The sequence below is a fragment of the Balaenoptera musculus genome, chromosome 3, assembly GCF_009873245.2.
Source record: "Balaenoptera musculus isolate JJ_BM4_2016_0621 chromosome 3, mBalMus1.pri.v3, whole genome shotgun sequence".
Taxonomy (NCBI): Eukaryota; Metazoa; Chordata; class Mammalia; order Artiodactyla; family Balaenopteridae; genus Balaenoptera; species Balaenoptera musculus.
The window spans coordinates 50,420,661-51,574,093 of NC_045787.1; the positions used below are offsets into that span (position 1 = coordinate 50,420,661).

Consider the following 1,153,433-nt stretch of genomic DNA (forward strand, 5'->3'; position numbering starts at 1 on the left):
GATCCTCGTAGCAGTCCTATGGAGTTTGATATTACTGTCATGTTACCATTTTTCAGGGGAGAAAACAGAAGCTTAGAGAGACTAAGGTTAACTCATCCCAGGTCACACAGGTAGAAAGAAATAGATTTGAATGCAGATAGTTTAACTTCCACATCTATGCTTTTTACCCTTTTTGACTGATGCCATATTGCTTCCTTATGATAGGGTGGCTTCAATTGACAATAGCAGCAATGAACACTGAGATCAAAACAAAAAGGCTGTGTGATATAAAACAAACCATAAAGTTTGATTAGAACTTGTGTCATTTTTCGTCACACAGAGCTGTGTGAATCACAGGGAGCCCTCCCACTTGCAGATGGTGATTCTAGCTCTTTAAAAATCTGGACATCATATGGAGGATCCAGATGGAGGATCTTCTCCATGCCTCTATCTCCCAGTAGCAATAACTCTGTAATTCTGCAGTTTTTCTCTCTAAGGCAGCTCTGAGACTCAGAGCTTTCTCCATAGAGGCTTGGGAGAAAAGAAAGCAACCCATAAACAAAGTCCCAAACTGAAGCTGTCGGGGGCAGGTGCCCATAGCGTTGCAGTTGTGCAGACTACTCCCCAACCCCTCTTTCAGGGTACAGTGCTGGGGATCACGAGGAAAATGGGGCCATTTATTCTTCAGATCAGAGATTTTTCTGGATCATCAGGACATCCTTGGTCTTGAGGACACAAGTTCCTGACGTCCCTTCCAGGGAAGAACACAGCCCAGTAGTTACAAACTTCTCAGCTCTCAGTCACTCCAGAACATCTTCCACATATGGAGGGGGTGTCCTATACTCATCACCTGGACAGCAGTCTGGCAAACACTGGCCAAAGTGGTATACAACATCTGGATAACTGTTTCCAGATGTGATCTTCCCCTGAAAGACTTGATTAAAATTTTCACACTCAGCATCTTGAAGTAACTGACATATGCACAGAGAGTTTCTATCATTTGGACCCAGAGCTGAAGCAGCAAGCCACTCCAAAGATGAGAGCAAGGATCCTTCGTAGGATCTAAGTAGCCTAAGAAAAATGTGAGGCTGTTTCTATTGGGTCCACATTAAAGTCAAGCAAATGCAGCTGAGTCGGGAGGCAATAAAGTGGACTGAATAGAGCAAGGGCCTTGGAATCAGACAGATCTGCATCCAAACCTTGACTCCACCAATTGCCAGCAGGGATTTCAGAAAGGACTTAACCTCTCAGAGCCTCAGATTTCCCCTCTGTAAAATGGGAATGCAACAATCCTCAGAAGAGGACTGTGACACGCCTGGCACAGAGCAGGCACTCAATACATGGTTGTTTTTCTCTTTTTTATTATTAGTTAAGTCTATAAACACAATTCACTGTTATACTTATTACAAAACTGTTAGAAAAACACGTAGGACTAGAAGTTCCCTTTTCACTCTTTACATAGAACATTAACATTTTAAAAGCATAAACAATAGTAGCAGATGTTTATAATTTGTTCTTTTGAAGAGGAGCTCAAACAACGTCCCATCAAATTAAAAAAAAAAAATCCCTGAATTTGTCTTATAAACAGATTCAGACCAATCCTGACCCCTGGATTAAAATGCTGTGGTCCTTCACATCTTCTGGAGCTACATCTTGATGTTGCAGAGAAAAGGAAGTCCAACGAGACCTAAGATTAAGATTCCCCAAACCTGTGAATGGGTCAAACAAAATGATCCTCATTTAATAGGTCCAGAGAGATTAAGTGATATTTTAAGTGTTAGGCTGAAGATTTAGTCCAAATGAGTAAGCTAATTTTCTTCACTTTACAGCACTTTCCCCCTTTTATTTTGAAAATCATTATCAACATAATAATGGCTATAATTTATGGAGCATTTGTAATATTCCAGGGCAGTGACAGGCACTTTTCTTACACTATTTCCATGTAATCTTCTTTACAACACGCCTGTAAAGCAGGCATAATTATCATCCCCATTTTTGGGGTGAGGAAATTGTAGCTCAAAGAAGTTAAATAGCTTACCACAAACCATAAAGCCAAGCAGCAGCAGACCTGGAATTTGAACCCATCAGTCTAACTCCAAAGGCATCTGCCAACAGCTTTGAAACAACTTCACCTTGCAATGAGGTGAGCAAAAAACTAGTGAGAATAATTTTTCCTGCTCATCACCTGAAATTCTTATGATAGTTAACCTGTGCCATCCTTGGTTACTGTGTCTTCAACCTGGGCTCTGTCCACTATTACTCATGGCTGCTACAACTCCTTTTTTTTGTGGTCCCTATTGCCAGACAGGTGTTCAGCACAATAGCTCCCTTTTCTTTCCATCTGCTTCTCCTTGCACAGTGAAGCCCCGATCCGTCACGGGCGGCTGCTCCCCACATGTGCTTACAGCCCCACTGATGAGAAATGGCAGAAGCAGGTATTAAAGGTGGAGGTTCTGGCTTACTGCTCTGAATGTATTAAAAACCATTCCCAGACTCCACATAAAGAGTTTTACACGCACACATTGCATATGATACAAGGGAGACAGAGAAGCAGACGTGGGGATAACCACAGTGAGACAAGTAACCACAACAGAAGTCTGGAGGGATGGGCCCAAGGAAAGCTACTTTCACAGACCGGGTGATGGATCGTCTCCTCAGCAGGCAGACAGACAGCTAGAGGTACTTATTTTTATAAAAAGTTGACAGAAAGAACTCCAGACATCCAGGCCTGCTCCCTTCTCATTCCTGTGTCCAGAGCTGACTCAGCTCTCTGTTTCCCTTTGCAGAATGGTGAGTTATACCATGCACTCGTGCTAATTATCCACATCCAGCTCCTTTCTTTTCTCACACGTCGTTTAAATGTCTACTTGTCTGAGTTAGAACCTGGGTGGATGCTGAATTCCCTTCTGTAGTCCTCCCCAGTGATGAAGTTCTCAAAACTAGGGTATGGTTTGGGGGGGAAACTCTTTCAATTTAAAGGCCCTTGAGATGATTATCCAAAGAATTTGTCTCACTAGGCTCTTGAAGATGATACTCACCATTTACTGAGTACACAGTAACTGCCAGATCATTTCCACGATCTGTATCCTTTAACTCTCATAATGATCATATAAGGTCGGTATTAGCCCCACTATACAGATCAATAGCACGTGGGACATACATAATAAATGGAAGGGAAGATAAAGCTACGTGGCATACTAATTTCCTCAGTGTTTCTTTAGCATCCAAGAGGCAGAGTGATGTGGTGAAAGGAGCTGATCCTGGGCCAGGAGACCTGAATTCTTGTCTTGACATGGAAACCAACCAGCTCTCTGATCCGGGCAAAACATTTTACCTTTGTGCACCTCTGTTTATTTAATCTAAAAAAAATGGATGAATGGACTAGGCGATTTCTATATATGTGGCCCCTTCTTCATCTAACTTTCTATGACTATTGCCTATTTTCACACTGTAGTTAATATTAATAATGTCAGACTATCCACGAATAAAATCCTAGAACATAGCTAGTCCATCAGCACTGAATTGACGTCCTTTATCACCCAGCTCTGGAGAAAAGCACATCTAAGCCACATCTGGATAACAAATTAAAGTAGCCGTAACACTTTACCCTTTCCAGGCTAAGTCACCATGCCATAACTTTTAAAGACAAGTTGAAGCAGAACTTCAAACCCTGTGGCCTAATTACAGAGGCAGTTGTTTTACTACCTTGGATCTGAGAGGTTTCCTTACAAAAGATAGATACTTGGTATTGTAGTTAGTTATCTATTGCTGCCCAACAAACCACCCCCAAAACTCAGTAGTTGACAACATCTCTTTACTATTCTCTCTCATGGGTCTGAGGCTTTAAGGGCTAGCTGTGTGGTTCTCTTCTGGGGTCCCTCATATAATTTCAGCTGGATGGAGGCAGAGGCTGGAGTCTTCTAAAGGCTTCTAAAGTCCTCATTCACATGTCTGGCATGTGGGCCGAAATAACTGTGGGCTTCTTGGCCATATCTCTGTCCAAGTAGCTTTTCCATGTGGCTACCTTGGGCCTCCTCACAGCATGGCAGCCTTGGGGCAGTCAGATTTCTCATATTATGGCTGGATTTCCCCCAGAGTGAGCATTGCAGGACAGCCAGGCAGAAGCTTATGCCTTCTTATGAACTAGCCTCACATATTCTGTATTCTTTTGGCCACAGCATTCACAGATCAGACCAGATTCAAAGAAGTGGAGGCATGAATTCTACAGCTCAATGGGAGAATGGTTTGTGCATACAGGAAGGAAAGGATGGCAGTCATCTTGGGGACAAGTTAATCCACTTGGCCTATCTCAGGGCAAAATGAACTACAGTAAGTTCAGTTAGGTTCTCAACATTTGTCTCTCTCTTAACACACACACACACACACACACACACTCTTACCCAAATAGTTCCAAATGACGCTAGTTATAGTACCATGCTTGAACACCAAAGATGACTATATAAACATAAAGTGGGACTTACAGGTTGAATCCCATAAAGAAGAGTAAGTCACAGAAACCTCTCTTCCATGTCTCTCCGAGATAACATTAAGCTCTGTCATTGATGGGAAAGGGAAAGCAACTTAACTGGGGAAAATGTCTTCAGAAGAAATAGTAAGGGCATGTTAGTGATCTAGTCAAGTCCGTCAGGATGGACATTGATATCCCTATTATCTTAAGACAAATCCAGATGTTCCCTTGAGATCATCCTTAAAGGAAGGTGAACCAGCAGGATGAAGCTGCCAGACTCTACCCCAGACATCCACACAGATAAGCAGGCCTGATGTGTGGCAGTTTTGACGGGCAGGCTTAAGAACACTAAGAAACAAACTGAGGATCTGGACAATATCACTATCAGGAAAGCATATCATAAACCTCAGAATGTGACATTGTCCCAAGAAAAACAGCAACCCAGAGGCCAGCTGAAAAACTGGAGATGCTGAAGTACAAAAGCAGGTCAGATAGGAAAGCAGTGGTGAGCAAAGCCTGGCTAGTATGTTGGAACCCAATGAGGAGGGCATAAGCACTGGAATTACAGGCCCCTAAAGGGCTAAGATGATCTGTAAAAGAAAATACCGGCAGCTTCCGGGGAGGAAGAGAGACTTAGGGAGCCATCAAGGAAGCAGCACAGTGATCCTTTGGGTTATGGATGCCAGAGCAAAGCTAGAATTACTGTGGTTTGGAAGGTGACTCTGAAGGCCCCTGAAAGAAGCATTTCTTTCTCTTCATGACTCAGAGAAAGTCAGGAATGAATTCCCTAGACATGAAATTTAAGGAGGTTTCTGGCCTGTATCTGGAATATTTAGGAGTTGTCAGCCTTGCAATCTGATGGGCACTGCAAGAAGCTCTGTGAGTCTATGGGGCAGGGAGATAGAACAGAAAGTTATTTTCCTCTCTGGCTCTGCCTCCAGATGGGAATATGAGGCTTGTTCTTTAAATTGTAGAACTTTTAACACCAGAGGGCCCCAACGAGTCAATTATAACCCACCAGCCGACAGAGTGCACTAACTGGACCAATCTTCAGGTTAACAGCACTCAGTTAAACCCGCCTTGCTGGCTCTTAAAGCACTCTCCTTCAATTCTGGCAAGCATAAAAATCTGCAAGTCCTTTTAATTTATAATCTCACTTCTGGGAATTGTATACAACTAAACTATCCACAAGCACGGGAAATATATGTACATGAAGATGTTCATGGCAGCATTATTTATAAGTAGAGGAACTCAGTACTTCTCGAACTGTGATGTGCATCCCTTGGAGGTTTTCTGAAAGGGCAGATTTGGTAGGTCTGGTAGGTCTGGGTGGGGTTTTCAACTCTGCATTTCTAACAAGCTCTCAGGTGATACCCTCCTACTCACGCCACACTTTGAGTAGCAAGGGGCTTACTTTATATGTAACTTAAAAAAAAAAAATCAAACACTTACATGACTAAATAAATGGTAGGTACATATTCTCCCTGGAATACTGAAATGGATGTTAAAATGATACTGAAAACTAGCAACATGAAAAAGTGTTTATGACATAACACTAAGAGAAAAACACAGGATACAAAATCATAGACATATTAGGATTGCAATTGTAAAAAAATATATAGAAGGGACTTTCCTGGTGGCGCAGTGGTTAAGAATCCGCCTGCCAATGCAGGGGACACGGGTTCAAGCCCTGCTCCAGGAAGCTCCCACATGCCACGGAGCATCTAAGCCCACAACTCCTGAGCCTGCTCTCTAGAGCCCACGAGCCACAACTACTGAAGCCCGTGTGCCTAGAGCCTGTGCTCTGCAACAAGAGAAGCCACCGCAATGAGAAGCCTGAGCACCGCAACAAAGAGTAGACCCTGCTCGCCACAACTAGAGAAAGCCCATGTGCAGTAATGAAGACCCAATGCAGCCAAAAATAAATTTTAAAAACTGAATAAATTTATTTTGAAAATATGGAAAACACTGGAAGCAAATCCAAAATGATTAACTGAGTGGTTGTTTTAGAATGGTGAGATTATGTTTTTCCCCTGGTTTTCAAATTTTCCATTATGTTGCTGTATTACTTTCATAGTCTAAAAATGCTGGTAAACTGGGGAATATCAGGTAGAATAATCACACATCCTGTTTTGCTGGAATAGTCTCAGGTGCCTGTTGTTCCTACATAATTATTAATAGGGGTCCCTTCACTCCCAAAAGTGCTTTATGGAGTTGATAAATTCTATGGTAATATTAGATCTAGGATGTGTCTGCAGGCTACTTATGTGCTTTCTCTGTTACTCCAAAGCATTTGAAAAGCTGAACTAAAATGCCTGGAGAGAGGGGGCAGGGGAGGTGGGCAAGTCTCTGCTCTGTACATTTTTTTTAATTGATTTATTTTTTAGAGCCGTTTAGGTTCACAGCAAAATTGAGAGGAAGGTACAGAGATTTCCCGTGTACTCCCATCCCCACACACGCACAGAGCCTCCCTTATTGTCAACATGTTCCACCAAAGTGGTACATTTGTTACAACTGAACCTACACTGACGCATCAGAATCACTGAAAGACCATAGCTCACATTAGGGTTCACTCTTGGTGTACCTCCTACGGGTTTGGAGAAACGTATAATGACTGACATGTATCCAGCATTATAGTTTCATAGAGAGCAATTTAGTTTCACCATCCTAAAAATCCTTTTGCACATTTGTTATAGGTATATTTAGATTGTGATATATGGCCTCGATAGTACATATATAGAAAACACCTGACACAATCATGAAAGCTAGCACAATTCTGAACAGAGGAAGTCAGGTAAACCTTTGCTGTGCTTTTTTAAACTCTTGCTTTTTAGTTACCCCTTCCTGACCTTTTCTCCTTAGTGCATACCATGAGTCATCTCATAAGATGATGGCCTACACATCTTAGGGCAGTGATTTTTCTCCTAAGATGGTAGAGTTAATGTTTGAAAATGCTGATGATTTGATTCCTTTTTGTTGCTTTTGCTAACATGTGAAATTTTTAGAGCCAGACTTTTTCATTGCTGCCTTAAACCATATAATTTATTAGGTATTTTACTTTATACCTTATGATAAACCTGAATCAAACTCATGCTACCACTTATTAGTTAAAATTTTTAAAAAGTATTACTTAAGAGAAAAACTTCAAAACAATAATTGAATTAACTAAATACAAACCAAATTTGCCTACAGCAAATTCTAAGGCACATTCCAGTTTCACTGACTTGGAATTTCATTATACAAAATATGGTCTTTAAAAAGTGTGAGCCATCCATTGCAGCTTAGAAAACATCTTATAAATATAGCTTCTGTCATAATTATTTTATACAAATTGAATTTAACTTGCAATGTTATTTCTTTTGTCTTCTATGGGATTTATCAATTTTTTTGTTGTTCTTACAGAAATTTATATTTCACACACACACCGTGGTGTGAAACACTGTAAGTCCTAGGCCTAAAGTGTTTGTTTTCCTGAGTCCTTGTCTGCTAGTGATTAGGTAAGTGGGAGCCCAGAGAATGATGGTCTTTGTTCTTTTGTTCCCTCTGGTGTATACTCCATTTCACCTGTGTAGAGCTAAACTTACACCCCAAGGACAAATGACACTAGGTGGATGACAATAGGGGATTCTAATTTGAGAACAGCTATTCAGTATGGGTGTAAGTTCTGATTGGTGGTGCTTTTAGAAGCAAAAAAATAGGAGCCCACCGGGTGGATATTGGACTTCACCTTTTAGATCATTTTAAATAATAGTGAAAGAAAGACAGGAGAGAGAGGGAGGCAATAGTTTGCCATTCCAGGGGAATAAAGAAAAAAAGAGAAAAGAAAAAGACAACAGATAAAGCTGAAAAGCAATGGCTTCTTAAAGTATACATGAAAAAGGAAACAAAATAAGAGTGAAATTGAGTGTGAACAAACTCAAGAAAAAAAAAAAGCTTCAGAAATGCTTAGGAGACAAAGTGTTACTAAAGAAAGGAAATTCTAGCTTGTGAGACTTAACTTGAAACAAGAAGATAAAAATCCTTTATACAATCAGCAAACAAAAGCAAGGAAATATAAAGTCTCAAATCCCATGGAGAGCCTGGAAGGGAAGTCAGCAAGACAATGCAGAGCATGCAGTTGAGAGGATAAATCATTTCTTTACCTCACTCTACACAAAAAGAAGATAACAGGCCAGGGTGAGACATATTTTCCAGCAGAAGCGTAGGGAATTGTTGAAATGCTTTTCCCTTACCACAAAAAGCTAACAGAACACACAATTCCAATGAACAAGATTCTCACAGAAAGACAAAATCCATTTCTGTAGCAAACAGAGGTGATGTCCTTGAGGATGGAAGGAAAACAGGCTGTCCCCTCCGGCACCACATGAAATATTTGTCAACTCACTGATGCAGGAAGATCAATAAGGACATTAGAATTTGTTGGAGCAGCCTCTCTTGGGGGAAGACATCAGTGTTTTCTGGAGGTGCAGTCTGAGTAATAGGAAAATTAGATCATTGTAACACTGAGACCATGAGTTTCTCACCCATAACCACAATTTTGAGAGGGAAATTAAGATTGTTTAAAATAAAGAATCCAATTTACTTAAAAACATTTACTTAAATGTCTCAGCATTTACTTAAAAACAGTACACACACACACACACACACACACACACACACACACACAAAGACCCTGGATTCCAAGAAGTAGAAGTCCACCAAGGTCTTACAAACTTAAGAAAAAAAGTCTGGCATGATATTGAAGCCAAACATATATTCTCTTGGCCAAAAAGCATTTAAAGTTCATTTTTCATAATAAACACAAGTTTGGCACATATATAGAATGTTTATTTTTTTAAATGGTTGGAAAAGTAGGTAACCAAAACATACAATGTCAATGAACCATGTCCATTAATTTATCCTGGTTATGAATAATCAGATATGGAGTACATGGAAAGCAATCACGTGAGTGACAGGAGTAACTGCACAGGAGCGTTCTTGTAGTTGGGTCTTAGAACCACTAGTAATTTTTGTCTCTAACAAACTGTCCTCATTGTCCACCTGCAAAATGGACTCTGTGATGATACTGCTTTTCTCTATACTGGCTTTTTTAAAATTAAAACTTCTGTTTAAACCTATTTTTAAATGCTCTGAAAAAGGTCTAAACTTTTCTGAGAAGCAGTTTTGAAGACAACAAGAGGCTCAGTAATTCAATGCAAATTAATTTATATACAAACTTGAATTTCAATGATACAGAGAGAAGAGGAAGTGTTTTTGTTTTTGTTTTTTAATGAGTGCCTTTTCCTGAGACATGTTTCCTAGTTAGAAAAAGCCATCATGGAGCTTTCACAAGCTGTGGGGAGTCTTGCTGACATCTTGATCTTCCTCTTTTTTTCCCCCCTTGGTTTCTGACTGATTTAGAAAATTTCAACTTGTAAAGGAAAGATGCAAGAGTTGCAGATATAGGCAAATACAATTTGCACTTTCCCTATTAAAATGCAGATTTCCCTCCCACAGTTAGGGAGCCATCTAGATCATGAAAAGAAGGCCATCTCTCTGACTGGGGGGACAAGTAAATAGTTAAATCCTTTTGATGTGGATAAGCAGAAAGCTTAGAGAAGATTATTGATAGAGACTTTCCTGCTCTTTGAAGCACTGTGTGGAAATAGCTTTTTCCTTAAATCAAAATAATAAAAAATAAGGTTGGTAAAAGAGTGGTTAAAAACAACTGAAGCTTAGGGGAATATTTAATTTGCACCTAGGTGGTTATATCTCTTTAAGAATCTGTTTAGATTGTGTGAACATACATCTTATAAAAATGTCCTTTCCATATTCTTTTTTCTTTCTTTTTTTGGATACTACTATTATTGCCAAAGAAACGGCCCTTAATTTTTCTATATGACCAATGAAAACCAAAGTTAACTATTTATATTCATAATTATTTTATGAAGGCATTTTGCCCAGCAGATGTGTTTCTGGCTAGCGAGCTGTAAATTTCTTTAAACTGCATGTTTGCCTGGTGTTTAGTTCTAAACTCCAACATATTAGCCTATTTCATTAATCATAAAAACTTTCCGAAACAAGAAAAAAACTGCTGTTATTTCAAAAGAATAAAAGGTAAGAAAAGACATATAAAGCATGGTTTCCTTGTTTTTGCTAGACTACAATTAACTTGTTATGGAAAGCTTCTGTTAAATCAGGAAATCCTGTTAGAACTCAAACTTGTTGCATTCTCTGAGATGAATGTACTTCTAGTCTGCAGTGAGCCTCTTGATTCAAAAGCTATTTGGAATGAAAAACCCAGTCTAGAAAATAAACCTTATGGTTTGTTTGTACTTTTAAAAGAACTAATTTGCTAGCAGGGATTTCTTCTTAGATAAACCGCACTGACTTCTGAAATGCTGTTTTTTTGGAAGAACCTAGGGGTCATCTGTCTGTAACAATGAGGACTAGGCTGCCTCCAGGGGCTGTGCCTCCCATTCACTCTCGCCCAAACATTCCAGTCAATCGGAGCAGGGCCCATCCTCTGGCCCACAGCCTGCCTTACATATATCACACTTAATTTTGGCCGATTTCCCCTCTTCTCTTCATCTTTGCTTGTCCTTCTATCATTTTTCTAAATGAAAAGCTGTAGCATATAATATGATAAATAGGTATAAATAAAATTATCTTTCAGCTTCAAAAACTGCTTCCCAAAGGTACAGGAAAACCTTAAATTGTGAAATGTCAAAACATCACTGAGATGACCCTTTAGCAGTTAATACACACACATACACACACACTCACACACATATATAATAAAGTTAGACCCTATTCATTAGAAAGCCATTAGGAATTTACAATAATTCCACCTGGTTGAGACTAGAGTTTATCTTTTTACTCTTTAGAAATCATTTTACATGGGTATAATACCACAAAAGAGGATAGCATTAAGTTTAAATTACAATAAAGTGTTTGGACATACTGTTTAAAGCCAAATGAATATTGTTTTCCATTCAACAGAAAGCATCCAACAAGAAATCTTGGTAACCTTTTCTTAGCAGCTAATATGAGTTTACTTTTTGATTTTGAAAGCAAGAGACCCACATACCTTTTGAAAAATATCTTAAATCAGATTTTTAAAAATTTAATTCAGGATGTCTTCCCCTTTAGTAAAGCTGTTCCAGATTAGTGAGGTTTTACTATAATTAGCTATTCTATAAGCAACAGGGAATCTAAAGCCACTATATTGTATAGCACCACTGCATATTTATAGATATCATTTTTCAGATGACCTTAACTTGGAAACATAATGTTCAGAACCAAGAAATGAACAGAAACCTCTAGAGGATCAAAAACAACTGTTTAGAGGTGCTAAATCTCACAGGCTAACTCAAAAGGAAACCTCTTAACATGCTCACTTCATATCCTACTCACTTTTACTGTGCATACATTTCTAACAGGCTTGCGTATCAGTTTTTCTCATCCTTGAGAAATAAATTAAAAAATTAGAAACAAGACAATGTTTCCTGCAGCAAAAAGGACTAACTGATGGTCTTTAGATTGAGGGAGGAATAGAAAAAAGCTATAAAAGCAGAAATATTGTCTCAAAAATATTAAGTTGAAGACCATTTAATGTAGGGACAAACAGTTCACTATATTACAGTAACACTTGACAGTATGAATGAATTTCAGCGTAGTGCTGGGATTGACAATCCTTAACAGTGGCCCTGAAGTTTTAAGAAAAGATATGTCTTATTTAAGACAACAAAACAAGTGTACTATGTATCAGAATTATTCTATCCAAAATTGTTAAAATAATTTTTCTAATTTAAAGGAAGGAATCACTTAAAGGAAGAAACAGCATGTTTCTTGAAGATGCCAAAAAACGAGGCAACTCTGTAACTACGGGAATTGGAATACTCTAGAAAGCAGCTGAGTATTTGCCTCTGAGCTATAGAGTAATACCTACTGCTTTCAATTTTCCATTGGGAGGAGAGAAGGTAGCAAAGATATCCCAGCAGTGTGGCCAGTTAGGCTGTTAGATCTCTTTTTCACAGGGAGATGGAAAAAACACAGAATTTAAAGTTAAATCTGTTTGACCCCTGGTTCTGTCACCCACTAGTTTGATAGCTTTGGACAAACTACTTCTTCAAGCCTCAACTTCTATCTATAAATAGGAATACTAATACCTACCCCGGTGAGATGTTTTAAGTATACAGTGCCAGAGTCCTACCATGAGCTTAGTCACATACATTTCTTGCGTGTCTTCCAGCTCTCAGTGACCAGCTTCTGGGGAGTTATCTGAACGGGAGATATGGCGGAAGGGGTGGCTTTTGCCAACTGGTGTTAAAGAGTCGACTCAAATATAGTTGAAAGAATAGTGATACACCTCCCTACCATCACTGTGGCATTCCAGAATGTTTTTCCTCAAGTGTGATTAGAGCTTCTTTTCCTCTCCAAGATGAGTTTTAAATGAATAAAAATGTTGAAGGGTAGGAAAGCTAGGAGACAGTTGGGAGTGCAATTAGTATACACCCAACATACCTTGGGAATGACCATGAACCCTTCAATATCAAATGATCCTAATAACAGATTCATTCATTCATTCATCAATCATTCAACCAACATTTATTATGTACCTGTCATGTCCCCAGCACTGCACCAAACACTGGGTATTCAAAGACATAGTCTCTGTCCTCAGGCACATTACAGCATCATGGACAGACATATAAACAAGTGCCGTAAAGTCTTGGCACTCAAAGTGTGGCCTGTGGACCAGCAACATTGGTATCACCTGGGAGCTGGTTAGCAATTCAGCATCTCAGGCCCCAATTCAGGCCTAATGAATCAGAATCTGCATTTTAACAAGGTTACCAGGTGATCTGTATGCACATTATAACTTAAAAAGTACTGCTTTAAATGGGACCTAATTAAACTTAAAAGCTTTTGCACAGCAAAGGAAACCATAAACAAAACGAAAAGACAACCTATGGAATGGGAGAAAATATTTGCAAACAATGCGACCAACAAGGGCTTAATTTCCAAAATATATAAACAGCTCATACATCTAATGTCAAAGCAAACAACCCAATCAAAAAATGGGCAGAAGACCTAAATAAACATTTCTCCAAAGAAGACATACAGAGGTCAATAGGCACATGAAAAGATGCGCAACATCGCTAATTATTACAGAAATGCAAATCAAAACTACAATGAGGTATCACCTCACACCAGTCAGAATGGCCATCACCAAAAAGCCTACAAATAATAAATGCTGGAGAGGATGTGCAGAAAAGCGAACCCTCGTACACTGTTGGTGGGAATGTAAATTGGTGCAGCCACTAGGGCAAACAGTATGGAGGTTCCTTAAAAAAACTAAAAATAGAGTTACCATATGATCCTGCAATCCCACTCCTGGGTGTATATTTGGAAAAACTCTAATTCAAAAAGATACATGCACCCCCAATATTCACAGCAGCACTATTTACAACAGCCAAGACATGGAAGCAACCTAAGTGTCCATCAACAGATGAATGGATAAAGAAGATGTGGTATATATACACAATGGAATATTACTCAGCCATAAACAGAGAATGAAATAATGCCATTTGCAGCAACATGAATGGACCTAGAGATTATCATATTAAGTCAGAGAAAGACAAATATCATATGATATCACTTATATGTGGAATCTAAAATAATAATACAAATGAACTTATTTACAAAACAGAAATAGAAAACAAACTTATGGTTATGAAAGGGAACAGTGAGGGAGGAGGGGTAAATTAGGAGTTTGGGATTAACAGATACACACTACTATGTATGAAATAGATAACCAACAAGGACCTACTGTATAGCACAGGGAACTATATTCAATGTCTTGTAATAACCTGTAATGGGAAAGAATCTGAAAAAATATATATATATATGTATAACTGAATCACTTTGCTTACACCTGAAGCTAACACAACATTGTAAATTAACTATAGTTCAATTAAAAAATGGTTTTAAAATAAAAGTACTGCTTTATTGTGTTATGGCTGCTGGGATTGTGGGCTTTACCTGGAACAAGCTAGGGCACATGAGAGGCTGGTCATTTTGACTTTAAGTGGATCAAAAAGGGCTCTACACTAAAAATGAACTGTATTAATTTGCTAATACTGTCATAACAAAGTATTACAAACTGGGTGGTGTACACAACAGAAATTTATTTTCTCACAGTTTTGGAGGCTAGAAATCCTAGATCAAGGTGTCAGCAGCCTTGGTTCCTTCTGAGGGCTGTGAAAGAGAATCAGTTACATGCCTCCCTCCTGGCTTCTGGTAGCCTTAATCATTCCTTGGCTTGTAGATAGTGTTCTCCCTATGTCTTCACATTGTCTTTCCTCTCTGCACATCTATCTGTGTCCAAATTTACCCTTCTTATAAAGACACCAGTCATTTTGGATTAGGGCTCACTCTGTGTGACCCCATGTTCACTTGTTCATCTGCAAAAACTCTGTTTCCAAATAAGGGACTGGGGGTTAAGACTTCAACATCTTTTCAGGGGACACAATTCAATCCTTAACATGATCCTTGACCCCTCAACTGGAAAATGATTAGGTATTAGTGAAGCAAACTGAGCATTTCAGGTGATGGAACCAGAGTTAGTAAAGGCATAGGTAGGTGACGCAATCTGCTTAAGTAACCACATGCCTCTCGGTAACAATGGCTGAAGGATAAGAGCAAATAGAAGGTGAGGGAAGGAAGTAGGAAGATTTATTAGAAACTAAGTAGATCTCAAAATGCTGCAACAGAGTTGAACTTGTATTCTGTAGGCAATGGGGAACCAAAAGGAAGGTTCCAACCTTTGGTGACGTGGCCAGGTTTTCAGCTCTCTAGAAACAGGGTATAGAGTAGACTGAGTTGGCCTTTGGAGTCAAGTCACCAGTGAAGAGGCCACTACCTTGGTCTCAGTGAGAGATGAGGAGGGCCTGAGCTAGGGCAACCTCAAAGAGGATGAAGAGTGGGGGAAATGAGGGTCACAAGGAAATGGTGACAGATGCCAACCCTAGGTCTGTTGCTTAGTCTGCTTATGTGAATACCTACCTCAGGGGGAGCACATTAGCCTTGGGAGTTTGCGTTCCTTCAAGAAGAGAAAGTTTGGCCCAAAGAGAAAGCAAGACCAAGGATGCTCCTCCCCTCTACCTCCAACCCCTGGTAATCAACCTACGGACACATCAGCAGAGCTTACTGGCAATATTCAGACAAAGCTGCAGCAGCAGAAACACTCATGACTCTCCTGGGATTCAGATCAAAGAACAAAGAGGAAGAACCTGGAATGAAAGGCGGTCTCTATCTAACCAGAAACTTTAGGAATTAATTTAGAATCTTATCTTCCCAAAACTTTGGAGGTAAGCCAGCTCTTAAAGAAGGGTATTGGAAGAAAAACACCCAAGTATCAAATGGCTCAGAAGATCTGATAAACACATGTGCTCACTGAGAGTCTGCGCTGCTCTGGATGCCTTGTCGTGGCTGGGAAGTTAGAGGGAATTGTTCTAATCCTTATTCAGTCTCACTTTTTGAAAGCCCTTGGCTCTGCATCCACTTACCTGCTGAACACAAGGTATGGCGGCCTTGGACTGTGGTAAGGCCTGCCTCAAAGTGATGCAGGAAACCCCAAAACTACACATGGTTCTCACAGGTTCCCTTGAGCCAAAGCCAAAGTCCTCTCTTGAGCTGATGGACAACACAGGTGGACTTAAGGGACAAAGAGAAGTGATATGGCAGCTAGAAATGAGAAATTTCTCATTATTGCACCCTCCTAGCTTAGAAAATTTTTCTGTAAAAGGCCAGACAGTAAATATTTTAGGTTTTGTGGGCCACCGACACTCTCTATCCCATATTCCTTGCTTTTAGTGTTTTTTCTAACAATGCTTTAAAAATGTGAAAAATCATTTTTAGTTTGTGGGCTGCACAAAATCAGGCTGCAGGCCATAGTTTGCTGACCCCTGGCTTAAAGCAGATGCCACAGACAGCAACAGATACACAATCTGTTTTGCTTAATCACTTGAGACCTTTGAGTTTTTATTCTCACCTCTTTCCACCATAGAGTCTGATTAATTGGACTCTTAAAGTTAGCTGACTTGTTTGAGTGCTCTCCAAGAATTCAGGAGCGAAGCTTGTGTGGCCTGCCCTCTGATGAACAAACATACCCTGAGGTCTCAGGTCCATAGTGATTGATGTTCAGGAAGCAAATGGCCTCTTGTCTTCCACTCACTGCCATAAAGCCGTGAGCACTGTTCAGGAAAGAGAAGCCCCACTGAGAAACAGAAGGGAAGGCCTGCCTCTGACATAGCATGACTTTACCTTTTGCAAACAGCCATGGGTTATACTTCCAATTAGCTCCAACCCTCCCTGCATCCTGCACAGCGACTCTTGGGGGAGCAACTCTTGGCCAGTTCACACATGTTAGGTGTTACATTAGTAACACACATCATGGTATCAATACAAGAGTCCTGGTGTTTGCTTTCTGACTCATAGACATGGTTTCCATGGAACTACAAGCACGTATCCCCAACAATGCCCAGTCTGTTCAAGGTACAGACTATTTTAGGAGTGTCTGGTTTAAAGCAGAGTAGAATAAAAGGAAATAATCAGAGAAGGAAGAATTACAAAAACAATTTATGGATAGATCTCAGTTCCAAACCCAAATCTCTATTCCAACATCAAATAATGCAGATATTACTGTGTACTAATATTGATACAATGGAATGAACTGGAGTCAGTAGACTCTAGCATATACGCACAGATATACATCTATGGGCCTGGATGCTTGTAGTATTTTATTCCTGAAGCATTGATTTAAAAAGTTGATTTGAGCATACATAAAGATAGTTAGATATTTGCCCGGTAATTTATAGAGGAAACAGACACACATTGTGTACTTTTCATGCTGAGGAAAAACAGCAAAAACTGCTTGGGGCACTTTGTTATCTTCTTTCCTTCTCACCCCCCAACCCTGCTTAGCACCCAGTCTGCTGTGGGTTTGTAGTGAGCATCCTGCCAACAACCAAAAGGAAAAAGATGTGTCAATCATCAGAGCATCTGTGAATTTTTTTGTCATGTGAGCCCAGGCAAAGCCACACTCATCATAGGTCAGTCTGCTCCTGGGCTGTATGTGTGGGTGTTGCCCTGTGTGCCTGGGAAACCCCTCAAAGTGACCTCACAGTTGTGTTGTCCAGAAAAGTATCGTGTCAAAAATAAAGACCCACTTTTCAGTTATTGTATTGCTGGCTTGCTTTATGTCTGGAAATATTCTATTTAAATAGGGCATTTGTAGAACTTAATATAACTTGGAAAATGTTCACTACAATTGCTAAAATATCAATGTAAACCTCTTGGCTTGAGATTTAAATATATCCATGAGCTACTACTGAACTGCACAAGTTGAAAATTGTCCACAAAGAAATAAAACTGACCAATATGGTAGGAATATACAATAGTAAAAATGATGAAAAGTAAATTGCCCTTTAAATTATGCTCATTTAATAACTGAAAACATTGTACCGCACGTAAGGGATTTTACAAGGCATAGCATTTTAACTGCTGTTTCTCAACACATCTTTCTATTTGTTCTATCTCCCTCTAAAATGCCATGACCCAATGTCCTGCAACTGTTAAGAAAGGACAAATTTTGAGTTATAATGCTGGGCTCTGCCACGCACAGCTGCCTTCTTAGAATAGTACAACCCACTGCCAAAATAAATGAACAGCATCTTTTTGTGGGACTTACTGTCAGAAACGCTCTAGTCTCACGTCTGCAAGTTTGATTGCTAACAGAAGCAACCCAAGAAAAAATATGTGATGCCTGCACTCTGCTTAATGGTACCGTCTGTGCATTTGTTATTCAGACCCAGCTTTTCATAGCAACCATTGAATATGCAAAGTGAATTTAGGGATGCCAGAGTTAATTAACACCAGCTCCATTTGATGGGCAAGCTTTGTAAATAACCAGGATTCTAAATTCTCTAGACTTGAATTTGGGAGCCTGACAATTTTTATCCCTTGGAGTTAGGAATTTTGCATAAAGTATAAGTAGATGGTTTCAGGTCGTATTTACTTGCCAAAAGATGGAACACAGATTGGTAAGGATGCCTGCATACCCATAGGCTACTGAATGTAGGAGAATTTTCATTTTTAATGGCTAGCAGTAATACCTCATTTAAATTCAGAGAGATGCCCAGGCTTTCCCTCTGTGGAGAGGCAATAATCTATCTTAGATCTTGGGCAGGCTCTTCAGAAGTCCTAGGTTGTAACTTCCTTTTGTTAATTTTTCTGCCACACATTTCTTTGAGAATAACTACCACTTTGTTGTTGTCAAAGTGACCATGCAGTTGGATGCAACAGAAGAGAGTTCAGTTTCTTCCATGTTGTACGCAGTGCCCTGAAGATACTTCAGCGGCTTAGCATCTTGCCAAAGACAGATTTTCCCCATATTCTCCCCAATCTACTTACTTCACAGCTCCATGCAAATCATTCCCCCCACACATCCATCCACGTTGCCACATAAACGCCCGTCTCCTACTTGATACCTGGCACTTGAGGCTCAGCACTGAGAAGCTCACAAACCAGGCAGCTTTTGCTCTCTGAAACGACGGGAGACTCCCATGCATTTTCATTTTTCCAGAGACTGAATGTCCAGGTTGCTGCTCTTCCTCTGGCCACCTGCCTTTGGCATTTTGCTGCCCATTCATACTTCCACCAGAGCCTGGGCAAGAGATGTAAATGAAGTTAGAATTCAGGTCTGCCAATTCAGTTCCTCCTTAGATACTGCCTGGTAAAATACTTGGCCAAGAAGAAGGTTGACATGTCTAAATCCTTTTAAAATATAAATTATCTATGAGTCGCAGGCGTTTAAGTTAGGGACTAAAACAATTTTTACACCATTTGTAAATGAACAACTTACTCCAGCAAACTAGGAGGAATGTAGACAAATCAGGAGCCAAAGAAAATGAATCGAGAACCCGAACATGAGAAAGTTGAAAACTGTGTTGCTGGATCTGGAAAAGGAAAGGCTCAGTGCTGTTTCCTGATTTCCAATATGAAGGAGTCATATTGAATGACAGCTGCAGTCCCTTCCAGCTGTGACTTTCTACAGTTTTATGGCTAAGTGTAAGATTGATTATTATTTGTTCCTGTATAGAGTGGTAATTACAAGGAAAGACCTGGGCACTTAGGGCAGGGTTATTTTGTTTATCTTCTGCCAGGAAACTGCTCTTTCTGAGGTTGTGAGAGATATTCTTTTTTTTTTTTTTTTAATGAATTTATTTATTTATTTATTTATTTTTGGCTGCATTGGGTCTTCATTGCTGCGCACGGGCTTTTCTCTAGTTGCATCGAGCGGGGGCTACTCTTCATTGTGGTGCGCGGGCTTCTCATTGTGGTGGTTTCTCTTGTTGCACAGCACAGGTTCTAGGCACATGGGCTTCAGTACTTGTGGCACACAGGCTCAGCAGTTGTGGCTCGTGGGTTCTAGAGCGCAGGCTCAGTAGTTGTGGCGCACAGGCTTAGTTGCTCTGCGGTATGTGGAACCTTCCCGGACCAGGGCTCGAACCCATGTCCCCTGCATTGGCAGGCATATTCTTAACCACTGTGCCACCAGGGAAGTCCTGTGAAAGATATTCTAATAGTCACTATGAATCCACCTCCACCATGTGAGCACCTACTATATAACAGGCACTCTTATAGGAGCCAGGATACAAAGATGAATAGGACCCAGACTCTCCCGCCTAGGAGCCCAGAATCTGGTGAGGGAAACAAATGTTAAAAACCACTCTAGTGTAAAACGGTCACTGTTTGCAGATGAAATGATACTATACATACAGAATCCTAAAGATGCTACCAGAAAACTACTAGAGCTAATCAATGAATTTGGTAAAGTAGCAGGATACAAAATTAATGCACAGCAATCTCTTGCATTCCTGTACACTAATGATGAAAAATCTGAAAGAGAAATTAGGGAAACACTCCCATTTACCACTGCAACAAAAAGAATAAAATACCTAGGAATAAACCTACCTAAGGAGACAAAAGACCTATATGCAGAAAACTATGACACTGATGAAAGAAATTAAAGATGATACAAATGGATGGAGAGATATACCATGTTCTTGGGTTGGAAGAATCAACATTGTGAAAATGACGATACTACTACCCAAAGCAATCTACAGATTCAATGAAATCCCTATCAAACTACCAATGGCATTTTTCACAGAACTAGAACAAAAAATTTCACAATTTGTATGGAAACACAAAAGACCCCCGATAGCCAAAGCAATCTTGAGAAAGAAAAACGGAGCTGGAGGAATCAGGCTCCCTGCCTTCAGACTATAGTACAAAGCTACAGTAATCAAGATAGTATGGTACTGGCACAAAAACAGAAATATAGATCAATGGAACAGGATACAAAGCCCAGAGATAAACCCATGCACATACGGTCACCTTATCTTCGATAAAGGAGGCAAGACTATACAGTGGAGAACAGACAGCCTCTTCAATAAGTGGTGCTGGGAAAACTGGACAGCTACATGTAAAAGAATGAAATTAGAACATTCCCTAACACCAAACACAAAAATAAACTCAAAATGGATTAAAGAACTAAATGTAAGGCCAGATACTATAAAACTCTTAGAGGAAAACATAGGCAGAACACTCTATGACATAAATCACAGCAAGATCCTTTTTGACCCACCTCCTAGAGAAATGGAAATAAAAACAAAAATAAACAAATGGGACCTAATGAAACTTAAAAGCTTTTGCACAGCAAAGGAAACCATAAACAAGACGGAAAGACAACCCTCAGAATGGGAGAAAATATTTGCAAATGAAGCAACTGACAAAGGATTAATCTCCAAAATTTACAAGCAGCTCATGCAGCTCAGTATCAAAAAAACAAACAACCCAATCCAAAAATGGGAAGAAGACCTAAATAGACATTTCTCCAAAGAAGATACACAGATTGCCAACAAACACATGAAAGGGTGCTCAACATCACTAATCATTAGAGAAATGCAAATCAAAACTACAATGAGGTATCACCTCACACCAGTCAGAACGGCCATCATCAAAAAATCTGCAAACAGTAAATGCTGGAGAGGGTGTGGAGAAAAGGGAACCCTCTTGCACTGTTGGTGGGAATGTAAATTGATACAGCCACTATGGAGAACAGTATGGAGGTTCCTTAAAAAATTAAAAATAGAACTACCATACAACCCAGAAATCCCACTACTGGGCATATACCCTGAGAAAACCATAATTCAAAAAGAGTCATGTACCACAACGTTCATTGCAGCACTATTTACAATAGCCAGGACATGGAAGCAACCTAAGTGTCCATCGACAGATAAATGGATAAAGAAGATGTGGCACATATATACAATGGAATATTCCTCAGCCATAAAAGGAAACGAAATTGAGTTATTTGTAGTGAGGTGGATTGACCTCATACAGAGTGAAGTACAGAGTGAAGTAACATACAGAGTGAAGTAACTCAGAAAGAGAAAAACAAATACTGCATGCTAACACATATATATGGAATAAAAAAAAAAAAAAAGGTTCTGAAGAACCTAGGGGCAGAACAGGAATAAAGACACAGACATAGAGAATGGACTTGAGGACATGGGGAGGGGGAAGGGTAAGCTGGGATGAAGTGAGGGAGGGGGAAGGGTAAGCTGGGACGAAGTGAGAGAGTGGCATGGACATATATACACTACCAAATGGAAAACAGATAGCTAGTGGGAAGCAGCCGCATAGCACAGGGAGATCAGCTCCGTGCTTTGTGATCACCTAGAAGGGTGGGATAGGGAGGATGGGAGGGAGACACAAGAGGGAGGAGATATGGGGATATGTGTATACATATAGCTGATTCACTTTGTTATACAGCAGAAACTAATAGAACATTGTAAAGCAATTATACTCCAATGAAGATGTTAAAAAATAAATAAATAAACGGTTGTTTTAAGGCAAAAAAAAACAAACAAAAAACACCTTAGTAAACATAATAAGTGCTTCACTAGGGACGATGCATGAAATGTTATGAGTAGCACAAAAGAGCAAGAAATCTTGTGGGATAAGGTGAAGCAAAGAAAAGGAAGGAAGGGCATTCCTGGGAATACTGATGAGAGAGGAGTGGAAGGAACAGGAGCAGCTTGTGTGGCTAAAGTGAGGGAAGAAGGCAAGGACCGCAAAATGACTGGAGATGAAACTGGAAACAGTTTCAAGAGTTTAAAGTAGCTTATACAGCTCACTAATTAATGTGGATGTCATCTTTAAGGCAGTGGTTCTTGACTGGTGGTAAGTAGTTATCGCAAGGAGCCAAGAATCTATCGATAACCATTCACTGTCTACAGATTGAATACATCTTATGTTTCTGGATATATATTATTATTGATCAAATGTATGTTAATGCTTTATTTATTAATAACAAAATAAACTGTAAATTGTTGCTGAATTCAAAGTAGCTTTTAGGGACTTCCCTGCCGGTCCAGTGGTTAAGACCCTTCACTCCCAATGCAGGGGGCACGGGTATGATCCCTGGTCGGGGAGCTAAGATTCCACATGCTGCACGGCATGGCCAAAAAAAAAAGTAGTTTTTAGTTTATGTCATCTCTCAATTAACAGGTAATAAGAGTACAGCTATCATGGGGGCCTCCACAATGTTTTCTGACATGAAAAAGACTCCATGCAAAAAGGATTGGAACTACTATTTTTGGTAACAAAAAACAGTTACACACTTTAAATCAGGACCGTGGCATGATTGAAATCATTCACTGTAGGAATGAATGTATTTTGCAATGATCACTGTAATAGATACTCAACGTGGGACTTCCCTCGTGGTGCAGTGGTTAAGAATCCGCCTGCCAATGCAGGGGAGGGGGTTCAAGCCCTGGTCCGGGAAGATCCCACATGCCTTAGAGCAACTAAGACTGCGCGCCACAACTACTGAAGCCCACATGCCTAGAGCCCGGGCTCTACAAGAAGAAAAGCCTGCCCACCACAATGAAGAGTAGCCCCCGCTCACCACAACTAGAGAAAGCCTGCGTGCAGCAACAAAGACCCAATGCAGCCATAAATAAATAAATAAGTAATTTATAAAAAATAAAAGATACTCAAGGATGAATTTGAGTGGGGTGAAAGGAAAAGCAAGGACATTCGTTAGAAAGCTGCTCGAGTTGAACAATGAATAAGAGCTTTGACAGTGACAGGTAGAGACAGAGGAGAGAATAAACTCATGAGGTATGCAGAAAGTAGAAATAAAAGGATTTGTAGACAGATTGGATATGGAGGAGAGAGAAAAAGAAGTAAGGACCACTCCCACGTTTCAAGTTTGGACTATGAAATGGGAATGGAAATAGGACACATAGGAAATAGGATTGTTGGAGAAGACAGTAAGTTTGATTTGAGATATATTCACTCAGAGGTGCCTGAGGGACAGAGAAGTGGATTCCTTGGTGGGAGATGGGAAATGTGAGTTGGAATGCCAGGAAAGAGGCAGAGGCCACAGATAAAGGTTTGGAAATAACTAGAATAATTAGGAGAGGTAACTGAAACCTCAAGAGTGGATGACATTACTCAGAGAGAGTTGCTGACTGTAAGAAAGGAGCTTAGAAAAGAATGTTATGAAATATCAAACTTTAAGGTTGGGCAGCAGAAGAGAACTGACAAAGGTGAGAGAAGACTCAATAGGATCTGAGAGGACAGTGAGACAGAAAACTCAGGAAATGGTGGCAAAAGGCTAAATATCACAGAGGTAAATTAACAGAGAATGAAAAAGAGGGCAACAGAGGGGGCCGTTGGTGACACTTCAGGACAGGAATGGACAGAGAACCCAGAGCACAGGGCATTAAGTAATGAGTTGAGAAGGGAGAAAAAGGAGGCTAAGAGTGAAAGGAAAGGAAGGAGAGATACAGAACAGTAGACTGAGAAACAGCCAAAAAAGGAAAATTATTTCAGACCTGAGGAAACTTGAGTTTATAGGTTTTGGCCAAGGAGAAGCAGTCAAGGGAGAGGAATTATGAAGATACGGGAAAGGAAGGAGTCAACTGATGGAGCCAGTCCCAGAGGCAGTAGAAGGGTCGATCATAGTTATCCCTCCTCCCCAGGGACCTCAACACAGCTAGAAATGACTTGACCTGCTTTCTCTCTTAACACTTACACTCACCCTTCTGATCCAGAGCAAATCTACGCTCCTCTGAGAATCCTTCCCAGATTTCCTCTGCAATTCCCCTGCCCTACCCAAGCAGAGATGCACCTTGTGCATACCTTTATCATAGGCTTTATTTGTACTGTCATTATTGTTTGCTTGTCTGCTCCCCCCAATAGAATGTGAGCCCCTGAGGGCAGGGACCTTGTCATAACAATCTTCGTATCTTAATTGCTTAGCCCATTGCCTGATTTATAGGGGCAGGGAACTGCTATTGCATGTTCACTTTGGAGGGTGCTTCAGTCCTGGCAAAAACTCTGCTGCATATGTAAGATGATCTTCATCTTACAGAGGAGGAAGTTGAAATTCAGAAACTCTAAGCAACTTGCTGAAGGTCATATTATTAAAAGTAATAATAAAGTCATAGCAAATACAGATCATGTTACTCTGCCAGGCACTGCTTTGGCTGCCAAAGAAAAAAGATATAAAATTGAATTGACATGGCCCTTACAGTTTCATGCCTTTTAGCCTCAACAAGCCCCACAACTGCATCTAATCAATCCTTTTATGCTTTTCAAAGTCTCTCCTTAACACAATCCCCGCACTTTTTACCAACACGTTTTTCTTCTCGTTGAGTAGCCAGCCTCCTACCACTGCATTACTCTCAGCAAATAATTACTGAGCCAAGCTCAAATGTTACCTCTTCCCCAAGCCTGTTTGTGCTTAATTCTGCAATTACATCTCACAAGGTGCAATTAATGGTGGGATCTAGGTCACATGCTTATAGCCTATCCGTTGAGGAGCTTGAGAGAAATAGGTGTGTTTTCTACACCCTGTGATAGAAGACAGCTGGAAGGGAGAGGGAATGAGTGTTGAATAAGCTAATCTTCAGTTTCTTCCACATATGGACTGCTTTCTCCTCCAATTTAGCATATCCCAAATTAAAATAACATTTTCCCGTAAGTCAGATTTCCAATCCTCCCATTTTTTGTGACGCAATACCACACAGAATTTCTGTCCACCAAACAAAAGAAAATTTAAGTCAACTCTTTTCTCTTCATCAGCTATGTCCAATCTTTTACAAAGACTCAGTCTTTCCTTTGAGAGGAACTGTTTGTGGACACACACTTTCTGCTCCATTCCTCCTGTCCCCATCCTATCAAGGGTCTCACTACCTCAGTCTAAGATTGTTGCAATTGCCTCCCAGCCTGTGTACATGCCTCCAAGCTCAAACTCTTCCAAAACATCTTTTGTAAAGTCAGGCATCCTTCTAAAGCATGGCTTTCATGATCTCAACTTCTGGTCAGAAATGAATTATTAACACGGAGGAAAAAATGTGGTGTTTGATTAACAATTCCTAATGTGTGTGTATCTATGAACAGAGAGAAACTAAAACCAAGATTGTCAGTCAATCCATTTCTAAAACATGGGAGGACAATCTACTAATTACAAAACCTGTGGCACTGAATTGAGAAATTCTATAGAAGGTGACATATTTTTGCCACTTAAAATTGAACAAACCGTGAAAGAAGGCAAAGACATTGTTTCTTTCCCACTTCCTGCTCCCTGCCTGACATTCTGGTATGTACTTTAGAAAATCAGGCAGCTGTCACTGTACTGTGTGTGTACTGCTTTTTGAAGTAGCACAGTACATACCCCTCGCGTCCTCAAAAGTATCCTCATGAGTGTGTCCCCTTCTACATCCTTTTAGGACTGTCGCTTCCAGTCTACAACAGGGTGGGAATATAGGGAAATGGGTGTGGAGACCATGGTCCCATGATGTGGTGTGCTACAGACCAGACGGAGGCAGAGAGAACTCTGCTGTTTGTTAGTGTGGCAGAAACTTCTTGTTGTCCCCCCACACTTATTCTTCCTTCTTCTCTGGTAATAGTGTATAGCTAGATGATGGCTTCCAAGAAAAAAGCCATCATCTGCCCTTCGCCTAGGTATCCCCATGAACGAAGTTCTAACCAGTGGCATTTAAGTCAAAGATGCATGAGCCTCTTTGAGAGACAGCTGGTGCATTCTCTTTGCCCCCTTTTCTTCATCCCTTTTTCCATTCTACTGCCAGCATTCTAATGGTTGCTTTGGACCCTGAGAATGAGTACCACATCCTAGGTGCGGAGAAGCAGAAAGCTGGAAAGAACCTGGGTTGTCAAGGACTTGGTGGAACGCTACTCTCACACCAGCCGTGGACTGAGTGTCTTTGGACTCCTATGTGAGCGGGAAATACATTTCTATCTCCCGTAAGCAGCTGTAATTTTTCCTCTATTTCATACACTGAACCAAATCCTAGTTAAGACATAGTATGTGCTGGAACTTATGTTTTTTACGCACCATAGGTTCGGAGTATCAAGGAATCAGAGAGTTGGGAGAGAAGAGTATAACAATTCCGCCTTCTAGGAAACTGAAAGGATACTTTGCTGATTTCACTGGTGCTTTGAAGGATACTTTGTAACTCTGTGAAGGAGAATCTATCTACTCAAGAATATAATGAAAGGAAAAAAAAAAAGAATATAGTGAAAGGGACAAGGGAATCACCATTTTGGCCAACACAAGATCTGGATCTATCTCTGCTTGTTTCAGGATAACTAAAAAAGTGAAATAAAAGAGTCACTGGGATCTGTTCATATAAAGTTTAAAATCAGGTGAAACTAACATATGATGACACAAGTCAAGATAGTGGTTACCTTTGGGCATGGTAACTGGAAAGGGACAAGTGCTTCTCTGATACTGGCCCTGTTATCTTTCTTGATTTGGGTGGTGGTTACATGGGGGTGTTCATTCTGAGAAAATTCATGGAGCAGGCTGTTTATAATTTATGTACTTTTATGGTATGTATGCTATTAATAAAACATTTTCAAAAATGAAAATAAAACAAAGAAAATTACTGAAGAATGAGAGAAAGAGAGCATCTTGCTGAAATAGACATCTGAAAACTATTTATTAGGATAATAATAGGAATATTTGATAAAGCAACTTGGCACCATTAATAAGACAAAAGGATACATGTACTTTTATGAAACAAGAGCAGAAAACTATGAGTAGCAAACAGGCTGGGATGAAAAGGAAGCTGCTTGCAATAAATAAATAAATAAATATTTTAAATGTAATAGCAGAAGTAAATTATGCACCATAGCCTGAAAAGCACACAATTGACATTGCTGAAAAAGGAGTGAGAGACATAAAAACAGGTTTGTACTCTTTTTTTCAGTTTTGAGAAGACAAACTAGTTAGAAAAAGACCAACTTAATCCCTTACCTTGTGTCATTTGCCAAAACTCCTTTAAAGCACTAATAAAATGGACAGGTAAAAATTAATGATAGATACGAGGGCTAGAGCTTGGGATATAATCTCAAAATTAGTCATGTTCCTGAAAATGGACCCAGAACAACTATACAAAACAGACAAATATATATCAGAACAAAACTTTCCTGAACTAAAAACAACTGGGAGATTGAGATTGACATATGTACACTAATATGTATAAAATGGATAACTAATAAGAACCTGCTGTATAAAAAAATAAAATAAAATTCAAAAATTCTAAATAAATAAATAAATATGGCTATCTAGCTGTCCCCAAAATAAAAATAAAATAAAAAAAAAAAAAAAAAAAAAAAAAACCAAAAACTTAAATTTGCAGATATAAGTGTCTCATTACGTTTCAGGCAAAACCAATGAAAAAAAAAAACCAGAGCATAGACATACTGGAGCAAAATGTTTAAATGTAAAATATAAAAATATATAATCTTATATATAGGATTCAAAAATTAAAAGTTTGTTAAAAAGGAGGGACAGAGAGAGGCATGAGACCATACTCCAGGTGCGAAAAGTAGATTTATCACAGCATAAATATTCATGCTGGCCTCCATTTCTCTTCTGCTATTCTACTAAATGATAATTCAGCAAAGTTTATAGAATTTTGAGGGGGAATTTTATATTTAAATAGATGCCATCCATGAATGACAGTACAAAAAGACATTCTGTGACATGAATAGGCCTAACGCCCTTCATTCATTCAGAAAATATTATTAAGCACTCACTATAAAATGGGCACTTGAAAATAATTACTTGAAGGCATACTTCAGATGTTTGAGTGACAAAACAAAAATAACAACTCAAAAATGAGAGAAATCACTATATAAAAGGACCAGTAATAAGAACCAAGATCCTTTTAACAGTTAAGATTAAATGACAGTTGTAAAAATGATCACAAAACTATGTACAAAATAAAATTGAAAGGTTAAAAATTGAAGATTGGGCAATGATTTCTTAAGCATATGCAGACACCAAAACCAGGAATGACAATATGAATTTCAAAGTAAAGTTAAAGCAAAGGACATTAGAAAGAATAAGGAGGGTCATATTCCTTTACAAGTATCAACAATCAGGATCTGCTGTGCACTAATTAACAAAGCATCAAAATACATAGATAGAAACAATTAAAAATTACAAGAAGAAATTAATAGACATACAATTAGAGTAATCTTTTTGGTAAGTCAAGTAGACTTTAAAAATAAATGCAACAAATTCTGGAATTAAATAATTACATTAAAAATGAAACCATTAAAAAAAAATCTAGGGGAAAAATACAGGTGAAAAATTAACTGATCCAGGAATGGGTAAGTCTAAAAACAACGGAAGAAACAACAGAGGAAAGAAATGGTAGCTTTGTCTATGTAATTTTTAAATGTGTAATTCAAAAGAATAAACAAAATTAAAAGGCAAACAACATACTAGAAAAAGTTGCAAGTATGACAGACAAAAGGTAACACCCAAATATATAAAGGTCTCTTATAAATTAATATCAAAGATACTAACATTCTGTGCTAGTTCTATCCAATTGAGCTTTCTGTGATGATGAAAATGTTCTAAACCTGCACTGTCCAATATAGTAGCCACTAGCCACAAGAACAATTGAAACATGGCTAGTGCTAATGTTGAAATGATAATATTTGGGGTATATTTGGCTAAATAAATTTTATTATTAAAATAACTTTTCATTAAATTTTATTTTACCTGTTTCTTTTTACTTGTTTAATGTGGCTACTAAAAAATTTTAAAGTACATACATGTTTCACATTAGGTCTTTATTGGAAAGTGTTGTTTTAAAACAATGATTAGGAAAGCAAAGAGACAATTCACAAAAGAAGAATTACAAATGGCCAATAAACTGCGAAAAATTATTTGTACCTCACTTATAATCCAAAAAATACAAATTGAAACAAGATACTATTTTTTCTTTGAAATTGACAAAGTTAAAAAAAAAAAAAAAAACCCTCATTGTTGGCAAAGGTTCCATAAAATGGAAACTCTCATACACTGCTGATGGGAGTATAAGTGAATTCAACCTTTCTTGAAAGCTATTTGGCAATATGAATCAAGAGCCTTAAAAACACTTATACTCTTTGACCTAATGTCTCTATTTCTAGGAATTCAGCCTAAAGAAATAATTTTTAATGTAATTAAAGCTTTTATGTATAAGGATATCCATCACAGTCCTATTTCTAATAGTGAAAAATTGGAAACAATCGAAATAGACAATAATAAATTGTTAAGTATATTATGGTTTACTTTATTAATATTCTATAGCCTTAAAAACTTAAAAACATATTATCTAGTGATGAGGAAAATGTTCACAACAAACAGTGAAAAAAGCACGGCTTATTATACAGTATCTGCTGTATTTATATACATATTATGCATATAAACACTTTATTTCATAATGTTAATACCATAATTTCCTATATCACCTTTCGTAAAGTTAGGATCAAAGTTAAGTAATACTAAAAAGGTTCCAAGTGGGTATCTCTGGGTGGTGGAATTATTTTATTTTCATCTTTATACTTTCCTGGGTTTTTCCCCCCAAATATTCATGAGTATGTACTACTTTTAAAATACAAAAAGAACAATCACTTTTCTGAAAGTAGCTGATGCCACATCAGTCCCCACCCTCTCTTTCAGGTTGTAAGGTCCTCTATGAACCAGACCCCTTTTCCTTTCCAAATTTATTTCCCACTGCTGCCATTAGTCATGTCACAGTTCCCTCTGTGCCACATCTGTCTTCGCCTCCTTTTCCCTAATGTGGTCTGAATTCCCACTGAGCACAGGCAGCTCAGAACGTTCACAAACACTCTCATTTATCCCGCCTAACAATCCTGAAAGGTGGGAATTATTATCTGCAGTGTAAAGAGAGAAGGGGGAGAGGAAACAGTGTTTTTTCCACTAAACTACAATTTTCACCCACCCTTCTTACCTTCTGTACAACCGTTTTCGCCTCCATTTGCTGAGTGACATGGGGCAAGTTACTTAACTTCCATAAGGCTCAGTTTTCTGACATGGAAAATGGGGACAACAACGCTAAACTACCACGGAGCTGCTGTGAGGATTTCGGAAACTGGCTACTCAGTCCCTTTAGCACAGTGCCTGGCCCATTATTATCACCCTATTGTTACTGACCCTTTCAAGCCGGACTCCAACAAAGGTCCTCCTGCCCCGTGTCCTTCGAGCCAGTGAGACTGAGTCCAGTTCAGAAGCAGGGGAAAGCGTTCTTTGATGAGAGAACGGAGAGAACGGAGACGCCAGAGCTCCGCTCCAGAGCAAACGACCTGCCCACAGGCTGTGGGCGGGTCTCCCTTGTAGGGATCTCGTCAGAGGAGGCGGAGTTCTCGCGGGGCTGGCGCAGGTGCGCAGCTCAGGCTCCAGATCGCAGAGCCGGGTGCAGCGTCTCTGCACGAAGCCCGCTGCCACTGCTGCCATCTTGAATTGAGCGTCATGCTTGGCGCTACTGCACATGGCTGGGCCCGAGCTGAGGTGTTGGGAACAGGTGTTTCACACCACGAACTCTGGTCTTAAGACTCCGGTCTGGGAGGCCTCTGCACGTGGCCCCCTATGAACATGTGAAACCAGACTAAGCACAAAAGATTTTTAAAAGTTTAGACTTTATTACCGAGATTCTGTTTTTATTTCCCAGGAATTGTTAATGGGCTTTGCTGGTGACACTATCAGCTCAAGTCCCTCCTCACCTTCCAACTCTCTCTAGGTCCTGAGACCCATGCCTTTCTCTGCCTTTTCTACTCTTCCTTAAAATGGGACCTGGTGGTGGGGACTTCCCTGGTGGTACAGGGGACCAATGCAGGGGACACGGGTTTGAGCCCTGGTCCGGGAAGATCCCACATGCCGCGGAGCAACCAAGCCCGTGTGCCACAACTACTGAAGCCCGCGCGCCTAGAGCCCTTGCTCTGCAACAAGAGAAGCCACCGCAATGAGAAGCCGTCTCACGGCAGCAGAGTAGCCCCCACTCACCACAACTAGAGAAAGCCCGCGTGCAGCAATGAAGACCCAATGCAGCCAAAAGTAAATAAATAAATTTATTTTAAAAAAACGAACAAAGGGACCTGGTGGTTTTGTGTGTGTTAGCTGTGATTCCTCAGCTACACTACAAGCTCCCACCAGGTAGAGACAGAGCCTTTTCCTCCCTCTTCCTCTCCCACCACATCGAGCACTGTGGAATGTTCTCACATTCTAGACTTAAATATCCGATAGCTTGAAAAATATAATTTAATTGCTTGAAAAGTCAGTAGCATTGTCTCTCATGTCAACTCTTGGGCAAACTTTTTCTTAAAATTTCATGCAGGGTGAACAGCCAGCCACGTGGATTTGATAGGTGTCTCCCAGAATGTTCTTATGAGCCAGCCAAAGACTGAGGAGAGGCCCATCCGCTTTACTCAAGCAAACCTAGAGCACCTGCATATTGCCATGGGCTGGATGCATACACTGCGTTAAGTAGCAGGGCTCCCAAAGAGTACCAATTTTCTAGCTAACTACTTTACTCTCCTTCCCATCCTGAATCCAAACATCACATGCGGATTTCAGTGAGATACAGCATCTCCACAAAGAAACTCACATCAGGGATTCCTTCAGGAAAGCCAGACCTGTCCCTGGGTCAGTGCACACTCACCCCATCTCCTACAATGCCTCTGGCTGAGGACCCACTCCCTATCAGGCAGACTCGATCCACGATCAGAACGAGTCTGATATGTTGCCAGGTTTTTAACCATCCAAGAAAAAAAAAAATCTGCTTTGTTTAGTACACACCATTACTAAGGTAGGATTGATAAGAGATAGTTACTGAGATGAAAAGAGGAGTTAGTTTAGGGATAACAAAAAACTTAATTACCCAGAATATTTCATCCTCAAATAGATTCAGCAAATATTTTCTGAGCGTCTGCTTGGTGCCAGGCACAGTGCCGGACACTAGGCACACAGCAGCGTTACTGTTGCTAAAGTCCCGCATGCCCACCCTGTCTCCTTGCCACCCCCAACCCCTCACCACTCCCCACGATGACTCAGAACCCTACATTTATCCACAAGCCTGCCTCCCTTGACAGCTTGGTGAAGAGTGATGTGGACACAGAAGGAAATCATCAAATATTTGTTGAAGGAATGAATTGGAAAGGAATCCAAGTCTTTGGTTTCCCCAAGCCTTAAGCACAGGACACACAGAGTGAGAAACATTCACTGGGCCCCTGGGAGGCAGGATCCTGCCAAGCTGCTCACAGCATCACCTGGAAGTGGGGAGGACGGGATTCCTTATTGAACAAGCCGCACACACATGCACCAGGGGGCAGAGTGAGCAGCACTTCGGAGTTGACCGAGAGCCGGTGCCTTTTCAGGAGAGTTTTCCTGGAGCCATCTGAGACCTCCCAGTAGAACAACAACATATTTTCTGTGTTCCTCGGCACATTCGTGTTCTAGTCAAAGTGAGGTATCTCTGAAATACAACGTGTGATGTCCGGGTCAGGACGGGAAGGAGAGGAAGGCAGTTAGCTGGAAAGTTGCTTTTCCTTGGGAAATGTTGATAATTCATTCTACCCTGTTGGTTAGAGAGGCTGAAGGAACAGTGGCTGCTAGGAGACTGTGTAACACAATTCCACCGTCTGCAGGGCCTTCCACTCTGTGTCTGAATGCCTAGCCCCGTGAAGCGGACAGTAATCCAATAAGTGGGAGGCATTCTTAGCTTTATGTCCCGAGAAGAATGTGTAACATTTAGAGGACAGTAAACCCCAGACCCACATTGTTCCACTGCCTAGTAAGGAAGATGCTTCCTTACTAGGGAGTAGGCACCACTCAGGCACTATAAGCCTAGCATTATCAGAAAATAATGGAGAAATACAAACTGAAGGAATTCTCCTACAAATGGTATTGATTACTTCAAAAGAAAGCACTGTTTTTCCCTTTTATGGTATCTAAGATATCCATTTTTTGAAAATGTTTTCCTAGCACATTACAAATTACTTCAGAGTTGGGAAATGCTCCTTGCTAGGAAGAAGGTATGTGCTCTGAGGACTGGTCCTGACTCCTGATTGAAAATATCGTTTATTTGGGCAACTACATTCTTCAGTCAGTAAGGCCTGGGGAGTTTACTATTAATCCCAAATGTAAACCCCAGTTAGAGTTGCTGCTTACAAAAGGCGATTACTATTTAACTCTTATGTTCACAGCACATCTTGTAAATGCCTCCAGTAAATGAGAATACAGCACTTACTAGTAATGTTATCTCACATTGGATATTCCAGCTGCTGACTTAGGTGACCTAAATTACTGCCCCTTAGATCTCCACTCCCACCTCAACGGTCTCTGCTGACTGCCCCAGAAAACACCTGAGGGTTTAGCCTAAAGATAGACTTGCACCAATTTTAGAAGGGACAAAGGGAAAGACAGGAAATTGTGCCTGGTGGCCGGCATGGTGAGAGCATGCCCCCTTCCTGCTTTAAAGAGTTGCTGTCTGGACAGGAACTGAACTAGAGGAATCATAAAAACATGCTGAGGGGGCTTCCCTGGTGGCACAGTGGTTGAGAATCTGCCTGCCAATGCAGGGGACACGGGTTCGAGCCCTGGTCTGGGAAGATCCCACATGCCGCAGAGCAGCTAGGCCCGTGAGCCACAACTACTGAGCCTGCGCGTCTGGAGCCTGTGCTCCGCAACAAGAGAGGCCGCGATAGTGAGAGGCCCGCGCACCGCGCTGAAGAGTGGCCCCCACTCGCCACAACTAGAGAAAGCCCTCGCACAGAAACGAAGACCCAACACAGCCAAAAATAAATAATAAATAAATAAATAAATAAATACATGCTGAGTTAGGGTTGCCGGATTTAGCAAAACAAACAAGCAAACAAACAATATTGTATGGGACATACTTATACTAAAACGTAGTCCCTGTTTATCTGATGTTCAAATTGAACTGGGCATCCTCACAACCCTCTACTGAATGGATAACCCAGACTTGGAAGAAACAGGGGCTGTAGAAGAATGAGGCCTACAAAATCCCAAAGAGAAAGGTTCTCAAGGTTTCTAGGGCATCCTCAAGTAGCCGAAGTGGAAGTGGAGAGTCTGATACGCCTGGAGGGCAAGGGCTAGTCCATCCCATAAACCTGGTCCACCTGGCCCGCAGGGTGGAAGCAGACAGATGTCCGCCCCTTCCTCTCCCTACGGTAGCCCTTAAAGCCAAAAAAACAAACAACAACAACAACAAAAAAACCCTCTTTTTCACTGTGGTTTTTATGTGCCCTGAGTGTGGACGTGGCTGAAGCAATTAACCGAGGTGCGAGCGAAGCTTCATTAGGATTTGCAGCCCCCAGTCGGGAGGCTGGGCGGGTGCGGGCGGGACGGCGGGGCCCCGGGAGGAAGGTGACCCCCGGCCGCCATCCCCGCGGCCTCCCGGAGGCCGCTGCTGTTTATCGAGCCGCTTGAAGGAAGGGTTTGGAATTTTAAAAAAAAAAAACAACTTTCCAGTGGCAGCCCTGCAAAGTCCCGGGACTGTCAGCTCCCCCCGGGCTCCTGCACACGCGCCACGCGTGCCCTCTCTGGCTTTTAGTTTCTACTCCCGGTCCCACCGGCTGCCCCACCTGCCATCCCACCGAGCTGCTCTTCCTCTTGCAGCAGGAACGTCCATCTCGGGTTTTATTTCCTCCCGAGACGCCTGAGGAAGCCTCAGGTGGGTTTCCATGTCAACCTTCACTGAAATCCAAACATTTAACTTTCTCAAAGGCAGTTTAACCTCTGCCACCACATCCTCAGAGGGGCAGAGGATTTTTTTTTTTTTTCCCGAGGCTTAAAAACAAGAAGACTGGAGCTTTCAAAAGATTCAGCTTCTGGGGGTTTCTATTCACAGAGTGATAACACATCTTGAAACAGGATATTTATAATTTGTTTGGTTTCACATTTATCCTCCCAAAGCTAAACAGTAATGGCTGAGAGCTATGAAAACACTTAGGTAAGGACAGGGGCCAGAGCAGAGATAAAAAGGAGAGTTGGAAACAGAGAAGCAGCCTCCAAGTTGCACCTTCTTGAAGGCTCACAGCTCAGCAGGCCGAGAGCTCATGGCAGGCCTCAGCATCCTTCCATTCTGGGCACTCTTCAGCCTCCCATCTTCCAAGGTTTACTTATGCAAGCTTAGCTGCAATTTTCCACAGATCCTCAGCCTGGTCTCAGGCTACCTTCCCCAGGAAGAAGCCTCCAGGGATGGGAGCTTGGGGGAGAACAAATACAGGCTCCAAGCTCTGGTACAGGCCACCTGGAAATGAAAGATAACCTGTTGAGATAAGGGATTTACCCAGGCCAGGGTGCACTGCGGTGAGAGGGCAGAGCAGGAGCGGTGCAGCTCCACATGTCCAGCCATCAGATGATGAAACTGGGAGGTAATAAATGGGTCTAGTGAGACCACATGTGGAATACTATGTTCCTCATGGCCTCACAGGGAAGATGCACACACTGAGTTGGCCGCCATTCACAGAAGAGCAATTAGGATGATTAAGAGGCCAGAGGGAGTGACTTAGGGGAAGAGATTAAAAGAATTAAACATGTATACCTTGGCTAAGCTCAAAGCAGAGGGAATGTGGAAACTCTATAAGCATCCCCAGAACATAAACACGAGGAGAACATGGAATTGTTTCACATAGTCCCTGAGGGACGTAACTGGAACTAATAGGATGGAAGAAAAGAAAACTTAACTACCTGTTGGAGAAAGCTTCTGAATAGTCCCAGATCAACTCTGACACTCAAGAAGTGTCAGAATCACACCTAATATTCTTGAAAATAAAGTCAACAAAGGGAGGTACAACATGATAGGAGAGAAATAAGTGTATATAACAGGCCTGGTCTGACAGAGATGTTGTGAAAGGAAAAAAATAATAATAACACAAGACAATTTCTTTCAGGGCATATTCAAAATCTTTGAAGGCTCCCTACTAACTAGAATTGATTATCGGATGTTGTAGCTTGACATTCAAGGCCCTCTCCTTCGGCTCAAGCTTATCCTCCTAAAATGATCTCTCATCAATCCTCAACATAAGCATGTCTCCTTAATGTTTCTGCTGTGGTTCCTCTTTTGCTTATGAAATCCTCCAACCTGGAATTCCTCCCCCCACTCCCATTGTCCAGCTATTGAACTCTTACTCAATATTTAGGATCTACTTAAGTCCTGCTTTCTCTGACTACCCTGACCAATCACAGCGCTCCTTCTCCCTCCCTCCTAGAACTCATTTTGGCACCTATGACACACTACTTGCTGTGTCAGCTGATGTGTTCTTATCTTGTTAGAGACATCGTGAGCTTCTAAGAGACTGGGGAGTGTGTCTTCTCTCTTACCCTTTGCCACTAGCTTTTTGATCCTTCTTTGCCAGCTCTTCCCACCATTGTAAACCAGAATTCACGTAACGCTAGAATTCTCTCCTGGTTTCCTCCTCCCTACTGCTACTTGTTTTTTTCTGTCTCTCCTTCAGATGACGGAGCTCCCCAGAACTCCTCCTCAGCCACCTCTTTTCTTACTCTGCATTCTCCCTGGAAGATCACTTCCGATCCTGGGGCTGCAAGGACCCTCTCAACGCTGATGATTCCCAAATCTCTGTCCAGCTCAGCTGTTTCTTCTGAGCGCCAGGCTTCTTATTGGGCATCTCAAGTTGGAGGTTCCATGTGCTCTTCAACACTCCCCAGGTACAGATCTGAACCCACTGTCTTCTCCTTCAGACCTGCTTCTACTCTTTTCCTAAGAGAATGGCCCCAACCTCCTCCCTATCACCCCAGCTAGAAATCTAAGTGTTCTCCTTGGCTCAGTCCTGCCCCTCCTCCACAATCAATCAATCAATCTCAATCAATCACCAAGTTCAGTTAATTCTGCAGTGCCTTTGTGTCTGCCCAGGACTGCCTGTATCTCCCCTCTGCTTATGTGGTGACAGTCCTTACCTCCTTGACCACTGACGAGAGCATGTCCCTTAGACACAGTACCTCTCCCCTTGCATCCAGAGATGAGCCTAGGTGTAAGCACATAATCCAAGCCTGGCCAATAACAGCTTTTCCTGGGCCCCTACGTTCTGAATCTGTTCTGAATCAGAGAGTCCAGGACTCCTTCTTTCATCAGAAGCTGTAAAGACATGATTTCAGAGCCACCAACAGGTCACGTACCCAGGCCTGAAAGAGTGAACAGCTAACTTTCAGAGATAAGAACAAAAATAGAAGGAGATGGCAGGATTCCATCCCCCCTCCAGCTGTTCCAGAGCCAGCAGCTGCCTTGCCTTTCCATGATTTGCTTATAGGAGCCAAAAAGTTCCCCATCTTCAGCAGAGCTTCTTAGAGGTTGTTTCTGTCTCTTTGAGAGTTCTGATTAATGTAACAAATCAAATCTGCAGTGTTCTCTGCTCATTCTGTGCGTACTACCATCAGTCTCATCCAGGCCACTGAAAGCCTTCTAATTGATTTTTGCAAATAGTCTCACTCCCTTCTATGTCGTTCTCCCAGGGTAGCCACCATGACTTTTCTAGAACTCCAGCCTTATCAAAACACTCCAGATTTAAAAGGCCAAATTCCTTTCCAAGGCTTACCAGGCCCCGCTCGCCCGCGCTCCTGCCCACTTCTCTGGTCCCATCTCTTCCATTCCTGCTCGCACATGCGGTGGAGCCCAATGTGCAGTGCTCTCTCTTGATCACTTCTGGGCCTTTGTACATAGTATTCATTCTGCCTGAATTGCTTTTCTTCAACTAATTTTGACTCATCCTTAAAGTCAAAGTGTAAAATATCACTTTGTCAGAGAGACTCTGAACCCGAAACTGGGTTAGGTGTTCTGTATTTCCTTGATCACAGCACTACTCATCACAATTCTTATTATTTATTAAATGTCTTACCTTTCCACACTAGTCTATAAGGCCCTGAGAGCAAGTCCATGTCATAGCATCTCCAGAACTTAGTACAGTGGTGAACATGGTGAACTAATTATACCAGCTACCACCTCGTCATTGATGGCTTTCAAATGTGTATTTCTAGAATCTCTCCTTGGTTCCAGATGTGTATTTCCAATGACATCCCAAACTGGCCCACTTCCTGTGGTCCATATCCTCCTAGGTGCACAATCTAGAAGGCTGGGAGTCACTTTCTGACTCCTCTTTCCCTGTTCTCCAATGTCCATTCAATCAACAAAGCTTATCTGTTATCCTTTTTACTCTCTGTCTCTGCCAAGCCTGCCCAGTGGAGGTGGTAGCCTCCCAGCTGGTCTCATTGATTAACTGCCTCATTCACTTGAACCTAACCTCGCCACTAGAGCCAGAGTTATCTTCATAAAAACGCAAAGCCAATTGTGTTGCTCCTCTTCTGAAAGTTCTTATCTGATGTACCCGAGATAGAGTCCCTCTCTTTTATGATCTGGCCAAAGCTGACGTTTCTCTCTTCACTTTCAGCCCCTTCTGGACATGCATCACCCTGACTATCTCAATATTATTCCTGATACCTGTCATTTTCTTTCGTGTCTCTGTACCTTGGCATATATAGTTCCCTCTGCTTAGAATGTGCTTTCTCCTATGTCAACTTGGCCAGCTTAAGACAACCGAGATCTAGGAAGCTTGCCGTAACTTTCTTAAGCAGGTTTAGAGTAGTCTTCCTGTGTCTCCCCATGGTGGCCAATCTATGTTAATGATAATGATAATGGTAATAATGTGTCACGTACATACTGTATACTAGTTTCTCTGCTACTAACCATTAGTCTGTATGGATCATTATGTCCAATAAAGAAACTGGGAACTGAGGTAAAGAGAGGTTAAGTGACTTGCCCAAGTCTTCACACTTAATAGGTTTCCAGTGTCAGGATTCAAACCCAGGTCTCATGGCTCCAAGATCTGTGCTCAGGTTCATTATGCCATGTTGCTTTCTATACCTCTGTTATTGCACACACATGTTTCATTTTATCCCGAAATACATTATTTGGTTATATTTCTGTCTGTCCTATGAGGGGGTAGCTTAAAAGCAGGGCCCATGGCTTTTTACGTTTGATTCCTGGTGTGTGGCAGTCAGAAATGTTTGTTGAATGAATGAGTATGTCAGTGAATGTATGGTGAGAAGTGAGAATACTCTGTGGCTTATTCATCTCCAAATATGGACAAAACTGTGATGTAGGCAAATGCCCCCTCAGTTCCTGTGTCAGTGCACTCAGGTTTGCTTTCCACCCTCGAGAATGATGTGAAACTAGAGAGAACAGGTGAAGGCAAGTGAACCAAAGATTCCAGGGCAACAGTGCAGGGAAGTAAAGCATAGCTCACATGGGGCTAGTTTTCTAGGCATAATATGAAATTCATATGAAGTCAAAATTCCCCTTGACATTTCCTCAAGAAGGTGCTATGTCAGGACCCAAAGTCATCATCTGTTAGTAAGTTTAACAAAGCCAGTTTTCCCTCCACAGTTCAAATACATTACTGTTTCTTTATTGAACCTTCATAACACAGTTGATTTGCATTTTGGGGTGATATTCAGGTGTTTATGGCAAGGGTACTCCTAATAAATATCCTGCATGATAAGTTCTGTCTGAACCTGCTTCCTGGAGAAGTGGGTACCAGGAGTAGTCTGGGAGCAGAGATGGTAAGATTGGGTTTTAGAGCTGGATTACTTATAGCCCTTTTGGTGGTAGGTAGAGCACAATAGCCCCCAGTATAAGGTGGAAGTCCAACTGTTAAAAGCTCCACTATTGGTGAATTGGAATGTTATACTAGCAGAAGGAAATATATGAACTGGGACAAAGTGTCAGGCTTTTGAGGTATATGAGACAAACAGTAACTGAAAGCCAATGAAATTGAATGGATATTGCTAAGCCCCATGGACATTAGGAAAAGATAATAAAAAGCTGAAAGGAAAAACCAGGCAAGAGAAAGTGAAGTGTGAAAGCAAAGGGCCTCCCACGTGTCATATAAAAAGGCTCCCAGCTCTTGCAGGATGGCAGAGAAAACTGAGGACCAGGACTTAATCAGAAGAATAGGCAAACTCCAAAGAAGGTTGGGCTCCCAGCTGTGGCAGGTATGCTACACCAAAGTACAGGTCCTGGTTGGGAAAGAATGCGACCCTGAATTAGTTATTCTAGACAAACTCATTTCCTTTTACATGGGTTACCACATTAATAGATTAGGGAAGACAATGCAGACATATACGTATATAAAGTGTCTATTCTTATGCATTGAGTGGAGAAATACAGTGGATGTCATTCATTCAGTAAACAGTTAAGTTACACCGTGCCAGGCAGTGGGCTAATTAAAGGAGATACAAAGACAAATTGATCATGGTAGAAAGTGAATAAGAACAGAATCCAAAAATGCCATTCAGTGAATTGGTTTCTTTCTAGAGGGAGGCCCTCAGTGGCACGCCACAAATCTCAGGCATTGTTCATATCTTATGCAATATTATTACCCATGATTTTGATAAACATTAATAGACCTGTTTGTCACATTTGAGATCGACACAAAACTAAGTAAGTTTGCAAGTACAAAAGGTGTCAGAATCAAGATACAACCAAGACGGGAAGCATCAAGGAGAAATGTTTAATACAGATAAATATAAATTTTACATTAAGAATAAATACAGGATGGGGGTGACATGGCTTGATACCAGTTCATGAGGAAGAAAGCTGGCTTTGAGCTCAACGAGAGAGTGGGCTCTGAGAAGAGAATTGGACTGTTTGGAGCACAGAACGTGATCCACAGAGCACCTGGAATACTGTGTTCAGTTCTCGGAACCGCATTTTAAAAACACTGACCCACTGGAGCAGGTTTAGCAGATGGCAGTTAGGACATGAGGGGTCTGGAAATCATACCATATGAAGAGAGACCGAAGGAACAGAAACTCCGAGAAGAGAATACTGAATGGAAACACAGTGGTTATCCTCAAATATTTGAAGGCCTTTAGGTAGAAAAAAGAATGCCTTGTATTTTGCTCCAAACAACAGAATTAGGACCAATATCACTTGGGAATAGAATTCCAAAGAACCACTCTCCCACAGACCTGTCTCAGAGACTGGCTGGCATTGTCCAGACCACTTAGAAAGTAGAATGTAGGACTGGGGGGTTGGGTTTGGTCTCCTCTAAAGACTCTTTTAGACTCTAACATTCTGTGGTTCCCGTCTGTCAAAATCTGCTCTCAAACATTTCATTCAGACTCAGGCATACATGATGGATGATAAATTTGTAGCTTCCCCATTCCCTGGCTATCTAGACTTTAACAGAGTTAAAGACATGTTAAAGGGTTAATTTGCTAGCTCGTGGTGTGGGCATTTTAGCTGATAGCCGGAGTGAACACCAGAGGGTCTGGAGCCCTTTCCACTGCCTTGATTTCACACGGACAGGGCAGCATTCCCCCATGAAGCTCACATCACTTTGCTTTCCTGGCACAAGGAAAAATTCTGCAAGAATAATGTATTTGTTGTTAAATCCGCTCTTCCAGCAGAGCTGTCATTGCTTCCCAGGGAACATCTTTACATCACAAAAGCATCAGGCTCCTTTTAAAATGAATCAATGAATGAACAAAAATGTCGATGCTTTCATTTCCTTTAATCAAAAGCCATGCTTACAGTAATAAAAGACAAACCGGGGTAACTGAGTATACATGAAAGCGGGAGGAGGTACCTAGTAAAGCTCACATTATAAAAGCTCCTTTGGCTGAAAGATTTGCCTGTCTGGATACAAAATTGGCATTTCAGAGCCATATAATTTATGTAAACGGTAGCCACTGAGATATTTTATCTTGGTCACGTGCATAACCTGAAAAGAAAAAACCAGAGATCTTCCTGGAGGACAACTTCCCGCTGGAGCTTTCTAGATGATTTATCAAGAGCCTGCACATAAGGTCACTTCTTTAGGTGGCAGACACTTTAGAGATAATTATTATGACCATGAATGAGACCCTCCCGAGTCTGGGCTCAGGACCTCTCCCTGGCCTCTCTGGGCCGGCTACCGCCTCTGTAACCACCGCCGACAGCTGTCTGCACACAATCCCGCAGCACCTAGCTCGACTGGCAGTGATTAGCCTGTCCTGACGAAGCTCCTCCCCAAATGAGACTCACTGGCAGTGCTTTCCTTCAGAGACAGCCCGTGTGAGTGCTCCTGGCGCGCTGGTTTGCTGTTCTCCTAGGCGGCTGGGGAGCCCAGCCTGGGCTTAGGGCAGCCTTCTGAACAAACGTGTGGTTTGGGGGGATGTGAGGGTTGAAGGGTGTTTGTCTATACTTAGTAAAGTTCCATGCAGGAGTGAGGAAACAGTAGATGAAATGAAGGGGTTGGTAAAGAATTAGAATAAATAAAAATGAACCCCAAACAGTGAGAGCAGTGAGAGGGCCCACTTCTTTGGTCTTGAGTCACTTCAGGGAGGTTTAGGCCCTCACAGAGCTTCAGAGGACCCGCTTACGGCCAGTTTCATTTTAGTTTGCTAAGTACCTTGTGAACAAGCTGGAAAACAAAGACCATCAGCAAGCAAAGGCCCAGGGCAGCATGCGGAGCGATGTCATCCACCTAGCGCTAGATCTGAGGGAAAGCTCTGGCAAAGGCTTGAAACATACTGGGTCTAGATCTACAGGCACTGTACATGGCTGTGGACAGACAGGAGAGGGGAGCTGCTGTGTAAGCCTGAAAGGTACTAGCAAAATGATCCTGGGTATTTCTTTTTTTTTTTTTTTAATTTATTTATTTTATTTTTGGCTGCGTTAGGTCTTCGTTGCTGCGCGTGGGCTTTTCTCTAGTTGCAGAGAGCAGGGGCTACTATTCCTTGCAGTGCGCAGGCTTCTCACTGCGGTGGTTTCTCTTGCTGCGGAGCACGGGCTCTAGGCCTGCAGGCTTCAGTAGTTGTGGCACGCAGGCTCAGTAGTTGTGGTGCAGGGGCTTAGCTGCTCTGCGGCATGTAGGATCTTCCCCGACCAGGGCTCGAACCCGTGTCCCCTGTATTGGCAGGCGGATTCTTAACCACTGCGCCACCAGGGAAGCCCGATCCTGGGTATTTCTATATGACAAATTATTGGTTTTTTCTAAGGGAAGTCTGGAGGCTGTTCTTGGCAATTCTGTATTTCCAGCAACAGAGTTACCCAAACAACTGTTCTGCTAGGAAATCAAGAGATCGTGTTTATCAATTCCTTACCTAGGTCTGACAACTCTGTTTCACACCAAGGGAGGGCTTTCACAGTGCAGTTTCCAGATAGTATCTGAAAGGAGAAAAACAACAAGAGAGGAGAAATTAATTTGGGAGTAACCTGAGCCTGTCAGAAACTGATAAGATCCAAGAAACTTAAATCCCTAATGACACTGGGGGCAATTTGTAAATTCATTTACTGACTCCAGAATGGTCTCTTCTTATGGAATAAGTGTTTTTTGTTATTGCTGTTGTTGTTTTACATAAACTTCTTGACTGTTAGCAACTTGTTTCTAAATGACATTAGAGTGACCACTTTTAATTGGTAAAAAAACAATCTCTTGCATCCTGAAGGATGAGTCATTACAGGACCCAGACATCCCCTCAGTATCCAGTTTCTTCCACAAACACTTAGGTAAGAAAGTGGGTCAGAAGAGCCCATCATCCCAGTCATATTCTTTCTTGTATGTTTAATTCAACATTGTTTTGTACTTATAAGGAATTGTTACACTAATCATCTTTTTGCCAAATTGGCCATAATATAATCCACCTACCACTGACCAAGTACAGAAGAAAAATTAAACAAACGTTTTGCTGTTGTTATCCTTTTTTTCCTAGGGGCTGAGCTTCTGAAGCCAGGAGGTCACTTGGATTATGTATACAATTTTGGTAATTGCATTCCTAGATTCTACAAAATGCCACGGCACTCGCTGGAGTCCAAAATAGCTGTTGCAAACAATGACAATTACTGCCCAGACATTTTCAAACACAGCAGGTTACTGGCTGAGGCCATGATGGAAACCCTAAAAAATATATAAATATTTTGAAATGCTCTGTAAATCAAATTGATGCCCCAGACACAGAGTGGATTGTCTCGGAGCAGCTGAAGTCATTTGGAGGCTAAGAGGCTTTGTGGAAGGGTGTTGGAAAACTTTTGAGCTTGTTAATATTAAGCCCCAAAGTCATAATTAAATGATTTTTAAGTTTTCTCTCTCTCTCCAGGAACAGAGATCACAGTTCTGTCTGGTTACCCTCACCCTATAAAGGACCGTACTCTACAAAAAACAGATGACTACTCCTCAGATTTCCCCAGTGCTTCCATATGTTCAGGATTCCAGGGTCCAATGGATGCTATTGGATGGTGATTGACAACTGTTTATGGAAGGGAGATCTGGGGCCTTTGACCTGTAGTGATCTGAGAGGCCTTGAGGATAGGCAGTTGGGGTCAGAGGGGAACAGTAATGGCCAAAGCCACAAGAAATCTTCCTTAAACATTCTAACAGTTTCTGCTGCCCTGGGTCAGCCTATGGAGGTTCAGCCTGTAGAGTTGTGGTGCGTTCTGTCTGGAGTTTGGTGGGGCTAATTTTATCATGACTGATTTCCAGAGGGAAGCTTCCAAGTCTTGTCAAGTCTGGGGCTAAGGTAAGAAATCTGACACTAATATAATCCTCTCACAGCAGCAGGACAACCCACCACGAGGGCCAGTCCCATCCTGGGATATGAAAGAGCCTGCTTCAAACACTCCCATATGGTGGGCTGCCCCCGGGGAAGTGGGAAATCAGAACTTAACCCAGTGCACAGCCTTAATGAGCATTCTCTTCTTCCTCCAAGAGGAAGTCTGGACCTTGAGTGAGACTGGGGAGAGTTTCTTTTCTTAATAAATGTGTGTTATGGACAGAATGTTTGGTTTTGTCCCAAATGTGTATGTTGAAACCCTAACCCTAGTATAATGGTGTTTGGTAGTGGGGACTTTGAGAGGTATTAGGTTTAGATGAGGTCATGATGATGGGCCCCCCATGATGGGATTAATGTCATTGTAAGAAGAGAAAGAGAGGGACTTTCCTGGTGGTCCAGTGGTAAAGAATCCACCTTCCAATGCAGGGGACGCGGGTTCGATCCCTGGTCGGGGAACTAAGATCCCACATGCCACAGGGCAACTAAGCCCGCGTGCCACAAACTACAGGGCCCACGCGCCCTGGAGCCCGCATGCCACAACTAGAGAGAGAAAACCCACACGACACAACTAGAGAGAAGCCCTCATGCCACAATGAAAGATCCCGCATGCCGCAACTAACACACGGTGCAGCCAAAAATAAAATAACTAACTAAATAAATAATGTTTTAAAAGAAAGCCTAAAAAAAAAGAAGAAGAGAAAGAGACACCAGAGCTCACTCTCTGCCAATGAGCACACAGTGAGAAGAAGAGGGCCCTCAGCAGGGACTGAATCTGTCAGCAGCTTGATCTTGGACTTCTCAGCCTCCTGAACTGTGAGAAATGAATATCTGTTATTTAAGCCACTCAGTCTATGGTATTTTGTTATAGTAGCTCAAGCTGACTAAGATAGTACACTTGCCAGTTTAAGTAAATCCCTGAATTCAAGTAAGTCATTTCCTTTAAAAGCTCAAAACTATTAAAAACAAAGATCCACCTATACACAATTCTGTAAAAAAATGTTTGTCCCAGGTCCTGGGTTACAGAAAAAAACCAAAAACCAAAACTCCCCAAACCCCAGAAAGATATGGACACTGTCCTCAAGAACTTACAGGCTAGGAAGAGAGGTAGATATTAATAAAGATGAGCTGAGTAATAAATGTAAATTGTCATTCAGTATAATATTAATTCACTTACAGCATTTTGCTGCCTTTTTATTTTTTATGTGGCATGGGCTATGCATTATTTTCTGCTTGCCAGTGAATAATTTGTGAAAGAAGAATTTTACCGTTATTCAGTGATCAGGAAGCTAGAGGGATCACAGTTAGTGCAGAGGACATCTTGACTTTTCACTTCCCCCAGTGTGCCCTTTCAGCGGCTTCCAGCTCTTCTGGGGACGTGCCCCGTCGTGGTAACTGACTGCTGAGGGGCAACCTGCTTCTTATCAGGCAGCTCTTATAGATCCTGCGCAGGACTCTCTTGGTTGCTTGTAACATGAACCCAGTTGCTACAGTCTGAGTGTTTGTGTCCCCCCAAATTCATATGTTGAAATCCTAACCCCAAAGATGACAGTATTAGGGGGTGAGGTCTTTGGGAGGTGCTCAGGTCATGAGGGTGAAGCCTCACAAATGGGATTAGTGCTCTTATAAAAGGGATCCCACAGAGCTCCCTTGCCCCTTGCACCATGTGACACAGCAAGAGGCACTGGCTATGAACCAAGAAGAGGGTCCTCACCAGAATGTGAAGATGCTGACATATTGATCTTGGCCTTTCCAGTCTCCAGAACTGTGAGAAATACATCTCTGCTGTTTATAAGCCACCCAACCTGCGGTATTTTATTATAGCAGCCTGAACAGGCAAAGACATCAATGGAAAGGGAAATTCCTGATTCACGTACCAAACAATGGGTAAGGCCAAGTCACAGGATTCCATGACTGGCCCACTGTGAGGCCAAGCATAGCAGCTGCTACCAGAAGGAGTAGTGAACCCATACCAACTACTTAATATTGAGATGATATTGCCTTTTTTCTGGATGAAAAATATGCCCCTGTAGTTTCCTCCTCTGGAACAGCCTTATGACAAGTCTAATTTCTCTCCAACTTGAAAATCTTTAAAATATTTAAAGACAGGTGTAAAGACTAAGAATTCATCTCCATGCCAAATATTCTCTGGTCTAAGACCTCATTCTTTAATGTAAAGTCCCCTCATATGGCGAGTCATATGTTCATCTTCTAGTTTGTCCGTGTCTATCGCTCTTCGGTCCCCAGCATAATCTCCAATGTGGCACAATGGAGGAGGGTGAGAAGCCCTACATCACTGGAAAAGAAATGACTAGGTTTCCCCCAGCATTTGTCTAATATTTATATATATATTTGGGAACATCTTGGAAGTATTTTGAAGTGTAGATCCATCTGTCTGTAATTACCATACATAAAAGAAGACTCCATAAATATTGCCTTTCTTGTACCATGTGAATACCACGAGGTGCCAGAATATATGGACATATTCTGAAAATATACTACTTAGAGGAGATGGAGGCCCCCAGGTATAATTTCCTAAGTAACAGATCATTCAATTGTCATGATGATCAATAAGACCTATAAGCAGTTTTTTCTCACTGTCTTCCTCTCCTTTACTGAAATGCAATACAGTGGACTACACATGACTCAAGTCCTATCCTGATTTTGTAATTCAAGAACCATTCATTGAGTGGCTGTTACGTGAAGATGTTGTGCCAGATACATTTCAACATTTTCTCTAAGTGGTGGTTTGAGGAGCTACTGATTTACTGGCTGTGCACTGTCCCCATTGCTTATAGAATAACGTCTAAACTTCTTCATTTGATCGGCAAGATTCTTGAGTTCCTTATGATTATATTATATAATTATATTACAGAACTGCAAATAATAGAAATGAACTCAATCTAGTATAAGTGAGAAAAGGAGGATGTGGTATAAGGATTGAGACGTGTCTCATGGAATAGTGGGAAGGAGCTGCTTTCACAAGGGAGTGGGTGGCTGTCAGGAACTAAGGCGGCCACTCTTTCCTTGGGGCTATATGGGCTCTCACCTCTGGCTGTCTCTGTGTGTCTGCTTTTTCTCCAGAAGATGTCTGTTCCACAGAGAACAAGCTTATATGTCCTGCAGGTCCAGCCACGCCCAGAGACTGGCTGCATCTTTAAATCCCAACACCACATTTCCAGGGAAATTCCATCAGCCCTTCCACACCAAGGCCCCTATCAGCTGTAGCCAAGGAAGCAAGGACACATATTAGAAATATGGCTGTGAGACTCTCACCTGATGGATGAGAGGGGGCCCTTCTCAGAGAAGAGGGGCTGAGCAGGCACCCCAAAAGACACAATCCTTCACAGTCTGATTTCAACTCATGATTTCCACGTGCTTATTTGTTTTCATGCATTCACTCTGATCATCTCAAGCTTTTCATCTCATTAAGCACTGCATCTCCATTTTTAGTCCTGGCTTCTCAGTTCCCTCCTCTAACGTAGAGATAATCATGCTGATTCTCAGGATTTGTCAAACAATTTTCTGTAGGATTGATTCTTGGGGGCAGGTTTAGGAGACACTCTAAGCCTTTGCCAGAATCTTCAGTATCTTTGCTTGGAGTAGAGTGAACATTAGATTCTAGCAAACATGTCCAGAACAGGGAAGATGCTGGGGTATCACTGTAGCCCCTAGGTGGCAATCATCCAACAGGACCCACAGTCCACAGGAACATCCAAAGATACACTCACACTCCAAGAATTGAGGGAGGGAGTGGCAGGCCAAGCCCCACCTGTGACTGAGATGACGGCACAGAACCACCTTGAGATCTACCAGAAGCCGTGGTGGTGGTGGAATAGCCCTGGGACACCAACAACCTCAAGACCTGGCATTTTACACACAAGATGTCATTGGAGCCTCACATCAGCACATGGGGTAGGAAAGTACGAGCTGCATGTCACCCAGAGGAAACTGAAGCAGCAACATCAGACAGGTGGAAGACAGCTCTTCTGACCCCTCACCTAATGCTTTTTCTGCCCTGGTGTCCCCTTGTGCCCTCTAGTTGACCTGTGCCTGGAGGATCTTCTCAAGACAGGGCTGTCTGTGCTTCCAAGGGGGCAGCAGCTAGTTTGTGAGGCACCGGGCTTGGAGTACAATGCTGTTTTAGTATTCCAAGGAACAGACGTAAACAACTGTGTTCAGGCCATGGCAACACCATCCAAAGCCCATCTCCCTGGAGGCCTGTACCCGTCAACAACAATCCTGTCATCTTGGACAGCTGGTCCACCACGTTCAACATGCCAAGTCTCTACTGACTGGCAACTCTTGGCTTTGTATTTTATTCTTTTTGGTGGTGTCTGGTGAATTTTTTTTTTTTTAAAGAGCTAAGGTTCTTGCCTCTTTGGTTGAACTAGTTGGCTTCCATTTCATTTTTTCAGGATAACTCAGTGTATTGATTTTTCTTTTTGCTGATGATCAACTTGGCAACCATGCCTGTGGGGAAGCCATTGAGTTTTCTTGCTGTTTTAAGTTGGTTTTAGCCATTTCAGACTGTCCCAGGTTAGCTGAATGGAGGCACTTACAGGGGTTTTGCGGCCACCTGTCCATTCTGAGAGGTCTGAGCCGGACCAGCCAGGTGTGGGGTCTGTTCTTTGCCAACTGTTATCCAGTGTCTCAGATGACGAGCCGAGCACTGGCAGGGGGGGGGGGTCTGTCCTGTTTGTCACCTGTGGGGGGCCCCACATCAGGGAAGCAGAGGTGTCTGGTGTCCGTCTGCTTCCCTCCAGCAGAGGACGCCGCCCTGGGCCACATTCACTCCTGCCCTTTTGGGGAAAGGTCTCCATTTCACGTTGCCAACTGTTGCCAACTTGAATTTGAAGCCAAACTGTGTTGGGCTGTAGAACTTTTTGGATGTTTGACAGGTGACATTGTATCACAAGAACTCCCGAGAAGGAGGCGAGAGGTCTGAAAAACGCCTCCCTTGGCTGGTAGGCAGGAAACTAACTCTGGGGCTATTTGTACGATACACCGTGGAAAAGCTGACTCATGTCCTCCATGACTCAACTTCTCCTTCTCAAAATGGGGATGATTCTGTCCGTCGAAGCTTCCTGAGGCCACTGGGCAGGGGGCAGGAGCTATGTTCAAGAGTACCTGAGTCCTGTTGCATAAAAAGCTCCCTGCTCATAAACAGGCATGACTATTTATCATTTTGTTACTACTTCTCATCCAGGCCGAACTTTGACTTCTGGCGGAATCCCATTTCTCTCCTCTTGGACTGAGTGCTTGAACTCTTCAGGGAGCAGGTTTGTCCCCCACAAAAGACCTCTGGCTCATCAAATGATAGTTATTGACCAGCGTCGTGCACAGGGCACAACACTGGCAGCTTAGACTGCAAACCCTCCGAGCACAGACTGTTTCTCACTCTGTGTTCAGTACAGCAACTAGAAATTAGCAGCAATCAAGAATAAGTTGAGATCATCATCTTGGGCAATTTTCTGTCTGGCAAGTGTGTGCATCCAGGCTTCTGCCACAGGCCTTCTTAGCAAAACCCCTCTCTCATTCCCTCTGTCTGCTCCACAGCCCAGGGCACAGCAGCCTGCACTTTGTGGGCAGCAGCCGCTCTCATAACTGTACCTATTTCAGGCAGACACTGAGGGAACAGGCAAGAATTCCTGCAGTATTAGATTGGGAAAGAAAGGATCTGCCCTGGATTTAGCAACTTACACATCTCAAGTAGGAGTAGAAAAATTCTGAATATTGGAATAAAGAAGAAAACCAAGAACAACAGAGGGTTATTTATATGAGCTGAGGAAGAACATTGAGGGATGGGGGCGCAGTGAAAAACGTTCCCTCCACTCCAGGTTTGGACACCCTGTCTGTCTGAAGCAATGACCTTTCCCTTCTGATGCTCTGGCAAGAGCGCCAGGATTTTCCCATGAGCTCATAAGGATGGGCTGTTTTCATTTCTCTAGATAAATTTGGAGGAAGACAGATTTCACAATGGAATCTCAGAATAGTCACCCTCAGCTAGAACCTGGCTCACAAGATTGGGCAGCTAGGCGTGTGGCAGAAAAGAACATTCCATCTAGGGCAATGTTTTCAGGAAGCATCCCCCCTACTGGGGGAAACAAGGGGGAAGGTTACAGAGAGAAGAGCAGGTAGGGAAAGAGGATCCCTTGAGCTAACACGTCAACATTTTCTTCTTGTTCTTAGTGTGGATGTGTGCTTCCAATGTACTCAAGTGAACATCCAAAGTGGAAACCATCCAAGCAGTGCCTATTTTGGACAAGCCAATCTCACGGCAGGAAGAACAAAGAAAGAGTCAACCGCCAATGGCCAAGATACAGAGTATATCACATTTGCTCACATTCCACTGGCTAAACACAGAAAGTCATATGGCCAGGCCCAAAGTCAACGGGCAGGGAGTAGACTCTGTTCCGTAGCAGGGGCCACCTTAAGTCACAGGGCAAAGGGCAAGGATGGGGAAGTAAAGGAGCAGCTGGGAAGGACAATACATTCCACCACAGCCCTGTATCATGACCCACTTATGTAGCTAGTATATCCCTATCCTGTGGGCTTGGGATCTTTTCCCAAAATCTGCACAGTACTTTAGGAGATAGCAAGTCCTTGTAGACTTTCTTTCTTTTTTAAATGGTGGTACAATATACAAAACATAAAATTTACAACAACCATTTTAATGCACACAGTTGAGTAGCATAAGCACATTCACGTCGTTGTGCTACCATCACCATCATCCATCTCCAGAACTTTTTCAGTTTCTTCAACTAAAACTCCAACGAAATACTAACTCCTCACTCCCCTCCCCACAGCCCCTGGCAACCACCATTCTACTTTCTGTCTCTATGAAGTTGACTCCTCTAGGTACCTCATACAGTATTTGCCTTTTTGTGACTGGCTTGTTTCACTTACCATAACATCCTCAAGTCTCATCCATGTTGTAGCAGGTGTCACAATTTCCTTCCTTTTTAAGGCTGATAGTATTCCATTGTATGTATGTATCACATTTTGTTTATCTGTCGATGGACACTTAGGTCGTTTCCACCTTTTGACTGTTGTGAATAATGCCACCCATAAACATGGGTGTACAAATATCTTGAGTCTCTGCTTTCAATTCTTTCGGGTACATACCCAGACGTGAAACTGCTGGAAAATATGGTAATTCTATGCTTAATTTTTTGAGGAATGCCCATATTGTTTTTCATAGACTGTGGCCTTTCTTATCTCTGAAGTTGTGGTAAGCAGAGACTTCTGCTGCTGATGACTTTTCTCTCTTTTTGCCCGAGCCACCTATTCAGTCCCTCAGTCTGCTTCTTCCCATGTTTGAGAGTATTAGTAAGAATTTTTACGATTTTACTAATCCTAAAAGGATTAGTAAAGGTGACTGGTACTCACCTTCTTTTCTGAGTACCAGTGACGATGGGTGGGTGCAAAGTTAGACGCCGCGTCAACTGTGGACTACGCAAGACTTCCCTTCAGCTACCATTTTTCAGTACTGACAGCAGAAAATTATTCTGCCTCTCTTGTTTGCTTGTTGTTGGTTTTTTTTTTTTTTAAGTCCTTTTAAAAATCCTCTTGTTTTTTTTATTGGTTTGGGGGAAGAGGATTCTTATATTATTGTTTTTATTCTGTCATTTTATCCTGGAAATCCGTTTCTTTAGTTTTTGCTTAAAATTGTAATTTATCTTTTATACAATTTCAGTGATGGTACATGTCTCAAAAGAGACTGCAGCTCCAGGCTAAAACATTGTTTTAAAATTATCTGTGGGTTATCACATTTTCCACAGCTTGTCAAGAGAGTAAAAAGTTCATTTTAATTCGCTAACGATTCTCACTAGGAGCTGTTACAATTTCCTTTATGTAGCAGAGGAAGGCCAGTTCTGTGGGTCTGATACCTTGGCTTTCATGAATAATTCAATAAGGCATGTTAATAAAGATGAGTAATTGTTCACAAGCAATTGGGGGGTGAAATGATGGGAGATTATTCAAGCTTTTCTCAGCAGAGCTATGATATCATTTGGCCAGGATTCTTCAGGCTCCCTTGCAATGCGGGAAGATTTTGAGACTTATTACATAAATCTCTGCTCTCAACTTGGATGAAACTAAATAAAGCATTTCTTAGACTGTGGATATATGCTCAGCAGGCACTGCAGGCCTCAGCATGGGAAGCTCTAAGTGAAGAGCTCCCAAATATCAGGCTTCAGCCCCAGATGAGGCTTTCAGAGACCTGATATTGTCCCTTGGTCCCTACAAACAGCCAATCCCTGACCCTCATAGCAGAGGCAGCTTCAGTAGAGATGCAAAAAATATTGCAGATCGTCTCAGCCTCCCTGGTGCTGGAGCATGGAGTGTGGCTCAGTCCTGGCCGCTGCGTCCTGAGGGTCCATGTGCTGCAGCTTCTGGGAGACTCTTTCTCCATGATGGCGACACGCCAGCAGAAATAGCCTCTGCCCTCTGCTAGCAGCTGTCTCTTCTGCATGCACCCCTGGAACTGCCACGGCCGTCTTGTGGATAAGGGAAGCCATGGGCACATGGAGACAGGCCGAGGGGAGAGGTGGGGGGAGGCCTGGGTCCTTTAGGACCCTGTGGAACAGTGGACTTCCATCTGGAACTGGAACTGCCCTGTCTTTAGTGTTTAAGTCACTTGTTGTTTAGTTTTGTATACTTGCAGCTAAAAGCCTTCTTATTTGAAAAAAGATGTTAAATGGAAAAATAAGAACAAGGTAGTAATTTCCGCTAAAGAGAAATATATTCATGTCTTTGGGGTTAAAATGTACTTTCTCTTAGAAAGGTACTTTTATGGCAATAGTAAATGATAGATTTTTTAAAATGTCTTTGCCTGGCAAAGCAAAATGTTAGCCACTCTACATCCGTCTTCAAAGTAGTTTGAAATTTTACTGGTCCATGAAATCTGAAAGTCTGGGAACCACTGCTCCAACTTGAGAAAAACTCATTTTTGGACCAGGACTAGGAATTGGGTTTTAGCCCAGTTGCTTTCCTTTCTGGCTACTCCTTATATGAAAGACTTGTGACTCCAAGTCCTGCCCTTCACTTGGTTTCCTGCTTAGAAAGATGAAAAAGGATAGGAAAGACTAGTTCACTAAGCTTTCTTTTTTGACCAAGATATCAATAAACCATTGCTCATTCCCTCTCACTCTCTCTCTCCACACACACACACACACACACACACACACACACATGCATGTGAACACACACACACACGTACACACATGCACATACACACATTCTACAGAGATGAATTTTCTTCTTCCTATTTACCCATCACCTATATTTACCAATTATTAACATTTGCCATATTTGTTTTATTGTTCTCTGTCCCTCCCCCCATTAAAAAAATCAATTCTTTGAAAGCTATGTATTTGCAGACATCATGACACTTCCTTACAGATAACTTTTAATTACACATTTTATTCCACAGTTGAGTTTGTTACAATTAATTATTAATTACGTATGGTTACAGTTAGAAATTTTGCAATGGAGTTGCAGTTGGAGAGAAGTTTCGTTAACTAGTGTAGATTTTGACTCGCTGATTGTAAAGAAAAATATGGCTGAAATCATTTGCAGCAACAAGGCAGTTACAGGAAGGCAACACTGTCTTGTGCCACTAAGGCTGGAAGCAGCCATGGTCCAGAAGGGCCAGAGAAGGAGGATAGTTTTCTCCAGGAGTTACTTGTTTTTGGACCACTCTTCTGGGACCAACAAGCAGAGAGGGATGCTGGATGTTCCTCTTCCTAAATGTGATTTGCAACAGAGAAACAGGATAGGCACTGGTGGTGGCAGAGTTGTTTTCTCATAAATCCTGGTTTTCCACAGTCCTGCTGGGCTCGACTTGCCAGCAGATGAGTCTCTTAACCTCTCTCAGCCTCGGTTTCCTCTTCAATAAAAATCAATAATAATGATGATAAGATAATGGACAGAACGCACCTACTATACTGCCTGGAATAGAGTATACAATAGGTGCTCATTAAGTGGTATATACAATTTTTATTACTTTTTTCAAGTTTGGGGACAGTAGTTTTAAAAAGAGCAAATGCAATTTTACAATGAAAATATAAATTTTTAAAATAGTAGTGTAGTCTTTTTTAAGAGTCTTTATCTTTTAGGGACACGTTCCAAAATATTTAATGATGAAATAATTTTGCTTAAATAATCCACAGTAGAGGAGTATAGATGGAAAGAAGGCTGGTCACATGTTGATAACTGCTGTAACCTGGGTGAAGAAGGCTGGAGTAGTTAAACAAGTCTCTCTGCTCTTTGCATATGCTTGAAAATTTCCAAAATAAATAAAAACAAAATAAGCAAAGTTGATACCTTCTTGACTAAAGCAAAAAAGAAATTGAATTAAATATCTTCAGCAGTGCAGGAAACACTATTAATTTCTCAGCACCCCTTACTCTTATAAAGGATATTGCATTAAATAAGTACACAGTCACTCATTATTTTCTTCATTAGGACTTCCTGAAGGGACCCCATCTGTCTTATCAGAGCTTTTCTCCTAGGCAATTATCAGCAATTGAATTATTATGAAGTTGATGCAAAAGATACATCTGGTTAGACTACTGGAGGGGGGAGTTGTAAACATGTTTAAAGTGAAGTTTTCTTCTTGATTTGGAGTGACAATGGACTCCAACAGTGTCCCTGACCATAGCTGTCATTGTTAATTTTGAGGAACAAGGATTCCTGGCCACCTAAGAAGCCTTTTTGAAGCTGTTTAGAAAGAAAGGGTGTGAATTTAAAATGATTTGGTTCTTTCAGGGGGGAAAAAAAGTATAAAAATTGTGGATTTTAAGGCATGTTCCAGCAAAAATGTTGGGAACAAAAGTTTGGTTAGTGTCTTGATATTTACATGGGTATCTGTTGTATAAAAACCCATGGTGAAAATTCACCCTTCAAAGTTGAATGAATAAGGGAGTAACTCTCCTCTTCAGAAGGCCACTCTCGGAGTTCCTCACAGCAGTAGTCGGCCCCATAGATTTGAGTTATCTATTTACACATCATTAACAACTTCCTTGAAAACTCTAGGAAAAAGGCAGACTAAGGGAGAAGACACTCAGGGCTGGCTTGTCAGCCCCACACCCGGCCAATTCAGAATCGGGGGGTAGGCTCGTCTTGGAATTATCATTTAAGCCAATGGGAAAGGACTCAAGCTACAGGAATGGAACACACTTACAGTTGTGTAAATCGCGGCACATCCCAGCGGCGAGGAAGCAGAGCACCAGGTCTTGCACACTTGGCAGCAGCTTCGCTCGTGTTGCTGGCGGACCTTGGTTAATTAGCCCTCTGGAAGGACAGCTGTTTGCTAACCTCCAGGGTCTGAGACAGTGGTTTTGCCTCCTGTATTTAAGGGTTGACTCAATTCTGAGAGGTCACAGACATTTCTTCTCCCTAACAGATCACACGCCAGTTTAGGTGGTCCAGGTTCCAGCTAATTTTAGAATTGGAAATAGTATAACATTTAGTGAAAGCTTGTATTCTATCAGTCTTAAATTGGATTATACATCAGTGCCAATAATTTTTAGACAAAACACCAGCACTTCTGTACACAAATGAGTGAAATCCTTCAAAAAAGTCACTTACTCAAAGAATATTTGGAATTGCTCTTGTGGTATCACCTGGGGTCAATTTATAAGACACAGAAGATTTTGTAGCCAAAATGATTATATGCAAATTACTCACCAGATTTGGTTTTGGACTTTTATGAAAATCAAATCTATCTTGCCCTGGAAGATAATCTAAACAAGCAATTTTAAGACAGTCTTGAGTGATGATTTTGCTCTTAGAATGAGTACAGAGTGATCTCCGGTGATTACATGGAAGGGAACAGCACTCATTTGGAGAGTTAAGTTCTAATGTATCGATTTTAAAAGCCAGACTTAGGAGATAGCTGGTACACGCAGTTTCTGCAATTGAGATTAAATGTGGAAAGAAATAAAACAGCGGGTCCCCTCCTCCTTCCCTCCAGCAGGAGCTTCCCACATTGGTGGGGACTTGGCTCCTGAGCACAGCAGATAATAATGCCTTCCGGGCCCAGCCTACAATCAGAAAATCTTCAAAGATAAATGTGGCTCCAGGTTATTACCCTGTTTCATAATTTCAACATATACTTCCTTTTTTAAATCTCAAAATAAAATATATTTAATTTCCCAATTTTACTTGTTTCTGTTCTAAAGTTTAAAACTCTGAATCAAATTATTTTTTATTGCAATTAGTTCAGCTGTGATAACCTTTTTTTTCCTACCCATTTTAAATCAAACTCACATTTTAGCCACTTCTGTGGGTGTTTTTTCAAAATATCAAGCAATGCTTATTATTATCTAGATAATAAGTACATACTGTCTTTTTGAACTTGGGATGTCATCCTCCTTTGCCTTTGTATAGATACATAGAAAATAAAAAATCAGGAGATTTTTTTATTCTAACAATAATACACTCGACAAACAGGAACTAAATATTGATTCATTTATATCAGATTAACTTGAATGATTAAAAATAAAATACCAAAATTGATGATATTGAAGGAAGGGGAAGAGAACAGTGTGCTTTTTGCTTGCCTTTGGACCACAAAAGCAATTCCTTAGTGTATGTGAGCTTTGGTTTTCCTTCTTCCCAGCCCCTTGAGTGACCTGGCTTGGGGAGGACTTAGGACGGAGGGCAGAGGCACACGAGGTCCACCTTGCCAGGCTGTCAGGCCAATGCAGCTGCTGGCCTGGGCACAAGCGTGGGCGGCCATCTGCGGCTCTCAGCACAGCTGTTTGGTAGAGGGCCAACCAAAGCCCTGTCGCTGGGGTGGAGGCAGGTGGCCAGTTGGGCGGCCGATACATTCTGGCATGGGCTGAAAGAACACCTGGTTCCACTCTGTGGACCCACCACAGAAGGTCAAAGAATGTGCTTGCTGGCAGCTACGCCATGGCCTGAGCTTTCAAGCCCCGATGGTCCTGCTCTGACTGAAACAGAGAGAAATCCACCTTTCTTCTTCAAAACTTACCCCAAAGCCAACACGGGAATCATTCTGCTCCAGTTGCGTGGAGGCAGGTCAGCAAGGCCATCTGGCATGTCTGGAAGTGGTGTGGGGGGCTGTCAGGCAGGGACAGGCTCTGTGATTCAAAACAGGACATTTCAGGGGAGGTGAGAGCCTTCATGTTGTTTGGCTGCTGCCATTGCAGACACCGTTCATCCTCCAACGTCTTTGACCTTCCTTCTCCAACTCTTCCCACAAACTCTAACCACATCATGCTCAGAAACCACTTTTGGGGGCTTCCCTGGTGGCGCAGTGGTTGGGAGTCTGCCTGCCCATGCGGGGGACGCGGGTTCGGGCCCCGATCCGGGAGGATCCCACAGGCTGTGGAGCGGCTGGGCCCGTGCGCCACAGCTACTGAGCCCGCCTGCCGCAGCTGCTGGGGCCCGCACGCCTGGAGCCCATGCTCCGCAAGGAAGACAGTAGCCCCAGCTCGCCACAGCTGGAGAGGGCCCGGTGCCAGCAGCGAGGACCCCAACGCAGCCAAAAATAAATAAATTTTAAAAATATATATTGTTTAAAAAAAAAAAAAAAAAGAAACCACTTTTGGTCCCCACCTGTAATTTTGTCACCAGACATAGGAATTTTCATAGTGAACAGGAAACACCACCTACCAGACAGGAGCCCAAAGTTCACCCTTCCCTGTCCCCTGAGGCCCCTCCTGAGGCCTCAGGCCCACTGCTTCCCAGGAAGCAGGACCCCGCTTCCTCTGGCCTGGTGAGTCACTTTCTCTCTGGTAGAGGAGCATCCTCCCCAGCTTCCTTGTCCTAGAGGCAGACCAGGCAGCTCCCTTCCGTGTGTCAGAGAGGTGACTCTTCCTCGTTGGTCTGTGACTATTAGCAACTTAACCTCTCTGAGCCTCAGTATTGGCATCTGTAAATGGGGATTGACAGTATTGTCCTCAATAGCTTTGTTGAGAGAATATTCCATGAGAGAGCATATGCTACGTGCCTAGCACAGAACCTGGGCACAGTAGGTCCTTAGCAAATACTGCTGTGAATGAATGACCACGGCTGATGCCGCTCTCCAGACACAGAGGCCACACCTGGCCTGGACTGGCCCTAGACTGGCACTTCCTCAGGTCACCTTTGCTTGGGATTTCAGGGCCCTCATCTCATAATTACTGTTCTGTGGGCCCATACGGTAGCCTGCTATCCACAACTGCCTTTGCTGGGGGCACAGACCAGGCCCTCCAAGAATTATATCCGCCTTGGGCTGGTGGATGCCACCAACTCTTGAGCCATTGACCTGAAGAAGCACTCTGACTGCTAGGAGGCCTGGAGCTGGTGTGATAACTTACCTCTTCTTATGTGAAACCTCTCTGTAAGGTAAGGTATCCAAACCAAGATCCAAGAAGCTCAAGGCTTTCCGTGGGCTAAGGAAAGCCACTGACCAAGAGACAATATGGGCATAACCTTGGTTTCCTCCAGCCCTCAAACCACTATTCCATTTCTGGCCTCAGATATCATCTGTGGATGAAATGAGGGACAAGCAATGCTAGAAATAACCCTCTGAGAAAGAGACGGGAGAACAGACCATTTTCCTTTTAAGTTCCAGCCTGAGGTTTTGAAGCTTAAGGCACAAAACCATGTGAAGAGCTGCTCTTTTTAAAAAACATGTTAGTTTATTCCACACATTCTGATGATATGCATGAGACAGAATTGCAAAAATAGTTAATCTGTCCCTTTTTTTATTCAGAGAGTGATCTTTTTTCTGTGACCACTTATTTAGAATTTTCCAGTCCTCCTGGCCTATGACTTTTTTCTCCCTGAGTTACATTTCTCCTCCCTTCTTTTAAAAGTAATGAATCTTACCCTTGCCACACAAATTCACATATTTTTGTAACCAAGATCAATAGCCAACTTTCTTCCTAATTTACTTGAAAAAATGTCACCTGGCCTCGGGAGGTGGCAAAATCTTTTAATGGAAGGCAGACTGTCCCTGGGGTCAGAGCCCTAAGCAGGATAGTGCCCTGTAGATATTCCACCGGGAGAGAAACATTAAACCAAAAGCTTGAAAACAACTGTAGATGAAAAGATAGACTTGAGTCTGAGGAATCTAAGCTAAGGTAAGACTTGTTTCTCAGTATTTCCCCCCTCCCTGACCCCTAGGGCAGAACTACCCTTTGCAAATGCAGTGGGAGGTGTTAAAATAGTCGGTGCCAGGGTCTTCTTGTTAACTAAGGATTCATAATACTTCACCACTTTGGTTTCCTAAGATGACCTTGGGGAAGTACCCCCCCAGGACTTTCTAATCACCCTCACTTGATTTCTTCTAATTGTATACAATTGAATCTGTGGGGAGGGATATGGGGTAAGTGCATTAAAACACAACCATGTCTGGACATTGTACATCTTCTTATGTAATTGATGAAGTTGTCATTATGAAAGTACTCAAATAGCTAAGCATGCAGGAGGGACACCTTCAGATTAACTGCTGAGTTGCCTTTGCATATGATAGTATTCCCCAGTTTAGCAAAGCGGCTCAGCCTAAGAGGAAAAGTCTGGAGGCAGAAAAGTATGCTCACCAATGTTCTTCGTTCCCAGTTGAGTCTGAGTAGAAAAACCCTTCAAGTATGAATTCTTTGTTCAGCACCCTTTCCACAGTGAAATATCTTGCGTCCTCTTCTATGCTAAAGAATTTACATGGAAGGCAAAAGAAGCAGGGGGCAAAAGAGTTGTGGGCCGTGTGACTGAAGGTATGTGGCAGTGGCCAATCTGGACTTCCTTTCTGGTCTTAGAATAGCTGGCTGGTGGCATCTGGGGATATAGCCCCACCAGAAATAACTGAGGCCTTGCATTTAGATGTTACTGAAATACAAGTAGATGCAATCTCTGAGGAGGGTAATAAGAATGCAACAAGTGGGACTTCCCTGGCCGTCCAGTGGTTGAGACCTCTTGCGCTTCCACTGCAAAGGGGCTCGGGTCCGATCCCTGGTCGGGGAACTAAGATTGCGCATGCCACTCGGCACGGCCAAAAAAAAGAATGCAACAAGTTATCGCAATCCTGTACACTACCTGGAAAATTTGGATAATGTAGTGTGGTATTGCAAGGGATAGAGAGTCCTCCTATTGTGAGTTTAACACCGGCTTTTCAGGGAATAGACAACTTCCATCTGAATCATTCTTACAAGCTGAATTTTATTTTTACTAAATTATCTATGTTAAAAAAAAATCTGTGCCTGGTGTGGAATTTCACTCCATCAAGTGTTACAATGACTTTTTCATTTTCATTACAAGCAGGAGATTGAATGTAGGACACGTGTTAGGAAACATGGCAATAAATTAGAATATAATTTACAAAAGCAAAAAAAAAGTAACAGTGTACCACATTAATACTGAGTATAAAATAATAAGCAACAACTAATCGCAATAATACAAAGGTAATTTCATTCTGTATTATTAAGGATACCTATGTGACATTCACTCAAATAATAAAATTCTTAATGAAATGGACTGTTTAAGGAGTCAGTTGGGTACGCTTACCTTGCCTTTTTTGGTGGGTCTTATGCCAGTGGCGGATACTGCTCTCAGCCACGGGGTACCAGTTTCCTTGGGGTTCCCTAAGTAGCCTATATATATTTTGGAGGGCCAGCCATGGTGGCTTAGCATCTGCCGACAATCCTATTGTTATTATTTAGGAATAGAGCATCATGTAGCCACGTGGTTGACGACAGAGTAGCAGCAGTATTGTGATGTGCTGTGGAGTATGACTTTTCCTCACTCAGGTTTAAATTCAAGGCCAATTGAAAGTTTAGTCCTGTTACACATCCTGTGCTTGGTTCCTTCTAGAAAGGTAATCTGATGCTGTCCCCGGGAGTTCTCTGACCCCTGGCCTTGGTGCCGTTGCACACCCCAGAGGGACACGTCTGCCCTCCTCTTCTAGCACCAGTTGGGGTGCTGCACGGGGCTCAGGGGTATGGCCCTCACCATGTTAGCTCCCGGGTGAGGGGAAAAGTAGCCTTTAGTCAGTAATGTAAGGAATCTTTTTGAAATAAAAACATAAGCTGATATTTACGTTGGAGAAAAGCAGATCCCGATAGCAAACCTATGCCTAAAATGCCAGAGAAACCAACCATCTTTTGTTCGCTTATTTTATTTCACCAGGGCACATTAGCACCAAGTTAAGTGCTCTTTGCAAGGGGCCAAAGGAGGTCAGTGCTGGGGCCGTGCTGCTTGTGGCTGCCTGCCCTTCACTGATGGCTTGAGGTGGCACTTGGGCTATCTTCCAAGGCAGCAGAGATTGGGGTCCTGGCCACTCTTGTCTACTGTCAGTCGCTCTCTCTGGAAACTCAGGGACATGAGCTGTGGTGCTGAGAGAGAAAGCAGGCGAGGAGACTCAGATGATGGCGACTGAGCGCACAGAGCAACAAGCGTCCCGTGCTGACTGTCCACAGCAAAGCTGACACTTGGTTTTGAAGTCTGTGAGTCTCCCTTCCTGAAAAAACCTAATCAACCACTTTAGGTTATGGTGTACGTGACACACCTGACATGTTGTTTCAGAGCACAGTGATGGATTTAAGCCAGACATACTCTTTAACTGCAAGTAGTAGCTTTACAGAGTAGCTGTTTGGTTTGAGTTTGAGGCGTTGGTGTCGCAAGGTGCACGCATGTGCAGGACACAAAACACATTCATCAAGATCCTGCTGCAAGTGTTCAAGTACAAAATATTCATATAAGCAAGTACCCTCTTTTTTTTTCTCTTTTTTAAAAATCTCACTGTCAAATCTCTTGATGAGTGTGATGTGGACTGGGAAAATGTGAGCTTAGTCAGTTTAATTTAGGTGGACTTGATTCTAGAATTTGACTTGCCCAAGAAATTGGGTTTCACATTTAATTGCCATTCAGAGTATCCATAAAAAATACAAAATACTTGGTTGAGTGACTATTAAAATGATGCTTTATGATCTCTAGTCTTCATGAGTTTTTCTTCTTTGGTTATTATCCCTTGCCTACTTTAAAACTTACAGAAATAGCACATCTATGTGCAAGCACACTCATCTACCCACACACTCAAAAGCGCTCGCACACACACACACTTGTTCTCATATAAATAAATGCCCTTCTGCCATATCAAAGAAGGGACATCTGGAACCCATCGTAATTGTCAGCAAAAGGGTCTGCCTGGTTGTCACTGAGCCAGTCTATCTTTTGCATGGTATCATCTCAGCAAGCTCAACATGCATATGCAACAATCCAATAGGGCAGAAGCCGTTCTGTGGCTGGAGAGGATGTAAACACAAGTGAGTTGGGGGTGACTCAAATAAGAACTGAGGCATCCTGTGTGATGGCAGCAAAAGGCCTGGTACTTCAGTCTCTACCATACCCCAGGTCTGGCTTCTGCATGAAATTGAAATGTTTTTCTCTTAAAGTTTTAATGGAAATCTCAGCTTCACTTGCACAATGGCAAGTTAGCCACAGTCTTTTAGCAGTGAATTTATAGACTTGCACAGCTGCAGTAACTGATGCGCTGCTTTAAACTAAGTCCTTCATTGTTGTTCAGTTTAATATAGTTTATATATGGCTCACAGCAGTGTTCAGAACAGGGGGATTATTCCTAAGGAAATTAAGTGGAATGAAGAAAAATAATACAAACTTTCATTACTTTTGGTTTATAATTGCTCCTTAAATTACAGTTCAAAGCCCGTTTTAGAATTTAAATCATGGTGCTGTTGTAGTGATAAAGTATAGTAAATATTTTTAAGCTATGACTTAAGATTTCTGAATCTTCTTTACTTCCATAGTTGACCAAGTCAAAACAGCTACATTTTTAAACAGTTTTAAATACAAATGGATTCAGGGTCATGCTAAGTCCATAATAAAAATTATCTTAATGGTCCAAGGAGGTAAACAGGCTATTGGACTTACTCGAAAGAACACAAAACGTTCCACAGTAAACAAGTCTCCCTGTGTTGTTTGGATCTCTCCAATCTGGCATTCCCTCCTAATACCGTGTCCCAGCACTTTGGATCAATAAATCCCACTTCACAGAAGTTAAAATAATATTGAAATCCTGTCAGCTAGGGCTGACCAGTGGTTACGTTTTCCACAGGGTAATGCATTTGCAAGGACATCAATCCTCTTCCTCTGGGTGGCTCTCTGTGATGGATGCATTTCCACGATGAAATGACAAGGCGCTCTCTCTGGCTTTCCATGGGTCAGTGTCCTTGGCAGGTCTTACAACACATCTGTCTGAAGTATGCTCTACTGCAGAATTTGAACTTCAGCACCAGTGGGCAATAAGCCACTTTGTTCACATCTTTGCACTCTAATGAGTGAGGGCAGAAAGGGGAAAACAATTAGAGGCACATAAACAAGTACATAAACAATGAGCCTGGATGTCCAGCAAGGACCACCCCCTCCCCCCGCCCCATCCCGCCTCCTTGGGCCAGTGCACCTTGGCTTTCACATTCATGTGGTTTTTGTTTTTGTTTTCAAGCATACCCTGTCTGGTACACCCTACCAGAAATAGTCTTTTGATACATTTGAACACAAATTAAAAAAAAAATGATTGCAAGGCTTTTCTCCCAGACTTTTATAAGTATGGTGTATGCCCACTGTGTCTTGAAAGAATTACCATTTGTTGGGATAAGTGATCACTTTAGACAGCTTGGAAACATGAGTCATTTTTCTTACAGCGCTTTTATTGCTTCTTTCTCAAGGGTTATTTTATTCAGCAGTGCAAGGTTATCCAAAATCAAACATGAGTTGCATTGTTTGATACCAAAGTACACATGTCCCAGGAGAATCTCTGCATCTGTGGGGTGTGGGGATGGGCCTCGGTGAATGAAAAGGATTGCTGACAGTGGCCTAGATTCAGCAACTACACTAGACAAAGAGGAAAACTTTGAGGGGTTGGCCTCAAATGGCAGCAGTCTGTGGGTTATGGAAACATGTAGAAATGTCTTTTTTTAATTTGGAAGTGAGACATGGCCTTCTTTTTTCCTATGTGTGTTTTCTTCTCAGTGCTAGAATTGCCACAGTTGAAGTCTGCAGTTCTTGCAGCCAGAAGGTGAATAAATGATTCTTTCTCCACCTCCCCTTGAGGTTGGTTGCACAAGATGGGGCTGAGGGGCCAGTGCAGAAAAAGAGACACTGACCTTTGATTCTCAGAAACCCCCGCCACCCCCTACAACCTCACTACTGCTAATAGTGACATTCCTCTCCAGTCCTCTCTTCAATTTTATCTGGGGATTTTAAAATACTTTGTAAATCTAGTAATTACGTTTGCCTCCCAGAATCAAAGCTCCACCCTCGTTTTTCCAGGTGGTTATACTGAAGCATCCTGGGTAAACTGTTTAAGGTAATTAGAATCAGGCAGAACCCTGGGAAATGTTCAGTGTAACAGTGTTGTTGTTGCTTCCTTGTTTATCTTTCCTGGCTTCAGAAATCCACTAAAGTTCTAAGAGATCATGTACATGGTACATGAGCCATATGGTAAATATGGAAAATTAAATGCAAAGAAATGGGAAAGGTTCCAGTTCTTATTATTAAAAAGTAAGGAAACAATTTTATTGATCTCACTTTCAAGGCTCTTTTGGTGAAAGACTGAAAATTTTAAACTGTAACCCTTACTCCTCTGAAAGCATAAGCTCTGCCACCATCGAACTCCCTTACTTGAGATTTGATTTACAAAGAGAATAACAGAAATTTGAATAGAAACTTTCTACACTAAGATTTTCAATAAATTTAAGTTTTGGCTGAAAGAAGGTAGGAGAGACATTAAAAATTTCTTTAAACTTTGTAGTAAAAAAAAGAAATTGGATGATATTTGGTGAATCAAGCTTGAATTTGAGGTGAAAATATCTCCATATATTTTATTTTATTTTTTCCATATATTTTATTTTATTTTAAAATTAATTAATTAATTTAAAAAAATTTTGGCTGCATTGGGTCTTCGTTGCTGCACGCGGGCTTTCTCTAGTTGCGGCGAGCAGGGGCTACTCTTTCGTTGAGGTGCGCAGGCTTCTCATTGCAGTGGCTTCTCTTGTTGCGGAGCACGGGCTCTAGGCGCATGGGATTCAGTAGTTGTGGCGCACAGGCTCAGTATTTGTGGCTCATGGGCTCTAGAGTTCAGGCTCAGTAGTTGTGGTGCCTGGGCTTAGTTGCTCCGTGGCATGTGGGATCTTCCTGGATCAGGGTTCGAACCCATGTCTGCTGCATTGGCAGGCAGATTCTTAACCACTGTGCCACCAGGGAAGTCCCCATATATTTTAATTTGGAAATCACCTGTTATTTTTTTCCCCTCTCTGTCATGACCAGTGAAAAGTAACCAAAAAAAGTTTAGACTAAGAATATTTTTGTGGGAAAAAAAAGTTGTATCAGTGTTACCTAGAGGAATATATTGTCCAGATAATGCATTTATTAAAATGATGAGAAAAGCTAAGCATAAAGGATGAGGACAGCTGACACATATTACTCATCTTTAATTTCAAATCACCATCCTAATGGGGCAGCCCTCCAGCGGAGACTACCACCATCATGCTCTGTTAACAGGGCTTGGTGGGACTGCTTAACGTACCAAATAAACTTTGGCTTTGGTCTATTTTGCTAAAATATAAAAATGATTTAGGTGATAAATGGATAGAGGATGACTGGTTGTTTTAATAGTACAAGGAACTAAAATTAGAAGCCAGGCTGCTGGGTTTAAGCCCAGCTTTACCATTTACTAACTTTATGACTCTGAACAAATTGCTTAACTTCTCTGTGCCTAGGAGGTTAAGCATCCTTATCTGTGAATAGGGAAGACGAGTGTTCCCACTCCCACATGTAGTATGTGTATCCCATGATATCACCTGGCTCAGTGCATAGAATGGTCATTGGCTCTCAGTAAGTGTAATATACTGAATTACTATTATCATTATCACTATTAGTTATTATTACTACCTGATGACAGTAAGTTGTGCTCTGAATTTCTCCACAAGCATGCAATATTTAGATTACTACTGAGAAAATGCTGTCCTATAGACACAAGTCAGTTTGAAGACAAAACAAAGACGAATATTTCCTGAGGTACAACTTTATTGGGAGATTCGTTACTCCGTTTTTGGAAGAGTTTCTGAACCAGGAAAATTCTGAGATAAGCAAAATACAAGAAAATTCACAGATTTTTCTTTTGGATTTAGACTTTAGAATCTGATTAAATAGTAGATAATAAATAAATAAATATTATAAAATAAATAAAATAATATATATATATTTTATATATAAAATATATTATATATATATAATTTATATATAAATTTTTATATAAAAATATATTTTATATATAAAATAAATAAAATAAAATATTCATAAATTATTTCTTCCTCCAACCACCCCCTCCATCCACCCATTCAGGCTATTAAATACTCAGGGATTCAGCTCCTTAGGTAGGTGCTGGAAATGAGAAGCCTCCTTTGCATGCAGAGGCCCCAGCACAGCCCTTCGGCCAGGAGCAGTGTCCAGTCTAGGGGCCAGCTGGAGGCCAGCTGCCAGGGTGTCCCCCTCTGAACTTCCCAATACCTCTTTTAAGTTTGTTCTCAGCTAACTTGATTCCAAGTAACTTGATTGAAGGCAGGAATTCATTTGGGTCCTAGGAGCAGGATCAAGCTTAGGGAGGTAGGGACTGCTTGTGTGTGTCCCAGGACCTGAGAGCACCAGTGGTGAGGGGTGGCAGATCTGGGGGTGAATTCTGGCACTGCCTCCTCCCAGCATTTGTTTGTCCTCGGCCAAGTGACTTCACCTCTCTAAACCTCAGTTTCCTCATCTGTGACATGAAGCCCATAGGATGTTGTGAGGCTTGTATGAGGTAACACCTACAGCACATGTGTGGCCCTGGCACAGAGTGAGCACTCAGTTTATCAGCTCTTGTTACTGTTACCAATAACACATCTGAGAACAACCATCCTGTATTATTTCTCCGGGATCCCTGTCAAAATATATATAGGCTCTTCATTGGCACACATAAGCAAATTAATGAAAAGATTTTAACAGAGAGCAGGTAAATTATGATGAGATAGATAGGGAGAGATCTGAGGGAAGACCCAGGGTTGAGGACTGCCAAGAAGATAATGGGCCTTGATTAGATATTAAATGGTGACTCTTGGGCTGTAGAAGGACACAGCCTTGACGGAGTGTAGGGGGCTCCCATGAAGGAGGGGCCCTGAGGAAGGTCCCACTCTTACTTCTTGGTTTTGCTGTCTAGGGACTGCCTAGACTGGAAGAGTCAGTCTTCAGAGTGATGAAAACCTACTCACCAATGACTGGTCTTATATTCTTTCAGTCTTTTAACTCCATGAGAGATTAATCTAGTAATGATAACATTAAAAATAATTTATCAAGTGCTTCCTATGTGCCAGGCATTGCCTTAGGCAGTTTTACATATTTATATATATTTAATCGTTTTAAGTATATAAAATGTCAGCTTTACACAGATGGCAAAACTGAAGCTCAAGGAGGTTACGTATGAAACTCACTATGGGTCACACAGCTAGCTAGTCTAAGAAGTGGGACCAGAACTCAGGTTTGTCTGACTCCAAAACCACTCTATTGTGGCAGCATTCTTGGCATCTTAATGCAAAAAGGTTTCTGCCTGTCAATACTTCTTATTCTTGGCTGATACCCCTGATAATTCAATCTTTGGGGACATCCTTATCAGGAGGTTTGCTCTGCCACCTTAGAGAAGGGGTAAATATTTTTTTAAAGGGGGGGTTCTAGGTCATGAGCATTCAGAATAGCCTGAATACATTTCTTCAACTACCCCTTTTTCTCCCTAGATTTTGTAAAATTACATGAATGAAAGGTAATTTTAACACACCAAGAAGTTTTAAAGCCCCATTATTACAGAAAGCTGAGTATAATCTTAAAAATATCAGTACAAGCTTTAAATTATATTGGTGCATTCAGCCCATGTGTCACTTTTTTAGTTAGCTAGAGGAATGACCTGATAAGCCCTTGGATTGACTCACTGACATTTTGCTGATGTACGTAGTTGTGAGACCTTAATTATAAAACTTACCATTGACTAGTCTGTCTGCCTCATCCCCAAAGCCCATTTAAAATATTAAATAGCCTCTTCACTCCTACCCTTCAGCCAATACACAATACAGGTTACATTTGTGATAAAACCATTCTGGAAAAGTTGTGCATAAATTAAATCACATTTTCCCATTGAAATCAAAACAATAACAGACATGCTTTGATTGAATTTCTGAATGATCCTCAGTTGGTATTGATTTCTAGCTAATATCTAAAATATCTAAAAATTGGTTTCTCTCTACCCAAGTAATACATAATCTGCACGTAAACAATTATACTAGGAGAGCTCTTGAAAGGAATCCTTTGGTTTAGGTAGAATTTTTTGTAATAATATAATCACTTTGTAATTGATCTATTTTGAAGGTTTGATTTTTACTATCATGTTTTCTCCACACAGATACTTATATCTACTGCTTTTTAAGTAGCAGAATCTGAGCCAGCAGGGTCAAAGATTTTAAGATGAAGGAGCCCGATTTTCTCTTGTACTATCTTCATGTACCAGTTAAGTACTCTCTAGGGAGGAGAATGACAAGATACTCTTTCTACCTTTTTTCTTTGGAGTCTATCAGAAGGGTGAGAGGTCCTTACTGTGCGGTTTCTAGGAAATAGTTTGTGGACCTAACTAGCCTCTCCTTTTTTTAAATCTCCTCTCACCTCCCTGCCTGAAAATAAAGTTTCACTTTATCCAAGGCTAGAGATTTCTGGTGGGAATGACAATTTATGGACTATTCCTAAATTTTCTCAGAGAGACTTAGGGATGTATCAAGGGCTGAAAGCCAGCTCATAGGCCCTACGATGTGAACTAGACCCATGATTTAGAATCTTAAGCAACTTGCCAGGTATGCTGGAGTGGGTCTCACTGGTAATCTGGGTTCTGGTAGAGTTGAATGATAAAATTAGACAACCTGTTTCATAGGCAACACATGAATCTACTTATCATTGAAGTGCTGGTGAGTTTTTCCCCAGGTGCTTTACATTAATATTTCAAAACTCTGACCTAAAAGACATGATTTCAAAATACTCACACTGAACACAGGCTTATGAATTTAGAATGCAATTGGATTGGGATTCATTGTGACTTTGATGGCTTGACTTAATCCCCGGAGTATAAGAGCAACTGTATTTATTTCTGTAAATAAACTGTATCCATTTCAGAAAATGTTGCCAAGCCTGCCTAAATCATATCAATGGAGGAGTTGGGATACACAGGGACATAGCCTTCCATGACCAAGTTGGACCATTCAGCATCCTTCTTTGGAGAATGCATGTTCTCTGTGCCTGTAAGTTCTTTCTGAAATTCAGAGGTAGAGCACAGTAAGCAGAGAGTTATGACTCTCACCTAAGGGTCTATCCTTTGGATTACAAAAGTACAACCAGCTGTACCTCTGTCAAACTGCCCATGGAGACGCAGAGCCTGGTGAGAAGTGAGATGGTGGCAAAGGCTGTGCATGTGCATGTGTGGTGCAGGAGTTGGGGGCAGGGGATGTGAACTCAGCAGACTTTTCCTGATGAAACTGTACCTGAGTCCTTGATATTTTACATATTCAATCTGGAAAAGGATGAAATAACATGTTTTTCTTGGGAACCTGACAGTATTCACTGCAGTGGGAACAGTCCATTGACTTTTTACCCTTGAAGCAAGGTGATATCAACTATGGAACTTTATTCTGATTCCATCCTACCATGGACTAAGCCATTTCTTTCTCTCTTTGCTTTCTTGGTTTCTTCTTACCCAGTCTTATTCTCTGGATGCCACCCACAGTCAACTTGAGGTGCTTTGATCCCAGTACAAATCCAGGGTTCCCTCCAAACCAGACAGCCGGGAATGAAACCCTGAATGCTAAGGTGGATTATGACCATTTTAAAAAATGGCAACAAAAACGTCTGGTCTTCCTCACCTCCTTGAAATCAAAGTTCAAATGACCTTCACAATTCATTCCTTTCACTGATTTTAATACATCAGCAGCCACCTTAAAACCCATATTCAGTAGCTGTTTTGTTCCATGGCTCTCAGGAGATTTCTGGAGCTACTTAGGCTCTCTCAAAATCATGTACTTGAGGGAGACTGAGACCTGCCAAAGCCACCGTTAGACAACCTGGTCTGGTAAACCAATGTATACTAACCACACCTTTCCTGCTCATCTTTCCACACCATGAATCATTATTTGGCAGCAATAAATACTGGATGACAGAATGCCTTGTGCTATTGAGAAGCTGAAAAGACTCACCATATAAACTACAAGGGAACCTGAAACTGAATAAAGATGAATAAAATGGCATTTGGGATAGAAATTCAGGTGAGCTTGAGTACGTTAGTCTCAGCTGCCAGATGTACTTTAAAAAATTACTGAGTAGTATTTCAAATGCAGTGATACCCAGTGTGTCTATAAATCACTCTTAGCAGCAATGTAGTGTTACCCTCATCAGTGGCAGTCTGTTAAGATCAAGCCTATAATGGCTTCACTCTTAGCCGAAGGCTTTCAGGAATAAAAAGCTAAAGTAGATGTTAAACATGGCAAATTATATCTTCCTTCTTCCTCCTCCTAGTTCCCTCTCAATATTTACTTTTAATTTCTTGATGCTCCACTTCTGATTTTCTTTCTCTTACTGTCCTTTGCTGCCTTAACCTTCCATTTATTCAATCTCTCTCTATTGTTTATTTTTATTTTTTAAAATGTTATTCAAATTCCACTGTTTTATTATGGCTTTCAGGGACTAATGTGCTTAATTTCCATATAGATGCCTAAATTCCTCACCATGATTAATAGTATCCAGTTCCCTAAATCTGAAACTTGGGAGTCATACTGAACATTTCCACATCATATTCTCATCCCTATGTCCAATTGTTCATCAGGATCTTTTTATTCTCCTTTCCATTTTATTCTTTTTTTCCAATTCATTACCCTCTCTTTGATCCTTGCTATATCTGCCTGAGTTCAAGCCTTCATCATCTCTAGCCTGGACTCTTAGAGCAACTTTTTAACTCTTCTCCCACACAAGGCTATCTTTCCTCTGCCCCTTTATACACCGGCCAGCCTAAGTATGTCACGCCCCAATTTCCTTCACTTGTTCCCAGAACTGGTGGATAGAGTCCTAACTTCCTTCCACTGCATCCAGGACCCTCCAAACCAAGTCCCTGTCTCTTTCTTTGTAGCCTCATCTCTACTACCTGTTCATCTGCCACCCTCTGCAACCATACTGAACTATGTTTGACTCCACAGCCCCGTGACTGCACACAATCACCTTCTGCCAGCAATGCCCAGCATTTCAACATCTTCTTGGCCAACTGTTTCACACCTTCCAGTGCCCTGCTCAAGCTTTCCTTCTCCATGATGTTTCTGCTGAATAACCCCTTCCTCTGTGTACTCATGGTAGTTTCCTTCTACCCCTATTACAGTACTGCCCATATTGTGAAAATTATTTGTTTGCATGTTGCCACCCCTCCTAAACTGTGCTTCCTTTGAGGACAGGAACCTTTCCTAGTCTCAGTGGCTGGCACATGGTAGGTAAGTTTGCTAATTAAATGACTTTACGGTTGGATGACTGGAGAGAACATTTTTTAAACACCATCACCTTGCCGAACGGACAGATAGATATCTATGTGACAAATCAAGTTCAGTAAAATGTTAACGGTAAAATCTAGATGGCAGGTGTTCACTGTAAAATTCTCTCAACTTTGCTGTATGTTTGAAACTTTTTATTATTTTAATAATAAGATATCAGGAGAGGAACCATCTCCTAAACTTCAGTAGTTGAAACAATACTCAAGATTCTATCAGTGGCCCGTGTTACCCATAAAGACCCCACTGAAAGACTGTAGTTTAGATCCCAAGAGAGCTCTGTTAGTCCTACCCTGTCTTGCTTGGAGTAGAGGTGAACTAGTTTCTCAATAGCCTCCTTTCCAAGAGTCAAGGGAACCTGATTCTGGTAGAAAAAAAGGGGTCCTCTTCTACGTCCTGCATTAACCAGAACCTGCTCCTTCCCCCACAATTGGACTTTCCTCCCAAGTTCCCCTTTGTAAGAGGCACTTCCTCTCTCCCTGATCTGATTTCCAGAAGCTCTATCAGGTCACTCTCACATTACTTTCATGCAAGAGCCTCTTCTCTTTTAAAATCCATGTTATCTGCCCATTTCATATCTCTATGGATGACAAGTTATGACTTCAATCCACTGTTTCATCCTTTTTCTCAGGGTACACACTGGGTTTTTCCAACTACAGATTACAACTGGCTCATAGACCACTTAGTCTATGAAGCTTGCCTTGATCCAAAATGTTAAAGTCATCAGTCATTCCTACAAGCACTCTTAGCACTTGTGTAAACCGCTCCATATAACACATTCTACCTTGCTTTTTAAAAAAAAGAAGTATCTTCCCCGTAAGACTACGAACTTATAAGTGTTTTGAATTTTCCATAATAGACGGCAGAGGCTGGCCGCAGCAAGCATTCAATAAGTAGCTTCTGAATGAAATGAACGGATGGTTTCAGGTATTTAAATATATTCAATATATGCTATTGGGAAGCTAAAGAGAACACAAAACAAGTTACAACAGATATACTGTTTCCACTTTAATTCTAATTTTATAAAAGAGAGTGATCGTGTCTTAAACGAGTCAACAGCTTTAGGGAATAACAATTCTAAGATTAGTCAAACTTTGCAGGATTAATAATTTCCTAAAAGTTTCCTCCTTTACTGAGAAGGATAAAAATATTGTCCTAACTGCTTACTTCAGATTAATATTAATAAAAGGTGATTTGGCCAGACGGAAATGACTATGAGGTATTTCTCCAAATAATCCAAGAAATATCAGATTAACACCTATCCATTTTAAGAGAATTTCTTTAAGGCAGAAATAAGTACAGTTGCAAATGATATTCTGCCCACTATAAAAAGAGCACTACATTTTCAGCTGCAAAGCTTATGTATGATAATTACCCACTATAGAGAAGTGTTTGGAGAAATTATTAAAATGGCCTAAAATGAAGTTATGAACATAACTTCAGCATATATTATTGTGGGCATGTCAAAAAGCCAGTTCTGGGACTTCCCTGGTGGCGCAGTGGTTAAGAATTCGCCTGCCAATGCAGGGGACACGGGTTCGATTCCTGGTCCGGGAGGATCCCACATTCCGCAGAGCAACTAAGCCCGTGTGCCACAACTACTGAGCCTGCGCTCTAGAGCCCATGAGCCACAACTACTAAGCCCACGTGCCACAGCGACTAAGCCTGCGTACCACAACTACTGAAACCTGCACGCCCTAGAACCCACGTGCCGCAACTACTGAGCCCATGCCCCGCAACTACTGAAGCCTGCGCACTCGAGGGCCCGCGTGCTGCAACTACTGAAGCCTGCGTGCCTAGAGCCCATGCTCTGCAACAAGAGAAGCCAACACAACGAGAAGCCCATGTACTGCAATGAAGAGTAGCCCCCACTCGCCACAACTAGAGAAAGCCCGTGCTCAGCAACAAAGACCCAACGCAGTCAAAAATAAATAAATAAATAAATAATTAATTAATTAAAAAAAAAAAAACCCAGTCTTTCAACAACGATTAAGACTTAAACTTTTTCTTTTTAATTTAATTATTTTATTTTAATTTTGGCTGCGTTGGGTCTTCGTTGAGCGCGGGCTTTCTCTAGTTGTGGCGAGCAGGGGCTACTCTTCGTTGCGGTGTGCGGGCTTCTCGTTGCGGTGGCTTCTCTTGTTGCGGAGCATGGGCTCCAGGCACGTGGGCTTCAGTAGTTGTGGCTCACGGGCTCCAGAGCGCAGGCTCGGTAGTTGTGGCGCACGGGCATAGTTGCTCCGCGGCATGTGGGATCTTCCCGGACCAGGGCTTGAACCCGTGTCCCCTGCGTTGGCAGGCAGATTCTTAACCACTGCGCTACCAAGGAAGCCCCAAGACTTAATCTTTTGACAGTCATGCCAGAAGTGTCTGTACTTCATAATCACAAGCTCTGTTTTCATGTTAAAATTCCTGATTTTAAAGAGTGAATTACAAATAGCATATAAACGTAATTGAAAATGACACGCCCTAGGGCTCTTCCAAATCTAGGTTCAAATCCTGACTCCACTACTTCCTACTCTTGTAATGTGGGTAAGTCATTATCTCTCTCTGCGCCTTAGTTTCCTCAGCCAGTAATACCAACTCTCGAAAGGTTGTTATCACGATTATATAATACACACAGATATTTATGTATATGAGATATATAAAATGGATAATAAATATAAAGGGCCTAACATAATACCCAACATAGTTTAATATGATAGTTATATCCTCTCTTCCACCTTAACCTTTTATCTTCCAACTCTGAAAAACAGACTCCCAAACCCACATGACTGAATGCCAATAATTTACAATACATAAAGACTTGTTTGCTACAAATCTTAGAGAAAAGATATTTTTAAAATTTAGATCATTTAAAGAAAATAGTTTTGCTACAAAAAGTACTTCTGGGGCTTCCCTGGTGGCGCAGTGGTTGAGAATCTGCCTGCTAATGCAGGGGACACGGGTTCGAACCCTGGTCTGGGAAGATCCCACATGCCGCGGAGCAACTAGGCCCGTGAGCCACAATTACTGAGCCTGCGTGTCTGGAGCCTGTGCTCCGCAACAAGAGAGGCCGCAATAATGAGAGGCCCCGCGCACCGCGATGAAGAGTGGCCCCCACTTGCCACAACTAGAGAAAGCCCTCGCACAGAAACGAAGACCCAACACAGCCATAAATAAATAAAATAAATAAAATAGTGTTTAAAAAAAAAAAAAAAAAGACCTTCATTTAAAAAAAAAAAAAAAAAAAGTACTTCTGTTTGTCATAGATTTTGAGCCCTTCTCAAGAGAAGGAAAGCTAGATTTCCAGAACATCCGTTACCAAAGGGAAAAAAAGGAAATGGCACTAGAGCCAGAGATTTTGCAAATTAAAATTCTGATTTTGAATTAATATAGGGTAAGGCTTTACTTCTTTGAAAGAGTAAGTTACACAGTAAGTATACTGTGTTGAGGCTCAGATATAAGAACCAGGCCACTTGCAAAGATCCAAGTTTTCTGCATCTTGTCATGCAAGATGATTGCTCTTCCTAAAATGAAATTCCTTATGGAAACATTGAAAAATAGGATTAAAAAAAAATCCCTCAAACTGGATAGAGCTGATCAAAAGAAACAATTTCTTTTTAATAGAATAATGACCATATCATTTTCATTTGAAAAGTAGTCACAAATTATAGTCAGCATAGCTCTTTATTTTTGTTTTATTTGTTTTTTAAGCAGAGTCCGATGGCTGGGTTTCTTACATAATTAAAATTCATGGCTTCAGATGTTTGTATACTTGATCATGCTTACATTTTCATGTGAGAAGGCAGTCTGAACTTCCTGACTATGCCGTATTTGTCTCTATACTCCCCATAGTTTCTGTTATTATGCCTTGCACATAGTAGCATTCAGGAAATTTCAATGAATGCTTAACTGAATAAACAAAGTACCTTTATTTAAATAAGATATAAGAAAATTCAGGATTTGAATGGGCATCTGCTGTTAATAAAGGGATTTCCCCATATATAACAAAGAGAAATTTCAGAGTCTGAAGACTTTTGTCCTCCTATATAAACAGCTATATATAAAAACATTCTTCTATTTTTCTTCAAGGAGAAAATTAGCATTTGTAACATAAGTAGTTTCAAACATATGCTTTCATTATATGTATCACAAGCATGAATTTTAATCTTTACAACAGCAGAGGTCCGTTGTTGTAGCCAAAAAGAAATAGACGTTTTCAGTTTTAAGCTTGGTTCATTAGAAATCATCTCTATCTTTCTAGCACAAGTCAAACATAGAATGCTGAGTTGGACAGAACCTTAGAGATTATCCACTCCACTCCCTCATTGCATAGGTAAGTAAACTTAGCTCCAGAAAAGTTGACTTAATAAGGTCATGCAGTTAATGGAAGAGTCTGGAAGAAAACTTAGGTTTCCTGATTACATATCCAGTATATATGTAGCTTTCACAAATGCTCTATGCAGACACACTACAACAGTGGTTTTATGGGGCTCTTCGAACTCTGGGAATCAGTATAGGTGAATCACTAGAGACCAGAGGCCCCTTACCTTCTATACTGGAGGTACTGGGAAACTTACCTTCAGTACTGGAAATGGGGGTACTGTCACATTTGCTTTCACACTGCTGCATAGATGGAGGTCGAACAGTTTCTGGACAGTCACTCGATGCCTGTCCAGTGTAGGAAAGACATTGCACAGTCCGCATTTGCTGTCCAAGTCCACACTGAGCAGAACACTAAACCAAAAGACAGGGAGAAACAAAATACTGATCTCAACAATTTTCAGGAGGTAAAAAAGATACTATGTCATTTCAAATACCATAGATATTAGCTTTTAAAGCCCATATGTAGTTCACCTTGGAGAGATATATGATTAGGTCGTTCTATTACAGAACTGGTTTGGAAACTCAAGGATCATGTTATTGTCCTAGAAAATGGAAGCAACTTAGTTTCCAGAGACAACAGATGGAGATTTCTTGGGCTATTATTTCAACAGTTCCAAGCAGTGCTGGTGAACTTAAATAAGAGTATAATGAGAAAATATTTGTGATGAAGTAGAATAATCAGAGCTTCTAGGGCTGGGACATCACTATTGCTGCCTATTTATATATTATAGATTTGTGGGAAGACAACCTGATGGTCTATTGGAGTGCTCTTAATCTGATCAAAATATTAGTTCAGTATAACAGCAGTGACTGCTGTGGGGCCTGGTGATGGGGCCAGTTTGAAAATAAAAAAAAAAAGAGCATAAATAAGTACCTTGAGTTTTGTGAGGTATTTTCAGTCACACAAATCTGAGACAAATGTGAGAAGAGGTCTGGTGTTAGCCAATTAGCATGTCTCTCTCCCCTTTTTCATCTATTTGGGGATTCCGTTACTTTAGAATTGAAGTTACCCTCTGAGGGGCTTAGTTTCAGCTGGGACTGATCAGCTGTCCAGGCTGAAGAATAAAGCTGTGGTCTATTCTTTGGGCCTGCCGCCCAGAATACCAGAAAGCCTGTGAGATTTGGGATCAAAGGGATGAGGAGCTAATTGTGCGGAAGACAGGTGATGGTGATGTTTACAAGGTAAACAAACCGAGGCCCTGTTGGATTTATTTGCAAAAACTCTCAAAGAACTTACAGGACTTGCAAGGATATTCACAGATACTTTTAAGTTTCTAAATACAGAATGAAAAATAAATGCACCATAAAGATGTAGTAAAGCATCTTTGAAAATGTATTTTCACTGGTTAATCTCAATTTTAGGAAACGGAATTGAAAATATAGAGGAGAAGAAAAGGACTTGACAACATTTAAAAGGACAATCTCAAACTGACAACTGTAAATTTGGTGAAATTATCAACACACAAAAACTTTCAAATGCCCTTTATATAACAGTGAATTGCAACAAAGAATATATAAGAAAGGAAATTCCTAGCCGGTTTAAATAAAAATCATAAGAGCATGTCTGTACTGATTCTTTAATAGCATCATATCAATTATAAATTGTGAAACTGTCACACTTCTACAGAGAAACACTTATTGCATTCAATGCTTACTTAAGCTTATGATGAATATTCCACTTGAGCACTTTGTAAATCAAACTAAATACTGTTATACAAAAGCAAATTATTAATTATTTGTTGGACAATGCAAATGTTAATTATTTTATGATCATACTTCTTTTGTTTCCCCACAGGGCTGAGCACAGAGCAAGTATATTTATTTGCCTTAATGGAGACTGAAAATCTTTGCCCGCTCCCCAAAGAGTCTGTAGATACTGCTGCACTCTAGCAACATTGAATTTTGGCCATAATTTTGGTAACTACTTCTATGAAATGCCATTATTAATAAGTAATGGCAGGCCCAGAGCACAAACAAAATCATGCTGGTGTAGTTATATGCCACTATGATTTATTTGGGTCTCAGATATTAGAAAATGACCAGCTCAAGGTTAATTATAAAGCCACAGAAAAAGGGCATTGATTCATTAGAAATTTACTTTATGGAGCATTATTTTTTAACATAACCCAATAAATTTCCTTTTTGACATTCAAAAGAACAATACTTAATTTTCCTTCTATCCAAATATATCGATTTGCTTTTAAAGGATTTAAGGTGACCTTCAGCAAGATAACACAATTTAAAACTGAGAAAGAAGAAAGAAAAAATAGGAATTGGAACATAAAATAGAAATGAGTCCAATCAATATAAAAATACACACTAAAAGCCCTATATACCCCTTTCCCAAATTCATAGTGTCCATCAGCTAAATCCATTGAAGAATAAGTATTAATAACATTTCAAAGATTGTCAATCATATTATCAAGCTAATTAAAACCTCCACATCTTTTCTGTGAGGTTAGGAGAAGTCATTTTGCAAGTGGGAAAATTAAGACAATGGTGTTGTTAACTGATTTGGTCTTGAATTAGTTGAGGGAGTTGGCACTAGAATCCAAAGTTTTGGTAGCTTGTTCAAATCTCTGGCCATTAGACTATTTCTCTTTAATTTTAAGTTAAAATGTTAGAATCCAAGGAGCAGGTGAAAGTGGGAAGTGTGCAGGTGTGGGAGGAACATGGCTCAGTGTGTCTCTGTGTGACTGCTGCTGCCTATGCACTGTCTCACACTCACATCTCATACCTGGATCTCTATGTGTTGTGACTCATCTCTTGAGCCCCTACAATGACCCCATCAGGAACCTCAAGTCTCTCAAGGTGCTGCTTCAGCAGGAGCCCACAGTCCAACTGCCCTACCTGGCCCCAGTCTCCGGTCACCCAGCGAGGAGGAGGACAGCGGCCCAAACTGCAGCGGATGCGGACAGGCGGTTTGCTCTCCTCGGAACATTGTGCTGCTGGGAATGTTTTAGAAAGGTCACTGCTCTTGCACAGAACAATCCGATGCTTGAATCCTGGACCACATTTGGGAGTGCACTGTAAATAAAACAAATACTAATGAATAATGATAGTCTAAAGATAGAGAAGAATTTGAGGAAAGTCTTTCTCCAAGTAAATGGCTGTTTGGGTAAACAACATACATACATACTAAATTCTAGGCAAAGTCTTACAGATATGAAAATTCCTTAAGTTTTTAAATAGAAGAACTTTTATCTTTTTCCCTAAGGTCTTTAAGAGCTAAAACCAAAGTTTGCTTTTCTTAGCAGTATACTTTCTTCTTTTATTGTGTGTAGGCTTATTCCGTGATTCCTCCCTATTCTTGGCCATATTCAGTTGTGATAAGATTCTGCTAATTTTTGGAATGTGGAATCCTTGGTTTCTTACTTGCTAGGTGTAGTCTTCTGAAAAGAATTCTTATGTTACTAGTGGACCATCAGGAGTTGTCTTTGTGAAGCAAGCTAAGGTTTGATTTAGATGTGTACAGTTGTCCCTCAGTATCCGCAGGGGACTGGTTTCAGGACCTTGGAGGCCACCAGAATCCATGGATGCTCAAGTCCCTTGTATAAAATGACACAGTATTTGCATATAACCTACACATACCCTCCTGTATACGTTAGATCATCTTTAGATTACTTATAATACCTAATACAATGTAAATGCTATGTAAATAGGTGCCAGTGTACGGCAAATTCAAGTTTTACTTTTTGGAACTTCCCGTAACTTTTCTCCCAAACATTTTCAATCTTTGGTTGGTTTGAATCCATGGATGTGGAACCCAGAGATCTAGAGGGCCAACTGTATTCTTAGAGTGTGCTAGCTAAGGATACACGATCACAGGTAAAGGTTTACTGTACAGGAAATCTCTGGACATTTGCTTGTCCATCAGTTAAACATAATGAATTTGGCTGTTCTTTAGTTGGACCAGTCTGCTCTTCATACTGAGGAAAAGATCCTTCTTCCTATGTCATGAAGTCTATTACTTACCTCTTTTCCAGGTTAATTGGAGTGCTCTGTTCTAGAGCCACCTATTCAACGTGGTGCCTGACTGAAGTCCTCCAGCTTTCTCCCCTGCACATCTGAGCCCTTCCTTATAATCTGTACTTCTTCTCAGTGAAGTGAGAACCTTACCCACAATATTTTGAAGCCCTGTTTCTATACCTTTCATTCAAAAGCCATTTCCAAATTTCCTACAGGAACTACACTAGACCGGGGGAAGGGGAGACATAAGAATGAATAAGTCAGTCTGTACCTCAAGGAGCTCACAGTTTTAATGTAGGAGATAGATATGTGAACACAAGGTTAAGTAACATAAAAGAGGATGTAAGAATATATAAATTCTTGTGCCCCTAATCATCAATTTCTTATTTTATAATTATGTATTCATAAGTCTTCTCATTCCTACCAGACTATAAGCTCCTTAAAATTACTTCATTTCTGCTTCATTTTCATACACAACCTCACCCCCATCCTCAGGATCCAGCAGAGGGTTTTGAGAAAGCACTCTATAAATATATACCCTCCTTTATTTGGGAAGATGACGGTTTTGATTTACTTTTAGGTAAATCAACATGTACTAGTTGTGGGATGGGAATGTCTTCATGAACAATGTACACACCCCTGAGTGGCTCTGTCAGGGGTAATCCTTGAACCTGGTTCATGTCATAGAAAGAAAGAAAAATATTAAAATTCTTTCAGGTGTAAATCAAGGATCTCATGAACACTCTTCATCACAATGAATGTGGTAACAGAGGGCATTTCCTCCAACTTAGAAAACATTACATTAAGATGCATTTTGAAGGAGAATAACATCCAGTTCTTTCCAATATGGTTCCCAAAAAGGTTTTAGTTAGGGATTTAGAAATCAAGAGAGAAATTCCCGATCCCTGTTATTATTTTTCACAGCCAAATCAACATCCTTATTTCTAGCTGCTGCCTCACTCTACCCATATAACTCAGTCACTAGGTTCTATTAATCTAAGTCATAAATCTCTCTCACATCTGTTGATTTCTCTTTGTCTCCGCTGCCACTAACCTTACTACAGACAAACATCATTTCCTACATGTAACATTGCAATGGCTTTCTAATGGGTCTCCTGTTTCTTGCTCTTGCCTCACTCCAATCCACTCTCTAAAGCACACATCCAGTTATATTCTGCTCTGATTTTTAAAAAAAATCCTTCAGTGGTCTTCAAGATAAAACTTCAAACTCTTTAAATATGCTTACTATACACTGATAGGAAGGCTCTGCTTACCTCTTCAGATTCACCTCTCCCTACTAAACAAGGTACAGTATTCCTAGTGCCAGCCCAGCGCCAGGCACAAAGCTAATGCTGCTGCTGCTACTACTATGACTACTGCTGCTATTAATAATGATAATATTGATAGCAGCTGCCAATTAATAAACACTCTAGATAGCAAGTGCTGTGCTAAGCGCTGTAATTCACACAGTCTTCACAAAAATCCTGTGAGATGACAATTATTATTCTGTTTTTAAAATGAAGAAACAACCTAGAGTAAGTGATTGGTACAAAGTCGTGCAGTGTTTAAATGACAGACCTAACATTACCACCTACTGAGTGCATGTTAGACACTACACCACGTACTTTGCACATATTATCTCATTTAGTCCTCAAAACAACCCTGTCACTTTATATATCAAGAAACCAAGACACGCAACCCTATCTTGCAATCATGCATTCTGTAGAATGAATAAAGCCCTGATTCCAGTCTCTTGAGCTTGTCCCACTTGTGTCTGGTCCTCTTGACTTCTCACCAAGTCTCTTCCGCCGTCCACCAGTGTTAGAAGACACAGCCTTAGAGGATTTCTGTCACTCTCTTAATGCTTAATATTATTACTGATAATGATAACACCACTACCTTATATTCCATTAGAGCTTCACAGTTCACAAAATACTTTCCATACATTATTCTCATATAAGTTTTTGAGTCTTGTTACAGGAAAGCTTAAGCAACTTAATCGAGGTTAGGCAGACAGCAAGTGGTAGAGCTGGAACTAAATCCTAAGCCTTCTGATCTATACTTTAGCTCCTAGCATTGGCAGAAACAAAGTCTTGAGAATACATAAGAACTATTAATTATTATAAAAATAAATGAGATAAAGTACAAGAGGATGGAAGGGTATTTCAGACTTTAGAGACAGAGGCAGAAACACCTAGGATGTACAGGGAATTCAGTTTAGTATTTAGTATTCAGTTTTAGTATTTTGAGGCTACGATTAATTTTCTATATTGGGAAAATTTACTGAAAAAGGCACTTGTGCCATTCCCCTTCCCTCTTCGCATTTTTAAAAGCATATGTATGTATATTAAAGCCTGGGACAAAAAAATGTCTGTCTGTGTATAACTGAGTCACTTTGCTGTACAGCAGAGATTGGCACAGCATCGTTAACCAACTCCACTTCAATACAAAAATTAATTAAAGCCTAGGACATAGGTCTCTCGCTTATTCTAATATCCTTTTCCAGTAGCAAGAAGCTTCTGCTATTATTTGAAGACTGCAGTAACATCTAGCGGTCTTTCCTAAGAGCCTATGCCAAAGTCCTGCTTACAGTTCTGGGAGGCAGACAATGCAAAGACAGACAATTCATTCATCTGTGTCTGAGAAGTCCCCAGGGAATCAAAGACAAAAAAACAAATAAGATTGACGATACTAGGGAGAAGAATAAAAAGAGAAAGCAACATTGAAATTTATTAAGTGTCAAGCAGCATTCTAAGTCCTTTGCATGTCACAATCTACCTAATCTTCATGGAAACCTCACGAAGTGCTGTTTTCACACCAATTTTACTAGTGGGAAACTGAAGTACTGAGAAGTACAGATAAATTCAGATGGCAGCTCTGAAAAAGATAATGCTCTGAAAGATAAATGTACAAAGACACAAACCCTCTGTGGGACAATGTGAAGTTATACGCAAAGCTTAACATATGACATCTTCTATTGAGGCAAGAAATAATTAAGAAAATTATAGCCCAAGCTCCACTAAATAAGTCACAGATATTCTATCCTATAGCACTGGAAGTAGAGATAATCAACTGGATTCTCAAAATAGTGAATGACTGAAAACTACATTCGGATTCAATGAATATACCAGCCCTGAGCCCTGCAGATCTAGCCACAAATATTACATGTCTATAGCCGGAATCTCAACTCTGGTCTCTGCAAATATTGCACTTCTAGAGGGTGACTGTAAAATTAAATGTTTAAAAATTGCTTGTAAAAAATAGTAAAGGCACAGGGATGCCACTTAGACCAACTTCGTTTTAAGTAGAACTCTATCCTGCAAATTCTTCTGACCTTATGTCAGAGGTGTTCAAGCAGAGACATCCCTCAGCTTGTTCTTATTTTTGCTTCTTCCCTCTGCTTTATTTAGCTTACATTTCATCTTTGCCTCTCTAGCCTTCTGATAAATAAATATGTTTATCTACCTGACAGCCTCAGTTTTATTTAACTACCTAAAAAAATACGAAATCCTAGAAAAGCAAGATGTAACCACAATTATGTATATGATTAATAGGCATTAAATTAATCATAAATGATTCAGAGCATGTTTCAGAGATAATCATTAGTCTATATCCATGTAAAGGGTATTATTTTTTGCACACTTTTTGAGTATGCAGTAAAATTCATTAGAAATAATTAGAAATTGAATATTTAGTAATAAAATGTCTTTTTTTAGACTAAAGTCTAGTTATAAATATCAAAATCCATTCAATTCCTTCTTGTAATAAACCATTAGGTAGCTGGGTGGAAGATAATTCAGTGGAAAATGATTCTTTAGTAAAATTACTTCTCTCACTATTTCTCCTCATTGCAGATAAATATCTTTTTTTCTTCTTTTATTCATATAATCAGAATCTTACAATTATTTAAAATCTGACCAGACCATTTGTTTTTTGTTCTCATCTCAGTGGGATACAGGAGGTGATTTTTATGAGAGATACATTTATACTTCAGTTCAACATTCTATGATTAAGAAGCAAAAACATATTTTGCAGAAAAAACATTTGAAACCACACCAGGGAAAATAATTTGGCTCTCACTTGTAAAGGATAGAAACATTAACATTTGGGGGTTAGACTGAATTCTCTCTGGAGAGGTGGGCTTAATTTACTTAGTTATGGCATCAGAGTAGAACCTAGGAGTAAACAAGGTGACAGCACAAGTATCTACTAAAACAAAGAACAGTGCCTCCGTAGGAAGACTCCCCCCACCCCATCCTTCTTAAGTAATGCTACCTAAATGTACATCCCATCAAGTCAATTGAGTATGATGCCAGTCATCTATTTGTCCAAGAATAAGTACAAAAAACAGAACTTTTTCAATGGGTACTCTGTGGGAGTCAAAAGAAACCATTCCTATACATCAAAAGAATGGCTAAGGATTGCTGGAGCCCATTCACAGTACACAGCAACACTTTAAGAGTCACATGCCAAGAGAGGGCAAAAACAGACAGCCATTTAAGTCCAACATAGCATGGGAGATCCCAGGAGTGAGGCTAAATTGTAGGAAATGGGAAAGCCATGGCTTCATTAGTTTCACAAAAGACTGCAGAAGAGCCATTTTCCACCAAGGTAATTTGGCTTAAATTTTTTTTTTTTTTTTTTTTTTTTGCCATAAGCACTGGGTGGGTTTCACTGATGGGGAAAATGAAAACGGTTCTTGGCTTTGCAACAATGGAAATTTTACATTAGAGCGGCCGGCAAAGAAAAGAAAAAGGTCAGAGGGTACATTCCTCTTACTGCAACATGTTTTCACCAGTTGAACCTCACTCTTGTGATTAGCAGAGCTCAGACAGCTGATATTTGGAATTGGGAAGGGGGCAGAAAGAGGAGGGAAGTTTTCATGGGCGTGTGAAAAAGATATTGTGTGAAATATCTTTGCAAAAGTTAAGTGAAAGAGGTTGAACACTGCCTGCTCTTCTGCTGGGACCTCCTCTTTTCATTAGTGGGAGATGTTACATTCCTCTGAGAAGAACAGGTTCCTTGTTCTCACTTTGTTCTCCATGGCTACTCAGACATTTTTTTTCACTTAATGCTATTTACTTTTACTTATTTTTAACTTATCTAGAGAAGAGGTAGGTTTTATGGTAAAGGGAAATGGAAGCGTGAGAGTGCACCCTCTCCTTTGGAAAATAAACAGGAGAGACTGAATGGGGACAAAAATCATCTCTTTCCTCCTGAACAAAGGATGAAGATAATGGTATAGATGATGTTCAGCTAGGATCTTTGAGACGGCAATGGCAGGATTTCCTGACTCATGCTTACCCCAGAATAGTTTTCCTGTGTTGTCTGTGGAGAGACAACAGGCACTATTTTTTGGTTTTCTTGGAAGTGATAGTCCCAACATGTGTACTCTATGCCCCCAGTTCCACTTCTCTCCCCTAAGCTTTGACTCAGCTATCTTAAAGAAGACAGCAGAAATGTGATTAAAAGTCCCCTTAACTTAAACATATTTCTCCAGGCAGCTTCCAGGAGTACCTAACAGCCTCGCAAAGCCATTTGAGCAAGCCACTTCTAAGACTGGGTAGATGAGAAGCAAAATGCTAAAAGTAGGGTAACTACAACCTGTATGAAGTTGAGTTAGGAAGAAAATCTTAAAATGGTATTTGGAATGGAAACATACAGTAATATACATAATCTATTCCTTAAGGTGATTATATTTGGTGTTTTATGTTAAAAATATAATGATACAGAAAAATGTAGGTCCAGAGACCAATGTGAAGTGAGTCTGCACATGAGAAGATTTTGGCCTTTTAGTGATCAGCAGAAGTTTTTTCTAGTTTCTGTTTTTGAACTTGTTGAGTTTTCTCCACTTTTTGTAGAAAGATGATATAGTATAAAGTTCTGTATTCAAGCCTTCTTGTTACCTATCACTACTTTATTCAATTTTATCTTCCATTTATTCTTTAAAACAAATCCTTTTCTCCCACTCTACTTTCACCACATGATCTTTGTGTTTCTGTTCAGTTGTTTCTCTTATCAGGAATACTTCTCCAGTTTCTTGTTCTCTTCCCTACTTCAAATCTTACACTCCTACAACATTCAGTTCAACCCCCATCAACTAAAAAGCCTTCTGAGCTTACTCCAGGCTATTCTGACCTTCTCAGCTCTGAATTTCTGTATCACTTATACATTTATACCTCACAATCCACCATTTTGTTAAACACTGTCTTATGTTATTCTCTAGCTGCTTCATGGATATTTCTTATTTTCCCAAGTTCATGAGATTCTTCTGAATTCTCCATAGCTCCTATCCCAGTGTGGTTATAAAGCACCCAGTTATACTTACTGACTTGGCCTGAAACCCTAAAAATGTTGCAGCCAATTATCAGGTCTCCCATTAGGATTTTCCAATAACAACGTTGCCATTATTATTAAAGACTATTTATGAACTTCTATAAGGGTCTTGGGCACTGACTTGCAAGTAAAATAACTACTAACATGTGTACAATTCTGTAAAATGTCTCTTCTTTATCACTGGATTTTATCTTCCAAATGAATGTAGGAGTTAATCCACCCACTGTTAGGGAACAGAAGAGTTCATACTGTTTTCCATAACCACTGAATAATACCGAGAATATCTCTACATTTGATTGAAACACAAATAAAAGTCAGGTAGGCAGAATGTAATTACTGAAGCTGGACTATGGCCAGGAAACTTGGAAGAACACTCCCAACTTCTGCCAAAGATTCCACAGATAACCACAACCGGTCAGAATCTCCATTTCCATGTACCATCTTAAACACAGGTCTCTCTTTTAGCTCTGTGCCTCTAGCAAAATAAGGCCACTCAAGCAGTAAGATTCACAGGGAGAAAAGTTACATCCAGAGGTTCCTAAAGAACAATGTTTAATTTTTTTTGTTGTTTATTTTTTGACAAACTTATGAGGTCTACAGGAAATACCTAAAGCAAGTACCACAATGTTTCCAGCAGGAAATGCATCCTGTTTTGCTAACTTAGAAAAATGACCTTTAGTTATATAGCCAGATACTCATTCTTTCTAACATTAACCAACACTACAGAAGGATTCAGTTCTTCTTTAGGAAATGTAGAGAATGGTACCGTGTGTATATGTATATGTCTCATGCAAGATGAAGAGTCAAGAATTAACTCTACCTCTTACCTCATTTTTCATAAGACCATTTTTCTGAGGCCTCGGGATTATATAAGACTTTTTATATATACATGTATGCCAGAAAAACATTATCTTAGTCAGATCTTCCTCAATGATCATATAAGTGGAGGTAATGATAAAATCTGAATTTGACTTTTTGATATGTTATAACCCTCAACTCGATGTTTCTTCCCCAGAAGCAATTAAAATATATATAGATATATAACATGTGATGATAAATTAAACTCATATGTAAGAGTTATATGGTTAGGCTGGAACATTACTTGGAAAAAAAGATATAATACATCACTAATTCTGAGCCTATAATGCTGTTCAAGAATAACAACGAAGAAGAAAACCCACTTATAATATTCTCTCAAATTCACTTCAGGCTTGTTTTTTAATTAAATTGATGACTAGTTTCTCATTGATTTTCCTTACTCCAAAAACCTTTACTTCCTGGCAAGCAGCAAAAAAAATATAACATGGCCAAATTCAGAGTTATGCAGCCCTTACTTGTTGAGTTCTAAGGTGCTCACATGCTCAGCTGTCCTTAATATTAAATGCTTTGGTATTGATAGCTAAGACATCTCAAAACATACAGCCTCAGATTTCCTTACTTCTGACCAGTCCAAAGCCACCCACTGTGGTGGACATGACTGGTTGTTGCAGGGCTCTTTTTCAATAGGCCGGTGTGTTAAACAACCACTGTAGTCCAGTGTCTCCTCCTCAGAAGGTCCAATCTTCCTGATGCAGAGCACTGCCCTTGTGCGCATCCCACCGTCACAAGTCTTGCTACATTCCAACCAGTCCCCAATGAACCACCTGCAACAAGAAGTGGAAGAAACACAGAAAAGCATTCCCTCAGTGCAGCCAGAGATTTCAGCAGAGTGAAGGCATTTTCTCAGTGGACTACCTCCTCTTCTCAGAAGAGCTAACATTTCAGTGTCAGCTGATGTGACAAATGACAAATGGAAGAACTGCTAAGGAAAAGATAACCCACTGTCGGCTGCCTTCTAGAGCACAGTGCATGGGCTTTGGAGCAGGCAGAACCCAGGTTCAAACAAGCAATGCATTATGTGTTTTTAAACTTCTTTTTGTCCTTTTTTATTAATTTCTAAAACGAGGATAACAATATCAATCATGAGATTGTCCTGATGATTAAGCAAGGTAACATATGAAGCTCCAAGCCATGTGCTGGTAAATGGTAACAACTGGTTCCTCATCGGAGGGATGGAATCCTGATTTGTTGCATTTGCCAGTTTTTGTGGTATAAATACTTCACTATGGCTAATTTCAGCCTATCACCTTGACATACTGAACATGAACAAGAGAAGATATGCTAGTAATAGGGTCTCAGGAGCTTCTAACAGTGTCTAACACACAACAAACAAGAAACAGTAGCCATTTTTATTATTACATTGAGGCAGGTTCTCCCTCAATTGAGGACTTTGTGATAAAACCACACTACAGGAGCTAGGGATTTGTTTTCTGATTCCCAGAAATGGATGTCACGCTCTGCATAAGACAGACGTCTTTATTGTCCTTACAGGGGAAGAGATGGCCCAGGTATCCATCCAGAAGACTTGGGAGTCCTAAAAACTCTGCGGTAAGAGCAGAGCCCTGAGCCAGCTCTGTGAAAACATGGAGATCCTTTGCTTTGACCCCTTTACTCTTAAAAACAGCTTCTACACAGCTAATGTGGGAAGAAACAGAAGTGTCTTAATAAATGAACATATCTCATATTTGTAGGTATACCACTCCTAAAGTCATCAATGAACTTTCATATATACAATTTCAGGGGTGTGTGTGTGTGTAGTATTTCTGCAGGACTCACTCTTTTGGGCACATTAATTGGTCCAAGGGTATGAATCATGATCCCAATCAGAGCAAAAGGGACGCTTTCCTTTCTGGTCAGAAAGGTGTATAAAGATATAAGAGCTGATGATGGCCATGTCCCCTGTCAAGTGGAATTAGCTGATCTGAAAGAATGCAGAGGAGCTAGAGAGTCCTGCAGGTATCTGAGTGCTTGATTCCAGCCATTCCTGAAGCTAGGTCCACTCTTATGCTTCCCTCAGCTTTGTTATATAAACCAATAAATCCTCTTAAGCGCAGAAGCTAGCCAAAGTTGAAGTTGTGTTATTTCCAACCAGAGTCCTGACTGATATATTATTGTATTTAATGTAATGAATATATGCTGAATGCCTACTATGCTCAAAGCACTGTACTTTGTTTTATAGAAGAAAGTAAGACCCAATGTTAGGAAAACAGTTCTCCAAAATCATGAAAAGTGCAATGATGGAGGTAGGACTAGATCCCCCATCAATTGATATCCACTGGATTTCATTTATAACACTGCCAAATAATAGATCTAGATCACAAGCATGAGGTCAGAAGACATTTTCTTCCATCTGTGCTTATAAATCACACATATATCCTAAATGGATATGCTCATGCTCTTAGTAGAAGAGTAACCAGAGGGAAGAGTATTAAAGTTTAAGAATAAATTTCACCTCTTTTCATGAACTTAGCTCATGTGTGCCAGTTTTGTATGTGGAAGATAATACCTTAGTGAAGTCAGAGTACTAGTATCCTAAATTTGAGCCTACACTCAGCCAAATAAGCCACAATGGCCTTTGTTTATTATTATTTTTATTATCTTTACTTACAGAGGGAAACCAGCATTTAGAAATATCATAATTAACCAGTTTGTCAAACTTAAAAATATATTTTGTCAAAAGTTTTAAAATTTTCAACATAAGACTTATTTATAGAATGACAGTTTAATCCTGAATTTAAAAAATCTGATATTAACATTTTTTTTCTAAGTCATTTTCCGAGGAGATTTAAAGTGATTTTCATATTCTTTCCGTTTCATTTTCCGCAGATGAACAGGATCCTAAGTTGTTAGTACCATTTTTGGTAAAGAGGAAAATGTGTATTGAGAATAATCACTTGCATGCCAGCCATAGTGAAACTCTGATTCAATTCGCAGCAGTGATTTCATCACCAAGATTAGGGGATAAAACAGCAATGTGTATAACTCAGCCACAAAAAGTTCAGTCATACCATCTCCAGCCATGATCTCATTAGGTCTCATAATGTAAGAGGGATGGAGGCCTTCAAATTAAACACAGGTGCCCAGAGTAACAGCAGTGATTCAGGAGGTGTTGCTGTTTTTTTTGGTGCATGAGGCCAGGGCCACCTCCGCCTTTTTATTCTTCGTCCTCTCTTTTATTGCCAACCATCTTTTAACCTAGATGTATCACTCTAGCATTTAACTCAGAATGTATGAAAGTAAAAATATTAACTACGCTTCCAATTTTCCTTCTGACTTTAACTCTGATTTCAGGTTTCACATTCAGTCCCTGTTGCGTCTTCATTGCTCACCAAATCATCCCTTCCCATGCCTCTCTAAAGGATTAAATCACCATCCAGTTATTTAAATAGTTTTGCAATTTTACCACTGCATCTATTAGTCCCAGTTTCACCACTCTCCTGTCCAGTGAAAGACAGACTGCTTCCTTCACCTTCATTCTCCATGTATTTGACCCTCTGATGACATTCTCCCTATTTCTCTTTTTTCATCCTCTAGTTTCAGTGGTAAAATATGAGCACGAAAATTCTCTCTGAGACTATCAATTGCTGAATTATTATAATCTGAATAATACTGGGGCTATTTCTTTCTGAGCTGAAGACCCAGTGATAAAATTGTCTTCATCCTCACCAGGGTGAAGAAGGTATACAGTTAGTGGGATTCATGTTTGAGTGTCTGAAATGAGTGGCTTGATGCAGCCTGTGTGTAATCTGATCTGCATTATCTGTACCTTAAGAGGACAAACAATAATATTGGGGGAAGAGAATGAGATGATGGGAGTTGACTTATATGATTTCTATGATTCTTCCCAGGTCTTACATTTTGGAGTTTTATAGAGGACTCTGATGATCTTTTTCTAAACTTAAAATAACAGATTATAGTTGTCCATGGGGTGAGGTGCAATGACTCAAAATAAAAAGATACTATTAAAGAAAACCTAGCCCCTGGGTAAAAATCTCTCTCCAGTCTGACCACCCTTTGGCCCTTTTGCTTATAACTCTTACTGTACTTAACATATTTTGCCTTGTACTATAGATATTTTTATATGTATTTGCCCAATTAGATTGTCCTTAGGAAAAGGAACCATTTCCTAAGGCACAGTGCCTTCCATATCGCAGTTGCTTAAAAAAATGTCTTTTAATTCTTGGTCACAGTATTATCACAATGTACTGTACTCCATTGTTTTTACCTTTCTGATTTTTGCAAATTTAAAAATCACAGTAACATACAGGAATTATATTCAATATCCAAAGACTCTTCACATGAGGTCATATATACAAATATTCTTGCTATTAAAAGACAGCATGGTCAAAACTGAACTCTTGGCCTTTCTCTTTGGATTCCAACTCAACATTACTTCCTTTTCTTACAGTGGGGCACTAGCTTCCTATCAGTCATGCTCTTTAACATCAACTCCTCCCTTTTCCTTTTCCTAACTATTTCTGCCTATGTCATGAATCCTACCATCTTCATTCAATGCCTCTAGAATTCTTGTTTTTTTCCTATCCCTAGTCACCTCACCATCTTGACTACTATTCTTTTTCTCATGAAAGAGTTGCTGTTCTGACCACATTACTTTTTCCCAGCAAGGCTTCCTCTGGCCTTTCAAGGTCCTCCAAATAAACACTATTATTGTTATTTCTTTACCAATGCCTCTTTTGTCTATTCTTCCTAGTCCCCTGTATTTTCTTTATGCAGAACAAGGATAAACCTTACTGCCCTCTATTTTTCCATACTCTACTTATAAAGTCTCCAATATGACTAAAGGACATTTAAAATATTTCATTAGATAATTTCTGATTAAAAAATACCATTTAGGATTTTAAATTAATGGTATTGGGAAAACAATAATATTTGAAAATAAATATAGATCCTTTCCTCAAAGCAGGCAAATATATTTCAGATAGAGTTTACCTTAAAAAAAAACTTTGAAAGTATAATCATAAAGTGGGTAAGGCCTTCATAACATTATACCAATGAAAGAAATAAAAGTTTGACAGTTTTCCTACATAGTATTTAAAAAATTTTATAAGTAAAAATAGATCATAACACCATAAGTAATATGGGAAATATATAACAAACTAGGAAAAAATATGTCTAAAATAGTTAATATTCTTAATACATTGAGTTCATACAAATCAATAACAAAATGATAAACACTTCAATAGAAAAATGGGTCAGGCCATGAAGAGGAAAAGCAAAAAAGAAGTAATACAAATGGCCACTGAACATAATTTTTAAGTGTTCAGCTTCACCAGCAATTCTACCACAAAAAATAAAATAGCAATTAGATATCAAGTGTTTTTCTTCCCTATAAAATAGTTAAAGATTGTTTTTAAAATAATACCCGGTGTTGTTCAGTTCAGGAAAATGACAGTCATATACGTACTGTTGGTGGGAATATACATTCATACATTCTTTCTAGAGAGCAATTTGACAGTGTGTCTCAAAGAGTAAAATATAATTCCATTTGAACCAGAAATTTTATTCCTATTCATTTAGCATAAGGGCATAATTATAGAGAGCAAAATTTTAGTAGCAAAAATGGTTAATGCTGTGGAATAGAAAGGGATCAAAAGCTAGGACCCAGACAAAATTGTTCAACAGTGGGAAATCAATTTAAATAAATAATGACATATCTACTAAATGTTGTAGATGATGTTTAATGTTCAGAACAACATAATGTTCAATATGTTGAGAACTGCCTACAAAGCATCATGAATAATATAATTCCATTTTTTATATACATGTGCCTATGTAGACATAGAAAAAGATGAAATATATAGATCAAAATATTAACAGTGGTCTTACAAGTATTGTGGTTTTTTAGTTTCTTCTTTCTACTTATCTGCATTTAAAAAATTTTATGCTTTAATATGTATGACAAAAACCAAATATGATATCACATTGTCATCTGAAAAACCTTCTCTCTTCCACACTCATTTAAAGTCTTCCTGAATTCAGTAGTTTTTCAGTGAGCCTTATCTCTATAATACCAATGTCTACTGGGAATCTTATTACATATGACAACCATTCTGAATAATTAAGATTTCCTTTTTCATCGTCTGAATTAAAGGAATAAAGAAGAAATTAAAAAGGAACTAAGAAAAACTGGACTGATAAAAGAGAAATATTTTAAATATGTATCATTAGCTCTTTCCAACAAAGAAAACTGTCTGTCTAAATTTTCTATCTTTTTCAAATTCCATTTTCTTACCTCCAAACAACAAAAAAAAGTTAAGAAGTAACTTTTTATTTCCGAACTGCAAAAGGAAGGGAAATATGAAACAATTTTAATTGCGTAGGTTAATTCCAATACGTCAATTATCCTTAAAATGTTAAAAAAAAAAACTCCCATGTAATATCCAAGCACATGATATATGGAATGAAATGACCAACCACTGAAATCTCAAAGGATGTTTGAATAGCATTTGAACTTAAACAAATAAAAAAGCTGAGGCCAAAATAGAACAGGTGTGACCAGGCCCACTCAGATGCCTTAAATGGCTGGTCATGACAAACATAATACTTAAAGTACTGGGTGTCGGGGAATTAACTTACTGGGTTGAGGCTCACAATTATATGAAAATATGCTTAAGTTATTGGAAACGTCAAAAAATATCTTGTGGTTTTTGAGCATCACTTTGTTTTATATAGCTTTTCAGTTTCTCTTGAGATAAATTTATAAAAATAATTAGCAGAAGAAAGGAAAATAAAAAAACAATTAAATATCTTGTCTTTGTAATACATATCATAGGTTGTATTTCTATACTTTCTCATGTCTGGCTTTTAAGGAGTTAGTTACATGGTGATCACAGTTGAAAAAGAAGAGACATGAAATTTTAAAAGTCTTAGAATAAAAACTTCTATCACCCTAGATTCTGTGTTCCTTATTTGGTAGCCACTGCCCTAAACCTTTTCAAGAGACTAGGAGTGAGTATTTCCCTTTAAGATTAAAACATTCAGGCAGACACTGACTTTGGATATTGAAAGTTCAAAGGCATTATTATTTTGGAACAAATATCAAGAAATGCATCTTGCTTTAACCATATTAGGGACCTGCATTCTTTATCCATTGTAAGTCCCAGATTTTTGTGACTCCACTTTTAGAAAAAGGATTACTTCATTATAGAGCTTTCCTCTCCAGTTCTAGGGAGCTTGGAATACATAATCTCATTTGCTTACTCTCGTTTTCTTTATCAATTTCATGTTGGGATAATTAGCTAATCTGGGGGATAATGGTTACTCTGATTTCTCAAACAAGAATGAAATGCCATTCACACATATTTTGTCTTGCCATTGTCAATCAGGCAAAATCCTTACAAAGATCAGTATTTTCAGGATTAACTCAGCATCTCTGTCCTTTTTCACATAATTATTGCCTTTTGCTCAAACAAGAAAACTTTCTGTTCCTACAGATTATACAGTGTGGCCCACTGATAGCAGGTCTCATATTTTTAAGTTTAAATTTTTTAAAAGTCATCATTAAGATGGATGGGCTCTCTTCTTGTGCCTCCCTTTACAGTGAGTTGTAATTGCTACATTAATCAACAGAAAGGGACTAAAATACACCTCTAGGCCTGTACTCTACACTCAGAAGACAGGATGCCTTAGGATGACAGAACTTAAAACTGGGTCAGCAAATTAAAGCACTGATACTCCACTACAGAATATTTCTAAACCATTTAAAAAGTCTTTAAGCCTTTAGGATAAATATCTGGAAAAGATAGGACTGCACGCCAATCTACTATATTTTACTGGATCTAAGATACCATTATTTTAGGTACCATTAAAGAAAAATAATGCCGATTATTATTGTAAGATACCATCAATTGCAAAATGAATCTAATTTCAGAGATGTTAAAATGCAAATGATATGTGCTTTAGAATTAATGAAATATGACAATTGCCAGCACACTATGCCAGGATCAACCTATTGAAGTTCCTGCTTTAAAGGGGTTAATTACTAAGTCCTGTGGATAAACAGGAATCAAAATTCCACCCTCTGTGATGTTTTACCCCCTTTTCTCAGCCTAATTTATTTATATCGTATGAATGTATGTTTCCAAATAAGAATATCTCATGTTTTTCTCTTTGCACTTGAAGAAAATAATTCTCACTTCTTTCTCTTACTTACTCTGGTGGGCAGGGCTCAGTGTTGCAGGTTCTTTGATTTTCAGGTGGCTTACTATCAGGGTCACAGTAATTGTTCTGGACAATGGAGTTGTCGTCCAACCTTTTACAGACCACCTCCTGTCTTTGGACACCTTGAGAAAAGGAGGACATCATTAATTGAAGAGTAGTTTACCTTCCAGTAAGTTAGGTATGCATAGCTTTCCTCTGTGGGGAATCAACCTCACTGGATCGCTGCTGTCTTATCTGTTCCAGAAACACTTGACTGCTCCTCTAAAAAGGAGAGAAGACCTGGTCATTATATTGCAAATTTAGGCAAAATTATTGTTCTCATATTTAGAAACATAACTGTTTTCAAGTTCAGAAAAGAAACTATTGGTAATTTTAAACAATTAGTATTCCCATTTGTATATTCTTCTTCATGCTTTCCTTTAAAAAAAGAAACTTTATTTTCCCAAAATATCATCAGATAAAATGTATGAATATACATTTCAGTGCAAAACAATGGTCGTATATCTATGTAAAAACAAAACATTAGGGACAAATTTACTTTTTAATATTTTGTAGGACAAATCCAATCAATTTAGTCTTTGTTAGGAACACGTAACATTCACACATTTCATTTTTTCCCCTTGCATTTACAGATTTATTTCTCTGAAAGCCCACAAAGTCTAGAATTTAAAGACTGCAGTGAGCCTCTTTGGACTGCAACCCATCAGTAATCTGTTTGCTTTGATAGAGTCGGCCCTTGTTGATTACACCACTGGCAAACAGATATACACATATTCCATCAAATATTAACTTACAAAATACTTATCTCATTCTTAAAAATTGGTCTATGTAGCCTGTTTGCCACAGCTAAAAATATTCTCATAAAATTTGTAAAATTCTAAATATATGTTTATTATTTATTGGCAAAGATATCCACCACACCTTGCTCACATTTCACAAAATACGAAGACACACACAAACACACTCTTATCTGTAAACATGCCTGGTGAATAGACTTTATGCAGATTCATTTTCTCTTCAGTGTGGAGGAATCAAAAGAAGCAAAGATAGGTGTATCAAGGTCTCAGAGAAAAGTCAATCTACAAGACAATGTTAAATGTTCCAGATCCTATAGAGGTAGCAGCTTACTCCCAGAATTGAAAATAAAAGCACAAACTAAGCTATCCCCCTACTCACCCACCCCATCTCTATAACCCGGTAGGCTAAATTACCTAGAACCAGTTATAAAAGCAGCATTAGCAGTATCCAAGCAACTACAGCTTCATACCTACCTAGCCCCACACAAACCTTCAGTTTTTCTTTTTTTTTTCTCAGTTGCTTTTAGTAGTGCCCTAAAGAAAAGAGCTTGACCCCAAATTAGGGAAATCAATGTGAAACAGGACCATTCAGTGAAGGAAACTGTCACCTAAAGAGCTACGCACCAAATGCTTCCCCAAGGTCCTTTAAACATCCTGGGACATCTGCAGGTGGGAGTACCTCAGTCATCATGTTTTGCACACTTCTAACTAAGCACTTTGAATTTAAAGATAGGGAAATCTCTTTCCTTGATGGAGAAAACCATTAAGTCCCATAGCCTCCATGATGGTGGTGAGCAGATGAAGGTATATTTTATTACTTGCAGTGACCCAAGGCTCTTACTGATCAAGTTTTTTGGTTTTCCTAAATTTAGGGGTTTAAAATATAGCCAAACAACTTACTTGCAAAATGTCTCAGAGTATGTGCTGTATTCATTCCATCCCAACCCCTTGAATAGGCCAAATATCTCAGTTTATGCGACAACAGTTTGGAATTTTTTAACTATTAAACTTTAGATTTTTGAGGGAAGAATGATTCACATCAGGCATAGCTTTGACCCATTCACAGATGTTCCACAGTATTCACCACATATCTCCTCATTGTGTCATTCCAGTGGGCAGATAACTAAGTCCATGTGATTCACCTGGACAAAAATCTCTATTATTAGTCATAGGATTCAACACCCACTGCCACAGTGGCTCAGAATAGCCATCTACCTGGGTTCAATACTTGCTCCTATCAGGAGGAGCAGGGGACTGTTTTTATAGGTTAGCATGGTTATTTTTTTAAATAACCATTCAAATATGATTATACTTGGAGGGGGGAGACTCAAAACATCCACTTACACAAAGGATTTACAACTTCAGCCAACTTTTATAAATACATTTAATAACTAAAAAAATATGATTAAACTTGCAATAAGGAAGTTGGCATTCAAGCTAGTATCTCGGTTGTTCTTCAGAAAAGGATAAACTTTTTATTTTTATTTTATTATTCTGAGGGAGGATAAACATTTCCAACACTACAAAATGGAACTGATATTGTTTTATATCAGTGGCAGAAACATCAATTTAGTTTCTACAGGTTAAGATAAAATTCTACTTCCTTTAAAAATCTTAGAAATGTTGTTTGGTTATAATGACATTAGTTTTTAAAAGTAGCCTTTAATATAAAAGCAAGGCCTCTGAATCACAGATGAGGTATTAGTTATTAGAGGTAAGATTTACATTTGATTTTAAGATAAATTCTAGCCATGTATGATCTTGAAAAAATTCAGCTACATAACATTTATTGTTAAAAATTTGGAAAATACACAAAACCAGAAAGAACAAAATAAAAATTATCCACAATCTCATATCTTTGCTCTGGACCTTTATTTTTAAGGCTATTTTGTTCTTTGGTGGGATCCAGTAATTAATTTAAAATTACATAGTACACAAACTAAAAATGCCAGCTAAATATGGTTGGCATCCATTCATTCATTCATCCATTCATTCATTCATTCAATAGAGAATAATTACTGAATACAAGGCACTGTACTTCTTATGAGATATTGAGCTAAGTGCTGAGAATTACAAATTGACTTAATTTTGTCATGCCTCTCAGACTTCTTAAAAACTAGAATTTAGGATATTTGGGGGTACATTTCACCTTCATAATTCCAGAATGCTATTTTTTATGAAGTGAAAATTAAAGTCCTTGAATAAGCAGCTGAAATAACTGTATTTTACAAAGATGCATTTTCCTTGCATTCATCTTTTATTAATTTTCTTCTAAAATGTCATATTAGACAGTGTGGTATTTCACACTCGAGAACTGACTATACTAGTAATCTATTCCAAACCTTCCTAAAATGCTGAACTATCTCCCTTCAATAGCACAAATCTCCTTCCAACTTTTACCCCCACACTTGGCAGGTTTACAGAATTTTTTTTTTTTTTCTTTTTAAATCAGCAGCAACAGAATAACTCTCTAAACCAATGCACCTAATTGGATGGATTTTTCAACACATACTTTTGGATTAAGGAAAATGCAGCTTTTAGCTTTAGAAAATACAGATCAACTGGAAATAATCTAAACCAAGTCAACAAGAGAAATGATTGAGTTTTGCATCTTTTTATATGATCAACCCTCTTGTACATAGCTTCTTTTAAAGTAATCTGTAAAACATTGCTAAGAAGTTGATTTAAACCCTTTCAGGAATAATTACATCCAGTTACACAAAACCACTATGCTTTCAAATCTAAAGATGTATGGTTTATAACCCAAAACATAAAATGTCCGTATAACCAGTCAGTATATGCCTAATCAAAAACAAAATTCTGGTGGCTTAGTACCCATATCCCCTGGAGATATGCAGGTGTTCTGCAGAATTTAATTGGTCAAACTTAAAATTGCACTGATTATATTTTATTCTTAAACACCTGAAGTTACTGGCATGCAAATTCTATAACCAATTCTGTTTTTAAACGCAATTCCTCTTCCATGCTTAAAAAAAACCCAAAAACTTTAATGGTTTCATATTACAAAACTTAAGTACAAAGATGCCATTACCAATATATATTTACTTTAAACTCTCTAAAATGGGTGTATCCTATTTAGAGTCTTTTAATTTGCTTACCATTTTGGTTCTTTGATACCAAAGATGGTTTTTTTTTTTTAATCTATTTTATTTTATTTATTTATTTTTGGCTGCCTTGGGTCTTCGTTGCTGCACGCGGGCTTTCTCTAGTTGTGGCGAGTGGGGGCTACTCTTCGTTGCAGTGCGTGGGCTTCTCATTGCGGTAGCTTCTCTTGCTGTGGAGCACGGGCTCCAGGCGCGCGGGTTTCAGTAGTTGTGGCTCACGGGCTTTGTTGCTCCGCGGCATGTGGGATCTTCCCAGACCAGGGCTCAAACCCGTGTCCCCTGAAGTGGCAGGCGGATTCTTAACCACTGCGCCACCAGGGAAGCCCCCAAAGATGGTTCTTAACACGGAAATGTAACTCTTATTTTTAGCCTGGAAGTTTAAATTTGTCAGATCTTATATTTAATTTCTGCTAATAGTTAAAAGTTACAGATGATCTCCTTGCCTATCAAAGGTTCTGTTGTCCAGTGGGAGGGAGGAGTACCCAACTTGAATCACTGCTCAAGCTACACGTGAAGAAATGGCATTTAGTATTTTGAAGTAGCATATACCATAGGAAAATGAGCAAGAAGTCCACCAAGCTGCACGTGAGTCCTTCATCTGTTGTGCTTACTCTAGGAAATGGTGATGGTTCAAGAATATAGGGTCTTTTGCTCAGCAGCTGCAGAGCCAATCCTGAGTGAAGACTTTAGAGACCATTCCTCCTCTTCATTTCTTGCCTCCTTTTCAGTCCCTCTTCTACTCTTCTTATAAGCTGCTCAGTGTTCTCATGTCCCATCTCTCTTCTTTCAGATAATTAAATCATTTAATAAGTTCATGTGTAACAATATTTAGCAATTTATTGCTTTTCTCAGGGTAGTTCATCATTTTAAAAGTAGAGAGAGGGCACTTAATGCACAGAAATTACCACTTGAATCTCATTTGAAAGAGTGATATGTATTAAACCAAGAAGGATGTGGGAGAGGTTAAGGGCAAGAGAAAGATCTTCTAGGTCTTCTCAAATCTACTCATAAGAACCAGCATTTCAGTCCTAGACGACTCAATTGGTAAGTGAGCAGTCTATAACTACATGTAGGTCAGTAAGGGAAAGAAAGAAAGGAAAAGTGTAACTTTGGGATTGATGGGCTTAATCAACATCTAGATAATTTAACCTAGTGGCAAAGCACATCCTATCTACACAAGAAACAGTTTTCTGAAGAATAGGGGGGAAAAAGTTAATAAGTCAGAGCTTACAGTACAAATGTGGTTGGTGGCTAAGGCAACAATTTGCTTAACCACAGCCTCCAAAGTAGCTAGCAACCAAGACAACACTATATAACCACAGTATACAGAGCATATGGCCAACAACATTAATTTAATCTAAATCTTCAGTGCAGATAGCATCCAGAGAGCAACAAGTGCCAGGAAAAAAATGTCTCTCTGCTCTGCCTTTCATGGCTGGAATCTGGCTGCTGTGCTGTGTGATTATTGGCCAGACATAAGCATTTGTAGGGCAGAGCAAAGCCCATCTGCCTTGGATCTAACAGCTGGCATCAGGGTACCAATCAGCTCCACCCATTTGCTTCCTTCTTCTCAAGAGCCTCCTGCTAGTTTTTATCTCCCAAAGGTTTTCTTTCTCTGCCTTTCCAGTGTCTTCCCTTCTGTCTTAAGCAAAATTAAATGTCCCAAGGAAGCAGGATTAAGAAAAGGAAAATGCAGCTCTAAAAATATTTTTCTAGAGCAGCTCTGTTTAGTGATGGTAAAGTAGGGTGGCGCATGCATATACTGCATTTATTTGAAATCACTCTATCCCTGGAGAGAATTCTGACTACTCATTATAAATTAACAGTAATCTCTTCCATGGAAAGGTCTAACTTAACTCATTGAATTCCTACTAAGTCTAAGCCATGGGTTTTCATTATCATAAGGGGGAAAATGAGTGAGACAGACTTGACCTCAATGAGATTACATTAATAATGAAGGGAGGGGATAAGGCAAGTACCATTATAATTATATTATGGAACCTACCTTATCTAATATAACAATGCACTTTCAGATGTAATATTTTTAATTTTACAGTTCCTTCATTTTGTTATATTGCTGTCTGATTTCTCTTTCCTTGATCTTCATGGATCTTAAGAACTCTTCTCATAGCCAAATGTCTATGATGTAATTCCCTTTCACTTTATCTTGTTACGATATTTTTTTCTCACTCTGACTTCTGCCATGTTTAGTAACTACCTCTTTTTGAGTTCTAGGCAGTTTAGGTAAATGACCTAAGGCAAGTTTTCATTCTCCTTTGTAAAATGAGACCAAAAAATTAGATGATTTCTAATGTTCCTTTCAGATCCAAAATTCTGTGAAAGTTGTCTTTTCTTTTTTCCTCCACAATTCAATTGTTCATTTTTCCCCCCTTCTAGGTCTGCTTTTCCCCTGTACTTTACAGAATAATAAGTCTGGAAAACAGGCATTTGTTAGATTCCATTTGGTTCTGCATCGTGTTTCAGTGTCTCATTTCTTAGCAGCGTGAGGTACGTATCAAAGGGGTTAGACATGTCAAGAGGCAGAACACTAACTAGAAATAGGACTTTGTAGAGACAAGTTTCCTAATATAAAGAATTAACTCATATTATACTAAAAAGGAATTTCCATGAACTTTAGTAGGAGCTTATTTGTTTTGGGTATTTCATTAAACATTTTAGAGGAATGATGCTGGAGTACAAGGAGGTCTTGAGTTTCTTCCACACATTGTGATGGATTTATTACCAATAAAGAAGCTTTTCTTTAATTATATATAGAATCCTTTTCTTGGAACCAAAGAGTAAATATTTCAGATTTGAATTATAACAAGGACACAATCATAAACAAGCTGTATAGTTTTAAACTAAAATCTTAATTTTGTTTAGATAAAAAATGGGAATAATAATATCATAATATCCTATAAAATCTGAGTGATAATGCTTATCATTATAAGAAGTTTTATTTTTTCCAAAAGTATTTTATGCATAATACCTTGTAAAGATGCATAGTGTTATGATTGTCAAAAATGAGATTTGGGACAAAATTTCAGTGAAGTGAAACATGACCTGTGACACATAGACCATAAATACAATAGGAATGCACTTAAACTTTGGTTTCAGCCTTACCCAAGTTTTTCAGTGAGTAAGATGTATCCAGGCCCTATTCATGTTAGAGAAGAATATAATCTCTAAAGCAACAGAAATGAAATGGAAGAGGAAGGAAAACAGCATTAGGAGGAATGTTTTAGGTTAGCACAGATTTCTTGCCCTCAGTTATAAATCTTAACATTAGAGAAAATGCAAGCCACAATATGCAAGGGTAAACAGTAAAAAATGTCAGGGTATCAAACTAAACTTTCATATGTAAATTTTTTACAAGAAGTTAGAAAGCTTAAATTATATTGAAAATACACAGGAGAATTCAAAGAATTTTTTAAAAAGTGTATTCTATAGGGGAAACTACATACTTAAGGAAAAAGATAAATAGAAATAATTATTAGAGACAAATGAAAGAAAAAACATATTAACTTCCAAACCATGAACCAGCCAAGAGCATGAGTTTACCTAGAGGAGTAGCCCTCTCAAGGGCATGTTACATGAGAACTGAGCCAGGTGCAATTGATGGCTACAGAGCATAGGCTTTTGGGAGCTGTGATGTTCACAGGTGTCCTGCTCTGATGCCTGGTACAACTAATCCCATATGTTAAAGGGTACTCTTCCTTCTCAACAATGAAAATGAACTGAAAGAAGGGGATGATGGGAGAGAGTGAATAGGGGAATGCCACAGTCAATGCAATGACAGACTATTGTCTAGTCTTACAAATATTTTATTTTTCAAAGACCAAAGAGAAAATTACGGAATAATGAACAAAGCTGATGCAAATCTTTATTCCTTGTAAACTCAAGTCACGTTTTACAAGGGACTTGTATCATTAAAAATATCACAGTGATCTGTTTTATGTCTAAGTTTGGTATATAGAGGAACCAAATGTAAAAGGACCCTCATAGTTTCAAACAATAGTATAACTTCACACAGAAAATATCTTTTATAGGGAATTTTTCTTAAACACTAATTATATAACTGTATTTCTTCAAAGGGAAAGAAATGACAATGACTAAAGGGCTTTTAATCATTCAAACTCAAATTTCCATCTGGTATCTTTTACTTAACTCTGAAAGTAAATTTTGGATGGTAATTCCTAAATCAAAGTGAAGCAAACAGTTATAAGATTTGACTTATTAATGTCTTTCACACTTAATTTCAATCAAGTCTATTTTGAAACTTGAAAAACAATTGAATTTTGTTTTCCTCTGTTCCATTTTGGGACCCCCTCCACTTTGAGTTTCTTTCCAAGTTAAGTGAATATGTCCTTTATAAGCTGCAATACGTGTTAATGGTCAGTTGACCATTATCAGTGGTGTTAAATATGTTAGCCATGTTAGAATTAGCAAAGAAATTAAAAGGACATCTGTGAATATGTAAAGCATTTGCCTTTGTTTTATCTGGTACTTTGAGAGCTATTCTCTTTCAGTCAGATACTAGTACTGGCAAAAAGACTGCATTATATTTTTCTAATAATTACTTTTTAAAATTGTTATTTTAGAATGGACTTAACCGTACTTTTAAGTGCACAATTATAGTTCTGTTGTATCATTCTTGAAAACAATAAAATATGTAACATTAACATAAAGTGCTTCCATAGAAACAGTGTAGAAATATCCAGCTTTCTAAAGGGGCCAGGTAATCTGCATGATAGATTCATTAAAATAATTTGAAAAGTCTATTATTAATAAGTGGAATAGTGTGGATTATTACATAAACTTGTTAGGTAGTAAACTGCAAGGGAGAATTTGCTATCAGGGGCTCTTTTAAATATATAGTTTCTTTTTCTTTTCTCTCTTTTTTCTTTCTCTTTAATCACCCACTAACCTGAAACTGAACTAACAGAGACAGAGGAAGGAAGCATATTCAGGAGGGCACATCAGAAGAAATACTTAATACAGATATGAAGGAGAAATTTACATATTACTCAAAACCTCTAGTTTCTTAATGGAAGTGCAGAAGAGTCTCCATTTTTAAACTCTGAACATTACCAGGACGCTGAATAAGCAGTTTATATGCATTTTTTTCCTCTTACGAAATGAAGTTCACCATCTACTGAAAGGAAGTTAGGTGACTAATTTTTATCCAACTTTACGGACACTCGTTTGAAATCAAGAGTTCTCAAACTTTCCTGGTTCACAGTACTCTTAGTGTCCCAGTACTTTTTTCACAGCCCTCCCAGGCAGAAAAAAAAAAAAAAAAATCTGAGTTTCACTTATTAAGTAGTTAGGTCCAAACAACTCAATAGTAATAATTTGTGTGGTGTATGACCGTGTCACTGTGTTTCCATTGAAAACGTACAATATTCTGCAGTGCCTCTTGTGAGTCTGCTGTAGTGTCCTGGGGTACTATGGGGCGGTATGAAAAATATGGCCCTAAATCAGGAAAATATAAAATAGTACTTGGAAACTATGTAAAGCATCTTAAAAATCTTAGAGTAGAAACCAGTTTCAATATGTATAAGAATCCAGGTGAGCCAGGTGAAACCACAAAAAGTAAAATAAAAAGAATTTGCCCTAGTTAAAAAGAGGAAAAACATAGAAAATCTTTTTAAAATTTATATGCTATACACACACACACACACACACACACACACACACACACACACACCCCACACTAGGCTTAAGATGCCATCCAGGGAAGAAAAAGAATAACAAATAAAACAAGCATCTATATAAAATTTGAGCGTCAAACACACAATAAAAATTAATTAGGCTATGTAAATGTAAAAGAAAAAGTAATGATAACATTCTAAATGGTCAAAGACAGTTGATCAGAAACATTCCTGAAACACTCCATTGTATAAGTAAGAAAAATCTGTGCTCTTTGATCTTCAAACAAAATCAAAATTGCCTCTAAAAATAAACCTGTCTCCCCCTCCCAGTCCTCCATCTAAGCATAGCTTTAGCTTATCTTTTTTTTTCCCCTGAGCTGCTAAGCAATGAATGTTTAGCAGAGAGATGCCTTTGTCAGCAGAAACCTGACCAAATTGGTATGCAATTTTTTGTACTTCAACACAAAGAGAAAGAAAAGCCTAGAAAAAACAATTTGAAGATTGTTCAAAAAACAATCAGAAGTGTCAGTAGAACTGATTGCAGGACAAAGACTGTATATTTACAGTATAAATGTAAAACTAATACATGAAAATACATATGTATTTCTGACCTTTCTTTGCACAACTAAAGGATCCTTAAGGTTTCTTTCCTAACAGAACAGGTACAACAGTACAGCATCAACTCTCAGTTAATTGGTTTTGGAAGTTTTGCTTTAAAGCCTAAGGGTTGTATTAAATAAGAGGAGGAGTTGCGGGGGGGCGGGGAGTCGGGTGGGGGTGGAAGGGGAATGGTTTGAATAGTGGGAAATGAGAGCACATCCAGAAAGATAGGGGAGGAAATTATCATGAATACTGCTGCATTTTGCAAAAATTCATTCCCTAACAAAAACAACAATTTCCTAAAACAATAAAAGGCCTTCTCTGATTACAACTATAAGTCACAAAGAGAAAAAAAGTTTGTTATCAGTTTTCACAAATGTTGAGTTAAAACAGGGGCCTCATATTCTGACTTGTGAGTCTAAATTAAAGTTGGTTAAGTACATAACCACTTATTCATTTTAGCTCCCTAAGTACCACAGAAACTTGAAATGAGAAGAAAGAATTTTGGAAAATCTGTTTAGCACAATTGCACTTGATCTTAGCCAAAAGGCCAAGAAATGATATTTAGCACAATTTCAGTCAGTTTTGAAAGCATTAATTAGCTGCTTATAAATGATCCATCAGGTAAAGAAGAAAGCATGTAAATAAACTAAACTACAAAAAAGCTTTCTAAAGGCATGTCCAAGGCCAATGGTCACACTGAACAAAATTATGAAATTAATTGGTATTCTACCACTTTTTTCATTCCCTTCTCTGATGTCCCTAGCTACTTTCCCACCCCAGATGCTTATACCTAAATCCCATTAACCTTTGCATTCAACTAGTAGCCAACTAATAACAGAGATGTGAGTTAGTAATGCTCCCAGAGGTATTTGCATCTGAATGTAAATTATTTGAATACTAAATAAACCTTCAATTAGCCTCAAAGGCAGTACTTCTCAACCTTGGCTACACATTAGAATTACCTAGGGACCTTTTAAAAATCTGATGCCCAGGCCATACCCCCAAGCAATTAAATCGGAATCTCTGGGGGCGGGCCCAAGCGTCAAAATTGTTTAAAGTTCCCCAGGTGATTCCAATGTGCAGCCAAAACTGAGAATCATTGCTTTAGGGAAAGCATTTGAAAAAATGAAATTTCAAGCTAGTAAGGGAGAAATTCTTGAGTGGGGAATATATCATGTTGCTCTATTGATGATGTCAACTGATGAAAAAGCTCTCTTCAAGGTAAAGGACCATTTTTATTACAAGAGAAAATGCTACATTAAAAAAAAAAATCACTAGACTTCTAAGTCTTGATTTCAGTGTTACTTCACTTGAGTATTATCTGTAAAACAGGAATAACAACAGCAGTGCCTATCTCATGGTGCTACTGAGAATGAGCAAATGAAACAGGGCACCAAAAGATGTTTCATAAACTGTAAAGTTTTATTTGTCATTACATAGCTGAGCTAGAACCATTTATCATTAACAACACTAGGTGTAATGTGATTATAACTGTAATATGGATTATTACCTAAAGGATATGTCACTTTGTTTTAATAGACATTTATTTTATGAAATCTAAGTATCTAGCCCAATGTTTCTTGAAGTATGGTTGCTGAACCAGTATCACCAGCATCACTTGGAAATTTGTTAGAAATGCAAATTCTTGGAGTCTGCCCCAGACCTACCGAATCAGAAACTGGAGGCAGAACGTAGCAATCTTGTTTGAACAAGCCCTCCAGGTGATTCTGATGCACACTACAACTTGAAAACCACACATCTAGCCAAACATCACTAAAAAGAGAGTATATATAACTAAAATCAAAAGATGAATATACATTATTTTTTCAGTCTTTAAAAGTCACAGTGCAAAGGCATATCGGCATAAATTACTACTTAAAAAAACTCCTAAAGCTTTGTATTTTAAAATAGTACAGTTCTCACTACCTAGCCAAGCTTTATCAATCAACACATTAATCACGAATACAATAGTAGTATATAAATTTAGGAGTCAGATTAATTACAGAGTATAGAAACAAAACTCTAGTGGGAGTAACAATGGTTCAGAAAATAGTCAAGTTTTAATTCTCTCAAAGGAAAAGTCATAACTGTATCTTAAAAATCACATTTATCCTGAAGACAACACTCCACAGCATCTCAATGTTCTTATTCAGGCTACGGAAGTGTGTCAGCACTGACTCAGAGAAAAGACCATTTCTTGGACTGAATCACTAGCAGTGCTTCCTGCAGTCTTAGATTTGTCACTGGGTCTGCTAAGCAACAGAAAAACAATCTCAAAACTTCTTATCTTAAAAGATCTCGTAAGAGAAAATATCAACATTGCTCCCAAACTCAAAGTCCAAAGGTCGTGAGAACATTGAACAGTCTTGTGAGACTGCGATAGAAAGTTCTTTGAGATCTTTCTTGTTCCCTCTTTTTCCATTTTAAAAAGTTCTGGCAGTCTCAAGATACCTAGCACCACTTTGGAAAGATGAGAGTGGAGTATCCCAATTAAGAACACACGTTAGTATTCATCCTTAGTTTCTGAGTGAAAACTGAGAAGAAGTGACTTTTTCCTGAAAGATTCCCTAACTACAGATGAAGTTCCATTTACCATTACTGAGCAGATGACTCTGGCTCTCTCTTTGATCAAGATTCCTGAGTCCTAAGGGATTTTCCTTTCCTCAATCCTAAACCTCCTGTATTTAAAGAACCTGGGGTTAGAAGTGGGGGTATGTGTAGGAAGAATAACTCCAATAATTGATATCTGTACTCTATATTCTAGGAAATATTTCCAACCTATTCAAAGTAAACAAAAGAATACAATCAAAATTATACTATCTTTCCCTGGCAATTGCTTTGCCCCACCTTACAAGAAAAATAACAATTCTAAACTCTCATTTCCCACACTGGAAAGAATAACACAAATATATAATTGCCAAAATAATTAATTCCTTTTGTTCATTCACTTATCTGTAAGCATTTATTGAGTTCCTAGTATGTTCCAGACATTGTTTTAGATACAAAATGAGTCTAGAAAGATGCATAGACTCCAGTGATGAGGACATGGATTCTATGTGTCTAGAGTGCTGTTTCGGTTTCTCTGTTAACCAAGACCAGTCGTACTCAAACTTAAGCAAGCATCAGAATCACTTGGAAAACTTGTTAAAACATAGATTTTGGGGCCCCACAAAGAGAGACTCTATTCAGTAGGTCTGAGATGGGGCCCCAAAATTTGCATTCTAATAAATTCACAGGTGACATTGATGCTGCTGGTTCGGGGACCACACTTTGAGAACCACTTACCAAGAAATGCAGCTCATCACACTATGCCTGCTGATTTTCAAACACTGTACATCTCTCTTCCAAACAAGGCAATGGCCTTATAAAGGCTTTTCACTCACAATTGAGCAGAATTACAGTTCCCAGAACCACCTCAAATATCTAGGATTGGTAGCTCCAGAAGAGAAGAAAGAAGTATAAAAAATAAAGAGAAAATTCTCTTTCCAGGGGCTTTGCTCCCTCCTTGTTTTTCTTTTGTTTTATGCCCCATCACAAGAAATCACTCTTCTATTATGATTTCTCAATACAAGTGTTATGGAAAAGAATAACACACATTCAGATTTTTCATACTTCCTTACTTTAATAAAATCATAGTTTTTCTTCTAAATTCAGTTCTCTTGGCCTTCTCCCCCACCCCTTTTTTGTTGCACTATCTCCTTTCTGAACAAAAGAATAGAGTTAGAAGGAACATTGAGAATTCACTTAATCCCTCCTTGGCCTCAGACAAGACTGTATCTAAACCATCCCCAAATATAGCAATTTTCAGTACAAAGATGAACAGGCACTAAGAACCTCCCATTCAACATTCTGTCACATACTTGAAGATACTATCATAATATACTTTCCCTCAGCCTTCTCTTCTCCAAGCTAATCAACCTCGACATTTAGACTACTTCATTAGATTTCCTGAACTTTAAATTATTTTGACTCTTCTTTAATAAGTTTATCCCACCTTACCTCAGGGCCTGAATTATGTATTTACTGTTATCATGAAGACTTCTTTTTGGTATGTGAAAAGGGGAAAGTTAATTTATAGATTAAATAAAAAGGAATTTAATTGGAACAAAGAAATATATATATATGTATATATATATATATAAATGCCACTATAATATAATATAATGGCATTCACTTGAACAATTAATTTCAAATATCCTTTATTTTGTTAAAAGAAATAGTAAAGCCCTATAGTTTTTAAAACTTTATAAATCACCAGCCATTTCATACATAGAACGGATGGGAATTAGAGATCTTTTTAAATATGCCACAGATTACACATAACCATGTTTCATGACACTTCACACAGGAGGAAAACATTATTATTGTTCATTTGCTTTTTTTTGCATAGTGTTTACTACTTAAGTTGGAGTTGGAGATTATCCATGATTTAATTTTGTATGAGTCTAAAATTACTGAATGTATTATTGTGATTATTCACTTCTGTGAAAATAATTTCTCTGATTCAAGCTTTGAGAATCAGAAGTGTTTAGAGAGTCAGTGAGTACAGGACAAGATAGGATGAAGTCCATGTAAATCATGTGTTTCTGAGAGGTTCAGAAAGGAAAAATAGGTCATATATTGGAATATGGGGTAAAATGGGATGATTCACTTTAGTTCCATCTCTCCCATTCTAAATATCACTATTCAAAATTGAATCTTTGCTTTCGGAATGGTGAGGTGCTCTAGTCCAGCACAGGCCTGAGGGATAGGTTTTGTCTCCTTGCCTATTGGGACCAAGGTGTACGGTGGAGGCGATGCATTTAGTCTCCAGAGAGAAGGAAGATGCTGCTTGCACAGCACTTCTACTCACCAGTCCATGCAGCAGCAAGGGTGTTGGCTTTGAAGGAAGCCAACTGTCCTGCTCTCCCAGCCAGAGGTAAAGAATTGCATTGGTGGCCACTAGAGGGAGGAGGATTAGGAATAGAGTAAATTGTGGGGAAAAGGCACCCATGAAAAACGCACATGGGACAACCAACACATCACCAACCACCGCCTAGCAGCTACCTCTCTGAGGGACTATCATGGGGTCTGCAAACACCATTAACCCAGAGACCCAGACACCAGTAATTATTGTAGTATCCCAGTATATAGCCCCTTAACTTGGATGGCTGCAGAAGGGAGTTTGAATAGGATTGTGGGAAACATACAAGCACACAAACACAAACACACAAGCACACAGACATACATTCTCATCCCCCATTACAAGACGTTACATCTGTGCCGTCTGATTCTTGCTCATTTTCTTATTTAAAACTCTTGATGTTCTTTACCAAGAATGTGTTCACGAAAAGCAAACAGCCCACCTTCAAGATAGTCTTGGGAGAAGCACCAGCAGAGACACTCATTGTGCCAAGATGTATTTTACCAACAAATCTGTACAAATTACATGAGGTTAAAAACAAACGGAATATAATATAATTAAAGCAAAGTTTCTTTTGCTAAATTACAGCTTGAAGCAAACCTGCAAGAAATATTTCCAATTAGCTTCTTTAGCAAACACAAAGCATAGCTCAGAATGTTTTGCTTTCCATCCTGCCCTCTGGGTGGGCTGCCTAGTGGGTGTCTTACCTCCAGCACAAGTAGCTGAGCATTCTGACCAAGGCTGATGATTCCATGTAAAGCCAACTTCATTGTCTCCACTGCCCGTCCGGGTGATGGGAACGTTGAATTTATACCTAATTCCCAAATTCTGTTCCTGAAGCAGAACCTGACATTGAAAACAACTGGTGAAGATAATTAAAATACAATGAGCCTTTATTCAGATATTTATTATTTCTTTTGAAGAAGAAAATGTCACAATGTAAGTCTTAAGGGAAATTTAAGACAACTTTTAGAACACATGCAGTTATATTGAATTTTCTACTTCTGTTTTCATGGGTAATTTGGAGCCATTTCTCTCAGTTGCCTTATTTGGTTATAAAAATATTATTCAAGCAGGCATTGAAAAGACCAGTCATATGGAAAGAGCACTATGGTCTTAACTTTACACAGACTTTTACACCATTGGGCATACCATTTTACCTTTATTTACTTTAATTTCACCACTTTAATTTCAGATGATAAAGCCTGCCCCTTCCTACTTCACAGGGCAGATTACAAAGATTAGAAATGAAGCGGCAAAGGCATATTTACCATGACAATGAGATTTTCTGAGGTGGGACCTAAAGCTTCTAAGGATTCTGGTTCATCGGTTGGCCTCTTATAGTGAAAAGCTGTCCCAGCAACATCAAACTTCCTAGGCCAGTCAATAGTCCAGGCACCATTAATATAGTAATCATCCCCTTCAGATTTTAAAGCTAAAAAAAAAAAAAAAAAAAAAAAAAATCACTGTCTACCTAAAAATGTGAAACTTCATTTACCACAATGTCACTCATTAATAATTGCACTGACGTGTACAATGAATATCTATTTCCACTTAGAGATGGGAATCTTTTTTTTTTTTTTACAGACAACACCAACAATTTATTTTTTGTTACTCAGATATACATTGTGAAGTGATTTCTAATGAGGTGCCAGGAATTCTACCACAGAAACAGAAATATTTGGTAATCTCCAGCCACTGATGGTAGAAATTCAGTAAGTACATTCTTTCTCATAGATAATGATGCTATATAATTTGGTAAAGTAGAAGTACTGTGATTCACCTGCCAGTGAATTAGTGTCTCAGAAAATACCAAAAAATGCAGATGATTCAAAGTCAATAAAAATTTTCCCACAAGAAAACATCAGACTCAGACAACTTTGTACAGAGTAGTTCTACCACACATTCAAGGAAAAAATAATTTCAGTTTTTCACAAAACTCTTCCAAGAGGATAGAGAAAGAGAATACGTCCAATCTCATTTTATGAGTCCAGCATTTTCATGTTCAAACCTGGCCAGTCAAATAAATCAAAATTATGCAACAACAGCACTCTTGAACAAACATGCAAAATGTAAGTAATTAAATAAAATATTAGCAATTGGCATAAAGTAATATAGAAGTTAATACATCAGAAGTAAGGTAAGCTTATCCTAGGATTGCAATGCTGGTTTAATAATAGAAAATCAATTAATATACTTTTTCATATTATTAAAGGAAGAAAGGCAGATGATTACCTTAATAGATGCAGAAAAAGCATTTTAAAAGTTCAATATTCATATATGATTTAAAAGAAATTTTAGTAAACTAGGAAAGCATGAACTTCATTAATTTTATAAAAGGCAAACAAGAACACTCAAACAAAAATGTATAGTAAACATCAAACCTAAAGATGTAATGTTGAAGGCATTTTCTTTAAGATCAGGAAAAAGTTAAGGATGCCTGTTACCATCACTTCTATTCAACCATTGACTGTGGGATCTAGCTAGTAGTGTAACAGAGTAGGAAAAAAAGAAATAAAGGCAATAAGGAAGGAAAAGAAGAGCCAAAAGACTCATTTTTTTTTTTTTTGCAGATGATATAATTTTCATCTTAATGTAAAAAATCTAAAAGAAATTATAGAAAAATAAGACATTTAATGAGGAAGTTTGGCAAGTTTTGATATAAAAATCAATATATGAAAGTCAGTTGTATTACTACATCAGGAAGAGCAGTTATAAAGCAGTTTTGAATGAGGACATTCTCAGTGGCAACGTAAAATATAAAAATACTTAGGAATAATTCTATCAAAAGGCAGGCAAACTCTTAGTGGAGTAAATTATGAAATTTTAATAAAAATCATCAAGGATGATCTAAACAAGTGGAGAGAAATAACCTGTTCTTGTAAAGACTCAGTTTTGCCTGTATTAAGCTATAGATTTAGTGACTTTCAATAAAAATTCCCAAATGGTTGTGGAGAGCACTGTGGTGCTGCAGGGCCTGGTAGCATTTATCAGCAGGAGGTGGAAGCAGGGAGAAGAGGAAGGGATCAAAAGTTCACAGAAGTGGACATTCAAAAGTGGATATAGTATATAAGGCAAAAATCCTATCAGCTGACCATATTCTACACAAGGGCCTGAAAGACCTTCCATTTATTAGAACAATATTGTGCTGGGGCTTCCTTGGTAGCACAGTGGTCAAGAATCTGCCTGCCAATGCAAGGGACACAGGCCCGAGCCCCAGCCCGGGAAGATCCCACATGCCGCGGAGCAACTAAGCCCGTGTGCCACAACTGCTGAGCCTGCGCTCCAGATATGTATCTAATAACATATTATAGCAATCTAATAGCATATTAGAATTGGCCCCGCACCGCAATGAAGAGTAGCCCCTGCTCACCGCAACTAGAGAAAGCCAGCGCACAGCAAAGAACACCCAACACAGCCAAAAATAAATAAATAAATAAATTAATTAATTAATTAATTAAAAAAAAAAAAGAATGTGCTGGTGAGACAGGCACCAGCATCACTGAGATGCTCTTCTCTTTAAGCTTGGAACTGTCATTACAGAACTGGGCTCACAGACAGCAATAGGGATGATCCCAACATACTAGAGGCCAGGAGGCATGGCATAACCATTAGAATGGAGGTGGGCACAGTTATCACAAACAGTAACAAATTAGCATGGCAGTCAGGAGCAGTCATGGAGATATTTAACAGAATACAGTCTTCCAAGGGGCCCAAGAGATGGGCACTTTTCTGATCCAGACCCACTGAGCTTAAGCAGAGGCTGGGTGACTAGGAGATAGGATCCTACAACATCACAACACCACAGCACTCAGTGGTAATTTTTCCCCAGCAGGGAAAGGGAAAATCCAAATATATTGAGGACTGTTGGGCACAGGGACTGAGTTGACCTGAAGTGGCAAATGGTGCCCCTTGTTTAGGATAAGGGCACGTAGAAGTAAAGTAATAAAAGGAATTTTGAACCAGGTCTAGCTCACAGAGTGTCCACTGAGTCCATGAATCCTGTCAGTGGTCATTTCTCTCAGACGTGAATTTAAAATGGAAACAGTATACTTGGTAGCTGGCATAACCTTCACGTTTATCTCTTGATCTGTAAAATAACACCTATCCCAGTGGGGAAGACCAGGTTGAAGTCTCTGAAACTTCTCTCCTTCCCCCAGCTAAAACAGTAAACTACAAACAATATTGCATCTTGGAGTGGGGGCGGTGGGAGTGTGGATTGCCAGAGGTGAATGCTACCCATAAGGTCTTAAAGTGTGCAGTGGTGGTGGTCTCTACCATATACCTATTTACTTCACTTGTGTGGCCCCTATAGAAACTAGATAGATCTTTTTGGATGATAGTAGTCTGTTGCAAACTCAACCAAGGGTACTGTTGCTGTGCTGGATGTAGAGATGGGATTCTTGACCATTTTCTTAAGCACAAATTAAAATAGTAATTTTCCATGTGAATGTCAAGAAGATATTAAGTATTTATAATGTTATTGATAGAAAGGAATGAAAGGCTTATCTATAGGAAAAAAAATGTGGAACTACCAAGGGAAATTATGACTAAAGGAATAACTGGGGATGGAGGTGGGGTTAGGGAGCAGATTTTCCTGTCCAAATATTAAAACGGTAATTATACAAATATGGGGTGGGAACAACCTGTGTTATGGCACACAGATGGACAGAACAATACAAAAAAATGGACAGTTAAGATATAAACAAAAGTATATATGGGAATTAATATATAACAAAGGAAGCATCCTAAATTAGTAAAGGAAAGATAACAAGAAATGGAACTAAGACAAAAGACTAGCTTTTTGGCCAAAAAAAAAAAAAAAGTGCTGAATTTGTCTCATTCTTTATATAAGAATAGATACCACAACTCCATTCCTAGGTATATATCCAAAAGAAGTGAAAATAGGTACTCAAACAAATGTATGTACATACATGTTCATAGTAGCACTCACTATTCCCAATAGCCAAAGGTAGAAAGAACCACATGTCCATCAATGGATGACTGGATAAACAAATTGGGGTATATACAATACAATGGAATAACATTCAGCCATAAAAAAGAATGAAGATACATGCTTCAATGAGGATGAGACTAAAAAAAAATTACACTGAGTGGAAGAGGCTAGACATAAAAGGTCACATATTTTATGCATCTATTCATAAGAAATATCTAGAAAAGGTAAATCTATAGGGACAAACAGCAGATTGGTGGTTGCCAGGGGCTAGGGAATGGGAAGTAACTGCTTAATGGACACCGGGTTCCTTTTGGGGTGATGAAAATATTTTGGAATGTACTAAATACCAGTACGCTGTTCACTTTAAAAATGTTTGAATTCTATGTTATTTGAATCTTACCTCAATAAAAACAAAGTTTAAAAACAAGAGAGAAAAGAATAAATGCCAGATGGGTAAATATTTAAACGTAAACATAGTTAAATCATAAAGTGGTAGGAGAAAATGTAAGAGTACTTTTTAAAAAATAATATTGGGGTATTGAAAAGCTTTTCTAAGCCTGACCAAAACCTCAGAAAGTATAAAGAAAAAGATTAGTAGATATGCATGCATAATTTTTTAAACCTCTATAGGAAAAAACATATAAAAAAGTTTAAAAATATGTGATAGAAAAAGGGTTATTAGCACTACTATACAAAAACTTCTATAAATAAATGAGTGATAATTTTGATAATGATTATCATGCTTTGACAGTGACAAACACGTCAGTTTAATTTTTTTGTTAGTATGCTAGCTTCTTCAAAAACTTTATCAGGCCAGATAAACAAGCAGGCCCAAAGGACTAAAAGGGTCAGGATGCAGAGAGTCTCTGACTGTCTGGACCTCTGCCACTTGTCCTTAAGAGTATAGACCATTTTCATTCCCCCCACCCCCATCTGCCTGGCAAATATATCTGTACTTTCTTGACTTCACATATGTTATAAAATTCATCTGATTGTCAAAAATAAATCTAATTAATCTTTTGAGATAAGAACATGTTAACCAAATTTAAGGATTATTTAGTCTTAAATTTGTCTTGTATTTAAAATTTTTTATTTTCAACTCTCACAGTAATAGTCTGTCTCATTTGAAACATCAAAATTACTTGGTTATATAAGGACATCTGAGCCTGTATCACATGAAACAGTAAAAACAAAAATAAAAACAAAACCTCTAGCAGCTTTGAATTCTCCTTCAATTTAAGCTCTCACTTTCCATTTTCCCATCTACTCACTTAAGGAATCCTAACTCACCTTTGCTGGTACCATAACGTAGTTCAGAAAAACACCAAACATTTAAGAAGGACTGAATAAGAATTTGCTAAGGGAGGAGGATGTGGCATTATGGACAAAGAATTATCAAAGGGAAAACATCTGATGTCTTATTTTTGTTTTGATTCTTGCTGATGCAGAAGAGAATATAAAATTATGGTGTAAAAATAAAGGAGTCTTCCTAAATAAAGGAAGGAGGAGCCTGATGATACTGGTATTCTACCTAAAGATGTATTCTAGATATAGTCTTTTTTTTTTTTTAATGAATTTTTTTTTTTTAATTTTAATTTTATTTATTTACTTATTATTTACTTACGGCTGTGTTGGGTCTTCGTTTCTTTGCGAGGGCTTTCTCTAGTTGTGGCAAGTGGGGGCCACTCTTCATCGCGGTGCACGGGCCTCTCATTATCGCAGCCTCTCTTGTTGCGGAGCACAGGCTCCAGACGCGCAGGCTCAGTAACTGTGGCTCACGGGCCTAGTTGCTCCACGGCATGTGGGATTTTCCCAGACCAGGGCTCGAACCCGTGTCCCCTGCATTGGCAGGCAGACTCTCAACCACTGCGCCACCAGGGAAGCCCTAGATATAGTCTTATTTTTAAAAGATTTAAGGAAAAAGAGGTGGTATTTTAAGGGGAATAAGAACTCAACCAGATTTCATAAGGGTCTCTGCAGAGTCTAAATCTGTCTCAAGGGATCAAACATCAAATAAACAGAATTTCCACTTCTTTACAGAGGAAATAACTGGGATTGGACTTGCCCTCCAATTATAAATAACTAGAAAACTCACAAAATATATGAATCAGCTGTTTTTAGACATTGGCCAGGACTGTGCAGGACTGTGACACAGGCAAAAAGGAACACAAGGTGAGCCATATAATCTCCCTAGCTTCCTGCCTGGAGGCACTTTCTGTCAGTGTAGACCATGAGAACCCAAGCAGAGGATGGTGGTCTCACTGAGTTAAGGAGACAGAGATCAGAAACTGGGAAGGCTAAGATAACTGGAATTTGCAGAACCAGAGAATTAGAGTAAAAGGAGGGAATCTGCTGCTGAATAGTAATCCATGTATGCATAGGATAAAATTCCATGAAGCCAGGCCAAAAAAAAACACCAAAAAACAAACAAACAGAAACAAAAACAAAAAACTAGATAACCACAAGCAGAAAAATTTCTAGAGAAAGAATTCAGAGAGTTTCAACCACTAGGGCATTCAGCAGAGAATCATGCCTTTTTAGTAGGGCTGAGCAATTCTAGAATTAAGGCTACTCTGGACTCACCTAAACAAAACTCAAATACAAGCCTCAAAGATATCAAGCTCATCAACAAGTTAGTTAACACTCTTTAAAGGAAAAAACAACAACAACAAAATCCAGACTCTCAATAAAAAAATATTCACAATGTACAACATCCAATGAAAAACTACTACAACTGGCAAGAAAGGGGAAGACGTGGTACAAACCATGAAGAAAACCAAGTAAAAGCAACAGACTCAGAAATGACAGAAATTATGGAATTAGCAGAAAATAACTCTCAAACAACTATTATAAATATACTCAAGGATTTTAAAGGAAAACAAATATAATGAGAAAAAACTGGAAGATATATACAGATGGACGCTCAGATCTACACAAAGAAAGTATGCCAGATACAATAAATATGTAGGTAAATAGAAAATAATTTTTCTTATTTTTAAATTTTTAAAAAAGATAACTGACTCTTTAAAACAAAAATAATAACAATGTATTGTAGGGTTTATGACATATGAAAAAGTAAAATGTGTTTTTAAAAATTAGCACAAAACATGGAAGACAATGGAAATAAACTGTTATAAGCATCTTGCATTATACATAAACGGTATAATATTATTTGAAGGTATATTGTGATAAATTAAAGATGCGTTTTATAAACTCTAGAGCAACCACTAATTAAATAGAACAAAGAAGTATAGCTAATAAGCCATTAGTAGAGCCCAAATGGAATACTATAAAACACTTGATAAACCTAAAAGAAGACATAAAAGGAGAATAAAGGGAAAAATACATGGAACAAATAGAAAAATAGCACAATGGTAGACTTAAACCCAATGATTTTAATAATTACATTAAATATAAATGATCCAGACATGGAGCTGAGAAACTATGGCCCACCACCTGTTTTGTAAATACAGTTTATTGTAACACAGTCATACCCATTTATTTATGTATTATCTGTATCTGCTTTCACACTACAATAGTAGAACTGAATAGCTGAGATAGAAACTTCATGTCCTGTAAAGCTGAAAATATTTACCATCTGTCCCTTTACAGAAAAAGTTTGGCAAGCCCCCCATTTAGAGACTGTAATTGAAAAAGCAAAGATGGTTAGATACAACAAGAAATCAGAGTCAAACTACATGTTGTCTAAAAGAAACATATTTAAAGTTCAGAAACACCTACATGTGAAAAGTGGATGGATGGAAAAGAATTTACTATGCAAGCACTAATCAGAAGAAATCTGGGTGGCTAGATTAGTATCAGTCAAAATAGACGAGGGTCAAAGAATATCATCAGAAATAAAGAGGAACGGGGCTTCCCTGGTGGTGCAGTGGTTGAGAATCCACCTGCCAATACAGGGGACACGGGTTCGAGCCCTGGTCTGGGAAAATCCCACATGCCGCAGAGCAACTGGGCCCGTGAGCCACAATTACTGAGCCTGTGCGTCTGGAGCCTGTGCTCCGCAACAAGAGAGGCCACGATAGTGAGAGGTCCACGCACCGCGATGAAGAGTGGCCCCCGCTCGCTGCAACTAGAGAAAGCCCTGGCACAGAAACGAAGACCCAACACAGCCAAAAAAAAAAAAAAAAAAACAAAAAAAACCAAAGAAATAAAGAGGAACATATGATAATTATAAAATGCTCAATACATCAAGAAAATCTAACAATCTTAAATGTCTATACACCTAATAACAAACTCTGAAAATAAATGAAGCAAAACCTTACAACTAATGGGAGAAATAAACAAATCCACAATTCTAGTTGGAGATTTCAACATGATTCTTTCAATATTTGCTGAAACAAGGAGGCAGAAAATAAATAAAAATGTAGAAGACTTGAACAAAACTATCAACCAATTTAATCTAATTGATATATATGGAATACTAAACCCAATACTACCATAATATACATTCTTCTCAAGTGTACATGGAACATTCATTAAGAGAGACCATATTCTGGGCTGTAAAAACAAACCTCAACAAAAGAACTAAAATCACACAAAGTACCTTATCTGTCCATAATGGAATTAAGAAAATCCCCCAAATATTTGGAAATTGAATAATACCTTCTAAGTCATATGGTAAATAAAATATTTTAAATTGAGTGTTGGAAAAAAACAATATCAAATATATGGGATGAAGTTAAAGCAATGCTTAGAGGGAAATTTATAGTGCAAAATGCCTATTTTAGATTAGAAAAAAGATTTTTAAGATCAATAATCTAAGTTTCTATCTTGAGAAGCTAGAAAAATAACAAATTAAACACAAAGTGAATAGCAAAAAGGAAAAAATAAAGAGAAGAGTGGGAATTGATGTACTGGAAAATGGAGAAATAATAGAAAAGTCATTTAAACCAAAAGGTTGTTCTTTGAAATGATCAATAAAGTTAATAAACACCCCCCTAGAACAATCAAGAAAAATAAGATATAAATCACCAATGTGAGGAATGAGAGAAGAGCCATCACTACAGATCCTACAGGCATTCAAACAGAATAAGGGAATATTATGCACAAAATTATGCCAATGAATTCAACAACTTTATACCTATTACAGAAACTGAATTTTTCATTAAAACTTCCCACAAAGAAAACTCCAGCCCAGATGGCTTCACAGTTGAATTCTATCAAACATTAAGAAATAATACCAATTTTACCCAGACTTTTTCAGAAAATAGAGAAGAAAGGAATATTTCCCAACCAACTTTATGAGGACAGGTTTATCCTAATATAAAAACCAACAAAGATGTTATAAGAAAAGACTACAGACCAATATCCCACATGAACATAGATGCAAACAAATATTCTTAACAGAATATTAGTAAATCAATTGTAGCAATATATAGGAAGGATAATAAATTTATGACAAAGTGATTTTTATCCCAAGAATGCTAGATTGATTTAACATTTGAAAACCAATCAAAGCATTTACTATATTAACAGGAAACGGAGGGAAAAAAATAACACTTGATCATGCAGTAAACCTCAAAACCTATTCATGAAGAAAACTCTCAAAATTAGAAACAGAAGGGAACTTCCTCAACCTGATAAAGGGCATCTACATAAATCTTCTAGCTAACATTATATTTAGTGGTTTAAAAAAAACCCAAAAAAACCCAAAAAACTGAATTCTTTGCCTTTAAGATAAGTAACAATGAAAAGATGTCCAGTCTCCTCACTTTTGTTCAACATTGTACTGAAGGTCCTGATCACTATTATAAGGCAAGAAAAAAGATATAAAAGACATAAATATTGGAAAGATAGAAGTAAAACTGCCTTTGTTGAAGGATGACATGATAATCTATGTTGAAAATCCAAAGAAATGTACAAAGCAACTATTAGAACTAATATATGAGTATAACCAGGTCACAGGACATGAGGTCAATACAAAAACAAATCAATTTCTGTATAACAACTGACAATTCAAATATGAGATTAAAATATCAATATCATTTACAATAACATCAAAAAGCATGAAATATTTAGTGATAGATTTTTAAAAAATCTATATGTGCAAGATATGTACATTGAAAAATAAGCATTACTGAACAAATGTAAAGACTTAAATAAATATACAGGTAAGTCTTTTCACGTATTGGAAGACAATATTTTTAAGATGTCAATTCTCCCCAAATTGATCTATAGATTCCAAATAATCTCTTTTTGTAGAAATTGACAAGCTGATTCTAAAATGTATATAGAAATGTAACGGACCTAGAAAGGCAAAAATAATTTTGAGAAAGAGGAACAAATTTGAGGAACTAATGCTTCCTCTTTTCAAGACCTAATGGAAATCTCTATTAATCAACACAGTGTGGTTTTGGTTTAAGGACAGACATACGGAACAATGGCAGGGAACAGAAATGGATCCATACATTCATGTGCAATTGATCTCTAACACAAATGTCAAGGTAATTCAATGGGGGAAATAACATTCTTGAACAAAGGGTGCTATAGTAATTGAATATCCATGTGAAAATAACTGAATTTCAATCCTTACTTTATACCTTACATAAAAACTCAAAATGGACCATATATCTAAATGTAAAAGCTAAACCCATAATTTCTTTAAGACACATTGAAGACAATCTTTGCACCCTTGGGGTAGGCAAAATTTCTAAGATAGGATGTGAAAGCACAAGCCATAAAAAAATTAATACATTAGATTTCATCAGAATTAAAAGACCATTAAGAATAGAAATAAACAAGCCACAGATTAGAAGAAAATATTCATAAAACATATATTTGAACAAGACATAACTAGAATATATAAAGAACTCATAACTTTATAAAAAGAAAAAATGTAAAAATAGGCAAAATATTTGTTTAGATATTTTACAAAAAAAATATCTACATGGGTAGAGTTAAAAAGACTGACAATACCAAGTACTGACAGGATGTAGAGCAACTGGAACTCTTTTACATTACTGGTGGAAATATAAATGATACAATCACTTTGGAAAACAGTTAATTTAATTAATTTCTTATAAAGTTAAACATGTACTTATCATATGACCCAGTGATTTCACTCCTAGGCTTTTTATCCAGGAGAAACGAAAACATATGCCTACACAAAACTTGTCTATGAATGTTCAAAGAAGCTTTATTCATAATATTCGAAGACTGACAATGACCCAAATATCCATCAACAAGTGAGTGGATAAATAAATTATGGTATATCCAAACAATGGAATACTATTTGGCAATAAAAAGGAATGAACTGGGCTTCCCTGGTGGCGCAGTGGTTGAGAATCTGCCTGCTAATGCAGGGGACACGGGTTCGAGCCCTGGTCTGGGAAGATCCCACATGCCGCGGAGCAACTAGGCCCGTGAGCCACAACTACTGAGCCTGCGCGTCTGGAGCCTGTGCTCCGCAACAAGAGAGGCCGCGACAGTGAGAGGCCCGCGCACCGCGATGAAGAGTGGCCCCCGCTCACCGCAACTAGAGAAAGCCCTAGCACAGAAACGAAGACCCAACATAGCAAGCAATCAATCAATAAATAAATCTTAAAAAAAAAAAAAAAAAAAAGGAATGAACTTCAGATACACTCAACAATATAGATGAATCTCAAAAACATTGTTATGAATGAAAAAAAAGCCAGATATAAGAGTACATACTAGATGATCCTATTTATGTGAAATTCCAGAATAAATAAAAGTAAAATAATAATATGTCAGAAAAGAGATCAATGTTTTCTGAGGCTAAGGCTAGGGGGACTTGACTGCAAAGGGTAATGAGAGAATGTTTTGGAGTCACAGAAATGTTCTACATCTTGGTTGTGGTATTTATATGGATATCTATATCTATATATATAGAGAGATAGATACAGATAAAATTGTAAATACTTTTTGAACTATACACTTATAATGGATGCATTTTATTATATGTAAATTATACCTCACTAAAAATTGATTTAAAAAAATCAACTATGGGACTTCCCTGGTAGCACAGGGGACATGGGTTCGATCCCTGGTCTGGGAAGATCCCACATGCTGCAGAGCAACTAAGCCCATGCACCACAACTACTGAGCCTGCGCTTTAGAGCCCGTGAGCCACAACTACTGAAGCCCACGCACCACGACTACTGAAGCCCAAGCGCTCTAGGGCCCGCGTGCCGCAACTACTGAGCCTGCGCACTGCAACTACTGAAGTCCGTGCGCCTAGAGCCCGTGCTCTGCAACGAGAAGCCACCTCAATGAGAAGCCCGCGTACCACAACGAAGAATAGCCCCCGCTCGCTGCAACTAGAGAAAGCCTGTGCACAGCAATAAAGACCCAACGCAGCCAAAAATTAAAGAAAAAAAAAAAAATCAACTAACCCAGTGAAGAGTAAGCTATAAAATACTAATTTTTTTGTTTAGTTCTTTCATGTGGAACTTCTTCCTTTTTAACATGAAAGTGTTCTACCTCAAAGCAGTATGTCTTTTCCTTCATGATACTGCAGTGCTTTTCCTCGTTAATTTTTTCAAATCTAGCAAAATATGCTACTTACCAATATAGTTCTTTGACATGGCAACTTCTCTGACTTCAATGTGAACAGAGCCTCTTGGTATCTGCACTACTTCCATGTAGCCTGGAACACAGAAGACAGCCAGTAATAAGCAGCATCTGGAGCTTTCGTCAGAAAATGAGTGTTTAGTAAGCATTCAGTAATAACAGTTTCCTTATTCTTCCATGCTTTCTTTTGCACTTTATAAATTGTGAATAACGAGCAAATTCCCCTTTGGGTTCATGAATACATCTAAGAGTATTTTTCTTTTCCTCTAAAATTATCTCAAGATATCTTTAAAGTCTCAAGATATATAATATTGGTTCTTTTTTTTTTTTTTTCCCCTCAACACATGGCCCCCACTTCAAGGCTCTGCGGGAATTCCCATCTTAAAGAAACGTGGCTAAATGAAGTCAAGTAGAAATGGAATAATATTTCCTTAAAATATCTAACCTGAAGCCACATTTAATATTTAAAGGACTGAAAGCAATTTGGGGAAAAACCATTGTCTGCCTGAATAAAGAAATTTTTAAAATAAGGGGGGAAATCAAATATTTTGGCTATTCCAAGTACACCAGAGGTGTGAGGAAGAGTTCTTTCTACACACTCACCTCCTCTGGGCAACGAATCATTGAAGAACCCTTCAATGGCATCACATGTGCTTCCATCCCCTCCACAGACTCGACATCTATCTTCCCTAGCATCGGATCCCAAAATATTATCACAACCTACATGCTGAAAACGGAGAAGAATAATCAGTGTGTCAAAAAGAGGAGGAACTCTTGGACCCACTAACCAAATGAATATAACTTATTTATTTATGTGTTTTTCCAGTACAGGAAATCTAAACAGGAAATACTTTCCTCTTTCCACTTTTACCTTCATTCCCTAAGTAATTCTAGCTAACACTTCTCAACACATAAGTTTAAAGAAAAAAATTCTGATTCCCCAGGAATGTACACCTATATTTCTAGCTTAGACTTCTTCTTCATTTATAGATACCAGGCTCCAATTCTTAAAATATTGTAATTTGTTGGCAATGGGCTCTTACTTATACCCTCAATTAAGAAATGCAAGAACTAAGAAAAAATGGCATATGGTCCTACACAACAAGGGTTATAACAACAAGAGTCTTGACTGAGCATTATGGTTTGCCCTTTTTGAACCATTGGCTCTTTTGGATATCCAATTGTTAGTGTTAGTGTCAAGGATTAGTTGTGGAATTCATGCCTGAGGAAATCTCTAAAAATGAATACCTGTTTCCATTAGCTGAATAAAATTACCATAAAGAAAAAGGAGATGTAAACATGAAATTTTATTGTAGAAGCTGAAATTCTACCTTTCAATTTTGTATTTAATCATAGAAATGTGGCCTTCATATATTTTTGGCATATTTTGGCACTTAAATTTGTAATTTGACTTTTAGCCATTGATACCAGGCATGCAATGTCTGAATATAACCTGTGCCTGGGTCTTGGTTATCTGAAAAACATTTTTATACCGTCCCAGAAATAACTTTTTCTTCAAGTAAATACACACACACACACACACACACACACACACAGAGTGCAACATCAGATACATTTGGAGACAAGTTAACCAGAAGGACAGAAACTTGCAGGAAATTATGAGACTAATTAAAATAGACAGTGTTTTTTATCTCATCTTTCTCAGTTTCTGGCATTTAGTTTTATGCTTCTCTTTAAGGTCAAACAAAAGCAGACAAGGAAAAATGTTAAGAAAACAGTGGTTTTTGTGGCTAATTTCTTATGATAAGATTCATACACAGGTCTAGGAAAATACCATGGATTTGCTCCTGCAATTCCCAACTGGTCTGGTTAATTCTCTGAAGTAAATGAATTAATAAGGTAAGAGTAATTCTATAGCGAAAACCATTATAAATGCTTAAAAAGAAGACAAAATGGGAAAAGCATAGCTGTTTTACACTTTGAGGAAATATTTTGCTATGAAATATATCAAATAATCTTTCATTGAGAACACACAGTAGACATATGAATGAGCTGAATCCTCATTCCCCCTCTTTGCTATCATCTTGTTTGTAAACAGAACAGAAGAATAATGGAAATTAAATTCCAAAATATTTTCATAGCTCTAGCAATCCCTATAAACATAACTAGAACACCAGAATAAATCACACTTGCATGGTGCTTGAATGTGAATGGATAATTCTACCTTTAACTATGTATATTTCCTTACTGAAAATTAAATTAAAATGCAGCTCTCTTTATTAAAAATTAGCATAGTATTAATTAGGAGCTACTATCTGAGAAAAAAAGGACAAAAGTCTCAAAAACCCCAACAAAAAGCAATGAAATTCATAATCTGAGCAACCTTGCATTCTCCATTGATACAGATATCCAGTGAATCTGCATTGCACTGAGTCCCATCAATCACCGCAGGGGCACGTTCAGTGTAGAAATTGTAACCTTCAGCCAAGCAGTTTAACGCACAAGGTTTTACCCCACCTGGACAAATATAGTAGAAGAGAAATAAATGGAGTGGTTCTCCTAAGGAACAGTGATTCAGTATCATCCACAGCATATTTACGATTGATAACAGACCATCACTCTCTGACTATATACCTAGATGTGTAGATTTCTTTTCTTCTTTGCTAAAATTTCATGTTTCCTTTCATTGCTTGTGCAACTTGAAGGAGGACCTGCTGAGTAATCTTAAGGTTTTAAAATTTCAGGTATTTCCCATATATATTTTCAATATATTTTAGGTCAAAAGGGATCACAGTGGAGGTAACTGAATGTTGAAAAAAATGGATGAAATAAAAGCAATTTTTAAAAACTAAAAAAATAAAGTTTAGGAAGTCCTTGAGAATGACCTTGTACGACAAATAGGAATTTATGCAAATTATATCACTTGTTACCGAATATGATACAAAAACTGCTACTTCAAGCAGAGATATGGTAATTATAAAATAAAAGTAAACTTAGACCTGCTTTAAACATATCATATTCCATGAAAGTGGCTCTAGCATGGAGATAAATTCTTATGAGATTAGCAAGTCAAAGATAAAATTAATTATAGCATTAAATTTGAAAAATTCTTATGAGATTAATAAATCAAAGATAAATATTGGGTTGGCCAAAAAGTTCGTTTGGGTTTTTCCGTAAGATGGCCAACCCAATATTACATAGCATCAAACTTTTTTTTTTTTTTAAAGATTGATTGATTGATTGATTGATTGATTGCTATGTTGGGTCTTCGTTTCTGTGCTAGGGCTTTCTCTAGCTGCGGCAAGTGGGGACCACTCTTCATCGCGGTGCGCGGGCCTCTCACTATCGTGGCCTCTCTTGTTGCGGAGCACAGGCTCCAGACGCGCAGGCTCAGCAGTTGTGGTTCACGGGCCCAGTTGCTCCACAGCATGTGGGATCCTCCCAGACCAGGGGTCGAACCCATGTCCCCTGCATTAGCAGGCAGATTCTCAACCACTGCGCCACCAGGGAAGCCCCCCAAACTTTTTTTAGTTTAAATAAATTGAATAAAAACTTAAAGAAATGAACTTGAATAATTTTTTAAAAATCTAATTTTATATTGTGAATAAATGCATATAGTAACTTGAGAATTTTCATTTTGTAACTTCAAATTTGTATTTCAATAGCTGTGTGTATATTTCAAGGTTGACGTGAAAAATAGGTATAAATAGTAGCAATTTAAAAAAAACAAGCAAGTACATATCATAACTTCTCAGTATATTGGAAAAGTAGCAATCAATATGGATTTATTTTATTCAAAACTGAACATAAAAAAGCTATTTATAAAAATGTAATTATTGATTAAAATTAGGACTTAAAAATACTTTCTGTTGAACCTTTGTTTCATGATGTTTAAAACACTTTGGCCTTATTATAATGATCTGATAAAATTTCCTTGAAATAAAAAAGACTACCTCTAAAAAAGAAAATTAGACAGAAAGATGAAATGACATGCCTAGGTCTCAGTGAAGGTAGAAACCAGGTTTCTATGGGGTGAAGTAAAAGAGAAGCCAACTGAGTGATGGAGACAATGATAAATTATAGAGAGAACAATTGATTAAAGTAGATCACTGTTACAGTTGACTTTTGTCATGTAAGAAGATGGCCCAATATTGTCAGACATTGTTTTTTCAAAAGAAGATGGAAACCTAGATTTTAAAAATATAAACTCTTATTGGCAACTCATATAAAGTTTTCAAAAATACTGTGGAGGCTAAAACATGTATATAAGTAAAAACGGTTCCTGAACTGCCAGTTTACAACCTCTGGCTGAAGTCCGTGTTTTCTTCCATTTTCAATGTCTACAGGCTATAGAACTTCTGTATAACATAATGTTATTATTAGGCTTAGGTTAATGATACATTTTGCTGTACTGAGCACAGAAATAACAAGTAATAAATAAAATAATTTCTTCCTGAACTGATAATCAAGGTATTATATTTATTTTTATAAGATTCTCATGAATAAAATTGCTCTAAATTTCCACAGATCTAACTGGGATTTTTTTTTTCATTACTACCCAGTGTAGTTCTTTCTCCATTTTTTATTGTAATGCTTTGGAATTTAATGCAGCTTTTTATGCATCAGACTATAAAAAGAGAACATGAGTCTTTTATTTACACAATTTTAGTATTAATTATGTAAGGTAGTATTTGATAGGCAGAACACATAAATGCTCTGGTTGTATTCCTTAGCTCACTACACTGTGTGATAATAATACAAATATATTTATTCTTCCTTTATTGCTGAAGATGTGTTCAGCTTCCTCTGCTACAATAAGTTTTCAGAAGAGGTAATGTTATTATTTCAAGAAGGGATTTAAGATGATTCTCTGAATGGAAGGTCACATTACCAATTACCTTCAGTTAAAGATTATTATGAATTTAGGGTTAATTTACAAAGCACACAATTATCTAGATGCTAATTATTAAATCTGTGAACTATTTCAGAGACTTACTTCTACAGTAAGACAAAACAAACCCAAATGTATATGCACCTAATAAAAGCGATTCAAAATACATGAAGCAAAAACCTACACCCACACACAAAAAGCAAAGCCATAAAACAGTTGAAGATTTTAACACACTTCTCTCAGGAACTGATTAAAAAACCAGAGCAGAAAAAAATCAGAAAGAATATAAAAGATCTGAACAATACTATCACCCAGATTGACCTTATTATCATATAGAACACTATATCCAACAACTGGAGAAAACACATCCTTTTCAAGTATACATAGAACATTCATCAACCTGGACAATAAGCTGTATCATAAAACAAATTTCAACTATTTAAAAAATTTAAATCATACAGAGTATTCTCTGATCATAATGTAATTAAATGATAAATCAATAACAAAAAATCTGGAAAAAATCAACTATTTAGAAACAAAAATAACGCAGTTCTAAATAACCCATGGGTCAAAGAAGAAATCACAATGTAAATAAGAAAATATTTTGAACTGAAGCAAATAAAAATACATCAAATGTTAGGAATGCAGAACAGCAAAATAAACCCCTCTCCCCAAATAATAATAAGAGCAAAAAATTACTTAGAAAAAAAGTACTAAAGCCAAAAGTTGATTCTTTGAAAAGAGTAATAAAATTGATAAACTTCAAGCAAGAATGATCAAGAAAAAGAGAGAAGATACATATTATCAATAGCAGAAATGGAAGACTGTATACCACTACAGATCCTATAGATACTAAACAGGATAATAAGAGAATGTTATGATCAATTATCTGCAAATAAATTGGACAACATGGAAGTAGCAAATTTCTTGAAGACACAAATTCAAAAACTGACATAAGAATAAAAAAATCTGAATAGCTCTTTATCTATTAAAGGAGTTGAGTTTGTAATAAAAAAATTCTTTTCACAAGAAAATACCGAGCCTAGATGATTTTATTAGTAAAACCTATTCTAAGGAAGACGTATTATCAACCCTACAAACTCTTTCAAGATAAATAAGGATTCTATTTCTGGAAGCCAGAGTAACTCTGATACCAAAACTTATCAAAAACACGACAAGAAAAAAATTTACAAATCAATATTCCTTATGAAGATAGATGTAAACATCCTTAATCAAATATTAGCAATTAAGCCCAATAACAAGATAATAAATAAAAAGATAATAAATCATTATCACATGGGGTTTATCCTGGGAGTAAAATGTCAGTTTGGCATTATAAAATCTATCAACTAAGTCACTATATTAACAGAATAAAGAAGAAAAACACATATAATTAATACATGCACAAATTGTACTAAAGGCCAAGTCAGTGAATTAAGGTAAGAAAATAAAATAAAAAGGTACAAAAATTGAAAAAAATAATCTCTATTTCCAGATAACATGACTATTTACCAAGAATATTCTAAACAATCTACAAAGCAACTATTAGAACTAGTAAGGGAATTTAGAAGGGTCACAGAATACAAAGTTAATATATAAAAATCAATTGAAACAACTGAAAATAAAAAATTGTAAACTTTTATTTACAATAGTGTCAAAACCATAAATTACTCAGGAATAGATTTAACAGAAGATGTGCATGACCTTACACCTAAAACTATAAAGCATAGCTGAGAGAAATTAAGGAAAACATGGAGAGATATACCATGTTCATAAATTGGAAAATTCAATATTGTTAGTATATCAGTTTTTCCTCAATTGATATAAAGATTCAACATGACAACAATCATAAGCCCAACATGTTCTTCTGTAACCATTAACAACTGATTCTAAAATTTATGTGGAAATGCAAAGCACTTAGAATATACAAAGGACTCTTAAAAAAAAGATCAAAGTAGGAGGAGCTTATACTACCCATGTCCAAGACTCTACAGTTAAAGTAATCAAGTCAGTGTCGTACCAGCATAGGATTGACAAATAGATCAATGAAACAAAACAGAGTCTATAAATACACTAAAAATACATACCATACCCCCAAATTATTTTTAGACTGCAGATCTAAATATAAAGATCAAAACCATAGGCTTTTAGAAGAAAATATCTTCCTGAGTTAAGGTAGGCAAAGATTTCTAAGACAGGACATAGAACACAATGACCATAAAATATTAAAAAACTGAAAAATTAGAATTCATCAAAATTAAAATCTTATACTCATCCAAAACACCATTTAAAAAATAAAGAAAAACAAAGAAAGTAAAGAAAGCCATAGGCTGTGAGAAAATACTTGTAAAACCTATCTGATAAATGAACCACTTGAGAATAAATAACCAATTTAAAAATAGGCAAAGGCAAGAGGCACATGAAAAGCTGCTCAACATCACTAATTATTAGAAAACTGAAAATCAAAACTACAATGAGGTATCACCTCACACCAGTTAGAATGGGCATCAGCAGAAAATCTACAAACAACAAATGCTGGACAGGGTGTGAGAAAAGGGAACCCTCTTGCACTGTTGGTGGGAATGTAAATTGATACGGCCACTATGGAGAACAGTATGGAGGCTCCTTAAAAAACTAAAAATAGAATTACCATATGACCCAGCAATCCCACTACTGGGCATATACCCTGAGAAAACCATAATTCAAAAAGACACATGCACCCCAATGTTCATTGCAGCACTATTTACAATAGCCAGGTCATGGAAGCAACCAAAATGCTCATCGACAGACGAATGGATAAAGAAGATGTGGTACATATATACAGTGGAATATTACTCAGCCATAAAAAGGAACGAAATTGGGTCATTTGTAGAGACGTGGGTGGACCTAGAGACTGTCATACAGAATGAAGTAAGTCAGAAAGAGAAAAACAAATATCGGATATTAATGCATATATGTGGAATCTAGAAAAATGGTACAGATGAACCGGTTTGCAGGGCAGAAATAGAGACACAGATGTAGAGAACAAACGTATGGACACCAAGGGGGGAAAACGGCAGGGGGGTGGGGGTGGTGGTGTGATGAATTGGGCGATTGGGATTGACATGTATACACTGATGTGTATAAAATGGATGGCTAATAAGAACCTGCTGTATAAAAAATAAATAAATAAAATTCCAAAAAAATAGGTAAAAGATTTGAACAAACATTTTATAAAAGAAGATATATAAATGCTCAATAAGCACATGAAAACGTGCTCAACATATTCAATGATCAGAAAATGCAAATTAAAACTTCATTGAGACAACATTATACACCCACCAGAAGAAGACTGAAAACACGAAATGTTGACAAGGATGGGGAGCAAACAGAACTCTTATACACTGTTGATGGGAGTGTGACTGGTACAATCGCTTTGGAAAAACATCTGGCAGTTTCTTTTAAAACTAAACTCACAGCTACCCTATTGCCCGGCAATTCCACCCCTAAGTATTTACCCAAGAGAAATGAAAACATATGCCGACAAAAAGACATACACAAATGTTCATAGCCGCTTATTCATAACAGCTGAAAACTAGAAACAATCCAGGTTTCCATCAATAGCAGAATGGATAAACAAACTGGTTAGTACAATGGAATACTGCTCAGCAATAAAAAAGAATGAACTAATTACATTTGCAAGGACATGGATGGATCTCAAAAACATTAGGCTTAGAGAAGCCTTGCATAAAAGAGTAATTATGCCATGATTTCCTTTACATGAAGCTCCGTAACAGAAAAAACTAATTGATGGTAAGGAAAAAAAGTCAGAACTGGTTGCCTCTTGGAAGTAGGTAGAGGCAGCTACTAAATGGGAGGAAGTGAGGACTAGGAGAATTTTGGAGGTAATGGTAATGTTCTATAACTCAGTAAGGTTTTACAGGTGTATGCATTTGTCAAAACTCTGGGAAAGTACAGTTAAGTTTTGTGCATTTCATTGTACATAATCTTCCCTGAAAAGAAAAAAGAAAATAAATATTGAACTGTGGTTAAACTTATACAAGTTGAAGCATCTAGAGGAAAGTATACTGATGACTACAATTTACTTTGAAATGCACCTGAAAAATAGAATAAATTAATGAATGGATAGAGAGATGACTAGACATGTAATAAAGACAGTATATTAAAAATATCAATGATAGAATCTTGGTGGTGGGTATACAGTTGTCACTGCAAAATTGTTTTAATATTGCTCTATGTTGGAAAGTTTTCAAAGTAAGATGTTGGGGGAATTCCCTGGTGGTCTAGTGGTTAGGACTTGGTGCTTCCACTGCTGGGGCCTGGGTTCAATACCTGGTTGAGGAACTAAGATCCCGAGAGCCGTGTGGCATGGCCAAGAAAAAAAACAAAAAACTAACTAAGATATTGGAAAAACAATAAATAAAAGTTTTTTTAAGAGTACATTCTATTTTCCTAAGAGAAAATTTTAACAAAATTTAGTTTGTATTTTGGGAGCGTAAGAAAACTTCTTGTGCTTACAGAGCAATTAGTGTCTGATACTTGTCTAAAATAAAGAGCAAAAAATGTTTCGCTAAAAAAGAACAATAATCATCTATGGAAAGATCCTTGGTCTGTGACCAAGAAAGACACAAATTTTCCTGGCCTCTTTTGAGTTGATTTATATCGTTATAATTTGTTTTTAGGGTGATAATTCCACATATTCAATAATTGTAAATTATTATAATATAATGTCTATACACCCCAAGGAAGTCTCAAGAACTCAGAAATATTATTTGGATTTACGTCATTTCTAGGAACTTTGTACCTTGTTAAATAGAATTGGGTTTTAAAAAATGATTTCTGATCATTTGTACTAACATATTAACTTTATTACAGGGAAACTAAAACACGAGACCTTTATAGTACTAGAAGCACTTTCCTGTGATTTGCAAACACTAGTTTTTACTAGTATGTATATGAATGTACAGGCATGTTTGTATATATTTATAAATTCCTTTATATTTGCAAAGCTCTCAAGCATGATGAAAACTCTGCCAGGTTATACATTACCTCCAGTATAGGGTTTCCAGTTATAATACTTTCCACGGAAAGGCATATTGTCAAAGTCTGCACACTGTTTCTCTCGAAAATCTCGGGCCCCCAAAGGACATGGCTAAAATAAAATAAAATCATAAATAGTATGATTGTTGAAAAATACCAAAACCAAGGGACAATGTCCCTAAAATTAAAAGTGCCTGAACTCCATCACATTAGCTCACTCCCTTATTCTCTGGCTATAATTCTGGCATTTGCTTTACTGTTTTACAACCAGTATTCTGATTGAAGTGTCTGAATTGTAATCTTAGCCACAGAAGAAATAACTGAAGTGACTTAAACAAAGTTAAGTGTTAAACAGTTTCCATACAACTTTACACTCAGATGCATGTCATAGTCCACTTGGCAATCAATCCATCAGGTATCTCCTTATAAACAGACATAAAAACTAGATGAAGAAAGTAAAACACAAAATCCTTTTCGGTAACAGTATTTGAGGTCCAGTTGCCACAGCTACTCCCAGCTCTTTATTTTAAGAAATCAAGAGGCAGGTTTGTAACATAACATTCAGCACTATTAATTGTGGTTTGGATCCCAACTATTATAGCTGTTTACTGTCTAGCCCTGACAAAAACCATATTTTAAGATGTGGAATGAACTGGGCAAAATGCTGGGCCTCAAGTCTAAACACCTTTAAATTCAAGGAATTCGGACTTATTAAGATTTACATTTAATCTATTAACATCACAGAAAATAAAATACTAAAGTTTCAAAACATGTACATGTGTTGGGTGGTGGAGCAGAGAAGGATGTTGAGAGGGTGAAGAGAGGATTATTTGTTTTTAAAAGTTTGGAATGCTTCTTCTACCTAAGTTTTTTAGAGAAGAAAATCTTGCCAATATAGTTAGGTCTGGATTCCAAATACCACAGGGCCATCCTAAATTTAATCTTAAAGTTCACAAAGAATTAAAAGTATAACTTCTCATAGTGTTTGAGGAAATATGACCTAATTTGACTTATCTTTTAGAGTTCTGGAGCAGTAGCACTTAAAAAGCAAAGTACTGCTTTTGAAACATGGGTGGGGAAAACATTTCCCTTAAATATGACAGAACAAAATAAGTCATTAGATAAAAGTCTCAATTGTGAATAAATGGCGAGTATGTTACATTCTCAGAGATCATTTTGAGGACATTTTACTACCCTCCCTTAGATCTCTACATTTACTTTATACAGTTTCCTGAGATCAGTACATTGCAAATGGTCCCTTGAAGCATGTGCAAAATAGACCACAAGGTGCAAATATGTGCATGGTCATCATTACTTCCTATATACTGTGGTTAAAATTTCTACCATATCAAGTCCAAAGCCTCATGTTCTGAAAATAGTGACAGCAGGTCTACATTCTGTTATGAGCCTTGCATTTTAAAATATTTTCTGCAAATTAAAATATGAGACTACAATGCTAAACCTAATGGTTCTGTCTGTCGAATTATCCTTCTTATTTGCCTTTTAAAAAAATGAAAAATAACTATTTACCATAGGTTACATACCGCATGACACTGGAAGGATATGCTTCCAGGGTCTTTTGTTTCATGGTATGCTAATCTTTGGAATAAAGAAATGCTTCCCTTTACAAGCCATTTTCAGGGAATCCCAGAAAACGACCAAGGTTGTCAGTGGCTTTGCCATGTAGCAAGACTAGCTAGTTTTTAAGCAAATATCGTCAATTTAATAAAACACAGGTAATTTGAAATCTAGCCACAAGCTTTCACACAATACTTAAGTATTTGTAAAGCACCAACCACCTAAAACTTCACCCAAGCATGACTGTCAATCTATTTGGAGTAACAAGATAAAAATGGAAAAGCTACAGCCCTATCTCAGCCAATAAGTATATGACAGCACATTATAGATTGTCTACAGGTGCTGTATATAGGTGAAAGATCAATGCGTCATGTGATTAGTTAGGGAAATATTTGTTGAGGAAAAAAATCTTGAGTATATTATAAGAATTATAATAAAGTGTCATACATACTTATTCTTTATAATATTATAAAGTATTATAGGAATTGAGCTGGTTAAGAAAGAAAAAAGACTTCTATTAAAAATGAAGCCAAGTAAAGCCACGGGGACAGGAAAGAAAAGGTCATATTTTGGGAATAGTTGGACAACAGCTATCCTGGATGAAAGAAAGGAACTGTATAGAAGCATAAGAGATAACACTTCATAGATAAGAACCGGTTAAAAAAAAAAAAAGCCCTGAATTAATAAACTAAGGCATCTCGAGGGCCACTCACTTAAAACAAGACCAAACAGGGACTTCCCTGGTGCTCCAGTGGTTAAGAATCCACCTTCCAGGGCTTGCCTGGTGGCGCAGTGGTTGAGAGTCTGCCTGCCAATGCAGGGGACACGGGTTCGAGCCCTGGTCTGGGAAGATCCCACATGCCGCGGAGCAACTGGGCCCGTGAGCCACAATTACTGAGCCTGCGCGTCTGGAGCCTGTGCTCCGCAACAAGAGAGGCCACGATAGTGAGAGGCCCGCGCACCGCGATGAAGAGTGGCCCCCGCTTGCCGCAACTAGAGAAAGCCCTCGCACAGAAACGAAGACCCAACACAGCCATAAATAAATAAATTTAAAAAAAAATGCAAACCTTTAAAAAAAAAAAAAAAAAAAAAAAAAAAAAAAAAAAGAATCCACCTTCCAATGCAGGGGACGCAGGTTCGATCCCTGGTTGGGGAACCAAGATTCCACATGCTGCAGGGCAACTAAGCCTGTGCACTGCAACTACTGAGACCGAGTGCCACAACTAGAGAGAAGCCCCACGTGCTGCAACGAAGAGCCCGCCTGCTGCAATGAAAGATCCCGCATGCCGCAACTAAGAACCGACGCAGCCATAAATAAATAATAAATAAATAAATAAAAATAAAGTCTCTCTTCAAAACAAAAACAAAAACAAACAAAAATCCTATTCTTGACTATCTTGTAATTATTATCCTAGATAGAAGAGAAGTAAAAGGTCCAAAAGGAGGATATTACTGTTTAATGACAAACTTGGATAAACATTTCATAAGATTTCTGATCTATTCTTTTCCTGTGATAACCACTCCCAGGTTCAGCATAATAAAAATATTAACAATAAGAACACCTACTTACCTTTTTCCAAGCATTTAGTAAGTACCTATTTCATGTCACACTGTTCAGAGGTCTCTAGACCTGTATCTATTTAAGCTCTCTCAACACTCTCATAAGGTAGTTATGATTAACAATTCCATTTTATAACTGAGTAAATTGTGTCCAGGAAGGCTGCTTAGTAATAGTTTCAAGGTGCAAAGACACTTCCTGCATCTGAGTGGGGGCCTCCTCTGGACTCTCTAAATGCTACAATAGGTTTTTAAGTTCTTAAGATGTACGAAAACCTAATAGGAGTAACTTGGGTTCTAGACCTAGCCTTGTCTTTACCAGCTATAAGTTTATCTGCTCCAAACTACTTTTTTCTTATTTACAAAATGAGAGGGCTGAAAGTAAGAATTTTGGAGTAAGACAGACCTGGATTCAATTCTAACTTATGTATTTAATTCATAGCCCTCAGCAATGTACTTAATTTTCCAAGCCTCATCTATAAACTGGAGATAACACTAGTATTCACTCAGTAGGTGAGGATTCATGTAAACTGTTTAGCTCTGTACCTGGTACTGGTAGCACTCAATAACCATTAGCAGTTGTGTGGTCTTTGGTCTAGGCATCCATAGACTCATTCCTCACCATTCTCTTGCTCTGCTCTTTATTTCGGGGGAACAAATCTGCAGGCTCCATTTCCTAGGCCTCTGTGTCAGCTGACTTCTGGTTGAGTTCAGGCAATGGAAGGCACTAGTGGGAGAAGCCAGGGTATTTCTCTCATTTCCTCTCTACCTCAAGCAGCATCTTAGGCAGAAGCAGAATATTTTTGTGGCTCCAACATCAGACAACAGCCACCCCCACCCCCAATTGTATGGTTCCAGATTCTGCTGTGTGATTTCAGCCTCTAGGATTTAATAAAACTACCTCCTTCCTATGTTTTTCTGGTAGGAGTGGTGGTATCTTTCTGCTGACGCTGATCTATGGGCTTGTCAGCCTCTTCCATTATCCACGTAACTAATTCTTTGCATTAGATTCCCTCTGTTTAAATATTTAGAGTGGTTTATATTATTATGGTTGGATCTTACAGATAAAATAGTTGATGATGATGATGATGATGATGAAGAAGGAGGAGAAGGAGGAGGAAATGGTAGTAGTGGTAGTGGTACTCGGGAGACTGAATAGAGATATGTTTCCTTGTGTTACATTTTGCAATTTATTGGTTAAGGGCAGAGGCTGGCAAATTTTTTCTGTCAAGGGCCACACAGTAAATATGTTAGATTTTGTGGGCCATATAACCTCTGTTACAACTACTCAACTGTGATATTATAGTGTGAAAGAAGCCATAAACATTATGTAAATGACAGTCAGGGCTGTGTTCCACTAAAATCTTATTTACAGAAAGAGGCGATGGGCCTAATTTGACCCAGAAGGTGCAATTTGCCAACCCCTTATTTCGGGTGTTAACATATAGATACATCTGTCTGGCAGCATTTTGCAGAAGAACCAAGCTCAATTATTAATTTTTGAGTCAATACAGAATCACACACTTTTAAGAATTGATGTCAGAATATAATGTAATTTGCACAAAACTCTTAAATTTCCTGTACAGTTACCCCCAAAGTGGTCATACAATCTGCATAATCTACAGAAAGATAGATCACATACTTTTCAGACAGCTGCAATTATCATCTGGTTCTTTCTTTCAGCCAAAATCTGTCTTCCTTCCCATAACCCAGTGGTCTTGTGCCTTTCTTCTGGACCCACAGTGAACAAATCTAATCCCTTATTGAAAGGTATCTAGACCTTGATGGCTTTCCTATGGGGACATAATAACTTGTCATCAGTACTCTTAAAACCAGGCACCAAGAACTGGCCTTAAGTGTCTGTTTTATATTCAGCAAATATATATAAAAAGCTTTTATATATAACATATGATCTAGGCTCTGGAGAATAAACCAATCAGATTAGGTCCCTGTTTTCCTGGAGCTCACTGTAGTTGGAGATGAGAAAGAAGAAAAATAAAGCAGGGTACTAAGGTGGCGGGGTGGGCTGGGCGTGGGTGAGGGAGTTGTTTTAAATGGTAGAGCAAGAGAAATTCTCTCTGATAAGGTGGCACTTGAGCAGAGTTGAAAGAAATTGAGGAAGTGACTTACGTATAAACCTGTGAAAAGAGTGTTCCAGGAAACATTAAATGCAAAAGCCCTGAGGCAGGAGCGTTTTGGATGTTCACAGAAAAACATGGAAAATGGAAGGTGCTGTAATTGGAAACTGTAGTAGACTTGGGGACTTGATCCCATGCCTTTCTGTTTCTAGCATATATCAGCTAGTGTTCTGTTCTCTTGATTTAAATGTTTCCTTCAGTGAATGCTCTGAATCTGTGTTGATTAGAAATAAGCTCAGTAGGAGCTGTGTATTCCGGCTGCAAAGAATGAGAGAGATCAAAGAAAACAGTAATTTCTTAAGGAAAAATTACATAAAGTATATTTTTGTTTTGTTTAAGAATAGTGGAGAGTTTAGGGAGTAATGCTTTTTAAGTTACTTAAGTATAATAAATGTTGACACTATGCAGAAACCGCAACAGAAAACAGTAGTCATAAGCAACAAATTTTTTATGTGAAGCCTGACGGGTTTTCAGCCTCCTAGTGTTAATACTTATCAAGCATCCTCTTCTTCTAAAAAGTAACCAGCAGGGCCCCACATAGATCCAGAAAGCAACACTGCAGGTCTCAGTATCTTTTGATCTTAGTATTTTCAAAGATACAAAAAGTTAATATTAGTATCTTTTTTCACTGCTTTTTTTTTTTTAGAGAAATATGTAAGTTAGCACATTCTATATAGACTATCTTATGCTTCCAGTTATACTGATAGATTAAAAGAATCTCCTTTGACTATGCTTTTTATTGGTAGATAAATCTAAAAAAAAAAAAAATTCCTTGGGGCATAAAAGTTGCTGCAGAAAGAAATCTGAGCTTCTGCTGACCAACTGTCTAGGAGCATTTCTGTTACTAGAGTTGTAATCTGGATTTTATCCCAAAGAATAGGTGACCTTGGAAAGTCCCGGAATCTCTTTGTGCCTTCTTTTTTTCATTTGCAAAATACACCCCAAATACCCTTACCTTCAAGAGCAATACATCCCAAAATGTTTTCCAAATGAGGAAAATTCTGCAAATACTGTATTATGTCTTATGGGTAATAAAGAGTGAGAAGCAAGCCGAGAATGAAACTCTTTCCCCCCTTTTCCTTTCCTCTTTTCTTCCTAAAAAAAGATGCATAGGCTGGGAAGATACCAGCATTCCTACAGGCTGGGAAGATGCCAGGATTCCTACAGCCTCAGGGAACACAGCAAATTGAGCAAAACTGGCATTTTGTTCTTCTACTCCCTTTCTCTCTCTTTCCCACCTTCTGCTTCTTCTTCCTTTCTTACTTTCATGCCAGATGCGCTTGTGCTTCTTCACTATTACACTAGACCAAACTTCTACACTCCCCAAATTTAATGTTCTTTTTCTTCAGGATAGCAACATACTCTTAGTCAATTATACCCTGTTAGTTGAAGGAGCATAAGTGGAGGCTGGATTTCAACCTTTGCTTTGCTTAGCAAGTCATGCACTTGACCTGAGACTGTGAAGAAGGGACATATTTCTGCTTGTTCACCCAGACAGGAGTGATACACATAAAGATGCCACATGGGCTAACAAAAGCCTTGCTTCCACACCCTCTTTTACAAGTTGCAAACAAAACTCCTGATTTCCTAATTATCAGGTACTAATTAGCTCATTAAAGTAATTCACAAGGGCATTTCCAAGGTTAAATTTAGTGTTCAATGCATGTGGTGAATCATTTCAACCCCAGTTTTGAGGCAAACTTCTCATATTTTCTCCCCCAAATAGTTTCTGCTTTTGGGGGAGTAATTTTACTGTACCTTTACTTTTGAAGAAAAAGAAAACAAAAGCCTGATAAACCTACATTGTCTAGACAAACTTAAATCTAGCTGTCATGTTTGATACCATAATCTTGTATGCAAGTTTTCAAAATTAAAGCTATTTCTATATGCCTTGTATGGCCTAAATTTAATTTAAATGTCATCTATCCATAGCATGACCCTTTCCCCTAAGCCTGTAAAAATGTTAAGAAACAAACCTTTACTTTGTGATTTTTTAAATGTTGCTTTAAAGAACAAAATAAATAAGCAAGCTCTATTCTGTGCTTAAAAGCGAATCTTTATTTCTCACAACAAGATGCAATCTATAAAATTCATACTAAAGATTAATGAACTGCTCCTGCTATTTTTTGCCATTGTATATATATATATATATATATACATATATCTATACATATATACATACACACACATATATATACATATATATGAAAGTATACTTTTATAAGTATATTGAAGTATATGAGAATAATGTGGTTGATACATATATGTTTTCTAATTATAACTTGGGACACAGTTATAACACTTAGTTAATGGATCAACTCTGTACCTTGGCATCACTTACCCCACACCTTTCCCTGGGGGCAAGGTCTGTAGTTTCATAATGTCCTCAGCTATCTGGTTCTGTTGCAGGGTAAGGTTAGACTGGAAGTAAGACAATGTCAAAGGTGACCAAACTCTTTCAGAGCTTACTTTGCCACACCCACCGCCCAAAGGCTCCATCTGTTCTAAGAGTGCTAGAGCAGCACTCAGGAATTCTATGCCTTACTGAATCCCTTCCAAGACACTAGCTTGTTGCTGAGCTTCAGTTCCTCATTTTAAAATATTAAAAAACAAAACAAAACAAAACCCTGTCCTTCCCTTTATAAAAGTGATTTGAAGATTTGATTAGGTTATATAAAAAGTACTTTGTAATCTATAAAACATAAGTGTATACAGTAATAGCTACACTGTAGTAAATACAGATTAAGTACCAGGAATAGCACTAGATGTTTTAAAGTGTTACTTCTTTTAATTCTCAAACAACCCTGCAAGTTTGATATAATTATACTCTTTATATAGGAGTTCTCTGAAGTTTAGTGAAGTTAGATATCTTGTCAAGGTAAAACAGAAACAATCTTGTTAGAGTCAGAATTAAATTTAAGTCAGTTTGAATCCAAAGTCCATACTTTTTTCACTACAGTACTACTTCCGAATATAGGCTATACTTTTCCTGTGTACCACAACCAAGGCAATGACACCATTTAATGACCTTACGCAATGAAGAAGAAAAAAACTGCAGAACAGCATGCGCCTCTAGCAAAGCTGACTGAAAAAATGTGCCTGTACTACATAACCTATGCTTAAATTTTAGAACAGACCACAGATAACCTGGAAAATCCTTCATCTCCATAACTTTTTATAGTTTTGATGAATAAAATAAAGGAGGAAATGAGATGCTTAAGATGCAAGAATAATATGACTTCACCTCAGCCAAGGTGGAGCTTAGGCTTTTCACCAGAAGTTCTATCCTAGTCACATTATCAAGCAGACATGCAAATCACAAATAAAATGGAATAGGAAAAACACAAGGATTTTCTGGAAAATAGCCAAGCAACACCAGGACATTCTTTTTAGAAATGTAGAAGAGTCCTTTGCACAGTAGCTAATATTTCTTCTTTAGGCTTTGATATAAAATTTGGTTTATAACCTCAATATAACAATATTTTTACTCTTGACAAATATCAAGTTTTCAAGTATTTATAACACTGACCTATAAATTCTGCTACTTAAAATACTTATACTATGTACACCAACTTTTACCCTCTGAGTACATTTTGCATGATAGTTTCAGTCACTGCAGTGAAAAATTGCTCAGGAAAGCAGAAATGCCTGCTTAATAGTCAATATTCTTTTGTGTCAATAAAAGGGAGATTCCATATACATAATAAAGTATTTTTTGAGCAGCTCTTGAGCAAACAGTTTTTAGAAGATTGAGCATAGATCTGGGGTCTTTATTTCTCATAATGGCACTACCTGATAATCATGCTAGTTCCTACATTTGCTCATTTATAAAAACTGTCAGGACCTTACATTTATCTTTAAGTCCTAAGAGGGGAACTGTGTCCTCAAACAATGAACCCTCAGCATCATGACTTCCATAAATCTCTGCTCTCCAAACCCAAGTTCCCTAAGACCATATCTATTAGATTAGTTTATGATCCCAAATATTCTATTGAAGTTCCTGGTTTAATGGTGAGAGCAAACTTCATCCAAATATCCTATGTCTTTAGTAGATGCTCCTGGTTTCTCAGTAGCTTCCAGGCAAAAAGCATATTCATTTGTTCCTGCCACAGCTGCTGTCTTTACCTGGTATTCTGTCCTAGAGACCATGATGTTAATGTCAAAGAAAGAATCTTTTTCTAGATGGTTTTGAAGGCTCTTGAGGGTGACCAATGGTGATGTAGGGAACAAACTGCACATCCAATACATCCTGATGCAGATAACCAGCCTCAGAGTCTATTGTGTGAATACCTTTGGCCTCTAGGCTGGTTATGTTGCTGTTGAGAGTGGTCAGGCCAATTTTACAGCTGGCTATACTTTTCTGTTTTATTTTAAAATCTTAAAGATTCTCTCTTTATAAGTTGCCTCTTCTATTTCTGTGGATCGCTTTCTTTGAAACTGGGGTAAGTAGGACAGGACTTAATGGGAACACTGTTGTCTTTGCACTGGAGAGCTCTTCTCTTCTTACCATTCCTGTACCCTTCAAATGTCTGTGGTAGGAATTACACTGGCATTAGGGAGAAAGTGTGGCTATCTTGTTTTTGTGCTTGCCACTTTTTAAGACTGGCCTGCATTGGTTCTAGGTCCAATTTCTCCTCAAACCTAAGCAGAGAGAACGCTGTCAGCCTTGTATGTTTCAATCTGATTCACTAGTGTAGGGATCCACATAGGAGAAGTATCAAAGCTTCAAAATAATGAAGTGTTCCTTTGTGGATATATCTCCTTTTGTCAAAGCTATCAGACATTATGAATCTTAGAACTGATAGTGTTTGCTTCTTTACTCAGGTTACTAGGAAACTCAGAGCAAAATCTATGGCCCACTTTTAGTGAGTGAAAGGACCTTGTGGTACATATTTAAGGTACTGATCCCAGCCTTATATTATTTGTCCTTTTCTTCTGATTTTCTAATTTATTCTATTCTGTTGTGATTTTAATGAAGCTAATTCAATTCTAATAAGAGAGTTATAAATAATAATTATACTTATTATTATATGTAAAAACGTAAGAACTAAGCTGTAATCTATAGTACCAGCTGGTCAATCACAGAGAAGATAGGGTCAAAACTGCTATACTATACGGCAAACTGATAGGTTGTTTGGAATGGGTCGCAAGATCTTAAAAGAAATGCAAGTAGGATGTATCAAATATATGTTAATCAGGCTTATATCTCCTAGATTTCCTATTTTCTATTATAACATGCTTAAGTTAGAAAGCAGAGAGCAAGCCTCAAAGATTCATGACATTAGATAAGGAACGCTGGTGCTCTTACTCTTTGATTGCCTAACATAATCTCATTCTGGACACTGATTTGAAAATTCTTCTAGGATCATTTGAATTTATCCATTGTTTTATCCCTATTTAAGTCTCCAGAAAAGCTCTTGGATCACAAATGACAAAGCAACAATGCCTATGAATTGTTTTCTAGGTCTTGACTGTCAAACTGATTCTAACTAATTGGAAAGTTTTCTCTCACATCTTATTTACAGGGTCACTCAATATGATGTGTAAAGTATTAAATTAAATAAAACATGCACTAAGGCAGGAGGCTGATCTGATAAAAGACAAGTATACTATCTTGAGTCCCTTAAATTAGGGTAGTTCACACAGACACCCAGGCATTATAGAAAAAAAGAAAAAGAACATTTAAAACATTATACATTATAGAGACAAGAGGCCAATGTACAAAGAACAGGCAGAAACACACAATAACACACACAGAAATGACAGAGCATGTGGCCAAAGTGAACAAAAAGAAGAGTGTGAGGTGAAGGGTCATCATGTACAGTACAATTTTCATCAGCTGTTCAGCTGTATAAAGTCAAAACGAAGTTTGACTTCAGCTGCTGTATTTCTTAGCGGCACAAAATAACTGAGTCACTTATGAGCTAATTTGTGTTGCAGAAACAAGGCTTTAACAAAACAGATTATAACACAACTTTAGAGCATAGTTTTTCTAGATTTATATTGAACAAATGGAAATTAAAAATATCTTACCAAGTCAACTCACCACTGAGGAGAACTCTCAGTATGGAAAGAAAATATGGTTAAAATAATAGGTCTGGTATGTAGTAAGTGCTCAATAAATGTTAGCAGCAGCTACTACCATCGCTACTACTACTACTGGTACTACTACTAGTACTAGTCCTACTACTACCGTTACTACTTTTGTTGCTGCTACTTCTACTAGTAAAGATGGAAACTAAAAGAGCTCTGATGCAGACATCTGTGGCATACTCAATATCTATCACTCCCTACTTTCTTGCTAACAGAATTCTGATTTTTGCTCAGGAATCTACCTCTCAGAGAAAATGACTCTAACCCCATTTTAGGGGCATATCTGGATTAGTCAAAACCAATTATGGTAATACCATTCCTTTTGCCCATGACTGGGTTAAGGGTGGGCATTCGGCCTCCTGGCCAATAAAACATGAAGGAAGTCTGCTGAGGTAGCAGGGGAGAAGCTTCGGGAAAAACTTTTCATATACTTAAGACACACTGTAGCACTTGATCTCTTCTCTGAATATTGTCAGGGTAAGAGTACCTTAGTTGCTCTGATGTTTCCTTTATGATGCTTTTGAGTTTGCCTTCAAAAAATATGACCTTAGGGCATTTCCCTTACTATCTGGTCAGCTCTTTGCTGATTTTAAAATGTTAAAAAAAAATCTTATTCAGCAATCTAAAAAATTTTTCTGTCAGAATAATCTATCATTACCAAAAATAGAAATTTCACGTTTGTTTCTAAAATGAACTAAGATTGATTTGACTTGTTTTGAGAATTTTATACATAATATTTACAGTCTTCTTTTTATACTGTTAAATTTTTTTAAATTGAAGTATACGTGATTTACAATGTTTCAGGTGTACAGCAAAGTGATTCAGTTATATATATATATTATATATATTCTTTTTCAGATTCTTTTTCACTATTGGTTATTATAAGATATTGAATATAGTCCCCTGTGCTTCAAAACAGAAACAGATCCAAAGACATAGAAAACAAACTTATGGTTAGCAAAAGGGGAAGGGGGAGGGATAAATTAGGGATTTGGGATTAACAGATACAATCTTCTTCATAACAGTTATTTTTCTACTGCACAGCTAGACTAGCTTTGTGCTGCCCAGTACAGTTGTCACTAGCCGCATGTCGCTATTCAAATTTAAATTAGTTAAACTTAAAAATTCTGTTCTTCTGTTGCACTAGGCGCATTTCAAGTACTCAAAAACTAATTTGACTACTGGCTACCAGGTTGGACGGTGCACAGATAGAATATTTCCATCATTGAGGAACGTTCTCTTGGACAGTGCTGGGCTAGATTACGTGTTTTGAAAGTTTAAATTTTCATGTATTAGATTACATTTTAAAAGGTTCCAGTTTATACAACTTATGTTCAGACAGCTTTATTAACTTGGATAGCATGAAAATAAATTTTGGTGTGGTAACTGAATTGTCTCAAATTTTGAACTAGTAGAGACAAGATTAATGAAGAAAACATAATTATTTGTATATTCATGATACATATATGTTAAATATATCTCCTTAACATTTGCAAAAAGCTGAAACAGAAGACAAAGATAGTAATAGAAACGTCAATCTACCAATAACAAACTCCACAATCTGAGCATCTAAAACATAGTTCATGGGTAAAATGCAACAAGCCTGGCATGTGTGTCTGGCATGTTTTTTTTCCTTTTTCTGTTACCTATCATACATTATTCATATTGTATAGCTCCTGTGTTATTAGACCCAAAATGTGTGCCCACCCCTACAACTACATAACAGAAATAGATGGGAATTGAGAGGTGGGTTTACCTTTCTCACTCCTACCTAACACAGTCTAATACGCAGTAGGTACTCCATTCTTCTTCCCTTGCATAAAACCTCTGTTTTCCGAGATTCATGTTATTCATCCAAATCACTATTTAGTTTCATCACTGCTTTCTCCTAACCTTATGATGGTCATTTCCCATCATTTGTTAAAGAGCTTGATACCTGCTTCACAGTCTCACTACACACTCCAAGTCCTAATAACATCCTGAGTGAATCCAACATCCACACGGAAGACTCCCCAAACTCCCTAGCCTTAACATTCCTAGAACTCCTTCACCTCCACTCAAGGTTAGGCATGCACTCCCATGGCCACACTCCAGATTTGTTCCCACTGAGAACAGTCTCACTTCTCATATCTTAAATTCAAATACATTCCACTCTCTGATTCCCTCACCTGCTCTCTCTCTCACCCTGTTTTTCCTACAACACTGGTTCTTTAATTTTTATGTATTTTTCAAAGTTACATCCTTAATTTTCTCCCCGTTAGCCTTCTTTAGACTCCACTGTCATTCCCTAGTATAGAGTGCATGGCTCAGCATGTCATTCTCACCAGTATCCTTAAATTCTTCTTGATTTGTTTACTGTTCTGTTGTAATCTCATCTTTCCCTAACCCATTTTTATCTAAAGCATAAATCTGAGGCTAAATCTTTTAACCTACCCACCTGGCACTTAATTTTCTTTGTGCCTAGAATGCTTTCATTGTCATTTCCTTCTTTTCTGGTCAGCTACAATTTGCCCTTTCAGATCTTTAGCTTCCCTTGGGAAGAAATCCTTAAATCCCTAATTAGGCTATGTGACAATTCCACATGCTTTTATAGCATTCCATACTTACTCTATCATATCATATCATATATCATATCATATCATATCATATCATATCATATCATATCACTTATCACCCTGCATTGTGATTTTCTGCGACTTCCCAAGAAATTATAAAATCCTTGAGGGCAGAGCCTCTCTCACTCTATCACAGTCTGATAAAGAGTAAGCACTCAATTATTTGTTGAGTGAATGAATAAATAATGCTGGAAACAATATAATCATTGTAATTGAAGCTACATGTAATGAATTCAAGATGTAAATTTAATAGAATTAAATACGATAAATAAGCTATAGAGTGTGTTAGAGGTAGTATGAGGGAAATAGAGCAGGGTAAGGAAGACTAGGAATCCCAGGGTTGTAGGGAGTAGGGAGGGTTGCAACTTTAAATACAGTATTCAAGCCAGGCCTCATTGAGAAGATGACAGCTGAGTAAAGGTGAGGTAAGGGAGTTAGTGATGTAGATATTTGGGTTGGAAGAGTATACAAGGCAAAGGGAACAGCCAATGCAAAAGCCCTATGTTGGGAGCATGCCTGGCATGTACAAGGAGGGAGGCCCGTGTGGCTGGAGCAGAGTGACTAAGGAGGAAAATAATAAAAGATGAGTTCAGAGAAGTAATAGAAGGCCAGATTGTGAAGGCCTTGCAGGCCTTTGTAAGAACTTTGGATTTAAGTAAAACAGGGAGCCATTGAAAGGTCTTGGGTAAAGGATGTACTGAAACTGAATCACTCTGCCTCTTACACTGAGGACTGTAGGGAGCACGAGTAGTATCTGGAAATCCACTGAAAAAGCTCCTTAGAGTAATCCAGTGAAAGGGTGGTAGGTAGCAGTAGAGGCAGTGAGAAGAAGTCAGATCCATGATATATTTTGAAGGCAAAGCCAATGGGATTTTCTGAGGGACTGGATGTAGTCTGTGAGACAGAGAAAGGAATCAAGAATGACTCAAGGGTTTTTGGCTTGAGCCAGATGAAGTTGACATATGAGATGGGAAAAACTGCTGGAAGAATATGTTTGTGGAAGTGTTTTGGAGACAGCATTTGGACATGTTAAATAGTACATGTCTGTTAAAAGTCTAATAAATGGTAAGATATGAGTCTGAAATCCATGGAAGAAGTCTGGGATGAAAATATAAATTTGGGGTCAAATAACATATGAATGGTATCATAAGCAATGAAGCTGAATGAGATCACCAAAGACATGAGTATTGGTATGGCAGAGAAAAAGACCAAGGGGGTAAGTCCTGGGTACTCTAACATTAAGAAGTCAGAGAAAAGAATAGGAACCAGCAAAGGAGAATGAGAAAGAATAAGTAGCAATATAGAAGGACAACCAAAAAGCTATAGTGTCATGGAAGCCTGGTAAAGATCAAGTAAAATAAACACTCAGAACTGATTATTGGATTTAGCAACATGGAAGACATCTTTGACTTGACAGGAACATTTTCAGTAGAATGTTGGAGGCAAAAACTTTATATGAGCAATTTTAGGGAAAAATGAGAAGAGGAATTAGATATGGTAAGTATTTTTGGTTTTGTTTTTCTCAAAATAGGAGAAATAACAGCATGTTTGTATGGTTATGGAAAAACCCAGAAGAGAAGATGTTGAAAAAATCATCCACATGTTTATGAATAAACAAGTATTAGGATAGGCATAGGGTTGGAGAGCGTAAGAGTGAGGAATAGTGTGGGAGTGTGGGTAATAGTCTGATGATATGAAATTAAAAGCTGTGGTTTTTAGATAGGAGGAAGGAAAAATTATCTGGGAGGAGTAATAAGATATAAAGAAGATAGTCAGTTCACTTCCAGGCCCAGTCTTTCAAGAGCTAAGGGAGAAAATACATGTCCTTAACTTTAGAGGCCTGCAGAGGAAGTAGTATCTTCAGAGGAGAGCCAGTTTCCATTAGAACAAGAAGGTGAAGGGAAGAAAAATTCAGAGATGTCAGGATGTAAGGGATTTTGCTGATGATGGACCACGAGTTTCTGAGGGCACAGAAGAGTTTCAGTGGTTGGGCAGGGATAGGACACAGAAGAAGGGATATGCAGAGATTTATGGAATTGGATGGCAAGAGATGAGGAGTGACATGGAAGTCTGGGACTTCTTGCAGTGGCAAACATAAAATGGAATACAAGCCATAATAAGATTAATCCTTGTTTCTTGAACTCAAGAAAGATAACAGTGGCAAAGCTGTGAGTGTTGGGGGGCCAGGGAAGTTCAGGGGGTGTGTCTCTCTCTCTTGATTCCTACTGGGGGAGAGTGTATTTGCTTCTAGTGCTGGAGCTTCCTCTTGACTCTTAAAGGAATTGATGGACCTGAGGCTGGTTCCATTCAGTTTCAAAAATTCATGTGACCCTCACGCACATGGATTTCTGATCAAATAGCTCACAATTTAAAAAATTTCCCTGCTCTAGGGGAAATGTAAGCTAATTTTTCATAGCAGAGTTTGGTTTTACTTACATCTGTATTGCAGGAGCGATACCGTTTCCTTTCCCCAAGGCAATATTTTCCACCTCCTGAAGGTCTGCAAACACATTTTGTTTAACATGTGAATATAATATATCTAACCACATAAACAGCATATATATTGCTTGATGAAAACATATTAATATTTACTTTAAGAAAATAAAAAATTTGACATTTTATTAGTTATTAAAATAATCATGCTGGTGATAGTTAGCAATAATGATTACAGTTGTTGAACAAAAGATTAAGGCAATCTACTATGAGTAACTTTATAAGGCTCTTAATTGTGATGATATACATTCTTAAGAAAATGCAATTAAATCAATGTATTTTCTAATTATCATAGTAAACAGGTATTCAGCTCAACACAGTTTAAAAATCATTTATAATGAAAAGCCATTTGAATCATATTCAACAAAACACATAATCTGATACTATATGTTCACCAAGTAGAAAATGGAAAGTTTGTGTTTTTTTCCAGACTGGAAATAAGGAAAGGACACAAAATAACTCCCTGGAAATAGCTTCAGTTCAAAGTTTTTAATTCAGAAATAAATTTCTATCTCAATTCAAATATTACATGAAGTTTAAAAAACTTCAGTTTCAAAAAATTAAATCTAAATCTAAGATAGGCTTACATTATATAGATACTTTATATTACATTCAAATTAGGATATTAAACACGTGTTATATATAAATTAATTTTTGGAGTATTTAACATTAGAGAAAGTCATATGATATTATTTGGACATGCAAATTTTGAATGGAAAAAACTAACTTGTTCTTTTAAAAGAGGTCCAAGTCATTCTCTTAAGTATTTGGGTATATTATTTATTATCACAGGGTTTTATACTTTTGATTATTAAATTACAGTAGCCTGCAGTTGAACTTAGGTTAACTATTCTGCACTTGTTTTAAAAAGATCAAGTCTCAATTATAATTTTGGCCCACAGGTATCAATGAGAAAATTAAAGTTACACTTTGAATATATTTTGAATGCTAGTGAATGCTGACTTTAAGCAAGGGAAGGAAATGGCCCAGCTTGAACCAGCTGGGAGAAATGGGTTGGTCAGACAAAAACAAGGTAGTGGGGACGGTGGTGGCAATGCTGTTTTATGAGTGGGTGACAGTGAGCTCTGTTTAGCAGGATGGTAATAATAGAAAGTGGGAGAATGAAAACACAGAACTAATACAAAGGGAAACAATTTCAAGCTAAAAAGAATAAAAGAGAAGAAAAGAGACATTTAGAGAGAGGAACCAAAGACAGGTATCCTGAGTTAAAATGAGAAAAAATAAAAAATAAAAATAGACCATCTTCTACCCCAGCAGGGGGAAAAAAGCAGAAGTGATATTATAACACCATTCTGCACCAAATAATTGTCAGGAAAGAAGGTCCTCAACCTGAGCTCTAGACAGAAATGGGAGCACTCGACAAGAAGCAGCTAAGGAGCAGTTTAGTCTCCAGGAGGACACGCAAGACCAACTAAAGGAATCATCCACCTGCAAAGGGCACTGGTGGAAGGGAGAAGCAATACAGCTAGCAAGAAATACTGATGGGGCTGGCTTTATGCCAGGGGGACTCCGGCTGGAGAAAAAGAGTGGTGGGAGAGGAGCAGTCTGACCTGCATAAAACAATCGTGAGGAGAAAAGTGGATGCAGCTCCGGAAGGTGATTAATGGGGGCATGTGAATGGAAACTATTTTAACACATGGGCAGTATTCTTTTCATTGTGATTTGTGATGCGAATCAAGGCATTTCAACCCTCAAAGTGCTCTCATTGGTCCTTTTAATACTAATGTAGCAGTAATAATTTTATGTGACATGTGAAAAGACCTTATGTTTCCTGGGAATAATGGTAATGTAGCTAAGACAAGACCTGGATTCATCCATAATTCAGTAGTTTTTGGAGGAGGAAATCTATCTGATTATTACTAGAGTAAAAGTCTGGCTATACCTGGGATAAGATACACAATGCTTTTCTTTTTTCTTTTTCTTTTATTTTTAGTTACATAGTAAGGTGAAAAGAAGAAAAAGAAAGTCTGTCTAACAAGACTCCTCCACTTTCCTGTGCCTATTGCTTGTTCTGAAGACAAGCACTTGGCTCTCTAGTGAAACGTTTTTACAGATAACATGTGAAACCACAGCTTTGAATCATTTCCAACTGTGTCTTTTTGTTGGCTCCGGCTTACTTTAGCTACTTACGCTGGACTGTCACAGTGTCTTAGGGATGAGGAGACGCCTCCCCCGCAGGTCCTGCTGCACTCTCCCCATAGTGACCAGGGACCCCAGCCCCCATCTATGCTCTGGGGCCAAGTGCCAAAAGGAACACAATCTCCCTGATAACACCACTGCAAGATTTCACAGAAAACACAGAATTAGCTTTTAGGCAGATAGAGCTATCAGGATAGAAATAAATACATAAGGGTCAGGCATTAGCATTCTCCCAATAGATAACAGACTGAGAGTTCTTTAACTGTGTTTAGACATTGGTAAAGGTGCATGTGATTTGCAAATTATCTTTAGCTAGGCAATGATTTATAAATCTCTAACAAGTACCAGGAGTCTAAAAAACTTGACTTTACTTCTTTTTTCCTTATTTCTTCTCCTCCAGACTTTTAGTGTTTCTCATTATAGAGACCTCAAAAGTCTTTTTTAGATATTTTAGTATTAAAACATTTTTTTCTTTATATTCCACTATTATTAGACTCATGGAATGATAACGCAATATGGAAAGTTCCCCAGTAAGGAATTTTTATGATGGTAATTGCTTTTTCTTTAAAAAAAAAAAAAGGCCGGTTGAGGCTACAATAGTAAAAGAATGTGTTGTGGCATTTCATCTACATGACTGCTGCAGACATAATAAAAGTAATGCCAAGACACTAGGGACAGGGTACAAAAAAACCCTTATATACAGTGACTAGCCATGTGTATAGTCCCTGCATGAACATGTGTACTGGAATTCTTCTCAGCTTTACTCTCTGCAATAAACCACACATACTGCACATAAGTAGAAAGCCAGGAATAATTTATCGAGATGCAGACATCACATAATCAGCTCATAACTCTAACATGATAAATCTTATTTGCAGAATTGGTAAAAATGATTTTTTTTTAAACCAAGCATTAGGCTAGGCTTTTATTGGTGCATTTTTCTGAGTTATCAAAATTTGATGAACCATACTGATGCTATGAAAGTCATTTGTTTATACGAATAACAATAGGGAACATTATTAGAGTTGAGTAACTGTCAGCAATGTTAGATTGTTAAATAAAAATTCAACCATTATATTAAAATGTAAAGGGATTATGACATGTGATGCTTTGAAAGTAATCAGTTTATTATATTAATTCTGTATATCCAGAATTCTTTCACTTTCACCATTTGTACTACTACCACTCTAGACCAAACTAGCAAATAGAACAGCTTGTTACCTGGTCCCCCTGCCTCACTTTCTTCTACCTATAATCAATCTATTCTCCAGTGAGCTATCAGAGAGCTCTTTTAAAAACATATTATGGCATTATGTCACTTTTTTGCTTAAAAGACTGTGGTGGTTTCCTCCTTCCCTTAACTCTGGTCAATGGTGGCCTTTGTGACCTAGCCTCTGCCTCCTTCTCCAGCCTTATTCTCTTTCTGGTACAGAATGCTCCAGACACACTGGCCTTATTTCTTTTCCTCCATACACTAAACCTGTTCTCTCCTCAGGGCATTTGCGTTTGTTGGTCCTCCTGGGAATACTCTTCAGATTCCTTATATTGTCTTCTCATCGTTTGGACTCAGGTCAGGTGTCACTCAGTCAGAGAGGTCTTTCCTTGATCACTCTTATTCTGAAGTGGTTGTACTTCACTACCCCTTCCACCCTCCCCTCCCCCTACTCCAGGATGTATAGAGATTACATCCTCCTGTTTTAGTCCCCTCTTACACCTACTTTAAATCACCCTATTTATTTCTCAGATTACTTCCTCATTATTTTTATTGTCTCCTCTCCTTAGTACGTAAAAGCCTTGAGAGCCAAATGTGGCTATTCAAATTTAAATTAATTAAAATTAAAAATTCAGTTCCTTAGACCCACTAGCTACATTTCTAGGGCTCCCATAGCCACATGTGGCTAGCGGCTATGATTTTGGACAGAGCAGATATAGAATATTTCTATCATCACAGAATGTTCTAATTGGAAATGCTGAATGTCTAGAACAGTGCCTAGTATGTAGTAGATATGCAACAAAACTTTATTGAATGAATGAATACATTAAATTATAGAATCCTGTGTCCTGTTTTGGTTACTACATTTCAGGAAGGAACTGGAGACACTGGAGGGTAAAGAAAGTCATATTCATCTTTGCTTCCCTGGTAGCTGGCATTCAGCGAATATTACAGCAGTTGTAACAACATAAAGGACTTCTTAAGAAAAGTGCTAAGCAATTAGGCAAGAGGAAGTCAAAATTTGGTTGGCTATAAGACCAAACATTCTGACCCTAAATCTTATAAATATTAAAGTAGGACATTAAAAAAGATTACGAGTTTTGGGCAACAAAAATTACCATGAAGTAAAAGAAAATCATCTGTCCAAAATGATGAAGCAGAGGTAGTTGGCTGAACTGATAATACAATACGAACTCTGGGAGCAGGGCTGCTAATAATGTACATGTGAGAGGGAGAATGTTCCAGCTGCCAGCTTAAGATTTACCTAACTGATCTTGAAGACCAACCGTGTGCATAATGATATACCAATTGCGTTAGATTTTCGTCTATATAAAAGTCACAACAGTGGACCAAATAATCTCCAGTTTTACATTTTTGTTATTACAAGTAGCTATGTGTAAGAATATTTATGCCTGCACCTATGAGAGTAACTGAGCAATGTAGTATTAACCAGCAATTACTGTTTTTTCCTGTGGTTTCAATTAATGACACTTAATACTAAAAAATTCCAAATCTTAAAATTTGCCTATTTTCTTCAAGTTGGAAACTTAGTATTACTGATTTCAAATAACAATAAAATTTGATTTTACATTTATTTTATATAATCACAGAGCTGCACTTAAAGCTCAAAGAGCCTTTAGAATTCATGTGGTCTAAGCACTTCATTTTTTCACATTAGGAAACCAGAACCTGAAGGAGGTTGACTTGCCCAAGGTCACTTACTGGCAGAAAAGGATTAGCTGTCCAAATACGCACAAAAAAACAGTGGAAAAAAAAATCGATTGGATGTGTAGGATTACATATTTGAAGACATTAAAGAATACATTAGCATATTTTACTGAACTGTTTTTACTACATAAAATACAAAATAACACTAGAGATTTTTTAAAAAACCCACTTAGCTGCAAGTATACAACCACATGTTATTTCATACCTCCTTGAGTATTCTTATAATTAGCAGAGGAAAAAAATCCCACTTTTTGTATTTTTCAGGGGACGAAATTGTGAAGGCCACAAAAACACTGAAAGTTGTAGATTCTAAAGTATTTAATAATATTGTTTTACATGTGTCCTAGATGCACACAAAATGTAGCACAGGGAAAGAGTCACATAAATTCTCTTGTTTTCCTTTTAAAACTTATTCTGAAGGTAAAAGATAAATACAAATATTCAGTTTGTAAAATGTTCCTCAGTTCTTACCATTACTTAATATCTACACAGCAGCAGTATTCTATAAGTGGTTTGCTAAAACCTTTTACTGCATAAATTTATGCTATTGATTATATCTATTCCATAGAGTTATAATAGACAATTATATCAGGAAGTTAAATAACATAGATTAATGGGTAAAGAATGAAGAATTCATAATAATAATATAAGTATCAGTCATTTAGCAGTTGACAAGAGACTAGTGTCTAGTTTAACAACTAATTAACAACTCAGTCTATGTGGGGATGACTTCAGTCTGTGGGTATCCTGTGTTACAAACTTGAGCTCTCATTCTAGCAATATCTTTCTTTGGTCCAGAGCAAGTCATTTGTTTCTTTTCTTTAGTTTCCCTGACTACAAAATGGGGACTAACTTTAGTTTTTGATTATAATATGATTTGGATTAGGATGACTATAGAAATTAGTTCTATACAGACATACCCTCAAAGAAGTTAAAAATCTATCAAACGACTTGTTTAATTTTGTTCTCTAGCAAAATGTTCTTTTGTGCTTTCCCCTCACCTTGTGTTTATAGGAAAGGATCTCCTTGGAATTTTTGCTAATTCTCCTTCTGGTAGTATTAAGTATTTTGATGTAGTACATGATTTTAACAGAAGAAACTTATTTAACTTAATAAGTTTTTTAAGAAACCTATAGGGAACTTCAAGTGAATCAAGTTATTTGAGCTAATTTTCTAGATGACTATATTAACTAATACATACTAAGATTTTAATGTAAGTCATAATTAATATAATTGGATTACACCAAATAAAGTAGATTCAAGTTTACAAATCCTACAAGCACATTAAAGGTGAGAATTTTGAGTTTTGTATTTCCTATTTTTATCCTTTTTTTTTTTTTTTTTTAAACTAAAGGTGCTAAAACTGTAAAAGCTCTATTTCCATAGGCATAGAATTTTACTTCATGTCTTAAACTAGAAGAGTTCAATATTCAGATGGAAGCTAGTTTTTAATCTTTATTCCCAAGGGTTATATCCAATCTAGTGATTTTGGACTATTCTAAATATCAGTCATATTACTATAGCCTAAATTATCCAGATAAATTGGATAAATCTGGCTTTCTTTTTGCTAATTCAGGTGTGTTTAACCAGATTCAGAAAGGTGAAAGAAGTGAAACTATCACATTCAAAAATAAAATCTCATATTGCTCATTCTTGTTTTTCACATTCCTTCTAAATAAAAGAAATATGTCTTTAAAACTATCTAGAAAGATGATATATCTAGTGAAACACTTATTTTCTTAAGAAACACGTATTCATCATTAAACAACATCTCTTTCTGTTAGGCCACTGAATTTCACGATCTCCATCAGGGAATTGTCTTAAGCAAGATATATTATAAATCAAAAAATCTAACTTTGAAAATTTGTCAGAATTCTACAAAGGAAAATTTCAAAATGAGTATATATACAGTATTTTAAAATAATTTTTTTAAAACTAGATATATTTTAGGATGTGATTATGGTAGATCTTGTACCACAGCCAGCACTGGGTCTAGCCAGCATCTGGAATAAGATATCTCTAAGGAAATCCTAAGATTTTAAAGGAAGTGATATTGGTGATTCAATATACAACATTCTTCCTAAATCAGAAAAGCTGAGAGTTGGAGCACAGTGCTATTAAAAGCCTTATCTTTCTGCTCTGCAGGTGCGGGAATGCTAAATTTTATTTCAGCCTAAATTCTAAATCAGAACTTGTCATCCCATACTATTTAAATTTCTAGAGCAACTGGAAGAGTCATTCTTTCTTCACTTCTTGCGTTTATAGTTTGGGACTCAGTCAAAACATATTACATTCTACTTTAAGTGAATTAAGATCTAAGGCTGCAAATGTCCTATTATATATCCAGTGCTTTAGAAGGGCATGTAATAATCCTATTCTAATCCAGCCCTGTGTTTCCCATGCAAAAATATTAGGAATCAATGTCATGTATATGTAAGCCCAAATGCTGGGTTATGTCTCTAATTGGGGCTTGTAGAATCATTAAATCAATCTCTTGGCAATAAACCAAGTATTTGAAACCTTCTTTGTGGTCACCATCAGAGCTTGCAAGGACTGGGTTTTGATTATCCTTAATATCCTGTTCAGTAATAATGCCAACACTGCTATCAGAGTTTTTATAGTGTAGATCTTTGTTTACCATTTCATCAAATATGGCATCCCTCCGATTTCTGTCCAAAGGGCTATTGTTGATGCCACGTCTAAGAAAAGTTCTTTTGGCTGAAAGTTACATTGATTGATTTGTAGAAGCGTGACCCATGGACACACAGTACCAGCGCACTGTCTGGGCTCATCAAATTTCCTCCTTTGGTTAATGCTACTGTCCCTGAGCACATCCATTCAGACCATATGGTTCTTATTCAGTCCTTGAATGGCTTATTCAGGCAAACATCCAATGGCTGTAATAGCGATGTCAGACCCCCCAGGACTCACGCAAAGATCAGTTTTTAATTTTTTGGCCATATTTCTTACTCCATCTGCTAAATGTGCATGGAACAGTTCCCATACTTACATGGAACATTTGTGGAACTGCGCCCCCGGGCAAAGATCCCATATCTTTTGCAGCCAGAGTTTGACGAGATCATTGTGGATCCAGTCCTCTGGATATGTCTATGCTATCACTTGAGCCATATTTCTCCCCTCCCCCCAACCTTTTAAAAAAAGATTTATTCAAAAAGCTATGAGCAGCTTTGGTTTTATCCTGCTGGCTAGACAGGATGTAGGTTCTTTCTTGTTCCTTCTGATGAGAGTAGTTTTGAAATTCAGAGTTAAGATCAGAGGTCGTGGATATACCATTCATGCTTCTGAGACACACAAACTCATGCTTATGGTCTGTTATGCTCATTACTGCCAGTTAAAACAGTCTGGCAAAGAATTTTCTGCCCACCATCATCTAAGGCTGGCACATAATAATGAAAAGTAATGATGATGCTCTAGTAATATAAATTAACACCTTCCCTCTGAGGAAGGCAACAAAAAGCTCACTGAGATATTATCTCATTCCATCCTCACAATATCTCTATGAAATATGTAGAAATAGATTTTCTCTCATTTTAAAGTGGAGATTCATTATTTTGCCAATTTTAACACTATCATATATTCTTAGCTCAGTGTTCTGTCTGGGTGCCTTTTTTATTGTGATTCCAGAGGTAACAAACTGTTACAGGTAAACAAATGAAAAATACACTTAGTAATAAAGGGTAAAACATATTGTAAACCCATCTCAGGCTCAGTGACTCACTATTCCTGTGACAATGAAAATCTGCTTTTTATTCTACACAATTTCCCATCTGAAAGTAAAGTATAATCAGAGGCAGTATAGAGGGGTAAAGTTTTCCTCTTTGGAATCAGAAAGACTCAGGCTGGAATCTCAGCTCTATTATTAAATTGTTATGTAATCCTAGGCTTTCAAGTCTCACTTTCTTCATCTGTAAAATGGAGTTAAAACAGTACCCACCTTATAGAATTTTTGTCAGTAGTAAACCGAACAAATATGCGCCTGGCATAGTGTAAGTATAAAACTATTCAATATCATGGGACTTCACTGGTGGCACAGTGGTTAAGAGTCTGCCTGCCAATGCAGGGGACACGGTTTCGAGCCCTGGTCTAGGAAGATCCTACATTCCGCGGAGCAAATAAGCCCGTGTGCCACAACTACTGAGCCTGCGCTCTAGAGCCCACAAGCCACAACTACTGAGCCTGTGCGCCACAACTACAGAAGCCCACGTGCCTAGAGCCCATGCTCCGCAACAAGAGAAGCCACTGCAGTGAGAAGTCCACGCACCGCAACGAAGAGTATCCCCAGCTCGCCCAACTACAGAAAGCCTGTGCGCAGCAACGAAGACCCAATGCAGCCAAAAATAAATAAATAAAATAAATAAATTTAATAAAAAATAAAACTATTCATTATATTATCATCATTATTACTGATAATGTCAACTATTTATAGATGGAAAGAACACAGACTAGCCACACAAAGTTGACCAGACCAACTGAAAATTTCACTTTAATTTTGTCATTAAGTGTTTGCATGACTGTTTTGGTTTGAGTCAAAATTCTGGGCTCTTGTTTAATATCCAAATAGGTATAGCCTTAAGAGGAAAATCCGCATTTGTCAATAGTAAACATGCTTCTCTCTTAAGGAAAAAAGCAACAACAACGAAGATTCATGAATAGATAACACGGCATATGCAGTTAGTTAAAAAATAAGTTAAAAATAATGAAGTGCTCAGCTCACGTGAATAGTTCTTTGTATTCTTTTTCCCTTAAAAATGTAAGTTGATCTAGTTCTTTAAAAGCCTTTTTATAAATTCAAAGTTAATGATAGGGATATTTTGAGTGTCTTCTCCTAGTACTCTGTCCTTTTTCTTTCTAGGAGTCTGCATGTGTATTTGTTATTTTCATTTATTCATTCATTTAAAAACCTCCTAGTGCTATACCTAAAGCTGTCTACAGACCTTCCATGCCTCTGGAAGAATGGCTAAGATTTGTTTCGTAGATTAATTTGAGATGATGAAATCCAATGTATTGCCTTTACGAAACTACACTCTAATGTTGTGAATATTAATGACCTCTTGGTATACAAACTTTGCTACGCTTCCAAGTTCTTAAATAGATTTTCATGGAGCCCAAGATGCTGTGCCAAGGTACTCTGGAAGCTGACAAGATTCTAAGGACAGGGTAAGGAGGCAGCCAAGGGGTTCTTTTAACCTGAGCTTTTCCATTTTTTTCAAATGTATATCTCAGGACTATGTAGAATGCATTTGAATAAAGGGTTTAAGGATCAAAAAGTTGACAACCATTAGCCTAGATTAAGAAAGTGAATCTTTAGAAATGATATACATTTCTGCCCCATTTTATTCACTTTCTCTTGTCTGTGCTTATTCTTATTTATGCTTAGAAGTAATTATATTTCCCTTCTATTCGCTTATCTAAATTTAAATTCGATACTGTTAGCTTTGATATTATTTTGAGCATTTTCTAAGCAGCCTTCAAAATTGTAATTGGCATGTAAATATCATCTCTGTCAAATATACGCACATAAGCTGTAAGATATGACATTCCAGAGTCCTGCCATTAAGCACAAATGATAAGATATTAAATATGTGTTTACCATAAAGATGACTGAGTTGAGTTCTGTGTTCTCAGATAGCCACTACTTGTTGTTTACCTATTTAGAGTGATTATATAGTTTATACAATGCTTTCAGGAGAGCTCTAGGTTTAAAAGAATGAGTTCTTTGTGCATTGGGTTAAACAATAAAGTAAAATAAAAAGGTCCATCAGGCCTAGTAATAGTATTATTACAGGCAAATAGAAACAGTGGCCGACTGGTATACATCACAATAATAATAATCAATCAGTGGCAAATAAAGAACCAGATTCTCACTGTGACTTTCCCCTTACAGTTGTGTATTTCTTCTAAGTACAGATTGATGTAAATTGCTACTTGTAAAAAAAAAAAAAAAAAAAAATTGCTACTTGTCGTTGACAAGAATTGTTGGTTCCAAAATAAACCCAGATTGTTGTTTCAAGAATGCAGTTCCTAATATTTTCTATTATATCCATGAAAAAAAGCAAGGAATTTTTGGTAGTGTGTGAAGGTCTCTGTATTTTTATTGGCTACTTACAAAAGTTTCAAAAAAAGATCCTTAATCTTTAAAAAATGACCCTATCAATTCATACATTTAGCATAATTTACCAACATTTCCAAACTCAGCATGGAAAAGCCATCAACATGGCACTAGGTCATGGGTCCTGAATGAAGCCGTCAGCAAGGATTAATAAACTGTGACAGCTGCCCAAAAGCTTTCATTCTTTTTATTTAAACGTCAGATTGCAAGCTGAATTCAGTGTAATCTTTTTTGAAACTAGCCCAACTAACATGGAAGAAGTCAGAACTGAGAACAGATGACAGTGTCGTTATTGTTGTAAATTCAGGCCATAGCAATAAATTTTAGAATCCACATATATAGCAATTCCTAAAGAATTTCAGGAATACCCTAAAATATTCTTATCTGTTTGAACAATTCTTAATAATTATAGTTTTTGAAAACTAGGCTGATGAAACTGAAAATTATTTAGCAACAATTTCTATGCTCAATAAATTAACTATTCTTCTACTACTAGATCTTTCTCTCACATTGCAATTTAAAAGTGACTCATTAGACCATAGTTATAAAATCTATTTTAGGATCACATAATTTTCTTGGATACTGTCAGAAAAAAAACAGACATATGACTAAACAGACTCTATTAAATAAGATTGTTGTTGAACGTTTTTGTGCAAATGTAACTCAAACGTATACATATAGAAAGGTGAAACTGACCCAGAAAATGCTCATTATACTTTCCTAAACAATGCATATTTGCAGATATCAAGATAATTCATTAGGCTAGGAATTTATTATTTTCTCAAGCACATTTTAATTAGTATGCATGATTTCCTAGTGGCTGAATATCAACACCAGAAATTTATCAGTTTAGTCTACATGTTAAATAGCTAATGAATCATTTGAGCTTACCCCCTTTTCAATATTCCCAGTTTGACAGAGTGTTCCCTCAGCTGCGGGAATACTGTTGGTGACACAGCGGTTGCTTTTGCTGAGACACCAGAGCTCTCTACACACTTCCTAGGAAAGAAGGCAAAAGCAAGTTGATCAGAAGTAGAGACTAAAATCATGTCCACTATTCCATAAAAATACCCATAGTATATAAGCAATACTAAGCATCACTCATCTCTTGCTGGTGTTGAAGCATCAGAGATGAGGATTTTGGAGGTGGTCCCTCTGGAAGGTAGGTTACTCATTTCACAAAATCATTTTAATATTTGTCTTTATAATTCTTATTTCAGTGGATAAAGTATATCTTAGTTTTTAATACTGATTAGAATCTTTTTAAAATAATGTGCAGAAATTTCATTAACAGAGAAGAGTAGTGAGAAAGAATGAATATGTAGAAAGGAAATATATGTTTATTACTCCCCAAAACATACAATAGCACAAACTTTCCAATTACTAATAGAGTGGCCAAGTAGGTGATTTCCTAGTCCTACTGAAATATTCAAATAAAGTGTATTTTTTAAAAAGAGAGAAAGAGAGAGACTATGGGAATGGACAGAAAGTCCATTATAAAATTATAATTATATAATATATAATATATATATATGTTATAAAATTCATAAATGCCTAAAGAACAATCTAGCAATGTTATTTGCAGTTCATCAATGTAGCCCACTTTCATGAAAGGGAAATTTGGTTTTGAACAAATGCTGCTATCTATGTGCCATTTCCATAACTGATATATTTCAGATGTTATTTGGTGCTGTCTTGTCTTCTTTATTATGATTTCTCATTATCCCACCTCACCATGGGAGAACTACACTTATTGTAATGTTGGCAATATAAAATACCTCATTTTGTTCACACTTATATTAATCTATCAGATTTTAAAATAAGCTGTCCAACATATCCCAACGTAAAGTCTTTGAACAGCCAAAACACAGATTGCTTTGAAGAAAATACTCAAATTTTTCAGTTTATTGTTATATATGATCGTCGACTAGCATCATTACTGATATTAAAGGTTTTTAATTTAAAATGGAACCATTAAGTAAAAAATATATATTTGCAATAAAAAATATATTAATCTTGAATGTAAAGATACATTTATAGGGGCTTCCCTGGTGGCGCAGTGGTTGAGAATCTGCCTGCCAATGCAGGGGACACGGGTTCGAGCCCTGGTCTGGGAAGATCCCACGTGCCGCGGAGCAACTGGGCCCGTGAGCCACAATTACTGAGCCTGCGCGTCTGGGCCTGTGCTCCGCAACAAGAGAGGCCGCGATAGTGAGAGGCGTGGCGCGCGCACCGCGATGAAGAGTGGCCCCCGCTTGCCACAACTAGAGAAAGCCCTCGCACAGAAACGAAGACCCAACACAGCCATAAATAAATAAATAAATAAATTTAAAAAAAAAAAGATACATTTATATATAACATTCAATTCTATTGCTATTATTCCCCAACTGCTCTTTTCTTCTCAAAACATAATTGTAAGAACTTATGTCACATATCACAAGAAAAAAGTCTATAACTGTGTATCGTGATAGATATTAACTAGATTTATTGTTGTGACCATTTTGCAATATATACAAATACTGAATCATTATGTTGCACAACTGAAACTAACATGTTATTTGTCAATTATATCTTAATTAAAAATTTTTAAAAAGAACTTATGTCACATAAACACAATTCAGAAATACAGCGGTAACATTGAATTCACTGGTTAACCATTACTACAAATGGAGATGCCTCACAGGGTATAGCAAAAAGAAAGAACCTTTATGGGCCCCTCTTTAGGGTGCTCCACTCCACCAGGCAGAGAAAGAGACATAAAATTTATACTAGACTTTTAAAATACTTTTCAAAATTTATATATTATATCTAATTTATTCATCTACTTTAAATTCCATGTGGAGAACTACTGAGCTAGAAGAAAGTTAAAACATCAGAAAAGAAAAACATGTGCTGTGGATCATAATATAAAGATAAAACTTTCCTGTTCTTACAATCCAAGGTACTACAAATTCTACTTTCTTTCAAAGCTTCAGTTTCTGTTTAAAGAGAATGTTATTTATACTACTTTATTCTTCCTTTTCTATAGGAGATGGTTTCTTACTATATGTCCCTAAATATATTCTCTTAGTTTATTTTAAAAGCAGTAGGATTACCATTTTAAGCTCTTAAAATATTATCCCATGTGTCAAAAATATTCATATTCAAAGAGAAATATGTTCACAAAAACAGAGACGCACTGCTAGGACAATGTATTAGGAAATTGCTAACAAAATTATCCATAATCCTGGACCATCCTCTTGATATTTTATGATTACTTTAGACAGAAGTAAAAGAAGCCTAAAGTTTCTTTAGACAGAACCATGCAATGAAAATTCTATCATTGAAAAGGACAATGTTCATAGAACCTATTAGGAAAACATACTATTTAGTCAAGTTATAGAAACTCTATTTTCCAAAAATGCCTTGAAAATCTCTACCCAAAATGGCAAGTGCTCAAGATACTCTTTCCAAAACTTTAATCTCAAGATTCACAATACAGTCCTCTGATAAAGCCCTCTTATCCTTCAGGGAATGACACATTTTGAAAGTTTGATTCTTGCTTTTGAAAGATTTTATTATGTTAGTGGGCTCTCGGGGATCTGAATTCTGCTAGGGCATTAACTTCTCACAGATTGTTGTTTAAAGTATGGGACTAGAAATCTAAGGATGGGAAACACTCTCAAGATGTTAAGTTAGTCTTGGAGAAGACTCTGAAGAGTTTTCAAATAGATCTCTCATTCAGAATATTAACTTGGTTAAGAAAGATTTTGATACCCCAATTAAGAATCCCAAGATAAAAAATATTCTCTTGGAAGACAAAAAACAATAAAATTTTATTTCTTACCGAGAGAGCAAGATGTACACTTCCTGAAAGAATCTGAGAACAATTTCATACTTTCAGAAATACCCTTCTTTCTCTAAACTGCTAGATCCTAGACCATGGTTGATCAAACCATCATGCTGTACACCATAAACTTATATAGTGATCTATGTCAATTATTTCTCAATAAAACTGGGGAAAAAAGGTTTAAAAAAGCTGGGGGCTATACAGATTTCAGTTCAATGTACAGAAAATCTTCCAAAAGTCAGACCTGAACAATCATAAAATAAAACTGAAATTTCCCATCACTGGAGATACTCCAGCATACACTAAATAACCTCTTAGCAGCAATGTTGTCGGCAGGAAAAAAAGAAAGAAACTAACATTTTTTCAGGGTATACTGTTAACTACTGTGCTAGGCATCTTTGTATCTCATTTAAGCATCATGACAATCTTCTTATCTTAGAAAGCATGAGAAACTTAGGTTCAGAAAGACTTAGCAATTTGCTTCAATCCTAACTACATCTGGATTTGAATCAGCTGTCTGATATCAATGCCCAAAATATCTCCACACAATTAAGCTACTTTTCAGTTTCTTTTAAATGTATCAAACTTGAATAAAGTCATTGGCCAATTAAGGCTGATTAGTAAAGGTTTACTTGTATTTTAATATAATACAAAAAACTCACTAAATGTTTGTAATATCCTCCTACCCTTTACCCGTATTTTAAAGGACGATATCTCAAATTAAGACTATTATGTACTAATTCATAATATATCCATTCAATATATGAGCTTAGGCACCAACTTATACATTATTATTATTGGAACTTCTAAATGTAACATCATCACTTACGGATACTGTTAACATACTCCTCAAAAGTGTTCCATGGTCTTCCAAAAGACAGGACATTTAAAACATTCCTGCTTATTTAAAATTTTAATATCAACTCCCAGATTTCTATTCTATTTGATTTTTCAAATGAATGACACGGTTTGCAAACATTAATAACAAAGAAAATATTAGCAAGTATAAATCATAATTAAAAATATATAGAGAGGGTTTTAAAGTAATTACCTAATGAAGAATAATTTACCTGATATTCAGAAAATAACTTTGTAAAGAACTGAACTCGGGCTCCTTTGATCAGAATAGAATAATTGATTATTTTACAGTCAAAGACCCTTTCAGTACAATAAAGGAAATTAGGATTATCTTTTATAATGTTTCCATTCTTTTCAAGTAACTATAGCTATTAAATGATGCTAAAAATGTGAAGAAAAGCCCTTTGATTTACCTGGGAAAATTAAAATTTGCAGTTTACATAAGGGGGAAAGGGATATCATAAAAGCGCAAAACCATTTCGCAACTATTGTATCATTAAGAAAGTAAAACAGTATATGAAAAGAAAATGGCATTTTTATTGCTAGATGGTTTTTGTTTTTTAATTTTTTAAACAACTGTAAAGATCAATAAAGATATACACACAAATTTTCTGCCCTTGGGAAACCCTAAAGCCTAGGCCATCTTGGGTCCTTGCTTCTGGATATGAAATATTCTCTTTGTCCTCATTATCCTATTGGTAATATCTCTCCACAGCTGTTTGGAATAAAGGATCATGATGACCCAGGGGGAGAGCAGAGCACTGAAGAAGTCAAGAAGGAGCATCAGTGATTAGAAAGGTTACTTATCATTGTATCACACAAAGGAAAATTGAAAACCAACATATGGTGACCCTGTGGCCTGGCTCCAGGTATTTAGTAGTCACTTGAAGAAAGAAAATAATGCACCCTTATTTCAGCTTTAAATAGGTTAATCCTGTTATGTGGATAATTTAAGTGCAAGAGATCCTAAAAAAGGCAAAAAAAAAAAAAAAAAAAAGATTATATCTATATATGTTTTTTGTCATATATGTATTTTATATATACATTAAATACACACACATATATACATATATAAACAAAAAACTAATCTAGAAATGCAGATTAAACAATTAATTATCAGTTTGAAGGGGTTAAAAATTATTAACTTGTTTTAAAAAAATACTTCTAAGAAGCAAACCCAGAGTAAAAACTACTGATCTCTAAGAACACAAATGATTATGAACCTATGATTTTGGCTTGAAATTCAAGGAAAAATAAAAATTACGTCAACTTCTTGTCAAGTATATGCCTGATATATATGTTTGGACTCCAAAAGAATATTGAGGTGTTAAAACAATTCCATACCTTTTATTCCCTAAGCCCACATCAAACCATATTGTAGAATATTTATGCCAACTTAAAATCCTCAAGGAAAGTGATTCTACAATCTCCCTCAGTACAAAATTTCAATATTTAATAACTTGAAATTCTTCCTACTACCTAATCTACAACCTTCCAGCTGTAAAAATTAAGGCGACTGTGTTGTTTTATGCTCTTGGTGGGGAAGGAGAACAATTTGTTACCAGGAATCAAACTATAATAAATGTTCCAAAGCCTGAAAGTGATTTTGAAGCCAACATTTAGCTTTCTTTTTCACAGGCTATTCAAACTCAATTTCTTTAAACTTCCCTTATATGTACTTCTAAGTATTTCACTATTATCCTCTCCCAAGTTATCTGCATCTCTTAAGAAAAAAATTAGGTAGGTAGTCAATAGTACCCTAAAAAGACTAATAAAATATTTTTATTGGAATGATTCTCAATGAGAAAGCAAAAATTACTTGAATCTTAGCTGATAGTGATAAAATAATAAACAAAAGGGAGTAAGCATGAAAACATTAAAAACTGAGTCTAAGAGACAAAAGAGGTCTGTCTTGAGTATACTCCACAGGGATAATACCCTGATTAGAGAACTCAAATATCTTATCTTTAGCAGGTTACCCTTACTCCAAAGAGCTATACTTCAGGCAGACACAGCTTGATGGCATGCTTATTAAACTAACATGTTATTATTAATATTAATTAACATGTTAAATAAAAATAATTTATACTCTCTCTGGGAGGGAGTGAGGGAGAGGGAGAGACGGAGGGAGAGGGAGAAAAAAAAATTTATACTATCCTGTATTTTAATTCTATGCTTACCAAACAACTTTTGATAATAAATTTGTCTACTGGGTAGACTTCCTTAGGTAATAAAATGTTCAGATTTCGGTACAGTTGACTGAATATAAACAGAGGCTATATTTCTTACTATAAATTAATAAATCCAATTTTATATATAAACATATATATTCCCTTGATCTTTCATGTCTAATATTAGATCCTAAAAATCTCTCATAACTTAAAGTATGGAACAAATATAGTACACTTAGCCATTTATAGATTATTCTATCATTAATCACTTAATTGAGGCATGTAGAAGCAAAACATTAAAAAGTTTAATGATCTGTAAGTAAAATAGAGCACTTGCCACAAACACATTTCCCCTGGAAAGATTCAAAATGAATGAGAAGTCTTAAAGTTTCCAAAGCAATGTCATATTTTCTTTTTGTATGTTCTGTTTCCACCACAATACACTGGGATTCTGCAATATTAAAGTCAAAATTATGGAGCCCACATACTTCTGTACATAAACACCTCCATTCATTTCATAAAATTATGGAGCAGCACCCTCCCATAAAATAAGAGTGAATCTGCAATTCCCTAGAAAAACAAGGGCATTGCTATAAGGGAGTATTATCAGTGGCAGAGTTGCTTTAGTACTCTGTGTAGGGTGTTTTTGGAGGGGAAGAGAAAAGGGAAGGGAAGAGGACATAGATCACTTTACAAAAGTCATCAATTTTCCAATATGATTTTCCCAGATTACAAAATCATATTTGTTTCCTAAGATAATGTGTCTTTGAAATTCCGTGATTCTCTGCACATCAATAAGTTCTCTTGGTTTCATTCATTAAAAATCTTTCAGTAGTTTTCCTTTGCTCTTAAAAACCTAGAATTCTTAACATGGCCTATAAGTCTGATTTGGATCCTACTCTTTTCTTGCCTCAGGTATATGATGCTTGCTTTGAGAGCTTCGGCCTCATTGGTCTTCTCTCAGCTCTTCAAATACACAGCCTCATGGTCTTCACAAAGGTCCTCTCCTCTCTCTCTCTCTCTCTCTTTTTTAACATCTTTATTGGAGTATAATTGCTTTACAATGTTGTGTTAGTTTCTGCTGTATAACAAAGTGAATCAGCTATATGTATACATATATCCCCATATCCCCTCCCTCTTGCATCTCCCTCCCCCGCTCCCTATCCCTCCCCACTAGGTGGTCACGGAGCTGATCTCCCTGTGCTATGCGGCTGCTTCCCACTAGCTAGCTATTTTACATTTGGTAGTGTATATATGTCAGTGCTACTCTCTCACTTCATCCCAGCTTACCCTTCCCCCTCACTGTGTCCTCAAGTCCATTCTCTACGTCTGTGCCTTTAGTCCTGCCCTACCCCTAGGTTCATCAGAACCTTTTTTTTTTTTTGGATTCCATTTATATGTGTTAGCATACAGTATTTGTTTTTCTCTTTCTGACTTACTTCACTCTGTATGACAGACTCTAGGTCCATCCACCTCACTACAAATAACTCAATTTCGTTTCTGTTCATGGCTGAGGAATATTCCATTGTATATATATGTGTCACATCGTCTTTATCCATTCATCTGTCAATGGACACTTAGGTTGCTTCCATGTCCTGGCTATTGTAAATAGTGCTGCAATGAACATTGTGGTACATGTCTCTTTTTGAATTATGGTTTTCTCAGAGTATATGCCCAGTAGTGGGATTGCTGGGTCATATGGTAGTTCTATTTTTAGTTTTTTGAGGAAGCTCCATATTGTTCTCCATAGTGGCTGTATCAACTTACTCCTCTCTCTCTTTACCAGATAATTCTTCTCACTCATTTATTCACCAAATATTTTCTGAGCTCCTATTACGAGGCAGGCATTGTGCTACTCACTTTATAAATAGCCATGAATAAATAGGCAGGCAGTAAGCAAGATGAACAAGTAAAATACAAAGTATGTTAGAAAGTAACAAATGGTAAGGAGAAAAATAAAGCAAGGAAAAATGACAAGAATTGAGTGTGTCTGTGTACGTGTGTGCATGTGTGCATGCATGCATGCGCAATTTTAGATAAGGTTGTTAGGGAAGGCCTTGCCTAGAAGATCACATTTAACTAATTAACAAGCAACCAAATAAGCAAAATGATTATGGATTGTAATAAGTGCTATGAAGGAAATAAAAAGCATAATTTCCTTTATGCTTTAACTGGGAGCATAAATGTAAGTAACTGGGAGAAGCGTTTGCATATAGATGGATCAGACAGAAAATCTGTCTGAAGAGAAACTGCATGTGAGCTGAGATTGAAGGATGAGAATGAGTCAAAATGTGACCCTTAGAGTATCTTAACATGGTCCCCAAAGTACAGATGGCTCAGATTCTCCTAAAGCACTATTAGCATATCAGCTATATAGGATGGTATCATGGATGACACAGATATTCATAGAGGAAAGGGAAACATGTATAGAATATCTGCCATGTGCCAGGTAAATGAAAAGTACTTTGCATGCTTGTCATACTCTTTAACTTTCTAAAGGTTTCAAGAACAAGTTAGCTGCTGTTCGCTGTAAAAAGTTGTTGCTGAGTAAAATCTGCTGGTGGTCAATGAACATTTAGGTTGCTTCCATGGCTTAGCTATTGTGAATAATGTTGCAATAAATATGAGAATACACACTCAAAGATCCTGATTTCAATTCCTCTGGATATACACCCAGGAGTAGGATTCCTAGATAATATGGTAGTTCTTATTTTAATTTTTTGAGAAAGCTCCATATTGTTTTCCACAGTGGCTGCACAAATTTACATTCCCACCAACAGTGTATAAGAATTCTCTTTTCTCCACATTCTTGTGAACACTAGTTATCTTTTTTTTAATAATAACCATCCTAACAGGTGTAAGGTGATATCTCATTGCAGTTTTGATTTGCATTTTCCTGATGATTAGTGATGTTTAGCAACTTTTCATATACCTGTTCGTCATTTGTATATCTTTTTTTGAGAAATGTCTATTCAGTTCCTTTGCCCATTTTTAAATTGGATTACTTGCTTTTTTGCTAAAACTGTAGGAGTTCCTTATACATTTTGGACATTAACCTGTTAGCAGGTATATGGTTCGCAAATAATTTCTCCAAATTCCATAAACTGCTTCTTCGTATTGTTGACTGTGCCTTTGCTGTGCAGAGCATTTTATTCTGATGTAGTACCACTTGTCTATATCTACTTTTGTTGCCTGTGCTTTTCATATCAAGAAATCACTGCCAAGACCAAAATCAAGAAGATTTTCCCCTATATTTTCTTCTAGTAGTTTTATAGTTTCGGGTCTTACATTTGTCTTTAATCCACTTTGAGTTAATTTTTGCATCTGTTGTAAGATAAGGGTCCAGTTTTATTCTTCTGAATGTGGCTGTTCAGTTTTTCCAAAGCCATTTATTGAAGTGACTATCCTTTTTCCATTGTGTATTCTTGGCACCCTAATTGAAAATCAGTTGATCGTATATGCATAGGTTCATTTTTGGGTCTCTATTCTGTTCCACTGGTAAATTGCCAAATGTATATTAATGAACCTACTCACAAGGAATTCAGGCAAGATTTTTCATAACTACAGATGTAGTCATTGATAATCTCCACAATGACCACATGACGGAGATGGAAAGCTGACCACTGCTCCAGTTCTGGGTCATTCTGCAGATCATTGTTTAAAATCTTCCCTGACATCATTAGAGACCTGCTAGTTGAAAGAGGGATCATTTCATGATGCTTCAACATCAAATGTATCTCCTCACTAAAAGGCTACAGTGCTTTTCTAAACCTCCAGTGCTTGTGTTTAGCATTCATCTCAGGATACTACACTCAGATAGCCATCTAAATCAGGGCTGGTTTGTTTTTCCCTCCAGCTACCATCTGAAGCATGACTTGTTTACCTGTCTGGATTCTCACCTTCAAAGCCACTATTATTTTCTAAAGTAGCATTTAGAATCATTTAAAACCTTAGGGATAATCCAGATAAAACACGTGTGTTTTGGGGGTGTGTGTGTGTGTGCTGTCAATTGTGTAAACCCAATTTTTCAGGCACAAGCTTAAGAGGTGTAAGTGGTTGTAAAGAATCTGTTACAACCCAAGAAACTTTGTTAGTAATATATAGCAGTAAATGTAGATTAACATTTTCACTTGCTAACAAAGAAATGAGAGACCATAGATGAGAATAATCTAACAGAAAATCTGTAATCACATTTGATCATGAATTTCAACCTACTAAGCTACAAGTATATACAAAGACTGTGATTAAAGTTTGACTGACTTTTTCTGAGGGAAAAAACAACCCAAGGGAAAAAAGAAACTAAAACCATACAGAAACAAGAAACAAGTACAGACTCTTCACAGAGAGACAAGAAATGCCAAAGTTTTACTCAAGGCTCTAGATCTTTAGATAGTTGCACACAATCTTTGAATCTAGTGCACAAAATGTGCTGCCAAAGCCTACTAGGAATAATAATATACTTGTCACTCAAGGGATATTTTAAAAAATCACTTTCCTTTGTACTGTACCCAAGAAGAATAATTGGTACAGTACAACGCATATATTGTTTAGTCTTAACTACCTTAAAACTTAATTCCTTTTATTGTTATTATTTTTAAAAAGGGATTTTAAATACACTATTTGTGTAAAAGTTGGAACTAAGCCTTAAACTTGCTTTTTAAATATTTTTTGAATATTTTTTGACAAACAACTCTTCATTTAAAAATCCTATTCTTTCACTCAACATGCTTTTATTGTGTATCTACTATGAACATCTTCCAATATTAGACACTGAAATCTTTCTCTATGAGACTTAAAAAAGAATTTTTTTTTTCACATTTTTTGAGATAGACACTGAGACTTTTTTAGGCAAACAAGAAGAGTCAATCATTCTACCTCCATTTTTTTCCATAGCAATTTTCCTTGTTTCTCTATTTGGGTTAATGTCATCTTGTCCGTACTCAGTTATCGTGTTAGAATGTGGGCAGTGGATAAAGTAACTTGAAATGACTCAATACTAAAAGTATAAGTTAAAATAAAGGCTCCTAGCCAAAGTAAAAATGCCCTTAACCCAATTATTAGAGTACCAGAAAAGGTGGGGAGTCAGGGAGGTTTCAAAATCATAATATTTCAAAGACAAACAAAAGTTGGTATTGTAAACTCAGAACTTAAAAAAGGAATACATTAGAAAATTTTAAAATTCTGCCCACAACCCTTACAAGACATTTGAAACTTGTCTAATTAAGGATTACTCAAACATTTAGAAATAGATATTATACAAATTATATCAGAAAAAGAGCAGTGTTAAAGGCCATATTTGTGTTAATACTGTTACCAGAGGTAAACTACATTCATCAAAATTCCATCTTAACAACTGTGTCATGAAAAACACATATAAATGACTAAACATAAGGATTAAGACTTCTTACCCCATATTTACATTGGCGGGATGTTGCTCCATACTGGAAACGGCATTGTTCATCAGCATCATACACCTGACCTGGGGCCACAGCTGGATAAAGAAAGTCACGCTTGGGAGGCTCATTATCAAGGCAAGTACCACGGCCTGAACTGTTCAACATAAAGGATCAAAGGAAATTAGGTACACTGTGGACTATTTCAATCACAGTTATGAAACCATGTGTTGAGCTCTTTGTTTTAATAATTGATGCATGAAAAACAATATATTCTACAAATAAATAATCATATGGCAAAATAGTATATCTTTACTACAACTTGAATAAGAGCTCCAATAGTTTTTTCCAGCACCAAGACACAATACAAGCATCTCACAAAACAATCTAAAAATGTCATGTTGGCCTTTAAACACTGATTTAAACTAATTTCTGAAGGAATCAAAACAATTTCATACTGCTCTAAGCTTCTTGTTTGTTTTCAGTGGAAATATAACCACATCTGGTAGTAGAATCAAAAACATAAAATGTGGAAAAAAAACTGTGGTTGTGATCCTTAAAGACCTAATCTATATACTTCCACCTTGGGCAGAACAAGAGATGCTGTGGTAAGACATGTCCAAAGCTTCTTGAAATATTTCAATAACAAATGGGCTGAATGACAGATGAGGCCAAGATCCAAAGTTGTCCTCTCAAGTATATTAGAAATGTTTAGTCTCTCAAAAATTTCATATTTCATCTAGGATCATCAGAGTTGGAAAAGAGAATGTTCTCCTCTCTCTATAATTTCTGCTTTTCAAAGTATGCTTGCACTCAAACATAATATTTTAATTCAGTGGAACAAATAACATAAAGATCGCCAAAAGCCAGAGAGAATATCTTAGTTTAAACAGCTTTATACTTTGCTAAATATAATTGTTCATTTTTATTTAGTCAGTGTGCATAAAATAGGACAGATGCTTTTTTACTTTCATTTCATATGTGAGTAAGTTAGAATTTTTAAAGAATTCCTATGCCAACATTTAAAAATTTTTTCCAACATTCCTGTCAATTGTGCCAGCACTTGTGTTTTTTTTTCCAAATCTTTTCCATCCACTTTGCCAAAGGAAAATAATTTCACAAGTAGAAGTTCCTCAACTATTATTTAGGACAGTACAAATTTTCATTTATAGGTAAGTAAGAAAGAACCATGCATAATAATGTTTCATAGTCACTTAAAATTTTATCATATTCTTAAAATGCGAAAGCAAATTTGTTATATAAAAATGTATATTTGCACAGTAGCAAATACCTTTAAAAAACTGAACCATACTATGCATAAGGTGATAGATTCAAAGACCCAAAGGATAGAAAATTATCTTCTTTATGCCCTTTTTCTTTCATTTACGCTCCTCTTGATAAATTTTTTAAACAATAAAAATATTTAAATGGAATATTAAATGTGGTACTGAATAGATGTATGTTATTATTGGCTATTATAATCATTTCATTTGTCACTGCTCTAGGTGTCTAACTAATAGAGAACAACTTTTTTTTTTTTTGAGAACAACTTTTTTTCACCCAACTATCCAGATTTCATGACAGAATGCTTTTTATTTTCTGTTTTTTGTACTTTTAGAAATTGTCATGTACCTCAGCAAGAAAAACTATTTCTAAGTGAATTTTAAAAATAGTAAGTTCTTTTTATTTTATTATGCAAAATATATGGGTATGCAAATTTTAGGCAAATGTAATTCTACTAGTAAATTCAAAATTTATATTAAGATTAGTGATAAAGTGGTCAATGCGAAAAGTATAATGGAAGAAGAATTTATGAGATAATTGTATTAGTAGTTTAATTTCCTAATTTTCCTCCTAAAATATTAGTTTCATCTCTATCTACAACAAAACTATAAAAGTCTATCTGAAAGGAGCTAAATATGTAATAAAAATAAAATATCAAGCTAAGTTCTATATAAATCAACGGGAAAATTTTAAGCACTGAAGTACTTAAGTACAGGATCCTACGGATAAAAATATTTGCCAATAGCATAACAAAGAAAGTATAAGATATATTCACCTAAGTGGCACCAACTCAAAATCCATTAAAAATTATTGTACATAATTACTTTTATTACTACAGAAAATTACCCTAAAAACTTAGAGGAAGAAGTATGTGGACCCCCCAAAATAGTTTAGGATAACCTGAGAATCCTGAGGAAAAAATAACCTGAGGAAAAAATTCTTTCCTGATAGCAAACTGAGAATTGGCTTAACCCAGGAGGAAGCAAGAATAATTGCTTCATTTAAAGTTCTTGTTCCCAGGTATTAATGGTCTTCAAATCACAGTTCACGTTCTGTAAAAAAATAACAAGTTAGATGACCATTGCAGGAGCCTCCAGACGACGAAGTAATGGCATGCACTGTGGTCACCTGTGGGAAAATTCTTCTGAGAAAGTCTATCCCAAAAGTGACTTGTGTTTCAATTCTTTGGAAGTAACTATTGCTTTGTATTAATGTGGTCTACTTAAATATCTAGATGTCTCGTTCTCTCTTCCAGTATATTTTTGCAGAAGAACAAAACACCATATGAAATACAATAAGTGAAAAATTATATAGATCTTTAAATAATGAACATGTATTTAGGAATATGGCATCAACAAAGACCTTTTAAAATGGGTTTGGCTATATTTGTACAGAATATCAATGCTTGCAAGTCAAGTGTCTTACCTACTAGTATTGGCTCCAGGATAGCAAGTGTGGGATACGTGCAAGGTTGATTTAAACTGTTTGTACATTTTGGGTAGAAAATGTACTACATATTTTCCTTCTAGTAACCATAAACATTACATACAGTAAAACCTTGATTAAAGTATTTGGGGGGTGAGATAGTTTTCATACTTTAATCATTAACTGAGGGTTAAGCTATGAAAATATTTTTTTTTGCATAATGTTACTATAACTTGTGTGCCACTTTCCTGCTACTTTCAAGTAAGTTAAATCTATAGACCACAATTATTAATTAACTCTTAGAAGATAATAATTTTGGATATGTTCATGCCTTTGTACCATCAATTATCATTATGAAATATCACAGATATAGGTATGGAAGGTAGAGGACATGAATCTGAGAGATGTATATATAACCCTAGGAGTGCTTTTCTTTGTTTTTTTTCCTTAGAAAATTTCCCAGTTTTCAACCCCAATCATACTCCTCTTTGTCTCCCCAAGAATTAACGAGTATTCTGATTTTTAAAATAATAATTTCTTTGGTTTTCTCAGTAATTATTCATATCCCAATTATTCATCTGCCTGCTCTTGGATTCTATATAAAAGGAGTCATACTGTAGGTTTTCTTTTGTGACTTTATTCTTTTGCTCAATATTATGAATGTGAGACACATCCATGTTGATGTGTGTAACTGTAAGCTGCTCATTTATATTGTTCTTTGATATTCCATTTAAGACTATGCCACAGTTATTTATCCATTCTTCTATTAATAAACATTTAAGTTATTTCTAATTTCTGGAAATTGCAAATTATGCTGATATAAACATTTTTGTATAGTCTTCTGGTACCAATGCTTTTCTTAAAAATATTAGATATGAGTTATTTTCTTATATTTTGTAATTGTCTCCTTTTAACAAAAAGAAGTTCTGAGTAATTTTTATTTAATCTAGGGTTCTAGTTAATCAATATACAATTCTTATGATACTGAGCCTAGGGTTATTTATGCTACTATTTTCAAATTAATAGTGGTAATATTATATATAAATCATCTTGAATTTTCTCATAAAATGCCACTTTTAAGTATAGCTGGTTTGTGCTCTGGTGTCATATGTGAATTTTTTCACTTAGAAAACATAAACCTCACTCATTAATAAATGAAATGAAGAACACTGTAGTTTCCATATATGAGATGTTATTACAACTTACTGTTGTTAAGCATAGAGCATAAGCATGTCCTGAGCAAAACTGTATACATAAAAAGTGGAACTATGATTAATTCCCTAGCAGCATATATTTCACAACTAAAAGCCCAATCCTGATTAATATCTACAGCACTATAGGTAATTATTGAATTAATACACTCTACTTTTGTTTATGCTTCTAAGACAAGGCAAAAAAATGTCTATTAGTTTGAGAACATGCTTTTCCCTTGATTATGAAATTAGTAAATCAAAGTATGTTTACATTTCCAGAATCCTTGCAGTATGATAGCAAAGTCATGTTTTATGTATTCTACTTCTAATTAGAGAAGTCTTATTCACATAGTTCAAAAATTAGCCTTAAAAATAGGTACATGAGCCAGAGTTGAGTCTTCAATTAAAATTTACAGATCCTTATGTAAAATACGGTCTGTTGGCTTTGTTTCCAGAACACATGAAGACATACTCCTAATTGAAATTTTAGATTTATTTTTCACTTAAACAATTATACTATAAAGGACAGGCCTTCAGTCTACAACACAGTGGGTCAATCTAAGAAATAAATCTTTCTATATAACCCTGTACATATCTTAACAGTTTCTTAACAACAACAACAAAAAGTTAACAGATAATACCATCTCCTACTTTTTCCCACAAAATTGTGCTAATATACCTAAATTAAGCAAAAATGAATTAGGTTAACTCATCTATGGCAAGTCAAGTGTCTTACCTACTACATTCTCATAAACTGCTCTATCAATCTTCACATAACTAACAATATTATTACCTTCTAAAATGAGTTACTCTAAGTCAGACCTTTCTTTCTTGCCCTCTATATGACTAGGATGCTTGAATACAACTGAACTTGAGGCTTCCAATATACAAACACTATACTAGTAATGTTTACTAAGTTATGCTCTTTTTCTCCATATGTAGTTATGACTTATCAAAGATATTTATGGGTTAGAGTGAAGTCCCAAAATGTGTCAGATAAATGGAAGGAGAAATCTGTTTTGCTAAGCTGTTTTGGTGTTCCACATAAAAAAGAGGTCCCAACTATAAAATTTGTTTTCTCTCTAATAAATTATTGATAGCGACTTTCAAAGGTAATTGCTATAGAGGAATTGTAAGCACCTTGCTTGTCCTGTTCATCTTATATCACTTCTCTTGCAGCTCTACTTTTCTTCCTAGTTCATCTTCAACCATAATGTTGCTTCTCTTTTTTTTCAGCTTCCATCCTTTCTGTGAAAATGGCTAGTCTGTATTTAATTTGGAACTGTAGGAAATTTTGCTATGGATCTCTGACAGTTCAAACAATATAACAGACTTTAATTTAAATAGAGCAAGAGTTGCTTCACAGAGGCCCCAGGATTTTTGAAGACTATATGAAATTACTCTGTACTACCACTGAGTGGTGGAAAATGTATGAAAAACTGGCCTAAATTACTTCTGGCTGCCTTCCACTGCCTGGTAAATTAGCCCACAGACATCAATGAGTGTGAGCCATAACACCAGGTTCATCTTCTCTAGTTTCTAAATAAATAAATAAATAAATAAATAAGTAAATAAATAAGTCCCGCAGGCAGATAGGAAGGACACTACCTGCAAAGCCGTCGTCGAAAACATCAGAAGCTGGCATAACACGTCCATTTTAACGGTAATGGGTTCTTTATTATTTAATCAGGACGGCTTCTGGGCGATTCATGAACCACTTATTGAATCACCGAGTTTAAGAAATCTGAAAAAAAATATTGGGAGTTGGTAAACACCATCTCCTGACTGATCAATAGCACCTAGTGTTTCAGAATGACACGAGAGACTTTTTACTCTATTGGCATTTAAAGGCCATGAAACTGTTTTCAGTTGAACATAGTGAATAGTGAATCTCTATAAATCATAGAAAGCTCATTGTTAAAATCCACCATCATCTTTGGCCTATACAGTCACTAAGTAGAGAAAAGTATGCATTCTGTTGGCTGGGCTGCAGTTCCTAAACAATTCATCTTTCAGGATTTCTTTTTCTTGAGAAGAGAAACTAAAATAAAATGTTATGACTCTTTTTGAGCCAACTATAAAACATAAATGTAATCTCAATCCCTGATCAAAATATCACTGTATTTTTAAAAATATCACACATAGCTGTTAAAGCAATTAAGTCCACTGCATTAATAAAGAGGAAAAAAGAAATTCAAGAAAGTTACTATTATGTCTTTGTGCTCCAGTGAACTGACCTTTTTAAAGGGCCTTGTGTTTAAAAAACTTTATTGCTTGGTCAGATTACAATCAGAGTTGTTCAGTTTACTATTAAAGAGGGAAAAAAAAAGCACCAACTTTCCCCAAAATCTCTACCCATTGTCTTTCACATCTATCTTTTACTAATGGCTTTAACTTTGTGAGCATTCCCATGAGGATGCACAACTGAAATATTTTTATAAAATACAGGATAATTAAACCCATTACAGCCCTGTCAACACTAATCATGCTTACACATAGAAAATGCAAAGAGGCAATAAGGCTTACATAATGCTTTTTGGATTAATTCTTTCAATTAATTCAATGGAACACTTTATTGCAACTAGTAATAATTTTACATCTCTGACAAAACCAGTGGTGATTTCTTGACGGTATTTTATCAGCAATTTAGGGATTCCCTTTTGGAGTTTAAAGGCCTTCATAGAGCTTTAACTAGGCAGGGTCTGGCAAGAGATCAAAACCGGTCCTTGTATTTAGTATACAGAGATTGTCCTAGCAAATGGGCTGTGCAATAGAAACAGGATAGAGGAGAGAGAAATGGTACTTGGAAAAAAAAAAAAAAAAAAGCAAGCGGAGGAAAGCCTTCAAAAATGCACAGGAATACTGAGCATGCATACAGTTTGTCTTTCTGGTGGTAGACACTAAGATTCCATTATAAAAACATGAGCCAAGTCAAGGGAGAAATTCCAGACTGGCTTGATTTCTGGGGAGAGTAGATCTTCAACAATGTTTAATATTTAGGTTATATGATCTCGCTAAAAACATCTCAGAAAATGATATTGCTAGTGCTTTCTGTTAATAACTACCAAAAGATGTCAAACAAATTCTCTGTGGTCTATCTTTACAGCCATTTACCCAGTTTTGGCACAAGGCAAGTACAGTGTTATAATTTATCTATTACTAACATTAAAAATTGTTAGGTTATAGTATGGCTATTCAGAAGAGCTACCTTCTAAAATAAATTTCCAATTCCTTCAATTTCATCATCACATTAATTAATTCAAAAGAGCCCATTTTAAACATTTATCTTTTGATCTTTGAGTAAAGCATTGTGCTAGGTAATTGAAAATCTCTTGTTTGGGGCTTTTAAAAATATGTAACTATAAGTTTTAAGAATATAATCTGGCTATTAGCAGATATGAACCAAAATTTTAATGAATAATGTTGCCCTACATAACCTATCTGAATTTCTAAAACTTTACACTATAATCATGTTAAGGTGAACTTTGAACAAAGACAATTTTTAAAAAGAATTTTTGTTGCTTGCCTGTACTTTATGTATGACTCACTTTTTCACAAAGTATTTAATCTCTCCTTCTCAGAAAAAAATGGCACAAAATAGTTGAAGGTAATGATAGAGCAATAGTGCTTAAAACCTCGATATTATTTAAAAAAATAATATACCACTTAATGAACGTCTATTAAGTGTTTTATATACATTACAGTGTTATACATAATTATTTACATGACAACCTGATGATGTGTGTATTACTACCTAAACTCACTCAACAAATGAGGTCACTGAATATTAGGAAGGTTAAGTAATATGTCCAAGGTCACACTGTTAGGAAGTTAGACCTAAGTCTATCAGTTTCCAAAGTCTAATCCTGGAGCCCTATGCAGATGACATGTGGAAAAACATCTGCTTTCCTAAATATAGTTAGTTATACCTGAGCTAATTTATATTCTTCATATTTAAATAACTAGACTCTTGGAATATATGTTAAAGGACCAGCAAAGAAGTTCTCAAACTGTAGAAAAGATGAGTCACTATAATAAATTTTCAAAGACAAATTTTCATTTTCTCATTTTCATTTCCTGGGCGTTGGTTTTTTGTTGTTGTTGTTTGTTACTATTAGATACTTTGGCATTCCTATAGAACTTAGTTTTTTTACCAACAAAATGAAATATGTAATCACTGAATTAAAGCTTGGCTTATGCGCTATTAAATTATATAAATCTAAATTCTTTCTGATATTGCTTCTCATTTATTTAACATTTCTATCACTCACATCATCAACCCCTTTTACAGCCTCGTTTCAGTTCCCCTAATCTGTTCAGTTTGTGTTCTGTTTGAGTATGCAGGAGAAAATTTGCCACAATGATATAGTAAAGTATTTTGGGAACAGCCTGAAATATGGGAACACTGGGCCCTATAAAAGTTACTCATTATGCAAAGTTTGAAGCACTACATATTAGGCTTCTATCAATGGCTTACTTCTGGAGCAATTCATCATCATTCTCCAGAGATTACTTACTCTAGAAAGCTGGTGATATAGTCTCGACTGCAGGCAGACCAGGAAAAGGGATTGGTATTTGCAGTAATGTGAGCTGCCATAAGTTTTGCTGCTTCATGACCTTTCGTCCCACAAGAATTTCCAATTCCATCATGGTTCATACCAAAACTGTTTTAACAAGGAAGAAACATAAGAAACATAAAAGAAAAAAATAAGAAAAAATAAAACAAACAAACCCTCAATACATCCTTTATTTCCTTATTTGATCATTTATTAGCCTTATCAACATATGGCTTCCATCAAGATAGACCAGATCCTCTAAGGAAATATAGAATTGATGTTAAAGAGATTAAGGAATAATTCAATGATACAATATATTTCTAAATCTCTTTAAATTTATCATATACTCTCAAATGTTATTTCATATGATACAGTCTCTTCTTGAACAGAGAGGGGATATATATTAATTCTAACTTTATAAATGAGAAAAAGTGAGATTTACTAAAGGTAATTAACCTATTAAAGATCACACAGTTAATAAGTGTTGAAATTGTTAGTAGAACCTACCTCTAACATGCTAGAGTTCAAGCTACCTCACTTGCTGAATCCAAAAGGGAATTATGAAAAGATAGTTATGATCCAGAGTTCTAGGTTATAGGCCAAACATAAAAGTCCTTTTTCTTATTAATATGGATAAAGGAGAATTAAATACATTATGTAATTTATGTTTGTGTGTGTATGTGTCTTCAAAACACCTTTTGAAAAATCCTGATACATTTAAGGATTATGAATATAGCCTTTTCTTTACCATGGCCTCCCTGATTTTTTAAAGCTTTTCTTTGTCATTTTTTCCTGTGTCCTGTAGCCATGCTTAGTGTTATCAATGTGATTTAAAAATATATCTCAATGATAAATCATAAAATTTTTCTGTAAAGGATCTATCCACTGCATATGAATAAATTTAAGCCTTTCAGCACAAGTAGCCAGAAGTTTAGGTGAAAATCACTAAAAAAATCCTTATTGTGTCCACTGTGACATTCTAATAAATGCACCATGATATGTGTTCAAGGGAATAAGTAATTTGTGTGACATGAGTATAATACAGATAAGAATAGTTGCTGGAGAAAAATTAGGAGAGATAGTTGAGAACAGATAATGACAAGATAATAAATGAAAGTAAATATCAATACTTTTGGCAGTGTACAGACTTTGAAGATTTGTCAGAAGGAGCAACTGAAGATTTCTGAGTAGGAAAATGTGGAATTGACCTGTATTTTAGACAGATCATTATAGTAATTCTGTGGTGGAAACAATAGAGTGGAAAGAGAATAGAGCCAGGGAGCGCAGAGAGAAGATGATAACCAATTAAGAAATGATGTAGGTCTGAACTAGGGCATGGCATAGAGAAGTGGGATTAGATTTGAGACATGTTCAGGAAGGTGAATTAACTGGCCTTCATAAATACAATATAAAAGAGCTATAATAAAGACATATAATATGTCCGTGTATGGCGGGAGGAGGGAGGAGGAACTAATAATTCAGGTATAGGGACTAACATAAGCAAAGGAAGAGAATCATATGAGAGCCCTTCCAAATAACCAAATAACCTTCCAAGAACATCAATACTTAGTCTTCTTGTGTTTGACATCAACACACTCAAGTCAACCTCTTCTAGGAACATAATGGTGGAATTTACTGTTTGTTGAATTAGACATATATTCTGTGAAAACAATCAGCTATAGATTTACATTAAAAATTCCTTACTATAAATTTATAATTCAATAAACTTAATACTCTACATTTCTCTCAAAGGTTGATGCTACGATGTGATTACACTATGATTCTTTTCAAATGATGATACTGATAGCTGAAAAAATATTATTTCCTTTTAGCAGTAGTCTCATACAAATCTCTGAGTAATATTAAGATAGTTGTAGGCAGGCACAGATAGCTTTCAGAAAATCACTTTTGAGATTCCCAACTTCCTTACTTACTCTTTTCTAAAAAAAAAGTAAAGCTTCTTTTGAAATCATATTTCTCCCACGTTATAAAAGTAAGACTTATCTTTCAGTCATCCATAATTTTACAATAGTTCATTGCCTTTGGCTATAAAAAAATGGGTGTCAGGGAAAGAGACAATTGGAAACATTTAGGGTCAGCACTGAGAAAAAGAATGACTTTATTGATTGAATAACATACGTAGTTTCTTGTTTTCAACAAGTTTATAGGAAGATATAATCAAATTAACAGCTGACGGGTTGTTAAAAAATTTGATGATAGATCACCATGGTTACGTTTTGACAAAGAATTCAAAAGGAGCTCAAAGAACAGAGTGATATTTCTATAATAAATTCCTTTCATCTTATCTATTTACTTATGTGATCCAATTTTCTCAACATTCACATCTATAGAAACAAAATAAAGAAACTGAATTGGTGCTGAAATCCTGCCTCATTCTAGCAGTAATGAAGTAACGGCAGTAACTGAAAATATACATTTAAAGATACATCTTCTAACAGAAACTTTATTTTTATATTTAATTATTAAAATTCATAATATGTATATATTCTTCTAATCAATTATTAACTAATAGTTGTAATGTAATGAACATATAATTCAGAAAAAAAATTTTTATGATCACAGGAAATTTAAAAAATGTAATTACAACTTAAATTGTTTTGTTACAGAGATATTTGATATAATTAAAAATACTTTTAAGCATAAAAACATATTTTAAAAGTATATTAAGAAATATTAAAATATATATTAGGGTTGATATTCTGGGAGGGAAAGGAAGAGCAGACATATTGAGTTAAAGGAGGGAAAAAAGATGCAAATTTTGGCTATAAAATAAGAAGCTGTTAAGTGTATTTTTTTAATAATCTTTTTAAGAAATATTTATTTATTTATTAATTTGGCTGCACAGGGTCTTAGCTGCAGCACGTGAGATCCTCGTTGCCGCATGTGGAATCTAGTTCCATGACCAGGGATCGAACCTGGGCCCCCTGTATTGGGAGCACAGAGTCTTACCCACTGGACCACCAGGGAAGTCCCCTGTTAGTGTATTTTTAAAATGCATAATGATGGTTACCAAATTGCTATGGCATTTAGATTCAATCAGGTATATTTAAAGGAGGTGTTTATTTTTTACATACTAATTTTTGCAGTACTCTAGAAATTCTATCCTTTGCAATTAGTCAGACAAAAAATTTTGGACATCAACTGAAAAATAAACAATAGGGTACATAGTTTTTAAAACTTCAGAAGTATAGGGAGGAGATATGGGGATATATGTATATGTATAGTTGATTCACTTTGTTATACAGCAGAAACTAACACACCATTGTAAAGCACTTATACTCCAATAAAGATGTTAAAAAAAATTCAGAAGTATATAAGGGAAACGATTTAAAAACTAATGAACTCAAGTATTAAATTCTAGTTCTACTTACAATCCTTACAGTTTAAGTGTCAGATGCAGATAGCTGTCTTAAGGATTTCAGTTTCAGGTGTCTAAGAGAATGTATACTTTTGCAGCTTATATTTAAAACATAAGACAACCCAGAAATGACCTGACCAATGTCAACTAGTTCACTGACAGTGACACAAAGTGAAATGGGAGTTTACAACTGCCGTTCATGACATCAGCTTCAAAAGATTCCTCTAATACACTGACCAAGCTGGAGAAAGAGAGAGAGTGTGTGTGTGTGTGTGCGTGTGTGCGTGTGTGTGTGTGTGTGTGTGTGTATGTATATATATATACACATATATATTACAGATAAGCTCCTTCCTGAGGAAACTCTATCAGCGATGAGTTTGTCAAAAGACATGAAACTTACTAGTGATTAGAGAAAATAAACGAGTCTACTTTAAACCATCATACTGGCAAAAATTAGAATGCTACCTAGGACTAAGTGTTGACAGTGGTGTAGAGAAACTGGGATCTTAGCACACAACAGTTATAGTGTGGTCAGGCAGCAGTTCCAGAGAGCAATTCAGCAGTATTTGGTCATATTAAATAGAGGAAACATTATGACCCAGCAATCCTGTTCTTGGAGAGACATCCCAGAAATATTCCCAAAGGGAACATGTATGAGGATGTTCATGACAGAGTTATTTATGATAGCAAGGAGTTGAAGACAATCTAGGTATTCATCACTGGGGAATGGATAAATAAACTTTGGCAGATGCATATTATGGAATACTAAGCAGAAGTTGGAAGCAACAAACAAGATAGATGTCTACACATAAATATAGGTAGATCTTAAAAACACTGAAAAAATTGAGAAAAGGAACAAGGTCTATAGCACTATATCATACATGCAAACAAAAATTACATATATCTTATCAAATAACAAAGAAAGGCCAAGGAATTGTTCCAGATTAAAGACTTTAGAGACATTACCAAATGCAACAGAAACTGGATTGGAGGGGGAAAAAGTTATAAAAATATTGCTGGGACAAGTGAGGAAATTTGAATAGGACTATATATCAGATAATAGTAGTGTATCAATGTTAAACTTTCTAATGTGATAATTATACTCTTATGTAAGAGATTATCTTTTCTTCTCAGGAAACAGATGCTGAAATAGTTAGGGATAGGGGACATGTCTACAACTTCTTCTCAAATAGTACAGAAAAAAATACATGTACATATACAAAAAGAGAGAAAGAAATGTTGCAAAATATTAACAATTTTTAAATCTGACTCAGGGACACATAGGAAATCTTTCTACTGTACCAAATTTTCCATAAGTTTGAAAACATTTCAAACTTAAAAAGTTAAAAAATAGGGCTTCCCTGGTGGCGCAGTGGTTGAGAATCTGCCTGCTAATGCAGGGGACACGAGTTCGAGCCCTGGTCTGGGAAGATCCCACATGCCGCGGAGCAGCTGGGCCCGTGAGCCACAATTACTGAGCCTGCGTGTCTGGAGCCTGTGCTCCACAACAAGAGAGGCCGCGATAGTGAGAGGCCCGCGCACAGCGATGAAGAGTGGCTCCCACTTGCCACAACTAGAGAAAGCCCTCGCACAGAAACGAAGACCCAACATAGCCATAAATTAAAAATAAATAAATAAATAAATAAAAAAAATTAAAAAAAAAAAAAAAAAAAAAAAAAAAAAAAAAAAGTTAAAAAATAAACACAGACATATATAAAACAACCTGCAATATTCTGCAAGGATACATATGAATTCAAATATAGATATCAAATTTATTAAAGGAGTTATCTATGGGAGGGAAGAAATGGGAATGGAAAATAGGAATATAGAAATATACACACATATATGAAACAAAAAGGGGCCTTGCTGGGACTGATAATGATGTTGTGCCAAGAAATAAGGATAGATAGATAGATAGAAAATAAACTCAACTCTCTGCTCTTGAGTTAAAAAATAATAATTAAAAAAAAAAAAAAAAGAACAAAAGAGAGTTTGGTGAACCTGGCGCCCACCCCAGTGAGTGAATAGTGATAACAAGAGAATACTTCCATGGTTGGTTTTATGTGTTTAATAAAATTAATCACTTAATTTTAATCAAATTAATAGATTAGGCAATGATTCTCATTTGTGGAGGGTTAGAGAAAGAGAGAAAATCGGGAGAGAAAGTCTTCCTTAGGCCTCTTGTGATTCCCCCACATTCTGCTGAGTATGCCAAGTCTGCAAGGCCTGCTCTTAACCCAGGCCATTCCTCAGGACAACTTTAGGAAATGAGGTAACATCTCCCCCTGGACAAAGCACGTTTACTTACTACTTGCTATAAAAGTATTAGATTTCCCAAGCTCGGTGTTTCTCAGTTTTGATGCAAACCCACTACATGTGTGGCATTCACCTGGGCCATACTGTGTTGCCCATTTGGGATTTGGGGCCAAAAGGAACCAAAATAAATATGCTGATGCTTATACTGCTTGCTGTGCTGAAGTCTCTGATCCAGGAATCTCATGTCTTTTGCTAGCATCCATGCAACGGTAATAAGCTAACTTATTAGCTTATAAATAAGGTAAAATCAAACCTCAAACTCAATGAGAGAGAAGTTTGTAGTTGATTAGGATAACATACCCAATTATGGAAAGCTAAGTAATCCTGAAACTAAAGTACTTCAAAATTAGTCTTAATTTTTCAGAAAATGAAGCCCCAAATCTATTAAAACAAAGTAAGTTATTTCCCAGGAAATAAATTATATGTTGAAGATTTTCAACTAAATCTCCCAGGGGAAACAAATGAAAGATCAGAAATTCCCTTTCTCATATCTTAGTACTTCTGATCTATTTCAAAAGTTTAAAGGACACTCTTATTTCTACATTGTGAGTAAAAAGTTTTCCCTTTTCCTCTAAGATATCACCCAAAAGCAATAAGAAAAATAAGAAAAAAGAAACACAAACTTTACATTTAATGAAAAGTAGGAAACTTCTAAAACCATAAACCACCATATCATAATGTATGTGGGAGGATGACTGAATACAGAAAAATCAGAGGAATGTGGAAAGACACACAGAGGGGACAACAAGAAGTGATCTAAGCTAAAACGAGTAGAGCATGTTCTCCAAAGTTAAGTGCAACAATCTGAGGGACAAAACCAACAATACTTTCTCAAAAGCAATTGGTGTAAGGGTGCAAACTGTTGGAATATACACCCTTGTTCTAGCTGTCAGAGGAAGAGTAGATGGGGCTAACTGGGGAGTCATAAAAACCATATTTGTAGGAATCAGTCTGTCAGTGAGGAAAGGTGAAAGAGAGATTCTACCTTGCCAGCAGTTGTTAAAGAAATACACGGTTAAAGAACTTGAATCATACAATACTGTATATCAGTAATAAATTCCTGCTGAGAAAGTAGCTCTGGTGCCTACCCAACATAAACCTTCTACAAGTAGTTCATCCAGAAAAATCAAACTCATTCAAAGATGTGTGATTCAAAAGGAACAAGAAGTATGTCTAGAATATATTAAATAATTTTTTTAAAAAAGAACAGGAAAATACAAACAGAAGATGAGGGACACTTGGCAGAAAAAAATATTGCTACAGGAAAGATAAAAATTGGACACATATGAACTCAAACTTAACAAAGCCATCATTTCATAAAAATAAGAATTTAACGCAGAGATACAAGCAATCAGGGAAGATACGGCAAGATGAGAGATGAAAGCATGAACTGTCAGAGGAAATAAATGTGGGGGGGGGTTTGAATAAAACCATCACAGGAAAAAGACCATGATGAGTTAGCAAAAAAAAAAAAAAAAAGGCAACTGCTGAAAACATTCCTCATAGAAGTAAAAAGAGCAAGCAAAATAAAATTGTACAAAGAGTTTAAAAGGATCAAAGTAAAGGAATCCAATATATATATCACTGTTGTCCCCAAAGAGAAGAATCAAAATAATAAACAGAAAGAAAAGTGACTTAAAAATACAAGAAAAATTTCAAGAAACAAAAATGGCTAAAATCTCATCAAATGTGAACTATTCTACTAGGAAAAACTGACACAGGTGAATCCACACTGAGTCACATCCTAGTAAACTTACTGGACATCAAAAATAAAATATATTTTGGGCAATCAGGGCAAAAGAACAAATTACCTGTAATAGTAAAACAATCAGATTAACTTCAGATTTCTCCATGGTGACATTTAACACCAGCACACAATACAGCAGTGCCTAGGAAAAATCTTGCATCCAGCCAAACTGAGTATAAAATCATTTTGAACAAGAACTCAAGAAATAGAGATCTTATGAATCATTCTAACAAAAATTGCTTCAAGATAAACTTCAGCTTTGTTTAAAAATAATGTAAAAGTTTGATGGTTTATTGACTCTATGTGACTCTATTTGAGTTTCATAGCAGGCAATGCATACAACACAAGTGAAACTGGTCACCAGTCAGATTAACTCCCTTGTCATACTTCTTAATTATATTTTCTTGTTTTGTTTTTCTGAGGTTAATTTATTCTCTTATGTTCATAATATATGATATTTTATATCATACATACTTAAGAGAGAATAAAACATATATTTACATTTTAAAGAATAATTATAAAGCAAACATCCATGTTATCTCTTACCAAATTTAAGAAGTACAACATTTTCAGAATAATAAAAGCTTGTCTCCTGTATTCACCTTAACAGTTATATTCTTCTTCCTCCCCTGAGAGAGAACTATCTTGACTTCTGTGGTTATCATTCCCTATGCATCTCTAAACAAAATATGTTAACTCTGCCTGGTTTTGAAATCTATAAAAGTGGAATCACACTGTATATATTCTTTTAAAACTTGCTTCTTTTATTCAACAATTTTTTAGAAAGCATCATCTCTGCTGAGCCGTCTAGCTATATACATCACTCATTTTCACTGCTATATAGATTTCCTTTATAAATACACCATTTAATTATCCATTCTATGATGAAGGATTTGCTGTGGTTCCTGATATGGGGCTACTATGGATAATGTTGCTATGAGCATTCTTAAACATAATTCCTGGTCATATATGTAAGAGTATCTCTAAAACAGCTTCTTAAACTTTTGGTGTCCTTTACATTCTTAAAAATATTGAAGACCCCAAAGATCTTTTGTTTATGAGGGTGTATGTGGTGATATTTATCATAATAAAAATTAAAACTGAGAAACTTTTAAAATAGTTATTAATTCATTTTAAGTAATAATAAACCCAATACATGCTAACATAAATAACCATTTTAATTTAAAAAATCTTCCCAAACAAAAGAATGTCAGTGAGAATAATAGCATTGTTTAATTACATTTTTGCTAATCTCTTTAATGTCTGGCTTACTAGAAGATAGCTGGATTCTCATATCTCCTTCGTCATTCAGTCTATTGTGGTATTTTGTTTTGGTTGAAGTATATGATGAAAATCTGGCCTCACACTAATGTATAGTTAGAAAAGGGAAGAGTATTTTCGTCAGCCCTTTCAGATAATGATAGATTTTTTTGATTCTACAAGAAAACTTGACAACTAGTAATTTCTTAAAGGTTAGTTGCAATGTGGATTCTGAATCCATTATCAGTGATCTCTTTGTATCCTGTTTCATCAATATCACCAATCTCATTGGAAAAGTCTTTAAGCATTAGGAAGCTGTCAAGCTCATATTGACAGCTGGAACTTATCCTAAATTTGAATTTTTGCTCAAAAGCTCAAATTTTATCATTGGCAATAAATAATGTTGGTTGTTTTCCTTGAACAATAAGCTCATTTGTTCATTTTTCAAGTGAATTTCTGCCAACAACTCATAGCTTCTCATTTGTTCTTTTAAAAAAAAATTGTGTTCCAGGGAAAAAGCAGCTATTTCATCTGAGATATGGAGCAAAACGTGCTTTACATACTTCCCATTTTGTGATACAGATGATTTGATAAAAGACATGTACTTAAGGGTCATGATTTAATAAAATTAATAATTCTTTTGCTTCATCAAAGACATTCTTAAGTGAAACTGGCATGATGGTGACAAATACAATGACTATTAGTATGGTTGCCTTGATTCATGCTAAAGTGCCAGTACATACCCATCACTGTTTTTGCGCAGAGTAAACAACACAGTTTAAAAAAAAAAAAAGACAAATTAAGTCTTAGTATTACTATGAAGGTAGTTTTAATCTGAAAGTGCTTTGGGAATCCCAGGGACTATGGACCACAATATGAGAACCACTGCTCTGGGATATTTGTAGAAAATAAATTCTTGGGTCATAGTTAGATAAAATTTCAACTTTGCTAGATAATACCAAACAGCTTTTCAAAGTGGTTGCACCAATTTGCATTCTCACCTATAGTGTATAAGAATTCCAGTTGTACCACATCTTCACCAATATTTGGTATTTTCAGACTTAAATTCGTGCTAATCATGGTGGATATAACTTACATTTTCCTGATTATTAATCAGATTGAACATCTTTTGACATATATGTTTATCAAGCATTTGGATTTCTTCCTTTGTAAAATGTTCAAGTACTTTGTATATTTAATTTGTAGGAGTTCCTTACATCAGCTGCATGTCATTTGCAAACATCTTTTCCTACACTGTGTCCTATCTTTTCATTTTATGGTGTTTTTCAATTAAGTTTTTAATTTTAATGTAGTTAATTTGGTCAATCATACACTTAATGGTTAGTATTCTTTATGTCTTACTTCTATTGTATGTTCTAAAACCTGTAATGGTTTGAATTCTACATGTCGGTATTGTTGGATCCTATGGTAAGAATATATTTAGCTTTGTAAGAAAATGCCAAACTGTCTTCCCAAGTGACTGTTAATAATACATCTTAAGCTTATGTATGGCTTGACACAGGGATCTATTTATACTAGTTACTTCACTAAGCAGAAAGTTTTTTTTTATATTTTGTTTTATTCACAGTACTTAACATCTGATCAGAGTTTAATAATTGGAGATGAACACTTAGAGGGTTAGTGAAGTGAACGAAAAATCTATCAGCTGAGATTTAACTTGGATAAACTGAGGAGACTCACAAGGTTAAAATGCAGATCTAATAAACATTCTCTTATAAAGCATGGAATCCATAGAATCTGACGCTCCATATTCATTACAATGAACTTAATTTTTTTCTGCACTTGTTCTTGAAATTACCATAACTAGAGTTATATAACTCACAAGTACAGGAAGGCTCAACTCTGCTCATGGGTTCTGGGACTAACTTTGTTCACCATTAGGGAGAATATACAGAGACTGAAGCCAATAGCTTTGTGGAACAGCAATAAATATGGCATGTTGTTGGTCCAGTTCAGTTCTAGTTTTTGAGGTAATTGTAGTTGTTGGGCTCTGGTCCTACTTCTTGTGAAAAAGACACTACCTTGCACATAAATCTTTAGTAACTGAATTCCTTGATTATTTCATCTACTCCTGAGACTCTGAGACCTTGACCAGCATTCCACTTCTCTTTGATCAGGGATTCCATTGGGCTTAGCGGTATTAAAGTTCTGGGTATGTGGCCCAGGTTCCCTTATGCTTCACCCTCTGGGATACACACTTACAGCTATCTACAGGACTTCCCTGATATTGACAATTTCCTGACTGAATTTTTATCTAAACACTGCTGGCAGACTAAACTAGCAAAGTTCTCACAAAGTGAATTGGATATGATGTGCTTAATTAATTAGTTAACATAATTTACTTTAAATAGATCCTGTTGATTATATAGCAGGAGGTATTGGGAACTAGACCAATTTAGAAAGTAAAAGCTTATGACTATGGCATAGGAACACATAGTTGCTTTATTAGAGTGTTATTTTACTCATGGTTTTGTGGGCTTTTGTTAAGAACTATTTTTTTTTTCTTAATTTTTTTTTTTAATTTTTATTTATTTATTTATTTATTTATTTATGGCTGTGTTGGGTCTTCGTTTCTGTGCGAGGGCTTTCTCTAGTTGTAGCAAGTGGGGGCCACTCTTCATCGCGGCACGCGGGCCTCTCACTATCGCGGCCTCTCTTGTTGGCGGAGCACAGGCTCCAGACGCGCAGGCTCAGTAACTGTGGCACACGGGCCCAGTCGCTCCGCGGCATGTGGGATCTTCCCAGACCAGGGCTCGAACCCGTGTCCCCTGCACCGGCAGGCAGACTCTCAACCACTGCGCCACCAGGGAAGCCCTGTTAAGAACTATTGATGCTTATGCATTGTGCTGCTCTAGGCAAAAATATAAGGTCAAGGAAAAGGGACAGAGAAGACAGTGGCTGTGGAGTGTGGTTAAAAAGAAAAAGATGATGCAATTAGGTTTGTCAGGTTTGATCAAAACCCTTAGCAGTTTAATTTCTGTAGGAAAAATTGTAAAGCAGTGAGTTTGAAACTCTGGTTGCTAATCAATTTTTTCATATGTAAACATTTAAAAACATAATTTTAAATAACATAGGATCTTAAGAATTACAACTATACCATTAGAGGGGGGAAAAAGGCACTCTATTCATTTGGCCTGATTTCTTCACCTGCCCTATCCAGCAGGGTTTCTCTTCTCTGGGGCACAGTCCTACCTGGATGGTCCCTCTCACTAAAGTGCAACCTAGGTTCTTGACTTCACCCCATATGAGAACAGGTGTTCATTCAGTGCATGGAGAAACACTCAGGAATCATACAAAGCACCTGTTAACCTATCAACGCCATTTTAATAAAAAGGTTAATTAAAATCCTATCATATATTTTTTATGAAAACTGACATTAAGATTGCAAAACTAATATAGGAAAGTAAAGGGTCAGAAAAAAACCAAGAGGATTTTGAAGAAGGAGGGGAGAACTTCAATATCTGTTATAAAACTATGGTAATTAAAGCAACATGATCTTGGCACAGGGAACCTTTGAAAATAACAATAAAAGCTCCAAAACAAAAATGGAACAATACTAACATTTGTTAAATCTGATTGGTGTGCTCATGGATGCCTGTTGTAACACATGCGCACATGCATACAAGCATACATACACAAACACAGAATATTTCAAAGTAAAATATTTTAAAAGAAAATATATAGTGAATTACATGTACCTGAACATATAAAGAATACTTTGTTCTAAAATTTAGCAATTAAATTTTCCTTTCAGACCAATTATACAAGATAGCTGACTTGCCTTTGTAAATTGACTTAGTTCTAAAGTTTTAAAGCTAATTTTGGGGACCTTGAAACATTTTACTCTAGAAATAATAATATAAATTATTTTTCTATGTCCAGGGTAGCCTACGCAAGCCTATTTAACCTATTTTACAGGCTAAAACTGTGCCTCTGAAATGAAAAATAGTATATGACAACACTGTTGGAACTAACAATTAAACAAAGTGGAATACATTTTAATTTTTTTTCTGTAGAATTAATAGTACTCAAAGAAAAGCAGGTTTACTAAAGGAAAAGATAAGTGAAAGTTACTGAAGAAGTACTAAAAGGTACTTGTAAGTATTATCAAAAAGTTCTGTAGGTAAATGGTTCTGACTCTTTTATGTCTGAATCTTAAAATTTGTGTTTTTCTTATTCTCCTTCATAAAGATATACCACGAACACTACATAACCCCAACCTAGCAGTTTTGCTTTTCGTTTTGGCTCAGAGGTACAAACTTCCAGTTCCAAAATAAATGAGTTATGGGTATGAAATGTACACTGTGGGGAACATAGTCAATAACTTTGTAATATCTTTGTATGGTGACATATGGTAATGACTTATTGTGGTGGTCATTTTGAAATGTGTAACAATACCAAATCACTGTGTTGTGTAACAGGAACTAACATAGTGTTGTAGGTCAGTTACACTTCAAAAACAAACAAACTCATAGAAAAAGAGATCAGATTTGTGATTACCAGAGGAAGCGGGTAGGGGGAGGGGGAACTGGATGATGGTGGTCAAAAGGTACAAATTTCCAGTTACAAATAAGTACTAGGGATGTAACTACATGATAAATATAATTAACACTGTCATGTGTTACATATGAAAGTTGCTAAGAGAGTAAATCCTAAGAGTTCTTATCACAAATTTTTTTCCTATTTCTTTAATTTTGTATCTATATAAAATGATGGATGTTTACTAAACTTACTGTGATAATCATTTCATGATGTATGTAAGTTTAATCATTATGCTGTACATCTTAAACTTACACAGTGTTATATTCAATTATATCTCAATAAAACTGGAAGAAAAAAGAATACAAAAAAAGAAGTGAGTTAGAAGATGTTCTTGAAGCAGTTGATCAAGAGTTGGAAAACTGACCAAGAGTAGGAAAAGAGAAAGTGAATAAAAAGACATCTTCCTTCAGGAGAGGAGCCTTTATCTTCATTATCACTGTATACACAATACATTCTATATTAGGTAAATATAGCAGGTGCTCAGTGAATCTCTGGAATCAATTAAATTGTACATCATTGACAGAATACCTACTGATCAACTGTAAATCATGAGACATAATTTGGTAAGTATCATACATGTATACCTCTCTTGATAGTAAATAATGTACTAAAAGTATGTAGTATCATATAAAAAGTAATAAGAGGAGGAGAGGAGAGGTTTGGGGTCAAAATAAATGGCATCACCAGTCAGAGACAAGGTGGTGGCTATATAGAGACTGAGAGATTATGCACTAAAGGTTATTCGTTAAGTTAAGCTTCTATAACTCAGGGAGAGTCTATCATATATATTAATCTATTGTTACACACGCTTTTCTCGAATACTTTTTTTAGTAAAGTACATAGTTTTCTATGAAACTGATACTTTTTCATTTGAAACTATATGTAACAAAACAAAATTTCCTTTTATACGAAGGTAGATAGATAGATAGATATGGAGAGATATATAAGGAGAGAATTTAAGTTTTGTATTTTTTAGGATATATAAGAGGCAGCTCATTTGTGATTATATTTTACATCCTTTCACCATATATTATATGACCACTTAAGATTTCAAAAGTAATACAATGTATATTGTATCACAAAATAACAGCTTACTCTTGATTTTGGTACACTATTATTACTGGTTCTTTTGGAAGATTTGTAAAAATGAAAAAGAGTAAACATAGACTACTGAGTATAAATTTAATATGCATTTAGTCTGGATTTCTTTTAAAAATCAAAATAGATGTTTTCAAACCTAACAAAATCTGTACAGCTAAGGAAAATCTTAAAATGCTTAATTGAATTTTTGTGTCTAAGCAATCAATTTTACCATGTTGCTAATATATTATCATTATTCTTGTTAGATAACTATGGTACTTTAAACCCTGCCTTTCATTTTGTTAAATAATCACTAGTACATAGAACATGTACTTTTAAATTCTCCACTAAAAGAAAAAATCAGTAGATGATCAATCAGTTCTTCAAAAAGATAACACATTTACAATTACAGAAAAGAAGAACAGTTTCCTTATGTTTTTTAATATGATTAAATTTGTCTTCAAAAAGTGATGAGATAATTATAGTCTAAATTGTGACAACTATAAAATCTCAAAACTAAGCCTTCTCATTGTAGCAGAAAAATACAAAGGAAGAAAAGGGACATCTTTCTTTACAATTATTTTCCACTTATAATCTCTTTGATCTGTTCTTATTCATAACTGATCTTGGCTATGAATCACTTGTTATAAAAAAGCAAAGACGAAATTTAAGGGATGTATTCAGAAACTTCTATACCCACATCTGGCAAACATTTTTTAGATTTAACAGTTACCCACTAGGATAGTTATTACAATTTGTTCATGTGTTTTCTAAAACAGAGTTTGGAATTTCACTTCTACTTCTGGGCTTTATATACAATTTACTAAACTAAGCGAACTCAAGATTCTGAACTTATTTAGGAAGATATTTAACGAGGGGGGTGCCTAACGGAATCTAGGACCTAGACTCTTTCCATATGTGTAGAAAGCAATGTTCACATTTAGTATAAACATTTCTGACTTGAAAGTTAGGTTTCCAAAGCCAATGAAATCACTGTAATACATTTACATCTTTTCTACTACTACTTTACACTTTTTTCCTTTCATCTAACTGTAAAGATGCCAGGAACCAGAGGAAACAAGCTATTTGAGATATACTAAGATTTTGGGTGCGGTGTATAGGTGTATGTGCATTTGTGTGTGCGTGTGTGTGCGTGTGTGTGTGTGTGTGTAGGGAAAAGGTAGGGAAGATAGGGAAATCATGGCAAAGATAGGGAAGGTAGCTGGAACAAGGAAACCTTTGTTATTATAATCTTCCTTGTACTATGAGCAGGATGTAAATGAATTAGTTTATGGCAGCTGAAATTCATATCAACCAATTAGTACAATGGTGTCTGCCTACAAATTCACTTCTGTTTTTCCAGCAAAATGAAGGGAATGCCTTATCAAAGTTCCTAAAGTTGATAGTGACTAAATTTTACTTCAGTAGGTTTATTATTTCTATAACACACATACATACACCTACTCTGTTCTGTAATTCCAGACACTTAATTCAGTAATTACCTGACTGGTTTAATCTATTTTTTGTCATTACTGCATGTCATGGCAAAGACTTAATCACTGAAATAATTTAATTGTTAGACTTTATTATAAGAACTTTTCTAAAAAACATCTTTATGTTATTATCATTGTTTTAGCTACTATGGGAGTATGTCTGCATATGTGACAGCCTATATATGAAAATGTATATTGTATATATAACATATACATATGTGTGTGTGTGTGTATGTATGTGTGTGTGGACAAATAGGTAACATAATTTTGGCATCTTCCTGGCCCTGACAGTAATGGAGTAGCATTTTAATAATAATAGCAATATGTTCTAATTTAAAATATATAAAAATTTTATAGTAGATTCATAAAATCTAGTATAAATAGGAAAAAATAGGAAAATAATACCATGCATGGTATTTTTATTACTAGTTTGGGTAAGTAACAATGGCACTGTACAGCTCTAAAGCTGAATCAACTGACAGAGTAAAATGTTTGTCATGTTCCATAGACTAAAAATGTTTCCATACAAGAAAAAAATAAGTTCATTTGCTTTTTCCAAAGGGTAAAAAACCTTAAAAGAACCACAACATTCATTTTAGAGTTAGACCTTACAATACAAACATTCTTCATTCATTCATTCATCCATTAACAATTATTGACAGAATGCCTATTACCTCACATTAAAGGTCTATTTACCTCAGTCCCCATTCCCCAATACATCATGTCTGGCTTTAAATAAAAAATGGCAAGACATGCTGAAATACAGTTAAAAGGGACCAAGCAAGCATTAAAACTAGGCTGAGATATTATGCAAATTTTGGAATTAACAGAGAGGGAATTGAAAATAATTATAATTAATATGTTAAGGGCTCTAATGGAAAAAGTAGACAATATAGAAGAAAAGATAGGTAATATAGGCAGAAAAATGAAAACTAAGAATCAAAAGGAAATACTAGAAATCAAAAACAGTATAACAGAAATGTAGAATACCTTTGATGATCTCATTAGTAGACTGGACTCACTGAGGAAAGAAACAGTGAGCTTGATGACAGTTCAATAGAACCTTTCCAAATTGAAACGCAGAGAGAAAAAAGAGTGAAAAAGAACCCCCACACACAACAAAACAGAATAAAACATCCATGAACTCTGGAACAATATCTGAAGTATAACATATATGTAATGTGAATACCGGAGATAGAATAAAGAAAGAATGGAGCAGAATAAATGTTTGAAGTAATGGCCACGCATTTTCCAAAATTAACAACAGACACCAACCACAGACCCAGGAAGTTCAGAGAATACCAAACAGGATAAATACCCAAAAAAATCTATACCTATGCACATTGACTCAAACTACAGAGGACAAAAGACACAAAGAAAATCTTAATAGAAACCAGAGAAAAAAACAAAACAAAACAAAACAAAAAAACCTTACTTCCAGAGGAACAAGGATAGGAATAACAGCAATTTCTGATCAGACACCATGCAAATTCTGAATCCAGTAAAATTATTCTTCAAAAGCTCTGAAGGATAAATGAATACTTTCTCAAACAAACAAAAACTGAGGAAGGTTATTATCAGCAGACCTGTACTGAAAGAAATTTTAAAAGAAGTTCTTCAGGGAAAAGGAAAATTATATAGGTCAGAAACTTGGATCTACATAAATAAAGGAAAGGCATCAGAAAAGGAATAAATAAAGCAAAAATAAAATCTATTTTTCTTATTCTGAAAAATACAAAAGGTAACTGTTTCCTAAAAGTAATAATAATAGTAACAATATATTGGTGATTATAGTAAACGGTTAAATGGAATGAAGTACAGCACTGTCATAAGAGATTGGAATGAGGAATTGAAAGTATGCTGCTATAACGTACCTGCACTACACATGAGGGAGGATACTGTTATTTGAAGGGGGACTTAGATTAGTTATAACATATATAAAAATTTATAAATATATATAAACATATATTTATCTATGTATATATATTATTAAATATATTTTATATTAAAATTTTATGCTAAAACTCAAGAGAAACAATTAAAAATTTTTAAAAGAAGCATAATTGATAAGCTATGTGAAGAGATAAAATGGAATCATATAAAATGTTCAGTTAAAACCAGAGAAAGGAGAAAAAGAGAAGGAAAACAAACACAGTGCAACAAAGAGGAAAGTTACAAAAATGGTAGATATTAATTCAACTATATCAATAATCAATTTAAATATAAATGGTCTAAATACATCAATTAAAAGACAGCAATTACCAGAGTGAATAGAAATATAAGAGCCAACTGTATGTTGAACATAAGAAATTCATTATAAATATAATGACCCAGCTAAGTTAAAAGTAAGGGATGGATAGAAAATGATATACCATGCTAACATGAATCAAAAGAAAGCTGGGGTAGCTGTATTAATTTTAGACAAAGCACACTTCAGAAAAGGGAAAATTCTCAGGATAAAGAATGATATTACATAATAATATAGAGGTCAATTCTCCAAGGAGACAATTAGAGTGTAGGCATTTAACAATAGTATCAAAACATTTGAGTCCAAAACTGATAGAAAAGCATGGGGCAATACACAAATCCACCATTATAATTGGAGACCTCCACACCCCTTTTTCAATAATTGATAGATCAAGCAGGAAAAAAAAAAATCAGTAAGGATATAGTTGACCTGAACAGCACTATCAATCAACTTGATCCAAATGACATTTACAGAACACTGCATACAAAAACTGCAGAATACACATTCTTCTCAAGCTTACATAGATTATTCACCAAGATAGACCACACTATAGGTCATAAAAGACATCTTAACAGATTTAAAAGAATAGGAATCATACAAAATATGTTCTTCAACCACAATGGAATTAAACTAGAAATGAATAACATAAAGATAGTTGGAAAACCTCAAAATATTTGGAGATTAAAGAACACCTGTAAATAATGCATGTCCCAAAGAAGATGTTTCAAGAGAAATTTTAAAAGTATTTTGAACTAAATGACAATGAAAATACAGCTTATCAAAATTTGTGGGATGCAGCAAAAGCAGTGCTTAGAAAGAAGTCTATAGCATTAAATGTATACATTAAAAAAGAAGACATAAAATCAAACATCTAAGCTTCCACCTTAGGAAACCAGAGAAAGACCAATTTAAGCCTAAAACAAGAAGAAGAGAAATAATAAAAATGAGAGCAGAAATCAAAGAAATTAAAACAGAAAAAAAATAGAGAAACCAAAGCTGATTCTTTGAAAAGATCAATAAAATTGATAAATCTCTAGCCAAGATAACCAACTAAAACAGAGAGACGACACAGATTACCAGTATCAGAAATATGGGTTATCACTACTGATCCCTTAGACATAGAAAAACAATAATAAAGAAATAATATGAACAACTCTAAGTCAGCAAATTTGATGACTTAACTGAAATGGACCAATTCCTTAAAAGACACAAACTACCAAAACTCACACAGTTTATAAAGAAATTAAATAATTATTAACCTTCCAAATTAGAAAATACCAGGCCCAGATGATTTCACAGGTGAATTGTGTTAAACATTTAAGGAAGATACTGTACCAATTCTCCACAATATTTTCTAGAAAATGGAAGCAGAGGAAACACTTCCTAACTCTTTCTGGGAAGCCAGCATTATACAAGAAAGGAAAATAAAGACCAATATCTCTCATGCAACAATCCTCAACAAAATATTAGCAAATCAAATCCAACAATGTATTGGGTTGGTCAAAAAGTTCAGGTTTTTCCATTAACATGTTATAGACGAAAAACCCGAATGAACTTTTTGGCCAACCCAACACAAAAAGAACTATACATTATGACCATGTGGGATTTATTTCAGGTATTCAAGGCTGGTTAAACATTCAAAAATCAACCAATGTATTCCATCACATCAACAGGGTAAAGATGAAAAACAGCATATAATCCAAAAATTGATGCATAAAAACCATTTGACAAAAATCCAACTCCCATTTGTACTAAAACTCTCAGCAAGCAAGGAATAGAAGGCAACTTGCTTAACTTGATTAATAATATCTAGAAAAAATCCCTACAGTTATACTTAATGGTGAGAAACTAGACACTTTCACCCTAAGATTGAGAACTTTCAAGGAAAGTATGTCTTCTCACCCTTCTTATTCAACATCATACTGGAAATCTTAGCTAGTGCAGTAAGACAAAAATGAATGAATGAATTTTTAAAAAGATACAGAGATTGGGAAGAAAGAAATAAAATTGTCTTTGTTCACAGATGACACAATTTTCTCTATAGGAAATTCCAAAGAGACGAAAACAAACAAACAAAACCTCATGGAATGACTCAAAGTATAGCAAGGTCACAGAAAGTGAAGTAATATACAAAAGACAACTGCTTCTCAATATACTAGCAAAGAACAGTTGGAACTTCAAGTTTAAAACACAATACTGGTTACAATAGCTACAAAAAATTAAATACTTAGCTACATATCTACAATATGCACAAGATTCATATACAGAAAACTACACAATTCTAAAGAAACAAGTGAAAGATCTAAATACATGAAGAGATATTCTGTGTCAATGGATTAGAAGACTCAATATTGTTGATATTGAGTATTGATATTGAATACTGAAGATGTCAGTTCTTCCCAGCTTGATCTCTAGATTAAATAAAATCCTAATAAAAATCTCAGCAAGCTATTTTGCAGATATTGAAAAATGGATTCTAAAGTTTGTATGCAAAGACAAAAGACCCAGAACAGCCAACACACTATTGAAGAAGAAAATGAAATTGGAAAACTCACACTAGCAATTTCAATACTTAACTATAAAGCTACCATAATCAGGATGGTGTGGTACTGGCAAAAGAACAGACACATAGAACAATGGAACAGAGTAGAGAACCCAGAAATAGACACACAAATATAGTGAACTGATCTTTGATAGAACAGACAATTTTGTACTTACTCAAATTATGAAAAAATAGGATTTACTATAAAAGTTCTCTTCAGAACATGAAACCAAAATTAATGACATGTTGTCTATCCCTTCTGTTAACCTCTACACATTCCACTTCTCTTAGGCTTTTAATAAGATATGCTAAAACTGTATTATATTTCATTGATCAAAGATTTCCAATGTAAGACTACTGACTTTAGAATTATGTACATAATGCTAAGCTTAGAAATAATTTTTATTTATAAAGGATAAAAAATATATCACAATGACTAGATTCATGATATTTCAAACCTCACAACTGAAATATTTTACTCTATGTTGGCAATACATCATTTTACCAAAGTTATGAAATATTTTCTAATTTACATAAGGTATATGTCTGTATAACTGCAACAGAATAACAGAGAAAATAGGATATCCATTAAGGAAATCACTATTCCTTGATTCTTGGAGTAGAGGAAGAATTTTGTCAACTGGAGGATAAATTTTAATTGTCTTCAATAAGAGAAGGGTTTTAAAAAATAATTCAAAAAAATTTGAATCTCAAAAATCTTAAGAACCTTAAACCTTGATTAAGAACCTCTTCACTCTGCCAAAAGACAGAATTTTTCTATTGGTTTCCATATAACATATTAAGGTTAGAAAAATATAGCAATATTCTTTCCTAAAACTGATCTACTGACATTATTCAACATACTACGAAACAGGAACCAAAAAACAAGAAATAATATTATACAGGCATTAATGTTCAGGTTCTCATTAAACTTGATTTTGAAAAGATCAAGGTTAAGAAATATATTCATCGGTCTAAGAGCCTAGACAAACCACAATATAAAAACTGGATAAAACAGCACATGCAGGACTTCCCTGGTGGCGCAGTGGTTAAGAATCCGCCTGCCAATGCAGGGGACACGGGTTCGAGCCCTGGTCCGGGAAGATCCCACATGCCGCGGAGTAACTAAGCCCGTGTGCCACAACTACTGAGCCTGCACTCTAGAACCCGCGAGCCACAATTACTGAGCCCTCGTGCCACAGCTACTGAAGCCCGCACGCCTAGAGCCCATGATCCGCAAAAAGAGAAACCACCTCAATGAGAAGCCCGCGCACCGCAACGAAGAGGAGCCCCCGATCGCCGCAACTAGAGGAAGACCCCGCGTGCAGCAACGAAGACCCAATGCAGAAAAATTAATTAATTAAAAAAAAAAACAGCACATACAAACAAAAAAACCTCTTAGCCAATTTAATGTATTTAGAAACATAAATTCAGAAATCCTAAGTAGAATACTAGCCAATTGAATATAGCAACATCCCCCCCCCCCAAAAAAAATACTATTCCTGATCAGGCAAAGATTACCTTAAGAATGTAAGGATAGGGCTTCCCTGGTGGCACAGTGGATAAGAATCTGCCTACCAATGCAGGGGGCACAGGTTCAATCCCTGGTCTGGGAAGATCCCACATGCCGTGGAGCAACTAAGCCTGTGCACCACAACTACTGAGCCTGTGCTCTAGAGCCCGCGAGCCGCAACTACTGAAGCCCACGCGCCTACAGCCCGTGCTCTGCAACAAGAGAAGCCACAGCAATGAGAAGCCCGCGCCTCGCAACAAAGAGTAGCCCCCACTCGCCGCAACTAGAGAAAGCCCACGGGCAGCAACGAAGACCCAACGCAGCCAAAAATAATTAAAAAAAAAAAAAAGAATGTAAGGATAGTTCAACATTAAGAAATCTATTATTTATATCACTATATATCAACAAATATGTATTAATTACAATATATAATAACTCCATAATTTATCACAATTTCTCATTTTGCAGCTATGGAAAACAAGACACAGAATAACCTGCTCAAGGTCATAAAGCTGGTAAGCAGCAGATCACAGATTTGAATTCAGGCAGTTTTATCTCAGCAGATACCAAAAAAAAAAAACAAGATAAAATTCAATACTCATTAGTAATTTACATAAAAATAAGTTGAAAAAATAGAAATAAGATTTAATCATGTCTAATGATAAAACATTAGAATTATATCTATTAAAATCAAGACTGAGACTGAGATACCCTCTATTACTAATTATATCTAAGATTTTATTGGCTACCCTAGCCAAAACAAGATAGATAAATAAATAAATCTAGAGGTACAAATATTGGAAAGAAAGAGCCAAAACATGAATTATTTGGAGAAATTACAATTGACTGCAGAGAAAGTTCAAAAGACTCACTGTTAAAGCTAATAAAAATGTTTAAGTGGCCAGATATAAGATCAACATTAAGGAAAATTAATGACTTTTCTGGATTCAACAATAATGAATTAGAAAATATAATGAAAAAGGATCCTGTTTACAAGTTAGCAATAACAAAAAATCCTAGAAATTTTTTAAAAAGGAATAAGACCTTATGAAGAAATAACAAATCTAAACCAATGGATATAATAAACACCTTAATAAATGGAGAGAAATACAGTCATCCCTCAGTACCCACAGGGAACTGGTTCCAGGATCCACTCACAGATACCAAAATCCATGAATGCTCTCATGGAGCAGTCCATGAGATGAATGCTCATGAATATATGCCCCTTATATTAAATGGCATAGTATTCACACATAACCTATGTACATCTTCCCATATATTTGAAATCATCTCTGGATTATTTATAAAACCTAATACAATGTAAATGTTATGTAAATAGTTGCCACCGTGCAGCAAATTCAAATTTTGCTTTTTGGAACTTTCTGGATTTATTTTCCCAAATATTTTCCATCTGTACTTGGTGGAATCCAAAGATGTGGAACCCATGGATACAGAGGGCTGACTGTATTATGTTCCTTTTTATAAATTCAATGAACTACCATCAAAATTCCTATACACATTTTTATGGAAACTTAAAAATATTTCTCATGTTTATTTGGGAAAGAAATGTACAAAAATGGTGAAAAAATTCTTGAAAATGCAAAACAGTGTCAAATATAAGGAAGCTACAGTAACTAAAACAGAAGAGACAAACACGGATTTCAAATACAAGTTGTCAAATACATTATGAAACTGCAGTGATTAAAATGGAATAGACAAATACATAAAAGGTACAAAATGGAGTTCATAACAGGCTCATGGATATAAAGAAATACAACATTAAATTTAAAAAGCAAAGCATATAGGAAGATATCATTTTTATAAAAAAACACATTTATATGTGTGAATGTACAGATTAGAAATCTATGTGTCAAATGTGACAGTCTGAGGAAGATGGCATTGTAGGAGAAAGGGGTAAATGGCAATTTTTGCTTTTCATTAGGTATAAAAATTATCATACATGTATGACCTATAAAACTACATACATAAATATATATTACATACTTATAGAGTAATTACAAGAATTAACATATTATATATTTAGTGCTTAATACAAATATCAGACGAAATTGAAACAACATATTACAATATTAGTGCTAAGATTAAAAAGTAATATTGTAGGGCTTTCCCCCACTTCAGACATTGCATAACCTACCAGTCCACTCCAAGCATAACTAGGCATACCCTCAATCACTGTGTTCAAAATTTGATTTTAATTTAGATACTTCTAAATCTATTAGACCTAACATTTAAATTACAGACATTTCTCATGCTTGATGAAACACAAAAGGGAATATTGCTGTAAAAATTTTTAAATTCAATATTTACTTTATCAATTCCCCATGTTTAAAAAATGATTTTACATATTATATTACTTTAATTTAACATATGTTTCAGATTTTTTTATATAAGCTCAGAATTCAATATCCACAGTAGCAACAAAAGGTAAGTACGACATTAATTCAAAAGATACAGAGATTTAATTGTCAAGTTGTACCCCTTTTGGATTTAGTATTCAAAGGCCTATGGTTCCACAGATAAAAACTGAGTATATAGTAGAAACTGGGAATGCAAAAATAAGTAATGATCCTTACTCTCAAGGAGAGAGGAGTTAAAAGAGCAGAGGGCTCCTAACTATCCTGTATTTATATTTTCATGCTGAATCACCTCTTAATATAATAATTTCATAAGTCTACTACTGTGAAAAAAACTAAATATAATTTATCTGTCCTAAAATTGTATCTTTTAAGATTTAGAGTTCTTAATTCAACTATCATGTCTAAATACTTACTAACTTTACCATCTTGCTTCAATAAGCTTTATTATGTGCACATTTCCTTACTGATAGTTATTCTATAATAACAGTTATAAAAAACAGCAGTTGGGACATATGGCAATTCTTAAACTTTAAATTATTACTAGGTTTAATGTATGCAGATCTGAGCCCTCTGCTCTTTTTAATTTATGCCAGTTCTCTGGGGCTCTACTATTATGAATAACTGCTAAATTTATACATTCGGCCCACATCTTTCTTAATAATTTTAGCCTTGTAATTGTCTTCTGTACATTTCCACTTAGATGTTCTACAGGCATCTCAGCCTAAACCTATAAAAAACTGAACTCATTACTCCTTTACTTAAACAGGTTCCACCTTTATTTCAGTGGGTGGTACTGATGAGTCTACAGTCTCACTCACTAAGGTAGAAAGATGAGAGTAATACTCAGATGTCCCTCTCTCATCACTCACACTTAACCAAGTATCAAACCTTGCTAATTTTATCTCTTCAATAGGTCTTTAATCCATCCAAATGCCACTACCCAAGTTGCAGCCCTCATTATCTATAATGTATACAGCAGAAAGGTTTTGGAGCCATCCTAGAGCCAGAGAGCTTGCCTTCAACCCTGGCTTAACCACTTAATCTCTCTGTGTCTCAGTTAATTCACCTGTATAATGGGTAAAATATGTATTATTGTGTGTACTCACTGTGTTTAACACACTTCTAGAACAACTGCAATCCTCCCCACCCCCCAAATAATATTTGTAGTATTAACTTGGACAAATGCAACAGCATGGTTTCCTATGTGAAAGTCATATCCCATACAGCTTCCAGAGTGACCTATCTAAAATAAAAATCTTATCACGCTATTTCTGTTCAGAATTACTCAGTGACTTTCCACTGTTCTAAGACATAACATGCAAGCTTGTTATTATATACATAAGGCAATCTATCATCTACTTTTTGTCCACCTCACCAGTTTCATTTCACAAGTTCTTGGTTAGGCATTTCAACACCCAGCATCATTAAACTCCATATAGTTATCATGATGCATCATATTCTTTGATATTTCAGGTGCCATGGCTCAAAAACAAAAAAAACAAAAAACCTGCCAATGGAGAATTTTAATCCAATGTAAATATCCTTCAAAAGTGAAGGTAAAATTTTAAAATTTCAGACAAATAAAAGGTAAGAGAATAACTTGCCAGGAAAATTGCATTATGAGAAATACTAATGGAAGTTTTTCAGGTATAAGGAACATAATAGATGAAAATGTGGATCTATTTACATCAAGGAATGAAAAAAGTACCTGAAATGGTAATGTGTGTGTACTTATAAAATATACTGTTTCTTATTTTTAAATTTCGGTAAGAGATGATTGACCATCTAAAGCAAAAATAATAACAAGGTCTTATAGGATTTACAATATATAAAGAAGTAGAAATCTATGACGACAATAAACAAAGGATGAGAGGGAGGAAAAGGAAATACAGTATCTTATAGGTAAATTGCAGAAATTTTATTTAAAAATAAACTGTGATAAAGATCCAAATTGTAAACTATAGAGCAACCACTAAAAAATAAATAAATAAACCAAGGAGGTATAGCTAATAATGCAATAATAAAGATTAAATAACACATTTAAAAAATATTTAGTTAATTAATAGAGAAAAAGTGCAACAAAAATAGATAGGAAAAACTAGAAAACAAGCAACAAGATTAATGACCAAAACCCAGCTATATCAAAAATTACATTAAATGTAAGTGGACAAAACAATATAGTTAAAAGATAGAAACTGTCAGACTGGATTTAAAAGAGCAAAACCCAAATATAAGTTGCCCAAAAGAAGTCCACTTTAAATACAAAGACATAGGGGGACTTCATTGGTGGTCCAGTGGTCAAGAATCCACCTGCCAATGCAGGGACATGGGTTCGATCCCTGGTCAGGGAACTAAGATTCCACATGCTGTGTGGCAACTAAGCCCATGTGCCCCAACTACTGAGCTCGCGTGCCTCAACTAGAGAGCCTGTGTGCCATAAACTACAGAGCCCACGCACTCTGGAACCCGTGCGCCACAACTACAGAGCCCACGCACCCTGGAGCCTGTGCACCACAACTAGAGAAGAGAAAACCTGCATGCCACAACTAGAGAAAAGCCTGCATGCCACAACGAAAGTTTCCGCATGCCTCAACGAAAATCCTAAGTGCTGCAACTAAGACCCAATGCAGCCAAAAAGAAATGAATTAATTAAAAATAAATAAACAAATATTTTAAAACACACACATTAAAAGAAGGCATAGGTAAGTTCATAGTAAAAGGATTTAAATATATACATACATATATATATTCCATGTAAACTGTATTAATGAGACAAAATAGATTTCAGAACAAGTAATACTACTAAGGATTAAAAAGGGGTATTTCATAATGTTAAAGGGTTGATTCATCAAGAAGACATAATAATCCTAAATGTGAATACACTTAATTAGAGAACTTCAAAATATATGACATGAAACTGACAAAAATGAAAGAAGAAACAGACAAACCGACATATACATTTGGAGATTTCAACACTTCTCTATTAGTAATTGATAGATCAGCTGTAAAGAAAAGTTGTAATACTATAGAACACTTGAACAATTAAGAAAATCAATGAAATCAAAATCTGTTTTTCTTTTAAGAAAACAGTAGAATTAATAAACCTTTAGCTGTATTGATCAAGAAAAAAAGGATAAGAGACATGAGCAAGATGGCAAAATAAGTAATTCCCAACTTGGTTCCCTTCACAGAGAGAGCAGCTAGCAAATATCAGTAGATAAGATGCCTTTGTGAAGAACCCAGAACCCAGGGATGAGTTAGAAGCACCCACTTGAACCAAAACAAAACACAAAACAAAACAAGAAAAAAAAAAAAAAAAAAAAAAAAAAAAAAAGAAAAACCACATTAGAAAAGTAATAGGGGGACTTCCCTGGTGGCACAATGGTTAAGAATCTGCCTGCCAATGCAGGGGACACGGGTTTGATCCCTGGTCCAGGAAGATCCCACATGCCGCATAGCAACTAAGTCCATGTGCCACAACTACTGAGCCTGCGCTCTACAGCCCATGAGCCACAACTATTGAGCCCACATGCCACAACTGCTGAAGCCCGCGTGCCTAGAGCCCATGCTCTGCAACAAGAGAAGCCACTGCAAGGAGAAGCCTGAGCACCACATCGAAGAGTAGCCCCCGCTCGCCGCAACCAGAGAAAGCCCACGTGCAGCAGTGAAGACCCAACGCAGCCAAAAATAAAATACATAAATGTATAAAAAAAAAAAAGAAAAGAAAAGAAAAGAAAGGTAATAGGAACAGTTTCACTTTGACTGCATTGTCCCTCTCCCAGGGCAGCATATCACTGCACCAAGTGGATCTCCCTGGGCCTACAGTTACGCTAGTGGAAAAAGGAGATCTCAAGGTGGCCATCCAGTTTCCCCAGCATTCCAGGACACATACCAGGAGAACCACTTAGATACTGCCTAATGGGCATCACTTTGGGAATCAGATAAAGATGGGAAAAGGGAGCATGAGGCTCACAGCAATGTACACTTTGCATTCTTGCTAATGGTGGCACCTGAGCAGAGATCCCAGTGGTTCTGCTCATCTGCAGAGTTGAATTGGTGTTCGTTTCTGGCTGGGCAACTTGCTTGGCAGTCTTTCCAGGTCTGTGTCCCTTGCTATTGACCTCTCTCAGCCATGGACCCATTCTAGAGCCCCACACAGGAAAACAAGTCACTAGTCCTGCCCAATTGCTGACCAGAGCCTCCATCCCTACTCAACCAGGAAGCCTGGCCAGCGATGCCAGGTAGCTATGCAGCATATCTGATATTCAGCCATGACAAAGAAGCATATCAGTAGCCCAACACAACTGCTGCAAAAGGCTGGAAGAGGAGATAGTTTCCTCAAACGCATAGACACCAGTGCAAAGATACAAAGATCACAGAGAATCAGGTAAACATTCAGGATCAAAGGAGACTAATAAGCTCCAGTGACTAACCCCAAAGAAATACAGATCTATGAACTATCTGAAAAAGAATTAGAATAACTCTCTTAAAGAAATTCAGTGAACTGTAAGAAAACAAAGATAGATAACTCTAAAAAAGAGACCATTAAAAAAAACACACACACACACAGAAATGCTGCAGCTGAAGAATACAATGACTGAACTGAAGAATTTAGTAGCGAGCTTCAACAACGGACTTGACGAACAGAAGAAAAAAATCAGTGAACTGGAAGAAAAGTCAACTGAAGTTATCCCATCAGAGAAGCAAACAAAAAAGAATGAAAAACAGGGAAGACAGCCTATGTGAATTATGCTATATCATTAAGAGAAACTATCTATGCATTATTAGAGAAAGAGAAGGGAGAAGAATGGGGCAGAAAGCTTATTTATAGAAAGCAGCAAGGGAAAAAAATTACTCACATACAAAGGAACCCCCCCATACTCCATCAGCAGACTTCTCAGCAGAAACTTTGCAACCAGGAGAGAATGAGCTATATTTAAAGTGTTAGAAGAAAAAAACTGTCAACCAAGAACACCTAACAAAGGACAACTGGCAAATTTGTCCTTTAGAAATGAAGGAGAGATAAAGACTTTCTCAGATCAAAAAAGCTGAGGGAGTTCATCACCACTACACCTGCCTTACAAGAAATGCTGAAAGAAGTTCTTCAAGTTGAAATGAAAGGATGCTAATAAGTAATGCAAAAACACAAGAACATATAAAACGTACTGGTAAAGGCAAGTATATTGTCAAATTCAAAATATTCCAATATTGTAATACAGTAATGTGTTAATCACTTAACTCTAGCATAAAGGTTAAGAACACATAAAATATAATTATAAAAATCTATAGCTACAATAATTTGCTAATCAATCACAATATAAAAGATGTAAATTGTGATGTCTAAAATATAAAATATGGGGAGGAATAAAAAGGTAGAATTTTTTATGCACTCAAAGTTAAGCTGTCATCAGCTTACAATAAAATGTTATATCTATAATATGTTTTATGTAAGGCTCATGGTTACCACAAAGCAAAAACCTACAGGAGATATACAAAGATAAAGAGAAGGGAATCAAAGCATACCACCACAGAAAATCATCATTCACAAAGGAAGATGGCAAGAAAGGAAAAAAGAAACAAAAGAATTACAAAACAGCCAAAAAAACAATTAATAAGATGGCATTATTAAGTCCTTACCTATCAATAATTACTTCAAATGTAAATGGCTTAAATTCTCCAATCAAAAGACACAGAGTGGCTAAATGGATAAAAAAAAAAAAAAGACAACTATATCCTGCCTACAAGAGACTTAACTCAGCCTTAAAGGAAACAAATAGGCTCAAAATGAAAGGGTGGAAAAAGATATTTGATGCAAATGTAAACCAAAATAGAACAGGAGTAGCTACACTTATAACAGGCAAAACAGACTTTAACTCAAAAACTAATATAAGATGAAGTAGGTCAAATATTATAATAAAGGGGTCAATTCATCAAGAGAATATAACAACTGTAAAGATTTTATGCACCTAACATAACGAGTACCTAAATATATAAAGCAAATTAAAAAAAGAAATTAATAAAATAATAATTAATGGGGACTACAATATCCTCACTTTCAATAATGGATAGATCACTCAAAAAAATCAAGAAACATTGGACTTGAATCACACTTTAGTTTATATGGTCTTAAAAGACATATACAGATCATTCCATCCAACAGTAACAGAATACGCATTCTTCTCAAGGTTACACAGAACATTCTCCAGGATAGATCACATAATAGGTCACAATACAAGTCTTAACAAATTTAAGAAGATTGAGATAATTTCCAGTCTCTTTTCTGACCACAATAGTATAGAACTAAAGTCAACAACATGATAAAGCAAGGAAATTCACAAATACATAGAAATTACACAACATACTGCTGGCCAAAGAAGAAACCAAAAGAATAATCAAAACTATCTTGAGACAAATGTAAATGGAAACACAATATACCAAAACTTAAGGGATGCTGCAAAAGCAACTTTGAGAGGGAATTTTATAGCAATAAATGCCTACATTAAAAAATTCAAATAAATAGGCATCTAAATAAGAAAGGAAGAAGTAAAATTGTCCCTCTTTGCAGACATTATGATCTTGTATACAGAAAAACCTAAAGATGCCACATAAAAATTTTTAGAATAAATGAATTCAATAAAGTACAGGACACAAAATCAAAATGCAAAAATCAGTTGTGTTTCTGTATACTAACAATGAATAAGCTGAAAAACAAAAAAACAAAGAAAACAATCTCATTTACAATAGCATAAAAAATATTAAGGAATAAATTTAGCCAAGGACAGGAAAGATCCCTACACTGAAAGCTATAAGACATTTATAAAAGACACAAATAAATGAAAAGATAGTCCATGTAAATGGACAGGGTGAGTTAACACTGTTAAAATGTTCATACTACCTAAACCATCTAGTATAGATTGAATGCAATTCATATCAAAATTTCAATGACATTTTTTACAGAAATAGAAGAACAATCCTAAAATTTGTATGGAACTACAAAACACCCCAAATAGCCTAAGCAATCTTGAGAAAGAACAAAGCTGGAGGCATGACTATTCCTGATTTCAAACTATACTACAAAGCTACAGTAATCAAAACAGTATGGTATTCGCATAAAAACAGACACATAGACCCAATAGAACAGAATGGGGAGTCCATAAAAAAAAAACCCCACACATATATTGTCAATTAATATTTGAAAAGGGAGTCAAGCATAGTCAATGAGAAAAGGATAGTCTCTTCAATAAATGATGTTGGGAAAACTGGACATTACCATGCAAAAAAAAAAAAAAAGAAAGAAAGAAATTGGACCCCCCCTATCTTACACAACTCACAAGAATTAACTTAAAATAGATTAATGACTTAAATGTAAACCCAGAAACTATAAAACTTCTAGAAGAAAACATAGGGGAAAAGCTCCTTGACAGTGCCTTGGCAATGAGCTTTTGGATATGAAATCAAAAGCATAAGCAACAAAAGCAAGAATAAACAAAGTTGGACTACATCAAACTAAAAAGCTGCTACACAGCAAAAGGAGCAATCAACAAAACAAAAAGGCAACCTATGGAATGGAAGAAAATATTTGCAAACCACACAACTGATGAGGGGTTAAAATCCAAAATATAAAGGAACTCATACAACTCAATAGCCAAAACAAACAAACAATCTGATTTTAAAATGGGCAAAGGACCTGAGGAGACATTATTCTAAAGAAGACATATAGATGACCAACAAGTACTTGAAAAGGTGCTCACATCACTAATCATCTAGTAAATGAAAATCAAAACCACAATGAGATATAATCTTATACCTGTTAGAATGGCTAATAAGAGACTTCAAGTGCTGGCAAAGATGTGGAGAAAAGGGAACTATTGTGCACTGTTGGTGGGAAGGTAAATTGGTACAGTCACTATGGAAAATAGTATAAAGGTTTCTCAAAAAAATTAAAAATAGAACTACCATATGATCCAGCAATCCTACTTCTGCTTATATAGCCAAAGGAAATAAAATTTCTATTTCAAATAGATATCTACACCCCCATGTTCACTGCAGCATTACTCACAGTAGCCAAGAAAACACCCTAAGTACCTACCAGTGGATGAATGGCTAAAGGAAATGTGATACACATACACCCACACACATAGTGGAATATTATTCAATCATAAAAAAGAAGGAAATTCTGCCATTTCCTTCTGTACAGCAAAAGAAACAATCAACAAAATGAAAAGGCAAACTAGGGAATGGAAGAAAATATTTGCAACATGGATGAACCTTGGGGGCATTATGGTAAGTGAAATAGGTCAGATAAAGACAAATATTGTATGATCTCACTTATATGTGGAATCTAAAAGCTGAACTCATAGACAGTAGATTGGTGGTTGTCAGGGGATCGGGGTCTGGAGGAAATGGGAAGATGTTGTTCAAAGTGTACAAACTTCCAGTTGTAAGATGAATAAGTTCTAGGGGGGGCTCAGTAAAGCATGGTGACTATAGTTAATAATACTGTATTGTATACTTGAAAGTTGCTCAGAGAATGAATCTTAAATGTTCTCACCACACACACAAAAAAAGGTAATTATATGATGGGCTGGATCTATTAACTAACCTTATCATGGTAATCATTTCGCAATATATACGTGTATCAAATCATCACGTTGTACCTCTTAAACTTATACAATGTTATATGTCAATTATATCTCAATAAAGCTGGAAAAAAAGGAGAAAACACAAATTACAAATATCAGGAATGAATGATGGAACATCATTATTTATATTATAGACATTAAAAAAGACAGTAAGAGAATATTAAGAATAACTATATAACAAAATTGACAATTTAGCTGAAATAGTCTAATACTTTGAAAGACATAATTAACCAAAAAAAGACTCAAAAGATTTAGATATGGTATCCTATATCTAATTTAAAAATTAAATTATTAATAATATTCTCACAAAGAAAATTCCAGGCTCAGATGGTTTCATTGGTGAAGTCTATCAAACACTTAAGGACGAAATAATATCAACCTTATGTATACAAACTCTTCCAGAAAATAGAACACTTCCTAATTCGATTTATAAGACTAACTTTATTCTGATACCAAAACTAGTCAAAGACATTAAAAGAAAACTACAAACCAACAAACTTTTTTTAAACAAATTGGGCTGAAATACTTGGATCTTCATATGAGGAAAAAAGGGAACTTCCACCCTTACCTCACACCATACAAAAAAAGTTAACTCAAAATGAATTATAGATCTTAATATAAAAGCTAAAAGTATAAAATTTAGACAAAAATATAGAAGAAAATCTTCACAATCTTGAAGTAGGCAAAGATTTCTTAGGACACAAAAACACAAACCATAAAGGAAAAATTATAAATTAGACTTCATCAAAATTTTTAAATTCTGCTTTTCAGAAGACCTCATTAAAAAATGAATGGCAAGCAAAAGACTTGGAGAAAATATTCACATTATGTATACATGATAAAGACTTTTATCCAGAATATATTGAGAACTCTTACAGCTCAATAAGAAGGAAACACCTAATTTTTTTTTTAAATGGGAAAAGGATTTGAATAGACATTTAAGAAGATAATGAATAACAAGCACAAGAAAAGATGTTCACCATCACTAACATCATTATTTATCAGAAAATAATCAACTAATTAAAGACACAATGAGATACCACTAAAACACATAATAATGGCTAAATCAAAAAGATTTATAATAATAAATATTGGCAAGGATCTGCAGTAACTGGAACTCTCATAGATTGCTAGTGGGACTGCAAAATGGTATACAGCCACTTTGAATTAGAGTTTTCTTGTTTATTATAAAGTGAAACTAACATATACCATACTACCAGCAGCACTACCCAAGAGAAATAAAAGCATGTCCAGACAAATTCTTGTACATGGTTGTTCATACCAGATCTATTTATAATAGCTCCAAACTAGAAACAATCTAAAATGTGATGTGTGCTATTATGATACGGAATACTCCTTAGGGAAAAAAAGAACTATTGATACACACAACAACAACATGACTGAACCTCAAAACCACTGTGCTGGGGGAAGGAAGCTAGACACAAAAGAATACCCACGATATGAGTCCATTTAAATGAAACTATAGAAAAGATGAGTTTAATCTATAAAGATAAAAAGTAGATCTGTGGTTGTCTGGGGCCAAGGAAAGGGGGAGGAGTGTGGAGACTGACTGTAAAAGGGAACAAAGGGACTTTTTCAGGCAATGTAAATGTTGGTAGCTTGATTGTGGTGGTGGGTACATGGTTATACACATTTGTCAAAATTTCTCAAACTGTACACAAAATGGGCGCATATTTATTGTATATAAATTATAACTAAATATTTTAAAACTTATTCATGGGAAAGCAAACACTTCCAGAAAATAGAACACTTAACTCATTTTATGACTAACACTTTTTCAATACCAAAACTAGACAAAGGCATTAAAGTGCCAACTACCTTGGTGTATGTTTATTATTAGCCTTCTATCAAGAAAACACAGCACTTGTACACACTGCTATTTTTAAAATGGATAACCAACAAGGACCTACTATATAGCACAGGGAACTCTGCTCAATATTGTATAACAACCTAAATGGGAAAAGAATTTGAAAAAGAATAGCTATATGTGTATGTATAACTGAATCACTTTTCTGTACACCTGAAACTATCACAACATTGTTAATCAACTATACTCCAATATAAAATAAAAAGTAAAAAAAAAATTTAAAAAGTCTCCATATATTGTACGCCCACAAAAAAAAAAAAGAAAAGAAAAGAAAAGAAAAAGAAAACAGCACTGATCAAGCATTTAAAGATACTGAGGTATTTGCAGCAGGAGAGGGGAAGTTTGGATAAAGAAAACAGTAATAATAGCTTCCTAACACAGTAACCTAATTTACAATTTTATCCTGAAGTCTTGCCACATTTCTCCTTCTTTAAAAACTTCATCTCCTAACCAATCTTCTATAAAAAATATCTCTCTACTGGTAAGACCAAACATTGAAAATGATTTCTAAAAGCAAGACTGATAAACCCCTGCAGCTTTCAATACAACTTCTGACAATTCTTTCAAAATTAGAGTAACAGTTCACTCAATCACTATTAATTAATAAATGAGTTAAGTCAAATCTAAAAGTTTTATGATGATAGGACCTGTTCACTTATTGTGAAAAAAAGTCAGACATATATAATAGTAGAGAGAGCATCATAATGAACTCCCATCCACATGTCATCAACATTATAAAATTCAAAATGTTATTATTCTTGCTTTATCTTTCTCTTTTTATCTCCTTTCTTTAACAAGCAAATCTCAGATGTCCTGACACTTCAGTCACATATACTTCAATATGCATCTCTAAAAAATATGAATTTTTAAAAAAGATTTCTTTTTAAGATTACTTATTTTTGTACAGTATGAATATATTAGCTAGCTTTCTCAATAGACTACATATCTGGTTGAATTCTTGCCACCTGTCTTCAACATCATAATTTTTTTCAACTTCTGAAAACTATGGCAACTACATTATTAATAAAAAAGTCTTTCAAAGAATATTCTTTTCTATAAGATTTCATTAAGTGTTGATAGCTTATAGCCTTCATTAAAACTAGACATGTCATTTAAATATAGCATAAAGCTCAGTTTTTCATTTGACAAGGAAACTAATTTCTTGTTTGGATAAGGGAGTGAACAGAAATAAAAAGTGGTCACTAAGGCCTAGCCAAAGAAAAGAAGTTATCCACTGCTGTTTAAAATTGATATAATATCCCTACATAAGTATACAATGGGTGCAAAACCATATTCTACACAACCTAAAGATTGGTAGAAAGTATTCGCATTCTAGTGACTCAGTAGAGGCACTTCTCACTAATTCATGGTCGAATATTTTTCACTGTAATTAATCTGGAGATATCATCACATCACTTAACATTCATTCTACTAAATGATAAAAATTACAAAAACCTTTGTTTTATACTCTATAGAGTATAGAGCACATTATACTCTATTTGAAAAGTATACCTGATATATTTACCATGACTATTATTTTGTTTCAGGAAGAATAGAGAGCACTATATTTTAATGATGACATGAGTTGTACTAGAGTTGACTTGATAAATTCCTTAATGCTAAACCCTAAGATTTTAAAAGTAAGTAAAAGGATTTTCATCCATGAATAAGACACTGTGTTAAACATACCCTACCTAGTTGTCTGAGGACAAAGGGATAGGGGGATAGTGACATAGGAATCAACATGGAAAGAAAGTTAATTTTTAGGGTTTCAAAGAACATTTTTGAATTGAAGCGTTTCTTCTGGCTTTCAATATAAAGCATTTTGTGAATTCCCCCCCCCATTTTTAACACTCACATCATCAAAAAAGAATTAGCTATGAAATAAAGTTACACCAAGGCACATAAATTTTAAGAGGTATATTCTACTTCTCTTCTACATTTCTTCTACATAAGGTACAAACCATTCATCTTAGGAAGAATTAAAAGGAATTATCCATAAGGTCAACAAAAAAATCTAGGAAGCCTCAGAGTAGCTCAGTTAGAATCTTAATAAAAGATAAAAAGAGAGATAAACCCTCACCTTGCCTGTTTAAGTACATATAAGAATGGGACTTATAATGCATACATTGACATTGACTAACTCATGGCTGCATGAGGTAATACTGCTCTCATACACACATTATTTATCCACTACATGTTACTTGTCCTAACCTTTCAATTTAATTGAATCTAACAGAACCTATTAAATTCAGCCTGGTTGCATAAGATTATGACAGTAATTAATGAGTCAGATTTTTAAGTGAGTTGAAGATAAACCGCCTGGTTAAGAAGGCTTTTCCCTTTTGTTCCCCCGCTGTTTATTGAAATGGAAACTAGAATACCAATATTCTTAGGATACCACTAAAAGTGCAATACTGACTTTTCCCTGTGTCTGAATTAAGTCAGGTTTGAAACTTGTTGGTTACTTGAATTCACACATAAATCAATACCAATTTGGTAAAATTTAAATTGCAATTTTCAAAATAATGCAACAGACTGACCCAATTTTACTCTCCCCTTTGGGAAAAAAAAAAAAAGCTGAACTACAGATTTATCTCAGGAATGACCTCTGAGGCAAGTCATATAATAAACATTCATTTTATTTGTTCTTTTTTCCCCCCATCCATTTTTCTACCAAAAAAAGCAGACTGTAAAATTTAAATCATAGAAACATCAGAAGTTCTTACAAATAGGCTGCTTGTTTTAGTTTAAAATGTTTGACTATCCTTTTAAAGTTTTCAAACTTCTCTCCCTCCACATAAGCAAGCTTTTACGTTTACTATTGCCTGTCTATTTGAAATAAAGTAAGGGTTTTATCGCTATTGGGTGGTGGGTTGGGGGAGGGGGAAGTCATAGGATAGTTTTTGGCACAGATTTATTTAAAACAAATATTAAAAACTCCAGATCCTCCTGAAAAGTAGTGAGGATGATATCTCACTACTCTTGCAATATCAGGGTTTTTTTTTTTCCACTGACACACAAGTGCACCTGAAAATACAAGTTGCATAGCAGTGATTACACAAACCTAGAAAAGGCATGCTCACAGCTGTTATGAAGAGTGAAAACTCAAAGTACACGTTACGGTAATGGTGTCAATGATGATTTTTAAATATATATGTATTGTCACTTGAGAAAAAGAAAGATCATTTAAACAATTTGACTGTGAGAAACTCGGTGTTGAGTGGACCACGTTAAAGCTAAATTGTTTCAAATGTACATAACAAAACTTAAGTGTGGTGCATTCACCACTCTGAGGACACTAGTCATTGAATCAGAAAGATTATTTAACAAGTCTCCAGTTCTTAAGATGATTTATCCCAATACCTTAAATGATAACATTCTCTATTGAAATCAGACAAAAAGGCAGTAAAATATGGTTGAGCACGGGCGTTCCACACAGTAGTTATGAGTTGCTCAAAAGAGTGGAGTTCTAAAATTTATTTTGATTTTCTTAAACTCACTCACTTGTGACCAATCTCATGTGCAATGGTAAAAGCTGAACCCAGGCCAATGTCTTCATTAATGCTGCAGCTCCTTTCAGGCTCACACATTCCAGCCACAGAGGCCAAGCCTGAATAAACAGAAGGAGACACAAAGGGTCAAGCCAAGGTGTTTCAGTCTTAAAAAGCCCATACTTATAAATGCCTGGATTCTTTTTAATAACCTCCATGCACAGAAGGAGCAGTTGGCAAAAGGTTAACTTTCTAGTCATTTGCAAAATCACTGGGGGGAGTTTCACTTTGCCGGCTAGACATTAATATTTTTTGAACTGCAGTCAGTGCTGGAAAATGTCTAGACTAGGGGTTAGATTTATAAATTTTACTTCTGGTAACTTGGGACCACCTAGTAACTTGAGCCAGAAGAGGGAATTCAAGAAAGCATTTCTATTTTAACATTCTTCAGGCTGTAGAAAGCAAAATATATCCACATTATTTTTCTAAAGAGATCTGTTTAAGTTTAGTGGGTTCATAAAAATATACAAGCAACTTTTTAGTTACCAAAAAAAGGGAATCCCAAATGGTTTTTAAAAATGACATTTTTATAAAAACAAAAATGAATGATTCAAAACAGAAAAAGAACTGTTAAAGATGGGAGGTTTTTGCATTTTTTTAATCTTCTGAAATTAGTCCTGCAAGTGATGCAACAATTTCTATAAGTATTTTAATGGGCGGAAAGTCATTCACACATTCAGCGTGGTTCTCCCCTCTCTCATCCCCCTTAAATGCATTAGTTTTAGTAATAAAGCAAAAACTATGGTGTTAATTCACTGATTCTAGTGAAATGTTATATTATTCAAGGTATTCTTCCCTTGGGAATTTTAGTATGTAAAAGTTTTAATATTTATTTCCAAATGAATATCATGCTCTGTGATTAGTTCAAAACTTTAAAATAGTGCTGAGAAAAAAGAATTTTTGTGTGAAAGATATAATGTCATGTGTTATAAGGAAACAGATGCCAAGTCATACTTAACACACATATGTACTAAAGTTATTTAGAAGAAATTGAAGGAAAAGTAGGAAAAATATTTTATATGATAGTAGTCTACTATCAACACCCAGGTATTAATAATTACTTTCCCACCAAAAGTGATTTCAATCCAATTCAATTAATATTTATCAAATGCAATAAACAATGTTCTGCGCTAGGTACAAAGTCCAGTTGCACTAATTTGGAACAGTAAAAGCTATTCAATTCATATTCTTACTGACAAGAAAGCTCTAGAAATTGTGTATTTTTGTATGTTCTAATATGAAATATCAACATTAATAACCACATTGGAAAAGAGCTGAGGTTAGTGTTGGATTTGCTGATAGACTGTTTGCTTTTCCTACTGATTTATGTTGCAAGGGGGGCAGGAGTTGGGGAGGAGGTGATTTTTGCCTCACAGAGTTAATAATAGTGATACCTTTGTTCTGCCCTTCCATTCACTTAGAGGTCTTGGGACTTGAAGAAGAGGAAGTAAAGAGGGACTAGTTGAGGCAGGATGACTTAATTTTTTTTGGTTAATCAAAAATATTTAATGAATATTACTTCCAAATTCCACTGAGAGATAAAGAGACAGAGAGAGGGAAAATACGAAAAAGTTTGCAGAACTTTATCTGCCTTTAAGCTATTGGGTTCAACATTGTCCATGATATGGGAAAAACAAAGCCACTCTATTTGAATATTGTTTCTGTTTCGAGCTTTATGAAATTTGGTTTAAAAAATTGCTAATATTTATTGTTAAATTAACATTACTTATATTTCCTGAAATCTGTTATGTCATTATCTTTTTGTTGTTGTTGTTTTTCTTCTTTGGTATGTGCCATATGGCCCTATTTTTAATTGAGAATTCCAGATGACTCCCCAAGGTGTATTTGTAAGCACAGATTTACTTATGCATCTGATATAAAATTGTTAGCTCTACTAAAAGAACAACCTAAGAAAAAACATATCTGAGAAATAACTATTTGTTGAAAGTATAAGGTAAATCTTAACTAAAATAAAAGAATAATTTAGATGCTAATGTATTTTTCACAACTTCCCACCATTTTTTCTATTTCTGTAAAATTGAAGCTGTCAGAGTTCTTATGTGTGATTGTGTTAATAGGGGTTTGATTACTATTCGGGTCATTTAGATTTCCTCAGTTTGATGGCCACAGTTTGCACCCTGAAATCTACTTAGCCAGGTTACAACTGGTCACCAGCAGTACTAAGCAAGAAAATATCCAAGAATCAGCATGAAAACCAATATGAAAGTTACCAGAAAGACCACTCAAAAAGAAAAAACCTGATCAACTGTGCCGATAATATATTTTCCACATATTAAAATCAACACATGTATAAACAACACAATTCATTCAGTTTTCAGTATAAGAAATAGTATAAAAATAAGTTATAAAGGTTTATAATTTGAAAAATAATTTATATTAGGATTGAAAATATACTGACATGTACCCAAGTATTAAAATATTGATTCTGGAAATTAATAAACTATCCCAAAGTATTAGGCAGTGTTATTATTCATGTCCCAATGAAGAACATATCTCACTATAAATAAACTACCTTCAAAAAGCAGAATAGAATATGTATAGATACATACATATGCATATAGCTATACATATATATTTCCTCAAAATAAACACACTAGAGAATACAAGCTAGAGCTTGTAGCCTCTTTGAAACTTGGTGAATATTATACCTAAAACTGATTAAGCACTTAGTAAATGCTTATGGAGTGTGTACAATACAGGGAATAAGTTAAACAGTATAATTTCTACATTAAATAAAACCAGTTCATTTCTATAGTAAACGCCTTTATATTTCCTTAAATGACTTAAAAAATATCCTTGCAGCATAAGGGCAGATATTACTCCTACATCATAGATAAGGAAATTGAGGAACAAAGAGCTAAATAAACTGTAAAAGGTAATGCACTGAAACTGCCAAAGCCAGTTGTTGGTTTTCAGCTCAGGTTCCCTTCCTTTGGATAATTGTTGGTCTTGTTAACCTAAAACACTGTGAAGAAAATCTTTTTGATGTGAGCTCTCTCAGCAAAGAGTTCTTTCTCTGTGTTATGATTTTAACCAGCAAACTTCTCCACCATAATACTTGTCATCGGCAAATTGGGATTTCTCCTTTTGCTGTAAATCCTGAGGGAAATGAGGAAGGAGAAGCCTGGGAAGGCAGGTAAAATCATCAAGAGAAATTTTAATTTTTGAAGAGATGTTTCACTGACCTCTCCAGGAAGTAGGGTAACACCTTTTCTCCCACCTCTACTTTAAATTTGATCATCCCCAAATTCTCATGAGGCACATAGGAACAGAATTCATAACTATTCCTTTACAGATAAGAAAAGTGAGACTTGTCAGAGAATCTAGAGAATTCACCTTCAGTTGCTTAACTTCTGAGTCTGTAAAAAGCCTCTATGACTAAAAAAAACCCACCATATAAAAGCCTCCTGCTTTTACTTAAAATAATTCTAGTTGCTTAAAATTTAGTCTACTTGAAAGCTACCATTTTCCCCCATTTGTATTTGCAGTTAACTTTTAACCACTACAAAGTTATGCTCTGCAACAAAATGATTTTTTAATTTCTAGAGTACTATAGAATTGCTTTAAAAAAAAAAAAGTGATATTTGGGAAGCACAAGAAAGATAATTCTGTCCTCTCTCTCCACCTCTGGCTGTAATATTTTATAAAATTGGTTTTATTCTGTTCAGGTAATAAAATGTTCCAATAATATCTTTATTTATGAGGATATAATCTTTCCACAAAATTGGACCAAAAGAAGTACTGTTCTTAATGCCTCTTCATGAAGTATCCCCTAAGTTTTTTTTCCCTTTCCTTCCTAGACTGAGATTAAAGCTGGTTGCTTTAATTTGCTCTCAAACTCCTTAGTATTTTTGGAAAATACATTACAGAGATGGATTATACGAAAATGAGTGGTAACTTTTGATTTATTATTACTGTTTGATGATTTTGAATCACCTCCTAAGCTGTTTTTAATCATCATTCTACTTGTTTCCTAGTAAGTGACATAAACACAAAGGTCAGGTTTACCAGTTTATAGGCATAATTTCAGATGTGGCAGAAAAAAAAATTACCAAATTAATAATAATGGAAAGTAAAGCCATTGGACCAAAAAGACAATCTGAACTATCCTCCCTTTATAAAAAACTTACCCAGTGTTCCACAGGGCTTATTTTTATAAGTGCAGATATCATATCTATAGAGGAGAAAAAAGAGAAATGAAATTTGTAATCTGATCAAATTTGTAAAATATTTTTGTATATTCATCACATTTCTTTCATGGAGCTCTGGTTGTCAGACCACAATCAGCGCAATTATGAGCAGCCAGCTGGAGTGTCGGCATTTTCAGCACTCTGGGGGACAAGCCAGCTGCACTACGCTCACAGCCTCTGGCTGCAAGCCAATGGGACACCTGCCAGTAAGAAAGAAAGGTTAAAGTGGATTTTTGTAATTGCAAGTTCCATAAAACCATCTACCATACTGTTTTGAAGCTAGAATAGCTTGTCTGCAGATTGCTACTGCTTCTACAAAAAGCAAATGGGTGGCTTTTTATTCCCAATATCTTTTGGACCTGCTGGAATATTTTTTTATTATAGCCACAGACTATATTTTATACTTCTGAGCTATAAGCAATATTTGGAGTTCCCTTAACTCTAACACAGGTTCTTGTTTAAAAATAAACTAGGGGACTTCCCTGGTGGCACAGTGGTTAAGAACCCACCTGACAATGCAGGGGACACAGGTTCAAACCCTGGTCCAGGAAGATCCCACATGCCACGGAGCAACAAAGCCAGTGCACCACAACTACCGCTCCTGTGCTCTAGAGCCCGTGAGCCACAACTACTGAAGCCCGCACGCCTAGAGCCCATGCTCCACAACAAGAGAGGCCACTGCAATGAGAAGCCCGCGCACCGCAACGAAGAGTAGCCCCCGCTCACCGTTACTAGAGAAAGCCTGTGCGCAGCAACGAAGACCCAACGCAGCCCAAAATAAAATATAAATAAATTAATTAATTTTTAAAAATAAGAATAAACTAGGGCAATACAGCAATGGGAATAAAATTGATATCACATAGTTTTCCTAGTTGTATATCAGCAATTTAGTGTGGTTAAAACACAAATATTTTACAAACAGCTAAATAAATAGCTCAATAGAAAGCTTTCCTAATGATGGTCAGATACTTATTCTAATACTGTACTATATTATAACTCAATACAAAAGATGGAATCCATAATGCTGCATATTTAAAAATATATTACATTTAGAATGCTAAATCAGTATTGATGTGGACATTTATTTTTAGTATTTTTATAATATCTTTGTAAACTAATCTCTAAAATCAAAAGTATTCAAAGTTCTAAAGTGAGAATAAAAAATAAAGTTAAAAAGACTGAACGTTTTTATTTGCCTACAATTTATGCGACAAATGAAAAGATTTTCAGGAAAAAAATAAAATTTCACCAACTAAATGAAAATCCAGGTTGTAAGTTTTTTTTTTAAATTGTATATAAATAATGGTTAGTCCGTAGTACTAGAGGAAGGCGTTAATAATTAATCCCATTCTTGTTTATCAGATCGAAACTTATTTTCAAGAAACAAATATACCAGCATACCACTGATTATTCTCATTAAAATCCCTAGAGATTCCCTTTGCCTATTTTTGAATTTCAAAATCTTCATCTTGTTCACTTTACATTTGAGAAAAGGGATTTCTTCTCCTCTTGCATACCATTCTCTTCTGACCATTCACATATTCATCTCCTCTCTTCTCTTGTAATTGGAAACCACAGGATTGCAGTATCTGGTACACTCTTGAATATAAGATAGAGAGAGGGTACTTGGTGTACTTACCAAAGCACCAGAAAGTATATTCTGGGTGTCATAACCAATTTATCTTGTGATTATATGTGTAATGCCTATGACATTACATAGACAGAACCCATACCAGCAGTCTTCAACAAAATGCAAAAAAAGGCTTCTCATGGGTAATGCAGATATAAATGTTTAAACGAAGCCTATTTCCAAATCCTCAATTTCCATATGTACCCTTTCCTAAAATTGATTTGCCTGAGGATGCATCTGCAAGTCACCAGTATTCTGTCCCTCTTTCGAGTCTCACAATCATCCTGTTTCTACTTTACAAAAAAGAAAGCATACTTCTCACCCATCCCAAACCTTGCTATGGTGCCTTGTTCCCCACCCACCCCTGTGGGTAAAAGTCTTCAGCGCATTAATGCAAAGGGATAATTCAAGAGTGCATTGGGGGAAAACCAAGATGGTGGATGAGTAGGAGGACGTGGAGTTCATCTCTCTCCACAAATGCATCAAGAATACATCTACAGATGGAACAATTCTCACAGAACACTGGCTGGACACTAGCAGAAGACCTTGGACACTGGAAAGGACAAGAAAGATCCCCGCACAACTGCGTAGGATGAAAGAAAGAAGGGAAAAAGAAGAGGAGAGGCAGCGGAACGGGATCTGTACCCCTGGGGTTGGGGGGGGGGAAGCTAAAGCAGAGGGGAGGTTCCCGCATCTGGGGAAATCCCCTCACTGACGGGGAAATCAGCTGGGACAGAAGGGGAGCATCTGAGGCTGCTGGAGGAGGATGAAACGGCTTGTCTGTGGCAGATAGGACAGAGTGAGAACTACACAGATGGTCCGTGCCACAGCCCTGGGCGCCCCAGACTGGGACGTGTGTCTGCTGGTGCACACGGGGGGCGGGGGGAGGCGCTGAGAGCTGGAACATGCGGACTGAAGAGCAAACCTGGGAGCAAAACTGCTGTTGGCCGCCGAGGAGACAGCCTGAGAGGACGGGAGGGAGGAAATCACAACCAGGAATGCTTGTGGAGGAAACCCAGACTGCCATAGAAGCAAAGTGCCACTGTTGAGTGATGTGCAGGGGGTGGAGCCGCCATTGCAGCCTCTCTCTCCCCACGCGCCGGCCAGCTGTCCCGCCAGGCACCAGGAAAAGCCCCCAACAGGGCTGGCCTTCTCATGCCTGCCACCAGGAGCTACAAAAAGCCCCCACCAGAGCTGACCTTCTCGCGCCGGCCGCCAGGCACTAGGAAACGCTCACCCTAGGGCCAGATCTCTTGTGCTTGTGGCCACCGGCTTTCCCGTGCATCTGTCGCCACCGGGGCCCCCGTGACCCAGGAAGTCGTGCCACCTCTGCGCCCTGTCCTCACCGGGGCAGACCCAAATGCTCCAGGGCAGCCTTTGGAGCAGACTTCTGTGGGTGGCCCACATACAGAGGTGGGGCTAAAACCACAGTTGAGCCCCAGGCGCAGAGCAACTAAGGAAGAGGAACAAATGAAGCACCGGACAAAGGATTAATCTCCAAAATATACAAACAGCTCATGCAGCTCAATATCAAAAAAACAAACAACCCAGTCAAAAAATGGGCAGAAGACCTAAACAGACATTTTTCCAAGGAAGACACACAGATGGCCAAGAGGCACATAAAAAGATGCTCAACATCACTAATTATTAGAGAAATGTAAATCAAAACTACAATAGATATCACCTCACACCGGTGAGAATGGCCATCATCACAAAAACCACAAACAATAAATGCTGGAGAGGGTGTGGAGAAAAGGGAACCCTCTTGCACTGTTGGTGGGAATGTAAATTGATACAGCCACTATGGAGAACAGTATGGAGGTTCCTCAAAAAACTAAAAATAGAACTACCATATGACCCAGCAATCCCACTACTGGGCATATACCCAGAGAAAACCCTAATTCAAAAAGACACATGCACCCCAATGTTCACTGCAGCACTATTTACAATAGCCAGGACATGGAAGCAAGCTAAGTGTCCATTGACAGATGAATGGATAAAGAAGATGTGGCACATATATACAATGGAATACTACTCAGCCATAAAAAGGAACAAATTGGGTCATTTGTAGAGACGTGGATGGACCTAGAGACTGTCATACAGAATAAAGTAAGTCAGAAAGAGAAAAACATCGTATATTAATGCATATATGTGGAATCTGAAAAAATTGGTATAGGCCATCTTATTTACAAAGCAGAAATAGAGACACAAACGTAGAGAACAAACGTATGGATACCAAGGGGGAAAGAGGGGTGTGTGATGAATTGGGAGACTGGGATTGACATATATATATACTATTGATACTATGTATAAAATAGATAACTAATGAGAACCTACTGTATAGCACAGGGAACTCTACTCAATGCTCTGTGGTGACCTAAATGGGAAGGAAATCCAAAAAAGAGGGGATACCTGTATACGTATAGCTGATTCACTTTGCTGTACAATAGAAACTAACACAACATTGTAAAGCAACTATATTCCAATAAAAATTAAAAAAAAAAAAAAAGAATGCATTGATCCTGGAGGATAATCCTTTATGAGCAAAGCAAGAAAAATTGAAGGGGATGACACTTGTTTCATCCTGGGAAGACCTGGGGTCTGTCAGTCTGATTGTTTATAAATCAATCTATATACCTATCTCACATTTAGAATTCAGAAGTGAGATGGTTGTCATGGAGTGTATTAACAGGTTGATTTGACCTAAAAAATGAAGTCAGGCTTGTTATTGACTGATAGTAAGTCTGACTTAGCTAAGTAGTTTGGGAACAAGGAATGATTTAGCCAGTCAGATTTTATGCAGACATTTTTCATGACTGAATGAAACAGGCAGCTCCAAAGTTTTGACAAAATTTATTTAAAGCATATACACAATATATAAAATGTTTTTAGCTATAGTCTCTGTAGCTACTTAAACTTGTGATAAAAAGTATTTTATTTTACTTATTTTTTTCTTTTCAACTCACTGCTTTTATTTATTCATTAATATCTTTATTGGAGTATAATTGTTTTACAATGTTGTGTTAGTTCCTGCTGTACAACAAAGTGAATCAGCTATATGTATACATATATCCCCATATCCCCTCCCTCTTGAGCCTCCCTCCCATCCTCCTTATCCCACCCCTCTAGGTCATCACAAAGCGTCAAGCTGATCTCCCTGTGCTATGCAGCAGTTTCCCACTAGCCACACATTTTACATTTGGTAGTGTATGTATGTCAATGCTACTCTCTCACTTTGTCCCAGCTTCCCCTCCCCCCCCCCCCCACCCCGTGACCTCAAGTCCGTTCTCTAGGCCTGCGTCTTTATTCCTGCCCTGCCACTAGTTTCATCAGTACCGTTGATAAAAAGTATTTTAGATATCAGCTTTAATATATACAAAGTGGTACATCATTTTAAAAAATTATTTTAGGAGGCAAATTAAGCAAAAAATTTGAAAAGCACAGATAAATACAACTTATATTTCCACCTCAAAGCAGTCCTTCCTCATCTCCTTTCCGTGTTCTCATTTTGCCTACACCCTTTATATTATACTCATGATGAATATTATTTCATTCTGTCATGACTGCAACAATACCTACACAAAGGCTAAAGCCACCAACAAATAATACAAGCTAAAGCATCTTAGACTAGGATAATTCTATTTGCATTTTCTTCAGCCTTCTCCAATCCTCTAATATACCTATAGAATTCTCCATAAGCCATTCTATAGGGAAAAGATGGGATTTCCTAGTGGCTTCTTCATTCAATTCACACTCTATCCTTCTCTATTCTATATTCACAGAGAGCAGTTATGATCTATGCTTCACCTTTAATACCAAGTACTAAAGAGCAACATTTTTACATTCATTCTTTCTTATACGGATGTACTGAGCACTTATCACATGCCCAGGTATAGTGCCATATACTAGAACCTAAAGATGAATCAGTAAGTTGTAGTCTATTTGGGAAAAGACACATAAGCAGATAAGTTACAAAATAATGTGAGAAGATGATTAAATAAAATAATGTAAAAAAAGTTAAACTTAATACAACAGAGCCAATACTTATTAGCTATTATAATTATTGTCACAGTCAAGTTATATACAAAATACTATGGAAATACAGATGAAGGAATGGTTCTACAATAGAAAACTAGGAAACAGATTCATATATAACATAACATCTGAAACAGATTTTAAAGACGTAGCCAGATAAAATAAAAAAGGAAAGGGTATGGCATAAATGGGGAACTATGAAAAGTTCAGAGAGGCTGAAACATTGAACATATAGGGTAAAATAGCAGAATACAAACTTGGAGAGTTGGTGTGGGAAGGAGGGCTATTAACTACCTTGAATGCCAAACCAGATTTGTTTTTTCCTACAGGCAAAAGAAAATTAGAAAATAAATTTGCATAGTAGGAAAGTTTTTTTTTTTAAAGTATGTTTATATGAATGTGTATACAGATTAAGTTTGTACACAGATAAAAGTCTGGGAGCTTAACGGTGGGTAGCTGAGAAGGAGGTGGGAGAGTAGGGAGAATATAATGATTTCTACTCTATTATATAAATTTCTATATAGCTAATGTTTAATCAGAAAGCATTTCAGCTATGCTGGCCTCTGATGATCAACACAAGAGATAGTTTATAGATAGTCTAATTAAGTTTTAATAAATGTTGAAAATGTGTTTTTCATTGAAGAAAAAAATTAATGGTGTTCCAGATCTGTAGATTTGCAAAAGATTTCAGAAGCACTCTACTGCTCTTCATGAACACTTACAAGAATTCAGCAAACATTGTAGGCTATACACTTAGGTAAAGCTTCTGAGACTTGTGTGTCCGCTCATTGGTTTGGAGGATCATGGTGCCAACTGACAACTATAAGGGTAACAGAATTCTGTCCCTAAAATATGTTCATGCACACATTGAGTGCATTTTTTCACGCAAAGTATTGTCAGAGCACTGAAATAACAACTGAAATGTCATCCAACTTATAAAATAAGGAGTATGAACTATTTTGTGCCTCCTTGTTTATTTAATAAATATTTGTATGTTTAATGAAATTTGATCTAAAACTCCCCTTCATTACAATAGATAACAACACTCACTCACCAAACCCTCAGAGTATGCCTGATCATATTCACTTAGGTCAATTTGAAACAATAAAAATTCCTGATTGATGGAAGGAAGAGGTGATACAGTAATAAGAAAAATATTTACATGTAGCTATATCTATCATGATACATACTTCTAAAAGACTAGATTGAATTTCCACTTCAACACAGAATTGATTAACACAAATATTTTTCCATTCCTTGATTGTGTGTGCTTGTTAACAACATTGTGTTATCTGTACATAACAAAATGTTCAGCCTAAGTGCAAAGTAATCATTTGAGACATTTTTTAAAAATTAAAAATTGCTTTAATTCCATTACTTCCATACTTTTATAAACTTAGTCTTTCACATTTTACCTTTTTAAATGTGTTTTTTATGTTATTTCATGTTCCATCCGTTTTCTCATAACTATTTTTCCTTCTTTTTCATGCATATATTTCTGAATCTTTCCTTTCCTACAAATATCGTCTTTGCCCCATATTTCTACAGATGATAAGAATCTTGGTGAGTTATCTAATTCAAGCTATGCTATGCTTAAACCAGAACTTCTCAAATTAGGCCAAGGATGAACCAGCTTATTTCAGCTTCTATATATATCCCTCAGTCTTCTCACATCTAACCTCTAAACATCATTTTTCCACATTATGCTATGATAATCCTCACAAACTTCACACTGCACCCCTTTCTTGTGATTTTCTCATTTTTACCTCACATCAAATTCACTCTATACTCTATCAACTCTTCTCTGCCATACTGTGGTTTTGCCTTATTTTCCTCCAAACCTGAGCCACTTCGGGAAAAACTGCAAAGAAAAAAAGTGCAAGGAATCTTGCTTTAACCCAAAGATATAAACTGTGTGCTTTTAGGATTTACCTTGCTGCCACATAAATTGAAGAAAGAAGAGACCGAGGAAAAGGAGTTTCCCATTACCCACTCTCAGCACCCTTTAAACAAATCGTCTCTACTAAATCTTGACCAACCCAGATGTGGCAGGAGCACCAAAACTTGGGCCTTTGGTCTAAACTACAGGCTAGGCTAAGAAGTACATTGGCATCCTAAGTAGTGAGAGAAAAGCTGAAATATCATTAGAAGAGGTTCTCTGGATTCTGAAAAACAGCACTTTATCACTGTGGTACTTTTTTCTTTGTTTTCTTTTCATGAAAGAATAATAAAGGGCTCAATCAAGGCAGGTGAAAAAGAGCTAAGAAACGTGATCATGGGGATTCTATCAGGGTTCCTTTTGGGTGAGTAGATGAATGCATACATTGTCATTTCCTTACCCTAAATTCATATGGTTGAATTCTGAGCAAGATCAAAACCAGAGTTGGCTAAATATCTGTTACTATAACATTGGTATACTTTTCTGCTGTGGATACTTTCAGCTACTGAATCTCCTAATCACTTTGGCTAGGCATGGCTATCAGAAGAAACTGACCAAAACACATGATGCAGCTCCATTTTAAGGTCTGCAAAATATAGCACTACCTTACAATGATGAAATACCTAGATGGGTTCTTCAAACCTTTTCCAAAAACTACATTCCATTCTTATGTAAGAGAAATGATCATTGCAAAGAAGCATTCCTTTCAAAGATTTACTTTTGAAAATGGAATGAATTAAAATCTAAACTTTGAGTCTCATTTGTTTAACACTGAGTCACAGACTAGCTTCCAAACAGAACGTCCTATGTACTGTGCTGTCTCATTTTGTTCTCTTAGATGTGGTGGTGAAAGCCAAGTGATAGTGACACAGCACTCTTCAGCTTTCTTTACATGTACTGATATGAAACACGACCTCAGTTCTAAAGACAATTGTAATAAAATAATGAGGAGAAAAATTATTTTAACCCAATATGTGTGAGAATGTACACCACTTTTTATGATAAATGAAAAAGATTATAAGACCACCTGCCTTAGTTTGGGCTGCTATAACAGAATGTCATAGACTGGGTGGCTTAAATGACAGATATTTATTTCTCATAGTTTTGGAGGCTGGGAATTCCAACATCAAGGTGGCCTCAGATTCACTGTCTGGTGAGAGCCCACTTCCTAGCTTGTACACAGCTGGCTTTTCCTTGTGTGTGCACATGGCCTTTGATTGGTGCTTGCTCATGAAGAGAGAGAAAGCTCTGGTGTCTTTTCCTTTTCTTATAAGGGCACTAATCGCATCATGAGGACTCTACCCTCATGACCTCAACTAAATCTAATTACTTCACAAAGGCCTCACTCCCAAATACCATCACACTGGGGACTAGGACTTCAACACTGGAATTGGGGGGGTGGAGGGGACAAATATTCAGTCCATAACATTTTACTTCTACCCCCCAGATTCACATACAAATTCATGTCCTTCTCACGTACAAAATACATTCATTCTATCCCAACAGCCTCAAAAGTCTTAATTCATTCCAGTATCAACTCTAAAGTCCAGAGTCTTACCTAAATATCATCTAAATCAGATATGGGTGAGACTCTAGGTATAACTCATCCTGAGGCGAAATTCCTTTTCAGTTGTGAACTTTTGAAACCAGAAAAGTTATGTGTTTCCAAATGGAGCATTAGGCATAGAATAAATGTTCCCATTCCAAAAGGGAGAAATCAGAAGGAAGAAAGGGGTGATGGGTCCCAAGTAAGTCCAAAACCTAGCAAGGCAAATGCCATTAGATCTTAAGGCTTGAGAATAATCCTCTTTGGTATGACGTTCTCCCCTCCAGAACCACTGGGGTGGTGGCATCACCCCATGGCTTTATGAGGTGGCCTCACCCCTTCAGCTTGGCAGAGGCTGCCCACCTGGCTTCACCCACTCTGCTTCTATGAGGGTCCTCCCATGCAGCTCTGCAGGGCAATGGCCCTGCCCTTTGAAACCAGGGTAGAAATAGTCTTGCCTCCCAGGCTGCACAGTCTGGGCCTGTGGTGGGAGTAGTAGCCCTGCGGATCTCTGAATTGTCTTTGGGGTCCTTCTTCCCTTTTCTTAAAGGATAACGCATGTTCACATCCTTCCTTCATTACATCCTATTTTCTCTGTTTCCTTTTGTCCCAGCTGGCAGTGTTTTCCCTGGTATAATCCCATCTCTATTCCTGACTGTTTAGATGGCTGATTAGGTGTGTAGTTCATATCCACACTACTCTCCCTATTAAATGGTCAGTCAGCCACACATTTAGTGTTCTCTTTTGAACACGCTTCCTCACTTTTTGCAATTTGGATAGGATGAGGATTTTCCAAATCTTGAACTGCCAGTTCCTTTTTTGCTCAATAATTCCTTCTTCATGTCTCTCTTCTTGCATTTTGCTATAAGCGGTCAGGAGGAACCAAGGCCTTCCTTCAATGCTTTGCTTAGAAATCTCCTCAGCTAAATATCCAATTTCATCACTCACAAACAAGTTCTACCTTCCACAAAATACTAGAACACAAACATAATTTGGCCAAGTTTTTTGCCACTTTATGACAAGGTTCAACAAGGTTCACCTTTTCTCCATTGTCCAATAACCCTCATTTCTGACAGAGATATCGCCAAAATGGTCTTTCTATCTGTATTTTTATCAACATTCTGCTCATGATTATTTGTGTATTCTCTAAGAACATGGAAGCTTTCTCTACAACTCTCCTCTTTTCTTTCTGAGCTCTCACCAGAATCGTCTTTAAAAGTCCCTTCACAGCAATCTTAGGTTCTTCTAGCAGGCATCTCAAAACTTTTTCAGTCTCTACTCACTATCCAGTTTCAAACCTTCCACATTTCTAAGTATTTGTTACAGGAGTACCCCACTTCTCAGTACCAATAGCTGAATTAGTCAGCTTGGGCTGCTATAACAAAATACCATAGACTGGGTGGCTTAATCAACAAATATTTATTTCTCATGTTTCTGGAGCTACGAAGTCCAAGATCAAGGTGCTGGCAGATCCTTTGTCTGGTGAAGGCCCTCTTGCTGACTTGCAGACAGCTACCTGTTTGCTGTATCCTCACATGGCAGAGAGAGAGGGGGGTCTGGTCTTGTTGTCTTCTTATAGGGGCACCAATTCCATCATGGGGGCTCTACCCTCAAAACCTCATCTAAATCTACTTCCTGAAGGTCTTAACCTCCTAATGCTATAACACTGGGGGTTAAGATTATAACATATGCATTTTAGGCGACCACATTCAGTCCACAACACTACTTTAAACAGTGAATTTGATTCAGTTTATGAACTTCACAAGTTACATTTTTTATAATACTCATCTTTTTATCCAAATGACATTAATTATCTTGGAAAAGTTACTTGCTGATATTTTTGAACCCTTAAAACCCAAGACCACCCATATGTATATTATCTGATGAGGTAACATATTTATATTATTATGTGACTATCTTATACAATACTTCTCAAAGATATGTCAGGGTTATTTGCTTAATAAATATTAGGTGTATTTAGCTACTAATTCTTATCTTATGTCAGAGGCTACCAGTGTTTCTGCTCATGGAATGAGTTAAAGATTTACCATTAGATTGTAAAACATAGCCCGCCCTAGCTATTCACATGATAATATGAATTTTCCATTCATTCTACTAGGGTTTTTCTATTGGGAAGCACAGAGATAGTTAGCAAAGAATGCCTTTGCCCTTGCAAAACTGTCCCAAGCCATTGCAAAATGTTGATCTATCTGACAAGACTGAAATGTTCGTATCTAAGTTATAAAAGCCTACCAACACAGGATTTTCATTCCTTGACAATCATCAGTAGCCTCAATTCAACAGATTATCATTTTTGTCCTCTGGGGCTATCCTCAATAGTATTTCAATCCTTTTCCATCTCCTGGTTAACTGATTAACTTTCTCCTTGATTGTTTTGTCACTAAATCATGATATATTCTTTACAATGAATAAATTGTTTCTATATTTCTACACATTCACAAAAATGGGATATTACGTTGTTTGCATCCTGTCTTTTAGCTAACAATATATTTTGAGCATCTTTCTATGTCAGTAAAGAAATATGCACATCATTTTAATGACTTTGTCAAATTCTGCTGTAACAAAATTTAAACAATGCCCTATTGTTGAAAACCTAAATGGTTTCCACTGATATAAACTTAATCACAATGAACATCACTATAATTTTGCACATTTATCTGATAATCTTTTCATATTAAAATCCTAGAAGAGAAACATATTTAAGGATTATCATTCATATTGTAATGATCTCACCCTTGCCCACTTCAATAACCTTATGTCCACCTCTCTCCTCTCTCTGCAATCTCAAGTCGTATTTACCTTCTTTTGGTTTCCTGAACATACCATATTTCCTTCCATTTCATGAACTTTGACCTTGCGCTTACCTCTATCTGAAACACTTTTCTACCAACCCTACTCTCTTTGCTAGGTTACTCCTACTAATCTTTCAGATTCCTAGTCAATGCACTTCCTCAAGGAAGTCTTCCGTGACTAGATGAGGTTCCCCTAATCAATACTTGTCGAACTCCCTAAATTTTTCCTTCATAGCTCTTATCAGACTGGTACTTTCATGTATGTGTCTTTCCCACTAGACTGCAAATTCTTTGAGATTAGGGACTGGGCTGTTTTGCTCACTACTGTATCCCAGCACCCAGCACAATGCCTGGAGCACAATAGGTATTTAGTGTTTATAGAATTAATGCCCTCTAGAAAAGTTATATCAATTTATGCTTCCACAATCCTATTTCCTGATACCCTTGTCACCAGTTAATGAGAAGAAAGTTATTTTAAGGTATTGAAACAAAGTTAAATAATGAAGTTCTTGTGTGTTTGTCAGGGAAGCAGAATTTTTTTAAAGGTACATTTAATATAGCATTGTCTTGGTAAGTAGATAATGGAATAAGTTTGATTCATTAAAAATTTATCTACTAAAAGATTCTCTCATATTAATAAATTTAAAAACGAAACCACTTTTTCAACAAATATTTACTGAGAGCTTACCATGTGTTGGGATAAGGAAAAACATGGACAGGACTAACTTACTCTTCATCTGAAGATGCTTAGAAACTTTTCTAAGATCAGTAAAGGTTTAATCAGGCATCATTAGAAAGAGAAAATCTTTTCACTCTTTTACACCACTGGAGTACAATTTATTGGACTCAACTTTATTCATTTTAGTTATTTTTGTGCCCTCTTTTTCCTTTGTTCTTTCACAAGAACTGGATAACCTTTTCTCAGCGTAGCTGTATTCATCCTTTGAGATCCAACTCTACTTATAACACCCTAATTTATATCCTTAAGTATCTCTTGTTGAGGTGAATGCAAATATCTTTTATCCAACTCTACCTTATATGTAGCTTATTATTCCTAAAGCATAACTCTGCTCATGCCATTCTCCCACTCAAAAATTCAACTCTCTCCAAAAATCTAAACACTATAGCTTGGAGTTCAAGAACCCTCAAAAATCTCAATTTACCTTTCTAGAATTATCTTTTACTTCTCCCTATATATGTCTTTTATTCTAGCTAAATTTGACTGGTGGTGCAGTGGTTAAGAATCTGCCTGCCAATTCAGGGGACACGGGTTCGATCCCTGGTCTGGGAAGATCCCACATGTCACACAGCAACTAAGCCCATGAGCCACAACTATTGAGCCTGTGCTCTAGAGCCCGTGAGCCACAACTACTGAGCCCATGCACCACAATTACTGAAACTTGTGTGCCCTAGAGCCCACGTGCCACAATTACTGGGCCCACGCGCCACAACTACTGGGCCCACGCGCCACAACTACTGAAGCCCGCGTGCCTAGAGCCCATGCTGTGCAACAAGAGAAGCCACCACAATGAGAAGCCTGCGTACCACAACAAAGAGTAGCCCCCGCTTGCCGCAACTACAGAAAGCCCGCACGCAGCAATGAAGACCCAACGCAGCCAAAAAAAAAAAATTGACTAGATACTCACCACTGTCTAAAAAGGCCCTCATCTTTCTCACGTCCCACACTTTGATCATGCAATATCCTCCTCCATTTATACTGTGAAATTCTAGACATTCTTTAGGCTCAGTTCCAATATCTTATCCTTCATTATGCCTGAAGTGACCTATTCCTTCTCTAATTATTACAGCATTCTGTGTTTCACAGTGTTGTTTTATACCACAGTTTCTTATATAAACTTCCTTTTCCTCCCAGATACTCTCATCAGTATTTAGGGGATATAATAAAATCTGCCCCCCCAAAAAAAGAGAGAGAGAAAGAAAACAAAATATAATGACTATGAGAGTTTGATGGGTTTCTTATCCTTGGGATATTTATATTTCTCATTGTAAAATTACTAAATGGTCCTCAGATTATGATTAAGCTTTTCATGTGGTTTAGCAACAAAGAAGAAAAGTGCTGATTATGTTAACTTGTACAGTTTAGTCCACTGTCAGGCCTATTTGTCACTGTAAATTAATAATGAATGGGGCATTTTTATTCCATACAGATCAGTTTCAAAAGTTTGGTTAATTGTATATCTTTAAAAGTGGATTTGAAGGCTAACAAAAATCAGATTTTTAAATCTCCAAGGTTAAGGGCCAGGTTCTAGAGTATAATAAATTCACCTAATTAATAAATGCTACCCTGAGTTATATATTTTCTTCTTTAGGGAGTAAATAAGAATCTCAATATTCCCTCACAGCTGTAGGAACAAACACATCATGTACTTTCAATGTTAAAATATTTTCAACCATCACAGCACCTAGAACAAAAATGGATAAGATTGTTGAATAAAAAAAAGGTTCGTTTTCTAAAAAAATAAAATAATTAATAGGTTGCTCTTTGGTTAGAAAACAAATTACCTGCCTATAAAAAAATACAGCTTCGTTTAGTACTAAAAATTAATTTTGACATCACATAGGATGGAAATGCTTTATAAACAATGTAAAATTGATCAGTCCATTTTATATTATTTATAATATAAGGACAGTTTATACAAATAACTTTACACACTTACTACATACAAATTTTTTTTCTTTCTAAGTTTTTACTATAGCATCCTTTTAGTTTTACAGAACATGGTAGACCACAAGAGCTCTTTGCCTTAAAATAAAGTACATAGCTTATTTTGTCTTTTTCCTCAAAAACCTCAAAACCAAAGAAGCTACTTAAAGCAAAAAAGGAAAAACATAATATACATGTAAAGCACTGCTCAATAGGGAGAAGAATTTTTCTATTGTTAGTATATGGGTCTTTTAAATCTAGCCACAAGCAACCAATAGTCTAGTTCTGTTTGTCAGTACTTTAGTAGTTGATTTGAAAAGATAAATAATTTTTATTTGTGGTCAGTAAACTATTTAACAACATTGATTTTGAAAGTCTGACTGTGTTTCCAAAATGCATATGAACAGGCTACTCTTAGAAAAAAACCACAGCATCTTAACATTTGTAAATATGTATATAAAATAGAAATATAACTTAAAACTTCAACATAATCATTTCTGTCTTTTATTGATATTCACCATCAAACCAATGAACAGTTGTCGTTTGTATTCTAAAATATGGTCTAGTTAAAGAAAGTGGGGAAAGAGGTCATATTGACTATCCTTCTGATTTAATGGAACATCATACTACACTGTCTTATTAACAGAATTGATTATAACTTGAATTACATTACCTCTATCAAGTCAACTAAACATATTTTCCATAAGGACTGATCATAAGTCAGAATTAACTGTTAATTTTCCTCAGTCAGAAAAAGAGAATGAAAAAAATGCAGGTTTACTTAATGAGCTACTACGATCATAAATGCCTCAAATGCCCTTTGAGCAGTCTGATGTAATCACTTAGGATCCACAGTGTTGCAAAAGATTTCACATGTCCCATAGTCACTTATTTTAACATTCTATGTGTAAAAATTTCCTCATATCTAACTAAATCCTTCATGACACAGGTTAAATTGATTTCTTCTTGTTTGACCTTCAGTGAAGATTGAGACCATCTGTTCTCCATCCTTTACACATAAATACCTCTAAGTCTTCTCTGGAATAATAATAATCCCTGCTACTTTAAAATTTTTCTTTTAGGTTTCTTTGTCAACCCTTTAATCATCTTTGTGGTCCTCCTCTGAACTTCCTCCAAGTTCTCCATGTCCATCTTTAGTGGTAGAGCCCAGAACTAGAAACAATGCTCTCAAAAGGGTCTGACCAGTGGCAAGTACAATGGGAAAATAATCTCAAGTTTCCCACATTCTTGATTTTTATTTATATGACCTTACATTGTGTTTGCTTTAACCACAACACTACATTGTTAACCCATAATAATCTTATTATTCCTTTATTACTGAGGGGCCTTCCAACTTTACTTAAATATAGTCAGTTACTTACCCTCTGGAGTTTATGATATTCTTCCTCTCTAATCATATTGCTTCATATCTGTACCCTAACATATTTCATTATCCTAGTTTCTAATCAATATTCCAATTTGCTGAATTATTTTAGTCTAACACCACTTTCTACTCTGATATAGTAAGGTATTGATGTCTCTTGCCATATTTCTCTCCAATTCCAATTTGTAATAATTTATTAAGAATATTAGAATAAGTGATCATTACATGTCTATAAGAGGGGATTAAGTGTTCTGAAAAAAAAATTGAATGCCAGCATTTATCCTCTGAAAAAGTATGATTATGGAGACCCTGTTAAACTTGCTCCATCACCTTCAGGCACTAGCCCAGCACTGTCTGTCTCAGGGGCTAGAGGGTAGAAGATATGAAAAACCAAAATGCTTTCATAATTTCAAAAGGTCTCAAAGAGCTAGATTAAAATTTTCCCAATATACTGACCAGTTTCTTTTGTAGAAAACAATAAAAAGCTTGCAGAATCACAATACATTATAACCATTTGGGTTACCATGCTCTACTAGGCAGGCCTTCCATTCTGTCATTAACTGAATAAGATTTGTTTGAATACGTTTACTGATAAATACCAAAAAAAATACTTTCATAATGACCTTATTACATGTTGAGCTATTTCAGATAAAATACCAAGAAAATTGAATTGACCTGGTTTCCACTGGGTAGGAACTTATTAAGATGGAAGTATATATAGCCAGATAAGATCCATCAAGTCACCTATTGCTATCACACAGACATGAATTATATATTAAACACTGTTAGATTGACTCTTGTATCATTATAAATTATACCTTTTTATCTGTAGTTAAAAAAAAAAAAAGAGTAAAGGTACTTAAGAGATGAAAGACAAAGATCAGTACATAAATGCCATGGAAAAGAAAAGTAATCATGGTGTTCTATGTTCCATCTGAACAAAGCTGTTCCCGACAAACTTTTATTAAAAATATCAAGTGAGCACAAATACTGTCCTCTACAAAGTGCAAAAGCAAAAGATGTTTCTAACTTTTATAGTTATAAATAAGAAACAAAGGTTAATTCATTGTTTAAAATTAAAATGGTAACCAGGACTTCCCTGGTGGTCCAGTGGTTAAAGACTTTGCCTTCCAATGCAGGGGGTGCGGGTTTGATCCCTGGTCAGGGAGCTAAGATCCCACATGCCTCGTGGCCAAAAAACCAAAACATAAAACAGAAGCAATATTATAACAAATTCAATAAAGACTTTAAAAATGGTCCACATCGAAAAAATACTATTTAAAAAAAAATTTAAATGGTAACCAAAAGAAGAATTAAAAATGATTAACTATATTAGGAAGATGGGCATAAAGTCAGTGGTTTAAATCAGTGAAATTGTTATCCATAAGAGAAATAAATAAAAGAGAATGTATAAAATTGACAAATCAAAAAACTGTCATAAAAATCATATTACTTATAGACAGAGCACTAACTCTCAGATGTAACAGCTGGAAAGGAATGGGGCGAGACTATTGCTTATTACCATAATAATACATTATTTTGGTGTTAAAATTTTTCATTGCTTTATAAAAACTTAATCACAAATTCCAAATTTCATATCAGTAAAAACTGCATAATTTAGAAATAACAATAACTCTTTTTTAAAGATTATGAAGCAATTAAGAATATTCTACTTTCTATAGATTCCCACTTAATTGAATTCACAAAACAGCCACTGAAAGGTGATATTTATAGAATTATAATGTAACTAATAGCAAGCTAGGAACTGCCTCGCAATTTATTCTGAATATTCAACAAGGTTTCCTTGGAGGGTGCCAAACTAAAAAATTATTAGCCCTAATGTAGTTAAGATAAATGAAGTGTCATGAAACATTTTGTGGCAAGTATGAAGGCCTGTTTGGCTGGTAAATTTTTTCTATCTGCCAATTTAAAGAATCCATAACCTTTCTTCCAAAACCACTATCCTTTTAGTCTCGTGAGCACTGTAAAAGTAGTCAACTTTTTTTTTAGAAGAGGTATAAATCAAATTTGAAATCCCTAGAGTGCTCTTGCTGTTTTTTGGCCAAATCTAGTATATTGTCTAGTTTTTTCCTCTTGTTCTTTGCCCCTTACATTGCTTCCAAGACTAAAAATTTTTCTGAGCAAAAGTCCTAATGGCCACTCTTGTGGATTCATCATAACCCAAAGGTGTGTCGCAATGCAACGTGGTAATGTTCTGTCACAAAACCATTATACTGACGTGAACATCAACATGAATATTTCATGAAAATGAATCACTGGGTAAATATCAATAGTTAAAAGATGTAATGACAGGATATGTTAAAACTGTACAAGGACAAGGCAATAATCCAAGATGGGACCGATTTTGGGACACAAAGAGCAAAATTCTAGAATGCAGAATGACCCTCAAAATACCAAAATAGTTGGAAAATTTATCTTCACCCAAAGTTTCAACTTCCATTATGAACTTAATGCCTGTGCTATATAGGACATGATTCTACTCTCACCAAGGAATCGTTATGGCAAAAGGGAAATTGAACTGTGACACCCACATTTGGCATCACTGAACCAAGAAAAGAAGTTTGACCAATGTAAAGATAGTACTTTACTCTTTGAAATCAAATGACTTCTCTAAATTCATCTTTAGCCTGTCATGTCACTTAGTCACTTAGGTTTCAAAATAGTGACCACTTGAGAGATAAAACACAAAGCCACCTTGGATAAATAGAATCGGGATTACTCTACCCATGGGAAATGAGTAAGTTAGGAAATCAAACACCCTCTCTCATGCATGGCCAAGATGCTATTTTAATAAAATTATCAGCTTCATTTAAATTAATTTTTTTGGAGTTTGTGTTAGTATCATAATAGGTCTAGGAACATGTTTAATGATACTAATAATACATACTCTTCATGTATGAGATTATTTCAGAAAATATGTCTGGAATAATAATTGCTGTCATAACATTAAACTATGTATTTTAATTCGGTTTCTTTATTTTTTTAAATGCTTCCTTCCATCCCCTAATTTCATCATTGCATTCCTCACTCCTAGCTCAAACATAAACACACACATTCATACAATAAAGTGATGCTAAGAAACCATTCATGTTAGTATGAGATTTTATTTTAGTACCAGGGCTCCTACTTTTAGTAGACATATTTTTAGCATACATTTAAGTGATTAAAAATGTATACCTTTACAGATTTTGTCAATATATTTCATACATCCAATTTTGCAAGCTTCATAGGCAGAAAAGTACAAGGAATCACAAAAAATTAAAGGCACAGATATTTTTTAATAATAATCCACTGAAATCATCTCATTTACAAATATTTTTTATCTTGAAAATAAAACATTTTTGTGGGTCTCTTTCTAACTAGTTGTTCTCAAAAGAAAGAGCTCTCTGATCTAGGCAAATAGGAGAACTAAATCCTGTTGTGGTGTGGTGTGTTCTGGTGTGTCATTGAACCTGTCTACAATTATGTCAGATGAGGAGTGCTATTCTTTCCCTCGTTTATCTCAAACGCATATTCCATAAGAATGGAAGGCATGCAATATGAAAGGAAGAGCCAAACAACAGGACCCCACCTCCCAGGATCCAGAGAGTAGCTGGCTAGCCCCAAAGAGCCATGCTTTTCAGTTCTTGTCTTAGGGAAAATATTTTGCACTTTTTCCTGTTTAGAATTTAATATCTTTTGTTTATGTATATTTTCATCCCTGCCAAGGATCGCCTCTGTGTATGTCTCTTCAAATTAATCCAAGCCAATGACACCATACTAATATTTATCACTTTGCTCAAACTCTATTTCGCTGGGAAGTTGGAATTTATTAGGGATGTTAAGTTCCAACCAAATATTGATGCAGCTGCTCCCTGAAGTTTTAAGGGTATGTTAAAATTGTGTGCTTTGGAGAATGAACAATGAAGGTGTTCAGTCTTCTACTTCTGCTTTCCTTCCATATCTCAACTCATCTTTATTTTACGTTTAAATGAAGATATCACACATTTTTCAGGAGTGATAAGATTAATAATGAAATAGCCTCTAGTGCAGACTGGAAGGCACTAACTGGATTTGGCATGGAGTTTGTTGTGGAGTGTGGTAGGGGTGAAGGCAAAGAAGAATGCCAAATAGTAAAAGAAAATTTAACAGAATTTACTGCACTCAAAACTATGTATAGGGCTTCCCTGGTGGTGCAGTGGTTGAGAGTCTGCCTGCTAATGCAGGGGACACGGGTTCGGGCCCTGGTCTGGGAGGATCCCATGTGCCGCGGAACAACTAGGCCAGTGAGCCACAATTACTGAGCCTGCGCGTCTGGAGCCTGTGCTCCACAACAAGAGAGGCCACGATAGTGAAGAGGCCCGCGCACCACGATGAAGAGTGGCCTCCGCTCGCCGCAACTAGAGAAAGCCCTCGCACAGAAACGAAGACCCAACACAGCCAAGAATAAATATTAAAAAAAAAAAAAACTATGTATAAAACTACTCCATGACCTACACATTTACAGTCAATTAATCTATGACAAAGGAGGCAAGAATATCCAATGGAGAAAGACAGTCTCTTCCATAAGTGGTGCCAGAAAACTGGACAGCTACATGTAAAAGAATGAAATTAGAACATTCGCTAACACCATATACAAAAATAAACTCAAAATGGATTAAAGACCTAAATATTAGACTGGAAACCATAAAACTCCTAGAGAGAAACACAGGCAGGACACTATTTGACATAAATCATTGCAATATCTTTTTGATCTGTCTCCCAAAGCAAAGGAAATAAAAGCAAAAATAAACAAATGGGACCTAATTAAACTTAAAAGCTTTTGCACAGCAAAGGAAACCATTGACAAAATGAAAGACAACCTACTGAATGGGAGAAAATATTTACAAATGATATGACTGATAAGGGGTTAATATCCAAAATATATAAACAGCTTATGCAACTCAACATTAAAAAATGAACAACCCAATCAAAAAATGGGCAGAAGACCTGAATACACATTTTTCCAAAGAGGAAATGGAGATGGCCAGCAAGCACATGAAAAGATGCTCAACATCACTAATCATCAGGGAAATGCAAACCAAAACCATAATGAGATATCACCTCACACCTGTCAGAATGGCTATTGTCAAAAAGAACACAAATAATAAATGTTGGTGAGTATGTGGAGAAAAGGGAATCCTCATACACTGTTGGTGGGAATGTAAATTGGTACAGCCTCTGTAGAAAACTGTATGGAGGTTTCTCACAAAACTAAAAACAGAGCTACCATATGATCCAGCAATTCCACTCCTGGATATATATCCCCCCCAAAAAAACACCAAAAACACTAATTAGAAAAGATATATGTACCCCAATGTTCATACCAGCATTATTTACAATAGCCAAGATATGAAAGTAACCTAAGTGTCCATCAACAGATGAATGGATAAAGAAGATGTGCTATATGTGTGTGTGTGTGTGTATATACAAATCACACACATAAATACATACCCACATATATAAACACACACACACACACACACACACACACACACACACAATGGAATACTACTCAGCCATAAAAAAGAATTAAATTTTGCCATTTGCAACAACATGGAAGGATGTGGAGGGTATTATGCTAAATGAAAAAAGCCAGGCAGAGAAAGACAAATACTGCATGGTATCACTTATATGTGGAATCTAAAAAATACAACAAACTAGTGAATATCACAAAAAAATGAAGCAGACTCACAGATATAGAGAACTAGTGGTTACCAGTGGGGAGATGGAAGTGGGGAGGGGCAGTGTAGGGGTAGGGGATTAATAAGTACAAACTATTATGTATAAAATAAGGTACAAGGATATATATTGTACAACACACATAGTAGAGACTATATTTTATAACAACTATAAATGGAATATAACCTTTAAAAATTGTAAATCACTATATTATACACATGTAACTTATATAATATTGTACATCAACTATACTTAAATTTTAAAAAGGCTTGAAACAAACAAACAAACAAAACTACTCCATGTGTTGTAGTTACATGAGAAGCATTTAGATAAGATGACTTTGAAATGAATGAAATTGTAAATTTTAAGGCAATATTGTATCTGTAATTCAAAACCATTTTACTTATTTCATTCACACATTGAGAAATTACCATTACAAAGCAAATAGTCCTTTGACCCAGAGACTTCAGAAAAGATAGTGAATGATAAGAGAGTTCAGAAGAGAAAGAGAGAAAAAAAGAAAAAAAGAAGAGAAAGAGAGTATAACCTCAAAACAACTCCAAATTTATCTATTTCATGTATAGAAGTTGCTAAAATACAACCTTAATGCTGTACCTCTTTTATAAAATGTTTCATATTTTTTAATAGTTTACCATGCTGGTCTAATACCCCTTTAAAATGAACTTTTGGAAGGTAGTGATCATATCTTCTCTCTACCATGTAAGCTCTTCCAAGAACTTAGTGAAATCTGTGGATCTTCAAAAATGATTTGCAAATAAAGATTATAATGTATTTAATCAAATAGAGTAGCATCAACCTATTTTGGGACCATTTAGAAGTGATTCAGCAGGCCCATGAATACAAATCCCAGAGTGAAAAAGGGGAAACTGGCCTTAGAAACAAAAACTACAGACTAGAGAAAAAAAATTTCAGTAAGAACAAGGTGGCTTAGAATAGTTTATACAAACATGAAATGAGTTTTGTTTGGATTCTAAATCTGCAGTGAATTTACAAGACACCCTTGCTCCAAAATTCCTCTTTATAAGATGTACAATTATATTGAATGTCTCAGTATTCCAAAGGCACTCAAATAGCCACCACTACCATCTACCTTAAAAAAAATTGTTTTAAATATATACATAAATTTGGTACTCGAAGCTCAGTACCAATACCACTTCATAGAACCAGGCACCTCAGTTTCAACCTACAACTCCCAAATTGTTTCCGTTTCTACAACACTGCAACTAACAATCTTGCCAGACTGTACAAAACCATCCAGTGGTTTTGTCTGATGTGGAAAAAAGTCCATGAGGGACTAGGAGGTGCCACCAAATTCATGCCAGGATAAAGATCTAAGTTGGTTGGGCTAGAAATTGGTGCCTTAACCCAATACATCACCTTATTTCCATTTCTATCTTTTTGAGCAAAAATTATTTTTACCATGGTAATTTTGTATTTATCACTCAAAAAACCTGCTTTGTATGAACTAATGGTGGTGTACCTGAAGGAATCATTCTGGTAGATTTTTGAAAGAGTTCATTTTCATTTTCTCATACTGGCTCCCTCAACTTCACAGTATCTGGCCAGGAGAGCCAGACGAAATATTCCACACGAACAGAAATGTACTTAATGAATGTAATAAACTAACTAATCAAAATTAATAAAAATAACTTCACTTTGTTGTTTTTTTTTAAACCAGAGAGAATTCTGTCAATGAATATTATTTGTCCTCCAAAAAAAATTATACAAGGCTAACTACTTTTCTGAGACTGTTTCCTAAAAAATCAAATCATAAATCTAGAAAAGTAAACACTACTCAAATCATATTCTATAGACATTTATTGTATTGATTCAACAATAGGAAATAGAGCTTGAAGAGCATCCCACGTTTCAGATGAAAGTTAACATAATACCAGGAATTAGTGGACTCAATTCTTCCAATCACATAGTTTATTTCTCTCTTGCTAACCTTTTATTGACTTCATTAGAGATTTCTGCCTCCAGTTGGGGAAGAGACAAACAAAGGCCAGTCTACAATTTTCACTCCAGGAAATAAGTCATTCATAAATGTGATTTTAAAACCAAAGGGAACTATCCTGTTTCAGTAGAGAACTTTTTAAAAAAGGAATCTTTTAAATATCACTGAATAAAAATAATTTGTTTCCAAAAATATGGCATCAAAGAATGTAGAAGGAATATATAACAAACCCCAGTTTATCCAAAATCCAAAAGGTAAGATGAAAACAACTAGCATTTTCCCATGGTATGTATAATATCTAGAATTCATAAAGATATACCCAAGACAATGCAGGAGCCTATCAGGATTTCTGATCCATCATGTATTAAATTATATTCAAAATAAGTTTCATATTAAGTATTTATTGTAGCCTAGCTCCATGAATATATACTAATCCATGGATAAAATATTGTAGTTCTCATATTAGTAAAATACCTAATACCCCATCTTTTTGAAGAAAAAAATAGAGACTACTATAGCATATTACTGATGTAATTTCAACTTAAGCTGCTTCAAATGCTGGTTTCCCTGTGTTCCTACTTTTAAGTCAATATGATAAGATACCAAGATGGTAATCTATGGCCAACAAGGTTGTAACAAGAGCTTCAACCTCTTTTACTGTAGTAAAATTACATATCGCTTATGCCTAGACTGCAAATAATGCTATTTTGGCCAATTTTAAAGTTAGCAGTAGCAAAGCAAAAGAAAATTTTAGCATTAACATGAATTTTTAAAATCATTAACTTTTCCCTCTAAAATGATACTTTGTGAAATAAGATACAAAGTTTATTGTTAATTCATTTCAGACCAATATTTATTCTTCTCTTTGGCATCTTGAAAATTCATTTAAGCTTATTTTACTATTATTGACTCCGTTCATCAACTCTAAAAGGGGGTTATACATTACCCACTAAATGCAAATAATTTTTGGAAGCATTGCTTAGTGGACTTTTATGCTGTGTAACATATTCAATTAAAGGTAAGAGACTTTTAAATAATCTTTAGGGAGAACCACCTGCCAAACCACACAACACTGATGGTAAGAAAATTATCTTTGGGATTTATAATTTCAAATCAAAACAAATCATCAACTATTCAAAAAGAGTGATTTTATGTGTCCAATAGAAATAATAACATCATGAAAAGCTTATAGCTAATTATTAATCATTTTAAAATCATCCCAGGATATTTCAAGTTGATCTAAGCCATAATTTAAATTTCTCAGAGCCAACTGAGAGCTACCTTCACAATCTATTTTGAATTTAGAAAAACTTAAGTGCAAAAATCTCATGAATATATGGTAAGGAGTCTGGTGTTCTGAACTCCTGTCACCTTGCCAAACAGTTCACCATCTAAAAAGTCAACCTCTCTGTGTTTGGAAGGGGCATAAATATCCTCAATTTGACTGTAGGACATGGTTTTCTCTCTTCAAATATTGATGTGAAAGTCTTTTGGCAAAGTACAAGGACTATTTTTCCTTGGAGAAACTACAGCTGTGAGAGTTGACCTCAGTCTTTTAAGACCAAAGGATTCTGTCTGGGAAAATGACTTACTGATTATCAAAGTTAGCAGAATAAAAGACCTCAGTCTTCAGAGCTTCTTCACCGAATAACTATTCTCTTTTAGTATTCCTAATACATAATGGAGTACTGCCATGTTGCACAACTTGAGAGGATAACATTCATAGAGAAGACAATATGAGTATGCCCCCTGGAGTTTCAAAATTCAGCCCAAGTATCACCATCATCATGAAAGCTTTCTTGCTTCCTTGCTAAGTTCCTGATCATGGAATCTGGTTTATTTTGATATAATCTACTTACCATAGATATGCTGCCCAGATCAGACCACCTTACCACTTTATAGTTCTTGGCAGCCTCAAAAAGATCTGCATCTCTTATCCTACAACACCTATTCCTACCTTTTTAAAAAAGGTTTTGCTTGTTCAAGGCAGAGATAGAGAGAAATTCTGTTTAAATCAAAACAACTGATCATCCATGGGAAATAGTACAATGTGGTAGAAGGACCACTAGAGTGAGATCTACCATTTTATTAATCATATGCCGCAGATCACCCATCTGTAGATAAGGGACAGTAACCGACTTAACCATTCCATGTAATTATTATGATAATCACCAAAAAATATGCCAAAGTACTCTGTAAGTTGAAACATAGTATGCAAACATTATTTTGTAAATAGGGAAAATTTTAATGGAAAAGTCTTCTCATGTGGTATATACATATAACAGACTATTATTCAGCCATTAAAAAAGAATGAAATAATGCCATTTGCAGCAACACGGATGGACCTAGAGATTATCATACTAAGTGAAGTAAGTCAGACAGAGAAAGACAAATATCATATGATATCACTTATATGTAGAATCTATAAAAATGATACAAATGAACTTATTTACAAAACAGAAATAGACTCACAGACATAGGAAACAAACTTATGGTTACCAAAGGGGAAAGGGGTAAGGGAGGGATAAATTGGGTATTTGGGATTAACAGATACACACTAGTATATATAAAATAGGTAAACAACAAGCACCCATTGCATAGCACAGGAAACCATATTCAGTATCTGGTAATAACCTATAATGAAAAAGAATCTGAAAAAGAATATGTATATGTATGTATATATGTGTGTGTTTGTGTATATGTATACAATCTATATGTAACTGAATCACTTTGCTGTACACCTGAAACACTGTAAATCAACTATACTTTAATTTAAAAAATAACAAAATAAAAAAAGTTTTCTCAATATTATTTGAACATAGCAATGTTAATAAATTATTTGGAACAGAATTTGTTCTAAGCACTGTATTTAGGGTCTCTTTTTTTAGATGGGTCATTTTTATGTAAAATTAGCTTAAACCTGAATTAAAGAAGCAAGCAATGTCACTCTTTCTACAAGGTAGAATAAAGATTACTAGATTATAACATGCAACAGTGTCTTTGCGTGCTAACTGCTTTACTTACATACAGACTTTTTAGCACTTTAGAGATTTACTACATCTATAGTTTCAGGGAATGAACATTCCTATATAAGCAAATGCTAGCAGATAAATTTCTGGTTCTGTTTTTGGACTTTACAGTCATCACATGAAACCAAAAACATCTCTTTTGATGCCATAGGCACAAAGTCATCAACTAAACTGAAAAAACAAAAATCCATTTGTTCCAGGTTTAAACCAGACCATTTCATCAGATTTCAGGTAACAAAAATGTTTTCAGTGCTTCCAAAACGAACCTGAAAAAAAGGAACTAACTTCATAAATGCAATCTCCTAGGGAACAAAGGGGTACAAAACCTTCAGTGCTACATAAAGGTAGAAGTGAGAATTATTGTTCAGAGAACCCTACGTCAATTAGTTCAAATTGTTTGCTAATGGTAATGGTAAAAAGTTTGGCAGGCCTAAAAAAAGTAGCATCTCTATAACTTCCATTCTGATTGTGTCTTCAAATAGCCAAAGAGAAAGGAGAAAGAGTGAGAGAAGAAGAAGAAAATACTTAATGTAGAAACTCTACCAAAATCTACCAAACTTATTTGAATCCAACCAAGATCAGGAGTACATGAAGCAAGAAGTTACTCACAATGTCCCAGGCAGCTGAGTAAAATGATGCTTCAATCATTACTGATTTTTTTGACCTTGTGGATTTACACTCCAAAAAGTATAACCTTACTATTTAAGATGTGTGAGACTCTCCTATAACTAGTATGCTTGTGATAAAAATCCATGTTCCTAAAGCTATTACTTTACTGATCCCATAGTCTCACAAACTGGTCATAGATTTAAAGTCCAGATTATTCTAACTATTAAATCAGTAAAATCTAAATTCAATCCACCTGATTGCTGTTCTTGTAATCAATACAAGCTCCAGATATCCCCCACCCCTCTACCCCCTGCCATGTTCAGTAGTAGAGCTGCTATGTTCTATAAATACTGCTGCTTCTGGATTACTTTCAGGGAAAGCCCAAAAGAAAATAAATTATAGCAGTCTATCCAAGAGGCAAGGAAGGCACAGATAACAACCAAGACAGATTCTCTCCTTTCTAAGCTTCCATTCCAAGAAAAAGAATGGGAAGGAAGGGGGGATTCTTTTAATATAGGCCAGTTAATTTATGAGCCAGGACAAGAAAATGGAGAATTATGCATGACATCAGAATTCTTCAAAATATTACAGAGATAATTATGGAGATGCACTAAAATGAATATTCCCATGAATAAACTAAATTTAAAACTAAAAAAACTGAAAGGCAATTCACTATTCTTATTTAGTATTCAACATATGCAGAATGATATTACAAATGTGATTCAACAGAATTAACTTAACATTTGTGGAGGCAGGGGAGACTAAGGTGAAGCTTCCATATTAATCTTTAAAAAAAAAACCCTCTTTATTAGAATAAGTCACTCTTTAATAGTTTAACTCCAGAGCCTTAAGTAAGAACACATATCAGTAAGATTGGCACAACATTGTAAATCAACTCTACTTCAATAAAAAATGGAAAAAAAAAAAGAACACATATCAATAGATCTTGCACTTACCATGGGTAATATTCCTAAAAACCGTAACGTAAAACTAAAATTTGTAAGTTAAATCTGATTTTCCCATGGTTACAATGTTAAATTAGATTAAAAGAATTTATTCTGCAACTGCTGTCAGCCCTCAGCTGTCAGTCCTCTCCAGGAATTATTCTCAGTTCTATAAATCACTTTGCCCAAGATTACACCACCACTTGGGGGCAGCTTGCATCAAATGCCTGATCAATGTAAGGGTACAAAGACCCATCCTCCTTACTTCAACCTAGATCAGCTCTGAACAGCCTCCCCGTAGGTATGGCTGAGACCTCTGTTCTGATTGCAGCACAGCCCTATTTTTCCTTCAGCCCAATCCTGCTTCCTTCCCTTTCCCCATGGGTGTAAATCCCAAAAGTTCTCACTAACAACATCCAGCATATTAATCCTGCTTCCTGGGGAACCAACCTGCAACTATTGTAGATAAATCAAATAGGATTACTTATATAAATCAAACAAGACTACATATATAACTAATCACATAAAATTCTATTTATGATCATACTATATCATATGCTACTGTACAAAATTCTTTTTCTTAATTCAGGCTTTATTTCTATTTTTTAAAAAAGCAATAACAAGGGTGTGGAGTAAGGGGATCCTGAGCTCACCTCCTCCCACAGACACACCAAAACTACAACTACATACAAGACTGCTATCTCTGAGAACAAACTAAGACTAACAGAACAGATTTTCCACAATTAATGATATAAAGAAATGGTCACATCAGGACAACTAGGAAGGGTACAGACACTGTCTAGTTAGAACCCACACTCCTAGTGCAGCAACCCACAAGGAGGAGGGATATCACAACTACAGAGATCGCCCCTGAGGAGTGAGGGGTCTGAGCTCCACATGAGGCTCCCCAGCCTGGGGGACCTGCATAAGGAAGAGGAGCCCTCATATATCTGGGTTTGAAACCAGTGGGGCTTACATCCAGGAAAGCCAGAGAGCTGTGGGAAATGGAAAGTCAACTCTTGAAGGGATCATGCACAAACTCACTTGCTCTAAGTTCCAGCGCAGAGGCAGTAGCTTGAAAAGCACCTGGGTCATAAAAGAAGGAAACTCATTGACTAATTTTAGGACATGTGCCAGAGAGGCAGGGATCTGGTGGAACTCTGTGGATGAAAGTGCTGGTAGGTACCAATTTTATTTTTTTTACTCTTCTTTCTCCTACCTGGTCCTGCAATGGCAGGCATCATTTCTGTCACTCACTATCAACCTAGCTAACACTGTTAACATTAGCTAATGCCCCACCTCAGCATTCCATTAAGGACCAGCCCTGCCCAAACCACCACCCCCAGTACCTCCAAAGTTGCCCCTGCCTCATCCCACCTGGTAGGCCAACTCGGCCAGCACTGGTGCCCCTCCAAAGTGGTGCCCAAACCACCATACCCTGTGGGCATCCCTGGCCAGCAATGGCACCCCTCCAAAGTGACTCCCACTCCAAGGGGCCAGCCACAACGACCAGCCTGCCCACAGCAGTCACAGCCCAATTACAACAGGAGGAGCTCACAGCTCACACAGGGGATACCCCTGGAGGACCTGGCTCTGGTGACCATGGCAGATTGTGATACTGGGCCCCATAGGACATCCACTACATAAAGTCACTCTTTCAAGACTGGGAGATGTAGCTGATATACCTATAACACATAGAAAAACAGAGTTAGGCAAAATGAGGAGACAAAGGAATACTTTTCAAACAAAAGAACAAGATAAAACCTCAGAAAAAGAACTAAATGAAATGAAGATAAGCAATTAACCGGATAAAGAGTTCAAAGAAATAGTCATAAAGATGTTCAACAAACTTGGATGAAAAATGGATGAACTCAGTGAGAACTTCAAAATATAAAAAATAAATAATCAGAACTGAAGAATACAATAAGTGAATTGAAAAATAAACCAGAGGGAATCAACAGTAGATTAGAGGATGCAGAAAAATCTGATCAGCGATCCAAAAAACTGAGTAGTGAATATCACCCAATGGGAATAGCAAAAAGAAAAAAAAGTTTTTAATGAAGGTAATTTAAGGGACCTCTTGGATAACATTGAGCATACTAACATTTGTACTATAGAGGTCCCAGAAGTAGAAGGGAGAAAAAAAAGGATAGAAATCCTACCTGAAAAAATAATGGCTGGAAACTTCCCTAACCTATTAAAGGAAACAGACATCCAAGTCCAGGAAGTATAGACAGCACAAACAAGATGAACTCAAAAGACTCACACCAAGACACATTATAATTAAAATGTCAAAAGTTAAAGATAGAGAATCTTAAAAGCATCAGAGGGCTTTCCTGGTGGCACAGTGGTTGAGAATCTGCCTGCCAATGCAGGGAACATGGGTTCGAGCCCTGGCCTGGGAAGATCCCCCATGCCGCGGAGCAACTGGGCCCGTGAGCCACAATTGCTGAGCCTGTGCGTCTGGAGCCTGTGCTCCGCAACAAGAGAGGCCACAATGGTGGGAGGCCCGCGCACCGCGATGAAGAGTGGCCCCTGCTTGCAACAACTAGAGAAAGCCCTCGCACAGAAACGAAGACCCAACACAGCCATAAATAAATAAATAATAAAATAAAATAAAATAAAATAAAAGCATCAGAAAAACAAAACAAAACAAGACAAAACTAGTTACATACAAGGGAACCCTGTAAGAATATCAACTGATTTTTCAGCAGAAACTTTACAGGCTAGAAAGGACTGGAAATATATATTCAAAGTACTAAAAGGAAAAAACTTAGAATAAAGAATACTCTACCCAGCAAGGAGAAATAAAGAGTTTCCAGACAAACAAAAGAGTTCATCATCACTAAGCCAGCCATACAAGAAAGTTAAAGGGACTTCTTTAAATGGAAAAGAAAAGGCCATAACTAGAAACAAGAAAATTATGAAAGAAAAAAATTTCACTGGTAAAGGCAAACATATAGTAAAGGTAGAGGATCAACAACCTATAGTATGAAGCTTAAAAGGCAAAAGTATCTATATCTAAAATAATTACTTAAGTGATACACAAAATAAAAGATGTAAAATATGATGTCCAAAACATAAAATGTTGGGGAGGATTAAAAAAGTAGTGCTTTTAGAATGCACACGAACTTAAGCAACTGTCAACTTCAAACCAAAAACCTACGCAGATACACAAAAAAACTTAAGAGAAAGGAATACAAACTTAACACTAAAGAAAGGCATCAAATCACAAGGGAAGAGAACAAAAGGAGAAAGGAACAAAGAACTACAAAAACAACCAGAAAACAATTAACAAAATGGCAATAAGTGCGTACCTGTCAAAAATACTTTAAATATAAATGGACTAAATGCTCCAATCAAAAGATATAGTGTGGTCGAAGGGAGAAAAAAAACCAAGACCCATATATACGGTGCCTACAAGAGACTCACTTCAGATCTAAAGAGACACACAGACTCAAAGTGAAGGGATGGCAAAAGACATGCCATGCAAATGGAAACAAAAAGAAAGTTGGGGTAGCAATGTAAATATCAGACAAAATAGACTTTAAAACAAAGACTGTAAAGAGAGACAAAGAAGAGCATTGCATAATGATAAAGGGATCAATCCAACAAGAAAATATAACACTTGTAAATATCTATGAACCCAACATGGAGCACAAAAATACATAAAGCAAATATTAACAGACATAAGGGGAGATATCAACACTAATACAATAGTATAGTAGTAGGGGACTTTAACACCTCACCTACATCAATGGATAGATCATCCAGACAGAAAATTAATCATGGAAACATAGGCCTTAAATCAGGGGTCCCCAACTCCTGGGCCACAGACCGGTACGAGTCCTTGACCTGTTAGGAACTGGGCTACACAGCAGGAGGTGAGTGGTGGGCAAGTGAGTGAAGCTTCATCTGCCACTCTCCATCACTCCCCATCACTCCCCATCGCTCGCATTACCACCTGAACCATCCCACACCCACCCGGTCTGTGGAAAAATTGTCTTCCATGAAACCGGTCCCTGGTGCCAAAAAGGTTGGGGACTGTTGCCGTAAATGACATGTTATATCAGACTAACTTAATAGATATATAAAGAACATTCCACCCCAAAACAGCAGAATACAAATTGCTTTCAAGGACATGGAACATTCTCCAGGATAGATCACACGTTAGTCCACAAAACAAGTCTCAATAAATTTAAGAAGACAGATCCCACCCACCAGTGGGCCAACACCAACTCCAGGACTCCCAAGGGCCCTGCAGCCAGAGTCCCTGGAGCCTGACTCCACCCACCTGTAAGCCAGCATTAGTCCCAGGACCAGCCTCCCCCACCTGTGGGAAGGCACCCTCAGGATGTTCTAGGCCATGGCTCTGCCCACCAGCAGGTTGACACCAACTCCAGATTCCCAGGGCTTGGCAGTCAGAGACCCTGGGACCTGGCTGTGCCTACCAGGGAGCCAGCCCACCAGCAGCCAGTTAGGAGACATATTTAGAGGGTATTAGGCTAAGTGAAATAAGGCACATATAGAAAGGCAAATACTTTATGATCTCACCTATATGTGCAATTTAAAAAACAAACAAAACAAAAACACACTCATATACACAGAGCACAAACAGGTGGTTGCCAGTGGAAGGGGATGTGAAATCAGTGAAAGCGATTAAGGGGTACAGACTTAAAATAATTAAGAATGTAATGTACAACACTGAAAGGAAAGATTTAATAAAGATAAGTCTTCAGGTCACTTAACTTTTTAGAGTTGGTCACAGTATGTCTGTTTTGCCTCTTCATTCTAATTTCACATTTCCCTGTAGCAAATATGGTCATCAGAAATCAGTTTGTCTATGTTTAAGAGGAGAAACTCCTTCTGCTTATTTAAGCTATCATTTCACCTGTAACAAGATTTCTTTTGGATCCTTTTATTATTCAAAGCATATCTGCTTTCAGAATGCAAAGACCAACTCAATTGGCCTGAAATTTACTAGTCTTAAATGGTTTATCACTAGTTGCTTTATGGTGTCACTCAATACCCATTTCAATGTCTCTTTCTCTTGCATTCCTCTACTGCAGAGATTAGAAAACAAATACTTTCAGGCATGTAACAAAATTCTAGACAATGAGATGCAGGCAGAAGTCCCTGGTGAGAACTTCGCTTCTTTGTAGGGAGTGAGAGGAAGCCTCACAAAAATGAGGGTTTTTATTTTTCTTCCTGCCTGGAAAGTAAATGTAAGGCTCAGAAATGCAGCAGCCATGTTGAGTTTGAAGCCCCAAGAAAGAAAATAAAAGCCACATGCTAAGTACAGCAGAGTGAAAATATAAAAGGAGCCACTATACCTGCCCTTGGACTGTCTACCTCCACATTTCTTATTACATAAGAAAAATAATGACTTAAACCAGTAAAGGATTTACTTACTTTTAGCTTTCCATTACATCCATTATTTAATAACAACAAGATTCATATTTGTGCTAAGAGAAACAAACTTCTTTTAACATTAAATTATATAAAGAATTTCTCACCAAGTTTTCACATAGGGACACTGTATAACATTTTCTTTGGATGTCTCCCTGAGTTAGACTATGTGTTAAGAGTGGTCTAGGATTGAACCGTATTTACCAACTCTAGGCATAATAATGAATGAAAGGAAGAATGAAGAGGCTGGAGGGAGGGAAGGAAACTGAGATAGGGGTAAATTGAAAGGAGACACACAGCTATAATCTGGGTCTCTGAAAGCTGAATTACTTAGTTTAGTAATCTAATTTGATATAAAATAAGGGCTATCCTAGAAGGATGAATGTTTAACATGTCCTTTGGGATAACCCTTTCTAAAACTGCAAGAGTGGTGTTACTAAGAAATGTCATTTGTGCAGGAGTTCTGTGCTAACAAAACAAAAATCTATATTATAGATATGCAGTGATAAACTGCAGATACTCTTAAAGGAAAAGACAGAATTCCCCCGTAGGAAACAATTTTGTATCTGCTCAAATTAAGTTAATTTAATATTGTATTTCCAGAATGTTGTTTTATTTGAATAGTCTGTTTCCATAAGGAAGCCAATAACAGTTTGATTTTCTATCTTTATTTTGTTTGTCCTAAGTAAACAATCAAATATCCATTTAAGCAGTAAGAGGGGACTTTTACTTATAAAAAGAATACTACTTTCATCAGTGAAAGCACATTAATTTCATAATATGAATTGACCTTAAACTATAAAATAATTAAAGCACTGGATTAAGAAATAAACTATGTTCCACATCTGAAAATCCATTCTAATTATGCCAAAAAATACATAAATGGAATAAATTTTTATTTTATAGCACGTGTGTTATAGTCTTACATAGAAGTGGCTAAAGCAGGGGAGACCATGAACATTATTATTCTAAACTAAATCATAGGTTGAACCATATGAAGTTCTCTATTTGACCTACAAAAATGGCAGTTTCATATGGTTCAAACTAAGAAGCACAGAAATTCAGAAAGACAAACTATCTTTTTTTCTTGGCTAAGCATTCAAATCTTCCTATGTTCTTAGCTGGGGAGCTATTAATCACTGTTATGCTTTATTTAAAAAAATAAAATAAACACTAAAATCTGAATAAAGTTAATGTGAACTATGATTACAGCCAACTCAGATTTTATAGAAAACAACTAATACATCAAAAAAATTTAAGTCCCCACTTAAATAGCTTTATAACATCTTATTAAGAGTGAATATTAAAATATTCTGGCATTTTATTTAATCAAATTATTATAACTGAATAAGGATATTAAGTACTATAAATTAGGTATATTATTAACAAGAATACAAATATGAGCTATCTTGCTTGCCTTTCAGCATAAATTTTCCACATAGGCATATATTCTCTTGCTGTGATTAATTCTGTAACAAGATAACAATTCTATAAATCATCTGAACCAGCAAAAGTGTACAGTCACTCAGATTTCACAGTTGATAATAGAACTGAGGGAAATAAAGACCTCCCTTTACCAGTATGTTCAAAGGGAGAGTTTTGCATGGAAACCAAATGGACAGACAGTGTATACTCTCTGGAAAAGGAACTTATGTTCAATGAGCGTCAAAGTCTATATTTTCACTAAAAAAAAAAGAATAAAAAGCTGTGGCCTAGGCACTGGGAGTTCCAAAAGAAACAGATGTTCACATGCACTTAAAACAGTTTTACTTTCCAAATTACATCAAATATTTGGTAGCCTAATTGACCAATCTCCAAAACTTAACAGTCAGAATAAAACAAAGGGCATTCCTGCCTGGAAGACACATGTGTGTGTGTGTGTGTGTGTGTGTGTGTGTGTATGGAAGACATATGTGTGTGTGTATATATACACATATATATGTGTGTGTGTATGTATGTATGTGTATGTGTGTATATATATATATATATATATATATATATATATATGTCAGAAACCAAGCCAGAAGAGCAGATTAAGGGAAAAGGGAACAGTGACTAAAATTAAATACAACCTGGATATCATTTCAATCATTTTCTACTTTCTCTGACAACTGATATTCTTGAAAATGTAGGTAATGGGATTTTAGATTGCCAAACAAGCTGGAAAGACTTATAATTATCTTTACTCCCTAAAAGCATATGCAGAGCACACACTCCAATGACCTATCCCTGCACAATCCAACAAGATTATTTGGCCCACATTAAAATCCCATTTAAGAATGATGATGATAAGAGAATAAAATACTAGTAAATGCACAGATATTTTAAAAAGTTAACAAACTGTTCTTTCTATTTTGACTCCATATACTTATTTGTGTCTTGTTTTCGTAAATTTTTCCCAGGGAGGAAGCTGGGGGAAGGGAATAGTTAAAAAGAAGAATCAAAGAATAGCACCAGCATCTGTATTAGTTTCCTGTGGCTGCCATACCAGAGTACTACAAACTCAGTGGCTTAAGAGAACAGAAATTTATTGCCTCACATTTCCAGAGGGTAGTTCGAAATCAAGTTGTCAGCAGAGCCATGTTCCCTCTGAAACCTGTAGGGGAGAATCACTCTTTGCCTTTTCGAGCTTCTGGTATTTGCTTGTAATCCTTGGGATTCCTTGTCTTGTACATGCATCACTCCAATATCTGACTCCGTCATCACATGGCCGTTTTCTCCCTGTGTGTCTCTGTCTCTGTGTCTCTTCTTCTCTTCTTATAAGGACACCAGGCACGTTGGATTAAGGACCCATGCTATTCCAGTAAGACTTCATCTTAAGTAATGACATCTGCAGTGACCCCATTTCCAAATAAGGTCACTGGGGTACTGGGGGTTAGGACTTCAACATGTCTTTTCTAGGGGGATACAATCCAACCCATATAGCATCTGACAAATGGATATTTCAAATTAGATGTCTCGTTATCCCATCATATAAAATGCATTATTTCCTCCTACAAATTTTTCTATGCTATCATTATGCTCCCAGATCTCTTGAATAATCTTTAACTTATTCTTCTCATCTCCCAATATTCAATCAACCACCAATTCTATTAATCTTTCTTTCAATATGGCAATAACTTAAAAAAGTTTAATCCATTGAGTCTGATTTGTTCCAACAGTCTCTGAATTGGCCTCCCTACTTTCAAGGTCTCCCCATTCAAGCAATCCATTTAAAATATACTGTTTTCTTCACTTCTCACCAACATGTGAATCCTCTTTAAAAACTCCATTAATATATATCAAGTGCTTAGCAGAGGACCGGTTCACAGTATTATTTAGTAAAAAAAAACAAAACAAAACTATTATTATCATTTTATTATTATATTTATTGTTCACATTTTTATTATCCCTTATATTATTATTTATATTGTATGAGTCATCCTTTCTATATAAAGATCAACAATTTCTCAAAACTAATTCTGATTCCCAATAAATTTTTTAAATTTAATTAATTAATTAATTTTTGGCTATGTTGGGTCTTCGTTGCTGTGCGCGGGCTTTCTCTAGTTGCGGCGAGTGGGGCCTCCTCTTTTTTGCGGTGCGCGGGCTTCTCATTGCAGTGGCTTCTCTCGTTGCGGAGAACGGGCTCTAGGCGCACGGGCTTCAGTAGTTGTGGCACGTGGTCTCAGTAGTTGTGGCTTGCGGGCTCTAGAGCGCAGGCTCAGTAGTTGTGGCGCACGGGCTTAGTTGCTCCGTGGTATGTGGGATCTTCCCAGACCAGGGCTCGAACCCGTGACCCCTGCATTGGCAGGCAGATTCTTAACCACTGCGCCACCAGGGAAGTCTCCCCAGAAAACTTTAACAGCATCGGGATAGAAGGATGCTTCTTCTTCCTATTTGCTATGACATGACATTGTATCCAATTACTGAGTATTTTACAAAGAAAGGGGTAAATACATCCAATTTTATAATACCCGAGAAGAAGCAGCTGTAGGAATTAAAAAATTACCAAAAGGAATAGTATAGTATGAGAAATATCTCAGAGTATAAGCACTGCCCAAATGAAAGGTTCAATGTGGTCATTACAATTTACCACTACTCATTTTGGCTGAGCATGGAGGACTAAGAATTATGGGGCAGTGATGACCTCTATGGTCAGAGAAAAGAGAAGCTGTTTATGGCAACCAGATTTTAGTTTATTTTATCAGAACCCCTCCAGCCTGATATTTGAATATTTTCACAATATAGGCTCTGTAATTTACTAATTAAGCTATATTCTACCAGGGTTGTGAGTACTCTACAAAAAATTGTATCAATGGCTTCTCGCCTACATCTTTAGATGTTTTTCTTCTAATTGAATTTTAACCCATATATTATTACATTATGCCTGGCATTGAAAATATCTCACTTTTTTCTTTTTTTAAAAAAAGTTCCTTGTTCAGGTTAGGTAATGAGTATATCTACTCTATTTTTGTATATATTTGAAATTTTACATTTAAACATCCTCCATTACTTGATATTTAAGTTGCATCCAATATTCCTCTATTATAAATAATACGGTGACGAATATCTTTGTTACACAAATCTTTAATGACGTATTTGTTTATGTTCTTAAAAGGGATTCCTAGAAATGCACTTGATGGATCTAAAGACACATAAATGTTAATGCTATTAATTCATATTGACAAAATGCCTTTCAGTAATGTTATACCAATTTATACTACCAAACACAGGGGATATGAGGGCTTATGACACAATACCTTAATAAGCATTGCTATTAGCTTCTTTAATCAACATCTTAACAAGCGCTGACTATTAACTTTTAGGTCCTGATGCATACAAAATGATTATTGAGAAACAAAGATGATTTCACTGGGTTTGTGAAGGAAGAACAATAATGCAAGCTGGTTTCTATGTGAGTCATTTGGAAATTGTACAATTTTAAAATTATCTCATGTTGGCCTTCTATGGTACCTGAAGTTGCTTCAGCAGAGTCATTCTTTGGTTCAAAACATGGGGCAGTATGTATGATAATTGACATTTATTGATCTCAGCATAGGTGATCTATTTATTTTTTTAAAATTATCAGTGCTAAGAAACAAAACCTATGCTATTAGTCTGAATTTTAGTGTGAAAGATAGAAAACTAGTTATATACGTATGTAATTACCCTTAACTGTAAAAAATATGTTCATGTTCACTTCATCTAAAGCATATTCAAAATAAGATAAAATGTACCTCATAGATTAGCTAATTCCTTCATTCCTTAGTCATTAAACTATTATGAATAGGTGTTCAATAACACATTTTTCAAACTTTATAATTCTATCTCCAGCACAGGACTAGAATTTTATACTTTATATATGGTGACAGTGTGCCTTTTAAATCAAAAGTTTAAAAATGTCTGACAGGTTGACAGTAAGGTCACTGTAAACTTCAGATTCATGGTTAAGTCAAGCCAGCCTGATACCTGAGTGATGGAACAAGGCACTGGACTGCATGAACAAATTCCTTACTCTCCAAGCACATAATCATCAGCAGTTTTATAGTACTGACATCTATGATCTCAGAAGGTGATAAAGAAGGAGGCCATCAATAAGTCGTTTGCTGTGCATCTCATGTGGATTAAACTCATGGGTTACCCTGAAAATTTCCATAGTGAGGTTTGTTGGTAAATCTTCTGGCCAAAAAAAAGTGTGATTACCATATGCTACCATATACAAAAGACTATTCAGTGAATTGAAACAATAAATACTTATGTAAGGTATGAGACCAAAGAAGAAAATAAATGGTAGAAGTTGTACAATAAATGTTGTAAGACTGTTACAGTAAGTATAACATGCAATCCAACACTTGTCACTCCTCCACTACCATCCTTCTGTAGTTCACTGCATCTAGGGTTCCCCTAAATCTACTTTCTACGGTGTGATTTGAAGCAAGTTACTTAATTTCTCTAAACCTCAATCAACTCATCTGTAAAATGGTAAAAAATAATCTCAACCTAGGGTTGTTATAAGGATTAAATCTAATAATGCAGTGTCTCCCATCCTGGTAGTGTACAAACTCCTCCTGGTCATGGATATACTGATACTTTTTTTTTAGTTTTAGGTTTACATTTTGATGACAATCTTTTTTAAAATAATGAACACAAGTATGATAAAAAAAATAAGCATATAAAGTGAATGAACACCTTAAAGTACTGCTGTGTTGTGTCAGCGCTGCTTTGGCATTTGTGTTCTGGATCACATTGTCCCCCAAAAGTACTACTTTAATTGTCATAGCTTAATGAGAAACTGGCAGAGGAATACTTCCATAAAAAATGATTTTGTGCCAGGTTAAGGCCAAATGAGGTCACAATGCTATATAAATGAAGGTTTTTGAATAGAAGTTTGAATAGAGAAAGATGGTGGGAGAATTATCATCACACAGTGGTGTAGGCATGCTGAACTCAGAGAAATGTGTCATATTCACTTTGAGAGGCAATTTATTTTCAACAGTAGTTTTTGGGGACTTCCCTGGTGGTGCAGTGGTTAAGAATCGCCCGCCAATGCAGGGGACATGGGTTCGAGCCCTGGTCCGGGAAGATCCCATATGCCACGGAGCAACTAAGCCTGTGAGCCACAACTACTGAGCCTGTGTGCCACAACTGCTGAAGCTCACGTGCCTAGAGCCCATGCTCTGCAACAAAGACAAGCCACAGTGAGAAGCCCACGCACTGCAATGAAGAGTAGCCCCCGCTTGCTGCAACTAGAGAAAGCCCTCGCACAGCAACAAAGATCCAATGTAGCCAAAAATAAATAAATGAATAAATTTTTTAAAAAAATACTTTTTGCCTTGAAGGTGACATAACTTTTATTGGTTTCATACTTTTCTTGTTATTAAATTTATAATTCGTTTTGGCTTTATGATTCTATAAGAGTTATAAGCATAAGAAACTTATACTTTGTTTTATATTTGTACATTTACATTTAAATAACAATGATAATAAAAATATTTTAATTTAATACTGGAGTATCTGAGACAATATTTTTTTCTTTAAAATAAGTCTGTACTTTTCTTTTTCTTCAAGTAGGATAATGTATACATGGTGCTTAGCCCAAGATAGCTCTTAGTAAAATTTAGTACCCATCCCTTCCCCTGTGCATATTTATTATTATATAGGTATCTGGCATTTGGCTAGGTGTGTTTGTTTCTCCCAGTTTATGGTAATAGTTGGGGTATGGAGAAGGGGTGGTCTGATGGGCATGATTTGATTTCCATTTTCAGGCATTATACAGCAGAAATTAAATAATGGGTATATATTGACAGATTTAGTACTCACTTTTGTGGTCATTAGAGTGGGAAAAAAAAGAAGTCACATTTAACAGCCATTCTTGGAATTTTATCATTAGAAATGTATGTCTCTGGTTTAATGAAGAGAACAGGATGTAAGGTATTCAAGAGAACTCTCAAAGCCTAGAATCATACAGTTTCTTAGAAGCAGAAGTGATTATAATTAGGGCCTAACAGGTTACATCATAATTCTAGTCCTTCCTAACAATCCTGAAAGTAGAAATAGAAAGTCATTGAAAACAAACTAGTTTTATTCATTTAATTATAACCTCTTTCCATAAAGAATTTGATACAAGCATATTAAGATTAACAAAGCCACAAATATGACAAATTTCATCACAGACCAGTTCTAATGCAGTGAGAGATAACACCTGGTGTTGTGACTTGCTTAGTCAAGCATTTTAAAACTGTTTCAGGGACTTGCCTGGTGGTACGGTAGATAAGACTCCACGCTCCCAATGCAGGGGATCTGGGTTCGATCCCTGGTCGGGGAACTAGATCCCACATGCATGCTGCAACTAAGGAGGCCGCGTGCCACAACTAAGGAGCCCGTGAGCCGCAACTAAGAAGCCCACCTGCTACAACTAAGACCTGGTGCAACCAAATAAATAATAAATTTTAAAAAAAAACAAAAAAAAAACTGTTTCAATTGGTCAGGAACTTTCATCCCTGGGTCAAAGAGAAGAGGAGAAAATAAGTAAGGAAGGTATTGATAGAGTAGGCTGCCAGAGATTTCAGTAAACTGGTGAAAATCAGGGTAGATTAGAAAATTAATGAATCTAATTACAGGGCTGCAGAACAGAAGCAAAGGGAGCTTTCAAAGCAAGATATAAACAAAGGAATGGTTAATACAGTAGCACAGGCTGGCAACTATTCTCACAAGTAACAATAAATTCATAGTCATTCAGGTCATTGAAAATAAGATATATTGTTTCCTCTCTAATTCTGCAATTCTAAAAGAAAGGATAATATCACTAGTTTGGGTCCCTTTTTCTTGCTTACACATCTGAATACCTCAAAATAATAGAAACAAGTCAGGACATTATCAACAAGCTCTTTGTTATTTTTCCTTTATCTTTACTACAATAACCTTTTCTCACAGCTTTGATTATACCAGTTGCCAAAATCACAGAGAGAAAGAATCATAGACAGCAGAAGAAATTTCATCATGTTGTTCACTTTAATGCCTTCATCAAATAATCTCTTTCATGTCTTTATGAGATATAGTTTTAAATGTCTCAAAGTAATGGATCCTCTACTAGCTTAATAAATAATGAAATTATGCCTTGAGAGGTTTTTGGTTTTGCCTTATTTTTTTTAAATTCTAACATCAGCTAGGTGTTTTCAGTCCCCCCCCACCAAACAAACTTATAAACAAAACAAAACCTTATTTGAAAATCTCAAAATTTATACAATGTTGCAAAAACAAAAATAGCACAAAGAACACATATACACAGACTCACTTATTGTTAACCTTTTACCCTATTTGCTGTATTATTTGCACCATGCTCTCTACACACATACACAAATTTTTTTTTTGAACCATTTGATAGTAAGTTATTGATACATACACCATGGTCCTTTACCCCTAATATTTCAGTGTGTATTTCCTAAGAAATCCACTCAGGGATATTCTGCTGTATAACCAGAAAGATTATCAACTATATACATTTACATTGATAAGAATACTTTTATCTAATATTCTAATTTTGTCAGTTGACTTAATAATGCCCTTTACAGTATTTTTTCTCCTCCAGTACCAGAAAGAGTTTAGGGTCAGGTATTATATTTAGTTGTCATGTCTCTTCAATCTCTTTTAATGTGAACATTTCCACAGTCTTTGTCTTTTATGACATTGACAGTTTTAAAGGACATAGTCCTCCCTCCTTTCTTTAAATAAAACATTCCTCATTTTGCATTTGTCTGATATGATTAGGATGAAGTCAGGCATTCTTGACCAGAATATCACATCTGGAGACATACCGGGTCTATTTGTCCTTCATTTATTTTGTAAATTTTAATCACCTGGTCAAGCTGTTGCCTGATTTCTCCACACATAATTACTGGGATTTTTTTCTGCTTGCAACTTAATAAGTAGAATGACACTTGAAATCAATCAAATATCCTGCTCCTCATCAAAATTTCCCCCTAGATTTAGCATCCATACATGATCCTTCCCTGATCTACTCTTTATCATGATGATATTCCAACTCAGACCTCCTCTATATTTACAGTCAGCCCTCAGCATTCTATTATAAGCAAGAGCCTTTCTTTATTTATGAACCCATCAGTTACTAGTTTTTCAATGGTTTATAACTTACTACTGTACTTAATTATTTTGGTGCTCAATTGGTCCCACATTGGCCAATGTGAACCCCTTCAATAGGGCTCTTGGGTTCTTGTTAGACGGCACCATCATTTTTTGAACACTGACCCTAACCTACTCCCAAAATCATCCATTCAGTTTCTAAAACAATGGAGAAGCCAACGTTATAAAACTGCCTGGTGATTTCACATTTTAAAGCTCTCCAATGTTTTAAAAGTTTAAATGTCTCAATTATCAAGTAAATTTACAGCCATCTAAAACATGATAATCATGAAATTTTAAAAATATTACATTTTATATTTCTTTCTAACTTACCTAGAATCTCAGGATATGAGTGGTATACTCTAAATATTTGCCAACTCTGACAAATTTTATCAACATTTCAAAATGACAATACTTTACTTTTATTTTCCCTGATGAAAACTGATTTTCAAAATGTGCTCACATATCTATCATTTCATAGCTGTTCATTTAAAGGCAATCTTGAAAATTAATTCAAACATCAAAGTCAAAAAAGTATTTAACAAACTATCATTTCTCCAGAGGACAAATAGGTAGTACAATAAAAAGAATGTCTGTTTCATTACTCTCTTGGCTTAAAACGTTACATTTATTGAACACACGGACAGTTGATAATTTGTAAAATTGCTTAAAGTTTGTAGGAAAAGTCATTACAAACTCCTTTTAGTATCTCTGATGAATATAGAAGCAAAAATTCTCAACAAAATATTAGCAAAGAAAAAAACCCAGCACATGAAAAGGATCATACACAAGATCAAATAGAATTCATTCCTGAAATACAAAGATGGCTTAACATACACAAATCAATAAATGTGATACATCACATTAATAAAATGAAAGATAAAAATCATATGATCATCTCAGTAGATGAAGAAAAAACATTTGACAAAATGTAACATTCTTTCATTATAAAAACTCTCAACAAAGTGGGTATAGAAGGAACATACCTCAGCATAGTAAAGGCCCATATGACAAATATGATAAGCCCATAGTTATATTATACTCAATGACGAAAGGTTGAAAATTTTCCCTCTAAAATCAGGAACAAGACAAGGGTGGTCTCTCCATTCCTGCCACTCCTATTCAACATAGTACTAGAAGTCCTAGCCAGACCAATAAGGCAAGAAAAAGATAAAAGGCATCCAAATCAGAAAAGAAAAAGTAAAACTGTCTCTGTGTGCAGATGGCATGATCTTGTCTATAGAAAATCTAAAGGCTCCACCAAAAAATGGTTAGAACCAATAAATGAATTCAATAAAGTGCAGGATACAAAATCAACACACAAAAAATCAGTTGCATTTCTGTACACTAATAATGAATCATTTTTTCTGAAAAAAGAAATAATCTCATTTACAATAGCACCGAAACAAAACAAAACAAAACAAAACGAAAAAAAAACTTTGGGATAAATTTAGCCAAGGAGAAAGATCCATATGCTAAAAACTGTACGGCATTTATGAAATAAATTGAAGACACAAATAAATGAAAATAAATCCCATATTCATGGATTAGAAGAGTTAAATTTGTTAAAATAACCCATGTATATACAGTCAACTAATATTTGACAAGGGAGCCAAGAAATTCATGTGGAAAGAATAGTTTCTTCAATAAATGGTGCTGTTCCCATACAAAAGAATGAAATTAGACCCCTACCTTACACCATTCACAAAAATTAACTTAAAATAGAATAGAGATATAATAAAGATAAAATAGAATAAAGATGTAAACATAAAACCTTAAACTGTAAAACATAAGGGAAAAGCTCCTTGACATTGGTCTTGGCAATAATCTTTTGAATATGACACCAAAAGCATAAGCAAAAAAAGTGAAACAGCCAAGTGGGACAACAAACTAAAAAGCTTCAGCATAGCAAAAGAACAATCAATAAAATGAAAAGGCAACCTACAGAATGGGAAAAATATTTGTAAACTATATATCTGATAAGGGATAATATCCAAAATATATAAGGAACTTATACAACTCAATAGCAGAAAACAAATAATTTGATTAAATAATGGGCAAAGGACTTGAATAAACATTTTTACAAAGAAGACATAAAAATGGCCAACAGACACATGAAAAGATGCTCAATATCACTAAATATCAGGGAAATACAAATAAAAACCACAATGAGTTATCACCTCACACCTGTCAGAATAGCTATTATCAAAAAGACAAGAGATAGCAAGTGCTGGCAAGGATATAGACAAAAGGACACCACTGTACACTTTTGATGGTGGTGTAAATTGGCACAGCCACTGTGGAAAACACTACAGAAAACAGGTCCCACAAAAAACTAAAAAAAGAACTACAATCCTACTTCTGGGTATATTTCCAAAGGAAGTAAAATCACTGTTGCAGAGAGACATCTGCACCCCAATGTTTGCTGCAGCATTATTTATAACAGCCAAGACATGGGTGAGTGATGAACGGATAAAGAAAATGTTGTATATACCCAATGGAATATTATTCAGCCATAAAAAGAAGGCAATCCTGCCATTTCTGACAACCTAGATGAACACTGAGGACATTATGGTAAGTAAAATAAATCACGCAGAGAAAGACAAACTATACGATCTCATTTATATGTGGAGTCTAAACAAAACCTAATTCATGGAAGTAGAGTGCAGATCAGTGGTTGTCAGGGAGTAGCAGAGATTTAAGTAGGAAAATGGGGGGGAAATGAAGGTGGTCAAAGAGTACAAATCTCCAGTTATAAGATGAATCAGTTCTGAGATCTAATGTTCAATATGATGACTATAGTTAACAAAACTGTATTGTAAACTTGAAAGTTGCTAAGAAAGTAGATCTTGAAAATTCTCTCCACAAAAAGAAAGACAAAAATGTAGCTATGTGAGGTGATGGAGTTGTTAGCTAACTTAATTGTGGTAATCATTTTATAATATATATATACTGTATCAAATTGTCACATTGTACACCCTAAACTTACACAATGTTATATGTCAATTACATCACAAAAAATTTGGGGGAAAAAAAGAAACAGAATAGAGCAGGTATGAGCTTAATTTAGTATGGGTAAATTACCCAATTAATCTCTGAATTAATAGAAGGGGGTTTCAAAACCAGAAATGGGCTAATAACTTATGTTCTTTAATCCTGAATAACTGTCACTACCTATGGGCACTAGCCAACTAGTGCTAGTCAACTCCCTGAAAATATAGATTATTTTATCAAATTCAACAAATGTTTATCAAGCACCTACAGTAATGATAAATCAGCAACAAATTTTACTTATAAAGAGATGGCAATATATTCTGAAGATGACATGCATATAACTATAACATAGTGTAAACTGATAAATTTGATCAGAAAAGTGTACAAAAAGTGCCATATGAAATAAGAATAAACATCCTCACTACCTGTCATAGCACAAATTATTCTCCCAAGAAGAGTTTCTGGAGTTTTAATGCAAGTCAATGGCAATACATACGTTTAATATGTGCTTTCCAAACTAATATTTAATAGCACACTTTTGGTAAGTAAGTATGACTCCAGATAAAATTGAGGTTTTTTTTTCATTAGATGTGTCAAATAAACTTTCCAAAGATTATCTGAAGATGAGGCTGATTTTAGATTTAAGAGCATATAAAAAGAGTAGTCCTATTACTTTTAGTTAGCTTTTGTTTCTTCCTTATTCATATATAGCAGGAAATTTGGGTAGTTACAAAAGAAAAATGAAAGTAAGTCATTCCATATTGTGGCCCTAGAGAGGTCAGGATATCAGGGGGCAAGAGCTATATATGAAATGACAAGATCAACCATCATTCATGTGGCAGATTATTTTTTCCAAAGATGGTCATAATAACGTCTCCCATGCACCTGTGATTTTGACATTTCTCTCAAGAGGTGAGATCTATGGTTCTTCCTCTTGAACCTTGGCAAGTTTGGATTCTTTTGTGAGCAGGTTGGCTGCCCCTAAGGCCAGCATGCTGTGAGAAAGCCCCAACTAGATCAAATGGAGAAACCACATGAAGAGACAAAGATGCCCAGTCAGTCCCTAGCTGCATTGGCCCCCTTTACCAACTCTGGCCACAGCTAACTGCAACTGCATTAGAGAACAAGCCAGCACTGCCCAACTGAGTGCTTCTCGAATTCTGACCCAGAGATCTGTGAGCAATAAGAAAAGTAACTGTTGTTTTAAGCCACTGAGTTTTGGGGTGATTTGTTATGCAGCATAACATGTTAGCATTCCAGACAGTCAATAGTGAATAATACCATGGACTGGTTTGAAAAGGAATGTCAGGTAAAGAATTAAAGGTATGAAAGTCATGCTGAATGTTTATTGTAATTCTCATTCAAGTGTCCACAGGGCTCTCAGTTTTCTTCAAAGTTCATTCAATAATATTGATCTAAATAAACTCCAAAGCAAAAAACATCATGAAGCATAAGTGGTAAAGCTAACTTTGGCCTACTAGAAAGAGTTAGCAGCAGCATTAAGTAGAGTTATGATTCCAATAATTGGGTCTATCTCCAAACTTCCAGAGTCTTAGCTTCTGACTTACCTATTCTAATATACTAATATTATATATACTTCGTAAACAATGATTTACAAAGTGCTTTCATGTACCTGATTTCATTTGATCTTATAAATAATCCTGTGAAGTAGCAGGGCCTTACAGAGAGAAAACTGAGACTCAGAAAAGTTACAAAAATTGCTCAGGATTGAAGAGCTGGGGGAAAAATGTTGTTAATCCATACAAGTAGAAGACTAGGGCTTCCCTGGTGGCGCAGTGGTTGAGAATCTGCCTGCCAATGCAGGGGACACGGGTTCGAGCCCTGGTCTGGGAAGATCCCACATGCCGCAGAGCAGCTAGGCCCGTGAGCCACAATTACTGAGCCTGCGCGTCTGGAGCCTGTGCTCCGCAACAAGAGAAGCCGTGATAGTGAGAGGCCTGCGCATCGCGATGAAGAGTGGCCCCCACTTGCCGCAACTGGAGAAAGCCCTCGCACAGAAACGAAGACCCAGCACAGCCATATATAAATAAATAAATAAAAATAAATAATTAAAAAAAAAAAAAGAAGACTAGACTTGCTAGCCTGATCTGGGATCCAAGACCTACATATGTGCATGGAGCACACATGATATGTTAGACTCTAATTGTCACTGACCATATGGTGTATGCTAGAAGTGTGCCACTCGCCAAAGAATGAAGACTCAGGTGCATATTAAATATTATGCTCTTAAGTGTTATACTCTTTTGCTTTAAAAATACCCTCCTCTGAAAAACTTGCGTTTTTATTATTCTATGGATAATCACTAAATGCTATTCCAAGGAACAGTCTCAGAAGCCTTGTGATATTTTAAATGTTAAACAAAGTAGGTGCTATTTCAAAGTCCAAGGGTTTGATTTAATGAATGCCAAGCATCTCAAATCCACAGAAAATTTTTTTAACACAACATTGCTGGACATCCTCCAAAAAGGAAAATTAACATATAGACCAAATGGAATTCTCATAGAGTTCCAGGTACTGCTTATCAGGATAGAAGAGGTTTGTTGCTATTGTTTTTGTTGTTCAGTGTACCCAAACATTGAATATTTATAGAAAAAACAAGGTTTTTAAATTCTTTGCCCTGTTCTTTGCCACTAACCACCCCTCCCTAACCATTGGAATAGTTCCATCTCCTTTTAACAACTTCCCATTAAACCTCATGAACCATATCCTGTACTTAATGGGCTGTTAATATTTTAAAGCTTCTGTAGTTCTACTGTAAATCCTGGTCCCTTTTGCAACATTGAAAAGATATACCAAAAAAATTCTTCCAACTGATGGTCTGAAGAAACCACACGACTTACACTTTGACAGATAAACAATAAGTTGTAGTATTACAACAGACACATTTCACTGGCTTCAAGCCACATACTTGTGACGTTAGCCCGCCATAAGCCACAATGCACTTGCTTAATCACTAGAATGGCACTTCAGTGCCTAAAAAATAAGCAAATAAATACAATTAAGGTAATATGCCAAGAGAATTTAAACTGATTATTTTCCTCTAGAAAATTTACAGAGACAAAAGACAATAAGGTAAACTAGCTATCTCAAGAAAATAAACTAGAACTCTAAAAACCTTTTGTCCCTCCCTCCTTTTTTGGGAAAGTTAATAAACAGTCCAGATGATGTCATTTCTAGTTTCTGCCCCCCTGCTTTTATGTATGTATGTATACAACCATTTTAATAATTCTTGCCAAGAACTGGAATGAGATAACAGTCTTTATCTAAGTACGAAAAAGAAACATTATGATAAAATTTACAGGGCTTAATATGTCTTGATCATGAGATAAGAAAGAAAACTACACTGCTATCTGTTTGGAACAGACCTTTCCTATCTATGGTCACCCAGTTTCTCCCCTGGTCACTCTTCACCTAACCCACCTGGGTTGGTACTGTGAACCTCTCCCCTGCTTCTATTTTCAGCTCTCCAACTTGCTCTTCAACAATCAGAGATTTCACAGCATAAAGCTGTGAATTTTATATAAAGATATATAAATAGAATATATATCTATTGGAATATCATTCTACCTTAAATCCTAACTGGTGCTTTGTTTTTAATGTTCCACAATCACTCCTGACATTTAACTTCAGTTTTATTTTTGTTTTATTGTTTAACTCCTGACAGTTTTCTTCTAATTTTTCTTCTGTTAGGTCCATTCAAGATCTATGGTATTTTCTTCTTGAATACTATATATAGTCATATATGAATTATACATATATTGATTATATAGATATTAAATATAAATATGTGTAAATTATGCTACTTATGTTACCACAAATTTCAAGAGGGTTCAGTATTTTCCTGTACACTTAATGACCACTTTGAGTGGTCAAAAGACCCCTCTGATTCCATAAGGTCATACATACTTTTTTATTTCATAATGTCTAAATATTTCAATTAGATTTCACTTCCTTGAATTAGCATCTGAATAAAATTCTTTTTTTCCCCTAGTTCCTTGGCAATACAATGAAAAATTGGGCAAGGCAACTTCTAAGAGCCCTTCTAATACTAAACTCCTGTAAAGAGATGTCTTAAATAATGGAGGTAGTACTTCCGAACGGAAAAAAAAAACACCAAAAAAACAAAAACTGAGGCCGATGAATGTCCTGTACCTTCAAAGTCGCAGCTTCATTGTGGACTATGACGTTCTTACAAGCTCAGGTTCTTACAAGCTTTTCAGTAATGTTGCCAGCACTTTGCCTGTGTGGTGAATTGCAAGATGAAGAAGGATTTCTAGAAGTATCAAACTGTGAGGCCATGGATAACCTAGGAGAAGCACTCATTTAATATAATGGCATAATTTATAAGAACTCGTTTTGCTCCTTATGAGATCTTCATTAAAATGCTCTCCACTGATTAAAAACTTTCAAGTCAGTTTCAAAGGTATTTCAAACATATCAAATTTTTAACTTCTCTCCACCATAATCCCAGCCTTGACCAATTAATTTGTTAGACAACTTCTAATATACTTAAGAAGAATAGAATAATATCTTTTTTTCATAGGATAATTTCAATCTCTTTCAGCTCGTCTCACAGGAACTTTCTTTTCTCCCTATGGAAGGACTACTTAACAGCAATTTGCTTAAAATCTCCTATATTCATAAAAAGTAAAAGAATAAAAATACATGCTATTTTGCTGATTTCTTAAAGGTACCACGTCTGTGCATTACAGCAGAGTTAAAGTAATCAGGAACCATAAACACATATTCCATCCTCTGCGAAAATAGAAAATAATTGCTCAGCACCCCACACTCAAAAATCACTTGGGTACTTAAAAATGATTAACTAAACCAATTCGTATTCTAGTCTTCTCTAAGACAACCTCACTTCTTCATCTTTCTTCCGCTTTTAGAACAAATATTTTTTATATAAGAATTCATTGTCTAGATCCTTATATCTTACACTTCTCTGTAATCATTACAATATCTAACAAAATGATCTGTACAGAGAAGATATCACCTTTCCAGATCACTCCTCCTCTCCACCTCTTTCTTCCTTTTCCATTTTTCCCTTCCTCTTTCCCTTTCTCTGCCTCCACTCTCACTTGTCATAACTTCCAATGATTTCAATACCAATTTAAATCACCCTAATACCCTGGCTTCTCATTTATTCGACATTCTTATTTTCAGTAGTCTTGTCCTCTCACCTAATCTCATGGTCATATACCAGACCTTGTCATTACTAATTTCAAGCATTCCACTCTCTGACCACTATCTTGTGTCTTCCCAGATTCTTACCACTTTTCACTGTTCCTCACCACCTTTGTGTACTTACTTCCTTCTTAACAGGCTTAGACACCAAGGTCAGGCATTATCATCACCCTCTTGCATCTACCCTTCACGCCCCTTTCCCTTTTCTCCCTCCAGTGTACCCACTTGCAAAAACCCCAATCCTAGGGAAATCCAAATCTCCACCTATCCTACACTGACACCCAACCAGATGAATGTGACTGAAGAAAAAAACATGACCATGTTGACTGATTGTACTTTTAAATTCAAGAAGTAACCTCAAGTAAGCCCTTAGCAATTCACAACAATACTACAACATTTCACTCTATTTTCATCAATGATTATTTCATACTTTTCTCTCCTCAGATCTTCAGTAACTCTTCTTCTTCCTCCTTATTTGCTCTCAGTTGATTGTTTCCTATTTCACTGAGAAAATAGAAACAACCAGAAGAAAACATTCAGATGTTCCCACACCAAACCTTACTAACTATATTCCGATGCACATACTCTGCCTTCCCTCATATTACAGTGAATAAATTCAAGAGACTCCCATCCAAGGACTCTATCTCATATTGAGTACTGGATCCTATCCCTTTAAACCTCCTCAAGGGCACTGTTACTGCAGATTTCCCCTCACTCTCCTATAATACCAATTTTTACCTGTCTTTGATTATTCTCACTATCATACAATACATGTAATATTTCTCCATCCTATAAAGCAAAGAGAAAAATAAAAATCTCCATGGACTCCATGATCCTTCCCATTATTGCCTGAATTCTGTTCTCTGATTATAGCAAAACTCATTGAAAAAAACTTTTGTATATTCCCTGTCTCCACTTCTTTCCCTTTCATTTTTTTTTCCCCATGAGCCCATTTCAATCAGGCTTTCATTTTACTCTTCCATTGAAACCACTCCTTCCAAGATCAACAATAGCCTCCATCTTTCCTAATCTAATGGTGATTTCTAGGGCCTCATTTTATTCATACAGGAACATTTGATATAGCTGACCATGCTCTCCTCCTTGAAACACTCTCTTCACTTGTCTTCCAGAACACCACACTCTCTTGGTCCTCCTTCTACCTCACTGGTTGCTTTTTCTCAGTTTCCTTTCTTGATTTTTTTCTTCTTCTCTTTGACCGCTAAACATTAAAGTAATCCAGACTCAATCTTTGGACCACTTCTTTTCTCTACATGTGCTTACTTCCTGAATGACCTAATCCAACTCAACAAGTTTAAATGCAATTTATATACTCAAGTCTCTCAAATGTTTAACTACAGTCCTATTTTGCCTACTAAAATCCAGACCTATGTATCTTGACATTTCCTCTTGGCTATATAGTAAGCATCTTAAAATTAGCAAGACAAGGAACTCTTGATCTTTCTCTACAAACCTGTTCCTCAAGCCTGTTTCCCCATCTCTTGTAAAAAAGCGACTCCATAGGTTAAGTTTATATGCAGAAAACTGTAAGACACTGGTGAAAGAAATTAGAGATGATACAAACAGATGGAGAGATATACCATGTTCTTGGATTGGAAGAATCAACATTGTGAAAATGACTACACTACCCAAAGCAATCTACAGATTCAGTGCAATCCCTATCAAACTACCAGTGGCATTTTTCATAGAACGAGAGCAAAAAATTTCAGAATTTGTATAGAAACACGAAAAACCCTGAATAACCAAAGCAATCCTGAGAAAGAAAAATGGAGCTGGAGGAATCAGGCTCCCTCACTTCAGACTATACTACAAAGCTACAGTAATCAAGACAGTATGGTACTGGCAGAAAAACAGAAATATAGATCAATGGAACAGGATAGAAAGCCCAGACATAAACTCATGCACATATGGTCACCTTATCTTTGATAAAGGAGGCAAGAATATACAACGGAGAAAAGACAGCCTCTTCAATAAGTGGTGCTGGGAAAACTGGGCAGCTACATGTAAAAGAATTAAATTAGTACTCTTCCTAACACCATACACAAAAATAAACTCAAAATGGATTAAAGACCTAAATGTAAGGCCAGACACTATAAAACTCTTAGAGGAAAACATAGGCAGAACACTCTATGACATAAATCACAGCAAGATCCTTTTTGACACACCTCCTAGAGAAATGGAAATAAAAACAAAAATAAACAAATGGGACCTAATGAAACTTAAAAGCTTTTGCACAGCAAAGGAAACCATAAACAAGATGAAAAGCCAACCCTCAAAATGGGAGAAAATATTTGCAAATGAAGAAACTGACAAAGGATTAATTTCCAAAATATACAAGCAGCTCATGCAGCTCAATATCAAAAAAACAAACAACTCAATCTAAAAATGGGCAGAAGACCTAAACAGACATTTCTCCAAAGAAGATATACAGATTGCCAACAAACACATGAAAGGATGCTCAACATCACTAATCATTAGAGAAATGTAAATCAAAACTACAATGAGGTATCACCTTACACCGGTCAGAATGGCCATCATCAAAAAATCTACAAACAATAAATGCTGGAGAGGGTGTGGAGAAAAAGAACCCTCTTGCACTGTTGGTGGGAATGTAAATTGATACAGCCACTATGGAGAACAGTATGGAGGTTCCTTAAAAAACTAAAAATAGAACTACCATATGACCCAGCAATCCAACTACTGGGCAAATACCCTGAGAAAACCGTAATTCAAAAAGAGTCATGTACCACAATGTTCATTGCAGAACTATTTACAATAGCCAGAACATGGAAGCAACCTAAGTGTCCATCGACAGATGAATGGCTAAAGAAGATGTGGCACATATATACAACGGAATATTACTCAGCCATAAAAAGAAACGAAATTGAGTTATTTGTAGTGAGGTGGATGGACCTAGAGTCTGTCATACAGAGTGAAGTAAGTCAGAAAGAAAACAAATACCGTATGCTAATACATATATATGGAATCTAAAAAAAAAAAAAGGTTCTGATGAACCTAGGGGAAGGACAGAAATAAAGATGCAGACGTAGAGAATCGACTTGAGGGCATGGGGAGGGGGAAGAGTAAGCTGGGACGAAGTGAGAGAGTGGCACTGACATTTATACACTACCAAATGTAAAATAGATAGCTAGTGGGAAGCAGCTGCATAGCACAGGGAGATCAGCTTGGTGCTTTGTGATCACCTAGAGGGGTAGGATAGGGACGGTGGGAGGATATGGGGATATATATACACATATAGCTGATTCACTTTGTTATACAGCAGAAACTAACACAACGTTGTAAAGCAATTATACTCCAATAAACATGTTTAAAAAAAGCAACTTCATTCAACCAGTTAGTCAGTCTAAAACTTTGGAGCTTTCATTTACTCCTCTCTTTCTCTGATGTCCCTAGCCCCTATTCAATACACTGGCAAAAATCTATTAACTCTGCCTTCTAAGCATATATTTAGAATGTGACTCCACTGCCACGATACTGGTTCAACCTCCTATCAAGTCTGACTGGAAATGCTCAATAACTTTTAACTGGTAACTTGGCTTTCACCCTTGCTCTTTTTACAGCATGTTATCCACCTAGAAGTCAAAATGATTTTGCAGTGCCTTTCTCTCTCACTCAGTAAAATACTATCTTTACCATGGTCTCCAAGTTCATATAAGATCTAGTCCATGAACATCTCTGATCTTACTTTCTACCTCTCTCCCCATCCCTATCATTTACTCAGCTCCTGCCACACTGGTCCCTTGGTTTTCCCTTGAATATGTTTAGCTTGCTCCTGCCTCAAGGCCTTTATTCTCCCTGTATCATTTGACCAGACGCTTTTCTCCTAATGTCTATGAGTATCCACCTGACTTACTCTATCACTTCAACTGAGTCTCTAAAATTAAATTTCCCCTTACAAGAAGCCTCCTGACCACACTATATAAAACAGTGATTCCCACACACATACATAAACACATAATGGACTTTCAAGATTCTAATATCTTCATGCATTTATTACTAGCTAACTTATTCTGTATTCATTTATCTTGCTTTTCATCTGTGTCCCGAACTTAAATGCAAGCTCTCCCAAAGACAGCAGGAATTTTGTTTGTTCACTGTTGTACTTCAGCTCTTAGAATGCATGGTACATAAGGGCTCGATAAAAATAAATTCATGAATATTACACATTATCCCAATTTAAAATCACTGCTTAAAAGTCTTCATCCAAGTTGTCCATTATATCCAGATGTGATATATCAAAAATTCTAATAAGCTTTCACATTTTAGTATTGATATTAATTAATCAATGAATTAAGAAAATATATTTGACTCAGTTTTTTAATATAAGCACTGTAGGTTACTTAAAGGCTTTGGCCTCTATGAAAATCACATACTCTAAGAAGAGAAAACATAGTATTTATAATTTCAGAAAATTATTTTCAACTCCATTTGGTTAATTTATCATATTCTTTCCTAAAAACATACTTATGCTCCCAGGCAATACTGGGAGCAAGGGAAGAGTGAGACAGGGCATCAGAAAGAGAAGCTGGGAGTCCCAGTGACAAACTTGGACATGTCACAAGTGCTCAAGTCCCAGACATTGTTGGTAACCAACTTAGAAATATGTCTGTGTACCATGAAAAATAACATTTAATCTTATATAAATTATTATTACATACAAATTCAATCATGTTACACTTAACAGTTTATATTGAGCAATGCATAACTCATTAAGTTGAATAAATTACAGATACAAATTAGAGTTAATAATAGTCGTTAGCATTCTTTTTTTCTTATGCTGTAGACTGAAGGTTTGTGTCCTCCCCAAAATTCATATGTTGAAGCCCTAAGTCCCAATTTGATGGTACTTGGAGGCTGGGCCTTAAGAAGGTAATTAGATTTAGGTAGGCAAAATCATAAGATAAATATAGTGCATCTTCCTGCTGATCCAATTTTATTCAAAGATAGGGGTACATTGGGGAAAAGAGAAAAACAATTTAAATGTTAACTGAAATTATTTATTATTAAAATAAACATGGATATATTATGGAGTAACAGGTGCACAGAAGCCTTGAAAGAAATTATGCATTTGTTGAAGGTTGTCACAAGCTAAAATCTAGATTCTCCTGTAGAGAAGAATACTATGCCCTTAAGGGTGGGGAAGTAGGGAATTAGAGCTGCCCTACAATGAATTCCATTTGTAAGTCTCCTACAAGTCAATTAATCTCACTAGGGTGCTAAATATTAATAATAGCTATCATTTATTGAGTGTTAATTTGTACCAGGCATTGTTCTAAAATACTTACAAGAATTATTTAATCTTCATAATCACTCTATGAGGTAGGTCATTATTATAATCCCTATTTTATAGGTGAGGAACATTAAGTACAAAGAAGTGATTTGTCCAAGGACACACAGGAAAAGCAAGGGACATCTTTAATGCAACAAATGATTACAATGTGGTATATTCTGGGAGAATATACATTTTCAAAAGTCAAAACAGGAATATCAAATGCTAAAAGCCTTTAAGAACCAAGAAATTAAATTGTAATAGTAGAACGACAAACATGAATTCAGAGCCTCACTTATTAACAGTTAGTTCTTGGAAGAGTGAATTACGATTGTAAAGTCATGTATAACTACTTTTTTTGTGCAAGCACACATACACATATTACTTGACCATACACACATAATTTTATAGTGTAAAACAATGTCCTATAAATATTTTAAGGAAATAATCTTATTACTCTTACCTTGACAGTATGTTGTAAACTATTTACATGTTATACATTCATAGCACACATCACCAATATGCCTACACAAATAAACTTGGAGAAGATGTATATATAATTTATATACATCTGCTTTAGCAATAAAGATATAGATGATTCATATTGAGATATATGATAGTTATCATACATGAAAAGCAAAAAGAAAAGATTATTTATGCAAAGTACATATTTGATACCAAATAACAAAATTAATTAAATAAAACTAAATTAATAATGTAATTGAAAAGCAACAATTAATTTATTGAAAACCATTCAAAATAACACTAATAAAGTGTTTTTCTGAAAATCCAACTACTTGCAGCTAGAAACTGTTTAATGTTAGTTTACAAGTCCCCAATTATGTATATCTCAGTACTTTCTACTATGTTGCTTAATTTTATGAATATCAAGTTTTCACAAACCTTTATAACTTGCTTAAGAGTTTGCTAATAAATAGCCCTAAACTACACATTAAAAATCAAAGTTCATAGAACTATATTTACTTCTCTGTAGCATCAAAGGAAGAACCTGTAGTTTTGATCAATCTGTAGCCTCTCAAAATGACCTTATAAAACCTAGCAACAGGCCTCCATATCTTCTTAAAGAATCACGGGCTACAACTATAGGCAGGCCCAGTGGGACATCCTCTCAGATGACAATGGTTTCTCTAAAGGAACTCGGCGGTAAGCCTATATTTTCCTAAGTCTCTTTCCACTTTCAAGAAAGTGAATAAATGAAAACTTGGCATGATACCTATGCAAGATTGCAAACCTTAGCATAAGTTGTCAGTCATAGTTTTCCCAGGCAATTTCCTTCAGTAGGGCAATGTTATTACTCAGGTTTTCCAGAAACATGTCCAATAATAAGCACTGCAGGGAAATTTTTTTAAGCAAACTTGTTTCATCATTATCTATAAATGACCATTTGTAAAAGAAGATTAATATTTAAAATTAGACAAAATATAAGCAATATTATTAATCATTCCTAATTAGCCAGTTAAATTATAAAATGAAAGATCCCTTTCCATCCCCAAAGAATGTGTTCATCTAATGTCTTCCATATTTAATCCCAGAAAAAACTGCATTTGTAACTTGATTCCATAAGTAAAAAGTCATTTTACAATAAGGTATAACCCTTTTCTTACACATTAAAGCAATACGATTAATAAAGACCAACTAAACACACACTCTATAAGTTCAGTGGTCATTGAAGACTGCTATTCTACTAGTGTTTTAGATTAATCTTATTCCTTCTCTAAACAATTATAATTTCCTTTTGCCTCCTCTATAGTCTGTTATATACTTCAATTAACAGATATATATTTATCAATACTAAATGCTAAACTATGAAAAACAAATCAAACTATGAACTTGCCCTAAGGGAGGGAATGCTAATAGATTTTCATAAATAGCTATAATATTAGATACAAAGTGACAAAGGTATTGTAAGAAGAACATAGATAAAGCCATATGAGAGACGTGATTATTTTTGGTTTCTTGGGGGGATAAAGGAAACAAATTTTAACAGGATTTCTAAGCATTTGAACAAGCCATAAAGGACAGATAGAATTTGGAGATGATTCAGAAGGGGAGAAGACTAGTTCTAGTGCAGGAACACTTCCAAAAAAAGGCAAAAAGTATGAAAATGTGTTTTGTAGACATGAAGGACAAGAAGTGTACTTTGCCCTTACCTCTGATCATACAAAAATGAACTCAAAATGGATCAAAGATTTAAGTGTAAGAGCTAAAAAATTTTAGAAGAAAATTTTTAGAAATTTTAGAAGAAAACATAAGATTAAATCTCTGTGACCTTGTATTCAGCTTTGGTTTCTTAGATATGACACCAAAAGCACAAGAACCAAAGAAAAAATAATTCAGAGTTCATTAAAATTTCAAACTTTTGGGCTTCAAAAAACACTAACAAAAAAGTGAAAAGACAATCCAGAGAATGGGGAAAAAAATATCGGTGCATCATATATTTGATAAGAGTCTAGTATTTAGAATATATAAAAAACTATTATAAATCAACAATAAAGAATTTTACCATCTGACTCTACTCTATCTTTCTAACTTTATCCCCCACTTTTTTGTTTATTTTTTAAACTGAGATAGAATCAATATGCCATAAAATTCACATTTTAAAAGTGTACAATTCTGTTATTTTAGTATATTCACAAAGTGGTACAACCACCACCAATATCTAATTCCAGAACATTTTTATCACCATAGCAAAAGAAATCCTGTACCCATTAGCAGTCACTCTCTACTTCTTCCCAGGCCTAAGCAACACCTAATCTATATCCTGTTTCTATATTTTTCTTATTCTGGACATTTCATATAAATGGAACCATATAATATAGATACAGCCTATTTGTTTCCTTTCACATAGTATGCTTTCAATGTTCATCGATACTGTAGCATGAAACATATCTTCATTCCTTTTTATGACTGAATAGTATAACAATGAATGGATACAGTACACTTTAGTGCAATTTAGCCACTATCATTCCTAAAATATCATTACTTTATTATTAAGTGATAAATAAACTTTAAAAAGGAAAGGCAAATTTACTAATGGGTTCAATTAGATTCAAGATTAATCTATTTTCTATTTTACATAGGGAACTGAATATATGAAAAAAATGAAAGTGAATGTAAGATGTTAAAAACAGAAAAATGAAATTAAGTATTTTAAAAGCCAGGAAAAAGAGTAGGCAGACTTAAGGAAAAAGAGAACTTCTAAAAAAGAGGAAAAAAATGTATAATTTTAAACAAAAAATCTGGGACTTCCCTGGTGGTGCAGTGGTTAAGATCTGCCTGCCAATGCAGGGGACACGGGTTCGAACCCTGGTCCAGGAAGATCCCACATGCCATGGAGCAACTAAGCCTGTGTACCACAACTACTGAGCCTGAGCTCTAGAGCCCACTAGCCACAACTACTGAGCCCACATGCCACAACTACTGAGCCCACATGCCACAACTACTGAAGCCCACGCACATAGAGCCCGTGCTCCGCAACAGGAGAAGCCACCACAATGAGAAGCCCATGTACCACAACGAAGAGTAGCCCCTGCTCTCTGCAACTACAGAAAGCCCATGCACAGCAACGAAGACCCAATGCAGCCAAAAATAAATAAATAAATTTATTTAAAAATAAAAATAAAAAATCTGTGAATGAGTTAAACAGAAGATTAATCACAGCTGAAGTGAGAATTAGGAACTTGTTGTTATGAAAAAATTACCCAGACTGCAGCACAAAGACACAAGTAGATGAAAATTACGGGGAAAAAAAAAAGATTAAAAGAACAGAAGATTAAATGATAAGGTTAAACATACATCTAAAGAGACCCAGGAGGAAATAAAGTTAAAAAAAACCTATATTTGTAAATCTAATACCTGATAAACTTGCAGCAGTGATGAAATATACAAATCCACAGATACAAAAGGTACATTCTATATTAACCAAGATAAATACCTAGAAATATATTCCTTAAGAGAAATTCAGAAGGGCAAAGATACAGAGAAGAAACTGACAGTTAAAAAGATTGATCACACATGCAATGGTAATCACACTAACCTCACACATCTTATCAGCAACAGTAGGAACCAAAAGAGAATAAAATATTATTTTCAAAATGTTGAGAGAAAGTAACCATCAACCTAACTAACTATTGTGAACCCAGCAAAACTATCTTTCAAAGTCTAGGGCAAAATAAGACATTTCCAGATCAAAGACAGAGAAAGTTTACTACAGACTTTCTCTAAAGAAACTTCTAAAAATGCACTTCAGGAAACAGGAAAATAATCCCTAATATGCAAGGCAGTATAGTGAAGAAAGGAACTGGTACATATGTAAATAAGTAAAAACAATAGTTATCTATATAAAAATTGCAATGATGATGATGGGGAGAGTAGTGATGGTGGCATGGTGGTGGTGGTGTCTAGTTTGTGGAATTAAAAAGAAATTAGAAATAATAATACAGAACAATATCATAGAAGTCAAGAGGAGTGGTCATACTTAGATGTTTTAATGTTTTGATTTGTTCAGCAAAAAACGATACTGATTAGCTTTACTGTGTTAAGTATGCTTGATAAAATTTCAAGAGTAACCATTAAAAGCATAAAAATGAAATATATAACTTCCATACAAATAGAGGAGAGGGGGGAAATACAAAATAAAAAGAAATAAGCAAACAACTCAATCAATACACTGTGGTGATGGTTGCACAACTCTGTGAATATACTAAAAACCATTGAATTGTATACTTTAAAAGGGTGAACTGTATGGTCTGTGGATAGTATCTAATAAAATTGTTACCAAAAAAAACTCAATCCAAAAGAAATAAGACAACTATGTTTTGGTTTCTTCTATAAATGCACTGATTTCTAAAACTGTGACTGATTACTGTAAGTGGCAAACGTAACTGGTTTACAAAAAGCACAAAAACAGCAGTGGTAGAAAAGAGAGCTTACTGACAGGAAAATGTATATTTGGTATACAAAAAAACCAAAGTTTAAAGTAAGAGTAGACAGATAACCAAATACACTAAATGCAGGTATAAATCAAAATGCCAGTATGACTCAGAACAATATTTGAAAAAAAATTTTTTTGTCTTAATTTAAGCTATACTTCTAGAAAAAAAAAAAGGATAAGTTTTGAAAACGAGAAAACATAACTAATCAAAATTCTAATCACAATTAAGTTATATAAGAATTTTTATTACAAACTTCTCTTGTTTTAAGAAATTATTTATGAAAAAGGAGATGTAATATAACAAGTATACTTAAGAAGCTCAAAAATCATGACTTGAAAGTCATTTTAATCATTGCCTCTATTCCCACTAGAAAGGTTCACTAAGCACACACTGAGAAAGTGTTATTATTTTTAGTCACCTTTCATTTAATAAATATTCAGACCCATGAATATAATCATTATTCGTCTACAAACTCTATGAAAAAGTAAAAGTACTTACATGCCAAGAGAAAGAAAGCCAGAGCAGAGATATAGGGCTTCAAGTAGTACTTGGCCTGAGAAGCACTGAAATGACTCAGTAGTTTACATGCTGCACCCAAGTTGGGTAGATAATATACTTGCTTTTTTCTGGAAACTATTAACTTATTTTACATATTTGAGTTTTCCTGAGGACCCTGTTACACAACAAAGTACCTTGCTACCTGGTAATCCTGATGACTTCCTAGAGAGTTTACCTGGCAGAAGTCCAAAGGGATGCTCAGTCTATATTGAATTGACAGTTGTACAAAAAGTAGGAAATCAAAGCTTTCTTTCTAACTAGACTAAGGATCACAACCAAAATACTTAAGAAAAAAATTGAGAAAGTGAAGAATTGCCATGGGAAGGAACAGGGTTAATGGGAAATAAAAATAAATTTACTGTATACATTATATTATTTACGATCATACTACTGAAGGATTAATCATAACTAACCAACCCTAAGTAACAAGACAAAATTAAAATTAAATCACTAAATTGGGGCTATTTTAAAAGAAAGTCAATAAAATGGAAGGCTAGTAATACATTTGACATTGAAAAAATACACAGTAATTCTATTTGAATAATCAACATTTTATAAACAAAATTAGAAACTGTTATTACATACTATGTATTCCAATCATGTCTGATTTTATAGGTAGTATTTTAAGAAAGTAGGTATTTTAACAACTGTTTACTGAACAATTAAGGTGTTACCATGGTACCTTCCATGAAGTCACAAAACTACACTTAATAATTTATCTTGAATTTTACAAATTTTGTCAATTCCACATACATCATTATCAATATACGTTGATATGATATTAACTATCATATGATAGCTAACTTCAGCTATCATTATCAACATTAGTCCTATATTTCTGAATGATTTAAATAAATTATCTTTGCTAAAAGGAAATGGAAAATTAAAAATTAACCACCTTTGAAAAGACTGAGACAAGAGGCTGAAAACTGGGATTGGTTCGAAAATCTGTATGCAAAAGATTAGGTATTTCTACAAGTCTAGAAAATCGCCCTCCTTCACATCCCTAACCTCCAGTTTTGTTCTCTGCAGAAATGAAACTAGAGAGGCTCAGTTTCAAGGATATCTTACCCAGTGGCAGGCAAAGGTTAAAGCCCAAGGCTGAAAAAACTGAGAGTGTGCTTACATGGAACCTTTCCACTCCGTCCCCCATCTTGATTTCAGAACACTTGCAATTAGGCAGGAAACTGTTAGGTTATTTTCTGGAGAAACGGAATGGTCTCACAGAAAAGACCCATAGACACTGACACTTTTGCTCCCACGAAAAAATCAAACCACTTGAAATCACCCTAAGGGAAACCCTCCTCAACAAGCCCTACCCAATGTAAATATGGTTCCCAATTAGCATTTTTTCAATATGAACAGACAGCCAAGGGTGCTCAAAGAAAGAGAAAGCAAAAATAAACAGGGGAAAAAGAGTGACTGTGCTTGCACTTGTAGCAAATATTCTCATACAAACTAAACTCTTTACCACCTATTTTACTTACTAGTGTTTATTATTTTCATGTGCTGTTTCCTTTGCCTAAAACACATGCCCTTGTCATGTCCTCCTCCAGTAGGCTAACTCCTCATCCTTCAGAACTTTTAAATCCAGTCACCTTATTAAAGAGACTTTTCTACTACCTTACATAGTTTATCTCTATACATATCACATACATTTCTTTGTTTACTTATTCATAATCTATTTCTCTCTGTAGAGTGAAAGCTAAGGGCTCAGACTTTTATCTTAGTCATTGTGATCCCAACAATTTATACACAGTAAGCACTCAATAAATGTTGAATATATGTTAATAAGTGTTGTTGAATGTCTCAGTGAATGAATAAATGCAGCTTTATGATGTTCTTGGAAGAGATAACAATTTCTTTACATCTCAGGATTATTTTTAAATCGCTTACCTATTTCTTTTTTCCAGTCTTTCCACTGCAGCCCTATAGAGCCTTATATAAATCTCTTAGTCTTTGCTTTCTCAATTACCCTTTATCAATAGTAAAATGTAGAAACAGTTTATTTTATGAAGGAACTTCTGAAGTTACTATATCATTTCAAGCGTATCTTTCAGGCACTTAAACCCATTTTGAAACTTAAACCTAGAACTCCAGAGAAATGGACTGGTTGGCCGGATCCCCTAAATACATCATATACCTTTGCAAGAACTATAATTCATCTTCTTCCCTCTTAATAGTGTTTTGAAGTGTGTAGGTTCTGCTAACATAGCTCACAACATATGTAAACTATTAGGAACCAGGAACAAAGATATGGGAGATTAGCAAACAAAAAATATCAATTCAAAGCAAGGAAACAGAGGAAATGCTTGAAAATTCTGTGAGAGCTGAACTTAATATATATTAAATTCCCAGGGTCAAGTTATTAATTTCTCGATATTAGTTTCCAAATTGGAACCTCTTTTGCTTTTTATGACAGGAAAAAATACTGTTATTGCCATTCAGGGACAACTTGAAATAAGAAAAGCTGCAGAAAGAGCAGGTTTAAAGGAAAGATTGGGAATTTGGTTTAGGACATGTGAAGTTTGAGATGCATGGAGATGTAAATTAGGCAACTCGATACACAAATACAGAGTTTAGGGGAGGGGTCTGGGCTGAAGATGTATATTTAAATATAAATTGTGCTTAACGGAATCTAAAAAAAAAAAAGAAAAAAATGGTTCTGATGAACCTAGGGGCAGGACAGGAATAAAGATGCAGACATAGAGAATGGACTTGAGGACACCGGGAGGGGGAAGGGTAAGCTGGGACGAAGTGAAAGAGTGGCATGGACATATATACACTACCAAATGTAAAATAGATAGCTAGTGGGAAGCAGCCGCATAGCACAGGGAGATCAGCTCGGAGCTTTGTGACCACCTAGAGGGGTGGATAGGGAGGGTGGGAGGGAGACGCAAGAGGGAGGAGATATGGGGATATACGTACATGTATAGCTGATTCACTATGTTATAAAGCAGAAATTAACACACCATTGTAAAGCAATTATACTCCAATAAAGATGTTAAAAAAAAACCTGTATAGATGTACCTAACCATATAGATGTTACTTAAAATCATGAAAATAAATGAGATCACTAAAAGTAAATGTAAGCTGAGAAGAGATTGTGAGAGAAATCAGTAAAAGACACAAACACTACTTTTTTCTTATTCTAGAATGATGTTTCAGAATTATTTCTATCAACATTTCTTTAACATTGGCTTATTATTAAGGTGCTGAGAATTTATGAAATGAGAAAGATATCATTTACAGGGATGCTGATTTTTGATAAATTTGGGGGGAGTGGGGTAAGAAAGATAAAGCCAATTTAGTAAATATTGTCCCAAAAGAATCCAGTGTGAAAATTTAACCAAAAGAAGAGGAAGAACTCATCATAAATGTTTCCAAGTGGAGTTTTCCCCCCTTCTTTAAGCCCCAAATCTCCTTTTTCTCTTTCTCCTTTACCCTTTTACCTCACTCATCAAGAAGTCCTCATCTTCCAATACAAGAACTCAAAGATTTTTGGCTGGCATTCAATTCTTTGGGATAAGAAAAAAAAGGAAAGTGAAATGCTAATTCAAATGGTTCTAAAAAGCCTTTCTGAACGGGAGAGAAAAGAGGCACTGAATTTTTTCTACCCATTGTTCACTGCTTTGCATATATTAGCACTTAATCACACACACACACACACACACACACACACACACACACACACACACACACACACAAAATCATCTATCCTCTACACCCCTTCCAGGGACATTTTTTGAATTTGTTCATGTCACTTTTCTGCTTAAATTTCTCCAATACCATCCACTATGTAAATAAAATAAAAGCTAAATTTTTTTTACTATTTTTGTTGATTCTCTAAAAATAAAAGAAATAATGCTTTATGCATTATTCTGTAGCTTTGTTGCCTTGCTTTATTTTATGTCATGAAGAATTTTCCATGTCCATATTCTCCGGATTAGCATTGCATAGTATGGACATACTTGTACCTGTGTACAAAGAGAATTCCATTGTTTTTAATAATTAAAAAATAAACAGGACTTCCCTGGTGGCACAGTGATTAAGAATCCGCCTACCAATGCAGGAGACAACGGGTTTGAGCCCTGGTCTGGGAAGATCCCAGATGCCGGGGAGCAACTAAGCCCGTGTGCCACAACTGCTGAGCCCGTGTGCCACAACTACTGAAGCCCACGTGCCTACAGCCCATGCTCCACAACAAGAGAAGCCACCACAATGAGAAGCCCGAGCACCACAACGAAGAGTAGCCCCTGCTCACCGCAACTAGGGAAGGCCCCTGAGCAGCAACAAAGACCCAACGCAGCCAAAAAATTAAAAAATAAAATTAATTGGGGCTTCCCTGGTGGCGCAGTGGTTGAGAGTCTGCCTGCCAATGCAGGGGACACGGGTTCGAGCCCTGGTCTGGGAAGATCCCACATGCCGCGGAGCAACTGGGCCCGTGAGCCACAATTACTGAGCCTGCGCGTCTGGAGCCTGTGCTCCGCAACAAGAGAGGCCGCGATAGTGAGAAGGCCCGCGCACCATGATGAAGAGTGGCCCCCGCTTGCCACACTAGAGAAAGCCCTCGCACAGAAATGAAGAAAGCCCTCTCACAGAAACGAAGACCCAACACAGCCAAAAATAAATAAATAAATTTATAAAAATAAAATAAAATAAAATAAAATTAATTAATTAAAAAACAAAAGAAATCAATTTAAATACTCATAAATAAGGCAAATATATACACAGCAGCATGACATATTATCAATTCAATAAACATAGCTTGAATGAATGAATCAGTGAATGAATTTCTACCTTCCCAACCTTACCTACATTTTCTACCATAAAAATACTGTGCTTTAGTTACCCAAATGAACTTTTAGTTTCCCCAATTTTCTCTCTCACATTCTATATCATTGCACATGCAGTGCTTCCTTCTTGAACAAGCACCTATTATTTATCCAAATTCCTATTAACCTTTCAGGTCCCTGAAGAAATATTATACTTTCATGTAAAATTAGGTACTGCTTCTATGATTCCACTATACTTTGTCTTCTCAAAACCTGCTTGTACCTAACATACAGTTAATAATATCTCCAAATTATTACTGTGCCTCCCTACCAGGTACCTATTTAAAAGGATAATAAGAAGCCATCATGAACAACTTTGTCAATACATTCTACAATTTAGATGAAATACATTCTTGAAAGACTCAAACTACCAAAGCACACTGAATAAGATAACCTTAATAGCCCTATATCTCCTAAACACCATGAATTGGTAGTTAAAAATCACCCCATAAAGAAAATTCCAGGTCCAGATAGCTTCATTTGTGAATTCTATAAAACATTTATAGTGAAGTAATACCAATTCTACAAGAGTTTTTCCAGAAGACTGAAAAGGAGAAAATATTCTCTAACTCATTCTGTGAGGTCAACATTACCTCCCTAATACCAAAACCAGACAAAGACATTATTAAAAAAAAAAAAACTACTGAACAATAGCCTTCATACATATAGATGCAAAAAACTATAAACAAAATTTTGGCAAATCATATCTAATGATATATTAAAAGAATGATACATCATGACCAAATTGGGTTTATCTCAGAAATTAAAAGTTGATATAACATCCTAAACCAATCAATGCAATTCACTGTATTAAACTAAAAAACGAAAAACCATATATATGATCATCTCAATAGATGCAGAAAAAGCATTTGACAAAATCCAACATCCATTCTTGATAAAAATTCTCAGCAAACTAGGTATAGAAGGGAACTTTGTCAGCCTGATAAAGGGCATTTACAAAAACCCTAGAGCTAGCATCACATTTAATGATGAAAGATGGAATGCTTTCTCACTAAGATCAGGAACAAGACACTGATGTCTGCTATTGCCACCTTATTCCACATTGTACTAGAGGGTCTAGCAGTGAAATAAGGCAAGAAAGAAATGTCTTTTATGATTAAAAGGAAGAAGTAAACTATCTTTAATCTCAAAAAACATGATTATCTTTGTAGAAAATACCATTGGAATCTTTAAAAAACTACTTAAAGTAGTAAATAAACTTAGCACAGTTATACAAAATCAACTGCATTTTTATATACTCGTGATGAACAATTAATAAGTTAATTTTTTAAAGTACCATTTACAATAACATCAAAAGAGGACAAGAGGTGTGAAAACACTGAAAACCACAAAAATTGCTGAGAAATTAAAAAAGACCTAAACAAATGGAGAGATATACCTTGGCTGTAGGTAGGAAGAATTCTCATTGTTAAGATGTCAATTCACGAGGTCCAGCCCAAACCCAAGAGGAGGGGATTACACAAAGTCCTGAACATCAGGAGGCAGAGATCATCGGGGGCCATCTTAGAAGACTGCCTGCCATGGGTACCAATATTAGTAAAGTATCTCTGCATTAATTTTTGTTGAACCCCCTTATAATTCTCTAAAAGGACTCTGGAGCCAGACTACCTGGTTTAAATTCTGGGTCTTCTAATTAATGTGTGATCTTGCCAAACATTTAACTTCTTCATGCCTCAGTTTCCTCATCTATAAAATAGAGATAATAATAGAACCTATCTCATGCAGTTATTGTGAGGTTTAAATGATTAAATATAGTTCTGAAAAGCACCAAGTATTTGGCACATAATAAACAACTGCACAAATACATCCATAAAAACAACATCCTTCTTTGATTTAACTACTTAATGATGCCCATTACAAAAAAAGAACAGTTTTAGCTAAGATGTGTACAAATATAATTTACTAAATTGCATGTTATTTAGTCAACCTTAGGCATTGAAGGAAAAGTTATCTTCTTATTTGCATTTTTAAATCAAAGTTTAACAAGCAAACATATGTAATGTCTGGGATGACCATAATCCTGTTTTATGGTCCTCGTTTGTGCCTATTATCTAGGCAAAACTGCCAATGGTACCCTCTTTCACTCTTAAAGTGTCCCAGACTGCACAAAAATTAAGGTCACTGAAGTGTGTCATAATCCTAGATTGGAATGGAAACTGAATCTAGATAAACACATTTGCGTAAGGAGCAAACAAACCAGGGATGAAGAAAGAAAGAAAGAAAGAAAAACCTGAAAAAGGAGGAAGAAAGGTATAGGCAGTGGGGATAGGTAAGAATGGTAGAGCCAGAGTGGCAAGAGAATAATAAATGCTTCAAAATGTCCAAATACCAAAACCAATACAACCACAACCCAAACTCAAGATTCCCCTGCTGCCTGTAAACCCAGCATATTCTTAAAAGCTTAGTAATACTTCATAAAAAATTTAACTGGCATTTCCTTAAGGATTAAAAAAAATCCATAAATGAATACCAAATAAATATTAAGGTACCACATTTAATTTCCTTTTCCTCTGTTTGTAATATATAATCATGAAGTCAATATATAACTCTGAAATATTCTTTAAAATTTTTTTTAAAACTTGTTTAAATCCACATATTACAGGCCAAGTTTTAGCAAGAAACGATTTTTATAGCTACTTTTAATTTCCCACCTGAAAACATTAGTTGACTTTGGAAATTCTAATCCCTTTAAAATCCAGCAGCATCAAAGCAAATACTCATGATCCCGTAAGAGGATAAATATGTTCATTTTAATTAAAGACTAAATTATGTCTGTCACTCGGTGTGCAATTTTTGCATCTGTACTTTGAGTTGCATTTGTATGTCCTATGCATTTCATTAATGAAAAATTGAAAAGAAAGTATATTTTTTGAAGAATAGCCTATTAACAGAGACACCCTTAAAAGATCTATATCTTGAATTTTCAAGATTTTTGGCTAATAAGAGGAAAGACATCCTCGTATGTTCTACAACATGGATGAATCTTGAAAACACTATGCAAAGTAAAAGAAGCCAGTCACAGAAGACTGTATATTGTATGATTCCATTCATACAAAAAGTCTAAAATAAGCAAAGCTATAGAGACAAAAAGTAGATTACAGAATTTAAGTTCTGTTTTATCTTCTTAAATTCTGTTTCTAGAGTATCAAATACAAACTATTAATCATTTCTTGACCTAATTATAGAGTGTCATAGTCCATTATTTTAAAAGAGTTAATAAATGTCAAGTTGATTTAGATGAGCACTAATAATTGTCAGATAATCCTAATAGATCTAGACTATAGAAACAAGCAATGTAAGTTACTACTACTGATATTTTAACTAAAAACATCACAAAAATGGAAGATCAGTTTCAATAAAGCACCATTATTCAATAAAGCATCATATGGTCATATTTGGACAAATGTATACATTATAGCACTAACTCTGGTATTCAGAACTAAAATGTCAGGTATAGTTGATACACTATAGAGAAGTAACCATTGTTTCTAAAGTGTATCACTTTAGGGCTTCCCTGGTGGTGGAGTGGTTAAGAATCCGCCTGCAAATGCAGGGGACACGGGTTCAAGCCCTGGGCCAGGAAGATCCCACATGCCGTGGAGCAACTAAGCCCATGTGCCACAACTACTGAGCCTATGCTCTAGAGCCCGCGAGCCACAACTACTAAAGCCCACGTGCCACAACTACTGAAGCCTGCGCGCCTAGAGCCCGTGCTCCGCAACGAGAGAAGCTACCGCAGTGAGAAGCCTGCACACCGCAACGAAGAGTAGCCCCCGCTCACCGCAACTAGAGAAAGCCGGCACGCAGCAACGAAGACCCAATGCAGCCAAAATAAATAAATAAATTTATTTTTTTAAAAGTATATCACTTTAGAAAGTGACATGAAACTGCTCTATGATGTGGCAAAAATGTTAAGATTTAATAAAGCTAGGAGAATGATGTCAGCAAGGTGGTGAAGTAGAAGATATCAACCTTCATCACCCAACAGAAACAAAAATTAGATAGCAATCCACAAATGAAAGTAGCCCTGGGAGGGCTCAACAGTACAATTAAGAACCTACAGCAACATAGTAGGGCAAAAAATGGAGAATAACTGCATAGAAAGGATCACTGGGGAGATCAGCTTAGTGGAGATGTCTAAAGGCAACTAGGAACAAAGAGGAAGGGTGGGAACTATCAGCCACAAGCCTCAAGAGCCTTGACAACAGCTGTGGACTCGCCAAAGCTTTCACAGTGGAAGACACCGTAATGCTGGTTTTCACAAGCCCCAGCAGCCTGCTCCAGAGGATACCAGCAGTTTTTACCACAAAGGTGGCCAAAAGCTATTGCTGCCACAGACTCTGGGGAAGGAGATGTCACTGTGTCCACCCCAAGAAGGAGCTGCTGTTGTGCTGGCCTAGGAAAAGAACTTCCAGCACTCCCCAACCCTGAGCACATCCCAGACTCCAGAGTCATAGCTGCTCCACCTGTTCCCACACTCCAGAGCCCCAATCTAGGGCCACTCTGTGGCATCCATGCTCCAGACTCCACCCCTGTCTCTGTTCCACACACTTCAAGCTAGCCAGCGCCTGGACCCAAGTGCCATTGTTGCTCTCTATGTGCTCATGCTTCAGACTCCGTCTTCACGGCCACTTCACACATACCTGCAACTCATACATCATTGCTGCTGTGGTACAGCCAGCACACCAACCCGAGAGCTGCTGTCACTCTGCAAGCACTAGCACTCCAGTCCCCAGGTCCATGACTGCTCCACAGGTGCCCACACATCAGACACCAGCACTGGTGTAAGCTCTTCCAAGCCGGACCCAGCACCAAGAGAAATCCCCTGCACCATGACCTATGTGAGAAAAAGAGATCAGATGGTCTCCAGCAGCCTTTGCTGCTGCTGCAGACAAAAGCAGCCTTAGCTGTTGGGGACCCTGCAGTCTTCATCAATGCTAACCTCAGCTGATGAAGCTGCATGAAGACTACACTGCTGGGCCTTCTCCAGAGCTAGAAATGCTTCAGCTTTAAGGATACATATAGACTGAAAGTGAAGGGATGGAAAAACATATAAAAGATATTTCATGCAAATGGAAACCAGAATAGAAAAGGGGTAGCTAAACTCATATCAGACAAAATAGACTTTAAGTCAAAAGCTGAAAAAGAGATGAAGAAGGTCATGATATAATGATAAAGGGATCAATTCATCAAGAGTATATAACAATTATAAATATATATGTACTCCAAAATCAGAGCACCTTAACATATAAAGCAAATACCGGAAGATCAGAAGGCAGAAATAGGCAGCAATACAATAACAGTAGGGAACTTCAATACCTCACTTTCAACAATGGACATACAGATCACTCAGACAGAAAATCAATAAGAAAATGTTGGACTTGAACTATATTTTGGACCAAACAGACATAACAGACTTGTACAGAACACTGCATGCAACAGAAGCAGAATACACATTCTTCTCCAGCACATCAGGAACATTCTCCAGGATAGATCATATAATAGGTCACAAAACAAGTGTCAACAAATTTGAGATTAAAATCATGAACACAATGGTATGAAACTAGAAATAGGAACAACAGGAAAAAAGCAGGAAATACATGGAAATTTAAAAATACGCACCGCTGAACAAACAATGTACCAAAGAAGAAATCAAAAGAATAGTCAAAAACTATCTTGACACAAACAAAAATGGGAAAACAATGTACCAAAACTTATGGGATACAGCAAAAGCGTATCTATGAGGGAAGTTTACAGCAATAAATGAGTACATTAGAAAAAGGAAATATCTCAGACAAACAACATAACTTTACAACTTACAGAAAATAGAAAAAGAAGAACAAACTAAGCCCAAAGTTAGTAGAAGGAAGGAAATAACAAAGGTCAGAACAGAAATAAATGAAATAGAGGTTAGAAAACCAATAGAAAAGATCAAGAAAACTAAGAGCTGGTTTTCTGAAAAAAAATAAACAAAATTGACAAACCTTTAGCTAAACTAAGAAAAAAGAGAGAAGACTCAAATAAGTAAAATGAGTAATGAAAGAGGAGACATTAAAACTGATACCACATAAATACAAAGGATCATAAGAGGCTACAGCCAACAATTATACACCAACAAATTGGATAACCTAGAAGAAATGGATAAACTATTAGAAACATACAACCTATCAACTGAATCATGAAGAAATAAAAAAAACACATAGACTTATGATGAGTAAGGAGATTAAATCAGTAATCAAAAATCTCCCAACAAAGAAAGTCCAGTACTAGATGGTTTCACTGGTGACGTCTACAGAACATTTAAAGAGGAATAATACCAATCCTTCTTAAACTCTTCCCAAATATTGAAGAGAAATGAACATTTCCAAAGTCATTTTAAGAGGCCAGCATTACTCCGATACCAAAGCCAAATAAGGATACTACAAGAAACAAAATTACAGGCCAATATCCCTGGTGAACATAGATGAAAAAGTTCTAAACAAAATACCAGCAAACCAAATGCAGCAGGTTTGAAAGGATCATACACAATGAAGTAGGATTCATCCCTAGGATGCAAGGATGGTTCTACATTCACAAATCAAAAAATGTGATACACCACATGAACAGAATAAAGGATAAAAATCATATGATCATCTCAATAGCTGCAGAAAAAGTATTTGACAAAACTCAACAGCTGTTCATAATAAAAACTCTCAACAAATTAGGAATAGATGGAATACACCTCAACAAAACAAAGGCCATATATGACGAGCCCACAGCTAACATTATACTCAATGTTAAAAGTCTAAAAACGTTCCCTCTAAGATTAGGAATAAGACAAGGATGCCCACTCTTTCCACTTTTATTCAATGTAGTACTGGAAGTCCTAGCCAGAGCAATTAGGCAAGAAAAGGAAAAAAATGTATCCAAATTAGAAAGGAAGAAGTAAAATTCTCTGTTTGCGGATGACATAATCTTATATACAAAAAAACATAACAACCCTACCAAAAAACTGTTAGAACTAATAAATGAATTTACTAAAGTTGTAGCATACAAAATCAACATGCAAAAATCAGCTGCATTTTGATACACTAACAATGAACTATCTAATAGCAATCCCATTTACAATAGCATCAAAAACAATTAAATACTTAGGAATAAATTTAACCAAGGAGGTGAAAGATCTATACTGGAAACTATAAGATACTGATGAAAGAAATTGAAGACAAAACACCTAAATGGAAAGGTACTGCTTGTTCTTGGACTAGAAGAATTAATGTTGTTAAAATATCCATACTACCCAAAGCAATCTACAGATGCAGTGAAATTCCTATTAAAATTCCAATGACATTTTTCACAGAAATAGAAAAAAAATCCTAAAATTCATATGGAACCACAAAAGATCTCAAATAGACAAAGCAATCTTGAGAAAGAAGAACAGAGCTGGTGTCATCACACATCCTGGTGTCAAACTATATTATAAAGCTAAAGTAATCAAAATACTATGGTACTGGCATAAAGTCAGATACATAAACCAGTGGAACAGAATCAGCAGCCCAAAAATAAACCCATGCATATATGACCAACTAATCTTTGACAAGGGCATCAAGAACATACAGTGGGGGGAAAGGATAGTCTCTGAAATAGATGATGTTGGGAAAACTGGATATCCATATGCCAAAAAAATGAAATCAGACCCCTATCTTACACAACTCACAAAAATAAACTCAAATTGATTAAAAACTTAAATATAGGACCTGAAACTAAAACGCCTAGAACAAAGCATAGATGAAAACCTCCTTGACATTGGTCTAAGCAATGATTTTTTAAATATGACACCAAAAGCACAGACAACAAAACAAATATAAACAAGTGGGACTACATCAAACTGAAAAGCTCCTGCATGGTATAGGAAACAATCAACAAAATGAAAAGGCAGTATAAGGAATGGGAGAAAATATGTGCAAACCATATATTTGATAAGGGATTAATACCTAAAATATATAAAAATTATACAACCCAAGAACAACAACAAAAAATTCCAATTTAAAAATGGGCAAGGGATTTAAACAGACGTTTTTCCAGAGGTAACAAAAATGGCCAACAGGCACATGAAAAGGTGTTCAGCATCACCAGTCATCAGGGAAATGCAAATCAAAACCACAATGAGATATCACCTCAAACCTATTAGGATGTCTATTATCAAAAAGATAAGAGATGACAAATGTATTGATTATATGAAGAAAAGGGAACCCTTGTACACTGTTGGTGGGAATGTAAATTGGTACAGCCATTATGGAAGACAGTATAGAGGTTCCCTAAAAATTTTAAATAGAACTATTATATGACCCAGCAATCCCACTTCTGGGTATATACCCAAAGGAAGTGAATTTAGTAAATTAGTATCTTGAAGAGGTATCTGTACTCCACATTCACTGCAGCATTATTCACAATAGCCAAGATATGGAGACAACCCAAGTGACCATTAACAGATGAATAGATAAAGAAAAGGTGAAATACATACACACACACACACACACACGCACACACACACACACACACACACTGGAATATTAGTCAGTCATAAAAAAGAAAGAAATCTTGTCATCTGTGACAATGTGTATGAACCTGGAGGGCATTTTGCTATGTGAAACAAGCCAGACAGAGAAAGACAAATACTGTTTGATCTCAGTTATATGTAGACTCTTTAAAAAAAAAAAAAGCTGAACTCATAGAAACCAAGGATAGAATGGGAGTTGCCCAGAGTTGGGGGGGTGGGGGGTAGAGTAAATGGGGAGATATTAGTCAAAGGGCACAAACTTTTAGCTATAAAATGAATAAATTTTGAGGATCTAAGGTACAGCATGGTGACTACACATAATGCTATAGGTATACTTGAAATTTGTTAAGAGAGTAGATCTTAAGCATTCTCATCCAAAAAAAGAAAAAAAAAAAAAGATAACTATGAGATGGATATGTTAATTAACTTGATTACAGCTATCAGCTCACAATGTATATGTACATCAAATCATCACACTGTACATTTTAAATATACACAATTTTGTTTGTCAGTTATACCCCAGGGGTTTTTTTTGGTTTTAATTTTAATTTTTTTGTCTGCACCTCACGGCTTGTGGGATCTTAGTTCCCTGACCAGGGACTGAACCCGGGCCCTCACAGTGAAAGCACAGAGTCCTAACCACTGGACCACCAGCGAATTCTCAGCCTCAGTTTTTTAAAAAAAGGTTAGAAAAAGCTAGCTGATATAGAACAGATTTCACTATATATTATATATACATATATACTTACACATAAAAATAAACATAAATGTATATAAAAATTTAAAAATATATGTATATATTAATCATTTTTAATATGCTCTTTGGTGTTAATTCAATACTTTTGATACCAGATAAAACAACAAAATTTTATTTTTAAATTTTCTTTATTTTCTTTCTGTCTAGTTATGGTGATCTGATATCTTTGTACAGCAGTTTGTTTTAAAATTATATCAATAAAATAAAACAATAAAATATCATTTGCTAAGAGGAGATAACATTTTGAGTTTTTATACTTTTTTCCAAAAGTAACTATGATTACCTAAGTAACTAGGTTCCAAATGGTTTTCTGCTTAAAACATTTAAATCCCTAGGACAAAATTTGGCCTAGTAAAGATAAACATATCCATCAATTTTTCTCTGGAATTCTTGATAAACACAGTATATATTCTCCCTAGTGAGCTGACATTTCGAGCAAACATAAATCATGATCTTACCTCTAAATGGTGGAGTCACAACCCTGAACATGTTAATAAGTGAGTTACATGAAGCAATTTTCAAAGTTAATATAAAATTATCTATGGAATTCTCATAATTATTTTTACTAAAAGTAGCACTGTGATTTAAACATATGTTCAATTTCACAAATCAAAAATATATAAGGGAGAGTCAAGAACTGGTAAAACCCCCAACCAATAAAAACTTAAATATTAGAGATAATACTCAGATAGTCATCTCATTTAGATAAGTCACTCGGTGGCCCTAATAATTCAAAGATAATTGTAGACTTTTAAGTAAGCTAAAAGTTAATTTGAGACTTCAATAACAATTCAAAAAGGCATTCTATACTGTCCCAAAGGGCATTTTTCTAACCTCCATTACATAACTAATCTAAAATGATATGAGGTATGAATTTTTTGTAGTACTGTTCTTTAAATCCTGAGATAATTTCTAGTGCTATCTGAACACCAGGAGAAAAGTTTCAAAAGAAAATTTTGTGTTCAAATCTCAGACATCAAACAGGCACTCAAAGTAGCTTACAGAAGCAAAGAGCTCTGCAGAGGATCAGAAAAATATCCGGGCCAATTCAGAGTAACAAGTCAGACAGTTGAATGCTGTAGCCAGTACAAAGAAAGGGTGGCTAACTGCCCAGATGTATTTCCCTACTCAAATACTTATAAATGTGCACTCTTAGTGTAACTCCTGTCATTTGATGCAAAAGTTAAAAATCCGGGAATTCCCTGGTAGTCCAGTGGTTAGGACTTGGCACTTTCACTGCAGGGGGGCCTGGGTTCAACCCCTGGTCAGGGAACTAAGATCCCGCAAACTGCGCAGCATGGTGCAGTGCAGCCAAATAAATAAATAAATTGGTTTAAAAAAAAAAAGTTAAAAATCCAATGCAGATACAATAATAAAAAAATGAAGCATCAAAAGCCCACTGGGCATTGCCTTTTTTGCGGAGAGGTAGAGTTTTATAAATATAAGTACAGATGCCAATGCAAATATCTGTGATCATTCTGTTAAACATATATAACAGATATTTTCCTCTAGTAATTTCATTGAAACTAATCATATCATATATATTTTTACACAAAAGTTTCTATATTTGCACAATTCCTAGTATATTTTTAACTCCTCAAATATATTTGGAAACCATTCCAGACCACAAGACCTGAGGAATTGCAGAATTTATCAGACTGACATGTCAACACATATGAATATAGAACCTTAAAATGTTGGTTTTATTCAGCAGGCATATCATAATCAAAGTTTTTTAGTTTACAATGTGAGGTAGATGAAGTCAATTAAAATAAGTGTAACTGTAAAAAAATACATGAACTCAGAAACTTTAACTCTACAACTCAGTTAACAGGAACATTTTTCAAAATGCTAAATTCACATTATCTTACTGGGTCTCAAGATTCTGATCCTGTATACTTTATACTCCCCCTCCACAGAGTCTAATGTGGAGTCAGTCAATGGGCACACCACAGATGACGCATATGTTAAATACTGCCGTGCAAATTAAAAGAAATAATCCACTTAGCCAAGATAGAATAATGCTCCCATTTTGCTTATCTGTTTATTTGTTATTACTTGTTTTCATTTTTAAATACTAATAAGAGATCAAAAGACAAGCATCTTTAAATGATTTAAGCATGGTTCTAACCAACCATGATTAGAGTATTAAAAAGTTAAGACAGACAGCAAAGTATAATCAAAGAAGACAGGATCACCAGGGCTTGAGCCCTGCTCTTTCACTTAAATATTTTGAACTGGTCTCCTCATTTCTTACATGGGAAAAATAATAAGAATATCTACTTCACAGAATTTTTGTTGGAGAGTAAGGAGAAAATGGATCTGAATACAGTTTTATAAAAAAGGAAAGAAATATATGAATTCATTGGGTTATCATCAAGTAATAATTTTGCCTGAGAGAAAAGCTATTCAACATATAGTATAGTAAATATGCTTCTTTATATCTCTTAATTAAAATATTTTAAATTAAATAAACATTCATCTAAGTAAACTGAGTAACCACCGATGTCCTCCTCCCTTTTAACAATTTGGAGGTAAGACTAATTAATATATTTTATAACCAAGAGTGATGACCCATTTTTATGTTTAAAACAGATTTTTCTCATACTTTTCAATCTTCATTTTAGCATGTATTTTGTTTAACAAAACATATATGTGCTTCCAGTTAAAATTTATGAATAGACCTTAGTAGAAGAAAAGATATATATTAAATTTCTAAGTCAACGCTAAATCTTTTCTCTTATTTGGTTCATTTAATGCAAACACAACAATACTGCAGTATATTCTTTCTCAGTGGTGAATAATAAATTACCATTTTGCTTTCTCTATACTCATTACCTGAATGAGGCTTTAGATAGGACCAAATATAGTTACAATATCAAACACAATAATCAAAGGTAAAATACTTGCAACAAACCATACCTAGTAATAAGAACTGCATTATCGTGGTGGGCAATCCCATTTTCTGGAATGGTGTTTCCATCACTTTGGTGGGAGAGAATGGATTTCTGCCATTTACAGAAGCTATCGAGGGACTTGTCTGCATGGTGGTTTATCTCCAAGTTTGGCTGCAATACAACATGCATACCAGAAATGTTCCAAACAAATTACTAAGGTCAGTTGTTAAAACTTTTGAAGGCTAAAGTGGGACTATAATTAGAAGTAGTGGTTTCTAGGAATAACCTCTTGCCAATTTTTATCTCTGTAATATTTGACCTAGAATTAACTTAGTGTATTATTGAACAGACATTCTTTCCAGTTCCAGCTTTAATGATAATGTGAATATATGTGATTATCAGCCTACAAAACCAACCAAAACCACTGTTATAAGGTCTGCCATGCAAATGCTCATCTTTATGCTGAAACATATAGCTAACACACATACATATAGCTTTAACATGACATAAGAGGTATATTCTTGTAAACTCTTTCAAATTTGCTTAAAATATTAAATGCTTAGAGCTGAAAGTCATAGTCAACTAGAACTTTCTAAGAGGAACAATAATAAAATATATTATTCTTTAATACATAATTCTACAGTCTGTCTGTTAAGAGCTTTAGATTTATAAACTAACTCATTCTTACCTGATCTTCTGTGAGAACAATTAAACGGGCCACTATAATATTCACAACGTTTCCTAGGCTGGAATCACGGTAAAGTTTGGCAACCTGACCTCCAGAAAATAAGAAAAGACACAAAGTCAGACAAAAATCATAAGGTGATTGTTTGATTTTATCTTTAAAGCGGTAAAACAATTTTTCATCCATTTAACCACTGCTTATATAAAAAGATTCTTTTATCCCATATCACTTAGAACTCTACCCTCAAGATGCCTTGGTAAAAGATCTGTTATACAAGTCTACTTCAAGAAAAATTGTCTCCTAAAGGTGAATTACAACATAGTAATTAATTAAGAGGGTGAGCTGATCTAAATGAACAATAAGGTCACCTTTAAATTTATTTTCTATGGAACTGAAAAAGTAATAGATCGATTCTTTCTAACTTTTGATGAGTTAATTCTCAAAATCATTATTTCACAATAAAAATCCATGACCTTAGTCAAAAACCATAACAAACTATTAAGTTAAAAATTATATAGAGGGATCAAACTTACAATATTCATCACACTCAAAATGTAATGTTCAATGTCTTTGCGGCCATGGTAGCCCACCATCATTTTGTCTGCCACTACTAATGTCTCCACAAACCGCTCAATGCTTACTGATCTCTTCTGTCTCTGGTGGATATGTATGCCATTAATTGGTAGTGAAGAAGGAAAAGCAGATGTGTCATTCAACCACCAAGGTTTGCCACTTCTTAGGAGGTCTACAATAAAAACAATTATCTAGTTCACATAGGTTCACTAATTAAACGTATTTATTCATGGAGTTTTCATGTAGACATACTTCTCATAAATTCTCTAACACACTAAGATTTTTCAAAGTGAGGGAAGGGGATGAGGAAATGCAGTAGTGAAAAAATTAAACTTCAAATTTTTCAAAATAATCATATTACCTGAAAAAATTAATAACATTCAACTGCTCATGAAAACAAAACAAAATAAATCTAATAGTTTACTTTAAAAAAGGAATCTTCAAATAATCATTTCATATTTTTCCAGTGAGTGATTATGTCATAATACTTTTAAATTTAGAATATGTACTTTAAAAGAATCATTTAGAGTTGTTTAAAAAGCAACTAAAGCATTGACTTTCTAAACAGCCTAAGACAGTTCTGATGAAGAATATTAATGTTGCAAAAATCTATTCCTAAAATGCTTTTTGAGCATTTATTTTAAAGTAAGATGCTTTTATTAAACTATCTTAATAGAGCAATTCTATACTGCTCTAGAAATCTCAAATCTAAAAGGCTGTGAATTATCTTTTCCATTTAATTTTGTATTCTACAACTATTTATCCTGACAAAGTACCCAAAGTATTCCTTTTCCGAAACCTAGAGGTCAATGGCATTAGACTGAGAGTTGAAAGACAATGATTCCGACATGACTCATTTTAAACCACATTTCAGTGTGGATTGCAGCTTTATCCTTTGATTTCTAGATATTTGGTCCTTCAGCACAGAGGAAACTTTTAGTACTATGGCATTTGTAAACACTTGCCTCATTTATATTCATCTTCATTTAATAAACTTGAGCAAGTACAGGTCCTCTGTATACCTCACTTTCATATCCTTATATTGAACAGGAAATCTTTCTAACCGCCACTTACTGAAAAATTTAGTGACGAAAAGTTAAGAGTAATCTATATAATCTACTTGACAGAAAGTGGCACTATACTGTTTTTCTTCAGCCTTTCCCTTTTAAAAATTACTTTGAGAGAAGTTATAAATTTTAAGAAATAAGAGATGGAAAGACCACAAGAAGCATCAGTCAAATACTTTTGAAACTCATATAAATTAAAAGAATGTCTTTATTCCTAAAGGTCAAGAGAGGCAGAAATATACTACTTCTTAATTCAATAGCATATCCCCAAGACAGCCAGTGAGTATTCCCCTATGACCATTGTGGCAGACAGACTCTTAAGGTGGCTCCCATAACCTCCTGTGTCCTCATCTCCTCCCTTGAGTATGAGCCGGACCTGTGACTTGCTTCCAACCAACAGAAGACAGGAAAGATAATGGGATGTACATGATTACATGTATATGACTACATACCTATGTTACATAATATTGTAGCATCTTACTAAAGTCATTCCCTTGCTGACTTAGAGGAAGGAAACAACCAAGTTGGTGAATTGTACATTCCTAGGCACTGCAGGTGGCCTCTGGCAAACAACCAGCCAGAAACTAAAGTTTTCAGTCCTGTGACAGCAAGGAACTGAATGCTGCCAACAACCATGGGCGTGAGGAAGTGAATTCTTCCCCTGTAAAGACTCTGGATAAGAACCCAGCCCTGGCTGAGGTTAAATAAATAACCTATACATACACAGATTCCTGGTCCACAGAAAATGTGAGATAATAAAAGTGTATTGCTTAAGCCATTGGGTGTGTGGTAATATCATTATGAGACAGCCAAATCTTTTCTGCATTAACATTACTCCAATTTCTCTTGCTCAGTTTTCTGTGATCATGAAACCACTCATGTATTCAAATCATGCCTAGTCTTCTCCTTCCTCTGGCTGGACAGCTTAAATGTCTAAATACAGGATAGAATTTCCATTATTTTGATAATTTTCACTCTCATTCAATTTCTCCTTATTTTATTTAAAGTATTGTATAAAGAATTAGACCATGATTGGGCAACATAAACACTTAGCAATAGTGTTTCTCATTTGATAGGATTTAGTATAAGGTAGCTGCTGTTATCATCATATTCACAATTTTCAACTTTTTAGCTTTTTAATTGTTAGTTTGCTTGGCTATTGCTCCATCAGAAATATATATATACAGTGTCTTTGATGGACATTCATAAATGAAAAGATATAATCCTTATACTCAAAAGATTTGTAGTCTGATAAATATATGTAATATACACACATGCATACTGAATGAATAAAATCTAAAAAGATAACATCTTTAGTTTCATTCTAAAGATTAAAATCTTTCCCACATGATTAGATCATTACAAAACAATATCTACATTTTATAATTGTCAACTGACTGCTTAACGTTAAGTTTAATGATCTGTAATGAATATCTCTTTTAGTCTAAAATAAAATACACAACTGACTTGTTTTATTTTGTTTCAAAATAGAGATTAGTAGTTCAAATGATACTCATTACATGTGCTTTGCTCAGTTTAATTTTGGATTGAGTACTGAATGTTAAAGAAAACATTCCTCCACAAACATATGCAATAAAGAACTTTTCCCCCAAAGCCAAGTACATAGATCTCTGTCATCTGAAATATAATTTTGAGTTTTTGATCAATCTCAAAATATTTTTAATATATACAGCCATGCAAAATTATCTCACTGATCTGGTTTATTTTTCTTTCTTTTTTTAAATATTTATTTATTTATTTGGCTGCATCGGGTCTTAGTTGCGACATGCGGGATCTTCGTTGCAGCATGAGGGATCTTTTGCTGCGGCCTGCAGGCTCTAGAGCGCACAGCCTCAGTAGTTGCGGCGCGAGGACTTAGTTGCCCCGTGGCATGTGGGACCTTAGTTCCCGGACCACGGATCGAACCTGCATCCCCTGCATTGGAAGGCGGATTCTTAACCACTGGACAACCAGGGAAGTCCCTGATCTGGTTTATTTTTCATTACTCACTTACTACTTCTTGACGGTTGGCCATGTATTTACATGTTTGTTTAAAAGCTTATTTAGTTAACTGTCTCTCTTCACTAGAATATAAGATCCCTTGGAGTAAGGACTTTTCCTGCTTTATTTGTTACTGCATCCCAGCACTGAGAATAGTCTTGCATGTGCATGCTAAATTAATATTTATTTAATAAATACATAAGTAGATAATGCAGGTATAAAGACAAAATAATATCTATATGAAGAGACTATAAGAACATTCAGTTATCTCTGGGTGGTAAAAGAGCAACTTTCATCTTCTTTTTTATTTTTCTTTTTATCCTGTATTTTCTAAAATTTCTACAAAGAACAGATATTACTTTCATAAAAAATTTTTAATCAATAGCTTAAATCTAATTAGAATGGGAAAATTCATATTTGAATATGAGATAAAAATACCCACTGTCAAGAGGGTTTTCATATCTTATATTCTGATATAAACTTGAGTTCCTGATTAACAGATTAACTGGCAATGTATGCCTATAAATGCACATCTCACTTGAACGACACTGTTGAGCTAGTATCACAATTAAGGTAGTTCTTAACCAGACATTTCTCAAACTTATTAAACCTAAAGTGATTTTTTCCCCAATAACATCTAGTGACATTCCCATGGAATTTAGGGAGCTACTACTATAATTCCACTATTGGGAAGCCAGTGAAGGTGTGTAAGCCAGAATTAGGAGATAGACTTGACTAAAGACAGAAAAGGACAAACCTGGAGATAGGAAGACTAGATAGAAAGTCATTACAGTGGTCTATGATGGCAATAAAAGTAGATTTGGAGAACGGCCTGATTCATGCCTAAACCATTGAAAAATAAGACTCTGCCTGGTAAATACCAGTTAGTAATGAAATAGGCACTTCAAAAGAGGATAACCTGAATCTCAAACAGTTAAGAGATACCTTTCAGAACATGATGAAATCTTTAAATATTTTTGCAAAAGGTGATCTTTAAACATCATGTTGTGGAAAAAATGGTGGGAAAATTATATAACAATAAACAGCTAAATATTTGAATCCTAGTTTTTAAAAAATTTATATAAAGTTGTACTTATAGCCTAAATTTTGTTAAATATAAGAGAAACTATTTACATAATGTTTAGCTTCTTTATTCATTTCAAAGACAAATCAAACCTTTTTTCATTATTTACCATGATACTGTATTTCATAGCTCAACTAGATTCACTTTAAGTGACCTTTTTCTAGTACCAATTATTCTTGACCAACAAGAACCTCCCATAATTAAAAGCCTCAGAGATTACTCAAGAAGAGAGTATGGAGAATGAGAACAGTCAGCTGAGGAGAGAACTTCAAAGAACACTTGTACTTGAAGCAGAAGTAAAAGAGCCTATAAGGATACAGAGAAGAAACAAGAGGGTGATGCATTCACTAAATCACAAGGCAACCCATTCCATTTTTACAAATCTACCTGTTGAACCCATTCTATTTTTTATTAAATTTACTTGTTGGTGAACTCTTCTCTGTATTGAGCTGAAATCTCCTTCTGAAATATTCTGCTCCTAGTTTCAGCTACTAGAACTACATGGAATAAATCTACTCCTTTTTTTTTTTTTTTTTAATATAGTGGCTCTTTAAATGCTAGAAAAAGTCATCCCAATAATAATGATAGCTACCATTGTACTGAGTAACTAATGTGCGCTGAAAGGAGTACTCAGAGAGGTTGGGTAATTTGTCCACAAGTATGCCAAAGCCCATGTTCTTTCTACTATGCTATGCTATATCCTCTATTTCTCTAAGCTTTCTAATCTTTAGACTAAACAGCCTCCTAACCCCCTACCCTAGTCTTTCTCGTCTCTAAATCAGTCTCCATATGGTTGCCAGAGTAATCTTTTTAAAACCCAAATCTGATCATGTGATTTCTACTGCATAAAACCTTTCAGTGGGATTCCAGTATACTGAAGATAAACTCCTCGACACGGTTTACAAGCCCTTTGTGATTTGGCCACTTTTTATCTCTCCAGTTTCACCTCTCACAACCACTCCCCACCAACCACTATGAATCTCACCCCTTCTCTAATATCCAGTTATATGAACTGTCAGTTCCTGGAATGTGACATTCTCTCTTTTGTTTCAGAACCTTTGTAAAGGCTATTCCCTTTATATGGAACACTCTACCCATTACTCCCTTAGCTTAAATGTCACTTCCTCCCTGAAGCCTTCTTTGACCACTAAAGGCTAGGTTTGTTGTCCCTATTTTGTATTTCTATAGTACTCCAACTTACACTATCTTTGAATACTACCTTTAAGACTCTTCAAGTCTCATTCAAATGTTTAGATTCCTACCACTAGCATAAAAATATCAGGCAAACCAAACAGCACAGAGTACTATGGAACACCTGTGCATGAAAGCTGTAACTATTACCTGGATAAAATAAGGTTTCCCCTTCAAAGAAAAAACTATCAAATTTTACACAGGTTTGTATTTTACGGACTTCTTAAGAACTTCCAAAATTGACTTAAAACTATCAATAGGTGACATCTTTTAAGAGGACTCTGGACATTATCATTCTAATTACTCAAATTCCTATTTACTTTTATTATTAATCTTACCTTATGTGCCAGAAGAAACTGGCAATACAAGACTATACTTTCTAAAAGCCCCACACTCACCCGAAACCCCACAATGAGAGTGATCATATAGATGCCGTTGTTGAAGGGTAGACTTTTTGTAAATAACATGAGGATGGCCATTTTCATAACTAAAATGTTTGGAGTCCTCTGTGGTATTCTTTAATGGTTCAATAAAATATTCTTCATCTTCTGTAGCAATAACACCATGCTAAAAGAAAAGGAAACAAAGAATTTACCAAGAAGAATCATTTTAAATATTAATTAGTAGTATTACCAGGAGTCAAAAATAAACTGATACCTCTCCAAAAAGGAGGTTAAAACACATGTTAATAGAAATTTAGTGAATTATCTATACTCAGCAAAACATTATATAAATTTTCCTATTCTTTAAAAAGGATGTTTAAATACCTTTACATGCTATGCCCTGTACTAAGCATAACACATACATTATTTCCCCTAATCTTCCCAATAACGATGTGAGGTAGCAGAGACCTCTGTATGTTCACTAAGACTTATTTCCTTTCCAAATTGTGCACACAACTTAACTGACTCCTATGTGTTTAGGTATAGCTTTGTAATTGAGTTTTGGCCAATAGAAAATAGGCAGAGCATATACCACTTTCAGGCCCAACCCCCGAGAACCTCTCCAGTGGAATTCTCTACTCTCTCTGAGAAAAGACCTAGGAAAGGTGGAAGCCAAAAGAGAAAGAACATGGGTCCCTGACTGACCTCATGGAAAGCTGTCCAATCTAGACACACATAAGGGAGAAATAAACTATTGTGATAAACTACTCCCATTTAAAGTTCTATGTTACACCAGTATATATGTCCTTAATTCATATATGTCCCATACATCCCCATTTTGCAGATGAAGTAATAGGTTCAGAGGTTAAGCACCTGCCCAGTATTATATAGAGGTAAGTGAAGGCACTGGTATTCCCACAAAGCTCTGCTCTTATTTACAGTATTATATTGCCTTACATCTATTTACTTAGCCAAGTCCTACTTAGCTCAGTCATAGCTCCTCTTTAAAACTTTTTTCAGTCCAACGGCAGTAGCTTCAGCCTCCTCTGATCTCCAACAGAGCTTATTATTGGTATCATTTATTTTTAATTAATTCTATTCTGTTTTGCTGCATCTCAAGTCTTGAATCTGTATTTAAATTTGGTATAACTTTCCAACTGCATGTTTTATTTTCCCAACCATACTATTTGCTCTCTTAAAGAAAGGGTTTCTTGGTATCAGTTACACCCATAGAAAATGTCTCATATGTAGTATATACAGCAAATAAAATTTGCTGATTAAAGGAAATGAGATAGTAAGTTATGTACATCAGAAATAAGAACTTCCATCCTTGTCTAATAGTGTTTTCCTAAGAATGGCACATGTGAGGACTGTTCTTAACCCAACTAATTTACCCTGTAACACTGGATAAAACATAAACTCTCTGAGCGTATTTCCTCAGCTGGAAAAATGAAAGGGTTGGTGTAAATTAGTGGTTTTAAAACAGCACTCTAGGGAGCCCTAAGGGTTCCATGGAAGTGCCCTTAGGGGACTGCCCCAGACAACAAAGGTAGACCTACAGGGCTTGGATTCCTGGGATTAGGAATCAGCTGTGCTTTTATTAATCTATATATTAAGTTTCCACATAACATTTCATTTGAGAAAAGAATTTTGCCGATTTAAAAAGAAAAAAAAAAGCTAAAAACCTCTGGTCCAGATAATCTGTAAGATCCCTTTGAATCTAAACCTCTATGATTCTGTTTAGGGAAATTCATGCTAAGTACCACATGCTTGGAAAGAAAAATAAGACATAATCAGAGCTGCTCTAACTTACAGATGAAGTTGGCAGCCACCTACATGAAATGAGCTAAACAATGCAAAAAACAAAAAAGCAGACCTAGTCACTTCACATTATTTTCACCACTGTTTGCTTTACTTTAAGGATATTAGTCCCTAAATTAAATGCAAATACTGACAGGAATAATATAATACGCCAGTAACAAACTCTAATACCTGATCATGAATTACTTTACCATCAAGATTAACAAAGTAATAGCAAACTGAGCAAGGCTCCTGAAGAAAAGAGGACGCATGCAGAAGAGAGGGCTTGTATAAGAAGTTTTGATAAGTGTCTAGAGTACTGCCCAGAAAGGGCAGAGCACTAAAGTCATGTGATGCTGGATTGTGGGCAGAAGATGTCAAAAGGTCCTCAGCAAAAAACTCAGGTTGCTGGAGAAAAATAGAGTCAGAAACTTGGTAAGTAAATAAAATCTCTAATTTCAAGAACGGAAAGGCCTTGGAAGAAAATCCAGAGTTAGGTACTCTGTAAAATGTTTACACTCATTATCTCATTTAATCTTAATAGCTCTATGAAGTAAGTACTACTATCAGGTCTACTTGGCAGATGAGAAACCTATACTGAGCAAAGCTAAGTAACAAATTCACTCAACTATCTTTGGAGATTGGACTCTTAGCCACTATCATTCCCTTATCCTCTGAGGGTTGCTTCTTCTTTTTCTTTTAAAATTAATTAATTAATTTTGGCTGTGCTCGGTCTTCACTGCAGCATGCAGGCTCTCTAGTTGCGGCACGTGGGCTTAGTTGCGGTATGTGGGATCTTAGCTCCCCGACCAGGGATCGAACCCAGGCCCCCTGCATTGGGAGCACAGAGTCTTAACCACTGGACCACCAGGGAAGTCCCCTGAGGAGTGCTTCTAACTTTGTCTATTCATTCACCAAGTATGTTTTGAGTGCCTATCACACTATCACACGGCAGGTACTGTTCTAGGTGGTGGGAATACAAAAGTGAAAAAAACAAAGTTCTGGCTCTATCATGGGGCTTACATTTTGGTGGGAAGAGGTAGAAAAAAGTCATTCATTCATTATATAAATAAATAATCAATCAGGTAGTAAGAAATGTCAAGAAGAAAAATAAAGCAGTAAGAGGACAGAAAGTAATCAGAGGACAGAGAGAATTATATAAACTATTTAGGATGGTCAGGAACATCCTCTATAATAAGGTGATATTTGAACAGAAACTTGAATAAAGTGAAGGAGCATGCCAAACAGATATCTTGGGAAAGAGCAGATCAGACAGTGGGAATGGCAAATGCAGAGGCAACAGGGTAGGAGCATGCATGCAGTATTTGAGAAACAGCAAGGAGCTACTGTGGCTAAAGGGAGGGAAGAGTAAAATGACTATGAGATTAGAAAGGTGCTGGAGGCCAGATGATAGAGGACCTGAGTTAGGTGGGAGTCCCAGAAATCTGTGCATGCCTAGCAAGAGCCCTACTCCTACTTCCCTCAGCATCCCCACTCACCTCTACGCTGTTGGCCTCAGGACCATCAGGATTAATCTCATCATGCCCCCTTTCCTTGTCATGCCAGTCCCTCCAAAATGCCCAAGATCCATCCCCTGGATTCTACTCCCCATATGGTTAGTACATCATGTTTTCTGATCCCATCTTCTACTTCCCCCTTCACCATTTAAAACACTTCTACTGTGCCCTCTCAAACTCAAGGTCGATTATATACAAAATCTCCTATACACTCAGCCTCATCTGTGAATGTTCACTTCATCTTGCTCAAACAAAAACCTGAATCGCCCTAGATAACATTCTTTCTTCCCTGTAATCTTCTGGAATGGTGGCTACTTTCTCTCCTACATACCTCCTATTGGACCTGGAGGTAGGGTTAAGGGTTCTTGTACTCATTGCCATTTCTAAACAATTATCCCTCTCTCCTCCAAAAAAAGAAAAAATCTTACCACCTTCAAATCCCATACCATCACCTTCTCCCTCTGCTAGCTGTAGTTATCTACTGACCCAAAGTCACTTTCCTCATTCCTCAAAGATCTTAGCTTCTGGGTCACTGTCACCCTCTGCAATACCACTCCTGAATAATTGTTGACTTCAGTATCTTCTTATATCATTTGTTCTTAAAATTTGTGTGTGTGCACATGCCCTGAATCCCTCTGAAGGTCTAGGGGTGAAGCCTGGGGATCACTTCTCAGAATAATATCTTAAATGCAAAAGAAATATATAGGATTATAAATAAAGCCAATTGTAATGAAATACAGTTATCAAAATATTTTAAAAATGTAATATAGTAATACATATGCCTTTTTGTAACACTTTAAATAAGAAGCTTTGCAATAGATCTAATAACTACTATAATTTCACAATAGTGATTAACATAAATAATATTTTAAGGGACCTGCAAAAACTGTAACACGATATGAAAATATCATTTCTATCAAGACAAAGTTACAGGTACTGCTATTACTTTACTGGCTTGTTACCTATATTGTTAACTGAAGGAAATGTTAAATTTCACTTAAGAATTAGTAAAGATAAAGATGAAATTTTCCCCATTCCAGTTAACAAACCCCCTGAATTCTATCCATAGACCCCAGCTTAAGAACTACTTACATAGATGGTCTCTTCAATCCCTGTCCTCTCACTTCCTTGGCTTCCTCTCCTTTGACTATCTTGTCCATCTTATCTTAGACTAGTCTTGCTTTAAATTCATCATCGTAATCTCAACTGTGTCCTTGACGCTTCATGGCAATTATACTATGTTTCTCTAGTTCATTCAGTATCCTGCTCTCTGGGATAAATATTTCATACTTTCTCCTCTCTACTTAATCCCCTAACACCTCATCTTTCCATCTTCCATTCCAACAGAAAACAGCACACAACCTCCTGCAAACTTCTACAACCACAAATACCAACCTACCTGCATCTCATGTCCATATATTCTATATTATTTCCTGTTATTATGGATGAACTGTCCATTCTCCTAGATAAGAACAATTATTCGATTTATGTAGATGATTTCATTCCTTCTCGCCTATCAAACAATTCACTCCAGAAATTTCTCTTCTCTTTACACAACCATTCTCATTTTTATAAAACAAAATGATAAAGACTCCCACTTCTGCCTGCAGCAACTGATCATTTCTTGCTTTTCCTAAAGTCCTCAAAATAATTGTCTATATATTCTTTACTCTTCTCCCATTCCTTCTTAAACCTACTCGCATCAGGCTTTTGCCTCTTTTCCAAACCCCACTATGACTTCACCAAAACTGCTTTTGCCAAGGTCATCAATAACTTCTTCACTGTTAAATTCAATGATTGGTTTTCAGTCAGACTCTTATTTTGACTCAGCAGCATTTTTCCCTTGAAATACTTCCTTCTCTTAGCTTCTAGGATATTTGCCTGGTTTCCCTTCAACCTTCTTACTCCACTGTCCTTTGCTGTCCCCTCCACATCTTTCCGACCTCCCTAACCCCTTGAAGCACCCAAAGGCTCAGTCCTTAGACCTCTTATTTATTCTACATATACTCTCCCTTAAGCAATTTCATATAATCTCCTGGCTTTAAATGTCATTTATATTTATATAGATGACTCCCAAAATAACTTCATAACTCACATCTCTCTCCTGAACTCCAGGCTTGCATACCCCGCATCCTATACAATATCTCAAGTTTAACATGTCTAACTGAAGTTATGATATATACCACCCCCAAACCTACTCCTCCTACAACTTTTCCATCTCAGTTAATGTCTGAGTCTTTCTCATCTCATGTGATGGCTGCTATTTTCTTCTAGTTGCTCAGGCCCCAAGCTTGGAATCATCATTGAGTCTATCCTAACTGTGTCCTCTAAAACCTAACAACTGGCCCCCAAGTTTTCTTTCTAACCTCACCTTCCATTACTCTTCCTCTCTCTCACTTAGCTCTAGCCATGGTAGTCTTCTTGCTGTTCCTCAAACACTCTCATATCAGACCTCTGTACATGAAGATTTCCACCTGGAAATCTTATCCCTCAGATGTCAGTATTCCTTTCCTCATTCCTTTTAAGGTCTTTACTCAATATTTTTTCTACATTAGAACTTATCAGTATCCAACATATTATGATTTTTATTTATTTATCTTATTGTGTATCTCTTCCACTAGAATGCAAGCTATACGATAACAGGGATTCTTGTTTTGTTCACTGTTGTCCTCCTAGCACCTGGAACAGTGCCTGTTACATGGTAGGTACTTATAAGCACTTGGTGAATGGATGAATTAATAATGGAAAAAGTAGAGAAGCAACTATGAACGTAACTAAATGAACAGAAAGTCTAATGGGGTCATTGGTCTTTTTTAACTAGGTTTATAGTCTTTAGTATCTTAGAGAGATAGAAGAAAATCATTTTTCATCAAATAAGAACAAAATATGAAGAAAGAAACAATGCAGGAAAGATCTGTTGAAAATTAGAAATATGACTGCTATAATTTTTAAATCAATTAAAGAAAAAGAAAGCAAAAGTGGGAAAAGCTCATAGAACTCAGAACAGAAAAAAAAAAAGGGGAAAAGAGAGATAAGAGAAGCAGAAAACCAATTACAGAATGGGGTGGTGAGGGACAAGGAGATAAAATCACTAAGGAAATATTTTTTTAAATTTCTCTAAGTTGAAGGAGGGTCTTTAAATTGAAATCACCCATCAAATACAAAATAGGGGTCAGGAAAGAAGACCCACAGCTTACCACATTATTTATAAAATTCTTGAAACAGGAAGGATAAGGAGAAAAGCATATCATTTTGAAAAAAAAAAGTTTTTTTAAAGAAGAGGAAAAGAACAAGAAGCAGACTTCTATCTGCCACCCAAAATGTATCAATGCCAATTTTTTTTAGCTCTTTAAATCTTTTCCTAAGATATAAAACCATAGAGATAAATTTGATACCCCATATTTCCCTTTTCCAATTCTACCATCCATGGTTCTGAAGGAAAACTATATTTAAACCTAGAATTCTATATCCAACTAAATTATTAACCAAACATGAGGGTAACATAAAGTCACTTTCAAATAGGCAAGGACTCAGAAATTTTACTTCTCAGGCACCTTTTCTGAGGTAATTACTTGAAGATGTTCTCCAACAAAACCAGGATGTAAACTCAGAAAGAAGAAGATGTGGAACTAACCTAGGAAAAAAGAAATCCCAAGATGAGAGAAGTGTAATAGCTCAAGAAATTAATTAACCCATACACTCCAAGAAAAATGCCTCCAAAGAAGAATGGAATATATTCCAAGCAATAGGTATAAGGACTAAGGAACTGGATGAAACTGATCAGTTGGTAAAGAAATCATATTTTTTTTTCTCAATAAGACAAAATAAAAGTAACTAGAAACTCCAGAAAAACAAAACCTAAATAAGAAAGCCATGGTTCAAATATAAAGCAAACTAAAAAGTAACATTATTTTAAACAACTGATAGATTATAATGTTAGGAATTTTTTCCTTTGAGTGGTGCAAGTATTGTAAAACTGAAACTATGGGTAAGGAAGTATGATTAGAAAACACTAATGATCTCTATATTGAAAACTATTTTACATAGAACAATTAAAAACAGAATTGGTTAAAAGGGGCCTTAGAAAAGTGGGATTTTAGAAAAACTTGTTTACATATTCCATTTGATTAAAAATGTAACATGATATAAAATAAGAATGAAGGTGAGGGTTACTAAAACTGGTGGGTAAAAGTGAGATGAAGAATAGGATATTTACATAGTATCTGCTCACAAAGTATCTGCTCACAAATTCCTTATTAGTTGCCAAGGGGAAATAGTAACTTTAGTGGACAAACCTGGCAGACCACACCTAGATCGAGCAACATTGTAAAGCAACTATACTCCAATAAAAATTAACAACAACAACAAAAAAAGTGAGTCAACATGGACCATGCAGTTTCAATAGGAAGCAAAGTAAAACAGGTGTTAACGAATAGAAATAAGAGAGAATAAGACACACAGAAGGTCTCAATGAGGATAAAAAATAGATGAATGACACTCCACTATCCCCCTAAGTATAGAAAAGTTTCCATTTACAAACTTCTTCTCACTTTTCCCTCATCAACATCTTTCACCATTTCATCAGTAGTCATATATCAGCAATTCTCAACTGTTTCCAGAATTAAATTCTCTTCTAAATTTCAGAGCTATATTTCCCAAAAGCCAACTAGACATCTTTAACCTTTATTTCTTCAGATTCTTCACATTTACTATATCAGAATCACTTTCTTCATCTTCCTTTCTAATCCAACATTCCACTACCATTCCCTTTCTCTGCTAGTAAATTCATATACAGTCTCATCAAAAAGAGAAACCTCAATCAACTCCAATTACCTTCTCTCCTTCATCCCACACCCAGTTCAATGATATTTCAATTTTAAAAAGTATTATTAAATATCTACTATGTACTATATGCCAGCGAAGAAAAATTAATGACACAAATCCTATAAATTTTCTCACCAAAATGTGGTGCAAATTCTTTGTATCTTCTCCATTCCCAGTGCCATAGTCTTGCTATAGGCCTTCATTATCTCCTACATGATCTAACTCATCTTCATATTTCCAATTGCTCCTCTTCCCTCAAATCTCACAATGGAATTAGTTTTTTTCCCCTAAATCTCAAATCTGCTCATTTCATCACCCTGTTAAAATTATCAGTGGCATAATTAATGTTAATGCCAAATTTAAAGAGCTTGGTCAATGACTAGGAACAGTATTTTTCTATTGTACTTAACAGCAAATGTCATTTTAACACGTAAGAAGTTTTAAAACAGATTTATTTTGGATAATTTATCTTTATTCAAAAAGATAAATCTCTTTTGTATATAAAGCTTAACACTGCTTATAGAGAAAGAAGCTAGTGAGGAATGTGTTCAATGTGTCTATTTTATAGGAATTAAACCCAAATATTAAAATCCAAGTAATCATTTTGACTTATTAATAGTTAAAGAAAATAGATAATCTGAGCAAATTCTTATATATACCTATAGTAAAAATTTTTCTCCACTGGGTGGTTCTTAAAACTCCTTCTAAATTTAGAACTATTTAAACCCAACTCTAATTATGTAGTTGTTTATACTGAAGTAAAAATGAGGATATGGACATGATAGAGTAAGGAAGAAAAACAGCTTCTGAAAATGTGAGTTGAGCATCAAAATGTGTGTAATCTTTTAAACAGATAAAGCTTTAATGAAACATCTATACTAGCCTGAACAGGATAAAAGCAGTAAAGGAAGTGTGAACTAGAGGAAGTAGAAGTAGAAGAACATGCTTTGTTCTACAACCATTACTATGTGCCACCTTGAACTATGTATTTACCTTTAGACTAGAATGGACTCAAATGCCCAGGCTAGAACCTATACTCTTGAAATCCAATTTCTAAGTAAAATAAGATTTATTATCAATTTTCAGATAAATATAGGGAAAATTATTTCATAAAGAGACATTGATATAAAAGATTTTCCTTCAAGAACTTATAAACATAAGTAGGTCATAAGTAATTTTAAGCTATGTTGATTACCAGAGAAAGATAGTATAGAAAGAGACCTAAGGAGGCAATCTATGTCATGGTTTCCTGCCATAATATATATATACATACATACAATACCCTTAAGCTCCTCATAATGATTGAGTTTTTTTTATGCATTAAGGATATCTTATTTGAACAGAAAAATGTAACTCTAAAAGAAAACGTGAGGTTTCATTCATTCTTCTACTAATAATATAGGGCTTTAAAAATTGTTCTTACTTTGAAAAGTCAATGCAAACGTTATGAAAAAGATTATCAAAAGCAAAGGCAGCAGAAATAACAAAAAATTTTAGAATGTTACCTTCCCTAGATAAGCTGTATATATATATATATATATATATATATATATATATATATATATATATACACACACACACACACACATATATATGTATATATTTTATTAATCTGAAGAAAGACATTTATATTGTGAATTTATCTCCCCATCAGAAATTTAAAATTATAACATCTACTTACCAACCCAACACAGTTGCTTAAAGCCACTTTAGTTGTACTACGTTGATCTTGCAAGTATCCTGTGTAATGACAGTTGTCTAAAAAATCATGTTTCCACTGGGGTCCATCTCTCCCCCAATATTCTACTGTAAAATGTTTGGACACAAAATCTGTGTTGAGAGTCAAGTTTAGGTGAAAGTGCTTGCCATAGGCTGAAAGTTTAAAAAATAACTTAGATACTGCCTGTTGTGGATCGAAAGGGTCCATACTCCGTCTTCTCCTGGAGTGCTTATCATTCTTCACAGTAAAGCTGAGAAAAGCTCCATTTTGATCAACCCTTATTGGAATAGTTAGCTGGTAGTGTTCTAGATAAGTCAGGAATTCCTCTTTGTAATCACAAGGCAGAGAATCCAGAAAAAACACATGGAAGAAAAGAAAATTTAACAGAACAAAGAAGTAGCAGTATAAACAACAACTATATTGCTTAAAACTATGCATCATTATATGTGAGGTATGGACAAAAAATGTTATAGTAAACAAAAATGAAAGAGTAGAAGTTTAAAAATCTCAAAATGAATTAAGTTCCAAATATTCCATTCCTTAAAAAAAATTCTAAAATTATTTTGAAAGGCTATTTTTCTTTTTTAAATCTAATTTTAAAGACATGAATTCTAAAAGCTAAATTCTACAGTAAATACGAATATTTTATATTGAAACAAAAAACAGTGAAAAGTACACATATGTAAAAGAACAGAATTTCATTCAGATAAAATATGTTTATGAAAGTTATCCAGAAGAGTTTATATAGAATCTCTACAGTCTTGTAGAATTTTTTTTTTTTTTTTAATTATCAGTCACAATGTAAAATACAGCAGCCACTTTGGAAAACGGTCTGGCAGTTCCTCAAAAAGTTAAACACGGAACTACCACCTGACCCAGCAATTCCACTCTTAGGTATTTTTACAAGAGAAATGACAACGTACATCGACACAAAAACTTGTACATGAACGTTCATAGCAGCATTATTCATAATAGCCAAAAGGGGTAAATAACCCAAATGTCCATCAACTGATGAATGAATGAATGAATGAATAATACGTGGTATATTCATACAACAGATTATTCTACAACAGAAAGGAATGCAGTACTGATACATGGTATGACATGAATGTCTTCATAATCAAAGTTCATTATCTAATACTATAAAAACACTATGCTAAGTGAAAGGAACCAGTCACATATTATTCCATTTATATAAGTATACAGAATAGGCAAATCTCTGCGGGGAGAAATAGGTTAGAGGTTGCCTAGGGCTGGGGGTAAGTTGGTTTGGAGGGAACTGGGGAGTGACTGTTAATGATTTCAGAGTTTCTTTTTTGGGTAATGAAAATGTTCTAAAATTGATTGTGATGATAGTTGTACAACTCTGTGAATATACCATAAATCACTGAATTGTATACTTTAAATGGGTGATTACACGGTATGTATACTATATCAAAATAAAGTTGTTTAAAAATTATCAGATTGACAAAAAATTCAGAGGACTATTAAATATATTTTCCTCACTTAGGTGTACTAAATATTACCAATCTACCTTCTTAACCACATCTTCCTTTAGCTAAGTTTATCACTAAGGCAGAACCAAATGTCTTCAAATTGCTTCACTGTCTACACATGAAGTTCATCCACAAATATAAACTCCCATGAAACCATGACCAAATGGAAAAAAACTGAAAAATAATATTTATTTCACTTCTCATAAATAAGAGTTCATACTAAATGCTATGGCTTTGTTGATCTACTTTGAGAGCCACATTTTGTACATATGGACTTCTAATATATCAATCTATAATAGCCTTGAAAATCTGGCTCATCAGCACCAAAAAAATGAACTATACATTCATGGGAGGAGAATCCAATATGCTTTCAATAATTCCATAAGAATTGGACTGGTCCATGGAAAACAAAATGACCTTCACCCCTGGGACCTCTGTTAAGATCTTTTCTATGATATGAAGTTCAATTTTATGGATTAAAATTATAGGGACCTATGGGTTAGAATTTGAAAAGTTGAACTTCTTATAACTCTTACTCTTTTATCCAGCTTCCAGTCCTTATATCAGAATTCTTAAGTTTGGAAACATATTTTTCCACTAAGGGTCCATATTAGAAGGATCTTATATCAGAATTTGTCTGCTTTCTTGCTCTTTTACAAGAAAAACCTTTGGATTCCTTTTGAACATGACCTTGCCTGTAAATCCTGGCAATGAGTAACCCTATTAAAGTTTAGAATTCAGAAGAAGAGGCCTAGGTTTATCATCTTCTAAGAAAGACCAGTCAACTCTAAAATGCACTGGATATTAAATCCTAGCAGGACAAGTTAAACAGACTCTTTTAGAGTCATTAACATTTATGAAACTAGCACTGAATTGACACAGTAGGCCTCTGCTCCTACCAGTATACATCCCAAAGAAAACGTTCATCCAAGCTAAATATTCAGAATCTTTTCTTGTAAGATTAATAGCAACTTTTTTTGTCAGTTTCAAAAGCAGGAATCCTACCTTGAGAACTGTATGAAAGCCTGTGGTCACTATGAAATTCCGATGAAGCCATGACGAGGCTCAAAATCCAGGTCAACGCCTTCCACAAAATTTCCATAATTTAGAAAACTGGATGATTTTTTAGAGGGCTACCTATGTGCTAGAGAGTCAATACCATGCCAAAATCGAAGCATAACAATTTTATTTCTTTAATACTTCTTGCAGATTAGTTATTAGATGTTCCACTGTTTAACGGGTATTTTTTTCCAACATCCCGTACTTTCTTCTGTATCTGGATTCATTTTCTCAGTCCAAAATGAAAAAGATAATGATGGTAAAATTTTCATAAGCAGAGCATTAGGCTGATTAGTCACTAAAGTATGGCCATTTTTTAACCTAGAAAAAAAAAAATTTAAGTTAACTGAAAAATATTCTGAATGGACAGATCTATATTGCTGAATGCTTGCCAAAGGACATATACTACAAAATAACATAATTAAATCAAACCATTGTTGTCCTTTATAGTTTAAATAAACATTCACAAGACTAAATACCAAATTAGAAACCTAAATGGTTAGCAGGATAATGCCAAAGCTACTTAATAATCAAAGAAGGAACCTGAAGAGGATTATAAAAATTCTTTTTAAAACTTTGAAGATAACAATGTATGGGTATAGTGACTAACCTTTTGATAAAATAAAAACTAGGCTGACTTTACAAAGTTCATTTTGTGAAAGTGATAAACAGTATGTGATTGCATTCCTTAACATGCTTTTCAGTACACTGCTGTCCAGAGATTGATTTGTTGCTTTATGAGGCACCTATCTTTTTTTTCTTACAGAGTAGATCTACAAATACACAGTGGCATTAAGCAGCTGTCTGTGAAAACTCAGTCAGTAGCATAAACTAAACTTCTGAAAAGTTGAACCATATTTACTGTAACCCTTGACTTTATCTGGAAGTCTTTTATGACTCATAAAGCAACACATATGAGACAATTTAAACTATCTAGAATGTAACTGTAAAGAAAAGTAGTTCATTTTCTGAAAAGAATTTTTAAAAATTCAATTCAGGTATCACAACAGATTTCATGTCCTATCTCACGTACTTTTCTTTCGACTTACAACTTCAGAGTCCGTGAATTCACATTTTATACAGAACACTGACATACTTTGCTACCTAATTTCCCAGCACATAGCACTGTAGAATAAGAAAATAACAAAGGGACTAGAAACTAGCTCAGTAAAAGCACAAAAGTGACAAAAAAAGAGGAAAAACTACAAAGTAGTTTTAGAAGCCCAAGCAATACAGTTCGAGGTAGAGACAAATAGCCCTTATGTAGCTTAATAGTTCATATTGTGTATTACGACTGTGTTACAGCTGAATATCTGATATTCAAAATACTATGCCTGAGTCAGGAATAAAAGGTTAAATTACTTTTAATAATGTAATTTATTGTTATGACAGCGAAGTACACAAAAGATACTAGATTTTCATCCCAAAACCCTAATACATGGGATTATCATATAATAAATCCTTACATATTTGTTGATTGAAAAAAATGGATGAGTAAATGAATGAATTAATTAATAGTGATTAAAATAAAGTCAATTTAGGGATATTAAAGGATATTTAAGATTAACTGTAAAATTAACTTTTTTGGAATACTTCATTCCCTATAGTGCTAGAAATACTGTTATTACAACATATAAAACAACCACAACCATTTAAAGTTCCTTACATCTGTGTCTACAAGTTATTAAACTGCTAAACCTTGGAAAAACTAATTTATTAATCAACAACTGTTGTCTTACAATGTTTTAAAAATGATGTTATAACAACATGGGGATAAGAAAAGATTAAGACACAATCCTTGCCCTTTAGAAGCTCATAATCTAAGGAACAAAGAAAAAACTCAAGACAGACTGACATATGCCATAATAAAGTTATAAAAGGTATTAGAGAAGATCAGATGAGGGAGATGACTTCTGAGTCTGATGGGTGAAGGAAAGTTTATGAAAAAAAGTAACATTTCAGATAGGCTCTGGAAGATGAACAGAATTTCACAAGTCAAATTTCTGGGGGCAGTCATTACAAATTAAAGAAACAGAGTCTACAAAGTCTAGATGGAAAGAAAAAAATGGAAAATATTATTAGTAATAATAGTAAGTTTGGTTCCTATGCAGAAGACTAACAGGTAATAATATCTAGAAAGGTAGTTTAAGGTCAGGTCCAAAAATAAAGAGAACTTTAAATATATGTTACTTCTTTTAATATTCACAGCAATCTTGTAAAGTAGGTATTATTGCCCCTGTGTCAGGAAGATGGCCACAATGATCCTTCCTCCTAAAATCCATGCCCTTCTGTAACCCCCTTCCTTTGAGTAATTTGATCCTAACTAATATAATACCTCAAAGGTGAGGGGATGGCACTTCTATGATTAGATTACAAAAGATTCTGACTTCATCTTAACAGTAGACTCCCTTGTCGGGCTTTGATGAAACAAGCTGCCATATGGAGAGGCTCACATGGCAAGGAACTGAGAGCAGCCTTCAGATAACCACTGGCTAGGAAATGAGGCCCTCAATGCAATAGCTTGCAAGAAACTAAATCCTGAATATGTGAGCTTAGAAGCATATGCCTCCCCAATCAAGTGTTCTGTGGTGACCTTAGTCCTTGCCAACACCTTGACTGCAGCCTCGTGAGAGACTCTGAAGCACAAGATAGAGCTAAGCCATGCCCAGACTCCTGAACCACAGAAACTGTTAGTTAATAAATGTGTGTTGTTTTAAGCCACTAAGTTTATGGTGATATTTTTTGCACCAATTGATAACTAATACAGCTGCCAATTTACAGGTAAAGAAGTTGAAGCTCATAGTGGCCACATAGCTCGAAAACAGCAGAGCCCAGAGTCATACATAAGACTACCTGACTCTAAAGTCTAAATTCTTTCTATTATATCACGCTTCCATGTTTTTTTTTTCACGCTTCCATTTTAAGTCACTCTAACTTAAATATACAATAGCAGTTGCATACAACCAGTATCAAAATAGATATTCATAAATGATATGTTAATTAACATGAACTTTTAAGCAACTTGATACACAATAACTGTTTCATCTCAAAATTTCTTCTACAATGATTTAGGCAAAACAACAGGCACTATATGTCCTTTCTCAGGCAAAAATCTATAAAGAGATTAAATCACACCGTCATTCAATAACAGCACAGTTGACCCTTGAACAACATGTGAGCCAGGGGTACTGACCTTCTGCAAAAATCTGAATATTACCTACAGTTGGCCCTCTACACACATGGTTTCTCCATAATAGATTCAACCAATCAAGGATAGTGTATTACTGTAGTATTATTATTGAAAAAAATCCTTGTATATGTGGACTTGCAGTTCAAACCAGTGTTGTTCAAGGGTCAACGGTAAAGAAAACAATCCAGTTATCTTGATTCCCAACCTACTTATGTACAGTCTCCAGCTCCTTAACAGTTGCTTCATGAACATTTACTCTTCATTTTTTTTTTCAGATCACTTGAGTGTTTTGCATAAAAATGTCTGACATTAAGTGAGTCCCTCATATACTTTAATCTTCCTTTAAAGAGGAATATATAATTAACACATTCGAGTTAATTTCTAGTAGTGGTGACAGATTTGTACTGAATCACATTCATCCTTTTTTCCTATTTTCCTGGGCTCTGAAACTGACAAACTTACAATATAATTACCTGGGTTTAGGGAACAACTCTTTTATTCCCCTTGAGAAATTTCCTGCTCTTCACAGTTTTTTAACCTCCACTCTTACCATTACTAGCACTGTCCTATAAATGCCCAAGTTAAGTAAGCCAGTAGCCTTGAAGGAAAAGGTAGTATGTAACTACCTGGTCAAAAGTACACTAACACTTGATTTAAGGACCTGCAGTAAAAAGAGCACTGATGCATAATAGAAAGGGCAGGAGCTTTGAAGTTAAACAAACCAGAGCTACAGTCTTGGTTCCACCACTAGCTACAGTATCTGGCACATGGGCACTCAATAAATTTAAGTTTCTTTCTCCTTTCCCACTCCTTCCTTCCTTCCCCACATTTTTCAAGCCTCCAATGCCAGTGAGGAAACTTAACAATAAGTAAATGAGTGGGCTCAAGTTCAACTAAAATCAACAACAACTACCTGTCTAACCACTCTTAGTTACCTACACAATAAAAATGAACGGGTGAACCTACTTTCTGATACCTACTGAAGAAGTTAATCTGGATATCATAAACAAATATGTATAGGTACTAATGTATCCAGATATAGTTTCCAAAATTCAGATTGATATTAAAATAGTACATAATTACCCAGAAATCATAATGCATTAACTCCTTACATTGTACAGCAGAAGCATTAAGTTGTGGAAAGCACAAAGGTTTTGAGTCCTGTCTTGACTACAGGTTACTTAACTTTTATAGATGAGATGTTTCCTAGATTACACATGATGTAAAGTGTTCACATACTTCATTTTAATGGTTAAATAAATATTAGTCCCCTTCTCCTTGTTATCTGACTCATCACTTTTCAAAGGCCTTCCTTCAAAAATAGTTTCAAGTTCCTCCTTCCCTTAAATGTGGAATGGTTGGATATGATGATGGAATCAATCAACCAGATTGTATTGTCTTTTAGAGCAAACAGTAAAGAATTTAAGTCATGGTAACTGGGCTTACAACTATTTTAAATTTGAAAACAGAATCAAAACTTCCATTTTACATTTATTTCACATAGGTGTTTTTCCCTAAGACAAATGCACCAACCAGTAGAGTTAAGGGATCATTTAACAGCTTCCATGGATCAAAGCTACACTAAGTAGAAATAAGATCAGACAACTTGCACTTTAGTGATTCCCTCAGTAGTCTACCCTGGTTGAAGGGTACATAACTTGTCTTTTTCCTCTATCATCTTTACTTCCCACTCAAATGATCTAGGAGTAGCCAAGTAACAATTTCCTTTCATGAACTATCATTATGGAGCTAAAGAACATGTATAACACCCTTCTCGACTTCTTTCATTCATCTTAACTCTGGATATTTCTTTTAAAGCCGATTTCGTCTTCACAGAGGAAGCAACAATACTATGCTTCCTTCAGGTACTCAATTTTTATATGTGAAAATTAACTTTTCATCTCATTTTCCATTTATTCACTCAACAAATATTTATTGTCACCTACCATACGCCAAGGCTTGAAGTACAAAAGTTTCCAGATCAGTTATAAATTTTGCGAGATTGGTTTCCAAGGAAAGGTGCAGTTAAAGAGACTTAAAACTTACTAACAAGAAAAGCAAATAAGCCAAAAGCAAAAATACAAAATATTATTCTACAAAAATCAAGGCCCAAATTACATATAGTCCCAAACTGTTTTTTTCCAGATGGCAAGTTAAATATATGTTATCCGTATTATAACTTCTCTCCTGAAAAACAGAAACACCTTTTTCTCTTGACGTTAGCTCAAAATGTTGATAATCAACTATGCCCTTTGGTAGAACCAAGAGAGCCGTCCACTTCTTCCACCTTTTACTCTTCCCCCACCAAATGTTCCAAAGAATGTGATACTAACTCTCTTAATATGTTAACTCTCTTTATTCTCTCACGGAAGTCACACACAGGGTAAGATTTGGCATAGAGGCCCATCCACTAGTAGTAACTAATGGTTGCCAAGGCAATGAAGAGGAAGTGGTAAGAGTAGACAAGAGTAGGAATTAATCTTACACGTATTGGCCCAGTCATGAAAAATATTAAAGTATTTCAGGTCTTGAGGGTAGAGGTTTTTGCCCTTGAGAATCACAAAAATATTAATACCACAATACAGATTTCATTTGCCGCCATTTGTGAGAAATGAATGAAGTTGATTTGTTTGAAATCAACTTATTTGCCTCTATAGCTATTCCTTAAAAGCCCAAAACACCAATGATCACATATAAACACTAAATTAATATAAACCAGAACTGCAGCTACCACTTTGGTGAAACACAGGAAAACAATTATCTCTAAAATTAATTTTCTCAATTTCCTTTCCACTACACCAGTTTTATGTTACCTTTCTTTCCCTGTCATGAATTTTGAGAGCTATCATTCACACATCTAAGTTTCAGTCTAATCAACATAAGCTAAAAAAGGAAAGGAAAAAAAAATTTGTCCAAGAAATTTGAACCTAAAGGAATATGTTGGAAATCACACTCCAGTGTGTTTTTAAAAGTTCCAAGCAATAGTTCAGTTTCCCCTTTCCTCCCTCGTTCTGCACACCCTCGCCCACCCACCCCCATCCCACTTCACCCAGACAGAGGGTAACAGTCTGAGCTGCCCTGGTTGAGTTGATCCTAAAGTTAACATTCAGCAGCCCATTTCCAGACAGCAGCGCTAAATCTATTTGGATAAAACGCGTGTGACCCAGACAGTTGGCATTTGGCCCAAACGCGTTGCACCGGCAGCTCAAATAAAAACAAGAGTAAGAAACTCACTCTCTTGTTCCCTCTCAGTGCGCTTTCTCACTCTCTTGCTCTCTTTGCCTCCAGTACAACAAGGAAAGAAATTACCAAAGACAGGAATTGTAGTACACATTATCTGAAGGCAGCTTTCCAATAAACCCTCCAGCACAAACCCCTCCCCAATCTCTGAACTTTGATCCCATATACCATATATACAGACATACCCGATATTCAAGGCTCCGGAGGGTTATGAGTCTAGCACGTCCCAAGTGGCCAAAAGTAAATCAAAAACACACATTTCCATCTCTTTGATTAGCCTATTAAGAGCTTAACATATCTAGAGCATCGGGACTATAGCTAGCACATTAATTCTGCCCTCTGAGCCCAGGCATAAAATATGCACTTGTCTGACTACTTAAGACACTGACTTGAAACTATAAAATGCAGAAGGTTTTTCTTTAAGAAAACTGAAAATCAGATTAAAATACACATCATTATTACTTTCCCGATTACTACTTGGTGATTAAAGACCACAAAAATCATCATCAAGTCATACTTCACAAAACATGTCTATTTGTATAATAAACGTATATTTTTTTGCATCATAAAATATTTGCAAGACCCAGAATTCTCCAACCCCCGACTAGTCTGGAGTTAAAAGATTTCTATCTGTAAAATGAGTTCAGTCAAGCTCACTCATTGCCATTAAAAAAAAAAAAAAAAAAAAGAAAAAAAAAGAAAAAAAAAACCACACAGAAAAAAGTTTCCTACGCGTTATTCGGAAGACAAGCAAAGCACAAGTTTTAATTTAAAAAAAAAAAAAAAAAAGGTTTCATTGAATATTGTGAAGTCTTCCTTACCGTTTTCATCTTCAAATTCTGATAAAAAGTAAGTTTCAAACAATAGAGATTGCACTGGACGACTCACGTACTCCCTCTCCTCTTTTTTTTTTTCTGCCCCCCTTTGCAAAGCCACAGCAGTGAGTTAGTTATTCTGCAGCCAGAATAAAACCCTATAGTCTGGCTAACCCGGGTTTTAGAGAACGGACTTTCCGATTTGGCAGAAAAAGAGATGCCTTCAATACATCCAGGCTATCATCCTGAGATGCTGCCTTTGCAAACCCCCTTTCTCTCCCGTACCCCCTCCCTCCAAAAAAAAAGGGGGGGGGAAGAAAAAAAAGAAAGGAAGGAAGGGAAAAAAAAGACTTATTGGGGGTGGAAGTGGTGCCCTCTCTTCCTGGACAGCTTAGTGCCTTTGCTATGCAAATAACATGTGAAGAGCATCAAAAGGTATCAGGAGAAAAGAAGACAAGAGGAGCAGGAAGGGCAGCAAAGTTTTGTTGAAGTAGCCCTAGATCTCACTACCGGCCCCCAGCCAACTTGAATTGCAGCAGTAGAAAATTTTGGCAGCTTTTCCTCGGAGGCAGAGCACACTGACGTCAGTCTGCAGATGTGCCGGGCTGCGTCGGGTGCGCATGTGTCCTGGGTCGTCACGTGGAGGGGGAGGGGAGGTAGAGGTACAATCGGGGTAACCAACTACCAGCCATTCAGAAGGGTTTAGACAATGTCAACTTTTCCACCCTGTGAATGAGAGAAATTCTGGCCCTTCTAACCTCAATCCCCTTCCCCACTCCGCCTCTTTTCCTCCTCCTCCTCTAACCTCTTTTAGAAATTCTAGCCTGGTTTGTGATTAGTTGTTTCTTGGAAGAGGGAAGGGGGAGGGAGGATGAATGGCTTTAGATGAACTAATGTCACTGTTAAGATCTGTAGTGCCCGTCTCCGTGTATTATTTTTAAAGTCCACGCAACAGTAATGTTAAAAGTTGCACATAAACTGTGTCTTTGAGGAAACTATAGTAAACTCAATCAGTGTCAGATTTCAAGACTCGGTAGCTACATGTGCACAAAATGCCTTTTTTTGTTTGTTTGTTTGTTTTCTAATATACCTCAACAAGTAAAATTGCCACCAAAAGGGAAAGTAGACTAAAATAAACTAAGACCAGCATACTTTCCATCTGATTACTGACTTCAGGTTATGCGGGGCTTTAGAAGAAAAAAAAAAAAAGTAGAAGGAGAAGTGGGGGAGGAGGGGGGGCGGGGGAAGAGAGAGAAGCTTGCATTATTTCCAGATGAGGGTGAGACTGGATGGTGTTTTAAAGTGCAACCGGGGAAAGCTACAAGTGGAGTGTATTTTTTTTTTTAATACAGTATATTGAATGAAATTTCAATGACTGCCCAAATGAAAATAAATCCTAACTCAGACCCCAAGGGTGGGGGGTGGGGCAGGAACCCTGCTACTATCTCAAGATAAACAAACAAAACCTCAAAACTGGTTTTTCAAGCTTCCCAATCCAACCCCCTCCCCCCCAGCTCCATACACACCAGCTGCCAGTCCATACTTTAAGGATAAAACACGGCTACTACGTAGCACTTTCACTTTCATTTGCTGGGAGAAAGCTACTAGCATTAAACTGTGGGGAAATGCCCAAATATGTTTTCCATGTCCTAAGCAAGCAAACAAAGTCTGGCACACAAATCGGAAACAGGAAAAAATGTGAAAATAGCTCAGGACAAATGTTGCCTTTCAGCGGTGTAATCTGCTGCATCATTTATCTGCCTCTACGGTTGAGAGTAGGGTAGGGAGAGGTTTAAGAGTTTCCGAGGGGGGCGCGGGGGGGAGGGGCTCGGAATTGACGCCTTGAAATTCCAGCAGTTAAAGCCAAGTCAATTTCCGATGGCCAGAACCAGAAAGGGGAATTGGACCGGAGGGAAGGGGACAGGGAGGAGGACCTTTCTGAATACCAGCTCTTAAGTTTCAAGCTTCTGTTAACATTATTGCTCATTTGATTTTTTTTTTTCTTCCTACACCGGAGGTAGTAGGTGTAATTCTTCTGGTGAATACATGAATAGTTGGCTAAAAGAAGGCATGAATCAGACTGAGAACATCCAAGAATACAGTTATTTCCATTCTTCTTTGAGGACTGAAAGGGGAAAGCATCTGTCCACAGTCAATAGTCCTCACCTTGACCTTAATCTGTAGTATCTAGCTCAATTCCATTTAAAATGTAGAAATATGACCTGTGGTTGGAATTGACAGTTTTAAATAAAGGTGATTCACATGGAGAGATATGGATATAGATATATAGATATAGATATTTGCATTAAAATACACAAGATGGCTAATCTCATAGCAATAATTGTAAATACTAAAAATAAGGGTGGGCACAGAGCTGGTTTGATGCTAATCAAACCACCCTTTAAATGGTTGTTGAAACTTACCCTTAATTTTTCAAAAACTGGTAGTAGATAGACACAACCAGCAGAGAAAACTAAAATTAAAGTGTGAGTAGTAATCATCTGTATAAGCTGACTGAAAAGTTTTTACTCTCAACTAAGACAAACTACCTTAGGAAGTAGCAGCATTGTAAAGGAAAGGAGCTTATTCAATGAGAAGTGGACTTTGGCTAATTACTTATTCAGAGAGTGCCATCCTGCGTCTAAACAGAGTAATGAAAAATTTCCAAGAGATTCCTTTTCTCCAAATGACTAAATCAAAAAAACTATGATATGAGTAAGGGTGAAAAATTATCAGCATGAGAAATGATGAATTCTCAATTTAACTTTGTATGTGTGCACATGTGTGTGTGTGAGTGTACATTTTAACTGCATTACAGAAAATTCAAACACATTCAAAAGTAGAAAAATAGTACAATGAATCCCAATGTATCCATTATCCAGTTTCAATAAGTGTCAAACCAGGCCAGCTTTTCCCCGTTACTTGTTCCACCCCACTGGATTACCTTAAAGCCAATGTCAGATAACATTTTGTTGCATCCATTAAATATTTACCTGTATTTCTAAAATATAAGGACTAAAAAAATAACCACTACTATACCACTATGACTCTTAAAACAATAATAATTCCTTAATTTTGTCAAATATTAGATTTCCTCAATTGCAAATAAAGGCTTAAAAAAACTATTTTTATTGGAATCAGTATCTATGCATTGCATTAGGTTGATCTACCTCTTATGTCTTTAAAAACTTTTTATTGAAGTAGAATATTCATAAAGAAAAGTACATAAATATATAACTTGATGAAAAGTGTTGTGTAATGAATTTTCACAAACAGAACCTGCCCATGTATCCGTCTAACTCAATCTATTGGTTCCTCCTCGTTTTTTATCTTGCAGTACAAATGCTATATTAATATCTTGCCATCCTAATATTATATACAGCACTTCCGTTAGCATGGAAGTGTTTTAGTGCACTACACAGGCATTATTTCTTAGTTGAATTATATGAAACAAATTTAAATCAAACCCTGAATGAATTTAAGTTGCAATAGAAATTCTTTGAAAAAATTTTCCTCCAGCTTTCCTTCTCATTCTCTGTTTAATTAAGAAATGAAGGGGGAGTGGGGGTGGGGGAGGGATGGACTGGGAGTTTGGGGTTTGGCAGATGCAAACTATTACATATAGAATGCATAAACAACCTGGTCCTACTGTATAGCACAGGGAACTACATTCAACATCCTTTGATAAATTGTAATGGAAAAGAATAGAAAAAGAGTGTATATAATTAAAGCACTCACCTCTCAGTGGGAGACACCTTGGCTTAAAAAAAAATTGAAAATAAATTTAAAAATTTAAAAATTAAAAAAAGAAATGAAGATTATGGGAAAAGTGGAGGTGATAGCAAACCCCCTACCTAAAAAAAGCTTTGCTATCAGTCTTTAGAAATCGAGTTAAATATAAATGAATGGGCCCTTTCAGGAAATCAAAGATGGAATAAATGGAAATATGGGAGAGGAAGGAACTTGTATATATGTATGCCTGCATGCATGTGTGTATTTATTTCAGAGACTGAAAAACAGAAAGGCAGAAGAGACTGAGAGTCAAAGAATAGGGACTGAGGACATTTTACAGGTAAGAATAAACTTCTACCTTACAATTTTTAATATATTAGCATGCACATTAAATTTAATTTTTTTTTTAGTTAAAAACCAAGGCATGTCTTAAAATTAGACTGTTCTCTTGTATTTTCAGAAAAAAATGAGATGAAGAATTCTGATTCTATGCTTGTTTGAAATTATTAAATTGGAGCAGGTGACTATCTCTAAAGATGATGAGTTTTGAATTTACCTCCCAGACATTAAAACCAGATTCAATACACAAAATATTTTATTCTTTCAATGAGACTAGATGTGAATTTGATATAGTTAAAATAAATATTTTCTAATCTTTTGAAAGACTATTATAGGGTTTCTATAGTAATGTGCAAAGGCTCAAAGCATAAAGGAAAAGATTGATAAGTTTAAATTTATTAAATGAAAATTTTAAAAACATTAAAAAGTGAAAATATAAGCCAGAAAGTGGGAGAAAAATTTGTAACACATATAACTGAATCATAATAAATATCAAGAATATTGAAGGAACTCTCACAAATCTATAAGGGACAGCCCGAAAAAAATAAAAAATAAGAAAATGGCATAAACAGGAGAGTTGCAGGAGAAAAAACCTAATGACGAATAAATGAGAATGAAATGTTCAATCTTGATAGCAATCACAGAAATGGAAATGTTTCTCTTTCATCAGAGTGGCAAAAATGTTAAAATTTGATAATATCAACTGTTTTGGAGGACTGGGCAAACGGAACATCTAGTATATTGTTTTTTGGTTTTTTTCCTTTCTTTTTTTCTTTTTTATTTATTTATTTATTTTAATTTTTATTTTATACTGGAGTATAGTTGTTTAACAATGTTGTGTTAGTTTCAGGTGTATAGCAAAGTGATTCAGTCATACATATACATGTATCTATTCTTTTTCCAAGTTCTTTTCCCATTTAGGTTAGTACAGAATATTGAGCAGAGTTCCCTATGCTATACAGTAGGTCCTTGTTGGTTATCTATTTTAAATATAGCAGTGTGTATATGTTAATCCCAAACTCCCAATCTATCCCTCCTCCCCACCCTTCCTCCCTGGTAACTGTAAGTTCATCCTCTAAGTCTGTGAGTCCGTTTCTGTTTCGTAAATAAGTTCATTTGTATCATTTTTTTAAAGATTCTGCATATAAGTGATATCATATGATATTTGTCTTTCTCTGTCTGACTTACTTCACTTAGTATGATTATCTCCAGGTCCATCCATGTTGCTGCAAATAGCATTATTTCATTCTTTTTAATGGTTGAGTAATATTCCATTGTATATATATATACCACATCTTCTTTATCCATTCATCTGTCGATGGACATTTAGGTTGTTTCCATGTCTTGGCTATTGAAAACAGTGCTGCAACGAACATTGGGGGTGCATGTATCCTTTTGAATTATAGTTTTCTTCATATATATGCCCAGGAGTGGGATTGCAGGATCATATGGTAGCTCTGTTTTTAGTTTTTTAAGGAACCTCCATACTGTTCTCCATAGTGGCTGCACCAATTTACATTCCCACCAACAGTGTAGGAGGGTTCCCTTTTTTTGACACTCTCTCCAGCATTTATTGTTTCTAGACTTTTTGATGATGGCCATTCTGACTGGTGTGAGGTGATATCTAATATAGCGTTGATGGAAGTGCAAATTAAGTGCAAACACCACAAAGAACAAATTTGGCATTATCTAATACAGAGGAAGATATGCATCTTTGACCCAGCTATTTCATTTTTAAATATATAACCTTACAAGATTCTTGCACATGAAAATCCCCATTAATAATTAAGGCAACACTATGTGTAGCAGTGAATAAATGGAAACAACCTAAATGATTATCAATAGGGGACAAAAAACAGCTGTGATCTATTTCTACAACGGAGTATTATTTGGCAGTTAAATGATGAACAAAATCCACACATGTCAACATGGGTAAATTATATAACATTAATTTGAAATGCTGCAGTAGGATACATTATGATTCAAACTGGGATAGGCTGTATATATATGATAATTTATATAAAGTTTTAATTATAAATATTTTTAACACCAAATATATATCTCAAACTTACCAAAGTATGCAGAGGAAGAACATATGGTATCTTGATCATAGTTACCTGGCAGAGAAAGAGAAGAGGATGCAATTAAGGAGGAGCACAAAGGGAGAATCAACTAAATCTATAAAATTTTGTTTGAAAAACAAAACAACCTGAATTATTATCATAAAATGGTAACACCTGTTAGTGCTTCCCTGGTGGCTCAGTGGTTGGGAATCCTCCTGCCAATGCAGGAGACACGGTTTTGAGCCCTCGTCTGGGGGGATCCCGCATGCCACAGAGCAACTAAGCCTGTGTGCCACAACTGCTGAGCCTGTGCTCTAGAGCCTGCAAGCCACAACTACTGAGCCTGCGTGCCACAACTACTGAAGCCTACACTCCTAAATCCCGTGCTCTGCAACAAGAGAAGCCACTGCAATGAGAAGCATTGATACGAAGAGTAGCCCCCGCTTGCCACAACTAGAGAAAGCGCACGCGCAGCAATGAAGACCCAATGCAGCCAAAAATGAATGAAGAAAGAAAGGAAGGAAGGAAGGGAGGGAGGGAGGGAGGGAGGGAGAGAGAGAGAGAGAGAGAGAGAGAGAGAGAGAGAGAGAGGGAGAGAGAGGGAGGGAGGGAGGGAGAGAGAGAGAGGGGGAGAGAGAGAGAGAGAGAGAGAGAGGGAGAGAGAGAAAGAAAGAAAGAAAGAAAGAAAGAAAAAAAGAAAGAAAGAAAGAAAGAAAGAAAGAAAGAAAGAAAGAAAGAAAGAAAGAAAGAAAGAAAGAAAGAGGATATCACTGAGCTAACAGCAAAGACGATATGCCAATAGCCATTGCCTACTCTTTAGCATTGTGTGAAGGGCAAAGAAGTATAAAAATAAAAGGCAAGGTTCCTTCCCCCAGTAAAGTTAACTGCAATACTGCAGTTACTGCAAACTGCAATAAGTTACATAATTTAGTGACATATATTGTAAGTACTATGGGCTTCAAATAATAGAGAACTCAGTGAAGTCTAAATAATGATTTTTCGGACATCCATGTTGAGAAATCTTGTGGTCAATTTTGTAGTGCTTACTTGATCTCCCAACAACATTCAATTCAGTTGATCACTCCCAACCTCTGGAAATCCTAATGCCCAATGTGATGGTAGTAGGAGCTAGGGCTTTTGGGAGGTGCTTAGGTCATGAGGGTAAAACCCTCATAAAAGGGATGAGTGTTCTTATAAAACAGATCATACAGAGATCCCTCAGCCCTTCCACCATATGAGGACATAGCAAGAAGTCACTGGCTGTGAGCCAGGAAGAAGGCCCTCACCTGACCATGCTGGCATCTTGATCTCAGACTTCCACCCTCCAGAACGGTGAGAAATAAATGTCTTGTTTATAAGTTACCCAATTTGTGGTGTTTTCTTAAGGCAGCCAGAACGAACTAAGAAGCTCTTTCTCCTTGCTTTTAAAAACATTTTCAAGATACTCATTCTAAAAAAAAAAAAAAAAGATATTTATTCACTACTATGAAGTGTCTCTTAAATCTTTTTACCAATGTAATTTTTAATTGGGATGAATGTCTTCTATTTGTTGATTTTGGGGCACTCTTTATATATCTCAGATTAGAGTTCTTTGTTGGTTATAGATACTGTAAACAATTTCTCCCATTTTATGGGTTGCCTTCCAACTCTCTCTCAAGGTGTTTTCCTTTTTTATAGACAGAAATTCCGAATTTTAATATAACCTATTTCAATTCTTGTTCTTTTATGTTTAGAGCTCTTTATATTCTCTTAAAGAAATTTTTTGTCTACTTGCTATACATTTTTTTCTTACAAAAAAGCAAAAGTCATTGGTTTCTTTATAGTATGCAATGGTCCTGAAGCAAAAACAACCCTTTGCTCTGCTGCCATTAACAGTAAGAACGCATATCATGCTCCACAGTCAAAACAAACACTTTATACCCTAAGATAAGCCAAAATTAAGAGGGAAATCCTATCTCATCTCCAAAAAATCTTGAATATTTCCCCCAAATTAACTTCCTACCAAATTTTTATTCCTTACTTCCGCAATACTGATGCCTAAAGATACATGCATATGATGATGTAAAAAAATTGCTATTTTTTCCCACTATGAACAGGCTAATACAAACTTGGTAACCCTTTAGGGATTTTTCCTTTAAACATAGGTTGTATTTTTTAATTTAAATAGCCAGATATTCTGAAGTATGATATCTTTGCAACATCTTTTCCAGAAACACTTTTTCTTTCTAAATGTCTTCCTTTCATAACTGACATTAAATAAATTGACATGTTCATGACTGTTTATGCCCCACCATCCTCCTAGATTAACTTTTCTTCTTATTGAAGTATGTCTGCTAACAGTTCTTTCAGGGAGAGTATGTTGTGGGAAAGGTTTTTAGTTTTTACTTGTCAGAAAATTTATTTTGTCTTCATTCTTGAATAATAGTTTAGCTGGTTACAGAATTTTAGGTTGATGGTCTTTCTTTTCCCTCAGCACCAACATTTATTTTTGCAGGTGAACAATATAATTGCTATTTCTGTCTTGGTAAACTATCTTTTCTCTTTAGTATCTTTGAAAATTCTTTCTTCTTGATATTTTACAGCTTCACTAAACCGTTTGATGGTGTGGTTTATCCTACACAGTGTTCAGTGTGCATGTTTTTCTGAGGCTTTCGGTTGCTCTGCAGAAAAATTTTCAGCTATTATCTATTCAAATACTGCTTATCTATCATTCCTGCTATTCTTTTCATCAGGAACTTCTATGTTGGTGAAGTGCCTCAATTTGTTCTCTATCTCTTTTGTCCGCTCTTCATAATTTTTTTCTCTTTATTTTTCTGGATGAATTCTTCAAATAATCTTTCAATTCATTAATTCAGCCTTTATCCAGTCAAGAGTTTATCCTACTTGTAGAATTTGTATTTAAATTATTATATTTAATCAGATATGGGATTTATAATTAATTCCTTTTCATAACCAACTGTTGTTTCATTTGTTCCTATTTTTGTGTTACAATGACTAGCCCTTTTTAAATGGAAGAAATTTATTTCTCTCAATAGATGCAGAGAAAGCTTTCGACAAAATTCAACACCATTTATGATAAAAGCCCTGCAGAAAGTAGGCATAGAGGGAACTTTCCTCAACATAATAAAGGCCATATATGACAAACCCACAGCCAACATTGTCCTCAATGGTGAAAAACTGAAACCATTTCCACTAAGATCAGGAACAAGACAAGGTTGCCCACTCTCACCACTATTATTCAACATAGTTTTGGAAGTGTTAGCCACAGCAATCAGAGAAGACAAAGAAATAAAAGGAATCCAAATCGGAAAAGAAGAAGTAAAGCTGTCACTATTTGCAGATGACATGATACTATACATAGAAAATCCTAAAGATGCCACCAGAAAACTCCTAGAGCTAATCAATGAATTTGGTAAAGTAGCAGGATACAAAATTAATGCACAGAAATCTCTTGCATTTCTATACACTAATGACAAAAAATCTGAAAGTGAAATTAAGAAAACACTCCCATTTACCACTGCAACAAAAAGAATAAAATATCTAGGAATAAACCTACCTAAGGAGACAAAAAGACCTGTATGCAGAAAATTATAAGACACTGATGAAAGAAATTAAAGATGATACAAATAGATGGAGAGATATACCATGTTCCTGGATTGGAAGAATCAACATTGTGAAAATGACTCTACTACCCAAAGCAATCTACAGATTCAATGCAATCCCTATCAAACTACCACTGGCATTTTTCACAGAACTAGAACAAAAAAGTTCACAATTTGTATGGAAACACAAAAGACCCCGAATAGCCAAAGCAATCTTGAGAACGAGGAATGGAGCTGGGGGAATCAGGCTCCCTGACTTCAGACTATATTACAAAGCTTCAGTAATCAAGACAGTTTGGTACTGGCACAAAAACAGAAATATAGATCAATGGAACAGGATAGAAAGCCCAGACATAAACCCACACACATATGGTCACCTTATCTTTGATAAAGGAGGCAAGCATATACAGTGGAGAAAAGACAGCCTCTTCAATAAGTGGTGCTGGGAAAATTGGACAGGTACATGTAAAAGTATGAAATTAGAACACTCCCTGACACCATGCACAAAAATAAACTCAAAATGGATTAAAGACCTAAGTGTAAGGGCAGACACTATCAAACTCTTAGAGGAAAACATAGGCAGAACACTCTATGACATACATCACAGCAAGATTCTTTTTGACCCAGCTCCCAGAGAAATGGAAATAAGAACACAAATAAACAAATGGGACCTAATGAAACTTAAAAGCTTTTGCACAGCAAAGGAAACCATAAACAAGACCAAAAGACAACCATCAGAATGGGAGAAAATATTTGCAAATGAAGCAACTGACAAAGGATTAATCTCCAAGATTTACAAGCAGCTCATGCAGCTCAATAACAAAAAAACGAACAACCCAATCCAAAAATGGGCAGAAGACCTAAATAGACATTTCTCCAAAGAAGATATACAGATGGCCTACAGACACATGAAAGAATGCTCAACATCATTAATCATTAGAGAAATGCAAATCAAAACTACAATGAGATATCATCTCACACCGGTCAGAATGGCCATCATCAAAAAATCTAGAAACAATAAATGCTGGAGAGGATGTGGAGGAAAGGGAACACTCTTGCACTGTTGGTGGGAATGTAAATTGATACAGCCACTATGGAGAACAGTATGGAGGTTCCTTAAAAAACTACAAATAGAACTACCATACGACCCAGCAATCCCAATACTGGGCATATACCCTGAGAAAACCATAGGTCAAAAAGAGTCATGTACCAAAATGTTCATTGCAGCTCTATTTACAATAGCCAGGACATGGAAGCAACCTAAATGTCCATCGACAGATGAATGGATAAAGAAGATGTGGCACATATATACAATGGAATATTACTCAGCCATAAGAAGAAATGAAATGGAGGTATTTGTAATGAGGTGGATGGAGTTAGAGTCTGTCATACAGAGTGAAGTAAGTCAGAAAGAGAAAAACAAATACAGTATGCTAACACATATATACGGAATCTAAGGGAAAAAAAAAAAAAAAAAGGCCATGAAGAACCTAGTGGCAAGACGGAATAAAGACATAGACCTACTAGAGAATGGCCTTGAGGATATGGGGAGGGGGTGGGGTGAGATGTGACAGGGTAAGAGAGTGTCATGGACATATATACACTACCAAATGTAAAATAGATAGCTAGTGGGAAGCAGCCGCATAGCACAGGGAGATCAGCTCGGTGCTTTGTGACCACCTAGAGGGGTGGGATGGGGAGGGTGGGAGGGAGGGAGAGGCAAGAGGGAAGAGAAATGGGAACATATTGTATATGTATAACTGATTCACTTTGTTATAAAGCAGAAGCTAACACACCATTGTAAGGCAATTATACTTCAATAAAGATGTTTAAAAAAAAAAAAAAGAAATTTATTTCTTCCAGCAACCTCAAAATACACATTTTAAAGTCTTTGTCAGACTGTTCCATAAAATTAATTTCAGCGAGAGTGAAAGTTCCATTTAATGGTTTGGTGGAATGTTGCTAGCAGATAGAATGTCTTCAGTTTCAAGAAACATGAAAAACCTGTCTCAGTTGATTAAACCAGAAGGAAAATTTATTATCTTGTAAATCATGCTCCCCAGTATGGCAGCTCTAGGGTCAATTAATTCCCCAGTTCAATAACATTATGATTTGTTCTTTTTTGAGATTCTGCCATACTAAATATGCCAGATTTGTCCATGGCAGCTCTCCTAATGATTACAGAATGGCTAAAGAGTTACAGATGTTTCATGCAGACCCAATAACATTCACCAGAACAAGAGAAGCCATCTCTTGCTGAGAATTTTTTTAATCAGTAAGAAAAATCTTTCCCAAAATTCCTTAGTTCCCATATACCCCCTTTCCCCTTGCCTATAGTTTCCACTATCATTAACATCTTGTATTTGTGTTACACTTGTTACAACTGATGAACTAATACTGATACATTATTATTAACTAAAGTCCATAGTTTACATTAAGATTCATTCTTTGTATTGTATAGTTCTATGGATTTTTACAAATGCATAATGTTATGTATCCACCATTACAGTATCATAAAGAATAGTTTCACTGCCCGAAAAATCCCCTGTACTCCACCTATTCATCCCACCCTTCCCTGCCCTCCCCCCTACAAATCCTCCAAAACCACAACCTCTGGCAACCACTGAGTTTTTAACTGCCTCCATACTTTTGTCTTTTCCAGAATATCATACAGCTGGAATCATATAGTGTGTAGCCTTTTCAGATTGGCTTCTTTCACTTAGGAATATGTATTAATGTTTCCTCTGTTTTTTCATGGCATGATAGCTCATTTCTTTTCATGTCTGAATAAACCATTGTATGGATGTCCCATGATTTGTCCATTCACTTATTGAAGAACATCTGGGTTGCTTCCAATTTTTGGCAATTATGAAAAAGGCTGCTATACACATTGGTGTGCAGGATTTTGTGTGAACATAAGTTTTCAACTCATTTGGGTAAATACCAAGAAGCACAATTTGTGGGTTGTATAGTAAGAGTATGCTTAGAATATACTTTTTTTCCAAAGTGACTGTATCATTTTGCATTCCCACCAGCAATCAATGAGAGTTCCTGTTGCTCCACATTCTTCTCAGCATTTGATGTTGTTAATGTTGTGAGTTTTGGTCATTTTGATAGGTGTGTAGTGGCATCTCACTGTTGTTTAATTTGCATTTCCCTGATGACACACAATGTGGAGATCTTTTCACCTGCTTATTTGCCATCTGTTTATCTTGTTTGGTGAGGTGTCAGTGTAGACATTTTGCCCTCTTTTTAATTGGGATGTTTGTTGTCTCATTGTTGAGTTTTAAGAGTTCTTTGTATATTTTGGTGAGTTCTGTGTTATCTTTTTCAGATATGTGTTTTGCAAACATTTTCTCCCAATCTGTGGCTTATTTTTTTCATTCTACCAGTGTCTTTAACAGAGCATAATGTTTTAATTTTAATAAAATCCAACTTATCAATTTTTTCTTTCATGGATTGTGCTTTTGGTGTTTTATCTAAAAAGTCTTCACCAAACTCAAGGTCAGACTAGATTTTCTCTTATGTTATTTTCTAGAAGTTTTATAGTTGTGCATTTTACATTTAGGTCTATGATCCATTTTTAGTTAATTTTTGTTAAAGGTATAATATCAGTATTATCAGTGACCAGTTTCTCTTTTTTTCCAAGTGCATGTACAGTTGTTCTACCACCATTTGTTGAAAAAGACTAAGATTTCTCCATTGGGTTGCTTGCCTTTCCTCTTTGTCAAAGATCAGCTGACCATATTTGTATGGGTCTACTTCTGAGCTCTCTATTCTGTTCCAGTGATCTATTGTCTGATTTTTCACCAGTTTCACAGTATCGGTTACTATAGCTTTATAGTGAGTCTTAAGGTTGCTGTCAGTCCTTCCACTTTGTTCTTCTTCAATATTATGGCAGCTATTCTGGGTCTTTTGTCCTTCCATATAAATTTAGAATCAATTTGTTGATTTCCATAAAGTAACTTGCTGGGATTTTGATTGGGATTACATTAGACCTATAAATCAATTTGGAAAAGAATTGAGACTTTTAACAATATGGAGTTTCACTACCCATAAACATGGAATATGTTTCCATTTATTAAGATCTTCTTTGATTTCTTTTATAACTTTGGTAGGTTTCCTCATATAAGTCTTGTACATATTTTTGATGTTAATGTAATAATGTTTCGAATTTCAGGTATATAGGTAACAAATGACTTTACTATGCTAACTTTGTATCCTGCAACCTTGCTATAATTGGTCTTTAGTTCCAAGAGATTTTTTGTTGGTTCTTGGGATGTTTTTTTGTCTCGCTGCATTAGGTGGAACTTCCAGTACAATGCTGACTAGCACTGGTAAGAGGAGACATTCTTGCCTTGTTCCTGATCTTAGAGAGAAAGCATCTAGTTTCCCACAATTAAGTATGTTAGCTCTAAGTTTTCTGAATTTTTTTTTTTTAAAGAATAAGTAATAATGCATCAGATTGTAGATGTTCTTTATCAAGCTAAGGAAGTTCCTTTCTATTCCTAGCTTGCTGAGAGTTTTCATCATGAATGTGTTATCTCATTTTGTCATATAGCTTTTTTGTAATCTATTGGTATGGTCGTATGATTTTTCTGTTTTAGTCTGATGATATGATGGATTTCATTAATTGATCTTTGAATGCTGAACCAGTTTTGGATATTTGGAATAAATACCACTTGGCTGTTATGCATAATTTTTTGTACTATATTGTTGAATTTGATTATTTTGTTGAGGATGTTTGTACCTATGTTCATGAAAGGTATCTGTTTGTAGTTTTCCTTTCTTGCAATGTCTTTGTCCGGTTTTGGTATTAGGGTAATGTAATGTTTTTGTCTGGTTTTGGTATTAGGATAATGCTGGCCTCATAGAATGAATTAGCTTCTATTTTTTGGAACACAGAATTGTCATCATTTTCTTCTCAAATTCACCAGTGAAACCATTGGGCCTGATGTCTTCTGTTTTGAAAGCTTATTAATTATTGATTCGATTTCTTTAATATATAGGCTTATGCAAGTAGCTATTTTTCCGTGTGTGAGTTTTAGTAGATTGTGTCTTTCACAGAATTGGTCCATTTCATCTAAGTTATAACATTTGTGGGCACAGAGTTATTCAAAATATTCTTTTTTTTTAAAATTTATTGTATTTATTTATTTTTGGCTGCATTGCTGTGCATGGGCTTTCTCTAGTTGTGGCGAGCGGGGGCTACTCTTCATTGCGGTGCGCGGGCTTCTCATTGCAGTGGCTTCTCCTGTTGCGGAGCACGGGGTCTAGGTGCGCGGGCTTCAGTAGTTGTGGCACATGGGCTTAGCTGCTCCGTGGCATGTGGGATCTTCCCAGGCCAGGGATCGAACCCGTGTCCCCTGCATTGGCAGGCAGATTCTTAACCACTGCACCACCAGGGAAGCCCCCAAAATATTCTTTTATTACCCTCAATGTTCCTGGGATCTGTAGTGATGGCCCCCACATATAGGTTCTCAGAACTTGAAACATTTTCTCCAGCATACTCAAAACCACAAAAAAAAAAACCTTCAAGGGCTGTAAGCTTAGATGGAGTACAAATCAAGACTAATTCTGCTATAATTTACTTTGTCTATAATTGAGATGAAAAGTGGGCAAAAAATCATGCTATGTTAGAAGGCTGGGTTAACAAATTAAAAAGTAGGATGCAATCATCACAGTTTTCTTTAAAACTTTACACAAGATGCTACAGTAAAAAGATCCAAACCAATAGATGTATGTGAAATCAAGACTTGCCAAATAAATCATCAAGTTGTTTACTGCCTTTATCTATTTCTTTCTGTAATTTGCAACACAGAGAAGTTCACAGACAACAGTATTATCTGCTCTTGTCAGATAGAATTATTGTCAGACTTATACTGCTAGCACCATTTTTCCTTTCTCCAGTAACTTTGAGGAATAATAGGTTGCTCAATCCTTTGACTCCCAACTAGAGTATTCTAGGAAGGTACTTTTGTATGTCATCTTCCCATAAAAGAACTTACACATTTTCTAAAATATAACAGTATTTGTATTTTCTATAAAAGGAACATGGTATACTTGGAATAGTTTTTGCCTACTTTAAAAAAGATGAAGTATTTAAGGTAAACAAGAAACTTGGATACTATAATGCAGTAGAAAGCATTTTCAAAAATAAAAGTATACACTAAGTCGTCTTAGAAAACTAATGATACAAAAAGTATTTGGAATTCTCTAGTTTAGTTTATATGTAGTTCTATAATATCATCATTTATCTACCTATGAAAAAGTCTATTTAGTTTATTAAAATATCATGCCACATCCCCAAAAAAGCTAGAGAGTTTTAAATGAGAATTTTATTTACAGAAAAGTCACAGAGGATTAACGAAATTTCATGAACACAGTATTGTTAGTAATAATTAACAGAATCAAGAATGATTTAATATATATTATCACTTGTAATATAATACACATTAAAATATAGTTTTCATGCTACCTTTATCCATTAGTTTTTTTAACATTCCAATTTTTAACAAATCTAGAAATATGGCAGTATACATGGAACAGATTTACTAAATACTTTTAAATTATGCTTCCTTCTACATTAAGATACTAAGTCAATTTTTAAACCTCCTGCAAATTAAATGGTCTTTCCATTACAATTTGTAAATTTAAAGGATGTAAGCACCAAATGGAAATCAAAATGCATAAAAGAAACTGTCATAAATTTTAAAAGAAAAATATTACATTATCAATATCATAAATTAACAACGAATTTTCCAAAGAATATCGCAGAAGTAAGGTATATTTAAAGTTTTGTAATGATTAAGTCTAGGATATTTTTCACTTGCATTCTTGTCCACCCAGCTGAGAATACCAAAGCAATGACTGACTGCGAAAGGACCATTTTTAAATGAATAGTGGATGGCAGCATGAGTCATTTTAAGCACAAAAGGAAGATGGACTATGTGCTTTGATTTGCAAATAATGTTCCTTATCCAAGTAATTCTCAGTGTTTCCATTATCCTTGAATGAAAAGATTCTTTAAGTACTGTGTGAAAAAAAGACCATCTTTTTACTGATGGAAGGCTTCTAATCTTATTCGGGTTGGATCTTCTGGATGTCTCAAGGCAATTCCATTACGCAGAAGCAGCTCAATATAAGGTGGCCAAAAAGAATCACTAATTTTGACATAAGGGTCATGTGGAACATCAAATAATCTATTTAAAAGAATCTAGAAAAAAAATCATTCAAAATATACCTTACTTGGAAAAAAACTGATACAGCTATAATAAAACATTAATGAAGTTTCTTACCAAAGAATGTTAATGTCTTTTCTCTTTGAGTAATTGTTTATATCATAATTTCTATGTATTAACTTAAATAGTTGATTTTCTTTTTTAAAAAAACAAATAGTAGTGAATGGAAATAGCTTTAAAATGAATCTTTGCACCTTAACTTTTAAAATTCCTAAAAACTAATTAAAAGGCACTTACAATTCTCCCACTTCTCTTAGGATTAATAATTTGTTTATGTTACAAGATTGGTTATAGCCATATCTTACAAATAAAAATAAAAAACTTAAATACTCACAAAGTTCAAAAACAGCATACATGTCTTAATATTTGGGGGAAAGAGAAATCACCAATGCTACTCTTCCCCAAAAAAACACCTATTCATCTGATAAATCTTTGAAACAACAATTCTATCATCATTATTTCCTTCAAATTATCTTAAACATCGTTGATTTCTTCACTAAGGATATTGAGGGGTTACAACCACAAATTGGGACGTTTTGAGTATCTGCAGTAAATTATATAAGACTAACATTTCCCGAACTACATTCCATGGAATTGGTCTCCCTAAGGATGCTCTTAGTATGGAGAAACAGGGTTCTATGGTTATATAAGCTGGAGAAAGACTGCCAATGTGCACTCAGAATTACCTGTATATCCCAGATCCACTGGCATTAAAAAGTTTTTTTAAGAAACACACATTTAAAATTCTTTAAACACTAATGTTCTATGAAACATACTGAAAAATGCTAAATATGTTTCAATTATTACTCTACCTCCTCAGCTCCCACACAGTGCCTTCACAAATTACAAAACCAGAATCCAGAAGGGTTAAAAGACTCCTCAAGGGGCACATAATTAGTAACAGATCATGGATTAGACTCCATATCTCTGAATTGCCAAGCCAAAGCTTTAATTTAAATATATTATATTAAGAAACACAGAAAAGGAAAAATACAATTTATACAAATATAAAGTGCCATAGAAATAAAATTAAAACTATAAAGCTCTCATCTCAATCACATTTCATAATAATATCAACATTTCAATTCTTTTTTTTTTTTTAATCTCAATTCTTGAAATAATTTCATCTGTCATTAACTTTAGCTATTTCTTTTTTTTTTTTTAGGTGCAACATGTGGCTTGTGGGATCTCAGTTCCTCAACCAGGGATTGAATGTGGGCTGTGGCAGTGAAAGCTCGGAATCATAACCACCAGGCCACCAGGGAACTCCCTAACTTTAGCTACTTCAGAACCACATCCTGGAGAAAAAAGCTCTTGGCCTCATTTCTTTTAGGTATGATAAAAAAATAATTAAATATTATTCCCATTTTAGAGCAACTGCTTATTTTAATATAATTTAAAATTTTACCTTTCATTTCTAACTTCAATTATATTAATCAAAATTCTAGTAGATGCCAGAAATAATTAAATGCTAAAAATTCTACTTTAACATGAACATGTATATTGGTTTATTCTTCACTGAACTGCAGTTTAAATTCTGTTTACATTTATTACTGATAATACAAGCCTTGGAGACAAAAATAGTTTCTAAATCTAAGTTTTACATGGTATCCCATAGTGCACTATTCAAAAATTACACATGTATTTCCCAGTTAACAACTGTCAATATTTGCCACATATACAACTTTTATTAAAAAAAAGTCAAGTCATCCACGAGAAACAGTAGTTTCGGTATAAACTGGAGTAAATAGGAATATGTTAAAAGATTCAAGTCACAATCTAAACAATAATTGTATTTTGCTTTTCAAAGTAATAATATTCTATATTAAGATATCCTGAGGCACCAAAACCATTTAGCTAGATAAATAGAGACTTTAGCATCCAATGCATAAAATTACAATGTGAAACAAGTTTTCTGAAATCACTTTATTCTAAACTTACCAATGACTTTAAAAAGCCACATTAATTGTTAAATAGCTCTTCACAGACTACCTTCCTCTCCACCCAATCTGCAATAGGTCATCATATCAAGATTTAAGTATTTAATATAGTCGGTAATTTGGCTGAAGTTCAAAAACTTCTTTTTTTAAAAGGTCAAAGATATTTGTAAAAAAAATAAAAAGCAAATGTCAGGCAGAAAAAGGTGTAATGAGTCCTTACATTATGAAAAAAGAAGCTGATGTTATTTAAGGAAAATCTGTGAATGAAGTTCTGCAACTTTGTGGAAAGAATCCTTAAACTCAATTGTATATTTTAGATAGAATACAGACTGGCCAACTAAAGATTACATCAATGTAACAGCATAGGCTTTCACTGTGTAGATACTAAACAACATCATAAAAATTTTCTTAAAGTAATAATCGGGAACACGATTAAGAGTAAGACTTTAGTTTCATCTTCTTCTAAAAAATAATATTCTTTCTTACTACATAGAAAATAGAAACTAGTTTTATACTAAGATAAATTAATATATATAATAAAGTTTGGTGTATACATTAAGAACTAAAGCAGCATTTTTTTCTTTTTCAAGCCTATGTATAATTGTTCACAAGTCACTAATGAAGAGATATCTTCAAGACAAAACAACTACACAAAACACTTACCTCTAACATTTCATGCAGTGTTATCAGCTGTGCAGTTGATTCTTGAATGTTTTTCTTTGAGAGAAGTGTGAATAACAAAGAATTAACATTTCAGTTCTAATGGCAGAATATTACACTGTATTTATTACAAAATTTCAAAAATTAATATTCCTCAATTGCAGCAGTACAAGATATACTAAAACCAAACATTTATAATGAGATGATTTAAAAAGAGTTCTGAAAGAAAACAACCTGCTGTACTAAACAGTAAGGTTCATAAAAATAGTTGAAACAACCTCTAAGACAGGGAAATCTTTTGCAATTACTAGAAGATACAATTCAGAGTATCCACCTATCTATCTATCTATCTATCTATCTATCTATCTATCTATAAATATATAATGGATAAATTATATCACACATATTATATATATTCACATAAATGAAAATCTAATGTTTGAACCTTCCCAATCAAAATATCCCAAACAAATGACATTCCAGACTGTATTGATACAGCTTCGGGACAGGAAACTTGCTTCCCAGGGAGGTTTGTTCATCTTTCTATAGTTCTTGACAGTTCCTAATATTAACTCAACTCACTAGTTCTTTTTTTCTTGGAATGACAGAGAATAAATCTCATTCCATTGTATATAGCTAAGATATGTCTCCTTCGTTCTTCAATGTTTTAAACTCAAGAAAGATATTCTAAGTACCTCCACTAAATATCATCCTATTTTATTTGGACCGTCCTATTTTATCTTGGCCAGTTAAAAAATACAGTTCTAATTCTGTCATCCAACAAATTTACTATCTAGTCCTCTCTCAATTTCATATCATTTGTAAACTTTGATGACTATGTCCTCTACCTCTTTATCCAAATTACTGTTAAAAATGTTCCATAGGATAAAGTTCTAAGGGAAATCTTCTAGGATAATACTAAATCTAATCAGCAGCTTTTGAGTTCAGACATTCAACTAACTACAAGGTCTCCTACTATTGTGACATCTAGTACTTTCCTGACAATAGTCAAAGATTAGCATGGAGTCCTCCTAAGGTTTTATAGAAATACAAATATATTAAAGAAATAAGCAGCAAGGCACAGATTAAAATATAAAGGTTTCAGACAATCAAAGAAAATGCAGGAGAAAAATATAATGAAAGAAAACAAAGAAAAAAATGTTTCAACATAAGGATATGATAAACAATGTAAAATATTATAAAATAAAATTGCCATGAAATGCAATGTGACCTAAATCTGCCCCTGGAAACAATACATCATCTTCAAAGCAAAACTGATATTGAATGATCAACATTGTGACATATCCCTGTTAAGTTACTGAAGTTCAGAGATAAAGAATCCTTCAGGCAAATAGTCAGAAGGAGCAAGACATCTACAGGCTGGCCTCAGACTTCTCCACAGTACATTCAATCTGAGAAGAATGGAGAAACCCCTTACCAAGTCTTGTGACTTTTAAAATCTCTGCCTAAGATAAGCCTTTAAGTATACAGCAAAGTATGTTCAGCATTTAAGAATTCAAAAAATAAAACACCCAGGAATTCTTCTTGAACAAATTACTTGTCAAACAAACCCATCATATCAAACAATGGATTAAACTTAAAAACTCAAAAATGAATGGTAAAAGATGATGAGGATTGAATCCAACATAATGTACAATAAAGACTAAATGTATACATGAATGATGGTATCAGAACAGAATATAAATGCAATGAAACTACCAAAGTTAAAATAAATAACACAATTTATTTATTTTAAATAAAACTCTGATGGCACCTTGATCTTGGACTTTTGGCCTCCAAAACTATGACAAAATAAATTTATTTTGTTTAAGCCACCTGTTCTTTGGTATTTTGTTATGGCAGCTTGAGCCCACTGATACATCCATTATTATTGCTTGACAGAGAGAGAGAGAGAGAGAGGGAGAGAGAAAGTAACCTATCAGTTTGTAATATGTATCAACAGTTCATATACTTCATTTAAAAAAAGTGAGCTTATCCAATATGACTTAAACTCATGGTGGCTTCTGGTAATCAATGCTTTTGTTTAGGAATGTCTCAAACCTCTGGTTCTATTAGTGGAGAACCTTAATAGGTTAAAAAAAAAAAAGTTGAAAAAAAGAGAGACTGGAATCAGAAAATAAATCATTGAGTTATTTTAAGATTATGATCATTCAGAGGTAAGGGATCATGAATTTACTGAAATCGTTAACAGAAGGCCGTCAACAATTTCAGAAATGACTAAGGGGCATAAATAACAATGGATAGAATGGGAGAAATTGTCCATAACAAATGTAAAGCCTACTGATAATTACAAAGAAGACAGGGAAGAATAAATAAACACAGATTATAAGAAAACAAAACTTTTTTCTCCTTTTCCTAGTATGCTCACAGTCATTCAAGAAATATGAACTCAGAAGGTACTACAATAGGTATGCAAGACAGTACAGACACAAAGATGAATTAAACAAACCAAGGAGCTCACAGAGCGTGGTGGGTCAACAGAGAAAGAGACATAAATGATTACTACAAAATCATGTAATAAATGCTAATAAAACGACACCAAAACTTCATTCAATGCATCACACAAAAGATGATGTTTGAGTTGCTTTAAGAAAGAATTTACTATTTTCACCAGATAGGAACTGTTTTGTAACCAGAGGGAATAGAATGTATAAGGCACAAAAAAGTGACAGGTCATTGCATACCTGCTGGAACTGTAGTACTATGGTTGAATGGACTCATGCAAGAGATGGATAAAGAATGGCTGAAAAGGAGGCTAAAGAGATAGACAAAGTCCAGAATATAAATTCATTCCTCTAAGGAGTTTATAGACTTCATCCCAGAGGGAGGCATCAAAAGTTTTATGTTGAAAAATGATTAAAATATGTATATTTTAAAATACATGATTAAATAAATTGTTAAATATGTATATTTTTAGAAAGATTGTTCTGGTCCCAGTTTCAATGCCTATTCCACTTCCACAAGTTCTATTTATTTATACCTATACTATTTTTAAAAAAGGAATTAAAGTGCTTGTTCCCAACCTTCTGTCACTCAATGAAATATTTATTTGCTTTTGTGAAAAAGGTTTATTCCATCATAACTATTATTAAAATAGTCAATAACTTACCTTAACTACAGGTATCTTCTGATTTTAAAAGTTACATATGTTTATCATAGAAAATTTGAAAAACAATGAAAACGAAAACAAAAACAAATCTTACCTACAATCTTAGCCCCAGGCATAAGCACTATTACATTCTTTGGTACAAATTAGACTCACACAATTTAATCATCTGTGTTTTATCTAACAATCAATAATTTGTGAGATTTCATAAGCTCCTTTGATAGTGTTTAATACATTATTTTTAAAAGCTGCATTTTTCCATCAATATGAATACAATGTAAAAAAATGTATTTAATCTTATTTTATTAAATAACTAGGTTGCTTCTAATTTTTCATTAAGTATTATAATGTGACGATGGAATATTTCTGTGCATGTACCTATTTGTGTATGTCTTTGAAGTGTATATTAAACGTAAAAATTTATCAGAAAATTTACCTTTGAACCTCTCTAAAACAATTTCATATGTGAATATCTACATGAATGTCTTCTCTAAAACTTACCTTTTTCTTTTTAACATTTCTATCAGGCAGAGGAAAATGGTCTTCTAGAAACTCACCCAAGGTAACCAAGAGTTTCTCCTTATATTCTTTTATATCACGCATTTTCGTTTTCAGCTCATTAAAGAGTCTAAAAGATTTTTTTTTAAATTTAAGAGAATTAATTTGCTGATAAAATACTTAAGTATATATAACTGGTTACTCATAAAATTAATCAAAAACTTTGTTCAAACTTCATTGCTCAAAATAACTAGCTTTATGAGATAAATAGTCTCTATTTAACATGTAGGAAAACTAAAAGTCAAATTATTCATAAAAGATTAGGTAACTTAACAATTGGCAAAAGTCAGGGTAAGACTCACAATTTCTGGTAAAATTTACCTTCTTTTCATCTATGTATTTCATGTAACATAAAAAAGGAAATAATTTCTGCTATTATGAAAACCTAGAACACAAAATCAATAATACCTTGATTCAGAAAATGTCACAACCTGCTGTTTCAAATCATTGTGTAGTACATTAAGAGATTCCAATATCTGTTGCTGTTCATCCAACCATTTTTGCTCCCTTTAAACATGGAAAAACAAAACAGTATTCAAATAAAACATTAATGCCAATTCAATATATATCAATGATTAATAGTAATTATAAATATACCTTTCTAAGTCTTCCTTTAACTTTTCATTCTTTGACTGAATAGTAGATAGTGCCAATTCAAGATCATGTGTCAATTTTTGGAACTAGAACAAAATAATTAAAATTAATTGGTTAGTCTTTACTCCTGTAAATAGTGATAATTCTGAATGAGTGAAATTTACATACTAGGGTATATATTCAGAAATCAACAGCAAAAAAAAGCCTAGCAAAAAATCTTTGAAAGGGAAATTATACAGCAGGTACTAAGTTCTTTGTAATATTTCATTGTTAAATTTAAAAATATAAGGGGTTTTGAGCAATAATTTTTAATTTCATACTGAAAGGCAATTTAATGGTGAATTTTCAGTAACCAGGCAGATTAGGTCTCTTTTCTAAGGAGACTATACAAAACAGACACAAATGAATATCACTCATTCAACAAATATTTATTGATCAGTTGTTGACCACCAGGCATTGATGAAGGAGTCAGGGATGCAAAGATGAACAGAACAAAGAGGCAAATCCAAACAAAGAAACAAACTTGTAACTCCAGAGAGGGATAAATACCATAAAGTAAAAATAGGTCAAAACGAGAGTATAGAAATGAGGAGCAGGGATGGCTCTTTTAGGTAGGTAGTATGACATGGAAAGACCTTTCTCATCAGGTTAACTAACAGTTTAGCAACAGAGAAAGACAGCAAAAGATAAGCCATGTCACCATCTAGCAAAAGAATGTTCTAGGCAAAGGGAATTTTAAGTACAAAGGCCCTGAGGCAGAAGTATGAGGTATCTGAGGAACATATAAGAAGACTGTGTGGCTACAGGGGATTACAATAAACTAAACTTTTTCTAGTATCCTTTTGTTTCTAGAACACATTAGCTAGTGTTCCATTCTCCTGATATTAAGGGTATCCATTAGCTTCTTATAAATCTAAATCAGTAATAATATAAAATTGTATATTATAAACCTTAGAGCAACCATGAAAAAAAAAGAAGAGATATACCTAATAAGCTAATAATGTAAATAAAATGCATTTATTTTGAAAAATACACAATTAATCCAGGAAAGTGGGAAGAGAGGAGAATAGGAACAGAGAAAATGTAGGACAAATACGAAAGAAAAATCAAGTATGTACATTTTAATGCAACCATAATGATATTACATTAAATATGATCCAATAATGGAATTAAGTTAATAAGTTATTTGTAGTGAGGTGGATACACCTAGAGTCTGTCATACAGAGTGAAGTAAGTCAGAAAGAGAAAAACTAATACTGTACGCTAACGCATATATATAGAATCTAGAAAAATGATGAACCTAGTGGCAGGGCAGGAATAAAGATGCAGACATCGAGAACGGGCTTGAGGACACAGAAGGGAAGGGGAGGCTGGGATGTAGTGAGAGAGTAGCACTGACATACATACACTACCAAATGTAAAATGGATGGCTGGTGGGAAGCTGCTGCATAGCACGGGGAGATCAGCTTGGTGCTCTGTGACCACCTAGAGGGGTGGGATAGAGAGGGTGGAAGGGAGGCTCAAGAGGGAGGGGATATGGGGATATGTGTGTGCATACAGATGATTCACTTTGTTGTAAGGCAGAAACTAACAAACACAACATTGTGAAGCAATTATACTCCAATAAAGATGTATGAAAAAAAAAAAAGAGCTAGGTAACTTGCCTGAGGTTTCACAAATAAAAAGTGTCAGAGCCCATACTTAAAAAAAAAGAAATAGTTCAGTATATAAATTGCAATTCACTATAATAACTGCACCAATAAAACTTTTAAAAAGTTCAAAAAAAATAATCAACCATAGAAATGTACCTGGAAAAATGTGCAAATATTTGGATACTAAAAACACACTTCTAAATAATTCATGGGCCAAAGATGCAATCAGCAGGAAAATAAGAAATTACTATGAACTGTCTGAAAATGAAAAGATTAAATTTTCTGTAATAAAGCAAAAGAAGTACTCAGATGAAAATTTACACCACTAAAAACCTGTATTAGAAAAAAGAAAGCTCTCAAATTAATGACCTCAGCTTCCACCACAAGAAACTAGAAAAAGAGCAAATAAAACCAAAAGTAAGCTGAAGAAAAAATAATGGTAAAAATTTTAAATCAATGAAATAGAAAAACAAAAAGAAAAACAGGGAAAAATCAATGAAACCCAAAGCTAATTCTTTGAGAAGATCAATAAAATTACCCAGACTAATTAAAGGAGAAAAAAAGGACACAAATTACCAACATCAGGAATAAGAGAGGGAGCGTTGCTACAAACATTAAAATAGTAATGGGGAAATGCTATGAACAATTTTCTGTCAATAAATTTGACAAACTAGATGAGACAAACTCTTTGAAAGTCACAAACTACCAAGGTTCATTCAGAGAAAGATAACCTGACTAGCCATAAAGAAACTGAATATTTAGTTTAACATTTTCCCACCAAAAAAATTCTAACCTCAGACGACTTCACCTATAAATTCTAAGAAACATTTAACGAATAAATAATACTGATTCTATACAAGCTCTTTTGAAGAAAGAATACTTCTGAAATCATTCTATGAGCTTGGTATTACCCTGATACCAAAGCCTGAAAAAGATGTCACCAAAAAAGGAAACCACACACCAATATCTCTCAAAAACATAGACACAGGGCTTCCCTGGTGGCGCAGTGGTTGAGAATCTGCCTGCCAATGCAGGGGACACAGGTTCGAGCCCTGGTCTGGGAAGATCCCACGTGCCGCGGAGCAGCTGGGCCCGTGAGCCACAATTACTGAGCCTGCGCGTCTGGAGCCTGTGCTCCGCAACACGAGAGGCCGCGATAGTGAGAGGCCCATGCACCGCGATGAAGAGTGGCCCCCGCTTGCCACAACTAGAGAAAGCCCTCGCACAGAAACGAAGACCCAACACAGCCATAAATAAATAAATAAATACTTAAAAAAAATATAGACACAAAAATCTTAATAAAATTTTAGCAAATTAAATCCATCAATAAATAAAAAAGATTAATACATTATAGCAATGTGGGGTTTATCTTAGGAATCAAGTTAAACAGTTGAAATCAGTGAATTTAGAAATAAGTGACAAAATTCAATATTAATTCATGATTTGAAAAATTCTTCATAAATTCTAATAAAAGGTAATTTTCTCAACTTTATTAATGGCATCTATGAAAAACCTACTGCTAACATCGCACTTAATGGTCAAAGAGTGAATGCTATCCACTAAGATCAGGAACAAGGCAAAAATGTCCGTTCTCCCCACTTTTATTCAATACATTACTAAATATTCTAGGACAGTACAATAAGCCAAGAAAAAGAAATAAAAAGCATCCAGATGGAAAGAAATAAGTAAAACTGCCTTTGATCTCAGATGACGTGACTAGCTATGTAGAAAATCTTACAGAGGACTTCCTTGGTGTTCCAGTGGTGTAGACTCTGTGCTCCCAGTGCAGGGGTCCTGGATTTGATCCCTGGTCAGGGAACTAGATCCCACATGCATACTGCAACTAAGAGTTTGCCTGCCACAACTAAAGACCCCATGCAGCCAAATAAATTTAAAAATTAATAAATAAATAAATTAATTAAATATAAAAGAAAATTCTACATAATCTACAAAAAAGCTACTAGAATAAAGGGGTTTATCATGTTCACTAGATACAAGATCGACATATAAATATTAATTGTATTTGAATGTACCAGCAATAAATAATTGGAAATTGAAATTTTAAAAAAGAATACCATTTTAATAGCACCAAAAATATGAAATACTAAAGGGATGAATCTGACAAACATATACAAGACCTGCACACATCTTTTTTCTTTCTTTTTTTTTTGCCCGCACCTTGTGGCACGCAGGATCTTAGTTCCCCGACCAGGGATTGAACCTGTGCCCACTGCAGTGGAAGCGCAGAGTCTTAACCACTGGACTGACAGGGAAGTCCCTCAAGACCTGCACACTTCTATCACAATTTATAAAGTCTTTTTTTGAATCATGAATTAATATGGAATTTTGTCACTTATTCTTTCTGAATTTATTGAAATGATAAAATGCTTTTTTTTCTTTTTTAGTCTGTTGATATAGTGAATTACAAAACATTGGTGAGATAAATTTTTTAAATAACAAATAAATGGAGCCCTAAATAAATGCAGAGACCATATAGTGCTCATGGGTCTGGACTGAGACTCAATATGTCTCTTCTCCTCAATTTGAACTATAGATTCAGGGCAATCTCAGTCAAAATTCCAGTAAGCTTCTTTATGGGATAGAATGACAAGCCAACTCTAATTTATATGAAAATATGAAACAATTTTGGTAAAAAACAAAGTTAGAGAACTCATACTACTTAATTTCAAGACATTACAAAGCTTCACTAAACAAACCAACACAGTATTGGCCTAAAGACAGAAATACAGAACAAAGGAAAAGATATATCCACCACATAGGATGGAGAACAAATGGAGAGTCTAGAAATAGATCCACACATATATGATCAATTAATTTTCAACATATATGCAAAGGAAATTCAAAAGAAAAAGATAGTTTTTTCAACAATTTATGTTAGAATAATTAGTATCTACATAAAAAAAAGAACCTTTATCAATAACTCATTCCACATGCAAACGTTATTCTAAAATGGATCATAGATCTAAATGTGAAACCTAAAATATTAAAATTTCTAAAAAAAAAAAAAAAAAGGCAAGAAAGTCTTTGTGACCTTAAGTTGGACAAGTATTTCTTATATTTGAGCACAAACCTTAAAACAGGGGTCCCCAATCCCCGGGCTGTGGACAGGAACTGCACAGCAGGAGGTGAGCGGTGGGTGAGCAAGCAAAGCTTCCTTCTTTGCCACTCTCCATCGCTCCCCAATGCTCACATTACCATCCCACCCCCAACCCCGGTCTGTGGAAAAATTGTCTTCCACGAAACTGGTCCCTGGTGCCAAAAAGGTTGGGGACTGCTGCCTTAAAATAAAACTTGATAAAATAGAGTTAATCAAATTAGGAAGATATTATTTTATTAAATTCTCTTTGTTCCCTGAATTGCCTCTATTTTCTTAAGAGTCATCTTCATCGATTGTTTTGGGTTTCCGCCTTTCCATTTGGAGGCATTTCACAAATGTCAATGATCATCGGCTGGCCATTCAACATTTTCTTTTAATTGAAGTATAGTTGACATACAATACCGTATGTTACAGATGTAAAATATAGTGATTCACAATTTTTAAAGATTATATTCCATTTATAATTATTATAAAATATCGGCTACATTCCCTATGTTGTACAATATATCCTTATAGCTTCCCCCCAACTGCCCCCCACCGCATCGCACTGCATGCAGGATCCTAGTTCCCCAATCAGGGATCAAACCCACATCCCTCTGCAGTGGAAGTGCAGAGTCTTAACCACAGGACTGCCAGGGAAGTCCCCTTATAGCTTATTTTATACATAACAGTTTGTACCTCATAATCCCCTACCCCTATATTGCCCTTCCCCTTTCCCTCTCCCCACTGATAACTGCTAGTTTGTTGTCTATATCTCTGAGTCTGTTTCTTTTTTGTTATATTCACTAGTTTTTTGTATATTTTTTATTTAGTTTTATTTTTAAAGGTTATACTTCATTTATAGTTATTATAAAATATTGACCATATTCCCTCTGTTGTATAATATATCCTTGTAGATTATTTTGTACCTAATAGTTTGTATCTCTTAATTCCCTACCCCTATATTGCCCCTCCCCGCTGCCCTTTCTCCACTGGTAACCACTAGTTTGTTCTCTGTATCTGTGAGTCTGCTTTTTTGTGATATTCACTAGTTTGTTGTATATTTTTAGATCCCACATATAAGTGATATCATACAGTATTTGTCTTTCTCTGCCAGACTTCTTTCACTTAGCATAATGCTCTTCAAGTCCATCCACGTTGCTGTAAACAGCAAAACTGCATTCTTTTTTATGCTTCAGTAGTATTCCATTACATATATACACCACATCTTCCTTATCCATTCATGTGTTGATGGACACTTAGGTTGCTTCCATATCTTGGCAACTGTAAATAATGCTACTATGAACAATGAGGTGCATGTATCTTTTTGAATTAGTGGTTTTTTTTTTTTGATATATACCCAGCAGAGGGATTTATGGGTAATATGGCAGTTCTATTTTTAGTTTTTTGAGAAAACTCCATACTGTTTTCCACAGAGGCTGCACCAATTTACATTCCCAACAGTGTATGAGGGTTCCCTTTTCTCCACATCCTCACCAACACTTGTTATTTGTGTTCTTTTTGACAACAGTCATTCTGACAGGTGTGAGGTGTTACCTCATTGTGGTTTTGACTTGCATTTCCCTGATGATTAGCGATACTGAGACTCTTTTCACGTGCCTATTGGTCATCTGAATGTCCCCTTTGGAAAAATGTCTATTCAGGACTTCTGCCCAGTTTTTAATTGGCTTGTTTTTGTTTTGTTTTGTTTTGTGGGGGCCACACCACATGGCATGCAGGATCTTAGTTCCTTAACCAGAGATTGAACACATGCCCCCTGCAGTGGAAGCATGGAGTCTTAACCACTGGACTGCCAGGAAAGTCCCAGCTTGTTTGTTTTTTGATGTTGAGTTGTGAGTCGTTTATATATGTTGGATATTAACCCCTTATCAGTCATAGCATTTGCAAATGTTTTCTCCCATTCAGTATGTTGTCTTTTCATTTTGTTGATGGTTCCTTTGCTGTGCAAAAGCTTTTAAGTTTAATAAGGTCCCATTTGTATATTTTTGTTTTTACTTCCTTTGTTTGAGAAGACAAATCTAAAAAAATATTGCTATGATTTATGTCAAAGAGTGTTCTGCCTAAGTTTTCTCCTAGGGAATTTATGGTTTCTGGTCTTACACTTATGTCTTTAATCCATCTTTAGTTTTTGTATATGGTGTTAGCGAATGTTCTAATTTCCTTCTTTTACATGTAGCTGTCCAGTTTTCCCAGCACCACTTATTGAAGAGACTGTCTTTTCTCCATTGTAAATTCTTGCCTCCTTTGCTGTAGATTAATTGACCGTAAGTGTGTGGGTTTATTTCTGGGCTCTCTATTCTGTTCTATTGAGTTATGTGTCTGTTTTTGTGCCAGGACCAGACTGTTTTGATTACTGTAGCTTTGCTGCATAGTCTGAAGTCAGGGAGCATGATTCCTCCAGCTCCATTCTTTCTCAAGATTGTTTTGGCTATTGGGGGTCTTTTGTGTTTCCATACAAATTTTAAGATTTTTTTTGTTCTAGTTCTGTGAAAAATGCCATTGGTATTTTGATAGGGATTGCACTAAATCTGTAGATTGCCTTGGGAAGTTATGGCCATTTTAACAATATTAATTCTTCCAATCTAAGAACATGGTATATCTTTTTCATCTGTTTGTGTCACCTTCAATTACTTTCATCAGTGTCTTACAGTTTTCTGATTACAGGTCTTTTACCTCCTTAGGTGGCTTTATTCCTAGGTTTCTTTTTGATGCAATGGTAAATGGAATTGTTTCCTTAATTTCTCTTTCTGGTAGTTCATTGTTAGTGTATAGAAATGCAACATATTTCTGTATATTAATTTTGTATCCTGAAACTTAACCAAATTCGTTGATGAATTCTAGCAGTTTTCTGGTAGTGTCTTTAGGATTTTCTATGTATAGAATCATGTCATCTGAAAACAGTGACAGTTTTACTTCTTCCTTTCTAATTTGGATTCCTTCTATTTCTTTTTCTTGTCTGATGGCTGTGGCTAGGACCTCCAACACTATGTTGAATAAAAGTTGGTATTCTCATTTAAAGCTCAAAAACAAACTTTGTTTATAAATGGCTTTTTGATGGATGGCCATCCTGCTTTTCACTGGGAATCCCCATATATTAATACTTATAGACCTTTTTTCTCAGGCCATTTAGATTTTCCAGAGATTATTTTATCTCCAGTCTGAAGCTACTTTTATACCATACTGTAGGACCCCTGGAGATAGATCAAGGGAAGAAGCTGGTACTTCACCACACAGTATAAAAATGTTAACTTGAACTTTCTGACTTTTGACCTCACACCACCCCTACTAAACACCCAACTTGGTGTGCTGAGTCCAAAGCCTCAATAGTTTAATGTCTCCACACCATATACCTCCAGTTTTTAGGTGTGTGGGTAAAAGTTAGCCTCTTGATTGCAAAAGAGAGAGGGAGAAGGTCTAGTAGTCTGTTCTTACTTTAAAAAAATCTCCTTGTTTTTAGCTCCACACTTGAACCCTGAATTTTGAAGTACGAGGTTCCTTCAAATTCAAAGCCTTTCTCTTAAGTTCTGTAGGGCAGATAATCTCTCTCGTCGTTACTTCTGTCTCTTGGAACACAGATACTTATCTATTTCCATGCTCTACAACCTTGTTTAAAATTCTTCTTTGCCTCTATCTTCTCTCCTATACTTTGATCTAATAAACTGACACTTTAAAAAATCTTTATTGACATTTATGTTAAGTGTTGAGGACAGATATACATGTATGATCATTTAGCTATGTTTAACCTTTTTGCTGTTATTATGAAGAGTTTAATCAACTAAAAATTAAGTACAAGAGTAAGTTTTACATATTTAATTCAAAATTCAAATCATCTAAAATATCCTGTTCAATAAAACATAATTAATACAGTTTTAAAGTGGTTTCATCTTACTCGTTATGGCATGAGCTTATCCAAAACACTTCTAGTTATAAGTTATTTTGGATTACTATAAATTCAGTAACTTACCTCTTCTTTTCCTAATGTTACCAGAACTTCTTCATTCAGTGGAATCACTACAGGAACAAAACAAATCAAAATTATACATATGCTTAGTTAACTCTCAAAAATCAAGAATTTGATTTCGTGGTTTCTGAGATACCCCTTTCCCTTTCCATTTATATATTACAGAACTTTTTATGAGATGTGTACAGTTTTTATGAAATTTTTAAATTTAACATCCTTATATAGCCAACTTATATATCATTTTAGACAAATGTGATATTTATGCATTTTATTTTCAGTGTCTTTTTCTTTTCTCATTTTATTTTCCCAATCCATCAAAAACAAAATTAATAATCTACAGTGTGTTCCTTAAATATTTGTGTGGTTACATGATTCTATGCATACATATATACATATTTGTACATATACATGCAAGTGTTATTAATTTTGTTATTGCTGGTTTTACAAGAATGAGATAATATCATACACATTATTCTTATTTTCACCCAAAAAAAACCCCATGGAAATCCTGTATATTCATCTGGTGTAAGTCTAATTCATAATTTTAAATCACTGCATAATATTCCGCAGGGTAAATACACCAAATGTGTTCAGGGATTTCACTACTGATTAAGCATTGACTTTGTGTCTAGTTTTTAGCCTCAAAAAACAACGACACAGGAAGCATTCTTTTATTTATGTCTTTATATATTGGTGCTCTCATTCCTGTGGGATAGATTCTCAGAAAGTGAATTTCATAGAAGGAAATGTGTATTTTGAATTTTAAAACAGGATGCTAGATTCTTTTTTTTAATTTTTCTAGAAGCAATGAACAAAAAACAGCAAAAGATACTATAAACTCTTCTAAAATTTTTGCCAGTCTAATGAGTATAAACTAATATTCCTTAATTAATTTACATAGCAAAATCAAATCCCTTATGCTTAGAAAAGTTCAACTCATACTAAGAAAAGTTTATCTTTCTTAATAAAGTGCTATTTAAATTTCTCAAATGATATGCTACTGAAAACTTTCTAAGCTATTTGCCATTCTAGAGGGTTTTCTAATAGAAAAGAGCTATGTACTTCATAGGCCCTGTATTAGAACTAATTATAGGTAGCCCTAGGATGGCTATACAATGAAAAGGATTCTAAAAACATAAAGTTCAAAAATCTCCCTCTTGGTGAGTGTGGCCAAAAGTAGCACTTCAATGTTAAAACAATCATTTCAACCGATACAATATGACAGGCTCTAAGAATATAAAGATTTTAATAATCTTTCCAGTGTGGCAGTGTATGGGATTTGCAACCTTAAGCAAGGTGGGTATTTGACCAACAGGTCAGTGTGTTCAGTGCTGGCAGTACAAGGTCTGTATGTAAAAGATTATGAAAATAAGAAAAATAAAAATTTTAAATTCCTTGACATATAGCATCAAAAAGAATAAATACTCAAGAACAAATTTAATTTAGAAGGCAAAGAACTTATATGCTGAAAACTACAAAATGTTGCTGAAAGAAATGAAAGACACACCAATGAAAAGAAAAAAAATCCTGTGTTCAAGGACTGTTAAGACTTAATGTTATTAAGATGTCAATAACACCCAAAGCAATCTACAGATTCAATGTAATCTCTATCAAAATCCCAATGATGTTTTTGTAGAAATAGAAAAATCCATCCTAAAATTCACATGGAATCTCAAGGGACTGCAAATAGCCAAAACAATCTTGAAAAAGAAGAACAAATTTGGAAGTCTCACACTTCCTAATTTCAAAACTTACTACAAAGCTACAATAATCAAAACAGTGTGCTACTGGCATAGAGACAGAGACATAGACCAATAGAATAGAGAGCCCAGAAATAAAAATCCTCACTGTAGGGACTTCCCTGGTGGTCCAGTGGTAAAGAATCTGCCTTACAGTGCAGGGGATGCAGGTTCGAGCCCTGGTCCAGGAAGATCCCACATGCCGCGGGGCAACTAAGCCAGCAGGCCACAACTACTGAGCTAGAGCGCCTCAACGAGAGGGCCCACGTGCCTCAAACTACAGAGCCCACACACTCTGGAGCCCGCATGCCACAACTACAGAGCCCATGTGCCCTGGAGCCCGCGTGCCACAACTAGAGAGAGAAAACCCATAGGCCACAACTAGAGAGAAGCCCGCACACCGCAACAAAGACGCAACACAGACAAAAAAATAAATTAAATAAATAAATATTTTAAAAAATCCTCACTGTATGATCAATTGATTTTTTTTGAATTTTTGAATTTTATTTATTTATTTTACAGCAGTTTCTTATTAGTTATCCATTTTATACATATTAGTGTATATATGTCAATCCCAATCTCCCAACTCATCACACTCCCCCCCCTGCCTCCCCCCCCCACCATCAATTGATTTTTGACAATGGTGTCAGGACAGTTCAATGGGGGAGAGAACAGTTTTCTCAACAAATGGTGCTGGGAAAACTAGATAATACACATGCAAAAGAATGAAGCTGGACTTTCAACTTTTCATTAAGTTTGAAAATTTCTAAAATTAATAAAAAAAATTCTTGATCAAGAGGTAAAAAGTCTATTTTAACAAACTAGTGGATTGGTGATAAAGGGCTAAAGTAAATCTGTGGCAGTAGGGCTCAATATTTAACGACCAGCTATATGTAAAATGGGAAAATCTAGAAGAATCTAAAAGGACTCTTAAATTTGTAGCTGATCAAATAGATTCCATTCAATGTGTCAGGGAATGGCAATCAGTTCATGAATCTGAGGCATCTGTAGAATAATTTGGAAAAGAAGTCTAGAAGGTAGAAAGATATGTAAGTGTGATGTTACAGAGAAGTCTGGTTTGGATATACAGACTTGAAAGTTGTTGTGGAAATTGTGTGTCCTCTCCCTAACCCCCTACCCTCTCCCACCCCACCCAAAATCAGATTTTGACGCCCTAATCTCCAGTACCTCAAAATGTGACTATATTGGGGCTGGATCTTTAAAGAGGTAATTAAGTTAAAACAAGGTCATCAGGTTGGGCCTTACTCCATTATGAATGGCATTCTTGTACAATTAGAACACAGACAGGTAACCATGTGAAGATACAGAAAGATGATAATCTATTAGCCAAGGAGAGAGGCCTCAGAAGAAACCAACCCTGCCAACACCTTGATCTTGGACTTCTAGCCTCCAGAACTGTGAAGGAAAAAAAAATCTGTTGTTTAAGCAACTCAGTCATGCTACTTTGTTATGGCAGCACTAGCAAACTAATATAGAAGTCATTAATACAGATATAACCCATAAAAACAGGAGCAGAAAATATAATGTTGAAATAGCATATAGAGTAAGAAGCAAAAATCGCTGAACACAGTCAACTGGAGAACACCAACATTTTAATAGCAGAGTATGAGCAGTCTTTGAGATGCCCAATATAATGCTAGAGGAGGCAATAAGATAAACAGTTGAATGCAAATTAAAATCAAAATTGTATATACATACCTATCTGATGTACTGAAATTTAAAAAACTACAAGGTGAGGACTTCGCTCGTGGTGCAGTGGTTAAGAATACTCCTGCCAATGCAGGGGACACGGGTTCGAGCTCTGGTCCAGGAAGATCCCACATGCCGCGGAGCAACTAAGCCCGTGCGCCACAACTACTGAGCCTGTGTGCTGCAACTACTGAAGCCTGTGCACCTAGAGCCCGAGCTCGGCAAAAAGAGAAGCCACCGCAATGAAAAGCCAGCACACTGCAACGAAGAGTAGCCCCCACTCGCCGCAACTAGAGAAAGCTCATGCGCAGCAACGAAGACCCAACGCAGCCAAAAAAAAAAAAAAAAGACTACTAGGTGGTAGTGAAGACACAAAACAATGGTGGACATTGGCATGAATATAGTAGTTTAAAACAAGAATGCAGATAAAATTGGGAAGAGAATGAGGAGAAAAGAATCCTAATAACTGGGATAGAGAATGGAGAGTAAACTAAGAAGGGATGGGGGGGCACCTAAAAGAAAGAGGACAGAGGGGCAGGAGAAAGCAGAAGGGAGACGTAAATGAAAAAAGAGGGTACAATCCATATATAAGACCAAATACAGACATATATACCACATAAAGGAATGTAGGCTTTAATAATAGAAAAATATCTCCTAGTTGGGTATTATAACTACAGATTTTTAAGGCTTTTTTTTTTTAATTTATTTGGCTGCAGCGGGTATTAGTTGTGGCATGCGGGATCTTCATAGCAGGATGCAGGATCTTTAGATGAGGCATTCAGGATCTTTAGTTGCAGCATGCGGGATCTAGTTCCCTGACTAGAGATTGAACCTGGGACCCCTGCATTGGGAGTGTGGCGTCTTGACCGCTGGACCAGCAGGGAAGTCCCCTTTAAGCCATTTTCTATTGCTCAACCAAAGGCAAAAATATAGTTGGCCTCAGTTGGACAAGTCAAAAGGCAACATAAAATCTATGTGGCCCTTATGTAAGTAAGTATCTAAAATAATTTCTCTCTTCCACTAGGTAAGTTTCATTCATTAAGAAACAATTTACAGTTTCTACTGAGCACATAAAACAGTGTCTATGAGGATACAGTGATGGCTGTAATAAAATCTCCATAATCAAGATTACTATATTCTAATGTGAGACAGATATGTTCATCTATAATAATAATGAAGTATGAAATAATGTGTGTAAAAAAAGAAAAATAAGGTGACTTCCTAATAGCAATGGAAATTAGGCAATTTCAAGAGGGTAAATGGACCTTGAATTCTTCTTGTGATCATTAAATTAATTCACCATTAATTTGTTTACAAAAATATAAGCCTAAAAATAAGAATCTTACTTTCAGGAGTTTCTTTCTGCCATTGACTGAGTTCAGCAGTCAAACATTTCACTTGCATAATTAATAATGACAGCTATTAAAAAAAAAAGAACAAGAGAATAAAACAAAGTCATTTCTTGTGGAATATTCATATTTATTCATAGACGAAAGTGTAGACAGTCTTAATACTTTAACACAAGTTCCTAACATAAATGGTTAACATAATAGCAATCTAAACTATAAAAAAATTATCACTCCTAACAGAATTTTCCTTTAAATGGCTTATAAATTGCCATTACACCAGCAATACAGTATTAAAAATGATCAATTCTAATTTCTCCATTCAACCTAAAAAAACCTAAGTACATTAAGTTTATTCCCTAAATTAATATTCTTTTAAAAAAAGAATGTTATTTCTTGCCAACATTTTTTAAACAAATTTGCTTTAAATATGCTTTTTTTTTCCTTTCTATGCACTTTCAGAAAAATTGCAAGTATGTTTAGCTGAGCAGTTAAAAATAAGTTTAAATATCAATACTTATATAAAGACAATTATAAAATGAGACTGGTTCCACAAATCACATATAAAAACCAGTTTTACTACACAATAGTTTGTAAACTGTGTACCCCTTTAGCCAAAAATAAATTAGGATAAATGTTTCTAATATTAGGTGATTCCAATCATTGTAAATTTGATAATTATAAATCTGTGATAAATCTCTTGCCTGATTAGACCATAAAATTAAAACTTACGCATGCTTAAATTTCAGAACATTTTTTATCTCCTCTATATAATTTTTATACATAGACAAACAGATCAAAAATTCACACTTCAAAAATGCAATAGGTATTCCTGTAATATTTATACTAAAAGGACACCAAGTACTCTTTTTTAACAAATTTTTATGATGCAGAGCGGGGAGCTCAAAGACCCTGCTCTGGATCATAACGCTGGCTGTTGAACAGTCAGAGAAGAAAATCCTAGTCTCTTTGAAAGATTTATATAATTATATAAAAATGCATTTACAGGTATTAAAATTTTTACCAAAAAAGAGTTTAACATTATTTTCTTAGAGATAATTAAATAAGAATGTAAAAAAGTTTTTTGTGAACTATAAAGTGATTTATAAATGTTAATTATTATTATTATTACTACTAGAAAAGGATAACAAATACTTAAAAAGTACTATTTAAACTAGGCAAAACTATCATAATGATAAGGTGTCTATATCACTTTTCCTGAACATATTAGATTGAAATATATAAAATTACTGATACTTATCTTTGAACCTATTAAAAAACTGTAATTTAACCTCATACTATACTGACGAAACTCAGCTCTTACCTTTTAAAGCCCAGCTAAAGCAAACACCCAAATTATTTCTGATACTTATATAAAATTAAACCCTTTCTGAAAAACAAAATAACAGTAGTATTTCTAAAGTGATTTAAACACACATATTTGAGAAATCCTGCCATTTTCTCATTTAAATATCTAACTTCTTGCTTTGGAAAATGGATTGAGTTTTAATATTGAAGTTTGGAAGTTAACAGATATGCCAAAAAGAGTTAACAAAGCAAGCCTGAAATTATGCTTAAAGGCCTGCTTGGAAGGTTGGCCCTTGGCTGGCATCTGGCTTCAGAAGGTTCCCACCAACCTAACTCACAAGAGTGGCTCTCTGTGCCTAAAGTGTGAGAAAATACAATTTATGCTAAACACCTGCTTTCCTCCTGAGAGTCTGGTATTTTGATAACTGCTAGGCAAGGGGTGCCTATGTGACTACCCCCCACAAAAAACTTTGGGCTCTGAGTCTCTAATGAGGTTCCCTGGTAGATAACATTTCACACTCATTGTCACAACTCATTGGGGTAATTAAGCACGTCTTGTGTGACTCCACTGGGAAAGGCTCCTGAAAGCTTGTGCCTGGTTTCCTCTGAACTTCAACCCATGTTTCTTTTCCCTTTGCTGATTTTACTCCGTATCATTTCAGTGCAATAAATCCCGGCCATGAGTATGACTATGAGTACTGTGAGTGTTCCTAGAGAATCATCAAACCTGGGAGGAATATTAGGGATCTCTAACAAAATAGGAAAAGACATTTTGTGGATTCTTTAGATAATGTTATTTTTGACTATCTCAGGATACTGATTATCTACAACTACATAAGCACTTTCCTCAAAACCAAGTGTTTGGCTTACTGCCTGAAAATCATTCAGGAAACTTACAGGCTTCATCCCTAGTGACTCTGATTCAGTAGGTCTCAATTTCTACAACATAAGGACCACATTTCCCAAGGAAACCAGATAATTATTTATTTATTGTACAATATTTTTCCAAATAAAATATTCAGTTTTACCCTGTACAAAAGAACACTATTTATTTATTGATGGATAAAAAGCTTTTTATAAAAGATGGCTTAATTTTTTATCACCAATTTTTAAAGATCTGGTGTAATAGGCACTTCCAAAAGTGACAAATTAGTTTTTTCCTCTTTCTCTCTCATTCTCATTTATTACTGAGTATCATTATGCTCATAGATTTTTATATTTTCACATCATTATAATCAGTTGAAGCCATTATTTCTTTTAATGCTCACATGATACTAAATTTGGACAGCCAAGTGCCTTCAATTGGTTCCGATGTCTTCTGACATGCTCCCACTAGTTTTGGAGAACTTTCATTGGAATTATTTGTATATTTAAATCTGTTCTTAGAATTTTTATCACTAAAACATTTTTAACTTTTTTTATGGTCAAATGTATCTAAGTTTTCTTTTACTGTGTCTAAATTTCTATTATCAGCCAAGACATTTTCCCCTGGTCTCTAACTAGATTGCACAAATAGTCTCCAGCTTTTCTTGTAAGATTTTCATAGCAATTCATCCAGAATTTATGTTTATATAATGAAAGATAGAAGTCCAATTTTATTTTCTCCCAGATGGATATACAGTTGTACCACTATCATTTATTAACTAATTCATCCCTTTCCCAAAGATTGGAACTATCATCTTTGTCATATTTTAAATTCTTAATCTGTTGCACTGAACCACTGGTGTATCTCTAAACCAATTCCATAGGTCTTTGCATTTTGAAATGAATATTTTAATCCTTTTATTAAGCTTAGGGTAAAATCAGTTAAGATTCCACACAGACAGTAAAATAACTGTGGCTACTGCACCTAACACAAAGTAGGACAGTCTTTGTTCTAATTTTTAACACGGTATCATAATAGCAGACAATGAGCAATTCACTCAAAGTTGAATGTATGTGTAGTTGTTAAAAGATAAATAATAAAGAATATATTTATAACAGATTATTCAAAAAGTTTTTAGAATACTCCTCTTAAATCAGAAAGAGTAGAAAATTTTCCAAATCATTAAGCATACAGGTTTAACAAAGCTATTATACTTGGCATAAATATAGATGACACACATCTTATCTAAAACAATAAATTCCACTTACCTACTTTTCGGAAAAACAAAAAGAATCATACCTGAGCATTTGAATCAGTGAGTGTCTCAGTTCCAACAAGCGATAATTTGTTCTGACACTTGATTTAAAAAGTAAAGAAAAGCAAGTCACACACTATACACCACAAACAATTCCTTTTCCTTGTCCTTTTATACCAATGTAATATTCCTCTAAAACAATATACAAATATCTGATATACGAGAAGAGTTTGTTTAAATTCTTTACTTCCTAAGCAAGAGGATCAGGAAGGCAGCCAAATAGGACCCAACGTGAACACATCAAAAGTACAAGTGGATGCTTAACTCAACACAGAATGAAAAGATGAGCATAAGAAAAACAAAAACAAAAATTAATAGCTAGGGTGAATTAGAAACTAGATAATGGAAAAATGGGAAATAAAAGAACAAGGTGGCAAACACTACAGAAAGATAACAAAAGAGGTAAGAAGATAGTTAAGATCATAAGAAAATAAAGCCATCAGGAGACATTGCTACTATGCCATTAAAAAAAAAAAATCCATAATTGTTAATAGTGATTATATCTGAGTAAAAATATGGGCAATTTAAATTTTATTTGTGCTTATTTCAAGGTGCAGTATTTTCCCATCAAAAAAAATTTTCAGTTTTTTTAATTCAAATTTCTATATTGAAAAAATTTCAAAAGCAATACAAATTATCTTGAAAATACAGTAACGATACAGAGTAGCAAGGATATATGTTAAAAAAAAAATTTTTTTTAAAAGAAACAACCCCCACTAACCTGCCTTAATCTGAAACCTTACTGGGAAGAATAGGATGTAAAAAAACGTCTGTGGCCTATATTATACATTACACTATTTTAAGTAAAACAAATTTTTACCAGCATACTATAGTGCACCAGAAGTGATTCTACCCCAGTAACTCAGAAAATGTACATATACTTCAAACACAACATTTTCTAAATTAATTCATATTTTCACTCAAACTCCATAAGTATGTGTTCTCCCCCTTTATATTCTCTATCTTGGGAAATAACCTCACCAACCACTCAATAGCCCAAACCAGGAACCTGAAAATATGTGTAATTCCCCCTCCCCATTTCACAACAATTAACCTCCAGGTCCTTTTGGTCCAAACTTCTTAGCATCTCTTGAATCCATTTTTCTATTTGCAATGACAAGACTTAGGCTTCAGTACTTCTTACAGGACTACTACTAGAGACTCCTAAATATTCTTTCTTTGTATAGTCTCACTCTTCTGCATTCCATCTTCTTCAAAACCACCAGTTATTTTCTCAATCAAGATATCTCATCAGGTCACTTCATGTTTATAATCCTTTTATTCTACTTAGAGTTCTCTAAACTCTCCCAACATTTAAATATTTTGTTCTTTCTGCTTTGTATACCTCTTCCACTTTCACAGGCTAACTCCTATTTATTCTTTAGAAATGAATTCAGTTATTTCCTCTTTAAGAAAGCTATCTTTGGCCCCTTCAGTCTAGGCTTAGTACTCCTCCTAAGTATAGTCTTTGAACTTTACCACCACACTTCTAATATAATTTGTTATTGCCTCCATTAGATGATAATCTCCTTCAGGGTAGGGACTGCCATAATTTTTTCTCTTTCTACAGCTCACCTAGTATAAAGTTTCTTAAATGAATGCTTATAGGTCTAAAAAATATATAACTATTTATCATATAATGGCTTTCAGAATCCAGCATAATTATTTCTTTCCTAAGTCTATTATTGAAATGGAATTCAATCTTATAGTAAGTAATTGGGATATCACTTTTATGTCTTGATACTTACTTCTTCCATATCTTTCCACATTTCTTCACATTTTTTAATAAGTTCTTCTTCAGCATCTGTAACATCTTCCACATCTGTAGTACTATCTGGATCTAGATGTTGCTGATTCACTGACATGTGCCTTGTGATTTTCTTAGCCTTGTAAGAAAAACTAAAGTAAAAAATATTCATTTAATAATATTTGTTGAATACCCATTACCTGTCAGATACTCACCTAGGAGCTAATGATGTAACAGTGAAGAAAATAGGCAAAAATTCCTCCAACCATGGAGCTTACATTCTAGGTGAGGAAAACAGAATAAACTAAAAAGATTAAAACAAATATAAAGAAGCTATAAATAAAAAGATTTTAAAAATATAGTGTTGCATATCAAATAATTTGTAAGTACAATGAAGAAAAGCAAGACAAGGAAGAAACACAGGGAGTGCTCAGACAGAGGCAATGTAATTTTACATAAGGTGGTCATATAAGGTCAATGAGAGGTTGACAACTTAGCAAAAACATGAAGGAGAGAAGGAAGTAAGACATGTGGATATTTAGGGAAAGAGGCTCCAGGCAGAGGGAAATGTAAGTACAAAGGCCTTGGGGAAGGAACATGACTGCTGTGTCCTAAAGCAGTAAAGTAGCCACTGTGATTAGAGCAGAGTAAGGCAGAGAATACAAGATGAAGTCAGAGAGATAATAAGGATGAGATCATGTGGGCTTTGCAAGTCATTTTAACGACATAGGCTGGGATGTTAAGTGATTAGAGGGTTTTGAACAGAGGGATGACATGATTTGAATTGTATTTTAACATTATAACTCTGGATAACTACAGCCAGTAAGGAGAGAAGTAGGAAAACCAGTTAGAAAGTTACTGCAATGATCCAAGTAAGATGGGGACCAGGATAATATTGAGAGAGTACAAAATGTCCAATTCTAAATATATTTCCAAGATAGAGCCAAAAGGATTTCCTAACAGTCTGTTTATAGAGTGTCAAAGAAAGAGATGAATCAATTATTATTTTAAAAGTTTGGGCCTAAGCAATTGGAAAGATGGAGTTGCCAGTTACTGAGATGGGGAAGATGATAGAAGAAACAGATTCAGCAAGGCATGAGGTGATGCTAATTAAGAATCCAGTTCAGGATGTGCTAAATTTAAGGTGTCTATTAGTGGAGCTGCTATTTAGGCAACTGGATATACATGTTTGCAGTTCATGGGAAAGTTTCGAGCTAGAATTTGAGAGTCATCCCCACACAGATATTTAAAGCCATGAGGCTAGGTGAGATCAGAAAAGGAAGAGTGTACAGATAGAAATGAGAAGAGTTCCAGACCTGGAGAGACTGAAGAGATGAGGAAATAGTCTGAGAAGGAGTGACCTAAATAGTCTGAGAAGGAGTGACGCGTAAGGTAAAAGGAAAAAAAGAGTATGATATCCTGAAATCCAAGATCAGTGCTCAAGGAAGGAGTGATGAACTATCAACTACTAGTGATAGGTCAAATAAGATAAAAACAGAGAATTGACAATTTACTTGGCAATATGGATAAGGGACTGTATTTTCCAAAAATAGTCAGCAATATTTCAGGTTGTCACTCCCCAACTAGAGGCAGAGCCTCTTTACCCTCCACCTTGAACCTGAGTATGACTTTCTCACTACTTATATGAATAGAATACAATGAAAGTGATGTCACATGACTTCCAAGACTAAGTCATAAAAGGCTTACATCTGTCTCTCTCTCAGAATACTCACACTTGCAACCCAGCCATCCTATAAGGAAGCCCAAACTAGCACAAATAAAGGGACCACTTGGAGAAGCCCACACTGAAAGGAACTGCGGTTCCCAGCCAAAAGCTAGCATCAACCATCAGACACACGTGTGAACAAATTTTCTGATGATTCAGCCCCCAGGCTTTGAGTCTTCTAGATATGAACCCAGACATTGTGGAGCAGAGACAAGCTGTCCCTCCTATGTCCTGTCTGAACTCCTGATGCAAGAATCACTGAACACAATAAATGGTTGTTTTACATCTCTGTTAATGAATGCAAGTCTGTGTGCCCGACACACAGTGAGGCCAAACAATACCAAAACGTCAGAGTTTGGAGCAGAGAAAGGTTTATTGTGGGGCCATGCAAGGAGACTGGTGGCTTATCCTTAAAAACCCGGAACTCCCTGAAAAGTTTCAGGAAAGCCCTTTTATAGGAAAGGTGAGGGATGGGCGTGGTTAGTTGTTGCAAACTTCTTCAAGTCAGGTCCTTTGTTCTTGAGGTCAGGTCACAATGTTCCCGTAAACCTCCAACAAAACAAACGTTATTCTCTGTTCTGACAAGAGAGGGCAAGGTCCCAAGGCTCAACTTTCACCCTCCGAGGTCCAGGCCCTGGCTAAGAGAAGGGGGTTATCCTGCCCCCTGTGTGGGGGCGTGTATCCTGTGAATCCTGCCCAGGAGCAGGCCAGTTATCCTGCCCAGGAGCGTCCATCCTGCACCCAGTCTGGGCCCTCCTGCCAGTGCCCAGGCCTGGCTGAAAAGACAGATCTCAGCTGGCGGCGCCCTCAGGGCCAGGTTCCCAGACCCTGCCCAGCCATCATCACTGAGGGAGCAAGGCGCCCAGTACCCAACCTGCCCTCAGGCTCCTCAGGATATCCAAATCAGGTTCCTCGGACCGTGACCCATGGAGACTGCCACCACCATTAGGTCGAGGAGGTAGGGATAGGGCAGAGGTTCACTGCTGCTTCAAGGCCTGGGCCCGGCCAGTGGGTGGCCAGGGCGAGGGCTCTGGAGCTCAATGGGACACAGCCCTTAGCCTGTCCCTGGGCCCCCCAGCTCACCCACCAGCCTGAGGCCCGAGGGTCTGGGGAGAAGCCCACAGTCCTCCTCGCACTGTACTCTCTGCCGTGAGGACCACTGCAAGACTGACCATTGCTGGAGCAGGACCTCTAACCGCCATGCTAAGAGTCGTGCCCCAATGGCTGCACGCCCACCCCACTCCTATTACATAAGTTTTGGAGTAACTTGTCACACAATTTCATTAAAGTAAATAACAAAAATGGAGGTCATTGTTAACCTTCATAACAGTAGATTCAGGAGAATGGTGGAAGTGAAAGCCTCACTGAAGTAGACTCAAGAGAGACTAGAAGGCAAAAAGAATTGGACATATCCAGTACATAAAACATTTTCAAGAATTTTTTTCTCTAAAGGGAAGGAGAAGAAGTGAGGGTACCAGCTGTAGTGAGATATGGGGTGGAGTTTTTTCTTTTCTTTTTTTAAGTTAGGAGGAAATACAGCATCTTTATATGATACAGTAAGAGAAGCAAACATTGCTGATGTTTGAAGAGAAAAGAAGAGGAAAGAGAAGAATTAGATCTAATACACGAGTAGAGGGGTTGGCTTAAGATAGATATACATACAGTTCATCCATTTCAATGGGAAGGTAGGCAGAATATTAGGGGCACAGATACAGACAGGTAGGTGAATAAATGTGTTGGTAGGAGCTTGTGCAAGTTCTACTTGGATTGCTTCTCTTTTATTAATGAAATGGTAACTAAAGTCATCAGCTATAAATGAAGATGGGGAAAAAGCATTGGAGATTTAAGAACAAAAAAAATGTATAAAATAGATATATAAGAGAGTGGAAGAGGGTAAAATAGTAGGATTACTAGATAACATTAAACGCCCACTTGAGATTAGTAGTCATGAATTTAAAGTGAAAGTAGAACATGGTTGTGTGTTTTCCTCTATAGTTTAACAGCATAGGTGAAGACAGAGACAAAGTGAAAGAATGACAAAGTCTCTCAGGTATGACCAGAGGAGTGAGTAGCTAAGATGGAGAATATAACCACTGGAGAAAAGGAGGTCAAGAAAAAGAGAGGCCAGGTTATTTGAAAGATCATCTATATGGATATTAAAATCACCAAGAATTATGACAGTATTGCTGGAGAGGGTGACAGTATTACAACGGTATTGCAGGAGAGGAGCTAAAAATCTTCAAGGAATGAAGGAGCCTGACATAATCCTGCTAGATAACTGCTGCAAGGAGAAATGATTGGTGGTACAGTCTGATGGCATAAGATTCAATGTTGGGTAACTTTAAGGAGGTGGACAGAGCAATAAAAAACAATGAGGATGTCTATCCCACAACACCAAATGCAAACCAGAATAACCCACCCCCCAAAAATACTTCTTTCACATGAAACTTAAATTTTATATTGCTTAATCTATGACTTATCAACAGAGAGTTTTTAAAAACGTAAATAGATATGTCATAGATTGGAGGACTCCATATTGTAAAGATGTAAATTCCTCCCAAGTTGATCTATTCAATCTTATTTCAAAATTCTAAGTTTTTGTGGCACTTGACAAACTAATTCTAATTCATATGGACGTGCAAATGACCAAAAACAGCCAAGACCCTCATAAAGATTAAGATGGGAAGACTTGCCTTACCACATGTTAAACTTATTTAAAAACTATACTAATTATGATAGTGTTCAATCAGCACATAGATAGGCAATTGAACAATGAAAGACAATACAAAGCCTTTCTAGAGTCATACATTTACAGACCTATGATATATACTGCTTTTTTTTTTTCAGGTATATTTTGGCCCATACACACCTCCCTCATTCTTTTTAACAAACGCATAGTATTTGTGGGGAAAAATAAGCCTAGATATACGTCTCAATCTTTATACTACTCCTCCATCCCTCAAAAAATCCAAACCATAAAAAAAGAACAGGGAGAAAACATTTTTTAGATCTTGGATTAGGAAAGGCCTTTCTAGACAAAACTAAGTAAAATCACTGTATAAAATTTTTAAAATTCCGAATGGACAAAGATATCATTAAAAAGTTAAAATTTAAAACCCAAAAACTTAAGAAAGAAATTTGTAATATACTTGGCACTCAAGACCTAATTTCCTTAATGAATAATGAATGCCCACAAATTAATAAGAAAAAACCAACAACCAATCATAAAAGAAAAAAAAAAAACTAAAAAAGTGATCACTATAAAGTCAGGCTATTAATTATTGGGTTGGCCAAAAAGTTCCTTTGGTTTTTAAGTAAAAACAAAAGACACATTTTTCCCTTTTACCAAGAACTTTATTGAACAACATATTCACCCTTTTGTTCCACTACCCTCTGCCATTTTTCAGGCAACTTCATAATTCCATCTTCCCAAAACTTTTTACCTTTTTGAGCAAAGAACTGTTCCAGGTGCCTTTACAGTCTTCCAGGGAATTGAAATTTTTCCCATTAAGAGAATTTTGTAAAGACCGAAATAAATGGAAATCTGAAGGTGCAACGTCTGGTGAATATGGCAGATGAATCTCAACTTTCCAGCCAAGCTGTAACAGTTTTTGCCTGGTCATCAAAGAAACATACGGTCTTGTGTTATCCTGATGGAAGGTTATGCATTTTCTGTTGACTAATTCCGGACACTTTTTGTCGAGTGCTGCTTTCAGTTGGTCTAATTGGGAGCAGTACTTGCTGGAATTAATTGTTTGGTTTTCTGGAAGGAGCTCATAATAGAGGACTCCCTTCCAATCCCACCAAATACACAACATCACCTTCTCTGGATGAAGATCAGCCTTTGGTGTGGTTGGTGGTGGTTCATTTAACTTGCCCCACCATCTCTTCCGTTACACATTTTGTACAGTATCCACTTTTCATCACCTGTCACAATTTGTTTTAAAAACAGAACGTTTTCATTATGTTTAAGTAGGGAATCGCATGGGGAAATACGGTCAAGAAGGTTTTTTTCGCTTAACTTATGTGGAACCCAAACATCAAAGCAATTAACATAACCAAGCTGGTGCAAATTATTTTCAATGCTTGATTTGGATATTTTGAGTAGGTCATCTGTCTCCTGCGTGGTATGACGTTGATTGTTCTCAATGTCTCAATTTGATTGCTATCAACTTCAACTGGTCTACCCGACTGTGAAACATCGTCCAGCGAGAAATCTCCAGCATGAAACTTTACAAACCACTTTGGACATGTTCGATCAGTCACAGCACCTTCTCCATACACTGCACAAATCTTTTTCTGTGTTTCAGTTGCGTTTTTACCTTTCTTGAAATAATAAAGCATGATATGCAAAAATGTTGCTTTTTTTCTTCCATCTTCAATATTAAAATAGCTACACAAAAATTCACCAATTTTGTTAAGTTTTTTTTTAAATGCACGCAGATATGACAGCTGTCACAATACAATCTAACAAAATTGTTTCAAATGAAGTTAAAGACAACTAAGCGTTAGTAGGGCCATCGTAGCGAAAAAACCTAACAAATCTTTTGGCCAACCCAATACTTTTGGAGGGAGGGAGAGAGGAGGTAAAAGGAGATGGGGACCTCTGATTGGGATGGGTCAAATGGAGAGACTTCCAAAGTGATTTTCAAAATTTTATTTCTTAATGTGCATGGTGATAAAGGTGTTCGTCTTATAACAATTTATAAACTTTATATTTATTTTGTGTGGGGTTTTTCACATCTGTATTGTATTTGCAATAAAAAGGCAAACAATAAAAACAATCTAATAGAAATGAGTAAAGAACACAAATGGGGAATTAAAAAAAAACGGAATTACCTTTTGAATATAGAAAAATGCACTTATCCTTACTCATAAGTCATAAAAATGCAAATTAAACAAAAGTTATTTTTCATTCAGACTAGCAATAATGGAAAAATTAATAAAAAACAATATTGGCTGGGGAGGGTGGGAGGGAGGGAGATGCAAGAGGGAAGAGAAATGGGAACATATTGTATATGTATAACTGATTCACTTTGTTATAAAGCAGAAGCTAACACACTATTGTAAGGCAATTATACTTCAATAAAGATGTTTAAAAAAAAAAAAAAAAACAATATTGGCAAGAGTGTAGAACAAAAGGCATGCACTGTTTGTAGACCAATCCCTTTGTAGGATAATTAGCAATATCCATCAAAATTTTAAATGCATTTATCTTTTGACCCAGAAATTCTACTCCTAGGAATAATCCTACAGATAGATACATTTGCATAAGTCTACACAGGTATGCTTGCTGCAACATTATCTATAAAAAAACTTTATGGGAGTGAACTCTTCAATCAGACTGTCTTGGTTTAAATTCTGGCTTCAATACTTACAAGCTGTATGACCTTGGACAAGTCACTTAAACTATCTGTGCCTTGGTTTCCTTATCTGTAAAATGAAGATAATATGACTTACTCTATAGGATTGTTATGACAATTAAATGAGTTAATATACGTAAAGCTCTTAGAACTGTGCCTAGCATATAAAGAACTATATCAGTATTGGCTATTAACATTAATATTAATGTTAATAGCCAATACTGAATGTCAACTAGTAGAAAGCTGGTTAAGTAACTTATGCCATATCCAAAACTGTTTACACTAAACATCTTCCTTGCTACACACAAAAGATATAGTTAAGTTCACAAAGCCATAAGCAGTCATTAACAATTTTTGACTTCTTTGCTTAAAAATATTCTAACATTATATAAATATTTGTTTTAAATATACCTTAATTTAGAAATTAAGTGCAAATTGAACTTTCCCTGCTTTTAGAATACTAACCAATAAAATACATTATCAGTATGCAAAATGTGAAAGTCTGTGTGTGTGTGTATGTGTATATAGATATTCAACAAGTTAGCTGAATGTGCAGCTCAGTGTAGCATTAGAATACAAATAAATAAAATCGCTTAAGGGTTTAAATTTATCCTTTCCCCACAATTTGTACCCTTAAATCTACCTTTCTGTAAAGAGAACAAGTCAATCTTTTGAGATCCCCAGTTGGTACTACAATTTCGAATCATTTACTAAAGAACAATAGTGCTATATTTAGGGATACTATGGCATACAAACTTAAAAGATCTAACACCAAGACCTAATACTAATTAAAGAACCTCATACTATCATTGGAAAAAGAGTAATATACATGAAATCAAGTAACAGAAAGTACCCATGTAATTCTAACCTGTATTCATTTATCCAACACATTATCTTAATGTGTGCCCTTTGTCAGACACTATGGCTCTAGCTGTGTAGGTGAAAAAGTCTCTGTCCTCATGGAGCATACATTTTCACTGAAGAGAGACAATATAAACAAATGGACAACTAAATACCTGATACGATTTCAGGTAGTTAGAAGTGCTATGATGTGGTAAATTATACAACAAAGACTGCAAGTGCTTTCAGAATTCACAATAGAGAAGATCAAAGAAATCTACCTGTAAGAACGAATGGCTTAGTACAGTGCTCAGTACACAGTACTAACTCCCTAGAATGATAATGATTATGACAAGCTGTAAAGGTGAAGGCTAGATTTGCTGTGGAGATGCTCTCAAGGCATTAGAAACAAGATTGGAGGCAAGTATGAGCATGTAAAATTTGTGAGACACAAAAGAAACTGGTCTGATTAGAGCAGAAGACAGAGAAGAAATGAGACTTGCAAGGTAGGACATGTCAAATAATGGGAACCTTTAAAATTTAAGGAAAAAAAAAAAACCTTTAAGAAGTATTTCCTATGGGCAGTTACTTCCCTGTATCTGGGATCCACCTCAAAGCAAAAGTAAAGAAGAGACTTATCTGGTTTGAAATAGGCAACCAGAAGGCTTTCAGTAGGCTTTTGGAAGCAGTGTTTTATGGAGGGCATTTGACAAGTTACATTTATTGGATAAAAAGGAAGAGATTAAGATTGTAACTTTTACACATAGATCAACAAAACAGAATAAAGAGCCCTGAAATAAACCCACACATATATGGTCAAATAATTTATGACAAATGAGCCAAGAATACATGATGGGAAAAGGACAGTCTTCTCAATAAATGGTGTTGGGAAAACTGGACAGAATGAAACTGGATCACTATCTTACACCATACACAAAAATTAACTCCAAATGGTTAAAAGACTTGAATGTAAGACTTAAAACCACAAGACTCCTAGAAGAAAACATAAGTGGTAAGCTCCTTGACATCGGTCTTGGTAATGATTTTGGGGGTTTGGCAAGAAAAGCAAAAATAAACAAGTAGGACTGTATCAAACTATAAAGCCTCTGCACAGCAAAGGAAACTATTAAGAAAATGAAAAGGCAACCTACTGAATGTGAGAAAATATTTGCAAATGATATATCTGATAGGAGGTTACTACCCAAATGCATAAAGAACTCATACAACTCAATACCAAAAAGCAATCTTATTTAAAAATGAAAAGATCTAAACAGACATTGTTGCAAAGAAGACATACAGATGGCCAACAGTTATGTGAAAAGGTACTCAACACCATCAAGTAAATGCAAATCAAAACCACAATGAGATATCACTTCATACCTGTTAGAACGGCAATTATCAAAAAGATAAGAAAAAACAAGTGTTGGCCAGGATGTGGAAAAAAAGGGATCCCCTGTTCACTGCTAGTGAAAATGTAAATTGTGTGGCCACTATGGGAAATTAATGAAGATTCTTCAAAAAGGTAAAAATAGAACTACCATATGATCCAGCAATTCCACTTCTGGGTGTTTAGCCAAAGAAAACAAAAACACTAATTCAAAAAGAAACATGCAGTCCCATGTTCATTGCAGCATTATTTACAATAGCCAAGATATGGAAACAACCTAAGCGTCCATCAACTGATGAATAAAGAAAATGTAATATAGACAGATAACAAATGGATAGGTAAATTTTATCCAGCCATAAAAAGGAATGAAATCTTGTCACTTGCAACAATATGGATGGACCTTGGAGGTGTTATGCTAGGTGAAATAATTAAGACAGAGAAAGACATACCACATGATCTCACTTACATGGGGAACCTAAAAATAATAATAAAAACAAAAAAGCCAAGCTCACAGATACAGAGAACAGATTGGTGGTGGTTGCCGAAGATGGCAGGGGTGGGGGCGAAGGGGTGAAGAGGGTTGAAAGGTACAAACGTAAAAGAAGTAAGTCACGGGAATATAGAGTACAGCATGGTGACTACGGTTAATAATAATGTATTGCAGGGCTTCCCTGGTGGCGCAGTGGTTGAGAATCTGCCTGCTAGTGCAGGGGACACGGGTTCGTGCCCTGGTCTGGGAAGATCCCACATGCCGTGGAGCAACTGGGCCCGTGAGCCGCAACTACTGAGCCTGCGCGTCTGGAGCCTGTGCTCCGCAACGGGAGAGGCCGCGATAGTGAGAGGCCCGCGCACCGCGATGAAGAGTGGCCCCCGCTCGCCACAACTAGAGAAAGCCCTCGCACAGAAACGAAGACCTAACACAGCCATAAATAAATAAAAATAAATTTTTAAAAAATTATTTAAAAAAATACTGAAAAGGAAAAACATGTATTGCATAATTGCAAGTTGATAAGAGAGGAGACTTAAAAATTTCTCACCACGGGGGAAAAAAACAATTCTGTAACTATGTATAGTAATGGATGTTAACCAGACTAACTGTGGTGATCGTTTCGCAATACATACAAATATTGAATCATTATGCTGTACACCTAAAACTAACATAACATATGCCAATTATACCTCAATTTTTTTTAATGGTAAATTTTGTGTTTTGACCACAATAAAAAAAAATTTTTTTTTTTTTAAGAAGAGAGCTTAAGTCCAGAAGGCCATTAAGAGATGGAAAACTAGACCAGAATGAAGGCAGAAGGGTGAATGGTCCTGCCTGGGCCACTTAGGTTACCAGCCGTGACTGGTTTTCTGCCCCGTCCCTCCCCACCCCCTACGCCCCACGCCCCACAGTAACAAGCGCTCACTACCTTCTTCAGAGACTGTGTGAAAGAAACAAGAAGCTCAGGAAAAAAGACATGTTTGGAGCACCTGAAGGGAAGCCCGCAAGTTAACCAATTCTTTCAATTCCCCACCCCTGTGTCTTTCTGTCCTAACAGGTGGGATTCTAGAGTCGGAAAAGAACGGGACTCAAGGCCTGGCTGGACGTTAGATATTCAGTTCCTCGGAGGTAAGGGTCCCACCACTGGGGCTGCAGCTCCATATCCTGGGAGTTGCCAATCCCGGGGCAAGTTTCAACCGTTATGGCGCTCTCCCCGGCGCATCGCTTACCACCAAGCAGAGCCCCGGACTTCAGGTCGTGTCAGCCTACGGGAGACGCGGCTCTACGGCCGAGGACCCGCGCGCGCTGATTGCTGATTGGTTCTGCTCCCAGCCAATCCCGGAACTTGCTCGGCCGCTGACAAACAGGCCGCGCCGCTGCTTCGGGATTGGTAGCAGGGCTGTGGGTGTCGCGCCTTTTCTGACGATTCGGACAACATGGCGGCCGAAGGTGGCAGCGAGTCACAGCTGAGAAGGAGAAGGCGCCGGGACCCGGAGGAACCTGAAAAAACGGAACTCGGCGAGGGAGAGCTGGTAGTGGCTGTGGCCCAAGAGAACGAAGAAGAAAATGAAGAGCGCTGGGTTGGGCCCTTACCTGTAGAGGCAACGCTGGTCAAGAAGAGGAAAGGTAGCTACAGAGATAGGCACAGGGCAGGTTGGAATGCTGTGTCCCCCGAGTAGGAGAGTTCAAGCCAGACCCCAAAACGGAGGACTTGTGCCCTTGGAACAGAGGGTCGTCTTCTCACTTCTGGCCGTTCTTTACTCCCGAAATAGTTATTTGATTTGAGTAAAGCGTCTTTTTGATAATATCTAACACAATTAATCTCTGATTTGTTACAATAGATGCCAAAGCTAATTTATGCCGGTACTTACGTGTTTGGCGCCTCTCGTTTAATCCGTACAGCAGACGTATGAGGTTGGAATTTTTAACCCCGTTTAGCAGATGTGGATAAGAATACTGGTTCTGTTTAAGGTTGTCAGTTCAAGAGTGGTGTAGCGTGTTGGGCCGCCGGGGCAGACGGTGCCTATTTAGAGTGGTAAAGAATAGGTAAAGGTAATTTCAATCCTGACTCTTCCACTGATGAGTTTTCTGACATAGTTACATAAGTTTCCTGGATCACAAACCTTTCATCTAAAAACCAAGGTCTGTGGTTTTCAAACCATACTCGTGAGATACCATGGCCTGAAGCATTTTGCCACTAACGTGGATTAGTGACAAAATTTTATCAACTAAAAAGGGTGGTCCAAAAAAGGGCGGGGGGGCAGTGGTGAAAGGGACATATTAAATTTTCTTATTTTTCAAGTTCTTTGAAATGTTTTCCTTAAACGTGTAAGACCATTAAAATGTGATCTTTCTGAAAGTTCAAATCTTTATTACTCTCCCTACTTAAAAATTTTAAGTGATTTCTCATTATTTTCAAAACAAAGTCCAAACTCCCTAACATAGCATACAAGGTCCTTCTTGATATGATTTCTCCTTACCTCCCTCAGCACATTTCCATTACTTCCCTCTACCAAACCCTTGTAGTTCCTTCTTACTCTGTGCTCCAGCCATACTAAAACACTTGAGAATTGGGCATGCCCTTTTTCTCCTGTGAATGCCTGTGTGGCTGTCATGGTGTCTCTACCTGGAATAATTTCCCTCACCCATTTCACTTAACCTACTATTGTTCAACCTTTAGCACTCAGCTCAGCTATCACCGTCTCTGGGAAACCTGTGACTTCTCCAGTCTGGGCTAGGTTTCTAAAGCACATTGATCATAAATCTGAGGTATGTTTATCACACTGAATTTATAGGTAGCCTTCAAATTTTATGTATCCGAATTTTGAAGAAGCTACTTTTTTGAACATTGTACATTAACACCCTTAAAGTGCATTACCTTTTTTTTTTACTACTAAGTCTGTCTGTTAAGTGTTTCCATAGCAATTGTTTCCTCATTACACTTGCTACATTTTTAATTGTATATTTATTCATGTGATTGTCTGATTAATGTTTCTCTTCACTGTTAAGACTGTAAACATATAAGTGCAAAGAACATGCCTGTTTTGCTCCAGTGCTTGGTACAGTGCTTTGCATATAGCAGATACTCAATAAGTATTGAATGATTGAATATTATAATGTTTATGCTTGTAATTATTTTCTTGCACTAGATTTCATGTCCTTTTTTTGTGTAAATGAGTGGAGGGAATGGAAAAATCCAAAAATATCAAAATGCTGATATTAGCATTAGGAGACAAAAAGCTTATAAACTTGATACAGTTGAGACAATTAGATGTTTATTCTATTTAAGCCAGTCAGTAGTGTATTCAGTTTGAAGAAAAAGTTGAAATTTAAAAACGTCTGAAATGTTAGAAAAATACCATTGAAGATTTTATCTAAAAGGACAGGGGTTTAAAACTTTCTAGAAATGGAACCATCCCCTTTAACATGTTCTTTGGACATTGGACTTTTGTACACATTTTCAGAAAGACACTATAAATGATGATATGGCATTACGTTTAATTAAACTGATGGTTTCTCAAGGACAGGAACTATGTGTTAATTCTTCTTTATGTCCATGTCTTTTGGAACCTAGTTTGTTTTCAATAAATATCTGTTCAACAAGTGAACTAACAAACAACAAAAGGAATATGCATCAGATAGGATTAAATTTAGCTGCATATTACAGAAAAATTCAATATGACAGTAACATTAAAAAGATAAAAGTCCTAAAGTAGACAATCTAGGATTGGTGTGGAGGCTCCAAAGGGACCTAGGTTCTTTCCAACGTCCTGCCCAAACGTCACTAGGGTATGGACCTCATCTTTGTCCTTAGTGTTTGTTAGAATTAACAGTGCTTATCTCCCAGTTCCCAGCTGTAGGACTGAATAAGGGAAGAAGGGCACAACTCTTCAAGGAGACTTCTTGACTGTTACACGACACTTTCACTTTTATCTCATTGGCATTTGGTCACACCTAATTGCAGAGATGGTGAGAAAGATCTTGTGGCTGGATGTCAATATTCCCATATAAAAACAGGGGTTCTGTTACTAAAAATGAAGGGAAAAGTAATTTGTTGGATACAACTTTGAGTCTGCTATATAGTAGTTACGAAAAACCATGAAACAGTCATGCTTAATTTAGGAACTTTTTATAGGCGTGTTTGGCCATCATGGATTGTTTTGTTGGTTACAAGTATAATGGCATTTTTTACTAGTAAAATTTTTCATAGCTCATATAATGAAATATTTCCTCAGATTACCACTCTTAAAAATGTTTTTCCCTTGGGAAAGGTTTGAGAAGCACTCAACTGGATATTCTCTAGGATTTTCTCAGCTCCAAAAATCTAAGCATTTATCTTGTTTACCTGTTTCAAACCTGGTATCAGTGACTTCAAAGAGGATCATTGCCTTCAAGATAAACTGAGACATTCTAGATTGTCACTGGCCTCTTATTACTTATTTAAATGAGCACTAATAATTGGATCTACATGGTTAGAAATATGGTTGTGATATTTTCATGAAACTTTAAGATTTTTGGTTTTTAATGGAACCTTTATATTAAGCCAGAACCACTCAATTCTTAAGTTCTGGGAACAGTTAAACGTCTATACAGTACTTGAGAACCTGTTATGACCGACTAAATAATGGTGCTATTCAGTACTGTGAAATAATAAGTTACAACTGACATAACTGACACTGGATTTTTTTTTTCATTATACGTGAATTGAGAGAAATTAAAATCGAGAAGAAAATACAAAATAGCATTCCAGTTGTTAAAAAATATTTTTCTTTACTTTTTTTCCTTAGTTCTAGAGTTTGAAAGAGTCTATCTTGATAATCTCCCCAGTGCATCCATGTATGAGCGCAGTTACATGCATAGAGATGTTATCACCCATGTGGTGTGCACCAAGTAAGTCTATCACATCTTAATTTTTTTCTGAGAAGTTTATCCTTTTTTAAAATGCTTCAATTTTGAGATGGATTTGTAGAAGTAGCTTTATGATATTAAGGATTTCTATTTCATTCCATAGGTTTTGTAATAGTTTATGTTAAATAAAGACCTACATGGTCTTTCCTATATCATACAAGGAATGCATTCTCTAAGACAAAATTCCCTGGTTTGTGTACATGTCTTTTGGAGATAAATGCCAAAAGGGGATGGTCCAGGTAGTGTCTGAGCTTCCATGAAGAAGAGTCTATTAGATAAGATGGAAGTAATTGGTAGCTGGCCTCTTCAGTACTAATGGGGAAAATGATGAGATCTAAGACATTCTGGAAATGTCACAGGACCTTCAAAATAGCTGAATAGGGATTTGTAGAAGGATAATAATAATAATAGTAATATTCTGCTCTTTGTTGAGTGCATATTATGTCCAGGTACAGTGCCAAGGCTTTTTCATAAATTATTTCATTTATCTTAACAATCTTATAAGGTAGTATCATCTACATTTTACAGATAAGGAAGCAGATTTAGAGGGGTTAAATGGCAGATGAGGCTGGAGGAAAAAGGCAAGGACTAAACCCCAGAGGGTTTTCTATTTCTTATATGGAATTTGAACCTGATTGGGAGAGTAACACCATATATATATATGCATATATATATATATATATATATATATATATATTTAAGATCACTCTGGCTGTGGTGAGATGAATGGATTCAAATAGAGCAAGAATGGATACAGAGAGAGCAGTTAGGAGGCTAATACAGAAACCTAGATGAGATATGATAGTGGCTGGGATGATATTGGCAGTGAGCATGGAAAGAAGAAGATGAGTTGTTGCTCTTTGGATCAGTCTATTCTTGATCTCTTGGAGACAGTTAAAGATTTAAATTAAATATCTTTATATTTCATTTATGGGATAATTTTAACCAAATATTAACTCTTTTTTCCTAGTCCAAAGTTGTCAGTGTATAAAGCAGCATATAGGACTAGCATTCTATCACTCCAAGTTTCTTTGTTTAACCTAAGTCAGCAGGGTGTAATAGAAAGATTTTTGAAGATTTTATAGAAACCTAGATTTTGAAGTTAGGCAGACCCAGTATTGAATGCTGCTCTCCAGCTATGGACCTGTGGCAAATACATTTAACATTTTAAAAGTATTTCCTAATTTTTAAAAAGGTGGTAAAAAATATTCACCCTAATAGAGTTGCTGTAAAGGTAGTTGTAGCTAAGATAATGTATGTAGAGTACTTGACATTTACTAGGTTTCAACAAATGGTTTCTATTTTTATATACCTGACAGAGGAGGCTATACTGTACAAGATTTTGATACTTAAACAACCAAAATACCTTGGATAGTATCTGAAACAAACTTACATTGAATTTTGCTGTATATGTAAGTAGTATGTTGGAATTTAATTATTTATCAACTTCTGAAAGATAGTACATTTTCCCTGTGAGAAGACTGACTATAGGGTAATTTTAGCATTAAAGGACCCTAAGATCTAGTGGTTCCTGGTGAGAGTTTTCTTTTCTTTTTCTTTTTCTTTTTTTTTTTTAATGTCAAGTTCTAGCTCAATTCTGATCCTAGCTCTTGGATTTAAAATTAGTGCAGCGGAAGCTGTTATGATATCCAAAAAAGAGCATCAAATTTTGCAATGTTCTGTCTACGCTAATATAGTGATATAGTGGTCTGCATAAAGGAAGGTTTTTTTTTTTTTAACCTGTTATTTAAGAGTCCAAGATTCTCAGTGAATGATTGCTTTGGGAGTACTAAGTGATTCATAGATCTGTTTTAGAAATTAACTTCTACAATTTTATATATGCAGGACAGACTTTATTATTACTGCCAGTCATGATGGACATGTTAAATTCTGGAAAAAAGTAGAAGAGGGGATTGAATTTGTTAAACATTTTCGCAGTCACCTAGGTAAGAATTTCACTTTTTTTTTTTCTTTTGGCTCTCTTTTAAACTGTACTGATTAAAGTTTCTTTTAAAATATTTTTTCTTTCAATTATGTCCATTTCATTGGTGTTTACTAGAATGTTTTAATTTGATTTATTTAAATAGGAGTTATTGAGAGTATTGCAATTAGCTCTGAGGGAGCATTGTTCTGTTCCGTGGGTGATGATAAAGCAATGAAGGTGTTTGATGTAGTGAACTTTGACATGATCAATATGCTGAAGCTTGGGTGAGTCTTTTTTAAAGTATATATTTTTTTAACTTAGCGGAAGAATTCTTGAACTAAACTTCCCTGTTCCATAGGTATTTCTAAACAGAATATATTACCATTCCATTAAAAAATGTGACTTTTGATTTTACTTGGGAAAATTAAATATTATGAATCCTTGTTACAATGCTGTTCGGGAGCTCCTGCTGTGTTTTTTGTCATTAATTACAGCAGAAATGTCCCAACAGCGCCACAACAAGGATTCATTTTATCCATTTGACACTACTTAATAAATTAATGAGTATCCATCATGTCTAATTTACTGGTGCATAGAATTAACTTCCTTGTTATGCTTATTTCAGTAATATGGCATTGTGTTTGTATAAGGCTTATGCACATTTTTGGAGTTGTTGGTTATTTTAACTTTGAAGTATACTGACATCCAAACTATGCGTTTAGACTGTACAGTAATAAGATTAAACAAAAGACCATATCCTGGGTAGCTTAAGCAACAGAAATTTATTTTCTCACAGTTTCGGAGGCTGGAAAGTCCAAAATCAAGGTTCCAGCAGGGTGTGGTTTCTGGTGAGGACTCTCTTCCAGGTTTCACACTTTGTCCTCATTAGAGACGGGAAAGAGTGGGGAATATTTTACTCTTCCACTTCTTAGAAGGCCACAGGCCTGTGGGATTAGGGCCTCACCTTTATGACCTCATTTAACCTTAATTACCTCTTTAAAACCCTTTCTCCAGATACAGTCACTTTGGAGATGTGGGCTTCACCGTATGAATTGGAGGAGTACGGGGTTGGAACTACACAATTCAGTATGTAGCAGGAATTCTTTGGAATTTCCTTCAAAATCAGTTTATGAGACACTGAAGGAAATCAGTCTCATTATTTGTGGTCAGAACTTATTTTTTGACTACAAATAGAAATACCTATTGATCATGTGTCTTATTCCCCAGCTTTGTTTCCCTCAGACTTTAGCTATTTTAAAAAATCAAATCTATTCATAAATGTTGAACATTTGCCCCCTTTGAGGATATTGAAAGAGCACCAGGCATATCTTGTTTTATTGTGCTTCACAGATACTGTGGGGTTTTGGGCAAATAGAAGTTTGTGGCAACCCTGCATGAACAAGTCTATACTCACCATTTTCCCAGCAGCATTTGCTCAGTTTGTGTCATTATTTCACATTTTGGAAATTCTCATAATATTTCAACTTTTTCATTATTTTTGTATTTGTTACGGTGGTCAGTGATCTCTGATGTTACTATTACAAAAAGATTATGACTTGCTGAAGGCTCAGATGACAATTAGCATTTTTTTTAGCAATAAAATATATATTTTTGAACTTTTGAATTTTATTTATTTTTTTATACAGCAGGTTCTTATTAGTTATCCATTTTATACATATTAGTGTATATATGTGACTCCCAATCTCCCAATTCATCACACCACCCCCCTCTCCCGACCCCCCTTCCACTTTCCCCCCTTGGTGTCCATACGTTTGTTCTCTACATCTGTGTCTCAATTTCTGCCCTGCAAACCGGTTCATCTGTACCATTTTTCTAGGTTCCACATATATGTGTTAATATACGATATTTGTTTTTCTCTTTCTGTCTTACTTCACTCTGTATGACAGTCTCTAGATCCATCCACATCTCTACAAATGACCCAATTTCGTTCCTTTTTATGGCTGAGTAATATTCCGTTGTATATATGTACCACATCTTCTTTATCCATTCATCTGTTGATGGACACTTAGGTTGCTTCCATGACCTAGCTGTTGTAAACAGTGCTTCAGTGAACATTGGGGTGCATGTGTCTTTTTGAATTATGGTTTTCTCTGGGTATATGCCCAGTAGTGGGATTGCTGGGTAATATGGTAATTCTTTTTTAGTTTTTGAAGGCACCTCCATACTGTTCTCCATAGTGGCTGTATCAATTTATATTCCCACCAACGGTGCAAGAGGGTTCCCTTTTCTCCACACCCTCTCCAGCATTTGTTTGTAGATTTTCTGATGATGCCCATTCTAACTGGTGTGAGGTGATACCTCATTGTCATTTTGATTTGCATTTCTCTAATAATTAGTGACGTTGAGCAGCTTTTCATGTGCTTCTTGGCCATCTGTATGTCTTCTTTGGAGAAATGTCTATTTAGGTCTTCTGCCCATTTTTGGATTGGGTTGTTTGCTTTTTTAATATTGAGCTGCATGAGCTGTTTATATATTTTGGAGATTAATCCTTTGTCCGTTGATTCACTTGCAAATATTTTCTCCCATTCTGAGGGTTGCCTTTTCGCCTTGTTTGTAGTTTCCTTTGCTGTGCAAAAGCTTTTAAATTTCATTAGGTCCCATTTGTTTATTTTTGTTTTTATTTCCATTTCTCTAGGAGGTGGATCAAAAAAGGTCTTGCTGTGATTTATGTCAAAGAGTTCTTCCTATATTTTCCTCTAAGAGTTTTATAGTGTCCAGTTTTACATTTAGGTCTCTAATCCATTTTGAGTTTATTTTTGTGTATGGTGCTAGGGAGTGTTCTAATTTCATTCCTTTACATGTAGCTGTCCGGTTTTCCCAGCACCACTTATTGAAGAGACTGTCTTTTCTCCATTGTATATCCTTGCCTACTTTGTCATAGATTAGTTGACCATAGGTGCATGGGTTTATCTCTGGGCTTTCTATCCTTTTCCATTGATCTATATTTCTGTTTTTGTGCCAGTACGATACTATCTTGATTACTGTAGCTTTGTAGTATAGTCTGAAGTCCGGGAGTCTGACTCCTACAGCTCCGTTTTGTTCCCTCAAGACTGCTCTGGCTATTTGGGGTCTTTTGTGTCTCCATACAAATTTTAAGATTTTTTGTTCTAGTTCTGTAAAAAATGCCATTGGTAATTTGATAGGGATTGCATTGAATCTGTAGATTGCTTTGGGTAGTATAATCATTTTCACAATATTGATACTTCCAATCCAAGGATATGGTATATCTCTCCATCTGTTGGTATCATCTTTAATTTCTTTCATCAGTGTCTTATAGTTTTCTGCATACAGGTCTTTTGTCTCCCTAGCTAGGTTTATTCCTAGGTATTTTATTCTTTTTTTTTAAAGAATAAATGGTAAATGGGAGTGTTTCCTTAACTTCTCCTTCAGATTTTTCATCATTGGTGTATAGGAATGCAAGAGACTTCTGTGCATTAATTTTGTATCCTGCAACTTTACCAAATTCATTGATTAGCTCTAGTAGTTTTCTGCTGGCATCTTTAGGATTCTCTATGTATAGTATGTCATCTGCAAACAGTGACAGTTTTAATTCTTCTTTTCCAATTTGTATTCCTTTTATTCCTTTTTCTTCTCTGATTGCCATGGCTAGGACTTCCAAAACTGTGTTGAATAATAGTGGCGAGAGTGGACATCCTTGTCTTGTTCCTGATCTTAGAGGAAATGCTTTCAGTTTTTCACCATTGAGAATGATGTTTGCTGTGGGTTTGTCGTATAGGGCCTTTATTATGTTGAGGTAGGTTCCCTGTATGCCCACTTTCTGGAGAGTTTTTATCATAAATGGGTGTTGAATTTTGTCAAAAGCTTTTTCTGCATCTATTGAGATGATCATATGGTTTTTATTCTTCAATTTGTTAATATGGTGTATCACATTGATTGATTTGCATATATTAAAGAATCCTTGCATCCCTGGGGTAAATCCCACTTGATCATGGTGTAGGACCCTTTTAATGTGTTGTTAGATTGTGTTTGCTAGTATTTTGTTGAGGATTTTTGCATCTGTATTCATCAGTGATATTGGTCTGTAATTTTCTTTTTTTGTAGTATCTTTGTCTGGTTTTGGTATTAGGGTGATGGTGGCCTCTTAGAGTGAGTTTGGGAGCGTTCCTTCCTCACAGTTTTTTGGAAGAGTTTGAGAAGGATGGGTGTTAGCTCATCTCTCAATGTTTGATAGAATTCACCTGTGAATCCATCTGGTCCTGGACTTTTGTTTGTTGGAAGATTTTTAATCACAGTCTCAATTTCATTACTTGTGATTGGTCTGTTGATATTTTCTATTTCTTCCTGGTTCAGTCTTGAAAGGTTATGCTTTCCTAAGAATTTGTCCATTCCTTCCAGGTTGTCCATTTTATTGGCATAGAGTTGCTTGTAGTAGTCTCTTAGGATGCTTTGTATTTCTGCGGTGTCTGTTGTAACTTCTCCTTTGTCTTTTCTAATTTTATTGATTTGAGTCCTCTCTTTTCTTGATGAGTCTGGCTAATGGCTTATCAATTTTGTTTATCTTCTCAAAGAACCAGATTTTAGTTTTATTGATCTTTTCTATTGTTTTGTTTCTATTTCATTTATTTCTGCTCTGATCTTTATGATTTCTTTCCTTCTACTAACTTTGGGTTTTGTTTGTTCTTCTTTCTCTAGTTTCTTTAGGTGTAAGGTTAGATTGTTTATTTGAGATTTTTCTTGTTCCTTGAGGTAGGCTTGTATTGCTATAAACTTCCCTCTTAGAACTGCTTTTGCTGCATCCCATAGGTTTTGGATTGTTGTGTTTTTGTTGTCATTTGTCTCTAGGTATTTTTTGATTTCCTCTTTGATTTCTTTAGTGATCTCCTGGATATTTCATAGCATATTGTTTACCCTCCACGCATTTGTGTTTTTTATGTTTTTTCCCTGTAATTGATTTCTAATCTCATAGTGTTGTGATCAGAAAAGATGCTTGATATGATTTCAATTTTCTTAAATTTACTGAGGCTTGATTTGTGACCCAAGATGTGATCTCTCCTGGAGAATATTCCTTGCGCAATTGAGAAGAAAGTGTAATCTGCTGTTTTTGGATGGAATGTCCTATAAATTAAATCTGTCTGGTCTACTGTGTCATTTAAAGCTTGTGTTTCCGTATTAATTTTCTGTTTGGATGATCTGTCCACTGGTGTGAGGTGTTAAAGTCCCCCACTAGTATTGTGTTACTGTCGATTTCCTCTTTTATAGCTGTTAGCAGTTGCCTTATGCATTGAGGTGCTCCTATGTTGGGTGCATATATATTTATAATTGTGATATCTTCTTCTTGGATTGATCCCTTTATCGTTATGTAGTGTCCTTCCTTGTCTCTTGTAACAATCATTATTTTTAAAGTCTATTTTATCTGACATGAGTATTGCTACTCCAGCTTTCTTTTGATTTCCATTTGCATGGAATATCTTTTTTCATCCCCTCACTTTCAGTCTGTATGTGTCCCTAGGTCCAAAGTGGGTCTCTTGTCGACAGCATATATATGGGTCTTGTTTTTGTATCCATTCAGCGAGCCTGTGTCTTTTGGTTGGAGCATTTAATCCATTCACGTTTAAGGTAATTATCGATATGTATGTTCCTATTCTCGTTTTCTTAATTGTTATGGGTTTGTTTTTGTAGGTCCTTGTCTTCTCTTGTGTTTCCCGCTTAGAGAAGTTCCTTTAGCATTTGTTGTAGAGCTGGTTTGGTGGTGCTGAATTCTCTTAGCTTTTGATTTCTCTGTCGAATCTGAATGAGATCCTTGCCGGGTAGAGTAATCTTGGTTGTAGGTTCTTCTCTTTCATCACTTTAAATATGTCATGCCACTCCCTTCTGGCTTGTAGAGTTTCTGCTGAGAAATCAGCTGTTAACATTATGGGAACTCCCTTGTATGTTATTTGTCGTTTTTCCCTTGTTGTGTTCAATAATTTTTCTTTGTCTTTAATTTTTGCCAATTTGATTACTGTGTGTCTCGGCATGTTTCTCCTTGGGTTTATCCTGCCTGGCACTCTCTGCACTTCCTGGATTTGGGTGGCTATTTCCTTTCCCATGTTAGGGAAGTTTTCGACTATAATGTCTTCAAATATTTTCTCGGGTCCTTTCTCTCTCTCTTCTCATTCTGGGACCCCTATAATGCGAATGTTGTTATGTTTAATGTTGTCCCAGAGGTCTCTCAGGCTGTCTTCATTTGTTTTCATTCTTTTTTTCTTTAATCTGTTCCGCAGTAGTGAATTCCACCATTCTGTCTTCCAGGTCACTTATCCGTTCTTCTGCCTCAGTTATTCTGCTATTGATTCCTTCTAGTGTATTTTTCATTTCTGTTATTGTATTGTTCATCTCTGTTTATTTGTTCTTTAATTCTTCTAGGTCTTTGTTAAACATTTCTTGCACCTTCTCGATCTTTGCTTCCATTCTTTTTCTGAGGTCCTGGATCATCTTCACTATCATTATTCTGAATTCTTTTTCTGGAAGGTTGCCTATCTCCACTTTGTTTAGTTGTTTTTCTGTGGTTTTATCTTGTTCCTTCATCTGGTACACAGCCCTCTGCCTTTTCATCTTGTCTATCTTTCTGTGAATGTGGTTTTTGTTCAACAGGCTGCAGGATTGTAGTTCTTCTTGCTTCTGCTGTCTGCCCTCTGGTGGATGAGGCTATCAAAGAGGCTTGTGCAAGTTTCCTGATGGGAGGGACTGGCGGTGGGTAGAGCTGGCTGTTGCTGTGGTGGGCAGAGGTCAGCAAAACTTTAATCCACTTTTTCTGTGGATGAGTGGGGCTGGGTTCCCTCCCTGTTGGTTGTTTGGCCTGAGGCGACCCAACACTGGAGCCTACCCGGCTCTGGTGGGGCTAATGGCAGACTCTGGGAGGGCTCACGCCAAGGAATACTTCCCAGAACTTCTGCTGCCAGTATCCTTGTCCTCACGGTGAGACACAGCCATCCCCCACCTCTGCAGGACACCCTCCAACACTAGTAGGTAGGTTTGGTTCAGTCTCCTCTGGGGTCACTGCTCCTTCCCCTGGGTCCCGATGCGCACACTACTTTGTGTGTGCCCTCCAAGAGTGGAGTCTGTTTACCCCAGTCCTGTCGAAGTCCTGCAATCACATCCTGCTAGCCTTCAAAGTCTGATTCTCCAGGAATTCCTCCTCCTGTTACTGGATCCCCAGGTTGGGAAGCGTGACGTGGGGCTCAGAACCTTCACTCCAGCGGGTGGACTTCTGTGGTATATGTGTACTCCAGTTTGTGAGTCACCCACCCAGCAGTTATGGGATTTGATTTTATTGTGATTGCGCCCCTCCTACCGTCTCATTGTGGCTTCTCCTTTGTCTTTGGATGTGGGGTATCTTTTTTGATGCGTTCCAGTGTCTTCCTGTCATTGATTGTTCAGCAGTTAGTTGTGATTCTGGTGCTCTCGCAAGAGGGAGTCAATAAAATATTTTTTAATTAAGGTACGTATAGCCATATATTTATATATATTTATATTTTTAGACATAGTGCGATTGCGCACTTAATAGACTACAGGTAGTGTAAACATAAACTTTTATATGCCCTGGGAAACCAAAAAATCCATGTGACTTGCTTTATTGCAGTGGTCTGGAACCAAACCTGCAATATCTCCAAGGTATGCCTATAGTTTTTAAGCTTTGATAGAAATTCTAAGAGTCCCTAAAAGGTTTTGAACATTACCTCAATCATTGGAATAACTGTGTAACTTCTCAGACTGACTATTTTGAAGGAGACAACACACAATTGAATATATAAGTTTTGTATGTTGATTAAATCTGTCCAGTTCTTTTACACTTTATCAGGTAGCATGTTCAAAGCTCATAGTTGTAAGATCAAGCAACTGATAATGAGAGTGTAATATCAGAATGTTTTTCTGTTGAGCATAGTCATGACTAAAATATTTGTATGTTAAATATTTCAAGAATGGATTTGTGAAGTATACTGTTACATGCTAACCTTTAAAAGTAAGTTATACATAGATGGAGACATAGACAAAGATCCAAAAAACAATGCCCTGGAGTATTTTAAGGCCCACGTCTGTTCAGGTTTCCTTGTAAATGATCTGCTGTATGCAGTTCTCTTCCTGTGGTTTGATAAATCCTCAGAAGTTATTATCATTGCATTGATGAAGTCAGAAAGAGAAAAATCAGTAGGTATTCTTATTCTTCCCCATTCTGTACCTCTGTCTGCTACTTCTGAGCAAAGAATCCAAAACAAGTAAATCACTGGCCAGGACATTTTTTGGTGATGAGAATGAGGAAGGATGCTTACTTCTTGTATTGACCTCTTTTTTTCCCCCTCAATTCTTTACTATTTTAGCTATTTTCCTGGACAGTGTGAGTGGATCTATTGCCCAGGGGATGCCATATCTTCAGTTGCTGCTTCTGAGAAGAGTACAGGAAAAATTTTCATTTATGATGGTCGAGGAGATAACCAGCCGCTACATATTTTTGACAAACTCCATATATCACCTCTTACTCAGATACGGCTAAACCCAGTTTACAAAGCAATAGTGTCTTCTGACAAATCTGGAATGATTGAATACTGGACCGGTCCTCTTCATGAATATAAATTCCCCAAAAATGTGAACTGGGAATATAAAACTGACACAGATTTATATGAATTTGCCAAGTGCAAGGCTTATCCAACCAGCATATGTTTTTCACCTGATGGGAAGAAAATAGCTACTATTGGTTCTGATAGAAAAGTTAGAATTTTCAGATTTTTAACTGGAAAACTCATGAGAGTCTTTGATGAATCACTAAGTGTAAGTGCCATATAAATTTAATCAGATTTTACTTTTGTGAAAATGTCTTTATTTTGTGCTATTTCTTAAAAGATTTTTTTTTCTGGATATGGACATTTAGATTGATGATCATTTTCTCTTAGCACATTAAAGATATTATTCAGCTGTCTGCTGTCTTGCATTGTTGCTCTTCAAAACTCCCTTCTTTAGGTTTATGATATGATAAATTCTGAGCCAGTTTTCTTATACTTATGTGTCTTTTTTTTCAGTTTTGTTTTGTTTGCAAGCTCCTTCTTTTGAGATCCTCAAAACCCATGCTAGGCCCCCTTCTCTTCTCACTCTACACTCCTGTCTGTCTGTATGACTACTTCCAAATTTATTTTTCCAGCTTTCTATTATATCCTTTTATTTTATTTATTTATTTTTGCTGTCTTCGTGAATGGCACAAATATCCTTCTGCTTGCACAAGCCAGAACCTGAGTCATCTTTACCTGTTTTTCCTTACCACTCTATTTAATTCATCATGAGTCCTGTTAATTTTACTTTCTACATATACTTTACATACATTTCTTGGAGCACAGCTGTCACTACCCTAGCTCATGATCTTTTGCCTGGCCTATTGCCTGGACTACTCCCTGCATCTATTCTGGCTTCCTCCTAATCTGTTATTCATGCTACACCCAAAGGAATCTTTTCAAAGCACATATCTGATCTTGTCATACTTTGAATCTCTTAGTGACTACCTGTTGTTCTTAGGATCAAGACCAAATCGTGGCCTGCCATATTGTGCCTTCAACCTACCTCTACTACCTCTTACTCTAGCCAGTCAGACCTTCTTTCAGTTCTTGACTATGTCTTCCACCACAGGGCCTTTGCATATGCTGTCCCTCATGTGTGGAGTGACCCCTCTCCCCGTTCTCCCATTACCTATTGAACTCATCCTTCAAATCTTGAAGAGTCATTTTCCCTGGTAATTTTCCACTGTTCTTACAGTCTCAGACAACTTTTTTTTTTTTAATGTGGTTGTTGTATCACTGTTTATTTTCTTTTAGAATATTTGGTCTTATTATATGATTAATGTGTATCAACCCCCAGTAAACTAAACTGTGTGTGATTTATGGTCCTGTATCTGTTTTGCTTATGATTGTATTTCCAGCATTAAGAACAATACTTGACACATAATTACGGCTAACAAGAATTTATTGGGACTTCCCTGGCAGTCCAGTGGTTAAGTCACCACGCTTCCACTGCAGGCGGCATGGGTTCGATCCCTGGTTGGGGAACTAAGATCCTGCATGCTGTGCAGCATGGCCAATGAAAAAAAAAAAAAAAAAAAAGAATTTATTAGAGCATGTAGTTGTAGAATAAGAGTTTTTATCCATGCTAAGGTAATTGCTTTTTGTGGATATTTGAGTCTCATCACGTGTTTCCATCATGTGGTTCTCTAACTGCTAATGGTATGTTGAATCCTCTGAAAGGCTGTGGGTTGAACCTTTGTAGTGATAATGTTTACTGTATGACGGTGTCAATTATACAGTCTTGGTAGTCACCAGTTTACATTAGATGCCCTGAATTAAGTGCTTCAAAAATGTTATCACCCTTATTAGTGATACTCTTGTTTGGTGGCAAGTAGTAACACGTTGGGTTGATCATCTGCCTGAAGGAATATGAATCCAGACAAAAGGGAAGATTTTTTTGCTAATCAAATCATCCTCATAACTCATTTTCTTTTTTTTTTTTAAATGGAAAGATCACATTCTTTTTTTTTTTTTTTTCCTTTAAATTTATTTATTTATTTATTTATTTTTGGCTGTGTTGGGTCTTCGTTTCTGTGCGAGGGCTTTCTCTAGTTGCAGCAAGCAGGGGCCACTCTTCATCGCAGTGCGCGGGCCTCTCACTGTCGCGGCCTCTCTTGTTGCGGAGCACAGGCTCCAGACGCGCAGGCTCAGTAGTTGTGGCTCACGGGCCTAGTTGCTCCGCGGCATGTGGGATCTTCCCAGACCAGGGCTTGAACCCGTGTCGCCTGCATTGGCAGGCAGATTCTCAACCACTGCGCCACCAGGGAAGCCCACTCATTTTCTTATTGGAAGAATATAGCTTTCCATTATGCTTTTAGGAGAAGGAGAAACCTTTCCTTTTGATATTTTCTTCTTTAATGGTGGCTGGTAACTACATATTGGTTTCAACTTAAATATAATTTTAAAACTCTTTACAACTTGCGGCTCTTCCCAGATTCCTTAAGAAAAGAAATACTTAAAATCTATTCTCCAGATATAAATCTCTTAACACATATACTCTGAGATGTTCAATCCACTATTTCTTCACTGTTGTCTTTAACATATGTTGAAATTATAGGACTAAGGTAATACGAGAAGGTCAGTAGCAAAGTGTATGACAGAAGTTGAAATTCAGAATGAGAGAGTTTGCAAAAAAAAAAAAAAAGGCAAATGCCAATTAAATTATTTACAATGCTAATGACTGGTTAATGACTAGAATCTCACAGTCCCATGTTAAGGGAGGGAGCTTCTAACTAGTTAGAGTCCTGGTTTAATAGACAAATTTAATTAGATGGTATGAAGTTGTATCTTTTGGTATTTTATTAATCAGGAGCACTGCATATGGCCATGCAGTTGTGTATTACAGAGGTCCAGCTATTAAAGCTAGAATACTGTAAAAAAAAAGATACTGATGTTCTTAAAAGGTTGGATTAAATGTATTAAATACATATATGTGGGCAGATGGCCATGTACAGACTTTAAGTCTTGAAAATGAATCTTCTCTCTAGCAAAAATAATCAAGGGTCCCACACTACAAAAATGTAGTCTGGCATCTAGGCTATTTCTGGCAAATGAGTAAAGCAATATATCAGTCTCAGAGACTGGAGACAAGAAACCCTAATGACCAAGCTTTTTAGCTATTCTTTAAGAACTTGGCCTCATGTTGTTCCCTAACACATACCTTCTTTACATTTTTGGAGTTATGTATGTTGTTCTTTCCATATCTAGAAAAACTGGGTATTTCGTTAATGCAAGCATAAAAAAAAGTAGATGGGACATAAGCCTGACTTCTTTTCATGTGCAATAGAGAGCTACTTTTGATTTCTGCAGTTTGATGCCCTAAATATCTAGAAAACTGTAAAGATCACATCTTTGGGGAGGCTGGTAGTGTGATAGTACATAGTAATTGAGATGTGACCTCCATCTTGAAAGCTGTGTATTAAATATCTAAAGAAAAGTAAACCAAATGTCCAAAATAAAGGGCACTCATAAAAATATTCATCTATCCTAAACCACATTTACCTAATGATAATTAACTGTAATGGTGCTCCAAAATAACTTGAAACATTTTCTGAACTATGAAATTGTTATAAATTAGTGAAATCATAAAAGAGTTCATTCATTCAACAAAAATTGAGTGCTTGTTATATGGCAGGCCCATGATCCTTGTACAAGGACCTCACAGTCCGTAGCTGCACTGTCCAGTTTAATAGCCACTAACCACATATGGCTGTTGAACACTTGGTATGCGGCTGGTCCAAACTGAGCTGGACTGAGTATAAAATACACACTGGACTTCAAAGACTTAATATAAGAAAAAAGAATATATCTCAATTTTTAAATATTGCTTAATGTTTTAATCTTTATTTTGCTTTTTTATATTTTTTATGTTACTTAAATTTAAATCTTTTGATAATATTTTAGATATATTGGGTTGAATAAAACATTAAGATTAATTTTATCTGTTTATTTTTACTTTAATGTAGCTACTAAAAAATTTTAAATTATGTATGTGGTTTGCATTATATTTCTATTGGAAAGTGTTAGTCTGTGGCTTATAAAATGCAGCAGATATATTGTTTCTGCAGAGAAAGCAGTAGTTATATTTACTCTTTTATTTTTTTTCATTAGAAGAACTAGTATAAATACTATTTTTTATGATTGAACTTACTAATGTCTTTTGATTTCCTGCTTCAAGTGTTTAGAATACTCCTTAAGAAGATATGTAAGTACATAAACTGTTAGTGGCTCTTAATGTATACTCTGCTTTTATTTAAATTCTCTTTCCCTTTATCATGTAACATTTTTTGTTAATAAATGGTTTGTTTCCTAGATGTTTACTGAACTGCAGCAGATGAGGCAACAGCTACCAGACATGGAATTTGGCCGACGCATGGCTGTAGAACGTGAATTGGAGAAGGTGGATGCAGTAAGATTAATTAATATAGTTTTTGATGAAACTGGACACTTTGTGCTATATGGAACAATGCTGGGCATTAAAGTTATAAATGTAGAAACAAACCGGTAAGCTTTAATATAATTTATGCTTTTTAAAAATGTACTTTTAAGGGACCATTTCCTCCTTTTGGGAAACAATGGGAGTTTTGTTTGTTCTAAGACAAGTGGAATAGTCCCAAATGTCTAAACTTAACCAAATGTTTTGACTGGATTTTTCTGTGGTCTTTTGGTTGTTTATAATCTTATGTAAAAAGTTTCCACTCATGTTTGTAAAAGAAATCGAAGGAAGATATGCATAGTTTCAATTTTTTTTTTTTAACAAGTTTCAGTCTGTCTTTTGCTTATTGATTTAAATTAGCCTGGTTCATGTTAAATGTTGCCAAATATTTTAACCACAGAATTCAGCATTACATCCTGCTAGACATAAAATCAGAAGTTAAAATGTATGAAACCACAGTAAGCCTTTTGTGCAAACAGTCCATTTGGTCTTAGAACAAAATTGCTCTAATCAGATACTATCACAGAATGTAAATGAAAATAACTTAAAGTATATTTAAAGGAAAAAAATCTTGTGCTATACATTCTCACATATAAACAAATTTATATTGTAGTTCTTGGCAATACAAAATCTTTGAAGACTTGCAGAAAGATTAAAATGACAGGGATAGGTTAAACCTGTATGACTGAATGATTGTTATTGTTTTAATCTGAAAATTATAGATAGCTACCAATTTAAAATAACTTTTTGGGGGGAGAAGGAGAGGTAGAGAAACACTTTTTAAAAACCTTTCACTAGTTATTTTGTACAAAGATAAAGGATATAGTTGATTCCTAGCTTTTATCTGTAAAGTTGTTATAATTGGAGTTAATCCTGATAATTTTGTTAAATAAAATATTGTTGTATTTTCCAGGTGTGTGCGGATCTTAGGCAAGCAAGAAAATATTAGAGTGATGCAGTTGGCGTTGTTCCAGGGAATAGCCAAAAAACATCGTGCTGCAACTACTATAGAAATGAAAGCTTCTGAAAACCCTGTTCTTCAGAATATTCAAGCTGACCCAACAATAGTCTGTACATCTTTCAAAAAGAATAGATTTTATATGGTATGTGAAAGTACTAGGAGATAGACTTTAATGTTTCTTCCAGTTTAGTTGGAGTTTTATTTTTTTAGCTTGTGCTTTCAACTGAAGAAAATGTTGGCAATAATAGCAGACTTTCTAAACAACCAGAATACTATCTTATAACATTAATATTGTAGAATTTTTAACTAGGGTTTGATTTTAAGTATTTACTGTTTTACATCCTGTTTTGAACGTTTTTCAACCTGGCTTCTACAACTATTTGTGTTGTCTAAGATGATAGTAAGTGGCTATGGTAATGATTGCATCCAAAATAGTTTTTGCTGTGGAGTTTTTAAAATTCTTGTTTTAGTATTTTTCACCTTTTACTCTTGAACATAACCTGCACACCTCCTTCTCTACATACATATCTTTTTTTACCTTTTGATTCCATTGTAATGATGCTACCTTGGAATTGTACATTCCTGAGGGATTTTTTTTTTTCTGGAGAACTAAAAGTACTTTGCAGTGTTAACTAAGATTGGGCTTAAAATCAGACTACTAAGCTATCTAGGAGTAGCACTGTTCTAATTGTTCAGTCAAACAGAAAAATCTGAAGTGTAGAGACTTCTGTGCTTGCAATCTATCCTTCACAGTCAGAGACTTTCTAAGACCCAAATGTGATTATTTCTCTGCCTAAAATCCTTTAATAACTCCCCAGCTATCTATATTAGCTGCCCTCCTAGTTTATCTTTCTTCATTTTTATTTTTTTGTTTGTTTTTTTTTTGTTCTTTTTTTAAAGTCATAGGTCTTTTTTTTTTTAATTTTATTTATTTATTTATGGCTGTGTTGGGTCTTCGTTTCTGTGCGAGGGCTTTCTCTAGTTGTGGCAAGTAGGGGCCACTCTTCATCGCGGTGCGCGGGCCTCTATCGCGGCCTCTCATTGCGGAGCACAGGCTCCAGACGCGCAGGCTCAGTAATTGTGGCTCACGGGCCTAGTTGCTCCGCAGCATGTGGGATCTTCCCAGACCAGGGCTCGAACCCGTGTCCCCTGCATTGCCAGGCAGATTCTCAACCACTGCGCCACCAGGGAAGACCTTCCTTCATTTTTAGTTCATTTGCTATACTGACCATACTGAACTTGATCCCATTTACAAGACTTGAGTGTTCTTTTTACTTGTAGGTGTTTGCACAGGTTATTCCTTCTACCAGCCACACACCTCTCCCTAGTTCCTACTCATACTTCAGGTCTCAGCTTGGAAGCCTTCTCTTGACATTAAGTCTGGATTAGGTGTGCCTGCTTGTGTTACGTGTCACACTTTTGGAATAATTTGCTGATTTTTGGTGGTGGGGGGTTGTCTCTGACACTATCCTCTCTTCCTCAAGATAATATAAAATCCGTAATTACAGGGCACTATGTTTTCTTCACATACCAAACTCCACAGTTTTGTAAAGTATCTGGCCCATTATAGTATACTCATTCGTTCATCTGACACATTAGAAGCAGCTGTGATGCTATGAAGGTTACCAGCATTTGGTAAATGTAGGATAGCAGTTTATCTCCTCCAACCAAGCTTTTAGCCTAAAATGGGTATATTCTTTTAAGATGAGAATTTTGCATATAACTTTCAAAGTCATTGTTAAAGATTTCTTAATAAATGTTAAAGGAAAATAATTTTTCTTGTTTTTACCTGTAATTTAACTGTTTTGAAGGTAAAAATAAATCATAAAAGATAATTCTTGATATACACTAAAAACACATATACTAATTTTCCATCCACTTTATTTAAAAACTTTAACAAATTTTCTTTCTTTATCTTTCCTCAGAGTTTATGCTTATGTTGATTAAACCACACATGTTCCTTGGAAACTTTGAAGAAATAGAAAAACAAAATGTTAAGTCACTCACTGTGTATTTATACTGCTAACATTTTCATGAATTTTTTTTATTAGATGTACATATTCTTAAGCAAAACTAAAATGCTATACATATACACAAATTTCGTATCCCTTTTTCAAATCCACTATCATGAAATAAAAGTAAAATTTTACAGAATTTGAACTTTAATAGTTCCACGTGTGAACTAAATCAAGATAACTTTTAAAATTCACATAATAGTACAACAGACATGCCATTCCTTTGATAACTGGAGAGTAATATGTTAAGGCAGTAACATCCTAGCTTAGTTGTTCCTTTATTTGGAATTGATCCAAGTAGATCAAGGAATGACAGGCAAGACAGGGCCTGGGCACTAGCTTTACCTTCCTGGAACTTAGTTGACATTCAGTAGAACTTTCTTGGGGGAAAAGATTTCTGCTTACTGAGAGTGAAATAAAAGAAACAGGCCTTGAGAAGTCCAGAATTTCAACAACTGAAAGATTTTTCTCAATTCTCCATAGACCCCGAGGATCCTGAGATTTCTACAACTTCACTCAAAATGTAATCCTTTCTTCCAAGCTTCAGGGTTTAGATAGATCAGATGGGCTCTGACAAAAAAAAAAAAAGATCACGATCCATTACTGATTCATCTTTGAATCCTCATTCTACCAGCACAAGGTCCTACTCACAGAAATAACAATTATTAATATGTATATAGTGCCTTCTATATGTTAGGCATTGTTTTCTAAGTACTTTACATCCCTTCATTTAATCTTCATATCAGGTGCCATTTTGAGGTAGTTTTTATTATTATCCCCATTTATGAATGAGGAAATGAAAGTAATCAATTTACTTCCCCAAAGTCACATAACTAGTTAAGTGGCAGAGCTGGAATTACTCAGGCAATCTAAATAGTGAAAAGTAAGCAATAGATTGCAGGTTAGGTAGGACATAGTAGAAGGCAGAAGCAGAGAGCTACCTCAAATAAAACTGCATCTTGTTAAATGGGTACCCATAAAAATTTCCACCAAAAAAGAAATTAAATTCCATTTGAAATCATACATCTTCGTCATATGAATTTTCATATTAGACAAGTGTAGAAATAATTTAGCTGCCTTACACATCCTATGATAGGAAGTGATTCCTGAAATAAGCATTTATTCTGATGTGAATTCTTAGTTTCCTCAAATACTTCATTAGAAATGAAATTTTCTTGTTCATAAATTTTAACCAGATGAAAAATTTAATTCATTTACTCACTTTTTATTTTCCTCCTTGAGTTTACTAAACGAGAACCAGAAGATACAAAAAGTGCGGATTCTGACCGAGATGTTTTTAATGAGAAACCTTCTAAAGAAGAAGTCATGGCAGCTACTCAAGCTGAGGGACCTAAACGAGTGTCAGATAGTGCCATCATCCACACGAGCATGGGAGACATTCACATCAAACTTTTTCCTGTTGAGTATGTACTGTTTTTGTTGTCGTAAATAAACACCAGTGTAAATGTGTATATTTGAAGAAACTATGCAACTTAAAATTCTTGTCATTTTGACTTAAGGAACTTAGAAGAATTGAAATGTTAGATAGAGCATCTTTCCTGAGCTTTCTGATAACTGTTAAGCTAGGAAATGGGAAAATTTTATAAATATATACACATACTTCAATATACATACTTCACAGGTTTATTATTATAAGGACAGAATATCGTAGCTATGACAGTGCTGCATGTAACTGTAAAGTGATAAACAAATACATATTACCACTACCATCAACTATACACATTCCAACTATAGGTTTTGTGGGTCACTTGTTATAATTGGCTTTCCTCTCAAAGCACATCTTTAAGGGGAGGATAATTATTTTTCCTTCCTGATGTTTGAAAAGTTTGCAGAATGAACATACAATACTATATATAATACAGTATGGCTGGCTATTGTTGATCCAAAAGATGACATCTTTTACAATGCCTTGACTTAAAAGTACTTAGTTATTTTGGATATGAATGTTTTATGTCCAGTGTTTTACCATATCATGGCATTGAACAAAAAACTAGGCAGTTTTAGACTCCTGGACCATCTCATTTTAAGCATTCAGAACCCATGCATCCATTAAGCCTATTCCCTGATGTGCTTGGTACAGATTCTCCTGATTGTCTCTGCCATTCCCAGCTTTAGGAGCTATTACATGATAAAGTACTGTATTAAATCATCTCATGAGATTAGTTAATATTATTTAGAAAGTGTACCTGAATGTGTGATTGTCATTTAAAGTTTATTAAATTTAGTAGCTGTCATATCAGTGAATTAGTCATTGGTCAGGAAATATCACCATACTATATCATTTTTTTAATAAGAAAATTACCTTTCCCAGGAACTTAACCCACTATATGCAGTGGGTTAAGGTGCTATGGTTGTTTTTTTTTAAACTGCTCAATGACTTTGGAATCTAAATACTGTCAAACTCAAATATAATAAGCAGTCATGATCTAAAGATAGTATATTAAACTATAAGAATAGGCTACTGCTTATATGCCCTGTCAACTCTTGCTTATCCTGAGATCAGAAGAAATTACGAAAAAAAGACTGTCCTGAAACTGTCAGAAGATTCTGAAAACACCATTAGGAAGCTGAACTACAAAGACAACTGTCCTAAGGTGCTCCAATTAATTTTCATATTTTTAATATATGTCTTACTAGGTGCCCTAAGACAGTGGAAAACTTCTGTGTTCACAGCAGAAATGGTTATTATAATGGACATACATTTCATCGCATAATTAAGGTCAGTTATGCAAATTTTATGTGATTTAAGGAATAGTATGTTATTCCGTAACAAGAGGTTTAAAACCTAAGGAATATTGTTCTCTCACACTTAGCAGTTTATTAGGAATAGGAAAAATGGACTATGGAAGTCAAAAGAAGAATGGATGGTCATGAATCAGATCTAGAATCAAGGATAAGAATAATAGCATGGTTACCTTTTTAGAAACACTGCAGCAATTAAAGCAGTTAAAGCAAAGGGTCAGATAATGAATAAAGGATCTTGCTGAGATAAGACCAACAGCCAAGGTAATCAGTTCCTAGTGGCTAGATAAGGTCTGGATCTAGAAGATAAGATTAAATAATAGCAGAGCCATGTTACCACTTTATCTGTGAAAACTACCATTAATACCTGATGAGCAGAATGAACTCAGCCCAGGATTTTGTTGAGCAGCATTCCATAAAATGGATGGAGCAGTGATGTAGTTCTTAATTACTGGCAGGCCAGAAATGGCAGGAGAGGACTTCCCAGGTGGCACAGTGGTTAAGAATCTGCCTGCCAATGCAGCGGACATGGGTTCAAGCCCTGGTCCGGGAAGATCCCACATGCCGTGGAGCAACTAAGCCCGTGTGCCACAACTACTGAGCCTGCACTCTAGAGCCCACGAGCCACAACTACTGAGCCCGAGTGCCACAACTACTGAAGCCCGCGTGTCTAGAGCCTGTGCTCCACAACAAGAGAAGCCACCCAGTGAAAAGCCCGCAAACTGCAACGAAGAGTAGCCCCCGCTCACCGCAACTAGAGAAAAAGCCTGGGTGCGGCAACAAAGACCCAAGGCAGCCAAAAATAAAAATAAATAAATTTAAAGAAAAACTTTAAAAAGAAAGAAAGAAATGGCAGGAGAAATGCCAGAAGGAAAAATCAGATTTCAGGGTTCTGAAGGAATTAGTGAAGTGACTCACCAGAAAATCCAGAGTGTTCAGGGAAAGGGAAGAGAGAAGAGCGGGGCAATTATGTTAAGACCTAACACATTATGTAAGATCCTAAAACTTATCTAAATTATTAATTGGCTTTAGATTATTGAGCAAGATAGTACCTATCTATAAATGGAAAGACCTTTACATTTTTGTTTCAATCATTGAAATAAGGTAGCAGTTAAGCAATGGAAATATATCATCCAAATTAAAGTATAACTAAGAGTTTAATAAAATCACTTTATAGAATGACTGTTAATAAAGTTAAGATTTTATTGACTACAAAGCACTCTTGACAAACGTAAGACTCCAAAGCATACATATATGTAACACGTGTAATGTGATTTTATCTACTTTCTGTTAAGGGCTTCATGATTCAGACAGGAGATCCAACAGGTACTGGTATGGGAGGAGAAAGCATATGGGGAGGAGAATTTGAAGATGAATTTCATTCAACATTACGACATGACAGACCATATACACTCAGCATGGCCAATGCTGGCTCAAATACTAATGGATCCCAGTTTTTCATAACAGTAGTACCAACGGTAAGTAGAACAGCATTGTCTATAAGCCAAAGATTCATAGGTTTTGATCTAAGAGAGTGAATTTAGTAGAAAAGAGAGCTTTATTATTCTCTACATTATTTATATATGCCAGGATATAAAAATGAAAACAATTTAGAGAAGAAAACGTAAAATTACCTAACAAATCAGATTTTACTTTGTAAAACAGTACTTTTGTAATTCAGGACACTACAGTTTAAGTCAACTTTGCCACTATTAATTGGACAATCCAAAAATTATTTTACCTCTGGACTTGTTTCCTCATCTTTAGAATGAGACGATTAGAGTGTAAGAATTCCCAATTTTAAGACATTTTTTTCCACATTTTTATGTCTCTGAAATCAGAATGCAGCCCTTAATCAATGACATTGTAGATTTGATGAAATACAGTGTAAGAATATCTAGCTCTATTCCTATGCAGTTCCACAAAATTATAAAAATTATACATTTTATTTTTTAGAATTAGGCACCGAGCAGTAAAGGAAAAATACTTATAACTATTGTCTGCCAGGCACATGAACTCATGTAATATTCACAATACTTCTACTATCACTATACCCAATTTTAAAAAACAGATGAGGAAACAGTGAGACCTGATTAACTTGACAAACGTCAAGTAAGTAGCAGAGCCAGAGTTTGAGCTCCTCTCTCTCTGATGCCAAAGCACATGCTGCCTAAACTATTCCAAACTGCCTCTTGTGCAGGGTAAGATTCCTGCAGAAAACTTTTAAAGCCTTAGCCATAACTCTAAGCCATGCAAAGGACTTACCTTCAGCAAACATCTTCAAGTGCTGTTTGGTCTGAAAGATGCAGATATTTAATTAAACATTAGATTATGCTTTTATATTTTTTAATATAACATGGAAATTACTCTTAAAAGCTGCTAAGTGAAAGTACATCTTTTTATATTTTTAAATGAAGCTGAAGTTTAAATTCTCTTTAATTTGCTCACCCAGAGGGTGTGATTTAAGAATTTGGAGTTCACCAAGATTTTCTATTTGTCCTCCAACATAGCCTTGGCTTGATAATAAGCACACAGTGTTTGGACGAGTGACTAAAGGAATGGAAGTTGTACAGAGGATCTCCAACGTCAAAGTCAATCCCAAAACAGATAAGCCCTATGAGGATGTCAGCATCATAAATATTACTGTCAAGTAAAATAAAATTTGTCTCATTGTCTTTATAAATAAATATACACATATATTAAACACAGGATTATTTTACATAAGGAAGCTCTTAAGATTTATATTTTTCATTAAAGGCCATTTTTTAAAAACTCTGCCTTTGAGTTTTCTTGCAGTATTTCTCATCCTAAGAGGTGATAAACTGAAATGGACCAAAACTCAGGCAAATAGCACTCCTTATACATAATTTCTCATGAGACTTAAAACCATATTAAACAATGAGAATGGTATGCATTTGTTCCTCAGCTTTTTAAAAATATGCCAGATAATCTGCCCTCAAATGTTTCTTTAGATCCAATAAGAAAGGGTCAGCATGTGACAGTGATATACCATTTCCTTTTACAAGGTTTGTGTTACATGCCAAATAGTTTTGTCCTTTGATCACTGTTAAGTAGTTAAGTAGTGGTAAGTAAAACTTCAATAAATAAATAGGAAGTGCCTTTGGTCAAAAGTGTTTTAATTCCTTAATAATTAGGAAATATTCTTCAAATATAAAAATCAGAATAAATGAACACCTGAGTCCTTGGTTTTATATACTGATTCATTTACTATTTTCACATCATTTTTCTAATGTAGCTAAACAGTTTTTGTCTTCGGTTTATATAGTATATCTTTTCTTACCTTACTAAATATACCATCAAGAAAGTATATATTGCGTAAAAATGTTAATATCTATCTAACAATGGAGAGATTAGTAGAAATTGGAGCAATAAAACAATATGAGTCCAAGTCTTAATTCATTTCTTCTTCACTTACCCTCATAAATTACTTCAGAATCACTGCTTCTACTTTCCAAACAGACTCTTAAGAACTTATAGGAGGAACATGTTCAGCAGACGTGTTTAGGGAATTCACATTCTTATGCTTTATATCTAAGCTTACATTTTTCCTTCTACTGATCAGCAGGATTATTTCCTTTACCCATTTTTGTACCATAAACTGTGATGGAAGAACATGCCAAACTGTGCTAACTTTAAATTAATATTGTGTCCTCCTTTTAAAAAGAACTAAATTTTGGACAGAAAATGACTCTTCACTATGACATTTACCTTTTCTCCCTAATAATTTTAGGTGTTCAGACTTATCTACCTATCAATTCATTCGTAAAAGCTTAATCCTAAATTTTTGGTAATACTGCCACCAAGTGGTGGTAGTGATGCCTCATTCTTCCCAAAATAAAATTATTTTGCTTTGAGTGAAAATCATATTTGATTAATGAATTTTTCCATTCCATGTCACAAATTTAACATAATCAGTAGACCTAAAAACCTACACTGGGGCTTCCCTGGTGGCGCAGTGGTTGAGAATCTGCCTGCCAATGCAGGGGACACGGGTTCGTGCCCTGGTCTGGGAAGATCCCACATGCCGCGGAGCAACTAGGTCCGTGAGCCACAACTACTGAGCCTGCGCGTCTAGAGCCTGTGCTCCTCAACAAGAGAGGCCGCGATAGTGAGAGGCCCGCGCACCGCGATGAAGAGTGGCCCCCGCTTGCCGCAACTAGAGAAAGCCCTCGCACAGAAACGAAGACCCAACACAGCCATAAATAAATAAATAAATAAAATTACAAAAAAAAAAAAAAACAAAAAACTTTAAAAAAAAAAAAAAAAAAAAAAACCTACACTGCCAGATGTCTTTTTTAAAGCATGTTTTAAATTATTAGCAAGATACCATCTGATACTTATTCATTAGTCCTTTTCATTCATTATTCTTTTAGGGAAAAGTACAGCTATCTTCTTCCTTATTACCACTTTGCAAATTGAGAAGTATCTCAGTGTCACATAAAGTGTTTTAGCAACATTAGCTCATAGGATATAGCTAAGTTTTCCAAGCCTTTTTCTAAAAACAGTTATTTAAAATGCTATGTTCCTGTATGAAACAAGGTTAAATTTTAAATTTAAAAAGCAATAATTTCACTTTGTTCAATGCAAAATTTTAGCTCTCCTTTAAAAACACTAAAGTTATAATACTTAAATGTGACAAACTGCAAATACGGAATGGCGGAATGGTATTTCTAAATTTTTAATAAAGTATATCTCAAATTTGTCATACAAGTCAATCCCTATCCCATTTTGTTTTCTCTTAACCACAGCACAAATACAACTTTAATTGGTTACCAGCAATACTACTATATAGATGGTTCAAGAAACAGAATTTTTAGAATAATGATAGGACTTCTTTAAAATGATTTTAATACTTTATTGCTGTCTATACTGATCATATGTGTAATGCAAGTAACGGCTTCTGGTAATTATAAAGCATTCCAGAATTACAGACCAAGACTATACACTTGAAAAACCTGCTTTACATAAACCATACAATAATATTTAGGCTTGATACAGAAATTCAGTGACAGGAGGCAAATCCAAAGAGACCGTATTTAAAACCTCTCTCTGAAGTTTGACATTTCCCAGAGGGAACTAGCAAGCACAATCTTAACTAATAATTAGTGAAAGAATACAACCACAAATAGTAATAAGAGCCTGAGAAAAGTATTTCTTAAAAAAATAGTAACAAACAGTACTATCACGTATGTTATAATCAAGTCTAAACGCAATTTTTAAATTGTTTCAGAAATATGCTAGGAACGTGAATTTAAAAGTTAAGCAAAATTGGTAAAATAAACTTAATTTACAAGGAAAATGCAAGTTTACATGTTAGTGTTAGACTTTTTTTTTTCCAATTACCTAGTAGAGAAAATAGTTCAAGGGCTCACAGGCAAATGTAACACCTTTTTTATTTTTCACAATTATTGCAATCAGTCAAATGTTAATTTAATTCAGAAGTATTAACTTATATGCACAAACTACACTTGTAACAGCATGACCTTTTACTTGAAAAATAAAGGATGTAATATTACTTATTTACACACTGCCCATAATACTGACGGACTTTTTTTTAATGCTTTGTTTTCTAAAAGTTTTGTTGTTTTTAAACAAAAGTACATTTGAAGAGACTGAACCAAAACAGTGCCACCCAGGAGTCACATCTTATCATCAGACATCAATGTCCTCATAGCGTTTCAAATAATAAGATTTAGGATTTAACCTCATCCTAAAGTATAAAGAGCATTTAAAAAGAAAAACAAAAACCATAAAATTCAATCTAGGTATGTTTAAGTATAAATCGTACTGCCATAATAAGGGAGTTTCCTTACAAAATGAAAAACAGTAAAGAGCACAAACTTTTTAAACTTCTACTCACAACACTGCATAATAAATGTGACGTAAACTTTTTGAACATTTCTTTTCCTTAGACATGTTGTTTCTCAAACAGCTTTTCAAGGCCTTGTCATGAAAAGCCTTGATCACATTTTATTGTTAACATAAATACACTTATTTTGGGAAAACATTTTAAAGTAATTGTAATAAGCATTTTCTACTGCATAAATAACCTCTCTTGTGGTAGAGGTAGTTTTCTACTTATATCTCTACCTTTTATGTAAAACCAACCCTGGTTTCTGTGGGTAACTTACTACATTTTACCTATAGTCATTCTCACTGAAGATGCAATATTATTTTTAAAAGACACAATGCTAAGTACTGTAAATATACTGAAAAACAGAAGGACGAATTTAGAGCTCTGACCTGGGAAATAATACATTCAGGTTCAGCCCTGCAAACGGGTCTTTCAGAAGTGAAGATCAACTAGAATATAACTGACTTTCACAGTTTTATTATTAATTGTTCTTCAGTGTAGTACTAATCCGACATCAGGCCTAGTTAGATTACATTTCATTCTAACTCACTGGGTTTTCTACAAAAGGCTTTAGGAGAGCTTTAATAAAACACTATAAAATATTAATTTTCTGTAGCTTATAGTTCTTAGCATTAAAGGTGTTCTGTTATACTGAATGTTAAAGTAATCCTACTACCCAGAGATGCAGTTTGAATTGTATTTCATTAAGTCACTGCCAGTTTTGCTACTAAATACTGCCAAAATCCAGTGAAAAGCCAAGTTGAAGAAGCCATGCTTCACTTGCTTCATACAGAGGTTCCATTAGGCACTCAGCTGGCTATCCTTTTTCCTTTGAAAGAATAAACCTTCACCTACTCTTTGTGACTACTTCTTTCCCAATATATGGGTCACATATAATCTGAAAAACTTAAATAACAAATGTATGTTGAAAAAAAATGTATACCCAGTAAGTCCCTATTTAATCCAATTTAATCTGGTCCATCAGATATTTAAATTTTACTACAGTTTTTTAAGAGCAATATTGTACTGAATTCCCAAACTAAAATTCCTTTTATATATACATCGTAAATTAACTACCTTTGAGATGTATAATTTCTTACATCATATTATGTGCAAAATAACTCTTAACCACAAAACTTTAAACAACTGCTGCATTTAAAATCAGGCAACATCCAATACTCCAGCAGCCACAAGTTGCCGTGAGAGCCAGTCCAACCCTTCATACAGTCCCATACCACTTCGAGCATCACAGCCCTGAATATACCAGCTTCGGCCACAGCACAATTTATGGAGACTAAGAAGTTCAGTGATTTCTTCTACTGACAGAGCTCCAGCAACATCCTGAAAGATATACACACATCAGAATTTTAATCAGTCCATCAAAATTATCGTATTTGTAATTATTGTTATTTATTTACAGTTCTGTTGGTACCATTCTAACAGAAGCCTATACTAAAGTTAAAACCTAAATTCAACTTTCAGTAATTATTTTGAGATTAATGAGAAAAAATTTGAGTTTTGGTTATAATATAGTCTGTAAGAAGTCTTGCAATGAAATCAGTAAAGGCTGTGCCCCCTGAATGAAAAAACTGCCCAGGTCATTATAAGGCATCAATTAAAAAAAATTAATACATGTACATTGTAAGAAATGGCTTTTACATAGGGTTTATATAGTAAAGAGTTTATTAAACTCTCCATGGAATTCCCTGGTGGTCCAGTGGTTAGGACTCAGCACTCTCGCTCCCAGGGGCCTGGGTTCAATCCCTGGTCAGGACACTAAGATCCTGTAAACCACGTGGCGCGGCCAAAAAAAAAAAAAAACACACACAAAAACCTCTCCAAATACCTCTGAATACCCCTTCGTCCCAGAAGCAACTATCAGTAAAATAAAAAAATTTTAAAAAAGCTCTCCAAATACCCTTGAATACCCCTTCTTCCCAGAAGCAATCATCAGTAACAGTTTCTTTCATATTTTTCAGAAAACTTCCACGCACACTCACGCAAATAAACAGGAACATACTCTCTTTTTTTGTTTTTTACTTAACACATATCTTGAAAATAAAGATATCTTTCCATTATCAGGACAAGCATATTTTCCATATTATTTTTAACATCTGTATTGCATTCCACTGTAGATGCAACATAATTTTCTTAACCAGTCCTATACTGAATATTTAGATTGAAGATGTGTGCTTATGTGCTACTACATATGCATACACATTCATATAAACATATGTATTTTTACATACATACATTTACAAAATTATCTCTAAGATAACCTTAGGATATATGTCTGCAGAATACATTACTAGAGATAGAATTACAGGGTTAAAAGGGTATATGCACCTAAAACTTTGACAAAGTACTGCCATATTGCCCTCCAAGAAAATGTCTCCGTTTACTAACCACACCAGCAGTGTATGCAAGTCTGAGGATCAGCAAGCATTTTCATCTTTAACAATATGATAGGTGGAAAATGGTATTTCACTCTGTCTTATTTGCATATCTTTAATCATAAATAAAGTGAAGTATATCAGCTCTTAATAGTTTGCTTTTTTTTTTTTATTAAGGGGAAATTCCCTGTCCATCCTACTCTTCCTTCTTATGACATCTAAGCCCCCCTATTGCACTAAAGAAAAGCATTCTCATCCTCCCAGAAGCTTAGTCCCAAAATCTAAGAATCTTCAGCTACTCCCCGTCCTTCATCCTCCCCGTTCGGTCACCAAATTCTAACTATTCTATGTCCATAAAGTTTCTTCAGTCTGCTTCTACACTTCCATTCCTTTAATTCAGGATCTTGTTAACTGTCACTTGAATTACTGCAGCAATTTACTGCATCTGCCTGTCTCTACTCCCTTGCCCCTGATTAATTCTACATCCTACCCCCAAAATTACAATCCTAAAACACTAATATGATCTTATCACCAACTTTTAATGGTTCTCCTTTACTCATAGACTATAACCTAAATTTCTCAGCCTGGCCCTGTCAGGCCTTTATCACACAACCTCATCTGTTACTCTAGGATTTCTTCATCCTCTACCTACCCCTCACATACAGATCTCCTTGATGCTCCCTAAAAATACTTTTTCCTGCCTGCAGTGTTCTTTCCTTCACATATTAACTCAAAGTCTTATCCATAATTTCAACTCTTATAGTTTCAATTCAAATCCTACTTTTTACACATCTTACAAAATACCACCTTTAGAACTACTCTCCAATTTTCCTTAACACTTTGTTAATATTACTGAAGTCACTTACCAATTTTCTTTGTATTAAAAATATACACTTAACATGCTTACCTAAATACATAGGAGCTTCTAGTGAGCATCAACTACTTTATTTCCTTCTGTATACTCCAAGGTACCAAGTACAGCACCTTCCATATAGATTGTACTCAAAGTACAGAGCAGAAATTTTGTATCTACTGAATTATTTCCCTTGAAATCTTAACAACTACTTATAATGTGGAATGCTAAAATAAATATTCTGAAATAAAAATGTGTTACCTGTTTGTTAGCAAAAATCAGGAGCAAAGCATCTCGGAGTTCTTTTTCTGTTAACAACTTTGCAAGTTCACTGTGTGCTTCACTAACTCTGTCTCTATGACTGCTATCAACAACAAATACAACAGCTACCAAAAAAAGAGAAAAATACTCATTTAGTCACTTGTTAAATTTCAGTAAATGGACTAAATATTTTAATGTTCTCATTAATATATTATGGTTAGTCTACCATCATTATTTTCACAGAAAGGCTGCTTATTATAGGAACACCTAGCAATAATTAATGATATAATCTCAAACAGTTCACCTAACTTTTCAGCTGTTGTTTCCCCATCTGTAACAGGATTTACAATGCTTGCCTACCAAACACAGATTGTTGTGCATATCGTTTAATATTTTTCTCTTAATGAATGAAAATGTAGCTCTTATGATCTACCTACTGATGTTATCTCTTTGATTACTACTTGCTTTACCAAAAGATAGTGTTTTAAAAATAAATAAATCACCATCTTTATCTCTCCAAAGTATTCTCTCTAAGTGCCTGGCACAGCACTTTCCACAGACTGTACTCGAAATACACAGCAGAAACTTCATAAATATCTACTGAATTAATTCTCTTTTGAAATCTTTCCAGCTACCTTATGGTAGCTAAACATCCCAGACTTTCAACCATTCCTCATGTTCAAAATTCCATTTTGTCCCCTAAATCACTGTCTCATACTAAACTTAATATCAAGAATCCCAAAGTAAAAATTATCTAGTCTTTCTTCTAGGTGGAAAATAGGATGACATACGGAACAGGTAGCATGAACATAATAAGCTTTATGTTGGGGTACAAGAGGCAAAGTGTAGAATGGGGCCCAAGTGTGAATAAATGCTAAGTGGAATATATGTGATATAACACAGTTTGGTCAAAAGCAAACCACTGTAGTTTCTTCTGCAGATAACAGCTAATTGTGAATAGAAATGAAGAAGTGGCGCTATTGAGAGATTATAATGGGATAACTGTTGAGTTGAATTTAATTGAATAGAGCAAGAGAACTATATGCCACAAATTCTACCCTATAACACAATATTGCCAGTGATCATAATCATATGAACACTAATAATATACTTTAACTGTTAAGAGCAGCAAGAGGAAAGTACCCTTAATTACCTACATACATAAGATAAATTTGGTCTTTATGCTAAATTATGGTTTTTCATGAAATAAACCAGAGTACATAACCCAGTCTATCCACCTTAATTTTCTTAATAATGTGGAGCTTGCTAACAATATTTAAAGGTATAGTCACGTTTTTAAACAATGCTAAAATATCAGTTTTATTAGCTAAATCAATGAATTGAAAACTGAACTGGCATCCTAAAAATTTGAAAAATTAAGATGTAATTTTTACATTCTTACCTTGGGTATTGAGGTAATAATGTTTCCACAATGGTCTTAATTTATGTTTTCCACCTACATCCCAAATGGTGAACTTTAGATTTTTATATTCTACAGTTTCCACATTAAAACCTGTTTTTAAAAAAACTTACTTTAATACTGAACTTACATTTACACACCAAACACAGGCAACCCTGTTTATAACTGTGACTTACAAACTATCTGCATACAGCACTATCTACTGCTCCCCAACCAACTCCACTCGTGATAAACATGCATGGGGAAATGTATACCTTTAACCAGGGTTAGCCCTCTAATCCACCAGAGTCCTTAAGACCTTGACACCCAAGTACCAGATCTGCATCACTACCCTAATCCTCAGCCAGGGTCATCAATCCTTTATTCCTTCCACTGTCCCACCAGTATTCTGTTCCTTCTTGCTATCCTCCCCATCCACATTTCAATCCCACAGCCACTGAATCTTGCATTTCTTCTCTGAAATGCTGGTGTCTTAGAGCCAATCTCCACACCAGATTGACATAAAATAAGTCCCAAAGAACTCAGCTGTAAGCTAGGGTTTGTCTGTAAAATGTCCATTAAGGTAAAAGCAATACTCATACTTACCAATTGTTGGAATAGGCTGCATGAACTCATCCTGTTTTAATTTAAACAAAATAGTAGTTTTTCCAGCACCATCTAATCCTAACGTAACAACTCGAATTTCCATTTTGGGTCCAATGTGAACTCTATTGTCCTATAATTTTTTAAAAAATTAATCTTTTAATTTTGATATGGAGTTAAAAGTATTAGTACTTACACTTTTATTTATAAAATACCTTTGTTAATTATTGTGTCTCCTACTCATTCCTTAATCCATTAAAATCAAAGTTATAGTCCCCTATTAAAATACCCTTATTCTGATCTTTAGAAAGAGGAAATCAATCCTCATTGCTTTGCTAAATCTTAGCTTAGTAAAACTTACTACTTACTTTGTTTTTATATAAGTTAAAAAAAATACACATACCCACTTATTTCTCCCAGATTTTCTAACTCAACTGAATCTTCTTTAAATAAGATTTTTCATTCTGTGTTAAATATATTAATTAAAAATGAAAAGTGATACTCACTTCCCATAAATATCCACTGTTAACAATTTCACATATATCCTGCAAGATATCTTCCTAGGCAGACATTGGTTGACATACACAAAGCAGATATACTTAAAAAAAAAAAAATACACACTGCAACTACTTTTTACACTCAATAGTACATTATGGAATCCTTTCATTTCAAAACATATAGACCTACCTTTTTCTTTTAATTGCTTTATTATATTCCATGTACCACAATTTAACCAATCACCAACTGAGAGATATTAGGTCATCCCTGATTTTTTGATATTACAAATAATGCTGCAGTGAACATACTTGTATATATTGCTAGCTGCATGACCTCTCTGCCTGACTTCTCCCATCTGTAAAATGGGGATTAAAAATTGTACCAAACTTACATAGGATTTTTGACAGGATTAGTTTTTTTACAAGACATGTAATTTGAACTAATGGAGTTAGAGGAGGAAAAAGAAAAAAGAATGAAGAAAAGTGAAAAGACCCTAAGAGACATATGGGAATGGGAGTCCCAGAAGGAGGATGCAGAAATAAAGGGGCAAAGAGATCTTACTTGAAGATACAATGGCTGAAAACTTCCCAATCTGAAGAAAGAAATGGACATAAAAATTCTAGAAGCTCAATTCCAACTCGGATAAGTCCAAAGAGACCCACACTGAGACACATTATAATCCAACTGTCAAAAGTCAAAAACAGGATAAAGCAGCAAGAGAAAAGTGACTCATCACATAAATTTGATTAACAAATTTCTCAGCAGAAACACTGCAGGCCAGAAAGAGTGGGACGATACATTCAAAGTCCTGAAAGAAAAAAACTGTCAACCAAGAATGCTATATATGGCAAAACTGCCCTTCAGAAACGAAGGGAAAATCAAGACTTTCCCAGAAAAACAAAATCTGAGGGAGTCATTACCACTAGACCTGCTCTATAAGAAATGCTAAAGGAGTCCTTCAAGTTGAAATGAAAGGACGCTAGACAGCAACATGAAGCCATATGAAAATCTAAAATGGTTACAATAACTACATGGACAAATAGTAACCTGTATTATAATTTGGGTGCATAAATTTAATTCTTCATAGAATTGATATAACAAATAAATGAAAAAACACTATAAGCCTGTGCTAATAGGTGTACAATAAAGATGTAATTTGTGACATCAATGACATAAAGTACAGGGGGATGGAGCTGTGAAAGAATAGAGTTTTTGTATGCAATTGAAGTTAAACTGCTATCAGTTTAAAATAGAATGGTATAACTAAGATGTTTTATGTAATTGCAATGGTAACCACACACAAAAAAAATCCACAGAATATATACCAAAGGAAAAGAGAAGGGAATCAAATATGACACTATAAAAAAATCAATAAAACACAAAAGAAGGCAATGAAAGAGGAAAGGTGAAACAAAAAAAACCTATCAAGTTATGCAGAAAACAATGAACAAAATGACAACAGTATTTACCTATCAATAATTACTTTAAATAGACTTAACTCTCCACTCAAAAGACACAGTTTGACTAAATGCGTGAAAAACCAAGATCCAAAAATATGCTATCTACAAGAGACTCACTTCATAGCTAAGGAAATACATAGTCTGAAAGTGAAAGGACGGAAAGAGATGCAAATCTTTGAGATGCAAATCATACCCAAAAGAGAGCAGGGGTGGCTATCCTAATATCAGACAAAATAGATTTTAAGTCAGAAACTGCTATAAGAGACAAAGAATTTCATCATATAATGATAAAAGGGCAAATAAAGAAAGAATATATAACAATTATAAATACTTGGATTATAAATAAATGAATTAAAGCCCTAAACATAAGAACCAAAGCTATAAAACTCCTAGAAGAAAACACAGAAGAAAGGCTCCATAACATTGGATTTGGCAATGATTTCCTGGATATGACATCAAAAGCACAGTCAACAAGAGCAAAAATAAACAAATGGGACTAGATCAACCTTAAAAACTTTTGTGAATAAAAGGACACAATCAATAGAGTGAAGAAGCAAACTACAGAATGGGAGAAGATACTTGCAAATCATGTATCTGGTAATAGATTCACATCCAGAATATAAAAAGAACTCCTACAACTCAACAACAAAAAAATCAAATAACTCAATAGAAAAACAGGCAAAGGACTTGTACAAAATTCTCCAAAGAACTGGCCAAGAGGCATATGAAAAAGATACTCAATGTCACTATCATCAGAGAAATGCAAATCAAAACCACAATGAGATATCACCTTACACCAATTAGGATGGCTACTAGTGTAAGCCATCCTGTTTTACTATCAAAAAAAAAAAACCCCAGAACAAACAGAAACTAACAAGTGTTGGTGAAAATGTGGAGAAATTGGAACCCTCGTGCACTTTTGGTGGGATTTATATAATATGATGCAACCACTATGGAAAACAGTATAGCATTTCCTCAGAAAATTAAAAACAGAACTACCATATGATCCAGTAGTCCCACTTCTGGGAATTTATCCAAAAGAATTGAAAGCAAAGTCTCAAAGAGATATCTGTGCACCCATGTTCATAGCAGCACTATTCACAATAGCCAAGAGGTGAAGTAACCGAAATATCCATAGATAGATGAATGGATACACAAAATGTGGTATATACAAACAATGGAATATTATTTAGACAAAATAGAAGGAAATTCTGTCACATGCTACAACATGGGTGAACTTTAAGGACATAATGCTAAGTGAAATAAGCCAGTCACAAAAAGACAAATACTATATGATTCCACTTGTGTGATAAATTTAGAGTAGTCAAATACAAAGAAATAGAAAGTAGGGCTTCCCTGGTGGCGCAGTGGTTGGGAATCTGCCTGCCAATGCAGGGGACACGGGTTCGAGCCCTGGTCTGGGAGGATCCCACATACCGCGGAGCAACTAAGCCCGTGAGCGACAGCTGCTGAGCCTGCGCGTCTGGAGCCTGTGCTCCGCAACGGGAGAGGCCGCGGCGGGGAGGGGCCCGCGCACCGCGATGAAGAGTGGCCCCTGCTCTCCGCAACTGGAGAAAGCCCTCGCACAGAAACGAAGACCCAACACAGCCAAAAATAAATAATAAATAAATAATAAAAATTAAAAAAAAAAAAAAAAAGAAATAGAAAGTAGAATGGTGGCTACCAGGAGCTAGTGAGAAGGGGGGGGATAGGGGAGTCATTGTTTATAAGGTATAGTTTCAGTTTTTCAAGATGAAAAATTTCTGGAAATGTTTCACACAATGTGAACACACTTAACAATACTGAACTAAACACTTAAAAAATGGTTAAGATGGTAAATTTTATATTATGTGTTTTTCACCATAATAAAAAAATGTACATTCTCACAATAAAGTACCTTGCAGCTGTAAAAGGGAACAGAAAATGTCACTATATACTGCTATGGACTGACCTCCAGGATGTACACTTCAGTGAAAAGTACAAGGTGGAGAAGTGCATACAGTATTCTACCTTTAAATATGGGGAGTGTGCATGCAAATATATTTCTCTATTTTTTTTAAATGATGAATAAAACTAAGAAAAATTCTTAATGGTTTTCTATGGAGAAGGGAAGAAAAGGGTGGCAGGGTCAGGAATATAAGTTAGACTTCTCTGAATGAACCTTGCTTTGTAGATTTGATTCTGGACCATGTGAATGTTTCACATAATTATAAAACAAGATTAAAAAAGTTTTAAAAGGCACTCCCTAGGACTTCCCTGGTGGCGCAGTGGTTAGGAATCCTCCTGCCAATTCAGGGGACACGGGTTCGAGCCCTGGTCCGGGAAGATCCCACATGCCGCGGAGCAACTAAGCCCGGGCACCACAACTACTGAGCCTGCGCTCTAGAGCCCGCGAGCCACAACTACTGAAGCCCACGCGCCTAGGGCCCGTGCTCCGAAACAAGATAAGCCACTTCAGTGAAAAGCCCGCGCACCACAACAAAGAGTAGCCCCGCTCGCCGCAACTAGAAAAAGCCTGCGCACAGTAACCAAGATCCAACGCAGCCAAAAATAAATAAATTAAATTAATAAATTTAAAAAAAAAAGCCACTCCCTAAAAATAGAGAGCAAAATGGAATACACGTACCTTTTTAAATTAGGGGGAATCCACTTGAAAAGAGACCAAAACATATCAACCAAATGCCAAATACACACCTTGCTGGATTTTGTCTCAAACCTAAAAAAATTTTTTTTAACAATCTGGGAAATCTGAATACTAACTGGATAATGGATGATATTAGAGATTTATTATTCAATTTTTTAGGTGTGGTAACGGTATTCTGGTTGTGTTTTGAAAAAGAGAACAGAACCCGTGTTTTAGAAACATGAAAATATTACATAGATGAAATGATATATTAGGATGAAATATGTTGGGATTTGTTTCAAAATAACCTGGGAGACTATAGGTAGAAAGAGACTGGGGGAAAGGGTAGATGAAATAAAAAGTTTTTAATTGTTCAAGTAGGTGATGATACAGGGAGACTCATTACACCACCTTCTATTTTCCACTGATACAGTCATTTTTTTTTTCCCTAATTCTGTGGTTCATTAATTTCTTAGTTGTCTCTTAGCTGATTATCATGGAATGTAAAACAATTATGATTTGTTCAAAAACACACCTAAAAACGAAGTATAGAATATATTACCTTTGTAAAAGTGACAGGGATGCTGGCATCCAACTGAATGTGATCTGCAACCTCTGTAAACTGCTGCTGCTGCTTTTGCAATGTTTCCAGTAACCTTGTAATTTCTTGTTTTGCCAAGACAACTCTACAATCATCCTAGAAAAGAGAAGACGGTATTTCTTATAAACTTTTTAAAGAAACAATGAAAAAAGATATATCACTAAAACTCAAGAAAAGCTCATTTAACATTACAGTATTGAAAGTTAACTTATATATAAATTTGACTAAGTTAACAATAATCAGGCATTAATAAATAATTTAAGAGCCCATCAATAGAAGAGTAGATAAATAAAGTATGGTATATTCACAAATGCAATACAACCAAAATGAATGGTTGAATGAACTACAGGTTCATTCAGGTAAGAATGAACTACAATTACATGTGATGATATGAATTTCACAAACATACAGTAAGGGAAGAAATGACATGAAGAGTTTGTACTGCATGATTCCCACTTTTATTAATTACTAAAACAGGCCAAAACAAGGTATATATTAGAAATCAGGATAGTGGTTTATCCTTAGGAGGAAAGGCACGTAGTTACTAGAAGAGAGTCTGAGGGGCTTCTGGGGTTGGTAATGTTCTGTTACTTGATCTGGATGCTCGTTACACAGTAATGTCCAGACTGAAAATTCAGCCAGCTGAACACTTATGCACATATTTCTGTATATATATATTGTACTCCTATAAAAAGTTTTTAAAATAATTTAAGATATACATGTATTGGTTTAAAAAAAAAAAAAAAAAGACTAAAGGTCAAACTGCAATGTCTCCCTCTCACTTTAGATTCCCAGGCCCTCTCCTCAAAGTTAAGCACTTTTCAGTTTCTCAATTATTATTCCAGAGATATTCTATACATATACCAATGTATTCTTCATCAGACAGAGATCTCCCAACAATATTTAACCTCCATGAGAGAAGCGGTGTTGTCAGTTTTTGCTCACAGTTGCATATTCATATTAGGTGATAGCAATTTGGTTGTTCCAATTGCCAGAACAAAAACTTTGAGTCATTCTTGCCTTCTCCTCCCTTATTCCCACATATAATTTGTCAACAAATCCTACTGGATATCCAAAATTTGGGTACTTCTAGCCCCCACTATCCAAGCCACTATTCTCTCTCACTTGGAATTCTACAACAGTCTTCTAACCATTGAGCTCCTTCCTTCCATCTTTGCCCTCCTTCAATCTGTTTTTTACACATCAGCCAGATCCTTTTAAGTAAGATCAAATCATTCTTGTGCTCAAAACCCCACAATGGTTTCCCCAATTCAATCAGAAAAAACTGAAGTCCTTCCAATGGCCCACAAGGCCCTCCTTACATATAATTCCCTATTACCTCTAATTTCAGCTCCTATTACTCTCTCCATCGCTTACTCTATTCCAGCCACAGTGCCCTCTTTTGCTGTTCCTCAAATACACCAGGCATGGGTTTTTGCTCTAACCATTTCCTCAGCCGAAATCTTCTTCATTAAGGTGTGAGCTAGTTCCCTTCACCTTCTTCCCCTTTGAGTCTTTGCTCAAATCTCACCTTCTCTCAGTGATGCTTACCCTATTTAAAAATACAATCTGCTGTACCCTCATACTTTTTTCTTTTCCCTTAGCTCTGATCACTTTTTAACATACTATATAATTTACTTATTAGATATGGTTATAGCTTATTGTCTGCCTTCTCCTTGCTAGGATGCTAATTCCACAAGATTATGGCTTTTTGCTTGCTTTGTTTACTGACATATTCCATGTACCTAGAATATACATGGCACATAGTAGGCACACAACAAATATTTGCCTAATAAACAAATCCTAACCATTCAGTATTATGCCTTGAACTTAGATGATGCATCAATTTTTTCTGGAGGGGAGGGATGATTTTGTTCTCAAAATTGGTAATATATATGTGATGTTCCATCCATTCCTCTGTTCAGTTATCTCTGTGGCAGGAACTTTTAAGAATATTGATTGAGATTAGGGTTCTGTGTCCATAAATCAGAACAAAACTAATAGGTCCATATGAAGAATGAATCTAAGACGGCAATTTCATCTGCATTAACATAGTGAGATAATACCATGTCATTAACAATTATCAGTCACTTTGACAAAATGCTTCAGAAACTCTAAAATACTTCCAAATACTTCTAAATATTTCAGTAACTATGAGCTTTCTTTTTAATAAGATAAATATAAAAATACTTCGAAGTATTCACTTAAGTATGATTTAGGACATGATCCATTTGTAATTTTGCTGTGTAGCTTGAGCTGAACAAGTATTTATTAAGCTCTTTGTATCTCTAAATTCTTTGTATCTGGATAGGTACATCCAGAAGGACAAATGTGCATATTGTATCATTAGGTTCAAATCAGGAGATAAAAACCACAACAGTCATATGAATAGAAAAAATTAATATGAAGAACTGTTAACTAGGTGTAGTTATTAAGTAGGCAACTGAAAGGGTGAAAAGAACTCTGAGGTATCTTGGAGGAAACAACTGTAGGAAATGGCTACCACCCTCAGGGCTGGGAGAATAAAGGCGAGACGCTAGAATTATTAAAACTTAAAAACTTATAGGAGGGATCCCATGGAGCTGAAATTCAGATCTCTAAGGAAAGTGGTCTCATAGTATGAGCAGTGTCATTCACAGGAACCCCAAGCAAATGGGAACGCACAGGAAACCGCCTCCACCTTTCAGCTTCCTTCTACTGTCCCCTACTGGCAGAGCCTAAAATCGCATGGAGGCAGCTGGCAGAGCTGGTATGTGGTTTGCAGAGTTCCAGTATCAGCATCACAAAGCAGAGGATAGAATAGGACTGGAGCTCAAAGACAACTTAATAAATGGCATAAACATCAATTATTACAATTCAATGTGATAAGGACTAAAGGACTCTAGACTGATGTGGTTACAGCCTGGCCACATTCATTTAAGTCTAATCAGATATTTAAGAGAAAAAGCTCTACAACAGTAAAAAGTTTAGCTCTATGATGATTTGATATCAACACAGTCATTAGCAATATATCAAAAGATGAGAGTGACTGAAGCTTATCAGGAATTCCTAGGGCAATAATTAGCCTTAAATTGCACATCATGAAGGCAGATCCGAAATAGTAATGAGTAAGACTGGCATTTTTGTTAGAATAACCTTAAATCTATTTTAAAAGCACATTGTCTGCAAACTGGGTAACAAATTGCTTATGATACCTCAACCATGAAAAAACACGGGTTTTCTGTGACATCAAAGTTAAGAACCAATAAATTAGAGCAGAGATAGGGAGTACATGCTAGAGAGGCACCCCACCTCCACCACCAAAAACAAAAACAAAAAAGAGCAAGGAAGGGTAAGTAGCTTCAAAGAACAGCAAACATTTGAAGAAGGATTTCCAATATCAGAAAAGGGAGACATAAGCCCATCAAGCAGAAAGAATAGTATATGCTTGGCAAAGAAGGGTTAATGGGCTTGGGATGACTGAAGAATGACAAGAAGTTAGGTTCTAGAACCTATGGTTTTATGGTGGGGAAGACACATGAAAGAGAGGACATTGATATGGTTGAGTGGAGCAATTTGAGGTTAGAGACCATGTCCTAAGCACAATGTTAATGCCCACAGTAACACAGAGTAATAATATAAAAATATTTATTAAATTAATAAAATAGACTAGTGTGTACCTCTGGTAATGATATACTTAAGCTTACAAATCCTCCTTCTTAAACTATGTCCTCATCATGTTTAAACCACATACCTGGGGCTTCCCTGGTGGCGCAGTGGTTGAGAGTCTACCTGCCAATGCAGGGGATACGGGTTCGAGCCCTGGTCTGGGAGGATCCCACATGCCGCGGAGCAACTAGGCCCGTGAGCCACAATCACTGAGCCTGCGCTCCCCAACAAGAGAGGCCGCGATAATGAGAGGCCCGCGCACTGCGATGAAGAGTGGCCCCACTTGCCGCAACTAGAGAAAGCCCTCGCATAGAAACGAAGACCCAACACAGCCATAAATAAATAAATAAATAAATAAATAAACCCAAAGTTTAAAAAAAAAACAAAAAACTGACTTCGTTTACTGGTATTGGAGTACTAGCCTTTAAAAAAAAAAAAAAAAAAAACACATACCTGTTGCAAAGTCTTTTCACAATGGAGACAGGCTGTTGAAACCTGGGATAACAAAATAGTCATATCTTCCTGCTGCTGTCTGAGCCAAATCAGTTTTTCTCGAACATGAGCATCAACAACACTTAGAGCCATTTCTTCTTGACGACACAGAGTTTCATGTAGATCAGAAAAATAAGCTCGGACACATGATCGGGCATTCTCTGCAGTACCTGGTACCTAAGGCAATAAAAATAAGTTTTAAACAACTGTAACCTTAACAAAGATTTTATATGTGAAATAATGAAAATTTAAATACAATCTATATCCTTAAAAATCCCAAAATGTTTATCTCCCCACTAAATTTTTCCCCTTAACCACAGCCTTTGGATATCCAACTGTTTAAATGACATTTCAAGCAACAAGGAATACCTAATCTCCAGTCTCTCTCAACCCTGAACCTAGTTTCCTCCATCTCAATAAATGGCAACTCCATCTTCCAGGTTATTCAAGCTAAAAAAAATTGGAGTCACCCTTAACACTTCTCTTTCGTATCTCACAACTAGTTTCTCAACAAATTCTGCTGACTTCAAAATATATCTAGAATCTGATCATGCCTCACCACCTTCACCTCTGCCAACCTGATTGAAGCCATTATCATCTCTCACCTGATTATTATAATAGTCTCCTAACTGGGCTCACTAGATTTACCTCTGCCGCCTATAATGTATTCTCCACCCAGAAGCCAGACTGATCCTTTTTTAAATGTTAAGTCAGAATGATAATTATTCTTTTGCTCAAAACTCTCCAGTGGTTTCCCACTCAGAGTAAATGCCAAAGTCCTTTATAGGGGATGTTCAACGACAGACTCCCTGGGAAAGAGACATCTGGGCTAAGACCTGAAGGAGGTAAGAGAGGGAACCATGTGAATATCTTCAAGGGCATTTCTGGAAGAAAGTAAAGCAAGTGCCTTTAAGGACCTTTCTGACCTCAACTCCTGCTATGCTCCCCATCAATCATTCTAATTTAGCTAACTCAACCTCCTCAAAGTTTCTTAAGCACACGAGGCACACTCCAACTTCAGGGCCTCTGTACTTGCTCTTCTCTCTGCCTAGAATGCTCTTCCCCCAAATATTAGCATGGTTCCCTTTCTCATCTCCTTTAGGTCTTTGCTCAGTGCCCCTTCTCAGGGAGCCTGTCCTCAAACACCCCATATAAAAGTGCACTCCCCCTTTCCCTTATTTTTCTCCAGAGTATCTAATGACATACTTCTGTATTTTACTTATGTACTGTCTCTCTCCCCACATTAGAATGTAAACTTTGCAAAAGCAGGTATTTTTGACTTCAACAGTGTCTAGCACTTGGGATGTGTTCAATAAATATTTGCTGAGGGAATAAATAAAATATTTCCACCGTAGCACAAAAATGTCCCATAGAATTTTATGTGATGATAGACATATTCTATATCTGTGCTGACTAATATGGTAGCCACCAGCTACATGCACGTAAAATGTACTTGAAATGTAGCTAGTGAGACTGAGGAAGTAAATTCTGTATTTTCTTGAACTGTTAAATAATTTAAACTTAAATAGCCACATGAGGCTAATGGCTACTATATTTGACAGAGAGCAGTTCTAGCATTATTCCCCAATGACTTAGCTTAACTTGGTTTCTTTACAAAAGAAAAACACTACATTGTGTCTGTCCCTGTACTTTATATTCCCATGTGAAAATATCCCTTTCTCCTCTATAATTCAATTTTAAAATGCAATTACCACTACCACCTAAGTTCCTTCCTTCTCTTCACAGCCAAACTTCTTAAAAGTTAGACACACTTCCTAACACCCACTGACTCTTCAATTTACTGAAGGGTATCTCCTTTTATCTCACAGAAATAACAAATTCAACATGCAAATTAAACTTATCACCTTGGTCCCATTATCCCCTCCCAAATTCTTCTTCCTCCCCCATTAGAGCACAATATCACCATCCACCAGGTTGGGCAAGGTAGAAATCTAGGCATTATGCCTGACCCTGCAAAGTACCTATCCAATCAGTATTATCACTAAATCACTAATATTATCAGTAAATCACTATTCTACTTCTTTAAAATCTCAAATCCATGTACTCCTCTCCATTCTCACTACTCCAGTATTATGGGCCATAAACATTTCTCAAGTAGATAATTTCAGCAACCTCACAATAGGCCTCCTTGCTTCCAATCTTGTTGCTCCTCCAATTCATTTTTTATATTAAAGAGCAACCTTTCTTAATGCAAACCTGATTATGTTATTCCTATGCCAATTCTTCAACAGCTCATCACTGCCCCTAAGATAAAGTCCAAACTCTTTAACATGTCTAACAAGATGCTGCAGGATTTGGCCCTTAACTCTCCAACATCTTTTCTTGCCACGCCCCACCCCAATACTCAAAGATTCAACCATAGCGAACTTAGTTAAGTTTCTACGATATGTCCAATTCTCACTTCCATGTATTTTAACATATGCTTCCCTCTCTGGAACAACTCACACCCCACCCCGCTCTTCTCCCTGACTAAACTCCTTCAAATCTCAGTTTAGACACCACATCTTCTAGAAAGCCTTCTAAGACTTACCCAAGTTATTGCTGTTTTTATGCACACTGCCAGGGCATCCTGTACTTCCCCCACAAAGTAACAGTTACCACACTTGAAACTGGCTCTCTTCCATGATGGATTATAAATTTCCATAAAGACAAAGACTTTTTAAAAAACTTATTTCCAGTGACCAGTGCAGTACTGGCACAATGTAATTGCTCAATAAATCCTACAAGGTGAAAAAGTGACAAGGAAAAGGGTGAGGAAGAAAAAAACCCATACATGTTCTGTGTGGGCCATTCCAATTCCGTCTTCCACTATTTGTTCTCCTCCTTCAATGTGCTGAACGATTCCACCTAATTTTCTGGAATAATCTGAGATTTCCTCAGTGAAGGTCCGTATGCAATGAGCCATATCTAAAATTGATGCTCGGATCTGGTTAGCTTCTGGTTCCAATACTGAATGCTATAAGATGCAACATAATTATAGAAAAGAACTCGCAGTATTGACTAATGATATAAAATGCTACTTAAATGGCTCCTATTAATAAAAAAGCATCAGCCACAAGAGGCTTTTATAACACATTTACAAAAAACACAGCATAAGAAATACTACTTTGCCTTCGCCCCAAAACTATTTACCTTTCAAAGAAATAATTTAAAATTAGGAAGTCCATTTACTGCTAAACAAGAATCCAAGAAACCCTCTCTAAAATTTTACCACAAGCATTAGGTCGTCAACAGACATAATTATTATCAAAATAATCCAGTGCATTACAAAAACAGGCACACAAAGAACTTTTGTTTCATGCTGGAAAGCCATTTATCAATAAAGAAAGAATCATGAGGACTCTGAAATTCTTGTTATAATATTCAGAAAATAAATCCCTCATTTATTTTCATGCTACCCAGCTCAACTCATTCATCATTTAGCTCTTCTTTGATCTCTACTCTTAGCATAAAAAACCAAGTCAGTGAAAATAAATGGCGGGCTGGTAAACTAGGTAGAGTCATCCAGTTTAACTATATTCATACCTTGTGACCTTGGTGTTTTCCATATTCTTTGCAGACACAGCACATGAGTGGGCTAGTTTGACAGCCATCTTCCAAGCAAACAAACTCAATGGCATGCACCTGATGCTGAGAGCACATGGTTTTCTCATGAGGTTTATCAGCTAGAGGCACTCTCCTGTGCTTTGCTAATGTCTTTGTAGAATGCGTAACTTGGGAACACTCTGAGCACAAGTGAGTTGCACATACAGTGCAATATACAGATGCAACGTGAGCTTCATCTTCATCACAACGAATGATGCTCTGATAAACAAAAAAGTAACGTATTACAACTGAACCCCTTTATCAAACAGAAACTGACTCACAGACATAGAAAACAAACTTATGGTTACCAAAGGGGATAGATAGCAAGGGAGGGGGAGGAGAAATAAATTAGGAGTTTGGGATTAACAAATACACACTACTATATATAAAACAGGTAAACAACAAGGACCTACTGTACAGCACAGGGAACTATACTCAATATCTTGTAATAACCTATAAAGGAAAAGAATCTGAAAAAGAATATATGTATCATGTATATGAATATATGTATCATGGTTCAGGTGTACAGCAACCGAATCATGTTGCTGTACACTTGAAACTAACAGAGCACTGTAAATTAACTATACTTCAATATAAAAAAATTTTTTAAACTGAACCCCAATCATCATAACATGCCAAATTTTGAGAGACTGGTTCAAGATGGCGGAGTAGACATGCGCTCACTCCCTCCTGTGAGAGCACCGGAATCACAACTAACTGCTGAACAATCATCGACAGGAAGACACTAGCACTCACCAGAGAACATACCCCACATCCAAAGACAAAGGAGAAACTGCAATGAGACGGTAGGAGGGGTGCAATCACAATAAAATCAAATCCCATAACCGCTAGGTGAGCAAATCACAAACTGGAGAAAAGTCCACCCACTGGAGTGAAGGTTCTCAGCCCCACGTCAGGCTTCCCAACCTAGGGGGCTGGCAATAGGAAGAGTAATCCCCAGAGAACTGGACTTTGAAGGACAGCAGGATTTGACTGCAAGACGTAGACAGGACTGGGGGAAACAGAAGCTCCACTCTTGTAGGGCACACACAAAGTAGTCTGCGCACCAGGACCCAGGGGGAAGGAGCAGTGACCCCACAGGAGACTGAACCAGACCTACCTGCTAGTGTTGGAGGGTCTTCTGCAGAGGAAGGGGGCAGCTGTGGCTCACCTTGAGGACAAGGACACTGGCAACAGAAGTTCTGGGAAGTACTCATTGGCCCTCCCAGAATCCGCCCTTAGCCCCACCAAAGAGCCTGCAGGCTCCAGTGCTGGGTCGCCTCAGGCCAAACAACCAACAGGGAGGAAACACAGCCCCACCCATCAGCAGACAAGCAGATTAATGTTTTACTGAGCTCTGGCCACTAGAGCAACACCCAGCTCTACCCACCACCAGTCCCTCCCATCAGGAAGCTTGCACAAGCCTCTTAGATAGCCTCATCCACCAGAAGGCAGACAACAGAAGCAAGAAGAAGCAAGAAGCAAGAAGAACTACAATCCTGCAGGCTGTGGAACAAAAACCACATTCACAGAAAGATAGACAAGATGAAAAGGCAGAGGGCTATGTAGCAGATGAAGGAATCAGATAAAACCCCAGAAAAACAACTAAATGAAGTGGAGATAGGCAACCTTCCAGAAAAAGAATTCAGAATAATGATAGTGAAGAAGATCCAGGACCTTGGGGAAAAAAAAATGGAGGCAAGGATCAAGAAGATGCAAGAAATGTTTAACAAAGACCTAGAAGAATTAAAGAACAAACAAACAGAGATGAACAATACAATAACTGAAATGAAAACTACACTAGAAGGAATCAACAGCAGAATAATGGAGGCAGAAGAACAGATAAGTGACCTGGAAGAGAAAATGGTGGAAATCACTGCTGCAGAACAGAATAAAGAAAAAAGAATGAAAAGAAATGAAGACAGCCTAAGAGACCGCTGGGACAACATTAAATGCACCAACATTCACATTATAGGGGTTCCAGAAGGAGAAGAGAGAGAGAAAGGACCTGAGAAAATATTTGAAGAGATTATAGTTGAAAACTTCCCTAACATGGGAGAGGAAATAGCCACCCAAGTCCAGGAAGCGCACAGAGTCCCAGGCAGGATAAAACCAAGGAAAAACACACCCAGACACATAGTAATCAAACTGACAAAAATTAAAGCCAAAGAAAAATTATTAAAAGCAACAAGGGAAAAACAAAAAAATAACATATAAGGGAACTCCCCGTAAGGTTAACCACTGATTTATCAGCAGACACTCAGCAAACCAGAAGGGAGTGGTACAATATATTTAAAGTGATGAAAGGGAAGAAGCTGCAATCAAGAATACTCTACCCAGTAAGGATTTCATTCAGATTTGATGGAGAAATTAAAAGCTTTACAGACAAGCAAAAGCTAAGAGAATTCAGCACCACCAAACCAGCTCTACAACAAAGGCTAAAGGAACTTCTCTAAGTGGGAAACACAAGAGAAGAAAAGGACCTACAAAAACAAACCCAAAACAATTAAGAAAATGGTAATAGGAACATACATATTGATAATTACCTTAAATGTGAATGGATTAAATGCTCTAACCAAAAGACACAGGCTTGCTGAATGGATACAAAAACAAGACCCATATATATGCTGTCTACAAGAGACCCACTTCAGACCTAGGGACACATACAGACGGAAAGTGAGGAGATGGAAAAAACAGTCCATGCAAATGGAATCAAAAGAAAGCTGGAGTAGCAATACTCATATCAGATAAAATAGACTTTAAAATAAAGAATGTTACAAGAGACAAGGAAGGACACTACATAATGATCAAGGGATCAATCTAAAAGGAAGATATAACAATTATAAATATACATGCACCTAACATAGGAGCACCTCAATACATAAGGCAAATGCTAACAGCTATAAAAGGGGAAATCAACAGTAACACAATAATAGTGGGGGACTTTAACACCTCACTTACACCAATGGACAGACAATCCAGACAGAAAATTAATAAGGAAACACGAGCTTTAAATGACAAAATAAACCAGATAGATTTAATTGATATTTATAGGACATTCCATCTGAAAGAAGCAGATTACACTTTCCTCTCAAGTGCACATGGAACATTCTCCAGGATAGATCACATCTTGGGTCACAAATCAAGCCTCAGTAAATAAAAGAAACTTGAAAGCGTATCAAGCATCTTTTCCGACCACAATGCTATGAGATTAGAAATCAATTACAGGAAAAAAAATGTGAAAAACACAAACATGTGGAGGGTAAACAATACGCTACAAAATAACCAAGAGATCACAGAAGAAATCAAACAATACCTAGAGACAAATGACAACAAAAACATGATGACCCAAAACCTATGGGATGCAGCAAAAGCAGTTCTAAAAGGGAAGTTTATAGCAAAACAATCCTATCTCAAGAAACAAGAAAAATCTCAAATAAACAATCTAAACTTACACCTAAAGGAACTAGAAAAAGAAGAACAAAAAAACCCCAAAGTCAGCAGAAGGAAAGAATCATAAACATCTGAGCAGAAACAAATGAAATAGAAACAAAGAAAACAATAGCAAAGATCAATAAAACTAAAAGTTGGTTCTTTGAGAAATAAACAAAATTGATAAACCTTTACCCGGACTCATCAAGAAAAAGAGGGAGAGGACTCAAATCAATAAAATTAGAAATGAAAAAGGAGAAGTTACAACAGACACTGCAGAAATACAAAGCATCATAAGAGACTACTACAAGCAACTCTATGCCAATAAAATGGACAACCTGGAAGAAATGGACAAATTCTTAGAAAGGTATACCTTCCAAGACTGAACCAGGAAGAAATAGAAAATATCAACAGACCAATCACAAGTAATGAAATTGAAACTGTGATTAAAAATCTTCCAACAAACAAAAGTCCAGGACCAGATGGATTCACAGGTGAATTATATCAAACATTAAGGGAAGAGCTAACACCCATCCTTCTCAACTCTTCCAAAAAATTGCTGAGGAAGGAACACTCCCAAACTCACTCTATGAGGCCACCATCACCCTGATACCAAAACCAGACAAACATACTACAAAAAAAAGAGAATTACAGACCAATATCACTGATGAATACAGATGCAAAAATCCTCAACAAAATACTAGCAAACTGACTCCAACAATACATTAAAATGATCATACACACCATGACCAAGTTAGATTTATCCCAGGGATGCAAGGATTCTTCAATATTCACAAATCAATCATGTGATACACCATGCTTATTTTTGTTTTTATTTCCATTACTCTAGGACGTGGGTCAAAAAAGATCAGCAGACTTAAACTTAAAAGCTTTTGCACAGCAAAAGAAACTATAAACAAGACCCAAAGACAACCCTCAGAATGGGAGGAAATATTTGCAAACTAATCAATGGACAAAGGATCAATTTCCAAAATATATAAACAGCTCATGCAGCTCAATATCAAAAAAACAAACAACCCAATCACAAAATGAGCAGAAGACCTAAATAGTCATTTCTCCAAAGAAGACATATAGATGGCCAAGAGGCACATGAAAAGCTGCTCAACATCACTAATTATTAGAGAAATGCAAATCAAAACTACAGTGAGGTATCACCTCACACTGGTTAGAATGGGCATCATCAGAAAATCTACAAACAACAAATGCCGCAGAGGGTGTGGAGAAAAGGGAACCCTCTTGCACTGCTGGTGGGAATGTAAATCGATACAGCCACTATGGAGAACAATATGGAGTTTCCTTAAAAACACTAAAAATAGAATTACCATATGACCCAGCAATCCCAATCCTGGGCATATACCCAGAGAAAACCATAATTCAAAAACACACATGTGGGCTTCCCTGGTGGCATGGTGGTTGAGAATCTGCCTGCTGGAGGAGGGGACACAAGTTCAAGCCCTGGTCTGGGAGGATCCCACATGCCGCAGAGCAACTAAGCCCATGTGCTACAGCTGCTGAGCCTGTGCTCTAGAGCCTGTGAACCACAAGTACTGAAGCCCACGCGCCTAGAGCCCATGCTCCACAACGACAGGCCACCGCAATGAGAAGCCCACTCACTGCAACTAGAGAAGGCCCGCTCGCAGCAGCAAAGACCCAACAAAGCAAATAAATAAATAAATAAATAAATAGCAGTTCCTATTTAATAATAATAAAAAAAAAAGACACATGCACCCCAATGTTCATTGCAACACTACTTACAATAGCCAGGTCATGGAAGCAACCTAAATGCCCATCGACAGAAGAGTGGTTAAAGAAGACGTGGTACATATATACAATGGAAGATTATTCAGCCATAAAAAGGAACAAAATTGGGTCATTTGTAGAGACGTGGATGGACCTAGAGACTGTCATACAGGGTGAAGTAAGGTCAGAAAGAGAAAAACAAATATCGTATACTAACGCATATATGTGGAATCTAGAAAAATGGTACAGATGAACGGGTTTGCAGGGCAGAAATTGAGATAAAGATGTAGAGAACAAACGTATGGACACCAAGTGGGGAAAGCAGGGGGTGGGGGGTGTGATGAACTGGGAGATTGGGATTGATATATATACACTAATATGTATAAAATAGTTAACTAATAAGAACCTGCTGTATAGCACAGGGAACTCCACTTCGCTGTACAGCAGAAACACAACATTGTAAAACAACTATACCCCAATTAAAAGAAAAAAAGAAAAAAAAGAAAATACAAGGAAAGACAAAAAAAATTATTTAGAGAGGTAACTGAGACCTAGGATGAAGGTAGTTTACTCTAGAAAGGGATTCATATTTATTTTTTCATGATTTTATCATATTATCAATAGTGGACCACCTTAATATGAGTGCAAAAATGGGTATTACTTGGACAATCCAAAGATTCAAACTCTGAATCTAATTCTGTGCAATAGCATGTCTGTTTCAACTGGTGTCCTGGCTTATTGTGAATGTCTTCTGCTGGATGTCTCATCTAGGTGTGGGTTTGGTATTTGATTTATGCCTCCTCACCATTGAAGGCCATTAAAAAACCCAGACATTTTCCTGAATAGGCTAATGCCCTCAGGGCAAAAGCACATTCTTTGCTCCTGTATCTCAGTGAATTTCCATTTTCCCTTCAGATTTGGCCTGATATTTTGTTCCTAACTCATCAGGTCTTTAATGCTTTTAAAATAATTTTTAGTGAATTCATTCCACTTTATTTTCAGCAGACGAGATAGTGTCTATAACCAAGCCTACCATTACTGAGATAATCTCTTGGAACTTTTCACGATAATGAAATCGTCTACTTGTTTGTGTCATCAACTAGGTATAAGCTGCATGAAGGCAAGAACACTGTCTTACTGTTTTCTGCATTTACAGCACTGAGCACAGGACCTGCTTCCCAATAGGTAATTTTCGTATTAATAAAAGTAGCTCCTTGTGTACTTTTAGGATCCTATTTCAATCCTTTACTCTCACCTCAATGTCAGACTTCTAAAAAATCTGAGTAAGCATCACAGGATGCCTCTCTTCTTCTACTGTCTCCTTTACCTCCTTCCCATTCATCTTTATTTCCTTCCTAGAATAGACTTTCCCAGGTCTACGGACTGAACTGTGTTCTTCCAAAATTCATATATTGAAGCCCTAGCCCCCAGTGTTACTGCCATTTGGAGATAGGGTCTTTAGGAGGTAATTAGGGTTAAATAAGGCCATAAGGATGTGGCCCTAATCCAGTAGGTGGCATCATAAGAAGAGGAAGAGACAGATCTCCCTCCCTCTCTCCCTGTGCACATGTCCTGAGGAAAGGCCAGGTGAGCACACAGTGAGGTAGCCGTGGCCTACAAGCCAAAAGAAGAGGTCTCAGAATGCCAACACCTTGATCTTGGACTTACCAGCCTCCAGAACTGTGATTAAGATAAATAAATTTCTGTTGTTCAACCATAAATAAATAACATGCCAAATTTTGAAATATAAAAGCCCATAATCTTTTTTTTTAACTGACCAGACTTCATACATAAAAATATACTGGTAATTAAGTACAAAGGTCATTTGCTACTCATTTCTATAGGTAAGTGAGAAGGTATTTCCAAAATTGATTATCAATATATGCTATGAATTTGAGGTCAAAAATAAAACCACTGTTATAGATTCACAGCTAGTGCAAAGATGTCTTCTGCAAAATCCCGTCACTTTACATGCAAGAAACTGACAATAGAGGATAGAAGTCTTTTTTTTTAAGACAAAAAACTGATAGTAAATACATCCTCACTGCTTTAACTATTACTTGTCAGCATGATGTATAGGAGAAGAGAAGCACAAATGCTATTTAGATAACGAAGTGAAGCTTTTAAAAACACAGATGCCTAGACCCCAACCTGAGAAACACTTATTTCTCAATAGGGAGAGATGAAGTGGAAGTTGTGTATTTTTTCTAAAGCTCCACAGGTGAGTCCACTGCACTATCCTGGTTGAAAATCACTGATTTAAGAAACAACAACAACAACAAAAACCCTATGTCATACATAACCTTTTAAATATTTATAATTTTTATGAATTAGTAAAAAGCATTATGAGTTGTAAATTTTACATGTCAGATATTCAAGAATCTTTGAAAACTGTTCTGCATGTTAAAAGGCCATAATTAGAAAGGGAAAGATTTGGTATAAATTTTTGCAGAAATAAAAATTAGAAAATATATCAATGATGTCATTCAATATCACACTAAATAAAAAAATGAACCCAAAGTTAAACAGTTTTGTTTGCAATTATGAGAAATATATACGTATAAAATTAAAAGTCATGTCTTCTGTTTTCCAGACCTGATAAATAATTTACAAGACCAACATCGGATAATACTCAATGGTTTTCAAAATAAAGATAAAAGATAAATCATGGGAAAAAACTGCAAATTTTAGAAAACAGTGCTTCAGTTTGAAATCCATTTCACTGATTCATTTTATATAAGGAAATCATGATCTAATAAAAGAGAAGTAAAAAGTCAATCTGACATGTTTTCCTTCATAATAAACATGTGGTTTTAAAGTTGATCATCAAAACTATTAACTGCTATTTACTACAACTATTCCTATAATCAGAACAGTGTATGAGCTATGCAGACAATTTTATAAGTGTTAAAAATGTATTTTAGGGCTTCCCTGGTGGCGCAGTGGTCGGGAATCTGCCTGCCAATGCAGAGGACACGGGTTCGAGCCCTGGTCTGGGAAAATCCCACATGCCGCGGAGCAGCTAGGCCCGTGAGCCACAACTACTGAGCCTGCGCGTCTGGAGCCTGTGCTCCGCGGCGGGAGCGGCCGCGACATTGAGAGGCCCGCGCACCGCGATGAAGAGTGGCCCCCGCTCGCCACAGCTGGAGAAAGCCCTCGCACAGAAATGAAGACCCAACACAACCAAAGATAAATAAATAAATAAATAGATTTATAAAGGGAAAAAAAATGTATTTTAATTTGTGTTAGTGGTCTTCTAATATTTACTGGATACTTACCTATCTGGATAAAGAGAGTACATCTACGCACAATTTAACTTTTCATGAAGATATTTAATAGTAATTCCCTCAGGAGCTACTGCTATCTTTAAGGCATTCTGCCTCTACACTAAAAGGCCCCTTTCATGGAGTTCCTCTTTCTTTCTCTGTGCTTTACTGTTGAATGATTCACTTTTGCATCCTCTGCTTTAATGTAGCTTACACATCCTTCTTATTCATCCATAATCTTACTTTTTCACTTTACCCTTAGATAGAATTAATGATGATAAGGAAACAAGTTAATACACTAAACATACTTTGGGTACACCATTTTCAAAGAATTCAAATTTCAGTTTTACTTTTGTTTGGTTGGGGATTTTGTTGCCTTCAGAACTATAATGTAATGAAAAGTTGTGTTTCTGGAATCCTACCTGCTGGGGTAAGTAAGGTAATATTGTGCATCTAATAGCAAATATTTTAAACTAAAAGAAAAAATTCATGCTCATAACAAAAATTTCAACAAGTTCAATCAATACCTCTCCAGATATCCCAATGGCTTCTTCTGCAGCTCCATACTGACCAATATGCCCATTCTGTAGTCGTTCCAAAAGCTCCAATAAAGCAAAATTTTTTTTCAATCCCCAGACACCTGAATCTCCTAGAATATAAAAATAAAAACTAAATCTAACAAAATGGAATATTATTTATTTTACCTCAAATCTCAATAGTAATTTCTATGTCTCATAGTTCAATCATTAATAATGTCTAAATTTTAAAAATTCAAAATTTCTCCATTTTCTGTTAATGCTATAACAGTTGTCTTAATATTCTCTTTAAAATACAGAACTCCTTAGCATTCTAAGTGGAAACATATTTTAAAGTTCTATTATTTTTCTATAATTTAACTTTATAAATCCTATTTTGTCACTGACTTTTACTACATATACTAAAACAAGTGCTTTAAATATTTTTAACAGCAACCTACAGCAAGAAATACATTTCACATTGCAACCCAGGATAACACACACACACACACACACACACACACCTGAAACAAAAGATTTACACACCAATATTCACCCTCAGTTTGCGACACACTCTGATGGTTTTTGTTCTATTTCTTTTTAAAAAATCCTATTCACAACCAATTAAATTGATTTTATGACTACAAATAAGCTATGACTCATGTCTGAAAACCACTGTATGAAAGATACACTTAACCAAAAATAAGTCCGTCTCTTAAGTAAACTGAAACTATAACAGCTAAAGATAGTATTTTCCCCACCCCTCATCTAACCTAGAACCTAACAGCAGTCAATGAACATATAAACTCTTTCTCACACAAATACACAGAGCTTCACACTAAGGCATGACAATAGTCCCTTTTAGGTAGGTAAGAATCTAGGCACATTTGAATAAGGACCAATGCTTCTTTTCCCCAGAACTGACCATAAAAGGCCAGGTAAGCATTCATATGTGCACGCATGTGTGCCCACACAATATGGGCATGTGCATACACACATGCACACGTGCAAACACACACACAAACTCTTCCTAAGCCTATAAATAAGAGCCAGATCCTTCAGCAATTAGAAGGAATATCTGTCTGTTATGATGAGCTTCTATACAACAAATACCATGTGACACAAAGCTGCCACCTAATACAAAAAAGCAAATAAATAAAAGGATGATGGGGTCATTGGCTACATGGCTCCCCTTCCTCTTGGCCTCTCTTTTCTAAGGGAGGAAGGGAGGGAAGAAAAAAAGGAAGGAAGAAAGGAAGATGAAGGGAAGGGAAGGGAAGGGCAGGGCCTCAGCCTTGCCACCCCACAGGGCTTTCTCAACTGTTTTAATTTTTCACACATATTCTACCTCAAGCTGAGTTCTATCCACTTTATTCATAAAAGATTAAGAAGTATACTGAGTCCTTTATTTAAAAGTATTATCTTGACGATATCCAAATACTGTCATTATATAGTAAACACATACATGTAAACTCCTAGCAGTATCTAGGCAGTATTTATCTACTGCCTAGTATATCACTTAATACTCCTGTAACTGTCAAAATAACTCTAAAATCTCAATGGCTTAAAGCAACAAAGATTTGCTTTTTGCTCACGCAGCAGCTCAAGGGCTGGTGAAGACAAGAGAGGCTCTGTTCCCTACTGTCCACAATCAGGGGACACAGGCCACTGCGGCTCCAACCACCTGGACCACCTCACTATAGCAGGGAGAAGGATTTACTGCAAACCATCATAAATCCATTCTTAACAGCTTCTACCTGGAAGTTAACACTTCACTTCTACTCATAATTTCACTGGTTAAAGGGAAATCACACAGCTCTTCCTACCTAATCATAAGAGGGCAGGGAAGTGTAATTTTACCATGCGAACGGAAGAGAAGAACCATAAGTAATGCTGACCAGTATTAATAACCATGACAAACAACTACTGATACTATTCTTTTTTTTTTTTGGCAAAATAATACCTTTATTACCTATGATTGGCAGATATTTTATAAATAAAATATATTTATTCTCTCCATGTTTGAAAAGAATTTCAAAACAACAAAATGATTTTATACACCATACAATTCAGGGTAGGGTTGGGCTCAGGGGACCACTTCATTGTTCACAGGGTGGACAGAAACCTCTGTCTCCAAACATTTTTGGAGCTAGTTTGACTTTCAGCTCTGAGTCCTGGTCCCAGTCTTGAAACCACAAAAGGTGGTTTCAAGGGCCTGGTGTGAGGGGAGGGTGAGGGCCTCTCCCAATCCAGCATTTCCCTGTGCTCACTGTGGGTTTCCACTCAATAGACCAGGGGCTGCCTTACAGCAGCAGCAGCTGTAAATCTGATGGAAGAACATTCTTCTAGTAGCTTCCAGATTCTAAAGACAGGGCCCAGTAGGACCCTCGATGGGCCCCAGCAGGTCCCAGGATGCCAGGAGCTATAAGCGCCTGATTAATGAGATGGCCCATTTAATGGTCCCAGCTCCTGGAAAGCACGGTCAGGTTGTTTTACTAGGACAGTCCTTCATTTGAACAGATGTACCCGTGGAATCACACTGGCATTGGGCAGATAGATTCCATTTTGTTCAGGCCAGAACCCCAAGTCCCAAACCCAGTGTTCAGCGGACACCAATCTTGAAGCTGAAGAACACATGGTTGACCTCAAAGCGGACACTGTTTCTACCTTGCTGGATGGAAACACGCATAGGAGAGAAATTATGCAGCATGGTCTGGTTGGCATCTAGAAGTTGGACAGTTAGCTCATATACACAGGCCGTGCCTTGTTGGTCTGTCCACCCGGCAGAGACACAAATCTCAATCTTTCCACTATACAGGAGTTCTGGCCACAGACCCTCCTCCTCCAGGTCCAACATTTCCTTCTTGTGACACCACCTTGTAGGCAGACAGGAAGGAGGCCCGGGAAGCGGCCCCAGGCCTGACCTCCAAGTTATCCTCCTCTCCCCAGCCGTCTCCACTGCTCTGCATCGTCCAGTCCCGGAAGCCTTCTAGGCCCTTGGGGTTCCGGAGCAGGTTGCGTCCTATCGGTCCTCGCTCGTAGAAGCAGCCCAGGATGCAGGGCCTGAGGTCGTCAGCGGGGGGCAGGTAGGTGTGGAGGACAGGTGACAGGGCAGCACGGTCTCGGGCCAGGATGCTCAGCCTCACGTCCTGGCAGTCCACCAGGTCACGCCAGCACCGGCACACACGGCGGCAGTGCCCGAGGAGCATGTGTGGGGGCACGTGGCTCAGCACCATCTCGAGCAGCTCCATGGGCAGTTGGCCCAGACCCAGCGCCTCCTCGGGTTCGGGGTCCGGAGCGGAGACTCTGGCGGGCAGGTCCCTGGAGGCTGAGGTGCACGTGCGTGGTCTCCTCGCCAGGCCCGGCTGCCACTGTGGGCATCTCAGCCATTGCTCCTCCCTGGTGGGCCATCACCTTGCCTCACGTGCTCCCTTCTCCACCTCCGCCCTTTTTATTCCCCCGCCCCTCCCTTCCTAATACCCAGCCCCAGACCCTGCCCCCCCGCCCCAGCCCCATCCTCCCTCTGACTCTGATACTATTCTTGAACTAGAGAAGAATTCTAATTCTGATTCTCTCATATTAACAATAGTTTGGGGGATTGGGGCATGGCGGGGGGGGAGATTGGGAGTTTGGGATTAGCAGATGCAAACTATTATATACAGAATGGATAAACAAGGTGCTACTATATAGCACAGGGAACTATATTCAATATCCTGTAATAAACCATAATGGAAAAAAAAAACAGTAATTTGCTTCTTTAGAAGCAAAAAATGATTTTTTTTCTTCTTTATACTTTTTAATAGATTTTTCAAATTTTCTGCAATGTATATATACATTATTTCTAGAATACATTTAAAAATAGATTAAAAAACAATGACAGCAAACTATAGCAAAGGTCATTAGCACATATTCTGTAGGCTGGAATCACGGCAAAAATCTTACCTACAAGCTATAGTAATTACCTATAATAATTACAACCTATACCTGAGGCAGAGTTGTTGGTTTGCTTGTTTTTTCTAATGTTGATATGACAGCAATCATGTCTGATTTCAACCTAGGATACGACTAACCATTACCTGTCATAAATTCCTAGTTTATCACAGTGAGGATGATAACAACCCACACTGTGGATTTATGTAGAGAAGACAGTGCCCTTCAAAGTGGTGGAAGGGTCCATCCTCTGTGTGCAAAATATTACTACTTTTATATAGTTTTATATAAAGAAGATGGTATGATATATATAAATTACAGAATAAAAGGCCAAATAAAAGAATGTCAAAATAGACATCTCCCCCCTCCACTTTATTATTTCTTGGCTAACAGTAAGTTAATGCTAACACTTTCCTATATTAGTTTTCTGGCAAATGGGCATACTACTTACTTAAATCAAGGACTACCAAAACCTTAAGAAACCCATTCTTTCCTTACAAGAAAATATTTTACAACCATGCTTCTTAGCATCTTAAAGCTTTTCAGTCTAAAAATCTGGGTACTCTTGCTTCCTTTTTTTGCTGGTTAAATTATTTAAATGTGTTCCACTTGACATATAGTATGAATACATTAAAACAGTCTTAAAACAATTAGTGCTACTGACCTGAAAAAAACTGACAACCTTAAACTATTACTTTTGGAGAAATTCAATTATTAAAAAGAATAAACATAGAATTTATGGTTGTAAAGTAACTGTTCAAATGTTAATAAATGTTATTTCCAAATCCGGTATCCCACAGTAATTAATTCATTTTGAAAAATATAAAGTGAAGTTTTAAAAGTATGTAGGGGGGGGCTTCCCTAGTGGCGCAGTGGTTGAGAATCTGCCTGCCAATGCAGGGGACAAGGGTTCGGGCCCTGGTCTGGGAAGATCCCACATGCCGCGGAGCAACTAGGCCCGTGAGCCACAACGACTGAGCCTGCGCGTCTGGAGCCTGTGCTCCACAACAAGAGAGGCCGCGACAGTGAGAGGCCCGCGCACCGCGATGAAGAGTGGCCCCTGCTCGCCGCAACTAGAGAAAGCCCTCGCACAGAAACGAAGACCCAACACAGTCAAAAATTAATTAATTAATTAATTAATTTAAAAAAAAAAAAAAAAAAAAGTATGTAGGGGGACTTCCCTGGTGGTGCAGTGGCTAAGAATCCGCCTGCCAATGCAGGGAACATGGGTTCGTTCCCTGGTCCAGGAAGATCCCACATGCCACGGAGCAACTAAGCCCATGTGCCACAATTACTGAGCCTGTGCTCCACAGCTAACGAGACAGAACCACCGAGCCCACGTGCCCCAACTACTGAAGCCCACGCACTTAGAGCCTGTGCTCCACGAGAAGCCCACGCACAAGGAAGAGTAGCCCCCTGCTCACCTCAACTAGAGAAAGTCCACGCACAGCAACGAAGACCCAACGTAGCCAAAAATAAATAAATAAATTTATTTTAAAAATAAATAAATAAAATAAATAAAAGTATGCAGGAAACTGAAAAAGATCCACCAGACCTTTAAATTCATTTTAACAGAAAACAAGTAGTTAGTAGTTATCACTAGCTACAAACACTTCTGCCTCAGATATCAGTAAATAACAACATGCTGAAACTCAAATTACTTACCTGTATTTTCATTATTGGCCTATTCATGTCTAAGGTAAACCCTGTTTTACAGGCAAATGAAAAAGGTTAGTATGTTTTTCTCAGGTGTCTTAAAACTATTGATCTATAAGTACTGAATATAAAAATTTCAGAAGATGAAATAAAATTAGTACCTAAGAGTGGGCTAGTTTATAGCTTCAAGACTACTGGCTTTAATAGAAACTGAAACCTCCTTGGAATTTTATAATTTTTCTTTTTTTTTTTTGGCTGCACCACAGCATGCTCCCCAACTAGGGATCAAACCCGTGGCCCCTGCAGTAGAAGCCCAGAGTCCTAACCACTGGACCGCCAGGGAATTCCCAGAATTTTATGATTTTTAAAATCAAGTAGAAAAAAATTGTTTTCTATGATATTTGTATTACGTGAACAATTTTATATATATTTTTTCCTACCTAAGTCTGTTACTTGTCGATCAAAAGGGCAACGGATTGCTCTTCCATGAAGAGGCAGCCGAGTGAGACAGTCATGACAGACTGTGTGGCCACAAAGCAGAAGGCGAGGAACTTTGTCTCCTTGCAAAGAAAAGACATCTTCACAAACTCCACACTCCAGCACCTAATATTTGGAAAGGACACATGTGCTCTTTAAATGACTTTAAAAGCATAAATATTTCAGGCTAAAAAGAAAAACCTGATCTAATTTAATGAATCAATCTTGTTAAATTACTTTATTCCTCCATGAAAAAAACGGTCTAGGTATAAAATCTTAAATCACCTTTTATCCTTTCATCTGACAGATCTTACCACAATTATATCATAGTGAAATCTCCTTGAAAGGGTGTTAGGGATCAAGATAACATTGTAAACTAACATCTTTAGCTTTTGAAAATTGTGACATGATTCATTACACCTGAATCCGTAACCATATATAACTCTACCGAAGTTGGGTTCTTAAACAATTTCTCCGCAATTACCTAACCCTCAAAAAACCATCATTAATTTGGACAAAAATAATTTGAAATATGTGCTAGGATGACAACTTACCTTGTAAATTATAAAGAACTTGTTAAGAAAACACTGTAAGTAATTTTCAAGTGTCTTATACTATTCATTTACATTATACAATGTAAAGATAAGAATGCAATTAGACTTAAATTTCAATTCCTTGTTCTCAATTAATAAATATGCCCCTGGGTTAGAAAACAGAAAATATTTTCTTTATCTAGTTCCAATTACAAGTACATGACTTGCTCAAGGCCACGTAGTCAGTCAAAAGAAAGGTGACAAATCAACTATACTTAAATTAAAAAAAAAAAAAAAAATCAACTATACTTCAACTAAAAAGAGAGAAAGAAAGGTGACAAGAAGCGGCATATTCTGATTCCCCGGTCCATCAGTTTGTTTTATAATTAGTCAACAAACTATATTTATATCAATGAAGGTACTTTTATTTCTTAATATACCTGAAGTGTTTCACAATTTAATTAATTTTTTAAAAATACCCACACTGAACTGTTTGATTGTACCCCGAACTCGGTGCCCACCATCCATGACCTACTACAATCTGGCCCCTGTCCTATTGCTTCTCTTCCCTTCCAAACTCTATTCTCAAACTATATCAAACAATTTGTAGTTCACAGCACATAACAAACTGTTTTTGCCTCTTTCTTTATGCTAATGCTGAAGAAACAGCTAAATAGACATTTTCCTAGTGGATTCTTTTTTTACATTAATAAACCAACAAATTCATAAATGAACACACTATCCTTTGGGCCCCCATGTACCATGGATAAGTGTCGATCTTAACATCCAAAACACCTTAATACTTTTATTGGCGTTCCAGCCTGTCTTTCCCTGTTAGACCAAAAAGCCCTCAGGAACAGGGTATTCCAAAGACCAAGCACCTACATGCTTATATTAATGAAGTCCAACAAAATAAAATTTTTAAAACAGCCAACCACCATCCCCCAACAAATGCATAATACAAGGTAAAAAACAGAAAACCCAGAGTGGAAGTCAGACTTAATCCATTAAAATTTTAATCTTAACTCCACAATTAAACTGGAGTCAGTGCTTGAAATGTAAACATCTTTCACTGTAAATAAACTGATAATTCATAGCTGGCTTGCATCTCCGTACGGTTCAAAAGAAGCTGAAGTGTAACACATAGTTCACAGAAAAGGAAAAGAAAACAGCTCATTAATTATATGAAAAGGTGTCCAATCTCACCCAAAACATTTTGAAGTCAGTTGAAGCTATCCCAATATACTTTTTTTCAGATTAGATTTTTAAAAGTTGATAACACTTTGTGCTAGTGAAAGTGTGGGAGAATAAATAAACTGCTGGTTGCTGTGAAATGTTTATTGACTGATATAGCCTCTATGGAAGGCAATTTGGCAATACCTATCAAAAGTTTGAATAGCTTAGTAATTCTACCTCCAGGAGTTTATCCTACAAATATCACATGTGTGAAAAGATCTATATGCTATTCCTTAGAGCACCTTTTGCATTAGCAAAAGATTAGAAACAAAGTAAATATATATGGAAAATAAATTATGGCACATTCATATACTGCAAAACTGTGCAATCTGGGGAGGAAAAGTTAGGAAATTTTTTATGTACAAACACTGAATGATTTCATATCAACAAAGCAAAGTGAAAAATGACATAGAATATTTAACTTTTGCATAAAGGAAAGGAAATAAAGAGAGCATATATTTTCATATATATTGTTTTACAAGCATACTATCTTTCTAGCAAGATACACAGGAAACATATTCGAATTGTAGTTCTCTTTGAGGAATGGAAACAGCTGGGGAACAGCTACACATAAATCATATATATATATATACACATACACACACACACACAATACACACACTTCAAATTATCCTGTATTTTTTAAAAAGGCAGGAAAAAAGTTTCACTTAAATATCCTCACTTTAAAAAAAAGAACAAAAGAAAAAAAATCCTCACTTAAATATCAAATTCAACTAAATACAGAAAAGATATTCACAACAGAATTAGGTATTATAAATGCAACATTTTAAATAAATGTCCTCACTATAGTGACACCATATTAAACTTATATATGACAATAAACTCCAAAGAACCAAATTAAAATTTTACTTTTTTCATTCATCTCTAACCCCATCATTACACAAGATAAGAGAACTTACTCATGTTGCAACCATAGGCTTTTTTCCAAAAAGCACTAGTAAAATTCCACTGATTAGTAAACCAAATCATAATTCCAAAAACAGTTATTAGACTATTTTGCATCAACTCAGCAAATAAGAGTAAGAAATTTTTTCTTCAGTATTTATTAATAGGAATTGTGGCTAACAGCATAAGAAATTACGTCCTAGATAGGAAAAAAGCTCTTTATTTTACAAACTTCACAATATGCCAAAGAGGGCTTCAAACTTATTACGTGTAAATCAAATTTTAATACACCAGGCCATATTTTCAAAGGACTAAGAAAGCTCACTAGTCTTTTGTGAATGTAAGGACCAACTTTGGTCTGTTTTTCGTAACGATAAAAACCCTGTCATCATCTACTTGTTCATTAAGCAAGAAGCCATTTTACATATATATATATTACCATTATATACTTCAACTTTTACTTTCCAATGAACACTTCTTGCTTTCATCTGTGAGATTTTTTTTAAATTTATGCCACTGTATTTCTTACAAATTACAGCATGAGGATCTTGCCAAAAAGGACTATCCTACTGCACATCTCAGTCACAATTTACACATAAAAATGAAGATTAACAAAATGAGCCTCTAATTTATCAAACTCTGTGCTATAATAAACTGGAGTTACATCAGGCTTTGGTATATTTTTCAGATTTTAAGGCAAACAGGGTAACAAAAGTAGATACAGCAATAATATCCATTCCAATTACTTCTTAATTGAAGTTAACTCACAAAATAACCTTCAGGTATTCTCTACATAGAAAAAGCACAATTCAATAAATAAAATCTCAACCATACAACAAGCTGAATAATAAGAGGGCTCCTCTGCATCTCAGATATGCTATGTACCTTCAGAATAACTTCATTAATATATAAAGGTCAGATAAATCAACAACCACCAATACTGATTGATAATACAGTTGTAAGCAGAAATGTATCATTTGTTGTCACATAAAACCAACATTAGGTGAAAAACCATAGGTGTCTATTACTCAAGATCTTAAAAGAACTTCAGATATCTGGTCCAGTGGTTCTGAATCCTAGTTGCACATTAAAATCACTCTGGGACTGCAAAATATATACTGATGTCAACTTACTCAGAAATGGGGGATTAAGTAGTTTCTTTTTTTTTTTTTAATTTTAAGTCCTCAGTGATTCTAATATGTAGCCAGGAATAAGAATTGCCAATATCTCAGACTACAGATGATCCTGAAGGTTATTCTACAAACCTTTAAGATCAGTTCTCCCTTTCAGATCTATCTACCTATGGAAAAGTGAATTCTACATACTTCATCTGAATTTTTAGTAAACCCACTTTAGAGCATTTACACATGTTAGAATTTCAAACTTCAAGCACAGGGTAATTCATATTCCCCAGCGTTAATGGCGCTGTTGGAGACTTCTCAAAGGTGTTGACAGACCGTACTCCCAAAGAAGGAGGAGGCGGGTCAACCAATAACAGAAGTCTGATTACAGAAGTAGTGCGATAGTGAAAAGCATACTTTACAGCCAGTCAACTCTGGTTCTGCTACACAATGTTAACTGAAACCTGAGTTTCCTCACCTTTAAGACTGTAATCAACACTTACCTCCTAAACAGATATTAACGAGCTAAAATACCTAACTTAGTACCTGGCGATAATAACGGCTCAATTTCCTAAAAATAAGCTAATTAATGCCTGTTGGGCTTAACTAAAAACAGAGGGCCTGGGGAAAGACCAGCCCAGGTCACTCTCCCAGGCCCATTAGCTCCTTTTCACAAACGTCCCCGTTGGCGACTCCAAGCAGAGGACTAGCGTGACCAGAAGACCAGGTAACCTCAGGCCTGCTGGGATAAAGGTCCGGAGGCGAGAGACAGGCTTGTAAAGCCGAGAGGGGCCAGAGGCCGCGCATCCCGCCCAAAAAAAGCCAGGGCCGCGGTGCTGCCGCCAGATCTCCGGGATAAACAGAAGGGAGGCCGATGGTGGAGAACAGAGCACGCAAGGTCCCTCACCTTCACCACGGCCGTCCCCCGGCTGCCCTGACGACCACTGTCTAGTCCCGCTCCAGGCTTGTTTACAACCAGGGCAGCCATCCTAGAACGAGTGGCGCCACAGAAACAGCCCTCAAGGCCTTCACCTGATGGGCGGGGTAGAGCCACCTACCCAGAAGCCTCGGCGCTCGCCGGGGGCGCACAGGCGCAGTACCACGCGGGGCGTTGCTGGGACGGTCTCTTCGCGTATCCTCTCGCCAGCCGCTAGGTGTTTGGGTTCGCAGGCCTGTGCGTGGGTACTTTGTTATTTTTTATTGTTATTATTGAGGAGTCTGAAATTGATGGAAGGAGTAAAATTAAGAGGAAAAAGAAGGGATAAAACAAAAGTAAAGTTTTGGGGTGAAATTCCCGCTCCAGGAACGACCTCTTCTCCCCAACTGCAAAACGGACGGGGCGAGAGGGGACTACATGTCCCTGCATGCCCTGCGGCTTTTGAACTACAAGTCCCAGCATGCCACATCTATATCATTTACTCTGCAATGTAGGTATTTGGGAGGCCGTGAGTTGTCACCGAGGAGTGGTTTCTTGAAGTCGCGGTGTGTGATTGTGACTGGAAAATAGAGAAGTATTTTATGTATAGGTCTCTAAGAGGCAAGAGATGGCTTTGGTAAAAAAGCGGTTGGGTTCGTAAAGGACGTGGTAAGAAGAGAATTTAAGGCACCACCGGCAGAGAGAAACTGTTGGGAGTGTGTTTGATGCCCTGTCTTCCCGAACGTGCGCTTTTCTGTCTTCTTCCGAGCTGATTGACCCTCTTCAGCCTCCGTAGGCAGTGGGTCCAAAGTGCCGGTCAAAATGGAAGTGAATCCCCCCAAACAGGAGCACCTGCTGGCCCTGAAAGGTAAACTTTTGCGAACCCGACTCCCTTTAATCTGTTTTCTCCCTTTCTCTCACTAGTTCTCGAAGCCTTTGACACATAGACCTGGCCTCTGGGATATAGGCCTCGTCCTTCTTAAACACTGTCAATGCTCGCCCTCCTGCTTGGTTCCTTGGCGCCGAGCGAAAGGAAACTATTTCTCCTCTTTGCTTTTTAGGTTTGAGAGCCCCCGTTAGAATGGAATAGATACCTGGTAAATTTCTTACTCTGTTACATGCTGCTGCAGTCACCAGACAGATTTTAGCCGCAGATGCTGACGTCCCCACCCTACCCGGGGAGAGCCTTGTGAACCGAGATGATTAACAGCGGGTATCTAAAGTGGTTTTTCCTTCTGTCTCTTGTCTCTTCATGCGGCAATGACAAATTTACCAGGCTTCAGCTTCATCTGTGAAATTAGTCTAGTACTGTGCCAAGGATTTAGAAATACATAGTACTACAACATATAATTTAGGTTTGTTAAAACTCACTGTTTACGTCAAAGTATTGTGTATAGGGGGAAATTCATGTCAGTTTGCATACACAGCAAACAGTTTTGAGAAAGTTTGATGATTTAATTGGATCATTATTTAGGGGAAATGAGCAGGGCATTCTTTTTCTGGAATTCCTGTTGTTTTGTGAAACCTTTTATTTGAAACGCTTTCAGCTTTATTTCATCTGTTTTCTACTACCACAAATGCACTTATTTCTTGGATGCCCTACTCTGTGGTTACCAGTATCTTCTTGGACTGAGCTGAAAAGATGCTCGATAGACATGTGAACTCAAGTGAATTTCACTTACCTAACTTGTGGGATCCATTTTGAGGGACCCTTATCCCCTTAGTTATGTTGTAAGCATCAAACCTTCCAGAAGCTCACCAGTTTCATTTGTAGCATAAAATCATATACTGATAGTTGGGGTTATCAGAACTGTCTCTGACTGTAGAACTAAGAAACTAAAATATTAACTAATGTAATAGCAATAGGACCTGTGAGCTTAGCCTGGACTGAAATGGCTTATTCCTGAAGAAAGAAGAGAAATTGTCATGTTCTTGATCTCAGACTCATATGTAGTATGTGAAATATATATTACTTAACTCTCAGAAGTTAAACTTTTTCAAGATCGCACAGCTAGTAAGTGATTGAGGTAATGTTTCAACACAAGGCCTTCATCTTTCCAAGACTCCATGTTGCCTCCTAATGCAGGAAAGAGCATTTTCAGATATCATTCCATTAGTAGTTTGATGGGAATTTAGAGCAGTTCTGTTAGCTGATAGGTATCATTTTATACAAATTGGAAGCTATTAAATACAGTTAAATTCCAGTGATGTGGAGGCTAACTGCCGTAGTCCTTTTAGGCTGCTACAGTAGTCTTTCCCAGGTATTTTCTATTTTCCAAAACAGAAGGTTCCTGGAGAAGAGTATTTTAGCAACCTAAGAGGACAAGTGCTTTGAAATTCAGTGTTAGTTTCAGCTTTCTTAAAGCTCTTTGGCCCCATTCTTCCCCACTGTTCTAGTTATCCAAGAATTTTCACAAGTTTTAATTTTACCTATGTTGGATGCCAAATGTATCAATTTGTATTGTCATATAAGTTTACTTTCATGTGTATGTAAAATATTAAGGAGCTCTCACAACATCAGTGTCCCTGGAATACAGCACTGAGTAAGCTCAGACAACAATGAAAGAATTCTCAGTGGCATGTCTTAAAATGTGAAAATGTAAGGAAAAGGGAAGAAAAAAATAAAAGCATTATTCTTGAAAGAATATGCTATCTATATTTAGATCCATATTAAAATTATGGACGTTAAGGATCACAGTCCTTTATGAATTTGAGTTGCCAAATCTGTCAGTCAGTGGACGTTAACAGTAAGGAAAAGAATTATTATGAGATTGGTTACTTCTTTTGACTTTTCAGAGTCAGTGGTTAAATGAGTATTGTGACATCATGCCAAGGAGACCCCACTCACAGTCATCCCAGCAATGGGAGAACCCCCGTCAAGTAGTTCTCTAATGATTTTTGGAAGAAGGGATTTGACCTCTTGTTTTTTTCTCTGGTAGCTAGGATTTGAAAGAGCCTGCATTATGGCTCAGGCAACTTTGGGCCCGATTAGGAAACCCAACTTGCAGATCCTGGTAGGCTCCATTCTTGAGCCTGTGTACTGTATGCTGGAACTTATTATCGATGACTTAATTTGGGGCAACTTGAAGACGTCTGTGTTCTAAGAGGAAAAAAAGTAAGGCTCCAGTCTTCTTGTTCATCCTCCAAATTGGAATTCAGGAGCCGTGCTACTAAGGTTTTGACACTGCTTAAGTGCCTCATTTATACAAATGAGACTTTGTCAGGAAACTAGTTTCTAGCATGGTTAAAATGCAAAGTTAAACCATTTTCGTGTTTTCAGTATTTACTACTGAGAATGAAATAAAATCATTAAGTATTCTGTCTATATATTTGTTTGGTAGAATTCATGTAATTTTAAAGTATAAAATGATCCATTTTCTTCAAAATAGATTAAAAATTACAGTGATTTTCATTGTCCTCAATTCACATGTCTCAAATTTTTTAGTATTATTACATTTTTGTTCATTATCTTCATTTGAATCTAGTATTTTAAAAATCACTAATTTCCCTTTTGTTTCTGCTATAGTCTTAAGATTATTATTACCTAACATATTAATATCAGTACTTCCAAATCCATTATATCTCTTCAGTTAAACATGTTGACTACTAGCAGTTTTAGGCTGAAAGGATATGATAGGGCATCTAATCCAGATCCCTTATTTTGGTAAGAGAAAGGATTTCCAGTTTTGTGGATTACATTCACATTTACCAATAGCACTTTGGTAAAATATCATATTGGAATTGGTTTTGTTTTTTTCTTTTTTCCCTGCCTATCTGTATATAGGCTATCCCTACCATATCTTATTCTTTGCAATACTTCCACTTTAGGTCCTGTTTCCCTCTGATTTGGAAAGAGAGAGAGTCTTGTAATTATAAATTGCATTCTAGCTCTGAGGAGCTCAGCTAAGAAATATTCTCTTCATTAAGAGTAACTGGATTACTGCAGAATGACTACAGAAGTAATATTACATTATCGACCATATGAGAGTGAAACCACACAACTGCCAAAAATTGCAGAGAAAGCAATTCAAGACTTTCCTACACGTCCACTATCAAGATTTATTCCTTGGTTTCCGCATGATGGGTCCAGACTTCCACTCAAACCTAAAAGATTACCACCTGTGATTTCTGAAGAGGCAACTGAAGATGTGAGACAGTACTTAACCATCTCAGAACATGATATTAAATTGCAGAGTTATGATTGCACAGTAGATCTACTGGAGTTTCAACCTAATTTGAAAAAAAAGAAGCACTTAATCCAATCACACACACTGAATGAACAGACTAATTCTGGAAGTCTGGATAAACAATCAGAAAAAGGAAAACGGCACAAGAAGAGGTCTTGGAGTGTTTCACTTCCCAGCAGTAATTGTACTGAAAATATTTTTCCTTTGTCTGAAAAATTGCAAGATAGTTTAAAGGCACTAAATTTGCACTCATTTTATAGAGCAAGATGGACAATAGAGCACACTATTTGTAACAACCAAACTCTGGAAGACATTTGGGCAAAACTCAATCGAATTATCAGGTGCAATGAACTTCCATCTTGTAATGCTACAATTCAGAGACATTTAGGCCAGATATGGGTGTTCTGTGATGTTATGTACTGTGAATATGTGGGAAATCTTCTTAAAGGAAGATTAGCTCTTACTGGGAAGATTAACTTATTTGTGCATAAATATGGTGTTATTTTTAGTATGTAATGAATTCCACTAATTGTCAAAAAGAAAAATATTCTGAATGAACTGAGTAGGAACTGAAACAGATGAATAAATTTTTAATTGTGCGGTAATATATGTACAGTTTGTATCCCAGAAATAAATACCAGGTGAATTCCTAGGCTTGTCACTTAAGTCAGGAACTTGCTGCGTTTTACTTTGAGCAGCCTTCTTTTAAATGAATTGTGATAAATTATTATTTTTACTGAATTTAAAGGTAAAATGTTCTATTCCTTTTGTTCTGTTACTTTTCCAATGGTTGAATTAGATATTCCTATGAATTACAGTGACTAGTTTGGATTTTGGTAAATCCCCAAAATCTAATTTTACAGTATTTTTTCTTTACTCACCTAAAGTGTAATGATTTTTTTAAAAATAAAACTAAAACCAATTCTGTTGGGAATGGTATTCAAGTGCCATGAATGTGGTATTCAAATTGAGAGACCAGCCCAGATTCTGCCGATATTTCCAAAGATATGTAATAGACAATAGTTGATGTGTTGTTCTGAAACAAAAGTGTAAAATGTATAATTTGTCTAAGACCATGATATCTTTAAGGCAATAAGCTCTTTTGAAGTGAGGTATCAAATATGGGTAAGAGATCAAGTTATTCTTTATTTAATACAGATAATTCAATCTTAATGACTGTTATTGCTGATTACTAATGCTCTGGTTCTTGGAGTCATGGGTTTCCCATAGCAAAATGTTGTAAATTGGGTTTACACATCATTTTATAAAAATATTCAAAGTGATTATATAATAAAAGTTTTATTAAAAAGTATATTTATTTAACAAATTTGAATGCGTACCATGAGCTAGGTACTAGAGTAAAGTAGGGAAGGAGACACATGGCTCCTGCCCTCACAGAGCTAACATAGAGTCATATTCTTAAGTAGTTAAACTATATCCCTGAAAAAAAACTGTACTCATTAGGAAGGCAGAAACACATTTGCCTTGTAGCACAGTGCCTGGCATGGTAGGGGCTCAATAATACATGGTAAATGTGCCTCTGGGGGAGTTTCTCATAGCCTGAGCTGGCTGAGGTTCCTTAAAACATAAGGAGTCTACCAATTTTTAACTAAAGAGGTTATCTTTTCTAATTAGGTTTCACACTATCCAAACACTCTTTTGTTTTTAACTTTTAATACCTTTTTTATTGTCTCAAATGAGACAGCTCTGTAGAAAATAATCATCATGTGCATGAATGCTTCCAAAAGTCTTTAAATGAAAAATCACCAGGTGTAGAGGGAGTTTCCAAGGTAACTTCATCAGTAATTACTTCCTCTTTCGTTCATTAGTCATCTTACTTTTCAATCAAGAGTGCTGGAGAAAAGTCAAGAAGTTATTCATTATTACCAGCGAGCTTTGCAAATAAGACTTGGCTAATCTTATTAGGCAATCATAAATGGTGGATTTGGGGGTTTTTTGTTCAGGTCTTATTTAGCATTAGGTTGCTAATCAAGGGTTAAAAGTTAGGCAATCATAAGACAGGGTCACTTATATAGACCACAGCATTTCTTTTATGATACATTTTTATTATTTTGCAATGATTATACACAGAACTGAAAATATTCTTATGAATATTTTCTTATGGGCTTCTTATGAGCAGTTTTTAAATTCAAGAATCACACATTAAAAAGAGCTTCTTTGTCTTCATATGTGGCAGATTTAAATTTCTCTAATTTACTCTGTATAAATTGCTTTCTACCCCTCTGAGAAATGATGAAAAGGTGAATCAGAACTGGGAAAATGAAGATTGAGTTTTACTGCAACTAGTGCCGTGATCTTAAAGGAAGAAGCGATTCACTTATCTACCTAGACAATGCTTAGGTAGTAATTAAGGGCTAAGAATTTAGAATCCGCTGCCATGTCTTTGAAGCCTTCTTAGAGTATTGAGAACCTTAGGACTGATGATTCTAGCACTAGCTAATAGTAGGGCTCACCAGTATTTCTGGGTTCCACTGCTAAGTCACAGACATGAATAAATTGGGGAAACAAAGACATATGCAGGAAGGTGAATCTGAGGGCATTTGGTAAAATGTCGAAGCATTTACTCTAGGAAAGTGGCAACAGTGCCATAATTTTATTTTTCCCTGACGAGCTATCCACTTTCAAATAAATGTTAACTCAAATTCTAAGAAAAAAGATGTGGAGGGCATCACATGAATTTAACTAAATTATTTGCCAACTTAGCAAATAATTTAAAGACCATTTTTTGAAAATTTCTAAGATGAGTTCCTGCATAATGGTTCACTTTGATTTAATCTGCTCAAAACGCCCCAGATTATTCCAAGGTTCACAAACTTGAATGCCTTCAGGAACTAGAAAAGTAAGACTATAGAATGTGGTAAGGACTCTGAAAGTGAAGAAGATTCGACATAATTTTTTTAATGTTCTGGCCAAGCAAAATGTATATGTAAGTTGAACTGGCCTAATTCATTAGTTTATAACCTCAAGCCTATCTTTTTTTTAATTTACTGAAGACTTTAAAAAGTTTTTTTTATAAGATTTTAGATGAAACCTGAATTTCATAAGTAAATCAAATGTCTGTATTTTGTGAGTTCCACTGAGAGTGTTTCTACACATGGCACTAACTATGCGTTGTGTGTAGTGAATATTTGTCACTCGACTAAAAATCACATATTCTTTTTTGCCTCTTTAATTTTTGACCAAGAACCTGCTTTAACATTCAAGACTGGATACATAATTACCATTTAATAACCAGTGCTTTATTGTAGTTTCTCTGCCAGTTTTTTTTAAAACCCTGTTTTTTGTTGATATTTGCTCTTGTCCAACATTGTGTTTAATTTTTGAGTTTCATCAATTCATTATAAGACAGGAAATACTAAGGTTTAAATCTATACTTGATATGGACATGCTTTGGATCATCCTTCAAGGAATGAGATAGTTTTTTGTTTGTTTGTTTTTAACATCTTTATTGGAGTATAATTGCTTTACAATGGTGTGTTAGTTTCTGCTTTATAACAAAGTGAATCAGCTATACATATACATATATCCCCATATCTCCTCCCTCTTGCGTCTCCATATTTTTTTTTTTAGATTCCATATATATGTGTTAGCATACGGTATTTGTTTTTCTCTTTCTGACTTCCTTCACTCTGTATGACAGACTCTAGGTCCATCCACCTCACTACAAATAACTCAATTTCGTTTCTTTTTATGGCTGAGTAATATTCCATTGTATATATGTGCCACATCTTCTTTAAAGGAATGAGATAGTTTTATGTTACAAACTTGGCTTTCTCAGTTTGTGTTTAAAAATCTGCAGTATGACAAATTGTGCTTTGTAGTAATTTTCTTTGCCTCCACAGGATGATAGTATTTCTTACCAACTGCTATCCCCTCTTGCTGATTTTTTACCCTCTTTTGAAAACAGGAAGAAAACTGGTACTTTAAATACCAGCTTAGGATGTTTTTCCTTTTAATGGAGGGTTGTTCTTTACCCACCCTCTACTATCTCATCCCCTAGAAAACCATAGCATCAGTAAAAACTAAGCTTTAAAGGACTTTTGTACATAATGGAAGTTTGAGCGTATAATAAGCAAATAAGCTGGCTACACGTCTAGGTGAATTCAAGAACACTTTTTTTTTTGATCACTCCAAATTTATGTTTATTTTAACTTGTTTACTTTTTACTCTTAACTGAGTATAACTTTCTTTTTTAAAAAATTTTTATTGGGGTATATAGTTGATGTACAGTGTTGTGAAGAACACTTTTTAAAAAGTGTTTCAGGATTTCCTTGAGAGTGTATTTCCTCTTTATTTGTTAAGATTTGGTCTCACCTGAAATGAAAAAAAAAAAAGAGAGAGAGAGCACCAATTGGTGTTAAAATTGAGTTTAGGGTCTTGAAAGATTGTGAAAAAAACTGTTTCCTGTATGTCATTTTCAGAACACCTTTTTATCCCCTGCAGATTGTACTTAATTTTAATATTTTCCTGGTTAAAAGTAAGAGTGAAAGACGTTTGAAACGCTTCCCCATTCACTCCCCCACCCACATCATTGATGTGTAGCTGGTTAATGTCCTGTTTGAAATAGAGTCGGACTTTGAATTCCCATGGGATGTTTCTAATAAAGCATGACATTCCAGGTTTATGACCCTGGGCTTATAATTAATAATAGGGAAAATTATTTTTGAGCAGAGTGAAGTCTGCGGTCATCTATTTAATATAACATTATTTAATGGCCTCAGTTCTTGAAACTTTACATCATCAAAAATACCACTTACTTGAAGATTTTGGTGAGGTGTTAATACTATGTGCCAGACTATGTGCCAGAACCTGTGTCAAGCACCGAGCCCACAAAACTTAACATGATACATAAGAGCCTAAACTTCAAGGAGTTTGGATAGGAGTGCTATAAACTTGTAAGTGAATAAACATAATTCATGATAAATACAAGGTGCTATGAGAGAAACAGGGTGACCTGTTACTTCTTTTCTGAGAAAGATGACATTTAAGATAAGACCAAAATGAGAAAGGCACTAAATTTGATATGAATGATATAGCTAGTTAATTAGTAGTTAGGTGGTACATTTTTACATACGTTAACGAATACCACATATTGTGCACTGACCATTTAGATCAATAGTCTTTAAAGATTTGAGTTTTGAGTTGAATGAACATCTTAATAGGCTATAAAGAAACAGTCTTCTGGGATTCATTTTCTGAAATGTTTTATGAGTTTGTATGATTTTTACTTCTATATTTTTGTCTTTATTTTGATGTGGTCAAATGTCAATCTTAACAAAAAATTGAAAAAGATTTTTTAATTAGAATGTCCTGTCCCCGCTAGACTAGGTTTAATTTTCACTTTTTCTAGTTTTCTCTTGCTTAATTTTTGTCCAACTATGTGATACATATGCAGCTTGATATTTGAAATGAATTTGTAAACTAAATTTCATTTTTCCCAGATAGTGAACCAGTTGTCCTAGCACCTTATAATGTTGATTTGTTTTTGCTGCATCCTAATAATTTTTAAAAATTATCTAACATATCAGTATGGTCTTGTATTAATAAACCAATTAGTTGATTATGGACTTAAATGTTTTACTACATGTTATGTCCAGTTTGTTTTTTTTTTTAATTTATTTAATTTATTTATTTTTGGCTGCATTGGGTCTTTGTTGCTGCGTGCAGGCTTTCTCTAGTTGTGGCGAGCGGGGGCTACTCTTTGTTGCGGTGCACAGGCTTCTCATTGCGGTGGCTTCTCTGTTGCGGAGCATGGGCTCTAGGCATGTGGACTTCACTGGTTGTGGCACGTGGGCTCAGTAGTCATGGCTCACGGGCTCTAGAGCACAGGCTCAGTAGTTGTGGCATATGGACTTAGTTGCTCCGCGGCATGTGGGATCTTCCTGGACCAGTGCTCGAACCCGTGTCCCCTGCATTGGCAGGCAGATTCTTAACCACTGAGCCACTAGGGAAGCCCATGTGCAGTTTTTTATCATTGTTTCCTATTAATTTCTATAGCTTATTTTTATTTATTTGTGTCTCTAGATAAACTTTAGATACATTCTGTCATGTTCCAAGAACAAATACTAGTTTTGGTTGGAATTCTATAAACCTACACATTGACTGACACTTTCATAATTTTTACAAAGAATTACTATTACTTAAAGGGCCACTTACTGAACTTCAGTGGCCTGTGATTATAACCAAGGAATAAAGTTAACAAAAATCCTTTTGGCATAAAATTATTGTTTCATATTCAGAATGGTGCATCTAAATTCTTGTCCCTATCAGACTAACATTGGTTAATATTTTGTTGATATTGTTTACAGTGAAGTCATTCAAGATTTTTTTAAAGCCTTATTCTTGTAATATACTGTAAGCTTTGAAATTATTTTATTTTCTACTTTTTGTATAATGAGCCATATTGCGTTTGCATTTAATTTTTATAATTCATTAGGTTGTAAATAAAAGCAAAATTGTTCTTTCTTTTTGTCATACATAAAATTCTTTTTGTTATATACTAAGATTTTTATTAGTAAATCATTGCTGTGTAATAATCTTAGGAAATACTTAATATTATATTGTTTGGGAAGTATTCAGATTATATTTTCTACTAGTATAAAATTGATGAATACCATACATTCAACTTGCGAATACTGGCATAAAATGGTATTAATATTTTCTTTCTTTCTTTCTTTTTTTCTTTTTTTTTCTACTTTCCCAATTCACAGTGATGCGGTTGACTAAGCCTACTTTATTCACCAATATTCCAGTAACATGTGAAGAGAAAGACTTACCTGGTATGACACATGCTTTATCCTACTTGCACCTAGGGAAAATTTGAAACCTGGATTGCCTTACCTTGGAATAAGCCTAACCTTGCCAATCTTATGCTAACTCTTTACTGCATTATTTGTTGCCTGTTTTTGTACGTGTGAATGGTGGCCATCTGAGTAATAGGTCTCAGTCATAATCTATACATCAAAATACTGTTGATATCCCATGGCAACAAGAGACTTTTATTTTAGTTTTAGTAAAAATACATTCCTCATAATGACACTATTAAAATTTCATTTATCCTCAGATGTTCCATCAATGTATGTTAGCATTCCCTTTATTTAAAAATCATTGGAGCTTTCTATATATCTCATGACCTACATTTTCCTTTGTTCCTGAAGTGTTCGTTTTCTGTAGAAACAGAATTTTTTTGGCATGCATTTGTTGTAGTGAAGATTAGAAATTAGATTTTTTTAAATATAATTTTTGTTATGAGATTATTTTTTTAAATATCTCTCTCAGCTGTTTCTTCACATAAATAAAAGTTATTTCCAAGGTAGGTGTTAGAATTTGATGTTTCTCTCTTTCTACAGGAGACCTCTTTAACCAGCTCATGAGAGATGATCCTTCAACTGTAAATGGTGCAGAAATTTTAATGTTGGGAGAAATGTTGACTTTACCACAGAATTTTGGGTAAGAATGATATGTTCACATTAGAAACACAACAACACTCTGAAGCCATTACAAATCATGTTTTCAAAAAGTAACTATGGGATGGCAAAATGCTCATGATACATGTATGTGGCTGAAAACAAAAAAAAGTTTTACGAAAATTATGCTATGTGATTCGGTTTTTTTTTTTTTAATTAAAAAAGTAAGATGCATACCAAAATATTAACAGTGGTTCCTAGGGTGGTAGAATTTTAACTTTCTTCTTTAGATCTTATTATATTTTTTAATGCCTACATCTTCCTTTTATTTTAACTGATTTAATCTCAGTGTCTTTCAGAAGCAGCTCTTTTATTCACCATCACAGCCCTTTACCAACTTAAGTTATTGGACTTGTCAGCTCATTAGGAGTTCTAAATATTTTATTCCTTCTCTTGCTCTTAGCTATTCTCTTACTCTAGATTATTACTGAGGTAGAAGTCCCTGGTTCCATTCTGTTTGCAACTGAGACAATTTTAGACCAAAAGGAATTTTTCAGGTTTTTTCAAAAGGTTTACAGAATGTGGTCATTGACTAGTGTCTTGAAAGCTTAGAAATATATTCATGTAAAAAACGTATTTATATTAAAATATTTGTATAAATATATCTACATATATTTATATGTTTATATGCATTATATATATAACATATAAACTAATGCCACTAGTCATTATTTTTATTAGAATGACTTAGAAAAAGAAAAAGAAAATAAATTGGTAAAAAATACTCTGAGATCAGTAACTTGGTCTCTTCTAGATTCGGGGCATAAGTTATTTCAAAAACTGCCTTTCTCTAGCCTCCTCAGTATCAAATCTTCAGACTCTTAACATGGATCTGATTTCAATGACTTATTTTTAGGAGGGCTGGCAGTTTTGGCAGTAGTCGAGGGTCAAGATATATAGCATGTTTTATAGATTAAATCTGTATTTTTAATTGCACTAGGTAATGAGTGAGCAGCCTAGTGTAAACAAAGAAATATTGAAATAGTATTTCACCTGATCTCTATCCTTTAGTAATTTCTCCATTTGACGTTCTCAGTGGTGCACAAATAGAAGATTTATGATAAAAGTTGAATGGATTTCTGCCTAAAAATTTATTTTATTTCACAGGAATATATTTTTGGGAGAGACCTTTTCCAGTTATATCAGCGTTCATAATGATAGCAATCAAGTTGTAAAAGATATATTGGTTAAAGTAAGTGGCATTCTTATTTGGGATAATTTTTTTTAACTTTTTAATTTCTCTTCTTATGTGTTGAAACTTCATTAAAATGCCTGCTTGATACTGGACTTTTTAATTGTCATTAATAACAACTATTAATTGAACACCTAAAGTTCTAAGATATGCTATGCACAGAATCATTTTTCCTTATCCTCAAAATTTGTGACAGCTTGGATGAGAAAATGTACCAAAGGTAAATAACACTTTAAATTTTTGTTAATAATTTGTGATTAACATAATAAAATTTGAAAGAGGAGGAAAGATCACTGGGGATTGCATCATTCAGGAAGGCTTATTGAAGGAGAGGGAGCACAAGAGGATCTTGAAAGAATGGCAGGATTTAGAGGAAAAGACAAAAAGGGACATGGTAATCGGAAGCAGAGACATAGGAATACGTAATGTGTTCTTGTAGCAGTGAACAGAATTCACTTAGTAAGAGTAGGTAAGGTTGTAGAGATATGTAGTAGCCATACAGTGGAGCATCTTAAAAGCAAGACTAAGGCTAAGGTTATTTTAAGACAGTGTGCAGTCAGTGGAGACTTTTGAGCAGAGGTATTCAGGCTATGTTGGAAGACTGTCATGAAAACATTGTATGGGATGGTTTGTAGGAAATAGGCCAGTTAGAATATTCTTGCAGTTTTGAGAAATCAAGAGAGAGAATATGCTAGCTCAGTTAAACAACTGGAAGTTTATTCCCAAAAAGAAAGGGCATAAAAAAAGGAAAAATTCATCGTATGTTGTTGAGAAGTGGTCAAAGCTGTCTTCAAGTGGTGAGTTTAGGTCACTAGAGCATCGCCTATGGAAGGGAAAGGGAAGTCCAGTTAGAATGAGATTGAAAAATGATCAAGTACTAGAATTGAAAAGGATCTCAGAGAGCAAATATTCCAAGTTCCGTGTATGACCCAACTTCCAGAAACTGGATGCAAATTTTTGCATACATGTGCATATGTTTGTCACTCTATGGATAGGGTTTCTGCCTTTCATTAGATCAGGGGTTGGCAGACTACAGCGTGCAGGCCAAATTTGATCCATTGCCTGTTTTTGCAAGACAGTATGAAGCTATGCTAAGAACGAGCTAAGAAAGGTTTTACATTTTTAAATGATTGAAAAGAAGCAAAAGCTTATTTTGTGATATGAAAATTATATAAAATTCAAATTTCAGTCTGTAAGTAAAATTTTATTGACACATAGCCACACTCATCCATTTATGTATTATCTGTGGCAGATTTCAAGCTACAACATCAGAATTGTGTAGTTGCAACAAACTGTATGACCTGCAAAGTCTAAAATATTTGCTATCTGACCTTTTAAAGAAAAAGTTTGCTGACCTCTGCATTTGATTATGAAAAGAACTGACTTTCAGAACTTCTAGAATGTATACTTTTTTCCTGTCATACAGTTGGCATTCAGTAAATGCTGAATTTATTTTTGTAAGATGAATAAATCAGCAAATGTGTGTAATTTAAGTCAATGTTAAAAAGAACAAATATTACCATAATGTATTTCTTATAAAATATGTGATTATATTTCTGTGGGCTCTGCTCAGTTTTAATTTCTATAAAGGCAGTGGTGTTTGGCATAATAACAGAGATAGCTAATGTTTATTGAGCAGTACAGTGCCCACCAAGAGTTTTCTTACTCTTAACTAAGAACTAGCATTTTGTTTATCATTTTACAGACTCCAATTACATATAAATTGGCTCTTCTTTGCCTGCTTTTCTTTAGTTCCCCTTAGTAAATTTTCATTCAAATCTACATTTCCTTGGGTGCCTTATAATTATCTCCAAATGTTTTTATGAGGGTATTTAATTCACTTTGAATATTGTGTTGCAGTTTTCTTCTGTTTCACTATTGGTTTTGGGTGGCAGTTTGGATCAGTGAATTGTTTAAATTATCATTGTGTGTTTTTTTTAATAGTATTTTTGTATAGATTAAGACTGTTGCTAGCTTTGCATTCTGTGAAATGCAGTTTGGGGTGCTTTGATATTCTTAGTTCAAGAATACTCTCTTAGAGCCTTGCAAGCAAAGTGTCGTTTCTTTATCGGGTGGCTTTTGGGAGGGTGGTGGAAGAAGAAAGGGTTGAGTGTTCCTCAGTTTTTCTCTTTCTTTTAAGTGACAGCATCCTCAATTTTCTCCTCCTGCTTCATTTTCTCTTCACTGACTGTTTCCAAAAGGTTCTTCTCCTTTTTAACTCTCTTCTTCCCCTGAATTGTTATCTTTCCAGAATTGCCTCTTCACCATTAAACATACTGTTATGTCTCCTGTAGGCTGTGCTCTCATCTTACAGTAATGCACTTTCTCAGTATTTTGACACTTAGGATAGACTTTGTCTTTCTGGCAGTACTTTTCATCATTCTTAGGCCTGTCTCTACCTTCCTTTTCTCTCTTAAGCTCAATTTTTCATGAACTTCTCTTGTTCTTTGCAAAGGCTTATGACGAGAGCATGAGAAATAGCTTGCAGAAATTTGAAGTTTAGACATTTGCTGCTCTCTAGCTATACTAACACTGAGTTTATATAGTTTTTAAATTTTATTTATTTATTTGAGGATGACTCGGGAGATTCAGTTACTCTACTGCCATTACTTCAGCTACTCAGAATTCTGCTCTCAAAAGTTTAATTTGTTATAGCTCTTGGAATTTTGGAATGTGGCAAAGAGCTTATGAATCTGTACTTTTTAAATTCCTGTACTGACATCTTAGTGTTGTTTTTGAGAATAAAAATGCTATATAATCTATCATGTTTAACTGGAAACCACTAGGGGGTTTTTTGTTTGTTTTTTAATTGAAAAATAATTTTCAGCAATAAGTCTGGCAACCTTAGCATGCTACCAAAAAATGAAGTGTTCTATAAACAAAAGACAGCGTAGTGTACTATAAATAAAAAAATAGTAGGGACTTCCCTGGTGGTGCAGTGGTTGGGAGTCCGCCTGCCAATGCAGGGGACACAGGTTCGAGCTCTGGTCCGGGAAGATCCCACATGCTGGGGAGCAACCAAGTCCGCAAGCCACAACTACTGAGCCCGTGTGCCACACTACTGAAGCCCGCGCGCCTAGATCCCGTGCTCCGCCACAAGAGAAGCCACTGCAATGAGTAGCTTGCACACCACAACAAAGAGTAGTCCCCACTCGCCACAACTAGAGAAAGCACACACGCAGCAACAAAGACCCAACGCAGCCAATAAAAAAATAAATTTATTTAAAAAAAAATAACTTTAATGATCTGTACCATTGGTTGTTTATTTTTATTTTATTTATTTATTTTTGGCTGCATCAGGTCTTAGTTGCAGCTTGCAGCCTTCTCTCTAGTTACGTTGCATGGGCTCCAGAGTGCACAGGCTCTGTAGTTGTGGCACACAGGCTCAGTAACCCCACAGCATATGGGATCTTTGTTCCCCGACCAGGGATCAAACTGGCATCCCCTGCACTACAAGATGGATTCTTAACCACTAGACCACCAGGGAAGTCCCTGTACTATTGGTTCTCAAACTTTAGAAGGTATTAAAATCATCTGGAGGACTTTTTAAAACACTGATTGCTGAGCCTCACCTCCAGTGTTTCTGATTTAATCAATCTGAAATGGTGCCCAAGAATTTACCTTTTTTTTTGGCCACACCGCGGGGCTTGTGGGAGCTTAGTTCCCCAACCAGGGATCAAACCCAGGCCCCTGACAGTGGAAGCGCAAAGTCCTAACCACTGGACCGCCAGGGAATTCCCAGAATTTACATTTCTAACATGTTCTCAGGTGATGCTGATTCTGTTAGTCTGGGAACCATACTTTGAGAACCAATGGTGTGTAATAGGCATTTGCTCGTTCATTCAACAAGTATATATTCCAGGCACAATTCTAGATACTGGGGTTATAGCAGGAAACAAAAGAGACAAGGCCTCTATTCACTTGAAGTTTAGTCTAGATGTTTTTAAATGCTTTTTTCTTATTTTTTAACATGAATTCCTTAATTATACCGAACTCTTTCTTGATCTTGAGCTTTTACACTTAAGGTGTTTTGCTTTTTTTAACTTACTTGAAATGATTCTCCATTTCCCCTTTCCTCTCTCCCTTTTTAAATCCTGTTCATCCAAAAACCAATTTGCAGCATGAAGCCGACCTTGTAATTTATATTGTATTCCCCTACCCCAAGCCAGCCCTCCATTCCTCCTTTACTCTATATTATTTTCCCCAAACATTTAAATTCCCTAGGGGCAGGGATTTTGGTCTGTTGTTGACTGGTGTATCTCCAGCTCCTGGAAAAGCCCTCATAGGAAATTAGGAAATAAATGTTAAGTGCAGCAGTGTTTATAAGATGAAAAAGGAGAAAAGTAAAAGTGTTCAGCCATATATAATACATGCTGTAGTTATGATTGATGTTTAAAAAATGATACATAGGAAAACACATTGGACAGAAAGCCCATGGGTTTGACTGTTTCTTTTCTTTTTTTTTTTTTCCACACACACTGTATTTTATTTTTACAAGAGATAAATAGACTGACACCAAGCATTGTACATGGATGACCACAACAAAAGCAACAATGATTGCAATTACCAAACATGAAACACACTCATACTATGTCATAATATTGACATTCAGTCCAGTAATCCTCCACTGTAACAGCTCCTTTACTTTGCAGTGAAAATTGATTTGTATATTCTTTGCCTCTGAGTCCTTGTGGGATTTTTTTTTTTTTTAATTCAGACAGAAAGTCACAAAAATTATACTCATCCTCATCAGTTCACTCAGTCCCATGTAATTAATTTTTTTTTTCATCTTGATCTTTTGTTAGCACTTTTATGAGTTCATCAGTTTTTCATTAGAGTTCTGAAAATGCTTATTCATTCAGTTCAGCAGTACAGTCAGTTACCAGAAACCTGTACTTGTCAGAGTCTTTTCCATGAATTTCTTGAAGATGAAACCCTTTTATAGGAACATATTTGCAAAATCATCAGAGTACACCCAGAACTGTCTGTAAATGACAAAAGACTTAAAAATGACCACAGTTGAAGATTTGATGAAAGTTCATAATAATGCAGTTGACAAGAAAATTAGTTATTTCTGAGATATACATTTTAAAGTAATAACTAGGATTATTACATATAACATTATACCAGAACATATAAGATTTTTAGAAATTTCATGTAATGTCTGAAACATTTATATTAACGTATTTCCATACATATTTCCATACAAATACAAATATAAGATTTTTAGAAATTTCATGTAATGTCTGAAACATTTATATTAACATATTTCCATACAAATAACCCAATGAAAGTTTAGTATTAGTTGTTTTGTTTGTTTTTTTATACTGCAGGTTCTTATTAGGCATCAATTTTATACACATCAGTGTATACATGTCAATCCCAATCGCCCAATTCAGCACACCACCATCCCCACCCCACCGCAGTTTTCCCCCCTTGGTGTCCATATGTCCATTCTCTACATCTGTGTCTCAACTTCTGCCCTGCAAACTGGCTCATCTGTACCATTTTTCTAGGTTCCACATACATGCATTAATATACGATATTTGTTTTTCTCTTTCTGACTTACTTCGCTCTGTATGACAGTCTCTAGATCCATCCACGTCTCAACAAATGACTCAATTTCGTTCCTTTTTCTGGCTGAGTAATATTCCATTGTATATATGTACCACAACTTCTTTATCCATTCGTCTGTTGATGGGCATTTAGGTTGCTTCCATGACCTGGCTATTGTAAATAGTGCTGCAATGAACATTCGGGTGCATGTGTCTTTTTGAATTACGGTTTTCTCTGGGTATATGCCCAGTAGTGGGATTGCTGGGTCATATGGTAATTCTATTTTTAGTTTTTTAAGGAACCTCCATATTGTTCTCCATAGTGGCTGTATCAATTTACATTCCCACCAACAGTGCAAGAGGGTTCCCTTTTTTCCACACCCTCTCCAGCATTTGTTGTTTGTAGATTTTCTGATGATGCCCATTCTAACAGGAGTGAGGTGATACCTCATTGTAGTTTTGATTTGCATTTCTCTAATAATTAGTGATGTTGAGCATCTTTTCATGTGCTTCGTGGCTGTCTGTATGTCTTCTTTGGAGAAATGTCTATTTAGGTCTTCTGCCCATTTTTGGATTGGGGTGTTTGTTTCTTTAATATTGAGCTGAATGAGCTGTTTATATATTTTGGAGATTAATCCTTTGTCCATTGATTCATTTGCAAATATTTTCTCTCATTCTGAGGGTTGTCTTTTCGTCTTGTTTATGGTTTCCTTTGCTGTGCAAAAGCTTTGAAGTTTCATTAGGTCCCACTTGTTTATTTTTGTTTTTATTTCCATTACTCTAGGAGGTGGATCAAAAAAGATCTTGCTGTGATTTATGTCAAAGAGTGTTCTTCCTATGTTTTCCTCTAAGAGTTTTATAGTGTCCAGTCTTATATTTAGGTCTCTAATCCATTTTGAGTTTATTTTTGTGTATGGTGTTAGGGAGTATTCTAATTTCATTCTTTTACATGTAGCTGTCCAGTTTTCCCAGCACCACTTATTGAAGAGACTGTCTTTTCTCCATTGTATATCTTTGCCTCCTTTGTCATAGATTAGTTGACCATAGGTGCGTGGGTTAATCTCTGGGCTTTCTATCTTGTTCCATTGATCTATGTTTCTGTTTTTGTGCCAGTACCATATTGTCTTGATTACTGTAGCTTTGTAGTATAGTCTGAAGTCAGGGAGTCTGATTCCTCCAGCTCCATTTTTTTCCCTCAAGACTGCTTTGGCTATTCGGGGTCTTTTGTGTCTCCATACAAATTTTAAGATGATTTGTTCTAGCTCCGTAAAAAATGCCATTGGTAATTTGATAGGAATTGCATTGAATCTGTAAATTGCTTTGGGTAGTATACTCATTTTCACAATGTTGATTCTTCCAATCCAAGAACATGGTATATCTCTCCATCTGTTGGTATCATCTTTAATTTCTTTCATCAGTGTCTTATAGTTTTCTGCATACAGGTCTTTTGTCTCACTAGGTAGGTTTATTCCTAGGTATTTTAGTCTTTTTGTTGCAATGGTAAATGGGAGTGTTTCCTTAATTTTTCTTTCAGATTTTTCATCATTAGTGTATAGGAATGCAAGAAATTTCTGTGCATTAATTTTGTATCCTGCAACTTTACCATATTCATTGATTAGCTCTAGCAGTTTTCTGGTGGCAGTTTTAGGATTCTCTATGTATAGTATCATGTCATCTGCAAACAGTGACAGTTTTACTTCTTCCTTTCCAATTTGTATTCCTTTTATTTCTTTTTCTTCTCTGATTGCCGTGGCTAGGACTTCCAGAACTATGTTGAATAATAGTGGTGAGAGTGGACATCCTTGTCTCGTTCCTGATCTTAGAGGAAATGCTTTCAGTTTTTCACCATTGAGAATGATGTTTGCTGTGGGTTTGTCATATATGGCCTTTATTATGTTGAGGTTGACTGTTTCTTTTCTTTTCCCCCTCTTCTCTAATTTCTAAAATGTTTGTTAAAGAATTTTGAATTTCAGCTTCATTACTTACTAGTTGTATAACCTAAGGGGAGTTGTTCCTTCTATGTGCCTTGGTTTGTCTGTAAAATAGGGATAATATAATGACCTGCTTCAGGGTTGTGGGCATTAAATGAGTAATGTGCTTAGACCAGGGCTTTGCACATAGTAGGTGCCCAATAAATGTGAGCTACTACTGTTTAATAACTGAATATAATAATAAAAAAGACAACACTAATAAATATCCCACTTGGAAGTGCCTGCATTAAGAATGTTAGGTTAAAATTAACTGCAGAAAACGTGTTAACTGATTTAAAAAAAAAAAAAAAAAAGCTTTTAAAAAATCTGCGCCCTTATGGACAAAACCTCCCCTAATCCCCATGACTTAATGTGATCTTTGCTTTCTCTGAATTTTTCTTGACATTTGCCTTGAAGTTTTATCATAACTTCATTCAGTATGCAACAAACATTTATTAATTGCCTACTGTGTGCCAGGCACCATGTTACAGTGGTGAACAAGAGAAGGCAAGAGGTTCCTGCCTCAACAGACCTTACATCTTTGGTAGGGGAGACAGAAGAAAACAGGTAAACAAAATCATAAATAAGGTAATTATAGGTCATAATAAATGTTACAAAGAAAGTTAAAATTGAATGTGATAGACAGTAGCTGAGATTAAGGGAGGATGCCATTTAAGAGAATTAGAGAAAATGATCAATGTTCAAAAGGAATAAGGGGGCTTCCCTGGTGGCGCAGTGGTTGAGAATCTGCCTGCCAATGCAGGGGACACGGGTTCGAGCCCTGGTCTGGGAAGATCCCACATGCCACGGAGCAACTGGGCCCGTGAGCCACAATTACTGAGCCTGCGCGTCTGGAGCCTGTGCTCCGCAACAAGAGAGGCCGCGATGGTGAGAGGCCCGCGCACCGCGATGAAGAGTGGTCCCCACTTGCCACAACTAGAGAAAGCCCTCGCACAGAAACGAAGACTCAACACAGTCATAAATAAATAAATAAATAAATAAATAAATAAATAAATAAATAAATAAATAAATAAATAAATAAAAGAACGTGAATTTCTAAAAAAAAAAAAGGAATAAGGGAGGGAATATGATAGAAAGTAACTTGGTAGGGGCAAGAGAGAAAGTGATCTTTTCTTAGTTGATGACTTTAATGCTGATCTCTAGTTCTACAAATCAGCTGGTCTCTGACATCTAATACTGTTTTGAATGATTATTTACCTTTTACCTTTTAGTGTTATATACTAACACATGTGTACACATGTATATATGTTTCTGTAATATCCATCTGTATATATATAAATTTCAAAACCGTATGTTCATACTGATGCCCCAAATTCCAGCCCAGCACCAAAGGTTTCATTGCAGGCTTCTCCCTTTCCTTATTTGTACCTTTTTTTCTCCAAAGGTAAGAAACTTGTCTCTTGTTATCCATAATATATATATTTTTTGTTTAGTCCTAGTATACATGTAGAAGTTTCAGAATTGCTAATCCATACCCCTGCAAAACAGCAAATGGGCTAGCTAGAGTAAAACATTTGTGTGCCATTCTTTTCATTTTTAGCTTTTGTCTGCCAAACTTAAGTTAGTTCTTTTTTTCCCTTTCCTCCTCCCAGCATGGTTGTGTTCATTTGTAATACAGTTAGATTCATTTGGTGCTGTTTGTATTCCATTTTGGATTCCCCCTACTTTATAGCTGATTTTATCAATATTTATTTTTAGGTGTATGTGTGTGAACCATTACCCTGTTCCTAAGCATTAGAGCTATACAAAAAGATGTACACAGAGACTTGTTGCTCTCTCTTCATCCCTACTTCCTTGTTCTTGTTCCCCTATTCTTTCCACCTATACTTATCCACACCCTGTAGGTAACCAGTCTCATTTGGATTTTATTCTCTCTTTCAAGGCTGATCTTCAGACAAGTTCTCAGCGTTTAAATCTTTCAGCCTCCAATGCTGCAGTGGCTGAACTTAAACCTGATTGTTGTATAGATGATGTCATACACCATGAAGTAAAGGAGATTGGAACACACATGTAAGAATTAATTTTACTAGATCTCAGAGGCTTTTACTTATATATGCCTTTATTTGAAATTTTTGCCTTATTTCCACTTATTCCACTTGTTATTAAGCCTAAGAACCTACTTCAGAAGGAATTTTATGTACCATGTTTACATGCTTGCCAGAAACAAACTTTAAACAAAATGTTTATTTTTGAAAGGAAAAAAATCTTAATTTATCTTCACTTATCTCTAGTTTCATTTTTGCATCTACAATCTTATCTAAAAATAAAAATCCATGCAAACCTTTAAAACCCAGGTAGCACTCTAAAAGTACATTTATTCTTTTGAACTGCTAACAACTGATGTTAATAACATTTATTTTTAAATTCACAATTTTTCAGTTCTGTATTTAGCTGTACAAATATACTCTACCCTGAGAGTTCAAAAATAGAGAACCAAAGTAAAGGTATGAGGGAAAAAAATCTCAAATTCTGTATTCCTGGCCTGTGTATGTATTTGAATGTGAATGCTGTATTTTTCTTTGTCTGAGAGGCAAATATGAAAATTTCAGCCAGCTAAAGTAATTTTAGACTTCTCTATCTGCCTTACCACCCCCATATCCAGTTGATTCACAAAGTCCTGTTAGTTCTTGTTAACTGTCTCTCAGTAGCCTCTCTTCATCTCCACTTAACGTCACCATTTTTGCTTCTCTTCTTTGTCTTAAAGAAATATGTAATATTATCTATTATTTAATTCATTTTGGTGACAAGCTCTGTTGTAGGCACTTTTTAATATATATTCTGTGGTTGGTATGAGCTTTGAGTCAGATTTTCTGGAGTTCAAATTTTAGCTTGATTATTTATTTAATTATGTGATCTTGGATAAGTCACTTAACACTTCAGTGATCTACTACTACCCTTAGGAAATTCTAACTATATAGGTTTTGCAGAGCTCTCCACAGCTAATCCTTACCAACTACGTACTCTAGTTCTCACCTTCATGCTTCCCTCCCTCTCTACTCTGTAGCCATGTTGGACTTCTTTTACCTCTGAACTGCTCTGTGACTTGAAATGTATCCTTCCCTTACAAAGGAATGCCTGTGTCATTTTTTTTTTTAATGTTTTTTATTTATTTATTTATGGCTGCGTTAGGTCTTCGTTTCTGTGCGAGGGCTTTCTCTAGTTGCGGCGAGCGGGGGCCACTCTTCATCGCGGTGCGCGGGCCTCTCACTATCGCGGCCTCTCTTGTTGTGGAGCACAAGCTCCAGATGCGCAGGCTCAGTAATTGTGGCTCACGGGCTTAGTTGCTCCGCGGCATGTGGGATCCTCCCAGACCAGGGCTCGAACCCGCGTCCCCTGCACCGGCTGGCAGACTCTCAACCACTGCGCCACCAGGGAAGCCCCGCCTGTGTCATTTTGTTTAGTTTACTTTTACTTCGTCATCTCTCAGATTCATCATGACTTTCTCAAAGAGACTTTTTGACCGCCTAGACTAGATAAAATCCCCCTTCCTGTCTATTTTATAGCATCCACAACTTGTCATTTTTTTCTATGTCTTTTATGCTTGACATTACTTACTGAGTGCCTGCCATTCCCATTAAAGTATGAGTTCCACAAAGTCAGCTGCATCCCCGGGATTTAGCGAGAACAATGGTCAGTATTTGTTGAAATTGATTTTATTGAAATGATATTAAATGTGTAAAATCCCCATTTTACAGAAAATGAGACTCTTAGAGAATTTAATAGCTAGCACATAATGGCATAGAACTCAAATCTAAATCTGACTTCATAACCTGTACCTTGCTACACTGCTTCCAACTGTGAGCACTTGGAGAGCAGGTATTGAGTTTTGATCAACTCTAAATACCTAACACCTAGTTTAGTACTAGGTAAAAGTATAAAATAGAAATTAAATTACCTGTAATGTCACCACCTAGTATAGCCACTATTATAATATTGGTATATTTCAATCCTTTATGTGCATATATATATAAAACAGATGTGTATAAGTAACAAATAATATTTTATAAAATTTTGATCATATTACGCATGGTTTTATCTTTTTTAATACACCATGAACCCAGTTGAGTCAGTATTCTTTGAAAACATTCTTTTTAAAATGACTTTATCTTACACACTTGGACTGTGTATTGTAATTTGTTTACCCTAATGTTGGACTTCAGATTATTTCCAGTCTTTCACTATTATAAATAATGCAGTGGTGAGCATCTTAATATTTCCTGTAATGGATTGCTTGAAGTGGGTTTACTATAGGAGCATATAAGCATTTTTAAGACTCCTTTCCTGAAGGATTCTTTTCTAAATTTCTCATAACCACCAACAGTATAAAGAGAGTCAGTTTCTCTAAACTCTCACCAACCCTGATATTTCTTGGAAAGAATTTTTGCCAAATCCTAAGATAAGGAAAAATCTTATCTCATTATTTTAATTTGTTTCTTTGACTACTTGTGAGGCTGAACATTTACACATTTTTGTTAGTCGATTATGGTACTACAATTTATGTGTATATCCTTTTCTTCTATTTTGAATGAGATATTAATGTTTTGCTTACAAGAATTTCTCTTCATATTGTTAGAAGCATTTTTTCCCAGTTTGTTGTCCTTTTTAAAATTTTGTTTTAGTGTTTTTGATTTATCCAATTTCTAAATTTGTGGAAGTCTTTTCCTTTCCATTGCATTTACATTAAAAAGTCTTTCTTCATCCTGGAATTTTTAAAAAATTTGTATTTTCTTCTAGTTTATATGAACTTAACTTTTTACATTCAACTATTTAGTTATCCTGTGATTTATTTTGGCTTATGCTTTACTTTCGGAAGAAAAAAGTTTCTGACTTCCTGCTAAAAATGGTATATCTTATTTTACTAATCAGAGCTTTCTTGTTCATGGAATTATATCCATATCTACTGGAACTCTTTTTTCCTGCTCTAGGCTCATTTGGCTACACTTTCGTGTCATTAGTATAAATATTTTCCAAATTTGTTGGTAGAATTGAAGTGTAGTAGATTAACTATTAAAAAACAAAGTTGAAAGTGATTCAAAATCATTAAAACATCTTTCTGTTTCAGCTTGGTGTGTGCAGTGAGTTATACAACTCAGGGTGGAGAAAAAATGTATTTTAGAAAATTCTTCAAATTTCAGGTATTGATATGACAGTGGTAAATAGTGCTTAGATGCCCTTTTTTCCCCTAGGAAATTACTACTATTTATCTGCAGTAAAAACAAACTCCAAATAAAACAAATAGCTTAATATTTTTGGATTTGTCTTATTACTAGCAATCTAAAGTTGGACTAAAGTAAGTTAAATAAAAGCAGAGAAATTATCATTGGCAATGTAATGTTTTATCCAGAAAAAAAATTTGTTGTGTTTTCATTCCTTGACAAAACACAAAAGAATCTAGAAGAAGGATAAAATGAGTGTAAAGTCCAGACAAAGTAAGTGTAAACAATATCAGATTTCTAAAGAAATATTTAAATGAGAGATTATTGTCTTGGGCTAAGTGGACCAAGCTTCCTTCAGAGACTTCATGAGTCACTGAAATTGTAGTTAGAATTTTTTATTTATACACAATTTTCAAAGTCCATAATCAAAAATAGTTGAAAACCACTGTTTTAACACATGTATGTGTGTGGATGGGGAAATGAGATGACCATATACAGTTATGTAGATCTAGATATGATACTATATATTTTTTTCATTCCTCTGTTTGTAAGTGGAAGAAAAAGTACCAGCAATAGGAAGAAAAATTTTGCTTTATTCTATTGCTTTTGTTATCACCCATCTGTTTAAGATTTTGCATGCCTTTTAAGAGAAAATAAAAGGTTTGATTGCTTATTTTGATAAACATGCTTTGTGAAATATATGGAGAGAAATACACAAAAATATATGTGTTCAGTTTAACAAACTATTATGAAGTACAAATCCATATAACTCATGTAACTATTACCCAGTCAAGAAATTACAGTGGCTTTTTTAAAAATGCATTTGGGATTGTTTTTGTTTTTGTTTTTACAAGAGTATTGCATACCCATTAGAAAAGTCTATTACAATTAAAATTGGAAAATGCCTTTGACAGTTTTAAGCCCTATGATTTAAAACAGATAAACAAAATAAATGGTCAAATGATAATAATCTCCTTTGATTGATATGCTTTATTCAACTAGGTTCTCAAACCACTGGATGTGAAAACCAAATTTTACAATGCAGAGGTAAGTGTTGAGCACTTAATGGGATTTCAGGTTCAGCATTAAGATCTTATTTGACTAAAATTCTCATGTATTACATTTCTTTTCATATCAGAGTAAATTGCTGATATGACTGTGAATTACTTGTGAAAAATGAGCATAAAGTTCAATTGAAAGTGAATAATTTCACTGCAGATCTCTTTTAATCTGCTGTTTTCAACTGACATGGAATCAATATGCCTTGATTTTTATTCTTGTTAATTTTGTGAGGCTTTCACCCCCTTTCATTAAATGATTGCCCTGTGCTTCCATTTAATAGTTGTTGTTACTGCCTAAAAACATTAGCAATCTGTTAAATATTTTATAAATGTGGTTGTGATATTACAAAAATTGAAATGGTAGATCCAACCCTGCAAAAAAGATTTAATATTCACATAGAAAAATATTAAGTAGAGCTCAGTACATTAAATTCTTTGTCCTGGGAAGTCAGTGTGCCAGGCAGAGTTAGGTTGCTAAGTTTAGTGAATGGTTTGAAATGCTCCTTGGGAGAAACAAATTTGGCAAAAATACAGAAAGAAGTAACTTTTAGAATAGAAGATTATCTTCTTTCCGAACAAAAGAGATAAAATAGAATTTTCCATAAAGAAAAGGTTTTATGGCTTGGATTTCTTTTACAAAATTCTATTTTATCCTGGTATCTAGATCTCCAGAAAAAGCAGATTTCTTAATGGGCCTTTTACCCCCCCAAAATCATGTGTTTCATATCACAGTGATAAACTCAAAGATATTCAAATGCAGTATTTTGAAATGAAAATTTTGTCTATTACTCCAAAACCAGGTGATCAGAAATTTGTAGTCACATGTCAAATTTGATATATATTTTTACCATCAGCATCTGAATTTTTATTCACTATAAAGTTTGTACTACAGCTGGGCATACTAAGACATCTAAGATAAGGAACCTAACCTTAAAGTAAAAACCTATTAGGAGAAAAGAAAAAAGTGCATAAAATAACAAAAGTAGCTGGTATAGTATATAGTGAGACTAAAGAGCATGACACAAAAGGATGTGCTACAGGAACTCAGGGGATGAGATTCTGGAGTAGTCTAAAGAAGCTTCATGGAAAAGGAAGAGAACTGCATCAGTGTGTAGAAGGAATAGGTGTTAGAAACGTCAGAGTGTCAGAGCAGTGAAGGCATTCCAAGCAGAGTTGGAAATACAAGTGGAACATAGAGTATGTAGTGAAGAGTATACGTATTTGATGCGAGGATACAGTCTCATCAAGGAGATTACTAGACGTTTAAAGGCACATATAGGAAGGCACATATTAAACTATTTCAGGTTTTCTTTGTTGAAGTATGGTGGTACATTAAGATACTTGTCAAGTAGTTTTATCACAGCAATATTCAGAGTGAGTTGCAAATTGTTTTTTAAATTGCTAGTTATTCCATAAATAACATAAAAGTAACATACTCCCCAAAAAGAAAGGAAAAAACCCACAAGTCCACCACACTAAAAAGTAGTTGGTTCTTCATTAACCCATATTCTCTTTCAGTCTTTACTCATTTATATATAATATTCTGTTTTTATAATCATAGTAACAATTTTGTTTGCTTTTTCAGTTAACATTAAGTATAGACATAATTTTTAATCTAAACTTTGCCAACAAACTTCAGCTAAAAAATTTTAGTAAAATTCTGAACTTTTGAAAATAGACATTTTTTTAAAAATGAGGAGTGAACAAATAGCATTTAGGATCTCTCTAAGATATTTGGTATTACCTATTAGGCAAACAACTACTGTTCTGCCTGTAACATGAAGCAGATTCTATGGACTCCATCTAGGAAATTCAGGTAAATTGTAGGAGTTAGTTAACCACTCTGATATCAGTAGTTCATGTTTATTACACTATGCCATAGTCCTTACACAACAACTGTTATTAGCCCCACATTTGTCTCAAACATGTTTTTTATGCTGCTTCTAAAAATTCTAATACTATGTGAATCACCTAAAGGAAAACAAGTTTTGTGAGAAACTTTGTTGTAGTCTTCTAATATAAGAAAGCCTTGTAAAAAAAAAATATTGGTAACATTAGAAGCTAGGCGTCAAACCTTTGGTGACAGCTCCATGCCAGGTACTAAAGAGAAATAAATATAAACTGAACATCTTCCCAGTCCTCACGGTACTTAGATCTAGTGGAGACTGACATGACATAAATACAGTGTAAGCATCCCCACCCACCCCGATCATGAAGTGTACTTATTCTCTGGGAACATAGGTGAAAAATGATTTCCAGCTATGTGTTTGATGAAAGAGCTGACATCTGAGGTGGCCCTTGGTAAATAAGTAGCTTTAGCAATATATATGTGAAAAAAAGACAAACTGTGAAATCTGTTAACTCTCATTTGTCTGAAGTGGTCTAGCCCAGCATTCCCTGAAGTGTGATCAGTGGAACTCTAATCACCCAAGATGCTCCTTGAAAAAATGATTCCATTATTAGATAAATTTAAGAGAAGCTATACAGTGTATATCTATTCTGAATGTGGCAGATAGTATATGCCCAACCTAAGTAATCTATAAAGAATTACAAAGTGAGTAAAGGATTTATAGAACTAGAAAGGCATGGGATATACCTCTCTCCCCCAAGATATGCCCTTGAATATTTGCTCCTGTTTAAGTATTCACCTATAGTGTTCTTCTCTATTCATTTAACCTTAGCAGTTTCACCTTTTTAGAAGAATGATTTGTCATATTTCTTTGTGTTACTTTCTGTTTACTTCCTTGTTTTACTAATGCTGTCTTGTTTAGTAAATTAAAAAAAATGCAGAAATGCATTTTATTTTAAAGTTAGTTATTCTTTTTCTTTAACATTTAATCTGATTTTTCTAATTTTTCTTTTTTATTTTTCCATTAGAGTGACCTCAGTTCTGTGGTAATTTGATTTTTTATTATAAATTTATATGCTTTTCTTACTTACCACTTTTTGACTCTGCCTAATTAATCTCTCTTTACAAAACATAGTGGAAAAACAAAGTTAGTTGTGAATATACTTACGTGACTTCAAAAATATGTATATAATTTGTACTTTTTATATTATATTGATCGTCTTATTCTATGGGAAAAAATACATCAAAGATTAAATCGTCATATTGAAACAATTATATTCTTATTTTTAGTGTGTTTCCTGTAGGTATTTTTAAAAAGAGGCGTATTAACCTTGTTTAAAATAGCCTCAGGATTTTCAACCTCTTAATATAAAATATCCTACTATACTTCAATTCTTTGAGTAAACTGTGTAGTTGAAATTCATCTTCAAATGAGCAGTGGTTTTAGTTTTAAGTCTGGGTCAGGTAAAGATGGCCCTTTGACAACAGTAAACAGAAGAAAATTAAATTTTCCCATGTTGACTAAAATCATATTTTCAAATTTCTATTTAATATAAGCAGCATTTGCTTATAACACATTATATACATGATAAAAACATCAACTGCCTTAGCACTGAATTCTTAATTTTTTAAATGTCAAGTTATTTCATGCTAACTGTTCAAACTAGCTTAATTTTCCATTATGCAGCTTGTTTTTCTTTCATTTTATCTAAGCTCTTCTAAGCTTATGCAGAAATTGCATTTTTAAATTTGAAATGTGGGTCTATGGTTATTTTTTTTAAAGCAATGGATCGATGGGATATTTTTTTTTTGAGAAAAAGTAACAGAATAATGCCTTTGAGTGTGTACTTCTTTTAAACTGATAAATCGTATTTCTATTTTCATTAGAGCACATGTGCCAAGGACTAAAGGATCTGTTTTGTTTTAGATAATAATACATTAAATTATAACTTCATCATTATATTTTTGCAAATGATTTCTACTTTCCTGGATTTAGTGTTAAAAAAACTCATAAGTGCCAAAAATTTTCAGTCATAGTTTATTTTATTTCTGTATATATATTACTATGAAACTTCTGAATAAAATAATTCCAGAATATCCTTAGTATACCATTTTATGTATAGGTTTTTATCAAAAATGAGCCAAGTTTTCTGTTATCCTCCAATATATACCCCCCAAAATAACCAAATAGCATAAAAAGAAGAATGTTTAACGTAAATAATTAGGGAATTTAAAATATTATGTAAAAGTACATATGTAAGTTACCCATTGACTGAAATACTGCTGTATAGCACCAGATTTCAGTAAGTCACTAAGACCACAAAATACCTTTTGTTTGATTTAAAAACTTAAAGATTTCAAGTATAATTCACATATTTTTTTGCTCTAAATATACATTTTCAATGAACCAAGAAATCACTAATGACTACTTAAAAAAATGCTTTAATTATAAAGTTAAATTCTTATAAGATTATAAAATAGGTTATTTGCTATACTATCTAAATTGAAGTAACATGAAAATTGAAATTAATAAATTATGCTGGAATATTATAACAAAGACCTAATTATCTTAACACATCTCTGAAATGATAGGTGCACAGGTATATTCATTATACTAAATTGCATTTTCACATTTTAATGACTTACCAGAAAATTTAGGATATATGTAAATGAAATTCCAGTTAAGCGTTTTTGGATATCAATACAAAAAATATTATAGTTATCCCCCATCCATTGTTTGACAACTTACCAGTTGACTAACACTTGACTTTGCCCCTGTGAATTATGTTAGGAGAACAATTTCTTTTCTTGCATTAATTATGATAACTTTGATTTGCAGGCATGAACTAATCACATTTGTGGTTAATGTTTTTTCTTCATATAAATCAGATATTGTTGTTGTGGTAAAGTACTTTAAACACCAGCATACTTTGGTGTATTTTTTTTTCTTATTTTCAGACTGATGAAGTATTTCTTGAAGCCCAGATTCAGAATATTACAACCTCACCCATGTTTATGGAGAAAGTTTCATTGGAGCCATCTATAATGTACAATGTAGCAGAATTAAATTCAGTCAACCAAGCTGGAGAATGGTGAATATGGATTATGAAGTGTTTGCTTTTTTTTTTTTTTTTTTTTTTGAAGTGTTTGCTTTTATTTTGAAAGATACGAACTTTTTTAACGTTGTTACTCGTGGGTGGTTTAAAAATTTTTTTAAGGGATAGACATTATTTTATTAGAGAAGTTTTAAATTTATAGAAAAATTGACCAGAAAGCACAGCATTCCCACATGCCCTCCTCCCCACTTACAGGATCCCCTGTTATTTACATCTTGTTTAATGTGGCACATTTTTTACAATCGATGAACTAATACTGATACTTATTAACTGAAGTCCATAGTTTACGTTAGGGTTCACTCTTTGTGTTGTGCATTCTGTGGGTTTTGACAAATGTGGTGACACGTAGCCATCCTGACTGTAGGATATAAAATAGTTTCACTGCCCTAAAAATCTATGGTCCACCTGTTCAGCCCTCCCTTCACATGAAAATAAGATCCTAGCCATTTGTACTTGAAGCACTTATTCTTTTAAATTTTTGTAACAATTCAGTGAGATAAATATGGAACATTTCATCCTTATCCTGCAAATGATAAGACTGAGGCATGGGAAGAAATGATGGAGAAGTTAGAAGGGGTAAGAGTAAGCAGTGAGTTTTAAGGAGTATTCTCTTAACATCAAAAGGAGTGAGCATAGGAATAGATGATCTAATTTTTCATGAAAATGAAATACACATCTTTATAGGTAATTTAGAAAAAGAATAAATAAATGTAGGGTTGATATTAATATGGATAAGAAGGTAATAGCTGGAGAAAGTACCTGATTTTAATAATCAAGAATGAAAAATTTACTTTTACTTATTATGGGGGTTACAGTAAAGTTCATAGCCTCTCATACCCCCACAGAGGAAAACAATAATTTTCCACTCATTTCCTGATCTTTTAATTAATTTTGAAAAATGATTAGTTAGAATGGTATGTTTCTTTTTATTCTAAACTATTTGCTTTCATAATTTTAGAGAAGAGACAGGATACTTAAGGTTCTGATTTCTATTGCTTTTTTTCAGTTAATCGATGTATGTCCAATGCTTCAGGTAATATATTGCATTCTATTATAAAGAATCTCAAGATTTTCCATATCAACTGAAAAAAAATTAAAGAAAAATAAGTCCTCTCAGTACAAAGTCCTTTTCACTGTGTTGAAACCACCGACCTGTTGTATTCTGGATCTTTGGATGGTAAATCATTCAGTTCCTGTCCAAAGGAACAATCACAGCTATGGTTTTTCTTCTAAAAGGTTCTAGAGAATTTTTTCCATCTCTATCTCCACCCCACAGTGTAACTACATTTGGGTCAAGAGCATATCTGCAGCCAATGGATACACGCCAGTACTTGTACTGCCTAAAACCCAAGAAGGAGTTTGCAGAAAAAGCAGGCATCATTAAGGGAGTAACGGTAATTGGAAAATTGGATATAGTATGGAAAACAAATCTAGGTGAAAGGGGAAGATTACAGACCAGCCAACTTCAAAGAATGGTGAGTCTAGAAAAAAAACTGATGGGGGTTTTGGTGTGTGGTGTGCAGATAGTTAGAACAACTTAAATTTTCCTAGGTCTGTCACTAAAAATTCAGAGCACTATAAAAGACATTGATATTACTGGAGAATAAAAAGACTAATAATTTCACTGATATCTAGGTAGAAAATTGGTATTGATATGAATGGGAAATTTTCAAAGTTAATTTATGCATTATACATGGTTTTTTACTTTACCAAACAAATTAAAATAACTGCATATCAATTGTTTCCTCCTGTGGTAATTTGTCCTCACCATTATCTGACTTCCACTATATTAAAGTTTTCTTTTTTTGCAATGTCTTGGAACTCTTGGACTTATACTACATTTACCTACTCAGTTCATACCTTTTTTAAAGATATTTAAAATGTGGGTCATCTGAAACTCAGGTGAGTCCCACTCAAATTATCTTGTAAACATAGGTTGGATATTTTACCTAATTTCTACTCCGAGAGTATGGATAGCTACCAGCCTTCTTTTTCTTGTGCTAGTGAGAATATACTACAGAATCCTCTGTTTATACTGAATATCACCTACTGCGATATATTCTAAAATTTACTTTTCTTTTACTGTTTGAGGTAATAATTGAAAAAAAAACAAAAAGAGAGAGAGAGAGATTATCACTGGGCCTATTTTTAAATATAGCCATTAGCTATCATCCTGCCATGGCATGTTGATTCTGTTGTCTGTCCCTGCCAGTGTGTCTTGTGAACAGACATGATTTTCTTGGATCATTTCAGTGACCTTCCTTTTCCTGTTTTACCTATGAAGAGTTATGTATGTATAAGCTACAGTATCTTTGGAAAGTATCCCTTTAAGATCAGACCCCCTGAAATTCCTTTACTATTTACCTGTGAGATTCATTTTAACTTTGGAGTAATTGGAGTAACATGGAGTAATTATAACAAAAACAGTCGGGGTCTATAGTGCTATTCTGTAGGCAATAGCAGCAAAAGAAGTTAGAATGACTGTGGTACCCTCATTAAAATGGAAAGGTTTTGTAATAGATTTATGTTAACTGTATTGCTTTTTCTTTTAGGCTCCAGGTTATGGAGATGTTAGGTTGTCTTTGGAGGCAATCCCAGATACTGTAAACCTAGAAGAACCTTTTCATATTACTTGTAAAATAACAAACTGCAGGTAATGCCAGTATTTGTGGATGGATGTCCTTTCTTCCTCACCTACTTAAGAGAGAATTTTAAAATCTTTTAAATATGCTATCTCCTTGTAAGTTTCCTCTTGCCGTATAGTCTTCTCTGATGTTGACATTGAATGCTGTAAAGTTCTTCATCTGGTAGCTGTATATTACATATTTTAGAGGTCCTACTGTATTAGGCATTTTTTGTATTTTGTTTCCGTACCTATGAGATAGGTATTAATTATTCACATTCTTTGCAAGAGAAAGCCAATTCAGAGGTTGTGGCTTATTCACCCTCAGAGAGCTAGAAAAGATGGGATCAGAATCTGAAATCGGGTGTATTTGACTTCAAAGTCCATGTTCTTTTCCTCATTTACACTTCCTTCACACTTCAGATTAGTAAAACATGAACTAGTAGTTTCTTATGGAATACATTATAGATTTACTGTAATGAGATAGATTTTTCTGAGCCATACTTATACCTGACCTGTATCTTAAGTATTAAGAAAGTTAGAAGTGGTTATGAATTTAATATAGGGGATAACCATAGATTGGAAAACAGGGCTTTGATAATAGAGTATAATCTAGCTATTGCGAAACAAAGAGCACAGGGCTTTGAAGCCAGAAAAACCTAGGATTAAATCCCAGTCCTATCACTTTTCTACTGCTTGTATTACTACTTGGTGTGTATGATTAATTGGGGCATTTTGATAATATCGCAGTGATGAATCCCTATCCTCTTAGTCCAAATGTATAATCTTTTTAAATTCTATATTCCTTACAACTTTATGATATTAGGGAGATAAGAAAGAAGTATTCATCCTTCAGAATTACAAAAATACCTACTTCTCCTGTGAAGCTTCCTAGACCCTCCCGTGCGCAATCATCCCTTTCTCTGTCATAGCAAATTGTAATATAGTTTTTTAGTGGTATTAATATATTGCTATAATCATTAGTCTCTTCCTCACTGAACTGTGAATAATTCAAGAAAAGGGATCATGTCTTACCCAGCATTATAAATGCAGTGCCTGCCACATCATAGGAGCTCAGTAGACAACACACACAGGATAAAGACCCTGTGCATATAGGGTGTGCTTTTGGATTTTTGGTTTGTTTTGCATTTTTGAGTTATAACAAATCAGTTATTGACCAAATGACAAAGTGCTGTAATAAATAAAGAAGTTTATTTGGGTATTCACTTTACCTTTTGGCGATTCAAGTAAGTTTTCTAAAAAGCACTTGTTTCTTAGATCTTCAGTTTCCTCATCTCTAAAAATGGGATTTCCACTCCCCCCAACACACAAAGACACATACACACAACATACACTTACCGGAGTTTTGTGAAACGTAATGAGAAAATTCATGCATTGCACCTAAACTGGCCTGTGGCACACAGTGAACATTTCACATTTTGCGGGGGGGAGATGGAGACATATAAAGCTAAACATCATTAAATCAACATGTCTAAAAATCAAGTTTGAATTTAAAATTTAAATAAGTATTTAAAATGTGGAGCCAACTCCAAGCAGCAAAAAAGAGCTTTAAAGAGTTGAAAGCAAGTCATGAATGGTGGTAGAGTAGCAGACCGTTTTCATTATGAGCCTTTCGGTTTTGGTTTTGTTTTTAAAAACAATGTGCATACTTTCACTAAAAGTTTTTTTTTTTAACTTAAGTTGAACTGGTGGTATCAATTATAAGCAGAGGTAGTCTTTTCGTGTTAATTGAACATCTGAATAGTTTTACTTATAAATCTTGCCATTTTCTATGTTATCTGCATGGTAGAGGAACATAGATTAAATAGAAAAAGCACTGGACCAGACTCAGTTTATCTTTTTCTTTCCTGTAGAGTGCCCTACAGAAATAGGAAGGATGCATAGCAACAAGATTAGACACAGATGTCTGGAAGTCTTCCAGAGAAATGGCAAACTGTTAACAGATCAGCACCAGGGAGCCAGTGTTCAATAACAGAACCAGAAAGCCTACATCCAGACAGGCAGATTAGTCTGTGTCACTGTAAATCCCAGAAGACACCATCTTTCATTTTCCTGATTCTACCTTAAGTGAAATAAAAATGATATGATAGCTTTTCATTTCTGTTCCTGTTTTTCTGTTGGACACCCAGAAAAGAAATTCACCCACAATAGTGGAAGAAATATTGCAGTACCTCTTTGTGAAAGGAACAAGATTTATTCTTGTTTTTCTGATTCCTCCAGCAGTGAAAGGACGATGGATCTCGTTTTGGAAATGTGCAATACCAGTTCTATCCACTGGTGTGGCATTTCAGGAAGACAGCTTGGAAAGCTCCATCCAAGTTCCTCTCTCTGCCTTGCCCTCACTCTACTGTCTTCAGTACAGGGACTGCAAGTATGCTCTCTTTTCAATAATTTCGGTATTTGGGGGCTATTAATCCATAGTCATTTATTATATCCATTCTTTCTCTGTTCATTACCAATGAATGAGATCTTAGGTCTATATTTTTCTCTCAATAGAGTGTCTCCGGCTTAAGACTAACAGACACGTTCTTAAAGAGAACATATGAATATGATGACATCGCACAAGTCTGCGTGGTATCTTCGGCCATTAAAGTGGAAAGCTGAAGAAAATTTCCAACGTTATGCTTGTCATTGAGTTTCCCAGAACTTTCTGTATTTTTGTCACTTTTGTAAAATGATCAAGTCAACAGTAAAAATAAGTATATATTATTTACATTTCTTTCCTGTAAAACAGTTAAAATATTAAATATTTGTTTTGAAAAGAACCATCTACTGATTTTATCTTGTGAGTTACAGTCTAGATGAACATTTGTATATTTTCCACACATATGCTATTTTGTTTCATTTTAAATGACCATTGGACTTTGTTCTCCAAAAGCTCTATATTTGAGGCCATTTGTCCCTAGCAGGTATCTTGAATAATGGTCAGCAAACTTTTCATGTAAAGGGCCAGATACTACATATTTTAGACCTTGCAGTCCATGCGGTTTCTATTGAAAATGCTCAACTCTGCTGTTGTAGTGCAAGAGCAGCCATGAGGCAAAAATTGCACAGCAGCGTTTACAAAAACAGACAGCTGGCCAGATATGGCCTGCAGGCCGTAGTTTGCTGACCTCAGTCTAGAAGGTACAGTTGTTTCTTAAAACTTTAGAATTCTTACCATACTTTACTTAGAAGTATTTCCGTTAACCCCAGTTTTTTCCCTCAGTCAATATAAAAAGTTTAAAATAACCGGGGTGGTCCTCATGTAATCTTGTATTTGCTAACACAATATGAGTTTTTCTACTTGTTTTCAAAATTATCGTATTGGTATCTGTGTTTGTGTGTACATACAAACACACGTCTAACTTTCAGTTACTAACAGCAGATCAGAATTGGTTTTATTTCTTAAATTGTTGATTACTCTGTTAACTAAGAAGTCTGATAATTTCCTCATTCTAAGCCAAAAAAGTCCTGTTTTTTTTTTCCCATTGAAAAATAAGCCAGTTATTTTCATAAGGCATACTTAAAGGATTTCCAGCTTCTGATATTTGCTTTTGAACTCTACATCATGTATTAATATTACAAAACTTTCTATCTCTGCATGTAATCACACTAATTTACTTATGCCATATACAAAACAATGAGAAAGTTAAGACTATAAACAACTTTACATCATGAATGTAATAAAAGTTTCAATATTTTGAAAACAAAAGCTAATACTGTTAAATAAAAACTTATTTTGCTAAGTTGAAATTCAAGGATGTATATATAATTGCTTACATGTAAAGAGTGCATAAAGTCAAATACAAAAGTTGGTTTTTCTTAAATGCATAATTATTTATTGCCATGACAAACTGTTTGGTCCAAAATGAAAGCTATATTCAGAATGAGATTTGCCCTTAAATTGGAGAGGTAATCAATGAAATGTCTGTGCAAAATAAAGTGCAAGCAGTATAAAATTGAAGTCTGTGTTTCCTCCAAAATGAGTACAATTGATTAAATGATGAAATAAGACTTTATAGCCACTGCACTGGATACTGCGATAACTTTTCAAGCATCTTCTCATGACTGAACCTTCTGTTTCATTGTTTGAAATTTTTAAAGTAACATATAATGGTCACTTGGAATCTGCTATATAATTTGACTTTTAATTACAAAGACTCCTTTTATAAGCAATACCTAGACACATAATGTTCCTTCTTTAAGTAAAGTTTAGAAAATGTCATCTTAGAAAGGATCTGTTTAAACCATGTTATAAAAATTAGCTAAACAATTTGGTACATTAAGTGGAAATGTCATTTGCGTAAAAAGGACATTGTAAATTTTACATAGCATCGTAACAGCTACAGCTACTATAATGAAAAGTGGTTAATGGAAGTCAGTTATTCCTAAGTAGAATGTATATAAAGATTTACTAATGTTATAAGTCATAATCCTAGTTATTACCTTAAAATGTATATCTCAGAAATAACTAATTTTCTTGTCAACTGCATTATTATGAACTTTCATCAAATTTAAAAAAAAAAAAAAAAAGATTTACTTTAATGCCCTCTTGTTTCAGACAAGCAAAATAACTTTTGGAGCATTGTTTATCATTTTAAGAGTAGCTAACACAATACAGCTACACAAAACCTTCTTGCAATAGCGTGCAATGCAGTAATTCCAAAGTGATGAAAGTACTTAAAAAGCAAAAATGGCTTGAATAGAATGGAAATCCAGGTAAGTGGACAGATTATCTAGGTTTAATTTGTTATGGATGGTATATTAGAAAAGAAACAAACTAGAAGGATGAAATGGAAGAAATACACCAATTCGCATTACTGCATGTAAAAAGAATGGCTACCTTAACTACAGATATTAGTAAATCAAAACATTTGTTTTAAACTGTTTTTTCTTATAATGTCTTCAATTTTGGTATCAAAGTAATGGTGAAATAAAATGAGTTGGGAAGTGTTTCCTCTTCTGTTTTCTGGAAGAGATTGTGTAGAATTGGTATTAAGTGTTTGGTAGAATTCACCATTGAAACTGGGCCTGTATCTTTCTTTTCTGGAGGATATCTTTATTTCTTCAGTGAGCTTTGGTAGTTTGCATCTTACAAGGAATTTGTTTCATCTAAGTTGTTAAATACATGGGTGTAGAGTTGGTCATAGTATTTTCTAATAATCTTTTAAATATCTACAGGGTCAGCAGTGATATCCCCTCTTTCACTTCTGATACTGTTGATTCATATTTTCTCTATTTTCCTAGTCAGTTAGAGGCTTACCAATTTTACTTATCTGAAAGCATTTTTAATGCACTCAAGATAGTTATGCTAGGCACCTTTTCTTACTCAACACTCGATAAGAGTGTTTTTTGGGTTTTTTTGGCCGTGCCGCGCAGCTTGTGGGATCTTAGTACCCTGACCAGGGATTTGAACCTGGGTCCTCAGCAGTGAAAGCGCTGAGCCTTAACCACTGGACCGCCAGGGAATTCCCAAGAGTGATTAACTTTTAATTAAGGATCAACTCTTTTTTTTTTTATCACAGTCATCACTTTCCTATGATTAGTTAGTACTTTATTCTGTGTAACATTTGAACACCAGGATCTGAATTTAACTTCATGAAAAATTAAGTTGATTTAGATGCAATATAGGAGACTTAATTCAGAAGGCTTAGCTTAGATTTAAGTCCCGCTCTGCTCTGACCAGAACTGTAGGTTCATGTAGCTCTTCCTTGTAGCCTGAACCCAGGCAGTTAGGTGTTTTGCTGGCCTAAAAGAAATCTCTAACCTAGTGTTGCTTTAAATTAAGAGTCCTTTGGACCTACATCAGAACCACTTGGTGTGCTATTTGAAATGGTGATTCCCAGACCTTATTACAGGACCTACTACATAAAAACTGAAAAGTGTGCCCCTGAATCTGCATTTTTAACAAATCCCCAGGTGACTCTTACAGTGAAATTATAGAACCACTGTTCTAATCTCACAAAGGGAAAAAAGGGAAAGTTGGCTTTTAAACTTCAAAATACCAAGTAATTAGCCTTTTGAGGAAAACAGTTATAGTAAAGCCCTGATCATCATCGGTATTACTGATTTAATTTTATATTACTTTCTATTTCAGTTTTATCTCACAACACTTGTGAAATTTATGTGTCCGCCAACCTTACCAATTTCATAATAACAAACCAAAGAAATTCCAGTTGGAATTAGAACAGTCGCATCCATCACTATAGTTAAAGCCATTCCACTAATACTTAGTGCCACGTCTCTCCACTAATATGTATTCTAATTTCAATAAAATATTTCAAGTCCCCTGTTACGTTTAAGCTACATCAAATTAAGGTTAAGCATAAAAGCGACATGCCAAGCCAAATTATAGCAGAGGATTAACATGAACAAGCAGTGATAGTAATAGATGCTTTTTGTAACCCATCAAATAATTACTGAGTTTTAAAAAATCAGTGTTTACAGGCACATAATTAAATGCCACCTAGAAAATCCTTAACTTAAGGGCCAAGCCATTAGTTTATTTAAATGTAGATATATTTGAGAGTTTCCATGGTAAGGTCACCACTGGGGAAATTGTGCTAATTAAACTGAACAGTTACACAACTGACCTAACCAGTATCATTAAGGGTTTCTAAATGTATTTTATTACGTACTTAGCGTAAGTGGCCATGCTAATGTTATCAATACCAAACTGCAGGCAAGATTAGTTAAGAACTATGCAAAAAACCTGAGCACCCTACATTCACTTTCTATACATTCACAGCATCTATTTTTTGCTTTTCTAAACAACACTGAATACTGCTTTCCACCAACTCTTAAGATTTCATCACCCAACAGAACAAGCAGCATTAAAGATAGTACTGGTCCATATATCATCTATTCATTACTGATTGCACTATCAAAGCTAAACCCAGTATCGAATTTCTTCTCTCTAGAGATGCTGCTCAGTGGCAAGTATATTTCCCCTAAATCAGCGTGAGAAACCTTTCCTCTTAGTCATCTCCCCTTTCAAAAAGTTTGCCTACAGGAATTTGGTGCTAGAGAATTCACCAGTAAACAGCCTTACTGTTCAATAAATATACTCTGCTATTAAATCTAGTATACAAATATGATGAAGATATGAAAATGGAACCCTGCCCAGTTAAGTGCTATACTGGCACTTAACAAGGCTACTGATGATCACTCGTTTACAAAGGAATCATGTTATATTCAAGTCTGTTTGTGATAAACCTATTGTCTAGACAGATTTATTTTTTAGGTTTGTTTTTGTTTTGGCCACTATCTACAGCAGACACTTCAGAGCCATCGCCATTTGCATTCTGGGCTAGGGCCCCTGGTCAAGTCAGGAATGTTCTTCAGTACTGCTGCTGAATGACCTGCTCCGGATGTGATTTCTAAGTTGCTCTATAAGTTCAGGATTCTGCTGCTGTATCTGCTGAGCAAACTGCTGTCCCCTGTAGTAAAGAGGCAAAGTCATATGAATTAGGGAATTTCCAATCACACAATACCAATGCAAAAAGAACTGCAGAAGATGTGGGTACTACCCAAAGGGAACTTTTTCTATTAAAGCAAGTTTTAGATTCATGACTTTAGTATCTGCAAGTTTACCAGTGCCTCCATATAGTATTACTACAGTGCAGTGTTCTTCATGAGAAATGAAACACCCAAGCTAAAAAGTGAGTTCCTGAATTGAGTGAAATCCAACCCCCACCCAGTGCTTAACCACAGATAAGTAAAGGGCTAAAAAGTATGTTTTTATTGTATGTGCACAAATATAATGCAGGGTATTTGTTCTTGTACTCAAGTCTTAGTCTCTCATATAACAGGTGTCATACCCATTTTGGGATGCTTATGAAGTCACCCAACAGAACTGATTTTTAGAAAGGCAAAGAAATTTAATCCAAATTCCTGAGTGTGTGCCTCCCAACTGGAAGTGTTAGGTATCACTATAATCATGCCACTTAAAGATCACTCTAAAAATGCCATATTGCAAGTGAGTTTACATAGCTGTGATCACAAACAGAAAATAACACTTGTTGCTTCATATAATATTTCCAGTGACAGCATCACACAGATTCAAAAAGCACAGAGTTTCAGCAACTTGGATGGAGGTGGAGGTAATGTGTTCAAGTAATGAGAAGATGAAACGAGTTCCTTTAGCAATGAAGTGCACTGCAGAGTTTGAATAAAACAGCTGCCTAAGTTGTCTGAACACTAATATATGCAATATATGATTTTTAAATATGTACGCGTACCTAAATTCATACCTACTTTAAGTTGATATTTGACATTCACATATATCCTTGAGTAGCTATTCAAGTCTCCTGAAAAAGTTTTTCTTGGATCCAGATCTTCTGGATTCCTGCCCTTCAGTCTGAAATTTTCAATTTATGAACCACTTTTAAATTTAATAACTAATGAGGTAACTGATACTAACAGTAAAAGATACAAATTTAAAAAGAAAGCCTTGGTCCCCTTACCTTAGAGACAAACTGTAAAATATCAAATACTTTTTTACTATTTCTATTTTAAATAACACTTACGCTTGGATGAGGCTAGACAGGTCAGTTAGGCCCCCAACTCCAGCAGCAGGTCCCCCAATAGCATTTGTCATCATTCCTGACATTCTAGAGTAGGCAAGAGATATATCACTCAAAGTGGCATATATATATATATTTTTTGCTGGAATAAATTAGTGTATTTTTAAAAATTGGTTCACTGATTGGTATTTTTAGAATGTTAATTTTTAAAAAAAAGGCAGGACTTCCCTGGTGGCACAGTGGTTAAGAATCTGCCTGCCAATGCAGGAGACACTGGTTCGAGCCCTGGTCTGGGAAGATCCCACATGCCGGGGAGAATCTAAGCCCGTGTGCCACAACTACTGAGCCTGTGCTCTAGAGCCCACAAGCCACAACTATTGAAGCCCGCACACCCTAGAGCCCACGCACTGCAACTACTGAGCCCATGTGCCACAACTACTGAAGCCCGCGTGCTCTAAGGCCCGCGGGCCGCAACTACTGAGCCCGCGTGCTGCAACTACTGAAGCCCGTGTGCCTAGAGCCCGTGCTCTGCGACAAGAGAAGCCACCACAATGAGAAGCCTGTGCACCGCAAAGAAGGCCCCTGCTCACCACAACTAGAGAAAGCCCGCGCGTAGCAATGAAGACCCAACACAGCCAAAACTAAATTTTTTTTTAAAAAAAGGCAATTCTGTGTGGAGTCAGTCAGTTTTTTGTTTTGTTCTTTTAATTTTTTTTTATTTTAATTTATTTATTTATGGCTGTGTTGGGTCTTCGTTTCTGTGCGAGGGCTTTCTCTAATTGCGGCAAGTGGAGGCCACTCTTCATCGCGGTGCGTGGGCCTCTCACTATCGCGGCCTCTCTTGTTGCGGAGCACAGGCTCCAGACGCACAGGCTCAGTAAGTGTGGCTCACGGGCCCAGTTGCTCCACGGCATGTGGGATCTTCCCAGACCAGGGCTCGAACCCGTGTCCCCTGCATTGGCAGGCAGATTCTCAACCACTGCACCACCAGGGAAGCCCCAGTCAGTCAGTTTTTGGCATCTTTGCCTACCCTTAACAATAAGAACCCAGAAATCATTATGCATATCAAGTGGAAACCCAATCTCATAAACCTAAATAACCCCTAGTACTGATGGTCTATTATTCTTTTCTGAGTCAAAGCACTTAAAAAGAATTGGCATATATTCTTAATAAGTAGGATACCGGCAAGGAAAAGCAGGTAGATATACCCACATTGTGTAGGTTAGGCCAATTGGGTGTGGCTTTAAGTTCCAACTGACTGGCATTTGGGCCAGTTTTATCATTTTGGAGCTACTGTGCTCAAATCAGGAGCCTGGCAAGTGGAAGGGAGAAACGTAATATGCTCTTTCTATATACTTACAGCTGTTGAACTTGAGGATTCTGCATTAAACTTGCTGCCTAGAATTGAAAAATGGCATCTCCCATTAAAGGCAGTAAATATTTAGGGATCTTTAACAAGGATTTCTTTTTTTTTTTAAGCAGAGGAGTGAAAGCTAAACCATGTATATACTAACATTTTGTAGAGTTTTAGTGTGCTATACAAAGTGAGTGGGAATGTAAAAAAGGAGGTACTAGGAAAAAATGGTATTAAAAATATATCGCAAGGATAAAGAGATTACAAACACTATAAACTAAGGATATTGACAGCAGTTTACTTCCTACTATCAGACCAATAAAGCCAAAAGAGCTTAGGAAACCACAATAGCCAAAATCCTATTAGAAGTCTGATTACTAGACTTTCCTAGGGTCACTTTCATGTAAGAGGGTGGTTTTTAACCTTTTGTAGATTTGCAGACCCCTTTGCCAATCTGATGAAAAATATGGTTCTCTCCCTAGAAAAATGCATGTATCCACATGTACACAAATTTTCATCTACAATTCCAGGGAATCCATGGGCTTCCTGAAGTCCACCCATGGCTTTTTCACAAAGCAGTACAGGGGCAGGTTAAAACCTCAGCCATAGCTTTATATCACCACTCTCCTACCACAGCCATCACAAAAGCTCTCTTACTTGTTTCTAAAAAGTTTGGAACTATATAGTTCTAACGGAAAATAGAGCCAGCAAAGCAGAAAAGGAAATATACTCACCATACTAATGAAGGCTGGATTATTTATTAAGCTGGCCATGTCAAAACTCAATCCAGTTCCTGTCTGTAAAACAATTATATATAAAAATTACTCTAAACACTACAATTTGATTACAATAAATTGTGAATGACAAAATATTTCACTCATTTGGCATTAGTAACTTACAGGACTAGATACCTCTCTTAACTTCTGTTCTGCTATTTTCAGATTTGACTTATAGGAATCATTTTCAGGATCAAGATCTAATGCCTTCTGATAACTTGTAACTGCTTCTTCAAATTTATTCATGGCAGTGAGGGCCAGCCTGAAAAGAATACAGTGTAAGATATATGATTAAAGAACATCAGGACACCACGAATGTAGTCAAACATCTATCTTGTATTCAATTTGAATCCAGATTACACTTAATTTATTCATTGTACAGTTGACCCCTGAACAACAAGGGCTTGAACAGCATGGGTCCACTTATACATGGAGTTTTTTCAATAGTAAATATAGAAGTACTACACGATCTGAGATTGGTTAAATCTGCAGATACAGGGGAACCACAGATGTGGAGGAACTGCGGGTACAAAGGGTTGACTGTAAGTTATACACAGATTTTTGAGCGCGGAGGGTCGGCGCCCCTAATACCCACAGTGTTCAAGGGTCAACCGTACTATGGCTCACAGGGGTACCACTTCCTTCTAATTCCAAGATTCTGTAAGTCTGGACTCTCTCCATTCTCCTTGGTGACAACCTCGGCTGTCCTACATGAATCAAGAACTTAATGATTAGAAAGGGAAAAGAATCTGAAAAAAATAGATATGTATGTATACATAACTGAATCACTTTGTTGTACACCTGAAACTAACACAACACTGTAAATCAACTATACTTTAATAATTTTTTTAAAAAGAACTTAATGATTAGAAATGAACCTTACATACCCTTCCATTTTTAAGCCTAATATGTGAAGTAATTTGCTTTATGAATGATTAAGCTCCATAAAGATGTGAGCTGACTAACAATTCTGTGGTCATATAACTCCATGATGCTAAAACCGTTTAAAGAACTCTGAACTAGATTTGCCCTTCACTATGTCCCACTTTCTTTCTTCCTTCTTAGCAGAGACATTGAGACACAATAAATATCAGTTTACCATAAAAAATAAAAAATAAAAGTAGGCTGTGGGGTATCAGCTAACTACTCCTGAATAAGACATGTTAGTTGTTAACAACTAACTAAATTGTTAAACAACTAACTAAATTGGGAACCTTTACACCTCAATAACACATTATCCCAAGCACAGGTCACAGAGTTAGTTACTAAATTTAATGTTTTCCTCCACCTAGTTAGAATTTATTTTTTGGAAAATCACTTCAGAACTAAACAATAATGGTATATATGGAGAGATAGTATAGAGTGTTTTTTTTCCTAAGTTTATTTTTAACAAATTACTCCAATTCTTTCTTGGCCAACTTATCTCACAGACTTCTGATCTAGATAAAATATAATGCCTAATCATAGAAAAAAATCTCAGAACCTAATTAGTTTTCTACCAGTCAACCATGAAAGGTACTTCATCAGAGTTCTCACTTAATTAAGTCAATACATATTTACTGGAATGCTACTATGTACCAGGCACTATTTTAGATTCCTCAGTGAAAAAGGAAAAGTTCTTGAGTTTAAGAAAGTTTCATTCTACAGGGGAGGATAAGCAATAAACATGCAAATAAAAAAACAGTAATCTTAAAGAGAATGAATAGGGGAGCTGCTCAAAGGCAGCCATATTGAAAGGACTTGAACAATGAGAAGAAAGCAGTCATATGAAAATTAAAGGAGAGACATTCTAAATAGAAGCAACAATAAGCACCAAGGCCCTGAGAATGTTGCAAGCTTGGTATGCTTAAGGAACAGGACAAAGGTTGAGGAGGGAGCACAGAAAACAAAGTGTGGGAAGAGATGACGTCAGGGAATATTACAGGACCATGGTTTGGAGTCTGGATTTTACTCTGGTTGCAACAGAATGACATGATCTGATTTATGCTTTAGACTAAAGCTCACTCTGGCTTCTCTGGGGAGAGTGAAGTGAAGGCAGGGAGACCAGTTAAGAAGCTATTGCAGCAGCCTAGGTAAGAGATGGTAATTTGGACTACAGTTGCAAGCAAGAGAGCACTCAATACTTGAATTCAAGTTATATGTGGAAACTAGAATTCGTAGGACTTGCTGATAGATTAGATGTGTCAGGTGTAATAAGAATGAAGGATGATTCCTAGACTTTTGACTAGAGCACTGGGTAGGTAGAATGACAGTATATTTACTGAGGTGAGAAAGATTTAAGAAGAGAACAAGGGTTCTGTTTGGGACATGTTAAGTTTAAAATGCCTATTAAACATCTAGGTGGAAATGAAAAATAGCTGAATATATGAGTATGGAGTTCAGACATGTAACTTAAGAGATCCATCAACATATACAGTTGATTCTCTTTATCCACAGTAATTATGCTCTAAAAGGTCACTGCAAATACTAAATTAGCAAATATGGAACAATTGCTTCTAGGGGAAATAAAAGTTGTGTTCCTGTGAGCCTCTGGTCAACAACATTTTCATCAACCAATCAGTACATAACCTTGATTTATGTATGTTTCTGTTTAAAGAAACCTTATTTAATACATAGCACTGATTGTGTACTAACTCATGCCTGAACAAAACTTATCTAACGCATGTATCTTCTTGGTGAGGCACATTGCAGCCTTCTTGCATGCAAAAACAATAGACAACACTTCAGCCTATGTTTGCAGGCCACTGTAAACAGAGAAACCAACAACAAAAGGCACATAAATGCAAAAAATATAGCACTAAATAGACTGTGAAAAGGACATTCATTTTACAGCATGAGAGCTGAAACAAAAAGGTAGAGCATTGCCTTATCTGACCTCAGCTGAGATCTTGTACATCAGATGACTCAAGTTTTTCACCACTCTGTAGATGACCACAAAGCATACTGAGTACAGATTTGGAGATAACAAAAAAAATTTTAGCAAGTAGGTGAATCGTAAATACAGTATTCATTAATACAGAGTATTGACTGTAGACGGAATTTAAAAGCATGGGACAGGATGAAATCAAAGAGAGAATATAAACAGAGGAACAGCAGCAGCAGAGGAAAGAGCCCTGAAGCACACCATTATTTAGAGGTGGCAGAGGAGGAAGAACTAGTAAGAGAGACTGGAAAAGAGCATCCAGTGAAATAGAAGGAAAACCACAAAGTGTGGTGTCACAGAAGCCTAGAGAATGAAGTATTTCAAAAAGAAGCTAATCAAGAGAATTTCCTGGCAGTCCAGTGATTAGGACTTGGCGCTTTCATTGCCATGGCCCAGGTTCAATCCCTGTTTGGGGAACTAAGATCCCTCAAGCCTCACTGCCGAAAAAAAAAAAAGGTTAATCATGCCAAATACTAAAAGATGCGGGAGGGTGAGGATACAGAACTGAATACTGACCTTGGAAAAATATAGACAACTGGTGACTTTGAATAGAGTTCTCAACAGAGTGATACAGACAAATGTCCTACTGGAGTGAGCTGAAGAGAGAATAAGAGACGGTGAAGACGAGACGGCAAGTACAGACAACTATTAGGGTCTTTGCAGAGAAAGAGGAACTAAGGAATGATGTAGCTGTGTAAAAGATGGTTCTAACAGATGACTTTTTATGATCTTTTCACATGCAGTCATTAGCACTGTTAGAGATAGGAAAGCTGGTGTTGTAGAAGATAAAGGAGATGATTACAAGTGTAAAGTCCTGGAGAAGGTACAAAGGAATGAGATCTCAAGCATGAATGAATGCAGTAGTCTTAGATAAGAACCCTTCCATTTTAACAGAAAAAAGGCAATCTGTGTAGATACAAGTGTAAGTAGACTGGTGGATCTGCAAGCAAGAAGATGAATCACTTTTCTTCTAAATACATTCTATTTTTCAATTGAGTAAAAAGTTGAGAGTCACCATGGAATGTACAGTGGAAATTTGAAAAGAGTAGGTGTGAAACAGTCAACTTAGAGAGTACTAAGGTGAATCCAGAAGGAACTGTAGTAGCATTATCTGCCAAAATACTGAGTGCTTACTTGAGATTTGTAGCCTTGAATATGAAGTAGGTCTATTCAGTATGGTTGTTATGATTTTCTCCAAAACCAACCACTCATCGTACACTAATCATCTCTCTCCCCAGTCAGAAACTGCAGTCATTTCCTACCTAAATGTTATATTTATCTTCTTTTTAGTTCAGAGGGTACAATATGAAGCAGGAAATTCAAAACCAAGCCATTAAGAACAGCTTATCTGATACTACTTGGTACTACTTTGAACGTTCTCCCAAAACTTACCCCATTCTCCCATAGGCCTTGCTGTACTTTGAATCAATCGCTATTGCTCTTTCACAATCCTTTACTGCATCTGTGTAGTGACCTAATTTACTCTGAGCAGCAGCCCTAAGAGAAAAAGAAGAGATTTTTATTATAAGGAGCATTCAAGGCACTAATTTAGATTTCCAGGTGCTAATAAAACTACATTTAACTTGTCCCCATTTGTGTATCACTCCCAGTAAATATCTAAATCAAACTAAGATAATTCTGTAATCAAATGAAAACTCAGAGACAAAATTCAGAGAAAATATGCAGTCTGTTTTTCCCAGTTTGCTTTGCTATAGAAAAGATAAATATGAGAACCCTACAACTGATCTACCTGCTTATTGCCTTTCTAATTTGCCCAAACAGAAAACTGAAAACACCAGAACATTTGGGATTACTGGGGAGGCACACAGAGTGATTGATTGCTGTGAATGGCCACTCAGAGTGTTGTGCTGTTAAATGATCACTTTATTAGTAGAGTTAAGATCATCTACAAGTCTAAGATGAAAAATGAAACTTAACCTGTGTGCCTAAATCTGACTGCAAATTAAGTATGGCAATGTATTCCACCTACTTAGCATAGACTCTCAGAGCAATTAAGGACTATTTAAACCCGTCCAGGTTACCTCTAACAAAACTCTCCTGAAATAACTGGGACTTGACAATGAAGCTACTTACCCCCCTCCACACAATCCTGATAGTATACAGCTCTCTGTTTCCCTGTAGTAGTGTTCACCTCAACCCTCAGGGCCATACTAAACAAGTAGAATTACTGTTCAACACGCAAGTCCTTCAAACTAAAAGGTTACGTAATGTCTCCTACCCTCCATCCCACCATTACCCCATTCCTTCTTCTCCAGACTAAGTATTTCTACCTTATACATTCAACTAATATATCTATTAAGGGTGAGCTAATGCATAGATACTTTTCTAGACATAATGGACAGAACAGTAATCAAAATAATATTCCTGGCCTTAATAGTGCTTAGATTCTGGGCCGGGGGCAGGGGTGATGGCTGAGGGCTGGCAGACTATAAAGAAAAGGTTGTGTTGAGTCCAGTTTTCTGTCAACCTTTGTTTATACTGCATGACCGAGACTACTTCTCAAACTGAGATTATAAAATTTGAAAAAAATAAACACATAGTCTTCTTTGCTTGAGTTAAAACATATAAATATGAAAGTAGATGATTCAATAAACCCATTTTGGTAGTTCATGTGGAAAAGTGGTATGGGTTTATTTGACTGAATACTCAACACAAAACTAACAGGATGGGGCTTCCCTGGTGGCATAGTGGTTAAGAATCTGCCTGCCAATGCAGGGGACACGGGTTCGAGCCCTGGTCCGGGAAGATCCCACATGCTGCGGAACATCTAAGCCCGTGTGCCACAACTACTGAGCCTGTGCTCTAGAGCCCGCGCTCTGCAACAGGAGAAGCCACCGTAATGAGAAGCCCGCACACTGCAAGGAAGGGTAGCCCCCACTCACCACAACTAGAGAATGCCTGTGTGCAGCAACAAAGACACAACACAGCCAAAAATAGAAATAAATAAAATAAATTTATAAAAAAGAAAAAACAAAAAACTAACAGGATGACAAGAATGTCCATTAAAAATGACCATTAAAAGGAGAGATACAGAATGTATCACTTCCAAATAATTAGAAAGAAAAAATGAGGTAAAAATAACAATCACTACAATAGAAGGCAAAAGAAAAAAAGAGAGAAGGAGAGGGAGAAGAAGACAAAATATAAGATAGCAGAAAATAATTCAAATACATAAGTAATCACAAAGTTGCCTAGATAAACATCAGATTCTAAAACTGTACACATAAGATATCACCTACAACATAAGCACACACAGGCTGAAGTTAAAGGGGTAGAAAAAGACAATGAGACAAACTGAAAAGCAAGCAAAAGAAAGCAAGTGTAGGAACACTAATATTAGACATAAGGCAAAGAACATTATTAAGCATACAAAGTCATCATTTATTAACATTCTTTTTAGTTTAATTTTATGAAAAACATTTACATGACTCAGAATTCAAACCTATATTAAAAGCCCCACTCTCATCCTCTAGAGGATGGGTGGGAACGGGGTAAATGGGATAGAAATGGGAATGACACTTCAAAAAGGATGAAAAAGAAAACCTTCAAACGGAATAAACCAGAAACAAATGATCCTAACTGTATGTCAAAAAGAAAGAATTCAAGTATTGGGTTGGCCAAAAAGTTCGTTTGGGTTTTTCCATAAGATGTTAATGGAAAAACCCAAATGAACTTTTTGGCCAACCCAGTAACTTTTAAACACAGTATTCTGAGTATATATCCTTAGTGAGATGCAGTCTAAGAATAAAAAATAAATTGCAAAGAAATCCTTAAGTTTCCTTAGTAGGCTTGCTTGTGGTGTAACACTGGTGTTGTAATATCAACTGAAGGATAGAGCTAATGAGTAAGTACTCTGGTGCTGTTGGAAAGCAGGGCTCTCTTGAGAGAGAGATACAAATATAAAATGGGGGAAGGTAAGGATAACCTCTGTGACACTGGATATGAATTGAGGGTATCTGGATAAAGTGATGACTTTTCCAAAAATATATTTCCTAGCTCTGTCCTTTAAAAGGACCTAGAAGCAGTAACACTTCAGTAGCAACGATCAGGTCTTGCAATCAGATCTTGGTTTCTGCACTAAAAGGAACAGGAGCTCCTTGCAGAAATAGCTGAGCCCAGGTCTAGGGGCAGAGAAAGTACAAGGCAAATCTGGAATATCCTGTTCTCCCACAAAACAAGAAAGTGTTCAAAAACAAATGAAGGTATGTAAGAGGGCACACAGCCAGTTTAAGGGACTCCCACTAGACAAATACAGTAAGTCCCCTACATATGAACCTTCAAGTTGAGAACTTTCAAAGATGTGAACGTGCGTTTGCATGTCCAATCCCATAAATTAGTTCACGTGTCTGGCATACATTGTCATGTGCGTGCATCCTCTACAAGTGATTTTGCTTTTGTGTACTTTACTGTAAATTACTGTATACAGTACTGTAGTACAGTATCTTTATTTCAAGCCCAGGACGTCAGGAGGCAAGCGTAAAAGCAACAGTGATGTAGCTGGTACTGCTAAGAAGCTCTAGGATTGGAGGCCCAGAGAAAGGATGAAGAGAGACAAGAGGAAGAAGTAACTGAAGAGCCAAAGAGATTCATGATGCAGGAAATGGCAAGGGGATTTTCTTTATTTGAGGAGGCACTGTTAGTTTTTGAGGCACAAGACCCAAATGTAGAACAGTACACGTACACAAAGGTGGCAGCAGCTGTTCAAAATGCAATCCATTGCTACTGTGCCATCTATGATGAGAAAAAAAAATGCTACTACCCAGACATCACTGGATCATTTTTTCAAGAAGGTAGATAGAATTGATTCCAGCAAGGAACCAGAACCTGTGCCATCAACGTCAGACGTGAGTGAAATTGCAGCTTGCCCTCCATCTCCTATTGCTGACGATCCTTCAGCTCTACCATCTCCTACCTCTTCTCCCTCCTCCAGTCAGTAACTCTTCTTGCCTGTTCACTCGATGCCAGCCCCTGTATGCCAGCTGTTGTACTGTACTACTGTACTTTTCAAGGTACTGTACTGTGAGATTAAACATGTTTTTTGTGTTTGTTTTTTATATATTATCTGTCTGAAAAGTATTATAAACCTCTTATAGTACAGTACTATATAGCTGATTGTGTTAGTTGGTACCTAGGCTAACTCTGTTGGACTTATGAACAAATTGGACTTAAGAATGCGCTCTTGGAACGGAACTCGTTCGTATGTAGAGGACTTACTGTATAGAATAATTTAAGGGTCAAAATAATAATTATGGTAATTTATTATAACACACTGAATAGTAAATTTTTAAAAATTCATGAGTCCATACAATACTTTCAGAGGACAAAGGAGGAGGAAAGCCAAAAAGAGTGAAAAGGAAAGAAAACTCTTCTTTTCAGAAATATGTGAGAAAATATTATGTAAAGGAAATGATAAAATTAGAAAAATCACCATTTTGTAACCATCAATGTATTAATGATTCAGGGACAGATCATCAGTGGATGATAAAACACTGAGTAAAAGATCGTTGTGGGGAATTCTCTGGCGGTCCAGTGGTTAGGACTTGGCACTTTCACTGCCAGGGCCTGGGTTCAATGTCTGGTCGGGGAACTAAGATCTTGTATGCTGCATGGTGCAGCCGAAAAAACATTAAAAGATTGCTGGGGGGCTTCCCTGGTGGCGCAGTGGTTGAGAGTCTGCCTGCCGGTGCAGGGGACGCGGGTTCGAGCCCTGGTCTGGGAGGATCCCACATGCCGTGGAGCAACTGGGCCCGTGAGCCACAATTACTGAGCATGCGCGTCTGGAGCCTGTGCTCCGCAACAAGAGAGGCCGCGATAGTGAGAGGCCCGCGCACTGCGATGAAGAGTGGCCCCCGCTTGCCGCAACTAGAGAAAGCCCTCGCACAGAAAACGAAGACCCAACACAGCCATAAATAAATAAATATTAAAAAAAAAAAAAAAAGATTGCTGGGGAACAGGATATTCACATGATCTGACCATATAGATAATTTTTTCCTTTTTTAAAACGGAAATACAGTTGATGTACAATTTTATGTTAGTTTCAGGTGAACTACATAGTGATTGAACTTTTTTTTTTAAAATAAATTTATTAATTTATTTTTAGCTGTGTTGGGTCTTCGTTTCTGTGCAAGGGCTTTCTCTAGTTGCGGTGAGCAGGGGCCACTCTTCATCGCTGTGCACGGGCCTCTCACTATCGCGGCCTCTCTTGTTGCGGAGCACAGGCTCCAGATGCACAGGCTCCAGACGCGCAGGCTCAGTAGTTGTGGCTCACGGGCCCAGCTGCTCCGCAGCATGTGGGATCTTCCCAGACCAGGGCTCGAACCCGTGTCCCCTGCATTGGCAGGCAGATTCTCAACCACTGCGCCACCAGGGAAGCCCGTGATTGAACATTTACATCCATTACGGAATGATCACAATAATTCTAGTATCCAACTTTCCCCATACAAAGTTATTACAATATTGTATACCATATTCCTTATGCTGTATATTACATCCTCTGGCTTATTTATTTTATAATTGGAAGCTTGCACCTCTTAATCCCCTTCATCTATTTCACCCAACCCACCACTCCACTCTCCTCTGGCAAACACCCATTTGTTCTCTGTATCAATGAAGCTGTTCTCATTTTGTTTGTTTTGTTTTTTAGATTCCACATATAAGTGAGATACAATATTTGTCTTTCTCTATCTGACTTATTCCACTTAGCATGATACCCTCTAGATCCATCCACATTGTCACAAATGGCAAGATTTGGGGTTTTATATGGCTGAGTAATATTCCATTGTGTGTGTGTGTGTACATGTATATATAACATCTTCTTTATCCATTCATCTATTGATGAACACTTAGGTTGCTCCCATATCTTGACTATTGTATATGATGCTACAATGAATACTGGGTTACATATATCTCTTCAAATGACTGTTTTTGTTTTCTTTGGGTAAATACCCAGAACTGAAATTGGTGGATTGTACAGTAGTTGTAGTTTTAATTTTTTGAGGAACCTCCATACTGTTCTCCATAGTGGCTGTACCAAATTACACTCCCACTAACAGTGCACGAGGATTCCCTTTGGTACACATCCTCACCAACACTTGTTATATGCTGTCTTTTTGATGATAGCCATTCTGACAGGTGTGAGGTGGTACCTCATTGTAGTTTTGATTTGCAATTACCTGATGATTAGTGATGTTGAGCATCTTTTCACGTGTCTGTTGGCCAACTGTATATCTTCTTCGGAAAAATGTTTATTCAGGTCCTCTGCCTATTTGTTAATTGGGTTGTTTTTATGATGCTGAATTGTATGAGTTTTTTTGTATGTTTAGAATAGTAACCCATTATCTGATATATCATTTGCAAATTATCTTCTCCCATTCAGTAGGCTGCTTTTTCATTTTGTTGATGGTATCCTTTGCTCTGCAATGGATTTTTAGTTTGAGGTAGTCCCATTTGCTTACTTTTGCTTTTGTTTCCCTAGCTCGAAGAGACAGATGCTAAGATCAATATCAAAGAGTGTACTGCTTATGTTTTTTTCCAGGAGTTTCATGATTTCAGGCCTTACGTTTAATTCTTTGATTCATTTTGAGTTTATTTTTGTATTGATATACAGTGTGAGAAACTGGTCCAGTTTTCCCAATACAATTTATTAAAGAGGTTGTCTCTTCCCCATTGTATATTCTTACCTTCTTCAATGTAGATTAATTGACCATGTAAGTGTGGGTTTATTTCTGGGCTCTCTATACTGTTCCATTGATCTGTGTCTGGTTTTGTTTCAGTACCATACTGTTTTGATTACTTTAGCTTTGTAGTTTAGTTTGAAAACAGGGAGCATGATACTTCTAGATTTGTTCTTTTTTCTCAAGATTGCTTTGGCTATCCAGGGTCTTTTGGATACAAATTTTAAAATTATTTCCATACGAATTTTAAAATTATTTGTTCTAGTCCTGTAGAAAATGCCATTGGTATTTTGATAGGGATTGCACTGAATCTGTAGATCGCTTTGGGTAGTATGGTCATTTTAACAATACTAATTCTTCCAATCCATGAGCACAGTATATCTTTCCATCTGTTAGTGTCATCTTCAATTTCTTTCATCAATGTCTTATAGTTTCCCAAGTGCAGGTCTTTTACACCTCCTTAGTTAGAATTATTCCTACGTATTTTATTCTTTTTTATGCAATTATACATGGGATTGTTTTCTTAATCTGTTAGTCCATCTCTAGTGTATAGAAATGCAAGACTTCCATATATTAATTTTGTATCTTGCAACTTTAATGAATTCATTTATTAGTTCTAATAGTTTTTGGTGGTGTCTTGAGGGCTTTCTATATATAGTATCATGTCATCTGTAAACAGTGACAGTTTTACCTGTTCCTTTCCAATTTGGATTCCTATTATTTCTTTTTCTTGTCTGACTGACCTGGCTAGGACTTTCAAAACTATGTTGAATAAAAGTGGTGAGAGTGGGTATCCTTGTCTTGTTCCTGATTGTAGAAGAAATGACTTCAGCTTTTCACCATTGTGGATGATGCTGGCTGTGGGTTTGCTACAGATGGCCTTAATTGTGTTGAGGTATGTTCCCTCTATAGCCACTTTGTTGAAACTTTTTATCATAAATGGATGTTGAATTTTGTCAAAAGCTTTTCCTGCATCTATTGAGATGATCATATGACTTTTATTCTTCAATCTGTTTATGTGGTATATCACATTGATTGATTTCCAGACATTGAACCATCCTTGCATCACTGGGATAAATTCCACTTGATCATGGTGTATGATCCTTTTAATGTCTTGCTGAATTCAAATTGCTAATATCTTGTTGAGAAGTTTTACATCTATGTTCATCAGTGATATTGGCAGGTAGTTTTCTTTTTCTGTGGTGTCTTTGTCTGGTTTTGGTATCAGGTTTTGGTGATGCTGGCCTCATAAAATAAGTTCAGAAGCATTCCTTCCTCTTCAGATTTTTGAGAAGGATAGCTGTCAACTCTTCTTTAAATGTTTGGTAGAATTCACCTGAAAATCTCCTGGTCCTAGACTTTTGTTTATTGGGAGTTTTTTTTTTTTTTTGAATTACTGATTCAATTCCATTACTGGTAATTGGTCTGTTCATATTTTCTATTTCTTCCTAGTTCAGTCTTGGAAGATTGTACATTTCTAGGAATTTATCCATTTCTTCTAGGTTGTCCAATTCATTGGTGTATATTTGTTCATAATAGTATCTTATAATTCTTTGTATTTCTGTGGTGTCTGTTGTTACTTCTCCTCTTTCATTTCTGATTTTATTTCTTTGGGCCATCTCTCTTTTTTTTCTTGATAAGTCTGGATAAAGGTTTATTAATTTTGTTTATCTTTTCAAAGAACCAGCTCTTAGTTTCATTGATTTTTTTTCTTTTTTTTAAAGTCTCTACTTCATTAATTTCTGCTCATATCTTTATTACTTCTTTCCTTCTACTAACTTTGTGTTTTGTTTGTTCTTCTTTATTATTTCCATTAAGTGTAAGGTTAGATTGTTTGAGATTTTTTAAATTTCCTGAGATAGGTGTGTATCACTACAAACTTCCCTCTTAGAACTGCTTTTGCTGAGTCCCATAGTTTTTAGATCACTGTGTTTCAATTTTCATTTGTCAGGTATTTTTTATTTCCTCTTTTATTTCTTCAGTGACCCACTGGTTGTTTAGTAGCATATTATTTAGCCTCCACAAGCTTGTGTTTTTTGCAGCTTTCTCCTAGCAGTTGATTTCTCGTCTCACAGCACTGTGGTCAGAAAAGATGCTTGATATGATTTCAATTTTGTTAAATTTAGTGAGACTTGTTTTGTGGCCTAGCCTGGAGAATGTTCCATGTGCACTTGAAAAGAATGTGTATTCTGCTGCTTTTGGATGGAGTGTTCTATATATATCATTTAAGTTTATCTGGTCTAATATGTCACTTAAGGCCAGTGTTTCCTTATTTTCTGTCTGGATGATCTATCCATTGATGTAAGTGGGGTGTTAAAGTCCTCTACTATTATTGTATTACTAAAAATTTCTCCCTTTATGTTAATATTTGCTTTATGTATTTAGGTGCTCCTATGTTGGGTGCATATATATTCACAATTATATCTTCTTGTTGGGTTGATTTCTTTATCATTATGTAATGTCCTTTCCTGTCTCTAGTTACAGCCTTTGTATTAAAGTCTATTTTGTCTCACATTTGTATTACTACCCCAACTTTCTTTTCATTTCCATTTTCATTGAATACCTTTTGCCATCCCTTCACTTTCAGTCTGTGTGTGTTTTTATATGTGAATTGAGTCTCTTGTAGGCAGCATGTATATGGGTCTTGTTCTTTTCTCTATTCAGCCACCCTAAGTCTTCTGACTGGAGCATAGAGTCCACTTACATTTAAAGTAATTATTGATAGGTACGTACTTACTGCCATTTTGTTAATTGTTTTGTAGTTGTATTTGTAGTTCCTCTCTATTTCTTTTTTCTTCTCTTATTCTCTTTCCTTGTGATTTGATTGCTTTCTTTAGTGTTCTGTCTTTATTCCTTTTAATTTTTTTGTATCTGTATAGGGTTTTTGTTTGTGGTTACCACAAGGTTCATATACCTACAACCTTTGTACACTGTAGTCTATTTTAAGTTGATATTGCTTAAGTTCAAGTGCGTTCTAAAAGCACTACATTTTTAATCCTCTCCAACATTTGATGTTTTGGATGTCATATTTTACATCTTTTTATTTTGTGATTCACTTAAGTAATTATTTTAGATATAGATAATTTTACTACTTCTGTCTTTTAAGATTCATAGTAGCTTTATAGACTGTTGATCCACTACCTTTAGTGTGTGTTTGCCTATACCAATGAGATTTTTCCTTTCATAATTTTCATATTTCTAGTTGTGGCCTTTTCTTTTCGACTTAGAGCAGTCCCTTTAACATTTCTTGTAAAGCCAGTTTAGTAGTGCTGAACTCTTTTATCTTTGCTTGTCTGTAAAACTCTTTATCTCTCCTTCAATTCTGAATGATAATCTTGCCAAGTATTCTTGGTTGTAGGTTTTTTTCTTTCAGCACTTTGAATATATCATGCCACTCCCTTCTGGCCCGCAAAGTTTGTGCTGAAAAGGCAGCTCATAACCTTATGGGAGTTCCATTGTATGTAACTAGTAGCTTCTCTTGTTGCTTTTAAGATTCTCCCTTTACCTTTATTTTCTGCCATTTTATTTATAATGTGTCTTGCTGTGAATTTCTTTGGGTTCATGTTGTTTGGGACTCTTTGTGATTCCTGGACCTGTTTCTTTCCTGTTTCCTTCCTCAGGTTAGGGGAATTTTCAGCTAACTTATTTCTTCAAATAAGTTACCTGCCCCCTTCCCTCTCTCTTTTCCTTCTTGTACCCCTTTAATGCAAATGTTAGTACACTTGATTGTCCCTTAAACTATCCTCATTTTTTTAAATTATTTTTTTCTCTTTTTCTGTTCAGCTTGGGTGATTTGCACTACTCTGTCTTTCAGATTGCTGATCCATTTTTCTTTATCATCTAATCTATTGTTGATTCTAATGTATTTTTTATTCTAGTTATTGTATTTTATTATTCAACTCTGTTTCATTCTTTTATATTTTCTAAGTCTTTGTTGAAATTCTCACTGTGTTCATCCATTCTTCTCCCAAGTGCAGTAAGCATCTTTATGATAATACCTTGAATTCTTTATCAGGTAGATTGCTTATCTCCACTTTGTTTAGTTCTTTTTTTGAGGTTTTGTCTTGTTCCTTTGTTTGGAAAATATTCCTTTGTCTCCTAATTTTGCCTAATTCTCTCTGCTTATTTCTATGTATTAGGTAGGTCACTTGTATCTCCCAATCTTGGAGAAGTAGCTTTACGTAGGAGATGTGCTATGGGGCCCAACACCATGCTCCCTTCTGATCACCAGGCTATATGATCTAAGAGTGCCCTCTATGTGGGCCATGGGCACTCTTCTGTTGTGGTGGGCTGACTACTGTGGGCATGCTGGTAGGCAGTGCTAGCCTCCAGCATTAATAGGCTGGAGGGAGGATTCCAAAATGGCAGTTCCTAGTGCCAGTCTCATCACAGTAGAACAAGCTCCCCAAAATGGCTGCTGCCAGTGTCTCTGTCCCCAGACAGACAGTTGCCTCCTGCCTCTCTGGGAGGCTCTCTAAGACCATCAGGTGGGTCTAACCCAGGCTCCTTTCAAACTACTGCCTCTGCACTGGGACCCTGAGGGTGTTAGATTTTGCATGCGCCCAGTAAGAGTGGAGTTCCTCTTTCCTACAGCCCTCCAGCTCTCCCAAATGTAAGCCCTGGTAGTTTTCAAAGCCAAACTTTCTGGGGACTCGCCTTCCTGGTTCAGAACCTCTAGGCTGAGGAACACAAGGTGGGGCTTGGACTCCTCACTCCTTGAGGAGGACCTCTGCAGTTGCAGTATCTTTCTTGTTTGTGGGTCATCAACCTGAGGTTGTGTATCCTGCCTATACCACATCTCTGCCCCTCCTCAGTGTGGCTCCTTCTTTATATCTTCAGTTGTGGAAAATCTTTTCTGCTAGTCTTCAGGTCATCCTCCTAGATATTTGCTCTGTAAGCAGTTCTAATTTTGGTGTGCCTATGGGAGGAGGCGAGTTCAGGGTCTTCCTACTCAGCCATCTTAGGGAAGCTCCTCATACATTATTTTTAATTATAAAAGGAGTAATAGAAAGATATGGTAGTCACCACCCTAAGATATAAATTTCAGAATCACCATCAGTGGGACAGTTTGAAATTATGGGCCTCCTAATATAATGCAATAAATGGTATACAAATTATTTATGTAGGCTTCATGCCAAAATGTAACCTAAATTTAATCATGAGGAAGCCATCACACATATCCAGAATATGGCACATTCTATAAAATCACTGGCCTTAACTCTTTGGAAAAATCTATGTCATGAAAAATAAACAACCAAAAAAGACATTTTCTAGATTAAAAGAGACTAAAGTGATATATCAAAATGCAACGTGTGGTCCTTGATTGGATTCTAGATCGAAAAACATAGCTATAGATGGTATTTGAGGGACAAGTGGAGAAATTTCAATACTAATGCTAATTTTCTTACATGTGAATGGTAGGGTAGTTATGCAGGGTATGGCTTAGGAGATATAACTAAAGTATTTGGGATCAGCATGAAAATTTTATATGTGTGTACACACACACACACACACACAAACACACCCTTGTAGAGAGACAGAGAGCAAGAAAGAGAGAGGAAGTAAACACGGCAAAGTGTTAGCTACTATTAACTCTAGGGTAAACATATATGGATGTTCATTGTATTACTCTTCCAGTAAGTTTAAATAGGTTTTAAATATGTTGAAATTTGTTTCCCTAAATATATATCATATAAAATTATTATATATAATAAATATGTATTATTTGTGAATATATATATGCAACATGCTGCCATGTGATTGTTTCACCAGTAGAAGTCTTCAAGTAGAGGCAAGTCTCCCTTCTAAAATTCACTGAATCAATTCAACTCAAAATTTTGTTGAACACCTGCAATATGCTAAATCCAGCTCAAAATCAAGTATACAGAAATGAAGAGGCTATATCTTTGCCCTCAAACATTCACTGTCTAATAGGGAAACAGACATGTAAATAAATAAATAGTATGATAAGTGCAACAGTGGAGATATCAAAGGAAGAGGCAACACAGAGAAAGATATGGTTAACTGTATGCAGAGCTGTCTAATAGAACTTTCTGTGATAGACAAGTTCTTTACCTGTGCTATCCAATACAGCAGTCCCTAGTCACATGTGACTAAAGAGCACTGGAAATATGCTACTGCAATTGAGGAACTGAATTTTTTATTTTATTAATTGTAATTAATTTACATTTGAACAGCCAAATGTGGATAGAAGCTACCATATTGAACAGCACCACTCCATAGGGCATGGCAGGGAAGGGGAGGTTGAAGAGAGAAGAAATTAAGAAAGTCTTCCCAAAAGACGCAACATCTAACAGGGTCTTGAAGGATGACAGGAATTTGCCCAATTAGATAAGGTAGGAAATACTCTATGCAGAGAAAGAAGCACATAAAAGTATGAAGAGATGTCCCAACATGGCATTTTTAGGAAATCAGTAAATTTCACGTCACATGGGCATAGAGAGCAGAGGAGAGGAATGGGTTAAGAAGAATAGTGAAGATAATAAAGTTAAAAGAAAAGAGAGAGCTTATATTATAAAAGATCTGATGTATCATCCAGAGGAGCTTAAATCTGATCACGGTATTTGGAACTAGTGAACAGAAAGCAAGAGTTAGACAATTAATTTCATATTTTAGAACGATCATTTTGACAGAAGACTGAAGTGGAGACTGCAAGTAGAAACGGGAAGCCAATTGAAGTTACTATTGCACTAGTTTAGCAAAAGTTAAGAATCTGGATGGAAGTGAAAGAGGGAACAAATGAGCTATTTTGGGAGGTATATGGAAAAGGGAAACAAAGAGGAAGACTCCCTGATATTTAGCTTCAGATACTGATAATAAAACAAGGAATAAAGCAGGGAGAATCAGACCCAGAAAGAAGAGTGGGCAGAAGGAAAGAGTATGACTATGTTTCAATACTGAAAGCTTTAGCTTTAGATCACAAACTGCAAGCTGGGATGAAAGCAGATTTGCGCAGCTCACAAAAGAAAGAGGAGAGGCGTCTGAATCTGCATCCAGGAAAGGGAAGAGAAATCAGGCTATATTTGAAGCTTCTGTGAGATGCAGCCAAACACGCCAGTGCCTGAACTGAATAACAATGTGGTCTGCTCTCTCTGACCCTGCTGTCTAGTTATCAGGGCATAACTAATGAAACTCCAGCAGAACAAAACAGTCAGAGTCATCATGTTTTCAGACACCCTCGCTTTCTTTACCTTGTTAGAGCGAGAGCATGAATATAACTTGTGCTCTATTTTTATAGGAAATTAAGGCAAAAAAAAATTACAGGTACCTAACATTTCCCATACTGTATATCACATATAAATAAATTATAGCAAAAGCCTACTCCTACAACTAGGAATTACATTGTTTTTGAAAGAAACAAATATTGAAAGCCTAGAACTATGACATATATATATATATATATATACACACACACATATCATTACTCTTCACAACTACCCTGTGAAGCGGTTAGTATTATCTCTATTTTACAAGTGAGGAAATTGAGGCTCAGAAAGGTTTAGTGGCTACCCAAGGTCACACAGCTAGTTAGTGGCTGAACTGAGATTCAACTCTAAGTTCAACAAACCAAAGTCAAGTCCCACTGAACCCAATGACTATATGCTGCTTATGGAGGTGGAAGAAAACAAAATGCAAAACAATGAGGTCTCTGTTCCCATCTTTCTAGAGCTCCCGCTGTCACCAGCATTCCTTGGTACAATGCCCTGATGCTTCCTAATTCTGCCTTTTAAACTACGCTCTCCAACCTAAAATGCCTTCCCCTCTTCTCTGTTTACCCCAGTTCTACCCGTCCACCAAATCCACCTTCAACTCAAATTCCCCATCACGTGACAGGCCTTCCAGACAAACTCTCTCCATCATGCACTCTCTTTCCCGATATCTTTAATTCCATTTATTGACTCAGTCATTGAACCACCTATCCATCCCAGAAACAGGAGATGATTCTGTGTAAGGTAATGTACTCAGCAATGAGGCTGTAAAAAAGAAATACCTATAAGAATACAGATGGCCCCTAACTTACAATGGTTTAACTTACAATTTTTTGACTTTACGATGGTGCAAAAGCAATACTCATACAGTAGAAACCGTACTCCAAATTTTGAATGTTGATCTTTTCCAGAGCTAGTGATAAGTGGCATGATACTCCCTCGTGATGCTGGGCAGTGGCAGCGAGCTGCAGCTCCCAGTCAACCATGCGATCACGAGGGTAAACAATGACACACTTACAACCATTCTGTACCCATGCAACCATTCTGCTTTTCACTTTCAGTACAGTATTCAGTAAATTACACAAGACATTCAACACTTTATTATAAAATAGGCTTTGTGTTAGATGATTCTGCCCAACTGTGAGGCTAATGTAAGTGTTCTGAGCATATTTAAGATAGGCTAGGCTAAGCTGTGTCAGTAGGTTAGGTGTATTGAATGCATTTTTGACTCATGACATTTTCAAGTTTATCGGGATGTAACATCGTAAGTCGAGGAAGATCTGTACTGTTTAGGGACGGAAGAAATGGAAAACTAGCGAGTTTAATATGAAATATCATTTCATATTATAAAGTACTTGGAAATATTTTAGACCTATAAATCATTTGTTGTTTTATGTATACAAGTGTTAATTTGAGTGTCTGGTCACTTCAACATCACTGGAAATTTCTTATATTTCTTCTATAGTCTTCCATGCATCCAACAAAAATTGGCTGAACTCTTGTGAGGCACAGTGCTAGGTATTACAGGGAATACGAATAGACACAAGATGCAATCTCTGCCCTTCAGCTGAAGAAATAAAACAAGTATGCATATAATTATAAGGCAGAACATATATGATAAACTTATATAAGTGTTATATATCATAGTAAGTGCTAGGAACATAGAATAAAAGCAAAACTAAATAATAGGTTTTCAAGGAAGGACTCATGTTGTCCTGGTATCTGAGCTGAGCCTAAAGCATCATTAGGATCCTAAAAGCCCAAAATAGAAGATTAAGTCTAGAAAAGAAAGATTCATGCCTAAGAAATATACCAATTGATTGTTTTCTAATCATATAAAAAAGTCACTTCTATAAAAAGTAAACTTTGGTTCATCCTAGCAAGTTTAACATGTGAACAATATTTTGATTAGTAATAAACTGTGAAAATGAATATCAAAAGAAAGATTTAGATCTGCTATTCTGAGCTTCCAACTTGTGGCAGTCAGCTGGCTAAGAAAAATGGCAAGGGGTAGTTGGCAAACTACAGGCTATTGAGATATTTATAACCACTAGAGTCTAAAAAAAATTCCTAAAGCTTTATTTAATATTTGCAATACATATACAAATAAAGTTTTCTAATTATTTAATATTAAATTGCATACTCTATAACTGAACTCCTCAGGGAAGAAGATACTATTTAAATGCAAAAAAGAAGCATAATTATTCATTTCAATTTAACAATAATTAAATGAAAAGCAAGTACAGGTACTGCCAAGAATCTCTTCTAATACTGTACTAATGGACATGTGACTATTAACAAACACTAATCTCATTAAAAATAAATGATTTATCTAGGCTCAGATTCATCATATTCATAGTTAAAAGTATATGGCTTATGGAGCTCTATAAATAATCAATTTTCTGATAACATTTATACCTGGTCATAACATTCTGTGCAGTATTAAATGTATTTATTTCAAGATTTCATACGCTAAATGAAAACATGTCTAGTCATCTGATTACAGAGAATAAAATTCAAACATAAAAGCAGAGCTTGGGAAATTAATTCTCCACAAATTATTTGGATTTTCTATTTTTCTGAGCTGTATTATTAGAACAGATTAACAAAGTGATTTGTGCGTGTGTGTGTGTGTGAAGAGAGAAAATGTAGGTTTTCAGTATGGCCAACTAAATTCCTTATGGATCCAATGCTTCCAAAAATAACAACTCTAAATTCTGGACAAAATACAAAAAACAACAACAACAACAACTAAAGGCAGCCTGGGTGCCTATGAATAGGAAAATGCCTAAACAAACGGTGATGTGTTCAAACAACCAATACTGAACAGTTTAAAAAAAAGAACCATGCAACAACAGGATTGAATGTCAAAACCATTATGTCGAGTAAAAAAGGTCTCACACACAAGGGTATACACAGTATGATTCCTTTTATGCGAAATTCTAACAGAGACAAATCTAATCTATGGTGGAAAAACAAAACAAAACAAAACAGTGGTTTTCTTTGGAGAGTGTTTTAGGCAACTGACTCTGAAGGGGCAGGCAGAACTTCCCGGGTTGGTGGTCATCTTCACTATCTTGACAGGGGTGGTGAGTTATATAGGTGTATGCATTTGTCAAAACTTAGTGAACATACAGTTAAGATCTGTGCGTTTTATTGCATGTAAATTTTACCTCAAAAGAAAAGAATGTAAAATATTGAACTGTATCAATGACATGCATACTAAAATATTTAGGGGGAAAGTGTACTGATGGCTGCAATTTACCTTGAAATGCATCAAAAATAAGATAGGCACAGACAGGTGAATAAATATTGATATAGCAAATATACTAAAATATTAATGGCAAAATCTTGGTGTGGATATATGCATATTCACTGGAAACCTCTTTGATTTTTCTAAATTTTCACTAAAAAAATGTTATAGATAAAAAAAAAAAAAAGAAGGAAAATAACATTAGATTAATTCAGAACAAGTCCTATGAGGCTAACATCATTTCCTTTCTATTTTACCGGGATTACCACCAGACTGGTAACTCAGAGAAAAACAATTGACAATGTATTTGGACCCCGATAAATTTGGATCTCTCTTCATAATCTGATTAAGGCAAAAACCCCAGATTGCATAAATAATAATGATAATAGTTACTGCTGTGTACAATACTCTTTACTAGACACTTTCCTAGCACTTTATATGTATTAACTATTTGATCTCTACAACAATGCGATGAGATAAATACTATTATCCACATTTTACCAATGGGGAAACTAAGATGTTAGGATAATTTGCTCAAGGTCACATACATGTAAGTGGAAGAGCCAGAAATTAGAATCCAAAGAGTGTGGGTCAGAACCCCTGCTCTTAACCACTTCCCCATGACTGCTCCCCTAGTTGACTCTGTAACTGATACAATGTCATATACGGTGCTCTTGTCAAGTTTGTGGTTGACATGAAGCTAGGAGCAAAAGCAAATATAGTACTTTACAATTTATCCCAAACGATTAAGGGACATATAAATAAAAGACTAACAAGATAAAATCCCATAGGGATAAAATATAAGATCCTGCATTTGAGTCCAAACAACCAACTTTACCTCCTGTGACAACACTGGTGCACAGCAGGTGTTGGGCAAGAACCTGTCAAATGAATGTACGATTGAGCGGCAGGGTAGAGAGAGTGTGTGAAAAAGGACAGGCTTTAATAAAACCAAAGCAAAATATAAATTTAATAGATAATGCTACAAAACACTAATATATAACTATGTTACCTAGAAGTAGGTTAAATGAGCACTCTACAAGACTGTTCTAGTCAGACCAACGCCAGATATGCTGTGCTAACTTCTGGGAACTACAGAGTAATAGATACAGGTAACCTGGAACAAGTTTAGAGCAAAAGTGTAAGATTTAAAACTGACCTATGTGAGGTACAATGGAAGAAGCTGTGAACATTTAATGTGGAGGAAAGACTTAAATGAACACAGTAGCAAACTTCAAAATGTAAGGTACTGTCATGAAAAAGAAGAATCACACTTATTCTGTAATTGTCCATAAGAATAAAAATAAAGTCAATTGAGAGAAGCTACAGGAGCTACATGGAAACAAAATCAGAGTCAAGGAAGACTTTTCTAACAGATATAACCACAAAAGAAAAGGTGGGAGAGAAGGGACTATCTCATAAGGGCATGAATACCCTAAATATGATAAAAATAACTCAATGAACGATTGGACCAAATTAACCTGAAGATCTCTTTCAAATCTAAGAACTTACTATATAATAAAAGGTAATTTTTATAAATCTCTGTCATAAAAAGCTTCAGATTGATTAAAATAGTCATCAGTGACCAAAATAGACTTGGCATGACAAAATTTAAACGTAAAGGAAAAAATAAAAAATAAAACTTATTTGCCAAGTCTGTAAATGCAGAGAGCTTTCAGCTTAAAAACACTGTAATAAAATGCAAAAGAAAAGATAAACAAATTTGTCTACATAAATATTTAAAACTTTTACATATGAAAAACATTAAAAGGCAAACAATAAGCTATGCAATTATGACAAAGGGATTTTATCTTTAATATAGAGCTATAGTGTCCAGTACAGCAGCCACAAGCCACATATGGTTATTTAAATTTAATTAATTTAAATTGACCTTACATTAAAATTTTAGTTTCTCCATTGCACTAGCCACATTTCAAGTTCTTAATAGCCACTGTGGTTAGTGGCTACTGTACTGGACAATGCAGATACAGGACATTTCCATCACTGCAGAAAGTTCTATTGGAATTTTAATATTTAAAAAATTTAGTGCAGGGAATTCATTACATAGCTGATGGAAGAGCTGAGATGCCAAACAGGGGGTTGTGCATCAGTGCAGAGATTAGCAACAGCAGGAAGCCATTACCGTCCCTAAGACAGAACAGAGGGCAGAGCCCAAAACCCAATGTCACCTGGAAAAAGCTGGGACCATGGCGGGTGTCTTGGGTGGGAGCTGGAGACAAGGAGGAGAAGCAGCCCCTGCTGGATAAACACCCTGATGTAAAAAGAGGGGAAGAAATACCTAACTTCTGCCTTCCTTCTGCCCTCCAATCTCCTGCCAGTACCTCCCACGGCTGAACACAGACAAAACCCAGGTGTCAAAGGAGCCTGGGAAATACAGCCTGCAGGGGTCAGACCCTCTGTTACAAAGGGCAGAAAAGGAAAGGAAAGAAATGTCTGAGGTCAAACAGGCTGAGGCCTGGCACAGGTACAAATAATTTATGGAGAAAAAAAAAACACAAATGGCCAACATTTGAAAAATGTCCAACCTCACCAGTAATTAAATGTAAATTACAAATCACTATTAAAATAAGAATAATATTAAATTAACAATAATAAATAATAATTCAAGTACTTAGTGCTGATAAGGGTGTGGTAAAAACAGATACATTCACATATCCTAGCGGAAGAAAAGAATTTTCAAAATATTTTCAAAGAAGCCAGAACAATTTTGAAATTAGCATCAACAAATTTTTAAATGTTTATACTGTTAGACCAACTGAGTGCATTTCCAAGGATAGATACAAAGTCTAGAAAATCTTAAGTCCAGAAAATAATTTTAGAAACAAAGATGTTCATTGCAGCTTTATAATATTGAAAAAAAAAAGGACACCTTCAATGTCCACCAGTAGGACAAAGCAAAGTAAGGCAAAGTCAGGTACATCTATCAATTTATTAAAAAATAATACTGCTTGTTTACCAGCCACAATGAAAGGTGCTAGATATTTAAAAAAGATTAAGAGGTAATAATAGACTAATTTGTATCCATTTAAATAATGTTTATGAAGGATTTCAATAAAATAAGGATGTGTTTGTGATATGCCTAGTGAATAAAGATTAATCTGAAATTGATTACTCTTACATCAAACAACATATGCCAAAAGGTTATTAGTAACAGTGGTTGCCTCTAAGTGGTAAATTTATGAGTTTATTTTTTCCTTCTTTTATACATTTCCAAACTTTCAAAATTTTCTAAATAAAAAAACACATTTTACAGAGCTATAAAAAACTCCTTCAGAGCTATCAATGCAAATGTTTAAAAACTGTAAACCTGCCACAACAGTGCCAGTTTACCTGTTACAATAATAAACTGCATTATTTGGATCCAATTCTATCGCCTGTGTGTAACAATCCACTGCAGCAGCATAATTTTCTTCTTTCATGTGGTTATTGCCTAAAATAACCAATAGGTACAGTAAGTACAATATACAGAAAAAAAGTCTGGAAGATAAATTTTAATCATAGAAACTACAGTAATACGAAGGTCAGCAACATGATTTTTCATTCATACTGGAAATAAATTTTATATTGTACTATAGAGTTGATACCCCTTAGCTTTCAGTGTGTTTGAATGATTTTTAACAGTGGAGAGTCTTTAAAAAATTAATCTTTGAATATCTTATAAAACCAGACTTCAATAAGTGAGTAAGTGTAACAATTATGATTACCTCTTGGCAAAACCTAATCTCTTCTCATCTTCCTTATCTTCATCTCTCTCTTTCATTTTAGAGCTGCCCCACCCCATTCCAGGTGGACCACCCTCCACAATCACTATCTCAGTCTGGACCTGGTCTTCCATTCCTTCCCTGTCAAAACATGCACCTGCTGATGAGCAAGCCCTCAGAACATGCGGTGAGGGTAAGCTAGTGAAACTACTCATGTCAATGTCATTGGCAGATATTTTTATGTGCTATCCCTTCCAGAGATAGATTCTCTTTTAAAGAAGATTATTGGAGATTAATTTCTAGAAAGACAGAATTTCAGATACCACAGCTAGCCCACAGCATACTGATCTTCAGGAAGGGCTTCTGCAGATACATCTGGCAATAATTTAGCTACGTTAACGACTGGTCGGCAAAATAAGGGATTTCTTGTGGCTATCTTCTGTAATCCATTAAACGGAAAAAAAATGTCACGATCACTATTAAGAACCAATGCTCAAAATTGAAATTTTTAAAACACTGGGATTACGAGGAAGTGTTTACATCTCAAAAGCCTCTATTATTCCTTCCAGCTTTCTCTGAACCAGAAGCTCTCCTATTAGCCCTGTTTTCTTAACAGATCATTAGCTACTTAATGGGAGGAGAGTGTAAATTTGCAGATAACAGTAAGATTAAAGGAAAGACAGGTAGATAAGAGTACCTAAAATCATACAAACGTTACTTCAAATTAAGAAGCAGAAATGAATATAAAGAGTGATTGCTAAATGAATATAAAAAGTGATTTCTACATAATTTCTCTTTGGTATGATAAAATGTTCTAAAATTGTGGTGATGGCTACACAACTCTGTGTACATACTAGAAACCAATGAATTCATACATGTTACAGTAAATCGCATGGTACGTCAATTATAGCTCAATAAAGCTGTTTTTTCAAAGCTAAAAAAATTAATTTAGATTTCCACCCCCAAAAAGAAATGAAGCTAAAAGGTTACATAGCTTTTATGCTTGAGCAAGAAATTAACCACATTAGCCTCAGTACTTAAATAGATTTGCTTCTTCCATGTAAAAGATTTAAATTCTCCGGGTTATGTGGATTTTCTTGTTGCCATTGGGTCTTTTTGTCTTGGGATGACATTTCTTGGGTAGTAGTAAAACCTAGTTTATGTCTTTTCCCATAAACCACACTAAGTGTACAGATACTAAATATATATATAGTGATATTAATGATAAAAAGCTTCAAGTCAGAAAATATTCAATATACAAAAACTCAGGACACAGATATTTGTGAAGATAAATATAACTAGGCACTGCACAGCACTCTATATTTATACATAGAACTCTCCTGTCTCCTTTAATCCTCAAGACAACCCTTTGAGATATGCCTTTACTTCTGTGACATGGCAGGGAATTAGAGCAATGAACCCTCCTTGGTTTTGTCTGATCTTATTGCAGCTCTTCAGAAGTAAAGCACACAAAAATATTTGAAAGCAACCTTCCAGGAAGGCACTAGCTGGCCAGAAGCGCTGATTAACTCAGGTAAGTATAACATGCAGCCTGGAATAACGTTATGCTTGACAGTCTACCATGGCCATTTGTTTTCACACGAATAGCAAAATCTGTATGACAGTTGTTTTAACTTTATGTGTAACATGTCTTAGATGTGACATGTCTTAGTGAAAACAAAGAATAAGAGCTTTTGGTTAAAGCCGAAAGCAGTAGGTAATTCAGTCTGCCCATGCTGCCAGAGTAAATAAGCCTCACTCTGCATCTCCTTCCAACCCTCAACTTACTAACATTCATTATATCAAAACAAACTCTACAGGGAATGCAGTCACCCAGTGTTCTGTCATACAGAGGGAGTAAATATGAGGGACAAAAATAAAATTTCAATTTGCCATTTAGTACTAGAGCTAAAACAAGAGAGCTGCAAAAGCAAAATGTTAGTGGAGCATATATTACATCACTGAGGATGTCACACACTACAAAAGTCTAAGCAGAAGGAAAAAGAAACATCAGATTAAATTGTTTCAATTAGAATAATATATGAAAAATGCATTTGTATCTGGATAGTTCAAATGCAAATTCTTTGGGGAATACTATAATTCAAATGACAATGAGGATCTGGTTGTTACTTTATTTTACATGTAATTTACGAAAGTCCTAATTCTAAAATTTTAAGTCACTGTAGTGATAAGATTTCTTAGAGGAAATAAAAAATTGAAAACTGAAACCAGTCTATTTGTAGGAAACACAGCACCTTCTAATATAATCCAAAGAAGATAATCACACAATAGTGAAAATAAATATAGACAAAGATATTAAGACAGTGTTACTTAGGATTACAAAATTGTCTGTCTAGGTAAGTAAATCATGGTCTAACAGTACCATGGAACACTATGCAGCCATTAAAAGCAGTGATAGAGTGTAATTTATAGACCTAATAGAAAGGACCATGCCCGAGGAATAGGAAAAGCATACTCTTTTCCATATCTACCTTTTTAGACACCAACCAATTTTTTTAAGAAAAAACTCAACTGCCTTCTTCAGAGTATAAACTAAAGAAAAGGCCAGAAAATGGTTCTGAACCATTTGTGTACAGCTTCAGAACACTGCACATTCCCTAATAACTCTCTGCCTATAGGACAGCGTCTTTGTTGGCTCTCATTCACTGGTCAAGATCAGGACTCTGCCCTACAGTTCCTTAGTACAAATCTTGTAGGCCTTACCTGGCTTGCCTCTATAGCTTAACAAAACTGACATGATATAAAAACTGAACACAGATCCTCAATGGTGACGTATTTATTAAAATCAAGTATGCTCCAATAGTCACTATTAGAAAATTTAATAACATAGTAATCAAATGTGCTAGTTAATAAATCCTTAAGTGCCATATACACATATTAAATTTCAAAGAACTCAAAAATGCTAAATACACAAAAGTTAAAAATAATACTGAAAATCATTTTCATGTCTTTGATTAAGCATAAAGAATTTGGGATCCTAGAGTACACACAGCAAATACAGTTGCAAATAATCAACCCTTAAGTGACTTGTTTTGCAAGTTTTACTCACAACAGATCTGCTTCTCTTGAAGCAAGCCATACCTATATTGTTCACAAGCCATTCTATATTTCCAGGCTCATCTCTGTTTCACAAATGCCACGAGGACTTATGACAACCCCATCTTGGCAGTATAAACCAGAATCTTATTGGGTGACAGAGTCACTTTCCCTAGAGTTTCAGAAAGCTTTACTAAGTAAGTAATTTTTCTATGAAATATTCACCTTCATCTTTTAATTGGTCAGCTTTTCCCACATCTTCAGGCACTGAGTTTGAGAGAGGCAGAATGTCATTCTGAAATTAAATAAAATACAATGTACTTCCATTTAGCTACATAAAGAGTCATCCCAGAGAACTACAAATTAAAGTAATAATTATTTTGTATATCATCTGTAAATCTATGTCATGAAATCTAACATCTAAATAACACTGTCAGCAAGAAATAGGGAAAAAGTCCCCCCACATACTTTTATTAGAAAAACAAATATATGGAATTTTTTCTAGAAAAAAATGGGCAACTGTGAATCAATTTTTTTTACTTGCTTTCACTGTATCTAGAAATCCTACTTCATAAACAAAAATAGAATCAGTATACAAAGAATAGTAATAGAATTATGCTCAAAGGATTGTTTAGTGAAAATTTTGAAACATAACGTTAATATCCAAAGAGAAAGTCAAATTCACAGGTACCAAAAAAAGCATTTATAATATGATCTTATTGTTTAAATATATGCACATACATTCACATGCACACAGGCTGAAAATCAAAGACTGGAAAGGTATACACAAAAGGTTAACAGTAGGAATATTTGGAAGTAGGATTTTCAGTCTCTTCTTTATATCCTTCCATATTGTCCAAACTTTTTAAAACAATGGTCATAGATTTATTTCCTCATTAAGATAATAAGCAGTATAGGATTCCTGTTTTTAGCACCTACTATCATCCTCAAACCTCTTTTTCAATACGGTTCAAACCAAAGTGCTTATGAAAACTAAATGAAAATTTAGAAATGTCTTGAGTGGCACTGGGAACACAGTGTATTTTTCCATTTTTGGAAGATTCTTTTTAAATTGTGTTGCTTTTAAACTTGACTCCGAAGTTCATAAATGTTTATAATTTTCAAAAAAGTATAATTTGTAGTCAATATACCTATGTACCATATTTAAAATATACTCACCATTACCTTTGTCTTGACTAAAACGTCAATGAACTTGATAGCTCTAACATTTGAAATACATTGTGCTAATTACACACAAGTATTCACAAGTACAAAATCACTATAAAGTATATGAGTTGTTCTTATTTTTAAAAAATCTTTATCAGTCAGTTTTTCTAAACATAAAGTATTAGTATAAAAAAGTATAGAATCAAAATGGGAGACTTAATAAGTAGAGATCAATACTAAAAACTGACTGTGTAGCCACTCAGGATGTAAATGTAGTTCAAAGACTCATTACTGCCCTACAGTACTTGCTTTTAGGGTTCCTTCTACTTCAAATCTTCTAACAAGCCTAGGCAGTTTATAAGTGAAAAAAGTGACTTTTGAGGGGGTCAGAAAAATGGCATATGGAAAAATGGATTATAATCCATTCTGTCTTCTAAATCCTTTTGAATTATTTTAATGAAATTGCCATAGTTTTACAATTTTGAAAATTAATTCTCATGTTCATTCAATACATTTGAGCAGCCCATGATGTGAGGACAAGTGTTATCCACTTTATATAAAAGGAAAGAATCCTTTTAGTATATAAACTTAATTGGGGGAAAAGCAGTATCCTAAAAATAAACTGTTTAACTTAACAACCAAGTACAATTGGAGAGGCAGTAGTTTCTTTAATTATAACAGTCTTGATGCTGCTTCAAACAAGTTTTAGACTTTCCCTGCGATACTCTGCTAACAGATGCATACGTAATGAAGCCACAGCTGTTAAATAGGAGTGTTAAAGGATTGATACCACAAATAACACCATGTAGATATACTATGGAGCCTGTTTTAAGAAACTATATTTTTAAAATAGTAAGCAACAAATTTTTACAATTAAGTACAATCAGAGAGAAATAGAAGGAAAAAAAAAAGAGCTCTATTCAATCAATCTGAGCTTCCTGGGAGGAAAAAAAAAAGTATTGATCTCTTCAGTACTAGTCAGTGATAACAGGAGCTAAAGAGTGAGCAAATCCAAGTGCCATCTCACACACAAGCCTCTCGGGCATCGCGGAGTAAAGAATGTCAACTTCTGCCATAGCCATGTCCAGCCTCTGAAATAGGGCTCCCTAAGGATGCCACAAGCTCAGACAATGAAAGAACCACAAAAACCAAAGAGAAGAAAAGGACCACAGAGACATTCCACTATCTCCTTGCATCTTGTCAGATAATTAGAATTCATCTGTTTGACGAATTAATGTATAACTGTATTATCCTTTTTCCAAGTATAAAAAGAGGGAGCAGTTTACTGCCAAATTACCATTCTCATTGCAACTCTAAGAACCTCTTCCCAACAAATTCTAGAAACAGTCTGTGCAGTATTCTCAGCAATGTCCCTGCCAAGTTGAAGTATACCCTGCATGTTTCAGCTCCTCTCCTGAGTTCCTCATTCTGTACTGAAGCTTGAATACAGAGTTAGAATAATAAAAGAGGTTCACGTGGCACCAAAATGTAATGAAAAACCACATGCGCGGTCCCTCTGGGGCCCTAAACTCACTAGCCTTAAGATTTTTCAATCTTATAGTCCATATTTCCTGAAAAGGCCAGAAACCAGAGACCATGTAAACAGTCCTAGGGAGCAGGGATCACAACACTTGGATTTCAGTCTTGGTTTTGCACACTGACCCTGAACCTTTCCCTGTTTAAAGAGCCCCATCAATGGCCAAATTTGATAAAATCTGCTTCAAAATGATGATGCAATTCCTGATGATTCCCTTTCTATATGGTTTCTTCCTAAACATTAAGACTTTTACTTTTAACTTGTATTTCATGTTTTCGGGGAATATCAATTCAGATGTCAGAAATCTAAAAACACCCGGATACTGTAAAGGACTTAAAAAGTCAACTACGATATATCATTAAATATAAAAGAAGGTGAGAGGATGAGAAGAGTTACTAATATGAAAATCTAAAGCACATTAAAAGTTATATTTTAGGGCCCAAATCATCCATGTGGACCAACTATCTTATACCCAGGAAGAAGTTAGTTACTTGAAGCCTGGCCCCTCAAATATTAACAATCCAACATAATACTGCAGTCATACTTAGATAATGAGATACTAATGAGAAAACAAAAACAGCTTACCTTACAGAAGGAATTTGTGAACATTTCTGTCAAAGGCTGTGAAACTGCTAGATGTGTATCTTCTGCGCTGATTTTAAAAACTGTCTCCAAGCACTGAATTGCAACTTGAAATAAATTTTAATAGTGAAAAAAAATTAGCAACCTAAAAAAAGAAACAACCTTTTTTTCTGGTAGAAATCTGCACTCTGCAATCTGTGGTAATTCAGCATTTTAATCACAGAACATATGGAAAACTAAATGGTTCATCTGCATAAAGATTTCTGTTTATAGACCAGCTATTGAGGGAAGACAACTTAGTTTCTTATTCCTCACTTAAAGAAAAATGTTACCTAGAATATAACTTCTCAGTATATGTATTACATCATATTCTTCTTAAAGCAGGTCATTAACAACATATTCCCCATTACCAGTATCTTGAATAAAACTTTAAAAATTATCTTTTTTAATGTGAGAAACAGAAATCTCAACCTGATTAAAAATAGTAAGAGAAACAGTCTTTGGCACATAGGAAACACTAAATATTCATCCTGGTGTACTTACTTATGTTAAAATAGTTTGGCTCTTAAAAATTCATTCAGGCATGCAAATTTACCAAGCACCTACTATGTTCAAGGTGCTGTTATAAGGTGGTAGAGGTACAACAGTTAACCTAACACAAAAATCACGATCCACGTGATGAAGCTCACCCTTAATAGAAGGAGGCAGACAAACACAGTAAGTAAAGTACACGGCATGTTAAATGTTGACAGGTGCCTCATCTACACTGATGTATGGCAAGATAACCAGTATGGCTAGGGTACAGACTGGGTGGAAAGACATGGTGGGCGATTATGCTAGAACGAAGTCTGTCGCTGGATGATGAGGCACCTTAAATAATATTTTTAAAGGACATGGATTTGATGCTATGGGCAAATGGAGAGACATTAAAGATTTTAGTGAAGGAGAACAACATAACTGGATTTGTGTTTAGAACTAGAAGTCTAGTAAGAATGCTGAGAATGAATTAGAGAGGGAAGCTGAGGGAGAAAATGGAAGCAAAAAACCAGGAACCCATTTATGGGTTCCTACATCAATGACCTAAACAAACAAGGAGCCTAAACTAGGGCAAAAACAGTGAAGAAAGCATATCCTGCCCTTTTTACAAGTCCTCACTGAGGGGAATGGAGGCAGATTCTTATCCTGAGAGTCCTCTCCTTTGAAAAAGAATTCTCTTCTGGCTCAACAAGATGGGGATGTAGCCAAAATGTCCAGTGTACTTCTAGACAGTGTGGAATACATTCACTTACATTTGTGTAGGACTTCTTTTTTTTTTTTTAATTCAGTTTGTTTAAACCAAAAACAAAAATTAAAAACAGGTCACCCATTCTCCCATTCCTCACTCCCTGTCTCTGGCAACCACCAATCTGTTCTCTGTATCTATGAGCTTGGGTTTTTATTATTATTATTATTTATTTTTTAGATTCTACATATAAGAGAGATCATAGGGTATCTGTCTTACTCTGACTTACTATAGATCCAATTACATTTGTGTATGACTTTTAAAAGACACATTATGATCCTGAGAAAATTACCTCTATCATAAAAGAAACACTATTACTGTCACTATCCACAGATCAATTCTCCTGAGAAAAGGGACTGAATAACAAACTGAGTTACCAACTACCAAAAGTCAAAGTGTCTTTTAGAAAGAAAATAATGCACTGTTCACCCAACCCTCATTCTCTCCCTTTCTATCCTTACTAAGTAGTTGTTCTTGTACTTCAGTTGTACTTGCACTAAACACACTGGGCCACAAGAAAATAGGCTCTCATTGCCATGAAGACAATCAATTAAAAATCAATTATTATTCATAATAATACATGTATGTATATGTATATATGTATTTTTGATCGGCATCTTTCTTCCCTGATCATATTGGTCATTTACTTTACTGTGCCATGTAGCTAGCTGGTACGTGTTTCTAGTATCGTACTTATCACACATACTACATTACATGCACTTAAAACATTGGTCTCCCATATTAGACTGTCTCCTTGACGATAAGGCCTATATTTTATTTACCTTTTGACTTTAACACAGCCTGGCAAATAATAGATGCTCAATAAATTTAATCTACGACTTTGTTTACAGTGGAAGTAACAGTTTAATTTCAGAGGAAATAGAAACAATAAAATCTGCAGAAGAGAGCACTTATTCCCCCCAAAACATTAATTCACAGCCTTGTGAAAGGTGGCTAGAACCCAACCAAGGCCTTAACCGGAACCAGAGTATGGAACTTCACAGCTAAACACTGACAGGGGAAAAGGCCACATAAAAATATGAGGGATTTTTACACTCTAACTTGTTGAGGCAATCCAGTCCAGCTCCTTTACCTCTGCTGCCACTGACCTTGGAACACAGATCTGGCACATTCTAGACACAATCAAGTATTACTAAAGGAGGTGGCTGTTTGGGGTTTTTTTTAAACACAATTGTTCGTCTGTTTTAAAATCACTTTACTGAAGTATGACTGACATGTAAGAAGCGGCACATATTTAATGGACACAACTCAACAAGCTTGGGGATAAGAATACACCTGTGAAACCGTCACCACCATCAAGGCCACAGACATGTACATACCCATCACTTCCCAACATTTCCTCTTGTCCCCTTTATTGGGGGGTGTGTGTGTGTGTGTGTACGTGTTAAGGACACTTAACATAAGATCTACCCTCTTACTAGATTTTAAGTATACAATCCAGTTAGCTATAGGCACTGTGCTGAACAGTAGGTCTCTAGAACTTATTTATTTTGCATAACTGAAACTTTGTACCCTTTGACCATTACCTCCCCATTTCCTCTTACCCCAGCCCCTGGCAACCACCATTCTGCTCTGTGCTTCTATGCGTTTGACTATTTTAGATTCCACATTAAGTAAACACAATTGTTTTGATATGTAAACTTGCTGCCAAAATGTTTAGTGTTCAACACTAACACATATTTAGAGAGATAAATGGTTCAGTGAAAAAACCTACCACAGCCTTGGAACTCAGGACGTTTATTATCATTATTAATCCAGAAAAAAAAAACTAATAACCTGGGTGCAATAATTTATCTTACTTTTACCTCAAGATTTTCATTTATGAAACAGGGATTATTATATGTGATCCTCCTTTCAGAAGGTTATGCTCAGGAATAAATCATAAAAATCTAAAGAAATTCTATATACAGTTTTGCTCCACTTTAACACCAAACAATAATAGTCTGTTTGGTACTGATAAGGAGAAGGACAAGCGAAGAATTCTCAATAATACCATATCCCATCTATATAGCACTTTATACTAAAGCTTCCATATGCTATGTTACCTGCCATCACTAATTCTGATTGTCTTGACAAATCTATTAGATGGAGGGGGCAGAGAGCTCCACCTAACAGACTTAGAAATTAAGAAACAGACCAGGGGCTTCCCTGGTGGCGCAGTGGTTGAGAATCTGCCTGCCAATGCAGGGGACACGGGTTCGAGCCCTGGTCTGGGAAGATCCCACATGCCACGGAGCAACTGGGCCCGTGAGCCACAATTACTGAGCCTGCGCGTCTGGAGCCTGTGCTCCGCAACAAGAGAGGCCGCGATAGTGAGAGGCCCGCGCACCGCGATGAAGAGTGGCCCTCGCTCGCCGCAACTGGAGAAAGCCCTCGCACAGAAACGAAGACCCAACACAGCCATAAATTAATTAATTAATTAATTTAAAAAAAAAAAAAGAATACATATCTACTAAGTGCCAGAATTAAAAAAAAAAGAAAAGAAAAAAGAAACAGACCATGTGAGTGAGATGCCCAGGATCACTTGATTCAATTCATCAATTCAATTGAACAAATATTTATTGAGCACCTATCATGTGTCAGGCGCTTTTCTAGGAGCTTTGTATATAACAGTGAATAAAACAGAAGAGATTCCTGACTGCTTGGGGCTGCCGTTGCAGTGGGGGATGGAGACGTAGACTGTAAACAGTAAACTATACAAAGTAGAACAGGGGGAAGAGGATGGGAGCGTGGGGAGCAGAGCAGGGAAGCAGGCTGCAGATTTAATGGCATGCTCAGGGAAGGCCTCATTCAGGAAAGAGGACTTGACAGAGATGGGGATATTACCATTATCTGGGGGAAGAACATTCTAGGCAGATAAAACAACTGGAGCAAAGGCCTTTAGGAAAGAGCATTTGGTGCATTCAGAGTGAGGAAGCTAATTTGACTCAAGTCAAACGAGAAAGCGGAGGAGTCTGTGAACAACACATCACGGAAGTCCCAGTTATACAGATCCTTTAAACAATGACTGAGTAACATGAAGAGTCACTGCAAGATTTTTTTTTTTTAATTAATTTATTTATTTTTAGCTGTGTTGGGTCTTCGTTTCTGTGCGAGGGCTTTCTCTAGTTGCGGCGAGCGGGGGCCACTCTTCATCGCGGTGCGCGGGCCTCTCACTATCACGGCCTCTCTTGTTGCGGAGCACAGGCTCCAGACGCGCAGGCTCAGTAATTGTGGCTCACGGGCCCAGTTGCTCGGCGGCATGTGGGATCTTCCCAGACCAGGGCTCGAACCCATGTCCCCTTCATTGGCAGGCAGATTCTCAACCACTGCGCCACCAAGGAAGCCCCTCAAGATTTTGAGTGGAAAAATGATGGAATCTGACACAGTCTGTTTTAAAGGATCACTGGTGGCTGCGTTTAGAAAAGTCAATAAAGCAGCAGTTATAGAAGCAGAGAGACCAGTTAGAGGCCATCACCGTAAAATAAATACTTAGTTCTATCCAGGGGTAATATCAGTGGAGGTGGGAAAAAGTCAAGATATCCTTTGAAGTCACAGCCAACAAGATTTATTGAACAGTTAGATGCAGAGTCTAAGAGAAAGACAAGAGTCCAGAATGATAACAAAACTTTTGGCCAGAGCAACTGAAAAGATGGAGTTGTCATCAACTGAGTTAGGGAAGTTGTGGAATAGAACAGATTTTGGGTGGGAGGATCAGGAGTTCAGTTTTGGAAATGTTCAACTTGAGATGCCCGTTAGACATATAAGTGGAGATAGGTGGTAGGCAGTTAGATATAGAAGTCTGGAGTTCAGAAGAAAGGTCTGACCTGAGGGCATACATTTGAGAGATATCAGCATATAAAAAAGAATATTTAAGGCCAAGAAGCTGAACTGTATCATCAAAAAAGTGAGTGCAGATAATGAAGAGAAGAAGATCGAGCACTGGACCCTGGATATTCCAGGTGAGGGAAAACAAGAGGAACAAGCAAAGGAAACAGAGAAAGAGCAAACAATGAGATTAGAAGAAAACCAAAAGAGTATGAGGTATCCTGGAAGCCAAGTGAATAAAGTACGTGGGGGGAGAGGGATGAGGGAACCATCATCAACTTTATCAGAGGCAGCTAGTAAGTCAGATGAAGACTGAAAACTGACCACTGAACTACCTAACACAGAAATTGCTGATAACCTTGATGAGAACAGTATGAGTGGAGAGATGGAGGCAAAGGCCTATCTGGAGTGCTTAAGAAAGAGTAGGAGATGGGACTTCCCTTGGTGGTCCAGTGGTTAAGAATCTGCCTTCCAATGCAGGGGATGCGGGTTGGATCCCTGGTCAGGGAACTAAGATCCCACATGCCGCAGGGCAACTAAGCCTACGCATCACAACTACTGAGCCCATGTGCCGCAACTACAGAGCCCATGAGCTCTGGAGCCCACATGCCACAACTAGAGAAAAGCCCGTGTGCCACAACGAAGAGCTCACACACTGCAACAAAAGATCCCGCATGCTGCAACTAAGACACAACGCAGCCAAAAATAAATAAATAAATAAATATTAGGAAGGAAGGAAGGAAGAAGGACAGGAGAGGAATTGCAGAAAGCAAGTATAGATAATTCTTTCAAAGAGCTTTCCAGCAAAAGAGAAACAAAAAAAAGCAGGCAATATTTCAGTGGGGGGAGGGGTAGGTAGTAGTATGGCAAGAATAATTAATTGTTGTTTTTGAATTTTTAAGAAGGGAGAAAGTTTATATTCTGATGGAAATGATCTAGAAGAGATTGAAAATTTGCTCATGTAAGACAAGGAGGGTAAAATAACTAAGTGAGAGCCTGGAGTAGGTGAGACAGGATGGAATCCAGTCTGCGAGTAGAGGAGTTTCAGTTAGAAAGGACAATGGATAGTTCATCTATGGTATCTTAGTCAGCCTGGGCTTCTATGACAGAATACCATAGACTGGGTGGCTGATAGTTCTGGAGACTGGGAAGTGCAAGATCAAGGTGCCAGCAGACTCAACATCTGGTGAGGACCTGCTTTCTGGTTCACAGACGGCACCTTCTTGCTGTGTCCTCACACGGTAGAAGGAGTGAGGGAGCTCTCTGGGGTCTCCTTCATAAGGGCACTAATCCCAGTCATGAGGACCCCACCTCCTAATACTATCACACTGGGCATTAGGTTTCAACATATGAATTTTGGGAGGACACAAATATTTAATCCATAGTATATGGTAATAGTTAGACAAGCAGACAGGCAGAGTATGTGAGTATAGATGCTGGTAGGTGGGTAGATGGGGCAGAGAGAGTCTGTGGAAGTTGTTTTCTTATTACTTCAATTTTCTTGATGGAGTAAGAACCAAGGTCATCAACAAAAAGTGAGTACGGGGGAGGAGGTTTGGGGTTTTGAGAAGGCATGAGAAAGTGTTAAAGTGGTCATCTAGAGAGCAAAAAATGAATGAACTTGGAACAGAGGGCAGCATTAAAGGTCCACTTGAGGCTCACAGTCATGAACTCAAAGTGGGACTAGTCAGTAAACCCGGGTGTTTCATTCCATCTATACACAGTCACATGGATATGTGCATGGAGTAGGTGGAGAGCTGGATTCAAACAAGGTTGGGTTTTACAAGAAAGGGAGCCATATACACCAGCATGATTATAATGATCAACAATGGAATTTAAGCTGGGTAAGAAGAGGGGTGTGAAAAGGTAAGGGATCAACAGCTTGGAGGTATTGGTAGGTCAAAGAATTGTTGGGGTAGGGATTCTATAGGGAGTGAGCTGGAAAGACAGGCAGCAGAAGTGAAATGTTTAAGATAGAGATTATGGAGGATAACAATAACAAGGTCTAGGGAAGAGTTTCTCAACCTCAGCAACTACTGACGTTTTGGACTAGACAATTCTTTATTGTTCGGGACTGTCCTGAGCATTTGTAGTATCTTTAGCAGCATCCACGGCCTCTACCAACTAGATGTCAATAATACCAGCCCCCCCAGTCGTAACAACCAAAATATCTCCAGATACTACAAAATTGCCCCAAATTGAGAACCACTGGTCTAGGGTATGACCAAGCAAGTGAAAGTGGTTGAGATCACTGGAGTAGAGAAGGTCAAGGAACCAAGTGGGAGAGAACTGGAAGAATCATGTATGAGTGTATTACAATTGCCAAGAATTAAGACAGGAGTACTGCCAGAGAGACAGTGAGCAGGAGCCACGATAGTCAAAACATGAAGCAGATGTCAGCAGATGACAATAATTAGGAGTGAGTGACATAATCTGATGACAAGGCTCAAAGCTGACAATACCTCAGCTTCACTGTAGTGGTAAAGCCGGTATGAGAACTTAGGCTCCTCTCCTAGGGCTTTTTTATTTTATTTATTTATTTATTACTTTTGGCTGCGTTGGATCTTCATTGCTGCACACAGGCTTTCTCTAGTTGCAACGAGCGGGGGCTAGTCTTCCTTGCAGTGCACAGGCTTCTCATTGCGGTAGCTTCTCTTGTTGCGGAGCACGGGCACTAGGGCATGTGGGCTTCAGTAGTTGTGGCACATGGGCTCAGTAGTTGTGGCTCGCAGGCTCTAGAGCGCAGGCTCAGTAGTTGTGGCGCACAGGCTTAGCTGCTCCTCGGCATGTGGGATCTTCCTGGACCAGGGCTCGAACCTGTGTCCCCTGCACTGGCAGGCGGATTCTTAACCACTGCGCCACCAGGGAAGTCCTCCTAGGGCTTTTTTAAATGTCTAGAAGGTGGGCAGACATTTCCACATGATTTCATGTTCAATTAAATTAGACTCACAGAGTCAAAAATAGGGGTTGGTCAAAAACAATTGGCACCACTTCTGACTCCCATATAACACACAGCTGAAGGCACATAGTTTTGGCCAAATACCATCCTAAAAATAGGACACAACATCTTGGTTTTTAAAAAACTCTCAATTTTCTTTCTGGCCCTTAAAAGTATTATACTGCCTTTGATGAGAAAAAAAACATCTTTTATTAAATGATTCCATTTATCTGTTTGCTACAGAGCACCATAAACAACATTTTCCTTAGATAACCAGTCGCCTTTATCTTCACATGGTCTAACCATAAAGGAGGACAAAAAGACCCTAATGGACTGATTGCAATCTCCAACTGTGTGTCACCAGCTCCTTTCACTGCCACCTGGAAAGATAATCTCACCAGATTGCAAGCAGATTTAGAGCAAATGCCCAATTTTCATCCCAACTTCCTAAAAGCATATTCACAAGGGAAGTACTTGTTGAAATTAATAGATGTGTCCCCTTTAGAGGAGAAACAGCTCAAGATGGGCAATTCAAATTGTACTTTTATTAAATTCTCTCAAATGTACTGTCTCATTGCAATAATTAAATCTTTAGGCCACACGGAAGCTGGGCTCATTGAACCTCCACAAGCCCAGCTGCAGAATTCTATCTTGTTATGGCTATACTGAATTTAAAATTTCTAATGCATAAACATGAAGCAGAAAAGATGGTGTCAAGGAAACATGTGATGCTATCATCCAAGTCCTGCTCAACTTTACAGATTACTGAATCTAATATTTAAAGCTAACATAGACAAGGGTGAAATCCTCTTATTTCAAGTCCCCCAAGAGGAAGTTATCAGAGCTTAATAGTGATATAATTATTAGACTTGCATAGTGCTTTTATGATGACTAAGGTGTTTTCATATATTGACTCTAAACTGGATGCTTTCCTATTAGGAAGAGACAACAAGATCTTCAAAGTAAGAACCAGGATTTGAATCTCAGCTTTGTCACATATTAGCTGTGTTATATTACTTTATCTGCTTTCATTTACTTATCTGTTGAATGCAGATAATAACTAACTTAACAGTTACTGTGGAGAAAAATTTCCCTACAATATGAGTAGCATAGTTCTGACACATAATAGTTGTTCAATAAATAAACAATAGTTGGGCTTCCCTGGTGGCGCAGTGGTTAAGAATCCACCTGCCAATGCAGGGGAAACGGGTTCAAACCCTGGTCCGGGAAGATCCCACATGCCACGGAGCAACTAAGCCCATGCACCACACTACTGAGCCTGCGCTCTGGAGCCCGCAAGCCACAACTACTGAGCCCACGAGCCACAACTACTGAAGCCTGCGTGCCCTAGTGCCCGTGCGCTGCAACAAGAGAAGCCACCGCAATGAGAAGCCCGCGCACCGCAACGAAGAGTAGCCCCCACTCGCCAAAAGCCCAAGTGCAGCAACCAAGACCCAATGCAGCCAAAAATAAATAAAATAAAATAATTTTTAAAATAAATAAAAAACAATAGTCCTCTTGTTGTTATTTGAAAAAAACAAAACAAGCCTCAGAGAATGAAAACACCATAACCTTATTGTAAGGTCTCTCTCCTTGAAAAATCAACAAAATGTTCTGATTTTGATACAACAGATCATAAAGTCACGCTTATAACTATTTTAGTCTTTACTTATAACACAAATGAACATAGAGAACAGGTGCCTACCTTCCAAACTTTCTTGCTCATCTGAAGTATAAGCATCCATCTGACTTTGTTCCCGTAAGAAACGAATAACTGCATAAACTAGGTGCTTGATGGATGACATTTTTAAAGTTTAAACACTTTTCCTTGATAAGAAAAAGGAAAACACTGAAATAAGTAATTTTAAAGAATCAGTGAAGAAGATTATAAATCACAAGGGTCAAAAATTACATTAAAAGTAAAAAGCCTGTACTATCTTCACTCCTTTCTTTTTAAAGAGTCAAGAGAGCACAAAGTATAGATAATGCTAATGTATGACATTTTCATTTACACCCAGTAATATTAGGTTATGTTAAAACTTGCAAAAGTAAAATCTTTCTCAAAACATGTACAACATAGCTTAGATTCTCACTGAATAGTTCACTGTATCTTAACAGTTTATATGGTACAGATCCAGAAAAGGACAGGGGTATAATAGATACAGATATAGAAATCCCCAAAAGGCTTTAGTACTAAATTGAGGGAGATTTCATACTGCTGACTCAGAAGCTGATCCACGCTGAGTATTTTCCCCTGTTTCATGAGATTTTTTCCAAATGTATGCACAATTTACACTCCACCTACTTTTGTAGGTGGAGACAGTTATGTGATGAGGAAATATATTAGGGAAAGGTTGTTCAGCCATTGAGTGTCATTTTTAATAAAAACGGCATTTCTATTCAATCAACAGACATGTCAGAAAATCATTGCCTAAGTCGATGGATACTACAAACCGACCAATGCTCTCTGCAGTAGCTGTGCTCTCGTGGACAAACTGGAAGCTCTGGGTCATGTTCATTCACATGGAATACTATCGCATCCAAACGGTGGCGCAGGGCCATCAGGCATTAATGGCTTATTTCCACTAAATCGAATCATCCATCTGCTCCCCAGGTTCCCTAATTCAAAGCCAGGGTGTGGTACCCACCACTAGCACGTTTATTATTTGTGTGCTTATTTTAAAAGCGAGCCCAGCCAATAGGCCACGGGGTTGCAAGTACTAAATAAGGCCCCAGGGCAAAATGGTGAAAAGAGAATGGGGTGGGGGGGAGGGGAGCGGGGGTGCGAGGGGAAATGGAGAAGGGCAACCTCCTCCGGGCTTCTCCCCCTTCCTCTCCCCAGAGCACATCGACCTCCATCTCCCTCCCTTCGGTACCCAGGCCTCGCCTTGGCCCTGACGGGGTTTGCTGCGGGTGCGCGGTGCAGGCCCGGTCTGGGGCGGCGGGAGACGGACCCCTCCCATACAGAAGCCCCTTACCAGGGAAGAGGACGCGAGACGGTGGCAGCGGGCCCGAGGGCGTCCGTAAGTCGGTCCGCCGCCCCCTCGTTCTCCGGGCTTGAGCCTGGCTTCGAAGCGCAGCACTGCGAGCGGTGGCCCAAACTTCCCCGGCTCCCAGACCGCCGCCACCTCTTAGCCCACCCAGCTGTGCGCTTCAACCCAGCTGATGAGCCTCGCCAGAACCGCCCCCGGGGCGGTGCAAGACGCACAGGGCGGGGCGCGGAGCGGGCGCGGGGCGGGGCAGGGCGCAGGCCGGGGCGGGGCCGGGGCGGGGCCGGGGCGGGGCTGAAGTGGGCGCCGGCGTGGAGCTGCCGCACGTGGGAGGGTTCAGGCGGAGCTCGCTGCCGCCGCTGCTCTTGCCTCTTCTGCTAGGCCGCCGCGCGGCTTCCTGGCGTCCCGAATCCCTCACCCCCAAAGCGGAGGACAGCGCGCCCTCAGCCTCCGTCGCCTTTCGGCGCTCCCATGATCGCCCAGTGCTTTTCGGCTGTGCGAAGCCTCCACAGGTACCTCCCGTGCGCGGGTTAACCTTGACCTTGGGCAGAGCGGGGTCTTCTGCCCCGTCACTGCCAGGCGCCTCCGCCCAGCCTTTCCAGACAGCACCACTCCGACGCTTCTGGAACCCTCCCTCCCCACAGTCCGCATGGTCTACCCCGAGGGACAACTGGCGCGGGAACTTGGGGCCACTTTTCCTTCATCCGCTCCCTTGAGAGGGCGTCCATTCCCCTTTGTTTGGGACTGCCTCAGCTGCAAGCAGTGAGACTGGTCCCAGGCCCAGCCCAAAACGAATGGCAGAAAGATGGTCGGGATAAGAAAATCATTTGACTTTCGTCCCCATCCAGAACAGCAGACCTGTCGTTAACAGTGCCAGCAGCTGTAGACTCGAATAACAATTCTCATTTACCCCTCATGCACATCGTTAGCATACACATCGTTTAACACTCGCACAAGATGAAGCCGCTATGATTTTGCTGCTTATTTCCGTCCATGCTTTCTAATTTCCTTTTTATTTACTTAGCATAAAACATTCGGCCTCTGGCCGGGGCTAATTGACGTGGCCCCAAATGGAGGAAATGATTGCTTGGTCACGGTTTGGTGCAGCCCCAGCTGCTGTTTTAGACTGCTTCCTTAGCGCCCTCGCCACACCCCTGTGCCATAGACCAGTAGCGAGATGGTGAGAGAATTAAATTCTTTGCACGGATGCGCTGGATGGAATGGTTTTCAGAAACAATGCCACTACCACCCGCATTCCCAAATCTAGCTTTGAACTGAAAATCTGAATGAAGAACCAACTAGAAAAAGGGAAATGTGTTTTTCTTGCTAGATCCTTATAAAACCACTTTAGAACCTAGCAATCAGCCTGTAAGCTTTTTATCAGTTTTCTGTTGTACGTTGCCACTCATCTGTGTGGAGCTTTAGGCTGCTCAGTCCTTATAGTTTGGGCGCATCTGGGGACAGTAGTGATCATACAGAGTTAATGTGATGATTTTGACCATATTTCAGACTGTCCTTTTAGTCTGCAGGCTGCAAGTGGTATAGCTCTCAAATGAAGCTGTACCAACAAGTGAAGAAATACATATCTTCCTTTAACGCAGGTGTGAGAAGAGAGAATAAATTTCATATATGACAGTAGTTCTCAAACTTTTTGGTCTCAGGACCTCTTTACCACTCAAAAATTGCTGAGGACCTAAGAGCTTCTGTTTATGTGGGTTATATCTTTCCATATTTACCATATTAGAAATGAAACCGGGGAGATTTTTTAAGTATTTATTAGTTTATTTTTAAAACAGTAATAAATTCATTACATGCATAAATAACATTTTTAACAAAAAATAACTATTTTCCAAAACATCGCCAAAAAAATCAGTGAGAAGAGTGATATTGTGGATTTTTTTCCTTTGGGTTTTTTTTTTTTTAATTGTGGTAAAATATACATAAAATTTACCATTTTAATCATTTTTAAGTGCACAATTCAGTGGCATTAAGTACATTCACATTGTTATGTAATCATTACCACTATCCATCTCCAGAACTTTTTCATCATCCCAAACTGAAACTTCTCATTATCCCCTCTTCCAGTACCTGGTAACCACTATTCTTTCTGTCTCTTTGAATTTGACTACTTTAGGTACTTCATACTAGGGGAATCTTACAATATCTGTTCTTCTGCGACTGGCTTATTTCACTTAGCATAATGTCTTTAAGCTTCATCCATGTTGTAGCATGTGTCAGAATTTCCTTCTTTTTTAAGGCTGAGTAGTATTCTGTTGTATGGATATACCCCATTTTATTTGTCCACCCATTCATCCATGGACTTTGGGTTGTTTCCAACTTTTGGCTACTTTGAGTAATGCTGCTATGATCATTGGCATGCACATTTCTGTTTAAGTCTCTAATTTCAATTCTCTGGGATAGGTACCTAGAAGGGGGGTTACTGGATCACATGATAATTCTTTGTTTAATTTTTGAGGAACCACCTTACTGTTTTCCACAGCAGCTGTACCATTTTACACTCTATTGGCAAAGCACAAGAGTTCCAGTTTTTCCACATCTTCATCAACACTTGTTTTATTTATTTATTTATTTTTAAATAAGAACCATCCTAGGAGTGACATCGTTTTGTGTTTTTGCAAAACAAATGTGTGACTTAATAGAAGGTAGCTGGATTCTTACATCTGCTTCCGTGTTTATTCTGTTGCACTGGTTCGTTTTGTTTTAAGAAGATGAAGAAAATCCCACCTGTCATATAGTTGGAAAAAGAAAAGTATTTTAATTTTAATAGACTTTTTAGATAATCATGGGTATTCTTTGATATCACATCAAAGTTTGACAAGGGGTAGTTTTTTTAAGAATGGTTGCAATGTGAAATATGAAACTATCAACGTACTTTTTCTTACTGTTACGTTAAAATCCATAGGCTGTCTTACACTTGGAATGAGTCTTATCTATGCATGATTTTGTAATATCAAACACTATTCATTTGGAAAATAGTGGCTCACTGTGTTATACATAGCTTCCTAATGTTGACATATTTTACATTATCAAATAATCATATTCCTTAATATCATCATCCCATCATAAAAGTCTTCAAATACTAGAAAGCTGGCAAGCTCATGGTGGCAGATACAATTTTTCAAAATTCTGATTTTCATTTGAAAGCTGAAATTTTATCATCGGTAACAAATACTATCAGTTGTTTTCCTTGAAGTGACAGCCTTACTATGTTCCTTTTTTGAGAGGATTTCTGCGAAACACTTAAGTCTGAGTAACCATGGTTTGTCTGTCAGTCATTTTTTCAAGTATAAATGGTGTTCCATGAGAAAAGCAGCTATTTCAGTTCACAATTCAGTCAATTGCACAAGTGCTTTTAATTTGCACAACCAAATCCTCTGGACAACCATTGTACTCAGGTATGCAGCCGGTGCACTTTATGCCTACTTTGCCACACATATATTTAATGGTTGAGATTTAATAAAATTAATAATTTTTACTATCTTATCAAGGACTTTCTAAAGTGAAATTCACATTATTTTTAGCATGAGGGAGTGACAGTGAAGAATATAATGACTACTAGGACAGTTTGGTGCCATTGCCTTGATTTGTTCTAAGGTGCCAACAATTTTATCTACCATTGCTTTTCACCATCAGTGCAGGCGTCAACCAAGTGAAAAAGGTAAATAATGTCTTAGTATTTTTATGAAATACTTTCAACCTCACATACTCCTTGAAATGGTCTCAAGAACCACTCCCCATAGGATTGCAGACCACATTTTGAGAACCACTGGTATGTGTTATGCATATTCTTTGTTTATGCATGGAAGAAAATAAATGTAAAAAGCCGTATAATTATTACTTTTTTAGAAGCTAGCAATCTACCATAAATATATTAACTATTTTGTTACTTAAGGGCATATATTGCAGTTAATCAACATACTCTACAGTAGTAGTAGTCATCCACCCATGGTTCTTGTGAGTGACTTAATCGCAGAATCTCTGTTTCAAAATCTGTATCTTCCTAAAGGAGTCAGTACTTGACCGACCACATGGAAGGCCCTCTATGTACTCCCGATTGTTTTCCTATTTCCTTTGACACTTGGGAATTCATTTTAGTGTTATATGAGTAACTAGGTTTTTACTCAACTGGCTTATGATTTCTCTTGCATTTTCCTGTTGTTATAGTTGCTATATACCCGTTTCCCAAAGCCAGCTTTGCAGCCAGGATCATTGATGGGGGTATTTAGCCAATTTCTTGGGAATAAGTAGACTGGGGATCTGGAGATTGAATTGTAGTTGCTGTTCAACTAACCTTGTGACCTTAATTAAATCACCCAATTTCCCGGATTTCTCTTGAATTCCTTATTTTGTAAAATGAAAAGGACTAGATTAAATGACATCGAAGATTTCTTTCAACTCTTATTGCCATAACGATTAAACCAGAAGAATTTCCCCTCCTAGAGGCCAGATTGCAGAGCATGTGAGCCAAGCAAAATCTGATGTACATTATGGAGTAAGGGATGGATGGCATGGTCACAAAAATGAGAGAAGTGATTTAACAGTACTTAGTCCAAATTATAACTATAATAGCCCTCGTTTACTCTTTCAATTAAAAAAAAGCAACTTGGTTTGTGAAATATGAGAGCAATGCATGTTCCTTGTAGAAAACTTAGAAAATATTGATAAGCAAAAGAAAATATACACAATCCACCCATCCAGAAGAACCAATTATTAATAGCTTCCAAAATCTTTCCCATGTAGAGACATTTTTTTAACAAATATGAGATTATATAATACTTATTCTATTATACTTTTTATGTAATACAAACATCATTCCATAATGTAAACACCTATAATGTAGTCCATTTGGGGATGTATGATAATCCAATTAATCCCTACTTTTGGATATATCAACTATTTCCAACTTCATGCTATGAGTAACAGTGCTTAGACATTCTAGCTATCAAGTTTTTTCCTAAGTCCTTAATTATTTCCATAGTATGAGTCCTTAACAATGGAATTTGTACATCAAACGGTATGTGTATCTTTCAGGCTTTTGGTACTTACTACATATTCTCCTCCAAAATGTTTCTACCAAATTATGCTTGTACCAGCAGAATATGCGATGTTAGTTTCCTACACCTTACCAACACTGAGCATTTTAATATTTTTTATCCTTACCAATTTGATAAGTGGAAACTTCTCTTATAATAAAAGTTGTTTGTTGTCTGATGTGAGAATTTATTCATATGGGAAGTCTTAGACAAGTTAAATTACAGTCATTCATAAATTTAGCAATATTTATATATCTGACTGTAATTAAATAAAATTGAAATTCTCCCCCCAAATCCAATAGATACATGCCCCCGATTTTTAGAGCAATGGTGCTAGAAAAAGAAAAATCGACTAATGAAGAAAAGGTTTTAGGTACATTATCAAAAGCTAGACTGAGATTGTTTATAAAAATGGATTTTTAAAAGTTGTAAAGGAGGATTTATTTTTATTATTGTTGTTGTTGTTCTGTCACCTCTTTCATTAAGACAAAGCACAGAACTTCCATGAGGCACCTAGATTAAAATCTGAAGAACCAAGGAAATTTTTTTTTTAAACATCTTTATTGAAGCATAATTGCTTTACAATGGTGTGTTAGTTTCTGCTTTATAACAAAGTGAATCAGTTATACATATACATATGTTCCCATATCTCTTCCCTCTTGCATCTCCCTCCCTCCCACCCTCCCTATCCCACCCCTCTAGGTGGTCACAAAGCACCGAGCTGATCTCCCTGTGCTATGCGGCTGCTTCCCACTAGCTATCTGTTTTACATTTGGTAGTGTATATATGTCCATGACACTCTCTCACCCTGTCACATCTCACCCCTCCCCCTCCCCATATCCTCAAGTCCATTCTCTAGTAGGTCTGTGTCTTTATTCCCATCTTGCCACTAGGTTCTTCATGACCTTTTTTTTTTTTCCTTAGATTCCATATATATGTGTTAGCATACTGTATTTGTTTTTCTCTTTCTGACTTACTTCACTCTGTATGACAGACTCTAACTCCATCCACCTCATTACAAATACCTCCATTTCATTTCTTTTTATGGCTGAGTAATATTCCATTGTATATATGTGCCACATCTTCTTTATCCATTCATCCGATGATGGACACCTAGGTTGCTTCCATGTCCTGGCTATTGTAAATAGAGCTGCAATGAACATTTTGTTACATGACTCTTTTTGAATTATGGTTTTCTCAGGGTATATGCCCAGTAGTGGGATTGCTGGGTCGTATGGTAGTTCTATTTTTTTGTTTTTTAAGGAACCTCCATACTGTTCTCCATAGTGGCTGTATCAATTTACATTCCCACCAACAGTGCAAGAGTGTTCCCTTTTCTCCACACCCTCTCCAGCATTTATTGTTTCTAGATTTTTTGATGAGAACCAAGGAAATTGATGTTTACTGGGTACATATATATATGCCAAGCTCTGCATTAGGAAGGCGTGTAGCCCAGTAGTCTAGACTAGTCTAGACAAGCTATAGTAATCTGGAGCCAGTTTGCCTAAATTTGTATTCTGGCTCTGCCACTGACTAGCGCTGTGATCTCAGGCAAACTTACTTAACTTCTCTGTGTCTGTTTCCTCATCCATAAATTGGGAATTGATTGGCCGATTTCTTCACTCACCACATATTTATTGAGCATCTATTATGTGCCAAACTGTATTCTAGTCTAGGGGTACAGCAGTGAATAAAGCAGCCAAAAATCCCTGTGTCCATACCTTCGCAGAAGAGACAGCTAAGGAAAATACAGAGTATGTTAAATGGGGAGATGTGCTAAGAGCAAAAGTAAAGCAGCAAAGGGGGTTACCCAGTATGTATTGGTGGGAACAACATAGATTTGACAGGAAAGGGCTCCCTGAGAAGGTGATCCTGTGCCTCAAATAGACTGGGAGATGAGACAAGAGAGGGGAAAATTATACTCACCTGTACTAGAAAACCTAGTTCTCCCTTCCCCTGTGAGTCTCCTTTACTACTCACACAGAACACTTCACTTCTGACACTTCTGATCACCAAATGTGTTGGAGGTGTTTCACTACAACAGGCAAATCTCTGCAACACCAACTGGGTGTCCAGTAATTTAACTCAAATCTGTCACTTTCTACCTGGAGATAGCATCAGATCCCACAGCTTGAGGACTCAGTCCCACAAGACTGCCCCCACCCGACTCAGATGCCAGTTGTAAGTCCCTGTTGTCACCTGAGGTTTACAGTCCATTGACTGTAAATCTGAGGTTCCTGCAACCTTCTCTGTCGGTTTGATTAATTTGCTAGAGCAGTTCACAGAGCTCAGGGAAACACATTTAAAAAAATTTTTTTTAATTAATTAATTAATTTAAATTTGGCTGCACTGGGTCTTCGTTGCTGCATGTGGGCTTTCTCTGGTTGTGGCGAGTGGGGGCTACTCTTTGTTGCGGTGCGCGGGCTTCTCATTGTGGTGGCTTCTCGTTGTGGAGCATGGGCTCTAGGCGTGCAGACTTCAGTAGTTGTGGAATGCGGGCTTCAGTAGTTGTGGTGCGCGGGCTCAGTAGTTGTGGCTCGCGGGCTCTAGAGAGCAGGCTCAGTAGTTGTGGCGCACGGGTTTAGTTGCTCCGCAGCATGTGGGATCTTCCCGGACCAGGGCTCGAACCTGTGTCCCCTGCATTGGCAAGCGGATTCTTAACCACTGTGCCACCAGGGAAGTCCAACACTTACTTACATTTACCAGTTTATTAAAGGATATTCTAAGGATACAGGTGAGCAGCCAGATGAAGAGATACATAGGGCAAGGTCTTGGAGGATCCTGAGTGCAGGAGCTTCTGTCCCCTTGGAGTTGGGGTATGTCACCCTCCCAGTGTGGATGTGTTCACTGAACTGGAAGCTCTCTGAAGGGATTTTATGGCAGCTTCATCAGGTAGGCATGATCAATCATTAACTCCATTTTCAGTCCTTCTCCCTTCTCAAGAGAATGGGGGGTAAGGCTGAAAATTCCAAGCTTTTAATCATGGCTTGGTCTTTCTCATGACCAGCCCTCGTCCAGGAGCCCACCCAGACTCACCTCATTAGAACAAAAGACAGTCTTATCACCCAGGAAACTATAAGGGTTTCAGGAGCCCTGTGTCAGGAACCAGGGTCAGAGACCAAATATTAGAACAAAAGATGCTCTTATCACTTAGGAAATTACAAGGGTTTTAGGAGTGCTGTGCCAGGAACCAGGGGTAGAGAACAATATGTATATATTTTCTGTTAATTCACATCACCTTTTGAAGATTGAGAGATAATAAATATAGAGCACTTAGAGCATTGCCTGGCTAAATCAATTACTATTGCCACAGTAACGCCGTATAACAAACTAAATCTCTGTTGGAGTACAATAATAAATGTTTATTTTTGCTGACAAATCTACATGTTTGTTGGGCAGTTTTTTTGGTCTTGACTGGGCTCATTCTGCACCTCCAATCAGCCATGGGTTGTGTAGGAAGCTTTGCTGATCTTGACTGAGCTCTCTTACATGTTTGGGGATCTAGGATGGCCAAAGCTGCAGCCACTTGGCTCTCTTTCACATTATCTCCCATCGTGCAGGAGGTTTAAGTGGTTTGCTGTCATGGCAGGGCAGGGTTCCATGAGCGTGGGATTGTAAAAAGACCTCCCAAGGCCTAGGCTTAGAACTGGAAGGCCGTCAGCTCTGCCACATTTTACTGGACTGGCCAAAGCAAGTCATAAGGCCAGCCCACATTCAAGAAATGGGGAAATAGACCCTGTCTTTTGATGGGAGGGAACAGCAAACTCAAATTATAGGAAGACATAGATACATAGAGGGGTGGAGGCCATTTTAGTGATTAGTCTGCTACATTGGCACATAAAAGCTCAATAAATATTAGCTATTATTTTTACATTTGTGAATTGCCTAGTTGTATTTTGGGGTTTTCAGATTGAGATTATTAATTTGTAAGAGCCCTTCATAGATGTTGCAGATTTTTTTTGTCTTTGAAATTTGGGGTAGATTGTTATTGCTTTTTGCTTTTTTGCCCTACAGAAGTTTAAATTTTTACGGTAATGAGGCATATCAGTCTTTTTTCCTTTATGACTTCTGCCTTTGGTGTCATGCCTAGAAAGCCCTTTCCTACTCCAGGATTATAAATTTTTTAAATCACCTACATTTCTTCGAGTACTCTTATGTTTCATTATTCACAGTTAAACCCTTTCTCTATCATGAAGACTGACATTTTTTTGAAAGACTTTTTCTTATTATTAAGTGAAACAAAAGGAAATCAACACAGAAACTGCAGTTAAGTATAAGAGAAAGTCCAGCTTACAAAATATGGGTTTCTGACTTACCATAGCTTATTCTGGAAGACCCTGTCCTTTTCCACCTACTCTGAGATTATCTATACCTCCTGCTTAGTGTTCGAAAGGGCACCTTCTTATTTCTCAGCCACACTTAGCTGTTATCTTTGATACCTAATCTTATTTGCTGTCAAGACCAAGAGAAAATTCTTTTTCTACCTCACATCGTAGACAGGGTTATAGGGACTGAAACAGTCATAGCTCTCAGTTGACGCCTGCTTGCCACAAAGCATGACATATATACGATAAGTCTACATTGTTAGATCTTATTCTAACACTGAAAATTATATATTTATACAGCTTTCACATCCTCATAGGAATTTTCTGCCAAGACACAACATAAAGAAACACAAATTATTTATGCAAACGAGAAGAAAATGAATGATAGTAGATTCCAGCTACCAGCTGGACAGCTTTTTTGGAGGTCTCATATTCAGTCACTTTTTCATTTTACAAATATTTACTGAGCATCTGTTATGTTATTGTTTAATCTCAGCGCCACCTTATCCTAAACTATACAGCATTCCCTTGTAAATCCTCTCTTTTGCCATTGTCCTCTGTCTCAGTGAATGTCACCAGTTACCCAAGTCAAAAGCCTTGGAGCTGTTCCTGGCCTTCTTCTCTCTGTAACTTTTCTGTCAACTCCCAAGTCTTCAAATTCTTTCTCTTTTCTCTATTCGAGGTACCACCGCTGTAATCCAAATCTTCATCGTCAGTCGCAGCCTCAATTTTTGCTTCCTACTAATATACTTTCCTTATGAATACAGAGATCCTTATGAAACGCAAGTGTGATGTGTCACACTTCAGTTTAAAATTCTTCTTTTGATTGCCATGAATCTTAGGATAAAATCAAAACTCTTTCATATGGTTTATAAAGCCCTATACAGTCTGACCATGACTTAACTCTCCCGGCTTCTCTTACTCAACGTTTCAGCCAGAGAATTCATATCCTCATCTCCTGGCATTAAATTAACACATGTTAATATCTTATTCGGAGTATGCTTCTCTTCCCCTACCTTTCCACACCTTTCCACCTTTCCTAATACTTGTCATTCATCTTAAAACTTATTATAAAATATTATACATAAAAAGTAATAGATATCTATGTAGTTAAAAGAATGAGAAAAGGTATATATATCTAAAAAGATATTTCTGGCATCTTTGAAGGCTCTTCTGTGCCCCTCTCCAACCATATCTCTTCTCCTTATCCCAGAGAGATAACCACTGTCCTGAATTTACATTTATTGTCCTCTTGCTTGTCTTTAAAATGTTATCACAAATGTATGTTTCCCTAAGCAATATATGGTTTAGTTTCACACAATGGAACTAGTTTGACATGGCTGTGGTTCATTTTTTTGGTTGTTAGATCTTTCCTTGTGTGACCATTCCAAAGTTTATTATCCATTTTCTTGTCAGTGGGTTGTTCCTAGTTATTTGCTATTATAAGCAATACTGCTATGAATATTCTTGTATTTTCTCCTGATACATATGTGCAAGGGGAAGACCTAAGAAAAATTGCTGGGTTTGTAGGACATATGTACATTCTCAACTTTACCAAATGATGTCCAATTCTTTTCCAAAGTGGTGATGCTAATTTACTCCCTCTCGCTGTATATCCTTCATGAGTAGCCATTGATCCTCCATCCTTAGCAATTCTTGGTGTTGTCAGACCTTTTACCAATCCAAGGTTGTAAAATGGTATCTCTTGGTTTTTTATGTATTGCTGTGTTTACTAATGTGTTTGAGCTGTTTTCATGTTTATAAAAGGCCTAGATTTGGCATTTTTATATTGACAATGACAGTATAACTTCTAGTAGGAAGTAAATGTTTCAAACCCTATATGAAATAGCTCATTGTGAATTTCTTTATGCAAAAAAAAAAAAAGTTGCAAGAGGAAATTTGTCTAAGTATTAATTTAGATGTAGTCGTGTAATAAAAAATTACAGAGTAGAGTAATACACAGTAGGAAGCTAACCTAACCAACAGACTCATAGGAATTTTGAGTATATACTAGGTGGTATGAGGCAGAAGAGAAGCCATATGTTAAAAGACATGATCTTTGTCATATTCACTTGTCACCACTGGGGGCATTCAAATAGTGACTTGGTGCCTTACAGACCAGTTGGTGGATCTGTAGATTAATAGTCTAATTAATGAATACTCTGGATATTAATATACATTAATATATTAATAGCAAAGCTCATTCTACATTGTCAACCTGGATATGAAAGAAGTTGAAAGAGGTGCTAGTTTCTGAAGTACTGGGTCAGAAGCAACCAAGCTGAGAAGTAACAGAAGTTGAACTTCTCATGAGTGGGTCTGGGGTCAGCCCAGGGCAGAGAAACCAGACTCTTTGGACTTGTATGACCTGGGAGTTACTTGGCACTGGAAAAACACATGACATTAAGCAGAGCATAATCCTGAGAAAAGCCAAAATACTTAACTTGTTGTTCAGACCAGGAAGGTAATGACATGCAGCTTGCCCTACTTGGTGGAAGAAGTACCCAGGAGAACCCAAAAAAGTCATGATGGTGGATTCATATACTGGAACATATCTCATTTCTGTTCTGTTAGATCTAGACCCTGTGCTATAACTACTATACTCCCATAACTGCACAGAAGAAACTGAAGGGAAATAAAAACAAGAAAAACTTGCTTAGAATGGCAAAAAGGACCCAAGGCTACTCAGTAAGGTGTATAACAGCTCATTAAAAATGTTTTTAATGACACTGAAAAATTGTAAAGTTACAGAAATGACAGATAGTAGAATGTGGTTGATTGAAACCTATACGTAACTTTCAAATCTTCATTCACTCATGTCACAAATATTAACTGAATGCAGTTAATGTTACGGAAAATCCCGAACGAACTTTTTGGCCAGCCCAATATTTGCTTGTTGAAATTTACTTTGTACTCCCCCTCTTTACCATAATTAATTTGTGATTGCTTACCTTAAAAATACACCTTAAGATTAATAAAGGGAAAAGAATATTAGGCAAAAAATTTTTTTAAACATTAGAATCAGTCTAATTCTTTTAACTGGGCTCAGAACTGTTAACTTTCTGGCAGTAAAGGCAAAAGGAAAACATACCATTAAAAGTTATCAGAAACGGAGTTTTTCCTGGTACTGTTCGTGAGATAAATTTATCATGTGGGTTATATAGGGGAAGTTGAGTGAATGCAATGAATAATAGCCTCAAGAATACTTACATAGTAAATGCATAAGTAGACTTTGTATGGGCAATTTCTTATTCTGATCTTTCTTAAAAGGCCAAGGCAGTACAGGCTAGTAAGGGTGATAACGCACATACATAAATAATTAGAATACAAGATGGAGGGTGATAAGTACCACAGAGAGTAATAGAGAAATTGATATGGGAGTTCAGAGGAAGGAGAGATTATTTTCAGGATAAAAGGAAGCGGCAAGGTCATAATTGGTCCTGGAAGGGTGGTAGGATTTGGACGTGTGAAGACCAGGGGAGGGAGTTCTCTTCCCCTCAGACTGTTTACCTGAATTTAGAAATAGGCATATTGAGTAAGTTGAGTGTCCAAGGCAAACATGGTAAAAACTAATGAAATGACTCCAAGAAAGAAAATGTGCTACACCTTAAACTTATACAATGTTATATGGGAATTATAGCTCAATAAAGCTGGAAAAAGAACAAAGCTCAGTATGTAGAGATTTACACCAAAAAAAAAAGAAAAAAAAGGGAAAGAGAATGTGCAGGGACTTCCCTGGCAGTCCAGTGGTTAAGATTTCACCTTCCAATGCAGGGGGTGCAGGTTCGATCCCTGGTAGGGGAGCTAAGATCCCACATGCCTCAGGGCCAAAGAACCAAAACATAAAACAGAAGCAGTATTGTAACGAATTCAATAAAGACTTTAAAAATGGTCCACGTCAAAAAAAATCTTTAAAAAAAAATACATTAAAAAAAAGAGAGAATTTGCAAACCACGTGGCGTTGGAGGCAGACCTGGTTTCAAATGCTTGTGTAATCTCACTAAGCTTCAGTTTCTTCATCCCGAAAATAGAGATAACATTTACTACCTCTTACAGTTTTTGTAAGTAGTGCAGGAACCATTGTATGTGAGAACATCTAGCACGGTGCTTGATACCAAGTGGGTACATAGTAACTTATAATTTGCTCCCTTCCATTCAAGGTAGAAGAAAATAGTTCTAAGGACTTGGATTTTTTTTTTTTTTTTTTTTTTTTGGCTGTGTTAGGTCTTCGTTGCTGTGTGCGGGCTTTCTCTAGCTGCGGCGAGTGGAGGCTACTCTTCGTTGCAGTGCGCGGGCTTCTCATTGCAGTGCGCGGGCTTCTCATTGCAGTGGCTTCTCTTGTTGCGGAGTACAGGGTCTAGGCATGCGGGCTTCAGTAGTTGTAGTACATGGGCTCAGTAGTTGTGGCTCGCAGGTTCTAGAGTGCAGGCTCAGTAGTTGTGGCACACGCGCTTAGTTGCTCCGCGGCATGTGGGATCTTCCCGGACCAGGGCTCGAACCCGTGTCCCCTGCATTGGCAGGCAGATTCTTAACCACTGCGCCACTAGGGAAGCCCTAAGGACTTGGATAATTAAGAACTGACTAGGGATCTTCTTCAACTTATAGTGGGGTTATGTTGCCATGAACGCATCTTAAGTTGAAAAGTCAAAATACTTTTAATACACCTACCTACCAAACATCATAGCTTAGCCTAGCCTACATTAACTGTTCTCAGAGCGCTTACATTAGCAAAAGCGTATTTTATAATAATGTGTTGAATGTCTCGTGTAATTTGTTGAATACTGTACTGAAAGTAAAACACAGAAATGTGTGGTTACAGAATAGTTGTATGCGTATTGGTTGTTTACCCTCATAATTGCATGTCAGACTGGAAGCTGTGGCCCACTGCCACTGCCCAACATCATGACAGAGTATCGTCGCATGTATCTCTAGCCTGGGAAAAGATCAAAATTCAGAGTTTGAAGTATAGTTTCTACTGAATGCGTATCACTTTCACAGCATCATGAAGTCAAAAATCTTAAGTCTAGCCACGGTAATTCAAGGACTGTCTATACTTGTGAATATTGAAAGTCACAAATGCTTTATCAGTGACTGGGGGGAGGATATAAATGACCTACTAATGAAATTAGTAGTGAAAAATTAAAGTTCCAGAGGATCTCAACTCACTATAGCACCATTCTAATCGGGAGGAGATTCTTAATAGTATCAAATATGAAGTCTTATATTTAAGCTAAACACATCACCTGTCTGAGAGCAGGCTGATGTAAGAGCAGCACATGGGAAAAACTTAGAACCTTGAGTTGTTTTCGGTTTCAGTATGAATTAGCAGCTTGATGTGGCTGCCAAAGAACAAGAGAGGAAAGAGCCACTAATCAGATGACACTTTAAGTCTTGGGTGTTAGTTGCCAAATGCAGTGGATATTTTTCAGTCCTGACTTTGCTTGGTCTCCATGTAACATGTACACTGTTGGCCACACATGATTTCTTGACTTCCAGAGAATCAAATTCCTAATTTTCCTTTATTACAAGCAATCCTCAAATTTCTTTCAAGCTTCCTCTTCCTGACACTTGCCTCTCAAGCCCTAGTTTTTCTCAAGTTTCTATTCTTAACTTCTACTGTAAATCTCTTTTTTTGTCTCCTTTCTTTGAGCAGACATACATTCTGGAGTCTCTCCCACACACCCTGCTGTCTGAAACCTTCCCTCAACCCACCTGATATGCACTTTTCCTTTCCATACTTTTCCAGACTTCCCCAGTGTTCTTATCTACATGCTGTCCTTAGATGCCCTGGTCCATTCTAAGAATTGTACATCTGAATACATCTACAGCTATGTCTCCCACCCAGAGCCCTCTCCTTGCCTTCAGGTTCATATATCCAACTGCCAGATCACCACAGTTTCATACCCTGGCGTATGTCATAAGCACTGAAAAAAATCAACATTTCCGAAACTTACCCAGTAGTGTTTCCCCAAACCTGACCTTGCTCTTGCATTTTCTGTTTGCAAGGGTAAATGTGCTATGTTCATTTGCTACAGTCCCACCCACCCACCCACCCACCCAAACTGGAAACTATGACATCCCGTCTTTCACAAAGTCCTGCCAGTTTTACCTCTTGAATATTTCTTGAACCCATTGTTTCCTCTTCCACTCCCACTACCACTTTTTAAAAAAATATTTATTTATTTATTTGGCGGTGTCGGGTCTTAGTTGTGGGACGTGGGATCTTCGGGATCTTAGTTGCGGCATGTGGGCTCTTAGTTGCAGCATGCAGGGTCTTAGTTGCAGCATGCAGGATCTAGTTCCCTGATCAGGGATCACACCCATCCCCCTGCATTGGGCGTGCAGAGTCTTAACCACTGGACCACCAGGGAAGGCCTCCTACTACCACTTTTAATTTAGTTGTTCATCTAAATTACTGAAGCCTCCTAACTGGCCTCCTTTGCCTCCTAACACGGACCCTTCATACTTCCCACAGCTGCTAGAATACCTAGCTAAAATACAGATCTTGTACATGCACACCTGTGTTCACAGCAGCACTATTTATAATATCCAAGACATGGAAACAACCTAAATGTCCATCAACAGATGAATGGATAAAGAAGATATGGTACATATATGCAGTGGAATATTATTCAGCCATAAAAAAAGAATGAAGTAATGCCATTTGCAGCTACATGGATGGACCTAGAGATTATCATACCAAGCGAAAGTAAGTCAGAAAGAGAAAGACAAATACCGTATGATATCACTTATATGTGAAATCTAAAATATGACACAAATGAACTTATCTACGAAACAGAAACAGACTCACATAGAGAACAAGCTTACGGTTGCCAAGGCGGAGGGGGGTGGGGGAGGGATGGATTGGGAGTTTGGGATTAGCAGATGCAAACTCTTATATATAGAATGGATAAACAACAAGGTCCTGTTGTATAGCACAGGGAACTATATTCAATATCCTATAATAAACCATAATGAAAAAGAATATATATGTATAACTGAATAACTTTGCTGTATACCAGAAACTAACAACATTGTAAATTAACTGTACTTCAATAAAAAAATAAATAAAATAAAATAAAATACAGATCTTACCTTCTCACTCAGGGCTTCGATACAAAGTTTAAGGTCTCCAGCATGACATAAATAAACCCATGGAATCTTGCCTATCAACCTCACCAGCCTCATCTTCCTCTGATTCCCATTTCTAACTTCCAAATTGGTTGTAATTCTTGCAATACACTATACCAGTGATTGAAAATGGGCCTTTGCTAATCCTGTCCTCTATTCCAGGCTTGGCCTTATGCTTCTTCACACACCACACCCCATCCTTCCCTGGATAATTCCTGTTGATGCCCCCTCCCCAAGAAGCTTGCTCTGACTTCCCAGTCTGTGTATTGTTTCTCTGTCCAACTGTAACATCTTGTGTATAATTCTGTAATTGCATTTACATGATATTGTTGTTATCTGTGTCTGATACACATAAGATCAATAAGTATCTGCTACATTCATTTTAGTATGTTTTTCTGCCATACTAGCCAGTAGGGTCCTTGAAGCCTTATTCATCTTTTATCTTCAGCAGCTAGCTCTGTGCTTACTTCCCCCAGAGCTCCAAATGCATGCTCCACTTCTCTACTTGGATATCTTACTGACATTATAAACTCAGTATGTCTAAAATTGCATGCCTGTAAAGCTCCAATTTCCCCCAGTCTTCCCACTCTCTCCCCAAAAAAGAAAAAGAAGGAAACATTCTAATCTGCTTCTCCTCCTGAACCCTCTAGCTATCACTCACATCCATGCAAAGCCAAAAGTGGTCATCTTAGACTCCCTCTCTCCTCCCACCCTCGTCTCACCAAGTGTTGTGGGGCTGCTGTTGAAAGATTCAGTCTAGACCCTCCAGTTCTGAAACTCTGTTGTTCTGTTGGTAAGCAGCAGCTTGGCTTATGCGAAATAATATAACTTTTGGGGGTTGAAAGAAGGAGCTTAGTAAATAGTTAAGATTTCAGACTCTGGAATAAGATTGCCTGGTTCACATCCCAGACCTGCCACTTACTTAGTTGTGTGACTCTGGCATGATTGTCAACCTTTCTCTGCCTCGGTTTCTTCATCTGTACAATGAGGATTAAATGAGATAATGCATTAAAAAAACAGCACAGTGCATGGACATAATTAGCACTTCATAAGTGCATAAGTGACTTTGTATTATATTCAAGTAGGTGCTTTTCTTTGCTTTCAGTGTGACTTCCAAACCTCAAGGACCTCAGGTTGGTAATTATTCATCCTTCATCTTTGTTAGGAAGTGTTTTTAAAACCTGCCGTTTATCTTTTATCGGTGAGGAAACTCTCTTCTCTGCTTTAAAGAATAGCCTTCTGATATACAGACAGTCAAAGAATTTGAAATCATTTTTACCATCTCGAAGTAAATTAAATACAAGGTGTCATTGTTATTTTCCTTTCTCACATAGTCTGTTGATTTACTTATTTCTCACATAAGTAAATGACAGTTGGCTTCTAAGGGTTGCTGGCCAGACCAGCAGGAGAATTGGGATATGGCATGGGTCAACACAGAGCCACATGGACCATGCCCTCTGATTATGTCTCTGTCTGTCTCAACAAGGACAGGAGAGAGTAAAGAAAAGTAGCAGGCACTGACAAGGTGTTAGGTTAATAACTGTGGGCAACTTGAAGAGAATGGCAGAACTGCCAAAGTGAATGGTGTGATTGGTGATTTAGTATTTAACAGCATTGACTCCAGAGCAAGACTGCCGGAGTTACCACTTATAGCTGTGTGACCTTGGATAAGTTATTTGACCTCTCTGTGCCTCAGTTTCATCATTTCTAGAAATGGAGATAAAATAGAGTCTCTGTCACAGTGTTGTTCAAAGGAATAAATGAGTTAGTATATGCAAAGCAGTGCCTGCTGTGTAAATGTTTGACACTGTTCTTATTGATGGTAGTGGCAGTGGCCAAACAGCAACTAGAAGCTTATTCATTAACTAGATGAAGTAGCAAGCCAGCCATCTGATAGCTATGTCCAAAGTTGTCAGCCTCAAGTTTTAGATACACTAGAAAGCAGTATCACTTTGAATCTTCTCTAATAATCCATTTATAATGTAACATTCACTGTATCTGCAGTGAAGTATAGTTAATTACTTGACTTAACATCACTGAGCTTCATCCTAAATTAAAGGATTTGAACCAGCTGGTTTCTTAGGCCCCTTCCAACTGTGAATTTATGAACCTTCATTTACTGGTCAAATATATTTTGTGCTGTAGCTTCTTCTAGCTTCTTCTTACGTGTGCTCTAGTTTTCCCTTAGGGTTTGCTCCATTATTATCCCTTTTAATCTGCTTGTCAGCGTGAGTATTGTTTTAATGTTGAGTTATTATGTTTTTCAAACCACATGTCTGAGGTTAGAATAGCAACTAGAGCTATTTTTAATTTAAAATTTTACTTTTTATTATGTAAATTTTCAGCCACAAATAGAAGTCATGAAATTAGTATAGCTTTAAAATTTTACTTTTTATTATGTAAATTTTCAGCCACAAATAGAAGTCATGAAATTAGTATAGCTTTAAAATTGTCAGCTCATGGCCAATCTCTTTTCATATACCTCTTCATCCTCCAATTATTTTTAAACGTATGCCCAACATTTTATTGATACTACTTTAATCATAAGTATTTCAGTATATAAATAGCTCTAAGAGATAAAATTTTTTTTCAAAAATAATCACAATACCATTGTCACATGTAAAAATAATAAACACCCATTTGTGGTTGAACCAGTCTTCAAAAATAAAAGCAAACTAGTTATTATCCAGGCCTAGGAAGGGGATTTAGGCATCATTATTCACTCAACAAAATACCCATGCATAGATGACCCCAAAAAAAAAAAAAAAAAGAGGCTAAGTATTAAATAATGTACTGAGGAGAGAAGTCTCTCTCCTGAGTAATTTACTAAGCATTTCAATTCTGAAAATTATGCCCCAAACACCAATTAAATGTGCCAGAAGCAATTGATTCATCCGCCTAGAGAAAAATAAAAGTGGAATGTCTTTTTGAGTTGTGGTTTTCCATGTATGTAGGTACACCCTTTACTAATGAATTATTGAAGAAGTCTTGATTTCATTTGTGACACAGTACTTGATTTTAGATGCTCTGTGGTCTCAGGTGGCTTTTCTTAAGCCAGTTAAAGGATTTAAGAAAAGAAGTCTTTGCATGTTCATTTATTATAACTTTATTTAAAACCTGTAATTATTAAACCACTTGTCCTATACAAGTCAATTAGACTATTATCTTCTGTTTCTTATTTTCAGAACCTGAGATTTTTCTACTTCATTCTTTATAACTTAGTGATATGAACCTTTTGTAAAAGTTCCATTTATTTTTTTTTTATAAATTTTTTTATTTTTATTTTTTTATTTTTTGGCTGTGTTGGGTCTTTGTTGCTGCGCGCTGGCTTTCTCTACTTGCGGTGAGCGAGGGCTACTCTTCGTTGTGGTGCGCGGGCTTCTCATCGAGGTGGCTTCTCTTGTTGCAGAGCACGGGCTCTAGGTGCGCGGGCTGCAGTAGTTGTGGTGCGCGGGCTTAGTTGCTCCACCGCAGGTGGGATCTTTCCGGACCACCAGGGCTCGAACCCATGGTCGAGCATTGGCAGGCGGATTCTTAACCACTGCGCCACCAGGGAAGCCCTAAAAGTTCTATTTATTAAGAGTAGAAATATTACAAGCATTCATAGTGTCACACAGGTTCACTTTGTTATAAAGCAGAAACTAACACACCATTGTAAAGCAATTATACTCCAATAAAGATGTTTAAAAAAAAAAGACCTTAAGCAGTTTCTTTCTAACATTTTTTAATTTTTATTTCTATTTCTTGGAAAAGATGACTTTGAAGAGGCCCTTTTCATTTATTTACAATGAAATTTGGAAACAAGAACTTACTTCCATTACATTCCAAAATCCAAAATAAAATTGCCTTTTTTCCTTTTTTTAAATGGGTCACTAACATTTTAAGAAAGAGTTGAAAGTAAATCATTCATTCCTAAGGGAGCCTTTGTATAATATAATTAATTCTACTTTTAAGCCTCGTTGATATAGGAAATTGTACATGACTGAGATTTTATGTGGTACTGTTTCCAAAATAGTATTTTTTCACTGTGTAAGACCAAGATTGGACCATTATTGTTGCACTGGTCACTTTAGTCATCCAGTTTGAATGCTACATTTGTGAATACCAAAATGGGATGGCACAATAAAAGAAAATGGGTAATGCTTTTGGCTTTATCAGATGCTGGAGGCTACTCAGAATAAAGGCCACTGGAATGTCTGCAGGTTTAGGATAGATCTGCTCTGTTCTCAGTATGTTTGTAGCTGAGTTCATGGTGTACATTTTTGTGAATGGCTGTTTATGGGCAGTGTACTGTGTAACTTTGGCAAGAGCACTTTGGAAGTTCAGTCTTCTCATAAGGTTTCTTTCTAGAGCTGCTAAACATTTTCTGCCCAATCTAAAAATTACTTTCCTATACCAGCAGGTGGAAGCAAGAGCAGTCAAATTGTAGTACTTTGCTTTCTAAGTGTACCAGCATGTCCTGTAGATAATCTATCCATGACTCAGAGTATCTTTGATGTATCACTTTAATTACTCTTCTTTAACAACTTTATTGTCTTAGCACCTTCTCTTGATTGCTTTATCACCTTATTAGTGTCTGGGGCCGAAACTATTAGTCATTCTAAGACAGGCTAATTTAGATTTTTCATTGCTTTCTTATACTTGATTCAACCGGTACAACATATACACTATGCGCTGATACATTCTTCCACATTTGCCAACAAGTAAAAAGCTGACTAAGACACGGTCTGCATTCTCAAAGAGCTTACTTTCTAGTGGAATGAGAAGGAGAATGTCTTCTTCATTCTTCCCCTGACCTGGGAGAACAGATCATTCAGCCTTCCTAGTGTATCTCCAAGTAACCTGTGGCTGGCATTCAGTATTCACGGAAATTTTAAGTCATTCAACAGATATTTACTGAGTACCAAGTACTATGTAGGGCCTTAATTAATAAACTTGTGCTTTTTTCCTAACGGAGTTTTTTTGTTTTGTTTTTTTTAAATAAAGGACCAATTTTTTTTTAATTATTTATTTATTTATTTTTACTTTTGGCTGTGTTGGGTCTTCGTTTCTGTGTGAGGGCTTTCTCCAGTTGCGGCAAGCGGGGGCCACTCTTCATCGCGGTGCGCGGGCCTCTCACTATCGCGGCCTCTCTTGTTGCGGAGCACAGGCTCCAGACGTGCAGGCTCAGTAGTTGTGGCTCACGGGCCCAGTTGCTCCGCAGCATGTGGGATCTTCCCAGACCAGGGCTCGAACCCGTGTCCCCTGCATTGACAGGCAGATTCTCAACCACTGCGCCACCATAAAAAGACCGAAACGCTCTTCAGGAGAAGTATCATTCATTTTAAAATTTTTCAATTCAGATTATATAGATCAGGTTGACATATAGACACTAAAACATTGTACTTAAGGATTTAGAAGTAGTTAATGTGAGTAACATTTCCTGGAATATACTTAGGAGACCTTCCACAAACGCTAGTCAAAATAAAATTAAAGTAAGCTATTCTAGATCAATTCTGTTAGCTGTTTACTGACAGCTAATAATAGTAGTAGTAGTAATAATAATAATAATAAAGTATTTTATACAAAGAATATAAAAGAAAGAGGAGAACCAAGTTTTAAGGTTGTGTGTGTGTGCAGAGTGAGAGAAATATAAGAACCTCCCCAACGTAGAGTTACTTGCTCTGTCTTCTAAATTCCCCATTGCTTTATTCATGTAAAATTTGCTGCCTGGGGCTTCCCTGGTGGCACAGTGGTTAAGAATCCACCTGCCAATGCAGGGGACACGGGTTCGAGCCCTGGGCGTGGAAGATCCCACATGCTGTGGAACAACTAAGCCCGTGCACCACAACTACTGAACCTGCGCTCTAGAGCCCGTGATACACAACTTCTCAGCCCATGCGCCACAACTACTGAAGCCCGCGCACCTAGAGCCCGTGCTCTGCAACAAGAGAAGCCACTGCAGTGAGAAGCCCCCACTCGCTGCCACTAGAAAAAGCCCACGCACAGCAACGAAGACCCAACGCAGCCAAAAATAAATAAATAAAAAATATACATATATATTTTTAAAAAAATTTGCTGCCTGATATTCTAATCCATCTCTGTGTCTCATCTTCACAAGTCTGTAAGCTCCTGGAAGGCAGTAACTGTGTCTTATTCATCTTTGTAACCTCAGTGTTTACTGAAGGAGTGACTGAGTCAACTAATTTACTCCATGGGAAAGCCCTTTGTAATGAGCCCTTTTGGGGGAGGAATATAATCTGCAATGTAGGCATAATCACAGAGGATGGTAACAAGTCAATATCTTTATCTGAGAGATCACCAGGGAATAGAGAACTAGCATTTGTTGTATAGAAAGTTTTCTTACAATGCCTCAACTGAACCTTATCCACAAGAAATGTAGGTTATTTGTTTGCCTGAGTACTTTAAGAAAGCATTTGCAACTTCTTAGGAATACACTTTATCAAGTGGTTTACCGCTTACCTAAGAGTAGTTAATCAAAGGGCTCTGGAAAAAGTGAGACCTGGGTGCAAAGGTCACCATCAGGTTGTCCGAGTTTGAGTTGTTTTGCTCTTTGGAAATGGGTGACTAAGAGGTGCGCATGCCTAGCTGGCCTGTTTTTCAGAGCTGGATGAAAGCTGAAATGGAGCATTTCTCCACAGCCCTTGCAGCAATCCTTCAGGGAGTGGTATAGATAACAGATCAGACTAGTGATGTCAGTATATATGCTTTAACTACCTACCTTATTCTTTCCCCATTACAAGCAGGGTGGAAGATCAGGGAGGTGCAGTTGGTGACACATCTGATGTTTTCCTTTTCTAGGATTCAGGTGCAATATGAATATAGCATAGTAGTTAAGAATGTGGGCTCTGTAGTCAGGCCTCGGTTTAAATCCCAGCTCCATACCTGCTGTGTGACCTTGAGCAAGCTACTTCTCTCTGCCCAGTAAAATTGTGTTAATAATGCCTACCTCTTGGCTTGTTGGGAGGATTAAATAAGAAAATGGATGTAAACTCTTGGTATAGTGCCTGCCACGTTAATAGACTGTTAATAAATTTTAGGGGTGATGATAATACTCATCATTCATATGTGTGACAACTTTCTAGTTTAGGAGCATAACTGAAGAGTGGTAAACTGAGATTGGGAAGTCATGAGAAAGACCAAGTTTTGAACATGTTGCATTTGAGATATCTGTGGGTCTGGAGTTCCAGCTTGACATCTAGATGGACTCATGGGAAACACCCAACTTTTTTGAATAGGTACGGGGAGAGAAGCCAGCAAAGGAGACTGAGAAGAAATGGTCAGAAAAGTGGAAGAAGGACTAGGAAAATAGCAAAGTGACATTTGCCAGAGCACTTTTGGTGGAATGATGTGGAAGAATTAGTGATAGGCAAGGCAGTATAGTCAGTACCTGAGAAAATTACAGGACTCAAAGCTGAAGACCATAGGTTGGGGGACACATCTTTCTATAAAACTGAGAGAAAGAAGATGGGAATGAGTAGAGATATAAATACATTTTATCATATTTTAATTACATTTTCTATAAACTTAGAAACCAAGCTGGAATGACCTTTCTGGACATTAATTCTACTAAAGAACATTAAAAGAAACAGTCTTGGCTAAGAATGTGATTCTCTGTTTGCTGTTAAAGTTGACTTATTCTAAGGCATTTAATTCCAGAGCATTCTGTTCATAAAACTGTTTGATCCTAAGTCAGATTAAAAGGTCCACAAATGAAAAAGCTGTTGTCTGGAACACTAGTGGCTCAAATACCAGATGCTTAGCTTTGTTAGGGGGCTATACGTATGCAAACTGGGAGGCTCAATAACTGGTGAGGACTACTCCTGAGTCTAATTCCCTAATGCAGCGGTCCATTCAGAAGAAGAATTATTAGCAATATTCAGGATACTTGATTATCCAATATATGCCATTCTATCCAGTCTATATTCCCTCATTGCAGATCAGGGATCTGTATAATGCTCCATGGAAGTTAAATGCTCTCAGATGGAACTACTTGTATATTAGACATGTAGATAATAGAAGTATTAAACAAATAACTCTAAGTGGAATTTTTTGGGTAATCTTGTCACAGTTAAAATATACATGTACCACAAACTATGTTAGGTTCAGGGTCTACAAATATCACTAAAACCCAGTGTCTGCTCAGGGTCTACTGGAGACACAGCTGAGTAAGTAGGTGAATACTCTTCATTGCGATAAGTGCTTTGGTCAGTGTACATGTAGGATAGTTTAGTAGCACAGAGAAGGAATTTCTGAAACAGCTGGAGGTAGTCAAAGAAGCCTTCCTGGAGAAGATGAAGTCTGAACTGAGATTTGAAAGATAAGTGAGACATGAAAGAGGTGATGTTCCTCAGGTAAGGAAGAAGAAAGGTGTTCCAGGGAGAGGGAAAATACTGCAAAGGCCTGAAGAAAGCCTAACAGTTTTAGGGAGATGTGAAAGTAGTTATTGATGCCTAGAGCATAGATTTGAGGGCAGAAAGGTGGCATTGAGAAAGCCAGCAAAATAGGGGCAGATCCAGAGGGCCTTGTATGTTAAGTAGCTTGAACTTGATCCTGAAGTCAGTGAAGTCAAAACTTGATCCTGAACCATGCCACTGAAGGGGTGCCATGATCAGACTTACCTTTCAGGAAGATTACTCTGCAAGCAATCTGGAAAATAGATCAGAAGGCATCCAGAAAGGTCTCCTAGGCTTTTGACTTGGGCAACTAAATGCACACTGGTGATCTTCACTGGGATAAGGAATACAGGAGGAAGACAAGTTTGGTTCTGGGAAATAAGGGAAATGGTCACTTTAATTTTAGACATACTGAGTTTGAGGTGACCATTGACAGCCAAGTGGAGCTGTCCAATAGGGTTAGCTATATGGGTCTAAAACTTAGGAGATTTGGGCTAGAGATACAGATGTGGAAGTCTTTAGCTACAGGAGGCATATGTAGCCATGCAAGTGGACCAGAATACCCAGGAAGTGTGTACAAAATGAAAAGAGAAGAAAAGAAGGCATGGAACTGAATCCTGAGGATCACTAAAGAATCGTAAGGAAGAGGATAAAAAAAGAGCAGATGATGGAGATTGTAAAGATACAGCCAGAGACATAGAATGAAAAGAGGTATCATTATCACAGATGCTAAGGGGGAAAAAAATTCCAAAACAGAGTAAAAAAAGAAGGAATTGCAACAGTGTCAAATATCACAAAAAGTCAGGATAGGTAAGTACTGAAGAATGTCAGTTGGGTTTATTAGAAATCATTGGGGACCCTGCTGAGAGCAGTTTTCATCCTTTATGAGGCCAGGACCCAGACTGAAGTAGGTTGAAGAGTCAAAGAGAGATGAGGACATGAAGACAGCAAGGGCTGGCTAGACCACTCTGAAAAATCTTGGGGATGAAGGAAAGGGGAGAAATAGGGTGTTTTCTAGTGGGGCACCCAGTATCAAGGAAGATTTTGTTTTATTTAGATGAAGAAACCTAAGTGCTCAAGCATGTATATGTGTATAAAGAGGCAGTACAAATGAGACATTTAAGATTCTACTAAAAGAGATAATATTTCAGAGTGATGTCCTAGAGGAGATGGGATAGGACCCAAGCACAGAGTGAGAAATTGGCTTTGAACAAGGTACCCATTATACTAGTTAGGAGTACAGAGGAGAAGATTATACAGATGTAGCTATGTTTGTAGGTGGGAAGTTGAGGGAATTTCTGTCTGATGACCTCAGTAATGTAGGCAGCAAGGTCAGCTAGTGACAGTGAGAGGAGAAATTTGGGGAGGCTGGTCATGATTTGAAGTAATTGGTGTGGGAAATGGGAGGCAGACCTTCATGGATGGATTTCCTGAAGCCTTGAGAGTTCAGCTCAAATTAGAGACCATGATACAGTAACATCAAAATCCATAGCCCTGGGGGCTTCCTTGGTGGCGCAGTGGTTGAGAGTCTGCCTGCCGATGCAGGGGACACGGGTTCGAGCCCTGGTCCGGGAGGATCCCACATGCCGCGGAGCAACTAAGCCTGTGCACCACAACTACTGAGCCTGCGCGTCTGGAGCAGTGCTCCGCAACGAGAGGCCGCGACAGTGAGAGGCCCACGCACCGCGATGAAGAGTGGCCCCTGCTCGCCACAACTGGAGAGAGCCCTCGCACAGAAACGAAGACCCAACACAGCCAAAAATAAATAAATAAATAAATAAATTTATTTTAAAAAAAAATCCATAGCCCTGTTCAGAAATCTGGATGTAAGAATAGGGAAGGTAGCTGGTTAAAATGGTCCTGGGCAGAGGTTTTTAAGGTGGATATAGCAGAAGGACCAGGAGCAGGGCAGTTGGGGTTTTAGTGCAGGATGTTGGATTGATAGATGAGGCTCACTTTGACATTTGTGCAACGTGGGAGAACAGTCCAATTGGAAGACCACCCAGGCTCCCTCCTCTACCTTGAGGTGCCTCACATGTGCATGGGTATCTCCACCTGTAAGTCCAAGCTCCAACCACACCGTCTCCTACCTATGACCACCCCTCAGTCCAAGAGATGTACACACCAATGGTACAGTTCAGCCTCTGGAGGACTGACCCAGGGAAGAGACCCGCATAGGCTCTGGAGCCATTGAGCAAGGGATTCTGGGATCTTGGGGTACTCAAAGCATGGTTGTGTGGTCAGCAGGTGTGAGGCTCTGCATGGGCACCTCCTCTCAGCTCTTTTGATCAGAGTGCAGATGCAGGAGGGCCAAAGTGAGCCCCTCTAAAGTGTGTAATCCCAGGTCTGAGGGGAGCTACAGGAGATGCCTAGTAGAGTGAGGAAAGAGAAGGATCAAAGGACCTGAGGTCTAAAGGAGATAGAAAAATAAGAATCATAGGAGTAGAGAAATGGAGGCTGAAAAGATAGAAGGTTGTGATCAGAGAGTAGAATATCAGAATCTATCATCTCTTAGGAGCATCTCCAAGTGGTGGTAAGAAGAATAGGCATGAAGGTTCTTGGAGGGAAGTAGGTCAAGAAACTGAAGTTAAGGGAGTGGTATAGCTCATCCATCTCTCCTTAGGGTCTTCCCGGGATGATTCTGGAGCTCAAGATGGAAAAGAGTGTAGAGCCAAATCTTGATAAATGTGAGGGGGTGGCAAAGAGGTTGGTTGATAATAGCGAGAAGTATAGCAGAAAGGCAGCAGCCTCAGAGGAATACGGTTGTAGCACAGTAATGATTTGGAAACTATGTTGGGGATCTAGGAGAAAGTTCACACTGTCACAAGGCCCAGTAGCATGAGGAGCTTGAGAGAATGAGCACACGTCCTGGGGAAGGCGATGGGTTCTGCACGGATCCAGGTTTCAGTTAAGACAGTGGAAAAGACCGTGCTCTGAAGAGGTTGGGGATGTACAGGAACTTGAGTATCAGGAGAGAGACTGGGAGTCTGGGAGGGGTTCACCAGTTGGAGATGCTTTAACCTTTGGGACATTGGCAGGAATGTGAGACATAACAGGACACTTACAGCAGAGAGAAAACAGTAAGTTCACATATGTTTGATATGTTGAGGGACTAGTACCAAGAACCTTCAGGTAAAATTTTGTAACTAGAATTTTCCATCTTGATAAGCACAGCTTATTAAGATTGATTCTCAGTTGTAAAACTAAAGGATTTGTGGAATTTAAACAATCTTGTAGAAAAGTGTTTTTTATATTTTAGTGATATTGTCGGTACCTTTTGACCCTGCTTCTTGTAGAAAGAACTAAAAAGTCTTTTCTTCTACACTGATGCTCTTGAAAATAGTGCTTCCTCAGACATATTTCTCAGAATGTTGTTAGGATTAAATAAGTGTTTTTAACCCTGCCTGGCACATAGGAACTACTCAGTAAATGAGTTCTCCCTTCCTCACTTTCTCTGTTCTTTCTTCCCTCCAAAGAAGACACCAGGGGAACTGCTTTGCGAGTGGAAAAGAGAAAGGATACCCATAGGAGGATACAGGCGTACATCTCATTCTGCGCAGTGAGATCATCTAGCGCAGCACTGTTGATTAGAACTTTCTACAGTGATGATAATGTTCTCTATCTGTGCTGTCCAGTATGGGAGCCACTTGCCATGGTGGCTGTTGAGCATTTGAAATGTGCCTAGGGCAACTGAAGAACTGAATTTTTAATTTTATTTACTTTAAATTTAAATAACCACAGGTGGCTACTGTATTAGAAAGCATAGATGTAGTGGATAAAGTGCTGCTTGGCTGGAGGCTTCAAGGTAGAAGTAGGCTAAGTGCCTAAAAGAACAGGTGAGCCTTGGGGAGGTGCATGGCTGGGCTTTGGCACTGGTGAAATCCAAAATTAAGGAGCCCCGTGAGCTCTGATGAAAGGAGCCTGGACTTGGGCTGTGGCCTGTAAGCTGTAAGGAGAGGGGCGATTTAGTTAAATCAATGGCTGAAAATGACAACTTTGTGACCAGTAGGGATCAAGATTAAAAAGAAATGGTTCTGACAAAACAACCAGATGAGAAATAACTAAAAGAAACGTATAGAAATTCCAGTCGAAGGGGTTGATGAAATGCAGCCTTCATAGCTTGTAGAGAAACATTAGTTCCAAAGTAAATACTAGGAATATTTGCCAAGTATTTTAAAGAATTGGGGCAAATTTCAGGAAATGCCATGCAAAATGTGTACTACAACACAGTAACACTATAGGGAAAGGATGGGAGCATGGATTAAATGTAAAGTCTGGGAAAATGGAAGTTGTGACATTTTACATAGTGGAGTTTCACTCTAGTCCTGGCCCTAATAAAACACAGTTTCCTGCATGGATGTTTATTTGTGATGATGAAAGGAGATGGTGTTGCAGTAATGTTTTAGCCACGTCAATACCATCTCATTTCAAATACATAAAGCATCTTGTATTTGCTCAGCAATGTGTTAGGGTTGTGACACAAGGTATGTACAATGGTTATCATGCTGGACAAGTCCTAGTCTGATTTGGCATACACAAACCAGTTGAACAGGTGGATGACAGTAATATAAATGTCTAAAATGAATGGCACAGATAAAGGGTGATAGAAGCTCAGATCTGTATGAACTGGAACGGTCAAAGACGCCTTGATGGGAGGACTTGGAGGCCTTTAAACTATGCTTCAAAAGAAAATGAATCCAGCAAATCAGAACATTTCTGAAAGTACATTCCATAAAATGTTTTGCTAAAGTTTTCGGACAATAATTAACTCACAGTAACTGTAGCATGCTCATTTGTCCAAACGAAATTCTTTAGCCTGGTGATCTCAGTCAAAATCTGTGCTACTTGCTTTCTTTGCCTAAATACTTTATTTGGTTTTTGGACATAGGAGACTAGAACCCTAACAAATGCATCTTCCTGTCAATTCTAGTAGGGTATTCTGTATTATTTCTTGGTTAGAAATTCAGAGTTGTGTGTTGAAAGTGCTTTAAAGACAGGAGAAAATGAAGGTGTAGTTGGGACTGAAATAATAGCCTGGGAGTTTGTAGGGGGAAAAAAAGCCTAGAGTTTAATCAGACAGTAGGAATCTCAGATTTAATCTAGATTTTCATGTTCACATAATTGCACGTAATAACTCCTGTAGAGAAAGACAAGATCATGGTGTGTTGCCTGCTTTCAAATTTTGTAGCTCTCAGTTGCAAAAAGTCAATAAAAAATCCTCACCAGATTCCCAAGGGTACAAGCACAGTTGCTAGAATGACTGCAGGTGCACTGGTTTTCCCACCCAAGTGCAGTTCTTCAGGGCTGCAGAGACACTGAAGGGGAGGAATAGATCAGTGTACCAGCATCTGAAGTACTGAATGAGCTTGAAATCGTAATAAAGGGGAAAAGGAGGGATACTCAGCAAAAAAACTGTGGAAGAGGAAAAGTGGAGACAGTGCAGGGAGAAAAATTCTCAATAGATCAAAATGTTTTAGTTAGAAGTATAAGGGAATCCTTCTGTCTCCATTTCTTTTCTTTGGTAACAAGAATTATAAATCCTGGAAGGAATTAAAGACAAAATCCCCAGAAGGCAAGAAAAGAAGGTATAAGATAAAAATTTTCATGTGTTCTGTTGACCCATGAAATCATGATTTCTAACTTCTGTTCCTTTCTTCTTACCCCTTCCACATTTAGGGAATAATACTACTTTAAGGAAGGGGTAGCTTTACATTAGTTGCAGTAGAAACTGTACAAGGGTGATTATTGATATAGCTGTTCAGCCAAGGTAGAGCTGCTGACATCTTTTTGTTTTGTTTTGTTTTGTTTTTTGCTGCTGACATCTTTATCAGTTTAACTGAGGTGTGCTATGGCCAAACACTCAAGCTTTTGATAAATGTTAGGAAGTAAATGAAAACCAGTGGAGGTCATCTTACCAGTGAAATGTTTGACATAATTTTCTTTTAAAGCTGTTTAACAATAATGAAAATTTGTTCATAGTAATTGGTTTGTACTAAGAGGAATGGTGAAAAGCACAGGGTATTGAGATGCAGAAGTCTTATGTTTTATTCATCAGTCTCCCTCTTGCTGTTCCTTACCTCAGTAATCCCATGGCCAGTCCCTTCACCTGTACTGCAACTTCCTTGGAAGCCCAACCAGTCATGGTCATGGCTGACTCCTTGTTTAAGGCCTCAGTTCTGTGTTATCCATGAGGGATTGTGGGAATAATTATTTTGGAAATTTTCAGCCAACACACTGAACTTCACATCCCTATTATTTTAGGTCACCACCAAGCCTGTGAGACCCTCCAGTCATCCATCATTTCTTATATTCTGACCTCCTTACTTGTTTTTTCCGTGCTCATTCCTTTATCAGTTTTCATTCCTTTTTCCGTTAGGATCCCGTATGAGGCAAATAACATAAAACCACATTCAAACTGCCTTTAAACAATATGCTCACATAACTAGAAAGTCTAGCTCTAGGTCAGGCTTCAGAATTAGTTGATCTAAGGGATCGGTGATGTCAGTAAATATTTGGTTTCCTTCCTTTATTCTTCCAGTCACAGTGTTTATTTCATCATAAGTCAGGTTCCACTCTTTCTCATAAGATAGGTGCCAGCTGCAGTCAAGGACACCAGCTTGCTCAGTTACATTCAATAGGAATGAGACCTCTTTCTCTCACAGGAGTTCTGAGGGTGGGGGCAGCCACCTTCAAAGGTCATGGACTTTGCTGGGGAGGCGTGGCCACTGGGAAGAAAAAGTGTATGTAATCAGATGGGGGAGAGGTGAATGACTGGACAGCCAACACATATTTAGCTATTGGTTGTACTCGGACTCCTCCTTTGTTATTTCCGGAGCCCTTGTCCCATAGTAAACAAACTCCTCCATTTCTTCATATTCTCTGGATCCTCTCTTCTCCTCTTAACCTTTACTGAAATCCACTCAACTCTGAGGAAAATTTCCCCATCTCTGTTTCTTCTACACCCCATCCCACTAAGTAAGGAGGAAAGATCCACATCTTCTTCGTTGCCCGACTCCCACCATATCTCCCGTTATACTCCCAGACCAACACTTCTTCACCATGGTGTAAAAACACCTTCAAGGCTCATGGGACCCTGCTCATGATGTCCTCTCTCACCCACCTGGTTGGTCCCCTCCATTCTTTGAAGGTTTTGGTTCCTGGTTCAGTCTTCCTTTCTACTCCCAGGCCCAGCCGTCAAGCTGCTGACGCCAGTGTTCACGGAGACAGTCTGTCCAGTACTGGGCTGTCGGTTCTTTGCACTCTTCAAGTCATTTATATCAGTCCACTTCCAAGAAAGTATCCTCGTTCTTGTCAGGCTTAATCTTTGATTTCTTAAATTCAAACATCTCTCTTTTTTTTTTTACTCTAACCTAACTACTTCCATTTTACCTGTTTCATTGATTTTACTGAGACTGTAGTCTCTTCCTATCTAAAACAATTTGCTCTGCTCATGGTATACATGCCATTTCTTCCTACCTCCATTAAGACCTTGCTCCATATGTCTTTTTTTTTTTTTTTTTGGCCGCACCGTGCAGCATGCGGATGCAGGATCATAGTTCCCTGACCAGGAATCAAACACATGCCCCCATGCATGGAAGCACAGAGTCTTAACCACTGGACCACCAGGGAAGTCCCAGTGCTTATGTCATTTAATAATTAATTTTTAAAATTTGTTTCAAATAGAATCATAAAAAATGTTAAATTGCTCAAGCCATGTATTCAAAGAAAACATAAATGAGTATTTATTTTCAGATATTTTGAGGTAAGACCAAGGCCTTTTGGTTAAGGGTGAATCACTTGATTGGCATCCCTCACTGTCCTTGAATAAACTCTACCAGAAATGCATTATTTTCATTTCCAGTTTCAGTTTCTTTAAAGTGAAGCAAGAACACTCCAGACACACATAAGTAATCTGAATTCAGAAGCCTTCTGAATCTTTGTAATTCTTTTCTCAATCTTCTATAACAGCAGTTTTTTGGTTGGCTTTTTAGTAACTGTCTTTTTTAAAGTATTCCCAAGATAGTTTACCGAAAAAACAGATCATTCTTTTTGCATGCATTTAATCAGTTAAATATTTAACTTACGTTAAAATGAGTATAGAGGGGTGGAGTCAAGACGGAAGACCAGGAGGATGTGGAGTTCGAGTCTCCTCACAACTAGGGCACCTACCAGGCACTGGTGGGGGACCATGGACACCTAAGGGGGTAGGAGGAACCCCCGAACGACTGGGTAGGACGTGGGGGGGGGGTGGACGGGGGAGGAGAAGTGGATTTGGGACAGGAGGCAGGTCCCAGGCCTGATCGTCTGCCCTCCAAGACTCCCTCTGGCCGTGCTGAGCCTAAGCCCCACCCCCACATCTCCACCCAGGGCCTTACGTCTCTCCAGCTGCGTGGGTCCCAAGCCTAGGCCCTGCCCCCTGCCTATGCTCCACCCCCCACAGCCAAGGCCTTTTCTGGCCTTTTTCTTTTTTTTTTTTTTAATAAATTTATTTATTTATCTTATTTATTTTATTTTTGCTGTGTTGGGTCTCTGCTGCTGCACGTGGGCCCTCTCCAGTTGCGGCGAGCGGGGGCCACTCCTCGCCGTGGTGCGTGGGCCTCTCATTGCGGTGGACTCTCCTGCTGTGAAGCATGGGCTCCAGGCACGTGGGCTTCAGTAGTTGTGGCATGCAGGCTCAGGGCTTCTGGCTTGCAGGCTCTAGAGCACAGGCTCAGCCGCCGTGGCGCACGGGCTCAGCTGCTCCGTGGCATGCGGGATCCTCCTGGACCAGGGCTGAAACCCGTGTTCCCTGCATTGGCAGGCGGATTCTTAACCACTGCGCCACCAGGGAAGCCCCTGGCCTTTTTTTCTTTTCTTTTCTTTTATTCTTTTTAGGTTGTGGTTCTGTTTTATATTTTTATTTTTTCTAATAAGTTTTTTAGTTTTCTACTTTTATTTTATTTTCTGTTCTTTGTTGTTGTTCTGTTCCTTTTGGCTTGCTCCCCCCCCCATTTTTTTTCTGTTGTTCTGTTTTATCTTGTTGTTGTTACTGCACTTATTTTATTTTTCCTAATATATTTTTCATTTTTCTAATTTTATTTTATTTTTTATTCTTTGTTATTTTACTGCTCCTTTTTTTTTTTTTCTTTCACTATGCCACACGGCTTGCAGGTTCTTGGTTCCCAGGCCAGGGGTCAGGCCTGAGCTCCTATGGTGGGAGCACCGAGTCCAAACTGCTAGACTACCAGAGAACCTCAGACCCCAGGGAATATTAATCAGAGTGAGGTCTCCCGGAGGTCCTCATCTCGGCACCAGGACCCGGCTCTACCCAACTGCCTGCAAACTCCAGTGCTGGATGTCGCAGGCCAAACAACCAGTAAGACAGGAACACAGCCCCACCCATCAAAAAAAATGAGAAAACAAAAAAATATGTTACAGACGAAGGAGCAAGATAAAAACCTACAAGACCAAATAAATGAAGAGGAAATAGGCAACCTACCTGAAAAAGAATTCAGAGTAATGATAGTAAAGATGATCCAAAATCTCGGAAATGGAATGGAGGCACAAATCAAGAAAATACAAGAAATGTTTAACAAAGACCTAGAAGAACTAAAGAAAAACAAACAGTGATGAACAACAAAATAACTGAAATGAAAAATACACTAGAAGGAGTCAATAGCAGAATAACTGAGGCAGAAGAGCAAATAAGTGAGCCAGAAGATAGAATGGTGGAAATAACTGCCAAGGAGCAGAATAAAGAAAAATGAATGAAAAGAATTGAGGACAGTCTCAGAGACCTCTGGTACAACATTAAACGCACCAACATTCGAATTACAGGGGTCCCAGAAGAAGAAGAGAAATAGAAAGGGTCAGAGAAAATATTTGAAGAGATTATAATTGAAAACTTCCCTAACATGGGAAAGGAAATAGCCACCCAAGTCCAAGTGGAAAGCAGAAAGCCCCATACAGGATAAACCCTAAGAGAAACACATCAAGACACATATTAATCAAACTGAAGAAAATTAAATTCGAAGAAAAAATATTAAAAGCAGCAAGGGAAAAGCAACAAATAACATACAAGGGAATCCCCATAAGGTTATCAGCTGATTTTTCAGCAGAAACTCTGTAGGCCAGAAGGGAGTGGCAGGATATATTTAAAGTGATGAAAGGGAAAAAAATCTACACTCTACCCCACAAGGATCTCATTCAGATTCAATGGAGAAATCAAAAGCTTTACAGACAAGCAAAAGCTAAGAGAGTTCAGCACCACTAAACCAGCTTTACAGCAAATGCTAAAGGAACTTCTCTAGGAGGGAAACACAAGAGAAGAAAGAGACCCACAAAAACAAACCCAAAACAATTAAGAAAATGGTAATAGGAACATACATATCAGTAATCACCTTGAATGTAAATGGATTAAATGCTCCAACCAAAAGACGCAAACTGGCTGAATGGCTACAAAAGCAAGACCTGTATATATGCTGCCTGCAAGACACCCACTTCAGACCTAGGGACACATACAGACTGAAAGTGAGAGGATGGAAAAAGATATTCCATGCAAATGGAAATCACAAGAAAGCTGGAGTAGCAATACTCATATCAGATAAAATAGACTTTAAAATAAAGACTGTTACAAGAGATAAGGAAGGATAATACGTAGTGATCAAGGGATCAATCCAAGAAGAAGATATAACAATTGTAAATATTTATGCACCCAACATAGGAGCACCTCAATACCTAAGGCAAATGCTAACAGCCATAAAAGGGGAAATCAACAGTAACACAATAATAGTGGGGGACTTTAACACCCCATTTACACCAATGGACAGATCATTCAGACAGAAAATAAATAAGGAAACACAAGCTTTAAATGACACAATAGACCAGGTAGAGTTAATTGATATTTATAAGACATTCCATCCAAAAGCAGAATACACTTTCTTCTCAAGTGCACACAGAACATTCTCCAGGATAGATCACATCTTGGGTCACAAATCAAGCCTCGGAAAATTTAAGAAAATTGAAATTGTATCAAGCATCTTTTCCGACCACAATGCTATGAGATTAGAAATCAATTACAGGAAAAAAAACTGTAAAAAACACAAATACATGGAGGCTAAACAGTGCACTGCTAAATAACCAAGAGATTGCTGAAGAAGTCAAAGAAGAAATCAAAAAATACCTAGAGACAAATGACAACAAAAAACATGACAACCCAAAACCTATGAGATGCAGCAAAAGCAGTTCTAAGAGGGAAGTTTATAGCAATTCAGTCTCACCTCAAGAAACAAGAAAAATCTCAAATAAACAATCTAAACTTACATCTAAAGCAACTAGAAAAAGAAGAACAAAGAAAACCAAAAATTAATGGAAAGAAATCATAAAGATCAGAGCAGAAATAAATGAAATAGAAACGAAGAAAACAATAGCAAAGATCAGTAAAACTCAGAGTTAGTTCTTTGAGAAGATAAACAAAATTGATAAACCTTTAGCCAGACTCATCAAGAAAAAAAGGGACGGGACTCAAATCAATAAACTTAGAAATGAAAAAGGAGAAATTACAACTGACAGCACAGAAATACAAAGCTGCAAAAGAGACTACTACAAGCAACTCTGTGCCAATAAAATGGACAACCTGGAAGAAATGGACAAATTCTTAGAAAAGTATAACCTTCCAAGACTGAACCAGGAAGAAATAGAAAATATGAACAGACCAATGACAAGTAATGGAATTGGAACTGTGATTAAAAATCTTCCAATAAACAAAAGTCCAGGACCAGATGACTTCACAGGCGAATTCTATTAAACATTTAGAGAAGAGCTAACACTTATCTTTCTCAAACTCATTCAAAAAATTGCAGAGGGAGGAACACTCTCAAACTCGTTCAAGGAGGCCACCATCACCCTGATACTAAAACCAGACAAAGATATCACAGAAAAGGAAAATTACAGACCAATGTCACTGATGAATTTATACACAAAAATCCTCAACAAAATACTAGCAAACAGAATCCAACAACACATTAAAAAGGTCATACACCATGATTGAGTGAGATTTATCCCAGGAATGCAAGGATTCTTCAGCATACGCAAATCAATCAATGTGATACACCATATTAACAAGTTAAAGAATAAAAACCATATGATCATCTCAACAGATGCAGAAAAAGCTTTTGACAGAATTCAACACCCATTTATGATAAAAGACTCTCCAGAAAGTGGGCATAGAGGGAACCTACCTCAGCATAATAAAGGCCATGTATGACAAACCCACAGCAAACATCATTCTCAATGGTGAAAAACTCAAAACATTTCCTCTAAGATCAGGAACATCAAGACAAGGATGTCCATTCTCGCCACTATTATTCAACATAGTTTTGGAAGTCCTAGCCATGGCAGTCAGAGCAGAAAAAGAAATAAAAGGAATCCAAATTGGAAAAGAAGAAGTAAAACTGTCACTGTTTGCAGATGACATGATACTATACATAGAAAATTTTAAGGATGCCACTAGAAAACTACTAACCAATGAATTTGGTAAGGTTGCAGGATACAAAATTAACGAACAGAAATCTCTTGCATTCCTATACACTAAAAACAAAAGATCAGAAAGAGAAATTAAGGAAACAATCCCATTTACCATTTCAACAAAAAGAATAAAATACCTAAGGAGGAATAAATAAAATACCTTAGGTAGGAATAAACCTACCTAAGGAGGCAAAAGACCTGTACTCAGAAAACTATAAAACACTGATGAAAGAAATCAAAGATGACAGACAGATGGAGAGATATGCCATGTTCCTGGATGGAAGAATCAATATTGTGAAAATGACTATACTACCCAAAGCAATCTACAGGTTCAGTGCAATCCCTATCAAACTACCAATGGCATTTTTCACAGAATTAAAACAAAAACTTTTACAATTATATGGAAACACAAAATACCCCTAATAGCGAAAGCAATCTTGAGAAAGAAAAATGGAGCTGGAGGAATCAGGCTCCCGGACTTCAGACTATACTACAAAGCTACAGTAATCAAGACAGTAGGGTACTAGTACAAAAACAGAAATATAGATCCATGGTACTGGATAGAAAACCCAGAGATAAACCCACGCACCTATGGTCACCTAATCTATAACAAAAGAGGCAAGAACATACAATGGAGAAAAGAAATCCTCTTCAATAAGTGGTGGTGGGAAAACTGGACAACTACATGTAAAAGAATGAAATTAGAGCACTCCGTAACACCATACACAAAAATAAACTCAAAATGGATTCAAGACCTAAATGTAAAGCTCTTAGAGGAAAACATAGGAAAAACATTCTTTGACGTAAATCTCAGCAAGATCTTTTATGAACCACCTCCTACAGTAATGAAAATAAAAAACAAAACATAAGCAAATGGGACCTAATGACTTTTGCACAGCAAAGGAAACTATAAACAAGACAAAAAGAGAACCCTCAGAATGGGAGAAAATATTTGCAAACTAATCAACGGACAAAGGATTAATCTCCAAAATACACAAACAGCTCATGTAGTTCAATACCAAAAAAAAACCCAAACAAAAAATGGGCAGAAGACCTAAATAGACATTTCACGAAAGAAGACATACAGATGGCCAAGAGGCACATGAAAAGCTGCTCAACATCACTAATTATTAGAGAAATGCACATCAAAACTACACCTCACACTGGTCAGAATGGCCCTCATCAAAAAATCTACAAAAAATAAATGCTGCAGAGGGTGTGGAGAAAAGGGAACCCTCTTGCATTGTTGGTGGGAATGTAAATTGATACAGCCACTGTGGAGAACAGTATAGAGGTTCCTTAAAACACTAAAAATAGAACTACCATATGACTCAGCAATCCCACTACTGGGCATACACCCTGAGAAAACCATAATTCAGAAGGAGACATGTACCCAATGTTCATTGCAGCACTATTTACAATAGCCAGGACATGGAAACAACCTAAATGTCCATCAACAGATGAGTGGATAAAGAAGATGTGGTACATATATATAATGGAATATTACTTAGCCATAAAAAGGAACAAAATTGGGTCATTCGTAGAGATGTGGATGGACCTACATCCACGTCTCTACGAATGTAGAGATGAGTTTGTCATACAGAGTGAAATGTCAGAAGAACAAACCTTGTATATTAATGCATATATGTGGAATCTAGAAAAATGCTACAGATGAACCTATTTGCAGGGCAGGAATAGAAACAGAGACATAGAGAACAGACATGTGGACACGGGGGGAAGAGTAGGGTGGGACGGATTGGGAGATTAGGTTTGACATAAATACACTACCATGTGTAAAATAGATAGCTAGTGGGAACCTGCTGTATAGCACAGGGAGCTCAGCTCAGTGCTCTGTGATGACCTAGATGGGTGGGATGGGGGTGGGGAGGGAGGTTCAAGAGGGAGGGGATATGTGTATACATATAGCTGATTCACTTCATTGTACAGCAGAAACTAACACAACATTGTAAAGCAATTATACTCCAATAAAAAATTGTTATAAAATAAAATAATTAAAAGGAAATGAGTATAGTAAGCATAAACAGGTTTTGGAGCAATTAAACTTGACTCTTGGTGAATATATAACTCAACTGGTTGAAGGAGAAATGTGGAAATACATTGGAAAATAGTGTGCCAGCCTTGAGTGTAACCATCAACCAGTATGTTTCACATAGACAATATCAGTTATTGTGGAGAGACAGTTAAAGGGGGTCAGTATTCTGGCTTCTCCTATGTTAAAAATGCACCCTTGTATGTCTCAGCCCCTTATACTGCATTAGCTCTCCTTGTTTTCACAGCCAGCTCTATGGAGAGTTGCTGAGGTGCACTCTCTCCGGTTCTTTACCATCTCCATAGCCCTCAATCATAGCAACCTGACTTCCACTTCTACCACCCCACTAACACTGCTCTTGCCAGTCATCAATGACGTTCCTGTTGCTGAATTCAACAGAGACTCTTGCATCTTTCTTGAGATTTGTACAACATTTCATACTGTTATTCACTCCCTTTTTCAGTGCTTACTTTTCACAATTCCTAGAACCCAACCTACTTGGTTTTCTTTCTACTTCAATGGTTAAACTAGAGTTAGAGCTCGGTTGTTCTTCTGTTCTCACTCTGCAAATTCCCTTGGGCTAGTTCAACCTCCCATGTAACTCCACAATTACATTTTTTTTAATATCTATCTATTTATTTATTTATTTTTTGGTTGCATCAGGTCTTAGTTGCAGCACACGGGCTCTGTGTTGCGCCGCACAGGCTTAGTTGCCCTGCGGCATCTGGGATCTTAGTTCCCCAACCAGGGATGGAACCGGCGTCCCCTGCATGGCAAGACTGATTCTTAACCACTGGACCACCAGGGAAGTCCCTTCCAATTACATTTACTAGTAATGAATTTCCACTTTTGTGTGCTACAGCCGCTTCAGACTTGGCACGTCCAAAACTGAATTTCCCTTTGTCCCACCAGAGAGCCGCCTCCTTCATCTGAGTCCCCTGTTTTAGCGACAGAGCCTCTGTGCATCCCTCCAATTCCAAGACAGAAGCCTGGACGTCATCCTTGAGTATCTCACCTCCTCTTGACATCCATTCATTACCAAGTCATATTGATTCTTCTTAGTGAATATCTACTAAATCACTCCAATTCCCCCTATTTCCTAGTTAGGTATACCGTAATATTATGCCCCAGTTAACCATTATAGCTTCTCTCTGGGAATGATCTCTCTTCTAAACATTTCAACTCACTATAATTTGAGTGATTTCTTTAAAATGCATGTCTTTGCTCATCTCTCACCTGATTAAAACCCTTCAGTGGCTCTGTCATTGTCTTCAGAGTAGGTTTGAACTCAGATGATTCCCAAGGCTCTTCATTCTCTAGTCCCTACTTAACTTTTTCAGATTTTTCTTTCCTTACAACCTTTGACCTTTGGATAATTTCTGCACATTGTTCAGATCTTGGCTTGCTCACTGTTCCTTCTAGAAAATCTTTCTAGAAAAGCTCCTCTTCTCTTTCAGAGTTCTCCCTGTTTACCCTATCATGGCACTCATCTCAATGCAGTTCAATTGCCCGTTTATCAATTAGTCTTCTCCACAATATAAATAGCAGGGTCCCAGTCAATTTGCCTTTTTATCCTTCGTGCCTGTCACAATGACCAGACACAGTGCATGCTCATAAATATTTGTTGAACAAATGACATTAAACAAGTCACTTGGCCTCTCTGAGTCTCAACTGCATCATCTGTTAAAAGAGAATATTGTCCTGCCTATGGTTGTTTTGGGGTCTTGTAAGATAATAGGAATTAAGTTTAGTATTGTGGTTAAGAGAGTGGGTTCTGGATCTGTACTACCTGGTTTTTAATCCTAGTTCCCACCATGTAGCCAGCTGTGTGACCTTGGGCAAGTTACTTAACTTCTCTGTGTTTTAGTTACTTCTTTGGCTAAATGGAAATAACCACAGTATCTGTCTCAGCATTGTTGTAGGGACTGAGTTAATAAATGGAAAGTAATTAATACAGTGCCTAAACACAATAAATGTTAGCTATTAATTATAATATTTTTATTTATAAGTTCTAGAATTATATATTATAGATATATATACACACACATGGCATCAGTTTTTAGTTTCAGTGTTTTAAGTGGATAAAGGGTTGGTATCATTCCTTTATCTTTCAGGATAATGCCATAGCTATACCAGATTTTATTTTTTAAGTCTTAAATTCAAATTGCCATAGTTGATTTTCATGAAATTTTGGTAAAACATTTTTTAAATTGTTGTTCAATATAGAAAGAATTTTGAAAATGTTTCCATGCTGAATATCAAAATATTGATTCTGCATACATCGTAGGTGGATATTAGCACAGGAAAAATGTTTAAGTAAGAAAGATTACTGGTTTAATTTATAAAGGACAATTATTATGTCTTTGACACCTAACTTTATTTCTCTGTATGATTTAATTACGTAAGCAATTCAGTGTTTGGAAAGTCCAAATTCCATTAACTCTGTAACTATTCAAGAAAACAAGAAAGTAAAGAGCATTTAGTTTTGTGCATATGTATTCACCTGAAAGAAATTTGCTCAATTTTAGTAAAAAGTTCTTTTTACTTTAAAATTTAATTAGATAATACACATTTGTGTGTTGACTTTGGACCAACAAAATGCCTAATTTTTATCTTTTTTCTGATTCTTTGTAGAATTGGTGGTTCCAGGATTTTATTCAGAATGACTTTAGGAAAAGAAGTGATGTCTCCTCTTCAGGCAATGTCTTCCTATACTGCAACTGGCAGAAATGTTTTAAGATGGGATCTTTCACCAGAGCAAATTAAAACAAGAACTGAGGAGCTTGTTGCACAGACCAAACAGGTGTACGATGCTATTGCAATGCTTGACATTGAGGAAGTAACTTACAAGAACTGTTTGCAGGCACTGGCAGATGTAGAAGTGAAGTATATAGGTGGGTAGGATGCAAAAGCACATCAATATTGCATTTTGTGGGCATCATAAACCATTTTATGCTTCCTGTCTTGGCAATTCATTTTCCAATTTTACAAGACATTGATTTTTACATAATGATTTGTAATTGCTTAAATGATTAATGATTCATATTTGCTTAGAATTATTTATATTACCTGAGTTAAAAAATTTTATTATGTGGCAGAGGTGCTGTAAAATGTACACTCTCATTACAACTGCTTTCTGGAGAGCAATGTATATCAAAACTTTTAAGAAGTTCATACCCTAGCCCCGTAATTAATTCCACATCTAGGCATAATCTAAGGAAATAATCAGATATAGGAAAAATCATGTATAAACTTATGTATAAACAGGTACTCTATCACAGCAAAAGCTTGGAAACAACCCCTAAGTGTCAACAAGTAGAATAGCTAAATAAATTATGGTACATTCACCCTCTGTAACATTATGTAGCCATTAAAATATGTTTAGGAGAAGTATTTAATAACATTAAAAGGACAAAGAAAGAAAACAAATTTTAAAAATGGCCAATATTTTTGGTACTAGGTTTATAGTTTTATTGTGATTTATAGATCACTTTTAGTTAAACATGAATTCTTTAAAGTTATTATAAAAATGAACACATTCAATTTATTTTCTTTATCATTAATATTTCAGTAGGGATATAATGGGTGCATTTTTATACATTTGTATTTTTTTTAAGATATTGTCCATCTGTCCCACCTGTCTAAATGCCAGTATATGGATTAAAACAATGATCACAAAAATAAATGATCCAAAGGAGACTTTCAGAACAATTGAGCTGAGATAAATTTGATACTTTAAGTGATCTTTCTCAAGGAACAGTGTGTTATTTGGAAGCAGCCATTCGTTTTTTTTTTCAGGTTTATAGTTGATTTTTCATTTACTCTTCATGCTTTTCTCTATTTTCCATATTTCCTACACTTAAAATATATTATTTTAATAATATAAGTATTAAACCCTTTGAGTTATAAAGAATGCAGATTCATGCCCGTTTTCTCAAAGAATTGGGTATATTTTGTAGGATAATTATGGCTAAACAACCTTGGCTGTGTAGCCAGGCATCATAAGAACATAGGTTATCTGTAGAACTGAATTATCATAAGCATTTGTATGGATTCTGGAATTTGGAAGCTTGTCCAAAATCCTGCACGGCCCTAGTGACCTAGTCATCTCTTTTTCCCCACCAAGAGTTCCCTACCCTATGTCCCACCGTAATAGGGACTTGGCTACTTTCTCTTCCCTCTGCATTTCTGTTTCAGTTTCTGCCTCTTACTACCAACTGCTTCACTCATTAATAGCCACTAAATCTTGCTACAAGCCTTGAGCTTAAACTCTTTAGTAAAAAAAGTCTGGTTGGTCTTGTAGTTAAAGTCAAAGGAATGGAGGAGGTCCCCATTCAGCAGAGCTTTCCCAGCAGGCAATTTCGTGTGCATCCCACCCTATACGTGGTTTGTCCTTGGTTCACATACTCACTTCTTCAGTCACTTATGACTAAGACGGTGTGCCAGCCTAGTAGCTTATGCATTTAGCAAATGTAAAAAAAGGTGGAGAAAAAATCTTTAAAACAGAATTATCTTAAATTCTGCTTTTTCTCCCAATCATACATCTTTTAAATATACCTTTAGTTTTGTGATATTTTTTCTTCCTCTCCTGTAAATTTATCTTTATGGGTTAATCATAAAAATGTTTGAGTTTCGGAATAGATTTTTAAAGACTAACTTTCTCTTATCTGTGTATGTTCTCAGCCTCCTGCAGTAGCTGTTAAAACCCCATTTGTCCAGTGTCAGGTACCGGGCATCAGCATTGTTTATAGTTTGGCAGTGAGAACATAAGTCTGGTTCCAGGTCTTTGTGGCAAAGTAAGGAAGGAAATGGTTTTCAATATTATTGTTTGTTTAAGAATATGTTTCCAGTTTTAGACTCCTGCATTTTGTTCTGCTCATTTAAGTTCTTGAGCAATTTTGATTCCTTCTTAATATCTTTTTGAGCTAATTTTTAAAAGTAAACAGAAATTGTGACTATCTAGTTAACTCACTTAAACAAGTGCTGTATGTATTAAATGTTAAATCTTGCATTCTATTCTTTCTTTAATCAAGGGACAAAAATGATATATTAAATCCTAAAATAATAATTATCTAATTTGATTTTTTAAAAACAGACACTATGAATTTATTGATTTGTGGCAATTTTTTTACAGCTTTCTTTGTGACAGTGTTTTAAGGGGACTGATATGCATAAGGTAGCTTGTTTAACTGGACAATTCCGTGGTATGTGAAGGATAGCTTTACTGTCTACCATATATCACATGTTTAAATGTTACCTATTTATAATACCTTCAAAGTGCTAAAGATAGTAAAATTAAAATGTATTCATTGTCACAGCATAACCACAACTATGGTTATAAACCATACTGATTTTTTTTTTTTTTGCTGTAGTATGGATTATTTCACTGACATCAGATTTTTGCCTAATTAAAGTCAAAATGCAAATGTTTGAAAAACCCAACAACCAACTTTGATATGTGAAAATAAGAGCAGATGACATTACTACCATCATTTAACAAGAATAGCCCCAGTATTCAGCTGCTTACTGAATATGTCCACTGAAATTTCTGAGAATTCTGAAATTCTATGCAGCTTTTTATATTTGTATGAATGTTTGCATTTGGGGGAGGGTCCATGACTTGGATTAGATTTTCTAAGGAGTCTGTCATGAAGGTTAAGAACTTCTTTTCTAAACAAGCCCCATCCCACTAAATTGGCCTGCTTGTTTCTTAAACATCCTGTTTGTTTGCCGGTTCCCATGCTTTCAGTCTCTACTTCTCCAGTCCCCTACTGAGCTCTTCCTCTCACCCCGCCCATCCTCTAAGATCCAGCCTTCTCCACAAGGCATGGCATAATGCCCCAGCCCTCGGTATTGCAGCCTTTGAGTTTCTGTCCCATTCATTTGACAGCTAAGCTGCTCTGTCCTGTATTGTTATCTTTTCATGTACTGTTCCCTACCCCCGACTCCCAGACTATAAAATGCCTCAGTATAAGAACTATCAATACATCTTTTCTTTTCTTTTCTTTATTTTTGGCCACACCGCTCAGCATTCAGGATCTTAGTTCCCCGACCGGGGATCGAACCCATACCCCCAGCCATAGAAGCACAGAGTCTCAACCACTGGACCACCAGGGAAGTCCCCAAGAACTACATCTTTTAAATTGGGAGATTGGGATTGACATATACACCCTACTATATATAAAATAGATAACTAATAAGAGCCTACTGTATAGCACAGGGAACGCTACTCAATACTCTGTAATGGCCTGTATGGGAAAAGAAGCTAAAAAAGAGTGGATATATGTACATGTGTAACTGATTCACTTTGCTGTACAACTGAAACTAACACAACATTGTAAATCAACTATACTCCAATAAAAATTTTTTTAGAAAGGACTACATCTTTTTTTTTTCTACATTCCCAGTTAATAAATTGCACACTAAACATCCTTTGGTAAGTACTCAGTGTACACCCTTATTGTTCCTAACAATGCCCCAGGAATAGCCAAGTCCTGTGTTAGATGCTGTTCCTTGATAGCCCTAGGAGCCTTTATGGAAAGTATGTAATGAAAAACTTATATTCGGATAATCGTTCATCTAGGTATGAGGTATTTTTCTTCATACTGACTTAATGAGTCCTTTTGGTTTTTTCCTCTGTTAACAGTGGAACGAACCATGCTAGACTTTCCCCAGCACGTCTCCTCTGACAAAGAAGTACGAGCAGCAAGTACAGAAGCAGACAAAAGACTTTCTCGTTTTGATATCGAGATGAGCATGAGAGAAGATATCTTTCTGAGAATTGTTCATTTAAAGGTAAATGGTCTTATAATTCCCTTTAAAAGGAAAAAAAAAACTGACAATAAAGAAGTAAAAACCTTTGACCAATGATAAAAAGTATTTGAATGTTCCTAGATTTTGTTTCTAATTATTATGATAGTGGGCACAACATAGTGTTATATCACTTAGGTTTATGTTAAGTTACTAATTACATTCACTTAAAATTTTTAAGACCAAGTATAAAAGAGTGTGCATCCATAAATCTAAGGCTTTTTAGCCATCATGAACTTAATGGTTTGATGTAAAAACCTCTTTGAATTTTCAAAATTTTGCAAGGTTTATATTAGATCAGATCAACTAGAAGCAAATGGAGTTGAGTTATCTATAAATATCATGTGGTTTGGGCCATAATACGGATGACATACTGTTGATGCTGTATGCCAGAGACATTCCTATCTGTCATCCTTACATTTTTCAGGACTCACAGAAATTATGTATTAAGAAAGCTCTAAGTGGGTCTGCCTTGAGTATTTCGGGTCTTTTCATCAACGATGGTGGTTTGCTTCCTAGCATTTTCATCATGTCTTTGCTTTGAATTTTTATTTTCATGGCACTCAGCAATTTGTTTGGAAAACAACCAGTGTTTTACAATCCTAGGCATTTTTGTTTAATTTTGCACGTTGTATATGCAAAATGTCAAAATTTGTGTTCTTTTTAGCAAGTTATGACAGGGATTGAAATAAAAAGCAGTTTTATTTCAAATGTTTTATTTGTAACTCACTGTAGAATATGTAATCCAGAATTTATTTATTTAGACATGTAAGACGTACATGCTGCCTATTTTCTCATGTCAGACAAACATTTTTCACCCTTAATTTATGTTCATCTATGATGGTTCATAATTGTTCATCTTTGGCACTATAAAAATAACATAAATTAAAATAACTATGACTATTTTTTGCTAGTTAAATTGTTCTCTTTTCAACTTTTAGCTTCAGTTGTTATTCTGTACAATTCAAATCATGGCCCTTATAGTCTCCTATTTTTATTTCATCCCAAAATAATCTATTTCTTTTCTATCTGGATATTATATATGTACTATAGAGCTTTTCCCCCACATTTCTAATTTCCTTTGATTAATTCTTTTTTCATCCTGACTTCTAAGTTCTCATTTGGGATTTTCTAGCCTCAAAAAGGTATTGCAATCTTAATGTTATTGAGTCTAATGTTTTTGTTACTTTTCCACTGTTTCTGATTCTTACAAATGTTATCAAGATATGGGAGGTTTGTCGCTTTAGAGTTCTTTGTTATACTTTTAAATTTTGTATATATTGGCCTCTGATCCCACTAAATTTGGGAACAAATTGCTGCCTGCGTAGTAGACGAGACAGCAGCCTAGCACACTGTAAGTGACCTCATAACACCAAGGTGCAATTTACAGATTTGTTCATTTACTTGAGCTGGTTCACTTCAGTGTTTTATTTATATTATTTATAATAGTTTCAGATTAGTTCCATATTTTTCCTCTTTCCACAGGGGTTTATTCTCATACATGTGGATTATTTGTGTAGAACAATTTCAGGGGCATTTAGAATGTTAAGGCTACATCAGAATAATTTTAAAAATAACTATTGTGTTTGTTTATGAATTGGAGCTTATTTGGTGAATTTAAATACCTTCCTTGACAAATAGTTACATTTTTTTAGTCAGTATTTTTAAAAATCTAGAACTATCAGAATCAGTTTTCTGCTAGAGTTGGACACTTTAATAGATGGTAAATCTCATCCCATTCTTACCTAAAGGACAAAGTTAGATATATCTAAATCTTGTATTTAATTTTTCCTGTAACACCGTAAATAAAATAGGGCTACCATGATGTAATACATGAAGCCTTCCTTAGGCTGGGTAATAGGATTTTAAATTTATGTAGAGTCATCAAGTTCAGGCATGCTCTCCTAAAATGAGGGTGCTCTGAATAATATTGAGGTCTCAAGATGCCGCCAATGTAGGCAATAATCAAATGTATTATCTTAATTAGATATAAAATGTTATTTTAGCTCTTATGTTATTTTTCACTTAATATTGATGAATAGAAATGTGAAATTACTTTTCACAGTTCTTTATGGCAAAATCTGTGCTCAGTAAGCATCCTAGTTATCTGTTGATGTACAGTATGTAACTCTAAAACTTAGTGGCTGAACATAGCAACAATCATTTTATCTTCTCTCATAGTTGCTGTGGATCAGGAATTCAGGAAGGTATTAGTTGGGCAGCTCTGGCTTGGGGTCTTGCATGTGGTTTCAGGCAGTGGTGGCTGGAGCTGGAGCATGTAGAGGCTAACCAGGTATCTCTGTCTTCGTGTCCCCCTAGGGCACCTCCATGTAGTGTCTTTATGTAGGCTAATTTGGACTTCCTCACAGCATGACAGCGTCAGGGTGGTAGGACTTCTTTCATGGAGACAGAGGGCTTCAACGCGGATGTTACAATAAACTACACAGAAGCTGCATTGCATTTTATGACCTGTCTCAGAAGTCATGTAGCATCACTTCTGCAATACCATACTGATGGGCTAGTCGCTACGATCTACCCGGATTCAAGGGCCACCACATCACAGTCTAGGAAGTATCATCTGATTTGCAGTCATGTTTCAAAACCTTTAAAATAAGCAATTTGTTGACTAAATGGATAGATGAAATCATAGTAGAGCATGAGACTAACCAGTGTGCTATAGTCTTCCTACCTCCTTCCCAAGTGTGGCTAGTAATACTACTTTACATTTGTATAGCAATATAGTTATCTAATTTAACTTTTATACCAATCTTGTGAAGTATCCCTTTTTATTAGTAGAGAAACTGAGGCTCAGAAATGGTAACTTTCCAGGAGCCATAGAAGTGGCTGGTAAATGCTTGCCAGAAATCATGTAGACTTTACATTAAAACCCTCAAGGGAGGGAGGTGTCACATTTGATTCTATTTTGCATCTCTGGCAGAGTGCCTGGTACAAAGTACAGTAAACACTTAGTAAATGTTCTTCAAACTAGAGTGAGAAATGGTGACAGATCCAAAAAATAGGCCTTCAGTAATTGATGCAAGGACCTGGGTTATCCATGTGGGGGAAAAAATACTGGATTGCTCTTCACAACTAAATGATAAACAATCCCTAATGGATTAAAGTCTTAAAAAGTTAAACTTTAAAGCTTCTGGAAGTTTATATAGAAATATACCTTTATGACATCTGATCAGGGAAGTATTTCTTAAACAAGACACCAAAAGTGCTAACTATAAAATATAAGGCTGATAAACATGACTACATTAAAATAAAGCACTTTTATTAATAAAGTGAAAAGACACTAATACAAAAAAAAATACTCAAATACTAAAAAAAGAAATTTACAAAATATGACACTAGCAAAGCATTAGTACCTAGGATATATAAAGAGCTACTGTAATCAGTAAAAAAGACAAACATCCCAATAGAAAAATGGGCAGATGACATGAAAGGTATTTCAGATGAAGCACAAATGGCAATTAAACATATGAAAAGATGTTTAACCTCATTAAGTCAGGGAAGTTCAAATAAAGACTGCAATAAGATACCATTTTTCACTCACCAGATTGGCAAAAATGAACAAGTCTGACAATGCCAAGTATCTGTCTGGATGTGAGTCATTGGGAATATTTGTGCACTGCTAGTAAAGGTGTAAAATGATTTTTTAAATAATAGTAATAACTAATTCGGAGAAAAATCTAATATTATGAAGTTGGATCTTACATTCTCCATAACTTAGCATACCCTCCCCACCCCCACCTCAGCATTTACCTAGAAATAGGTTTGCATTTGTGCACAGTGACATGGGACATGTATTCGTAACATTATCTATAATAGCAAAACACTAAAACAACTCAGATTTCCATCAACAGGAAAATGGAGCAATAAAAGCAATAAATTGTAGTAGATGTACAATGGGATGTTTTATAGCAGTGAAGGAAATAAACTACAGCAACATGCAACAGCATGGCTGAATCTTAGGAACAAAGAAAGAAAAAAAGAAATTGCAGAGCACTGCATACAACATGATATCATTTAAAAATAAAAGGTTTGTACTAAAAAAAGTATAAATAAAAAAATAATAAAAAGGCCAAAAAGGAGCAAAACTAAACAATGTATACGTAAGTGGTAATGCTGGAAGAAAATGTGTAACACAAAATTCAAGAGAGTGGTTACCTGTTACATAGATAAAGGCAACAGTGTTTTAATATTGTATTTTATAAGTTTAAGGGTGGATTTAATTTGTCTTTAAAACATATATATGTAGTTATAGTCATTTGTAGATTTCAAATATTACATAAAAATATAACATTTAATGTATCCTTAATTCTAAAATTGATTCTTAATTTTCTAGAAGAAAAAAAAGAAGTGAAAAACAAGGATGTCCTCATCCCTTTAGCTAAAAAATGTCCAGGTATCAAAAGCCAGTAGTATGGACTGAAGTCTTGGTGTTTCCCTGTGCTGACAAAGGCTTCTCGATCATTGGCTAAAAAGCCTGCAAAGATCAAAAAAGCCACATTGGTGAGAAAAAATGTACAGTGTTTCCATGTTGAAACAATCCAGGCCTGTAATATTTTATTCCAGTGGCCTACTGAGTAGTAAGTACAGGAAAGGGATTCTTTAGTGAAATTGAGTGAATTATACAAGCTAAATTGAGAAATACAATTATCTATTGTAATATTATTTATATTTTTTTCAGAGCTGTGGAATTTGGTCTTTGCCAGCTCATCTTAGCCAATTAGTAATTTAAACAGAAAAGTTTTAATGTTACATTGTAAATGAATAGGTCACAGAATTAAGTATAGATGCTTTTAAGCATTATGTGATCTACCAGCTGTGGAAGAATCAGTGCCCTAAAACTACGGTTTAAAAAAAAAAAAAGAGAGAGAAAAAAGAAATTTTTTTTGAAGAGGAAAAGCTCTGTCCAAAATTCAACATAGCAGTGGTAATTCCCTCTACTTACCATGCCTTCTTGATTTTGAAATGCATAAGTCTAGTCATTGGTCATAATACTACTGAACCTTGTACCTTTGTCAGGCTCTTAAAAGCCGAGGGATCCAATATAAGTATCAACTACCTGCCTAGTTTCCCTGTTAGCCAGTTGTCCCTCTTTTGTGCTTCTCAAATACAATACTTACTCTCTTTTCACTCACTACATGATATTAACATTATTTGCTGATATATCTTTTTTTCCCTTCATGTGACTTAAAAGAGCCTCAAGGATATTCATCTTTGTTTTCCTAGTGCCTGATGTAAATTGGAGCTCAGTAAATGGTTGTTGAATGGAACAGAGCTAGTCTCAGTTAAAATGTGTCTTCATGCAGTGCGGTTCCCTCTCCGTGTCCTCACTCTGCCTGTGGCCCACTCAAAAGCAGAGACTCATGATAGGGTATTGAGTTCGGAGTCAGCAAGAGGCCTTTCTGCAGCCCTCCTGTCCAGAGTGCAGGCAGCTGCCTAAGAGCATCCTCTTCACAGTAGTAGGATAGAAACCTGACAGCAAAAAAAAAAAAAAAAAAAAAAAAAGAAAGAAAGAAACCTGACAGCAAATGTGATTGAAAAAACAAAACAAAACAAAAAAAACAGAAAAAAAGGGAGAGACACTGCAAATATAAAAGAATTTATTTCTACCCCCATTTTTACCACTAAACAGCTGTGTGATATTGGAGAATCATTTACTCTTCAATTTTCTTGTCTGTGAAATTAGTATATAAGCATACACGTAAAAATGTGTGTGTGTATGCGCTCACACTTTTATATAAAAGTTCTTAGTTACAGGAGGAAGATGGGGAAAACTAAATCTTGTCACCACAGAGTTTAAAATAAGATCCCCTGCTGTCAGATTATATAAATTTGAAAATTACTTCAGAGAACTTTAGCTCCCTACTCCCCCAAAGAGGCGTGAGACCTGGTTCAGATTCAAGGGGATTAAATTCTTTTTCAGGAAGGAAGATGCAACTGCGGCAGAGCAGTCTAGAAGTGTTGGCTGATTCCCACTTAGAAAATCCTTGGGCAGTAATTCTGACCTTGCCTGGAGATTATAAGGGAGAATATTATTATGATCAGCTTTGGGAGAGGAATGTGCTTTAGAAGCACATTTTAGACATGCTTTACTCCTACCAGAGCCCTCCGGAGATTTCCCAAGACCTCAGAGTCTGACTGGCAAAGGGTATCTGGATATAATTGAATCAGATTTTTGCTATGTGTCATTTTTCTGGTAAGTCGAATATTTCAGTACAGGTAATTTGTTCATATTTAATTAGACCTAATTCAGAGCTGATTTTTCTCAGAACATCCTTCTACCTGTTTACACTTGGATTACCTATTTGGGGAGATAGGTAGTTTTACCTAATTTAGACCAGGAGTTTTGAGTTTACTGTGCCGAGTACACTTTCAGGCTTTCTGAAGTAGCAGCCCTGCTACTCCCAGATATGGCAAGTCCACTGAGTATGAGAGCCCATCCTGATCAAGCATTGGAGTAGAGTAAGAATTCTGCTTACATCAGCTGGTGAGGCTTATGACGAGCCTCTGTCCTAAGCTCAGGGCCACATGTGACCAGGTGAATGCCAGGAACCCAAAAACCCACGCTGCTGTCCAGCTGTGTGCCTTGCTTCTGCCTTGGCCCACTGCCCAGGTGGGAAGGTCCTCTGCTCTGGACCTCAACCTGATCACTTGGGTCCTCACAGCGTACCCAGCCCTTGCCGGGCCCTGCTCACCAGGGATTTTTTTTTCCTCTCTTCCACTGCATATAGCTACTGCCTAGATTCTCCCCAATCTTACAACTTGTAGTATCATCCTGTCTAGGGACTCCTGTTGCCATGCCCCATATCTCAGTACAGACTTCCTGGTGCTGTTAAAGCCAGCCTCAGTCAACCCACGTTAATCACATCCATATGAACACTGTGATTTGAACTGCTGGCCGTCTCTGAGGGAATCAACCCACAGCCCAGCTATCTCCCTAGCCATTCTGGGTTTCTTGCCATTGCAGGCACCTGCTGCCAGGATCCCAGTATGTGCCAATACCAGCTAGGGAGGGTTCCCACTCCACTCATGCCAGTGTGCTCAGAAATTCTCCAAGGACACAGAAGGGGTTATTATGGAAAAAGGGGTCTAACAGTTCTCTGCCCCCACTGAGAATAAACTCAGAGGAAACTGTGAGTAATGTATGCATAACAAGTGCTTTAGTACTATGACACAAAATTATTTATTGGCAGGTAAAGTGAGATACAGATTGTTGTATTAAGTAGGACCCTCAGTTAAAATACAACTCTGTTTACCTGCTGCAACAAAATATAAAAAATTATGAGAGGGCTTCCCTGGTGGCGCAGTGGTTGAGAATCTGCCTGCTAATGCAGGGGACACGGGTTCGAGCCCTGGTCTGGGAAGATCCCACATGCCACGGAGCAGCTGGGCCCGTGAGCCACAACTACTGAGCCTGCGCGTCTGGAGCCTGTGCCCCGCAACGGGAGGGGCCGCGATAGTGAAAGGCCCGCGCACCGCGATGAAGAGCGGTCCCCGCACCGCGATGAAGAGTGGCCCCCGCTTGCCGTAACTAGAGAAAGCCCTCGCACGAACCGAAGACCCAACACAGCCAAAAATAATAAATAAATAAATAATAAATAAATAAATAAAGTAGCTATAAAAAAAAAAAGAATAGATTTAAAAAAAAAAAAAAATTATGAGACCTATTGCAGCAAGAGCCTTTTACCAGCAGTCTAAAATGCAGACTCTAAAGCTAAGCACAGTCCTTTTAAAGATCTGATTAGGTGGGAAAATATAAAGCTTGGGGTGAACAGCACAAGTCTTTCACGGAGAGAGTGTAACCAGAGTAGGTCTCTGAGGCTGGGAGGGCTCTAAGGCTCTAGAGACAGAAGTCCCTCGTTGGCTCTCAACCACACTGCATCCTTTGCACCTGTTGAATCTGTCTGGAGCCCCTTTCCTCCCAGGGACCACAAACTAACCAGCCACCCAGATGTGCCATGTATATTCTGCCACGTGTTTTGAAGAAACATCTGGTGTGTTTACTATCTTGCTGTGGCCGGGGGAATTTTCCACTCTCCTTCAGGGTCCTCTGTCCTTTTGAGTGAGTGTTGTTTGCTTTGCTGCATGTAGGTTCAAATGTACCGTCCAGCTCTCCTCCTCTTTGTGCAGTGCTAACTCATTTTCCCCAGATACTTGCCCACATGCAGCTTGATGTGGTCCCTTGATCTCTCTTACCAAATGACAGTAAGGCATTTTTGAAGTGTTGGAAGCCTTTTGCTGGGGTTCTATCCAGCTGTCCTTGTTTGGTATGTTGGCAAAAGAGTCCTACTCTCCATTTTTGGAGAATTTGCCCATTATTTCTATTTTTGCCTCTCAAGTGGAACCAGGTTAGCAAATGATAGAAAATTAAATACAGATGATTTGTGATAAGAAATATGTTTTGTGAAAAAGACTACTCAGTCATAAAGAATGTTTTATGAGATTATGCAAATGTTCCCTATTATCGCATTTTCAAGTGGTACAGGCACGCTTGATTCTGATGCAAGGCAAGGAAATTCTGGTTAGCTTTTTATTTATTTAATTTTTCAGTTTTAAATAAGCAGAAGCTCACTGAAGCATAAAAGAACATAGGTTTTCAAAAAGACCTGTCTCATAATCACCTATGTACTTCATAGCCCACCAGAGATGATGAATAAATTTTGCTGTTGGCCTCATAGTTTATAATTTACCCATGCACCATTGTAACAGAAATCAAAGAGGTTGTCACATTCTTTAATTTCAGGAAACGTGTGATCTGGGAAAGATAAAGCCTGAAGCCAGACGATACTTGGAAAAATCAGTGAAAATGGGAAAAAGGAACGGGCTCCATCTTCCAGAACAAGTACAAAATGTGAGTTTGTTTCCTTTTCTTATTAGAAAACAAAAGAATAGATAAAACAAAATACAACAAAAAACAGGAAATAGGGAAACACATGTTTGTAATATGGGAAATAACCCATAATACAAATCAGTTTACAATGTATTTAGTAGTCAACGATTTTAAATTCCACAACTCCTATTAACCTCATGATGACTGACAAACAACTGATAACTTAATTGTTCTTTAATCCTGTCAAGGTTTTATTTGTTTCATGTGTGCCAGGCTTATTTTCCCTGCTCTAGTGTACATTCTCTGGTAGCTAGTTCAGATCTTAATAGTTGATTTGTATTCTTACTCCCTTGTTCATAAAGAGACAGGGCACTGGTAATAAAATCCCTATGATGGAGAGTTTTCAAACCAGCATTTTGGAATGGAATACCCCGTGAGTAATATATGCTCCTTAAAGGCGGAGAGATTAGCTTTTCAGACTTTCTCCTTTGTCTAATACCATTCAGATCTTTCAGTTTCAGAAGTAAACTCAGCTGCAGAATTAACTCATTCTTCTGGACAGGATATATAACCCATGATTTATTTCCAGGTTATTCTTCTCGCCAGTAGAACTAGAAACAAGTTGGAAAGAAGTTCAAACCAAGTGATGTCAGCATGGTAGATACATGTGAAGGCACCACTGAGATATGGGCACCTTTCCTCCATCAAAATGCCCTTCAGACACCTTGTATCTTCTTCATCCTAGTTACAGGAGAAGTGTGACTGATCTCGCTTTGCCTTCATGAACATTGTAATAGTCAACCCTGTTGAAACAGTCCAAACAATAGAAGAGTTTTATTTGCTTGTATAAGCGGAAGATCCAGAGGCAGTTGGGGTTCAGGAGTTAGTTTGAGTCAGATGCTCAGTGGTGTCATTGGCCACCTGATTTTTCTATTTCTCTACTCTGTCTCCTTCAGTGTTAAGTTATCCAAAGGCTGGCTTCCTTTTATTACTAAAATGGCTGCAAATATAAAAACCCCACCATCCAGAAGGACATAGAGAAGCCCACATTAGACCTCCCCTCATGTCTTAATGGCCCAGATGGGATCACATGCCTAATCCTGAATCCTTCTTTAGTCAGGGAAATGCCAGGCCTGGGTTCCCTGAACCAGTCACTGCTGCAGTGATGATGGGATTACCTGACTGGTGTAGAGGTCACACCCTGGACTTCAGATAGGATCCTGTCCCGCCTAAATTGCATGGCTGCTGTAGAGTTGGGGAGAAGTGGAAGGGAGCTGGGGACACGACCAGAGTGTCCAAAAATGACACTGCACAGTATGTGTTAAGTCTCAAATTTATTGTGTATACGAATTACCTGGAGGGCTTGTTAAAGCTCTGATTATACAAGGCCCCACCTCTGAGAGTTTGTGTTTCAGCAGGTTTGGTATGGGTCTCGAAATTGGCATTTCTGGACTTGGGTGGTGCAGTGGTTAAGAATCAGCCTGCCAATGCAGGGGACACGGGTTCGAGCCCTGGTCCAGGAAGATCCCACGTGCTGCGGAGCAACTAAGCCCGTGCGCCACAACTACTGAGCCTGCGCTCTGGAGCCCATGAGCCACAACTACTGAGCCCGTGTGCCACAACTACTGAAGCCCACGTGCCTAGAGCCCATGCTCCGCAACAGGAGAAGCCACCGCAATGAAAAGCCAGCGCCCTGCAATGAAGAATAGCCCCCGCTCGCTGCAACTAGAGAAAGCCCTCACGCAGCAACAAAGATCCAACGCAGCCAAAAATAAATAAATAAATAAATTTATTTTAAAACAAAAAAAGAGCATTTCTAACAAGTTCCCAGGTGATGTTGATGCTTCTGGTCAGAAGCACACTTTGAGAAAGTGTGCGGTTTATGTAAGTTTTATTATCTAGCACTTTTAGAAGAGTGGGACAGGTTAATAAATTATCTCATGTGGTTTCTTGTGGTGTTCTTTCTGTTGCTTCCTTTGATCTCCCAGCTAATACTTTTTTTTTTCCCACCTAGTACTTTTTATGTAAATGTTAGGGCCCATAAATCGCCTTTATTTGCAACCGCTCTATAAAACTAAGACATATCTTGTTTTCCAAAGGAACCATAGAAGTAATCACTCAGTTCTTATCTCTTGGCTTACTTCAGTACCCAATACTGATTTACTAAATTAAAATTTAGAATTTGGAAAGATTCGAAGTGTTAATTATTAACAGGCTACTAGATTCATTCATTCACTCAGCAAGCTACTTATTGTGTATGTGCTATATGCCAGACTCTGCTTTGACTATACCTCCTAAATGTATTTAGTTCTTACAAATTTACGCCTAATTTCTCACACATCACCAGGATTGCTTTTTTGTACATATTACATACAAATACTCATGGACACAATGTAGAAGATTGCAGAAAACTATGGTATCAAGCACATCTCTAAGAAAGTACTTCCTGAGAGTTGGGTACAGAACCCAGTCTTCATATAAAAGTGAAACTTACTTGACTGATGGCAATAAAAATGAAAATTTCATTTTATTGCTAAGGTCCTGCATTTGTATCTTTGTTTCAGGAAATTAAAGCAATGAAGAAAAGAATGAGTGAACTATGTATTGACTTTAACAAAAACCTCAATGAGGATGATACCTTCCTTGAATTTTCCAAGGCTGAACTTGGTAAAGTTTTGTTGTTTTTTAGATTAAATCTGTAATTTAGGCAAATAATGTCACTTCACAGTTTGCCAAATCAAAGTTAGAAGAATTCTTTTTAAAATGTACCTTCTACAGAACCCACCACCCCTTCTACAAAAAAACACAACCAAACCACGTCTAGATTTTAGGCTATAAGAATGTATACTGTTTCTAGAGACAGTCCAGAAGAAATTTCATAATCTTTCTTGGTAACTCATGCTAGTGTTTAACAGCCTTCAGTGCTTTGAATTTTTTTTTGCCTCACAATGTCCTCTACATTGTAACTTAAACTAGTCTTTCCTTATTCTGTGATGGATTTTTTTTGGCTTAATTTTGCCTGTTCTTCATCAAAACGCCATCTATACAAGCGCACTGAAGCCTGTTCATATTTTGAATTACCATCTCCCAGGCCACCTGTCCTCTAACTGCCACCCCCATTACAATAACGTCAAAGCGATATTATAAGGATTGTCATGATTTTACTTGAATTTCAATTACTCCACAAAATTCCTAGAGCTTCTTAAAGGCACCATGCCAATGCTAAATAAACCAATAATGAGTGGAAAAATTGAAGTACGAGAAAATGATTTTTTTGCAGGTGCTCTTCCTGATGATTTCATTGACAGTTTGGAAAAGACAGATGATGACAAGTATAAAATTACCTTAAAATATCCACACTATTTTCCTGTCATGAAGAAATGTTGTATCCCTGAAACCAGAAGGAAGATGGAAATGGCTTTTAATACAAGATGCAAAGAGGTACTATAGATGTTTGTCTTTCTTTTGTTTTTATGGAAGATTTTAAGAAAAGGGTTTGCTTTGTTTACCAATGTTGAACCAGAGGCTGATTCCTCTGTGTGAATTTCTATTTGTGTGAAGGTTATGCCTCCTAAATCCTCAGACTTACAAGACACCTTTTTCCTTGTTCTTTGGCAACCTGCTTGGTATGGCCATAGGCTAAGCTGTTCTAATACAAATAGAATGGATTAAAGAAACTAAAAGTTGTATTCTTCTGCCAAGTCAACAGTCCAGGGCTGGCGGGATACCTCTCTCTCCTCAACAAGTGACTTCTAAGGCAGTTGTCACCATTTTCCAGCCTGTTGGGAAGAGGGAAAATAAAACACAGAGCAAGCATCTTTAAGAAGAAGACCTGGAAATGACATCCATCAACTCTATTCACATCCCACTGACCCAAATTCCATCATATAACTGTATCTAGCTGCAGGGGACGCTGGGAAATATAGTCTTCAGTTGATAGCCATTTGCTCAGCTGAGGGCATTCTATCACTAAAAGGAAAAAAAGGAAGAATTAGAAATGAATTCTAAGAGTCAACTAGCCAGCTTCACCACAGTCTGCCTTTCTGGCTATCCTAGTAATCTTGAGCACCCTTTTTTTCTCCACATAGAACCCATTCACCGTATGTCAGATCCCAACCAGTTACTGCCTTTAGCTCAAAGACCAGGATCTGTGAGTGGTACACAGTCCTCCCCAGTTATACCTTCTCGTGATCTGGCCGCATGTGAAAGGTTAGAAAACTTGTCTGGCCCGCTCACCTCCACCACGTACCCAGTGGTAGAATAGGAACAGAAAACCACACTAAAGACTCCCATTTGGAAAAGGAAAGAATGGGAAACAAAGCAAGCCCATACCAATTTTCAGAAACAATTTGGCAGGAATTGTGAGGATTCCGAGCTCTGGTGAAGTTCCTGGGATAGCCCTTTGGACTTACTTGGGTCTCCTTTCTAGCAGGAATTCCTTTAACAATTGTATGCCATGGCCCCTGGTTTTGCCTGCAGGGAATTCTTTCTTGTCCGTTACCCTCCATGACCATATCCTGGGCAGCTGCTGGTATAGATTCCTGCTGAGGCCAGTTTTGAAGCCTGAGGGTTGCTTTTGTAAGCCAGGCTTAATGACATCTTTGGTAATAAAATTCCCTCAAAAACTTAACAGCTTTCTTATCTGTTTGCTTCCAATGAGATTCATGTTAAAATAACAACACCCAAATACCGCTTTTGGTCATAGCCCTCAAATCCACCATATCTGTCCTTATATACGGGCTCCTGTATGGTGTCCCTCCTGCTGTTCTTCAACTTAATGGAGTCTGCTTCAGGGCCCCCTGAAACAGTAGGCTTGAGGAGGAAGGCAGCACCCTCGCACTAATCTTCACAGTTCAGTAACTCTGAGTGGCAGTCTTTTCTCCTGGTCTCCGGAGAACAGAGCAATTACCTTTTCCAGTCACCTGAAGCCCCACATCAGGGGCCACAGGCAGAACCTCTCTTAGCAGAACTCTTTTCCCTCCATCTTTGCAAACTGACCAATCCTCACTTGAGGTCTCTCTCATGTAATCTTTCCAAAAGCAACAAAAACCAACAAACAGACACCAACATTATTAGTTTTCCCAAGCAATTACCCTAGAGCTAAGACCCAGTAGGTGACTGGCCTGCCTTCCTAGTTATGGCGAGTAACAATTTTAACAAATGTTATCCATGATATCATGAGGATTACCAGCTTCCCACTTGACAGCATCTGTGTCCTCACCTTCCATTCCTGTACACTTTTCATTTGGGTTATAGCAGCACCCTATTCCTACTATTAGTCTCTGTGGGTATTAGGCTACAGGTTAAACAAATGTGCAAAGTCAACCAAAAGCCCAGTGACTCAATAAGCTAAAAATTATTTTTCTTCAGAAAGGATTAGTGGATACCAGGGGCTAGGAGACTGGGGAATTATTGCTTAATGGTTACCAAGTTTCTGTTTAGGGTGTTAGAAAAGTCTTGGAAACAGTGGTAATGGTTGCACAACAGTGTAAATTGTAATTGGTGCCATTGAATTGTACACTTAAAAATGGGCTAAAATGGTATATTTTGTGTTAGGTATGTTTTACTACACTTTTTTTTAAGGTTTATTTCTCTTGCAACTAACAGTACAGAGGTGAGGGGTCCAGAGCTGGAAGACAGCTCTGCTGTCCTTAATATGTGGCTTCCAAGGTCACTGTTCTCATCTTCAGTTCACAGCTAGCGAGACAAGCATCTATAAAGAGATGACCCAAAAATTTCACTTATCGCCTCATTCGTATTCCGTTGTCCCATTGTGTATCACATGGCCACAGCTAGCTTTAAGAAAGGCTGGGAAAGGTAGTCAGGTGACCGTGTGTCCAGCAAAAACTCAGAGAATTCTGTTACTAAAAGGAAGAATGGGGGAATAGATATTAGGAAAAAATTGGCAGTCTAGGGAGAAGGTCTAGGGAAACTGAAGAAGGGGGCCAAGACTAGTTTGAAAGACTCAAACTAGTTAACTTTAGAACTTGGAGAATTGTATTATGTGTTTCTCATATCCATGTTTCCATTCTCATTTTAAAATAATAATAACATAATTATATGGTGTTTGCTCTTGTGCCAGGAGTTTGTCTATGCATTTTACTTATATTCTCACTTAATCTTCATGATCACCCTATGATGTAGCTACTTTTATTATCTACGTCTTGCAGATGAGAAAACTGAGGCTTAGGAAGATTAAGGGGCTTGCCAATAATTAGACAACTAGTAAATGGTGGAGCCAAATTTTGAACCCTGGTAGTCTGACCTCAGAGTGTGATCTTCCTTAGAAGCATGTCTATAAATAATTTGATGATTTAATAGTAGTTTTTCTTTGACCTCAACATTTATTTACTTTCTCTAGGAGGTTATTTTTTCCTTTATTGTTAAGAAAACAATAAAGCAAAATCATTATTTGCATTTTAATACAAATAAAATATATAAAATGTTTGTAATAATTTGAGCAAAATCCCTAAAACATTTTTAAGCATAGAGTTCTGTGGCATTAAGTATATGCACATCGTTGTGCAGCCATCGCCACCATACATCCCCAGAGCTTTTTCTTCTTTCCCAACTGAAGCTCTGTACCCATTAAACACTAACTCCCCATCCCCCCAGCCCCAGCCCCAGCCCCTGGCACACATCATTCTACTCTCTGTCTCTGTAAATTTTACTCATCTAAGAACCTCATGTAAGTAGAATCCATACAGTAGTTGTCCTTTGGTGACAGACTTATTTCACTTAGCATAATGTCTTCTAGGTTTATCCATAATTTCACATGTGTCAAAATTTCTTTCCCTTTTAAGGCTGAATAATATTCCATTGTATGTATATATCACATCTTCTTTATCCATTCATCCATTGATGGACATTTAGGTTGCTTCTACCATTTGACTATTATGAATAATGCTGCAGTGAACATGGGTATACACATACCTGTTTGAGTCTCTGCTTCCATTTCTTTGGGATGTATACCCAGGAGTGGAATTTCTGGATCATATGGGAATTCTATGTTTAATTTTTTGAGAAATCATAATACTGTTTTCTACAGCAGCTGTACCATTTTACACTCTCATCAGATATAAAGGTTCCAAATTTTCCACATCCTCACCAATGTTTATTATTTCCCTTTTTTCTGTTTTTTAAAATATTTATTTATTTATTTATTTTTGGCTACGTTGGGTCTTCGTTGCTGCGCGCGGGCTTTTCTCTACTTGCGGCGAGCGGGGACTACTCTTTGTTGCAGTGTGCGGGCTTCTCATTGCGGTGGCTTCTCTTGTTGTGGAGCACAGGCTCTAGGCATGCAGGCTCAGTAGTTGTGGCTCGCGGGCTCTAGAGCACAGGCTCAGTAGTTGTGGCACATGGGCTTAGTTGCTCTGCGGCACGTGGGATCTTCCCAGACTAGGGCTCGAACCCGTGTCCCCTGCACTGGCAGGCGGATTCTTAACCACTGTGCCACCAGGGAAGTCCTTCCTTTTTTTTTAAATAGCCATACTTATGGGTACAAAGTTAAAGTGGTAAATTTTGTATTATGTATATTTTACCACAATAAAAGAAAAATTTTAAGTACCAATATTTGGTGCAGTATTGACGAGACTAAATGTGGAATCAGTATAGTCCTTAAGAATATGTTTTTAGGGGCAGGATGAGAATAAAGACGCAGACCTACTAGAGAACGGACTTGAAGACATGGGGAGGGGGAAAGGTTAGCAGGGACAAAGTGAGAGAGTGGCATGGACGTATATACACTACCAAATGTAAAATAGATAGCTAGTGGGAAGCAGCTGCATAGCACAGGGAGATCAGCTCGGTGCTTTGTGACCACCTAGAGGGGTGGGATAGGGAGGGTGGGAGGGAGGGAGATGCAAGAGGGAAGAGATATGGGGATATATGTATATGTATAGCTGATTCACTTTGTTATAAAGCAGAAACTAACATACCATTGTAAAGCAATTATACTCCAATAAAGATGTTAAAAAAAAGAAGAAGGGCTTCCCTGGTGGCGCGGTGGTTGAGAGTCTGCCTGCCAATGCAGGGGACACGGGCTCGAGCCCTGGTCTGGGAGGATCCCACATGCTGCGGAGCGGCTGGGCCCGTGAGCCACAATTGCTGAGCCTGCGCGTCTGGAGCCTGTGCTCCGCAACCGGAGAGGCCGCGATGGTGAGAGGCCCGCGCATCGCGATGAGGAGTGGCCCCCGCTTGCCGCAACTGGAGAGGGCCCTCGCACAGAAACGAAGACCCAACACAGCCAAAAATAAAATAAATAATTAATTAATTAAAAAAAAAAAAAAAAAAAGAAGAATATGTTTTTACTCAAATTTAACAGTACCTAAAATTTTGTTAAGACCTTCATAGCTATCTCCTGAGACTTAAAAAGTCAATTATTTCAGAAATAAAATTGGATCATGAATCCAGAAAAAAGTCTGCAACACTGAAATGGAGTAACTTACTAGAAGTTGAGATGTTCTAAAAATATTTGACAGTTTTACCAACCTGAAAGCAATGTAGAAACTCTTCTTTTTAGTGCTTTGGATCCAGTTAATTATTAACCTTTATTTTGGTTTTTATTATTGTTGTCTATTACCAGGAAAACACCATAATTCTGCATCAGCTACTCCCACTGCGGGCCAAAGTAGCCAAACTGCTCGGCTATAGCACACATGCTGACTTTGTCCTTGAAATGAATACTGCGAAGAGTACAAGCCACGTAACAGCCTTTCTAGGTTAGTCTTCTTTTCTTAATCCCTTGTATATTGCCATTTCTCTTTTTCTGTGACTGTTTTGCTGCATAGTACCAACTTGACAGAGGGCCTCAGAACTTAATATGCCCTTGAGAACATTCTGCTTTTCATTCATGCAAGAGAAATGTATTGGTCACCTACTATATGTTAGATACTGTGCTTGGCCCTAAGAGTTGCTCATTGTTTATATTACTATTATGGTCCTTGCTTCATTCTATTTGTATCTTGATGGGGATTTTTATATTAATTTCTAAGAAGATATCTAGGGACCTACAGAGAGAGGATTAGCCTGTTGTATGAAATAAGCTGACAAATAGGACATAAATGAAAATAGAGCATATAGAAACAAAAAGTATTTTATATTCCAGAAGCCACTTGTTAATACATAAAAGAATATAAAGTAATATGCATCAAAACTGTTATAACTATCTTCACATTCATTTAAAATCATTTTTTCATTAATCTTTTTAAAACCATAGAGCTTATGTCCATGACATTTAGTCAGTGGCACTCTATCACCCTTACCCCTCTCAATCTCAGTGTCACTATTCCAACAGTCACTCTGGTTTTCTCTTTCATTTTAGTGAAAATGGTTGAATAACATAACCATTGCAAAAATACTAATTTTTGTTTTAATCTTCTCTAATCAGAGTTTACCAGAGTATGATTTATTTTTTAACTTTCTCATTGACCCCTTTCAGACTTTATTCACCTTTAACAACTAGTGTATAATTTTATTAGCTTAGTTAAGTTGGAGATGATTAATAATGTGTCAAAATCAGCATGCAGCCTGCAATTTAGTCCTTTGTGTTCTCAATGGCCATACTTTGAATTATTAATGTGTATGCTGACATCATATATGACATGTAGCAGGTGTTGCACAAATAGTAGCTGTTCATTATTATATAATTCATTTATTCATTCAGGAGAGATTTATGAAATAACTGCCCTGTATTAGTGTGCATGATACACGGTTGGACTATAGAAAGGGCTAAGGCAAGGTTCTTTCCTCAATGAATTTTCCGCTGAGCGGAAACAACAGAGATGTGAACCAGTAATTGCCATCTGTTCTGATGTATTTTATACAAGAGATTGGCTTGGGGAGTTAATAGGTTTGGTGAGAATGTTTCCTTTAGTGGTGACTGTGTATACTGAAAGTTTTCCTTAATAATACCTCATTAACTTAATTTTTTAAAAGCAGTTTTCTCTCTAATCAGAATTGCATCTCTCTATATCTTCTCTGATTTTCCTCTTTTTGTTTCGTAGCACTCCTCAAGCCGCTGCCTTCACCTCACACCATGGGGATGCCCCTTACAGAGGCAAAGCTTTTTATCTTACATATGTAGCAAATTGTGGAAAATAAATACATAATAAAAGCATACTCCTTTAGCCAAATACAGTGCAATAGTCAAAAACTGACCACAGTGTTAAATTGCAGTATGCATCTAAAAAGTAGAATTGCCATGTCCAAATAGACCTTCTTCATAGGAATGGGGTAGTGATTAACTAAACCCATGGCTATCAAAGGCAATGAACAGTTTTCAGTAATTCTGACCACAGGTCACTTCTGATTCGTTTTCCCTAGGTCTCTGAGGAGCCTAACCTCATTGAAGAATAATCACGTACATGAGTTTAGTTTCACTATCGCTTCGTTCCCTGAATTATAACATTCTTAAGGCAGAGTTCTCTGAGATAAACTTCAGCTTTGTTGATGCTGTAAGGAAGTTGTGGCCTGATTTGGGTTGTGCAAAAAAAAAAAAAGGGTGAAGAGCCATAAAATAAATTACCCTGAAGAGAACAGCAGTGCTGTCATAATAAAGCCTGCTTTCCTCTCTCCCTCCCTCCCTTCCTCTCCCCTTCCTTCCACCCTTCCTTCCTTCTTTTCTCCTGATGTATCTGTATTGAGTGTGACAGAGGAGGAAGCACCATGCTAAAATACTGGTGGTATGTATGAATATGCTTGCTTCCAAGAGCAATGAATTGCCAACTTTTCCCTCTCCTCACAGATGATTTAAGCCAGAAATTAAAACCCTTGGGTGAAGCAGAACGAGAGTTTATTTTGAATTTGAAGAAAAAGGAATGTGAAGAGAGAGGTCTTGAATACGATGGGAAAATCAATGCCTGGGATCTATATTACTACATGACTCAGACAGAAGAACTCAAGTACTCTGTAGACCAAGAGATCCTCAAGGAATACTTCCCAATTGAAGTGGTCACTGAAGGCTTACTGAACATCTACCAGGAGCTGTTGGGACTTTCATTTGAGCAAGTGACAGATGCTCATGTTTGGCATAAAAGTGTTACACTTTACACTGTGAAGGATAAAGCTACGGGAGAAGTATTAGGACAGTTCTACTTGGACCTCTATCCAAGGTACTGAGGATCACTGTGTTGGAAGGGACCTTAGGGATTCAGCTCCTACCCAGATTAAGATTCTTGTCTTTCATAACTCTCATATGTGATTCCTAGTAAAGGGATGAAAAATGTGGGCTCTGAAGCCAGAATGTCTGGCTCCATCACTTACTAGGCAGGTTACTTAATTTTTCTCTGCCTCAGTTTCCTTACCTATATTAGGGTCCTATGATATGGGAATACCAATCATACCTGCTTTGTAAGGTCGTTGTAAGGACTAAAATGGTTAATTACATGCAAAGCTTTTAGAAGACTACACAGCACACAGCAAGTGCTTAATAAATGTGAGCTTCTATCATCATCATCATCATCATCATCATCTAGGATTGAACCTGGGCCCTCGGCAGTGGAAGCACAGAGTGCTAACCACTGGACCGCCAGGGAATTCCCTGCATTTCTTAATTTAAAATGGACCTCAAAATGTTTATTATTCAGGTGATCTGTCTGCCAGTACTCTTAAGTCTATGTCCACTCCCTTCAGTCTGGCTGAAAGGCAGCACAGTATAAAGGAATAGCAAAATCTTGGCGGTCAGTCAAACTTGAGTTGGAATGCTTGAGTGACATAACCTTTATGAGTCTCTATATCCACCTCTATTATATGGGAATGATGTTTGCTTTACAGGTTTGTTTTGTGCATTAGACTATATATGCTAATCACCCAGCCTGGGCATTCAATCAGTAGTAAGAATTAAAAATATTATTATTATTGTCTCTGTAGCATGTAGTAACTATGGACTCCACAGTGTTTCATCAGACATGAAAGGATTTGGATTACTTTCTCTGTAGGCTGCCTTCTAAAACAAAGCCAGCCTGTTGCAATTTTACTAACTAGGCCAGAGTAAATTATATCAATAGCATCTCTCTAGATCAGCAGCACATACAAGTTCGTAACCTAACTGATTTTGCATGACTTCAGGAAGGAGGCTGGTTAACTATTGTCAACCAGACAGGAGGCAGAGTTGTCTGATCCCACTGCTTTATGGACTTACTTTCACTTCTGATATGATCTAAAAATAAACCCATGTCAAATTGGATAAGTCTATTTTTAACTGAAGGGTGTCAGGATACAGTTTTAGGCCAAGAATTCTTTCAGGGGAACTCCTTCAGCATTGGAGCCTCCTATAACTGTCCCCGGATTCTCTTTCCATGGCCAAAGATAGCAAGTCTGGTTACCCCATCCTGCTGTTTCTTTGCCAAGATATAACTGGTGTCTTTTGTTCTCAGAGATCGGGCCATTGCTACCAGCACTCAGGTATGGGGACCAGAGAGTGATGTTTTGTGAGGGTAGTGACCTAGTTAATATTCACTTTCTGTCACCTGACGTGCTTGCTTCTTGTTTTCTTTGTCTACTTGACTCAAAAAAAGGATATTTGTAGTAGGTTAGGAAAGACCAGTTTCTTCTTTTTTTAAATCACGTATCAATTTTTATTCATCAAACACTGAGATTCTCAAAACAACAGGAAAAAAAAAAACCTCTAATGGTTCCAACATAAGATTGCCGGGTAAGGGCATCTTTTTAAATCACCATCATTTTATAAACACAATGTAAAAAAGACATACTCTCAGAGTAAGGAAACCTTTTATTAAATGATATTAATGATATTAAATAAATCAAGTTTATTTTTAAAAAAGAAAGATAAAAACCCCTCAATGGCACTGATTTTTAAATTGGTTGAAAGTCCTTATGGTGTTTCATAATGGACCAAGATGTATAAAATATAACAGGATAAACACCTTGCAGATTAGTTTGTTTTCCCCGGTAAAAATAATATTTATAGATCTGTTTACCTGTTTAAACAATTCAGTCTAACTACATGAAATCATTCCAGAAACACTGATGGGCCCATTGAACATCCAGAGGCTGGACCGGCTGAAAATGTTATCAAATTCAGTGCACGGTTTCTGGTGTACATGTCCGTCGGTTCTCTTCCCTTCTCTCCCCTCCTCTGTCTGCCTTCCCTTCCCATGTCCCTGCTCACTCCTAGCTCAGCCTGACACAGTTCTTTTCTGTTGTTGTTGTTATTTATTTATTTTTACTTATTTATTTTAAACAGACTTTATCTTTTAGAGCAGTTTTAGATTCACAGCAAAACTGACCCTAAAGTACAGAGATTTCCCATATATCCCCTGCCCCGCACATGCAGAGTTTCCCCCATTTATCAACGTCCCCCACCAGAGTGGTACATTTGTTATAACCTACTTTGACACATCATTGTCACCCAAATTATATTCGGGTTCACTGCTGATGTTATACTTTCTTGGGATTTGAAAAAACATATGTGTATCTATCATTATAGTATCATACAGAGTAGTTTCACTGCCCTAGAAATCCCCTGTGCTCGGCCTCTTCATCCTTTACCCCACCACCCCAGCCCCTGGCGACCACTGATCTTTTTACTTTCTCCATAGTTTTGCCTTTTCTGAAATGTCATACAGATGGAATTATACAGTATGTAGCCTTCTCAGATTGTCTTCTTTCATTTAGCATTATGCATTTGAAGTTCCTCCATGTCTTTCCATGACTTAATAGCTCATTTCTTTTCTTTTTAGCACTGAATAATATTCTGTTGTCTGGATATACCACAGTTTATTTATCCATTCATCTACTAAAGGACATTTTGGTTGCTTCCAAGTTTTGGCAATTATGAATAAAGCTGTTATAAACATGTGCAGGTTTTTGTGTGGACATAAATTTCCAGTCCCTTTGGGTAAATACCGAGGAGTGCAATTGCTAGATTGTATGGTAAGAGTATGTTTAGTTTTGTAAGAAACCACCAAACTGTCTTCCAGAGTGCATGTACCATCTTTGCATTCCCACCAGCGATGAATGAGAGTTTCTATTGTTCCACATCCCTGTCAGCATTTGGTGTTGTCAGTATTCTGGATTTTGGTCACTCTAATAGGTGTGTAGTGGTATCTCATTGTTGTTTTAATTTGCATTTCCCTGATGACATATGATGTGGAACAACTTTTCATATACTTAACTACCATCTCTGTATCTCCTTTGAGGAGGTGTCTGTTAAGGTCTTTGGTGTATTTTTTAATCAGATTGTTTGTTTTCTTATTGGTGAATTTTAAGAGTTCTTTGTATATTTTGGATAACAGTCTTTTATCAGATGTCTCTTTTGTAAATATTTCCTCACAGTCTATGGCTTGTCTTATCAATTTCTTGACAGTGTCTTTCTCAGAGCAGAAAATTTTCATTTTAATGAAATCCAGCTTATTGATTTTTTTTCTTTCATGGATTGTGCCTTTGGTGTTTCATCTAAAAAGTCATTGCCAAACCCAGGGTCATCTAGATTTCCTCCTATGTTATATTCTAGGAATTTTGTAGTTTTGCATTTTGCATTTAGGTCTGTGATCCATTTTTGAGTTATTTTTTGTGAATGGTGTAAGGTCTGTGTCTCGACTCATTTTTTTGCATGTGGACTTCTAGTTGTTCCAGCATCATTTGTTGAAAAATGTGTCTGTGCTCCATTGTCTTTATCTGTGCCTTTGCCCTTTTGTCAAAGAGAAGTTGACTATATTTATAGAAGTATATTTTTACTTTCCAAATATTTGGGTATTTTCCAGCTAGCCTTCTGTTATTTCTAGTTTGGTTCTGTTATTGTTGGAGAATGTACTTTATATCCTTTGAATTCTTTTAAATTGTTTTGATTTACAGCCAACATGTAATTAGTCTTGGTGAATGTTCCATGTGCACTTGAGTATTTGTTTTCTGTTGTTAGGTTGAGGGTTCTATAAATGTCAGTTAGGTGAAGATGACCGATAATGTTGTTCAGGTTTTCTATATCTGAGCTGATATTCTCTCAGCCTGTTCAATTAATTACTGAGAAAGGAATGAAGTCTCTAAGTGATTTGTCTATTTCTTCTTTCAGTTCTATCGGTTTTTGCTTCATGTATTTTTTTTAATTGAAGTATAGTTGATTTACAATGTTGTGTTAATTTCTGCTGTACAGCAAAGTGATTCGGTTATACATATATATACACAATCTTTTTTATATTCATTTCTATTATGATTTGTCACAGGATATTGAATTGTTTAGTATATTTTGAAGCTCTGCTTTTAGTTATATACATATTTGGAATTGTTATATCTACTTAGAGAACTGTCCCCTTTATCGTTATATAATGTTCCTTATTATCTTTAGTAATATTCCTTGTTCTGTTTGTTTGCTATTACTATAGCCATTCAGCTTTCATTTGATTAGCATTTGCATAGTGTATCTTTTTCCATCCTTTAACTTTTTACCTTTGTCTTTTTATTTAGAGTGGGTTTCTTATAGACACTGTACTTGGTGCTTGCTTTTTTATCCACTCTAATAATGTTTTAACTGGCGTGCTTAGGAAACTTACATTTAGTATAACCATCTTACTTTTTGTCCCATCTATACTTTAACCCCATTTCTGACTTCTTTTGGGTTGATAGGTTTTTTTATGATTTATTTTTGTATCTACCATTGGCTTATTAGTTACATCTCCTTTTAATATTTTTAAATTAAAAAATTGCCTGAAGGTTTAAAGTATATATCAATATCTTTAATTAATCATGGTCTACCTTCAAGTTATATTATATTATATTTCTTATCATTTGTGCTATCGTTGGCCTACATATTATTTTCACATATGCTTAACACCCAGTGCATTGTTAGTATTATTGATTAGTCAACTATTATTCACAGCAATTCAAAATAGATTGTAATATATCTTCATTTATTATATTTTCAGCACTAATTGCTTTGTAGATACAAGTTTAGAGTGGTATCACATCCCTTCTGCCTGAAGAACTTCCTTTAAAATTTCTTGTAGTTAAAGTTTGTTGGTAATATATACCAGTTTTTTTTGAGAAAGTCTTTCCTTTAATTTCTTTTGTGAAGTATATTTTTTACTATTTATAGAATTCTGGGTTCACAGGTATTTTCTATCAGTACTTTAAAGATGGCATTCCATTGTCTTCTGGCTTGCATAGTTTCTGACAAGAGATTGGCTGTAATTCTTACTGTGTTCTTTTTTGTGTTCTTACTGTGTTCTGTACTGTGTTCTTTTCCTCTGACTGCCTTCAAGATTTTCTCTTTGTTCCTCTCTTTCAGCAGTTCCATACACTTAGGCATATGGGATAATTTTTTTTCTTTTTTCTTTTTTTGGTTGTTTGCTTTGTATTTGTCTTCCTTGGTGTTCTTTGAACTTGTTGGATCTGTGGTTTAGTGTTGTTAATTTTGGAAAATTCTCAGCTATTCTTTTGGTTTTTGGGGGTTTTTTTTGGCCCACACCACGCGGCTTGCAGGCTTTTAGTTCCCCAACCAGGGATTGAACCCAGGCCCTTGGCAGTGAAAGCGCAGAGTCCTAACCGCAGGACCACCAGGGAGTTCCCTAATTTTGGAAAATTCTCAGCTATTCTTCAAATATTTCTTCTATCCTGTTCTCTATTCTCCTTTGAAATTCCACTTACATATATAATAGATCATTTGATATTGTTCTGCAGCTCTTGAGTCTTTGTTTTGTTTTTTGTTTGTTTTGTTTTTGGCACCCTTTTAAAAATCTTTGTGTTTTAGGGTAATTTCTATTGGCCTATCCTTTGGTTCAGTGATTCTTCCCTTGGCTGTGGGAAGTCTATCAATGAGACTATCAAAGGCATTCTTCATCCCCATTACTGTGCTTTTTAGTTCTAGCATTTTCATTTTATTCTCATAGTTTCCAGCTCTCTGCCAAAATTATCCATCTGACTGTGCATTTTCCTCCAGAATCTTTAACATTTAACATTTAAGTTATTGTAAATACTCTGTCTGATAGCTCCAACATCTTTGTCATATCTGAGTCTATTTTTCTTGCTCTCTTTGCCTCTTGACATTGTGTCTTTTTTCCTTGCATCTCCATGTGCCTTACAATTTTTTTTTGAAGTCAGACACTTATATTAGACAGAAAAGACTAAGGTAAATAGTTTTTATACCTGGCAGTGGGCACATACGTACTTCTGCTAGGCCTTTAATGTGAATGTTTGACTCATTCCATTTAGTAGTTGAGCTGGGTTTGGACCTTGTTATTGCTATGGCTAACCTCAGTGAACCCAAAGCTTCAGATTCCTGTATGTGTTTAGGATGAGAGCTTATTTGCCAGAGTTTTCCTCAGTGTCTGTTCCACTTAGTTTGAGGTTGTTCATTTGTGCTGTGCCTTAGAGCAGGTCTCTTTTCATGCTCTTGTTCCTCTCCCTGCAGTAGACTGCTATTGTTTATTACTGGATGCCTATTAGCCTGGAAAGGGGAGGGTCTTTTCTGTTGTTCAGTCTTACCCTGGGTCTGAGGAGTAGACCTATATAGTGATACTGCCCCACCCTCAGCTGTAGGTCTGGGCCCAGGATGTTTTCCTGCCCTACCTTCAGGAGTAGAGTGTTTTTTTCTGTTACCATCCCCCCAGTGGCAGTGGGTTTTTACCAGTGCTCTTAGGGCAACAGGGTTTGTTGCCTTTCCATGAGAAGTTCAAGGGTCGTGTCCACTAGGAGAGAGGTGAAATGGATCGAGGCAATGCTCCCTTCCACCAGGCTTACATCAGCACTGATGCTTTCTCAGAGCTCTCATCCTGCCCCTGTCCTTTTTGTGTGTACTCAGTGAGGTCTAAGGAGAAGACCCTGCAAATGGATGCAAAATTTCCCTTATCTAATAACTCCTAGTGGTTCCCTATTTTTGCTGGTCCACCATCAACCTTTATCAATTTGTTAAAAATTTTCTTACTGGTGTCTGCAGTGTCTGCCCCAGGTTAAAAACAAACAAACAAAAAAAGTGCTTGCTTCTTTTCTCTTTCTCCTTGGAGGCATCTGTCTTAGATAGATTGTAGGTTGGTTGCCTTTCAACCTTCATTTTCTGGTGGGTTCAAGAAAAGTTGTGATTTGCAAATTGTCCAGCATGTTGTTGTAAGAATAGGAGCAATGCCCTTTTCAGCTTTCTACATCTTAATAGGAAGCAGTAAAAAGACTAGTTTGTTTTTGTTTTTGTTTTACCTGAATAACTTCAGGAAAAAACAGTTATGAGTCACCAAGAAAAGATAATACAGAAAAAGATATACAAATCAAAACATCAAACTAAAAAATTCACACTGAACCTGAATGTACGTTCGTGTTATGAGCAAAGAAAAAGGGAGGAAACCTATCCCTGTAATAAAGTCTAATGGCCCATAGCTTTTGAGAGCTACCATCACTGGTATCACATTGTCCTAGAATAGATGACTTTATAGTATAATTTATGCTTTTTCCAAGGCTAACTAAAAGCATTCTGTTTCAAAAAAGGCCTGTCTGGTTTATAAAAAGAGCTCATTTAATTATGAGTACTGATTCTTCCCTCATTGAATAAAAGGACAATATTACTGTCTGGATTTTAGTTTTTATCAGTTTTTTTTAATCAATTTTAACCTTAAGGAAAAACTACCTAGTAAGTCAAACTCCATTATTTCACTTTTACTTCAGCACTATTTAGTGTTTAATGACTCTATCTTTGAAGACGAAAAGCAGGAGCTTGTTACAATAAATTGGACATTCAGCTGTACCCTACTTGTGTATATTCTTAATTCATATTAAGATTTCAACAAAAGAAACCTTGGAAATATAACTCATATCAAGTGATAGTGGGGTTTTTGTTTGTCTAGTTTTCGTTGTTTCATTTCAACAAAACATCGACCTACTTTGTAAAAGGTGAATTAAATGTTTCAAAGCATCTTCTGTTATCAAATATGGTTAAATGACTGAGAGAGGCCATGCCAATGTTGTTGCCAGAGAAGAGTGTTTGTATCTCACCCACTGTGATTCTGGTTCCTTAGGGAAGGAAAATATAACCACGCAGCCTGCTTCGGTCTCCAGCCCGGCTGCCTCCTGCCTGATGGGAGCCGCATGATATCTGTGGCTGCCCTCGTGGTGAACTTCTCACAGCCACTAGCAGGTCGTCCCTCTCTCCTGAGACACGATGAGGTGAGGACTTACTTCCACGAATTTGGTCACGTCATGCATCAGATTTGTGCACAGGTGAGTGATTTTTTTTTTTTAATGATAGACCTACTAATTGCTTTTCCAGATTTTTTTTCCACCGATGTCAGAAACATGTTTCTTAACATGCTTTCTCAGAATCTGAACATGTTCAAAAATTTCATAGGCCTTCTGCAAAAACACAAAATTTTTCTTACTATGTTTCACGACATACTTTTACTCAGAGATTGATCCACTAATGAAAGAGCTTCATTGAATACCACCCTATGAAAAAAAAACGAAAACTGTCGTTAAGGAAGGGTTACAAATACTGTGTTTTTTCCTTTTAAATCTTTTCCTCATAGGAATTTGGTGTAAGCTTCAGAGATAAACTGTGCTGTAATCTGTCTCTTCTGCTTATTAATGCTTTGTTTAGTTCAATGGTTTTCATTCATCCAGACTCTGTACTCCTTTTTTAATAATAAATATTTTGTAACACCTTCCTTTACTAGCCTTCAATTAAAATTGCAGATAGCACGGTATAGCCATGGGAAGAATTTACTAAGAAAGAGAATGTGTGTGTGCAGCGGATTGCAACTAATTTCTCTTTATTTTTAAAAATGAAAAGTGTATTTATTCTAAACTTTGTAACATAGTCCAGTAAACTAGGCCCACACTATTCTAGGATGAACCATATGAACATGCCAATATTTAACCGCTGTTGACATACGAAAACATCTAGTTCAATTGTTCAGCCTAACAGTTTAAAAAACTGATATTGGGCTTCCCTGGTGGCGCAGTGGTTGAGAATCTGCCTGCCAATGCAGGGGACGCGGGTTCGAGCCCTGGTCTGGGAAGGTCCCACATGCCACGGAGCAACTGGGCCCGTGAGCCACAACTACTGAGCCTGCGCGTCTGGAGCCTGTGCCCCGCAACGGGAGGCCGCGATAGTGAGAGACCCGCGCACCGCGATGAAGAGTGGCCCCCGCTCGCCGCAACTGGAGAAAGCCCTCGCACAGAAACGAAGACCCAACACAGCCATAAATAAATAAATAAATAAATAAATTTATTTAAAAAAAAAAAAAACAAAACTGATATTTACAGAAGTGGAGGGGCAGTTTTCCAAATTTGAAATATCCATGCATCTCTAAAGATGAACTTTTTAGAAATAACCTCTTTATCAGAATAGTTTTAGATTTACAGAAAAGTTGCAAAGACAGTACTCCTCACCCTGTTTCCCCTACTGTTAACATCTTATAATACATTTGCCACAACTAAGAAGCTAACAGCATTGATACAGTACTCCTAACTAAACTCAACACGTTATTTGGATTTAACTAGTTTTTCCCTAACGGTCTTTTTCTATACAGATAATTTTTTTTAATCTATGCAATATCCTCACTGCATAAAAGAAAACATTTTGTTTATGTTTTTCAAATTGTAATGCCTGGGCATGGCTGTGTAGTAAGACATAATGAAGTATTCAGGTTATACGTGAATGACCCTGAATCTTGCAGCAAAAACTGCAGACTGATACGTAAGCGGTTTGTTTTGTTCTTTAAAGTCCAAGAATGGTATAGCCAGTTGTCTTAGTTCAGATTGCTATAACAGAATACCATAGATTGGGTGACTTAAAAATAACAGAAATTTCTCACAGTTCTGGGAGCTGAAGTCCAAGATAAAGGTGCTGGCAGATTTGATGTCTGCTGAGGACCTGCTTTCTGGTTCAGAGATAGCACCCTCTCACTGTGTCCTCACATAGTGGAAAGGAGCTCTCTGGGATCTCTTTTATAAGGCACTAATCCCATCCATAGGACTTCACCTTCGTGACTTCATCATCTCCCAAAGGCCCCACCTCGCTACCATCACATTGGGGGTTAGGTGTCAACATACGAATTTAGGGGTGGGACACAAACATTCAGGCCTCAGTAGTGACATGATTTTCCAAAATGGTGACTATCTCTTGGGACACTTCCAAATAGAAAGTAATCTTACTTTGATTTACACGATTGATTCTAGAAGTTAGAGTCTTGGAAACTTTAAGTGTGCAAAAAAAATTTTGTAAAAATATGTGCAATGGAGTTAGTTTCTAGGCTCACTTAATTATAGATTTTTCATTTATATGAATGTCCAGCAGGACATATGAATGACATGCAGAATAGGGGACAATTTTTTATTGTCTTGACATGTGCAGTTCAGTCCTGGACATCCAGCATCCCACCCCCAGAGCAGCCCCTAATCATTGTAATAACCAAAAATGTACCCACTCTTTTCCAGAATACTACTATCACTTTTGTTAAAAAAAAGTATTTAGTTCTTTGAACATTTTATCTTTACATTCTGGTGTTTCCATGTTTTATTTTAAAAAACAGAGGGGACTCCGATATGAATCTATTCAGATAAATAAATCCTAATATACTGATATAGCCATTTCTACTCTCTGTTTAATCCAAGGAAAATAAAGCTTTCAGAATAACCTAAATTTTCTTTCTTAGGTAATTTTAAAGTCTATTTTCACAGCAATAGGGTTCCTGAAATATTTATTTTCCATCAGTGTTCATTCTATGACTGACATTTCCTTTAATTAGGGTAAGTCTAGGTTCCATTTTTCTCAAGTGATTTTATGAATAATTTGGAAAAGTCAAATATTTTTCTTAATTTCAGACTTAGGTTACTTAGATTATCTAAGATCTTAGTTATGTACTTGTACACAGATAAACAATAGTCTGCTTTTAGAACAGTGGATCTTAACTTCTTTGGATCTGAGAACCTATGAAAATATGATTTAAGCTATAGATACCCCTTCCAGAAAAATGCACATACACTTATACAGTCAGATTTCTACCTGGAATTTCAAAGGCACACCGACCCCCTGAAGCCCAGACCATACTGAATTCCAAGTTAAAAACTGGGTTAGAGCAGTTTCCTCCTTTATTTGGATGTTGATTATTAGCTAATGATTTCTGAGGAAGTAATTTGGTGTCTTAATCACATTTATTAAAATAATACTGATCCTCAAATAGGGTTTTCCATGCTTTTGATGCATGTTCTTGTGTTCAAACACAGCCCTCTTATAACCTTAATATTGTATGCTTATCATGTATTCACGATACAGTTCTCTACAACTCTGTTATTCTCATTATTTCTTACAGTAATTTTGATTCTTTGAAATACTCATTTTAGTACTGGAAAATAACTGTCTTGGTATTATTTCATTTTAAAGCTCTGTGACTCATGAATGAAATGTATATACATATATATATGAATGAACTATATATGAATATATAATTATATATATGCCCAAACATATATATGACTGAACTACACACATGAATATATATGAATCAGTATGTATACTGATATACTGATGATAGTATATATACTGATATTCTGCTGATAACATTTACTGTTGATCAATATATATACTGATGAATGAAATACATGTATGTTTCATATATACACATACATATGAATCAACTATATATACGAACATATATATATGACAACTATACATATGAATATATACATGAATCAGTGTATATACTGATGATGAATGATGTCTCTTTCTTGAAACAGTAGATTATATTCAATTCTTAGAATTTGCCTAACCTCCTTCTTGAACACGAAATGTGTCATACAGGTGAATAGTGTATTAGTACAGTCCCTTGTGTGGTCATCACTTAATGACATTATCTTCGAAAAATCTCTTGTTTGTCTGTTAATCCTTTCAAATGTCCTGTAATGTTTTAAGATCTTTTAAAGTAATGTATTTGAAACCAGTGATCACTGCTTTTGTCTTAAAAGTAACAGACGCAGATCCATATATTTGCAGCTTTATAATGATTTCAAAACCTTTTGTACCGACCTAAAGTAGATGGCAGTGAAAAAGGAGTTTAATAGTTTCTGTGTTCAGTAATACTTCTGACTTATCTGAGAAATATATAGTGAATTTATAAGTTTGCCATACATATTCAGTAGATTGGTTTTAAGATATGGCAGCCAAGTGTTTGAGTTCTCCACTGTGGCAGTTTGCAAGTTTGATGACCAGAAGAGCTTGCTAGAGCTTGTCATAGTAATATTTAAATATGTCAGCAGGAACATCCAGTTTTCAAACATGTAGATGGACTAGTTCAAGGTGTCTACTATCTCATCATTCAAGAGAATGAGTTTCACTCATATTTTTGTGTTTACACTACAGGGTAGATAATTTTGAAGATAGCAGTCAGGAGGTGGCATCCTTAGTATCTGTTCCTGTTTCATGGCTTTATTGTGGTTTGGGCGTCAGTAATCGCTGGACTTTTGAACTTCCTGTAGAAAAGAAGAGTAATGCTTCTTAACAGCCTCCATTGTGATGTCTCTGTGTTGGTTGTGCATTAAGAGCAGTAATGAGTTTTAGACTGTTAGAGATCGTTATTTTAAAGCAACACATGAGAATCACAATAAAGCCTTATTAAAGTGAAAGAAAAACTTCACATTTCACATAACCTGTTATTTCATCTAAAGACTAGTAGAGCATCTTGTCTGCTTTAAATATTGTGGATTAGATGTTGTTTTAAATAAATGTAGCCTATATCAGTTAGGAAGGCACCCTAGTGTTATGAAAAGAGAACTGGATTAAAAATCATCCGTGTATTTGTAGGCCTGGCTATGTGACTTTTCGCACGTTTTCTGACCTCCTTGGGCCATCTCTTTTTTCTTATTCATAAAATAAGAAACAACAACAATTCTCATATCTGCTTCCCAGGAGTGCTGATGAGATTAAATAATGTGTGAAAAGGTACTTGGGAAAGAATAAAGTGCCATACACGTTTGAAGTGTTCTTGTAACTATGCTTATATATAATTCAACTCTTTTGAAATCAATAAGTAGCATACAGGTCCAATTGAGGCGGGGGAAAAGATTGCCATGAGGAAAAGCACTGTCCCTTCAGATTTTAAAGAGTTCACAAATGCTTACCCGCCATGGGTTTTGGGTGGAACATCTGTGGAAGGTGATTGGAAAACATCACGTTTGTATTTTTGTTTTGTTTTAATGATTACTGCCTACTTAGAAGTTTGATTCCTGGAGCTGGAGCAGAATGAGCACTTTACTTATGTATTTATTTATTTTTGAAAGTATCTTTTTTTTTTTCTTTTTGTCCGAGCCACACAGCTTGAGGGGTCTTAGATCCCTGACCAAGGATTGAACCCGGGCCCTCGGCAGTGAGAGCACAGAGTCCTAACCACTGGAACACCAGGGAGTTCAACAGAATGAGCAGTTTAGAGTATTGGCAAAGGTGGAAGATTAGTCGAAGGGAAACGTGGGTCCATTTATCTTCAGCATTAACACCAAGGAGTAGGTACTTGGAGGAAGCCGAGGACAGGTTTGGTCAGACGAGCCAGGATCATGCTCAGTCAGGCAAACTGGGTAGGCCAAGAAGTATGATAGCAGCCAAGATTCACTGAGCACTGACCATGTGCCAGGCATCATAGTCAGTGCCTTACATTCATTAATTAATTTTATCCTTATAGTGTTCTCTGAAGTGTGTTTACCTGTCTACTTCTATTATTATACTATTATTGCCCCCATTTCCAAGTGGAAAAAAACTGAGACTTAGAAAGGTTAAATGTTCACCCAAGATCTGACCACCGTGCTCCTCACCCCTCTACTTTATTGCCTGTAACCATTCTTTGCATCCCCCCATCCTTGTGGTGGAGACGGCATTATGTCATGTGATCTGAATTCGGGCTCCCAGGTGTGTATTCCTGTTGGATGGACTTCTTTCTCCCAAGTTTCTTAAATCGCATTCCCTCTAAATCAATCTCATGTGAACTTGTGTGGAATGATGAGTTTATCTAGTTCCACATTTCCCTCTGTGTAAGTTGACCTTTTAGGTCTCAGTCCTGAAGTACACTGAAGACCTATCAACAACCTTGTAGCCTCTACTCCCTGCCCCCAACCCTGCACACTATTACAGTTTCCAACATCAGTGTTAGGAGCAATTTCTTTCAGGACCCAATTTTTTTTATTTGAATATTTGTGTGTTTGTTTTTACATACACAAGCACATAGACACCTGTACATAGAATAAATGCTGAAGTCATAAACCAAATGTGATGGCATACACATTGTTTATTTCTGTTTAGAGACTTTTTTTTTCATTTCATTACTGTATTTTCTGCATTTTTTTTTTAATAATTAGAAAAATCTGTTTAAAAGAGAAATGTTTCATTGACTCCTTAGAAACAGAGTTAGTATCTATTGTGTCTGACCTGTTATATTAGATATGGTAGAATGGGGTTCAAAAGATACAGTATCTTGAATGTTTAGAGTTAAGTGTGAGGATATGAAATGTAACAATTAAAAAATTAAAACCAGAATATTATTAAGTAAAATGATACAAATGATATACTGATTAAGTATTGAAAGAAGACAGAGTAGAGAGGTGATGTTGGGTGGGAAGCTAAGAGGTCAAGTATGATAATAAGAGAACTCTCTCAGAGTTGTTCGAGGTTGGGTCTTCACACAGAAACGTTCTCCTCACAGCTTCACTTATTTCACAGAGATTAGTTGACCATCTACAACTGTCTGTGCATGTGCTGGATTTTGGAGGTACAGTTCTTAATTAGGTATACATACATATAGGGTTATTCTTAGCATTTGAGTTTGAATAGTATTTTTGTTTTCCTCTAAAAAGAAGTAGTTTAGTATAAGAAGTAGTAGTCAGGAACGTATAGCCAGTTTGGGGGTGAGCATGTGAATTTAAGGTGCAGTATTCAAGACTTCTGCAGGGAGTTCCCTGGCAGTCCAGTGGTTAGGACTCGGCACTCTCACTGCTGGGGCCCGGGTTCGATCCTGGTTGAGGAACTAAGATCCCACAAGCTGCGTGGCATGGCCAAAAAGAAAAATCTTCTGCAGATAATGTGTTGCTTCACGTCTTAAATGATGGTGGTAATACTGACCTGTGGAACTATAGGGCTGTTGTAAAAGTTAACAAAGTGTTATTCAGGTTCTCTTTATTACTATTTTCATTGCCAGTGATTGCTAGGTATATGTGAAGTTAAAAGTATGACCTTTAACCTTCTGTTTATAGCAAAGCCTAGGAGACAGTGGCACTTTTTTTCTCCAATGCCTTGTTACTTAAACTTCATCATCCCTGGATTTAGGGGTAGATCAGACAGAGGACATGGAATGACTGCTAAGAAATCAGTAGGGGATCATCTCAGACAACCAAGGTCCGCTCTCCTGAGCCCTGTTCTTTTTCCTCAGCACAGTACACTTATTGACTTCAGCAACTGCCTTTTTGTAAATGCTAAAAGCAACCAGTCTCTTAATTAGAACAATAACCCATATAGGATTTGGTCTTTAAAGCTCGCATAACTTTTTGAGCTTTAGTTTATATAATTTTGCTCCAGCTCTCACTGTGTTGTATCAATTGAGAAATTAATCTCTGTAGCATCAAGTCATTTGTTGTAAAAATCTATAACGGGGTATATTTTAGGCATCCGACTGTCTGTTTAAAAAGATAATATAGGGCTTCCCTGGTGGCGCAGTGGTTGAGAGTCTGCCTGCCAATGCAGGGGACTCGGGTTCGAGCCCTGGTCTGGGAAGATCCCACATGCCGCGGAGCAACTAGGCCCGTGAGCCACAACTAGTGAGCCTGCGCGTCTGGAGCCTGTGCTCCGCAACAAGAGAGGCCGCGATAGTGAGAGGCCCGCGCACCGCGATGAAGAGTGGCCCCCGCTTGCCGCAACTGGAGAAAGCCCTCGCACAGAAACGAAGACTCAACACAGCCATAAATAAATAAATAAATAAAATTAAAAATAAATTTAAAAAAAAAAAAAAAAAGATAATATAGAAAAGTCTCATAGTTTTAGACGACTTTCTTCCTCTCGAGAACTTCTAACCAGACAGGAACCTAGTTTACCTTGTTTTCTAGGCTTTTATTGTCAAAATATTTCCTGCAGCAATAATGCTCATAAGGTACTATATTCAACACCATTGAATTATTCGTGTTGAAAACTGTATAAAGTACTTCTTGGGTTCTTTGGAACCTACAGTTGAAAACTGGGGAGTGGTATTTGCCGGCTGGTCATCGATGAGTAATGGAATTCCACAGCCAGGCTGTTTTGCACATCAGGCCCCCATCAGGCTGCTGGATCCTAAGACTTGCCCGTGGTTTCTTTGTGGACGTACACAGTGACTGACTGTGGATTCCTTAGCACTTTCAAATTCAGTTATTTGCTGGAAATTGAGCTTTTGGATTTTGTAAGTTCTTTGTCCTCCTCATTTGAAAATATTTAAATGGTATTGCCCAAAGGGCACACAGAGAAACAGCATGACTTTCGGGAAATTAGTAAGCAGTAGAGTTATTTTTAGCTTTTACTCCTAGCAAACATTTCCTTTTGTTCTTTAGAAGACATTGTTGGTCTGTTCATTCATGTGCTGTGCTCTCTCCCCAACTACAGGGTGGCTTCAGATAGAATAAGCCCTCTCTTCTCTACTCTGCGTGACAGAATTGTGTTAATTTAATTTTAACTCATGAGTTATTCATTTGTTCATGTTTTTCTAGGTTCTGAAATACCACCGCCACCACCAAATACGCACATACATTTTATTGTTATTTGGGGTTGATTTTTCCCTCTCATCAGCAAACACTAACCAAAAAATGTTCACACAAGCAGGATATACAAAATTTATATTTTTGTCAAAATATTGTACAGTGATAGTTGATGGTGTGATTTTGTCTTTATTTACTTATTTTACAACTATAATATTTAGAAAGCTATGCAGTTAGTATTACAGAATCCCAAATCCAGGATAGTTGGTTACAAAGGCTGGCCTTTACACCTCAATCTCATGTTTGATCTTTGAAAAATCTTCCAGTATATAGAGGAAATCAGATTTTTAAGGAAGCACACTGAAACCTCACTTTTACTATTCACATAAAGGCAAGTTTGATGTAAGACTAGATCCAAGATGATTTCATCAATTTGTCACATTGTAATTTAGCCTTTTTTTCTTTGATTTTTCTCTGAGATAGAGCGGTAAAGTAACACTTGTGGTTAAAATTGGGGTTCTGTAGTCCGACCACCAGGTTTAAAATCCTAGTTCTACCATTAATCTCAGTATAGCTCAATTTCCTTATCTCATAAATGGAGATTACAGTGCTTTATACAATTGTTTTGGAATTTGAATCAGATAATCCATGCAAAGAGCCTAGCAAAATGCCTGACATAGTAAAGTCTCCATAGATGTTGGCTATTATAATTATTGTATAAAATTATTTCATCTATAATGTTAGATGTAGTTATTTTTAGAAGATTATATACAAGAAAGTGGCAAAATACTCATTTTTCTGGAGTCCTTGACTCTTTCCCTGTAAGAATTTTTTATTGGGATAAAAAATTATTTATCTGTCCTCAAACAGAGGTTACCTAATTCCAGTGCCTAGTGAATTTAGTTTCCCTTGGCCCTTCAGTAGTTGCAGCTCTTCATATCTAGAATCAGCACAATTATAATAGGAAGTCAAGCAAAACATTTTTTTCATAAAGAGAGGAAGGCAGAATGTGAGGTGGCGTTGACATCTGTGCCTCTGCCCTGGGCCAAAAACAGAATGGTTATTTGCTGCTGATTTGGCAACCAATCTGCTGCCTTCTCCAGTGGTTAAGTCCCCTTCCTTTCCCTTCCTTCCATTTAGAGCCCCAGGGATGATGAAGTCAGAGAGAGAAGACTGGGATGTGAAGCGTCTAAATAGGGAAACAGGACAGAGGTTCAGGGAAAGATAACAGAATAACCCCCATTCTGCTGCTGACCCAGTTGGGTAAATGCTAAATATTCCTCTGCCAATGGCAATTTTACATGAGTTATCTGGACGGTGTGAAGGTTGAAAAACACCAGCCTGTCTAGTGAATTCCCATCTTTCTGCTCAAGAGCTTTCTAACATCTGATTCAACAATTTACTAAACTTTCCTTTTTTAAATAAAACTTTTTTTTTAACACTTAGCCCACACCCTCAGAATAAGTCCCTTATTTTTACAGTGGGTACTTTAACTTCTGAGTATATCAGTTGTTTCTCTTTTCTCATAGCTGCATTTAACTCACCTCACTTGCCAACTATTATAGTGCTAAATCCCACTGAAGGGGCTTCTTGTTTTAAGGTAACATCTTCTACCCAATCTGAGAGGTACAACTCTGGCTTTCTACAACACGGTTGTCTTAGAAACACTTATATAAAGTTTAGAACACAAAACACCACACACATGAAAAGGGCATCTGTCTGTAATGTTGTAATTTAACTCTTTAACTGATTTAGGTGAAAACTTGAGTAGTTAAATAATAGACTGATGAATTCCCCAGAAAGGCATGTATTGAGTAAACAAAAATATGCAAATAGAAAGGGGAGCTAGGGAGAGATTGTCTTAGATTATGGATCTCTTCATTTTTAATGGGAAATTCCTTTTGGTTTTTTTTTTTTTGGCCACGCTGAATGGCTTGTGGGATCTTAGTTCCCCAACCAGGGATCTAACCCACGCCCTCAGCAGTGAAAGCACAGAGTCTTAACCACTGGACTGCCAGGGAATTCTAATGGGAAATTCTTCTAAAATACTTTTACTTTCAAAGCTTAAGGCTTCTTTTAACTTAGACTGATTTTTTTCAGTTATGATTTCTTAATGATTGTTTCAAGTGTGTTCTGTGATTCAAAAGAATGAAATATTAGTTTAATATAGGGTATTCGGGGGTTATTTTTCAGGCTGCTTGGCTACTGTGTTTTATTTTCATTTAAATTTGAGGTTATCCTAACCATTCAAAGAAGCAGTTGACTCTGATTCTGACTTAAGTTTTGGTGAGTCTTAATTATAATTCATCATATATGTAGTTTTCATTCAGTGCTTTTTAAAAAAGACCTTTATGTTTACTTTTTAGACCGACTTTGCACGATTTAGTGGAACAAATGTGGAAACTGACTTCGTAGAGGTGCCATCACAAATGCTTGAAAATTGGGTGTGGGATGCTGATTCCCTCCGAAGACTGTCAAAACATTATAAAGATGGAAGCCCTATTACAGATGATCTGCTTGAAAAACTTGTGGCTTCTAGACTGGTCAATACAGGTATGACTTAATAATTTTAGAAAATAAACTAGAATTGCTTAATGGAGAATTGGTGGCATCTTTTTTTTTTTTTTTTTTTTTTTTTTTTTTAGGTAAGAAGTGGATTTATTTAGAGAGATACACATTCCATAGACAGAATGTGGACCGTCTCAAAAGGCAAGAGCGGCACCAGAGCATGGGGTCGTCTCAGAAAGTGAGAGCGGCCATGAGAGAGACACTCTCCACGGACTGAGTGTGGGCCATCTCAGAAGGCAAGAGGCCTGCTGCATCTTCTTCTATAGAACTTATTTTGTCTTTTGTAATGATAGTACCCCCAGAGTGTTAATATGAGAAGGGAAGACTGCTACGTATATTGGAATACTGAACCCTGAAATTATGTCCAAGAAAAAAAAAATACATCTCCTTTAAAATCTTAAATAGAATGAGATGTCTTGCTCCGATTTTGCAATGAGTACTACAGGAATCAGTTTTTGAAATCTATGATCTATGGTCAGAACACGTAGTTCTCTCTTCTCCAAAACATGTCCAACATTCTTATGTTATCAGGTCTCCTGACCTTACGCCAGATTGTTTTGAGCAAAGTTGATCAGTCTCTCCATACCAACACTTCGCTGGATGCTGCAAGTGAATATGCCAAATACTGCACAGAAATTTTAGGTGTTGCAGCTACTCCAGGTACGTAAATACGATCACTAAAAGTTCACTCTTCCTGTGAAGCACAGGGTATACTCCTAACACTGCCAGAGAAGGTAGAGTTTGTCAGGCAGGTTGCCTAATATAATTTGTTTCTGATTTCTGAAATCAGGCCATGACTTTCAGGTCAGCATACTCTGTCCTCAGAGTTATCCTGTCCAAATGTGCTTGAAGGGGAGGCGGCGCCAGCTTTGCAGCATTTTAGTGTGATCAGGCGTGAGCAGTCGGCCTCCACCCCAGAGCAGAGAAAGCCACTGCGTTTGGCAGCACCGCCTGGCTCTGCCCTCCCTGTATGCACCGTGACTTCCCTAGGGTTTCGGTAAGATGTTGCCAGAAGGGGCAGTTTGAGAGAAAGGCACAAGCTTCTACCTTGTGTCTGATTCTGCTTCTGAGGTCAGTTAAGGCAGTTTGACTAGCAGTTTCTAACCTGGTATTATTTATGAGATTCATGTGAGTGGGTGGGATATGCTCAGACATAGGCTATGTTACGTTTATATTTGTATATTTTAAGCAAACATGTAGCTGTACGTGTATACGTAGTTGGAAAGGTGAGTTTTTTCCATCAAAGAAATTGTTGTTTAATTGAGTCAGTCACATTTTATAGCGATATTAAAGGTCAGAATAGTCCGTTGAGTTCATCCAGGCTGCTCGCTTCCTTTTGTGATCTGTTTCTAGTAGACTGAACAGCAACTTGGTGCCTCAGGCCACTTTGACAAAATCCTTTTGTAAAGTAGCCCTAGAGGTAGATTGAATTGGTAAGACCTTTTTAGCTCTTCACGTAAAGAATTCTTTTTCAGTAATTATGAACCTCAAATAAGTGCCATACTGATACGTTTCAGATATAAATAGGTGTGACAAAGAGTAGGCTTAATATTATTAGAGTATTTGTAAGACACATATGTGTCTAAGGGATAAGAAAGGAGTGAGTTGTCTGATAGGTGTGGACAAAGCCTCTGAAACTATTGTTAGTCATTCCAGAGCTTAGGGCCGAAACCGGCTCTGAGGTGGAGCTGTCATAGGAGAGAAGTTTGTAAACATCTTGGCCAACGGCACCCATAAACTCAGGGAGTACTAGAGGTGAGGACCTATCACTGTCTCCTCCCACAGCTGGACTCCCCATAGGGAAACCTTAGCTAGCTGAGAACCTGCTATTTAACATTTGCCGTCACATTGATTGAAATGTATCTTTCTTTAAAGACACAAATATGCCAGCAACTTTTGGACATTTGGCAGGGGGATATGATGGCCAATATTACGGATATCTTTGGAGTGAAGTATTTTCCATGGACATGTTTTACAGCTGTTTTAAAGAAGAAGGGATAATGAATCCAGAGGTATTGTATTTTTTTTCCTCCTTTTGTTACTTCTGTAGTTGCCCCCTCCCCTTTAACTCCTAGTAAAAAACATATTTATCACACCTAGATTTTTAGAGGAAGAGATCTGATAAAAAATTTTAACTTTAAAGTCTGGCATCTTCTCACATCATCATACATCATTAAGTTGCTTTGTGTAAGTGATTAATCCTATAAGTTAAAGAAAAACCCTACTGCATTTTCTTGCTTATTAACATTCCAATATATTGCATAATTAAAATTCAAAGCTTTGTTTATGCATTTGAGCATTTACAGCTGCCAGTTTTGACATGTGCCATACAGTGTTTTAGTTTTATGGGAGGTTGGGAAAGAAAGGTAAACTCCTTCCTGATATAAATGGTCTGCCTATGTTCTGATACGCTCTACACACTTTCATTATGTATTTGCGGTGGAAGGCACCCTTTTTTCTGTGATTGGCATGCGCCGCCTACTACATGGTTTGTAACCTAAATGCCTTTAAGTAATTTAAGCTGCTTCATTAACCTGAGCCGTTCCTTTCTGAGTACAGTGAATTGACTGCCAGGTGGCTGCCAGCCAGACCTTCCTGAGTTACAGCCCCTCAGTCTCCACTCTTGCTGAAGACTCAGCTGTCAGATTATCTCTAGGGCTGATGGATTTTCCAGTGTGTTTTTCCTTCTGTTTGATTTAGAAATTAGAAGAACAAGTTATCAAAATCAGGTTCTCTGTGCTTATTTCAACCAACTGACTTGTTCTCCAGACTTTATGTTTCTAGATTGCATACTACCTTACACATATGCACTGAAAGACACTGATGTAATTTAGGCCACCGTCCCTTCCCCCCACCCTTCGCCCCCAAAACACCACCTCCAGGACACTTACATTCTATAGACTAACCTTTCCAATCCCTGCATCTTCAGTCCCACCCTACCCAGGCTGTTAGGTCCCTGTAAGTCTCCTTCCATTCCCTGGCCACCCCACTTACAACGATCAACCACTAACTTGTTCTCATAAATACCCTGACTCCTGCATGACCTTCAGCCAGTGCCCAGCCCTGGATTCCTCTACCGTCTCGTTTAGAGATGGTGACCTTGGGATTCAGTCTTCTGGGGAAGATCGTGCGGCTCCACTTAATGCCCCACTGCAGAGTCACGCTGTCGAACCTGCATTGGACCCCCAGTGTGACTCCACAGTCCTGCTCTACTTACCTTATTGGGGTCCCCACCCTCTCTCTCTCTCTCAGCAGATGCTCTCTCATCTGTACTAAGAACATTAAGATTATTGAAAGTGAGTACCTTCATCTTTCTTTCTCTTTCTGTACTTCAATATTTATCTTCTTTCCTCCTATCTCAGGAGACATGTCTATAATTCTAAGACTTACTGGTTTGCCATCTCAGGAAAAAAACTTACCACTGACTCTGATAATCTCAGTGCTACTACTCAATTGTGCTTCCTTTCACAGCCTACTCTCTTGGTGTAAGAAACAGTTTCTGCAAACCTCTGTTTCCTGGCTTTTGCCTCCACCAACTGAACTGGAAAGTTACCCTCCCTCCAGAGTTACCTACCACTGATGATCCAATAGCCAACTCCCAAAGGCCCTCATCTACCTTTTGTTTTACTTTCTGCTTCTTGGTATTCCTCTCTTTGTCACAGCCCTTAGCTTTGCAAACAAATCCCTCTGCACTTCCCAGAACTCCCAGTGTGTCAGCCAAATTTGTATGTTCCCTTGCGTCTTTCCTCCTTCACAAATTTATTCATTGTACTTCTTCCACCTAAAACTAAAACGTATGCCTTCCTTGTCTATGCCTGTCCAAAATTGTACCATTCATAAAGGCCCTATTCAAATGAAATCTTCCAGATCATCGAAATCAGAAGTGATCTTTCCATTCTCTGAACAGAAGAGTGAACTTGGGCATGGGGTAAGGGTTTCAATAAGCTTTTTCTTGTGTCTGGAATGTTTAATATAACTATTATACAAAATGAAAAAAATCAGGTTATAAAATATTTTACACCATAGAACGCAAATTTTGATTTTAAAATATACATTCAGAAAAAAAAGTACATCAAAATGTTGTCAGTTGTTATCTTTGAGTGGTAAGTTTCTGAGTATTAAATATTTTTCTGTACTTTTTATGGAGCTTTTTCATATTTTTACATAGAGCATGAATTATTGTAGAAATCAGAAAACAATGTTTAGAGAGACACAAGGTCCAGATATGCAGAGGTACAATTATGACCTCCACTCACTCTTAGTAGTTGGCGAGGCTTCCTGGCGTAATTGCTACAGCACCTCTTTCACCGCCCCTGGTCCGCTCACATGACCACATCCCCAGGAGCCTCCACTGTCTCCTCTCCTCTTCCGGCTGTCAAGGTAACAGCCAAAGTACTGATCCCAGTGGATCCCAAGGAACTTGCAGGTCCAGCAGGAGCGATCCCTGCCATTATGCTTCTATGTACCTCCTGTTTTCTCAGGCTTCACAGCTTGGCAGGCAGCCAGCCTACTCTTAATTCAGACAAAAGGGCTGGGTTGAATGTGGAGAAAGCAAGATTCCCTACAACTTGGAGTTGTTGCCTTGTGATGTTTAAAACAGTTTTCAGTTTTACTAAAATTCTGAATTCAGCTGTACTATGTATTATTACTCATCTTATGCCAGGAAGCTGGCTTGAATCCCTTCTTTTTTCCTTCCTATTAAATACTCTGGACTATCATGTCATTTCTTGCTCCCCTGCTGTCACAGCGATAGTGAGTCTGGCTCCAGTGGCCAAGGAGAATCCCATTGCACCCACCCTCACGCTCTTCACTGCTGTGGCAGTTACAGGAATAGCTTTTTATTTTTTATTTATTTATTTATTTTTGGCTGCGTTGGGTCTTCATTGCTGTGCGCGGGCTTTCTCTAGTTGCGGTGAGCGGGGGCTACTCTTCGTTGTGGTGTGCAGGCTTCTCATTGCGGTGACTTCTCTTGTTGCGGAGCACGGGCTCTAGGCGCATGGGCTTCAGTAGTTGTGGCTCGCGGGCTCTAGAGCTCAGGCTCAGTATTTGTGGTACACAAGCTTAGTTGCTCCGCGGCATGTGGGATCTTCCTGGACCAGGGCTTGAACCCGTGTCTCCTGCATGGCAGGTGGATTCTTAACCACTGCGCCACCAGGGAAGCCCAGGAACAGCTTTTTAAATAGCCATTCTATTCCCTCCTACAGTGTACTGCTTGTTTGGTTTTGTTTTAATTTTTTTTTATTTTTACAAATGTTTGCTCTAAAATAACACCCAATTTACACAATTCAAATATCCATTTATTTAAAATTAACACTTTGGAATAACAATCCTGTTCTACAAAAAACTTCAGTCATTATTACAACTATGTTGTGATGAAGGGAAAGAATTTTTGTGGTATAAAGAAATACTGAATTTGGTCTGAAGTCATGGGAATCAGAGCAGTCACAATATATCATGCAGACTTTGTTGTCTCAAGGCCCCTCACACTCCCTAGTGTATATTTGGAGCATTTTGAGAAGATAACAGGATGCCCCTTCAAGGAGTCAGTGCCTGCTCTTCTTAGTCCCCAGCTCTAGAGAGGCCGGGGGCTGAAAGATCATGTGTTGTTGACATTATTGTTCATGGTCATTAGTATCGACAAAAGAACACCTCCAGGCCCTCCTTCTGTAACCTCTTACCATCCTGCAAAGCCCAGGGTCTGGTTGAGAACCATTTCAGATCTTAACAAGCAGAACTGTAGAAAGTGTGCTACTCACTGGGGAAACAGTAATGGGACGGGTCAAATACAAACCTGCAGCCTTCTGAATATCAAATGTTAGCAATAGAATATTTTACAGTACAATCGTTTTTATTGTTTTGATGGCCTCTATCAAAGTGTTAGAACTGGCCACTTACCTGTAATAGCCTAAAAGTTTGCTACCTCTGGTTTTATCTGTAATTTTCTATGTTCTTCATAGTAAATAGGTGTAACATCTTGACTGTTTAATTAGTTTGTTAAATATTACCTAAAGCCTTCTTTTCTAGTAAACATGGAGAAGTTGTCTCAACAGACGTACCTTTTACTTTTCCAACTCATCTCTTAAATAACTATGGAAGGGAGCTGCTTGGGAGTAACATTTTCCAGCAAACTCTAGCTCTTTCAGGAGCACTTTAAGGTTGCCAAATGTAGTTTCAAAATCTAGCAGCTAATCGTAGTGTTGAAAGAATGAGGGCATTTTAACTAGGGCCATTTCTTTTTTTCTCTTTTTTTAAAAATTAATTAATTAATTAATTAATTTTGTCTGCGTTGGGTCTTCGTTGCTGCGGGCGGGCTTTCTCTAGTTGCAGCAATCGGGGGCTACTCTTCGTTGCAGTGTGCAGGCTTCTCATTGTGGTGGCTTCTCTTGTGGAGCACGGGCTCCAGGAGCGCAGGCTTCAGTAGTTGTGGCGCACGGGCTTCAGTGGTTGTGGCTTGTGGGCTCTAGAGCGCAGGCTCAGTAGTTGTGCCTCACGGGCTTAGTTGCTCTGCAGCATGTGGGATCTTCCCAGACCAGGGCTCGAACCCGTGTCCCCTGCATTGGCAGGCGGATTCTTAACCACTGCACCAGTAGGGAAGCCCAGGCCATTTCTTTTTATAAGGCAACTTCATTGTGGGAAATTTTCCTAAAAGGTAATAGACACTGTGGATTCAAAGGCAATTATATTGTTAAGCTAGAATGATGTTCCTCCTCTTCTGCATTTAGAGTAATTGCTAAGCTTTGTTTTTTTCCATCAGTGAAGAAGAAATACAAGCAAGTATCACATGCAGAAAGGAATACTGAGAAAGTCAAGACAGTTAAGTGTAACTATCCACAATGCCATATGGAAGGAGCTAGATCTTTCATTCAATAACAGACACAGAAACATAGGAAGAATCTTGGTTAAATAAGGAAAAGAATTACCTGACAGAAAGTGTTTTATAAAGCTAAGTATTCCAGGACTCTTCAAACAGAATCCTAGGACCAATTCCTGCTGTAATATGTTGCTAAGAGAGAATATGAAATTCCTCTCCTGACGGTCCTTACAAATGGATTAAATTCTGCTTCAGCTTCCCGGTCTACCACCCCAAAGCTGATTTTTCTTACACTTCAACCTTTTCTAACAGCATTAAATTTTGCCTGATTTAAGGGACAAAGGAAGGAAATGGGATTGATTTCCAACCTACTTTTTGAATATTTACAATGCCAGACCTTCTAAGCCTTGAATCCCAACCAGCTGGAAGCAGTTTTTCTTCCTTTTTGTGTTCCTACAGCCCTTCTTTGTGTTTCTCTTAGAGCTCTAATAATCTGCCTTGTTAACTGTCTATTTCTTTATCTCACCTCCTAGATCATAAGGCTCTTGTAATAGGAACTGTTTTGTTCATCTTGGTGTTCATCCTCTGCTTCAGAACATTTAACTATTATTGGGCCCAACTGGTAGTTGCTCCAACTGCTTCCACTCGTCTGTCCCCCTACTACACACGACTTCCCAGGGTGCCTTTTTTGTCCAGATCTCCTCCCTCCCCATAATTATTTATTCTTCCATCCTCACAAATTGAAACTTCGCTTAAGGTTTCCAGAAGACCTCTTTCACTCAAGGGAAGATTCCTACCACCATTCTTTGTTTCCATCACCACCAATCTTTCACTCTCTCCCTCCTTCCTGTATGTTGTCAAAGGTATCCTTTTTCTGCCCTCAACCTCCCCACCCTCACTCATAAAAAACAAAGTATGTGCTGTTGGAAAGGAGTTTACAGATGAGTTGCGGAAGGAAAGGTTTCAAAGTCCACTTTAAAAGCGAGCTGGTGAGGCTGGGAGGTGCCTGATCGTCATCACCTGTCCTTGGGAGGATGCTTTCTGCCCTGTTGCTTGTTACTCAGTGTAGGAAGGAGATACCTGGCTCCACTCCCCGTCTGTCACAAGAGGAAGGAGAAAGAAGGGAGGGTTGGAAGGCTGTGGGAGCTTGCATGTGCTCCTTCAGAGAAGCCAGAGATGGCAGGAGACCCAATCTGTTTCCCAATTTATGTGTTCTCATTGTTGGTAGATGATGGGTGTCCTTCATTCGGATAATTATGATTGCTCTTAAAATATTACCTCAAATAAAGGGCATAGATTCTTGCATAAAATGAGTGCCTTGTCTCTTCTTAATATTCCTACTGAACTATATATTCTATTTTATACTAATAGTGGAGATGAAATCTCTTGTGCTTTTTTCTAGCTTTATTAGGAGACAGAACTAATTTTAAGGAAATGCTGAAAACAGGAATGCATTTGTTTCCCTGACTGTGTATAAGTGACTGAACTTAGGGGCGGTGTGAGGAGAAGGGAAATGAAAGGAGGGATGGATGACTACTCAGGTTTATTGAATACCACCATATGGCAGGAATGATTCTAGGGAGCAGGCAAGGCACTAAAATCATCTCCTCTAATTCCTCATACACTGAGGGAGGTAGGCATATTCCCACTTTACAGGTAAGGAAACCAAGGCCCAAGGCCACATAGGTGAGGATGAAGCTGAGATTCAAACCTGGGCCTGACTCCAAAACTCCTGATCCTGCTTTAGAAAACATCAGTGTTGGGGAATTTCCTGGCAGTCCAGTGGTTAGGACTCCATGCTTCCACTGCAGGGGGCACAGGTTCGATCCCTGGTCAGGGAACTAAGACCCCACATTGCTGCATGGCCTGGCAATCAATCAATCAATCAATCAATCAATCATCTGAACATTTTTAAAAAAAGGAAAAGAGGGACTTCCCTGGTGGCACAGTGGTTAAGAATCCTCCTGCCAATGCAGGAGACACAGGTTCGAGCCCTGGTCCGGGAAGATCCCACATGCCGTGGAGCAGCTAAGCCCATGCACCACAACTACTGAACCTGCGCTCTAGAGCCCGCGAGCCACAACTACTGAGTCCACATGCCACAACTACTGAAGCCCACACACCTAGAGCCCGTGCTCCGAAACAAGAGAAGCCACCGCAAGGAGAAGCCCGCACACCACAACGAAGAGTAGCCTCCACTCACCACAACTAGAAAAAGCCGGCGCGCAGCAACAAAGACCCAACACAGCCAAAAATAAATAAAATTTTTAAAATAAATAGATAAAGAAAAAGAAAAGAAGGAAAGAAAACATCAGTGTTAGAGAGGACTTGCACAGTTGCCAAAAGATACATGTTAACCTTCCAGGAGTAAAAACCACAGAGGTGGCTGCTGCTGATTTTCCTTCCCTGAACTAAGAGGAGCTCCTGCGCTATGCAGATCCCCCTGAACGATTTTTTTAGCATGAAAACTTTTAGTGGTTGCCTTAGAGCTTCTCTTCCTGCTTTGCTCAGCGTTACAGTTCCTTAATTATATAAACAGAGTAGAACAATTCACAGCAAAGACTCCTTCCACCTGTGGCATATGTCTCCCAAACAGTGTTCTCTCGCCCAGAGAAGCCAGTACCTTCCTAACACACAAATTTGCTTAACTTTTTTTTTTTTTTTTAAAAGAAAAGCAAGATCCGATTACCAAAATGACTCTTAAACTCTCCTCCAAACTTCATTGCAAAGGAAATGAAACTATTAAAAGACGATTGCTCTGTAATTCAGGAAATTGAATCAACTTGTTTGGAGCTATAAACAGGGGAGGACTTGCACTGCCTTGAGCCACATATTGTGAGACCAAACGGTGCCCTGCTCCACAGTGATTTTACGGCAGAGGAGGCATGAGCTGGCTCTTCACTGCTACATGCAGCTCCTCTAACGCTTGCTTTTCTTTACTACCAACATCTACAGTTCTCTGTACAAAATGAGAATATTCTGGCAGATGTCCACATTTTGGTGATAATTTTTTTTTACTTTATTTAAATTTTCATTACTGTTCCTATAATATTTGTGCAATGAAGTATGTCTTTTTAATAAATAAAAGACTCTCAGATCTTGAGCATTAAGAATTTCTGCAGGTAGGGGCTTCCCTGGTGGCGCAGTGGTTAAGAATCCGCCTGCCAATGCAGGGGACACCGGTTCGAGCCCTGGTCTGGGAGGATCCCACATGCCACGGAGCAGCTGGGCCCGTGAGCCACAGTCACTGAGCCTGCGCGTCTGGAGCCTGTGCTCCGCGACAAGAGAGGCCGCGATAGTGAGAGGCCTGCGCACTGCGATGAAGAGTGGCCCCCACTTGCCACAAATGGAGAAAGCCCTCGCACAGAAACGAAGACCCAAGACAGCCATAAATAAATAAATAAATAAAATTAAAAAAAAAAAAAAAATCCCTTTAAAAAAAAAAAAATTTATAAATAAAAAAAAAAAGAATTTCTGCAGGTAAATATTAATAATTGAGGTTACATGATAGGTACAAGAGGGTTCACTATACTGTTCTCTCTACTATTAATTTTTCCGTAATAAGTGGTTTAAAATATTTTTATCATTCAGATCAATTTAATTCACATTTTCTAAGTTCTTCCTATACTGCTTTGTCCAGAGATAACTGCCCTTCCTTACCCCACCCACTAATCTAACACTGGTCAACTTTAGACACATTGGGCAATGAAAGAAAGGGAAGCGGGGTAAGCTGTGTTGGGCTCAAGAGCTCTGATCTGCTACTTCTTAGAATAATAAAGTCTATGATGAGAATAGTCATCACTCATATTTTAGGTTCTATATCGCTACTCTAACAGTAATTAATTGATGCAGACCAAGCAAGAAATGACATATCTTTTTTTTTTTTTCTAAACAAAATTAGATCGAGCTCTAAACTGTCATTACCAGGGTTTTCAGGAAGTCCAATATCAGTGATTACAGGCCCGCACTTTTTAAGAAAATTTACTCAAAGCTTGTAAATAAGGCAACAAGATTGCTACTCACTAGGCCCCAGACCTGTATAATAGCCACATGTAGCTACTGAGCCATTGAAATGTGGCCAGTGCTTCTGAAGAATTGAATTGAGATGTGCTGTAAATATAAAAAACACACTAGATTTTGAAGAATACCACAAAAAATAAATCTCAGTAGCAGTCTATATTGATACATGTTGAAATGATAACATTATAGATATACTGGTTTAAATAAAATATTTCATTAAAATTACTTTTTACCTATTTTCCTCCCTTTTTTAATGCAATTACTAGAACATTTAAAGATATATATGGACCACATTATATTTCTACTGGACAGTGCTCTCTAGAGTTTATAGGAAGTAACTTTGACTAATTGTTTACTCCTGATGAAGGCCCATCTGTGAAGTTAGCTCTTCGCCTGTAGATCATTAATAAGTTGAAGATTATTTCTGTTTATAACTAAAAGATAACCCGGAAAGTTTTGATTTTACAACCCTTGTAAAACATTAAGTAGGTTTGTATCTAACCTGGTGGATTTCATTCATCAACATTTTATTTTCCTTAACAGTTTGACTAGACTTATCTCTGATGGTTGTACCAGGCAGAATCATTGTCATAAATCAAAAATGAGATTACTTTTGTCTCCAGAAATTCTCAAGCTATTTATGTACTTGGAGAGACTATTAGTGATTGTTCAAATGATATAATGGATATAAATTTGAGTGTTACTCTGTGAACTATTTTATGCGTAGGTTTAGAATTAGGCTTCACTGAATTGTCTTGCCTTTCTTTCCTAAAAGGACGGTGAAAATATTGAATAATGCTGATACTGAATTACAGTTGTTTTATTTTGCTTTATCTGCTCATGTATGTGTGTAAATAAAGGCAGAGGAACTATGATGTGTTTTAAAATTCCAGACCTTGTCCCCAAAGAAAACTTTACAAAGGTCCTCCTTCCCCATGCTGGGCCCACAGAAATGTCCTACCCTACACCATGGGACATGTGCTGTTGCCTTACCCCCATCCATAAGGAAAAAGGGTTTTTTTAATGAGCCCCTCATAAAAATATAGCAGAAGCCATTTTGACAGTAGCTGGGCTACTGTTTCCAGGTATACTGAACCCCTGTTTGTAGCCTAATTGAACACTTGCTTTACTAACCCTTTTGAAATCGCATTTGGAATGGGGTGGCAAATAAGAGCCTGTTCTATCTTCCATTTGGCTATTTTTTGTTTGTCTGTTTGCTCACATAGTCAGCATGCTGCTAAGAGTCTAAGGAGACAAGACAGCAATAAAGGGAAGTGTGGAAGACCAAGGTCTAAGCTCCAGATCTCTTAGCTACCAAAGTAAATAAATAATACAGAGCTGCAGTCTAGGTGAGGGGGAACATCCAGACAAAGCTGAAGTCCCTTTTTCTCTTCTCTTTCATATCTAGAGGTTTGGGAAATTGCTATAACCATGAATTATTAGGCATGTTTTATTTTATCAGGTTGGAATGAAATACAGAAACCTAATCCTGAAACCTGGGGGATCTATGGACGGCATGGACATGCTCCAGAATTTCTTGAAACGTGAGCCAAACCAAAAAGCGTTCCTAATGAGTAGAGGCCTGCATGCTCCGTAAACTGGGGATCTTTGGGAGCAGTCCATGTCTGGAGGACAAGCTGACATCATCTTGTATTACTGGCCTGGAAACTGAAGGGAGTTTTGCAAGTGAAAATGTAGATTTCTATTGACTTCCTTTTGTTTTTTGATTTGAAAAATTATACAGATGTAAATGGAATTATAAATACTGTGACCTAAGAAAAGACCCATTAGAAAATAATTGTACTATAAAATTTCATAAAAATGGATTTGATTTCATTTTATAAAAGTTTCATATGAACGTAATTTGATTTTTTTACTGTTGTAATCTAGATTACTATTATCTAAGAATTTTTAAATTGAATCATATACATTATATACTTTGATCCTTCTTATATCTTGAAGTTTTGTACTTGGGATTTCTGAACTGATAAATGAATCACCACGTTCCTCTGTTAAATATTGTCTCGAAGCCTTGCATCCACTTTGACTCTGTCTCCCAGTAAAGTGTGACTGACCTCTTTGCCTGCGTACCTCAGGGCCAGGGGAATATGCCTCAGTAATGCATTTACCTTTGTATTTCAGGCCTCCTGATTTCCAGCTTTCTGCCACACTTGAATAATGTTACTCCAATTGGTTTAGTCTTTTCTGTCTAACGTCCAGTCAGAGAACACCAGAAAATTATGAGTTTTAGCTGAAATTACCTAATGCATATTGCAGGTTTTAATATCTTGTATTAGAGAATTTTGGATCTTGGATTAGAGGTTCATTTTCACTTCAGCATACAAGAGTGTCAGGCTTTCTGCATATTTGCCAATTAGAACACTAAAGCAAGTCCAAGGACATTTTTCTCTTCTCATGTTTCTAATAAGTGGTAGGGACTTTGCCTCCTTTACTGTACCCCTCACCCGAAGTGGCAGGTGGACATGTCACAAGGTCTACCTCGAGTGCCACAGGAAGAGAGCTGAAGCTGATGTAGAGCATGAAGAGTCCAGAAACTCCAGGAGAGGAGTGGGGTCTGCACAGAAGTGTCTGAGGACGGCTGCCCCAAGTGTTATGTGTGCTGCCGCTCAGCCATGGCGAGGAGGCTCTTCCATGGCTTATTTTGTCTGGTGATTGTAAGTGAACCTTTGGATCACTTTAATTCTCTTTACCGTAGGCCCAAATTCCAATTCTGCAGCAGACCAGGAAACATACATACTTATTTTTCCTCTAGGAGTCTACTCAATGAAGAAACCAAAACAGGATAATTTTTTTTTTTAATTAAAAAAAAGTAACTTTGAATGTATGCATTCTTCACAGGACTTCTAATTGTTGTCCAGTGTTTACCTGAGGTATGACTTTGCTGGCCAGGAACAAAATTAGAACCTTTCCATTCTCTAGTCCAAATGGACTTTGTGCTAAATGAAAAAAAAAGATTATGCTGCATAGTCAAACTGTAGACAGCAGGAAAAATCAAGAGCTGTAGAGACACAGAAGAAAATTCAGATTATTATTGTCAAGCAAATACCCTTAACATCACAGGAAATCCCACCCTCCCTTCTGAGACAATTGCCTGGCCCTCTCTCCCCGACATTTGTTCAGCATCACCACCTCAGGTCCGTGAAGCTGGTTTTTTTTGGGGGAAGGGGGTTGGTCTGAGCAATGTATGATACTTTTCTCATATTTGTTTTTTTCCAGACTGTTCTGTCTTCCAGTTTCAGGCAAAAACTCTCTTCAGCTTTTTCTATCGTCCAATGCGTCTCCTTAACAATAACTTTATCATTTTAAATCTTAACTTATTTCACATAGAAAAACTAATACTTGGTGTGAAAAAGGCTGCACACAATAAAATTACATTATTATCCATGAGAATGAACTCACATTTCTTTCATACTTTAATGTTAAAACTGAAATGCATAAGAAAACAAAAGTGCTGTGGTGTTCTTTTTATTTAGGGTTCACATCCAGTATTTAGAATCTACCAAAGAACATAATGTCCATCGACAGATGAACGGATAAAGAAGATGTAGTACATATATACAATGGAATACTACTCAGCCATAAAAACGAACGAAATAATGCCATTTGCAGCAACATGGATGCAACTAGAGATTATCATAGTAAGTGAAGTAAGTCAGAAAGACAAAGACAAATACCACATGATATGACTTATAGGTGGAATCTAAAATATGACACAAATGAACCTATGAAACAGAAACAGAATCACGGACATAGAGAACAGACAGGTGGTTGCCAAGGGGGAGGGGTTGGGGGAGGGGTGGAGTGAGAAGTTGGGGTTAGCAGATGTAAGCTTTTATATATAGAATGGATAAACAACAAAGTCCTACTGTATAGCACAGAGAACTATATTCAATATCCTATGATAAACCATAATGGAAAAGAATATTAAAGAATGTATATATATGTATAACTGAATCACTTTGCTATACAGCAGAAATTAACACAACATTGTAAATCAACTATACTTCAATAAAAAAGTAAAAAAAAATTTTTTAAATAAAATCTACCAAAGAACAGCAATAAATCAAATACTCATTAAGAAATATTCTCTAACATAATTCAAAACTAAGGACCTATTTTTTAAAGCCTTTTTGAATGTGGCCATCCATCTGCTGCTTTTTTTCCTAGATCAGAACATAGAGTGTCGGTGAGTATTCTGAATGGTGGAAAACTATAAAAATTGTAATTCACCAACCTACACTTTAGATTTATGGACTGACACACATATAATAAAGTCTCCTTGGTTATTGATCCAGGAGATTTGGGCCTGTTTCAGGTTTTAGGGCAGTCATTTCACTGAGGGCAAGTTCTTAAACATCTTAGGTGTGGTAGGCTTGGTTCCTAAAGGTTTAATTTTAAGATGCTACAGAGAAGAGAAAGAAAAGTCCTAATGTAATGCCACCTAATATAGATTTTTTTTCCTCTAGTACAAATGTTGCGTGTTACCTAGGTAAAGAACTAAAAATTCTCTTGAAGAGTATTTACACCAAAATCTTGCCTTTCTAAACTACCATGATGAAGTGTAGCTCTTTACACCTGACAAACAGCATTGTGTAAGAGACCAAAATCAAAAAAATAGCAGAAAACAGCTCTTAAAAGTTTTTGATACCATGATTTTTTATTTGTAGGGAATTTACCTTAATTAGTAGGGAATGACTTAACTTTCTACTTTACCATTTTGCCTTTAGCCTTTGTGTAGGAATTAAGGTGTATAGTGATCCTGTCTCCCCAGTGAATCTGCTGGTTTGTCTATGACCATTTTTAATTTTTTCCTTTTCTGTCATTTAAAAGAAGAATTTTTCATGCTTGGAGAAAATTTAATTAAAATACTAATCCCCCGAATTGGGTTTCGGCATAGTTAGCTGATCCCCAAAGAGTGTTAAAAGAGAAACCCTATCCCATCTGACTAGATGCAATGACCAAGGTTTCTTTCTTCCCTCAACACAACATTATTACAGTTATGTCTCTCATCTGAAACTGGATAGCCCTTCAAAATTGAATATGCCTTCTCTTATGAACATTTGATGAGAATAAAAGCAAAAAAGACATACATGCTTTCATTTTCTTTGAAAAGCAGTCGATGTCCAAAGTTTACTTTTTCAGTTTATTTTTAATGGAGAAATTTCCACTAGAAACAAATCCACCTAAGTGATTATCTAGTACCAACTGTATCAAGGCAAAGGGTAAAGGTTATAAAATCTAAATACTAGGTTAAGGTAGCCTTTTCCAACATACCCACAATAATGCTAGATAAATGGATACTTGTTAAAAAATTTTTTGAAAAATTGGGGTAATGAACACAACAACCCTTCAAACATCCCTCTCCAGTGAATGATTCTTGAGTTTTTATTTCACTGCATTTACCTTGTAGTTTCCTTTCCTGATAAAATATAGGTCCAGTGCATCTGGTCCACTATGTATGTACAAGGGAAGAGGTGAATATGACCCAGGCTCTCTTGTTTCTGCCCATATGAGCTGAAACCCATTCCAGCTGCTTATTTCATAGAGCTTGGGGGCTCACCTAAAATTTTACTGCCATGATAAAATGTCACTAGCATTTGTTGTCAGAGACACTGTATGGCTTAGAATGGTTTAAAGGTATGGTGTTCACTGAATCCAACAAGACACTTGACACCTTGATGGATGTCTTTAAGGCTAAGATGAAGGATATGACAGGATAATCGTTAGCCAGCTGGATTTCCAGCTATTGAAACAACCTGAACGAGCTGAATAATGATTCACATTGCACTGAGGGAAATTTCCAGTCCTTTGGATGAAGACACAAAGCAGCCTATAGAAGGTATTATCAAATTTACAGATAACAGAGCTGGAATGATTACATACAATGACATTTGAAACTATTTCAGTGCTGAGACAAATTTAAGGTGAAATTGGACCCATTCCATTGCCAAGGTGATAGGAGGGGAAACCTGATTTGATAGTGGTATACTCAAGGAAAAAAAACCTGAAATTTTTATTTGACCAAGTTCTAGTATAAGCTCACAGTACTGCACACCTTGGGAGGGGACAGGAGGCGAGAACTGAAGCCTTGTAAAAGTGTGTTGATGGAAGAATGTGTCCAGATCAAAAGAAAAGTCCCACTGGACTCCGATGTGTTAAGATCAATCACGGCTACAATATCGTGTTCTAATTGAGGTGTTGCATTTTAAGCAGACTTTGGCCAAGTATTACCATGTTTGGAAGAGTAGGAAAAGGAGGGTGATTTGAAAATAATTCTCAAGAGCAATACATAAAAGAATTAGGGAAATTCAATCTGGAGATGAATTCAGACATACAAATGATAACTGTTTTCAAATACTTGAAGAATATGGAAGAGAGAATAGAGTTATTCTTCACTGTTTCAAGCGCCAAAGCTTTAGAGAAATGGTTGGAAAATATAAGGAGACTTTAGCTCAGTATGAGGAAGCAGTTTCTAATAATTATTGTTGATTACAAATACATTCCGCTGCTATTAATGAGTGTTCAAACAAAGCCTGTGGCCGCCAGGAGTGTTAAAGAGGGAATTCCTCCTTTGAGTAGATGTTCGTACCAGATCAGCTTTGAGGTCTCCTCCAAAGTTTAAGATGCAACAAATAATCATCAGAAAAACATCACTCAGGTGAAAGAAATGTTTACAATGCTGGATCTTAGAAATGGCATTTAGATGATTGCAGCTCCTTTATACTATAGAGATGTAGTTTAAGCATTGCCTTATTCCTCATTCATGATCAGCCACTGTTTATCCAGACATTATTATCAGTTTTCTGGTGGGTAATCTGGTAACTGAGAATGGGAGGTTAAGAGCCGTATATGACCATAAGAAAGCCAAAAGCTCTCACAGAATGAATAAGGTTCTTTTTCTCCCTTTTGGAGAATTTACAGTTGCTCTCTGTCCATTCCACCCACTGCTATCTTCATCACACATACCCAGAGGCAAAAATCTAACTCAAATATCCAGTTTATTATGCATGCATTCCACCACATTGCCATCTCTTTGGGTCATTATTTCTATCCCCTGTCCTCCACAGTACTTGACTCTTAGGGAATAGACCATAAATGTTTGTTAAGTAAACATACCTTCTTTAAGATTACTTTTTGCTATAAGGATACATTTTTCGACTGCAGAATATCTAATTTATAAATGAATCTAAAACTACATAGATTCTTTTTACACCTTCCACAAGAAGAGGCTCTTTTCCTTAGTATACTGAAAAAGTTTCTGTGTGAAGTAGATAGAAGAAACATGCATTTTATAAAAGAAAAATTAAGGAGTGGAGAATGTTTCTAAAGATTCCTCCACTTCTCTCTGTAATTATGTTCTAAACCTCGGAATTTCTTAATGTAGAAGCCCTGGTTCCCTAGAAGATCAATGAAAGGAGGAAGAGAACAGATGTCCATGACTGCCCTGAAATTATGTTGAAATTTTTGTGTACATGGATAAGTGCAACTTTTCTGGGGAAAGGATCCCTAGCATTAATCAGAAAATTTTAAGAACTACTCTCTTAATTTTTTTCAGACTTTTGTTTTTTAATTCAATTTGAAGACTATAAAGTACCCATTATGTATCAGGTGCTGTGCCTGGTACTGAGGATACAAAAATGACAGACAACCTTGAACTCAAGTTGCTCACAATATATGAGGAAGGCAATTAAGTTCATAATACGTCAAGAAATTATAAAAGAAAGGTATGTTTAAAAAGCTTTTCTGCTGTTTTTCCCCAACACTGGTTGACTCCATTGTACAATTAGAACTTTGTGCCACAAAATTTTACAATTACCATGCCACCTGCCACCAGAGACTTATTTCTAACATAATGGTTGATTTTCTCTTTTCAGCATGTCAACAGTGGGATTAAATGGTATTCTTCTATCTGTTATCCAAGAGTTTTTAGACTCTGTGGCTAAAGGACTCATAAATAAGAGATGAAAATGTTCACTTTAACCATTTTTATGTATTGTGATTAAATGGTTATAAACCTCTAGCCATTAGAGGAATGGGTGTGGGACTCTTCTTGACCTGATAAATATTGTATACCCAAGAGGCATTGGTACATCCTGTAAATCTAGAAGACAGGCTGAGATGACCATTGAGCTGTTTAGAGAAGGTCCAGAATTAGTCAAGATTCCTTACTTCCTTCTCCCATCAGAGTTGTTAATGTTTGTTTACTACCAATAAGAGCCAAAGGAAAAGCACCCAACTCTTCAATCCCTCACTGTCTATTATTTGTAACCTCCTTATATGAGGATAGCAACTAATTAAGCATTAGATCAATGAAAGACTATAAAAACTTCAGAGTTCCAGGGTTCGTGACAAGGACTGGAACTAGACTTTCAACTTACACCTCATTTTCTTGTGTAAATGTACAGTAATTTATTTAATCAATTCCCTGTCAATGAACTTTTATGTCGTTTTCACTCTTTGGACACATCTGTCTGTTTAGCTATTAAATTCTTCAAAGTGTAATCCCTGATTCAAAGGGCAGAGACACTTTAAATGTTGACATATATTGTCAAGTTAGAGCCCTGTTTCTTAATACTGTTTACTACAATTGTTTTTTTTTTTTTTTTTTTAATAGCTACTTTATTTATTTATTTATTTTTATTTTTTGACTGTGTTGGGTCTTTGGTTCGTGCGAGGGCTTTCTCTAGTTGCGGCAAGTGGGGGCCACTCTTCATCGCGGTGCGGGGACCGCTCTTCATCGCGGTGCGCGGGCCTTTCACTATCGCGGCCCCTCCCGTTGCGGGGCACAGGCTCCAGACGCGCAGGCTCAGTAGTTGTGGCTCACGGGCCCAGCTGCTCCGTGGCATATGGGATCTTCCCAGACCAGGGCTCGAACCCGTGTCCCCTGCATTAGCAGGCAGACTCTCAACCACTGCGCCACCAGGGAAGCCCACTACAATTGTTTAACGTTGAGGCAGTCACAAAAGATAGATGAGGAAAAGTGATTAGCCAGCAAAGCAAAATATCCGGCGTGACATCATTTATATTGCTTTCTTTCCCCATTGGGTGATGAGGACTAAAGGTTACTTCCTTTAGAAAATGGTAGGAGTGATTCCAGACAGGAATTTTCTTTCTCTATTAATGATTGGGTAGGTCCCAAAAGGAATGTAAGACTTCATCCCAGAACAAAGCCGTCATCAGTCCTTTTGTATTCAGGGCAAAGTGGGGAAAACCAAAAGATCCATTTTGTCATCCCTGTCTCAAATCAGATGCCTTTCTGTGGTCTTAAACGTTTGTGTGACTGATAAGTGGGACCTCTGTTGTAATTCACAATGCAGTCACTGTTCTAAACATGTACATGGCCCACTCTGTCTCAGCTTCGATTATAAAATCTTCAGCCAGAGGCTATTATCCTCTGTTTTGTTCTGTCAGTGACACAGTTAGCCAGTGAATTTCCAACTGGGATCAGGTGGCAAGAGAGAAATTTCTCACACTTCGTCTCTCAAGCTTTTATACACCCCAGGACATTTCCTCCTTTGGGGGGCCCCTGATTGTGGAAATTCCTGATATGTCTGTGCAGAATACATGAGAGCTCTCAAAGATTTGGCTTCTTGCATAACTCATCAACCAAATTTAAGTAAGATTACAAACTTGTTCCAGGAAAGCCAGACTGCTACCTGGTTGACCCTTAGCCGCTGAAGTTCAGATTAAGGGGGAAAAAAATCACCAAGCCCTGGTTAAACTTTTTAAGCCCTAGTTTAACTTTTCCCTAGTTAAAACCAACCTGTGTTATAAGGGTGCTGTGTATTTGGGTTAAAGTCTACAAAGATCTTATTAGTCGCTCTGACTACCTAATAAATTTCTCAGGGCCCTATCAGAATCCAGCCAGGGCGTGTTAGTTCAACAACACACTGTTTTCTGTGGTGCCAGTAGACAAAATGTCAATACGCCTGCTGCATTCCTCTGGGATAATAGAAATGAAGTCATTACATTAGAAAATGAATCGTGTGCCTAAGGTACACTTCTCACCCTGAACACACTGACTCTCCCAGGTTAAGGTCACTAATCCGTCAGCTGGAAGTAAGCAGAAGAGAGTGAGGTGGAAGTGTCACTCAAGGAGCATTGAGGTTTATGATATTTGAGATGGTAATGCCAGTGGCTGGTGTGGAGGCTGAAGTTTAAATGTGTCTACCAGAAGGTAAATGCTGAGAGGCCAGTGTTAGAATGGAGGGCCGAGAACAGCTAGAAGGGCTGGCTGTGAACTAGGGCAATTTTAGACATCAAAGGGGGAGCACTAATATTCAAGAGAAGAAAGTATTGTGTTTCAAGGACCTGCTTGATTAACAAACTATTATTATAATTCAAGAGGAGTAGGGGAAGTTTTACTTTTCAAAAATAATATAGGAGAATATCTAAAACCAAAATTTTTTCAGGTCTTGCTAAGCTTTAATAATAAAAGGTATGAATTAGAAGGAACTCCTAAATACTTCCTTATTACCTGTTATGTATTAAAAGTTTTGTAGTCATGTTTTTTTTTTCTCCCCAAAGGTCATGTGAAGACCCCGACTTTTTTTTCTTTTTTCTTTTTTCTTTTTTTTCTTTTTGGCAGCACTGGGTCTTCGTTGCTGCACGCGGGCATTCTCTAGCTGTGTTGCGTGGGCTTCTCATTGCAGTGGCTTCTCTTGTTGCGGAGCATGGGCTCTAGGCGCACGGGCTCAGTAGTTGTGGCGTACAGGCTTAGTTACTCCGCGGCATGTTGGATCTTGCGGCATGTGGGATCTTCCCAGACCAGGGCTGGAACCCACGTCCCCTGAAGTGGCAGGAGGATTCTTAACCACTGCGCCACCTGGGAAGCCCTGTAGTCATGTTTTAATGGAACATTACCAACGGTGACCTTTACTGTGCGTGCCAGAAAAATCTAGCTGTCATCTTGAGACTCTAGAGGAAGCATAAAAGGAGCTATTGGGCAAACTCGACAACAGTTTGTAACATTCCTAAACAGCCCAATCAATAAATAAAAGGACAAAACGGTGTCGCTGAACCCTCTAGGAACCTATAATCAACATAAAAAACTCAGAAATTATCCTTTTTTTAAAAGTGAAGTATAGTTGATTTACAATGTTGTATTAATTTCTGCTGTACAGCAAAGTGACTCAGTTTTATGTATATATATATATATATATATATATACACACACACATTCTTTTTTCTGTTCCTTTCCATTATGGTTTATCTCAGGATATTGGATATAGTTCTCTGTGCTATACAGTAGGACCTTGTTGTTTATCCATTCTATATGTAATAGTTTGCATCTACTAACCCCAAACTCCCAATCCATCCCTCCCCCACCCCCCTCCCCCTTGTCAACCAGAAGTCTGTTCTCTATGTCTGTGAGTCTGTTTCTGTTTTGTAGATTGGTTCATTTGTGCCATATTTCAGATTCCACATATAAGTGATATCATATGGTATTTGTCTTTCTCTTTCTGACTTACTTCACTTAGTATGGTAATCTCTAGTTGCATCCATGTTGCTGCAAATTGCATTATTTCACTCTTTTTATGGCTGAGTAGTATTCAGAGATTGTCATTTTTATCATGACTTTGATCTTGAATATTTCTTTTTGCCCACAAAGCTCACACTGCACCTCTACCCTCTCCTACACATTCTCACTTACACCGCATTCTTTGAGGAAAGAAAATACAGTTTCAGGTTGGGTGTTTCTTTTCATGCTAAGATGCTTAAAAGGTAAGTGTACAAAATGAGAGAAATAAGTGTTTATTCCTTTCCCATCTGGATTTTGCAAAGCAAACTACAAGAGAAAACAGTCCATTCTCAATCAGTGTGCATTTGTTCCCTCCTGTCTCTCTCATTCTGCTCAGGATTAAATGTTCCCCTTGTGCTCGACCAAAATGGAAATATGATCTCACTTGTGTTTATTGTGGTGCCTTTGTATTTCCTAGGCCAATAGGGGGTAAATTTTGATTTACTGATATTACTTCGTCCCCCAAACACAGGGAAATTCTTCAGGGAGCTTGCTGTAAGCGTCTCCAAGTGCAGCTGAATCTCTTAGGTAGACACTGTATAAAACTAGAGTGATGCTTTAAGATGCTAAAGGGACATCATTCAGTAGTGTCATCACCACACTCCAAGAGCAAGTCCAAGTATTCTACCAGACAGGGTTGTCAAATACTAATCAGACTAATTGGTTACCAAGGCTATTCTTAAATCTTCTGATATTGGAATTTCTACAGTGAGAAGAAAGGGAGCTATATTCCATTCCCCATATAAAATACAAAAATTTCAATCACGTTATACACTTAGTCAAGTGAGCAAGAAATTATCAAGAAAAAATTACCCTATCTCAAATAACAACTTGGAGAGAAAACAAGTGTCCATATATGTGTGTTTACTTCTTTTCTCTCATTGTCATTTCTCTATGTCCAGTAAGCAATAAAATACATTTCAAAGGACAAAACAGGCTAACTTAAGTAAGATACATCAAAATGAAGAGATTCATAATAGCCACTGCAATTTCCCATTATAAAGGAAAGAAAGTTTCCAATATGGAAAATAGGATTAAATTTAAGAAACCGAAGAGCTTCAAATGCATAGGAAATATCACGGAAAAAGGAAATTATTATACTTCCATTCACAGCCATCAGATTGGCAGCAATCTGACAATATCTATTAAGGTTGAAGATGTGCACATCCAGTAATTCCACTCCAACATATGTACCACGAGACAAACTCTTCAGCATGTGTACCATGAGATGTCGTCTAGAGCATTCACAATATCTTTGTTTGGAATAGTAAGACAGTGAAAACCAACAGAATACCCACCGACATAAGAGTGGATAATGCATTGTGGTGTATTCGAACAATGGGCTATACTGCAATGAGGATGAGTGAACTAAGCTACATATATCAATATAGATATAATTCAAGAACAATGTTGAGCAAAAAGTACCATTGCAGAAGAATATGTTTGGGGTACTATATATATATATACAAATAAAACTTTATATACATATACATATATATATATATTCAACACAATAGTAGATATCTTGGATCTATACATAGTAGTAAAAGTATTAAAACGTCCACATGAAAAGGACACCAAATTCAGGACTGTGGTTCCCTCTGGTGAGTGAGAAAGGAGAAGGGGATGTAGGAAAGATATTCAGGGAGCTTCAACTATTACTGCAATTTTTTTCTTTAAAAATCCAATGCAAATATGGTATAAGATTTTTTAAAGCTTTGTTGTTTATTGGCTTGAAATATTTTATTAAAATAATAATAATACTTATGAGAGATTTGTCAGAATATAGCTTTCAAAGTAAATTTTTGCCAATCCATCCGACTGCAATCTTGCAAAACCGAGGCATGTGGAATTCCCACACTCAAACTTTTTGCTTAAGAATGCCCCTTGGGTGCCCCCATAAATGCCCAAAAGGAGCATCCTAATCTAATGAAAATCTGAAACAGTTGAGGTTGTTATATGAAAAGCATGGGAGTTAAGGGGCCTGAGTCCTGCCATCTTAGCCTCAGTGGTACTCTTGGCCCCAAGGCTTAATCTAAGAGTTTGGTTAGACTCCTGACTGCTCATCCCAAGGTTGTGGAGCTCAACCAGTATGCATTATCATTCCCCCTTTTCTTTCTTCCTAACAGAGCCCAGGTTTTCACCAGGTATCTTGATTCATCTAAAGGTTATGCCAAGACCCTTGCCAATAATTGATTCAGGGATGGTCATATAAATTAACTTGCGCCAATAAAAAGTGAGGAGAAGTTTGCTAAGGACATCTGAGGACACTTCCCTAGTTCTCAGGATAAAGCTACAGAAAGAAAGGGTCTTTTCCTCTGGCATTGTTGGTATAGATGTGAAACCCAGAACTGTAGCAGCCATTTAACTATGAGGCTGAAGAAGAAGCCAACACTTGGTGAAGGGCAGAACCAAAAGAGGTAAAAACATTAGAGTCAGTGCAGCTAGATTATGTCAAAGACCACCTCACCTCTGGGCAAGGTGGTCTCCAAGTAAGCAAGCCAATCTAGTTCTGTATTGTTTAAACCAGTTAGAGTTGGTTTTTTCTTACTTGTGGCCAAAGACATTCTTACTGAATGAAGCACACATATATGATTCAGCTTCCTCAACTGTAAGCAGAGATACTGTCTGCCCTGCCCTCCTAGTTCACTCAATGGTTTTCAGAGATCATGATGAGCCAATGTATGTGAATGTGCTTTGGAAACTATAAATTACTATTCAAGGGCAAACTGGTACTATCATTAATGATTTTGCTATGAAGTTTGGGGTACAAGTTTTTTTTTTAACATCTTTATTGGAGTATAATTGCTTTACAATGGTGTGTTAGTTTCTGCTGTATAACAAAGTGAATCAGCTATACATATACATATATCCCCATATCTCCTCCCTCTTGCGTCTCCCTCTCACCCTCCCTATCCCACCCCTCTAGGTGGTCACAAAGCACCGAGCTGATCTCCCTGTGCTATGCGGCTGCTTCGCACTAGCTATCTATTTTACATTTGGTAGTGTATATATGTCCATGCCACTCTCTCACTTCATCCCAACTTACCCTTCCCTCTCCCCGTGTCCTCAAGTCCATTCTCTACATCTGCATCTTTATTCCTGTCCTACCCCTAGGTTCTTCAGAACCATTTTATTTTTTTTTAGATTCCATATATTGAGGTACAAATCTTTTGTTTACTATAAGAATTATGTATGTCTTAGAATGTAGAGTTATTTAACTCATTTATTTTATTTTTAAAATTTATTTATTTTTGGCTACGTTGGTTCTTCATTGCTGCGCGCGGGCTTTCTCTAGTTGCAGCGAGCAGGGGCTACTCTTCGTTGCAGCGCGCAGGCTTCTCATTGTGGTGGCTTCTCTTGTTGCAGAGCATGCACTCTAGGTGTGCGGGCTTCGGTAGTTGTGGCGCATGGGCTTCAGTAGTTGTGGCTCACGGGCTTAGTTGCTCCGCGGCATGTGGGATCTTCCCGGACCAGGGCTCAAACCAGTGTCCCCTGCGTAGGTAGGCGGATTCTTAACCACTGCGCCACTAGGGAAGTCCCTAGCTCATTTATTTTAAAGTAATAGATACTTCCAGAAACCTTATGAAAATTTACACATCATTCTTTTGAATCATATAAAACAGTCACATATTTATAGTATCAGTTAAGAACATCTTTAGCAATGAGTTTTTACACAAGTACAGGACCAAGGGACTATAAATAGCCATTTATGTTAAAGGAATTAAAAGATATTTGTCTGTAAAATATAATATCCTTACTTAAAGGCTATGTGATCTTTGTCATAACCTGTCTGTGTCTCAGTACGTGTAGTATCTGTAAGGGTTAAGAGAGAAAAATACCATAACATACTTAGACCAGGGCCTGCCACATGGTAACAATCAGAATGAAAACAGCCAATACTTATTTAGCATTTTGTGTATTCCAGACATGTTCCAAGCACTTCACATTCATCAGTTCATACAGCAGAACTGTATTGCTGTGTTGTTGTAGTTTTAATTTTTAAAGTAGCTTTATTCTTTTCAAGAAAATATTACATTCCTATTATTTTAAAAATTCAAACAATACAGAAAAGTACAAAAATGAAATGAAAGTCACCCAAAATTACATCTTATTACCTGGATGCTGGATAAGTAACTAGGCATTTCTCTGTTTAACATAGCATGTACACATATGTACACATACATATGCACAAGCATATATGTGTGTGTATACATACATATGCATACATGTAACATATATGTACAAATCTATTTTTAGTAAGAAAAAAAGGCATTCCTTTTTAAACTATATAGCTGGTTCTACAACCTAGGGAATAAAAGAAATAAGACTTTTTCATTTTATTTGGGATATTTCTTTTAACTGAGTAGGGTCTAGACAAGCAGCAAACACCTAAATATCGATGCATCTTTATATAAACAGGGTCATACTTTCTTTTTTTTTTACTGATCTTAATTTTTTTTAAATTTGAAGTACCCCTTCAGTCACAGCACATCATCATTTTTTTCATCATAAGTACTTATTCCTTCCTAATATTTCTCATATTAATTTATTAACTCCCCTAACAATAGTCTTATCTTTTTTCTGCTTTTTAAAATAAAATTTTTAATTTTTATATCAATTAAAAAAAATTTTTTTAATTGCGGTAAAAAAAACACATAACATAAAATTTACCATCTTAACTATTTTTAAGTTTACAGTTCAGTAAAGTGTGCTCACATTGCTGTGCAATAGATTTCCAGAACTTTTTCATCTTGCAAAACTGAAACTCTGTACCCATTAAACAACAACTTTTCATTTTCCCCTTCCCCCATCCCTGGTACCACTCACTTTCTGTTTCTATGAATTTGCAGCAATCTTATCTTTCTTACGTCAACTTTCATTACCCAGCACCTACCACAATCATGCTTCACAAGTATTTGTTGAGTAAATGAATGAATCCATATTTGCACTATACAAAAACAAAGAAACAAAAAGAGGTCACAGCATCATTTGTACTAAGAAGTTAATAACCTCCAAATAGCTAAAATGTATTGAACATTAATCAATACTAGATATCAGACAGTTTATGTTAATTCTGAACTTGGCCCTATAGTCAATTCCCAACACAGTAGCCAGAGTGATCCTTTTAAATATATCAGATGATGTCACACTTGTGCTCAAAACTCTGCGATGGCTTCTTGTTACACTAAGATTAAGAGGTGAAGTTTTCACAGTGGACTATAAAGCCTTATCATACCTGGACCTCTTTACTTCTCTTATCTTTTCTGTTTTCCACCTCTGTCCCTTCACTCCAACCACACTGGATTCTTTGGAATTTCTCAAACTTTCCAGCAATACTCACCTCTGGGCCATTGCACTTGCTGTTCTTTCTACTTGGAACATTTTGGTCTTAATATCCACATTGCTTATGCCTCACTTCCATCAGATCTTTGCTCAAACACACCTCACTAGTGATGTGATCCCTGACTGCCCTATTGAAAAGAGCAGCATGTGCCCCACCCCCACTCTGACTTGCCCCAGTTACTTCCCATATTTTTGTCTGTAGAAGTCATCATCATGTGACCTACCACATATTTCCTTTATATATTTTGTTTGCTTTCTGTTTCCCTCTACATAATGGCAGCTATTTTTGTCTGTTTCATTCACTACTATATCCCAGAATGCAGAACTATGCCTGACACATAGTAGGTGCTCAATACATATTGTTTGAAATGAATACGTTAATAAATAGGGAGAGAAAGCAAGTAGGGGGATTTGACTGGGAAGGGGCACAAGCAACTTGTTCTATATCTCAATTATGTGCATGATTACACAGGTGTAGAAATTTGTTAAAACTCATTGATGTATGCACTTAAATGGGTGCATTATTATTGTATGTAAATTATACCTTAATAAAGGGAATTTTTTTTAAACTAGCAATTTGCTTAAGGTCTCAGCATTTGCAAAGTAGTAAAGCTATAATTCAAACCCAAGTGGGTCTGATTCCAAAGTCTGTCATCTTTTTATGAAATTATGCCACCTCTCCTCATCTCTGCCCTACCTAGTTTCCACAGCTGGCCCCAGTGAGTTCTTCACCAGAAGACTCAGTCTCACTTGTTTTCAGATTTATACATCTCTGAGATACAAGACAGATCTCTGGTTCTGTCTCTCCCACACTTTTAAGATCTTAGGAACATTAATCACATAGATGATAAGAATGTATTTGTCTCCCTCTGGGAGACATGGTAGAACACGAAAAAACCCAGTCATTACCTTTCAGAGGCTCAGATTCCAAATCTAAAATCAGATACTTGACAGCTACTCAATGATATTTAACCGGTGTGATGGTCCAATTTTATTTGTCAACTTGGCTAGGCTATACCTAGTTCTTCAATCAAATACTAATCTAGGTGTTGTTATGAAGATATTTTGCAGATGTGATAAACATCTACAATCAGTTGACTTTAAGGAAAGGAGATTATACTCCATAATCTGGGTGAACCTGATCCAATCAGTTGAAAGGCCTAAGAACAGAATTGAGGTCCCTAAACAAGAAGAAATTCTGCCAGTGGACTGAAATGTCAACTCCTTCCTGAGAGTTTCCAGCCTACCCTTCCTGATGGCCTGCTCTGCGGATTCCAGACTTGCCTACATAGCCCCCACAGTTACATAATCCAATTCCTTGCAATAAACCTCTCTCTTTCTCTTTGTGTGTGTGTGTGTGTGTGTGTGTGATATGAAAAGCATGCAGGAGTGCTGAAAGAATGTGAGTTCTTCCAACTATTAGTGTTCTAATGATAATCCCTGGGACTAATTAGTCCCTAGGTATTCACATTGTTAGCTGGACTTAAGGTATCTACATGAATGATTATGGATATGTTACCATCTCTTCCCGCTCCCTGCCTATGATGGAGTGGGCTTTGTATTGCTTTCTACATCCAAATTATCCCAGACTTAAGCCCTTCCCTATCCTTCTAACCCTTGCCACTATTTCACCCTTTAGTCTGAGTCCTGAGTAGTAAGTACCATCTGGGTTTCCTAGTACTGTACACAGCCTGCTTTATTAGGAAATCAGTGGTCACCATATCTGGAATTAACATGACTGTTTCCTTTGAACACTGCATAAGTAGCTTTGCCTGTCCCAGCTGGCTAGGCTTCTGGAGTCAACTTTTGCAGCCAGGTCCATCTTGCTGTCTAACCATGACAGGCAGATCTTAAACTTTTCCCATCTTACCAGCTTCATGCAGACACCAGGAAAGCATCAAGCTTCCAACTTTCATGATATACACTGTAAAAGATGGTTAGAATGACCAATTCCAATTAACCATGAATGGCTTAACCATAGAGAATAAGGCCTTTTCCAAAAGCAAGTAGGACCCAGTTTTCCAAAGCTGAGACTGAAAATATTCTGTGTGTGTGTACACACCTAACTTTGTGACTTTATTTTCAGAAAATAAATTATTTTTCAACGAGCTGTTTTGCTGTATTATTCATAGTGCTTAACCATTCTGTCCATGTAGCTAATTGCAAGTATACGCTAAATTCTGTAAACTTAAGTATCCGTGAGAATAAGAGAGTGAAACTGTGGGTAATGATTATTACATCTGCTAAGGTACTGCATACTCAGGTTAGAGGCCCCAGGCTTTGGACCCTCTATGTCCAATTGTCTTACACAGACGTAGAGAATGGTCCTGAGGACACGGGGAGGGGGAAGGGTAAGCTGGGATGAAGTGAGAGAGTGGCATGGACATATATACACTACCAAATGTAAAATAGATAGCTAGTGGGAAGCAGCTGCATAGCACAGGGAGATCAGCTCGGTGCTTTGTGACCACCTAGAAGGGTGGGATAAGGAGGGTGGGAGGGAGACGAAAGAGGGAGGAGATATGGGGATATATGTATATGTATAGCTGATTCACTTTGTTATAAAGCAGAAACTAACACATCATTGTAAAGCAATTATACTCCAATAAAGGTGTTAAAAAAAAAAAAAGAATGGGCTATAGGGGATTGAGCTTCTTGGTGCCCAATAGCAAGGACCTGTAGAGAGATTGCATTACTTCAACCACCTGGAAGCAAAGCCCCTTCCAAATGGGAAATGTTAATTCAGTTCTCTCTTGCATCCCTTCTAGGCTGCTTTCTCCAAAACTGGGTGACTTTCAGTTACGAATCCATAGAAAATTAAAAGATGGTATTCGTTGTTAACACTGCATATCCTTTAGACTCTGGAGCAAAATGGCCAGAAAATGGATCCTTAAATTACCATACAATTTTTGCAGCTGGATTTATTTTGTAAAGGGAAGAAAAATGGGATGAAATACCTTGTGTACAGTCTTTTGTGTTATTGTATCGGAATAAATTTGTGCAGAGAAGATGTAAGGTTAGGGTACAACAGGAGAGAAGGCAAAGAAACCTGTTTTGCTTGATTTTAATGAGAAGGAGGATGACTTGCTGTTGATTCAAACACTCCAGCTGCTCCTCCTCCACCCCCCATGCCATGGAGCTGCTGTTCCCTCATTGCAGCGCCTAAGCCACAGCCTCAGGCTGATCCCCCCTGCCACGCCCACCTCAGGTTCTGAGGATCAGATAAATAGGAATGGCCTCCTCCTCTCATACCCACCAGGGTACTCGTTATGGCCAGAGAGCTACCCAAGCTCATGGGGGACAATAGCCATTAAGGCAAGTCCCCAGTGCAGGTGTGAGTGCTGAGACTGGGCCGCCAATGGGATTGATCTGGGTCCCACTCCCCCTTTTCAACTTCGGATTTATTTAATTAGGAGAACAATATGCCAACTTTTAGAGATGACTCAAAGAGAATGGAAAATATTTTTTCATCGATATTTGCAACCCACAACTCGACCTGGACAGATTTTTAAAATTTATTAAATACTCTCCTCACTTCAGAAGAATGTAGAATGGTGCTCAATAAAGCTAGGGAAGACGCAGATCCACCTCGTACAGAAACCCCTGGCAACCCCGTAGGAGCTGCAGCAAATGTAGCTATACCAACAGCTGATCCCAATTGGGATGTGAATGCTGGGGATAGGCCAAAACTTGAACATTATCAAGATTGCATTCTTGCGGGATTGCGAAGAGGGATGCCAAAACAAAGAAGCCTTAATAAAGTACAGGAGGTATGACAGAAACCAAATGAGGATTCTTCAGAATTTCTAAAAAGGGTTTTTAAAGCCTATAGGCAACATACAGGGACTTCCCTGGTGGTCCAGTGGTTAAGACTCAGCGCTCCCAATGCACAGGGCACGGGTTCTATCCCTGGTCGGGGAACTAAGATCCCGCATGCGACAAGGTGTGGCCAAAAAAATTAAACCGAAAAATATAATAATAAAACCTATAGGCATCATACAGATAAAGATCCTGAGGCCCCAGAGAATTTAAAGATGGTCAATATGACTTTTATTGGTCAGAACACCCCCAATATACAAAAGAAACTGCAAAAGGTAGAAGCGCTTTAGGGATGTCTATATTTCACCTTGACATTGCCTTCAAAGTTCTTAATGGCGGGGACCAGGTTCAGGAGAAAAGGGGACAGTGAAGAGTAAACAACAGGCCACTCTGCTGGTGGCTGCCTTAACACAGGGAAGAGCTGGATCAAGGCGAGGACCGCCACAAGGGACTCAGCAAAAGGTAGGAAGCCCACATCTACTTCTGAGAATCTGAAGATTTATAATCACTTACAAGCCAGACTACTTCGGGTGGGCTGAAAGAGCTGACATATCTGGAGTACGTATCTGCCTGTCATTACCCCACAGTCTCTCCTCGTCTTTCAGGTATCTGGTACAATCTGGAGAAATAAGGGTCACATATAAATAAATCTAATTGGATTGAGGGAAACAAAGAGGATTAACTCAATTCCTATTAATTTGGATTAATGTCACATATCTTCCAATGTAGGCCAATGTGTAAGAGAATATGAATTTTTTAAAATTTATTTATTTATTTTTGGCTGTGTTGGGTCTTCGTTTCTGTGCAAGGGCTTTCTCTAGTTGTGGCAAGCGGGGGCCACTCCTCATCACGGTGCGCGGGCCTCTCACTGTCGCGGCCTCTCCCGTTGCGGAGCACAGGCTCCAGACGCGCAGGCTCAGTAGTTGTGGCTCAAGGGCCTAGTTGCTCTGTGGCATGTGGGATCTTCCCAGACCAGGGCTCGAACCCATGTCCCCTGCATTGGCAGGCAGTTTCTCAACCACTGCTCCACCAGGGAAGCCCCAGGCGGATTCTTAACTGCTGCGCCACCAGCGAAGTCCCAGAGAATATGAATTGAAATGAATATATGTTTTCTGTTTTTTAAAGTCTATAGATATTTCTCTGACGAGTTAGATCTTCCTTAGTCATCATAGAAATAAATACCTCTATGTAGAAAACAGTTGTTTTCTTTTTAATTGAAGTATGGTTGATTTACAATATTGTGTTTCAGGTGTACCACACAGTGATTCAGTTATGTATATAATATCCATGTATATTATATATACATGGATATTATATATTTTTTTTCTTTTTCAGATTCTTTTCCCTTAAAGGTTATTACAAAATATTGAGTATAGTTCCCTGTTTTTTTGTAAATTGTGGTAAAATAATATATGACATAAACTTTACCATTTTAACCATTTTTAAGTGTATAGTTCAGTGTGTTTAGTACATTTACATTGTTTGTTGTGAAGCCATCACCACTATATGAATTAAACAGCAATGCCCCATTCCACCCTCCCCCACCCCCTAGCAACCACCATCCTACTTTCTGACTCTAAGAATTTAACCTCTCCATATAGCTCATATAAGTAAAATCACACAGTATTTGTTTTTTAGTGTCTGGCTTATTTTACTTAGCGTAATGTCCTCATATTTCATCCATGTTGTAGCATGTATCAGAATTTCCTTCCTTTTTAAGGCTGAATAATATCACATTGTATATGTATACCACATTTTGTTTATCCATTCATTTTGTCAGTGGACATTTGGGTTGTTTTCACCTTTTGCCTATTGTAAATGATACTGCTATGAACATTAGTGTGCAAATATTTGTTCAAGTTCCTGCTTTCAGTTCTTTTGGGTATATATCCAGAAGTGGAATTGCTAGATCAAGTGGTAAATTTTATGGGTTTTTTTGAGAAACCGCCATATTGTTTTCCACAGCAACATTCCCACCAGTAAAGCAGAAGGATTCCAATTTCTCTACATCCTCACCAACACTTGTTATTTTCTGTTTGTTTGTTTATAATGACCATCCTAATAGGTGTGAAGTGATACCTCACTGTGGGTTTGATTTGCATTTCCCTAATGATTAGTGATATTGAGCATCTTTTCATGTATCTACTGTCCATTTATATATATCTTCTTTGAGGAAATATCTATTTAGGTCCTTAGCCCATTTTTAAATTGGGTTGTTTGGGGTTTTTGTTGTTGTTGAGGTGTAGGAGTTTTCTTATATATTCTGGATATTAATTCCTTATCAGATATATGATTTGCAAATATTTTCCCCTGAAAAACAATTGTTTAATTTGACGTTTTAATTTTTTTTCAAGCCAGAACACATGTATTTTATGACTAAATAAATGACACATGCTCATGGTATAGTTTCAAAAAACATAAAAGGAATGAAAAAGTAAAAAATATTTGAAACCCCACAACTCAGAGATAAAACCATATTTTGCTATATACCCTTCCAGGCTTTTCCCTAAGCATATAGAAAAATTTTTACAACACAGATTATATATGCTATTTTATAACTTTTCCATAACAATAAACACAGGTATTCATAATTGTTCTAATGCACTACAAAGTACTCCATTGAGTAGATATATCAAAATGTATTTAATCAGTCCGCCAATGATAAAAGATTTAGGTGGTTCCTAACTCATCCTTGTTGTAAACGATGCTTCATGTAGGCATGTATGTCTTACATGTTTGTCCAGTTCATTCACTTTGGATAAATTCCCAGAAGTTGAGTTTCTGGGGCAAATGATATGCATATTTAAATTTTTGATGGCCTGTTTATTGCCAAATTACCTTCCAGAAAGGCTGAACCAGTTGACATTCTTACTGTGTATGAGAATGCCCATTGTTACACACCCGTGCCAAATTGGCATGCTTTCAGGAATGGTAAAAATAGGTTCTTGCTGTTTTTCTCCTATGAATCTTGCCAACATGCATGATGTGAAACTAAATGAGAGGAATATAAAGTTGACAGATGGGAGGTATTTTGGTCACTGTACTGTTTTATCTAAAGTGCACCATTTTCCCCTCAAAGCAAATGTGATAGATAAGGCCTCTTCATTTTTTAGTACAAGTTCTAGGAAGTAATTTCCTAAATGGATTGATTCCTTAGAGAGAGAATGTCTCTAAGGATGTAGAAATTATTCAAACCAAATGTGCTTTGGGTTGATAGAGGAGATACATTCTTTTGACATAACAGTATCCATCTTTCTTTAAAAGATGCAAAGTGTTTTTATACTATCCAAAGCGCCATACCACAGCCTATTCTGAATGTACTCATTTATTTGTCTGAAGTTCCTACAGAGGAACTTTTCCCCCAACATTGTTTTATGATTTTTAAATTTTTAGATTGAGGCATAATTTACACTCAATGTGAATAAATTTTTCTCTTTAAAATCTGATTGCAAATAACTGCAACTTTTTAAGATAGTCCTTTCACCACAAATTAATGAGAGAGGAGTATATAGTTTTAAATTCAGCTATTTCACACCCCAAATATAAGATCCCAAGCACATAACCTAATATGCTGTTTTCTCATCTGATAACCTAGAAAAATGAAAACTGCTCAACTTCTCCAGAGAGATGTGGAAAAGAATGTCCCAGTACTCTAGTGAATTGAATTACACATTAAAAAATATATATGTCCAGTCAAATATATCTAATTTACTTGTATCTGACCTTGAAGTTTTGATGCCCAAGGAAGTGTCTTTCTTTTTCAAATGAAAACATATAAGTCAGATGTATGCTTTACTATGCAAAATTATCCTCTTGTTTTGGCATTAATATCAATTAAAAGCATTTTGAAAAATTGTTCAGCTTCACTGATAGTATTAATGAGACTGACATGACAAAAAGCCAGAAAATAGTTAAGATAATTATAAAATGTGAACTGTACATTAATAATCCCTTTTATTTTTTCCGTTTCAGCCATTTAATAAATTGAGTGCATCAAATTATTATAAATGTGATACTTTCAATGTTAACAAATTATATTTTTAAAAAGGCATACCAATAAAATTGTTTTGAGAAGAGAACGATCACTCCAAATGCTGTTATCCTAGCAACAAAACTACAAAACACTTCACAGTTTTTCATATTCCCTCCCAGTCTATTTTCTACTATGTTTTTCTTGTATTGGACTGGTTAGGAGTAAATGCTTATCCCCTCAGATCTGTCCACTCCTCAGGACAACCCCTCAGGCCTCTCCCCCTTTGCTCACTCGCTCCTTGGGGAAAAAACACTTTCTTTGGTAAGACTGAAGGAAGAAATTATTAATGTGTCACTCAGTCCTTCGTTCTTTCAGAACGGCCTGTCCTTGAAGACTTTTGTGATAAGCTTACTAGAGTAAGCCCTGCCCTGAGAAAAGGCCTGAAGTTTAAGGCTATTTATTTCAATTCAGTGAAGTATTACTGAGCCATATGACCACAAATCTATGTCACATTCTCCAACCAGCTTTATTAGTAATGAGGCTAACTTTTTAAAACATTATTTTTTATTGTGGTAAAAAAAGTACATAACAAAATTTACCATCTTAACCATTTCTAAGTGTACAATTTAGTAGTTTTATTTATATTCACATTGCTGTGTGAACAGTCTCCAGAACTTTTTTTTGTCTTGCAAAACTGAAATTCTCTACCCCTTAATCAACAACTCCCCATTTCTCCCCTTCTCCCATCTCTGGCAACCCACCATTATATTTTCTGTTTCTGTTAACTGGATTACTCTAGATAGCTCAGATAAGTGGAATTATACAGTATTTGTCCTTTTGTAACTGGCTCATTTCACTCAGCATAATATCCTCAAGGTTCATCCATGCCGTAGCATGTGTTAACATTACCATCCTTTTTAGGGCTAAATGATATTCCAATCCATGTATATACCACATTTTATTTATCCATTCATCCTTCAATTAAGATGACATTCTGAATTCTTACCTGCCTGATTTGGGCTTCCATTTCTATTCCTCAATTGATTCAAAACTGAGAGTAGGAAGGAGGGGTATAGTTAATTTTAATCCCCTCAAGATCCATCATACTGGATAATAGAGTGTTGTGGTAGACTATTGTTTTGTCTGGCCAGTGTCAAATAAAACACAAATACAAACTGAGGTAAGGAGAGACTTTATTCAAAAGGATTATTGCAACAAGAGGTGGAGGCCTATTGCAGTAGGGAGAGTGTGTTGATCATAGGCCATAAGATCTGCAAGCATCTCAAAGGTCACGCTGATTAGTCCTTTTATAGCCAGGAGTAAACAAGGATGGAAAGAACCAGGTGTGGGGGATTGGGATGGTAGGTGGAGTCATCAGGTGGTTGATCAGGGAATTTTTCCCCAAAGGTCAGCTGATTGTCAGAAGTGACAGTTTAGGAGGGGTTATTCCTTGTTCTCACGCTCAAAGGTAGGCTGAGTTCCAGGACCAAGTTCAGGGAGAAGGAGAGAAGCCTGACTAAAGTTTATTCAAGTCGAGTTAGCTGACATTTTGTCCAGCTTGGTCAGTGGAACCAACAGTTCAGCTAATCAGTTTGAGACAAAGAATCGGAATTTAGAGGGTCTATGTCTGGCCTTGTCATAGGTAGACAAGGGGGTCGCCATGAGTCTTATCTAAGTCATGTAGGTAAGGGTTTTTGCCATAAGCCATTTCTTGGAACACAAAGGTGAATGGGTGCATGTATGAGGGGGTTGTGTTCCAGGAGCACAGGGCTCAGGTGATTTCAACATTGTCACAATATCCTTTGCCAGTCCATGTGCTGACAGAACGTCCCTTGTGGAGAATCCACTTCTTCACTTGGTTTGGGTGAGAGTGATCCCACTTTGTTCCTTATATGGAAGGGTGTGTGGCCCAGGCCTTGCCCATGCCCTGCCAATTCCAATGTCTTAATTTCTGGTTACTATCAATGATCCAGCATAGAGTACATGATCCAAGTAGGACCAATGGGTCTCCTAGACTTGATCACATGGATGCTGAGAGAACCCTGACATTGTGAAAGCCCCTGGACCCAGCCTGCCCAGCTTAATTCCTCCTCCAGACTTCCCAGTTATGTGAACCAATAAAACCCCCTTTCGCTTAACTATGTGGCATGTTTTTTTTTTTTCCAAAATAACTGTGTTGTAGCCCCTGGAGGCCTTGGTTGCCTTGGAATGGTTGAAAGGCCCTGGCTACCTCTTATTATAAAAGATTCCAAGGGTCTCGTTTTATCAATAACTCCAAGAGTGGGAATGTTGACTACAGAATTCTGGCTACATTTCAAGCTTTATTAATTCCATCTGCCCTCCCTGAAAATTTTTACTACAAGAATATTCAATATTCTTAACTTCCTTTACTTCTAAGCATCATAGAATCTTCTCCATCATTTGTCACTGTTCAAAGACAAGTCCTAAATTTGGGGGAAAAAATTTAATATTCCAACTCACATTTTAAAAATAAATCCTGGTTTTTAAGGAAAAAGGAGCTACAAAGCCCTAAATGTTAAATTCGTTTTCAAATTCTATTTAATAAGTTATGTGGACAATAGATTAACATAAGGAATGGAAGGAATTGTTTCTATGAGCATTCAGGGAGAGTGCACAGCAGGGCATCACAGAGGAAATATAGTGTGATATTAATATGAATCATGAAGCTTTTGCTTACTTTTGACATTTTCCTAAACTTCAATAGACATTTTCATTTAATAACTAGCTTGTTCTGATAAAGTCATGAAATAGAACGTGAAAAGGATTTTAAGTGCTTTAATAATCAAGGAAAAAAAAATAGACACTAATCTTCATAAGTAAGTGTGGAAAAAAAGATAGCTAATTCAACAAATATTTCTGGAGTGTCTATTACGTGCCAGACACCGGGTTACAGCCATGAACAGCACAGACAAAAATCTCTGCCCTCACAGAGCTTCTAGTGAAAAAATGTACAAATAAAATAAAAATGACACGTCTCCAGTAATAAACTCATCTGGGTTCCTAAGGCAGGAGGGCCTCTGACCTGCTCCTTTTTTTGCAGATCTCTGCCAATTAGAAATTGTATGAGTATAATTTTTGTGACTTTCTGTCTGAATTAAAAAAAAAAAAAAAAAATCCCACAAGGACTCAGAGGCAAAGAATATACAAATCAATTTTCACTGCAAAGTAAAGGAGCTGTTACAGTGGAGGATTACTGGACTGAATGTCAATATTATGACATAGTATGAGTGTGTTTCATGTTTGGTAATTGCAATCATTGTTGCTTTTGTTGTGGTCATCCATGTACAATGCTTGGTGTCAGTCTATTTATCTCTTGTAAAAATAAAATACAGTGTGTGTGTGTGAAAAAAAAAAAAAAAAGAAATTGTCCTATGCCGAAATGCTACAGTGATCATCTCTTGAGTGATTTTTGGTCTGTCCTTAAAATTTTTTTGTATTTTCCAAATTTTCTACAATGAGACTCTTTTTAATTAAAAAAAAAAAACTTATTAAGAGGAAAAAGACCTGACAAATTAGATGTTCAGAGTATTAAATCTTGGGAGTGGGGAGGGCTGACCTAAACACTTCCTCTTGGTACCTTACTGCCTCTCCTGAACTGAAAAGGAGTCTTTCTAAAAAGCAGCAATGTTGCTTTCACTTTGAGTGACTCTACCCCTCCCTTTTCTTATTCTCCTGCTCATCTGTTATATTCTAAACAGCTTATTTTACAGTTTCACATACCTTTTTAAATTCACTTGTAAATATTTGGAATGCCTAGAGCCCTCTCTCTTCCTTGCTTCTTTCCCTTTCTCTTGACTACTTGGTTTTCTGTCCTTTTACCTACAAAGATCACCATTGTTCTGCCTCTCTGTGGACCAGACAAACCTTATTTACTCAATATTGCACTTGTCACTTCCATTTCTAGCTTCCACTTTCCCGCAAACTGAACTCTCTCTCCAGGTTACCATGGTGTTCCCTGATAAAATGCTAGTCTAAACTGAATCTTATTCACTTACATTTCTAAAAGTTGCTTAGCAAATTTGTAAAAGAACATTTTTGCCCCTGGTGGGCTGAAGCATTCCATTATAGTCTTTGAGGCTGTTAAGGTCATGATGGAAAATTCTGGGGGTTTTTTGTTTGTTTTATAATTGGTTTAATCAAAATTTTATTCTTACAATCAGTAGTTGCTTTGAACTTTTCTCTTTTCTCTTAGTTTAAGGAAATTCTTACTATTTTTCCTATTCTTTTTTTTTTTTAATTGACCTTTAGTATGGAAGTTGCACTGACTTTTATCAACACAAAAGGAGAAATCATTTGACATTTGGGTGAGATTTTTTTAAAAAATTATTTTAGCTACTTTTTTCAAATCGGTTATGTATACTTGTTATATTTTTTTAAAACTCTGAAGAATTTTATCAATATACATAGAGTATAAAATGTGCTAATGTACAGTGTAAAGCTCAATTATATTTTACATATGTATCTACCCCATTGAATATGTATATTTTACACAGGTATACACCCATTTACCATATACCACCCAACTTGAGATACAGAACAGTCCTACAACCCCAGAATTATCCCTTCCTAGTCAATATGCTCTCACCCCACCCTCCTAGCTCCCCATGCCCCACACTTGCCTGAGGTAATCACTATTCTGGTTTCTATCACAATTGATTAGTTTTGCCTGTCTTTGAACTTGAAATAACTAGAATCATCCATTATTTACTTTTTTATGTTGGATCTTTTAGCTCAACACTACGTCCCTGATGGATTATATCATAGTTTGTTCTTTTCATTGCTACATGGTATTTCATTAAATAAATATACTTTAACTTATATGTCCTTTCTCCCGTTGATGGACTTCTGTGTTGTTTTCAGTTTTTATCTATTATGAGAAAAGGTGCTATGAATATCCCTGTACATGTTTTTTGGTGGACATATGCATTCACTTCTCTTGGGTATATACCAGGGAGTGGAATTGCTGGGTCACAGAGTGGACATATCTTCAGCTTTAGTCAAATTGTTGGTGTGTTTACATAGCACAAAATTGCAAAGGCACAAAAGAGCATCTAGTGAAAAGTCTCTCTCCCATTCCTACAACTCAGTTTCACAGTTCTCTTTTCCAGAGGCAACCAATATTACCAGTTTCTTGTGTATTCCTCTAGAAACACACTCTACATGTAGAAGCATATATATAAAAATAGTCTCATGTTTACACCAAAGCCACAACACCATACAAACTCTTTTGTAGACAACTGTGAATTAATCAACCCCAGAAAAAATGGTCAAGGTATTTCAGATAGAGGCAATAGTTTGTGCAGAGTGGACTGTAGAACTGCAGCTAAGTAATTCAGATAGCTTGGTGTGACTGAAGTGAGGTCAGTGAGTGTACAGGGGCTGGTGAGAGAGGATGCTAAAATGATAGCCAGATGCCAGATCCTGAAAGGCTTTGAATGCCATTCTATGAAGTTTGGGTCTTATCCTGAAGGAAATAAGGAACCACCGAATGATTTTTTTTTTAATTTATTATTTTTTTGGCTGCGTTGGGTCTTTGTTGCTGCACGCGGGCTTTCCCTAGTCACAACGAGCAGGGGCTACTCTTCATTGTGGTGCATGGGCTTCTCATTGCAGTGGCTTCTCTTGTTGTGGAGCATGGGCTCTACGTGCGTGCAGGCTTCAGTAGTTGTGGCACAATGGCTCTAGAGCTCAGGCTCAGTAGTTGTGGTGCATGGGCTTAATTGCTCCGTGGCATATGGGATCTTCCCAGACCAGGGATCAAACCTGTGTCCCCTGCATTGGCAGGCAGATCCTTAACCACTGTGCCACCAGGGAAGTCCCCATCGAATGATTTTGAGTGGAGATGGAGGTGGGGCAGGGGAATGGCAGGATTGGATTTGTGATTTTAAAGATCTTTGTGGAGGATTAAAGGGAGGAAGAGGAGACTGTGACTGTGAAACGATTAGTCCAAACAGCACTTGTTGTAGCAGTATGAGAATGGTGACGAAAACACATGAGTACTTGATGACTACTAAATGTGGGCAGTGAGGAACGGTTGACAGATATGGGTGTGTAGAGTGTATAACTGTTTTGGAAAGGGGAAGATAAGAAATTCAGCTCAGACATTTTGTGTGTGACTCCCAAATAAAATTTTAAGAAATGCTGACTCTAATTTTCCTGAAGTAATGAAAAACCATATTGATAGAGTTAATTGATTTGGGTAATTCCTAAACCTTCTCTTCACTGCTCACTGATTTCCTGGGAGCCCTGATGCACCAGCCCTGATCCAGCCATCCTTTCACACCGGCGCTCTTAGGAAAATTACGCCCTGGGATAGGCAGATTATTGTTTAATTTGAGTCTCATATCTTTTTCTGCCAGCAGAATTAAGGAGGAAACTAATAGCCAAAATAGAAACAGCTGTAAGAGCTGTTTTTGAAGCACAGATAATTGATCTGTGAATAATTAGATTATTAGAAAAGTATAAGCTTATTTTTGAAATATAATTTTACCCCCATAATGGGAAAACTAAGGTATGAGGGGAATTATAATGCAGTCACTACAGTGCAACCACGTAAGCATCATGGAATACTATACTCTCTCCATTTCTTTCCTAGCCCCTTTTTCACATAGCTATAAACCATACCACAATCATTAATAGAATAAAATATACAGTGGTATCCTAGGGGCATAATATAATATTTTAATGGCCTTAGAGGAAATTGAATATAAAGTAAACTATCATTGTCCTCTCCGTACCCTGGTATAAATTATTACTCTCTTTAAGGAAATAGAAGAAAATGGGGGCATATGTTGCAGGTACTTAATATATGAACAGGAAGTAGCATAGACCCTGAGACAGTCTGGCTTATTAGCAATGAAATGGAACCCACAACTATTTTTTAAATTAGTAAGAATTTTTAAAAACTTACAGAAGTTATGTGGCATCATAGTATGAAAAGAGCATTGGCCTTGGAATATAGTCTTTAACTTTGGCATCAACTGTGTGGTCTTGGATTTACTTTAACCTCTGCATTAAATCAATTCAGATTCTGCCTCATGCCTGTCACTGAATGCTCTACTGTCACCCTGTTTGTCTACGCCTGCTCTGTGCCCACCCCTGGAACAGGGGGTGTGATCGGCCCTCTCCAAACCCAAAGATCATGCGTCAGGGAGGAGTACCAGAGAAAATTCCATGGGATGGATTATTACCAAAAGGGGAAATAGATTCTGGGCAGGCAAAAACACTAGATGTCCATCATATCCAACTGTGATCTTAGTTTCTTTATCTGAAAAATGATGGGTTTGGTGTAAAAGGGTCTATTCCTTATTCTGCCTAGATCAGTCTTCACGTGATTGAAAATACAGTATTGTCGGGGTTACAGTATGAGAAAAACTGCACTCTTCTCTTTGACTTCTAATGTGTGGTATCCCTTCCTTGTGACTTTAGGGCAGTTTCATGAGTTCAGACCAGGAGTTTTACAGCAGGTTCCTGAGTGACTTTCCTGTTTTTGTGAGCTGTCTGTGTATACTTCCTGCAGAGAGACTGTTTTATTATTAGCAACATACGCCCTGAAACAACATCCTTCTTTGACCCCATCACCGTTTTTATCTTCAGAACGGCTATGATGAGTTACCAGGTGTTAAGAATAGTTTAAAGGGTGCAGTTGCCAAACTGAATTTATTTCTACTGAAACTGGATAGGACCTGACTAATACAATGACTCCCCAAAATTTGTTTTCCACAGCATATCTTTTAATTTACAACTCTGGGTTGGGGGGTAGTATCAAAGGAATGCACAAACACACTTTGAACATAATTTTGCCCCAACATCTGTTTTCTTTCCGATGTCTACCTCAATGATTATATTTAATGGGACTGGCTCTAGCAAGATAATTCTGGCAGGACCTTTAAACTAAATAATTACACAGACATAATGTCTAATTAAAAGTTTCCTGCTCTATAATTCTATCAGCAAATTCGTCTATATATTATCTTTATTAGCAAACTGGAATACTAATAACAATAGTGACTCACTATCTCAGAAGTTTGTTGGGTTGAGTAAAATGAGGTTAATGCATCTAAAATACTTGGCACAATGTCTGGCACAGACCAAGTGCATAAATATTAGCTTTTATGATTATCTGTGAAAGGGATATAATACCTACTATAGAGGGTTATTCTGAGGTTCGAAGGGGATGAAACATAGAAAGTGTTTAACATAGTGTTTGGCACATAGAAAACACTTAGAAATAGTTTCTGCTGCTGCTGCTACTAATAGAATAAATTTGTGGTTGTTTTCAATGTATAATAATATTTCCCAAATCAGTAGCTAGCAATATTTACCTTATTCGTGAATGAAAAAGTCTTCTGACTAGAATATCAGTTTTACTGCTATTTATTATACATAACACAATGAAAAGCACATCCTAGCTCTGCCATTTAGCAGCTTGGGAAATTCTTAATTCAATTCCTTATTTTTAAAAGGGGCTATAATAATGCTTACCTTTCATACTTCACATGACTATAGTAAAAGATCTTATGAGATTGGGTTAATTAAAGAACTTTGCAAAAGGTCAAAAGAATAACAGCATAAAAATAATTTCTTGATTTATTGTGCATCTACTGAACATCAAGCCTATGTTAAGTGCTTCATTTACATGATTTCATTTAATCCTCACAATAACCCCATGAGACAGTTACTATTTTTATGTTTGTTTATAAATGAAGATACTAATTTACAAATTGAGGGTACAAGTGAGGATATGAGCTAACGTCTGTTCAGACTCCAGATTGCTCTTAACCTCCCTACAAATGCAAGGTGTTATTATTATTTTTGTATGTTAATAACATTAACTGGCTTTTATGACATGGTGGTATGGAAAGAACATACAGGTGATTATTTCAAATAGTTATTTACTGACATGTTTTACACACACATTTCTGATATTTTTGCAGGAACAGTGCTAATAAAAATAATGACTACCTCCTACATACATGTGTATAAAAATCATCATTTTCTAGGAAGACGGGACTGGTCCAGATAGGAGCCAGGCCAGTCAGTGCCTCTTCTATTCTAGAAGCCATCCACTTGATGGACATAGGCCTTCACAAGGGAAACAGAGGAGTCCTTTCTTCCAAAGAGATTACAACTCTTATTTGGGTCAAATAAAATGGGGTCTGGAACAGCCGCTCAGTCCTAAAAGAGCATTTGAACTTCATGAGAAAAGGAGTGTGGTCAAGCATGCAGCCATTACTGCTGAGAAGTTGATTTAGTTATTAGATTAAATATCTTTTAATTTTCAATCCATTCCATGGTCCCAGCCCAAAATAACTATTTTGTTTTAGACTATAATTCTTATAAATATTCATGTAAGTAAACCTTTCTAAAGTGCTAATGGCTGAGCTTTCACATTGTTAGACCCTTAGAGTCTTTGAAAGTAGATACTGTGAAACTTGTGGTCTAGGTCAGTACTGGGCTTTGCTGCTCACTTGGGCTGAATTTCGAACAACAAAATGGCCTCAAGTCTAATAATTACACTATATTTTAGCTGTCAATCTATAATTACCCACCAGAAAACCAAGACTTCTGGTTTTTAGTGAGGTAGAACCAGTAGCATGCTGGAGCCAGCTAGAGAGAGTCAGTTGTTAAATATTCAGCAGTTTGAGTGCTGATTTTTAAAACTTGGTAGCCTAAAATCAGCAATGATCGGAGTATTTACACCACAGAAATTGGCAAATGCTGCAAATCAACCCCCTCACACCTGGCTTCCACCCCAGAGAGCTGGTTTACCATCACACCCTGGGTTGAGCCATCCAGTATCCAGTGAGATGTCAGGAAATGAACCCCAGGCATGATGTTCTGCTGCCATTTATCGGCAACCTGCTTCTTATCATACCTAGAAAGTTACCAACCCAGGCAAATGTAAAACTCAGAATACCAATATTTAGAGCTCAGTTTCCATCTGTGAAGGAGAGAAGTTCACTTTAAAGTGTCAGCTGCTGCTTGGCAGTGATGGGTTGACACAGAGCACCAAAATATCCTGAGGTCTGTGGGAAGTGAATGACTCATTCTCCTGGTCAGCAAAGTGAGGGGACATTCATTCCTCAAAATATTATGGGATTTTCCTTCCAATATTATTAATCACAATGAATATGTTTAAAGATTATATTGTAATAAGATGGGAGAAATTAGATCTCATACAGTTGAAATACTTGAAGAAAAATTCTCCACTGGCCTAGGTCACTCATTATTCTGCTAATACTGCCTTGTATAAATCCTGCCTTCTCTGCATGTCAGCCAGGCCAAAGTTGTTCTAACTTGTACATTTCATCTTCCAAGGAATGTTCTAAGAATGATGTTTATTTTGTTTGTTTTCTGCAGATTTACCAGGCCTCTATTTAATTCACCTGAGGCCTAACATACTGTCTGACTCAAGCCCAAGAATACTTATGTATCTTAGTCTTTGTGGCTTAAAGTATAGAAATGAAATTAAGCCCTGGAATACAATCCAGGGTCTTTGCCAACAAAAGAAATAAAAATTTCTTCAGACAATTACTATAAAGTGCCTGGTTTGAATCTAGCGAGACATCCCCCAAACGTAGAACCTATATCATACTTTCCAGGAGTCTCAAGAAACAGGCATCTTTGTGAGATGGGTGGGCATGGAGTTCAGAAGCTTTTCAAATTAACATTTAAAGCAGGAATTGTTGTTTTTTTTTTCCCCACAGTGACACTGGCATCCTTATTTGAGCTAAGTTTTTTGTTTGTTTGTTTTGGTTTGGTTTGGGTTTTTTTGAAGCATAGTTGATTTACAATGTTGTGTAAATTCTGCTATTCAGCAAAGTGATTCAGTTATATATATATATATATATATATTCTTTTTTTAATATTCTTTTCCATTATGGTTCATCGCAGGATATTGAATATAGTTCCCTGTGCTATACAGTAGGACCTTGTTGTTTATTCATCTCATATATAATAGATTGCATCTGCTAATTCCAAACTTCCTGTCCATCCCTTCCCCACCTCCCTTCCCCTAGCAACCACAAGTCTATTCTCTATGTATGTGAGTCTGTTTCTGTTTTGTAGACAGGTTCGTTTGTACCATATTTTAGATTCCACATATAAGTGATACCATATGGTAGTTGTCTTTCTTTTTCTGACTTACTTCAGTTAGTATGATAATCTCTAGGTCCATCCATGTTGCTGCAATGGCATTATTTCATTCTTTTTTATGGCTGAGTAGCATTCCATTGTATATAAGTACCACATCTTCTTTATCCGTTCATCTGTCAGTGGACATTTAGGTTGTTTACATGTCTTGGCTATTGTGAATAGTGCTGCTCTGAGCATTAGGGGTGCATGTGTCTTTTTGGATTATAGTTTTGTCCAGATATATGCCCAGGAGTGGGATTGCTGGATCATATGGTAATTGAAAGAATTAACTCTTAATTCTTTCCTTTTATTTGACAAGGGGCTGGTATCCTAGTTACATTTGTTGGTGTCCAATGAAGTAGGTTTCAGTTAACTGCATTCTTGATTTTTCTTGATACTCAAATTCATGCACTGAATTTTTACTTCTAACAACAGCAAATAGTGAAAGAAAATAATACAGGTGGAGTACTTGCTATGTATAAGTTTTGGGCGAAATCAATGGAACAGCACATAGACCTCTGTCTCTAGTACAAAGTATTGATATTTCCCTATCTCAACCAAATCTTTTCCTTTGCTTCCTTCCACTCATAGGTATGAATGGGATGTAGAAACCAAAGAGGGAAAAAGGCCAGGTAGAAACAAGAGGAGGAGTTTTGTTGGGATATATGCCCAGGAAAGGGATTTCTGGATCATATGGCAACTCTATTTTTAGTTTTTTGAGGAACCTCCATACTGTTTTCCATAGTGGCTGCACCAACTTACATTCCCACCAACAGTGTAGGAGGGTTCCCTTTTCTCCACACCCTCTCCAGCATTTGTTATTTGTAGAGTATTTAATGATGGCCATTCTGACCGGTGTGAGGTGGTACCTCACTGTAGTTTTCGTTTGCATTTCTCTAATAATTAGCCATAGTTGAGCGTCTTTTCATGTGCCTATTGGCCATTTGTATGTCTTCTTTGGAGAAATGTCTGTTAAGGTCTTCTGCCCACTTTTAGATTGGGTTGTTTGGGTTTTTTTGTTGTTGAGTTGTATGAGCTGTTTTTATATTTTTGAAATTAAGCCCTTGTCGGTTAAAGCAGGAATTCTTGATTGTGGTTCACATTAGAATCACCTAAGGGGCTTTAAAAAAAAACCTCAGTGCTCAGGCTCAGACCTATTAAATGAGAATTTGGGACGTAGGACCCAGACACTGATAGTTTTTAAAGCTCTCCAGATGATTTATATGTGCAGCAAGGTTTGAGAACCACTGACTTTTTAAAGCAATAAGATTAGTTTTCTGCCAGGTGAGATTTATTCTGTTTAGTCACCTTCCTAATACATTAGAAACCTTCATTTCCTTAGTGTCTGATTACCCAGTTGTTGGCTTTAAGACTTTAAATAGACAATGAATCATGCATTACAAACAATGATCTGGAATAGGCCAGCTACTTCACATACCACAGCTATGATCATGTCACATTCTCGCTCAAAAAGCTTCTCTGTTGATAAGATCTGATATTGGTGAAGGTACAGAGAAAAAAGCATTCAAACACCCTTTGAGAGCATAAATTGATACAATTGTCTCAGAGGACAATTTGAAAATTTATATCAAGTTTTAATGTGTATATCCAGCAATTCCACTTTTAGGAATTTAGCCTAAAGGAATAATTGGACAAGTGTAGGAAGATAACCAAAGATATTTATTGCAACATTGGTTATGTTAACGTATATTTTCTAGATTTTTTTCATTTTAGTGCATCCAAGTTTTGAAATGCTTGAAGCGGTACAAAGGTCTTCGTAGCATGTATTAACATGCAGAGGTGTTCATGATGCATTACTCAGTGAAAAAAAAAAACAAGTGGCCAAAAAGCTTGTATAGTATAACTCCACTTATGTTTAAAAGTAAATCTATATTTTTATTAATTGTAAAAGGTTGGAAGGTAATACCCAAACTATTAACAGTGATTATTTCTGGGAAGTAAAATTACGGTCTGATGGGAGGGAGGAGAACTTTTGCCTATTCTTTCTACATTTTGTATTGTTTAGTTTTGTTTTTTTTTAAAATATTTATTTATTTATCTAGTTGCATTGTGTCTTAGTGGCAACAGGCAGGCTCCTTTGTTGCAGCTCTCTGGCTCCTTAGTTGCTGCACGTGGGCTTCTTAGTTGTGGCATGCGAACTCTTAGTTGTGGCAGGCATGTAGGATCTAGTTCCCTCAACAGGGATCGAACCCAGGCCCCCTGCATTGTGAGCGTGGAGTCTTAACCGCTGTGCCACCAGGGAAGTCCCTGTATAGTTTTAATGTACATGTTACTATTATAATTTACGTAATTTAAACACATGTTAAATCACTTTTGACTCACCACCTTCTGTAAAACAAAGTCTAAACTCCTTAGCTTTATACTTAAAGCACTCAACAATTTGTCTCCACTTTTGCCAATCTTTAAGAAATGTTTGTGGATAGAATTGAGTTTCACCTTCAGTCTCCTACTTATACTCACTTGAGCCCAACTATTCTCACCAAATTTGCTCTCGTGTTTTCAGCCTTTGGGAGTGTCCTCTGCTTAGAATGCTCTCTCTCCTTCTCTCTATTCACTAAAATCCAACCAAGCTATGAAGCTCAGATCAAGTAGCTCTCACCCTCTCTTGAATTCCTATATTATATAATATCTGATACTCAAGAAGTGATCATTATCAAATGAAGAAATGAATCTTCAAGTTTCTGTTTAGTTTTCTCATTTGTAAAATGGTGACATACCACTCATCATATTAGGTTATTGTGAAGATTATGATAATTATAAAAAGCACTTAACACAACACCAGAACGTAGTAATTCATAGTTCAAAAAAGCTGGCATTATGATTATCTTTTTTTCATCTATTGACCTCTCCTCTCTCCATCTAGATGGTCAAATCCTGGATGACAGAAACTGCACACCATATATTCTAGCATCCTTCTTTAAACTCTGTGTAGTAGAGCTTTCTATGTGATACACACTTCATATTTATTGTTAATGGTGACAATGAAGATTATGAAAGAAATATACCACTAACTTTCAAATAAATAATAAATCACTTAGTTTGGAAAGTACTATGACTTCATTGTACCAAGAACAACATATTAATATGGAATTATAATAGTAAAACATTACTGAGATGAAATATACAAATAAAACAATATGTTCTTTCTTCAGTGAAATCACAGAAAATAGGATAGGTCATTCCTAGAATTCTATTTTCACAAACGTCATCAATACTTACTAGATGCCAGACAATAGTGATGAATTATTTACGGAAAACACCAGACGAATTTGGTTTGTTTAATATCTTGTTGGCAGATAACACATCATGCTTCTACAGAAGCTCCATGTGTTCTAGAATTTTGATGTAATAGGACTTTGTAAACTGTCATAGAAATAGAATGCTCTACTGCAAAGACATAGCAGGAGTGACCAAGTCTTGTTATGTTTAGTTCCTCACATTGTTCCAGTCCAAAATCACTGCTACATTACAACCTTCAAATTTCAGTCAAGGTACTGGCAGCTTGATTGGATCAGTTTCTGTTCCCACTTAATCCCACCGGACAGATATGATCTGGGTGATACGGCACAGTGCCATTGAAACAACTGGAGTCACCTGATACAGTACATTACCCTAGAACAATAAAGTCAGATTGTTATTTTATCTTTGGAGGCCTAAAACGTATTCTTCTCAGCATGGCTTCTTGTTTTGTTTGTGTGTCTGCTCAGTACTTTATAGTTAAACCGACTTTGTCCCTCATCAGTGTATAACTCTAATTGTGTCCAGTAATCCAAAAGGTCAAAGTGTGAATCATTTAAATAAGATACATAGATGCCTTAAATATTTTATTTAAACTTAAAACTTGGGGGAGGGATAAATTGGGAGATTGGGATTGATATATACACTCTACTGTATATAAAATAGATAACTAATAAGGACCTACTGTGTGGCCCAGGGAACTCTACTCAATACTCTGTAATGGCCTATATGGGAAAAGAATCTAAATAAGAGTGGATATATGTATATGTATAACTGATTCACTTTGCTGTACACCTGAAACTAACACAACATTATAAATCAACTACACTCCAATAAAAATTTTTTAAAAACCTTAAAACTTATATGTGTAACTAGTTCAGCAATCTTTTGATTGAGAGTCAAATCCTTCATATTTGGTCTGCTGATTAACCACAATCAGTTTTTTGTTTCTTTAAAGAGTGAAGCATTCAAACCAACCAACCAAATAAACAAACAAACAAACAAAACCCCGGCCAGCATACATAATATGAGATCATTTATGCAAAATGTATAAAGATATTAGAAAAAAAGGTGGAGTTAGGGAACCTCAAAATAGACAGGTGAAAAAAACCAGGTTGCCGAATAATGTTTGTTATAGTTCTATCCCAGCAAAAGCCCACAAACCCCCCTGCATATTGGTACACACAGTGAATGAACAAGGAGAAAAGCACAGAAGGCTGGAAACTCAGGAGGATGAAGAATGTGGACTGTGGCAGGGGAGGAGGGGAATAATTAGCTTTGTTTTTAGACATCTTTGTATTACAACGAATTATTATTGAAATGTATTGTTGTCAGTTCGATAATATGAAATAGATGTGATTACCAGAAAACTAAAAAGAATCTACAGAAAAATTATTAGAATTAATAAAAGAATTTAGTAAGATTGCTAGAGAAAAATCAAAATTTATTGTATTTGTAAACACCATCAGCAAGATGTTGGAAAACACCATTTACAATAGCAATAAAAATTATAAAGTGCCTATATGGAGATGATTATAAACTTACTGAATGACATTAAGGAAGACTTCAATATAAACCATCTTTTTAGATAGGAAGACTCAATATTTTAAGAATATTCTCAAAATTGATTTATAGCTATAATGCAGGAATAATGATTATGACAACATGGTATTGGTAGAGGAATAGACAAACAGACTGGAGAGCCCAGGAACAAAATTACACATTACGGAAAATTGATTTATGACAAAGTGTCATAAAACAGCTAAAAAGAATTGTCTTGCCCTAAGTTATGTATTCTCCCTGTTCATGTGGGATTATAATGGTCTAGCCCTCTAGCCCAAATAGGTCAACTCCGAAGTGTCTCAGCTTCACAGCTCCTGGTCGGGTGAGCTGAGGCTTTCCTTGAGATTGTATCACAGTCCAACTTCTCCCTCTGTCCAATCCTGCTTCATTCCCTTCCCCTCCACACATGTTGATTCTAAGAGTACTCCCTAATAAACTTTCTGCACGAAATCGCTGTCTCAGCATCTACTTCCCTGGTGGGAATGTAAATTGATATGAGTACTTTATAAAAGAGTTTGAAATTACTTGGTAAAGTTGAAGTTGCATATACCTTACAACTTACAATTCCATTCCTAGGTATATACTCTAGAGAAACTCTTCCACAAAAATTTACAATAGGGTTCTTCTTGGTGGGGGAAGGTAGGATAGGTGCCATATTTGGGCCTCTAAGGTCCTGGAAAAGACTACCTCAAACAAGAACAAAAACCAAAAGATTTTTCCTATAAAATGAAGGGTTAATTTGTCTGGGAAGGCTAAGGGCTGAGGGACTTGGTGAACTCAATGAAGGTTGATTGAATAAAGAACAGTTCCACATCCATAGAAGGGGAATCTAGAAATGGGTTCTGCATCATGCTCAGGGTTTGAACAGATGAGAGGGAAGCTGAGAGGGTGGCCCAAGTAAGGAAACAGCACCAGCAAATGCTTTCTAAACTTGTCAAAGCAGGAGTCACTTAAGCAGTTAGAATATTGCTGCAGAGAATGAGGCCGGAAATGGAGTATCCTGAAAACCATTTAAAATGATGCATATCTGCTATGTCAGAAAGCAGAGCCATGAACAATTGTGAGCAGAGGAGGAGCTTCCTGGAAATGGTATTTCAGGAAGGGAAATCCAGCAGCAGTTCCTATCCCTGGGAGTAGTATTTTCACCTTCATAAACATGTATTCTTGTCCAGGCTGAAAAAAAAATGCTTCTAATAAATGGCATTGATGAATAAGACCAGTAGCTAGCTTGGGACAATCTCTAAATTACTTACTGGACTTCTATTTGGTTACCCAGTTCGGTGCTTGTCTCCGATGAGTAGTGCATTCTCTGATGCAGCTGTTGTTTCTGACGGCATTGTTGTCTCTGCACGCTAAAATGGTTAGCGTTGTCCTTAAATGACTGCACGGAGAGCCACTCTGTCCTTCTGGTTACAATAGCATCTATGTCTCATCTGAGACAAGCCATGCTTCTATTCATGGATCTACTGATTGCAGTGCGAGATGCCATCCTGCCATCCCATTATGTGCACTATGCCACTGACACATTACATTTTTCTCAAATCTGAAAGCTATAAAGCTATAAAGGTAATGAACAAGGTCTCATACCCTGAAAGGGTTCAATATTGCTTTTGTTTTGAGTGCCCGTTACCTCTTTGGAAGACACTTGATTAAAATACAATGCTAATGGGCCTAAGGTTTCAAGTTAATCCCTTGGCGAGAGTTAGTTTCCTTTGGTTTCTCTGGCTACAGATGGTATTTCTAATGACTGCTCTGGCTCCTTTCACAAAAATGGGGCCACAGAACAATTCTTACCTGTAGTTTAATTCCACTGCAGATTCTGGGGCTAATCCTGTTCTTAGACCAGGGGAATCATTGAACCTGGCTATTAGCTCCAGGGTGTTCTACAAAATCATTGCTGTTTCTGATCCTCTTTTCTTCTGGCAACTTCCAGGCAGGAAAGAGCTCTGGTCTAGCTTTTTGTGGCCAAGTATCTCTCTCTATTTTATTTTATTTTATTTTATTTTATATTGGAGTATAGTTGATTAACAATATTGTGTTAGTTTCAGGTGTACAGCAAAGTGACTCAGTTATGCATATACATGTATCTATTCTTTTTCAAATTCTATTCCCTTTTAGGTTATTACACTCCTGGGCATATATCCTGAGAAAAACTTGGTTTGAAAGAACATATGCACCCCAGTGTTCATTACCAAGTCTCTTTAGTTCCTGTAAGTACCTAGTCTTGTCTCTGTAGATACCCCTTTCCTTTAGGGTTCCAGATCTGCCCCCCTCATTCCCAAGTTTCAGGAAATGAAGTTCTACCCATACTCAGCCCCCTTGTCTGGGACTGTGTTATGTGCTGCTACATCCCTGGCACCAACCACTAGGGGAAACGCCAGGCTGTCCCTCCCTACCACACTCTGTTTCCTGAGGAAGAGGAGCTCAGATATAAACTCAGGGTATTTGGGCTATATAACTTGTGTGCTGTGAGTGTGTGTGTGTGTGTGTGTGTGTGTGTGTGTGTAAGGGAAAAGAAATGGAGTTAAAAATAAGTCGTTTTGAATCCAAAAAAAAAAAAAGGTTCTGAAGAACCTAGGGGCAGGACAGGAATAGAGACGCAGACGTAGAGAATGGACTTGAGGACACGGGGCGGGGGAAGGGTAAGCTGGGACGAAGTGAGAGAGTGGCATGGACTTATATATACTACCAGATATAAAATAGATAGCTAGGGGGAAGCAGCCGCATCGCATAGGCAGATCAGCTCAGTGCTTTGTGACCACCTAGATGGGTGGGATAGGGAGGGTGGGAGGGAGACACAAGAGTAAGGAGATATGGGCTTATATGTATATGTATAGCTGATTCACTTTGTTATAAAGCAGAAACTAGGGCTTCCCTGGTGGCGCAGTGGTTGAGAGTCTGCCTGCCAATGCAGGGGACACGGGTTCAAGCCCTGGTCTGGGAAGATCCCACATGCCGCGGAGCAACTAAGCCCGTGCGCCACAACTACTGAGCCTGCGCGTCTGGAGCCCGTGCTCCGCAACAAGAGAGGCCGCGACAGTGAGAGGCCTGCGCACCGCGATGAAGAGTGGCCCCCACTCGCCGCAGCTAGAGAAAGCCCTCGCATAGAAATGAAGACCCAACACAGCCATAAATAAATTAATTAATTAATTAAAAAAAAAAAATCCTCAATCCCAGCCAAATCCACACCACTTATATATACAAATTTTGAAACATGGGGTTGTATGAAACACCCAGAATTCATGTGATTTGCCTGCTGACAAGATCATGCTCTATCAGAAAGAAGATAACAACCCAGAAAGGACACACAGTCATCAAAGAAAAAAAAAAAAAAAAAAAAAAGCAGAAACTAACACACCATTGTAAAGCAATTATACACCAATAAAGATGTTAAAAAAAAATAAGTAGTTTTTTTCTACTTTTTGAGGTGTAGCATACATAAAGTCTACAAATTTAAATGTATGGTTTAATGAATTTTTACATATTGGATACGCCCATGAAACCCCCACCCAGATCAAGATATGGAACATTTCCCACACGCCAAAAAGATGCCCTGAATTCCTTCCCAGGCAGTGTCTACCACCCCCACCAGCCGGGACCCAGAGATAACTACTATTCTGACTTTTATCACCATATGTTAGTTTTGCTGTTCTTGAACTTTGATATAAATGGAATCATACAGTATGCTCTGTTTATGTCTGGCTTCTTTTACTCATTGTTATGTCTGTGAGATTCATCCATGTTGTTAGTCTATGTTCTTTCAAATGGTTAATTTTCCTTGGGCTTATCTCCCCTTGGCTCATTTCCCCATTGGGGTGAGGAAACCAAGATTCAGTTCTGGGCTCAGCGGAGAGAGCATGCTTTCAGGGTAGACCTTAGGTCAGAGGAGAAGTGGCCTCTGGTTCCCCACCATTTACCCAGCTGTAAGACTTACAGTTCCAATGTAAGCTTTAGGACCAAAGCTTAATAGCGACTTTCCTGGAGTGTTGCAGTAGGCACCTGGATGATAACTGCATTTTCCATCTTGCCTTCATCGCAGCTATGTTCCATTTATCTTCTGGCATCTTCCCTTATTACATTCCTCTGAAAGTGACACTTGCCTAGACAGGGTTCTCCCATGAGCATGTGATCTTCTGTGAATATCTAACAATAGATGCTGCTAATTCCTAACCTGCTTACTGTTCTCACTCCTGACCAAGGAGTCAAAGAGTAGAACTGGTTTAGGTCAAATGCACTGTTATTCTTCAAAGAGGAAGTCCTGCTGATGAGGGTGGTAGTGCTGTAGCATCCTTATTGTGGACAAAGGGCAGCACATTAATTTAGTGTAAAATTTGTTATCTTGATGTCAGCTCTTGTTCTAGTCCTCCAGAAGATGCATTCGCTTTCTGACACTTTATTCTTTTTCCATGTGTAAGTAATTAATTGATATCCTGGTAAAAAGCTTTTTATTCCTCCTATCCTATGCATTTAAAACTGTTGGATAGGGCTTCCCTGGTGGCGCAGTGGTTGAGAATCTGCCTGCTAATGCAGGGGACACGGGTTCGAGCCCTGGTCTGGGAAGATCCCACATGCCGCGGAGCAGCTGGGCCCGTGAGCCACAATTACTGAGCCTGCGTGTCTGGAGCCTGTGCTCCGCAACAAGAAAGGCCGCGATAGTGAGAGGCCCGCGCACAGCGATGAAGAGTGGCCCCCACTTGCCACAACTAGAGAAAGCCCTCGCACAGAAACGAAGACCCAACACAGCCATAAATTAAAAATAAATAAATAAATAAATAAATAAAAATTAAAAAAAAAAAGGAAAACTGTTGGATAATACTATTTTGATAGCTTCTCCTTTTATAAGAAAGAACTATGAATCCACTCTTTTCTCTGTCTATCCACTGACTCCACATCCCCCTCAAAGTGGAGAGAAGAAAGAAAGAACATGAGCCCTCTGGCATCCCCTTTTGATCCCTTAGTTCATATTTGGTACAATCCTCCTAGAGCTTCTGATGCACAAATTCTTCATTATCACTTCATCATTAATTTATTTTCCCAGTAAGTAACCTGCCCTTTCTACAACTATCTTCTGCTGGAAAGGTTCGTGATTCCTTAGCCACTTACTTATGGAGAAAATGTGTGTGTGTTGAGGAGGTAGGGATTGGTGGTGGGTATGGGTGTGTAGCTCCAGTGAAACTCTAGTTATTGTCGGCTTTTATTATTTCATTTCAAAGAATCCGGGACTTCCCTGGTGGTGCAGTGGTTAAGAATCCGCCTGCCAATGCAGGCGACACGGATTCGAGCCCTGCTCCGGGAAGATCCCACATGCCATGGAGCGACTAAGCCCGTGCGCCACAACTACTGAAGCCGGCGTGCCTAGAGCCTGTGCTCCGCAACAAGAGAAGCCACTACAATGAGAAGCCCGCGCACCCCAATGCAGAGTAGCCCCCGCTCGCTGCAACTAGAGAAAGCCCGCGTGCAGCAACGAAGACCCAACACAGCCAAAAAAAAAAAAAAAGAATACTTCACATTTCATTCTCATCCTGGTATTGATACTGTCTACAAGTGTTTTAGGAAGAACTTGGCTTATCTACACCCAAGCTGTATTTACCCGTCTGTCTTCCTCATTAGATTAGCCTTCCTAGGATAGGACTGTCTTTCCTGTCTGACCCCTGACCTAGCTGTGTGCTTGGTGAAAATCAGCTTCTCAGTACACAACAGCTTCTTATGTCAGCAGAAAGGTAGGGACTTCCAGGATGTGGACCAGAGGAGCAGGCAGAGCTCATTCACCCTTTCCCCCTGCTTGGAAAACCTATGGCTGCTTTGCTGCCGGTAGCCATTAGTCACTTGATTCATACCCAACACGAAGGGAAAATAAATTCTGATGTGATCAGTATGACTTTCCTTGACATAGAGTCAAACAGAGAAGACACTCTAATGAAGATCTTTTTTTGTCATTTCATAAAGGGCTTAGGACTTCAAGAAGGAGTGAAATACCTTGTTGCAAGTTAAGGCTTCTCCTTTATTCATTACTATTCAACCACGTTGTCTGAGCACTGATTATGCACTAGGCACTGGGAAGACTAAGGTTGGTGAGGAAAGGATTCTTGGTTTCAAGAGGGAGACTGACAGTCTGGAGAGGCAGCGACACTCTGACATAAATGACAATTCAGCACGACGTAGTGAGTGCTATAATGAAAGGAATAAACTTAGGGCTGTGGTGGCACAGAGAAGCCAGGGGCCAACTTTGCCTGCGCGATCTATAGGCCCCACGTGGACATGACTAACAAAAGAAGTTGGCAGACGGAGGAAGATTCACGACAGCAGGATTCTCTGTAACTGGTGCTCACAGTTTGGGTAGTCTGGGAGGTGCACTCTGAGGCAGAGCTTAGTGTTAGGGATATTTATTAGAGAAGGAGAAAAAGAATTGGGCAGAGACAGAAGTCAAGCTGCGATGCAAGCCTGGCAGCGTCAGCCCATTCCTTGGGGAGCTCTGGAGCTGAAAGCATCTCCCCGAGTTGTCCCACACTGGGCCACGTTAGCCAGGCCTTTATCTTCTCACCTCCATTAGTCATTGGATATGGGTACCCCCAGAAAGATGTGACCTTGGGTAAGGTGGATCTCTGCAGCTGAGGCAATCTGCAAGATCTGGCAGTTGCACTCCCAGACTATTCCTTGTGCTGCTTGGACTCATCGCTTCCTGTGCGTCCAGTGGGCCTCTCTTCCTTAGAATGGCAAGGCTGGTGGAACAAACAATACCCCCTGCTGCTGAGACTGGTCTTGGCCCTGCAACTGATACTCTATCTCTCCTCCACTAACCATTATAGAGCCCCCTTGTTCTCAGCCAGCATCTCTGCTGGTTTTGGTGGCTTACATGGTGGCATGATCCAGTTCTCATTCCTAAGGGGAATGAGCTCCTCGTCTCTATGCCCTTCTCTGGCTAGGGATACTTCTCTCATCTATTTTCATCATCACGCTTTGGCGAGGGTATAACAAGAGGTGTTCAAGTAGATCACCTAAGTTCCACAACATGTTCCTCCATGCCCCGGTTGTGTAACAGAGGCCCTGCCTCCTATTGACTATCAGTGTCAATTATTGCTCCCTAAATAGGGACTCCTCTACTTGCTTGCTGGTCTCTCTACACAAGGAGCTTGAAATGCTCAGGCACAGCCTGCTAATGGTTCAATGGGACTCTTATTGTGTTTCCTGGGGGAAGTATTCCCTCTTTGGGGATCAGAAGCTCTGACCCTGCAGAGCCAAATGTAATGGGGATGGACGGCATGAATTCCCCAGGTGGGTTATTGGGAATGATGGTAACTAGGGTCACTCCTGCTTTGATTCCTTGGTTCTCAGTCTCATGAATTTTTCCTAGTGAAGATGTTGCACCCTGGAAGGTGATGCCCCATTCTTACAAAGTATTGGCTCTGAGCTGGCTCTTAAGCATGTCTTTAGCAAGCCATTCCAATTCTCTATCTGGTCAGCACCTTCTGGTTGGTATGGTAAGTGATAAGTAGTCAGGAGAATTCCATGGTCATGGGCCAACTCTCACACTGTCTTTGCTGTAAAGTGGGTCCCCTGGTCTCAGCTGTTATGAGGGATCTCATGTTGGTGGAGCAAACACTCCATAAGCTCTTGGATAGTTACACTGGCAGAGGCTCTGTAGGCAGGAAAAGCTAACATATAGCCAGAATATTTACCTCTTATTATCAGGAAAATACTGAGTGGAAGGGGCCCCGTGTATTCAACTTCTTACCGAGTAGCTCTTTTGTCTCTTTGGGGATAGTGTTGCACTAGTGACTCAACATTGGTTTCTGTTGCTGACATGTTGTCCATTTGGCAGTGACACTTAGATCAGATCTGGCAAGTGGCAGCCCATGAACTCGGGCTCATACCTAGCCTCCATCTTCCTCCATGGCTCTGTGTTCATGTGCCCGTCACACCCGAGCTGGTCTGGCAGATGACATAGGCTGACTGACATCAACCATCCAAGTCACTCGGTTGCTTAGTACCTCTTGCATGGTGAATTATCCCTAGTGGGCATTAATATGTGATACAAAGATCTTTACACTTCATGTGCACTCTCATCTGTCCATCCACAAATGTATATGCTACTGAATGAGAAATACTGTCAAGACACCCAAATCAATTATTTCCACTTTAACCTCTGGGAACTCATTATTCAAACTTTCCCAGTCTAACCTTTGGATAACTTTCCACAAAAGGGCCACCACTAACTTGATAGCAGAATTGAGTGTCAAGATTCTTTTCAACTGTTTTTAGAAAAAGACACTATTTAAGACTGTTCTCTATAAAAGGTCAGTAATTTACTACTCCTACCTTGTCTTTAAATATTCTAAAACCTTTGTCCCTAATGCTGTTTATCTTTGAGGAATGTCAAGCTGTATTATAAGCTTTGATTTTTAGAATGTGTAACTTGGCAGGGCAGAGAAAACTTTTACACCTTAAGGGATTAATATCCATTACAGGAAGGTGAGCTAAAAACAAAGTGTTCTTATTCTGAGGGAAGATTTTCAACATGAATTGTTGGACCATTCAAAAAATATTGTGAATTAACCTTACCTTTTACATTTTTGTAAATATCTCATATTATGTAAATGTCTCTAATGTTAAAGTTTTAAAATGTTAAAAATTTCATTGCTGAAAGCTAGTCTCTGACCTCATTTTGTACATGAACAAAAGATAAAATTATCTCTGACACCTACAATAAAAAATATACTGTTGTAAAATAAAGGGTTGTTATTAGAATGGAGTAATCCAACCAGTTAGGCCTGTGGTGGCTGCGTAAACAGGACTATGTTCCCTTTTAATGTTAGTAGTCCACAAACCCTGCGGGCTCATAGGTAAGCCAAAAGTACAATCCACCTTGGCTCATGAGTTTATAAGGGTATTTCTCCCTAGTGATCTTGTTTTGATATACAGCGTGAAAGATTTCGGTGTTGCAGGAAGTCCTGGTCACCAGCATCTCCCCATTTAACTACTTTCACCAATTAATTATACAATTATTAAAGCAAAATACTGATAAAGCTCATTACATATGCCTTGAACAGAGGTAAAAAGAACTTTCTGTAGTTGTTCATTCCCTTCAAGAGATCCTGGGTGGTATAGAAGTATTTCCTGAAATGCTTGTTTAATTGTATTTCTTTTTTTCCAGTATCCTTGGCTTTGGACCATTAATCGCAGTTCTCCCCCTCTTGTTTCTACCTGGCTTCTTTTCTGCTTTTCCCTCCTCTTTGGTTCTATATCCCATTCATACCCATGAGTAGAAGAAAACCCAAGACAGCAAAAGTTCGGTTGAGATGGTGAAATACTTTGTACTAGAGACAGAGGTCTATGTGCTGTTCCATTGATTTCCCCCAAAACTTATATGTAGCAAGTACTCCACCTGTATTACTTTCTTTCACTATTTGCTGTTGTTAGAAATAAAAATTCAGTGCATGAATTTCAGTATCAAGAAAAATCATGAATGCAATTAATTGAAACCTACCTCACTGGACACCAATGAATGTACCTAGGATACCAACCCCTTGTCAAATAAAAGGAAAGAATTAAGAATTAATACCTTCTTTAACCTAACAGGCTTAGTTGATGAGGAAAGTTTCTTCTTTACAGAAGAATTTCTACTAATATATGTGAAAGGAAAGATAGGAAATAACTATTTGAAACCCATGAATAACTGATTCAGGCAAAGATCATCTATGGTTGCTACCATTGGTTGAAAAGCTGATGGGGAACTTAACAATGGAGGAATCAGCCTGTCACCGTATGAACCCTCTAATAATCTTGACATTACTAAGAGTGGAACAACCAGACATTGTGGGCCTCCTCATATGGTATAATAGAATGCTCACAGTACCTCCATGAAGTGTTCTTGCAGCAACAATTTTTTTAAAATGAACTTGAATATAAACAAGACTCTAGAGTTAGTAAATATGGGAGATAGAGAAATAAATTGAATAATACCACAAAGAAGCAAACAGATAACTTCAGAATGTGGGACATTCTTCAGGGCAACTTAACTGATTTCTGCAGCTACAGTCTCTTGGTATCTGCAAGGGATTGGTTCAAGGACCCCCAAGGACACCAAAATTCAAGAAAGCTCAAATCCCTTATTTAGTATGGTGTAGAATTGGCATATAACCTACGCACATCCTCCTGTATACTTTAATTAATCTCTAGATTACTTATAATACCTAGTACAAGGTAAATGCTATGTAAATAGTTGTAAATGCTATGTAAATAGTTGCCAGTGCGTGGCAAATTCAAGTTTTGCTTTTTAGAACTTTCTGGAATTTTTTTTCCTAAATATTCTTGATCCATGGTTAGTTGAATCCTCAGATGCAGAACCCACGGATATGGAGAGCCCACTGTAGTCAACAGCAGTGGATGAAGAAAAAGGGAGAGAGCTGGAACAATAACCAAATGCCATGTGTTTGGACCCTGATTTGAACAATCTGAGAAATTTTATTAAGGAATGGATTTTAGTTAATACAAAGGCACTATTTTTAAGTATTTGGTGTGATAATGGCATTATGACTATGATTTTAAAGTTTTATTTTTGGAGATTCATAGGTAAAGTATACAGGAGTGAGATAACTTGAAGTCTGAGGTTAACTTTTTGAAAGTTCAGCAGAGGCAAAAAAGGTTGCAAAGTTTTTATAATTATAATTACATATAATTGTAATCAGGGTGTAAATGGAGGTTTACTGTACTATCTTGCTATGCTTTTATGTGTTTGGAATTGTCTTACAATAAAGATTCAGACATGGAAGAGGGAGAAAAAGGCAAAGAAGTACGAAAATATACTAATATGAAAGGACGTATAAACTTTAAAACCTAAAATCCAAAGCTTAGACAAGTTTAACTTTTTCTAGGAGCCCACAAGTTTCAAATATCCTATTATGGAGGAAAAACATTCCATGAGAAAATGATGCAATGAAGTTTGTGTGAGTGTGTGTATTTTTATATTTCTGATTCCTTAAATAGCAGGCAACAAATGTTGTCTTTAGCAAAATGATCGTATAGCCAGATAGGTTCCTAGCAGACAACGCACGTGCAATATATGAAATAAATATTTTAATCTTACCGCATTTTTTAGACCCCTCAAATATATTCATTTAAAAATAACAGTTAAGAGTTATTGCCAATGTAAACACCAAACAAATATAGATATGCCCTAGAACAGATGTCTTATTATTAGTTCACTATAATTGTATACATGGAAATGTAAATGTACCAAACCAAACAAGCACTGGTTTTGGTACCTTGCCCTACATTACAAAATGCCAGATCCCTGGGAATTAGAAGACCTGAGATTCATCCCTCCCCTGCCTCTGACGTATTCTATGACCTTGGGCATGTTCATTCATTTCTCTTGGCCTTGTTCCCCCATCTATTGAATGTGTATAACACTTTCCATCTGCTTACCTTGGGGAAATGGTGAGGACTAATGAGAAAACATTGGTGAAGTGCTTTGAGCTCCTCGGGAAAAAAAATATTTTTTCAGTCCTACAGTATATTATTACATTTTAATTTTGACAGAACCACATAAAGTTTCTGATTTATAGATAACAAACCAAGCTTTATAATCAGCAACAAACACTATGTAGATAACATTTCCTAGCAAGGAATGCCGTCCAAACAACTTTTTAATTGCACTCAGATTCAATTCACCTTTAAACCTCATAGTTTCACTATAAAGTCTGTGTAAATTGTAATTAAACAGAGAAGATTTTCAAGATTTCAGCTGTTCACTTAAAGGTCTAGAATGAAAGGTTTTAAAACCTGAATTCTGGTTGGATGTGACTGTTATAAATTCTGATTTTAATTGTGATAACCACATGGGAGCAGAACAGGTTAAAATTAGTAATTAATTTTAGTTCTTAAACAAAATTACTTTCTAATCTCCCTTTGGGTAGGAACGGTGAAAAAATAAAAGTGTGCAGGGAATATTGGTTCTTTAGCTAGACTCACTAATGACAGGGATATTCTGTTTCCTTCAATTAAGGAAATAAAATATATAATAAATGCATTTTAATATGTCAGCACTTCATTCTGAGTATTGAAATGCTGAAAAACACAGATGTATGGTTTTAGTTTAAATAGGAGAGGTTAAAAAATTACTTTTTTTCTTTTTTCACTTTTTAACTCCTTCATCCTCAGTCTATAAATTCAAAGATATTCAGGTAAAGTCAATTGCGTGTGAGGACCCTCCAGTGGTTTCCCGGTGTGCTGATGGTTAAACCCAAACTCCCCACCACAGGCCATAGGCCTTGCTCAGTCAGCCCCTGCCCACCTCCTTGCTCTCATCTGCACCCATGCACCCTCGTTCATATTGTTCTTACCTCTGTTCCTTGAACTTGCAGATTTAGTCTTTGCACTTGCTATTCCTTCCAGCAGGATTGTTCTTCCTTCATTTCTTTACATGCCAGCCTCCTTTTCACCATTCAGATCTCAGCTCAAATGTCACCCCTTCAAAGAGGCCTTTGCTGACCCCCTATTGTCAGCACCCACCTCCCACCCTTACCTCCTAGCACATCACCCTGTTTTGACATCATAGCATTAATCACTTTCTGATTTTATCTTGTTGATTTATTTGTTTGCTTGTTGTCTGACTCTTCCCTTTCATTCAGCAGGGGCATTGTCTCTTGTTCACCTCTGTTTCTGGTATATTCCCATAAAAATATTCCAACTATTCAATCCATGCATTCAGAAATTCAGTCACTGCATTGTTCTCTAGCAGTAATCTTCATTTTCTCTTGCCTATCTGTTTTTCTGGAATCTAAGGTTGAAACCATCTAATCCCTAGAAGAATGCTCCAGAGGAGAGAATAGGCAACTCACTTTGCCTAGTTTATAACCCATTTTAAAGGTGAAGTTACTTCTGTCAGAATCAGGGATTAGGAGCTTTTTAAGTCACATGCTTCAAACTGATGAGGGAACTTAATGTAGACTAGGCCCTCCATCAAAAGTCAGAGTCCTGATTTTCCCCAATCTGGTCTACGTCTGAAGGTTTACTTGCTAATGCAAGCAGTCAGTGTTACTCAAACTTTATTTATAAAAGTTCTAGTAGCCAGGGAACCTGTTACTCCTGCTTTATTCATTAGCTCAACAAATGTTAATTGAGAGCTTGCTTACTGGTTCCAGAACTTCAGTGGGTTCTTTGCAAGACAAGATCACTTTACAAGAGATATAAAGGTAAACAAGATACTGTATTTGTCTTTAGGGGGCTAACAATCTAGTAGGGGGACACAGAAAAATAAACAAAAAATTAAAATACGAGAGTAAGATGGGGCGTCAGGAGTAAGAAGGGGCACCTTAGTCTAGAGTGGGTGTAATGCTGAAAAGGCTTCCTGGGGAACATGGCACTTACAACGAGATCTGAGACTGAGTGTAGTTGATAACCAGTATCAGGTGATGCAGGGAAACCAGAGTGTTCCAAGTGGTGAGTGTAGTATAGACAAAGACCAGGAAATAATAGAGCCCACAAAAAAGAAACTCACTAACTACAGCAAGGTTTGGGAGAAGGGGAGATTGGAGGGTATGAAGCTATAGAAATTAGTGGGGACCAGATCATGAAAATTTTATAAAGCTAGGTTGAGAAATTTGGACTTAATTCCGAGGGCAGTGGCTATCTAGTACTATCTATTTATAGCAGGAGAGAGACATGATTAGGTTTGTGTTTTAGAATGATCACTCTAGCCACGAGGTGTAGATTGGATTTTCGAGGATAGAGACCAAAGGCAAGGAAGTGATTTGGAAGCTTTTTGCAGTAACTGAGGTGAGAAATGGCCTGGACTGTTAGTGGCAGTGGTGATGGAGAGAAGTGATTTGAGATATGTTAGCAAGTAAAAGCAACAAGACTTGGCATTTGGATGCGAGAAATGATGGGCAGGGATGGATCAAAGATGACAGGTGGCTGGCTTGGGAAACTAGGTCAATGGTAAGGCCATTCACCTAGGTAGGAAACTAAAGATGAGAGAAGGTATGGGAAGAAGGTGATAAATTTTGAATATACAGCACAAGGTGGTTCTGGTATATCCAAATTGTTATATCTAGCTGGCAGTTGATCATCTTGGGCTCAGGAGAGGGATCTGAGCAAGAGATGTAGAACGGGGAGCCCTTGGCATAGAGATGGTGGCTGGAGCCATGGAGGTGGGTAAGAGCTACTTCATGGAGGTATGTTGGGAAAAAAGAATCGGTTAATTTTTAAAAAAGCAATTGATTTCTTTCGTGAAAATGGCTAAAAAAATATAAATATGCAATCAAAAAGACAACACTGGAGCAGTGTATCATTATTGCTATCACAATTTACAGGCTTTTAAGTTCAAGGCTAAGTGCCCAGGATTAGGCAAGTATTAAATGACCATGTGGTGAGTAGGTCAGAATATTTTCTTGCACAGGGAATATAGCCAATATTTTATAATAACTGTGAACGGAGTATAAGCTTTAAAAATTGTGAATCACTCAGTTGTACACCTGAAACATATAATGTTATACATCAATTATACTTCAATAAAAGAAATCATTAAACAGGAAAAAATAGTTTTTTCTTTTTGGGGAGCTCTGTACTACTAACTGAGGGAGCCCATGCTTTTCCCCATGTTTCTTCTACCTAATGAGCTTTTCAAAAAGTGCTTTGAGATATACAAATGTGGATTGTATGGTGTATTTCTCCTAAGGTAAAACCTCTATCCTGTCCCTTCTGGGAATTCAGTGCTCCTGTGAACCAGTGAGGCAGCTCTCAGGCAAACTGTCAAGAACTGAAGTTAACTTTGCTTTGTTCAAAGTGCCATTTTCCAAGATGTTTGTTTACATTTTTTTTGTTTTTAAATTTTATTTTTGGGCTCTGTTGGGTCTTCGTTTCTGTGCGAGGGCTTTCTCTAGTTGCGGCGAGCGGGGGTCCACTCTTCATCGCGGTGCGCGGGCCTCTCACCGTCGCGGCCTCTCTTGTTGCGGAGCACAGGCTCCAGACACGCAGGCTCAGTAGTTGTGGCTCACGGGCCCAGTTGTTCCGCGGCATGTGGGATCCTCCCAGACCAGGGCTCGAACCCGTGTCCCCTGCATTGGCAGGCAGACTCTCAACCACTGCGCCACCAGGGAAGCCTGTTTGTTTACATTTTTATAAAGAAAAGGGATCCGTAAGATCTGGAGACTTTTGTTTGGGCAAGAAATGTTACAGGTAAAAGAAATAGAAGGAAAACACTGTTCCTGAGCTGTTTTGTTCTTTTCCTGGGCATCACGAGCTTGAGAAGGAAAGAAGAACATTTACTGAACACCCACTAAACAAGTTTTCCACCATTAACAAATTTAATCAATTAGTCACAAACTCTAGTACTATCTGTAGGCTCTCAGAAAGTGATTTCTGTAATGTCCTATTTGTATTAGAATGTGCAGTTAGGTCAGAGGCGCTAATTCATTTTCTGAGATTCATTTCATTTAGAACTCAGAGGCCTCAAGCATCTGGCAGAAAAGCAGAAAACGTGTTCAATACAACACAACCTATTTTTTAAAGTTTATTGATTTTTGTTGATGATGCAGAAAATGTAGCCCTCCCTCTTGTAGAAACATTGGGGAAAAGTGAAAGAAGAAAAGAAAAATTAATCATAATTCTACATCCCAGCAATGTTAATATTTTGCTGTATTTTCTTTCATTTTTTTCTTCAAATGAATGTTTGCATGTGTATATGCGTGTACTTAAGACAGATTATAACATATCTGAAATTGTGATGAGTCTCAATATTGCTGGCTACATTTAATTTCATGTTTGCTTCTTCCTTGTAAAGAAAAAAAATCTTTGTCATGTTAAAATTGAGAAACTACAAGTGTATTATTTTATAAGAATTGAATTTCAACTATTTTATTCAGAGGTAAAAAGCATGTGTTCATATTAGGATAAAATACTATAAACTGGAAAGAGGTTATTTAGGAGTATTTTGTGGAGATGTAGGAGCTATAAGAAAAAGAGTGGTGGTGGGGAGACTGGGAGTTTGGGATTGCCATGTACACACTGCTATATTTAAAATAGATAACCAACAAGGACCCACTGTAAAAAAATTTTTTTAAAAAGAAGAAAAAGAGCAGTGGCGAGCAAAAGGTGATTTTTAGGAAAATTTAATGAAGTTCTAATCAAATACAATTAGATATCCAGGTATTCTTAAACCATAGAATTCTCTAATAGCAGAGCCAGCCTTATTAATACATGTCCTGGACACAAATATACCCTCAACCTAGAGGAAACATTCTAATGTCTTCCTTCCAGGAATTCAGTAAAGACAATATTCATGAACAAAACTATATTAACACAATTTAATAAATTAAACTGATAAGATCCCTCTTATCTGATGTTCCTGTCAGGCGAGTCTTCATTACCAAATATGATAATCTTATTTTTCAACACATAAGAAAGAATAGTTCCTCTCTCCTGAATATTCCTCTAATTGACTTAAGTGTTTATCCATTCCAAGATTTGTGCTAAAGTCTGGGGGTATATCTGTGAGCACATGCATACCGTCCCTGTCTTCATGGAGGTGAGAGTCGTGTGGGAAGCAGGGAAAGTAAAGTAAGTCCAGTGCAGTGAAATAATAGACAATGAAAGGAAGTACAGAGTGCTCTGGAAGTACCTGGGAGGGTTTTTTAACCCAGAGTTGGGGGGCTGAGAGGCTTTCCAGGGGATGTGATATCTATGTGAACTCAAAAATAAGAGTTAGCCAGGTGAAGATGGTGTAGCAGACCATTCCAGAAGTAAGAGAGGGCCAAGGATGGGAAGGCTGGAGCATAGAAGTGGGGAGTGGCAAGAGATGAGGATGAACAGGCAGGGACCACATCCTGAAAGGCTGAGGTCTGGACTTCTTCCTAAAAATGATGGTAACATGATTAGATCACTGGACACAATGTGGAGAACAAATTGGAGAGAGAAAGGACTAAAGATAGAGAGGCCAGTGAGGAGACTATGGAGGTAACCATGAGAGATCATGTGATGCCCCAGGTTAAGGTAGTTGCAATGGGAACAGAGAAGACTGGACACATTGAAAGGTGTTCACTTACATTACTTCTAGTCACTTCTGCCTCAGGAATTTTCCTATCTAGGTGCCACAGTGACCAATAGCAAGGAAAAGAAGATAAGTCTGGTTCAAGGGCTTGCCCTCAAATAACAAGTTAGATCAAACAGTGATTTTATTTAGCCATGTTCCTTGTCAAAAGGAACATGTTAAAACAGGATCCAAATTATGTGGAAAGGGAGGGAAATTAACACCAACAGTCAGATCGATGGGAAAATGTATATAGAGTCTTTCAAACTTTTGATATTGATTTAAGCAGGAATAAAAGATTACTATTTTATTAATAATTTTAAGTTGAGTAAGTAATATGTTATAAAATTTAAAGTAGTTTCAAAAGGTATGAAATGAAAATTCTCCTTCCCACCTCAACACCTACCTGCTCTTTAGGTCTCCCTCCTAGAGGTAATTACTACCAATTCCTTGTATCTTTTCCCAAAGATGTGCTGTACATAAAGAAACATATGTTATAGCATAGTATCTTTTTTAAAAAATATTTATTTATTTATTTTACTTTTTTGGCTGCGTCCAGTCTTAGTTGTGGCACGCAGGATCTTTTGTTGCAGCAGGCGGGCTCTTCGTTGTGGTGCACTGGCTTCTGTCTACTTGTGGCACGCAGGCTCAGTAGTTGCAGCGTGAGGGCTTGATTGCTCTGTGGCATGTGGGATCTTAGTTCCCTCACCAGGGATCAAACCGGCGTCCCCTGCATTGCAAGACCGATTCTTAACCACTGGACCACCAGGGAAGTCCCTATAGCATAGTATCTTGATATTCGATTTTTTTTTTTTATAAATTTATTTACTTTTGACTTCATTGGGTCTTCGTTGCTGCATGCGGGCTTTCTCTAGTTGTGGCGAGTGGTGGCTACTCTTTGTTGCGGTGCGCGGGTTTCGCATTGCCGTGGCTTCTCTTGTTGCGGAGTACGGGCTCTAGGCACACGGGCTTCAGTAGTTGTGGTGTGCAGGCTTCAGTAGCTGTGGCACACGGGCTCAGTAGTTGTGGCTCGCGGGCTTAGTTGCTCCATGGCAAGTGGGATCTTCCCGGACCAGGGACTGAACCCGTGCCCCCTGCATTGGGAGGCGGATTCTTAACCACTGTGCCACCAGGGAAGCCCTCAATATTTTCTTTAGAGAAGTCAGGTCTGTAAATATTCTCATAAACTTTTTGACAAATTATTCAATGACGTGATGTTTTAATAACATATCAGTATATTTTTGTAAACAATATAATAATTCTTTTCCAGATAAGCAGATCTTATTTTACATTTAAATAAACATTTAGGAAATTTTAGGATTCTGTGACCTAAAGTGTTTTATAAATACCTTGAGAGCTAGAATAAGACTTATCAGTTGCTCTGCCACTGTCTTGAATTTTGTTTCCTTTCAACCTTTTGTACACTTCTTGTTCAATTCTAGTCACATAGAGAGCCCCTTACTACACCCAATATTCTCTTCTCTCAACCCCAGCTGTATTGTGTTGAACAGTCTACCACTGTTTCCCTGAAAATCATCTCCATTCTTGTTTTTTTTAGAAATTATTTTTTTAAATAAATTTATTTATTTTATTTATTTATTTTTGGGTGCGCTGGGTCTTCGTTGCTGCGCACAGGCTTTCTCTAGTTGTGGTGACCAGGGGCTACTCTTCATTGCGGTGCGCGGGCTTCTCATTGCGGTGGCTTCTCTTGTTGCGGAGCACAGGCTCTAGGTGTGCGGCTTCAGTAGTTGTGCTCGTGGGCTTAGTTGCTCCGTGGCATGTGGGATCTTCCCAGACCAGGGCTCGAACCTGTGTCCCCTGCATTGGCAGGCGGATTCATAACCACTGAGCCACCAGGGAAGTCCCTCATCTCCATTCTATTCTCCAAAATACTTAAAAAACCAACCTCTTCCAAGAAATTGACCCTAAAACACTCCAACCTCTGGAGATTTAAAGTGACTCAAATATGTTTTGGATTCCTTACCTCTGTTTTATTTTTACTCCATTTTCCTCTCAAGCCTGAAGCCAACTCTTCCTCTGAATTTTTCAAAGGACAGTACCTTCTCTTCAGTGTGTAAACATGACTGCAATAGATACCTCTTAATTGTTAAGTTCTTCCTCTCATTAACCCAAAGTGCCCCCTAAAAGCTTCCACCCTTTTGCATTTCCTACTTATAGAATAAGATTAAGACTATTCCCTTTTCTGTATAACAGCTATTCACATGCAGAGCACAATCATGCCCACCGCACATCATTGCCTTTTCTTGTCCAGGTAAAACTCTTTCAGTTTCTTCAGCTTTTCCTTGGATAACACTTCCTTTTCTGTCTTTTGGCTAAGATCAGTTGTGGTATGGTGTTTCTAGATATTTCATCATCTTGATTATCTTATATCCTTACTTATCAATATCTGTCTTTGCAAGACTCCCGTGACTAAATACAATGTTCCATCATAGAGTAAGTCCCCTTTCCACACTAGTACAGCGCAGGGCTTGACCCAGGCCAGGAGTTTTAGGTTGGCTGTGGGAGTGAACCTTGCTGGCTTGGGCCTGTGAGTTATAAACAGACATTCAGTGGCCACTTCCCATGTAAGTGTGAACCAGAAGTAAGAGACAATCCAAAATGTCACGTAAGGGGGATAGTCAGAGGGCAAGAATTGGACCTGAAATAAAAGATTAATAATCCAGAATGGTTAAATTGGAGTTTTAAAATCTGTTCTTGGTTTCTTGTCTGTATGAAGTGAAGCCTATATGTTTCCAGTGACAATAAAACACAGAAGCACAGGAACAAGGAGCTGAATCTTTTTACAACATCCTATCCAAGACTTTGGTCAGGGAGAGAAAAATGAAAGGTGCTGAGCTGGTTTGAACGGGACTTTTACTGCTTCGAACAGGATATTCTATGTTGATTAATGTAGCCTCAGACAGCAGTCACTTTCTTAGTGGTGCATTACATTGTGGGCTCAGCTGAGACTGTGGTCAACCAAAGCCATCGGGTCTCTTATATGAACTGTGGCTATTAGCAGCACACAATTCTGCACTTGTACAATTTATTTTTTCCTCTTAAATTTGGGAATTTATATTCATCCTTATTAACATTTCTTTTCTGATCATTTTACCTGCTTTAGAGGCAAAATGCTTTGAAGTTGGACAGCCTGAGCTCAGAACCCAGCTCATCCATTTTCTGGCTCTCTTTCTTGGGCAAACTACTTTACATTGTTAATATTATAATTTTCTTAAATAACATTTTTTTCTTACTAACCATATTGACTTTGTCCCACTTTGGCATCCATCCATTCATCTATTCATTCATTCAATAAATATGTGCTGTCCTTGTGCCAGGTACTGTGTTAGGTGTACAATAAATGCCTTTTTCAGAGGTCTTCATTAAATTAGCTGTTAAAATTCTTGCATACACTTAGATTCAAGGATCCACCCCTTGATATGTTAAGACATATCTCTTAACCCTAGCTTTGTCTCTAGGTGATTAAGTAGATAGAAATCTGTTGCTGAACATGCAAAGAGTATGGTTGTTGAACCTGATATAAGTACAACTGAGTAAACTTTTTCCCAATCCACAGGCATATCTGTACAACATTTTGTTAAATGCTTCACACACAACAGAGTTCAGGACCCAGTCAGTGTGAATAATGGAAGAACAAGAAGAAATGCATTAACAGATGTAGTCTCCTTAAAAATGTACCTGTTCTAGCCTGTGTTATGTTCATAGAATCTCTATTTTTAATAATCCCAAACTGGAAACAACCAAACAGTAGAGAAATTAATTGTGTTATATTAACTCATTGAGATAATACATAGCAATGAAAAGAACAGGGCTTCTCTGGTGGTGCAGTGGTTAAGAATCCGCCTGTCAATGCAGGGGACATGGGTTCGAGCCCTGGTCCGGGAAGATCCCACATGCCGCAGAGCAGCGAAGCCCATGTGCCACAACTACTTAGCCTGAGCTCTAGAGCCAGCGAGCCAGAACTACTGAGCCCAAATGCCACAACTACTGAAGCCCGCACACCTAGAGCCCATGAAGCCTTTGCACCACAACGAAGAGTAGCCCTTGCTCGCTGCAACTAGAGAAAAGCCTGCGCGCAGCAAAGAAGACCCAAATGCAGCCAAAAAATCACAAAAAACAAATTGCAGTTACACACAACAACCTGGATGAATTTCACAAAATAATGTCGAGTGAGAGAAGTCAGACACAAAATAACACACATTATATTATTCCACTTAAATACGTCACAAAAACAGGCAAAAGTTATCTATACTGTTAAGAATCAGTCGAGCGGTATCCTTGGGGGAGGTAGTGATTAGGAAGCATGAGGAAGTTTAGCCTGTATTCTGTAGTACTGGTCTTCAGAGTACTAACTCATATACTGTCCTGCTTAAGTCTTTCCGATAGAAATAAGATTTTTGTCCATAAAATATATACAAGGCATGTAAAGGAGACTAAACCATATTTTGCCTAAATGCGTCAGCAACACCATCAAATTTATGTTTAAGTTAGAAGTGATTACTACTTCTTTCTTAAAATCCCTTCTCATCACCTCTATATCTTCTCAGGTCCAATCTGCTTTTTGAGATTTGGTTGCATGACCCAAGCATCTGGCAGCCTTTCTGCTAGACCAGCTGTCAATGAATGAAAAACAAGCAAGCTCTCATTGCACAATGTGTATCAAGTAATTCAGTTCTATAAAAGGAATACTGATTTGATCTTCAGTGGCTGGGGTCTGGCGGCCGGAAGGTGGTTATAACTAAGTCCGGTATTTATATCAACCTTAATCATTCACTGTGTACCAGTTGAGAACCTTGGTTCTAATAAGTTGGTCCCAGCCCTATATTTAATTTCCATAAATTATGTGTTGATTATCTACACTGCAAATTATCTGCAATAAATTTTCTTTTTCCTGGGCCAGCTTCTTCTTGTAGTCTTTTAGACCACTTTCCCTCCCATCTAGCTGATATGTGCCAGCAGAAATAACAAACTAATTTTGATACTGGTGTAAATCAGTGCTTTTCAACTGGGACTGATTTTGCCTCCCCAGGGGACATTTTTGGTTGTCACAACTGGCATCTAGTGATAGAAGCCAGGGATGCTGGTAACATCACATAATGCACAGGGTACCCACAACAAAGAGTTTCAGTTCCAAAAGGTCAGTAGTCTTAAAGTTGAGAAATCCTGGTAAATAAGGATAAAATAGGGAAGTGATTTACAATTAACAAGTACATTTCAAACTAAAGTATGAGTTACTTGGGGGTTATCCTCTGTTTTGGATTCTCTATTCCACAGCTTTCCTCTATGAACAAGGAAAATGGAGACTGGCTATACATTCATCATTCCTCATGCATGCCTTTCAGTGGGAGACACCTCTTCTTTTCAAAGGAGAATGTCTAATGCTGGGCATTTGCACAATGGCTGAGGCATATTTATGGGCAGTAGAAATTTGTGTGAAGAACATTCCATAGAGTCTTAACCAAGAGTGTGGAAAATATTCTCAATGTCAAATCTTTTGGACTTCAAAAAGGTCAGTTCTCTGGGTATTTTGGTTTCTGAATGTTCATCCAATTTTTATGTATTCTTTCCATACCTCAAAGGCCTATTTCGTCTCCGTTTTTTACCCTGATTAATTGAGTTACTTGCATGCTCAGACTTCAGTTCTGTATGACTGGACAAATTCTTGGAATGAACCTTACTTTCTCATCCTCATTCTAAAAGTTTTGTTAATATTGATAATTTTTAATTGCTTTTCACACTTCTTTCAGAAGTGAGCTTATAGTGCTCTTAAATTTACATTTGTCTCAACAGTTCTCGAAACAGCATTTCTTCTTTTAAACAAATAAATTAAATTTTATTTGGGAAAATTAAGTCAATACAATGCAAAGCTATAAGCTGGCTTCTTGTAGAGACATTTTTTCACTTTGTGGCTGTTCGTCTGCACTTCAAACCCTAGGTAGCTTACTGCATTCCAAAGTTGAGTCTTCAGTGTCTAAAGGGCCAGTTGAAAGGCCCAAAGAAATGTGCTGCTATTAACAGTACATCCAGGACTGGTGTTCAGATTTGAAATTCATAATGGCATCTAAAGGAATGGATTGGTTCCAGGATCCCTGCAGGAGCTCTAAGCCATGCCTGGAAAAAAAAAAAAAAAGGAGGGGGCCCAGATTCTACCAACTCTTAACCAGACCTCACTTCTGATGATTTTGGAGTATGAGGAAGAAGTAGGGAGTGGGTCTTAGGACCAGTGTGCTGCCCTGGGAATATACTAACAAAATACACTTTAAGTTTCCAAGCTGGAAGGAAAATGTGTGAGGTTTCTTTCTCTTTTTTTTTTTTTTTTTTTTAAATTTTATTGACGTATAGTTGAATATAGTTCCCTGTGCTATACAGTAGGACCTTGTTTTTTATCCATCCTATATATAATAGTTTGCATCTGCTAATCCCAAACTCCCAATCCTTCTCTCCCCCATGCTCCCTCCCCCTTGGCAACCACAAGTCTGTTCTCTGTATCTGTGAGATGGTTTCTGTTTCATAGATATGTTCATTTGTGTCTTCAGATTCTACATATAAGTGATATCATGTGGTATTTTTCTTTCTCTTTCTGACATACTTCACTTAGTATGATAATCTTTAGGTCCATCTGCGACTATGTGTCTTAAATTCAGGCCTAACCTGAACCCTGGTCCTCTCTCCAGAGCCTGGAGACTCGGAAGGTACTGGGTGTAGAAAGATAATTATGTGATTTTTTTCTTCTGGCATTTCCAGAAAGCTGCTGACCCCACCTTGGAAAAATGTGTTCAAGATGCATCCTAAATTGTACCTTCTTGTTGACTCTTTCTCTAGCTAAAATAGAGTAAATGTACCATGATTATCATTATTTGACATGACTATAAAAATAATTATAATCACTGCAATGATTTCCATGAAAGCTCAATTAACCAATTTTAAACATAGCAGAAACACAAAATCTTAAAAGTAAATGTGGGAGACTTCTTAAGTAAACCCATAGCTGGAAAGTTTTGAAACACTTTATAATCACAAAGATGCTGTGTTGTAAGTCCCATATGGCAATATAGAGCCAGTATAGTCAAACTGCTATAATTTGGTAGTTAAGAGCAGTGATTTGGTGTGAAACAGACCGCGAGTCAAGCCTTGATTTTGCCACTTACTATCTGAGTGGACTTTTACAAATGACTTCAGCTTTCTGAGCCTTAACTTCACGTTCAAAATGGAGATAATAATGGTACTTATCTCATGAACTTTTGAGAATATTAAATGACATATTGTGTGTAAAATCCTTATTCAGTCCCTCAATAAATATAAGTTTATATTTATTATTCCTAGACACCAAGCAAGTAATAATGTTTTGGATACCTGTTACAGAACATAACTGAAGTAAGGCAAGATCATGGTATTTAGTAAGTTTAATTTAATACTAGGGATAATCTGGAGTAATTTTTTACCTGCTTTATTTTTTTACTTGTAGTAAAATATACATAACATAAAACCATTTTAACCTTTTTTTTTCAAATGGATACATAGTGAGCATTTCTGCCTGACCTGTCAACTGAATTGTTAGCTCAAATATCATCAGTAACTTCTTTTTTATTTATTTATTTATTGCTGCGTTGGGTCTTCATTGCTGCGTGGGAGCTTTTCTCTAGTTGTGACGAGCGGGGGCTACTCTTCATTGAGGTGCACAGGCTTCTCACTGCAGTAGCTTCTCTTGTTGTGGAGCACGGGCTCTAGGCACACCGGCTCAGTAGTTGTGGCTCGTGGGCTCTAGAGCGCAGGCTCAGTAGTCGTGGCACATGGGCTTAGTTGCTCCGTGGCATGTGGGACCTTCCCGGACCAGGGCTCGAACCCGTGTCCTCTGCACTGGCAGGTGGATTCTTAACCACTGCCCTACCAGGGAAGCCCATTTTAACCATTTTAACCATTTTTAAGAGTACAATTCACTGTATTAAGTACATTCACAATGTTGTGCAACCATTACCACAATCCATTTCTAGAACTTTTTCATCATCCCAAACAAAAATTCTATACCTAACAATAATTTATGTAGTCATTTTTAAGCGGTTTTTATCTTTTTTTTTTTTGGCTTGTTGGGTCTTCGTTTCTGTGTGAGGGCTTTCTCTGGTTGTGGCAAGCGGGGGCCTCTCTTCATCGCGGTGCGCCGGCCTCTCACTGTCGCGGCCGCTCTTGTTGCGGAGCACAGGCTCCAGACGCGCAGGCTCAGTAGTTGTGGCTCACGGGCCCAGTTGCTCCGCGGCATGTGGGATCTTCCCAGACCAGGGCTCGAACCCGTGTCCCCTGCGTTGGCAGGCAGATTCTCTACCACTGCGCCACCAGGGAAGCCCTAAGCGGTTTTTAAAATCTTTTTATATAATGGGAAGCACATGTCCCTTTAACATTATTCAAGTATGTAATCATTACTATAGAAAATTAGGAAATATAGATGAAAATAGATCATCTGAAATGTCACTCCTCACAAATAACATTAGTATTTTGGTATATCATGTCACTAGTTTTCCTCTTGCAAACATATACATGTAAAATGGAATGTTATTTTGAGTTCTATTTTCTAGCCATTAAAAAAAAGAAATCTTTTAACTTAGTAATGCACATTTCAGCAGATGTGGCAAATGACCATTAAGAAGAGAGGCAGAGAACTACTTCTCCACTTAAAAAAGGCTTTGATAGGGAAGCAGTGAGGAGAGAAAGGCAAAAATGACTTGTTTTTATGAAGACCACTTCATCTGAAGACTAATTCTTCCTCAGTCTACAGCTGTCATGATCCTAAGAATTCCTATGGTAACTCAGCCTAAAGTCTAATCGCCATCCCTCATAGTCTCTCAAAGTAGCGTAAGTAAATGCAAATCTTTTAAAAACGTAACACTCAAACCCAACCTAACAATGACTATCTCAAAAAGGAATGAACAGGGTAGTGGGAAAAGAAATGAAACGACTTCTCTGAATAAATCTTGTTATATAGTTTGTTCATGTAATGTATATAAATATTTCACATATTCTAAAATGAAAATTTAAAAACTTTAAATCAATCTATAAAAATTCAAAACAGACTGAAACAAAAAAACCTAACTTGAACCACAGTAAATTAATGAATTGAAGCAAATGAACTCAATATAAAGTCAGTAACACAAAAAGACACAACTAAAAAGATACAAGAAAAATATTTCAAGGGTACACCTTACCAGAACATATTCTAAGAACAAATAGAGGTACAAAGAAATCACAAACTGTATTCTGTATCTACTTGGAAGAGGCAATATTGCTATTATTATTTTGAAACTATTTAAAATATACTATAGATTAATGCAAATAAGTAACTATGTTGACATTAGGAACAAAGTTTTCAGTGTAAGAGAAACAAAAAGAAAGTCAAAGAACCTAAGTAAAAAAAAAAAAAAATCCTACAGGATTACATTGTTACAATGTCATATTTGAATTATAAATATTAGTATCAGTATTTTTTCCTTTTCAAATACAGATATTTCCTACTACTATCTACTGAAAAGGCCTAGAAGCAGTGACACTCCAGTAGCAATGATGAAATACTTGACTCAGGCAACAATCACCATTGAATGAAACTGTTAGTTGAAAGGTGAATGAGAACTTTACCATGAGGGATAATAAGGCCCTCTGCACATGACTGATCAATCTCAGCATCTCTAAAAGTAGAACAACCAGATATTGTGTGCCTCCTGATGTCATGCATTGCAAAGCATATAGCACTTATCAAGTGTCTCTGGGGGCGGAAAATTGACTCTGAATCTAATCAATTCTTTTGATCCAACTTTCATTTACAGGAACTGCAGGGGATAAAGGAGCAAGTTAAAGGACACCACAAGAAAACAAACATTCCTCAGATTACTTATCTGGTTTCTGCAACTAGTTAATGGCAGAAGGGTAAGGGGAAGAGAGGGAGTGACTCTTTTAGAAGAAAAGAGGCAAAGAGCCACAGCAACCAAATACTGTGTGTTGACATTGTTTGGATCCTTATTCTAAGAATTGTAAAAACACATTTTTGAGGCAATCAGCACATATGATTATGGTCTGGATTTTAGATGATGCCAGAGAATTACTGTTAATTTTGTTAAGTGTGATAATGACATATTGGTTATGTAAGAAAATGTCTATTTTTTTAGATATTCATGCCAAAGCATCATATGACACTTGACATGACACAGTGTCTGGGATGCAGTTTACAATATTTCAGCAAAGAAAAAAAAAAAGAGGGAACAGATGAAGCAAATGTGGCAAAAATTTTAATGTGTTGAATCTGTGTAATGTACATGAAAGTTTATTGTATAGTCTCTCTACTCTAGAATGTATTTGAAATTTTTCAATACAAAAAATGTTTTTAAACTAAAAAAAAAATTGTATCTGTTTTGGTTACTATTGCTATGTAACATATCATCCCCAAATGCACAGGCTTAAATGCAGTAATCATCATATTATATCTCATATTTTCTCTGGGTTGGAAGTTTGGGAAGAGCTTGTCTGGGCAGTCCTGGCTCTCACAATTTCTCATGTGTTGATGGCTGGAGCTGTACCAGAATGGGGAGTGAGAGGCAGGGGCAGGGCAGGGCAGAATGGCAAGAAAGGCTGGAACAGCTTGAGACTGGCCAGGCAGCTCTCTCTTTCTCAATTCCTAAAGGTAGTCATAGGGCCTCTCCATGTGGGTGAATTTGATCTTTCTCACACTTAATGGTCTCAGGGCAGACAGAGTATTTACTTGGTAGCTGATGTTTTCAAAAGCCAGTATTCCAGTGAACAAAGTGGAAGCACATTGCCTTTTATGCCCTCACCTGGGAATTCTCATGAGTGTCATTTCCTCTGTATTCTCATGGTTGAAGCAGAAGAAAAAGCCAGCCCATATTCAAGGAGAGAGTTCATAGATTGCATTTTTGGTTAGAGGAATGCCAAAGAATTTGCAGACATATTTAAAAACTGCCACATCATCCCACACATCTGGTGAACAGTCCTCAACTCAAAAGACCACAAAAGAATTGACAGTCTATTTATCATGGTTACTCATAAGCAGGGACTTTTCTGATTCCTAAGACCATGGAACAACAGATTCCTTCTGAAATTCCCATACAGCTTATAGAATAATCTAAAACTTCATAACTTGGTATCTTTTAAATTACCTTATGAGATGTCACATGTGAAAGCCCAGACCAGTACTGGGTCCACAAATGCTGGTCATATCTGATACATGTTTAAATTCCTCGGAAGTTTTTACTGCATTTATTAATGGTGAGCACACCATTAATAAGTTGTAGTAAGCTGGGGTGACCTCGTGATTCTCTGAAAGGCTTGGTATAGTTACAGTTTGTAGGAGGAATGGAACCTCTGTAGAAACTAAAATTCATTCTAAAGTGTTGCAGTTGGGCGATAGTTAGAGATAACAGGGAGGGTGTCATTGCATAAGCCAGAGTGCCTATTTTGTTTTCCATTTTGTTTTTACTTTCTATCAGTTTTCTTCTTCCCCAGATTGCCTTTTTAAAAACTTTCCTGAGCAACAGAAAAATAGGAGCATCTCCCTTATGTGATGTATGAATGTGTCATGCCAAAGCTTTTTATAGAATACTAATGATTTTTGGAATCCAATCTGTTTTAAAATATTTCTGAAGATTTAGCAAAACACACACCAGATTTCTGTGTCTATAAGAAGCTTCAAATTTTCTTTTTAAATCTTAAAAGTCAAAGATGACCTTAAATTATGGTGAAATTCATTCCTAATGTAAATTAATGTGTAATTTCCCGAACTGATAGAAATGTTACAGATAATTCCTATAGCTATGCAAAGAAAGAAAATCTAATATTCTCTTTCCCTTAAATTTAATATTTTAATATTCTAACATTTTCTTTTCCCTTAAAGGTCCCTTAAAATTATAAGTCATGTAAGCAATGGGCTAATTATAAATTATTAATATACATTTATTAAAATACTTTATTTTCATTGATGTTACTGTTTTACTTAACAACAAAAATTTACATTGTGTGTTCAGACTCTTCACTAATATAGACTGTCTATCCTTCCAACCATTATATAAAATTCAGTGCCTTCACTTTTCCTGTTTATCAGCCTTTATTTACCTAGGAATATTTGTGGAATTGATATTTAGTTCCACATACGTTGGTCTAATAAGCTTAAGAACTCCATGTTCCCAATCAGTCAATGATATATCATAGGGCATGAAATTTCAGAGATTCAAAGCCTTCTGACTGAATTCAGTTGTGATTTTTATATTGCAGGCAAAACTATATATATATATATATATATATATATATAAAATTGCAAACAGATGAGTTTAGAATGATCTAAAAGTCTTTCCATTCTCTGCAAAATGTCTTATTTACCTTTTAAATCATGTACTATAAGAAAAATGCTTTTTTGTAGATGACATTTTATTGAAATCAAGGGTAGACCTAAAAAAAAAAAAAGGAGTACTACATGTATTTTCTTTATTACATTCTTTGTGGAATATGTTCTGGCAAAATAGAAGGCATTACAGAAATCATTTAACTGAGGAAGAAATTCTACTCTGCACAAAACGCTCATTGATGTCAGTGGGAGTTCTGTGAATGGAACAAATGTTGAACTTGACCCTGTAATGTTTAAACTGCAATCCTCCCTGCTCTTGGCAGAGCCTGGCTTCCCACTGAAAGGCGTTGTAGTCTGTGCAGGGATTACACAGCGGGTTAATAGTCTAGTTTTTCGCTTCTTTTGGAGCAACAGATGAAACACATAATACCTTCCTTTAGGGCTACATACTTTTAAACACAAAAGACTTTAAATGAGGTGGTGTGAGAAAGTAAAAGGTAGAGTCTGTGGATGAAAATTTATGTTGGTAATGATTTTTAAACTACCTTCTCTACGAGTGGCTCAGAAGTATCAATGAGTAATATATACATTTAGGAAAAGAGAAGAACACCAAGGTGGTAGACACCACTTAGCATATCAGTATTGAAACCATGCTTACTCTATTTTTGTTTTATTCCATTAGATATATGTAAAGAATGATTATCAGCAAGATTCCAATGCAACTGTTTTTTGGTAAAATGAGATGGGATGATTATAAATGAGGTTAAGAGAAAGCACAGTATTATCACTTCAAGGTAAACTACTGCAGTACTAAATTGGAATGGCTCATTTTCAGTCCCATGAATAAAGAATGTGTGACTCTACAGACATAGAGAACAAATGTATGGTTACCAAGGGGGAAAGGGGTGGGATGGGAGGAAATGGGAGACCGGGATTGACACATATACAGTATTGATACTATGTATAAAATAGACAACTGATGGGAACAGACTGTGTAGCATAGGGAACTCTACTTAATGCACTGTGGTAATCTAAATGCGAGGGAAGTCCAAAAGGGAGGGGATATCTGTATGTGTATGGTTGATTCATTTTGTTGTGCAGTGGAGGCTAACACAACATTGTAAAGCAACCATACTCCAATAAAAATTAATTAAAAAGAAAAGAATGTGTGACTCTAGTTATAGATCTAGTACAATCATTTATTACTGCTTAAAAAAAATGAGCATTATGTTCTGGAGAAAAGATTTTGAAATCATCTAGTCTCTACAATTATACTCAGGCACTTGAATAACACCATTATCAGGGTCTTATTTTTAGTTGTTTGTACTTGATGGGATATTTTCCTCTTATTTTGTATGCTTTTCAACAATGCATACACATTGCCTTTATAATAGAAAGAGAGATAAAAAAGAAGAAAAGCAAGGGACCAGCTTTTGTTTCAAAGGAGCAGAGGAAGAGGAAGAAGAAGAAACAGGAAGTATTTCAAGATGAAATTAAAGCTGCTTTTGTTTTTATTTGACAGAAGGTTGTGAATTATGAAAAAAAAATCCCCGATGACTAAAAGTGGAAATGGTGGCTTATATAAGGTGTGGAAAATCTACTGGTACAGGTATTAAACATAGTTATAGGACTGCATAGAATTGAATAGTTGGCACGCTTTGGTCTCAGATTGCTTGGTTCATATTCCAGCTCTACAACTTCCTACCTATGTGATCTTGTGCAGGAGGTTATCTATTAACTGGATACATAATTTATTATTCTGATAAGGATGTATGGAAGAAGAGGAGGGAGAGGAAAGCTTCGGAGAAGTTTTTGGAGGCCAGGTTGTGTCGCTTGGATCAGCTATAGAAGTCAGATATAGTCACCCCTTGGTATCCGCTGGGGTGGGGCGTGTGGGGGATTGGTTCCAGGATGCCTGCAGATACCCAAATCCATGGATGCTCAAGTCCCTTATATAAAATAGCATAGGATAGTTGGTCCTCCCTATCCGCAGATGAGGGACCAGGGACGCTGACTGTACTTGCTTCCACAAGTAGCTAAGAAGCCATGAGAGAGCCATGAGCCTCCAGGTGTCCCAAGGCAGTTTCAGAGTACCCCTTGGTTCCAGGGTGCAGTAGGACCCCATTTCCTGGGAATATCAGACTCATGCAGAAACTGAACTGTCTCTAGCTGTTTTCTTTCTTTTTAACAGATTCATGACTGTTGATTGAAGGAAGGAAGAAAGAAAGAAAGAAAGAAAGAAAGAGAAAGGAAGAAAGAAAGAAAGAAAGAAACAGAAAGAAAGGAAGGAAGGAAGAAAGAAAGGAAGGAAGGAAGGAAGAAAGAAAGGAAGAAAGAAAGGAAGAAAGAAAGAAAGGGAGAAAGAGAGAGAGAGAAGGAAAGAGAGAAAGAAAGATATAGGGATGTATTATAGATTGTTTATTTTTTATTTTTTTGGCCACGCTGGCAGATTGCTTGTGGGATCTTAGTTCCCTGACCAGGGATCAAACCCGTGCCCCCTGCAGTGGCAGCGCAGAGTCCTAACCACTGGATGGCCAAGGAATTCCCTAGATTGTTTGTTTAATTTATCCACACTCCTCTTACTGTTGATGTGATTTTTTTTTTTTTTTTGTACTTTTTCCCCCTCGTATATAATATACTGAAACGAATCTGGTTTTCTGGCTTTAGGAGAATTTAAACAAAATTTTTTTTCTCTACTTGCTCTTTTAGTGATTTTTAACTCTCATTTTTCTTCTCCCTTAATCTGTTGTGTTTCCTACAAATTTATTTCAATATTTTAAAAATATTTTACTTCTATTCCTAGTTTTAGGTCTGCATTAGTCTTTTTTAAGAAATTATTTTAAGCATACTTTTTTGTCATCTTCTCCCTACCTGATTCCATATTTATTCTCTATTATTTGCCTTTATAATAGTTGACAGGAAGCAAGTCCAAGAAGTGTGAAGGGTTGAGAGAGTTCCCCTTACAGAGCAGAAAGAGAGAGGCTTCCTTTCGTTCCCTTCCTCACTCCTGGGCTATTCCTGCACTTGCCTCCTTAGTCCCTTCACAAGATTCTCCAGCCCCAACAGAAACTTACTCCATGGACCTGGGGGAATTTGGGGGTTAATTCCTTTCAGGGCCTTAAACGCGTTACACAGACAGCACTTTAAAAAAAAAAATTTATTGAAGTATAGTTGATTTACAATGTTGTGTTAGTTTCAGGTGAACAGCAAAGTGATTCAGATATGGATATATATATATATTTTTTTTTTCCTTTTTCAGATTCTTTTCCATTATACGTTATTACAAAATATTGAGTATAGTTCCCTGTGCTCTTCAGTAGGTCCTTGTTGGTTATCTACTTTATATACAGTAGTGTGTATATGTTAATTCGAAGCTCCTAATTTATCACAACCCCTCCCCCCTCCAAACAGTACTTTTGATTTGCTAGAACAATTTGCTACCATCTCACCATGTTCAGCCCTTATTTGAGGAAACTACAATCTTAAAATCCGTGGTTTCCAAAGTGTATAATCTTTGGAATTTGGCAGACTGTGGCGGATACATATCCAGAAGCCTGGTGGTCTGGCCTAGGGGAATACACCCAAAGAGGGGCTCACTAGCATATGCCCAGGTCTGACCCTTTTGGGGTGGTGCTGCTGAACTTCCCTACACACATTCATGGACAGTGGCACCAAAAAGATTGTGTCTAGGGCTTCCCTGGTGGCGCAGTGGTTAAGAATCCGCCTGCCAATGCAGGGAACAGGGGTTCGAGCCCTGGTCCCGGAAGATCCCACATGCCGTGGAGCAACTAAGCCCGTGCACCACAACTACTGAGTATGCACTCTAGAGCCCGAGAGCCACAACTACAGAAGTCCGCACACCTAGAGCCTGTGCTCTGCAACAAGAGAAGCCACCGCAATAAGAAGCCTGTGCACCGCAGCCAAGAGCAGCCCCTGCTCACCGCAACCAGAGAAAGCCCGCACGCAGCAAGGAAGGCCCAACGCAGCCAAAAATAAAATAAATAAAATAAAAATAAATAAATTTATAAAAAAAAAAAAAGATTGTGTCTAGTTTCTGGGACCATGTTTCAAATGACAAGGAATTCCCATTTACTTGTCATCTGATTGGCTTACTTCCCTTTCTGTGAAGGTCATAGGAGTACACTTTGATACACCCCACTGGAGTTCCTTTTGCTCACTGAGATTGCTGGAAAGGAACTATCATCCCAACTGCAATAACAACAGCAAAACCTGGTTAGAGTTTCAATTATGCTGGTTTTTAAGGCACTTACATGTTTCAAATGTTTATTGGCTCTTTTTATTTTGTGTGCGGGGTTATTGCTGGTTTATATATTTTGTAAGTACTTCTATACTGGATTGTTACTTTCTTCTAGATTTATTATATAAGAGCTCTTTATATATTAGGGATATTAGCTATTGTTTCTAATATATATTTTCTCTCAAACTGTCATTTGTCTTTTAACTTTGTTTATTGTGTCTTTTATCCATAGAAGTTTTATAAATTTAAGTATTGTAGTTCTGTCTATTAAACTTTTCTTTGATGGTTTCTGGTTGTCCCATATTTGGATTACTATGTGGTGGCAAAGTGTATACACTAAACACAGACTGAACTGGAAGAGAACTGGATTCTAATTATGGTTCTGCTAATAGTCTTCAAATCTAAGTTCCCTAACCTATAAAATGGAGGGGAATAGACACCAGATGACTTCTAAGGTCTACTTCCTGCATATTCAACCACTACTGAAAATTCTGAGATTCTAAAGTTTTAAAAGCTTATTTTCTTTAAGTAGGCCAAACACTCTCCCTGAAACTAACACTTCTAGTTTGCCTAGCAACATTTTCACAGTGTAAAATCTATCCATTGTCTGAATTATTAAAACTTCTGAATTTTTGGCATCTGAATTAATGTCTTGAATTTTTATATAAAATTTGATGAGTTTATACCTACCTCCTCTTATAGATATAGACTTTTATAGAGAATAGACACCACATTTAATATGTAATCTAAAGTATGCATATCATAGAGCCACTAAGTCAATGGACATTGAATATGGCTTATGATAGTTTATTGATGATAATGATGAAATGTATCACTACTGATGTAAGGGAAAAAAATAGCTTTTATTTATGTAGTATGCTTTCGTGTCCATCATCTCATTTGGTGCCCACAATAACCCTATGAGGTAGGTAAGACAGAGCTTTATTTTCCATCTGATAGATCATGAACTATTGCACAGAGAGATTAAATGATTTTTCCAAGGTCACCAGCTAGTAAATGCTAATGCCTCTGCCAGAACTTTTCTGAAAGATGACAATATTGTCAAGAAAGAATTTATTGGCTAGGTTTCATTATTACAGAAGACAAAATAGAAATATCAGTTATCTATGAGGAAGCGTGGCTAGAAATCAGGTAAATGAAATAAAATGTCAAGAATGAAAAAGAAAAATTACATTGAAAATTATAAAAATATTTGAAGGCTATTTCTTCTCTATGTATTTATTTCTACATAAAGAAGTATAAACCTTTTGGAAAGAAATGACATTTCTATTAATAGTTTGGTATGGTGTATAGCAGGAAATATGAAAAATATATTATATAAAGTTTTGTATAAGAAAACAAAAACCCTCAGAGGGAGTTTCCCGAGGTAGAAGGAAGGGAAATTCAGCATCTGTTTTAAAGGAAAAATGGAAGAACAAGAAAATTCAAAGTAATTAAAAACTAAGAAAACTAAAATACTCTATGACTAATCTGATGGTTGACATAAATTTAATGGCATAAAAACAAAGGGATTGGACAATGAAAACAGGAGAGGAAACATTTTAAAATATGTTATTATTTAGATCAGCATTTTTGAAGGATAATTGCAGTCAATTCCTAGAAAATAAATTTCTTTCCAAGGAAAGAAAGTATGAGTTAAAGTATATTCAGAATTATTTTAGAAAATCCAGTTGAGATATATTATTTTCCAAATACTGATTAAACCAGATTTAGGTGAGATTTACTCAGTATTCTGATTATGATATGGCCATCATCGACAAATAGAGATGATTTACTTTTACTTTGAAATAGGAATGATATGCTGCTTAACTAAAAACAAAAAAACAAGGTTTTATGGAACATAGTTGGCATTTTAGAGCAGGACATTTAGCCTCTTACTACAGCATAATACCCATGTATTGGCTATTTTTATGGCATGTTTGATGTTAAACTGTTTTTTTTAAAAAACAAAATACTATAGAAAAAAATGTAAAGTTATAAGTGGGCTTAAATGAATAGGAAAACAGTAGTTTCATTACCCAAAGAAAATATTCTTAGTTGAAGGCCTGCTACGAAGGACAATAAGCAGCAGTATTTAACCTTTTGTTGATTTAATATTGTTATGATTTAGAAAGAAGTGTGCATATTGTAATATGATTGAAACATTATTATTCATACCAGGGAAGATCTGAAGGGGAAGTGGATCAGAAGATGGTAATAAAGTTGGAAATTATTAGGGTGACTGTCTCAGTTGGCTGCGACAGCCCTGGTTTTACATTTCTTGTCCCTGTGTAATTATTTTTAATGTCTGCTTTCACTCTCAGAAGTGTTCTACATTGGATGATACACTATATGGTCACCTTAGAAATGGTGGCAGCATGGTACATATTATCAGTGCATTTTAATTGTACTACTAATAACAGCTAACACTTTTGAGTCTGCCCAGCACTTGATGAGTATTGTCGCATGTAGTCCTCCCAATAATCTATGAGACAGTTAGTATTATAGTCCCCATTCTAGAGATGAGGAAGCTCAAGTTTATGTTTATAGCTATTCAGGAACTTGACCAAGGTTATGCAGTAGCCGTTTCTAATTCAAGCAGTCTTGTTTCAGAGGTCACAAAAATAATCACCATGCACCATTTATTTTCTCCATACTTTAAAAAAATTCATAAGACATCTGAAAATTTTAACTTTGATAGGCTACAAAATGTATAGGATAGAAAAAAAATTATCAAGCATATAGTAGGGGGCAAAACTTCAAAATTTTAAAAAAGCTTTTCATAAGTCAAGGCAGACTTCCCTGTGACTCATAAAGTATTACTGAAAATATGTCTGAAAGAATGAAATATGCTATGGGAGGGATGATTCCATTCCCAATATATTATAAAATCCTTAATTTTAGTTCCTGTATGTACTGCCTCTTTTGAGCCCAAACGCCCCTTTCCCACACACTTGCCACCCTAACCTCTTGCCCTCTCTATCTAGGGGCTAAGATGGAAGTGAAAATAGGAAAGTCAATTCCTATTAAAAACACATGTTATAATGCATTTTGATCCACTTAATCTAATGCTTCTAGACTTTTTTTTTCAAATCTAACTCTATTCTAGCCCAAAGATTAAGTTTTCCCAAAACTGCTGTGATAAAAACTGGTTTTAGGTAACCAATTATTTACTAGGTGTTAAGAACAAAAGAAAAGAAGAAGGAACACCCTAAACTTTTCCTTGCCCTCTGCTAACTTTGTCCGCACAATGCTTCTGCACAGCTGCTGGGCAGGCATGGGGAAATGACAGGGGAATCCTTTTTAAAACTCTGCTTTTTTCCCTGATGGCTGCTGTGTGCATTCCCTGGAATGCTTAAGGCCTTAAAGCTTTCCTTCAGGTATGTGGCTTATCTCCAGTAGCCCTTTCCTGAACCCAGCCATTGGGAAGGGGAATCCCTAAGAAGCAATTCCTACTTTCACAGAGAATTATTTAGAGAATCACAATGGGGAAGATTAAGCTATATTATCAACAAATATTTATTAGTTTACTCTCCAAGGTGGTCCTGGAATTCAGTTAATTATTACAGAATCACAGTTAGGCAGCCTTGTTTAAAGTGGGGTTTTAGTTCTCCTTTTAATCATAATTGAAAGAAACGTTAAGTCCATATTAGTTCAACTGTAGGAGGATTTTCAAAGGAAACTAATCTGTAAAGCACAGAACAGAAATGCCTTGTATAAAAAGAACAAATGGAAGATTTAGCTATATCTGTATGTTCTGCTCATATGAGTTAGAACTAAGTAGTAAGCGATGAATAATTAAGATGAATCACTACTTTTGATTACTGAGTACCCTGATCATATAGCTGGTCATTTCACCTTTCTGTATGAGCACGGATGTAGAATTCCTGCTGAAGATACTTTACCAAGGGGCTATTAAAGAAATATTTGTCGAAATAGGTAATTTTTTTTTTTTTTTCTTTGGCGGAGCCACACAGTTTGGGGGATCTTAGCTCTCCAACCAGGGATCCAACGTGGTTCCCGCAGTGAAAGTGCTGAGTCCTAACCACTGGACCGCCAGGGAACGCCCTCAAATAGGTAATATTGGTAAGTGTATCCTGGCTTCCATCCTCTTAAGGCCAGTGTTTTAGGGTTCATTCTTACAGTATAAGTAGGACTTATTTAACAATCAAATGAGGGGCACTTTACTGTCTGTACTTCTCTACTCTCTGTAGATGGCCCCAAAGAATGAAACCGCATTTCCCTCTCCTACCTACTCAACATCAGCATATGCTATCTCTATATTCCCTCCCACCAAAAGCTGCTTTGGGGAAACAATCTGATGAAGTGGTATAAATGACTAATAAGGCTTAAAATATTACCTTTCCCAGGATTATGGCTTTGTGCTAGAGAAATAAACCACTCAAAGGGTTTATTGTGTGGTTTATTTATTACTTATGGTTTGCCACTCTAGTGGCAAAATTTCAGGTGAATTGGAGGAGGGGTTTTTGGTTATAGGTATTTTTCTAGCCTAAATGGTAATCAGTCAGATAGGTCCCAGGAGTCCAAGTTAAAAAAAAAAAAAAGGCTGGGGGCCAGGGCAGGTTCTAGCCTAGGGACTGGTCCAGTCCTATTTATTTAGGTTTGGGAGTGGGGCGGGGAATGGGAGGTTAGGTTTACTTGAATCTATGATGCCACATTTAAAGGGGTCTTGAATCAACCTGAGATTAAATGCAACATTGGAATTTCACCATCCACCTGGTCTCCCGCTGGTGTGGGAGACTCTCCATCCTGGGTTGCTTTAGGAGAGAGAGCTATACCACTGATTCTGGTCAAACTCAAAGCAGTTTTTGAAAGTGGGGTAGGAAATCTTTCTTGTGTCGATTAAAAATAGTTTATATGCTAACTTTTATACAATTGCCAAGATTCATATTCACATAAAATGGATAACTAGCTTACTAGCATACCTGGCTGCCGTTTCTTCTAACTTCCAGCTTAATACTTTTACCTCTAGTTCAGCACTGAATAAGCCTGAACACTTTGTACTATCTGTGAACCTTCAACTTCTGCCCTAGGCTAAGGCACTACCTATGTTAATTCTACCAGTTCTGAAGTAGTTAAAAGCTCCCACCCTTAACAGAATGTCTTGAATATCTTTGGAGTTATTTCAAGTGTTTATCACTAGCGTACAACTCACGTTGGTAAATAATTCTTTGATGGACTTTATCAACTCCTTCCTTTGGATGGAAGCCAAAAATCATCTGTAGGGCATACAGCTCTTTATTCAAACTTGGTAATAAATAATTATCTTTGGAACACAGACGGAAGAACTGAAGCAGTGACTTCAGGGACAGAGACTAATTACCGTCATTGTACACGGTTAAGTACAGCAGAGACTGGGGGCGGGGAATGGTTTGTTTCGTATCTATTGCGTTCCTTCTCGGGGTAAAACAAGGCCGTCTTGTCTGTTAACATATTTAAAGCGGTAACTGCAAAAACTGCAATGTTATGGTTGAGGCGTTTTATGCCATATGTGTTGATAGAATGCCTAAGCAGCTCTCTCCGCAATAAACGCAAACCCTGCCAGGCTGAGTTTCACTAGGGCCAGCGTAGTTTAACGACTGCATCACCGAAACCGCCGGGGCTGGAAGCCTACGCTGCGTTCGGAGTGTATCCAATGTTTCCTCTAACAAAGGCACTATCTTGAGGCAATTTCGCGGGCCATTTTCCCCCTCCCAGTGCCAGCTTTGTCTCCCCGCCGGTGTGAGATCGAGACTTGGAGGAGCCCTAGCTGCTTTGCTGTCCGAGCAAGCTCGGAGCAAGGGCTGGCGTGGGAAGCTCCACCGCGCTGCCGCTGTGGTTTCTTGCAAACTGAGCGTGCCATTAGAGGAAGTTGGAGTGCTGCAATTGAAAGAGATACCTGCAGCCTTAAAATCGGGTTGGACATGAACCCTTCGCACCGATTACTGTCGTACATAAGAAACTCAATCGGCTGGGGTGGAGGAGGCTTGGGGACTCTCGGTCTCCCAGGCTGGGCGGGGTCAGCCGGGGTCGGCTTCATCCGAGTCCCCCACCTTGGGCAGCCGGGAAGCCGCAAGAAGGCCTCCCAGGCCTGGGCCTGAGCGGGCCTCAGGCCGCGCTTCGCAAGCGAACCCCTGGCTGCCGCCGGCCCCACCCCCCGGTCCCCGGCCCGCAGCCCCGGGCCCGCAGCCCCACCCCCCCCACCGACGTCGGCCCGCGCCGCCCCCGCGTGCGGTGACTGGCTCGCGCCGGCCTCCAGCCCGACTGTTGGCGGTTGGGGCGAAGCCCGCGGGAGGCCGCCCCGCCCCCGCCCCCGCCCCAGCCGCGGAGCCGCCGCCGCGCGCAGCCTCTTCCCCCCTCCCCGGCGGGGCGGTGGCGCTGTTGCCGCCGCGGCCTGTGAGGCAGTAACTCCTCTCCGCCCCAGCCCCCTTCCTCCTCCTTTCTCTCCTCTCCCTCCCTCCCCTCCCCGCCCCTCGCAGTCTCTCGCTCGAGTGAATGTGGCGCGGTGGCGCGGGACGCAGCCTCGGCCCCTGCCGCGGCCCCGCGAGCTCGTGAGGAGACGAAGCCGCCGCCTGCCCCCACCCCCTGCGCTTCCCGGGGGAGCTACCGCCGCCGGGGAAGAAGAACGAGGAGGGGAGCGAGGGGACGGCGGCGGGGAAACGGGAGAGGGAGGAGAAGAGGGCTCGAGGGCGAGAAGGGAAAGCGGGGAGGGACGGACGGAAGGACGGACGGCCCGACGGACGGCCCGGGGAGGGGGCCGCCATCGAGCCTGTCCGGCCCCTCGGCTCTAGCTCGGGGCGGCCGCGGCGGCGGCGCAGGCGAAGGGCGCGGCAGGCGCTATCGAGACAATAACCCCGCCGCCCGGCTCCGGGGGCGGCGGCGAGAAGGAGGTGGCGGCCTAGCGCGGCCGAGGCTCGCCCAGCACCCCGGCGGCGTCTTCGCCCCCCGCCGGCCAGGTTCGGCCGCCGTCGGGTGTCGGGGCGCGCGGGTCGCCCGGAGTCCCAGGCTGGCAGCTGACGCCCCCTGCCCTCCCCCTCCCCGGCGCGCGTGGAGCTGGTTTTCCGGGTTCCCCTGGACCGAGTTGGATCCTGCTGCTCGCCACGGCAGGAAGTGAGTTTCGCACGGTAATTCCGGGCGGTGTCACGAGTGAAAAGTTTTTGTTTTTCGGCGGAGATCCTAGTTGGGTCTGGGAAACTCCTGCAAAACTCGAGACCAGGAAACCAGTCTGCGTCCCAGCCCCCACCAAAGCCACCTACTCTTCCTACTGCGGGAGGCCACTTCACATCCGCTCTCACCAGAGAGAGAAATTCGGCTGGATCCGAAGTGACTAATGAAGGGAAGGAAATCATGTCAGGCGAAGCCTTGAATAAGCGGCCCTGAGACACTGCCCGACCGAAAGGTAATTTTCACAAGTGTCTACGAGTCACAAAGCTCCCGGGCCAGGAAAGTGAGGGAACTTTAGCGTTTTTCACTTTTTCTGAAGTTCACCTAGATTCTCCCTTTCTGATGTCGAACTGGATAGTGTTTTGGGTGCTGAATAGTAGAACTGATTTTATTCCCTCTTCTACCATCTGGACTCTGGTTATTTTAGAAGAGGTTGTAAGAGTGCGGTGGGTCGAAAAGTTTTCAGCAATGCGAGGAAGGAGTGCCTTTGTTCGGCACAAGGTCCAGAAGTTTTAGTTTCCCGGAACATATACGATGTATATTTCTGATTTATTAAGTTGATGAACCTGGCAACTTTTTGTTTTGGAAGAAAGTTAGGTCACTGCGGGGAGGGATTTGCTGCTGCTGAGATGGCTGCCACATTTGTTTATACTGTTACCGATTACTTGGCTTTTGTGTTTAATTGTATATAGAGATTTTTTTAGTACCAACCTTTATGGGTATATTTCATTTGGATCTTATAAGCCAAAAACCTTTGCCATTCTTAGTCGTTTTTCTAGGTGGGTAATACATTTCTTCAATAACTTGTTCCATTCAGACATTTAGAACTTGATAATACTTGTTGGGTTAATTAATTGAAAGCAACTGTCGGCTAGGTTTTTCTTGTCACTGACTTAGTAGAAAGAAAAAGGAGGGAGTAAGTATTATGGACAAAGAGAGAGTTATAATTAAAAAACAAACGTAAACACCTGTAAGTGGTTTGGTTCTGTTAGGACTTCTGTGCAGTTCAGAACAGAAGATACAGGAAGGGAAGTAGAACGCTTGAAACAATTTTCATGGGCATCACGTTGATTGTGATAAACAGCTGTGCTTTTTGAATAGTACAGTATTTACATTTTTGTGTTGGCCCAAGTGTTTTGGCTGGTTCTGCCGCCCAGAAAGTGATGAGTATCTGCTTTGGGGGCAGGGATTAGTGAAGCAGGGGGACATTCCACCAGTCAGTTATAGATGTAAACACTTCTGAACCAGTCGGTAGTCTGTATAGGTGAAACTAGTTTTGGTCGCAGCAAACACAAACGGTTTCTTCAGTGGTGTTTTAATGTGTGTCTTTTTAAGGTTGGTTTCCCCCCCAGTACTTTTGTGGTAAAGGGAGGTGAAAGATAGTACTGTGCTTTTGAATAAATATTAAATAAATATGGTATTTTGTTGGTAGGTGTATCTTAAATATAAACTGATGTTTATTTGCCCATGCTACCTCAAGGAAAAATAGGTGGCTTTCTTTAGTTCAAAGAAGAGAAAAGGTAGGTCTTAAAGGACAGGATCAAATTATTTCACAAGTATATTTCAAAATGGGAATCTTTTAAGTCTTACTCTGTACTGTTTTGAATTTTTCCCTAGAGCTTAGTCTCTGGAGCTCCTTTTTAAAATTTTTTTAATTTTTTAAATTGTTGGTAAGATTTGTGACCCATCAGGTAATTCCTGTTAGGTCAAAGTGGCTTTATCAAGAAATTTAAAGCGTATAACTAATCTACTTTATGATTTTGGGACGTATCATCAGGCAGCGAAAGAGGTTATTCTTGGGCATCTGAAAGAGGGGAACAAAATAAATGGCATTGAACTTCGGTTTCCTTATATGGTTTATACTTGGCTTCAGAGCAGCAAAACCTCAATAGAGCAAGTCTTTTATAGAGAATTATCACTTTGCGAAAATGTTTCTCTGCATTAGTGAATTTTACTTATAAAAAGTATTATAGCCCTTGAAAATACCTACTTAAATAAATCCCTGTTTTTAAATATAGTTCTTGATTTTTTTTTTTTTTTCCTTGAGGGAGCAATAGTATGTTTAAATGCAGACAATACATTTTTAAAAGTGAGATGTTCACCTTTGTAGTTGCCTTTGAGTCCTTTTTTTCCCCTTAACAAAACAAAATTTACTTTTCAGTTTACTTAGAATTTTATTAGGTTAGCACTGAATTAACGTAATGAATTTTAGGTTTTATACTATTGTCAAACTATAAATATTTTTCAAAGTCTCGTTTAAAATGTGACAGTGAAAAGAGGTTTAAAAAAGATGATAATCAATTAAAATATTTAAAAATGTCTTCAAATTTTGGATACTGTTAACATTGTGTGGGTTTTCTTAGATTAAATTGGCAAATCTAGAGTACGTCCAAGGTGTTTGCGCAAAATGCGCTCTTAATGGCACTGTTTATTGAAGGTACTTAAGAGTATTCCATAGTGATAATCTTAATCTTTCAACTAATTAATTCAAATATTATGTTATGAAGTCTGCCTGCTGTTTGAGAACAAACTATTACAAACTTTTCATGTATAAAAAGCTTACAGCGGTTCAAATACGGAAAGCAAATTTTTATTGCATGTTTTTTATTAATGAAGTGATAATTATAGTTAGAGACATTTTGCATGTATCATTGGTAAATCTCTAAAATTCAGGTATTTTAGGAATATTGGTATTGAGCTCTTGGTAGTAAATGATACCTTTAAGAAACACATGAAAATTTCAGAAAATTAGGTGCATATTTGGGCATTTATTTTAAATAATTGTTTATAGATGACATGGTTTAGAGTTTAAGCTGTTTTTCGCTTAGAAATAGATTATGGCAGTGTTTACAAAGTATTTGGGATTATGCAGATTTTAACGATGTTGGATAGGAAAGTAATTTTTTTTTTGTAATTGCTGCTTACCTAGATTCTCTTTAAACAGACTTGTTGCTTGCGTTTTTTTCCGTTGCTCATCCATTTCTCTGTCACATGTCTTGTTTTTTTTTCTGGGAACACCTGTGTTATAAAGTCCTAAAGATACCTTTCTCTTTTCCTTTCCTGATAACGTATATTGTACCCGTGTTTAGCTGTTCATAATAGATTATTCAGGTTTTTTTAAAAAATTAGTTAATTAGTTTATTTTTTGGCTGCGGTAGGTCTTTGTTGCTGCACACGGGCTTTCTCTAGTTGCAGTGGCTTCTCTTGTTGTGGAGCATGGGCTCTAGGCGCGTGGGCTTCAGTAATTGTGGCGCACAGGCTCAGTAGTTGTGGCTCGCGGGCTCTAGAGTGCAGGCTCAGTTGTGACTCGTGGGCTTAGTTGCTGCACGGCATGTGGGGTCTTCCTGGACCAGTGCTTGAACCTGTGTCCCATGCGGATTTTTTTCTTTAATTTATTTATTTAATTTATTTTTTATTTTTGGCTGCGTTGGGTCTTTGTTGCTGTGCGCGGGCTTTCTCTGGTTGCGGCGAGTGGGAGCTACTCTTCGTTGCGGTGCGCGGGCTTCCCATTGCAGTGGCTTCTCTTGTTGCGGAGCTTGGGCTCTAGGCGCACGGGCTCAGTAGTTGTGGCGCATGGGCTTGGTTGCTCCTCGGCATGTGGGACCTTCCCGGGCCAGGGCTCGAACCCGTGTCCCCTGCATTGGCAGGTGGATTCTTAACTACTGCGCCACCAGGGAAGTCCCTATTATTCAGTTTTTAAATGCACACTGTTTGCCATGAAAAATGTGTATGTGGATTATGCTCTATAATATCTACTTTTGAATTGTCTAAGGAAATAAGCTCAGCACTTCTACCTTCTACTTTTCTGTGATTTACTCCCTATTATTTTTTGTTTATTTCTTGATGCCTATCATCGCTTGAAATGTACTACATCATTTTTCAGATTTAACTTTTTCTGTCTTTATAAAAAAAGAAATCTAGCTGTTATTCAGCTTTCTCTTCTAATTCCTTTATCTCGTATTTTTATAGCTTCATTTACTTCCCCTATTTTCTTCATGTTCAGTTCTTGTTTTTTAATTATATTTTGCCCTTTTCTTTTTGAACTTTACTAGTCTATGCTTATCACTTCAAAAGTTGTTTAAAACATGAGTAGAAAATATTTATTTGCTCAGCTCCATTGAACTCTGTATATCCCTTTTCATTCCAACTCAGTTTACATGTCAGTATTAACCTAATACTCATCAGTGTATTTGTTTTTATTTATGTTTTGTTTCCTCAATTCTTTTTTTCTCTTTAATATCACCAGATTTACCTCTGTTAAGATAATATCATGGTGTTATGTATTCTTATATTAATTAACCCTCCCCCCAATACCTTCTTGCTTTATTATGCTTTCGGCCTCTTAAAACACACAAGCTTATACCTCTGTACCTCCCTTCTCTATTTGTTCCTTTCCTTCCTGTCCTACCTCCAAATTAGGTGTCTTCTCTGTCAGTGTCCCTAAATTTTTGAAATTGCCTCCTTTTGTCTGTTTTTATGAAATAAGCAGAGTGGAATTCTATCACTCACTTTATTCTTCTCACTTCATATTTTGTTCCAGGTACCATTGGATGAAGGCCACTCCAGGCTTTCTAATTGATAGTATGTGAGACAGTAGGAAAGAATATCTAAAAGTTAAGTTAATAAAAGAAGATTCTACTTATCTGGAGGTTATTTATCTACCTATGACTTAAGGTATATAGAGTGTAGTAGAAGAACTAGAAAATAATAAAAGAGACATTTAAGTAATCAAAACAGATGTAATAAAATCTGGGGACTTCATTCATAGGGACATCCTTATTCAGAGCCCATTTGTTTTTGATTATACTGAGCTGTTTCCTGCCTTTTTGATGTATTAGAAGAGGTGAGAAAGCACACTGACAGCATCATGAAGCTAGGGCCTATCGTATTGGGTGGACCAAAAAGTTCGTTCAGGTTTTTCATAAGATGTTGCAGAAAAACCCAAACAAACTTCTTGGCCAACCCAATACAGTGAGGGAATAGAAGAGTGGAAAAGAAGTCTGAGTAACTTAGAAAACAGAGTAGTCTCACAACATGGGAAATATAGCCCATATTTTGTAGTAAGTGTAAATGGAAAGTAACCTTTAAAAATTGTATACAAATAAAAAATTTAAAAAAATAGAGTAGTCTCAGACAACTTGCTTTGCGGATGAGTGCCTTATACATTTTATTTGTCCTTAGGAGGATTCACTCTATTATAGCATAGTATAATTACAAGTAATAGTAACTAGCCCTAAGGCAGCTGTTCTCAAACTCTTTGGTCTTAGGATCCCTTTACTCTCTTAAAATTTGCTAAGAACCCCACAGAGCATTAGTTTATGTGGGTTATATTTATTATATTTCCTGTATTACAAATTTTTAAAAATTAATTAAAAAATAATAAACCATTGCCTGTTAGTGTAACCCTCTTTTAATAAAAATATTTTTAATTAAAAAAATTAAATTAGGTTTTTTTAAAAAAACCTGTTTTCCAAAACAAATCTTTAGCAAAGAGTGGCATTGTTATATGTATTTGGAAGTCTCTTGTGTTTGGTTGAATAGAAAACAGCTTGATTCTCGTATCTGCTTCTGCATTCAATCTTGCAATATATTGTTTTGGTTGAAGTATATGAAGAAATCCTGTATTATACAGACACATGGTTGGAAAAGGAAGAGGTATTTTAGCCAACATTTGACAAGTGGTAGTTTTTTAAAGGAGAGCTGCAGTGTTGAATCTGAAACCATATCACTGAATTTTCCATTTCTTGTTATCTGAAAATCCGTGGTATACCTTGCACTTTGAATGAATCTTTCACCTGTTTATGATTTTGTAACACCGTGTATTGGTTGTTTGGGAAATACAGGTTCATTGAGTTATACATTTTTTCCCCAAAGTTGACACATTTCATTATGCAGTAACAAAACCAAAAAAGTTGTTAATGTCACCAGTAATCTCATCAGAAGTCCTTAATACGAAGCTGTAAAGCTCAGGGTGGCAGATACAAGTTTTCCACAATTCTAAATTTTCACTTGGAAGCTCGAATATTAATCATTGGTAACAAATACTGTCAGTGTTTTTCCCTTGAAGTTACAGGCTTACTTGGTTTATTTTTGAGAAAATGTGTGCCAAATTCCTAAGTCTATATAACCATAATTTCTCATTCTCTCTTTAAGGTCAAAATGTTCCATTAAAAAAAGGCTAATTTAGTTCACAACTCAAAGTAATATACACAAGTGCTCTTCCTCAAGATTGCTATTTCTCCACATAGAATATGAAGAAGACATGTATCGAAGAGTTGAGACTTAATAAAATTATTAATTTGGGAGGGGGATTCTCTGGCGGTCCAGTGGTTAGGACTCACTGCAGAGGGCTGGGGTTTGATCCCTGGTCAGGTAACTAGGATCTCGCAAGTCACACGGCACGACCAAATTAAAAAAAAAAAAAATTTTTTTTTACTGCTTCATTAAAGATATACTTAAGTGAAAGTGGCATTTGAAAAGAAATCTGGGAATATGTAATGGTGCTAGTCGAGCTTGATGTCACTGTGTTTGTGCTAAGATGCTAGCGATTTTACCCACTGTTGCTGTCAGTATAGTGCGAAAGGGCAAATGATGTTTTAATATTATGATGAAAATAGTATTGACCGTGAAAAGTCCTTGAAAGTCTCCCAGGACTTCCAGGGCCCATTGACCACACTTTGAGAACTTAGGTGGATGTTGGGATTTGTGGAGCTTTTGTTACTTGCTTTGATTTTTTTTTTTTTTTCATTCTGGGAGAATCCTGAGGCTTGATTGTTTAGCTCATTAATTTGGTCTTCAGTTCTTTTCAATTATTTCATTACTTTTTTGGGAAGGAAAATAGAATTTCTAAGAACTCTTGCTTTGCATTTTCATAGTAGTTGATTTTTATTTTTTGGTTGTATTTTTGGTCCACACATAAGCTCTTGAATCTCTGAGATATATATTACTTTTACATTGACTTCTGTTTGCTCTGTTAACAATATAGGAAGTTTGTTCTTGTGCTTGGTATATCCATCATGCTTTTGGTTTTTCCTCAAATGTTAGATTTTTCATTGTAAAGTTTTATATGATGGTCCAGACTATACTGTATTGGTCATTTAAGTGTATTTCCCCAGCCCAAGTGAATCCCAGTTTTTCTGTCTTTGGTATATTTAGCTAATGGGTTTCTCCTTAGGGTAGCTTGTCCTCTTACTCATATTTCCTGTCCCTCAGGAGATAATATTCCCCTATTTCACAGTTATACTGTCCAAATGTCAGATCTCCCACAGTATAGAGAGTTGTGCTGGAGGCCTTAGCCATGCAGCTGTTCTACTATGGTTTTATTACCTGGCTGACTGCCCGGGACACACACTTCTTCCAATGCTTCTTGCTAAGAAAACTTATCCTTTTTGGAGATCCCACTTTATACTTGTCTTGTGTATCTGGTTCTTCAGATGTGTTTTGTTGTCATCCGCCCTTTCCACCCCCCCACCCCCCGCCCCCCGCCCCAATCCAGTTTTTTTAAAATTTTATTTTATTTTATTTATTTTTAATTAATTAATTTATTTTGGCTGTGTTGGGTCTTCGTTTCTGTGCGAGGGTTTTCTCTAGTTGCGGCGAGCGGGGGCCACTCCTCATCACGGTGCGCGGGCCTCTCACTATCGTGGCCTCTGTTGTTGCGGAGCACAGGCTCCAGATGCGCAGGCTCAGTAATCGTGGCTCACGGGCCTAGTTGCTCTGCGGCATGTGGGATGTGGGATCTTCCCAGACCAGGGCTCGAACCCATGTCCCCTGCATTAGCAGGCAGATTCTCAACCACTGCGCCACCAGGGAAGCCCCCCAATCCACTTTTTATTCTCTACAAATTCCTTTCTGTTCTTATCTGTAGATGTACCCCTCCTAGGTTTTTTAGTGCCACTATAGTTTTTTTTTTTTGTAATTTTTTTTTTCATATTTTAAAGTTTGGAACAATGACAGATACACAGAAAAGTTAGTAGCATAGTACAAAGAGTTTTTTTTGTTCCTGAACCATTTGATAGTAAGCTGTCCATCTCTGATGCCTCATCACCCCCAAATACTTTAATGTTTATTTCCTACAAACAAGGGCATTCTCCTACATAATAACATCATAACTATTAAATTAGAAAGTTAACAAGAATACATTACTAACATCTCAGTCTGACAAATTGTCCCAATGTCTTTTAGATTAAAAGTAGAATCATGTATTGCGTTTAGTTGTCATGTCTCTTTAGTCTTCTTTAATCTGGAACAGTTTTTATCTTTACTTTCAGGGGACTGACTTGACACTGAAGATTATAGCTCTAGCTATTTTGTAGAATAACCCTTAATTTGCATTTCTCTGACATTTTAATTAGATTTTGATTAGATTTTCATTATTAGATCTTTGGCAGGATTATCATGGAAGTGATGTTGCATTCTTCTCCTGTATCTTATCAGGTGCCAGGCAATTTCAGTTGTCCCACTATTGATAGGAATTGGTTATGTGATTAAGGTTGTAAGTGCCAGACATCGCCTATGTCAAGGTACTCCTTTCTCATTTGTAATTAATAAATATTTTTGGGCTAGGTGTTGAAACTATGTAAATATTTTTTTCCTCATCAGATTTTTAATGTATTCCTTTATTTACATCTCTGTCTATTCATGATTACCTATTATATTCACTGAGTTATAATCTACTATCATTTATTTTGGTACTTAAATTGTTGTTGATTAGGCTAGTGGGAACCCCTTCCAGCTGGTTTATTTTCTTTTTGACATACCTCTTCCTTCTTTGAGCACTTTTTTGTATCTAGCACAATATGCTGTTCCAGACTTAACTTCAAACTTGCTCCAGTTATTTTTAGTGGAAGATGGTACTTAGAAGCCAAGATTGGGGCACTTCTTGTGCTCATTGCTCTTGGGGTGTTGCTGCACCTGGCCTTCTTAGCATATAGAGGTAGGGGATATTTTTATGTGCGCACACGTACACATTCACATTTACATCTATATTTCTGTAAATATAGAATGATTTCGCAATGGTACTTCTGGTTCTAATCCAGCACCACAGAGTTCATTCTAGTGTTTTCCCTTTCCATATTTGTAACTTTTTTCTGATAGTGAGAACTAGTTTTGTTTCTGTACTTTTTTTTTTTTTGGTGAGGGAGATGAGTTAAACATTTGATCAGACATTTTCAGCCAGAAGTCCCTGTAGTCCAGTTAATTTTTGACGTATTTCTAAAGGGATAAAATTCTAAAATGTAGCACATGGTAAAATATACTTAGGTGAAATATTTCATTCCTTAGCAATTCAAGGTTACTATATGAAAGGTGGATGGAATGAATCAGTACGTTTATGGTCTATGTTGGATAGGTTCCTTGTGGAGATAATGTTGGGGCTTGATTTTAGTATGAATGCAGTGATTTTGGTGCAATTGTATTTTTCCATATGAAGGTTTTATTGTTTATATAATCCCAAAGTTTGGAGCGTGTATCTTATTTTCTTGATAATTGTGTCCTTGGAATTTCAAACCTTAGACCAATTCTAGAATGCTGTGGGCTGGGGTGGGAGAAAGTTGTGTCATTTGTATTAGGGCCAACACAAGAAACGTGTAATCTAAAAATGAATCTCCTTGCCAAGGCTATCACCCAGTCTAGAATAAGTTGGTTTGACTTCCCCCATCCCTGGAGATTTTGGAAGTGATTTTAGAGGCATATTGGGATATCTTTTTGTGGCTAGAGTAGATTTACTCTCAGTCTTTTAGGAAAAGATAAGGATCCTGGTGGCAACAAACGGATTCTTTGGGTGCCCTGTTAATCTCTGGGGACTTGAAAAGATTTAGTTAATTGTCCTGGGGCTAGCTGAAGAATATCAGAGACTGTGTATAGTAGTTGCAGTTCGATGGGTCAGAGATACCTGATAGCAGCATAATGTCCTGTATGCTCTTTCTTTTGAAAATTGTTCCCAAGCCAGAAACGCTGAGAGTCTGTCTGTCTTCTTTATCTTTTTTGAACTTGGTTGTTGAAATCAGTACCGTTTCTATCAATTCAATCTTTTAGGTATCTATAGAGTGACATACTTTAGGGTAGGCTTGGAGGGCTGGACAAGGTACAAGCACTGAGAGGCTTTTGTTAGGCAAAGGGCTAAAACAATTACCTTAATTTTTTTTTTCTTACTTGTTATACAAATTCAAATACAGAAATTTATAATATAGAAGATGAAAATTCCCTCTAATTCCACTTCCCAGAGATCCTCGGTGTGTTTTTTATTCTGAAGACTTCTGTATGTATTCCAACATGTAAGTGTGCATGTGTGTACATGTGTAAGTATCTTTAAATAAAAATGGAAGATATATTTCATTTATATATAAGGGGATATAGTGGGTATGTATATGTGTTAATTAGCTTTAGAATTGTTTCTAGGTTGTTATACATGTTGATGAAAAATTAATCAGTCCATCTAAGAATTGGAAAATTATATTTGAGCCAAATTTGAGGATTATAACCTGGGAAGAGCATCTCAGAAAGCTCTGAGAACTATTCCACCTATTAGAAGTCAACACATAGTATATAAGTTTTTTTTGAGACAGAGGGCTGTATGATAAATTATTGACAGTTTACATAATCCAGATTTAAGTGCTATTGTGGTGGGTCATGTGACCCTTTACAAGATCAAGAAGGAATGGTATCCTTTGAGTTGTCGTGTTGATGCTGGCAGAATGTTGCTGTTTATGGTTGAGCAGGTATTCCTGCTGATGGGGGAGGTTTCGTCAATGCATAATGTGGATACACAATGCACAGTGTGAGGAGAGGGCAGAGAAAAATTTTACATTTAAATTTCTCTTGTCTTGCCATAAATATGAATTTTGTTTCATATACATGACAATGCTGTACAGAATATAAGTTTATTCTTGTATTCTTTGCATGTAAATTTTTACACTTGTATGAATTTTTTCTGGTGGATAAATACCTAAAGTGCATTTGCTATGTGTGTAGTTGAAATTGATAGAATCAAATTCTCTCTGAAGAGTTTGTATCCATTTATACTTCCACCAGTTGTATATGAGAGTACCTCTTTATGAGCATTCTTGAACAAATTGGATATTAGCTAAAGTACTTGTGCAAATCTGAGACAGGCAGCATAGTATAGTATATATATAACATAGGCTTTGGAGTCAGGTTGCAACTTACTGTGATGTTGGCAAGTTAAATGTAAAAATTCTTTTAGGAATATTACATATTTGTATGCCTTTTGTGTTCTACATGGATTTAGTTGACTTGTTACTTATATGCTTTGGTTATGGTGTTTGCTATTTAGAAGTTTAAATTTTAATGTAGTCATATTTGTCAGTCTGTGCATTTTTGGGTTTAAGGGTATTCTTAGAAAGGATTAATGCCAAGATTATAAAAATAATAATCTAAGTTTTCTTACTTTGGCTTAAGGAGTGAAATAATTATCTAGATTGATTCTCTCCAAATTTCTAACCAGTTGTTGTAACACCATTTGTTGAATAAATCATCTTTTTTACTTCTAAAATTCTATCTTTATCGATAGAAAATTCCCAAATATACTTAATCTATATGAAAGTCTTCTTTTTTATTTATTGTGTTTTTGTTATAATACTATGCTCACTTGATTTTTCCACCCCTCCTCATTATAGTATGCTTAATAGCTGGAAGTGTCAGTTTATTACTCTAGTTTTGAAAAAATTTTCCAGGTGAACTGGAATCATTAAGTTCTAAAAATACTTCTTGTTGGTATGTTGATTGAGAGTGCTTGAATTTATAGATAGTTTAAGAAGTAATTGATACCTTTACAATAGCCTATCTCTTTCTAGGAAAGTAAATTTTTCATTTATTTAATACTTTATGCCCTTCAGTGGATTTTATGATTTTTTTCTTGTCATATCCATGTTTCTTATTAGTATGCATATTTTTTGTTATTGTTAAGAATTATGTATATTTTTTCATTAAGCTTATTTCCAAAAAACTTAATGGAGGGAAGGTGAGAGCTGCTGCTGTTATGAATGGGGCTATTTCTTTCATTGTATTCTTATCTGGATACTTAAATGGAGGGAGGAGATTGATTTTAATTATTTATTACCTACTGCATTCTACTGAAGACTTTTTAAAAATTACTAATAGATTTTTAGATGGTGTGGTATATCTTCTAGGTGTATAATTATAGATGAACGAGTAATAGCACTTTTGTGAAAATTGAATTATAAATATATTAAATTGTATAGTCTCATGTATTATAATTTAGTATGCATCCTGACAAGTACTTAGTAACCTATCTTTTTTTTTTTAAATTAATTAATTAATTTATTTTCGTCTGCATTGGGTCTTCGTTGCATTGCTCAGGCTTCTCATTGTGGTGGCTTCTGTTGTTGCGGAGCACGGGATCTAGGCACACAGGCTCCTACCTCTACTAGGCACAACTACTACTTCAGTAATTGTGGTATGCGGGCTCAGTAGCTGTGGCTCGTGGGCTCTAGAGCGCAGGCTCAGTAGTTGTGGTGCATGGGCTTAGTTGCTCTGCGGCATGTGGGATCTTCCCAGACCAGGGCTCAAACCCGTGTCCCCTGCATTGGCAGGCGGATTCTTAACCACTGTGCCACCAGGGAAGTCCCAGTAACCTATCATTTTAACTGTAAAATTCTTCCCTCATATCCTTTTTCTTTTAATACAGCAGGTTCTTATTAGTTATCTGTTTTACACATATTAGTGTATATATGTCAATCCCAATCTCCCAGTTCATTCCACCATCACCACCCCCTGCCCGCTTTTGCCCCTTGGTGTCCATACATTTGTTCTCTACATCTGTATCTCTATTTCTGCCTTGCAAACCGGTTCATCTGTACCATTTTTCTAGATTGTACATATATGCGTTAATATACAATACTTGTTTTTCTGATTTACTTCACTCTGTATGACAGTCTCTAGGTCCATCCACGTCTCTACAAATGACCCAATTTCGTTCCTTTTTATGGCTGAGTAATATTCCATTGTATGTATATGTACTGCATCCTCTTTATCCATTCATCTGTCGATGGGCATTTAGGTTGCTTCCATGACCTGGCTGTTGTAAATAGTGCTGCAGTGAACACTGGGGTTCATGTGTCTTTTTGAATTATGGTTTTCTCTGGGTATATGCCCAGTAGTGGGATTGCTGGGTCATACGGTAATTCTATTTTTAGTTTTTTAAGGAACCTCCATACTGTTCTCCATAGTGGCTGTATCAATTTACATTCCCACAAGCAGTGCAAGAGGGTTCCCTTTTCTCCACACCTTCTCCAGCATTTGTCGTTTGTAGATTTTCTGATGGTGGCCATTCTGACTGGTGTGAGGTGATACCTCATTGTCGTTTTGATTTGCATTTCTCTAATAATTAGTGATGTTGAGCAGCTTTTCATGTGCCTCTTGGCCATCTGTGTGTCTTCTTTGGAGAAATGTCTGTTTCCTCATTTCCTTTCGTTGCTTGAGATCATCCTCCAACATTAGGATAGCAGTCTGATTGCCCAGGAGTTTCCATTTAATCATACTACACTTTCTTTCTCTAGCATTGTCTGGCTGGGGGAATTGGAAAGGGAACAAGAAAACTTGCTAAATTCTGAGGTTGATTTAAGTAGAAGTTGGTTCCTTCTATCACTGTTCTGCCCCGTAACTGCCTCTCGAAGGTGACTTAAGTGGTATGAGAATGGCTTCTTGAACCTTGTTCCTTTACTGCTTTTTGATTTATTTCTGAGAAAAATACTACTACTTACAAACATTTTCCTTGAACTCTTAGTATTTAGTGTGATGCACAGTAGTATTATGTATATCTTTTAATGATAGTTATTTTGGTCCTTTATTTGATCATAATAGTAAACTCTCTAGCTATGTAGTTTATACACATAGTAAATGTTTCCCAAGAGATCTTTGCCACTGCTTACACCCTAGAGTTTATTTTTGTCAATTTACATGTTTCACTGACCTTGATCTTGTCCTTCCTTTTAATATACTTAATAGATAATTTGGTATAAATGAAAGACGTTCCCCAGAATGCTGATATTTTCCTCATATTCAGTGGATTTTATCACTGAAAGCGACTTAGAAACAGTCTAGTCTAAGTAACCACTCTTTTCTTTTCAATTAACAGAAGGGGAAACTTTTGGCCCAGAGGGAGAGGTGAAATCCTAGAGGTCATTTAGTTTATTAGTGACATAAGTGAGATTCAAAAAATAAATCCAGGGAGTTCCCTGGTGGTCCAGTGGTTAAGACTTGGCGCTTTCACTGCCATGGGCCTGGGTTTGATCCCTGGTCGAGGAACCAATATCCCACAAGCTGCGTGGCGTGGCCAAAAAAAAAAAAAATCCAGGTTTCCTGACTCTGGCTTTTTTTTCCCTTATACCAGAATTTTACTAGGTATGTTCGGAAGTAGATAGTTTCTGTAGAATAGCACTTTTTTTTTTTTTAATTTGCTAAATGTTTATTTTGTGCCTCCTTTCAATTCTCATCTTCCCTCCCCCTCCCCCAGCTTTATTGAGATACAGTTGACATGTAACATTGTGTAAGTTTAAGGTGTATAGTGGGTTGATTTGATACACATGTATTGCCATATGATTACTACCTTTGGGGTAGCTAACACTTCCATCACCTCACATACTCACCTTTTCCTTTTTGTGGTGAGAGCATTTAAGATCAACTCTCTGAGCAACTTTCAAGTATATAATACTTGTTAACTATAGTCAATCATAATGCTGTGCATTAGATCCCTAAAACTAAATCCTTCTTTCCTTTGTTTCTCCTCACCCCCCTCCCCAGAACTATACTTCTAACTGGCAGCTAGAACAGCACTATTTTCCAAATATTTTTAATAGATGTTATAGAAAAAAAGTTCTGGGTTCAGGTAAGTGAGGACACCTTGAGTTAATACACCTTTTCTTTTTCCTTTGGCACATGCTAGTTTGTCATAGATGATTGTTTTTAATTTTAGAAATAACTGCAATACAGCTCAGTTTACAAATAAAAAGAAAAGCATCAATATTTGAGCCAAGAAGTTTCATGGAAAGAGTTATACTAAAGCAGCATGCAATTTGTAATCTCACATTTTAAAAAATATACTTTTATTTTTTTGCCTCTTCTCACCATCCAGCCAAGCTCAAGTACCATTGTTTCCACTGAAGCTTCCCCAAATATTTGAGAAGTTTTCCCTTCTTTGGATTTATAACTTAAATTTTTTTTAGATTATGATAAAGTTCACATAACATAAACTTTACTGTCTTAACCATTTTTAAGTGTACAGTTTAGTGGTATTAAGTACATATTGTTGTGCATCAATCACCACCATCCACCTCCAGAACTCTTTTCATCTTGCAAAATTGCAACTCTGTGCATTAAACAATAATTCCCTGTTCCATTCCTCTTCCTCCCAGCTGCTGGCAGCCACCATTCTACTTAATTTTCTCTATGATTTTCACTACTTTAAGTACCTCATAAAAATAGAATCGTATAATATTTGTCCTTTTGGTTCCAGCATATTTCACTTAGCATAATGTCCTCAAAGTTCATTTGTGTTGTAGCATATGTCAGGATTTCCTTTTTAAGGCTGAATATTCCTTTGTATGTACCACATTTTGCTTCACTATTCATCTGTCATGGACACTTGGGTTGCTTCCATGTTTTAGCTATTGTGAATAATGCTGCCATAAATATGGGTGTACAGATACTACTCTTCAAGACCCTGATTTCAATTCTTTTGGGTATATATGCAGAAATGGAATTGCTGGAACATATGATAATCTCATTTTTAGTTTTTTGATGAACTGCCATATTGTTTTCCACAGTTACCTGTACTATTTTATTTTACATTTCCACCAACAGAGCACAAGTGGTCTAATGAGAGGTCTAATTTCAGTACGTCCTTGCCAACACTCCCTTTCTGTTTTGTTTTGTTTTGTTTTTTGGATAGTAGCTATCCTGATGTGTGTGAAGGTGGTATCTCATCATTTTGATTTACATTTCCTTAATGATGAGTGATCTTGAACATCTTTTTATATGCTTGTTTATATGTTTTCTTTGGAGAGATGTCTTTGCTCATTTTTGAATCTGGTTGTTCTGTTGTTGTTGAGCTTTAGGAGTTCTCTGTATTCTGGATGTTAATCCCTTACCCAGATATATGATTTGCAAATATTTTCTCCCATTTTGTGGGTTACCTTTTTCTCTGTTGATAGTGGCTTGAGGCACAAAATTTTTTTAATGTTGATGAAATCCAGTTGTCTAATTTTTCTTTTGTTGCCTCTGCTTTTGGTGTCATAGCCAGGAACTCACTGCCAAATCCAGTGTCGTGAAGTTTTTCCCTATGTTTTCTTCTAAGAGTTTAGTTTGCATTGTAACTTTTAAAAAGTGCTTAGCTATTTATTTAAAACTTAAATATATAAACTCTTCTAATTATTTTTGGATATTTTGGTTAGCTTAACTAAATTTTTTCTTTTTTAAATAAAAGTAAAAATGCTAGCATTTTTCTCTCTTCCCTTAGTTTATTAATGTTGCATTTTGGGCTTCTCTTTGGAGCTAAGCCTTTTATTTTGAGATAATTGTAGATTCACATGCAGTTTTAAGAAATAATATAGTGAGATTTTTTTCCCCTTGAGGCAACATCTTGAAGAATTATAGTACAGTATCACAACCAGGATATTGAAATTGATAGGATACAAAATAGTTCCATCATCACAAGAATCCCTGTTGTTGCCCTTTTATTACTACAATAACATCTCCTTCCCATACTTCCCTCCCTCCCTTTTTGTCTTTTCAAAACTGTATGAATGGGGGCTTCCCTGGTGGCGCAGTGGTTGAGAGTCTGCCTGCCAATGCAGGGGACACGGGTTCGAGCCCTGGTCTGGGAAGATCCCACATGCTGCGGAGCAACTGGGCCCATGAGCCACAACTACTGAGCCTGCGCGTCTGGAGCTTGTGCTCCGCAACGAGAGGTCGCGACAGTGAGAGGCCCGCGCACCGCGATGAAGAGTGGTCCCCGCTTGCCGCAACTAGAGAGAGCCCTCGCACAGAAACGACCCAACACAGCCAAAAATAAAAATAAATAAATAAAAATTAAAAACAAACAAAAAAAACCCAGCAAAATCTTATTAAAAAAAACTGTATGAATGGAATCATACAGTATATAACTTTTGGGATTGGCTAATTGCCTAATTCCCTGGAAATTCATCAAAGTTGTTGCTTATAGTAATAGTTCATTGACTTTTTTTTTAATTATTAGCACCTTTAATTAATTAATTAATTTATTTATTTATTTATTTATTTATTTTTGGCTGTGTTGGGTCTTCGTTTCTGTGCGAGGGCTTTCTCCAGTTGCGGCAAGCGGGGGCCACTCTTCATCGCGGTGCGTGGGCCCCTCGCTATCGTTGCCTCTCTTGTTGCGGAGCACAGGCTCCAGGTGCGCAGGCTCAGTAGTTGTGGCTCACGGGCCTGGCTGCTCCGCGGCATGTGGGATCTTCCCAGACCAGGGCTCGAGCCCGTGTCCCCTGCATTAGCAGGCAGATTCTCAACCACTGTGCCACCAGGGAAGCCCATAGCTCATTGACTTTTATTGCTGAGTGGTATTCCACAATATGGATGTACTACCAGTTTGTTTAACTATTTCATGTTGAAGGACATCTAGGTTGTTTCCAGTTTTGGACTATGAACATTCATGTACGGGTTTTTCTGTGGAGATAAGTTCTCATTTTTCTGGGATAAATGTCTAAGAGTGTAACGCTGTGTTGTGTAGTTTAATTTTATAAGAAGCTGTCAGAGTGCTTTCCAGAGTGGCCGTACTAGTTTGCATTATTCTCACCAGCAGTGTATGAGAGATCCAGTTTTTCCACATCCTTGCCAGTATTTGATGGTGTTACTATTTCTTACTTTCTTACTACTTTTTATTTTATCCGTTCTTTCTGGTACATAGTGGTATCTCATCATATTTTAATTTTCATTTCCCTGATGGTTAATGATGGTGAATATCCTTTATATGATTATTCACCATCTGTATATCTCTTCAGTGCAATGTCTGTTCTTGTTTTTCATCCACTTTCTAGTTTTTTTTTTTTTTTTTTACAGTTGCATTTTGAGAGTTCTTTATATATTCTAGATACTGATCCTTTCTTGATATGCGGTTTGCAAATATTTTTTTAACAGGGTCTTTTGCAGAGCAAAAGTTTTTAGTTCATGAGGTCCAATTTATCACTCTTTATGGTTGGTGCTTAATACTCTTTGCCTATCCCTGTATTCTGAAAATTTTCTGTGTGTTCTTCTGAAAGTTCTATCATTTTACATTTAAATCTTAATCCATTTTGAGTCAGTTCTTGTATAAGGTGTGAGATTTCGGTCAAGGATATCTTTTTGGCCTCTGGGTATCCAGCTGCTCCAGCACCATTTCTTGAGAAGGCTGTATTCTTCCTCTATTGAATTGCTTTGCATCTTTGTTGAAAATCAGTTGGGAATATTTGTGTGTGTAGACATTTTTTTAACCTAAGGAGAGGTTCAAAATAGAAAATAAAAATTACATGCAGTTCCACCTCTGAGATAATTACTATTCTATTTTGTTGTGTTTCTAGTTTTTTCTTAAGCCTGTGTATGTGTGCATAAGATTATATACTTTTTGTTTTAAAAAAATTGTTCTTAACTTTGTCCTCTTTTTATTATGAGTTTTCCATTTCTGCATAAAAAGACAGCATTTTAATGGTTTTGTAATTTTATGTAGCTCTGCTGTAGTTTATTATTGATGGGATTTTATAGTGTTTCCATCTGTTATTTTCATAGCATAGTACTTAACACATAATGAATAGATTCTCAGCATATACTTGACAAATTAATTTAGACCTACTCATCATACCTTAAAAAAACAAAGTTCTACTTTTAATCTACTATCTTCTGCCGGGCATTGGCGTATATACTAGTATTAGGCACTTTCTTCAGAGTAGAGTGTTTAGTTCTTTGAATTGTATACAAGGTGAAGAGGTTCCAGTGTATCAGTTTATGGAGTACAGTTTTTTCCTGCACTACAGTGTCTCACCTATATAGTCTGCTTACCATGTAGGAGCAAGGATTTGAGGTAGATTTTTGGAGGATAATATAGAATCTAGATTCTATTCTCTTCTAGTTTAGAAGTTAGATATTACAACAGCATTTAAGCACCTACCTTGTGCTAAGAACTGTTCTAGGCTCAAGTGAGGACAAAGAATAAATATTTGAGGTCCTACTTTCCTAGTCTATAAGTAGCCCTACCTTTATTCTGATAAACGAATAAGCTGAGACACATAGGCATTCTTTTGCCAGGATCCATTGTGCCATTCAGCCTCTATACTTACGCAGTTAGCTTTCTGTATAACTTTCTAGCACTTTGGGGGTCTATTTGGAGATATTTTCAAATGATAATTCAAGGGCAGCCTTAACAGTTTTTCTTTTATTTTTTTCACCATATGATAGAGTTATTTATTAAGATCCCTGTGTGTTTAGTTTGACTTTGTTTTTTAAAACTATTTCTTCTTAAAAATAAGATTCGAGGTGACTTTTAATAGGATGTGAATACTAGTTAATAGAAATACAAAATCAGATCCAAGGAAAGGAGTGAGGAAATATATAACGTTAAAGTAATTTAGCTATGATAGAACATCAGATTTAGCTAAGCTTCCTGGGAGCCAAGGTTCTCATTACCCTGAGTAAAGAAATACATCTCAAGTTCTCCAAAGGATTCAAAGATTTTCCTTGCATTAATTTCTAAATGATTTCTAAAATGTAAATTCCCTTATGTAAGAGCTGTTGAGTAATGAATGGACAGTATTGTTGACAGTAATTTAACAACACATTCCATGGCTCTCAGGCTCTTTTTTTAATATATATGTATTTTAATAAAAATAGGATGATATAATATACAAAAAACTCAGCAAAGATGGATCATACATGAGGATAGGCTAGTGTGTTTCAAAATATTATATATATTCATATATATCACACATATATGTATACACACACATATATATATATATATATTTTTTTTTTTGGTACTCTCACTTGATCTAAGGGTAAAATAGACATAGATGGAGACAGTATTTTTTATACTCCTCTAACCATCACTGTTCTAATTTGGAGTTTATCTAGCCGAGTAGCAGACAGTTTCAGGATTTTGCTTTCTAATGAAAGAATGGCATATCAGAATTCTATTTTGCTTATTGATGCTCTGGAAATCAGTTGAGAGAATGGTATGTTTATTGTCAGATTAAGAAAGTGATAAGTATTTATGTCTGACTAGCCAAGCATTCCTTCTCTACAGGGGTACTTGCTATTATAAAGCTTGTGGTTTCCTCAGGAGGCAGGTTTAGAGCTGTTAATAGGCACCTAATGCAAATGCTTTACTGAGACCACTAAAATACCAAAGAATATGGTACAGATGATTCTGGCTTAACAGATTTTCAAGATTTCCAAGTGTATAACCAATCACATGTGTGCTATAAAAAAAATCCTCATAGTCCCAGGAAATGTCAAATTTTGGGCAGCATGGTGTCCCAGTTTGCTTGAGTTAGCTTTAAAAAATTTTTTTTTCAGATAGTTAAGACTTAGAGTGAGGTATTATTTAAAACTAAGTGGTTGCATGTTGGAATATGAGTACCACTGACAGAGATTGTAAGTCTTCCAGTTCATCTGCATCCATTCTTTTTTTCATAATAAGTAAAACATCAGGACTAGTTGTTCTCTTTTAAAATATACTTTTTTTTTTTTTTTTCAGAGCAGTTTTAGGTTCACAGCCAAATTGAGCCTAAGGTACAGAGATTTCCTATATACAACGTTGTTCCCACATATGCATAGCCTCTCCTATTATCATCATCCCCCACTAGAGTGGTACGTTTGTTGCAGTTAGTGAACCTACATTGACACATAAGTATCACCCACAGTCCATAGTTTACATTTGGGTTCACTCTTGGTGTTGCACATTCTGTGGATTTGGACAAATGTATAATGGCATGTATTCGTCATTATAGTATCTTACAGAGTAGATTCACTGCCCTAAAAATCCTCTGTGCTCTGCCTGTTCATCCTCCTTCCACGCCCAACCCCTGGAAACCTCTGATCTATTCACTGTCTCCATAGTTTTCCCTTTTCTGGAATATCATGTGGTTGGAATCACATATGTGTGTATGTTTTTTTCAGGCTTCTTCTTCTTTGCAGTATGCATCTAAGGTTCCTCCATGGCTTGATAGCACATTTCTTCTTAACCTCTGAATATGTACCACAGTTTATTTATCCATTCACCTACTGAAGGACATCTTGATTGCTTTCAAGTAGTGGCAGTTATGAATAAAGCTGCTATAAACATACACCTGCAGGTTTTTTTTGTGGTCATAAGTTTCCAATTCCTTTGGATAAATACCAAAGAGCATGATTGCTGGATTGTATGGTAAGAGTACATTAAGTTTTGTAAGAAACTGCCAAGCTGTCTTCCAAAATGGCTGTACCATTTTGCATTTCCACCAGCACTGAATGAGAGTTTCACATCCTCACCAGCATTTGGTGTTGTCAGTGTTCCAGATTTTGGCCATTCTAATGGGTTTACAGTGATATCTTGTTTTAATTTGCATTTCCCTGATGACTTATGATGTGGAGCATCTTTTCATGTGCTTATTTGCCATCTGTATATCTTCTTTGGTGACGTGAGAGTGTTAGGATCTTCGCAATTTTTTAATTGGATTGTTTGTTTTCTTGTTGGGTTTTCAGAGTTCTTTGTGTACTTTGAATAACAGTCCTTTATCAGTTGTGTCTTTTGCAAATACAGTTCTCCCACATATGGGGGAGGGGGCGGGATTAGTTCGAGGACCCTCCCTTGTCCCAGGATAACAAAACCTGATGATGCTCAAGTCCCTTATGTAAAATGGCATAGTATTTGCATGTAACCAAGGCATATCTTCCCTATATACTTTATTTTTTATTTTTAAAAATTTATTTATTTATTTATTTTTAATCTTTGGCTGCGTTGGGTCTTCGTTGCTGTGCGCAGGCTTCTCTCTAGTTGCAGCGAGCAGGGGCTACTCTTCGTTGCGGTGCACGGGCTTCTCACTGCGGTGGCTTCTCTTGTTGCAGAGCATGGGCACTAGGCGTGCGGTCTTCAGTAGTTGTGGCATGCGGGCTCTAGAGCTCAGGCTTAGTAGTTGGTGGTGCACGGGCTTAGTTGCTCCATGGCATGTGGGATCTTCCCAGACCAGGGCTCGACCCCGTGTCATCTGCATTGGCAGGCGGATTCTCAACCACTGCACCACCAGGGAAGCCTTCCCCATGTACTTTAAATCACCTTGGGTTGTGCTCGCTTCGGCAGCACATATACTAAATCACCTTGGGTTACTTATAATACCTAATACAATGTAAATACTTTGTAAATTGTTGTAAGTATGATGAAAATACTATGTAAATTGTTTCCAGCTTGTGGCAAATTCAAGTTTTGCTTTTTGAAACTTTCTGGGATTTTTTGTCAAATTTTTAATTTTTTAAATTTTATTTATTTATTTATTTATTTATTTTTGGCTGTGTTGGGTCTTCGTTTCTGTGCATGGGCTTTCTCTAGTTGCGGCGAGTGGGGGCCACTCTTCATTGCGGTGCGCGGGCCTCTCGCTGTTGCGGCCTCTCTTGTTGCGGAGCACAGGCTCCAGACGCGCAGGCTCAGTAATTGTGGCTCACGGGCCTAGTTGCTCCGCGGCATGTGGGATCTTCCCAGACCAGGGCTCGAACCCGTGTCCCCTGCATTGGCAGGCAGACTCTCAACCACTGCGCCACCAGGGAAGCTTTTTTTTGATCCAAGTTTGGTTGAATCTGAGGATGCAGAACCTGTGAATATGGAGGGCCAGTTATATTTTCTGCCAGTCTGTTGCCTGCCATTCTCTTCACATTGCAGAACAGGTTTATAGTTTTAACAAAGTCTAGCTTATTATCAATTATTTCTTTCATGCATTGTGCCTTGGATGTTGTATCTAAAAAATCATCACCATACTCAAGGTCATCTAGGTTTTCTTCTATGTTGTCTTCTAGGAGTTTTATAGTTTCATGTTTTACATTTAGGCCTGTGATCAATTTTGATTTAATTTTAGTGACAGGTATAAGTTCTGTGTCTAGGTTCATTCCTTTGAATGTGATTGGTTGTTCTGGTACCATCTGTTGAAAAGACTGTCTTTGGTGCCATTGTATTGCCTTAAGGGCTATATTTTTTTAAATTGCATTGACTGTAATATTTTATGGATTTGCGGTCACCTTTTCTCGGAGAAAGGAAGGGGTCATTGTGAACTGGGAAGTTATTCTAATGGTGTCTATGTCATTTTTCCCTGTCATCCATTTTGGGATAGGTGGAATATCTCTGTTGAAATTTTAGAATTGTTTCCACCCATAGGCCATGGGGTTTTATTGCAAAAGACTCCCAAACTCATACATATGCCTATAAATGTTTTCTCAACAGGAATATTGAAAGTGTAATTATTATCATGTCGGTCCTTGATGTTTTTGGACCTAAGGTGTCCTTTCATTCATTGAGAATCGTTGATGATATGGAACACTGTTATACTTGGAGCTTTAAGACTTGCCTCTTGTTTGTCCTGTGATCTTTGTTTATATTTAAATGTGTATATAATAGCTAATTTAGAGGGATGTCAGAGTTCAGTATGTGAATGAATTTGGCACAAAGCACCTGGCAGTTCTTAGCTGTTCTCACAACATTTTCCCACTTCCTTTTCTACAGAGAATTTTAAAGAAATTCGTTACTTAAAAAAAGTACTTTCAAAAGTAATGTTTGACAAATTAAGGCTAATTCCACACATTGTCTATCAGATAAGCACAAGAGGATTTAGGTATAGGTGGGACATTTAGAAGTAGAAGCAGCTTAAAATTTGGGTTTGCTTCTCTTCGTCTCTACATATATAATGCTATTTTACTTAAAAAATAAATGTCTTCAGCCCTAAGAGATTTTTAGAATGAGTTAATAAAATTATAAATATACTTAAAATTTAGAATGAGTTAATAAAATTATAAATATACCTAAGATATTAATCTGAATCCTTCTAAAAGTGAAACTTTTTATACATAAGACTTTGATCAAGTGGTGGTATTTTTAAGCTTTTACTTATAAGTGTTAATTAAGCTTTTAAAATCCTTCTGTAACAAGGTGTTAAGATCTGGCTTTCTTTGGAAGGTTTGTGGTGTTTATAATCATAATTAGGCTAAGTTAACCTCAAAACAAACACATTAGCTGTACAGAAAAATGATTTCAAACCTGCCTCTCGTGTGTGTGTGTGTGTGTGTGTGTGCGCGCACACGCGCGCGCACGTGCGCGCGCACATGCTCATTTGCTGGTTTCTACCTTTTTCTGCTCTTTGCTCGTGGTTCCTTCTCTATAGCTCCTTTTCTCTTGAACTTAGGAAATACTGTAAGGAAATTTACCTTAAGAAATTAGGGCCTTGTCTTCACCAGGTGGATTTGCATTTTAATAGAGGTTGTTTGGAGAGTGTCCAAAATAAATAATGGTGGAATTTCAAGCACTAGGGCACTTGTGTCCAGGATTTGCAAATCAGGTCATGCTTTTCAACAGCTTTGGCTCAGTTTCTAGGGCACTGTACACGCTGCATAAAAACATTTTATTTATAGACAGCTTCATTTAAAACGCCACTTAAAGAACAAAGAAGTAATTAGCATATTGAAGTGTCAGGTGGAAAGGAGGAGTCTGTGGTAAGGTAAAGGGCCTCACCTGAGCAAAGGATTTGGCTCAGTAAAGTTGTAAAACTTTAGTTGGGATTAGATTATGGGGTTGCGTATAAGTAACTTATTTTAAGGTTTTAAAGGGAGAAGGAAGGTGGTAAAATAAATTGAAATGAAAAGTCAGGTGCTAACTGAATGGGATTAGGAAATCAGTTTGGAATCTTTTGTATTAATACATCATAGTGGCATTAACCAGTGTCCTGATATTTTTTCTTTTTTTTAAGCTATTTTTCCATCGAGCTCTAATTCACATACAATAAAGTTCACCTGTTTAAAGTGTACAATCCAGTAATTTTTAGTAGATTTACAGGGCCCTGCAACCATCATCATCATCTGAGTCCAAAAAATCTCATCATTTCCCCAAACTCCATACCCATGAGCAGTCACTCCTGTTTCCCACTGCCCCTAGACCCTGAACCACTAATCTGCTTTCTGTTTCTATAAATTTGCCTGTTTGAGACATTTCATAAAAATGGAATCGTACAGTATATGGCCTTTCGTGTCTGGCTTCTTTACCATAGCATAAAGTTTCCACGGTTCATCCATGTTGTATCCTTTATCAGTAGTTCATCTCTTTATATAGCTGAATAATACGCATTTCATTGTATGGATATAAAACATTTTGTTTCTCCATTCATTAGTTGATAGATATTAGATTGTTTCTACTTTTTGGCCACTATGGATAATGCTGCTATGAACATTAGTTACAAGTTTTTCTGAAAGCAGGTGTTTTCAGTCCTCTTGGTTTTATACCTAGGAGTGGAATTGATGGGTCATATGGTAACTATGTTTAACTTTTTGGAGGAACTGCCAAATTGTTTTTCAAAAGTGACTAAAACAATTTACATTTACATCAGCAATGTATGAGGGTTTCAATTTCTCCACATCTGTCCTGATACCTACCTTTTTTATTGTAACCATCCCTAGTTGGTATAAAATTTTATCTCTTTGTGGTTTTGATTTATATTTTCCTAATGACTGATGATGTTGATCATCTTTTTATGTGCTTATTGGCCATTGGTATTTCTTTGGAGAAATGCCTCTTCAAACCTTTGCCCATTGTTAAGTTTTGTTATTTGTCTTTTTAGTGAAAGTGAGCCCCAGCGATTTCTCTGCTGTGGGAGGCCATCTAGACCAGAAAGCAAGCATGGGCTTGTGGTTTGGGAAAGTTAATGTCCATAGAAGCAGTCCTTAACTAGTGGGAGACAGGAGCAGATGGATAACAGCTTGCCTCTCATCCTATAGGCAGACAGTTCTGAGACCTCCTGTGCGCCTGTCTCAGGGAGTTTAAGTAGAATGAACCCCAGTTGTCCTTAGGGATGACTTTGATGATATACCATTTCTTATATTGGCTTTTCCTCCATATCTCATACTCTCCCTGCTCCCTCAGGTCATTTCTTAGACAGACGATCTGCATTCAAGTCTTTACCTCAGCCTTTGTTTTTGAGAGAACCCAAACTAAGACAGGTGTCGGTAGAGTACTTAGTATTGAAAGAGTTGATAATATTTCAAGATTTGAAACTGGATGATTACCAAAGGTATGAGTATAGATAGAGAAGAGGGCCAACATCTGTATTCTCAGTCACTATAATGTGTTAAGAGGTTGACATAAAGTGCAGCAATTAGCAAAGGAGACTGAGGTCTGGCCAGTGGCGTAGGAACAAAATCAGGAGGATGTGGTGTCTTGGAAGCTAAGTGAAGAAAATGGGTAAAGTAGTGGGGAGTAATGCTACTACTAAGTCAAGTGAGAGATGAACTTAGAATTGTCTGTTGGATTTGGCAATAGGTAGGCCATTAATGATCTAGGAAGAACAGTTTCCATTGAAGTGATTGGGACAAAAATGTGATTGGAGTGGGTTTGAGAACTGTTGATGAAATAATTGAAGTCAGTGCATATAGACAACTTGTTTGGAATTTTGCTGTAAAAGGGAGCAGAGAAATGGGTTAGTAACTGGAGAGATATCCTCAGGAGAGGTCCTTTTTAAGATGGGAGGAAAAATAACACCTACTCGGTGTCTTATATTTCTGCATGTGATCAAAATCAGTTGTTCCTTAGAATATCTTAGAGAACTAGGGTTCTCCTTGGTTTATTTGAGCATCTTGTTCTGTACCCATCAAGGCTCCCCAAATCATGTGTAATGAGTTCAAGGAGGAAAAGAAGTTGTTATAAGTCATTAGCAGAAACTAAGAAGATTGGGATTTACTCTGGCATAGAGATGAATACTAGGAAGTAAAGAGAAATAAGGGAATACACACGAAGAAATTAGTCCTGCCACTGGATTGTGTTATGGGAATAGTTTAGAATCCGGTCAAGACTGTATGAGAAAGTATTTCTAAGTTTGAAATAATGCCAAGATTTAATTTCTTACCATGTTAAATAAGCACAACATCATTGTGAATATATGTTTGTGATGCATATTGCCAACAAACGTCTCTTTGCACAGCTTTATTGACTTATTGTTGAAGATAACAGAACGAACTCTGTGTTAGAAAAAGTTGAAATTTACTCACAGACCTTCAGTATTCCTTTTTGGCACAGTTTCACCTTCTCTGAGTTTGGTTATGAGCCATACTGAGCTGCTTTCTTTCCTCATTCTCCCTCCGCTTCCTCCCTCTGATTATAGAATGATCTAATGTTAGGTTTTCAGAGTTAAATAAACCAATTCTAGCTGGGATGTTTGCATTTGTAGTCTTATTTCTAATTGTGGAATGAAAGATTTTTCTGTAAAAATAATTAGGCCCTCTTTTTGTTCCATAAATTGTCATTCCTTCTAAACTGAGATGGAGGAGAATTCTGAAGTTTTTTCTTCTACCTTGACCAAGTTTGTTTCACAAAGGGGTGAGTCAGACTGGCTATCTTCCATGGGAGTATCTTTTCTATAAAGAGAACTGTTTTATCTACCCTGGAAATCTCCTAGTATTTCTTTTTGTTTGTTTGTTTGTTTTTTCCCCAGAAATTTTATTGCACTTTCTCCTAGTATTTCTGCTTCTAGTTAGCATATAGGAAGGCACAAAAATTTTTTGGTCCCCTGGTAAGAATAAGAAAAACCTGTAAAGAATAAAAATCACACTTAAAAAAAAAAAATAGAGCTAGCAAAAAATCAGTGGAATCAAGGAAGCCTTAGTGAACTGATTTCCATAGGTACATGAACCTCTCATAGGTGAGTCAAGAGTGTGGCAGTTTCCCAACCAGATTTCAGTATAGGATGAAGCAGGACTTACCATAAATGGAAAGACTGAAGGGATGAATATAAATCATCCAGTCCTCAGGTGACAGTGTGGGCTTTTGTGAAGGGATAGGAATCTGACAGAGCCCCAAAGGCAAAATTAAATCATTAAACCTGATAATTTTATCCACCTTGAATTTTGCCATAAAGAGGAGTAGAGGCTTAGTTGAAAAAAACCTATAGAAATGTATAGTTCTGCAAATTCTAATGGTTCTTGAATTATGGGACACTGCTGGGGTTGAATCTAAAGGTAAACCGAACCAAAAATATCTGGAATTGCAGCCCAAATTCTTCCTATCTCAAATTTTGACAAGATCAAAAAGATATGGCTGTGGTTGGAGATGGGAAGTTGGGGGTTGAATTGATCACAGAAGAATTCACTCTAATTAAAGCTGCAGCCAGTCCCAGCTCAAATTGGTTCTACTAGGAATCTGAATTATCATTCATCCTAACTGAGAGAAGAGCATAGACTCTCTGGGTAATAAGTAAAACTTAACAATATTACATTCAGTTCTCAACTGTTATTTTATAAAAAGCATCTAGAATACTGTGAAAAATTATGAAATATACAAAGAAAAAGGAAAATATGATTGTATAATTAAGAGAAAACAGTTAACAAAACCAGACTTATTAGATGACCCAGAGTTAGGAGTCAATGAGTTAGGAGACAATGATTTTAAAACAATTTACAGGATAACATGTGAGGGGTTGAGTATTTCAGGAGAGTATTGGGAACTTTGTACCAACACCAGATGTTTTCTAGAACTGAAAAATGCAGTATCTTTTAAAAAAACTGTTCAAATGGGCTTGATAGTAGTAAGAAATAGACTAAGAAATGGTGAATGTGTGAATAAATATGAAAGTCTATTTTCTGGTTTTTAAATTTATATAAATGACAGTTGAATAGTGTAAAACAAAAAAAAATTGTGGGATTTATAATATGTAGAAGTAAAATTTATGACAATAGCATGAAATATGAGCGAGAGTAGACATAAATAAATTATACTCTTACATTTGTTACATCATATATAAAATTACATAGTATAATTAGAATAGTATAATATTATTTGATGGTGGACTATGATGAATTAAGAATACATACTGTACATTCCTAGAGCAACCACAAAATATATATGTATAGCTTAAAGTCCATAAAATGAGATAATATAGGAAAAAAATAACTATATTTGAAGGCAGGAAAAAAAGGAACAAAGAACAAATAAAAAATAAATAGTAATGTAATAAACTTAAATCACACCGGTAATTATATTAAATATAAATGGTCTAAGCCTACCATCAATACATAGAAATTGTCAGATTGGATAAAATAGTAAGACCCAACTATATGCTTCATACAAATAGGCACTTTAAAGACAAATTTGGTTAAAAGTAATAGTTGGAAAAATATACATTAACACTTATCAAAAGAAAGTTCCTATGGCTATAGTGATATCAGGCAAACTATACTTCAAGACAAGGATTATTAGCAGAGAGAAAGGACATTTTATATGTTAAAAGGATCCATTCCTCAGAAGGTACAAGAACCCCAAATGTGTATTTATTGATACTTTATAAGAGATTCAAAATACATGAAATAAAAATTGACAGAAATAAAACATATTTACACTTACGGTTAGAGATTTCAGTACTTTTCAGTAATTAGTAGAAAAAGAATGCCATAAATTAGTAAGGGTACAGAAGATTTGCACACCACTCTCAATCAATTTAACCTGACATTTTTTGAACACTAAACCCAAGAGATGCAGAATGTGACATTTAAATATACATGAAACACTCACCTCGGTAGATCTCATGTGGGCTGTCAAAACTTCAACATGTTGTGAAGACTTGAAATCATAATATTATTTTCTCTGATTACAGTGGAATTAAATTAGAAATCAGTAACAAAATGAGGTTTAGTAGAGCCCTGAATTTTTTTTTTTTTTTTTTTTTTTTTGGCTGTACCACGCGGCTTGTGGGATCTTAGTTCTTCAACCAGGGATTGAACCTGGGCCCTCGGCAGTGAGAGCTCCAAGTCCTAACAACTGGACTGCCAGGGAATTCCCAATCCCTGAATGTTTTGAAATTAAGATGATTCTGAATAACTCATGGGTAAAATAATAAATCAAATGGGAAGTTAGCATTTTAAACAAATTCAACAAAAAGACAACATATCAAATTTTATGAAGTGCATCTCAGAATTTATAGCTTTAAATCTTGAAGAATAAAGTATTAGAATCAATTACTTAATAAGCTTTACCCTAAGAGTCAGAAAAAGAGAGACAAATTCAAAATAAATAAAAGGCTGAAAAAATAGAGAAAAGTGAAATCAGGGAAATGGAAAATGTCCCATCAGTAAATGAACAAATTATGAAGTTTTCTCTTTGAAAAAATCAATACAGTTGGTAAACTTAAGCTTAAAACTACAACAATTTATATAGCTCTTGAATTTGTGAATCAGCGTGTGGTCTTTTATCCTACAAAGAATTACAGCATCATGTCCTCAGGGCTGCATTCAAGGAAGGTAAAAGCAGAAGTTGTAAATCTTCGTGAGGCATAGGCACTGTTACTTGCCTAACTTCTGCCACATTGAGTTGGTATAAGCAAGTCACAGTTCAGCCCAAATTCAAGGATTGGGGAAATAGACTCTGCATCTCTTGATCTTAGGTGGTATAAAACATCGTGGCCATGTTTCTTAAGTTACGCTGGTTAAATCAGAAACAGTAAAGTCTGAGGTTTTACCCTACTTACAAGTTAAAATGTTAACTTGCCAGAAAACACAAGACTTCTAGACCAGAAACAAAGGGTTTATTACTCCCTGAAAAAGCAGCAACCAGGGCAATATTTTGTGTCAGTTACCCGAGCCTAAATCTTCATAGAGCTTCACAGTGAGGGTCAGATGGTGCCTGCACAGATAGTAGTGTGCATTACAGAAGGGGAACCCCAAATTAGGAAACTCTGATCTTTCATAGGACCACTGATGACCTGTCTATCCTTCTCCTCAGGAGAGTGAGAGAGAGAAACCTTATTTTTACTCTGGAATTTAAACAAATCGTCTCTGGAGAGAGGACACTGAACTGTCTCAGTGTTGCTGAGTGTTATTATCTGGAATGTATCCTTGTATAAACATCTTAAATTGGCTGTAAATGACATTGCTCAGTGGACCCAGACCATGCAGAAATGTGAGATGTTCATGGAGAATTGTTTTCTAATATAGTATATCCTCTTGTACAATAATTTGCAATCCTCCCATATACAAAATTCGTCACTCTTTTCTCCAAAAGCCTTATCCCACTAGAGTGTCATGTAAGGCTTGAGTCCAGTATCTTATCACCTTACTGAGTTCCAAGTACAGATGAGGCTCTGCTATGCCATTTTGTAATTAGAGAAATGCAAAACACAAATACAGCGAGCTACTTGTCCGCACCTACTACATAGGTTAATATTAAGAAAGACAGAATATCGAGTGTTGGTGAGGATTTAATTGGAACTCTGGGAGTGTTAAGTGATAAAACCAGTTTGTAAAATGACTTGTTTGTTTATTCCTTTTTTTTTTTTTAATAAAATTAAACATGCTTATAGACTTTGATCTAGCAATTTCACTCCCATATTTACCCACAAGAACTGAAGCCTGCATTCTCCTAATATTTGTACACAAATGTCATAGCACTCTTATTTAGGATAGGTTGCCTTGGCCAGGGTGTTGACTGGAAAGTAGCACATGGGAACTTTCTGGGGTGATAGAAAGATTTTATATCTTGGTTGCTGTTGGTTATATGGATGTATGCATTGCCAAACTGTACTCTAAAGGTCTTTTTTATTATGTAAGTTATTTGTAAAAATATAAAGTGGAAGTTTATGCAAATGTGGGAACTCTGTGTAACTTCAGTATGTATGTCAACTATTTTATTCCACATTAAGATTTTTTTGGGGGCATATTTAGGCTAACCATGGTTTGATGTGAAAGTTTGATTAACAGTGCTGACGTTGAAGAAGCTCTCAGCTTTCTACTGAATCAGAATTAGGCTAGCAGGGGTCAGACAGCAGCATTGACCTTGTAAGTGTGAAATTTAGCTATTTCACCAGCCTCCTTTCCTCATTTCTTGCTGTATATGTTGTAGGCATAGCACATTTTATACGTTCAGTTATTTTTGTCTTTCAGAATCAAATGCTCCTATACAGCATTTGTTTTTTTCATTACATAGGTTTTTTTACGTTTTTATTTTTGCTCTTTTGCATATAACTATTTTCATTGTTTACTATTCATGTACTTACCGGTAATGGGTTAATAATGTCCATAAAATGCCTCAGAATTAAGCACAGGTTGTACCAAATACAGATTAGCAAATACTGTGATAGCCATGATTAAACTAAAATGATCTTACACAACCACTAAATACCATCTAATGGCTATGGGCATGCCTGAGGAGCCTTTGTTGTGCATTTCAACTTCTGAACTCATTTAAAAAGATGGTTCCAACATAAGATTTCTCTTAAATCTAGCCAAGTATAACTTGTGATCTCTTCAGATCCATAGGGAAGTATAACATACTGTATTTTAGAAAACCTTTATAGTGATTTCACTTTTCAGTTGGTACAGTAATCCCCCAAATGAGAGTTTATCAAAAAAGGATGGAAAGGGGAAAAGATGGTGGTTTGAGTATAGATGAAATAATATTGACTATGGGTTGATTATTGTTGAAACTGTTAGAAAAAAGTATCACATCAGCATTTTGTGTATGATAAAGAATCTTGAGTTTTATATCTCATCTCCTAAATCAGAATCTCTAGGGAGAAGCTACGGTAATCTGTAGCAGTTTAAAAAATACCCTAAGTGAATTTCGTTTAGCTAGTTGTACCATGGCACCTGAGGTTTCTTTTGTTTTGTTCTCCTCCTCATGAGCAGCTTTTTTTTTTGAAACTGGTGGGAAACTTTGTTAGGATGGTCTATGAATGGTTTTCCAAATCTCTTTATAAAAATGTATCTCTTTCTCTTACTAGATTATTCGCATCTGGCTACAAATCCACTGCTGTGACTCTTGATTCACATTCTGCTCTCTCTACTGCTCTATTTTTCCAATGTCTTTTTTAGCTAAACTACCTGAGTTGCCTGTATTTGCTATGTCAGATTATCCTCTTCCTATTTCTTGAATCCCCTCCAAACAGTGTTTTGTCTCTACCACTGCCCAGTAAGATAATCAATGACCTTTACATTATTACACAGTGACAAAGTTCTTACTAACATAGTTGATAACTTCCTCCTTGAAACATTTTTTTCCATTTAGCTTTTAGGATATCACACTTTGGGTGGGTGGTTGGGGGGTAGTTTCTCTTGACTCACTGACTGCTTCTCTTCAATGTTCTATTTCTGGTTCTATTTCTTCTTTATGACCTATTTTTATAATATCTCAGGGCTCAATCATTGAATCTGTTTTCTTCCCTCCCTTCCTTCCTTCCCTTCTTTTCTTTCTTTCTTGAATCTGTACTCTTTTGTCCACATTCATGCCCTTGATTCTTTCATCTAATTTCATTACTTTAAATATTATCTCTAAACAGATAACTTACAAATTTATATCCTTAGTTTGGATTTCTCCCCACATCTCTGAATACCCATATCCAACTGCCTATGTAGGATCGCAGTAGGACAGCTTTCAGGTATTTCAAGCTAAAGTCTCTAAACACAAACTTCCTTCTCTCTTCTCTCTAACCTGCTCCTTCTGTAGCCTTATTCCATCTCAGTTCATTGGCAATGCCATTTTACCAGACTACTATGTATATGGGAGTACCTTGAGGGACAAATTAAGTGGCCATCTTTGCTTGATATATGCAAAGGTATTTTTTGTGGCATGTACTATGGGTGGAATTTGTGGAGAAGGTTAAACAGCTCAGCAGTCCTAAACAATTTAGCATAGAGACATATAGCCCAATATATTTAAAGTGACCCTGTAAATTCTGAAACACATACTTATTAATAACTTTAAAAAAAGATTATTTATGATGTATATACGTTAATGCTGTTATTTTGGGTTTTGGGCTGTCTTATTTTGGAATGTGTTGGTTACAGGTACAGAAAACCAACCTAGCAATGGTTTAAACAAATAGGGGTTTAGTCTTCTTATAAACCAAGAAATCCAGATATTTCTGTAGTTCAGCTACTCAACTGTGCTATTAGAGACCCCCAGCTTGTTTTGTCTTTCTACTCTGTCAGCCTTTTTGGTAGCTTTTTAATCCTCATGCTTGTTGACTCATGGTCATAAGATAGTAGTAGACATGTTCACATCTGTCCCTGGATAAGGAAAGCAAATGTTTTTCCAGGACCAACCCCCATCCCACCCCCAAAGTAGACTTCTAAGTATATGTCATTGATCTTAACTGTGTCATCCATTACCTGTTCACCCTTCTTGGAAAGCTCACAAGTGGGTTTTTAGCTGGGTCCATTACCACCCTGAATAAGGAAAATTCTGGAAAGGGGGAAAAAACTGATAAGCAATTAACAGTGTCTGCTACATAGAACCATCAAAAATTACTAAATTTAAATATAATTGGTGATTAGAGTTTATTTGCTTGGGAAAACTTTATTAATTTTCAGTAAGCGCAAATAAATGGGGTTTTAATGGTAGATAGGGAGGTATTTATTATTTGATATAGATGAGGGCTCTCAATAGTTTATAAATGTATTATGAACAGTAAATCCAGTGACTGGTTGAGAAGGTAGCTATGTATTTAGAAGTTAGCAAATTTGTGTGTGTCAGTTTATGGGGCTGAATTATTGAGAATTTTAATTTACATTTTGAGGTAAATAAGAAATTAGAAGAGATATTCCTTAAAATCATAAAGATCTATTTTTATTGTTAATTTTGTTTCTTTTTATGGTTTCCATAGAATGTTGGCTCAATTAAGAAACATCAGGGAGATAAATTCAACCCAGTGGTAAGTAGTTTTAATTTCTTTTGTTAGAAAATGTTTGAGTTATTATGCCTTTTTTTTTTTTTGGTTGGCTTCTCTTCCTCCATTTGATTAGAATGTTTTTGTGTCTGCCGTTTTAAGTCTGATTTCTAAGTGGCTCTTATATCACAACACTAAAATTCTAATTAGCGGTCCCATGTTGATCACTTCCTGTTCCCATCAGGCCAGTCTTTCTCCCTTTGGTTTATTACTTCTTTGTAGTATTGTGTAAGGGAGGATCTCTTTGGGTCTTGTTATTCATTCCCTTTCATACGGTACTTTCCTCTTCTGACCTCAATAATTAAGGTCCCCCTCCTTTCTTATCAATCAGAAGTGTTTAGTCTAAATTGGGATCCATTTTTGTATTGGTTCAGGCCCACTGAATTTATTCTGAGGTCTAAATTGCTCTTTCCTCTGTCTCTGTCCACAGGAAGTTTTGTTTTGTTTTTTTGGGGAAGTTTTCTTTTGTTTTTTTGGGGAAGTTTTCACTTGAGATGTAAACTCTTTGCAGTTTCCTAGAGCTAAGTGTCTAATCTTCTTTTTCTGAATTCATGGTCTCTTCTGAGAAGTTCTGCAGTATGATTAGCACTACAGAAAAGTCTTGGAAGTCTTTTTACCTTTATTAACAATTATTCTGCCTTGTAAATTGCCTCCTACCTCAAGTGCCCTGCACAGATGATTTAAATAAATATAGTACAATAAATACACTTTTTTTTTTTTTTGGCCACACTGTGTGGCATGCGAGATCTTAGTTCCCTGACCAGGGATTGAACCCGTGCCCCCTGCATTGGGAGTGCAGAGTCTTAACCACTGGACCACCAGGGAAGTCCCTACACTCTTAAACCATGTACATTTGGTAATAACATTTCATGTACATTATTCTCAGCTGGGAGTTATACTTCCAAATCCATTATGATTTCTGGAAAATGGATTTTTTAGGCCATCTCTTGCAAGTTATTGCATACTATCATATTATATAAATATAAGCATGCAGTAGTTATAATATGAACCAGAATAATAGTTTGAAATATTGTATTAGTGCTGTCTCCTAGAACTTTCTGCAGTGATAGAAATGTTCTGTATCTTCTGTTATTTAGTATGGTATCCATTAGCCACCTGTGGCTATTGAGCATTTAAAATATGGTCAGTGTGACTGAAACCAGATTTAAAATTTTGTCTGATTTAACTTGAATTTTCAGGTTAAAATGCCACTGTGTCTAGTGGCTACCAGATTGGACAGAGCAGATAGAGTTTTTTCCCCGTTTTTCTTAAGTGTCCCCTAACTCATTATCAGTTGAAGTCTTAGAATCTCTTGAAAAAGAAAGTGTATATTCGTTTTTAGAATCTTTTTTTATTATCTCATTAAACACACAAGTATAAGCTAAATTCCCCTTTAGTGATTAAATTCTTATTAGATCAATAAGACTGCTTATTCTTATCAGTAAAATACACTTTCATGTAAACATAGATTAAGCATATTCAGTAAACTTTATTGACAAAGTAATTTTTTGTTTCTATTGAGGTATAATTGACATATAACATTGTATTAGTTTCAAGTAATACAACATAGTGATTCAATATTTGTATATGTTGCAAAATGATCCTCACAATATGTCTAGTTAACATCCAGTCACCATACATAGTAACAATTTTTTTTCTTGTGATGAGAGCTTTGGATCTACTCTCTTAGCAACTTTCAAATATACAGTACAGTATTACTAACTATAGTCACCTTGCTGTACATTACATCCCCATGAGACAAAAATTTTAGATAGAAACATTTGATGTTTGACATCATAGTGTAAGGGAGGAAAAATTTTTCCTTCACCCTCTTAGGGTTCCTGGCTGGGTGTGAAAATTAAACTGACAAAGACAGATTAAAAGGAGAAAAATATATACATTTATTTAATGTAAGTTTTAAGTGACACAGGGAGCCTTTGTAAGGAAAGGAAGACCCAAAGAAACAGTTAAACCTGAGTATTTTTATGCCATGTTTGATGAAGTGGACAGTTGTGTAGAAATACGATAGATCAAAGAGTATGAAGTAAGTGTAGTAAACTGGGGGAGATTTAACAAGTCCTATTCATTAGAATTCTTCTTCCTTCATCTTCAGAGATACCTCCTGGTATAGGGAGGGCACCTTTCACAGGAGGATTTTATTACCTGTTTCAGGGGAGAAGGGTGTGGAAGGTCAGAGTGACCTTCCTGCTACTGCTGTTTCATCAAACTCCTTTAGCTTAAAATATTCAGTATGTTAGGGTGCCATATTTTGGGGTGGTATGTCCTGAACCCCATCGGTAGCTTGTTTTTGTAAACCCTAAAGGAGAAGTAGGTAGTAAAGACCTATTGATATTTGAATTATTTCATGAATCTGAGTTCAAGTATATCATTATATATTGAGAAGCAGTATGGTGCACTACAAGCACAGAATCAGTTTCTTTATGGAAAAATAGGGATAATAATAATACATGCCTTAGAAAGATACATGAGGATGAAATGAGAATAAGCATATAGTTTTTTTTTTAAATATTTTATTTTATTTTATTTTTTGTTGTGGTACGAGGGCTCTCTAGTTGTGGCATGCGGGCTCAGTAGTTGCAGCGCGCAGGCTTAGTAGCCCCGCGGCATGTGGGATCTTAAGTTTCCCGACCAGGGATCAACCCATGTCCCCTGCATTGGAAGGCGGATTCTTAACCACTGGACCACCAGGAAAGTCCTGAAACATACAGTTTATATAAAGAATTTAGCACAGTGCCTGGCACACATGGTAAGTAAGAATAGTCAGATTTTTTTTTTTTTTTTTAAGTTGCAAGGGAAATACTTACACTATTGTCAAACTCTTTAAGAATATGATATAATTAGAAGAGTTAGAAGCAGTGCCTTGCAAAGCCATATTGGAGCCTGAGGCAAAAGAAAAAAAATTAGTCATACTGATTCTGTCTTTATTTTTAAATTTACCAGTTTGGTCATTAATGGTTTATTTTTCAGTGATTTGGATTCTTTAAAAAGATATTGCATTAAAATATTTAATTTGATTACTGAGTTTTTGTGTGTGTGTGTGTGCGCATGCACGTGCACGTGCCTGAGGCATTTGCTGCACTGGCTTCAACCTAGCCTTGGCTCTGGGTAGAAGTAATCTAATACTCTAATAGAGTCTTCTGCTTAGGGCAAGAATTTATTATTATTTTACAAAGAATTGATAACATTAATTAGCAATCATTTATTGACGTAGGCTTTTCTTTGCTAGTGTAATGTTAGCCTCCTCGTTGGAATTAACCTCGGTATGAACGTTGTGTTCTTAATAAAATTAGCCTTGAGAATTTTCACTAATTCAGAATTGAGCCTTTCCCCACAGTTAGATCGAAATAATGAAGTCTGCACTTTACTGGAGCAAGTTTCTTCTCTAGTGTGTAACCTTATACACATATAAGACCTATAAACTGTAGAAAAATTAAAAGAACAATATTAATTGAAACAAAATATACTTGGCATAGATTGGAATTTTGATGTGGGAGAGTTACAGGAAAGTTAATGGCTGGTTAGGAGACCTGAAAATATCTTTGTACTCCCACTTTCTACTCAGAACTGCATAGAGTCAAGTTCTTAATTGAGAAACAGCTCTTAGTCAGAAATTAAAGAAATATCTTTGTTGTATTAGGGTTTTTCTTGTTGGGGATGAGCAGACTAATAAAGCATGGTTCTTTTTAAAAAAATTTTTTTTTAATTGGCGCATAATTGGTTTACAGTGTTGTGTTATTTTCTGCTGTACTACGAAGTGAATTAGCTATATGTATACGTATATCCCCTCCCTCTTGGACCTCCCTCCCACCACCCCCCCCATGCCACCCATCTAAGGACATCACCTAACACTGAACTGAGCTTCCTGTGCTTTATAGCGTGTTCCCACTAGCTATCTATTTTACGCATGGTAGTGTATATATGTCAATCCTAATCTCCCAATTCATCCCACCCTCCCCTTCCCACCCCCGTGTCCACATGTCCATTCTCTATGTCTTGTCTCATTCCTGCCCTGCTAATAGGTTCATCTGTACCATTTTCTAGATTCCACATATATGTGTTAATATACGATATTTGTTTTTCTCTTTCTGGCTTACTGCACTCTGTAAGACAGACTCTAGGTCCATCGACATTTCTACCAATGACCTAATTTCATTCCTTTTAATGGCTGAGTAATATTCCATTGTATACATGTACCACATCTTCTTTATCTGTTCATCTGTCATTGGACATTTAGGTTGTTTCCATGTCCTGGCTATTGTAAATAGTGCTGCAATGAACATTGGGGTACATGTGTCCTATTGAATTATAGTTTTCTCAGGGTATATGCCTAGTAGTGGGATTGCTGGGTCATATGGTAGTTCTATTTTTAGTTTTTTAACGAACCTCTATAGTGTTCTCCACAGTGGGGTTCCCTTTTCTCCACACCCTCTCCAGCATTTTTTGTTTGTAGATTTTTTGATGATGGCCATTCTGACCAGTGTGAGGTGATACCTCATTGTAGTTTTTTTTTTTTTTTTAATTAATTAATTAATTAAATTTTGGCTGCATTGGGTCTTTGTTGCTGCACACAGGCTTTTTCTAGTTGTGGCAAGCGGGGGCTACTCTTCGTTGTGGTGCCCAGGCTTCTCATTGTGGTGGCTTCTCTTGTTGCGGAGCACAGACTCTAGGCCTGTGGGCTTCAGTAGTTGTGGCATGCGGGCTTCAGTAGTTGTGGCTCGCAGGCTGTAGAGCGCAGACTCAGTAGTTATGGTGCACGGGCTTAGTTGCTCCGCGGCATGTGGGATCTTCCTGCACCAGGGCTCGAACCCGTGTCCCCTGCATTGGCAGGCATATTCTTAACCACTGCGCCACCAGGGAAGTCCCACCTCATTGTAGTTTTGATTTGCATTTCTCATAATTAGTGATGTTGAGCATCCTTCATGTGCCCCTTGACCATCTGTATGTCCTCCTTGGAGAGATGTTTATTTAGGTCTTCTGCCCATTTTTTGATTAGTTTGTTTTTTTGATATTGAGCTCCATGAGCTGTTTGTATATTTTGGAGATTAATCCTTTGTCTGTTGCTTCGTTTGCAAATATTTTCTCCCATTCTGAGGGTTGTCTTTTCGTCTTGTTTATGGTTTCCTTTGTTCTGCAAAAGCTTTTAAGTTTCATTAGGTCCCATTTGTTTATTTTTGTTTTTACTTTCATTACTCTGGGAGGCAGGTCTATATGCTTATAGAAGCATATAACTGGTTACTTAATGGATCATTTTGTGAAGTACAGAAGTGCTTGAGTTTAATTTGATGTTCACTATATATAAAATTTGATAGTAAAGCAATGTTAAATGCATTCTATTTAGTGTGTGTTGGGGAGGAGATATTTATCTGTGATATGTAAACTGTGAGAATTGAATTGGAATAATTTGTTTTGAAAAATTGTTATAATACATGTTTTTACTAAATTTATTTTTGTTTGTATATTGCAGTGTCTAAAAATGACTACAAAACGAAGTTTGTTTGTGCGGTTGGTACCATGTCGTTGTCTACGAGGAGAAGAGGAGACCGTCACTACTCTTGATTATTCTCATTGCAGTTTGGAACAGGTTCCCAAAGAGATTTTTACTTTTGAAAAAACTCTGGAGGAGCTCTACTTAGATGCTAATCAGATTGAAGAGCTTCCAAAGGTATGTTAATCCAGTCTTTCAAGAATTGCCTTTGGTTATTTTTATGCCTATAAATATGATATTCCCAATGTTGCCATAATGCTGCATATATATATATATATATGGGCATTGTTTCCCCTTTTTCTGGTTTACTTTCACCTTATGGTGTGCAACATGACTCAAATTTTTTTAAATAGAATTTTTAACCTTTATCTCTTCAAGTTAATTGCTTAAATACTTGTGCAAATAATTTAAAATTTTGTATTTAATTCCAGTACCTTAGCCACTAAGGTAGACAATAAGACTGCACAATTTCTGCAGCCAATAGATTTAACTAGACAAAGAATTGAAATTAATGTTTTTCTAGTTTTCCTGAGACATTGATCTACATTATAGTTATTGAGGATAAATTGTCCTTTCAGTTATCACATCAGAATTTTGCTTTTTAACAGCTTTGTAGAGGTAGTATTCTGTTTTCCCCATTTCAGTTTGTTTGGAAAAGTTTTGGAGGACTTAACGTTTCTGAAATGTAGGAGCAACTAGCAGGAGAAAATAGGTTTGTTGCCATGAAACATCATCTCACATTAACAACTTCTTTGCTAAAATTTTTTAGTGGCGGCTACTTTTTTTTCCTTAAATTCTAACCCATCTTCATCCTCTACTCAGTTTCTTATTGTTGCGCGGAAAGCTACGATAGTTTTGTCAGAGAGCTTTACCACCCACACAACAGTGGTTTTCAAGCTGTGGGTAAAGACTTATTAGTGGCTCATAAAAATCAATTTAATATATGGGGCATTTCCGAATAATGAACTATTATTTGGACTGGCAGATTTAGAAAATAAAAAATACAGGACACCCAATTAAATTACACTTTCCAGATAAACAGTGAATAATTTTTTAGTATAAGTGTATCTCATGCAGTACATAGGACATACTTTCACTAAAAAATTATTGTTTATGTGAAACCCAAGTTTAATCAGGCATCTTGTATTTTATCTGGCAACGTTAACTGTCATAGAGTAGAAAATAAAGAGGGTTGCATGTATCTATTGTAACTTAAAATATTTGTTTTAGATTTGTGTGTGTGTGTATATACACACTGGATGGCAGCAGTGTTTTGAAGAAGGTTTTCTTTGGGTGGCCAGTGGTAAAATCATTTTGAAAGCAGTGCTATCCAAGATTGTCTTGTAAAGAAATCTGTATATAGATGTGGATAAAATATTAAAGGTTGTGGGTTGCATGTTCATGAATTTCTCCCCTAAGTTGTAATAGGGTGCTTTATAATTGACTGTTCCCTTGTATATTGTTTTTCAGCAAGTAATTTATCTTCCTTAGCTAGTTCTCTTAGAGAAAATGGAAGACTAAAATTAGTCCCTTTTTCTAATCACCACCAGCAAGGTCTCAGTCTGGGGACTGTGTTGAAAAGAGAGAGGCTTGCTATGATAGTGAAAATAACTGAATCATTTATCATGCCTAGCAATTTTCCATTTTTGGAAGAATGCTCTTCTTAAATAGGACTTATTCAGTGCCATCTTGCACACAGTTTTGTTTTTTTCTAAAGACTCTTCTTTTTTAGAATAATTTTAGATTCACAGCAAAATTAAGAGGAAGGTCTAGAGATTTCCCAAATATATACCCTGTCCCCACACATGGATGGCCTCCACCCTTATCAGCATCCCCCACCAGAGTGGTACCAGAGTGGTTAAACCACCAGAGTAGTTAAAACTGATGAACCTATGTTGAAAAATCATAATCACCCAAAGTTCATGGTTTACATTATGATTTGCTCTTGGTGTTGTGCATTTTGTGGGTTTGGACAAATATATAACGACACGTATTCATCATTATGCTGTCAAACAGTATTTTCAGTGCCCTAAAAATCCTCTATGCTCTGTACAGTTTTTTGGTGTGGGGCTTAGAAGTAGCCCATTTACTTACTGCTTTTGGTTAAATATATTTTGGTCACATTTCATTATTGTGATTTTAGCATAACAGTATATTTGCTCCCTTATTTATTTTGTTTTCCCAAATCAGAATTCTATATTTTAAGTCATTTAAAATCAGTTGTACATATTTGAATTTCATTTATATAAACTTTCATTTTGGAATAAGGATGCTTGGAATACAGGATCCAAAGTTTACCATATTTAACAGCCACTTATTTTTTATGACCTTAGCAGAAAATACACCATATACTTGTTTTCACTAAGTGCATTTCACCCAGGGCAGAAGTGTGAGGATATAAATCATTCTGAGTAGTCCAATTGTGTTCAGATCCATAATAGCATAAAATAATAAGAGATCTTCCCTGGTATTTGTGTAGGTATAACTCATTCAGTTTTAATGACATTAATAATATTTGTTTGTGTAAAGGTTAATCAATGAAATATTTAAGGAAACTTAAGGAATAATAAAAATCCTTCTCTACCTTGTTTCAACAGCAACTTTTTAACTGTCAGTCTCTACACAAACTGAGTTTGCCAGATAATGATTTAACAACATTACCAGCATCTATTGCAAATCTCATTAATCTCAGGGAACTGGATGTCAGCAAGAATGGTAAGATTTTTTTTTCCCCCTAACTTTTTGTACTTGGGAACATGTTATATTATTAAAATTTCTATTGTGTTTTAGCAAATAAAAAGATAGAATTAAAAAGTCAGATTGTAATGTACTATCATAATTAGCTTTCATATATATATAAATGATCTATGAGAACTTAAAGGCAGAGAGTAAGTATAAACAATTTAAAATGACTGTTTAATTAAAATGCTGTGGGTAAATGCATGTACATATTTATATATCCTTATATCTCTTTTTTTTGTATATATTTACAGCCCTGTTTGTGATGGTGAGAAACTAGTAACAACTAACTGTAATGTCCGTTGTTGATTACATAATTTGATGCATCCATAAGAGTGGAATGTAATGTAGCTCCATCAATACTGACATAAAATATTCACAGTGTAGTGGTAAAGGTTAAAAAAAAAAAGTTGTGCAACATAAACGAATTGAACATCAACAAATATTTATTGAGAGACCACTCTGTGCCAAATACTTTATTAGGAGTTGGATTACAATTAATGATGAAAAGTAAAAGGACATGGTCACTGTTCTCCTGGGGCACACAGTCGTGGTTTTGTTTAGTTTGATAAACGTTGAAGAAAGTATGGAAAATATATTCCAAAATGTTAAGTGCTTACCTTGGAGGGAGAGAGAAGTAGACACTTGAAAATTTTAGAATGAGCATATATTCCAATATATTGGAATAAGCATTTCCCAAGAACAAGGAAATCCTTATACATAACCACAATATCATTATCACGCTCAAGAAATTTGACACCACATTTTCCCTGTTGCCTAATAATGCCCTTTTTAGCTATTTGCTCACCCTACCCCCACCTTCAAGTTAAAGATCACATATAGCATTCAGTTGTGTCTGTTTGATCTTTCAAAACCAGGAACAGTTTGCCCATGTTTTTGTGATACTGTCATTTTTATAGAGTTCGGGTCAGTTGGTTTTTAATTTGTGTGAGTTTTCTTATGATTTTATTTTAGGTTAAATAAATTTCCTCAGCTTGAAACTTCTCTTTAAGGGCAGTTTGAAATTTGTTTCCATTCCTTGTGCTTAATAGAGTGGCAAGTATTGCTTGATAAATTCCAAAGTAAATGAACTTGATCCATTACATTGTGCTCTGCATATGCTGACAGTTAAGTAGTGTTATAGAACTTCGGAACTGTTGTGACTTTAGAAGTCATCAAGTGTAACCTTCCACTCCAAAGGGGTATCTTTTCTACTTTTTGGTCTTTTTTTTTTTTTTTTAATTTATTTATTTATTTATGGCTGTGTTGGGTCTTCGTTTCTGTGCGAGGACTTTCTCCAGTTGCGGCAAGCGGGGGCCACTCTTCATCGCGGTGCGCGGGCCTCTCACTATCGCGGCCTCTCATGTTGCGGAGCACAGGCTCCAGACGCGCAGGCTCAGTAATTGTGGCTCACGGGCCTAGTTGCTCCGCGGCATGTGGGATCTTCCCAGACCGGGGCTCGAACCCGTGTCCCCTGCATTGGCAGGCAGATTCTCAACCACTGCGCCACCAGGGAAGCCCCAACTTTTTGGTCTTTTAAAATGAGAGATGTTAAGGTGTAAGGAAAGAGACCTGAAATAATCTGGGTGTTATTGATAAAACTCTATGCGCCTGGGAGAGGCTAGTAACCCATGTAACTAGTCTTCATGATATGACTATTACTTGGCTCAATAATGAACACGCTTACATATATCCTCCTGAAAATGCACTAACTCCAGACTTATTACTCTAAATTGAGAATGGTGCAATTATGGCCCTGCAGCATCATTAAATTAATATCTTAGACTTTCATGCAACTTCTTGAAGAATAATGTGTTTGAGTTAAGACAACCTATTGAACTGTAGTGTTTCTCTTTTTTTCATTCTAGTTTCAGCAGTTCCTTCTTGCTTATATTGAAAACCTGCTTTGTACAATTGTGTCAGCTTGTGTTTTTGAGGAGTTGGAGATAATTTCTATGTGACCAAAAGATTTAGGATAAGCACTTGAATATTCTGCCCTGAAAGAGAATGGCTTTAGTAATTGTTGCCAACAAAACCTTACAATTTATTTTCATTAAAAATTAAGTTGATTTATCTATTCCTTTCTTCTCTTTCTATGTGATCTCATGTTTTTTTTTTTTTTAAAGAAATTCACGTTCTTTTATTTATCTATTTATTTATTTATGACTGTGTTGAGTCTTCGTTTCTGTGCGAGGGCTTTCTCTAGTTGCGGCAAGTGGGGACCACTCTTCATCGCGGTGCGCGGGCCTCTCACTGTCGCGGCCTCTCTTGTTGCGGAGCACAGGCTCCAGACGTGCAGGCTCAGTAATTGTGGCTCACGGGCCTAGTTGCTCCGCGGCATGTGGGATCTTCCCAGACCGGGGCTCGAACCCGTGTCCCCTGCATTGGCAGGCAGATTCTCAACCACTGCGCCACCAGGGAAGCCCTCATCTGTTTTTTAAATGGCAGAATCAGTCCCTTGCCTTTTACTTGTTTCCTTGGCTTTTTTTTTCTCTTTTTGGTCTTAAACTGATGTCTAAATGCAACCGCATTTCATTGATGGTGAAAAAAGCTAGTGAAGAGAGACAAGAAACTATGATAATGTCGGAACCATTACCTTGACTGATAAAAATTATGGTATTCCTAATTCCTAATTCCTAATCTGATAGTCATCATTACAACTGATGTAATTAACCCACTTTACTTTTAGAGAGTTGAGATTATTTTAACTAACTTGTAATATGTAACCCTAAAGTGTATGTTTATACAAGTCTATGTTATTTATTTATTTATTGGTGTGCCCTGTGGCTTGTGGGGTCTTAGTTCCCCGACCAGAGATTCAACCCGGGCCACGGCAGTGAAAGCCTAGAATTCTGACCTCTAGGCCACCAGGGAACTCCAGCTACGTTACTGAAAACAAGAAAATAGCATGCATATTATAGTTGATGTGGTTGGTTATGAGAAATTTGAGTTTTGCTAGTTGCGTATTTGATTAAGTAACAACTTGCTTAAAAGAGAGGATAGCACGCTAAATGAAAGTAGCGTTTATCAGATTTTGGAAGTATTAAAATTACATTTAGTATTAAGATGACCACTATGTTAGAGATAGATGGGAGTTTCATCTTATATTCTGAATGAGAAAATTGAATTACCCCTAAATTTTTTCTATATTACAACATCTCATCGTGTTAAATCTTGCATAAGATGCTTTAATCTTGTATCCAAGCTCTACTATTTTTTCCTTTTAGGTGTTTTTATCAGTTCAATCTAATAATATTCTAGTATATCTTAATATACCAGATGCTGCTTTCATATTTATTATCTACGTGCCCTGCTTGGAAGGAGGCAGGAAACATTGTGGCATACTTTATTAGTGTTTCAGCAAGCTGTATTTATTTAAAAGCACTTGTTTTAGGATTTTTACTTTCACATTTTCTTAGTTTCTGATCTTTCACATATTTCTTCCAGTGTTTTTCAACTGGTCAAGTAACATGGTTTAGTGATTAAAACATTTATTTAGGAAAAAGAAGAATTGTACTCTAATCATTGCTTCTCTGTTTATTTGCCCTGTTGTTATATTGGGGAATTAATCTCATTCTTGGTTAGACTATACATAATATTATCAATATTACCACGTCCCGTCTTGCCTCATGAGACTGCCGACCAAATTGTGGACTAGTCTATGTATAGGATGTATATAAATTTAAGGTATTAATATTTGTATTCATTTTGTATGGAATTCTTTTTTTATCATTTATATTCTACGATAAAACTAGAGTGTTAGTTTATGAGTCTTAATTTGCTCTTTCCTTTCATGTCTAAAGTTTTGATTTGTTGTTAGATTTTTTTTTTAATTTAATTTATTTATTTATTTATTTATTTATTTATGGCTGTGTTGGGTCTTTGTTTCTGTGCGAGGGCTTTCTCTAGTTGCGGCAAGTGGGGGCCACTCCTCATCGCGGTGCGCAGGCCTCTCACTATCGCGGCCTCTCTTGTTGCGGGGCACGGGCTCCAGACGCGCAGGCTCAGTAATTGTGGCTCACGGGCCTAGTTGCTCCGCGGCATGTGGGATCTTCCCAGACCAGGGCTCGAACCTGTGTCCCCTGCATTGGCAGGCAGATTCTCAACCACTGAGCCACCAGGGAAGCCCTGTTGTTAGATTTTTAAAGAAATGAAAAGCTCACCAAGCTGCTATTGCAAGCGATTGCAGATAGCAACTGGTGTTAGAGAAATTATCATCCGTTGTGTTCAAATGGCCTGTCTTCTTGAGAAGACCAATAGGGATGATGATTAAAACAATTTGCGAAAGGGGTTGATAGAGAAAGCTGATGGAGAGGAGAGAGAAAAGAAATGAAGACTATCTAGTTGTTAATTCTCTCTATATAAGCACACTGATTAAAAGCTAGGAATTGTAAGGCAAAGAAACCAGAAAGAGTGGCTCAGATCTTTCTGTCTGATATGGGAATGCTAGAGAGGTTAATTAGGCCTTTTTTAAAAAAATCGAGTCCAAAAGTCCAGAAAGAATGGGTTGAAAGTTTGTGGGTCAGAACAGAAAGCAGTTCCTTGAACCTGAGAAAATCTGATGATTGGGGACGAAATGTTGGAAAAGCCTCTTCACTTTAAGTTCAAAGAAGTTATATTGATTACAAGGGAAATTGTAGATTGCTGGGGAAGTCACTATTTTTCTCTGTGTTTTAAAATTTCTAAAATTGCTAATTTGCTTAATAGTTAATGTTTAAGTTCAGCTGTTTTAATAAATCAGCTTATTTAAGATAATGAAAGAAGAAAAACCATGTGTTAAACTGACCTGGAAGTTAAAAAATGTAGGCTGGTGATCACTGGTCACTGCTAAGTGTGTTGTTAATGTAGACTATACGTGGGGTGTGCAGTCACTGTGCCTTGCCATAGGCCTTACCATTCACTGTGTTATAACTGATCCAAACCATACACCTGTTATCCCCTAGCCAATATAATCATCTGAGTTTGCAATTTCTCCTTTAGCCTGTTTTGACTGGAACTCAGTGTTACATTCTGTACTATTTAATTACCTTAGCCTTTAAAATACAGAAACAGTAAGGAGCCACTATTAACTTATATTGTACATTTAGGGCATTGGAGGAGTGTTGATGCCCTCCAAACAGAGATCACCAGGATTACATGTGATTGAGCCATGGGGATGGAAGGGGAGTCTCAGGGGGTGCTAAAAGACTTATAGGATTTGGGCTTGTACTTGGTGATTGGAAGAAGGTTTAAGAATATGAGGGTTTGCTATGGATGGAATGCTGTCAAGAAATAGGAGTAATTCTGTGATTGAGAATATTAATAAATCTCATCTATAGGGAGGGCAGATTAGAGCAAGACTAAAATTATAATCAGTAAAAAAGCAGCTGTCACTCATTAAGATAAGGGGTGGCTTGGACAAGGTTCATATTTTATCTTTGTCAAGACATGATTACAAATTTGCTTTTGTCTTGATCTGTCATGGTTAAGGAATGGCCTCGTCTAATATTGGTATTCAGTGAAATTGCTTAGTTCAACAGGAAAATACTAAGACCTCCCTTTGAATGCAGCTTGTTCATAGTAAGACAAGGACTAGCTGATAGTACAAGGCCAGTTCCTAGATTTCAGGAGGTATTTTCTCTTTCTTCGCAGTAAAGGGAGAACTCTTCTGTAACCAAAATAGATTAATATGAGAAGGATAGCCATGTTTTATAGTATCTTCATTTTAATGAGTTTTAGCAAGAGTCAAATTCTTATAAAAAGAGTATATGACAAAGAAGGAACACTACTGAAGTTAAGGGAGAATGAAAAAGGAACAGGTAGCTGAAATTGTTAGAGAATTAAGTAACTCATGATAAAATTCAGGTTCTGCATACTTTATGCACGAGGATAAAAAGAGTTCTCTTTGGAGACAGGCTAACAAGCATTGAGGGTAGGCCTCATTGAGAAAGTGGCTTGAGCAAGGACTTGAGGAAGTGAGGAAGTTAGCCATGTAGATTTCTAAGGTAAGAATGTACCAGAAAGAAGAAATAGCCAGTGTAAAGTTTATAAGGTGTGAGTATCCATAGCATGTATGAGAAACAGAAGGCTATGGTAGCTAAAATATAGTGAGCAAGATGGGAGAGTGATAGGAATAGAGGTCAGAAAGGTAGGGATTTGGAGCAGCAGATAATGTAGAGCCTGGTAGGCATTTGTATGTACTTTGACATTTACTCTCAGTGAAATGGAATCATTTGGAAGAGTTTGAGTCAGGTCATTCAGAGCATGAAATGACTTGCATTTTAAAGGTTTACTCTGGTTATGTGTAGAAACAGTATGGTACAAGGGTGAAAAGTAACCAGTTTAGGTGCTATTTCAGTCGCCTCTAGTGATAGTGGTGGAAGTAGTGAGATGTAGACAGACTCTAGATACATTTGAAGGTTGAGTGAACAAGATTTTATGATGGTTTGGATGTGGGATGTGAGATAAGAGTCAAGAATGATCTCAGTGGTATTGGTCTATGCATGTGGAAGGATAGATTGCTGCCAGCTGAGATGGGGACATCTCTGGGACTCGTAATTTTTAGTGGAAAAAAATCAGGAGCTCATTTTTGGACATGTTACATTTAAGATATCCAGATGTTCTTAGGGGTTTGGAGTTCAGTCGAAAGGGAAATGTGCTAGCTATACATATTTGATAATTGCCAGCATGTAGATAGTATATAGAGCCTGAGATTAGATACAGTCAACAAGGGCATGAATATGAAAGAGGACTAAAGAACGAGCCCTGGTGGCAACCCAACATTAAGAGATCTGGAGGAAAGAGAGAAAGGTACAAAAGATACTGAGAAGGAACACTACTGAGGAAGGAAGGAAGCCAATAGAATGAAAATATTTGGGTTTTTTTGCTACATTTTAGCTTTCAAGAAAAGAAACTGTGTCTCAGTATCTACAGTCCATAGCATGGGTACATATTTGCTGAATAATATAGAGAATAAGTAATTTCAGTTCGAGACATGTTTTATTTAAGGTACCTGACCAGTACCTAAAGGGCATTTGAAAATTCTTATTTGGAGTTAAGGAGAGAGGAGGGAACCGGAGATACAGATTTGGAACCTGAACATATATATGGTAAGAATTGAAATCACAGTGAATACATTGCTAGCAATTTGTAAAAGCAGGAAACCAGTGAGCACTTCAAAACTACTTGCTTAGGAAAAAATTACTACCATGTATCTGAAATTAGAGTTACTATTTCATAGATATTTATTGGTTAATTTTTATAAACCACATGCTATGAAATATAGTACTTTAAAATTTGAAAAATATGAAGTATATGTATTTGTGGAAGATGATATAAGCATTACTGTCCATTAAAATTTTTTTTAATTAATTAATTAATTAATTTATTTATTTTTGGCTGCGTTGGGTCTTTGTTGCTGCGCGCAGGCTTTTCTCTATTTGCGGTGAGCGGGGGCTACTCTTCATTACGGTGCGCGGGCTTCTCATTGCGGTGGCTTCTCTTGTTGCGGAGCATGGACTCTAGGCACGCGGGCTTCAGTAGTTGTGGCACACGGGCTCAGTAGTTGTGGCTCGCGGGCTCTAGAGCGCAGACTCAGTAATTGTGGTGCACAGGCTTAGTTGCTCTGCAGCATGTGGGATCTTCCCGCATCAGGGCTTGAACCCGTGTGCCTTGCATTGGCAGGCAGATTCTTAACCACTGCACCACCAGGGAGGTCCCCATTAAAAATTTAAATTGCAGAAGTCTAACGTAGAACTCTTTTTTTAAAAAAAAAAAATAATAATTTTATTTATTTATTTATTTTTGGCTGTGTTGGGTCTTCGTTGCTGCGCGTGGGTTTTTCTCTGGTTGCGGCGAGCGGGGGCTACTCTTCGTTGCGGTGCCCAGGCTTCTCATTGCGGTGGCTTCTCTTGTTGTGGAACACGGGCTCCAGGCACGCAGGCTTCAGTAGTTGTAGCACGTGGGCTCAGTAATTGTGGCTCGCAGGCTCTAGAGCTCAGGCTCAGTAGTTGTGGTGCACAGGCTTAGTTGCTCCGCAGCATGTGGGATCTTCCCAGACCAGGGCTCGAACCCGTGTCCCCTGCATTGGCAGGCGGATTCTTAACCACTGTGCCACCAGGGAAGTCCTAGAACTCTTAAAATTATCTTTCTCCATATAAAATTTTAGGTCAGTAGAACATACTGTAGTCTTTGGTCTTTTTCTCCTTAGATAGACTTTATCATGTACTAAAAATATTACAGCTCTTGGAATAATGTCATCTACATAGACTATTTCAAGATACATTATAGACTTTAATAAAAACCAATGAAATGATATGTAAAGCTGAGTATGAAAATGAAGTCAGGCTCTAATGAGGACAGTGTAGAATGTCCTCCTCCCACCTTCCCTCTAGATGTGGAATTTTTTTTTAAGTATATGATAAGAATTATTATTATTATTTTATAAATTTATTTATTTTATTTCTTTATTTTTGGCTGTGTTTGTTCTTCGTTGCTGTGCGAGGGCTTTCTCTAGTTGTGGCGAGCGGTGCTCCTCTTCGTTGTGGTACGCGGGCCTCTCGTTGTGGTGGCCCCTCTTGTTGCGCAGCACGGGCTCCAGGCGTGCAGGCTTCGGCAGTTGTGGCATGTGAGCTCAGTAGTTGTGGCACACGGGCTTAGTTGCTCCGCGGCATGTGGGATCTTCCCGGACCAGGGCTTGAACCCGTGTCCCCTGCATTGGCAGACAGATTCTTAACCACTGCGCCACCAGGGAAGCCCCTATGATAAGAATTATTCACCACAACCAAGTGGGACTCATTCTGGGCATTCAATTTTGATATTTGAAAATAAATCAGTGTTATTCAACACATCAATAGACATATAATGAACTTGGTAATTCCATTCCTTGGTGTTTACTCAAGAGAAATGAAATACATGTCATTTGAAATTAAATATAGTGATTTTTTTTTTTTAAAGTTCATTGCAACTTTTTCATAATTATTGAAACCTCCTTCCTTTTTTTGCCCTATTCTTCAGTGTCTACCACGTCTGCCATGGGAGCCCTGCTGCTACCAGATATTCCTTAGGGCCTGCCACCTAGGAGAGTTATTTTAATGTATCCTCAGTAGAATTATCACTTGAAGCAAATTATTTGTTAGTTGAAGAACTGATAAGAATTTAACTCCTAAATTTATAGGATTCAGTAACACTAAATATTTTGTTTGTAAATAAATGAGAGAAAAGAAAGAAGAAAAATTAGTGTAAAAAATATGGATGTTATTATTAGTGGGTAAGTCAAATTTAACGAGCTGTACAAAAGTACAGTATACTAAGTAGTTACATGTGTTTAGAATAGAGAATTGAGTCAGCCTAAATAAGACCTATTAGCAGTAATATAAGAAGCATACAGATACTATTAAGTAATTCATTGTATAAATGCCCTAAAATATATATTTGAAGTGTTAAATGTGCAGGTAAAGGGATGCTTTGTAGATCAATAGTTCCATTTTGGGGACTTGTAATAGGGTTGTCAAGTTTTTATTTCAGCATTAAGAAAATTCCTAACCCTCATTCCCTCCAAAAAGCAGCATCTCTCATATCCCTATTACCATAATTTTATTTAAAACTGACTTTTCACTCAAAAGAAAATGAATGCTATAAAGCCACTAAAGTTTAAAACTTACATGAAATGAAAAATTTCCAAAATCAACTCAAGAAGAAATAGAAAACTGAAAATACTAAATCAAATTAGTGGTCAGAAAAACTGTTAGACCTAATTTTAGGGAAAAGTTGGACCAAACCTTCATGGAATGGGATAATCCTTAATTTATAAAACCTATTCTAGAGATTAGAAAGGGAGGAAAGTACTTGACTCAGTTTATAACGGTAATAAAACTTTAATAACAGAAATAGATAAAGACTGTTTAAATTAAAATGTTGGAAATTCTCTGCTGGGATGACAGGAGTGGCTCTGCTGTAGATCTCATTCTCTGTCAGGCTAGCCCAGGCATCCCAGGCATGTCCTCATAGGACAGGTAGGGGAACCTGAGATCTAGTGGAAATTAGGCAGGGCTTTTTTAAACCCTTGATTTCATCAATTGTGTTAACATTTTAGTGGCGAAACCAAAACACATGGCTGAACCCAGAATCAGGATTAGGGAAATTATACTTCGCATTTTTTTGGGAGGAGCTGGTACATCACATTCAGAGAGTGGTAATAGGGAGTAGTGAGCGGTCATTAATGTAATCCATCTATCACACATTTCTAGAAATAAACTTAACAGAAAATGTGCAGTATGATCTAAACAGGAAGACATAAAACTACGGAATAGATCAGTAGAAGAGGGTAACAGAAAAGACTGTCCAGAAACATAACCATGGACTATGACACACAAAAATTCCTCTACAAATGGAATATGACACACAGAAATGCCTCTACAAATCAGTGAAATAAGGAAAACAAATATTTCATAAGTGTTGGCACAGTGTTTTTATATGGGAAATAGTAAAAACAAAGAGAGCCTTACTTCATAGCATATACTAAAATAAATTGCAGATAGATTAAGTAATATGAAAAACAAAAATTACAATTATTAGAAAATGTAGAAAAATATTTTTACGACTTCGGAGTAGAAAAGATGTCTTATTCAAATATTAAAAGCATAGCAGTAAAGGAATGAAATTTCTACATGACAAAATATAAAGTAAAAATTCATGACAGGCTGTGAGAAAACATTTGATATACTAGTATTTCTAAAGAATGCTTACAATCAGTAATTAAAAGAATCCAATAAAAAATGTGCAGTGAACAGAGAATTCACAGAAGAAATAAAAATGATCAGTAGGAAGCAATGCAAGCGTCCATCAGCAAATGGATAGAGAAGACATGTTTTATACATATGTGTGTGTGTGTGTGCACGATGAAATATTAATCAGCCGTAAAAAGGAATGACATTCTGACATTTGCAGCAATGTGGATGGAGCTAGAGTTTTTTTTTTTTTGCTGTGACATGCGGCATGCAGGATCTTAGGTCAATCTTAGTTCTCCTACCAGGGATCAAACCCATGCCCCCTGCAGTGGAAGCGCAGTCTTAACCACTGGACCACCAGGGAAGTCCCCTTTTTAAAAGATTTTTTAAGTTCAAGTATAGTTGATTTACAGTGTTGTGTTAGTTTCAGTTGTACAGGAAAGTGATTCAGTTATACGTATACATTTGTGTGCGTGTTTATATGTAAGTGTGTGTGTGTGTGTGTGTATATATATATATATTCTTTTTCAGTTGTAGTTTCTTTTTCCCTTGTAGCTTATTACAAAAAATCTATTTCTGTTTTGTATATAAATTCATTTGTATCTTTTTTCTTTTTCTTTAAGATTCCACATATAAGCGATATGATATTTGTCTTTTTCTATCTGTCTTCATTTAGTATGATAATCTCTAGGTCCATCCATGTTGCTGCAAATGGCCTTATTTCATTCTTTTTTATGACTGAGTAATATTCTATTGTATATATGTACCACATTTTTATCCATTCCTCTGTCGATGGACATTTAGGTTGCTTCCATGTCTTGGCTATTGTAAATAGTGCTGCAGTGAACATTGGGGTGCATGTATCCTTTTGAATTATAGTTTTCTCTGGATATATGCCCAGGAGTGGGATTGCAGGATCATATGGTAGCTCTATTTTTAGTTTTTTAAGGAACCTCTGTGCTGCTCTCCATAGTGGCTGTACCAATTTACATTCCCACCAGCAGTGGAGGAGGGTTCCTTTTTCTCCACACCCTCTCCAGCATTTTTATGTAGACTTTTTCATGATGGCCATTCTGACCCATGTGAGGTGATACCTCATTGTAGTTTTGATTTGCATTTCTCTAATAATTAGCGATGTTGAGTCTTTTCATGTGCCTTTTGGCCATCTGTATGTCTTCTTTGGAGAAATGTCTGTTTAGATCTTCTGCCCATTTTTTGATTGGATTGTTTGTTTTTTTTTAATATTGAGCTGTATGAGCTGTTTATATATTTTGGAGATTAATCCCATGTTGGTCGTATTGTTTGCAAATATTTTCTCTCATTCTGTAGGTTGTCTTTTTTGTTTTGTTTATGGTTTCCTTTGCTGTGCAAAAGCTTAATTAAGCTTAATTAGGTCCCATTTGTTTATTTTTGGTTTTAGTTCCATTACTCTAGGAGATGGATTCAGAAAGATATTACTGTGATTTATGTCAAAGAGTCTTCTGCCTATGTCTTCCTCTAGGATTGTTATACCATCTGGTCTTACATTTAGGTCTCTAATCCATTTGGAGTTTGTTTTTGTGTATGGTGTTAGAGAATGTTTTAATTTTATTCTTTTACGTGTAGCTGTCTAGTTTTCCCAGCACCACTTATTGAAGAGACTGTCTTTTCTCCATTGTATATTCTTGCCTCTTTTGTTGTAGATTAATTGACCACAGGTGTGTGGGTTTATTTCTGGGCTTTCTACCCTGTTCCTTTGATCTATATTTCTGTTTTTGTGCCAGTACCATACTGTTTTGATTACTGTAGCTTTGTAGTATGGTGTGAAGTCAGGGAGCTTGATTCCTCCAGGAAGGGGAGAGGGACTAGATAGGGGCATGAGATTAGGAAATATGATCTACTATGTATAAAATAGATAAGCATCAAGGATATATTTATTGTACAGCACAGGAAATTATAACCATTGCCTTGTAATAACTTTTAATGGAATATAATCTGTAAAAAATACTGAATCACTATACTGTACACCTAAAACTTACGTAATGTTGTGAATCAGCTGTATTTCAATTTAAATAGATATTAAACACGTGAAAATGTGTTCAGCATCTCTAGGAAATATCAGGAAAATATCTAGTTTTAATTAATATTTCTATTATTTCTGGTGAGGTTCAACCCCTTATACTAGCAAAAAGTAAAGACATCATCAAATGTCAACAAGAATATAAATAGGTACTGTAGTATGAAAATTGATATTACCACCCTGGAAAAGAATTTGGACGTTATCTAGTGACACTGATAACTATGTGCCATGTCCTATTCCAGTAGTGAACAAGAGAGGCAAAGATTCTCCCCTCACAGAGCATGTACGCTTAGTGGTGCCTGATAAGCAAACTTCTAAAGATAGGTAAATATATGTTAATCTGCTTTACATTGTCCCATGTATCCCTGGGTTTTCATATATTTTTTTCCCCCTCTATGTTTCAGAATGGCTGTTTTCTGTTACCATGTCTTCCTGTCTCTATGACATGTTCTCCTACAGTGACTAATCTTTTAATCCTGTCCTTTGGATTTTTCATTCACATATTGTATTTATCATTTGTAAAGTTTCTGTTTCTTACATTTAATCTTTTCCTTCCCATTTTGTTCATTTTTTCCCTTTAAGTACAATAGCTGTTTTAAAGTCCTTTTTTCTCTTTCATGTATAAATATGTTAAGATGAAACTCTGTATTATCACATTTAAAAAAAGAGAACCAGCTAACAGTAATTCCTTAATATCATTAGATATCCATCAGTGTTAACATTTGCTGATTTGAAGCTTTACATGAACTCTGTAAATTCCAGCAAAAGTTCCTTAAACTAAAATTGAAAAAAAAAAAGAATCATCTTGAAACTGTTAGGGAAATTGAATTTTAATAAAACAACAATGATAAAACCTTTCCTTAAGGAATCATTAAGCCCAGATTTTTTTAATTGAAATTTTTATTGAGATAATTGTAGATCCATATGCAGTTTTAAGAAACATTACAGAGTGGTACTCTTGTACTTGTCACCTAGTTTCCCCCAATGGTAATGTTTGCAGTTATTATAGAACAGTAATAATATTGACATCAATACAGCCCCCCAGTCTTACTCAGATTTTTCCAGTTTATGTGTGTGTGTGTGTGTGTGTGTGTGTGTGTGTGTGTGTGTGTGTGTGTGTGAAGTAGGTTTGGATATTTATCACAGTCAGTTCTCTTTGATCTCCTCTTACCTGGGTAGTTCTTCAGTTTTTCTTTGTCTTTATCTTTTTAGACCCAGAGAGTTTTGAAGATTACTGTCCAGCTGTATAGGATTTCCCTTAATTTGGATTTGTTTGATGTTTGCTTATGATTCAATTCAGGTTGGGTGTTTGGGGCAGGAACACGACAGTAGATGCTGCACCCCTTCTCAGTGCGTCTTAAGATTAGTTGCCCCGTGATGATGCTGTGAACTGCTGATGCTAACTTTGAAACAGTTTAAGTGGTGCCTATGAGATTTCTTCACTTTTTCCCCCTCTTAAAATTAATAAGTATTTTGGGGAGAGAAACTTTGAGACTATATAAATGTATACTGTTTTTCTTCATTCTTTAACCCACTAATTTTAGCATCCATTGATGAGTTTTGACTGATCAGTTATTACTGTAATATTTGCCAGTTGATTTTGTATCATTCATTTTTTCATTATCTGAAATTCTATACTTGGGCACTGTGGTAAACTTGCTTAGAATCATACATCAATGAAGTTGAAAGAGCCTTAAATAATCCTCTAGTGTCAGCCCTTTTGATATTCATGTTATGTTAGTGGAGGAATGAGTTTTATAACACAGAATTTTTGTAATATTTTTTGAAGTTATTAATTCGCATTCCTCTAGTCTAGATTAGAACAGTACTACTTAAAGTTTCTCTATGGATTGTTGCTAGTTCACAAATTATTGTTGCTATATTTTTGCTAAGATAAGTTGAAGAGATAAGATTAAGTGCTAAGAAACTTCTACCATAATTTGACTTGTCACATTTGTGTTGTATTTTACAGAAGTATTGGTGTACAACTGCATCAGGCATATCCACTGGCATATCTGATACATATTTTCTACCTCTTCTATCTTCAGCTTTGCTTTCAGCTTTGTTATCCTGTATGTATTAGGGACCAGCTCAGTCTGGAGCCCAGCAGTTAAGAAGTAATGCCTCTTTTATACACACTACTATATAAAAAATAGATAACCAATAAGAACCTACTGTATAGCACAGGGAACTCTTCTTAATACTCTGTAATGACCTATATGGGAAAATAATCTAAAAAAGAGTAGATATATGTATATGTATAACTGACTTATTTTACTGTACAGCAGAAACTGATACATTGTAAATCAACTATACTCCAATAAAAATTTTAAAAAAATTAATGCCTCTTTTTATGTGAAAAAACAAAGAATGCTTAATTGTTCTGAATTTTGTGTCCTTAATACCACATAGAGAAGGCACTGATTTTCAGAAGAGCTGGGAAAAGGAAAGGAAGGCAAAACTAAACAAGATAATTAGCACTAGTCATAAAGAGGCAAAAGAGTGAAGAGAAATTGTTGTGCAGATGGTTCTGTTCGTTTGACGTTGGTGTTGTCAATTTATCAAGAATCTGCTCAGTTGGTAAATTTTGAATCTGAAAAGTGTACATTAATTATTAATATCATTATGATTTTTTCCTTTGTAATAGATTCTTTTCACTTGATCATTGATTATTTGTTCATTTTCTAGGGATACAGGAGTTTCCAGAAAATATAAAAAATTGTAAAGTTTTGACAGTTGTGGAGGCCAGTGTAAATCCTATTTCCAAGTGAGTTCTTCTCTGTTGAATTAAAAGTTACCTTTGTGAATAAAGCAAGTATGATATAGTAGAATATTACTTTCTACATTTTAATGAACAGTTAATACCAATCTGAAATCTGCACAAAATTTTAGTTAGATTAAAAAGGAGCCTTTTAATTACTCTTTCTAACTCCATATATTACAGAGGTAAATTTGACATCCATACAGATAAGGCAAGTGCTTTTCCCCAAGTCTCAAAGATAGTAAATGTCAGAAATGAGACTAGAATCCAGGTCTCCTAGCTCAGTGTTACTTGCACAATATAAAAATGTCTTCACCTGCAAATCCAATGTGTGTGGCACACTCAAACTTTTGAAAAGAATAAAAGAAACCGAAAGGTCAAAAAGGTAAAAACAACAAAAAAAGAGAAAAGCCATGTGATTGGTTGTACTATATATCAGAGGTCACATATATTCTTTTATGATGGTAATGCCTTTAAGCAGAATGCTTTCTTAGACCAAAGCTGTTAAATTTTGCAAAAATGGAATGATGAAGCAAAAGGTGAATAGTGTGAAGCATAGCTTAGTATAGCTAAGTTGAAAGTTGAAACCAGCTTTCACATATTACAGTATTGTATTTAACGAGTTTTTCCAAACATAGGCAAACATGTAAAGGACAAACATGTAAAGATGATGTTTTACCTTCATCTGAAAATATTCCTCTAGCATCAAGTTCTAGATTTGTAATTTCTTTTGTAAGCCAGAGGAAATAAAAGTAAAGCTACTTATAGGTTCTTATATGATCTTAAATGTCATTCAGCTTTTAATATTATTTCTTTCCATTTGGTCATTATAAAATTATACAATCTTTATTTGATTATTTAGGGACCAAATATTGAAATTGAAAATAATCTAAACCAGTGTTTCTCAAATAGGGACTGTTTTGCTCTTATGGCTATTTGGTAAATTCTAGAGACATTTTTTGGTTTTCACAACTTGTGGTGGTGGACAGTGCTGCTGGCTTCTAGTGGGTCAGAGGCTAGGGTTGCTGTTAAACATCCTACAATGCAGAAGACAGCCTCCTGACAACACAGAATTATCCAGCCCCAAAAGTCAATACTGTCAAAGTTTAGAATTCTTTGTCTAGTCCCTTGGATTGGTGTTAGATAAGGTGAATTTCAAGAGTGTCTGCTGATATCATAGTCATGGCCTGAATACATTTCTGTGTGTTGTGGCTCATTCATAGTTGACTGTTACGTGCAGATTTTATCTTATTGAGACAAATATTGCCTTACTTCCTTTTTACAAAATGATGAAGGTGTAAACATTGAAACAGGTAAGTTATTATAAAAGGCAAATCTCAATTTGAGGATCACTCATAAAAGTGAAGAGGTGACTGTTATCTGTTAAGAACATGTGTTGGTTAGACAGTTTCTTAGACAGGTTTTAATAAGAGACTAAAATTCTGTATATGAATTAAATTTAAATTCTGGTTTATTTTACCTAGGCTTCCTGATGGATTTTCTCAGCTGTTAAACCTAACCCAGTTATATCTGAATGACGCTTTCCTAGAGTTCTTGCCAGCTAATTTTGGCAGGTAAGTTACAGTTTCTTCTAGAACCTTCTCTTGTTAGCTCTTGTAAAGTTTACAAAACTACAAGTTGCTTTAGTAATACTATTAATTACAGTTTCATAGGCTCTTCTTTTGTAATTATTTCCAAGCATTGTCGTTTTTAATAGTTTCTTCAGAACTTGTTATTTTGTCTTGGAATTTATTTTCCCAAATAGAAATAAGCAGTGAAAATTTAAAAGAAAAACGTAATTTAACACTTGGTTTCAAAGTATGTAAAATTAGGGAGTTTATTTAAATTGGGATAATTTTTGCATATTTGATATAGAATGCTTTATTCTTAGCACTTACACATTTTTTTAAATGATCTAATTATTGGTTTATCTGTCTTCACTGGAATCAAAGTTCTGGAGAAAAGAAAAATGTGTTTCTGGGGTCCACCCCATTGCTCCCTGCTTGAACTTAGACCGATTCTTGTCATACTGTAGTCCCTGAGTAATTTTTCTAATGGAAAAATGAATCAGTAAATGAACAATAGTTATCAAATTATTATTGTGTTTAGATTAATTGCTAGAGGAAATGCTATCCAAATACATGTTAATATGGTAGTCATCTTTTTGTCTTGAAGACAAATACCATATGATCTCACTTATATGTGAAATCTTAAAAAAACCACCAAAACCCCAAGCTCATAGATACCAGAGAAAAGATTGGTGGTTGCCAGAGGTGAGGGGGCGGGGGTGGGCAAAATGGGTGAAGGTGGTCAAAAGGTACAAACTTCCAGTTATAAAATAAATAAATCATGGGGATGTAATGTACAACATGGTGACTATAGTTAACCATACTGTATTGTGTGGTATTTGAAAGTTTCTAAGAGAATAGATCTTAAAAGTTCTCATCTCAAGAAAAAAAAAATTTTGTAACTGTGTATAGTGACAGATGTTAACTAGACTTTTTGTGGTGACCATTTCACAATATAGTTGACCCTGGAACAATGCATGGATTAGGGGTGCTGATCTTCCACACAGTCAAAAATCCACATATAACTTATAGTTGGCCCTCCATATCCGTAGTTCCTTAGTATCCAAGGTTCCAAATCCGCAGATTGAACCAACCACAGATCGTGTGGTACCATAGTATTTACTGTTGAAAAAAATCTGTGTATAAGTGGATTTGCACAGTTCAAACCCATGTTGTTCAAGGGTCAGCTATGGGCCGGCTTTAGCTCAAGCGGTTACTCTGTCCCATTGGACTTCTGATGTCTATGTTGTTCAAGGGTCAACTGTACATACAAATATCGAATCATTATGTTGTACACCTGAAACTAACAATGTTGTTTGTCAATTGTATTTCAAAAAAGAAAAAAGAATTTTGGGTGTCATTGCAGCCCAGTGACTGTCCTGTGGGAACCACGTTATAATGCTTTATATATTTACATACATGCACATATATATGTATGTATGTACACATATATGTATATACATACATGTTTATGTATGTGTATACTTATATGCATGTCATGTACTTGTCAGATTTCTCTTCTGTATCTGGTATTTGGACCCCTTTTAAAATTGAAATGTATTTGACATGTAACACTGTGCAAGTTTAATGTATACAGCCTGCTGACTTCATACATTGTATGTTGTAATATGATTGCTGTTGTAGCATTAGTGAGCACCTCTGGACCAGTTCATCTGCTCATTTATCCTCTAATTTTATTGGAATGTGCATCACTGAAGTGCCAGAGGATTTTCTCCTTTTCCATGTTCCCTTGTGTTTCTTTATTTTTCTCTCTCAGAGCTCAACCCTAGAGTTAAATTATTGTTCTGTAATCTACTAATGACTAATAATCTGGGGAGGTTTTTTCAGAAAAATGCATGAAGTTCGTTAGGATGGATATTAGGGGACAGTTATTTTGTGCTTTGGATATGTCAAGAAGTGTTTATCCCCCCCCCCGCAATTAATTCTGAGGAGCAAAAATAGTCTTTTCTTCTTTTATATTTCTGTGTAATTTTTAAAAAAATATTAATTAATTAATTAATTTATTTTGGCTGTGTTGGGTCTTCGTTTCTGTGCGAGGGCTTTCTCTGGTTGCTGCAAGCGGGGCCACTCTTCATCGCGGTGCGCGGGCCTCTCACTATCGCGGCCTCTCTTGTTGCGGAGCACAGGCTCCAGACGCGCAGGCTCAGTAGTTGTGGTTCACGGGCCTAGTTGCTTCGCGGCATGTGGGATCTTCCCAGACCAGGGCTCGAACCCGTGTCCCCTGTATTGGCAGGCAGATTCTCAACCACTGCGCCACCAGGGAAGCCCTCTGTGTAATTTTTAATACAATATTCTGCACGTTGTAATTACACGATAAATATTGGTTGCTTTAAAATTTTAGAGGATTGCATTAATTTGTTAATTAAATTCTTTATCTTTGTCATACATGCTTGATTTATTTTATTTGTTTTGCAGATTAACTAAACTCCAGATATTAGAACTTAGAGAAAACCAGTTGAAAATGTTGCCAAAGTAAGTAAAGGTGCTATCCTTTGTGAAATTTAGTTTAGAATTTTAAATTCTTAAATCCTTAGAGAAATATTAACTTTTTAATATCTAAAATGTGAGTGCAAATTATTTTAAAAGACTGACATTTGTGGTCTTTGTGTATTAATTAGTGGTGTTCAATATAAAAGTCTGTATATCTGTTGGTATTTAATAGTGATTTCATAGCTCTCTGGAACTCAGTCTTGTGTGACAAAGGTCAGAATAATAAGTATGTAAAGCCCACCTGAGTCCCAAATAAAGATCCCCATTTCTATACTAGAGCTCTTACATAGTACTCATTAGAGAGACTCATAAGGTCTTCATGTAAAGTCTGGTAACTCTTAAGTTTTCAGAACTTGTTTGGTTTTAGTCTGTTGTAAATTGGAAATAGGATGGAGGGCCCCCTACTGGTAAGCTAACATCAAGAGGAGATGGTAGTCCAAGAGCAAATAAGATAAAACTAAAACAGATACACAAACTCAAAATGCACTGGTCTATGTCCATTTATTGAAGAAATGTCTTAAAACACCCTGATTCACTGCTGCATTTTTACAGTTTAGGTAATGGCAAACTACAGACTGGCTAAATCTGCCCCAGAGCCTACTTATTGTAAATAGTTTCACCAGAACCACATTCATTCATTTACATATTGTCTATGTCTGCTTTTGCTCTACAGTGGTAGAGTCAAGTAGTTGTGACAGAGACTTTATGCAAAGCCTAAAATATCTGACCCTTACAGAAAACTTCTCAGACTCCTGTTGTAGTTTATTTGTCAAGAGTTGTCACCTCTTGATAGAAGCATCTTCAGTTCTCCAGGAGTTAGTTGTTCTGTTTACTCAACTTCTGTAGCATTTTACTTATATCTGTTATGACATTTACTGCATTAGCCTAATTTTTAAAATACATTTTACTCTTGTCTTACCTGACCAGCATATTCCCATGGGCACATGTACTTGGTCCTTCCTCCTCCCCACCCCCACCCCCCCATGAGTGTAAGGCTTTGAGGGCAAGGAGCATATCTGGTTTTGATTCCCAGAAGACTGGATTGATTAGAGTTTATGGTGATGGTTGTGAGTATAAATTAAAGTGGGAATTATCCATATTAAAATTCAAAAAGGTTTAAATTTTTACAGACTTGGTATTGGCATTGATGACTCCTTAGCTCAGAACTTGACTGCTAAGAGATTTGAATAAACAAGGTGTAAATTGTTTACTGAAACATCTAAGCCTACAATTAATATGGTGTCTCTGATATCATAGGTAATTCACTTATTTTAACTCCTTCTATTTTAAGTCTTTATTTAACTTCAGATTGGGCTCTCTCAGTGTATTTGCAAATATAATTCTTTACTGCTTTCTTTTTAAGACATGATTAAAATATTTGAGGCCTCACAAACTATAAAGAGGCCACAATTTTACATGTTAGGAAAGTCATGTGCATTCAGGTTATGTGAGTGGACCTTTTTATGATCCAAGATTAGAACAGTGGGAAAGCTGTTTTAAATACGCAGTTAAATGAAATTTAATACCATCTTAATACTGGAGAGCACAGTACAAAGAACACAAAGGATGTATATTTTTCCTCTGAGACAGAAGAGAAGGTAAAAATGAGTTAAGTACAAAGGAATTTTAGAGACAAACAGGATGAAATTTGAGGGATATTGTTTTTACTTTCTCCTTGAAGTAGGAAGCTGGATCTTAAATGAATAGACGTAAAAATGAAATGAAAATGAAAAGATGAAATTTTGTGTCTTAGATTTTTTTTTTAAATTTTTTTTAAAAAATTATTTATTTATTTATTATTTATTTATGGCTGTGTTGGGTCTTCGTTTCTGTGCGAGGGCTTTCTCTAGTTGTGGCAAGTGGGGGCCACTCTTCATCGCGGTGCGCGGGCCTCTTACGATCGCGGCCTCTCTTGTTGCGGAGCACAGGCTCCAGACGCGCAGGCTCAGTAGCTGTGGCTCACGGGCCTAGTTGCTCTGCAGCATGTGGGATCTTCCTAGACCAGGGCCCGAACCCGTGTCCCCTGCATTGGCAGGCAGATTCTCAACCACTGCGCCACCAGGGAAGCCCTTAGATAGATTTTTGAGGTGTATGAGTAAGACCAAAGTTGCCAGTGTTAGCTACAGCAAGTTGCGATGGAGATGCTTTTAGAATTTAACAGTGTATTTCCTCTTTTTTATTACGTATCTGTGTCATTCACATTTTCCTAAATCAGTTTTAAAACTTAAATTTCTAACGATATTGTTTGTAATTGAATTTTCTAGTGCACTGCTTTTCTTTTGTACCCTTTTTAAAAAATAACTTACCCTTGTTGATATAAAGTGTTTAATTGCTGCATGTGAATTTTCTGTGTTATCTTGTCATTATAAGAATACTGAATTAAGAAAAATAAGACCATGTTTTCTTCTTTCAATCTTACCCCCTCCTCGCAGCCCTCTTTACCTTTCTCAAACGTTGGCCTGGTATAGTATTATGGACATAGGAGTTAGTATCTAATCTTTCTTGAGAAAGATCCTGGAAACACCTTTTCGCTTTGTTATAAAGCAAATTGGTACTAATTTACAGGTTTTCAGGACAAAGACAGATGTGAGTAAGGGAGGTAGAATTATAGTACCTCATAGAACCTGAGAATAGGCACTCAGTAAACCAGAGTTAAATAAAGCAGCTTTGAGAAAAATTGATGTTGGGAGATGAATTAAATTAGTGTTGATAGAATGGCATATTTTAAATAGAAGGGTTAGGGAAAATTAGCTTTCTCTAATGGTAGGTCAGTAACATAATTACATTACAATTATGATATGTATTCTTATTTTTTTTTTCACTAAAAAGCCAGATAAATTTAATCAAGTTTTATTTTACTTATTATTACTAATTTGTTGAATTTCAAGAGACAATAAAAATAATCTGTGTTCTTGAGTCATAATTTAAGGAGTCTGTTGGTTTTTAATGGTGTTAATTTCCTAATTAACATATTGATATATTGATAATATGAAGATTGTATTTTGCCATCATTTTGTCATATCCTAGAAAAATTTAATGTGTTCCTAGGGAGTTCCCTGGTGGTCTAGTGGTTAGAATTTGGTGCTTTCACTGCTGTGGCCCAGGTTCAATCCCTGGTTGGGGAACTCCCGCAAGCCATGCGGCATTGCCAAAAAAAAATTTAAAAATTAAAAATTAGAAAAAAAATTAATGTAGTTCCTTATCTGGGTAGCTGGTAGCACCTCAACCTATTAAATAATAGGTTTTTCTAAAAATAATAATTTAAGAATATAAATATGTGTTTGAATTAATTAGAAATTAGTTTAGTTTAAAAAGTGCCTTCATTGAAGGAGCTATAAAAATACAACTTAGTTTATTTCATCATGAAATCAGTTTGTACATTCTTCAAGTTTCTGTAGTTGCAGAGATATGTTGGTATTAAGTTGGAAGTTAAAAATGGTATATTGTAGCTTTAATTTAAAATAAATGCAGTCTACAAATTATATTTGTGATTCATGTAAAACTTTATTTTGAATTATATTGAATTTAATTTGAAAATGTGGGGAACAATGTAATATTTACTGTTCTTGGAATTTTGAATGTTAATTTTCAGTTAATTATCTTAAAGTTTTACAAATATATCACCAGTCTTGAAAAATGGTAATTCATATGAAGCTGCCAAACAATCTAATCATTAGTTAATTTATACTATCTGAAAATTTATTTTGTGGAAAAAATGGAAAATCAATTACTCGTATTCTGGACTGGGGGTTTAAATTTACTGCAATTACTTCTTAAGAATAGAAATAACCTGATGAGAAGGCAAAATTAGAGAATAATTGATAACTTATTTCATTTTATTTAGAAATTAAATATGACTTTTTTCTTAGAAAATTATTATTTTTATTTTATCAACATTTGAAAGCCTGTATGTTATTAGATAATACAAAAGAATATTTTACACTATAAATTTTAAAAGATTCCATGTAATTGATATTTTTGTATACTTAATTCTTTATTAATCCATTGTGCATAGAACCATGAATAGACTGACCCAGCTGGAAAGACTGGATTTGGGAAGTAATGAATTCACAGAAGTGGTAAGTTCTCACCACCCTCACTATCCATAAGTCTTTTCATTTGATCAAGAGCAAAATGTGAAAATTAATGTGTTTATTTCTCTGCATTTGTAAAGTATAAAATTGGGTAAAGATGTACACATATTTTAGGGAGACAAGATAGGAAATTTTTTAACAGGGAAAATTAAACAGATAACAACATCTGAAAGGAGTGACGGTAAAAATGTAAAATTAATGAGAAACCCATAGAAAAGGTATTTAAAAGTTTTTAGGCACAGGAAGTAGAAACTTTGAAAGATTATAAGGGTAAAAGTTTCATCAGACTAGAATGCATCAGGAAAAGTACTTGTGAGTCAAAAATAACTCCATGGGAGTATTGTTTAGGAATTTACTCATGATAAAGTACTTCTCTATAATTTTACTTAATAGCTAAAAGGAAAACATTGAGTGAAACAACTATTATTTTCAAGTTGGTAATGAGACCTCAGGATCGTGTTTTTGCTTTGTATGCAAAGTAGTATGATGCTAAATCAAAAAGGAAAGAAGTATGTAAGCAGTTTTTTTGTCTTCAGTCATTGCTCCAAGAGAACTCAGAAAAATAAGCTAGATAGTTTTTTGAAGAGGAATTCATTAACAATAATATCATCATCATTAAAATTTTTACATTATGTTTACAAGCTCTTTTTTTTAAATTGCTGTTAAGTTCCAAATGATAGTCTTAAGAACAAGAATTTCTCAGCACTGCCAGCTGCATGATTGCCCTTTGGATATTGTATTGTACATTTGCTCGCTAAATAGACAGCTTTTCAGCTGAAGTCACTGGAGGAGCATGGTGGTTTTGGGTATCCCATGTTTTTTTCTAAAATATGCTATTTTATATTCTTTATGATATTTTAATTGAAGCTGGTATATGATGACTTTTACTCTGTGTTGTAGAAGTTTTTACTCCTTGAGAAAAAATGAATAAATATTCTGTGCTTCCTAAATTATCTAACTATTGTACATTTTCTCAATATTTGTCTTATATGTATTAATCTATTTCCATATTAACTATTTGAAAATTCTAAATTATTGTTTATTTTATGAATCAGAGCATCATTCAGAATCATTAATTTTTGTACCATTTCCATCTTCCAACATTACACATTAAAAAAAAATTACTATTAGAATTGTAACAGGTAAAGCACAGAAAGAGATTTCTTTTAATACAATTTAAACCTAGAATTCTTATCTATACTTAATGTTAACAGTAAATCTGAATGACATGCCTTTTATGTATTACTCATGTTATTATGGTGATTAGATATGATGACACTCCATGCCATCATACTGTCAATGATTGGACACAGGTTTGTGGGATGACAGAAATATCTTCAAAGGATCCATTCAGAAGAGCCTCCAAGGGTGAATACCTAAGAGCAAATTTTGCCTGAATACCAAAGTCCACTACATCTTTTAAATTTTTTGGTCCTCAACATCATGTTATGAACAGTATTCTACCATGCAATTGCAGGAAGCTGAAGATAACATAATATGCTTATCATATGATTATGCCTTGGTTTACTTACCTTTCCCTTATTATTGGACTTTTAGGATGTATATTGCCTTATTTCTTTTTTCCTCCCTCTAGGTCATCAGAGAATATCTTTCTTTCTTTTTTTTTTTAAGATTCCCTAAAAGTCTACATCTTTTTACAGATAATGATTGAGAGTATCTTTTTATTGTATTCTTGAAAGTAATGGGTCTTGTTTTATTTATTAATTGTATAAATACTTGAGCCTGTTATGTAATCAAAAGCTTAAAGGAGTTTTATGTAATCTGTTATGGAATATCTGTTTAGTAATATTTGTGTAATAACTATAATATAGTAGAAAGGCTTGAGTCTTGGCTCTGCTTTTTTTTTTTCCTCCTAATTTTTTAAAGTGAAACTTATCATTAGAAATTCCCAGGGGAGCTTCTTTTGCCAACTAAATGTATTCAAGTAAATTAATATATTCCCCCCTCCCCCCGATCTAAATAGCCTGAAGTACTTGAGCAGCTAAGTGGATTGAAAGAATTTTGGATGGATGGTAATAGACTGACTTTTATTCCAGGGGTACGTATATCAAATTTTAAAGACTTTCCTTATTGCTGTCTATCCTTTGCATTTTTATGAATTATACATTTTCAAATAAGTTTTAATTAGTTTAAAAATGATTACTTAATTAATACTGTTAGATAGAAGCAAATTACATTTTTTTAAATTGTCAACACATTCTTTTTTTTTTTTTTTTTTTTTTTACAATGTTGTGTTAGTTTCAGGTGTACAGTAAAGTGAATCAGTTATACCTATACGTATATCCACTCTTTTTTAGATTCTTTTCCCATATAGGTCATTACAGAGCATTGAGTAGAGTTCCCTGTGCTAATCAGTAGGTCCTTATATGATATTTGTCTTTCTCTGTCTGACTTAGTTCACTCAGTGTGACAATCTCTAGGTCCATCCATGTTGCTGCAAATGCCATTGTTTCATTCTTTTTTATGGCTGAGTAATATTCCGTAGTATATATGTACCACATTTTCTTTATCCATTCCTCTGTTGATGGACATTTAGGTTGCTTCCATGTCTTGGCTATTGTAAATAGTGCTGCAGTGAGCATTGGGGTGCATGTATCTTTTTTTAATAAATTTATTTATTTGGCTGCGTTGGGTCTTTGCTGCTGCACATGGGCTTTCTCTAGTTCTGGCAAGCGGAGGCTACTCTTTGTTGCGATGTGTGGGCTTCTCATTGCAGTGGCTTCTCTTGTTGCAGAGCACAGGCTCTAGGCATGCGGGCTTCAGTACTTGTGGCACGTGGGCTCTAGAGTGCAGGCTCAGTAGTTGCGGCACATGGGCTTAGTTACTGTGCGGCATGTGGGATCTTCCCGGACCAGGGCTTGAACCCATGTCCCCTGCATTGGCAGGCGGATTCTTAACCACTGCGCCACCAGGGAAATCCCCATGTATCTTTTTGAATTATGGTTTTCTCTGGATATATGCCCAGGAGTGGGATTTCTGGATCTATACCCTATTTATAGAGCTACATATGGTAGTTCTATATTTAGTTTTTTAAGCAACCTCCATACTGTTCTCCATAATGGTTGTACCAATTTACATTCCCACCAACAGTGTAGGAGGGTTCCCTTTTCTCCACACCCTCTCCAGCATATATTGTTTGTAGATTTTTTGATGATGGCCATTCTGACCGGTTTTGTAGAATCAAAACCGTTTTTGTAGATCCGGTTTTGTACAATCAAAATTGTAGTTTTGATTTGCATTTCTCTAATAATTAGTGATGTTGAGCATCTTTTCATGTGCTTTTTGGTCATTTGTATGTCTTCTTTGGAGAAATGTCCATTTAGATCTTCTGCCCATTTTTTGATTGGGTTTGTCAACACATTCTTGATTGAAATTTTAAAATTTCTGTAATAAATTTTTGTAAAACACAGTTGACCCATGAACAACGCAGGGGTTGGGGGCACTGAACCTCTGTGCAGTCAAAAATCTGTGTATAACTTATAGTCAGCCCTCCCTATCTGAGATTCCTTCATTGTTATGGGGTTCCTCCTCTGGATCTGCGGTTCTGCATCCACAGATTGAACCAACCACAAATAGTATAGTATTGTAGTATTTACTGTTGAAAAACATCTATGTGTAAGTAGATTTGTGAAGTTCAAACCCGTGTTGTTCAGGGGTCAACTGTCAGTCTCTTTTAATGCCATGGAGTGTGTCCTTCCCAGCGGTTGCAGTTGACTTTATATCTTATTTCATTTTGCCCAGGGAATTGTTGAAGTAAGCTATTTTCCATGTAGTTTCTTAGCAGCTGACATTGTGTTCATTCTCAGACCTAAAGCCATACGAATCCCCATATTTGCTCTCCCCCTTGCAAATGATGGGCAGCTAAGTTCCCAAAGAAAAGTATATGTTTGCTGGGCTAACATTAGTAGGAGCTCTTAGCTTTATTACTGAATACATTACTAATAGCATTAAAAAAAAATTACGAATCCTCTCATATAAACATTTAATTTTAAATTATAACTTGGCATTAGGTTTATTATCTAAACTTTTCACCACTTACTTTTGATGGAGTCATTAGATTTACTTTTTTTTTACTTACAGTTTATCGGTAGCTTGAAACAGCTCACATATTTGGATGTTTCTAAAAATAATATTGAAATGGTTGAAGAAGGAATTTCAGCATGTGAAAACCTTCAAGACCTCCTATTATCAAGTAATTCACTTCAACAACTGCCTGAGACTATTGGTTTGTATTGCTCTCTAAATCATGTAATTAATATTTGCTAATATAAAATATGAGAAACTTAATGCCATTGCTTGATTCAGAGCTTCCATATATCAAATTTTATTTGTTATGAGATAGTTTTACTGTTCCCTGAAGTCACAGATCTTATTTGAATTTTTTTCTGATGTGATCAGTTATACAATTTACTCTTTTGTTGACATTACTGTTTTTCTTTACTTTAAGGAAATGTCATTTTTATCACTGCAATAAAGTTTAAATTCTTTAAAAGAGTTTAATTTACCCAAATTTGGTTTAACTCTTGATCGTGGCCATTATCTAGTAACTTTTTTCAATCTTAACTACATTTTAGACTCACAAGAAGACAGCCACATAAGCAAAATCCTACGAAAATCTATGCAGTTAACCCTTGAACAACGATGGCGTTTAGGGGGCCAACCCTCTGCACAGTGGGAAAATCTCATATAATGTATAGTTGCACCTTTGTATCTGCATTCATTTCCTCCCTATCCATGGTTCTGCATCCATGTATTCAACCAACTGTGGGTCATGTAGTACTGTAGTATTTACTATTGAAAAAAATCTGCATGTAAGTGGATCCGTGCACTTTAAACCTGTGTTGTTCAAGGGTCAACTGTGTTTGTGTAATTGTTTGTCTGATGATGCATCAAGGAAATTGAATTATCTTAAAGAACCAAAAACTTAAATCTTGGCATCTTCATGTTGTTTAAATATAAAAATCAGAATTATTTTTACATATTTTTCAATTGAATTGCATAACTGTTTTAGCTCAGGTTACATTTTGCAAACTCTACCATAATTTATTCAACACTTAATTTTAAATTAAACTCCATTTTTATTGTTTTAGTATTTAGTATACGTACAATATGTAGAATAGTTTGTTATACACTTAAGAAAACTACGGTCATAGTACCACTTCTTTAATCCATTGATACCATAAGTTTGTATTGTGTATCTTCACTGTGCCATCACGGCATTGTTTTAAGGAGCATGGCTACCACAGTGAGCAGAGGGAGACAAAAAGTACATACTTTTATGAAGCTTACATTTTAGTGAGGGTTAAATCGATAAATATACACTACTGTTAAGAGGTAGTATGTATGTGAAAATTGTAAATACAGGGTGAGGGAATAGAGAGTTGGTGGGGTTGGGGTGGTATCTATTTTAGATATGTTGGTTTTTAAAAGTTCTTTATGATTCATGTCAAATGTAATATGTGCTCACATTGACTGTTGGTTGACTTGATTCTAGTTCAAGATGGAAAATTGTATATTATTTCTTCCCTCAATAGGTTCATTGAAGAATGTAACAACTCTTAAAATAGATGAAAATCAGTTAATGTATCTACCAGACTCTATAGGAGGGTAAGATTTTTGTGTATTAATAGAACTAGAAGATTTTTCTTTCGGTTCAGCATGCCATATATTGTTTTCAGATAATTGTTAACATCTAAAGGAGATTCCAAAAACATTTAAATAAGCAGTTGGTTGCAGGTTGGGTTTATTTATAATGAAGACAGGCTGATTTTTTTATAGGTGAACTTTAGTTTAGTGGAAGTAGATTTTCTCTAGGTTGGTTAAAGTCAAGTTCAAATAGTCATATGTTCTTAAGTTTTGAATGATATACAGGCCTTTTGTTAAAATATGTGCTTTCTTTTTTAATTAAAGGTTAGTGTCAATAGAAGAACTGGATTGTAGCTTCAATGAACTTGAAGCTTTGCCTTCATCTATTGGGCAGCTTACTAATATAAGAACGTTTGCTGCAGATCATAATTACTTACAACAGTTACCCCCAGAGGTACTGTATTTAAAATTTATTTTGAATTTTTATTTTTTCTAATTATTAATTATAGCTATCCAGTGTGGTTTTCTTTATTTTCTTTCAGAAATAATTTTGTAACTAAGTTATTTATTTTCTGAATAATAATTAGCTATATTGATTTTCAAGAGATACCTAAATACTTTTCTTCATACATGAAAGTTAATAGTTGAAAAGGGAAAATATAATTCCTTTTATAAATGAGAAGAGTATTTTTTATAACTTTTGAAAATGATGCTTCACTTAATGTCTGTTAAGCAGTAGGCGAAGTTTTGATCCACAATTCTGTGTTTCTCTTTCAGATTGGAAGCTGGAAAAATATAACTGTGCTGTTTCTCCATTCTAATAAACTTGAGACACTTCCAGAGGAAATGGGTGATATGCAAAAATTAAAAGTCATTAATTTGAGTGACAATAGGTTTGTAACAGTGTAATTCATCATTTGGTTTGTAGAAGACATCTATTGGATGAAATTAAAATTTCATTATATGTGTTAGAAAATCTAATGCATGTTTTTCTTTTCATATATATTTTTGTTTTTTTGTGTAGAATTTTCATTTGAAAGAATGATTTAATTTTACCTGATGTTAATTATCGTACTGTGGTTATTTGTCACAGTTCATTTTATGTTGACTTTAGCTATACAGTCTTAATTATCTCCTTATAGTAGCCATTTTTATTTCTAAAGTCAGATCTTCACCTTAATACTGCTGTTGAACAAAGCAGCTTTTAATCTAATCTACTCCTTGTATTAATCTGGGCAAAGGTGTGATTAGACACCCACTCAAATAATTTTGGACAACACAGCCAAGGTATAGAGCAAAATAGACCACAAATTGGAACAATGTTTAAGTTAACAGATTGTCCATAATTTTTTCTGATGTAAAGATACTCATAGTGATAAAAGAACATTGTAAGAGCATTTTTACATTTTGCTCTTGTAGTATCTTACAAAGTATTCAAAACAGCCCTATAAAATAATAAATGGGTATTCCCATTTTATGGAGGAGAAAATTACGACTCAGATTTAAGGTGATTCACATAGCTTGTAAGATAGAGCTTTAATGTAAACTCAGTTTTCTGACTAGTTAGCGTATTCAGACTGTTCCATTTTATTTAAGAAGAACTACTGTCCCTGCCCCCCCTTTTAAATTATTAATTATAGCTATCCAGTGTGGTTGAAAATTAAATCCTTACAATTAAATCCCTTTTAAAATTAAATTCTTGTTTCAGCCCATACTTTGTCCCCTAAAACTAGAGCCCTACGTTCCAGCACCCTAGGTTTCTAGAGACCTAGATTCCCTAGGTTCCTTGGAAGTTAGGCATAGAATAGATAGGCATAAGACAGAAGGTTTAAGTAGGGTGCTGTTCCAATTTAGCATTCTACTGAGTATTGCTATTACTTTGTTTTTACTCATTATAGTGTTAAGATAGTCTTCTTGAGTATGAAAGTGCTGGGTCACAATGAAATAAAAAGAGTGCAGTATTTATAACAAGCTCTTACTCAGAGTGGTTCCTATAACAGTTTGTTCTCAGTAAAGGCAAGTAAAACATCCAAAGCAATTTTATGAGACATTGTTTAATTTGTCCTTGCCTTTGCAGTAAGGTAGGGATAGTTACCAGTTTTTCTTAGCAGATAATTTTTTTTGAGGTTATTAGATTATCTATTTTTTCCCCCAATCAAATTGATTCAAGTGAATTATATTTTTAAAATTAATTCTTATAAAACTGAATAGTATTTTGTAGTATTTATCTTATATCCTGTTCAAAGACCTATACTGGGTTTTCTCCTGAATTAAATGTTTTTCTCCTATTTTCATATGCAATAATATAACATTGTTTAGAAGACCATTAGATCTAGCTCTCATTTTAACATTTCTCATTTTTAAAGTTTAATTTTTGTTTGTATTTTTTCCCACAGATTAAAGAATTTGCCCTTTAGCTTTACAAAGCTACAGCAATTGACTGCTATGTGGCTCTCAGATAATCAGGTAGACATTCTGATTTTGTAAATTGATAGAATTCCAGTTACTCTATATGATTATGCATTCTAATTTACTTAGGATTATTTAACAGCAGTTCTAATCTGGTACACATGTAAAGACATATGTATAAGGAAAATGCTGGAAAATACTTAGATACAGATAATTTTTTGTGAAATATGTGTAGATTCATGAACGGTAAGTCCTTTGGAGCTTGTCTAACTTCTATATCTGTAAAAAGATAGATTAGGACAGAAATCTCCCTAACTTTTTAACATTTTTATAGAGACTCTCTGTGGCTTATATCTGTATAAATTTGATAATTTAAAGTATGCTTCTAATCAAGCACTTTGACAAACCTTGAAGAAGTATTTCTAAGGAATTAAGACTTGTTCCTTGGACTTTCCTTTGTTTGACAAACATTTATTGAAAGCTTACGGTAGGACCTGAACTGCTCTGGGAGCTGGAGTTATACTGATGAAGCAAATAGAATCTTCTTACATTCTCATTGAGTTTACATTCTCATGGGAGACAAGGACAACAAATAAGTAACTACATAATAATGTTTCAGAATTACAGAGAAAAATAAAGTTTGATAGGCATTGGAACAACCCTGCTATTGGAACCCTGATAGCAGGGTTGGAGTAAACATCCTATTTTAGATAGAGTGATATAGGAAGTATCTGTCTGAAGAAGGGAACAGTAAAGCAGATTCTCAAATGAAATTAAGAGTGAGCCATGCTGGGACTTCCCTCATGGCGCCGAGGTTAAGAATCCGCCTGCCAATGCAGGGGGACACGAGTTCGAGCCCTGATCCAGGAAGATCCCACATGCTGCGGAGCAACTAAGTCTGTGCACCACAACTACTGAGCAGCTAAGCCCATGCGCCACAACTACTGAGCCTGCGCTCTAGAGCCCGTGAGCCACAACTATTGAGCCCACACGCCTAGAGCCCGTGCTCTGCAACAAAGAGAAGCCACCGCAATGAGAAGCCCGTGCACTGCAATGAAGAGTAGCCCCCGCTCATCGCAGCTAGAGAAAGCCCATGCGCAGCAACGAAGACCCAACGCAGCTAAAAATAAATAAAATAAATAAATTTATTAAAAAAATAAAATAACTTACAGCTCCTTTCAAAAAAAAAAAAAGAGTAATAGGATTAAAGAAAGGGGAAGAGTGTTCTGGTTAGAAAGAATATCATGAGCCTAAGCGCTTATTAGTGAAGCAGTGTTGTATATTCAGTACCGCTACAAGTGGTTTTATAACTAGAGCATAACTTGTGAGATGGAAGAGTGGGATGTGAGGCCACAGAGGTGGACACAGATCAGGTCATGGAGGATCACATATGCCATACAAAGGAACTTGCATTATATTTCAAGGATGGCAAATAGATTTTTTTAATCTTGCATGTCAACTTTGATAAATTATGATTTTTTAAAAGGATTCTAAGGTCATATTCAGGCTCAGTGGAAAATTGTTGTGATTAGGGTGACTGTAATTTATTGTCTATTTTAGGACACTTGATAGTGAAAGGGGCCTTTATGATAAGTGTCAGAATAGCATGTGTAAAATGGGAATGTCCCAGGCAACCTGGATGTTTGGTCATTATAGTCATGGTCAATTATTCATATATGTTACCAGTTTAAGAGAGGTGGTCCTGGGATTACATGTCAGCCCTACTACAGGAGATAAGAAAGCTGTGTAACATATGAGCAGGCAAGTGGCATGATCAGACTGATATATTAGAAAGGCTTTGCAGCCTGCATTATGGAAGATGGATTTAGCAGGGGGTGGTGCCAAGCAGGAAGGCCAGAGAAGACCTATTGGAGGGCATTGCCATACTCAAGGCAACAGAAAGTGTTGGCTGAAGTAGAGTAATGATAACAGGGCCCAGGAAAATACTGTCTATTTAGGGCATAACTTAAAAGGTCACATCAGTGGAACGCGTGAAGAATGCATGTATGTGAGAAGGAAGAGTAAAAGCAAAGATGAGCCCCAGAGATGTGGCTTGAGTGACTAGGTGGATATTGATACCATAACCAAGATAGAGAACCACAAGAGAAAGAAATCTGTTTATGGGAAGATGTGAAGTTCTGGTTAGGTTTATTGAGTTTGAAGTACCTTTGGTGTATCCAGGTAGGCACGCATGGAACAGTTCAGGTGGCCTTGGACCACCCCCACCCGCACCCAAACCCATCGCCTTGTTTTCGGCTGTGGTTTCTGTGCTCTTGGTTTCTCCACTCTCTTAATTGTTAACCTCCAGGGGTTCTCAAAATTGCTCCTGAAGGCATGATTTTTTCCCCAGTACTATTATAGATTTATTCCTTTCATTTGTAAAATGTATTTAAAAAACTTGTAACATGAGAAGAGATGTGTGTTCAGTCCATCATCTTAATCACTTTTTCTTGAAAGTGGTTTCATAGCTTTTTATTATTTTGTCAAAAGGGGTTATTATCAGATTATTTTTTTAAATGTTAGGGATAGATTAATCCTGAGGAATACTAACATTTAAGTGGCAGGTGGGTTAATAGGCTTAGAAAGAGTGGCCATACCCCTATGGCCGCTCTTTACAAGGAAAACTATATGGTGGTGTTTTTACGTTAAAGGTGAAGCAGCTGGCCTAAAGGAAGGAGTTGCAACAGGATAAATGCCAATGAGAGGTTCATTCACATGAAGTCTGAAAAATATCCATTATATTTTGGCAAGTTATACCTATCTTGCCAACTTACCTTGACCATAGCTAATGCAGTTTTTGAAGTATATGTCAAATACCAGATTGAAGTAGTTTAAGGAATAAATAAATGAGAGAATGGAGACATATGAATGTTGATTAGTCTTTTAAGAAGGTTGGATAAGAAAGAACAGGAGTGGAACATAAAGAAATTGGTAGCTAGGGACAAGATAAGAGAGCATGTTTATAGGTTGTTGGAAAGAGGCTCTATGGAGAATGAGATTAAGGATATTAGAGAGTGATGGATAACTGGAGTGGAAGCTGATGGAATCAAAAGCTCTGGCAGGGATTCTTACATTCTTCAAGGGATCTTGGGTATGAAGTTTGAGAGGGAGGGCTAATAATCTACATGGTGAAACTCTTAGAATGTAGCAGTTTCCAAACTCTTAGCAGTTCTTGAATCCTATTTTTATTTAAAAAAATTTTTTTTGAAAATTATATCTTCTTCAGAATACAATTTAGGAAGTTTAGAAGAATTTTCAAGCAACATTGGGAGTCTGTTGAAGTTTGTTACCACAGACTTATTGTTAGTACTAATTTGCTCAGTTGTGTGATACAGAGAAAGCACACAATTAGAATAATTCTGGGTTGCAGCTTTGCCAACCCAGGTGCAAGAGAAGGACAATGCAGCAAGGTCTTGATAATTGGCAGGAAAGTGGTCATAATGAGATATAGTCAGATATGAAAAGAGAAGCAAAGACAGGAAAGAATGATGGTGATAAAGTAAAAAGTTCAAGAGAGTGGCAGTCTTGGTGGGGTTGATGAGCAAGTCTTGTAGGAGCAATGAAGTGAGAGATCTGCATGGTGTCTATGTTACCATGCTCTGCTGGTTGTCCTTTTGACGACCACGCCTTAGTTCCCTTTTCAGGAATTTTTTTTCTGCCAGTATCTTATATGTTGGTGCCCCTCATGGTGCTCTAGGCTCTGCTTTAGTTACTTTCCTTATACTTTCCTCTGGGAAAGATGCAATTACTGACTATATCATCATTATTCGTAACAACTGTCTTCAGCCCAGTTCTCCTTCCTGAACTTCACACTCACTGTCTACTTAACATTGCCCCCCTAGATGTCTCAAATTCAACCAACCTAAAACTGAACATTTCATCTGCTCCAAATCTTTTTCCTTTCCTGGGTTCCCTAGATCAATAAAAAGTACTTGCTGGAGACAGAGACCTGGGAATGCAATTCTTAACTACTGTTTCTCCCTGTACTTCAGTACAGTGAATCACCAAGCTCTGTTTAGTCTTAACTCTTAAATATATCAGATGTTTTTGTGCTTTGCTTTATCCCTGCTCCCCCTTCCCTTAAATACAGTCCACCATCATCTTTCAGTTAGACCTGCACTGTCCAATGCAATAGACATGGTCATGTGACTAGTCCAAATTGAGATGTGCTGTAAGTGCAAAATATACACTGAATTTTCTATACTTAGTATGAACAAAGAATGTAAAATCACATCAACAATTTTTATTATCGATTACACATTAAAATGACAATATTTTGAATATATAAGTTTAAATTAAATGTATTATCAAAATTAATTTAATCTCTTTTTACCTTTTAGAAACATGTGGCTACCAGAAAATTGTAAATTATCTATGGTTCTCATTTTTGTCTCACATTATATCTCTATTGGACAGTGTTCGCTTAGACTATTGAGGTAGCTTCCTGATAGGTCTCTGCCTCGGGTGTTGGCACAACCCCTATCTCTTATCACCCTGGTTCCATTCAGAGCCACACTGCAACTCAAGTGACCCTTTAATCTTGTTCTAGCACTACCTGCTTAAAATGCCTGCTCATCCTCTAGCTTCACCTCCTCCCCTTACGTCTTTATTCTCATTTCCTCAAGTGAGTTCTGCATCCTCCCCCTTCTTACCTGGTTAATGTGCTCATCCTCATCTAGGAAGGCGTTCTTTCAGGAATGCTTTCCTCATGGCTCAAGATTTTGGTAAGCAAATACCTCCTGCTTTGTGTTCTCTTAGCACCTTATACCCTCTCTACCTAGTTCTTACATTGTATTGTAATTTATTTTGTTATCGCTATCCCTCCTCTCATATATTGTAAGCTCTACAGAATCAGTAAAGATGGTTTGCTCGCCAGTCTATACCCAGTGCCTGTCATAGTGCTTTGCATATAGGAGGCACTTACTAAACACTTGCTGAATGAGTGAATTTATATTTCAGAGAAAGAACATTAACAGGTTATATTGTAGGAATTATGGCAAGGGAGTAGAATGAGTATCTAAAATGAAATAGTAATAAAGATCGTTGGAGTTAAGTATTTAGGGAATGGAGATGCTCGGTAAATAGTTCTCAAGTCTCTTTCTGCCTTTGCACTCAATAAATAACAGATGATTAGTTTTCTTATAACACCTTTATTGAAATATAAATCACATTCTCTACAATTTACCTATTTTAAAGTGCATAATTCAGTGGTTTTTAATATATTCATAGAGTTGTACAACCATTACCACAGTTAATTTTAGAACTTTTTCAGGGGTGTGATTAGTTTTTAAAAGCCTCCCAGATCATTCTTTTTTTTTTAACATAGAATTTACCGTTCTTTTTTAAAAATTCATTTATTTATTTATTTATTTTGGCCGCGCCGCATGGCACGCAGGATCATAGTTCCCCAACCAGGGATCGAACCTGGAGTCCTAACCACTGAACTTCCAGGGAATTCCCCTTCCCAGATAATTGTTTTTTTTAACTGTCTTTTATATTTACCTATGTAGTTACATTTATTGATGTTCTCTTTTTTTTCCTTTTTTTTTGGCTATGCCATGTGACTTGCAGGATCTCAGTTCCCCGACCAGGGATTGAACGCAGGCCATGGCAGTGAAAGCCCGGCATCCTAACCACTAGGCCACCAGGGAACTCCCTCCCAGATAATTGTGTCTATCTAGGTAGACTTCTTTCCTCATTCCAACCCATTCCTCATCTACTGAGAAATCACTGGGCTGAAAGTACGGCTATGTCATCTACATTTTATATCTATGGAATTACCCATTACTGTGGAAAGATTTGGCATAAAAGAGTCAGAAATAGTTGGATACTATCAGGAGGTCAGTGGATATTAGGAAAGGAGCTAGAATGGTTGGGGCAGGGTTTGATCTCCCTCAAAAGAAGAGGAGTTTATAATTGAGAGAGAAGTAATGATCTCATAGCATTTGTAAACACTAACTCCACCTCCTGAACTAGGGTTTATGAGGTGTGGGAGAAGAAGCAACCTGTATCTGAGAAGGCTTCAGGGAAGTGCTGTCCTAGGGAAAGGAGTAGATCTACCATTTTCATTATCTGAGGAGGTCAAGGAAAGTTTTCAGTGAAGATGTTTGAGATGCAGGACAGTATCTCTACTGTGAAACAAGGATGGGGGCACAGAGGAAATGTTTGAATGGGAGTAAGATTATAGGATGGCATTAACTAGCTGCACGGTTTTCACAAGAGTAAGTCCAAAGAATTAATTGATAGGGTGGCAGGTGAGGGGGGGATTGGGTAGTTCCTGCTTGTCTGGAGTTAGCCGAGGCTTGGCTTGGTAGGATGTTAGGTCAGTAGGCTGGCAAAAGTATGAGTTATATTAAGAAGTAAATTGAAAACACTTAATAACCAGTTAGGAAAAGAGTCGTAAGGAAAAATGAGGTCCAAAATAATTGGGTTTTCTAGTTCTGCCACTTAGTAACTTGTGGTATCTTTAATGGAGAAAGGAGACATGGCAGAAAAGAGAAGGTTACAACTTAGTGTTTAAGTACTCTGTTTTCAGCTGAAATAAACCTGCAGATAACTAGACTAAACTTTCTAAATCATTTCTACAAAAGCATCTTCCCAAAGGGGAATACTAGAAGGGGCAAAATAACATAAAATGGAAAGGCTTAGTTTTTGGCGTTATTAAAATCACTATGATAAGTAATCATTGGACTGTGGATGTACGTAATATATGAGAACTTTTAAAACTGTATGGATGATCAGTGATAATTGCAATACATTATGAGTTTGCTTTGTATTAAAAGCCAAATTTTATTTTTTAGCTTTGTATATTGTTTCAAATCTTAAAGTTTTATTATGTATGTTAAAAACATTTTTTGGGGTAACCTACACATTGATACTTTATAGAAAAAATGGTGAGTACTTATTCAGAGGTATTGCTGGATATGTATTTGCTTTAGGATTATTGAAAACTAAACATTTATTTTCTTTCCCTAGTCCAAACCCCTGATACCTCTTCAAAAAGAGACTGATTCAGAGACCCAGAAAATGGTGCTTACTAACTACATGTTCCCTCAGCAACCAAGGACTGAGGATGGTAGGAATTTAAGAATCTCTTTTCTTTTAAAAAACAAATACTGACAAATTACAGCAAAGGTGTAAAGTGAATTTTAAGTCTCAAAGACTTTTACTAATTTGAAGAAAATTTGGAGAATTGGTTAATGAAGTTCTCTGAAAATGGGGAAAAAAAGGCAATATCTCAGCATTATAGATAGTTGAATTTAGAGGTATATGTATACCATATGTTTCCTTAAATGACTCCTTTGATTTTGTTAGATGCATTTTAGTGTGGGAGAGGCTTCAACAGAAAAGTATAAGTTTATAATATTCTGAGTCCTTTTAGAGTTCATGTGTTTTTTAAAGTATTTCACTATGGGTGTTACAAGGAGAGCACTATAACTAGTATACTTATAATACTGAATCAGAAACTACATTTGGTATGGTCAGGCAGGTGAATTTCCTTTCAACTGCAAGAAAAGCTTTTTCCTTTATCACAGTGTCTCTAAGAAATAGATGAGTCAGAAAACAATGTCCTTGAGGCGGAATTTTTTAATACTTCGAGAGTAGACGCTTCACATTTAGTTCATTCCATTTTTATTACCACCTATTTGCCAGGCATTGTGTTAGATCTAAGTTTTTGGTCTTTGTTGTTGTTGTTGTTCTTGGCCGCGCCACATGGCACGTGGGATCTTAGCTCCCTGACCAGGGATCGAACCTGCGCCCTCTGCATTGGGAGCGTGGAGTCTTAACCACTGGACCGCCAGGGAAGTCTCAGATCTGAGTATTTAAGATCTTAAATCCTTGCTTTCAAGAAGCTTATGATGTAAGGGGGGATAATGAATAAATTTGAAAGAAAAGGCATGGTATCTTGGGCCTAGTTAGAGGAATCAGTCTTAAACAGGAAAAAGGGGAAGTATGGATCCACCTAACAATAAATTTATAACTGAGGAAAACAAGGTATCGGGGAACAATATCAGTCTGAGGGTTTTCATTGCATTTATTTTCTCAGTGAAGTCAAAGAGAAAATTGCCTCTAAAGACTGGGGGAAGGGCATTTGAGGGAAGTGGTAGTGACTTGGAGTGGCAGAGCAGACTGACTTAGAATAAATAGAATTCCTGAGCAGCATTGAAGATGGAGCAAAAAGGGGGGAATACCATAAATTTGCAGTGGTTCTAAACAACAAGGTTATGTCATTTTTCTCTGGTTAAATTCCAGGGCAAAGAAGGTAGGTGATTGAAGTACCATGTTACGGACTTATTGCATAGGTATGACTTAAGGAAAGGGGGCAAGAAAGGTGAGAATGGTGGAAATAATATATCATGAAATCTAAGATGAATAGAGAAGGAAATAAAACCTAGAGTGCTTTTACAGGAAGAAAAAGAAATGAGGTTAAGGAACTTGACATTTACCAGCAATAATAAGGAAGTGAATGATTTAGAAGGACAAGTGTAGTGGTCAGGGAGGTGGAAAAGTATTACAGAAGCTAAGGTCTTGAGTATTACCATGATTGTGAATCACATGGGTGAAATGCAGATGGACATTGGGATTGAGGGCATCAAGGAATTATGAAATTACAGGGTTGAGGTGGGGTCATCGCACATTTTCATCATTCAGGATTTTGGCAGGTCGTAGGTAGAGAGAAACACTCTAGGCAAATACTAGAGTCCTCAATGAATATGCCAGTGTGATCAGATCTAGTGGCATCTGAAATGCAGAAAAAGTGCTGTTACTACCTGATGCCCTGAATCGCAAAAGATGTGAGATTTACACTAAAGGGTAGAAAGTGTAGGTGACCAGAAGTTGACAGGAGTGAGAGGCATGGTAAAAGTTTTCCTTGGGGTTCTGAAAAAATTCTGGTGTAAAATTGCTTTGATGTAATCTAAAACTCTTAGAGATCTCTGGGCTAGGCTGGTGGAGTCTTAACCCCCATCCCCACCCCCAGTACATAATGAACAGTATTGGGATTTGGAAGATTATTTCCGAATGCCAAACCTTGAATGAAGTAATTTATATATTACCATGTTACTTTTTGTAGGGAACTGAGGGAACTGCACAAAATCACATATCTATAGTGTTTTAATTGTTAGATTCTCTTCAGGAATCCTTCTGGTAACAAAAAAGCCTAAGACGGGAGGAGAAATCTTCTCAATCCTGGAAATAGACTTTGTTGGAAACTGCTTGACTCTGCTTGCCTTTCCAAGTATACCACAAAAAGTATGTCAATAGGGTTTCCCAGGAGTTTGAACCACGTTGGACAAACAAACAAGAACAAACATTCTAATTCATTTAATATTAAGCAACAACACAAAGCAATTAAATTTTTGAGTCAAGTAATGAAAACAAAGAAGAAGGTGAATCTCAAAGCTTTATTCCTGTTGTTAGTATTTGGTTTCATGGCATTCTTTGGATATGAGATTAAAGAAGGGTAAGAAGCTCAAAATAAGGGCTAAAAATAAATGATAATTATGCTAGTTTTGCATAAATAATCAAACTGACCATATTTGGGTATTCCAGGAATTTCAGTTTTTGTATTAACTAATTTTAGGTGCTTTTAATCCCTTTTGTTGTTTTCTTCTAATGGGCAGAAAATAAGTTGTGATTTTATTTTGTACTACACAAACTTCTGTAAGGTGGTATATAATAGTCAGGTGGATTAATTTTTTAAGCCTTAGCTTTTTTTAGTTGCCTAATAAGCAAAAAGATGTGACAGTTGTCACATCTTTAATATTAATATCAGATATCAGGATATGTGAGTGTTGAGTTTATGTTAAATTTTCAATTTTCCTTAGTTTTGATAGAGAATATCTTGTAATTACTTTATTTACGTAGTAAAGCTATATATAATGTTTCATGCAAAGATGTAATTACATGCCATCAGGGTAGTCATTTTTTACCAAAATATTTCCCTGTTTCTGACTTAACACCCCTCCCCCAGTACATAATGAACAATGTTGGAATTAGGAAGGTTTCTGAATGCCAGAACCTGGATGAAATAATTTACATATTACCATGTTACTTTTTGTAGGGAACTGCACACAATCACATATCTATAGTGTCTTAATTGTTATATTCTCTTCAGGAATCCTTCTGGTAACAAAACAAGACAAATCAGCTTTAAGGAAGAAAAGATATGTCATTGATATTGTGAAGAAATGTTGGAAACACAGCCTAGTTGTTAGTGTAGCATTTATAGCTGCTGACATTGACCGGTCTTGATTTATCTTAATGAACATATCTCATAAAGAAAATTATGAGCAAGTAATAGTTTTTCATAATTATAGTAAAATACAGTGGGGTTTTGTTTGTTTTTCTCTAGTTATGTTCATATCAGATAATGAAAGTTTTAATCCTTCATTGTGGGAGGAACAGAGAAAACAGCGGGCTCAAGTGGCATTTGAATGTGATGAAGACAAAGATGAAAGGGAAGCACCTCCTAGAGTGAGTCTATTCTTTTTTCCTTCAAATTTTAAACAGGTCTGCTGATATGTATTGGGTACTATATAGCTAATCTGTGCTATTTTGCCCTCAAGACACTTGAAATTTTATTAATCCAATACATTTATCATGTGAAAGTATTCGAGAACAATATAAAATTATGTGATTAAAAGCCAAATTTCATAGTGTGTATAAATATAAGACAAAAACAGATTATTATTTCCCCCTTTCCTTTCTTTAGTGATTTATTTATATACATTATAGGGATAAAGAACTCTTTGATATGAACATTTTGTTTCTTTGTGAGACTGTGTTGCAGTGATAGAAGTAGCAAATACACATTTCCTAGTTACTTATGGATGTAATTTTTTCCCCTTATATAATAAAACTAGCTGAATCCCAGAAAATGATAATTAGATTGACCTTAGAAGTGTTTGGTTCCCAGCACATAAGTCATAATAATCTAGGAATTTTATGTATGTTTGCATAAACATCTAGCTGGAAAACGTATATCTCTTTCAAAGCCAAGAGGTGGTGTTGGCAATATCCACACCATATATCTCCAAATGGAATATATTTAAGTCTACTAAAAAAAAAAAGCTTTTAAAACATTGAAATCTGTAACTGTGAAGTTTTCGATTATCGATAAAACCATACTTTTATTGAGTCTAAAATGCTTTCAAAGACCTATCATCTGTCTTCACAGTTACCCCTATGAGCAATGTAATTAAGATGGATTATAGATTAAATTTTGAGATTGACATTAGAAATATTTATCTGTAGATAACTAATAAGGACCTACTGTATAGCACAGGAAACTCTAGTCAGTACTCTGTAATGGCCTATATGGGAAAAGAGGAATCTAAAAAAGAGTGGATATATGTGTATGTATAACTGATTCACTTTGCTGTACGCCTGAAACTAACACAGCATTGTAAGTCAACTATACTGCAATAAAAATATTTTAAAAAAGAAATATTTATCTGTATTTTAAATTGCGCTTATTTTATTTCTCTAGGAGGGAAATTTAAAGAGATATCCAACACCATACCCAGATGAGCTTAAGAATATGGTTAAAACTGTTCAAACCATTGTACATAGATTAAAAGATGAAGAGACTAATGAAGACTCTGGAAAAGATTTGAAACCACATGAAGATCAGCAAGTTGTAAATAATGATGTGGGTGTGAAGGTTAGAAAACTCAATTCAAAAGCATTGACCAAAACCTGTTTCAGGTTCTTTAAAATTTTTTAATGATAAATGATATAATGATCCTTTTTGTTTACAAGAAAATGTACTTCCAAACTTAGGGCAGTGTTCTCAAATACCTGAACTAAAAGCTATAATAGTGAGCAAACTCCCTAATTGCTATTATTACCACTTCAGTGTGGTTACAGACTGTCCATATGGGCAGGGGAGTGTCAGCATAGCCTTTGAAAAATCATTGCCTGAACAAAGAATAAGGTAACAAATGTCAGAAAATTCATTGTTATAGAAATACTTTTTCCCCTGGTAATATTGATCCACTCTACCCAGTTTTAATTTTAAATGTAATTGCTATGACAGACAATTGGCATTTCCTCGGGATGTTTCTGAAACCTACACTAATCCCTAAATTGTGTGTTCCTTTAATGGACTCCCTCCCCCTCCCCCCCGCCACTGTATCACAGAAACAGAAGTTATATCATGTCATTAGAGTTACTATATATTCCACAATGAGCAGGAAAATACCTAGCCATCCTGATTTTGAGCATGCTGAGCTAAGTGACTCACTCATAAATACCAGCTTTGCAACTTCTAGGATGAAATGTATCCTCAGCTAAATTGTAAAGTTTAATGTGGCTCGTGGACCTTTGGGACCACCGGTTCCCAAAATGAGCATTTTATCTGTGAGTCCTACAGATTTCCATGTTTAAAGTTTCTTCAGTTTATCCAGGATAGGAAGATACTAAATTACTGTTAAAATTTCATCTGAACTTTAATACAAGAATAGATATAAAGAATGTGAATTCTTTATTTTTTCTTTTACTTAGACTTCAGAAAGTACTACTCCAGTAAGAAGCAAAGCTGATGAAAGAGAAAAGTATATGATAGGAAACTCTATACCGAAGACCAGTGAACCTGAAGCTGAGGTCAGTCCTGGGAATCCGCCAGTGACTGCAAATATGAAAGCCTCTGAGAACTTGAAGCATATTGTTAATCATGATGATGTTTTTGAGGTATGGCTTTATGATTATTCTGGAGTAGTGATAAATGGTAAGAATTTAATATTTCATTGTTGCTAACTAAAGATAGGAGAAACCTGATACTGATAGCAGAAAATATGCTAATGCACTTGCCATTGAGAAATCTCATAATATTTGCTATACCACTCGTTTATCACTTTAAGCTTAAACATTGGAGTACAGTGGGTATAAAATTTTTACTATGTAAATTATGTCTTTAAAAAAAATATTTATTTATTTTGGTTGCGCCAGGTCTTAGTTGTGGCATGCAAGATCTTTAGTTTCAGCATGCGGACTCCTTCTTAGTTGCGGCATGTGGGCTTCTTAGTTGTGGCGTGCAGGTGGGATCTAGTTCCCTGACCAAGGATCGAACCCAGACCCCCTGCGCTGGGAGTGTAGAGTCTAACCCACTGGACCACCAGGGAAGTCCCTACTATGTAAATCAGATTGTGGCAGTGTTGTTCTAATTCTGTAAAATTCATAACGGCAATTGCTTTTATTTCTGTAACTTAAAAATGAAAAGGTTGCATATATACAATGGAATATTACTCAGCCATAAAAAGAAACGAAATTGAGTTATTTGTAGTGAGGTGGATGGACCTAGAGTCTGTCATACAGAGTGAAGTAAGTCAGAAAGAGAAAAACAAATATCGTATGCTAACACATATGTATGGAATCTAAAAAAAAAAAAAAAAAATGCTTCTGAAGAAGCCAGGGGCAGGACAGGAATAAAGACGCAGACATAGATAATGGACTTGAGGACACAGGGAGGGGGAAGGGTAAGCTAGGACGAAGTGAGAGAGTGGCATAGACATATATACACTACCAAACGTAAAATAGATAGCTAGTGGGAAGCAGCCGCATAGCACAGGGAGATCAGCTCGGTGCTTTGTGACCACGTAGAGGGGTGGGATAGGGAGGGTGGGAGGAAGGGAGATGCAAGAGGGAAGAAATATGGGGACATATGTATATGTATAACTGATTCACTTTGTTATACAGCAGAAACTAACACACCATTGTAAAGCAATTATACTCCTATGAAGATGTTAAAAAAAAAAATGAAAAGGTTGCTGTAGGTGTACTTCAATTATTTGACTTCTTTAGGCATCTGTCATTGATTATGAAGTAATCTTTTTCTTGAATATCTGAGACTTTTTTTAAAGAGATTCTTCCCATGGATCAATAAAAACTAACTTTTTTTAAAAAAACAGCTTTATTGAGATATGACTCATATATTATACAATTCACTCATTTAAATAAAAGGTGCAGTTCAGTGGTTTTTCAGTTTACTAAAAGTTGTGCAGCCCTCACCACAGTCACTTTTAGAACATTGTCATTACCCCGAAAGAAAGCCGGTACTTCTTAGTTGTCTCCCTACAACTTCTCCATGCCCCCAAGTTCTAGGCAACTAGTAATATACTTTATCTGCATCTCTAGATTTGGCTGTCCTTGGCATTTCATATAAATGTAATCATCTGATGTGTGGTCTCTGTAACTGTTTCTTTCACTTAACATAATGTCAAGACTATTCATATTGTAGCATGAATCAATACTTCATGCATTTTTTAATATCTGAATAATATTTCATTGTAATCATCCATTATGGACATTTGGGTTATTTCCACATTTTGGCTATAATAAATAAGGCTTCTTTGAATGTTTGTGTACAAGTTTTTGTGTGGATATATGTTTTCTTTTCTCTTGGGTATATACCTCAGAGTAGAATTGCTAGATTGTATGGTAACTCTATGTTTAACTGTTTGAGAAACTGCCAGACAGTTTTCCAAAAGTGATTACACCATTTTATATTCCCTTCATACACTGCTGGAGGTATTAAGTTCTACAGAAATTTAGAAAGGGTATATTTTCTGGCTACGAAGAACCGTGGATGCTTTAAGGTGAAGGAAGCATTTAACCTGTATTTTGAAGTGTTTCAATTAGCAGAAATAGGAGAATTGAATGAAATGGAAGGAATAATGAGAGCAAAAGCATGGTATTTAGAAAATGTAGAAAAGAGCATGTTCCATCTGACTGAACATGTCAGGGGTTATAGTATATGAATAGAATTAGTAAGGTAGGTTGGATCCTGATTCTGAAGCCCTTAATACCTCTGCTAAGAAGTTTGGACTTGATGTTCTACACTATAGTCTTCAGGGAGCCACTGAAGACTTTTTAGCAGAATTATCTACATTAAACATAATCATTGGAGAAAATGCAATATCCAGGGAGAAAGAGTAAGAAAGGAAAGAATGTGAGCTAACTGCAGGAAGATTAATTGAGATGAGCAAAGGAAACAGAAAGGTGGGAGGAGATTTAGGAGACTACAGTTCCCAGAAGCCCAGGTGTAATATAATTTCATGAAGGAGAAGGCCTGGTCAGCAGTTTAAATGCTGCAGATGTCAAAGATTAAGACAGACCTCCTTGTCCTTTTATCTCATTCTTCACATTCATTCTATCAATCAAGTCCTGTTAATTGCAAAATTTCTGTCAAATTCTTTTTTTCTTTACTATCCATCACTGCCATTGCAGGACAGATGTAGTCTTTTTTTCTTCAGGACTATCAGTATAGCTAGTTTCCTTTCTGCCAGTCTCTTTTTCTTTTCATACATCTTTAATACCAGAGTTACTATTTTAAAAGAATCTGATCTTGTGAGTTCCTGGCTTGTCAACTTTCAGTAATGACCAATACATACTTAATTGAGTTCATACTCAGAGCATAACCTTTTACTATCCGTTCCAGTCTGCCTTTTCTGTCTCCTGCCACTTATCTTAAGTTCCAGCTGCATGGAGCTGACTTGCCATACTTTTTCTTATTTCCATGCTTTCCCCTACTCAGAATGTCATTTCCCTCTTAACTCACCCTTCAACTAAATCCAATTTACGTTCTCTCCCTAATCTACTTAGCAGTCTAACTCTGTTGTAGTGCAGTTTGGAACAGGGTTGGCAAACTATGGCCTATGGCCCAAATCCAGCCCACTGCCTATTGTTGTGTGGCTTGCAAGCTAAGAACAGCTTTTACATTATTGAATGGTTGAATAAAATTCAAAAGAGAAAGTGTATTTCGTGAAATGTGAAAAATTAGATGAAATTTAGTTTTACTGGCACACAGCCATGGTAGTTTATTTACATATTGCCTGTGACTACTCTTGTGCCACAGCAGCAGAATTGGTTGGTTGAAACAAGAGACTGTATGGCTTGCAAAGTGTAAAATATTTACTCTCTGGCCTTTTTACTGAAACAGTTTTCTGACTCCAGTTCATGTCTTATTACGGCACTCTTAAAGCACCTAGAAATCTTAGTATTTTTAATAGAACACCCTTTTAAGAGCTTTTATTTATTTTCATCATATTAACTAAGAATAATTTAACCTGCAGTAGATCTGATTTTATATACACTATATACGGTGTTAAAATTTTTCTATTAATATTTGTTGACGACAAGGTCTCTTTTTTGTGTGCTAACAGCACTCAATGGTAGATAGTCTGGGACAGTTGCCAAATATCAGAGAAAAAAATCAAATTGGGCAAAAATTGCCATTAATCCATTTTGGTGGAAGAACATCTCAGTCCTTCTGATTCCTTGGAACCCAGTGATCCTTGAAGGAATAAATTTGAGGGTTAGAAATAGACTTTTTGTTAGAGTACCTTCACTAAACTTGAGTTTTTCAATGGCAGGGATTGTGTTTTACTCATTTTTGTTTCTCTGGCACTTGACATATTACCAGGTACATACCAATCATTAATACAGTTGGATTAAGGACTGCACAGAAAATTATACCTTAGGCACTTTGGTGTACTGTTAATAATTTTCATAGTTTTACAGCCATGTCTTGAAAAATTTAAGTCATATACTAGTTTTATTCACTATTACCTTAAAAAGGTTTTTTTTACCTGTTCTAAGTATTTGTTTCTCTTTGAAATTCTTATGACTTAATATTTAAAGAAACCAAAATTTATTTTTGTAAATATTTTCTCTCTTTTTTCTTTGAATTAGGAATCTGAAGAACTTTCTTCTGATGAAGAGATGAAAATGGCAGAGATGCGACCACCATTAATTGAAACCTCTATTAACCAGCCCAAAGTGGTAGCACTTAGTAATAACAAAAAAGGTTAGGTGTTAAAGGAAAGCACTAAGAATAGAAATGGGCTGAATAAATTTATACATTTTTTCAAATAAATTTCAGTAAATGTCATTATGTTATTTAAAACTTTTTAGAAACAATTTTTAAAACATGCCTTTCTAAGAGGTCTATTCCTTACCTCTCGTTTTTAAAGAAAAATCTTGATGGATCTTTTCTCTTCCCTCATTCGTGCAAGTTTACTTACATGGCATAGATTTTATAGGCAAATAAGCCTAGATTATGATTCCATCTCTACCACTTATTTGCTGTTTGATCTTTGCGTTCCTTAATTTTGTCTGTGTATATATTAGGCATACAATGAGGCTAATGAAGGGTTTTGTGACTCTCAAATATAGCAGATTAGTGCACTCAGACCTAGCATAGTACCTGATGTATAACAGATGCTGCTTGTTACTTTATCTCTCCCAGTACTTCTTTTTAACATCCCCACCCCCACCCCCACCTGACATGGAATCTCAGACTCTTGGAAAGGAAAGAGAACTTGAAGAGTCTCTATATCCCTTCCTTTTATCCTTCCCTCACTCCTCTCCACCAAATGTCTGAACATCTCTACATTATCTCCACCAGAGGTTTATCCAGCCTTTACCTTTATGGCATTAATGAAACTTACTATCAAGGTGGCCCTTTGGAGGATAGCTTGGGGTTTCATAATAATAATGGCACTGATATTTGTTACTAATTGTTAATTACTATGCTAAATAGTATACATGTTATTATCTAATTGTCACAGTTGCCCCATGATAAGGAGGTAGAAGAAGAAGAATATATCTAGGAGAGAACTTAAGTGCCATATAGTTTAACAGTATTTTAAAAATTCAGAATCCAAAACCCAAATACCTTAAAGTTGAAGTTACAGAGCCCCATGTGCTACTGTTTTCAACTGTAAACACAATCCAGACTACTTGAACTGAGATATTTGGAACAGCAAAAAATTCATATAATCACCTATGACTACGTGTCTGTATGTACTATTTCTATGATTTGGCTAGAATTGAGTTAGTTAAAAACAGCCTTTAGGGTTGTAAAGATATTAAGTTATTATCTTTTTATTACTACTTTAAAAAAATAGTACTTTTTATGCTACCTGACTATAATGGAATATGAATATTGTCTATTTCTGTTTATGTAGTTGTTACAAATCCATCTCACATATTGAGAGTTCACTATTCATATACAATTCTTTGAAATGATTTTAAAAAGTGGAAAACTGACCTTGTGAAAATTTCTGGATTTGTTTGGTGTTTGTTTTTTGGTTGATTGTGCTGCTCATTTTTATTATCAGAATAGATCAAAACAATTCCATACATGTATGAAATAATTTCTACCCCAGAAAAGTTTACCAAGGTTATGAACTGTACTATGTATTTCTTACTATTATGACTTTTTAAAACTAAAGATGTGTGGAAAAGCATATTCACTAAAACTAATTGATGGCCTTAAACACTGTGTGATATCATCTTGTCAGTAGTTAAACTAAATCAAATTCTGGGTAACTAACATTGGTCATATTTTTTTAAAAACCTATAGGTATCACTAAAAACAAACAAACTAACTGAAGGTATCACTATTTTTAAATTCTTTAATCTTTTTATGTATTAGGACTGAGTTTTCAGAGGTGAGCCTCTGGTTATCTTCTTAACCATAGAATTCTTTACCTTATATATTGAATCAGGACAATATAAATGCCATTTGTCATCACTGGAAGTTCTTCTTGGCTTTATCAAAGCTTAAGTTTTTTTTTGTTTCAGATGATACAAAGGATACAGATTCTTTATCAGATGAAGTTACACACAATAGCAATCAGAATAACAGCAACTGTTCTTCTCCATCTCGGATGTCTGATTCAGTTTCTCTTAATACTGATAGTAGTCAAGATACCTCACTCTGCTCTCCAGTGAAACAAACGCATATTGGTATTAATTCCAAAATCAGGTTTGTGAACATCTTAACAAAATAATTTATTTGTATAATAAATAGAAGTGGTAAGGCAAATAAATATATATTACTAAAACATAAAAGATTTTACAAATTAATATTATAGAAATGGTTCAGGCAGTATATGGTTTCTTCCCCACTTTACTACTAATTATTTAGCTTTTATACATTTCCATTTTAAATCAGTCTTTTAAATGGGGGAGAAAAGATTTAAAATATATTCTAATTCTCTTCATTAAAAGGTTGAACAGTTTTATAATATTTCTAGGTATTACAACATAAAGGGCCTGTTTGGAATAATTCAAATTAAAAGGGATATTTTTAGAGTTAGAAATGCAAAGTCACTTTGGGGGTTATCATTAAAGGGTTCAATCAAATATTTCTGATTAGTGCTGTATTTTTGGTTTAGAGTTAAATTTGTAGGTCAAACTCACTGCAACAAGATTTACTTCCTACAGGCTGGAATTTGGGTGAATTTTAAAACAAATTTATTACTAGGGTTCTCAAGTTTTGTTATCAAAGTGAGACTATACCATTTTACCTTCATGTTATTGTATCAGCTAGAGTGCTTGATAGAAAGATTTGGGGTACTACTAAATGTAAAGCTTATTGTATGGATATTGTTAACTAATTTTTAGAGTTAAATAGTTCTTAAATTCCAGACATATTTAAGTCAAATTTTTCTGTGTATTGATTTGCATTGCTTTAAAAGAAAGATGAATTTTATGTCTCAAATTGAGTTTAACTATTATGTAGTTGTAGTTATGATTAATCATTTATATCCTCTGAATTTGAGGCTAAGATCAGTATGGTAAAATATTAATTTTAAAACCTCTTAGAGGTTAAGATAATGATTAATTTGTCAAATAGTAAAATTTTACTGATACTGTTGGGAAGTAGTTTAGTCTAAGTCATGTTTTTTGTAATGAAATAAAGGCTAAGAAAGGGATATAGCCACACCTTTTTTGTTGTATTTCTAGTAATACTTTCTGTTACCTAATGGGAAGATCAGTATTAAAGAATTTGTTGAAACGTAACTTGAATATTTACAAAGAGGACACAAATATGTTTTCATATCACCAAATAGAAATAAAATATCTTCTATAATTTTGGAATGGTACATTTTATAAATATTTGCCAAATACAGTGTAGACACAGAAAAATGATTAGATTTAGTTTCTTTTTTGATCTTTCTTCATATTTTGTAGATCTTTGAGTGATTGTTTAGTTCTTTGTATAATTTCCTTATATATATTTGAATCTAATAATACCTACTTAGTTAATATGATTAACTGATCAATAATGTGAGGTTTCAGAATTATTTGTAAAAATATTCTGTGCTTTTTACTTAACTATTCAACTCACTGGCCTTTTCTCCATGTATGTGCCCATCTTTCAAGCATTTCATGTTTTAACACAGTCATGAAAAAATGTAGCAGTAGAAGAGAATTATTTCATTACATAATAAGCACATTTTTCTTCATTGTTTAGCTCTATTAAAGTATTGTGATAGATTGATGATATTGATGAAAATTAATCTTATCTATGAATTTTAATTAGTATGCTTTACCTTGTCTCCATTTAATATAAATCTATATTATTTGACTGTTACAATAATATTTTTAAATTACATGCTTGATAATAAATGCCTTTTATCTGTAACTCCCATCAATGCTCTTATCTTTATGTACCTACACATTAATTAATTAGTTGTTAATGTTCCCCATTACTAAGAAAACTGGGCTTTATGATGTTTGTGATAAAATTTTCTTTGTTTTAGGCAAGAAGATGAAAATTTTAACAGCCTTTTACAAAACGGAGATATTTTAAATCATTCAACAGAGGAAAAAACCGAGGTTCCTGACAAAAAAGATTTTAACTTACCTGAATATGATTTGAATATTGAAGAGCGATTAGTTCTTATTGAAAAAGGTGTTGACTCAACAACCACATCTGATGAATCTCACAAATTAGACCATATCAATATGAATCTTAATAAACTTGTAACTAATGATACATTTCAACCAGAGATAGTGGAAAGATCAAAGACAGAGGATACAGTGCTTGAAACAGACTTTTTCAGCAATAATGCTAAAGGAGAGGCTGAGCACTTGGATAATGGAAACAAGTATCCTACTCTTGAATGCATAAATAAGGTAAATGGACGTTCTGAGGAAACTCCACAGTCTCCTAGGAGGACTGAACCACATGACACCAGTTCTTCTGTTGATGCGGGTCTTTCCAAAAGCACTGAAGATCTCTCCCCTCAGAGAAGTGGGCCAATTGGATCTGTTGTGAAATCTCATAGCATAACTAATATGGAGACTGGCAGGCTAAAAATCTATGACATTCTTAGTGATAATGGACCTCAGCAGCCAAGTGCAACAGTTAAAGTAACATCTACTATTGATGGAAAAAATATAGTCAGGAGCAAGTCAGCTACGCTTTTGTATGATCAACCATTGCAAGTATTTACTGGTTCTTCTTCATCTTCTGATTTAATAGCAGGTACAAAGGCAATTTTCAAGTTTGATTCAAATCATAATCCTGAAGAACCAAATATAATAAGAGGCCCCACAACAAGTGGCCCACAGTCCACGCCTCAAATATATGGTCCTCCACAGTATAATATCCAGTACAGTAGCAGTGCTACAGTCAAGGACACTTTGTGGCACTCCAAACAAAATCCCCAAGTAGACCATGTCAATTTTCCTCCGCAGCGCTTTCCTAGATCAGAGAGTACAGAAAATCACAGTTATGCTAAACATTCTGCCAATATGAATTTCTCTAATCATAACAATGTTCGAGCTAATACTGGATACCATTTACATCAGAGACTTGGTCCAGGAAGACATGGGGAAATGTGGGCCATCTCACCAAATGACCGACTCATTCCTGGATCATCACGAACTACGATTCAGCGACAGAGTAGTGTGTCCTCTACAGCCTCTGTAAATCTTGGTGAGCCAGGTCCCACAAGGCGGGCCCAAGTTCCTGAAGGAGATTATTTATCATACAGAGAGTTACATTCAGTGGGAAGAACTCCTCCAATAATGTCAGGATCACAGAGACCTCTTTCTGCGCGAACATACAGCATTGATGGTCCAAATGCATCAAGGCCTCAGAGTGCTCGACCCTCTTTTAGTGAAATACCAGAGAGAACTATGTCAGTTAGTGATTTCAATTATTCACGGACTAGTCCTTCAAAAAGAACAAATGCAAGGGTTGGTTCTGAACATTCATTATTAGATCCTCCAGGAAAAAGTAAAGTTCCTCACGATTGGCGAGAACAAGTACTACGACACATTGAGGCCAAAAAGTTAGAAAAGGTAATTAAACATGAATTTTTCATTCTCCTATTTATGAATTTACTAATTTTCCTTTAAAATATTTGGCAGTCTTTGTTTTTGAAACTAGATGAAACAAGATACTCTGAATTATTGAATATATACCTATATTCTAGGAGTTTTTCCTTGGTAGTGAGATTAGAGGTCCAAGTTTAGAATTACCCAGTCTCAAAACAGTTGAGATGTTAATATAAACTTCTTTCCCTTCTCTTACTCCTTAGTGTTTTCTAATGGGCTTACCTTCATTTTATATATTTAGGAATGTATCTCGTTTAGATTGTGCCATACTACAAATAATACACATATATACATGTTTACCTCTTATTTTCTGGCTTCCTGCTCTCGTCTATTAATAATTAATTATGTAAATATGTTTACAGAAATAGCAATTTACCATATAGTTAACAGAATAACAAGAAATGTATTGTAAATGTATATCTTTCACCTAAGATTTTTTTCCCCAGTTCATGTTGTATGACTAACACTGTCACTGACTCAGATGGCTTCTGGCATGGCATTTACTCTTGACTTTCCTGAATTGCATTTCTGACCTATTTGAACTCAGGTGTCTGTGGCTCTAGTGTAGTGTAGTTTGGAAATAAGCTCATGTTCAGTTTATAACCTTATGTATAGATATTCCTTTTTTGAAAGGAGATAAAATTTTTTTTTAAATTATGCTTAAAACTGATACTTTGGGGCAGTTCTATGGCCCAAGTATATAAGGCATATTCATTCTTCAAGATTTAGCTTCATATCTCTCAGTGGATTTTACCCAAGGATTATTTTAACTTTGTTTATTGATATAAGATATTTTTTAAAACAGCTGAATGTATACAACCTCAATTAATCGTTACTTTTTAAAATTCTTTAAGTTTTTAAGAAATCAGTGTCTAAAATGTGATTAATACCTTATGTCAATTCACATTGAACCTCTGTCTGTAATTGTTAGCTCTTTTTAATTCTGTTCTTAGCTTTAAGTAGCTGAGCATCTATAGCATTAGGCGACTTCGTTGTCAGCTCTCCATTTTGTTTCGGCTGTAATTCTCTACATACTGTTGAGGCTCTTTAAATTTGTGTGCCTTATCTATGGAATTTGGAAAATTCTTAAGCAAAGGAGTAACATAACTGTTTTATAAATAAACTTCTGGTGATGGTGTGGAACTGGATTTGAGGAGGAAGAGGCTATAGTCAAGTTGATTGAGTTATGAGGCTGTCTAATGGTCCAGAAAATAAATGGAATGAAAAATATATCAGTGGAATTGAGGCAAAGGAACAAATTCAAGAGGCAGTTCTGAAATAGATTATAAGAGTTTACTTCTGATGGGAATATTCCTGTAATCATTCATTGAGGAAAAGGGATTAATCTTGAGATTGGTACCTTGAATAACTGTTTTTGGGGACTGCTGTTAACTGGATATTGAAGAGGAATAGCAGGTTTGGAAGAAGAGATAAGTTTGGTTATCATTATATTTTTAGTTGACATCTCAGATGGCTATTCTCCACTACTTTCCTGTCTGACACAGACACGCCTGGACTTTAGTAAATAGGAAGCAGTAGCAGCCATCTCATTGTTCACTGTATCTCTCTAAATTCTAAACCTCATGTTTAGAATTCACCGTATGATTGCTTAGAGAATGCATGACAGTAGTTTCCCTGTTGTGCTCACTGGTAATTTATAGGTGAGAATCAATTCAGTGAAATTAGGAAAAGCCTTTTGAGGACACAGGGCAACAAGATTTAGACTGTGATGGAAGATCTCTATTTGTTCCTCTGCATCTCCTCCTCTCTCCCTTAAACATAATTCTAATGGCGTGGTAGACATTTGAAAATTTTCCTCAGGGGATTTCACAATGCCTGCCCTACCTCTAGAGGAAAAGTTGCTACTTTGCCCAGCTGAGGAGTTTAGTAGTAACACAGAAAGAGATAAGTTACTGAAGCTTACTTGGTTTTTTTTAACCTTGTAGTAGTAACCCCTCCTTCCCAGCCACTGCAGCAAACTGTACCTGGAACACAAATGTATAAAATAAATCCCACCTCAGAAATCTCGAGACTTATTTAATTAAACTAATCAACAGAGATTGAAAAAGAATAAAAATTTATTTCAAAATTAAAATTATTTCTAATATCAGCATTTGCCAATATTCCTTATTATATTAAAAACTGATAAGAAGCACTCAACCAGAATATGATTAACAAAACATGATGATTTCCATGTTCACTTGCTATTATACAGCTATTAGCATGTAGTGAAAAACAGTGCCCAGGACATTTACCCAGCACTTAATTGAGCTTTGCACAATGTGTTGATGTTGTGACAGAGTGCAGTTTTATGTGGCTGTCTCTGTACAAGCCTGAATTCAAAGTCAGACCTATTCCAAACTTTAGCCTTCTTACTCAGTGAAATATTTACAAAAACCTCATGTATGTTCAAAGGTGACAGCAAAGGCTTTGTTCCAAGATCAACATATTATTAAAAAGGGTCAATCAGACCACTCAAGTTGACACGTTAAAACTGTGTGTAACACGTGAGGGTGTGTTGTTGAAATGTTTCTCTGTGTGTGTGGTTATGTGTATAATTTATTTTTACATTCTAATCAGGTGTTTGGGGAACCTCTGAACTGCCTCTGCCAAATCCTTATTCTTTGTGAGATGGTTTGGGAAAGTACAGGCCTGGCCTGTTAAATTCAACTTTTTTCTTTAGTCTTTACTTCAGAATCCACAAAATAACTAAACGTGTACATTGTAATTTTACAGATTCTTTTCATTCTGGAATGTCACGTTAATGTTTCTTGGTATTAGAGATCAACTTCATAATCTGGAGAAAATCTGTATTTCCTAAGAGTAATACAGAAATGCTTATTATATATGTCATAACATATATATAAATGCTTGTTGTAAATGTCATAACAAGTATTTGTGGATTTGTGGATTTCTTACTAATAAGTCATGCCCAAAATATGGCTTCTCTCAGTTTGACCATCAGACCCTTAAAGTTTAGGGACATGACTAAAAGCATCCACATGTGAAAGAACAGTAGTTAACTCTGGGAATAAACAAGCAGGAACAATGAGAATCAGGCAGTGCTTTTATTGAAGTACATTTCTCAGGCAGCTCTGGGATTGGCAATTAGGCATTTATAGTAAACTCAGTCGTGGAAGGATTCCATCAGTGAAACTTGAAGCGTTCTTCAAGTTTAAGCAGCAAAGCCACTACTAACTACTAAAATATAATAATCTTTAATATCTACCTATTTGAATGGGAAAAAAAGTTTTACATGTGCATTTTCTAGATTTATTGAAATTTTTTTCCTGGTAATTGTAAAGCAGTAGGAGCCTTTTTTAAATGTTATATCCTAAAACTCTCTGTGTACGTTAAACTTTTCTCTGATGTTAAGACATTTTCCTAAATGTGGAAGATAATTTTTATTAGAAATTGCAGTAGCCAAGAGCCAGGTATTTTTTTTTGCAAATATATTTTGTGCTGTATTATGTATGTCTAAACTCTCCATTTACTTAATAAGACAGAATTAATTTCTATAAAATGAAGCAGACTCTCTAGAAACCCATTTTGACTTAGAAATAACTGAATGTTTGTGAAGCTTGTCTTCATAAAGGAATTAGTTTGTGTTCTGTGTGTAACTATATACGTACAGATATATCTGGTTATAACATCAATTCCTATCTTCCGACAACCTTCTAATAAGGTATGTTAGGAGTAAAAGAAATAACAGCATTATAAAAGCAGCTGTATGTTTGCACTTTCTTTTTTGGTGTTTAAACATGTGAATGGTTGGGTTTACATATAATTTATGTGTGTACATGTATGTTTTCATGTAAATATATGGTAAATAGTGCCAATTTCTTTCAATGGCACTGAAAATTCAGTGTTGCCTGATACTTCTGCGTGGTATTGGGGTTACTTGTATATATGTCTATGTACATAACATGTCTTGTGAATTTTGCATGCTACACTAATCTCTGTTAAATCTACCCCCTCTTTATTCAGAGCATGCTGTCAAAGTCCTTTAATTCCAATTTTACTGCTGTAAGCCACTTTCACTGTGGCAGCTCTAGGGATCTGCATGGCAGCCAAGGCAGTCTTGCCTTGAGTATTGCAGACGGAAGAGGTTCTGGTGGGCACATTTTTCGAGTGAGTACCTGTAGTAGATCAGTACCTTTAGTACATAGAAGAGGAAGAAAACCCACATTTTAATGTTTTAACAATTCTAGAAAATAAATTTGTGCTGTGGGTTAAATATCTTGTTTACCTCCCAGTTCTTCCATGGCTTAGTTCTAAAACTCTGCAAAGCTGATTTAGTTTTTATCTCTTAAGTTTCTGTGGTCATAACTAAGGATGTAGTCAGCTCTTATATAAAAAGAGGTGAGCGATAGGAATCTAAGAGGTTTTTTGAAAAATTCTTTTTCTTTGCAGTGCTTTCTTTTAAAATTAGCTTCCTCTCCCTAACTCAAGGTTTTAAGGCTATGGCATGTGTAATACACAGAGGGGTTGTGGGAAAGAATAATTTTCACTTTAGTGATTGAGGGTTGGCAAATAAATACTTGTAACTAAGTTTAATCATAATTTGCAGAATATGATTAAATGTGAGCCTGGAGAAATTGCATTAAGTACCAGTGAAAAGGCAAAACCCAAATCCTTTATTACCCACATAATCATTAGTGGGGAAGAAGAAAGGTTTATTCTTTTAATGAAAGTTAAGGGTAGGGGATAAGAATGACAGAAAAGGAGAAAGAACAGAACAACTCTGCGTGGCTGTTTTAAGATTTTTCTTTCCGTGACAACTTGAGGTGGTAGCATGGCCTCTAAGTGGATATTTCCTCTGCCCCTCTTCCTCCATCCTGAAAAGACCTTTCTCCCTTTGTAAAGCCGTATTCTCTCCCCCATAGTTTTATTTCCATAGTGACCCTGCTTCTGCATCCTTTGCTTTTTCCTGAGTGTCTCCTTCCCCACCACCCCCAATCTCCTACTACTTTTTAATATACTCCTGGCTTAACTCTGTTATATTCTAGGATAGGAGCAGTATCCTCGATTCACTTTGTTCTGGCTGGGCCTCACCCATCTTGCTCTGCCTTCTGTCACCTGCCACCACCTGGTTTCTGTGTTACATAATAGTGGCAACAATCGTTTTGTAACTTAGCAGTTTGAAACAGAGAGGAGATGATGGCAAGTAAGCCCTGCATTTCTGGCACTCATTCCAGCTGAAGCCATGGGGTAAAGACCGGGGGCTTTTATTAACTCAGGGATAATCTTTATAGTCATGTGGAACAATTGTTCTTTACAAATTCTTGAACAGTAATATCTTTTGCTTGTTTTTATTCAAGTCAGAGTCTTTGAGTCTGTTGCGTTTAACTTTTTCATCCATAATGCACTTGTTCATTTAAAGACATAGTCGTACATTCACGCTTGAGTTTAAACTTCAAGCTGTGAGCTGAGTTGATTATTATGCATTCTGAAAGCACATCTCAGAAACGGAAAAGGAAAATAAAGTATTCATTGTATAAATAAACAAAATTAGATCAAACTACATCTAAAAATGCTAAGCCATGGTTTGAACTAGCAACAAACTGCACATGATAGCTTTGTTGCAGATATGGTTCTTCCTAAGACTAAATTATAAGCCCTTAGATTTACATGTATCCTGTGGCATATCATAATGAACTGGATTTCACATTATTTTTTTTCGACATGATGATGTAGTTTGCATATATGTGTTGCCAGCCATACACTGTTTTGAAGGTAACAATACTGCTATTTATCACAATCTCTGTAGTTTTCTAAAATATAGCTAGGTGTGTTTAGAACTAAATTAAGATGAAAAATAAGCATCTTGCTTCCTAGCATATTTATAAGAAATACTCAGAGATAATGAGATATTGAGTCTGTTTTGTCTCTAAAGGTATCAGTGAGATAAACTGTAATGTTAGGATGTTATTTGATGTATAAAAATATGAACTCTAATAAAATTTAAAAGCATTTCATCAGAGCAGTGCTTTTGAAAATACTGAGCTGATATTAGTATGATAGAATTAGGCTAAAGCAAGTTTTATAAGACTGTGTGTTTATTGACATTGCTCATCATTAATAAGGAAATCCTGGGTGACACTATGCTGTTAAAAAAAACAGCAGTTAATTTTTTTACCAAAAAACTTTTTGCTGTGCTCAACAGGAGTGCATATATTTTAGTTGCTCTTAAAATTTGGGACTCTTAACTTGGATTAATAACTAAATTTATTGCTCGAAGTGTTAAAAGCTAGGTATTACTGTAAATAAAACTAAAAGTATTATAAAGGAATATCTTAACAGTATATATTCATATGTACTTTTCACACATTATACGAACAAACATTTTGCCATGTAACTTTGAAAGACTGTTAAAGGTACTAATATTTTTTCCAGTTTTCTTGCGATATAACTGACATATAACATTATATTAGTTCAAGGTATACATAATGACGGTTTGATATAGGTATGTATTACAAAGTGATTACCACAATGATAAATAAATAAATCTAGTTAACACCCATTATAAAGGTGCTAATATCGATGGTAGTTATGATGGTAATGTTTGATTTGGTTCTTCATCTTTCCATTGTCTAGCAGTATCTCCTCTCAAGTGTCATCATCATTTTGGTTTCACATCTTAAAGATCATTATTTGTTTATTTTTTATTTCCCCCTCATTTGAAGCATCCCCAGACATCCTGTGCAGGAGATCCTTGTCAAGATGATATATTCATTTCAGGACAGCAGAACTACCCGTCAGCTACACTTAGTCACAAAGATGTTCTTCCAGACAGCTTGATGAAAGTAGGTGCTCAGGGAATGAAGTAGTATCTGTGAGCTTACTGTGTTTTACAGCTTTTGAACTAGAAATATCATATATGCTTTAACGCTGAAAATGCTTTTTTGAGGACCTTTACCTCTTGATTAGTAAGGTTTTTTTTTTTTAATAATTGAGAAATATGAAATAAAATTTCACTCTGCTGTTTCTTAGTTTATTCCATGATTTCTTCCACACTGAAGAATCATTTTGTTATCTTTGGATTTCTGTAGTATCTCCTACTTTTTGGCATTCCTGATAGTAAAACTCTCTGGAGAGTTAAATATGAACCTGTCTTAAATTCTTCATTGGAGGATGAAGGCATTTTAACATACTTTAAATGTAATTAGAAATCACCTTGAAAGACTTTTGTATATGGTAGAATAGATGATGGTTGTATTCTTACTACTTTTATAACTAAAGCATCACTCATTTAGTTTACTTTTTTGTCACCAATGCCGGATAGATAATTTTAGTATTTTCCTCAGCTGTTCTTCATCTTAACTAAGCCCATATCCCTAGTATAACCAGTTATAATTGTGAAGCATAGTTATGTATTATATAAGCTTTTACATTGTTCTTGAGAGTAGGAATCCAGCCATATAAGTTTGTACGTATTTATTTATTTTACCCTTTTTTTGTTGTTTTTCTTTTAATTGCTGTCGAGTTTCTTTTTCTGCTATCCAGTTTCTTTTTTCTTTTTAATATCCATTTTATGGTTTGGGTTACTGAGTTTGTTTTATGTTTTTTATTCTCCTGAGTTATCTGCTAATCATAGCTTAGTATATTCCATGGCTATGTTTAACACTGATGTAGAATGTGTTCTACACATTCAGGTATGTCCAAGTTCTAGGTGTAAGGGAGTCTTAAGAATGGGTCAGAAGTAGTTATTGTCTGGAGTATTCTCCCCAGGAGAAAGGTATTAAATCTGCATGTAGGAATAAAGGTATTAAATCTGCATGTCTACAGAGTTGTGCAAAAGTAATAAAATAACTGCACAACTATTTAAGTACTCCTAGGTGGATTAATTGCTTCAAATCTACAGTGATCAAGTGGGAAACAACCACAATTTTTTTAAAAAAGAGATAATATAGCACCTCTTCTCTCCAACCAACATAAAATTTGTGAGAGAATAATATCTTTGTGCCCTGTCATGAAACACCCATGTATGTTCCCAGGCTTCAGAATTAACTAAATTCTCAAGTATAATACAGTGAAAAAGAGAACTTTTTTTTTAAGTAATAATATTACTCACCAAAACCAAACTTTGTATTCCTCAGCAAGATGAACATAAGAAGATACATAGTTCTGAAACTATTGCCATAGTGTTTTCCCAAACTTTTCTACTTTGGATAATTTTAGGGAAATGGGACTCAAATCATCACAGTTTTTCTGTAATTTCCGTGTGGGTTAATAGTTAACAATGAAGTTTTAAATGACTGAATCGCTTAAATGTACTTATTTCCTCTTCTACACAAAAATTTCTTTATATGCAAATATTGTAATGTAAATATAACCTCTTATTTTTCAGATAGATTCCTCACACTAACAGAGTAAGCTATTATCACATTTCCATAAAGGTTATTTTTAAGTCTAAAAAACAAGAGACTTTAAGACAAAGATATTTCTTTAACAGCAACAGAATAATCTGGAGTTTTTTGTTTAGCTTGTGAAAAGCAAAATAAAATATCAAGTTTTAATTTTTGTGATTAACAGTCTATGGAATTAATACTTAGAGAGTTTAAAAATTCCTAACTTGATACACACACACACACACACACACACACACACGAGGAATAAATCAGTTTTCTACTGCATTGATAGATTGGCTTTTTAATTCTGGAGAGGAAGGAATAGAGGTGGAAGAATATACTCAGATTATGAAAAACTTCTACCACAAAACTACTTATACTTTCATTCTGAAGAAAAGCATCAGCAAATGCATCTTTTGAGTATATGTGAGAGATTATAGTATGGGAAGAGATGCCCTTTTAATGGGCTTACTTAAATTTTAAAATTTGACATACTGTTTACCATTTTAACATTGGGTTAAGCTTACAGAAAAGCAAATAATTTTAAATGTAGATATGATGTACTTTAATTAGAAACTTTTAAAGAGTGAATCTATTAGCGAGCACTCAGGCAAGCTTAGAATTAAGACATTAACAGGTTTTTTTCTTTTAAAAGTGTAAAATTAGAAAAAATGGCACACATGGCATGATACTGTGTGATTTAGAATGTTAAACTCTAGTGCTTTTGTATTGCTCCAAGAAGAAAATCCAAATATTTGTAACAAGGCATTATTATTGGTCATTTTAAGAGACTTCATGTTTTTCTTAGATGCCTTTGAGTAATGGACAGATGGGCCAGCCTCTCAGGCCTCAGGCAAATTATAGTCAAATACATCACCCCCTTCCTCAGGCATCTGTGGCAAGGCATCCCTCTAGAGAACAACTAATTGATTACTTGATGCTGAAAGTGGCCCACCAGCCTCCATACACACAGCCCCATTGTTCTCCTAGACAAGGCCATGAACTGGCAAGGCAAGAGGTAAGAATGATCAAGAATATTTGGAATATGAGACTAAGCTTTTAATGTATTTTATAGGTTATTTAATTATAACAATAAATCCATACAGAATTTTAACATAGTTTTTACTGTTTTGTTTAATGGCTTGGTTTCATGTTAAGTTTATAAGGTATTAAACTTTGTGGTTTAACTTGACTGTATGATCCCCCCTGTTCTGATAAATTGACATAGGATGGTATTGAGGGCATGATTTTTTTTTTTCCTAAGGTGGTGGTTTTTCCAAAACTGGTTGATGATGATACTCCAGTAATCAGACCTTCTTCAGGAATAAAAATAGTAGACCATTAAACTTGAATGGCATATTATAGTTTGCTAATTGTTATTTGATAGTTAGCTTTTGAAACTGGACTATAGTCTCCAAACTACTTTGCGAATTAAATCTTACAAAGTACATAAAATGTCGACAGTCATATATTCATGTATTTTGATAGTTTATTAATAAAATAATATTATTAGAAACTTAGAGAACAAATGCTTCATTCATTTTGTTTTGGTCTCTGGGGAAAGGGAGTGTTTTATAACAAAAGTTTAGTTCTTGCATCTTTTTCTATAGCTTGGTTGTAAAAAATAGTATTGATTGATCATCAATCCCAACTCCTTTGAAGCATATAAACAGATTTAGGAAATGAGTTAATATCCAACAACCACCCAGGGATCTTTTAGATGTCTTATGAAACGTCCAGTAGTCAGAAATACTATGTAATTTAGATGTTCTACAAATGGAAACTGATAATAAAATACATGTTTTGTGTGTATGCTCTATGTCATTAAAGTCCGTGCTGTCCAAAATATATAAAGTCAACATTAATTGGTTGCATATCCTCATAAGATAGCAATAGATTAATTTAGGAGCTATGCTTTATAATCCCAGCTGTGCCTTTAACTCACTAACTCATTAACATAATATTTCACGTTGTAGTTTCATTTCATCTGCCCAAATACTTATTTTAGGTGAATTCTTACATATTTATGTTTTCTTGAACTTAATTTACCAGTGTGGTTATTATTGTATTGTAGCTTTTTCTGTTATTAGTAATAAGTTTATTTTCATATTAACTCAGATTCGAGTGAGAGTTGACAAGGATCCAGAACTTGGATTTAGCATATCAGGAGGGGTTGGGGGAAGAGGAAACCCATTCAGACCTGATGATGATGTGAGTTTTGTTTATATATCCTTGAAATGCCCATTAATTTTTATTCACAAAATGAGTACCTTTTATGCATAAGTAAAAAATCTAACAGATATTTATATAGATCTAGACAGACATCACTTGTGATTTCCCGCTGTATTGTTCAGTTTTTTGTTTTGAAATGTGATCAGCTCAAATTAATTGAGGACTACAAATTTAACCAAAAATTTTTAATGTTCATTATATTGTGAAGTGATTTTTTAATTGTTAATACTTTTCTTCACATCTGTAGAAGTAACTTTTTTTTTTTATCACTTTAATAAAAATCACTAAAGTACGAATTACCAGAAGCACAAATAACATAGCGTGGTCACAATATTATTCAGAGGAGATAGGGAGAAAACTTGCACCACAATTCAAATATTTGCATACTATTTAAAAAAAGATTGCTCCTTGGTACTCTTTTATTTATGCATACTGCTTTCCATCAAATAATTATCTTTTTTGTTGTTATTAAAGGGTATATTTGTAACAAGGGTACAGCCTGAAGGACCAGCATCAAAATTATTGCAACCAGGTGATAAAATTATTCAGGTAACTAAGATACATTTTTTTTATTACTTTTTGTTATAACATCTGCCCTCCTCGTCAAGGGATTATAAATGCCAGGTTTGAAAGTAAGCATTTTATGAAGTTATCTTTAAATACTTGTGGATGAAAACAGTGGCATTTCTTATAGGCTGCTCTCTAGTGCTTTCATAGCTTAAAATATTTCCACCTTGTACCTTGGAAGATCATACTGATATTTTTAAATAAACCTTAGCATTTTTTGAATATATCTTAGCCTTTTGTTTAAGTTTACGAATGTTAACTTCTTCTAAAATAAGATGATGAAAGAATCTCCTCTGTGTGTTACGAGAATTAAAGGATTTAATTCACAAGAAGCACTTAGAACTGTGTGTCTGATGTATAGTAAAACATCATTAAATGTTTAGCCTAAATTATAAGAAGTGTAGTGTCCTTGATCTGGTGACTCCTAGGCAATGGGAAGACTAGGCCTTTACCTCTACTACCCTAGCAGCTTGGTGACCTCAGTTGCACCTTAGCGTATACACACAACACCATGTCTGACACTGTCTTAGACAAGTGCTTCCTAATGTCGGGTTGCTACGTAAGAATCATCTGAAAATGTGGGCAAGATACAGGTTCCTGGGTCCCACCTTCAGAGATTTTATTTCCATAGAGATGGGGTAGGGCCCAGGAGTCTAGATGTTGTTTTAAATTGCCAAAGTGATTCTTATTTTCTGCCAGGTTTGTGACCTGGCAGAAATTTAAATGCACAAATGCAAATAAATGACTATGAAATTTTTTTTTAAGCTTTTTTCTTCTTTCTTCTAGGCTAATGGCTACAGTTTTATCAATATTGAACATGGACAAGCAGTGTCCTTGCTAAAAACTTTCCAGAACACAGTAGAACTCATCATTGTACGAGAGGTTTCCTCATAAGAGCTGTGGACTAAAAAATGGAGAGACAGCAAGATTTATTGGAAGATACTTGCAGGGGAAATTAATATTTTGACTATTTTTATATATAAAGAACTCAAATATGTTCAAATTTGTACATTAATGAGATAATGGAATTTGTGGTTAGAGGGAAAGAACCACTGTACAGTATATAGGGGAGACTGTTGAATTCATACCATATAAAACTTTAGGTTTTTAAACATAGCAGTCAAGGCTACAAAAACAAATGTATGTTGTTTTTGTATAGAGTGTAGGTTTATTTTTGGATTTCATACACACGATTGAACTCTGTGCAAGGCTCTAGTTAGCCTTGATTGTAGCCCAGAGACAGATGGCAGAGCTATCTATCTCATAGCTTTTATGCCCTTATTTTTATTCAACTGGTATTAGTGTTTTTCTGCTGAAACTTTTTTTATGTGGGCAAGAGATTTGAAGTGTTGGCTTTCGCTATGTGCATATTGAATTGAAGAGTGAGTAGGTGAAGGTGGTGCTGGTGGGTTCACTTTCCAAGGCCAGATTAAAACAGTTATTTCCTATAAAAATCTGGAAGCAAAGAATGAAAAAAACAGCTGTTAATGTGTTTTTATTAATAGAATAATGCAATAAAAAATGTGATGTCTTTTTAAAGAAATAAAAAAGACAATAATTGCATTTTATGAGCTCTTCAGGATCTGTTCTTGTCATAGCCATTACTCTACATTTGCTACTAGTGAATCAAGTTTCAATTTTTTAGTCACAGGAAATTTTTAACTCTTCTGTAGATGCATGTCCATGCATTTTCTTTCCTTCTTTTTGTTTTTTTCTTTTTGGTCCATGCATTTTCCGTGATGCAGAAATTCCTTGATTTTTTGCAAATGGTGGTACTTGCAATCTGTTTTATAATTAGTACTCCATTTTAATCTTAATTTATAATTTTTATTTTAAGCAACAAATGAAACTGAAATGGCCAGTTTTAAGATTGTGTTGCTGTAACACAAAATGTAAGATTTAGGAAAGCCTCTTGAATTTGTTTGGCCTCAACATTGCCTTGGTAAAGTAAAAGGAAACAGTACGCATGGAGCTAGGAAACCAAAGCAAGTTTGTGAAACTGGCACAGTGATAGAGAATTGCTGTGGAGAGTTGTAGAGCAAAGGGATGGGTCCTTGAGGCCTACCAGTGTGTAATGGTGTTCAGATAAAGGGCTGTTCCTACAGGTAACATTAAATGTGAACTCGACACTTCAGAGTCTTTAAAGGGTTTCTAAGTGTATCAGTGTAATAGTGTTTTACCACCAACTGCCTTTGTTCCTCGTTAGTGTAACAATTATTTGATAGAGGTTTATTAATTTTGTTCAGACCATTAATTTTGTTTTTGTTCTATCTATGTAATCAAATAAAATTTGAGTGACATGCAATGGTAAGAATTAATGCATGGTTATTTGGACCAGAAAAAAGTGCCATAGAAGACCAATAACTGTTTTTAGTCGAGGCTAGTCCGAGCGTTTCATTAGAGCAATATTCAGTTATTGCAATTCATTTTTAATTACTAAGAAGTATAATTTTGGAATTTTGAATCTGTTATGCTTTGTTCTTCAACCTTGTTTTAAGGTTAAGTCTTCTATAAGACTAGCGAAAACAGCAATCTACATTATTTTTGCAAAAGTGAGTTGGACTCGTTTGTTTCTTGCTAGTCAGAGTAAATAGGCAGTACTTTTAAAAAGATGTGAACTCCAATACTGCACTTCTTTCAAGATGTTATCAATTGGTTATTGTACTGTATAGTTTTAATAATATTGATTGAAGCCCTTTAACAACTCTTTGTAAATTTTAACTCATTTTAGTTGATTTTCAGTACTATTTACATAGTAATTGATTTTTATGGATATAGTAGAAAAAATGTGCTGTATTTTGATAAAATTCATTTATTGTATGTGTGTTGTAATCTCTTTAAAAAATGACAAACAGCTTCTTTAAGACAAGCCTTGGTGTTCCCTTTATTCATAGTTTATTTTAAAATATTAATTTTGGCATTCTAAAATTACTCCAATCATTTTTTACTGGTTTCAATCAACTTTTCACAGTCACATTCTGCTTTTAATAAGGAATACAAAAAATAGGTATAATTCTGACATTTTCAACTTCTTTACCTTGAATCAGATACACAGACTGTGATTTTGGAAAAGGAAATAAGCCACAAAGAACAATTGATTCATCAATGATCTAACCTTAAATTAGTTGTTTGCACATTATATTGAAATATTACAAGTGCAACAAATGTTATATGCACTAGTATTTTATTCTAGTTAATTTTAAAAACTTTTAATGTTCTCGTAACACAAAGTCAAGTAAGAAAGTTTGTTACAAGATGAGTAACATGACACATAACTTAAAAAACTAATAGCAAAATAGTTTTGCACTTAAATTAATAGCCAAAGTTTTCTTCTAAAATACTGGAAAATTAAAATTAAATAACAAGAATTCTTCATTAGAATTTTTGTTTTGGTAATGATAAAATTTCAAAATTTGAATAAAAGAGTAATAATTTAAATCTTTTGAGGAAATAGAAAAGACATTTTTAGTTTATATATTATTGAGTAATCTGTAGTTAAGGCCCATGCCCATAATTGACATACTTATTTTTATTTATTTTTTTAATATTTTATTTTATTTTATTTATTTATTATCTTTGGCTGCATTGGGTTCTCGCTGCTGTGTGCGGGCCTTCTCTAGTTGCGGCAAGCGGGGACCACTCTTCGTTGTGGTGCGCGGGCTTCTCACTGCAGTGGCTTCTCTTGTTGCGGAGCACGGGCTCTAGGCAAGTGGGCTTAAGTAGTTGTGGCTCGCAGGCTCTAGAGCGCAGGCTTAGTAGTTGTGGCGCATGGGCTAAGTTGCTCCGCGGCATGTGGGATCTTCCCGGACCAGTGTTTGAACCCATGTCCCCTGCATTGGCAGGCGGATTCTTAACCACTGCGCCACCAGGGAAGTCCCGACATACTTATTTTTAATAAGTATTATGTAGCAAACCATCAAAACCAAAACTGTCTTATTTTTAGTAACAGCATTTAAAATTGACCACCCTAAAATTTTAAACCGTTAAAAATTTTATGTCCAGCACAGAATTGTTTACACAAACTAAAGTTTTATGCTGATTCATTAAGGAATCATTGGTTCCTCTGAGTCCATGAAATTCTAAAATTCCCTACATATTTGTAAATATTTTTCTGACCTCTTTGGACTTGAAGCTGTGTATATACTTGAAAAATTCTTTAAGAACATTTAATCCCTTGTATTTCTGGGTATGGAAGAAGTGTAGGTTTACCTTATTTTTTACTTCTGAAGGAAGCCTGTGGGATGGAAATGTTTTTTTAGTTCAGGATTGGTGATCAGTCACATCTACTTGAAAGAGTATTTTTTTCATTCTTTGTTGAAGTACTTATTAGCTTATCCTTTTGGTTTAATGTATAGTAAATAGATTTCTTACGAACGATATATTGAAATCAAAATTAATTTTGTTTCATTAAAAGAGTTAATGAATACACATAATTGATTATGAACAAGGGAACAAGCAATTACTTTTAAAAGGTAATCTAGATTATATAAGTAGCCAGCTCAAACCTTTAGGTAATCCTTTTGTTTCTAATAATAGAATTCAGAAAAGATTGACCATCTTATATCTAAAGCTGCTGTTTCTTTACCTCTGCAGAATTTTAAGCCCAGGGGGGTGCAAACACAGTCATTTATAGCTTTGGAAAAATCTTAAGAGAATGCCATTTTCTTTTCAGGACTTAGCATTCTCTTTGTGAAGCAATTTGCAGAATTAAAATTTACGGTCTCCAAAAATGTACAGTCCTAAAATCCAAGCAGCATTCTAAACTGAGAAGGTTTATTTGGGGAAAATACCTCAGTAGAATTTCCTCAGGTCTTATTTTAGAGAATGATTAAGGTACTCCTGAACTTCTCTATGGGATTCTTCTTCAAGAAAGAGGCTGAAAAATGATGCTACAATTATAATTCCCTTTTCAAATATAACAACTAGGGACAGTTACAATCTTTCATGGGATTTCATCTGGCCAACCTAGCTTCTCAGTCAGCCCTCAATCTGATTTCAGGATGAAATATGAAAAGCTCATGTATCACTCATAAATGAAAAAATACAAGCTATAAAATTATGCTCTCCTCCCCCCAACCCTGTGATTCAATAAAGCTATTTTTGTTTTGTATGAAGAACATTGTCAATAAATATTTTTCCTCAACTGACCTTACTTTAATCAAACCAATTTTGTTCCTCCAAGGCAGAGCTTTAGAAGGATCTTTTTTTTATGTGTTCTTCTTCCCAACTAATTTCCTTGTCAGGAAACTTAAAGAAAAATAAGCTAAAAATGAAGAAATAAAATTGAAGAAAAATTAGTATGTGGAGCATGAGTTCTTAAGGTAGATGACTGTAGGGCTCTCCATCTTCATGAAGGGCCAAACCTAATACTCAGAACTAATGCCATCCCAGAATGGATATTAAAACATTTCTTTCACATTTGGATCATCCTTCAAAGGAGCATTTGTTTTCCCAAGAACCATGTGCAGGCTTATCTCCCAAAGTAAATTGTTCAAGATTGCACACTGGCTCATCCTTCATGCTCCCCTTCCCATCCATATCCCTAGAAGTGACAAAAGATTATTTAATACTATGATAGGTGAAAGTAATTTCCAAAGTTTTGGAAAGTAAAGGTGTGCACTGGATAAACTTCAAGGAATTGTTGGAAGACAGAGCAGATAGGGCCAGAAGATTCTATCACAAAAGGTGAATTTGGCTTCAGGGATACCTCAGAAGTAGAGACAGCACAGTGGATCAAGCAGGAGTTCTAGTGATGGGTGCTGCATCATGAGAAATTGGTTAGGACAACCACCTTTTTTATGCCAAGCAATGTGCAGGAGATGTCTGGCCCAAGGCAGGAGCAATGAGTATGGATGCTTAGATAAAAAAAAAAAAAAAAAAAACAGCCATTTTGAAGTGGCGTGGCCTACCCAGTGTAATGTCACCTTCACCCACCATCAGTGCAGGTAGTTTGAGAAGGTTATTCGCTTACTGCAGTTAAGCTCATACTACAATGACAACAAGAGTTACTGAACAATTGAAGAAAAGCAACACCATGAAGAATGTCACCAAAGAAATAACTATTTGAAAGCAGTAGCTTCTGAAACTTACGAAAGTATTTAAATATCTTCATAATGTAAAGTAGAATTTGTCACAAATTCAACAACTGTGCTAAGTAGGAAGTGTTACACCTAAAGAGCAAATCAGCTCTCTCTCTTAGATTTGGGTTCCATAAAATGTAATGCAAAAGAATTAAATAGTGTGAAGTGAGACATGAAAAGTCTTCATGTTCCAACTTGGATCCAATAGGAGTTCAAAGGGAGAAGGCAGGAGATAGATACAGAATGAGAAAAAATACTGAAAATGTCCTAGATCTGAAGAACAACATAGGTCCTCAGATCAATGGGTCCATTCATAACTGAACAAAAACTGTAACATGAACACACTTCTGAATAGATCTTCGTGAAATTTCAGATCAGGTATAAAGGACACCATGCAAAGTTCCAAAATGTGAAGGAAGTTACTTGCAAAGTGAACAAAATCAGATTAACAATTTTCATCAGCATCATTGGATGCAAGGATACAGTAAAGCAATATATCCAAAACTTTAAGGTTATTTAAGTCTGAAAGCAAAATACAGTTTCAGGAATTCAAGGTTTCAAAATTTACCTCCCACATAGCCTTTCCAGAAGAAGTACCAGGGGAAATATTGGAATAAAATGAAAATTTAATCTCAAAAGTAAATTTGGGATCCAAGAAATAATGTGACCAAAACCACTTGTAGTAGAGCAGAAATAAGTGTCCTTAGTATTGATAATAAATAATGTGGATGTAAAATATTAGAAAAAATCTAAGTTGGAATTCATGTGGTGAATAATGATTATACAAAGAATAGACATTCAGTATTATGTGTGTTTTTTATTTATACAAGTAAATGCAACAGGCTCTAGATTTTTTTTTTTTTTTTTGGTCACACGATGTGTATACCTATAGTTTGACTCCACTGCATTTGACTTATCCATTTTTATAGTGATGAACAATTTTGATGCCTCCACTTCACCCCGTGTTGCCATAAACACCACAGTGGTGAGTATCCTCATTTCATTTTTTTGAACCTGTGTAAAAATTTGTCTAGAATATGTACCTAGGAGTACAATTGCTAGGTCATAGATACTATTAATTTCACAAAATACCACTAAAAGTACTTTCTACAAAGTCTGCACCAGTTTATGCTCTCACTAGCTTAACATGGATCTCATTTCCCCACATTTGCAAATAGTACTATGTGACTGTCTAACTTTTGCATGTTTGATGAATATAACATTGTATTTTGACATTGGTTTAAATTTCATTCCTTTAATTACCCGTGGTTTGACAAGTACGTGTACTTGTTAGCCATTAAGATTTACCATTCTGTAATTGTCCTATTCCCTTTGCCCATTTTTCTGATGTTTTCAAGGCTGATTTGTAGTATTTCCTTGTCCATTCCTGATATTACTCTCCTTTCCTTTTGGACATTTGCAAATATGTGTTCCCAGTCCAGTCTGTTTAACTTTGTTTATGGTGTATTTTGTTTACAAAAAAGTTTAACATAGATGAAGACGAATCTATCAATTTGTCAACAATAAAGTATATCATTATGCTTTATTGTTCTTAAGCCTTCCCCATTGCTGAGTCAAAAAGCTATTTTCTCACATTTCTACTAGATATATATATTTATTATTTAGATTTTAATCCATTTAGAGTCCACCATGGTATATGGCCTAATGTTGGGATCAACTCCTTGTTTTCTTTACATCATTTACTAAACAGGCCTACTTCTTTCTGTTGATCTGTGGTGCAATCTTTATTGTATATCAAATACCTCTGTATACACAGACTTTCTGAGTTCTCTATAGTGTTCTTTTGGACTGTTTTTCTGTTCTTATACCTATACCTTTTTTTCCAGCAAATTTGAAAGCTTTATAAGGAACATCTATCATCTAGAGTCTTCCATTAAGATTTTTCTATATTTGCTTTTATGTACTATGTTTCTTTTTTAACTAAAACTTCATATATATATATATATGTATATATCAGTGATTGTCAAGCTTTGCCACATCAGTCACCTGGAGGGCTTGTTGGGCCTCACCTAAAGGGCTTCTGATTAAGTTTGTCTGGGTTGATGCCCACGAATTTTCATTTCTAGCAAGTTCCTAGGTGATGCTTATGGTATGGGGATAACACTCAGAGAATCATCTTCCCTTTTTGCTCCTATTTTTCAAAATTGGCTCGGGTATATGTACATTTTTATTTTTCCATGTGTGTTTCGGAGTAAGTTTGTTGGTACTGATTGTTCTGGCCATGAGGGATTTATCCTCCCTCCTAAAATAACCCAAAACAGATAAAATATAAGAAATCATGATCTTCAAATACTGGACATCAGGCAGTGAAGGACAGTGATCCCTGAGGGACAAGGGGGAAAAAAGAGGTGAGGTCTACGATTGTCTCCAGCTTACTACTACCTTGAGAGTATTTCCAGGCCATGGATCATGGAAGGGGAGCCCAGGCAAGCCTGGCAGACTCCCTAAATTGAGGAGGTGGAGCTCAAGAGTCCAGGACACCAAGGGAGGTGTAGTTCACAGGGCAGAATAATGAAGTGGAGAGAGCTGCACAGAAAGAGAACTCCAGAGATCTGTGTAGGGTCCCCGTTTTCAATTCAGCTGAGTACTGATCAGCACATGTGTGAGGAAAGTCCTCAGGGCAGGATAAAAAATTGCCTGAAAGGATTTGAGGTAACAGTGCCCTGTGCTCACAAAAAGTGAATAAAAATGCCCATTTCCATCAGCAAGTGTGGAAAGCCTCATGATTCATAGGCATCAGGTAGAGTACACAGAATAGTCTTGCCTCAGTAATGGGGGACAATTAGCCCTAGATTAAAAACTGCTCCAGTACCACTGGAATTCATTATTTTTCATAGTGGTATGCTTTGATTTCCTTTATCTTTTACGAATCTACTGTATATTTTTGTTTTGTGCTTACCATGAAGATCCCATAAAACATCGTAGAGATATAAAGTCTATTTTAAGCTGATAACACCTTTACTGGAAAATTCACAAATGTGTGGACATTAAACAACATAGTCTTGAACAACTAATGGGTCAGGAGGTAAATCAAAAAAACATCCTGGTGAAATTGTAGAAGCATTCCCACTAAACACAGTGAAAAGGAAGATACTGATCATTACCACAACTACTCAGTACTGTAGTGGGATTCTAGCTAATCTAACATGATATAAAGTATTAGATAAATAAGTAAATAAATGTAATATAGATATTTGAAAAATAGAGAACAAATTTATTTTTCCACACATCATAATGTAGAAAATAATTTATATATTTAACAAAACTTTTACAGAACTAATAAGAGGCTTTAGCTGAGATCAACCTGGTGGAGCATTATCTCCTTGGTCGTAATTGATTGTACCTCTTTCTCAAATTGGACTAATTAGATTCTCTTTCTCAAGAATGTGAAATTGGGGTAGTGATTCTAGACAAGAGCAGGTACTAGACTTGTATAAACATGGTAAGTAGGTGCTAAAATTTCTGTTGTAACAAAGCCATTTTCTGTTGTATGCTTTGAGAAGCTGAAAAAGTAGAAAGAATGAAGTAGATCCAGAAGGTAACATTACACAGAGATTGAGAGATTTCCAGTTACTGGTTTCAGTTACTGATAAAACCCAATTAATATTCTTGGATTCTGGGCGATTCCTCTAGATCCACACTAAAAATCCTCTCATGTTTTTCTGAAGCTCAGTTGAGTGGGTTTCTGTTTTGTACAACTCAGTGATACCTAAGACTTCCCAAGCAAAGGCTCAGAAGACGTGGAACGTTCAGGGAATGATGGAGTGAAGCTCTTGGGTTGTGAAGCACCAGGAAATTTAAATGTAGTCATTTACTGGAAAATAAAATCTTTGATAAGAGCCTACCTCATGTACCTTTAGCCTTTGTCAGGTCTTTAGCTAATGAGAGAAGAGGCTGGCATCAGAACAAGAGTCCCATTTTTACCAGTAAGTGGGGTCAGAAAACACTTTTTTTTTTTTTTTTTTTTTAATTAATTAATTAATTATTTTTGGTTGCATTGGGTCTTTGTTGCTGCACGCGGTCTTTCTCTAGTTGCGACGAGCCGGGGCTACTCTTCGATGCGGTGCGTGGGCTTCTCATTGCGGTGGCTTCTCTTGTTGCGGAGCACGGGTTCTAGAGCGCAGGCTCAGTAGTTGTGGCGCATGGGCTTAGTTGCTCCGCGGCATGTGGGATCTTCCCAGATCAGGGCTCGAACCCGTGTGCCCTGCACTGGCAGGCGGATTCTTAACCACTGCGCCACCAGGGAAGCCCCAGAAAACACTTCTATGCCAAGATTTAATATAGGTCCTGGAAGCACTTGAGGTTAGGCTCTAGCCTCTCTGTAAGTACCCATACCACCAACTAAGATAGGACTAGTGTGGTAGGCAAAATTCTCACATAGTTTCCATGATTCCTGACCCCTGATGTCCACATCTTTGTGTAATCCCTTCCCCTTGAATATGGGTAGAACCTGTGACTTGCTTCTAATCAATAGAATATGGCATAATTGTAAGGATTTTGTGGATGAAGTTAAGATACCTAATTAGGTGACTTTGAATGAATCAAAAGGGGGATTATCCTGTATGGACCCAACCTAATCAGATAAGACCTTTAAAAGAGGCTCAAGCCCAGAATGTTATCAGCAAGGTGGTGGAACAGGAAGCCCTAGACCCTCATTCCTCTGTGGAGACACAGATTTAACAACAGTGCTTGGGTCAAATACTTACGTGAGAGAGAAAGAAACCAGTTAAAAGATTCCTGCACCTCAGGCAAGTGCAAAAACAACCGTATCAAATCCTGGTAGGAAAATTTGGGACACTTTATTTTGCCAGAGCCCTTCATGCTGTGCAGTGTGATTGGGAGGAAACCCCCAACTCCCATCTACTCCCTGGGGAGAGAAAGGGGTAGGACATACATCTAACATTCTTTTTTCTAATATATTTATTTATTTTTGGCTGTGTTGGGTCTTTGTTGCTGCGCGCGGGCTTTTCTCTAGTTGCGGCGAGCAGGAGCTACTCTTCATTGCAGTGCGCGGGCTTTTCATTGCCATGGCTTCTCTTCTTGGCGGAGCACAGGCTCTAGGTGCATGGGCTTCAGTAGTTGTGGCTCGTGGGCTCTAGAGCACAGGCTCAGTAATTGTGGCGCATGGGCTTAGTTGCTTCGCAGCACGTGGGATCTTCCCGGACTAGGGCTCGAACCCGTGTCCCCTGCATTGGCAGATGGATTCTCAACCACTGTGCCACCAGGGAAGCCCATACACCTAACATTCTGACTTTTAGTGGGTGCCGTATGAGGGACTGGTTTCTTTCTTGCCTGAATCCAAGCACAGGCAGGAACAAGGTGCAAACTTACAGATCTCTAAGAACAAAGACAATTATCACACACCAGAGTGCAGTACCACAGACAGACATGTGGAGCTCCAGTAAACAGTGGTGTCACTGCTTACTATACCACCAGAGAGTCCCAGTAGTGCAGACAGACAAGAGGGAGAACTCCTGAGTAGAAACCAACTAAACTCTTCATTTAGGAGATTACACACACAAGCCCAGAGAGAATGCATCCACAGAGAATGCTTGAGAGGTCTCCAGAATCTCTAACCAGGTTGAATGGAGAAAGTCCTTCCTATACAGAACAAAACTGCAAGTCTGAAAGAGGTGACAGATTTGTCAAATGCCAAAATCCCAACAAGAAACATGCAGAGAAACAAGGAAACATGGCACATTTAATGGAACAAATGAACTCTTCACAAAGTGACCCTAAAGAAATGGAGATATATGAATTACCAGACAAATAATTCAAAACTATCATTATAGGGGTGCTCAATGAATTAAAAGAGAGCACAGGTAGGCAACTAAATAAAATCAGAAAAATGATGCATGAACAAAAAATATCAACAAAGAGAAACGATGAAGAAGAATCAAATGAAAATTCTGAAACAGCATACAATAACTGAAAGAAAATTTACTAGAGGGACTCAACAGCAGCCTTGACCAGGCAAAAGAAAGAATCCGCAAATTCATAGACAGGATTTTGAAATTACTGAGGCAGAACAGGAAAAAAACCAATAAAGAAAAATGAAGAGAGCCTGAGGGACTTACGGGATACCATCAAGCAGAAAAACATATGCATTGTTGGAGTGCCAGAAGGAGAAGAAAGGGGAAGCAGCAGAGAATCTATTTTAAGAAATAATGGGCCCCAAATTCCCTAATCTGACACAGGAATGGACACACAAATTCAAGAAGCTCGAAGGACTCCAACTAGGATAAATCTAAAGACTTACCAAGACACATCAAACTGTCATAAGACACTGACAAAGAATCTTGAAAACAGCCCAAGAATAATGATTCACCATATACAAGGGAGCTTCCTTTAGATTATAAGCAGATTTCCCAGTAGAAATCTTGCAGGCTAGAAGGGAGTGGGATAATATATTCAAAAGTACTAAAATAAAAAACCTGCCAGCCAAGTACTGTCCTTCAAAACCAAAGGAGAAATTAAGACTTTCCCAGATAAACTAAAGATGAGAGAGTTCATGACTACTAGACCTGCCATACAGAAAATGCTTAAGGGAGTCCTTGAAGTGAAAGGATGATAAACAGCAACACAAAACCATGTGAAAATATAAAACTCCTGGTAAAGGAAAATATATAGACAAATATAGAACCTTGTATTATTTAATGTAGGTGTGTAAATCATTTAATATCTGGTAAATAATTTTTAAAACAAAAGCAATTATAAATCTCTGTTAATGGATACACAGTGTAAAAAGAGCTAATTTTTGTCATAAATAACATTAAGAAGGGGTGGCAGAGCTATACAGGAGTAGAGTTTTTATATACAATGAAAGGTGTTATCAGTATAAAATAGATCGTTAAAACTTTTATAGTTAATTTAACTACAATGATGACCACAAAGAAAATATCTAAATAATATACATAAAGAGAAATGAGAAGGGAATCAAAACATGTCACTATAAAAAGTTAAAATCAATGAGACACAAAAGTAGGTAGCAAGGGAAGAAAGGAGGGATAAAAAAGCTATAGGATATATGGGAAACCATTAACAAAATGGCAATAGTAAGTCCTCTACTAGTAGTTTAAATGTAAGTGGATTAAATGCACCAATTAGAAGATATAGACTGGCTGAATGGATAAAAAAGATCCAACTATATGCTGTTTACACTTTATATCTAAGAACACACATAGGCTGGAAGTGAAAGCGTACAAAAATATATTCCATGCAAACAGGAACCTAAGGAACAGGAGTGGCTATACCTCTGACAAAATAGACTTTAAGACAAAAAGAGTCATGAGAGACAACGAAGGTCTTTATATAAAGATAAACGGGTCAATTCACTAGGAAGATATAACAATCATAAATAGATATGCCCCTATCATTCGAGCTCGCAAATATATGATGCAAACATTGCAAGAACTGAAGGGAGAAACAGTAAAACAACAATAGGAGTAGACTTCAATACCCTGCTTTCAGTTATAGATAGAACAACCAGACAGAAGATCAGTGAGGAAACAGAAGACTTGAAAAACACTATGAAACAATCAGACCTAATAAACATAGAACACTCCACCTAACAACAGCAAAATACACATTCTTCTCAAGTGCACATGGAACATTCTTCAAAATAGACCCACATGTTAAGCAACAAAATAAATCTTAAATTTGAGAAGAAATTTTAAGAAAAAAATCATATAAGTACCTTCTCTGATCACAGTGGAATCAAGCTAGAAATCAATAGCAGAAGAAAAACAGGAAAATCCACAAAAATGCGGATATTAGACAATACATCCGTAAACAACCAATGGGGTATGAAAACTTATGGATGCAGCAAAATCAGTACTAAAAGGGAAGTTTATAATGGTAAATGCTTAATTAAAAAAGATGAAATCTCTCCAATCAACAACCTAATCTTACACCTCAAGGGACTAGGAAAAGAACAAACTAAACTCAAAGTTAGCAGAAGGAAGCAAATAGTAAAGATTAGAGCAGAGATAAATGAACTAGAGAATAGAAACACAATAGGAAAGGGGACTTCCCTGGTGGTCCAGTGGTTAAGACTGCGAGCTCCCAACGCAGGGGGCCCGGGTTCGATCTGTGGTCAGGGAACTAAGATCCTACATACCACAACTAAGCCCGTGCACCACAACTACTGAGCCTGCGCACTCTAGAGCCCGCACATCACAACTAGAGAAGCCCACACACCACAACTAAAGAAGCCTGTGCACTACAACTAGAGAAGCCCACACGCCACAACGAAGAGCGCACGTGCCACAACGAAGACCCAGTGCAACCAAAGTAAATAAATAAATTTATATTTTAAAAAAAGAAACAGTAGGAAAAAAGTCAATGAAACCGTGAGTTGGTTTTTTTTAAAGATCAATGAAATTGACAAACCTTAGCTACACTAAGGAAAAAAAAAGATCCAAGTGGCTAAAATTAGAAATGTAAGAGGAGACATTACAACTAATGCCACAGAAATAAAAAGGATCATAAGATAACTATGAACAAATATACACCAACAAATTCAATAACCTAGAAGAAATAGATAAATTCCTAGAAACATACAATTTACCAAGACTGAATCATGAAGAAACAAAATCTGAACAGAACTATAACTAGTAAAGAGATTGAGATTGAAGTAGTCATCAAAAACCTCCCAGTAAAGTAAAGCCCAGGACCAGATGGTTTCACTGGAGAATTCTACCAAACATTTAAAGAAGAATTAATACCAATTCTTCTCAAATGCTCCCAAAGAATTGAAGAGGAGAGCACACACTCAAACTCATTCTGAGGCCAGCATTATCCTTGTACAAAAACCAAAGATAAGAAAAGTATGGACCAATCTCCCTGGTGAATATTGACACAAAAATCCTAAACAAGATACTAGCAAACAAAATTCAACAACATATATAAGGTTTATATACCATGACCAAGTGGGAATTATACCTAGAATGAAGGATAGTTGAACATATGAAAATAATCACTGTAATACACCACATTTAATAAAATGGACCAAAACCACATGATCATCACAATAAAAGCAGAAAAAGCATTTGACAAAATTCAACACACTTTCATGATAAAAATATTCAACAAATTAAGAATAAAGGAAACTACCTCAATATAATAAAAGCCATCTATGAAGAGCCCACAGCTAACATCATACTCAATGGTGAAGCTCTCAAAGCTTTTCATCTAAGATCAGGAATAAGACAAGGATGCCCATTGTCACTACTACTAATCAGCATAGTACTAGAAGTTCTAGCCAGAGCAATTAGACAAGAAAAAGATATAAAAGTCATCCAAATTAGAAAAGACAATTACCTCTGTTTGCAGATGGCATAATCTTACATATCAAAATCTCTAAAGATTATACACACACACACACAAACTATTACAACTAACAATTTCAGTAAAGTTGCAGGATCCAAAAATCAATCACATTTACTAAAGCATTAAAAAGGATAAAATACTTAGGAATAAACTTAACTAAGGAAGTGAAAGACTTGTACACTGAAAAGTATAAAATATTGCTGAAAGTAATCAAAGAAGATACAAATTAATGGAAAGACACCTTGTACTTGTGGCTTGGAAAATATAATATTGTTAAAATGTTCATACTACCCAAGACAATCTACAGACTCAGTGCAGTCCCTATCAAAATCCCAATGGCATTTTTCACAGAAATAGGAAAAACCATTCTAAAATTCATATGCAATCTCAAGGGACCTGAATAGTCAAAACTATCTTGAAAAAGGAGAACCAAAGTTGGAGGCCTCAGATGTTCTGATTTCAAAACATATTACAAAGCATCAGTAATTAAAAGACTGTGGGACTTCCTGGTGGCGCAGTGGTCGGGAATCCACCTGCCAATGCCGGGGACACGGGTTCGAGCCCTGGTCCGGGAAGATCCCACATGCCGCGGAGCAACTAAGCCTGTGCACCACAACTACTGAGCCTGCACTCTAGAGCCCACGAGCCACAACTACTGAAGCCCGTGCACCTAGAGCCCATGCTCCGCAACAAGAGAAGCCACCACAATGAGAAGCCCGCGCACCACAACGAAGTGTAGCCCCCACTCACCACAACTAGAGAAAGCTTGCGTGCAGCAACAAAGACCCAACGCAGCCAAAAATTAATTAATTAATTAATTAATTTTAAAAAACTGTGGACTGGCATAAAGATAGATGTAAAAACCAATGGAGCAGAATAGAGACCAGAAATAAATTCTTGCATATACAGCTAAATAATTTTTTACAAGGATGCCAAGACTACACATGGGGAAAGGACAACAAACGGTTAAGGAAAAACTGGATATCCACATGCAAAAGAAATAAAGTTAGGCCGTTTACCTTATACCATATAAAAATTAACTTAAAATGAAGTAAAGACCTAAATGTAAGGCCTTAAATCTATAAAACTCCTAGAAGCAAACAGGGGAAAGCTTCATAGCATTCGATTTGGCAATGATTTCTTGGATATGACAGCAAAAGTACAGGCAACAAAATAAAAAATAGACAAACAGGACTGCATCAAACTTAAAAACTTCTCCACATTAGAGAAAACAATCAACAGAATGAAAAGGCATCATATGGAAGGGGAGAAAATAATTGCAAATCATGTATCTGACAAGAGGTTAATATCCAGCATATATAAGGAACTTCTACAACTCAACAACAACAAAAACAAATAACCCAATTAAAAAATGGGCAAAGGGGCTTCCCTGGTGGCGCAGTGGTTAAGAATCTGCCTGCCAATGCAGGGGACACGGGTTCGAGCCCTGGTCTGGGAAGATCCCACATGCCGTGGAGCAACTAAGCCCGGGAGCCACAACTACTGAGCCTGCGCGTCTGGAGCCTGTGCTCCGCAACGGGAGAGGCCGCGACAGTGAGAGGCCAGCACACCGCGATGAAGAGTGGCCCCCGCTCGCCACAACTGGAGAAAGCCCTCGCACAGAAACAAAGACCCAACACAGCCAAAAATAAATAAATAAATTAATCAATTAATTTAAAAAAAAATGGGCAAAGGACTTTAATAGACATTTCTCCCAAGAATGGCTGAGTGTTTAGCTAAGCTACTCCATGGTATTGCTGCTTCAGCATCCATTTTGTTTGGTCAAGTGGCCTGCAGGGACCATAAATTCTGCCTGCCTCCCCATGCAAGCCCATGTCCTAGATTGCAGCCACAAAGTCACAAGCAAATACAAGTCCTGATATGATTTCCCCAACAGCCTATGATCAATTCTTCCCTGCCTCCCAGTGCCTGTATGCCTTATGTGCCCTTTAGATATGACCCCTGTGGGGCTTATAGAAACCCCACTCCTTTGCTCTGAATTGACTGATCCAGCCCTAGCCCAGGAAACCCAAAGCACTCCACCCACAGACTTTAATAAAGGCATGTGCCCCAAGTTCTGCCTCTCTGTTTGCACTCTGCCTTGACCTCCCTCTGTGACCCCTGGAGGCATGCAGTTTACTTCCTCCAAAACCTGTAATAAACTTTTCTATTTCAATTTCTCTTGTGATCCTTGTTGAACCTTGGCTCACCATTCTGTGATCCACTTTAAAAATGTTAATTAAACAAAGTCGTAACAATGGCCAATGAGAACATGAAAAAATGCTCAACATTACTAATCGTTAGGGAAATGCGAATCAAAACCACAAAGAAATGCCACCTCATGTCCACCGAGTGGCCGCTATCAAAAGAACAGAAAATAACAGGTGTTGAAGAGGATGTGGAGAAGTTGGAACTCTGTTGTCCTGTTAGGGGTAATGTAAAATCATGCGGCTATTATGGAAAACAGTATGGAAGTTTCTAAAAAATTAAAAATAGAATTATCATATGATCCTGCAATCTGGGGATATGTATATATATCTGTCTATCCCTTTCTGGGTATATATCCAAAGGAATTCAAAGCAGGATTTCAAAGAGATATTTGCACACCCATGTTCATCACAGCATTATTCACAGTAGACAAAATGTGGAAGCAACCAAATGTTTATAGACAGATGAATGGATAAAGAAATGTGGTATATACAAACAGTGGAATACTATGGCTGCCTTTAAAAGGAAGGAAATCCTGTTATATTCAATACCATGGACGAACCTTGAGGACATAATGCTAAGAGAAATAAGCCAGTCACAGAAGGACAAATACTGTATGATTCCACTCATATGAAGCATCTAAAGTAGTCAAATCATAGAAACAGAAAATATAGTTACCAAGGGCTAAAGGAAGGGAGGAGGGGTAATTTAGTGTTGACTGAATATAGTGTCTCAATGTTGCAAGTCAAAAAGTTCTAGAAATCTGTTGTACAACAACATAAATAAACTTAACACTACCAAAATATACACTTAAAAATGGTTATGTGATTTAATTTAATTTTTCCACAATTTAAAAGAAAGAGGTCAAGTCCAAAGGCAGAACCCTATGCTTATTACTATTAAATTTCTCTTTGTGAGCTGAGGTTTACCATTTGTATCTACTGAGGTCTTTCTGAATCCTTATTCTGCAAGCTAATGAAGTTGCTATCGCTACCAAGTCAGGTCCAGCACCTCGGTGCTAGAAAATCAATACACGAGAGAGAGAAAAATGTTAGTAGAAAGGAAAGTTGCCTTTAATCAGAATGCCAGCAATCTGGGGAGATGATGGACTTGGTGTCCCCCAGAAATCAACTCTGCTCGGCCATGAAATTTTTTTTTTTTTTTAAAGATTGATTGATTGATTGATTGATTGCTATGTTGGGTCTTCATTTCTGTGCAAGGGCTTCCTCTAGTTGTGGCAAGCGGAGGCCACTCTTCATCGCAGTGCGCGGGCCTCTCACTATCGTGGCCTCTCTTGTTGCAGAGCACAGGCTCCAGACGCGCAGGCTCAGTAGTTGTGGCTCACGGGCCTAATTGCTCTGCGGCATGTGGGATCTTCCCAGACCAGGGGTCGAACCCGTGTCCCCTGCATTAGCAGGCAGATTCTCAACCACTGCGCCACCAGGGAAGCCCCATGAAAATTTTTAAAAGAAAAAAGGGAAATAATCTCAGTAAATTATTGGGATAAGGGGTCAGAGTCGTCACCATCCCCCACTGTGTGCAGGCTTGTGGGCAGGCTTGTTGACCTCTTGTGGTTTTTCTTTAGATGCTATCTTGTTCACACAGTTTGCTCATGAGATTACTGAAGGGAAATCTAGGGAAGCGATCTGGTCATCTGTTAATTACTTATTCTTCATTTCTACTTCTTTGATCTACGGAAAGAACCAACAGATTGGGCAAGGTATTGTGTGATCAAAAGATTTGAAAGGTGTGCTAGGGCTGGAGATGAGTAGAGCATGGGGGTGCCAGGTTTAAGGTTAGTGACAAGACAAAAGAGTGCCTCCTACAGGGAGCTCTTTCCTGCCAAAAGCTGCTTACACTATGCCTTCTAACGATGCACTCCACAAGTATGATATGCATGCCCTTTTTTTTCTATCTAGATCATGTTAAAAGTGCACTGTTTTGTCCTTCATAATCCCTCTTTCATTCCAAAGGGTGGCATTCATAGATCCTCCATGTAACAAGAGCCTCACACTGGATGTGATCGCAATGTCTCTGTCATGTAGATACTGTTTGAATGGCAAGCACCAGTGAGATTTAGTCACATTTCAGAGGAAACCCCAGGTTGACATCATTACTGTCAATACCCTCTCTCTTGACACCCACATGTCCACCTCTACAGAGAAAGTCAACTTCTGTCTCCAGCTGCTCCTTCCCATGCATTCTTTCAGGGTCACTGTGAGTAGGACATAGGTTATCCAATTTTCCCCTCCCCAGCTGTCTTGAATTCCAGAGCTACCATTTGGCCAGCCCTGGCTGTGTGAACCTAGGGAAGTTCTTTAACATTTCTGTGCATCATTTCCCAATCTGTGAAATAGGAGTAGTAATAGTTAATGGATGACATGTTATCCATTCAACATGTTATCAAGAAAGAAAGGAAAGAAAAAATATTTTTTCATAATGTATTTTTATAGCTAGTATGAGAGAAGAAGGGATAATAAGATGAAGGAGTTACAGAATTAAAGAGATATGTTAGAGTCAGGAGCCAGCCAGACAGACAGACTGGCAGGCAGGCGGACACAAGGCCTTCTCTAAAAGAAAGACTTGAAGCAAGAGAGATGCTCTCCTATTGACCTTGAAGAAGTGGCCATATTGTGAACTGCCTGTGGAGAGGGGCAACCTCTAGGAGCTGTTGGCCTTAGTTCTACAACTGCAAAGAACTACATTCTACTAACAACCTTAACGAGCTTGGAAGAGAACACCAAGCTCCAGATGGGAATGCAGCCCAGCCGCATTGACTACAACCTGTGGGACCCTGAGCAGAGGTCCCAGCCAAGCTGTGCCTGAACTCCCGACCCACAGAAACTGTGAGATAATACGTGTGTGGTGTTTTAAATTGATAAGTTTGTAGTCACAGCAATAGACACCTAATACATCTGGCCATAGTTCAGTTTCTATTTCTGCTCCCATGACCCCTTTAACACTACGCAGCAGTGCTGGCGTGGAGCCTGTTTAAGAGCCTGAACCCTGGTCTTGGCTTTGTGCCTAGAACCACATTTCCAAAGTTTCTCCTCCCCCGACCCCACTCCACTCCCTTTGATCAGACCCACTTGATTAATACTGGCCCTAATGGGCCTTGTTAGATTTGGTGATAGGAAGAGCACTCACTCCCTTCCATCAGACCTGAGAGCATCCAGAATATCACCTGGGAAAGATGTGTAACAAACAGGACCATTGATGTCATGCAAAGGATTTTATTCTGAGAACAATAGTGAGTGAAATAAATCATTTGATTTGAACTTTAGAAAGATCACTTTGCTGTATATAAAACGGATGGGGTAGCAGTAGCTGGGGTAAACAGCTTAGAGTTAGTGACATGGTTAGATGGTTGTTGTAAAACCCAAAACAGAGATGACATTGGCACCAGCCAAGGTACTGGAAATGGAAGTTTAGAGAAGGGGATCTATATATAGAACATACTTAGGAAGGGCCAGGTTAACAAGATGCAGACTGGGGTGAGGAGGCAGTTAAAAGGCAAAATTAAGGGTGACTTCCAAGTTCTGGCTGGAGTTGGAGAATAGGTGGTGAAGCCACTAACTGAAATCAGGAATAATAAATTGTCTTGCACTTGCTTACTTTGGAGCATTTAGAAATGCCCACCTGGTACTCAAGAAAAGTAGTGGGAGAGAGAAAGAGTTAGAGGCCTTCAGTTTGTTATTGTCATCATGGTAACTGGACACAAGGAGATGGTCCTCATCATGCCTTATCTGAACTCTGAACTTTCCTAGAACTTAGTATTTAAAATTTATACCACAAAATTTAGTAACAACTTATTTATTCACATATTGTCATGTGTATTATTTAGTCTTGTTTCCGAAACTATTGGAAACCCCTTGATGGAAGAATCTTTTATATCCACTCTGGTATACTGGTTTTGCAGTAGGTACTCAGCACAGTAGAAAGGACTGTTTGTTGCCCTACAGTGGAATTTTACACTTCATCCATGCATGAAGGGAATCAGAGAGAAATAGGTCATGAGATCAGATATATATGGGACATTTGTGTAGGGCCTATCAGGCCATTGTAAAGATGACTTTGGTTTTTACTGAGGGAGAGAGTATGAAAAGAAAGTGATAAATGCCGTGAAGAAAGCTGCAGGAGGAAGAGCTATGGACCTTCACAGGAAGCCCCATGCTAACTTGCAGCATAATCAGCTTTGAAAACAAAAGTTTTGTTATGTACATATTAAAGCACTCAGCATTTGAGTTCCATAAATATTTGTAGATGATGAATAAATTATGTGGGTGCTGTTCAGATGGTGACTCGGTATCGTACAAATTACAAAATTTCACATTAGCAACATTCCCAAGCATGAACATACATTCTTCAAAAAACTGACATCAGCCAACTGTCAAAAGTGAACCGTAAATTGGCTGCTAGGCCACATAGTGGGTTATAATGAAGTTGCTCTTGGCTTTAAGAAAAAGTAGTTAAGAAGAGGTTGGTTCAAGATGGCAGAGTAGAAGGACTCACTTTCTCTTGCAAGAGCACCGGAATCACAACTAACTGCTGAATAATCTTCGACAGGAGGACACTGCAACTCACCAAAAAAGATACCCCACATCCAAAGACAAAGGAGAAGCCACAATGAGATGGTACAAAGGGCTCAATCACAGTAAAATCAAATCCCATAACTGCTAGGTGGGTGACTCACAGACTGGAGAACACTTATACCACAGAAGTCCACCCACTGGAGTGAAGGTTCTGAGGCCCACGTCAGGCTTCCCAACCTGGGGGTCTGGCAACAGGAGGAGGAATTCCTAGAGAATCAGACTTTGAAGGCTAGCGGGATTTGATTGCAGGACTTTGACAGGACTGGGGGAAACAGAGGCTCCACTCTTGGACAGCACACGCAAAGTAGTGTGTGTGTTGGGACCCAGGGGAAGGAGCAGTGACCCCCATAGGAGACTGAAGCAGACCTACCTGCTAGTGTTGGAGGGTCACCTGCAGAGGTGGGGGGTGGCTGTGTCTCACCATGAGGACAAGGACACCGGCAGCAGAAGTTCTGGGAAGTACTCCTTGGCGTGAGCCCTCCCAGAGTCCACCATTAGCCCCACCAAAGAGCTGGGTAGGCTCCAGTGTTGGGTCGCCTCAGGCCAAACAACCAACAGGGAGGGAACCCAGCCCCACCCATCAGCAGACAAGTGGATTAAAGTTTTACTGAGCTCTGCCCACCAGAGCAACACTCAGCTCTACCCACCACCAGTCCCTCCCATCAAGAAACTTGCACAAGCCTCTTAGATAGCCTCACCCACCAGAGGACAGACAGCAGAAGCAAGAAGAACTACAATCCTGAAGCCTGTGGAACAAAAACCACAGTCACAGAAAGATAGACAAGATGAAAAGGCAGAGGGCTATGTACCAGATGAAGGAACAAGATAAAACCCCAGAAAAACAACTAAGTGAAGTGGAGATAGGCAACCTTCCAGAAAAAGAATTCAGAATAATGATAGTGAAGATGATCCAGGACCTCAGAAAAAGAATGGAGGCAAAGATCAAGAAGCTGCAAGAAATGTTTAACAAAGACCTAGAAGAATTAAAGAACAAACACCTAGAAGAATTAAAGAACAAACAAACAGAGATGAACAATACAATAACTGAAATGAAAAATACACTAGAAAATACACTAGAAGGAGTCAATAGCAGAATAACTGAGGCAGAAGAACAGAGAAGTGACCTGGAAGACAGAATAGTGGAATTTGCTGCCATGGAACAGAATAAAGAAAAAAGAATGAAAAGAAATGAAGACAGCCTAAGAGACCTCTGGGACAATATTAAATGCAGGAATATTTGCATTATAGGGGTCCCAGAAGGAGAAGAGAAAGAGAAAGGACCTGAGAAAATATTTGAAGCGATTATAGCCGAAAACTTCCCTAACATGGGAAAGGAAATAGCCACCCAAGTCCAGGAAGCACAGAGAATCCCACGCAGGATAAACCCAAGGAGAAACACGCCGAGACACATAGTAATCAAATTGACAAAAATTAAAAGCAAAGAAAAATTATTGAAAGCAACAAGGGAAAAATGACAAATAACATACAAGGGAACTCCCATAAGGTTAACAGCTGATTTCTCAGCAGAAACTCTACAAGCCAGAAGGGAGTGGCATGATATATTTAAAGTGATGAAAGGGAAGAACCTACAACCAAGATTACTCTACCCGGCAAGGATCTCATTCGGATTTGACAGAGAAATCAAAAGCTTTACAGACAAGCAAAAGCTAAGAGAATTCAGCACCACCAAACCAGCTCTACAACAAATGCTAAAGGAACTTCTCTAAGTGGGAAACACAAGAGAAGAAAAGGACCTACAAACACAAACCCAAAGCAATTAAGAAAATGGTAATAGGAACATACATATCGATAATTACCTTAAACATGAATGGATTAAATGCTCCAACCAAAAGACACAGGCTCGCTGAATGCATACAAAAACAAGACCCATATATACACTGTCTACAAGAGACCCACTTCAGACCTTAGGGATATGTACAGATTGAAAGTGAGGGGATGGAAAAAGATATTCCATGCAAATGGAAATCAAAAGAAAGCTGGAGTAGCAATACTCATATCAGATAAAATAGACTTTAAAATAAAGAATGTTACAAGAGACAAGGAAGGACACTACATAATGATCAAGGGATCAATCCAAGAAGAAGATATAACAATTATAAATATATATGCACCCAACATGGGAGCACCTCAATACATAAGGCAACTGCTAACAGCTATAAAGGAGGAAATCAACAGTAACACAATAGTAGTGGGGGACTTTAACGCCTCACTTATACCAATGGACAGATCATCCAAACAGAAAATTAATAAGGAAACACAAGCTTTAAATGACACAATAGGTGAAATAGATTTAATTGATATTTATAGGACATTCCATCCAAAAACAGCAGATTACACTTTCTTCTCAAGTGTGCATGGAACATTCTCCAGGGTAAATCACATCTTGGGTCACAAATCAAGCCTCAGTAAGTTTAAGAAAATTGAAATCATATCACGCATCTTTTCTGACCACAACGCTATGAGATTAGAAATCAATTACAGGGAAAAAAACATAAAAAACACAAACACGTGGAGGGTAAACAATATGTTACTAAATAACAAAGAGATCACTGAAGAAATCAAAGAGGAAATCAAAAAATACCTAGAGACAAATGACAATGAAAACATGATGATCCAAAACCTATGGGATGCAGCAAAAGCAGTCCTACGGGGGAAGTTTATAGCAATACAAGCCTACCTCAAGAAACAAGAAAAATCTCAAATAAACAATCTAACCTGACACCTAAAGGCACTAGAGAAAGAAGAACAAACAAAACCCAAAGTTAGTAGAAGGAAAGAAATCATAAAGATCAGAGCAGAAATAAATGAAATAGAAACAAAGAAAACAATAGCAAAGATCAATAAAACTAAAAGCTGGTTCTTTGAGAAGATAAACAAAATTGATAAACCATTAGCCAGACTCATCAAGGAAAAGAGGGAGAGGACTCAAATCAATAAAATTAGAAATGAAAAAGGAGAAATTACAACAGACACCGCAGAAATACAAAGCATCCTAAGAGACTACTACAAGTAGCTCTATGCCAATAAAATGGACAACCTGGAAGAAATGGACAAACTCTTAGAAAGGTATAACCTTCCAAGACTGAACCAGGAAGAAATAGAAAATATCAACAGACCAATCACAAGTAATGAAATTGAAACTGTGATTAAAAATCTTCCAACAAACAAAAGTCCAGGACCAGATGGATTCACAGGTGAATTCTATCAAACATTTAGAGAAGAGCTAACACCCATCCTTCTCAAACTCTTACAAAAAACTGCAGAGGAAGGAACACTCCCAATCTCACTCTATAAGACCACCATCACCCTGATACCAAAACCAGACAAAGATACTACAAAAAAAAGAAAATTACAGACCAATATCACTGATGAATATAGATGCAAAAAGCCTCAACAAAATACTAGCAAACAAAATCCAACAACACATTAAAAGGATCATACACCACGATCAAGTGGGATTTATCCCAGGGATGCAAGGATTCTTCAGTATATGCAGATCAATCAATGTGATACACCATATTAACAAACTGAAGAAGAAAAACCATATGATCATCTCAATAGATGCAGAAAAAGCTTTTGACAAAATTCAACATCCATTTATGGTAAAAAACTCTCCAGAAAGTGGGCATAGAGGGAACTTACCTCAACATAATAAAGGCCATATACGACAAACCCACAGCAAACATCATTCTCAATGGTGAAAAACTGAAAGCATTTCCTCTAAGATCAGGAACAAGACAAGGATGTCCACTCTCGCCACTATTATTCAACAGAGTTTTGGAAGTCCTAGCCGTGGCAATCAGAGAAGAAAAAGGAATAAAAGGAATACAAATTGGAAAAGAAGAAGTAAAACTGTCACTGTTTGCAGATGACATGATACTATATATAGAGAATCCTAAAGATGCTACCAGAAAACTACTAGAGCTAATCAATGAATTTGGTAAAGTTGCAGGATACAAAATTAATGCACAGGAATCTCTTGCATCCCTATACACTAATGATGAAAAATCTGAAAGAGAAATTAAGGAAAACTGTTTACCATTGCAACTAAAAGAATAAAATACCTAGGAATAAACCTACCTAGGGAGACAAAAGACCTGTATGCAGAAAACTATAAGACACTGATGAAAGAAATTAAAGATGATACAAACAGATGGAGAGATATACTATGTTTTTGGATTGGAAGAATCAATATTGTGAAAATGACTATACTACCCAAAGCAATCTACAGATTCAATGCAATCCCTATCTAATTACCAATGGCATTTTTGACAGAACTAGAAAAAAAAATCTTAAAATTTGTATGGAGACACAAAAGACCCCGAATAGCCAAAGCAATCTTGAGGGAACAAAACGGAGCTGGAGAAATCAGACTCCCTGACTTCAGACTATACTACAAAGCTACAGTAATCAAGACAATATGGTACTGGCACAAAAACAGAAATATAGATCAATGGAACAGGATAGAAAGCCCAGAGATAAACCCACGTACCTGCAGTTAACTAATCTATGACAAAGGAGGCAAGGATATACAATGGAGAAAAGACAGTCTCTTCAATAAGTGCTGCTGGGAAAACTGGACAGCTACATGTAAAAGAATGAAATTAGAGCAGTCCCTAACACCATACACAAAAATAAACTCAAAATGGATTAGAGACCTAAATGTAAGTCTGGACACTATAAAACTCTTAGAGGAAAACATAGGAAGAACACTCTTTGACATAAATCACAGCAAGATCTTTTTTGATCCACCTCCTAGAGTCATGGAAATAAAAACAAAAGTAAACAAATGGAACCTAATGAGACTTAAAAGCTTTTGCAAAGCAAAGGAAACTACAAACAAGAAGACAGCCCTCAGAATAGGAGAAAATATTGGCAAATGAATCAACGGACAAAGGATTAATTTCCAAAATATATAAACAGCTCATCCAGCTCAATATTAAAAAAACAAACAACCTAATCCAAAAATGGGCAGAAGACCTAAATAGACATTTCTCCAAAGAAGACATACAGATGGCCAAGAAGCACATGAAAAGCTGCTCAACATCACTAATTATTAGAGAAATGCAAATCAAAACGACATTGAGGTATCACCTCACACCAGTTAGAATGGGCATCATCAGAAAATATACAAACAACATATGCTGGAGAGAGTGTGGAGAAAAGGGAACACTCTTGCACTGTTGGTGGGAATCTAAATTGATACAGCCACTATGGAGAACAGTATGGAGGTTCCTTAAAAAACTAAAAATAGAATTACCGGGCTTCCCTGGTGGCACAGTGGTTGAGAATCTGCCTGCCAATGCAGGGGACACGGGTTCGAGCCCTGATCTGGGAAGATCCCACATGCCGCAGAGCAACTAGGCCCGTGAGCCACAACTACTGAGCCTGTACGTCTGGAGCCTGTGCCCCACAACAAGAGAGGCCATGACAGTGAAAGGCCTACGCACTGCGATGAAGAGTGGCCCCCGCTTGCCGCAACTAGAGAAAGCCCTTGCACAGAAACGAAGACCCAACACAGCCATAAATAAATAAATAAATAAATTAAAAAAAAAAAAACGCATTACCATATGACCTAGCAATCCCACTACTGGGCATATACCCAGAGAAAACCATAATTCAAAAAGACACATGCACCCCAATGTTCATTGCAGCACTATTTACCATAGCCAGGTCATGGAAGCAACCTAAATGCCCATTGATAGATGAATGGATAAAGAAGAAGTGGTACGTATATACAATGGAATGTTACTCAGCCATAAAAAGGGACAAAATTGCGTCATTTATAGAGACGTGGATGGATCTAGAGACTGTCATACAGAGTGAAGTAAGTCAGAAAGAGAAAAACAAATATCGTATATTAACGCATATATGTGGAACCTAGAAAATTGTATAGATGCACCGGTTTGCAGGGCAGAAATAGAGACACAGATGTAGAGAACAAACGTATGGACACCAAGGGGGGAAAGTGGCGGGGGTGGTGGTGGTGTGATGAATTGGGAAATTGGGATTGACATGTACACACTAATATGCATAAAATGGATAACTAATAAGAACCTGCTGTATAAAAACATAAATAAAATTAAATTAAAAAATTTTAAAAAAAGTAGTTAAGATGTCTTCTGACTGGCAAATCCTGGATGGCACTTCTTTAATTGATTGAGGTATTATCAGCACCACATGCTAGAGCATTAGCCAGCTCCTGCTGCCGACACTCAGACTTGCCTGCCCTTTGCCAGAAATCCCATCTGTTCTCTATCCTCAGTTTCTTTACAGCCCAATAGCATGTTTCATTATCTTTAGGAACAAAGGCAAACAATCTCTACTTTAATCACTGTGTTCATGGTTTAAAAATGAATTGGATTTAACCTGTTACGTTTTTCAAGTATTACTTAGACAACCGTACAGATGTCAGGGTACAGAACATCAGCTTTTCTACCTCAATAGTTTTGAAAACTTTCTTGCTACTGTGTTAAGAAAACGTTATACAGCAGTACCTAATCTTCCATTTTTAAATATCATTATTTGTGCTACCGCTTTGAAGATACTAATACGAATAAGCTAAGAATTTCATTTATCAAGCATTTATTATAAAATACATTGGCAAAAGCTAATGTGTATTGAAACATTTAAAAAGAGGGAAAGATTCCACTGGATTAGTACTTTAGAAAAATAAAATGTTCATTTATTTGTATTTAAGATTCCCTAGGCATCTTTTATTTTGGTCAGTAACAACAACAACAAAAAATCTTCTAAATTTTTCCATCATTCTGAAAATGCAGAAAAAGAAGCCTTCTATAATAATAAATAATGTGGATATTATTTAATTCTAGACAATTTTGAAAAGCCTGTATTGTCTAATTTGCTTTAAACTCTGCTAAATATAGAAGAGACAGGGTAAAAATTAGAATATTGGCTTTTGAATTGGTCGTTGTCAGACAAAAGTGAGAACCCTCATGTCACTGAACCTTATGAAGTTCTTTTGGTGTTCATGGCAGTACTACATGTAAAGCAAAAAACTGTAGCAGCCCAAATGGGCAATAATATGAGAATAATTAATTAAATAAACCAAGTACTTGGTCTACTGTATAAATCATTAAAATGATAATTAGGAAGATTAGAAAGCAACATAGAAAAATAGGAAGGCAACATAGATAAACATCACATTAAGTGGAAAAGGCAATTTATAAAATTATATGTACCCCATGATTGCCACTACAGAAATGTTATATAAAGACTGGAGTGTGGCTCTGTAGAAAGTCCTTGACCTATTACCAAAATTTCTGTAATTGTTATGTGGTCTTTCTAAATGTTAAGGGGGAAAAGTGATCTCGGGTCAGTCATTATCAAACATGATAGCAAATATTTGACCAACAACAATTAGCAGAGAAGTTGAAAGCAGGAATTGTAGGCCCAAATGGTGATGTAGGAGACCCCATCCACGGGCTCCCCTGACAAACCCCCACAAAGAGCTAGCTATCCATGAACAAGAAGAGCCCTGGAGTTCACTTAAGAAATTTTAGCAGCACAGTGGACCAAAAGACCTGAGAATAGCCCCATAAAGGGAGAGGAAAACAGGTTCATTTTGCCTGCATCACCCCATTCCCCAAGCCGGCGCAGCTCAGCACCAAGAGGGAATTTGCCAGCTAGAAAGAGTTCCTCTCACCAGGCCAGGAAAAACAGAATGGGGTGAGCCACCAGGTTCCCCAGCCTTTCTGGGCACTGCAGTTACCTCTTCTAGATTCTATGAACTGACTTGGGAAAGAGAAGAATAATCATATGCCAGCAGATTGGATAACCTAAAAGAAATAAACTTCTAAAAAACATAGGTACTCCCATGACTGAATCATGAAGAAAGAGAAAATCTGAACAGACCTATAACTAGTAAGGTGACTGATTTAGTAATCCGAAACCTCCCAATACATAAAGCCCAGACCATATGGTTTCACTGGAGAATTCTACCAAACATTTAAAGAAGAATTAACACCAATCCTTCTCAATCTCTTCCAAAAAACTGAAGTGGAGGAAACATTCCTAAATTCATTTTATGAGGCCAGCAATATGCTGATACCAGAACCAGACAAGAACACTACAAGAAAAGAAAACTATAGGCCAATATCCCTGATGAACATAGATGCAAAAATTCTCAACAAAATATCAGTAAAACAAATTCAAACCAAATTCAGCACATTAAGAGGGTCCTATACCAAGATCAAGTGGGGTTATTCCTGGGATGCAAGGATGATTCAAAATACAAAAATCAAAAATACCACATTACAGAATGAAAGATAAAAATCATATGACCATCTCCATAGATGTAGAAAAAGCATATGACAAAATGCAACATACTTTTATGATAAAAACACTCAACAAATTGGGTATAGAAGAAACATACCTTAACATAATCAAGACCATATATGACAAACCCACAGCCAACATTATACTCAATGGTGAAAGGCTGAAAGCTTTTCCTCTAAGATTAGAAACAAGACATGGGTGCCCACTCTCACCACACCTATTCAGCATAGGACTGGATGTCCTAGCCAGCAAAATCAGGCAAGAAAAAGAAATAAAAGGTATTCACACCAGAAAGGGAAAAGTGAAATTATCTTTGTAGATGATATAATCTTAAATATGGAAAATCCTAAAGACTCCACCAAAAAACTGTTAGAACTACTCAGTGAATTTAGTATAGTTGCAGCATACAAAATCTACATACAGAAACTAGTTGCATTTCTATACACCAATAACAATACATCTTAAAAAGAAACAAAGAGACCAATCCCATTCACAATATCATCAAAAGCAATAAAATACTTAGGGATAATTTTAACTAAGAAGATGAAAGATCTATACACTGAAAAGTACAAGACTTTGATAAAAAAATGGAAGACACACAAAAAATGGAAAGATATGAGTGTTCATGTATTAGAAAAATTAATATTGTTAAAATGTTCATACCAGTCAGAGCCATCTATTGATTTAATGTAATCCCTATCAAAATTTTAATGAACTTTTCTCACAGAGATAGGATAGTCCTAAAATTTGTATTGAACCACAAAAGACTCCAAATAGCCAAAGCAATCCTGAGAAAGAAGAACAAAGCTGGAGCCACCACACTTCCTGATTTCAAACTATACTACAAAGCTATTGTAATAAAACAGTATGATATTGGTATAAAAACAGATACCTAGACCAATGGAACAGAATCAAGAGCCCAGAAACAAACCCTCGCATGTTCAGTCAACTAATATTTGACAAGGGAGCCAAGAATACCCAGTAGGGAAAGGAAGCTCTCTTCAATAAATGGTGTTGGGAAAACCAGATAACCACATGCAGAAGAATGAAATTAGACCCTTATCTTATACCACTCACAAAAATTAACTCAAAGTAGATTAAAGACTTAAATATAAGACCTGAAACAATAAAACTGCTAGAAGAAAACATAGTGAAAAACCTTTTTGACATGGGTCATGGCAATGATTTTTAAAATATGAAACCTAAAGCATAAGCAACCAAATAAAAAGTAAACAAATGGGACTACATCAAACTAAAAAGTTTTTTCAAGGCCAAAGAAATGATCAACAAAGTGAAAAGACAACCTACAGAATGGGGGAAAATATTTTCAAATCATATATCTGATAGGGGTTAAAGTCCAAATTATATAAGGAATTCATACAACCCAATAGCAAAAGATACATATGATTAAAAAATAGGCAGAGGAATGGAATGCACATTTTCCCCAAGAAGACATACAAATGACCAACAAGTACATAAAAAGATGCTCAACCATAGTTATCATCAGGGAAATGCAAATCAAAACCACAATAGGATATGACCTCACACCTGTTAGAATGGCAGTCATCAAAAGGGTAAGAGATAACTAGTTTTGGCGAGGATGTGGAGAAAAGGGAATCCTTGTGCACTGTTGGTGGGAATGTAAATTTGTGCAGCCACTATGGGAAACAGTATGGAGGCTCCTTAAGAAATTATCAGCAATCTCTCTTCAGGGTATATACCCAAGGGAAATGAAATCAGGATCTTGAAAAATATCTACACTCCCTCGTTCATGGAAGCGTTACTCACAATAGCCAAGATACGGAAATAACCTCAGTGTCTGTTAATGGATGAATGGATAAAGATGTGAGATACATGTGTATGTGTATGTGTGTGTGGAAGAAGCCAGTAGGAAGACGAAAATCTTGCCATTTGTGACTATGTGGATGGACCTTGAGGGCATTGTGCTAAGTGAAATAAGTCAGACAAACACAAATACTGTATGATATCACTTATACATGTAATCTAAAAAGCCGAACACATAGAAACAGAAAACATTGATAAAATGGTGATTACCAGGGGCTGAGGGGGTGGGGGAAATGGGGAGATATTTGTGAAAGGGTACAGACTTCCAGTTATAAGACAAATAAGTTTTGGGGATCTAATGTACAGCTTGGTGACTGTAATTAATAAAACTGTTTCATATACTTGAAAGTTTGCCAAGTTTTTTTTTATGCTAAATTCAAACGTGTTTTTTGATAATACAAAAAAGTAATCCTTGAAAATCAGAATACTTATCAAGAAAGTACACAATAACTTAAGTATTAAATATCTGTATGAAATAACTGTTGCAAAGTTTGACAAAAATGTACACTTAGAACATGTGGTTATTTAAAAAATAAAAAACAGGAAAATAATGTAATACAGAAAGTAGATCTTAAATGTTCTTACCACAAAAAAAAAAACAAACGGTAATTAGGTGATATTACGGAGGCATTAGCTGATGCTATGGGAGATAAATCATTTCACAATATATGTGTATCAAATCAACACTTTGTACACTTTAAATGTACACAATGTTTTATGTCAATTATAACTCAATAAAGCTGGGAAAAAGGAAAGCAGGCATTGTATATAATTCGAAACCAAATATGATATTTAAGGTGGGTCTTTTGAAAAGGATTGAAATATTTCTATAAGTATGGTTTCAAATTTACTATGCAAGAAAGTTACTTATTTTCCATACAAAATGGTTTCTCTTAATTTCCCCAATGTCCTTAACTTTATCTGTAAGTTAATAAATGTATCCATTTTTGAATTCAGTGTGATCATCTTGAATGTTTGCACAAACACCCTCTGTGACACATAAAGTGACCTTCGGTTTTATTATGGTCTAATTATAAGCCTGAGGGGGCTCTGCCATATGTCATTGGAAAACTGTTTTTCCCTAGCTTTTCACTAGATCCCAGCTCCCATCTGACCTGATGGTTTGTAGTAAAGGTGTTCCTGAGGTTGTTTCTAAACTAAAAAAAAAAAAATGTAATTTAGTTTGACTTAACTGTGGTTCATAAGATTCTAGAACACAGCTAAATACTAAATGTGTGTTTTTTTTTAGCCGCACCCCACGGCTACAGTAAAAGCACCGAGTCTTAACCTCTGGACCGCTAGGGAGTTCCCTAAATGTGTATTTAAATTCTTCTTAAACACTTATTTAAGAAGTCTCAGTTTGGACACAGGTATGTTAAATCAAAATGTGGCCCTATTCCACCTCTGACACAGTGATCAGCGTGTGTGCATGATAGCCATGACCTTTACAGGTATCTAAGTTGTCAACTTAATAATCCAATAGTGAGTAAAAAAGCATTTCATTGGTAAAACATTTCCTGAGCTTTCCTTACTTTTGTTTGCTTTGGTAGATGATTTTTCAAATGTAACAAATTTCTCCTTAGTAAAACATTTTTAAACAAATTCACTGAACTAATAAATGGTGAGTCCCTTAAGATCACAGTAATCGTATTCATTTTCTGTTTCTTGCTGACACCAAACATGTACTGTCTTATAGGAAAAGATGAATTAATACTGTTAAATTGAATTGTGTCTTTGAGAAGGACTATCTCCTTGAGAGTATTTTATTTTCTAGACCAGCACTGTCCTATAGGACTTACTGAAATTATGGACACGTTTTATATCTGTGCTGTGCAATATGATAACCAATAGCCACAAGTGGCTATTGAACATTAAAATATGGCTAGTGTGGGGCTTCCCTGGTGGCACAGTGGTTAAGAATCCACCTGCCAATGCAGAGGACATGGGTTCGAGCCCTGGTCTGGGAAGATCCCACATGCCGTGGAGCAACTAAACCCATGCACCACAACTACAGAGCCTGTGCTGTAGAGCCCGCGAGCCACAACTACTGAGCTCGCCTGCCACAACTACTGAAGCCCACGCGCCTAGAGCCCATGCTCTGCAACAAGAGAAGCCACCGCAATCAGAAGCCCACGCACAACAGCAAAGAGTAGCCCCCGCTCACTGCAACTAGAGATAGCTCACGCACAGCAACGAAGACCCAACAGACAAAAATAAGTAAATAAAATAAATAAATTTATTTTAAAAAAATATGGCTAGTGTGACTGATGAGCTGAATTTTTTATTGTATTTAATTTTAATTTATTTAAATTTAAATAGCTATATGTGGCTAGTGGTAACTATGTTGGATAGGTCTAGATCCACGAGAATTTACGTTGAGGAACAGCACAAGTTTCTCTCAAATGCCGAGCCCGCTTGGACAAGTTCTGTGTGTTCATCTCTTTCTTTGAAACAGATTCTGGGGATTTAGCTTGTTTTTCTTTCCTATTTAAGTTGGCCTATACCCAATTCATCCACTCATCCATTCAATCAGCAAATATTTACTTAGCATTAATTATGTGCTATGCACTCTGCTAGAAGCTAAGGAGTGAAACATGAGCAAGACAGGTCCCTGCCCACAAGCAACTTACAGTCTAGTAGGGGAAGAAAGGTTAGAGAATAAATAAATGCGATAGAGGTAGCACAGGGCCCAGTGTGGCCACAAAGGAAGGGATTGTTGATAATCCCCAGAGGAGATAGGAAAGGCTTCACAGAAGATGCTGTGAGCCATGAAAAACGAGCAGGCATTTCCAGGTGAACAAATGAGGGAAGGCATTTATGTGTTGAACCATGTGTCCACTAAATTCATATGTTGAAGTCCTATTCCCTAGTACCTCAAAATGTGACCTTATTTGGAAATAGGGTCACTGTCAATGTAATTAAAATGAGGTTTAATACTAGAGGATGAACCCCTAATCCAATATGACTGGTATTCTTATAAAAAGGAAAAACTTGGACACACAGACACACACAAGGAGAATACCATGTAGATATTGGAGTTAACGCTGCCAAAAGCCAAGGAACTACCAGAATCTAAAAGTGAGGTGTGGAACAGGTCCTTCCCTAAGTGTCTTCAGAGGGAGATTAGGCCTTTTGACATGTTAATCTCAGACTTCTAGCTTCCAGAACTGTGAGATTATAAATTTCTATCGTTTAAGCCACTTAAGTTTGTGGTATGGTAGTCCCCCCTCATCCATGGGGGATACAGTCCATCCCCAGGGAATGCCTGAAACTGAGGACAGTGCTGAACCTTATATTGTACTGTGTTTTTTCCTGTACATACACACCTATTATAAAGTTTAATTTATAATTAAGCACAGTAAGAGAATATCCAAATTGCCAGCATCACTACTCTTGCACTTTGGGGCCATTATTAAATAAAATAAGTGTTACTTGCACACAGGCACTGCAACACTGTGATTGTTGATCTGATAACCAAGATGGTTACTAAGTGACTATTTGAGTGAGATATGCTGGACAAAGGGATGATTCACATCCTGGGAGGGATGGAACAGGATGGTGTGAGACGCCGTCATGCTACTCAGAACGGCATGCAATTTAAAAATTATGAATTGTTTATTTCTGGACTTTTCCATTAAATAATTTCAGACTGCAGTGACCCTGGATAACTGAAACCACAGATAAGGGGGGAGCCATTGTACTTTGTTGTAGCAGCCCCATCAAACTGATGCAGCATTCCTGATCAAGGAAGCAGTATTGTGAAAGCAAGGCAAATAGTCTTTGGAAGATATTTATTAAAGTTCTGTTTTGTGGTTACCTAACTCGGCGTTTTAGAAGGAAAATAATAAAGCAAGCATCAGCCTGAGTATGCCTATTTCTTTTATAAATGTTTTTCTACTCTCAGAAAAACAAAAGCTAAGGCTGTAATAATGTTTGGAGCAAAACTGGGAGTATGTTTCTGCTAAAATGTATCATGAATCAAAAAATAAATGTTTACTGGTCCTCATAAGTCAGAAGAAAGTTTTTGTTTATTGAACTTGTCTCCCTACATAAAGTAGTTATACCATTGCTAATGAGACCCCCCCCCCCAGTTTCCTGTATAGGTCATATGAGGAAATATATGAGAGCTATTTTTTTCTATTTCTGTTGTATCAATTTTGGGGAGAGGGTTTGTGAGCAGGAGCTGGGTGGCTACAGCTAGAACAGTATTCATCCTGGTAGGATGGTGCCCTAAGGTCCAACCTCACTCCTCCAATTTTCACAGGGATGAGTGAGATTGGGATCTGAGAGGCCAGAGTCCAGAGGCACAAGTAACATTTTAACTCTGGAAAGTGGCATCCCTTGCAAAGGAAGAATTGTCAGAACCCAGATAGCCTTCTAGCCAGGATTCAGGAGTGAGAGAATGGGGAATTGAGCGTTTAGGGCATCAATCTTTTCCTTTGTGTCCATGCAGCAGTAAGTGCCAAGCATTAGTTAACTCACAGGAATGGGTTAGGGACAATGAACTGTGAATTGCATTAAGTCACTTATGTGGTGCAAAAGTCATTCTGCAACAAATGTGAATAACAGTAGGGTACCTTGTAGGAAGTAGACGTAGCCTGACAAGGCTAAAGTATAAGGTGCATGGCGGGTAAGGGTTGGAAGGGATATATACAAGTTGAGAGGTTGACAAGTGCAAAAGAGCAGCAAGTTTGATATGGGCATCAGGAAATAAAAATGGATCACTTTTGGACATTTTGAGTTTGAACAACTTTTTGGACGTTCAAGGGGAGATGACCAGGAGGCAGTTAGATATACAAATCTCTTGTTAGGGTAGGTGTGATTCTGCGATTTATAATAGAAACATTTATTTGTTTTCTGGCACAGAGCTCCAAAACCATTGGAATTTCTTAACAGATGAGAGCTATAAAGGTATCTTTTGTTATGTTAATGAGGCGACTTTGGGGAAAGCATCTAGGTAACCTAAGGATGGGGGCTGGTTGCCAGGCAACCCAGCCATGAGATTAGAGGATTGGAACTTCAGTGCCCCCCCCACCCACTCACCCACCTCTGGGGAGGAGAGAGGGGCTGGAGGTTGAATCAATGCCAATGACCAATGATTCAATCAATCATGACTATGTAATGAAGCCTCCATAAAAACCCAAAAGGATGGGGTTCAAAGAGCTTCTGGGTTGTGAACATGTGGAGATTTGGGGAGCATGACAAGCTGTGAACACAAACAGACCATTGCCAAAGAAGGACGTTTTGACTCTTCTGCTTATTGCACTAAAAATTTCATTGCTTATCATGTTGCATTCCTTAACATGTTGCATTCCATGTTGCATTCCATGTTGCATCTCTAGCAACACTTTCCTGACAGCAGAGTGAAGAACTTTGAGCATTTCATAGTGGAAAATTCTGCTTCAATTTTCATTATTCTGTTAAGTTTTCAAGAAGGACAGCTAGGTCTAAATAGTCAACCAGGGTAAGAATATAAAATTTCTGCCCTTAAAATTTACAAATATTCCTATGAATCTCTGTGGGAATAAATTATATAAGAATGTTTATTCCTTAGAGGTTTTAATAAATGTTTCTTTGATGTTTCCTCCAAAGCTTATTGAAATAGATGAAAATATTTTCCTTTAATTTGTTTCAGTTCATTAGAAGACCACATTCTATACTAAAGGCTAAGAAATCGTCCCTCTGCTGTCTCGCATGTCAGATTATATTCATATACATTGGGGACTACAATGAACAGAATTCCCTGGCACATTGGATGGATAGCATGACTGAGAAATAAACAGGTATTGTTTTAATTTTAAAAAACCCAACTCTCTTTATATTGGTCTTAACACTGTACTATGTGTATGTGGTTACTTTGAGTTACTTTTGTTAGGACCTATTAGGCATCTAGTTGAGTGTCTGGCCAAGAGGGATGTTAAACAAGCAATGCAATTTATTCTCCCACGAAAGGGAAACTAGGTGTCTGAGAAACAGGGGTTGGGAGAGACTTTTAAACTATATCTTCCCTTTTTGAGTACCTACTTAAGTAACTGAACTATATACCCTTTTGTAGGTTTTGAGTTTTGAATTATATGCATGTATTACCTATTCAAAAATTTTTTCATCAAATAAGGTTTTTGCTCTAAAAATTATGTTTTAATGACTAAGGGAAATAATTAGGTGTTAGAAAGCCTGTGTTTAAGTCTTGGGTATGCTTTTCTTTTTAAATACTTCTTTTATGCTTCCGTTTAACCTTCATTAAAATTTCTACATCACAGGTTTCCCTTGACGATCTAACAAGGTAAAATTGTTGAAAGTTCACTTTATGCTGAAAAGCATTATTCACACCTAAGTTATTGCTGAGGAGTGTTAAGGACGGAATGTTTGTATCCCCCAAAATTCATACATTGAAATCCTAACTCCCAGTGTGATGGTATTAGGGGGTGGAGCATTTGGGATGTGATTAGGTCATGAAGGTGGAGCCCTCATGAATGGGATTTGTGCCCTTATAAAAGCAAACCTAGAGAGCTCCCATGTCTCTTTCACCGTGTGAGGACACAGTGAGAATATGGTCATGTGTGAACCAGGAAGGAAGTCTTCGTCATGACACTGAATCTGCTGGTACCTTGATCTTGGACTTCCCAGCCTCCAGAGCTATAACAAATAATTTTCTTTTTTAAGCCATTCAGTCAATTGTACTTTGTTATAGCAACCCAACAGACTTAGACAAGGGACATTATGGAGAAGTGGGAAGAACTTGGGAGTCAAACAGACTGGAATCATCACTCACTGGTTATGTGATCTTGGACAAGTTTCTTAGTCTCCAGAATTTAATTCACTAAAATTTTACCATGAGCGTAGGGACTATTTTGTTCACTATTCTGTCCCCAGAACCTAGAATAGTGTCTGATATAAAGTCAGTGCTCAACAAATGTTTTTTGAGTGGATCTCTCTGTGCTTTAGTTTCTTCACTTGTAAATCATGGAAAATTTGGAATGTAATGAGAGAGAGTCGTGTTATTTAAATCTACAGTTCAGCTTTTTAGAGCTTGGTTATGTGTCTGCTGCTTCCTTAGGAGCCTCACAGTAATGACAGATATTTATCATGAAATTATTCTCAGAGGTGAATAAATCTCCATCTTAAGGTCTACCAGCAGAGACTTCTGGCCATGGTGGAGTAAAGAGGTTGGCAAATGCTCTCCCCTGTAAACAACTAGACAAAATTGTCAGAACCAGCCATTTCAGGGTTCTGGAAAATTAACTAAAGACAAACAAATTGAGAAGTGCTTACTTATGAAAAACCTCTGAACCTCAGGTAGGAGCAATATGAGTCTGTGGGGTTCTTGCCTGGGGCTGTTCCCATTCCCAACCCCATCCCATCTCCTGCTCCAATGGCACAGATGTTCTACCAGGGTGGAGCTGGCTGTGGAAAGTAGCAGCTTCACTGCCAGAGCTGGATGACTTGATTTGGAACAGAGGACAGAAAATGCCACCCCATAGTGTGGTCAATAAAAGCAGCAAACCTGATGGAAAATGAATGGGCAGAGTCCATGATTCTGCTAATCTTAGGTTATGGTTCTAGTTGGGAGGAGTGGCCAGCAAGATATATAATAGGGACGTATCCTGGCAATAAGAGAGCCATAGAGAGGCTAGACAAGTTCTCTACACATCTCTGGCTGATTGGTAGGCTGCAAGCATGCCCGGGGAGACCTAGAAGCCTGGTAAGAAGTAAAACCTGGGACAAATCTTAAAGATTCCTGAATTTTGAATATACTCATAAACGCACATACAAATCCATTGGTAAGTGTGGGGAACCTTACTGCTTTGAGGTGGTTTAGCACCGCCTTGGGCTAATCAGTGGTTGACTATCAGTCTATGCAGACAGAGGGGCAACACCTAGAAAGCAAGCTAAAACACAAAAGTAAGAATTTAAAAAAAACTGAGCAGGGACATAATGACCACACATCACAGGACAGACATGTCTACTGTCTCTTAACTCAAAATTTACCCTTGATTGTCAACTCTGTGTAAAAGATGAGCCTTTGAAATAATTTTTCTTTGCCAGATGGCACAATGTTAAAATTTTTCAATAGGGGGTGATGGAGAATCATTGCAATTGGAAAGGTTTCACCAGAGTCCAGCTGCTACAGTGTAGGTGGTTGCCCACCACCGTGCTTCTGCAGCATGGGCAGCTTCAGTACTAGAATCCTGTACAGCAGGGGTCCCCAATCCCTGGGCCAACAGCAGGAGGTGAGTGGCGGGCGAGCGAAGCTTTGTCTGTACTTACAGCCGCTCGCATTGCTCGCGTTACCGCCTGAGCTCCGCCTCCTGTCAGATCAGAGGCGGCATTAGATTCTCATAGGAGCGCGAACCCTCTGTGAACTGCGCATGTGAGGGATCTAGGTTGCGTGCTCCTTATGAGAATCTAATGCCTGATGATCTGAGGTGGAGCTGAGGCCGTGATGCTAGCGCTGGGGAGAGGCTGCAAATATGGATTATCATTAGCAGAGAGGTGTGACTGCACAGAGACCATAATAAATCAATTGTTTGCAGACTCTTATCACAACCCCATCTGTGAGTGTCAAGTGGCAATTAACTGCATTTGGTGGCAGGCTTTATAGTGGCAAGTAGGTTGATGTACTTCAATTGTACAGCTGCATCTGGTGGCAGGCGTTAAGTCAGAATCCGACACTTATTTTAGTCCACGTGGCCCACCCATTATTTTATTTACCACTTCCGTCTGTGCCTCTTTCCTACGATTTTGAAAGCACTGCGCACTTGTCTCAGTCACAGTTTTGGTAAGCCCACAAGCTAACCCTAGCCAAAATGAGTAAAAAACAAACGTCACTGGAGAGCTGCTTTGAAAAGGGGGAAAGACCCAATGATGAGGCAGCAGAAGACTCTAAGACTGCCCACAAAAAGAAAGCTGTATTTAAAAGAAAATACCAAGAGTCCTACTTAAATTACAGGTTCATTGCAACAGGTGATTCACATTCTCCAAGCCTGCTTTGGATACTATGTGGCGACCAGCTATCCAACGAAGCCATAAAACCTTCAAAACTGCTTTGCCACATGGAGACCAAGCACCTTGCATTAAAAGACAAGCCTTTGGAGTTTTTCAAGAGAAAAAAAATGTGAACATGAAGAACAGAAGCAATTATTGAAGGCTACCACTTCATCAAATGTGCCTGCACTGAGAGCATCATTCTTAGTGGCTAACCGCATTGCTAAAGCTAAGAAGTCCTTTACTATTGGGGAAGAGTTGATCCTGCCTGCTGCTAAGGACATTTGTCGTGAACTATTAGGAGAGGCTGAAGTTCAAAAGGTGGCACGTGAAAAAAAAAAAAAAAAAAAGGTGGCACGTGTTCCTCTTCTGACTAGCACCATAACTAGAGGAACTGATGAAATAGCAGAGGATATTGAGGCACAGTTGTTCGAGAGGATTAATGAGTCACCGTGGTACGCAATCCAGGTTGACGAGTCTACCGATGTTGACAATGAGGCAACAATGCTTGTTTTTGTGCGACATATTTTTCAGGAGGATGTGCATGAGGATATGTTATGTGCACTTTTGTTGCCAACCAACACCACAGCTGCAGAACTATTCAAGTCTTTGAATAATTACATATCAGAAAACTGAATTGATCATTTTGTGTCAGTATATGCATGGATGGAGTGGCTGCCATGGCTGGACGGCTTTCTGGTTTCACTACTCGGGTCAAAGAGGTCGATTCTGAATGTGAGTCTACGCACTGTGTCATCCATAGAGAAATGCTGGCTAGCCGAAAAATGTCACCTGAACTTAACAACGTTTTGCAGGATGTGATTAAAATTATCAACCACATTAAAGTACATGCCCTTAACTCACATCTGTTCGTGCAGCTCTGTGAGGAGATGGACGCAGAGCACACGTCTTCTCTTATACACAGAAGTGAGATGGCTTTCTAAAGGTAGATCACTGGCCAGAGTTTTTGAGTTACGAGAGCCGCTCCAGAGATTTCTTTTAGAAGAACAGTCACCACTGGCAGCACATTTCAGTGACACAGAATGGGTCACAAAACTTGCTTACTTGTGTGACATAGTCAACCTGCTCAACAAACTCAATCTGTCACTTCAGGGGAGGACGACAGCTGTGTTCAAGTCGGCAGATAAAGTGGCTGCATTCAAAGCCAAACTGGACTTATGGGGGAGACGAGTGAACATTGGGATTTTTGACATGTTTCAAACGTTAGCAGAGATTTTGAAAGAGACTGAGCCAGGGCCTTCTTTCTCCCAGCTGGTATCAAGGGACTTCCCTGGTGGTCCAGTGGGTAAGACTCTGCGCTCCCAATGCAGGGGGTCCAGGTTTGATTCCTGGTCGGAGAACTAGATCCCGCATGCATGCCACAACTAAGACCTAGCTCAGCCAAAACAAACAAACAAACAAATAAATAAATATTTAAAATAAATAAATAAGTATCAAAAAGAAACTTGGATTTGTAGCATTGTGTTTCTGGTGAGACCTCTACCTCTGACTAGCTTTCCCCAACACTCTAAAGGAAGTATTCCCCACAGTGCTTAGAGAAAAATATATAACATTAAATGGTAATATTAGAAAACAAAAAGTCTTGAATCAATAATGTAAGCTTCCACCTTAAGAAATTAGAAAAGAGCAATTTAAACACAAACTAAGCAGAAGTAAGGAAATAATAAAATCAGAGTGGATATCAATGAAATAAAAATAGTAGAGAAAAATCAATGAAACTGAAAGATGATTCTTTGAAAAGTCCAACAAAAGTGATAAATGTTTAGTTAGACCAACCAAGAAAAAAAAAAGAAGGCACAAATTACCAATATCAGGATTGAAAGAGAGAACATTACTACTGACCCTACAGAAATTGAAAGGATATATTAAGGCAGGGGTCCCCAACCCCTGGGCCTCGGACTGGTACTGATCCGTGGCCTGTTAGGGACCGGGCCACACAGCAGGAAGTGAGTGGCGGGCCAGCGAGCGAAGTTTCATCTGCCGCTCTCCATCACTCGCATTACCATCCCCACCCCCCACCCCCTTCCGTGGATAAATTGTCTTCCAGGAAACCGGTGTCTGGTGCCAAAAAGTTTGGGGACTGCTGTATTAAGGTATTATTTGAACATCTTTTTTTGGTCAGCAAATTATACAACTTAGATGCAAAGGATAAATTCTCAGAAATACAAAAACTACCAAAACTACTTAAGTATAAAATCTGAATAGACATATAAGAAGTAAAAATTAAGCTTAGTAATGAAAAATCTTCCCATAAAGAAAATCCCAGGGCTAGATGGCTTCATAGGCAAATTCTATGAAATAATTGAAGAAGAAATAATACCAATCTGATATAACTCCTTCACAAAATAGAGGAAGAAGTTACACTTCCCAACTCATTCAATGAGGCTGGTATTATCCTGACACCAAAGCCAGATAATGTCATTGTGAAAAAAGAAAACTGTAAACCAATATCCCTCATGAAAAAAAAATTTTTTGTAGGATAGTTACCTTTTTTAAAAATAATTTATTTATTTATTTATTTATTTTTGACTGTGTTCGGTCTTCATTGCTGCATGCAGGCTTTCTCTAGTTGTAACGAGCGGGGGCTACTCTTCCTTCCAGTGCACAGGCTTCTCATTGCAGTGGCTTCTCTTGTTGCGGAGCATGGGCTCTAGGCACGTGTGCTTCAGTAGTTGTGGCATGTGGGCTCAGTAGTTGTGGCACACAGACTTAGTTGCTCTGCGGCATGTGGGATCTTCCTGGACCAGGGCTCACAATGTGTCCCCTGCATTGGCAGGCAGATTCTTAACTGCTGAGCCACCAGGGAAGCCTGAAAAGAAATATTAAAATTCTTTTTTATGATTTAAAAAAATTTTTTATTGGAGTATAGTTGATTTACAATGTTGTGCTAGTTTCAGGTGTACAGCAAAGTGACTCAGTTATACATATACATATATACACTCTTTTTTAGATTCTTTCCCCATATAGGCCATTACAGAGTATTGAGTAGAGTTCCCTGTGCTTTACCGTAGGTCCTTATTAGTTATCTATTTTACATATACTGATTTGTATATGTCAGTCCCAATCTCCCCATTTATCCCTGCCCCCTTTACCCACTAGTAATCATAAGTTTGTTTTCTACATCTGTAACTCTATTTCCGTTTTGAAGGTAGGTTCATTTGTACCCTTTCTTTTAGATTCCAGATATAAGCGATATCATATGATATTTGTTTTTCTCTTTCTGACTGACTTCACTCAGTATGACAATCTCTAGGTCCATCCATGTTGTTGCTGCAAATGGCATTATTTTGTTCTTTTTTATGGCTGAGTAATATTCCATTATATACATTACCACATTGTCTTTATCCATTCCTCTGTAGAGGGACATTTAAGTTGCTTCCATGTCCTCACTATTGCAAATAGTGCTGCAATGAACATTGGGGTGCATATATCTTATCAAATTATGGTTTTCTCCAGATACATGCCCAGGAGAGGGATTGCTGGATCATATGGTAGTTCTATATTTAGTTTTTTAAGGAACCTCCATACTGTTCTCCATAGTGGTTGTACCAATTTACATTCCCACCAACAGTGCAAGAGGGTTCCCTTTTCTCCACACCCTCTCCAGCATTTATTGTTTGTAGGTTTTTTGATGATGGCCATTCTGACTGGTGTGAGGTGATACCTCATTGTAGTTTTGACTTGCATTTCTCTAATAATTAGTGATGTTGAGCATCTTTTCATATGTTTTTTAGCCATCTGTATGTCTTCTTTGGAGAAATGTCTATTTAGATCTTCTGCCCATTTAAAAAATATATTTATTTATTTATTTATTTAACTGTGCTGAGTCTTAGTTGCAGCACATGGGATCTTTTTTGTGGTATGTGGGATCTGTAGTTCCCTGACCAGGTATCAAACCTGGGCCCCCTGCATTGGGAGCACAGAGTCTTAACCACTGGACCACGAGGGAAGTCCCTCTTCTGCCCCTTTTTTGATTGGGTGGTTTGTTTTTTTGATATTGAGCTGCATGATCTTTTTTTTTTTAATTTTTTGGCCACGCCACGTGGCATGCAGGATCTTAGTTCCCCGACCAGGGATCGAACCCACGCCCCCTGCAGTGGAAGTGCAGAGTCTTAACCACTGGACCGCCAGGGAAGTCCCACATGAGCTGTTTCTATATTTTGGAGATTAATCCCTTGCCTGGTTGCTTCATTTGCAAATATTTTCTCCCATTCTGAGGGTTGTCTTTTCATTTTGTTCGTGGTTTCCTTTGCTATGCAAAAGCTTTTAAGTTTAATTAGGTCCCATTTGTTTATTTTTGTTTGTAATTAGGTCCCAATAACCCTCATGAAAAGAAATATTAAAATTCTTTAAAAAATATTAGCCAAATCTAACAACACACAAAAAGGATTACACATCATGACTAAGTGGAAGTTATCCTAGAAATATCACACGGTCATCTCAAAAATTATTATGAATATGTGGTAATTAAGATAGTGTGGTATTGGTGTAAGAATAGATATATAGATTTGTAGAACAGAAGTGAGAGTCCAGAAATAAAATTCTTCAACTTATGGTCAATTGAGTTTTGACAAAGGTGTTCAGACAATTCAATGCAGAATGTATAGTCTTTTCAACACATGGTGCTAGAACAATTTGATATCATATGAAGAAGAAGGAGGAGGAGGAAGAGGAGAGGAAGAGGAAGAAGAAGAAAAAGAGGAGGAAGAAGGAGAAGGACAATAACAACAACAACAATGACCCTTACCTCACACCACACATAAAATTTAACTAAGAATGGATCAGAGACCTAAATGTAAGAGCTGAAACTAAAAATGTCTAGAAAAACACAGAAGAAAAATCTTTATAACCTTGCGTTAGGCAGAGATTTCTTAGATGTGACAATAAAAACACAGTCCAATCCTGGGAATTCCCTGGCATGGTCCAGTGGTTAGGACTCCATGTTTCCACTGCAGGTGGCACGGGTTCCATCCCTGGTCAGAGCCAAAAAGAAAAAAGAAAAAAACAACCCACAGTCCATAACACAAAACATTGATAATTTGGACTTTATCAAAATAAAAAACCTTTACTCTTTAAAAGACACTATTAAAAAATGAAAAGACAAAACATTGATGCATGTCGAAAAGAAAATGAAAAGACAAGTGATGGACTGGGAAGAAATATTTGCAAGTCATACATCTGATAACAGATTCATATCTAGAATTAAAGAACTCTTACAATTGTATGAAAAGAGAAACAGCCCAATTAAAAAATGACAAAAGATTTGAATGTTTGAATAGACATATCATCAGAGAGTATATATGAATGGCTCATGAGCACATGAAAAGTTGCTCAACATTATTAGCTATTAGGGAAATGGGAATTAAAACTATAATGATATATCATTACTTACATAACTCTCATCATTGCTGGTGGAAATGTAAAATGGTACAGCCTCTTTAGAAAACAGTTGGGCAATTTCTTAAGAAGTTAAACAAACTTACCACATGACCCAGCAATCCCACTCTTAGGTATCTACTAAAGAGAAATTACACTTTTACATGAATGCTCATAGTAGCATTAGTCATAATAGCCCCAAACTAGAAACAATCCAAATGTCCATCAAATGTTGAACAAGTAAACACAATGTTGAAAATTCATACAATGGTCTACTATTCAGCACTAAAAAGGAATAAACTACTGAAACGCTCTCTAACATGAATGAACCTCAGAAACATTATGCTCAATGATAGAAGCCAGACACTAAAGACTATGTATTGTATAACTAAATTTATATATAATTTCCAAAAAAGGCAAATGTAAAGAAAGAGAAAGCATATCAGTGGTTGCCAGGAGCTGGGAGTTATTGGAGTTGATTTACCTTATTGGCAACACTCTTGAGATGGTCTATGAATATCTGCTGCCAAAGTTCTCAGAGCTGCCCTGGTCACTTCCCTTCCTAAGATTTCTTTGTTCTGTTCTTCCTGCAAGTCCATTAAATACCTTAGTCATCTTCTTACATATTTTCTACTTTATTTAGAGTAGCCAAAGCCTGTTCTAAATATGCCCTATTTACACCCCTTCTCAAGTTTGGTTGTGCGATTATTTCTTCTACTCTATTACTGTCTACACTTTCCTCTCTGTTGAAGCTAGCAAGAACAATTTGTTAGTAATTTAAAAAAATTATGCCAATGATAGGGTTCCAGAGCTAGCCCACTAGAGACATCATGAACTAATTGAGAGTTCTGGATATTGAAAGGAGAGGTTCATGTGGTTTAGCACAGGAAAAGACTAAAAAGACTAAGAGAGTTTCTGCTTTGGGGAGTTCCCTGGTGGCCTAGAGATCCCTCAAGCTGCGCAACACAGCCAAAAAAAGGGAATTACCTGGCAGTCCAGTGGTTAGGACTCTGCGCTTCCACTGCCGGGGGCCCTGGTTCTATCCCTGGTTGGGGAACTTGGATCCTGCAAGCCGAGTGGCCAAAAAAAAAAAGTTTCTGCTTCATTTCTGGAAAAGTCCTATTTCAAAACACCCCACACAATACAGTAAGTCCCCTACGTACGAAACTTCAAGTTGCAAACTTTCAAAGATGCGAACATGCGTGCCAGCCCCTGTATGTCAGCTGTTGTACTGTACTACTCTACTTTTCAAGGTACTGTACTGTAAGATTAAAAATGTTTTCTTGGGCTTCCCTGGTGGCGCAGTGGTTGAGAATCTGCCTGCCAATGCAGGGGACATGGGTTCGAGCCCTGATCTGGGAAGATCCCACATGCCGCGGAGCAACTAGGCCCATGAGCCACAATTACTGAGCCTGCGCGTCTGGAGCCTGTGCTCCGCAACAAGAGAGGCCGCCATAATGAGAGGCCCGCGCACCGCGATGAAGAGTGGCCCCCGCTCTCCACAACTAGAGAAAGCCCTCGCACAGAAACGAAGACCCAACACAGCCATAAATAAATAAATAAACCCAAAGTTAAAAAAAAAAAAAAAAAATGTTTTCTTTATTTTTTGTGTTTTTAAATTTTTTTTATGATATATTTTATTTATTTATTTATTTATTTATTTATTTATTTATTTATTTATTTATGGCTGTGTTGGGTCTTCGTTTCTGTGCGAGGGCTTTCTCTAGTTGCAGCAAGTGGGGGCCACTCTTTTTTTTTTTTTTTTTTTTTTTCTTTAAACATCTTTATTGAAGTATAATTGCCTTACAATAGTGTGTTAGCTTCTGCTTTATAACAAAGTGAATCAGTTATACATATACAATAGGTTCCCATTACTCTTCCCTCTTGCATCTCCCTCCCTCCCACCCTCCCCATCCCACCCCTCTAGTTGGTCACAAAGCACCGAGCTGATCTCCCTGTGCTATGCGGCTGCTTCCCACTAGCTATCTATTTTACATTTGGTAGTGTATATATGTCCATGACACTCTCTTACCCTGTCCCATCTCACCCCACCCCCTCCCCATATCCTCAAGTCCATTCTCTAGTAGGTCTGTGTCTTTATTCCCGTCTTGCCACTAGGTTCTTCATGGCCTTTTTTTTTTTTTTTTTTTCCTTAGATTCCGTATATATGTGTTAGCATACTGTATTTGTTTTTCTCTTTCTGACTTACTTCACTCTGTATGACAGACTCTAACTCCATCCACCTCATTACAAATACCTCCATTTCATTTCTTTTTATGGCTGAGTAATATTCCATTGTATATATGTGCCACATCTTCTTTATCCATTCATCTGTCGATGGACATTTAGGTTGCTTCCAGGTCCTGGCTATTGTAAATAGAGCTGCAATGAACATTGTGGTACATGACACTTTTTGACCTATGGTTTTCTCAGGGTATATACCCAGTAGTGGGATTGCTGGGTCGTATGGTAGTTCTATTTGTAGTTTTTTAAGGAACCTCCATACTGTTCTCCATAGTGGCTGTATCAATTTACATTCCCACCAACAGTGCAAGAGTGTTCCCTTTCCTCCACACCCTCTCCAGCATTTATTGTTTCTAGATTTTTGATGATGGCCATTCTGACCGGTGTGAGATGATATCTCATTGTAGTTTTGATTTGCATTTCTCTAATGATTAATGATGATGAGCATTCTTTCATGTGTCTGTAGGCCATCTGTATATCTTCTTTGGAGAAATGTCTATTTAGGTCTTCTGCCCATTTTTGGATTGGGTTGTTCGTTTTTTTGTTATTGAGCTGCATGAGCTGCTTGTAAATCTTGGAGATTAATCCTTTGTCAGTTGCTTCATTTGCAAATATTTTCTCCCATTCTGAGGGTTGTCTTTTCATTTTGTTCGTGGTTTCCTTTGCTATGCAAAAGCTTTTAAGTTTAATTAGGTCCCATTTGTTTATTTTTGTTTGTAATTAGGTCCCAATAACCCTCATGAAAAGAAATATTAAAATTCTTTTAAAAATATTAGCCAAATCTAACAACACACAAAAAGGATTACACATCATGACTAAGTGGAAGTTATCCTAGAAATATCACACGGTCATCTCAAAAATTATTATGAATATGTGGTAATTAAGATAGTGTGGTATTGGTGTAAGAATAGATATATAGATTAGTAGAACAGAATTGAGAATCCAGAAATAAAATTCTTCAACTTATGGTCAATTGAGTTTTGACAAAGGTGTTCAGACAATTCAATGCAGAATGTATAGTCTTTTCAACACATGGTGCTAGAACAATTTGATATCATATGAAGAAGAAGGAGGAGGAGGAAGAGGAGAGGAAGAGGAAGAAGAAGAAAAAGAGGAGGAAGAAGGAGAAGGACAATAACAACAACAACAATGACCCTTACCTCACACCACACATAAAATTTAACTAAGAATGGATCAGAGACCTAAATGTAAGAGCTGAAACTAAAAATGTCTAGAAAAACACAGAAGAAAAATCTTTATAACCTTGCGTTAGGCAGAGATTTCTTAGATGTGACAATAAAAACACAGTCCAATCCTGGGAATTCCCTGGCATGGTCCAGTGGTTAGGACTCCATGTTTCCACTGCAGGTGGCACGGGTTCCATCCCTGGTCAGAGCCAAAAAGAAAAAGAAAAAAACAACCCACAGTCCATAACACAAAACATTGATAATTTGGACTTTATCAAAATAAAAAACCTTTACTCTTTAAAAGACACTATTAAAAAATGAAAAGACAAAACATTGATGCATGTCGAAAAGAAAATGAAAAGACAAGTGATGGACTGGGAAGAAATATTTGCAAGTCATACATCTGATAACAGATTCATATCTAGAATTAAAGAACTCTTACAATTGTATGAAAAGAGAAACAGCCCAATTAAAAAATGACAAAAGATTTGAATGTTTGAATAGACATATCATCAGAGAGTATATATGAATGGCTCATGAGCACATGAAAAGTTGCTCAACATTATTAGCTATTAGGGAAATGGGAATTAAAACTATAATGATATATCATTACTTACATAACTCTCATCATTGCTGGTGGAAATGTAAAATGGTACAGCCTCTTTAGAAAACAGTTGGGCAATTTCTTAAGAAGTTAAACAAACTTACCACATGACCCAGCAATCCCACTCTTAGGTATCTACTAAAGAGAAATTACACTTTTACATGAATGCTCATAGTAGCATTAGTCATAATAGCCCCAAACTAGAAACAATCCAAATGTCCATCAAATGTTGAACAAGTAAACACAATGTTGAAAATTCATACAATGGTCTACTATTCAGCACTAAAAAGGAATAAACTACTGAAACGCTCTCTAACATGAATGAACCTCAGAAACATTATGCTCAATGATAGAAGCCAGACACTAAAGACTATGTATTGTATAACTAAATTTATATATAATTTCCAAAAAAGGCAAATGTAAAGAAAGAGAAAGCATATCAGTGGTTGCCAGGAGCTGGGAGTTATTGGAGTTGATTTACCTTATTGGCAACACTCTTGAGATGGTCTATGAATATCTGCTGCCAAAGTTCTCAGAGCTGCCCTGGTCACTTCCCTTCCTAAGATTTCTTTGTTCTGTTCTTCCTGCAAGTCCATTAAATACCTTAGTCATCTTCTTACATATTTTCTACTTTATTTAGAGTAGCCAAAGCCTGTTCTAAATATGCCCTATTTACACCCCTTCTCAAGTTTGGTTGTGCGATTATTTCTTCTACTCTATTACTGTCTACACTTTCCTCTCTGTTGAAGCTAGCAAGAACAATTTGTTAGTAATTTAAAAAAATTATGCCAATGATAGGGTTCCAGAGCTAGCCCACTAGAGACATCATGAACTAATTGAGAGTTCTGGATATTGAAAGGAGAGGTTCATGTGGTTTAGCACAGGAAAAGACTAAAAAGACTAAGAGAGTTTCTGCTTTGGGGAGTTCCCTGGTGGCCTAGAGATCCCTCAAGCTGCGCAACACAGCCAAAAAAAGGGAATTACCTGGCAGTCCAGTGGTTAGGACTCTGCGCTTCCACTGCCGGGGGCCCTGGTTCTATCCCTGGTTGGGGAACTTGGATCCTGCAAGCCGAGTGGCCAAAAAAAAAAAAGTTTCTGCTTCATTTCTGGAAAAGTCCTATTTCAAAACACCCCACACAATACAGTAAGTCCCCTACGTACGAAACTTCAAGTTGCAAACTTTCAAAGATGCGAACATGCGTGCCAGCCCCTGTATGTCAGCTGTTGTACTGTACTACTCTACTTTTCAAGGTACTGTACTGTAAGATTAAAAATGTTTTCTTGGGCTTCCCTGGTGGCGCAGTGGTTGAGAATCTGCCTGCCAATGCAGGGGACATGGGTTCGAGCCCTGATCTGGGAAGATCCCACATGCCGCGGAGCAACTAGGCCCATGAGCCACAATTACTGAGCCTGCGCGTCTGGAGCCTGTGCTCCGCAACAAGAGAGGCCGCCATAATGAGAGGCCCGCGCACCGCGATGAAGAGTGGCCCCCGCTCTCCACAACTAGAGAAAGCCCTCGCACAGAAACGAAGACCCAACACAGCCATAAATAAATAAATAAACCCAAAGTTAAAAAAAAAAAAAAAAAATGTTTTCTTTATTTTTTGTGTTTTTAAATTTTTTTATGATATATTTTATTTATTTATTTATTTATTTATTTATTTATTTATTTATGGCTGTGTTGGGTCTTCGTTTCTGTGCGAGGGCTTTCTCTAGTTGCAGCAAGTGGGGGCCACTCTTTTTTTTTTTTTTTTTTTTTTTCTTTAAACATCTTTATTGAAGTATAATTGCCTTACAATAGTGTGTTAGCTTCTGCTTTATAACAAAGTGAATCAGTTATACATATACAATAGGTTCCCATTACTCTTCCCTCTTGCATCTCCCTCCCTCCCACCCTCCCCATCCCACCCCTCTAGTTGGTCACAAAGCACCGAGCTGATCTCCCTGTGCTATGCGGCTGCTTCCCACTAGCTATCTATTTTACATTTGGTAGTGTATATATGTCCATGACACTCTCTTACCCTGTCCCATCTCACCCCACCCCCTCCCCATATCCTCAAGTCCATTCTCTAGTAGGTCTGTGTCTTTATTCCCGTCTTGCCACTAGGTTCTTCCTGGCCTTTTTTTTTTTTTTTTTTTCCTTAGATTCCGTATATATGTGTTAGCATACTGTATTTGTTTTCTCTTTCTGACTTACTTCACTCTGTATGACAGACTCTAACTCCATCCACCTCATTACAAATACCTCCATTTCATTTCTTTTTATGGCTGAGTAATATTCCATTGTATATATGTGCCACATCTTCTTTATCCATTCATCTGTCGATGGACATTTAGGTTGCTTCCAGGTCCTGGCTATTGTAAATAGAGCTGCAATGAACATTGTGGTACATGACACTTTTTGACCTATGGTTTTCTCAGGGTATATACCCAGTAGTGGGATTGCTGGGTCGTATGGTAGTTCTATTTGTAGTTTTTTAAGGAACCTCCATACTGTTCTCCATAGTGGCTGTATCAATTTACATTCCCACCAACAGTGCAAGAGTGTTCCCTTTCCTCCACACCCTCTCCAGCATTTATTGTTTCTAGATTTTTTGATGATGGCCATTCTGACCGGTGTGAGATGATATCTCATTGTAGTTTTGATTTGCATTTCTCTAATGATTAATGATGATGAGCATTCTTTCATGTGTCTGTAGGCCATCTGTATATCTTCTTTGGAGAAATGTCTATTTAGGTCTTCTGCCCATTTTTGGATTGGGTTGTTCGTTTTTTTGTTATTGAGCTGCATGAGCTGCTTGTAAATCTTGGAGATTAATCCTTTGTCAGTTGCTTCATTTGCAAATATTTTCTCCCATTCTGAGGGTTGTCTTTTCATTTTGTTCGTGGTTTCCTTTGCTATGCAAAAGCTTTTAAGTTTAATTAGGTCCCATTTGTTTATTTTTGTTTGTAATTAGGTCCCAATAACCCTCATGAAAAGAAATATTAAAATTCTTTTAAAAATATTAGCCAAATCTAACAACACACAAAAAGGATTACACATCATGACTAAGTGGAAGTTATCCTAGAAATATCACACGGTCATCTCAAAAATTATTATGAATATGTGGTAATTAAGATAGTGTGGTATTGGTGTAAGAATAGATATAGATTAGTAGAACAGAATTGAGAATCCAGAAATAAAATTCTTCAACTTATGGTCAATTGAGTTTTGACAAAGGTGTTCAGACAATTCAATGCAGAATGTATAGTCTTTTCAACACATGGTGCTAGAACAATTTGATATCATATGAAGAAGAAGGAGGAGGAGGAAGAGGAGAGGAAGAGGAAGAAGAAGAAAAAGAGGAGGAAGAAGGAGAAGGACAATAACAACAACAACAATGACCCTTACCTCACACCACACATAAAATTTAACTAAGAATGGATCAGAGACCTAAATGTAAGAGCTGAAACTAAAAATGTCTAGAAAAACACAGAAGAAAAATCTTTATAACCTTGCGTTAGGCAGAGATTTCTTAGATGTGACAATAAAAACACAGTCCAATCCTGGGAATTCCCTGGCATGGTCCAGTGGTTAGGACTCCATGTTTCCACTGCAGGTGGCACGGGTTCCATCCCTGGTCAGAGCCAAAAAGAAAAAAGAAAAAAACAACCCACAGTCCATAACACAAAACATTGATAATTTGGACTTTATCAAAATAAAAAACCTTTACTCTTTAAAAGACACTATTAAAAAATGAAAAGACAAAACATTGATGCATGTCGAAAAGAAAATGAAAAGACAAGTGATGGACTGGGAAGAAATATTTGCAAGTCATACATCTGATAACAGATTCATATCTAGAATTAAAGAACTCTTACAATTGTATGAAAAGAGAAACAGCCCAATTAAAAAATGACAAAAGATTTGAATGTTTGAATAGACATATCATCAGAGAGTATATATGAATGGCTCATGAGCACATGAAAAGTTGCTCAACATTATTAGCTATTAGGGAAATGGGAATTAAAACTATAATGATATATCATTACTTACATAACTCTCATCATTGCTGGTGGAAATGTAAAATGGTACAGCCTCTTTAGAAAACAGTTGGGCAATTTCTTAAGAAGTTAAACAAACTTACCACATGACCCAGCAATCCCACTCTTAGGTATCTACTAAAGAGAAATTACACTTTTACATGAATGCTCATAGTAGCATTAGTCATAATAGCCCCAAACTAGAAACAATCCAAATGTCCATCAAATGTTGAACAAGTAAACACAATGTTGAAAATTCATACAATGGTCTACTATTCAGCACTAAAAAGGAATAAACTACTGAAACGCTCTCTAACATGAATGAACCTCAGAAACATTATGCTCAATGATAGAAGCCAGACACTAAAGACTATGTATTGTATAACTAAATTTATATATAATTTCCAAAAAAGGCAAATGTAAAGAAAGAGAAAGCATATCAGTGGTTGCCAGGAGCTGGGAGTTATTGGAGTTGATTTACCTTATTGGCAACACTCTTGAGATGGTCTATGAATATCTGCTGCCAAAGTTCTCAGAGCTGCCCTGGTCACTTCCCTTCCTAAGATTTCTTTGTTCTGTTCTTCCTGCAAGTCCATTAAATACCTTAGTCATCTTCTTACATATTTTCTACTTTATTTAGAGTAGCCAAAGCCTGTTCTAAATATGCCCTATTTACACCCCTTCTCAAGTTTGGTTGTGCGATTATTTCTTCTACTCTATTACTGTCTACACTTTCCTCTCTGTTGAAGCTAGCAAGAACAATTTGTTAGTAATTTAAAAAAATTATGCCAATGATAGGGTTCCAGAGCTAGCCCACTAGAGACATCATGAACTAATTGAGAGTTCTGGATATTGAAAGGAGAGGTTCATGTGGTTTAGCACAGGAAAAGACTAAAAAGACTAAGAGAGTTTCTGCTTTGGGGAGTTCCCTGGTGGCCTAGAGATCCCTCAAGCTGCGCAACACAGCCAAAAAAAGGGAATTACCTGGCAGTCCAGTGGTTAGGACTCTGCGCTTCCACTGCCGGGGGCCCTGGTTCTATCCCTGGTTGGGGAACTTGGATCCTGCAAGCCGAGTGGCCAAAAAAAAAAAAGTTTCTGCTTCATTTCTGGAAAAGTCCTATTTCAAAACACCCCACACAATACAGTAAGTCCCCTACGTACGAAACTTCAAGTTGCAAACTTTCAAAGATGCGAACATGCGTGCCAGCCCCTGTATGTCAGCTGTTGTACTGTACTACTCTACTTTTCAAGGTACTGTACTGTAAGATTAAAAATGTTTTCTTGGGCTTCCCTGGTGGCGCAGTGGTTGAGAATCTGCCTGCCAATGCAGGGGACATGGGTTCGAGCCCTGATCTGGGAAGATCCCACATGCCGCGGAGCAACTAGGCCCATGAGCCACAATTACTGAGCCTGCGCGTCTGGAGCCTGTGCTCCGCAACAAGAGAGGCCGCCATAATGAGAGGCCCGCGCACCGCGATGAAGAGTGGCCCCCGCTCTCCACAACTAGAGAAAGCCCTCGCACAGAAACGAAGACCCAACACAGCCATAAATAAATAAATAAACCCAAAGTTAAAAAAAAAAAAAAAATGTTTTCTTTATTTTTTGTGTTTTTTTTTTAAATTTTTTTTATGATATATTTTATTTATTTATTTATTTATTTATTTATTTATTTATTTATTTATTTATTTATGGCTGTGTTGGGTCTTCGTTTCTGTGCGAGGGCTTTCTCTAGTTGCAGCAAGTGGGGGCCACTCTTCATCGCGGTGCGCGGGCCTCTCACTATCGCGGCCTCTCTTGTTGCGGAGCACAGGCTCCAGATGCGCAGGCTCAGTAATTGTGGCTCACGGGCCTAGTTGCTCCGCGGCATGTGGGATCCTCCCAGACTAGGGCTCGAACCCGTGTCCCCTGCATTGGCAGGCAGATTCTCAACCACTGCGCCACCAGGGAAGCCCCGTGTTTGTTTTTTATGTATGTATTGTTTGTGTGAAAAGTATTATAAACCTATTACAGTATAGTACTATACAGCCGATTGTGTTAGTTGAGTACCTAGGCTAACTTTGTTGGACTTATGAACAAATTGGGCTTATGAATGTGCTCTCCGAATGGAACTCGTTCACATATAGGGGACTTCCTGTACACACACAGGGGCACTCATGCATGCACAGTTCTCACTCCTTTTCTGATTCTTTCTAGAACAACTGATTAACCTTCCTTCCAGTGTGTTCTTGCTGTCTTAGGACTACAATCTGTACTCCTCCTTCAAAGATAGGGCTACTTACAGATCCTTCCTTACCTAAAATTACTTCTAAATTATTCTCTACTGTCAAATTTCCTTTAAAATTCCATAGAGTAGGTTTGCTGCAGATCTCGCTTGTTTGAAAAGCAAAACAAGACTGAACAAAGGCACCAAGACCTATTCTTATAAGTACGGTCCACACTCATCTGCGCCCCTTCCCAGCTCAAGCATTCTCTTCCTGTCACTGTACTCTCCAAAGTCACCTCTTGGTTCTAAATCCAATACTGAACATGCATAAAATTTTAATGTATATCTTTCTCTTTTTGTTGTTAATTTACTTGCTAGAGTTTATCATTCTTATTTTTGGTTTCTGGTTTGCTCTTATGGGCCTGTTTTACTTATGAGGAGACCTTTTTTCCTGCACTGCAACTTTGTTACTGCTTGTCTTATTTAGAAGATGTTGGGTCAGTAGGCAGACAAAATCAAGGGGCCTTGTGATGAAGAAATATCTGCAAATTGGGGCCATGAAAATGATTAGAGAGATTGGAGACAGAACATACTAGCATGGAGGCTGGAATTCTAAAATGAATCTCAGAGGGCCAGGGTGGAGCAGTCTGAAGTTGGTCAGAGTGGCAGAGCTAGGACATGCCAAGGGGTGGGAAATTTGGCTGAGAGATTCATAGAGGAATCAGTGGAAGTGACAATGACGCTGTGACCTTTGCTTCTCTAAACTGGTTCATGTCACTTTTGTCTCAGTAGTCACATTATATCTACCAATGGGTACATTTTATTCCTGATTTTGTCATCTTTGCAGACTTTGACACTTTTTATCATTCTTTCCTCCCTACTCTTCATTTTTTCCCATTAAAACTTTTCCTCCCTCAACTTTTGTGACTATCCTCCCTCCTAATTTTCCTCCTGGCTTGGTTTTATTTATTTTTTTATTTTTGGCTGTTTGTTGTATTTGTCCCTTTAATGTCACCCAATGCATTTCTCACGCTACACATGTACCTGGCATAACTGTATCTATTTTGAAGCTTAAATCACATACTTTATCTTAGTTCTGGACATTTTCCTTAAATTTCATTTCAGGAACTTGTCCACAATGGATTTCAATATTTTTTGCTCCTTCTTTACAAATTTGCTCTTCGTTCTTATTTTTGGTCCTAAACTATGGCACTATTACACAGTCCCTCAGGCCAGAAACAAATTCCTCCCTCTGCTTTACCGTCAACAGTAGATTACTAAATCTACTAAGTACCGCTTTACAAACTTCTTAACCAGTGGTGCTCAAACTGGGGTTCTTGGGGGCTTCCCTGGTGGTACAGTGGTTAAGAATCCGCCTGCCAATGCAGGGGACACGGGTTTGAGCCCTGGTCAGGGAAGATCCCACATGCCGCAGAGCAACTAAGCCCGTGCGCCACAACTACTGAAGCCCGTGCGCCACAACTACTGAAGCCCGTGTGCCTAGAGCCTGTGTTCCGCAACAACAGAAGCCACTGCAATGAGAAGCTTGCATGCCACAACGAAGAGTAGCCCCTGCTCGCCGCTACTAAAGAAAGCCCACGCGCAGCAACGAAGACCCAACGCAGCCAAAAATAAATAAATAAATAAATTTATTTTTAAAAAATGGAGCTCTTGGATTACCAGCAGCACCATCACCTGGGAACTTGTTAGAAATTGAAATTTTCAGGCTCCTCCTCCAGATCTACTGAATCAGAATATCTGGGGGTGGAGCCAGCAATCTGTTTTAATGTGCCCTCCAGGTGATTTTGATGCACATGAGAGTCTGAGGACCAGTGTTCTAAACAAGTGGTAGTTAATCCTGGGATCTATGGTTGGGCTTGAGGAAGACCGAAAAACACTTATAATTCTATCTAAAACCAAGTGTATGTCCATATATATTTTTCTGAATGGATAGTTTTTATTCCTTTTATTCTTAAATGGGTTCAATGACCCTAAATTTGGGACTGTTTCTTGCTTTCCACTGCTACCACCACTTACCCTTCGAACCAGTCCCTTTGCCTCTAGTTTCCACCCTTTTCAATATATCTCCATGTTGCAGTGACAACAATCATTCTAGGAATCTTGACATAGTCACTCTCCTGCTCAAACATCTTCAACAGCTCCCGACAATTTGTGATAAAGTAACCTCTTAGCATGACAAACAGCATCTTTCATCAAGGCTTATTCTTTCGTGTATATCTCTAGTCATTCTCAGCCTTTGGTCTAGCAATACTAAACTTTGAATATTCTGGACCTCACTTGGGCTCTCATACCTTTCTGCTTTTGTATATTCTTCAAGCTCAGTCTGGAATGCCCTTCACTGCTCCTCCCTCCCTCCTTGTCTGGCTAATTCCTATTTGTTCAAGATTCAGTGCAAGCAACATCTCTCCTGGGAAGACTTCCACTGGCACTAAGTTTAAGTGGCCTTCCTATATGCTCCCAATTTTCCCTGCGCTTATCCCTCTGGTAGTAGTTCTCAAACCTTTTGGTCTTAGGACCCCTTTACTCTTTACTTTTAAAAATTATCAAGGACCCTAAGAGATTTATGGGATATCTATCTATATTTATCATATTAGAAATTAAATCTGGGACTTCCCTGGTGGCGCAGTGGTTAAGAATCCCCCTGCTGATGCAGGGGACACAGGTTTGAGCCCTGGTCCAGGAAGATCCCACATGCTGCGGAGCAGCTAAGCCTGTGTGCAACAACTACCGAAGCCCGCGTGCCTAGAGCCTGTGCTCTGCAACAAGGAAAGCCACCGCAATGAGAAGCCCTTGCACTGCAAGGAAGAGTAGCCCCCGCTCGCTGCAACTAGAGAAAGCCCATGTGCAGCGACAAAGACTCAACACAATAAATAAATATATCAAAAAAAAAAAAAGAAATTAAATCTGTGAAATTTAAGATTTAAAAAACCCATTTAAAAATAACTATAAACCTGTTATGTACTTATATAAATGATGCATTTTTTCAGTCTGTTCCCAATGGCTATGCGGGGTAAATGATGCATTTTTATGATAAAGTGATATTTCCCAAAAAAGAATTTTGAGAAGAGTGATATTGCATTGCATTTTTCAAAGCTCTTTGATGTCCGGCTTAATAGAGGACAGCTGGATTTCCCTATCTGTGCATTCAATCTGTTGTGATATATTTTTGTTGAAACATATGAAGAAAATCTGGTCTCACATAGATAAGGAGCTGAGAAAGGGGAAACTATTTTCATAGTCTTTCTAGATAATTCTAGATATTCTTGTTTGATACTATACCAAACTGGATATGTGATAGTTTCTTAGAGGGCAATTTCAATGTGGACTGAATCTGAAACCATATCAATTAACTTTTTGTATTCTGCTAGATTAAAATCCATGGGTCCATCCACTTTGATGACTCTTTTTGATTCTGTAATAGCATGCATTGGTTACTTTGAAAACAGTGGTTCACTGAGTTGTAGAGATTTTCAAATGGTCACTTATTTCAATATATAATGTGAAAAAATACGTTTGTTAATATCACTGGTGTTTTTAGCAGAAAAGTCTAAATACTGGAAAGCTGTCAAGCTCAAGGTGGTGGATACAAATTTTAAAAATTTTGGATTTTTGTGTGAAAACTCGAACAATGACACAAGTGCTTTTTCTGGAGATGTTCATCCTACTTGGGCATGCAGCAGAAGTACTTACCATTTCTTCACACATATTAAAAAGAGGTGTATGCTAGGGTGAGGATTTAATAAAATTAATAATTTTTACTCCTTTGTCAAGGACATTCTTAAGTTAAACTAGCTTATTTTAAAAATCATAATTTTTGTATGCTATGAGTGCCAGGAGGTGAAGAATACAAAATACCAGTAGTAGTGCAGTTTGACACCACTTCCTTGATTCCTGCTAAGGTGCCAGCAGTCACTCACTATTGCTTTTACACCATCAGTGCAATTGTCAACAAAGTGAAAAAGATCAACAGAGTCTTCGTATTATGGAAACGGTTTTGACCTTGCAGAATCACTCAAAAGGCTTCGAGGACCCTCCAGGTTCTGTGAATGGCATTTTGGGAACAGCTGCCCTAGTTTCCCATACTACTGTTACTTGTCTCATTAGGTTGCAACGTCTATGTGGCCCTTCTGTAACTGTCTTTTACGTGCTCTTGTCTAACAGTGTCTGGTACATAACACTCAAATATTAATACCTGCGTAGTGAGCGAATAAATGTTATAAACGACAACCGCAAAGCCTTCATATTAACTGCTTCCTTAATTCCGTCAAAATTTACACGTTTTGTAAAATTTCCCAAATTTTTTCACAATTAGGACGCCGGCCAATTTTTTAAAATAGTCGGGGCGAGGGAGCTGCCTGTATATAATAATGACACGTTATAGTTCGGTCAAGTATTGATCTGCGATGCTGGAGAGTCATTCCTTCTTCACAGCTCCGCACCAGCAGGCCAGGCCTCTTGGTTCCCCAGGCCTATCTAGTGTAAAGACTGGAAAGAGGTGGGTCTCCCATGTTCACAGGAGCACAAGAAACTGATCGAGTGGAGGCCGGGAAAACACTCGATCAAACCCTTGCCGGGGAGAAGTGCAGCGAGAGAAACAGCCTCAGGTACCCGGGAGCCCCAGGCCGAAGCCCCGCGAGATCCGCCGGGTTGCCGGGGCGACGCTTCCGGCTGGCGCGCGCAGCCCTGGGAGCAGGGGAGTTGTGAAATGGGCGGCTAGACCTTCCCGCTGCCGTGAATTCGCTAGCGGGAGCGCGCTCGCGGCCGCGCGTTCTCCGCTTTCCCGGCTCCGTCGCTGACGCGTCGTAGACGTTGGGGAGGCAGGCAGCTGCAGCGGGGTCGGGATGAACAGCAGCGGCGGCTTCGGGTTGGGCTTAGGCTTCGGCCTCACCCCTACGGCGGTGATTCAGGTGACGAATCTGTCGTCGGCGGTGACCAGCGAGCAGATGCGGACGCTTTTTTCCTTCCTAGGAGAAATCGAGGAGCTGCGGCTCTACCCCCCGGAGTAAGTGCTCAAGCTCGGCTGGGGGAGGGGTGCGGGCGCCAGAGAGACCTCGGGAACCGAGGCATGGGGGAGAGCGCGGACGGGGGCGCGCGGTGTCAGTCACGTGACCGCCGGGTTTACCTTGGTGCCCATGTTTGATTAGGGCACCGCGGCCCGGGCCCCACGCTCCTGCTTTCCTTGTTAGTCGTATTTGGTGGGTTAATCTCTGCACAGAACCGTTACAGAGGAGTTAGAGAGGTTGCCTTTTTCGTGCTTGCCGGACTATGGTCGCCGCCGGGTCCTCGAATTCAGTGCCCTTCCTCCCCTTCTTTTTTTTCCCGAACTTAAGATGGCCGCAGGTGGGCCCGCGGTAGTCCTCATGGCAAGCTCCTGATAGCGTTTTTGCAATGGCAAATCGCGGAGACTGCGCTTGATAAACTGTCCAGTTCTTAGTGCCTCAGTGTCGGACCGTTGTTGCTGACAGGGAAGTGTGCAGCTGATGACAGATGGAATTAGGCCTATATTTGTCCCTAGGCCTGTGTTCACAAATTTAGCATCTTCTTGGTTCATCTAACCGAGCCCATCCATGTTGTTAAAGATCATGTCTGTTCACCCTTTTGGCAACGGATTAAAATTTCCTCCTAGAAGGTCACACCGTCCTAAACCTTTCAGAAAAAGTAATAGTGCGTACAGGATTACTCCTGCTGTATACTTTTAAAAGTCCAGATCTGGACTGGCGCATTCACAGTTCTCAGACACTTCCCAAGTAGTGTATTTTGAAGTAACATTTCCCTTGTACAGTACTATCTACTCACAAAATTTGTAAGGGGTTGAGGGTTGTTTACTTTCTTACAGGCATAAACTTTTTTAAAGCTAGAGCTTAGAATATGAAAATTCTCAGTATTTTGTTCATTTTGTCAAAATCATTTGAAGGAAGGGATAGTAGTTCCCCAAGATTTCTCTCCTTTTTTAAAAAATTTGTATTTGACTTTTTGGTTTGTTTCATAGTGATGCATGTAGACCTATTTTTCTTCGGTTTTCTCTCTGTAAGTATATTGCATTGCTACTGCACGGATATTGATAAAAGTTGATGTTTGGAGTTTTAAATTTTACTTAAGTTTTTCTTCTCATTTTTGTTTTGAAATATTTCACGTATACAGAAAAGCTAAAGAATAACTCCCATGTTCCCTTCATCTGCATTTATAGTTTGCCACAGTTGATTTCTGTCTTTGTGTCTCCCTCTCCCCACCTACACACACAGACACCCCTACAACCCTCCCCTCTCCCATGCTTTTAAAAGTAGTTGCAGACACCATGGCTATTCATTCCTCAACACTTAAATGTGAATTTCTTAAGAAGTACATTCTCCTACATTACCACAATACTATTAACATATCCAAGAAGTTTAACATTGATTAAAATATAACATCTGAATTTCTTCAGTTATTCTGATAATGCCTTTTTTCCATTGTCTTTTTCTGATCTAGAATGTAATCAGATCACTCAATGCATTTGGTTATCTCTAATCTAGGACAGCCACCCCTCCACCCTCCCTCCTTTTATTTTTTTTCCCAGTCACCTTTTTAAAAGTTTTTCATGACATTAATATTTTGTCTTGTAGTTTGTGTTGTAGAATGACTCATCTGGGTTTATATAAATTGGTTCTACATGAATAGATTTGGTAATACAGTTTTGTCAAAGATGCTTCATAAGGGCATGCACATGTATCTTTACTGACTAGCCATCTCATGTATAGCTTTGAATATCTTATAACTTTTGAAAGTGCTTTCAGCTATCTCTTCATTTAAGCACTCAGAACATTTCTTAATAATTGAGAACTGTTTGGAGGAGTGTTGTATTCTGAAAGAATTGGAATCAAATAGTAAAATATTTTGTACATGACTGTAAACTAACCTTGCTTTCAAGGTTGTGATAATAAGGTGTCTCATGGGCAGAAGAAATATATCACAGAATATTCTTCATTGCCAGCATAACACCACGTACATAGTTGAAAAATGCACTTGGGTGGTAACATGCTGCCAGTTATCATCTGACATTTAGTAATGGGCTGTTTTTTGAAATCAAGTGTTAGTTGCTTGGAGTTTAAAAGTCAGAGAATAAAAAAGCTCGTTACTTAAACAGTGCATTAATATAGAATTATTGTGTCACAAACTGTAATATATTTTGCAAAATTGTAACATAAATATAACACATATAGGCCAGGCAAAATCCTTGACCAGTTTTTCTTAAAGGCAGTCAGTCCCTATTCCTGTTTTTCACAAGTATTGACATGCTTTTCTAATGGCATGTTTTCTGCTTGCTCTGTAATGAAGTTGTCATAACCTGGTCCTTATATTAAAGATGTGTTTGCAGATTTGGGCCGAAATGCATAAAAATGCAATAGTAGTAGTTGTATTGAAGACAGATAATTCTATTTTGCAATGTTGTGGAAACAGTATTTTATGATAAATCTTTGGAAGCTGAGTAGAAATTCATTTGTTTTAAATTTGGAACGATACTTCTTTAATAGAATGTGAGAATAGTTTCTCATTAACATTTTAAGAATTTGGTTGCTAATATGAAAATTCAGGTTTTTAAACTTAATTTTTTTTGGCATGAGGCCATGATTCAGTTTCTTTTTAAACATTAAGAATTGGTGTAAACATTCCCTGTAAATATTAAAAATTCTTATTAGTGCTGCCAGATGATAAATATGCAGAATTTCTGTTTTAACTTTTTACTCAATAAGGGAATCTCATACATCATGAAAACCTTTTTACAATGGTAAGAAATCTTTGTTGTTTTTTCAGTAAGCTTTTCATGGAGGTATAAGGTGCAGAAGAGTGCAGGGATAAGTGTATACAGCTTGTTGAATTTTCACAAAGTGAACACATCCAGCACCCGGATAGGATTCTCTGTGCCCTAGGAGTTCTCCTTTCCCCCCTCAAGTGCATAATACCCCTAGGGTAATCCTGGCCTGATTTCTAACATCATTTCTAACATCAACACCTGTGTTTTTTTTTGTTTTTTGTTTTTTTGCTTGCTGGTTTTCTTCACTTCTCTGGTCTTTAAAAGTACTAATAAGGTAAAAGCTGTCAACTAGCTAAAATTAATATAACCAATATAGTCACATCAGGAGAAATAGAGAAAAAGGTACACCGCCAGTGATCCTACCACCCTATCAAAACCTCTCTCCAGTCCTTTTTACATGCATTTATTTTAACATAGTGTAATCAAAGGATTTATACACTGTTACTGTAAGCTTTTTTCACTCAGCCTGTGGTAAGCATTTTTCATATTGTTGTGTTTTATTTATTGTAATGTTTAAAGGCTGATGTCTCAAGTGTGTATGTGTGTTTGAAATTCTGTCATTGAATTTTAGCTAGAAGTATTTGAAAAATGTGTATTTTTGATTGTCCACAGTGATTGGAGGGCCTCTGGCATTTAGTGGGTAAGTGTCAATAATTCATAAGGAAGTCTTACAGAAAGGAGAATTGTGGCATCCAGACGATCACTGGAGCCCTACTGAGAAACCCTGTTATACACTGTGTCAGTTAATATTTTCATACATAAAGCTATATACTTTGTCCATGTTTTGCATTATATCTTTTTTGATAGATCCTCAAGGGATGTATATTAATATAATAAAGTATTGGACAGTATTACCACATTGATTTTTTAAAAGATTGTACAGTGCCATCACCATGTTTAATGAAAAATAAGATAACCAGTTAGGGTCTAAGAAATTTAACTGGTGCTCAAAAAGTTGGTTCTGTGATTTCTCCATTAAACTACCAGTGAGAAATTCTGATTTGTTTGAAAAGTGATTGTAGAAGGTTTTATATTTAAAGAAACAAAACAAAACTTGATTCAACAAATGAGGTCAAAGTAAAATCTGCTATATTTGAGTACTGTTACTTTCTTTAGAGGCATACATTTAGACCAAATGGAATATGTAACCCCTTTTAAAGTGTAGGTCAGAGTTAAATTTGAAAATGATAATCCTATTTAATTTTTTAAAAAGTAAATGTTATTTAATAGCCTAGATATACTAGAGAGGAAGATCTAAATATAAGATTTGGTAATATACTGATTTATAAATCTGTAAATACACATTAGTTTGCTGAGATATCTGTATTTAGGCTTGCCACTGTATTATTTTAGCCTATAATATTCAAAATAAAAGTGTTACTGCCTCTCCTGAAAAGCTCATATGTTTACATTTTTTATAAAGTAAATACTGTGTTGCTCTTACTCTCTATTTTAAGGAAGGTAATTGGAGATGAAGATGAAAAAAATTGCTTATAGCACTAGGATCCATGCTCTTACTATAATGCTGTTCAGAACAGATCAAAATCTTTTAACCAGTTTTTGGGCTTCTCAAATCTCAGTAGTGTGTGGTTTACTAACCAGGCTCACATTTCTTATTCCTGTGGATGTTTTAAATTTGAAACGATGTGGTTTTCAAGTAGGGATATTTGGAAATGTTTGTAGTTTTCAACAGTGTTGATTTAGGTTTCCATCCTTTCACAAAAGGATCTGTCAATTTAGGAAATACAGTTTCAGTGGTGGCTTGTCAGGTTCTTCAAGTGCTAAAAGAGAGTATTCTTGTTGAAATTGCTAGGGCTTTAGGTGTAATCATAGATTTTTTTTTTTTTTTGGTTGCAAAGGACAGAAACAGTGTTACCTAATCTAGCTCAAGAAGAGACATTATTAAAAAGAAGAGATTTCCCTGAGTAGAAGAATAAAGACTAGGCCTCATGGGAACTGGGACTGGGAACCAGAAGGGTATCAGCATCCAAGGCGACTGTCTGCCTCTTCCTGTCAGGCTTTATTGTCAGCTCAGTTTGTTTCTGTGTATCTGCTCAATTTCTTTTCAGGCCTGTTCTGTACTCATGTGGCATCTGGCCCAAGCCCTTACTCTAAGTGACTTTCAAGTTCATTTGGTCAGGCCACCCAAATTACAGGTTTCAGGTTAGCCAGTGAAATAAGCCCTTGTGTCATGTAGCTGATCAGTTGTGTCTGAAAGCTTGCAAGATCTGTTGAGGGTTTTCACGTAAGGAAACTGCTGAAAGTATATAGGATGTATTGGTAGCACATACAGGAGGGGGTACCTAGTCACTTTGATATTTTAAAATGGCTTTCCAGAAGACTTGGAAACTTGAGCCTTGAAGAAAAGTGGAATTACTGTTCAAAAAGGGAGTAAGAGAGCACATCATAGCCAAATGAAACAACATGTACAAAGATACAAAGATGGCCCAGATGGTTCAGGATGTGTTCTGGGAACCACAAGTATTTTTATGCCTGGATTTTTTAAATGATGAAGCAAAAAGAGAAGGGTGTCTCTGAGGAAATTTAAGCAGTTGCATGACATGAAGAGATTCAGGGTTTAGAAAGATTACTCTAACAGCTTTTGTGGAAGATTGTTAATAAGGAGGAGTAGAGATTGGAGGCAGTGTGATTAGCTAGGAGCCATTGTAGTAATCCAGGTGAGAAATGATATGGACCTGGATGAAGGCATTGATACTGAGAGTGTGGAAAGAATTCATGTGACAAATATTTGGGAGGTAGTCTTCATAGGATTTAAAGACCAATAGGATGAAAAAGAAGGAAGGGTCATGGATGGAAACAACCCACAAATCTCAGTAGTTTGATAAAAACAAGATTATTTCTTATACTAAAGTGGTGGGGGTGGGGACTCTACTCGTTGTAGTCACTCATTCTGGGATGAAGCTGATATATCAGCCACCCATCTCTTTGGTGTTGCCGGTCACTGTGGCAGAGAAAAAGAACCAAGCAGTGGCCCTTAAGGCTACTGAATAGGAACACATGTCAATTATGCCCATATTTAATTGGCCAAAGCAAATTGCACGGCCACACCTAACTTCAGGGAAAAAAGAAATAGAATTTTATTATGTAGCCAGAAGGAGATTTGGAAATACTTGGTGAATGGTACTAATGATGGTCACATTAACGACTTCCAGATTTCTGACTTAGATAATGTGGTAGTATCTTTAACTGAGGTATGAAATTAGGACAAAGGGCAGGATTGGTGCAGAAGGAGGGTAATGAATTTAAGAATAAGTTAAGGGGTAGGTCCTGTGACGATCAACGTGCAGTATGCCAGCAGGCACCTGGATCTGGGAATCTAGAGCTCTGGAGAGGCCTAAATTGGTGACTTGGTAATGTATAGGTGAGTTAAGTCTGGATGCAGATGTGTTTACCTCATGGCAAGTACAAGTGCTTGACTTACATGTTGAGTAGGGGGACGTTGTTGGAGAGGGCTGGCTTGAAGCCTGAATCGGATGGCCTTAGGCAGGAAAGAATTGAGTTGGGTTGGGGGAGAAGGAGGTAGAGTTTTACTTTTATTTTTGCTACTTTAATTAGCCTGACTAGTTATGTTAATAATAATATATATAGTTTCAAGTTCTAAATGCAAATATGTTTTATTATCTTAGTGTCTGGTTAATATCATAAGTATATTTAGCCGTTAGCAAGCTGGATTTGTTGCTGTATGTAATTTTTTAATTTAAAAAAATGAATATTTATGGAATTACAAATTAAATAGTACATTAAAGTGGCTTTAAAATTCTTGATTAATTGAATAATTAAGGTTACATGAGATTTGGAATTAGATGATTAGACTTTAAATCTCATCTTTGCCATTTACTAGGTCTAGGATTATGGTGAACTTCCTTGACCTGTTTTGTAAACTAAAGTAAATTATTGTTGCTGCACAATGCATATTTAGTATTTTTCAAATGATCTTTTTTTAGTGTGAAAAATTTAATATTTTAAAGGATTGTACATTTATGTTAAACATTAGCTGTATATTTAGTGTCTTTTTTTACTTGCTAAAGACAATTACAGACTTTAATTGAACATAATTATGGGCAGGTTGACAAAATGATCCCTTATGAGGATAGTGTATTTTGGAATCTAACACGATGGATTCATATGGTGGAAAAATTGCTTTCATTTGTGCTGTGTCTGGCTTCTTTTTCCTATAGTCCTGCCTAGATTAAATCTAGTAGGATTTATAAGAGTCTTTGCTCTTTTGCATATAAAACATGTAAAATTTTGTTTGTAAAATTTTTTGTCTGGAAAATCACAATGCTGCCTAGCTTGAAGTAGTCCAGTATATGCAAAAGACCTTAATTTTAATTCCAGGTTATCTGATTGTTTCTAAGACTGTTGTGAAGTTTTTAGTGATTTAAATGCCAGGAATCACATTAGGGAGGGTTGGAAGTAGTTAGAAAATTTGAAGTGTTGAGGATTGGGGCTTTTTTATGAAACGGGATTTTGCCTGTTGATGATGATGCACTGATTGAACATCCTTGGGTTAAGTCAGCTATTTTCACATTTCACTCAGATTAAGAAGGCATTAATTTAAATTTCAGGTTTTTAACAAATAAGGCTATAGGCCTGCCTAGATTTGCCTTCAGTCGTTGCAGCAAATCACCATTAAAAGACTAAGTTCTGCTATTTCATGTCTTAAGGATCCTTAGCAACAGAAATTCCTGTCTTAATTGTAAGATTATGTAAAGATCTAAGTAAGAAATTTTAAATGAAAACGACAAAACCAACCAAATGTTAATTAGTCCAATTGTTTTTGTTTTTATCTTGCAGCAACGCACCTCTTGCTTTTTCTTCCAAAGTATGTTATGTTAAGTTTCGTGATCCATCAAGTGTTGGCGTGGCCCAGCATCTAACTAACACGGTTTTTATTGACAGAGCTCTGATAGTTGTTCCTTGTGCAGAAGGTTAGTATCTCACATGTTTTTTTTCAGTTATTTTAATCTCTGTCCTGTCTGTTACTACCACTGGCTTTCCTAGAAATTGGCAAGTAGATATGGTGTGTATGTGTAAGAATGAAGTTTGGAGGTGGAAAGGATTTTACGTAATAATAAAATATATTAAAATGGTTAATTTATTACTTATGTATGTTTGAGATTTTATAGCTAAACATTTAAAAATTTATAAATTACTTGGCTTCTTTGGTTTGCTTTGACTTTCTGTGTTCAGTTTGCAAATTGTAAAGAAAGCTTTTTGAAAGGAAAATATTAAATTGGTAGAGGACATTATTTAAAATGTGTAAATAAGTAAGCATTTGCCCCTGTGTATACCTATTAATGATATTACATAAATAAAAACAGTGTACGTATTTCGCAAAATGGGGGTTAGGTAGTAATTATGTTTTAGAAGAATATTCATAATTTAAGCTTTAAAACATCTTCTTAAGGTAATTTACCTTAATTGTTACTGAGACCATTATTTTACATTCAGTGTAATTTGCTGTGCAACTAGAATTTACTTTTTAATTTTACTGGGGTTTTTTTGTGGGGGAGGGAGGGGTGGTGGTGGTGGTGATTAATTGAAGAAAAATCATGGAAAGCAATTTTCCAAAGCCTCCATCGAGGAAATAGTTGTTGAAGGTGGAAACAAGGCCAAAGGCCTTATAGTAATGTGTTAAATTTTATGACATAACCTGCTTTAAGAGCTAATTATTATTAATGCCTATTTTTTTAGTAACTTCTATTTGCAGAGCCATTCACATTCATTATACTAGGCTGTGCTGAATTTGACAGTTCTGGTGTGTAATTAACTTTTATTCAGAGCACTGACTATGACATGTGTACATGAATTTTAGAATTGGGTTATTATAATTTAAATGTCTTTAAAATATATTTTCACTGGTGGCTGGTGGTAACTGTTTTACAACATAAAAATTTTACCTGAAACAGTTTAAGGAGCTTTCATATGTCATGTTTTAAAACTTTTTTTAGAAACCAGGCTCACATTAAAATACTGTATAATAGTTTGCTACACTTTCAAGATTTTATGCATATTTCAGGATGCCTGTTCTGGGATGTCAAAAACATTAGTCAGATACAGTGAGTATTACTCTGTTATTTTTGATGTCCCAGAATAGGACATTCTGGATTTTTTCAGATAAATTTGAAAGTATTTTTCCCATGTCTGGGGGTTAGAGTGGGGTAGGGAGAATAAAATAAATAATAATGAATATAGTAGAATAAATAAAAAATGAATTAAAGTTAATTATTTGCTAAATCTATCTTTATCTACTAACCTGTAAGGGGACAGTGACCCCAGAATTGGAGAACAAGGTGAGAAAAGAGCTGGTAATGATTTAGTTCTGTATACCAAGTTCATACCAATCTCATACCAAGTAAACTGCATGGGAAAAAATAAATCAGGTAGAAGGTTTACTAAATGGGAGTGTTTAATTGTATCAAAAAATTATGCCACCAGCAGCACAGTATCTTGTGTGATTTTAGCTTATTTTTGAACTGGAAGGAAAAATTTTATTAGTGTGGCTCTGTTGGAACCTTGCTATATTCCCATAAAATTTTTCATATATTGAGAAGTGACCATGGTTTGTCATAAATGTTCAAGATTATGGGCATGTAGAGGTTCCTTTTTGTTTGTTTGTTTTACTTGATAGAAATAAATAAATGCACATTTATTATAATGGCTTTTGAATATTTTTAGTATTAACAAACTGAGACAAAATTTCACTATTTTTGAACATGAAAATTCAAGCATATTTTTATTCCAGTTTAGTTGTAAGTATTTTAGAACACTAACCTATAAAATAATTTGTATTGGAAAAACATTCAGATACACATTTTTCATTAAACTAAATACAACAGAAATGAATTTATAGAACCTGAAGAATGTCACAGTGAGCTGTTAAAAGATCTGATTATGCACTGCAAGCAAAGTAATAATATATTATTGTGTTAAAAAAGATAGCAAAGTGAATTTGAAATAAATCAAAGGAAAGAATTCCAGTGGAGTAAGTTCTGTAAGAGGAGATGTGCTGTGGTGCTGTGCTGTAAGCAGTCTTCTGTTTACTTCACTGATTGTATTCTTTCCTGGATGTTATAGAAACAGCATTATGAAAGAAGTGAGAAAACCATAGAAAAATATTGTAAGAAGTTTTTTTCAGTTTCTTTCAATTTGCTGTTTTTTTTTTAATGCAGACAGTAGTACTGTGAGATCCTAAGCCGTTTAAGTAATGTTTGATGTGTAATAGTTTCTTACATATTAAGCATTAGCTATTGTTAATGAAACATGTCACTTCAAAATAAAATATACTTTCATTATACTCGTCCAAATATGACCTCTTTTTGTTGTTGCGTGCATCTCAGATTTCTTTTTATAAATGTTAACCCTTAGAAAAAGATAAGGTCAAACATAATAAGGGTGTCAGCCTAATCATCAGTCATAAGTTTATGTCCACATTTTCTGGTAGATGGATTTTGACTATTAATTTGGTTTTGTATGTTTTCTCTATGTGATATTTGTGCATTATTAGATGACTAGACTGGCCAAGGCAGACCTGTTACACTTGCCTGAGTTAGGCATTGTTTGCCATGCCACTAAACCTGCCGTCAAGTGAAACCTTCATTGGGGAAATGAGATCGGAGTCTGAACCGCAGAAGATGGACGCCCTGTCTCTGTTTTTTATTGTTTTACTTTAATTTCATTTCTTTTTCTTTATTTTGTCCCTTTTTTTTGTTTTTGTTTTTGTTTTTGTTTTGTTAAATCTCTTTCACTTTAACTTGTGAGCTGGTTTTCCAGTTCTTTGTAAATGGTATTCCATTAAGGGTTCATAACATTGCATTGCAAATTATATTGGGAGATGATTAGTAGAGCTCATCCTTAACATAAAATAAATTTTCACAATAAATTAGGATATGGTTTTGTGGAGCTCAATGCTAGTCTTAATTGGTGTTTATAAACTGATCAGGTACATTTTGTTCCCAAAACACTAAAACACTGATGAGATTCTTAGGAGCACGTTTTGATCTCAGTGTAACATTTTTGCAGTTTTCTCCCAAGTCTGCATCTCTCATGAAGACCAACTGATAGCTTCTAATTTTCGTCCTCCTCCCTTAGAATTTTAGGCATACAAAATCATCAAGGAAAATAAGTAAATTTCTTATAACATTCTGGGGGTAGAGGACAAGAGGAGATTTTTCACTTTTATGATATTTATTATAGAAAATAGCATTTCTTTGATTTGGAAACACTTTTAATTGCCTACGTGGGGAATGGATATTTGAGAAACTGTTGAATACTTAACACTTGTGTGTGTATTTTTTTGCTTGCATTTTTTTGTTGGAAAATGTTCAGAGATTACTAGTTTCTAAATGGATTCTGAGATTAGGATGAGTGAGAGACATTGTTTTTTCTCTCAGTTGTCTTTGATGAGTACAGTTTGGGAAAAATGCTAAATGCTTATTTGTTTTATACTTTTATATACTCTGATAGTATTTGGAGGGTATATTTGGTAGAATTCTATCTTGGAAATTAAGCAATGGAACTTTTTTCTTAAAGTATCTTTAATGGTAATTAGAATAAGTAAAAAATATTGTGCTTTTAGTTAGACTTAATACTTATAATATTTTATTATACTGTGAGAGACAGTGAGAGGCAGACAACCTCCTGATACTATTTTTAAGCCAACATTGAATGACTTTATTATGTTAAGTAATCAACTTTTGGCCTGTATTGAATACCCATTTTGTTTGTGTGGTCTTTCATGTGGATAGTTTTGCTTATTTAATGGACAGGTAATATTAAATTGGGGACATTACTAGATTGGAACTCTTTATTTGTTTTTTAGGTGCATAAATTAGGGTAGTGAAGCATAGGGTTTGTACCTTAGGACCTCAGTTGACTTATCAAGATGTGTACAGGTTTTACAAATACTAAAAAAAAATACTTATTTTTAACAGATAAAGCAGGTCTGATAGTGATGTAAATAGTATATGTGAGTATACAGATAAATGTCTTAATGCTAATAACTAATAAATACAAAATAAATTATTGTTATTTGATGTCTTCAGTAAGGCCTTCCCGCCTTTTAATCTTTATGCATGTTAAAATCTGTACTTATGCAGAATTTACTGAAATAATAAAATGACTTTGTTTTTGAAATTAGTAAATTAAGGTAATATAGACTTAGATGTTGCAAGCTTAGAAATAAGTAGGCATTTGCTAAAGCTAATAAAATGTAATTTTTGTATTTCTATAAATAAGGTGTAACCACTGCTTAAAGCAAGCTTTAAAATTCGTCTTGAATTCCATCCATGTTTAGAAATATATTCAGATAATTTTTTTAGAGATTTATCCCTACACATGTGGTTGTGTTAAGTAGAATTTTTACCACTGAAACCCCGCATGGTGCCTTTTTGAAAATTTACTCCATATGCTATTTTCAATTTGGCGTGACTTTGTACTTTAAATTACTTTTGAAGAATTCATAATGGAAACGTGTAGCCAGATACCACATAATTATGAGTAGTTCTGAAATTGCTATACATAGTCAACTTTTTAGAAATTTTCTTTTTGGGAAGGTTGAGAGAAAGGACCAGAAAAAATGTGTGAAAGTCGCAGTCCTTATCAAACTTAATTGATTAGAACTCAGTAATTAAATGTGGCAAATTGATAGACTTAATTCAGAGTAAATTTTCAGTTTTTTAGTCGTAGGGATTTCTTTTTCTTAGTGTCTAGGATTATTTTAATGTTATTGTTGTTGTTATTATTAGGCACTTAAGACGCGTATAAGCAAGACATTTAGGCATTAACCACCCCTCTTCAGATAAGTATACATAAATTGGTTCTAAAAGTCAGTAATTTAAGAAGTTTCCTGAGACTAGGGAACTTTTTTTTGTTAGTCATTTTTTAAAATGTTAGCAGTTTCCCAAGGCATATTCTTTGGAACTGGATTCTTTTAGTCATCTCTGACATTGTTGGTGAGATGCCTTATTAACTGAATGGGTGTAGGCTTCCTTTCCAATTGAAGCTGATTACATGTGGTAGGCTTTTGTTTTTTTCTGTCTGCTTGAAATTAAATGGGATCTTTTGGAAGGTTATCAAAATTGTTTGCATCACAAGTAGGTAGTTTCAATTAACAGGATAGGGACACTCAGGAACAGATTTCAATTCGCACATATTTGTTTTTTTCTTTTTCTTTTTTTTGACTAATTTGGTTATTTGCCATTTCTGGGGATTAAACTTTAAAAAATGTTCTTCTTTTCTGTATCTGATGTTCTGTGTGCTATTAGTGATGCAGCCAACACGAACGGTTGTCATGTGTAACACAACTTTCGATCACCGCGAAAACACCGTCCTGGGAAAGCGTCCATGCTTGATATCGTTTGGTTCATGAACATTAAGTTTCCAGTACAGGTGACCCATAGCTCAAAGTGTTAAATAATTGTCTACATTATTCAATTTTTAAAATAATATTCCATTAATGAGATTGTTAGTCTTTGAAGTTTTGCTCACTTTTATTTTTCCTAGTAGAGCAGGGTAAAAGGAAAGACTTAAGTTCTTATTTATTTCTTTATACGGATCTGATAGATAGATTCATTTATTATTATTATTTTTTAAGTGCAAGGGTAATTGTAAAATCATAGTGTAAAGTTTGTGTGGTGTTTCTGCTTTCTGTAATGTTTGGAACTTGCCTCTGCAGGTAAAATCCCAGAGGAAGCCAAAGCTCTCTCTCTGTTGGCTCCTGCTCCAACCATGACAAGTCTGATGCCTGGTGCAGGCTTGCTTCCCATACCGACTCCAAATCCCTTAACTACAGTAAGTGTGATACACCCTCTTCTAAAGGGAGCGATCATTTAACTGTGTAACTGGTTGAATAAAGAGCTTAGAAAGTTTTCGGTTTTTTTTTAAGAGCTTAGAGAGCTATTTCTATTTTAAGTATTTGTGTTTTTAAATGGAGAGGATTCGAAATGTCTGCTTAATTTTTTCCCCATGTTACTGACTTGAACTGCCTTTTGGAATTGCTTATGAAGTAATTGGGGATTCATTTAAATTTGAGAACTGAAATATACTATTCATTAGAAAATCAGTTATTGAAATTCAGCATTTTAGATAGCATAGGAAATTGGAGAATCTAGGTAACTATATTTCCCAGTTCAGGAGGACTAAATCCAATTGAAAAATATGAAATAATTTACACCGTTGGTAATGGGAAAAATATCTCAGAGAAGCATTTGTCTGATACTGAGAAAATGTAACATGGTAAAAACATGGCAAAAATATTTTTCATTAGCAGAATTAAATAGTAATTTAATGTCTCATTTGTGATTTCCAAGTGGTGTCAAAAAAAGACTTGCTGTTACTGGGTTCTTGGTATATATAAAAGATTCTGGTCATTTATTTTAAATAAGAGTCATTTTTCTTCAAAAATAAACCCAGGACAAATACAGAACTCACCTTAATTGAAAGCTGTGTTTTACTTTGTGGTACTGGGTTATTAGGGAGTGAACCAGTAAACTTTATGATTATAGTTTATCCAAGTTATAAAAGTGGTTTTTGAAACTTGGAAGTGCAAAATTTTAGGATTTTCACACGGCACTGTTCTGCTGGAGACCTGTATTGTGATCCATGGGAGGAAAATGCATTTCATTTTTTATTTATTTTTTATTTTATTTTAACATCTTTATTGGAGTATAATTGCTTTACAATGTTGTGTTAGTTTCTGCCGTATAACAAAGTTGTGTTAGTTTCTGCTGAATCAGCTATATGCATACATATATCCCCATATCCCCTCCCTCTTGCGTCTCCCTCCCACCCTCCCTATCCCACCCTTCTAGGTGGTCACAAAGCACAGAGCTGATCTCCCTGTGCTATGCATCTGCTTCCCACTAGCTATCTGTTTTACATTTGGTAGTGTATATATGTCAATGCCACTCTCTCACTTCGTCCTAGCTTACCCTTCCCCCTCCCTGTGTCCTCAAGTCCATTATCTACGTCTGCGTCTTTATTCCTGTCCTGCCCCTAGGTTCTACAGAACCATTTTTTCTTTTTAGATTCCATATATATGTATTAGTATATGGTATTTGTTTTTAGGTTTCTGATTTACCTCACTCTGTATGACAGACTCTAGGTCCATCCACCTCACTACAAATAACTCAATTTCGTTTCTTTTTATGGCTGAGTAATATTCCATTGTATATATGTGCTGCATGTTCTTTATCCATTCATCTGTCGATGGACACTTAGGTTACTTCCATGTCCTGGCTATTGTAAATAGTGCTGCAGTGAACATTGTGGTACATGACTTTTTGAATTATGGTTTTCTCAGGGTATATACCCAGTAGTAGGATTGCTGGGTCGTATGGTAGTTCTGTTTTTAGTTTTTTAAGGAACCTCCATACTGTTCTCCATAGTGGCTGTATCAATTTACATTCCCACCAACAGTGCAAGAGGGTTCCCTTTTCTCCACACCCTCTCCAGCATTTATTGTTTGTAGATTTTTTGACGATGGTCATTCTAACTGCTGTGGGGTGATACCTCATTTTAGTTTTAATTTGCATTTCTCTAATGATTAGTGATGTAGAGCATCCTTTCATGTGTTTGTTGGCAATCTGTATATCTTCTTTGGAGAAATGTCTATTGAGGTCTTCTGCCCATTTTTGGTTTGGGTTGTTTGTTTTTTTGATATTGAGCTGCATGAGCTGCTTGTATGTTTTGGAGATTAATCCTTTGTCAGTTGCTTCATTTGCAAATATTTTCTCCCATTCTGAGGGTTGTCTTTTCGTCTTGTTTATGGTTTCCTTTGCTGTGCCAAAGCTTTTAAGTTTCATTAGGTCCCATTTGTTTATTTTTGTTTTTATTTCCATTTCTCTAGGAGGTGTGTCAAAAAGGATCTTGCTGTGATTTATGTCGTAGTGTTCTGCCTGTGTTTTTCTCTAAGAGTTCTATAGTGACTGGGCTTACATTTAGGTTTTCAATCCATTTTGAGTTAATTTTTGTGTATGGTGTTAGGGAGTGTTCTAATTTCATTCTTTTACATGTAGCTGTCCAGTTTTCCCAGCACCACTTATTGAAGAGCTTGTCTTTTCTCCATTGTATATCCTTGCCTCCTTTATGAAAGATAAGGTGACCATATGTGTGTGGGTTTACCTCTGGGCTTTCTGTCCTGTTCCATTGATCTATATTTCTGTTTTTGTGCCAGTACTATACTGTCTTGATTACTGTAGCTTTGTAGTGTAGCCTGAAGTCCGGGAGCCTGATTCCTCCAGCTCCGTTTTTCTTTCTCAGGGTTGCTTTGGCTATTCGGGGTCTTTTGTGTTTCCAGACAAATTGTGAAATTTTTTGTTCTAGTTTTGTGAAAAATGCCATGGGTAGTTTGATAGGGATTGCATTGAATCTGTAGGTTGCTTTGGGTAGTGTAGTCATTTCCACAATGTTGATTCTTCAAATCCAAGAACATGGTATATCTCTCCATCTATTTGTATTATCTTTAATTTCTTTCATCAGTGTCTTATAGTTTTCTGCATTCAGGTCTTTTGTCTCCTTAGGTAGGTTTATTCCTAGGTATTTTATTCTTTTTGTTGCAGTGGTAAATGGGAGTGTTTCCTTAATTTCTGTTTCAGATTTTTCATCGTTAGTGTATAGGAATGCAAGAGATTTCTGTGCATTAATTTTGTATCCTGCTACTTTACCAAATTCATTGATTAGCTCTAGTAGTTTTCTCGTAGCATCTTTAGGATTCTCTATGTATAGTATCATGCCATCTGCAAACTGTGACAGTTTTACTTCTTCTTTTCCGATTTGGATTCCTTTTGTTTCTTTTTCTTCTCTGATTGCTGTGGCTAAAACTTCCAAAATTATGTTGAATAACAGTGGTTAGAGTGGGCAACCTTGTCTCTTTCCTGATCTTAGTGGAAATGGTTTCAGTTTTTCACCATTGAGAGCGATGTTGGCTGTGGGTTTGTTATATATGGCCTTTATTATTTTGAGGTAAGTTCCCTCTATGCCTACTTTCTGGAGGGTTTTTATCATAAATGGGTGTTGAATTATGTTGAAAGCTTTTTCTGCATCTATTGAGATGATCATATAGTTTTTATCCTTCAGTTTGTTAATATGGTGTATCACGTTGATTGATTTGCGTATGTTGAAGAATCCTTGCATTCCTGGTATAAACCCCACCTGATCACGGTATATAATCCTTTTAATGTGCTGTTGGATTCTGTTTGCTAGTATTTTGTTGAGGATTTTTGCATCTATGTTCATCAGTGATGTGGGCCTGTATTTTTCTTTTTTTGTGACATCTTAGTCTGGTTTTGGTATCAGGGTGATGGTGGCCTCGTAGAATGAGTTTGGGAGTGTTCTTCCCTCTGCTATGTTTTGGAAGAGTTTGAGAAGGATAGGTGTTGGCGCTTCTCTAAATATTTGATAGAATTCGCCTGTGAAGCCATCTGATCCTGGGCTTTTGTTTGTTGGAAGATTTTTAATCACAGTCTCAATTTCAGTGCTTGTGATTGGTCTGTTTATATTTTCTATTTCTTCCTGGTTTAGTCTTGGAAGGTTGTGTTTTTCTAAGAATCTGTCCATTTCTTCCAGGTTGTCCATTTTATTGGCATATAGCTGCTTGTAGTAATCTCTCATGATCCTTTGTGTTTCTGCAGTGTCAGTTGTTATTTCTTGTTTTTCATTTCTAATTCTGTTGATTTGAGTCTTCTCTCTTTTTTTCTTGATGAGTCTTGCTAATGGTTTATCAATTTTGTTTATCTTCTCAAAGAACCATCTTTTAGTTTTATTGATATTTGCTATTGTTTCCTTCTTTTCTTTTTCATTTATTTCTGATCTGATCTTTATGATTTCTTTCCTTCTGCTAACTTTGGGTTTTTTTCTGTTCTTCTTTCTCTAATTGCTTTAGGTGTAAGGTTAAGTTGTTTATTTGAGATTTTTCTTGTTTTTTGAGGTAGGATTGTATTGCTATTAACTTCCCTCTTAGAACTGCTTTTGCTACATCCCATAGGTTTTGGGCTGTCGTGTTTTCATTGTCATTTGTTTCTAGGTTTTTAAAATTTCCTCTTTGATTTCTTCAGTGATCTCTTGGTTATTTAGTAGTGTATTGTTTAAGCTCCATGTGTTTGCAGTTTTTACAGTTTTTTTTTCCTGTAATTGATCTCTAGTCTCATAGCGTTGTGGTCGGTAAAGATACTTGATACGATTTCAATTTCCTTAAATTTGCCAAGGCTTGATTTGTGACCGAAGATATGATCTATCCTGGAGAATGTTCCATGAGCACTTGAGAAGAAAGTGTATTCTGTTGTTTTTGGATGGAATGTCCTATAAATATCAATTAAGTCCATCTTGTTTAATGTGTCATTTAAAGCTTGTGTTTCCTTATTTATTTTCATTTTGGATGATCTATCCATTGGTGAAAGTGGGGTGTTGAAGTCCCCTACTATGATTGTGTTACTGTCGATTTCCCCTTTTATGGCTGTTAGCATTTTCCTTATGTTTTGAGGTGCTCCTATGTTGGGTGCATAAATATTAACAATTGTTATATCTTCTTCTTGGATTGATCCCTTGATCATTATGTAGTGTCCTTCTTTGTCGCTTGTAATAGTCTTTATTTTAAAGTCTCTTTTGTGTGATATGAGAATTGCTACTCCAGCTTTCTTTTGATTTCCAGTTGCATGGGATATCTTTTTCCATCCCCTCACTTTCAGTCTGTATGTGTCCCTAGGTCTGAAGTGGGTCTCTTGTAGACAGCATGTATACGGGTCTTGTTTTTGTACCCATTCAGCCAGTCTGTGTTGTTTGGTTGGAGCATTTAATCCGTTTTACATTCAAGGTAATTATCAATATGTATGTTCCTGTTACCATTTTCTTAATTGTTTTGGGTTTTTTATTGTAGGTCTTTTCCTTCTCTTGTGTTTCCTGCCTAGAGAAATTCCTTTAGCATTTGTTGTAAAGCTGGTTTGGTGGTGCTGAATTCTCGTAGCTTTTGCTTGTCTGTAAAGGTTTTAATTTCTCCATCAAATCTGAATGAGATCCTTGCTGGGTAGAGTAATCTTGGTTGTAGGTTTTTCCCTTTCATCACTTTAAATATGTCCTGCCACTCCCTTCTGGCTAGCAGAGTCTCTGCTAAAAGATCAGCTGTTAACCTTATGGGGATTCCTTTGTATGTTAATTGTTGATTTTCCCTTGCTACTTTTAATATTTTTTCTTTGTATTTAATTTTTGATAGTTTGATTAATATGTGTGTTGACCTGTTTCTCCTTGGATTTTCCTGTATGGGACTCTCTGCGCTTCCTGGACTTGGTTGACTCTTTCCTTTCCCATATTAGGGAAGTTTTTGACTATAATCCCTTCAAATATTTTCTCAGTCCCTTTCTTTTTCTCTTCTTCTTCTGGGACCCCTATAATTCGAATGTTGGTGTGTTTAATGTTGTCCCAGAGGTCTCTGAGACTGTCCTCAATTCTTTTCATTCTTTTTTCTTTATTCTGCTGTGCGGTAGTTATTTCCACTATTTTATCCTCCAGGTCACTTATCTGTTCTTCTGCCTCAGTTATTCTTCTGTTGATTCCTTCTAGAGAATTTTTAATTTCATGTATTGTCTGGTTCATCATTGTTTGTTTGTTCTAGGTTCTTTTTAAACGTTTCTTGTATTTTCTCCATTCTATTTCCAAGATTTTGGATCATCTTTACTATCATTACTCTGAATTCTTTTTCAGGTAGACTGCCTATTTCTTCTTCATTTTTGGTCTGGTGGGTTTTTATCTTGCTCCTTCATCTGCTGTGTATTTCTCTGTCTTCTCATTTTGCTTAACTTACTGTGTTTGGGGGTCTCCTTTTTGCAGGCTGCAGGTTTGTAGTTCCTGTTGTTTTTGGTGTCTGCCCCCAGTGGATAAGGTTTGTTCAGTGGGTTGTGTAGGCTTCCTGGTGGAGGGGAGTGGTGTCTGGATTCTGGTGGACGAGGCTGGATCTTGTCTTTCTGGTGGGCAGGACTGTGTCCGGTGGTGTGTTTTGGGGTGTCTGTGAACTTATGATTTTAGGCAGCCTCTCTGCTAATGGGTGGGGTTGTGTTCCTGTCTTGCTAGTTGTTTTGCATAGGATGTCCAGAACTGGAGTTTGCTGGTAGTTGAGTGGAACTGAGTCTTAGCGTTGAGACAGAGATCTCTGGGAGAGCTCTTGCCGATTGATGTTACATGGGGCCGGGAGGTGTCTGGTGGTCCAGTGTCCTGAGTTCGGCTCTCCCATCTCAGAGGCTAAGGCCTGATACCTGGCCAGAGCACCAAGACCCTGTCAGACACACGGCCTGGTATGTGTGGAGTCTCTTGTCTTTTGGGAAGTGTGAGGTCTTCTGCCAGCGTTCAGTAGGTGTTCTGTAGGAGTTGTTTTTTGATGTATTTGTGGGTAGGAAGGTGATCTCCAGGGCTTACTCCTCCGCCATCTGGAAGGTCCTGATCCGTAAATGCTTTTTAATGTAACATCTGATCATTTGAATTGGGCTTTCTAAAAATTTTATTTTGGGTATGTTTTGGTATATTTTAAGATTCCTGGATCATCATCTTTTTTTCCCCCTCCTCGGAAAATATTGTCTTGCTCTCTTGAAAATTTTTAGGTTTAATTTATCAAGAATGTAAAGTTTTTATTATTTAATTTGTTGCTGTGAGGGGAAATGATTCCTTTTAATTCAGCTGTGGATATGTATTTTTATAAAACTTAATTCATGAAGAATAATTTTAGGTAGAAAACAGGGGAAAGGTGGCCCGTGATTTGGCTCCTAGCTACCTCTCTAACCTTTTTTTTCCTACTTGTTTTCCTGGCTCCCCTCTATTTCAGTCTTATTGGCTTTGTTGATTTTTGGATATGCCAAACATATTTCTGTCTTAGGGCTGTTGTACTTATTTATCTTCTGCCTAGAACATTTCTTTTCCAGACATTAAAGGGGTTTACAGTTTCATAAGAGTGAAACCTTTCATAAGGTTTCTTTCTTTTTAAAAATCACATCTCCAGGGAGGCCAAGGTTTCTACGTCAGAAGGCACGAGTTTTATATCGGGAGTCAGGTCATCTTTATCTCCTCAAAGACTGAAAGGGCAACTTAAGTATTTAGGTCCTTTAGACCCGGGCTAGAAAATAGGCTAATCTAAAGAAGGGTAGTTGTATTGTTGCAGTGCAGCCACATCCAGTAGAACTTTGTGCTATGATGGAGATGTCTGTATCTCTACTATCTAGTATAGAAGCCACTAGCAACCTGTGGCTCTTGAGCACTTGGAATGTGACTAGTGTGACTGAGGCACTGTATTTTAATTAAAATTCAAATAGCCATATGTGATTGGTGATTACCATGTTAAATGACACAAGTGTCGAAGAATGGTATAGTGCAAAGAAGAGAGAGAGAGAGAGAGACAGGAAAAGTTTCTAAAAACAGGACTGAATGATCTTTAAATTTGAGAATCAAAGGAGTTGGATTAGATGATTTGGAAAAGGCCCATTAGAGATCTATAATTGTATGTCCCAGTGGAGAAATTTGTAGGTCAAAGGGATTGACAGCTGGGAATACCTGGAAAGGCCTGTTTTAAATCCATGCAAAACTGACAAATAATAAGACTCATATTTGTGATTTAGCTTAATTGTATATAGTAATTGTCTTGCACAGTAGAAAAAAAATTTAAGGTATGACCCTCAATCATCTGTGAATGTTAGACTATCAAAGACATGGTAGGGGGAAAAGGAGTGTGATTAGACGCAACACGTGGAGAGAGGCTAGATCATTCACCTGTTTTGAACTAAGGTATTTTCTACAACATTATGATAACTTGAAATAATGACAGCAAAACATGTAAGATCTGTTAGTAGCAAGATACCACAGATTGTAATAAATACTATGAAGGAAAAAAAGAGTGGTGTAGTAGAGAGTAAGTGAGGCTCTACATAAGGTGAGGGGAAGCCTCCTGGAGGGGGTGATTGACCTGGTGGTTGAAGGATTCAGCCAGCAGAAGCTAGGGGAAGAGCTTTCTAGGGCAGAAGGAATGCCAAGTGAGAAACCCTAAAGTGAGAAAAACGTGTGTGTTCCAGGTGCAGAATGGTTGTGAAGGCAGGGGGGCGGCAGGGTAGTAGGTGTTTTGAGATTGGAGGGATAGATAGGGCACTGATGATGTAGGGCTATTTAGGCCACAGAAGGAAGTTTGAATTTTATTCTAAAGGGTTTTAAGTGGGGGTAAAACTTGATTTGACATGTTTTGAAAAGATCACACGTGGGTTGCTCTGATAAGCATAAGTGATACTCATTTCATAAACTAGTATTTTCACCTTTAGGAAGTGTTATTACTTAACATTTGTTAAATTTTAGTAGTTTTGCAACAGTATAAGAGTATATAGTCAGTTAACTTATTTGACTTAAATTGCAAAAGTGGAAATGAAAGTTGTAGTTTTTTTTTTTTTTCCTTGAAAAGTCTTGTGAATTCTGCAAAATTTTTCATTTTCAAATTCTGAGATCTATCTTTTCAAGTTTAAATTCACATTAAAAATGTGTTTCTTAATGCTTGAACTAAAAACTGATTTTAGTAATGTTATGAAAGATCAAAGGTTTTTATCTTTTTCCTACCATAGTATAAGTAAGGGTTTAATATTTTAGGTTTCTTTTCTTAGGTAAACTTTGTCCCTGTTTTAATTTTAGTCTGTGCATGGTGGTACCCTGGTTTTACCACTTGTTAGCTCAGTATCTTTGGGAAAATTATTTTCTGTAAGACTTTGTCTTGATCTGTGAAATTGGTGTAATAGTAATATCTATCTCTTAGAGCTGCTCTGAGAATTGAGTTAATAACCTAGCAAAAATTAGGTGCTTTGATTATTGTTAAGTATTAGGAATTCACAGTGTTGTTGAATGCCCGAGGTACAGTTGATTCTCATTATTTGTGAATTCTGTATTTGTGAATTCACATACTAGCTAAAATTTATTTGAAACCTCAAAATCAGTACTTGCGGTGCTTTTGTGGTTATTCATCAACACAAATAGAATGATGAAAAAATTGAGTTGCTTGATATGTTCATTCCCAGATGAGTTCAAACAGAGCAACACTCTGCCGTATTTCAGCTCTCATGGTGTAAATAACTTCTTTGTGTGGGGCATGTCGAGTGTCATGTTTTTTGCATTTTTGTGCTTTATGTTGGTGGTTTTGCTCTTTAAATTGGCCCCCAGCATAGTGCTAAAGTACTGTCTAGTGTTCCTAAGTGTTGGAAGCCTGTGATGTACCTTACAGAGAAAATTCTTATGTAAGATAAGGTTCATTCAGGCATGAGTTGATCATGCTGCTGGTCATGAGTTTAATGTTAATGAATCAATAATATATACTAAGGTATTTTTAAACAGAAACACGCATAAAACAAGGTCATATATTTATCACTTGATGAAAGTGTTATGACCAGAGGCTCATAGGAACCTAGCCCTGTGTTTTTTCCCTAGGAGCAGTGATTTCAGTATTTAATAATTCAGTCTTCATGGCAAACTTTATTGGGCATAAGTACTACAAATAATGAGAATGGACTGTTTGTTTTTTTGTGTCAAGTTTAGAAATAATTAAAATACCCAGATAGTTAAGAAATATGTTGTATTTCTAATTACACTGAAAACTACTGTGACCTTACTCTGAATAATTCAGATATATACCTGGCTTAAATTAGGAGTCCCTAGTCTCTTCCCATTCTTACTGAGTTGATCAATATTCTTCAAGATTAGAGAATGGTAATTTTTGACACTAATAGAAAATATCTGCTCTGTTTTTTTTTTAATTTTTTTATAGCTGGGTGTTTCCCTTAGCAGTTTGGGAGCTATACCAGCAGCAGCACTAGACCCCAATATTGCAGCACTTGGAGAGATACCACAGCCACCACTTATGGGAAATGTGGATCCTTCCAAAATTGATGAAATTAGGAGAACAGTCTATGTTGGCAATTTGAATTCCCAGGTAACTAATATAAGAAGAAATTGAGTGGTGGGACCTCTTGTTCCTTTCCCTTTCTTAAAAATCGTATCAACTGATAAAGTAGTGTTTACCTGATTTTTTTTTAAAGAAGAATATACTTTATTAAAGTGTTACTTTGTTTCTTCAGACAACAACAGCTGATCAGCTACTTGAATTTTTTAAACAAGTTGGAGAAGTGAAGTTTGTGCGGATGGCAGGTGATGAGACTCAGCCAACTCGGTTTGCTTTTGTGGAATTTGCAGACCAAAATTCTGTACCAAGGGCCCTTGCTTTTAATGGAGTTATGTTTGGAGACAGGCCACTGAAGTAAGAAACACTAAACAAAGAAATTTTAATGATTTTGAAAAAATTTTGTGGTTTTGATGTAATGAAGGTTTTTTTTTTTTCTTTTTAATAGTAATTGGCAATTTGTGGAAAGGAAGACTTTGTGTTAAGTATAAATGAAACACATGAGATATTTACCATTTTAGCCTTTAAATTAAAGTTGCATTTGAAGACATCTTATTTTCTATTTCATAAGGTCTAATTTAAAGTTAACATTATTTTTATACCATACATATTGATTGTAGGTATTTTTCCATAAGCTTTAACAAGTTACGTTGGTTTTGCATTATTACACTAGACTAATGGGCAGTTTAACATATGGGTAGAACTTACAGTAATATAGTAATAAGAATTTTGGTAAATCCAAAATTTCAGGAAGAAGGTACCCAGAAATGTTTTAAATTATACATTTTAAGGTTTGCTCACATCCTTGTTTGCAAAATGAAAAATTGATGTAGCCTTTCAGGTACTCAAGACCAGAAGTTCTATTTCATGCACATTATTGAGGCACCAATTTTATCTGAATTCTGTAGATAATTGCCTTAATTATACAGTTTGATCAGGAGTCTGCTATTAAGGGATAAGAAACTGTTCTTCGTGAATGCTGTCTTTTCACCATGGTAAAGTGAGACACACCAAATTCATTTATGTACATTAGAGAAACCACTGTTACCCATAAAGGAAGAGTTTTATCAGATTCCTCCCATATTTGAAGCTGTATGACTAGGCCATGGTCCAGGGTCGATTAAAATAGTGCCCATGATATATAGGTTCCCTTTCATCCTCCCAGGGTGCAGAGGTGATCAACAAAATTTTATAATCTAAGAATAGAAGTGATTCATTTTAATATTGGTGTTACCATTTTAATTTATTATAACTCTAAGCTGTGAGGAAAAGCTGTTGTCCTAGTCTATTTAGGTTGTTAAAGAAGTTAGCTAGGGTTCAGTTTTTCTTTTTTTTCCCTTGCTTTTTGCCTTTGTTAGCAAGAGATGTGGCAGATGGGAATGAGATAAATCATGGTTTTGAGGTTGGTTTTGGTTATTCTGTATTTAGCTATATTATTCTAAATGTGCTTTTGAGATGTCCTCAGATTTGTGAATATGTGTATCTTATGAACAATTAGTTGTTTCATGTTTTGTAAAATATGGTGTGTATTTGTGATATGCTAATATTTTTAATTTAGAATAAATCACTCCAACAATGCAATAGTAAAACCCCCTGAGATGACACCTCAGGCTGCAGCTAAGGAGTTAGAAGAAGTAATGAAGCGAGTGCGAGAGGCTCAGTCCTTTATCTCAGCAGCTATCGAACCAGGTAAGGCCATAGCGTTGTTACACAGGTCATAGTTGAAGATCATAGAATCTTAGAACTGGAAGGAATTTTAGAAATTATCTGTTCAGTCCCTTCATTTTACAAACAAGAAGACTGAAACTCAAGAAAGAGTAAGTGACTTAACTAGTGTTAAAGGTTGAAGAACTATTTAGCACAAATATCTTTTTCCGTGATACTGAATTGAGGTACATTAGCTTGAGTTAATCAGTTCTTTATATTTTAATAGCAAAATCAGTACGCAGAACTGATTTGCTTAAAGCAAAGTGTAAATATTATTGTGAGGCTAAAGACGAATAAATGTATTTTACATGTTATGATTAAGCAGATTCACTTTTCCTTCAAAGTTTTAATTTTAAAAATAGAAAAGAGAGCCCATGAGTTAGGAAAAATACAGAGTCTATTTTAGCATGGTAAAGGAACACCCTTTCAAACTTTTGTGTTGCTAACTAAAATTAGAAATCCAACCTAAAAATGTCTAGATGGTTTTTTACATTTGAGCAAATTTTCTAAATTAGCACTCAGAATTTAAGCTTCAATTCTAGGAAAATAAATGGAAAAAGGATTTAAAATCACTGTCATAGGAATTACAGACATGTTATAATCGTACATTATGGCAGCAACAAAATACTACGAACAGCTGTTTATAATCATCTGGTTTATATGTACTGCTGCAGGGTGGCTGCACTCAACGAGTTTATGCAATGACTTTCTTGGATGTTTCTGAAGGATAATTGCACAGGAGGAGGATGTACAGAGAGTAGGCCCCTTGCACTATATGTGGTACATTCCACTTGTGCCTGATTATTAACTGGGATCTTTAATTGTTCTGAGCTTACACTGCAAAGTGGTTTTTTCCTCCCAGAGTCTGGAAAGAACAATGAAAGAAAAGGCGGTCGATCTCGTTCCCACACTCGTTCAAAATCCAGGTCTAGCTCAAAATCCCGTTCTAGAAGGAAAAGATCACAGTCAAAACACAGGTGAGAATTTCTACTGTCATATTTAAATTTTTTCGGTTTTGTATTTACAGTGGTGAAGATTTTCTGAGTTTTTGTCCAAGTATCAGAGTGTAGAAATTTCACTGGTGTTCACCAGGGAGTATGATTACCATTAGATATTGCTTTAATTGTAATGCTAAAGAAAGAAGTTTTATCTAATTAATATATAATTTCAACTAATTTTTAGTTTTAGAAGTTGGTTTTCTATCTTAAGATGTTCTATTCCTGATTTTTCTAAGAGTAAACTAGTCTTTATACAGAACTGGCAGAAATTTTTCATTCTTCATACTGGGAAAAGGGAACATCTGATGCTGAAAATATTGCTGAAGTTGTTGCAGCTTTTTTGTTTTTTTCTTCCCCCACTTCCCTCAAGGTCTGGGGAGCACCACCTGAGATCTTGATTTCAAGTAGTTACCTTTCTCCAATACTGTGTGTCAAATGGGGTACTTTAAGTCTTTGTACTCTTGGTGATAAGAGCCTCTTCCACCCACTTTGGGACCTGAAACATAGGAGTAACTTGCAGCTTTAATTGCAGCTGTTGTATTGTGCTTAAGCTCTACTTCTGTTCTCTTTATCTTATTTTTGAGCCTGGCTTTGTCATTTTGAAGTTCTTTTAAAATCTTTTGTGTTTGGTGCAAAGGGGATCTCAAGATATAAACTTGCAACACCATCTTGATTGGAAGTAACCTAAGAGTCATGTTTAAAATAAGTTTTATTGTCTTCTTTAAGATGTGGAGGGGGCTGTTACTGAAATGTGAACACGTATGCAGTGGATCCTAATTGCATGTTACATGTGCATACATACGCATACTCTCTAAAGAGAAGAGGCAGAGAAAAGTGTGTGCGCATGCGAGTGTGCATGTTTGTTGGGAGTATTAGAGAAGGAGGAGGATTTGAGGGGAGGGAAAAAAGGAACCAGTATGCTCTATGTTGAACCTCACCAGCAAGCTCAGTTTAGTCTTGCTTTTCTGTGCTAATCAAGGAGATTGAGGCAATGAGATAGGAAAATATGATATTCTTTTTTTAAATTTATTTTTTATTGAAGTATACTTGAATTACAATGTTGTATAGCAGAGTGACTCAGTTATACATACATATATGTTCTTTTTCATATTCTTTTCCATTATGGTTTATCACAGGATACTGAATGTAGTTCCCTGTGCTATACAGTAGGACCTTGTTGTTTATCCATTCTATGTATACCAGTTTGCATCTGCTAATCCCAAACTCTCACGTCTCCCCTCTCCCATCCCCCTCCCCCTTGGCAACCAGCAGTCTATTCTCTATGTCCCTGATATTATTTTTGTTTCATAGATAGGTTCATTTGTATCATATTTTAGATTCCACATGTGATATCATATGGTATTTGTCTTCTCTTTCTGACTGACTTCACTTAGTATGATAATCCCTAGTTGCAGATATTCTTAATTAGACTCTAGCAAACTATACTTTCAGCTCTCTACTGGTGTATACTTCTCTACTATTAGCTTGCAGAATTCCTTTTGGAATATGGTTTTAATCTCTGTCTCTATCCAAGGCCTTACAGTAAGGCAAATTCATGTCCAAGAGAAGGAAGTTGTTTTCATGTACAAGGAATAAGACAGTGTAGCAAAGCCAGAATTGGAGAAGGAAAGTGGTATAGAATCAGTGGTACTAGATTATGGATATTTCTATAGGTCAGCAGGGTGGTGAAGGTAAAGGAGATCAAGAAAATACAGAATTGAGCTGAAGAGTAATAACTTTTCTGAGGAAGAAAAAGAGCAATGACTTAAATCTTACTTTGTGTTATAAGAGCCATGCTCCAAATCTAATACCTTAGTGGTTTTCTAAGGCTGGAAAAAAAGCAAAATTTGATTATTAATATCATTTTTTCCTTGATAATTTCTGTGAAGCTTTCTCTGTTGGGACAAATAATTTAACTAAGGTTTTTACTCTTATCGTTTTCAGTATATTGGGATATTTTCCCTTTCCAAGGGTTAGTGGAGGATGGGTTATTCTGTCTAAAATGAAATTCGTTAATTATTCTTATTCATGGGAGTGATTTCATGGAGGTCTGTCTAATTACGTAGCATTAGAAGTTAATTGTTCTTGGCTGGTGCGCACACCCAAACACGCACATACACACAGGCACACCTTGTTTTATTTTACTCTGCTTTATTGTGCTTCACAGATATTGTGGTTTGTTTTTTTTTTTGATATTGTGGTTTTTTAACAAATTGAAAGTTTGTGGCAGCACTGCATTGTCAGATGACGATTAGCATTTTTTAGCAATAAAGTATTTTTAATTAAGGTATATACATTGTTCTTTTTTTAAGACATAATGCTGTTGCACACTTAATGCACTACAGTATAGAGTAAATATAAACTGTATATGCACTGGGAAGCCAAAAAATTCCTGACTCGCTTTATTGTGATATTCCCTTTGTTGTGGTGGTCTGGAACCAAACCCACAATAACTCTGAGGTATGCCTGTATATCTTTTTTGTCAGCATAAACTGTTTTTATACATGGTGTATATAAACACAAAAAGCCTTTACTAAGGTCATAAAGAAATAAAAAAGAGGATGAGTTTTGTTGAAAAGAAAAGAAATTCCTCGCCCCAAAACATTTGACTTGTGGAACTCCCTCCCCCTCTCCACCCTACGTAGGGGATGGCAAGCATTTCTCGGTTTCCCCTCCCCTTCTAGTGGGATTGGATACCCTCAGCTCTGGCTCTGACCCACTAGACCTAGCAGGAGTATGGGTTGCAGGAGCCCTTGTTCTTGAAGCCCCACCTTCTTCTACCTTCTTAGTGTTCTGATACTTCTAGAACTTTCCCCTGACTCTTTCCCTGTTCCTTCTTCTTTCTGTAGGAGGGAGGAAATAGTTATTTGTTACTATGACCTTGGCTAGAACTGGGAAGATGTGTTTCCACTCTGTCCAAATTTTTATGTGTTTTTTTCATAGGGACAGTGTTAGAAAAGGTGGGTAGTACTCTATTATATTTTAAAGTTAAGTAACCTTTACAGACCAGCATAGGAACTATAAGACATTTTATAATATTTTAATGGGAAACAACTGATTTATAAAGGAACTTTGATGCAACATAATGGTAAGTTGCCCTTTATTTACAATTTAACTTATAAATGCAGTTTTGTACATCATGTTAAAATGACAGCTGCTAATGATAGCTCAAATCTTTATCTTTGGTTGGATTAGATTTGCTCTTGACTTGAAGCTTTTAGCTTTCCTAATAGAAAACTTGTAGGCAACTAGTGGGTGAGACAGACATGAAATATTTAATGTCAAAATTGAAATATAATAATTACTCTTGAGCAGTGACTTTCAAACTCTGAGGACCCACAGGATAAGGTGGGAAGTTAAGTGGTCAGTGCTTTTTTATTATTAACTTTTATTTGTTATGGCTATGGTTAATTTTCTTAAAGGAGTTTATTTAATTAAGATTGGAAAGTGCTATTTGAAGAAGACAGAATTACTATTTATTTTTTTTAGCAAGGTTAACTAGAATAGAAATCTTAAGACTTATTAAGTACATAGAAGCAAAGGCCCTTTAAAACATTATGACCCTCATGTGGATGTCTGTAAATGGACTAAAAATGTTATATAAGTCTTTAAGTTTTCCCCTAATAGCTACTACTTGACCCTTGTGTCTCTTAGGTTATTAGTGATAAAGATTTCAACAAACTACGAATTATCTTCGTATATTAAAAATGAGGTATGAAGATAAGTGTATAATAGATGAGTGGTTCAGTTGAAAATTAGCTGTTGGAAAACAAATTTTAACTAACTGAAAAATGTGTTTTAAGAACAAGATCATTACTTAATTGAGGATTGTCTGGAGACTTTTCTGGTTTCATGGCATAGCACAAGCATTTAACTATATGTATTTCTTTTATAGATACTTGTTTTAACTTAATTCATGAAGATATTACTATCAAGATGAGCTTTAATTATATAAGGCATACTTGTAGACGTTCATTTGACCCCTTGGAATAAATAGAGATATAATTTAAAGTTTTCATTTATGTTAATTGTTAATGATGATGATGCAGATATTGAGATAGGATTTTTACTCATTTACTCTGCACTCGAAACTGTTAGGCAGTTTTCCATATATCATCTGTTTTAATTCTCATGACAGTTCTAGGAGGTATAGGTATGATTCTTACTCCAGTTTTTAGATGAAGAAACTCAGGCTTAGAGAGGTTAAGTGATTAGCCAGAGTTCTCACAGCTATTATGTGGCAGAACTGAGTGTCAGAGCCAGAGTGTTTAACTCCGAAGCCGGTGAGTCTCATCACTTTGTTGTTTAAGTTGTATGCCTTCAATTTGGTTACATTTAAATAAATAGTTCCTAGGATACCTCATTATGAAAAATGTCACATTATGTAAGCTATTATTTCAGTTGGGAAAGGAGCCTAGAGAATTTCAGAATTGGAATAACAGTTATTTTTCCTCCAACAATTCCAGTAATAAAGGTTTCTTTTAATAGCTTTGTTTATGTAATAAAATCAAGGCTTTGCAAATTCAACATTTGATTATATTTAGCTTTAACTCATGAATAAGATGTTTGGTTTCCTGTCACTAGCACCATCATTAGTACTGTGCTTCCCTATGCATTCTTCTTAATATGTGTTATGACAAATAGCACACAGTCACTTATAGAAACCATTGAACCATATAACCACTGCTCCCTGTCAAAGATAAGTTATAGCCACAAGCAGTAATATTACATGCAAGTCAAGAGTTAAAGACAATTTTTGGTATGAAAACTTGGACCATGGGAGAAGTTGTCTGTTCTAATTGAGGCATGTAATATTTAGCAAAAGAAAGCCACGCCTGAAACTGTCACCTTAAGTCTGACATAGGAAATACCTTAAATTCTTTTTCTGTTTTTCTGTCTTTGTGTTCTGGACAGTGAACTGTCTGGTGAAGTTTCCAATAAATAAATTTATGTCAGATAATCTAATTTTGAAGCATTATGTAATAGAGAATTTAAAAATATTGATAAATACTGTCAGGATTGGTTTTAAAACTCTTATTTGAAAGATCTTAAATATTTATAAATTGAAATTCTGAGAATAAGTTTTGATATTCTAACAATTTGTTTTTCTTTAGGAGTAGATCCCATAATAGATCACGTTCAAGACAAAAAGATAGACGTAGATCTAAGAGCCCTCATAAAAAACGCTCTAAATCAAGGGAGAGGCGGAAGTCAAGGAGTCGTTCGCGTTCACGGTGAGTTTTTTGGAAATTAAGGGTAGTTTTCTCATGACCTCATTTGTTAAAAATCTGTTGTGGTTTAAATTTTTAATGAAAGAAATTAAACTTTTTTCTGATTGTTTCAGTAATGATTTAATATTGATTGTCATTGATTTGAATCTGATGGTTAGTATGACTCATGAGATTTCCAGACTAAATTCAGCCTGATAATTGTTTCATTTAGCAGCTTCATGTATACATAAATTATTTAGAAATTTATATGTAATGTCTTACAGCTATTATACATTATTTTGTGTTGATAATTGTTGAGGAAAGAGAATGAGGTCCTTGTTGGGGAGTAGAATTATTTTAGTTGTGAATTTATTTATTTACTTTTGTTTTTAAAGGGACAAAAGAAAAGACAACCGAGAAAAAATCAAGGAAAAGGAAAGAGTGAAAGAAAAAGATAGAGAAAAGGAAAGGGAAAAAGAGAGAGACAGGGAAAAGGAACGTGAAAAAGAAAAGGAACGGGGTAAAAACAAAGATAAAGACCGGGATAAAGAACGGGAAAAGGACCGAGATAAAGACAAGGAGAAGGACAGAGAGAGAGAGCGGGAAAAAGAGCATGAAAAGGAACGAGACAAAGAGAAGGAGAAGGAACAGGACAAAGAAAAGGAACGAGAAAAGGACAGATCCAAAGAGATAGATGAGAAAAGGAAGAAGGATAAAAAGTCCAGAACACCACCCAGAAGTTACAATGCATCAAGAAGATCTCGTAGTTCCAGCAGGTTTGATAATGCTTAAAGTTTTTACCAAAGGGCTTACTGATGACAAATGAAAACATAAATTTTGACTGGGGGAAAAGATAATTGTGCACAAGTGGAATCAGTACAATAATATCAGAACATTTCTCTCTGATAGCAGAGTAAACGTTTCTCTAGCAGAGGGATTGCTACAGTATTGAATCTATGAGGAGGAAGAGAGAATATTGGCCAGAATTACTTGAAAAGTTAACTGTCCTTTGTAATCCACTATTTTAACCTGGCAGTGGTGTCAGTGGCTGCTGTTGCTGCTGCTTATTATTTTCTTGGAGGGTGGGATGGCAGGGGCAAGTTTTTTGTTTTTGTTTTTTTTATGTAGAGAAATTGACTTCTTAGGCGTCTATATTTCTTTGGAATGATGTGGTAAATTTTAATATATAAAATTATTTCTAAAGTTACAGTATTAGTCCTTTTCGTCATCTAAGTTCATTTTTACTGCTCTACTTTGTTGAATATATGACGTTTAAATTTTGGTTTTCATTTAGTAATTTGTTGTTAAGGATTTGCTTTTTTCTTAGGACTGTTTATTAATAGGTACACTGCCACCAGGTGGCAGGAGGTTGCCATAGTAACATCAGCAAAATGAGGACCTTCCTTAATTCAAGATTATCTCAACCTACATCCATTGCTCCAGATGATATTGTGACTATAAATAAATGGAAGTTCCCAAGTTGTGTTAAACTATATCTTAAAAATACTTTAAAAACATATTTTTCAAGTTTTAAAGATATTTTAAAATGGTTTTTCATAGAACATAATTTCTGAGACAATGGACTATATATTTTGTAATTTTTTAACTTGTGTTTTAACAGCTTATTCTTAATACTAGTCTTTGGCTAGTTAATAGAAGATAATTGCAAGCATTTATTGAGTGCTTTACCATATGCCAGATTTTATGTCTCAGCAGAGTTTTTCGTGACTGATCTTATTTAATCCTCACGGTAAGCCTGTGAGAAGACTGTTATCATGGTTTTAAAACATGAGGAAACCAAAGCTCAGAGGAAATTTTCCATCTGCTCTGCACTTTAGTTAGAAGTATAGTAGTATAGTAGCTCTTTCTCCTCTTTTTTAGAGATTGTTTAACCGAGAACTCTAGCCAGTACTTGGTACTGGCTTTTTAAAAATGCCTCAGAATTATATAGTTGAAAGCAACAGTATATGTTAAAATGTGACTTCAAATCAGTAGGTCATTGCCATATTTCAGCACATTGAACCAAAACCTGAAGAAATTAACTCATTTGCTGTGGGTATCAGTTGAGCCTTGCAGACTGCATCTTTATTGCAGTTATTTTATTGGTTGTGTTTCACACATTCCTTTGTGTTTCTGTGATCGTTTAGACATTGCCCTTCACAACACCAAATAATATTTCGATTCCTTTTTTAAATAATTAATTAATTAATTAATTTTAAGTTTTGGCTGCCTTGGGTCTCCATTGCTGCACGTGGGCTTTCTCTAGTTGTGGATAGTGGAGGCTACTCTTTGTTGCAGTGTGTGGGCTTCTCATTGCGGTGGCTTCTCTTGTTGCAGAGTATGGGCTCTAGGTGCGCGGCCTTCAGTAGTTTTGGCACCACGGGCTTCAGTAGTTGTGGCATGTGGTCTCTAGAGTGCAGGCTCAGTAGTTGTGGCACATAGGCGTAGTTGCTCTGCGGCATCTTTCCAGACCAGGGATCGAACCCGTGTCCCCTGCATTGGCAGGCGGATTCTTAACCGCTGCGCCACCAGGGAAGTCCCCTCAATTCCTTTTAAATTCAGTTGAATTTACTTTTTCTGATGACTTTGAAATGTTTATAATTTTTTCATGGGTCATTTTAAGTCGCTTGATATTTAAGAAAGTGTAGATGTTCACATTCAGTTCTTAGTTCTTAGATACCTCTGGGGCCTGGAGAATAAATGCTGACTAATGTTAGTTCCTAAAGGTTCAGCAGTTTGGAATGTTTCATGCTTTCAGAAGAGCTTGCTGAAGAGTTACCATTTCTTACCTTGTAGCATTTTTCTTCCTTTCAGGTGCTCTGATTTGTTTAGTGAATGGGAAACCTCTTAACTGCCCAGAATAATAGTCTACTTAATATTTTTATTTCCAACATTGTCTTCTGAGCTACATTTTTAAGGAAAAATTTTGATATTTAAAAACTTTTAATGCTTGGAATTACAGTTAATAAGGATGAGACCATCAAAGGGAAGGAGAACATATTTACTGAGCACCTGCTGTGCACCAGACACTAGGCTTGGTACTTCACAGGTATTATCCTGATCCTCATAACAAAACTACAAGGCCTGAGTTATTATCTCCATTTTTCAATTGGAAAAACTGAGTCTCAGATAAAGTAACATGACCCCAGTCGTGCTGTTGGTAAGATGTGGAACTAAAATTTAAATGTAAGCCTAATCAACTCCCAATTCTGCATACTAGAGCTGACAGCTTCTTTCTCGACAAACTGACATTCTAGCTTCCTGTCTGTCCAGCCTTAGCTCTCATTATCACTAACTGGTAATTATTAGATGTCCACCTGTACATAGTGCTTCCTGAACATACAGGTAAAGAGTTACACTGATGAAGATGGAGCCATTTTGTGTAAACTTAAAGTCTGGAATACACTGATATTCTCATGCTATGAAAAAAGTACTTCTGGTTCTTGTGCGGGGTAGGGATGTGCTGTTACAGAATGGCATTGATTAAATGGAATAACGTCATCTAATTTCCATATTAGGAAGTATAATTTGGGGGTGACTTGGAAATAAAATTGGGTAACGGAGGAGAGAACCTTAGGTAGAGTTGGAATTGATTTATTTGTGTTCTCAAAGTTCTTGAGCTCTTTTGGTCGTAACATCTACTGTGTATACCACATATGAGCATTGTCTAGTTTTTTATTTTACAGATGAAAAATGCACACAAAGTGTTTCATTAGCCTAGAATCAGCTTACTGAGGTGATAAGGAGAACTTGAATTCTAGAGGATTTGGTTGTTTCAGCTATGTGGCCACTAATTATCAGAGCTTCTTGTGAGATAGGTCATTGGCTACATTAATCATTTAATAAATGTACCCTTATACCTCATCACCTGAATAATAGACATCTTGAAATTCATTGTTTCTAAGTTGACCACCCTTACAAATGAAGTAGTTTATTAGAGTATGCATCATTTGGTAATGTGTTAAGCAAAATAGTTTTTAATAATAATAAAACTGTTAATCTATTTAATAATTATTTTTGACTTCATCATATTTAAATCCCAGGTTTTAAGTAATTTCCTTATATCTAAGCAACTTGTGTGCTCAATTTTAAATGAATAGAACAACAATAATGAAACGGTAGGTTAAGGGGGTAAAAGCAATTTCTCTAAAATGAATTAATGTTTAGAGACATTCTACATACTTGGGTTTAAAAAGTTCACATTTTGCAAGCCCATTTACCTTTCACTTCTTGAAAAGGGCCTGTTACCTTGTTAAAAAATAATCCACAGTGGGGCAGCAAGGAGCTAGATGCATGACAAAGGATCTGATAAGCAACACATGCTTTAGGTGCTGAGGAAGAACATGTTTGACTTGAGAGAGAATATGAAACATCCATTACTATTTTTCTACTCAAGAAATTACTGTCCAAATAAGTCAGGTGAAAAGGAGGTCATCTACCCTTTCTGATATGAAATCTTAGAAGATGTTTTCATTGGTCTGTAAAATATACAGTTCATAATTTGACCTGTACTAGAATTAGATAATAGAACATTTTCATGAAAGACATTAGTTTAAACTGCCCTGTAAAGAATACTATTCACTTGAGAGCATTAAGGACCCTTTTGATTTTGTGTATTTGAATTATCTTTTATTTAAACTACTGTTTTTTAAAATGACATATTTTTGACTTTCAGGGAAAGGCGTAGGAGGAGAAGCAGGAGTTCTTCCAGATCGCCAAGAACATCAAAAACCATAAAAAGGAAATCTTCTAGGTCTCCATCCCCTAGGAGGTAGGTTGAAAGCATGTGCTAAAACTGAGGAGGAAGCAGGGGGAAAATTTTCGCTTTTCAGTCTATTTTTTTTAACTTTATATTTTGAATGAGTAATATGTAATGTATTTATGTGGTTTAGAAATCCAGAGAGTATAAAAAGTTATATAATGATAGGTCTTAGCTTCCACCCAGGTGTCCATCTACCCTGTTCCCACAGGTAATGACTTTATTAGTTTTTTTTGGTATATCCTTCCAGTTTTGTATATAGGTACAGATGAAAATATATAATTTTAATTTTCATCTTCTACAAAAGGTAAAACAAAATATACACTGTTGTACAATTTGCTTTTGTCACTTAACTACCAGGAGAACTTTCTGTATTCATCAGAAAGTGCTGCTTCATTCCGTTTTACAACTTCATGGACTTCCATTATCTGGCAGTACCTGGTTTATGTAACCAGCCTGCAGTAGAATGGGTTTTCTTAATTTTCCTTTTATAAATTATATAAGTCTGTAATGAACAGCTTTGTACGTACATGATTTTGTAATGTGCAAGTATGCAGAGAAAGTTTTCATAAATGGTATTTATTGTTGGGTCAGAGAGTGAGTGTGTTTGTAGTTTCGAGAGATTTCCTTCCCTGTTGGCCTTCATAAAGATTGGCAGCAGCTTGTACTTTAACCAGCTCTGTATGAGAATGCCTGTTTCCCTATAGCAGCTGCAGATTGTTACCAAAGTTGTGTATTTTTGTCCATCTGATAGATGAGAAGTGGTACCAGTGTATAGTAATTTCCGTTGCATTTTTCTTAAGAGTGAAGGTGGCCATCTCTTCATATATTTGAAGGCCATTTGTATTTCCTTTTCTGTGAGTTGTATACGTTGCCCATTTTTCATGGAGTCTGTTTTTGTGGGGTGTTTTTTTGGTTTATTTTTTCCTATTTCCAGGAGTTCTTTTTGTATTAGGGAGATTATTCTTTAGTGATTTGGTTTCAAGTATCATTCCTACTTTGTCATTTCTTCTTAGAAATTGTTTATGAGACTTGATTTTATAGAGATTTTTGATTTTTATATAGTTTAATTCCTCAAGTTTTTTCTTTTGTGACTTCTACATTATGAGTCTTAAACGTAGAAAAATCTTTCCTATTCCAAGGTTATAATAAAATTCCCCCATTGCTTCTTCTTGTACTTTTATGCTTTTAATTTTTGCATTTACGTCTTTGATCCATTAGGAGTTTATCCTTGTTTGCCATATGGCACATTGATCCAATTTTATTTTATTTTTCTAAATGCTTCTTTGTTGTTCCAATATCATTATTAAAAACTCAGTTTTCCTAATGCTAATTTGATATATTTCCTTTGTCATACTAAATTTTTCTGTCTGTGTTGGAGTCTATTTCTGGGGCTTCTCTGCTGTTGGATTGGTTTGACTGATGATTTGTGTACCAGTAGTGCCCCATGCTTTTAATGATTCAGATTGTATAGCATTTTTAAATATTTAGTAAGGCCCGTTCTTCCCCATACTCCTCATTGCTCTTTTTATGCGCTTTCTTGACCATTCTTGTGTGTTTATTTTTCTATTTGAACTTGAGTTAGTTGTCTAGGCTCTAGAAATAAAACCTACTGATAATATGTATTATAGTTGTATTACATTTATTAATTAGGGAAATTGATGAATAGATTATTAAAAAATAAAGCTTTACAAAGGTGAGTCTTTCTATCCAGGAACATGGATGGCCTACTTATTCAGGCCATCCTTAGTGTTTTTTCATGAATGTTTCAGTGTTTATTTCATACAGATTTTATGCATTTTCAGTTCATTTTTAGGTATGTTTTACTTCTTTGTTCTTGTAAATGAGGTCTTTTCTTTCATTATGTCATGTAATTGGAGATTGGGTTTGTACATAGGAAGGTATTGATTTCTGTATGTATATATTTTCATCCCACTATCTTACTGATGGGTCCTAGGTTTTCAGTTGGTTTTCTGTGGTTTTCTAGGTATAGAAGAGAAACTTTTAAAAAGCTTTCCCAGGGTAGAAGGAGCATGTTTCCCAGCAGGGCTCTTTTGTTTGTTTGTGGGTTATTATTTTTAGGTGAGAATAAAGGAAGGCATAGGATATTTAGGAGGTAGGCCAAATTTTTTTTTTTTTAATACTTCGCTCCTGAAAGTCAAAACTTTTCTCAGTTGTGAACTTAAAATAGACAAAAAGGTGTACTTATATTTGCAAAATGTCACTTCCTTCCCCATTCCTTTTACTTTACTCTACATCCACCCTCTGTAAGTGATCAATTGTTTATCTTTCCTTGTGTTTCTTTTTGCAAAATTAAGCAGATACATGTATTTGAATTTCTCCTTCTTTTCTTCACAAAAGACAGCATTCACTATCGCTTTATACACCGTGTGTGTGTGTGTGTGTGTATGGTCAGTGACTATACCCAGCCCCACTTCCATCCTGAGTTATTTTTTATTTTATTTTATTATTTAATTTAATTTTTTTAATAGATCTTTATTGGAGTATAATTGCTTCACAATACTGTGTTAGTTTCTGTTGCACAACAAAGTGAATCAGCCATATGCATACATATGTCCCCATATCCCCTCCCTCTTGAGCCTCCCTCCCATCCTCCTTATCCCACTCCTCTAGGTTATTGCAAAGCACCAAGCCGATCTCCCTGTGCTATGCTGCTGCTTCCCACCAGCCAACTATTTTACATTCGGTAGTGTATATATGTTGATGCTACTCTCACTTCGCCCCAGCTTTGCCTTCCCACCCCATGTCCTCAAGTCCATTCTCTATGTCTACCTCTTTATTCCTGCCCATCAGTACCATTTTTTTTTTTTTTTTAGATTCCGTATATATGTGTTAGCATACGGTATTTTTCTCTTTCTGACTTACTGCACTCTGTATGACAGACTCTAGGTCTATCCACCTCACTACAAATAACTCAATTTCGTTTCTTTTTATGGCTGAGTAATATTGCATTATATATATGTGCCACATCTTCTTTAGCCATTCACCTATCGATGGACATTTAGGTTGGTTCCATGTCCTGGCTATTGTAAATAGCGCTGCAGTGAACATTGTGGTACATGTGTCTTTTTGAATTATGGTTTTCTCAGGGTATCTGCCCAGTAGTGGGATTGCTGGATCATATGGTAGTTCTATTTTTAGTGTTTTAAGGAACCTCCATACTGTTTTCCATAGTGGTTGTATCAATTTACATTCCCACCAACAGTGCAGGAGGGTTCCCTTTTCACCACACCCTTTCCAGCATTTATTGTTTCTAGATTTTTTGATAACGGCCATTCTGACTGGCGTGAGGTGATACCTCATTGTCGTTTTGATTTGCATTTCTCTAATAATTAGTGATGTTGAGCAGCTTTTCATGTGCCTCTTGGCCATCTGTATGTCTTCCTTGGTGAAATGTCTATTTAGGTCTTCTGCCCATTTTTTAATTGGGTTCTTTGTTTTTTTGCTATTGAGCTCCATGAGCTGTTTGTATATTTTGGAGATTAATCCTTTGTCTGTTGTTTCGTTTACAAATATTTTCTCCCATTCTGAGGGTTGTCTTGTTTATGGTTTCCTCTGCTGTGCAAAAAGCTTTTAAGTTTAACTAAATCCCATTTGTTTATTTTTGTTTTTATTTCCGTTACTCTAGGAGGTGGCTCAAAAAAGATCTTGCTGTGGTTTATGTCAAAGAGTGTTTTTCCTATGTTTTCCTCTAAGAGTTTTATAGTGTCTGGTCTTACATTTAAGTCTTTGATCCATTTGGAGTTTATTTTTGTGTATGGTGTTAGGGAGTGTTGTAATTTCATTCTCTTACATGTAGCTGTCCAGTTTTCCCAGCACCACTTACTGAAGAGGCTGTCTTTTCTCCACTCTATATGTTCTTGCCTCCTTTGTCGTAAATTACATGCCCATATGCGCGTGGGTTTATCTATGGGCATTCTATCCTGTACCATTGATCTATATTTCTGTTTTTGTGCCAGTACCATACTGTCTTGATTACTGTGGCTTTGTGGTATAGTTTGAAGTCATGGAGCCTGATTTCCACAACTCCGTTTTTCTTTCTCAAGATTGCTTTGGCTGTTTGGGGTCTTTTGTGTTTCCATACGAATTGTGAAATTTTTTGTTCTAGTTCTGTGAAAAATGCCATTGGTAGTTTGATAGGGATTGCATTGAATCTGTGGATTGCTTTGGGTAGTATAGTCTTTTTCACTGTATTGATTCTTCCAATCCAAGAACATGGTATATTTCTCCATGTGTTTGTCATCTTTGATTTCTTTCATCAGTGTTTTACAGTTTTATGAGTACAAGTCTTTTGTCTCCTTAGGCAGGTTTATTCCTAGGTATTTTATTTTTTTTGTTGCAGTGGTAAATGGGAGTGTTTCTTTAATTTCTCTTTCTGATTTTTCATTGTTGGTGTATAGGAATGCCAGAGATTTCTGTGCATTAATTTTGTATCCTGCAACCTTACCAAATTCATTGATTAGTTCTAGTAGTTTTCTGGGGGCATCTTTAGGGTTTTCTGTGTATAGTGTCATGTCATCAGCAAACAGTGGCAGTTTTACTTCTTCTTTTCCAATTTGTATTCCTTTTATTTCGTTTTCTTCTCTGATTGCCGTGGCTAGGACTTCCAAAACTATGTCGAATAAGAGTGGCGAGAGTGTACATCCTTGTCTTGTTCCTGATCTTAGTGGAAATGCTTTCAGTTTTTCACCATTGAGTATGATGCTTGCTGTGGGTTTGTTGTATGTGGCCTTTATTATGTTGAGGTAGGTTCCCTCTATGTCCATTTTCTGGAGAGTTTTTATCATAAATTGGTGTTGAATTTTGTCAAAAGCTTTTTCTGCATCTATTGAGATGATCATACAGTTTTTATTCCTTAATTTGTTAATGTGTATCATATTGATTGATTTGCGTATATTTATTTATATTTTATTTTTGGCTGTGTTGGGTCTTCGTTTATCTGCAAGAGCTTTCTCCAGTTGTGGCTCACGGGCTTAGTTGCTCCGCGGCATGTGGTATCTTCCCAGGCCAGGGCTCGAACCCGTGTCCCCTGTATTAGCAGGCAGATTCTCAACCACTGCGCCACCAGGGAAGCCCCGATTGATTTGCGTATATTGAAGAATCCTTGCATCCCTGGGATAAATCCCACTTGATCATGGTGTATGATCCTTTTAATGTGCTGTTGGATTCTGTTTGCTAGTATTTTGTTCAGGATTTTTGCATCTATGTTCATCAGTGATATTGGTCTATAATTTTATTTTTTTGTGATATCTTTTTCTGGTTTTGGTATCAGGGTGATGATGGCTTTGTAGAATGAATTTGGGAGTGTTTCTCCCTCTGCAATCTTTTGGAAGAGTTTGAGAAGCATCAGTGTTAATGCTTCTCTAAGTGTTTGATAGAATTCGCCTATGAAGCCATCTGGATCGGGACTTTTGTTGGAAGATTTTTAATTACAGTTTCAATTTCATTACTTGCGGTAGGTCTCTTTATATTTTCTAATTTTTCCTGTTTCAGTCTTGGAAAATTGTTCCTTTCCAAGTATTTGTCCATTTCTTCGTGGTTGTCCATTTTACTGGCATACAGTTGTTTGTAGTAGTCTTTTATAATCTTTTGTATTTCTTTAGCATCATTGTGATTTCTCCTTTTTCATTTCTAATTTCATTGATTTGCGTCCTCTCCTTTTTTTCTTGATGAGCCTCACTAAGGGTTTTATCAATTTTGCTTATCTTCTCAAAGAACCAGCTTTTAGTTTTATTGATCTTTGCTATTGTTTTCTGTGTTTCTATTTCATTTGTTTCTGCACTTTTCTTATGATTTCTTTCCTTCTACTGACTTTGGGTTTTCTTCTACTTTCTCTAGTTGTTTTAAGTGTAGGGTTAGATTGTTTGAGATTTTCCTTGTTTCTTGAGGTGAGATTGTATTGCTATATACTTCCCTCTTAAAATTGCTTTTGCTGCGTCCCATAGGTTTTGGGTTGTCGTGTTTTCGTTGTCATTTGTTTCTATGGATTTTTTTATTTCTTCTTTGATTTCTTCAGTGATCTCTTGGTTATTTAGTAGCGCACTGTTTAGCCTCCATGTATTTGTGTTTTTTACAGTTTTTTTTCCTGTAATTGATTTCCAATCTCATAGCGTTGTGGTCAGAAGAGATGCTTGGTACGATTTCAATTTTCTTAAATTTTCTGAGGCTTGATTTGTGACCCAAGATGTGATCTATCCTGGAGAATGTTCCATGTGCAATTGAGAAGAAAGTGTATTCTGCCACTTTGGGGTGGAATGTTCTATAAATATCAATTAGATCTATGTGGTTTATTGTGTCATTTAAAGCTTGTGTTTCCTTATTTATTTTCTGTTTGCATGATCTGTCCATTAGTGTAAGTGGGGTGTTGAACTCCCCTACTGTTATTGTGTTCCTGTCGATTTCTCCTTTCATGGTTGTTAGCATTTGCCTCATGTATAGAGGTGCTCCTCTGTTGGGTGCATAAACATTTATAATTGTTATATCTTCTTCTTGGATTGATCCTTTGATCATTATGTAGTGTCCCTCCTTATCTCTGTAATCTTTATTTTAAAGTCTATTTTATCTGATGCGAGTATTGCTACTCCAGCTTTCTTTTGATTTCCATTTGCATGGAATACCTGTTTTCATCCCTTCACTTTCATTTTGTATGTGTCCCTAGGTCTGAAGTGGGTCTCTTATAGACAACATATATACGGGTCTTGTTTTTGTATCCATTCAGCCAGTCTGTGTCTTTTGGTTAGGTCATTTAATCCATTTACATTCAAGGTTGTAAACGATATGTATGTTCCTTTTACCATTTTCTTAATTGTTTTGGGTTTGTTTTTGTGGGTCTTTTTGTTCTCTTGTGTTTCCCGCTTAGAGAAGTTTCTTTAGCATTTGTTGTAAAGCTGGTTTGGTGGTGCTGAATTCTCTTAGCTTTTGCTTGTCTATAAAGGTTTTAATTTCTCCATCGAATCTGAATGAGATCCTTGCTGGGTAGAGTAGTCTTGGTTGTAGGTTTTTCTCTTTCATCACTTTAAGTATATCCTGCCACTCCCTTTGGCCTGCACAGTTTCCACTGCAAAATCAGCTGATAACCTTATGGGGATTCCTTTGTATGTTATTTTTTGTTTTTCCCTTGCTGCTTTTAATATTTTTTCTTTGAATTTAATTTTTGTTAGTTTGAGTAATATGTGTCTTGGTGTGTTTTTCCTAGGGTTTATCCTGTGTGGGACTCTCTGTGCTTCCTGGACTTGGGTGACTATTTCCATTCCCATGTTAGGGAAGTTTTCCACTATAATCTCTTCAAATATTTTCTCAGACCCTTTCTTTTTTTCTTCTTCTCTTGGACGCCTATAATTCAAATGTTGATGTGTTTAGTGTCCCAGAGGTCTCTGAGATTGTCTTCAATTCTTTTCATTCTTTTTTCTTTGTTTTCCTCCTCAGCAGTTATTTCCACCATTTTGTCTTCCTGCTCACTTATTCATTCTTCTGCCTCAGTTATTCTGTTATTGATTCCTTCTAGTGTATTTTTCATTTCAGTTACTGTGTTGTTCATCTCTGTTTGTTTGTTCTTTAGTTCTTCTAGGTTTTTGTTAAACATTTCTTGTATTCTCTCAGTCCGTGCCTCCATTCTATTTCCAAGATTCTGGATCATCTTTACTCTAATTACTCTGAATTCTTTTTCAGGTATATTGCCTATTTCCTCTTCATTTATTTTGTCTTGTAGGTTTTTACCTTGCTCCTTCATCTGTGACATATTTTTTTGCCGTCTCTCTTTTTTTTTTTTTTTTTTTTTTTTTAAATGAGTGGGATTGTATTCCTGTCTTACTGGTTCTTTGGCCTGAGGCTTCCAACACTCGAGTTCGTAGGCTATTGGGTAGAGCTGGGTCTTGGTGCTGAGATGAGGAACCCCATGAGACCTTACTCTGATGAATGTTCCCTGGGGTCTGAGATTCTGTTAGTACAGTGGTTCGGACTCGGAGCTCCCACCGCAGGAGCTTTGGCCTGATTCCAAGCTCGTGGACCAAGGTCCCGCAAGCTGCCTGCAGTGCCCAAAAACTAAAAATAAAAATTACAAAGTAAAAAATAAAATTACATTAGGAGACTAACAGATATGTTCGGAAGAATATAAAAATAAAAATACAGATGAATCAACAACTGGAAGGTACATCAGTACCACAATAGTAAAAAAGAGGAGGAGGGAAAAGAAAAAGAAAAAAAGGCGGGGGGAGAGGTCTTGGCTGTGGAGGGCGGGACCTAAGCAAAGGTGAGGTTTGGGTTGTGGGCGGGGCCAATGCTCAGGACCCCCAGGGCTGGAAGAGGCCCTGGGGGCTGTGGGGAGCTGAGGTTTAGGCTCAAGGAACAGAAGGGGCCCAGGAGTGCCCCCCACCCCTGGTCTCAGAGGGCAGGGAACCTCACCTGGGAGCCCAGCAGGCTTCCTGCGCTCGAGTGGGCAGGGCAAACATCCTCTTCTCCTTTCCCGCTCATCCAGTCTGGGAGGGCCCCTCCTGCCTGCCTCTCCTGATGTCCCCAGCCTCCCTCCTATGCCCCCAAGGACCCGTGCGTCCTGGAGGGGGGTTTGGAGGATGGGGTCGGCCTGGGAGCTCAGTGGGCTCCCTGGGCCTGAGTGGGCGTGGCAGTCGCCCTCTGCTCCTCTACCGCTGCTCCCGGAGGGCCCCTCCCGCCTGCCTCTCCTGATCTCCCGGCCTCCCTCCTATGCCCCCAGGACCCACGCAGCTTAGAGGGGGCTTTGGAGGGGAGGCACCAGCCTGGGAGCTCCGCAGGCTCCGTGGCCCGAGTGGGCCAGGCGATCGCCCTCCGTTCCTCTCCTGCTCTTTCTGGAGGGCCCCTCCCGCCTGCCTCTCCTGATCTCCCCGACCTCAGGGGCGCCGATCCTGTCTGGCCTCCTCTTCTCCTCCCCCCTCAGTCCCCCACATCCTACCGGTTCACTTTGGGGCTCCTCCCGTCTCCTTGGGGGTCAGAGTCCCCCACCAGTGGCTGGCAGGGGCCCTCTGAGCTATTTTTTAAATTGAGAAGTAGTTTATGTAAAATAAAGTGCACCCTTAGTGCATTTCAGTGATTGTTAGTAATTTTCATTGCATTTTTCTTAAGAGTTCACAATTTTGTGCAACCATTGCTGCTACTTAGTTCCAGAACATTTTTTGTCACTTTGAAAGCAAGCCTGTACCCATTAGCAGTTACTCCCCATGGATCCTTACAGCTACTAATCTACTTACTGTCTCTGTGGATTTGCCTGTTAACAGACATTTCATATAGAGTCATATAATATGTGTGGCCTTTTTTTTTTTTTTTTTTTAATTTATTTATTTATTTTGTTGCACTAGGTCTTAGTTGCGGGAGGTGGGCTCCTTAATTGCAGCTCCAGGGTTCCTTAGTTGCAGCTCACCAGCTCCTTAGTTGTGGCATGTGAACTCTTAGTTGCGGCATACATGTGGGATCTAGTTCCCTGACCAGGGATCAAACCCAGGCCCCCTGCATTGGGAGCATGTAGTCTTATCCACTGCGCCACCAGGGAGTCCCTGTGCGGTCTTTTGTATTTGACTTCTTTGACTAAATGTAACATTTTCAAGGTTCATGCATATTGTAGCATGAATCAGTACTTCATTTCTTTTTAGGGGTGAATAATATTCCACTATGGATAAAACCAGGTTTTGTTGTTTAACCATTCGTTAGTTGATGGACATGTAGTATTGTTTCCATTTTTTTGCTGTTGTAAATAATGCTGCTATGAACATTTGTGTACAAGTTTTGATGTGGACATGTTCTTGTTTCTATACCTAGTAGTTGTAATTGCTGAGTCATATAGTAATCCTCTCTTTATCTTCTTGAGAAACTGCCAAACTGTTTTCTGAAGTGGTTGCACTATTCTATATTCCCATCGGCAATGTACAAGTGTTCCAATTTCTCCACATGCTCACTGACACTTGTTATTGTCTGTCTCTGATGATAGCCATTCTAGTGAGTGTGTAATGGTATCTTGTTAAGGTTTTGATTTGCATTTCTCTAATGATTAGTGATGTTGGGCATCTTTTCGTGTGCTTATTGACCATTTGTGTATCTACTTTGGAGAAATGTCTATTCTAGTCTTTTGCCCATTTTGAATTAGATAATTTGGTTTTTTGTTAAGTTGTAGTTCTTTATATTCTGGTTGTTAATCCCTTACCAGATAATATGATTTCCATGTATTTTTTTCCTATACTGTGGGTTGTGTTTTCACTTTCTTTGAGTAAGTATCCTTTGATGCACAAAAGTTTTTTAATTTTAATGAATTCAGATTGATCTGTTTTTTTCCTTTCCTTGCTTTTTGCTGTCATATCCAAGAAATCATTGCCAAAACCAGTGTCATGAAGATTTTCCCCTGTGTTTTCTTCTAAGAGTTTTACAGTTTTAGTTTATATATTTAGGTCTTTGATCCATTATGAGGTAATTTTTACATATGGTGTAAGGTAAGAGTCTAAAACTTCATTCTTTTGCATGTGGATATCCAGTTTTCCTAGCACCATTTGTTGAAAAGCTTGTCCTTTCCCTATTGAATGGGTTTTGGCACCCTTACCAAAAATCATTTGACCATACATATGACCATATATCTCTGTCTTTTCCATTGGTCTGTAAGTTTCTCCTTATGCCAGTACTACACTGTTTTGATTACTGTAGTTTTGTAGTAAGTTTTAAAACCAGGGGTTGTGTGTTTTCCAATTTTGTTGTTATTTTAAAGATTGTTTTGGCTATTTGATGTCCCTGGAGATCCTATTATTTTTAGAATGGGTTTTGCTTTTTCTGCCAACAGTGCCAGTGGGATTTAGATAGGGATTGCAGTGAATTTGTAGATCACTTTGGATACTATTGTTATCTTAACTCTAAGTCTTCTGATCCAAGAACATGGGATGTTTTTCCATTTATTTATGTCTTTATTTCTTTTCAGCAAATTTTTTGCCTTTTTGGTTGAATTTATTCCTAAGAATCTCATTCTTTTTTTTTTTTATTTTAAATAAATTTATTTATTTATTTTTGGCTGCTTTGGGTCTTTGTTGCTGCATGCAGGCTTTCTCTAGTTGTGGCGAGCGGGGGTTATTCTTTGTTGCGGTATGTGAGCTTTTCATTGTGGTTGCTTCTCCTGTTGTGGAGCACGGGTTCTAGAGCTCAGGCTCAGTAGTTGTGGTGCATGGGCTTAGTTGCTCCCCGGCATGTGGGATCTTTTCAGACCAGGGCTCGAACCTGTGTCCCCTGCATTGGCAGGCAGATTCTTAACCACTGCGCCACCAGGAAGGTCCCAAGAATCTCATGCTTTTTGATGTAGTTGTCTCCTTGGCTTTAAGAGTTGTATATAAAGATATACATACATAAATAATGTTGCAAATGTGTTTTTCTTTGTCATTTTTCTTTTGAATATGCTAGTAGTGGTTTTTGTTTTGTTTGCTTTGCAAAAGTTTATGTAGGCATACTAATGAATCTTTTATCGTACCTGGAATTTTATTTATGGCTAAAAAAATCTTTCCCTTCACTCCAGTTAGAAAGAAATTTATTCATGTTTTCTTCTAGTACTTGTATTGTTTCATGTAAAAAATTTAGGTCTCTAATCCATTTGGATTTATTTATTTATGTGAATGAGATATGGACCCAGTTTTGTCTCTTTCCAAATAATAATCCAGTTGTCTCCAAGTCTTTTATTTATAAAAGATGAACTTTGCCCCAGTGATTTGAGATGCCACCCCTTTGTTTTATTGAATTTTCATAGGTACTTGGGTCTGTTTCCTAAGTGTTTTTCTTTGTTCTCCTGGTCTTTGTGTTTATTTTTAAAATATTCATAATTAAGACAGAAAAGTTTAGAATTCCATATTAAGGCTAATTATTTTGAATAGAAGGTGTCTTATGCTTCTGATATGAAATGCATCATTTTTTTCCCTCTAATTTTAAGGATATGTAATTTTTACAAATGGAACTTGTTCATTCCATCTTCTGCTTAATGTTTGCTCTTGAATTGGAGGGTGGGACTTTTTTGTAATTGTGAATGAGAGGGGAGGGCATATGGCATAATTGGTTATTTGAAGTTCCACGTTTTCTAGAAGTCATTCAGCCTTACCTGAGAGCCATATCTGATTCTTTATCGTTTTTATTATTTTCTGCTTATTCATTTTTTGCTTTGAAAAGATGGGTAAAAAAATATTATATATTTGGTTTTGTTTTATCCTGATTACAGTAGATAAATAAACCTTGAATGTTTCAAAACTAAGAAATTGATAATGCAGAATTGTGTTTTATGTGAACACTTGGTGGCCTCTGCGGTAATGACTTGTGTGTCTTTAAAAAATTAACTGGGTGTGGGGTGGAGTTAGGTGGGCTACAGGACTCATTTATGTTATTTGGTCCACCAGGTTACTGATACGCTTGTTTACAGTGCATTAATGTTAGGTAAGAATATTTTGTCAACAATATAGTGGGTGTTTACTTTTTTAGAAGTTAATGACATATTATTAATATTCTTATAGCAGAAATAAGAAGGATAAAAAGAGAGAAAAAGAAAGGGACCACATCAGTGAAAGAAGAGAGAGAGAACGTTCAGCCTCTACAAGAAAGAGTTGTAATGACAGAGATGGGAAGGAAAAGGTGGAGAAGAACAATACTTCACTTAAAGTAAGCAAGTCGTTCAGTGTTTAGGGTTTGAATAATTAATGTTTGAGATTGTTCTTCTTTATTGCATAGAGGTAATTTTATACTACCAGCACCTTGTATGTTTTAGGTACTATTTGTTACTATTTGTTAAATTGGTAGTTTTTTAACCTAGTTTTTGAAGATAGGAACTAATTAATGTAATGTTTACTAGTGTAAACAATTGCATTCCTTATTTTAGAGAATCATAGAATGGCATACAATAAAAATTTTAACTATGTACTGGAATATTTTTACTTGTTGCCATTTTCCTCACTATATTTGTTTTAGCAAATTTGACAGGTGATGTTATCATTGGTTTTGTAATATATACCAAAGTTAGGTTTGTTGAATTAGAATAATTAATGGAAAACCAAATTCCACCAGGTAAGGGTTTTTGTTTTGTTTTCCTTCATTTTTTTTTGATAAAATATTTTAAGTACTTGTGAATTAGGTTAATTCCCTTATTATACTGGTAAGTATATTTGTGTTTGGAAATCAATTATGAGTTCTGAAGCTTTTATCTTACAGTTTTATTTATTCCCATACTGATAGAGGTTTATCATCATTGTCAGTAACATTGATAATATCTCCTGAGCACTTAATACATTCCAGGCACTGTTCCACATGTTCTCATTTAATTCTCCGTTAAGTTGAGAGCTGAATTTGGACTGTTCTTAAACAGTCTTTGGTAGGAGGAATAGTGATTTCCTTTTCTACATTCCCACGTTTTTGCTTCTTTGGTATCCAGATTATAAATCCATCCTGGCATCTATGGGAACTGTTTTACTTTCAGCCGATCAGTTCCACCTTTCAAGTCAGTCAGCAATGTTTGTTGAATTCTTCCCTAGAGTTTCTGTTTACCTATTTTGTTCTAACTTAATCTCCATAGATTGTCCTATCTTTTATTAGAAGTACAAAGGACATATTGATACATGTTTGCATGTACTATTTATATGAAAATGTAATGGGAGATAATACCCAGTTTGACTAATTCACAAAAGGTAAAGTTTTAGCCAGAACTAGATGTAATAGCAGGCAACTCTTGAGAAAAATATTAAATGTATACCTAAATATTCATTGTAGGAGAAGGAGCACAATAAAGAGCCAGATTCAAGTGTGGGAAAAGAAGTAGATGACAAGGACGCACCAAGGACTGAGGAAAACAAAGTACAGCAAAATGGGAATTGTCAACCAAATGAAGAAAACCTCTCTACCAAAACAGAAGCAGTATAGGACCTACAGATGCACCTCTAAACACACGCTGGAGTAGAATCCAAAGCTTTTAATTCTCTCAACAAGATGTTAAACAGTGATGAATTCCAGTAGAGCATAAAGATATGAGCTAACAGCTTTTTTAGTTGTTAGGTGACTTTGTGGCCATCTTGTTACTGAGTAAGAAAATAAAGCATGGACGTCGTGAAAATAGCAGGTGTTACCCAAACTCCTCATCTTCTAAAAGCTGTGCATTTCCATGGTGGCTGACACACTTGTCATGTGGTTTGTTAAGTGTTTGCCAAGAACCATTAAAATAAATGGGACATTAAAGATCTAAATTTGTACTATCCATTAAAGACTGGAGATAAGCATTGGAGGCTCTTTTAAAAAATGCTAGTAACTGATTTTGTATTGTTTTACTTTTTTTTTAAAATTTCAATATATTACAGATTGATGATGTGCTTGAAATTGGTGCAAATATATACACACCCTTGTAAGTGCGGAGTATGTAAGAAGTTTTAACGTTGACTTCACAGGATTTACAGTGATTGTGTTAAATTCTCACTATTGTGTTTTCTTTTGCTCACTGTTTAGGACAGCAGTTTTTCTTTAAAATAGTTTTACAGATTAAAGTTGCTTAAATAAGTGGATTAAAAACCAACTGACAATGCATGCTACTGTTCTTTTTCAAAAGGAAGAACATCTGTGTTAAATACTAATAATATATTAGTATTCAGTGTTCAGAATCATTGGGTCTCCCCACAAAGTAAGCATTTCTTTTTGAACTCTCTTGACATTTCCAAGCTTATTATGAACAGTATCGCAGTGTGTGTTGTCAGTTGTAGGTGGCAAAGGTGCCATTTATAAAAAGAAAACTGGGTTTTCAAAATGGGCTATGGGAGCACAAGCTGAAGCTTTAGTGCCTTCTACAATGTGGTATACTGTTTTCTAGAATTTTATATGGACTAGTCATTCTCAATTCATATGGAATTTAGATGGATATTCCATTCCCTCCCATAGAAAAGTGTGAAAGCGGTATGTCAGAAGAGCTTCTTACTTGGTTCACCTAATATGAGAGGGAAGTCTGTTTTCAAGAATGACTTTAGAGCTTAAAACAGCAATGCAGTTTTGGGACCATCAGTTTCATACTGTGATAAGTGAAAATGAAGCAGCATGTTCTTATTTTACTTAAAGCAAAACCCTTTAGTTGTCTACATTGGATGGCCTTAATTATTACCTCTCAGTCATCTTCTCATAAATGATGTGCAGAAATTGTACTTAACATATGAGTTAAGTACAGTTCTCATATGAGAACATATGAGTTTGTCTTATGTGTAAGGATATGTTTACTTAAGCTTAAAATATAGGTCATCCGACATTGTTAGGCACACTTTTTGCAGAAAGTATGCAAGTAGTAAAATGACAACATTGCTAATATTTTCCCCCAGACCACAACTCATAGTTTCAGAACTCTTTTCATTGTTGTATTTCCAAAAGTTATACCTTTTAATTAGCATGTTATTAAAAAAAATCAAGTATAATTAGTTTAATGCAGTCTGATACAATCAAATTACTCAGTTGCCTTACCTCATGGGAAGAGTTACTTATAGATTTAAAAAGCTGAGTAGCACATCAGTTACTTGGTTTCAACTTGAGTTTTCTTTTAATGTTAATACTATTGAAATTTAAGTATTTGGTGGAGAATGGAAAGAATTGCCCTTATTGCAAGTAATGAAGCCTGGTTTGATTATGAAGCTGCTTAATTACTCCTCATGTGTTCCGAATTACTGTGTTTTTTTGTTTTTTTTTCCTTTTTTTCACTGTGTACATTAAAATTTTTGAAAATGCTTTACTATGTAAAGTATAGATGGTCATTTTAATCACTCAACCACATACGGTTGGCTGGTAAACAGCTTATTTTGATATAAGAATGCTTGGGTGTATATGGAAAGATTGTGAAGGAGTGTGTGTGTCTTGCATCAAAGCTTCTTATTTATGATATGTAAGTAGAATAGAACAAATGTTGTTTGAATCTTTGTTATTTTTAGTACTATTTCTCTAATAAAGCTAAGTATTTTAGAGGGAAGTATTTGTTCATGCATTTCAAAGCAGCATCTTAGGTTTATCCTGTTCTTGTTTTAGCTGGCATAGAAATTGTTTTGATATGGAGAGTGCATGTTTGCGTGGTGTCTAAAGCCGTCATTTAAAGTTTGAGTATTTTCTTGTACTCTGGACTCTATTAAATGTTTTTTATGTTGGTAATTAAGATAGTTATTTGGTTCCTGCTGCCAGTTATTTTTCTTGATGATGTTTATTCATCTTTAAATAACCATACTAATCTTGACAGACACTGATTTATAAAATTTGGCCATGAATAGGGATACAAGAGGTCTGGAGAAAGTGAAATCATTTTCTTAAACAGGCTTATGGTAGCAAAGCTTTCTAGGGTCTAGAGGTACTGGAGGGAAGGAGGGAGTGTGTGTGTGTTGTGTGTGTGAGAGAGAGAGAGAGATTTTTCTCTTTGTTCACTTTTAAGAGCTGATATGTTTTCATTTATTTTTTTCTTGTAAGGTATTTTTTTATTTCTTTAAAACTGTCTTTTTCATCCCAGGTAGATATTGTCAGGAAAACTTGAGGTAAGGCCAAGAAGACAGCCATTTCACACTTAATACCTTCTGTAAATTATCTTTTTCATCTTGATTATATAGCGAGTACATTCTGTTTCTTAAATTGTAGTTGCTCTTCATCATTCTAGACAAATTCTCTTGGTCCTCTTGTTCTTGCTTTTCAGCAGTGTGCACTTAACTGGTAGTAAAAGGTGGTTCTTCATAAGCTAGCCAGTTTCATGTGAGGAAACAAGTATAAAACCTTTAACTTCCACAGCTATCTATCTCCTTATTATTTTCCATTGAATCTAATTAACTTATAGTTATGAACACACTAGTCAGCTTGTGATTTTTCTGTTTAGAATCTTTTTTTCCAAGGGGTTCAGTATATGCTATGTTGATCTTCAGAAGTATCATAGAGACTTAAATTTTGACGTGCCTCAATTAAAAGTAAAAACCGGCATTTAGAATCAATTTTTTTTTTTTTTGTCAAGAAAATAATTTCTTTTGTGGTATTAGTCATCTTCAGGACGCTTATTCATTCCTATATATAGGTTGTTACCTTTGAAATTAAAAAAAAACCTTGAGCCATATCTGGTCTCAACTGAAGATATTCAAATTTAAGGATTATAATATATACTAATGGCTTTTGAAAGTTTTTTAAAAACCTATTTGGAATAGTATGATTTGATGTAAATCCTTAGTAGTTGAATTAGCAGTTAAAATGAATTCTTTTTGACGGATGCATTAAGTAACATTTCAGTGGGACATTTCTTATATTTTCATTGAAAGATAGTATCTGGTTTTAACTGGGTGAGTTATGAAGTAGAGCTGTTTCCACAAAGTAATTATGTTCCTTATGTGTTTTAAATATTTTTTAAAAAAATTTCACTACCTATATACTTAGATGTTCTCATGTTTATTTACTAATGTAATAGTCATTTAAAATTAAATTGTTTATTTTCAGATTTCAGAAGTTAGTGCTCTCAAAGGGCTAAATGATATTTCTGGAAGCAGGAGTCAAGTATAAATGTAATAAAATAATCTTTTAAAATAAAATTCACTTCCCTACTTAAACTTGGGTTTGTGGGTGAATTTGTTTTTCTTAAATACACTTTTATTGGTGATTCTGCCAAAGAGTGGTACATTATTTTAAAAATAAAAGCTAAAGCTGAAGCTAGGTTGGATTTAGTAACTAATAACTAGATTTCTTTCTATTCCATTTAAGGTACTTTTGTAGTTTCTAGCAATTAATTTATTATAATTGTTAGTTTATATATAATACATTTCTTAACATACTGTTCTTAAAAGCAGATTTTTAGCCTGTTGCCTGATTTTTAAATTTACTTTGTATCTAGCTAACATTTTAATTTTGAGAATTGCCAATTTTTGTAAAACTTCACAAATTTTACCATTAAGATTTATTTTCCAAGGATTGGAGTAGAATAATAGTTCTCTCTATTCTTGATTAACTTTTATTTGCTAGATAGATAATTTCTTAACTGTATATGTAAGTTCAAACTCATGAAATTCATGCTGAATTAGAGTTGAAGAGATTGAGTTCCACCAGTTTAAGGTTACTGGTAGGCAAAAAACTGTTAGGAAACACGCTACAGAATTCTCTGATTTTCACAGAAGGTTACATTTGGGTGTACTGTGTAGTATAGGTAGTTCAATTTAATAGTTAAATATTACTCTCCATCTTAATTAGGTTAATACAGTAGTGCTATTCTTTACATAATGCTATGGATTATCAAGGGAAGGGTTCAAAATGTAAACAAAAAGGTGCTGCATAGGTGGTGTATATTATGTGAGTAGGACTACTTCCATATGGTACTAGTAAACATTTATCAGACGCTGCTGCTATTGTGTTGCTATATTTTTAATAAAATGAAAATCTTAAAGTCTTTCCACTGTTGAGTAGTAATTTCACTGAATTCTAAGACATGTACTTGCATATTTACAGCTTATTTTTATAACTGAAAGGTTTGGTAACGGCCTCTTTAGGGTTCAAAATTACCACCAAAATAGAGGTTTTTGATCATTGGGCGTACTTCATGTTGTGTGGCAATAACTCTAGCCAGAGCTTTGCATCTCCAGCATTTTGTAGTGTTCCAGTAAGTGATAGCAGCTCTTTGAATCTCGCTTTTGTTTTCAGAATCAACTTCTTACTATGGTATTTGCACAATGAAAATTGCCACTACTTGTCTTTTAACAGCAAGTGGAATGCCTTCTCCCGTATATCAAAAGTATAACTCTCCATTTGGTGAATGAGCTGTGTACTTGGGGTGGTTATTTAAGTGAGACAGCCTATTTGAAGTGTCTCTTTTAGAAAAAAAACATTGGCTATCAGATATGTAAATTTAGAACCCTGTGTGACCTGGTGGTGTAGCTGGTGCAGAGATGGTGAGGCTGTACACGCTGATTTCTCTGTGTAAGCCCTCTGTTTTAGCTGCCTTCTGTGGTTAAACCATGAGCCATTTTGGTTTCCAGATGTGTTAAACTACATGGGGTGAGGATGAGTTGGGGGTGAGAGCGGAGAGATCCTTGCCAGTAATGAGTTTGAATTTCTCCAGGTGTGACCTCCACAGGACTTCTAAAGGAATGCCAGATTGGAGTAGCAGCCACATTTGACGGTAGACTTCCAGACAAAATGTCTCATGTTGTATTATTTTTGTTATGAATGATTTCTAAATAGTAATTAAGGAGTATATTAGAGTACATTTAGTTTTTATAATAATGATTTTCTTAACCTTGGGAAAAATACTCTAAGATTCACTGAAAAATAAAGTCTCTTAAAAAGTATGCCACTCTGTTTAATGTAGTAATAGCCACAGCATGAAAATCAGAGGTGGTAAATGGAATCAGTTATACAGGCATGACTTCTAGTACTGTTTTTCCTTCTACTGAGCTCCAGTCCTTCTGATTAGTGTAGCACCTGACACAAAGAACTCACTGATTATTAGCTATTACATTACTGGATATCTTACCAGCACCATAAATTTATCCTGTTCCAAACAAAACATTCAATTTCCAATACCAGGTCTATGCCTCTGCTCCTTACTGTTTTTCACCAGAACTGACATCTTTTCACTTCAGGCCTTTTTCCAAATTCTATTCAACATAAATTTGTTACTTGAGGGCTTCCCTGGTGACGCAGTGGTTGGGGGTCTGCCTGCCAATGCAGGGGACACGGGTTCGAGCCAGGGTCTGGGAGGATCCCGCATGCCACGGAGCGGCTGGGCCCATGAGCCACACCTACTGAGCCTGCGCGTCTGGAGCCTGTGCTCTGCAGCGGGAGAGGCCGCGATGGTGAGAGGCCCGCGCACCGCGATGAAGAGTGGCCCCCGCTCGCCACAACTAGAGAAAGCCCTCGCACAGAAACGAAGACCCAACACAACCATAAATAAATAAATAAATAAATTAATTAAAAAAAACAAAAAAAAACATGCTAAACGAGATCAAATGGAAATTTTAAAAAAAATTTGTTACTTGATTAAATTCCTTTCAATTGGTCTGTAATTTTGGAATGTCATTCTGGTTTTAGTATACAGGTCATGCTGGCCTGAGAGAATGAGTTGGACATTGTTGCCTCTTGAATTTTCTGAAGAAATCTGTGTCATGTTCACTGTTTATTTCATAAATATTAGGTAGAATTCCCCAAGAAAACCAACCTGAGCCTGGAATTTCCTTTTCACGATACAAATTCAACATTAAAAATAGATTTAGGGCTATTATTCTTGAGTGAGTTTTGGTGTTCTTTGTCTTCGAAGGAATTTGTCCGTTTTATCTAAGTTGTTGAATTTGTCAGCATAAAGTTGTTTATGACATTCTCTTATTATTTCAATATATGTGAGATCTATAGTGATAGCCTCTCTCATTCCTAATATTGTTAACGTCTTTCCCTTTTTATCCTGATGAGTTTGGCTAGAGATTTATCAACTTTATTTTCTCCAGTAATCAGATTTTGTTTTCATCAGATTTTCTCTTTTTTTCTGCTTTTTATTTCACTGATTTCTACTCATTATTTCTTTCTTCTGCTTATTTCCACTTGGTTTGCTCTTTTTTTTTTTTTTTTCTTAAAGTGTGAGCTGGCATCACTGACTTGAGACCTTTTTTTTTTTTAACCATTTAAAAATTGAAGTACAGTTAATTTACAATGCACTAGTTTCAGATGTACAGCAGAGTGATTCATTTTATATATATAAACATATACTTTTTTAGATTCTTTTCCATTTAAGTTATTACAAGATATTGAGAGACCCTCTTTCCTAACAGAGGTATTTTAGTGCTATAAATTTCCCTCTAAGCATTGCTTTTGCTGCATTCCAACAAATTTTGATACATTGTGTCTTCATTTTCATTCAGTACAAGACACTTCATGATTTTCCATTTGGCATTGTCTTTGATCCACAGGTTATTTTAAATGTGTGTCACTTGGTATCCAAATATTTGGGAATTTCCAAGATCTTTGTTACTGATTTCTAACTTAATTCCATTGTGGTTAGGAAATAGTTCGTATGATTTGATTCCTTTTGAATTGTCTGAAACTTGCTTTTAGGCCCATAAATGATACAGCTTCATAAATGTTCCATGTGCACTTGAGAAGAATGTATCTTCTGGCAGTTGTTTGGTGAAAATCTATAATGCCAATTAGGTCATGTTTGTTGATGGGGGTGTTCAAGCCGTCTATATTCTTACTGATTTTCTGTCTGCCATTGCCTGTCATCACTCATTATCTGTCAATTAATTAGTAAGAGGTCTTGGAATCCCCAGCTTGATTGTGGATTTGTTTATTTCTCATTTCAGTTCTATCTGGCTCTTTATGTATTTTGAAGCTGTTATTAGGCTCATAAATGGGGTTGTTATGTTCTCATTGACCTTTTTATCATTATTAATATTACTCTTTTTATTCCTGGTAATATTCTTTGCTTTGAAATATTTTTCTTATATTAATGCTAGCAGTCTAGTTTAAAAATTAAAAAAAAAAAGAAACATTAGCATGGTGTTACCTTTCTCCATCCTTTCACTGTTTTTATATTTAAAGGGTACTTCTTGTGGGCCTCATGTAGTTTGGTCTTGCTTTTTTAAAATCCAGTCTGATGACCTCCGCTTTAGTTGGAGTGTTTAGACCAGTTACATTGAATGTGGTTATGGATTTCATTGGGTTTAAATCTGTCATCTTGCTGTTTATCCTCTGTTTATCTCCTCTGTTTTTGTTTGTATTTTCCTCTTGATCTGCCTTCTTTTGGACTCAGTACTGATTATTCCATTTCATCATCTCTGTTGGCTTATTAGCTATAATTCTTTAATTTTTGAGTGGCTTTAGGGTTTACTCTATGTGTGTATTTTCATTTATCACAGTGTACATGTAAGTTAATATACCATTTCATGTATAGTATAAGAACTTTGCAATAATATTCTTTCATTTTCCCACTCTCAGGTTTGTGCTGTTTTTGTCATGCATTTTACTTAAAACGTGTCAAAATGTCCACAATATGGTGTAATTTTTTTTTCTTTAAACAGTCAATTTTAAAGAGATTTTAAAGAAGAAGATAAAAGTCTCTTCTGTTTCCCCACAGATTTACAATTTATGGTGCTTTTCATTCCTTTGTGTATATTCATATTTCTTTTTTTTATCTTTTGGCTGCATTGGGTCTTTGTTGCTGCATGTGGGCTTTGTCTAGTTGTGGTGAGCAGGGGCTACTCTTTGTTGCGGTGCCCAGGCTTCTCATCGCGGTGGCTTCTCTTGTTGTGGAGCACAGGCTGTACGTGTGTGGGCTTCAGTAGTTGCAGCACACAGGCTCAGTAGTTGTGGCCTGTGGGCTTAGTTGCTCTGCGGCATGTGGGATCTTCCTGGATCAGGGATCGAACCCATGTCCCCTGCACTGGCAGGTGGATTCTTAACCACTGTACCACCAGGGAAGTCCTCATATTTCTACTTGGTACTATTTTTATTCTGACTGAAGACATCCTTTAACATTTCTAATAATTCAGGCCTGTCAGTGGTGGATTCTTTCACCTTTTGCATGCTGAATTTTATTTCAACTTAAAATTTTAAAGATATTTTTGCTGGATATAGACTTCTACATTGACATTTTTTTTTTCCCCCAGTGCTTTAAAAATGTGGCTCCACTGTCCTTTGGTTTACTTTGTTTCCATCAAGATGCCTGCTATCATTCTGATCGTTGTTACTCTATACAGAACGCAGACTTTCTCTTATGGCCACTTTCAAGATTTTCTCTTCGTTCACTTGTTTTAATCCATTTGATTATGATGTGCCTTGGTGTTGTTTTATTTTTGTTTTATGTGCTTGTGTTTCCTTGAGCTTCTTGGGCCTGTGTATTTTGAGTTTCTTTTAAATTTGGAAAATTTCCAACCATTATTTCTTCAAATATGTTTTCTTTCTCTTCGACACTTTATAGTCTTCAATTACATTTATATTGCCACTTGGAGTCCCACCGCTCACTGACTGATGCTGTGTTCATTTTTTCAGCTTTTTTCTGTGTTTCACGTTGGATAGTTCTATTGCTGTATCTGAGTTTCTTAATATTTTCTTCTGTAGAATCTAATCTGTTAATCTTATCCAGTGTATCTTTTTTAAAAAGGTCTAAGATGTTTTGCAACTCTAGGAGTTCAATTTAAGTCATTTTTGTATCCTCGATGTCTCTATTTTACATGTTAAAATGTAAATGTAATTCAAGCATATAAAATATAACTTGTGAATTTTACCTTTTTTTGGTTCTGAATATTTTTGGTTCTGAATATCCTATTGATATTCTTTAGCTTTGTTCTGAGATGCTTTTAAGTTACTTGGGAACTGTTTGGAAGGATCAGATTAGCCATTTATCTAGGGCTAATGTTACCCTACTACTGAAGTGATACTCTTTTGTGTACTTGATGCTCTATGAATTATGCTCTACTCCAACCCCCATCCTGGCCCATGGGAATGCCAACAGTTTCCAGTCTGTTTAAGCTTTGGGGATTTTCCCCTTTGATCCTTTCTGGTGTTTATTCCTGAGCCTTGGGTAGTTTCTTCCCAGGCATATGCTGACCATTACTCAACTGAAGACACAAACGTCCCAGTGTGCAGATCTTCAGAGCTTTTCCTCTGTGCAGCTCTTTAATCCATACTCTGCTCTTGTGATCTGCGGCTATCTTGTCCTCAGTGGGCTCCCAGCATCTCCTCAACTCAGACCACTGGGTTCTGCCTTGGTTTCCCCTTCTTTTGCTTCAGCCTGTAGAGTTCCCCCAGGCAGTAAGCTGGGGGCAATCATAGGGCTCACCTCATTTGTTGATCAGAGATCACCGGCCTGATCTGATTGCTGTCTGATGTCCAATATCTGAAAACCATTGGTATGTATATTTGTTTTTTTCCAGTGTTTCAAGTGAGATGGTAAACACATTTCTGTGATTCCATCTTGGCCAAAAGTGGACGTCTGCTGTAATAGTTTTCAACCTACATTTTTTGGCTACATACTTTTTGCTGATAATCTATATTATATTACTCTACACACACACACACACACACACACACACACACACACAGAGAGAGAGAGAGAGAGAGAGAGAGAGAGAGAGAAATGACCAGAGTCTTAGGACTGGTGCAAGTGATGGCTCCTGAAGCTTAAACTTTATTATCTTCATGGTAAATCCATCTCTGGGTCTTACTTAAGAAAAGAGGAAGGACAAGATTTGGCAGGATGGAGGCTTTGGTCCAGCCTGATCAGACTCTTCCCAAGTGCAATATGGCCAATGACAACCAATGAAGGAGGTAGTGTTTACAAGGACTGATTTCTTGATAGATTATAAAAACTCATTTGCTTAAAGATTCAGGGAAGCCACTCAGCTGGTAGCTTGGATCCAATGGATCCACCTCTAGATCAGGCAGCCTGGAGTACACATCTCTCAGGAGCCATCCATCCAAGAGGTTGCCCACCTGCGTGGGAGAAGTCTCACTGTACAGTATCACACAAGCTGAATCTGTGTTGCATACCCTTATCTTTGTTGTCCTAACTTCAAGCTCCTACTAATTACATGGTGTGAGAGCAAGCTAATATCGGAAATTTGAACAGAGGTTAAACTAAGATACACCCTAGTCAGGAGAATGTGATTATAGGACAAATCACAAAACCAGCAATTTAAACATCTTAACTAAACCACAGCTAGCAACTTAGATTGCTATCAGGTGTAGAGTAGGGTAATATAAGGACAACTAGAATCTGGAAATTATTTAGCTAGTCTGTTGCTCCCTGGGTCCATGGGCATGTAGGCTGTTCATCACTTCTTAAGAGCAGTGGTGATAAACAGTAATAAATTAATAACAATTATAAAAGTATTCTCTTTGTTTTCTCTGAAATAAGAAAGGAATCTGGCAGCTTTTCAAAGAAAGTATGAAAGCCAGGGAGGTGGGAGCAGGGCAGCTGTGAGCCTCTGGTGCCTTTGTGGGGGTTAAGAAAAGATGCTTCCTCTGGGTGATGCAACTGCATGGCTGCTTGGCTTGGCAGATGGAGCTCAGTTGGAAGTTCAGGCTCCCTTGTCTCCTGGACTGGGCATCTTTGTGCAATGAACACACTACACAGTTGTCTGCGGGGCACCGGTAGCAGGAGGCGGCTTCAATAATCTGCCCCCTCCAGCCCCAGCCTCTGGCCGGCCTGTTTGGCACGGGGAGAGACTGAGAGATAGATGAGTGAGACATTTATTGGCTTAAAAAAGGATGAAAGCCTAACCATGAAATCCTGAGCCAATATACACATGCTGCAGAGGAAGAAGAATAAGATGTCTCTGGACAAGGCTATTTTAGAGCTTGGAAGGATTTTGGAAACGATTTAGTTCTTGCCTTCCTGCTCTTTAACAGTTGAAGAATCCCAGGGTTCAAAGGGGAAGTGAGTAGCCCCAGGTCCCACCACTACTAAGTAACAGAGTCTGAACAGGCTTGAATGCTGTGATTCCAGGCTGTGTTCCTTCCATGACCCACTGCCCGACCATGAGCAATTTCCTTTCAATATTTAACTACCATTTTTATAAATTAAAGTTTGGATAGATTTTTTTTCCTTCCAGTGCCGCTTACAATGCATCTTGAAAATACCGATAAAAAGATGACTTCTATTATTCAATAATTACAGGACTTCCAAGCATCATCATTTATAGTACTTGAAAAAATACAATTTTCATTTCCATGGAATCATGGCTTCTGGCAGTAATAATTTCATTACTCTTGATGAACCAACCAAGACATCCGCGTTAATGTAATTTGTGTTCAAAGATGTCCTAAAAGGCCGATGTAACTTCGTTATCAGTACGTGACTTTAAAAAGTATTTTATCTAGGAAAACAAATAATGAGCACATCTTCTAACATTAATATGATTTTCTTTTCTTCCAGGTCAGGCGGCAAAAGTTTAATGAGCAATTTAATTGCTTGATGAATCAAATATGTCTCATTTTCGTCTCCAAGGGTTGGGGTAACATTGATTCAGACGAACTATTAGAGTTTTGGTTAGGGTATTTTACCTTCAAGGAATAAAACCTACCTTAGAACTCATCTCCAGGTCCTCCAAATCCTGTATTGTACCTAACTTCACTCTCTTATCATAATATCCACAAACTTTAGAGATAGATTTCATTTTAGAAATTATTTATTATCATATTCTCATTTTACTCAAGTGGTGGATAACGGGGCTGCTATAACAAAGTACCACAAACGGGGTGGCTTAAAACAATAGAAATTCATTCTCTCACAGTTCTGGAGGCTAGAAGTCTGAAATCAAGGGTTTGGCAGGGCTGTGCTCTCTGAAATCTCTGCAGAGAATCTGTTCCATGCCTATCTTTTACCTTCTGGTGCTGCTGGCAATCTTTGGTGTTCCTTGGCTCATAGATATCAGTCCGTCTCTGCCTCCATTGTCCCATGACATTCTCCCTGTATGTATCCCTGTGCCTCTCCTATTTTTTTTTTTAACTTTTTATTTTATATTGGAACATAGTTGATTAACAGCGTTGTGATAGTTTCAGGTGTACAGCAAAGTGATTCAGTTACACATGTAACTATTCTTTTTCAAATTCTTTTCCCACTTAGCTTGTTACATAATACTGAGCAGAGTTCCCTGTGTTATGCAGTAGGTCCTTGTTGGTTATCTATTTTAAATACAGCAGTGTGTACATGTCAATCCCAAACTCCCTAACTATCCCTTCCCCCCACCCTTCCCCCCTGGTAACCATAAGTTCGTTTTCTTTTCTTTTTTTTTAAAATAAATTTATTTATTTTTATTTTATTTATGGCTGCGTTGGGTCTTCCTTGATGCACGCAGGCTTTCTCTGGTTGCAGTGAGCGGGGGCTACTCTTTGCTGTGGTGCGCGGGCTTCTTATTGCGGTGGCTTCTCTTGTTCCGGAGCACAGGCTCTAGGTGCGCGGGCTTCTGTAGTTGTGGCTCTCGGGCTGTAGAGCGCAGACTCAGTAGTTGCGGCACACGGGCTTAGTTGCTCCACGGCATGTGGGATCTTCCCGGACCAGAGCTCGAACCCCTGTTCCCTGCATTGGCAGGCGGATTCTTAACCACTGTGCCACCAGGGAAGCCCCATAAGTTCACTTTCTAAGTCTGTGAGTCTGTTTCTGTTTTGTAAATAAGTTCATTTGTATCATTTTTTTTTAGATTCCACATATAAGCAATATCATATGATATTTCTCTTTCTCTGACTTACTTCACTCCTATTCTTACAAGGACATCAGTTATACTGGATTAAGGGCCCTTCCTATTCCAGTATGACTTCATCATAGCTAATTACATCTGCAACAACCCTATTTCTAACTGAGGTCATGTTCACAGGTACCAGGGGTTAGGACTTGAATATATCTTTTTGGGGACACAATTCTACCCACCACAGCATGCAGCCCTACTACTTCTATGATCACCAAAACACTTCAGGCAGTCATTAATTACCCCACCATTTTGGGGAGCTTTTTGAGTTAGGTGAAAGTGGGGTGCAGGGAATCATCATTTACACAAACCATTCTTGTCCTCTCAGAGCTTATAGTCTCATGGCAAAACTGATGATAAGCAAGTCAACTGGTAGGTATTCATTAGAAAAAATGACTCTGTGTAGAACACGCTTTACATAGTGTGGTCAGAGGAGGCCTTTCTGAGGTGTGATATTTATACTGAGACGTGAAGGATGACAATGAGCCAGGCATGGGAAAGATAAGGAGAAGAATGTTCCAGGTGGAGGGAATAGCAAATACTCCGAGGTGGGAAAGAGCTCAACACTTACCAGGGACTGAAGGAAAAAAGAGGGGAAGGTGATAAAGGATGAAATCAAAGAGGTGGCAGGAGCCATGACCTGATGGGTTATAAGTGGCTTCCAAACTTGTTTGACTGCAACCCTACAGCTAAGAAATACGGGTCCAGAGATGCATATATGCACACCTGGATGGAGAAAACAGAAGATAGTGGGCAGTAGTTAGGTTTCAGTTACAGTTTGGAGGTACCATCTCAGGATGCTAAGGTATCCTGTGTGGGAGGGTGAAGGAATGATGCTCAGCATTTTGGCTCGAGCAGTTGGGTTAAAGGCAGTGCCAGTAAGTGCAATGGTGAAGCCTGGGGAAGGAAAAGGATTTTGATGGAGTGGGAGGGGCTGAAAAGAGACAGTTTAGTGTTTGACACGTTCAATTTCAGACACCTATAAGTCATGCAAGTGGATGTGTCTCCTAGTGGATACGTCTCTAAAGCTCAGAGACAAGAGGGGGCAGGGAAACCTGAGACGAAGTGAGAGAGTGGCATGGACATATATACGCTACCAAATGTAAAATAGAGAGCTAGTGGGAAGCAGCCGCATAGCACAGGGAGATCAGCTCGGTGCTTTGTGTCCACCTAGAGGGGTGGGATAGGGAGGGTGGGAGGGAGACGCAAGAGGGAGAGGATATGGGGATACCTGTATACATACAGCTGATTCACTTTTTATACAGCAGAAACTAACACAACAATGTAAAGCAATTATACTCCAATAAAGATGTTAAAAAAAAATTAAAAAAAAAAGAAATCTGCTAAATGCAAGCCAATATCTTCCTTTGGGAACAGCCATCAAAGGCAATTCTGAGTATCCTGGACTCTAGCCTTATTTGCTTCAAGTACCTGATGGAGCCATACGATTTTTGCATATTTATTTAAAAGGCAACAGTAATAAAGTAGATCACAGTCATTGCTCCTGTTTGGCAGGTCTCCACGGAGTTAGCATTAGAGAGGGAAGTGCATATAGTAACTGAGTCCTTGCTGGGGTATTTAACAAAACTCTGATCCACTGGGTCAGAGGAGGGGCTGTAGGTGGGAAGGAGGTGGAATGAGGTGCAGGGGGAAGGAGGTGGGAATGTGATTTTAACACACTTCCCTGGTGATACTTACACACATTAGAATTTGAGAACAATTTCTGTATGCTAGAAAGAGAGTTGTTATTCATACTAGATCACCAAAACCAGAATTTACTCAATCGCCTGTTACCGCTGACGCGCGGAGCATATTCTAGGTGAAGCAGATCTTACTGAGGAAAAGGGCTGCCTCTGCTCTTTCAACTCTGAGTCTTTCAACCATGAGTTTCTAAAATGTTTTTGTTTTTTTTTTTAATTTTAGTTAATTAATGTATTTATTTATGGCTGTGTTGGGTCTTCGTTTCTGTGCGAGGGCTTTCTCTAGTTGTGGCAAGCGGGGGCCACTCTTCATCGCGGTGCGCGGGCCTCTCACTATCGCGGCCTCTCTTGTTGCGGAGCACAAGCTCCAGACGCGCAGGCTCAGTAGTTGTGGCTCACGGGCCCAGTTGCTCCGCGGCATGTGGGATCCTCCCAGACTAGGGCTCGAACCCGTGTCCCCTGCATTGGCAGGCAGATTCTCAACCACTGCGCCACCAGGGAAGCCCCTCTAAAATGTTTTGAACCGTGAGAAATTGGCACAAATAAATCTTAGGGTATAGTAAAATATAGAAATAAGATATAGTAATAACAAATTACATTTTCGACCCAAAAACAGAGCTTATTTAAGAGAAGTCTGTTCATAAAGTAGTTTTTGGAAATGTGTGAATTACCCATTAAGGGTTTTGTTTTGTGAAGGCAGACGTGTGTGTGTGTGTGTGTGTGTGTGTGTGTGTGTATTTTGCTAAGGTTTTCTAGAAGACAGGCAATCCCGCCTCCGCCTGAGCCACCAGTGTGTCCCACCGGCTCCCTGCCACCTCCTCAGGGCTGTCCTCTGCAGCCGCAGTGGCTGAACATGTTGGGGACTGAGCCACCCGAGGGGGTGCCACTCACAGGCCGGTCAGCAATCTTCTGGCAGAGGTCAGGGAGGTGTCTTGAGGAAGGGTGCCATTTTCTGGGTCTCGTGAAGGGTCTGTGTGGGCCGGCGGTGCTGCCCCATGGGCCTCTGCCACCAGAGCCTCAGAGCCGCTTCCCTGCAACGACAGCCTTGGTCTCGGTGAAGCAGGAACTCAGAGAAGCTTCTGTATTGGGGTTTGGCAGGCTCTCTGCGGGGACTTGGCTCAAATCCCCAGTCTGTGTGCACCCCCTGCTTTCTGGTGGCTTCGGTGAACCTCTGACCTTCCTCCTCAAGGTTGCCTGGAATCAGCTTCTCCGCCTAAGTGTGCAGCCTCAGTTTGGCCCTGTACTAGCCAATTCACTAGCCTCGTCCTTGTCCCCATTTTGTTCAAGAAAGTCCAATTACACTCATGGTTTTGTGAGTTCAGAAATGCTACTGAAGGTCTAAGGAGTGGGGCTTCCCTGGCGGTCCAGTGGTTAGAACTCGGTACTTTCATTGCTGGGGCACGGGTTCAATCCCTGGTTGGGGAACTAAGATCCCACAGACTGCATGGCACGGCCCCAAATAAAAGGTCGAAGGAGTTATAGTTCCACACACTGGTACCACTGGTTCCACACTGGTACTAAACTGGTACCAGTTTAGTACCACACTTGTTTCCCCTCCCCTCTGGCTCCACTGTAGCCCAGAAGTCCACGACCCTGACATTTGACCCTTCCTCTGCTGCAGTATGCACACCACTACTCTACCTCACGAGTACACTTCTGTTAGGCCTACCTTCCTTAGTCAACCTTGACGCTCTGGTGAATAAAAGTATTTAAAAAATAAATATGTGTATTTTAAATTGTGGTTTCATTACTTCCTTTTGAATAGGTAATACATTCATATGTTTCAAAATTCAAAGGTGACGAAAGCATACAGGTTCCCTCCTCAGAGGCAAACAGTGTAATTAGCTTCTTATGTATCCTTCCAGAGATATTTTATTTATATGCAAGTAAATTAATTTACATTCATTTTCTCCCCTTTTAATACAATTAGTAGCTTACCATACACAGAGCTCTGAACTTTGCTTTTTTCACTGAATATTAGAGTGAAACATTTCTCTACCCCATTTCTGTCATGGACTGCAGGTGAAGGAATGTTTCTCATCTAGAGAAAGCATCCAAGCTGCTGCGTGGACCCCAGGAGTGGCTGGGTGAGCGGACCTGTGCCGCAGGTCAGGATGGGGTCTCACAGGTGCAGAGATTCTAAAATTCAGGAGGACTGGCTTGGTTTTCAGAAAGTTCCAAGGAGAAGGTGGGACTTGGCTGGGGTCTTAAAGGAACTGCAGAGAGATAAGCCTTTCATTGTCTTCCTCCCAGCTCCCAGGTGATGGAGGCCAGATGATTGAGACCGGCTGGAAGGGAAAAACTTTGATCTTCCCAAGGAGCAGACCAGCCACTTTTCAGGGATTCAGATTCAGGCATTCTCTGGTGAGCTCTGGGTTGGGGCACTTTACATATTTTAGGACTTCAAACCCTTCATTTCTGGGTTTGAAAAATAAAGGTGGGTGGAGAGACGAGGTATTGCCGGGGTAAGTGGCTAGTGTAAACTAGGGCAGCAGGAGCTGCTTCTGGAATTTTCTGCATTTCTCCTGAGGTTCTCTAACCCAAAGTATCTCCTAGAAATCCAGCTTGCAGGCCCGGGATAACTGAGCAGCTGGTCCCATCGAAGACCACTTCAGAAGACGTTAAGCCAGTGAGGTCAAAACCACAGAGATTATCATTTAAATAAAAGGAAGCCGGGATCCTTTGCTTTTTCCATGCTGAATAGCTCTGAAACCCAGCCTGCGTCCTGTCGCGTGTGCAGGGTGCCTGTGTGTGTGTGTGTGTGTGTGTGCGTTTGTCCCTGTGCTGAAGGGCTTTTCTGAGGCAGAGCGCAGTTCATGAGCTGAGCCGTCCAAATTGGTTTCAGCTGACGGCCCATGTGAGTGGAGGCCGCACTCCCGCTATCCGTCTTGTTATTTTTTTCATTTTCTCTCTGAATTCATTTCTTGAGCTTGGAGCCTCAGAAATAACCAGCTTCTAAAATGACTGAGTGTGCTCTCAGGCTCTGCGGAGGCCAGCCTCCCCGGCTTCGTGCTCCAGCCTAAGCGGCCCCGAGCAGGCCGGGAGCCTCAGGTGGGAGAGGAGGGCCAGCGGCGGGAGGGGAGAGGCGTGGGGAGCTGCTCACACGTCCCGGCTGCCTCCTAAAGCGCTCCTGAGCCATCTCCAGCCGGTCCTTGGGCTTGAAATTGCGGAGCGCAGCCCTGCTGGTGACGGCCGCCTCCCTTGCTCTGGACCGTGGCCCTGGCCCCCGCGGGGACCCGCCAGTCTCTGAGGCAGGCCTGGCCTCGCGGAGGGTCCATCTTCCTTAAGATCTTGCCTCCAGTCCCAGCTCATGCTGAGAGAGTCGCAAGAAGGCACAGGTGACCGCAGGGTGTGGTGGCAGCGTGGGGATGGATGCGGAGGGCTTGGGCCCGGGGCTGGGAGGATGCAAGGATGGGAAGCGGGGAATGTGTTGATGCTGGAGCCGTCCTGGCCAAGATGTCCGGGCCGGTCCTGACGGGCGGCTGGCTTGCGCTCTGAGACAGGATGAGGGTGGCGGCACAAAGCCACCTGGCAGAGTGCTGAGGCCGGGCGTGGGGCTCAGGGACCGGGCATGTCAGTATGGATTTGCTTGGTGAGGCCCGAGAACCTACCGCCGGGCTGTGCTCGCGAGAGAACCGGGCTCCTCCCTTCACCCAGGCGACCGGAGTGCCCCGGCCCGCAGGAGGCGGGCATGTCCCGGACGCTGCCACCATTGGCCTCTTTAGTATCAACGGGGATGATAGAATCCCCGGGTGGCAGCCACAGAGTGGAGGTAACTAACCGAAGAGAAGGGGAGAGAAGCCAGTGCTGCTTTATAATGATAGAACTTTAGCCTTGACCTTAAGAAAGCTCTCCTCCCGCTACAGCCCACCATCCGGTGGCGGCTCAGACCAGAGCCCTTAGCCAGTAGCCCTGACCCAGTACTGCCACGCCCTGCTCTGTTTGCGACTGTTCCTCGCGGAGGTGAGAAACCTCCGATCCTCACAGCCACTGCCTTGGTTCAGGCCCCGCAGCGGTTCTTGTTCAGGTTATTCCAGGAGCCTCCTGTCTCTCTCCTCCCACTAACTTTTACCTATAGTGAACTTTCTGAACTCAAAGCTGCTCATGCCACTTCCCAGCATCAAATCTTTCAGTGGCTTCCTATCACCCTCTGAGCAAAGCCCCGGGTGTGGCATGTCAGTGGGGGACTGAGCTGGCCCTGCTCCCGGCGCTTCGGCCATCCAGACCCCCCGGGCTGCTGTTGGCCTCATACATCTGTCTGCCCTGTGCCCGCAGCCTTGAATGTATCTTCCTTCTCTGTCTCGTTGGTCTGATCAACACTCACTCTTCTTTTAAGTCTCAGCTTGAGGAACATCTTCTCAATGAAACGTTCCTAAGGCCCCAGAGAGAGCTGGCCACTTCCCTTTTGTGTCCCCACTGTACCCAGCTCATCCGCCTACCATAGCGAACTTGCTGTGTCCCAAGTCACCAGATCAAGGTACGAAAAGTTACAGTTCCTTTCCTTTACAATGCATATACTTGTAATGCATGTGCAATGTATATAAAATGCATATGTATATTTTCATTACAAAGGTAAAACTATCCTATACAACATCAAAGTGTTCAACGTATAAAGTGAAAGTCTCTCCTCTTGTAAACCACTGTTGATAGTGTGGAGGCATCCTTCTAGATCTTATTCCATATGCATGCAAAGTTCGTGTAATTATCCTCCGGAGCCCCCATCTGCTGGATTGGGAAAAGCTCATTCCACGTCCCACCTCTTCCCCGATGTTAAGCTTTGTGAGTCTGATGGTGTCACAGGCTTGCAGAGAAAACACTGAAGCCTGATTGTTTTTCTAGGGCCCCTGTCCTCTGTTGTTGGTTCTCAGGGTAAAGAGGTAAGAACTGCTCCTTCCCAGTGCTCTGCTCTCCCCAGTTCTTCCATGGCAAGGGCCTGTCCTCTGTCCTCTGGAATCAGACCTGAGCCCTTAGGGCTGGAGGGACCTGCCCCACCCTCTGACCACTGCAGTCCACCCTGCACACTGCCACTAGACTCCTCTTTCTAACGCACGTCTCTGATTATGCCTCTCACCTTAAAAGCATCCACTGTCCCTGCCACTGTCTAAACAATACAGTCCCAACCTGGTACTCTGACTCTGCGGCCCTGTGGTGGATTGTGTTAACTGTGCCTTTTATCTCCCCCTTTCCCATCCCCTTTCTTCTGATTTCATATCCTATTCTATGGCAAGAGGGTGGGAATATAAACCAGGCCTGGCCAACCATTGCACCCCATTTACCAGGGCCCAGTGATTGGCCCAGTAAGAGGCCAGTGTCTTAGACAAGGCCAGAGATTGATCTGCTGATGGTTATTCCCATGACTATCTGGAGGAATTGGGCTTGCAGAGGGAGTAAGTGAGGCCAGTACCCATTGGTCAGCAGCTGAGGGAAGGGGAGAGAGAGAGAAATGGAGGATATTTTTTAGTGCTTGGATCCAGCCATGCCTGAGGCTGTCACCATCTCTGGATGTGCCAGTAATGAGAGCCACTGAATTCCCCCTTTTTTTTGACTCAGGTAATTTGAACTGGATTTCAATTACTTCCATTGGAAGAATCCTGCCTAATGTAGGTCCCATCCATCTTTCCAACCTATGTTCCTTTTTCCTCCTTTGAATATATACTCTGTGCTCCAGTCAAATTCTGTTCCTTACTAGTTGGTCCCCTTTCCTGCCCTTGCCTTCTGTGCTTGGAATACCATAGGTACCCCATCCCTTCCAATCCCATTTCTACAAGTCCAAATTCCACTCTTCCTTCAACACCCAATGTAATGGGCCTCCTCCGTGAAAAGTTTCCTCTGATGTTGTCTTAGTCCATGTGGGCTGCTATAACAAAATACCAGACTGGGGAGCTTCCAGAACAACAGAAATTTATTGCTCACAGTTCTAGAGGCTGGGAAGTCCAAGGTCAAGGTACTAGCATATTTGGGTGAAGGCCTTTGTCCTGATTCATAGCTGGTGCCCTTCACTGTGTCCTCACATGGTGGAAGGGGTGAGGGAGCTCTCTGGGGCCTCTTTTATAAGGGCGCTAATCCCATTCAGGAGCACTCCACCCTCATGACTTAAGCACCCTCCAAAGGCCTGACCTCCTAATACCATCATGTTTGGAGGGGATAGGATTTCAACATATGAATTTTGGAGGGACACATGCAGACCACAGCAGATGTTATAATCAAATGGTTAGATACTATTTCTCTCCCTGCATACTGCAGCTCAGCCCCAAACATTCCAAGGTAACAAGCACTTTGTGGAGCTCAGGGGGGAGCTGTGGCCTTTCAGGAGGCTGCCCACACAGCCCCGAGTCAAGACAAGCATCACATCATTTATCACAGAAATTGATTTTTCTCCAGCATGTATTACTAAGATATATCCATCTTACTTTGAACTTGGAATGTGCTGCAGCAAAAAAATCACAATAAGCATTCAGCACCAAGGTCAGTCGAAGGTATTGATGCTCAGAAACATAAATTGTTTCATTCGGATCTCAGTGAGGATCAAGAATGGCTCGGCAGTTTGCACAAAACTCCCTCCAACTATCTCAGCCTTTTCTTGCATGTTATTTGGGAGGAAGCTCAAGAGCCGTAGTCAAGACCTACCAGGTCTGACCTTTCATTGGCTTGTCCTTCTTTGGGGATTATGTGTTGAACTCAATTTCGAAACAAACCAAACCAGCCCAGTTTTTTTGTTTTTTTTTTTAACATCTTTATTGGAGTATAATTGCTTTACAATGGTGTGTTAGTTTCTGCTGTATAACAAAGTGAATCAGCTATACATATACATATATCCCCATATCTCCTCCCTCTTGTGTCTCCCTCCCACCCTCCCTATCCCACCCCTCTAGGTGGTGGCAAAGCACCAAGTTGATCTCCTTGTGCCATGTGGCTGCTTCTCAATAGCTATCTATTTTACATTTGGTAGTGTATATATGTCCATGCCACTCTCTCACTTTGTCCCAGCTTACCCTTCCTGCTCCCCGTGTCCTCAAGTACATTCTCTACGTCTTGCACTCTGGACTCTGAACCCAGCCCAGTTTTACCAGCTGTACAGTTGGAGGATTGGATTCTGTGAACCCAGAATGCTCCAGGTTAGATACAACTTAGTAGTTGCTAAGGACATGCTCTGGTCTGGAGAACATTCTCCCTGCTCCCCGTTCATCCCAGAGCATGAATGTATTCCCATTAACTAAGTTCTTATTCTAACGTCACCAGCACATAGGTCCCTTCACCCTCTTCTGTTTATGCTATAGTGATCTCACAACATCTACATACCACGAGAGCCCTGTCAGACAATGTTGTAATTTTTATTTTCAACTGCCATGCATATTTTAAAGAACTCAAGAGGAGAATAGTAGTCTATTATATTTACCAGATACTTACCATTCTGTTTCTCTTCCTTTGTTCCTGAAGATCCAAGTTTCCTTCTCATGTTATTTCCCCGCTGCCTGAGGAACTTCCTTTAGCACTTCTTTAGAGCAGGTCTAGATGAATTCTTTTAGTTTTTCTTCATCTGAGAATGTCTTTTATCTCGAGGGATATTATCCTGGGTGTAGAATTCTCATAGTTCTTTCCTCTCAGCCTTAAAAATATTGCACTCTCTCTCTCTCTTTTTTTGCCTCTAGGGCTTCTGAGGGGAAGCCCTAGAGGCAAATTTCTTCTCCCTACAAGTAGTGCATCATTTCTTTCCTTACAGTTTTCAAGATTTTTTCTTTGTCTTTAGTTTTTCAGAGTTTGATTATGCTGTGTGTCTGGGCGTGGATTTCTTTGAGTTTATCCCATTGGAGTTGCTGAGCTTCTTGAATAATTAGGTTTGTATCTTTCACGAAAGTCAGCAAGTTTTCAGCCATTATTTCTTCAAATACTTTTTCTACACCACACCCTTCCTTTTTCCTCTCCTCCTGGGACTCTGATGACGTGAATGTTAGACATTTTGGTATTGTCCCACAGGTATCTGAAGTAGTACATAGATTCATTCTTTTTGATCTTTTTTTCTCTTTGTTGCTCAAATTGTATAATATTTATTGATATATCTTTACGTTCACTGACTCTTCTGTCATCTCCATTCTACTATTAAGCTGCTTCAGTGAGTTTTTTTCTTTTTTGGTTTGAAATTTCGCATTTGGCTCTTCTTTCTATCTTCTGTTCCTTTGCTGACACTTTCTGTCTTTCTGTTCATTTCAAGAATGTTCACGCTTACTTGGTGGAGGAAGTTTATAATAGCTGCTTTAAAGTTTTTTTTAAAAAAATTGAGGTATAGTTGATGTACAATATTATATGTTTCAGATGTACAACACAGTGGTTCACAATTTTTAAAGGTTTTATTCCATTTATAGTTTTATAAAATATTGGCTATAATTCCCTGTGCTGTGCAATAAATCCTTGTAGCTTATTTATTTTATACATAGTAGTTTGTACCACTTAATCCTCTACCCCAATCTTTCCACTTCCCCCTTCCCTCTCCCCACTGGTAACCACTAGTTTGTTCTCTGTATCTGTAAGTCTATTTCTTTTTTGTTATATTCACTAGTTTGTTTTTTTTTTTTTAATAATTTTATTTATTTATTTTTGGCTGCATTGGGTCTTTGTTGCTGCGTGCGGGCTTTCTCCAGTTGTGGCGAGCGGGAGCTTCTCTTGTTGTGGAGCACGGGCTCTAGGTGCACGGGCTTCAGTAGTTGTGGCTCATGGGCTCTAGGGCGCAGCCTCAGTAGTTGTGGCGCATGGGCCTAGTTGCTCCGCGGCATGTGGGATCCTCCCGGACCAGGGCTCGAACCTGTGTCCCCTGCATTGGCAGGCGGATTCTTAACCACTGCACCACCAGGGAAGCCCCACTAGTTTGTTTTATTTTTTAGATTCCACATGTAAGCGATATCATACAGTATTTGTTTTTCTCTGTCTGACTTATTTCACTCAGCATAATACCCTCTAAAATCTATCCATGTTGCTGCAATGGCAAGATTTCATTTTTTTAATGGCTGAGTAGTATTCCATTATATATGTGCCACATCTTCTTTGTCCATTCATCTGTCGATGGACACTTAGGTTGCTTCCATATCTTGGCAATTGTAAATAATGCTGCTATGAACATTGGGGTGCAATAGCTTTCTTAAAGTCTTAATCAGATAATTCCAACATCTGTGTCATCTGTGTGTTAACATCTGTTCCTTATCTTTTCCCATGGAAGTTGAGATTTTCCTGGTTGTTCATCTTCCAAGTGATTTTGGATTGCATATTACACATTTTGACTTTTATGTTATGTGACTTTGGGTGTTGTTTAAATTCTGTGGAGTATGTTGGTACTTTCTTTTAGAAGGCAACTGGTCCATTTGGGTTCAGGCTGCAAGTTCTTAACCAGCTTTTTGTGGGCTGTGGTTTCAATGTCAGCTCTTTTTCAAAGCCTTTGCAGTGCTATTCAGACCTGTCCCGTGTGTGCCACCAGGCTGACACTTGGGTGGTTGTTTATCTCTTAGTACAGCTCTCAAAGTTGTTATGCTGGTTAGGATTATATCTGTGCATGTGCAGCTTGGCAGTGAGCCCAGGGGTTTATCAACAACTTTATGGGACTGATTTTCCAAGCTCCTTTCTCTCTGTGATTTCTTTACACATTCAAGTCCCTGGGAGTCTTCTTTTTGGTACTTACCCCAGAAAGCTGTGGTTTTATTTACCCTGCTCTGCTGTGCTCTCCCACATTTGTGTTTGCCTTCAGGACCAAGTGCTGGGAGGACAGAGAGAGAAAAAAGCAACGGGATTTGTGCCATTCTTTTGGGAATACAGCTCCTCTGATCAGAGGAGAAAGTTTCCCTCCCTCAGTGTTTCACACATCTGTGGGCCCCTTTTGCTAGTACTGTTACTACCAGCAGACCCGTTTACCGCTCCTGGAGCCAGAGCTGGAGGGTTTCTCCCACAGCTGTCTGTCTGTGTGGAAGGCTGATTGTGGCTCCTCCCTGCCTACTCTCCCCTGTAACCCCTGAGCCCAGGCAAGAGTACACTGGAGTCTGAAAAATGGTAAGTTGGTTCAGGGGCACTCCAAATGCTGATCTTCCTCAATCCTCCTGCTACTTTATTTTTGGAATCCTTAAATCACTGCTCCTTGTATTCTGTTCAGATTTTACAATTGCATTTAGTAGGGGAGAGATAGGGAGGGACTTGCTTACTCCATTTCCCCCTGAACTGCAACCCTACTACTCAGAAATAAACATTGTTAACATTTTGATGTCTTTTCTTCCAGTATATACTTTTTTGTGAACACATACAACTGGAATCACACCCTGTGTACAGTTTAGCAGTTTACTTTGTTCAGTATCATTATGAGAATTTCCCCCAATATTATTAAAATACAAGTACAATATTTAAAACCTGATTTTAAAGTGTTATATATTTATTGTTGAAATGTTGAAAAAGGGAGAGAAATCATAAGCAATAAAATAAAAAGGATGTGTAGTCCCACCACTCAGAAATAACTGAACGTTTTGATGTATACATTTCCAGTCTTCTAAATATTTTATTCATATAAATTACTGTGCATGCTACTTTGAAACTTGTTTTTTTAACTTGACACATTGTGAATATTTTCTATACTGTTTAATAATCTTCTACAGCACATTTAAAAAGGCTACATTGTAATCCATCACATGAATGTACCAGAATATATCAGAATATATTTAAAGAATCAGAAATTGTACATTTAAGTTGCTCATAATTTTTCTTTTTGCAGGGAAAATTTAATCAACATTTTTAGCATTCATAGAAGTGACTATTTTTGTACATCTGTACTTTTATTCTTATGATAAATCCCAACATACAATTGCTGGAACAAAGACATTTTATACTTATTCCCAATTGCCTTTGAAAAAGATTACCTATTTAGACTGCTAACGTATCCCTGCACTTAGGCCAAATTAGGTATCATCATTTAAAATATAAATTCTAATTGGATAGATTAACATAGGCCAGTAAAAATTCCATTTAATTACTATTTTATGTATACTGCTGAAAATATTTTATGATTGAATCATACTTCACAATGTGGATGGAGCACTCCTTTATTGGTGGAACTCTTTTGTTGTTTTTTTTTTCATAATTCTGCCACAATCTATGCCCCTATCTTTTTCTATCTACTGCCATATATCTCTGTAGGTATCTATGCATCTATCTATGTAACTATCTATTAATCATCTATCTAGCATAATTTTTCCCACAACTCTATTTCTTTACTATAGATTTGTAGCTGGGGTGACTGGGTCAAAGATTATTAACTTTCTTCCTTTTGCAAATATATATATATATATATATATATATCTCACTTTTGGGCCAAGACTGAAGAAATAGGTGTGCTTTATTCATAATCTTTTCCCCTTTTGCTGAAAGGATGCAACTGATCATGAGGCCCTAGGGGATGTGAAGAACCACAGGATGGAAAGAGTCTGGATCCCTTAAACACTGCATGGAGGAGAGCCACCTGTGGACTAGGAACACTGGGTTATACTCTTACATGGATAGGATACACTGTTAGGTTAAGACACTGAAATTTGGTGATTTGTTCTTCAGAAATAATCATTGTTAACATTTTGGTGTCTTTTTTCTTTTTTCTTTTTCCTATGCATTTTTTCTCTTTAGGTTAGATCAGGGAATGAATATTTTTTAAGGCAATTGGTATGTATTACCAAAAAGCTTTACAGAAATCTTGGTTTAATTTATACTCAAGCAATCAGTATATGAGAATGGTTTTCTTTGCATTGTTTGTTTGTAGTTACTGTATTCTTATGAATATTCTTGTAACAGCCTACTGTATAAAAACCCTCTAGGCTATGTTACAACCTGTTAGACATCTTATTTCCCTTATCAAATTATAAAGATTTGAGATTTAATGTTTGAATGTCCTTGAACACAATAATAACTTGATAAATATTTGTTGAATGACTTCTAAGCCCAGTTCTCAGAATATTTACCAAAATTTATTTGAACTTTGACACAATTTGGTTCTGCATTAGCAAATACTACTTGGGTTAGTTTACTTTCAGACCAATAGATTTCTTTTGCCAATCCTTCTAAGTCATCTTTCAAAGGCTTGTCATTGATCCCATAATTTTATGACACATCATTTCAGAGTCAAGACTATTCTGCAGTGTTCTGAGTTCATCTGGCTTCTCAGCCTCAGGTTGACCTCTGCTCCAGTCCTTTCCCCATTCATTTGTTCACTTAGTCATTCATCAGACATTTATCCAGCACCTACTATGTGTCAAAACCTACTGTGTGCTAATCCCACATAGCTCGTGGGATCTTAGCTCCCCCTGCCAGGCATCGAACCAGGGCCCATGGCAGTGAAAGCCTGGAGTCCTAACCCCTGGACCGCCAGGGAACTGCTAGAAGTAAGAATTTAGATGCATTTGGAATATAGAACCAATAGGAATTTCTGACAGACTGGATTTGGGGATGGGTGGTGAGAGAAAGGTTCCACAGTGCGGATAGAGAGAACTTTCTAAGATGTAAATGACTTAAACCCTGCAATAGCTCTCCCTCATTCACTATGAAGAAACATCAAGCGAAATACAACTTTAACAAAAACATACTGGGCTCTCCATGGCTAGTTTCGTCTCTCACCCTTTTGCATTTTACACACGAGCCATAATCAGCGTTGACTTCTCGCCTTCCATCCCCACACCCTTTCTACACTCAGCTCATGCATTTTTTTGTTTCTTGAAAGTCTTTTCCAATTCGTAGTATACTATTTTCCTGCACATGCTGAACAAGTTGCCATAAACCTGGTAGCTCAAAACCACAAAGGCTTATTCGCTCACAATTCTGGAATCAAGGGTCCGAATCAAGGGGTCGTCAGGGCTGCATTTCCTCCAGAGGTTCTGCGGGAGAATCTGTTCCTTGACTTTCCCCAGCTTCTGGTGGCTTCTGGTATTCCTCGGCTTGTGGCTGCCTCACTCCAGTCTCTGCCTCTGTCTTCACATCACCTCCTCTTCTGTGTGTCTGTGTCACGCCTCTCTCTGTCTTTCTCTTATAAGGGTGCTTGTGATCGGATTAGCCAGGCCCACTAGTGTAATCCAGAATAATTTCCTGATGTCAAGATCCTTAATCGTATCTGCAAAGATCCTTTTTCTTTATAAGGTAACAGGTTCCAGGGATTACGACCTGATATCTTTGGGTGGCCATTAACCAGCCTACTGTGCTTGTTAGAGGCCCTGGGAAATGTGTGTTCTAGCATAGTAATAAGTCTCACTCGGAGTACTTGCACGCTGGCTCATAATGACCTCACAGAGGCCTTCCCTCTAAACTGAGCTTCTCAAAGTGAGGGATTATATCTTATTAATAATCACTGCTCCTCCCCCTGCCCCCCCAAACCCCAAGCCCCCAGCACAGTTTCTAGCTCACAGCTGATGATCTGGGCACATTGATTTGGTAAATGAATGAAGAGTTTGTAACTGCTATGTACTATTGGGACTTAATAATCTTATGAAAATTAAATAGGATTGGATTCCTCAGACATCTGCATTCTGGCTTTTCTGTTTCTTTCCTGTTTTCTTTTCACGTCCAGTTGTTGCATAGAATATCTCCATTAAATAAACCTGCTCAGTTTAGACTCAGGCCCAGTTACAGCCCTTGGTAAACATAGCTATAGTTGGACAGAAGAAGAATATATGTTTTCATTTAACTGGTATATAAAAGCTAGAGTTTAGTATCTTTGAGGTCAGCTGGGTGCTAAAGAGGTTGATCATGCTGTTTAGAACGTCAGATCTCTCAAGAGGATTACAGTTGAGGGTAGCAGGACCTCTTAACAATGGTCTTTCCTTTGTTATGTGGGTAGTCATGGTATTGTTCAGGAGGCAGGTAGGCCAACTAGCAGGGTACTTGGAAGTTACTGTGAGTTTGGCCTGTAAAAAATTTGTGCAATCCCTGTCTATTTGGGTTAGGGTTTAGCTGGGGCATTGGTTGGCTTACATGGTGTGGGATGCAACGAGGTCAAAATTGTCTCCCAAGATTCTACTTGCAAAAGGTTTATGTTTTTATTTACATTATCCTAGGACTTTGTTATGTACGGCTATAAGGAGAATGGGTCCCTGTGGCTGAAAAGCAAATCAGTGTTGTGCTTCTGCAGCGGGTTGTATCTGTCCAGAAAAGGTACAGTATTTGATTTTCCACCTTGAAAATGACTGTTTCCCATCATTTTCTCTCTGTGTTCATTTGATTATTGTAAGTGATTTTTGCAGACAACAGTGCCCTACGTTGCTGTATTTAGTAAGTCAAATTTGTTATTGACCTGTCTTGGTAGAGGCCAGACACGTTCAAACATTACACTGGTTAAATTCATATGTATTTTAAAACCCCTATGGGGCAAACGGTGGCACATTTTAAAATTCTTGAACAACGTCTGGATAAACAGCATCATAAATGTCCCTAGCTGTTATGGAAATGCCACGATTTGTATTAATAATCTGCCTAATCCATCTATCTGTCTGGTCTATCTATTCACATATCACATATATGTGTGTATAGTATATATTTATATAAAATATAATACTTGTATATAAAATATATTTTTATATTTATGTATTATATATTTTAGATACACACAAGTTTTAAAAGTATAATTGGGATAATGTAGTATATGCTTGTGACAGATTGATTGAAAATGGGCCCCAATTCTCCACGTCTCCCTGTATTTAGAACCTTTACAATATGATTTTGCAAATCCTCCCATCAAGAGGCAGAGTCCATTACCCCTAAGGTGTGCTGGCCTTGTGACTTGCTTTGGCTAACAGAATGCAGCGGGCGTGATGGTTCGCCAGCTCTGAGCCCAGGCCTCAAGAGGCCTGTGTCCTTCCTGTCTCTCCCCCCGCACCCCGACCATGATAACAAGCCCAGGCGGGTCTGATGAAGGATGACGAGGGCTGAGGAACCTCAGCTGGTAGCGGCTTAATAAGGCAGCCCTTTCCTTAATAACATAGTCTTTACTCCTTAAAGGGAAAAATAACCAAATTTGGTAGATGAACATAGTATTATCTTCTAACTTGTATTTCTTTGATTACTAGTAAAATTGAGCCTTAAAAATATATTTAATGGTCATTGCTTGTTCCTGTTCTTTGCATGCTTTCCTCTTGAGATAGTCATCTATTTGCAGAGTGCTCCTGAGTGAGCTCTGTCCTTTTACTTATCCTTCCTAGTAGCTTGTCCCGAACATCCGTTAGGCAGCCCCAAGCCTCGGGAACATGGATCTCATTCTTATCAGTGAGAAAATCCTAAATGTGTTGACAGTGAGGGATTAGATGGAGAAAATCGAAGTTGAAGAGGAGAGGGAAATGGAAGTGAACCATGAGAAAGAGCTCTTTCAGCTGGGAATATCTGGGTCCCTTCAAACTCACTGTTGCTTCTCCTGACTTCTCTGCACCCACACTCACTAAAGCAGGCATTCTGGATTTTGCTGTGCTGTGTGCTGATGATTTAAAGGGTCAGGAAGACACAAAATGGAGCAGAGCACTGCCCTCAACCAGCGCGCGGGGCTGGGGGAGTGGGGTGGGGCGGTGGGGGCAAGGCAGGAAGGAGCTGGGTAACAAAGAGCTGCCAGAGCCCCGGCACCGAGGCTGGTTTTGCTATAAACCAGGGCCTGCTGTTTGCGCACATATGCGCTGGGGTCCTCTGCAGTCACTGTCAAGTAATGTGGCTTATTGTCATTTGCTGAGCGCCTTCAGCGTCCCCTCCCCCTCCATGCCCCCATGGAGGCTAGGCCTCTCCCACCGGGCAGTCCTGCAGGCTCTTACCTGTCCCTCAGCCTGCCCCAACCAGTCCCTCTTCCGGGGAGCTCTGTGATGGGTTTCTGTGCCATGCCTGGACCACCCTGTCATCAAAGGTAACTGCTATTCTGATTTCTACGATCACAAGTTAGTTTTACGCATGTGCAATGGTTAATAGCATGCAGTGGATGTATATACTTGTTTGGGCTCCGGTTTTGTTTGCTCAACATTGGGTCTGTTAGAGTTATCAACATTGTTGCTAGTAGCAGTATTGTTCTTTTCATTGCTGTGTAGTATTCCGCTTTGAGAAAAATCTCACATTTTATCCATTCTATTGTTGATGAACATTTTGGTTAATTTTGGCTATCATGAATATACATCTATGAATATTCTTAATCGTGTCTTTTTATGCACATATGTGCATTTCTTTTGGGTATATACCTAGGAATGGAATTGCTGGGTGATAGAGTGTACATATGTTCAACTGAGTAGATATGGACAAGTATCATAATGGTTCTACCAATTTGCATTCCCACCAGCAGTATCTGAGTTCCAGTAACTCCCTATCTCACCAATATGTGGTGTTGTCAGTTTTAAAAAATGTGTTTGTTTTAAATGTAGCCATTCTGGTGAGTAGGTAATGGTGTCTCATTATAGCTTTAATTTGCATTTCCATAGTGACTAGTGCTATTGAACATCTTTGCATAGACTCATTGGCTATTTGGGTGTTCTCTTCTGTGTAGAGCCTGCTCAGTTGAGAGTAGATTTCTATGGATGTTCTATCTATCCACATATCACATATATTTATGCATATATATTTTAGATAGATACACATGATTTTTTAAAGTATAATTGGAATAATGGAGTACATTCTTGTGACAGATTGATCGAAAGTGGACCCAATTCTCCAACTCTTCCTTGACTCAGAAACTTTGCAATATGATTTTGCAAATCCCCCCATCGAGAGGCAGAGTCCATTTCCCCTCCGTCTATGCTGGTCTTGTGACATGTTTTGGCTAATAGAATGCAGTGGACGTGATGGTTTGCCAGTTTTGAGCCCAGGCCTCAAGAGGCCTGTGTGCTTCCACCCTCTCTCTCGTAACCCCTGCCTCTGTTGTGAAAGCAAGCCTGGGCTGGTCTGATGAAGAATGAGGAGGGCTGAGGAACCTCAGCTGGTAGCTGAGTTAATAAGGCAGTCCTTTCTTTAATAAGGTAGTCTTTATTCATTTAAGGAAAAAATAACCAATTCAAATTTGGTAGATGAACATAGTATTTATATTTTAACTTGTATTTCTTTGATTAGTAGTAAAATTAAACATTAAAAAATATATTTAATGGCCATCGCTTGTTTGTATTCTTTGCATATTTTTCTCTTAAGGTATTCATCTATTTTCAGAGCTTTTTATACAGAAGTGATATTAACTCTTGGTATTGTATGCAGAAAAATTGTTCTCCAGTTTATTGTTTCCCTTTAAAGTTTATTAATGGTATTTCTACATTAAAAAGTTTTGACTTTTTATGTAGTTAAATGTATTAATATTTTCCTTTATAAATCATTTCCTTTTGTGCAATACGAAGAAAAATTGTCCCCTCTCTAAGGTTATATAATTATTTACCTATTACCTTTTAGAGAACACAAATATTAAAAGGAGTAAATCTAATTGTAGAACATGGGGACTTGGTAGACTATTAAAGGAAATTATTTGGGCAGGGGACACATATAAATTAGGTTGCTTTTATATATCAGTGACAAACTCTGCCTCAAACTAGTTAAAAATATACATTTTATTTTACAAAATAAGAAATTCGGAAGTATGACAGTTTCAAAAATTGGTTAAGTCAGCAGCTCAACGGGTTTTTTTCTTACAGACGTGTTTTTTTCCATCTTGCCACAATGCCATTGTTGGGGTGTTGGCTTTGTCTTCACATGGTTCTCCTCATGGTCACAATATGGCTGCCAATTAGCCAAAGGGCAACATGCTTCCTTGTTCTATCCAGAGGAAAGACAAGAGTATCTTCCAAGTTTTGAATACATGTTCCTCTCTTTAGTGTAACTGCCATCTAAGGTCATGTGCCCACCACTAGATCAATAACAGTGACTAGGAGAATGCCAGTCACGGATTCTCTTAGTTCAATCAGGACTCTCCTTTGGAAGTTGGAAATTGGACGATTATACAACATAACTGAGGTTTGGACAAGAAAGAAGAAAGGGGGAAAGGATGGTGGACAGGTCACCAATGGTGGTCACCCTAGGCCCTTCTAGGCACATTTCAAATTGGATGCCATTTTCCAATATGTAGTCTTAAAAAAATTTGTAGCCATTTCCCATGTATTCTAAAAAAATTTTGGGCTTTGGATTCAGCTCAAGCTTGATTTGGATCCAGGCTCTGCTTTTTATCATTTGTGGCATCTACTGTAGGTTATTTAACCCCTTTAAGCCTTACTTTCCCCATCTGTAAAATGGGAATAATATCTATGTTGTTTGATACATAGAAGATCCTCAATAACTGGTATTTATCATTATGACCACTATAAATCAGCTCATAATTCCAATTTCCTTAGCATCTATTTTGTCTCAACAAGACATTTGAGTCAATTTTGATTTACTGTGCTATGTATTATTTGCTGTGCAGCAAGTTTCAAACACTGACCTGGCTTTTCTTTCCATAACACTCCCATTTGCCTTTCCCTCGCCTTCTATTTCTCTTTTATGCTTATGAGTTTAGGTGTTTGATGCACTTTATAGATGAATGGCATTGCCCTCCCCACCTTGAATTATGTCTGACTTACGAGGCTAACATTTACCAAAAGAGGATTCCTATGAGGCTATGAAGAAGTAGCCAGCCCTCCAACGCGTGTTAAATCATCCTTTGGTTTAATAATAAAAACCAACTGCCTGTTTCCATTTGCAACGAACGTAGGCAGAGTTCTTTGATTTCTGTTACCTCATGCTTACCTAGTGATGCTGAACTCCTTTCAGGCATCACCAGTTTGTGTGTGTGCTCATGTGTGTGTTTTCCCCCAGCGTGACACAAGGCAATCTGTCATCCTGGCAATGAGGAATGAGGCTCGTAGATAGGACTGAGGAGCAGGAAGTCTCCTTGTGCTGTCAGTCTGGGCTGCTGACCTGGGGCCTCTGCATGCGTCAAAGCAGTCAGCACTAATGCTTCGGTCATGACCAGATGCAGTGTTTCTGCAGCTGGCACCGTGATGAGCTGGTCTGGAGGTGATGCATAATTTTGCTTTCCCTGCCAATGATGGGAGTGACTGCTCCCCATTTATCAAAACAGTGCATGAGCCAGCCGAGCCTCCTAAACATACCCCCAAACATGCCACACCATAGCCATAGGTAATGATGTTACTCAGGGGTTACCTTGACACAAAGCCAGGTTGGCCCCTCCAATATTTCCCGAAGTGTTTGGATGTTCCTTTTATTATTGTGTTTATTCTTTTCTTAAGGGAGGTTCCCCTTTAGACCGTAAGATTGGAAGGCAATATAGTCTAACGATTAAGCATAGAGGCTCTAATCAACCTATCCAGGTTCCTAGCTCTATGACCCTGTGCAAGTTAATTAGCCTCTTTAACTTTCAGTGTTTCCACCTGTAAAAAAGAGAGAACAGTACCCACTTGGCTATCATAGGAAGCTATTTGATCTTTGACCAAGTTTCCTGGCCCAGAGCTTTAAAAACCCTTGCAACTTCCTGAGGGATGAGGGTACTGGAGTGTCTTTTATTTTAAGGAGGTAATTCTTAATGGGTTCCCTGATAGCTTCAGGATGGGGACCAGTCTCCAGAAAGACCAAGGCTTGATTAGAGGCTTGGAAATTTCATCCCCACGCCTCAGCCTCTAGGAAGGGGAGAGGGGCTGCAGGTCGAGTTCAGTCAACAATGGCCAGTGATTTAATCATGCCTATGTAATCAAACGTCCATTCAGCCTCTAAACAATGGGGTTCAGAGAGCTTTGGGGTTGGTGACCACATCTAGTGCTGGGATGGTGGTGAAACCCAGTGCTACAGGGACAGAAGGTCCTGTGCTTTGGATCCTTCTGGACCTTTCCTGATGTACCTCTTCATCTAGCTCTTCACTTGCATCCTCTATAATAAACTGGTGACACTAAGTGAAGTGTCTTCCTGAGTTCTGTGAACCACTTAGCAAATTATCAAAGCTGAAAGGGGGGTTGTGGGAACCCCTGACTTTGTAGCCAAGTCAGACAGAAGTGTGGGTCCCCTGGGAACCCAGTGCTTGCAACTGCCCTCTGCAGTGAGGGCAGCCTTGTGGGACTGAGCCCTTTAACCTGTGGGATCTGACGCTAACTCCAGGTCATTAGTGTCAGACTTGAATTGAATTGTAGGTCACCCAGATGGTGTTGGAGGTTTGGAGAACTGGGCGTTGGTGTGAAAAAAAGCCCACACATTTGGTGTCTGAGGTGCTGTGAGTAAAAACAGCTCCTTCCACCACGGAGAACTGTTGTGAAAATAAGTAAGGTAATCCTGAAAGGTCTAGTATTGGTGCCAGCCTTCAGTAAACCTCAAGTGGTAGTGTTGAGAAGGGTTAGGATTTTTTTTTTAAACCACAATTAGAACAATTTATGGAACAACTTATACCTGCTTATTCATGTGGAAATTATTGTTTTACTTAATTCCTCCAATTTTAAAGTTGATTTTTTGTTCAGATATTCAGCACGCCATCCAATCCTTGACCCTGTGGTTTGGAGACCAGTCATCACAACTCTGTTTCTCTGTGGGAGGCGTTGAGACTTTGCAGTGAGTTATGGAGAAACACATCTTTGTGGATGAATAGAGAAAAACAGCCTATGTAATCATCTGAAAGCCTTTTTGTTTGTTTGTTCACAATTTCTATTTTCCTCCTGGTTCGGCTTCTAGGGAGAGAGCTCTGCCTTGATGTGATTGTCTCCTGTGGGGTTGCATGGGATCCTATACGTGGGTAATCCCTGAAACAGGAAGGGGCCAGAGGCAAGTCTGGGCAGGAAGGGGGAGGGCAGCAGGTACTCTCCTCTGAGTCTCCCTGGGCTGTAGGAGCACAGTGTATATGTCAGGAGGCTAGTTGGCCTAATCAGATGGTTCTAAAGATCTAGACGTAGCCAGCTTGACCACCATATGGCAGTGAAACTGGGTTTGGCATGTGGCCTGCATAATCCGTCTCATCGTGGGGGCTCCAGGATGAACTAAGTGGTGGAAATCATGCTTGTTTTGTCTCTGAAATGTCCAGAGGGCCTTCCATTTGGCTGGGTTGTATTCCGTTTGAGTGGTAGCTTTGCAGACTGCACATTTCTGAGACGGCCTGACTGAGGTGGAGGACCTTGGATGGAGTCTCCAGCTGGTGCTGCTGGGAAGCTCAGTCCAGAATGGGGTCCAGCCTCTGCTTCTCTGTGAGCTCAGGAGGATGTAACCCAGCAGCACTATTGAAAAGACAGCTCCACGGGGGCTGTGGAAATGTGCCCATACTACACGTCACTCAGAGGCTGTGGCCGAGGTCTCTCCTACCGTGGATGGGATCTCCTTCCTCCTGTCCCCTGTCCCCAAGGCCACTGAGGGGGCACTGTCCTGCCTCAGCACCACAGGGCCAGGACATGGAGGGAGAGCTCATGGACGGCTATTTTGCTTAGTGGAAGCATCTCAAAGTGTGGGGCTAAGGGTTCTGGGCGTCTAGAGCAGGTTCTCCAGCTGCCACGTGCCTGTGAACCCCCTGGGGGTCTTGTTAGAATGCAGCTTCTGCTTCAGGAGGCCTGGGCTCAGGCCCAACATTCTGCATGTTTAATAAGCTCCCAGGTGATGCTCCAGCTGCTGGTCTGGGGCTACAGTTAGGGCAGTGAGGGTCTAGATCAGAGAGTCTCCGAGTGTGGTCCACGCAACAGCAGCAACACCGCCCCTGGGAACAGGCTGCAAATGCAGATTCTTGGGCTCGACCCAGATGCACTGAAACAGAAACTCAAGTTAGAGAACCACGGGTCTAGGGTACAGACCCACTACCATTTTGATGTCATCAATTTACATTTTCTCAAAAATGACAGAGGGGAAACTTTTAGAATATGAATGTCTGTGTTAACAGCCAAGTCTGAATAGAAATTTCCTCCAGCAGATCATGTTTAACAGCTCCTGACATAGCTTCGCACACCTGGCTGTTTCCATTTTCCACGTTAACTTAAAAAATTCACACAATATTGACCATTATAACGGAAAAAGTGAAGATTCTCCCCTCCCCCTGACTCTTTCCCCCTTTCTGTGGGAAGTATCCACGGCTCACAATTTAACACAGAACATCAGATTTTTTGGGCAAAATGTTTGTACCCAAATACGCTATAGAGAGCCCATTTTTAAATACAAAAATTATAGTGTCTTGCACATTGCTTTCCAATTTGTTCATTGCAGCTCACCCTCTTCCACAGGTATGTGGAAATTTCTGAAACCTCAAGGCCATAGGAGAGCCAGCTCTGTGATCACCCCATGCTGATGTGCGGGTACCCTGCCAGGGCTCTGCCCATGGCGTGCTCCCAGTGGGGAGCAGGGCGTGAAGCCCCTTCTGCTTTGGCTGGCTGCACTCTGCTTAATACACCTTCTCCCTCTGGATGTTGCCCCAGAGAAGAGAGGTTAGATGCATGTGCCTCATTGCCCGCGTCTCCTCTCTCTGTCCTTCTCCCCACATCCCACTTGGTTAGAAAGGGCAGGTCTGTCTCTCCTTCCTGTTTAAGGAACCAGTCTGAGGTCATATCTTGAGTGAATTCTACGCTACAAAAGAAACTTGACGATCTGAATTGGCCAGCTGGGCTCTTAAAAAAGGAGCAGTTTCAGTCTGGGTTCAGCTCCAGCTGGCAGCAGTCACTCGTTAGTTTTAATACAAACAGATTGAAAACGTTTGTTGGACAGGCTAGAGGAGGCGGCTCTGGGCTGAGCTCCCAGAAGTGACTCTCAGGACAGTGCTGCAGGATTAGCCCACCAGGGAGGCTGTTACCTCTGCCGGAAGTCAGCAAGGGAAACCTCTGTCTCCACAGCAGGACTACTCAGCCTCAGCCAGCATCCAAGCCAGCAGCAATATGTGCTGGGTGTTCTGCCAGTGGAAAAGCCGCCTCACTGAGGATTTCCAGATCTCCTGGGGTGGGGGGGTGGGGTGTCTGCTTGGTGGAAGCCAGGTGACAGAGGAGCCTGAGATCTAAGGGCATCACGGAAATGCAGTCTTGTTTTCCTGACTCTAGTGTGTGCGGCAAGGCTACGGGGAGGGGTGGAATGGAAATGCCTGAGACAATCTGCAACGCCTACCACAGAACAGCTGAGGACTAGATAACGCAAGGGTGAAACTGCGTTGGTTTAATATTCCCCCCGATGCTGCTATCATCATAATTCACGGCTACCATGTCCTTAATCCTCATGGGCTTGAACTCTTCTAGAACTCATTGTTGTTTTTTTTTTAAGTCTATGTTACATCTTGGCTTCGGTAGTTTAGCAGGCATTATGTAAAGTGATGTGTCCTTTCACTTGTCTTTTACAAAATGCTTGGTACCCAAATCTCCAGGCCAGAACCTGCTAAGGGGACCTCAAAATGAAAAAAGAGAGAGACCTGGACCCAAGGAATTCATAGTCTAGTGGGGTCTCATCAGAGTCACCTAATAATACTAACATCAATATCATCATCATTGTCACCGTCATCAGAACAGAGAAACTGTTACGTACAATTCAGCAGCTGCTGTACATGCACCATCTCATTTATGCCTCCGAACAGCCCTGCCAAACAAGGATTATTTATCCCTTTTGACGAATGAGCAAAGTGAATTTCAGAGGGCTGGGTAATTTTCCTAAGTAATGTCACAGCTAGCACGTGGTAGGGCTGGAATTTGAACCCAGAACTGTTTCCAGTCAAAGTCGATGCTCTTTTCATTTTACCTTACTGCTTCCTATAATTGCCTAAAACTTGAAACATAAGAACACAGACCTCCTAATTGCAATGCTACAGATTTAAACCAGGGGTTAGAAAATTATGGCCTGTGGGTCGAATCTAGTCCGTCGTCTGTTTTTTGTACATACAGTTTTATTGGAGCACAGCCATACCTATTTGTTTCCATATTGTCTATGGCTGCTTTTGTGCTATAATAGCAGAGTTGAGTGTTGATACAGAGACCAAACAGCCTGCAAAGCGTAAAATATTGACCAACTGGCCTTTTACAGAATTTGCCCCGATTTAAACAATTCCATGCAGACTCCTTTTTATCCTTCATCTTTCAAATAAGGGTATAACAAACTCACCACTTGAGAATTTAACATTTCTGATTGTGTCTATTTGTGAGCTAGCCCAAGCATACACGCTCACGTGAAGCAGGGAAGTCTGTGAGTGGAAAGCACAGTATGGCCTCAGATAAATGTGTGCTGGAGTCCTGTTTGTGCCACTTACTAGCTCTGTGGCCTTTGAGAAATTTCTTAATTTACTTAAATCTATGAGTTCTAATTTATTCATTCATGCATTCAAAAATATTTATTGAGTGCCTGCTATGTGCCAGGCGCTGCTCTATTTGTTGAGGATGTAGCTGTGAACAAAACACAAAAATCCCTGCCCTGGTGGAGTTGTCATTCCACCAGGTGGAGGCAGACACTAAAAAAAGAAGTAAATGTTTACAGCGTGAAGATGACAATTAAGTGTCATAAAGAAAAATAAAGCAAGAAAGGGGGACAGGAAGTTTCAGGGCAGGAAGAAAGGGTATAGAGAGGCTGCAGTTTTAGGTTGGGTGGTCAGGGAAGCCCTCAATGGGAAGGTAATATCTGAGTAAAGACCAGAAGGAGAGAAGAGAGTAAGGTAGTAAAAGTCTGCAAGAAAGAACGTTGCAGGCTGAGGTAAGAGAAAGAGCAAGGCCCTAAGGCAGAAGCACATCTAGCATGTTGAAGGAATGGCAAGAAGGCCAGAGGGACTGGAGCAGAATAAACAAAGTGATGCAACAGGAGAGGAGGTCCAAGAGGCGCTGGGATTAGCACATCTAAGGTCTTATAAGTTATCATAAAGAGTTTGGCTTTTACTTTTGATGTGGTGGAAAGCCAATGGAGAGCTTGCAAACACTGAAGGACATGACTTGATTTATGTTTTAGATGGTCTGCTTTGGGTACTGGGTTGCGAAGAGCCTGGAGGTGGGAGAGTGAGCAAGGGTAGAAGTAGTGGCACCATTTAGGAGGCTACTGCAATAATCCAAGTAAGAGATGATGGTGGTTCAGATCAGGGTGGTTGTAGTGAGTTGGTGAGACGTGGTTGGATTCTGGAAATATTTTGAAGGTAGATTCAATGGGGTCTTGACAGACTGGATATGGGCTGTGAGAAAAATTAAAGTTGTTGGTCCACCGGCTTGGAAGGATGGGGCTCAGTTAAGGATCTTAATTGAGATGGGAAAACAGCAGTTGGAGCAGGTTTGGGGGGACGATCAGGAGTTTGGTTTTGGATGTACTAAGTTTGAGATGGCCACGAGACAATGGGGATATTAAATACGCAGTTGGATATAGGAGTGAAATCCTTGAAATGGCCATTATTGATAAATGACAAAGTCCAGGGTGTGACCATGGGAGTGGGTGGCTGAGGTAGGGTGGAAGGCAAGATCTTTAGGACCTGAAACAACGGAATATTGGCAAGATCATCCAGGTGGATATTAAAATCACCAAGAATTTTGATAAGGGTACTGTTAGAGGGAGTAGCAGTGAGCCAAGAGCAAAAATCTTAGAGGAATGAGGCTAGTGATGTTAAGGCTGGGGCGTCAGTGGGGATGATTGTGATGAGGAGGTGTAGTGGGGGGGACAGCATGATGACATAAGATACAGAGCTCTGGGGTGGGGGTTTGGGAAGAACAAAAGTCTAGAAAAGGCACTGAGGAGGAAAGGACAGTTATCCCATCTCCAGTCTGGTTGTTTAAGGGGAAAATGGCCACCATCTGAAAGCACTGCCGGAGAAGCGGTATCCTCAGATTTAGTTACAGCAAGAGGCGAAGGGCACGGTCCCAGGGGAGGCTGAGGGTAGCAGAGATTTTGCTGAGGATTGGTTGTGTGATCCTGCAGGTACAGTAGATCCTGCAGGTTCAGGAGCTGGGGTTGGATGATGGCAGAGGACAAGGGTCAGAAAAAGAGACGTCCAGATGCTTTGGAGCCCTGGGCTTCTTGCAGTGGCTGATGTAGTAGGAATAAAAGAGCCGGTGGCCACAAGGCAGACAGTGGTGGCCAAGATGTGAGTAGCGGAGGGAGGGAGGGCAGGGGGTCTTGCCAGGCCATGCGAGTTCTGGGGCTCCCTCTTGACTCCTGCTAATGGAAGTGCCAAGACTGGGGAGAATAAGGTCTTCCTGGGGTGTGGAGCCCCCTCTCAGTTCCTCCAGTGGGGCTGGGGGGGGGGTCTCTCTTTTCTCCTGCCATCAGAGGCATGGCAGCCACAGCAAGGAACAGAAAGAACTCAATCTAGCTTAGGAAAAAGGTCGCTTGCTGGAGGGTCTCTCATGGGTCCCAAGGGCTGCCTGGATATCAGCAGCCTGAATTCACGGCTCCTCTTTTCAGCCTCTGCTGCTAAGACTCATCAACCAACTTCCAGTCTCTCTTGCTCTCCATTCAGATTTGGGATTTTGAATGGCTCAACCTACAGAATCAGGTGGTACAGACATGTATCCTGGGGAACCATCTCTCTGGATTGTGGGATGAAGATGGGGGAGATCAAAGAGATGGGAAACATGATTGTGAACTAGACAGACCCTTGAGATGTCTAATTCACTAAACTGAAGATTCTCATGTATTAAATGAGGGATCGTAATAATATTTGCCTCATTCAGTTGAGGTGAATATTTGATGAGGTCATAGATAGACAGCATTTAGCATAGTGTCTGTTATCCAATTGACTCTCCATACATATTAGCTATTTCTATAATCATGGCATCCAGTAATTTGTCATCATACAGAGGGACAGACTTGAATTGTTCCTGTTGTGTGTGAATCACTCAGCTCATGAGGAAGCTGAGGAGGAGACATGTGTTTGCTGGATAGGATGGGAGCACTGGGGTCTGGCTGGGTCCCCACCAGGACTCCCAGCGATGGGCACTGACATTTCAGTGTGGCTTTGTTGTTCTTTACTTGGGTCTGAAGGGACATTGCATTTCTCTTTGTATTTTATTGCTTTTTATTGTGGAATCCTATCCTATACAGACTTGCTTGAATATGGGGACACCCGAGAGTCTGGGGACTCATTCTCAGCTAATGCCAAGGGTCTTGCTCTGTCTCCTTTTGACGCCTCCTGGTATGGCAGCCCCTTCATCTCCTTGACCTTCCCAGCTGACCTCCACTGGCTTGCTTTGGACTGGTTTCTAACACAGTTTCTATTAGGACAAATCTTGAACGTGAACGGCCATGCTTTTGCCCCTTGGATAAGAATTTTAGTTAGTTCTTTTATTTAGAATTTATTGACTTACATGTCTATCTGAGCACTTGTGGATAAACGTAGTCGTGATGCGTAGGTGTGCCCCCTATTGTGTGCTTTAAAGAGATCATAAATGTATTGATGGAAGCTGTGTGATAAGAAAAATGTGGTGTGTGCTGTAATAATTTTGGTTCCTACTGAGAAATCCCGAGGATGCCTAAGTATACTGAGTCTGTAATGTATTATTGAAGAGGAGCCTATTATAATTCAGATCACAGTGATTTGCAGCTGCTGCAAGGTCACCAAGACCCATTCTGTGATCTCCTCTGGATTGTCCCAGGTAGCAGAAAATTGCTGAAACTGTGGATATCAATGCTGATTTTTCTGCTTTCTTGCTTTATTGCTGTGGGCCTTGCTGTAAAACATGGGCGCACTTTTGGGGAAATAAACTGTTATGGAATTGAGGAGCAAAAGCCCTAAGGCATTTTTGACATGAGTCATAAATAACACACAGTTGTAACTTGGGAAATATATGACTATAGAAATTCTTTGGGTATGTTACCCATGATATTATTGATCAGTTTCTTCCAATTTTCAGATGTCTGAAAAAAAGTAGATAAGTGGCTGAAGGACAGGTGTTTTAAAATAGATGATTTAAAAAATATTGGAATTTTTTATGCCTACCCTCTACCGACAGACCAAGTTTTTGAAGCCACATGACTTTTCTTCATTATTATAAATGACAGACGATGAGCCTACCATGAAAGGTCTTATTAGAACCCGTGTTCAGTCACCACTGCTCTTGAAGGGGCATGGAATATACTGGAATATCATGGTGTTTTGTTACTTCACTCCCTTGTTTTAAAGGATTTCACGGCAAAACACATACCTTACTACTTTAAGTGGCTTTTAAAGACACTTTGTGAAGTATTGTATGGTTATTGTAAAATGAAGTATGTTGGTTCAATTTGCCCAATTCTTGGAACAGGACAATTTTAAAAGTTATCTTAACTTATCAATTTGAATTGCAAAGAACCATCTTCTTATTATGTAGAGCAATTCCCTAGGGGAAACGTGATATAAGCATTGAACTTTGTGTAGGGGAAAAGATTTTGATTGTTACAGACCATGAATGTAGCACCATAGTCTCCAATTGAGTCTAGACTGAAAAAATAAAGAGCCAGCCTACTTTATGCCCTGTTCTCGTGGCCCTGTGTTGGACCCTGGTTCTCAGCCACTCTGGGTGATGGCGATTTCAAACAGCTCCAGGGCCATAGCGGGGGGTGACTTACTAGGCCGCTTTCTCCTCACAAGCTTAAGAGAGAATGGACAGTGTTTATAAATGTATATTTGTTGCAGGATCCAACAAATATACATTTATGTGAACAAGTGGGCCAGGTCGGTTTTCATATATACTTGTCAAAGCTGGTGCCAGCGTGCAGACTAAAGCTGCAATTACCCCAGGGAATTCAGCAACAATTTGGCCCTACACAGAGATCCCAGTTCACTCCCAAGAAGACAGCATGGACTCCAAATCTAACTCTGAGCTCCTGCCCCAAGAAACAGAGCTGCCGTCTGTGTGAGACTTGACACGCCTTCCCCAAAGCCAGGGTGTGTTAATCCCCATGGATTAGTTAGTATCTACATGGAGAGCTTCAAGACAATTGCTTTCATTTCCTCCATTTAACTCTCTCACCTCCGTGCCTTTGCATAGGCTCTTCCCTCTGCCCAGAACACGCTCTCACTAACCCTTCTCCTGCCTAATTTCTACTTGTCTCTCAGAACTTAGCTTAGAGGTCACGTCCCCAGGAGCCCCCAGGCCTGCCTTGGATGCTTCTCTAACACCCACACTTCTGCTAGTGGAGCCCTTTCGACTCTGCATTGGAAATATGGTTAGTATAACTCCCTCCACAGTAGGCTATAAACTATTTTCTTAGTACTTTAAATAATTATTTCTTTGTTATATTTAAATCTTTAATTCATATTGACTTTATTTTTGTGTAGAGTGTGAGGTAGGGATCTCAGTTTATTGTCCTAATATTTACAGAAGAATTCTTCCCTTACCCTTTTCCATACCTACCCTGAGAAGATCACCCTATACTCATTCACCATTTATTGAGGGACTGCTAAGTACCAGCCTTAGTAGTTGATGCCAGGGATGAGAAATGAATGATACTGCTCCTGACCTCAAGAAGCTTACAGTCTATCAACTATACTTCAATTTAAAAAATAAATAAATGAAAGGGGGAAAAAAGAAGCTTACATTCTGTTGGAAAGAGCTAAATGCAAACAAATAATCATTCGTCAGATCATATGAAATTGGCATTTTTGTAGGTCAAGAATGGTCAAATGTTGGCAATTTCACATAGTTTAATCCAAGCCAATACAAAATAAACACAGTGTCTTACTTGACTTTCCCTGAAAATGGAGCTTGAGACAAACACATGCATGTATTTATTTGGAAATGATTCCAGGGATCAGAAGTCAGGGAGGGACTAGGGGAGTAACACAGGGAAGGAGGAAAGAACAATACATGGGATGCTTTTGGAGTCGGCCACTGCCCAAGCGACCAGTGGTCCATCCGCTGGAACTTCTGAGGAGCTTTATGAAATGTGAGTCAGAACTGTCTGCACAGGGGACAAAAAGGGAAACTTTATCCATGAGTGGCCCCAGAGAGGTTAACTTCCCTGCATGTCTTTGGGTTGGCTCATGTGTGTGTCCAGTGGGTTTCTGTGGATGTTCCAATCTTGGCATCAGAGAAGGCTTGGACCAGGAAGTGAGAGGCAAGCATCGTGGGCTGAGGAGAGGGGCTGTCGTGTCACATCTGTGCAAAGCTGGTTGAAGTGGGCTTGGGACTAGTTGCTGGGGCAGTGGCTGAGTAAGAGACAGGACTGAGACAAACAACAGATAAGGTATATCTAAGGAGAAATGGTTGATTCTGTGGAAGTTTGGTCGGGAGGGAGAAGGGCGTAGGGAAACAGAAGAAGGGAGGGTTGAGCTGAATCTTCTAGGGCTCATTGGTACCTCCAGGTGGAAGTGGGCAGGGGAGTAGGTATTCCAGGTAGACAGAGCAGCCTGGGCACAAGCCCAGAGGCATGAAGGAACATAGCACATTTGGGGAATTTGAAGTAGATGGATATGGCTGGATTGTAAAACCTGGGGCGGGGGAGGAGGGATGTGGCTAAAGAGGTAGGCAAGGGTCAGATCAAGAAGCTGACTTGGGAGGTGTATTAGTTTGCTAGGGCTGCCACAATAAAAGCCACAAACTGGGTGGCTTGAACAACAGAATTTTATTGTTTCAGAGCTCTGGAAGCTAGAAGTCCAAGATTGAGGTATGGGCAGCACTGGTACCTTCCAAGGGATGAGAAAACGTCTGATACGTGACTCTTTCCTAGTACAGAGTAGTTGCCTGCAATCTCTTGGCATTCCTTGACTTGTAGAATCATCACCCCAATCTCTGTCTCCATTTTTACATGGCATTCTCCTGTGTGTGTGCCTATCTCCAAATTCCTCCTTTTCATAAAGTCAGTTGTCATATTAGATTGGCACTCAACGTAATGACCTTATTTTAACCTGATGATTTCATAGGTAAAGACCCTATCTCAAAAATAAGGTTATATTCTGAGGTCCTAGGGGTTAAGGCTTCAACATACACATTTTGGGGGGCACAATTCAACCCATAACAGGAGGGAAATCAGAGAATGTGTTGGGAGTCGGAAGCTGAACTGAGCAGTCTCTACTGGGTGCTGCTAGGCTATCATTTCTCCCTATCTCCTCACACTTTGCACTGGGCCATAGGGGCTGAGAGCTGCTTCCTCCTCTTGGACTTGTTTCCCTCCCAAAGCTCTCAATCGCATTCAGCATTGCACAGCAGTTACGTGGGGGTGTATATTTCAACACTGTCTTTTTTTTTTTTTTTTACTTAAAAAAATTTTTTTTAATTGAAGTATAGTTGATTTACAAAGTTGTGTTAGTTTCTGGTATACAAAAAAGTGATTCAGTTATACATACATGTATATATTATTTTTCATATTCTTTTCCATTATGGTTTATTACAGGATATTGAATATAGTTCCCTGTGCTACACATTAGGACCTTATTTACCTATTTTATTTTTTTATTGGAGTATAATTGCTTAACAATGTTGTGTTAGTTTCTGCTGTACAATGATGTGAATCAGCTATATGTATACATATAACCCCTCCTCTTAGACCTCCCTCCCTGCCCCATCCCACCCATCTAGGTCATCACAGAGCACTGTGCTGAGCTCCCTGTGCTACACAGCAGGTTCCCACTAACTATCTATTTTACACATGGTAGTGTATATATCCTAATCTCCCAATTCGTTCCACCCTCCCCTTCCCCTCTGTGTCCACATGTCCATTCTCTATGTCTGCATTTCTATTCCTGCCCTGCAACTAGGTTCAACTGCACCATTTTTCTAGATTCCACATATATGCGTTAATATACAATATTTGTTTTTCTCCTTCTGACTTACTTCACTCTGTATGACAGACTCTAGGTCCAACCACATCTCTACAAATGACCCAATTTCATTTCTTTTTATGACTGAGTAATATTCCATTATATATATGTACCACAAAAAAAAGTCTACAAACAATAAATGCTGGAGAGGGTGTGGAGAAAAGGGAACCCTCTTGCACTGTTGGTGGGAATGTAAATTGATACAGCCACTGTGGAGAACAGTATGGAGGTTCCTTAAAAAACTAAAAATAAAACTACCATATGACCCAGCAATCCCACTACTGGGCATATACCCTGAGAAAACCATAATTCAAAAAGACACATGCACCCCAATGTTCATTGCAGCACTATTTACAATAGTCAGGGTGTGGAAGCAACCTCAGTGTCCATCGACAGATGAATTAACGCTGTCTTTAAACGTCTGAATTTGCAGCATCTTTCCAAGGCTAGGTCACTCTTTGGTTCAATTTTTATCTCTTGGATTTGTCATAACCCTTTTATAGAGTTGTGTGTGTGTGTGTTAAAGAAGGTTGGTGTTAATGAGCTTGGGTGTTATTAGATGGGTACTGAGGAGGTGCTGAAGAGTTGTAAGGCAAGAGTGGTGTGGTAAGATTAGTGTTTCTAAAAGATCGATCTGGAAGCAGGATGAAGAAGGGATTTGAAGAAATCAAAACTGGCCCAGGCAGATGACTCATGCCATGATTCAGGTGAGCAGCAATGTGAGCATGATCTAAGGCTTGGATGAATAGTAGAACATCCTGGCGTTTGAAAAATACCCGTGCTCAAGCCCCACCTCAGACCAATTCAGCTGCAATCTCTGGAGGTAGGACACAGACACTGGCACATTTTTACTAAAATCCCCAAGTGATTCCAATGTGAAGTCAAGGTTGTTAACCAGTAACTAAGGCAAGGCACTGTGGATGGTCAATGGCAGGTAGGGCAAGAGATATTAAGGAGGTAGAACCACAGGTCTTGGTGATCAATTCAGTGAGAGTGATGGGTAGGAAAAATATTGAGGTTGAGTCTGGAGTTCTTGCTTAATTGCACATTATTATAGCTACCAGGGATACATTATACATTTCTAAAGATTTAGAATGTTCTGAGGTATACTTTACACCAAAATTATATTAAACATGACTTAATCTTTCTTTCATTTGGAAGGCAATTAAGGATCTGCCAGTGTCTTTAGGACATTAAGTTTATTGTTCAGCACTATACTAGATGCCCACATGTAGAAGAAGGGGTTGGACCACAGACCCATGCTGTCACCATCTCCCTAGGATACATTTCACTCACATTAGTGTCCTGTTCAGAAACCCTTAGGGACCCACCAATTCTTATATAATAAATTCCACATTTCTTCTTACCTGAAATTCAAAACCCAGTGCTTCCACCCATCCCTTAAATAAACCCACTGCTCAGTCAAATGATTTTATATGGATTTTAGAATATTTGACTATAATAATTAGTGTCTGTATTGGGTGTGTGATATCATCAGGCACTGTTTGAGGCACTGAACACTATATTCTTTCTAGTTCTTCTAAGAACACTGTATGATTGACTTTGTTGTCTATGTTACATATGAGGAAACTTGGGGTCAGTAACATTATGTGCCTCTCTAAAGTCTGCACAGCTAGTAAATAGCAGAACTGGGGTCTGAACCCATGACTACAGCCCACATTATTCCCACCACACTATCCCCTTCACTATGAGCATTTCAGCTTCTGCCATTTTGCACATGCTGTTATTTCTTTATATGTGGTCTTCCTGCAGTGGTGCACTGGTAAATGTTTAAAAACCAACTTTCTCATTGTAGTTCTTTCATGAATGGTGGGTGATATTTTTATTTACATGAATGAGCATGTTGGAACTTCACTGTTCATCAGTGATGTGAGGGACTTCTTTTCTCAATCAGATAATAATTTTCCAGTGCTGGAAGATTTCTTCAATTTTTATGGTGTCATTCACAATATAACAACTACCAGCATGATATATTTTAAAGTTTAGGGACTTCCCTGGTGGCGCTGTGGTTAAGAATCTGCCTGCCAATGCAGGGGACGCAGGTTCGAGCCCTGGTCCGGGAAGATCCCACATGCTGCTGAGCAAGTAAGCCCGTGCACCACAACTACTGAGCCTGCACTCTAGAGCCTGTGAGCCACAACAACTGAGTCTGCGTGCCACAACTACTGAAGCCCGCGTGCCTAGAGCCTGTTCTCTGCAACGAGAGAAGCCACTGCAATGAGAAGCCCGTGCACTGCAATGAAGAGTAGCCCCTGCTCGCCGCAACTAGAGAAAGCCTGTGCACAGCAACGAAGACCCAAGGCAGCCAAAAAAAAAAAAAAAAAATATATATATAAAAAAAAGTTTAATCTGCATTATTAATATTTTTCTATTATTTTCTTAAGTCTAAACAACCAACAAAACAATAGATCAAGCCCTGATTTGTAGCATTTGCAGACTTCTGCTTTGTAAGTGCTCCCAGCAAGGAGTTGGGAAGGGGTGTTCAGGAGCACATTATTATACAGCATTGCTACCTTACACACACAATAGTGTAAATAACCACAAGAGCATAGATAACAGCAAAATTCAGTAAAATAATTAAGAACTAATGAGTTCTGAGTATTTATTTAGATAATACTGTATAATACTAAATTATATATTATACATAAAAATTAATTTATAAATAAAATATAATTTATTTAACTATAAGTTTTTGTAATTTAATTTTTAATAATGGCTGCTTTTAGCAACTGGCAAACATCATTCCTGAAAAATGTAACAACCACTTCTCACGAGACAGTGGGAGCTGTCTCCTGAAGGCTACTGCTTAACCTTTTCCTCTCCACTGACCCAAATCCAACCCAATCTTCCAGGTCCAGCCAAAACTCCAACTTGCTACAAAACCTTCCAAGTACAAATCACATCTTCCTTTCCTTAAATCCTTCAATCTTTCTAGTTGAGACTAGTCCTTAAAATCTATCTTATACTACCGCTCAATTTTGTCTTTTGTTTTTAGCTGATCTGTTTCGCCAACAATATGGTCATTTCTGTGAGGGCGGGGAGCTTGCTTAGTGACCTTCGTTTGCAGTTTCTGACGTTATTAGCATCATCTTCACACATAAGGTACTAGACATTATGCTGTTGGGTTAGTTGTTTTTTGGATAAATTACCCATATACGGTTGTATAATACCCATCTGTCCCCATCTCATAAAAATGAGCACAAAAATACAAGTCTGATTCCAGGCAAATGGGAGTTTATTGTGTTTGCATAGCTAAGACTCTGCTGACTTTGGGGGTTGCAAAACTCACTCAGCGTGACCTTGACAAACACTTCACATCTCCAGACTTACTTTCTTTGAAAAGATCATTCTTTAGCCTTCAGAGCTCTGGCAGCCCACATTTAAGCATCATTACTTGCCTTCCCTGAATCACCTCATCCTTTTCTTATGCAGGGAGTTCTGTCTACCTGTTGAATTTTGAATGAAAACCCAATGGACAGAAGCTCTACACTGAATTCTATATTTTGTTCCTTGCTGAGCTTCCATGAATATAAAACACCAGCCCAAAGGGGAGAGTCAGCAGGTAGAGATTAACACTATCCATATTTAATGGAAAGGGAGTCTGAGTTCATAGATGGGAAAACCACATTAGAAGAAGGCCAAGTTCAATAACTTGCCCAGGCTTACTGAGTAAGCTTCTAGCAAAAAATGAATAAATATGATGAACTTTCATGATTTGCGCTTTAAAGTATTACCATCATTTGAATCCCTAAGGAGAAGTAAAAAGCAAGCAAGTAAGGGATTAAGTAGTGATTGGTAATTAGGAAATTTCCCTCACCTACAATGAAGTACAAAAGGGGGGCAGGGACCCATATCCTTCACCAAGCATCTGAGCTCTCTGTGGGTAGGATGGCCCAGATCCACACCATTCTCTCTCCTAGGAGGAAGACACCAAAACACACATAATCTTCACCCACTACCAGAAAGGCAAGGGTTGCAAGGCAGAGAGGCCTGGAACCAGAAGCACAGTGGTCTCCTGTCTCTGGTTGTGTGGTTCCCAATGTGGAACCCACAGTGTCTCTTGGCAAGGCTCTCCCGATGAAAGCATGTCCCAGCACAGTTTCTTCCCTGGTCCCCACTGGTTTTCTACATCTTTCTGAGGAAACTCCTTCATGGCAACATGATCAGTAGTAGCTTCAGTTACAGAAGCTGCAGCTCTCAATAGCTGTCACTTCCAGAATCCTCTTCAGGTTCTTGGGATACCTCCTGTGTCTCCAGGCGCTAGGTCTCTCTGGCTGGGCAGCCATCATCACTCTTTCAGTATCAAATATACAGATGAGCACATTCTTTTAATAACTACATCAACAAATAAAGCATGGAGTCCCAGCATCACCCCCAGTTCTATTCACACACTCCTTTTCCATTGGACATAGAAGCACCAATGGGTATCTTGTCAGAAAGATCTAGCAAGTCCCAAACCCAAATTCAGTGGGACTGTGCATTGCCTTCTTGTTCTCACAGCTGCTTGCTCATTTAAATAGTTGTCCATTTATTCATTCATTCAATCACCCATCCAATACTTATTGAGCACCTAGTATGTGCCAGGCACCATGGCATGGACAATTAGACCAAATGCTCCTGTTCAAGGTGCTCACAGTCTAATAATAATGATAATAATAATAGTAACAATAATAGCAGAAAATACTTACTGAATGCTTAGTGTGTGCCATTCCTCAATATCATGAGGTAAATATTTTTATTCCTTCCTACTTTACAGGTGAGAAAATAAAGACATGGAGAGGTTTAGTTGCTCATGTTCACACAGCTGGACAGGTAAATAGACAATTAGCGTTTCATGTAGTAACCCAGTGATGCAGGGAAGCCCCATGTGCAGGGAGTACACTAAGGACTCAGGTGTGATTGAAACCTAACCTGGTTACATACTTGCACACCCACCTAATTCTAGGATTTTCCAGGCATCATAAAATTAAAAAAATGGTTTTTAAGAGAAACTAAGAGGAACACAGTAACAATAAAACAAAGAAGTGCTCATCCTAAATGGAAAAAAATGTTCGGTTTTAGGGTTAGCACGATTTTTAATTTACGTATGTCTTCAGTGCTTCTGGCAAAACTCAACCCTGTTTTTGGAGAACTGATCTCTACAGTGATGAATTAGAAAGGGTCAGAAAGATTTGTGATTGCAGAAGAGCTCTCAGGAAACCTATTTAAAATAGAAAAGACAAGACATATGGAGCCAGTTTCCTTACATCTGGAAGGACTTCTGCAGACACAGAAAGGAGAGACTGGAACCAGCAAAGCTGTTCTTCACACTGTGGTATCTGCTGAATTTCACCTTCCACCATTGTGCTAACTCTGGCAGCTCTTTGAATATGAATCGATGCCAGGTCTCCTTGAGCTGAATTTTTAAGAACTGAAAGAAAGCATTTATATGACCAACTGTTCGAGATGCTTAATAAATGCACACTCTGGCTATAGCCACATGATACCAAATCCGTCATCAGCTCTATCAGTTCAGAGAAGAAAAAGAAATCAGTATTGTGCAAATTCCCCTAGGTTTCATGAGACTGAGAGAAGTCCTTAGACTGATGTATTCAGCCATTTGTTTTGTTGTCATGTAGAAACAGCCCATGGTTTGGTCTCTGTCTTTCTGTGGATATTCTGCTTTGGTGATCAGCTAAGACCACTCACTCTGAGAGCTGAATTCTCCTGGTGATATTTTTCCACACCAGTTTGGGGCATGACAGGAGTTTTCCTGTCAGCAAGAACAGAAGATGATTCCAAAAAGAAGCAGCTTAATGAGCTATTGGCAGTGATTCTATACTTACCTCTAGAAGAAAAGGCTCAGGTTGCAATGTGGTTTTGCAAAGTAATAATTCTTTGTTGACTTCTTCCTAACCATACCTTTCCTGATTGTGAAGAAATAGTTACAGTTAATCTTTTTAAGTAACAAAGAGCATTTAATGAAAATATTTTGTTTGATACTAAGAGATTTTGGAGGGCTTTGCCAATTATTTTTTGCCATTATTTCTTCGAATAGTCTTTCTTTTCCTTTCCATTTCTTTCTTCCTTTTGAGACTCCCATTACGTGTATGTTGGTGTGATTGGAGTCCAACAGGTTTCTTAGATTTTTTTCATTTTCCTTCATTTTTTCTTTTTCTTTCTGTTTCTCTGATTGGATAATCTCAATTGACCTATCTTTAGGGTTGCTCATTCTTTCTTTTGTCTGCAATAATTTGCTGTTGAGCTCCTGTAGTAAAATTTTAATTTCACTTATTGTACTTTTCAACTCCAGATTTTCTATCTGGTTCCTTTTAATAATTTCTCTCTTTATTGATATTCTCTGTTTGGTAGGACATTATTCTCATGATTTCTTTTAGTTCTTTAGGCATGATTTCTTTTAGATCTTTGAACATATTTAAAATAGCTGATTCAAAATCTTTTTCTAGTAACTCCAATGTCTGGGTTACCTCAGGGACAGTTTCTATTGATTGTTTCTTTACCCCTGTGTATGGAACATATTTTCTTGTTTCTTTCCATGCCTCATAATTTTTAAATGTAAACTGAGCATTTTGAATACTATAATGTGGTGACTCTAGAAATAAGATTCCCCATCTCCCTTAGGGTTTGTTGTTTCTACTTGTTTTAGTTGTTGGCTTTTTAGTGACTTTTCTGAACCAGTTTTAAAAAGTGTGCCTTTTTTGTCATTTATGACCCCTGAAGTTTCTGTTCTATGAGCCTAGTGGTCAGTTAATGGTTGGATACAGATTTCCTTGAATGTTTAGAAACAAAATAGCTCCCCGTTTTTGCACATGGGCTCTCTTTTTTTTTTTTTAATTAATTTATTTATTTTATTTATGGCTGTGTTGGGTCTTCGTTTCTGCGCGAGGGCTTTCTCTAGTTGTGGCAAGCGGGGGCCACTCTTCATCGCGGTGCATGGGCCTCTCGCTATCGCGGCCTCTCTTGTTGCGGAGCACAGGCTCCAGACGCGCAGGCTCAGTAATTGTGGCTCACGGGCCCAGCCGCTCTGCGGCATGTGGGATCTTCCCAGACCAGGGCTCGAACCCCTGTCCCCTGCACTGGCAGGCAGATTCTCAAGCACTACGCCACCAGGGAAGCCCATGGGCTCTCTTATGTTGGGGCACACTTTCAGTAATAAGCCAGGCAGTTTACAACTCTGCCCTAGCCTTCATTTCCTGTTTGTGCAGAGAGTCAAGGTCAGTCAGAACTGAGAAGGTAAGACCTTCTAAGGTATTTCCTGAACATGTACACAGTCCTGTTTATGTGTAAGGCCTTCTACATTGTCAGGAATATGTTGGAGCCTTTCAAAGCCCTTATTTGCCAATGTGTATCATTTCCCAGCCTTTCCTCCAAGATTTTTAGTTAATCTATTGTTTTTTCCAACTGTTACCCATTGCTGCATACAGCACCAATTAAAACATTTGCCTGTAAATATCTTTGACAAATGGCCCTTGAGTAGTGGTCATAGTGCTGGCTGAGTTCCAGGTAGGTGAGATAAAACATACCTTTTGAGCTAGTCTTCCATGAAGTCACTGGACAGATCAACTAAGGACAACACTTTCCGGATGAGGTCTGTTCTGCTCCCTCTGGTATCAGTACCAGTACTTGGAATGTGGGCTGTTTCTTTCAAGGCTACTGTTAAGCTGAGCAACAGGTGATGGGACTAAAATGCCACAAAGCTCACTGTTCTTACTGAGATGCAGCCCTTTTTGCTGATTCAGTGGCCCCAAAATTTCAACAAGCTTTTGGTTTGTCTCCGGTGTTCTAAAAATGTTTGATTCTGAGTTTTTGCCAGAGTTTTAGTTGCTTTTATGGAGGGGTAGACTTCTGCAGTTTCTTACTCCGACCTTTTTACTGACATCACCTTGCCTATTTTTCTTACAGGGGTATTGGACCTTTATTCTTGCATTATTATTATTTTTTAAAAAAAGTTTTGTTTATTTATTTATTTTTGGCTGCGTTGGGTCTTCATTGCTGCACGCGAGCTTTCTCTAGTCGCGGCGAATGGGGGCTACTTTTCATTGCAGTGCACGGGCTTCTCATTGTGGTGGCTTCTCTTTGTTGCGGAGCATGGGCTCTAGGTGTGTGGGCTTCAGTAGTTGTGGCACACAGGCTTAGTTGCTCCGCGGCATGTGGGATCTTCCCGGACCAGGGCTCGAACCCGTGTCCCCTGCATTGGCATGCAGATTCTTAACCACTGTGCCACCAGGGAAGTCCCTATTCTTGCATTCTTAGAAGTTCTTTACATATCAGAGATATTAACACTTTGTGATTAGCTGCAAATAGTTTTGCCCAGTTCATCATTTGGTATTTTACTTTGTTCATGGTGCTTTGACTTATTCAGATGTTTTTGATTGTTATCAAAATTTTTAACCTTTTCTCTTTCTTCTGGGTTTTGAGTCATAGTGGCAAAAATTTTCCCTCTCTCTAATTCTAGAGCAATTTATCTATATTTTCATATGGTATTTGTAGAGCTTTATGTTTACATTTAAATCTCTAATCCATTTGGATTTTAATATAGTGTATGGTGTGAGAAATTGATCTAATTTTATTTTTTTCATATAGCTAGCCAGTTATACTCTCAGCACTTTATTATCTTTTCTTACTGATTTGAGAAGCCTCCTTTACTGTATACTAAATTTCCATGTGCCATTAGGTCTATGTCTGAATTTTCTATTCTGTTTCATTGGTTCTCTAGTCATGTGCCAATGCCACAGTGTTTTTAATTGTAGAGATTTTATTTTATATAAGCTAGTTCCCTATACTCCCCATATTGTTTTTCTTTTTTTAAGATTTTTTTCCTGGCTATTATTGCTTATTTGTTCTTCAAATGAACTTTGTAGTAAACCTGCTTTGTGCCAGAAAAAAAATTCTGATGAAATTTTATATTGGGATTGTATTAAATTTGTATATTACCTTCATGATAACTGATATGCCAAAACATGGTGTATCTCTTTTTTCTTTCAAGTCTACTTTTGGGACTTAAAAAAGTGCTTTGTAGTTTTTCTCATATAGATTTTCGGCATATCTTATTAAGTTTGCACTTAGAAATTTTATTTCATATTTTGATATCACAAACGGAACATTCTCTTCCATTCAAACTGGTTTTTGTTTGTACATATAACAACCTATTAATTTTTGTACATTAATTGTATAATCTGCTATTTTATTATTATCTGTAGTAGTTTTTCCATGGGTTCTTGTGGGTTTTCTAGATATAAAATAATATCAGCTCCTGGGATATTGTATTTTGGTGGTTTTAGCAAAAACTGCAAAAGCCACGTGATAACAAAGTCCTGGACATCAGTATTCAGTAATAAGACCCATAAACCAAGTTATTTTCTCATATTCCTCAGTATTTCTTATGATGTTACTTTGATTTTAGGCCTAAATCAGCCTCTAAAAGAGAATTTAAAAAGTGACATTATCAGGATCCTTTGTGTCTACAAACACACATATGTACACACTCACATACATACATACTCCATCTGTTTTGCTCTTGAGAAATAAATGTACGTACAGGGCTGACGATATTCTACCTGATAAGGTTACCAGGTAAGTGAGTGCAGGACTGGTGAAAATAACATCAAACCCCTCACCTATCTTTTGCTGAAGCTGAGATAACAATTCCTTAGATTTTGCTTACACTCTTCACTTCTGAAGTGCAATTTTGTGCATTTAAATGCTCATCATTTCTATTTATTCTCACAATAATCCTCCAGCACTAGGTGGGGAGGTGGCTACGCCATTCTAATTTCCTAGAAAGCAGAGGTACCGAAGCTAGTTAACTGCCTAAGGGAGAAATGGTTTAGAACTCAGACTTTCTGTCTTCATATATATTCTTTCTAATATGCTTAAATACTTGCAAAGCCTTTTGCTGCTATTAAAGCCCATTTCTTACCTGTCCTCAGGGGAATCAGGAACAGCAGCTCAGTATCCCCTATTATAATACCCCTTTATATGTATGAATCCTGCGATTTTGTTCCCTTCCAGCTTCCCCTACGGCGGGTTAAATACCCCAGGTTCTGTTCCTCATAGAGTTTATCTCCCACCTCTTTTGTCAGTTTTAACAAAGAGGTTGTGACTCTTGTGTTCCTGCTCAACAGAGCTCTTCCTCATTATTTGTAACCTTTACACCTCCTTCCAGGGAGAGTTAAATAAAGCCTCTGGGTTTTTGATATGAACCTCTGGCAGGCTGCTGCTCACACAGAAAGGTTTCCAGCAGGGCTGGCTGATGAAAGCCTCAGTCCGATGACTGAGTGTCATTCATGGCAGATGAAAGGCGTCAGCACCGCTGCTCATTCCAAAACCCACAAATGGGAATGGTGCCCGCGTGAAGGTCCAAATTCCACAGCAAATCCTATTTTGGCAGGAAGAGATAGGTTATAACGAGAATATTTAGAAACTAGGAACCACTGGCTAATTACCTTAGGTGAACAATTCATTTTTTGTAAAGGCACTGTTCTTTTAACTTGTTAATCACGTGTAAAAATTATCCCTGACCTAGAATTTCATTATTGCACTGGAGTGAACCTTAAAATTAGAGAAATGAAATACCATAAAAGATAAGTAGTAAAAAGGAGAATAAACCTTGAGAGTTAACAGTTATGTGAGCTTCTGGATGTTAAAGCATGAAGCATGATGTCCAGTGTGCTTCAGTAGTTTTGAAAACAATGACCCCCAAATGCCACTTCTCTTTCAACATCCTTGGATTCTCTTCCAGCCCCTTCTCTCTGTACACACAAAAAATTGCCAAATTTGGATGGTGGGAGGGTGCTCCATCCATCAACCAAGTTACTTGCTTTTTCTTTCTCTGGAAATGATATGTGGCTGATATCACTATCCTCCAGAGAACATTGATATGAGTCAGAAAAATGGGTTCATGCCCTATAGGGGCAACCTCTCCCTGTTTGTGAACAACGTGTCTCTGCAGCTGAGCACCTACCCCTCTCGTGGATTCCGTGGTTATTCTGTCACTGAGCCCTTTAGGGAAATGTAAGAACTACTGGCTTCTGAAAGGAAGATTCTCCTCAAAGTTAGCATCGTCTCAGGTCAAGAAGAAAAAGTGGGAAGGATTTGAGGAAGCCCCTTTGTGTGTCCATCATCTTAGAGTGAAGAACTGAGACTTATTGATTCATTACTTGTTTGCAAAGAATTTGGTTAATGAGTGGGGAGAACTTTCCATAAGGGGGAAATGTGGTGAATAAAGGGTCAAGGTATGAATGATGAGGCTAAGTAAGCACCAAGAGTCTACCTACCCTGGTCTAAGTCACCTTGATTTGGGTTAAGCGGGGCCTGATTAGAGAGGTCCTCGGTGGCATGAAGAGACAGGTGGGGCCTGGTTGCTTCTTGAGCAGAGAAGGGACATTATAAAAGTGGTATTTTGGAGGAAGAGTCTGATGATGGTGAGTGTGGAGCATGGTCCGAGGGACAGAAGTGGAAGTGATGGAAGAGAATGATGCCAACGTCTATTATGAAGGGAATTTGCTCTGACCTTTGACAAAAGGAAGCTTTGGTGTAAGTAGAGAAAACACTGGTCTGAAAATTAAAAGGCCTAATTTTGAATTCTTGTTCTGCCTTTAACTAGCTGGATGACCTCAAGAGGCACTTCTCTCAGCCTTAAGTCTGAATTTCAAGCTAGATCTGTCCAGTGCATCAGTTTCACCTGCAGACACATTGATTTTGGCTAACACAATATTTCAGTTTTCCACAGTTCCCACTGCTCCCTATTGCATCAGAAACAACTTGTTTCTCACTTTTACATCACCAGCCTGGCCCCTCTAGGTGTGCAATCTCTGCTATAAATCTTGGTAAAATAAGTACATTCATGTTTGCTTAGTTTGTTGGCCACATTAGGTTACAAGTTCTTAGAGTTAGGAAACAAATTAACTTTTTCCTTCTAGCAAGATGTTCAGGGCAAATTAGTAATTAATAATTGCTAGTTGATAATATTCCAGTATACAAACATAGACCCTCTTCCCCCTCCTTGCTTCTCTACTTTCTGGGAAAACCTATAGCAGTTAGAAAGCATGTTGGGGAGTTGTCATAAGGTTAGATTTTACTTTACCTTTACTTTCCCTGCTCAGTTTGGACTTTTATATATTTATAGCCACAAATGTACAACTGCCTATATTTGGAAGGAAACTGGTTTTAGTCCCTTGGTTGATTAATGATAGTGCCTTGGAGGTTGTGATGAAGAGAGACTCGTAAAAGTAACACAGGAGAGGGAACATGTTCCCTTTGCAGAGGGAACATCTGAGCACCGGATAGAGCAAGGGACTCGCCTAGAGCCCCGTCTCCAGGACTGGAGTGTAGCACGCCCTCTCTTGAGCCCATGGCTTCTCCGGCTTAGTGTTGATGTAATGTTTGTAAGAGACTGTATTCTGCTTGGGGATTGGCTCAAGACATTCATCTAAAGTTAATTAAATCTCTTAGATTGAATACCTATGCTGAGTTGCTAAAATTGCATTTTAAAAAATGGCGTTAGTGATGTGTTCTTATAGAACTAAAAGCCTGTAGTTTAGGTTTATTTTCCCAAAAGATTTAAGAGTCAAGTCACAGAAACTAGATAGTTAACAAAAATGTAAAGATTATTTCAGTTATCATAGAATTCGAAGTATTTAATCACATTTTGAGATAATCGTTTAGTTACGGTAAATGCTTTTTGCTTCCATTTTACTTTCTTTATTTTATTCACTATGGGTTATTTTATTGTTCCCAAGAGGTTATAACTTTAAAATGAGTTAACATGTTACATTACATTTTACTTTATAACATGAAATTTAATTATATTGCATTTAATTCATGTTAGTGTTCATCTAAGGACTGGATTTTTAAATATTTTTTGAGTTACTAGAAATAGAACTTCTCTTTTTCCTCCTTTTTCTATTTTCCTTTCCTTTTGCTCCTCTTCTTCCTTCTTTCTCTTTTTTTCTCAAATAAGTTCCTGAGCAATGTCTCCTGCTCGCAGATTCACAAAGTTGAGACCATTAGAACTGGAAGAGGTTGTAGTGATTCTCCCATCCACGAGTTCCTGACCTGGAGTTCACTTACACAGGTGAAGTCCTAGGTGGGCTATTGTGGAGAGCCCAAAAACCTTGAAATTCTGTGCAAAGCTCTGTGTTCATGTGCACTTCCCTGGGAAGAGGGTCTATATCTTCATCAAATTCTCAGAGGAGTCCATGACCCCAAAGATTAAATAGGTATCACTGATAAGAAAAACAATGGCCAAGATGTCAAAATAACTCATCCAGGATCATGTAACTATGTAGTGGCAGAACCAGGAGTAGAAACTAGGTCTCTGACTTCTAGTACAAGGCTTTTTCTGCTATACTAAGAAAGCGGGCTTAGTTTCAATTTTTATGGACTTGTTGATGTACAGTTGTTATGTCTTCTTAAAGCTGTATTCCATGGATGGCTAAGGAGTTAGAAATAAATTACTAATAAAATCAGATTGATTAAAACAACTTATCAGCTAACCCAAACCACAATACTCTCTACATTCCAAGTGCTCTAAGTCTTTTTATATAAAATGTCACACACTCTGAGTATGTTGATATTATATATACCTGAAGACAAAGTAAAAGAGGGAGGGAGGCAGAGAGAGTGAGAGGAAGTGGGGGGAGGGTAGGTCACGTGTTTCCGGGGAGTGGGGTGGGGGAAGGGAGAGAAAGAATAGTGAGAACTTCCAAATTAACAAGTCAGTTTTCTTCCTAACTTGTAATGGATGATGGGGGCATCCTCCCTTGGGAGAACCCAGGATATTTAAAACGTCTGGAGTATCAGCTCTGCTACCGCCTTCTCCCTGATTCAAGAAAGCATATTGGTAGGGAGAATTGCAACACCCCCAAGAACTGAGTGTGAAGCCATAGGGTGCTAGACTTCACTGCAAGAACCACCATGCCCTGGAGCACTCTTTCAAAAAGCCTGCAGACACTAACGCCTTATGTAAACTAAGATGAAAGAAGACAGTGTTTCCACAGCACTACTCATATCCCCTCCCCTGCAACACTCAGCACTGACACCAAACCCATGAGCCCTGCTGTGGGCTGCCTGTCCTCAGAAGGATCTTTTATCCCGGCTCCACGTTTCATTTTAGCTGTTTTGATAGGTGGTAGAGATTTCTAGTTCCTTGTCCACATTAATGTAAATAATCATCTTTTCAGACACAAATATCAACTCCTTTCCAAACGCTCTGAACATGGCCAGCTCATTGATTGTTCATAACCATGAATGGATTTTAAATTTCTCTCTGCAAATAGGTTTATCTGTACCATTTTTTTAGATTCCACATATATGCATTGATATACGATATTTGTTTTTCTCTTTCTGACTTATTTCACTCTGTATGACAGTCTCTAGGTCCATCCACGTCTCTACAAATGACCCAACTTCGTTCCTTTTCATGGCTGAGTAGTATTCCACTGTATATATGTACCACATCTTCTTTATCCATTCATCTATCGATGGGCATTTAGGTTGCTTCCACATCCTGGCTATTGTAAATAGTGTTGCAATGAACACTGGGGTGCATGTATCTTTTTGAATTATGGTTTTCTCCAGATATATGCCCAGGAATGGGATTTCTGGATCATATGGTATTTCTATCTTTAGTTTTTCAAGGAAAAAACCTCCATACTGTTCTCCACAGTGGCTGTATCAATTTACATTCCCACCAACAGTGCAAGAGGGTTCTCTTTTCTCCACACCTTCTCCAGTATTTATTGTTTGTAGATTTTTTGATGATGGCCATTCTGACCGGTGTGAGGTGAAACCTCATTGTAGTTTTGATTTGCATTTCTCTAATAATTAGTGATGTTAAGCATCTTTTCATATGCCTCTTGGTCATCTGTATGTCTTCTTTGGAGAAATGTCTATTTAGGTCTTCCACCCATTTTTTGATTGGATTTTTTTTTTTTTTTGATATTGGGCTGCATGAGCTGTTTGCATATTTTGGAGATTAATCCCTTGTCAGTTGCTTTGTTTGCAAATATTTTCTCCCAGTCTGAGGGTTGTCTTTTTGCCATACAGCAGAAACTAACACAACATTGTAAAGCAACTATAACCCAATTAAAAAAAAAATTTCTCTCTGAGCAGAGGTGCAGTCTTCAGAATGCAGGGAAAAGCTTTTTTTCCCCCAATGGTGATAAAGATCATGGTTTAATCTTTTTTTCTCATGCTCTAATATAATAGAGATGAATCATGCCCAGGTAGTTTAATCATACCTGTCATAACAGAGGCTATAATTCTTTGGATTCTGTTTTATTAGCAGTATTTAAAGATCTGCCACAACTCAGATTGCTCAGTTGGCCAAACAGCTTGACACCTCTTTCCCTTCCCCATTCCCCAAATTAAATAAAATAAAGGAAAAGAAGGAAGGGGAGAGTGGAAGGAAGGAGGGGAGAAAGGATGACAAAATTAGTCGAGTCTGTGACAGAGGCTGTCTGAAACACTGGGCCAGGCTGAGTTCCTGCCTGCTGCTTGAGGGGAAGGCAGGGGAATGTGGGCCCAGAGAAGAACTGCAGAGGGGATGCTGTCCCTGAGCCTGGGCCACTGACCACACGCCCCTGAGTGAAGGGCTCAGGAGGCCTTAGGTAAGTTACTGGGAGGATGCTGAGGTTAGGTTGGATCTGGGGCTTTCAACTGGATTTGTCCTGTTGCTTTCCCCTTCCCCCCACTGAGCCTTCGCGGACCTCAGGGTAATTTGAATCTCTGCAGCCGATGGCTTAGGTGGGGTTTGACTCTGATGGCTCCTCAGATCACCCTTTCCCTCAGCTGTCGTTAGGGCAGATGCTGTACTCCCCCGCTGGATTTGCCATCTTTCTCTGGGCTTCCCAGGGGAGGCAGTGATTTTTGGCAAGACGAATCCCTCAGCAGCAAGCAGAGGCATCTCTTTCAACTGTCTGCGTTTTAGGAACATTTACGAAGCCTCTGGCTATGGTGGCAATCATATGGTGTCGTGTTCTGGAGCACACAGCATCTGATGGCAGCCGACTGTCCTCAAGGGGGGAGAAGGGATGAGTTTTTAATACACCAAGACCATGACTTGGCCTGTGGGAAAGACATCTGCCAACATCCATTTCCTGGGCAGAGGGAAGGAGCAGAGTGGTACATAGAAGACAGGCTTCAGCAGTTTTATTTCCTTGGCCTATAGACTGAGTTCAAAAGTTAGGCATCACCCTGTGAACTTCCCAACATATGGATGACGGCTGTGAAATAGGAGTAAATTTAAGCACTGGATGGCAGATACATCTTTCAGTGACTTCCAGAGTTGTTTTTTTTTTTTTTTTTTTTTTTGGCAGGAGCTTCTTTGATTGATTTCCAGAGGTTTTTTGCATCATTGACATCAAAATTAGTTGGAAGGGAATCTTAAATAGCCTGGCAGCCATGATGTGTGAGTGCATGTGCGTGCATGTGTGAGAGTGTGTGTGAAAAGCCTTGGATCTTGATATTGAAAGGAAGACAGCCCTACAACCTTTCAGGCACAGAGGTTGGGGCGAGGTGTACGAATAGTTAAAGAGAATTCTGGTTTATTTCTTACTAAAATATCCACAAAGATCCAGCATGAGATGACCATTCATATTGCCACCCCAAACTAGACAACCCAATGACAGAATCTGGGAGGGACTGACAATTATGAGGCAGATGGAGCTGGACTAGGAAAACTACTCAAGCTTTAGATTTGTTTCCAAAGCAGACTGCCTGAAAAAAAAGTCAAGCGATATTGCATATCTTACCACCACTTGTCCTCTCAATACAAGAACTTAAGTCCTATATAATTTGAAAATGATCAGTTACACTTTCTGGGTCCCCCTCTTTGAGGCCAGAGGAGTAAGTTCTTTTTCACAGGTGCCTCCCTTACCAATTTTCTTTTTCTTTTCTTTTTTGAATTTTTGAATTTAATTTAATTTATTTTTTTTATACAGCAGGTTCTTATTAGTTATCAATTTTATACATATTAGTGTATATATGTCAATCCCAATCTCCCAATTCATCACCCCCCCCCGCGACTCCCCCCCCTTGGTGTCCATACATTTGTTCTCTACATCTGTGTCTCAATTTCTGCCCTGCAAACCAGTTCATCTGTACCATTTTTCTAGGTTCCACATACATGCGTTAATATACGATATTTGTTTTTCTCTTTCTGACTTACTTCACTCTGTATGACAGTCTCTAGATCCATCCATGTCTCTACAAATGGCCCAATTTGGTTCCTTTTCATGGCTGAGTAATATACCACTCTATATATATATACCACTTCTTCTTTATCCTTTTGTCTGTCGATGGGCATTTAGGTTGCTTCCATGACCTGGCTATTGTAAATAGTGCTGCAATGAACATTAGGATGCATGTGTCTTTTTGAATTATGGTTTTCTCTGGGTATATGCCCAGTAGTGGGATTGCTGGGTCATATGGTAATTCTATTTTTAGTTTTTTAAGGAACCGCCATATTGTTCTCCATAGTGGCTGTATCAATTTACATTCCCACCAACAGTGCAAGAGGGTCCTCTTTTCTCCACACTCTCTCCAGCATATGTTGTTTGTATATTTTCTGATGATGCCCATTCTAACTGGTGTGAGGTGATACCTCATTGTCGTTTTGATTTGCATTTCTCTAATAATTAGTGATGTAGAGCAGCTTTTCATGTGCTTCTTGGCCATCTGTATGTCCCCTTTGGAGAAATGTCTGTTTAGGTCTTCTGTCCATTTGTGGATTGGGTTGTTTGTTATTTTAATATTGAGCTTCATGAGCTGTTTATATATTTTGGAGATTAATTCTTTGTCCATTGATTTGTTTGCAAATATTTTCTCCCATTCTGAGGGTTGTCTTTTCGTCTTGTTTGTAGTTTCCTTTGCTGTGCAAAAGCTTGTAAGTTTCTTTAGGATCCATTTGTTTATTTTTGTTTTTATCTCCATTACTCTAGGAGGTGGATCAAAAAAGATCTTGCTGTGATTTATGTCGAAGAGTGTTTTTCCTATGTTTTCCTCTTAGAGTTTTATAGTGTCCAGTCTTACATTTAGGTCTCTAATCCATTTTGAGTTTATTTTTGTGTATGGTGTTAGGGAGTGTTCTAATTTCATTCTTTTACATGTAGCTGTCCAGTTTTCCCAGCACTACTTATTGAAGAGACTGTCTTTTCTCCATTGTATATCCTTGCCTCCTTTGTCATAGATTAGTTGACCATAGGTGCATGGGTTTATCTCTGGGCTTTCTATCCTGTTCCGTTGATCTATATTTCTGTTTTTGTACCAGTACCATACTGTCTTGATTACTGTAGCTTTGTAGTATAATCTGAAGTCAGGGAGTCTGATTCCTTCAACTCCATTACTTTCCTTCAAGTTTTGTTTGGCTATTCAGCGTCTTTTTTGTCTCCATACAAATTTTGAGATTTTTTGTTCTAGTTCTGTAAAAAATGCCATTGGTAATTTGCTAGGGATTGCATTGAATCTGTAGATTGCTTTGGGTAGTATAGTCATTTTCACAATATTGATTCTTCCAATCCAAGAACATGGTATATCTCTCGAACTGTTTGTATCATCTTTAATTTCTTTCATCAGTGTCTTATAGTTTTCTGCATACAGGTCTATTGTCTCCTTAGGGAGGTTTATTCCTAGATATTTTATTCTTTTTGTTGCAATGGTAAATGAGAGTGTTTCCTTAATTTCTCTTTCAGATTTTTCATCATTAGTGTATAGGAATGCAAGAGATTTCTGTGCATTCATTTTGTATCTTGCAACTTTACCAAATTCATTGATTAGGTCTAGTAGTTTTCTGGTGGCATCTTTAGGATTCTCTATGTATAGGATCATGTCATCTGCAAACAGAAACAGTTTTACTTCTTCCTTTCCAATTTGTATTCCTTTTATTTCTTCTTCTCTGATTGTCATGGCTAGGACTTCCAAAATTATGTTGAATAATAGTGGCGAGAGTGGACATCCTTGTCTTGTTCCTGATCTTAGAGGAAATGCTTTCAGTTTTTCACCATTGAGAATGATGTTTGCTGTAGGTTTGTCATATATGGCCTTTATTATGTGTATTAGGTTCCCTCTATGCCCACTTTCTGGAGAGTTTTTATCATAAATGGGTGTTGAATTTTGTCAAAAGCTTTTTCTGCATCTATTGAGATGATCATATGGTTTTTCTTCTTCAGTTTGTTAATATGGTGTATCACATTGATTGATCTGCATATACTGAAGAATCCTTGCATCCCTGGGATAAATCCCACTTGATCATGGTGTATGATCCTTTTAATGTGTTGTTGGATTCTGTTTGCTAGTATTTTGTTGCGGATTTTTGCATCTATATTCATCAGTGATATTGGTCTGTAATTTTCTTTTTTTGTAGTATCTTTGTCTGGTTTGGTTTCAGGGTGATGGTGGCCTCATAGAACGAGTTTGGGAGTGTTCCTTCCTCTGCAATTTTTTGGAAGAGTTTGAGAAGGATGGGGGTTAGCTCTTCTCTAAATATTTGATAGAATTCACCTGTGAAGCCATCTGGTCCTGGACTTTTGTTTGTTGGAAGATTTTAAATCACAGTTTCAATTTCATTACTTGTGATTGGTCTGTTCATATTTTCTATTTCTTCCTGGTTCAGTCTTGGAAGGTTATACCTTTCTAAGAATTTGTCCATTCCTTCAGGTTGTCCACTTTATGGGGCAGAGTTGCTTGTAGTAGTCTCCTAGGATGCTTTGTATTTCTGCGGTGTCTGTTGTAACTTCTCCTTTTTCATTTCTAATTTTATTGATTCGAGTCCTCTCCCTCATTTTCTTGATGAGTCTGGCTAATGGTTTATCAATTTTGTTTATCTTCTCAAAGAACCAGCTTTTAGTTTTATTGATCTTTGCTATTGTTTTCTTTGTTTCTATTTCATTTATTTCTGCTCTGATCTTTATGATTTCTTTCCTTCTACTAACTTTGGGTTTTGTTTGTTCTTCTTTCTCTAGTTCCTTTAGGTGTAAGGTTAGATTGTTTATTTGAGATTTTTCTTGTTTCTTGAGGTAGGCTTGTATTGCTATAAACTTCCCTCTTAGAACTGCTTTTGCTGCATCCCATAGGTTTTGGATTGTCGTGTTTTCATTGTCATTTGTCTCTAGGTATTTTCTGATTTCCTCTTTGATTTCTTCAGTGATCTCCTGGATATTTCATAGCGTATTGTTTACTTTCCACGTGTTTAGGATTTTTACGTTTTTTCCCTGTAATTGATTTCTTATCTCATAGCATTGTGGTCAGAAAAGATGCTTGATATGATTTCAATTTTCTTAAATTTACTGGGGCTTGATTTGTGACCCAAGATGTGATCTGTCCTGGAGAATGTTCTGTGTGCACTTGAGAAGAAAGTGTAATCTGCTGTTTTTGAATGAAATGTCCTATGAATATCAATTAAATCTATCTGGTCTATTGTGTCATTTAAAGCTTCTGTTTCCTTATTAATTTTCTGTTTGGATGATCTGTCCATTGGTGTAAATGAGGTGTTAAAGTCCCCCACTATTATTGTGTTACTGTCGATTTCCTCTTTTATAGCTGTTAGCAGTTGCCTTATGTATTGAGGTGCTCCTATGTTGGGTGCATATATATTTATAATTGTTATATCTTCTTCTTGGATTGATCCCTTGATCATTATGTAGTGTCCTTCCTTGTCTCTTGTAACATTCTTTATTTTAAAGTCTATTTTATCTGACATGAGTATTGCTACTCCAGCTTTCTTTTGATTTCCATTTGCATGGAATATCTTTTTCCATCCCTTCACTTTCAGTCTGTATGTGTCCCTAGGTCTGAAATGTAGACAGCATATATGTGGGTCTTGTTTTTGTAGCCATTCAGTGAGCCTGTGTGTTTTGGTTGGAGCATTTAATCTATTTACGTTTAAGGTAATTATCGATATGTATGTTCCTATTACCATTTTCTTAATTGTTATAGGTTTGTTTTTGTAGGTTCTTTTCTTCTCTTGTGTTTCCCACTTAGAGAAGTTCCTTTGGCATTTATTGTAGAGCTGGTTTGGTGTTGCTGAATTCTCTTAGCTTTTGCTTGTCTGTAAAGCTTTTGATTTCTCTGTCAAATCTGAATGAGATCCTTGCCCGGTAGAGTAATCTTGGTTGTAGGTTCTTCCCTCTCATCACTTTAAATATGTCATGCCACTCCCTTATGCTTGTAGAGTTTCTGCTGAGAAATCAGCTGTTAACCTTATGGGAGTTCCCTTGTATGTTATTTGTCATTTTTCCCTTGTTGCTTTCAATAATTTTTCTTTGTCTTTAATTTTTGCCAGTTTGATTACTATGTGTCTCAGCATTTTTCTCCTTGGGTTTATCCTGCCTGGGACTCTCTGTGCTTCCTGGACTTGGATGGCTATTTCCTTTCCCATGTTAGGGAAGTTTTTGACTATAATCTCTTCAAATATTTTCTTGGGTCCTTTCTCTCTCTCTTCTCCTTCTGGGACCCCTATAATGTGAATGATGTTGCATTTAATGTTGTCCCAGAGGTCTCTTAGGCTGTCTTCATTTCTTTTCATTCTTTTTTCTTTAATCTGTTCCACAATAGTGAATTCCACTATTCTGTCTTCCAGGTCACTTATCCGTTCTTCTGCCTCAGTTATTCTGCTATTGATTCCTTCTAGTTTATTTTTCATTTCAGTTATTGTATTGTTCATCTCTGTTTGTTTGTTCTTTAATTCTTCTATGTGTTTGTTCTTTAATTCTTCTCGGTCTTTGTTAAACATTTCTTGCATCTTCTCGATCTCTGCCTCCATTCTTTTTCCCAGGTCCTGGATCATCTTCACTATCATTATTCTGAACATTTTTCTGGAAGGTTGCTTATCTCCACTTCATTTAGTTGTTTTTCTGGGGATTTAGCTTTTTCCCTCATCTGGTACATAGCCCTCTGCCTTTTCATCTTGTCTATCTTTCTGTGACTGTGGTTTTTGTTCCACAGGCTGCAGGATTGTAGTTCTTCTTGCATCTGCTGTCTGCCCTCTCATGGATGAGGCTATATAAGAGGCTTGTGCAAGTTTCCCCCAATTTTCTACATCTAGGCAGAGACTTAAAATCTCAGAAGTCAGCTGGGCGTGAGGGGGTTGTGTATGTGCGTGTGTGTGTGAGTGTGTGTGCATGCACACACACATGCATACAGTAGCACTATATATTTTGGGAGATATAGTCTCATGAATAAAGCACTAGTTCAGGAGCAGTGCATGCTGAGAATTCCAGTTTCTCATGTACTCCATTGGTTCAAGGGTGAGAGAGCAAGAAAGAAGAGGTATGAAGTAGATACCGTTGTAGCAAATCATAGATCATTTTATGAAAACCCAGACAAAACTGAGAATTAATTACCCTGGGAGATTGCATATCACATTCTCTGTTGACAAACTCTGAGGCTAGATGGATGCTTCATTCAAGGAAGAGAAAACAAGAACATGAGGCATGTGAAAAAATTGTGCAGAGCAAAGGAAAGGAAAGGATCTGGGTAACTCAGAGGAAAAACATACCTTTAAATATCATCTCCCACAGAACCGAGAAGAAAATTTCACAAGACTTTTTGATATTCAAGAAGACTTGACCTCTATCAGGAGAGAAAGCTGGAAGTAAAAAAAAGCTGAACTGAAAAGGCAGTTAAATAGGATAAAAAGGGAGTTAGATCAATTGAGAGAGGATTGCTCACAGAAAGAATGCAAATGTGGAATGAACAATTACACTGAAGGCAGCAGAAGCAGAATTGATGTGAAAAAAAGCTGAGTGCAAATGTCCCATGATCCTCTTTAAAGAGAGTATGTAATATGAAATTAACAATAATCTGGATTTTAAAGTCCAGATTATATGAAAAAAAACCTGAGAGTGGACAGAAGAGAAGAAAGAATGTGCTTAATTTCTTATCTCAAATAGGGGCAACTTAAAAACTATAATATTCTCTTGGTTCTGATGGGGAAATATAGGCTAAAGTATTATATACAGAGGTATTGTTTAGTGCAATAAAAGGCAAATGAATTCCAGAACCCTGGAGAAAATAAATCAAAATCACCTGAGCAAACAAAGGAAACAAACAAAAAGAATACACAGAGTAAAAGACATAAAACTAAATTAGCATCAAGAAAGCATAGAATACTGTGATAAAAATAAGAACAACCAGATCAGTTGAACTAAAAAATATAAAAAGGGATAAAATATCCTTATTAAAAGAAATAGAGTCTCATATTGAGTCAAAAAACAGCGTCCAATTTTATGCTGTTGAAAAGGAGTAGACCTAAAACAAAGTGAAGCAATGTTTATATGTAAAAGGATAAGTGTAGGTATGTTAGATAATGAAAAACAAAACAAAACAAAACAAGGGATAATGTAAATATGATAAGGTAGAATTTAAGGAACAAATTAAATAAGATTATGGGATCTTTTATTTTGATAAAATAAAGTATTTTGAAAACTATATAGCCATAATGAATCCTTATGAACCAAATAACATTGCTTCAAAGTATACAAAGCATATAATGTTAGAAGTAGAAAGAGAATCTGAACAACATCAATAATGAGGGTTACTTTGATATCTATATCTAAATCTAATCTATATCTATATCTATGTATCTTTTTTCTAGCATCTATGGAAATATTATTAAAATTACCTAAAACAGATCTTAAAGAAAAGTAAATAAATTTTCCAGAAAGAAACTCCAACACACCATCACCACCACCAAATTATCCTTGTGATCTGGCATGGTGCAGAACTTTTTTGAATGCACATCCTTTCCAGGTCTCCAGTTTACATGGTCCCAAAAGTCCCTGATAGTTTTACTTATTTGTCTTACTTGCCTGACCCTATACATTTGAATTTGCAAGCTTTGATAAAGGCTAAAAATTTAATAAGAGGTTCTTACTATCTTTGTTTGGGTTAAAATCCATTATACAGGAGTTTATACTCACAGAATCTGCTGGGGGCTGGGCTGGGACAATCTTCCAAAGTGTAAAATAAGTTTAGTTGAAGACTGCATTGGAAAGTCTGCAGTGGGCTCTGCCAACAGTCTAATAAAGGGTGGCTGCTGAAACTTGATTGAGAGGTGAGTTAACTACATCTTCCTAAAGCAAAATAGGGAAATGGAAGGATGATTAAGCAATGACTGATAACATTTGTAGATTTATTAGAATGGTCTTAATAAGATTTCCTATAGGCAATGGTATTCTGAAATTTCTAAATATATTTTCTAGGTATATTTAGTTCCTAGGTATATTAGCATTCATTCATTTGTACTTGCTTTAACCTAAAAAGGACTTGAGGCAGTTACAAAGACTGTGACATACCAAGGGTGGGAAGCTGTCTGCCCCAGAGACAAGCAAAAGGGGAGTTTAAGACCAATAATAAAACTGGCTAAAAGCCAGTTTGCTTTTTATTAGCACTTATGCCAGTATTCTAAACAGTACCAGTGATAAAATGCTTCTTCTTGCCATGACGGACCACTCCATCATTTGTTTGTTTGTTTATTTATTTATTTATTTATTTATTTATTTATTTATTTATTTTTATGTTTGGCTGTGTTGTGTCTTCTTTGCTGCATGTGGGCTTTTTCTGGTTGCAGCGAGCGGGGGCTGCTCTTTGTTGTGGTATGTGGGCTTTTCATTGCGGTGGCTTCTCTTGTTGCGGAGCACGGGCTCTAGGTGCGTGGGCTTCAGTAGTTGTGGGGCATGGGCTCAGTAGTTGTGGTGCACGGGCTTAGTTGCTCTGTGGCATGTGGGATCTTCCCAGACCAGGGCTTGAACCTGCGTCCCCTGCATCGGCAGGCGGATTCTTAACCACTGTGTCATCAGGGAAGTCCCTCCATCATTTATTTTGAATACAAACCGTGTTTGCATCTATTTAAACTAGTTTGTATTTATTTTAATTAATTAATGATTAATTAATCAATTTTTCATTTTTTAAAAAATTGGAGTATAACTGCTTGACAATATTGTGCTAGTTTATACTGTAAAGTGAATCAGCTATACATATACATATATCCTCTTTTTTGTAGATTTCCTTCTCATAAAATAGTTTGTATTTATTTTAAATGGTCCTTCAGAATTGTGTATCATAGCCTATAAACTGGAATAGTGTCAATGCTTCATTTGTAATAAAATTTTATTTCAGTGAAAAATACATGTGCTGTGCCTATAAAATAATGGGTTGGATTTCTATAGGACTCAGTCTGTGACTTGCTTAGATAAATTGCCTGGGCAAGCTGCCTTTCTCTTCAGACCATTGATCAGTCATTACCATCAGCCTAGTCCTAGTTGCTCAGTCTAAGTCAGAGGAACCAAGAAAAAATAAAATTGTTTGCGTGTGCTGGTGTTTCAGGCCCACATTTAAAAAATGATAGGAAACATCATCCCAGTTTATGTTTTTTTAAAAAAAATTACCACGTATATTTAGCAACAAGTAGAATGGACATTATGATACACTTAGACTCATAGTACCAGACTGACTCCAGCACTGAAGGAAAAAAGGGAGGGTGGTGGCTGTGAGGTGTTTTGACCTCTGAGCCCTGCACAGATTGTTCAAAAGGGCTTTGGAAATCTTCAGACAAAAATGCTGTGAGAAGTATGACGCACCTGAGGAAAGAGATAGGCGGGGCCACAATCTCTTATTCTACAGGCTTTCCTATTTCCTTCCTTATCTTTTGAGAAAGAAAACTGCATAAAAAGCAGCCATTCTATACCTTGCAGACGACTGAGAGTTTGAAAAGGACCACAAAGGACTGGCTTTGGGGTATAGAAATGACTAATTCTCAGAAGGAGAAACAGGTCTAACGGTTTTTAAACACCTCTTTAGGGGATAATTATGAATATGACTTGATCTATTCTTGCAGATATATTCAAATCTACAACAAAGTTTCTTTGGTCATCTCTCCTTTCTTAATGCTCACATCAGAGCCCTTGAAAAATTGGTTCCCCAGTGTTGTCATATGGCCAATACTCAGGTAAGTGGAACAACAAGTGTTATATTAATACTATTTAACCACTGGTAGTACAGGCACCAACCAGTCAAAGTGGAACCCCAATGAATCAATACATATGTGCACAACTGGCACAGTTGTGTCAGTGTGTGCGGGCTGAGTGCCAGCACTGGGGCATGGGCCGACCTTGGAAACTTCAGAATGTCTTCATTGGCTATCCCACCCCAAGAGAAAACACACATGTGCATACACACACAGACACACACACACTAGCAGGAAAGAAGTGAGATTTATTAAAACCAGATTAAGGCATGCCAAGACAAAAATCTATAATTGGCACCAAAACATCACTGGAATTAAAGGGAAATATTACACCAGTTAACTCAGGGATCCTTACATAACTAAAGTATCAATCCATTCCTGTCATTGAAATAAACAGTACCCTTAAGTGGAAGTATAAGGCACTGATCTATTTCTATTGAGTACTTCTGTACAGGGCAAGATTCATTGTGTAAATGCAGATGGTGTGTTGCTCTGTACCAAACTTGGTAACAATGGCCACAGAACTCAGAGATTCCCAATAGTTTGTCATCGGTATGCTGAGATATCACAAATGGGTACTTGTGTTGCTACAAGACATCGTTACTGTCAGCCTTCAGGTGGCAGGGCAGGGGCTGCAGTGGGAGGAGCTCCTGAGCAGCCTCAGGAGCAGGGTCTCAGGGCTGCTCTGTGGTCCCCTTGGTTGGCAACCCTGCTGGGCAACACCCCGCACTCATGGCTCTACGTGGCTGTGCTGAGTGACGTCAGGGAGCTCTATTCCCCAGAGACCTACTTCAGCAGCCAGCTGCAAAGTACACTCTGCTACCCACTGTGGATAAGTACCCGCCCATGGAGCTGTTGGAGAATCTGTATGTTTGGTGCCCTAAAAGTAGGTGGTTGGAAGTGGGGGAGGTGCAGAGGCTGGATAGGGCTCCTTGTGGGCCTAGCTCCAGGTCCTGGCTCTGCCTCAGTCTAAGTATGTGTGTTAGTTTTCCATTAATATTGTAACACATGACCACAAACTCAGTGGCTTAAAACAACACAGATTTATTATGTTACAGTTCTAGAAGCCAGAAGTCTGAGATGGGATTCACTGGAACAAAAATCAAGATGTTGGCAGGGTTGCATTCCTTCTGGAGGCTCTAGGAGAGAATCTGTTCCCTAACCTTTTCTAGCTTCTAGAAGCCATTTGCATTCCTCAGCTTGTGACCCCTCCCTTCGTCTTCAAAGCCAACAGCATGGCGTCTTCCGATCTCTCCCTGACTCTGTCTTTAGTTTCTGTTCCATCTTCTCTGGCTCTTCTGCTTCCTACTTTTTCTTAGAAGGGCCCTTCGAATTACACTGAGTCCACATGGGTAATCAGGAGCATCCTCCCATCTCGAGACTCTTAATTTAACCACTGGCAAGGTCCCCTTTGCCATGTGAAGTAACACATTCAGAGGAACCAGGGATCACAATATAGGTATCTTTGGGGGACTGTTATTCAGCCTTCCATACAGATGATGGCTCCCTTGTCTGTTTTGCAGGTGACTGGGCCTGAAGGATGACATTCGTGCCTTCCAAGTTAGAGTGTTATTGTTATTTTGAAATGCTAGATGTAAAAAAGTTCACTGGATCAAAAATCTGTTCCCATCATTAAATACATTTCAATATTTTATTGTCAGTGAAAAGAAAGAAGAGTGGTTGGATTTTTTTTTATAAATTTATTTATTTATTTTTGGCTGTGTTGGGTTTTTGTTGCTGCACATGGGCTTTCTCTAGTTGCAGCGAGCAGGGGTTACTCTTCATTGCAGTGCGCGAGCTTCTCATTGCAGTGGCTTCTCTTGTTGCGGAGCATGGGCTCTAGGTGTGTGAGCTTCAGTGGTTGTGGTGCATGGGCTCAGTAGTTGTGGCTCACGGGCTCTAGGGCGCAGGCTCAGTAGTCGTGGTGCACGGGCTAAGTTGCTCTGCAGCACGTGGGATCTTCCTGGATCAGGGATCAAACCTATGTCCCCTGCATTGGCAGGCGGATTCTTAACCACTGCACCACCAGGGAAGTCCCTGGTTGGATTTTTAAAGTACAATTTTCACTGTTGTGAAATTTTCAATGGTTATAAAAATGGTTTTAAAATTTGTATTATATGTATGTGAACAAAATTTCTCATTGATGTAACTCTCACAGATTTCAAGGGTCACCACTGAAAACCCTTGATGAGGAATTGTGTGTAGCCATTTCAGCTTTAAAATGTGATATAAGAAAGTTATTCTTGTTATCTTCATGGAAGCAAGCTCAAGGTTCTCATTAAAAAGCGTGAAAAGATTTTGGGGGAAGTTTTATTCTAGTTCAATATTCAATATCTTCCCTAATATCTTTTATTTTTATCATGATTAAATATAAAACAAAGAAAATGTAATGTTTTTACTCAAGTTCCAAAGAGATATGCCCAAATCTTCCCCAGATTACCTCAGCATGCCATATAAATATTATCATTTTCTATCTGTGGATAATGTGAAAAATGATTGAGGAGAATGAATGTGGGTGACCCCATCCTTTGTGGTTGTACAGGACCAACTCAAAACAATTTCAAAGGAAATATTACAAAATGATAGACAATTCCATTATAAGATCAATTGCAATGTTTAGAACACATAATAAATCCCTTAATTTGACCATAGATAAAGAAGTATATTGTTCTTCCTTGCTGTCCACAGGGGATAGGATAGGTTCAAGGGCCCCCACGGATACCAAAAGCCAAGGATGCTCAAGTCCCTTACATAAAATGATGTAGTATTTGCATATGAACTATGCACATCCTCATGTACACTTTTTTATTTATTTATTTATAAAATTATTTATTTATTTTTGGCTGTGTTGGGTCTTCGTTGCTGCGCACGGGCTTTCTCTAGTTGTGGCGAGCAGGGGCTACTCTTCCGTTGTGGTGCACGGGCTTCTCATTGCGGTGGCTTCTCTTGTTGCAGAGCACGGGCTCTAGGCGTGTGGGCTTCAGTACTTGTGGCATGCGGGCTCAGTAGTTGTGGCTCACGCGCTCTAGAGTGCAGGCTCAGTAGCTGTGGCACATGGGCTTAGTTGCTCTGCGGCATGTGGGATCTTCCTGGACCAGGGCTCGAACCCGTGTCCCCTGCATTGGCAGGTGGACTCCCAACCACTGCGCCACCAGGGAAGCCCCCTCCTATATACTTGATGTCATCTCTGGATTACTTATAATATGTAATATAATGTAAATGCTATGTAAATAGTTGTAAATACAATGAAAAGACTGTGTAAATAGTCGCCCTCACGTTCAGTTTTTGGAATTTTCTGGAATTCCTTCCCCTCCCCTGAATATTTTCCATCGAGGTTGGTTGAATTTGTGGATGTGGAGCCTACAGGATATGGGGGGACGACTGTCCATATGTCTGTGTATATGTAGATACGTATCTACGTGTGTTTATATATATAGATATGTGTGTATGTACATCTGTTTATGTGTACACATCCTATATGTGTGTGTACATATTTGTATGTATATACACACACACACACATCTTTAGAAGGTTCCTATCTCAAGGTCCCAAAGTCTGGCCCCTTGAGGGACTCGTCAGGGGCGTACCCAGGCCTCCCTCCCTGTGGGCCCTTGAACGAGCTAGTTACCTAACTTGAGTGCCATTTTCTGCCTCACACTTGTCCACCTCGTAGGGTTACTGTGAAGGTCAAAGGAGATAAAAAGGCACAAAAGTGTCCATCACAACCCCAGACGCTCATCGTGATCACTCAGTAAAGGTTAACGCCCATCTCCTTTGAACTCTTTGGAAAGAAAATGATTCATGCCTCTAAGTCAGGCCTGGTTTGTTTCTTTTAAGTGAAAGAGATCCATTTCATAAACAGATGAGCTGAAACGGCTGAGATTTTGATAGTTAGGTTCGGGAGAAGCGCCGGAGGCCTCGCCACGTCGGCAGCCGCCCCGCCCAGGGCAGCCGTCAGAGTCCCGCGCAGCAGGGAGAGGGGGAAGGCTACACCTTCCTCCCTTTATTCTCTCCCACACGTGCCCAGGCAGTCAGTTCAAACACGTCATTGTCCAGCGTGAAGCGCAGCAGACCGTAATGGCTAAAAAGCCCACGCTGCGGAGTGAGCCCCGCCTTCAGCTGTTCTCGCCCCGGGAAAGGCCAGGAGTCACGTGGGCTGGGGAAGCCCAGCAGGAAGGCCGAGGGCACCACCTCCTACGGACCCAGCGGGACCTCGTCATCCCCGCAACCCCGCAGGTATTCAGACGGAAACCAGCACCGGTCGTGACAAATAGTAAGCCCCACTCTGCGTCTGGTTTCTGCGTATAATGAATGAGGTGGCAGAGGGTTTTAGGTTAAAAGGCCTAAAATCTATTTAATGCCTTGGGTGGGCATCAGAATTAGGTGACAGATGAATCATGCAGAAGTCAAGGCAAGAAACGGCCTCTTGCCGGAGTGAATACAGGCACTGAGATGCGTCCCTGGATCATTTCTTATACTTTATAGTCACCACGTTCCTGGGGACACTGTGTGTGCCTACCTGGTCAATGCTTGTTAGTTTATTGTGTGGAGGATTTTGGAGTTATATAACCTGTTCTCTGCTCTAGAAACGTGCAAAACAAGTTATAATGTGGATAGTGTATGAAGAGGCCTGTGTTCGCAGGTTGAGGAGGAGTTTACAGGATGGGAGACAAACGTGTGTGAGCAGCCCCTGTAGGTGAGGGGCCAGGGCAGCTGCTCTTCCCTGGAGGACAGAGCCATCTGTTTCAGGTCCCGGTGACTTGGTGTCCTCTGAGTGCGTCCATGCCTGGCGAGCCCAGGATATTGCCTACCTTCAGTGTGGGCACAAGTCAGCAAAAGCAAAGAGGCCTGGCTTTGGCATAATTTGCCAGAGGACTGGTGCCTGTCGTCAGGATTTCTGGATTCTTTTATCCTGGGAGGCAGTGGGAATGGGCGGGGGAGGGACGAGGGTGACAGCGCTGCCTCTGTAAGTATTCTCACCTGCAGAGTGTAAGGGGTGGACTGTCCAGCTTGAGCTCAATGCCCCTTTTCTTCCCTTCCCAGGGCTACTTCCTCCCTTGGCTATTTCTCATTTATTCATTCAACAAACATTAACTAGTGCTGGGCGCTATGCAGAGCACTGCAGGGCAAGACAGGCCCTGTCCCCCTGTTGGCCCTGACCAATGTGGCCAGCAGAGAGTAGGAGAGACATAAATAAGCAGATGGTTACAGTCTAGGTGGGTCAGTGACACGCAGGTCAAGACCTGAAGGATCTAAAGATGCTGGGCAAGGGTCTGAGCAGGAGGCCTGGAGGAGGGTGGAGAGTATTCCACAGAGGCCCGCAAGTGAGGGAGCAAGTGGGGCACGTTCTATCAGGGCTCAAGTTCCTTCTGTTCTCTAATCCATAAACCAGGAAAGGATACGGTGGAGAGCCATAAAAAGAGGCCGAAACAGGCAGGAGAGTGGAGGAGATTCTTTTCCTCTATTATTCTTTCTTGCTTCCTTCCCTCCCTCCCTCCCTCCATCCCTCCCCTCCCCTCTCCTCCTCTCCCTTCCACTCCCTTCCTTCCTCTCTTTCTTTTTTATTTTGAAACTACTCAATCTATAAACACTTAGTCTAGCATGGAAATATAGGGACTCAAAAGAACCAAACACTCCCCCAGTGGAGCCCTCTCAGACATGATAGGTAGCGGTACCAGGTGGTCCTCCAATGCTTGCAGGCATCAGGATAACCTAGAGGGCTTGTCAAAAAACAGACTGCTAGGCCCACCTCTGGAGTTTCTGTTTCAGTGCATCTGGGTCGAGCCCAAGAATCTGCATTTCCAGCCTGTTCCCAGGGGTGCTGTTGCTGCTGTTGCATGGACCACACTCAGAGACTCTCTGATCTAGACCCTCACTGCCCTAACTGTAGCCCCAGACCAGCAGCTGGAGCATCACCTGGGAGCTTATTAAACATGCAGAATGTTGGGCCTGAGCCCAGGCCTCCTGAAGCAGAAGCTGCATTCTAACAAGACCCCCAGGGGGTTCACAGGCACGTGGCAGCTGGAAAACCTGCTCTAGACGTCCAGAGCCCTTAGCCCCACACTTTGAGAGGCTTCCACTAAGCCAAATAGCCGTCCATGAGCTCTCCCTCCACGTCCTGGCCCTGTGGTGCTAAGACAGGACAGTGCCCCCTCAGTGGCATTGGGGACAGGGGATAGGAGGAAGGAGATCCCGTCCACGGTAGGAGAGACCTCGGCCACAGCCTCTGAGTGACGTGTAGTATGGGCACATTTCCACAGCCCCCGTGGAGCTGTCTTTTCAATGGTGCTGCTGGGTTACATCCTCCTGAGCTCACAGAGAAGCAGAGGCTGGACCGCATTCTGGACAGAGCTTCCCAGCAGCACCAGCTGGAGACTCCACCCGAGGTCCTCCACCTCGGTTAGGCCGTCTCAGAAATGTGCAGTCTTGGATCCAAAATATATAAAGAACTTTTATAGATCCATAATAAGAAGAGAAACAACCCAATAAGATGATGGGCAGACGATCTGAACAGACGTGTTATGGATCATATGTGAAATGCTAATAAGCACATGAAAATGTGTTCAACATCATGAGTCAGTCAATGAGTAAATGCAAATAAAGCCGAATGGGATACCACTACACTACACCCATTAGAATGGCAGACAAACAAGCAAAACAAAATAAAACTACAACAACAAAGCACTGAGCACACCAAGTATTGGTGAAGATGTGAGGCAATTAGAATCCTCATTCACTGCTGCCAGAAATGTAAAATGCCACACTCACTTTGGAGAATAGTTTGGCAGTTTCTTAAAAAGTTGAATGTACACCTACCATATGACACAGCCCTTCCACTCCTAAGTATTTACCCAAGGAAATGAAAACTTCTGTCTACACAAAGACCTGTACACAACTGTTCATGTCAGCTTTATTTGTAGTAGCTCTGAACTAATAGCTCTGAACTGAAAGCTCTAAAGAATAAAGTCAATTATTAAAAAATTTAAAAACCTATGAGATGGGTATTACCTCATTTTACAGGTAAGGAAACTGAGGTACAGACAGGTAAATAACCATGTCCATCTATATGAGCATGGATAGACATACTGTAGTACAGCCATATCACAGAATACCAGTCAGCTATAGAATGAAATGCTCTACTATACACACAGCAACATGGATGAGTCGCAAACCATGCTGAGTGAAAGATCGCAGACTGAGAAGAGCACACACTGCAAGACTCCATTTACATAAACACTAGGATATGGGAAGTCATCCATGGCGACAGAGCAGGTGAGTGGCTGCCTGCCAAAGGGGTGGAAGGAGGGATGGCAAAACGACACAAGGAACCTTTGGAGGATATGGAAATGTTTGTTTTGGTTGTGCTGCTGGTTTCATGGTTGTATAGGTGTGTCAGGCTGATGGATCGTACATGGTTTTTTAATTTTAACATCTTTATTGGAGTATAATTGCTTTACAATGGTGTGTTAGTTTCTGCTGTATAACAAAGTGAATCAGCTATACATATACATATATCCCCATATCTCCTCCCTCTTGTGTCTCCCTCCCACCCTCTGTATCCCACACCTCTAGGTGGACACAAAGAGCTGAGCTGACCTCCCTATGCTATGCAGCTGTTTCCCACTAGCTATCTATTTTACATTTGGTAGTGTATATACGTCCATGCCACTCTCTCACTTCATCCCAGCTTACCCCTTTCCCCTCCTCGTGTCCTCAAGTCCATTCTCTATGTCTGTGTCTTTATTCCTGTCCTGCCCCTAGGTGCTTCAGAACCGTTTTTTTTTTTTTTTTTTTTTTTTTAGATTCCATATATATGTGTTAGCATACGGTATTTGTTTTTCTCTTTCTGACTTACTTCACTCTGTATGACAGACTCTAGGTCCATCCACCTCACTACAAATAACTCACTTTCGTTTCTTTTTATGGCTGAGTAATATTCCATTGTATATATGTGCCACATCTTCTTTATCCATTCATCTGTCGATGGACACTTAGGTTGCTTCTATGTCCTGGCTATTGTAAATAGAGCTGCAATGAACATTGTGGTACCTAACTCTTTTTGAATTATGGTTTTCTCAGGGTGTATGCCCAGTAGTGGGATTGCTAGGTCGTATGGTAGTTCTATTTTTAGTTTTTTAAGGAACCTCCATACTGTTCTCCATAGTGGCTGTATCAATTTACATTCCCACCAACAGTGCAAGAGGATTCCCTTTTCTCCACACCCTCTCGAGAATTTATTGTTTGTAGATTTTTTGATGATGGCCATTCTGAACGGTGTGAGGTGATACCTAATTGTGGTTTTGATTTGCATTTCTCTAATGATCAGTGATGTTGAGGATCCTGTCACGTGTTTGTTGGCAATCTGTATATCTTCTTTGGAGAAATGTCTATTTAGGTGTTCTGCCCATTTTTGGATTGGGTTGTTTGTTTTTTTGATATTGAGCTGCATGAGCTGCTTGTAAATTTTGGAGATTAATCCTTTGTCAGTTGCTTCATCTGCAAATATTTTCTCCCATTCTGAGAGTTGTCTTTTTGTCTTGTTTATGGTTTCCTTTGCTGTGCAAAAGCTTTTAAGTTTCATTAGGTCCCATTTGTTTATTTTTGTTTTTACTTCCATTTCTCTAGGAGGTGGGTCAAAAAGGATCTTGCTGTGATTTATGTCATAGAGTGTTCTGCCTATGTTTTCCTCCAAGAGTTTTACAGTATCTGGCCTTACATTTAGGTCTTTAATCCATTTTGAGTTTATTTTTGTGTGTGGTGTTAGGGAGTGTTCTAATTTCATTCTTTTACATGTAGCTGTCCAGTTTTCCCAGCACCACTTATTGAAGAGGCTCTCTTTTCTCCATTGTATATTCTTGCCTCCTTTATCAAAGATAAGGTGACCATATGTGCGTGGGTTTATCTCTGGGCTTTCTATCCTGTTCCATTGATCTATATTTCTGTTTTTGTGCCAGTACCATACTGTCTTGATTACTGTAGCTTTGTGGTATAGTCTGGAGTCTGGGAATCTGATTCCTCCAGCTCCGTTTTTCTTTCTCAAGATTGCTTTGGCTATTTGGGGTCTTTTGTGTTTCCATACAAATTGTGAAATTTTTTGTTCTAGTTTTGTGAAAAATGCCATTGGTAGTTTGATAGAGATTGCATTGAATCTGTAGATTGCTTTGGGTAGGATAGTCATTTTCACAATGTTGATTCTTCCAATCTAAGAACATGGTATATCTCTCCCTCTGTTTGCATCATCTTTAATTTCTTTCACCAGTGTCTTATAGTTTTCTGCATTCAGGTCTTTTGTCTCCTTAGGTAGGTTTATTCCTAGGTATTTTATTCTTTTTGTTGCAGTGGTAAATGAGAGTGTTTCCTTAATTTCTCTTTCAGATTTTTCATCATTAGTGTACAGGAATGCAAGAGATTTCTGTGCATTAATTTTGTATCCTGCTACTTTACCAAATTCATTGATTAGCTCTAGTAGTTTTCTGGTAGCATCTTTAGGATTCTCTATGTATAGTATCATGTCATCTGCAAACAGTGACAGTTTTACTTCTTTTCTGATTTGGCTTCCTTTTGTTTCTTTTTCTTCTCTGATTGCTGTGGCTAAATCTTCCAAAACTATGTTGAATAATAGTGGGGAGAGTGGACAACCTTGTCTTGTTCCTGATCTTAGTGGAAATGGTTTCAGTTTTTCACCATTGAGAACGATGTTGGCTGTGGGTTTGTCATATATGGCCTTTATTATGTTGAGGTAAGTTCCCTCTATGCCTACTTTCTGGAGGGTTTTTATCATAAATGGGTGTTGAATTTTGTCAAAAGCTTTTTCTGCATTTATTGAGATGACCATATGGTTTTTCTCCTTCAATTTGTTAATATGATGTATCACATTGATTGATTTACGTATATTGAAGAATCCTTGCATTCCTGTGATAAACCCCACTTGATCATGGTGTATGATCCTTTTAATGTGCTGTTGGATTCTGTTTGCTAGTATTTTGTTGAGGACTTTTGCATCTATGTTCATCAGTGAAATTGGCCTGTAGTTTTCTTTTTTTGTGACATCTTTGTCTGGTTTTGGTATTCGGGTGATAGTGGCCTCGTAGAATGAGTGTGGGAGTGTTCCTCCCTCTGCTATATTTTGGAAGAGTTTGAGAAGGATAGGTGTTAGCTCTTCTCTAAATGTTTGATAGAAGTCGCCTGTGAAGCCATCTGGTCCTGGGCTTTTGTTTGTTGGCAGATTTTTAATCACAGTTTCAATTTCAGTGCTTGTGATTGGTCTGTTTATATTTTCTATTTCCTCCTGGTTCAGTGTCGGAAGGTTGTGTCTAAGAATTTGTCCATTTCTTCCAGATTGTCCATTTTATTGGCATAGAGTTGCTTGTAGTAATCTCTCATGATCCTTTGTATTTCTGCAGTGTCAGTTGTTACTTCTCCTTTTTCATTTCTAATTCTATTTATTTGAGTCCTCTCCCTTTTTTTCTTGATGAGTCTGGCTAATGATTTATCAATTTTGTTTATCTTCTCAAAGAACCAGCTTTTAGTTTTATTGATCTTTGCTATCGTTTCCTTCATTTCTTTTTCATTTATTTCTGATCTGATCTTTATGAGTTCTTTCCTTCTGCTAGCTTTGGGGACTTTTTGTTCTTCTTTCTCTAATTGCTTTAGGTGTAAGGTTAGGTTGTTTATTTGAGATGTTTCTTGTTTCTTGAGGTAGGATTGTATTGCTATAAACTTCCCTTTAGAACTGCTTTATTTAATAACGTATTGTTTAGCCTCCATGTGTTTGTATTTTTTACAGAGTTTTTCCTATAATTGATATCGAGTCTCATAGCATTGTAGTCAGAAAAGATACTTGATACGATTTCAATTTTCTGAAATTTACCAAGGCTTGATTTGTGACCCAAGATATGGTCTCTCCTGGAGAATGTTCCATGAGCACTTGAGAAGAAAGTGTATTCTGTTGTTTTTGTATGGAATGTCCTATAAATATCAATCAAGTACATCTTGTTTAATGTGTCATTTAAAGCTTGTTATCAACCTTTATGATTTTGACTCTCCCTATTTTCTCTGATTCCTTTTATGTTTTTATTCCTTCCTCATTTGGAAAGAATATAAAATGGTAATGAACTGAAAATATATGTGCAGGTGTCCAGGTTTTCCATGGAGACAGATCTTAGTAATTGTTACTCTGTGGGTTGTTAGAAACTGATCTCCAGTATAAAGTACTGAGTATCTCTGCTCAGTCAATGCACTTATGCAACCAGTCATGGTCAACAGCTCTACATCTCCCTCCCTCTAGAGTTCCCCCCCCCCATCCTCATTTCTGCTTCCTCCATGTGGGGTCCACACACTGTGAGATGCAGACACATTGTGAGATATACTGTGAGATACAGACATAGCACCAGGGGAGAAAGTAGGTAAGTAAAGGACAAGGGGACATAATACAGAGGACAGTGTCTGAGCATCAGTCATTATTATTTACTCTACTGTGCCATTTTACTAGTGGGGAAGCTGAGACACAGAGAGGTTAAGTAATGTTTCCAAAATAAGCATTTAAAACCATGAAGTTTTGTCTTTTCTCTCAGTGCCCTGTTGGTGTCCCATGAATGATGATAATCTTAGCATTTTCTCAGAGATTACTATGTACCAGAAACTGTGCTAAATGCCTTATATGTATTGGGTTGGCCAAAAAGTTTGTTTGGGGTTTTTGTTACATCTTATGGAAAAACTCGAACGCACTTTTTAGCCAACCCAATATTTCTCCCTCAGCAAAACCTTATGGAGTTGGTGTTGTATCAGTTTCCTGTTGCCCCATAACAAATTACCACAAGCTTGGCGGCTTAAGACAACACCCATTTATTATCTTCCATAGGTCACAAATCTGGGCATGGCATGTATGTGTCTTCTGCTCAGGGTCTTATAAGCCTGAAATCGAGGTAACGGCAGGGCTGTGTTCCTTTCTAGAGGCTGTGGGGAAGAATCCACTTCCAAGCTCATTCAGGTTGTTGGTTGAATTCAGTTTATAGATTATGGGGCTAAGGTGCCCATTTTCTTGTTGGCTGTCAACTAGAGGTCACTCTCGGTCCTCAATGCCACCACATTCTTTGACATTTGGCCCTGATAGGCAGTTCACAACATGTTTGTTCCTTCTTTCAGGCCGGAGCAGGAGAGCATATCTCTCTGACTTCTTTCTTTGTGACCAAATGCAGAAAATGCTGTTTTTAAAGGGCTCACCTGATTAGATCAGGCCCACCCAATTATTCTCCCTTTCTTTATATTTTTTCACACACACACACTGAATTTTATTTTTACAAGAGATAAATAAACTGACACCAAGAATTGTAAATGGATGACCACAACAAAAGCAACAATGATTGCAATTACCAAACACGAAACACACTCATACTATGTCATAATATTGACATTCAGTCCAGTAATCCTCCACTGTAACAGGTCCTTTACTTTGCAGTGAAAATTGATTTGTATATTTTTTGCCTCTGAGTCCTTGTGGGATTTTTTTTTTTTCAAACAGAAAGTCACAAAAATTATAATCATCCTTATCAGTTCACTCAGTCCCATGTAATTAATTTTTTTTTCATCTTGATCTTTTGTTAACACTTTTATGAATTCATCAGTTTTCCATTAGAGTTCTGAAAATGCTTATTCATTCAGTTCAGCAGTATAGTCAGTTACCAGAAACCTCTACTTGTCAGAGTCTTTTCCATGAATTCCTTGAAGATGAAACCCTTTTATAGGAACATCTTTGCAAAAGCATCAGAGTACACCCAGAACTGTACTCTCCCTTTCTTTAAGTCAGCTGTGCCACATAACATCACCCAACCACAGGAGTAAAATCCATTATATTCACAGTCCCAGGGGTTATGCAGGGCAGGTACACCAGGGAGTGTAGATCTTGGGGTCATCTTGGAATTCTGCCTGTTTATTGACATCTGAAGAAACTGAGACCAGAAGGGTTAAGTAAACTGCCCAAGATTACACAACAGTAAGTGGAAAAGGCAGGAATCAAAACTGGAGCTGCCTGCCTCCAGAACCCATGCTCGTAGCCACTCTGTTAACACTGCATCCTGCTGCCACCAAGACCTTTCCCTGGAGACCCCTGGGGCTCTTGAGAAGATCCTGTTCTCCTGACTGTGAGGGAATAAATAGGGCTGGGTTTGCCAAATAAATCCCTGTTGGAGGTGGCCAGCCATTTGTAATCACTGAAGTTTACCCAGTAGCAATATTGTGGCCCATGAGTGTGTTTCTCTTGTTTCTTGTGAAAACATTCTGGGGCCCTAAGGGATGTCATGAATCCTGGAAATTTCAGATAACCTGATGGGCTACTGCAAGAGCTGGTTATGTCAAATGGCCTTTTCAGTATTCCCCAAAAGGTGTTGTGCAGGTGCTGCTCTATTCTGCTTCCGCACAGGGAGCATGTATGCCCCTGTCTACACAGTTGTCTCTCTCCTCCTTCCCTATCTCTTTCGAAGAGTCACTGAGAGAACAGCAGGTGTCTGGACAGGGAGGGAGATGCCCAAGTGGAGCTCCTGATTCACAAGGCCCCTCTTCATGCGGCCACACACCTGCCATCTGCTGCTTTGTGGTCTCTGTGCCCTCGCTGCTAATGGGGTGGGTCTGGACCTGGACGCTGGGGCTGGGGGGATGCAGGAGGCTGGATAAATAGGGGGGTTTTTTTGCAAGGTGATTTCTGTGAAATAAGCAGGGAAGGTATCATGCCCGCCATTGGCCTCTGGAAGAATTTGAGAGTAGAATGAAATATTCATGATCACCCACACACTGGCTTTAGCATCCATTACCTCGGAGGCGAGCCTTGAATAGCACGACTTTAGTACTTTGGCTTACATTCCCAAACTTTTGTGCAGATATGAGGAGGAGGGGTGTTCTTTGCTTGGAACCCACTGCTGACTAGGGACATGGTATTAGCGTGAGTGTGAGGGCAAGCAGGACTCTTCCGTAGCTGCCTCAGAGCAGCACGTTCAGGGGTAAGATGTATGGTTTGAGCAACCTGCCGTCTTTCCCAACCAGGCCTGGTAAACAAACTTCCTCCAGGATGTTCCCCTCTCACTCCTTGGAAGGTGATCTCAGGAAAATGAGGGGAAGATACAGAGACTCTGTTAGCTTAATAACACTTTGTACGTTTGTTGTAAGAACGGCCAGTAGTAACCAGAGGAAGATTTATTTGACTAGTTTGCTAGGAAGGCTCGAAAGACTCAGCCCTGCCCTTCTACCTCCACTGAGGGGCATGCGAGGAGGGGTGCATCACAGGACTGGTTAAAAAAGATGGGGAGTGGGATACTGGGGAGAGAATGGAAGACGGGTGAAAGAAAAGGGAAGGAAGACGTGCCTGTGAGCGGACTGGCAGGCAAGGTAGAGCCTGTGAGCAAATCTCTGGGGCGCTCCTTTGAACTCCATGCAGAAGTAAGCGTGACTGCCTAGTACGAGGTCATGCACTGTGGCGTCCCCACTTTGCGGATGTTATTTGTGTAATCTGACCCCCTGCCTCCTTATAGTTTTGAGCTCGTCTCCTTGCATTATGTGGTTCCCTTGTACAACAAGCACATCAAATGATCTTGAACATTCCCATGCTATTCTGTCATTCCCAATGTGACTCTTAATGGCATGGGTGGGAAAGTGCCACGCTCACCCTTCCACATTCTCTTGCTTCTACAGGGGCTTGAAGTCTGCAAACCACACTCCCTCCCTGTTGGGTCTGCCAGCGCTCCAGAGAAGGGGACTGAAAAGTCAGGAGGAGGGGCGCCATCAACATCAGTGGCGCCTGTGCCAGCGGCAGGTGGCTGAGTGCGACTGCAGGCAGCTGTGGCTCCAGCTGTGTGGTGGTAGCTTCAGTGGCACCAGCAGGCATGGGGGCTCCTGCTCCTGACCACCAGCAGCAGCAGTGGTGGCAGCTCCTGCAGCAGCAAAGCCGAGCCTGCAGGCTCCCATGGTGGGGAGGCGGCAGCACCTTTTTGATCTTTGGGTGCCACCCTTTTCTCCTTCGGGCTTCTTCACCCACACCAAACCTTTTCTCATCTTTTCTTCCAGCCCATGTCCCACCTCTACAGTCAGTTCTGCATTAGATCTTTTTCTCCTCAAAATATCCCTGGGGGTTTCGTTTTCCTGAGTGAACAATGATCCAGGCAGTTATTTTGACCAGTCTTAGACCATTTTGAACCAGGGACTGAGATCTGTGTGATTTTATTCTCTTAGCTTCCAAGTTTTGTTCGGCATCTCTGTGTACTCTTCTTTTGATGACTAAGGACCATTAATATTATTATTTCAGGGTTAAATTTTTTCAGGCAAACAACCAAGAGAGTGATGGACATATCAATAAACTGCAGTAATTAAGCCCGGGAAGACAGCATAGGACGGTGAACAGTGATGGAGATTTGAACCTGATCTCAGTTATGCTGTACCTCTGTCCTTACAATCAGGAGGTTAGCCACTAGGCAAGTTGTGTCAAAATGTGACTGGATCTGTCCACTGATTTTATTGTGTCATGAACTTGATGAGCTGACATCAGTTGCTCTACTGATTTTCCTTAATCTATACTCTATTTCAAAGCCAGACAGGATGGGTGATATGAATACCATTTACTTTTGGAGAATCAAGCAGGGAATGAGTGATTAAGTGGTATTTTTTGAATGTACATGTATACATATTATTGTGAGTATATGTTCTAGGTGAGATGATTTTTATTATGAATAAGAATAACAGCATAAAGAACTAAAAAAGACTTAAACAAGAAAACTGTTTATTGGGCTATATGACTGGAAGTCCAGAGATAGGGCAGGCTTCAGTGCTGGCTTAATACAAGGGCTCTTGCCCCATTTTCCTGAGATGCTCTTGGCTTTGCTGGCCTCTGTGGGTGGGCTTCTTCTTGGGTGTGTAGCACTGGGCTATGTCTGGAGAAAGAGAGCAGTGATTGCTTCTGGAAGCTTGAGAAGCCCCCAGAAAAATCTTTTCTCATGTTTCATAGGTCTGAATTCAGTCATATGCCCATGTGGAACAAATCACTGGAAAGGGATGGAAATGACATTACCTTTGCAACGTTTTGAAGCTGGAAATGAGATCAGATTTCCTATATGGGCTGCATGGAGGAGAGGAGGTTTCCTGAAGGAAATCAGGATTCTCTTAGGGAGGAAGAAGATTAGAGAAGAGACACTTGAATAATGAAGACTATGGGACAGCAAAGTGATATTTACAGTCATTGGACTGCTCTGATGCTGAAAAAAAATCTTTCCATGTTGTTGATTTAACTGATGCCTTACAGTTTTTTATTCATTCAACCAACACTTATTGACCATTAAATCCATGCTTGGTACTATGCCAAATGCTGGGGATACAAAGAATAATAAAAGGAATGTCCTATCCCTTGAGGATTTTACAGTCTAGTGGAGGAGACATATAGGTGAATGAAACTATTATGAAAAATATATGAGACAGTTGTTGAAGAGAGATAAAGCAAAGTTTTATGACAACTCAGAAGAAGGAGCAACTACATCTATGGTGAAGGAGGCTGAGAAGGAGAGTAGACGTCTGGGAAGATGGGGCTTCCTAGTCAGAAGGAGCAGCGTGTGAAATGGTACAAAGGCATGGAAGATGGTGAAATGTTCTAGAAAGTATGATTACCTGTGTGTGCATGAAACAGTGAGCATGTGGGAGATGGTGAGGGATGAGAGGGCCTAGGATTCAGGTCTTGGAGAGACTTGGACTTCATCCTGTACATATCAGGACTCAGGAAATTTGGTAAGTAGGAGGGCCATGGAGGATAGGAGTAGAAAGGCTGTTCTGACTTGGTGTGGAGAATAAACTGGACGAGGCGAGCCTGAAGGCAGAGAGGTTCTTTCAATAGCCAAGTGAGAAGTAAAAGGCAATGAGATCCTGAACCAAGGAAGGGATGGAGGAACTATAGCAGAGGGGACAAATCAGAGGGAGATGTAGAAGGAAGAATCATGAGATCCTGGTGATGGCTTGGATGGGGAGGGGATGGGAGGGCGAGGGGGTGGCAATTCCAGTGGCAGCCAGGAATAGAGTGGGAGAGGGCTCCAGCAGTAAGCAGGACAAGGTGGTGTATTTGAGACAGATGGTCAGGAAAGGCCATTCTGAGGAGGAAACATTCAAGCCGATACCTGAACGGAATCACGGAGCAAGGCATGCAGATATTTCATGCAAGTAGCTGGCCATTTCTCAGGCTGCTTTTCCTAATAGCTATAAGAACTATGGAGGCAGGGCTGGGAGGAAGATGTTAACCGACAGGTAAAGGCATAACCTCCCCTCTCTTCCTGCGGTCTGTGGATAGCAATCTATCCATCTGTGAACTCTGGTGAGGCTTCTGGCCCTGATGGTGAGTGTGCTGGAGACTGGCCCTGATGGTGAGTGTGCCTCCAGCCATGCCTCCTCCTCCCTCCCACCCCTGATTCTGACACAGAGCCCTCCAGGTCTTCCTTAGGGCTTGGCTATACTTGGGATCTAGCCACAGGGAGTTCCACTTGGTGCAGATGCTGCTTCTGAGCACTAGGGGGCTCTCTTGAGAACCTGAATCGGCCTGGATGACATCTAGGACAAGGCATAGTCTGAGGTGTCCACATTGTACAGGATGTGATGCGAGGGACTGAAGCATTATCAGCTTATTCAAGCTCAAATTATACTTTTAATTTGAGATCAAAAGACACCTCATCCAATAAATTCAATGACCAAGAGAAGAAAATCTCATAAGGGTCTCATTTCTCTACTTTTCTTTACTGATCTTGGTCTTGAATTATTTGTTGAGTGAATGAATGGATGAATGAATACTTAGGCAAAATTCCAGGAGAATTTTCAAAAGGGGGTGAGGATGGGAAATAAGGCAATTGCTGTTTTCCTATACTTGAGGCAAGTCCCATCTGAGCATTATTCTCTGTCTACTTAATGACCCCTTGCTCTTGTCAATGATGATTTACTCAGAGACCTTTACTGGCTTCTTAATAATAAAAGCCTCCTCAGAAAGAGTGTCTCAGAAACTGAAGCTTGTGGCCATTTGAACACTTTGAGTTTTTGAAGACACGTTGGAAAGGTGTTGTCTTGCTACTTTACTGTCCAGGAAGACTTGTAAGACAGAGTTTATGCTAGCAAGGTTTGGATGATATAATATAAAAGAACAGTAAGTCCAATGGGAAAAAGGGAGAAAGGCTACTGTTTTGGGATAAAAGCATCTTTTAAAAGTCTTATTATTTTAATTAATTAATTAATTTATTTATTTTTGGCTGTGCTGGGTCTTCGTTTCTGTGTGAGGGCTTTCTCTAGCTGCGGCAAGCGGGAGCCACTCTTCATCGCGGTGCGCGGGCCTCTCACTGTCGCGGCCTCTCTTGTTGCGGAGCACAGGCTCCAGACGCGCAGGCTCAGTAGTTGTGGCTCACGGGCCCAGTTGCTCCGTGGCATGTGGGATCTTCCCAGACCAGGGCTCGAACCCGTGTCCCCTGCATTGGCAGGTGGATTCTCAACCACTGCACCATCAGGGAAGCCCTAAAAGTCTTATTTTAAAAGGGGATATGCTGTTCATTTTTTGAACAAGGTTATTCTTTGGTGCCACTGTCTCTTTAACATCTTGGTGTGCTAAACCAGACCTGTACCAGGCAACATGTCTTAGATTGTTGGCCTGCAAATGCTGTATTCTTGCTGCTGCAATCATCTACTGTGTCTTAAGGTAGCAGGTTTATGTTAGCACCAATTTAAATAAAAGAGAAGAATACAACAGGCCTGAAGACAGTCTGTTCTCCATGACTATTGTTACCATATTCTGCCATCGGATGTAATTCTTCACGTCCTGGTCCATGGGGAATGGGCAAGTGAAGATGAAAGTTGCAACCCTCCCCCGCAAAACTATGTTCCGGCCAGTAAGCAAATTTGGTAAATTCATTGTTTTGCCATCCTAAAAATAACACCCATGAAGGCTTTCATACGTCATACCACTAGATGTCACTAAATATCAAGCTTCTTAGAACAATTGAGTTGGAGGATTTACCAACCGTTGCTCCCTTCATTCTATTAATATTTTAAGACTCTATTTGTACTGTATACATTTCCCACATCATTATTTTTTTTCTAAATCTTTTACGTTTAATGTGAAATTCATTCTTAGGAACACAGCTTCATCCTATTTGACAGTAAGCCAGCTTATTCTTTGGGTAGGACTAACTCCTCTAGCCCATCCTCTGTGTGGCAAGTGGATTCACATTTCATTTGCCATGAAAATATTGTGGTAAAAATGTGCATGGTCCTGTTTTTGACATTGGTGGAATACTTGTTCTCCGATGCATTTTGGCTGATCAAGTACAATGTGAAAAAACCGGAAGCTTGATTGCTTGCTTATAATTTAGTCTCCTCGGAAAGCATGAGGCTCTCCTAGAGATCATCGGGGCCATCTGTGGCCTTCCAACAGGGCCACCATGGAAACCATCTGGGGAGAGTGAAGAGCCCGTCCTGGCTTAAAGACTCTATAGGAAAGGTCTTTGCTAAAACAAAACCCCTTTCTTTGATGCCCCTTAATCCCTTTATCTTTCTCTAGGCTTCCTTGTCATATTTTCTGTGACAGCTCTCAGGGGACCAAGGCCAGCAGAATTTTCTATGCCTTGGGAATATCTATCCCCATCAGTAATTCAGACAGTAGGAAGGAGAACTTGTCGTGTGTCCTGGGGGATGCTTCAACTGTGCATTTGATGCTGACTGTTTTCTTTGTCATGAAGAATGGAATCAGGGTGCATGGATCATACAGTCTAATGATAAAACTTGGGAGTTATATCAGGCTTTACAATTTCCATAGCACTTTCACATCTATCACCTCACTTTATTCTCTCGCAACCATCTGTTAAGGAAGGCAGGATGGGTGTTTTTATTTCTGTTTCACAGAAGAGGAAACAGAAGCTCAGAGAGGTTAAATGGCTGGCCCAAGGTCATCCAGATGTAAGGCAGAGTTGTACCACTCACTTGCATTTCCAGGTTCCTGACACACCCCTCCCCCACCCCATCACACCAAGCTGTTCCCTACAGTAGAATTGTTAGGGGCAACAAGAAAATGCAATTCTAGCCAGGCTGCTTCCACAAAGCTGGCAAAGAATCAAAGATCGGGTGCTGGAGATTTCAGGGCAAGAGTGGAGGAGCCCTCGTCCCTCTGCTGCCAACTGCCCCCTTCCCAAGGCACCTACCCAAGGCACACCATCATCTGAGTGCTTGACTGGTACTGCTTGCTGAAACTGCTATTTGAGAGATGTGAAAAAGATGCAGAGTACAGAGGAAGCTTATAAAAATACTTTCACGATTGTAGGGTACTTTGGGAAGAAAAGGGTTCACGGTATAGAGCTTATTTTATTTAGAAAAGCAAAATTGAAAAGAGAATTTGTATATTGTTGTCAAGTCAAAACCCAGACCTTATCCTCTCCTTGGAGTGTAAGAGGAGGTGGAAAGGATGCAGAAGACGGAGGTAATGGAAATGATACCAGGGGCCTGTGGGATGAATTTCCTGCTTTCCCAGACCATGAGGGTCAGGAGTGGGTGTGGGAGAGGCTCTGGGAGACTTCTTTTGTCAATATCAGGGGTTACTGCTTGACCAAAGTATATCTATCAAGCATTTTGCTAACCTGATGGAAAACACTAGCTAATCACTAAAATAATCTGTTAATCTGTTGAGTGGTGGGGTCCCTTTCCTGATGAATAGAGACTTCGAAATATACTGCTTAATCAATGATGACAACTGGGCTAATTTTCGGTTGCAGCTGATAATTTACTGAGAGTGGAGCTGTAATGTCCCACTTCTAAGCCATAGTTGGAACAAAAGGCACCTGCCTGGTGTTATTTCAGAAAGAGTTCCTACCCGCAAAATCCATTTGTGAATTCCAAAGCAGCTTGCTTTCAGGGTACGTTCTGAAATACTGGTCTTTCCACCAGATATCTAATTATTTCTAAGGTCCAGCCCGAGTGCCATTTGAAGGCAGCAATGTTTGCCTTTGCTTTCCAAGGTTGGTTTTGCAAGACTGGCCCCTCAGTTCTCATTAGAGCCAGTGCTTCTTGATCTTGGCTGCACATGAAAATTGCTTGGTGAGCTTTTAAAAATTGCTGATGCCCAGGCTCCACCCCCAGATGTTCAGATTTAATTGGTTGAGGTTGAGCCCAGGCACTGGTATTTTTAATAAGTGCCCCAGATGATTGTAATGTGCAGCCAGGGATGAGAACCACTGTGTTAAAGCACCTCAACTGGAGGAGCTCCTATATAGGAAGCCCGTCTCAGGTACGTGTAACTGAGAATCCTGGTTAGCATAGCTTTCCAGTCTCCTTTTTTTTTTTTTTTTTTTTTTTTGCTTTGTTTCAGTGACAGAAACTTTATCCACTAATCAGTAATTATTTTATTTATTTAAAAGTTCAATCACATTTAAGGGCTAAATTGAAATATATACCATCTCCTAGAAATAATTTGTTCCACAATTTAATCTGGTGTTTCTCAAAGTGTATTATTTTTGATCATTCATATCAGAATATGGGGTGCTTGTTAACATGCAGGTTCCTGGGCCCAATTCCAGACCTACTGAGTGGAGCACTCTGGGTGGAAGCCCAGGAATCTGCATTGTGCTGCATTGTGGCAGTTGTTCCAGGGACTCTTTGTGAGAGTCAACAGCAATACTTAACTGTTTTTTTTTTAAAATTTATTTAATTTATTTACTTTTGGCTGCGTTGGGTGTTTGTTGCTGTGCGTGGCCTTTCTCTAGTTGTGGCAAGCTGGGGCTACTCTTTGTTGCGGTGTGCGGGCTTCTCGTTGCGGTGGCTTCTCTTGTTGCAGAGCACGGGCTCTAGGCGCACAGGCTTCAGTAGTTGTGGCACGCAGGCTCAGTAGTTGTGGCTTGCGGGCTCTAGAGCGCAGGCTCAGTAGTTGTGGCTCATGGGCTTCATAGTTGTGGCACACAGGCTCAGTAGTTGTGGCACGCGGGCTCTAGAGCGCAGGCTCAGTAGTTGTGACGCACGGGCTTAGTTGCTCCGTGGCATGTGGGATCTTCCCGGACCAGGGCTCAAACCTGTGTCCCCTGCATTGGCAGGCGGATTCTTAACCACTGTGCCACCAGGGAGGCCCCTACTTAACTGGTTTTAATTAATATTAACACTGTTTGTCCTGAGGGCATTAATGAATCTTAGTACTTATAGTGTTTTGTTTTTGTTTTTGTTTCTTTCCTATTGCAAGGCTTCTAGCCCTATAGCCCTCCATCACTTCTCTGTCAGAACCATAAACTATTTTTCTGTATAGGCTGTTTGCTAATGAGAGAGATTGCCTGATTTAATCTTTCTGGCATTCTTGACCAGCTAAAAGGTCCCTTGTATCTTTCATCAATTCTGTCACAAAGCAGAAAAAGAAAAATGAAGTAGCGGCATGATGTCACTGGTCTGCTTAAAAACCGCATGATTGTCTATTTCCAATTAGCAGTTTCCCTGCCAGCTGGCCTCTAAGTCTTTCCAAGCTTGCCCTGGTATCAGGTATCCAGCTGCTTAGTGTTTGTTGATTTATTTGCATCAAATAGTCCCTTAATAACTATCTCTCACAGGATCAAACACTTCTGCTTTTGGGCACCGTTTTCTCTCAAGAGTTCCGAGTTACAAAGCCAAGCCCTACCCAGGATGTTGAAAACCGATTTTAGAGAACACAATGTAATTGTAAAGTAGCTGTAAAAGGGTTTCTCCACGCAGATGAAATCTTGCAGATTCCTGCTTTGCTGTTGTCCTTCTCCTGTTGTCTGGTCTTCCTAATAGCAAACAGATTCTGGGTGGGTGGCTTTCTCATACTTCTACTCTCATACTTTTCTAAAATCAAGCTGCCTTGTGTCCAATCCCCAGTTACACTGAAGAATTACTGTGATAATATCTGAATCAAAGAGTCAAACTGAGCACATGCTAAGAGACCCTATTCCCATATCAAACATACAGATATGCCAGAAAAAAAAATTATTCAAAGTCAGATTAAGAGGAACCAAGCAGAAATCTTGAAAACGAGAAACAGGGTCATTGACCTAGAAAGCTTGATAGATGGGTTATAGGATAGTTTAGACACAGATAAAGAGAGAGAATTAGTATTTGGAGGATAGAACTGACACAGTTTTCCCTGCGTACAGAGAGATCAAGAGATAGAAGTATGATAGAAATTAGGAGACATGGAGGATATGATGAGAAACTTCAACTTATATCGAATAGGAACTCTGTAAACAAAGAATATGACAATGATGGAAAGCCAAGATTCAAAGAAGCAATGGCCAAGTATTTTCTGAATATGAAGATATAACATTTTAGAAAGAAAAAGTCAGAATGCCAAGGATTAAAAAAGTAAAAAAATCCTTCGGTAGATTTCAATTGTGGTAGAATGGCAGAATATAAAATTGTAATATCCACCAGAATTACCTACAGGGCAGTGGCCATCAGACTGACAGAAGACTTCTCATCAGTAGATGTCTTCTTCTGGAAGACAATGGCTATTACTCTGGAACACTCTACCTCAGAACTTCATATCCAGCTCTTAGGAACTAAACTAAGCCTATTCAATCACTGCTTTATTCTTTTGATAGAGTTTGGTGGCTTCCAGAGATTAGTGGTGAGTGAGGTCCACTTCTGTACAATCTTGCCACCAAGTAGGATGTTATAATGAAAACAAGTCTCAGATGGAATTCTGTCCAACTCCCAAACATTTTTGGTGAGCAGGTACAAATAACAGTCATACCTATTCTTATAAGGTCAAGGAAATTCCAGTTTGGCATCCTTTAGGCATTTCTGCCAGTGCCTTGCATAAAATATGTCATGGAGGCAGATGTGACATTATTCTAGAAGAAGGATATTCTTGTTGGATCAAATGACAGAGTCCCCATTAAATGGTGGAACACAGGTCAAAACGGAGAAGGTGCTGGGCTGGCCCAGTTCTATACCCTGTTTACAAAGGAACAGGGGAGGTGTCTATGCAATATTTCTAACCATTCCACATAGCTTGACCATCAATTATTTCAACAATGAAAAATATTTCTATAAAATTATCATAATTAACATGCTCTCTCTGTGGTTTTGGATAGCAGTCTTTACAAGGCTTGCAGAAGCTGCCTCTGGGGAGTCTTTTTTTTTTTTTTTTTTTTAATTTTTTTAGAAATTCACGTTCTTTTATTTATTTATTTATTTATTTATGACTGTGTTGAGTCTTCGTTTCTGTGCGAGGGCTTTCTCTAGTTGCGGCAAGTGGGGACCACTCTTCATCGCGGTACGCGGGCCTCTCACCATCGCAGCCTCTCTTGTTGCAGAGCACAGGCTCCAGACGCGCAGGCTCAGTAATTGTGGCTCACGGGCCCAGTTGCTCTGTGGCATGTGGGATCTTCCCAGACCAGGGCTCGAACCCGTGTCCCCCGCATTGGCAGGCAGACTCCCAACCACTGCGCCACCAGGGAAGCCTCTGGGGAGTCTTGAATGCAAACTTTTAAATTCAAATTCTCACTAACCACTCTTGGAGTGTTTATTATTGATTAGGGTACTTCCAGTCTTAACCAACCGTGACCATAGATTAAAACTAGCATACATTCATAGATACATGTCATGCTATCTCTGCTGAAACATTTAAAAGCAAATTATAGACTGTATAGCATCAGCCAAATAATATTTTTAAGAATGAGGGCAAAATAAGGACATTTTTAAGCATAAAAGAACTTGGAGAGTTTACCACTTACAGATAGAAAGAACTAATAAAGAATGTCCTAAAGCAGGAATGCAAATAAACCCAGAAGGAAGGTATGGGATGCAAAAGCAAAGCAATTTATGTACTTGTTTAAAAGCAAGTACAATTTTGTAACTAAAATTCTGGTCATAAAAACAACAAAGGTTTGAGACTGGGTAAGTTTGGGAGGGAAGTTAAAGCAAGCAAAGATTTGGGAGGTGGAATGCAGATATCAAATAACTCTAGATTGAGTTGCAAAAATATGTATTTTAAAATCTCAAGGGTGACCACTGAAAAATAGAAATATAAAGTGAAATCAGGAATGAAAAATAAAGGATTATGAGTATAAAATTGTAGGAAAAATGGACTGAGTATCTGCTAAACTCATGGTAGTAATTTTCTGGGGGTGAAGGCTTGCGGGGGAGACTAAAGATGAGGGGGATGAGGCTTGTGAAAAAAGAGACAGCAAACAAAATGATTAATTCTACATGGAGGGAATACAGACTTTAAAAACATTACTTGCTATTTTTTGTATTGTTTACAAAACTAAGGCAAGAAAAACACACGTTGCAGCTTTGAATCAACTTAGGTGTAACCGATGGGAGGCAATCAAAGGCTTGGGGGCAAGGCACGTAGACTGAGCCCCTCATGGGCAAGGACCCAAGGTTTTAATCATTGTATTAAACTCATAGTAGGTGCTCAATTAATGCTTATAGGTACAGATTTGACTCTAAATGCTCACCCATTTGATTCCTGGGAATTTCAAGCCCCCTGAACAACTTTCTCAGAAGGTCCAAGGTTGCTCTTGTCATGCTCTGCTGTTGCCTTTCTTGATCTGCCCTTCCTGGGGTCCCTGCCCCAGCACACCCCAAAGTGATTAGAGCTCTTTTTAGCTTGTCTCAGAATATCAGGCCTTCAAGTGTTTTCAAATGGTTCATGCCCGCAGAACCTTATAAACCCCTGTATTGAGGACTGTAGAACAAATTCCTGGGAAGATTTGAGGAATGCATCCTCAAAACCATTCCTCTCCAGGGATGACCTATGCCTGAGGCGAGGGGTGAGCTCCCTGCCTTTCTAGGTGTTTATGGCAGCCCTCATCTCCCTCTGTAAAAGTGTTGTCATCCTGGTGTTCTAGGGCACTGACCAGGGCTCCCAAAATGCCTTTCTCTGTGACTCCAACAGAACCTTCACTACTGGAGGAAGAATTTTCTACCTCTTAGGGTATCCCACAAAGAAATGAGATACTGCAGGGAGTGAGCTTCAGGTAGCTGTAGGTGGTCAAGCTGGATGGCCACCTGTGGGAGACAGGGTTAGGCTGGAAGTTCTGGAAGTTTCCTTCTAGCTCTGAATTCAAAGATTCTGGGATCATTGGTGCTAATTCCTAGAATCAGGTTTACCCCTAGAAAACATGTTTGTATGTTAATAGCTCTCTAATCAACAAATGCATGCCTCATGCAAAGAAGAAATTCTGTTGGTAGTGATTCGGCTCCTTGTACCGCAAAACTGACCAGGGACTCCTCTGATGGAAAGCTATTTGCTTTGCAGTTAGCAAACGTAATGAAATCTTTCTGAACTTTTCGTTGAGCTATCCAGAAATTAAACTTATTCCACTGCTCCTTGAAATTTAAAGCCACATGGCATGCATCTAGTACTTATTACATGCCACCTTGCTTTATGAACTATTTTAAGGTGTCCAGATTTTGTCTCAATTCACTTAAAAACTTCTGGAGGGAGGAACTGTGTCTTATGCTTGGTATTATCCACAGTGTCTAGCAGATTTTTCTACACACATATGTGCTCAATGATCAGTCACTGACTCATTGGCAAGAGCCAATATAGAACTTGATAGAAATGGTCAAGGTTAGGCTCATTTTAAAGATGATAGTCAGTGTGACTCTTCAACAAGAGCTCTGCTTTTATCTGTCAGTGTTTCTCTGCTCCTGTATCTCCACAGTCCACTTCTGTCATCTCCTGTATCATAGAATTGTATACATGCGCCCATGCAAAGTACACAATGGGATGGTATTCAAGAATGAATTGTGGTAAAACAGCCCTAAATCAACCAAGAAGGCAAACACAACACAGAAGGAAAACTCAGAATAAAATTAAATATTCAAAGTAATGCCCCCCAAAGCAGACCCTAAGACAAGGATTTGAGTACACACTGTTTATCTGGGAGGTCACCCCAGGTGAAGTAGAACACTGGGGAGGTGACAAGGGAGGAAAGGAGGGGGTGGGTGAAAGCCAGTCACCACTGAAGGTACCTGGAGCTCAGTCTTGAAGGAGAACGTGGGAGACAACATAGGACTTCCCTGGAGTTATCCCCAAGGCGGGCGAGGGAGTTGGTCTTGAGTCACCAATGCCCATCCACACTGGTTCAGCCTACTTCAGGGGCATTAACCTGCTGGTTCTCCCAGCTTCCCTGGGCTCCAGCTGAGCATGCTCCCAAGGTCAAAGGAAGACCCTCTTCAGTCAGACAGACACGGGTTCCCAGTGAGCAGTGTTTGTCGTGTTGCAAGGAGTGCAGCTGAGGGGGCGGGGCAGGCTCCAACAGGGTCCCCTGCAGGTGTGCGCGCCAGGCTGCCCCAGGAAATGCTAGTGTGCAGGCGGGGGAGACCCCTGTGGTCTTAGCGCCCCATCCACCGCTCCTTGAACACTTGTTCGTCCCTGTCTAACAATTCCCAACCTTAGCGAGTCAGCCTTGGCTCAGAGTCCGGCTCCCTGTGCCGCTTCTTTCCTGAGTCAGGGCGTCCGGCTCTGCACCTGAGCTCAGCACACCAAGAGGGCTGAGAGGAGATACTGAAAGGAAGGCTGTGTGCTCCGACGGGTTGTCACCTCTGCTGAAGTGGTATTTGAGGAGGTATAGTGCCCACAGGCATTTGCATTTTAACAGATGACTCTCAGTCCCAGAAAATCTACAGGGTTCAAGAGAGCATATCTTTAAGATGAGATCTGGGTACCTTGAGTCCAGGGGGTGGGAAAGCGTTTGTGGCAGGGGCCGCAGGGACATGATACACAAGCAGGTGGCCCTGGCTTGAGCCCCTCCCTGGTCCTCCTGACCATAGCCGCCATCTTCTCAGAGCAGGACACTTTAGGAAACTCTGTTCTCAGAAGACGTAGGTGCAAGAGTCCCTGTCCCAGTGGCCCCTCCCCTGTCCCATCAACACTGCCACCCCGCTTCTGCGGGGAGGAAGCTTCTGGGAGGATCCAGGCTGGGTAGGAGCCATACAGCCTAAAGGGTCTCAGACTACTTGGGTTTGCATCCCTGCCCTGCTCCTCACCAGCTGTTGGACCCTGGGTAAGTTAACTTAAGCTCATGCTATCTCAGTCTCCAAATCTGTGAAATGGGGATAATAATGGTGCTTACTTCATAGGATTTCTGTGAGAATAAAATGAGTTATTTTATGAAGAGGGCTAAGAACTGCTAAGATTTCCTGGCACAGTATGTGCTTGTCAAATATATAGAATAGTAGTGTGGAGTAAATGTCAGGGGGATGGGGCTCTAAGGAGCAGAGGAATCTGATAGAAGGGGTTCAAACTGTACTATGCTACCTCTAGGCTCTGTGTCCTTGGATGAGTTGTTTAGCCTCTTAAATCTCAGTTTCTCATACGTAAAATGGAGAGTATAATACCTGTACCAGGTAGTTGTGAGAATTAAAGGAGATAAGGGACCTAAAATATTTAGCACAGTGTTTGTCATACATAATAATCTTTCAATAAATGTTATATTTGTAGTAAAATGTCTCACTGAAGATATGTTGTGTTTTTCATGAGAGATGAAATCCCTGGGGTGAAACTCAGGAGGTAGCTTTGTCCTTTTTGGGGTGGGGATGGGCAGGAGAGGAGAGAAGATGGAGTTGGCACTGGGAAGGGGAAGGGAAGGGGGAGGTGGGGGAGGGAACAGGGAAGGACATGGAAGGGGAGCTGGCGGAGTAGGCGAGGGCTCAGCTCCCTGAAGACAGTCAGGACAGCCCTCCTTGATTGTTAGGAGATCCATTGGATTTCAAAGCTGATAAAACAACAACAAGAACAACAGCTCACCTTGCCCTTGGAGGGCATAGATAACAGGGAACTGAAAGGGTCAGAGGGTTCTAGCCACATGAACTAATTCTGATAAAGAGCTTCTGAGAACTTTGATGTCTGGGGAACGGGTGGAAAGGGAAGGGAGAATATTAGCTAAAAAGTGCTGTCCTGGGAACCCACGTTGGGGTGGGCATCCTTTGCTGAACTTGACATTGAAGTCCACTGTCCCCTCTCAGGGGACCAAGGGTATTGGATCAGCACATGGTGGATGGTCATCTCAGGCTGTGGACAATCAGATTTTAACAGCTGCTCTGGTGGCAGCAAGAAGCCAGGGCAGGAGGGGACCACCTGGAGATCAGGGCTCTCCTTGCCCAGCGTGGAAGGCAGACTGGCCATTACTTGGAGGGTATAGTTAGAAAAAATACTGGACTTATTGCTATACAGTAGGTGGGTGATTGAGCCAGTTTTGTACTTACTTCAGAAAAGAGATTGGGGAGGGAGGGAGAGAGTGAGAGTGAGAGAGAGAGAGAGAGAGAGAGAGAGAGAGAGAGAGAGAGAGAGAGAGCTCTTTCCTGTTAGTGAAGCAGGTCTTTCTTCTTATGTCTTTTTGGAGTAAAAATGGGGGAGTTCTTTACTGCTGCCAGAGTTGCCTCTTCCCATGCGCCTTAAGTCAGGAAAGGTGACTGTTCTGTGACAAGAGTCTAGGAGCTGCACCCCTCCTCACACGGGATGCCCACAACAGGAACTTGTAACCACTTTGAGTTTCTATTACTTCTCCCATGTAATTATCACAACAACCCTGAGAATCGATATTTCTGTCCATTTTACAGATGAGAAAACTGAAGCCTAGAGAGGTCTTGGAACTTGCTCCAGGTCTTAGGGGAGGTGGTGCTGTCTGATCTAAAATTCCACATTGCTTCCACTACCCCATTCTCCACCCTGCAAGATCTCTGTCTTTGTGTGACACATTTCTAACGTTGGAATTGAATACAGTGGTAGTTCTATCACATGAATTAATTTTTCTTTATTGCTGTGAGTCTAGGCTTATTTAAGTCCATAAATAATACATAAATTGGTATGTTGAGCTGATTCCCACCTTTTTCAACAGGCCTTCAGTTCTTCCTGAGATCAATAAAGCTTAAAAGAAAAGAAAAAGCCAGCTCAGCTTGTGTGTGGATCCTGGACTCTGCTCTAATACAGACCCCTTCCCTAGAGTTTTGGAAGCCATGCTTGACAGCTCAGCTTTCTTGTCACTAATGAGTTGGGATGTGATTGTGCATTCAAAATCTAATAAGGACTAAGCCAGTGCACTTGGATCCATACCACTGATTAAACATAGTTGAAAAGAAATTTCTTTTCGAGAGGACGGGTAAGAAGAGAGGCAGAGAGAGGTGTGTGAGGTTTCTTGTGTGTGCAATGCTTCCTCTGAACCATGGCTGTGCCAGGGGCTGCCCAACTTTCCACAGAGGACAGCAAAATTCAAATCACATAGATGAAATAAAAGAAAAAAATAACCAAATACCAGGGGGGAAGGGTGAGGGAGAGGGATAGATTGGGAGTTTGAGATTGACATGTACACACTGCTGTATTTAAAATAGATAACCAACAAGGACCTACTGTATAGCACAGGCAACTCTGCTCAATACTGTATAATAACCTAAGTGGGAAAAGAACTTGAAAAAGAATAGATACATGTATCTGTATAACTGAATCACTTTGCTGTACTCCCAAAACTAATACAACATTGTTAATCAACTATACTCCAATATAAAATAAAAATTTTTTTAAAAATTAAAAAAAGAAAGGACTGGAAAAAAAATAACCAAAGAAGAAAAGAGCAACAATTCCACACAATGAGAAAAAACAACAACCTTACCTGACCCACTGGCTCAATTCATCATGTGGGAGAAACTACCCACTAAGAACCCAGAGATACTGCCAATCCAGATGGCTCTTGGCGCGGAGTGGGAAAAGACACCCTCTCTAGGCACACGCAGCTCTACGTGGGCTGAATTTCAGGTCCACTTACCTCTCAACCAGGCCCCCTCATGCAGGGAACCCCCCTCATAGCTGTGCACGGGCCCTGAGGGTCCACAGGTAACCATGTCATATTTCCAGCCTTTCCTTTTGTCAGGTTTTCATTGTTTTAAAGGTTCAGTAGGTACTTTTTTTTTTAAGACTATGAGGCTGCAGCCTCTGACATGATATATAGATAAAAGATGTCACGGGGATAAGAGCTAGAGAAAGCTTTAATGAGAAGAGCTTAGACCATTTTCAAAGCACCTCCGTGGTGCATGGAGGGACCCCAGAGCTGGCTGACCTCTGGGTGACATGCTGTGGGTGACACGCCGTGGGTGACACGCCATGGCAGTGGACTCTTGCTCGTTCTAAGGCCTCACTCTGATGAGCTGGGCAATCGGAGGACTGTTTGAACAGACCAAAGAAAAATATCAAAAGGCAAATTGGAGTTAGGGAGAAAATGAATAGCCCATGATCTCCAAGGGAGATTACAGAGGTAATGACAAAGCAGTCAGGTTTTAAAAGGAGCTGTTATTCCAAGAAAGGTAATTTTGTTCAAGTTTCTTTTTTTTAATGGAAACGAGGATGACGAGATCAGCACCAGCTAAATCATCAATGTCAGATAAAAGATAAATCCTTCATTAGGAAACATTTCTCTGCGTGTCCTTTTGACATTGAAGAATATATTTGATGTAAGGATCTGGGGCTTTATCAAAACTGTCATATGCTAAAATAAACAAAACCACGATGTGTTGTTTTATTGGGGAGGAGCAGCTGTAAAAAAATGGAAGAGAACTTTCAAGATTAATAGTGTGTTTTCCCTATAGGAGCTTTGTTCTTTCTAATCATTTTTTAAGATTCGTACTTCTGAATGTTTGCACATTCGGCAAACACAGGCTTGGATAATGAGAGGGGCTGCCTTGTTGCCCTAGAGATTCAGGTACAAACTCCCAACCAGAGTCTTCCACTGCCTTCAAAGCTTGGTTTCCTAAATAGGTTTCTTGCCCCAGACCACTGCTGAGACCTTGCTTCTGCCTTTGGAGGGTCCACTGACCTCCCACCATTCCTCCCACCACCTTCCCAATCCCCCCACTCCACCCAGCCGCCTGCAGGCTCAGGGTGTCCTTCATTCTGGGACCAATGAGGAGGGATCAAAGAAACCCTCCCAAGAAGATGCAACTGGCCACTAGTCCTGCTGGCACCTGGTGCGTGGGCTAGGTCCCTGCCTTCCGTCTGCCATCACACCTCCCCTTGATCCCCCTTCCACCGGCCCAGGGCTGTGCATCCGCCAAGTCTCCCTGGGACTTGTGCTGTGTCATGACCCCCTACCTCTGACTTCCCTAAGGCTGTCCCCAAACCACCCCCCCCACCCCCCCCACACAAGTGCAGCCTGTTCCCATCCCCCTGACAAGAGCTCTGTCACTGGACAGGATCCCACTCACGACCCGGGCCGTAATTCTGTGGTCATCACTGTGTCAGCCCCCAGCTTCTCTGCACGCTGCTGACTGCGGGGTGTCCTCCTACAGTCTGCAGCTGCGCTCATGCCTCCGTCCTGGTCTCATGGACAAATGTGTTCCCTAGGTTACCCACCCCCCGGTCTCACTTATAAAGCTCTGCCTCAGTCGGGGAGCTCATGGCTCATCGTTTTAGAGCTCTGCCGTTAACACAGCACAGACACACGCTCTCTGTGCATCTGCTCCGCTCTCTGGTGGCCTAGACTTCTCATCCTTCACTCAATGTGTTTTCTCTACCAGCATCTCCCTTGCTCCCAGTATATGCTCCCGTAGAACTTCAGCTTCTGCCGGGCCCATTGAGCCTGTGTGTCTTCCCTGTCCCTCTCTGTGTGTCTCTTTCTGTCTTTGTGTCTATCTGTCTCTCTCTGTGTCTCTGTCTCTCCGCCTCTATATATCTCTGGAGAGAGACATGTATAGACATTTGTTTATATATTTATATAAATAAAAATATGTATTTATACAGACGTTCTATAGAGACATTTCTCTGGTGCTCTGGCACTACCCCTGGGCCTTGCCCAGATCCCCAGTACTGGGACCATCCCCCAGCTGCCGTGAGCATTGCCTGCTAACTAACAGCTCCCAGCTGCTCCTTTCTCTAGAGCATTATCCAAGGCCGTTAGGACAGCAGACCCTCCCATCCCAGGGGAGGCCCATAGCCAGAGCCCTCCAGGCCAAGGCTAGACTTTTCCTGAGGTCATAGCCTTTCTCAGCACCTTCCTCTTTTTTGTACTGCTTCACTTGCTCCCTCATAGGTTTTTCTTGAAGCGCACTCCCTCAGTAAACCACGTGTGCCTGAATCCGTGTTTCAGGCTGTGCTTTCAGGGAACATGACTTAGTCAGAAACTCAGTTCACTTCTTTGTGAAGTAGGAAGCTGGGTTAATGAGCTCTGAGGTCCCTTCCCACGCTGATAACCCTTGTTCCTTTTCCTGTGCATTGTCTCACTTCTATTTCACAAACAGACAAGGCTTAGAAGAAAACTAGCGATAAAACTGGAATGGCTGTGTTTCTGTGTAGCTTACAAGATAATTGACATAAGCTAAGGGAAGTCTTAGCCAATTAGATTACAGCACTTACTTTGGTTGCCTCTGGCAATAGGATTTGGAGAAGTTCCAGGGGTGACCACCATGGAGTGTTTTCATCAACATGGGTACTGTGTGCACATGAAGTTCTTGACTTGCTGAGCCATGCAGACATTTCAGGGTACAAGTTCCTGGAATGTGGACTTAGGCAGTCACTGATATCCGCCTGACTTGGTGCCTGGCGACAGCTAGGCAGACATTTGAAAGTCTCATGTAGTCTTCACACGAGCAATATGTAAATCATTCAGAGCAATAGGCAGGCTGTGTTCCAAATTATTTGTATCTAGAAAATGTGTTTCACATGATTGTATTATCAACTGTTTTCAGTCTTGGCCTGGGTCATGGAAAAACTGAAGATGAATTAGATCATCCAAGTTATTAACACAAACAACCGTGCAAAAGAAAGGATCTTCCCCCAAATTAAAATTCTTACAACATTGTTCCTCCAGTGTGACTGTTCTAACCATACAGTGTCTCCCTTTTTTGTCCTTAAAAGTTAACAACATCTGGAGACTTCCCTGGTGGTCCAGTGGATAAGACTCCACGCTCCCAATGTAGGAGGCCTGGGTTCGATCCCTGGTCGGGGAACTAGATCCCACATGCGTGCCGCAGCTAAGAAGCCCTCATGCTGCAACTAAAAGATCCTGCATGCCACAACCAAAACCCAGTGCAGCCAAAATAAATAAATAAATATTTTTAAAAAAAGAAGTTAACATCTGCCAGAACTTTATCACATGACCATTGTCAAGTAGCCATGAGCTACTTTCATTTAGGGAACCTCATTAAACTTATCTATTGGACATATGTTTTTTGGCCTGGAACTGAAGACCTGACTGCTCTCTTGTCTACTGACTTGACCTTATTAGCATAACAGGGCACTCAACACTCATGTGGCTGAACAGTCCGAGTCATCAATGGGAGATAATAATTATTCCCCAAAGGTTCAATGAGAGTTGCTTAGGGAACACTTAGAAGGTGCTTGCCACACCTCCAGTAGGCCTCCAAGCCAGTTCACAGTGTCCCCTGAAACACACACACCTAGCCGGGATTATGGCAACATTGAATTCAGAAGTAAGTGGTTCTCTGGAGCTTCTTGCTCCAGATCTGAATACAGTCTGAGGCAGAGACCTCCTTGGGAGATTGTTTTGCTTTGCTCTGTACTTTGAGCTCTTATGGGCGACTGTGGTGGAAGAGGAAGGATTGTGAAGAATAAATATTTCCTTAAGGGCTTTATGCTAATAGCACTGCCTTTTGCCAGAGGGAGCCAAGGAGTAGACTGCTGGCTCCTTTTACCCTTTGCTATGTGCCTGCTGAGTTCCTTTTCCTAATATCCAGAACCATCTGTCTCCTAGGGTCCAGGACAGTTGGTCTGGAAGGGCTCAGTGGAGCTCGGTCCTGGAGGCAGAAGACCAGGCTCTAAAGACGAGTGTGAGCGTGGCCAAGTCAGCGTGCTTCCCAGGACATAGATTTCCTCATCTGAAACAGAAGAGGTTGAGGGAAAGTGTCCCTTTGAATCAGAAAATTGTGTCATTTTAGACAGGATTAAGCTCTGGAACCCAAGACCAACTTCCTTATTGATGGATGAAGAAACAGAGCCCAGTCACTTCTCCCAAGTCCCAAATCTGTGCTGAGAGTCACTCGGCAGTGCAGCCAACATCCCCATCACTACTTACTGAGCCATCGTTCCCATGACTACTTACTGAGCACCTACCAGGCTTGGTGTCCCTGGCCAGGCTACCCACCCTTAGCTTTGACGATGTTGGCAACCCAGAGTCAGTTTCAGGATTTAGTTTGAAGATCAACTTTGGGGCTCTCTGGACAGTTCCTGGCACCTGATTTGCATGCATTCCTTGTGTCCAGTGTGGGTAGAGTCGGGGTGTAAAGGGAAATTAAAAATTTTTAGAGTCCCAAGTTCCTTGTATACCTGAGTAAAGGGTAAGGAGTTCGATACTGCAATACTCAGTTGGATTGGGGTGGCAATGTGTACGGGTACCCCGGGACACTTGGCACTGGGCCTGTGACCTGCTCAGATCACAGTGTGATGGAGATGGAGGGGGCTGAGGTGTGTGACACCAGGTTGCCAAAAGAAGGGTATTCGGTGTTGCTCAGCATACTTCCTAGTGACACTCTCTTTAAAGGGCTGTAGACCACTTCCTTAAAAGAGTTTGGTGACCTCTAGGCAGAGACACTAGTGTGAGTTGTCTTTCAGAGATGAGCTGAAAGAATACCTAATTGGCTTACCAGGATGGAGTTAGAACACAGGGACCCAAGGGAGAACCTTTCCAAAGCACTTGCTGAGTGTCCCCTTGGAGTATGGGGGTGTGGAGAGAGGAGAGAAAAATAGAGAAACAGAAACCCAGAGACAGAGTTTAAGGAGACCTTCCTAAGTGAAGCTTTTGACCATCCCTTGGTAAGTGTGTCCCTTTAAGAGAGAAAGAGGCTAGCTCCCCGTTGAGGTCTGCACACCTCTGGGGGAAAGATAGAATTTTCTACCAATAAACCTAGGAATTTGAAGATTCCTAAATTCTAAGTGTGGAAGTGAATTCATAGTCAAACCCTTGAATTGAAACTTGAGTCTGAGTCGGGGTGGGTGGGGTGAGGAGTGAGAATGGCCTGGATATCTCACCTGAAAAAATGAGTCGTGGAAAAGAGCTTAAATCATCCAGCCCCGCCTCCCTTCCACCAGAGGAACCTCTCACCTGACAGCTCAGACAGATGGGCATACAGCTTCTGTTTCAACTCTTCCACTGAAAGGAAACTTACTCATCATACCTCTTAACAGTGATAGACTTGAATATTCCATTGTGGGACAGCCTTAATTGTTAAACACTGCTTCCTTGTGTGAAATTAAGTAAGTATCCCCTTGGTCATAGTTTTGTTCTCTAGATCTAAATGTTCAAATGTACTGACTTTCAACATACTGTTATTCAAATTCCTGAAGAGGGCTATTAGCTCTCAGCGGCCACCTTTACTCTTCCCCCACCGAGTAGCTGACTGTCTTCAGTTCATTCAATGGTTGATCATATATTACACAACTCTAGACCCCTTCCTGTTTCGCTTGATGTCCTCTGGTTTGTCAGTGTGAGCCGTGGGCTGTCTCCTTTCTTTTCTCTGCAATCCAGGCGGGTCATAACGCTGAGCTTTCCTGTGTGTGGAGTCTGGGAGTCTTCTGAGCCTCTCTGAAAGCTTTTCTGGTGTGGTCTGGCTTGCTCCCTGCCTAGCGACAATCTGTGGCTGCTCAAAGGCAAGAGGCTTTGCCCACGTGGGAATGCTGAGGTCTGGGAAGTTGGATGTTCCCAACAAATATGGAAAAAAGGAGGTTGGTAAAGACTTGCCTGTTCTCTTTGAGGATCTGCCCACTCCCCAGATCTCATTTTCTCCCAGATTATGGTCCCCTAAATCCCAAGGTTATAGCACAAAATTAACTTTGGTCCTAAAGAAGTGTGGATAATGATCTGACATCCCTTACCTCTACCCATCCATCCATCCACCCACCCACACATGTAATCTTTTATCAACATGTATTGAGCACTGACTATATCAGGCCATTTACTAGGCATGGTGATAGCACCTGTGAGATGTTGGTTTGTGCCAACTAACCTCTCTTCTCTTCCTGAGCCCCACTTCTCTGAGGAGCCAGAGATCCAAAGAAGACTTAAGAATATCCAAGAAGATTAAGACAGTGCCTCAAGAAGGTCACAATCTAAAATAAGTTTAAACTGAATATTTCCAGTTGGGGGACAAAAAGAGTTTCCCAATTAAGGGCAAATTAGAATCTCAGGTGGTGGGGTGGGAATGGGGGTAGGAAAATTGGAGACAGGGAGAAGTAGCAAGCTGAGTTCAATAAGGATATGCTTAGATCACCATTACGCCTTCTACTTAACTGAAGTTGATATACTTAATTTACTTGACATTTATACAACTCTAAAAGAGGGTGAGAGGTTTTCATATTTATTACAATGTGGCATGGATTTTAAAAAATGCCAAGAGCCCCTGGCTTAGAGCAGATTTGGAAGGGCGGGCTCTTCCCTTACTATGTTTTCTCTCTTCCTCATGAGATGGATGTAGCTGTTTTCACTCTCACTGCTTGTGGCTTAGTTCACTGATTCCGATGAATCGGGAAACTTTTCTTGGCACATCCTATAGCTCAACCTCTGGGACCTTCTCTCCTTCGGGCCTCTGTGCTGCTCAGAGGTGGGACTCTTCCAGTGGAAGAGAAGAGAGGTTAGTCAGCAGGAGCCTGCGTCTCCCCCCCACCCCGTGCCCTCTGTCCACTATCTGACCACTCTGCAGACCACCTTCTTCAGGATATCCTCACATTCTTGCTGCTTCTGTGCCTGGGAACGCCCAGGGCTCTTTGGCCACCCCACCCTGTTCCCACAGGGGAAGTGAGTCCAGGCAGATTACACCCCACACCCCAAACCACCAAGCTGAGATCCCGGAGGACCACGCCTAGGGACGCAGAACACCTGGCAGTAATGCAACTCATAGAGGGCAGGACACTTTTTTTTTTTTAAATTGAAGAATAGCTGATTTACAATGTTGTGTTAGTTTCAGGTGTATAGCAAAGTGATTCAGTATATATCCTTTTCAGATTCTTTTCCATTATAGGTTATTATAAAATATTGAATTGGGCAGGATATTTTTTTTTTAAACATCTTTATTGGAGTATAATTGCTTTACAATGGTGTGTTAGTTTCTGCTGTATAACAAAGTGAATCAGCTATACATATACATACATTCCCATATCTCCTCCCTCTCCTAGCCCTCTAGGTGATCACAAAGCACCGAGCTGATCTCCCTGTGCTATGCAGCTGCTTCCCACTAGCTATCTACTTTACATTTGGTAGTGTATATATGTCCATGCCACTCTCTCACTTCGTCCCAGCTTACCCTTCCCCCTCCCCGTGTCCTCAAGTCCATTCTCTATGTCTGCGTCTTTATTCCTGTCCTGCCCCTACGTTCTTCAGAACCATTTTTTTTTGTTTTTTTTAGATTCTATATATATGTGTTAGCATACGGTATTTATTTTTCTCTTTCTGACTTACTTCACTCCGTATGACAGACTCTAGGTCCATCCACCTCACTACAAATAACTCAATGTCGTTTCTTTTTATGGCTGAGTAATATTCCATTGTATATATGTGCCACATCTTCTTTATCCGTTCATCTGTCGACGGACACCTAGGTTGCTTCCATGTCCTGGCTATTGTAAATAGAGCTGCAATGAACATTGTGGTACATGATTCCTTTTGAATTATGGTTTTCTCAGGGTGTATGCCCAGTAGTGGGATTGCTGTGTCGTATGGTAGTTCTATTTTTGGTTTTGTAAGGAACCTCCATACTGTTCTCCATAGTGGCTCTATCAATTTACATTCCCACCAAGAGTGTAAGAGGGTTCCCTTTTCTCCACACCCTCTCCAGCATTTATTGTTTGTAGATTTTTTGACGATGGCCATTCTGACCGGTGTGAGGTAATACCTCATTGTAGTTTTGATTTGCATTTCTCTAATGATTAGTGATGTTGAGCATCTTTTCATGTGTTTGTAGGCTGTCTGTCTATCTTTGGAGAAATATCTGTTTAGGTCTTCGGACAGGACATTTCTTAACAGCAGGCGGGGAAACATGACAGGGTTTGCATCATCTCATCCAACTGCCTTGCCTGGCTGCTGGAGTTGGAGAGAGCACAGCCCTACCTACGCCTGTGTTCTCATGCCTATTCCAGAATGTGCTCTTTCTTCTCGGCAATAGTTTCTAGGTCAAATGGCCCAAAGATTTATCTTACTCTAGGTCCTGGGGAACATTGTTCCTTTAGCCAAGCACCTGTCAGTTCTAGGTGGAGTTTGCATGTGGCCAGGAAGACAGGGTTCAGTTGGGCTCAGCTGAGAACTGGGTACATGGTAGGTACTCAATAAAGTTTGGTTGACTGGAAGGCTGATGGGGCTAGACACAGGGATGGTGGTCTTTGCCAGGTAGAATTCTTGAATTCTGGAAATGGTTTTCATGGAGGGGAACATTTCCTTGTGTTTTGAAAGTGATGACCTGGTACAGATCTTTTACCCACTCAGTTCCCCACAGAGAAGCTGGGGTGGGTCATGTGGATTAGGAAGTCTGGAGCTGAGAAGGAAAACCTATCCTGCAGACTGGGATAGCAGAGGGGCAGCGGGGTCTGCCCAGTTTGGGAGGCCCTGAGAAGAGGGTGGGCTGCCTCAGAGACGCGGTCAATTAAAACCCCATCAGTCTAAGTTGGTAGGAGCAGGGCTGGCCACAGTTTGCAGGGCCTAGTTAAAAATGAAAAATGAAAATACAAGTCCTCTTGTTCAAAAATTATTAAGAATTTCAAGGTGATGACAGCAGGGCACTAAACAAAACACAAACTCTTCTAAGTGCAAGGCCCTGTGTGGCCACTCCGTCACATACCTGTGAAGCCTCCAGAGTAGGAGTCATTGCCTGTCCCTATTGCAAAAGCAGCTGAGTCTGCTCCCCTGTGATGCATCCCTTTTCTCTCTCTCCTTGGCCCATCCGCATTAAGCCCGCTTTACTCTGGTTCTGGATCCACTATGTTTGTTCCATCTTATTCCCTTTCTCGGTTGTTAGCTGCCTGTGAGTCTGAGGGTCTCCACAGCTAGTAAAGCTGTTGCCGTTTATCAAGGTCACCATGGCCCTGGCAGAAGTGCTTTGTATACATTATCTCTACCCGTTCAGAAACCCTTGGTGGTAAGTATTGTTACCCCCTTTAATAGGGACACAAAATGACTTGGCCAAGGCCACAGAATTTATAAATGACAGAACCAAGATCAGGACAGCTTCAAAAACCCATGCTCTTTCCTCTTACCACCTGGTCTTTGAGGGCACAATTGTGCCTTGTTAGTTTTTGTGTCATCTGCAGGGCCTTGTACATTGCAGGCCCTCAATATTATGCTTTTTTTTGAGTGCCAGGCTGTGTGGTAGGAGAAGCAGTCACACGTGGACCTAGGGAGAATTAGGGGTCTCAACTCCAGGTGTTGCTCTGCTTCCCACACCACAGTGCCATCCTGTTCAGCTCTGAGGGCAGTGGAAGAGACGTGGCTGCCTTACGCTGGGGATTTCTGGCTTCTGGGCTCCACTGATGTTAGGGCTTCCCTGACTCAGGCCTGATTTGCACATCTTCCTGCCTCTCATAGGCCCTGAGCTCATTCCAGCCGAGTGCATCATTCTCCTGGGTCATCTGCCTAAACCTTATCTCTTCTCTGGCCAGGGATGTGGGCTGATAATGTAGAAGTTAAGCAACTTCCCCTGTTTCCCAAAGACTCGGCCAGTGCGGGTCTGGAACAGCCACTCTTTGCTCCCTTCCCCCGGGCTTCACCCTGACCGCTCTCAACCTTCCAGAGGGCCTTCCAAGCAGAGGCCTTCCCAAGCAGAAGGCAAGCGCAGTCACTATCGTTTTTCCAGGAAAGAGAGGAAAGAGTGAGCGAACACATGAGCAAGGAGGTTTTCAGTGATACTGTGATTCCACTCTCCACCCTTGCGAGGCAGGAGGGGCACAGGAGGTGAGCAGTATTCTAGGTGAGGCCATTTTGCACGTGGTTGAGGCCTCATCTTATGTTTAATCGGAGCATTTCCCGTTGGGGAGCCTGCAGGAAATTGGAAGGGTGGGTTTGGCCAACACCGTAGAATTCACGTAAAATAAAGCCTCATTGCCCTCCTGCTTTCTAAAGCAAGACTCACACGGCACCCTTCACTGTGCTTGACACTCATACCCCACCACGGACAGGTAGTGTGGCCTGCGAGCCTTTGCTTTGGGACATTGCTGTCAACCTCCATCGCCCACCCGCCCCAGGCCCTGCAGCCCGGATGTCTCATTAGATCTGGCTCTTCATGACTTGGATCTGATTGTTGCCCTGCCTAACTGAGCTGCCCCTAGTCTCTGAGTTTGCCCACTAATTTAAAAGTCCCCGCTTCACCCTCTCATCCTGCTTTCCTCTGGATGGGATTAGGTTCGTGACTTTGTGCAGCTTGGGATCTCACTTAGCTGAGTTCTTTCCCCTCCTGGCTTATAATGAAGAATAAATTGAGAGGACTCATAGGGATATTCTGCTGATTCTTACTGTTTGGGGAAAAGGGGGTTGTGTGGGCAAACCTCATTTGGAAACAGTCACTTCTCTGTCTGGAATATTCAGCAGGACAGGTTTTTACATAAGTAATGTGAACAATTGATTGTGTGTGCCTGCTGGGCCATTGGGGATTTCCTCTTTGGATCACAGTTTAAGCGATGAGATTCTGGGAACACTGTGCCGACTGGAGTTTCCGTCTGGAAGATCCTGTTCTCTCGAGTCCTTCTGCGCGAGCTGGTTCAGGTTTCGTGCTGTTTTGCGCATCTCTGCTCCCAGATTTAGTAGCAGCAGAGGAAGACAAAACCTCCTCCTCTGATGTTTATTTGACTATTGAGGCTAATTGTTCATTTGCTGAAAGGGTCTCTAAGACAGTGCATGGTGTGCACGGGGTGAATATGAGTGTTTTTGTGTGGACATGGATATACACTTGCTTCTGTGTGTTAGAGAATTAGATGTGGGCACAAAACTGAAAATAAAGACAGGAACATTTTGTAAAGAACATTTCCCTTTTTTTTTTTCCCCTTTTCCCCCCAAAGGTGCCGCCTTTCAGCTGTAATTACACCTTCTATTTACCGCTTGCCGCGAATCAGTTACACATGTCTGTGCAAACTGTTGCATCGTCATGTTTACCTTTTGATATATAATTGTGGTTGATAGACACAAGGCATGAGGAGATGTTAGGAGGAAGAAGGAAGCTGGAATCCGAGATCACAGCTCTCTGTAAATGTCTGACCGGGGAAACAGGATTCTAACTCCCGTGGACAATGCCTCAAAACACAGGCTGGCATTTGCGGGCCATTAGGAAAACCATTTCCCCAGAACAGGGAGGATGAGGAGAAAGCGGTAAAAGACTGCCTGAGACTGTGCCGCCAGAGACTGCTGATGAAAACTGTGCATACCTGAAAGAGCGAATCACACTCATTTTTCAGTGATTGCGCTGGAGTTTGGAATTAAACCCAACAGGGAGAACATACCTGCCTGAGGTCGGGAGCAGTGCTGGGCTTGTGGGCTTGTGAGCTGAGAGCATCTATTTTTCAAGCTCTGGAGCTCTGTGCCTGCCCTGACGTAGCTTCCATGTGACAGATCTCTGTATTGGTGATCCCTTTTTAGCTCTACTTTAGGCAGAGAGGAAGCAGATTTTACCTTGGGAGCGAGTAGGGGAGAGAAAGGGGTGGTGGCTCAGGTAGTAAATCCCAGCCCCTTCTTTTTTTTAAAAAATTAATTTATTTAATTAATTTATTTTTGGCTGTGTTGGGTCTTCATTGCTGTGTGCGGGCTTTCTCTAGTTGGGGCGAGCGGGGGTTACTCTTCGTTGTGGTGCGTGGGCTTCTCATTGCGGTGGCTTCTCTTGTTTCAGAGCACGGGCTCTAGGTGTGCGGGCTTCAGTAGTTGTGGCACGAGGGCTCAGTAGTTGTGGCTCACGGGCTCTAGAGTGCAGGCTTAGTAGTTGTGGCACACGGGCTTAGTTGATCCGCGGCATGTAGGATCTTCCCGGACCAGGGCTCGAACCTGTGTCCCCTGCATTGGCGGGTGGATTCTTAACCACTGCATCACCAAGGAAGCCCCTAGCCCCTTCTTTTTTGTTTCCACACCTGGGAGGTATTTGTCCTACCCCTCAGGCTACGCTTAGGGGGGATTTAAACTGTCCAAAGTAAAGACCAGCTCTCAGAAAGCCTTAGAAATTTCTAATTCAATTAGAATTTACTCAGTGCTAAACAGACAGGGGTGCTGGGGTGTCTCCTTTTTAGTGAGGCTTGGCTTCCAAAGACAGTGTGAAGACAGAGGGTGAAAATTGCACGTAGTCAGATTTATGCCTGAGGTTCCCTTAACTGACCTGCAAATATGTTTCAAGACGTTCAGACCAGGCAAGGCTGAGAAAGTGGCCCCATTGGAGGAACAGGCATGTGTCACCCTCTCCTCTAGAGCTTACTTTGGGGCCTGTGCTCTCTGATAGAAGGAAGGGAGGACTTGTAGTGTTGAAATTGTTCTCCCCAGCCTCATCCAGCCGGGTGGGCATTCTTGAATTTTCTTAAATTAAATCCATGTAGGATGTAGGTTCATTGCACCAATGAGTGGTCCAAAAATATGCATTTGCCTGTGTGGAAGAAAAGAGAAGTGAAAAGAAAGAGAGAGAGAGAGGGAACACGGGTCTTAATAGCCCCAGGTTGAGCTCAGGTACCCTCTGGTTGCACTGTGACACGTTTACAGGGCCTCTAGTTAATAATAATAGCTAATATATTGTGCTGAAAAATAATAGCTAATATATTGCTAGACACTGGTATGAGCACTTTTCATATATTAACTCTTTCAATGCTCACAGTAACTCTATAAGGAGGAACTTAATTATCCCATTTTATAGATGAGGAAACAAAGTCTTAGGGCCCATTCACAGTTTTGTCCCTGCAGTAGCTTAGGACGAAGATGGGTGCAGGAGCATGTGGGCAGAGCCGCTGAGAGGAGCTGGAACTTTTGTTCTTTCATGGGGAGCAATGGGGGTGCTGCAGTGGGGGGACCTGCCCTCTTGTGCTCAGTGATGCATCCAGATTCGGCTGCCTTGTGCTCTGTCTCCAGACTTTTGCGCGGGCTATTTATTCCCTCTCCTCCTTTTGCAATGGGGACTTTTACTCATGCCTCCCTGGCTCAGGGAGCTGGATCAGGGTCCTACCACCTGCCCCTCCCCCCAGCCCCCACTCACTCTGCTGGCCCTCTGACCCCATTCCAAGGCTCTTCAGGACAGGAATGCTGGCTTCCTCACTGTTGTGTCCGTAGCCCTCAGCACGATGCTGGGCTCACGGTACTCAGTCAGCGTTTGCCGAATGGGTGTCCAGCAAGTACAGAGCTACAGGGCATCACTTCCTATCCAATTTCTAAAATACAGGCTCCTCCCACTTAACACCAGTAATCTGCTTCTAAAAGTCAGACGTTCTGCACAAAAATGCTAACCAGAGCCTATTTCCTATTATTTGAAGTGGGAAAAATTACACTGCATTACATATCAATTCTGAATCCCCATGCAATTTCCTAAAACTTAACTGAAACATAGTAAAACACCTACATGGAACGAAAAGACTCTCCTATTAAGATGTAAAATGCTTAAAACATTCCTTGCTAATCCCAGACTATTAACGTGGTTGTTGACAGGCAACTTCTCTGTGTGCAGTAAGATTTCCTCTTCCAATGTCATGGCTTTCCTCTCCTCTCCAAGTTTTTCTTCAACACTTTCTCAAATTTGGGAGGACTTGTATAACACTAAGCAAAAATCAGGGCAGGTCACCCAAGTCTTGTGAAAATACATTCAGGGCAAGGACACAACAGGCAGAAAATGGCTCACACTGAGTATGAAGTCTTACCAATTGAATTTGGGACGTTACTTAAGCCTTTCACTACACATTGTTTTGTGGGAAATGATGCATTGAGTTTTGGGGATGTAAATATAATTTTTTTTCTAAAATTCATACACTGTATGAAACGTATTTGATCAGAGCCAGTGCCTACCTGCTTTGCTTCTTTCCTTTTCTCCTCCCTCCTTCTTTCTTTCTAAGTAATTTATTTTATAAAATTTGTTTATGACCTATGAATGGGTCCAGAATATACCACTGTGGCATAAGGATCATTTTGAGCTGAAGGTATTTGAAAATCAACAGATGCGGGAAGAGGCTTTCTCTGCACTCTCCGTATATGCTAAAAAGCAGAGACTTCCAAAAAAAGTCAAATGTTATCAATCCCCCTTTAAGGGAGGCTTCCCATACCAGGTGTAAGAGCAACTCCTGTTATTAGAGATGAGAAGTCAGTGCTGGATGCATAAACAGACCTTAGTAAAACAAACCGTATGTTCCATTAGTTGCCACATGTATTTCTCAATATTTATTGTCTCTTGGAATCCTAAGCCCCTGCTCTTAGTAAGATGCATGTAAACTCCAAATTCTAACCGCTTCTTTGAGCCACTTTCTTTGTAAGCACCCGTATAGGAAAGTGAATAAACTTGTCTTTTCTCTTGGTGATCAGTCTTGTGTTAGTTTAATTTGCAGTCTTCCTAATACTGAACCTAAGAGGTAGAGGGAAAATTTTTCCTCCTTGATATGAAGAAATGTTCTATTTGGAAATTGTAAATCAGGGATAATCCTGCCGTGTGTGCCTTTATTTTCAAACTTTCAAAGGGTCCACATACGCCTGAGAAGGACAAAGCACTGTCTTTTCTGAAGTTTGCCTGAATAGTGATGCCTACATGGTTTACCTGTTAGTCCTCTAGGGGCCCTAGACCTGCGCTAACTCCAAGGCCATGGCCTTGAAGTGGGGTCGAATCCCACTTGAGAAATCTTCCTGCATGGCTCTTGGCTCCTGGCCATCCCTCCATCTCTCTGGTCTATGGAGGTGCCCCAAATTCTTACCTCATCGGTTTGATTAGGACACCAAAGCCTTTGTTATAGAAGCAAATATCTTATGATAGCAGAGACACTAACATTGGTTTTCCCCTTCTTTGAATTGGTAATAGAACCCCTGAATTTTTACTGGGAATAGAATGAAGACTACATTTCCCAAGCTCCCTTGCAGATGTGGCCATATGACTAGTTCTCACCAATGGAAGGTGAATGGAAGTGGTGTGCATCACTGCTGGGGTGGTGATATCGTTTGGAAGCCGGGAGGTCAACAAAGATTCCCAACTTTCTCATATAAACACTTTTGCTCGAGATGGGCCCTGTGCAAACTACCAAGGGCTCAAAGTTGCACAGCTCACTTTTAGTGAAACAAAGACATGTTCAGCCCAGTGTATGGGAAGAAGTAGGTACTCAACAAATACATACATATTGAGTGAATGAACAAATAAATAAATGACTGGACTACATAGAGATCTAAGTGTTCATGCTGAAAGGTGGTCGTTCTTCATTATTCAGGATAGACAACTTATGAGCCAAAGATGGTCTTAGTTCAGCTTTCAGCGCCCCCCACCCTGGCTACTGCTGTCACCTGCACCTCTCCATCACCTGTCTGAGATCTCTCTAGTCAGTCCTGGTAGCACCCTCCTTACTTTGCGTGCCCATCCTACCTCCTCGTAATGTTAGAACGGCCCATCAAGGAACAGGGCTGAAACCAAGGCATGCTATTTTGTGGAATTTGCCAACCTGCTGTATATTATAGCCATTTCTTTCTTTTAAAACTTTATCCCTGGACCCAAGCATGGATTATCAAACAAAGGAACAGAAACTCATTTCTTGTGTAGCAAGAGGTGAGCACAATGTCTTGGGGGGGGGGGCGGGTAACAGCCTTTTCCCACACAAGATAAAGTCGGCAAGGCCCATTTCCAGGGCCAGTTACCAAGAAGTGAGGGAGTTTTCAGATGTTAATTTCCTTATGTCGGCTGGCTGAACTTTGCTCTTGATAGAATCAGGCCTTAGGGTGAACCGAACCTCCAGCACAGTGGCTGCAGCCATCCAGGTACGGAGATAAGCCTGATGCTCATTAAAGGAGGCCCTCTGAGCTGCTTGCCTACATCCTTAGCGCTTTGCCCTTGGATTTTTATCTTTTTGTTTGGAAAAAATATCACAAGGACATGGGGCCTAACAGCATTGATTGTCTTGATAGTTTGTTGATTAAGTCCAGGAGATGCTGGCATCTGCAAATACATCTTATTAGGTGTGATCAGGCAAGTAAATTGTCCCTGCCCTCCAGCATGCTGCAATAATTAACTCTAACAACCAAAAGTTAATCACAGCAGGTGCAAAGCTGGGCTCTCTTTGTCTGCATGCAAAACCTCTTTCCCACCATGGCTTCAAGGTGCTAGCTCTGAGACTTGGAACATGTTCTTTGAAAAAGAGCCTTTCCTTCCAGTAAAACTGTTCCACATATTATTATTTTAATTTAATTAGGTTTTAAAAAGGTTACCCATGACATTTTAATAGCTTAAGCTCACATTAATATTCCGAGAACAATGTTTAGCCCAACCACTTGTGACTCAAAAGGATGTTTTTCCAGAAAAGGAATTGGCTTTTAGGACAATTACTGAAAAATAGCTTTCATTTGATTAAGATGGGTATCTTGCTATTAAAAGACAGTTATTGAAATAAAATACATAAAGACATTGAAAAATGTTAAAGCCTTAGCTTGGCACTATTTATCTAGGAGAAAGGGAGTCTGGGCAGTGTGTTTATGGAGATTATCCCAAAGGTGGCTGATGTCCTTCGGCAATGAGCAAATTAGCGAACTGTGCTTGTGATGTGCTGTGTGTTGTCAACCTAATGTTTTATTTATTTGCCTGAGAGCTGCTATCTTCATTAGGGAGTTTAGGGAGCAAAGCGAGATGATATTTATTAGCTTGGCAAACTAATAAACTCTGCTCATGTTTCTTCTTTTGCCATCATGGCTAATCGCTCGTTTTGAAAAAATAGCCATTCGATATGCGAATGGATCCTGTGGGAACAAGAGTCGACCATCCCTTCCTGTAGAGAGAGACAGCAAGGAAGAGCACAGTCTTACATGTGTGCACGGCCACCGTGTGCCAAGCATTGCGCTCGCTCTGGGGGTACAGGGATGCCGAGGCCATGGGCCAGCCCTCCAGACGTTCACAGTTAGCAGGGAGCTGGCATTGATTATACAGCTCACTCTCATTATACTGTGGGATAGGCACTATTCTCTCTCCAAAGAAGCACAGGGGACAAGTAATTAGTTCAGCTTGGTGGGATTGGAGATGGCTGCAAAAAAGTAGGGAGGAGCTGGGGCTTGAAGGATTAGAAAGAGTTTGCCAGGGGAAGGGAAGTCACGACAGGCAGACTACTGTTTACCCTAGTGGTTCTTGAAGTGCAATCTCCCACCAGCAGCATCGCCATCACACAGAACTTGTTAGAAATGCACATTCCCAGGCCTCTCACAGGACCTGCTGAGTCAGAGAGTGGACAGGAGAGTGTGTGTCAGGAGTCTGTGTGTGTGTTTTTTTAAATTAATTTATTTATTTTTGGCTGTGCTGGGTCTTCATTGCTGCGTGCAGGCTTTCTCTAGTTGCAGCGAGAGCGGGGGCTACTCTTCATTGTGGTGCGCGGGCTTCTCACTGCGATGGCTTCTTTTGTTGCGGAGCACGGGCTCTAGGTGCGCAGGCTTCAGCAGTTGTGGCACGCGGGCTCAGTAGTTGTGGCTCGTGGGCTCTAGGGCACAGGTTCAGTAGTTGTGGTACACGGGTTTAGTTGCTCCGTGGCATGTGGGCTCTTCCAGGACCGGGGCTGGAACCTATGTCCCCTGCATTGGCAGGTGGAGTCTTAACCGCTGCGCCACCAGGGAAGCCCCGGAACCTGTGTTTTAACCAGCTTTCCAGGTGATTCTGGTGCCCCTGAAAGTTAAGAACGTGTATGTTCGTAGTCTCTCTGGTCCACCATGAGAAGTTGGACTTGACCAGAGCTTTGAGTTTGATGGGGGGATGGGATGGAAAGATGGGGTAATAGGCAATGCAGTTGGAAAAGTTAATTGGGATCAATTATGAAGGAAGGAAGGGGGAGGATATTAATATTTGTATTAGCTGCCTTTGTGTGTGTATGTTTTTATAATAATGATGTTTCCGGAGCCAGGTAACAGGACCTAACTTGAACTAGTTTAAACAAAGGAAATTTATTGAAAAGATATCATGCTATCTCATTGCTACACAAGGGAGAATTCAACAACCAGGGGACAGGTAAGATATATATATATTTTTTCTTTCTCTGTTTCATATTATTTCCTTAGGATAGATTCCCAGATGTAAGATTACTGGTTCAGAGAGTGTGAACAATTTCACGGCTCCTGATAAGTATGGCTAAACAGCTTCTAAATGGTGGTAGCAGTAGACGGGGCCACCCGCGTGGAGCATAAAACACTAGTTTTACTGCATCCTTATCACTTCAGTTCTATAGTTTCTAACCTGATGGAGGAAATGACACACCACTGTTGTTGTCTGCAATTAATTGACTATTAATGAAGTCAACTATTTAAAATTGTGTTTATTTACCAATTGTATTTGTTACCTGAAAGGAGTTTTGGTTCTTATTTTAGCAGGAGAGGATCTCCTCTCCTGTCCAGAGATTCAGGATAAAGATAATCCTAGCAAAATAAAGAGGAAATCGTAGTAATTTTGGTTGCTACAGAGGCTGTCAGCTTATCACTGGGCACACCCTCATTACTGTCCTCACCAGTGGCTGAAAGGTCCAAGGGGTCGAGAAACCGTGTCCAAATCCCAGCTCTGCCACTTGCTGGCCTTGTGATTTGCTGTGAGTTTCTGCACTTCTGTGAGACCCGGTTTCCTCATCTGGAAAATAGGACAAGTCTGTCCTACCCACCTACATGCTATTCCGAAGCTCAGAATGAGGTCAGGTCCTAGGAAATGCTTGATAAGCTACCAAGTACTGTAAACATGTAAGATATCACGGTTGTAACACTGGCTTCTCTAAATGAATACTTTCCATGATGTCATGCTGGGTTGGAACTTTGGCTGTTGACTTTTCTTTTTTTTTTTTTTGAGCCAATAAGACTTTATTTATGGACACTGAAATTTAAATTTCATATAATTTTCATGTTGTCATAAACTATTATTCTTTTCACTTGTTCCTCCATTAAAATAATTTTTAAACATCAGATCATGGGTCATACAAAAAGAGTCAGTGAGGCTCTGGCCATGAGTCATAGTCAAGATTAGTCTGCCTCAAGGTCAGTGGTTCTTTGAAAGTTTAATGGAGTTCACGCATAAGCCCAGGTGACTTTAAATGATCAAATCTTGCCAAATTTTCTAATTCTTGAGTAACATGTTCAGTAATGTTAGCTCTTTTAAAAACATTATTTTCGGACATTGAAAAGTTACCATAGGCAACTCTGACTGAAAATAATGCATAGAATGAAGCTAAGAGAAGCCGGATATTAGATCAGGAGCAGGCGTTTCAAGATAGTCAGTGAGGCTTTGCCTGTTTTAGTTTAAAACTTGATTCCGTAACGTTGAGTCAGTGTTGTGGCTTCTCACTTATCTACATGAAGTGTAAGGCACTGTGACCTTGTTGGTGAGAAAATTACATCTGACAACAGTCTTAGAAAGTGTGTAGAGAACATGGGTGAGGAGGCCACCTGGCTGTTGACTTTTAAATAGAAACATCTCTGGTTCAGTTCTAGACTTTTTCACTTTTCACACCCGTGGGACTTAATTCACAGATGCAGATTCAGGAGAGACATGGGTGGTGTTTCAGGTGTTCTTCCTCCTATCGGCAGGTAACAGGCATCACAGCCGTGGGGAGGACCTGAAGTTTCATACCTCCTGGACGCATAGGCTCCTTCCTCCCTCCCTCCCTCCCTCCTTCCCCTCCTTCCCCTCCTTCCTTCCCTGTGCTGAGCGAGGGGAGTAGGCAGTGAGCTAGAGCCAACCAGCCCGCACTCTGGGGGCACTTGGGTGTTCATGCAGAAAGGCACACTGCCCTTGACGGGGGTCTTCAGTGGGCTGAACAGTGCTTTACAGTTTATCAGGTTTGTTTATAGCAATGCACGCATTTGCCACTTCCATCATGAGGAAGGCTGAGAGGCATGATCCTTCGAAGTCGGGGAGGTTAGGTGACTTGATCACGTGGCAGAATCAGCAGCAGGGCCCAGCCCTGTGCTGGAGCCCTGGGCGCCTCGCTGAGTGCCTTTCCCCGGCACCACACTCACCAGCCCTTTTCATGCTTGTGTTTGCAGTGGGTTCAGCTTAGTTCTGCTTTGATGAGGGAATGGAAATGATGGGATTCCCCTGCAGAATCATAACTCACCTGAGAACTGGGTTGGCTTTGGTGTGTGAAATGTGGTTCCACACATAATTAAGAAAAGAAAGCCCGACAGCCAGAAATTAAAAAGCTAAAGGAGAACAAGGTACCGTCTGGGAAGTCCCCACTGACCTAGAAAGCCAGGCAGTGGGTCCACTGGGGTCAGAGTGGCTGCAGAGCAGAGGAGGGGCTGGGGGGGACAGCTCAGCTCTGCTTTCTGATGGAAACAAATGTCCCCTCCAGTCAGTGGAATGACGGGAGATGGTTCCGAGGGATAAAGGGAGATAAGGGAGCCAGATAGAAAAGCTTGAGGAAAATTGAACAAAACGGGGAGAAGATGAGATGGGCTAAAAAAAGCAGCTCAGGGAGTCTGGGTAAGAGAAACCGCTGGTGATTCTTAGCTTGTCTTCATGTGGAGGGAGAGGAAAGGTCATGTTAGCTGGCAGTTGACACAGCCCGTCAATCAGAGGGGACAGTCAGTCTGAGACTCAGGCCGGGATGGGCAGTTTCACTCCCCCTCCCGAGCCCCTCTGTACCTGGTGTCTGTACAGCAGGTGAGTTATTCACCTGACCGTCCCCTCCACTGGATTGGAGGGCAGAGCTGCAAAGTTCAGCTTTTCCCTCCCGCCCGCGGTGTGGTGGCCCTGAAAGGCCCGGGTTAGCAATAGGCGTCATGGGACTGAGCTAAGCAGGGACCGCCCCATTCCTGCTTAAGATGTTAATGTTTTCAAGCCACTGAGATACTTTTCACACAAAATTAAAGATGCTATTATATACTGAATATTCCCTGACCCACATTAGGTAAGGATCTTGGAACTGGACTTGGGGAATTCTTCTGCAGCATGAATCCACAGGTGAATCAGAGAGGTGGGGCAACTACCCTATAACCCAGGCCAAGGTGATTTTTAAACAATCCAGATTTCTGGGAAATTGCTTCATTCTCTGCCTTAATCTGGAGGCACAATGCTTTGACTGTTGGCTCCTCAGTCTTATATGGGCTGTATCATCCTGCCTTCCAGTGGGCAGAAATAGCCCACTCTGGCTCCTGGCTCCACCCCCCTCTGGCTTCACCTTCTGACACCTGAAATAGGAGAAGAAAAGAAGGAACCTCCTTTCTGTACCTGGTTCTCTACTCCCCTCTTCGGCCTTCCCTCTTCCCCAGCCTTATCCATCCTCTCAGGCTAGAACGGTAAGACTTTAGAGACCTATAACCCAGATGTCAGCTGTCTGAGTGTGTCCTATTTCTTCAGTGTTTTGGGGCCACACTTCTAGTTGGCAGCCCGGTAGAATGATTTGAGCCTCCCTCTCCTTCCTGGGAAGCCCAGTGTTCCCCCATATCTCCAGGAATTGTAGCTAGCCCTCTGTTTCTTCTCTAGCTCCAAGTTCCTGCTTCCGGTGAATTTTTTCTTGATCTCTTCTCCTTGTCTTTCCTCCTGTACACACTGTCCCTTATGCACGTCATGTCCCCCACATGGGCACGGTCCCTTTTCCTTCAGTTCACCAGGGCAACCATGCACACAGGGCCATGACTTTATTGAAAGACCATAGGTACTGAAGCTGGTTACATTGCCATATCACTTAGATGATTTTCACAAAATCAAAAGGAAAAATTGGATATTAGATACCCCGTTGTTGGAATGTCCTCATTTTCACTGGCTCTGTTCGCCACTGTGGTCTTCTTTGGTCTTGCATGTTCTTTCTCCTTCCTGACATCTCTCTTTTCCCTGTCCCCATTCGCTTTACCCTACCCTTGCAGATCACCTTTGGAAACCGACTCCCAGGGAAAAGAAGGGGAGAGACACAGAGCTGAGACAGCCCCAATTATTCTCCTGAAATTTACCAATCATGGGATACATTTGGGAAGAGAAACTCCCAGGAGGAGGGATGAAAACCAGGGTGGGGAGAGGCCAGGATAAATTCTCATCTTGGAAATGATCCTAAGCCTGTTGAAATTTGTTAGTTTCTCCTTCTCTCTTCTCAGCCTAGCCTGACTAGCTTTCATATCTAAATGTAAAACTGTGGCCAGAAACAGTCTGTGGTTCTCAATGCTTCACTGCTCAGATAGCTTCAGCGTGTACTTTTTCTGCTGTTTAACTGCCACCGTACTTCTTTAGATGTGATGTACCACATACCAACCAGAAGACATCTTGAACCTTTACTGTTTTTTTTTAAAATTATTTTTTATTTTTTTCCTGTTTTTTAATTTATTTTTTCTTCCAGTTTTATTGAGATATAATTGATATACAGAACTGTATAAGTTTAAGGTGTACAGCATAATGATTTGCCTTATATCATGAAATGATTATCACAATAAGTTTAGTGAATATTCATCATCCCATATAGATATAAAATTAAGGAAATGGAAAAAAAAGCCCTTGTGATGAGAACTCTTAGGATTTACTCTCTTAATAACTTTCATATGTAACATACAGCAGTGTTAATTATATTTGCCATATTGTATATTACATCCCTAGTACTTATTTATTTGAACTTTTCCTGTTGACTTTTGTTTTCCTCTTATTTCATGATGGCTGTCATGTAAGATCAACATTTATTGAGTGGTGAAATATATAAATATAATTAAGACATGCTTCCTGCCCTCAAGGGACACATGATCTAGTAGAAAATAAGTATAAAGTACGCTATAACCTTTAACATGCTTCTGAAAATATTATCCTACAACACCTGTGAAGTAGGGAAGGCAGATGATGATCTGACATGAAGAATGACAGAATATAAACTTGGAGATATTAAGTCCAGACTCACACAGCTAATAAGTGATAGACCAGAACTGGAACCCGGGATTTGATTCCTGGTCTAATCTCCTTCCCACTTCCTACACCCACACTGGGTACATCATTCCCACTCTAAGCACATTCCCAGAAAGAGGATGTATTCTGAAAATGATTGGATAGGTTCTAGGAATGGAGGAAACCCATCAGCTCTTGGGAAAAAGAATATGTTGTGTTAGGCAATAGCTTTCCTCTTTATCTTTTCTCTTAAAAGGCAGTGTCCAAATCTCTGTCAACCCCATAAATTGTATCAGGATGATTTTCAGGAGGATTGGTCTCCAAAAGATGTTTAGGTTAGGTTTCTTTCAGGTTAGCTAGGCATGAATTCTTATTTTGTGAAGGTTGTTATCCTATTCTTGGGTAGATTTTTAAGCAAATATTATCAACACTTGTGAGAGCTGAATAACTGTTGACACCCCTAAAGCTCAGTAAATGTTTACTGAAATCACATTGTGCAAATTATATGATAAAATCTATTTAGACACAATTCACTGTTTTTAAAAGCTTATGTTGACTTTTCCTGGTAGGAGAAATCCAATGAGGAAGATATGACACATGAATATACAAAGCCTGCGAGGTGGTGTAATCCTAGAATATAGAGGCAGTGGGGCAGACCCTGAATTGCTTTTCAGCCCTTCCCAAATCAGGTTTCCATAGCACAGCTTCATTTTCTTTACTCAAGGCTTTGTACATTCCAGAACAGCCATCAGCCACATTGAAGTGTATGTGTCTGTATTTCTGTATCCAGAGCCACAAAGCAAAGAAATGGAGAGAAACTTTACATTATTGAGCTGCTGATCAAACAGTTCCTGAAAACTGCCCTACTTCTGGTCTTGCTTCCTTATTGTTGGGTCAGATTGATTTGAGGCTTTCGATTATTTGCACAAAACCCAAAACAGAACAAATGAGAGAAAACTTATCTACTCTTTTGGATTGTCTGTTTTACTGTACTCTCCCATTTGTACAAATAATTGAGAGTTGGACGGTTCCAGGATTTCTGATTTATTTTTTTATTTTTTAACATCTTTATTGGAGTAAAATTGCCCCACATTGGTGTGTTAGTTTCTGCTTTACAACAAAGTGAATCAGCTATACATATACATATATCCCCATATCTCATCCCTCTTGCGTCCCTCCCACCCTCTCTATCCCACCCCTCTAGGTGGTCACAAAACACTGAGCTGATCTCCATGTGCTATGCGGCTGCTTCCCACTAGCTATCTATTTTACATCTGGTAGTATATATAAGTCCATGCCACTCTCTCACTTCGTCCCAGCTTACCCTTCCCCCTCCCCGTGTCCTCAAGTTCATTCTCTACGTCTGCATCTTTATTCCTGTCCTGCCCCTAGGTTCTTCAGAACCTTTTTTTTTTTTTTTTTAGATTCCATATATATGTGTTAGCATACGGTATTTATTTTTCTCTTTCTGACTTACTTCACTCTGTATGACAGTCTCCAGGATTTCTGATTTAGACAGTGCTGAAGTTCTGTAGTGCTGTGTACAGATTATCAAAATATGTGGAGGTCCTTTCTCTGCTCTGGTCACAGACAAATGTATGAAAGTTGTGTGTGTTTGTTAGATTGTGGCAAAAAAGTCATGGTGGTTGATATAAATTAACCAGCCCCTGGCACGGTGCCTGGCATGAATGCTCAATAAATATTTGTTGACTGTCTAACTATAGGCTCAATATATATTTGTTGACAAATGATGTAGTTTACATTATCATTTCTCTCTTGAAACCATTACCATGAAATTAAGTACTTATTCTCATATGGCCTAAATATGTCTTGTCATATTACTTGGCATTGTTTGATAAATAATAACATTATTGTTTGAGAAGAATATTAATAGTTACCATTTATTGTTTTCTAGGTGCTAAATCTGTGTTAAGTGTTTTATATGTGTTATTTCATCTTGCTAGAATTCTATAAGGTATTATCATCCTCACTTTATAAGTGAGAAAATTGAAGCTGAAAATATTCTTATATTCTGAGGAAAATATTCTTAACTTTAATATACTTAAATTAATTTATCTTTTATTTATAAACAATGCTGTATGTGTCTTCTTTAAGAAATCTTTCCCTGTTATAAGGTCTAAAATACATTCATCTAAATTTTCTTCTAAAAGTTTAAGTGTTTTGTTTTTGACATGTAAGACTTCATCTGAAGTTGATTTTTATGTATGGGATCATTTAGGGATTCCGTTTTATCTTATTCCATATGGAAAATTATTTTATTTTCTAGCGCTATTTAGTTGAGTTTCTCTTTTCCCCACTGATATGTCCTGCTAACTCTGACATACATCAGTGATCCACATATGCATTCACATAATGAGGTATCATACGGAGTTTAAAATACATTACCTATATTCAGCAAAATGAATGAATCGTTGCAATATGATGGATTAATGATGAGCATGTGTCATGAAGCAAGGATTGTGATGGACTGAATTCTGTCCATTTGAGGTCCTAGGGGAAAACAAACAAACAGAAGTTAAATGATTTGCCCAAGCTCACTTGGCTGGGAAAGTGGTAGAACTGGAACTCAAAAACAGTTCATCCAACTCCAAATGCCAAGCGTTTCCATTAGACAGTGTGGTACAGTCAATTCACAGCCTTTCTAGAAATATATCATTCCTTATTAAGATATCAGCACTTAATCATCTGTTATTCCTATTATCTCGGCACTTGAGATACAGCTATTATTCCTACCGGTAAACAGAATACATACAAAGTTAGAAGGCTCTAGGTCTTGCTCCCTTCCTGGGTCCCTGAGGTCCTCAAACCACTAATTATCCCCACTCTCCCCTGCATATTCTGCCTCTCTCTCTTCTAGGCTCCTTTCCATTAGTGAGTAGGCTTGAGTTCTTGAGTTTGCTTGGATATGCTCGTGTCTTTGCATCTTGATTGAAGAAGCACAAACACGCCTTTGGCCACTTCCACATCCCCTCTCAGCGCTCAGTACATCCCGTCCTAGTCCTCAGCTGTTAGTAGCCCTCTGTACAGAAAGCTCTGCAGGAGCAGGGTCAGCTGCCTCATTCACTGTTGCCCCTAGTGTCTAGCCCCCTGACCAGCACATAGTAGACCCTCAATCAATATTGGTCTAAGGATTGAAGAAAGGTGATATAGTTACAGACTTATAATTCACCATTTCTAGTTTCTGTCTCCCCCAGGCTCTTGGAAGAGTCCTGTTTTGAGGTGAGGGAATTTAAAGTTAGTTTAGATGGGTAGCTGACGATTTAATAAGCCAGCATTGTTGACAAGCACACTGTGACCATGTTTTCAGTTCTAGTAACTGGGTTCTTGCTTCATTTCTAGTTAATAAGCTTCTGCCTTTGATCTCAGTTCCAATAAACAGATCCCTGCCCAGTTCCTCTGGCAGCTCCGGGGGACATAAACCCTGCAATGAGCCTTGGTCCTCTTGACCGAGTCCCTGCTGCCCTCACCACATGCCCGTGCGGAAGTTCTGGCTTCAGCCTTCAACCCACGGACTTCTCTCGGCAGCCCCAGCACTGACTCCCTGACACGGTGACCTCATCCTTACTCTTGTCTCCTGCTGGGGCCTTGCAGAGAGCCGCCCTACCCCACACGTGTCCAGCCTCTGAGCCCACTCACCCTTCCCCATGCAAGTGCCCGTTCTGAGACGTGCTGCTGAGCCCTGGAGGGGCCTGGCCACCATCTAGGACGTCTTTAGAGTCACCTCAGGGAGAACCACAGATGCCCAGATTCTTGAGTTCCATGAAGGTGGAGGGACAGGAAGGCAGGAGAGAAGCAGAGAGGAAAGTCCCAGGAAACAGGCAGTAGCTAGTGCTGCTCTAGGTCCCCCACGCTGACCGGAGAGAAGATTCTATCACAGTGGGAACTGGTGGCCCAGCTGAGGAGGGTATGTGCCTGTGTTGGCAGGGGGAGCATAATTTATTTGTCTTCGTATCCCCAGCATCTGCCACAGTAGATGTTACGGACTGGCATGAACACGTTCCAGCCCAAGCTGTGTCCCTAACACCTGTGTGACACTTAACTAGTTATTTCACCTCTGATCCTCAATTTTCCCATCTATTAAATGTGGATCCTAGTGACGCTCATATTGTTGTTTCAAGGAAAAAATAATTAGATGCATTTGGGGATGTGACATCAATAGCCTCCAATATTTTTTTAGCATGCCCTCCTATTAGTAGGAAGTTAGTAAATATGCATTCCATTATATATGTATGTGTGTATATATATATATATATATATATATATATATTCTGTACACATAAATGACACATGTTCTACTATATATTTACATAGTATATATTTTTAATGGATGAGACAAAAATAAATAGATATTCTAATAAATTCTTCCTGTAACACAATGAATAATCTTGTGTACCCTTGGTGTGTATTTATCTTCTTTGGAGATCATGACTTTAAAGTCTGATATATACTTAAAGGGGAAGAGGTAAGATCTTGAACTGCTCTTACTCACAACACTTCTGACACCAAATGCATGGTATCTTTTCCAACACCACTTCGACCCTCTGACACCAGCTGGGTGTCCCACAATTCCGTTCCATTTTGATACTGTCTACCTGGAGTTAGTGTTAGATCCCATAAGTTAAGGGCTTAGTTCCTCAAGACTGGCCCCACTTCAGATGCCAGTCACAAATTCCAGACTGTCACTTCTGACCAATCAGCTATAAATTCAGGGGGTGTCCACAGCCCCCTCCTTAGGTTTGATGATTTGCTAGAATGACTCACAGAACTCACGAAAGTGCTTTACTTACTCTTACTAGTTTATTATAAAAGATACAAGTCAGGAACAGCCAAATAGAGGAGGTGTATAGTTTGAAGAATGGGGGAAGGGGCACAGAGCTCCCATGCCCCTTCCAGGCATGACAACTTCCCATCACCTTGATGTGTTCACCACCCTGGAAACTCTCCAAACTCCTCTGTATAGGGGTTTTTATGGAGGTTTCATTACACAGGCATGATTTATTAAATCATTGGCCGTTGGTGATTAAATTCAATCTCCAGCCACTTTCCCCTCCCCGGAGGTGGTAGTGGAGATGAAAGTTCCAACCCTCTGATCACATGGTTGGTTCTTCTGGCAATCAGCAACCTGAAGCTATTGATATCTAGGGGCCCATCAAGAGTCACCTCATTACCATAAACTCCCAGTAAGGTTGGAAGGGGCTTGTTATGAATAACAAAAGACACTCCTATTACCTCTACCATTCAGGACATTCTGAGGGTTTTAGAAGCTCTCTGTCAGGAACCAGGGACAAAGACCAAATATGTATTTCTTATTATGTCACAGACAGCTATGAATTGCTGTTCATATTAGCATTTTAGTGGCTAAAATGTAATGTCTACTGCCCACTGATCTATGTCTGGTCAATAAAGTACATCACTGCAGTGGTAAAAATACACACCAATTCTTCCTCCCCATAGGATTCAGTAAAGTTACTTTCGTATTAAATTTTTAAATGCCGATAATAAACATTTGTATTTTTCCTGAGTTGGCTCTCAAGCAGAAAGAGTTGCTCACCACTCGTTTAATGTCACTAGTAACCACGTGCGTTTCTTTGCGATGTAAATTCTTGGGCTTGTTAAGGCAAAATGTTCCCTAGGGTACTCTAAACGGATGTTGTAGAGGCATTACCCACATCAACAGAGAAAACTTCACTCTTCTTCTTGCTCCATCAAAGAAGTTACCTTGGCAGTAGGCTGGTTCATTCATTCCTTCATTTAACGAATACTTATTGAGTGCCGGGCACTGGGCTAGTCCTTGGAAAAAAAAGATTAAATAAGAGTGATGTGGTTTTTACCTTCACAGAGTTAACACACTAACTGAGGTGGAAGACAACAATAACAACAAAGAAATCGAACAATCACAGGTAGAGTGAGTTCAGACCGGAAGTCCTCTCAGTGTTGAGACAGAGAACTGGGGGGTAGGGGTAGGCATGGAACCTCCTGGGAGTCAAGGAGGTTTCTCCGAAGAAGTGCTGTGTCAGCCCGTCTGAAGGATGAGAAACCTTAGGATGAGTGTGTAAGCAGCCACGGGACAGAGTCTTGGAAAGCACGAGGTGGGAAAGGGGTTGGCAGGCGTGAGAATGGAAAGAAAGCTATTGTGGCTGGAGAAGGTGAGCTAAGGGGAGAGGGGCACGATGCACAGACGGAGAGGGAGGTAGAGACCGGACGATGCAGGAAGGTAGGGATCACATCCTGGCTTACCTTCTGAAGTCATGGCAGGGAACTGGGATTTTAGTTTAACTGCAATAAGAAGTCACTTTGCTGTACACCTGAAACTAACGCAACATTGTAAATCAACTGTACTTCAATAAAAAAAAAGAGGTCATTGAAGGGAAGGGGAGGCAGTATGCAGGGAATATGCTATGAATAAGGAGTTGCAAGATGCAACTGGGGAGACATTATGCCTGTTATTAGGTGCAGTGGGTACGGGTCAAACCTCAAACACGCTGCAGAAATGTAACGTAAAGTCTTTTTTTCTTCCTATACAATTTAGCTTTCAAATCCGCATTCTTCTAGGTAGTGGAAACTTTGCTTAGAGTCTAGATTGTCTAGACAGTTCAAGATAAGCATGGTTACTTCAGTGTTTCCTTTGTCATTTTAGGATTTTGCCCTTCCTCTTTCTCCTCCTCTTCCCCCTGGGGGTGCACCAAGTTCTGGGGTTTATTTCCACACCCTCCTGGCCCCAAGGAACTGGATTCTGCCCCACGGGCCTCATCAGCCTCTGTACCCAGTGGCTTTCTTGAGATGAATAGTCCCTCTTGGACTTTTATCATCTTTTCTCACTCTTGTCAGGTTCTTGCCAATCAAAAATACCTTGGCTGTTGAGACTACCAACTCTACCATGAAATAAAAAATATCTACTTAGAAACTCAGTTGAAGTCCGTCTTCTCCTCTCACTGAGGTAGGTGTGAATGCCTGCCGCTCAGAGCCATGAATGAGTGCTGTTGGCTCTTTGGGCACCGGGGTCAGGAGAGGAAGAAAGGCATGGGACAGATGCAACAAGAGAAAACAGGCTAATAGTCCCAAATTTTCTCTCTCTCCATTTTCTTCTAGTAAAGCTTTGAATAGCTACTTATGTCCCTTTCCCGGTCACCTCGCCTCAACCTCCCACCTCATTGTCCGCAGCAGGCAGCTGGGCCAGAAAACTAGAGAAGACATTCTTTTTGTGGATCCATTCTTTTCATGAAAATGTTCCTCAAAGGCTTCCATTGCATCAGGGCGATAAGGACATTATACCAGGGATGCAAAGAGAAACGTGTTGCCCAGGTTCTGTTGTGGAGTACCAAAATAAGATCCTGACTATCAAGACAGTGTGGATGTCTGGAGAGAAAAAGATGTTTTCAACATTTATGAGCTAAGATCCTGGACTAACCAAGGGGCAAAGAAGATGGATCAACAAGCTCTCTCTACTGCCAGAGATGAGATGTTTCCCAGGCTACAAGAGCAGAGGCGAAGAGTGGACCAGTGGCTGCTCACAGAATATGGTGTCATTGGCTTACAGAAGAAAGCAAGAGAAGGACTTAAAGAATAAAGCCTAGTTTTCTGTCAGGGGAAATGGTATTTTCTTCGTGTGCCCTTACGCCCTGAAGTACCGGGGTGTGGGGAAAAGGACAAAATCCAGGGGAAAACGAAAGAGGTATCCTCAGGTCAGAGTGAGGTTTTAGTTCAATCAAGAGGCAGAGTGACTATTTAGTGAAAAGGGTGAGGCCTGGGGGATTTGTTTTTCACGGAGTATGTGTTCTAGGAAAGCTTGGGAGTCAGCCTTGTGAAAGGAGATCAGGAGAAATGAAGCCTAAAGTCGGTAGATAAGATAGATAATCAGAAGGACTTACGTCTTGGGTAGGGACCAGGCTACAGAACTGTGAGGCTTAGTGGGTTTGCGTGGCCATGCGGCTTCCACCTTCAGTAGCTGGGAAGGACTCGGGCCTCCAGACTAAGCCCTGACCAGAGAACCAGGGATTCCCACCAGCAGCCTCTTGTGACTAAAGGAACATTTATGAGACTGTGGTCCGTGGGATGAAGACAACTGTCACAGGCAGCGTCAAGCTTTGTATCCCTCAGAGTACCTTCTGCTTTACCCAGCCCCTACGAGGTACTTAGGAAATGTGTCATGAATGAATAAAAATGTGCCTTCCCATTGTATTAGTTTGCTAGGACGGCTGTACTGGGTGGCTTAAATAACAGCAATTTGTCTCATAGTTCTGGAAGCTAGAAGTCCGAGATCAAGGTGTCCATTGGGTTGGCTCTGTATGAGGGCTCTGAGGGAGAATCTGTTGTGTACCCTTCTCCTAGCTTGTGGTGGTTTGCCAGCAATGTTTGGTGTTCATTGGCTTGTAGGTGCATCACCCAGATCTCTGCCTTCACGTTCAGTGGCATTCTTCCTGTTGTCTGTCTTCACAAGGTTGTCTTCTTATAAAGACACTAGTCCTATTGGATTAGGGGCCCACCCTACACCAGTATGACCTCATCTGAACTAACTACATCTGCTGTGACCCTATTTCCAAGTCAGGTCACATTCTGATGTACTAGGGGTTAGGACTTCAGCATATGAATTTTTGGAGACCACAATTCAACACATAACACCCATCTTTTTGAAATCCAACCCATCACGGTGTCCCCAGAATACTGCCTCTGAAATATGACTTAAAGCCACCCACTTCTCCCCAGCTCCTCTTCTACTCTTTAATCCAGGCTGCCATTAACACTCACTCAAACTACTGCTGTAGCCCACTGAGTTGGATTCACACTTCTCATGCGCAGGAATGTAAGTTTTCCTTTAGCTTTACTGAATTTCTACCTCTAGTCACCATAGTGACCCATGCAGGAAGCTCAATCTAGTCACGCCCAGGTCAACTCAGGGAAATTCAGTGATTTCTCAGTTTTCTTGGGTTTATGCTCAATCGGATTCAAGTATCAATATTTCTCCCTCCCTACCTCTTTTTGGCAAGGCAAGACTGTTCCTGTTGGGGGGATACAGTGGTGAAGTGACACTAAGGGGGGGCAGGATTTGTGGTCACATGGGGCTTGCTCAGCATTCTATAGTGTGGTCTGGTCTTGACTGTTGCCTTCTGGTGAAGACTCCCCGCTGGGATTTGCCGAAGCAGCCTGGGCCCACATCTCAGGACCATGCTGCCATCTCTAGCTGCATCTCCTCCTCCTGACCGCAATACTCATCTAGCTCTTTCCCTGGAACCTGGGAGGATTTGTTTGCTGTCCCTGCAGCTGCTGGGATCTACAAAACCCTGGAAGGCTGACCCCAGAACCAGTGGCCTGGACACCTTGAACTGTGATTGGTCATCTGTGGATTTATCTGCATGGTCTTCCAGTGTTCCAGAGCTCCCGGTAGAAAGTCAGCACCAGCCTCGTTTATTCCCGGATTTCCTGAAACCTGTTTGAGGGTTCAGTTGTCTGTTTTCAAAGGATGTGCTGTCGATTGAGTGTTATTTCCTTGTCTGTCTTTAGTAGGCTATAATCCTCCTGTTCACCTTTGTATCCCCTGGACTTAGCACAGTGTCTGACATGGTGTAGGTGCTCAGTAAAATATCTGCTGAATGACTGATTCTCCAGCTGGCTTCTGGAGAGAATATGTGACACCTCTGGTGGATGACATGCCTTAGGAGTTACAGTGCAGTGGGTAAACCGTGGGCTTTGAAGGCAGAGCAGACCCTTATTCAGGTCCCAGCCCTGCCATTTGCTTCTTGGGCCACGTTGGGCAAGTGACTTTTGCTCTATAAGCCTGAGCTTTCTCAGACATAGATGGGAAACTACTTCACAGGTTGAGATTGGGTGAAAATTAGATAATGTATATTAAAGCACTTAGCATGCCTCCTGCTGCTTAAGTAAGTGCACTACAAATGGCTTTTATTATCACTGTGTTTTCTTTAGCTTCTGTGAGCCCCTCACAACTTGCAGCTAAAATGCTTTCTGTGAGCTCTGAAGGAGGGATCAGTCCTGCTTGGCCTCGAATCCGTACTTGGCTGATGGTGGGTTGAGTTTTGGAAGGCTCTGGAAAGGGGGATGTGACAGCAGCCAGGACTGACACCTCCACCCCCGGCTCCCTGAGAGGGATGATCGCCCTGGGTTTGACACTTGAGTGTCAGCTGGAAGGTTGCATGACTGTGGCAGCTGTTTATGTGTTCAGATAGAGGGATGAAAAGCTACTGTGGTTGAAACATGAAAACCACTTCTTTTTCCTTAGAAGGTACCAGACGATGGATATGAACTTCAAGTTCCAGAAGCAGAGATAGATCGTGAGATTCTAGACTGTGGGGAAAGAAAGTGATGTATTTTCTTGGCAGGAGTTCCTTTTGGGATTTAGGGTGGGAGCTACTCTGTGAACATTGCTCATGTGCTCTAATTACAGTAATAAAACGGTGGGATCTTGCCGCCTTCTCTTCTCTCTGTTCTTTACTTCACCAGCTGTGTTCAGAAGGGCCACTGTGGGGCGGGGAAGCGGGGACATCACTGGTTTCTGTCTCTAGGTCAAGTGGGTGCCAACTTGAAGGCTTGCTCCTGTTTTCCACAATTAGGTCCCTCTTTGTTGGGGAGATTTTCCAATGTGCCATTCTGTTTTGAGCCCTGCGCTTTTATTTTTACGGAGGAAACCGAAAGGAGTCTAGCGAGTCTGAAATGTAGGTGAGTTGGCAAGGAATACTGACCTTGTTTCAAAATGCACCAGGGGAAAATAAAATGACACACGAGTAGTAGCTACACACCAAAAATCATTCTAATGTTCAGAGTGGAATTTAATGGAATAAGCAGTAAAACAGAAGGTTGAGTTCCAGACACAGCTCCAGCAACAACTAGCTGCCTTGGTTCCCTTATTTGTAAAACGGAGACAACAATAACAATGAAATCATCGGCAATTAACTAAGCTTCCAATAGCAATAATCGATAGCATTTTTTTTTAGCATGATGTGCCGGGCGCTATAGGTCTAATTAGTTTCATTTTACAGGTAGAGGAAACCGAGGCAAAGGGAAGTTCAAAAACTTGCCCAAGTTTGTGCAGCCAGGAAGGACAGAGCCAGGACTGGGACCCAGGTGGTCTCGCCAGGTCTGCCTGCTCCTAACCATTCTCCCGTCTGGCCTTGATTGCGAAGAGCTTCACAGGCTGCTGGTGAGCAGTGTGAGGTGGTCCTTTGTTAGGAGCAAAATGAAGTGATGGTAGAAAAGTACATGTTTTGATAAGGGAAGTTTACTCTGTAAGGGTCTAAATCTAACGTTAGTCATTTGATGAAGTGTTTCCACAAACATCTCTCTTTTCCTCTCCTCTTAAACAGAGTATAGAAAAATGGCATATCTGTTTATACCCTAACATATTTAGCCCAGCCTGCATATTATATGCTAAAGCTGTTCCAAGCGCTTTGCCTGCATTATTGCACGTCAGTCCCCTACCAATAAGAGAGACAGATGCTGAGAATGACCCTTTCTACTGATAATAAAACTGACTCCCAGAGAGGTTAAGTGACTGGTCCTGGGTCACAGAGCTAGGGCTGAGCCTGGATTTGAATGCAGGCTCTGGCTCCAGGGCTGCTCTTACTGACCAGGAGTTCTGAGTTACGCCCCAGTGAACCACGCAGGGCCATATGACAGGAACGGGCATCTTTGTGTTTACTGATCCCCGAGTCTGTGCCGAGCACTGTGCTGGGAGATTCACAAGCCTTTGCTCATTCAGTCCTTTCCGCAGACCAGGAGTCAGGTGCCACGGTAGCCCTGCTGTATAGCTCAGGGGACAAAGATGTAGAGAAGTTAAGTAACTTGCCCAGCATCACATAGCTAATAAGCGGGAGAGCTGAGGTTCAAATTCATGCTCTGTTGCGGAAGGCCTGAATTTCTCCAGCTGCTCAGTGTGGCCAAGTAAATAAGTCAGGCTTGTTAGTGGGTGTGTGTATGGGGGGTGTGTGTGGTATATTAGGAACTCATTTGTCTCTAGGCCCTTTGCTTTCTCCCACTAGCTTCATCCAATATGTAAAGAAGCTGATATCATGAGCTCCGTCTCTTTGACTCATGTGCATATTTCTCAATCGATTCCAAAATCACAGGGCAGGGGTGTAATCTGTTGTTTTCCTTAAGTCCTAACACAGGATCAGCACCATAATAGAAATATGAACAGAGAACAGTGAGACCAAAGAGGGAGGTCCTAGCAGGAACGCCTTCACAGAGGAGGTGGGACTTGAAGGGAAGGGCATTTGCCAGGTGGAGACCCAGAGGCTCCACCGCCTACATCTCATTGGCCTTTGACCCCGTCTCAACCTTAGCACAGGGCAGGGCTCCCAGCAGGGGCTCTGTACCTGTCCGGGGGATGGAGAGATGGTGAACCCTGGCCCGTGACAGAGCTGCAGGCGAGCAGATGCCTGCCAACGGCTGGGAAAGTAGGAAGGCAGAGACAAGAGGATACAAGGGTGGGGGTGTGAGGAGAATCTAGGGAGAGTTTGGAAGTCAAGAAAACTCAGGAGCTTAAAGCAAACGGCGTTTGAGGTTATGTACTTCCTTGGAAGAGAAACCAAGGTGAGCAGTTCAGTTAGGTGAGGGGCAGTTCACACTTTTTCTAATACAGAGCACCAACTTTGCGAGAAGGTTTTTTCTGTGAGTTGACGGCGGGTAGAAGCATTCAGGGACTCCAGGAAAACCCAGTGCACAGGCAGAAAACCAACTCTAGCTGAAAATAAAGGACTGGAAAATTATTATTGAAGAATTGTTTTTCTGTGGTTAATCATTCCACATCTGAGAGTTGGATTTTTTTTCATTGAAATAATTAGTGATTACATTTTCTACAGGACATTTTTCATGTCAAGCAGACAATGGCTCCAAAGAAGAGGGAGGGTGGGCCTTCACAGAAAGAGAAAGAAGTGTCAGGTTGATGCTGTGAGGGAGTGAAATTGGATGCAGCAAAGGCACCCTGCTTGCACCATGAGTTACTCCCAAAGCATCAGCAAGCATGAGCTAACTTTTGAAATGTAGTCGAAACCCTGTGATAATGCACCCCTTGAGAGCTCCAAGTGATTTGGCTGTAGTGGAGTTTTGCCGCCTCGGTTCAAGTTCACTTAATCTTTCTATCTTGCTCTCTTTCTTTCTCCCTCTCTCCCCCCTTCTCCCCTCCCTACCTCTCCCTGCCTCCCTCTCTCTCTCTCTCTCTCTTTCCCCTCTACTGGGTATTAGAAATACTCAGATGAGTAAGAGATAGCCTCTATCCTTGTAAGAGAGAGAAGTGTAAGTCAACAAGCACAGTGCAGTGTGCTAAGTGTCGTGAGACGATTAAGAACAGGATGCCAGAGGACCACACAGGAGGGTCATCTATCCAAGCCTGGAAGGAGATCACCCAAGGCTTTCAGAGAGGCCATAATGTCTGAGATGAGCTTCATGGGAGGAGTTATCACAGTTAATTACTTGGTTGTGGCTGTTAACGTCTTCCTTGGAGCTAATGCTTCAAATCTGTTCTTTTTATTTCACTCTCTCCTTGGGAAGCTCCCTCCTAGATTTTCGCTTTTGACCCCTGCCTTCCTTGTCCACTGGAACTTCATCAGTATCTACAACCTCCTTGGCTCCTACCCACTTCCTCAGCCACGATGATGCCATCTGTGACAGCTGACCATGGTTATCTGGTTTGCTCCACGGTCTTGCTGTCCTGGGTCCCTGTGTATCAATCAGGCTTCCCCAGGTTTGAGGATGAAAGCCATGCTCCAGAGTGGGGATGAATTGTGAAGGTCATTGGAACTAGGGGAAGGCAAATATCTCAGCAGGTGTACAGTCAGGACTCCTGGAGATCTGGACCATGGCTTTGGAGTGGGCAGCGTGGTCTCCCTCTATCATAGGCGTCTGGCTCCCAGCTCAAGTGACTCTCTTGTGATGGACATTCAGCCTCTCTCATCTCTGAGTTATCTACTGCCCCTCCTGCTGCTGTTCTCCCCTGCTGCTTCTTCCCCCTGCCTCTTGCGTTTAAGCATCTTCAAGGAACTTCTTCCCCAGTTCTGGGTCTATTTGGCATTTCTTGGGTAGCACCTTTTCTTGACACAGATATGACAGTGTATGTGCCAGGAGCCACCCAGCGTCTGCTTTGCCTAGAGCAGGGCCTGGGCATGACAGAAACATAGGTCTCCACTGAATGGCTGGTATGGGGGTGAGTTTCCATTCCTCACCATGACCTCAGTCCCAAGCTTCCAAGCGTTCTGATCTTAGCTCCTAGGGTCTAGCCTGGCACTAGGATTCCTGCAAGAATCTACCTCATGCTCCCTGTCTTGATCCTACCCTCACTCTGACATCACAGCTCATTGCCATTAGTGTTTTACCTTCTCAAACTATTATTGCTTTGAACAATGTCGTCATGCCTTAAGATGGACCATGAGGGCTATTTTTTGGGCTTGGGGAGTGACCAGTCCTGCTGCAAAGGCTCAAAGTCTGCAGGTGCACGAGCTCAGCTTTGCCTCTAGGATGCCCAGGGCTCTGACTGGCTGCTTAGTGCTTTCTTTTGCCTCAGCAGACTTCATTTTATTCCCATCACTCCACTTGTTACAGGTCTAGATTATATTCCTTTAAAAGTGTTTCTTTTGTGTCATATCACTAGCTATTATTTTTTAAAATGGGAAACAGGATGCCCCAGGTTATGGGTTCAGACCAGGTTCAAACAAGGCAGACTAGCTCCACAAACACCCTGATTCCCTGTAGCATCTCCTGACTGATTCCTGGAAAGCCTTTGAGGTCACAAAGCCAGCCCTCTGGAGAAGGTCTACAATTCCCCCACACCAAATGACCCTCCCTTTGGGCACTCTGCAGAGCTGAAGAAGGAAGATTCCCTCTAGAGGACTCTACATTCGGCCTCAAAATAACCCAGTAGAGCTACTGGGTTAAGGGTTTTTTGTTTGTTTTTTTGTTGTTGTTGAGCTAAGTTCTCTCTTTATTAGGAAAATACCAACACTACATTCCTGGAAATTACTGGAAGTTTATTTGCCTCAGGCTTATGACTTGCAACTGAAGACAATGTGCAAAGAAAGCAAAGATTAAGTACACTTTAGGGAGAAGGAGATGATACACATTGGTAACACAGGAGATCAAGTTGACAAAAGAAGTCATCCATCACACTGTACATTAATAGATTGCAATATTCAATAGCAATTTCAACAAAACTTTTTAAAAAAAATCAAGAGCAAAAAAGTTAGCAATGTTTACAGTAGACATAAATCTCATACAATTCAAGAAGCATTTTTTTCAGATCATAGAGCATAAAATGGAAAAATGTCTATGTAGGTGAAATTGTAACTACTGTACATCACTGGACATTGGTGATTTTTATGAGGTCATTCAGAGTATATGCTAGTGACCATAATCCAACCTTGTGCTCTTGCAAGATCTGCCAAGGCAGCATATATTATGAACTGAGAGGTATATAGGCAGAGTTGCTCTAATTTCAGTCTTTCATATGCTCATCTTCATCATTTTGACTTTATATCACGTAGACTATTATTTACTTAACTTTTTCTGTAAATCAACCCAAACAAGTAAACATAAACACCTTAATCTTGTCCTAGTCAAGTGTCTGTGAAATCATATTTTTATTTATTACTTATATTTTTCCTAATTAACATTAAATAAATTTAGAATAATTATAATAAAATATTTGCTTGTGTACAAATTAAATCCCCTTACCTACCTGCAGCAGCACATATACCACACTTTGTAAAGCACAGACGTAGAGGCGATTTAAGTGACTAGAGTTCCTTTATGTCACAAGAATCCATTCTATCCAACTGACCCACCTTCACTCAAGATAGGGCTTAGGATTCTCCGTGATGGAGCCATTCCTGATGCTTTATATTGTGGAAACCAAGGTCACTTTCACCAGGAACTTTAATTCTTCACAAATGACTGAAACTTCCAACTCTCTCAATTCAACAAATATCTGACTACTTAGAGCCCACGCAGTGTGCCATGTGAGGCACTGCGGGTGGGGCACTCCTGGCCTACCTTTAAGCAGCTCCCTTTCCCTGTGAAGTTACAGAGGACGATGGCAAATACATGCCGAGTTCCACTGACTATTATGTGGTGTAATGCCAGAAACCCCCGTGAGGAGGTCTGTGGCTTGGGCTGAAGGTCTAAAGGGAACCTCTCCCTCCTCTGAAACCCAAGCCATTTGGCCTCTAGCCACATCAGGGGACAGAAAATGAAGCAGATGAGAGACCCTGGGGAGGAAGAAAAGAGAGAGAGCTGGATGGCCAGACTTCCTCGTACCCATTTGCATCTGCCACGTGCAGAGAAAAACATTCACAGGTAGGAACTCTGAACACACTGCAACCTCATCCTTTGTAAACAAGGTCTGGTCACATCCTGGAATCTCTAGTCCAGGGCCCTCTGTGATCGCTGCGTGGGGAACAAGAAGGGGTAACTGAGAGGCCTATGTAGTGACAGTGGCATCAAGACAGATCCCTAAAGAGTAAGGTTGTCTCCAAATGCATTTGTAGATTTAAAGCTCCATTTGGGGACAGAAATGTTGGTTTTTTTCTGCCATCACCTCTCTATGGCCAGCCTCCATTCCGTATCCAAATACAAATTAAATCCATAACTATCCACAATAGGAAATTATTATGGTAGGGATCCCTGGAATAACCTCCCCTAGGGCCTGGGTCCCTCCAAGAAAATGCCCCTGTATGATGAAACTTTCTGTGGTCACCAGTCTGTCCTAGAGAGTAGGAAAAGCATATAACCTTAGATATGAGCCTGGGTGATGCACATTGATTGGATACTGCCGTTGAATTGAAGTGTCAATGCCATGATGGACATATTGCTCTATGGTTGTCTTTTAGCTGTATATATGTTTTGTAAGCCTGTATTTGAAAGTGGCCCTCAGCAAGAGTCAGGACCAAACTCAGCTGGTCCCATTTGATAAGAAGCCCAGCGCCCATCCCATGGGGTCAGCCTAAGGAGCAGGAACTGCACTGGGTCCCTGCCCCAGCTCTTCTTCCTGCTGGTATGCTATAAAATGTTGAGATGGCACCAGTGCCCCTTTCTGCCATCAGTATGAGCATAATTCTGCCTAGAGTGGTGAGAAATTGTAACCCTGAACTCCCCACTTCATCCAGGGACCCTTCCCTTTCCTCCCCACTGGATCTGGGGCCAATGGGAGGCAGAAGGAAAGCTGCCTTGGGTTTTAGCCATGCTGTGAGTCTGACTCTCTGTGCAAACTCCCGTTAGCGTAGAAGAAAAAGAACCCACTTTATTTCTACCACAGAAATGAGTAAATTAGTTTTTAAACAGATGAACGCAACATCTCCTCTGTCACTAGCTCACCAGGTGTCTAAAGAGAGTGGATGACTCTTTAGACAACAGCAACAGCACATGGCACTTCATACACTTGAGAGAGACACCACTGGAAGGCGTCTGTAACCTAGCAATTGCTAAAGACCACTTGAGACATCTGTCACTTGAAAGAGACAGTCTAAGGGGCATGCTCCGTGTCACTTTCACTCCATCTTCTAAGCACCATATTAATTCAGATTTCCAGGAAACAGCACACGAATGCTTTCAAGCCCCTTAAAGAAAGGTCTAGCAGGAGAGAAGACTGATTGTTATGTCTTTGTAAGTCCTGAGAATTGATGTAGCAAAGGGTCCTTTTGTCTTTGCAAGTCCTGAGAATTGATATAGCAAAGGGTCCTTTTTGCAAGTGCTTTTGTATCTTTTGTATGTCTCTCTCTTTTTTTTTTTAATATAAATTTAGTTATTTATTTATTTTTGGCTGCGTTGTGTCTTCATTGCTGTGCGCGGGCTTTCTCTAGTTGCCGCGAGCGGGGGCTTCTCTTTCGTTGTGGTGTTCAGGCTTCTCATTGTGGTGGCTTCTCTTGTTGCAGAGCACGGGCTCTAGGCGCGCAGGTTTCAGTAGTTGTGGCACGTGGGCTCAGTAGTTTTGGCTTGCGGGCTCTAGAGTGCAGGCTCAGTAGTTGTGGCGCGTGGGCTTAGTTGCTCTGCGGCGTGTGAGATCTTCCCGGACCAGGGCTTGAACCCGCGTCCCCTGCGTTGGCAGGCAGATTCTTAACCACTGCGCCACCAGGGAAGCCCTGTATGTCTCTTTTTGAAAGTGTCATTCATTATACAATTCATGTAACATTTCCTGAAATTCATTGCTAGGAAAAAGCTTCTTTGGCCAGAATAATTTATTAATTCTCCCAACAAACCTTTATTGAATGTCTGTTGTGTACCAGGCACTGGACTAGGTATTTGAACACAGGTGAACCAGTATGTTTTCTTTTATTTGATATAAGCACTATGTAACCCAAGGTATATTCAGTTTAGCTAGATCTGGCAGGAGCATCACACTCAATTGAGTGTTCAAGTACCTTGACTGCTTCTTTCCAAGTAGAACTCTTTTTTTTTTTTTAACATCTTTATTAGAGTATAATTGCTTTACAATGGTGTGTCAGTTTCTGCTTTATAACAAAGTGAATCAGTTATACATATACATATGTCCCCATATCTCTTCCCTCTTGCATCTCCCTCCCTCCCACCCTCCCTATCCCACCCCTCTACGTGGTCACAAAGCACCGAGCTGATCTCCCTGTGATATGCGGCTGCTTCCCACTAGCTATCTATTTTACGTTTGGTACTGTATATATGTCCATACCAATCTCTCACTTTGTCCCAGCTTACCCTTCACCCTCCCCATATCTTCAAGTCCATTCTCTAGTACGTCTGCATCTTTATTCCTGTCTTGCCCTTAGGTTCTTCTGACCATTTTCTTTTTTTTTTAGATTCCATATACATATGTTAGCATACTGTATTTGTTTTTCTCTTTCTGACTTACTTCACTCTATATGACACACTCTAACTCCATCCACCTCATTACAAATACCTCCATTTCATTTCTTTCTATGGCTGAGTAATATTCTATTGTATATATGTGCCACATCTTCTTTATCCATTCATCTGTTGATGGACACTTAGGTTGCTTCCATGTCCTGGCTATTGTAAATAGAGCTGCAATGAACATTTTGGTACATGACTCTTTTTGAATTATGGTTTTCTCAGGGTATATGCCCAGTAGTGGGATTGCTGGGCCGTATGGAAGTTCTATTTTCAGTTTTGTAAGGAACCTCCATACTGTTCTCCATAGTGGCTCTATCAATTTACATTCCCACCAACAGTGCAAGAGGGTTCCCTTTTCTCCACACCCTCTCCAGCATTTATTGTTTCTAGATTTTTTGATGATGGCCATTCTGACTGGTGTGAGGTGATATCTCATTGTAGTTTTGATTTGCATTTCTCTAATGATTAATGATGTTGAGCATTCTTTCATGTGTTTCTTGGCAATCTGTATATCTTCTTTGGAGAAATGTCTATTTAGGTCTTCTGCCCATTTTTGGATTGGGTTGTTTGTTTTTTTGATATTGAGCTGCATGAGTTGCTTGTATGTTTTGGAGATTAATCCTTTGTCAGTTGCTTCATTTGCAAATATTTTCTCCCATTCTGAGGGTTGTCTTTTCGTCTTGTTTATGGTTTCCTTTGCTGTGCAAAAGCTTTTAAGTTTCATTAGGTCCCATTTGTTTATTTTCGTTTTTATTTCCATTTCTCTAGGAGGTGGGTCAAAAAGGATCTTGCTGTGATTTATGTCATACAGTGTTCTGCCTATGTTTTCCTCTAAGAGTTTGATGGTGTCTGGCCTTACATTTAGGTCTTTAATCCATTTTGAGTTTATTTTTGGGTATGGTGTTAGGGAGTGTGCTAATTTCATTCTTTTACATGTAGCTGTCCAGTTTTCAGAGCACCACTTACTGAAGATGCTGTCTTTTCTCCACTGTATATTCTTGCCTCCTTTATCAAAGATAAGGTGACCATAGGTGCGTGGGTTTATGTCTGGGCTTTCTATCCTGTTCCATTGATCTATATTTCTGTTTTTGTGCCAGTACCATACTATCTTGATTCCTGTAGCTTTGTAGTATAGTCTGAAGTCTGGGAGCCTGATTCCTCCAGCTCCGTTTTTCTTTCTCAAGATTGCTTTGGCTATTCGGGGTCTTTTGTGTTTCCATACAAATTGTGAAATTTTTTGTTCTAGTTCTGTGAAAAATGACAGTGGTAGTTTGATACAGATTGCATTGAATCTGTAGATTGCTTTGGGTAGTAGAGTCATTTTCACAATGCTGATTCTTCCAATCCAAGAACATGCTATATCTCTCCATCTATTTGTATCATCTTTAATTTCTTTCATCAGTGTCTTATAATTTTCTGCATACAGGTCTTTTGTCTCCTTAGGTAGGTTTATTCCTAGATATTTTATTCTCTTTGTTGCAATGGTAAATGGGAGTGTTTTCTTAATTTCACTTTCAGATTTTTCATCTTTAGTGTATAGGAATGCTAGAGATTTCTGTGCATTAGTTTTGTATCCTCCTACTTTACCAAATTCATTGATTAGCTATAGTAGTTTTCTGGTAGCATCTTTAGGATTCTCTATGTATACTATCATGTCATCTGCAAACAGTGACAGCTTTACTTCTTTTCCTATTTGGATTCCTTTTATTTCTTTTTCATCTCTGATTGCTATGGCTAAAACTTCCCAAAACTATGTTGAATAATAGCGGGGAGAGTGGGCAACCTTGTCTCTTTCCTGATCTTAGTGGAAATGGTTTTAGTTTTTCACCATTGAGGATGATGTTGGCTGTGGGTTTGTCATATATGGCCTTTATTATGTTGAGGAAAGTTTCCTCTATGCCTACTTTCTGGAGGGTTTTTTTATCATAAATCGGTGTTGACTTTTGTCGAAAGCTTTCTCTGCATCCATTGAGATGATCATATGCTTTTTCTCCTTCAATTTGTTAATATGGTGTATCACGTTGATTGATTTGCGTATATTGAAGAATCCTTGCATTCCTGGGATAAACCCCATTTGATCATAATGTATGATCCTTTTAATGTGCTGTTGGATTCTGTTTGCTAGTATTTTGTTGAGGATTTTTGCATCTATGTTCATCAGTGAAATTGGCCTGTAGTTTTCTTTCTTTGTGACATCTTTGTCTGGTTTTGGTATCAGGGTCATGGTGGCCTTGTAGAGTGAGTTTGGGTGTGTTCCTCCCTCTGCTATATTTTGGAAGAGTTTGAGAAGGATAGGTGTTAGCTCTTCTCTAAATGGTTGATAGAATTCGCCTGTGAAGCCATCTAGTAATGGGCTTTTGTTTGTTGGAAGATTTTTAATCACAGTTTCAATTTCAGTGCTTTTGATTGGTCTCTTCATATTTTCTATTTCTTCCTGGTTCAGTCTCAGAAGGTTGTACATTTCTAAGAATTTGTCCATTTCTTCCAGGTTGTCCATTTTATTGGCATATAGTTGTTGCTTGAAGTAATCTCTCATGATCCTTCGTATTTCTGCAGTGTCAGTTGTTACTTCTCCTTTTTCATTTCTAATTCTATTGATTTGAGTTCTCTCCCTTTTTTTCTTGGTAAGTCTGGCTAATGGTTTATCAATTTTGTTTATCTTCTCAAAGAACCAGCTTTTAGTTTTATTGATCTTTGCTATTGTTTCCTTCCTTTCTTTTTCATTTATTTCTGATCTGATCTTTATGATTTATTTCCTTCTGCTAACTTTGGGGTTTTCTTGTTCTTCTTTCTCTAATTGCTTTAGGTGTAAGGTTAGGTTTTTTATTTGAGATGTTTCTTGTTTCTTAAGGTAGGCTTGTATAGGTATAAACTTCCCTCTTAGAACTGCTTTTGCTGCATCCCATAGGTTCTGGGTCGTTGTGTTTTCATTGTCATTCGTTTCTAGGTATTTTTTTTACTTCCTCTTTGATTTCATCAGTAATCTCTTGGTTATTAAGTAGTGTGTTGTTTAGCTTCCATGTGTTTGTATTTCTTACAGATTTTTTCCTGTAATTGATATCTAGTCTCATAGCATTGTGGTCAGAAAAGATATTTGATATGATTTCAATTTTCTTAAATTTACCAATGCTTGATTTGTGACCCAAGATATGATATCCTGGAGAATGTTTCATGAGCACTTGAGAACAATGTGTATTCTGTTGTTTTTGGATGGAATGTCCTATAAATATCAATTAAGTCCATCTTGTTTAATGTATCATTTAAAGGTTGTGTTTCCTTATTTATTTTCATTTTGGATGATCTGTCCATTGGTGAAAGCGGGATGTTAAAGTCCCCTACAATGATTGTGTTACTGTCAATTTCCCCTTTAATGGCTGTTAGTATTTGCCTTATGTATTGAGGTGCTTCTATGTTGGGTGCATAAATATTTACAATTGTTATGTCTTCTTCTTGGATTGATCCCTTGTTCATTATGTAGTGTCCTTCTTTGTCTCTTGTAATAGTCTTTGTTTTAAAGTCTATTTTATGTGATATGAGAATTGCTACTCCAGCTTTCTTTTGATTTCCATTTGCATGGAATATCTTTCTCAATCCCCTCACTTTCAGTCTGTATGTGTCCCTAGGTCTGAAGTGGGTCTCTTGTAGACAGCATATATATGGGTCTTGTTTTTGTACCCATTCAGCCAGTCTATGTCTTTTGGTGGGAGCATTTAATCCATTTACATTTAAGGTAATTATCGATATGTATGTTCCTATTCCCATTTTCTTAATTGTTTTGGGTTTGTTATTGTAGGTCTTTTCCTTCTCTTGTGTTTCCTACCTAGAGACGTTCCTTTAGCATTTGTTGTAAAGCTGGTTTGGTGGTGCTGAATTCTCTTAGCTTTTGCTTGTCTGTAAAGCTTTTAATTTCTCCATCAAATCTGAATGAGATCCTTGCTGGGTAGAGTAATTTTGGTTGTAGTTTTTTCTCTTTCATCACTTTAAATACGTCCTGCCACTCCCTTCTGGCTTGCAGAGTTTCTGCTGAAAGATCAGCTGTTAACCTTATGGGGATTCCCTTATGTGTTACTTGTTGTTTTTCTCTTGCTGCTTTTAATATTTGTTTTTTGTATTTAATTTTTGATAGTTTGATTAATATATGTCTTTTTGTGTTTCTCCTTGGATTTATCCTGTATGGGACTCTCTGTGCTTCCTGGACTTGATTAACTATTTCCTTTCCCATATTAGGGAAGTTTTCAACTATAACCTCTTCATATATTTTCTCAGTCCTTTTCTTTTTCTCTTCTTCTTCTGGGACCCCTAAAATTCGAATGTTGGTGCAATTAATGTTGTTCCAGAGGTCTCTGAGACTTTCCTCAATTCTTTTCATTCTTTTTTCTTTATTCTGCTCTGCAGTAGTTATTTCCACTATTTTATCTTCCAGGTCACTTATCCGTTCTTCTATCTCAGTTATTCTGCTATTGATCCCTTCTAGAGAATTTTTAATTTCATTTATTGTGTTGTTCATCACTGTTTGTTTGCTCTTTAGTTCTTCTAGGTCCTTGTTAAACGTTTCTTGTATTTTCTCCATTCTATTTCCAAGATTTTGTATCATCTTTACTATCATTATTCTGAATTCTTTTTCAGGTAGACTGCCTATTTCCTCTTCATTTGTTAGGTCTGGTGGGTTTTTGCCTTGCTCCTTCATCTGCTGTGTGTTTCTCTGTCTTCTCATTTTGCGTATCTTACTGTGTTTGGAGTCTCCTTTTCACAGGCTGCAGATTTGTAGTTCCCATTGTTTTTGGTGTCTGTCCCCAGTGGCTAAGGTTGGTTCAGTGGGCTGTGTAGGCTTCCTGGTGGAGGGGACTAGTGCCTGTGTTCTGGTGGATGAGGCTGGATCTTGTCTTTCTGGTGGGCAGGTCCACGTCTGGTGGTGTGTTTTGGGGTGTCTGTGGCCTTATTATGATTTTAGGCAGCCTCTGTGCTAATGGAAGGGGTTGTGATCCTGTCTTGCTAGTTGTTTGGCATAGGGTGTCCTGCACTGTAGCTTGCTGGTCCTTGAGTGGAACTGGGTCTTGGTGTTGAGATGGAGATCTGTGGGAGATTTTCGCCATTTGATATTACATGGAGCTGGGAGGTCTCTTGTGGACCAGTGTCCTGAAGTTGGCTCTCCCACTTCAGAGGCACAGCCCTGATGCCTGGCTGGAGCACCAAGAGCCTTTCATCCACACGGCTCAGAATAAAAGGGAGAAAAAAGAGAAAGAAAAAAAGCAAGAAGAATATAAAATAAAATAAAATAAAGTAAAATAAAATAAAATAAAGTTATTAAAATAAAAAATAAAAAATAATTATTCAGAAAAAAAATCTTTTTAAGTAATAAAAAAAAAAACAACAGAGAGAACCCTAGGACAAATGGTAAAAGCAAAGCTATACAGACAAAATCACACACAGAAGCATACACATACACACTCACACAAAGAGAAAAAGGGGAAAAATATATATATATCGTTACTCCCAAAGTCCACCTCCTCAATTTGGGATGATTTGTTGTCTATTCAGGTATTCCACAGATGCAGGGTACTTCAAGTTGATTGTGGAGATTTAATCCGCTGCTCCTGAGGCTGCTAGGAGAGACTTCCCTTTTTCTTCTTTGTTTGCACATTTTCTGGGGTTCAGCTTTGGATTTGGCCCCGCCTCTGTATGTAGGTCGCCTGAGGGCATCTGTTCTTCGCTCAGACACGACGGGGTTAAAGGAGCAGCTCCTTCGGGGGCTCTGGCTCACTCAGGCCGGGGGGAGGGAGGGGTACGGATGCAGGGCGAGCCTGCGGCGGCAGAAGCCAGCGTGACTTTGCACAGCCTGAGGCGCGCCGTGCGTTCTCCCGGGGAAGTTGTCCTTGGATCATGGGACCCTGGCAGTGGCAGGCTGCACAGGCTCCCGGGAGGGGAGGTGTGGATAGTGACCTGTGCTTGCACACCGGCTTCTTGGTGGCGGCAGCAGCAGACTTAGCCTCCCATGCCCGTCTCTGGGGTCCGCGCTGATAGCTGCGGCTCGCGCCCGTCTCTGGAGCTCATTTAGGCGGCGCTTTGAATCCCCTCTCCTCGCACACCAGGAAACAGAGGCAAGGAAAAGTCTCTTGTCTCTTCGGCAGCTGCAGAGTTTTTCCCGGACGCCCTCCCGGCTAGCTGTGGTGCCCTAGCCCCCTTCAGGCTGTGTTCACGCAGCCAACCCCAGTCCTCTCCCTGCGATGCGACCGAAGCCCGAGCCTCAGCTCCCAGCCCCGCCCGCCCCGGCGGGTGAGCAGACAAGCCTCTCGGGCTGGTGAGTGTTGGCCGGCACCGATCCTCTGTGCAGGAATCTCTCCGCTTTGCCCTCCGCACCCCTGTGGCTGCGCTCTCCTCCGTGGCTCTGAAGCTCCCGCCTCTGCCATCCGCAGTCTCCGCCCGCGAAGGGGCTTCCTAGCGTGTGGAAACCTTTCCTCCTTCACAGCTCCCTCCCACTGGTGCAGGTCCTGTCCCTATTCTTTTGTCTCTGTTTTCTCTTTTTTCTTTTGCTCTACCCAGGTACGTGGGGAGTTTCTTGCCTTTTGGGAGGTCTGAGGTCTTCTGCCAGCATTCAGTAGGTGTTCTGTAGGAGTTGTTCCACATGTAGATGTATTTCTGATGTATTTGTGGGGAGGAAGGTGATCTCCACGTCTTACTCTTCCGCCATTTTGAAGCTCCTCCAAGATGTGTTTAGTGTGTTTAATGAAGTCATATCTCTGACAGCATCCCAAGGACTGTCGCGGCTTCAGCTGTCAGTGAGGCCTCAGTGAAGCTGCCCTCCCCTCGGGCTCCAGGGCAATTCAGTCCCAAGTAGAACTCTTTAATACTCTTCTCATTTTTATTACTGATTAAAGCTGTATTATAAAGAGATATATTCTCATTTAAAATTTTTCCTATTAGTACAGAAAAGTTTATAAGTTGTCTGCTCTTCAAACATCCTCCAACTCTACTCCTAGTTGTGACCACTATTAACTGCATGCTGTGTATCATCCAGCTACTAAGGGCAAGTTCGCCTGCACATGCATGCGCACACACATGCCAAGAGCAAGGAGATTGGAATGGTCCACCTCAGGTGCAGATAATAAAGAAGTGCATTGTTAGAAGAGAAGTGTAAAAAATAATGAAGGCTCCTAAAAGTCAGTCTGCTTTTTATTAGCACCATACACCAGCAATTCTAAACAATGTTAGGGATAAAATACTCTTCCTTATGGGCTGGACTGCTCTCACCAGCTCACCTTCCCCATTGCTATAACACTGAACACATCCACATGTAGCAAATGCATATGTATACACATATATATGCAGACAGATGTAAAAGTATGTATTTGTACAACATATATGCTTTGCAAAATACAAATGGAATAACATGCATTATTCTTATAATATTTTTCTATTAATTTATTTTGGATTTCTTTCTGCATCATTTCTTACATATCCAGTTCTTTCCTAATGACTGTCAGATATTCTGTGATATGAATGTATCATAAATTTTTTATTCAAGCCTCCTTTGTTTTCACTAGTAGCAGGGTAAATAGATGAGTTTTGCTTATCCAGACTGATAGTCTTTTTCTTTTATTATGTAAATCGATCTCATTTACATTTATATTTTATAACATACATTTGTTGCACTTAATTTTATCACAATATATATTTGGTTATAGTATATCTATGTTTTCTGTTTATATTGTTGCTGCAAAATTTATTTTGGCTATTTGTTCTGTGCATTCTTTGCTTTGCTTTGTCTTCCCACTTCTAATAATAATATTTGAAACTTTGATTGTTAAACCTCTTTTTTTTTTTTTTAAATATTTATTTATTTATTTATTTATGGCTGTGTTGGGTCTTCGTTTCTGTGTGAGGGCTTTCTTCTAGTTGTGGCAAGCGGGGGCCACTCTTCATCGCGGTGCACAGGCCTCTCACTATCGCGGCCTCTCTTGTTGCGGAGCACAGGCTCCAGACGCGCAGGCTCAGTAATTGTGGCTCACGGGCCCAGTTGCTCCGCGGCATGTGGGATCTTCCCAGACCAGGGCTCGAACCCGTGTCCCCTGCATTGGCAGGCAGATTCTCAACCACTGCGCCACCAGGGAAGCCCTAAACCTCTTTTTCTTGTTTTATCAATGTTGGACAGATTTATACCTCATCATGAAAAAAAGGGAAAATTTATATTTCACACTTCCTCCCAGCTTCTTCCCCTCATTTCACTTTTTTATTATTATTATTTTTTGTATTACTGAGATTTATAATTTATTAGAACTGAGCTCTGGGAATGTAATGACACACTCAGTGGTCACCAACAGTCCTTTCATCCATGACTTTCCTGTTCATAACATGACTTCAAACGTTTTTTACTTATCTTTGTGTTGGCTGGATTTTGTTATTGTGTCTTTTTTTAAAGAAGGGCTCATAAGTGCTATGTTATCAGATTCTTTGCATTATTAAAATTATCTTTAGACATAAAGCATATAATTCTTGGGCCACACATTTTCCCCATCAGAATTCTTTAGATATGGTTCCACCTACTTCTTGCATTGAATATTGGTATGGAGAAGGCTGAGGTCAGCCATTTTCTCTCTTTGGGAAGCATGCTTTTAATTTCTGAATGCCCATAGGAGTTTTTTTTTTTTTTTAATTCTTGAACTTCATGGTCTCCACTAAGATATGGCTCAAATTTGAGACTGTATTTTTCCTTGAACAAAAATTCTATTTTCTGCAGATTTTAATCAGTGGATTCATATTTTCCTTTATTTCAGAAAACTTTTCTTTTTTGTTATCTTGAATATTTGTTCTCCACTTTAGGAATATCAGTTATACACATGATGAACCCCCTCACCCACCTGTCATCTTTTCTATAATCTCTTTTCTTTTTCATTTCTTTGTATACAAATGTCTTAAGCTATATCTCTACCTCCATACCCTAGCTGTGTTTTCAGTATTAACTATTCTTCTTGCTGCCCCTGATGTGACTTTCATTCCTATGCTTTTATTGTTACCTTAAATTTTTTCCAGTGCTACTTCAGTTTATATTTAAATTCCTTTTGTTGTTTCATACTCTAATCTTTGATTGTCTGGTTTCTTTTCTTTTCTCTATCTCTCTCTCCCCAAAGAGCCTAAGTTCTCTTTCTTTAAAAATAGAGTTAAGTATATGAATTTTTCTTCTCTTTTCTGAAGTGATTCTCTTTCTGAATGGTTTTCTAAAAATCTGCTGTCATTTGGTAGGTTTGTTTCTTACTTGTTAGGTACTATCTTTACATGGGTCCCATTTTGCATTCTTTGTGCTAATATATGAAGGAGACAAGTCTATACAGGTGGATAGTAATAGAGGAAGTCATGAATGTCAATCTGGGGAACATCTTCTCAGGACTCTTTCCAGATTTCTCTTCTTCTGCCCTGAGGGCTCGTATCTCCTCAGTTTTCTGCTCTTCCCCATTTGGGGAGAGTAGGTCACCCAAATGGGAGGCCACTGTGGTTCCAAGTAGAGCCTCCAGCTCACAATTGATTGTTCAAAAATTCTTTACAAAAAATTCAAACTACAATAGGATGTAGGTTGAAAAACAAGTCTACCTTCACACTTAACCCTTTCCCCTGAGGTAACCACTATTACTAGTTTTGTATATGTCTTCTGGATCAAGAGTCTATGCATAAACAACTCTGTAAAATAGTATACACATGCTTGAGTTTTCTTACTTAACAATATATGCTGGCAGTTGTTTCATACTAGCATATATCATTCTACTTCAGTCTTGTCAATAGCTGCAGAGTGTTCTTTCAGAATGACACTCAGGGCATACTGAATAATTCAGGCTCTTTCAGCCAGCACATAATTTCTGATAATGACGAGGGAGTATTTTCCTTCCTTTTTGTTTCTTCCATGTGTTCTACCACCTCATGGGTTGCCTGAGTTGTCAGGATCCCCTGAAGGCCTAGTTAGGACAGGAGACAGAGCCAGAAGCGATCTTGTTTGCTGGAGGTGAAAGGACAATCAGTTATGCCTGCTCATACCTATGTCTACCCAACCTTAAAGTACAGGACTAGGAGAAACATGATGGTGACAATTTGATTATACAGGCATTAAAATAAGAAAGAAAGTTATGTAAATGAAAATGGTATTCAAGACAATCTTCATTTTCTCTCTAGTTCCCCTTCCTACAAGGAATGGAAACCCAGAAGATACCAAAGTTGTTTAATTTTGGCCTGTCAGAAGTTTGGCTTATACAGCTGGCTTCACTTTACTTAAAATGTTTTCCCTAAAAACAATATAGTTATATCTGAGATTGGGACAAAATTAAGTTAACAATATCAGATAGTTAAACAAACAGGTTCAAGAAGGGTTGAGATAAATCACTGGAAGTTTTAACCTCAATGAGAGAAATTGTTAAAACACAAATCTTGGGTCTGATCTCCCAACTTGTATTTATTATCTTCCATTCACGAAGACAAATAGAGATTTCTCCAGGGGGTTATTTGGAATGCTTTCCCTGGTGAGGTAAGACTCTTTTCTGTGTTGCTTTCAACTGGAGTAGAATTCAGCATAAACAGAGTCCCCACACAAACCCTCTACACAGCCCTATATATTGCAGATCTGTCGGTTGCAGTGGGAGTGGGGAAAGGGTAGGGCACTCTTAGTTAAAAAAAATCCTTGAAAAATTTATTATATGTGCTTATCACATGCCTGGTACTGTGCTGAGCATTTTATGTGCATTATCTCATTTAATTTTCACAAACCACATCATGAGGAAGGTGGAGTCATATTCCTTGGATCAAATTCCGACTCTGCCAACTCTAATTCTTAGCAAGATCATTTAACTTCTCTCTGCCTCTATTTTTTCATGCATAAAGTGGGGAGTAGTGATAGCACCCACCTCATAGGACAGTTGTGTGGATTAAATAAGGCAATGTAAGGAAAGCTCCCAGCAGGGTACCAGGGAACTGATCAGCACTCAAAAAATGTCTGATTATATTCATACTATTACTCTTAGTATTCTCATTTTACAAATGAAGAAACTGGGGCCCACAGAGGGAGTGTCTTTTGCCATGTCATCCAACCAATAACGTGGAGCCAAGACCCAGACCCAGATCTGGCCGACTGCAGAGACTGAGCTTTTAAACATGGAGCTCTCTGGCCTCTTCGTCACACTCAATGTTGAAGCGCAAATATGGGGCTCAGAGCTCTTTGGGGATACCAGGTGTTCTAACAGACAAAATGCCTTTGAACTTCCATATATAATAGGTGTATTCCTGAAAACTGTATTAGTGTTGAATCCTGTTTTTCCTTGGCTTTCATTACAGGAATAATTTTATGATTGTACCTTTCTTTCTTGCTCAATATTTTCATTCAAGAAAAAGACTCATTAACACATGTGAACCCCAGTTTACTCTCTGGAATCTTTATAATTCTTTCAGAGTTTTCATCCATTTACTACAAAATTAAGCCCCAGCTAGAGTTATTCATAGGAGGAGCTCAATAACCATTTGTTGAATGCCATAAAGAATCTCACTAATGTGTCCCTTCATCAATGAGTGAGTGCATTCCTAAAATGTTCTGCTTAGAACAAAAGATTGTTTTGTGTAAGTCCAGGTTGGTATCTACATGAGAGAGTTGTTTTTGTTCTGCTTTTCAGAAGTGTGGAATTATATATGGAATTAAGAATATAGCTTTTGTTATTTTAAAATCTTTTTTAGAAGATAAAATCTTTTCTTAGAATCTCAAAAATAAATGGAAACACAGTTGATTCTTATTATTTGTGGCAATTATATTCTATGAAGTCTCTGCAAACACTGAATTAGTGAGTATTGAACCATTGCTCTTAGGGGAAATACAGGGTTACGTTCCTGTGAGCCTCTGGTCACATTTTCATCTGATCAATACATAACCTTGTTTTATGTGTCTGTCTGCTTAAAAACACCTTATTTAATATATATTGTTGACTCATTAACATTGAATTCATGGTCAACAGCAGTGTAACTCATTCCTGAACAAAGCTTATGTTTTTTCTCCTTAAGGCACATCACAGCCTCCCCGTGCTTGGGAACACCAGATAGCACTTCAGCACTACGCTGGGGGGACATTTTAAACAGTGAAATCACCAATAAAAAGGACAAAAAAATGCCAAAACCTTGGCACTAAACATACCATGAAAAGGACACTTGCTTGCAGTGTGAGAGCCAAAACAAGAGGGCAGAACATCAACTTGTTCAATTTCAGAGCATCACCTTGTTCAGTCTCAGCCCAGGGCACGTATGCGTCTGGCAACTCAAAGTTTCCACTGCTCTGTGCATGTACAAGAATGACTGTGAAAGTGCCCCCAAGTAATGAGGTTGAGGTTACAAACAAATTTTAGCAAGTAAGCAAATTCTCAAATATAGAATCTGCAAATAATGTGGAACAGCCATGTTTTGCTTTCAAATGTCACTTTTTGCTCATTTTCAGGTTTTAATTTGGGAACTATGGTAGATTGATTGCATTTATGGCCTCCATATTGGTCTCCCGGTATCAGGCTGTCTGCCCTGTAACTCTTGGTCCCCTCCTACATTAATTCCAGGCTTAGACATGTGACTTGGCTTGGCCAAGGGCATGTAACCAAACCTGGTGCAAGCAGAAGCTTGAGAAGCACATGTACATTTCCTCTTTTCCTCTTGGACCCCTGCCACCATCATGAGAACATAGCCTACAAGAGGGCTGTGAAAGATATGTGGAAGAGAGCAGAACTGTCTCATGCAAGGCCATTTAGACCAGGTAGCCCACTAGCTGACCACAGATGCATGAGAGAGCCCAGCTAAGATCAACCAAACCTGGCTCAGATCAGACAGTCTGCCAACCCAATCCATAGACCATGAGAAATAATCAGTAGGTTTTTTTTTTTTTTAAGCCACCATATTTGAGGGTGGTTTGTTATACATCATTAACTAACTGATACAGGGACTTGAGCATCTCCAGTTTTAATTTGGGGACTTTAGCATTCTAGATCCTCTAGAAGAGCATCAGGCAACTACTTCAGCTGAAGATTGATGCCTGCCTGTCTGTCATGTGGAAGGTGGAAAAGGAGATCAGTCATTTCAACATAGACCAGGCAAGAGAGAAGGGAAATAATGATCAAGAGGGAAGGACATTAGACTGGGGTAGAACTGAGAGTATAGTTTTTCACATCTACCTTCCTAGGTCTTGATGAGTATCTTCCAGTTCTTTTAATTTAACTTAGGCTTGGCTAAAACATGACCTGTTAAGCTTCTTTTTTTTCTTTTACTGGTAATGGTGGTTATTTTGTTTATTTTGCACTGAAAGGAAAAAAAAGAGGCAGTCAGGGAAAAGGAGGGGTAGAGGTGGAAAGAAGGTAGTAAATTATGTACAGAAAATAGTTTCTCCTGTTTCAGTCTCAGAACATGAAGGGAAATTCACAAGGGGTACAATACATCAATAACTATACTATGTTCCTCTAGAAAAGCTACTGGCCCCAAGGCATAATAAAATTTACACTTAAGAATACCATAAACCTTTTAAAAGTCACATTTTGAATCAAAATAATTTTCTTATAAAATATTAATTCTCAAAATGAGTTGTAAAATATGAACACAAAACAGCTTAGGTGATTTGTATTTCTGACAATAAAGCTAAAATATCTTGGAGAAAGTGACAGCTACTAGAAGGTAGTTCTCAGAGTCAATGAATGAAAATATGAGTCTGAAATTCCCTCGGATTCTATTCAGTCTTTTAGTTCTCAGTTACTGGGAAGGAACCAGGCTCTGTGCTAGGTCCTATAGGGATCTCCAGGCCAGGCTGTCAGAGGGAAATCTCAAAACACAGTTGGAGCTCAAAATGCAAGTTTAGGGTAACTCATCACCCTTTGGTTGGTCTGAACTTATTTCCTGGACACTGGCTCTTTAAATGAAAAGGTAGATCTGAGCTAAAGACACAAATCAGAGACAATTATTTTAAAATGCAGAAAAAAATAAACTTACTTACTGAAGGACAGCTCTGAGTGGAAGTAAAAATTCTGTAAAGTAATTAACTCAAAATTACCTTACGGAAATTTATGCTAATCTAGTACTTTATAGCTAATGTTAAAAGGATCAGTTCCCTGATTTATAAATTTTACTGTTGGGATTTTTGGTAGAGCAAATATTGTTTTATGACATATTCCTGTGATAACAGGGGTCTCTGGAGTCAGACTCCTTGGATTCAAATCTTAACTTTACCATTTGCAAAATCTGTAATTTTAGATAAATTTCTTGACCTCTGTGTGCCCCAATTTCATCATCTATAAAGTAGAGATAATAATATTACCTGTTTCCTATGTTTGCTGTGTGATTTAAATGAGATGATATGTGAAAGGGGTCATTCTATGTCAGCTATTAATAAATAAACATTAGTGTCAACTAGGAAACCCAGGCCTTCATCTGAACATTTCCCCAATCCATTCCCTGACCCATCCTGAGGGTTGGTTTCAGTTCCACCTACATTCATGCCCTCCTCCTCCAATAGTAGATGAATTTCAGATATTACTATGAGTCCTTTCCCACCAGGAACACCGCCCTCCCCTGAAATGTAAAATCAACATAAGTACTTCCACATTTGGCTGACTACACCTAATTCAGCTTGTTTGTGTGGGAGACTAGATGAAATGGGGACCAGCTTGCCTCAAGACTCTTCAGAGAACCCCATTCCTATGCTGAACCCCTAATGCCACTTTCCTGTCCTCCCAAACCCTGCCCATCACCTCCTGCCTCAACTGCCCTGCTCATCCGCTACAACCTAGAAATTCCCTGGGTCTGAGAAAGCCCTGCCCTGTCAGGGCTGGGCCCTGGCTATGTCGTTTTCTGAGGCTATTTAAAGCATTCATTGACATTTTTGTTGGATGTCTATGTGCTGTACTTGAACGTAACTGAACCATAACTCTTTACAAATTTGCTTATTCATATTTTCCCTACATTAAAACGACCTCCTTATTTACAGCTGCCAATCTCTGGGGATTTCCTGCTCAACCCTAGGAAATCTGATGCACCTGGTGGACTCCGAGGCCCAAATACACTTGAGTAAGCTGAATGTACATCCCTGTTTTCCTCCTAACACTTTTTTCAAATCTGTTTAAATGCAATTCCAGTCCAGAGCCACTGGCAACTCCCTCCCAGTCTGCCTGAGCCAACCCCCTGATTGACTGTCGATAGATCAATTCTCATCTTGCCTTATTTAACTCATACGCTCTCTCAAGCTGCTGTTACACAAACACACAAAGTGCGGGAGATAAGAAATAATTTAGAGTCCACGACGAGGTGCAATTTGGAACGGCCTGACTTCAGCTGACCCAGCCTCCAGCCATAATTCCACATCGCCATCCATGCTAACCTTCATCAATCTTCCTTCTTCCAATTAGCCCCCTTCCCTAAAGAAAGTGACTTGCTTACAGTTACAGGGCATCCAGTAACAAAGTTAATTAGGAGTTAGGTCTCTAAGTACTACCTCCTTTCCTTAGGAAAAAATTCCTCCTGTTTCCAGAAAATAGGGTTTGAAACCAAGCAAAACAGAAAAGGCCGTGATTGAGCGTAATGATGTCTCTGTGATGCAGAGCCATGCATGCAGCATGTCTGTCTGGGAGAGAGAAGACTGAGGCCGACTGTGTCCTATTATTTAAATAATAATAATAACAGTAATGGCTAACATTTATTAAGCATATATAGTATGTCATGCATCATGGCAAGAGATTTCCATATTTTATCTCATTTTGATTCCCATGACACTGCTATTATTCATCAAAAGGCCTGTATACTTACCATGTGCTTGATAAATAAAAAAGAATATAGGTGTGATAGGGATAATATTTTCAAAATATTAATCCGGTGCATTTTAATTTTTCTCCCGCACAGTGCCTGGCGGCCATTCCCTCCCCTGTCGTATCTGGGAAAGGGAAGCAGGGCTGTGGGATGTGCGTTGTGGGTATATGGGAAGGTCAAGTATAGAAAGGGAAAGGAAGCGGAAATCCTGTTCCTGGGGTTGTGGGAAGAAGAAGGGGCTAAAATATGGGGAAGATGTGGCGGCAGCATGCGGGTCCTGACCTTGTTTGCTCTGGCTGGAGTCCAGGGGGATATGTGAATGTGTGTGTTTGTGGGAGAGGGGGCAGTGTTAGGTGGAGGTACAAGTTGGGAGCAGAAGATATCTTGGGACTCATGGCGAAAACCATCTTGCCGAATGAACCACAACTTGGGGCTGCCAGCCTGCAAAGCAGAGAGGAAGACTGAGTGAGAACTCTAGAGCCTGAATGGGATGGAATAAATGCACAAGTTCCTATAGGTCAGCGGTGATGGCTGGCTATCTCCCAGCTTTTTACTCCTTTGTCTTCCAAAGTAACAGAAGCCTACTTTGGGGGCAGAAATTCATCCAGTTGAAAGACTACATTGTAGCTAGATATGGCCATAGAACTAAATTATGGACAATGAAATGTAAGCAAAAATTTGAGTAGAACGTCTGGCATGGCTCCTTAAAGGAAACTGACCCATCAGAGAGACACTCCCCATCCTTCTTGCTATTGCTTGGAAGCTGGACAAAATAGCTGGAGCTTCAGCTGCCATTCTGTAACCTGAGGTGATCTTGAACATAGAAGAAGCATGCCCAGCAAAGGAAGCCTGGATCCTTAATGACTTCATGGAGCTACAAACCCTCGACTATTTACCATTAGATTTTTTTTTTAAGTGAGAGAAATGTAATCTTAAGAGAGATTCAGAGTTTGCTTAGAGTCAGACTGAAGAGATTGTAGGAGCAGATGGGAGTGAGGAGATGGATTCACAGTGGTTGGAATGAAGTGAAACTGCAGCTGAGGACTATGAGGCTGGCAGCTTAGTCTGAGGATTGAATGGGAGTCACAGTCAGATTTCAGGGGTTCACAGTTCCAGCAAGGGCCCAACTGAGTTCACGTCAGCCAAGAAGTTCCACTAGCCCCTGATTTAGCCAAGAGAATAGACCAAAATATGAGAGACAGATAGGGACAGATAGCATTGTTGGATGGCAGCAGGCCACCCTGCATCCAGGTAGAAAAGGGAGACCAGAGGAGTCTGTAGATGGTACAAGAACGTGCCCAGATGGATCATTTTTAAAAATATATATATTTTAATGAGATTCTTGTCTGCTTACATTCTTTTTTTTATGTATGTATGTATGTATGTATGGCTGTGTTGGGTCTTCGTTTCTGTGCGAGGTCTTTCTCTAGTTGTGGCAAGTGGGGGCCACTCGTCATCGCGGTGCGCGGGCCTCTCACTATCGCGGGCTCTCTTGTTGCGGAGCACAGGCTCCAGACGCGCAGGCTCAGTAATTGTGGCTCACGGGCCCAGCTGCTCCGCGGCATGTGGGATCTTCCCAGACCAGGGCTCGAACCCGCGTCCCCTGCATTGGCAGGCAGATTCTCAACCACTGCGCCACCAGGGAAGCCCCAGATGGATCTTAATTACCCAGGAAGTTCACCAAAGGCCAGCTCTCACCATGGGGAGGAGGAACAGGAGGGAGTGAAATGCTGTGAGTTGGGTATTAATCTGGAAGAGACTGAATTAATGAAAGAAACTCCTTTAAGTGTTGGACTGGGCTGATTGTCACTGGATTCGATGGATTTATTTATTTACTTATTTATTTATTTTCACTTACTACCCAGTTGACAGTGGAGGTTGTGAGGAGGATTAGATCAGATATAGGGAAAAAAAGATACTAGCTTTGTTTGCTTTACAGTTGCCTGAATTGACTTTACCATGAACATGACTATTTTTATCCCCATTTTACAGATGAGGAAACTGAAACTTGGAGAAATTCCATGACCTTAAAGTCACATGGCTCTCAATTATGTTTATATCTAACAAATTTTAGGTGTGGGCTCTATTTCCTTCAATCCAAGACAGGAAAGACTGGGTAGCTGCTGCAGCCACAGTTTACTTGTTCTGTGTGTTCAGTGTTGGGGAGGAGATCAAACCAGAACTCATTTTCAGAGCCTTTCCAATTTCCAAACTCCTTTCTGCTAGATCATGAGGCATTAGGAGCTGAGTGATCTTGATCCGACTCCAAAATATACCAGTATGTGGATATTAACCTATCATTCTTGGCTACTGAGACTGTCCGCATATAATCAATTTTTGAAATGAAAGCCCAAAGCCTATAGATCTATACATAAAGTGGCAAAACTGAGTCTAATAGATCTAAAGGGCACTGATTCACCAGGGTGCAGCTAAAAGGAGATGAAAATGGCCAAACTTAAACCACTGATCTTGGATCCTTGAGCAAGTCTTCATAGTTATATCATTCATTCATGCATGCACTCATTCATTCATTCATCAACTGTTTTTTGAATGTCTCTAACAAGCCAGGCACAGATTGAGGGGGGAAGAAAATATTGGGTTGGCCAAAAAGTTCGTTTGGGTTTTTTTGTAACATCTTATGGAAAAACTTGAATGAACATTTTGGCCAACCCACTGGGAATAGCTAGGTAAGATTGATCTCTCACTGCTCTATTGTCCTTTTATTAGTCTGCAACCTTTCCTACCTCAGTATTTCAATTATTCCAGAAAATTCTATTTAACTAGAGGCCATCTAAAACACAAACACCTTGAAACTAAAATGTGTGGGGTAAGTAGAAAGATTTGAAGAGTGTATATGCAGCTATTCCCAAAGGATTGATACTTTCACCTGTTAATGCCCGAAGTTTAGTTCTGCAAGCTATTGATAAGATTTATATTTATGGTGTACTCTATCTAGCTGTATTTATCTATAAAAATGTTAAATGAGCATACCTTTGACCCAGCAATTCCACTTCCAGGAATATATCCTTGTGGATATACTTGAACGTGTGCTGAAAGATATACGTATATTCACAGTAGCATTGTGTCGAATAAAAAAAGTCTGGAAACAACCTAAATGCCCAGGAATATGGAACTGATGGAATGAATTATAGTATAAAGTGGAACACTGTACAGCCATTAACAAGACTGAACTAGGATTGTCGATCTACTTCTATAGCTCTAACAGGGAACAATTCCAGCATACATTGTTAAATGAGAAAAATTCAGGGAACAGAAGTATGAATACAATGCTACTATTTCAGTAATAGCCCAGTGGGTAGAAAAAATTATAGAGGAAACCAAAAATGAAAGAAAACCTTTCTTCCTCATAATTATTGAAAAGCATGTGCTAAGTGAGAAACCCTGAAATTATGCAGTATGCCCTGAGTGTGAGTCTAAGAGAAAACCGGCTCCTTATAATACTGGGTTGGCCAAAAAGTTCGTTTGGGTTTTACCGTAACATCTTACGGAACTTTTTGGCCAACCCAATAATACAGATATTTATGTTCACCTGAACGTTTCAATGCTCATGACACGGCAGAGGTAAGCAGGGCTTTAGATCAGGAGTCAGCGAGACCCTGGGGTGACTGCCATATACTGTCCTTGCTTTTCCTTGGATGAGGCAGGAAGAGGTCTGGGGAAAGCAGAGGGGAGTTAAAATCTGGAAACCAAAGTGGGAAAGGGGACAGAGAGGGGCAGTGGAAAGCCAGGAGTTGAAGGCCCTGCACTCTGGAGGGTAGGTAAGGAGCAGCCTTTCTTTCTCACTTCTTTATAGTTTCTTTCCCTGATATTCTGTCAGTGGGGAGAACTCCCCGTGGAGAAGGGCTGCCCCATCACCCACGTTTGGAGATGACTTGCTGCAGGAGGGAGAGGAAGGAAGCTGTGACTCTGCACCAGAGCTAACTAGGCGGCTTCTCTGAGGGCGGGTCCCCCTGGGGTTTCCGTGGTCTCAGCCGTCTCTCTGTACCTGACATGAGGAATTCGTTCATCATTCAAATGGACAGATTTGTGGTGGGCAAACACCTCTGTGTCACCACTTTCCTTGGGAATAGAATGTGAACAGAATGAAGTATTTGTAAAAGCTGGGTGACAGATGGGCTGTTTGGAGCAGTCTCATTTATGGTCATTAAATGGGGCCTTTTGAAGCAGAGCACCTGGGATGTTGGTGGTCCTTTTCCAGGAAGGAATTGTAAACCCCACACTATCCAGTGTCAGGTTCCATATGTCTCCCCAGAGTTCCAAGTGACTTTTCCACCCCCACAGCCAGGTCCCTGGGTCTCCTCTCCCCTGGGGATGAAACCACCATGAACCCTGGTGGTTTCTTCCTCTCCCCATCTCAGTATCATCAGGGACTTACCTCATACCGCTGTGGTCCTTCACTGTTGGGGAGCAGTTTCCAGTTCTTGGAGAACAGATACTGGGGGGTTATGGCTCTAACACAGATGGAATGATGCCTATCTATCTCTGCCTTAGCCTGGTCCATTCCTGAATCTTCTTTCCTTTCTAATTTGCTTTTAAAAATAAAGTACTAAAGTGAAAATATTGATATGTGTTTCCTGTGCAGGAATTATAACCAGCCCTCAGGAAGGCTGACATGCATTAGGTACTGTGGGCCTAGGGATGCCCCCAGAATCCCAGAATCTGCATGTCACACTGCAATGGACCATGGAGGCCCAGCCCTACCCCCTGCACATTTGGGCCCCGAGTACCGGAGTAGTAAGGTGCCTTCCTAGGTCGCAACAGCTGGGTCTCCCCACAGCTAAACTAGCAGCCATTTCTCTCGATTCCGCAGGGTGCTTGTTCCCACATTGTGCAGGGGCCTCCTGGGGCCAGAAAGTTACTGTTGGACAAGTGCCTTGACTTCCTGCCCCATGACACCTGCGTTCCCTCGGGCTCCAGTATTCAAGGGCTCCCCTGAAGCGTGTGAGTCAGGCAGCAGAAGGTTCAAGGGGAAGCTTGGGTTGAGACATTCTGCTGAGGAGCTCGTGGGGCAGTGGGAGACAGGGCTGAAGCACTAATTCAGAGAGTGAAGGCAGGCAGGCAGGGCAGGGGGCATCTCCCAGGGATACGTTGGTGATAAGGAACTTTGGCTGCTTTGGGTGAGCAGAACCATGGACCATGAGCCAGGAACAAGGTCACGGTTCAGAGCTTCTGCCAAATTCCTGCATTCTTAGCAGCGTAGAATCTTAGTGTAAGGAAAGAGTGCAGAGAACAAGACCCAGTCTCCTACTCAGTATTCCACATCCATGACCTGTTCACTCAGCACCTGCTTGTACACATCCAGGGACAGATATCTCACTACCCAGGGAAGAAGTGCATTCCATATTGTATCCCTCTAGTGCTATCAGCTGAACTTTATCTCCTTGTGACGTCTAGTTGATTCAAGGTCTACTCATGGAATAACACAGAACAGTTTCATTTATTTTTCAGGTAATAACACTTTAAATATTCAAAGGGAGACACCCATTTCCTTCCTGTCTGCCTTCAGTCTGAAGTCGGCTCTAGGCTCTGCATTTTTAGTGTCTTAGACACTCTTGTTTAGACTTACTCCATTTATCAAGAGAGTATAATATAGTGGACAAAGCATAGGCTTTGAGTTAAACAAGGGTTCAGTTCTGCTGGTACATTAACTTTGGAAACTCAGCATCGTCATCTGAAAATGGGGAGAAAGCGCTATCATGGGGGAGTTATTATTGTACAAGCTCAGGCGTTCTCCACTGGTTCAGATTATTCCCCATTGGTACAGGCATGTGGGAGCCCTACCCCACTTGTATGATGTCCAGTGTGAATCAGAAGAAAACCAGGAAAGATCTTGACCACGTGCTGGGTGGTCTCCAGTGAAGTGAAGTTCCCAAGGGATCTCTCTCAGGGACTGGCCAGCGTAGTCTCTGAGGACAGTGATGGGTGCTGTGCCCTTGAGTGGAGGCTCCCAATCTCAATGCTCAAGTGGTGCCCTTCCTGGTGCTCCATCCCCAACGATTCCTGGGCAGAGACCCCTTTGTCTTCTTGGACAACTTCTCTTTGATCAGCTCCCCGACTCCTGGGTACAAGAGTTCAAATCAATGGAAAACTAGCTCACCTTCTCTGAAAGAGTAGGGTGAAGTGGGGCTTAAACTTCAAACCTTCCTAGGGCAGTAAAGAAAGGGAAGAAAAACAAAACTGTTGTGTTTCTATATTAAAATAGTCTGAGCCTTCATCACCACCCGCAGCACCCACCTTAGCAGGTTACTATTATGGAAGTACCAGAAATGCCCTATCTCTGCCTGGCCTGGCCACGGAGGATGCTCAATGAGTGCGGGTCATTACCCTCCCTAGTAATAATTCTGCCACTGCTAAAGTGTGTGGTCTGCAATGGAAAGCAGTACTTCAGAAGCAGTTTGCTGGGGCAAAGTGATACGGAAATATTATTTCCCTTAATTGGAGTACCCTTCTTCCACTGAACCATGTTGAGGCTGCAAAACCATTGTTGGGACTTGCATCATACTATTAACCCTCACTGAGCTGTTGTAAGTAAACTCCTAGATTTATTTTTGCATGTGAACCACATGCAGTTTAGTCAAATCTCTCCTGTTCTCCACTTCTGAAATTAATTTAAAAACTTGTGGTGTATAATTTCTTATTCAACCCTTTTGTCATTTTGTTTTAGACCTCTTTAAAGCTTAGCTTTCTTATCTGAAAAATGAAAGATTTGGGCTTCTGAAAAATGAAAGATTTGGGCTTCGTGATCTTGAAGGTTTTTGTCCAGCTCTGACAGCCTTTTATTTCATAAGTTGTGTCCATCCTTAGAATCTTTCAGAAATTTAACAAATCTCTCACAACCAACTTGTCACTCAGCTCTGCCTTCTTTGCAAATCTGGGACTTCATCTTGGTCTGACAACTTCCAGCCCTAGGGCCAAGGACAGAACCTTGCCAGGGGTGATGGTTAATTTTATGTGTCAACTTGATTGAGCCATGGGTACCCAGATATTTGGTCAAATGTTATTCTGGGTGTGACTGTGAGGGTGTTTTTGGAAGAGAGTAACATTTAAATCTGCAGGCAGAGTAAAGCAGATTGCACGCCCCAATGGATGGGTGGGCCTCATCCAGTCAGCTGAAGGCCTGAATAAAACAAAAAGGCTGCCCTCCCCTGAGTAAGAAAGAATTCTTCTTGCTTAATTGCCTTTGGGCTGGGATATTGGCTTTTTCCCCATTCTTTGGACTCCAACTGAAACACTGGCTCTTCCTGGGTCTCAAGTCTTCCAGCCTTCAGGCTGGAACCACATCATTGGCCCTCCTGGTTCTTAGGCCTTCAGACTCTGATGGAACTAAATTGTCAGTTCTCCTATGTCTCTGGCTTGCTGACACACCCTGCAGATCTTGGGACTTGTTGTTCCCATAATCATGTGGGTTAATTCCTTATAATAATGATCTCTCTCTAATTTATACATGTGTAATTTATATATGTATATGATTTATACATATATAAATTTTATTTGTTTTTCTATATGTATAAATTATACATTTTTATACACTTAAATCATATATGTTTGCATACATATATGAATTATATATATAAAATTTATGATAATATAAATATTAAAAATATATGTACTATTAGTTCTGTTACTCTGGAGAAACTTGACTAATACACCAGGAGAGGCTGCCATCTGCATTGAGTGAATCTCATCAGTCAGCCCACTAAAACAAGAGTCAGCAAACTATGGCCCCCGCCTGTTTTTGTAAATAAAGTTTTACTGGAGCACAGCCATGCCCATTTGTTTACGTACTGTCCATGGCCGCCTTCACACTACATTGACAGAGGTTAGTAGTTATGGCAGAGACCATCTGTCCTGCAAAGCCTGAAACATTTACCTTCTGGCGCTTTCAGAAAAATGTTTGCCAACCTCTGCTCTAGGATATAGTTGTTCAGTCTACCTCAACCTACTCACACTTCTTTTCTCCTTCTTAACTTGCTTCTTTTCTTAATTGTCCACCTTTAAAATGTGGGCCATGTCCATCTCTAAACTTGGAGCCTTTAGCTCCAAGCTGGTTTCTGCCATGCCGTCTAGGAACTGCTGCATTAGAGATGGACTGTTTCTAGAGCCATTTGCTGAGTGGTCTAGAATTCCTAGTTCTGCCACTATCAACTATAGATGGAACTATTTAGGTGAGATGTCAGAAAGGACTTCTCAATGTTGCTGGTACCTATGGGCATTGGTACCCTCAGAATTTTGGGAACTCTACCCAGAGAGCCTAGAGAATGGAACAGGGTAATCTGATCATTTAGTTCAGGTGAAATTCTGTTCTGAGCTGGGAGGATAGATTAGATCCATGTTTTCCAAAACGTGATATGGTTTGCATCCAATGAAGAGCATATAAGATAACTTTAGAGAATACGTGAATCAACATTTCTTATTTTAATATTAATCTCCTAATTTTAATTAATTAAACAAACATGCCCATTTTAATGTGTATTTTAAAAAAGTATAACTGGCACATCTAAGCTCAATTTTATGGTTATTATTGCTTAGGTTAGGGCTAAAGAAAAGCAAATCAATATTGCGTTGATCTAAGGAAAATCTTAAGTGAATAAAATTACAGGTATTACGCAGCAGTGGCGGGAAAGCTCTCGACTCAGTGACAGGGCTGTCGCCCTTGTCTCTCGCTGCCATGACCTTTGTAAGAGTTTCAACACAACTGAGATCTTTAAGGACTCTTTCTTCCAACCACTGTTTGTGTGACTGGGAGAGATTTTGCCGGGCTAATGTGATTTTCAGGTATTTGGTGTGGAGGCCCCACAGCCCGACCTGGGTAATGAAGAGTTCCTCTCCCCGGCAGTCCAGGCAGCTTATCATCTGCGCGTGATGCATGGCCACTGATGAAGATGGAACGGCCGGGCCGGCGGTGTTATTAACGCCAGCGCCGCATCTGTGAGCATCTGCAAGTGAAACAGAGTGAGATAACCTTCACTTAGGCCCACGAGGACAGTGAAAGCCAGCGTGCCGCTTGGCTGGGAGCCAGCAGCGGGCCTGTTGTCAGAGTAAAGAAATTCACTAGAGGAGAGCTTGTACCAAGGACTGAAGAGAAAAAGGAAGAGGGGGTGGGTGTTGATGGAGCGACAGCAAATTAAAACTTTGTCCCTTGCTCCAGCACGCACTTAGGTCCCTGATTCTCGAGGAGATGTATGACGTAGAGGCCCGAGAGGGGCTTGTGAATGCCTGCGATCATCCAGACATACCACACCGCTCCCAAGACGAGGGCCTTATTTACTTTCTAGAGTCAGAAGGGAGGGCTGCCAGGACACCTCTGTGTAGATGGAAGAATTCTGAACGGGAGGACGTGCTGCCAACAGACGATGAAGGTCCCTAAAGTCCAGAACAGAGAGTAAAACGGTCGTCTGCGACCTAGATGTTAGATACCTGGTACAGAGTTTGCAAATTCGAAGGGGCAAGGCAGGTCACATAAGCTGAAGTGGGCCAGGAGCATGCGGCAATAGGAAGAGGTGGAGACCACCGCAGCCTGGGAGCCCCATGCACCATTTAAAGGAGGTAGTCACTCTGGGCACCAGCCTTTGTTTTGATGAGGAAATCCAGGTCCTTGTTTCTAGGTCTCTGAGGTTTCTAGATGTGGATATTTTAAAAATATACAGAATCTCCCAATTTAAAAACATTTAACTTAAATTTCTAAAAGAATTTTTTAAAATATTTTTTTAAAAGAGGAAAGAAAAAGAAAACACTAGGCTGATAAAACCCATGGCCTGTGGGTCTCTGTGGTAAGCAGAATAATCCCCCCACAAAGATGTCTACGTCCTAATTCCCAGGACCTGTGAATGTATTATGTTACCTGGCAAAGGAGAATTAAGGTTGCAGATGGAATTAAGTTGCTAATCAGCTGACTGTGAGATGGGGAGATTAGCTTGGATTATCCTGGTGGTCTCAACGTGATCACAGTTGTCCTTAAAAGTGGACAGAGGAGGCTGAAGAGTCAGTGTCAGAGTGATAAGATATGAGAATGAATCAGTGCAGTGTTGCTGCTTTGAAGATGGAACAGGGCCACTAGGCAAAGAGTGTGGGTGGCCTCTGGAAGGTGGAAAGGTCGAGAAAACAGATCCTCCCCTAGAGCCTCCAGAATGGAAATCAGTCCTGGTGACCCTTGATTTTAGCCCAATAAGACCCATTTCAGATGTCTCAACTACAGAACTGTAAGATGAGAAATTTATGTTGTCTAAGCCACCAAATTTGTGGTAATTTGTTACAGCAGCAAAAGGAAACTAATACAGCCTCTATTTTCAAACTCCAATCTAGAGATTGAACAGGAGAAAGGTAAGTACAGTGAAAGTGGAGAAACACTGTGGACCTCTGTTTGCTCTTTTTTTTTTTTTTTAACATCTTTATTGGAGTATAATTGCTTTACAATGGTGTGTTAGTTTCTGCTTTATAACAAAGTGAATCAGTTATACATATACATATGTCCCCATATCTCTTCCCTCTTGCGTCTCCCTCCCTCCCACCCTGCTAGGTGGTACAAAGCACCGAGCTGATCTCCCTGTGCTATGTGGCTACTTCCCACTAGCTATCTACTTTACATTTGGTAGTGTATATATGTCCATGCCACTCTCTCACTTTGTCCCAGCTTACCCTTCCCCAACCCGTATCCTCAAGTCCATTCTCTAGTAGGTCTGTGTCTTTATTCCCATCTTGCCCCTAGGTTCTTCATGACCATATTTCTTTTAGATTCCATATATATGTGCTAGCATACGGTATTTGTTTTTCTCTTTCTGACTTACTTCACTCTGTATGACAGACTCTAGGTCCATCCACCTCACTACAAATAACTCACTTTCGTTCCTTTTTGTGGCTGAGTAATATTCCATTGTATATATGTGCCACATCTTCTTTATCCATTCATCTGTCGATGGACACTTAGGTTGCTTCCATGTCCTGGCTATTGTAAATAGAGCTGCCATGACCATTTTGGTACATGACTCTTTTTGAATTATGGTTTTCTCAGGATATATGCCCAGTAGTGGGATTGCTGGGTCATATGGTAGTTCTGTTGTTAGTTTTTTAAGGAACCTCCATACTGTTCTCCATAGTGGCTGTATCAATTTACATTCCCACCAATAGTGCAAGAGTGTTCCCTTTTCTCCACACCCTCTCCAGCATTTATTGTTTGTAGATTTTTTGATGATGGCCATTGTGACCAGTGTGAGATGATATCTCATTGTAGTTTTGATTTGCATTTCTCTAATGATTAATGATGTTGAGCATTCTTTCATGTGTTTCTTGGCAATCTGTATATGTGATTTGGAGAAATGTCTATTTAGTTCTTCTGCCCATTTTTGGATTGGGTTGTTTGTTTCTTTGATATTGAGCTGCATGAGCTGCTTATAAATTTTGGAGATTAATCCTTTGTTAGTTGCTTCATTTGCAAATATTTTCTCCCATTCTCAGGGTTGTCTTTTTGTCTTGTTTATGGTTGCCTTTGCTGTGCAAAAGCTTTTAAGTTTCATTAGGTCCCATTTGTTTATTTTTGTTTTTATTTCCATTTCTCCAGGAGGTGGGTCTAAAAGGATCTTGCTGTGATTTATGTCATAGAGTGTTCTGCCTATGTTTTCCTCTAAGAATTTGATGGTGTCTGGCCTTATATTTAGGTCTTTAACCCATTTTGAGTTTATTTTTGTGTATGGTGTTAGGGAGTGTTCTAATTTCATTCTTTTACATGTAGCTGTCCAGTTTTCAGAGCACCACTTATTGAAGAGGCTGTTTTTTCTCCACTGTATATTCTTGACTCCTTTATCAAAGATAAGGTGACCCTATGTGTGTGGGTTTATCTCTGGGCTTTCTATCCTGTTCAATTGATCTATATTTCTGTTTTTGTGCCAGTACCATACTGTCTTGATTCCTGTAGCTTTGTAGTATAGTCTGAAGTCTGGGAGCCTGATTCCTCCAGCTCCGTTTTTCTTTCTCAAGATTGCTTTGGCTATTTGGGGTCTTTTGTGTTTCCATACAAATTGTGAATTTTTTGTTCTACTTCTGGGGAAAATGCCAGTGGTAGTTTGATAGGGTTTGCAGTGAATCTGTAGATTGCTTTGAGTAGGATAGTCATTTTCACAATGTTGATTCTTCCAATACAAGAACATGGTATATCTCTCCATCTTTTTATATCATCATTAATTTCTTTCATCAGTGTCTTATAATTTTCTGCCTACAGGTCTTTTGTCTCCTTAGGTAGGTTTATTCCTAGATATTTTATTCTTTTTGTTGCAGTGGTAAATGGGAGTGTTTCCTTAATTCCTCTTTCAGATTTTTCATCATTAGTGTATAGGAATACAAGAGATTTCTGTGCATTAATTTTGTAATCTGCTACTTTACCAAATTCATTGATTAGCTCTAGTAGTTTTCTGGTAGCATCTTTAGGATTCTTTATGTATAGTATCATGTCATCTGCAAACAGTGACAGCTTTACTTCTTCTTTGCCCATTTGGATTCATTTTATTTCTTTTTCTTCTCTGATTGCTGTGGCTAAAACTTCCAAAACTATGTTGAATAATAGTGGTGAGTGTGGGCAACCTTGTCTTGTTCCTGATCTTAGTGGAAATGGTTTCAGTTTTTCACCATTGAGGACGATGTTGGCTGTGGGTTTGTCATATATGGCCTTTATTATGTTGAGGAAAGTTCCCTCTATGCCTACTTTCTGGAGGATTTTTATCATAAATGGTGTTGAATTTTGTCAAAAGCTTTCTCTGCATCTATTGAGATGATCATATGGTTTTTCTCCTTCAGTTTGTTAATATGGTGTATCACATTGATTGATTTGTGTGTACTGAAGAATCCTTGTATTCCTGGGATTAACCCCACTTGATCATGGTGTATGATCCTTTTCATGTGCTGTTGGATTCTGTTTGCTAGTATTTTGTTGAGGATTTTTGCATCTATGTTCAGTGATATTGGCCTGTAGTTTTCTTTCTTTGTGACATCTTTGTCTGCTTTTGGTATCAAGGTGATGCTGGCCTGCTACTCATGTAGAATGAGTTCGGGAGTGTTCCTCCCTCTGCTATATTTTGGAAGAGTTTGAGAAGGATAGGTGTTAGCTCTTCTCTAAATGTTTGATAGAATTCACCTGTGAAGCCATTTGATAATGGGCTTTTGTTTGTTGGAAGATTTTTAATCACAGTTTCAATTTCAGTGCTTGTGATTGGTCTGTTCATATTTTCTGTTTCTCCCTGGTTCAGTCTCAGAAGGTTGTGCATTTCTAAGAATTTGTCCACTTCTTTCAGGTTGTCCATTTTATTGGCATAGAGTTGCTTGTAGTAATTGCTCATGATCCTTTGTATTTCTGCAGTGTCATTTGTTATTTCTCCATTTTCATTTCTAATTCTATTGATTTGAGTCGTTTCCCTTTTTTTTTTTTTGATGAGTCTAGCTAATGGTTTATCAGTTTTGTTTATTTTCTCAAAGAACCAGCTTTTAGTTTTATTGATCTTTGCTATCATTTCTTTTTCATTTATTTCTGATCTGATCTTTATGATTTCTTTCCTTCTGCTAACTTGGGGGTTTTTTTGTTCTTCTTTCTCTGATTGCTTTAGGTGTAAGGTTAGGTTGTTTATTTGAGATGTTTCTTGTTTCTTGAGGTAGGATTGTATTGCTATTAACTTCTCTCCTAGAACTGCTTTTGCTGCATCTCATAGGTTTTGAGTCATCGTGTTTTCATTGTCATTTGTTTCTAGGTATTTTTTGATTTCCTCCTTGTTTTCTTCAGTGATCTCTTGGTTATTAAGTAGTGTATTGTGTAGCCTCCATGTGTTTGTATTTTTTACAGATTTTTTCCTGTAATTTATATTTAGTCTCATAGCATTGTTGTCAGAAAAGATACTTGATATGATTTCAATTTTCTTATATTTACCAAGGCTTGATTTGTGACCCATGATATGATCTATCCTGGGAATGTTCCATGAGCACTTGAGAAGAATGTGTATTTTGTTGTTTTTGAATGGAATGACCTATAAATATCAATTAAGTCCATCTTGTTTAATGTATCATTTAAAGCTTGTGTTTCTTTATTTATTTTCATTTTGGATGATCTGTCCATTTTGAAAGTGGGGTGTTAAAGTCTCCAACTCTGATTGTGTTGCTGTCGATTTCCCCTTTAATGGCTGTTAGTATTTGCCTTATGTATTGAGGTGCTCCTATGTTGGGTGCATAAATATTTACAATTGTTATATCTTCTTCTTGGATTGATCCCTTGATCGTTATGTAGTGTCCTTCTTTGTCTCTTGTAATAGTCTTTGTTTTAAAGTCTATTTTGTCTGATATGAGAATTGCTACTCCAGCTTTCTTTTGATTTCCATTTGCATGGCTTATCTTTTTCCATCCCCTCACTTTCAGTCTGTATGTGTCCCTAGTTCTGAAGTGGGTCTCTTGTAGACAGCATATATACGGGTCTTGTTTTTGTATCCATTCAGCCAGTCTATGTCTTTTGGTGGGAGCATTTAATCCATTTACCTTTAAGGTAATTATCGATATGTATATTCCTATTCCCATTTTCTTAATTGTTTTGGGTTTGTTATTGTAGGTCTTTTCCTTCTCTTGTGTTTCCTACCTAGAGAAGTTCCTTTAGCATTTGTTGTAAAGCTGGTTTGGTGGTGCTGAATTCTCTTAGCTTTTGCTTGTCTGTAAAGCTTTTAATTTCTCCATCAAATCTGAATGAGATCCTTGCTGGGTAGAGTGATCTTGGTTGTAGGTTTTTCTCCCTCAGCACTTTAAGTATGTCCTGCCACTCCCTCTGGCTTGCAGAGTTTCTGCTGAAAGATCAGCTGTTAACCTTATGGGGATTCCCTTGTGTGTTATTTGTTGTTTTTCCCTTGCTGCTTTTAATAGTTTTACTTTGTATTTATTTTTTGATAGTTTAATATGTGTCTTGGCATGTTTCTCCTTGGATTTAGCCTGTATGGGACTCTCTATGTTTCCTGGACTTGATTAACTATTTACTTTCCCATATTAAGGAAGTTTCCAACTATAATCTCTTCAAATATTTTCTCAGTCCCTTTCTTTTTCTCTTCTTCTTCTGGGACCCCTATAATTCAAATGTTGGTGCATTTAATGTTGTCCCAGAGATCTCTGAGACTGTCTTCAATTCCTTTCATTCTTTTTTCTTTACTCTGCTCTGCAGTAGTTATTTCCATTATTTTATCTTCCAGGTCACTTATCCGTTTTTCTGCCTCAGTTATTCTGCTATTGATCCCTTCTAGAGAATTTTCAATTTCATTTATTGTGTTGTTCATCACTGTTTGTTTGCTCTTTAGTTTTTCTAGGTCCTTGTTAAACGTTTCTTATGTTTTGTCCATTTCTATTTCTAAGATTTTGTATCATCTTTACTGTCATTATTCTGAATTCTTTTACAGGTAGACTGCCTCTTTCCTCCTCATTTGTTAGGTCTGGTGGGTTTTTACCTTGCTCCTTCACCTGCTGTGTGTTTTTTTGTCTTCTCATTTTGCATATCTTACTGTGTTTGGGGTCTCCTTTTCACAGGCTGCAGGTTCGTAGTTCCTGTTGTTTTTGGTGTCTGTCCCCAGTGGCTAAGGTTGGTTCAGTGGGTTGTGTAGGCTTCCTGGTGGAGGGGAGTAGTGCCTGTGTTCTGGTGGATGAGGCTGGATTTTGTCTTTCTGGTGGGCAGGTCCACGTCTGGTGGTGTGTTTTGGGGTGTCTGTGGCCTTATTATGATTTTAGGCAGCCTCTGTGCTAATGGATCGGGTTGTGTTCCTGTCTTGCTAGTTGTTTGGCATAGGGTGTCCAGCACTGTAGCTTGCTGGTCATTGAGTGAAGCTGGGTCTTGGCGTTGAGATGGAGATCTCTGGGATATTTTCACCATTTGATATTATGTGGAGCTGGGAGGTCTCTTGTGGACCAGTGTTCTGAAGTTAGCTCTCCCACCTCAGAGGCACAGCCCTGATGCCTGGCTGGAGCACCAAGAGCCTGTCACCCCCACAGCTCAGAATAAAAGGGAGAAAAGAAAGAAAGAAAGAAGAAGATAAAATAATGTTATTAAAATAAAAAAATTATTAACAAATGTTTTTAAAAAGAAAAAAAACAAAAACAAAAACGGACAGACAGAATCCTAGGATAAATGGTAAAAGCAAAACTATACAGACAAAATCACATGCAGAAGCATACACATACACACTCACAAAAAGAGGAAAAGGGAAAAAAATATGTATATCGTTACTCTCAAAGTCCACCGCCTCAATTTGGGATGATTCGTTGTCTGTTCAGGTATTCCACAGATGCAGGTACATCAAGTTGATTCTGGAGCTTTAATCCGCTGCTTCTGAGGCTGCTGGGAGAAATTTCCCTTTCTCTTCTTTGTTTGTACAGCTCCCAAGGTTCAGCTTTGGATTTGGACCCGCCTGTGCGTGTAGGTCGCCTGAGGGCGTCTGTTCTTCACTCAGACAGGACGGGATTAAAGGAGCAGCTGATTCGGGGGCTCTGGCTCACTCAGGCTGTGGGGACTGAGGGGGTACGGATGCGGGGCGAGCCTGCGGCGGCAGAGACAGAGGCCGGCATGATGTTGCAGCAGCCCGAGGCGCGCCGTGCGTTCTCCCGGGGAAGTTGTCCCTGGATCACGGGACCCTGGCGGTGGCAGGCTGCACAGGCTCCCGGGGGGAGCAGTGTGGAGAGTGACCTGTGCTCGCACACAGGCTTCTTGATGGCAGCAGCAGGAGACTTAGCGTCTCATGCCCGTCTGTGGGGCCCGCGCTGATCGCTGCGGCTCGCGCCCATCTCTGGAGCTCGTTTAGGCGGCGCTCTGAATCCCCTCTCCTTGTGCGCCGCGAAACAGAGGCAAGAAAAAGTCTCTTGCGTCTTCGGCAGCTGCAGACTTTTTCCTGTCTCCCTCCCAGCCAGCTGTGGTGCGCTAACCCCTTCAGGCTGTGTTCACGCCGCCAACCCCAGTCCTCTCCCTGCGATCCGACCGAAGCCCGAGCCTCAGCTCCCAGCCCCCGCCCGTCCCGGCGGCTGAGCAGACAAGCCTCTCGGGCTGGTGAGTGCTGGTCGGCGCCGAGCCTCTGTGCGGGAATCTCTCCGTTTTTCCCGCCGCACCCCTGTGGCTGCGCTCTCCTCCGTGGCTCCGAAGCTTCCCCCCTCTGCCACCCACAGTCTCCGCCCGCGAAGGGGCTTCCTAGTGTGTGGAAACCTTTCCTCCTTCACAGCTCCCTCCCACTGGTGCAGGTCCCATCCCTATTCTTTTGTCTCTGTTTTTTCTTTTTTCTTTTACCCTACCCAGGTATGTAGGGAGTTTCTTGCCTTTTGGGAAGTCTGAGGTCTTCTACCAGCGTTCAGTAGGTGTTCTGTAGGAGTTGTTCCACATGTAGATGTATTTCTGATGTATTTGTGATCTCCGCGTCTTACTCTTCTGCCATCTTGAAGCTCCTCCCTGTTTGCTCTTTTTAATGGTGAGAGATAGATGCAGAGAATGAATGCTAGGCTTGGCTGTTTGAATTCCTTAGTGACCATTTTGATAAAAATACCTGCACCAGATGCATCTGATCTTTTAATTCTGAGACATCCAGCTCTGTCCTGGAGGCAGTTTTGGAGCAATGATTCAAGGGCTTTCTAGGTCAGTATATCTAGTTTACCATGGCAGAGACCCTAGAGCCTGCCAGTAATCTGTGGGATCAGCTGTATTTCTAGGTCTCCCTTGCAGTTGGGTTGGGACCACATGGCCAATGGGATGTGTACAGAAGTGACATAGGCTATTTCCAGGCCTGGCCCTTCAGTAAAACCGTTATCTTTAGCTCCTCTCTCTTTTCCCTCCCATGGTGACCCTGGAGGCCACGTGTTCCAAATGATTTAGCTACAAGGTAGAGGAGCCTGTCCCACCTGTGTCATGAGCAGGAAATAAACTTTCGTTTTGTTGAACCACTAAGATTATCTATGGCAACATTACTTACCCATCAGTTACTAAATCCAAAATGGAGAAAACAAGGTAGGGGAGTGAATGTGGAAAGGTAAGTGAGTTGGAACCCAGGAGAGATGTGTGATGGTTCAGTGAGACCATGTTTTTCCAAGTGTGATCTGTAGACCACTAATGGGAACTAAGCACATGTAAGCAATAAACAGAAGAACACTAAAAATTTTAATAGGCAAGCATTTATTTGACTATGTATTAGAAAAAAATTTTACCTGGCATGTATGTCTACCCTGTAATTTCATAGATATTTTTTGCTTAGTATTCAGTTAGAAGTAGACTTAGAAAAACATTAAATAACAAATACACAAATGATACATAGGGATGGAACAAAAATGTGAAGGTGGCAATAACTAAAATTTAGGGACCATGAAAATAGGCCATAGGAAAATAAAGGAGGCTTGGAGTATATCTCTGAAAAGAATAGATAGCTGTCATGGCTTTTGCTATGGGAAAGTCATATAATTAGCTCTAAAATCCTGGGAATAAAGGGGGACCTAAAATGATCAGCTCCTTGTTGCCTTTATAATGATGTCCAGCTTCTTCAGCCTGGCATACAAGACCTTCTAGATGTCTAGCATCTAACAGTAACTTGACTTGCCAGTTTAATTTCTATTGGCCACTGCACAGCTTAATTCCACTCAACTTGTAAGCCACAGCTCAAATCCCATCCTCCAAGAAGCTTTACCTTATTGCCCCCCCCCCCAGTAAAAATGATCTCACCCTCTTGAAAAGCCTTAGAGCACCTACTCCTGGTACCAACCAGACACACAATCCTGAAGTCGAGTTATTTGTATGAGCGTCTTGCCTTCCCATTTAAATTATAAGCTCCTGGACAAGACTGATTCTGTTCTTACAGTATTTCTTTGAATCTTTCATACTTCCTGATAATTTTCAGTGACACAATAAACATGTTTGTTGTAATTTTTTGTTGTAAAGCATCTGTTTCTCATGCTTCAGAGCTTTTCAAAGCACAAGCCAAGAATTGCAAGGTATAATAGAATCGAGCTGTCCTATGACATGAGGATAATTTAATGAGCTTTCTGTTTGAAGAAACTTCTAGGCTCTAAGGAAGATATCTATTGGGAGTGTCATGAGGTTTGCTGTTACCTGGTTTATTATAATGGTCATGTTGGTGAAATGTTTTCAGGCAGGATGTTAAAATAATGGTAGCTGCTGAAGCAAGTAGACTTCAACATTAAATAATTGAATTTGATTTCCCACTTATATAATAATAAAAGCAAGTCAGCTTTCCTCAACATGGTTATCCAGAAACCAAGGCTTCTTTCGTTGTATGGCTCAGCCATTCTCTAAGCCGTGTCATCATTTGCATCCAACTGGCAGAAGATAAAGGAGAATGTGAAGTGGGTGTTCCCACTTTTAAAAGACTCTGATTAGTACATGAGATCTATGATTCCAATTCACAGTCCATGGGTGAAAACTAGTCACACGGTCACATCTAGATGTCAAGGGTCCAGGAAATGTGATCCCCTGATGCTTCTGATCACAATTTAAAGTTATGGATCGGAGAACGTGAACTCTGCGTGGATGGCTGAGTATCTCTGGCACACAGCTAGGTCAGCGCACCAGCTGCTTCCAAGTTTAGCCACCACTTCATTTGATTTACAAGGAAATGTGGAAGAGTTTGTGAAATAATGGGAACAACGAGAAAAACAGTGGAATAAGATAACCCGAGAAATAGTGAAACAGAAACAAAGCCCATGTAGGTCCCTAATCGATGGTCTTCATCTTTTTAGGAGATGAAGAGAGGCTAGCACAGGTGCCGGAGCCTAGGTATGCTGAATGCTGGAATGGGGAAGCATGGGTGGAGGGTGGCTCTTCTGACCTGCATGCTTCTAAGAGTTGCTTTGGAATACCAGCCAGGGGGAGGAGTCAAGTTGCCAGGCGCTTCCATCTGGACTCCTGGCCGTTTATGCCGCTTCCTCGACTACTGGATGTCGGAGAGAAGAACCCATAGGGCTGGCTTTTAGGTAGAACACTTCTTTTTTTCATTGGATTTTCACTTGTTCTCTTATTTGAACTTTATAATAATTTGGTGTAATAGAGAATATTACCATTTAATAGGCTAGAAAAATGAGTCATGGAAATGCCCCAGGCTCCCACATGGGTGTCTGAGTCAGGACTAGACCCTTAATCTTCTGACTCTAGATTCAAGGCCCATTTCATTGCATCGCAATCTCCCCTCGGGTAAATAGTTGGCTTTAGGCTAAAAGGAGAAAGAACTAGGTCAGTTCTGTCCTTCAGTCTTCCAGGGTCTTTTTTCTATGAACTTCTGCCCTCTCAGTTTCCTAATTTCAATCCAAACTTGCTCTGATCCCCTTGGTTGTGCTAACTGGTACCTTTCCTAGAGGCACTGGCATCTTTTTCTAGGCTAAATAGAAAGAGATGTGGCTCTATCAGTGGCATCCCGTGGGAGGATATCGGTGAGCATGAGGGCCTGTTGCAGCACCTGCGAAACACAATTAAACAGTCACGTGCTCCATAAAGCCAGTCCCAGCTGCAGCCAGCATCGCCATAACCATCGCTTCTCGCCAGAGCATAAATCATACAAATCAGATTTTATAGCTGTGAAGGCTTTTAGAAATCACCCAGTCTAGCTATTTATGTTTGGGTAATAAATATATGAGTACTTGAAAAAATGCTCACTCCCACTAGTGATCAGAGCAATGCAATTAAAACAAGAAAACAAAGTTTTCCTCTGTCAGGCTGACAAAAACAAAACCATATGCAGTGTTAGCAGGGAGGTGGGAAAATTGTCTCTCTCATACACTGTTGGATGAGTATGGCTTGGTAACAACCTTTTGGGGGCAGTCTGGCACATTTCAAAGCAAAACTTGAAATAATAAAAAATTAAAAAGCCATTTAAAAGGCAAGAATTTAAATAGCAAAATATTTAAAAGCAAAAATTAGATGGACATAGCAATTTCAAGTGCAAGAATGCCTATATCTATGGAGGTGCACAAAATTAGGTGTTCATGAATGATGATTGTGATTATGAAAAAATGGAGAACACCTAAATGTATTTCAATAGAGGAAGTGCTAAATTAATTATAGAAAATCTATGTTGTTTTATTGTGGAATTTTGTGTAGCTTTTAAATAGAATGAATTAGAAGTATAAAATGGTACAGCTGCTTTGGAAAATACTTGGCAGTTCCTCAAAAAGTTAAACAAAGAGTTGCCTATGACCTAGCAGGATATAACCAAGAGTAATAAAAACCTATATGTCCACACAAAAACTTGTATACAAATGTTCGTGGCAGCATTGTTCATGATAGCCAACAAGTGGAAACTACCCAAATGTCCATCAGCTAATGAATGGATAAGCAAAAGGTGGTATATCCATACAATGGAATGTTATTCAGGCATATACAGAAATGATGCACTGATTCATGCTACAGTGTGGATGAACTCCGAAAACATTATGCTAAGTGAAAAAAGCTGGACGCAAAGGGCCATGGATTGTATGATTCTATTCATATGAAATGTCCTGAAGAGGCAAATCCATAGAGACAAAAATATATTGATAGTTTCCAGGGACTGGGGAGAGGGAAGCAATGGGAGGTGACTGCTAATGAATACAGATAGAGTTTCTTAGGGCAGTGATGAAAATATTCTAGAATTAGATAGTGGTGATGGTTACACAACTTTGTGAACAATTTACTAAAAACCACTGAGTTGTAAACTTTAAAAGGGTTAATTTTATGGTATGTGAACTATATCTCAAAAAAAGAGAGATCTGTTTGTCTGAAATAGAGGGTGTCCCTGATACATTGTAGGGTTCAAGAACAAGTTGTTGAACAATATATAGTTCATTTTTTTATTGGAGCATAGTTGATTTACAATGTTGTGTTAGTTTCAGGTGTACAGCAAAGTGATTCAGTTGTGTGTGTGTATTTATATATATATATTCTTTTTTATATTCTTTTCCCTTATATGTTATTACAAAATATTGAGTATAGCTCCCTGTGCTATACAGTAGGTCTTGTTGGTTGTCAATTTTATATGTAGTAGTGTCTATATGTTAATCTCAAACTCCAAATTTATCCCTCCCCCCCTTCTCCTTTGGTAACCATAAGTTTTTTTCTATGTCTGTGGATCTTTTTTTTTTTTTTAAAGCACATTTACATTTTTTTAAAATTTATTTTTATTTATTTATTTTTGGCTGTGTTGGGTCTTCGTTTCTGTGCGAGGGCTTTCTCCAGTTGCGGCAAGCGGGGGCCACTCTTCATCGCGGTGCGTGGGCCTCTCACTATCGTGGCCTCTTCTGTTGCGGAGCACAGGCTCCAGACGCGCAGGCTCAGTAGTTGTGGCTCACGGGCCCAGCCGCTCCGCGGCATGTGGGATCCTCCCAGACCAGGGCTCGAACCCGTGTCCCCTGCATTAGCAGGCAGATTCTCAACCACTGTGCCACCAGGGAAGCCCTGTCTGTGGATCTTATATAGCTTATTTTTATCATATAACAAAACAAACTCTATCAATTATGGTCCAACCAGAAAAATAAAAAGTCCTATAAATATTTAAAAGGAAGAGAATTTAATGCAGGGAATTGATTACAAAGGTGAAAAGCACCCCTACATTGGAGAGGCAGGCCAAGGAGACAGTATCACCAGAGTCACTTAAGTACATGGTGGGTCTGTCTCATGGGAGCTGAAGCCATGGAGGAGTTGCAGCCATTACAGACATGCCACAAGGAGCAGGGTGAGGCAGAGAAATAGCTTCGCCTTCTCTCCTCCTCCTACCGTCCAACCTTGCCTTATCATAACCTATTGGTCATATCTACTCAGCAGCCAGGGGGAAAGAGAGCCTGAGAAATGTAGTTCCCTGAAGTACAGAATAGAGCAGAAGAGGACAGGGAGTGGCTATGAAAGGAAACAGGCTGTTGACCTACACACTGTATCCCTTTTGCAACCTGGTGTCCATTCTCATCTGCCTGACATGAAGCATGTGTCATATAAGCCAAAAATGCTCTCACCCTCTCAACAAGGGGAGACCCAAAGTCCCTTCATTGCCATTATTCACTTCAAGTGCATAACTTCCGGTTGACATGATCCTTCCCAAAGGTCTGGATGTGGCATCTCATAGGCTGGTGGTCTACTGATGTAGTTGTAAACTTAAACACCTCTGACACTTAGTATAAAAAATAAGAAAAGAGAACAGAAAAAAGGGAAAAAAAATTGAACGATCGACATATACAAAATATTCACAGCTGCTAAAGCTATCACTTCTGTCACTGGTCATGAGACACATTTGATGTTTATCTCTTCCTCCTTCCTCCACCCATTCCCTGTCACTTTGCTGTTAGCCAGCATTCCACTTGGTTGGGTTTCTTGACCCCCTGGGGTGACTAAAATCAATTCCTGGAGGCTCTGAGTCTTTAGTGGCTATGCCTTTCTTGGTTCGCTCTATTCTTCTATTGATTTTTATTTGGAAGTAATAAGAGACACCTAAGATTATCCCTGGGCTCCAACAATGGCTTCTTTGCCTCCACTGTGTAGTAGCAACCCAATTTCCCCTTGATAATTAAAATCAACCCCCTTCTCTGTTGATCCAATAACATGTGGAAATCCCACTAGCTAGCTGGCAGTCTCCCCTTCCTCTTCCCTGTGGAAGCAATCATCCCTTGGGAACACCTCCAAGATTGCAGGGACGGTAAGCAAATCTTTGAGAATGGGTATCATAGTGAATGGGGCCAGTCCTCATCTCTTGGTCCCCAGACCCATGTGTTCTGACTGCAGAAGAAAGAGCACTGACCATTTGTTTGAGTTTAAAGCATGTATTGCATCCTATAAGACAGTACCCAGCCTCACAGGGTGTGATCTCCCATCTGGTACTGTGATGGGGTCTGTAACAAGCCATTTTATCAGGCCAGCTACTTCAGGGCAATTGAGGTATGTGTCAAGGCTAGTGAATTCCATGGGTGTGAAGCCACTGCTGTACCCCCTTCACTATAAAATGTATGCCTTGCTCAGAATGTTGTGTGAAATACCATCACGATAAATGAGACATTCCCTAAGTCCATGGACAATGGTACTGACAGAAATATGCAAAGTTCATTATAGCAGGGAAATTTGGGCATCTTGATGTAATTGAATGTAAGCAGTTGAATCCAAGGCTAAGTCAACCAATCAAGGAAACTGTTGAAGCTATTTCTAGCTGCATGAGCTAGAACATTGTCTGGAATCTTGAGTAAGTGGATCCTTATTGACAAATTCAGCCTCGTCTAATTTTATTTTCTATTCTTAGGCTTTTAGCCTTAGAATCTGCTTGTGCAGCTGTTTTCCAGGTTCCTGCTCATAAGAATTAGCAAAAGCATATACTTCCTTTGGTGTATAGGATGTCTTTTCCCAGAACACACCTTGCAATTCTCCCCCTACAGTGGGATCGGATTCTATTTATTGGTCCAGAGGCAGTAAGAACTAATAGGAATGGGTCTTGAGAATTGTATCTCATTGCAAAAGTTGCCTAAGGTAGGATCATTACATTACATTACACTGACTTTAAGCAAGGGGAGGCTAGTTTCCAGAGATAAGGGAAGACGGACTGCCTCCAAGGTTCTAAGTGTTGTCAGACCATTCAAATGTCCCCCTCTCAAGGCTCAGGATCCCACGCCTTTGCAACTAATGCCCTGACGTTAATATATGAGACATGGCTAGGTTTTGTACTCAGCTTACAGTGTTATTCTGTAACATGTGCTCTTTGATTTGGGACCAAATCTTCAGACATGTCTAACCAGTGGCTACTAGAAATAAGAGATTTTTTAAAGACATCAAAGCAGCTCAGTGGTTCTGTGCCTGAGCTTATAGTTTCCTTTCTGAAAGCTCTTAGAACCTTTAGAAGCAGCCAGCCACCTAACAGCTTACACCAGTTGAGTGCAGGAGTCATTTGATTTCCCAAAGCCTTGTCTTAACTGGCACATGATCCCAGGCAATCTTTAGGTGATAATTTAAGTGAAGATGTTGCCACTGCATGCCAGATATGACTTCCATTTGCAAGGAGATCATCAGTATATCCATGCTCTAATAGGCCAGCAACCCAAACCAGAATTCTATTTTGAGAATCTGTTTTTTAAAACTATTCCAAGAGCTATATCAACCAGGAGAATGAGAAACTTCTCTAGAACTTAGAATGAATCTACAATAAAGTGAATATGCTTGATGCTATTGAACTGTACACTTAGAAATGGTTAAGATGATTTTATGAGTGAACCTAGTACAGAGAATTGGTATCAGGAGACGGAAGAACAGAGGAGCAAATAGAAGACCTTGAGATCATCTAGTGATTAGCAGCAGCAGGAAGCTGCCACCATCCCTCTGCTAGAGGGACAAGGAGAGAAGACAGTACTGATAGGCCTTCAGAATCAGGGTCATACTCCAGAGCTGAACCTGGGAGACCTGCCACGTGGGTTCTGAGACTATGGAGGAGATGCCACAGGAAGCAGATGAAGGCTTCTTCCTGCTACCTATCCTCCAGCCTTCCACCAGAGCCTTCACTGGCAAAGCTTCCCACAGGTACAGAGGCAGAGCAGGGGAAGAGCAAATGGGCAGCTGATCTGCACACCAGCCTCTTTGCAGGTATGTATAAATGCACAGGAGAAAGTCTGGAAGCATATAGTCCAGTAACAAAGTAGACTGCCTCTCTCAGGAGGACACAACCACTTCCAGACAGCCCCTCCCCTGGAGCAACTCCTGCCTTTGAGGAGAGGGCCCCCCGGAGCGCCAAGAACAGAGGCAGCTCTGGGCAGACAGATGCAGTCAGCCAACAGCACGTGGTGAGAAGGTCTGGTTCCTCCAGTCAGATGGGTCCTGACACTGTCTTCTGTGATCCAGCTCTGCCCCAGGAGGAGCAGGGTGGGCAGGCCAACAGAGCCCAAAGCAGAAAAGGAAGGCGGCTCTGCTGAATGGTGAGTAGTGGTTTCAAGGGAGCAGTGGCTGGGAGAAGAGTGAGGGCTGGAAGGGGTGTGGGGTGCGAAGGCTGAACATAGACCCACCCCTGTTAGGGCATCGAATTCTCAGGAGGAAACAGGCAGCGGGTAGGCGGGGCAGGAGTCCGGAAGCCTCAGAATATTTTGGCTCACCTTATATTTGACTATGTCCGTTCCAACATGTTCACTTCAATCTGGCAGTTGACAGTGCTTTTCACAGCCGCACAAATCAAATATTCTATTGGGTCGATGCAGAGCAGTTATGAAGGGGCCCTCCTCAGGGAGTTGGATGCATCACTGCTGTCAAATTGGTGCTTTCCTGTCAAGTAGGCACAAGTCAGGCCACACAGGCTCGGTTATTTCATGACCCAGACTCGACCACGAGGACAGTGGCGAAGGTGCCCTTGTAAACTCCAGCCTTTGTTCTGTGTAGATCAGCACTCTGCCTTCATTGAATTATGCAAATATTCATGTTTTTGTATAACAATGAGACAATTGCTTAAATAGAATATATATATATATTTTGGTGGCTCTTTGTCTGCTGTATATAAGGGGTCAAGGGCAAGGCAACCCTCAAATCCTTTGCAGTCTTGGGAGCGCCCAGTACAGGGAAGGGTCTGAAGAGCAGGAAGGAGTCCCCTCACTTTGACAGGCCTGTGGGATCCCTCCGGGGCCTTAATTACCCTGGCCCGGTGCTCCTCAGCTCCTGGCCAGGAGCTGAGGTGAGCGCAGACGCTTACACGGTCTGGAGGTGTGCCTCCCCATCCTGGCCCCAGTGTGGAGGGGGATCGGCTGGTCCCTGGGCCCCTGGAAGACCAGGAGGGGCATGGCCCAATCTCCCCCAAGCCCACAGTGCTGGGCCGCCGAGGCCAGCCCCTGAGGCCCGCCCGTCTGCCACCTGCCTTGATTTTAATGAAAACTGTCCATGAGTTGCTGCTCATTCCCAATTATCTGCTCTGGCCTGGTTGGCTGACATGTTTATTTTGCGGCTGCCAGACTGGTAGAGATGGCTCTTTCATAAAGAATCACACCCCTTTCAAGTTGAGCTTCCTTTTTTGCCCATCATTTGTTTTTGCAAACATTTCAGGATTAATTGAACACTCTTCCCCCTTCCAACCAAAACACATGCTCGCCTTCCCTGCGCAATATGGCAATCTTGGCATTTGATCATCTCTGCACGCTTTCATTTCTGAGTCCCCAGTGCTGACAAAAGACTGGTCTCAAGTAACCTCAGGCCGCTGTCTTGGAGAAAATTGAGTTTCATTTCAGATTAGCCTCTTCAGTTTCTGTCTCTGAAAAGCTCATTTTCCATAAATCTAGGTTTGGGTATCTGCAGGCTCACCTTGAGCACGCAACTGCGTATCTTTTGCTCGTCTTTTTAATTATAACTATGGGTTTGGAAGCTTCATAAAATATGTCATGTTTTGAGTAAGGGAAGAAGAAGGAAAGAGTCAGCTCTGGGCAGACTTTAAAAAGTATCAGGTGAAAATTGTTCTTCTTTAACATGATTTCACTATTAAGACTCCAGTGGAAAAAAACAGCTAGGAATTGAAATGATTGTCTTCTTTATTTCTACTACTGCACACCTCATTTTTAAAAGCAAAACAAAGACAAAAAATTCTTTTATCAATTCCATTATCATCCTCTTTCTCCCTCTAGGGTTGCTTAATCCTGGCTGCTCAGAAGAATCACCTGGGGTTTAAAATTTTGCCCATATGTGTAGTCATAATAACGGCCTCCCAGATATGTCCATGTCCTAATCCCTAGGACCTGTTACCTTCCTTGTGATTAAGTTAAGATCTTGAGGTGTGGAGTTGTCCTGGATTCTCCAGGTGGGCCCCAGAATATAATCATGGGGGTCTTTAAAGGTGGCAAAAGGGAGGCAGAAGAAGAGAGTAACTGTGGAAGAAGCAGAGAGAAACAACATTGCTGGCTTCAAAGATGGATGAAGGGGGCCTTTAGAAGCTGCAAAAGGTAAGAAAACAGATTTTCCCTGGAGTCTCCAGAAGGAACAGAGCTCTGCTGACACCTTGGGTTTAGTCCAATGAGACCCCAGAGGACTTCTGACCTACAGTACTGTGAGATACATTTGTGTTGTATTAAGCCACTAAGTTTATGGCCATTTGTCCCAGCAGGAAGAGAAAACTAACACATCATGTAAATTTACCCTTGGAGAGGTGGCCCCAGGCATCGGTAAATGGAAGGGCTCTGCAGGTGGTTCTCATGCTGTGGGATGGAGTGCCCACGGGCAGTGCTGTGTCCGTGTCCTCACACCTCCTTGACAGTTGGCCCACTGCAATCTGGCCGCTATTCCCATCAATCCTCTGGACTCTTCTTACACACCAGCCACCTCTTGTTGACAAATCAAGTGGACAATACTCCCTCCTTATGTTACTCAGTGTTTGACAGCACTGGCCATTTCCTCAGACACCACTCATCTGTTTTTCTTTCTTACCTCATGGTCATCCTCGTGATTCTCTTGGCTACTGCTGTTCTTCATCTCAATCCTTAAGTGTCGATGCTGTGAGGGTTCCATCCTAGGGTCTACTCTCTTCTTGCCCTGTATACTATTCCTGGGATGTTTCACCTATCACTTTGGCCTGTATATGCTGATGGATACCTAACCTAAATCTTTTGGCTATTTATCTTTCTTAACTTTCAAAACCATATATTCAACAATCTACTTCAAACTCAGGATGTCCAACATCAAACTCATTTCCCCCACCTTAATTCCCTTCCTCTGTATGTGGCATTCTTTTTATTTATTTATATTTTTGGCTGTGTTTTGTCTTCGTTGCTGCGCGCTGGCTTTCTCTAGTTGTGGCTAGCGGGTCTACTCTTCATTGCGGTGCGCGGGCTTCTCACTGTGGTGGCTTCTCTTGTTGAGGAGCACAGGCTCTAGGCGCACAGGCTTCAGTAGTTGTGGCTCGCGGGCTCTAGAGTACAGACTCAGTAGTTGTGGTGCATGGGCTTAGTTGCTCCGAGGCATGCGGGATCTTCCCAGACCAGGGCTCGAACCCGTTTCCCCTGCATTGGCAGGTGGATTCTTAACCACTGTGCCACCAGGGAAGCCCCTGTATGTGGCATTCTTATCCATGCAGCAACTAAAGCCAGAAACCTGGGAATCATCCTGTCTCCTCTCACTCCCTCACCTCTTCCTCTCCTAAGTCTAATTAATCACGTCTCTCTATCTATTTAGTATCATCCTGGTTCAGGCTACTTTGATCTCTCCCTGAATTATTGTGATGGCCAAAGCCACTTCTCAAAAATAAAAATGTCATAACTCTACATAAAACATTTTAACATCTCCCTCATCCTCAGGAATAAACTCCAAGCTTTTCACTTGTCTTCAAGACACAGTGTCACTTTGTTCCTGTTTTCCTGTCAAACACCATCTCCTCCAATTCTTGGCCTCTTTATCCCCACCCAACTCTGTGCCCCAGCCATCGTGAACTACTTTAGTCATCTAAATTCACCACACCTCCTCTTGTCCCAGACTTTGCACATGCCTGACTCTCTTCCTAAACATACTCTTTTCTCACTCTGAGACTAGCTGTGTCTTCCCCATTCCTCAGTCTTCACTTAGCTGTTGCCATGGACGTTGGTCATTTTTGGGCTGTGTTCACCCTTCCTTTAGTATCTTGATTGCCTTCTGGAGAATTAACCCTTTTTTCTTCTGTGTATCCTTGGCTAGATGGTAAACCCAAATGTCTGTCCATTATAACAGAACCTAAAGAATGTTAGCTCCTTTCTCTCATGGCCTTGGTACAATCAGGTAGATGATCTGTGACCTAAGCTGATCAATCAGATGCTTTTTTCCAGGACTTCGAATCTCGAATAAATAGTGCCAAGATGAAAGAAATTGGGATTCCTCCATGCCAGGAGCAGGGTTCTGACTGGACTGTTTTGGCTCAGAGACCCTGCCTGGGTTCCTATTTCCTGACCCTTCAAAACTGCCCTGATTTCTGTCTCTTTATAAGCCTGTTTCTTCAGCTATTCCATTGATTCTATTGGCATCCAATATCCTTTCACTAAATTTCTTTATTTTTTAAGTTAGAAAGAGTTCGTTTCTGTTCTTTTTTCATCTATAAAGTTATTCTATGGCTCCTCAGCCTTCATCTGGACATATTCTTATTACAGTAGTTACTACTGTACAATGTATTAAAATATCACTTCTCTCTTTCTCCTACTAGATCATAAACTTCTTGAGGGCAGGGACAATACCTTGTTCATTATTCTACACCCAGAGCGAAGCCCAGGGTCTGGTACATAGTAAACATTTAATAAGCAATTGAGGAATGTGTGAATGCAATTTCATTCTCTGATAAGAATACAGTAAATGTGGAAAAAGCTTATGGTCCATTGATTCTAATGTTTCCCAAACTATTGCCAGCTAATATAAATTATCACCAGAAAGTTTCATTAATGCTTTCTCTGCCCAATGACAAAAACATACAGATCATTGTGCAAAGCCCAAAACAAACTAAAAATACCAAAACAAGGACTTCCACTTTCAAGAAGATGAAATAGACATACTTTTCCCTTTTCTCCCACCTAAGTACAACAAAAATCCTTGAACAAACATCACTCAGCAAACCCACAATGAGGTATTATCTCACACCTATTAGAATGGCTATTATCAATTGGGATTGACATATATACACTAATATGTATAAAATGGATAACTAATAATAACCTGCTGTATAAAAATATAAATTAAATAAAATTCAAAAAAAAATTTACCTTAAATGTAAATGGACTGAATGCTCCAATCAGAAGACAGAGTGGCTGAAGGGATACAAAAATAAGACCTATATATATATGCTGCCTATAAGAGACTCACTTCAGATCTAAAGACACAGAGACTGAAAGTGAGGGGTTGAGAATAATTACTCCATGCAAATGGAAATCAAAAGAAAGCTGGAACAGCAATACTTATCAGATGAAATAGACTTTAAAGCAGACTGTTATAAGAGACAAAGAAGGACACTGCAAAATGCCCAAGTGATCGATCCAAAAATATATAACAATTATAAATACATATGCACCCAACACAGGAGCACCTCAATACATAAGGCAAATATTAACAGACATAAAAGGAGAAATCAACAATAACACAATAATAGCAGACTTTAACACCCCCCCCCCAACAAAAACAAACAAACAAGAAATAACAAGGAGGTAGAGAAAAGGGAACCCTTTTGCATTGTTGGTGGGAATGTAAATTGGTGTGGCCCCTATGGAAAACAGTATAGAGGTTCCTCAAAAAATTAAAAATAGAAATACCATATAATCCAGCAATTCCACTTCTGGGTATACATCCAAAGAAAATGAAATCACTATCTCAAAGAGATATCTGCACAGCCATGTTCATTGCAGCATCATTCACAATGGCCAAGACATGGAAGCAACCTAAGTGTCTATCAAAAGATGAATGGATAAAGAAAATGTAGTATTTATGTATACAATGGAACACTATTCATCCATAACAAAGAAGGACATCCTGCCATTTGCAACAACATGGATGGACCTTGAGGGTGTTATGCTAAGTGAAATAAGTCAGAGAAAGACAAATACTACATGATCTCACTTATACGTAGAATCTAAAAAAACCAAATTTATAGAAACAGAGATCAGATTTGTGGGATGAGGGCTGGGGGAATTAGAAGGTGATCAATAGGTACAAACTTCCAGTAATAAGATAAATAAGTTCTGGGGATGTAATGTACAGCATGATGACTGCAGTTAATATTACTGTATTGTCTATTTGAAAGTTGCTAAGAGAGTAGATCTTAAAAGTTCTCATCACAAGAAAAAAAGGTGAGGTGATTGATGTTAACTGAACTTATTGTGGTCATCATCTCTCAGTATATACGTATATCAAATCATTACATTGTACACCTTAAAATTATAAAATGTTAGGTTTAAATTATACCTCATTAAAACTGGAAAAGAAAGTTATGAAATAACCATAAAATGTAACAGTATGCATTAAAAATAATGTGTAATTACTCATCAAGGAAATGCAAAACCATAATGCAACACCACTACACACCCACCACAATGACCAAAATGAAAAAGTGTTGCTAAGGCTATGGAGGAACTGAGATTCTCATACGTTGCTGGTGGGAGTATAAATTGGTACAATCACCATTGAAGATGGGAAGTTTCTACCAAAGCTGAACATATACGTAACACTGTGACTCTAAATTCATGGAGAGATATACCATATTTGTGGGTTGAAAGAATCAACATAATGAAGTTGTCATTTCTCCTTAAAATGATTGACAAGTGTCACGCAATTCCTATCAAAATCCCAGAAAAATATTTTATAGATATAGATAAGATTATTCTACAATTTATGTGGAAAGGAAAAGGGACTAGAATAGCTAAAACAATTTTGGGAAAGAATAAAGTGGGAGGAATCAGTTTGCATGATTTCAAAATTTATACAATTATAGTAATCAAGATTGTGTGGTATTGGTGGAAGGACAGACCCGTAGATCAGTGGAACAGAACAGAGAACTGTATAGCCTTTCCAACAAATGGCCCTGGAACTTGGACATTCATAGGCAGAAAGAAGAAGGGAAAGAAAGAATAAAAAAAGAAAGAAAGAAAGAGAGAGAGGGGGGAGGGAGGGAGGGAGGAAGGAAGGAAGGAAGAAAGAAAGGAAAGAAAGGGAAAGAAAGAAAGAAAGAAAGAGAGAGAAAGAGAAAGAGAAAGAAAGAAAGAAAGGAAGAAAGAAAGAAAAAAGGAAGAAAGAGGGAGGGAGGGAAGGAAGGAAAGAAAGAGAGAAAAAGAAAGAAAGAAAGAAAAAAGAAGGAGGGAGGGAAGGAGAAAGGAAGGAAGGGAGTAAAGAAGGAAGACCCAAGTCTCACGTCTTAATATAAAACTTAACTCAGAATGGATCATGGATGTAAATATAATGTGTAAAACTATAAAACATTTAAAAAACAAGATATCCAAAAAGTCAATAGGTAAATTAAAATGGAATAGTAAAAATATTCAAATAATCCAAAAGAAGGCAGGAAAGAAGAAATGGAGGAACAAAACAAGTAAGATAGACAGAAAACAAATAATAAAATGATAGCTCTAAATCCAACCATACCAGTAATTAGGTAAAGTGTAAATTATCTAAACACATGGAGAAGCCCACTTTAAATATAAAGACATAGATAAATTAAAAGTATAGAAAAAGAGATATCATGCAAACAATAATCAGAAGAGAGCTGGAGAGCTGGAGTGACTATATTAATATCAGACAAGGCAGACTTGAGAACAAGGAACATTACCAGCAGTAAAGGGGTAATGATAAAAGTATCAATTCACTGGGAAGATATAATTCTAATTGTGTATTCAGGCTTTGTTGCAGTTTGACAAAATAACTAGTTAGTTTTTTTTTTTTTAAACAACCTTGGCATTGTAGCCAGAGCCTAAAAAAATGAGTGTAGTGTTTATCAGAAATATAAAGTCACATTTATTGTTTCCTGCAATAGTTTTCAAGATGAATTCTCAGTTGTTTCTCAATCAATGAAACATCCCTTGGAAGCGTGTTTTCTTCCGCCATGATACAGGGGAGGAATCTTGAGCAAATATGACAAATGGCTCTGACAGGCTGGCTCCTGATAACTCAGGCCTGGAGTGAGCAATCATAAATGACCTCACACTTGCTGCCCTCAGTCCCAGTTTGCAGCGCGCTGCCTTCCTACTTAATGAAAAACACACCTCTGGAAACCAAAGCAAAGGCCTTAGAAATTCTCTGAGATCCCAGGCCCCATAGCCTGCTTCTTACTGGCTGCAGGAAGCCTTGGTGGGTGGATCTTCATCTAACCTGCCACTAGGAGGTGTTTCTTGAGTTTCCTTCCTTTACTGCATGGAGAGTCATTACCTGATTCTGATTCCTTCTAAATATATTTCCTCACAAGGTAAGCGAGAAGTTACAGGCCAGTCTAACTACTGGATTTCGACCCATCTGCCAACTGTTTCTTTAAATTACAGAATAGAATATATGAAGGGAAATAAGTAACCAAAAAGATGTTGATAGATTGCTGCAATCAAATAAACCCATGAGATGAAATTATCAGGAATAAACATCAAGTCCAATATTTACGTTTAAAAGATCACTTTTATTGTAATCAGCATACAGGAGGCTATTGTAAGGAACCCTGAGGATACTGGTAGCAAGGTCATTATCTGAGAGTGAAGCTGGTAAAAATTGATTTAAAATGGATGAGGACAAAGAGTACACATGTATGCATACAACCACAGGAGCCTGCAGACCAATTTCACTCATGACAATCAATGCAGAAATCCTAAATAAATATGTGCAAACAGACAGCATATTAAAAGATTAATATTACATGACCAAAGGAATTTATTCCATAAATGCAAGGACGTTTCAGTATTTGTATATTTATTAATGTAGTTCCCATTAATGGATATAAATAGAAAAATTATATTATCATTTTTATGAGTGTTATAAAGACTTTTGTGAAAATTCAATGCCTATTCTCTATGTTTTGAAAAGTTTTAATAGAATGGGAATCAGATATTATTCTATTGTGCCAAACCCAGAGTTGTACAAAACAGGGAAAGAATAAGAGCATTCCTGTTAAAATCAGGAACAAGGAACGGACACTCTATCACTGCTATTATTTATCATGGTCTGGTGGTGTTCTTCAGCACAATTAGAAGAGAAAAAAAAGAATGGTTTAAAAATGGAAACAGAGGACATAAAATTCTAATTATTAGCAGATAATATAACTGCCTCAAAAATCGAAGAGAGAGTAAGTTGAAGTACTGTTACAGTCAGGGAATTCAGTAGGATAACTGAACATGGATCATATATGGAAATCAAAAGCTTTCATATATGTGAACTGTAATCAATCAGAATAAGAGACCCCCAGAATAAATACAAAATGTATGAAATACTTATGAGTAAACTTAACAAGAAATGTTCAAGATCTATAGAAAGAACATTTTAAATACTAGTGAGGATCACAAAAGGAGACTTAAACAAATGAACAGTGTACTGAATGCAAATTGGGAATTTGCATTCCCAATTGTATCATCATCAAGAAATTAATTCTCCCTAAGATATGCTAAAATTATAATACACTTTCAATAAAATGCAAACTGAAGTTTTTTGGACCTAGGCAATCTAAATTTATATGGAAAAATAAATAACCCAGGAAAGCTAGAAAAATTTTAAAAGGAAACATGAAGGAAATTGTCTTTACTAGATATGAACACATAATATTCAAAACAGTGTTAACACTAAACAGTAAATAGACTAATGGAAAAAAATAGAGAGTCTAGAAATAAACCCTCACATGTGGAGAAATTTATTGTGTGATAAACATGGCTTTTGAAATCAGTGGGTGGGCTGATTTTCTGGTTAGCACTCAGTTCCATTCTTAACCTTCCATGCTCTCATGTGTTACGAGGGTGCTGGCTGAAAGCCAGTGTGCTATTTTTCTAGATTTCCTCATCAGCTTCCTTTGGTCAGGTTCTGTGAATGGGAGGCATTGGTTGGGATTGAGGAGTGAGAAGTAAGAAGGAGCCATTTTTATGCTTCCAGTGGGTCTTCCTGCAGCAGTAGTGGTATTAATGGCGGGCAATTTGGGCTCCACCAGCATGAGTGAGAATGGCAGTGGTTTCAGCACCATCATGAAAGTTTAAGTTTCTGGGTTTTTGCTCAGTGTCCACAGTGAGATTCCAAAAAAAAAAGCAATGACCCTGCTGCCAGCAGTTCAGTGTTGAGCACCAACTGGTGGTTTCCAGCTGGGGGTACTAGGGGCTTCATGATCACTGAATAATATCACTTTCTGCCTTTGTTCCTTTAGTCCAATGTCTTTGTCACTAATTCATTGCATTGAATTCCCCTCTGTTTGAAACATTTAGAGTGCTTTCAGATTTCCTGACCGGACACTAATTGATGCAAGGAGAAAATAACAATTATTCAATAAATGATATTAGTGAAACTAGGTAGTCAGCCTGTGGGGGAAGGGAAATAAAGTTTGGTTTCCTACATCACACCTTATAACAAAATACATTTTAGATAAATCAAAGATTTGAATGTAAAAGAAATAAACCATTAAAAACACAGAAGAAAACATGGGGGATTTAAAAAAATCTCAGAGGGCAGGTCTTTCTAAGATGTTCCAGATAAAAAACATTTGAAAAATTTAATTCCATAAAAAATGTTGGCATGACAAAAAAAAAAATTCCCAGCACACAGGAAATCAAAAAACAGGAAAAATATTTACAATGCCTATCCTTAGACAACACCAAAACCCCAATAGAAAAATCAACAAAGATCACAGATAGAAGGTGTACAGAAAGAATATATGAGTGATTCTTTAAAAATATACTCAGAATTCACTGGTGAAACCATCTGATCATGGGCTTTTCTCTTCTGGGAGGTTTTGATTACTGATCAGTAGCCTTACTTGTTATCGGTCTGTTGAGATTTTCTATTTCTTCATGATTCAGTTTCAGTAAGTATGTATCTAGGAATTTCTTTCTTTCTTCTAGGTTATCCAATGTGTTGGCATGTAATAGTTCATAGTAGTCTCCTATGATCCTTTTTATTTCTCTGGTATTAGTTGTAATGTCTTCTCTTTGATTTCTAGTTTTATTAGTTTGATTTTTTTCTCTTTTTTCTTAGTTATTCTAGCTAAAGTTTTGTCAGTCTTGTTTATCTTGGAATGTGTTGGATATGTCTGTTATCTTGATTGTGGTGATAGTGTCATGAGTGTTTACAATTTGTCCAAACTCATCAAGTTGTATATATTTAATATGTGTAGTTCTGTGTATGTCAATTATACTTCAATGAAGCTTTTACAAATACTCAGTCTCACTCATAATAAGAAAATGCACATTGAAACCTCTGTCTATCTATCTGAATCACTTTGTTGTACACCTGAAACTAATACAATATTGTAAATCAACAATACTTCAATTTTAAAAGGTGTAGATATCATCAAAAATAGAATGCATAAATAAATTGTGATGCATTCATTAAAAATCTGCAGTAGATACCATTTTCACTTACCAGATTGGTAAAAAAAAAAAGCTTGATAACTCACTGTGGTGATTTAAACATATATCCACAAATTCTCTGACACTCTTCCTCTTTAAGAGAGGAAACGATTTTCCTCTGAGTGTGGGCTGGACTTGGCGGCAAACTTTTAATGACTAAAACATAGTAGACATGATGGTTTGTGACTTCTGAGACTAGGTCATGAATGGTCACCACAGGCACTGCTGTTTCCTACTTCCTCTCTGTCGGATCACTTGCTCCGGGGAAAGCCAATCGCTATGTCATGAAGACACTCCAGGAGCCCCAAGGAGAAATCCATGTGGTGAGAGAAACTGAGCCATCCTGCCAACAGTCAGCAAGGAGCTGAGACCTTCTGCCACTAGCCCTGTGAGTGCAACATTTTGGAAGTGGATCACCCACCGCAGGTAAGCCTTTGGATGACTGCTGCATTGGTCAACAAACAGAGACAGTGAGGCAGAACTGCCCAGCTATGCTCCTCTTAAATTTCTGTCTCACAGAAACTGTGAGATAATACATGTTGTTTTTGGCTATTAAGTGTTGTGGTAATTTGTTACACAGCAATAGATAACTAATGAACTCGCTCTGTGGTGAGTGTGTGGGAAGAGGCACCCTCATAAATTGCTGGTAGGAATATAAATTGGATCAGTGCCATGGAGACATATTAGGCAATATCTATTGCAGTAAAAATGTAATTCCACATCTATAAATACATCCAAAGATATACTTGTACAGGTGTGAAATGTTAATTAAACAACTCTCTTTATTGCAGTGTTATTTGTAATGGCAGACTGGAAGCAATCTAAATGTGTATTGTTATTGGGACTAGTTAAATAAATATGATACATCAATATAGTGGAATTCTATGCAGCTGTTAAAAAATAATTCTATAAACAAGGAAAAAACAATGTGCATAGTATACTACCATTTATGTAATGCAAAAGAAAATAATATGTATATATTATCTTTGGATGGATGCACAAGAGACTGATAACAGATTGGGGATCAGGAGTGGGAGAGAACGTTTCACTATATATATTTTTTGATATCCTTTGAAAAAAATGTCTTTTACCATGTACATGCATTACCTATTCACAAATTTTAATAATTGGAAAACTAAAATAGATGAAAGGTCATCCATGTTAAGAGATAGTTTCTAAACGTGTAGCTGATAGAGAACTGGAAATCCTTCTACTACAATCATGATAGCTACAATGTCTTCATGCCTGGAATATACCTTAAGAAGGTTATACCCTAAGCCATTGTATTTTTCTCCTATTTAGAGAAAGAATAGGTTTATAGGAGGTGAGTGGTCTGCTTAGAGTCTAGATACAGAGAAATTAATTAGTGTGGATTTGTCAATATTTACCCAAACCAAAGAAGAAAGACAGTATTTAGCAGATGTTAGTACTTTCCTACTAGGAGGGAGTATTTTATATAACACAAGGGCATTAAGTTCTCTTTGTTTGGATTCTGTGCTCAATTGAGCAAACTTTTAATTACTAATTGGGCTTCCCTAGGTTTTTACAAGCAATCCCTTTCATATTAGACACAAGTATTGTAGTCACTGTAAAACTGTAGCCCCCATTAGAAATTTTAAAAGGGCACTTTAGTTTATATATCAGTCTTTCAGGAGTTAGATTTGTGTGACTCAGGCCCAAGAGCCTGAACAGCAATGACTGCTGTGATATGATGAGTTTCTTGACACACAAAGCTGAGGAGCAGTGTCTACCTAGGTCCCATCTCCCTCTGAGGCCAGTGGAGTAGCCTGCCAACCTCTCTTAGAGAGATGAGTGTCCCCTTTTTATCTGTGGTAAGCATAAACAAAGCATGAGGGAGAGCTTACTGCAGAGCAGTTCCTATGAAAAATCCCTGTGTGATCTGATGGTGTGACCAGCTAAAGAAAGAAGACTGATGAAAGCTCAGCTTCCACAATTATCAGAGGGACCAGATAATGGAAAATCACCAGCCCACTGGATTCTTTGTTAGTCCATTTGGAAAATCTTTGACTTTTATAATTCAAGAGGAATCTGACCACAGATCCTTGCAAATTCCCAGAATTTCTGTTACCATGATAGAGTATCATTTGCACTATAAAACACATGCATAATAAAAGTCAAATTGAGATTTGGATGTTGGAGCATCAGCTAAGTACCCTCACTAGCTAAATAATTTAAATGACTTAACTGTCACACCAACCTGGTGGCATCAGTTCAGATTTCTTTTTTGCCATAACCCAGTGACATTTGTACAGGTGTAGGCCTTTAGAGTCATTGTGACTAGTTGAAACTGCAAATGTTATCTTGGTGATTATGAAAAGTCAGCTGTACTGAGGCCAGGTCTAGGCACCTTACTTAAAGAGGATTGTTCCCCAACTTGAGAGCATGGGAAGGTTAACATCTGTGTCCACCCCTGCATTTATCCATTTATTCACTTATTCATTTATTTAACTTACATTTATTAAATGCTCCTATTTGCTAATAGCTATAGTATGTTTTGGGGTTATCTGCTACGAGAAACAGCTGAGGGAACTTCAGCTGTACTACCAAAAGGGAAAATTTAAAGGGGACATGACAGCTGTTTTCAAGCATGTGATGAGGGAGGAGGCTTATCTGTGTTTTTCCAGAGGACACTAGTAGGGAAAGTGAGTAGACGATAAAGGGTGTCAGACCTGGGCATAAATTACAGAAGAACCTTTTGACTTTGGAATGAGCTGCCCAACAATGGAATGCACTGCCTTGCAAAACAGTGATCTTCCGACCAGTCAGGGGAACTGCCAAAGCACAGATAAGGAAGATGGGGCCCAGAAAGATTAAATGACCTGAACAAGAGTGCGTAGCTAGTTATTGTAGGGGGTCTGGCTTGGTACCCAGAATTCTAGCCAGCCTAGGCCAGTCAACCCTTGGCATGCAAAGATTTAACTTTGTTCTTTCAACCTCAAAGCTTCATGGTGTGTTGTAATTTATAATTTTGATGAAACACATGCTCCAAGGCTAACGTGTGGGAGTGAGTCCCTGAGCTCTCAAGCAAATACCCACATCTCAAACAGTCTTTGAAGTTCTATGCTTGTGGAGAACACAGGAATTCTGGTGATGTGTTACAACTTCTTTTTCATTATGAAAAGTATGTTAATGTGCAAATGAGCAAACAAGTAAAGAAGTCATGAGCAAAAAAATAAAGATAACCAAGAAAGTGAAGGTTCCTATCAAAATATGAAGTTTCAGATAAATTCGGGTGGCCTGTGAAATTGGGTGGTGACGTGAATCAGCGATGAGAAATTGTTTCACGGAGTGTTCCATGGTTTCAGCAACCTGCCACCGAAGTGTTTGGGGAAATGTTCAAGAAGAACAGGAGTGTTCTGTACTCATTCCACTATATTTGACAGTCTCCCTTGATCTTTTGCTCTAAATCATCTGAGCAACACTGATTATGAGGAAGGAGAGAGGATCCCTAATTAATCTTCCCATTCAGGTAAGAGGTGTGGGGAAGGAATTGTACATCGTCTCTGGTATGGCTTCCCTGCAGGTCCATGCAGGCCATGGGAGGACCTGGATCCATGCGACTTAGACGTTCCAGGTTGATGTGATACCAAATAAAGTCCCACAGTACGCGTACGAAGTCCAAGATGTCTCTGCCTTTCTCTTCAAGGAATAGTCGTATTCATTCCTGTCAGCTCTGGTCCTGAGGGCATTGTTTCAGAGGCAATCACTCTCACTTTTCCCCAGGATACCAAAGGCAGTTTAGGCTTAAATATTGAAGACAGAGCAGGACTTTCAGGGAATGCCCCAGCCCCCCTAGTTTTCCTAACATAGAATTCTCAAAGTGCAATCTCTTGACCAGCAGCATTTGCATCACTTGTTAGCACTTGCTAGAACTACAACTGGAACTCCTTAGAAATGCAGATTTCTCCCCCCTCCCTCCCCCTCCCTGAATGGTAAACTCTGGGGGTAGGAGGGGTCTAAGCAATTAGTGTGTTAACAAGCCCTGCCAGCGATACTGATGCGTGCCGGAGGCTGAGGACCGATCGAAGACATTGAGGAGTGGGAAGAGTGGCTTGGGTTTAATGGTTGGTTTGATGTCCAGCCTTGACTGTCCAGCCTCCTTCTCCCCCAAAGAGGAGACACCTTATGGAAGCCAGCGCTGATCCACGCCATCTCTATCTGCATCCAGAATCTACAGGGTTTGCTGGGATTTCCTGGAAGACAGAGCAGTAAGTAGAAAATGCTGTTAGATGCTTTCTGTTTGGCTTCTTGAGGCCTTGCCAAGGTTTAAGTGGCACCCAGATTTTTCATAAATGAAAAATGGAGATGTCAGCACACCCATGATATGCCATGAACAGGGATTCAGCTTGCAGAAATCCTCCCGAGACCCCCAAAGCAGCAGCTTTTTGCATATTTCTACCTGCAAGGCTGTCAACACAGCAGTTTTGCCAGCTCCAGTTTTACTTGAGAAAGCCGAAGCCCAACCATTTATAAGATTCATCTTTTATGACTAGAACTTTACCAAATTAAATGTTTAATAACTAAAGTAACAAATTATCCGCTTGCCTATGTGTGTGTTGTTCACCCAGTAAATATTTCAATCTCGGGTATTTCCCTCCCTGTTTAGTCACTTCGTTCTTGTTTTTCTTCTTTATGGCAGGCTTGTTTATGTGACAGCTGTTTTACATTGATATAAACATGCACCCCACTCCAACTGAATCAATGTCAGGAGAACAGCAGGAAGCCTATTTCTTCCTGTTACATCCTATCCCTGCTGTAAATACGTGCGCCTGCTAATGACAAGTAACATTGGCAGAGTCCACACCTGGAAGCTAAGAGGTTGTCCACATTCCAGGAAGAGCCCAGGGATGAAGGGGTCTGAATTAAGAACCCCAGTGGACCTGCCATGACAGGGCTTGATCCCACCCACTCCTTGTTTATATTCATAGTGTATTTATGGGGTTACTAAAGAGGGTAAATAAACAGACTGCTGAGAGGCAGAGGAAAGAGTGGGAGAGAAGAAAGATCTGAATTTGCATCAGCAGGCCTGTGTAGCAACACCTCTTAATTGAGCAGGTTGTCTGGGGGGACATCACTACCACTTCTGGATCTTACCTGTTTAAAAAACATATAATATCTGTCAGCTCTGAAGTCTCAGATTTCCAGGTGGTGCTCTGGTTAGCAGATGGTTAACTGCTTAATGAAGTCTGGTCCTCTTTTCATTCATGACAGCTGATTTTAGCCCTTAACCCTGCGATCTCTGCTCTCGTCCTTATGGTCTGAAGGAAGGAAAGAGAGAAAGAAGGGGGAAAAATTTAGATATTTTGTTCAGAAATTCTAATCAGGGGGTCCTGAAGACATGTTCTCATTGGAAAATTAACTTTAAAAAATGTGAGATGTGGTTCCCTCTGGCTCGCAAGAGGGAGGTCAGGGAGGCTCCCCTCTGTGCCACCCCCTTTTCTCCTGGCTGAGGATGCTGGGGGCCAAGTGAGGAACTGGCCCTGGTTCCGCTGCTTCATTAAGGCCTGTATAAAGTAATTCTGGGTTTACCGATGGAAGTGGGCCTCTTCCTATAAACCTCTTTCTAGTAGTTAAAGAAAGGGCAATCTTTCGTGAATAGACCAACCTGGGTTGGCCTTTACCTGGCTGGCAGAATTCATTCTGATAGCGTGCGTGTTTTTATACAAAACCTCTGTGTGCTAAATAAAGGTCAAGGGAACAGTAGGCAGCCTGTTTCATCCCATTATGTCCTTGCCTCATCACAAGCCAGTTCAGCCTCCAGACCTTCCTGACAATACAAGGCTTTGCGGGTGGCTCTGTCTCCCGTTGTTCTATTTATACTCATTGTTCTGAACAGCGTTCAGGATCCTGGTGGAAGCTGGTGTGGGTGAGGCTGTAGCTCAGTTGTGGGGCAGGGACTGACTCAAGCTCTTGGAGGGTCTTGTGCCTCCACAGGCATCCCTGACATGGAAACTGCCCCCTCCCCAAACGAAAATCTGGGAGTGGGGAGGTTAGCAGGGAGATCCAACACAGTATATGGGTTATAAAATAAAACATTCCTAAAAGAATGGAGGCCCCAGAGCAAATCAATGTGTTACCCTCCAAATATTTTACCACGTACAGTCACATTAGAATGAATTAGAAGAGGCACCCTGAAGGCAATGTGCATTGAGCACTTGCTGTGTAGTGGGCATTGTTCATAATATATGGTGTGAATTTTCTCTCGTAGACCTACATACAATGGATTCTCTCATTTAATCCTCGTAATAACCTCTGATGCAGACAGCCTTATTGTCCCTAATTTCACAGATGAGTGAAGGCAGGTTAAGGAACATGCCTGGGGTCACACGGACGGTTTAAGTGGAGAATCAGGGATGCTAATTCAGATGCTATAAATCCAGCCTCTGCACTTAACCGCTGTAAGAAGGAGTCTCAAATGCTAATGAACATATGAATCACCTAGAGATCTTGTGAAGAGCAGAAACTGATCCCATTGGTCTGAGGTGGGGCCTGGGAGTCTGTATTTCTGACAGGCTCCCAGGAGCTGCTGCCACTGGTGGGCTGTTCCAAGCTTGTGGCTGCCCCCGGGGAGGAGGCAAAGGATTTGCCTAGGAGCCCAGGGCTTGGTCTCGCATCTCCGAGAAGCACGCTTCACATGGCACCATCTGCCCCGGCCGCCATCCTCTCCCTGTTAACCCAGGAAGAAGACAGGGGTAGGGATTTCTGGAATTTCCACTGTGACGCTCATTCCTAGGCTGCAGAGAAGGCCTTTGAGTCCCCACCCTCGCACCTGCCTCCTTCCTGTTCTCAGGGCCCCCAGGGGCAGGGTGTGCAGCAGCAAGAACCTGGGAGCCGTGCTGTTCAGAGCTGTGGCTTCACATCCTCCGCCCCTACTCTCGGCTCTGTTCTTATATTCTGAACCCTGTCTTATTGCCACAAGGAGGCCTTTTCGTACATCTCTCATTTGTGCCAGTGGAATGGAAAACAGCCCTGGGCTGGAAGGCAGGAACGTGAGTTCCATCCACAACTTACATCGTGATGCGCTCAGTGACCAGAAGCTAGAAACTTAACCTTCCTAAGCCTTCCTTTTCTCTCTCTCTAAATGGAGCTAATAAAACGAATCCTCGATCTGCAGTTTAGGAATACTCCAAAGATTAAGAAACTTGCATGTAGAAAACAATTTGAGCTCCCTTGGAACTAAGTTCTCATTATGGAAATGTATAAATAATAATATAATTATGGCCAAAGTCTGTAAACACCTTCAATGACATTCAGCCACTCACGAGGCTTAATGACCAGCTCTCCTCTTTGGTTTTAAAAACCTCTCTTCATGACAGCACTTCCCTGAAGTACTCAAAGGAAATGGCCTGCTTGAAATTCACATTCAATTTCACCATCAGTTAAACCCCACTTAAGTGCCAAGACACTGCATTTCCACAGCCCCGACCCAGGCTGGAGCGGCATGTGGCTGGGTTTCTGTGTGGAAACAGTCAAAAATGAGACAACTCCGCCTGACACACTCGGTACAGACATGCAGATGGGCTGCAATGCAACCCGAACTGTTTCTTTGTTTCCTTAAGAACAACCTGTCCATTGGTGAGTTCCAGGCAGGTTCATATTCCCATCGCCAGTTTGTGGGGCTGGATTAGTCGGAACAGTAAGAATTCTCTCGGCAGGTGTCCAGAGCCTGGGATAGACAGCAGGCTCTGAGAACACGTCTGACAGGTGCTTTCAATCCCTTATCCAAAGTGCCACTTCTCACTTCCTCTGCAATATGCAGGGAAGTTGTTCTTGTCTTAGGGCAAGATTGCTTTATTCGGAAAGGGAGAAGTTCACCTGGCGTATTATCTGCCAGGGAATCAAGCAATCACGTCATTGAGATGATGATTTATCTTGTACCTGGGATGTTTTAACAATCATTCGATCCCTTTATTACAAGGTTATGTTTTTGCTTCCCCCGTCTCTTGACAAGCAACATGGAATTCTCCTGCCTTTTCCCATTTGATTTTCATTCGTTCTCCTGCTGCATGCATTACGAAGCTAGGGGTTCGCATTGCTGGTGACAAGGCTGAGGACTCAAATTATTTCTAAGCAGCTGTGGCAGGGCTGCACGAATCCAAGTGCACTCAGAGACCCAGAGGGTTTGTTTTTGTTTATTTTCTGCCACACAAGTTATCTTTCATTTTCATGTAAAGAGATGAAAAGGAGGATGGAGTCCACAGTTCTCCAAATGCCCCTCAATCTAATTCATCGCCCCTCACACGGACCCTCTCCTGAGGCTGGTCACTCTGGTCCACTTCTCTCATTGGTAGTTTGAATTATGCCCCCTCCTCTAGGTCTCCTCTTCTTCCCCTTCTCCCCACTTTCCTCTTGTTTTGTTCTTCCAAGTCCTTACTCTGTCTCTGGGACAGCTTCCCATTTGCCTTGCCACCTTACCTAAAACTCTGGTTTCCAAATTGTTTTCCTCCGGTAAATCTCACCAAGTAAACCTAGATGTAATTCATTCTGTAATCCCAGCGTGACCACGCCAATTTCCCTCTCCCCTTTAGTTTCCAATTAAATCTTTAAATGTCAGAATTGACTGTTAACCTTTCTTGGTAGGTTTGAATCCATAATAGTGTCAGAAGTATGAAAATCTGCCTACAGATGCTGTGGGAACAAAACACGACCCCTCGCATGGTGCCCAAGTATCATCTGTCCTCAGGTTGTGTTCTGATCCTGCCTAGTTGACCAGGGCTGTCTTCTACCCTGTTAACCTCCTTGTTCTCTCCAGGGAGCGAGATAATTAAGGTTCTGGGGGGAACTGGCTTATCCCAAAGTTCAGGATAGCCCAGTTTTTTTTTTTTTTTTAGTGGAACAGTAAGGAGTGCCTTTTATTTAGATTAGTTGTCTCCATTTATTTAATTTTTAATTTAAAAAAAATTTTATTGAAATATAGTTGATTTACAATGTTGTGTTAGTTTCAGGTGTACAGCAAAGTGATTCAGTTATATATATAGGTATATAAAAAAATATATATTCTTTTCTTACATTCTCTTCCCTTATAGGTTATTATAAGATATTGAGTATAGTTCCCTGTGCTATATAGTAGGTCCTTGTTGGTTATCTATTTTATATATAGTGGTATATAAATGTTAATCCCAAACTCTTAATTTATCCCTCCTCCATTTTCCCCTTTGGTAACCATATGTTTTCTATGTCTGTGGGCCTATTTCTGTTTTGTAAATAAGTTCATTTGTATCTTTTTTTTTTTTAGATTCCACATATAAGTGACATGATATAATATTTGTCTTTGTCTGGCTTACTTCACTTAGTATGATAATCTCTAGGTCCATCCATGTTGCAGCAAATGAAGGATAGCCCAATCTTCATGGCAGGCCGGAATCAGACTCTCTTGATGAAGTCTTCTCAAGCTGCTGGCTGCCACATGGGAGTGTGGGTTTCACCACCAGACGGCTCTACTTCTCAATAGCTGTTTGACCTTGAGTTTTATATCCCCATCTGAGAAACAGGAGTGATGATATGTACTACATGGGATGATTATGAGGCTAAAACAAAAAAACTTAAGTAAAATATTTAGTATGGAGGCTGGCATACATTATGAAAATGATCATTAATTCCTTTAGTCATCAAATACCTACAAAACATGGAAACGAATTCCATTTATGCTGTAAAACTACCTTTGTTCATCCTCTCCCCCACACAGTTCTTCATCACTTTATACTGAACTATTTCGATTTTATGCAACTTAACCCCTAGAAGAAAATATCTTTTTCCTCAACAGAATTTTTTTCTGCCAGTGAAGAACCATAATAGTCATCATTATTATGATATGAACAAAAGCTCCCTCATGGATTTTGCAGAGGGCTTCGTCTATGTGGTTTTAGAATGCTCTGTTTTTACACTTAGAACCACAAAGAGTTGACATCAAGCAAACAAAATGGTTCACATTTTCTTCATATTAAGAGACCTTTTCTCACTTACCTAATTCAGTGCATTTGGTAAAATATATTTTCGAGAGAACTTTTCCAACAGTGGAGCCAGCTGCTAGATAGTTTATATTTTTTCCTCATAAGAACATCCAGGATACTATGCTGGTCCCTCATTTGTATGTTGCTTCTGGTAATACGCTTTAGAGACACCATTTCATTTTCATTTTAAGTGCTTCGGATTTTAGGGAATTGAGTTTTGTTTGAATTTGTTTTAGAGATGTTTGTGATGTGTGTGTGTGTGTGTGTGTGTGTGTGTGTGTGTGTTTTACTACCTGCCTGTCTCCCTCCCTTCTTTCTTCCTTTTAATCTATCTTTTTCTAAGACTTTTTTCCCAAACTAATGAATGATACCTATATGCTTTTCAAATAGTAAGATTCAGCACCTATTAAACTCTAGAAAGTTCTTCTCAGTTATTTAAAATAAGCATGCAGAGAGTGTGGTCTAGAGTTATGAGTTCTGTCCAAGCTCTAAATCAGGTGATTCAATGGTCAGTATACTGGCCACTTGCAGGTCAATTGCTCCGTAATCACTAAGCCCCTGATTTGATTTGACTTACCTAGATTGACCATTTTGCCTCAACAACCTAATTTTTCTGCAATATAATATATTATTTATTTTCTATTATTAGTTGTTATTATTATTATTATTATTAGTTATTATTATGACTGTGAAATCAACCAAGTAGAAAAGAAAATTATGAAAGAGGTATACCAGGAAGACAATTTTCAACCTCTCTGTCTAAATTAAAGTTACAGTTAGAACAGTTTTAAACTAAGACTCCGAATGAAATTCCTGGGTTGATCATTTTTTGATTGTTTGTACTGTTTAATTTGGTCAAAATCCCTATCAAATTGATCAGATGCCAATTAGACCAATATATACACATGGCACAGAATTTACACAACAGCTTATTCAAAATAGTCACTACAGCAACTGCATTCACTCATTCATTTACTCATTCATTCGACACAAATGCCTGAGCATCCTTCTGTATTCTCAGTGTTCTGGGAACTGGAGATACAATGAGGAACAGAATAGTCCCTGCCCTCATGGAGTTATAGTCTAGAGGAGAAATAGACATAAGCAAGAAAGCAAGCAATCTACCTAACAGAAGTGCTGTAAAGAAAATGAAAGCAAGAGATTGAAGAACAACAAAGGGGATCATTTAATATTGAGTGTTAAGTGTGAGCCAGGCTGCACAGGTGACATTTGAGCCACCAACTTTAACGATGGTGAACCCACTATGCTCTTCTCCTTCTCTTGGTCTGTCCCCACTCTTCTGGGAGGAAGCCTGGAAATTTTCATTTTTAATCAATTACCCTACAATCCCCAAGAAACTACTCCTAAGCTGGCCCACCACTGTGGTTTCTCAGAGCTTTCAATTCTGTAGGTTTTTACAAATTGTAGAAGATAGTACAGACAAGCAGATTTTTCTGAAAGCCACAGAAAACAGTTTATGATCTCTTCCTTGTTCATTCAAACATATCTTCTCCGATTTTTTCTTTGATTTGTGACTTAAGAGCTCTTTTTATTTTCCCACAAAATAATGGCCACTGTAAACAGAACTTAAGCAAGTACTCTGGCAAAAGTCCATCTCAGGATACAGAGATGAAACAGTTGTACCACAAAGTGTCTCTTCCCTTCTGAATTCCACTTCTCAAATAGCATTTTAGTCAAAACCCCCAAACCTTGCTCCAAAAAAGCAAATGCCTTTGAAGTTCTTGTAGTTCCAACCATGAAATGTGTCTAATGTGAGTTTTTGGTTTCATTTCAAAGATTTTTTTCTCCCTTACTGATTTCATCTAACTAAAGTATCTGAAGCAGTTGGGATTTTTTCCCACATTTTGTTTAGTTGAACTAAAGATGCTAATTGAATTTAGGAGTTCGTCCAAGAGGAGATCATGGGTGCATGAATGCATCATTGCCTGTGCATATGGATTCAACACATCTGAAAGAGCAAGACTCAACTCTGGGTTTAGGGAGGCTGATTTCCCCCAAGGCCTAGGTCATTTTCCAGAAATAATATTAACAACTAACATTTTTTAGTGCTCTCCACATGGCAGGCATTGTTCTAAAAACTTTTTAAAACTCATTTTTCACAGCTCTGTGATTATCCTCATTCTATAGATAAGGAAATAGAGACAGAGAAGTTTGTGTCTAGCTGACTATTCTAAGATCGCACAGCTAGAATATGGCTGAACCAGAAATAAACCTCAGGCAGACTGGATCTGAAGCCCACTCTCTTAACCTCTACCTTATGCTGCACCTCAGTAGCAATCAATGAGGGTCTTGGGAGGTGCACACTCAGCCACATGCACCAGTGTGACCTCACAGGTGGTTTATGTGCCAGCATTCCTCCTGATTGATTGAAGGTCCATTCTGATTGGTGGGTACCCGTGCTATATTGATTGTTAAAATTTTTGATTCTATGATGGCTTTAATCCATTTCCTTCATTCTCCATATAAGAAGGAGAGAAAATTTTTACTACATGGTATCCAATCAAAGCATCTTGAGATATTGCCAAAATGGTTGATTTCCATGAAATTGTTTTATCTGGTCCTACTGATCACCCCTTCTGGTCTTCTGTGTGGCTTCATTTCCTCTCTCTTTCTCTGTCTAGACATACATACATATTATATATATATATATATATATACACATCTATATCTCTACCTACCTATCAATCTACTGAGAGAGAGAATGTGTAATATATTGATGCTCCCCAAGGGTCCAAGCTCAATCTACTTTTCTTCTGAAAGAATACATTCAAATACATTCTCCTGGCTAACTTTCAACTGACAATCGCTTCATTTACCACTGACACATCAATGCTCTACATCTATTTCTGGGCTCCTCTTCTCTCCCAAGATACTGAACTTTATTTCAAAGCTGTCTATTGCCTCAATGGCTCAAGCTCAACATATCCAAAAATAAAACCTGTTATCTTCCCCTAAAACCTATTCTTCTCCTATATTCTTCTTCCATAAACCCCATCTTGGTTAGTGCTAATGTTATCAACCTGGCATCCCAACCACTATGACTCCTGGCTCCCTTGCTCACATTCAATTAATTAATTGTCAAGCCCTGTTGATTTGATTGCTGAAATCTCTGAAATGAGACTACTTCTCTCCACTCTGACTTTAATACAGACTTCCTTATCTCTCTCCTGGATATTTTTCTTTAATGCTGAATTGAAGTATAATATGCACACAGAAAAGTACATCCTTAGTGTACAACTGACCACATCCACATGGCCCACGCTCATGTCAAGAAGCTCAGTATCCCTTGGAGTCTTGTCTCCTCCATGACGGGGTCTGCAATTCCACTGCTGATATGTAATGGCTTTAAGGCTCTGATATGTATCAAAACTCAAATATCCACAGTGGTGCAGCATTTTAAGTCATTGTCACGTATCGCTAAATGTGTGTGAGCTATTGAAGAACACAATTTGGTAAATGGGAGGGAGGGCACGGGCTACTGGGCAGTTGAGAGATAAAAATTGTCTCCACCAAGGGGTGGAAAGTTCTGAGAGACATGGCTGGGGAAGCCGACCTTGACTGCCAAAGACAAACTGCCTATTTGATAGTTAATCAAAGGACAGGCTGTTATGGTAACTAAATAGAGTAACGTGACCCTCTTGCCCGCAGTGTTCCATTCCCCATATTCAGTTATTTGTTGCAAATAATGGAACAAAAGTCAGGATGAAACTCATGAAGCCTTCAAAGTCAGAGTAGGTGAGCCCAAAGGATTGAAAATTCACTTATGTGAATTTACCTAATTTGTTATATTACATTCACTCTCAGCCTCATAATAAATCAAAGTAGAATTCTCTGAACTGAAATTTTTTTGAGGAGAGGTCTTGAACAGCACATTCCTTACCCCTAATTAGGTCCACAGGAAAAAACCTCTTGGAGCAAGCCTTCTGTAAGGTCCTCTTTTCTCTTCTAGAAGGCCTCTTTCTCTAACTTTAGGATTGCAATTTGCATCTTCTGCTAGATTTCTGCTTTTGGCCACTACTGCCACAGTTCCACCTATTTAAATAGCTATTTGTTTAGAAAAATTCTCTCTAGCTTTCTTTATAGCCATTAGAAGAACATTCAGATTTATTTTTGATGACTAAAAAATAGATTAATATTATGGGTCAAAAATTGTTTCAAAAGTCTTCCCCTAGGCTGTCTTTCATGCAGAGAACAATTATTACATGTCATGGAGGTAGAGTTATGTATGGGCATAATAATTTTTAAGCCCAGTTGAACAGTGAGAAGTTTTCTGATGCAACTGAATGGCTCCCAACTCTATCAGACACTATTCAGTTGCCCCTGAAGATATCAACAAGCAACTCAATTGCACTTCATTTCTTCAGAAACAATTGGATTGCTCCAGAGTAACTCAAATGACTCTCACCTTCCTGGGCAGAGCTCAACTGTATAAAAAAAAGGAAAGACATGTGGTTAAAGGAATACTCAGTGGATGTCAGCTAAGAATTCACCAGATGCCTTTCTGCACTGGAAAAGTTGTTGGGCTGGAACAAGGGAAGGAAACACGGAGGGTACAGTAACGCATATGTACCACACATTTATTCTTTCAGTGAACAGTCTACACTGTGCCAGGCACTGTGCTAGGTGCTCAGGCTATAGAGACTGGGTAGAAAGATCATTCTTGACCATATTAGTCATTTACCTCCCCAACTCAATTCTTTTTCTCGTTATAGTCTCTGACTTTGGGGGTGAGGAATCCACCCTGTCTGCTGGATCTATGTAGTCTTGGGGGGCTTTCCCCCCAAGATTCAGGGTCAACATATGATCATGGTTTAAGCCAATTACTATATCATATTCCCGTGACTACAATGATTGAGTCAAGAGATGCATATGGCTTAACCTGGTCCAGGCAGAGTGAACCTCAGACTTGTAAGAGAACTTTCTGAAAATTCTTGCTCTTTTGCCCACCTGAGAGGTTTTAGCTACTATATGCATTTAATTACAACACAGAGAGAGCTCAAGCTGTCAGGGGTTCATCACGGAGTCTGAGCATTAAGCCAGTATAGCAGGAGGCTCAACCACGGGATGGCGAAAAATAGTTATCCAATGCAATGAATTATTTTAGCCCTGAATCTAATTGTACCTGAATCCAGCCCTATACCCCCATACCCTGTAGCCCCATATCCAATTTTTCAGTAACAGATGAGGATGAAATGCTCAGTGGGTCTACAAGGAAAAAAGCCTGAGCTGACTGTGTCTTCGATCTGAATCAGCTCAAGATCAAGAAAATTGATATAGGTTTTCATTAGGAAATAGTGAAAGAGGCAGATGCTGGGGTAGCACGTGGAGAAAGGAAGAACTAAGAGACAGAAAACAAAATAATGGGAGGGATGTTCTTGGGGAGCTTGGGGAATGGGTTTTATTATCTGAGAGTCACCTTATTTGAAAGTCAACTTTCTCTAAACTTTCAAAAGAGCAATATATGTATATACTTCAGTTAATATTTTCAAAAAACGAGTAGTAATACATTTACACAATGTTGATGATGTATGTTACACTCCAGGCTGAA

General features: G+C 37.7%; 11 protein-coding genes and 1 pseudogene across 41 annotated transcripts; 6 read left to right on the forward strand and 6 right to left on the reverse strand.

Annotated features, from left to right (window-relative positions):
- Positions 1 to 61,614: 61,614 nt before the first annotated feature.
- ADAMTS6 (ADAM metallopeptidase with thrombospondin type 1 motif 6) lies at positions 61,615 to 332,766 on the reverse strand. 4 transcript variants are annotated; one of them, XR_005019513.1, is made up of 26 exons: positions 332,558 to 332,766; positions 325,253 to 325,627; positions 322,713 to 323,077; positions 312,906 to 313,074; positions 307,125 to 307,336; positions 306,595 to 306,678; positions 305,932 to 306,077; positions 226,449 to 226,492; positions 222,251 to 222,356; positions 183,656 to 183,802; positions 175,252 to 175,393; positions 163,877 to 163,984; positions 153,906 to 154,051; positions 151,698 to 151,761; positions 135,290 to 135,392; positions 127,733 to 127,866; positions 125,992 to 126,115; positions 125,384 to 125,464; positions 113,153 to 113,316; positions 112,589 to 112,727; positions 96,792 to 96,921; positions 89,178 to 89,382; positions 80,285 to 80,461; positions 77,629 to 77,785; positions 64,356 to 64,755; positions 61,615 to 62,800 (listed from the first exon to the last, which is right to left on the reverse strand). XR_005019513.1 is itself a non-coding variant. In XM_036849410.1 (25 exons), exons 2-25 carry the CDS (start codon positions 325,347 to 325,349, stop codon positions 64,646 to 64,648), a joined length of 3,354 nt encoding a protein of 1,117 aa, XP_036705305.1. In that variant the 5' UTR covers positions 325,350 to 325,627; positions 332,558 to 332,766; the 3' UTR covers positions 61,615 to 64,645. The 4 variants fall into 4 exon arrangements, 3 of the variants coding, with proteins under 3 accessions (XP_036705305.1, XP_036705306.1, XP_036705308.1); XM_036849410.1 differs by having other exon boundaries at positions 61,615 to 64,755; XM_036849411.1 differs by lacking the exon at positions 332,558 to 332,766 and adding an exon at positions 331,731 to 331,797 and having other exon boundaries at positions 61,615 to 64,755.
- On the reverse strand, positions 144,206 to 147,735 carry LOC118891933 (annotated as a pseudogene).
- Positions 332,767 to 348,604: 15,838 nt separating the features above from the next.
- Positions 348,605 to 386,270, reverse strand: CENPK (centromere protein K). 3 transcript variants are annotated; one of them, XM_036847792.1, is made up of 11 exons: positions 386,204 to 386,270; positions 382,273 to 382,327; positions 375,170 to 375,320; positions 373,406 to 373,462; positions 369,934 to 370,006; positions 365,142 to 365,188; positions 356,411 to 356,493; positions 356,222 to 356,320; positions 355,757 to 355,883; positions 352,132 to 352,185; positions 348,605 to 349,503 (listed from the first exon to the last, which is right to left on the reverse strand). In XM_036847792.1, the coding sequence occupies exons 3-11, from the start codon at positions 375,284 to 375,286 to the stop codon at positions 349,345 to 349,347; spliced, it is 816 nt and encodes a 271-aa protein (XP_036703687.1). In that variant the 5' UTR covers positions 375,287 to 375,320; positions 382,273 to 382,327; positions 386,204 to 386,270; the 3' UTR covers positions 348,605 to 349,344. The 3 variants fall into 3 exon arrangements, with proteins under 3 accessions (XP_036703687.1, XP_036703688.1, XP_036703689.1); XM_036847794.1 differs by lacking the exons at positions 382,273 to 382,327; positions 386,204 to 386,270 and adding exons at positions 375,384 to 375,449; positions 383,451 to 383,461 and having other exon boundaries at positions 348,654 to 349,503; positions 375,170 to 375,307; XM_036847793.1 differs by lacking the exon at positions 382,273 to 382,327 and having other exon boundaries at positions 386,204 to 386,267.
- Positions 386,271 to 386,399: 129 nt separating this feature from the next.
- Positions 386,400 to 414,470, forward strand: PPWD1 (peptidylprolyl isomerase domain and WD repeat containing 1). Of its 2 annotated transcripts, none has more exons than XM_036848588.1 (11): positions 386,400 to 386,600; positions 389,762 to 389,864; positions 391,728 to 391,828; positions 391,970 to 392,090; positions 400,146 to 400,593; positions 404,683 to 404,873; positions 405,719 to 405,908; positions 409,024 to 409,205; positions 410,440 to 410,521; positions 411,840 to 412,022; positions 413,055 to 414,468. In XM_036848588.1, exons 1-11 carry the CDS (start codon positions 386,411 to 386,413, stop codon positions 413,196 to 413,198), a joined length of 1,935 nt encoding a protein of 644 aa, XP_036704483.1. In that variant the 5' UTR covers positions 386,400 to 386,410; the 3' UTR covers positions 413,199 to 414,468. The 2 variants fall into 2 exon arrangements, with proteins under 2 accessions (XP_036704483.1, XP_036704484.1); XM_036848589.1 differs by lacking the exon at positions 386,400 to 386,600 and adding an exon at positions 391,202 to 391,294 and having other exon boundaries at positions 389,815 to 389,864; positions 413,055 to 414,470.
- A 936-nt stretch (positions 414,471 to 415,406) lies between these two features.
- Positions 415,407 to 454,729, reverse strand: TRIM23 (tripartite motif containing 23). Its single transcript, XM_036848590.1, has 11 exons — positions 454,597 to 454,729; positions 449,857 to 450,019; positions 443,843 to 443,964; positions 434,797 to 435,075; positions 434,045 to 434,227; positions 431,212 to 431,427; positions 427,072 to 427,206; positions 421,932 to 422,061; positions 421,329 to 421,439; positions 419,927 to 420,051; positions 415,407 to 417,760 (listed from the first exon to the last, which is right to left on the reverse strand). The coding sequence occupies exons 1-11, from the start codon at positions 454,675 to 454,677 to the stop codon at positions 417,581 to 417,583; spliced, it is 1,725 nt and encodes a 574-aa protein (XP_036704485.1). The 5' UTR covers positions 454,678 to 454,729; the 3' UTR covers positions 415,407 to 417,580.
- LOC118893253 (F-box only protein 27-like) lies at positions 446,070 to 447,240 on the reverse strand (the record flags this gene model as incomplete). The annotated part of the gene is given in 2 exon segments (XM_036848592.1): positions 446,070 to 446,705; positions 446,707 to 447,240. Coding segments are annotated over 2 exon segments (807 nt in total), but the record flags the coding sequence as incomplete, so codon positions are not given.
- A 75-nt stretch (positions 454,730 to 454,804) lies between the features above and the next one.
- TRAPPC13 (trafficking protein particle complex 13) lies at positions 454,805 to 492,784 on the forward strand. 4 transcript variants are annotated; one of them, XM_036848594.1, is made up of 13 exons: positions 454,805 to 455,473; positions 465,524 to 465,592; positions 466,163 to 466,262; positions 467,387 to 467,471; positions 476,900 to 477,027; positions 480,080 to 480,152; positions 481,176 to 481,220; positions 484,112 to 484,129; positions 486,042 to 486,175; positions 487,476 to 487,674; positions 488,752 to 488,852; positions 491,067 to 491,214; positions 491,340 to 492,784. In XM_036848594.1, exons 1-13 carry the CDS (start codon positions 455,428 to 455,430, stop codon positions 491,445 to 491,447), a joined length of 1,254 nt encoding a protein of 417 aa, XP_036704489.1. In that variant the 5' UTR covers positions 454,805 to 455,427; the 3' UTR covers positions 491,448 to 492,784. The 4 variants fall into 4 exon arrangements, with proteins under 4 accessions (XP_036704489.1, XP_036704488.1, XP_036704490.1 ...); XM_036848593.1 differs by having other exon boundaries at positions 455,129 to 455,473; positions 491,064 to 491,214; XM_036848595.1 differs by lacking the exon at positions 484,112 to 484,129 and having other exon boundaries at positions 455,337 to 455,473; positions 491,064 to 491,214.
- SHLD3 (shieldin complex subunit 3) lies at positions 455,340 to 459,912 on the forward strand. 2 transcript variants are annotated; one of them, XM_036848601.1, is made up of 3 exons: positions 455,340 to 455,473; positions 457,549 to 457,720; positions 458,434 to 459,912. In XM_036848601.1, exon 3 carries the CDS (start codon positions 458,553 to 458,555, stop codon positions 459,306 to 459,308), a length of 756 nt encoding a protein of 251 aa, XP_036704496.1. In that variant the 5' UTR covers positions 455,340 to 455,473; positions 457,549 to 457,720; positions 458,434 to 458,552; the 3' UTR covers positions 459,309 to 459,912. The 2 variants fall into 2 exon arrangements, with proteins under 2 accessions (XP_036704496.1, XP_036704494.1); XM_036848599.1 differs by having other exon boundaries at positions 455,390 to 455,473; positions 457,545 to 457,720.
- Positions 492,785 to 493,361: 577 nt separating the features above from the next.
- Positions 493,362 to 541,877, reverse strand: SGTB (small glutamine rich tetratricopeptide repeat containing beta). Of its 2 annotated transcripts, none has more exons than XM_036848598.1 (11): positions 541,671 to 541,877; positions 540,398 to 540,519; positions 530,648 to 530,751; positions 527,584 to 527,653; positions 523,931 to 524,030; positions 503,796 to 503,900; positions 499,616 to 499,742; positions 499,439 to 499,501; positions 498,711 to 498,748; positions 497,354 to 497,437; positions 493,362 to 496,264 (listed from the first exon to the last, which is right to left on the reverse strand). In XM_036848598.1, the coding sequence occupies exons 2-11, from the start codon at positions 540,495 to 540,497 to the stop codon at positions 496,153 to 496,155; spliced, it is 903 nt and encodes a 300-aa protein (XP_036704493.1). In that variant the 5' UTR covers positions 540,498 to 540,519; positions 541,671 to 541,877; the 3' UTR covers positions 493,362 to 496,152. The 2 variants fall into 2 exon arrangements, with proteins under 2 accessions (XP_036704493.1, XP_036704492.1); XM_036848597.1 differs by having other exon boundaries at positions 499,604 to 499,742; positions 541,671 to 541,876.
- A 122-nt stretch (positions 541,878 to 541,999) lies between these two features.
- Positions 542,000 to 639,692, forward strand: NLN (neurolysin). Of its 2 annotated transcripts, none has more exons than XM_036848842.1 (13): positions 542,000 to 542,194; positions 583,777 to 584,036; positions 587,789 to 587,937; positions 596,711 to 596,818; positions 599,362 to 599,464; positions 600,078 to 600,238; positions 605,382 to 605,517; positions 607,542 to 607,908; positions 615,751 to 615,952; positions 626,797 to 626,983; positions 627,530 to 627,658; positions 628,874 to 629,010; positions 639,292 to 639,692. In XM_036848842.1, exons 1-13 carry the CDS (start codon positions 542,154 to 542,156, stop codon positions 639,424 to 639,426), a joined length of 2,115 nt encoding a protein of 704 aa, XP_036704737.1. In that variant the 5' UTR covers positions 542,000 to 542,153; the 3' UTR covers positions 639,427 to 639,692. The 2 variants fall into 2 exon arrangements, with proteins under 2 accessions (XP_036704737.1, XP_036704738.1); XM_036848843.1 differs by having other exon boundaries at positions 542,002 to 542,194; positions 583,777 to 583,945.
- Positions 639,693 to 719,392: 79,700 nt separating this feature from the next.
- Positions 719,393 to 830,311, forward strand: ERBIN (erbb2 interacting protein). Of its 13 annotated transcripts, none has more exons than XM_036848760.1 (27): positions 719,393 to 719,525; positions 754,138 to 754,185; positions 759,686 to 759,883; positions 762,304 to 762,421; positions 777,899 to 777,977; positions 779,456 to 779,545; positions 781,976 to 782,032; positions 786,066 to 786,129; positions 788,129 to 788,203; positions 790,246 to 790,390; positions 791,700 to 791,772; positions 792,076 to 792,205; positions 792,529 to 792,644; positions 794,148 to 794,217; positions 801,136 to 801,235; positions 804,515 to 804,636; positions 805,652 to 805,825; positions 806,668 to 806,853; positions 810,853 to 810,967; positions 812,749 to 812,932; positions 814,716 to 816,264; positions 820,288 to 820,431; positions 822,987 to 823,106; positions 825,460 to 825,669; positions 826,770 to 826,862; positions 827,358 to 827,432; positions 828,237 to 830,311. In XM_036848760.1, exons 3-27 carry the CDS (start codon positions 759,695 to 759,697, stop codon positions 828,342 to 828,344), a joined length of 4,386 nt encoding a protein of 1,461 aa, XP_036704655.1. In that variant the 5' UTR covers positions 719,393 to 719,525; positions 754,138 to 754,185; positions 759,686 to 759,694; the 3' UTR covers positions 828,345 to 830,311. The 13 variants fall into 13 exon arrangements, 12 of the variants coding, with proteins under 12 accessions (XP_036704655.1, XP_036704651.1, XP_036704653.1 ...); XM_036848756.1 differs by lacking the exon at positions 719,393 to 719,525 and adding an exon at positions 750,261 to 750,437; XM_036848758.1 differs by lacking the exon at positions 719,393 to 719,525 and adding an exon at positions 750,261 to 750,437 and having other exon boundaries at positions 825,541 to 825,669.
- Positions 830,312 to 865,609: 35,298 nt separating this feature from the next.
- Positions 865,610 to 941,634, forward strand: SREK1 (splicing regulatory glutamic acid and lysine rich protein 1). 7 transcript variants are annotated; one of them, XM_036845787.1, is made up of 14 exons: positions 889,455 to 889,511; positions 897,120 to 897,147; positions 897,225 to 897,253; positions 899,833 to 902,714; positions 903,001 to 903,116; positions 913,090 to 913,254; positions 913,400 to 913,578; positions 914,780 to 914,910; positions 915,791 to 915,905; positions 921,041 to 921,160; positions 921,532 to 921,912; positions 925,812 to 925,907; positions 938,405 to 938,549; positions 939,651 to 941,634. In XM_036845787.1, the coding sequence occupies exons 5-14, from the start codon at positions 903,054 to 903,056 to the stop codon at positions 939,798 to 939,800; spliced, it is 1,545 nt and encodes a 514-aa protein (XP_036701682.1). In that variant the 5' UTR covers positions 889,455 to 889,511; positions 897,120 to 897,147; positions 897,225 to 897,253; positions 899,833 to 902,714; positions 903,001 to 903,053; the 3' UTR covers positions 939,801 to 941,634. The 7 variants fall into 7 exon arrangements, with proteins under 7 accessions (XP_036701683.1, XP_036701679.1, XP_036701680.1 ...); XM_036845788.1 differs by lacking the exons at positions 889,455 to 889,511; positions 899,833 to 902,714 and adding an exon at positions 865,610 to 865,628 and having other exon boundaries at positions 897,120 to 897,253; XM_036845784.1 differs by lacking the exon at positions 899,833 to 902,714 and having other exon boundaries at positions 889,187 to 889,511; positions 897,120 to 897,253.
- Positions 941,635 to 1,153,433: the final 211,799 nt, after the last annotated feature.

Excerpts from the sequence above, each read along its gene's own strand:
- ADAMTS6 (XM_036849410.1), bottom strand. The coding sequence starts at position 325,349 with ATGGAAATTTTGTGGAAGGCGTTGACCTGGATTTTGAGCCTCGTCATG. Across the intron at positions 306,078-306,594 it reads TTGTTCTCACAGAAGATCAG|CCAAACTTGGAGATAAACCA; the intron begins GTAAGAATGAGT and ends GTTGTATTGCAG. Across the intron at positions 163,985-175,251 it reads CCCGCCAATGTAAATATGGG|GAAGTGTGTAGAGAGCTCTG; the intron begins GTAAGAAGTCTT and ends CTTCTTTCCTAG.
- CENPK (XM_036847792.1), bottom strand. The coding sequence starts at position 375,286 with ATGTCAGTGAATCAGCAACATCTAGATCCAGATAGTACTACAGATGTG. Across the intron at positions 355,884-356,221 it reads GTGACATTTTCTGAATCAAG|ACTCTTTAATGAGCTGAAAA; the intron begins GTATTATTGATT and ends AAAATCTTTTAG. Across the intron at positions 352,186-355,756 it reads GAAATGTTAAAAAGAAAAAG|AAAAACATTCAAGAATCAAC; the intron begins GTAAGTTTTAGA and ends CTTCTCTCAAAG.
- PPWD1 (XM_036848588.1), top strand. The coding sequence starts at position 386,411 with ATGGCGGCCGAAGGTGGCAGCGAGTCACAGCTGAGAAGGAGAAGGCGC. Across the intron at positions 392,091-400,145 it reads ATCAATATGCTGAAGCTTGG|CTATTTTCCTGGACAGTGTG; the intron begins GTGAGTCTTTTT and ends TTACTATTTTAG. Across the intron at positions 405,909-409,023 it reads AAAAGAATAGATTTTATATG|TTTACTAAACGAGAACCAGA; the intron begins GTATGTGAAAGT and ends TTCCTCCTTGAG.
- TRIM23 (XM_036848590.1), bottom strand. The coding sequence starts at position 454,677 with ATGGCTGCCCTGGTTGTAAACAAGCCTGGAGCGGGACTAGACAGTGGT. Across the intron at positions 443,965-449,856 it reads TCGACAAGTAACAGACTTAG|GAGATTCAGGTGTCTGGGGA; the intron begins GTAGGAAAAAAT and ends TTTATATTCTAG. Across the intron at positions 435,076-443,842 it reads CCATTGGGATATCTGGAGAG|AGCATCATTCGTTGTGATGA; the intron begins GTATTGATTGAA and ends TTTGTTTATCAG.
- TRAPPC13 (XM_036848593.1), top strand. The coding sequence starts at position 455,428 with ATGGAAGTGAATCCCCCCAAACAGGAGCACCTGCTGGCCCTGAAAG. Across the intron at positions 477,028-480,079 it reads AAGGAGATTGGAACACACAT|CTTGGTGTGTGCAGTGAGTT; the intron begins GTAAGAATTAAT and ends TTTCTGTTTCAG. Across the intron at positions 486,176-487,475 it reads GTCAACCAAGCTGGAGAATG|TGTAACTACATTTGGGTCAA; the intron begins GTGAATATGGAT and ends TCCACCCCACAG.
- SHLD3 (XM_036848601.1), top strand. The coding sequence starts at position 458,553 with ATGACTACAGAAGTAATATTACATTATCGACCATATGAGAGTGAAACC.
- SGTB (XM_036848597.1), bottom strand. The coding sequence starts at position 540,497 with ATGTCATCCATCAAGCACCTAGTTTATGCAGTTATTCGTTTCTTACGG. Across the intron at positions 527,654-530,647 it reads TCACAAATTCCTTCTGTAAG|AATGACATTCTGCCTCTCTC; the intron begins GTAAGCTGTTTT and ends ATTTAATTTCAG. Across the intron at positions 498,749-499,438 it reads ATCCAGCCTTCATTAGTATG|GCAGCAAGTTTAATGCAGAA; the intron begins GTGAGTATATTT and ends TTTCAATTCTAG.
- NLN (XM_036848842.1), top strand. The coding sequence starts at position 542,154 with ATGATCGCCCAGTGCTTTTCGGCTGTGCGAAGCCTCCACAG. Across the intron at positions 542,195-583,776 it reads GCTGTGCGAAGCCTCCACAG|AATTGGTGGTTCCAGGATTT; the intron begins GTACCTCCCGTG and ends GATTCTTTGTAG. Across the intron at positions 605,518-607,541 it reads CCACGTAACAGCCTTTCTAG|ATGATTTAAGCCAGAAATTA; the intron begins GTTAGTCTTCTT and ends CTCTCCTCACAG.
- ERBIN (XM_036848756.1), top strand. The coding sequence starts at position 750,402 with ATGACATTGCTCAGTGGACCCAGACCATGCAGAAAT. Across the intron at positions 759,884-762,303 it reads AGATTGAAGAGCTTCCAAAG|CAACTTTTTAACTGTCAGTC; the intron begins GTATGTTAATCC and ends TTGTTTCAACAG. Across the intron at positions 762,422-777,898 it reads ACTGGATGTCAGCAAGAATG|GGATACAGGAGTTTCCAGAA; the intron begins GTAAGATTTTTT and ends TTCATTTTCTAG.
- SREK1 (XM_036845784.1), top strand. The coding sequence starts at position 889,351 with ATGAACAGCAGCGGCGGCTTCGGGTTGGGCTTAGGCTTCGGCCTCACC. Across the intron at positions 889,512-897,119 it reads CTGCGGCTCTACCCCCCGGA|CAACGCACCTCTTGCTTTTT; the intron begins GTAAGTGCTCAA and ends TTTATCTTGCAG. Across the intron at positions 914,911-915,790 it reads CTCAGCAGCTATCGAACCAG|AGTCTGGAAAGAACAATGAA; the intron begins GTAAGGCCATAG and ends TTTTCCTCCCAG.